This window comes from Pezoporus wallicus, unplaced genomic scaffold, assembly GCF_028554395.1.
Source record: "Pezoporus wallicus isolate ANWC-B61680 ecotype Strahan unplaced genomic scaffold, APGP_CSIRO_Pwel_v1 contig_6999, whole genome shotgun sequence".
NCBI classification, from domain to species: domain Eukaryota; kingdom Metazoa; phylum Chordata; class Aves; order Psittaciformes; family Psittacidae; genus Pezoporus; species Pezoporus wallicus.
Genome location: NW_026640180.1, coordinates 1,571,522 through 2,724,954, shown reverse-complemented (window position 1 = coordinate 2,724,954; position 1,153,433 = coordinate 1,571,522). Strand labels below are relative to the sequence as shown.

The 1,153,433-nt window shown below is 39.4% G+C and overlaps 6 protein-coding genes and 1 long non-coding RNA gene across 21 annotated transcripts; 2 read left to right on the top strand and 5 right to left on the bottom strand.

Moving 5' to 3' along the window:
• Positions 1–23,988: 23,988 nt before the first annotated feature.
• On the bottom strand, positions 23,989–151,312 carry PDLIM5 (PDZ and LIM domain 5). Of its 10 annotated transcripts, none has more exons than XM_057417985.1 (19): positions 151,215–151,312; positions 148,100–148,235; positions 110,870–111,021; positions 80,194–80,236; positions 78,410–78,816; positions 73,260–73,432; positions 72,106–72,142; positions 69,843–69,872; positions 66,382–66,498; positions 63,259–63,450; positions 62,433–62,519; positions 61,523–61,678; positions 60,539–60,670; positions 51,957–52,141; positions 38,652–38,826; positions 32,949–33,129; positions 31,832–31,952; positions 27,827–27,942; positions 23,989–27,217 (listed from the first exon to the last, which is right to left on the bottom strand). In XM_057417985.1, exons 2-19 carry the CDS (start codon positions 148,193–148,195, stop codon positions 27,128–27,130), a joined length of 2,490 nt encoding a protein of 829 aa, XP_057273968.1. In that variant the 5' UTR covers positions 148,196–148,235; positions 151,215–151,312; the 3' UTR covers positions 23,989–27,127. The 10 variants fall into 10 exon arrangements, with proteins under 10 accessions (XP_057273968.1, XP_057273967.1, XP_057273966.1 ...); XM_057417984.1 differs by lacking the exon at positions 151,215–151,312 and adding an exon at positions 150,208–150,317; XM_057417983.1 differs by lacking the exon at positions 151,215–151,312 and adding an exon at positions 148,934–149,094.
• LOC130603893 (uncharacterized) lies at positions 67,232–67,983 on the top strand. Its single transcript, XR_008973315.1, has 2 exons — positions 67,232–67,446; positions 67,939–67,983. It is a non-coding gene; the product is annotated as an uncharacterized LOC130603893 (long non-coding RNA).
• A 30,254-nt stretch (positions 151,313–181,566) lies between the features above and the next one.
• LOC130603889 (melanopsin-like) lies at positions 181,567–249,301 on the bottom strand. Of its 5 annotated transcripts, XM_057417994.1 has the most exons (14): positions 249,110–249,301; positions 237,087–237,242; positions 233,261–233,340; positions 219,387–219,503; positions 205,310–205,452; positions 203,106–203,239; positions 201,433–201,636; positions 200,839–201,010; positions 198,970–199,125; positions 197,728–197,835; positions 191,698–191,872; positions 189,401–189,487; positions 187,002–187,148; positions 181,567–182,880 (listed from the first exon to the last, which is right to left on the bottom strand). In XM_057417994.1, the coding sequence occupies exons 5-14, from the start codon at positions 205,441–205,443 to the stop codon at positions 182,491–182,493; spliced, it is 1,707 nt and encodes a 568-aa protein (XP_057273977.1). In that variant the 5' UTR covers positions 205,444–205,452; positions 219,387–219,503; positions 233,261–233,340; positions 237,087–237,242; positions 249,110–249,301; the 3' UTR covers positions 181,567–182,490. The 5 variants fall into 5 exon arrangements, with proteins under 5 accessions (XP_057273977.1, XP_057273981.1, XP_057273978.1 ...); XM_057417998.1 differs by lacking the exon at positions 189,401–189,487; XM_057417995.1 differs by lacking the exon at positions 233,261–233,340.
• On the bottom strand, positions 230,197–1,144,534 carry GRID2 (glutamate ionotropic receptor delta type subunit 2). Of its 2 annotated transcripts, none has more exons than XM_057417981.1 (17): positions 1,143,807–1,144,533; positions 994,999–995,154; positions 721,919–722,203; positions 706,002–706,207; positions 648,247–648,300; positions 641,394–641,567; positions 635,727–635,888; positions 625,794–625,913; positions 569,368–569,469; positions 552,992–553,189; positions 545,547–545,859; positions 523,599–523,737; positions 514,357–514,552; positions 487,334–487,500; positions 422,694–422,934; positions 418,074–418,612; positions 230,197–230,212 (listed from the first exon to the last, which is right to left on the bottom strand). In XM_057417981.1, exons 1-16 carry the CDS (start codon positions 1,143,892–1,143,894, stop codon positions 418,190–418,192), a joined length of 3,024 nt encoding a protein of 1,007 aa, XP_057273964.1. In that variant the 5' UTR covers positions 1,143,895–1,144,533; the 3' UTR covers positions 230,197–230,212; positions 418,074–418,189. The 2 variants fall into 2 exon arrangements, with proteins under 2 accessions (XP_057273964.1, XP_057273965.1); XM_057417982.1 differs by lacking the exon at positions 230,197–230,212 and adding an exon at positions 420,695–421,090 and having other exon boundaries at positions 418,487–418,612; positions 1,143,807–1,144,534.
• Positions 244,030–271,802, top strand: HPGDS (hematopoietic prostaglandin D synthase). Its single transcript, XM_057418000.1, has 6 exons — positions 244,030–244,183; positions 255,394–255,535; positions 264,741–264,833; positions 267,372–267,481; positions 270,594–270,692; positions 271,325–271,802. The coding sequence occupies exons 1-6, from the start codon at positions 244,106–244,108 to the stop codon at positions 271,487–271,489; spliced, it is 687 nt and encodes a 228-aa protein (XP_057273983.1). The 5' UTR covers positions 244,030–244,105; the 3' UTR covers positions 271,490–271,802.
• SMARCAD1 (SWI/SNF-related, matrix-associated actin-dependent regulator of chromatin, subfamily a, containing DEAD/H box 1) lies at positions 273,487–310,796 on the bottom strand. The gene is made up of 23 exons (XM_057418001.1): positions 310,490–310,796; positions 301,396–301,570; positions 299,082–299,241; positions 297,956–298,013; positions 294,469–294,557; positions 292,955–293,035; positions 292,265–292,346; positions 290,593–290,975; positions 286,710–286,912; positions 285,410–285,500; positions 284,081–284,180; positions 282,510–282,569; positions 282,223–282,298; positions 281,637–281,772; positions 280,445–280,582; positions 280,035–280,130; positions 279,056–279,173; positions 278,678–278,799; positions 277,333–277,521; positions 276,274–276,392; positions 275,137–275,319; positions 274,331–274,440; positions 273,487–274,019 (listed from the first exon to the last, which is right to left on the bottom strand). Exons 1-23 carry the CDS (start codon positions 310,680–310,682, stop codon positions 273,958–273,960), a joined length of 3,024 nt encoding a protein of 1,007 aa, XP_057273984.1. The 5' UTR covers positions 310,683–310,796; the 3' UTR covers positions 273,487–273,957.
• Positions 400,538–401,536, bottom strand: ATOH1 (atonal bHLH transcription factor 1). Its single transcript, XM_057417999.1, has one exon. The coding sequence runs from the start codon at positions 401,534–401,536 to the stop codon at positions 400,661–400,663; it is 876 nt and encodes a 291-aa protein (XP_057273982.1). The 3' UTR covers positions 400,538–400,660.
• Positions 1,144,535–1,153,433: the final 8,899 nt, after the last annotated feature.

Genomic DNA, 1,153,433 nt, shown 5'->3' with positions numbered 1-1,153,433 from the left:
AGAAAACTCTCCATTTGGTGCAGAATACTCATCTTTCTGCAGACTGGAATCTCATGGCTTTCAGACTTCAGAGCTTTGTCTGGTTGCTTGCAAAACTGAGGAAGAAATGACCTTCTGCACACATGCATAGATGCCCTGATATGCCTCAAAGCCTCACACCTCCCAGAGACATCAAACCTGTCACTACAAGTTGGACTAATGAAAAAGCCAAAAGCTGTTCCTATGTGGCCATCTGAGGAATCTTTTATGGCAGATTTTTTGACAGATTTGGGAGCAAAACCAGGGTGTGGATCAGAAAGGCTTTCTGATCCTATTCGACAGCCACATCACTGAACCTCCTGGCTATATAAAATAAAAATCTCCAGATAAGGAAATCAAGCTAAATAAATACTTTGCTTAAATTAAAGATGATGTCTCCAGGGAAGACCAGCAGCTTTGATTTTTCAGTCAGGCAAATTGGATGTTGTGGCAAGCTCCAGCAGTAGCTGCTGCATAGCTTGGCCCAAGCACTTTCATTAGTGTGTCTCTATTTCCCCTGCCACCCATCTTCTCTGTTCAGGGTATAAATTCGTTGAGTAAGGGACTCTCTGCATACATTAGCACAGGACCCTGAAAAGAAAAGCTCTGGTCTTTCACATAGAATCATGGAATCATAGAATGGTTTGGGTTGCAAAGGACCTTAAGATCATCGAGTTCCAACCCCCCCTGCCATGAGCAGGAACGCCTCACGTTATGCCATGTTGTCCAGTGCTCTATCCAGCCTGGCCTTGAATACTCCCAGGATGAAGCATTCTAACAAATAAGAAATATATGTCAGGAATCTTACTTTGAATTCATTGTGATCTGGAAGTTTGTCTTACTACGACTTCAGCATCAGATGCATTGCTCTTATTTTCCTTTTATCTGTTAAAAAATGAACATGAAACCACAAAAGGATAGGTTACTGTAATATATCAATGCATTACAAACACCCTCTCCCCAAAAATATTGCAACATTTTGGGTACAATAAACAATTTTTCATAAGATAAAAGTTGATTTTTCTTGGACTGTGAGACAGGACAATACCGGGATTGTCAGCGTCTGGCTCACAAGTGAGAAATGCACAGTGTCTGCATAGATTTTTTTATTTTTATTGAGGGGGGTGGGTAAATTAACATTCTGAATAAGATTTTTATGAACCATGAATATGAGCATTGACAAAAAATAACCTTCATAGCTCTGTGCTTTCCCTGACTTTGCTCTTTATTTCCAAAGCTGCTTGTGACAGATTATTCATTCCCCAAGATTGTTTTTTCCTGGTAAAAAGAGCACACCCAACCCAGTGCAGCAATACGTGCAGATATGTCATTTTCAACCCAGAAGGGTGGAGAATTACTTCTGGAGGACCACAAAGGGACAACACAAAAAGTAGTTTCACATGCACTGGTCTGAAACGTGCATACTTTTAGAATAGATCCTCACTTTGACCCAAAGACCGAGGGACTCAGCAATTTCAGAAATATTGAGGAATTCTGACATAGACCTAACAGTGGTTTTGATACATATGAAACAGATCTTTGATAAGAACATCATCTGTATCTGGTAAATGGAAAATCTGGGGCTACTAATAAGCTTAACAATATTTCTTCAAGCCAAAGCCTTCAGATGGGTATTATAAGAAAATCTGGCCACATGGTGACTTTAACTTAGCAGCTCCCTTTTGTACAGTAGTGTGTAGTTTACAAAGTCACTGGTGTCCTCACAGTTTGACAACTGCTGAGGCAAGGAGTTTAGCCCAACAAAATACAGAGTCATTGACCTCAGAAGAAAAGTCTTTTTGATTTCAAATCAGCAAGATGATGACATAAGACCAGAAACACCAAGTGAAGAATGTCAGTAGAGTATGCATGATCCACGAAGCTAGTATTCTCACCAAAAACCAAGAAATGCTATCGCTGAAGCTTCAGTTGCCAAATATACATCATTCTTCTCCTCCTCCTGTGCCAACAGCTGTCCATATTACATAAAGAAGCCTTGTTTCTTGGTTTGCTTATAGTCATTGTATAGGTGAGGAGTCCTGGAAGATCTCCTATCAAATCAGCAACTTGGCAGAAAGCAAACAGAGCAATTTGCTGGATTTAGAAACTCAGTGGGGATTGTGTCAGGAGACTTCAGTACATGCTGATGGGATCCTGTACTGCTATCTAGCCTTTAGTAGTTGAGCACCTATTCCACAGTGGAATAATACAGAGGAAACTCTCGAGCGAGAGAGAGGGAGAGACAGTGTTCATGCAGTCCCCTGTAGGTAACTACAATGCAGATCTGAATCAATTATACTTTGACTAAACCAAAACCCACTGAGAATGTTTGGGCAACAGCAACAAAAAGTCCTCACTCCTGAGCGTGCAGACGTACTCTATACCAAAAATTAGTCTCAGTGTATGCCAGAACTGGTGCACGTTGCACATGATGAACTGCTTGCTGTCTTTCACATATGGTAGAGAGCACAAGCTGGACTATGCAAGTGTTGTGGCATATTGCTTTTTCTGCTCCACTTTATGACTCAGCAACTGTTACCTGGGAAATAAAATTGAAAAAAAAATCAATTATTAATAAGTAATCTTAGCATACGGCCTTCAAAACAATTCAAAGCACCCTTTACACGTTCTCTGTCTCAAGGCAAGAAGTGACCCACACCTAGCACAGAATTCAAGATCCAAATATCTCCTTCTGCTTTTCAATTTGTGATGAATTAGCTGGCTGTGGTTTATAAAATTTATAATAGTCATTCCTAATATGTGTCCCTCCCTCATGCTGCCAACCCAGGTTTGTTCAACTTGCTTTTGACACTCTTGATAATTGCAGTTATTGGAAATGAAAATTCTTAAGCACCCCTAGTAACCAGAGTGATAATCACCAGCTGAGAACTATAAAACCCTCTGGTAGTTGCTATATGCATATCCAAACATCTAACACAATATGTACCAGTATCACGTTTAGATTTCCATGACTGATACGTTGGGATCTTCTATACAGCAACCACTATTACTAAATTTAACTACTTCATCTAATAGCCAAAGAAGCCTTATCTTCCAAGTGATTTTCTTGTGGTTGTCAGGTTATTAACCTCTTTAGCTTTGAAAGAAATTTAAAAGCACTATTCGCTTATGAAGGATCTCATTTCCCATCTGTGGAATTTGGAGAATTTCTGAAAGGCAGAAAAGTATTAGGCACAGATGTTCTTCCATTTATTATCCTCAAGATAGTGCATATAATGTATTAGTTAGGTTTGGAAAACTGCTTGCCAACTGACAATCAACAAGAGAAACCTGCAAATAATTTAGTGAGGATTGGTTATAGAACTGTCTGTAGTTTAAACTGTAACACACTGCTTGCAGAACTGTTGATAAACATTGGTATACAAAGCTTAGAGTTAATTTATGCCCACCTCTGCAAAATACAATGATGGACTAAGAAGAAAGACCCTTTCTTCTCACCATGGTTTCACCCAATAAGGCTTTAGGATATCTATCCCAAGACGCTAGTCAGGGACAGACCTTTACTAGCTGAGCTAGATAACTGGCAACACAGTGAAAGACAACAAGCCCTGTATTAAATGCAGTAGCACCAGTACCTCCCTGCATGAAGCAAGAGAGTTTGGGGTGTCAGAGCAGGAGTAAAGGCAGCTGGGACCCAACAGAGGGAAGAAGATCAGAGGATGGTGCTGTCTCATACCACTCATAATTCTTTACCTAAAAGGTAATAGTCTTAAGCAGGACTCCTCTCATTCAACAACTGAAGGTAGATTGGACAGGGAAGGAAGAAAATCTAGGCTTGCATTGAAGGACTCACCCATACAACTTGTCCAAGGACAGGTTGCTCTGAAATACACAAATGATCTGGGATAATGAGATGAGAACCCAAGACCCTTTACCTGTTGAAGCTCTGCTCTATGGACTATGAAGTCACACATCTCATCTGGGCCAGTGAATCTGGAATTAAACCAAACCAAAACATAAAGACCTATAGCAGGGGCTCTGGAACGCTTTTCAGAGATGGGACATCCTGACCTTGAATTCCCTTCAGTTTAGGAAAAACAAAAGCATCCTCTCACTTGATGAATAATCTGACTAGGATACTATTATGGAAATGAAGGCCTTTTCCTCTTCTTCCAGCTATGTTTTAAAAGGCACTGGCATCTGTGAGTTCATTTTTTGAGGAGCCTAATCCTTTCAGTACGTTATCAGGCATTTTCTGAGAATGCCTGCAACTGGGTAAATCCACTAGTGGGGCTTTTTATTGTTTGGTTGTTGTTTTGGTTTTTTTTTAGGGAGTCACCATTTATGGGACTAGGTACCACCACTGATGGCAAAATCCGCTAGCTCCATTCAGACTTATGTACCACCTTGGATTGGCTTGCGCAAAGATTACACTCCATTCTGGGGACTCCAGTGCCACAAGATCAACTGCTCCTGAGTACATCAGGGGGAAAACGCACTGTTTAAAGACCTTGATGGTTTTGACTTTCATGCTAGCAGCTAGGTTGCTCAGTCCTGTGAAGATTAGGGTGAAATGTTCAGAGGTACAACTCTAGGCACCTGGAGAGCTTAACACCAAGCAGGAAAGCTCCTGGAGGGGTCAGGTACCTCCAGAGTCTACTAGTAGCTTAGCCAGCTTTTTTGGAGCACTTTTGGGTGGAGATTCCTAAGCTGTTTAATAGCCTTTGCCACAGCATTGCTTGCTGGTAGCAGGAGCAGACAGCTGTCTTTTGTAGATTATTATTTAAAAAAAAGATGGAAAATACATCATGTCCATTTTCTCAGAAGTTCTTTCCAAGTTTCTGAAGTGTACAGCAGTTGGCACCTCCATGAGCATTGCCACCTGTAACTTCTTTTTCATTATGCCAACAGCAGGAATGAAAATGCAGACTGCAGTCTGAAAGCCCCACAAATGAAAGGGCCTCATCCATTAGCTTGGATCCATGGTCATCCTTGGTAGATTAGCCACAAGAGAGGTTGTTTAACATGCTTTAGCGGTACGTCAGCCTGACAGAGTCTGCTCACAGCACAGCAGCATGTAAATGGAGAAGCCAGACTAACACTGACAACAGCTATGGCTATCCTCAGGTAGGATAGTCCTGAGTTGTGCTTACGCAGGAAAGGATTACTAAAACCGTGGGGTTGTGCCAGGACAAATGCTTTCCCCATCATTCTTCAGGTGTGGGAGGCCAGTTCGCTATCACACTACTTCAGAGTCCTTTACATCCGGTTTTGGTTTTATCAAATTCATAATGCCTTTGTTGCCACCATTCCGGTCATATAGTGGTGGCTATCAAGTCACCAACGCATGGCTATAGCAAGGAAATCTGTATCTCAGGAGATGCATCTGCTGCTCACTCCTAGGCAGTCATCTGATGCCACTAGATTATATAATGAATTTGAATCTGCCAAGAATGAACGAGAATCATATAACAGTAGAAACCTGTTTCACATACTAGATCAAAACAGGCACGAATGATGGAAAGAAACTGTTTCTAAGCTGAACTTCACACATTCCAGTTGCAAGGCTTGGCAGACTATCAAGAGACTGAGTGGAGACTCTGGTCTGGGAAAAGGGAGTACCCTGTCACAGCAAACTCCACAGCATCACAGCTGGTAGCCAATGGCACAGCCCCCTAATTGAAATAAGGCTTTCAGTCATGCATTAAAAATGACAGTTTCTGAGATGGCAGATTCCAAATGTCAGCAGGAACCCGATGGCTTCTTTCACTTGCCCAAGCTCAGACTGGCTCTTCATCAGCAGCACATGACTTTTGGGACCTGCTGTTGAACAATCAGCAAGTTGATATGCTGTGATTTATGAACCATTATATTCCACACTGCAGATCCCAAACATGCAAGGGCAGACAAAGATTATAGCTGTTCCTGAGACAGGGAAACCAGTGACAAACAGGAGCTTCTGACCTGCTTCTTGGCTGTGCACTGCCTCATGGCTTTATGGGGAAGCTAATTCTCATGTGAAGCCAGGCTCCATGCCACTCCAGGGGGAGATGGTGTTTGATCGAAGATGGAAAGAGTAAATCCTTAATAGGGAAAAAAGTAGTTGGTGCTGTACTTACTCATCTCCCATCAGTTTAGTATATCATGTAGTATGAGTAAATGACTGCAATCTAGTTATTTTTCATCAGCTTCTCCTAGAACAGATGTGCAAGTGATGCTTCATTCTGCAAACTGGGAAAGATATAGCATCCTCCTACACATTTTACCTCCCAACTTCTTGGATAATCTATATATACGTATCTATCTGTATATATACAAGTTCATTAATTTTATATATGCTGTGTGTACATTAATGAAATGCACTGACAATTCTGGAATAATTTTAGAAGGCCTCTAAATTGTTATGGACATATATTGACTATTTTGTTCCAACAAAGCGGAGCCATTTTTCATAAGGTCAGAACATTAGTGAATATATCTTTGGTGATGGTCCCATTTCCAAGCACTGGACCTTTCTAATGCATTATTCTGTATTTGGGAATAGCACTGAACTTGAAATCACTGGTGGGCTTTGTCTGGAGAAACTGAAAAGAAAACTGGCTTTTGACTCTGCCTTGAAGTCTCGAGAACCTTTGGACTATTTGAACACCAGTACCCAGATATTGGCCCTGATTATTAATAATGCTCTGGGTTCTGTAATACAGCTGCTGTATTTATCAGTTTGGTGTAGCACTGGACTTAACCACTGATCTTACTAGCATCTGTTTGAACCTTTGTATTCTGCATATGATAATGGGAAAAGGTGGAAGAATCTAGGGTCAAACTTCAAATCTGTTGTTTTTCTCTATCTGCAGAACTCCAGCTTCTCAGCGCCATTTGGGAGGAGGAGTCATAGAGTACAGGATAACAGTGCTGCTGGCTTCTTGCTATGTCTTCTTTGCCAAAAACGAAAAAAATATCCTTGCAAAATACACACAGCGGTGAGAAAGAGATTCCAAATGCTGAGGAGTTTTTTGCTGTAGCTGTCCCTTTCCTACTGAAGAGTAAAGCTCAGCAGAGTCAGAAATGAAACCCGACTCTAAGTTGTTTTAACCATGAACTGTTTCTTTCTATGGAGCAACAGACTGGAACTCAGGCAGTAAAAAAGCTCCTGCATTGCCACCCACCAGATGCCTAGAAGGTGGTCTACTACGCTCACATTCACTGAATTAATAAGACCTCTATACTTACAAAATTCAGATAATGATGTCTGACTTCTGCATACAAGCAACCAGCACTTCAGTGCAGCTCCTTATCCTGGATTTTATAACCAAATCCTAATTACTGATTAATCCTCTTCAAAAATCTAGATTGAATCAAGTACAAATCAGAATATTCAAGTAGCAAAATACCCACATATAAAAACAAAGGAATAATCAAAGCTGTAAACAAAAACACATGCAATGCATATGCTTTTGAATAAAGCGTTGCTGTTATTTTAAACTCAAAAGACCAAGTATGTACTCTTTTCCCCATTTGTAGTAGATGAGAAAATCCAGATTCTATGCACTTCAGTTTTCATCTGTTTCATATGAAAAAACTATTCCTTTTTATTTAGTGCCCAGACCCCTTGCATTTCTTACATAATGGTAAAAGTAAGGCTAAGGTATTCAGGAACTGAATGTCTCTTTTGGAGCCTGAACCTTCATTATCATTTCAAACTATATCCTGTTACAACTAAGATAATGAAGTGTCTGAGAAGTGCTGGAGCAATCCCTTAACTCCTTAACTGTTAGAATAAAAACTGTATTTTTTTCTATTTCACGTCTGAAAAAATATCTCAAAACAGATTTTGTGCTATTTAAATTTGCCAAACCAATGTCTTTTAAGCTTAATTAAAAAAAATCATGATTCTCATCTTACTGGAGTATTTGTATCAGGACACCCACCGAGAACAAGTTCCATGCACAGCATATAAGCTCCTAAAATATGGGTACATAATGGAAGGATTGATACATCTTTAATGATGACAGGGCCAAGGTAATAAAACCTAACACCACAACGTTACCTCTTTATACCAAAATTATACAGAAATAAACAAATAGAACATGTTGAGAAATTATACAGAAACTCTATTAAACATTTTAAAGGGCAATAAAAATGCCTTTGGCCCATTAAATGTACTCTACTGACTACATGAACCAGTGCCAAAAAGTATCAAAGCTTTTACAAAGAAAAAGGTCCAAGAACTTGGTAGTGTGTGTCCTTACTGAATAATCAAGTGAATGTGCTGGGCATAACCCATGATAAAGTATACAGGACATTTCATGTGCACACATACATATATGCATGTATTACCCCCATACTGATATCCACAAGCACACTTGATGTGGAAGTTAGAACCCACGTGATAATTTGGCAGGGATATGACACAGTCAGTCCACATTCTGCCTGTATCTCTTCAAAAATGTAATTGTTTCAACTTTCTCTAAAATTTAAAACTTTGGAATACATTCTAATATTACTTTAAGAAACCTGATTCACCTATAAAAAGTCACTTTCCTTTTCTCCATTATTTTCACTTTGAGCACTAGAGCAAGTTTCTGTCCACAGGCAAATGCAAAGGAGCATCTCACAGTCCCAAAAGCAGTTTCATCTGAGGACTGAAGAGCTGTGGACAGAGATTTTTTTTTCCACTTCTGGAAAAGACAGAAATCAAACCTAGAAACAGGTGTTTTTTATTTTACCTCAGAACTGATTTATCATTAAAAAAACTAATAACGTATATTAATCTGTATTAATCTGTATTAACATGTATTTCTCCATCTCTTGTGCAGTTAATTTGTAAGGCAAAATTCTAATCCCAGTAATTAAATAGTAATAGCTGTAATTAAAATTACAACTATTGTAAATTCTTCCTCAAAAGTAAACATTCTATCTAGTGCTACCAGCAATTCCAGACACTGTTCTGTGACTAAACCTAGGTCTACCTCTTTCTAAATCATAACACTTTAGTACTATGCATAAGCCTAGTTGCACTAACACATGCTTCAAACTTTTGAGTGTATTTGCTCTACGATCTCTTAATGTGGCCAGAAGAGAGAGGAGACACCCTGAGCCTTAAATAATTATTGGAAAACAGTAAGAATCCAAATTATTCTTTCCTTTAAGCTTCCTAGTCCATCTTCTCTGCTTCACATCTTCCTTGTAAAGACTGTTAATCTTTTATCAAAATTTCACACGCTCTACTAAACGCCAACAGCCCACAATTCACTAATCTCACTGCCACATTTGAATTACAGTCCATTAGATTTAACCTCTCAGACAATGACAAGGGGCTCTTCTTTAATGTTATTCTCAAGTCATCTGGCTTTTTAAGGACCCCGCAGACAGAAAGCATCTCCGGAAGTCACTCTAACTTTACCTTAGTTTGGATCTTTTTAGTATCAGTATTATAAAAAAAAAATCAGGATCATGTATCAAGAGGATTTGGATAGCCCTGTGAAGGTGAAGAGGAAATTGATGACTTGCTTGGAAAAATCCAAAGGCAAAAGAAATGCAGATGAAGATTTTCACTTTGCTATTTGAAACAGCCACAAAAGGTTGGAAAGTCAGTAGACTGGGGCTACTCCAGTGACTGTGTACACTCCTGTCTTTGTACAGGAACGGTAATTCAATCTATTTACAGTGACTTCTACTGTGACCTCTGGAAGACGTCGCAATAAACTCAGGATGGATCTATGAAAAACATGTTTGAAAAATTCATAGCTAACCAGACGACAAAGAGTTTGGCTTCCCTTTTGAACCAGATGGAAGAGATTTTGCATAAAGCCCATGTAGGTTTATTTTCTTGTGTTCAAACCCAAAACAGCTGAGGTCTAAGTGACTTTGGATCACTAAATACATGTCTGATTTTTCCCTTTATCTAATTTCATTTTTCTCTTGCTGTTGAATTTACTCATCTTTCAGCTGCTAAGCTAATATGAGGCACATTAGCTTTGCGGAGTTTTCCGTGAACATTACTATATAGGGCTGCAGTCAGGTTAAAACAACATGTATGCACTCACGGAAGCAAGAATATAGAGCCTCTTCCCTATGCTTATTCTAACAGCTTTGGCCAATCAAAATACTATTTTACTAAAGAGTTTGAAATGTTAGAATAGCACAAGCATAAGATATTAGTCTCTTACACATCCGTTTTTCTTCAGATATATTATCAGAAACACGTCTAAGTATTAATAACACAAAGTAATTGACAGAAAAAAATCTTATAATAGGGAATAGCAGCACAGATATTGCCTTATCAGCCAAACCAAGAATAAGAATAAAGACATGAGAAGGAATTTCATAGGGAACATTTGGCAGCTGGCATAAATCATAGGTGGGATGAATGAGGTCCTCCCAGAGTTATTCTAGATCAGCTCTTCTGCTATAGCAATAAATGCAAGGCCCATTATGTTGATTGTGTATAGAGTATTATCAGTAATATGCATAGCTCAACCTACTAAGCTAATATAGTTCACATTATCCTGCCAAGCTACTCAGTCATTAACTGCTCTTGTGTTTCGTCATTTATTTAACTTCCACATTTTGTAATATTTTCATTCACACCTAAAATCATACAAGACTACTAATGAAATAGAAGGTGGTTTGATATGATATTTTCAGCAACATTTCATGGAAAGTGTGTAAAATTATATATGAATCCAGTTAAGTCCTTGGTTTCCATTAAGAAAAGCATTTCTCGCACACAAATGCAAAAAATTATGCCTAAAAGTGTGAAATAAAAATCATCCTCCTTTGTCTGCTTGAGAAGGTCACAGGATAGTTTAGTTTGGGAGGGACCTGGGAAGTTATCTAGCCCAAACTCCTGCTCCAAGTGGAGTCACACCAAGTTGCTCAGGTCTGTCTTCAGCTAGGTCTTAGAAAGTGCAGAGACTACACAACAGCTCTGGGTAACACAATGCCCCAGTAAGACAGAAATTTATTAAATGCAGTGCAATAAGTCTTGTGGACAAACCCACAAGCTAAGTCTTTTTAAGATGTACATCCTCTCACAAAGCTGGAGACCTAAAAAGAAGTGAAAAATGGTCTTCTATTCCCATTTTTCACCCACTTAATTTGTCATTACTTGAACTACTATCAGTGTGAGGCTTTTCTTATTTATGATTCCAAATATGAAAATGGCTTGAAAATGAGTAGTTTTGGGGTTGTTTTTTTTCAAATACAGCATTTTGCTCTCATCAGTTGGATGTGAGCTTACCTGAACCCCCCTGGGAGTGCATACACTTATTCAAGAGGTACCTCTGTCCACAGCATGTGCAGCAGCAACAGTAATAGCACCAGCTTGGTGTCTGTGCTGAGATTGCTGCCCTTCCTGTGGCCAACTGTAAATGAATACAAATGCTCAGCTGAAGTTTGCAGTATTTTTGCAAGCAAAACTCAGCAAAGCAATTTGGTCAACCATGATTGTTCTGATGTTATCAAAAACATCACAAATTCATTTCAGCTCTTCCTGTTGTAATAGACTTGGTCATCTGTTACAGTTTTATACAGCACTTCTATTTTTTCTGCCTGCCTGTGATAGGGCTTTATTTCTCAGTTTCTCCCCAGTGAGGATAGAAAAGGACTTGATTAGGGCCATGAAACTTCTGCTGGGTTGCAGAGCAGTTTGTAGGAAGGGTCCTGCTAGTTGGCTATTTTTATTTTCTGGCATCATTAGATGTCTGGAAAAATGCCCTGAAAAATTGAGTCCAGGCACATTGACTTCAGAAATTGTTATATATTAACCAGAAATTTCCTCTTTCCCCACCTACTTTTAAAAATTTTAACAGTGGAATATATTGAAACATGCAGAGAGCTATAAACCAGCCAAGTGGACTTACATAAAACTCACCAAAATGATCCACTTTGGCAGTGGAATAAATCAGAGGAAATATCAGCTAGGAAAGAGGATATCCAAAGAAAGCGACTGCAAACCGCTAGTTAAAATTGAAGTATGATATCCCTTTCGATTCACATTTCTTTATTCTCCAACAGCCAATGACATTTTCTAAATCATAGAATCATAGAATAGTTAGGGTTGGAAAGGAGCTTAAGATCATCAAGTTCCATCCCCCCTGCCATGGGCAGGGACACCTCACTCTAAACCATCTCACCCAAGGCTTCATCCAACCTGGCCTTGAACTTAAGAATTTTTTCTCTGTTAAGAGATTTGCTTTCAGGAAAAATTCCTGTCAAATCCATTTTATTTGTCATTCTCCATAGAAAAAATAAAAATAAAGATCATCCTTTCCTTTGGACCAGCATGGAATGTTTACAGGCTGATCACTTCAAGGGCACATTTGTCCCTTGGTGTTGGATGTAAACGCAGTTACTTCAAGCTGGCTAATGAGCATCTCCTGGGAGATCTGACAAGTGTTGAAACGCATATGACAAGCCTTATTCTTCTGCCAGATTGCTGTCCCCAGCATTTTATAGGCCAACATCTTTTGTCTGTGGGGAGGAAGGAAGCCGAGTGCCACAAAGATGAGGGCAAGGTTGGAAACTGCGATCAGAGCCTGAATGCCCTGGCATCTGTTACAAGCACACAGAGTTGAAATGATATTTCTGAGAACTCCCATTACTGTTTGTAACTATGTATTCCAGGAAAACTCCCAATATAGTAGCCATTGTGAACAAAGACTGCAGGCTAGAAGCAACAGATGAGCTAACCTTTCTGCTTTTTTGGAGCATATTTTCTTTGGCCCAGAGCTGCAGGCAGGAACAGCCGCCATGGTGCAAGGTGCAGGAGGCACTGCAGGTGCAGGGGAGGAAGGCTGGCTCCTGCCCTACCTCAGCAGACCAGGATGCAGCCAAGAGAACAGGACTGAAATGCTCATCGATGAAACGGCAATCATAACCAGGCTTCTCTCATCCACCCTGCTTTCTGTAGTTCAGAATGTTTTGTAAGGGTGGGAGCACGCTGGCAATACAACACATGAGGTTTTGGTTTCAGCTTCTGCGGCCCAGACAGGCTGTGGTGAGGAGTGCTCCTTTTTGTCTCTTTTTCTGCCAAAGATGGGCAGACACAGAGCCCCAGGAGCTGCTGTGCGCATCCCAACCACTTCTCTGGTTCCAGTTTCTCAATCTTAGTGTTTCAGAAAAAAAAACAAAACCCAAACAGACCACTCCTAACCCTGCAGGTAATCGCAGCACCCAGCAAGCAAGCAGTGCAGCCATCACTTTAATCGCTTCCCACAAAATACCCTCAGAGATTGAGTTTTGGCATTTGGCTAATACTGAACTCCTTACCTATGCTTTCGTCCCTATTTTTTTTCTCCCCGTGATATTAGCTTCAGATTTCAGTGGTTTGCTTACTTTTTAATTAAAGACTTTGACATTTTGAAGCCATGTTATATTTCCTATCTTGGCAATATTCGAAGAAGGACTACACAGATGGGCAAATAATCATATCAAGATCTGAGGTAACACTTCCCTTCATCTCGGTCCACTTGGGTAAACTCACACCACATGCCAGCATGAGCTATTCTTGTAACAAGGGCTGTAATCCCTGCTGAAACTTATTTAGGAAGGGTAATTTTAGCTACGCATAAGAGCCATACATTAATTATACTACAGGTGAAATCTGCTGGGAATGGCTCTGATGTTTATAAGTTACACAAACGGTATATATTACAGAGGCTTCAAATTCTGAGCAAATGTGACAAAATATATTTTTATGTAGTAACTTTACCTGCAGTCTCTTAAAGGAATCACCAAACCTGTTTGAATTCTATGGCTTTTGTTGCTGTCTTTTGGTCTGCTTGGGTTTTAGTTTTTTGTTTTTTCAAGTCTCCAGCCTTTACAGTTCAATCATTTCACTTCAGTTCTTGCTAGGTATTCCCTCTGTGCAAATGCACTGTAATGCTATCTTATTTCTGAAGAGGAGTTTGGGAGGCTTGGACAGCATCTGTAATGAGAGCTGTGTGATGGTGCAAACCTCTGCTGTCTCCTCTCCCTTTTACAGGGTGCTGCATGCATCCTTGCACTTTTTCCAGGGAGGAGAAGAACCAGGTGCCCTATGAAACAGCAAAGGCAGTCTGAAACATCTCTGAAATGCAAGCATGTGATAAACGTGATGGTGGCTGATCCTACCTCGGACATGAATAAGCTACCACAGCTACAAAACCTAGTTTCTTTGCAGATATCCATCTCTTTACACCAAAGTTGCCAAGTTACCCCAGCAAGCTCTTGGGTATCTGTTTCATTAGAGTTATTTGCCACTGAATTAAATTCTTCTGTAAACCATTTATTTCTTATTGTACTCTGGTGTATTGGGGGCACCTGGGGCTCACTTGTAAAGCTACAGGCAACATGTTTCTTGCACACAGTGTAATTCTCACGTGGAGTTTTAAAAGTTAAAGCCAACTCTCCCACATGAAGGTGGTCTATCAGCTGTAATCCCAACAGGTAAATGGCTGCTTGGCACAGTCTGAATACAGCTCATGTTGACATTTTGTTGGACTCATTTCCACAGCACTGCTTTTGGATCCTCCATGGCATTGCAGAAGGGTAACGTTCCTGCCACGGGCAGACTGATGCATAAAGGCAAGGATGTGAGGCATGGAAACCCTCTCCAACATGAGCAGGGAATCTCTGTCAAAACACAGGGTGCTTTAAGATATCCCCTAGGAAAACAGCAGCTGCTTTCTCATAAGAAGGTGCAGTGGTTACCAGTTGCAGCCATCTAGGCCAACCCCAGGGATGATTGTCACTGAGCCCTGCACTGCCAGGGCACGGTTCCCCTCTTGGCTGCTGTATCTGTACCAGACTCCAACCTGACCAACTTCAGATGACCTCTTTTGTCTTCACAGCATCTATAAATATCTATTTCCTTGTCTAGTTCTAGCACAAAACTTCCCTGTTAACTTGTTTCTGCCCAGCTCTGGAGCAGTGACATGCTTTAGGTTTGGCACCTTAGCCCTCTGCGCAATAAGAAGAGGTCAATGATGCTGACTTGAGGATAGTTTTGTTACACCATAGGGTGGACAGCATGTAGATACGGACCCGGGAAGCATCAGGACAGCACAGTCCCAAAGACTGCAGCTATGTTTAGCTATGCAAACATACAACATATCAAATACCAAATATGTCACAGGTCCAGAATTAAAGATTGCCACTGCTGGCTCTTAGGCTGCTGTAACTTTTAGAAGAAGATTCACATGGTAACTAGACTCGCATATGTAATTGCACTGATTCAAGTTCACTTTGACTTGTTACGTTCTACATGTGGAATAATAATGGTGTTGCGAATAATTTTGATAAAACTCACCCTCTATTCGAAGTGACGAATGTAAGGGGCTTAGAAAGTGCACATATTGCCTGGGTCTGCAAGGAAGAGAAGTAGCCTGCTCAATTTCACAACAATAATAATTTTGCTAAAAAACTCTAGGAATATAAACATTGATAAACTTGCCTTACAAATATTATTGTAAGGATGCCTGTGACAGACTGCTTGAAGTCAAAGCCTAATAAAGTAGTTCTCTTCAAGGGGACTTCTTACATGTTTAAGAGGAAGCACGTGCATCAGGGCTTTGCTGGGTTCCAGGCACTGAGTATTGTGTTTTCAGCAAGTGGTGTGCAACCTGCAGTCTCTGGCTTTTCCCTGGGTCAATTCCGTGGGTCCAGATCCCAGGTCAAAAGGTTGTACATAGAGTGTTGCAATGGAGCTGCTCTGTCCAGAGCCAGTGATCAAGAATGAGAGAATTGCTGCAGGCTGTGTTTTGTGTTCAACATCTTCCTGAGTCAGAGAATAAGTTTTTCTATTCTTTGCATATATATGCATATTATACTTATGACAACCATAACAAAAGAAAGATAATTAAAACCAGACTGATTGGAATTACCACAATAATAAACAGTTTGCTTAATATCTCTGACTAATTTACAAGAGAGGTGAAGCAAATGCTTCTGTCTAAGCTCTGTGTGTATGGGGGGAGGAATTTTTTTTTTAAAAGCAAAATATTTAGCTTACCTCACCTGAAAACAATCTCCTTTTTGATCCTGCTTGAGTGGCCAGCATCAGTTCTCCAGTATCATCAATTCTTTCTTTGTCTCCATTTGCTGTCTTCGATGCATCATCTCTGGCCAGCTGTTAGGAGTCTAAGTAGCGTACCAGGATGGTTTTTATTAAACTAACCCCAGAAGTATTTAGTTACTTTTACCTTACTTAGAATTTCCATTAGCAAGAAAAGCTGTATATTAGCCTTCACTTCAGCTATACAAGTTTTGCTTTAGCTTTTTCAGTCTACGCCTAGTGTATCAACATCAGTATTTGAATTGAGCTTGCCCGAAATCTCTGGTAGAAATTAAAGCAACTTCATTTCTGCTCATTAGAGGACCTTGATGTGCCCTTTTACTAATCTCTTTCTACCTATAGCAAAGTCCTTTTCCTCATATGCCATTTGTTGTGTAGTTTGATGCATTCCTAGAGGAGGAAAATTTAGAGGATGTTCAATGTTATCTTTCACTATAGAGCCTTTGTTTCTGCGTGCATGAACACATACAAGCCATATAGATATTGCACTAGTCAGGTTATATCATTGACTGCTGTGCCTGGTCTTCGCTTGCTAATAAATCTTCCCTGGGATTTATTATTACACTGCAAACCTCGGAATAATTTGAGCTTTGAACCGGACCAGAGCATTGATATAAACACCATACCAGCATGTGCCTTTGCTGTACAGGTTACACTCCATTTAAAGAACATCTGTAAGATTTAAAAGATGATGCCAATTGTGTCAGGGACAACAGATAATGGTCTGTGGTGAAACACACAAAGATAGAAAAGTACTGTTTGTCCGCTTTGGCTCCTTGCCAGAGAGTCCTGCTTTGGCTGCTCCCTTAAAAGTCCAGCTTTGGTTCCTACCTAGAAAGTTCCGCTTTAGAAATCCCTGGAAAAGTCTCAACCCTTGGAGACCTTTCTAGATATTGCTGGCCACTTCTTCCAACGTAGGCTGGCCCCCTGCATCAGAATGAGTGTGCATTCTTATCAGTATAAAAGCCCGAGCCTCATGCAGTGCAGGGGAGGCAGAACCCCATGCCACCCATGTCAACGTTGCCTCTACGGGGACGCTCGCTAAGATTGAGCCTGCCACCTCACACTGCTGGTTTCCTGATTATCTTCACAGGTTCCTTGGGGTTGGTAAGATAACCAAACATCAGAAGTATCCTTTACTGTATCCTTTACTATCTCTGTATTTTCCTATATTAACAAACCAGGTGTGAGTTCTCTATTTGTCTCTTGTTTTCTCTCATCTGGAATCCTTGAACTCTGGAACACCAATTCAGTCCTCTTCAGCTAAAACCTTCAGTTACCCCGCTGTATGCTCCGGTTTCCACAGGAATCCACTCTCATTCATTATGGTTCAACTCAATGAAATGAGAGCACCTCCTAAAGGTACCATCGCCACTGCTCTTGGCACATTTTGAATGAGATGCACATCCTAATTTTCAATTATACTGGGACTGAGATGAACAATGCCCTCAAAAGCTGATTAATCAAAAGAAAAATTTATTCTCCCCCCTCCCTTGTTTTAAAATTATTATTTGAAGCGTCAAACAACGTACAATAACAAAAAGAGTCTTCACCATAGGGTGTGTTGTGCTCATCTAAAACAATCATATTGCCAAGTTTATTGAGAGTAACAGAGAACCCACTGATGGCTGAACACTTGAGTCATTAAATACATTTCTCTGGGCTAAGCTGTCTTTTACCCCCAAACACTGAAAATGTTTTGTGCATTAAAACATGCTGCAGGTTCATGCCGTGTGCTCTTTGGGGTACCATTCCTACCCTGCTTCATGAGAGCCAGCTGGGGCTGGACAGGCACCAGGAGAAAGAATCCTGAATGAGAGAAAAGGAGCAGCTCCTGAAGGCTTCCTCCATCCATGGTCCAGAGCACCAGCCTGGCCAAACCAGGGGATGCCCAGGACTGTGAGAGAAAGGCGAGGCATTTCACTCCTCCAGCATCCTCATTGACCAGACATTGCTTGGTCAAATTGTAGCTGGTACCTAGTAGTATGTAAGTAGGGAGGTCCAGATGGACAGGAACTCCAAACAAGGTAGCACTGACAAAAATGACACAGCGGGGTATCAGACTGTGGATCCTCATGTAGTTATTCATCTCCGGCTGACATGGAGGAGGATATGAAGTCTGTGCACTGAGGTAGTGCTGGACAAGGTTCATAACCCACGGACCAGAAGGAGCGATGGATATGTTTAGCCAAGAGCCAAGCAAAGAGCTACCAGAAATTTGTCAGCTCCCAGAGCAGCTGGATGCCCCTTGCACTGGGGCATGGGTTAGCATAGACTCTCAGTGCTCCCTCATGCAGCATTTTAAACAGCATGTGGAAAACAGCAGCTCCAACTTTGCACACAGCAGCGGGTAAAAAGCTTACTTTTAATGATTAGATGAGATTTTCCAGTCCCTTTCTTCCCCCACAAATTCTGGTGGTACACAAGGGCTGCAGCAGCTCGAGGTGCATTTCCCACTCACAGTCCCGTGGAACTGCTCTGCAGAATCTCTACATGGACTTTAGCAGAGGTGGTTATGCCAGGAGCTGGAAGAAGTTCAGAGAAACAAAGTCCAGAGGGAATTTGAGATAGGGCTGCTGCCTCCAGACAGCACAGGATGGGACGGTGTAATTTGAAGCAGCAGCTGGCTCTGATAATGTTAAACAACACTTGCTTCAACCTCTGGGTAGCCCAGGATCATCTGATGAAAGAAAAGGATTTCTTTGTGCTCTCAAGTACACCATAAAGATGAAAAAGCTATTTGACCTCAAGGAAAAAAAAAAAAAAAAAAAGAAAAGGAGAAGAAAAATGTGTACAGTTTGATGATGAATATAAATGTAGAATAGGAAGGGAAGAAAATCCCCTCCCATGAAGCCACTAGGTCTGCATTCTGCTTCAAAGCATCCTTGTCTCCTGCTTGCTGTTTTACCTTGCCATCTCCAGATCTTCCCCTTATTTCAGACCATGCTTTCATGAATCTCTGGCTTGGCTGGCTGCTTCTGACAAGACCTCTGTAGCGCAGGACCTATCCAAGGAAAGGAGCTGGAGCCTGGATACAGATGTGGTGGTAATCCACAGCTCCCATGTATTGATTTTCGTTTAACTGTTTGCATCCATTGTGTCATTCCAAATTATGACTCGCAGTTTCACAGTGGCAGAACATTGTTTAGCTAGTGATCCAGTGCTCCCACAATGCACCACAATCCTTGACAGCTAATTGCCATTAAGCAGAAAAATACAGAATTCTCCTATTACAATGATGTTACTGCCTAGAAGATGTGGTATCAGGAAAACTGTACCAAAGCTATAAAAACTTGTAAAAGTCAAACTTTAAAAGCAAGAAAATAGGCTATTGCTGACTTTTTGGGGGGGATGTACCATAGGCTTGACCAGCACATCCCTAGAAACCAATCTCCACCGAGTCATGCATGGTACTTACCACCTGGGGTTAAACCATAACACCACAACAGACATCTACTTGGAATAAATAAAAAGGAAAGCACCAAAACCTAACATCTCTCCAGATTTTGCAGGAGCTTCTAGCCAACTATGACATGACTTCTGTTAAAACAGGGGGAAAAGCACTTGAACAGACACATACTCGGGAAAATATGTAAAGAAATGAGGAATATGCAAGATTCAAAGACAAATTTGAAGCCTTCTTGTAATATCATTTTATTTTCATTGATATACACTGAATTATTTCAGAGAAAGCCCAACCTATTTGCTTCTCCACATACCACTGGTCAGAATGTCCCAGCAGTCCTTTATTGCTTGTCAGTGGGTACCACATGGGGAAAAAAAAAGTCACACAGCAGATTAATTTCACTGGGGTTGATTAAAGCCAAGTGTAAGTCCAAGATTGGGCCCTAGGTGCTATAAATATGAAATTGCTTTATTTCATAATACTTACCTGCCTCCAACAAGCAGAGGCCAGGCACATACAAAGAAAAACATGCCCTATATTAATATATATATCTATAAAATCCTTCCCTATAAAATATAATTTCTTTGCATGCATCAGGAAAAGGTGATTGCTTTTATATGTCATGATCAACACTTTCAGTAATGGAAGTCAATTTGAAAAACCAAGCACTCCATTAATTTTTGAGAGATCTGAGTAATTCTCAATCCACCCCTAATGGGCACTTTGAAGGGTTTACAGAATTCTGATTCGGTCAAATCTAATTTTCACTCAGTGAAAATGCCAATAGCTCATCTTTCACGCAGAGCCAAGTTATTTATGAATTTACCATCTTTTTAATTCTTAGAGAATACTGATCCAAGCACAGGGTCAAAAATTTTATGTTACATTTGAGTAGAAATGCGTAAAAATTTAATTAAATTCAATCTAACCAGCAAGGTGCTTGAGTATGCAGATTAGTATCATGGAAAGATTTCCACTTTCATACCCAACCTGTTATTGTTCATGCAGAGAACTGAACATCTGAGATTTGAGAAACGAAGTAGTTAGGAAGGATTTTTACTTCTTGTAGTGATGCTCCTTCTCTGCGTAGACATGCTACTCGTGTGTTTTGTCATCTAACAAATGAGAGCATTCCTTCAAGTAGATTTGTGACACTCAGATCCTTAGTTTTATTCTGATCTCAGTCACTGGGTGAATGGCAGCAGAAGCTTTAATACAGCTTTGATACCAGTCATGTTTAATTTGGAGGGGAATAAGTTGAAATCAGTGAGGCTGTATCTGCTTAGGTTATCAATGATTTTGGCCCTACATTTTTTTTCATGTGTTTCCCTTCTACTTAATGGAGTTCAAGGGAAAGAAAGAGTTTATGTGGGATATAATTACCGCTTTGGTCTAGTATCTTGAGTTATTTTTCCAGTGGAAACTTCTGGGTGGGAAAACTTGACACTTTGTAAAACATGCCAAAACTCAGTGCAAGTTTATATTTACCAAAGGAACATTTGACATTTCATTGATGCATCACAAAGAGAAATAAGGGACACACCTGACAGGATTATCTCGTATTGACATGGTTTAAAACAAACAATGGCACTGCCCAGCAGTAAGAAAAAGCAAAGCAAAGGCATGCGTGCTGGAAAGGAAATAACTGTGATTCCATGGAAAGTGTGAATATTACTTAGAGCACAATGACACAATCCTTCATTTCAGTATAAGAAGAAAGCTTTCAAAACATACTCAAAACAACAGATATTTTTTAAAAGTTTAAGGTATTTCTAGTGCAAATACAAAAGTGTTTTATTACTAAATATTTGGGGAAAAAATAGATTTTATGGAAAATATTTTTTCCAAATCAGCCATATGTAAATTTTAGAATGGTTATTTTAAATTTCTTTAGTCACACTTTTGCTTGCACTCCATCTTATTACAGCATGCCATTCTGACCCAAGACAAACTTTCATGAGCCTGCTAGATTTGGGCTCATCAGAGATGTGAACACTTTGCCCTATTTTTTGGTCATTGATGCAAGTTTCCTATCTATGCCAACCTCAACTTTCATGGTAAACAATAATGAAAAAGACCTTCAGGCAAGCAATAAAGAGCAATATAAAAGCTCATTATAAGCCCAATTCATAAAGTTACAGGCTGTAGTGTGCAGTATGCACAAGTAAAACTGAAAACCAAGTTCAAGCACACCAAATGAGATTATAAACTAGCTGTTGTTTTTCTGTCTGGGAAAAGCAATTCTTTAATGAGCTTGGACACACAGCTAAATATTTTCTTTTGTAAATTCAAGAGAAAGCCACACCACTTTTGAGACTTCTGCTGGGCAGCTTTTCCTCCTCTCTCTTTTCCCCTTTTAAATTTTAAATACTGCATAGGAACCACTTTCTCTGTGAGGTTCCCATAGTTAGGACCAAACCCTTCTCAGAGGAATTTTGGCACCTTATTAATTAGTTGGTTATGAGAAGGAGCTGCACTCTTTCAGTGACTCCTATTTTGCCATCAGTAAAGTGTGATCCCATAATAAATTTCCATCAAGCAAACTATTTCTGGTAATTCCCCCTAATTAACACCAGCCTGCTAATAATAAATTAGGCCCTATGTGTTTCTGATATAACCAAGATCTTGTCTGAGCGCAAGATATTAACCAATGTCCCAAGAAAATAAAACTTGAACCTAAATTAAGCCTTTACTGGTAAAAGGATTTATATGCAATTTTGTGAGAAACCCTTTGAAGATCTCATACAGGGCATTCTGACCAGCAAACATTTTGAGTGACAGAGAGATTTGTTCTGTGCTGAGCAGTGAAAGTGGATTTATTGTGAAAACACACCGTTGAGCTTTAAGCCTATAAATCTTACACTGGATTACAGCATCTTAATGAATGAATGACAGAACTCTTTTTTTTTTTTTTTTTTAATGTTACATGACGTTGTGATTGATAGAAACCAAACCTTTGCCATTAAAATGTCAAATACAGACTTGATGCCTTTAAAAGTTTGGCTTCTGGAGCTTAATATACTGTTTGCAAATAGACGTGCATTTGTCTCGTTCATAGCCTAAACACTGAAGGGGAGGCAAGCTTTCTGTAAAGTTGCCTCTAAATTTTATAGAGCTGTGTGCAATGTTTTCCTTTACTTGTGTAAATAAAGGTAGAAAACAACGGTGCATTTGCATAGTTAAGAGATACTCAGCTAAGGAGAGCCTTACCAGGCTGGTATTATCATGAAGTAATTGGCCAAGTTATAGCAGACAGTTAAGTATCCCGTGGTGAAAGCAGAGACTGCTGTGTGCCAAGGCTAGCTACAGTATTGGATATTGCTTGCCAGAGTAGGCAGTATTTCCTTGAACAGTCTCAACTTAGGAAAATATTAACCATTTCCGAACAAGCACTGCAAAGTATTCCAAGCCAGTCAGTAGAATGAAGCAACAACAGTAAATAAATAGTAATTGGCTAATATTGAGTTCTACATTGTTCCATGTTCTACAGTGCTCACTATCATATTTCCATCTTCCACTCTATCTTAAGAATGGAAGACGGCATGGAAGAGAATTAGAGACTCACTGAGGTTGTATCAGGTGTTCGGAGACGAAGGGACCTTGGCTAGTCCAAAGGCCATGTCCACTGGGGTTCCAAGTATCTCCAGGGACAGAAACTGAGCAACCTGTGCCAATGTTTGACCATCCTCACAGTTGTCCTGTCACTAAGTACCACTTTGCCATGTCTGGCTCCATCTTCTTTACTCTCCCCTCCAAGTATTTGTGCACATGTATGAGAGGTCCCCTGAGCCTTCTCTTCTCCAGCCTGAACAGTACCAGCCCTCAGCTCCTCCATGTGTGACAAATGTTCCAAGCCCTCGTTCGTCACTCCCATATATCCACATCTCTCTTGTACCGGTGAGACCAGCACTGGACCCAGCATTTCAAATGTGTCTCATCAAGGATGAGCAAAGAAGGATGATCACCTCCCTCACACTGTTGATAACGCTCCACCTAATGGACGCCAGGAGGCTGGTGGTCTTTCTTGCCACAAAGAGGACATCACTGGCTCATGGTCAACTTGGTGTCCATCAGGACCTCCAGGTCCTTTACTGTAAAGTAAACTTCCATTACACCCCAAAAAATCTGAAGAACAAGCAACACAAATAATACCTATTCATGTGTACAATCATAACTTTCCTTTACTACCTATGATTCGGGAAAAGAAAACATCCAGTAACCACAAAACAACTGAGAACAGGGAGTTTGGAGGTTTGTGTTGGGTTTGTTTGGTTTTTAATTATAATTAAATTTGCAGATGTGAACAGCCAAAATTGATGCTCAAGGTTATTAAACACAAGAAAGGAAATCACCAGGACTTTACAACTGGTGGTTTAGCATAAAATAATGAGAATAAAACAAATTAAATTCAAACCAGTAATCTGTGAATTCACATAGCTCCCCTTCTTACTCTTGTTTGCGAAGCCACTTGTATGGCTAGATGATGCAAGTCACTCCATGAAGAAACAGGTATTCAATTGAAGAGATCAACACACATTGAAAAACATTTCGGCTCACTGTTGCTTTCAAGTTTATTGCATTGTTATATTAAGCATTTATATTTACATATAATTCTGAATTATTTAGCTACAATATACCAAAAATGTTGTGATGATTCAATTATTAATTTATACAGACTTTCTACCTTCAAATGGAGTTAAACCCAGTATTCTTACAGGCAGAAAAAAAATAATTTTTTGGAAGAAAAATAATTACTGACTGAAAATGCATGCAGAAAACTACAGCAGTTAGGTTATCTCTCCTGACTTTCCAACAGTCCCTCAAAACATGAATGCTATATATGTGTTGTATGAAAAGTAGTTGGGAATCTCACTAAATCCTCAAATGGTGATAGAAGGGTGCTGATTTTTTGCTATGTCAATTCTGCAGTTAAAGACATGTGTATGTGCATATATATGAATATCTCCCAATGTAGATGCATATGCGTGCATGTATAGAGAGGTATATATGAACACATACACACACACACACCCCAGCAAATTCTAGAGGTAAATATGCAGGCTTACAAATAAAACAAAACCCAAAGATGCTACTATGAAATAGTCCTAAACAAAAAACAGATAATAAATATTCAGTGAGATATATGGCATTATTATAAAGTGCTCTACTAAAATCTCACTTATTAAAATAACAATAAAAATTATGTCCCTTTTAGTTGATTTATATAATTTGGTAGAGCCATTAAATATTATTACGTATCAGCGACTCTATGCTTCCTTTTAGATTTTAAACGAATAGATAAAAGCAGAAATTAAAAGGCAAAGCAGCTAAATGAAGCAGTACTATTGGAGCCTTCCAGGCTTGTGTCCTCAAATTCATTCATGACTGCAAAATTTCAATCCCTAGAGTTTATAGATTAAGAAGTATAATTCCAATTAAAATTATGGAACTAAACAAAATTCAATTTGATCTTAAGGACAATGACAAAATGAGAAGTTTTTACCCTACTTTAAAATAGAAAGGTTTTTATTGCAGAAATAATTGAACGCCTTATCCTGTGCATTCTCATTCTCTTTCCTCATGCATGTGCAATATAGTTCCGCTGAAACCTACCCTCTAAGTCTCATTTCTCCCCATTTCACCTAATTTCAAAAGCAACCTGGCTCATATATTACTGTATCTTGTTCAGTCTGTTTCTACCCCTCTGATTTTCAGCCAAACTCACGAAAGAACACATCTGCAAGAGTGTAAACATTTTAAACAGCCGTATGCCATTTCTTCCGTACCACCAGAAGTTAAAGAGACACGTGGTAGTATTGAAGAAAAAACAACTTCAGAAAATAAACTGAAACAGCCCCACAATGTGAACCCGTCTCACTGAATTAATGAGAAAGCAAAATACCTTTTCATATTTTAGTACAGGAATTTTAGTGCCCCCCTCCCCCCCCCCCCCTTTGTTGATGTTCCTTGTTACAATTGCTTTACTCAACCATGGCAATTCCTTGTGATTTTCCGCATGGTTTTATGCATAAACCTGTTTTCTGTATTAGTAAAAAACAACAACAAAAAAAGCCAACCCCAAAACAACAAAATCTGCAAATGGTTACTTTTAATGTCTACTGGAAAGAACACTAAAGACTAATGATTCAGCTGTGATATCCCAGTTGAATTAAATAGCAAGTAAATTCAGTTTCCTTCAGGAATCAGATCTGGCCCCGAGAGGGCCCCCTTCCCTGTTGTGCAACTTTGCTGGTGTGACATTCACCCCACGCCAAGGGTCACCACCTCTTCCCTATCTATTCCCTACCAACACCATCCCTGTCCCTAAGAGGGACTTAGCTGGTGCACAGGTCTTGCACTGACTCTCTGTATGGAGGCAAAATCCGTACCAAGCCACAGAAACGGCTACATCTCCTGGCTTGCAGTAAATGCATGATGACAGCATTGTCTCTCTGCTCCCTTGCAAGAACTGAGAGATACTGAGCTGCCTAACTCAGTATTATATTAGTCAACAATATATTCCCTACACATGAAGGAAGAAAGACAAATAGAACCTAAACTAATAAAAAAAAATCATAACAGCTGAGCAAGAAAGCAAGTTTTCGGCATACTACCTGGCACACCACCAATACACATATTCATGAGCTACATGGTAAAGAATGTACTGAGAGAAAAACAATGTCCTCAGTTGCACTTCAGCAGTTTCCCTCATTCAACACCAGAGTCTCACATTCTGAATATAAACCTGTTGCCTGCAGATTCAGTGCAATTTCCCCTTTCCAAGGCACTTAAAACTATCTAAAATCTGAACTGCGAACATAAGAGTGTAACTCCCTGCTTCCTTATTTTTAAGATCTGCTCTGACATTTGAATCCTGTCAAACATACCTTCACTAGCAGGGTTTTTTTTTGGCTAGTATTCTGGTAGTACACCAGAATACCAGAATTTTGGCTAGCGTTCTGGTAGTTAAGGAAGATGCAAGAGTATCCCATTTATGATTTATTCTAAGTAGCATCTTCTAAACTATTCTTGTTCACCAGCATGGACACCACTCCATGTAACTGCTTTGTAAAAATCTCTGTCCTTTGCAGATTCATGAGAAATTTAACTGCAAAGGCACAGGTACATGTGCAGGAGACTTCATCATGTATATGAGTATCAGCTAAAAATATCAGTTGAACTACATAGTCTGTGTAATATTAACGTTGCCTTGAATTCCTTTTAATGGAGTTTAGCTGCAACACTTCTAGACACACTGCAAATAACATTGTAGTAAAGTGATCTGAACTGCTGAAGCCAATCTCCTTTTATCTGTTGAATAGCAGAAAACCCAAGACTTCTAATACCAGTATTTATTTTTACAGATGCTTCACTTCTTATACCGAAGCAGATACAAAATGTGGTCATAACATCATGAAACCAATACACTAATGTGCCAAATGTAGAGGTAAAGGCACTCCAATCGTTTGGCTTGGATGCAATTCCCTGATTCCTATCTTTTTATGAAGGAAACCCATATAATTGATAAACATTTTAAATTTGTGTACAACACCCTCCACAAGTTTTTACATTTTTTTTCCATTCTAGAAAATCATATATAAATAATTTTGACCCATTACTGAACATGGACATTTTAACCTTTCTTTCTGCTCAGTACATTTGTTACACAAGATGAGCTACATGCATCAGATGTTGATAGAGTGAGCGTGTTTCTTGCACAGTGGCTTGTCCTTCTTGGAGAAGAAAGTCTGACCCTCCAAACTGTCATTACATACCTGAAATGGGATAAAAAAAGAGAAAAGATCACCCAATTCAGAGGAAGGAATTACACCATACGTTTTTCAGAATGCTAAACCATGGCCTGTACACAAATACGTTCAAAGAATAAGAATTATTAACTTTTTCTTAGGGACACTCTTTTTGACGAAATGCTAATGGTCGATGTCAGCATAACCCTTCTTTCTTTAAGTCAGCAAGCTCTTAACTGGGAGCAGAGTTAGGTTCAGCATTTAAAAAGAAACCCAATCATTAGGTCTGGGGGTTTTAGGCGGTTTTTTTGGTCATACAATATTAGCAGGTGATACTTCGGCTATAGTGTCTTCATATCAAAACAGCCTGTTCCTGTATGGCCTTCAGAGCTTGCCATGAGGAAGGGTTAAATAAAGGGTTAAATGCCAGGACACATGGCTGCAACACAGGCCAAATCCTCTGGACTGGTGCCAGAGGCTCACAATAGCAACACACCTTCCAAATAACTGGGAAAGTGCTTTTTGTTTGGACTCAGAGGATTGAAAGAGCCTATAGCTGTTAACTCCCACATTGGTCAGGTTAGCACAAGCACTGCTGCCAGGGGTTTGTTTGAAATGTACATTAGTTTTACTTACTGAGCATACAAAGCAAGTGTCATGCCAAGTGTGGCCCAGAGCTTCGAGAAACCTGTCTCCAGCTTCAATGGGGAATTCACAGCCATGGCACATAGTACCGAAGAGGGCATAATAATCTGTGAACAAATACAATCACATTTTAAAGCTGAAGCATCTGCAGAAAAACAAGACTGACCCTCTGAAACCATTGTGCTTTTCTTTCAATGGCAGTGGGTTTACACTAGTTGAGTTTTGTAATTCTGGGTACCCTGAGTAAAGAGTTCCTAGATCGAGAGACCAGGATGCCCTCCTTTCCTTGCTAATTCAGTTCTCAGCTCCCTCCTTACCCTTTCAAGTGAGCAATGCTTCCATCTTCCTGGTGTTTCATTTCCTTGAGATCAATAGCATACTCAAGGTGGGAAATTTGTGTGCCACACAAATGCAAGCGCACTTGTGTGGGCTCTGTGTGCTCCTTACATTCTCTCCAGCTCTGTCTTGAAAGCATGCCCTGGCTGTTCACAGGACAGACCTCAGCAAGTAATGAGAGCCTGCCTACATTCTGGCACAATATTTGCCCCAGAATGCACCACACACAATCATGTAATCATTAGGCTTCTGTCCTAAACAGTCTAGTAATGCAGATCAAGTCAGAACAGTTTTCTAGTCGATGAAGTTTATTACGGCTTTGAAAAACCCCAACCAATCAACCAACCAAATACCCCCCAAAAAAAAAACCAAACCCAAACCAAACCAGAGGCCTCTAACAAAAAGTATCAGTAAAGGTGTTAGGGTGGTTCTTAGTGACTGCCATCACTGAAGTGTATTTGCACCACGCATTTTCAGTCACAAGATTGACTTGGTGGTGCTGGAGGCTGCCCTGGAGCCAGCAGAGAAAAAGTCCTCCAGCAGTCTCAGGGAACGGGGACCAAAACAAAGGGCATCGAATTGTTGATATTCCTCACTGATTGCAGAGCTTGAAAAAGAGAGAGCAGGGCAGACTAGCAAGATAAAATGCATGTATAAAGTTGGGTGGGAGGCACTGACATCCATACCCATCCCCATGACCTCAGTGTGTGGCACTCACTTTTCTGTGCATAGAGCCATCTCAGGGGCTCCAAGTCACCACAGCCCTTTGCTGTCTGCCAGTGCAGACCTAAAAAAAGACCAGGTTTTCTGGTCTTTTCTACTTATTTCAACTCTCAAACATCCCATTCTAAGAAGAAAATGCTATGCTCCTGCACAGAAGACAACAGCATGAGTGCTATAAAATGAAAGAATTTGGAACTGGCACGCTACCATGGCAAATACATAATGTCATGCAACATTACATCTTCGTAAGATGAACTTAAGAACAGAGTGGCAACCATAATGAAGCTTTGGACTCCATCCTTAATAGTAACAGTCTGCCTTTGACAGGGAAATTAGATACCAGGGATTGTTTTCAAGGAGACTTATTAGGAGCGGCACCCAGGGTACAAGGAGATTTTGTTTCTCTACCAGATTATACAGATGTGCTGAAGCTCTAGTGCCTACTTCAGCAGAGCCAACAGAGGCTTTATCATGTGTCAAGCCCAAGAAAAAAAGTCCTCTTTTTGTTCAGTAAGACAGTGTTTTGTATGATGATCTCAAAAAGCATAACCATAGGAGGCATCTCAGAAGAATGGGGAACACAAGTGTTCTGGAAAAGCAAAGCCCTCAATGGCAGCCAGTGGCAAGAAACAGCTTCCTTGATTACCTTCCTTAATTTGTGCTACTGGAATGAATTTTCAAGTGTTTAAGCAGGAGACAGACGACATAAATGTGAAATGGTAGGACACATCAGGGTGCAAACACCCTGAAGGACAGTCTCATGACCACACTGTTTCAGCTCTTTGCATCTGTGTTCATACAGAATCTTTCAGTGATATTTTCCTAGTGCCAGTAGTTAAAGCCCTTTGTAAGTTGGCTGTGGCTTGTGTTGATAAGGTTATTGGCTTTTCTTCTGAAGAAAGGGCAATAGATAAGGCAGACTGAAGGGCATCAGCTTTCCTTTGCATGCTTGAATTGTGATACCATAGAAGCCTTCCAAAGCAGACTTCTCATGCAGTCACATACCAATGCTTCCCGCACACAGCATTTTCAAAACTAGATTACTAACTCTGCACTTAAAGTTCAAAGTTGTAGATATCTGCACTTTAATTTAGCATTGACATCCAAACGCAGAACATTTTGCAGATTAACCCCCCCCTTAATACTAATAGCTAATGCTGTTATAATTTCAAACATAGATTTAAAATTAGAACATTCCTTTGACTAGGAAGGAAAGTTGGCAATGGCATTTACTCCTTATTCCTTTAAAATTAGTCATAGACTCTTAGCTCCAGCTAGACTGGAAGTCTTTGAAGAACAAATATCTCTCAAATTAACATCTAGTTAGAAAGCCATGGCCATTACAATGTGTCACTGCCAATAACACTTCACAGAATGTACCTACATTAAGTTGTGATAGAAACTTTCTATCTCAGAAATAAACTTTGTGAGAAGCATAGTATTCTTGATATTTTTATCCTGGTTTCCTCACAGTATAGAAAAGTGCTCACAGTATATAAAAGTGTGCATTTGAGCAAGGAAGTGGTAACAGTAGCACAAATCAATGCACCACACAACATACAGGTCATTTGGTGGCAGGAACAAGAATTCGGTATTAGCAGAACAAACTTGGTCACGAGCTTTCCACCCCAAGGGGAGTTATTGATTCCTTCAGTACTATTTTTGAATCATCAAATGGTTGTAAGATTAAGGGCTTCGGATTGCTCCAGGATGAAATTTCACCGTGCTGTCACACTGGAGGATGCTGCTCATGTATCTGTTTCCTCTGCTGCTCCATGAATTGAATAGGAGCAATACATTACCCTACTCATGTCACTGAATTGGCAATAACCCACTGCGTCCTTCTGTATCTGCCAACACCTTATTACAGCCACTCTGACAGATAAATTTTAGATGAATTTTGCCTGCTTTCCTTATCCTTTCTATACCTAGAACTCTCCATGGCACCCACTGTGAGCAACTGTGGGATCAATCCAGAAGGAAATCTTAGCTCTAAACCAGTTGCCAGGATGTTATGCTAAATCTTTTCCTGGTCAATCCACTTCCACCTCTAGTTAAAACTACAGGAAAAACAGAAAAGGTTTGACTGATGGTTCTAACACAGATGTAAATATCATGCAGTGTGAAAATAGACAATTTTGATACAATTTTCTTTCTTTTCAATTTTGTGGGAATTGTTTTACAAATACTATCTTTTTCCTTCCAACCCCAGAAGGATACATGGAAAGTTTTAAGCAAAGGAGGAAACCAACAAAAATAAAAAACTTCATACTAATAAAAAGATATGATTAGCTGGAAGTGCTAAAAACCAAACCAGAGTCCCTCTGAACTTCTAAGCCGCATCTTTCATGTAATATTGCTCATCAGGCTTTCAAGTGCTATAATCATATCACTGTATTTTTCCCTCAACAGCCTGTTTTTTTCGTGCCAAGTTTATGTTCAACAGATGTTATCCCTGATCCTGCAAAAAACTTCCTGGGCAGACTGCTTGCTCTTGGAAGTCCCTCCCAGCTGTGAATAAAGCTATTCAGAATAAAACACATTACTCCACTGGCATTTGCTGGTTTAGTAAATAAGGAGATTTACATAAATTCCATATTATTTTAAAGTCAACCAGAAAGTCACCCCAAAATTAACACTGCTGTATCACTGGTACTGACCGCTGAGGGCTTAACAGGAACAACCAGTAAAACCAGTGACAAGAAGTCTGTTCCTGCTGAAGCCAGTGAAAAAATTCTCACCAACTTCTCCTGCGATCTTGGAAGTGTCTACAGTGTTTGATGCTGCTTTGAATTGACATATGAGAGTTACACAAATTTTCTGGAGAGCTGCTTCTGAAGTGACGCTTAAGAAAAAGGAACTGTTATTCTTTTCCAACCTTATTGAGCTCTCCTTCCCCACACAGATGCAGTAAACCTGGGTTGTGCTGCTTCTTACCCGTCTCACAGTAGGGATCGCCATCTTCTAAGTGGAAGACATTATTGCGGATGGGGTTATGACAGGCCACACACACAAAGCAGGAAACGTGCCAAGTTTGTTTCAAAGCATTTATTACTTCCTGTGGGGATTAGAAAACGTGTTATTAACACATTATTTTGAAGTGATGACTAGACTGTGGTGACCATGCCTCCACACTTGATTCGTCTCAAGAATATTTTGTTTCCTACTGCTACTTTGAAAATGGGTTGTGCATGCAATTTCTGCTGATGTTAAACTTAACAAAGTGCTTTATTTACAGTACATCCCCTTGTTTGTCATAAGCAACCTTTCATTTTTTGGAAGATTCAATGTAGAGTTGGACAGATTTAACAGCTCATTTGTTCACCCTTTCCATTTTAGTTAGGATCTCACCCACAACAGTCCCCTGAAATAAGAAAAGCAGCGTCTCTGATGTCTCCTCAAGTCTGTGAATAGTTAACAGAAAACATCATGTAGAAAATTACGATCACTCTGTGTTGTACTGGAAGGTGCAATAGTGCCAAATATGACTTGAGAACTGTGCTGTCAGAGCCCTGGAGGGCCCTGGACAAGAGTCCAGAGACATTGCTGTCTGCAGTAGAGCAGTGAACAATCAGCTGGCGGGCTCAAATTAGCAATATTGGTGTTGATAACATGTCTTTCTATCTACATTACCCCTGGGAATAGTTCAGTACTTCACATCTAGCCAACCAGCAAGTTCTACAGTGTTCAGTTCAGCTAAAGAGCATTATTTATTACACACACACCCTGCCCCTCCCCAATTCTATAAAGAGCTGCCAATTAAATTTTTCTCAAGAAAATCCAGTAAATCACAACAGCTGCAGAACAGCTTCACGAAAACAGGAGCTGAACCTGAAGAGCCAAGAAGACTGCAGCTTCTCAAAGAGACCAAAAAGGCACAACACTGGAAGAGCCAAAAACATATTCTGTGTGTGATGGGAGCTGAAAAGGTATGTCAGAGTATGTCTGGAAAAATGCAGACTGTGTCAGATAAAGGGGAATTTCACTACAGAGAAGCAATGAACATTGTGGTTATTGTTCCCACTGAGAAGTGGGTCACTTGCTGGTCACTTACCCCAAGAATCTTCCTTTGGCACTTTGAACACTCAGGGGCGAAGAACTTCTCATAGCAGACCTCACAATAAAGCATCCCCTTCTCTTCCACAAAACCAATGTAAGCCATGGACGCTTTGCAATGAGCACAATTAAACTCCTCTGGATGCCATGACTTCCCCAAAGCCACCAAGAAGGGTCCTCTGATTAGAAAGAAGAGATTTTGTCAGCTAATGCCCCTGGGCTGGCTCCTGCAAAAGCTGTTAATAGGCTTAAGCTATGACACTTTTGTGCCATTACTACACAGTTTGCAAACATAAACCAGTTCATCCCGCTTTCCCTCTACAGGTTCCGAATAAGCATCAAGTGTTGGACTGTATTTATTCCCATTGAACCATCTCCCAGAAACACCTGACCACAATAAATATGAATTCTCTTCACTTCATTGCATTTCAGAAATCTTATTTTAAAACCACATTAAATACCATGCTGAAGTGGCTGTTAGGGAAAAGGAGAACAAGAAGGATGTTTCTTGTGCTCCCAATTATTTCCATCTATTGCAAAGAGATATATGACACAGTGCTATGATCCACTCTCTTTCAGCTTGCATTTGTATCAAGCACACAAATGTACGTAGACTTGCCTCCATTAAGAGCTGATAACATCAGTTTCTCATGAGGCAAAAATTCAATCACCGTCCTTATCCAACAAATTTGTTGCAGGATAACCTATCCCAGTTATTGGTGTTCATTTTTTTTCTTTTCTGTCAGAAGATAGTTAAAAAGGATCATATTTTCCAAATACAGAGTCTCCGCTATTATTTGCAAACACAAAATAATGATGCTTTTAATAGCGTTTGTGTGGCTAATGCAACAAGGTTAACAGACAAGATGAACTGTCTTTTTCTTAGTCAACAAAAAATTCTCAGTTTGTAACTCATAAACCCCAGGCATATATCACTCTGTGTTCATCTGAAAACATATTTTGCATGCTAATTTCTTTAATGAACATATTTAATGAGGTGCCTAAGGTCCCACCAATACTCAACCTTTCAAACTTTAGGTTTCAGGTGAACTTTGGGATTCAAGTTCATCTCACCCACCAGATTTCCCATTTTTGAAGACCAATAAAGATGATATCTTTTCAGTAACACATCTTTTTTTTTCTTTTTCAATCTAATACTTCACTGCAGGAAGTACTAATACGACCAAGCTGTTGCTAAGCATTTCTTTGGAAATTGAGTAAGCTACAAGAACATTTTTTGTGTAAGATAAGATTTTCATGTGAACAAAGCAATAATAATAGAGAAGAAAAAAAAACCCTCAAAATCTGCTTCCAGGGTTATATTGACTCTAGTGGGCAGAGGACAGAGGGCAACTCCATCAAGAGTACGGGGTAATTATTTTTGTTTCTCTTCCACATTTTCTCTGGAGCTGCTATGGATTTTCAACAGGATGAGAAGTCAAAGATAAGGGACTCAAACAGTTTTCGGACAACTCACACACCATCTGAGATGATGACCATATTTAATCTGAAATAGTTTCTTCTATTCACCTCTGATATGGGAGAGAAAGCAGTGAAAAAGTCTCCCAGAGAGCAGCTCATAGCCCTTTAAGGAGGGAGCTAGGGTCGAGTGCAGCTCTCTGGCCCCCACTCCCAGCGGATGCTTAAGCAGTGCAAACACTGACCTAACCCGATACCCTCTCACTGCTCTACAAGCACCTTTTTACATCAATGCCCTTTCAGTTATGTACTGATCAAACAATACAAGCCCTTATGTACAACAAAGTGCTCTCAGTGCGCCGTGTCAGCACAGGCTAATTTAACAGATTCATTAACACAGGGCTGACACCGAAGAGGCTCTCCCGGCTCCAGGTAGGATTGAGTTTCTGGCCATCTGCACTGAAACAATAGGCTCAGTTACCTCTGCAATGGAAAGAAAGCACACTAGCAACAGGAGAGGAAGGAATTTTTACAACATCTGCTGCATTTAGCCCTCCAGAGTTTACAGCTCTGACATGTTGAGGTTAGCCATTCAGGACAGCGCGCAGGAACGCAGACGGACGGGGAACAGCCTGAGAGTGCATCTACAGAGTTTCTTTCCCAAAGTCCCCAAACAGCTGTGGCCATGCCCTGCACAATGTCTCCAAGGTGTTCCATTAGTGCGCTGGCTCCCTACACACACGTCTAGAAGAAGGCTTTCTAAATACAATTTTGCTTTTAATCAGGCAGTATTTTAAATATGTCAAGCCATCGCTGCAGCTTAATGACACCAGTGACTTAAAAGCTGCCCCAAAGCACATGGAAGAAAGAAAAAAATAAACACCTGCCACATGAAATACACCAAAATGTGATATTCAGAACTTGGAGGTGTTCCTGGTCTTTGCATATTTTTGTGATCAAAACGATAGCTTTCAGTAATGAAAGGTATTAATTTGCTGTATTCATTTGAAAAGGTGTTTAAAGGTCTGATTTGAGTAAGAGGGATGCATGCCCACTCTTAGGCAACTAACAGCAAGTAGCTAGGCTTTGAAATGTTAGGAAGATGGCTGCATCCTTCCTTCCCCATTTAAAACAATAAAAACAATAAAAATTGCCCCATGCCTCTGTCAACTAGAACGTATTTTTTAAAGGTGGTGCTAAAAACCCATGTTGCTTCCATCCAAAGATATACAATGATCAAAGAGGCAAAAGTTGGCTATGAATGTGCTTCTATCCCAGGCTACTTTGACATGCTAAGCATTTCTGAACAAATTTCTGGCATTACCATCTAGACCACATGAACCAAACTCACAGAAGGAAGCAAACAGTAAGGTTTTTTTGTTTGTTGGGTTTGGGATTAGCCACCTAAAACATCTGGGTTCTGCATGGAGAAATGATATAGGGGCCAGCAGGAAGAAGTAACATACAGGGAATATAATCACAATTTCTCTATCTTTACACTTGTAGCTAAATACAACTTCATCAGTATGGTCATGATGTGTTAGTAGGTCAATAATCTAACTTCCCATGTGGCTTTTATTATGATAGCAAGCCAGAACTGAAATTTAGTGGTAGAGAGATCAAAAGGATCCTCACATCTGCTAAGTAGACCAATCGCTTGACAGTTAACCATACAGCAGTCTACATTCTGGGAAGTTTCTTTTTCTCCTCACTTGAAAATGCCAGAATAATAATTTTTGTATAGGAGATGCTGAAGTGAACCACCATTCGTACTTTTTCCCTTTTCCCTTTAAAAACAATTAAGCTGTATGAAAAGATGACATGGCCAACTCATCATTCACAAGCAGACATGCCAACAAGTACGTTCTCAGTGGAGATTCAGGGAAAACATATCTGGACTTCAAAGGAAGAGCCAGCTTTGCACTGCAGCACTTGGTAAGACTGCCCGGGAACCAGAAGTCTTCATCAGGAAATGTCAGAAGTTTATCAGACCATCACAGCAAGTAGATCATGGGAAATTTAGTTTGCTTCTAGCTTTGATTCATTTACACATGGAAAGAAAAGCTTACTTACAGAAGCTTTGGGAAAAAAATGGAATATTCAGACCATCACTGCATGAATAATTAAAGATATATTAAAAAGTTATAAGATGTCTCTAATAAATGGTTTTGGCTTGAGCAACCGTGGTTATTCTGTGCCTGAGTGTAAAGTAACCAACTCCACAATGCATTTTGGCTTCAAAACAGATGAACAATGCAATGTCGCTTGATCCTCCTCCTACCTTTTCATAGTGGTAGTATTACCTGAGGGCATGAACTGTAATTATGCTAAAACTTGAATTCAAAATGCCATTGCAATATTCCAAATCCACTGTATGCTGTGAATACAAGGCATGTTTAACATTAATGCACATCAACTCATCCTCAAATGCAATAATGCTTGCTTTTAATAATTGAAGTGGCATTTAACATATGAAAAAAATATAAGGATTTAAACATCACCAGCAGATTACAAAGAAGTTAGACATGAGTATCAGTTACTATTCATGAAGAGGTATCACTTACAATAGGTGACAGTGGCTTAAGTACTGTCAAGTACTTAATACTTTCAGTATTTAAAGGGTGGCTAAAAGAAGATGGAGAACCCATTTTTACAAAGAGTCACATGGAAACGATGAGGGGCAATGGGTACAAATTACTCCCAGGGAGATTTTTGTTGGACACCAGGGGAAAATTTTTCACAATAAGATCAGCCACTGGAATAATCTCCCCATGGAAGTGGTGGACTCCCTGACATTGGACAAGTTTAAGATTTGGCTGGACAGGTTGCTGGGACATCTAGTCTGGGCCAGGCTTTGTCAAGAAAGGTTGGACCAGATAATCCTTGACATCCCTTCCAGTCTGGTATTCTATGATTCTATGAAGTAGTTCTCCTCAAGCATACACAAAGGAGCAAAAGCTGCTCCCCGGACCAGTACACTACCCTACTGGCAGCTAATCCCACTTTTAATGGTGATCAAGGTGGAAAAGCAGAGAGTAGCAGCAAGTGATTTAAGGGCTGAGAGGAAATGCTGGCTGCTCAAGAACAATCTGCTGACTGTGCTCTGAGACCCTGCAGCACAGAGCTTCAGCAAACCTTGCTAAACCACAAAGGCACTACAAAAAGCAGTGAAGCTTCCTGCATAAAAGATTCAGCATGTAATGTATTTACTCTGTTCAGTCTGAATTTTAAACTGAAGTGATAGTAACAAAAAGGACAGTGCATGGTCGCTTGCTTATTATTTACTACACACAAATCCAAAGCCCAGGGAACAAAAAGGTCAGAATAGCAGACAGACAGAATGGTTATAGAGGACAAGCTGTTCAATGAAGCAGATCAATCTCATCCCCAAAGTGTGGACCTTTCTGATATTAATCTTCCATTTTGCAATGAAGTAAAAAATTTGTACCTATGTTAGGAATTTGAATAGTCTCTTCTGTTCCTTCAAGGGGATTCAGGTCATGTATTTTTATTTCCTTGACATATACAACAGAAGTAGGAAAAAATCCTCCAAAAGATCACAGATCGGTTAGTAAAGCATCCTCTAACATTAACCCAATTTTAGCTGAACTGGTAGTGACCTATCAGAACAGAAATCTAATGGAAATAAACAAGCTGGACTCAGCTGACCCCTAGAGATCAAGTAATTTGAGTTAGCTGCATCTTCTGATGCAGAATCCAGGCCAGAGCTCAAAAGGCTGCAAAAACCCGTGGTGGAAAGGCTTATTTTCTATAATACTGATGAAATTTATACAGCTACTCATTTTTTCAAACTCACGTTTTCTAATCAAACAAGTTTCTTTAACCATGGTGAAACACGGTGCAGGCTCTTCTGTTCTGTGCATTACAAATATGGGACATAGCCTGCAGCGTCACATGTGGTTGTTGTGACCCAGGCGCAGGACCCAGAACTGAGCGTTGTTGAGCCTCTTACAATTGGTTTTTGCTCATCAACCCAGCCTGTCCAGACCCCTTCTGCAGAGCCTTTCTAAGTTCAGGTAGATCAGCATTCCCACCCAATTTGGTGTAGTCTGCAAACTTGGTGACGGTGCCCTCAATCCCCTCATCCAGATCATTGATGAAGATATTGAACGGAGCTGGCCCCACTACTGAGCCCTAGGGAACACCACTTGTGACCAGCCATCAACAGGATTTAACTCCATTCACCACCAATTTTTGGGCCTGGCCACCCAGACAGCTTTTTTTACCCAGCAAAGAGTATACCCAGCACACAGATACAAACCTAATGACTTGATTACAGTGCGCACACATAGGAGTACGCTTTCCTGCTGGAATATGCTCTGCCCTCTGAACCAACGTGTCTTGCTCGTTTAGCGGAGGTGCCGGTGCAGGTTTTTCACTAGGGGCAGCCGTTCCAGGTGGTTTAACACTATTTGATGTCCATCCACTGGCAGAAGCTGGGGAAAGAAGACCATCTTTCAATACCAAGTAAACTATCTTGAAATACAAGCAACCATCAACATTTGTCTAACATCTTTGTCCACTGTATACCTGCCTACTTAAAGGAACAAAATAAAAAAGCACTTATTTCCCCCCCTCCCTCACCAAGTAAGTCCCAACCTACTTTATGAAATGTCTGTGAAATAACACAGCGTAATTTTGGCTAACTTGTAGAAGGAGTGGACAAATTTCAACATACTGAAGAAATTAGGCAAAAGAATATAGAACCCATGAAGGTATTATTTTGCTTCAGATACAAAAGCTGACGCCAAGAGTATCAGTGTTTGAACAGAGACAGGAGAACATGACATACCTACTCAAAACATTTTACAGTAAGTGCAATAGATCGTACGTCATTACTAACAGATTAAACAAAAGTACACATTCAATACAACATGTTCAGGAACTTAAAATGCAGTACTGTATAAGGAAAACATATTTCTAAGGTGAATCTAAACACCAGTCTAGGTCACTAGATATTGTGATTCTGAAGCACGCCAAAGGCCATGTTCACATCCTCTTATAAAAGTTATGACTCAAATAAAAACCTGACTTTTCAGAAATGTATACATCGACAGACTTCCATTTGTGCTCAGGTTTTCAGAGTCATAGAATAATCACAAGCTTTTATGGAGTACGAAAAATGCATTTACAAAAATGAAAGGCGCAGATGATACTGTTGCCATGGGTAATGAAGAAACATCCCTCTGCTTTTCTTTCTCCACTATTGATATATGCACCTTGGTAACAGAAAAGCTACAGCAACACGGTTTTATGGGAGCAGTTATTTCTGTGGAGTAGCTTTTTCTTTTTCAAGTATGCTAAAATCCCCTCACATTTCCATAACCTTTTGTTTGGAACCACAGGCAAGAGAAACCATGTTTACTCTGTGTCCTGACATTAGTGCAGTCATACTAAACCTTGTAAAGCAAAAAGCAAAATTAAGATCCGAGTGGAAATTCAGGCAATGACAGAGATATCGGATGATAACAGGATGATGCTTCTGTTGCAATGATACAGCTCTTCAAAACAAGAGCATTCAGGATGTATTCAGCATTCAGTAGCTTTGCAAAAAAAAAAACAAATAGTTTGTATGAGGCTGTTAACCTTTTTGGTAGTCTTCCTCTTTCACCTTTCATATCATGTTTCAGGGAAAACATGAAAAACTGTCATTATCTCCCTTAACGTAATGCTGACAAACCTCCACCCCACAGAAAAGTTGCAAATACCTTGGAGGTGAAACACTGCCTTCCCTGCTCAAACGGAAGTGGCACACTAATTCACAGAGAAGATAAATTTAAGTGACAGCAAATACACAGAAAATTCTATAGAAATGCCAATCCTTTGCTATTTACACAAGTAAGACAGCCGCAGACTACACAATTTAATCAAAACAATACAATGAACTTTAGTTAACAAAACACCCCTTTACTTATGCACATTTGTAGGCTAAGGCAACACAGCTGGAAGAGAAATCTTTTTTTAATACCAATGCTTTTGTTCTATAATTACGCTTGGTATTAATCCACTGATATGGGCTCAATATACTACTTTTGCTTACTCTTTCTCTGTATGAAGCAGCTATATAGTCAGATACCTTTTTTGTCTAACTGCTTGGTTCGTCAAATTTTCTCAAATCAGGTCATTTCAAGAGCGACATTTTTGGATCCTTTTCAGTATCTGAAGTAGCAAAAAGTATACCAGCTCATTGGGGGGGGTGGCTTTTGAGGTTTAGTGTTGTTTTGTTTTGGGTTTTTTGAGGGAGGGGAGGAGGTGTTTTGTTTGTGTTGTGTTTTTTTTTTTTTTGTTTTGGTTTTATTTTGTTTTATTGTGGGTGCTGTGTTTTTTTTTAATATAAGGTTATTTATTATATTTAAAATATAATTAATTAATATGCAATAACTTTAAAAAAATATCTTGGTTCTAGAAACATTCAGCATTCCTGAAGATAAAGTACTTAGGAATGTTTTAGCATTTGATCTTGAACAAGTCACTCTGCTACTGTAGGTCATTTTAGATTATAAATTCCTGCTAAACTGAAAACACAGGAACAGATAAAAATGGAAAAGGTGGCTGAAAGGCTTTGAAGATCTGAACAAAAGTGGTTTTGATTAATTGCACTTTCCTCCTCTGTGATCACATATGGCTTTCTAATTTTCAGGTCCCATTTCATGAGAAGACAAAAATACACACTAAAACCAAATCTGTTTGAAGACTGCTTTTGCCATAAATCAAACTGCAGTCCAGCTTCTAGTATATCGCTAATTTCTGTTTATCTGCTGAATCCCAAAGCCCATTCAGACACATCAGTAAGGTCGTTTGCACTGTGAAGTTAAAAAAAACCCAACCTTCTGCTTGCTCAAAGCACACACACACACACACACAAAGTACAAACACCACAACTGTTCCCTTTTCTTTGGTCTCATTACAGCTTTCAGTAAGGCTGTTTTTATGAATGATGCTTTTCTCAGCACTACCCAACTTTAAAGTTACAACTGTCCAGGAGCAGAATTTTCTACATAAACTTTCTCTACAGAGTTCTGAGATAAGTCATTTCTGACTTCAGTGCATATTCAAAGCACTAAAAAGGAGAGAAGGAGCTGGTCCATCTGTATGGGGAATAATTCTGGTCTACTAATGATCCTATGTTAAAACAAATATACTCTTTTAAGCGAACCATAATATAAACCACACAAATTAGTACTGTGTTAAGCAAGAGTTGTGGCCTAAGCAAGAACAAGCTGGGCTTTTAACACTGAGAAGCAGTGAAGGCAAAAAGACCCACTCTACTTCCACTGGAACTGGCGAACTTAAGTTCATCTGCTTCAGCAGATGCAGGACTCCCATGGGATCACAGGCACAATGCAAACAGAATAAGGAGAATAACAAATAAGCCCTAAGCTTTCAGATACTTCTATATTGGTCAGAATATTTCTGGATCCCAGACAAAGGCTACACTGTAAAGGGCTTTTTGACTGTCATTTGCAGATTTATGTCACCATTTGGTCTACTATCATACAGTAATAGAATCAGAGAATCAACTAGATTGGAAAAGAACTTTAAGATCATCAAATCCAAATGTTACACCAGGACTGCCAGGTCCACCACTAAATCATGTCACCAAGGGCATCTACATGGTTTTTGAACAATTCCAGATGCAGTGATTCCACCACTGCCCTGGGCAGCCTGTTCCAATGCCTGACCACCCTTTCAGTGAAGAAATTTTTCCTAATATCCAATCTAAACCTCCCCTGGTGCAGCTTGAGGCCATTACCTTTTGTCCTCTCACTTGTTATTTGGGAGAAGAAACCAGTCACAGATCATTAGAAGAGACCCTATCATTCTAGAATGGGAACAGTAGCTAATCCATCTGGGATCTGAGACAGAAAAGGTTGCTTTTGGCTCAAAAATCCTTGAAAAGTAAGATTTTAAAGAATTTTATTAAGCACTTTCTTCTTCCATCTCCTGAGGCAAGTGTCAAGCCAGGAAGCTCCCTGCCCACGCTCATAATTTGTCCCCACAGCAAAATATACCCCTTTTCTCTCAAGGGATATTTTTCTCTTTGTTAGTATTAACATGAAGACCTTACTGGTCTTGCGCAGTATTATTCCCCCCTCTTCTTGTTCTGAAGCGGACTCAAGTTTCTTTCAGTTCAGATTTTTTCATTTTAAAGAAGAGGAGTCAGTTTGGTTCCACTGCCTTTAGATCCATATTCTTATTGAAGAAAATACACCGGTGAAGTACGCTAACAACTATTTCACCACATTTATTACGTGCCTTTCTTTGTAAACCTTCAGCAGTAGTTCTGCTAGACTTCTTTTCACCATAGATCATTCTCCCTTTCTCCCCGGCTGACTTGCCTCAGTCTTTTATCTTCCTCATTCCCATATCAGTTGGAGGACAGCTTTTATTGCCCACTTATGTCTTTCCACAGACCACAAACGTGCCTTTAACACTCTAGTGATTCTACCAAAGTTTCATTACTTCCACTGCAACCCACGGAGAATTTTTTGTTTGTGATGGCATTTAGGGCTTTTGTTTTGTCAGCTTGTTTGTTGTTTTTCTTTTCTTTAACACACCCCCCCCCCCCCCCCCCCCCCCCAGTAGTTCCCTACTTAAAATCTGTATGAATCCTCAGATCCTCAGTATTCTTTTCCAACAATAATCCACCTCTTGTAGCTACAGAATTTCATATATTAGGTCTGTTTTCTTGTTTAGAATGAACAGTGATGGTTCCCAAATATCCCTGTGACTTAAACAGCAAGTTTAACACTCCTGTACTGGACAAGATACTTTTTCTGCCGGCAGAGAGGAAGGGGACATTCTCCTCCTCTCCTTTCTCCTCCCTATTCCCTTGGAAACCTTTCAGACTGAAACGCAACCACACGATTTAAAGAAAAATATGAGGCCTGGAAAAATTATGCAAGTGTTTTTTCTCACAATGAGAGGCTTTTACCAGGGCATACCAGTAATAACAAGGTAGGTACATGTTATTACACCCAATCTAAGCAAAGACTTCTCAACTCTTGGCAATCAGTCTGAGCTCTCCTGTGGTTTATGCTTTATACTTTGCTTTTTACATTTTACATATATGATTTTGGATCCCATCAGCAGCTCTGTTCTGCAAAGAGTGCTGGGGGGGGGGGAACAGGGTTGTGACTTGGTACCTACAGTCTGGGGGGGTGCACACACATTTTTAATTGAAAATGATGACTGCATGGGGATGGAAAAGGAAACCACTCCAGCTGCCTTATGACACAATCTCAGAACCACATATTTTCTGGGCACTACCTCTGTTGCTTGAAACAGGACAGAGCACAGCAACTTTTGTGAGTGCTCAGAAGAATTACAAATTATGATAATTAAATACAATAAATAATTTGTATGAATTATACACCCCATCAGGAGCTATTCTACCCCAAGTGCCAAAGACATTTGGGTTCTCCACAAGTCATGAGAAGAGCTTAGTGGACAAATTTCAGAGGTTTTCAGGCTTCACTTCACCTTCACACTCCTTAATTAAACCTTCAATTACTCAGTTGATTCGCTCTTGTGCATTGTCATAGCTGGCTTTTCTAAAACAGAAAACATTCTGTACCTGACTATTAACTTTCTACTTTATTAGGTTTAAGTTAAGCAAACCCTCAGTGTTTGCTTTCACTAAACTCCTTGGTATGGCTAGTTTAATATTTAACAAAGTTTTAGGCAAGGTAAAGAACTGCCTTTTTTTCTTTTTCAAAAATCCCAGTGTGACTTTGCCCTCGTGGAACTAACAATAGGCTGTTCCATCACTGAGCACATGGATAACTGCAAACACTGGCAAAAGGTTTGGAAGACAAAGGGAGAAAGGCAGATACGTGGTGGTGCCAAAGTCACTTTGACAGAGGTTCTCTGGTGCATAGCAACAATACAACAGCCTGAACTGTTTAATGCTCACTTAAACATAACATCAGACTTCATGTAATATCTATAAATAACAATGCTACTTTAAGCGGTGGGAGTGCCAGAACTTCATTTTAAAGTGTTCTAACTCAGTGATTTATACACTGCTATCAAACTACTGTATTATAAATGGAAAATATAAAGCTTCATACATCCAATTTTCTGACTTCTCTTAATATATCTGTAGAGTAAGAAATCTTCCTCTTCCTTCCCTCCAAACCAAACAGATGGCCGGATGAAGCAATGTGTCTGAAAAGCTCGGCTGTCAGCTTGTTACATTAGCTGTATGTAACACCCCATCCACTCCCAGGCCCATATGAAATCGCAGAAGTTCAATGGAGAAAGCTACAGGACAAGCAAGAGGGAAGTTAAAAAAAAAACAAAACCACAAAATCCACCCACCCACCCCAAAAACCTCTGTGTTCAGCGTTTTCCTTTTGTTTCTGACGGAGTTTTGGAAGTACCGTCAGAGCTAAACCCCTGCCACTGATTAAAAGCAGAACAGGAAGGATTAAACCATTATCATGTCTTTAAATGCTGACGAAGGCTGGTATGTGCCCCGTGGAAAATCACAACAGGTGCCACCCGGACCCAATTTCAACAACTCCTGCAACTGAAGGGACTAGTTCCTGTGGCAGCAATCAGCCTTTCAACTGGAAAGGCTCCGGCTGAATTAGCTGTAAAGCATCTTAATTAAAATGAGTATGGTGGGTTTGGCTCTCTTCAGCCTATGTCCATGTGATTTGTTACATCACATACCATCACAAATTTGCCACAACTGGAGTCGCTTTTACAGAAAACGTGCCTTGAAGAGGAAGAGAAAATGAAGATCTGTACAATAGTGTTTCATTTCTCTGGAGTGAGGATGTAGAAACCCATTTGGTGGCATTCTGCAGGTAACATTTTGCCTCCCTTGCTTTTAAGCTCCTCTTCTGACTGCGACAGCTTGACTATGCCTGCGGAGAGCAGGACTGCCCAGTCTCATTCATATACAGATTATCTGCCTGTTTCATGGAGCTGATGTTTAACATTGAATACTGATAAGAATGCATTTACCAGAGGAATATTGACTTTTCATTTGTTGAACAAATATTAGGCATAATTCTTGGATGTTTTACACCTGTACATCTGAACAGAACACATTACTGCTCTGAGTTGGCACTAGCGAATGGAGGTGAACTGAGCTGGCAAGTCAGCCCAGTGGGCTAGTAGCTTTGTAAGAAATCAAAGGTGATGAGCATCTAATTTTGAAAGTTAGTAAATGTTCCCACTCAATGGGTGTGAAATAATCACAGAGAGAAACAATCTCTTCACCTCTGTTCAAATAACTAGAGAAAGGAACATGCGTCGATCTGATTTATGTATGCAATTAGTTTAAGTACACAGCTTGGTGCAATAGCATATGAATTCAGCAACATCAAATCACATGGAAATTGTCAAAGGTCTTATTTGTAACACAAAGCCGAGTTTCTGTTCAGCAAATCCTGTAGTGAGGTACACCAGGTCATTCAGCCTTCAAGAAGTGGGTGGTCCATTTTTGCATCATCACTATTTACTTCTTGCATATAAACATTTAAGTTTCAGACACATAATCATTTTTTCACCATGTCTGCAGTAGTTACAGTTTCATACTACCATCAAATTAAGGCTGACATTTATAAATTACTCTGGTTTCACAATGGGTTTTGCTTGGCTAGGTGACTTAACATAACTCATAAGAATAAATTCTTGTGGTTCGCTGTCACATAATGATATAATCACTTAGATTAGATGAAAAATTAATAAGAATAACAGTTCATATACCAGGACCAGGAAGCTTGTTTGTTTTGACCTGTCAATCATACCACTTTTATGGACAAGGCTTTCTGCTTCTATGAATGGTAATTGCATCACGGAAGGAGCAATCTTTAACAATCTTTTTCGATGAAAAGTACTGGAACTATTCATATTTTGAGACTGTGTCTAGCAGTATAAGTATATATAAGTACTTGGCTTGACAACTTGCTACTCCAGTTTCTTCCCCAAGATCACACCATTGTCCTCAATGGGCACATAGTTCCTTAAACCCCTGTAATCATTAGCCCTGCCTTTAATTTCCTGTTCTACAAAGAAAAAAAATTGGGATGAGAGTATACTAGAAAACAAAATTGGAGGAGGTTATGAACAAGGTGATGCTGATACAATAATTCAGTTGCCTTTTCCCCACAAAAGACTGATGGGCCATCAACTTAACTTACCCAGTTAAGGTGGCCTGTAAGGTCAACAGAACTGAGATAGGGGCTGGGGTAATTAAAAATGAAACACAGAAAATCAAAGGTGACCAGGACAGAAAGTGCTGCAGTCCATCCTTTATGGACTTCCAGCAAAGGCTTACTGGCTACTTACAATAAATCTCAGTGCCTTCCTCCCTCTCCCCAGCTTCATACTGTTTGACCTGATGGCCAGCCTCCCCCACCTGATACATTCTGGATTTTTATCCCATTTTCCTTAACAAACCTTTACAGAATAAGTGGCAAGGAAGGAGACAAAGACACAAACTGTCAGTATATGTAGGAGAAGATGTCAAATCACACCTAGGAGAAGGCTTATATTTTCTTCTGCTTTATACTGCTAATATTATCAAGGAAATAGAATATATATAAAAAAAAATACAGCAAAGCAGCATGCAGAGATGGTAAACGCAAGTATATCAAACACAACTGCAAGGAAAGAGCAGAATTTTTCTATGCTTACAGTCAGCTTCCAAATGCGTTCCCTCTGCTGAAGGAAGCATGTGCTTAACACATGTGCTGGCTCGGGATTAGGCAACTGACAGTTGTGGGTATTACAGAATATGCTGACATTCCCAAGCAGCTCTACTGGAAGGGGATTATATATCCCAGTGGTATCAGGCTGAGAGAAACCCTGGGAATATGGAAACTGGCACAGGCAAGTAACTGGTCACTTAAAATTGCAAGCTTCAGACACTTCTAACACAACCCACCCCCATCCCATCTTTGTAACTCAGCTGTCTATGCCTAGGGGGAACAAAGGTCATCAATTACAATAAGCCCTCCTCTCCAAGAAGCAAACCAGCTTTTCTGGTCACCAGCTGTACCAGTTCACCATGAGATACCCACGATCCAAACAGACCCCCAAGAGTGAAGCAGGATGCTGCCTGCTGAGCTCTTGCATGGAGCACACTGCAGTGTCATGCCTGGTACCCAGCCTCTCTGGTCCCACTGCACCAGCAGCTCCCCTGCCAACAAAAGCCTTTTGAAGATGCCACAAAGTGGGGGCATTTTTGTGTGAGAAATGCAACACTGTAAGTCCTGGCCACTTCTGACCATCGCAGATCCTGCTGCTCTTTTTGCAAGAACAGTTCATCTCCTGGCCAAACTCCAGTTTGTGTCACTGCATTTACTGCATAATTATACTTTCTTCAATTATCCCAGCAGTTTCAATTTGCCACGGTGCTATTCACTTCCTTTCAAGATGCCATGGAGTATTACAGCGTGCTGACAAGCAGCTGTTACCTTTCACCCAAGAAGTGACTGCGTAGCAGTGGTGGGCAAACACCATTCCTGTGTGTGCATCATGTGCTTGCACATGGTACCAGGACTGGAAAATGCTTTGGGGTTCCTTGGGGTGAGCTATGCTACATAAGCAGAGGGTAATAGCTATCAAATAGTAGAATGACTCGCTGTGATGTAGCTAGGATGTTCTGAGTAGGTTTTTTTTAAATTGGATATAATCTGGTAAAAAGCTTTTCCCTTTGGTGGGTGAACAGAGCATCACAGCTCAACAGAAATGAAGTAAGAACTGTTATAAATTCTAGCCTGTACACTTAACACACAGTAACAGCCACAATGAGACTTTTTTTCAACAGCTGAAAAAATCAACAGCACAGACAAGAGAGGCTGGTAGCAAATGAGTTATCTGGAAACCACTCTCCTGGCTAATGGCACTGCTGCACCCCTCACATGCTCCCCATCTTCAACTCCTCATGCATCCTGTGTGCCAAAGGTGAGACTTTATTTGTTCATTTGTTGACAAGCCAGGCTTTTATCCTGCTTATCCACCTTCTTACCCATGCCTTAAAAGAAAACAAAAGGCAATCACCCCTCATTTTCTCTACCAAACCACTCAGGAATCCTGTAATACCAGGATTCTATTCCAGAGGAGAATAAAACCTGTTACCTTCACAGTGGGTGACTAGCGGAGTATATTTGTGGGTAACCCACGAGTGCAGCAGCAGATGAGGATACTTCAGCTCTAAGGGTTCTATCACTGCGAGATCTCTTGGATCACGACTGACTTCTCTACAGAGAAACCCAGTACTTGAAGCACCTCCAGGCTCACAATCTCAGCTATTTATTTCAGACCATCTTTTTCCCCTACACCATTTTCTTGCTAGGTCATGAAATAGAGGCGTTCAGTTCCAACAGAAACCCTCTGACACCTTTAAGCATCTCTGAACAATCTCGAAAACCCAACCAAAACCCACCAAAACCAAAACAAGAAACCATGCTACTTTTAATTAATTAATTAAATAAATAAATAAATCAACCATAAGGGTATTCTCTGGTGGCCTACACAAGAAAGGGAGATTCCAGCCAATAAACAAAAAGATGCTGTCTGACCAAATGACTTATCTGTGTAGTTAGATTTCTTAATAAATAAAATCACTGGTAATATCCATGCCACGCCATCAAACAGCCGATTACAGCTTCCCCAGACAAACAAAATCCTGCGACATGCCTGCTTTGCTATGGAAACAACTTGGTGTTACATACAATATTCATTAGAAGGGTGAGCGCTATTAGAGCTACAAAACTGCACTACAAATAAGCATGCTATTAATAGCATGCTGATATACACATTTACATGATATTATGTTTTCTTTCTAATTATTTCCTAAGCTGGACTGCAACTATGAAATCTTGGGGGGTTTGTTTAAAATTTTGTCAGGCATAAGACCTATGAAGCCAAATTTTGTTTGGCTTGTGAAGCACTGGCAATTTAAAGAAAACTTTATGCTCACAGACTGCAAACAAACAGCAGAAACAGTTCTAGTCTTTCTTTTTCTTCAACATCTGACTAATTTTATCAACACTCAACTATTGCAACAGTTTTACCTGTCGGACTGCTGGGTTCAGCCATTCTGAGCAAACTCACGTACACCAAATGCTTTTATTTTTGTAAAATATAGGCCTGAGAAATAGATGCTGAGTCCATCTCTGCTGTAACCATGCTCAAGTCTCTCCTATCTTCTAGTTTTGCGTTACCGACTTCTTGAATGACATGGGTAATGCATGGCATATTAAACCTGAGGTGAGCCTAGGGCAGGTTTACAGGGCAGACCTTCAGAGAAACCTGTCAGATAACCTCTGGACAAGCCTCCGGCACCTTGGCAACTGTTGGAATTTTAATCAAATCACAAAACATTTTCTTTCAAGTCAGAAATCAGGCTAGCAGGCACACTAGGTCTGTCATTTCTTTACTCATTTGCAAACTCCGCTGTAAGACGAAGCTGCCTTCAGACTGATAAAGTCACATAATTCAAAAGATGAACAAAACCCAAGATTATTTTGACATCTCCAAACAGCCTGCTCTTCCTCACTGTTGCAGCAAGCAGCTCCTCATCTGGGACCAGCTTCCTGGGGCAGTGCGTGACTCCTCACACTCCTGAGATGCAAATGCTAATAGAGCTCCTCTGGCATCCTTGACATCCTATCTTCTCCTGCCCCTGTTAACTCCTGGGCACTGCCATTCTCTCTGTTGTGTTTTGCTCCCCATACTTTACTATTTTAAGAAACGTAAGAGTTTTCAATGACTCTTTCTCCTACAGTTTTTACTTCTGGATCCCCGAATATTTTTGGAGGAGGTAATGACTTTGCTCCTTTGGAAGTTAAGCAGTGCATCTCAGGACCCTACAGCAAGGTAGTGTAGAGCTGACATCCTCACGACCATTGCCTTCCACTTGCTTTTGCACCAGTATAAATTTCCAAAGTTTTCTGGTAAGGTGTTCTGCAACATAAGCCTCAGAAACTCTCTGCCTGGCTTCCCCCCTCATCTACCGACTTAGTACCTCTTTGTGAAGAGATTTTTACCATTATCCAAGAGCATGGGCACAGATTTTTGGAGAAGTATGAAATCAACTGTAATTGGATGAATTAATCCTAAATTAAAAATCTAAAATCCTTCATGTGTCTGCCACTTAAAAAGTCTGTTTCAAACATTAGACTTGTATTAGTACTAAGGCATGCTAGTAGGTATTAACAATGACACACCTACAAACACACTGAAAATGGCTGTAGTACTACCAAAACCCCAAGCTGACAGGTGATTTCTGTGCAAGTGAAATAAAATTATCACTCAGAGAATTACATCAAAGATGAAGCACACTCAGTCACTTACAAAACTTCAAATTATCATATTTCCACAAGCATTTGCCTTAAGTACACCTACTATGAAAAATGTAACTTTCAAAAAGTTGAGGTTTTTTTCCTCTAATGATATCTAACTCACAGAAGTGAAACAATGCTAGACTTAAAACGATCTAAATTTAAATATATCTTTACTTTGACCTTAAGAATATACTCGGTATTTGACAGGGAAGTACAGAAACGACAGTGTATTGCCATCTTGAGGCTTGGTAGCAGAACTGCATATCCAAATAAAATACATATATTTGTTACCAAGCACAACAGTAATTGAGCCAGATGTGCCAAAGCCGTTACAAAACACACGGCGTTAACGCCATATGTTTTATATTTACTTTTAAGCTAGGGCCTCTGCAGTTCCCTTTCTGGACTGGATATACTTTTAAAATACACTTCTAAAGACAGAAAACCCTTAACAGTAGAACTAAAAAAAGTCAGAAAGAGTATCAAGGATATTAATCTCATTCTTACAAGAATGACAGTGAAAGCTTAATTAGCAGTACAGATTTCCCAGATCCTTTGAAATTCATGACGGAAACGGCATGCTTTCCAGGCATAAGACATTTTGGTGTGGGTTTAAAGGGGCAAGAATCACCAAGCTACATTCAAAGCCTGTAGGTAGCTATGTACATTGTACTTGCACGAAAACCTATTTAAACAAATCTCCTATCACAAACCTATGCAATACTCCGGCACTCTTCTCACATAAACCCTACAAATATCAGATACATGACCACTCTAATGTTTTAGTTTTGGTTTGGGTGGTTTTTTTTTTGTTTTGATTTGATTTTTTGCAATTAACTTCAGGAAAGATCACTTGGAAAACACTTGTCTGTTGATATTCCCACCCCTGAAACAGCATGAAATTTGAGGTCACATGGGAAGTGCCAAGTTGAAACTGAGGGGTCTGTGTACGTATATGTATATATACACACATATATGTTTGACTGACATATATGCTTTTGATAGAGGTCACGGACATCTGACTTTGCTTGTTTGTGAAACCAATTACATCTATGAGGTAACTTACAAAGGGCTAGTGGTTTACTAAAACTGCTAAATTTGGGTTTCTTCTCCTCTCTCCTAAACAAACTGGCTTGTACTCAAAACACACATGCAGCCATTTGAAGGCTGTTGCTTTTACACCCAAGGTGAAATATTTTTTCCTGAGCTATCCAAGCCTCTTTAAGTGAACAAGAAAAAGCCTCCCTGGAATTTACCTGCTTGGCTTGCAGGCTGCAAGCCCGAGTACTTGGCAGCACCTGGGGCTCCTGTTGGCTTGAGACCGGCAGCAGATGCAGTGCTGGCGGTAGCAGATCTCGTGTCCATGTTTTCTTGGTGGGCAAGCATGTTCGCTGACGAGGATGCCGTAAAAGCAGCAGGCTGGGCAGCCTCCACGGAATCACTGTTCAGAAATGAAGAGGAGAAAATAAAATGCATTTCCTGCTAGACCAAGAGAATCAATGAACTGGAGATGCGGAGCAACACCCTGGTGCAACAGAGCTGCACTCACTACTCTGCCACCACCAATGCTGGGGTGATCATCCCAGGACAATGCTGGGGAAGCTGCATTTTTAAGCTTTTTCTGACCCCCAAGAACTGCACATTTGAGTAATTCCTGCCAAAATTCAATATAGACAACTAAATCCCTTCACAATTTCCATATACAATAATTGTTGGCATGACACAAGTTAAAGCAGATCCCTTACTGTAAAGTTTGTACACTCCTAGACTTTTTCAATACTTCTTTTTTTCTTGGAGAGTAGACAAATACTCAGTCAGATTATACTTGTAGATCTTAATAAAATTATCTATCTAAAAGTGCTTTAATTAAATGCAATTTTCTTCTATGCGCCACTGTGCCTCCAAAAAATTAAGTATTTTAAAAGAGCTGCAAGTTTCTTCATTCATTAAACAATCTTTTATATTGCCTCTTTAGAGCAGCTTACAGTTGCTTTTACATTTTCAGGGTTAGCAGAACTCTTTCAGCTATTTATAAACCATGGATGATGAAAACTGTACTTAATCACAATTCATGTAGAATGTATATGGCCACTAATTACATTGCCTGCCAGAAAAATTTTCATTTCTCATTTCCAGAGGCTGTTCAAGAATGAGAAAGTTATCCATAACAATTTTTTATGCACTGTAATAGTATTGGTATAATGGATATTTGCCTTTCAGAAGCTGAAAACAAAAATTTTTATTGAAAACCTTAGAAGTAGAAGAGTAATTGCTAATGAAGGTCATTTGCAAACCAAGAAGATCACAAAAACAAGAAGTTAACTCAATAATGTTGTGCAATACAGCCAAAGCACAATTCTAAATACATATTTTGTGCAATCTGGAAACACATCAGCCAACACATTAGAAGCCTTGCATTCTTTCCTGTATTTAAGAAAAAACAATTTACGGCACATGTGCATCGTGCATATTTCACCAGGGTCATTCACAGAATTACAGACTGTGCCAAGTTCATAAAGTAAAAATCCTTGAGCTATTTTTGCTTTACAAGTATTACACCAGCACAATATTGCCCTGCCCATATGACATGCAAGAACTTGAACACACTGAGAGGTCAAAAAGCAAGTTCATAACCCTGATTTTTTGTGTCTAGATTTACAGGGTTAATAATTGATGCATTTAGAATTTTTTCTTGGTAATGGATGAAAAAACATATTCACAGTTTAGAGAATATATATGAATGTTCAGTTTAATGAGTAACAGCTATTGCATTTGTAGGCTTTTGGGAACAGTGGAAGCTTGCCTGACATTGATGGATTTGCTATATGCAGTGTGCACAAACCCAGTGAAGCACAAAGTGAGACTTTGCATTCTGTTACATTTTAAAAGATATTTAAAGACATTTGTGAAAACAGAGGCACTCAAGGTACACTTTAGGCTCCTTAAAAGCTTAGGATCCAGGTCTTTTAACAAAATTCTGAGGCAGCAGAGATACACTGCATAAAAGCACTGTTGCAGACTGACAGAAAAAGGATAGGAAGACATTCTCTGATGTGAGGAAGCAGCTCAGTGGGTGAAGATGACAAGGCAGTTTAGGACTGGCTTCCACTACGAAAAAAGTACAAGGCTGTAACTTCAGTGTCACAGAAGCGCCCTTCTGTACTGTTGAGTACATCTGACACATAACCTATGTTTGATGCTTCAGGTCCAAGCCCCATTACAACTTAGAGAATTCCTCAAAACACTGTTGATCCTAAAAAGTTTCCTCCTTCTCCATCCAAACGATGCATCCACTTATCAAACCACTTTTCAAACATAGCATCTCTTTAACTGCCTTTGTCTGGAACACGTAAATCATAAATAATCTGTCCTAAATAAGAAAACCCTGCTGCCAGGGCTTCTGCCTTTACACAGAAGAAGCTACTCAACAAGCAAAAATGGATGCAAGACAAGTAAAAAGAGTATCGTTTAGGCAGGAGAAGGATAGAAAAAATGTAGAAATGGCTGAGGTGCTCATGCACTGTTTTCCTGCATTACAGCCTCTAATCACACAATTGCCTGGGAGTGCACATGCAGTGTTCTCCATTGAGAGAGGGAAATGCATCTTCGTCTCGCTTTCAAACAAGCGGCTGCACCCTTGCTAATGCTAAGCTTCTTCAAATTCATGCTTCAAGATTAATTCCTCAACATTTTACTTTATGTTCTTCTACACTGAAAAACACTCAAACTCCAATTATTTTTACCCACTTTATAAATATAGCTGTCTTTTCAGAAGCACACTTACCTTACCCTCTACAAAGCGGCTGTAAAATACCCACAATTAGCCCAGCTAGTATTTTTGTAATTCACTAGGATATTGTACAAGATTCATTACCTAGAAAATACATAGTTTGAAGAGAAAAAAAAATATACAGAAATTTAAGAAAATGAATGGGTCATGGAAGAGAGCTCCCATCTGTTTTACAGTGTCATCACTAGAAAGCTGAAGGAGGAATGATAAACCTTATGTATTTACCAAGTTTCACACGAATAGCTTTCTCAGACTTCACAGATGACACTCATAGGCCAGGTTCAGGTCAAGCACATTTTGATGTCAAAACACGTCTACTATTATTAATGACAAGCCTACCTTCTAACTCTAGCTTTAACCTTTTACCTCTGTTTCATAACTGTTATTACTCTTCCACCTGATGAATACTTATAGCAAAAATGAAAGGTTTCCATGATGAAAACTAATGTAACCAAGAGCCACATTCCTTTTAAGAAAGACAAAGTCCAGCAAAGGAACAAGCCAAAGACTCCTCTCTGCCTTTGATACATGCTGGCTAGTACATGACACATCTCCTGAACTTCCATGAACAATTCCTACCGCAGAGTGCAGCCCCATTCTATCAGAGTAAGGACAGGTACAGAAAATAAAGAACTTCCTGGTATGCCGGTCTGAGACCTGGGGACACACACAGGGCTCCACTGCCAGTGCAAACTTTATCCAGAGCTCACAACAGGCTCCTCAGACTTGCCCCTCCTGATCAACAAAAGTACTGTGGAAAAAAAGACTACAAAGCAAGTAATAATTCCTCTGTTGTTTTACACTGTATATAAACCACTGTATTACACCCTGGCTTTTGGTAGGAGGACAGGGAGGAAAAGACATGCCAGATGACTGTCCCATTGCTGGACACGGCACCGAGAACTTCATGGATGCTATAGAGGCAAGAAACCTGCAGAGAAAGAAGCAGGTCCAGTTGACATGTGAAATGAGCACCAGTTTTTCAGAGACCACTCTGGGATATTTGCCTCCATACCACAGCTGCTTTCTTCTCAAAATCAGGTGCTTCAAGACAAGGATGAACACATTTCAAATGCATTTTAAGGAATTTGCACTGGAAAACCTTTCTGAACGTAGTCAGAGGTTTTGATGCCCTGCTTCCCCTACAATCCAGCAGAAGAAAATCACATGGTCTGGGGCTATAGATGCCTGAACTCCCTCCATCCTTCCATGGGAACTCCTGTATAAGGCTGCCTAGAATTTCTTTACACATGCTTTAGAGAAGGTGACTATGTATCATGTTGTTATTAGCCAAAGGAGAAGCTATGGTCCTATCTAAAAATGAATACAGTTTTTTGTAGTGTAACTTCTAACACCTCTAAAATGCTGACAAAGGCCAAGTCTCTCAGACTTTCCCAAGCAGATTCAAAAAGGTCTAGGTGGACCTTTTTTCTCATGGAAGCCCAAAATACCAGGTTATCCATCTGTAATCATCATCACTTGAGCCACAACCTCAGTCTAGTAGATCAGTATTTTCCTATTACATCTCTGGATTATAAATGATACTTTTAACTCCCACTTGTCCAGGATGACTGTGTGAGTCAGGAACTCTGTGATCTAAGGAAGCTTGCTGACAAAAGAGGTCACGGAGTATCTAAGAGAAAGTCTGTAAATGCTTTCTTCTGATAGCCAGGAATTCTGTGAGGTTATTTTCCCTTAAGAGTATTAAAAATTTCATGACAAAAAAAAGATGTGAGCAAATCACTCTTCTTGGTTTCTGGCACAACCAAGTGGAATGTGGTAGCCTTGATTCTGCTTTATGGCTTCTAAAACCAAAACAGTGTGACAAAAAATGTAAGACTTCCCTTGCCTTACACACAGCTGCCTGTTGTCTGTTAACTCCACGCAGGCATAGAGCACGCTGCTGAAACCTGAATAAACAGCTTCTAACATATTCATAGTACTTGGTACAGCACTGAAGGAGGGGAAGGGGGGGGAGAAAGAGAATTTTTTGAAACATTTGTATTAAAGAAACTGCAACTTCAAAGAATGATCTGTCTGCCCTAAGACCAAGTAAACTGTCAAGCAGATGATTCTGCAGAGCTTTACAGCAAGGTATTAGCACAGCTGAGATAAACTCGAATCTCAGATCAAAATTTCTTGGTTTAAGATGTGTTAAGTCATACACATCACACGATGTATTTTGTCCAGTATCAAAACACACATTAGCTGAAGACAGGTACAGGAGGCCAGAAAAAGGTATGAGAATGAGAACAAAACCCCACAAATAGGGCAAATACATATGCCTTTTATACAAGGGTGTTCTGATGTAATAACAGAGAAACAGAAGACAGAAAATACTGAGTGCTGAGCTTGTTCCCACCCCTAGTGCAAACCCACGGTCTCAGTCAGCTTTCTAAAATGGTGTTTACGTTTCATGTTAACCTAGCAGTGTTCCAACAACTTCCAAGAAAGACAAAAATGCAAAATAAAATAATAAAGGGGAGAGAAAGCCATCTGGGTGGAGGTATTTCCATATCGAGTTACAGTAATGGACTATGCAACCCTTCCACAAGCAGTGCTCTACATAGAAACAATTCAAAGCATCTTTCAGAACAAGAATTCTCCCAGAGTCAGCATCACTGTTTATCTCACAGGGCCAGACCATCCTCTTTTCAAGTAATTGTATATGGCACAGTGTCAAGAAGATAAAGCAAAAGCCACGTCAATGCCCATTCTCGCTAGCGTCTCCCAAAATTTTACATCATTTTTGCCATGTGATTTGATTTTATGGCAGACCCCAATTCTTGGATATTAAATACATCATTCTCTCTGCTGCATATATGTTGTTATAAAACATGGACCTCTATAAACTTAAGGCTTGACATCAGGATGAAAACTTAGTGAAAGACTGCATGGCTGTTATACGACAAAGCTACACATTTCCTTGAGTTGTGGAGAGAAGCAAGATATGCATCACTGCCCCTGGAAGTATTCAAAAGCCATGTAGGCGAGGCTCTTAATGACATGGTTTAGCAGTGGACTGGCAGTGCTGGAGTAACAGTTGGACTTGATGATCTTAAAGGTCTCTTCCAACCTAGTTGATTCTATACCAAGAAAAAAAGACCATTTCTGAGGAGTTTGGTAGGCAGTGAAAATGTGTGGATGTTCAGCACACTTCAGACTAGTTAATAACAGATATTAAGGCAGAAAAGAAGGTTAAGTTCTCTCACAGCTAACCAATGCAGAGCAGTTTAAGACAGCCAGCTTTCTGGAACAGAAACAGTGAAGAGACAAGAATAAAAGGGAAATATTTCTGGAGTAACAACCCTGTTGCAGAACAAAATCAAACCCCTGCTTTTACTATAGCTACAACCTTCTTGAGATATTCCCCAGAGATAATGCAAAGCTACCTTGGTAAAATAGACCCATTACCTTTTCATGAAAGTTATACAAGATAGATCCAGAACACAAACCCCAAAGTTGTTTTCAGCTAATTTACTTGCCTCACATTGTGGAGCCAATTGTTTTTTTAACAAGTGATTCTACTACACAATGTTGTATACTCATTTCTGTACTTACGGGACATAAGATTTCAGTTCTTTCTTATCAACTACTGTGTTGTGGGATGAAGTGAGCTGCCATGTAAAACTTTAGCATGACATTCATGTACATATTAGAATACGTCATGAGATGCACACTAGTGCAAAGACATTTTAATACCTAGTTTCACACACTCATTGGCTACATTTCTTTCAAATCTGTTATATTTGTCTTTTTTTTTCTAGCAGAATTGATTAATTTTGCTTGATCTTTGTTGAACTTACTGTACTTACGTGCTTACTGACAGTAAATTGTACGCATAAATTATCTTCTTTTGTCTCCTTTTCCTATATGTTTCTCAAGCCACACAATAAAGGTTGTGCTCCCTTATTCACTAGGCAGCACAAAGCTTCATTTCTACGGTTCCATCAACTGGCAACTGGCTCAGGATGATAATAAGGAAAACAGAAATCATTACCCTGGTATGCTGGATGATAACTTCAGACCAACAGCAGTTATTCAGGGAAAAATCCTGCAAAATACAGTTTATGCAAAGCATTCTCAGACTAATGGTACTGCTACATCACATTTCCCAAATTCCAGGCCTTATCCTATTTGGAAGTGCCTAACAGCCTGAAAATCGTATACTTCCTGTATTGCTTTATTCCACAGCCTGCACGCAGCAACCTGAACCAGAATAACCTGGCTATTGAAATGGTTTAAGAGAAAATTAGTATGTTTAGAAATAACATTTAACATTCCCCCTAATAATCTACAGATATTTATTTCAAGCCGTTCAACCTGGATCTTGATACATCCAATACTGATAAGGTCATCTGGGCAGGCTTACATGGCTTCTGTACTCCCTGTATACCCCCTGGCTCCCAGCACATTTCTATGCAGCTCTGCCAGTTGTAAGAGCAAAACAAAGAAAAACCTCCAAGGCTGCAATTTAATTATGGCAGGATGAAAGAAGTTCTCCATTGCTTGCTGCTTTTCCCAACAGACAGTCCCATGTACCAAGGAACAGCAACTGAATGCAGCTAGTTTGGGAATCTCAACTTTCTGGCAGAAATAAGTGCTTGCATCTCCAAAAAATAAAACTTCAAAACCAGGAGGGTTTCTCCTTGTATGAGGAGCAGACAATGGCAAACATAAAGTCAATTTCAGAGTAAAGAACGAAAAGATTCCCATTCTTGTACCAATCTACCTTCATTTATGCCAAAACCAATGCATATTAGTGAGTGAAGGAAAAAAAGAAAAGGGAAGTCAGGAAGTTCATTTTCACCACAATTATTTGGTCTACTAAAGTATCAGCAAACAAACACCAAAGCTAAATAGTAAAGTCTGGCAGCACATCCTGGACTTCATCCGTAGTGCGCAAGTATCAGAACTCCTGGAGAGGTTTTCCCTTTGGATACATACCTAAAAAGACTTCCTGGTAAGTATCATTTAGCAGCAAAAAGTAAACTAAGATTTAAGGTCGTGTTACAGTACTGTAATTCTGTTAATAGTTTTTTCTTTTAAAAGTGGATATGCCACAATGTTAGAAACTTTAATAAAATGTAAGATTGTGACTAATAAGTACCATTTTTTGCTCCCCGAGGCTAGGGGTACTTTAGCCTTTTCTAGTGACTGAGGTCACCTTAGAAGCCATGAAACAGGATGGAAATAATAAATACATCTTACTCAATACAAGTTCCTACATCAAGTGAATCTCAGCTCTACTTAGAACTGGGCCTTATGTCTAGAAGAGTTTTACTCTTGTTAAAATACAAATACGTACATGAAACCCCACAATTATTTCTTCCTTAGCACAATTTAATAGGTACTTTCCTGTAAAAAAAACAACTCAAGAAATACATTTCCAACTTCGAGGCTGAAGTCAGTTACATAAAAGCAGCTTTCCACAGAAGTGAGTGTTAACACAGCTGCGGTCAGGAAACAAGAACAGAAAGTCCTGTGCACTGGACAGAATCAGCACTAAAACAAAGGGCCTAGACAGCAAATATATTTTCAATAGTTATTTGCTGCACCACATGCCAGTTATTTTATACATTAAAAGTAAGCTTTGAAAAATAGCAGCCCTTTGTTCCTGCAGCACTGTTGCAGCCTACTGTGTCACTTACTGGCTCAAGGAACTGTTGCAAATAATTCACTTGGATAGAGGTTTCAAGCCAGAATATCTTGTTTCTTCTCTAGTCAGCTCTTCAGAGTGACAGTGCCTCCCTCAGAGGTTTGTGGTGCAACACGAACAGCACCATGCGTATCAGTGCATGCCCCCAGTACCAGGGAGGAAGTCTTTGCTTAGTACGGTGGACTTACACAAACTCCATCAGCAGGACCGGGGTGCAGATTAGTTCTGCAAAGTGGTGAAACGAGTAGGATTTGGGGTTGGTGACCTCATGCCAAATACCACAACAGGCAGACTGCTTCAAGTGTGCAGGCAACAGAAAAAGGCTTTGAAGTAGAAGCCAGTTTCCTGCGTGTCCTAAGTGCCAACCATGCACCGCACTCAGATAATACCTGTTGCTCTTTGGCAACTCCAGAGCACTCATGGACTTCCTGGAGGGCCTCATGGCCTGCAAAGGAGGCTTAGCGACAGGCGTGATGAGCAGGGCATCCAAGAGTGAGCGGTAGACACTAGGTTCGGAGAGTCTAGCAAGCATTTAGAAAGACCACGTAAACAAGCTAGGTGATCAAACAAGTTCAAATTGGCTGGGACCACTGAAAACCCCTAAACCCTCAGGAAAAGCCTGTAAATTATGTAGCAGTATGAAGACACTGAACCTAGGATAACTGGTATAGAAGTTATGTCTAAATAAACAATCCCCAAAGTGGAGGTTACATGCTACAGAGGATGCACAAGACAACCCACTGGTGTGTGAGGTTTTCTTATTTTATTTTTACCATTAATGAAGTAAAATAGAAAAGATTTTGAAAATAGCATTTACTTCATCTCTTTCTCATCCTATATTGATTTATGGGTTTGTGTATGTTTTATGATATCAGTATATGTATCAGAACATTAGGACATTTATATAATTTAGAAATACATAAATATACATATATTACAGGCTCAAAAATTTTTTACAGATATGAATGCATGAGAGAAGAACTTGAAACCACTGGTTTAAGTAAGCCTTCATAATCAGCAGTGCAGTAAAGACGTAGATGGAACTCAGAGAGCACCTAAAAGTTACTCAAAGATGTAATTATTCTCTGTCACTCATGTAACACAACTGTTATTTACAGTTAGTTTACTGACTGAACCGTGAAACAGAAATAATGAAGATCAGAAAGGTAGAATTACTCACCCAGGTTCAGAGCAACAGTGTGGAACTAAGCTAAGAAAATGGCATGGGAGCCTTGGACATACTCCAACAGCTTGCCCACCATGCTATTGAAAAAAGTTGATTTCGCAGCCCCGCGAGGGACCCATTATTCTTGTGTGATCTTGAACTTTCTTAAACCAAGCTATAAAATGTTCCTTTTAGAACTGATGTCTACCTGGCCCGGACAGCAATGGCAGCAGACACGGCAGCAGCAGCCATACTCTTAACTGTTGATCTCTGCTTGAAAGGAGAAAGAACGGGAAGAGTAGTAGGTCCCAACTCGGACAGACTTCCCAAAGGATTTTCCAGCAGTACTTTTTCAGCACAGAAGCTTTGAACCAACAGAGGAGAAAACAGAGAAAGCAGGAAAGATTGACAGAGGCACAATACCAGACCATATTAACAGTTGGAAAGTTATGCGAATGTAGGTTCCCAGCTCACAGACACGTCAGGCAATATATTAACTACTTGAATACTAATGTAGAAAAAGCAATTCTGATTTCACCCACAAACAAAACTTTCCCCTCACCAAGCCAGCATTCAGCATGTATCAGCATTCAAATTCCCCATTCCAGACTCTGCCTCACACCCCTAGGTCATTCCCACTGAACCAGGACCCAGGACACTCCATGTGGATCCATATGAGTCTCCATGGTGCTGACAGAAAGACCCCTGAAAATCATTTAAATTCTTTTTTTCATAATAAATAATAAACATTGAAGGCTTTGGAATATTTGCTAATACAATTTCATCAGGCCTGTTTTTAGCCACCTGTACAAATTCAGTGTACTCCTCACCCCCTTTTAATTTTCCCTGCTTATTATCTAAGTTGGAAGGAATACGAACAGGGGAAAAAGTACATGAAAAGGGAAAACCAGAGTGGACCCAAAGTAATTTCTACAGTGGTAAATTACTTTAAAATGTCAATATTATCCATAGAATTGGTGTGTATATTTTTTTAATCATTTCAGAAATCAACAAAACACACAACCATATACTACTTCTCAGATTTAAATGCAAAAATGCTGCCTGAAAACCTTGCCTACACCTAGTGGTCTGCTGTAGATATACCTTAAAATATTTACCTTGTATGATTTACAGACGATTTAGACTGGTAGCTTGAAATTTTACTGAAAGAATTTGTTTCACAAGTAAGCAGAGATGCTTCATGCCTGCCCAAAAGCAGCAAGAGAAGAAAAGTCATTAATCAAGCCCTCATTATACCTTTCGCACTGCTAACTAAAGCTCAGGAGGAGTTCATTTAAGGACTTTCAAAAGCCCTCTTTACCCACAAAAAAACAAACCAAAACAACAACAGAAAAAAACCAACCCAGGTGTGGTTTAACATCCCAAAGTGTTAAGTACTGAAAGAAGTGTTTTCTTTACCTATTGGTAAACACTATACTCTGGATGTCCCATCATTACACAAGTTAATGCTTGTATTCTCCTCCAAAAACTTCAGGCTAGTAGGCAATCCAAAAATACACTTTTTATGGCATGGGTGACTAACCTTTGAAAGCTGATAGAACAAAATGTGGAATACCAAAGCATCACACATTATGCACATTCTGATGTGCCTTCCCCCCTCAAACCTTCCTCCACACTTCGACACTATATTCAGCCCATGTCACCAACTTCTGACTACAATGTTACCTTTGAACCAAATCTACCCCTTACTGGTTTATCCACCTCTATCTAACAGCCATTTTATTTTTAAGTATTTTTTTTTACATTTTGTCTAAAACCTCCTTTAATTTCTAAATGCTGTTCAGGTTTCAAGAGCCACATGAGGGTCAGGAGACACCTGCAAGCTGCTCCATCTTGACAGCAGCAGCATGAAAAAAATCAAGTAAAACCATATGTAAAATTAGTTTCTCATCATGCCTTTTAACAGAGCAGGCTCAGATGTACCTGGCTATAGCAGAAGGCAGCTCAAGGGCTGTTTCCATAGTTGGGGCTGCAAGAGGCAGTCCCACAGCTACAGTGGTAGGTACTGGGAGCTCGGAGGTCTGCGTGGCCACGGTGCACTTTGCAGGGAGAGGTGCTTTGTCAGGCGTCAAAAAGCTTGCTGCCTCCAGAGCAGGAAACTCCACAGTTATTTCCCTAGTTGATGTTAATTTCACAGTAATTATAACAAGACGACACATGGAGAAGAAATCTCTCATTTGCTAAAGATACCTATCAGTAATGGACAATCCTTTGTAGTCAGTGTTCTTGCATCTTCTGTAAGAAGAGTGAGTAATCTATGAAGGCTGTTTTTTAATTCCCCAGGAAACAAATACTCATCCCCTAGGAATCAGACCATGCTGAAACTGGTTCTCTGGGGCATTTTTACAGCTGAAGCTTGAAAGCTTAGAAGCAGGCTTGTTTAACCACAAAACCAAACTATTTGGCTAGTTTAAAGTAGTTACTCAAAAAAACAGATAACAGAAACTCTCCCTAGTATAAGTAGATTACACTTTAGACACTGTGGCTACTTGGCTACTGGTATTTAGCCTGAACAATTGCAGGGGGGTTAAATGCTCATTTGGCCAAGGCTTCCAAAGTGTTCTCAAACAAAAGTTCAGTAAAGTAAAAGCAAGCGGAAGGAGAAACAGCATTCACCCCAGGAAAGCAGTACCCCCCCCCCCCCCCCTATTTTACTTCCTCCTGCTTATCACCAAACAAAGACAACCATAAAAGATCTGACAGTTTTAGTTCGGTCGGTCTGAGACCCAACCTGACGCTCACTGACCAATTAAATGAGCAGCTCCTGGTTTTGCAAATTCTCTTTTGCAGTCAAGGGAAGTTATTTAAAATCAATGTAGAAATGCCAAACCTGCCAAAAGGAAGATCTGGCTGAGCTGAGGAGAATACAGCAGCAGTTACAACAATTCATGACAAAACAGGGGTATGCACAGATTATATTTCCTGGAGTTGCCCTCAAGTTCTCCAAAACTTTACACAGCATCTTTGTGAAGCTTTGTTAAGTTACAAAAAAGGGCCCTGACAAAGGCAAGGAGAAGGGGAATAAATCATACTGGGTATATGCTCCAAAGTGAGAGGAAGCTGACTCCAAATCTTATTCATACATACATACTCCTTGTATTTTCATGTTAATCTTGCTTTGGCAGTAGTTAGGAGCAAGAAATCACTCTCGGAAGTTATTATTTCTGCAGAGAATATTCTTGGTTGTCCACTAATCAGAAAATACACAACCAAAATCAGGATTAATACCTACTACTTAATACTGTCTTTGTATTTATGACTATCATGAATAATTCCATTAAAAGAAAAAAGTAGTCTGTATGACTGTAAAAAGTGTGTATATAAAAGAGCAATGTAAAGACTAGCTGGCACTGGAGCTGCCTTATATTAGTTATGTATGTCTCAGGAAGTGCCAGATTCTGTGGTTTATATGATCTAAATTTGCCAGGATGACTTTTTAAGATGACTTTTTGCAACTTTGTGGAAAGGCTGCAATTGTTTTAAAATATTTTACTGTTAAACTAATAGGGGGACACTGCATATATGAAATTGAGTACTAATACACCATAAATTACGGTAGATGGCTATATTGCCTTATAACCAGTTTAGGCTTTCATTAAAGAACTAAAGCTACAATAAAAAAGCATTACACTTTATATTATGAAGTCTACCTTATAAGTAATGAACCTAACTTTAAACTAGTAATCAAATCCAGATCCTTCATACATTTCACAGCAAGTTCTTTTCTTTCTTGGTGGTTCAGTACTGGGTGGTACAAATCAGAGCTTCAGCCAAAATGAGATGGAGACCAGTAGGAAAATAAGACCCATGCCAGTCATTGATAACACGTGGGGCTTTAGCAGCAAAAGCCAGTCTACTGACCTTTGGATGGGTAACTGTGCTATACCAAAGGTCTAACATAGCACACACCAATTGCTCCATAGCTGCTATTTTATAAAAATAAAGCAAAACAAAAACAACAAAAAATGAAGGACTTTGGAGATCAGCTCTGGGTGCATTTCCCACATGAAAACATGTTGTAAATGCAGTGACATGGCCTCAGTAACAAAAAATAAACGTCAAATATGGTTGTTATGCTGATACCTCTAATTTCAGGAGATTAGCAAGACTACATAGCTTTGTTATATAATTTATGTTCTCCTTCCCACACTTAATGCTAATGCTTCCTTCTACAGCTTTGCATAAGCTGCTCTGATTTCTGCCATTCTTGAGTAGAAAATACCATTATCTACTTTTTTGACTATCTGTAAAAAATACTTCTGTCTAGGGGCCTGGCAGGACCAGGCATTGTTCATTCAATTCTCATTTTCAGAGCAGCAGCTTTGTTTTGTGCTTTAACTTTGTGCTTGTGTATGTGTAATGAACTCTAGCTACCTGGAATTCAAAAAACTCCCCTGCACTATGAAACACAAATCATCAGAAAATGTTACTGACCTTTAATAATGGCATCAAACCCTTCCAACTTACTGTTTCTGTCTAATATCAAAAATTGTCACTGTCTAGTACCCACAAATGACCTCCAAACCACCATCAATCTGCCAAGATAAGTGTTGGTGAAGCTAGGCCAATGACAGAGAATTTGCCAGATAATCATCCGATTTTTTTCTGATTGCATCACAGCACACAGCATAGTGTTATGAACAAAATTATCTACTTTAAAAAATATTTTTATAGTTTTAAAAGCATTTTTCTGTGTTTTGAAGAAAACTCAATTCACTTTTGAGTTGTTGAGATCATTGAAAAGTTACTCCATCCAGGTGACAGAGTGGACACCCACTGACAACACAGCAACACACACTACATACCGTGTTTTATTTATACTGGTACCCACACGACTGTTCATAAATCTGCTCAGTTTCATTTCATTTCTCTTCTCCTTCCCCCTCCTACCCTCCTTCCCCCCCTCCACTTCCAGGAAAATCCCTAATCACAGTAGATTAACAAAGTTTATTTTAAGTGAATGACAGACCCTCCCTGCCCTAAAACAGGCAAACCTAGGCTGAAGCAACACATAGGTAGATCGTTAACCGAATCTGAATGATTTACCTCCCAGGAGTTGCTGCAGCAATGTGTTCTGAAAGGCTGGAAGAGCAAACATTGCCAGAGAAGGACTCTGCTAGTGGCAAAAGAGTGGCTGCAGGTTCTGGTCTAGCACCATTTTCACTCCATTCACAACAATAAAACCAAAAGAGAGACACAGAGAAAAGAGATTTTTAATCCACATTGAAATACCGTGCTGAACAGGAGGGACTATGCATGTAAGTGTTAGTAATTTTTTTTTTTTTTTTTTTTTAAGAAAAAAGTGGATTTTGTAGCAATACACAAACAGGGGGTAAAATGATGCACAATACACTTAGGAAGTGTCACGGTTTTAATGAAGGTTAAGAAGTGTCCTGCTGCTTATAAACTCAGAAGGCCAAATAGTATTTGCCTTTAAAAATATGGAACATATATATATTTAGTATTGGGCTACATGATGGAAAAACTTCTAGGAAATAATGGAAAAGAAACAGACCAAAGTGCTAGTAGAATTCACTCCCCAAGTTATGCTTTTTGCTGCAACTTTTTTAGGGCGTTAGCTTTGTGGAGGTTAGACTATATATTTATTTTTTCATATCCTTCCTTTCAGTTGTGATAGAAAAATATATATATATAGAAAACATTGCCTTAAAGCCTTCTAATTGAAGAAAAGCACATCTCACTGTGATACACAAAAATAGAAGCAAACTACTAGATAGAGAGCAATCACAACCACAAGTTTTGAGCAGACTAGATTAGCCACAGGAGTAGGTGTTGCTGCCATGTATGTCCATGTATGTCCATGTATGTCCATGTATGTCCATGTATGTCCATGTATGTCCATGTATGTCCATGTATGTCCATGTATGTCCATGTATAAGAACGCAGAATTAAGTATCTTAATGACATATGGAATCTTAAGTGCTGAAAATCATTGAACAGACTTAGGAACGACCAGAGGACAGACCTCATAGGCGGTAAAGGTGTAGATGGAAACTCTGATACAGGTGGCCTCTCCAAAGGTAGCTATGGAGTTTTTATTCAGATTAATACAAGTATCCTGGACTCCTGCTCTATTAGGCAGATCTGCAGGTATGCTTTACAGTATCACAGTATGCTAGAGATTGGAAGGGACCTCGAAAGATCATCCAGTCCAATCCCCCTGCCGGAGCAGGAACACCTAGATAATGTTACACAGGAATGTGTCCAGGCGGGTTTTGAATGTCTCCAGGGAAGGAGACTCCACAACCTCCCTGGGCAGCCTGTTCCAGTGTTCCGTCACCCTCACTGAGAAGAAGTTTCTTCTCAAGTTTAAGTGGAACCTCTTGTGTTCCAGTTTGTACCCATTACCCCTTGTCCTATCATTGTTTGCCACTGAGTAGAGCCTGGCTCCACCCTCGTGACACTCCCCCTTTATATATTTATAGACACTAATAAGGTCACCCCTCAGTCTCCTCTTCTCCAAACTATAGAGACCCAGCTCCCTCAGTCTTTCCTCATAAGGGAGATGCTCCACTCCCCTAATCATCTTTGTTGCCCTTCGCTGGACTCTCTCCAGCAGCTCCCTGTCCTTCTTGAACTGAGGAATGCTTTAGAGATATTTATGTCATGGGGAGAAAAAAAGAAAAATACATCCTTTAAGACAGGTTGTTTCAGGACTGAACAAGAGTGGGACAAGTATTTTCCACTGGCTATGGATTAAATAAACTACAAATCTGGAAAATCCAGGCACATCTTCACCCAGGACAATGAACTGACTCAGCAGTTCAAGGCCAAATCCAAATCTGTACCTAGTTGCTCAAAAGGAAATGATTAGAAGTGAACATCTAATTCTGTGTCACCCTATTTCCAAGTATGTTTTAGAACTAATCAGTTATTTAAGCACATAGATAAACTTTACACAAAGGCTAGATTTTGCCTTTCTAAGCTTTAAGTAACTGGTTTAAAGAGTTGTAATTTACACATTTCAGTGAGGACTTTCTATTCCTATTTCCTGTCCTTCCAGCTCCTGTAAAGAAAAATCTGGTTTATCCACACAAAAAGTTGAAATATTATTAAATTGGGGTATTCGTCTCTAGATTACTGATGGAAGAGAAGTTTCTATGTCATTGCTTGTCATATTCATCCTTCTAGGTAATCCCTTAAATTTAAGCTTATTTATATTAAAACCTCTCAGAATGCTTTTTTTTTCAAAGATGAGATCTACGCTGGGAATTGGACATGAGCAAGGACATGTTAGCCACATGCAAATGGACACGCTTTCCATTGTTTTGGAAACAGTAATGAAGTCCAAAATTTAACATCAACAAGTGTTCTGCAATGGAGATATTAGGAGAAGAGATGATATCTTTAAAACCCTAAATTGAATTCTTCATTTCATATGTTCATAAAACATTTTTTGAACTAATGAGTTCTTGATATGAATTTATAGGCAACAAATAATTTTCCCACCTTTCTCACACTATTCATATCCTCAACAGCTAGGCTCTATGACTATCTATTTTTAAATCTGAACAGAACAGAGGCTTCTATACTTCAGATTCGTTCTATTTCTCACTAAAGCAATTCACCCTTCAAAGGGATAAGAGCTGGCGAGATAGACAGACATAATGGTAAGTTAAATAATAATGTGAAGATGTTTCTCATTACCTGGGGACATCTCCAAAATACAAAAACACTGGAAGGCCAAATCATTCTACCCTTATGAAGAAAACACTAGGGAGAGCCTAAGCAATAATCTCGCATAGTTTTCATTGTACTGATGTCCTCTAAAACGCCCATCTTCTGTTCCATTCATAAAAAAAAATTAAAACCAGCAAAACTATTTTAATACACTACTTCACCTTCCTACTTTAATAAGCAGTGTGCTATAAAATTATTATATTGTGAAGGGGGGCTATAAAGATGCTGGGGAGGGACTCTTCATTACGGACTGTAGTGATAGGACAAGGGGTAATGGGTTAAAACTTAGACAGGGGACACTTAGATTGGATATAAGGAGGAAATTCTTTCCTGTTAGGGTAGCGAGGCACTGGAATAGGTTGCCCAGGGAGGCTGTGAATGCTCCATCCCTGGTAGTGCTCAAGACCAGGTTGGACGGGGCCTTGGATGACATGGTTTAGTGTGAGGTGTCTCTGCCCATGGCAGGGGAGATGGAACTAGATAATCTTAAGGTCCTTTCCAACCCTAACTATTCTATGATTCTACATGTGCACTCAGAAATACACTTGCGTTTAGTAACAGTTCTCACTAACAAGCTGGGGGGGGGAGGGGAATAAATAATTGGCACTTCTCATTAAAACAGTCTTTAGTGAAATTATTGAAATTAATATTTTCCCCTACTGTCCCTAATTAGTTAACCCAAAAGGTGTGCAAAATGTGATACGCATTGGTCCATCATTACCAGTGCAAATCTAATTGTACTTTATGCTGTGCAGTGTTATGCATCCAGATCAGTGACTGTTAGTGTTAGATAACTTGGATATTACCTGAAGTCTCCATTTTCTGTTTGGCTTTTCCTAAGGATAAAATGACAAATATGATAACTACTACTGTACTGTATAGCAGTATAAACCATCTGAAAAGGAAACACAAGCTTTACATGCTTCCAAGGGTCTCCTATTTCACTGTTGTGCAATAAAAAAGTTTACCCCACCAGATCTGCAGAAGCATTTGCAATGGACATCAATTTGTTCACAGGACCAAGCGTGTAGGTCAGCTGCACATCAGAAAAGAGTGTAGGTCAGCTGCACAAACTACAAGCCATTGTAGTGGTTCTTATTAAGCAGTTAGGAAAGACTCAGCTTTTATATGTGCTTTACAATTGACTTCTGAGCTTTAAAACTTCTCTGATTCAATAAGCGCTGCAAAAGACTGAGTTTTACTAGGCAAATTTCTTGCTCCTGTAACCACCCAAAGGTCCTTCATTTGACTGACACCTACAAACGTGTCGATTTTGACAACACACAAACCCCATTCTACTACTGTGATATTTTTTTACAGTGCAGGTTGTTTCTACTACGCAGCAGGGATTTTAACTGTTTCTCTTAATAATATAATCTATGAAAGTGCAATGAAGTTACAGCTCCGTGCATGAGAGGAATATTCAAGGAGTCGGAGAGACTCAAAAGAAAAGCAGACAGATCTAAGATAAAAGCAACTTTTATTAAAATACTCTTCAAGCTTCAAAAAGCATAAATTAATGAATGTGTAGCTACTATAATACATTATTTTACAGGAGAACCATAGGGCCATGAAGCTTTTATAAACAAAAAAAAAGCCTATGAGCTTCACACTGTAATAAATAAATACTACCATCGTGTTCTGGTTAGAGGATGTTTTGAAGCTTTTACAGGTACACAGCAACATTCTGCTTAATTTTTTCTAAGTTTTCCACAATATGAACATATTACTAGTCTAAGCAGCAGAATCTTTATATTGAGCTCGCACTTGGATTTGCAACAGTGGATTTATTTATTTATTTGCTTAAAAGCAGCCCATCTTCTTGTTATACTTGGTAAAACATTTACAACCACTCTAAAATTGACCAGCTAAATGTCTAGTGAAATCCAAGATAATTATCCTGGTAGTCTGAAATAAGTGCATACAGTCTTTCTTCGTCTTCTTCCCCCAGACCCAAAATCAAAGTAATGCAATTTCTTATTCTTCTGTTCATAACTTTCTTCCTAACAACCTACAGTAACACAAACTCAGCAATGCAAATGACTCCTTCGAGGCAACAAAAGAACTGCAACAGCCACCTACCTAATCCCCTACGTTGGGAGATTGAGGCACCCAAGTTGTTCGGTTTTAAATGAGGTTTTTTTGTCAACTATTGATTATCACAAGAACATTTTAATCTCATTTCTTATACATCAGTAGGAAAGTGTTAGAAAAGTATAGAAAAGGACAGAATTTCTCTTGCAGTAAGGCTAATGAAATAAGATTTCTTTTTCTTTTTTTTTTCCTTTTTTGCAAAGCAGATGGAAAAAAAGGAAAGAAGGAAGTATTTGTGTTATGCTTTTGCAACTTGGGTAAAATCACTGGACATTAAGAACACGTGCTGAGACTTCATGGTGCCAGTCACGTAATTTTGTATATTTGGGACTAAAGACGTGGATGGGAACCTTTTCCCTGTGGAAAGAAGTGATAGAAGAAAAATAAGAAAGGAAGAAAGATTACCTTTAGCAGTTTCACAAGCGAGCATGCAATCTCCATGCACTAATCCTATCTGCACATTGCCTTCCTATCTGTCAAAAATCTGGATCCAGTGTTAAACAAAGTCAGCACAAAATCTCCCACTGACTAGATTTAGCCACTGGTTGGTCCTCATTTTGAACAACACATCCCAAAGCAAAGAGACAGCTGACCCTTATTTGCAGTCCAGAAGGATAATACTTTCCAGCTATGCGTTGCAATTTGATCCACACTGGCAAATCAAAAATGTCTGGTTAGATTTAGGAAAAAGAAAACACAATTGACAAGCTGACCTTGTACAGAAAACCAAATCAGTCCAAGCTTATGGAAAATCTCAAACTCCTGCACAAACACTACTACTGGACTGCAGCAACAGATTTTAAGAGATCTGTCTATGCAGAAAAAACTCTTGATTTTTACATGCTGAAGTAGAAGGCAAAAAAAGCAGCAATGCTTTAAAAACACCAGATGTCACACAAATGCACCAAACACTATCAGTTAAAAATCAAGACGTGCAAAGTATTAAAGTAATAAAAATGTAAAACATCAACTCACTTAGTCTTCTTCGAAGCTTCATGTTCTGGTTCCTTCACTGCAAGAAAACAGAAAGTTTTTACTTTCTAAAGCACTAATGGCACTGTACCACCATACACTGAGATCCTCCCCTGTGCCAATGTATTCACAACAGGAAATCACAAAAAGGCTTATTAGGACTCCTAGATTCTAACTACACCCCAATGGAAATGAGCTATGTGGGGGAAGCCCCTTTGCCAGCAGTATTGCTGAAAGGTGGCTCTGCTGGTCTCTGCCCTTTCTCTTGGCCCATTCTCCATGGTGGCATTGAGAAAGGCACGTTAAGAAGGGGAAGAGGAATGGAAGTTGGGAGGCACTTCTTTTGGACAAACAGCCAGTGCATTTATAACAGGTGATAATCCAAACGTCTGTTTGCAGCCAGGCTGTGACCCACCAAGGTAACTGTCCAAGTTCAGAATATTTATCACAGATGAATAATAATCTTTGCTTGGGAAGAGGTTATCATTGGCTTCTAGAGTAATTCTGCCAGGGAATCAGTAGTCGATTTAATCAAACCTGCCCCCAGGGAAGGGTTCCAATTTCCTCACTGCCTTCTTTATTGTAGCACTAGCTGTGAAAAGCAGAATGAAATAATCACCTCTACATGAACTGCTTCAATCTGAACATGACTGAGCTCAAGTCTCCTGATGGTACTCTTCTGATGGCTTTTACACAACATTACAGATCTTAGCCAATGAATTGTAACTGACAGCATAATATGAAATCGAAGTTTTATCATAAAATTATATGACTGGAAATGAATCACTTGTTCCAGTTGACAGTATATGTAATCAAACTATAGCATAAGCAGAGGATGAAAACATAACCTGGGAATAAACTGAGGAACTATGGATTTATGCTTCTGATTGACTAAAGCATTGCAGATCACACACCTTTGGTATGACTGTCAAATATTTTCTATGTGCCTGAAAATACCTTAACTTTTCTGGAGTATTAAATATGAACAGGACAGGCGGGAAAGAAACAACCAAAATTCTGCCTACTGAATGTATTATGAAAGAGGAAAAATGAAAGAAATGTGACTGAATCCTTTTACTAATTCCCACCCCCAGCTATTAAAAACATCTATCTGTCCAAAGCCATTAATTTTACTTGGCTTACACCAAACTACTCACTATGATCAGTGCCAGTGATTTGGGCAAGGATGCGGAAAGAGCGGGACTGGGTGGTGCCTGTCCGGGGATGCCAGTCTTCGGTGTCTTCAATCAGTCGCTTCTTGCTGGCATCGCTGTGGGTGGGTGTGTGGTAAAACTCTGTGTAGGTATCCACAATGTGCTTCCGCGGGGGACTGTGGCAAGGAGAGGAGAGAGCAATGAGTGAACAGCTTCAGAGACCACCTGAGTTGGTGCAGCTACGAAGACAGGCAGAACTGTGACTTCTCACAGCATTAAAAGGCAGCTTCTGTGTTTGGATGCAGATGTGCCGCAGTGAGCTTTACAGGCACACCTGAACATCAATTCAATTCTCTGAATCAAACACAGCTTTATAATTACTCTTACTGAACTGAAACATTTTCCCTTGTTTCACTGTCAGAACATCTGAAACAGTAAAAGAAGTTTTTATTATCAAGACATATACATGTTTAGATGTTTACCGTTTAGGTGGAGTTTTCCTTGGAGATGATAGAGTAAGACAGCAAGAAAAAGTTTTCCCAGCATAAACAGGAAAAGGAGAAAAAAAACAAAACACAAGAAATAATGTCAGAAACTTGAAACAGAAGTGCAGCTAATTATTCTATTGAATTAGTTTTGTGGGAAAGGGCACTGAAATTCAATAGAGATATTCTCATTCTACTACCAAAACTGCAGCACAGAATTCCCATACTTAAACTTGCATCAATTTCCTCACTGGTATGAGGGGAGAATCTCTTTTGGCAAAGCAGGGTAGTCTACTTATTTCAGATCAGGTGCCCTGTGACAAGTTCTCCCCTTGGCTCACAAAAGGCCAAGCACACACTGTGTGCAAGTTTTCTGCACTTGGCAAAGACTGGATGAGGCTCAGGCCATTTAGAAGAGTAGGAATGACATTTTGGAGCATAACGTGGAGATACTGATGTTCAATAACCTCTCTGGAAGTCAAAAAAGTGAGGGAATGCTTCATCTGGAAACTTCTCCCACAGCAACCTACATGCTAATATCAGTCCCTGCACCAGCAGACTTGCAAGAAGACAGGATTTGAATGCTTTGTTTTCAGTAACCAATGTAAAGAACATGTAATGGCACTGATCAATTTAGGAAAAGGGAACAGAAGATCCATACTATATGTATATTATTTCTAAATGCTACATTCGTTTATTCCAAAGCATTAATCTTTAAGACTCTCTAAATGCAGATCTACTATTGCATAATTTACAGGAGATCAATTGTGCAAAACTAGCTCCTTAGCCATAGTAATTTTAAATAACCCAACAAAACTTTAAAAGTTGCTTTCATTTTTGCCACTACTTCCCCACTTTACTCTTAATGTCCAAAGTATTTATGGTGAAGAAAGATGGAAAATATTAATGAGAATGATGTAAATTATTAATTGTCAAAAAGTAAGAATTAGGCCCACTCGATGAAATGCGTGAGTAAATGCTTAAGCTTAAAAGAATAATTAATACTGGAATTATTCTTTTGTATATAAAGAAAAGTATATTTCTTTATATTATGAAAGGTATCACACAAAATTATATTGAAAGATTTAATTTACTGACATATACTATCAGTGAAGTATGCATATATCAAAGTTACTAAAAGAGAGAGGTACAGAAAGAAGGACAGTGGTATTTCCAGGCTGGAGTACAAGAAGTACAGAGAAAACTGAAGAAAAGCATCAAACATTATTAAAAGCATTTAATAGCAAAAATAAAATGTGAACATTAAAGCAGTAATTAAAGGTGTGGAACTACATGGAAATGTAATTATTTACATGCAGTTGACTGCATTCTAGCAAATGCCACAGTGAAATAAGTAGTCTTTCACATTTTTTGAAAGTACTATTACAAACAAAATAGCCCGCTGACTCTCTGAGGATCCTACCGGTCCTTCTTTAAGACTCTACTAACAAGAGTGACTCGTTGAGGCCACAAGGTGGTGCCAAAGACAAAGGAAAAGTCAATGAGAAAAGGCTCTGCCTTAACTCGCCTTTCAGGCGAAGGGAGAAAAGACAAGCCAGTAAAACCTTCAATCATTTTTATCATCCCTAATACGTACAAATCACATACGGATGTATATGAATGTTACTTTTATTTTTGTTGTATAAATTCACTATCCCTTCATTCCATAGTCCTCACACCATAGTTGTTTTTATAGGTTACTTCACCATTAACTAGTTGTATTACCAACACCAATTAGCTGTAACTGCACCAAGAAATTATCAATACACACAAACACCACACAAAAATAATAAAAATGATAATAAGAATTTTTCAAAAGCTGCAAAATGTAACACACTGAGAAAAAAGCAAGATCACATCATGTCCAATGCAGACAAAATCATTTACTGCACTAAGAAGTTACAAAGAAGAGCTGAAGCTGTTGCGCAAAACTTAAATATGAAATTTAAGAGTTATAATTTTTCAAAACAACAATACATGCTGGTTATACCAACAGGAAAAATGACCATAATTCAACTTGAGTGCTGTCGATACTAACTTTATCATTGTTGTTATCTGCAAGGGAAAAAAAAAGTATTTGATGTGTTAACACATTCTTTGCTCCTTGAAATATTACAGGAGTTTCCAAATCCAAGATCTGGTAAGGCCATATACCAAGTAAGTCAAACTTAAAACCATCAAGAGAACCTACAAGGGAAAAAAAATCAGCCCAGCTGAGCTTAAACTGAGTGAAATCTGTCAACCTCTTACCTGTTCTAAGCAGCAGGCACTTTTTCATGCAAGAGTTGGCAAGAAGGTCTTGAATAAAGCATAATTGCATACAGCCTAATGAAGGCAAACTGCTTTCTTTCTAAGCCAGGACTAAACAAGGGAAACAAAACTTCCTTCCTCAGCCTGAAGTGAGGACAAATAGTTTATATCCTGAATACAGGTTGACGGAAGCCAGAAGGAAGAGGGGAAATTCTGAGTACAAGGTGCATGTCAGAAGAACTGTATTTGCTCAGCAGAGCTATGAACAAGATACAAACTTCCCCACACACGCACTTTTTCTCTTTTGAGAAAATTAATAATATAAAACACAGAAGCAAAATGGAATTTATTTCAGACTGCTCAATTATTCCAAACTTCAATGTTTCTGATATTTCATAAATGTCACTGATTCCATTTTAAACGGGGAGGGAGATAGACATCATTGTAGAAATGCGATTTTTTCCAAGTAAAATAAGTAGTGTAATGGCAGACCAATATAATCACTTTAGGGGTTATTGTTTTCTGCCTTAGTTTGACAAGCTCAAATACACTATCGCAAGAAAGATGGCAAAATAAAGTAGATTTTTACAGTTCTGAACGTTTTCAAACTTTCCCAAAGTAGATCTGGAAGGTTAGTGGCAAAATAGGGATTTCTTCACCTGTCAGCTGTGATACTCTTCAGCTGGTATTAGTCATCTCATAACCATAAGGTAGGGCACGAAACAGCTCTCATCCAGTCATTCTATCTTGACTGTCAAGTGCTTACTCCAGACTTCCAGCACTTCCCTCCAGGAGATTTAGTTTTACTGCTATTGTTCCTCTTTTTTCAGTGCTAATTACTGCTTTTAAATACTCATACAGTCATTTGATACAACAACATTCCTGGAAAGATAAAGAAATGGTTTGCCAAAGTGAATTCAACAAGTCGACCAGCATCAAGCAAGTCCTTGGGTTTTCCCAATTTCATCCCACTTCTATGCAGTGGTGTGGACTCCTGCCACCACCTGTTTAAGAAAGGGCTGGAAGTTACCATGGCAACAGCGCGATTATAAAATGCATATGGACTGCATTATACAAGTCCACATATGGAAAACATTCGTACCACAATATAAAGGGAATAGGTACCTAAAGAAGTTTCCCCTCCCATGAGACGCTCAACTGAAACTGCAATTTATGCTGTATTTCAGTTGATGTGGATGTTTACCTTTCTGTAGGGTTCTTTATATACTTCACCTACTGAGAGAATATCAGACAAGAGAAGCACTAAGCCTTTTCCTACAGCCACTTTCTTTTGAGGGATGGGAAACAGTAATGACAGCTTTTAGGTTTTATGCCCAGGTTTTACATTCTCAAGATTGAAGAGAAACCTATAGTTCCCCTCCAGCCCTTTTTATTACTTAATCTGCTTGACACTGCTGCTGGGCACAGAGGCCAACTGGCATGGGACCACTCCTGCCCAGCCTCCTCCTCTCCCCACAGCACAGCAGCCACTGGGAACCAGTCCCTAAGGCACTACAGTTCCCAAGCCCTGCCCAAGAATTTCTGGGAGAGCCCAAGGTGTCCCCTGCCAAAAGCATGATGCTGAAACAGGGTGGCACTGCATGTCTGAGTGCACAGGATTGCCACTGGGCTCAGTTTAATCTACTAATCTTTGTTTACTTGTCTAGATGCTACACACTATACTGTGTAAGCCTTTCATGCAGCCTTACAGTCCCTTAAATGTTAGGTCTCCACTATCGCTTTAACATAAACAATTATTTGAATATGAAAGTTACTAAAATTTTAAAACTATATTTCTTTTTTAGGATAAAGGCACTATTTAGAGTTGAAATATTACAATGCTACAAAAAATCTGCCTAAACCTGCTGGCTTCCTTGAATGCACCTTAAAAATTTCTCACGTTCTCGCATATTTGTGCGGAGAAGTGACGTGACATCTGTCCCTCTGCCTCCCTTCTGGGACCTCTCTCCACTGGTCCTGCTGGGTCCTTTCAGAGTATCTCATTCCTGGCCATCACAGCACCTACTGACAGACGACGACTCTTGCATTTTTGTGTGCCTGCTGCTTTTAGTCACTGTATCAAGAGTCAAAATGCACAGTGAGATACAGACATTGAAATTAACACTGGGCTTGTTGTAAGGTCCAGAACACACAGTGATACAACCCATTATATAAAGCATTTTGTGGTCCCGATTCAATTTAGCTGTGACACTCTGTAAACTGGTATGTCACTCCGGAGAAAAACCACCACTTTTACCCCTCAAAGCATCCCTTTTAAAACACAAGTCCTTCCCTCAGAGATTCGCGTCTGAGGACAAAGCGACTCCTCCTCCAAGCTGTGTTTGACTTAGCCCTTAAACAAGCCCAGCTTTTTTCCTGTGAGGAAAGACCCTCACAGCAAAAAGAAATCCCACCTACCCATTTTGCTGTTTACTCTCCCCCTGGTTTTCTCTGAATCCTCGTCGTTGCCCCTCGGCTACATCCTGGGTGCCGTCGCCAGCAGAGGCGCTCGGGCCGGCATTGTGCGTGGCAGGCTGCCGTGGGACATTAACTGCAGGTTTAGCAGCGCTCAGCACCGGTGAGCACTGCTCAGCATTAGGCTTGGAATTAACATGCAGTCCGGGCACAGCGAACGGGGCTGGGGCAGCAGCTGCCTGGGCCGGGGTGAAGGCGGAGGATGGTGATGGGATGGAGGTGATTTTGGAAGAGGTTACGGCTCCAAATGGCCTCGGTGTCTTATTGTAAGCCACACTTGCCGTGGGAGTGACTTTGGGTGCAACAGCAGAGGCAATGGGCACAGGCTTAACTACTTCTTTAGGTTCTCCCTATGCAAGATGAAAAACAAAAAAGAAACACACAAAACCACGCCAAACACATGCACATTCCTCAGCAGGCATATTGACTGCTCTCATGGGAGAAAACCCACCTAGCCTGAAACCAAGAAGCACAGAAGCAAGCTTTACTGAGACTGCAGCCATGAATTGTATGGAAGAAAACAAGCCATGCGTTTAGGAAAGGGAATGATCCAAGCATGCACAGTCAATATGCAGTCCCATGATGATAACTCTTCTCATCCAAAACAGACACCCCACAAATCAAATTCAAGAGGAACTGAAGAACCACTCCACTGTAAAAACCATCGGGTAAACTCATGCGGAAAAAATTAGCAGCTTTTTATAAAATCCACATTCTACTTCCCAAACCCAACCTGAGATATGTACGTTCCCCATAAACAAACATGGGTGTGTGTACACACACACTACGTATTTATCTGTTCATACGGCCCTTAAGAGTGGAACCAGAGCCCCAGAGCTCACTTATTAGTGGGCCAGTGCTTCAAGACTCAGCGAGCCTCTCCAGTTGCACTCCCTCAATGGACCTCAATGTCTTCATATACCCCTGTCAGATCAAAACATGCAAAAAAACGCACTTTTTTTTCTGGGAGCTATGGTTTACCATGGTGGTTCCCAAACTGGCCTTTCAAATCACAGTCAGCAATGCAAGAGTATACTATAAATTATTTATGTCCGCTGGACAAGATTTTCATGTACAGGCCATTTGTAAGCAATTTCAGGTTTGCAAACAGCCTTCTTATCCAAAAGGTGGATTTGCTTGAGAACAAAACATTAGAAGCACAAATAATTCCCCAGGGTTTTAAGCAAAGTGAGGGAAACTGTTCTTTCAAACCCTAATATTTAGATAAGCTTTCTCCAAACACAAAAGAAGATTTCAGTCCTCACTGAAAAATCCCCAGCCAAACAAAAAAAATCCCCTCCCCCCAAAAAAGCAAAAAAAAAAAAGCAAAAACACCCCCAAAAAAACTAACCAAAACCAAACCCAAACAAACAAACAAAAAAACCACAACACCAAAAAAAAACAAACAAACAAAAAAACAGCAAAACCCATCCCTAAAAAAACCTACTAACGTTTCTCCCTTAAGGATAAAGGAAGAACTTGAACAATATCTTTTTCTTTTCTTCTTTTTCAATAATCATCTGTCAGGTCTTTTAATTACGTCTTTCCTTTTTTGGGGGGTGGGCAGGGATCACTCAGATTCAAATGCTGCAATGCTTTTAATGGAAGACATGGAAATCAAGCATGTTATATTGAAAGGAAAGTTTGAATGACTGATTATCAAGAACAGGGCGTGACAGATGGGTAACAGTACCACATGCTGCATTTCTTGGTTGTGCTATACATACCTTTGGTACCTGAACAATGTCGGGTTTTTGCACAGAAGACACTCTGTAACAGAAAAAAACATACGTATAAGTGTAAAAACATACATATAAGTTCTTTAATGTTTAAGCATTTCTCTCTTCCAAATCATCCTGTCATCACAGATATATAAAACATCACATTTTGTTTCCTCTAAAGGAAACAGAAGTATTCAAGTAAAACCTACAACATTGTTGTTAATATGAGGAAAAGGCAAAACCAAACTGAATTAATTTATCCAGATACAGTGTTAGGAACACTAGCATCTATCGTCAAGTAATATTTTATTTATAAATTCATAATACCTCATCACCAGTTAGAAGACTAATTTGCTTATTGTTTTCCTTTTTTTTCGTAAGATGCTATGTCATGTAACTCAAAAGCTCTAGTCAAGTAAATTGCATTTTAAACAGTGCATAACCTTTATTCAGGCTTATATCAGATGGCTTCATTTTAGAACAACAACAAAAATCCTTCTGAAGGACTTAGGAAATTAAATAACACAGAAAGTTTTTGCACAGTCTTTGGCCTTCAAGGGTAAGGTTAATGTCACTTGAACTCCACAGTACACAACAAAAAAATTTCTTCCAAACAATAGGTGCATTGAAACTACTATGGGGTGGTGGGAAGGAAAGGAAGTATCACAATGGAAAGGATTAATATGATAAAGAATTGACAGATTCTGTTATACCTGAAGTGAACTGACAAAATGTTACTGATAAAGGCATCTCACTTGATAGTTGGGTTGGGTTTGGTTTTTTTTCAGATTTGCATACACTTATATGCAAAAATACATACATACACAAAATTAAACACAAAATAAATAAATCAACCAGCAAAAAACCTGACACACTGACATTTTCTGCAAATATTGCTGCTGATACACTTGAATCTTTTCATGCTCTTTTGGTAGAAAATCGCCTTCTTGCCACATTTCAAAACATTTCTGGCCATATTTGGTAACTGCTCATAAGAGCTGGCATCCTTAATGATCCAAGAACCAGAAATCATCCTGCATGAACAACTACAGCTTCCGACAAGTCTTCTAAAAAGGGTTCTGAAGAACTGAAGCTGGAATCCCAGTTCCAGAAGATAAACTGCCAGGGAAACAAACATGTTTGTTTAATTGGAGATCAGCTAACATGTTACAATTTAAAACACCTCTATTGTATAAACCTATCAGCTTTCCTATTTCCACCAGAAAAACACAGAGAGCTCAGATTCCAAAAACAGCAATCGTGTTGCAGGGTCAGTAGCTAATTTACAAAAAGGAAGATACATTAAAAACTACACGCTATATTTTGAGGAAAAGGAAAAAAAAAATCCACCATGAGAAGATCAGCTTCTTCACTTTGCCTTCACCAGTTTTGCATTGCTGCTGACACACATTATGTCCACATCAACAGTGAGGGGGTTTTGTCTGCACTGAGGAACAGGTCTGTTCTCCCCTTTCCCACAGGGTATGCAGCCTATATGAAGGCTGACCTCCAGCCCTCCAAAGCACGAGGGTGCATCATTAATCACTCCTAATTGCAGAGTTGTCAATTTGCAGCAACAAAAGCAAGCAAGAAGAAGAAAGTGCCAATACATACGGAAACTTTTCTTTCAAGTTAGAAGGAAACATGCATCTCGCTCCATATTTTAAGACATGTTTTTTAATACAATAACTTGGAACATTCTGTGTATTTATTAAGCTGATCTAAGAGTAAGAAGTAGAAAGGCATTCATTATTCAAGTCAATGACCATATTTCATGCTTGAGGAAAAAAAAAACCTCTTTGCTTAATGCTGGACCTTGAAGTTTTAGTTTCATAAAAGGAACATACTTAAATATTATTTTGTTTTTACAAAATCAAATTTGAGTTTGCAATGGATGAAATTGCTCTGCATGCATCAATACAGCACTGAGAAAAATATATTTCAAACCACTATGTCCAGATGATCTGGAGACATACTCTTCAAAATTCATCTTCAGAAGTATCACACAAAGAGAAGAGTGGGAAAAAAGAGGTTGAAATGCTCCCAATGTTCTTTTAACACTGGAGTCAGAGAACGTAACGTTACTTTATTTCCCCTAAATACTTGAAACAAGGACATTAATTTGTGTGTTCCAGACATACTTCAAACAGTTTAATTTGGCTTTCTTGACTTCAGATCATAATCAGACTGAAATCTGTGATTTATCCTGTATCATATAAAGAAAATGCTCACCCAGCAAACTGAGCCACCAAGTTCTGAATGTGAAAAGTGCATCGCTGTTAGACAAGACAGTACAAAAGGAAATGCTCACTTCAAGCTCCAGAGCAAAACACACCCAACAGTCATTAAAGAAAATACTTCCTTCAGGGCTATTTCCCTTAAGGTTTTGATAGATACTATCAAATTGCATAGGAAAAAAAAATAATTAAACTGCATAATCTTGCATATTTTCTTAGCTGTTAGCACATTGCTTGTCATCTAGCAATTAAACATATTAGGATTTCATGCTGGCTTGGTCACACTGAATGTATAATAACTGATGACAAAGGCATTCACAATGAGATGACACACTTGCTCCGTTACTACTTACTAAAAAAAAGCAGGATATTTTCTGAATGATTTAAAACTAACAGTTCAGTATATTAGTTTATGCACTATTTTCAACTGCATACAAACAAAGCAAAGACATAAATGCTCTGTGTAAATGCTTATTATAAACAACTTATACAAAAGACCTTGACAAATGGTTACAGTTTCAAGCTTCATATGAATTATTATAGACAAAAATAAAAGCAGCAGCCAACACTTACTGAAGGCCTAACACTGAAAATGAAAGTGCATGAAGTTTTTGCACAGGCTTCTACATCAAAGTCATTTATTCTTTTTTGAGGAAAAAAAGTGCTATATTTAGCCTGTGTAAACAGTTCATTTTGACCAAATGTGATCAAATTTGCTCTGTAAACATACCACAAGCCATTCCTCTCCAATGAATGCTTTTCATGACATTTAATGCAATTCAAAACATTCCAACATCCAGCACAGCCTTATTAGGAAAATGAATTGGTCTGCTCTTCACTGGAAGCAATATGCCCAGCAAAAACTATTCATTCTTTAAATTCCCCTTTTATTCATTCCAAGTATTTCACCCATATTAAAAAAATAAAAAAAGTACACAAGAAACTGAACAGAATTGCTCAGACTCTGGTGTAAGATACAACAAAAAGCTGCAAGACCTTCACAGAAACCTTCAGGTTGGAAAAGATCATCAAGTCCAACCCTAAACCTTTGGCTTTGGCAGCAGAATCTATGCCCTCAAAAACCATTGGTTAGATTTTCCTTCCCAAAACTTGATCTTTTAGTGATTTTGCCATTGTAGCCTACAGTTCTGTTTGTTTGCTTCATTTTTTTTCTAGAGAGCAGTGAGTTGTCAGGGGAGAAAGCTAAATGAAACTGCTTTTCATAAATTAGCCAACTCCTGGAAATAAGATGACAAGCAGAAAACGTTTAACATATATAACAAGCCATGACTTTCACCAGGGGTTATCTGAACAAAAACAAGTGCAGATGTAATTTAAAGCCCAGAAAAAAAACCCCAATCCAAATACTTCTTTTTTTTTCCTTAGACCCAAAGGCCCTTCTCTGTCACACATGTAATTCATTTCTTACCAACCTTGCTCTGGCTCAACAGAAAAGCAAAACAGAAAAGTGAAAACATTCTTCAGCTTGCTTCTTGTTGCAGCTTACACAGCATTAGAAATGACTGCTTTACATACGGTAATATAACATACAACTACATTTCCCACAGTTTTATAGAAACATACACATTGCCCCAGGCAACACCAGTCAGTAAATCAGCACTTCAGCAATCTTGCCAGGACAAGCACCTATGGCCTTGAGACTGCAAACTTCTGCCAATGCAAGGCAAAGCAGAGGCAGCAAAATTATCATTAAGTACTGCTCAGTAAGAGCTGGAATCTGTTGCAGTCACTGCAAAAATGAGATGACTTTTTCTTTTGCCTTAAGAAACACAGCAGTATTTTCAAATCAATACTCCAGTCATCATGCTTGCTAACATCCAAGCAAATGACTGTCAACATTTTATTTATTAAGTCATTCTCTTTCTTCTAGTTTACTATGGTAGTTTTCATTTAGCTGAACATACCAAATTATGACAAATATGGGAAAGTTAATTACAATCAAACAATGCAGACATCAGCACTGACTGCCGCCTGAAGGAACCAAATAGCAACTTCAAATCAGTGATACAGCAGAGAAGACGGGATGCATAATTGTATCTCAGATACCATACATCTCCAGGAGTCTTGGTACAAGCATCCTATGCTGCAAACTAATTCTTACATAAAAAAAAAAAAAACATTCTCTCTCTCTTACCCTACAAAACACATACCGTAAACTTGCGATAATTCAAACATTAAAATGCAAACAGTGCAAGGCACACTTGTCTCAGCATTAACCAAATATTGAAGAGAGTTTCTGTAGATGCTCTATTTCTATGTGACATTTCAGAAAAGGATCTCTTCAGTCAGATGAGCCACTTAAACCATTTTATAACTTTTGGGTTTGATGCTCTTTGATGAGGTATGTTTAATGAAGTATGCCCAGAACATCGGGATTTATTTCTGGACAGAATAATACCTCGAGATAATACTTCACACCTTCATTATATTTAGCCTGGGAGTATTAGCTCATGAATCACCTTCAACAAATTCTACATTCTCAATAATTTTCAAGAGGGAGAACCAACTTCATGTGCATGTCGGCATTTTACCATTGTTATATGTACTGTTGTTATACGCTATATAACACCTTTACATCCTCGTACTCCCCAGCACACCAGATTATGATAAAGCACTACATCAGGTAAAAGCAAGAAAAACTATGTTCTTGCTCACTGACTATTTGATATTTAGCCAAATCAAACTTATGCCCCCCTCTTAAATTTAAATAAGGCTCAGGATTTCACCATTATGTGTTAAAATAAACATTGCTGACATTTTAGGAGAGAAACAAGCTGCCCTCTGCTTTGGTATTTCTACCCACAAAGGATTAGTTGTTTTCAAGACCACCCAAAGGCCACTGCTCATAGTCTCATTCCTGTGGTCTGTGGCAACTTTACCAAATGCATTTGTAAAGAGAGTTTAAGTGCAGGCAGATAATATTTTATTCTATTAAAACAAAACCAAAAAACAAATAAAAAGCTAAGGAAAAAATAATGGGAGAATTCATCTCACCTTCTGATTGCCAGACTTTTTAAAACATGCTTCTTACTCCCATGAGGAAGAAGGCTTAGAAACCTGGAGAGCCCATGCATATGGCCAGCACTGGACATGGGGAGCAACTCAGTCTGTACTCTACCCATGACTCCCCTGATCAGAGCCTAAACAGGTGAAGCACTCCAAGTACGGCCAGTGCCTTGCAATGCTGTATGGCTGCCAGTTGTCCTAGAAAAGTTAAAAAGCAGCCTATATACAAATGGTAGCTCGGTATGTCTATATGATCAAGTTTGGCAAGCAGGAATCCCACCTCGCCAATCCTTGGTTACTCACAAGCCACAGGAAAAATAACGGCTTGTATGCAAGCGCTCCTTTACATTACTTTCAGTGATGGAGGTTGTTTTCATCAGTTATAACCTGAATGTTTTCATTGATAAAAGTTTTCCTAAAGCTGTCTTGCTACATAACAGTATCTGCTTAACTGTTATGTGCAAGAAACAAGACAAAACAGCTATACCCAGGCTTTTAATAAAGTGAAATTTATACATTTGGTATTCTTTAGAAGTGCTTACTAGATACTAATTCTAACACAGCAAGCTACCTTATAAAAATTGTCAGCTTAATAAAAAGCAGAAGCCTAAATGACTTTTGGACTTAGTCCTTCAAAGGCAACTTCATATTTTCAGTCTGTCATCAAATCTAGGCAATAATTTAGGAGATTGAAAACTGACCACTAATTTTCTTTTTTTCCAGTGCTTTCCACAATGTTTACATTAGAATCACAGAATGGTCTGGGTTGGAAGAGATCTTAAAGATCATCCAGTTCCAGCACTACTGCCATGGGCAGGAACACCTTCCACTAGACCAGGCTGCTCAAAGCCCCATCCAACCTGGCCTTAAGCACTTCCAGAGATTACCTCCTTTATTTAAAACACAGCACAAATAAGCTTAAAAGTGCAGTCATATCTATTTTAACTGGGATTGCATGACACAGTTCCCCAGTCCCAAACATATCCTTATTATGGATTTTTACCTCCTTCCCCCTTAAGCACGTGCTTATGAACAAGTGTTTGTACAACTCTTTTTCTCTCAAATAAAGAATCTGGCCATTTAGAGAGATGTTAGATTATTACATTTTATGTCTTACAGGAGCTAAGCATATCCCTCCTCCCTGAAGCAGCTCACCTATCCATGGCTACATGAAAAAATGGGAAATGTAGTTAACCAAATAAGACAAGAACTGTTTCTGAGGTGTCAGGCAACAATACCAAAGAAGACCCATGTCCCTCACTAGGTCACTAGGATGGGGGGAAGTGGTGTCACCCATACAGAGCCCAGAAGCACTACGTAGGCAGTTCTGGCCAAATCCCAGCTGCTTTCTCACACTTCCCACTTCTTCATGACTTAATGATGATATGGGAACAGTATGAGCAACCTAAGACTATAACTTCTGAATTTCCACCTGCGGCATTCAGAGCTGCACATCATCTCAACTATGTGGACTTGTAGAGAACCTGCTGCAACTGCATGACTGTCATGAAAATTGCTGAGCTCGGAGATGGTCCAGAAAAGCCAGAGGTCACCAATAAAGAAGCATGATGCTACCTGCATCTAAAAGGATGAATTCCATTGGTTTTCATAGGATATGCTGTGGTTTTAATTCTTCTTTTTAAGGTCAGGAACACTATTAAGCATTTGTCTAACTCCCAAGTATGACCCACCACCAAATGAGCAAGTTTTCTTTCCCATTTGGCTCCTCAGACACCGCTTTCCTCCCTCCCCACACCACCCCAGTAGTGAGGAATGAACATCTGCCCTCGAAGTGCATGAGCCCAGGGCCTGACTGGCAAACTACCACCAGGACAACCACAGGCATTTCCACTGCAGGGATACTGCAGCCAGCACATACCTGCACCAGTCTTCACTGCAGCAGAAATGTTTAGAGGGGTGGCCCCCAGGCTGTCCCCAAAGGGGACACTACCACAGGTGGTGGTGGCTGTGAACAGCAGAGCTGAAGCACTATAAACCATTTTACTAAATTATTACAGGATCCATTTAATGAACACGCACTTGCCAGAAGAAGTTAACTTTTCTACTACAGGTCCTCACTTTTGTTGACCTTTATCATTTCCCTGTATTGTTTATATGCTTGTGTATTTAAGTTCACTGTCTTAGCAGCACGTATAGCAGGTCTAATGTGCTGAGAAGAGTTAGAACTGTCTCGAAACCGCTGTCTACTATAGCTTTGGATATCTAACAACTTCAATTTGAAAAAAGTCTTAGAAGAAAACCTCCAACTATTGCATCTAGAAGACCTCAAGTTAGCCTGGCCAACAGGCCTCACCACACCTTTAAGGGGAAGCCATCAAAAGAGCAGCTGCCAGAGTACAAGCTCCAACTGGAAGTCATTTTGTTTCCTGCAAAAGCTAAGCATGAAAAACTCAAAAAGCAGCAGTGATCTCAAATAGTTAATTCCTGTAGTCAACAAATCAGACAAGGAACCAATTTACTGGAAATGCTAACACTGATTAAGTAAAGGTGCATAAAGCAGAGCACTGTAATTCTGTCCCTTGCAACAATGGTGAAAGAAGAGACACATTAATAAGCCCATCTGACTCAGCCTGATCCAGCTGATCCAGAGTTTCCCCTTCCCACAGTCTAGCTTTAGAAAAAGTAGCTTTTATCCTTCTGGGCTTAAATACTTAGGGAATAACATTCACAGCACGCTCACAGCATATGAAGCAATTAACTGCTTTTCTGGGCAACTAATCACTGATGCAAAACAGACGCAAAACATCTGATGGTCACAAAACCTGTTGAGATTTTTCACAATGCTGCAAACATGACTTCAGCTGTAATGCAAGACTCGAGTAAGTGAGCAATGTTTGACAGGCACAATGTGTGTTTTTATTACCTCATGGGGTTTTGTGGTTCTGTGCCACAGACATGACTTTCTACTGACAATACCCTGGAATTTCTCAAAAGCAGTATTTTTTTTGCAAAACTGGGTGGAAAAAAAAGAGCCCAGAAACAGTGCAGCTGTGCAATTCAGCTATTAATAGATGTCTAACTCTGCCACTACCATTTACCTTTCTATTAGGTGATGTAACAGATACCTATCTAGGTAAACTTGCTTAGTAATGGCTCTCAACTTGTATTTATCCTTGTTTCAGACCTGTATTCCTGAAAACCTGCGTGCTTTTCCCAGCATTACCAAACATCCCATTTTTCTCATGCTGTTACGCTTTCATGATAGTACCGCTATCTTTCAGTAAGACCTTTATTTTCCAAACAGCCAAACATTAATATAGTTTCATCCCACTCTTTACTAGAGGAAAAGGTAGCAAAAGCCTTATCGACGCATCAGGGACACTACAATTTTGATTCTCAACAGCTGAGAGATATCTTGCATGGCAGAGGACAGGTTTTATTTACAGCATGTCTCTTTTTTCTTGTGAGTTGATGCTTAGGAACAGTTTATCTAACACCACCAGTCAGTTCACCCATTTACCTTAGGTTTTTTTCTAGTCTTTACAACGCACATTCACAGAGGTGCAAAATTAACTATCTGAAATCAAGAAGACAGTTACCTGTATAAGTACTAAATATACTATTTAGCTAGTTTAAGCTATCTTGGAACTATTTTCAGCATATGAAGGGCAGAGTTCACATTTAAACTGTGTAAACTTCTTTTAATCCATTTAGAGATAACTGTCCCTTGACAGATCATCACATATCCTTTTATAACTGAGGAATGCCTGCAAGTTAGCATCATAAACCATGCACCTCGGAGAGACGTGTTTGTCAAAGGAAAGCAACAGGTGCAGGGCACATTGTGTATTTGAAAAACAAAAGTGTAAATAGAGAAAAGTAACATCACTTGCGGCACCCAAACAACCAGATGAGTGTTTACAAAGGGAAAAATGACACAGATTACACAGTGGACTGAAGTATGATGGGCTTGGGCATCACTAAGTCAGGTAAACTGCGTGTACATTACCAGATTTTGAGCCATAGGGAACCCATAGATGAGAGAACCCATTCTTAATACTGGGATAACAGAAGCAATATTAAGTCAACTTTCAAAAGATTTTAAATAAATGCCATTAGACATGTCACTCAATCCAGATTATGTATCAAATACACACCCCACACACCCCCCCCCCCCCATCTTCTGGGAAAGGGGACAAAAGTTTCACTCTCAAATATATTCACACACTACTCAAGTTCACAGGTAAGAACAGTCATAAACTAAGAAATGTTTCAACTTTCCTGAGTGCAAGCTTTTCCATTTATCTAGACTTGGCCGGCAGCGCAGAAAGCACCACCGCTCACGCATGACTACCGAGCGACTGCCAAATCCCAAGGCTACTTTCAGGTTCTGGGAAGTAAATCAACAGGGCTTTAGAAACTATTTGATCAGAAAACTTTTGGACCTGGGTCAAACTGCTATTCTTCAAGTTCGCTGTCCTTCTGGCAGTCTTAGGAAATTACTGAGTTCAATGGACACTTGACTTCACACTAGCATTGCAGACTCAAAAGCAGCAGCCAGAAAGTTTTGCTTAATATTTGCAAGGGGTTATAATTGTCTTGCTTTTCTGGTTATCTTCCTATTAACACTTACCTTCACGTAACTACGGGGGAGGGGGGGGGGGGGGGGGGGGGATAAATTTATCAGTGTTTCAAATCACTACAAACAGTACAGTCATGACTGCCTCAAGGAGATTTTAATCAGGCTGTTTGTAAATTAATAACACAGTCAAATCAGATCTGTGCTGCTGTATTCCTCTGGAAATTACGGCGCACATGAAGCACATGAGGCTTCCAAAGTGAAGCTTCTCACGCAGAGGCACAGGTTTCCCCTGTATTTTCTATCCTGAGACCTTGACAGCTTTACACTTGGTCTCCTCTGCATGACATAACTTTCTGCAGTTGAACTGGAGGCTGCTGGAGACATCTTGTAATAAAAACCCAAGGGGAACACATAACACAAACAACATGAGGACAACTATGATGACAAGACTGGTTTCCATCATGGTGAAAGAATTTCTACATCTTCACGTTCCAGTCCTCAAACACTCACTGGCACAAAACATGCCTCACCAACAGGTACAGAATAACATTAGCTGTTGCTAACAATTACTTTTATAGCTACACACCGGCATACTAGAGGAGGCTAAAGCACCTCCAAGACTTTCTCCATTTTGCCACTGGTTTGTTACACCATAACCATTAAGTCACCTTCAATTTTCTAACCTCTAAATCATCCTATGTTTAATGCTTTTAAATTAAAATAACAAGTACAAAACAAATACCTTGGGTTATACAAGGAAATGTAAAATAAAGGAATTTGTAGGAAAACAAACACACAAAGAAAGTGATCAAACTACCTCTATCATCTCAGCCATATGAGAAATTTGCCACACATTTTGCAGGCAGTAATGCTATGTATTTCTTAACAAAAAGATGCTACCCAAAACACTAAAAGATTTTTGCAATTAAAAGCTGACACCTCTCAATTTTGTGTTCAATCACTTGGACAGGAGAGCTTTGAGTGTTTCATGCCCTCATACCACATAAAATCCTGTCCAGTTACTGGATTAAGTTGCGGTACATACCACTTAATGGGTCTCACTTTCTCAGTGAATTGAATGTAACATTTTCAGGCTGCCCACACAGGGCCAGTCTTGCTCTAACACAACTAGTATAGGTGACATAAAATTAAAGTGAGCAAAACTTGAGAAGTAATTTAGTACCTGCTAAGAGAGGAGCAATCCTTCCAAGAAAAAAAAAAAGTGATTCTTCCATATCTAAACTTACCATTACCTCTTCTGATAAATGCCTCACAGAGCCTAGTTTCCATGGAAAAGAGTCAGAGTTGTTCTAACACACGGCAATGGACAGCTCATGCTGCCACATCCAGGTACCTTGCCCTTCAATACTCTTGCCTACTCCCTTGTAAAATAGCTAAAGATTTGGCTAAAGCATTTTTTCCCCTTCAGAATAATGAGCAGCCAAACACAGTATACAGTGAATAGCAATCAAGCTGAAAGAGAGGATTAGGTATTTCTATCTCAGCACTGCTTATTCTGCAGGTACACCTAAAGCCTGTGAGGAGGTAGCACTGCAAAGTACTAGACACCATACACACAAACACTATATAACTTTATTAAAGCAATGCTTGTTTTCAGACAACACAGCAAAGATCCTTGGAGCAGGATACTGTTCATTTGCTGTGTGAGACTGGAGCTGGATTACTTTTTTAAATGTCTGAGCCTGCTTATACTTTCTACTCTCTTGACAGGATACAATCAAGGACCAATCTCCTCAGATGAATGCATTCCAAATGATTATCTGTATTCTCAAAACAAACATACAGATATACCCATGAGTAATATCTGGACAAAATACATGCATTCTGGGGCATGGAGTAGTTTTAACAGCTGTTTAATGCAGCTGTTCACAATTACTGGCATGCGTTGTGAGGCACTTTGATTACTGCATGTTTAATCTATATATAAATGCATTATTTTGCTGCTCAAAAGTTTGGCATTTAGATGGTATCTGCAAGGCTTCAAAACTGAAGTCTGCCTATGATGCCCCAGCTGGCTATTTCAGAGTGTGCCAACAGAATTAAAATGTCACTAAAGATCATGCCACTCTCTGAGGTATCTGTGTTATTTTAAGAAGTGAAGATAAACTGGCCAGCTTCACATTGTTTCCATGAATCTTTCACTCAATAATTATGGATGCAGCTTAAAATAAATGGGCAGGTCAACAGCACCACAGCTAGTGGTGACTAGACAGTGAGCCCCCTAACTTCAAAGGGATACTGGATGAGTTGCACAGATCAAACCAGGAATAGGTAGAAAAGTTTCACCTGAGACTGTGAATGGTGAATCACCACCAGTCATACAGAAGATACCTACAAACTCTCTCACAGGTAATAGCAAGAAAATGGAGAGCAGCACTGGGGAGAACATTTAAATTAGTTACCTGAAATACAAGAACTCTGAAAGCATAGCTACTGACTGCAGAAAACACTCATTCCAAACAGTTATACACTAATTCGATCCTGAAAACTATTGTTATATGGATACTGTTTTACTAGAAGATGCTGTCCTGGTAGGCCATGACGAGGACTGCAACTCCATAGTCTACTGCTTGAAGACGTTTTTCAGAAGAGGGGAAAGTCATAGGACCCAGCTACTTTCTACCACGTCTTTTTGGCATCCATTTGTCTTGGAGCTAGGAAATACACAATGTGAAACACTGGTCTCCACACTGTAAATTGAACACTGGTCTCCACACTGTAAATTGTGCTTCTTGAGTGATCTCTTTGGACAAAGATGAAAAGCTCAACTGTCCAGACATCTTTTCTTAATAATGCATTTATGTTAAGCAGACCAGGGACCAGCATTATTTGTCCTGGGCCAACTCCTATCTCCAAGAGGAAACATCCACAAATGAGGGAAAAACGACATCAATGAGCTGTGGAACGGTTAAGATTTCTGCAGTCTCATGCAACAATGGAAAGCATTTCTTCACAGTCCTGAAAAACATTCTATGTAATCTCACAGAGCTTTGGTTGAGTACCATACTTTGGAAGCCAACAAAGTTTGGCCACCTTCAATCTCCATATGTGATAGTCCATGGTCATCTTGACTCCTGAAGGCTGCACAAAGCCTGATTATTGGAGAGCTCTCAACAGTGCTGGTCCTTGCCTATCCAAGCCTTTCCTATAGGCTTGACCAGCCCTAGAGGTGAAGAGAGTTAGAAATGATTGCAACTACAAGAGCTCCCTAATACCACACTGAAAGACTACCATATCTATCATGACCATCATCTTCCGGGTCCTGCCCACTTCTACCAGTTTGTTCCCCTTTCTACCAGTTTTTCCTTTTGCTTCCCCTGCCTGACCATTAGCAACCTACAGTGATATAAAGCAGGGAATAGTATTAGGCCACTAATTACATATACTGAGTCTTCAGTATCAACAGTTGGACTAGGTCTGAAAGGTCTTTTTCAACCTAAAAGGTTCTACAATTCATTCTCACATTTTTACCTAACTGGGTAATAGTAGCAAAGTCTGACAGATGGACTGTAGAAAGATCAATTTAAAAACAAAACAAAAACCAAACAAAAACCATAACCCTCCCCCACAAACAAAAGTACCCCACTCAGACTGCCAGACAGACAGAGAAAAAAGGAAGAATGCTGAAGATGTCAAGAGGTAATGCAATGATTTGGTGACTCATTGTGAGTCTTCTGTGGTGTTTAAAAAAAAGAAAACAGCAAGACCATGGTGCATCAGAAGAAGGAGCAGATGAATTCTTAGCATTTTTTAAGAATGAAATCATTTGGGCAAATTATACAATGAATAGGGATAATGAAGAGTCAATATCTAATGTTCACAATTACTCCAGCTCACCCACACTTCCTTTTGGCCCCACCCACAGTGTGCAGCTATTCATGATATCTTAATAAGGAGACATTCTCTAGTGCTCATGCACTGGGGAAAGAAAAAGGGGATAAAATCCACCTCATCCGAAAAAAAAATATCCATGATCAAAATTAAAGATGTATTTTTAAAACAAAAGTTTGTCATAAAATTATATCCACAAAGCCACAAAGCCACATAGCCTCCTTCATCTCTCTTTTGTAAAGAAAGAAAAGAAAAACAAAAGGCACAGTTTTAGCAGTGTCCTTTATTCAAATCTTGATCAAATATGTGCTGTGTTTGCTAATTACTGGCGTATGGCAGAAACAATTCAGGTCCAGCCCTGCAAGGTATTATGTTTCTCCAGGAAAGCTCTTAAATGCCTCAGGCTCCATTATCTTTACCAGCAGATTAAGGCTCTCATTAAACGAAGAACTGTTTTTTTCACCACATGAAAAGAAATTTAAAATTTAATAAGTATTTTATTCCAAAATGCATTTTTAATTTCTAATGTAAAAACAAACCAACATGTAAGTTAGGAATGCATTCTCCTAAATCTACCAGATTATACCACTTCACGATTCAAAAATACATAGTTCTGATTTCTCCAACTACTTCCCCCCCCACACTTTGAAATTATCACAGCAACATTGAATTAGTATATTATTAATTATTTTATCACTGGCATGCTACCTCCACTTACCTTTATGCATTCTGCATGATAGAATTAGTAAAGAACAAATTCTGCTTATAAATTGCAACAACTGCATTGTGTACCACTATAATACTTTTACAGCTAACGTAAGGAAGAACCATTTGGTGACCCATGGATTTCATTCATTAGGAAGTCCTGGAAACAATTTTCACTACATGACACACGTAGCTCTCCTCAGTCCCATTTCCTACCAAAATACCTGTGATGTGATAACTGAGATTTAATACTTTTTTTCCTGTTTGTTTTTTTAATGACAATGTTTGCCTGAGCTGTGCTGAAACTTGATTTTGTTAAAACTTCCACATGAGCCCAAGATATCCATTCACAGCACTGTGCCACCTTAGTCTAGCAGCCTGGCCACAAGGGGAAGAACTTAAGTCTGCCCTTGCTCCAACTTGCTCAAATTGCACTAAAAGCTTTCTGCTTCTTTAGGCAAGAGTTAGAGATACAAAAATCCCATACTCTCTTTGTAATTAAGCTATTCAATGTTGCTCCTGTGTAGGCATCTCCAAGAGATGTAACGCACAAATACTAGCCCCAGCATTCACTTAGCTGTCACGCTAACAGGGCGATCTCTTATGGGTTAACAAGACTTTGTGGAAAATTTCTGACTTGTCAACCCATCACCTTCCTTCCAAAACTTGGAAAGGAGATAACTGGCAACTCTTTTGGCAAGGGGACTCCAAGATGACTCGTAACAGCAGGCACACTTATAAACTGCAGTACTTGAAAGGCCTTGAATGGAAAATATTACACATTTTTGTGCTTGCAAAAACTATTATATATTATACTTAGCCCAGTGCGTGTATTTTAGTGACTCCATGTGTCACTAAAACTCATTCTGCTCATGGGGAGTGGCTTTGTATGTAAAGGAAGGAAAAATAATCTGTTAGTAATTGAGAAGCATTAGCTACCTCTGAAGTCACTGTGCTCATTAAAACTTTGGCTTCCTAAACTCTGTAATATATTTTAAGAATGTATTCCACATTCCATTTTTTGCATGGAAGCTTAGTAGTCAAAAAGGATACTACATGGTCAGTAGACTAACTACTCTGGGTTTGGTCATTTTTCCCCTCCAAAAGATATTGAGCATTAAAAGTTCCCTCTACTGATGCTCACATTATTTCCATAATTCATTCCCTTCTGCCAAGATGCTCTCTCTTGTATAGCAGCAATCAGTCACAGCTTAAACACAAACAACAGACTAGGCCAAAAAAGCAAGCTCCCCCACCCCCAAACAACTGCCACTCAGAAAACCGTTTAATTGCCTAGTGAAAACTGTTCCAAGCAATAAGCAACAAACAACAACTTCAACAGTCTCACCCGCAGACATTAACTTTCTATAGGGTTTGTGTATCAGGCAAAGGCTTGTAATCTCTCAAAACTTCTCTTTTTTTTTTATTTTGGAAGATTTTGTGCTCAGCTACATCCACATAAAAATAACTTAGCAAACCTTCTGAGGTTTTTTGTTTGTTGATTTGGTTCGGGTTTTTTAAAGTAGTATTTTAATTGTTTCTTGGTAAGAGTTAGGAATGTGAGGAAAACAAAGCTGTGCCATAATTCAGCAGACATTAGAACCTTGAAAGTTGTAAAGCATTACGAGGAATATCAAAGATCCCAAAATATGGAGGCATATAAATCTGTTGTGAATTTAAATGTAAGAGACTGAAATCATTTGCAAATTTCATTTTAACAGACTGTGCTCAGTTTACACAGTCTACAAGAATGCTGGAAAAAAGCTAAACCCTAATTTTGTGCCAACATTTTCTAAAGTATGCACCAAACACTTTGTTAGCATCAAGTGCAATTCAGCCTAAACTGAAAAAATAGGCAAGAATCAGAATAATTTGCACAGTTTATAAGAGAAGTAGTTATCATTAAGTAAAAAAATAAATAAATGAAACCAGGTTCAGCTCTGGTTCAGGCAGGCAAGACTCCCCCACACCTGCCTAAATTTTTAAGTGGGCAAATTACTAGCCAAAGTGTTCTTGATATGTTTGTAATAAACTTTTTTTCATCCCTATACATTTACTGCTTTTGGTTTTACACTTTCATGGATCAGAAGCAAAGGCAAGTCTTCATCATCTTGTATTTTTGCAGAAGAGATGGTCATTCAGTGATACGAGCCATCACTAACATCTCGGTGCTGAGGATGTGACACAACTTCTCCTGAAAGTTACCTTATCTTTCTGTAAAAGTTTCCTCATTTTTTGAAACTTATTATTCTTTCTCAGAATTGTTTCCCTCCTGCTCTGACATCTGTTTTCACCTTTATATCTAGATTCCCACTTCTTAGAGCTCTCTGAAATTGGCAGCATCAAACTCTTCCCTTATATTAATTAGCTTCCCCGCAGTTGGCGACAGCAAGGACCTGACCAGTAGCCACCAGTACCAGTGGTGTCAAGACAGTGGTGTCAAGTGGTAGCCAGTGGTATCAAGACAGAGGACTGTGGAGCAAACACCAAACAAATGCAGCAGGTTAAAATGCAATTAAAAACATTTACCAAGTCGAGGTACTGTCTTCCAAACCTCCCTACTTATTACAGGAAGGAAGGAAACTTTTTCTTTCCAAGTGCTTTTTGGGCAGAGGCTCAAACATAGGAAGTAAAGGAGGGAAGCATGTCCTCCAGGGCTCTACCCCAGCTGGGAACCAAAGTCCTTTCAAGACCAGAAATTGCTGCATCTCAGTGATGACACAATGGCTTTGCAGTTGATCATGTGCACAAAGTACCTTTTTTTTTTTCTGGTGGGAATAAGGATTCAGTTGTGACTAAACTGATTTGTCAGGTGAATCCTTCAGACTTTCAAGTCTTGAACCACAGAGTTGACAGAGGCTCAGATCTGGTACAGATCCCGCCAAAAGCGGGAATGGCATATAGAAGTGGGTAAAGAAAACTGAACTTTTTTTCTGAACAACTCACTGTGCATTAGGTGCAAGTGGGGATACACTGTGCACAAAGCTGGAGGGAAGGGCAATTAAAAAGCAAAGTATCAATGTGAGAAAATACTTTCCATCCGCACACAGCACATCTTCATCTTGTTAAGACTCTCTGGGATGAGAGTATTGTTGCTAGATATATGAAACAACGCCCATAAGATACCAATTTAATTATTAGTTACAAGTGTTTATGATAATCAAACCCACATCTCTTGTGTAAGCACCCAGGTTTTCACCATGAAGGGGTTACTAAGGTATAGTTTAGTTCTCACCCCCCTCCTCTGCTGAATCACCAGATACCAGCCACAACGGGTCTGGATACCAGACTAACAGGCTCACTGATCCAGTACACTCCTCTAAGACAAAGCAATCCCTACAGTTTTTCAATTCATTCTTTGTTGTTCAGGCTTACTGTTCTGACCAGAACATATCCACTGAAACACATCTTATTCATTGTCAGGCCAAAACACGTCCTATCAGAAAATGTGAGGCAGCTAGTAGGGATGTAAAAATCAGTATATAGACAGAGCTCTTTGCTATTCATATTGAAATATGAATAACTTCTAACACTGAAATAACAGCAGAATCACATGTTGAAACTCTTGGATCTACACTTACATAGTAGATAATATTATCAGGGAAGCAAAAAAATATAAATGATGCTGCAGTGCTTATGGAGTATCAGTGACTGTCACCTTGAATACCATGGAAGTCTATTAGAAAATAAGGAAATTATATCCAGAATGGCATCAAAGGCCTCCTGGGGAATAATACTCCATGAAAATCACTTCAAATGAAACAAAATACAACAAAATCCTAATAATATCACTTTTCTGGTGGCTTGCTATAACTCATTAAAGAAAACAAAACAAAACTACATTCCCCTTTGAGGATTATTTCTGAATGGGAGGAAGAAAGTTACCAAAAGAACTTCCTGAAACACAGCTATGATCCCTTTCCTCAGAATAACTAAAAAGCAAGACATAACCAGGAACTCACTCTAAGAGCAAACAATACTGCTTTCCTATCACCCATTTAAACCCATAAACTGACACCACACATGCACCCCACATTCCCTGAAGAACCCCAGCACGCCTTTCAGCATCATTTGTGTAAGCAAGAGAGATAAGGAAAAACAAAAAGCACATGGAACAAACTTCTATGGCTGCTACAGGTCTTCAGAACAGTGGTGTGGCCCAAAGCACGGGGATATGACTACAGAAAGACTGATTTGGTATTGCACTGTCAGCTGAAATCTTCCCCTCATGTAGGAAGTTGGCACTTCTTTCTGTTAAATAGTCTTATTGCACATCACATAGATACCAACAGTCAGCAAAATTAGCTTCTGTGGTTTTTAAGAGATTTTTTTAGGCTTCCATAATACCTACTGGCTTAGTTCTGTTCCCACATTCCTAAAATACATGTATATAATGATAAGTAGAATTAAAGATTGCTTAAGGAAGAATTACACCTCTTCAAAGTGGGTATGTTTGAGCATGCATTGCATGTTCTTCTTCCACTCTTCAACAGCAGTGAAAAAGCTTTTCAACACTGGGAATGTAAATCAACTTAAAAGATGAGCAAAACTAACTTGAAACATTTGCATCTTGCAGATTACTGTTAGGCAATAATCAAACCCCTAGGAACACTAGTTACCATCAGAGTTGTTTAATCCTTATAGCAGAACTATAGCAGAAAGCAATTATTTTCATGTCTTAAATGTGGGAATTAAAGAATACAATCCATGTAATAACAACAGATGATAAACATCTATTCTTTCGCTAGTCCCAACATATCAGAAAGATATGCATAGTTTTGGACCTTACAGCAAACATTTATAGGGTCAGCAAAACCCTTTTCATTATTTGAAAAAAAAATAATACTAAAAAAATCTTCACTTCTCTCTGAAAGCAAGCAATTTAAAAAGTAAAAATTAAGAGACAAAGCTCAGAATTAGATTCTGGTGTATTTGTCAGATGTCAGTGCTATGCAACAACTTGTACAAAGCAAAGGCACAGACATTTCTCACTGGTTAGGCCCTTTAGTTACCACTTGATCCACTGCAAACAGGTGGGGACTTATGGGATCCAACTCTTTCTCCCTGCATTTTCAGTGACGGACTCTCGGATTACACAAGACTTGCAAACCTCCTCCCGCAAGCACTCGCTACCCTTCAAATAATGACACCCCAACTCATTTCCCATCCAGCAGCTTATAAGGCTCTATATATCTATGACATCTGAGCTATCCTCCCAAGCAACCTCTCAACTGGCCAACCCTTGTTCCATTGAGGACCTGAACTATGAGGGCAGGAATCCTGAAAATTTATCCCAAATTGAACTTATAGGTACCCAGCTTCCAAGAGGAAATTACTTGATGCTGGCCTCCTTATTTTCATACAACATGGAGTTTTGAAATAATCTGAGTGCCCTCTGGTTCAGCCCACCAAAACACTACACTCAGACAAACCCTCAAAAGCATAATGGTAAATTTGCCACAAATGCTGTAACTCAGAGATTCTATTCTGCATTTCTCTGGGGGCAAACTGAACATAAAATAGAAAAACAAATAACAACAAAAAAAACCCTCACAAAACACACACACATTTCATGTTTCTTCTTCAAGCCTCACCAAATTAAATACTTAATTCCAGGGCTGCTCCTTTGTTTCATTTTATTTGCCTCCCTCCTCCCTTTTTTTCTTCTGTGGTGGTGTAAATCATGGGGTAGAGGGAAACTGAAGTAAAAAAAAGTCTTTAAAGTTGAATGAAATATTTTGACACGCAGTAAGTAACGATCCAAGATCAGCATCTGACATTGTCCACTATATATATTTGTATTCCTATGTTATATATTGTATCAACCTCAAGAAACTGAACCACCTTTACAAATCCTCATCTTTTGCAGCTCTTAGAATCCCCATGGAAGGCTCTAAAGAACACAATGTGAAGAAAGCTGCTATTACTTAACTATTGCTTACTCCCACCCATTTTCCTGGCAGATGGGGAGGTATGATCCTGCAAAGTCACTGAATTCCATTTTTAGGCTGCAAACTTCCATCTTCATCCTAGCAATTCTCCTTTGAACCTCCAGGCAAGTCTTCAGTTTGTCAGGTTCACTGAGCTGCAGCATGTTTTGTGGTTCACCTAATTGCTAGCTGTCGTGCAGCAAAGGGCTGTATGCAACAGAAGATTCTGTATTCCAGCTGGAAGCAAGAGCTTCCATTTATTCAGGTTGCGGGCAGGCTTTCCAAAGGCATGGCTTAGCTAGCAAAACCTGTTCAGCAGCTGAATTAGGAGCAAAAACTTTCTACCTTGCTTCCAATTAACAAAAAACCCGAACAACCCCGTATGCTTTTATACCAAGACACCTTTGTATGCAAAGAAGAAACCAGCATCATTCATTAGCTTTGAATTCTTTGGATGAAGTTTTACCCAATGCTGCTTAATTTCAAAGCCAGATAAAACAGGAGAACTGAAGATGACTCAGTTGCTTACACTGCAATGTACAGCATTAAAAGCCACAGGCAAAACCCTTTCACAGCTTTAGGAAAGCTCTTGTTAAGATGCAAGGGTATGAGCTTGGAAGGGTTTAGGTCAGCTGTCACCCTGCACCTGGGCACACAGCAGCAGTTGCAGCTTCAGATGTGGTCAGAGAAGGCACCAGCCCGCACTCTGATAAGAGAAGGAAGTCTTCTACACAGCACCAACACCAGCAGAGCCAAGAGAGGTGAAACAGCCAGACTCCAGACCAGCAATGCCTCACCTCCACATCCTGAAGCTGGCCTTCACAGAGCTCGCAGGAATTTGAAGAACCTGCACAGAGTTGACAGGATTCACCTCCAAAGGCTCAGACAGATTCTTCAAATTTGCATACAAGAAGTGGCTTTCTCAGCAGCATCCACTTACTGTAAATCAGACAGGAGCACTGGTCCTGAAGTGAGGTTCCTTACAGGCCTAAAGGTCAGGCTGGCAAAAGCACCTGGGAATTCTCATGCTGCAAGGCACACAACATTGGATCACCTCCTCCTCAATGAGCTACATACCGAGCATTTCCATCAGCTGCCATTGAGTGCAGCAGGCTGGGCAAGCAACAGGTCTGTGTGGATTGTCTCCTCATCCCCATGCCACAGAGCGAACCCCAAAGTAGCAGGATAAGGGTCTGACAGGGCAAGCAGCCCCACACCACATGCACACATTCCATTACACTTTCGTACTGAAAACTGCTTCCAGTGCCAAACCCCAGTACAAATATACACATCTCTACAGCCCCACTGACAAGTCTCTCCTGCCCTTCCACACCCTCAGGAAAACCTTCTGAACACATGTGAGTTAAGTGCTGCTGAAATGGAGATTTTAGAGATCATGAGGGGGACTGCAGAACAAGTGATCATATATTTCAATCAATAATACACTCTGAGAGCCACATTACTTACTTCACCTTACTACTTTCCTTGCCTAGTCATGAAAGCCCTCGTCTGCAGCCTTAAGTGATATTGTTTTGGTTTTAATGGAGACTTCCCCATTACCACATTTTCCTATTTCTTCATGCCTGGTTTTGTAACCTGAATGCTTCTTTGGGAACACAGAGTTCCAAAAAATCCTCAGGACAGTGAGAAGAGCATGCAGCAAGCTCACTGCCCTGGAATTCAAAAAAGCAGACTTTGGCCTCTTCAGGAACCTGCTTAGTAAGGTTCTATGGGATACAGCCCTAGAGAGCAGGGGGGCCCAAGACTCTTGGGTGATATTCAAGGATCACCTGCAACAAGCTGAGGAGTGTTGCATCCCAACCAGAAGGAAGTGAAGCAGGAGGGCCAGGAGACCTCCTTGGATGGATAAGGAGCTACCGAGGAAAATTCAAATGAAAAAAACAGGCTTATAAAAAGTGGAAGCAAGGACAGGTGGCATGGGAAGAGTACAGGGATGTTGTCTGGGAAGCTAGGGACCAGGTTAGGAAAAACCCAGTTAGAATTAAACTTAGCTAGAGGCATTAAAGATAACAGGAAGGGATTCTACAAGTACATAGCAAATAAAAAACAGACTAGGGAGAATGTAGGCCCCTCAGGAAGCTCTCAGGAGAACTGGCTACACAGGATTTGGAGAAGGCTGAGGTTCTGAATGACTTCTTTGCCTCGGTCTTCACTGGCAAAGGCTCTGACCAAACCACCCAAGTCTTGGAAGGCAGATGCAGGGACTGTGAGAATGAAAACCTTGGGCCCACTGCAGGAGAGGATATGGTTCGAGACCATCTTAAAAATCTGAACGTGCACAAGTCCATGGGTCCTGATGAGATCCATCTGCGGGTCCTGAAGGAGCTGGCGAATGAAGTTGCAAAGCCATTGGCCATCATATTTGAGAAATCATGGCAGTCAGGTGAAGTTCCTGATGACTGGAAAAAGGGAAATATAACCCCCATTGTCAAGAAGGGGAAAATGGATGACCCGGGGAATTACAGACCAGTCAGTCTCACCTCTGTGCCTGGCAAAATCTTGGAGCAGATTCTCCTGGAAGGCATGCTAAGGCACATGAAAATCAACAAGGTGCTTGGTGACAGCCAGCAGGGTTTCACTAAGGCCAAATCCTGCCTGACCAATTTGGTGGCCTTCTATGATGGGGCTACAGAACTGATGGACAGGGGTAGAGCAGTTGATGTCATCTACCTGGACTTGTGTAAAGCGTTCGACACTGTCCCACACAGCATCCTTGTCTCTAAATTGGAGAGACATCAATTTGATGGATGGACCACTCGGTGGATAAAGAACTGGCTGGATGGCTGCACACAAACAGTTGGGGTCAATGGCTCAATGTCCAGCTGGAGACCAGTAACGAGTGGTGTCCTCAGGGATCGGTGTTGGGACCAGTCTTGTTCAACATCTTTGTCGCTGACATGGACAGTGGGATTGAGTGCGCCCTCAGCAAGTTTGCCGATGACACCAAGCTGTGTGGTTCGGTTGATACCCTGGAGGGAAGGAATGCCATCCAGAGGGACCTCGACACGCTTGTGAGGTGGGCTGATGCCAGCCACATGAAGTTTAACCATGGCAAGTGCAAGGTCCTACACCTGGGTCGGAGCAATCCCAGGCACAGGTACAGGTTGGGCAGGGAAGAGACTCAGAGCTGCCCTGCGGAGAAGGACTTGGGGGTGTTGGTCGATGAGAAAATGAACATGAACCAGCTGCAGTGTGTGCTGGCAGCCCAGAAAGCCAACCGTATCCTGGGCTGCATCAAAAGAAACATGACCAGCAGGTCAAAGGAGGTGAGATCCTGCCCCTCTACTCTGCTCTCATGAGATCTCACCTGGAGTATTGTGTGCAGTTCTGGTGTCCTCAGCATAAAAACGACATGGAACTGTTGGAACAAGTCCAGAGAAGGGCCACGAGGATGATCAGGGGACTGGAGCACCTCCCGTATGAAGACAGGCTGAGGAATTTGGGTCTGTTCAGCCTGGAGAAGAGAAGGCTGCGTGGAGACCTCATAGCAGCCTTCCAATATCTGAAGGGGGCCTATAGGGATGCTGGGGAGGGACTCTTCATTAGAGACTGTAGTGACAGGACAAGGGGTATAAACAGGGGAAGTTTAGATTGTATACAAGGAGGAAATTCTTCCCTGTTAGGGTGGTGAGGCACTGGAATAGATTGCCCAGAGAGGTTGTGAATGCTCCATCCCTGGAGGTGTTCAAGACCAGGTTGGACGAGGCCTTGGGTGATATGATTTAGCATAAGGTGCCCTTGCCCATGGCAGGGAGGTTGGAACTAGATGATCTTAAGGTCCTTTCCAACCCTAACTATTCTATGATTCTATGAAAATATAATAAAACAAGAATTGTAATATACAGAGCAAAACAGATCCATACCTGCATCAATCATTAAGCTGGTCAGATTCATTGCCCAAACCTCTACTTCTTTGAGCTTCCAGGCTACCTAAGACTTTGAAAACTGATTCTTTTTTTCCCCTAAAATTTCACCTGGGAGTTTTAAGTCTTCAAGTCACTGAGATGCTGGCATTTGGCAGGGAGGAGGCCATGACCATTTAGATCAGCAACAGATCAGAAGTGGGTTAAGTGTTTTCTACTGCAACTTTCAGAAGAGTGTGTGGTTAATACAGAAAGTTCAACAGGAATGTTTAAAGTCTCACAGGGCTATATGGGGCTCCACTGAGCGAGCTACCCGGAACAGCCACCACCTCAAAGTTTAGAGACATTGACAAAGGAGAGAAGTGACACTCTGTTTGGGAGGCATTATTTTTCAGCCAGTTTCTTTTCAGGCATTATTACTGAAAGCTAGTATTAATGACTGAGAGTAAAACTCTAGCATTGAGGAGTAAGTTGCCTAAAGTTTTGACTAGCAGCTAAACTGTCAGTATATAGTTTGTTTATATACTCCTAGCCATATGACTTCTATTGAGTTTTGCAATCTTTGTGTCTCAACTCTGTTAAAAAGGGATAATGGTGCTTATTTCCTTAATCATCCAACACTCAGTTTTGATGTCCCTGTTAAAATTATGTAAGAATTAATATTATAGGGGAAAAAAAAAAAGAATTCCAGCAAAAAATAAAATTACTTCCAGATTTAGAAAAAAAAAAACTCTGAAGCTGTGATGCTTTCAACCCATTTATTGCCTCTGTTCAACTGGCACAGGACAATCAACCTTCTTCTATGTGCTAGAAAAAGCAAATCACTAAAGAACAAAACTGAAGTCAAAATGCCTATGTAAGGGAAATGATGATGACTCGTAAACCAAAGTTGGAGAAAAATCAGACTTCCAAATGCATTCTTATCATAGCTTTCTTAAAGCTCATCCTTATATGGTTTATGGAAACAAGATATCTGCCCCAAGAAACCCATGACTCAAACCTGAAAGCATGAGTTTTAACCATCATGAAGCCTGTATTGTTAATAGTTTATATATATTTATATATACATATTTATATAGAAATCCTTTCTATACTTGTATTCTGCTTGCTCCTCTTCTTTTATTTTTATTACGGACTCACCTGCCATTTAATTTAGCAGTTATGCTCTTTTCTACAGAGGCAATGAACTTCAGGTCTTCATATTTCCCTGTAACAGTGACCAAGGCTGGCTCTTGGGTTCCATGGTGCCATTTCCTGCACTGCTGGTTTTTATTTTTGAGAAACTAAATAGATTACAGGTAACCTACACTACAGAAATGCATCAACACCTGAGGAACAAAGGACTTGAGTCTCTTAAAACCTAGTCTATAAAGTGCCTCACTTCCCCATCTTCAAAAAGGGAACAAAAGCATCCATTTTGTCAGAACACACATTCCTCGCACACCAAATGCTCTTCCTCCTTTGCAATTCCAAAGCAGAGCAGGACTCTAAATACAATAAATGGTAATATCATTATATTGTTTTCTAATAAAAGCAAGACTGGGAACAATAAAAATAGTAAAAAGCATATGAGCTAGTCTTGCTGCAGAAAGCCCTTTCTGAGTTGGATAACTTTAAAAATGACCTTGGAAAATAGAAATCAAATGATCCGTAACATTTTTTCCCTATTACCCCACCTCAAATCATGAGAATTTCAGCTGCTCTTCAGCTAGAAGTCTAGACTTTGTTTCCTGAAAGAAAAACCAAAAAACATGAGAGAGAATGATATGATAAAGATTCACATTGAGGGAAGAAGATAAAATAAGTGTCGTGGTTTTTAACATTTAGGTTTACCAACTGCAGAACCCAGCCTTAAGGCTCTTAAGAATTTTGGCTCCGAGTCTTCTCAACGTGGACATCAAAAATACCCAGCAGGCCCTGGTCTCACCTGTGACACTTGGGCAACCCTGTGCTTTTAAGCCATTAAAACATCCACTGAAGAGCTGGATGCAGAATTGTGGCAACAGCTCACTGCCTACCAACTGTACCAAGAAAGATTTCTGAAGCACCATAACATATCAAGAGGTAAACACCCTTCAGAATCCTCCTTTCACTTCCCAAGCCAAATGATCCCAATGCCTTTTACCCCTAAATGGCTAAATTCATAGGGATAGATGAAAGAAATTTCCTTAAAAAACACACCATAGTTGTGCAGATCTATTTTAAGAAAGAGGTAAGCTGTATATTACAAAACCAAATCAACTTTTTAGGCTTTTCTGTATTATTTTTATCCCTGGTTGCTCACTGACACTTTTCCCAGAAGTTTCATGGGTATCATGATCTAATGCACCAGTAGAAACAATTCTGCATCTTTATCACTTCCGAAGAATCATTAAGTCAGAAGTCTGGAGAAACAGTCCCCAAAGATAATATTTAAAAAATAGGTGGTGGCTCTTAGCTGTTCAGCAACTTACAGATTTATTTATGGAAGCCCATACTGAGTTACTGAAGTTGAAAATACATCCAAAAAGCAAGCATCTGGTTTCCATCTGACCTCCTGGGAACCAGGAAATGGCTTTAACTGAAAATAAAATATTGGGGTGCAAAAGAGCAAGATCTCAGGGCAGAAGGGATGCATGCAAAAAGAATTTCCCAAGGGAGGGGAAACAACAACATAAAGCCCTAAACTAAAACAACAACAAAAAAAAACCCCTCAGCCCACTATCAAGAGGCTAAAATCACAGGTTACAAAAAACAAACCCCATATTTTTGGGCCATATCTAATATAAAAAAATGCCAAAACATGCCAAAATTAGAATATTATTTCATAATTTAAGAAAATAGAACCTTCATACTAAACAGTGAGACTTGTTTACAGGAGTAATTTTAAAGACATATACCTGGAAATGCTTCCCAACACATGTGAGTTATTAGGCACCTACTACACCTATTTTATCTATTTGTATTTAAGCAATATCCAAGCAAGGTGGACTTGCAATTGTGACAGCTGCAGGTCTTTAAGGAGCAGAGAACAATTCAGTATTTAAAAAACCAAGCTGTAACATTGCCTTACATGGGAAAAAAAAGGGAGATTTTATTCTCCCTTCAAATATTTTGCAAACCTTCTTTAAAAGTTACAAAACATCTAAACTGGTTTTCCACAAAAGGTACATACACATCTGCCTCCATAAATATTCTGCTTACAACCTGTAAGTACAGTTTTTAAAGACATTGCTTTCAATATCCCTTCCAAACTCCCAGTAAAGCAGTTACTTGCCCCTTATTTTGTGTCTCTTATTTTTTCCAGTTTGTACGTAAAGAATAGAGGAAGTCAAGTGAAAGCCTGACCAGAGCTACAAAAGCTTATCAAGTTAAAATATTTATAATAAGGAAGCTGATCATGAAGAATTGCCTCTTTTTGTTTTGCCATGTAGACATATGAAGTTTCTTTCATATCTTTTAAAAGCTGTTGCCATGCGCTGGCCACTGTGCCAACTGGGATGCTGGAGCCTATCAACCTCAAATGGGACCCACTCAGGTTCAACAGCTTACTAATCCCTAGGATGCACCACTGCTTTCCTACCAACTACCAACTCTTATCCTCACAACACACACACAAAATCCTAAAAAGCCACAGCAAGACCGTTTCTTTTTCAAATAACTACTGATTGTTTTGGTTAATCCGTCCCCAGCAAACAGCAAAGCCAGCCACTTCTCTTGACATGCCGTGAGGTTGATGGCATACCCAGTATTTTTAACCCATATTATCTTCACATTATACTTGTCTATATTAATTTTCTACATATTCCACATGAGTATGTGGCAAATTATAACTGATAAAGATTAAAACAGGCATCCGCAGATGGCTGCACAGTACTTCTACAATTTGTCATGAATAAAGGTTACCCTGTGCTACCACTAAACATGTACCAGATTGAACTTACAAACTACATTCTGGTTCCCCTGACTGATTAAACTGAGTTCTTTTACATCTTTCATAAAAAGCCACATGGACATGCTCACAGTGCAAAAGCCATTAGCTCAAGCCATAAGGCCCTTCCAATATTCTTGGACCTCTAGGTAACACCACTAACCAACTGATCATTGTATTCCCTTAAAGCAGCATCAAATTGGGCAGTGTCTAAGAATATATGTATTCTTTCAAGACTAACTTCAACATTCTTACATTGTAGCTCAAACTATCAGTAGTCCATGAGGAAATAGATAAAAGCTCAGAAAAGTGTAAAAATCCCTAAAGATCATTAAAAGCAGTGAAACCCATATAAGATATGCCTTAGATTTTCATACCTATGGCATCAACTCATAATTTGAAGGCCAACACTGTTTCACATTGACAGCATCTCTCATCTTGCATGTGAACAATAACAGCCAAATATTTTAGCTTGGATTTGTTTTGGGAGAAGAGGCAGGAACAGAAGAACATAATTAAGGAGGTCCCTCAATATTAAAATGGCTTATCTTGCCACCCTGTTTATACTCTCAAGTCATCCTTCCCATGGGCAGCCAGCCTCTGCAATTGGCATGAGCCAGTCTGACTCCAAGAAGCACTTTCTTCCAGGCTATAAAGAACAAATAAACAATCAAAGCAAACCTCCTGCTCAAGAGCAATCTGCACAAGGAAGTTTTCACAGGCAGAGGAGCCAGGAGAGCACTGTCCACAGCTTTGGTTTCATGGGATCCAGACAGAATTCGAAACAGCTGAGACAATGGGACTGCAGACTGGCAGAGCTGCAAGAGAGGACATCTGTCCCACCCCCAGATGCTATTTCTTTGATCTCTGCTAGTCTGATCCTGACTTAGCCCTCAGCTGTCAGGTAGCAGACGCTGGTGAGTCAGATGCTGCACTGGGCAGGAAGGGTGAGAACAGGAAGGGACCAGGCTAACTCATGATTAATTCTATTTTCAAGCCATTCATCCCTGCACTCAACCAGAAGCAGTCTCAGACAAGTTATTGCCTGACTGAGACACACCTGCTATTCCTTTCCTGTATCTGATATTAACCCTGCCCATCAATCTGTGGTGACAGGAGAAAGTGGGCCAAATCCCCACACTCCCAGCTGCCTGCTGGAGTGATTCAGTGGGCTCCTGGAAAGTGCATTTCTAAACGACCTGCTTGCCTCGTCAGGAGACAGAAGAGCAAATGACACACTAGATACTATGCATATATGATCTGGTATAATACCTTTTTCATCAAGAAACTTTTAATGCCACCTTTCAAGTTTCACTCAAGAAGATGCCCTAGGCATGAACCGCACCACAAGATGATCCTTTCCTCACAGACTAAACAAAGGGAATCCCTTATTAAGGCTAGCTAAGTATCAAAGGACAGAAGGACAACAGGAAAAACAAGAATCAACAAGTAGGGCTGAACTGTAGCCTCTTACAGAAAACAGCACTCACATAACTGTTCAACTACACATCACTTAGGACTGGGAACAAGCACCACCACCCTGGAGAGCTGGGTGTTTGTCAGACCTACAACCATGTTACCTCTTTAACTCTTGTACCAATGAAGTCTCAGAAAGAGGCAGCCCTTTCGTTAAAGGCACAATTATTTACCAGGAAATACAGTAACTGGTGAAGAAACACTGTTATAGTCAACCAATACTCATTGAGGAACTTTGCACTGCTGAAGGCAGGCACAAACAGCAATCACAGGGTGCAAGTGCTGTTGTTTCCTTTGATAACAAGAAAAGATGGTTCTCATTATGTGATGGCTTCAGAGGCCATTCCTCCTCCAGGATGCTCACTCACTTCATTAAGTAAAAATAGCAGTCTTCGAATAAAAGCCAATAGTTAGCTCTGAGAGACTCTTGAGAGCTTGAAGGAATTTCTTGCTTGCACTGCTGCTCTTCCTGCTTCAGTTCCAGTAACCCACACATGAGCATCCTGCCCTTCTTCCAACCCCTCCCAAAACATAATCCTGGGCTAACAGAAGTATGCTGATATTCAATAAACTGTAAGTTTCAGGAATGAGGCTGGACCAGGCTGTAACTGCTATAGTAGACACCGTAATTAGCAAAGGAAGGCTGTTACTTTGTGAAACAGTAGTATTGCTTTGGAAAACATCTCTTTATGACTCTTAAACAGCAGTGTTCTAATCCATGTAACTCAGGGGTTAACTGTCCAAATCCATCATTCTGTTTGCCAGTAAAAGAGACTATGAACCACTTGACCAAAAAAAGAAGTACCCCCAGTCAGTCAGGGGAAGGGGAGGGCAAAAGATAAGATCTGTTTTTAATTAAATAAGTGTTAACAAAACTGAAGCTCAAAAGGAAGAGGAACTAGACTGCATTGACAGAAGGTTGGAAAAGAGATTTTGACTCACATGTTTTCTAAAATGAAATAAATCAAGACACATTTCAAGCTACAGAAGCATATCCTTCAATTGTGAGCATTTAACTCCATGCACTTCGCCAAATCACTTACATAGTTTTATCCTCCAAACAACTGTTAAAAAGACTATTAATTCCCTTTCTTTTTTTTTTTAAACAGGTATCTTACCTTTGCAGAGTCATGTTCAAATTGCCTGTACATGCCTTGATCTTGTTTTGTGCTTCTAGATGAGTCATCCCGTCTGTGCTTATCCCATCAATGGTGAGAACTACATCACCTATCCCCACGTGCGCTCGGGCTGCCTTGCCACCATCATTAAGCTGAAATATCACAAGAACAGTAAATGAGAACGTAGGATAGTTTATGTCTGTGTCCTCTGAACACAGGACCACAGTATCTTATTCACAGTACTGTTTCATGGGGGGGGGGGGGGGAGTTCTCTTTTCTCCTTTGTGAGTATGTCCCTGTGACAGTTGCTGCACTATCTGTCTTTCCAGTGACACAACAGACATTGGCACTTGAATGACAGGAAAAGTACTGCACAGTATTGCCTGTTTTTCAAAATCAGCCACTACTTCTACTGGAAGATGTGTACAGTCACCAAAAGACGCAAGCAGAAATAGGAACACACAGTTTCCTGGATGCCAAGTTCCAGCCTCTGATCTCTTCATATATGAAACTTTGATCACAAGAGGAGAGATGAAGACTTTCCCCATTCTATATTTTCCGTATAAACAACTCCTTGAAATTTCATCTGTCAATGACTGGTTATGTGCACAGATGACTTTACTAATAGTGAAGCTGACTTTTCCCCAGCAGCAACTATATAGGAAGTCAGAAGTTCAACATCACACAGACCTGTTACTTAGTTTTGCCTTTCTCTCAGTAGGTTTATTGCCCCAGTGACCCTTAGTATATTCACACCAGAATAAGAAAGGCTTGTGGAGCAATCTACCTCTTTGATTAAAGTCACTGCCAAACTTCAGTTTAACTGCCTATGGACATGAACAAAATGATCTTGCAACAAAAACCTTTGTAAAAGTTCACATTATTGACCCAAATTGAACAAAAAAAAGTAATCTTTTAATTTTATGCCACTGAACTTCAACTAGCTTCATCCCAAAGAACTGAAATAGAGCAGAAATAAAGCAACATATGGTAAGATCTATGAACTGATTTATATCCTTGGTCCTCAATCTGCATTTTATAGGTGGCTGCTAAGAGCAGTCCTGAATGGTGCAAATTCCCTCTTTGTTTCCAGATGTATTTCCTGTGTTACAGCAGAAAAGCCATAGCTGCCTGTGCTGTGCATGCAAAACTTCACAACTCTTTCCTTTGCCTGCAAACATGAGTGTGTTCCTTGAAGAAATTGCTATGGTTTTAGGGAGGTGTAGCAAACAGCAGAATTACTTCATCTTTATTTCCAAAAGTGGAGCTCTCCTTGGGCCACAATTGCACTCTAGCAAGTGACTTCTCAAAGGGAGGCAGAAGGAAGACTTTTATCTCTTTGTCTTGCTAAATTCGTAAGAATTACAACTTGTATAGTGCACCCTTTTATAACAGGCTGCAACAACAAAACCAAAATTCCTCCAAAATTTGGTGTTCATACCCAAATTCCGAGCAAAGAGACCCAGCTGCTATAAAACACAGATCAGGAAACCCACAGGCATATAGAAAGCTATGACCAACATAGCTATTTATAGGGAAGCTCCTCAAACCTTTGCATGGGGGGGAAACCTGCCATAAACAGATCCCTAAACCGACACATTACAGCATGCTGACATTTGTCAGCAAGGTCTGGAAAAGGAAAAGGAACGTAAGGGTGCTAAAAGCCAAAGGTCAAATGGATCACTGTGCTTTGTGACTGGACTCCCCAAGTGAATAAATTTCACCTTTCTCTGAATGTATGTAAATATGCATGATGCTCACATGCAATCTACACATTCAGCAGTAAGACTTTAAAACCAGCCTTCAGGGTAACTATTTTCATGGAGGGATGGGTTTACCATCCACAGAAGTGTAAAATAAAACAAACTGATAAATTAAAAATGAACAAACAACCCATCCACAATTGTCATTTGTTTTTTTTCCTCAATTCTGGTGGCCAACACACAACTTACAACTAACTGCCTGACTTTCAAGAGGTCAGCCTTAAACTGTTGCCTACTGGGAATGAAGGTTTTTGCAAGCACACATGGCAGGCAGCTATAAGATCATTTTAGCAAAACCCCAGGCTGAAAATCCCATAGAACTATGTCCAGAAAGCGCACCCTAGAGATGAGGGAAAGAGCAGACAGGTCCTGAGAAGCATGACAAGGCCCTGGCTGCATCCATGAGACCTGCTGTGTAGGCAGGGGATTGAATCTGCCTGGTAGGCGAGGCTGTCACAGACCCATCTGAATAAATTACTGGACAAGGGTGTGAAGAGGGATGCCATAGCAGTAATCTACTTTTCTAGATACAGTGGATAAGACTTCTAAGTAACACCTACTGATTTTGAACAAGAGGTCTGACTAACCAAGAGAGGTGAACTTGATAGTTCTAGGAAATCTCAGCCAAAGCACAAGTCTTCCCTGAGAGTACCAGTCATCATCCTTAGCTTGTGAAGCACCTATAATGAAGTGGACTGAAGGTACAAGGGCAGAGTTTCACCAGATGCAAGAGGAAAATAATCACAAGAACAGGTATATAAAAATAAGCAAGTATCTACAATTCATAAAGCAGGAAGAATTAGAACATTTGAAATTATTAAGGATCTTTTCCAGACTGCAGATATATGTAGTCTGGAAGTCTCAGTTTTGACACTTTCTAGATTCTGCAAATGTGCATTACCATTACAATAAATAGGTTCATATATGTACCAGGAATTACATAAGCAAAACTGCATACATATTTCAAATTGATTCAACCAAAGCTAAAAGAAAGCTTCCCCATATTCCTTGTCACAATGGAATCTCCATTTATCTTTCTTTTCCCCTTCTAGATTTTGAAAAATTCCATAGATGCAGGAGATACAAAAATACATATGTGCTAAGCTATACAAGAAATTTTTAAATGGCATTTATAAATCCTTACTATTTTGTACTGATTCCCCCTCCCCTCCCCCAGCCCCCTATGAGCAATTTTGTTCTTAAACTGCAAATTTAACCTTAGCTTAATGAAATTATCTGGCATCAGTCACCACTGAACTACAGTATTTCCTATGCTTAAATACCAAAAAACTAGTAAACCAATTAGGCAAAAGAAACAACCTTTAACACTTAATTAATTACAAATAGGAAAAAAGCATAGCCTTAAAAATACACCTTTATTGAATGCATACGTGCAAATAAATGTATTCAATGCAACAAGTCATATGCACAGAAGAATACAGCATTAAAATTACACAACTGGCTACCTACGAATCAAACTAACTTCTCAGCACCACAAAGATTCTTCAGATCTTTGATGGATCTATCTTAATTCTGTATTTACAGCATGAGGCAAGTTTTAAAAATCAAGCATGAATTACAGCTGCTAAAGAAGGGGACTTTGTTTTGATGTTACACAGCAGACTTCAAAGCTACAAAATTGCCAAACCAGAGACATTTCCTCCTACTCAATTCCATGTCTCTGTAACTCTGGGAAGCTCATTTGGAGGCAGAGGGGTAGTCAAGCAAGACAGATTTCACTATCAAGCACCTGCTGAGGCCAATCACTCCCACAGCCTCCAGAAGCAAACCTCATTTCAGCCCCATCAGCTTCATGGCTGAAAGCCAAAAGCCAGCCTATGCCATCCAGAGATGCGCAGGACACTTCCTAATGAACATAAGTAAAATCACCCATCTAATCTCACTTTTCAGTTTTGACACCCACCCCCCCCAAAAAATTACTTTTTTGTTGGTCTTGTTTTAAACATCAGAATTCCAAACCTGCAAATATTGCCCTAAAGAACATTTTTAATGAAGACAATCAAAAATAAAGCAGCTCTTGATCCAGGATGAACTTTAAAAGCAATGGTATAAAAAGTAATCTCAGCATAGATTACTATAAGCAATCTATGCCTCAGGTTTTTAAAAGCAAACAACCCAAGGCATACTGGTATACAACTGTTTTCTTGAGATAAGTTTTAGACTGCTTTAATTTTGGAAGATCCTTTCCAGGAAAATCGCATGTGTGCACATACATGTGCATCTATCTCTAAATCAATGTAATTCGCAGCTTAATTAATTTCTAATTAACACATAACAGTCTATTTCTACTCTCATTACAAGCAAAGAAAACTTGACAAGCATCTCTTCTTTGAACTGTCATTATTTAGCTTTTATGCAGTAATAAATGAAATACTTAAATTGCAGTTACTCATAGAACAAAGGCCTATTTGGCAAGAGATGGAAGCTGTCTTTTATCTTTTCCACAATGCCTGCCTTGAATCAATCCTAGCTGCAAACAGGTCATGCGACAGTGCATCACAATTACTTTCCCAAAGAAAGTATTTCATAGCCTCACAGTAAATAATGTTCTCCGCATCACACAAACATCCTTCAATGTCATCTACAACTTTCTCTGGGAACATAATTCATTGCTCCCAATTTAAAACTCCCTGGGCTACCTGACATCCCTCCAGCTTGAATTTTATCCCTTGAGCACTTACAATACTGGGCTGGGTATAGCAATTCAGTTTAAAAACATGCATAATCGAAGCAGAAGTCAACCAGACAATGATCTTTGTATCATTACCACTATTGCTCCTCTTTCAGCACTATCCTCCCCTATAACAAAGTGTTTTAAATAAGTACACAACATATCCATGTACAGAAAGACCATTACAAGAGAACTTTGCAGAATCACAAAATAAGCAATCAGACAACCTGTTTTATCAAATAACCCTCTGCTCTTTCACACAGACTTTCAAACCACAAGAGCTTTATCTCCCTGCTATAATGCACTTTATGCTAATATTGACACTCATTAACTGTTACTACCTTGTTTGTATCCCTAGCCTCATTTCACCTGACCAAAGTACCACCTTGCACAATAGCCAGTATTTTAATGGCATGCTCTCAAATGTACTTAGAGCTCAAATTACACTAAAAAGTACCTCTTTGGGGAAACACTGCAAGAGAAGAGAGCAAGATCTTAATGCCCTTTCCAACCCTAACCGTTCTATGATTCTATAGGAAGTCCTTACTGTATTTCTGGAGAACAGACGCTTACTCCAAAATGGTATGGGGAGGGCATGCTTATATTCTGTAGCTGCACCAGCTCCCTCACATGAATTGTGCACATCTGACCCGACTCCTTCTGGATAGGTGGCCCCAGCACCATGCAACTCACAGGAGCAGCAGCACTGGGTACTGGGATCTGACACCTGAACACCATGAGCACAAATACGGTACTGTTGTGCCCCAGCACACTTTAATGGGGTGGCTAGACAAAACCCTTCCTCACCACCTTCCCTGCTGGGAAAGAAGCAAAAGCCCAGCTTATGCTCCAGACTCCTAACAGGTTTGAGACACTTAGGGTCCAGTTTACTGCTTCTGCACCGGGGGGCAGAAGCCATGGGAGCACCTGCTCTTTGTAGCAAATAAGCTTCCTCTGCACTCAATGGAAACTAAGAGCTGTATCATATTCCTCACAGCCTTTACTACAGCAATATTGTTCACATAGCCAACAGATTAGACCACCAGCCTCGATACTTGCTTCCAAATCAAGAATGTACATACCAATTTTAAAGTCCAGATCAAATTTATACAGCTGAGCTATAAGAATGTTAATGCAGGGTTTGCAGTGGAAACCACTGACACAACCAGCTATAAAAGGGGTTATGAGGCAGTCCTACAAATAAGCTAAAGATTTTCCCCAAATCAAGCAGGGATCAAAATTAGATTAAGTTTCATTTCCCTCCTTTTACTCTCCATAACTTTGAAGGTGCTTCCTGACTGATTTATACAGCTGTAACCTAAAGTGTGCACAGCATGCCAATAACCATTAAAGACAATGTGTAAGGGAAAAAAAAAACAAGGCAAAGTACCAACCCTACTTCTTGGTCTGGCTGTGGTCCCAAGAGCAGATACAACTCCAGTCCTGGCAAGAGGGCTCCTCAGCAAGAGGGCTACCCATGCCTCCTGGCCTTTCCTCCCAGGTTCTCCCACTTTGCGTCATCTCTTCCCTCCATGCACAGCAGCTCGCTTGCTGCTGTGCGGTAGTGGGTTGGCTGATGAAGACCTAAACCAATGCTTTGACTAATCATAGCCCACGGATAAGCATGAGAAAAATCCCACAAGCATTTAGCAAAGAACCCACAAAACCATCTCTCACATTTCATTCTCAGGTCTGCTACTCATCCTCAGCAGTAACCCTGACAACAACATAGATTTTAACATGGTTGAGCTGCATATGCCTGTAGCCCCACCTTCAGAAATTACGTCAAAACAAAAACAACACGAAGTTTGAAGTCTTAGATGAGCACGGCTGTGGGTTCACATTTTAGGGAAAAGACAATTAGTTTCAACCCCCTTTTTTCTTCTTAAAAGTTTCTCTTACTGTATTTCAACCTTTAATATTTAGCTAATGCCCTCCACATAAAACATACAACTTAAATTTCTTTCACACTTCAAACTGTGACACACACATCACTCACTTCATCCTTTCGTGTACCAAACATGGAGCTTTGGCTGCTAAAACCAGGAAAGGCACCACATAGCATAAATCACTCTGACACACAATTGGCTTGATGAAGAAAAAGATTCAAAAATACAAATTAAGCTTACACAATAGGGTAACTGCACAATGTCCAGCCCTTTTGGAAATGTGCTCCTTTATTTTTCAATCAACTAGCAGTAAACAAATCACTTTGAATGGCAGCGGAGTAAAGCCGAAGCAGCAGCCCTCAGCTTCCCTCACTTGGCCCAGAACAGGCTGTTAGTAAGTAAAAACAGTTTCCACATGCTGATGCCAAAAGGCTTATTAACTTGTGCCATCTCTCACTTGTCATGGCTTGACTGATCATGGTTGCCTTGCAGCTCTGCTCTTCTATGAGCAGGTTTTGTCTTTGCTACCTCTCCCCATTCCCTTACAACTGCTGCAGGATGTAAGGAAGCAGAAACAACTTCACAGAAGATGCCATCAGCTTTTATTTTTCACAGAACACCACCACCTCATCATTACTGCAAGTTCAGTAACAGTTCCTAGAAAGGATGACCCCAGCTTTTGAACTTGGCAGTGTGAAAGGGAAACAGTTAACTATACATATAGCAATAAATTCTGATACAATTAATGCATTTTACATATCTTAAACATTTTATTCAGGTGCTGACAGACAAGTTTAAATGTCAAAATACCCACTGGGTTTACAGGATTATTAAAATGAGTCAAAATTCATTCTCACCTCGCACAAGGCATAAAGAAACTACTCTTTGCAAGTGTAGCTCTATTGGCATCTAACAAGACTAAGCATCTCGTCTTGTTTTTCCAAGCCACTTGAAGCATTGAAAAGAAAAAAAAGAGGTGAAAATATTGCCACTGTGATGGAATGGGCAATACTTCCTGAATAACAGAAGACAACTAACATTCTGTTTTGGAGAAGAAATAATGTCACAATGTCAAAAAGGAAGTTGACAAAAGGACTAAGGCAAAATAATTTTGACATTGTGGCTATAACTGGATCTGCAAGAAGAACATGGGCAATTCCAAAAAATACATGCTTTCCAAACACTGAAGGGATGGAAAATGATTTACAGCCAAGTGCCAGAATGTCTGCAGATATTTAAGACCCTAAATTAGTAGCTTTTACTAAGCCTTCCCTGAAGGCGCTCAGTTGTGTTCTCATGCTGCCAGCCTGCCTTAGAACCCTATTTATTTTAACTGTCCTCTCTCTGAAGATTATTCTTCTGTTCAGAGTGTTTACACAATTAATCCAGGTTTCTCCCTAGGAAACTATATGCCAGTGGGTAAAAATTACTGCCTACTTAATTTCTCAGAGAGACAGAAAGAGGAAATTGAAAATGTAGCTAGAAACACAACACAGACTTTGTGTGACTGCTTAAAGCTTTTGGGAGCTGCAAGTCTCTCCTCCAGTCCTAGGGTTGGGTTTTTCTGGATGGCCAACACAAATTAACTGCACAACCAAAGCACAAAATTACTTGGGACTGCTGACTTGGCATTGCCTTAGGAGCAGAGTGATTTGCGTCAGAACAGAAGTTTCAAGTGCCTGCCTCATTTGGAATAAACAGTTTGGAAAAAGTTAGTTGGTTAAGTTTTATTGCTGAAGCCTCCTGAACAAACCTAAACCAAAGCAGAGTTAGTTTCCTTTAATGGAGCTTAAGTGTGAATGGGCACAAAAGAGGCTCAGCTTCTTCCAAATCGGAAATTAATTTCCATACTGAAAGGCCATAAAGATGAAGAATTCCGCAGAGTATATAATGGTGTACTTCCTCCCTTCCCATGAAGGGTTATTTTTTATTCATTTACAGATGATAAAATTAGTTCAACTAACTGAACATCCATCTCCTTAATAACCTTAGTAGCCCAACATATGTAATTTTGTTTTCATGGTCTATGATTTAGTCCCTCTTAATGGGATATACCTTTCCCACATCAAACATGATGAAATCACTCTGTTTCCCAGAGCATTCAATTTAGGAATACAAACAGAGTGCTATTCTATACTGTGTAATTTAAAGGTATTCCACTTGGGGGGGGGGGGGGGGGGGGGGGGGGGGGGGGGGGGGGGGGGGGGGGGGGGGGGGGATTGGAGTCCCTCTCACAGGAAAAGAGTCTCATATATGACAGCACTGAGAAGGAAATTCAACTAATGAAGCAATCCCACATATGAAAGCAAAGCCAAAAGAGAGTTATGTGGGGAACTGTGAACCAGAAACTCACCTAACAGAAACTAACAGCCAGTGGCAAGAAAACGCTACTACGAATTGAATCCCCAAAGGTACACCAGCTGCTCTTTCACTTTCTCCTATCCAGAAACAAGCCAGGCATGTATAAACATGTAGGAAACAACATGCTTGTTTCAAAGAATTGAGATAATGATAAGCTGCAACACGTAAGAGGAAAATGGAGACAAGTTCAGGCACCGCAGGTATTGCTTATTGGCACAAGTCATCTGCCCAGGGAGCACAGCTCACCTGAATGCCATCCCAAACTGGTAATCTGCAAGAACTGCAGAAGTCCATTTTCAAGATGAAACCCAAGTGCAGCCAGGAGAGCCACCACAGACACAAAGGCTGGAGACTCAGAGCTGCACTTCTGCCAGCTCTCCTTTGAGCATTCAGTTCAACACCCAAGAAGAAAGTGAAGAAGAAAAGCATCAAGATACAGAAGCTTCTCCCACTCAACCATGCTACACCAATAGAGGGTTCACATTTTAAGTATAAAGGCACTAGTGCTTATGGCACTTTGTTGATATGGAAGAAAAAGGCAACCTTAAACATGTGAAAGACAACCCATTTCAGGAAAATAAGCATGCTCTGAAGTGCATGGAAAGTAACAATTAAACTAATTAGTATATATAATAATACACTGGTAGTGCTGAGACCTACTCTAGCTCAATGAAGCATAGTCCTCTATGTATGTACCTTTATTTAGCAACACAAACTTCTGGCACAAAGAAATAAAACAAATAGAAGATTTTAGTAAATCCAAGTGGATATATTGCCTTTTATGTGTCAAGGGAACATTACAGCAGACATTTATTTTAAGCTAGACATTTACTGGCTAAAACCCCAAAGTATGAAACACTGCAGGAAAAAATGTACAATAAAAAACACCTTCAGAAAACAAGAAACAAGTTTTAAAGGAGCTGCACATTGTTTAATAAATTCATATAGCTGTTTATAGCTAAGACAAAAATATTTATTGCAAACTAATAAACATTTAAAAAAATCAAATTTAATTTTCCATTTTTAATTTATACACACAGTTTCAGTTTATTTGACTTTAAGCATCACTTTTATATCACTTGTTTATACAGTCCCAGGTGTGGGGTTTTATATATACATTTATTTATACATGTATGTAAAACGCTAGATCTATTACTACAGATGGTGTTATACACATGCATTCTTTAAGTATTTATGTATAAATATTTATTTTACACACACACCCCCCTATATAAATTAAAAGGCATTTCTCCTCTCTCCTGGGGATCTGTGCCTTTAAGACCATATGAAGATTATCAGCTTTGTTTGAAGCTGTCCTGAGAAAATAGGAAACTATTGAGGACAAATACTCAGGCTGCAAAATGAAGACCCTCAATTTAAGTAAATTCACTTTACCATATGATTCCTAAATGCACTGCAGGCATTTAGGATTGAATATAAACCCACACAAAATTTCCTTACTAAAGCTCCAGAAAGGAAAATGATACTGTGCTTGTTTCCACTATAAATTCTGTCTAAATTTCTTACTCCTCTATTTTAACAGTCTTCTGAGTTTTGCTAGAAACCTGCAATTGCTAATCATAACTTAAAGTCTGAGTTATACTGCAGCATGTTTTTTCTTACTTGGACATACTGAGATCCGAAAGTTGTAACACAACTGAACAATGTATAAGGCTGGTTATCAACTACCTCTGAAAAAACGATGAAGAAAACTCAACCCTTCAAATTTACACCTTGCAACAGCCTATCATTGGCTCTCAGCCTACCACTACACAGTGGAAAGAGTCCAGCCATTCAAAGCCTGGACTTGCAGAAGAGTCTTGTAAAATGGAGCCTAGTAGTCATCTTAGGTCTCTGGTATCTTTTTATTTATTGTCTCTTTTTTCTCCTTCACCACCACCCCCCCCCCCCACTTTGTATGTCAAGATCTCTGAACTCTATACTACCAAAACTAAAATCAGGACATTGCAAAATTAAGACACATATACACACAAAATCCACCCTAAATATTCATTGTAAACTCTGCTTCATTTTCACATCTAAGGAAATAAAAATAATTTACAGTCTGAAAATTTAGGACTAATACCAACACTGCTCTAAAACTGTGAAGTAAAATCTAATACGCACTGCTGGTTACAGACAAAGCTATTCCAGGTTAAACAACACAACACCACAACCCAATATCCAATCATTTCTCCAACTCAATCCAAGGCAGGTGGTATGGAAAGCCTACAGATTAGGTTTGGTTTTATTAATCCTGATAACAATACAAAATATTGATCACTTGCACAGATGTCACTGGCCTCCATGTGATTTACACTCTTCTAACCTCTAAAACCTACATACAGTCTCCTGAATGCTCCAAAGCTATTTAAGAATAAAAGCCTGACCATCACTCAAGCAGAAGGCTTTTGATAAACATGATGACAGAGCCTACCTTTATGCCTGTTAAATCTGTGCAGTTTTTTTTTTTTTAAACATGTCACTTAACACTTGTTTGTTGTTTTCTTTTTCATTGGGTACCCAACAAGAAAAAAAATTACTGTAGGAAGACTAGATTTTGCTAGATTTCAAATAATTTCTAGAAGTAAACATATTACTTCTAGAACTGCTGGAAATACTGATTTATAAAACTCTTCCAAAGTGTTAAACACATAAAAATCTGTATTTAATTGGGTTTTTTTCAGCTTGCTTTCGCTTGAATTCTGCATCAACTGTACCAGATGAAGAGCAAAGTTTTCAAACTGAAAAGGTACCAGAATAAACCATCAGGGACATTCACTGCTGATAGCTTATCCTCAAAAGAGATTCTCCACATCAGTTGGAACTCAACAACTAACACAGCCTCTTGAAAGCAATGAAAAACTCTTTATCTGCCCAAAATAAGGAAGTGAGAATATCCAAGAAATATCTTGGAAAGCAAGACAGCATAACTGTCCTGGCAGGGTTACTACACCTTCATGCTTCTTTCCGCTTGGAGGCTTACTACAGCTGGGATTGCTGGCAAGGTCAGTACCATGCAGGAGATGCCAGGGCCTATTGCCCAAGGTAGGGAAGACGACAGAGCAGGACATCACTATAAGACCCCGCAGCACCTGCTCCTTCCCCCTCAGCTAACAGCAAGATACATCCATCAGCTGTCACTAATGGTCTAAGCCAGAATTTGACCAGACACATGAGTATACAACTCACTTCACAGGGCATAAAACTTCCTTGAGCAGTGATGCACTGGATGTTTGTGAAGCAGAACTCTTCAAGACAAAATCGAGCATCTTTTAGTCAGCTCCCTCCCTCCCCAAACATCAGCAGGCAGGATAAGACGCATTATTCAAAGGCCATCACAGGATCAGGCTGGCCACCAGAGCAAGAAGGGTCCAATGACTTCCCACCCAAGACCACCATTCAAGACATACTTCATCAATCATCAAACAGCAATGCCATCCCCAGTCCTGTCTCTGCAGGGGGAGGCAGGAATAACCACACATGTGAGGCTTAAACAGGCAGCCAGTGACCTTTGGCAAGCAATGTCCTTAAGTCATATGAGCTGGTGAGATCAAGGGTTCACCTCATTCCAGTCCTAAAAGGCATTGTTTGCACATTTACTGCCTGTTTAACAAACCTATTTTAGGGGAAAGGTTTTTCCTCATAAATACATCATTTTTATTCAACCAGCTTCCAAAAGAAAAACGGGCTCAGTGGGACAACAGAAAAGGTACAGAAGGATCTGAGCTCTTCACACAGCTATCCATCATGCCTTTCTTTACAGTTTCACCCATACATACCTCACCAGCCACCTATTAGAAGGCATCAGGTATCTTATAATTACGCAGCTTACCAGAGAAGCCCTAGATTTACACGTACATCCCTGACAGGGTCTTACAGTGACTGAAGAGTCTGGAAGCGTTTTACACCTCTCGCTACTTGGTGTTCAGTTACAGCCCATATCTCTAATCCACTAAAAGGTTCGCTTTTCAAGGGAGCACAGGTATGTGTTCTCTGTTAGATTTAAACAGGAACTTAGCACAATTATAGCATCCAAAGTATATTTAGGTATGCTGAGAATATAGTGGTTTCATGCATTAATAAAAACAAGAGCACACTGCATTAAGGATTTTTAAGAAAGGCATTAGCGCTGACATGGGTACAAAAAAACAGTAAGGTCTATTGTTACTTGAATTCGATAATAGAATTTATGCATATTAAAATAATTTTGACTTCGAAGTTTTATTGCACTTACATAAAAATAATTCAAGTTGACCCAGATCATACGCAAGTTAAACTATTATTAATATCAGTAGGAGTCTTGCAATTGGTTATAGTGAGAAACAAGTACTGAACAAGAGAGGCCTGCAGTGTAGTTGGAGATGCTTTTCCTTTTCCCTCCAGCTTTCCAATAAGATTGTCCTTAAACCTCTTCAGGCACTTACTGGAGAAGGATTCGATACCTTTTTGTACACCATAGTATTCCGATCTCTGTGAACTATGCTACAAGTCACCAACTCAAACAACAGCCACATGGGCAGGAGAACTCGGCTTCCACAAGGTCTTCATGACCAGAAAATGAAGAATGCACTAACAAAGTTAGGATTTGGTAGTTCAACACGGCAAATATTCCACCTTAGATAAAATACAGCCTCTCACAGAAAAGAACTGTTATCCAAATGCTCATGCAGATTACAGGAGTACCTTTTGCACTGCTTTTTAAGTACAGTGACAAAGAATGAAAGCAAACCATACAAGCGAGAAGGAAAAAAAAAAAAAAAAAACAATAATCAGCATGACCAGAGCAGGAAAATTAATGAAGCTGGAAACCCTGGAACTAAAACATCTTCCCAGAAGCAAACCTTCAGTCTCATTTACAAATGAGGGGAGGGGAGTACTAGTTTAGCATTGCTTTATGTTTTTTTCTCTTTTCCCATTCACAAAAGGACACCTGTGACCTGGAAAGGTGATCAGGTTAAACGAAGACACTGAAGATCCTCATTACAATACATATATTACTTGAAGCATTTGTGGTTTTAACCTGGAGTTCAGTTCCTTACCACAAGAAAACTCATGCAACTGGCAGTCTGTTCTGAGGGAAGGATGTGAGAAAAGTCATTACCAAAATACAGAGTGCACAGGTCTGAGCACCCTCCATGAGACAGTGATGCCAAACTGAAGATTTCTGCAGAGTTTATATTAGCAAGACACTTTGGTGACAACACACCCTTACTGATCTAGTATCAACCATTTAATTTCACACTTAACCATCCTTCCCCCCAATATGAGGACCACCTCAAAAGCCTTCTACCCCACTCCATAATCTGGAGACAGGAACTGCATTAATGACAGCACTTCTGAAGAGCTTGATACAAAAAGGCTCGGTGTTCACACCAGTAAAATGGTGTGAACGGCAGTTTCCTCCAGCACCACACAGCAAGTGCAGCATGTCGCTGCACGTATTCCTGAAGACTGTGAAATAGCAGCATCCAAACCAGGACTGGTGGGAAGGGAAAGGGAGAAATCAGTCTTGCAAACGTTTCTAAATAAAGGTATGAACACAGTAAACAGATGTACAGGATAACGGTACTTCAGCACTCTCACTGGGATGCTCATTGGCTGGAGCCATAGCAATAGGGTCAGTCCCACACTCCCTTGTCTATATGCGCACATGTGTGAGCTTCCACTATCACTGCTAGTGTAAGAAGTCACTTATGCAGCAATGAACAGATATTTGTTAGCCTGATGAAGAGTCATGGGCCTAATGCAACCCTGTGTCAGAGTCACAAAAATAATTCCCATCCCACATTAGGACCAGTCACCTGGTGACTTCAAAGGGTCTATCCCAGGTGTTTGCTCCACTAGTTCCCAGATGTGGATGTTGTCTCCAGAACAAAAGCCTTCACAAGGGGACAGGCCCTGTTCAGAAGCCAACAGCCCAGCCACTCTCGGTGCCTCTGGGTATTCTGCCACCACAGAGCATCTGGAGGACATCAGCCTCCTATTTATAGGAGCTTCTTAACATGAACTTCAGAAAGTGTTTAATTACCTCTGAAGTGTTCCTCTCATTAACTAAACAAACTAAATGTGCCAAGGGAAAGACCAGCACTGGTAGAGCTGTATTTTCTAGTAATGACTCATATTGAAGAGCATGAAACCACTAAGTCAACTGCTGAAGAAGTTACATTTCAAGCTCTTCAGATGCACAAGCAAGCAGTTCACTTCTTCAACCCACATTGCTTAACTAGAATGAGGAAGCTCAAACCTTTGAGAACTGAAAGTATGTAAAATTAAAATGACAGCAGCACAAGACACGTACCAGGGGAGAAAGAGTTCTTCCACATTCCTATTAAATTGAGGGGGGGGGGGTTGGAATCTGTTCTGAATAAACAAAGCTTAAAACAGAACACAATCTTTCTTTCTTCTTCCAGACTACACCAAGATATTAATGAAAAAAAAAAAACAAAAGAAATACTAAGCAGACATATGAAAATACTGGTGCTGCTGAAAGTTTGCATTCAAATGTCAATATGTATAGTGATTAACCTGCCTAAGGTTACACCAGACCTCCCTGCTTCTCTATTACTGTCACATGCACTTCCTAAACACTAACCACAGTGCTCACTGAACATAAAAGAGCTGTCATTCCTCTCCCTGTTACAGAGGAGACACAGGCAGGCTGGTTTTCATCATCTTGAGGAGTACAAGACTGGTGTAGCAACACAACAGCATAAGGAGCAGAGTGGAACAACAGCAGCCATCAAGTGCAATCTGCTGGAAAACAAAGTAACTTGTCACATTCATCAGAGTCTGCTAATTACAGCTCAGAGAAAAGAGGGTGACCCAGATCACTGCATATAAAGGTGCACAAGAAAGTAAAGAAAAGGAAGGTACCAGAGGAGGCTAGTATTTGTAAATCAAATGTTAATAGTCAGATATGCTACGTAGCATCTCCCTTTATATCACTGAATCCAGCACAGGTCAAAAGTGAAAGTTAATTTCCCAGCACAGGTGGGAAAAATCCTATGTCCCTAGAGGGAGATTAAGAAAACCTCACCAAAACACAGTCTGCTCTAGCTTTCAGTTCATATAATTAAACTTGACACTTCAGTAACACAGTGTCTGCAGTTACAGGTAGCTCTCATGGAAGCCAAATTTTTAGGATACACACAGCATGCGAATGGATGAGCAGCGGTGATAGCACAGGGGCTGAGGGTGGTACATGAGGTCAGGGGAATGGCAGGGTTGAAGCAATACTGGCTTAAGTCCATGCTTAAGACTGTGCCTTCCTACTCCAGGTTACTGGAGATGGGGCTGAGGAGCTCACTGAACCATAAAAGCAGAACTTGCAACGCTGGAGGGAACACCCAAGATTAGAAAAGAATTTTGAGTAACACTGTGAACCACATAAATACACATCATTACAAAGGCAATCCCAGGCAAGCTCCCCTTAGTTTCAGGGACATATCACATGACAAAATTAGTACTAGTCACACAGCTCAATGACACTGTCCTCCAATGAAGAAGTTCTTTTATTTCTCCAACTCACCTGATCTTTTTTGGTTGATGCAACAATAACTTCATTAGCATAAGAGTCTTCTGGTTTAATTCTGCATAACTAAATACTTCTAAATACTGTTTTCTAATTTTAAATATCACCCAGTTATGACATTTTAGTATGGTTGCCCAAAAATCTAATTTTGGTCGAATGCTGCTTCACCTACATGAAACATTTGCAAGGAAAAATAAAATCACTCTAGCCGAATTTAGTGGTACCAAAGACAGTAGGGTTGTAAGGAGCTAGAATGTAAGGCTCACAGTCATTCACCTGCAGACAAATATGGCATAGGAAATGACATGAAAGCTTTGCTTCCAGAGTTGTCACTTTAATTTGGTTTAAAAAAAAAAAAAAAAAATCCCACAAACTACAATAGAAGTCTGACTAAAAAAGAAATGGAAGAGCAAGTAGTAGGGGAAAGCCTCCAAAATGGACACAGCCACCCCAGAGTGTACGTGTTGAACAGCAAGCTTCAACCGTGGTGTGGGCTGCTCAGCAAGGGTCTAAACTTTCATCTAGTACTTGGGGGGGGGGGAATGAATGCAAGTTATTTAAAACCATGGCACAACAAGCTGGCACGTCACTTCAATATGCTGCCTATAGATTATATTACAGGCTTTGCTCTCTGGTAAAACAGAGCAGACAGAGGGCCACAGCTCCAGAGTTTTAAGAATTACAGGATTTAGCCAATGCTTCTGCCAAATCCAGATGTGCAGAAGTATCCCATGGCAGTGAAAAATGCCATATGCACTTGGCAAAGGGTCTCAGATTGAAAAATAATCAAATTTACAGCGAATAAGTGAAACGAACTCAGCTTGCAGCTGAATTTAACTAGGATTTACAGACTCCACATTCAATTTACAGCCTCTGTCTTTACTGCTTCCAAGTGTGAACAAAAGCCTCGTTTTAACATAGAAATATAAAAAGCATCCCGGTATCTGCTTGAAGTATACTTAGCAAAAACCAAAGGTCTCGGGTGCATTCCTAGGCCAGCCTCAGCCGGAGATACATGAAAATGCAAGAGGGCAGGGACAGGACTAGCACTGTGCCTGGAGGTCTGGGGACATCCATACCAGCAGCATGTACGTGGCATGCTGCACAGAAAACCGGGCCAGGAAGGGCAAGGGACAGGCTGTCCCATAGCAATGGCATTACCCACACGCAAACTTCACATTGAAGGGCAACGTGAAAACAGAACAAAGCACTGAAGCATTGCTGACTACTGCTGCTTCATGTGCTAGATATCAAGTGATGTATCTAGACTATAACAACCACAATGAGAAAACAAAAAGGAGACCTTTGCCAACTCATTTGTAAGTGATATTTAGTTTGACAATATAACATATCACTCGTTGTTTGAGGCCTCAGCAACGGAAGGGGATTTAAAATACAAACCAAGTTGGTTTTCCTAGTAAATTCAAGCACAGCTTAACTATCACCATTTTTTTGTGATGCTGCCAGGTAGGACAAGGGTCAGGCCACAGTGAACCACTGCATGAATGAAGCTGCCCTACAGGACATGGCCTGAGCCACACCTTCCCCGGGAAGGTGTCAGTTCAGAGATTGCTTTTCTTGGGAGCAAGCTTTTGATCCAGGAGTAAGTTTTTTATCCTGGACCAAGGGTTGCAGTGGGTGCTTGCAGAGACCCAAATCTGCTCCCAGCTGAACAGCAATGCTCAGTTATATATATATAACTATATATATAGTTATATATATCCTGGAGATTTTGGCAATAGTGCTGTGCTAGTTCTTAAAGGCCTGATCCCTGCAGAAGTGTTACCACCCCTGTTTCAGGGCTGGTATGCATCAATAAAAAGCTGTACTAAGGAAACCACTTCTGATTTCTCCTTCAGCAAGGCTTTGCATGACAACTTTCCAGTGCCTGCTGGCAACAGGTCAGCTTGTACTTTTAACAAAACTTAGTGTTGCAACATCTCTTTCCTCGGCGTTCTGTAGCACTAAAATAAAACATGCAGAGAGACCTGCACATACGTGTTTTTTATGTCTACATTAAAACCTAATAAACATAAAAGCTTACTTATGTCAACATGAGTCTGTTTAATCCTTGCAATAACTTACAAATTGGCTTTTGAAGAACTTCAAGACACTCTTGACAAAAGAAAATACTGTCCTAAAGAAAGCTTCAAAGTCCATTAATAACTCAAAACACTTTCTAAGGAGAGCCAAAGTAATTTTTCCAGTGAATTGCTGATGAGGAAGAGCTTGTTCAAAGACAACATCACATCCTCCCTTCAAGGGTGTGACTGTGCTTTGGTTCTTCCATATTTGTATTATTTTCTTGTAGCCTGGCTCAAATAACCTAAGACTTTCTTTTTTTCCAATGTGAAAATATTTGAGGCCTGAGGATTGCTCCAAGTCTTAGAACTGGAGGAGAGGAGACAAGAGGGCCAAATTACAGTTTTGGTAGTATTCAAAACCAGCAGTGAAATGGAAGGATAAAATTGAAGAACTAGGCATATTCACAGGGACAAAAACCACCTTCTTGTTTCAGCTTTGCTATAAAGCAAAAAAAAAAAAAAAAAAAGAAAATAGTAGCTTTTCAAGCAAGAAGGGGGAATTAGGATAAAGAAGCTCCAGTAAAGAAATATTTATCAAGTGAAAACCAGCAAAACATTGATGTTCTGGCCTCAACACTGCATTTTTAACAGCTACACTGTTAAAGCGAGTTAGTCAAGTAAAACGTTTAGACAAGACTATCTGCTGTCAGAAAAAGAGGCTTGCATTCTTTTTCCTCCAGGCATTGTCATCACTATAGCATCCACCCATGCACTGAAGGTAGGGCCTCCAAGGAGCATTTCAGTGCTTCTCACAGCTCCGTCTCCAGAAAATCTCTTTGTATTGCTGGAAGTCTGTATATTGGCATGATCAGAAAGCTGTAACTGTAAACTGTTAAGGTGAACTATTTATGCTTGCAGAACTACTATTAAGTGCCCAAGTAGAGCAGAAAGGGAGTAGAAAGTAAAATCATTATGGTGATTGCTTACAGTAGGCAACCTATTCCACAGTGCGGTGTATGGATCACAATACCTGCATGTCCAAGAGGTCAAAATTCCGCACCTGCTTAAATACTAAAGCACTCTGGGCAGAGTTGACTAGAAACAGTTATTTGCCCACAAACAACACAAAATTCCTCAGGCAGCCTGAATAAACACAAAATATTCAGTTAACAGACAAATCTGCTCTATGCCATATTCTTCATTTGTACATTTCTGAAGCCAAAACACACTAACAAAACCAAGGAAAAATCCCTTGAAAACAAAGGTTCTATTCATCACTTCTGAAAATATTCATTTACTAGCATCAAAATACATTTTAGCATACGGAAAAGTCAGGATTGTCTAAGCTTTTCTTTTCTAAGCAGTAACTCTTTGTAGGCAGACTTCTGCTTGACCAGGAAACTTATGAAATTCTGTTAAGACATGCAGGAAACATCAACAGCATGGCAACAAATACACAAAGTGAAGTATTTCTCCAAGGTTCACTTCAGATACTGTTTCAGACTGAGGATAAATTCGCTTCCATAAGTTTGCACCATCCCAATTGACTGCAGCATGCGAGTCCAGGGTGTCCTCAGAAATGCTCCAAGAAACCTGGGGACAAGGCAGCATCCTGATGTAGCTCTGCAACTCAGCAGAGATAGAAAGCACGAGCTCCATACCCAAAGACAACATACAGGAAATGCTCAAGTAAATTGCTGTCCGTGTGAGCCAAAGGAGGAAAGTTCAGGGGGTATTAACATTTTTCCATCTGATGAAAACCAGACTACAAAAGGTATGAGAAACCGATTTGTCACTATACAGCTTTCCACACATATCCAGCTGCCAGAAATGCTAAACAGCACAATTCAAAAAGGAGGCATCATGCCAGCTGTCATATTCATGTATATAGAGAGTGAAGTAAATCAAGAAAGGAAAAGAAATTAAGGTTAGTTTCACTTAAGGGGATTGTATTCATTCCCCTTTATTGTTTTCCTCCACAACGTGTTAGTTGAAAATCCAAAAGCTAGTTTAACTTACAATATAAAGCCCATTCTTACACTGAAATTCAGTTTTCAAATTAAATGTGCTGGACACACAGATGGCCAATCAAAATTATGTCCCAATGATAACTGTGGAGTACTGCGCTTACACATTGTTACATTCTGCTCTGTTACCTCATTTTAATCAATAGCATATGGAGACACATCATAAGACACATAAGGTACACACTGTAAACATCATTCTTCCTCCTCTGCAGAAAAAGAAATCATGAGTTTACCTATATTACAGTCCCATACAGTTTACAACGGCTGTTTACAAGGACCCAGTCTAGCTATTTATGCAACATGACACAGATCTTTCCTATACCTTCTTTGAGCATCGTTATGTTTCAGTGACTTTTAGAAGCATAACAAATTTATAAATCAAGCAATAAATTTCCTAAACTTCTTCAAGAGAGGTTAAGTTACTATTATCTGCATATCTACTTATTCCAACATTTCCTCAGGATCTTGCCTGCCACACTCCATCTTCTACTTCCAACAATCTCCCTCACGACACACACTTGTTAAAGCAGCACCAAACACAACAAGCAAAACGTCTTTCCATAGTAATACACATTTTTCACTGGCTAAAGGATTGTCTCCCTTTAGCAGAGACAGGTTAGAATCTTCAGATTAAAAGAAACCTAGAATTCTTGAAGCACAAAGAGAGCCCAAAGCTTCATCTGGTAAAGGGCTTATTCCACATAGCACAGAAGTCTGGATTGAGCATACTCGTATCAGACAAATAAACATATGTATTTATCCTCCATCTTTTCTCATCTGTATATAACGCAGGCAGAAAAGACCCATCCCTTTCCATCCACAGTGCTCAACCTCATTATTTCACCGCTGCACAGAACAGCACACTGGGCAGCCTGTTCACACCCACACGTCTGGTAATCAGAGAAAGCAAATTATCAGTTCAGTTGTTATGCTAAAGCACGAAGGGACCTTGTCAGCATTTCTGGGGAGAAATTCATGAAGCCAACAACTCCCAGCCACCTGCTCCTCCCCACGCCACTCGGCGGTGACCCCACGGCACAGCGGGTGACGTGCCAACTCCTTGCATGCAGCACACCGCATCCCAGTGTCTGCTGAAGTCCCGAGCAAGACATTCCCACACACCTCCGCTGAAAGCCCCCTCCACCCTTTAATGCTCTGGACTCGTGGCAGCTTGTAATGCTTCATGAAAACTAATGGAAAAATACTTCCCCCAGAGAGCAATCTGTCAGAGGAGAATTCATTTATGACCTGGCTAAATGAGCTTCACGGCATCTAGGGCTTCCTGGCAGGCAGGAAGAATTATTCAAATCCCACTTGATTTCCCCCCCTGCCATTCTTTTGCCTTGCCTGTGTTGCCACCAGAAGCTGGAGCCACCATTAATAACCAGCCATTCTGCCCTACTTATTTTCCTAACAGGGTCAAATTCTACTACACATGCCATGTGCTGTTTATTTCTGAAGGTCTCTAGCCAGCCAGCTGCTTTGCAATTCACTTTCCCCACCACATATACTTGAAAACGCATACACTGTGTCTCAATAAAACAGCTTTTAGACAGTCAGCAACACTTCTGTCACTATGTAATCAATTTAAATACTTGGATTTGACGCACCGTTGTCAGAAACATGGGAGATTTAACATGTTGTCCATTTAATTACACACACAAACCGGGTTATACGAGATCTGCAACAATTTGGTTTGGGAATCAGGAAAAAACCCAAACATGAGAAAAATATTTGGCACAGCTCTGTGCCCTACAGTCCTGAAATATTTATAATGCTACTTGACCATAGGAGCTAGCACTGCCACCCTCACACATTCAAAAAATGTGAGTCAGGCCCTAGAAATAAGGAGCGCTTTTTAATCTCACAATTTTAATGCCAAGATACACTCTGAGGTTTCGCTGGGTCATTCAGCTTACTTTCCTTGACCCTTCAATGCAACACTGAAGAATTATTTTGGCGATTTAAATCAAAACCAAATTTTGATAAAAGCACACCAATGCAAAGAACTGGGGACTTAACAGCACCCCTGCAACACTGCCCTCCCAAAAGCTCACGGTGACACTCAAGTATGGCACCAGCAGGAGTAACTTGAATTTCCTCTATAATCTCAACCGTAGCAATCTTCCCACAGACCTTCCCTTCAAAGGGCTGCTTTGGGAATATCACTCCAGCATGCAGGAAAACAGCAAAAGAGGTCAAAGATAGCGATGGGTGGTCCCAAGTAATGTCCAGCTAGGGTTACTGGTGAGGTAGCAGACTCTGAGCACTTCTTCCCCTTTACAGGAGAATTGGCAAAACAAACCCGGCTCTGCTGTAACTGCAGTGTGGCCCCTCTGATTACTTAGATTTTGAGTCCATTTTAGTTCAAGCCTTTCAATAACTTTACTCCTCCTCCCAGCATGAATGAAAGGGATGGGTAATAGTTGAAACAGTATCTTTCAGGTGAATTTTAACCAACACTTTGCTTTTAGACTCCATTTACTGCTGAACAGAGATCAACCCAAGGAAGCTACTGCTTTCTTTACAAAGCCATTTAGCTCTATCACATTTTTACAACCTCGGGCAAATGAAATCTAAACCCTCTGTGCTCTCCTGAACCAGAATGGCCTGAAGTGGCTGAAGGAATACAGCTGCTACTCTTGCCATGAACCTGGGAGACCAATAGGATTGTTGTGGCAGGCTCCAAAAGACAGCCCCATGCGTAGGACTTCATGAAACTGAAATATATAGTTAAGTCTACACAACCAGGGTGGTCACATGCCTGTCAGAAAAGTCAGAAGACACTTCTAGACCCACCTGATCACCTCTCATGTAACCCTAGCTACAGTATTTTCCCTGAAGAAGTCAGTAGTGCTTTTTGGACTGGCAACCCAAAGGGTGCACACGCTGCTGACAACATCTATGCTTGTCTAAGAATCCAGTGGCATCCAAGGTGCTCTCTGCTGCATAAAAGAGCAGCTTGTTTCTTGATGCTAAAGTATTTCCTGCAACTGAATCAATAATGCAAAAGAGATGCCATACAGCCTCATTTTTCTGATTAACAGAAGCCCATTGCTAGGCACAGCAAAACCAGGAGTGCTACAGTCTGGCAAGGACTGGCACAATAAGAGAAAATTAGAAGGCAAAGGATGGTTACAGACTTTTATGCAGTACTTAGTTCAAAACAAAAGCAAAATATCCCTATAAACTTACACCATGCAGTATAGAGAGTCCAAACCTTTCATCATTTGTCATTTAGAGATTTCTGACAAGTATCGTATATACTTGATTTTAATAGTTTTGTGGGTTTTGTAGTTTGGGGGCTGGTGTTTTTTCTCCACCTAGCTCTTATGATTCCCTTCATTCTTATCCCATCATACACTTCTTTGAACCCTAAGCTCTGTTAATGCCACAAATAATAATGGTTTCTGAACAGCAGTCCTCTTAAATCATAACTAACAGCAAAAAACACCTGGTAGACTTATTTCAGCAGTAAGAAAGACTTCCTCGGGCTAAGGAAAGCAAGGGGAGGGAAACTGATGCCAGTACAAATTATGTTCTTGCAAAACTACCCACCTCTTTATGTTAAAAGAGGTGACAAATTGAAAGACTCAAATCTATTTGGCATAAACTCAAAAAAACGGCACTAGAAAACCAACTCTTGATTCAACTTGAGTAGTTAGCAATCTTAGGTATTTCCTAACTCTTAATGCCTATTGTTATGTATTACATTTCCCAGAATTGATACTAATATTACATAAAAGTCATTGCATCCAAGTCTAAAATACTTGCATGGCACCCCTCTGAAGCACAGCAGTTACACATTCCACAAAGCTTATCTTTACCCCCTCATTCTGAACAATATTTTTTTTCCATGAGGGATTCCCCCTTGTGAGTTCTCACCTCTCCCCCATATTCCTACAGAAGTAAAAAGTCCATGCTGTAGGACAAAGGGTGACTTATACAAGGCAATCATCAGCAGAGCAAAGCAGAACAGGAGAATCTCTACAAATCCTCATTTGGTACCCTGGGGATACATTCTTTGCTAAAGAGAGCAACAGAAGTCAGAGAGCAGGAATGGGAATCACTGAGCTAACTGAACAGGCGTGGATTGGGATATGCAATAAAACCAAGTACAGAGTTGCGCACATGGCAAGTGAGTGACAAGGGGAGGCATTCAGAGTTACTAAAAGCACTCGAGGCACTCTGTCCTGCTGATGAGGTCAGGAGCCAGTTGACGTCAATGGCTTAAAGCATCCAGAACCATGTACTTACACTGCCTCCATCACCATGCCAAAATTGTGCTTACACTTGCAAGGAGGAAGCAGGGGGAAAGAAACCCAGTAGTTTAGCCTTCTCCAACAGCACAAGTTTACAAAGTAAAGCATCAACACTGACTGGTTTGCTCTAAATCCTTACTTCAACTGCTGTAATCAGAGTTTCCTGTGAGCTATTTCTAGTTATTTAATTCCACAGCACCCATCACAGAGCTATAAGCTGATCTGGGCTGTCAACTGCAACAACAGCAGTTTTCATCATGTCAGGTATCAAAACAAATTAACATTATTTGAAGTTTTAATAATCAGCAGTTTCTACATTTTAAAGTCCAAGTGTAGATGTGTCAACGGAAGAAAACGCTCTCGCGGAGGAGATACTCAACCAGCCTGAGAGTATCACGTTCTCTCTGGAACAGACAGACACTGGGCAAGTCTCCAAGATCTAAGTGCGCACCTCAAGGTGTTTTGGCTAACAGTCACCGGCTAATGAATCTTTGAGAGAAAGCAGAAAGTCGTCTGGAAAGGTCTCCTCCAAGCAAGTCAGTATTTCTTTCCTTCTGGTAACAACAGTCTGAAGACCCCGCACTGCAGGATGCTGAACAGCAATGTACATCTCCATAGGCTGAGCCTTAAGCAAGAGTCATCTCATGGATGCAACTTGTATGCCTAAAATTATACTTCTGCAAGTGTTTTTGCAGTGCCAAGGCTTGGGTTCTTTGCATTTACAGAATTATGCTCACACAATAGCAAGATAATTTAATTTACAAACTTGAGTATGCTCTCAAAGGAAATTCATGTCAGCCCCTGCTACAATGACTTTTGCTTGTAGCCAGTTGCCAAAATACGACAGCTGGAAAGTGGAGAGAATAGACTGCATCCATAGCTGACAAAAGCTGTAATTTAATAAGCATTCAGTGGCAGTTTTCACAGCTTAGTACACTGACAGACATGTCCTAGCAAGTCTGGCTTTGGTACTTCAAATTGTACTGTCCCCAGGTATGTGCCCCTACCATTGTGACAGCAGCCCCAGCTCTTGTTGAGCTAAGTGAGCTGCACCAGCTGCACCTACTATCCCTGCTTAGGGCACTGAGAGAAAGAGTTTCATCCATAGAGTTACTTTGAGCTCTGACATGCAGATACAAGCACACATTTTCTTCTGCCAGCCTTCTTCAGCCAATGACTACCACTGACAGAAGGGTGGTTGCTAATTCGTGTACAAGAAAAGCATTAGCTTTTCTTATGGAGCTTATTCCCATTTTAGTAAACTACCAGTGTTCTGGGTTACCCCCACCACCATCACAAACACTCCCCTCTGCGCATTAGGAAAAAATTTAAAAAGAACAAGAACTCAGGCTGCCAGATAGGATGCAATGATGCCTACTCTCCAACCACTACTGCTTCCTTTGCAAGGTTGATTGCATCCCCTGATCACTATCTACATTGCACTTGATCAAGCCATAGAAAGTACAAGGTACTAGTTAACTGTCCTCTGAGGTTGCATTATATTCTGTTTATCAGAGTACATATTTGTGGGGATGCCTTTTCATTCCTGAATAATTGCTAGCAAACCACCTTAGACACTAAGCAGAGAACACTCTTACTCAGTCTGGACTCAAAACACTGTGACCTGACCAGATGCTGCAGAAAGCCAGAAGGAAACAAGAGTTTATCAAAATGTCTTAAAGCTTTACAAGCCTTCCATTTCCCTACTGATCTAATAAAAGTAAGCCCAACCTAACTTCCACAAGTTCTCTGGCTTGTAGATCTCCATTGTTTGGGGTTTTTTTTGTTGGCTTTTCCTTTTAAAGGCATATGGTGAAGAAAACCAGAACAGCATAGAAGGAATTGCTGAGACACATGAGCAAGTTGGAAGCAAGCAATCCCATTAGTCTACCTTTCCGTGTCTTCCACAACACCAGGCTAAGTCTAGAACCAAAAAGAGAAGAGGCAGAAATCACTGGCAGAAAGTCCTCACTCTCCCTCCCAAAAAAAAACAACAATTTTGACCTCTTACTTGATAAGAAAAGTTTCACTTACTAGCAGCATCAGACTAGAAACTATGCCTGGCTAGTCATGTAACATATGTACATTAGAAAGAAAAAGCTTTAATAACACGTAATAGGAAAAACCTTGAGAATAGGCTGCTCTGTTTGGCAGAGGGAGTATTTGCAGAGCAAAGCTGCCTTTCTTTTAAGGGCTCTAAACAAAAAAATGTTCTATAGCTAGAATTCCCACCAGGGTGATAGTCTTCTTAATTAAAAAAATACATCTTTATGTATAACTTCATTTTTCGTATTTACAGTATTCTGCCTTCACTCTACAGAACTCCTTGTTAAAAATCTCAAATGTTATTATAACCAATACAACACCACACTTAAGAGACACACTTCAGCCAATTACATTCATAAACACAAAAGCTTAAAAGCCAGGGAGTTTTACCTTTCTGAAATTTATGGACTCTACATTAATCCAGATCTAGCATATGTAAATAACTATTCAAACCTCCCAGAGGTATGAAATAATCAACACAAAATAAATGTTTCTGGTACCTTCCTGTGCTCAGCACTTCAGATTGTTCAATCACTTGTTAGGGAAAGAACTAGATACCGCATTAGGTCATCCCTTAATATAGGCCAGGGTAAGTCAAACTTCTTTCATATCCAGTTAACATGCAAACCATTTGACCTTTCCAACAGGACTACTAAAGATCTGGCAAGATCCACTTCTTATCCTATGGGACTTTGCACAAGGCATTACACTTCAGGGCTTTGTTACAAGCACAGCTGACAGCAATTGCAAGAGTTCATACGTTCAACTACATACATGCTATTTTCTCTTGCTTCTACTAAGCTTAACTGTTTAAGCTGAGGTTTCTAATGCAAGACTAACTCAGAATGAGAAAGCTATAATAATAATCCACAATAAAAAAAATATTATGAACTATTCCATTCAAAATTTTCTGGTCTACACTAAAAGAAGAAACACCAATCTCGAGTGATGTATAGCATCTTCCCATTTTAAGTGGGGACTCAACACTTGGTATATCTTGAAGCTCAATAGTACATAGGCAGAAGCCACCAAGCTGCACAGAATTATTAATTTCACTCCAAGTTTTCGGTATCATAAAACACTGAAGACTACTATTTTCCTTGTTAAATAAAAATAAAGCAACTGACAGCAGAAGTCTCTTTGTCCTCTGTGGCTGCTTACTCAGTAGTTTTGGTATATAGTTTATTCCATTGGTGTAGCACCTATTCATGTGCTTTGAGGGTGTGCATCATGATACAGTCTTCAATTTCTAACATGTTAGTTTGTCCCCCTACTACCTCTCTACTTGGGCCAGCATACACAAAGGACTGTGTGGTGGGAACTGCACTGGTGTCACAAAGTGACAAAAGATAAAATGCTACTGTATGTGGAACACCATCTCATTAACTGACAGCGTTGAAAGGCAAGTGATGAATGAAGCTGAGAAATGGAAAAAAGAGGATGGGAATACCCCCATGCAGTGTTATGTGAGTCACTAAAATCAGGCTTTTACAGCCTGTCCGTTAAGGGTGGCTTGCATTCCCATACTTGAAACCTTAGGTCTGTTCTGCAGAAGTGTTTAGTGGCCACGGCCATTTGCAGCTGGCCTGTGCTTGAGTAGCAGTCAGTCACAGATAGCACCTGCCCCTACTCACAGCTGTACCGAACCAAACAGCATCCACATTTTGTTTCCTTCTTCCTCTGTTGCCCATTCCTACTCTTCCCTGAACTCCATTTCAGTGTTTATCTAGTTTTAAGCGAGTAATTAGAGAGGCTGCTCTTGCAGCACAATCACAGCACAAGCTCCTAATGCCTTCTGGGGTTTTTTTACTCCTTTTCAGAAGATGGGACTGAATTGCGACAGCACAGCATTACGAGCGTGATCACGCTCCTGAAGAAAACTCGAAATCAAGATCAGTTCATAGAAGCAAATGAAATTACAAACCTGATCTACCAGCAAACTTGTCTGCTAAAACCATCATAGCCCTAATCTAGACACATAGAGCTCACAATCACCTGCTATCACATCTACAGCAATAGCTTGTCTGCATTTAAACCAGACTAGCAAAGTTAGTGACACTCAGCCTCCTACCTATCAGCTCTGCCTTCAGCAGCACACATCAGAGCAGCAGGACACCATAAACTTCTAAACACAAGAAAGGCAAAGCACACCAATTCCCAAATGCAACACACATCAATTTGCTAACTGAAGCCCTCAAAGGACTCTGTGCCTGAAGATCATAGACCTTTTCTTCCACCCATGTCAACTCTTCCAAGAGACAGCACAGCTCTCCACAAATTTACCTTGAGGACCTCTTATTGTTAAAGAACCTAAACAGATACTTCTGTCACATTTTCCCTACTTTTACTTCCCTGAAGACTTGAGTCATTCGAAGCCTCGTGTAACACTGGCCTTCTGCATGGCATCTTTTTCTTTGATTCTATTCTTGCAAGAGCCAGCTATGAAAGTAAATGTACTTCTGCTTCTCGTATCTGTTCAAACAGGCCTCAGCCTCCATTTTTCTTCTTTTTGACCACTGGCAGGAGGAATATCACCTCTTCCATATTTCCACTGCTTTAGGCACACAAGAGAGTTTTCTCTCACACTTATATTGATAACATACGAAATCTATTCTTAAAAGTCAAAACAAATGGAGGGAAAAAAAAAAAAAAGCCAACAATGTTATCTCCTGGCTCCATACCAAAGCTAAAGAATCAAACCTTTCAACACCATGTCTCTTCTCACAATGCCTTTTGATAGCCATCAGCCAATGATTAATGAGAAAAACAGTTACACTAAAAATAGCATCTCCAAACGGTGAGGAAGTCGACAGAAGTTGTCAGGCCTCCAGGGCCAGATACTTGCAAAGAAAACATGCCTAATTTCTTTGCAGTTACTATTCAATAAATGGTCCTGCTTTTTGGCCTCTGGAAGAACTGCCAATTTTGCATCTGCTCTGAACATCTAATCAGAGTTTATTTTTTCCACTACATCTGTCTTTGAGAAGCAGACACTGCAAACAAATAGTTTAGTTTTTCCATCACGAAGTATTTAGCTTGTACTTCTCATACTGTAACTAAACAGTCACTTCCAAGGGGAAAAAAAGAGTTACAAGCATTTTTTAATGTAAAAAGAACATGTTCACACATACAATCAAATATCCTTCAGCTACAAGCTCTTTGGTTCCTTTTCACCCCTCAATACAGCCAGATTCACTTTTGGGGCAAGGACATCAGTAGAGGAACTATTTTAAAATAAGTTAGCTTCCTCCATGGTCTGAGGAGGTTCTCTGACAAATAAAGTCATGAACAGATGAAATGCAGACACTTTTCTTCAGCCTCTTCTCCCCCATACCTCCCTCTTTTTCCCACCCTCACTCCAGTGATGATCTGCCTTGCTTTAAACTGCACAGCAGAATAGACAAGCGAAGAGAAACAAATGGTCTGGGGAAACAACAGCCCTTCCCCCAGTTTTTCAGCACAAGAGGTTAAACGGTGGGAAAAGAGGCAGTCAGGAAACAATGTGCCAACTGATCTCTCTTTCCATCTTCAAGTTAAACTGAGGAGCCCTAAAGAAGGATGTTGCTTGCAGGCAACTACACAAGCTCTGAAGCACTAACTAGCACTCTTAGGACTTTTAGAAAACACTCACATTAAACCACTTGTGCATCTGGGAGCTTTACAATTGTTCATATTTCACTTAAAGGAAAAACTGCTCCTTCAGGACTCTGTGCAGAGAGGATGCAGACTTTGGCACTGGTAGCTCACCCGTCATTCTCAATATTTTTGCAGTAAACCTCATCTTGTAAACAGAATTAAACAAAACAGAATAACGCTTCTTCATGTACGCCTTGGCTAATCCCATTTATTTCATAAGTACAGACAGGTCCCGTAAAACACAGCATTTATTGACCTAGGTGCAGGATCAGCAGGTAAGTGCCGTGACCTCTGCCTGTACCTTTGACCCTGTGCCAGGCAGTTGCAGTAGTGGAATACATCTTCAGCTGTATTTTGTGCAAACCATCACAACTCGGTAGCAGATCAAACCCACACAGCAATGGCAGCAGCTGCCAGTAAGAGCTTAGTCAGTAACTTCCAGGATGGAGCATAAAGTTACTGACACAATCATCACTGGCCAGGCCATCAGTTGTTCCAGTTCTTCTCTCCTATTTCACATGCCTGCTTGAAAGACCATTTCCGAAATCCATCCCCACCCTCCCCTTCCCCCCTTCAATAACTTATTTCATACTTACCAAAAAAAAAAAAAAAAAACCCAAGATTTTACTTGAAATTACACACTTGGCTTAATAATTCCTGCAAACACAAGGGCAACAGTCTCAGCCAGAGTCCAGTCAATCAAAGCTGACATGCTCTAGGCGCATTAAATGCACCATTTTCCTTTATTATCTTCTCATTGACATTATTTTCACACATGTTAATACCTTTAAAACAGCTTGCTTCCAAATATTAAGGTGGCCAAGGCCAAGCCCCTGAATAAGCAAACACTGTGCAAAAACAATCATACATGCTCCACCCATGGGCACAGCTTGCTGGGTAACCGTGTATGTACCTGAGCAGGAAGGAAGGAAAGCAGGAGAGAAAAGGAGACAACTTCTCTGACAGTGACCTCCTAATATCAGCATGAAGATACTTCAGTATGTTCACATGGGATGAATACCAAGCAGTTGATGCATTGATGCATAGCTGAATGCACATGTACTCCCTACTTCATCCCAAGGTGGGCTGCTCATCCACCTACTCCATGGTGGTACTGCTTGCTGACAGTCATTATTGTGAGTCTCCCATCAACTATGAGCTTGCAACACCTATACCACAGAAAAACACACTTGAAAAAGATGAAATACTGAAAACTTCAAAATTGCAAAAAGAAAGGGTTATTCCTAAGGTTTGGGATTTCTGTTTGTTTTGCTGGGGTGGGTTGTCTTGTGGTTTGTTTTTTGTTGTTTGGGTTTTCTTTGTTTCTTTGGGTTCTGGTTGGTTGGTTGGGTTGGGTTTTTTTGTTGTTGCTCTAAGAGGCAAAGTGACCAGTAAAGCAGTAAGAAGCTGGGGGGAAAACGCACTTAAAGAAGTTGCAGTATTAAAAACAGAGCTGTCAGTCAGGTCAAGCATTTCAAGAAGACATATTCCATTTCATTTTTGCATGAAGAGAAAGACATACAGCAAAACATTTTCTGAAGGAAGTTGACTTGAGTTGCCATGAGGATTAAACAAAAAAATAACTTTTCAATAAAAGAAAACATCCTATGTGCTTGCATTAGGTGGAAAGATACATAATGTACACAGGCTATATTACCGCTCAAAGGTTTCACTTCAGTATTTCCTTGTTTCTAGCGGTAAATACTGCCATCAACCAGAGACAAGTACTGTTTTGAGACTGCACTATCTCCTGTTCTACAAGTACCAGACAGGTCATTTGCTGAGGTGAGTAGCTCAAGAAAGGCCAGGAGACCTCCTTGGATGGATAAAGAGCTACTGAGGAAAATTCAAATGAAAAAACAGGCTTATAAAAAGTGGAAGCAAGGACAGGCAGCCTGGGAAGAGTACAGGGATGTTGTCTGGGAAGCTAGGGACCAGGTTAGGAAAGCCAAAGCCCAGTTGAATTAAACTTGGCTAGGGATGTTAAGGATAATAGGAAGGGATTCTACAAGTACATAGCAAATAAAAAACAGACTAGGCAGAATGAAGGCCCCTCAGGAAGCTCTCAGGAGAACTGGCTACACAGGATTTGGAGAAGGCTGAGGTTCTGAATGACTTCTTTGCCTTGGTCTTCACTGGCAAAGGCTCTGACCAAACCACCCAAGTCTTGGAAGGCAGATGCAGGGACTGTGAGAATGAAAACCTTGCGCCCACTGCAGGAGAGGATCTGGTTCGAGACCATCTTAAAAATCTGAATGTGCACAAGTCCATGGGTCCTGATAAGATCCATCCGCGGGTCCTGAAGGAGCTGGCAAATGAAGTTGCAAAGCCATTGGCCATCATATTTGAGAAATCATGGCAGTCAGGTGAAGTTCCTGATGACTGGAAAAAGGGAAATATAACCCCCATTTTCAAGAAGGGGAAAATGGATGACCCGGGGAATTACAGAGCAGTCAGTCTCACCTCTTTGCCTGGCAAAATCTTGAAGCAGATTCTCCTGGAAGGCATGCTAAGGCACATGAAAATCAACAAGGTGCTTGGTGACAGCCAGCAGGGCTTCACTATGGGGAAATCCTGCCTGACCAATTTGGTGGCCTTCTATGATGGGGCTACAGAACTGATGGACAGGGGTAGAGCAGTTGATGTCATCTACCTGGACTTGTGTAAAGCGTTCGACACTGTCCCACACGACATCCTTGTCTCTAAATTGGAGAGACATCAATTTGATGGATGGACCACTCGGTGGATAAAGAACTGGCTGGATGGCCGCACACAAACAGTTGTGGTCAACGGCTCAGTGTCCAGCTGGAGACCAGTAACGAGTGGCGTCCGTCAGGGATCGGTGTTGGGACTGGTCTTGTTTAACATCTTCATCACTGACATGGACAGTGGGATTGAGTGCGCCCTCAGCAAGTTTGCCGATGACACCAAGCTGTGTGGTTCGGTTGATACCCTGGAGGGAAGGAATGCCATCCAGAGGGACCTCGACACACTTGTGAGGTCCCTGATGCCAACCTCATGAAGTTTAACCATGGCAAGTGCAAGGTCCTACACCTGGGTCGGAGCAATCCCAGACACAGCTACAGGCTGAGCAGAGAAGAGATTCAGAGCAGCCCTGCGGAGAAGGACTTGGGGGTGTTGGCTGATGAGAAAATGAACATGAGCCGGCTTCAGTGTGAGCTTGCAGCCCAGAAAGCCAACCGTATTCTGGGCTGCATCAAAAGGAGCGTGACCAGCAGGTCAAAGGAGGTGAACCTGCCCCTCTACTCTGCTCTCATGAGACCTCACTTGGAGTACTGGGTGCAGTTCTGGTGTCCTCAACATAAAAAGGACATGGAACTGTTGGAACAAGTCCAGAGAAGGGCCACAAGGATGATCAGGGGACTGGAGCACCTCCCGTATGAAGACGGGCTGAGGAATTTGGGGCTGTTCAGCCTGGAGAAGAGAAGGCTGCGTGGAGACCTCATAGCAGCCTTCCAGTATCTGAAGGGGGCCTATAGGGATGCTGGGGAGGGACTCTTCATTAGAGACTGTAGTGACAGGACAAGGGGTATAAACAGGGGAAGTTTAGATTGGAGGATAAGGAAGTTTAGATAAGGAGGAAATTCTTCCCTGTTAGGGTGGTGAGGCACTGGAATAGGTTGCCCAGGGAGGTTGTGAATGCTCCATCCCTGGCAGGGTTCAAGGCCAGGTTGGACAAAGCCTTGGGTGAGATGGTTTAGTGTGAGGTGTCCCTGCCCATGGCAGGGGGGTTGGAACTAGATGATCTAAAGGTCCTTTCCAACCCTAACCATTCTATGATTCTATGATTCTACCACCACAGAATAAACCACCTGGAAGCCCTACAGTACAGTTACATGTGGTGGCCTGCGGTACTTTTAACACTTACCCATTAATAAAAGATATAGATCTACTACCTCAGCCCACCCTTTATTCCTGGTTGAAGAGTAAATATATAATCGTTTTACATTCACAGCAGCTTCCTTCCCACTGAGCCCTCTTCAGTCAGATCCATACCCACCATCACACTACAACCACCACTTCCGCCCCACATCAGCTTCCCAGTGTTGAATTCCTGACCTGCATAATGGCTCTGCAGGGCTCAGACAGGTGCCTTCGCAAGGTAAGGAGAAGGACTGTGAAAAGCCACCCTGCTGACGTCCAACCAGATTCAAGTATATATAAAAGGCACTGCAGCATTTTTGTTGTGGAGATTTATGCCACTAACTATAAGGCTATATACCCAACATCACATATATTACTTACCATGAAATGTGTACAGCTGTATAAGTATACACAGCAACTACAAAGCACTAAGAGAGCTATATAAAGTGACTGATGTAACCTTGCAATAACTGTTGCTATTGGTTATGCTGCAACCAGTCTACAACATACTAGCTCATGAAAAATCAAATGCTACTGCTACCCCTGCATTAATGTTAACCTGCTACACCTTGGCTGACATTAAGAATTTCAACTGAAGAACCCAAACCAGGCTTGGTTTACCTTACAGAAGCAACAAGGAATACACTCATTAAAACTGCATTCTGCACAAAGCTACCTAACTTACTAAAAAACTTTCTCCAAAGAACCACATGAGATCTTAAATTGCTCAAATCATTAGTAAAAAGTGATTAGCTTTTCAGATACACTGGTTTCTAAAGCTGTTTATTTTCTGTGTTTTGTACATTGTACTTCAGTTGAACTTAATTTCAAGGAGTTTAAACTAAAGCAGGAAATTGGTCCTCAGCAGCGCAGCCAGATTCATCCTCAGCATCTAGAGGACAAACTAACAACAAAACAAAACTGAAGAAGTCCTCCTTGCCAAAGAACATAATTCTGGTTTCTCATTACTGTTTTGCTAAAATAATTTAATTAGCAGCCCTCGGACACAGGAAGTCATTTATGCTTCATCAGGAAAAGAAGGGCTGGAGGGGTGTGAATGGTACGCACTGTTCTAGCGTACCAGGAACACAGCATTGAATTCTTCCAGCTATCAGGCCAAAGCTGGATTGGCATACCAGAACTAAGCACTTTTTTAATCCAAAGGACAGAAAACAAAACACACACCATTTTTTTTGGCAGTCTAATATTTGCATACTCTTACACACATAACTGCAAGTAAGAAACAATTCAGCTGTGGAGCAGGGCTAAGGTACAATAGCTGAACTGGATATTGTGCTTTCCCATCCCATGCACAAATTAAAGTCCTAAAACCACCCAGTCCACATCTTTCATTACATTCTGCTTTTGCGGGCGCTGACATTTGTCATTAGGGAGTCCCATAACTGAGGCTTTTATATGTAGCTATTTACGCCAATTCCCCTAGGTTACTCCATGCGACAGCATATTTGATTCCTGCAATAAAGTAGTAGTCTAGACTAATTTCAACATACGTTTCCTCTTTAGAGGAAGGCTGCTTAACAGCGAGACTGTATAGTAGATCTCCAGGACTGCAAAGGCTCCTACAAAAAATAAGTATTCCCCTTCCCTAAAACTAGCTGTTTACTACGGTTTACTGCCTCCAAGCACTTAACTGCTAATCAGTACCATGTACAAATACCCTATGTAGGCACGAGCCTATGCGTTTTCAAATCCTTGTTATGACAGCACTTCTACCATCGAATCAGAAGAGCATTATCCACAACCCTAGCTCAAATTTCTCATTACTGTAGGAGCAACCAGCTACTGAACACGAAACTGAAGTACAGTTTAGCTTGAAAATCCATGGAATTTGGGAATAAACTGCTTCTCAACCCCTTTCTGGCACTGATATCATCTGTATTCATCTGTACACAGATATTTCTACAGCTCTCCAGTCCATTTTAGCCATATATAAGTAATTCAGTAGAGCCAAACCGTATTTTAACTTCATCAGCATAATCCACCAGTGGATAAAATAAGCCAAGTTTAAATGAACTGGCAGGGTTTGAATTGCTAGTTGAGATTAGCTAAAAATATTCCCATGATGCCTAAACCCAAATAGAAACCTGCTCCATCTTCCAGGGCAGTATCAGTTCTGCAGTCCCAACAGGTGTAAAAATAATTCATCTTTGTCACTAAACTATATGAATATGCAGGAGGCAGAGGAGAGCTGTCAACAGACAAGAGGCCATTGTACATAAATGCTTCCACACTGCAAACCAAATTTAAAGGTGCCAGAGTACCGAGCCATCAGGAGCCAGTTTCTTTACCCAGAGATTTCCAATGATCCTATAAATTCAATACTGTTCATCCCTGTATTTCATACGTGAAGTGCTTCAGCTGTATAAGGAAGACTTTGAAACTCAGCCTGTACTGAAAGACCAGCCTTCCTTGAAAAAGTGGCTTTAAAGTAGGAAACTAGTCAGATAGTGCCTGGGTACAAAAATCACATTTGTTTTGATTTAGTTCCTCAAATCCTTTGAATACCAGTTCAGTACACATACACTATAAAACACTCATGAGAAACTGTCACTTTCACTCAGGCACATACTGATGAACTGCTATTTACAGCTACTGCCATTTAAGTGCCTTTTTATTGTAAATAGTGGGATTTGCAAGCACAGACACCAGGAGATCCTCAAGCTGCTAAAAGCTGCTGAATAAACAAGGGTAACCTGAGTGATTTTCCCCCACTGCTTCCTATCTGAACTGCACAGACTCAGCCCAGCACAGAAAGTTTCTTGTTTCTTGCCAGCCTCCAGCCTCTGCATTGGTGTTTTCTGGGTGGGAATTAAAAGGTGGCTTCTTTTCTTGTTGCATAAATAAATGCAGATAAAATGACCATTCCAAGCAAACACATCCTTCCTAAAGTAATTTTGCTGGAGCCTTTGGACAACACTGATTTATTTTCCCAGCATCTTCCCCTCCACCCCCCCAAAAACAGCCCTCCATGCCACAGGGCAAGCTGAACCCTAGCAACTCTAATGGCTTTGCATACTTATGCCTGAAGGCTGCAGGCTGGCCACAGCATAACAGATACCCACATGCAGGCAAAGAGACACATGCACTTACCCGAGAGATAGATAGAGGCACATTGAAATCCTTGCCCCCTTGAAGCCTGAAACCCCAGGGAGCCGGGCCGACCAAAGACACGCTGTAGTTGCTCATGTTGTTTAGTTTTCAAGAATCAAATCCAAAGAATTGATGCCTGTGGAAGAGTATTAGAGTTCTAATTTAAAGACTAAAAAACCAAAAGGCACTGTCTACCATTTTGAAAGCCTTCTTTATCTTTTCCCCCTCGTAGTATAAAAACAGCCAATAAATACACATCAGTTAGTCATTACTTGTGCTTTTATTCCTCATATGTTGTTTTCCTCCATAGCTTAGGAAGCAATGTAACTAGGGAACGTAACATAGACTTGGGACTTTGAGAACTTCCCAGCATCAGACATCTTGACAACTACTTCTCCCTAACGCTAACATGGGGGGGAAAGTGGGGGGACCCCCAGCACTGAAGTTCATATTAAAAAAGTTCAATGAAACAAGCATGAATTGATAGTATCCCTTAAATCCAAGTACGGAAGAAATTTGCACTACTGGCACATTCATTTCTAACAAAATGAATATCATATGCTTTTATGTCATCAGCTCGAAGCTTGTTTCTAAACATATTATGTCCTGACAGTTTCAAAACATCGCAGTTTTGAAGTTAATCAGAAGAAAATAAAAACCCTGTGACTTCTTTATTTTTATAGTATTAGCTTCATATTGGTAGAACAATGTAACAGACAAAATGGATCTTAAAACCAACCCTCAAATGAAAGCCATGAACTAAAGTGAAATACCCACAGCCACAACTTGGTACTGAGGAAGCAAAACCCAGGCATTTCCCTCCTTTTAAACTACCTTTAAAAGGCAGCTGAGGCACTTAATTGCTGTTCAGCATCAAAGATAAGGGCTTCAGTTTCGCCTCGGATAAGTAATGTTACAATGACATCTTAGGTAGTGGATGTCATCTATTTTTGTGTGGTTGAAGCCAGGCAGGAGCACACCAGGGTGAGCTGTTGTAAGACTACACCGGGGTACAGCCTGATTCCATACTCATATAGGGACATTTAAGGTGGACCTTTGGTCAAGCAGAAGCAAGCGGGCTGCAAACCCCATTGGGCTCCACCAGCCCACCCTCACAGACCATCAGAGCAGGTCTGTCATGCAGCCTCTGTCAGTGCACGAACAGACATTTAACGTCGCCCCCTTAGAAACCCAGCAGTAACAGAGATTCATTGCTCAGATAAGTTTCCAAATCAAACGGTAAACTTCCTTCCCACCAATGGCCACTCAGGTAACCAGAACATGGCTGTTGACATTAGGCAGAGCAATATATATATTAGGAAACTGAATTCAGAGTGGGTATTCAGCCAATTCCTGATGTGCCTGTTGGCATCCAGCAAAAGGACAGCTCTGACCCTAGGTGCCCAATAAACCCACCTCTTAAAAGTCTAAACAAGCACCAATGTACAGAGGGGAAACACACAGCTGCTGAGCTTTTATGTGGCTGAAGAGGAAGAAAAGAAACAAAAAGCCTCCACCAAGTTTCAGCTAGGATTCCTAGGGGGCTCGCTCAACACTAAAGCTAGGCTACAAGTCATTTAATAGCTGTGCGCACCAAATCCCTTATAAAAAGAGGACTTTAATTAATCACAGATTTCTTTCCATGTAAAAACACAAATTCTTTTCATTCCCTCTAAATGAAATCCATGGCAGTGACAGGTCACTATAAATTAGAGACTAGAGAAAAGCAAACCCCAGCTCGTGACCAGCACACAAGCAGTTCACTGGCACAGGCAGCACTTGTGCAGCTTTTCACTCTTTTTTTAATTAACAGCTAATTACAATAACAGACCTAGGAAAAGATTAAACTCCATTAGAAAATACTACTGTTCTTTTCCACTTGTAGCAACTACAAACAGGGGGGAAGAGACTGCAGGCTGAAATACCGCGCATCACACTCAGCATCACTCATGTTTCCTTTCTAACCCCTCTATTCTGCCATGTCTGCATCTCCAGGCTTACACACACACCAGGGAAGGCATGGCAAACAAAAGAGACCCACTCAAAGTTTAACAGATTTCTTAAAACATGCTAAAGCAACACGTCAAAAGAAAGCATTGCAAACCCACCAACCCCACTTGCATTGCGCAAACCAACCAGCCAAGGGGTGAAGTTGTGCAACTTTCATTTAGATGATCAAACGCTTGGGGGTTCTACTTCTGGAAGGGGGAATTTCAAAACGCAGGCAGAAACGCTCTCCCGTCAGGGCACTGAGCCGCAGGGGCCCAGGAGTGGCCAGCAGATCGCAGTAGTGGCCAGCGGGGCCCCTCTACCCGCCTGACGGAGGGGCGCCAGCACAAAAGCGCGTACCCCCCGGCACCCCCTTTGCACAGCTTCTCCACCGAAGCCTCTAAGCGGTCCGGGACGAGAAGCCTCACGGCCACCGCAGGCTGGAGACCAGAACGCCCCACACAGGTCCAAAGTGCCCCACAGCCCCGATCTCGGTCCAGAGCGCCCCACAGCCCCGTTGGCTCCCCATCGGGTCGCAAAGCCTGTGGAGCAGGCACCCCAAAGCCCCAGCCTACTCGGCCCAGAGCAAGGAACCACACAGGTACCCCACGGCCGCAGGGCAGGGCTCCCCGCGGGATCCCGAGCCGCTGTCCTCGGGATCGGGCGCTGCCCGCGGCACTCCACCGACAGCTACAGCCCGCGACAAACCCGCTTTGAAAAGAAACTGCATTAAAAAGAAAGTAAATTGAGATAAGCACCGTGGGGCTGCAGAAACCCCGTCCAACCTGCCGACTCCTTATTCCACACTCACCCCGTCGGTGCGATGCAGGGCGCGAAGAACCGAGGACACCCGCTGCGCGTCTGGCAGGCGGTGGCTCCGTCCCCCCGGTCTTGTTTTCACTTCCGTCTCCAGCCGCTCCTCCCCCAGCCCTGCCCAGCCCAGCCCGGCCCGGCCCGGCCCGGCCCCGCAGCGACGGGACAGGACAGGAGAGCAGGGCAGAGCGGGGAAGGCCCTGAAGTGGCGCTCCCGGGCGGCCCTGGTCAGGTTATTGATTCAGTTTTAACAGGGAAATAAATGTACGTTTTTCTCCGGCTGCGCGCTACACACAAGTAACTCAAGGCGCACCTGTGAACGCGAGGGCGAGCAGGAAAGGGGTGGTGCTCACCGGGTGCCGCTCCGGTCCCAGGTCCGAGTAAAGAGGCTGCTGTGCTGGGCGAAGGAGGGAGGGAAGGAGCTCAACCCACAGAGTGCCCCCCTAGACACCCCCCCGCTGCGTCAGATGCACGATCTTTTCAGTAATCGGCGGCTACAGCTGCAAGGGCAGCCCGCAGCAGAGCAGACCTTAGAAAAAGAGAGTTCGGTTTAATGTGGGGGGTAACATGAGGACTGACAGTGATAAACTCACCTCCTGAAGCACATCAAGGTGGGGAACTGCAGCGAGGAGGAAGAGCTAGCTGTTCAACCTAAAAGTGCTGGCACAAGAACAGATGCGTATAAAGTGGCCATGAATAAATTCAGCTAGGAAATTAGAAGAGGTCCACGAGCAGGGAGGAAAAGGAGCTTTCTGGCACAGCCTCTTCCTAGGAGCAGGTGCAGGAAGTCAAACTGTTTCTAAGGTGATGCTCGATCAGATTATGTTATATGACATGCTTGCATGAGAGCAGGAGAATTATTGAACACAGACCATCGATTTGACAATCCAGAAGCTTGCTGAGCAGGACAGAGGACAGACTCACTGTGAGAGCAGCTGCTGCCTCGCAGAACAGAGGAATTGGGTGAAGATGAAGCAATAGCACTTCAGTTTAGCGTAGCTGTATCTCACAGCTAGGTGAGGTTTGTGTCATACTTCATGTGTACTAAAAGTTACTACAAGTAGAAATGTTCTGAAAGAAACATGCATCTAGTTAACAGTGCCATCAGCACTACAATTCAAAGGATTTCAATCCCCTATTTAAGCATGGATTTACTGTGGAGAAACAGTGCAGAAGAAAGCTTTATATTCGTGTTTATCACCAGCCAACACAGCATGCAGTCCTTATCATAGATGGCCCTGCCTCAGACCTCTGTCCCCATCTAGGTGAGAGGCACTGTCCCTTGCTTTTGCTGCCACCTGCGCAGCCCAGAGGCCACGTTTGACAGCGTTTTGCCCATGCTACACAGGGTACCGATGCTATGCTGGGGCTTGAGACTGAAGCCCCAGGTGCCTGGGTGTGCGTGAAACCAGGGCCTGTCCAGTCCTCCGAGCCCCGTTTAGGTGAACCTTAACCAGGGGTGTTTTAACATTGTCCCTCTGAGCTGTGTGTCTTCTCAGTTGCCATGACCAGGACAAACACATCTCAAAGCACATCACAAAAATAAAAGCATCTAAATCCCACACTAGTGAAGCCAAACCACTCTTTCAGAAATCTTTCTTCTTTACTCTGCTTTTTTCCTATTAAGTATCTCTAATCAGGCAAAACTGAAAATCCCCATTACACACACAGACTCTCTCACATGATTCTAATTCATGGAGGTAAAAATTCCCCAACCTAGGGATTTCTCATTGTGTCACAGGGCCCTTAGGTCACTCCCATGCTGTTTTATTTATTAGAGTAGAAAAAGCTCCAGGACCCCACTCTCCAACATGACTCACGTGACATCTCCACGGTCAGCGTGTCTCTATGCTGATTGCCTGGGTAGCAATCTGCTCTCAGCTCACCAGAGTGCACAGCCCATGGTTTGCTTCATTTTGCATTTAGCCACGCTAGAGAAAAACATCCTTTTCCACTTCAGTTCTCCAAAAGCCTTCAGCTTTTCTTGAAGTAGCAGCTTGCCCAAGGTATCTGTACATGCAGCATCTCAAGACCACGTTACATTAACTCATCAGGATTGACGTAGAACTTGCAGAGAGACTTTTGCTGCTTTGCGCTGAAGCAAGTTTCACCCTTGGCAAGCCCGCGTGCACTCTGCACCATACGCACCCATTGCACCCAGGCCAGCACCACTCCCAGCTCAAAGCTGCCAGTCTCAGCCTTAAGTCCGTCACCACTTTACTGCGGCGTGATCAGTTCGTAACAAATGAATCTGCCTCCATAGACAGGGCACAGAATTAGGGCACAGAATTAGAGGCAACTCATTAGTTTGAGATCCCTCAATTCTTGGTCACTTTTCAAATATGCTCCTCTTTGAGAAGAAGCTTTTCATTAGAGTTGAATAGTGAAACAAGAGATAGCAAGCTGAGCAAGAATCCTCAGGAGCAGCCAGAACTGTGGCCTGCCTGTTCTTCTTACCAGCACAGGATTTTAGACAGAGCTTGCATTTTTCCCTCTGAACAAGGAAACAAGTCTGGAAATTAATTAAATGCAGTAGTCAGTTAGCCATGCAGATACAGCCGATCTCAAAATTACTCAGGCACTTAAGTCTTGTTTAAATGCTAATGAAATGCCTTAGGTACCAGATAATGGGCACTGCAGAACTCTGACAAAGATTATCACCTGCGGTCCTGAAGTACAAAAAGGCACTCGTAAACGGAAAAAGCAGCCCATAAATTATGAACATATTAACAATGCACAGTGAAATTATTCTCAATTAAGCAGCAGTTAATCTAACATTAGCTGCGTGCTTACAGCACTGAACTAGGAGCTGTGCTTTTACGACACTGCTACTTTCACTTTTGCTTTTTTTCCAGAGGTAAAGCTAACGCAAATATTTACAGTCAGCATATAGCTGGAGTTCAGTGCAAAGTAACCCTCTCTCTAAAGAGGGTAATGGGAATATCTTCTATAGCCTAACAGCTTTTTTCCCATGCTGAAAGAGCTTTCTGGCCAAACAATGAAATAAATTAGATAGTTCTAAGTGTTTCTGAGAAGCAGGAGCTGCAGTCAGCTTTTGACAGAGCAAGCTGTTACGCTTCTGTCATGGTGAAGCCCAAACTGCCCCAAACTGGTATCACAGAGAAGCACTTTCTTTTTTCTATTTGCTGGTGTTTTGTGGTTTGGTTGGTTGTGTTTTGGGGGGGGGTTGTTTGAGGTTTTTTTGTGGCTTGTTTGTTTGCTGGGGTTTTGCGTTGTTTTTGTTGTGTTTTTTCTTTCTTTTTCCTGTCCTGGTTTGGAAAGATACCCACTGCTGAATTACATCCTCTCTCATACATCCTGTCCACCACAATAACTCGGGTTAGATGAAAAACTTCCTTGTGCAGGAGGAGCCAGCGCTAGGACACAGAGCAGCCAGCCAAGGGGTCAGCATCCAGCTAGCTGGGCAGCTACACTCACACAATTCATTTTGGGGCAGATGTATCAGCTAAAAAAACCCCACAGTCGAGTTTGCTCTTACTTGTCACCTCTTTTTTTCCTCCTTTTAGAGCTCTGTTCTTCCTGTGGCTATGCTGACCATCTTCACTTTTCATCAGTCTGTTTGCCACAGGCATGTTTTCTTGCATTAGTGCTTCTGCACCTGCTGTCCTCTCTGCCTGCAGTTCACTCACTGTGTCAGTGGTCAGGCCAGGTTTTAAGCCTGTAGCTTTCATCAGATTGAAACATTACCAGCATTGGTCTTCCCACTTTAGACTGTTATCCATTAAAGCTTTTACTGCTATAAATTAATTTATGGCCTTTTTATGATCCTGATTTCTTCCTTTTAAGCTTATCAATTTATTTGAGCTTTATTGGTGCTTTTTCTTTTTTAAAGAAAAAATAATATTTACTAATAAAATACTCTTTATTTATAATGTCCCCCAGAATCTTGGTAAATTGTGTAAACAAAGGAAATAAGTGTATGTTATTACTGGACTCCTTTGTAGTGACTGAGTGGAAGCATCTGGAGCCTGCTTATTCATTGAGAAGCTGTAAACTAGGCAAATCTGGTTTATTCCCTCCTTCTCAGGTAAAACAAGGACCACCAATGTGGAAGCCACAGCCCATGGTACAAGTTAAACATTTCCTCCTGGCAAAGTCCAAATCAGTGAAGCAGCAACTAAATCTTTCAATTCTGGACAACACAAGAGCCTTTTGAGACACTCCAGGTTACATACTTAAGTGTTAAACATGGCCTGTTTTCAGGAGTGAAACCAATGTGAAGCTTCTCAGTATGTCACAGCCTGGAAAGCTTCATCCTCAGCCCCGCTGTGAAGCATTAGCTTCATTTTACAGATGGTAACCAGAGGCAATAAACATTTATACATGTGAGGAATCAACTGTCAAAGAATTGAAACCAGTTCTTCCAAACTCCTATGCAGCTCCTAACTACTGAATTACCCTACTCCAGGCTGACAAAGCCCTTTCGGCTTCTTCAACTACAACGATGCATGGGAAGGAAAAAGTGAAAACACCCCCAGACTTCATATTTACCATTCTTGACAGAGCCAAGCACATTACAGGAGTAATGCCTTCAGCCATCCACTCGTGCCTCTTGAAGTGAGCTGTCTGCTTAAATTTCCTTTTCCTTTATGGCAGGGAACAGTTAATGCAGAAATCCGTGGCTTGGTGTGGTTTAATTACAGTCCATCAGCTGTGTAGGAATGTCTTGCTGAGTGAGTTCTTTGAGCTACATTTGACATATGCCGCAAACACCAATTAAGTAGTGTTTGGCAAGTAAACAGCCAAACTTTCAGAGTGATCCTTGCAGTTATTTATATTAATGCCATGGGAGAAGAGGTGCAGCTTCACCTATAATCTTTTATGTAATATATTGCCTTAGCGAGGGAGGGAGTGGGTGCAAGCTGTGGCATGAAGAGAGCTTTGCCTGACAGGTTGGGAGCAGCCTGGCACAGGGGTTTGGACAGGAGTCGCAGGAGGGAAGTTTCCCTGTGTGATTCCTGCTGTCGCCAGTAATTCACACAGCCTTTTCAGAAGACGGGTCTGTTCAGCGGTTCAAACATTGGCATACAGAAGATGCCTTTTGGGGCTCAGCCACTACAGCCCTGTGTCATCTTCACCAAACCAAATCACTTCAGCCAGTTCACATAATTGAACTGGCACAAGACTGAACATTGCCCAAACCAGTGAAATCTCACAGCATCAACAGATCTAACAATACATTTATAAGCATATGGAAAAAAACTAAGGAAAAAAAAAGAAAAATCAACATAGCTTTCCTGTTATCTTGACTTAACTGACCTGGATTTTATAACTAATTAGGTAAAACCATACAAAAACCTCTGCATGCAGAGAAACCTCTCTAGCCCTTTTTAACCACCTCTAGAGTTACATTTCTCTGGTAAAAAAAATACAGAAACCAACCATAATATCTGAGAACACGTCAGGGAAATCTTATTTTAGCTGCTGCCTGCAGGAAAAAAAAAATATATATATATATATATTTTAAAGCAGCTAATAGCTATTCCCACAGTAAATAAAACACATTTAATCCTTACTGACAGAAGGGAATGAGGAGAAAAAAAAACAAATAAAACAAAACACCAGGGAAGCTTATATTTATACATTTTAAGATTTTGAACCAAATTTGCACACACCAGTGGCATATTTCTGTGTGAATTACATTACAATGATTTATTTGAGAAAAAGCCAGTTCCTTGTTGGCTTTGCCAGGCTGACTGCTACATAGTATCTGGGTATTATTGTCAGAAGAATAAAACCTGCATTGTGCTAGTATTTTTGGCTAACATGCCACACATAAATTAAAATGAGCAGGAGGGACGGAAGGGACGATAGGCACCTAAGAGCATCCTGCATCCGTAACTGGCCTAAGAGTGACCTCCCTGTGTACCCCCTGGGTAGACGCAGGAGCCACACAAACATGAAGTGTCACCAGCCCGAACCTGAGCCTTTCCCTCCTGAGGTGCTACAGTGTTTTTTTCCCAATTAAATTTGCATCTTCCCAACTGAATTTACATTTCTGGCCCCAGCTGTTCCCGTAAGAAGGCTGCCCTTGCCTCTGTTTGTTTTAATGGCCAGCAACTTGCATCTTATTTCCAGACTAAGTTTAGTCACAGACAAGTTTAAATAGTTTTTCCCCCTCACCACTGTTTCACTCCTGGGTATTTTTAGATGGAAACCATATCCCCTGTCAACCTTCATTTTCTTGGACTGGACAAGTTGAGCTTGCCTTGCTTCCATTTGTAAGGAAAGATCACAGAAGTCCTGGCAATCTCAGAAGCCTTTCTTTAACACCTGTTCAGATTTGTATTTTCCTTGGACATGACACATCAAAATCATATCTAGCGTCCTGAGGACACCTTACCGATGTCATCTTCTGTAATGGATTTAGTGTTTCCACTGGAAACATCGTTGTTTGACATGTCCTAGAATGACACTTTGTTCTTCTCTGAAGAAAATTGTATCAGTGCTCCAGAAGTAGCAGAGAGTTGCCAAGTTGATTCATTTCTTAATACTTTCATTTTCAACTTACTGATGAGTAATCTCCATAAGTGTGCCTATGTCATATATACTTTCGAATTTAACTTCATTGAGTTTTTATTCTTGCCATAACATTTTTTTAGATCTTCCTCCCTCTTGATAGTGCCTCCCAACTTTTTATCATCCACAAGTGTCATGAGCAAATTTGTAGTCTTTGTGCCTAGTTTACTGATGAAAATAATAAGAAGGAATGAATCCAAGACCTTTTAATTTTATAACCATATCTTTTTTATATATATATATACACATATATAAAATCCATTAACTACCTTTCTGCCTGGTACTTTCTTTGCAGTGTTACCTGCTCACCTTGTGTAAAAATGATGGCCTTCAGCAGCAGATCCTTCATAAGGATTGGATCAGGACACCAGATGCTGTCCTAAAGCCCAGACAAATGGGATCTAACACATTCCTTTTGTTTATAATTGCTGCAATGAAGAAAGCTATGAGGTTAGTCTGACACGAGCTGTATTGGCAAGCCCAAGAAGGCTTGCTGAGAGGAAACCACAAATGTACTGCAAGTAACTGTAGAGATGTTCAGACCAGAGCCAGGATCCAGCAGGAGTCACAGGCCACTCAGAGGTCTGAAGAAGGAAAATGGAAAGGAGGAAACAGAGAGCACCAGTATTAAAATATAGAGGAGTTTCACAATGTCTTAGACACAAAACATTATCATGCCAATATTGGCAAGACAGCAGAAGCAGGAAACTTAGCAGCTGTTTCGTAGAATCATAGAATAGTTTGGGTTGGAAGGGACCTTCAAAGGTCATCTAGTCCATCCAGGGACATCTTCAACTAGATCCATCCAGGGACATCTTCAACTAGATCAGGCTGCTCAGAGACCCATTTGTTTCAAAACTGGACAAGGAACAAAAGAAAGATAGTGAAAACAGTATTTTAAAGTAGGTTTTAGGCTGTTAAAGCAAGAGCAAAAAACTCTTTTACACAGATTAAGGAAAGAGGAAAAGAAAGAAAAATCTGCTGTTGGGAGGCAAGTATCAATGTTTTTGTCAGCAAGGTGGTGGTCTAACATGGATAAATCAAAACTGTGGGTATCTGGGTTATTCTCTAAGAGTTAATTTATTGTATCCACCTATGGGAAAACATACCAGCCAGCTCCTGTAGAGGATAGACAGTATATGAACAACTGCAAGTGAAGCAGGACTTAATGCAGTTGTCTTTACGTGCTGCCTTGTGCAGTCCAAAGCATCTGTGCAGCTACAGGTGGGACATGTAGTCAGGTTAATCAATCTAGGGATAAGCAGGAGCTGACAGTACTTTGGAGGAGTGTGAAGTGCCTGCAATGTATTAGCTGGGCACAGGCCTGCACTTTTCTTCTCTTTGTATGAAGACAATTCTCCAAAGCACAGTGATACAATCCCCTCATTTCTAAGCTTCCATTTTAAAGAAAATGTGACGGTGACAAGAGGGTGGTACCAATTACCGTTCACACAGTGTACATGTCAAATGCCTAACTCAGGCTGCAGAGCAGTAGCTGTGGTGTCTGTGCTACATAATAAAAACATACTGGAGACTAATTAAAACAACAGTTAGAAAGCTGGTGGAAGGGGAAAATAAGTGAAAATGTGAGGGGGAAGAGTTAAAAGTTTTAGCCACAACCCATCACCTCTAAACTCATATTATTTCTGAAAATATAGAAGCAGAAAGCTGGTAGGAAATGCTGATACCAATAGAAAACTTTCAGCAAATAAAGGGCCAGTGCCCAGTGTAAAACTGAGCTTCTTGAGCATGAGGAACGTGCTCATACAGCCGTGTCCTAATGCTACTGCTCTGCTTTATCATCAGTTTGACTGAAACTTCAAAGCCTATTAAAATCAAGTAGAAACTTTCTGTGGCTCCAGCTCCTAAGTTTAAAATTGGCACTGGGCTTTGTCTCGCATTTCACCTCTTCCCAGCCCTTGTAGCTCAATACCCCTTGTTAGCCCGCCTGGGATGGTTTCTGTCCGTCTCTCTGGAGAACACTTGTCACCCAGGACTGCTCCAGCCCCTGCTGATTTTGTGGGGAAGGAATTTTGGCAGCAATTAGCTGAAGTGAGTCTCTGGACCTTCAGCCTGTTTGTTTGACCTCTGGAAGTAGGTGGCTAATTCAAGGACAATGGAAGCTGTCCGGTTACCTGTTTCCAACACGACATCAATCAGGGGAGAGCAGGAGTGAAGTCAGCCTTTCTGTTTTGATAAGAGGGTGGCCAAAGATCTCTGGAATGAGAGGCACTTCAGCAGCCACCCGGGCACAGGGACGCCTGCTATTTATACACCCCGGGGGCAGGGCTGGGGAACAAAGTTGTTTTTCTGCTCCCATTTTATTTGCCTGAAACTGAAGGGGAAGGGCACAGCTTTTATCACCCAGAAGCATGCACGAGCAATGCTCCTTTGTTAACCTTTTTGGTTAAAAGAAGAGTTGTCAGTACAGTATTGTGTTATGTACATGTTATTATGTATAAATATCATTTCAACTTTCAAAACCGAAAGTGCTCTAAAGGTAATCCATGTGTAATGATGATGTACCTGATCTGTGCTCCGCACATCAGTGAACAGAAGACTGCTTCACTTGGGAACTGGTTGCGTGAATGACATAGATGGACACAGACACCAAAGCAAAACAGCTGAGAGAGACGGGGGCATGCACCAGTTCAGATTTTATATGGCAAAAGTACAATTATCAGTGTTCCACAGAGTTTAATTTGTTTGCAGAATTATGTTTGAAGCTCAGTTATACACATTTATGCTCAGCCTCATTGGAACCAGATCCAGGTCATCCCAAAGGCTAGGATTTTTCAAACTGACCTGAGACATAACTTACACTCATTGCAGTATTTTGCCTTTGAGGAAGAGAGCAGTAGCACTTACTGTCATTCAAAAGCGCCCTTTTCCTGTTGACAGAGATAAGCCCCTAGAGAGTTGCATCCAGTGCTCGTGCTAAATATGACAGAAAAGAGTCTTTGGGAAAAGAAGCCCAGCACAAAACCCTAGGGAACACTAACTGTAAGCTTATTTTTAAGTATCTTGCATGGTCTGAATAGTTTACAAGGCTGTTCCAGTTGCTGAGAAGTCAGAAGTCTTGGTAATAAAGACCCTTGGGAAACTGATCCATCAGTTTTACAAGTTTACAGTGCTGCTGGAAAAGGGCCAGCGAGCTGGCCTCTGGAAATGAATGAAATATTTCTGTATTACCTCATATAGCTTGCAACACCGTAGTAGCTGAGTAACTCGCAAGCGTTACTGCATTCATCATTGGAGTATCTGAATAATCCAGGGAAGTACAAGCACAAGCGGCTATAAAAATATTTTCACCTTACTTTTGTGGGCAGGGTTTCCACCCCTCCTAGCCTGGCAGGGAAAAACCTCATTGAGAAGCTTCCCTCTGTGAGGCACAATTCAGACACTAAGCGTGGAGCCTGGCCCTCCCCAGGGCAGGTTGCTCTCCCATTCCCACCCCACCAGGCCAGCTCTAGCAGGACAATGCTCACCTATCTTCAATTTCTGTTTCCCAGGGGACTAATGACAATTTCCTGGGAAGGCAGGGGCACATAAAAATGAGCCTCTGTGAGCTTGTTTCCCTCATCCCACAAACTGTGGACTGAGACAGCATGAACCAAACATGTTGCAAAAGAGCACTTAGGAGCCATAGGAGCTTTTCATTAATAGTTACCTGACCTATAACTTAGGCCTTCTCATAGGTTATTACCATCACGTTATTTTTACCACTAGCAGTCACTGGGCATATATCTATGTTTTCAAACAAAAGCATGGCTCTGGCCCAGAGGCTTTTTGCAAAATAATTTGCTGCTCCTTCCCCCTCCACCTCCTCTTTTCCTTCCCTCTCCACCCATAAAATTCACATCCAGATTCAGTTGTCTCTGTTTAGCTGACAGGAAGAGCAGAAGAATGAAAAAAAATGATATAAGAAAATAACACACTGTGTATACAGTACATACATACCATAAACCACTTTAAAATGCCATAAGCCAAAATATGTGCTAGGAGCAGACTAGGCAGACTTATTTCAAAATAGCTGCTGTAGAAGAGATAAAGAGATGTACAAAATGAAGAGATGAGAGGAGCTGATTGCAAACAGAGAGCACAGAACACATTTTCTGTGTCTCACCAAAACTTCTGCAAAATAAAAAGGCTTCTAACCAGCTCTATTTATGAGAGGGAAAAGAGCATGAGAAATTACTTTTTTCCTTCTTGCACAAATCAGAACTTGACTGCTGAAAACAATACACCCTGTCCCACGACAAGCAGTAACCTTACAGCCTCGGGCATTCTGCTTGAAATACCTTATAAAGCAAACAAACCCTTCTGGGCTGAACCACCTCCTTATCTATTCAGCAAGAAAGGAAGAGGTAAAGGATGAGCAATGGCAGGAAACTGGCTTTCATTCCAGTGACGAATTTCGACCAGCCTTTCACTCCTGTCACTGCAGATGCAGCCCTTCAGGGGGACCACAAAGAGAGGAATGAATGTACGCAGCTCCTTTTAAGGAGGAGAGAAGCTCTCTTTTTGGCAAATAAACATGTTTCCACTGTTGTTCAGTCATCAGGATCACCAGACAGAGGGTGTGGGCTTATGTTTTTTCTTTTTTTTTTTGGGTCTGTCTAGCCAGATTTTTGCATCACTTCCCTCACCCTGCCTCACTGATCCCTGCAATGATTTGGGCAGTCCATCTGCACAACTTGCATGTTCTGGCTAACCTGATGAGTGATTTCCTAGGAAATCAATAAGCTGTGTCAGAAATGCCTTAATCCCTGCATAGCTGCACCACTGATCCAGGGGCTGGGCAGGTCTCTGCATCACTGGGGTCAGCCACCTACTGGGGCTCAAGAAGCCTTGGGCAAGGTGGGCATGCCAAACTGTAACTACCAAACTTGGGAGCATCTCTAGCAGGAGACTGTCATCAGTTGCTTGAGATGGCATTAGTAAGGTCTGACTTAAGAGCAAATGCCTGGGGAAAAAGGTGAGTATAACAGCCATACATAGCTGTTGCAAGCTCAGAAATATACAGGACTGTAAAGAACGTTTTCATGTGATGAAGGTAGATAGAAAAGTGAATGAAAGGCAGGCCAAAACGAAGCATATTGGCTAAAAACAGGTGCTGTAGGACTCACTCCATAGCTCTCCTGGATAGAGCAATCCCTTTTCTAGACTACGGAAATGAAGTAGATTTTATCGCACTGCGCTTCAGGAAGGCATCAGATCTAGGACCGCTTGGGAAGCTATTAAACAAACTGCAGGAAATGGGGATGCCTACAAAAAAATGGAAAGTTGGTAAGCAACTCCCAAATGGGAAATTTCAAAGAAACCCATGAGTCTTTGTAACAAAGGGATGTACGGGGACGTAGGAGGGCTTCATGCAGTTACTCTGGGTAAGTCTTGAAACGGAAAGTATTACATATCTCATTGGCTGTACTAATGCAAAAAATCTGGTTTCTTCTTTTTGATGATAAATAACTAGGGGGCATTCTTAACAAAGAGAGAGCATGGAATAAATTAAGGCTGGACGTTGGCAGCCTTGCAGGACTAAAACCCTGGACTAAACTTCAGAGCAGCTGGGACAAGGAAACCTCACTGTTTTTTCAGTTTGGTATTTGGTCTTGTTTGCAAAGACAGTGTGGTATGAGCAGAATAGGAAAGATGTGAACAAGGCTTTGTAACTCAAGTTAGCCTGCTGTAGGAAAAATCAAATTTAAAGAAAATTAATTGCCAATGAATTTTCCACCTGCTTGAATACAGGTAGATCTTCATCTTACCCTCAGACAAAGTTCTTAAGCGTCGTTTCTGAAACATGTTCAGTTTTCTCCAAAGAAGAACAGCCTGGCACATCAAACTTACTGCTGCCTCCTCATGCTTAATCAGAAAGAAAAAGTTCTGAACCTGGAAAACAGTTTTGGATGTTCATTTTGTCCTGTGCCCTTGATGACTGCTGGCCAACATCTTCACAGCTGGATATAGCTTGTGAACTGTGACTATGTCCCTTCAACCACAGGAAGAGTTTTGCTCTCTTAAAAATCTGCCTTTATGTGTTGAGACAGACAAAGGGTGGGTGTCTACTGCAAGCTGTGATGTGGGTTTGCTCTTTAGGAGCAAAACCAGGAGCGCCTCTTCACGGAGCCTTGCAACTTCCCAGTGGAAAGATGTAATTACTCATCGCTGAACTGGGATTGTTAAGATGAAGACAAGAAGTCTGACTAATAGCTTTGTGAGGTGCTTTGATATCATTCAGACTGCAGGCATAGATAAACCTAGAATCTATCGCATCCATTATCAGGAATAATAATACACACTTGCCCTTTATATTCATTAATTAGGTTTGGAAGAAGAACTATTTTAAGAGTGGAATGGCTTTAACTAATCTTATGTTTTCACTGTGTCTAAAAGATTAGTAATACAGAACATAATCTTTAATCCTTGAAACATTTAAAATATCAGGACTTTATTAGTTTATCGCTTTTTCCTCTTCACATATCTTTGGGAAGTATTGATTTCTCTAGGTAAGGACAAGGTACAGGATGTTATTCCAGTAGTGGTCTTTCTTCACATTCAACTTTATTCCAATGGCTAGAAACCTGACTTGACCCTAGCTAAATTTAAAGGAGGAACTATAACAAGCAGGAGTTTTAATAAAAGTAACATTGCATTGGGTACACAAAGTTTCTGGAACAGCTAAACTTTGCAAACAGAGTCATGGATTTTGGCAAAGCACTGGCATGCTTTGATGAGGTCATCAAAGGTGTAAAGTGTCTGCTAGACATTGTATTTGATTATCTCTGAGATTTATGGAGGATTTGCTTGCTTGGAAAGAATTTTTAGAATGATTGGCATACACAATTTGTGCAAGGTAATGGTGTTGGGATTTTATAAGCAATTCTATTTATATACAAACTGGGAGTACTTTTGCTTCTTGATCTAAGCATATGCGTATGCAGTGGTTGTGAGTCTCTATTTGCTGCCTGCGTGTTCATTTGGACACATCCCCACAGTGAATGCCAAATGATTCCACAGCAGAAGGGCAGCATTTTGCTCCCACTTTAGACTGCCATAGGCATGGTCAGCAACCACCAGGGCATTAATGAAATTGCTCTACTGAGAAATGGCATTGACCAGCAAGGAACCAAATAAGATTTATTAGCAGCCTTTACATAATGGACTCAGAAGACTTTGTGTACCTTTATTCTTATTCAGAATCACTTACCTTGTCCCAAAATTTGTTTGGTGTTTAGTTGCATTCATCTTGGGAACCACACTGCCCACATTTCCTCTGGCTTGGTGAAGCACAGCCATCACTTGGCAGCACACATGGCTGAGAATTATCACCTAGGGTCATTCAGGCTGGGGAAGTGAAGCAGACTGTGGGGGAAAATCTTTTGCTCCATCAGATGGGAAAGAAAAACTGCTGTTTAAAAAAACATTTTATTTGGGAAGGAGCTACAGAAACAATGCTAACTGCAGAGCATGACACACGATCACATCAGCTAGAACTGTTCTATGTGATGGTCCCTCTCCTAACAGGTTCTGCTCAAAACCTGTTTCTCTGCTTAACCATGATAGAAAGTTTTGTTGTCATTTGTAATTCCCCAAGATTTATTTTGGCAATTTCTATTTATGGCAGCATTTTCTCCCACAGATGTTGCCATCTCCTCTACTTACAGCTAATTCCTCATGTGCTGCAATTTCCTGACTGGCTTCTTGTTTTTTCTTCAGGAGTTAAGTGTATTTTTACTGCGTAATCCAGGATTTGCGCCAGTCAGATAAGAGGGGCTAGGCCATACATTTATTTCTCAGACTGGAAAGAGAGTCTGCTTTAGTTTAATAGATGCTAGATTAGAATTTAGTTTAAATGTAGGTCTTAGTTTTATAGATGTAACATTTGAGGCACTCTAATAGTGGGAGTCTGAAATATTGCTGAAGCTGGTAGAGGTGGCAAAAGGGTTTTTTTCCTCTAGCCCAGAGTGCACACTGTCTTGTCAAATGTGTTGTTATGGAGGTTTTTGAGCCTAAATGATGGCTAGACTCTGTGGGTGCCAGGATTTGGAAGTCTCTAGTGCCACTACAGCTGACACCTGCAAGAACGTAATTGAGCATTTGGAGCATCTGTGGTGAGTTTAATCCCTAAACACAAACAGATGAAACTTCCTCATTCCCAGCAGCTCAGAGAGTGGGTCTCCAAAATAAATAAATAAAAATCCTAGCTACCTAAGACCATCCTGAAAAATCTCTGCTATTTAGTATTAATGATACACATACAGGACTAGGAAAAGAAGAGGCGAAGAGGTAAAAGGACTTTTTCTGTCGTTTGTCTCTTTCTGGCTGCTACTTCCCTCCTTGTAATCTTAGCACCAGAGATGACCAGGAGGGAGAGAAGAAGCAAAAGGATCATTATCTATAATGAAAAAAAGTGTCTGTCAGCTTGTGGTCAAAAAAAGTCCCTTTTCTTCTCTGGAGTTTGGAGGACTCGGCAGGGGACAGTGAAGAGAGTGAAGAGACAAAAGGAGATTTTTCCAGCCTGAAGGGTTTTGACTTCTTTGAAAATTGCTGGGGCAGCTTCAGCTCCTTGTGTTTGTCTCTGTTCTCCCTGTAATTTTTATGTTTGTTTGAGGGTTTCTTTAAATCAGTTTTTTAGTATGTTTCCTGCCCTCTTTAGGGACAGAAAGTTCCTCTTGAATCAGGAGGCTGAGCTGTGCAGGTACACTGCTATTCACATCTCAATGACAGAAAATAGCCTCTCTGAACAAGAAGGTAATTCTCATTTCATTTTAGGAACACAGTACTGCAAAAGAATCATGCAGAGAGAAATCCTCAATAAGATCTAACTGATAACTAGAAAACAAATAAATGAAAAAATCTGTTTCACTTGGTATTTTAATAATGTTTTTATCTTCATAAAAGTAGGCTTTACAAAATAGCCTTTTATGCGCTTGAAAATCAAACCTAATCCTGACATGGTTATTACTGGACAACCTGAACTCTTGGCTAGACTTGTCTGGGACAGGGATTTCAGAAACTCTTCCTGGCTTTCCTATAAGAATGCGTCAAGATCCTGGGCAGCTACTTTATCAACAGCATTGCTGTGGGTTCTCAAATGCAGATGTTACTGCTGGGAAATGAAACCTCACTGATGACACCTAGTGTTTTCCCAAATCACAGTTGAGAAGACGTTAAAGGGTACCCAAGAGGCCTCTCCACCCACGGGTGGCCCTGGGAGGAGAGGGCCAGTGGCAAAGCTGCAGTTTATGCCCAAGGGCTTGCTTTTCCACAACTACATCAGTGAGGAATAGCTACTGAAACCACTTTGCTGCCATCACGTCGGTGGGGAAGGAGACTGAACCTCAGGGAATTCACATCTGCTGACAAAGCACAAACCCCCACCAATTTGTCACTTTCCCAGCAACCTGGTAACCAATTCCTGTAAAGGATATTTGTGCAAGGAAGTTTACTTGCATAGAAAGCAAATCACAGCCTTAGACACAGTAACACACAACCTACAAGTTGACTACATTTGCTGTGAACTCCTAACAGCATCTGGTAATAAAAAAACGCTGGAGGTGGAAGAAGTAATTTCTACTGATCTTCAGTAGAAGAAATGGACTTCTGACTGTGGATGCATAATGAGCCCAAGAATAGAAACTTCTCTTTTAACTAGTTTGAAGAAGAAGCCATCATGAATTTAACAGTGACCACTTTCAGCAACAGGTATACAATTGTGTTTATTGACAGGGCCTATTTAGCAGCTGTACAATAGCACAGTAGAAAAAAGTTTGGAGTCAGGCTTTTCAGATGATATGAAGCACTCAACATCAGTATTATGGTATGAAACAAAAAAAACCCCAACAGATTGGGTGCAAGCTCATTGTATAGGAGTCCTGCTGGTTCCTGTCAAGTGACAAATTTAGATGTTTGTGAGGAGCATGGCGTAGAGTCATAAATCTTTGATTCCATCTCACCACTTTGGGCAGACAGAAAACCAGCCAAAGCAACTGAGAGGATCACAAAAGAATGAAAGAGTGAATGAGTTTTCCCAAATCTCTTAATCCTCAGACACCAGTCCAAACAAAGAGGACCAGTCACACAGTCACATGCATCACAAATGGCCAGTACCCAGGCTAATTCCCGAAGAGTTAGAAACAGTGGATAAAGCCTTAGAAATCTTTTCTTTTTAACCAACAAAAACAGTAAAAAAAAAGAAAAATAAATAACCCAACATGTTTTTTAAAGCGTAAGAGAAGAGCTCTGAGACTAGCTGGAAAGGAAAGAGAGCAAATTTGTCTTTGCCTTGTACTGTTGCACACAGCATCCCGTAAACTTTATCCTAGGACTATAGATCTTGACGGCAAAGAAAGAAAGATACAGAATTCATATGTCAGAATGCAGATTCTGAGAATAAAGCAGTGGAGACATTTCAATGAAGGTACATGGCTGGCAGAGCCATGCATTGGCACAGCTCTAACAAATGAATCCTCAATGTAGTGTATTTCTGGGAAAGCTTCCGGTCATTCCTTTCTCAGCACATCACTGAACGCTGAGTGAAGCGATAACTGAGTATTTACAGCCTAGCCGTGTCAGGGAGTTGACAGTCCTGCTGATTTAAAGAATGGTTCTACTAGGAAAAGCTACTCTGTGAATGATAAACTCATGGCTTCTATTTATTGCATCTCACTCATTTCCAGATCAAGTGAACTGGAAAAAAATATTACAAATGATTCAGCCAGGCTGGGATCATTCTTATTTACCCATCAATGGCAATTGAAAACCCATGAGTCAAGCTCTGTCTTTGCTGAGCAAACCAAAACTGAAACATACAGTGTAGGTTTTCTATTTTGCTGTTTAGATGAAAGAAATGCCTCCATCCAGAGCTCCCTTCCCTGTAATGTACAGCTTCTCCTTAGCAGCCAGGTGCCCTGGAACACTTCTCCAGAGAGGCTCCAGGGTCTCCCCTGCCAAATAGCAGAAAAGGGTGCTCATTTCTAGCTTATGGTAGGAAAAAGCAGGCACAATTTCAGTGAATGCATTTCCACCTACTATTGTTTTTAAGCTCTTCTCCCTGTCCTGTGCCCTTGAAATGCCTGCTGTTCTTTTACCTTAGTCCTCCTAGCTATATATGTTGCATGGCAGCAGAAATCATTAATAACTCCATCAAAGTAAGTGGAAGCAAGCCAGTAGAAGAAAAAGACAAAACAGTTCAATTTTTCCCCTATTAATCTGGCCCATGTGTTCTCCATTTTCTTTTCCATTAGGCAAGTAGCGACTGAGTATTCAGTGCTGCATATAATATACTGCAAAAATGAAACCAGGCAGCTTAGTTCAGCTGCTTGAATCATGTGAGGCCATCAGCATTTTAAGACTGCCTTTCAATTTGCTCTCGATCAAACTTTGATTTCCACCAAAGCAGAAAAGGCTGGATTTTCTGTTGCATTCCTGCTCACATTCTTTGCCCTGCTACATGGCCCAGAGATCCATTTCCATCAGTTTGCTTTGTTATGCTGCAGCTTTTCAAAATTTGGCTACGTACAGGGAAGCATTGGAAAACAGCAAAAGGGAAAATGAAAAAAAGGGAGAACTGCCAAGCCATAGATGCACAGTTGACTCTGTTACCTTCAGTGAGGAAGCATGGAAACCAAGGAAGAATGCTTTCAAGATGTAAATGCTTCTTTTAGAAGTATTTCATGAGAACTGAGAGACAAAAAATCCATATAAAGCAAAGGTTTAACATGTTTAAGGAATCTTAGCTCTGCTTTCTCACAGGAAGCTGAATTCAAACTTTGGCCTCCAGTTCCTCCATCTCTCAGCTTTAGGTAACAGATGGGACCCTAAGGCATTCTTGGAGCAATGTTTCCATTTTTACCAGGTAAAAATGGAAAAGAAGGGGGCTCTGCTAATCCCCAAGGAAACAGGGCTTCTCTTTGGGCACAATGCTTAAATATTAGCTTATATATATATATATATATATATATAAAAGAAAAGAAAATCCCAACAAGCAAACAACAAAACCTCCTGAAAGAGTTTAGCACAAACCCAGCAATTTGATTTCAACCTTTTCTTGTGTTCACTTTGCATTTTGGTGCATGGCCACTATTGGTTCTCCTGCAGGTCAGAGCACATGAAATTAGGAATAAAGTGACAAAGCATCACTTCAAAAATATCTGGGTTTAGAAGACTGGTTGTTCTTCAATTAGCACATAGTTCTTCTCTTGATAAGCTCCTTTGTATCTCTACACACAACTAATGGTGAGCTGCAGTCTGTCCAAGGAAAGGTCCTGAAAGCAATTAGTGGAAAAATGAGTAACCGTTATTAATGGTTACATGTTCTACACCTACAGCTTTAATGGCAACTCCTGCTGCTATCTCATCCATTATCTTGTAGCCATGGGTGGCCATGAATACTGATCAGACAGAGATTTTCTTTTTACTGCTCTGAAGAATAGGCTCTTGATAGCAGACAAATAGAACATCAGAGTAACTTTTCTGTCTTTTTATAGATTTTGTCTATCTATCTCCTTCATCTGCCCTCCTCATCATTGCCAGCATGCTTCCCATTGGTATGGTTGCAACTACGTATTAATGCCAGCAAAAGTATAGTAACGGCATCGTAAGTGGCAAGGCAGCCTTGGGAAAGCACATCGATTACTGGGTTGCAGAGCATGAGAACCAAGGAGCATCATGATTAAAAGCTTAATTCAACTGTACAACTCACAGTTACTGTTATTGGCTTCCTCTATTACTATTAGTATTTCAAAGGCAAGCTTTCAAAGCCACAGCAGGAAAAAAGAAAAAAAAAAAAAAAAGAAAAAGGTATTTTTCCTTTTTTAAAGCATTTAATAGTTTTTTTGTGATGATTTTCTCCCAAGCTGCTTTGTAGCAAGTGTGGTTAGAAGCCAGCTCTGCACTTCTTGCTGACTGCAGCAAATGTTAGCAGCAGCAGTGATTTTGCAGAAGAAATTCAACTGACCTGTCACCTGCAGCTCCAGTATCTTAATTTCACATGGTAGCCAACACCAAGCATTTTTGAATGCGGATGTAAATAAATAATGTCCAAGTGTAACAAAGCACCAAGAGCTACAGAACAGCCTGGAATACAGTGCTACAGATTTTTTTCCAGACCTCACAGTTATGGCTTACCTGAGGTTTAGAAAACCACTACAACTCTTCAGTATCTCCTGTGCTAATAAAAGTAGCTGAGGAACCCCGTAGATGTCTCTTGTACAGAGAGAACCTCAACTAGAGATGTGCACTGAAGATTTTCTCCTGGGAAAATAGCCCTGCAACCTATTTGCATTGTTTTTGCTGGGCCTCAGGGAGGAAAATCTATGCCAGGAGGAGGAAGGCACAAAACACAGCATGGATCAGAGCCTGTGTAAATGCGGGAAGAGCAGAGGCTCCTGCTCCTTCAAGCTCCCCTTGCTGCCTGCATTGGGCCATTGAGGACGGGATGCCAGGGCAGTGGGGCTGTGACAACCAGCAGGCCACAATAAAACAACCTACAGCATGCTGCTCAGCTGAACAGAGCTCCAGGGAAAAATCAGTCCCTCCAAAAATTGTACCAGTTGAGCATGTACATATATACATGTGTGTGTGTGTATATAAATATAAATATATATATATATAAAATGTGCACGGCATTTAACAGCCACAGTGTCAGGCATGTCTTCAGACTGCTGAAGGGATGGTGTCTGCAATAACATTATCTGCCCCCCTCAAATTTGCCTGTTCTTTTGAATCTTTCTTTGCAGCACATCTGAAGGATTTCTCTCTCACTCCTCACATCTTATTTCATTCACACTGAATATTTCATTATTTATTTGCTGTAGGAACTCAGGGAAACAAAAAAGAAGCATTACCTGACTCAGAGCTGCTTCTTAAAACCCTTTCTTTGCAGAAGTGCCCCTCCCTGCCCCATTTTGTAAGGAGGAGCAAAATCAGTGGTGTTGCCTTATGTTAACTTGAGGCACCTGCCACAGTGGCGGACTTGTAGCAGAAAAGTGTCTCAAAGAAAGGCTCAAGAGCTGGAATTATGACTGAATGTTGACTGAATTATGTTTCAGGTTACCTTGCTGTGCCAGCTTTAGGCAGTTTTCATTCTGTCTGCCTTTATTCTGCGCTCGCTTCTTCCCCACTGTATTGCTGCTCGTTGCTGTACTCCCTGCAACTCTTCCAAGTTTCCACTAAAATTTTCTCTTACTTCTTGCCCCATACATTTCATGCTTTAAAATGCCAACACCTCTGTCTCTCCCCCCACAATGTGCCTCCACTATAGAATGGCTTTTAGCTATACCATAGCTTTCAGCTCTGTTGCATATTCATATTAAAAATGACATTTTAGAAGGCAGTGATCCCTGCTGCTTTTCTTTTGGAACGGGCTTTGCCAGGTGCTCTCTCATTATGTCACTCAGATTCAATTTCACTTTCCTTCGGACTAAATATTGCCACAGATACCCAACACTTTCACTCTGCTGTATAAAAATAGACAGACCTTGAGTCCACTTTTTTTTCAGATCTATCGCAGTTCATGGGTAGCACAACAGAAACCTTTGCAGCGAGCAGTTTTGGTTTCTCCCCAGACTACCAACTAATTGCTTGTGTTTAGAGGGCTGGAGTCTATCCCTTCCTTATTGATGTGATGAGAAGTGTTTCCATTCACCCCGGTGGCCTGGAGCTTGATATAGCCCCTGCATCACCTGAAATCTAGAAGGACCCCTGTGGCATGTGGCACAGGACATTCCCAGGAGCTGCAGGCCTCCGCCTTGGTTTTAATGGGCTTGTTTCCTCTGAGTGTGTTACAGCAGCATGGAGATGAAAGGTTATATTTTTTAAAGATATTGCTGCTTCAAATTGCAGTAACATGGCTTTTCCTGGGACAATGCCACTAAAGGGCCTTACCGCTTCCCTTGTCCTTTACCTACAAACTAGCCTCCTTGCTTTCACTGCTCCCCTCTTTTGCTGCTGGTGGAACTGGGAAAACATGTTTTTACTGGCAAAAAACCCAATGAAGTAGGTGTGGAGACACCCATGGCAAACTTTGCGTAGAGAGTGGCTTAATGGGGCATAGCCAGGAGGTCAGACACAATACAAGATCCCTAAATCAGTCATAAGGAATTTTAAATACACCCGAAATACCCTTGTTGTGAAAGAGACTACGCCCAAAATCCTGCCTGCCTGCCTTGGTCTGCCTTTGTGAACAGCTGGGTGATGCATAGGTGGGTGCATTTTTGGGTTATAACAGCATGAAAGCATCTAGGACATACTGGCTACAGGAGACTTTTTTAGGTTCATTTTCTGTGCAAACTCCTTTCCCTCGAGAGGGGTTGCAGCAGCAGGGTGGAGGTAGTAACCACAGTATTTGACAGCCTGCTCAAAAGCAAGCCCCTCTTCCTTGGGGGTTAATGACCCTCTTAAGCTCACCCCATAGTTTTGCTTGTGGGGCCACAACCGAGCCGGGCATGCCAATATAGCTACCGCAGCAGCACCTAGCTGTAAGCATTAGCCAGGAGGAACAGCATACAGAGAAAAGCTGCTCGTTAAATTGATGTAATGAATTCCAGGAAGAAGTGTTCTATTTTGATTACGGGCATTCAGAGCGGGAACTGCTAGTACAGCACTTGAGATAAGGAAGAGGCCAGATGGACTTAAATAGCAAGTCTTAGTTTGACTTCTTATGTAATAATCTACCCCCATCACCATGAGGTCTGTGTGTCTCAGGCAGCTAAAAATAGAGCAGCCTCCCCCTGCCTTTCTCTCTGTCCAGCCTGTGGGAGGAAAGACTTGACTCACTCGCTTGTGTTTGGGTGAGCCCTGCAAACTGCATTGGCAAAGGGAAACAAGGGTCATGCATGCTGAAGCAATACTGGTCTCTCCCTAAGCCGCAGCAGACAGACAGAGGAAATATATTCACCCAAGTTATTAGCTGACCTGAATGGACCAGAAGATGTCACTTTCTCCCTGACCCAGCTCCAGGGAGACAAGAGCAGGGAGCTGGACTCAGTGATCCTAATGGGTCCCTTCCAACTTGAGATACTCTATAATTCTATGACTCTATAATACCTCCTGCTGAGGCACTCCATGCTCCCACCTACTCTGCACTGCAGAAATCCAGCCAGGGCTTATAGCCACTTACCCTCTGGCATTCAGGGGTTTGGGGCACCAAAACTAGACCAAAGCTTTTCCTTGTCCCCCTGTTTGTGAGCCTACGGGAGGCGATGACTGCCTGCAGTGGTGGCTATGACAGGTCATGCTGTGCTGGCAGAGGCAGGATGGGTGCTGGGGATGACAGTGTTCCTCGTGCTTTGCCATGCCCGTATGAGGACATTAGTCAGATGTGCTGTGCATCCTCAACCTTATGCCACCCTCAGGTGTTTCCCTTCAAAGACAATATAAGCATAATACTGACTTTCTAACAGGATGTCCCATGCAGCACACTCACTACGCTTGGACTTTCACTGTCATTTGCCAATGTTTTGTAACATTGAGACTAGAAAGTTCAGTTACTGTGCCAAAAAGAAAGCATCCTACAGGCTGGGATAGAAGTGTGGGCAATGCTTGTTCTAAATCGGTTATTAAAAACTGTTATATCCTCTGGCAGAGAAGGCTGGGAAACCCTGCCTTTAAATATACCTTTTTAATATTGATTTCTGCTTACTGCCATGAGGCATGCCAGCTTAATGAATGAGGATAATATTATTCTAGTGCCTGCTATTTAGTAATGTGTCCCAGAATGGGTCCCAGGTGTACATTTTGGTAACTATTCCAGCTGTGCATTTGAATCCATCATTGAAATTCACCATGTTATAGGGGTAGAAATATTAAATGGCAAAATTTGGATCCCAGTTGAGATCCAACATCACGGTTATTGCATTGTTTAGATCTAGGGGTTTGGTTTGTTCTTTGATGTAATACCCACAGCTGAAACCCAAGTATTTCAGTGATTTTGACCACATACTGCAGTCAGGGAGGGTGAAGGGTCTGATGTGTGGGCTTGGGCTGGGGCGAGGAGGAGACTGCCACAATGCTGGGCACACTGTCCTGCTTCGTCCCAGTCTCTGCTAATGTTAAATGAGGATAATTAAGTTTTCCTTCCTCCCAGAAGAGCTGGAAGACAGCCTCTTGATAAGTTATTCCTGAAAGTGCTTGCCAACTGCTTCGATAGTCTGTAAATATTTTGCAGACACTCTTTAACTGCAAGCACATTACATTCCTGCTCCAAGTTTTTCAGGCTTTTTCCCAGCTTCCCAGCAATGCTGCTGCTGGAAGAGAAGAGGGAGGGCAGGGGCACACGGGGGTGGGAGAGAAGGGAGCAAGGCTCCAGATCAGGGCATCTAGGTGCAAGAACAAACAACCCAGGACCTCCTCCCAGGATGAGCAACTAAAGCAGCTTTGCAGTCTTCCCATGGTACCCAGTGGCTTCCCTGCACTGCTGTGCCAATGGGATGGACTTCCTGGGTTCAGATCAACAGGGCAGGACCCCTCAGCTGAGAGAGGAGACCACCGGTGGAGACTGTGCAGCCTCAGGGGGGCTGCAGCGAAGGTGCCCACCAGGCAGTGATCATCTGTTCTCTCACACCCTATGAAAACTGGAGGGCACCAAATGCAATTACCAGATGTTGCCTCAAAACAAGCAAAGGGAGGCTCTTTTTCATGTACATTTCAATTGTACATGAATTTCAATAAACCACAGAGCCTGCAGGATGCTTTGGTAGTTAAGCTTGCACATGAGTCCCAGAAGCGATTCCATAAATCCGTGAAAGAAAAAGAGGTCTGTGAAAGCTTATTACATATCATTTCTGGCACAGAACTGCTAAAGGGTGGGAGAGCACAACAGGGAAGTATTTGTACCTGTTTTGCTTCTCTTCCTAGGCACTTGTTGCTGGTCACGGTAAGAGTCAGGATATTAAGTCAGCCAGATCCTCGGTCTGTATGATTTTTATTGTTAATTTTTCTGTGAACAAAAAAGAGTTTCTGTCTGTTCAGGCTGGAGGGCAAAGCTTGAAAACAAGCACAAGACTCATGAAAATTCACTGTGGTAGTCCTCTGCTTTTTACACGGTCTATTATTTTAGAGTCTGGCTTGTTGGAGTGTTTGAAATTACCCATCCTGAGCTCCTCTGTGTCCGCTGGAGTCCAGGTCTGGACTTTAGGACCACAGTGGAGGAGAATTCTTTTTTACCTGCCTTTTACCTAGACAGTGCATTGATTCCCATCTACAGGTTGATTTTATCCCTTTTTTTCCCTTGGGTTTTTGAGACCACTGACTTCTCTGCAGAGCTGTGGTAGCAGAGTTTCAGTATTCTAACACGAGTGAAAGTTCCATTGCACAACAGCCCTTACTGAAACAGAAGCATGTGAAGAAGACAGATTCAAACCAGCAGACTTTATGGAATGGTTAAACCATCCTCCAAATTTTCCATTTTCAGCCCTTCTCTTACACATGTTTGGAAACAGCACCTCGGTCAAAATGGAAACATGCCATGGGAGTTTCTCCTCTGGAAGTCTTAGTTGCTAAGTCTTGCTGGACAGGAACCTTCATCCAATAGCAAATGTCTAGATGCATCAGCAGCACCAGAGTGTGGCAGGACAATCCAACTGTGAAGGCCCATCAGCCAGGCACTTCCAGCAGTTCTCAGAAGCTGTTCCAGGAAAAGTCATCATGCAGGAAAAGTAAATCCAGACCAGCACAAAACTAAAGGCTTTCTGAGTAAGCACCCTATGCCAGCAGGGACGCATGCAAGGCATCCATGAGAAAATAAGAAAGAAAGAAAGAAAAAGCAGTCACTCCAAAATAGGCAAGATAGTGAAACCATGGAAAAAACACAGAAGACTTCTTCTCACTTGCCTCCTTCTCTTGGCCTCACAGACCAGCACATCTGGTAGACTAAAGGCTGGAAAGAAAAGGCATGTAGCGGAGAGCCCCAGGGGCCTATCAGGGGCGTCGGCACTTGCCCCTGGGTTCTCTGATGCTGAAAAATAAGGTCTTACGCTATACTGCAATTGTAAACACAACCTGGGGCCAGGAGAGAAGGCCAAGTAAGCTCAACTCCCAGCCCCAGAAAAGAGTGTGGCTTTTAGGCAGTGTGACAGCGAGGACCAAAATATAACAAAATGCAGGCTCAGCCCTTCCAGGCAGCTGGAGCTCAAGTTATGTCCACGTTGCAAAATACCAGGCAATTTTTCCACTAAATTTGCAAAAAGAATGACAGAGATTCTATGGGTCACTTGCAAACTTCCCCTCATCAAATCAAAAGCAGTTATTTGCCTGATGATTGTACATTGTCAGGAAATTTGCTGCATTCTCCAGCAAGACTCCTGCCTCGTGCACTCTCCTGACAGTCACTCATGTTTGAGTCACTGAGACTCAAACAACCTCAGTCTATTTAAAATTGTCTAGCAAATTATTAATCACAGTTTTAATACCAGGATTCGTTTCTGTGTGAATTTGCACTTTAAAAGAAGTACTTGTAAATCTATTGAAGCAATCAGTGTCTGAGACTGGATGATGATTGCTGTCACTGCGGCTATAGCTGGCCAGATGGCGCTGCTCATATGAGGCTTGAATCTGGTACAAAATGCAATTGTTTCCTTTGTGTTCACAATGCACATGCCCCAGGCTCAAAAAAAAACCCAGCACTTAAAACCCCACATAATTTTCAGAATACATTAATTCACAAAGTTTACGGTAACTTATTCCTGTGCCAAAAATAGACACTTTGCTTGTACAGCCGGTTTTCCTCCCCAGACACATGTGAAGATAGTAGTCATATCCCCCTCTGTCTTTTTCTGCTGGGTTTAACAAGGCAAATAAAGTTTGCTCTTGTAAGAGAACCTTTTCATTCACTTTTCCTTCACAGGCTGGTCCCCAGACAGCTGAGTCTGATGAGGGTGACCCAAACGTGACAAAGCTGCTGGTAGCTCTGAGTTAAGTTTCCCGTAGATAGGGTTAGACGAAAAGGCCTGGGTGTATTAATCGTCTGGATAGAGCTTTTAACATTTTTTATGAAGATGGAGTTGGCCATTTCTCTGCACTCCTGGTGGCTCAACAATTTCCACTATAAGCTTCTGTTTTCATTTGGTTTACATTTACCAAACTCGAATGTGTTCAGCCTCACATTTTCCACACTTGTAGTCTGCTCTGGGCTGGAATTTCTTTTCTCCATCTCAGGAAATAGGGATCATTTGTTTCCAAGAGCATGCCTGTGGAAAATTAGTTGTGAACATTAAACACATCCATCTGTTCCTTTGTGGGGCTTTACCACCTGCTTATAATGGAAAGGGACCTGAAATTTGGAAGGAGAAACTCTAGGGAGGCATCCTCTGTTGTCCCCATGAAAATCTACTCACAGTTAGTTACCTATGAATTTACGGAAAACCATCAACATCATTTTCACGTGCATCCACTAGAACATGATCCTGACCGTTATATGGGAAGGAGACCTGCTCCTCTTCACGGAGGAAAAGGGCTGTGGTACATCACACTGAGGACCATGCATGGCAAGCACCCCATCTCCTCACATGTTTCTGCCCATATCTTTGGCTCATTCCATCCAGCACAAGGTCCTGAAGATGACAAGGGTCTTCTGAAGCTTTGCTTTCAGGTAAGAACACAACTGACTTTTTAAATAAAAATGCCTACATGATGTATAGCCACAAATAAAGAGTAAAATTTTCAGGATAAAAATGTCAATATATTGTATAAGATTCCATCCCCTACAGAAATTTTCTCTCAGGAAATTCTACCATGAAGTATTGGCACCAGGATTGCTGGCATGCAGATCCCATACTGGCACAGGGGAGAATTAGTAATGGTGGATTTACACCTGACATTTGACATTTCACAGTTAAACTTTTCATGTTGTGCTACTAACCTGCAGCTCTGACAAGTGCAACCAGAGTGCAGGCATGAGTGCTACCCATGCACATCATAAAGCAAGTAAAATATATGGACAGACATCCAAGTTCTTAGAAGGTATGGTGTTCATACGCACGTAAAAGTGACAGGTGCAACAAAAGTATCCCAGCACCAAAATCTCCACTTATATACCTATCCATTCAAGGTGTGCAGACAGAACATTGATGTATAGTCTGAGGCTACGGACGAGGTGCAAAGCAAGAAATGATCATCAGCTGGTGCTGATATGACTCAGCTGCATTCATCTTGTCTGACTTCATCTTGCAGTTATCCAGTACATGCACTTTTGAACCAAATTATTATGGTCAGTTTTGATATACTATGCAAGAGGAGTCGACACTTAAAACACTGCACAATACAAACCTAAGTTTCTAGCTTCCTTACTAGCCTACATGGCTTTCATGTATTTGTGAAAGACCCAGACAAAAAATATCAAGAATATGCAAGAAATCAGTAAAGAGCAGCTGTAAAAAAAGAGGGGGGGGAAAAATAAAAGTGAGGAAATTACAAAAGAGGGTATTGGCCTCCCAGTATTTTCCTGTTTTGTACATCACAGCATAAATCTTTTTGAGACAGCAAAGTGGAAGGGTTTTCTTATTCAGGGGTATCTCCTGAAAGGAGAGAAATGGATGGATGTCTGGCAACTGAATGAGCTTTCGGGAAGAAAGTGCTATCAAGTCATGCTTCATACCAACCCAAGGCAGCAAAATTCATTAAGATTCAAGTGAGTTTGTTTTTTTTTTTTAATTCTTGTTTGAAACCTTTATGTAACCATTGAGTTAGCTATAAAAAAATAAATAAATTCATTGTCCAGGGAAAAAGAAAATGCTTACACTTGTGGTCTGAATCTTCTGCTACGCATGAAAACTGGAAATATCCCATAACTGTGCTGTTATACAAAGATTTAGCATAAACAAACAACTGTTGGTTAACTGTCATTCAGATATAGGACAAAGATCAAAGACTGCTGTCACAGTTCTACTGTATTGACTTTGGTTAGTTTTTTTCAGTTTTGTTCACCCGATTCCTGACATCCCAGTTGAAGTCATCGTATTTCAAAAGCTGCTGATCAACTTCAGATTTTTACCAAATCAGTAAACTCTCATTTTAGATGCTCTGCACTCAAGGAGGAGAGTGCCTGGTTGTGTATGAGAACATCTCAATGACTTGAAAATAAGGTTACATATGTAACTCACTATCCACTGGATCACGACACAGTTTTCAACAGCTTTGATTCATCTTTGCCTTTTCTCCTCCTGCCTCCCGAAATTAATGATTAAACAAGAAAAACAAGCAATGAATACTTTAGTTTAATGCCTAAGACTTTTTATTCCATTTGAGTGAATCAATACATTCCTTTATGAAATGGGAAGCAACAGTTAACATTGTACAATTTTATGTGCCATCTATTCTATTGTGGCAACAGAGAAGTTTGCAAATTTTTCCTGCATTGTGGTAGTCAATTTAAGACTCATTTACTCTGTGACTGGTGTTTCTGCAGAAGTCTCACAGTGAATGTAGTAAGTCTATCTGATATTCCATACAACATTATGTTTTATCTCTCTACTGCTATCTCATTTGTCATTCTAGCCTATATCACTTGATGTAAACAGTAATCTTGACATTAGCTTTAGAAGCAATGGTACTAATAGTACATGACATTAACAGTGTAAAACACTTCTTTGCACGTATCTCAAGCCCCCTAGTTTTCTGATACCCTTTATTAGTACCAGCACATACCAAGAGATCACTGGAAAGTCATCTTTCAGCCTAACAAGTAGAATGCAATGTTTTGTCTGGATACAGAGGAATTTGTTGACTGTTACTTTAGGCCTTACTTTCTTCATCCTGTCTGAAACTATAGCAATATCCTGCTACAGTCATACCAGTACAAATCTATCAACATCTGAGTGCAAAATCTGCTCCAGGGCATGTTTTTATATCTTGGAACACCAAATACATTTTCTTATTGTTATTTAGAGTAATTGCAACAGTAAAAGTCAGGTTTAAGACTTGGAAGCCTTATAAGAACACTTGCTTCCCAACATCTGGCTCGAGAAGAAAGGAGGTACAGCAGCAGAGGATATTAAATGCAAGAAGTGGCAAGGTCACTGACTGCACAGTTGACATAAGGAATGACCTTGTCATTCCTGGCCCCAGTAGAAAACCCAGCACTGGGTGGGCATAGCCTTTGGCAGCCCTGCTGCAGGTACCACAACGTGGTGCTGCTCCGGCTGAGCCCTGGCTCCCAGCACCAAGCCAGCACAGAGGCAAACATATATGTGATGTGGCTCCACCACCACTTTCACCCCTCCTCTACAAGGTAAGGAGGAACATTGGCCTTGTTTCTGGTGAGGGTCTCTAGACAGGAAGGTACCTCAAATAATAGCAGCATAGAGTGTTAGCATTGCAATAGGCAGCCAAACTCAGCTATCAGCTTTGTAACCTACCAGTGGGGTTTTTTTAGCCCTAAAGAAAAAAGTACAGCCTGTACCAAAAGCAAGTGTCTCAAAGGTCTGCTGTGCTCACACCCCCCAAAACCTCAGATCCGCAAGTGAGGTATTCCTCTCTCTCTTGTACTGCTTTGGGTTTTAGCTTGTTCTTCAGTAGTGTTCCTGTCTAGCTAGTTGCAAACAGGATTTGTGTTAACTTTTGTAATAAAAAAATAATTTAAAGAATATACTTCTATGCTTTCTATTTTCCATCTGTTTTTTGCATCAGTAGAACAGGAAGAGAGAAATTACTTCTCAAGACCAGCCAGTGCATACACAAGAATTGGAAATGCTCTCAGTGGTCTCTGCACAATCTAGGATACAGTCAAGGGAATAAATCAGGACTACAAACATAAACTCTCACTGTCTTGTGAGATATCTGAATGTGACTGGACTCACCAGAGACCAAATATTTGCACTATTATACCCAGATAAATGCCTGCTTTCTACTAAGTTATACTAATACAATGTGGAGAAAAATATAGTTCAAGTTGTCTACATTTTAAAGTCAGAGACTGAAAGGAAGTGGAGAAATGGGAAAATGAATAATGAAATCAAGAATACAGTTAGGAATAAAATGCTAGGAGGCTCTTATGAGCCTAAGCCATAAAGTGAAGCACAGATGAAATAACACAGTCAGTAACCACAGATAACGGTGCAAGTATAAATCCTGTAGCAAACACCACAGTACTATGTTTTCTCCCCGGGACGATGTTTTACCTGCTCTGAAATCCTCTGGTAAGTGACCAGTAGGAGAAGACATCCACTGTGTCATTTTAGAGGAGAGGAGAAGAATCTCCTCTGAAGAAAGAAGTTATACATAGCAGCCAAGGCTTTATTTTTATCAATGACTTCTCAAGCCAGCTGTGAACATTCACCCTTTTAATCACAGACTAATTAGGATCTACATATATCTAATCAAGACTGTAACTCTGAAGGTGCTCTAAATGCTTCTATAGGTAGTAGCGTATGTTTTAGCATACAGCACCTGGTGTTTCAACATTCAGGTAATCACACTGATGCTGAGGTAAAATCCAGACTTCTAGCACTAAACTTCAGAGGCAAGCAGTCACTTCCCGGTTACCCCATCCATTTGTTTATTTTTTAGCAAGCTGCCTATTTAAAAAACAAAACACAACAGAAGTCACACTGAAAATAATTTGATTAAAATTTAGTTCAGATCATTGAGCCACCTGCGTTACTGCTGCGGCTGGTGGAAACTGTGGTCCTGTGGCTCTTCCCATCACCATCCAAAAGACAACGGCCAAAACAGTAATGCCACTTCATGTGCAGGTAGCAGAAACATTCAGCAGCTGCCCCTGCTGTTGCTCAGTCAGTTTTCCTTCTGCTGGCACCTTCATCTGTGGTTACAAGTCAGGGCCCTATGAAGCAGGCAGACAGCAAGACCAGTGTCAATCGATCATGTTGCCAGATCTTCCGCTGCTCATTTCCTGCAGCATAATCTGAAAGAAAGCCTGTTTCCATGCCTGAGCTGGTCTGGACAAAGATAAATCTGAAGGCTGCCTAGTGACTACTGTATAAACATACAGCAAGTCTGATGATCTAACCTACAAGGCTTTGGTTATTTGGTATAATTAAGTGGAGAAGATGCCAAGAAAATAATTACTGGAAAGTTTTCTTTTGAGAAACTTATGATAGAAATTTCTCAACAGCTTCAAGGAACTCCATGGATGAGCTAAGCCCTTCCAAGTCCAGCAGATTGCCCTTTTTGTCATGAAAGTGGAATAATTCAGTCTCTTCCTCTTCCAGTTCCTCTCGAAATAGGTTTGTCTCTGAGGTAGGAATGATGATGATGCGAGGGACTGCATTGCTAATGATGGAGCCCAGGACTCCGTTCACTTGACTTTCTTGAGCTGCTGTCTGTGGAGTACCTGAGCCCTCTCCTCCACTCACACTGCTGCTATTCAGACCAACAGGCAGAGAGGCTGCTTTTAGGGAGCTGCTCACAAGTGTTGCAGGGAGACCCTGTAGGACTGGCTGCCTAAGCACCTTCTCCAAACAGCTGGAGGAGAGTGAAACCTGGAATTGAGACATAAGTTTTAGTGTTGTCATACAGCATATGACTACAGAAACCAGTAGCAGAAATGTTCATTACCACTAGCCATTTTTTGAGTCACCAGTCATATTTTCTAAACACTTGAATCACTTACTAGAAAGAGAGAAAATCAGGTGTGTTAACATCTACAGCTTGGAAAGCAGAATGTTAAATGAGGCAAAAGAAAACATGCCTAAATATCATCAGAGACCGAAAAGAGAAGAAGGAAAAGAAAAGCCCATTCCTATATCTGACTTATTTTATGTTTCAAAAAAGCACTTCTCCCTTTTAACACATCTCAAGGTACCAGATAATTGCACTTCTCTCTGTGTCTCATTGGAGGGATCTCAGGTAAGACTCAAGCACACTGTATTCTTCATTTGCCTACACTTTCATCATCCTTGTGACAACCTCTGTCATGGTATCCCCAAACGGCTCCTGTTATTGTCTCAGGGCAGTCAGTGGCTTTGCATGTACTGGATAGTACTTCCACCAGCAAAGAAGAGAAAACCAGCAACTGCTATTTTGCTTTGCTAAACACTTCCCATCTGCCTTCTTTGAGAAAACTTAATTTCCTACTTCGCCCTGATGGCAACTCCCCCGTGACCTTTCCATAACTCTTTGTGCACAGTACGCAAATCCAGAGTAAACTAAATAAGCTTTTAAAGTATTGGTTAGTATTTAAATACATTGGCAATGGAAGGCATGAGTGATCAATTTTGGCTTGCTATAGAAAATGACAGTTCAGGTTATAAAATGCTACATACAGAGAAAAGCTAGAGGTCCCTCCTTCCTGGAGAAAATCAACATTTAACATAAAATGCAGTTTTTACCTCATTACTATGTGAATTCTCATGAAGACTAATGGAATTCAGCATACAACAAAGTTTTACCCAGATTGCTATGAAGCTTCTATCAGAGTAACAGTTCTATTCATTTCTCTTCATATACTTGTAAGGCGTATTAACTAGCTACACTGAGTCTCTCCATAGGTTGAGCTTCCCATAATAGTTTTGTAAATATTTTTCCTCTATTGCAGATATTTCTGTTCTAGTCATAAACCTCATTAATTCCACTTTAGTCTTCTTGAAGCATTCAGGCATGTAATTCCCATGGATTTATAGAGATTTGGTGCTAAAACATCTTTTTAAAATGTTAGATTGGTCTCTGGCATGATTACAGCCAGCAGGAGCTATAATTTGGCTCCTCTGTCTCCACGTAGTCCATGGCCTGTGATACTGCCTTTATACTGGGAAATCCTTAAATCAAAAAGGGAAAGGGGGGGAGGGAGAGGGAGTATAGTGGCTGGTTTTGGTTTTTAAGATTTAGGGGTCATTATCTCAGTAAGTAGTTTAGCAGAATATCTTATTGCATAGCACAAGTCAGTCTGATTTTACAGACAGAGAACAAAACATATTTGTTTTTCATACAAATTATGTTGTTAAAAAAAAACAACAAACCACAAGAGATTTTTTTAGTCTCTCTCTCTTCCCCTCTGTTTCTCTGTCAGTCTGGGTATAGAATAAGACACTAGTATATTCTGAAGGATTATGTAAATTTACTCCACAAGCAGCAATCATTCACTGATTCCTATTGATGAAGATTTCTCCAGCCACTCTACTTATCCAAGTGGAGGGAAGAACAATGTGCTAAAACCAGCAGTTTAAATCAACCTGAAAGACAAGAACAGTCCATTCTTCCAAATCAAAGTTAATTATAGAATGAAAAACCTAAAACCAGTCCTCCCTGCTTCAAGTGCGGTCTTCACCACAGCAGAAGGAAGAGTTTCTTTTGAATATGGACACCACTTCCAAGTTTTTTTAGTTTTCATGCCAGGTAATTCCTTTGGCAGGAATCCTGGATGCAGAGAGCACACTTGGCAACTCTCTTTTGAAATCAAGTATTCAAACCTATCTTCCACTCATAATACATGCCTGCATTTTAATGCTTCCAAAAAGGCCTCTTCACTGCCACACCAGGTTTCCAGATGTCAGTCTACATCAGGTCTGCTACCATCCTAACTAACTTCAGTAAGTCATGGGGTTAGAGCATATCTCTGTGGCAGCACAGAAAACAGTCCCATGTGTTTTGTGCTATGCAAAGCACCAAGCCAGGGACACTGATTGGCTTTTTAACTTTCACTTGAGGGATGCCTTTTCTTTTTTGACAACCCATCTGCAGCTGTGCATTAAGGAGTTTTGATCTCAGTCAGTGAAAAGAATTCAGACGTACATAATTTATCTATTTTGTTAAATCAGAAAGTTAGGTGACCCTGCACCAAATTCACACTTGTATTTCCATAACTGAGCATTTTTGAAAGTGCTATAATTGGAATCCAATCATAGACAATTCAGTAATGCTATTAAAACCTTAAATATCTAAAACCACAGTGGGGTTGGGTTTTTTTTGAGGATAAATGGGTGGCCACATAATGAAACACTCTAACTGATCTTGACAAATAAAAATTTATTCTGATAGAATTAATGTTGATGCATTGCATTTAGCTAACACACAAAGGACCTTCACGCCACGCAGGAATCTTTGCTAAGAAAAGCAAATGATGCTTTGAATATTCAATGTAAATGAATTCTACACATCTTGGTGAACAACACTGAAAGCCTCAACCTGAAAGTATTTTTGTTTAAAATACTTTTGTATTTATCAAAATAATTCAACAGATGTCTTTCAAGGACAAATTATAGCATCTGAGCCTTCTTGTGGGCTATGCAGCTGACAAATTCCAGAATCCAGGGTCATTTTCTTAATTGCTGAATACCTTTATGCAGACCACCTCAGATTTATTTTCCTTCTCCTTCCTTATGAGACTGAAAGCTGGTGGTTCTTCAGAACCTGGAGACAACCTCTTGTCTTTGATACTTAGCTACCACCTTGGACACGCTGGGCTAGTGATGGAGGACAGCAGAAGTGGGCAGAAGATTTGATTCCATGTTGCCTGCCACTACATTTGAATTCCTTGGTTTTCCATCAGTACTATTCACAACAGTTGCAGGGAAAGACCAAGGTTTCTCAGGACTTGATCTTAAGGAGACACATGAAAGAAGACAGGAAAGATGCATGCAGGAACCAGTTCATCGGCTGGCTGTAAATTTCCAGAACAGTTCCTGCTTTAAACTATGCTATCTCCAGACAATTAGCATCAGAGCTAGAAGGGAGCAGAAGGGACAGAAGCAGATGCTGTAGCTGACCAAGGTATGGATGTTTGGATACACACAACAGAGTAGCCCCATGAAAAGGTGCCTTCACCAAAAAGTGGGTGCTACTCAGTCCAGCCACACACAGAGGATTGTAAGCCTGCTTGGAAAAACAGCACTGATATATGCTTGACATTGTGCCACCCATACAAATAATCATTTTGAAACTGGGGTTACGGTTCTGGCAGATGCTGACTCATGGGTGACCTATTGCTTCCATCCTCAGAGGTTCCTTATGCAACAAAGTTTTCTTTGTCCAAAACTTCAACAGTTTGGGCAACGAGCATGATGCATCCACAGAAGATGCACTGAGTATTCACCATCTCCTCTTTCAGTGAGGGAAGGGTGGCAGCTGCCAGACTCTCCCACCCTTAGGGAGAAATGGGAGTTTCTTTCGAGACTTCCCCTTCAACAGAAATAAAACATTTTAATGTTTTTTTTTTCTGAAGGAAGGAAAAAAGTGGCCTCTATCATGTCAAACTCTTTTGCAGCCCTGGCTTTGTAGTAAAAGGAGGTTACCACAATGTGGACACAAGGGTCAGGATGTGAGGAAGCAGAACTGGGTTAGATAAACAGGAAAAGAGGCATTCAACTTCCTGCATTTGATGCCACTGACTGTGCTTCAACGCAGCTTTAGAGCTATGAGTCAATGCTGGCTTTCCAAAAACAGGCAACATATTAGTGAAAAAAAATGAATAAGGCATTATTGGCATTCTCTTTAGGTACAAAAAAAGAAATAAAGGCAATGACGAAGAGGACATCAGAATCAGGATAAATAAAGCCTTCAGAAGAAACAGGTGGTTATAAAGATTGAATTATTATTTCAGAGATTATGTGCTGTAGCAAGATTAACACTAAAATGGAGAGTCCCCAGCAGAGACTTTTTTCCTTACCTTTTCTGCAGTTGCTGCATTGTAGCTGCAGGTCTTTGGGAGCAGATCTCTCTTCTCCTGTCTTGGACTTGAGAAAGAGTGACTTCGGCATGGCTGCAGCTTCTTACGAGCTTGCTCTACAGGGTCAAGTTCTACATCACTCCAGGTCTAATAATAAATGATGAAGAATTTCAGACAGGTACATCCTTTCTCAAATTCTAAAAGTTCTCCAACTCTATCAGAAACCATGCACACCTATAGGAAACTAAAGCTGTTCTAACACAGGTCTCACCCTCAAAACTGCCCTGGGGAGAGGCTTGATTTTTAATCTTGCCACTTACCCTGGACTATTTTTCTGAACCAAAACAAAACTTTGAAATAACGAAAAATTAGTTATTCTCTTTTCACCAATATGTTTTACACCCTTTTTTATCTCATTGTTTGTGCTACGCTTATAGCTGCATAGTGCCTTAAGTCTAAAGATGAGAGCAAGTACAACCAATCTGTTTGGCTTATGGCAGTCTGCATGACCATCAGCTGGTACAAAACCATGGACATGGACAGGACCAAATCCACATTTGTATATATCCTAACTGGATACCCAGAACACCCAGGGCTTCTTAAGCCCCATGACCTCGCTTCTTCTTTGTACCATCATTAGCGGATGGGTCACAATGAGTGGGTTCTGTGCTGATTTTCTGATAGCATGCCAGTAAATGTAGCACTATCATGACATTGCAACCATGCCATTCTATTTACAGGCTTGGGAAGAGGCCATCTATCATCCTTAACTTTGTGGTGACTTTTTTAATTGAATATCAGTGATGAAACCGTTCCACTACTTTCCACACCAGCTTTTAGATATGGATGGATGGACAGAGGGACAGACAGGCTTCCACACAAGTGGGAAGCTAGTGCATAATTCCACTGCATCACCTTGCTCATGCATCTATGTATTGCCACCTTTTTATTTCTTCTCCCTTGTAGAATTAAACTGTAAATACAACTTTATATGACTTGTAAAAGCATTGTCTCCCTACACTAAGGACATAACATACAGAGGGAAGTGTTGGTGGCAACGGGTGCATCTTTTACAGTGTTGCTGGTGCCATTCCTGCTCATCAATACTTTAGGGGAGCTTTCCAAACTTTCACTCAGTCCTGTTGCCATGCGAGAGTTGTTGAGCTTAGCTTTTATTTCAGCAGCTGCTGTTTCAGCTAAAATCTGTATAACTGCACTGAGCTGTTGGTTACCCCAAGAACAACTACCTTTGGCTGCATCCACTCACAACACAGTGCCGTACTTTACTAACAGCATTATTTGAGAATCCTAAGCCAAAGCTGTGCCAAAGACTGAAGCCTCTTATCCACATTATACCATGTCTTTAAACAGCACCCCCAATTAAACACACACAATAATCTGCTAACCCAAATGAACCAAAACCAAGTAGTGACCAACAGTGAAGAACAGAAAGCTTCTTGGATCAAGGTAGGTGATACAACTGAAATTACCTCATTTGACATCAAACAGTGGATTAATGGGGAGAAAGTGAAGGAATAAATTTAAGTCAAGGCAATTTAAAAGATGAAAGGGGCAAAAAAGAAGTTGGAAATAAGTAGACAAGGAGCCATCCCTGTCTTAAACTATGCCAACACATTTCCATGTCACTAGACCTGCTCTCTACAACCAGTGGATGAATCATAGAATTATAGAATAGAATCAGCTAGATTGGAAAATACCTTTAAGATCATCAAGTCCAGCTGTTACCCAGGACTGCCAAGTCCACCATTAGACCGTGTCACTGAGGGTCTCATCTACATGGATTTTGAACACTTCCAGGAACAGTGATTCCACCACTTCCCTGGGCAGCCTGGTCCAATGCCTGAGCACCCTTCTGGTGAAGAAATTTTTCCTAATATCCAGCTTAAACCTCCCCTGGAGCAGCTTGAGGCCATTTCCTCTTGTCCTATCGCTTGTTACTTGGGAGAAGAGACCAGCCATCTCCTCGTTCCATCCTCCTTTCAGGTAGTTGTAGACAGAGATAAGGTCCCCCTGAGCTTTCTTTTTCTCCTGACTAAACATCCCCAGTTCCTACAGCCATTCCTCATCAGGCTTGTGTTCCAGACCTTTCACCAGCTTTGTTGCCCTTCTCTGGACCCCCTCCAGCATCTCCATGTCTCTCTTGTAGTGAGAGGCTCAGAACTGAAAAGAGTGTTCTAGGTGAGGCCTCACAAGTGCCGAGTAGAGGGGGGCTGAAGCACAAGTGTAAACAGACAAGTAGTACCCATGATCTTAAGGGGAATCAGATACGTTTGTGTGCTGTGTTTGCTCAAGCAAAATACATATATATAATACATATATGTATATGCACACACACTCTTTTTCTAAAAGTAGGATATTGGCATGTTGCATATACTAACCTCATATTTCAAGGATGATCTGGGTATTTTACAGTTTACTGAATCATCACAGTTGATACTGTCATGCATCATTGTGTAATCAGTGGTCTGTGAATGGAATTAAGTCAGCAGGATAGATTATCTAACTTTAATTTACATTGCAAGAGAAATATTCATTTATTTCGTTAGAGCACTTAATCTATTTAAATATATATATGATAAATTTATTATTATTTAGAGCCAAGACAAATGCTAAATTTCATAGCCCATACAAAGTGAGTCACTCTTTTTTTTCTATGTTATTAAGGTTTTTGCCGTAATACAGAGATAAATATGAAAGCGCTTCCTGTGCCCTGAAGACTATGAGAGCCTAGGCAAGCAAATTAAAGCCAGGCTGGACGTGGTTCTGGGAAACCTGATTTAATTGAAGATGTACATGCTCATTGCAGGGGGTTTGGGCTAGATGACCTTTGAAGGTCCTTCCAACCCAAACTATTATATGACTTGGGATCCTCATGCTGTGCAGTACAGTAGTGTCACACTCCACAGGAGTCCTATCACACACTTCAAGCACACTTTGGCTCAAAGATGAACAACAGTACTCCAAAAAAGGCTTTGCTTGGGCTAAGAAAGGCCTTTCACACTTCCTTTTATTGTTTTATTTAAAAGAAATTTTATGATAGATGCATTTTATGAAACACCATAGAAAAAGACAAGGTCTCTCCTGAGAACTAGCTTATCCACTGCATGGTATTTAAACACCTTTTAATTTTGAGTGACAAAACACACCCCACTTAAGTAATTTCATGATGTTTAATCATCATTATACCTGTCTGTAAGGCAGTAATCCATAGGCTGTTTAGTGATAGCTAGGAACGTTGCTGTGATATGTGACATACAGCCACAAAGTGGAGGAGGATCCTTGCCCGCAAACGGTTCACAACTTCACAAGCTGTATGGCTGAGGCTACTCAGTAAAGCACAGCTAGTCACTTTAACTGGAAGTCTGCCTGATACGGCTGCATGGTTAATGTGCAAGAGCGGAAGCAGCAGCAGGGACTGCGAAGTAACCTGTCTTTCATAATGGGACAGACTTTGATTCATTAGGGCTCAGGCAGTGAGCCTTCCCTTCAGGCACTTAAAGTGTTTTTTTCATTTGTTGTTGGGTTTGAGGGTGTTTTTCATTCTGTTTTTGGATTTCTCAGCTAGGAGGCCTGAATTTCACGTCAGCACCCTGCGCATAGTGCTCGCATTGGCTGGGACTGCTTGGTTTCCCAGTGAACACTGCATTTTTTGCTCAGGTGCATTTGCTTTACAGTCTGTCTGCCATGAACAAGTTCAGAAATCTCCCTGGTGCTGCTACCTGAACAAAACTTCCATTCTCCAGCAGAAAATTCAATGCTAAATTATCTTATCTGAGGCTGGTGCACTTTCCTGGTGGTCCATTTCTACATTAAGGACCTCAGTCTAGCTGAAAATACTCACTGTCATTACAGTCTTACTGAAATGCAGCTCCATGGCTTGACTTTCAGCAGCAGCACCCTGAAAGCATGCAAATAACAGAGCCCCATCCTCACTTAGACAGCTGCCACCTGGCTCAAGGGGGGAGCCAAGAGTTTGACACTCAGTCTGTCACAGTGATTTATACCTTTGTGAAAGGTTACGGACTGCAGCCATTGCTCTGAAAGGTTTCTTACACCCAAGCTGAGTGTGGAGCAGTGCTGATCCCCAGCCCCAGCAATGGCAGACATCTCTCCCCAGAGCCAGCTTCCCAGCACCTCTGAGGGCAAGGCTGGCTTCTTGTGGCTTATAAGGACAGAGGGAGTCATACCAAGAGGGGCTATGAAAACACTCCTTTTATTTCTAACTACTTGAATCACCAGCCTTACAAAACACCCCACCTTGCACTGGGTGCAGGAGTCTTCCACTCCTCATGGTTAAAATCCAGGGAAACAAATCAAAAGATTTTCTGTCCTGCAGGAAATGGACTTCCTTTAAACTAGTAAGACAGCTTTTCTATAGGTTTAAAAACTTTGGAAGGGAGACTGTTTTCCCCTCCTTCAGCTTCCTCAGATACTGAATTATAGGAAGTGGCTGGTGACATGGGGCGTGCCTGATAACGGCTCTTTTAAATTCACATTAAAGGCTTAACTGGGACATCCATGCTCCCAGTGAGCATCTGAACCATGCAGATGTGCTGCCTCTCCCTCCCCCCTTTTCCATTCTCTAATTTTGAATATGTATTTGTAGACTCACTTATTTTGGGAGTCGGAGAAACATTATACTCACTTTCCTTTATGGAAACAAGAAAAGACTTACAGTTTCTCCAGTGGAAACTGATGAAACACAAGTGCTCTTGGTCCTGCCAGCAAGAGACTGATGGCTGGAGAGAGAGGTCCTGAAAGATGACTCATTTATGGAGCCTCTCAGGAGGTCATTCTTCGATATTCGTATTAGGAACCTCAAGCAGGGAACAGCGTTGTGGATGGTTTTTCTGAAGGAATATGGGACAAGAAACAAAACAGATGGCACACTGATGAGACGGCTTTGAAAAAATCACACGGTGAAAGTACCATCTCTTTCCATAACCTCAGCACCTCTTCTGTTTTAATTGAGGAGGTCCTAAAGACTACATGGAAAAAGTGTGGTATATCTAGTGGAAACTACTTAATAGGCTGAAAGAAAAATAGCAGGTGCCTTCTGGGCCTCAGGTCAAAACACGTATGGAAGAGCTGCATGGATAAGTAATAAGAATTGAAAATATATTAAAGAATATGATTGCTTCTGATTTAATTACAAGGTTAGCCCAGAAAACTTTCCGGTTAGCTGGTATGAAGTTCTTCACTGTGCAAAGGCACAGGACAAGGGAAAAAAACAAAGGGAGAAAGGGGCAGAAGAACCAGATATTGCTATTTATTTTTATCATGGCAGGTCCTATTAGGAATTAACACTCCTTACAAGCACAAGGGAGAAGGATGATCTAGGCCCCAAAGAATTTTAAACCTTCCTTATTCATTAAATAATAATCTCAGTTATGATATTAAAGGTGTATTTCTCCTGACCCCACCCCTGGCCCCATATGGCACAGAAGAGCCCAAGAGCCTCCCCGTGCAATGCCAGCTGGACTTGCTCCTTGCTGCCACCAAGGACTGTGATGCAGGGTGATGCTAGCCACAGTGCTGGTTTGGTATGACACCTCCCCAGTGCCTCCCAGTCCATTATTTCAGCCCAACAGATGAAGTTAATACTGGCACAAAGCTAAATGAACGAGCCAAGAAGCAAGTCAGCAACAAGGTGTATGGAAAACAACTGATGCACAGGACTTAAGGATCAGTGGAATATGTTTGAATACTGACTTCACACTGAGATGCAAGTCAAGCGGATATATATTGCAGAATCTTTGCTTCTATAGTTACTGGGTTTGTTGAATAATTAGTATATTTTAAGTCATCATTTCTGTTCTCAGAAAAGATCCTACACATTCAAGTCTCAGGGACCTGATTATGGGGTCACTAGTTTGTCAGTCAAAAACAAACCCACCACCACCACCAAACCCCACAAACCCCAATACTTGCCATCATCATGATTCTCAGTATACCAGACTCTTGTGTGTCCTTACTTATAACTTCAAAGGCAACTGAACTGCAATTCTGTGCCTACAGTGGAGACGAGGACTGAAGAAAGCTTCCTGTCACACCATTGTTCCTGATTCTGCTGAGATGCCTGCCAGCTGCTTGGAGGTGTAGAAGGCTGCCCACATGGTGCTGGATAAAAAAGGGAGCTAGTCTTGTGCAGAAAATAAGAAGTTTTGAGAATCAGCAGGGGTTTGCAGGACATGAGAAAATGCCAAGCCCCAGTAAGCTCATTTTCATATTGAAGACCTCAGGCTGGTGCTGAAAAAGCAGCTGACAGCTTTTATCCCCAGCTGAGAAGCTCAACCACTTCCCTAAGACATAGCTGTAACTTTTGATGTCAGCCACAGCCTACCTAGGGCTGTAAAGTATTCAAGAACTTCAGGTTTGTGTAAAACATACCATCCTGTTTATTAAGAAGGATTTCATGCAGAGACCTCTGCACGCTGAAGGTTCAGGAAATTTATATCTAATGATGAATTTTCAAAGACAATATAAGAACATTATTGATGCCTTGAGGGACCAGAGTTTCAGTTTTACTAATATTTGGGAGGACTGTTGAGGGACATTTTGTGGGCTAGAATGAAATAACAGGTTTTGAAATGTGTTTTAATACTGTATGTGTGAAGTATAAAGTAGGTATAAACTGAGGTGCTTATTTAATGGTATCTTTATAATCCTTTGAAATAAAAGTAAGCAAAACTGAAATATGCAGTAATTTCAAACACATTTTTGATAAAATAATACAAATAAAAAATATTTATGATTATTCAGCTGTTTATGATGGAGCACTTTAGAACAAGTAATTTTTGTATAATTGTGTTTCCCTTGGGAGCAAATTGGAAACACAAAGGTGCAGAATTTCCCTGCTTGCTATGAACAAATGACTACAAAACCTAAAACTTCCAAAATCTAAGAAAGTTTCTGCAATGACTAACACAGCCAAGTGACAGTCTCTCTCATAGAGATTGTTTAAGGAGTAAAAACTTTATTCCCACCCAAAACAGCATTTCCTGAATTAAAAATCTGTGCACATTTCCTTACTTATTCATATTTATTATTTCTAGTGGCAGTTATCAGGAAGAGAAGTATTTTTCTTCTTTATCCTGGTGGCGAAGGGGGTTGGCAGGGGTATACAACAATTAACCTCTAGACCAGTTCTTAAAAGCCAAGTGCTAGCACAAAGGTCATTGTTACATTTTCTGTTACACCTTTGTAATTTACTTTTATTTTTCATTGCTTAGGGTAAGGAAACCCCACAAAAAGACTTCTCTGATTTGTTGGGGTGTTAAGATGCAGTGACAGCAATTCTCTGTGCAAAAAAGCCCCTTGCTGTTGTAGCTGTACATTTTTTGGTTTGGGCCATATCTGAATTCTTTAGGTCCTGATTTCTAGATGCCTCCTTCTAGAAAGATCTGGAAAATAACATAGATTTAATTTGTTTTGGTAGTACCAATGCAAAATGGTAATTCATCCCCTGCATGAACCCTTAAGTCTTGGGCCTGATTTATCCATCATTAAATAAATTACTTTCAACTCATAACATGAATTATTAGAAAATTTGGAAAATACCCAAAAACACTGATCTCTACATACATATTCATTATTTACTGTTCAAGCAAAATTGGTCCTGCCAACATATTGTCACCAGCTCAGTTTCTGGTGTACTGTAGCTGCTTTTTCAGTTTTAAAACTGCATGTTTAATTGATCACAAGGGACCCAACAATACTGCTTTTCCTGACGTGAATACTCTCAGGTCTATGAAAAGCCTTCACAAGAACTCCGTAAACACTTCTCTTGTTGATATATTTAGAAATACAAATTAGGAAGCAGGGAAAAAGTAAAACAAAACACTTTTCAAGAGTGTCTGAAATCTTGTGGACTCCAGCCTTTTTCAGCTTTACTTGGAAAAGCCAATGCTGGTGATAGGAAAAAGACTAATTGAAGTAGTTTGCTCTATGGTATCTGCTTTGAAAACACTCACTTGACCTTGCAGAAATAATATAAGGAATCACTCAACATAATAGCTTTGGATCAGAAAAAATAATACCAGGTTCAAAATGGGTCAGCCAGCAATGCAAAACTTCTCATCAACTTCTGCAAGCCATAAGAGACTCGTCCTTCTCCTGTTCTAAATTAAAATTCCCTGGATCCTTCAGAAACTAAGATAAGCTCAGGTTCTTGGAGGATGTAAAATGATGTTAGTTATGATAACAGGCATTTTCAAGCATTATATATGTTTTCATTATTTCTGGGTGTATTTCCACCAGCTTTCTGAGAACCTTTAACTGTTCTTACAACCTCACTGTCATTTATTAGACATTCAAAACACTAAACTCAGTTTCCAGCTGCCAAATCCTAGTTCTCGGGCTATGTAACTCAACAGCTTTTCCACTTCCTGGGTGAAACAAACCTCATACCGACGACTAACCCTGCCATCTAGTGGCATTCGTACATTTATCACATTTACCGCGGTGGCATAGCCATATTTCATCCATACTCAATGTAGCATCCTTTTGTGGAAGATACACTTTGAAAGACTTGCAGAAAAATCTAGAGATATGCTGAATAGCAGTTCATTATTATATAAAAAGCAAGATGCTTATATAGTATGTTTCACTGTGTACACGTTATGTACAGCTCTGGAAGGTCCAAGCTCTGAGCTATATACATGAGGTATAGCTTCTTTGGAGTGCCCTGCTGTGGGTTGCGAAGGTGGGAAAGAAAAAAACATTTAGCAGCCCACCTAATGCTGGAGATAGGGCTGAGAACACAATGGAGTCATCTCTCTTTCCTTACACTAACCAAACAAAAAAAATCCCTCAGAAACAACCCTCTAAAACCCCCAAATTTCACCAGATTTTTGGAAACCAAGTGTTTTAGAAGTTTTAACAGAAGTGACTCACTTTGCCAGGACCTGAACATGTTTCTCAGCTGAAGCTGGCAGGACATGTCTAAATAAAACATCGACTACAAAAAAGAAGTTTTAGCTTGCATAGTGTCTGGGAAGTGCAAGGTAAGTTTGTCCTTGTTTGAAATCATTCAGAAGAACACCACACCAGATTATTCCCTTGCAAAAATACTTTGTTAAGTCCTTTGTAACCCCTTCTAGGACCACATGACTGAGAACATAATCATTTTAGATGTGTCCATGCTCTGTATGCCTGCAGGTCCTAACTTGCACAAAGAGCAGGTGACCTTTCTAAAATGCAAGGTGGCTCCTTCTCATGCTTTCCTCAAATGTCAGGGAAGGCTGATCTGGTCTCTGGAGACCAATTGGGGTGCTCTAGAGAAGTTATTAAAGGAGATTATAATAGACTTTCTTCTGCAAAGGGAAAGGTTTCTGATTCTTTAGAGAAGTGTCTGTTATGGTATATTAAATTATCATTCTATTCACCTATTTCTGTAGATTTCCCATCAGAGAGACAGTATGGAAATCTTTTTACAATGCATCATTACCTTTCTAATCATCTACTCTGTGGGAACAAGTTATCTTCATACTCTGTTCCTTACGTTGCTGCAGTCAGAAAGGGCCTGGATAAAAATGCAGAATTCATAGCTTTCAGCTCAGAAACTCATTCACTGGCTGTCAGTGGCTTGAGAAGGAACTAAAAAGGCAAGAAAAGTTGGCTACCCATGCAGCTTATTGAGTCTGAATAGTGCTTGAGTATTTGTTAGTGAAACTGTGCTGGGTTGGCAGTGTTCTGTTTTAAAATACACAGTAATTGATATCTGTAATAATAAGTAGAATTATACTATAATTTGTTTATGTAGGCATAGGGTCAGAAATATTTTATGTCTGCAAAATCCATTCAGGTGTTTCAGAGAAGTGATCAACATTTTGCCCATTGAACCCCTTTAGTGTAGTGCAGAACTTTTTTAAGTCAAAGCTAATTTTTGAAAAAGCCAAGAATTGAGATTCTTTTCCCTGAACCAACTAAATTAAACAAATATGAAGCCAGCCTTCAGAAAATGCTTCTTTCCACAGAGTATTTCAGAAATGTTTGCTTTGTTTTTCAAAGGCAAATACTTGACCAAAGTTAGCAAGCCTGATAATGAAAAGGCAGTATTTTCAGTATATTTGGAAAACTTGCTCATTTGCATGGAGCTCTACCTGGATTACCAGCTTCCTACAGCTCTCAACTTTGCACAGAACTGCTATGAAAATGCTGTTTGCTTCTTACAGAGCTTCTCCCAAAGACCAACAACTTATTCACATTTGTACTGAAGCTGGTGTAAAGAGAACAACTGAAGTGCTTCAGAAAACCAAACCTTGAACATATACAGTTGCTTAAATTGGTGATGACAGGATTTTGAACCCTGCTGGTTGGGACCTATTATCTGGAGAAACCTTTTGCGGCTGTCCTTGATATGGCAAAAGATGTCCCTGAGTATCAGCTCCTTCTTATGTCAGTCACAGTGTTGTGCAGCCCCACAGGACAAAGCAGGGTTGTGAGGGGGAAGAAAGGTGAAGACAGGGACTGCTCTCCCCTGTTGGCCACCTCCGAGGCCACATCTGGAGCTCCATATGCTGTGCAGCTTGCCCTGTACCAGATGGATGCAGTGAAGGCTCTAATTATCTGGATCCCATCATGGGGTGATCAGGGCAGGAGCACACACTGCATGGGATAAGGGTGCAGGAATGAGTGTAGTTCATTTATTGTAAAAACCACAACTGTAAGTACAGTTACAGACATAATTATATGTTTACTGTACCTGTATCTTGGGTGAATTATTGCATATATGATGGGGTTGTAGATTGCAGAAGCTTTGGCAATAACTGCTGGCACAGATTTGGAATACGGTGTTAGGGTGTTGGCTCGACTAAAACAAAGCAAAAACATTACACACAGCTATGCCATGGATTGATATCAAATTATTAAAACATATTTATTACTCTTTTTGATGATTTTTGTGCTGCGTACTAAATGTTAATTCATTCACATGCATTCCTTGCTCAGAAGAAAGGCTTGCATTTGACAGCACATACTATGATTTCATTTATCTGGGGAAAATGGAACATTTGCAAATAATTAGTTATCTATTTGAGGGTAACCAGGAACATGTAGAATCACCTTCCCTGTTTCTACACCAGAGGAAAAAAAAAGTAAAATAAAATTAAAAAAAAGAAACAACACCACCCTAAATTAAGCCTACTGTGGCCATCTGGAAAAAGTGAATGGCAATAAAAAAAGGAAACAAGATCAAACCTAAAAGTCTTTCAGCAATAACATCTGTGCTGCACAGCAAAGGTTGTCAATGATTTAGTTGCAAACACTGCAGAAGGAAGAGAGGACTAGAAATTATTTGGAACCAATATTTTCTTCTTAACCCACAGCCAATCATGTCTGATCAGTGTCAGCAGTGGATAATTACAACTAATACAGAATCACAAAATAGTTTGGGTTAGAAGGGACCTTTAAAGATAATTCAGTTCCAACCTCCGCCATGGGCAGGGACATCTTTCACTAGACAAGGTTGCTCCAAGCCCTGTCCGATCTGACCTTGAAATCAAGAATGTGCACTGGCAAGAAAACATGTCCCTTTGGAGCAGAGAGCAGCAAGCAGCTGGAGGAAGATGGGAGCTCAGGGGTGAATATGAGGGAATATAACTTATCTTCTGACCTTTGTCAGAGCCAGCAGTGTATGGAGGAAGCTTCTTGAGAGAACAGGTATTAGAAGAGATAAGTCCTCCAATTCATACAAAGAAAGTATCTTGGGGGAGAGGAAACAACGTATGCCAAAATGCAGATAGAAAGTCATAATAGTTTTAAAATACAAAGAAAAATAACCCCTTTTCTATCTTTATGGACAAGAATATAGTGAAGAATGCAATATCACCTGTAATATAATAACTATTTAAAAGCCTTTCAAAGGGAGATCTGCTTCTTGTGGGTACAGTAGTAATTATATTCATGTTTCAGCATAACCCATGCATCTTTGGATGTTTCCACTTACCCTGCCCAGGCAATCAAGGTGACACAAGCATATGGAGACCAGGACAAGACAAACACAATGATGACCACAAAAGCAATTTTTGCCAGTTTCCATTCATTCTTCATGGATTGAGAGAGGTAGGATTTCCTGCTGCAGGACCCTAGCTTTTGAACATCTCTGTGAGGGAAAAAGAATACAAACACATCAGCAGGAGAGTAAAAAAGTGAGGTGCAACATCTCTAATATGTTCTCAGCAATATGCAAAGTGAAGCAGATTTCATCTTTCCCTCCTCTACCTCTTCTTTTGTCCTCTGATATTTAAAAACTCTGGTAGTTCATGTAGTGAAATGGTCCCAGGCATTTTGTCTGAGCTTTGTTTGTGTGTGTAACTGTGGAATTGTGCCAGAAGAACCCCTGGGACTACAGCACAGAACTGCCGTGTCCTTATCCTATCACAAGGAGGGTTTCAGTTTGGGAGGGTAAAGAAATTGGCACCCCTTTCCCTACATTGCTCTCAATGGAGCAAGCAAAGGCACAGCTGGATGCAAAAATCAAATCTTATGGCTTTTGCTTTTCAAAGGAGTAACAGCTTGCAGAAATTCAGCTCGTGAAGTAATATGTGCTGGAACAGCCTGACTAATCTGAGGAACCTGGCCCCAAACGCTTACAGAGACATTCCCTGCAGATTCATTCACTGAAGAAGAGTCTTTTCAGAGCAGAGTACAATAGGTTGTCCTAATGTTTTTGCTAAAAAAAGGCCCAATCAAATTATCTTCTCATATCTGACGAACACCCTCCCAATTTATTAGAAAGATTGTTTCATATGGTTTAGCATAGAAATAACAATTTTTATATATCAATGTTTTTAAATGAAGATATATATGTCAGGGATTATTAGCCAGCAGGGTAACAAACTGTTTCCTGGTGCAGTATGAACATACTCATAAAGTGAGTGTACTGTATTAGTGAGCAAAAGGCACAGAAAAATCCTGTGGCCATTGGTGCTTCATCAGTGTACAAGACACCATTGTTTTTAAGATTCATTCTTAAAAGCCAAGACTAAGGACAAAATATAAAGTTCAGTAAGAAGTTCAATTTAGGCATATAGCTAAACATGTTTGTTTAAATGGAATTTAGCCTGGTGAAGCCAAACAACTTCAATAAGTGCCTAGGCACAGAGGAAAGCCATCAGTGCTGGTGACACTGAAAGCAGTGGGAAGGATTCGCAATCCCATCCGGTATTGGATCAGACTAGAGATAAGTCATGTGCTTATTACAAGGGAAATAACTAACCAAAATGAAGTTATTTTACAGATCTAAAACTGATGATTTTTTTTTTATTTCAAATCTAGACCAAGAATCTGGGAAAGAAAAAAGAAAGTGTACTAGCAAGCACAGCCAGATATTGTGTGTACAGTTGTAATGCTTGAGTGAATCACAAGGTTTTCTGGGATGCCTGCCTTAAATAAAACTGACAAAAAGTATGAGGAAATGTTATGTTTACAAGGCAGCTCAAAGGCAGATGATGCCCCCATTGCTACATGCTGAAAACTGTGCTGGAATGCACAAGGACCATGTTCCTTGTATCGCAAATCTGAGATACAAATAATCCAAACTATCAAAATATCTGATGTATTATTAACTACTGCACATTGTGATAAGATTAGAAACACCAGAGACTTCTTCCCCTACGCCAAAATACACACACCCATTCCAGCTTTTATATTGAGGAAAATATTTGTCTAGTCACAGTTGTTAATGATCTGCCACTTAATTTCCAGTTTCATTTAGGATTAATTTTTAATTCAGATTTTTCTGCAGCTGAAGAAATCGAGAAAGTGTTCTAATACAAGAAAAGGGAAATTTAGTTATTTCAGCTACATTGCTTACCTGCCAGTACGTCTTATGGCCAGGAACATAGATAAATAACAATGGAATATTATTATCAGGGGAATAAAAAACACGCAGCAACATAAAATCATGGTGTAACTTCGGTTTGCAGGGGAGTAGGTTACATAGTCCCATGTACAGGATATCATCAACCCCTCAGGCACATAGGAACCTATGAAATATATGGAATACATTATTCACACATACACCCAAAGCTTGCGCAGTTGCTGATCCAACAACTGAGCGCTTAAAATAAACCCTGTACTATATACATAGTCTGCAAGAGCTGGGTTGGCCATATTATATGTGTGATCTCGGAATGTGAGTGCATGTGTGGAGAGGAGCTCCTGACTGCCAGACTCTCATATACACCTAATACTCCATCTGCAGTTTGTTCTGCTTGAATGCAACCTGGTGTAAGGGGAGGAGGCTATCTGCTCTGCAACATATACAAATATTTGGTATGACAACAAACCATGAGGCAGTGGCTAGGCATCCTCCCAAGAATTTATTAAAGATCTCATTTGTACCCCAAGCAAGGCTAAAAGAGGCCACACAGGGAATACTAGAAGAGAGAGAGAGCGGACAACATACTCCACCCGAGGAGCGGAGCCACACTCCATGCCAGTGAGTACAGCCACACAACAGCGATGATCTGCATGGTGCGTTTCTTTGAGCTCCACTGTATGGATTGCAGGGGCTTAGTGATCACAAGGTAGCGGTCAACAGAAATAGCTAATAAAGTCATCATTGAAGTTATTCCGAAGAGTGCCCCACAGAAAGCGTACAAGTCACAGCCTGAAGCAGAAAACGGCAATGTCAGTGATTTTCGTAAAACAGATGCATGTTTTCTCTCAGAGTCTGACATGAAAAACCTCCCAAGTTTTTTCCTGGCTCAGTACTTCTCTCCCATTAGTAGGTTTTTCTTAGTCTCACAATTTCATGGTTATTAAAAGCTCATTAGAAAACCCACAAATACTAATAAAATACAAATATATGTATTTAACAAGTCCTACTCTCCCCTGTGGGCTGCAACTGGGAATCTTTTGTTAATGGAAAACTGCCTCAAATAAAATCCAATCTAATTAAAGTTACATTTTCCTGGATTATTGCCCAGTATATTGATCTTACCAGGCTGCAGCAGACATCTGTCTGCTAATGACAGATGAGTGTTTAAAACAATGGCTTTGGTTTATATGGCTTAAAAATGTAGAAGTGGTTTAAATCTGATGGTTAAAAGACCAGCTGGAGCACTTTTAAAAAAACTGTCAGTTTTTAAATGAAGCAGGGTTTTTTCTCCTTTTTTGCATTCACGCGTTGCACTAGCAGATGAAATATTGTAGAGTTAGACTGCGCCTAATTTGATTCAGAAGCCTGTGTCAAATGATCATTCATTTTTTGAGATCTTGTGTCAACCCATGTGGATATAGACAACAGCCCACTGGTAATAGGAGGCAGTCAAAACACTAGATTCAACCTTAAAGCAGACTTCTTCTAAAGTTTTTATAAATAACCTGCAATAAAGGACCGAATGCCACTCAACCCAAATCAATTGCTTCACTTTGTAGCAGCATGATTTTACAGTGATCTTATCTAAGGGCACGAACAGAACTAAAAACATCCTCAAATTGCAGAAGAGTCCCTTCTGCGCCACTAAATAATACATGGTCTCTGGGCTTGCTCCACCAATACACAACCACTATTTGGTGCAAATTTTCACCCAATGATGTGATCAGCAGCACTAAGCAGAGCATTGAGACTTCTGAAGAACTTGCTATACTCACATTTCAACTATAATTTGAGCATGCATCACTTTTGTTTTTTTACAGTTGGAAAGAAAGGAGCTTAAATTTGCAGAGTCCTCAACTGACTCTTGTTAGTTAATTCTCTTAATTAAATGTGAGATTCCTAGAAGCATGCTAGTGGATATCGGCATATATTTCTAAATAAAAATAACTCCCTCTTAAACTAATACAGCAAAAAATAATTACAACTTAATAAAACTTTTCTACCCATCTACAGTCATTGCATTTGCCCATACGAGCTAAAGGGTAAGATGATTACATGTTGATCTTGATTCCTTTCTTTCCAAAATAAGTAAGAGCAAAGAATGACATATGTAACGCAAAACATGCGCTATCATGCTGACTGATGTCACTCAAGAGCCTTGTGCTACTGTCTCCACAGCACAAGTCAAGGTTGTAATAGCTAAAATGGGCTGCAGGCAGTATAGAGCTGGTGAGAAACAAATTAATGTTGAAAAGTACCTATATCTCCAAGTATCCACTCTCTATGCAAGCTGTTGACAAAGCACATGGGTGCCTGAGAAGCTGACATCAGGAAGTCACTCACAGCCAAATTCATTATAAAGTAGTTTTGGGGTGTCCTCAGCTTCTTGTTGCTTAAAAACATGAGAAATAACATGATTTTAAATAGACAAAGTGAACAGTTAACTTTATAACTTGGCTTACTAGCATGAACAAATACTATCCAGTGGTTACTTACAGTCAGCCAATTGTTAATCGTCAAGCAATTACTGCAGCCACAGATGTAGTTATTTCAAAATGACAACTGACAAAAGCAGGTGGGATAAAATAGGTTGTTTCTACTTGAAAATGAGGAGAATTCTAGCTATCTTGAAAAATATTAATTTGTTCAGGACAAGAGCACTTCCCTATAAGTGCAGTAATACTGCAAGTGTCTGGCACTACACAAGACCAGGATCTGAAGCAGTTACAGAGCCAAAGAACCTCCTTTAGGTGAATTTTTAAAAGCTGCTGACCTCAGGAATCACCACATTACCACTGATTAAATGACCCTTTGCAAAGTGATGCAACACAAGCAAAGCATGCACAGAGATTTGAAATAAATACTTCTCATATACATCTTGTAAGGGAGAACAAAAGCTCTCAGCTGCAGATCGCAGGCAGCATTGAATTCCAGAACAGAGTGTGAAAGCAGCAGCCAGTCTGCAAGCAAAATTTATCCAAAGAAAATAAACATCACTTCCAGGGTTTTTTTCCCCACATCTCACCACTTCATGTAGCCTCACTTCATACAGATATCTGGAGTCACAACCACCTTGGAAACTTTCTGCTGGTATTCAAGGTTACCCTTGGCTCTGGCCAAGAGGAATACGGATACTGGTAGCATAATAAAGAACCTCTCACTTTTACTTAGGGTTATTTGGTTGAATATGCCCTTGTTGCTCTGATTGAATATTATGTCCCACTAGGAAAGTTAAGTTAATCTGTGAGTCTGTGAGTTCATGTCACCCAAATCTACCTTAAGACTGTCACTTTTGAAGGATATACTGAGAAGGCGTAACAGTGAACTAGTAGTCCTTCAATGTCAACCTCTGTATTAGTTGCATGGTGAAGTAAAGTGCTCTGATATCTAGCCTATGAATTCAGGGCTTTTCACAGAGTTGGTACATATAATGCAAAAAGAGGCAATTTGGCATACTCTTTGAGATATAGGGAAGAAGCAGGATTTATAAATAATTCTATTCTTACAAACTGCATGCAGTAATCTTAAAGACTTGTTTCTTCTCCCTCAAACACCTCCTTTAGTGTAGAAAGTTTAACAACTGAGGACTTTCTGATGTGCTTTAAAATACCACTATTTGCAGATAACATTAATTTCTTTCCTCATGCAGATAAAGTAATACTGAAAAAGAAATTGAAAAAGCCATCTCAGTGCTGCTGCAATTCTAACAAAACCTTGGGTCTACTGCATCAACTAGGTGAGAGAGTTCACACCTTTGCCTATGGAGATTTTCCTTCTTTGACAATTTAATGCTTTGATTGCAGCAGCTAAACAAAGAAATTTCAAGAAAAACAGAGCTTGCACTGCATTTCAAAAATCATGACGTTATCTACAGTTGCAGGGGATCCCATTTCTTCTCTACCTCATATTAAAAGCCAGTTATTCAAAATAACTAAACTATTTGTCATAAACATTTAAGAATAAAAAAAAACAATGCTTGGTTCATAACACCACCAGTGTTTCTAGCACTGTGAGCCCCCTCTGCATAAAACATGTATGATGACAGTAAGCAGTGAGCGAGGAGGATTTTGAAAGCCAGCATCACAGTGTAAGACAGAAGGTGCCTATTTTTTTTTCATTAGATTTTTGCATACTCCAGCTGCAGTAGCTTTGGCTGTCTATTACACTGGCACAAGCCAAGTGAGCAAACAAACTGACAGAAATCCTATGATCAGCCTGAAGCAGGAAATACACTGATGGCATGAGTTCATCTCATGTAGCACACTGTTTTCTTGGTCCTTCCAGGACATCTGGTCCTTCCAGGAGTATCAGTTTTTGTCAAGTATTTCCACACATTCTAAAGGGTGAGTGAGGAAGCCTGTAACTAAGAAACTGTGGTTTCTATCATTAAAAGTATTTAACTCTTCTTGCAAGATGTGAACCTTAAAACCAGTCATATGAACTGTAAAAGGAATTTTTGTACCTGTAAAACGCATAGAGGACTAGAAGGTTTCCAATGATGCCAATGGAGCCAATAATGAGCACGCATGTTCCTACAGTGTAAAGAACATAGTCAGGGATCTCTGCCTTGGTCACAGTGTGTGGCTGGGTGCCCATGTTGAAACCCTGAATGGAAAACAGAGGAAAAGGAAAGCTTAGCCCATTCAGGACACTTATTCCAGGAGACACTTGCTCAGCCTGTTGAAGTAAGGCAGAGCATTCACTTCCCCAGTTCATGCAAATCAAATATACACCTCTGAGTTCTTTTTACAGCCCCTAGCATCAAGTTTCCTCGAATAACTTTCATTACTTTAACAATACATATATTAAAAAGCACAACAGGGGAAACAGACTGGGGAAGAACACTAAGGAAGTTACAATGATGATGTGGAAAGGGCACAGACATACTAGCATAAAACTCACTCATGGTAACTGCTGCACTTTGAGGGCTCAGAGCTACCTGACAACACAAACTTCAGTTCAAAAAGGAATTGCCCGTCAGAGTTTGGTATTATTAGGAGCACTAATACCAAATCCCACTCTTAACAAACATTAAGTCCTCTGGGTCTCCCCAAGCTCCCTATCCACTAATTTACAGTGCTTCAAAACCTGGGAATTCCCCATGGGAAAGGTAGGAGACCAGAGGTCAAACAGCAGTGTAGCATTGCCTGTGTAAGCACAAATACATTAAATAGTCTTAACACCTCTTTCACTGCCCTTTATCTCCAGCACATGAATAAACCCCCACTAACTCTCTTCTTTTTAAACAAATTCAGATTTATCACTGGCTAAACTCAGCAGAAGGGCAGCCTACAGCTAATCCACACAGCTCTCATTAGCATTATCAACAAGAAGAGTTTGAATTGCCTGATGGAGATGCTTATTGATCAAGGCAAAAGCAGCTAAGCCATGCAGAGTGCTCACGCAGGCAACTTGTCACAGCTAAGACCTGCTTCTCATTACTGCAGTTTTCTGGTGCACGGCTCAGTAATGTTCCAAGTGTCAGACAAAGCTGATTTTGGTCTGTGAGAGAGGAGCTGGGTGACAGAACAGGTTCAAGATACTAATTATCACCCCATTGGTAGAATTCAAGCAGTCATTTGAAAATGGTGAGAATAGCCTTTCTTTTTCCCTGCTGCTAGCTCCTTACCTCCCATACTGCTGCTTCTCCTTTCTGCCTTTTATTATTCCTCATTCATTTATGAAGTGCATACACTACAGCTCCCTCCTTGTACAACAGTTCTATCTTTGGACATTATCCCCTCAGCTGTACAACCCCGCTGGGGGTGCTCCCCAGGGTGGGTTGTGTTCAGAGATGGGGAGCACTGGGTGAGATGCATAACACAGCCCGAGCATCCACAGAACAGTGGGTCTGGAGCAGAAACACTGACAGAAAAGCTCCTGGGGCTGAAAAGATGTAGGAAATGGTACAAAAGCTATGTCTTCAAAGCAGAAAGCTGCCTTCAAGCCTTCTCGTCAGTCTGACGGGCTCTACCCATCATAGGGTGGCTACCACCAACATGACACCTCAACAAAGTTAACATCACTTTAGAAGTAGAAAGAAAGAAAGGGGAGCGTCTGCTGATGCTGGCTGCACCAGGAGGCTGCCACTGCTGTTCCCAGCAATTAGGCAGAAAGAAAAAATGTCACCCTGTGTAGCATTTACCCTTGAAGAAGGTGCAAGAGGTAGTGTCAGAGCAGGCAGTGCACAGGGAGGTCCTGCAAGGAAATGCAGCTGTGGCCATTCAGTGGCACCAAGCACAGGCTGCACCATGCTTTCAGAGCAGGACTGCCTGGGCACAGAAATTAACAACATTAAACTCCTTTCCTTATCCCTCAAACGTAATCTTAGCAGTGTGCGTGCACTGAATCAGAACCCTGCCTCATTTCTGGCAATGCATACCAAGGTGCCTAAACTGGGGAGAAATGGAAAGGATCCTTTTTCTTTTCTTCCTTTCCAGCTTATCTGTTGGGTATGCTCAGGATTTACACCTAAATACCTCTATATTCTTCTGTATAGAGGGTTATTATATAGGAATATTACACAGATCTAATTCAGGGCAAGTAGGACTTCCCTGTTTTATGTATTATGGTTTACTTCACCATATGGGTACTCACTGTTGCAGAAACTCATTTCAGAAATGCACTATGAATTTCACACCCAAAGGTGTCTCGCCTTATCTCTCTGCGGAAGAGATGCTGACTTGGATGTTTTGGCTTTGTTAATTCAGTTAAGGGTGATGAACTATGTCAAAAGCTGAAAATGCCTCATGTGACACATTTGTAAACTTAGATTACAGTTTGCTGGTGATATTGGATGAAATATAAACTACTAATGCTTACAGAGTGGAATTTGGAAGGCAGTAAGTACTCGGTGCTACACAGAGCCTTCAATCTCAGTGAGAAGCTAAAGTGAGGAATGCTTGGATTACAGAGGCTTTGAAGAAGGGATCTTGCCTTCAGAAGAGTCCATAAAATACTATTCCCTTTTGTGGCAATATTAATAGTAGTAAGAACAACTTTAAGATCCGAATGAAAAGACAGCTCCTTATTCACTCTGTTGGTGTTAGCCTGAGACAGTAGGATGTGTCAAGCACCCAGCTACATGAAATGTGGCAATCTGATAAAGACAGAAAACCATTTATAACACTAATATGGATCTAAGATGATAAATGTGCACACCTATGCGCATACATATATATATTCCAACAGAAAACCTCAACTTTGATTACTTTGAAGCTATTTGTACCTGTTTAGCCTGTTTTATTTAGAAAATTTCCACTAGTTTAATTAAATTATTTCTTTTATCAAAGAGAATTTATACTGTTTCACTCAAAAACCACAAATGTAAACAAGCAGCCCATGAAGATGTCAGTAATTGCAGCAGGGCCAGCTTCTGGCATCCTTGCCTATTCTGTACTCACTTTGTTTGGCTCCTTTTAAATTAATGCTACAGTCACTTGAGTTTTGGCTCTATAAGATGTTGGACTTGACAACTCTCATAAATCATGATGTGGCTTTACCCTTATATGTGATGTGACTACAACATCAAAATGCTGTCACCTACATGGCAGCTTGGAGGACTTTCCTGTCAGGGAAACCAAGAGATCTGCAGGCAAATAGAGAATAAACAATTAACAGCTGTCCCTCAACTAGCTGGCAACGGATGCAGGCACCAGATATAAAAATAAACTTGGTCTATTTCTCCCAAAATAAAGACGGAAAACTTAACAGATGAGGAAAGTTACTCTGTGAAAGCTTTTGTAATTTGATTTTTACTGACAAAATGATGTCCAAGTAATTAGAGCCATCTGTTTCTGTTTTCCAGCTAGTAAGCTTAATAAAGATTGCAATGCAGAAGACAAAAAAAAGTGGTTAAAAAAGGAGGGCAAGTGCAGGCTCCCTTCAGTGTTCAGGGGTAGAAAATACTGGATCGAATTCAGAAAGGGTTGTATGACTGGTATTAGGTGGATATAAGAGTATCTAAAGCTTTACTTACACTCTGATTTTGGTCATGGATGCAAGCTCATCTTATGGAAATGACACTGAAATGAGCTTAAGTAAGGGCTTGCTTACATGCGGGATTAATGCACACTAACAAGGGAGTGAATTAACAGCATAGCAGCCCCCCTTGGGCTGACCTGCTACATTGATTTACAACGTAGAAGTTTGATTTTACTGTATAAAACATTTAAGTCTGAAATTTCCAAGTGTAACTGTATAAAGAATAATAGTAAATAATACTTAGGTATGATGAGGTAGGAACAACCTGCATGTGCCAGATAGTTGGTAGTACTTGCCAAGTTCCTTGTAATTTCTGTGATGGTCAGTGTAAGAGGTAATTCAGTATGAAGCACCATCTGGTTTGAAATGACATTATTTGGGGCTTAGTGATTATATTGTACATAGGAACTCTTGAATCAGCAAATAGAAGACTATTGCTATGTGGTGACTACTGATGGTCAGACTTTTTTAAAATATATTTAAAATGAAAATTTGTGGAAAATATCAGTATCTTTGGGTATTAAAATAAACAAACAAACCCCAGCTAAAAACAAACCAACATCTGTGCTTGTTCTGGTTAAAAGTACTGCATTACAACATGGCACTGTAAGTACATATGAATTTGGTCCTCAGAAAGTCAAGTCAAAATGGTGATCATCCACACGTGGAAAAGCCACTTTTCTTACCAGTCTCTGGATGACACTCTCCTTTCACAGCTCATTCCAATCAGTTCACATGCCAAAACCAGGGGCACTCAAACACATATGCATTTAATTAAGAAAACAGTTGGTTAAGCAAATGGAACTGTAAATTTGATGCGGTTTATCCAAAAGTGACAAACAAGTACAGGAACTGCCAGTGCTGTGTACAACAGGACAAACAGCAAAGGCAGCCGGGTACCAAAGTCAGGCGTCTGCTCCAGATTTAGGCGGGTGTTTATCCAGTCAGAGGTCATAAGTTTCTGGAAAAAAGAATATTTTTCTATAATAAGATATGTATCTAGTTAATTCCATTCCAGCAAGTGCTTCTGGACTGTTACTGAAATGAACAGCCAGTTGAAAAAAGCTTTCAATACTTGCCTTCAAGACTCACTTGGGGTATGTATGCTTCACTTCACATGTTTAGCACAGCCCCTGCTTTGTTGACAGGATGCTTTCTTTCAGGTCCTCAGTATCTGTGCTTAAACTTCTCATAGTTGCAAGCAATCTAATGGTACATAGCTAATTGGTAGAAAAATCTCTTAAAAAATCCAAAAGAAAACCATCAAAACCTGATAAAGTTTTCAGTATCAGGAGAATATTCATATATATGAACTCATTATATTGGTTACTCAACAAGGTACTCAACAAGATGTCTGCATATCCAGCCTTATAAGTCAATGAAAGTAAGGGTTATCAATCACTAATATGTTTTATGATTAATAAGACATTAAAATAAAAATTATTCACATGAGAATAATACAATAAAAAGTAAACAATAAACATGAAAATAAGCGCAGCTGTAAAACAATCTGGCTTGTGTTCCACCTCAAGCACTAGTTACACCACTTGGGCAGGAATTAATAAATGCAAGGGTTTACTGCAAGGGTTTACTACAATTTTTTCAAGTTACTCTAGTGACTGTGTCTGCACAACCCGACCTTGGGAGGAACACTGTGTTACTCTCTTGTTTTTTGTGGGAAAGCACTGGCAAGTAGCTAGCACATATTTTTCCCTGCCAGATTAATCTGAGTTAATAAAACTTTGAGGCAACAGATTTTTATTATAAGACCTGAGAGTTTTAAAGCAAAATACCAAAGGTATGCTTCCTGAAGGCATTTCTGTTGCAATACTGGTATACTTTTATAATCAAGGCAAATAGCACTCACCAAGTCTTCACAACATCTTCCTCTACAGAAACTTTATGTTCATTTAAACACATCCAAATCTAACCTGAGAGTGCAAAACTTAAAAAAAAAAAACAAATTCAACCATGACTTAAGCATTTTTGAAAAGACAGTCAAACAAAAGCCCACTATCAGAAGGTATAGTGGGCCATAAATGCCTTCAGAAATATCTGATGCTATGTCCAAATGCACCTCAAATTACAACACAAGCTATGCATGCTTAGGCAGGCAGCACACTCAACAGATCAAATCAATACTAACACTACATCAATGCATATCCATTCGGCCATGAGAGAACGGATGACTGCTAACGCAATGCAACAACAAAGTAGGCAGAAATCTCATATTTTTAAAGGATTAAAGAATATTAAATAAAATCATGTGTAGTCAAAACATGGCATCAGAGTTACTTCCTTCAACATAAGATATTCTGCAGTCTTCAGGGAGAAATCATTTATAAACTACAGTAAATACTTACATTTTCATCTTCTAACACATCACATTTTCCTAGGTAATTTTTCTCCCTCAGAGCATCTTAGTGCTAACTGCAGTTCCTTAATAATCACACAAAGTTCACCCCAAACAAATAAATCCCTTTATTCTACGCTTACCACTCAGTAGTGAGAGTGCTCTGAACTCACTGGCACTGTAGCACTTTGGCATAACCTGGACTCTTCTCCTGAGCTGCCTTCTCCTCTCCACCTCCTTTCAGCTTCTATAGCTCGTCCTGGTCTATCTCATCCCAGGCTGCCAGGTGACTACTGCTCCCATTTCACCAGTCATGGATGCCTCCAGCCAGGATGCTACCAGTCTAGCCTGCCCACTGTGCCATGCATCAGGAACAATTTCACGAGCTGCCACTGTTTGCTGATGGCAACAGTGCTGCAGCACCCATTACCTGCTCAGATCAAGCCCTCTCCCACTCCTGCAGTCCCAGGCTTCAGGCACAGCAAGCACAACTTCTAGGTGGTGCTCACTTTGCTGTTTTTAACAGGAGCACGCTAGCCTATCCACAGATGTTGGCACCATGTTACCACACTTTGGAATTCCAGTCTCTGGCAGCAGATAGAACATCCCACCCTAAGGTTTCAAAGAGCTTGAACATATATCTGGCTTCTGGGCATCTAAACTTTATATATATATAAATATATATATATAAAGGATATTTTCTTCCTTACTGTTGATAACTGAGAGCAATTCCGTGGGCTGTGGCTAATGGGATGAGGTTCAACAAGGCTAAGGGCCTGCACTTGGGCCACAACAACCTCCTGCAACACCTCAGGCTGGGGAAGGGCGCCTGGAAACTGCTCATGGGGAAGGAGCTGGGGGTGCTGTTTGATGGAGCTGAACATGAGCAGCTTGTTCCCAGGCAGCCAGGAAGCCGCCAGCGTCCTGGCCTGAGCCAGTACCAGTGTGGCAGCAGGGCCAGGGCAGGGATTGTCCCCCTGCAATGGGCAGTGGTGAGGCCACACCTCTAATCCTGTGTTCAGCTCTAGGCCCCTCACTAAGGGAGAGACATTGAGGTGCTGCAGCAGGCCAGAGAAGGGCAATGCAGCTGGTGTAGGGCCTGGAGCACAAGTGTGATGGAGAATGGCTGAGGGACCTGGGGGGGGTTATTCTGGAGAAGGGAAGGCTCAGGGGGGACCTTATCGCACCCTACAACTTCCTGACAGGAGGATGGAGCCAGGAAGGGGCTGGTCTCTGCTCCCAAGGAACAAGGGATGGGACAAGATGAAATGGGCTCAAGCTGCACCGGGGAGGTTTAGATGGAGATGAGGAACAATTCCTTCCCCAGAGGGTGCTCAGGCATTGGAACAGGCTGCCCAGGACAGTGCTGGAGTCACCGTCCCTGGAAGTGTTCACACGCTGTGTAGATGAGGCCTTCAGTGCCATGGGTTAGTGGTGGGCCTTGGCAGTGCTGGGGTAAGGGTTGGATTTAATGATCTTAAAGGTCTTCTCCAACCTGGTTGATTCTATGATTCTATAATTCCTTCACTGGCCACCTCTGGCTTTATGGATTTAGTCAAAATGTGAATAGTCTTTTCATTGCTGTCTGTTCTGCTTCCTGGGGAGACCCTCTCAGCTGCTGCCAGAAGACCCCTGTGTGGAAACTGTTCTGAGAGGTGGGCCTGCATTTTAAATAGATCCCATGAAAACATACGCTTATTTTTAAGGATTGTGGAAAAAGAAAAAATCAGCAGCCGACATCGGCTTTTCAAAGGGTGATTACAAAATGAAAACATCCATCCTAATAAACTAGTTAAGGCAAGATGTTAATAACTTATAGTAATCCTATGTAGTCTTGCTAATGCTACTTTTAACAATACACATAGCTGATATTTTTCATCAATATGGCAATTTGGTTTCTGCTGGTTTCTCTGCTTTATATTTTCTTCTATTGTCATCTCTGAAGAAGTGTGGTGAGTGATGAGCTGCAGTGGTAATAGTGGAAATACATTTGCTCTATTAACTACATTTCGGTAAATTTTATTTACAATTTTTACTCTCTGACCTTAAAGACCTGCAGTTCTAGCAGAGAACCCATCTCACTCCCTACATTTCCCTATTTATAAGCAAGCTGATTTTTCTTCTGCAGTATATATCTTTAATTGAAGGCCTGAAACAAGAGATATTCTTCACCAACTAGGATTTTTTCCCTATTTCAACAAGAGATTTTGGCCATGGGTAGTAGGATGAGGGTGGAGAGCAATTTAAAGCAACTCCCCAGCTTCTTGATGCCATTTGCATCATTCTATCATGTACATTTAGGAACATGAAAACTGCTAAAAGTAGTCAGATCAGAAGCCCACCAATTCCTGTATCTTACACCTGACAGTGTCTGGCAACAGATGCTTTTAGGGGAAGAACATGGGGAATACAGGAAGAGTACATCCTCAATCTGTTAAGTTCAAGCATGTTTGCGATATTAGTATGAGCACTGTAGCATTCAGGTTCTGTTTAGATCAAAGAAATATCTAATCACACTAAGCTGAGGATTATTTCCATGTAATATCTGCTTGCTTTTATTTAATATTCCTCTGTGCATGGAAGGGCGATGCGCAGAAGGCAGGGCCAGACTCTTCCCAGGGGTGCACAGTGAACAAACAAGAGGCAACAGACACAGTCGCATCAGGCAGAGTTTTCAATGAGATTAGTGAAGCACAGAAACAGGAGCCCAGAGAGGCTGCATAGTCTTCATCCATAGAGAATTACAAAACATTGAAGTTAGCACTGTTTGGAGCAGGAGGTGAGACTTGACAACCACCCTTTCAACCTAAAATATTCCATGATGCCAGCAATAAAACCCTCCTAAACATACAGTTAAAAAACCAAAGGGGTTTAGGCCATAAGTAAAATGAAATCTTATTTCAGTGATTTGAGGACAGGTATGCTGTCTTAGTATATTGAAAATCTTCCTACTTACTTTCTTTTATCTTCACAAGGAACTGGGGACAGACAACAAAAGTCAAATGAATCTATAAGCATGTTTTGCACGCAGACAGCATAGACTAATTTCAATTAGGGACCATATTGAATAGGAAGGCTGTGGCAAGTGCTCCACTTCACTTGTAACAGTTTTCCTACCGTGGCTTCGAGTCCCACATGAAAACACAGATTTCCAGAGGTTTTTAGGCACTTCACACCTATTGATTGTAGCTGTAGCAATACAGCTACCCTTCTCCTGTGTTGCTGAAAGTAATCCTTGGTGTTTATTGCACTGTAGGTGCTTAAGTGTCATGAAAACCTGGCTTTGAAATATTTTATGATTTATTTTAAAGAATTTAACTGGATCACTGAAACACTGTTTAGTCTAATAGCCTACGTATTTCAGTCTGACAGATTCCCATTACGTACTCTAAATACTCTGTTTAGAAAAAAGCACCTAGCCACTACAGGTAATGAAGATGATGGAGATAACTGGGAAGAGAAGGAAACAGAGGTATTCAAGATCCCATCTCTGCATTGAAAGGCAGCTCTTTATTGCCAAGTGAAAGCATTTGGCGGTAAAGTAACCGCCCTTAACTCTCCAAAACAAGAATAAAACAAGCTCTCACCCAGGAAGGATATCATTGCCATTCTAGTCACCTGGAGGGTGAAGTGCTTGTGGATTTAGCATTACTAAAGGAACAAACAGACCAACGTGCAACGAACAAGTGAAACTGGCAGCTCAATTTACAATTACCAAGCTACTGCAGTACTGAAGACTTATTTCAGAGGAAGGTTGAAGCAGCACTGGCAAACTAATAAGGAGCTGTAATACGGGCATAATTGGAAAGAAATTTCAGCAACCAAAAGACTCAGATTCATAAAAGGCTAAAATAAAAGAGCATGCCTTGGTACATTTGGTGGGAATAGGTGTGTATATTAAAAGTAATTTCAGTATCAGAAAACTTAATTATCTTATGGCAGTGCTCATCTTGGAGAAAGAAGCAATATCTCACACAAAAGCAAGTGCCTTTACTTTGATCTGGGGAAGCATCAAGGCAACTATGATATAGCAGTGAAGAAGCTTCATCCTTTCCCTCTCCACTGCCATGTGTAGCACACTGAAAATAGGACTGACGTAGCTGTTTTTATGTGGTGTCTTGTTTTAATTCTGTGGACTATTTTTCAAGACTATGAAAAGTAACAGAATTTTCAGCACCTCTGCATTAGGAAACATTATCTTCCTCTCATCCTCACAATAATCTCCAGATATGGGATGCATTTGAAGCAACTCCTATGTTGCTTCTGTATCATCAGCTTCGAACCATGATGAACTACCAGAAGAGAAAATCTCAGCACAAGGCAGCTTACTTTTCTGAGTTAAGAAGAAAGTGCCATTTCACAAAAAGAAAAGCCCACAACCCAGTTAGGTTCAAACCTGTTTTTACTGTGCCAAGTCAGAAAGCCTCAGCAATCCACACAAGTATTTTTTCCTGCAGAGCCCTAGCTCTCATCTCAGACAAGAACTAGCTCCTTCTGAACCTTTATTTTTAAATAGCATATAAGCAAGCCAGTAAAGTAATGTGCACTGGAGAATCTCAGAAAACAAACAAAAGTCTAACAAAGCACTGTGTGTGTTTCAAGTCATGTTCATACTAGATTTAAGCCCACATGGGGCCTTTTGTAGTCCACACAACTCACATTAAAGAGCATTTCTCCATGGAAAAATGAAGAGAAAATCTGCTTACAACAGCTTAGGGGGTAAGAGAGATACTCATTTAAGATTTCTCCATAACTAAAGAGTGCATTGAAAACAAATGGTTTCTGTTAATTGCAAACTTGCATTGAATTTTAACAGCAGTTTGTCACTGTTAGTTTTGTTGTTATAATTTAAAAAATAAAATAAAATTTTCTTCTCACTTGAGATTAAGTCCTTTTGCAGGCAGTACTAGCTTAACAGGGCACAAATAAAGCATGCTTCTTCCTGTTGTTCTATTAGCACTGGACTATCTGTAGGTGTTCAAATGTTTACTATCCAGTCAGTGTGGACTTGGTTTCATTTAGCCAGTCATTTCATTGGTAGCACAGCTATCCTGATGGCAGTTTGTAAATTTCCAGAGGCATCAGGCACATATCCCACCTGGCATTCAAGTCTGGTCTGCATCCTCTGCTGCCGGTTAAATATGCCAACCCCTCACACTGCTCTTGTGCATTTGCATGGCAAACATCAGAGAAGTCCATCGGCTTATTTCTTCAGCTTTTTTTGACAGCAGAGACTATATGAAGAAGCTACATATGGCATTTGAAGATCTTTTTAGTTGTGTTTCCCAGGGTGACATCTGTCCTCATCACAGAATTCTTACAGTGTCTAGTGGCCATACTTCTAAGTGCTCTAGTAGAGTGCAATCTGTTTGTGCAAGTCAGCCTGATGGTTGCCTCTCAGCTGCATTATGAATAACTCCTTCAATTCAATTGCACCAGTATACTAAGATTTCCCACTTTTGAGGACTTGGAGAGTTTGCTTGTATTGAGCTGCAGTGTCTTACAATTCTGTGTTTCTTGTTATGCTTACATTACTGAGAAACTCTTGGGTACATTGATACCAAAAGCTGATTCATCTCAGTAACATTGCTTTGTCATGCTGTGGTGGTTCAGGAATCTTATCAGCCTCATTTAATCACCTGCAACGATATGGAGAGACACGCTTCTATTCTGGGCCCAGTCTAGCATGTGCAATGAATTCTGCTTCAAACTGTGCTTGGCTAAGGACTGCTGGATTAAGCAGGGCATCTTCAGCAGTCACACTCTCTCTGCAGGCTGGCACCCCAGCACACTGGAAGTACAGGACATCCTGGGGGGCATAATTTGCAACCTCTGAAAGCAGTCAGACAATGTCAGAAAGATTTCAACTTTAAACCTATTGATAGCTTACTGAGGTATATTTAGACATATGCATGTTTTTTAAAGCTAAGTTTATGGCAAGAGAAAGCAACAGAGAATGTGAACTAGTTCAAAATTTGGGAAGTAAATAATGATATAGAATACAATTTGGGCTTCCTAGGAAAGTTTAGAGAATGTTTAACAGCAAAAATATAACCCTCAGAGCCACCCTGGGAAAGATGTAAAAGTAGAAAAAAAATTAATTAAAAGTGAAGATCTTTAGCACTTCCAGAACACACTCAGTACATTTAAGTAATTTGGAGTTGTGGGATATGTGCTTAAAGTCCTGTTCACTTGCCACTTAAGCCATCTCTACAAAAAGCTTGCCTGACTCTTTTTCATTTTGATTTATTCCAGGACAATGACCTGTTGCAATGAGATGATATCCACAGCTTCCCTCCCAACCTTAAGTTTCTCCCATACCATTCCCATAATCCTTTCTCCCCCACTCTTAAGATTAAAAAAAGAAACAAGTACTCTTGGTAGACTTCTTTGAATGCCAGGCTTTGGCTGGCTAAAAAAATTAATTCCAGGCAAGTTATCAGAGATTTAGGAGGAAATCTTCTATCCTAAAATCTATACAAAGTATTGCAGTGCTATAAGGTCAGAGCATACATGGTGGAGAGGGGGGTAAGGACAGGGGTACACAAATTCTTCATATTTAGCTTGCTGATCTATCTCAGTCTTCTACCCCAAATCATCTTAACTAATTTGTAATGCACAAGAAAATCCTCTTTTCTTTATGAATGCTTTCAAACAATCCTAGGTAAATATATAAACAACTGTCAAACCTTACAATTGCACTTTATTTAGGTCTCTTTCTATTACATTAATAAGCTCCACAAAAGGATAACAATTCTGAAATCTGCTTTAGGATTTCATTTGTATTTACTTTCCATTTAAATTTTTCTGCTGTTAATGACCATGTCACACTAAGGTTTAATCAGCTAGATCTTGATGATACAACAAGTACCACCATAAGCAATTACCTGCTACACCCTCCCCTGCATAGCCAGTTTTTCCCATCAGCTAAAAACTCCAAATCTATCCTGAAAATCAAAAAAACCAGCACAAATAAAACATTTTCCTTTGGGGAGAGCTGGGTCAGCTACAGAAATAAATAAATCAAAATTCATTACATCAAAACAGCTCCAATAAGATTTTTTTTTCCTTTTAAAGGAGAAGAAATTAATTTAAACCACTCTTTAGAAAACAAAGCAGAAGAGAAATGTACCCTTCCCTTCTCCCTGCCCAGCTCCCACTCTCTGAATCCTTCCTCCTGGCACGTACTTTTTGGGTTCAGCCGTAAGCATCTCCCTTCCCTCCGTACATCTGCTCTGTGCAGGACTGCCGAGCTGCAACTCATGACGAGGAGCATCTGAAATCCCAGGGTTTAAAAAGCCACTCGCAAGCAAGCCCTCCTCTGCTCCCAGCCTGACAGCTCTGGGAGCATATTGAACCGCAGCACTAACCAACAGCAAATCACTGATCCCGTTATTCAGCCTGACTGGTCCCACCACAAATGTTTCAAGTGCAAAAAGATTACTTAAAAAAAAAAAAATCCCACAACACCCTTTTTGTTTTGTTATTATTGCATATATTTTATATTTTTTTAAGGAGGAATACCCAGAGGAGTTTGTTTCCAGGGCATCCCAGCTGGCTACTTCTGCCCAGCACAACCCAGCAGCACCTCAAGCCCCCAAGGGTACCACCACCGAGGCTGGGCATCCTCAGGCAGTCAGTGCCCTGGCACTCTGTCTGCTCCGTACCTGCTCCCTGCAGTCTTGGGTGGGCAGCCAGGGAGGGAGGGTGAATCTTGCATGTCCCTCACAGCGAGTCACACCACTGTCCTCTTATGCTTTTGCTGCCAGGAGCCTGGCTCTGCCTTCCCCATAACCCCCCTCTAGGTGGCTGAAAACAACAGCCAAGCCCCCCGCCCCCCCCCCCCCCCGCCACCCCGTTCACCCCCCCGCCTCTCCTGGCTGGTCAAACCCAGCTCTGGCTTTCACTTTGCATGCCCTGTGCTCCATCCCTAAGGCCCACGAACCCCCAAGGCTAGGTTAGGGTGGCTCTGCCCTGCTGCCAATGGGAGCAGCCACACGTCTGAGCCCTCAGCTGAGTTTCTTGCGGGACTGTCAAGGAGCAGGGACTGGGTATAAAAACAGAAACTCACCCTGGAGTTATCAAAATTTCATCTGCAGCATGTGCCTCAACATTCAAGCATCTGCTGTCCTGGAGACACTTGAATAACCACAAAAAGTAAAGTGAAGGGCACCAATTGGGGCACAGGAAATTTCTTACTTACAGCATCTTGTTGGTGTCATGTTTGTAAAGCTGAGCTCTCCAGAGGCACTGAAACGTGATGAAAAGAGCAGGGATCTGATGGCAGGCATGCTCTCCAACAGCCTCTTTCTCTTGCAGTCTGGCCAGAAAGACATCACAAAAACAGATACATTTTTATCCCTATTTTTTCTTTCCAATGCATTGACAATATTTTCAACATGACTGATTTCAGCGCTCCTCTTTTAAAAGACATGAATGGAGAGGATTTGTGAGACTGAGCTTTGTCTGGAGAAAAAGGGCTCAAAGTAGTAGAGTGTGGAGTAGAAATAGCAAATTAAACATGGTACTCCTCCTGTATCTGGGACATGACAGTGGTCACAGCTTAACAATATTTCTGCCCCCAGATTAGCTCTTTTAACTGATGTTTTTAAAGATGATAGGAAAGAAACTACAGACATAAAACTTACAAATATGGCAAACATATACCCCACAGATAATCTGCAAAATGCTGAAGAATACAGCAGAACATCCTAAACTGCAGGCCTAGATCTCAAAAAAGAGCTTGCTTTGGCATTTAATATACTAAAGACGCGATGGACATGTTATCATAAAATGAATAATCTGCCAGAACAGGAAAAATAAAAGTGCTTCAGTGAAAATACAATATGCTGTTATGCATTGTACTATAAAAGCCAAAATTATTATATCATCGTCAAACAAATGTTCAGACATTGGTACTGTCTGTTGATCATTATTACTTCATCCTTGGCTTTCATTCCTTATTGAACCACCTTATTTCCTTTCAGTTATCTGACTTCACAAATCAAGTCAACTTCCCTCCTGTGAAGATGATAAGTAAAACACAGTATCGGTATTAGCTGCTGTCTCTCACAGTCAATTGTACCTTGGTTTATCATGCTTTATTTTTCAGGTCAGCCTTTTGACTTGATCTCTGTGATCTGGGAGTTGCAGATACGTTTGGAAGCAAGCTGCATTTTTCTTTCCTTTGCTTTATATGCTCCAAGCTCTAACCCACCAAATGATACATATTTCAGACATCATAACAGTTACATAGCTTTTTCCTTCTTCGTTCATTGCATCTATTACCTAAATGATATGATGCATTAGATTACCTTTATCGCCCTTAAAAATATGATTGATGTCCTATATGTATCACAAGACATCAAGTATTTGCTAACCTTGCAACTTTTTCCATAAAAACTGGATTTCAGAGGACAATTTATACGCAGTTTCAGAAGTATTATACACTGTCTTTGCAGTCTCAGAACCTGTAGATTCATAATTTCTTGGCTGATAACGTATTTTATCACTAATACATTTTAAATTTTTGTTAAGGCAACAGAGGTCACATGAGTAATGATCAGCCCTCTAATATCCACAGATGGGTTCCCTTTTTTCCTCTAATTACAGAAATGTGAAATGCTGCTCTCTGAAACGAGAGACCTGATGAACTCTTCAGATGTACTTTCTGAGGAACTGCTTGCTTTGCTCGTGTTGTTGTTCACTCCTACATCTGCAAGCTGGAGCTGAAACTTCTCTGAGGTCAGGCCACCACACACAATACCTTGCAGAGCTGGACTCAAAATGAACCCCATTTTGTGTGAGGTATTCGAATTAAAGCTAAGAATCGAATATGAAGGGAAAGTTAAATGCCAACTAAAGCAAACTTCTGCAAGTTTCAGATGTGTTTAGACTGACAGGGTTTTGGTTGATGATTTGAGTTGGCTTCATGAATGACAGAGTTTAGGTGCAATTAAGCCTCCAGCTAGCAGCTTATTGGGCTCCTGTTTCACACATCTCTCTTCCCTGCGCTTACACCAGGATTAGTTCTTCATCAGGCCTTTCTATTTCAGCTGTTTGTAATTAATCCTGGGACATAGGAAAATACAGTTAATCATTCAAGTGAATAAAACCAGACAAAGTATTTGGACTCACTGAGCATTATGAACTGCATTTGCATGCTTAAACTCATTATGTGTTTGAATAAAAAGCACTGAAAATCAGTACTTTAGTCACTGGAAACGGATCACTCAAGTAACTAAAGAAGTAGGTAAGGTCAAGATCCTAGGCTGAGGAACTAATGGCAGTAGCTCCATGTGAAGAATTAAAGAAAACAACAGATCACTGAACAAAATGGAGGAGAAAGTATACTTTAAAAAAGAAGAAAAAGAAAAAAAAAAGAAAATGGAGCAGAGCAGTTTAGGATGAATAATAGCACTTTACATGTCTATGACACCTTCCATCCCACAGGCTCCCAAAGCAGTTGGGAAATTTAACAAATTGAAGGACATTATCTACTGTACACTGAAATCCTTTTATCTGCCACTGAAGGTATCCCCGCTGGGTCAAAAAGCAGTGTCTGTTTAACAGGTTAGATTTGTTGTGACAAACACCACATCTAAGTGAAGCTACAAGGAGAGTATAATTGTCAACAGCTGGAACTGGTGCTGAATCCTGGATTCAGCACTGGTTGGGAAAGGTCTGCTAGTATTTGTCCAGTTACCACTGGTGATGAAGACTTTATCACAGATCTTGCAGACCTGCCATGCCCAGGGCAGGCATTTTCATGAGCCAGCTCCTTGGGACACCAGCCTCAACATGAGGTGCCTTCACAACCCATAGCCCCACTCCTGGCAATGCTTGAGTGCTATATCCATCAGACAGGGAGAGAGGAGAGATTGACTGTAAACATCCAGGCACAAAGACAGAAGCTCCTTGAAAATCTGCCAACATTAGCAATACAGGGTAACAAAGCAGGCTAAATTCACTGTGCCTTAAGGATTATTATCTAGAACAGCAACAAAAGCAGAGTCACACCAAAAATCTCCTCCAGGCTACGCATTCAGTGATGTGGGAGCAAGTTTCACACTGCCCTTCTCTCACAGTCATGTCAGGGATCTCAGCCCCTTTAAGGGATTATGGCCATACTTTCGGCCACTGATACTACAATCACTAAAGAGTGCAAACCAAGGCAAATACAGCATGATTATTAGAAAACCCCGTTACAACAAAAAAACTGGCAGAAAGAAGAGAATTTAATGAAAGAGAAGTACATGGCCACTGAACTGGCATGTTCTAGCTTTAAAAGGAAAAGAAATAGCATCCAAAGCCCCTTCCAGATTTGCTGTTGGACCAAAAGAAAGGTTAGGTTTTCAAAGATAGATGGATAATCTACAGTCACATGTGCATTTTGGGATGGCACAGAAGCATATTTGTAAATGTGCTTTGAGCTGTAGAACAAGGAAGAGTAAAATAAAGGGTGAGAACAGAATCATATGCCAATGAGCAAAATGGATTTATTCAGCAGCCCATATGGTCTGATGGTTTAAAGTAGCTACAAGGTTGATTCAGGAATTAATCTTGGGATTGTTATAAACTGCAATGCAACACTCAACATCGTCCTACTGAGCTTCTGAGAACTCTGAAAAGTCTCACGTAATTCACATGGCAGCTGAAATATTTTAATTGCATTAAATGGTGCTCCTCTGACATCCGTCCTGTCTCCTTACTCCACTAGCAAGAATGAGTTACCAGGACTCAGCCTTGACTTTTCATCCCAGGTTCACCCTTTCCTAGGGTCCTTTCTGTGGAAAGAACAACCCAGCCAAGATCCACTCTCAGTCTTGTTCCTCAGGTGAGGGCATTCACTGTCTTGGGTACAGGAATTTTTAGCCACAACTTTTCTGGTCTTTGTGGCCTTTGGAACTCTTGCCTCCCAGGAGACGGACTTCAGCACCAAGCCACATCCAAGGAATGTTATGTCTGTTGGAGACTGACAATGGCAGAGGAAAAAATGCAAATGTCAAAGGGCCACCGGGCAAAAGAAGAGGAATTCAACTCCACAGTCCACTGGGGAGACATTCACCTGGGAGACAGGAATCCTGGCTCTTAGATGGTGCTTCTGGCACTGCTATGTACCCTCTAGATAGACTGTTTGAACTGAAACAGAAATGGACCTGTCCTGGAACAGAGTCCTCAGATCAACATCTCTGCTGTGCCACCAATCCTGTAAACCAACTCCAAATTATGGTTGTTTGACAAAATTTCAGCAGACAAAATTCAATATTTTTACTTTTAACTCTCTTTTTGGTTGAGAAACACACTTGTGATACAAGAATTTTCCATGGAAAAGACACTGATTTTTTAGTAACTCAGAAGTTTTCCTCTGGCTTCATTCAATCACAAAGTTTTCTCAAGAACTGATGGAAAAATGCTGAAAGTCACAACTTCTGCTGCAAAAGTCATTGCAGTGACAGCTACACAGATATTTCATGTTGTACTATTATCTTCCATACTGAAATTTTCCATTTCTGGTCAAAGGTGACTTATTTCTATAAACAGAAACATTTTCACACTTTAAATGCTTAAAATAAAATCCTTTTGCCTAAAAAGCCAGCCTGGAGAATTTAATCGTGAAAGCTGAATTCATCAGGGTCTTATCAATGCTTAAAAGGACTCTTTGTAATGAGGTTAAAAAACAGAAACCCAAACTTGTTACTGGCTCCCTAATTACAACACTGTTTTGAAAAGAGACATGCTAAAACAGGGAAGACCTCATAGGTCTTCAGTTTCTATATGCTAAAGGAGGGAAGAATATTGTTGGATATAAAGTAACTGTGAGCAGCATGACCTTGAAGAGCCAAAGAAACAATCCTTAAAGTCCAGAAGGGATACATGTTAGGCAACATCCATGCTACTGCCCAGATGTCCCAGCCCCAAACACTTAGCAGAAAATGCTCTACCCTGTTAAGTGCTGGCTCCAGGGGATCCAGCACAGCACCTAACAGAGCTCTGACAATCCCTGGTGATAAGGTGACATCAGTTTTTCATGTACCAGGCAAAATGCTTGCAGGGAATGGCCTACCATGTCCTAACTATGGCACTTTGCAGAGTGTGGCGATGGAAGCACGTGTGATGTGACCTTGAGCTTTGCCCTGACAGACAGCACCTCAGTGAGCAGAGGCCAGTTCCAGCTCTGCAGGTATCTTCATTGCAATGCATTCCCATCCATTTAGGGTAACTAAAATCCAGTTTCCATTAAAATTAAGGGTATAAAATAGTAATGAATTTCAGAAGCTCTCAAGATGTACTGTGATGCAAAGACCAATACATAACAATTTCTGCAGCCATTTTAGGTCCAATAACCCTGTATTTTGAATTGTCCTTCACATAATATTGTCCTAAAACAAAAGCTGACCCAAGATAAAATGGAATATAAACTACAAATTACTTTAAAATGTTTTTTTTTTTTCTTAAGTATCTTCTTCTTATCTTAAATATCTTCAGTGGCAAATACAAAACCCATTGTTTTCCTACCTTGGAAAACAGAAGCAATAGTGTGGATAATTGAAGTAGGTGCATAATAATACACTTATACTGAGAAGGAACTTGAATTCTGTCTCAGCTCTGAAAATAAGCCATCAGTAATACCTTCTGGGTGACAATCTGACATGAGAGTCTGAGACTAGTTTTCAGATGTTCTTCCATTCACCATACAATCCCTGGCCTGTAAATCTCTTGTCATGGACTGAGCTCATATCTGGGCTTTTCTCTGCCTAATGCCACGAGTTCCTGTAATCCCTATCCCATCTGGTACAGAAGTCACCAGGGTGCACTTACCTTCTTCAGCAAAATAGGTATTACGGAAAATCCAGTACTTCACTGAAATCCAGTATTTAAAATGAAGGCCCTTTCCTAAGAGCAGGGCATACAAATTAAGAGACTTGATGAATACCAGAAAGGAAGTTGGTATGGAACTCCAGTGTCCGGGCTCCTGCGACCAGCAGGTGTCCTCCTTCCCTCTGCAACAGGGATAAGTAAGCACAGGTACTGCCAAAGCTGCTGTCGTGTATTTCTCACAGAAACCAAAACACAAGGAGAAACAAATTCTCTGAGGAGACAAAGCTTTGCTTCCTCTATAATCATGAAGAAAGCTTTGTAATGAGTTAAACTTTTTTCCCCAAAACACACAGTGAATAAGGGATAGCCAGAATGTAAAAACAGCTATCGGCCCTCAGTGGTTTCCCACAGTGGGATAGATGCTCGGATTCCCCAAAGCTCAAAACTGCAGGGCAGAGAGAGAGAAGCAGATAGTATATGGTATTAAAACAGGCTAAAAGGAGATTTTTGTCAGGAGATGTGGTGAATTACACAGGGCTCCTTTGAGGACCATTTCAGGTTTATCTGAAAGGGGGTTCATATTCTTCTAAACATTTAAAATAGAGTGGGATTTTTAAAACACAATTTTATGCATAGGTATTACAGCAAATTTTGGATTAGAGCTATAACCAAGTCAATACAAGAAGAACTTACTGAATTTGCTTCAGAAGAACCAAAGCAACCTAATGCAGATTCTGTCAGGCAGACAGCATAGATTTGTGAGCTCTCAGGTATGTTTAATGTTGTCATATCTGTCCAGCTACACTATTTAGTTCAGTGTTGCAGCTCTGTCAGAACTCAATAGCTAATGCCAAGAAAGCAGACTATGACATCTCATGCAACATCACAGCAATGGTATAGCTTCGTAAGTCAAGGAGGGGAAAAAGTCCTGTGCTCAACTGGCAAGATTTTTCATGGTTTTTTTGCTGTTAATAAAATAAAATTAAATTAAAATGTCACTCCATCCACCTCAATCTGGTAAAGTCACATGATGGCAAATTTGGACTTGGTATGATACGACGGGGGAATATAAATTGCTTCTCAGCAGAACCTGTTCATGCAGTCATTCAGTATTTTTATTCCTCCTATTGGTTTCTCCCTTAGCCATTGGGACCTCAGTAACAAATCACTTCCCTTGAATCATGGAATTAAATTCTGCTGTTAAATCACAAGCTTCATTTGGGCTTACATATTCATGTTAGGGTAGCAGGAACAGAAATTGGTTTATAGCATTGATCTTCACTTGCATTAAAACCACAGCCTTATCCTGTTTTCACATTGCCAATGAGAGCTATTTCTGGGAAGAAATCATTAATTTATATCACTGAACTACCAACTTCAAACTTCCCCATTGCCTTCTTCAGTTTTATACCTCTTCACATCACTGTGGGGTTTATTTCCTTGACCCTCTGAGCTGCTAATCTTACCCCTGCCTGCAGTTACCTTTCTTATCTTGCATGGCTCTAGTCTTTGTACTTTCTCACTTCTAAGCAACTTTCTCAGAAGTCCAAGCCAAGGTTTTGCAGCTGTGTTAAATCACAGCAATGTCTTGGACCACAAACAGCTGAGTTCTTCAGAAGAGGGTCATGGCTCCAGGATCAGGAATAGAAAAAATAACTAGAAGGAACTGAAGTACCAGACAAAAAGACCAGCAGATTAAGCCTTTGAAAAGCTAGCCAGAAAAAGGCTACTAGGTAGGCAAAGAGGGAGGAAGAAGTGAAAAGAGGAGATAAATCACCAGTTGGCTGGGCTGGTAGGCTGGAGATAGAAGTAAGTCATTACACAAAGGAATTGTAAAAATAAAAAAGCCAAGCAGAAGGCAATCTCTCTCTGCCTATGAAATAGAAATGTAGAATTGTGAATAACTATATAGAGACTGAAAATATTCTCACATATATTTGTAAGATCCAGTTTTTCACTTGGCCAAATACCACATAATGATCACATAGATGATAGCTGAGGATGTATGTTTATGTGACCAAACTGCTTGCATCCAAAATGATTTGAGAGTTTAAACAGCAGCAAGGGCTGATAAATGGAGATTTGACCAAAATATTCTAGGCTGTCGAGATATCTGCAACATTGGGTGGTGAAGAAATGTATTCTTGGGCAGGCAGCTGGATGTCTGTGACCTACTCATCTGGCCATGGAAATGCCTCTCAGAATGCATTAGCAATAGCACCTGATAGCATTACCACAGCCTTGTCAGTTCCTCACTCCACTCAGCAACAGGAGTTGCTCTTGCCTTTGCTCCTGGGCTATCACATATGTAGATCTTCTTAATGCATATTCACACATGGTAATTTGTAGCCAAAGTAGGCTAGAAGATGCAGCTCCTCTGTTAATTATAACACAGTAGATTGCAATAACCAGGTCTGCTGCAGTAGTCCCAGTTTGGGCAGGGATCTGATCCAGGCCTTTGAGAATCTGTTTCCATTGTCTGCTGCTGGGTGCAGCTTATGGTTCCTTCCTCTGCTTGGGAGAGACTAGCTAACTTGCTTCATACTAGCTAAGAAACATACTAACCAGAAAAGGGCTGCTCAAGTGGCTCATGTTGGAGCTTCCAGCAATTTTTGCCCATGTGGGCTTCAGCTTCCCAACAACCAGAAAACTTCTTTCAGCGGCTGACTGCCTTGACTCCTGTTGGGAGTTGTTTCACACTGTGTAACTAATACCAGTAAACCCCAAAGCAGCTTTCATACCAGCGAGTGGTGTGGGAAACACATGCCCTGGGGATTGAGAAAGCCTAACCCATGAGTCAGCTGACCTGACTTTAAATGCTGGGGAAAAAAAAAGGAAAAACATCAAATTTACTCAATAGGGTCAAGGTTTAAATTTTGGATTATGAGTATGAAACAAAGTTAGAAAAGAAAAATACAGACGTGACAAGACTGAGAACAAACCTAACCTCCGTCTGTCCTTCTTGCTTGACCAGAGATTTCTTTGAGATATATATCTTGGCCTGGAAAACCAGCATGCCATTCTCCACCATCTTGCCTTGCCTGCCAAAGCCAATCCCTGGCTTTGTTCAACCACAGAGCCAAGACAACAGCACACAGACTCATCCTTCTCAAGGGTGCCATCTTTCAGAGCCGACCTTTCAGTGGAACAGGTACCTCCAGCCCAGCTGTTTCTGGGCATCACTGCCCAAGATGCAACTGAGGGTGTACTATCTCCCTGCTTCTCGTTTCTTTCAGTGCCTCCCACTTCAGACCTCCCTGATACTGTTTTGTTCTAACAGGAATGTAACACGGTGCATAGTGTGTCACTGTGCAAAATTGTACAGCCTCAATTTTACCCATGCACCAACTTTTTTGTATTTCATTTGAGTCTCCTCATTGAAGGCATGACATTTTCCTTACCATTGTAGCACTTTATAAACCATCCGTCAACTGAAGGATTAACTACATAAACATCTCGTTAAATTTGCTGTCACTATTTCACTGTGATCTGATGATAACAGCATAACTTACTGCTAATACTAATTATTAGTCTTGACAGTTTTGGCATGTATAACAATTTCTACATTCCCTTCCCAGCAGAAGCATTTCCCCACATCTAGATCACCACTGCCTCTGTGCCACCTGGAGAGCCTCCTGCTTTCTCCAAAGGATTCAAAACTCTTTCATCTGTTCCCACAGCTGCTCCACATCCACCTAATTGAAGTGGTCACATCTGGAAAGGAAATGTAAGCATAAGTCGATATCATATGATTGCTTCTGGACGTGGTATTTCCTCATGATGTCATACATCTCATGAAAAGCCTGTAGGCAAAATGCATCTCAGGCAGAACTGAGAAGAAGAATAAAGTAAATAAAGTCAAATTGCCTTGATGAAGGCACATTTGTTTGCTTTTTTCCTTTGTGGCATAAAAATTACAGCCACTGACCAGGTTTAATAGTTGGCTCGTTAAAAGATGCACTAGAGCCAAAACTTTGAAAACTTAGAAATTATTTTTTTTATAAAATTTTCTTTAATGGCTATAAAGTATTTTTGTTTTAAAGTGGTAACTCAGCACACTTAACAACCAGGTTGCCTGAGAGCAGATAATTTTAGGTTTACCAATGCTGCTACAAAAATATCTTCCAAAAAACTTTGGCTTTAAGATATGAGAAGTAGGTACCTGGCAAGGTTAGCCTGGGGTATAGATTTAGTTTCCAAAAATCTGTTTTTCACAGGTCCTTATACTGACAAATAAATTTTGTGGTTAATGGAAGTTAAAAAAGGCACTGCTAAACCCTATCACTATTCTGGGGGAAAGGATATTTTGGTAGATTTTGGTGAGAAGTATAAAAGCAGAATTTATGAACATGAAGGAACATCTTACAGAAAAGAAAGGATGCTAGAAATTATTTAAAATTGATTAATTTTTGCAACCATATTTGATTCTATAAGTACTTTTTCCCTTTTGACTCACCTGCTTAAGGACTCTCTTAAGCTATCTTCCCAGATGTATTCACAAATATTTTCTATACCTAACATGCTGCTGATTTTTCCCTTTCCTACTGTGGCTAAAAATTTAAAACATTTACTACTGCATCTTAGTTATAACATAGAAAGTCAGTAATACAATGAAAAAGAATCAGTGTGATATTGCAGATGGGTGTTAACTTTACTCAACAAAGTTTTGCTAAAAACAAGAACTCAGTAAAGGACTAAATACATCTTCAATGCTGTGCAATCACAGAACTAATGAGGTTATTTCAAACAGTAATGCATTTTCAATAAATTTTCCAGGGAAGCACAGATTTTATGGGAATTTTTCTGGTTTAATTTAGAATAAGAAAAATAAATAAATAACACCAAACAAAACAAAAAAAATAACAGACAAGAAAAGTTAAAAAACACAACCACAATTTCACTTCAGGTTGGCTTCTCCAGAAGTAAGTGTATTTAATTTTGCTGAGCTAGCTGGCATGATTTACTTTCTGGCAGTTAACAAAACAAACTACCTCTCCCTTTACTCCAGAGGAAATATATTGACTTATATTCTCATTCAGAGATGACATTGCAAGTTTCTCTCTATCTGAACTGATTGATACATGGAAGTCACACAAAAGTGGGTTATAAAGAGAAAAATTATTTTAGTAAGGTAAGCTTATCTATAAAGGCCTTTTTATTTTTTTTTAAGGACACTTTTCCCCTCCAGGCCACTCAAAATAGGAAAATCTGGGTAAGTACTGAAATTAAAGTGCCTTAGGAGATTTCACTAACTCAAGTCATGTGCTATTTATGAACTCTGAAGTATTAAAATATTTTGTTGACACTGAAAGCATTTCTACATTTGTAAATCCCTGATTTTTAAGGACTTTGATTCACTGGGAAAAAGTCTTGAAACATGAGCATTTCATATCAGCAAAGCTCTGTGTGTAAATACCAGACTTTCTTGTGCAGGGCAATTCCAAATTCTGCTTAGCTTTCATAATAGTCTCCTTCAGTCAGAGATTTTTGTAACATGCATCATGTGAGTGTAATTATTACTCTCCTAGAAATTCTTCTATTAACACTTTTAACACTTGTACTCCAAGGTAAAGAACATTTCCTCATCCAGGCTGTTACCCAGTGATACAATTGCAACTTCCATAAGATGACATTTCTCTGTATCACTCTATAAATCCAACAAATCTTTTAAACACATGACTCAACTTCATCGTGATTGTGCAAACTCAACTCCGTGGGGCAACATCTAGATGCAAAACACCTGCCAGGTAGAGAAGCCTCACAAACTCATCTTTCTGAGGTCACTATTCACATGGAAAGCACCATAGAGAAAACAAAACAAACAAAACAAACACATGCCAGAGCAAAAGCAGTTGGGCATCTTGAATTTTTGTGGACCCGCTGTGCATTGAAATGATTTAAAACCAAAGAAATTTGGAGTCTACTGATGTCTACCATTTCAACAATGTACTCTCATATGTCTACCCATAAGGACACAATGGATTCCCCATTCCAGCTCAGCAAAGAACTTATTCTGTGATCGAAACATAAAGCATCCACTTTTTTGCAGTCTCATTTTTCTCCCCATGATATAAGTCATGCCACATCAAAACAATTGCATTGATGATCCCTAAGACTGTGCTGTCATTCAAGTATCACTAAGCAAAATCTTTCGAACTGTTCCGTGCCCACTAAACTAAGACTAATTACTTCTTCACCAGCAGCCCATGGGCTCCGACAAGCAGAAAATAACATTGATCTTAATCAGATCAGACACCAGCTTCTCTCAAATCTATCTCAAAGTCTACTAGATTTTCATGCTTCATTATAAAATCAATTAATTGTTTGATTGCCTAGTCATTTTATATGTTACTTATAAAATGTATCATGTTGAGATTCAAGAGATTGCAGGCAGTCAGGGTATTTTGCACTAACCCCACACAGTATGTATATTGAACAGTTTCATTTTTTAAAAAACAATATATTGGACATAAACTAATGCCATGAATGCATTTCACCTGATCATCCAAAGTGGTATGATCAATTGTACCAGCCAGAGGGCATTTCCTGCCTGCCTAAAAGCCCTGCTTCCACAGCCTTTGACAAGGAGAGAAGTGCCATACATAAATCCATCCTCAGCATCACCAGTACGCTCATACTTCCCTGCAGAAGATGCCAGTACGCTCATACTTCCCTGCAGAAGAGCACAGCCTCCTTAGAACTGAAAGCTGAAACACCTTTAGTGTAGTGAAATATTTTAGAAACTGAAACTAAGCATGGAACACAATTATAACATGCTGGACTTGTGAAAAATTTAAGCCACAATGAGGCTTTTTGTTGCTTTGCAATAATTACTTCATTTTCCAAGCAACTTGAAAATTTGAGTGGATGTTTACAGAAAACTGGATCATTCACCAAAGCACAAGTTTCCAAATTATATATAGTTTATTTATAGTTTACTCTGTCAAGTTTTATAGTTTAACAGGGTTTTCATAAGTTGAGGTCACATGACAGGGAACATGACTTGTGGCAGATATGCCCCTGTGAATGCAACAAGCACACTGCAATGCTTGACTGCTGCTAGGGAACCTGCCTTCAAAGGACATGTTCCAGCAGCTCACATACAGCCTCTGATCCAATTCTCCAATGGGCTGACATGTTGGGCACATTGAGTAGATCCCTACTTACCACATGGGCTCCCAGAGTGGGAGGGCAGCAAAATTTCCATGATAAAAGTGTACTAAAAGCTGGAAAGCATTGGAAAATAGGATCCAAAGGAACACGTCTCACTCTGAAAACCAAGATTAGATATGCCAATTTGATAAGTCGTAATCTTCTGGAGGATGTAATCTATGACTCTTCTGGAATGAGGATCTACATAGTACAAATAAACACATGGCCTCACAAAATTATTGATAGTTTCTATTGACTTTATGACTTTAACTATGTGGTACTAGGAGATATTTTTATTGAAATATCAATTTCCAGTAATTTTCTGAGGCACAGAGGTCAAATACAGCTGGATTACTTATTCAGCAGTCTGCTCTCTTTGCCTGAAGGATACCCGTCTCTAAGAATTAGGTAAAATATTTCTTCTGGCAAATCTACTTACAACAGCACTTTCATAAACTTCTATAAGTCACGGTGATTGTAAGCAGTACTCATAAACTGAGAATTAAATTCTGTGTTTATGTCATCCATAAGAACATGGAACTTTGCTTCCAGGCTTCTGCCTTCACTATTTCAGAAACAAAGAGTGATTCAGGACTTGCTAAATAACCCTCCCATCCTGCGACCGCAAGGATAGTCACTGATTTCAAATTCAGAAAAGAGACCACTTTCATGACTGTTTCCCAGTGCGGAAGAGGAGAACAATAGCGAGAGATCATAACATCAGTGGCTTTCACATCTGTGACCAGACTTCTTTACTTAGTTTGTTAAAAATTAACATTACCATTTGGCCACTGCAAGGATGCTGCTAAGGAATAAGTGGTTTTAAGACTAAATCATGAAGAGGCTAGGTTGTTTTCAAGTTTCTGCTGTGTACAATTTGAAAGTCTTTTGCTTAGTGATAAGAGTTCACATCAAGTGCTACAGATACTGAGATTGTGCAACACCTTCCTGGAATAAGTACTGAATTTTCATAATTTGGTAGCAAAATTTTTCCCAGAGGATAGCACAAATCCACAGTTTTATGTTCTCACTGCTTGTGAGTGTACCTTCACCAGCTCCAGACACATTTCCAAGCACCCCAGCAGAAAAAAGATTTGGACTTACTGAAGTGAGGCCAGTCACTTACTTAGGAACTAGAGCATCTTCTGTGCATGGAGAGGTAGAGAGAGCTGGGGAAATTCAGCCTGGAGAAGGGAAGGTTCCAGGGATCTTGTCATGAAATCATAGAATCAAGTAGGTTGGAAAAGACCTTTAAGATCCTCAAGTCCAACTGTTACCCCAGGACTGCCAAGTCTAAATGTACAAGTTCTTTGCTGTATAGAAATATTCTTATTCTTTCCAGAATAAAGTTCTTTGCTGTATATAAATGTATCAATGTATATAAACACCCAAGGGCAGGGGGGTAAAGATAAGGGAGCCAGACTCTGCTGAGTAGTGCCCACGGACAGGACAAAAGGCAATGGATATATTATTAAAGCACATGAAATTCCATCTGAGCACAAGAATACACTTTTTGTTTTACTGCAAAGGGAGTAAAAAACAAGAACAGGCTGCTCAGAGAGGTTGTGGAGATAGTAAAAGCCAACTGGTCCTGAGCAACTGGCTCTAGCTACCCTGCTTGAGCAGGGGGGCTGGACTTGGACTTCTCAAGAGGTCCCTTCCAACTCAAACTCTAACATTAACACCATAATCTGCAGCAACAATACACACACAGAAAAAAAATCATTACTATGTTCTTGTACATATAACATCAATTTTTGCATTATCTGTGTTTTTTATTGGGCTACAAGTAACTGCAAATAGTTCCTATTGATTTGCCTCTAGTTGGTGGGTAACATGAGGAAATGAGGTCAAAGACAGCTTCAGCAATGGAACAAACTCATCATCTGCAGCATTAGTGGTCCCCTAAAGTGTTTGCAACCAAAGTCATACAAAGGGCAAATCCTCTTTCCAGCAACTCATTGTGCTAAAAGAGATAAATAATCCTTGCATTGCCTATGATTGCTTTTGGTTCAGTTCTTTGCTTAGGAGTACAAGGACCTACATAAAATAAACCTGTGAGAAAGTGTAAACTATGATAAACTGAAGGATGCATGACAGCAATTTTTACACACACACACCCCCCACCCCCCCGAAGAATGCAAATACATTCCTGCACCACTGAGTAACTAAATCAACAATTGTGCTTCTACAGGTGACAAAATTCTCTTTTTTCAAACACTAACATGCACATATAGCTACTCCTTGAGAAACTTACTGTACTTTCATTCCAGAGCACTGTTCTGTGTCTCATGCAGTGTCCTGAATTCCCTGATCCATCTCAGGTTGGAAAGACAAATGTCACCCTTCCTTCAGCTTCCACTAGGGAGAGAAATCTCCACAGACAACTCAGAAAACAGATCCTTACCTCCCTACTTGGATTTTATCATCTATGGACTCTTCTCACCTTTCTGGCCAGAATTACTCTTACAATGGTAAGAAATCAGCACTGCAAAGGGTTAGCAGGTAACACTCTTTGTCTTTTATATATAGCCTTCCTTAAATGTACAACTTTAATTTCAGTTACTTGAACTCAACAGCTTTCAAAAGTTCGCAAATTATTTTATTAGCTATGAAGAATACAGAGCTACTTCCATTTCTTTCAATACTGTGGTAAAAAAAAAAGATTTTGCTGATTCTTTAGAGGAAAACAGACATGTACTACTGAAAAACTGTATAGTAGCAGAATCTGGCTCCAATTAAAAGGAACTTAGTGAGTTTACCAGCTTAACAAAAGTGGAAATTTCAAAGCAGAAAGTACTCAGTAGGGTCCTGAGTATGGAAGAAGAGTTGTGTGCAGCATGGTGAACTTATTCTTCAATGTTTTTCTATTGCCTGAAGACAGGAAATCCATTTGTCAGGATTGTGTGTTCTTCAGTGAGAAGCAGATAATGTTCACCACTTAAAGGAGACTCTGCTTTTCACACTCAGCACCAAAGGAAATGATACAGTATCATCTCATATCTGGGAATGCTGCAATCGGTAAAAGAGAGGGAGAAAATTATATCTGAGAAGAGATAGCAGTACCCAACTAAGTGCTGTGTCTTTCTCTCACTTTCAGGCATGCACCAAGGCCGCAAGCTTTCTTGCAAGGATCTGTGCAGGACACGACACTCAGCCTGTGAGCTCTCAAATATCTCCCACTTGGCTGTTAGTGTAGACAGTTTCTCCAGCTCCAACTGCCACCCCAAGAAGGGATCTCATGCCATGTCTGAGCAACTGGTATTTGATGCCTGAGGAGAAAGAAGAATCTCGACAGGGAGACTGAAATCAAAATGAGACAAGGATGACTTGCATGACTTCTAACGAACTCAGGACACCACCTGCATAAGCAAAAGCTCCCTAATTGCTCATTGAAACAGGTCAAGAGATTGATAAAGAGGTGAGAAAGCTGTTTGCAGGCAAACTGCCTGACAAACAGTCTAACAGGGCTGGACAAATACCCCTGCTTTACCTTTGGGACTGCATCCAGTCTGGTGTACATCTGATATTCAACCCCACCCTAACAACACAGTCAGCTCCTCTAAGCCCATGTTGCAACCTGCTTTCCTTCCCTTCTTCCTGCCACTGTCTGAATCAGTGGGAACAAAAGGGCACATTGTCTGAACGGGTGAGTGGTTTCACCACAGACTTCCAGAAAAGCTAAACACTAAAAGAGGAAACAGACAGATACATTATCCTGTCTCAATTTCAGTCCTCTGCAGAAGTGCCCTGATTATTTAACACATATAGGGCTTGGAGGAGCCTCTGTCACTAACGGGTAGCAGTATATCCATGATTTTAATGCTTATAATAAAATACCATAATATGTCAATCCATGTGCCATGCAGTAAGACACTTCTAAATAGGTTAGAATTCCACAAGAATTTGTAGGTTAGAGATTATCTTAGTTATCAAAACAGTAAAAAACAAAACTAAGCAAAAAATAACTACCATGGAGAAAAGAACCACTTAGGTACTTAATGCTCTTGGAAAAATCTGTTTTTGCTAAGAAACATACACAGATAAAGATGATGTTGCAAAAGCCTCAGGATTACAGCAAATATTTTGGATAAGAGATCAAAATAGCTGTAGTTCAAGAAATTTATGTTTTCCTATTATTTTATGAGAATAGATGGAATGGTCCAAACTATGTAGGAGTAAATCAGATGTTTTACATCGATGTCCCAGTATTTTTCCTTCCCACAGTAGACAATGACAAAACCACCAATGTCTACAACATTGCAGAACTCGTTCTTTTCACATGGTGCACTTTTAACTTTCATTTTTCCTGTTACCAAAGGATTTTCAAACACAACTTGCACCCAAGCCCAGACAGTTTTCTGGTGAAGTGCCAATTGTACTTGTCTAACCCTGTAAGTAGTGCAATAGTAACACTCCATTACATGCACCGGAACACAAAGATCAAGCTGCTGTGTGAATACCACTGCAGTTTTTCACTAACACTTTCTGTGCTAAAAATTTAAGAGCAAAGTATATGCATCCGCTTTACAGTCCTCACAGTATTTGCTGGATGTGTGAAGTCAGTTATACGGCAGCATCTGTCAGAAACAGGAGGCTCGCTTCTGATTTTCACTCCTTAAAAGCACACAGTTTATGCAAAAAAGGAGAGGAACAAATAACTAAAGGACATTGGCCATTTGAAAGTCTTACTGTTTTTCAGAGTCTGCTATGCTATCTGCATCTCCTGAAAAGAAAACTGGGAGGAGGAGGGTGGGCAGAAATAAACATTTTCACAGTATCATGATTGATGGAGGACCAAGCATTCAAAACCAGAAACCTCTTGGTAACAACTCACCAGACAGGAATCTTGATAATTTCAGACTTATGCAAAGGAAACAGGTGGAACATATTCTGACTTTGGTGAGGCAATAAAAGTACTGATACTGACCTGGCAAAGATCATCTGTGGAGAGCTGGAGGCATTTCACATCACTTTCAGTTATGCTGAGGAGAAAGCATGACAAATCCAGGAATCCCAACAAGGCAAGCTCTGGTCTTCATAGGAATTGAAGCTCAAATCACTGAAGTTGATGAATACTTTTGCACTGACAGAAAACAGCTATTGAATTGGTTTCATGTAAGATCATTTTACCCAAAAGTTACTTCCTCCAGAAAAGTCACTTTGATCCGTGTCATCTCCGTCACTTTGGGAACGGTACCATTATGAGCAAATATCTCTGGCTGTTTGCTGGTGATGGACTCATGTTTTCTACCCAAATGTATCCAAGGCATTTAATAACAGCACCCAATATCTCCCCAAAGCTAAAATGAGCATGTTACCAGAAAATATAGTGTTTCTTCCATTTTGCCTCTACAGAAGAAGTGTAAAGAGAGTGTTTCAATCTGCGCTTTCATAATTGTATTTTTCATGATTACCTCTACATCTGGTTATCAGAGTAGGAACATAGAGGACAGCTTCTGGTGGAAATGGCATTTTTACCAAGCATCTTCCCATGCACCATGCTGACAAGGCTATTTTAGTCTCTCTGGCACCTAAGAAAAAGGGAAAGGGCAGACATCCCTCTATTCTCTGGAGCTGAGAGAGGAGTGTCTGAAGCTAAAGGCAACCCCTGTTGCTCTCCCTGCAGAGCTTTCCCCATTCTAGACTGATACTTATTCTAATCACGCCTGGTATTTGTTAATTTTTGTTTAGCTTTGGAGTTTACACCTGTCTAACGTCAAACGAATGCTAGCTCCCTTTCCATTCTGCTTTAAGTCACTAAACAAAAGACATGGCCTTAATACATCTAAAACCTCTGGGCCTCAACAACTGCAGACAAGCAGAAGACAGAGATAAAGCACTATAATATTTATGGCTAGATTTAGAAATGGCATCCAAGTCCATGCACTTAGCTTTGTGTTTCTTCCCCTTCTATGGGCAAATCAGGAACACAGCTGCCTACCACGCAGGGTTACCTGTAGTTTTGCACCCAGAGCTTCAAGCAACTGGAAGAAAGTACCCTGAAAGATATACCCACGGGTCTGAACACCGTATTGACCCAAAAGACAATGCAAAGAAAGAGGTCTTCTACAGTAATAACCTGGAAAATTTAGAAAACAACCAATAAACCAACCAAAAAAAAACCCAACCCAAAACCAAAAAATCCCACACATTTTTCAAACCCTATTCCTAATCCATGTTAGTTTCCTTGAAATTGATTGTGATACAGAAAGATTCATTTTGTTGAATCACAGAGGATGGCATTGGAGATGATTTTTTTGGGGAAACTCACATAGCAAAAGGTTGAAGTGAAGGATTTCTCCCCTTTCAGCCTTTCAGTGCATATGTATTAACGGGGAGTGTGCCCTCCTTGCCCAGGTGCTTCGCCTGCTCAGGACTCCTGGGGGCTTCCTAGCAAGACAATCTGATACTCATTCATGAGATGAAGCAGCCTAATGTTTTTAAGAAGGCTTCTCTTTGAAAGCTTTTGATATTTGCTTTTTAAGTAACATATTTGTGAAATGTTATCCAGGCTGAAACTGATGCAGATGGAATCAGGCAGACAAGCACATGTTACATTCCATTACAAGGCTTAACATTTCACTAATTGCATTGGCCTACTTCTGTGAATCACAGATTATTCTCAGACTCATAAAGCACATCTGATTGCTTTACGTAGTTGCTCCTGCAATGTGATACAATTGCAAGGGCCCACAAGGGGACAAACCTTGTGATTTAACTATTCAAACATGAACAGGCAACACTTCGATCACATGCATGAAATGAGGAACAAATCTCACTTGTACACAGATTATTAACTCTTACTTCACTTTGGTAGACCGATAACAAAACATTAATTGAAATAAGAAAAGCAGCTGACTGGCCTTGACTTGGCTATGTGGTTTTTAATGTTTCATGAAGGAATTTCTGCAAGATGTAAGGGAAAACAAAGACCACAAAAGAGCATGGGTTAGCTGTCAGCTGACACACCAAGGACCTCTACTCTGTGTCTACGGTGAACTGCATCTTCTGAATAGATGGATTCTCTGGCAATTCATCAAGAATTTGTGCTTAAATATCCTGTATGCATGTAACTCCTTATGTCATTGCTCCTCTGCAAAGGCAGAGAAGCTTTAGGATAATACATTTTATAGGGTAACAAAGTTTTCATTACCTTGGCCAGTTTCTCGTAAGTAAGAGGGCTAAGATAAAGAAAGTAAACAGTCTGCTAGCTAACTCAGGACCAAGCATTACTTGCATGAAATGCTGAAGCAATGGCACTGGAAAAAGTAATTCCAAGTGCTTCATCTAAGTGAGCCATTATGGCCTTGTCCAGATTCTCAAATGCAAAACCAGCAGCTAAGACAAGAGCCTGCTGAAGTTAGCACAAGTCCTTAGCGAGCTTCAACAAGTTTTGCATCAGGGTCTTTCATACACAACCACTAGCACCCATGAACTTCCCTACTTCTTATGAATAAAGCCAAGAGACCACTTCTGAACATGAAGAACTGTGTCTAACAGTCTGCTTTTCACTGCTTATGCTCCCCAAGTAGCAAATTGAAGATGAATCTTTCAACTGATGCTTTCCACTCTTCTATGCACAAAAGCTCCCTGCTGCCAGGAGCAGAAGCAAAAGAAGTTATTATCTAAATTCAAAACCCCAAAACTGCAGGCTTCTCTGTAGTTGATTACTTCTCTAAGCTTCTCTGCTTCAAAATCAAATCTCATTATTGCTTATTTAATAATCTCATTGGTCATTAAACGTTGCCTTTTACTAGAGCTATAGTAACACTGGAAGGACCTGTGACTAAGAATGGATAATTTCTTTCAAATGTATTTGTGACCCTTCTGAATACAGAATATAGTAAACAAAGCAAACTGCAAATGTTAGAACACGGTTATATTCCCACAGATGGTGTTATTAAAGCACACTCACTTTTTTATGGTTAGATTTCAAATTCGAGAAAAGCACCAAGAGCACTGACTCACAATAAAAATTTTTAACATGTCAACTTAAAAAAAAAAAAAAAAAAGCCTTTCAATACCTCCCAGCATTTCTTTGAGCAAAACTGTTTGTAAACTTAAGTTGCAATTGCCAAACATTAGGGCTGTCTGAAGCTGGTTTCTTTGTCTGAATTTACTGCTTTCCAAAAGAGAAGGCAAACTGCTGAGATTTATTACATAGAATCATAGAATGGTTTGGGTTGGAAAGTACCTTAGGATCTTCTAATTCCAACCCCTCTGCCATGTGCAGAGATGCTTCACCTCAGACCATGTCACCCAAGGCTCTGTCCAACCTGGCCTTGAACACTGCCAGGGATGGAGCATTCACCACCTCTTTTATAAACGTAAAAGATCAAGCACCTTTGCTGCATTTGCAGGTTTCTAAATACAGGCCTAATATCCCTCATTTTAAGGGGCTTAAAAATTATGACAGCTGTTATTCACTTCCTATATCTTATACTAAATATTTATTTTGTCAAATCTGTAATAGCACTGTAATATTGTAATAAAAATAAAAAATAAAAAAACAGAAGTCAGGGATAGGGTGAGAAAATTACTAAGGAAGTGAACATGACAGCTGTACCTAAATTTATGTGAAACTTTCGGCTTGAGTAGGTTTATTCTCCAGGACACACAAGTAGAAGCACTAATGACAGGTTACCAGCCTCGATAAGATGGTGATGTGCAGTGCGGAAGTTGGTTCACTGTAAAAGCCTGGTTGGGATTTCCCTCCCAGTAGGGGAAAGCCTGCAGGACAGTCATGTACTTACTCCCATTTCAGCTCAGGTGGAGCTGGACCCCAGTCTTCCCAAAGCAAGCCATCAGGAAACACTTCCGCTACAGATGTTTCTACTGGCACACACAGTAAGCAAGCTCGCTCACCTAAGGGGCTTATAACAAAGCAAGTTCAAAAGCATGAGATGCTGTGTCTCATTTCAAAACTTCTGCTTAACTATTAACTGGAGTGCAGGGTTAGTGCAGGAGCTGGGAAAGAAGAGGCGGGGAAGGGCTGGCTGTGAGTCAACAGCCAGAATGATCCCACAATGCTTAGGGAATCACAGGGCAAGAGATCTGCCCTGTACCGTACTGATCCCGTAATAGCCTGTGAACGCTCTGAAAGGGACATCTGCTGAACTAAATCTTGGATTTAATTTTAATCCATGCGACTTCCTCTGCATTTATCCAGGGCTTTCAAACTAAGAGAGCCTCCATTCTGACCAAGATAGAAAACGTGCCATTTAGTTAATGTCTTTGTGTCCCTGTATACAATGCACAGAAAACATCCTTTCACTGACCTGGTGAGTCCACGCAACCTCTAGACACACCATGCAACAGAGCTGTCCATGGGCTTGGGCAGCTGCAAGAAAAGTAGATGTTGATCCATGACCAAGAGGCAAACTGTCAAAATGCAAACTGAGTTGCGGGTGTTTAACCGAAGATCCTCCCATGAAGATGACTCTGCTGCCGTCCAAGGGGAAGACCTGTGACCTGAATGGATTTCTCCCCACCCAGGTTTCATAGAAGCTTTATTTAATGCATTATGATGTTGACTGGTTTGTTCTCACAGCCCTAAAGCTTCCAGAAGTTTTACTAAGGTGTCTTCTGCTTCTCTCCAAGAGCTTCATACAACAAACATACACAGCCCCAGCTTGTCTGCAGTTCAGCCAATTTTTCATGCCATCAACAGCTGTTGCAGGCTGAAAGGGCAACAGAAATTGAGAGATTAACCATCAACGAGTGAGCTAAGGTTAAATCAGTTCAGCGCATTACTAACTTCATTATTTTAAACTTGCAGGCATGAATCACTCCCCATTTTGGGAAGTGCAGGATTTTATTGTGTACGTGCGCATTGAGCGGAAACGGGCAGAAAGGAAGAATTACTTTTTCTTTAGGAGAAGAAACCTACCTCCTGATCTTGTAAAGAGCTATGCTCTTGGGTAATAGGTGCTATGAGCACAGCCTCCCTAAATCCCACTGTTTGTATGACTATACTCGCTGCCAGACCCTCAGGTGCTCAGAGCAGTGGCAAGGGGAGGGAATAGCACCTGCCCACAATACATGGCCTGAGCATGGCTTCCACTGGGCAGGGACTAACACATTCAAAATAGGAAGTTAAAAATTTATTCCCAAGGCAGTCCTGCCATAGGTTGAAATGCCCTTTTGCTCTTTTGCCTGATTCACATTAAAGGTTTCCTACAGGCAAAGGGAAAAGGGGCTTTTTGCTGCCTTGCCAGACATTTGAGGTGTAATTGTAGCACAAAGAAATGCTTGTGCTTCATACGTGCTTCATACTAGAAAGGGAGCTCTTGGAGTGAAGGTACAAGTTTCAATTCATTAGCCACCTCACATCAAAAGTAAAAGCTAGATTACCAATGTTCTTACTGATGCTTTACTGTGCATGGTGACCTTGCCAAGGTAGGAGTAAACTGCTGTCTGTTCTAGAAGCTTGAGAACCGGATCCCACAGTATATTCCACATTCTACTCCAACTTAAAATAAATTAAACTTCTTAGTGGCTCAAAATCTTGGTATTTGTAAAATAAGTTTGTTTCATATTCCATTTACTTGTCTCCAAGAGCAAAGTTTTTGAGAATCATAAATATTGCTTCAGTTTTCTGCTAATGAAATCAGAAAAAATTCTCAAGTTTGTATGCACCTGAAGGAACTGTCATACCCCATAGAGGATGCTTTCTGTACAGTCAACAATTAAAAACTGGTGAAATATAATTTTAGTTAAACACTTGAAACTTCCCTTTTTGGATATACTCAAAAACTGCCACTGCAATGACATACTGAAGAAAAGGAATGTTAAAGCATAATTCTGCAGCCAAGGCAAGTCCAAATGCAAGGAAGTGCCACTGTTAAGGTAAACCCCAGTAATCTGGCTCACAACTCAGATTACACCAGTCCCAATTAGAAGACGCTTCAGAGATTTTTGTAAACTTTATCTTAGCTGTAGAGGTTGCTGGTTGAAAACTCAGCTATTGACATCAGGGTAAAACATGAACTGCATGGAAATGAGTTGACCTGCAGCAAGTGATTAATGGTGTGAGCTACAGGGATCTGGCACCTCCTCATTCCAGGGAAGACTCCTTTGGGTAAAGCTGCTCTCTGCACTCCCAAAGAATGCCTGCAACTGTTTATTTATACAAAGTGAATGAGGCCACAAAGCACATTTTTGGGGTACACATCTGACCTATCTCACCAGAAAGCTTTGCTCCAATACTGCCGTGTTCTGGTTGCGCATAGAGGAGGAAGCAAATCACAGCAACATTGAATGGACTTTCTTAAAGTCGAAGTACAAACGAATTTTAAAAAGAAAAAGCACAACGTCTATGATAGATAGGAATCGCTAACATCACAGAGTTCTAACTAATAATGTGCATTACTCATGGACAGAGTTTGCTTAAATCCTCTTTCCTTTCCTTTACTGATAACAGAAAAAAAAAAAAAAACACCGTAAATCATTTTGTTCTGTATGACAAAGACTTGGAAGTGATATTTTCTTTTTTTGGTTGTTTTCATTTCTGATTCCTCTGTTTTAATGAGGTTGCAGTTATTTAAGGCATTGCTCTATAATTAAATCAGATACTGTAAGGTTTCACATTAGTTAGAAATAGTCTCACACTACAGACATTTCTTGGCTTGCTCCACCCTTTTTACATTTGAAAACATCCCCAAAACACCCATCATCTGAATCAGCTCCTCAGTATCTCTTTTTTTATTATTATTATCTTCTTTTTAAAACATTTTTTTAAAAAGTATTTCTTTCCCTTAAACAGAAGCTGAAAAACACTAGTACCGAATTTGCCGTACTTAGTCCAAAAAGTCACAAAGCTTGCTGTTATCTGAGGGAATGATGCATTTGCTTTGTGTGTGTGTGTCTGTGCATGTGAGAGGGGGGAGAGAGGGAGTCATGATAGCATGTCACGGGGAGTGGTTTGCATATTAATAAACAGCATATATGAGCCTTTTCCACCAGGGCCAGCGCTCAGAAGGACTCCTGTGCACTGAGGAAGGAACCACGTATCACTGCACCAGAGTGAGTTCTGTTTCAGCTTTTCTTACTGCTGCAGCCTGGCTCCTCTGTTTCTCTTTTCTTCTAATCCTACTCTGCCCTCCCTAGGGCTGCTGTTATACCAGCTGCGTGGGGGTTAGTCTCATCCAATTGTGCTACATGTAGAACAAGTACTCAGAGTATTTCATTTTTAGAGTTTTGCTTGGTTTATCCAACACACTAGTGCTACTGACATAAAGAGGGATAACCATGAGCTCTACACAATGGCTGTAAATGTAACTCAAGTACCCCATCTGTGTACATTCTTTGCTACTTACAAGCATCTTTAAAGTGCCTGCTGTACTTGAGACATCTGTACAATCGCATGCACTGTTAAGATCAGACTTCATAAATTATGAACTGTTTTTCTAGAGGCAAAAAGGTAGATCACTTGCTGATTGTTACAGCAAGACCTGTTTCTCACCAGCGCCTGATGCTATCAGTACTGAGCTGCTTTGATAATCAGCGTATATGTCAGAGAGACACTTTCCAAAAAGACAACCTCATCAACATAGCAGTTGGTGTGGGGAAGCTCCTGGCATTCTGCAGGGAGTTTTCAGTGAAAAACCATTTCAAAGCAATATTCTATTAGATGTAAAGGCTGAGTTACATACATTCACTTACATAAGCAAGCTGAATCTAGGGTAATGTCAGAGGAATTAGATTTATATTAAGCAGCACCAAACAATTCCTCCAGGTCATTTTTATGTGCTCTTCTGTTCATTTTCTAAATTCCTGTCATTTGGTTCACCAATGGATTAACATATTCTTGTCCTAATTCCCACCATTATCCTACAGAGGGAAACCTCTGGAGTCTGCTTCCGCTTGGTCCATTTTTTGCCTTACCAAAACTCACAGGGGTTTTTTGCTGTTGATTTTAGCCTTTTACATGAAAATGGTATGCTGAGTAACTGTTCATGATTTTTTTTACCTCTAAATTCTAACTGCCACCATTTGCTTGTGTGCATAATCCTCCTGCACACATATCTGTTAAAAGCCATCTTTTATTCATTGCCCATTTCAAACTATCCAAGCAAACAAGCCACAGCTATAAAGTATTTTCCCTGGACTTCTATGCTTCTTAGAGCTGTCCATAAATGCCAGTTCTTTCATACTCAAAAGCTGCAATAGATGCAGAGGTCTTTTGTAAGTTTACTTTTGTTTATTCCTTTGTTTTTTTTAATCCAAAACAGAACCCACCTCTCCCTAAAGATGCATACATAGTGTGAATAAGTCCGTGCTGCAGATGCACACACACCCAGACACAATCAAATCTATTTGGATAGAAATAAGACTGAAGCTCTCCAAATTTTAAACCAAAAATATACACAAAGCAATTCTTAGACTTCTGGGTTTGTGCACACGCAAGCATGTCAACCAGTCACCTTCAACGCAGCACGTTTCTGTGTTACTGAAAAACATACTCTGCTGCTCTAGGGGTTTTAAGGTTTCTAGTTGCTGTCTGCCGTACATCACCTTCTTTTAAGCAGTTAGAAAGCAGAAGTAATTGAAGACAGTGCTCACTTTCAAAATACCTTTGATCAAAATCTCACTAACAAGTAATTACACCGCCTAGGAGCCACTGACGTATTGCTGGTGTTGGCTTAGCAAGTGGCATCCCATGCCACTAAAAGCTTTGCTTATTCACATCAGCATATATGCTGCGAATCTCAGGTGATTTTTTTTACCCTTTTGTCAGGTAGTCCAAGGAGGGGCAGGGAGAGAAGAAAAACCAAAAAAGGATCTGCCAAATCTCACATACATATTTTAAAGTGCCATCATCTTGGGAAACCTCGCTTATCTAGAGCCAATCTGTTAAAACTCCAATAAAATAAGCTAGAACAATGAACAAGGGGGGGGGGGGGGAGGGGTGGAAGCCAAAACCAAACAACCTCCATTTTGCACTTCTTCAAAAGTAACTAAAAACTTTGCTGGAATGACTCAGTAAAGCATGAGCATGAAGCGGGATAGGAGACAAAACAGGGACGTTCAGTGATACCAGACAGATACATCTACACTTTGGATTTGGGTAACAGGTGGCAAAGAGAGAAGGAGAACAAAGAAAGGTATTCAGAAAGGATGGTTTGATGTTTGACAACAGGAAAGAACAAATATGGGACACCGGAGACTGGCCTCTGTAACCATATACCTCAGGTAAACAAGCATTTTTTGTGTGTGTGCCAGGGTACTCTGGGGCAGGGTGGGGAACCCACAGCAATGGGCACTGCCCTGGAGCCAGAGTCTGCCCAGTGTTTCCATGAGCAAAGGCAAAATGCGCTGTAAACCGGTGCTCAAAAAGTACTTTCTTCTTAAGTATGGATACATAGGTTATGGCTCTACATACCAAGCAGTCTGTACCCATAGCTCATGGGATCTTGGACGTTTACTACTTATGGCCAAATCTAGGCACTCCCTAGGCTTCTAGCCAGGTTGTGCTCAGGGCTGTAGGTCCACACTTACCAGTGCTAGTACCCTCAAGGCAACTGGCTATGTCTGAAGTGCACTTTAGAGAGGTCCTGGGTCTCCTCAGGCTCATTTTGGCTGTGAAAACAACTTCAAAATACCTGAAAACATATGAGGTCTGTGCCACACCCCACTGTGCTGTTGCCTCCTGGGCAGAGCAGAGCAGGGGGACATCAGGAATGTGTGACCAGGAGAGCTGGTGAGGGATGCTGGAGAACTCTGCAAAGTAAACACCATCTTGCCTTGTTCTGGCTACAGGGAACACATGTTGTGCTGAAAAACCTACCTAATTCTTTTTCTTTCATGTCTGTAATTTTGCATATTTGTGACAAGTTGTATAGCAGACTCACAACCTGCAACAGTTCATAGCAAAGTAGTTTAGACTAACAGGAGGAAGGATTTAGTGTTGGTATTCCCCTTGTGCATACACACATGCACATAGCTGAGATGAGATAGGAAAAGAGCTAATTTTTTTCGCATCCAAGGAAAGGTGCAAGTTGGCAAAACCAGCAGCCACTTAACACACAGCAACATCACTCGCAGCTGCATTCTTTGCTTTGGAGGAACGTTGTGAGGCGGTGCCAGTTTATCTGAAGACTACAGAGGGAGATGCAAGACATGAGTTTTATGGGAATGACTGGTGTCATCAAGAGTTAAGATTATTTAGGCTTTTGGTCTACCACAAAAGACTTCAGGGAGTTATTAAAACACCTGATGAGAAAATAAAAGACTTAAATAGTCTCTCCTGAAATATTATCCTAACTGCTCCTTAGTCTGCATCTTTGAGTTCTCTCCTCTTGCAATTTTATTTACCAGTGTTTCACAGACTGAGGTGTGCAATTTATTCATTTGAAGTTCACTGCAGCTTTTGAGGCTGCACAGAACAACTGTAAAACTTATTTACACAAAACTGAGGCCAAGTAGCTGCAAATCAAAAGACTGAGGATCAGACAGAAAGTAAAGTCATCAAAGATGCTCAGGCCCTAAACGGAAGAGCCTGGCATGCGAGGCAGCCCAACAAAGCCCTGCCTGTCACAGCCTCTCTGCCTCCATGTCCCTGCTGACGTGAAAGCTCTCCCTCACTTATTTCAGTTCAAATGGCTGGGGTAAACTTCAAATGTCTGAATCCTTGTCGTTTTGACTGCAGCTGCCTGATGGGCACTCACATGAAGAGCAGCAGCTATGAAGTCAGCTTGAAGAAACCCAAATGACCCTGGTGGTCTCCTTCCTGCAGCAGTCTTGACAGCAACCACCCATTCACTGTCCAGCCACAAGGGACTCTCACCTTCAAAAACATCTCTCAGAATAAGTCTATTTCTAATCCTCCTCTTTAACCCAAATGTGGTTTTTTCCCCCTGTCTTCTCTGAGGATTTTTCTATAGCTCTGAGATAATTGCTCTAAGGTCGTCACACCCTCTTTTTTAAACCCACACATTCACAGATCGGGATTTCAAAAGGCCCTGCTCATTCAGTAGAGCTTACTCATCAGGTCACTTGTCATACTCATATCATTAATGCTTCTCAGTAATCCACAGCAATTCCTTGAAAACCTCTTCTCATGGTAGGAGGCTGATTTGCACCACAAGTTGCAAGTAACTGGGTAAAGACATGCAAAATCCCACTAAAACCCCCCATACACATGCTTTAAGCCGTGCACATATCTAATCTTGAAAGTCATGCTTAGAAGTATCAGGCCACAACCATTACATCTGAGATCTGTTATTTCAAAACTCAACCTTACAGCAAATTGCATAAGCATTTACTTCAGATTATTTGTGTATTAAACAGAAAAGAGAATACAGACTTTTTTTCCTTTTCTCTCCAAGGTCCAGACTGTTATCTGGCATAGAAAAAGAAGGGATCAAATTAAAAAGATGTTGTTCTATAACTGGGGCAGAGCAGGAAAAAGAGAACATTACTTTTCATAAAAAGTTTATCTCAGACTGAGAGCCGACCAGAATTAGATAGAATTACTAAAGCTTTTCAATTTATTCACTGTCAAAACACAAACTGCTTTGGAAATCTTCTGTTGGAAGATTTGAAGTCTTAAATTAATACAATCCATCTCCCCTCAAAAGGGGGGCAGAACATTTCTTATTTTCTTCAATAAAAACAGAATTAATATAAACTCTTTTTTGCAAGAAAAGAAACAGAAACAAAAAAAAAAGATCATTTTTTGTTTTCAAAGGCTGAAAATATCTCTTAAGCCTCTGATATTTTTGACTCCATGTTAAAAGAAGAAGGTTATGCTTGAGAAAGGGAAAATAAGCCTTTCTACTTTCTGCTGTGCAAAAGAGAGCACCATCCTGATTCTTCAATTCTGTTTCTTAATGAGAATCCCAAAGTCACTAGCTACCCTATTCAGAGACTATACCACATAAGATACCTACTGTATCCCTTATTTTTTACCAGGGAAAGGCAAAAGTTATTTGTCTTAGTGTTACTTACATCCAGATAAACTGCTTGGACTAAGCCAGTGACATCACCTGACAGTCACCAACCTTCCTAACAAGCGAGGAATCAGAAGGGTGCAACAGCAAGCCCATGGCTAGTTCTTGCTGACATGGATGGATTTCTTAACATCAAACTCTTTTCTCTCCAAAAAGGGCCAATATGAGGTTATTTCTGTGTTGAATTTCAGCCCTGGGGTTAGGTCTAAAATATAAACCCAGAGAGTCTTTAGAGAGAATAACTTTTCACCCCAGAGAAAAAATCTAAGGTATTCCTGCAGTAACCGATTTGATCAGCAGCCACGAGAGCTGAACCATGCCCTGCAAACAGGGCAAGGCTGCTTTCCCAGCAGCACTTTTTGGCATTGCTCAAGCAGGAAAAGATGACTAAGCATGCCTTTCCCCAAACCTTTCTGACCGTTATGTTAGGTTAAATAGAAAGGAAGAAGTATTGGACATTGACGTTTTCTCTCTTTGCTAGCTTGCTAAAATGGCAAGTTTCACAAAGTTATGGCTGTGGAAGCTTTCCTTCACTTGTCTCCTACTATTTTAACTTTTAAATCTTATCTTTCTGCTTCCTTCCTCTGAAAACTGAAAATTAAAAAAAATGAAGTCAGGAAGACTCACTTGGACAGGGAAACATCTTTGTTGTTTTTTTTTTAACTGAGGAAGGAGAAATCTGCTTTAATACTTGGCTTTTCAATTACAGGGATGAGGAATTCACATATCCGAGAAAAACAATAAACAAGACAGGCAAAACAGACCTTTATATTCCTAATGTTTCTCAGGTTAAATAAGACAAAATAAGTCTCTCTCCTGGTTAAAATTTTCTCTTTGGTACTGTGTAAAGTAACACAACTCTCCCCAATCCCTAAGGATCAGAATCAAAAATCCTGAGCTAATAGCCTAAGGAAAAACTCTCCCATAATGTGTAAAGACTCTTTTGTCTGTATATACAAAGAAAAAAACCAAACCCTACAGCATCCACCTTTTCTTCTTTCCCTTTCTAAAATGAGCTTCCTAATGGACTGTAACACTCCCAGGCCCTGTCACAGAAATAGACGAGTAAATACATGAATTGCCTGAGCTTGCAGCTCCCTCTCCACCCAAGCAGGATACCCAACTCAGGCTGTTGGGTATGCATCTATTTGCAGAAACACCTTGTATAGAAACAGTAACTGCTTTAAAAGCAGCACTTAGAACAAAAAGAAATGTTCACTAAGCTTTTCAGCTTTGGCTAGATTATTGCTTAGAGAGGGCATGAACTCTGTTTCACACTTCATAAAGCAGGATGCTTCTTGGCAGTAAGAGACCTTTAGGCTTATGTGAGTGGAAGATGATCTGTTATTATACATTCCATTTTCATGATTTTATAAAACAATAGTATAACATCAGCTCCAGCAGCCCAAACACTCCAAACTGGCATGACAGCTGAATCTTGTAATAAAATCCACAGAGGTATCTATTGACCAGATCATCGCTCATTAGTCCTTGGAGGGACTTCTTCACCTTTCTCATCAGAAAAGGCCCTACAGCAAGCACTGGATTTCCACCGGTAGATCCAAGGTCCAGCACATTCTCCTGGTTGCCGACCACAGGCCCCAAGTTCACGAATGCAGCCCAAAGTTGTATTAGCACACAGAAAGAAAATGGAGCTCCCTCGAGGTCCACATTTTGGTCTGGTTGCAATTCAAGTCAGGATTATGACACTAGGCAGCTGAGACATCCAGCTCCCCTTTTTTGGCAGGCTCATGGCCAGGGCAACGCTGTTTCAGGTGCTAGCTGCAGTGCTTTCCATAAGTGACTCCTAAACTAATGAAGAACCCTCACATTCTATATTAAAAAAGTACACACACAGTGCTATGCATCATCTCTTCCAGGCAGACGGCTTGAGTTCCAGGTTTTTAGAGACACACAGGTGAACCCTAACCCAACCCTACTGGCCTTGCTTGCTAGAGAAAACAGCTGGGCTTTTTCAAATCTTCTATCAATGATGAAACCTTAAGGCAAGGAAACCCTTAATTTCTCACAGCGCAAAGTACTATTAAAGGGGACTTTGAATCACAGGGTCCTTTGTCAGACTTTGGGTGGATATGAACAAATAGCTCAAATTAGCTGGTTTCTCCTCCTCTGCTCCCAGCTCAAGGAAAAGCTCTCTGCTGCCTGTCCCCTCAAGTATTAATAACCTTATCCAAGAAAATTAAAGAAAGTCCTGCCTTTTGCTTTCTTCTTCTTTTGTTTTCTGAATTCACGTACTGAATATCTGCATCCAGGTTTCAGTGTCTGTTAATAGCCTGAGTAATATTTCCATGTATTACTTTGAGGGCTGAATTTTCCAAAACAGAAATAAACCCTGTTCTTCTACAAAGTCCAGCTTTCATGGGGCAAAGACTTGGGATGGGAATGCAGAATTGCACGCTGTCTGGCAGAAGCAGTGTGCTCCAGTTGCACTGGGCACACACCATAAACTCCCCTTGAAGAAGCAAAATGCAGGCAGCGCACTTGTGATTTACCCTTTAAAACAGAGCAGGGACACATAGGCTGTCATCCAGTGAAAGCTAAAGTATTGCACAGCTTGCAGGCACCAGGACTGCTTGCTTTTATATTGCCCTGGTACATTCATAGTTTCCAGTCTGCCAATGCTTTTTCTCTTCTGCATTAGTGCTATCTGAAGTTCAGCATTTTAGTTCTCAGAGAATGATGCTGGTTCCTTCCTGGGCTCCGTTTTTTCACCCTAATCTTGCTTAAAGTTTTCAAATTGATTTGAAATTGATGAAAGTATCCCAAATGCAGCAGGTTATATAGTATCTCCATAAAGACATGAACAGAAATTATTTGAAATCTGTTCTAAGAGGTCTGAGACACTTGTAACTTCAACCTGAATTTTGACTCATGAGTAACACAGAGGGTGCCACCTTTTACACATATTTGACCTTCTCTTTTCCTGTTTCATTTTGTCACGGAGTGGCTCCAAAAGTTGAATGAAATCACAAGCTACAATAATCTTCTGTTTAAAGGTATGTTAAAGCCAGTTAAGCTGGCTTTAAGAAAGCTGCAGAGGAAAGCTAGAAAATCAGCTAAGCAGGTCAACAACTTTAAAGTATTAAATCTAATTTAATAGCAAATTTAGATTAGTTGAGTACACTGCTTTGAAAGTAGTCATTAAAGTATGTCATAAAATTGGGGCTGAGGTTTCCACAGGTCTCCCCCCCCCCCAAAAAAAGAAATCTCTAAAGCACAAACTGAAAGTCTCAGAACAGATTTATTTTTTTTCCCCTAGAAGTGACATTTTTCAATTATTGAATGATTTTGGATGTTTTTTTTAAATGGGTTTAATTTGTTCCTTATGATCCATTCATTTACAAAACACACTGGGAAACAAAGTAAAGGGGCATAAGGAGAAAAAAACACCAACTGGATTTGTATGTTTGGCCAAAAGCTATTCCCAACACAACCATTTCTTTCATTTAGAAAAGTATCTCTAATTGTTTAGGAAGCGCTACTCCTGACATTTCACAATAAATACAAATAAAAAATAAAACCTACAAACATTTACAAAAACATGCTTACAATAAAGCTATAGAGACCTTTCAAATGTCAAGTATTTTTGGTAAACTCCTTGTAGGACTTTTTGTTCACAGACAGAAAAAAATCCATAAGCTTAAATGTGCATCAGCACTGCAAATATTTGATTACTCTTTATGGCGTATTCATTAGAAATTTGTTTAGCTTTGCTTTAAAAGTTTCAAACAATAGTTCCCGCTGCTTCCTTGACAGACCAAAATATTCCACCGTCTACTACAACAGCCAGAAAGACCGCCTGATCTTCAGCCAAAATTCCCTTTTCTTTACATCATCTCACTACTCCTGATTATACATGTCTTCATATACAAAGTTCTCCCACAGTAAGAACTAGAGTCTTTCAAAATACTCATTACCAGAAATGTTACGCTTCAGTCACCTCCAGCTCCCTGTGTATGTAGCTGTCCACTGCCTTCCTTATGCCTCTACCTTGAGACCTTTTATTTTTGTGCTTCTAAATGCCTTTCAGGTGTCAACAACTTTCTGCTAATGAACTTCCATGGCTGTTTGTCAAAGAAGGAAAGCACACGCTGTGGGTTCTGCATGTTAAAGGTCACGTCCTCTCCAAATGCAAATTGAATCAGTAGTATTTGCTTGCCTCTAAAAACAAAAGTAAGAACCAAGTGGTTTTTTTTTCTCCCCTTTGACTCCCAAACATTAAGTCATGCCTAACTTGAACCTCAGATAAAACATGCTCTTTTAAAAATGCCATTCCTTGCTCTCAAATGACCACACAGTCAGAACTAGGGATGAATGGTGGGAGAAAAAAATCTACAAACTCATCCTCTCTTCTAACATTAACTTTGTAGGCATATAATTCAAACTCATCCTGCATAAATAAATGATAAAGTATAATAATACATAGTTTTATCATGCAAGTACAATAAAGCATAAGTAGTAATAAATCTGGGCACCGAATTTGAAAATAGAATAACAAAGTTTTGCCACTTAGCTAAAACTTGCTTCAAAAATTTGGAATTGCAAAATTTCTCTCTTTAGAGACAGGAAGATTACACTTGTAATCTGCAAACTATGTTTACCAAACAACACACAAACTGGTGGCTAATATATCTAGAAAACAAATCACATCCTAATGTAACTAATTTTGCCTGTGGCTTCCCTTTTTTATACAGTGCAAAGGAATGCACTTGCTTGACTTTAAAGAAAAGAAAAAGGAAAAATAATAATTGTAGTGATGTCCTTGTTTTGAAGCATTTGTAGATATCTCCATCGATTATTCTGCTTCTTTGCTGGGCCATCAGCTGTGAAAAATCTCCATTTACTAATCTCCTCTGACCCTGCCGTGTGTGGTAGGGGAACAGGTAACTTTCATTCTGAATTAAGCAGTCTCCAGTGTGTTCATTTGCTGTAGATACTTCTTTTTTGCCTTTGCTACTCCGAGGATGGAAAATAGATGTTTTTGACTTTTGGGGAGAAAGTGGCAAAGGCAGTTTGCTCTCCTCAGCAAGAGTTAAGTGCAAACTTTTTCAGTTTCTGAACAAAAAGCCTCTAAAGTGAAAGCTGATGATACATCTGCCCTCAAGCATATGTTTTCAAACGCAAGATGACTAAATAGGGGGTTGTTTCTATTGCAAGGTTACATAGTAGCACTTACTCATTGAAAAAGTTTCCTTTCTTTCCTGGAGCTGATGATCCGTGTTGCGTGCTTTATTACTAACGCTCTGAATCTGATGGATATAAAACGATGGTAAACGACATGCAAGGTCTACTTTAAGGCCAAAATGAGACAGGGTTTTGCTTTCAGTGAGGAGGTGGATGGTTGTTTTAGTTTCCTTTAGACAGTACATTTACATCTCATCTGAGCTCATAGATCTCTCTAGTTAAGGTGCTGTGTGTGCAGAGTTTAAAAGTCTACTTTGGTTTAAAGAAGACATAGCTGTTTATCTTTCCTGCATCATTGTTGTTGTACAGTCAAACTCATGAACATTTTCTTTTGTTGCCTGTTACACCAAGAGCCAAATAGTGCTTTCCTGTTAAATGATTCCTAAGTAGAACTATAGGGGAAAAAAAATCATATGAAAACCCAGCAAAGTCATTTCAGGTTTTCTTTTGGCTTCTATACAAGAAACTGAGAATTTGATGACCATTTCTCCAAAGCAACCATGTTGACTGGTTTTCACATCAATTTTTTCTTCTAAAATAACTTGGTTTGATTGCCTATCCAACTAGGGTAATAGTTAATGAGAAAAATCACAGCAGTATGGCAATTCCTATGATCTGGTCTTGGATGAAGGTCTCTATAGCCTCAACAGAGGCTGAGCAAGGCAGGTTTGAGCAAAATTAATACTCAAGACAACAGCTATTTTCTGTTACAATATGTGATTTTAGATTTGCACTCTACAACTTTATAAAAATGGCCCAAATTTGGAGTCACAAGAAAAATAAAAGAAAGCTGAAAGTTCTTAATTATGTCCAAAAGCTTCAAACCATCTTTGGAGATACCCAAGGAGGAACTGCAGGTTTAACTGCCACTGTTCACGTCCGAATATTGTGGTTGACAAATGCAGAACAAAAAGGCGTGACTAATGCAACGATTGCAAAGTACAACACATGATGTCTTACTGTAATATGTCCTTTGCATTGTACAAGCATGTGTCTCAAAAACAAGCATACGGTGCCGTTTTGCAAATAGGAGTTGAGTTACTCATTTCTAAAACAACACGGTGCCTTCCCTTTCAGGGATCCAGCATGCCTCAGTACAAGCTGACATACTTCAATCTGCGAGGACGAGCAGAAATCAGCCGCTACCTGTTTGCTTATTCAGGCAAGAAGTATGAAGACCACAGGATAGAAGCAGCAGACTGGCCCAAAATCAAACCAAGTAAGTAGCATGACATCTTATGCCCAAAGCACAAATGCTGTCAAAAAGCATAGCAAATGAAGAGGTATTTGTATGTTTCACAAGCAGAAATACATGTAATTCCTTTCTTTAATTAATTATATGGGCATTTTATTGTCTACACAGCCAAATGTCATTTCTGATGTTGTCACACAAGTCCAAATCCAAATCTTTAGACAATCTAAAGTGACTTACCTGCTGTCAACCAGCTGGGCTTTTACTGCTTATCAATTCAGTTCAACTTTTGTCTGTCTAAAGCTAACCAGATGCATGCTAATCTTCTCAGCTACTTAGGAGGATTTGGTCTGAAATATCACACTGCAGCCTGCACCTTGGTTTTAGAAAACCACACTGGAAATAAGTGTCAAGAAGGACACCTCTTTGCAACCAGAAAAGTCTTCAGAGAGAGAAAGTGATGATAGAAAACAAAGAAAGAAATCAATACAGCAAAGAGAAAACAAAAGGGTCAAAAGAGGTGCTAGAAAACAATCGTTCCTAAGAACAAGCCCTACCAGACCTTCTGAGAGTACTTTTGCATGCTGCTATACCCCATCCATCTCATGGTTTTTAGTCAAAGTAACCTCTCTTCAGCTATTAAAGCTGTTTGTTATTTCTGTTCATTAAATGAGCCTCAGTTCAAATGAAGCAGATCGAGTTTGGAGACTGAGAATATGAAATCAGAGCTATCTGTGTCTTCATTTCATGGATTTGACCTGTATTTTACTAGCAGGCTATGACTTTTCACATCCAGAATGAAGAACCTTTAGTTTGAAGAAAAGACACAACTAATGCACGAGGTGATTCCTGTTAATCAAGCATTGTGTCTTGATAGGTTTTCACTTTGTTTAATAAGCCCAGCCAGTGGGCTACCAAATTCTTGTAGGGTACAGTTAAATTTGATCTTTTCCCATAATGTTCACACTGACCTGAATGACAAATACTCAAGCACCACTGCTCTCCAGGTGGCAGCTGAAGCCACCCATGGTGTCAAATCTGGAAAACACTGACTAACAATCCACAGAGAGGAGTGTAAATGAAGCAGTGGAAACAGTATTATTTTTCAGTTAGGGATGACTGACTTCAGAAAACTCTTTTCTGTAAGAGCTTAAGCCTGTTGACCATGTGGTATAGCTTATTTCTCTCCCTACAATTCTCAGGGAAGCAGGGTAGAACCTAAAAGTGAGATCAAGAATTCACTTGTGAAAGTGAGCTGACAGCTCTACATAGACCTTATTCATACTTGACTACACACGTATTCACACATATACATACACCCATTTATGTTCTGAACCAAGGTTCAGATAATATTAGCAAAATATAATTCTATGTAGAGTTTTGCATACTGATTTTGAAGTAAGACAAATTAAAAAGGCAAAGCATACATAGTCACTTAAAGGCTACAGAGGCATTAATATCCTAGGACAAGATGTTCTAACAGCAGATCTGTCAGAAAAGGAGAAGGTATTGCATCTCTCTTTGAATAATGATGATGTCCTTAACATCTGAGCCAGTGCAAAAATCCTTCCTATGTGCTCACATCATAAACCTCCAAGTGAAGCATTATATGTACAGCACTTTTCACTACAGTGTATGGCTATGAAAACACTGGGATCAGAGGCACCCTAGAAATACTGAGACACAGAGTTTGTAGCTGTATCTGCTGCACTAATGAGTGTTGGATAAGTCATTTAACCCTTGGGTGTCTTTGTTTCTTTTTCTGTGAACAGTTTGTCAGCAGGTTTACCAAGGGTTAAGTGAGATTTTTCATTTTCTCTGCATAATGGCCTTTCGCAAGAGCTTCTACTATGACTGATCCCTAGATGAAATGCCAAAGCAGATAAGGAGTTTAGTAAAATGTGGGAGCTGCTGCCCTCAGGTTTGTGAAATCATCTGTGCAAAATTTATGTTGGCCTAGGAGTTGTTTGAATTTCAGGCTTCTGTAGACACCCAGGCAGTCAGTGGATGGGAACTGAAATGTATCCTAATAACTGACTGGGAAAACATACACCTACAAAGAAATGGTTGAATGCATGCCTGAAAGTGCTATCACATCTCATACCAGGATGCTAAACTTCTGCTTCTGGAAGGCTCCCTGAATCCTAGCTCAAGCACCAATGTAATGGTAGCATTTGCCACCAGTGGCATCCGCACTGTAGACAGTATGCAAGTTAAGAGGTTCCTCAACTAAAACAAGAGTAAAGATATCTTGTTTGCATGATTAACAATGTAATGCTGCTAAGGAAATCGCCTGGAGATCAACTAACTGACGACTGTCTCCTCCTTTGTGAAGCAATCATTAGTCATGGTACCTCCAGACAAAGTAATCTCCCACAGGAAAATCATTCAGCAAAACTCTGAATAAAAGGCAGCAATAGGGCTTCGCAGTAAACAGCCTTACAGCGTACAAGACAACCAATAGACACTGCCCTAGTCTGCCATAAGCTACCTAAACACTGACTTGGCAGGCTATGACTAGACACAAGAAATGGTTACCTCCTAGCTAGGGACTAGGCTGTATAGGGTTTGTGTCTTAATACCACAACAATATTGCATGCAGCAGAGATGAACCATGCCCTGTAAAGGAAACAAACCATTTGCATTCCCTACTATCCTGAATTGTCAAAATGTGCTTCAGGGGCTGAAAAGGAAAAAAAAAAACAGTCCTCAGGAAAGCAGATAGCAGGATCCTTGCCAAACAAAAACCTCAATTACTGTTGTGTTCAACAGTAAATATGAAATGAGGCGATCCATCCAAGCCATTGCATATACCAGAAGCATAGTTCACTCTGCTGAGAGATCTTCTATACTACTATCATTCATATTATGCATTCAGATCTTTCTTACGAAGCTCAAGCTTTTTTTCCCCATTTTTGCCTGGACTGGGTTTACTTCAAAAGGAAAAGGAGTAGCAGATTCCAGCCAGTGTTACTTTGGTGGGAGCAAAAGGGTGTATAGCAATGATAACGGGAATTACAGCTGTATTTGATGTAATGGCAGCTAATGTAGTAACAGTTTGGTACGCCACTTATTTTGCAACCCTCAAAAAGAATTAAAAATCGGTCCAATTAATTAAACTAATTACATAATTATATAGTGAAGTGAGAGTAAGAAATATCTGACAAATTGCTATGCACACGTGCATACACCATGTTTGCATTTACCTACTTGCCTGTGAAAGATCTAAACCCAGTTCTGACTTTAGAGCCTGCAAGTACAATGTCCCTCTTTTTAATAACTTCAAGTATGATGAAGTAAGATAAAATAAAAATTACTTAAGGCAGAAGTCTGGATAAGGAGAGCATTTCATGTTTTTTGAGATATTAAGGGAACAAACCAGAGAATTCAAATTTGCCTAAGTATACAAGGTCTCTGCACAGAGGGTAAGTTTGCTTCATCAATTTTCACAAAACTAAAGTAAGGCTTTGCAACAAGTATCACCTCCCAGCCAAATCATCATACCATATAAACCAGAAAATAAATGTATAACATAACATCAATAAATGAAGCAGAAATCAGACTTGCAGCTGCTGGAAGTTTAATTTTGACCTAGACAGAAGAGTGCAATGTGTTTTGTTGTTTGTTTTGGCTTTTTTCTTGTATTTGTTTCTCACGATCCAATTAAATACAAACGAAAAGGAAAAGCAGTTGCTGTTAATTTTCAAGGCAAAGGAGAACTTGTTTAGGCAGAGATATCATAGTAAGAAAAGCATGGCTGTGACATTTCTTTTCCCTCATCTTTGACCAAACCTGCTGCCTTACTATTGCACCCATCTAAGCTTCCTGACAGCAAAGCCATTAATTATTCAGGTTTCGAGGAGCAATTAAATGCTTAAACATAGACTGTTTAGCATAAAGGTTGTGGATGGTTTCAGTAGAGGCAGGAGGAAGCATGGGGAAGAATGGGACAGCTTGAGGGAAACAGGGGAACCTAAACTCACTTCTGGAAGCAAAGCTGAGTCAGAATAAGCGTGGAGAAGAAAGAACAGAGATGGGAAGAAGAATAATAATGCAGTTGAATGGAAAAGGAAGAAAGAGCTAAAGGAAGGAGAAAACTAAAATTGTATCTGCATAGGGGCTCCTCACTGGCTAGGGGAGGACAGCAGTGAAAAACATAGTACAGCACCAAGTGCTAATTTCTCCAAACCAACAGCCCACCAACCTAGCTGCCAGGCTAGGACAAAACTGTGCACAGCTATGTTGTGTTTCCCCTCCATGTCCTTGACGGATAAACTGGCCCACATGAGCACCATCCACTAAGTCATGCCCAGGAGGATGAGCAAAGAGCTCATGGCCAAAGGGAAGGCCTGAACAACACGAGTGAGAACCTATAGGCATGCCAGGATGGGAACAGTTATCACAGCCCTTAGGGACTTAATGGGATGGAGACAATTTACACAGGTGTCCTTGCATTTAACACACATTGGGCCTCATCTCCCCTGTTCAGCAGACTATATAAAATCACAGTTTTATTCACAAAAGCCAACCAAAACTAAAGTAGCATAAAAAGGAATTCATCCAAATCCTGAACACCTCACAGGTCCTTCAGTGGGTCCTTCCTAAAATGAGAAGAGAAACTGCATATTGGTCTGATGACTTACGCTCACCCTCTGCATCAATGTTTTCTTCATGGACAGTGTAAAGCCTGTGCAGATTTCATGCCAGCATTCAACGTTAAAACCGTTGGATAACCAAGACAACAGGAAAAGTAAGAGTTTGCTCATGAAGTTCAACTTGAAGTTGCTAACTAGCTTTTTTTGGATAACTAACATTAGTTATCCAAACCTCATTCTTGTTAAAAACCCTGTTCCTCTTTTCAGTGAGTTTTCAATTTAAATCTGGAAATCAACACAAGCCTTCATAGCACCTTCTACTTCAGAGGAGCAGCAAAGCAAGCAGAAACTGAAAGGGAAAGGTCATATATTTCATGCATGCCTGAGAAATGACGCTGTTTGTACGATGACAGCAACAGATTTTTTCTAGTTTTCCTTCTCAAAATATATTTGCTCACATGGGAGTCAGAAACTCTGCAAGACAACACTGTTTTGAAAACCATGGAAATGACATCCATATGGATACACAAGGGTATAAACTGACGTAAGCATGAAGCAGCCCTCTAACCGACCAAGATTAAAGAAACACTAGCCAAGTGACATGCATGTCCTTCCAGTCTGCACTACTCTGGCTTAACTGTTCATTCATGACTGCTTTCTGATACATGTTGTTTCATGACTTGCCCCCAGAACCTCATTCTCCCCAGTTGAGATCCCTCTCACACTCCAGTTTCGTGCAGCACCTCTTTCACTTGCTTGCCTAAAGCAGGAGCCTGGCAGGAAAGAACCTATATGCTTTGCTCATCTGGAGTCACACAAACCGTCTCTTTCATCAAAACCATGTAAAAATTAGCAGTTTTGGTACAATGCTTATACACACAGCACATTTGGCCATGCCCAGAGGGTTTTTGAACATATGCTGTCAGTGAGCAGAGCTGGGGTGAAAAGCACCACAGGAGACTCAAAGCAAGCCACAGAAGCCTATATCAATGAGTTTAAGGGTAACACGGCTCAAATTTATGTACAGAGATATGGCTTTCTGTTGTGCACAAGGAGGCCTTGTGTAGATGGCCGTGGCTTCAAGAAATGGGCTACAGGCAAGATGTTTACAGGTCACATCGAGGGCATTTGTTAAACCCTGACCTTGCCTCCAGCAGTCAAACTGCACCCATCCATCCTGAAGGCTCTTCGCATCCTGCCTTAGGATGAACTGTGTGATATAAATCCACCCCCCTCTTCTCCACTTGGCAAAGGAAGTATCAAGTTTTCACAGGGAATCAATTAATCTTCTGGTTTTGCTATGAATTTATCAATATAGGAAGTTGTTCTTCTGAGTTACAAGAGCAAAGAGATACTTCACTGCAGGTTACTAAAAACTTCGGTCTTGATACATGAAGGTTGGGTAATAAAGCTTCAAAGGCAAAGAGATTCCTTCCCTTCCCTAACTTTTCCAGACTGAAAATGCAACTTTATAAGTCATTATACCTTTTTGCCTAAGAGAGAAGAGATGTACTATAAATATTTTCTGCTCCTTGACTGTTCTTTGCTATTTTCTTCAGCTATAAAGCAGCCTGGGTATCTGCTGTGCTTTCTGGTGTGCAAGAACAGTGCACCCTGAACCCAAGAAAAAACAATGTTTTTTACAATGATCTGCGCAGCACAAGCGCGCATAAGCACTGGCTTATGTTGAAATCACAATTTTTTCCCCCTTTTCTTTATAAGAAAAAAATCAAATGGCATTCTGAACACACAAGAAAAGAAGAAACATCTCCCATTTACCTCTCTTATGCTTAAGATAATCCATTGTTTAGTAATGATGGTGATAGGTATGTTGCCTCTTAGCAAAAAAAAACCCAAGCTTCATTATAAATCAAAGCATAACGCCTTTTGGAAATTTAAGTCGCATGGGACAATGTGCAATAAAGTACACTCTCATTTATTAATTTTAGACTTCCATTATGAATCATGCAAGTGTATGAGTATTTGTAATGCACACAAAACAAAGCTGTATTTGTATTTTTAACTGTAAACTCAGTTTGTTTTACAGGAAAGAGTAACAAGATCTTAACGAAAATAGCTCAGCACTGAGGAAGAAGCATTTTGTAGGCACTACTCAAGTTTTCAAGGAATGAATAGCAATTCTCTTTAATTCGGTTGACTACTAGGAAAAAAAAAAAGTGAATCCAGAAATGGTCAGATTCCTGAGAAACAGAATATGAGAGATTACAACCACCCTGCAACCCAGCTGCCTTTCACACCTTAATCCATATTCTTCAACTGTCAAAAAGATGCCTCCCTCCTTTTGCTCTAAAGATTTCTTAAGCAGTAATGTATCTACACAAACAAACCATCTTTCATTTTTCTTGTTGCAACTGATAAAGTGAAACATCAGACAGAGTTGTGGCTTTTAGACTTTCCCCTATATATAAACACAGCAGAAATGTTCTATTCAGTTTCTAGATGAAGCAACCATAGTTTCCCAACCTGAGCATCAATCGTCATTTAGACAGTTATTGCCACAGAGGATGGCTTAGTCACTGGCTTAGTTGACCTAGCCAAAGCTACATCGGCCTGTGGCACTCCTACGGAGGCCTCTGAAAAGGCTGGTTAACTCTGTCAGGGGTGGCTGCTATTGCTCCTGAGCTGGATGCGCTTTTGCTGTTACCTCCTGCCAGACATTGGTGTACAGCCCTATGTAGTCCGGGGATCTGAAGGTGGCTGTAGGCTGCCATGCTGGCACCTCCAGCAGTCACACACGCTCTCATCCCCTCTACTCACACTTGCTTGAAAGATGTGGTGGTATCCTGCATAAGCAAATGTTCCATCACAGCTTTGCGGCTTTGGGGGCAGTGATGCTTAGGGCATTCTGCACCATTAATCCACAGGACAGAACCAAGGCTCATCTCATTTTCACAACCAGAAAGCTTTTCAGTTTAGCCTTCAGCAATGCATCATTTTCTCTCTGGATTCTCAGTGAAGCAATACATGGACTTGCCAGGGCCTTGCTGCTCGCTAGATAATAAACATATGAAGTCTTCTGTGCAATATGTCTATTATTGTTTCAATAACAAGTAGCAGTACACATCTTCTCCCTGGGGTACAGCAGCTAATGCTCTTCGAGCTCTCTTGCTTCTTCTAGTCATCAGTATCAAAATTTAATCTTCACAGTGTGCTGAACTGAAGAGGGATAAAAGGCATCACGAGTAGTGTGTTCAGATGCAAGGGGAAAAAAATTGCACAAAAGAGTCCTGGATTTCTTATGCAGCTGCCAAATTCATTTTGCAGATACAGATTTGGCATCTAAGATCTTGTAACTGATGTGATTCACACACTGCATGCTAAACGACAGAGCCGCGTGGCAGTGTTCATCATTGATGAAGTCAGCTTGCTAGACACAATACAGATACATGAGGCTTCATTATTTATTACTTTTCATTAAGAACTAAAAACCACTCGGGGAATAGAAGTGTCATTCCATCTGTCCCGTAAAGACAGTTTTCCTGGAAAGTTCTTTGCACATTTCCAATGGTCAACATGCTCATTTCTCTGCTACTGTCCTTTTACAGTCTTAGGATGAACATACATAAAGTGTAATCCAGATGAAAATCAGGTACAAAGCATTAGGCTGTGACCAGCACTCGCAGTCACGTACTTGGAATGTATGAAGTAACTTTCCTTGAAATGCAGAGATTTAAAGTTCCTCTGGTGAACAGCACCAGGTTCCCATGAGCAGATTTCACTGCCTTAAACACTACAGTTTTTCCCAGTTTAAGCTTTGCTCAGATGTTCCATCCCCATTTGATACCACACCAGCAGCTTCTCCAAAGCGCAGCAAAAACAGCAGTCCAAGTTTTCATGTACATTATGTTACTAAATTAATAACTGAAATGTATGACTGATTTCTTATCTCAAACTCTATCCATGATCTTACATATATCCATGACAGCTGCTTAGTTTGTCTTCCCCTAATCTTGAAGTCTGGAGGCTTCTTCTCTGTGAGGCTTCTCCCCCGTGACTTCTCCATTCAAGCCAAGTCAATTAAATTTGAGTATCTTAACATTTGTGGTTCAATATGAAGGATATATTTGTCTCTTGGTGATGACTGTCAAGTGAAATATCTTGTCACAATGTAAGTTCTGAAGTACAGATACTTCTCTGAATCACTGCTGCTGAATTTAAAACAAGTGTAAATGAAAAAGCACCTCCATAGTCTTTACCCAGTCTTTTACTTCATACCCCATCTGGACCATGCAAATCTTCAGTAGTACTTTGCTTAACCTTAGCAGTCACTCTCCTGGGGAGGAAAAAGCAGGGAAGTGAAGGAAAAACCAAGATTCTACTGAAAAGTTTCCCTGCATAAAGAATTTAGGATATGTAGGAGCACATTCAGCCTTTACAGCACAAGCCTAGGAAATAGGAAATGCAGTACTTGGTTTTTACTCTATAGTTGCCTTCTCGCAGTGTGAACTGGTTATATGCTCAACCTTGGTTCTTTTCATTTTAGTGCATGCATTTCCATACAGAAATACTGTTAAGTGCTGTAACAGTGCTTAAGTGGTAGAAGTGCAGCTATTACAGATTCCCACCATTAAAGGCTGTGATTTAACTTTTGGTTGTTTTTTGCTTTCTCTTCAAAGGTATTCCATTCGGCAAAATCCCTATTCTGGAAGTAGACGGAGTTACCATTCACCAGAGCCTGGCAATAGCAAGATACCTTGCCAGAGAATCAGGTAACACATTTGACTATTTTCTTGCTCTGTTTTGCACTCACCTTTAAAGCTCAGGGAAAATACACTCACAGCAAAAATAGAAACAAACCAACAGCTTGGCAAGCCCAATGAAGTAGAAGTCAACACCAACGTGGCAATAATGGTACTAGGGCTTTTCCCAGGCACGAACAGCTAATAGTTATCAGATTCTTGTTGCATCTTTAGTTTGTCAGCACCAAATGCTGACCACAGAAAAGCAACATATCATATAAGATGCTTTCAGAGGTGCCACACAAAGAGTGATGGTTTTAAAAAGCATTGTGTGGTGTCATGTCCATGTTCAACAGCCTTCCTTACCATAAGTTGGTGCTAATTTTGTTCACTGGGTTGGGGCTGCTGTTGCAATCCTGATGAGATCTCGGGCTACATCCCCTTGCAGTTCCAAGGTCAGAAAGAAAAAGTAGAGCAAGGCGCCTTGCTAGACAGGGTTTGGAGTCACCCAAAGGTCATGCAGAAAGTAAAAAAACAGACAAAACCAGGTTCAAAGTAACAACCCATATTGTGAAATGCTATGCTGTTCAGAGCCAAACTCAGGTGGCTCAGCTCCGTATCTGCACTGTGTGTAAAGTGTCTACAGAAGAACTCAGAAATTCCCCTTTAGGCCTGATTGAGTTTCCTCTCTGCATATAATACCTGGGGTGTGGGCTTACTTCTCCAGACAATGAGCTTTATTCATGTGTCATGAACAATACAAACTGTGGCTTCCCTGAGGCTCTTGGGGCAGTTTCCCCTGGAGTTAAACTTTGAGCTGCCAGGCTATACCAGAGAGAGCAGGAGAAGGAGATTTTGGAAGCATTAGAGATGATCACAGTCAGCGGACAGAGCAGTCTGAAGCAGATTTAGGCAGCAATTCTGAGCTGGCAGAGAGATTAGATCAGATGGTGACATCATTTGTATCTTTAAATACTTACATGTTAGGGAAGTACTCGACTGGGTAGATAAAGTGATATAAGACTTAATAATGCAAGTAATCAAAGAGAGTAGTCAGGGCTTGCTTTAGGTCAACAAGCTGTCATTCAAAACCATCTGCAAAACTGGTCTGGCTGAAGGCAGATGTGTTCATGGTGTGCTGAATGTCAGCAAACTGCTGACTGGGGCTGGGAAATGAGTACTCTCCTGCTTTTTCATACTCTGAGCAAAGAGACATAACCCACCTCTCAAAATATCCCACATTTTGCAACTAAGGAAACAAGCAGAAGTGCACAGGGTTATTCTTCAGTGCACAACATGTCCTGCTGGTTTCCTCCAACCCTGATACAATCTACTACTTGCAAGAGAAGAGAATGATGAGCATCCACATGGTAATGGAAACAGATGAGAAAGCCTGCCTTCCACTCACACTGCCTCCCTCCCCACCTCCTGACGGGATGCTGATCTGGACCTGTGCTCTTTTTACAGTCTGGATTTCTGACTTGGGCATTACTATTACCTTGCAACAGCCACAAAAGCCAGGGTTCTGGAGCACATTCAGACCACTGTAGTCTCCTGACAGTGTTGGTCACACTGTCAGCTACGGCAAGACAAAGAGCATGCATGGAAAGGGAAAGAAGTCTATTCAGCTTCATAGTCAGACTTGCTAGTCCTGCCATTAAGTCTGCATATATGTCACCAATCCTTTAAAATTAAGAAATAGCATTTTTCAGTGCTCATCACCAACAACTTTTTACTGAAGGCTCATGGAATTTGATGCCCAAAAGGGGAAGCACACCTCTCACCTTCAAGAGCATATTGTTTCAATATGGGAGATGACTTGGAAGAGGACGGGTACATGGTTTATGGGAAACACAGAGCTTCCAAGTGAGTCTAAAAGAAGAGAATGGAAAGATGACTTGAACATGCACAGAGGTGAAAGCATGAACACAGGTCTGTGAAATGATAGTGAGGGAAAAAAGTAGCATCATTAAGAGGATTGCAGGCAAGCCACAGGACAACAGGGGAGGAAACCAGATTTGTAAACAAGACAAAGTTAGGCTAAGGTGTCTGATTACAATGAAGTGATCAAAAGCAAGCAGGGTGCAGCAAGAAGATTCTAAATGGGGCTGAATGAGCAGGAGAGAGGGAAAGAGAAGCAGACTTTCACAGAAGCAGGAGATTGTATTGACTAAGAGGGAAAGACCATGAGATGGAGAAGGACATTGAAAGCTGGGATAGGGAAAGGTTAACAGAAAGGAGTTAGTGCTGAGCCGCACTGAATGTGCTGGGATAGTGGAAGGCAGAGAGAAGGATGAAGAAGCAGAAGTCAGGCTGGAGGTTCAAGTGATGAAAAGAACAACCCACTACCTTGGATGGCTGTGTGAAGTTGGAGGGGGGAAAAAGGCAAGGGTAGATGAGATTGAACCTGGAAGCAAGGAGTCAAATGCATGTTGTTAGCATCAAATGCCCCCTAGAGAGCATGTATGTATATGGAAATGTTCACAAAAAACAGAGTTTACCTTTGAGGTATCAGAAATTCCTGTTGAGGCTACCTCTAAGGTCCCTTCATATGCTTGCTTCCCACAGGTCTGGCAGGTCAGACACCTGTGGAACAGGCGCTTGCTGATGCCATTGTGGACACCATTGATGATTTCATGACACTGTTCCCTTGGGCAGAGAAAAACCAAGACGTGAGAGTAAGACAATCACTAGTTTAAATAAAAATACCACATAGGGCACGACTCCACACCTGAGAATCTCCTCCGGAGACACTGTGTGTCAGCCCCTGGGTCCATCACCTCATCTCAGCAAAGCTGAGCTGGAGGAGCTCTGTATTTCTTCCTTAAGGATAATCCAGCCAAGGCCTTCTGCTCCCTCCCACCTTCTCCTTCAGATTTTTTTCCACCTTTGGTGGAAATAAGGCCATCAAGGGCACCATATGTGCATACATTAAACTGCACTTCAAAGGGGAAAGACCAGACACCACCCCAGCCAACACCATGCAATACCTGTATCATGTTGCAAGCAGACTAAGATTGAATATTTCTCTTTCTGCTAACTCAACAAGATTAACAGCTCCAGCCCATCTTCTTTCTGTGCTTCTGCACCTTGATTTCTTATGGAATTTAATAATCATCAGTCTTCAATAACATCAGCTGCCAGGGACAAATGCTTTTCAATTACTAGTAATGGGTGCTGCTAAAGAGGGGAGGTACCACATCCCTCACTGTCACTGCAGCCTTGCTCTTCAGACCCTCGTGGCCCCTCACTGGTCCTTATGCAGTGCTTCTGCATATACTGAAACCAGGCTAACACGCTGCTACAGCTGCTTCAACACACAGTTATGGGCAAGTCCTACAGCATTTGGGATTGTTTTTTGACATCAGTCCAGTTTCTCTCACCACAGCCCCAAGTGCAAGCATGCAGATCAGCTGCTGGGGGAAGAGGGTGATGGGTGAGTTAACTCCTGTCTTACAATGGCTCTGACCTGAGCAGAGGACTTGACGCTTTTAGGAAAGCGTAACAACAGGTCCCACCATTTACTATGGGTGCAGCCACCTTCTATTTGTTCGAAGTTAAGGGTAGATTTAGGTTAGATATTAGGGAAAAATTCTTCGCTATGAGGGTGGGTGAGGCCCTGGCACAGGTTGCCCAAAGAAGCTGTGGATACCCCATCCCTGGCAGTGTTCAAGGCCAGGTTGGACAGGGCTTTGAGCAACCTGGTCCAGTGGAAGGTGTCCCTGCCCGTGGCAGGGGGTTGGAACTGGATGAGGTTTAAGGTCTCTTCCAAACCAAACCATTCTGTGATTTCAGAAACCACAAAATGTTGCCCCAAACCAATAATAAATAGTGAAACAATATGAAGCGCTCTGAAATCTTGCAGGTGAAAATCTGAGAGTATTTTGAGGGTTTAGTGTTCAAAAATATGAATTGCTTAATTTCCTAGTGATTTCCTGAAGTTTCCTAATATGGGGAGGGGAGGCTGACTCATGATTTTTGATGATTTAGGAACAACCACACTATTGCTAACATGCTAGTGTAGAAGCAGCACTACTGCTACTCCTTTACAGGGAAACTCCCATCGTAAGCTTGCGTGCGTCCCAGCTCATGGTGAAGCACTTCCCCTAAATAATGACCCAGATCGTGTCACCATTGGCTAATTTAGAAGAGGAGGGAGTTCTCAGGAAGCCCTTATATACCTGTACGCACGTATGCATGCAAGTGTTTCGGGGCCGAGGAAGACCAAGAAGCTTACTTGCTGGGAATCGATTTGGCTGTTAGCTGTTCTCCCTCTCTCCTCCCGGATCCACTGCTACCACCTTGTGGTAGAAGTCCCGTCTCATGGCCTCATAAAGGCAGATAGAAGTAATTTACACACACGAGTCAGAAAATTTGTCCAGGACAAGTGTTTACAGGAACACACATCCCTCAGAGAAAGATGAAAGGATGCGTTATGCTACCTGGCCAGCAGAAAAAACTAAGCAAGGTAAAGGGAGCAGAGGTGGATGCTGCCTGTGAAAGCTCCCTTTGTGCCAGGAACAGTTTCCCTTCACCTACACCCCTCATTAAAAAGTATAGCTGGCACTGCAGTAGCTTTGTCTTGCCTTACTGGAGAGCTCCAGGGTTGAGACAAGAGGTCCTGCCACTCTAGAAGGTGGATCCTGGTCCTGTCCCCACCAGTGTCACTGGTTGACTGCATACTTCTGTAGTTGGGAGAGGTCATTATTGTCATGATCACACCTGCGGTGACACTTCACACTAGACCATGTCACCCAAGGCTTTGCCCAACCTGACCTTGAACACCACCAGGGATGGAGCATTTACTAGAAGTACTAGCATTAAAATTACTAGTAGAATTTACTAGAATTAACCAGTTTCCCTCTCTAAAAGAAACAGCTAACCCTTTAAAAGCAGCCTTAAAATTCCTGCTGTGGGGAACAGGTAGCAGAGAAACACCACTATACACAACCTCATCCTTCATCCATTAACACAGAAGTAATAAGGCCCATACGCTTCGGTGGAGACTTCAGCCTTTAAAAACATATTTTAACCACCTCAAATCTCATTGCTCTGAAGACAAAAAAAAAGCAGAATAACCTGCTAACAGCAAAGTCCAGAGATAAACCCAGCAAAAGCTCAAAACCCATGTTATACATCTCCCATGAGAATGGCTGATAACTGACCAGCATCTGACAGCACACAAGGACTGAGCTTAAGGGATTCTGGAAATCTGAGACCCTGTGCACTAGAAAGCATAGCATCCAAGAGTCCCCAAAAAGACCATGAGACATTGAGAGTCTGTTTTATAGATGGATTCTTCCCAAATATATGGCAGGGCTCCCATCCTAGTGCAACTGGATGCCTGTTAGCACAGGTAAATGAGCAGCATCATCCCACACCTTGTGTCTTAGCATCCAGGAGCTCTCAGCTGTGCAATAACGAAGCAACTGGGGCTTAAGTCATGGCTCACTGTGTTTTGGGCGTCTAAACCACTTCATGGGCAATTTATTAGCTTTCCTAAATTCTACAGTGCCCCATTGCATGTATCCCAGTGTAGCCTCTGTATTTCTTTACTTACCTTAAATAATTGCAGTTTGCTGTATTAATCCTGACTTGGATGTTAACACATTCCTTCTTCCAAAGAGAACTGGCCATCTTCTGAAGTTTGGGTCAGACCAAACGATTTCATTGTTCCCTTTTTCAGATGTTGGCTTCCTTTTTCACAAGTAAGAAACCCCCAAAATTCACTTTTGTGAACTGCTGTCCTTCTGCATTGTTGTGCATCTTTGTGTTTTGTTTATCCCCCAGAAACAAGCATTTGACGATATCCTCACAAACAAAGCACCCGAGTTACTGAAAGACTTGGATACTTTCTTAGGGGATAACACTTGGCTGGTAGGGAAGTCTGTAAGTACAGTTTTCATTTCTCTATTCCAATCAGGTTGCCAGAAAAATAAATGCATTGACTATTGCTGAATCTCTGGGTTTCATTCCAGCCAATGAAACAATTCCCCTCACTCTTGTAACTCTTTGTTATTACCAGTACACCATTGGTCACTGAATTGCAAAGTGAAAACTGTTTTCTGTACTATTAGAGAAGTGAGGCAAACCAGGACTAGGTTCTGCATTTTCTAAAGCAGTTTAGAAGTATGTTGACAAAAAACATTATAAATGCCTTTGTACTAGTCAATACAGATGGGAGTTTAGAAATGTGAAAATGTAATCTGCTTTTTTACCCAAAACTGCTCAAACTGGAAACTAATCAAAACACTTCTCTGCAGCACAGTTTCAGCAGGGAAGATTAATATTATAATGCAAGTAATATTCATAACAAGGGCTTTATTTAACCAATTTTTATTTAAATCAAGCCTTGCACTGCAACCTAATTACACATTCTATAATTATAGGCTTAAAAAAACCCTTAAACAAATCAGATCAATCCACGTTTCATTTCTGCAATTTGCTGACACTACCAGCAGCAGTTACATCTTTTGAGATTAGCAACTAAAATTTACTGCTTTCTCTCCCATTTCCACCAGGTAACATGGGCAGATTTCTACTGGGATGTGTGCAGTACGACACTTCTGTCCTGCAAACCTGACCTGGCAGACAACTACCCCAGGCTGCTGGCTCTCAGGGACAGAGTGCAAGCACTTCCAGCCATTGCAGCCTGGATCCAGAAAAGACCCAAGACCATAATGTAGATCAGCTTTTTAGACTGGAAAATACAAATGCATGTTTAGTTTTCAACATGACAAACATCCTAAGTTATTGATTTGAGAATCATTTAAATTAATTTCAGATGGGTAGGCTACGCCAAATCAAAATCTACTACTTGTATCCATTTATAAGAGACTAAAAAGCTGATTTAGTAGAGTAAAGCCTGAGGAAGAGGTATGGTTTCAACCACATTCCCCCCACAAATAAAGTATTTCATCAACCAGATTTATGTCCTGTGGGATCTCAAAAGAAGACAAGATGAATAAGCCTTCCTGAAGAGATGCAATCTCAACAATACTCAGTTTGTTGCAGACTCCTGCTCTGGAGGAAAGCAGGGTAATTAACAGAGAGGATAAAAAACCCCAAGACCTCCTTAGCCAACAAACTTCAAGCTTCTTAAAGCACTTTCTTTAGCCTCTCTGAAACACGTGCTGTGCCACTGAAAAAAACAACCAACCACCAAAAGCCCCAATCAAACAAAAAGCAGTGGCACAGCTGAGCTGGTACTCACACCAGTGCCGGTTCTCCATAAGCACACCAGCTGCAAAACGTTCAGCAGCTATCTCTTCCACTAAGAAGACAAATTGGTGGGGGGCAGTGGTGGAAACCAGGTTTAGAATGAATGAATGGTTTGTTGTTCTGGCACTGGGGTAAACGGGTAGGTGGAAACCCTGGGAAGGAGGAGGGTTGTAGATGCAAGTGGTTTATACAAACTCAAGGGGAGACAAGTGCTTGCAAGAGGACCCCACTGTGTGGTGTAAGCAGATAAGCCACAACAAAACTTGGGCAATCTTCTTGGCTGAAAATGGCCACTGTTGGGAAAGTATTTCCCTTCACACTTGCTTTTCCCTCTCACCATATTATTTCATTGAATCATATAAGTAACACCAACCAACCACTAACAGTTCAGAGACAAACAGGTAATAGCACAACTGAAAGCAAGGTCCAGTCTTCTGCTCATTCCAATGTGGCATCTTCACCTCCTTTCCAATTCCTTGCATGCTTTGTTCTGCCTCTCTCGAGGTTTCTCCTTCTTCAGCTCCCACTCTCTTCTTCAACAGACTTCAGACAGCTGCATTATTTCTTTTTTCTCCTATACATCTTTCCATGCGGACAAAGAACCACAGAACAGTTGAGGCTGAAGGGACCTCTCAATGGCATCTGATCTGAACTCCCTACTAAAGCAGGGCCACCTACAGCCAGCTGTGCAAGACTGTGTCCAGGCAGCTTTTGAGTATCTCCAAGTATGGTGACTCTACAATCTCTTAAGACCCCTTAAGAGATTGTTTAAGGAGTAACCACTGCTCAGCCGGACTACATTAACCGATTATATGCACGTATCACATCGCAACACCACACAAACTACTGAGCTCTGCGCAGAGCACACAGCAGCTGAGGCTTTAACAGAGAGCCGTGACAATAAGAACTTCCCCACACTTTGCCTTCCCCAGCTTCTAAAAAAAAGCAGCAGTCTTAAATACTCCTGGGTTCAAAAGACTGAATTTCAGTCTCTTCCACTGTCCAAGGAAATGGACATCCTTCTCTCCTACCTCCTCAAATCGCATCCTTGCCAGGAGATTATAAACTTTGGCTGAAGGCACACCTCACCACTGATAGCACTGAAGCTCTTCATTTCACTGAGATGAATTAAAAATTCATTGAAATTTCCAGAGAAGAGCAAGAAATACGCTTTGTGTTTAAGGCACTTCGCTGTCAGAACACAGATCTGGTATCTACACCAAGGACTTACAAAAAACCCTGCAACCTGGATGGAAAGTCCATTCGGCAGGAATTCTGCTTTTATCATCAGTATCATTAAAACAACTGTGATTGGAGAATGATGAAACATTAGTAATTAATTACTGATGGATAAAGCCAAATCAGTTCAAATGGAACATTTCAGCTAGTTTGAAAGCTATTTGCTTTATAAATACAAATTATTCTCCCTCTCCCCTTCCCCCAGTAACCACAAAATGAAACATTTGGTTAACCTGTGTAATTTTATTTGAGCTAGCTGATACAAAGACAGAATGGTACATCAAACGACTCGTGTCTAGCTGGAACAGACTCGAGCATTGTCAAATAAGGCACATAAAAAAATCTATACGTGTAATCCAGTGCAACTGACAGTTTAAATATATGTATTTGGAGGTAGAAATAATTATAAAAATACTGACAGATTTTAAACAGTAGCAGATTTATTGAAATGATGACTACACAGGTCCCATTCTGAAAATCTGTAAAAGATGTTTTTTCAGCATCCAATGTTGGCACATTTGGCACAATGTTCTTAAGCATTAAAAAAATGCTACTGGGGTTAAAAATTTTCATCAACATGAAATAATTATAATAAGCTACCAAAAGTTATAAAAGTAAGTAAGATTCAAGTTATTCAGAAATGTAGAGTCCATGGAGTAAAATATTGCCTTCTTCCTCAAATTTCACAGCATATTTAGAAACCTAATGAAGCTTTCAATAGCGTGGCTATATCTGCTGGAATGGCTCCTTCTTCTCCTAGGAAACAGGAACAAGGGTTAGCAGAGCTCAAAATGATTCACACACACAAAAGTCTAGATCCCCAAGCCTGTATGAAATCCTCTACTTATAAGAGTCTGTCATTGATTTGTGGGTCAAACTCAGAGGGATTGCCTGTCAAACTGCACAATCATCAGCACAAATGCATCTTTCTAGTTTATTTGACTTGGGGCAAAAAAAAAAGGCTTGTCAGCATCAAAAACTTTTTCTTCCCCTCTCCTTCTCAGAATAATAACATTGCAACAACCTTAATTCACTTAAGCGGGCATCACTACGTGCAATAGACTTACCTGAATCTGCTGCAGTCATATCTTGTTGTAACTTCAGTTTTTCCTCACTGATTTTGAGCATGTATTCTTCAACAGTCCCCCTACTGATTAGCTTTATGACTTTCACTTCCCTGAAAACCACAAAATAGGATGAATCAATTTTTACAGTTTCTTTGGATTAGTGTAAGAGGAAGGGGTGCTATGCCTTTGCTCAGCTCAGTTTAAAACAAGGAGGAAATGAACAAAAGGGCAATAGAAAAAGCTCCTGTTTTTTCTGTCTGGACCAACTGTGCTCTGCACTGCCAGAAAACTTGTTTTCTCCTGGACTCCAGCCACCATAAGTCTGGGCTGTCACCAAAATTTCTATTAACAGAAACAACTTCCCTCTCATGCTATACTACACAAATACTAGTTATTAAATGTGTTTTATTTCTCACATCAGCTTATTCTGACAGAGGACTCTAAAATAGTCCATGGTTTCACTCTTCAGAGCTTAGAAGTCTCCCAAAGAGAACAACGAGCAGTGCCAAACAGTTTCAAAGACCTCAGATCTGCCTTGAAATAGTTCTTACCACCACAAATTTGAGGATTATAGAGAATTTGTGAGTCAGGAGAACTGGAGAAAAAATAAGGAGAGAATGTAAATAAAGTTTATTCTGGCCACAACACATGCTGAGACACAATTACCTAGCTCCCACACAATCCAGAGCCGTTTTACATAAATCTCTGCTTAAAAATGCCTTTTTAATCATTAAATATTGTTCTCTTAGCTTCCTTTGAGAACTTGCCTCCAAGAAAAGTCAAGCATTACAATTAAAAAGTCTTACCTTGTCTGTCCTACTCTATGGCATCGGTCCTCTGCTTGTTTGTCATTGTATGGGTTGCAGTCAATGTCATGAAGAATAACAACATTTGCCGAGGTCAGATTAATTCCCAATCCACCAGCTTTGGTTGACAGGAGGAATACAAATATGTCGTTATTGTTATTGAACTCATCTATTAGACGTATCCTGCAGAACACAAGAAAACATATATGAGGCCAGAGAAACCACTACACTGGCTCCAGAGTCGAGTAGTTAGGATGATGATCTTCTGAAAGGGAGGAGAGTAGCATTGCAAAGCAGCCCAAAAGTACAGATGTTATGCAGAAGGAAAAAGGGTACCAATAGTCCTCAGCAGTGACCAGAGAAACATACTCAGAATAACAGATCAATAGCAGAGAATGAAAAGAGGGTTGGAAAAATGACCACAGAACACAAAGAGCAAGCTGGAGGACAAGGGAAGGTTGAAATACATGAAGCAAATGGTGAGAGGGGAGGAATTCAGCTTCATGACTGTCTTCTGTACTAATTGCATATACAAGGGAAGTAACAGACATCAGATGTAAGTAGGAAGCAATACCACAGCAGTAACAAGGAGTAACAAGGGTTTTATGAAATGAAGAAAAGAGCATCTAAGAAACATTTAAAAAAAAAAAAAAATCAGGAAGCAGCAGAAAAACAGCACACCTCAAAGAAAAGCACTGCACTACTTTTAGCTGCAAAGGACAGAGTAAATGGTTTGTCCTAGAGAAACAAACGGGTTTGTATGCCTATTGTAACAGGTATACACTATACTTCCAAGGGATATCTACAAGTGAGCTTTTGTTATGGCATGCTGTACAGAAGCAAATCATACATGCCATGAACTGCTGAAGACTAAAGTTCTGAATTTTGGTGGCCGAGACTGTAACCCAACCATTTAAAACTCACCTTTCTGCCTCATCCTTACTAAGGTGATCTGAAATCAAGCACAATCCCTTGTTATATATAACCCCTTCTATAGTTAATGGCCAGTGACCACAAAATTTTACACATTGCAAAACCAAAGCAAAGGTTTTAAGTCACACACCCTTCTCTTCCCTCCCCTCCCCATTCACACATCTATTTTTTTCCCTTTCATCTTCAGCAAAAAAAGTCACATACCGGTCAGAAATCTGTGTTTTTCCATCCAATCTTAGGTATCTATGTTCCTTTTGCTTGAGGAAAACTTCTAAGATATCCAGTATCATAGTAAATTGGCTAAACAATACAACTCTGTCTCCCTGGAAATGACAAAGTGAAACAGAAGTTTTAAAACACATCAATTACAGATAACAAACTACACAAATACCTTATTAGTGCAAATATGTATGCATAGTTGATTTTGGCTTGAATCCCTATTTTCTGAACTAAAAGGCTATGCTGAAATGCAACAAGTCAGGACTAACTTTCAGTGAAGGTATCATATCCAGTACTGCTGCTGCATTAACCCACCTTTTATCAGGGCAATTTGTTTTCCAGATACTTTGCACTTAGGTGACTCAAGCAATCTAGAAATCACATGTCACATGCATAAATGACAGATCTACTCACTCTATAAACATCAAGAAAATATTTTCACTAAAAACTTAAATTTAAGCTATATTCCATACAGTATTGACTAGCAGCACCCTTTTGCATAAATTTTGAAATAATCATAATTATTTTGAAATAATCAAACAGATGCACAGCAAACCCTTGTGCAAATTCAGGATACTCTGAAGTACTATGGTACATGCTTATTTGTAACATAAGCCAGCCTGAATCTGTGAGTCAAAGCAGTGACCTCATCTTATCTTTACACTTGCTTAACACATGTATGATTATTTTAATGTAATACAGACTTACTCGAATGACAAAAGGTCAAAGTTAATGAGCTGTGAAAATAATGCTCTACCTATGTAGATTGAGAAGTAGTGTTAACTTGGGATGACTATTCTGAAACTTGGGAAAATGGGAAAGCTTATTTCAGCTGTCTCTAAAGGGATATGCATAGGCAGGACTGCACATTAAAAGCTGTAAGCATTGCTTTGCAATGCTGCATATGCACTAAAAGACATTGTAATACACCACGGAAAAGCAACTGGGTTGCATATACAGCTAGCAGATGTTAATTTGACCAGTTATTTACAGCCACCCTTCAGATGGACATGAAAAGATGTTTCAGACATCTTCAGCACCAACCTTCTCTTTAAGGTCAGAGAGAATGTGGTCCAGCGCATTAAACTTTCCAGAATCCAAGATCAGGTCCATGTCTAACTTGAAGTTATTGACGTGAGAGTATTGCTCACAAAGCAAATGCAGCTCGAAATCCGTCATTACCGTCATATCTTCAAAGATAAGGTCAGGGTTAGCATCGTGATGTGTGGGTTCCTGTTAGTAGAAATGAAACGAAATAATGTAACACACAATCGTGCAAACAGACGAGAAATATCAAGACCACCACACAACAACATCCAGAATCTCTGAGAAAAAACCCAAAACCAAACCAAAAACCAAAGTAGCACACCTAGACATGGACAACGGCCAAGGCATGGCTCATGCAAGCAACAGAAGATGAACTCTGAAACCCCAGGTTTATAGTAGAGGACCATTATTTTGCAATTCAGCGTTTATAAGAACTTGCACTACCAAAAACTAAGATGTATGTATAACCTCCATAGCAATTACCTAGTTCCCATCAAGCCCTACGACCTTTCACCCCCGTATCAGAGCTCTTCCCCTGATGACATATTCCCTAAAAGGAAGGTCCAATCCTTGGATAGATGGCAGAAGACATGGGAAGCCCAGCCCAAGATGTAGGGTGGGTAGAGGTATGTCATGCCTGGAAGAAAGAGGAGAAGAAAAGCCGTATCTGGAGGGTACAATGGTATGAGCAGGAGTAAAAAGGGACAAAAGTCTTTCACAACCCAATGCGTCACTTCTTCCTTTCCCCCCAGCCTTGGCTGGCTTTATCTTAAAACAAAGCCGAAGACATTCAAAGCTAGCTGCAACTTTCTTAAAGCCCTTGTTGCACATTCTGATTTCATTCTTTTTTTATACTTTAGAAAGAAGAAACATTTTTCCCTAAACTCCCCAGGAATTAACTCGAGCCAAATTAAAAACAAAACAAAGTCCTCAACCATTCAATAGTCATGCCTTCCCTATTTCAGTTCTGTACAGCTTGGATTTCTTGCTAATCAGAAAATACTAGTAAAGTCAAATGCCCACCCAAGATAACTACTTTGATTTTAAATTTTGGGATGGAAGGAAGAGGTGTTACGGGGGAACTAATGAAAAGGAGAGGACTGCAGTCCCATAGCTGTTCTCTCCATTCTAATATCTGATGCAAAAATCAGTGTTAAACACATACAGAGCTTTATTAGAATATTGGATAGATGCAGAGAAAAAAAAAAAACAGCAATAATGAATTAAGTTTTGCAAAGACACATCTTTGACCAGAGGACTGACCAAAAAAAAAAAAAATCTATTTAAGTTGCATTAAAAATTGTGAGAAATAAAAGACAGCTTTGGAATGTCATCATCTTACCTTGAGCATAAGCTTGGACATTTTCCTGAGCTTGTCATTTGTGTAATACTGGCGATGTAAGAGAGGGTGATTAGCCATTTTTCTAAGTTGCATCATCACATTTCCCATATCAGACTTTTTCTCTGTTACCAAAGAAATAAGGAATATTCAGAGAGGTACACAGATTCCTATCTGACACATCTCTAGCTCTCAGAACTTTACTTGTAATAGCTGAATTTGACATTTCATCTATAACCTGAACTTAAGAAAAATCCACAGGACGGATACAATCAGTTTATGAGTATCAAGACATTTCTACAAAGCAAGGGCTTTGTAGTCACATTTGACATTCCAGACATGGAAAAAAATCCAGTAAAAGGAAATGAGACTGTCACATACCATCCTTCTTAATATTTTTCTTCAACTTTTTTAGGAGATCACAGTATAGTTGTTCCTGTTTCTCAGACATGGCACAAAATTCAGTGAATTCTTTTTTGGGAGGTAGTTGTTTAAGGACCTGACAAAATAAAAGCATACCAGGTAAAAAACAGTACTGTAGAGAACAGTCAGTAACTCTGTACTACCTTACAAGCCTGCTTTTAGCTACTCTGTTCATTCTCCCCGTCCCAACTCCTTTAATTGGCTGCAACTTCACTGAGTCAGCAGTTTGACTTATCCAGAACTTGATGTGGATTATACATCACACCCACCAGCCCCCAACAAGTAACATGACCAGCACATTCTAAAACTTCATGAAATAATAATACATGCAATACCTGGAACCTACTCCTCTGCTAATCAGAGATATTCTCTTCAAACTACCGACTACTGAAGCATGCATATACACAGAAACACTTTTCAGGTCACTATTCAGTTTTCCCTTGCTTTTATATATGCAATTCTAAACAGAAGAATCCAAAAAGGTTTTGGATTTTAGAATGAAAAAAAGAAAAAATTTGATGACAGCGAAGTAACTTGTACCACACATTTCTAGTCATACATACATACAAATACGTATAGGCATATTCACTACCTTAATCCTTTCAGTTAAAATAAAATGACATTACTATGAAGTCACAAATATTTTTGTGGTTAATGTGGAGGATTTCTCACTTCTCAGTGTGCCAAATCATCTTTCAGAGATCTTTCCCAACTAGAATTCTTAACTGTAGACAGCAAGTAAGTATCAAAACTCAAAGCTGCAGCAGGTCACATTTTTTCCTGCAAACTCATGAAAGATGTAAGACAGCTCAAGTTTCTTACTCTCTCTAGATAAAAAGCTAAAACTAGCATCGACAAAATTTGACCCTAAATTTTATCGTTAGTCTCAAAAGATTTTTGATAACATGAAACCATTATTTTAAAGATAAAACATTACCTCATCCTTTACTCTTCGCAAGATGAATGGTTTTATTATCTGCTTTGCATGTGCAATCCTCTCTTTTTCATATGTGTTTTGTTCTTCAACATTCTTCTAAGGAAAACATTGCAAGGATTTAATTAGAGTGTGAAGTTTTCAGCTGTAACAACACTACCTTAACTATTCTAACTCATTGAAAAAACCCAGCCGGAACAGACAGATCTAACAGGACCATTAGCATTTTGAGATGCCCTGTTATATAACACATTATTTCTTTATATAGTTCATTTCATTGCTTCATGTTCTAGACTTTTACCATCACATTACCCATTTCCTAAGATACCAGTATGAGTTATGCAGCAAGAGCAGTGCTCTAGCAAAAAAAAAAAGAAAAAGTTATTTTCAAGGGAAGCATATGTACTACTTACTGTTTTTGAAGAGAACATCCTTCGGATTTCAGCTGTGCTACTGCTGAACATATGTGGCATGACAAAATTCAAGAGGGACATCAATTCCAGTAGATTATTTTGAACCGGAGTCCCAGTCAGAAGTAAGCGATGCTGTGCCTGTTTGTTCGAAGTGGAAAACAGCAGTGAGAAACATCAGTTGAACAGCTTAAATGTTAATATTGGCAGAAACAACACAGCTATGGAGAAGTGATAAAAAGAGCTTGGTTTAAATTATAGCTATATAAACTCAATAAATATTTAAGTCTCATGCAATAATTTCTTGGTTAAAACAAAAAAAGCTATTTACAGATCTGTGGGGAATTGAGCACACATCAGTTTCAGACTACTCAAGAGCCTAATCCAGATTTAAGAAAAGCCTTCCTGGGTTTATTAGGATTTTTCTTGTTTGGCTTGTTTATTCACAGTTTGTTTTATTTTAAGTAACTGGCTAATTATTGCTCGTACATCATATTTCTATGTCATACATTACTTATGCACTAGTTTTGAATTGCAAGTATGAGCGATAGTTTAATTGCTTAAGGATCAGCTTCTTAAAAAGGCTTTTGATGAAAATACGATCTTGAAAAGCAAGTCATAAGTAGGTGATCATATGTATGTTATTATTGTACAGATACTAACAGTGCTAAATCACAGTAATTGGAGAAAGAGCTATACTCAAGTTTGCTCTTTTTCAAAATGCTGACTCAGGCCACAAGCTACAAGAAAAAATTATTTTAAAGCTAGCTTTTCCTGCACAGTCCAACCAGAGCAGGTCCTTAAATACTACAGTGTTTCAGCACAACTCACCAGAATAGCATTTTTACCATCTTTAGTTTACTTTTACAGTGAGATAAAACTGGGAAATCACTCAATATTGAAACTGAACTGTCACTGTGATGACGCTATAGGGAATTTAGTACATTTCTTTGGGAGCTTATCTCCCTGAAAGAGTTCACAGCTGTCTCGGGTTCAGCTATGGGAACCCAGAACAACACCACAGAATCCACTCTTGAGACCACACCAACACTTATATCCACTTGCATACTGCAGTTTCTGGAACATTATGTGTATATGAACTTTACAGTTAATACTCATTTTGCCCCAGCCTGTAAACACAAAACAGAAAAAATAGCAGATGTTCCCTCTAACCCAATATAACTAAACCTCTTACATTAATTGTCATAAGGTGCTGGTAGCGCGCAGAGTTCATGTTCTTGAGCATATGACCTTCATCAAAAATTGCATAGTTAAGTTTCAGTCTGCGAAATAGTCCTCTATCATCTGAGCTGCTAATGGCAGAGTTGTATCTGTCAGAGAAAGACATCATAAAAGATACATTAAATGTAAATTTAACATGGACATACTCTTATGATAATCAAATCAGAAACTCTAAAACTGTGGAGAGTTATGGAGAGAATACAAGAAGGGCAGTAAGTAAAACTGCCTAGAAGTAACCAACCATAACAGTTTACTACTGACAAATTTAGTGTATGAGCCAGTACTCTCAGTAACACTTTCCCTCAAACTGTGCAAATCTATTACACAGTAATATGTTATCTATCAGTATGTCTTGAGAGATAGTATCTAAAGCCTCTACTACATAGTATCTTTCACACATTAATAAAATCCTAGTTATCTCTGAAAACAAAAATAAGTTCTTTCCCACACCTAACTCCTAACATTGCTTGTTGTGCTGTACCACTAGAGGTCAGTAGGAGCTAACTAAATCTCATTTGCTATTTAATTGCTGTACTTACGTAGTTACAATCACATTAAAATCAACCATTTTATGACTTATTTCCCCTCTGAGACGTTTCCTGTCTTCTTGGCATCCTATAAAAGAACAAAGTATAAAATGGGTACAATTACATATATTAATTTACATAAAAAATGTACAACAGTATGCAGAAACACATTCAGCAATAAATACGTGTATTTAAAAGAACTGTCTTAAAACAATGCTTCCATGAGCAATTCCCCTTTTCTTAGGGTGACCATGAAAGCAACTGTATTTTTGGATTCATTTCTAAACTGGATTCCTCACCATAGTAAACAAGGACTTTCAGATCAGGACACCACAGATGAATTTCTCTTATCCAGTTATCTGTAAAACATCATTAAAATAATCAGAAAACAAATAATTTATACTTTATTATGACTTACATAACTTCAGACCCACCTCAGCATTAAACCAAATATCTGATTTTAAAGCAGATCCCTTTAAATTCTATTGAATGTCAAGAAACTTTCCGTCCCAATGCTGGAAAATCTAGTAATACTTAGGAGAATTAAACAACCCACAACAGTGCTTTAAGTAACTTTTGCTTAACCAGCTTGCACTTTAAAGTCCTACAGAAACAGACTCTGCATGGTCTGTAACCACCATGTAAAAATAACACAACACTTAACTTTTCAGCCCCATTTCTTCCCTAGACAGTTAATTGCTCAGAGGGCAAATCAATTCATTTGTTGGTACTCGCACCCAGAAGCGTTTCATCAGGAGAATCAGTGCCTCTGGGAACAGGCAAGGAAGCTTGACAGCCCAACCCAGCTCTAGGTGTGCCGCCAGCAGAGCGGCTACCCGTGATGTTACCATGCTCAAGGGGAAGCTGCTTGACAGCCAACACGAGGGCTGACCCAAAAACACACCAGGAGGGAGTCTCTGTTAAATGCCACTTGGCCCAGACTGGGGCTGAGGAGACACCTCCAGGGAACTGTCAGGAAAGCTCAGGCAGATGGCACTTCCCAGGCACCCCCAAAATGGATGGCTTAAGCCAATCTGCCACTACAATTCACGAGCCTCTGCAATTCACTTCAGAAAAGCACCTTCATTTACACATTTATGTACACCTCAGGATTTAAGTAACGTGCATTTTTAAGAGTTATTTTAAAAAATGGGTTTTAGTGCATTTTAAAAGCATCCTGAAAATGGCAATTTTAAACTGATGCTGAAACAACAACGTTTTTCTATGTGTTAAGAGGAATTTTTGAAGTCCAAATATGCATTTTCTATGAAAAGCAGCATTTTCTGTCTAAATTAAACTTGCTACTTTCTCCTTTCTATAATCATTCAACAAAACCAGGTTAAATTCCATACAGAACTAGTTTCTCCAAACTCACCAGCTTTTCTGACATATTTTATTCTACCATATTCTGTCTGCTTTTGACTGAGGCCACTGAACAATTAAAATACATACCTAAAAGACAGCCTCATCAGTTTAGGATATTGATCTGCTTTGACACATTCTGAAGAAAAAAGATACTGAATGTCTCAAATGCCATGAAACCTAATTGTAAGCACAGCGTGAAGACTAGGAATTTCAGCCAACGTTTAGTAAGTAAAAAGACTACTTTGCTAAAAGAGACAAATTTCAACAAGCAGGTTGACTTTTTTTGTGAAGCATACATGCCATATTGAAAAAATTCCATGTTAGGCCTAATTAATTCAGAACAAGCATGCCTTCAGTATGGTTTGCATTCCAGTTCAAGTTACTTAAGGAGCTGAGTAACATCATAAGAAAATCAAGTTTTCCTTTACAAAATTAGCTTTGTTTCAGTCTGTCCATGATTTTTTATTTTTCAAACAAACAAGTAATTTTGAAGCTTGTAACTTACCTAAAGTTGAAGCCGGCACAACAATCAAATGCGGACCCTTACTGCCCTTTTGGTAAAGATAAGCTAGAAATGCAATAGCTTGAATTGTCTTTCCTAAGCCCTAAGAGGAAACAAATCCATGTAAACAAAATTTACAATCTGTAGAACATAACAGTGTTTTGTTCTCAGAAGACAATTACAGTGTAGTTGATGTTAACTAGAGATTACAGATATACACAGAAAAATTCTTCTGTTTAGCCACATTGTGTTGCAAAAGACAATTCCTTCTTAAGTAAAATTGCAGTCAAACTCACTTATCTTTTCAGCTCAGCATTTGAGCATCAGAGATTCATTTTTTCCATTTATGAAGTTTTTTATTTTATTCAAGTTCATACCTCAAATCTTCTTAAAAAAATTACTTTCCTGAAACAGTGCTGCAAACAAATGATTACTTGGAAACTAACTGCTTTTTTCTATTTGAGCCAGTTGTACAAAGGCTATTCCAGCTATTTCTGAAGTGGAATCTAACACGGAAATCGAATTCAAGATAAGCTTATGTTTCTGCCAGTACCCACTTTCCTGTCTTCCATATCATGGATTTAAAAATTTTCCTTATCTACCACAAAATATATACATAAGGTAGTTCTTACAAATATGAAACATATAGAAGTTGAGAAATAACGCTTACATCTTAGTGAAGCAAACCCGTCCATTCACTTGTGGCTCTTCACAAGATGAACAGAAGCCAGGATTAAAAGCAACTGCCAACACAACCAGCAGCTGCCTTACCAGGTTTGTTCTGCTATACAATTACTAGTGGCATCAGCACCAGACAAAACCTCAAACCAGTAATTTTTTCTCTTTTATTTCAAAACTTCTAGGGAGTATAATGACAAGAGATTGCTGAAATGCTGAAGAAGCAGAAAACATTTCTATCCACTTTTTTTTTTCCTATATTGTTAACTACCTGTTTTGAAACTGATGGAGAAGTGTAGAAGTTAGGGGCTCACTACAACTAAATGCTGGACAAACAGAGTGAATTGTATTTATGGGCAAGGAGCTATTAAAATCGGTGGATTTGAGGATAACCTACTGTGGTAGAAACTACTTCCACTGCATCAGAAGACACTGTGCATCTCGTACTTACTAGTGCCCAGGCTACCTTTGGCTTTCAAATTGAAAGTAAGAGCTCAGCAGCTTCTAAACATTTGGAGAAACTGTTTGCAATTTAAGTTATATTAGCTAAAACAAGTTACTTAGAATCTGTTTGTGGTTTCCAGGAAATTAAAGAATTCAACAAACTCATTTTTGCAAAGTTTTCAATGATTCTTAAATAGGGTGTAGACTTACCATTTCATCAGCCAATATGCCATTCAATCTGTGTTTATGCAGTAGTGCTAGCCAGTTCAAACCAATCTTCTGATATGGCTTGAGAACAAAACTGTTAAAAGATGGTGACATATTAAGCATGATTTCTCATTTGTTTCTCCATAAAACACAGCTTTACAATTCTGTTAATCACAGAATACTGCCTATATTTTAAGTCACTCTAGATCTCCTCATGTAGTGAAAACCACAAACTTTAATCAGTCACCTGAATACCAAAGAGTATCTCTGATCCTTGTAAGCAGTTTATCTGAATTTTCAACATCTTAAATTATCAAAATTAATGTTACAATACTACGTTTCTTCAAAAATCAGTGATCCATGACCAGTTAAAATCAGTTACAAAACTGGTAATTTTTAAAATACACAAAAAGATTAAGCAGCATTTAGCAGTTGCATCACTAAATTTGCTCTGTTGTACAATTACTAGTGGTGCTGGAACCAAACACAACCTACAAAACACACTCAACAGCAAGTCACCTAGTTCACCATTTTTTGCCAAAGATCACTAATAAGCTCCCACCAAACAGTTCCGTCTTCCTCTCAGTTTCATTTTGACCCAGCTGAAAATCCTTTTGCTATTTACCACTAACAGCCTCCAAGCCTAATCCAGGTTGCTACTCCAGCCATTCGCACTTCAAACCTATGCTTTCCAGCCCTTAGGTTAATGTTCCCCCACCATATCCACCTCCGTTCCTCCTAAGCACTCTCTTTATTCCCAATATTCATTTGGAAAACCTTACAAATTTACCTCTCTAAAATAAATCCTTCCCTCTATTACATCCCTGGTGCCTGTCCCACTGGATACAGGGTTCCAGGTAATTTTGTATATCTGAACTTCCTGACCGAGGTCTTAAGCCCAGCTGATAAACTTTACAAGTTAGCTCAGATAAATTTTGATTTAGCATCTTTGAAACATAATTTCCCCCATTATAAAAGCAATTTTTTTTGGTCTTTGGTTTGGAGTAAGTTGACAACTCATGATCCCATCACTCAAAGTTGACTTCTACATTCACAAAAAAACTGGAGCAAGTAAAACAAGGCATTGAGCATTGTTCTAAAACCTCACCAGCTTTCCCGATACACTTAAAAACAGCTGTTGGATTCCCTCAAGTCTTGCACATCACTGTCTAGCTCACTGAGGGCTGCTAAGTGTCAAACATTTGCAAATCTACTTTCAGAGACCGCAGTTTTGAAAGTCCCAGTCTTCAAAAGTTTATCTTATTACCTGACACCCTTGCAAGAATAAAAAAGGGAAAGATACCTCTTATTCAGAATGGAAGGTTGAGCAATGTTCCATCCTCTTGCTCTATCTACAGGAAGCCTGGTCACTTGTTCTGTCAGTTTCTTTGAAATGTCTTCACATTTATTCATGAGCTTTAGAACCACGTCCCTCTCCTTCAGCAGTGTTTTGCAGTTCCACACTATGTCTTCAGTCAAACCAGCAGTCTTATTCATTTTTGCAAGCTGCAAAATAATAATAATAAAAAAATAGACACTATGAACTCTGATAATAGCAACAAAGCTGCTACGGTGAAAATCCACAGCTATTGCAGCAGCAGGCAATTCAGGACAGCGATGGCACCCTGACCTCCTCTCAAAACTTCAAATATTCCTTACACACATGTTCCCACCTTGACCAAGGCTAACTTCCTCTGTTGCTCCATACTTTCAGTCTACCAAGACCAGAGGCTTTTTAGAGTATGTATATAATCTATCATCAACTTTTATTTTCTTTTAAATAATATCTCCATGTCACAATCTTTCCTACATTAATCATGAACACAAGCTCTCCAAGAGCTCCCAGCTTCTTAGTTGTTATGAGAATTGCTACTTACAAGTCTCATTCTCACAACCTGGTGCCAAATACAAGCCTATCATGTGACACTGCATCTTTAATTAATACTTAAATGTACCTTTTTTTCCCCTTTTCAACTATAAAGCCTTATTAATTTTGACAGAGAAGCCTTACTTCTACCACTTGTTTCCTCAAGGCCACACTACTTTGTATTTTCCTCCCCTAAGCTTCATTATCTTCACTACAATATGGATATTCTCTGTTTTTAGAGCCAGGCACCCTGAAGTTGTGTCAAAACACACCCTTCAGGCCCATCAGCTTCTCCTTGATTCCATGTAAGGCTGTCTGCAGAAAGTGCAAAACCTTCTAATAAATTTAGTCCTGCAGTAACTGTGGTCATATTGGTAATTATAGTATTTTCATGCATATTTCTGCATAAAGTTATTTCACTGTAAAGAACAGATATCTTTCTTATTAATGGTTTTAAAGAATTGAAGAACAGCAGGTCCTTTGGATTTGCCATTCTTTCCTTAAAACATAAGTAACTTCCACACATATTTTTCTTAAATTTAAATTAGGGATGTGTTTAATTTTAGCATTAACATCACAGGTGCATATCTCCCTAGAATCCTTTCCCTTAAAAACCTAGACGTGTTAAGTAACTGATCAATTTTGCCACATTGCAGAGTAAAAGCAGAGGAACAGAAAAAAATAACGAAATGGTGCCCTCTACTGAAAGCCTCCTGTTATAGTTTGGGGGTTTTCTTTTATTTGTGGTTTTGTTCCATTTTAAAGAAAACCCAGTTTACCAACACTCATAGATTACACCAGGCCAAGGTACATGTCAACACTCGCAATGAAGCCTTCTAAATAAACACCTCTATTTAGATATAACAGAGACATAAGGAATGTGATTTTTAATAGGTTATTAAAAAATTTCAACATTTGTTTTGATGCCTAAAGCTTTGGTTGGCATGAATATAAATCCTGTAATCTATAACTGAAGGTGTGGAGAATGAAGCCATCTGTTATGAACAGAAATTGTATTGTTTCATGTCATCACAGTAACACTAGTCTCAAAGTTAAAGCAAGAAAAATTTCAGCAAATGGTTTAGATGTCAAACACACGATGTTGCCCTGTCATGCAGGACACAGCAATGAGACCATCACAGACAATGGACTTTCACAGCATGTGTTATGGAAGGTCCAGTGGAGCTCAGGGCTGCAGCAGCGCTCCTCAGTGCATAACCACCATGCCAGCACACCCTGCTCAGGCTTACTTTACATCACTTTAAGGCAATTTTTTTGATTCCACTTTACTCCCTAAGGGTGAAAGTCAGCCTCAACCAACAAACTCCACCTCCGCTTTAAGCAGCCTCCATTTCTAACCTGCTGCATGGGCTGCTTCCCTTAGGTTTGCTTTGGTGAGAAGTGCTTTTGGATTTCCTGCTAGTTCAGTTTTCAAAGCAGTTTGCACATTTGCAGCCAAACAAAATGAGATGATAAAAATGCCAAAACTACTTTTCCTTGAGTTTCTATCTCCTCACTCATATACTATTGCAGTATACAGAATATGATGAACAAGTCTAACTTAAAAAGGTTGTCTACAATAAAAAAGCCATTTTAATTTATGTATTCCTGGAATAAGACATCCAATTTCCATATCTGCTGAGAGCCTTACAATCTTTCTCAATTTTAATAATGCATAAGTGGTAACAACTTCTAGTGCTTTACATTGTATTCTAAAATACACCATTACAGTAAAAAGAAACCTTAAAAACAAGCCAATTTCTTTAATGCTGAAACTGAATCAACTCCCTCCATTATTCTACCACTCCTTTTAATTAGTAGGAAAAACACTAGGTCACTGAGCTACTAAATCTTTACAAACAATTAAATCCACACTGATACAAAATGTCTGCTAAAATCTGCTGCAAACTGCTTCTACTCTGGGCAAGTATTCACAATACTATATAAATATGTGGTTGCTGACAGCAGGAATCTTTATGAAAGGCAAATTTTGAACAGAAACAGGCCCATGCAGCTTTTTTTCCATTAAATATTTAAACAGAAAAGGAGAACAGCCCTGTAGCAAATATTTCTGCAAAGACTTAAGCTCAGGCAAAATCCAACAAGTTTAGAAAGTAATAGCCACATGACAGATGTTCTGTGAGAAGCCAAAGGCTTGGGGCAAAACGGATTTCTTTTGCAGCATACCTGCACCTTGTTATTTTTTTCCATCTATCCTCCTCTTGTCTCCCCCCCTTGCCACACAACATACAAAGATCATTTTGTTTTCCTTAAAAATCTGTCCAGTATAATTAACTATTTTGTGGTAAAACATTTCACACACAGAATAATAAATGTTATTGTTTTACACATACTGAAGAAGTTCTGTTCCGCTCTGGAAAAAATACAAGCAAATCTTGCATACATCAGTATGAGAGGTTTCGGAACACAAACTGATAACAAAACGTATCAATTACTCTGTAAAATGGCCTATGCACAGTTACTGCTTTAAAATCCAAAGCACTAATAAATTAAACCAAGAAAATCTGCTGTAATGCATGTCAAAAGTTCTTACCAACGCTGCTCTTACCGGGGTCTGATGGCTGGCACTTAACTGAAGTTTCACGAAATGTAAAGGCAACAAACAAACCATGGGAAACATGTGAAAGTAACATCCCTATGACAGCAGATAATCTACTTACCAAGAGATACCGTTTTTCCCTCTGTTGTGGATTAGCCTTCTGATGCTTTACCTTGTATTAATAAAATCACAGCAGCTTGCTCCACTAAAAATGGCTGCATTGCTCAGCTAGCAAAACCATGCTAGAGACTAAGCTGCAGTAGATTAAAGAAAAATGACCAAACACCCTCTGCCCCCCAAAACGACTTTTTCTTGTATGCAACTGAAAATATCCATGCTGGCACCTTCAATCATGGAGCTACTCTGGAAGCTGTTGCTGTTCAAGTGTCTGCAGTAAAGGTCCTGCCACGTTCTTGCCTCCTGCATAGGTTTTCAGCTCTAAGAGCTCAGTAGAAACTAGCAAACACCTCCTTTCCAAGTGAAAGCTCTAATTTCTTCTTCTGCAGTGAAATCAACCAACTTTCTATGCAACAGAGTGAGTGGCAGTAAAGTCAGCCAATCAGCTTGAGTTTTCCAGAAAAATCACCCCTTAATTCATTCAAAATCAGGTCATATGACACTATTTGAAACGCTATTGGCTTAGGAGGAACATAGCATTTTAGCCTAATCAGGATAAGGCCACCCATCTAAGCCTCCCTAGGCTGAAGCCACCTTGACTCTAGGCAAGCTGGGGATAGAAAAAGAAGAATGCAGACCTACCAGAGCCTCCCAGCTGTTAAAGGGCCGGAGCATTATTATCTTCTGAGCTGTTTTCTGAGAACACTGGGGAATCAAAATCAGTTCACTCATGGAAGCATCCTGCAGGAAGCTGAGGATTTTCTCTCTGTAGCAATCCTCCACCACTTCGTTGCTGCTGTGGTAGTCCTCGTCAAAGACGCTATCACCATCTTCAGAAGCTGATGTGTCCTCTGAGTCTGTTTCAGTACTCCAAAAGTTCATTTGGCCTTTGGCCTTTTCCTGAAAGCTGCTCTCCATTTCTCTGGGAGATTTATTCTTCAGCTTCTCTTTACACTTACCACTTCTGCTCTTGTCGGAGGTTTTGGTCCAGTAAGAATTGTCATGGTGGAGAGAAAATTCTACGTCTGTGAATGCAATATAGAAAGCAACAAGTCAATGCATACTGTTTAAGAGCAAATTAAAACATACTGTTCTTCCAAAATAAACCTCTACAGATATAACACACAGTTCGAGGATTGAATACACAGCATGTCAACAGCAGGTGTTACTAAGAGAAACGAGTAGCTAACACCATGGAAGTCTGTCTAAAACATGTAAATAGAACCAACTGTGAGTGTAAGATGAGCCATCCTAACTTGTACACTACTCAAACAGAAGAAGGTTTTAAGCAGCTATCTTAAAATACAGGTGATCAACACAACATAGTATGTGTGAGCTGCAGAAGCTCTGAGGTAATAGCAGATAGTTAAGAACTCTGATGTATCACTGGGATGAGATACTGGTCCCACTCCACCCAACTGCAGAGAGATTAATTATGTTGATTTCATAAAATAAACCTACTTTCAACACTAAAATTGGGTATTTTTCCCAGTTTAATACATCTCAGTACAGCATTCTTCTTTAGAAGAAAGCATTTGCAACATTTTTCTTCTGCCCAATCCCAGCTCGCTGGTGACTGACTCCAACCCTGATGTGTACCTTCTTAGAAGCAGCAGCAAGGAGCCAGCCTCATGCAAACTGATAACTCTCTCCACTTGTAAAGAATCCAATCCTATCCCAAGAATACTTAAGTAGCTGATACAGCAAAACATACACATTTCTGACAGCCATTTAACACTGAAAAGTAATCAACTCATTAAATATTACTTAAGTTGTAATTCACAGATTTACCTGGAATCACAGTTCTTGCTCCCTACTACATTTAATGCACTGGTATTTGTAAATTGGTTGCATAATTTAAGGCCTATTTCTAGTATTTTCCTCTCCTATAATGTATTTTAAAAGGATAAAATGGCATATGTCACTTGTCACCTATGCAGTTATTGACAATCACCGATTTACAAATTACTCCAGTTAAAAAACAGTGCTTAATTTTCAACAAGCAGGAGGGGAGCAGATGTCAGCTTTGAGACATTTCAAAACATATTTTATGATATACCCATAGGTAATTACAACTTCTTATGCAAATCTGTATTAGCGAGGCAAAGATATTTATCTCTACTTACAGAACAAAAGATATAATAATCATGACATTTAAAACTCTTATCCTCCTCGTAATACTAATTTCAAGTATCAGTGCAAGTTTCTAGGCATACTGATGTCAGGGCTGTCACTGATGGACATTAGAAATTATTTGTATTACAAGTCTTTTTCTTTTATCCTGACATAAAATGGATTATCAATCTGTCCTTACGCTCATCTTCTGCAAATGCTCTCAGGGTCTCCAGTGCATCATGAAACAGCCAGTCATGTTCCTGCAGTACCTCTCTCAGTTCCTAGTAAGAGAAATTTTGTATTGTGACAAGCAAAAACTGGTTTTCTGTGCATGACATTAAGGCACTACCAATTTTAACTGCATAAGGCAAAGACAACCCCTATAAATCAGATGATTCAAAATAAAAGGAAATCAAAAGGAGAAAACAGTTTATCCTTACACACTCAGTTTAGGCAGAGCTGCACTCCACTTTTCAAAAGGGTAAGAACACATATAAACGAGTTTTGCTTCCAAAAAAACCCTAGAACTAAAATGACCTGACCAGTTGCTGAGTATTATCAGGTACTAAACTAGTACAAAGCACACAGTATATTTAGTCATCCAAGGGAGAATGCGAGAGAGAGGGATTATTTCCTCATGCATTTTTGCACTATGCCAGGCCTGTCACAGGACCAAAAGTAGGATGAGAAGTTCCATATTCTGATTACATCCAACTGCTCTCAGTTCAGGGCAAATTACATTCCAGAAGCAGCAGCAGTGAACACCTTCCTACCGTTAGCTCTTTTCAAGAGTGCTGCTGGTGTTAGCCCTGTTTAGTTTCGATTATAAACAGCTGCAATTTTCTCAAGAAGTCAAAACCTGATGTGCCATCATGAGAGATGAGCTCACCTCTTCATCCAATATAGGGAATATATCTTGCAGCTTCTTCAACATCACCTCTTGCCCCTCCCATGGATCTGCCTTATCCGGCTACATTAAAAAATAAATCTATTAGATTTAATGTAAATTATAAGCCTAGAAACAAGCAAAACAAAAAACCAAACAAAACCTCCACAGTTAAAACCAATCAAACATAATCAACGTTGCTTATCCTTAAAAAGCCATTCTGAATTACAAAAGCACTTAAGACAAATCTGATTTGTGGAAGTGATTCCTTGTCCGTAGCTGATAGAAGACCAAAACTTTCATAAGCATGGAAAATGTCTTCAGTCTTGAAAGGCTGTCATTCTTTACTCGATAAACATACACAGTGCAAAGTTACATGCCAAAATATAAATAATTTGGAACTATCTAGTCTGCATTTATTTCAAGTAAAAAGTTAACAGTGATTCTGGATGATATTTAAGGCAGAAGATGGCAGGGTTAACAATCCCTTTAGGTTAGATTACTAAGCATGCAGTATTTAACCCACCAGAGTCTATAAATGTGTCAAATGGTGTGTTTATATGAACGTGTACAAGTAAAAAAATCCACAAATTCTATGCCACAGCACCATGGAGTCACATCAAAAACTGGCAAAAGTTTTCATCAACAACAGCTTCACTAACAGCTACTATCAGCCTGCAAATAGGGAGTTCTTTCATGAACCAGTGCCAAAGTGCTACATGCCACAAGACGCTCTGTTATGTATTCGCCACAAAGAATTACACAAGTTTCTTCACAGAGCTTTGAATGCAAACTGGTTACAGATCTACTTATCTACAGCAGAGATGCCAACAGGCTTGATCAATATTTACTTCGCTGAATGATGCTATTTGCTGAAAGAGCACAAACCAGATCACCCAGAAGCACTCCTAGTAACAGAGGACAATGCTCCTTTCCTCAGTGAGAGTATGGTATCATTAACAGTACAGCTGCAGTACGGTAAAGTAGCTGGCAAGGTATGCTCTAGCCTGAGGAACAACCTTAGGAACCAGAGAAAAAGCAAAAGCAAGGGGGAAAAAAAACCAACCTAACAACCAACTCTGCGTGTTTGCTCACTACAATTCACAAACTCTAAAACCCCATGTTTCAGCTTCACTTTTTCCCAATCCTTACCCTTTTAACTGTAACAGAACTGTTAAAGCACAGAAATCAAACCACTGCATAAACCCAGGTCCATTGAAGCACTGTTTGCTAGGGTGACTGGGTAATAACTCAGTAAAGCTTCCTTTGTAACCACTTCCACAAAAGCAGCAAACAGGATACTGGGATACAAATCCACAAACACTAGAGAACAAAACAGATCATTCCATTCCGAATTCCCAAGGAGAATAACACAGGAAAACTTCATTCAGATGGCAAAATTTGAATTTGATTAGACTTTCTGATGAAACACACCAAGTTCATGTTACCACCGTCACTGACCAAGTCAGGTAATTTCATTTATTTTACAATGCACAGAGTGAAAAAACAGTACTTACGTAATCTGTCTTTATCTTTTTTGTGACTTGTTCAGTCGTCTTTCTAGAAGTTGGGGGACTATCATTATGTTTCCTTTTGTGAGAAGCAGCTTTAAAAAGAGTTGAGGCAGAAAGGAAGAATTAATTACTTTCATTAAGTTTACCCCAAAACAGCAGGATCATTCAAACCAACACTATAGCGGCTACTTATTGACTGCACAAGACATTTACCAGTCTCCATAATAGTTTCCTATTACAGTCCACACATACATTGAAACTTCAAGCAAAGCAGCTGCTTGAAAATACATGTTTATTTACCTCCTAAGTTTTCTTTAGTAGCTTGGCAATTAATCAAGCAATTACTTCTCATACATTACAACTGAAATAGCTTTGCTTATTTTGTTTTTTTTAATAGTTGCCAAGTGTTTTACACATAAGTTGCATAAAGGTCTGTTTTTTTTGAAGCTGACTGCTTTTGGAAAGTTGGTATTTAATGAAGGTTGAACCCCAATCACAAGTTGGAATATATACATTACTGCCAATCTGGAAGTGCTGATGACTGATTTCTGGCTCAGCTGCATATCAGAGAGGTTATCACCAAACAGTTTTCAACACTATACCAAATGTCTGAAAGAAAACTATGCATATTAAGTCAGTGATAAGCAAGTATCAATGATAACTATGATACTTATGAATAGTTCATATGAGCCAGAACCTTCTGAATATCTTTGGTCCCTGCTGATTATCAAGAGATTATCATCTCAGCATTAAGACCTGCCCAGTCAGGTGTGTTTTCTGACTCTGCTGTGCGCAGTTCATGAACACATTACCATTATCTCTGCACATTAGCTTTGCTACCAAACCAAGTTACTGTAAATTATTATACTGCAAATTAAGTCTTTTTTAGAAGAATAACTGCCTGCAGAGCTGCCTGCACCAGCATGCCACCCTTCCCTCCCAGACTGCCAAAGGTGACCAGTGAACAAGCACATGCACACAGAGCATGCTCCCAATCCTGAAGATCGCCTGGACAATCAATACAGAATTCATTAGAAATCAACCTGTGGTCTTCTGAAACCCCCACATTTGTAAATGATGAAAAATCCCAACTTTCTGAAAACATTCACTTCTGCAAGGTACACTCAATTACTCCTTCATGTGTTAAGAGAGCATACAGCTGAGGAGATGAAGAAGCTCTGTCACTGCTAGATGGGAACAATCCCTGGCATGGAGGCAGAGCACATCAGGCCTTCCAGAGGAATTCTTGTTCTCTCCAGAAATTTTATGATTAATGAGCAACAAGAAAAGCAGCTCCAGGGTTTCAAAATTTAGAGAAACATTTGCAAGTACTTCCACTGGTATTTGTTGCTACCACTGCAAAAAAAGCCTTATTACTATGACATTCTTATATTACAAAACAGTCATTTCTACCTGTTTAAAAAGCAGTGAATATCAGACAGGTTTACCCGAGGCTTCAGCTCAGAAGCACCCTCAGTGATTTCATGGTTTTCAAGATGTACAGAAAACACCACCAGAAACAAATCACAAGCGGCAAGCATCAATATAACTTCACATCTCTCATTCACATACCTATTTTCAGTGTCACATACCTATCAGTCGTATATCTAAGTCATCTGCAATGTGTCGTTTTAGCTACATACAACTACTGAATTCATGCTATAAATACAGATTTTTGTTATTTTGAAAGGACAGAAAAATTTGAGGATGACTCAGCCATGCTTTTTTAGCAAAGCCATGCTTCACGAAACAGTGTCTTGTCCCTGACCTCTCTGAGTCCATGCTTCACAACAAGTTAAGCATATCACAAACTGACACAGATAAGCAGATGTTCAGTAGTGTCTTGATTTTTAAAAATGTGTCCAAAACAATGTGATTTATACCATCCCTTTCAGGCATGCTTACTCCTAACCATTTTATACAACAGCTGTGATTAGTGAGAATTTTGCTGCCAAGATTCTTCTGTGGGCTCATATTGAAAGTATGTGAAATAGCATTCTTAGATCAACACAAAAATGGCCAAAAGGCAAGGCCTATATAACACAAATTAAAGTGTTTTGGTTCAAACACTGTGGACTTCAACAAAGTTTAAGTGTATATACTTGCTTAAATTGGGTTAATATTAATCAAAACCCTTGAAAAGTACTCATAGTTTTCCAGGAAGGGATTCCAGGAGCAGCAACACTCAAAACTAGTGTGTCCCTCAAAAATATGCTAGCTTTTGTTTTCTATTGCCAGCATCCAAGAAGTCCCATTTATAGAATCTGATCATCTGAAAATCTCAAAATGTTGGTCTGGCTGCGTAAAAAAAAGCTTTCTGATAATTGTTTTAAAAAAAATCCTTGAAGTTGTATATAAATATCAGAAGATGAAAATATGGCAAGTACAATGGGGAACTGATTAGCAATAGATCTTCTAATTTAGAGAGGGATTAAAATTGTTCTCCCTGAGCACATGAGCATCCTAGACATGTTGCTTCAAAATCCACAGGATACTGCATGAAAAGCCATATTAACCACTTTAGAAGAACTAAAGTAATCAAGAGTGATCATAATTAGCTTTTCAATCATCTCCAAACCATGAAGATATCTCAGGAAAACTGTGCAACAACTGAACTGCATTTGGAATCTTCAGCTTTTTATAATGATGTTAATATTCATACCAACCTTCCGTTTTTCCCCCACCTACCCCAGGACATCAGTCAGAAAGATTAATATAAAGGCAAGAGATTTAACCCTGGATTTAGGCGATGTCAAGAAGCAAAACCAAAGCTCAAGAATTACGACCCTTTTACATGCTTACCATTTCCTACAAACTCACACATCAAGTGTTGGGTTTTTTTGTCTTTTTTTGTTGTTTTGTGGGCTTTTTTGATAACAGCATGAGACTGCATAAATTCAGATGCAGAATAAAAAATCCTAAATAAGCTCTGAGGGCTCAAAGGCATGGTTTGGGACATGTTTTGCTAGAGAACCATGGGGATTTGTCTAATGTTTAAGACTAATGGCTCTTACTGAGAATTACAAGCAAGTGCTGAAGTCAACATGAAGAGAAAATTGTGATGGGCCTTGACAGAAACAGTTATGAGTGGCTACATACTTGGTATATTTTTTCCATATCAAAACATTTCTTACCTACAACATTCAGAATTACTATTGCTAGCCCATTACCATTTGCCTCAACTTCTGGGCAAGGAAGGAACCAGCAGGAACAGAATTTACTTCATGACACACATGTAAAGCAATCCTGGGCTTCACGGAACAAACTCCCCTTTTTTTGTTCTATTTTTTGGATTTTGGTCCACATCTTTTCATCTTTCAGTTTGCAAAGCCTGTCATTTCAGTTTTGTGATTGCAATAAAAAAAAAAATTTGCATAACTTTTAGCATATGCTTTACCACTTTTTAAATACCTACCAGCAAAGTTTACTTTATTGAATTAGCTACAGCTCCTAAAATTTGGTTTTGGTTTTTTGTTGTTGTTAAACATACCTTCATAACTGAATTGCAAACCAGCAGCTTCATTCACTGTGTGTGCTGATTCTAACAACTGAAAAAAAAAAAAAGACAACTGCTAAGTGATGAGCTTTAATCCAGTTGAACACAGGAGGACAATGATAAATCAGTGTGTATTAAAGTGTATTGAAATACACTTTAAGAAAAACACCTCAAAAATACATGCATCATAAAATTCAAGCACAAAATTTACATTACCAAGTTAGCTAGACTGATCACATAAGCTGTATTTGGAAATACTTTTGAAAAAACCTACTGGAAAACATTTTAAACACAATCCCATTTTATTACCACTTTTTTCCCTACTTCAAACACACCATGCAGGTTTACTTAAAAGCTCTTTGTCAAAAGCCAATCTATGTTACTATTGCAAAACCAGACAACCCAAAAAACTAATTTCTTAACTCATGTCTGTGTACCTATGTCTGTGACTTACGTCACATCGGACAATTTCCTGACAGTACACGCACAAAACTTAAAACATGCTTCAAAGTTTATCTCTGCTTCCTTGCAGTCTTAGATTCTCTCTCTCTCCAAGTGTAAACTGAAAATAGGTAACTTCTACAAATTGTTTGGATGTTGAGACTTTCAGAATGCTTTTTGCAAGCAAGAAAACCGCAACAGAAGCAAATGGCCTAAAAGTTACAAATACGAAGAAAACACAAAAAATGAAGTTATGATGAATCCTGACTCACAATTATCTGTCCACATTTGTAAATGGCATCTCACTATTCTGCTATAATAAAAAAATTTCCTTTTCAAAAGGCTCATGATTTTTCCTTAATCACCTTCACCAGTTGTATAGGGTTTGTCAGGACAGACTGTTCCAGATCCTTCATGAAGGAACAAGAGACTTGCCTAATAGTTCTCTGTCTTCTTTCAAAAATGTTGTGGATATGTAACTGCGGACCAAAATTTGCACAGCCTCTATGTACTACAAAGTTCTGCTGATACAGGAGCTATCTTACACTCTCCTGAGAATAAATGCCATCAGCACTACATACGACTATCAAGCACAAGGCTGTTCCCTACAGTAAAACCAGATGCTTAAGAAACCTGCCTACAGAATAGTCATGAAAATAAAGCAAAATAACATTATTACATCTTGTAATCCTTGGTCATTTTTTCCAGGAAAAAAGTCCTCCAGTGTTTGCAGCTTTGCAGCTCTGATGTTCTCCTCCACACCCTTCTTCACAGCTGACAGCGGATCCCCAGCGCAAGCCAACTGCAACAGTTCAGATTCTTCATCAGACTGTTCAGAGCTATCATCAGAGCTATGATGTACAGGGAAAGAGAAAGAATTAAAATTTATTTTTGGTTACGGATGTTTTACCCTACCAGAACATTACCATAAACCAGAACCAATGGGATCTCTCAAAATGTGTTTAGATGCATTCAGTAACACTGAATCAACTTGTACTCAAAGTAGTATCTCCAATTCAGGACAAAATAAATCATATATGATAATGTACAGTCCTTTGTTCGCAGTAAACACATTTCAACATTGCAACTGCCCTATCATTTCCTATGGGGGATCGATATCTAGATACTTGTCAACAAAGCCAGAGTTGTGCACATCAGAAGTCTTGCTCTCTCTGTATAATCATAATCACATTCTTACTAAGCAAGAAGGAACACTCATTTAACTGTTAAATGAGTATAACCCCAATCCACAAAAACTTGTGTGAGAGTTCTGCTTTTTTCCAACAGCCCAGACAGTGACTCTGGTAGTAAAGCTTGCAGCACATTTCCTTTAGGAAAGTTGTGCTTTTTGCTCTAAACGTTCTGCTTTCTGAAGAAATAAGTGTCCCTGATTCAGGATAAGTAGGGGCTGGAATACCCTGCAAAAAGATAAAAATTCACAAAACTCCCAAATATTAGGTAACACATGCACCAAAATGCCCAGTTCAAGGACACGCCATTGACCAATTCCGTGCAAAGCCAGGCTAAGTTCAGCTCAAGCCAGAGCTCATAAGCCTGGCCAGATCCAACCTAACTCCTGCCACGCTCTCAAATTATTAGCTTTATTAGCTCAACTGAATATCACTTGTGAGACAGCTTAGTGGGTTCAGCACACATTGATTAGCACCCAAGCCAACACACCATGCCAAAGTGTCAGGCACTAGGCTGCGTGGGGCATGAGACCAGTGGCTACATAGGAATAAAGATAAGTACAAAAGGATGTAACTTACGCTCATCTCTTCCACTAGGAGCCACTTTACTCTCCATCTCTCACCCTTGGTAATCAAAATACAGTTTAGAAATAGCAAGCTGTGGCTCTGCAAGTTGGATCCTGCACAGATTATTAGTGTCACTACCATATGGTAAAAAACACTTGTGCTTCCAACTCAGGGTGATCCCAGAAGCAGTGTAACTATGTTCACACAGCACTGCACACAAGCCAATTCGGTGCATGCAACCATCTTTCCATCTCTGTATCCTTGCAGAACCAATAACTTAAGCCATATACAGAAAAAGGAGTTCACTCTGCTAACTATTTTTGCTTTTTCTTACAAAGTATCTCACATAGGTTGAAACTCTGGGGAAGGTGCATATAAAAAAATACAAGAATTTCTGCTCCAGCAACTCCATGCTCTGAGGGCTGAAAATCTCACAAGAGACTATGCCTGTTTAGGCTACTATTTCCCTAAAAGCTTTCCACAGGTGAGTTCAGCTAGGCTATCAAAATGCAGATTAAGCCATCTTGTTTTGCATAGCACAAGAACATTTAAGGGGCACAGGCAATTAGCACGAATCAGTCACACAGACGTATAACTAGCGAGCAATGAAGCAGGCATTTCTTCAAACTGTTCCAGCTGGTTGCAGAAAATGTCTACATCTTGTCTCTCCTGCACTCTCAATGCTGCCTTTTTAGCATCCACAAAAGTGACTCTAGCACTATTCTCTGCTCTTCTAGATAATTCAACCATATAAATTTCCAAATCATAAAAAAAAACAGTTTTCACTAAGCGTAGCAAATACATCAAGCAATCAACACTTAACTTTACCTCTTATACTTCACACTGAAGCTTTACTTACTTTCCTGTTCATTATGGTTTCATAAAAAAATGAAACAAGCTAAAAGCAACTCCAGTATGGTTTAAAACTAATAAAGCAAGTATTTTATGCTTAAGCTTTCTAGTACCATTAAGAGGATTTCAGAGGGTCAAATGCACAGGCATACAATGAACATCACACATATTCAGTATTAGAGAACTCCTCCTTTTCAAGTGTCTTTGAGAAAATGGCTTAAGAGCTGGATTCTTCTTCTCTGGGATTCCAGTTAAGTTTAGTTAGGGCAGGTGAATCACCGACCAGTAAACTAGAACCTAGCCTCTGATTTTCAATTTAGTATTTCAATTTAGAGCATTGTATCAGGTTGCACAAACATTACAGAAAACTGAATTAATGCATACATTACAGCTGCATCTCTCCTTGGAGCTCCATCTTCTTTTGCAGTGCTGAAGCTTCTTGGTAGTTCACCTTCGCTGTCTGGAAATACCTCTATAATCTGTACCCCTCTTTGGTGCTTGAAATAGGGCTCGCTCTTTGGCCTCTTGTCTTCAGGAGTTTCAGGGATGGCCAAGTGTCCTGTGGAAGCCATTTCAAAAGGAGAAAAGATTGGAGACAATGACATATAACTCACGACTTCAAATATTTATCTGTATTTACAGCATTAGACAGCTATGATTTCTTCCTTATACACAGCAACCATTTAAGCAGAACTCGCACCCTCATGCTTGGAAAATTCCTGTAAGCTGTATTCCTTTAAGTATTAACTTACCTGGCAAAAGATCCTCAGCCCTCTTACATCAAACAAATAATTTTTATACTGCAAAGTTTACTAGATCATGAATTTTATGTTAACAACTACTCATAAATACATTTTTACTTTTGGAAAAATTAATAATCAACAAAATCCTCTGAAATGCTTCCAGGCTGATCAGGGCACAGATAGAAACATACTGGTGATCTGATGGCTGATTCATGGTCTCCTTGTTCCCTTTCAAAAAACTATCAAGACATCAGCATTATACTGCAGAAAACTAGGAAGCTACGCTGAGGCACCTGACAGGTAAGTTGCAGCTCCTATAGCGATATAATCTATTTAGCCAGTCTTTTTCACATTATGCTCTAGATGATTCTTAACAAGGAAACTTGGCATATGGAAGGATGCTTTGTGTTACACACGAAGCATCAGCATATACAGAATCTGCATGTAATCAAACTATGTCCCTCTGAAGACACCTCATGAATCATATACTACTTTCAATGACACTAGCAAAATTGACCTATTATGTGTGCCTTAGCATGTATTAACTTTTCCATTTCGAACATGCTTGTAAGACAAACAAAAGCATAAGCAGTCTATTCATATAATCCCTGAATTAGTTATGAATAACAAATGGTTAAGTCCCCTAACATCAGCTACACCTGCACCAACTCCATGCACGTATCTAGATGAAGAAAACATGACCACACAGGTCTTGAACCTGAAGCACAGAGAGAACTGGAATACAGTAAACAAAATCAAAAAAACTACGCTTTATTAGACTTTGGCCTCTTTCAGTAGAGTACCAAATGCAGCTAAGGCACAGTATGCTCTAACCATGTGCATGGTGTATTTCAAGGTGTATTCAACTAAAACTCTTGATGCTCCCATATAAGCCTGGGCAAGCCTATGGAGGCTAGAACTGTCCTGATACAATCTTCACAAAACTGTAAGGAAAAAATACAATTTAGTTGATAAACGTGGACTTGAACACACAGCTTCTAGCTCTTCTGTCTCTAAACCTGCATTAAAGAGAACTAAACACTGTGACACTACTATCACCTCTTAAGTGACACTCTCATGTCAGTAATTGAAGAAAAGCATTCAAGGTGTTTTGTAAAAGGCATGAGCCAAGAACTGTACTTAGCCTGACCCAGTGCAGCAGCCCCATACAGTCAAGACTTCATTCCTTTCTACCACTTTACCATTTTTACAGCCAGTGCTGGAAAGAAAGAACAGTTGGCAAGCTGAGTAATTCTGTTTAAGACCAGACAAATTACGGACCCCAGAGGCATATGACTGAAGAGAGGAAGAACACATGGAGCAGAGAATGTGACAGCTGCAGAAAGCACTTTCCACATGAAAGTAATCTTGCAGAAAATAAATTTAAAATAACCCACTGTGACAGCATTTGATGGAAGCAAAGATAACTCCTAAAAGTACAAGCAATCTGCTGACATGGGAAACTACCAGTAACACTGGCTTTGAAAGAGAAAGGTACCCAACAAACTAAAAAACATGGCGCACTAGTGAAATGGAAGAACCCAAAAATGGAGCTTAACACTTGTTACAGGGATGGGAGTGAGCGTAACTCAAGCTTCTTTAACACCCATGCAGAAAAGTAACCAGGCATTAGTCCATTAATGTCTCCATTCCAGTTTGGAAACGGCAAAATCAAGAAGAGTACATCATTATTGTCATCTCAGCTTTTAATTCATGAAAGACCATCACAGTCTGTCAGAGTTATTTACAACAAGAATTGTCTTGTTTCAGCATCCTATTTCACCAGAGAAGCCCATGTTTTAATTTCTATCTAAAAAACTCTATTATCTGGCAATTCCATATTTCTTACTGACCAGGTTTAATAAGGGGTTTGCCTTTCTTTAGTGCCAAAGAAGAATCTGCTTCCCTGGGGACCACCAAGTTGTATCTCCTATCTGCTGCTGCTGCCACCCTGCCTGAAGTCACTTGACTGCTCCAGAACCAGGGCACACAAATGACGGCCGCCTCCTGCTCCCCTTCTGGCTGCAAGCACACACGAAGAACCTTCCGATCGCTGGCTTTAGATACCCAGTCCCCCCAGGATGGAGCCTCAGTCTCCTCATCAGCTGTCAGCCCACAGGGCCTGCACCACACTCCGGTTGTCAGCCTAGCCCCCCTTGCATCAGGCTCACAGACACATGCCATGGATCTCTCCACCCTCTACCTTGTGGCTGGCACTGGGCTCCTCATTTTGGGCTGACCCATGCATAAATTAGCAACTGAGACCCTCTGGTCCCTCCCCGGCTTCCCAGGCTGCTGCACCCGCTAGCTGTTATACCCCTGGTATCCCCACTGCCTTCACAGGGGACATACAGCAGGGTGGTACCATAGATAACACAGGCCTCCATGTCCCATGCTGGCTGTCACATGACTTTCCACTCACTGTGGTGCTCCAGCTGCTGGCACTCCAGGCATATGGGCCCAGGTGACCCTTGGTCCTTATCCAGAGGTCCCCTTATCCTAGTCCTTATCCACAGAAAAGATTCCCCTTACCCAGGAAAGCAGACAGAATATGATTTTAATAAGGATGAACATGAACAGCGCATGGCCGGGTGAGTACACCGACTTATTTACATGCAGCTAACCCCCATTATCCTTCTATTTTCCCCACTTGCTCTTCAAAATACTCTGATCCTTCCACTTTCCCACCTTCAGCTCCTTCCATTAAGCATCCCATAGTAAGCTTTGTACAAACCCACGCAGCTCCTACTATGCATCTTGCATACCCCTAAGGCAGCAACCCCCCCTCAGTCTCAACAGTGCTCCCAAAAGCCTTACTGTTACTGCGCAACAGTGGGAAGCATCCTTATCCAAATCATAAGGCTGTGGGCTCTCCTATGACAGGCTTGGAAGAAGCCAGGGAAGGGGCCATTACCCCACCTGGGCTATTCAGGCTTCCCCCACCCACCACCATGCCCCTGTGCAAAGACTGATCCCACCTCTGTGGCTGGTATTGAATAAACAGGAGCTCTCCATTGTTGATAGTGTCTAATTTGCACTGCAAGAAGATGGGTATTAACACAGAACAAGAGGGAAAAGAATTAGAGAAAGAATAGCTATGGTTATTAAAAGCCTCAGCGAAGAATGACAGCAATATACTCCGATTTTGATGCATAAAAATAGACTCCACTCACTTCCCACATCAAAGAGATTTGCATCATGAATAAGAAGAGACCAAACCAGCTACACACGGAAGGTTTAGGAAAGTCAGCTACAAAACTCCCAGGAGAGTTTTAATGATGTATCTGTCAGCGTTAAGTCTTCATGTAAAAGGACTTCTCATACCCATAATGCAAATATAGCATCATGGGCATCTGCTCTGTTCTAGCGCATCAATCCTTTCTTAAAGCCTATGTGCCTATAATCCAAGTACCAGTGGTACTTTCTCAGCTGCCAACTCTGGAACCGTAATTTCAGCTGGAAATAAAGATAATTTCTTTTGCCTTTGTCCACTAAGGCAGAAACTTGTTGAGACAGGCTACTATAAAGCATAACGCCAGTTTTCAAAGATGATTTGCCAGCAGAGACCAGACACAGAAGAGGCTAGAATAAATTAATCTAATAAACAAATGCAGAAATGAGCTACATGGTGTCCAATTCCTTCATCTGGGATGGAAGGCCTCAATTTTAATTGTTAAAATTTTCTAATGTTTGAAAACATGACAGAGGATTATTGTAATGATTTTTAACACATAGTCTCACTTTGCGAAGTAATCTTGTCATCTTGAAAAGCCCATACACATGTAAACTTCAGAAGGCCTAAAAATTTCTGCTTACAAAGCAGTAACACATTGTCCCAAGCCAGGCCTCCCTGTAACCAAGACCAACGTGTTCATTAGGAAGTTCCTCAGCAGTACCTTATTCTATGCATGTCTGGAAGAAGAGGTGTTGTCCTTGATAGAGTTGCTTTGCTTTATCTGAAAACTGTTTAATACAGGAGAAGAGCAAGAGAAACCTTGGGAAATATAGCAAATGTTTTTATTACATTTAAACATACAGATGAATGGAAATTTATTTCAGTAATTCCTGTCTAGCAAAGACAAATAAAGCAGAAAAATTCTGAAGATTATGAAGTTCAGCTAGCCAAGAAAGGGTTATCACAATAGGACAAAAATGCAAGATGCATAAAAAGCTGTAAATGGAAATATCAAAACACGCCTATAAGAAACATGAGATGTTCAAATCTCAGCTGAATTAACAAAATTGATCAATCCGGTTTTCACGATCTTTGCTTTCTAGGCTAAATTATATTTCAAATATATTCCTTCTGCAAGCAGCACAAGGTGGAAATGACATGTACTTACGACAGCTTTGCTAAGAAGATTGTTGGATTTGTTGGGGTTTTTTATTTGGCTGGTTGGTTTTAGTTGTTTGAGGATTTTTTTTAAGGCAATAAAACCACCAAACACAAACAAGGAAAGTTTACAGAAACAACATAGTCCTTAAAATAATTTTATTCTTTACTATCTAATCCTTAGGAGAGATTTAGATAAGAGTATTTAAGTGTTTCACTTGCCAACTCCTTGTTTTATTTTTACATAATTACCCAGTCTTCATGACAACTCCTAATTCCTACACCTATGAAATGCTGAGTTGCCTGGAAAAAGCATTCACCCTCTTTCCACTTATTCCACTGAACAGAACCCCTTATTAATGGGGAAGGAAGGGGAGAAGAACAGAAATCCCATATGTAATATGGAGTCCTCGTATTCAGAGCAAATTATACCCTTGTACAGTAGTAGCAGACTAAACAGTTATTTCCACAGCATGCAATTATTGAAGGCACAATTTCTTGATTATAGGCAATTACAAAGGACTATTAAGGAATGCCCACAGTCATAAAACTAGTGTTTGGCTCTACTAAGGAAACACAAAAGTACCCCTAAACTGGAGCTGTAAACAACAGCAAAAGTAAGTTGGTTTTGGTTTTCTCACACAAAAAGATTCCATGAGAATAACTAGAGCACACTGCCTTTGATTATATGGAGTGTTAAATTATGGATAAAGGTGCTCAAATGCAACCAGTTTTATAATGTTAGAGCAAATAATTTGTTTTGTTTAGTCATTAAATGCAGAGCTTCAACTACTCTTGAAAAACCTTCACCTTGAATTTTATTGTTTATTCCCTTTTTAAAATCAGGCTCACTACAGTCTTTTGGGAAGCATATACCTAGAGCAGAGCCACAATACACTGACCCATATGCTCTATAATTCTAAATATAGCCTCCTACACAAACCATACCTCATAGTCTGAGAAAGCCAGCCTCTTCTCTCCCAAGTAAAAACAAAACTTGGATAATACTTAGAGGCTTACCACATTTACTAACATTGCACAACAAACACTGTCAAATGGAAAGTAATTTCCCCCAAGTTTTAGAAAACACTATCAAATGCATGCTGTTCAAGTCTACAAGAAAATTAATATTCCATTTTCAAAGGGAATTCTTTTTCAATTGCCAAAATAATTCTAAATATAGTGTTACCCTAAGGTGCTTCTTAAAGACACCATTTTAAAGTGATGATTACTTTCAACATACCCTCCCATGAACCCTCGGAAGAGTTCACTAGGTAATGCAGCCATTGCTTTTTTCCAAATATGCTTTAAGTAGAATAATACTGTACAAACTGTTACATAAGCAAAAGACAGGACTTCCTCAATTCATTAAGAAAATTACACCAGGCAATAATAAAAGCAGCAGTCCCAGTGCAAGTGAATGATGCGACACCCTCAACATCTTAACCTGGAAATCCAGTCATTCGGGTTATATATTTGAATAGTACAGAGAAGGTAACAACACGATCAAACATGAGTAACGGGATTATATACACTCATTTCATTTCAATTACAATTTCAATTACAACTGTCAAAGCTTTGTAAAGCATGTTTTTTGAATACAAATCTCATTTTGAAATTCATGATCAAAGTTATTCTAATTTGTATAGTTCTAATACAGTTCTGCTCCATTTCTACAATTGGAATAGTCTCAGTACACCAAGCTATTTACATAATTATAAGCATCTAATTGCAAATTAAGAAGATAACCTGTTTTCTAACAGACTAATACAAGCCAAATGTATGTATTATTTAGTAAAAAATACTATTTTTTAATTTATTTTTAAAGAAAATTACAGCACAACACTTCAACACACTTCCCAACTGTTTACAGAGGTATCTTTCAGATACAACTTTGTAATTGCCCCCATAGTTGGTTTCTACCCCTCAGAGTTAACTGTTCAGAATCACCACCTACAACTTGGCTGCAAGGTCACTGCAAGCCTGTGCAGTTTTGAATATGCAAGTGTATAAAGACAATCAATTCTTACTCATCATACAACAAATTGCTTATTAAAGTATAAGGTAAACATGTTCAATACAAAACAACAAGAAGCATTACATACATTTACACCCAGGGTGCAGAACAATTTACCAGTATTGTTTGTTCTGGGAAAACAAAACAAATTTATCTGAAAAGATAATGGTGTTTCATGACACAGAACAGACATCACCTGGCTGTTTTTTCCAAGATGACTGAAAATAACAGTATCTTTTTGTTGACATGTATTTCAGGATACTTGACAAAACAGACACCTAAAAAAATCCCTAGGAAATTACACTGAACCGTTTGCACTCCTGAAGGAAAAAGATCTGATTTTGAAATTCTTTTTACGCATACAATATGATTACATGATAACAAATGAAACAGGACAAAAAAAAAAAAATCAGCTATTTTATGCTATTTTTTGTTTCTATGAGTATAAAAAGCATTATAAGTATTTCTACAGTAAATAAAGAACTATGAGTTATGTATTTAGCAGCAAACCAGAGAGTGCCATAAACTGGAGATCTCTGTACATCTTCCACTATAATTCAAGCAGAAAAAAACCCAGTCTGTTTTGTTTGAACCAAAGCAAGAAAACTTGTCTTCCTGTTGCTAATTTGGAAACGAGGACAAGCATCTCTTAATCAAACCTAGTCTCCTCTTTTACATCTAAATGCCTCATATCCTGCAGACGAAATCTGAATGGTTTAATTTCGCTTAACTTGTAGAAAGTGTTATCTGGCTTTTTAAACAGTTAATTCCTTCCAATGGGTTACATAATGACATATAAGTAAGTGGAAAAAGACATCACCAAACCACTCCATCTTCTTTAAACATTCAGTATCTGTGAACGACAAAACATTATGCAAAGTACTAGTGACTACATCTCAATTTAAAATGTTAATTAGCACCCCAGTCCAACATCAGGATCTGTGTCCATGGATTCCTATTTAAGTCAGCTACTTGCTGTAATTTTGCCTGCACATCTACTGTACTCTGCTTAACTGGTAGCTAACTTGATCTTCCACTAGTTTTCCCTCACAATTAGACTTCCACAGCAGTTCCTCTTTTAGACTGCCCTTTATCTTTGCTTTTATTGACTACCTATACTCATACTCATGCCTCCAAATTGCATATGTCTTCCCTTCTCTTCCTCAGTCCTACCCACACGCTTCCCCGGACAAAGACAAGTTCACAAGCATATTAGAGGAAAAGATGCAATATTAAAAAAATAAATCACAAGAATAAATAAGCCATAAAACCAACAGCACCATCCACTACTTCACATCTATGTTCACAGTTCAAGAAGGGTATCCACATCTGGTGGCTTCTACACCACACAAGATGGGTGACTTACCACAAACAGGGAGATGACACCTGTTCCGAAGTGTACTTCCTCAGAGTACCAGTTTTTCATGCAGTCTATCACAAAGCACACACATGCAGAAGCCACAACTCATGCTCATGTTAATACCAACTGATACTGTTGCTCCATTACTAAACAGATAGTCAAAGCATGTCTGATCTCTCCAATAACACTGGTATGTTGACATCTACATCAGAAGCTACATGGAACATCCAAAATGTATAAAATAATCAGCAGCAAACAATTTTTGTTCTTCTATTCTTACTCCTTCAGTAACAGGAAAACTACTGGTGAATGTGATTACACAGTTGACAGCCATTATAGTTTATTAGTAATAACTGACAGTTCCAAACAGAAACAGCACATCTCTAGTGTATCAGCCAAGCAAACCAATAAATTACTACAGAAGCAAGTTTTTCAGTTCTCATTGTTCCATGAAAACGACAAGCTACTTCCAGAAAAAAACACAGCTACAAAACTATTAATGCAGTCAGCTTGTGAGAATCAGCAGTAGCTTGCTCAGCTCCTTACAAAACCAGGCCCAACCAAAAATAAACTGTTTTCTTTCCAGTTTTATCTGTGATATTCCACACTGCATTAACCTAGAACTCTAGTGAAAAAGGTATGCCTATGTAGTGTTAGGTTTATCAGACAACTAAAAGGGTTTTTTTTTATACTTTGAAAACCCTGAGTTAGTGTAAAATAAGTATCAATAAAGATAATTAATAAAAAGGAAAGTATTATGCAGTTGAAACATTTAAATTGTTGGTTTGTTCAACTGAAAAAAAAAAATCACTTCAGCTTTAGTTATCGGAGTGTTTCTGACTTGACTGTAAATGCACAGGTTCAATTACAGCAAGCACTGTTACAAATAAGGATGTTTTTGTGAAAACTGCTGTGACATACATATGCATAGAAAAGAACATACTATTTACAAAATAAATTACATTTATTTCTAGTAATGATGTACTTACACTGCTCTTACACAACATGCAAAACACCCGACTCACCAGATTTCCCTGTCACATCCAGAGCTGGAGGATTCCACTCGCTGCTGTCATCTGTAACTTCAGTCTCATCACCTCCAGCAGCACTGCTCGCTGCAGCAGAGTCACCTGCTGACACCTTGGCTGCCGAAGGACACTGATCGGTGGCTTTTCTCTTCCGCTCAAAGCGAAAGCGGTCCAAATTGTATAAACTCATTTTCACCTCTCAGGCCCGTTTGCAGAAGGCCATACGGGCTGGGCAGTTTCTGTAGGAAAAGCCAGGAAGAAGCGGCCAGGCTCATCAGGTGCAGCTCGAGAAGCAGCCGGCGAGGTGTCGGGCAGCCGCGAGAGCACCTGGCGGCCCCTCCGGCCAGGCGTTCTCGAACGTGTGCCCGCATCCCCATGGAAACGGCACCCACCCATGCTACCAGGCACCTGGAACGCGCCCGGCAACCGCTGCTCGCGCCTGCCAACCGCTGCTCACCCCTGCCCGCGATGCCTATCAGTGCCCGCCGATCTCTATTCCCTACCTGCTGCCGTTTACGCCTTCTCGAAAGTGTTCACCCTTGCCCGCCACACTCCTCCTGCCCGCTGATGCTCACCCTTGCCCGCCACTGCCCACCGCTGCTCACCCCTGCCCGCTGATGCTCACCCTTGACCACCATCCTCCTCCTGCTCGCTGATGCTCACCCCTGCCTGCCACTCACCCCTGCCCGCTGATGCTCACCCTTGACCACGATCCTCCTCCTGCCCGCTGATACTCACCCCTGCCCGTCACTGCCCGCTGATGCTCACCCCTGCCCGCCATCCTCCTCCTGCCCGCTGATGCTCACCCTTGACCACCATCCTCCTCCTGCCCGCTGATGCTCACCCCTGCCCGCTGATGCTCACCCTTGCCCACCATCCTCCTCCTGCCTGCTGCTGCCCACCGCCGCTCACCCCTGCCCGCTGATGCCCACCCTTGCCCACCACCCTCCTCCTGCCTGCTGCTGCCCACCGCCGCTCACCCCTGCCCGCTGATGCTCACCCTTGCCCATCACCCTCCTCCTGCCTGCTGCTGCCCACCGCCGCTCACCCCTGCCCGCTGATGCTCACCCTTGCCCACCACCCTCCTCCTGCCTGCTGCTGCCCACCGCCGCTCACCCCTGCCCGCTGATGCTCACCCTTGCCCACCACCCTCCTCCTGCCTGCTGCTGCCCACCGCCGCTCACCCCTGCCCGCTGATGCTCACCCTTGCCCACCACCCTCCTCCTGCCTGCTGCTGCCCACCGCCGCTCACCCCTGCCCGCTGATGCTCACCCTTGCCCGCCACACTCCTCCTGGCCCCTACTGCCCACCGCTGCTTTCCCCCCCTCCCCCGGCAGCCTGAACCCTCTGGACCCTAACGAGAGGCCCCGCACGCACCTGCCGCGCACCGGAGCCGACACCGTGAGGCTGCGGGCGGGCAGAGAAAGGCGCGCCGGCCCCCGAGGCACCAGGTTGCCGGTAAAGAGGCTACATGGGCGCCCCGGAGCACTGCACCGGCAGCGTCTGATGCCAGTAGCAACAGCCGGTTCCTTTTCACGCGCCCCGCAACGGCGCTCAGCTATAGCGTCACCGCCTGGCAGCCAATCAGCTCGCCTGGACTGAGCGCGCGAGCCTCTGCGCTTTCGCGCTTTTTCGTTCGAGAAGGGCATGAGTTGCCGGCCGGCGGCTGGAGCCTCACCGGAGGCCCGGAAGGTGCCGCCTCACGGGGGCCTGACTTCCGTGGGTGGGTGCTCTCGCCCCGTGGGGGTTGGCTTCCACCGGCGGCTCGCCAGAAAGGCAGGTGTACAGCTTCTGGCCTCTTGGGGGGCGTGAATGCCAGCTTGGTACATAGTAGTGTTGCTCTAGCACCCCCAACCACCCAGGGTGAAAGGTGTGGGGCGGGGCTGCGGAGAGATCACTTCTGGAAAGTTCTGGAGCCATAAAACACAGGATTTGCCGCAGTTTTCAGGCTCAGTGCCTCAGCGTGTGCCCATGATTGTGTCCCTTTGGCAGGGTAGATGGAAGTACACGACCACCTGCTGATGCCTTGGGTCAATACACTGTGCCTGACTGGCTTTTAGCTGATGCTGCATGGTGTCTGTGCAAAGACAGGATGGGCTGAGCAGGCAAAGGCCTATGGGGTGAGCTGGCATTGTGCTGAGAACACTGCCAGGGCTGAATCTGGCAGTGTTCAAGGCCAGGCTAGACAGGTCTTAAAGCAACCTGGTCTAGTGTAAGGTGGCCTGCCCATAGTGAGGGGCTGGAACTGGGTGATCTTAAGGTCCCTTCCAACCCAAACCATTCTGTGAAATGGTGTCCTTAGGTATTGAAGATGGCAGAGAGGAGACATGCTGAAACTACCTTTACATGGCTGTCCTTCAGATATCAGCCACCTGTGAAATAAAGTGTTTCAAGGCCTGGCTGAAATGAAGAAATATTCTACTGGGGAGCCAGGTGCGACAGCTATTAAAAGCATCTTGAAGAGGTGGTGCTAGCTAACCGGAAAAAGCTACTTCCTCATCTGTCACACCAGCACTGTAGCATGAGGCATATGGGGTGCTCCCTCACCATTGAGAGTATTTGCCATTTAAATTTAAGTAGCCCAAACGTAGCACACCCATTGTGTGTTGCTGTCAGCGTTACTACCAGGCTGCATGGAGGGAGGGCTGACTGTTGTCTGGCAAACCTGCTACAGCCTGAAAGCTGGAGGTGATCCAGGTATTTCCAGAAATGCCACCTACATGTTACTTCTACCTGGAAATTTCTATCAAAATCAATTTCTATCAGCAGTAGTCAGAAAATCTAAGTCTTGGCTACCTCATACTGAATCATCAATCATCATCATCATCATCATTATAATAAAGTTTGGTGTTCTTGAGGTGACTCTCATGGATGTTGTTTGGTGCTCCCTTTGCTGCTGTGCCTTTTACAGTACATTGTGGTGCTTGACAGTTGCCTTTACCCAGAACTAGCAGCTGGTTCAACTCATTTGTGCCTGACTCCAACCTTCTTGACCTTTCTGTTAGGCAAATGGCAAGGAGAAGTGGTATAGGCTTCAAAAAGCTAATCTGCCTCCCATACCTAAGCAACAAACTCATCTCTCATGTTTATCAATGGTGTCTCCTCTTACTCCAGCCTCAGTGCTGTGTCAGAACAGTTTGTCATTTTGGTCTGTGCGAGAGCAAGAAAATAAACTCCTTAAAGATAAGCTTTAAAGAGCAAAAGGATTTGGAGGAACCCCTTTCCAAATCAAGCTTCGGTGAAGATGTCTTGCGTCCATATCGGATACTAATCTAACATTTGGATAGCAGATGAGTTGAAATTGGTTGAAAGCTTCATTGGTGTTAATCCCAAACTCATATAATAAATTGCAGCTGAACATGTAAATTGAAGGGAAGACGGATCATCTCCCAGCAGAGATGGATGTCAAGGTACAGGTGGATTTACAAATGTGGCTGATGGTCTAACAGTAGATGGTGCAGAGAGCCTGAGGAGAGCTGAATTGTGCTGGAGAAGGATGAGCGCCTCAGCTTTGGACATAAAAAGGCAACTGTTCTAGGGCTCACATAGGAGAATTCTGCTATGCAGCTCATATCTAAGATAAATAATGGAAGCGGCAGGTCAGTCAGAAAAGGGAAGAGGGATCTGCCTGTCAGCAGGGGCTGGGTTACTACAAGCTTGAAATTCCACCCACTTGAAAGGCAAGTTATCCCCCAAAATGGGATAAAGCAGTTTGTAGGTGCCTCAGAAGCTACGGGTTATAGGAGGAACAAGGGTGGACCATGAACTAGGAACTAGGTGATCTTTAGTGTCCCTTCCAACCCAAACCTTTCTATAACTCTCCAATAAAATACATGTGTGATAAATTGTAAGCCACGTTGCTTGACTGATTTAGAAGACATGGTCAAACAACAATGGTAAATGTGCAGAGACAGACTGTGAAGCTGAAAAAGTTAAGGAGTAATAGAAGAGCTGAGAAAAGAAAGATTAAATCAAAGAAAGCAGGTGTAAAGGAGAGCATAGAGTCAGGTAAGTCTGTATTCGTGACTCAACAAGGCAGTCAGGACCACCAGTCTTGAGGAGGTGGAGGGGTGTCGTGGTTTAAGCCCAGGCCATAAGTCAGCCGTGCAGCCCTCTTGGTCACTCCCCCTCTTTCTTCCCCACCCCACCCCAGCTCCCAGGGGGACAGGGAGGAGAATCGAAAGGATGTATCTCCCACGGGTTGAGGTAAGAGCAGCCCAGTACTTAAGGTACAACCCAAACCACTGCCGCTACCACCAATAATAATAATGATAAGGGAAATAACAAGGGAAGAGAATACAATACTACCTGTCAATACCCAGCCTGACCGAGCAGTGAACCAGCCCTTCCATGTAACTCCCAGTTACATCCTGGGTATGACGTGCTGTGGTATGGAATACCTCTTTGGTCAGTTTGGGTCAGGTGTCATGTCCCTGCTTCCTCCCGGCTTCCCCTCCTCCCTGACAGAGCATGAAACTCACAGAGTCCTTGGTCAGAGTAAACATTTGAACAGTAACTAAAAACATCGGTGTTATCAGTGCTGTTCCCAGGGCCAAAAGTCAAAAACACAGCACTGCACCAGCTACTAAGAAGGAGAAAAATGACTGCTACTGCTGAACTCAGGACAAGGGGGAAGGACATGAATTCCAGAACCTGGGACAGAAAGCAAGTACAAGCTAAGAAACAGTGAAAATGGAAAGGCTTAAATTCAGCACTCCAGAACATGTTAGATTTTAAAAGCATTGTGTTAACAGGAATTAGCATGAACCTAGAAAATGCTGCAGCAGATTATTTCAGGTTTTTTACAGTGCTTTGAACTTGAAAAGTCTAGGTAATTGGGTAGGTATTAGTACTATAAACAAGCTATCCTGAATTCCTGGCAAGCAAGGCAAGCAAAATGTCTTTTCTGAGGTGCTAATGACACCAGTTAGCTCATGCTTTCTTGGAGAACTGACAGATTGCTGTCTGCTATTGTTTTGAAGGCAGATTTGTGAGATTTTTTTGGAAGAATGATAGCAGAAATTTGAAAAGAATCTATTTATGTACAGAATTGCTTTACATGCAACATTAGAGCTGTTAAATTCGACTTGTTTTTACTTAAGCTACAGTTTTGTTGCTATGCCAGTGATAAAGAGAAGCGTACCAGGTGGTGTGTAGGCCTTCAGAGATAATTAGGAAGGTTTATAGAACAGTGATACATAATAATGGCCCAAACACGAGAGGAGCAAAGGAAAACAAAAATATTAGATTAAAATTACTTTTTCTGGAATTGATGCAAATTGAATTTGTGTTATCTGCAGTAAAAGTAAATTCAATATTGAGAGTTTGATAATAGGAGTTAAAATCTGTCCAGATACTAAGAGTCACATTTTATGTTGGATTTTACAAACTGACAAGGCATTAGTAAAATTGATGTTCATTAGTAAACAATAAGCCTAAACAAAATATGTCTATAGCTGTTCCTAACAAGTCTCTTTTGTTTCAACTGTTGTTCTTTCATCTTTGATTCATGCCTTTTCTGTGCCCTGTCACTTCAAGAGGTATTGGTAAGGGTGCTATTTTGTATTAAATAAAATAAAAAAGTGACAGAGGGAAAGTCTGCATTAACTACAGTGTGAGAACGCACCAAAGTCATACTGTGGTATAAAATCAACAGAGTCTGTAAAATACACAGATTCTCATAGCACATCTGTTGGGGCTTGCCCCCAAATACCGTATAGGATTGGTGGGAAGGTTTTCTGCTTTGTTATAAATTGTAAGCAACAAGACGAGCTGTCAAATGCAGATGGGTTTCTACTTGATCATAAATTAAAAAAAAAAAATGAAATAAAAAATCTAATAAAATGTTGAAACTAGTTCAGCTGCAGCTGGAGGAGTGCTGGGAGGTGTGCGTAGTACCTGACGTTGCTGTAGCAACCTCACCATACCTAAATATATGAATATCCAAACTATTTTGATGTGTGAGCTGCACAGTGATTACAGAGCAAGGCCTCAGGTCAGAACTGTCCCAGAGCTGTCTCTTTTCTCTTATCCAAGAGGGTGTTACTTTTTATTGTCCATTGAATAGACAGCTTATTCTGTTCAGCAGACAATAAAAAATAACACCCTTTGGGGAAGAATAAGAGGATAAGACTGGTTTTGTATTGGTATTTCTTTATATGAGTCTCATTTTTTTGTGTGTCTGAAGATAACTGTAGAAGTGGTTCATTTTTACTAGGAAAGTGTTATTCCAGTATCTTTTCTTTTTCTCACCTGCGGCCATTTGATATAGTTTATTTCAAGCACTATTATTTCAAGACTAATCTTACAGAAAAAAAAAATAATTGTTTTACTTGTAAAAAAAATAAACATGTTTTAGTTATTCTAATTTCCTACACTTCTCTGAAGTAGTCAGTCACTCTTCTTGGTTTTACATGTATTTGATCAAGAAACAAGACGGAAAAAAAACTGACCAGAATTTAGGGCATTGTACTTGTTACCCATTTCATTTACTTGGGCAAAAGCTATCTCAAAAATCAAGCTAAACATGTCTTAGAAACTGGCTAGCTGTCAGGTAGCTGTGTCTTGTCAGAAACTGCATGTATATATATATAATGCGTCACTGATTAAAAAAGTTTATTTTGTGTTTTCCAACATGATGCTCCAGAAACAATATGCATATGCAATATGATTCAGTACTTAATCATAGAATAAATGGATTCTGCATGAGTAAAGATGGTGGTTATTTCTCTAGAGATGGAAATGACAGCATACTGAAGCCTAATAAGCACAACTTTCCACAGTTTCATCCTGCAGTGCCCTCCTTCCACAGACTTACATGCATTTTAAGTAGTCCTGCTCCTTTGGACACCATTGATTTACCTTGCAATGGCTCCGTGAGAAGGTAAACAGGTTTATTGGCAACAGTTAATGAAGCTTGCTTGAGTTAATGAAGCTTGGTTTCATATTAGTTTGGGTCTGTGTCCTTCAGATCCTCCTCTCTTGCTGTTTGTAGTGTCCCAGCTCCCCATTTAAGTGCCGCGCAATACCCTCACCTAACAGAGAGCTGCCTCACCATAGCACATGCTATATATGCTGAGCAGCTGACTGTGGAACAAAAATGTTTTGCCTTACCCTCTACACATTTCAAGGAAACTATTCCTTCCAAGGAACTATTTCTTATTATGAGGACTTCTGCTTCTCTTTCAGATTTGGTTGAAATTTGGATGTCCATTGCAAAAGTTTTTGTGTGGAGAAGGAAGAGTTTGCCTGATCGGAAGCTTGTCCTCCTTAGGAAACTGGGCTACATGTTACAGCAGCCAAACGGTCTCCTGCAGTAGATTACAGTAATTTGAAGATGCCGTTTTGACATTTGTGAAATTATTTATTATAATAATTACAGAAGGCAGGTGCTAAATTTTCACTAAGCTCTTAGGAGACTTTAATTCTTAGGCATTCCCACTCAAACTGATTTTTTTTGCTTCTTTGTTTTTCTGTCCAAACTGACCATTTTGATGAGAGAATGGGTTGGGTATGTATTTGGAAGCAACCAGGGGCTAGTCTCAGAAAGCAGTCTCAGAGAAGAGCCCAAAGGACATGTCTATATTGTTCAGGTGCTGAGAAGTTGTATCAACACTTGATAGCTTACCACGGTTAGGAATGTGAACTAGGGTATTTGCACTATCAAGCTGTCCTGCAGGCATAACCTCTGGCGTTTATGTGCACGGCCCTGGGAGGGACACAAGACCTTGCTTGTATCAGGGGAATTCTTTGGCCAGGTATCACCTATTAATGTTCCTGCATTGCAGGAGCCTTTGCTTATTGCTTTCTGTATCTTGTTCCTCGTATGTAATATGCTTTTTATAAACTCATTGTTTCTGTATGATGCTCTTCATACATAATATGATTCTTATAAACTTTCCTGCAAAAAGCAGGAACTTCTCCTGAAGATGCTAGATAGTACTGATGCAAAGGAGTAATGTGCAATCTATTGCTGATTGTACAAGGAGTGGATTTCTACTAGTCACTTCCCAGAAATACTTTCCACTTATGAAATAAGTAAATACGGACATTTATAAATTGTTTGCTTACAAAAAAAATGTGAATATTAAAGTGGTGTATATTTTCTCAAAGTCTTTTCGTGATCCTAAAGTAATTAAACCATGTGCAATACCAGCACTGGAATAATTGCTTAAGTAGGGGATTCCGTTGGGGGGTGAGGAACAACAAACCAAACCAACACAGAGCTTTACTGCTTCCCATATCTGCTGGAGTAGCAGTTGTATTGAGTGGCAGCTACAAAGATTGGTACCACTTCCATTTTATGTACCTCTTAAAGGTGTGGACCTTGTTATATTGCAGTTAACATTTCCTCCTGTTATTATAAGAAATGCAAGCAGATTAGTCTGAGCTGGCTTGATTAAAAGCTCCATTTCATGAAATACTTTTTAAAACTATGGTTTATACCAGAGAACTTCCTTCTGTCCAGGTCTGCTCCTTACAAGGACCTACTGAGTTGTAGATAAATCCGTCGGAGGCTGGAATATCAGTTTCATTGGAACAATCAGGGAGTTTCACATTTCATTCTGCTTCTGCTGTACTTGCATTTGGGCACAGCAGATCACCTGTGCAGAGTTCACCTCAGGACTGCAGACTATATAATTTAAAACATCCTTGATAGGGCATAGTCAAGGATAATCATCTGTTGCACAATTTGTACTTCCTTCAACACCCCTGACTTAGTGGCATCCTGTGTATCCTAAGGACTAAGGACTTAGAATCAATATTGGCTCAGAAAATTCTGCTAGAAAGGAAAGCTGCAGTTGCTGTTTATTTAATAATTAAGGAGTTAAATACATTTGAAGAAAATGCAGCTTCATTCAAATTAGTTTTGCCTGAACTGTTGAACGTATGACCTTTGGAACAGTAGAAGGGGCATACAGGTCTTATATTGGTAGTTGCTGGTGTTATTAACTAGTGAAATACACAGTATAATAGTAAGCCTTACAGTTATTTTTAGAACAGCACTGGTGCCGAAGCACACTGGATTATATATGGGAGATTATTCTAAGGTTAAGATGTTGTTTAAAAACTGGAGACATTTCTGACTTTATAAATCCTTGTATGACAGAACCTGCTTTAATAACTGGGGGAGTTTCTTGTAATACAGATCTGTAGATGACTGAACCTGCTAGAACAGTTCCTAAATTGTTAGGTTGCTAGAACATGACATACCTAAAAAATCCCAGGGATGTGCTTAGGGTTTGAGTCCACCAGATGACCACAGGATGCCATAGCAATGAGCTTAAGCTCTCTGTAAAGCTGAGAATGGACCCAGAACGAGAGCTGTAGAAACCTTTTGAAGGACCTTAGAACCTTTTTGAAGACACTTTTTTTACACAGCACCTTCTTCATTTGCTAAGTTACGTTGCAAAAAAATGCCCAGTTTATAAGTTAGATACAGTTCTTCAGCAAGACAGTTCCCATTGTTTATAAACACATTTTTTATTTCTCTTTACACTATATCTAAGAGTTTGTATGTTACCAGGGAAACTACTAGTATGTTAAGGCTATCAATAACAGCCCAAAGTCAGTAGCTGACAACTGAAGAAATAATCCTAACAAGGCTTTAGAAGCAAATTCTTCAGTATGAGAAACTGTGTTTTAAAGGTGATAGCAATCCTGTGGACATCGTTTTGCCAGTCCTTAGGACTTTAAAGGGAACTTAGGTTCAGAGGTGTATGAACATGCATCATTCTCAAGGATCTTGGGCTGATCACCCACAGCTGAGACCTCCCATATTGCTTGCAAATCACAGACTAACCACTTTTTTGTTTCAAGAAACAATTTGGTGAGGAGCATAAGTTTGAAAGTGCATGCCAACAAATATTTTAGTCCTTCTGACTCAAGGGAAACGAGTAAGTTTTCAGTGTATGCTCCCATGCTTACTTTTTGGCTTCCTGCTATCAGGCTACACTGATGTAACATCCTGTACTGCTGAGATTTTGACATTGTGTAGGACATAAACTGAGAGAGTAAAATTTAACAGCGAATGAAAGTTCTTTGGCCCAGCATTCATGTAACTGTACCTGTAGTTCACCAAAGCAATGTCACAGGGGCTTGCATAAATAAATACACACATAAATAAACACACATTTGCATAAACAACCTTCTTTCTTTACAAATTGTATTCGTAAAACATGATCCAGCTTTTTTTTTCCCAGCTGCTTTTGAGAGAGAGGAGGACTGAACTGTACTTCAGAAAGAGTATCTTTCAAGACAGAATTTGGCCTTAAGCAAATTTATTCACTGGCAGATTATTAGTGCATAAGCAGTAACAGAGTTTTGTCATGTACTGTTAATATCTCAAAGAAACTGAAGCAAGGCATATACTGTCTTCTATTAGAAACATTTATCTGTTATTTTATACTCCTTCCTTCAGTTTATGCTTTTTAAATTCTAAGGGTGCTAGAAGAAGCTTCCCTGCACTGGATAAAAAAAAAAAACAGCTAACTCTAAATAGAATCATAGAATGGTAAAGGTTGAAAAGGACCTTAAGATCATCCAGTTCCAACTCCCCTGCCGTGAGCAAGGACACTTCACACCAGACCATGTTGCCCAAGGCTCCATCCAACCTGGCCTTGAACACTGACAGGGATGGAGCATTTAACACTTCTTTGGGCAACCCGTTCCAGTGCCTCACCACCCTCACAGTGAAGAACTTCTTCCTTATATGTAACCTGAACTTCCTCTGTTTAAGTTTAAACCCACTGTCCTTTGTCCTGTTGCTATAGTCCCTGATGAAGAGTCCCTCTCCAGCATAAATACATTTAGATCAGTTCTTTTTCTAGCAGAAAAATAGTTATTTGGATTATTTTTTATACTTTCTTCAAGTTTCTTTATAACTTACTACAATCTGTTATAACAATTTTTGGTATTTAAAATCTTGAGTAAAGGTTTGAATAAATACCTTACTTTGCATACAGGAAAAGATTAAATACAGGTGCGCTTCCACTCCTAGGATCAGTGTTTCTTCCTTCATTTCTGTTTTTGTAATGGGATAAATATACTGTGTTGCATTTTATTTTGCTTTCCAGGAAAAGAAACCTTATTTCTAAAAACAAATCTCAACAAAAATATTTTTATGTCTTGTTGCCACACTTGATAGTCTTATTAAGAAGATGCGTTTAAAACTTTGGGATTTAGAAAAGCTCACATACTTACACTGGGATTTACATAACATTTGTTAAATAGTAACTGCTTTTCAATTGAAATTGTTCATATACTAAACTTTGCAAGTAACGATTACTGTTATTAGACTGTCTTTTAACTAGTTACACACAGTAAAAGCTTCACGCATTTGGGGAAAGGATGATGGTTTCCTGTTGATATCTGCATAGCAAGATTTTCTATTTACTCTAAAGTGAAAGGGCTACAACGTGACCAGCTGAAGCTTGAAAAACTTTATGAGAGGGAATGATTATGCTAACAAAATGCCAAGAAGTTACAAGCACTTAATGCACACCCACACCCCCTGCTAAGGAGTGACAGCCAGCATGGATTTGAGAAAAAGCAATGTCAAACCAATTTAACTTCTTTTGAATCAGAGCAGGAAGACTTATGAATACAGGGAAAACAGCAAGTGTTATATATGCTGACTTCAGTAAAGCTTTTCACAGTGTGTCTTTATGACTTACCCATAATTTGGGGTATCATGTAGCATACTAGATGATCTTTAAGGGCCCTTGCAACCCAAACCATTCTATGAGTCTGTGATACTCATTAGCCATAGAAACATGATCCAGATTAAACTCTAGCATTGGTTAATGGCATAATAGTGAATGGTCAGCACAGAAAAATGTATCAATCACATGGCTTCTGTCCAGTCCTTGTATTTACAACCCAGGTCAAGGGATATACACTGTACATAGCAAATTTGAAGTGACACCAAACTGAGATGGGACTGTAAGCATGCTGGAGGTCAAGATTAAGATTCAAAGTGATCTTGCAAATTAAAGAAATTGTTTGAAAATAATCACGTTACGCAACAGCAAGAAGCACAGAACAATAAAAAAAGCTGCACAAATACAACTGAGGGGAAAAAAGAATGCCTGTGTGACCATTCTGGAGAAGAAGACCTAGAAGTGATGACAGGTCGTACAACTATGAAAAATGGAAGCACCATTTTTGCCTGTATGAAAACAAGGACATTCCAAAACCATTCTTCTTTTGAGTAGAACTGTCATACCTAATGCCTGGTAAGGCAAGTGCACTGTGTCCAGTCTGGGACATAGTTTGGGACATACAACTATTTTTGTTGTGGTCAAATTGGGTATAGTTCAGAAAAGACTTCTGTTTATTCTCATTTCTCTACATCATCTAATCAAGAAAGATCGAATAAACGGGACATGCTGAATTTAAAGCAGGGAATGCTGAGGAGAACATGCCTGCAAGTACATGGAAAGGAACTGCAAGAGGCAGAGAAACATCTGTCCCCTATTTTCGTGAAAAACAGAACAAGTAGTGATTGCATTAGGCTTAAGAAATTCTTTCAAACCCAAGAGATAATTAAACACTGGAGTATAACATCTGGTGAGGTTGTGAATTCATCATCAGTAGAAACTCTTAAGAAACAAGTAGGCAAACATCTGTCAAAGCTAACATAGTTGATCCTGCCTTCAGGCAAAGAAAGGACGGGATGATCTGCAGCCCCTTCCAGCTGCATTTAACACATTACAGTTTTCTTTGTATATACTTCAAATGACAAAACCCAATGTTTGAGTCTGTTTACAATATGGGTTGCAATTAGATTTTTAGGGAAGTAAGAAACTGCGCAAATTCCCAGCTCCTGCTTCTGAGGTGAGAACAAAAAGAAGAGACAAATGCTGAATAAGGACTCTGGTTCTCAAGCTACGATGAACTGAACTACAGCTCTTAGACATAGATACCAATGCTTTTAGCGGCCTGCCTCTTCTTCCCTCCATGCTATCAGCCTCTCTATAGCATAGGGACAAAAGGAAAGACAGCCATGGCTTTGCAGGAAGACTTCACAGCCCCTTAGAGTAACTGCAGCCGTTGCTGAGGTCAGATATTTGCTGGTTTGCTAAGGGCTGGGGCTAACAAGACTTCTCTTTTCCCTGCTGCCGACCCCACTTTCTGATGAACATCAAAAAGACAGACAACTATAGCCAGCACAGACACAGGGTAGTCTTCTGTCCTTCTCCTGTGATCCCAGCAAAGCCAAGAGCTGGAGCACAGAGGTCATGGAGCTAATGCGTCTCCTGCCCCAGAGATGGCGAAACCAAGATGATACAGCAATCCATAAAGCACCTATTGGCTAATGGACATGACCCCATATAAATGCAATGTTCGCCATGGTTTGTTCCTGTACCACATGTTTATAAAAGGTCCCTTTTTCATAGTGAGAACTAGCACAAAAGGAGCTCAGTACCACAAAGAATTAATCTCCAGAGTTTTTTTCAGTTTCTGACTTTATATTCACTTCTTTTTGGAGGGCAGGACAAGTGCTTCTGAAGACATGCTTCGCATTTAAGCCTTTGTTGAGATTTTCAATTAAAACAGAATAAACCTTTTGGGATGAAATCAAATGTGCCTATTAATTGGCACAGAACATTAAACACAAATAAACACATTGTATTGCTTGCATAGCAAAAGCCAAGAGGATATTTTCTAAGTATTCCCTAGCAAGTACCGTGGTGCCTTATTTTCTAACTCACTGCTATGCTGACAGCTCATCTTTCAAACAAAGTCATTAACATTTCTGTCATTTCTGTCTTAGTTTTCTAAACAATTTGATTTCAAGCACATTTCTCATTTATAATAAAAATAATAAAATGCATATTCTTAGGCCTTTGTCTTCCCTATGGCTGTTTCGTGAAACAATCTAGTCATGGCTGAATTTTCTACCAGAGCAAGGCTCTGTCATCTGCATGTCAAGAATTCCATTACTGCTCAATTAATAATGCCTTGAGCGTCAGTAAGGAGAAATCTCTCTCCACTGCTGTCTGTAGCAAAAGATGACTTCTGTGCTATCTATTGGTCCACTAGCAACTTTCATTTTCGAGAGAAATCTGGTCGCCAAGAGCCAAAGCAGGGAGAGAGGGATGAGGGATGCTGCCGATGTGGAACCTGAAGCAAGGCCGTTCTGATGGCCACCAGGGGGCCACTGGGATCAGGAATACTCTCAAGGTCAGTTAAAGACGTACCTTTTATTCTTGCTAAGACTTTCCAGAGACTTACGTCCATCAGTTGTAGTAGCAGTCTTACTGAATTAGTTAGGAGTAATAATGCATTTTAGTTTTCCCCTGAAGTACTTTTAAACCCCATATAATACAATTTTACTTAATAAATATAAACCTATTTAATTATTACATGGATCAGAGAATCAGAGTAATTTGGGTTGGAAGGAACCTGTTAATGTTGCATATTACTGTCTTTCAAAATTAATAATGTCATTTTTAATAGGTCCAAGTGCATGGTAAGATATAACTTAGCATGAGTTAGTACCAAAAAATATTGCTGTACATGAAAGGAACAAATCTAGTTAAAGCAACTGTACAGCATAACGCATACTTACACCTTTGCCTCTTAGAAACTCTGTATAAGAATATTAAAGAAAATAAAAAGAAATACACCTCACTTAAATGTCGGCTCGATACTCAAAGAGAGTAATATGTGCTCACACTGAATTCAGAATGTAAGGGAAGAAAAAATTTAGGAGGGTTCGCATCTTGTTGGAACAAATAATAAAAGAGAATCTTAGATTAAATGCTGTAATGTGGGCTCTTCCCATAGTATTTTATGGATATTATACCTTTCATCTCTCATTCTGAGCATGTATTCAGAATGACTTCCTCACATATCTTCTGATATTGTTTTTTCTATGTTTACATTCATTGCAGAGAAAAAACACAGAAAATATGATGCATGGCACAAAAGCAAGTTTAAAGAAGAGCTATTTAGAATACAGTTGACTGCGCCTTTTTAAGAGGCAGGAGTCAAATTTAAAAGTTGGCATGAATTTTTAACCACGATTAGGACTAAAGCTCACTACAACTTGCAGTCAAGGACACGAACTTAGGGTCAGGACCAGTTTTGGGGGGGGGGATAGGTAGCCTTTCGCTCTACTAACCAAAAAGCTGGAAGTGATGTAACAGCTAAATGTCCACTAGATGCCAGGCTTCCTTTGCGGAGCAGAGCAGCCCTCCCTTCTTTCCACCTGCTTTATACGGCTGGCCTCTGAGTCAGTTCTCGCTTGTGTAGTGGACACAAGCTTCAGTGTTTAGCACCAAATCCTGATACCATTCAGGTTCTATGGCAAACCTTCCGGATTTCTCTCTTGTATCTCCCAGAAATTTCTGAGAGGCAAAACCCTTTTCAGAAGGATTAAAAATAGGAGTTATCAGTAAGAAGAATTGGGGGATTTCTGTGTCCCTCTTTTCTGTACCAGCAAAAAGCTCACAGTGAAGAGAACAGGATGAGTTTTGTGACTGACATACTCAATCAGCAAACAAACCTAGCTGAACAGTGGCAAGGAAGATTGTTGACTCTGCCTCCTGTTCTCCTGGTGCCATCGTCGACAGGTAGGTGACCTCCAGCTCTGGCTGTCATCAAATAGGCTAGGCAGCAGCTCAAAATATTGACTTAAAACTACATTGGGGCAATATTTACTTTCTGGTTATCTCGCTTCTGTTGTTGAGAGTGGCTTCCAGAGTGCAAGCATCCCCCTGCAAGGAGGGAAGCAGGGGATGATGGGCCAGTAGCAATCCCACCACCACCAGTGCCTGGGGCAGGGCACACTATCTCACGTGAAGGACCAAGACAGAGCACTGGCGCTGGGCACACCATGCTCCAGCAGTACTGCACACCTCTCTAGGAGGTCACAGTTGTTCATGGCGCTACTCCCTCGTGCTGGCACAAATTCAGGCTTTAATGGTGGGATTTGGGTTACCTCTAGGAAAATGGCATGGCAACCAGAAGCCACACTGGCTACAGCTTCTAAAGAGACTAGAGCTGTGTGGTGCTTGTTGTCTTATTAAATGGAGGGTCTGGTGATCTGACTTACTGATCATTAGAATCATAGAATTGTTGAGGTTGGAAAAGACTGTTAAAATGATTGAGTCCAACAGTTAACCTGGCACTGCCAAGTCCACCACTAAACCATGCTGCTGTGTGCCACATCTCCGTGTCTTTTAAATACCTCCAGGGATGGTGACTCAACCACTTCCCTGGGCAGCCTGATTCAATGCTTGACAACCCTTTTGGTGAAGAAATTTTTCCTAATATCCCATCTAAATCTCCCCTGGCACAGCTTGAGACCATTTCCTCTTGTCCTAGTGCTTGTTCTTGGGAGAAAATACCGACACCCTCTCACTACAATCTCCTTCTTTGTAGTTATAGGAAGAGAGGAGGACTCCCCTGACCCTCCTTTTCTCCAGCCTAAACAACCCCAGTTCCCTCAGTTTCTCCTCATCAGACTTGTGCTCCAGGTCCTTCACCAGCTTTGTTGCCCGTCTTTGGTAATGTTCCAGCACCTCAATATCTTTCTTGTAGTGACGGGCCCAAAACTGAAAGCAGTATTCAAGGTGCAGTGTCACCAAGTGCTGAGTGCAGAGGATCAATCACTTCCTTAGTCCTGCTGGCCACTCTGTTTCTGACACATCAGTTCTGCTGTGAGTAGGTACCTTAATTTCAAAGAACTGCTCACAGGACAAGAAGATGCCCAATTTGAGCAAGGGCCTTTGCCAAGTTATAAGCTACAATAGTTAGATTACCTTTTGCTAACTTAGAACATTAACTACTCAAAAATGCCTGCCTGTATTATTCAGAAAGCCCTTTCTTGAATTCAAATTAGGATAATGAAGTATTTCTGGACAACAAAACAGTATGATTGATTTGAAAAAAACACTTCTGAAAATAATAATAAATGCTTACTTCTGTCTAGGATAACATAATTGCCACTCTGTGACTAGCACATTTTCTTCATTTTCATTTAACTTCTTTCATTCATTGAAGGGAATTTTGGTGAGTGGACCAGTTTACAATTATTCTGTAATTGCATCTGTATTTCTCCTCTTGGCTCTCAGATTTTGCCTCTGGCTCTATGGGACTTGTGTAGCTTCATGCCTTTATTTTCAGTGAGCATCCTGTGCAGCTTCCACAGATTCTAAGCAGAGATCCAGGTGCTTGAAGGATTTGAGAAAATCACTCAGAGCCAGGGCAGTTAGTTCTCTACTCACCTACTGGCTCTTCCCAGTAATCCTGCCATACACTACACACTGGAAACAATCAGGGGGATAGAATAGAGCTTTCTGCCACTTTGCCTGTCATCAGCTTCCCAGTTGAGATCAAGTTGCATTAATGTTAATGGTCCGGCCCGTCTCATGCTCAGCATTGTTGCATCCCTAAACTCAGCAAAACTGTGGTATTGAGTCAGAGTAATCGACATGTGTGAAAGGATTGCGGCGGTATTAAACTTTGTCAACCCTGTGAGCTGGAGATTTATTTTAGAACTCAATTTTCCCTGTGAGTAAAAAGAAAAATGATAAAAGCAGTTACTGGTATCATATACAGGAAAAAATGTTGTTCTCTAAACATGTATATGAGGAACCAGCCGGTTTACACTGAGCAGATCCTCGTAGATAGAGACATTTCTTTATTCATGTATCTCAGTGAGTGGTAAATGAGGCATGCTCACAGAAGTTATTTGGGATGGAAATGAGTCTAATTAGTCTATCCAACTTAGGAATAACACTGTGAGGTAAGTCTGGGGAAGATGGGAGTTAGCAACAAAACAGCAGTGAAGAAAGAGAGTTACGCGCTTTCCACAGTTAAGCAGAATATTTATTTGAGGCTTCATTTGACAGAATAAACAATAGATAAGGGGACAGTTCAAGTAGGCAAACATTTCTAAGAAACTAGTTTTAAAACATTCTTATTTTAATTGCAGGGTATCTAAGTAGCCTTTTACATATTCCTGCCTTAGTTTTCAACTTCAGAATTTCTTGTACAGTAACCAGTAAAAAGCTGCTCAGTTACTTCAGGGCTTTCTGAATGGGGCAGGGGCAGATATGCTCGAAACTTAAACTGTACTAATAAAAATTGGTGTCTTTTAAGGTTAGTGAGGGCATACCACTGATTTTTAAAATAAGATGCTAGAATATGTACATGTATTTTATATACTGACAAATCTTTTAATCTGCAAGAATCACATCTAGTAATGAATCACATTCTTGAAGTGAATAATTCAGCCCTTGACGCCAACCTCTGAGGGAGAATATTGTGGTCATGGTGTCTGAACAGTGTGGTAGCTATGGCTACCTATATAATTCTTAGCAATGGAAAAAAAAGTGACAATGACATTAAATTTAATCAGGTTCCCCTTTTCTGTGGTTCCCACTGGGATGAGCCACTAGTGTCTTGCCTTAAATATTCAAAGCCTTCAAAGTTTGCATGTGTTCATATACTGGGACAATATCCTGCTAATACAGAACAATGGATCTGTCATGTATTTCTCCTGTGGGTAGCCGTAAGTCTGAATTTAGTTAGTATAGGGTATTATGATTGCTGCTTCTTTAGCGATTGTCTTTACATTAGTCTGCACTTAGAAGGAAGAAGAGCAGTAATGAAATGTAGGGAAAAATACAATGAACATGGCTATTTTGGTTTGGAAATATGGAGCCAAGGACTGTGTCTTCTTAAAAAGATCCAGCTTTATTTCCAGTCACACTTCATCTGATATGAATGAGCTGGTACTACATATCACATGGCTGAATACATTTGAGAAACGCGACCTAACATGTATTTAGAAAAGAGAGCTTAGAATCAACCTAGTCTGATGCACAAATTCTTTGAATTTACATTTGTTAAAATTCATAAATACTTTGTGGTTTTTTTCACACAAAAGAGCTGTGAAAATGTGACTTTTATGAATAGCTACTAGTGCAGGAACTTTCGATTTCCTTAACTTGCAGTGAAAATCAGTAGTGAAGAAGCTGAGACTGACTATAAATACTTGTGAGTGTTGATTTGAAGTAGGTATTTCAAAACATAGTCCTTAAAAATCATACATTTTGTTTATTTTTAAGTGGGAAAGGAAAAGAAGAAGGGTATTTTTGCTATTAATTTGGAGGTAAGTTTTACAGCAGGTAAATGTACCACAGTGAAACACTGGTGCCTATCACTCCTGCAGTTAAAGACATTTGACAAAAAAATTTCCCTTGCTTTTCAGTTCTTTGGAGAGTCCCTGTGATTAGAAAATTATAAAGTCTATCATGATTTTATATTCTTTCTGTAACTTTTTGGTACCTTCATGGTGCTTATCTCTGTTTGTTTGGCATGGTAAACCCAAGCCTGTTCTTAATACTTTCTCAGAGAATCACAGCCATAATTTTGTAAGCATCCCTAGTAAGGTGTACCATCTCTCACACACATACTCACAAATGAATGCTAGTAAGCAAACACACAAGCACTTTCTGCTATTTCCACATGGAAACCAAAGCACTTGAGAAGAGGTGACTACCTCCGCACACCACATTCTTACAATCTGTATCTCATTAAATGAAGTGCAAATAGGATACTTAATTTGCCCTGTTGGAACTCAAACTAAAGAAAGCGCCACTCTTCTACAGTACAGTACATCATAAATGAAACAGGATGTTATCCACCTTTATTTATTTTACCAGGCTATTATACGGTCATACATGCTACTCATGATCCTGCTGGTTGAATGCTTCTCATATCTATGATGTGTCCACATTAAAAAAAAAAAAAAGTTTATTCTCTTGCCCTTTCTTTGTTCCATTCAGAACAGATCAAGGACCCAGCTTTATTTTATTTAGGTCGTTTAACATTGAACTATTGTATATATCTAGATCATCTAGCAAAGACTACATGGTCTTTTTTTATTTTTACATCGTAAAATATATTCCCTAGGGATAGCAGTTTCTAAAAAGCTTGGGTTTGAGGCAGTGCTGTTTGCAACTTAGGTTTAAACCAAGCTCCATGGTATGATCAGGGACATCAGTCTCATCAGCTTCAGTCCCTGAGGCTGCAGCACTCTAGGAATAATCTAATAGTGGAAGCATAGGTTTAAGTTTCATTAAAGATAACAGCATCTTCTTAGGCACAGTTTATCCCTAAAAGGTCACAGAAATGCTTGCCCAAACAGTGGCAAGAGCAGGACCGTCCATATTTCCCAGACACGCTTGCTTTCTCCACATGGAGATTTTCTCCAGGTGGGATACAAAGACTCTGGCCTTTTGTCTAGGTTTTTACAGGCTGCCCCACTTAGTGTGAGCCTCTTGTTCTGAATGCAAATTTCACACCAGTGGCTTTTACACATGCACAGACTGATGACAAAGCATGCATGCACTAGTTACAGTTCTTCCTCAATTTAGCACACACATGAAGGTCGGATGTCTCAGGCTCCCCTTGGATGTGTGTTGCATAGCACATGCTTCTGTCCAGGAGATGCCAGATAAAAATGGCAAATCTGCTCAAGACTTCTGGTTACCTTTAAGGATGAAGAGAGGAATTAATTCAGCCTGCCCCTCTGTTCCTCCTTGCTCATTACCCAGATGTTCTTGATGATGATTGCCCGGTGCTGTTGCATGTCATATGGATTTTGGTTTGAGATTTATTTACATGTTAATTCTGTGTTTGGTCCTGTTGTATGGACACTAATTCAGATTTTGAACAGGACTAGATAAATTTATGTTTTTGAACATCTGTAGGACTAGTATTCCAGTTTTATTTTAACATACATTTTACTTACGATTTTCCTTCATACACACACCCCTTTCAAACCAACCTACTCCCCCTATTGCCACTTCAAAAACTTTGCTGGTACGATAATGCCAAAAAAAGGCTTAAGGGTATAATCATCCCCCAGTCTGTTGACACCACAGAGTGGTCATAGAATCATAGAATAGTTTGGGTTGGAAGGGACTTTCAAAGGTCATCTTGTCCAATCCCCCTGCAATGAGTAGTCAATGTCTGGTCTAATTAAGACCTAATAATGAGCTATATGATAAGATACAAACAACATGAAGCAAGTCAGGAAAACTGAAAAAAAGAGTTTTACCTCTTGCAAGTCAAATTTCTTAACTGGCCAGTCAAGTGCAAGAGACAAGATATGCTTTGACAAAACAACTTTTGCATCTCCAAAAAAATGACACCCAAATTTAAACTGTTTAAAGGAGTGTCAGATCTTTCTCTTAAACAGAGCAGTAACAAACATCTGACTAGCAGCAGCAAGTTGAATAGATCAGAAGCAAATAAAAGGCTGGACCAGTTAGCCAAATATTACTGTGTCCCCAAAACTGGCCGCATGTTTCCTCCCTCTGGCACCAAGGTTTTCCTAGGAGCTCAGAGGTGTAAGGTGAGCCAGTTCAGTTCACTGATCTGACTGAGACCTAAATGGATGGCAGGGTGGGGAAAAAAAAATCCTGTTTCACATTTAATCTTCATGCAAGTAGATGATGTGCTTTTCTTCATCTGTGTCTGTTATTAATACCTGGAAGTGAGTCAGCTAGTCATGGTGCTTGAAACAGATATTTTTACTACCATTTCCCCTTGGAATAAGTAAAGGGTGAGTTCAAAGTAAATGACTATTAATGAGGCATTTCTTACCCAGCCATGTAACAAATCTATAAATTGGGACACCTAGATATAATAACTCCTGCTAACCAGTATGTTCTTTGATGAACCCAAACAACAGAAAACTGCTTCCCCACAGAAAGAGCATAAGCTGGTTCAGGAGCAGATATCACAGAGGTTGGGAGGAGCAACAGCCTTCCAAGGAAGTAGTGACAGCAAGAGGGTTTGCTAACAGCCAGCAAGGTGTGGGCACCACATCTGAACCACAGAGATGCTAAGCAGAATTAGCATAATCATAGAAATACTTCATTAGAAAAACACTGTTCTCTCTTCCCTGGATAGTTCACATCACTGACAGCCAAACCACCACTCCTAGTTGCCTGATGTCAGTAATTGCTACCTAGTGGACACAACTATACATGTTACAATGAATTTTCCATCAAGACTTTTTTAGCTGTGTTTTCTTCCAGCAGTAAGGTATACCGATGATATAACACGTGCTGCTAGGCTTAGTTCTCATTTGAAATTGAAGGATATACCACCGAAACCCAAGAAAACAGCAAACTAAAAGAACAGGTTTTCTGTAAGAAAGAATAGAAAAGCAGGTTGTGACAAAATGTTGTGCTTGATACAGAGAGGCAAATTCAAATATTGGGATATCAGTTTGAATTTTATCAGATTCCTATAGCAATGGCTACAACAAAGCATAAGTTACCAAATCTTACAAGTCAAATCAGGATCTTAGTGTTAACAAAAGAAATTATTTCAGAGTTAAACTTCCCTTGAACATTTAGGGAAATAAAGATGTTGCTGTTATTTATTTTCATTCTGGTTGCACAGTCAGATCTTAGTGCAGGGCTGTTTAAAAAATATATTAATTTTTCCAAGTAACTGCATTCTTTAAGCCATGGTTAAATGAAACTTTTACAAGAATATAGCTGTGAAAATGTTTAAATCATCATTTAAAAAGTACGGATACTGTGATTCATTCTGCTATAGCATGATACCTAAACTTACGTTTGATGTGTGTTCTGTTTCCAGTGACTAAAAAAAAATCTGTACATAGTTCACTTATCCTCATTTGACACTTAAAATTACTTCACCAACTGTTTCATTATCATTGTATTTAAATTCAAATCCTAATATGGGCTCAAGACTGAAACAAACATCAGTGTACATACATTTACACTCCAGAATCTGTACATGTCTATGTAACTTTTCAGTCCCAGTATGTCAATTTTATTCCTTGCATTTTCATAGGAGAGCACAAAATGTCTTAGGTAAAATACCCAAAGTGGTAAACCTGGCAAATCTGGTCCCCAAAGAGATAAAGCTAATTGAGGTGTACCCACAGTGACCAGTTCCAAAGCACAGTAACAGTCTATAAAATAGCCACATCATCAATTAAGTCATTTAAACCAGAGGGAAGTCCGATTGTCTCAAGATATGGTAAAACTGTGTTACTAAAATAGCATTACCGGTAGATAAAAAGCCCAAACCAACCAAATAAACAGGAAGAGCCTTTCAAATCAAGGCAAGGGATTTCACCTTGACCAAATGGCCAGTGAAGATGTAGTGTCAGGCAGGAATGAAGGGCTGGATCCCCACCATCCCACAGTAGGTGGGGCAAAGGATAGTCTCACATGTAATACAGGTTTCATATGGGCCACAAAATTACACTTTTGCCTTCAACTGCTACCTCCACCAGCCCTGTTGTAAAAAGCAGACATACCCCAGCTATGTTTTTGTGGTTTAGATGTATTCCCTTTTTTCATGCAAACTCAATCACACAATCTGATTTCAGTATAACTAAAACAGTGGTTGGCCAAAATTAAAAACTCTTCCTTTGACTTTCTATGTTAACCATGGGGAAACCACGTGACTTGCTTTCTGAGGTATAAAAACACTAGCCAAAAATAAGGCTGCTACAAACTGAGGCTATGCAGGCTTAATGAAGGTGTGGCTTTTTATTGCTTGATTCCCTGGACCCCTGTGATAGCTTTCCAGGGGAGAGCAATATAATAAAAAGGGTAAGCTGATATGGCCCTTTAGAATAACAATCTTCTTAATTGCTTTATGCATCTCTTCTGTGGACTCGCCTCAGGGGAGCACACCCTGTTGGCAAACAGCAGGTTCTGTAATACAGGTACTGAACGGCGATTCCAAAGTGCACCAACTTGCGTGTGCCTGGCAGAGCCCGGCTGATCCCTTATCAGCTCAGCACAGGGGTGATAAGGTTATTTATTGTCATCATCCTGTGGCACAGCAAGGTTAGTTGTAGCTAATTCCAAAGCATATTCCTGCAAATCAGATGGAGTGTTGAGACCATGTTAAGTGTGGGGCATGAGCAGCTCTGAACATCCTTCTGAGCTAACAAAACTTCTGACCTGGTGCCAGGTGCATCCGTGTTTAGAATCTTGAATCCCTTCAAGATGGGGAATATCTTTCCTGGGATGCTGGGGACCACAGGGACACTATTGTTGTCACAAACTGAAAGGTACAGCATGACATCTTTGGTGCTCTCTTTTTGGGAAGGATTTGGTGACAAGCAAAAATTATACCTTTGTCATTATGACAAAGACTCGCTGTTCTTCCCATTGCGCTAAAATAAACCAGCTAAATCAGCACAGTTGGGTTTCAGATTCCAGGGGACAGTGAGTCTCACTTGGTAGAAACCGCTTTTTATCTCACAGGCTGGCTGACATGGACAGTATCAGTTTGTGACACAATTACTCTGTTTTGGTTGTCTGGTGTTTGTGAACTGGCCTGTAAAGTCTGTTTGCTTCAGAAAGCAGTCACTCCAGAGCTTGTGGGATGCATAGCTTCCTCAGTCTCATAAAGTACAAAGCTAGAAGCTCGCCATTGTGATATGAGGTGTTTTTAGCTTCAGTGTTTAAAATAATCTGTGAGAAATCCAGGAACACCTGAGTTTATAAACGATTAACACCATCAGATTAATGAAGGGTCAAAGGAGAGAGGTAACTACACTAGAAAGTGATTAGAAGAGGTATTGCAGGCTAAAGATAATCTAATATAGTTGAAATGCTAGTTTATACAGTTTGCACAGATGCCACAAACACAACAAATAATTTACAAAAACCAGCCTGTCAAACACAGTCACCACTGTCCTTCAGAAGAGTAGCCACAAGGGTAAGGTCCTTTTGAAAAAGGACATTGGCAAATAGACTCTCACACATACTTTTTCCCAGTGTGGTTCTACTGCTAAAAGCCAGGAAGTAAAACTCAAAACTTCTCTTCTGGGCTTAGGATAATAACTGACTAGATGACTAATGGCTGGAATACATTTGCACTGCTCACTCCTCCTGATGACCCTGCAGGGCTACAGCAGCTCTGATGAGAGGAGTGGATTCTGCACCGGGGTGGTAGGCAGCTGGCTGTTCTCTCTAACTTGCTCAGCCTTGATGCACTAAACGTATTTTAAAGGGAAGAAGACAAAAGGTCTTCTCTTTTCATGATGGGTCCTTATGAGACTGAAGACAGCATTTCTTTTGTTCACTTTTGAGACTGAGAAACTATTTCATTGGTGCTTCTCCCTGGCTCTGAGAGAAAGTCTACTCAGAATTGCAATTAAGATGACTTAGTCAGGATCTGTGTCTGCATAGGTGGCAGAAAAAGTTATGCCTACTGTTCTGAGAGCCAGAAATAACACAATAAACATTTTAATTTTCCAATAAAGTAAGACCTGTAACTGAGTAGTGAAAGAACCCTTAATTCTTGCAAGCAGGCATTTTATGCCCTAGTGTGTACATTAGTTGAATTCTGAAATATTTTTGCATCTTTGTACCATAGTTCAGTATCAAATGTTATGTACACTCTTTGCTCCTAAAATATTTTCCTCAATTTTTCTTTTTCTTTCAGACCCAAAGTACTTAGAAGAGCAAATTTGGTTGAGGAACAGGGAAAAATTCTCTCAGTAAGGATAAACAGAGAAAAATAGCTTGCTAAGAAAAGTAGGCTGCTAAACTCACCAAGAGCTCACAAAAGAACATAAGGATTATTTTTCTTATCTTGAAATAGCCTGCTGGTTTGCAAGTCCATTCATCTTTGTTCTTTTATGTCACTACACATTCCCAAAGATATAGGTATATGTATATATTTCTTATGTTCAGAGTTAATATGAGCTAATCAAAATCTTTCCCATTAGGAATCTTTGATCTAGTCCTTTATTGTGTTGATACTGTGATAGAGCAGACACCCATAGACAAACCTGTGCCATTTCTCATTTGTGCCTATTACACAGCCTTTGAACCTCCAACTTTGGAAAAAAGTCACATGTGGTGATGTGGGAGTACAGTGAATCTGTATCAGTCAGGCAGAATTTCTAGTCCAAGGGGTTTTGTTGTTTGTTAAAATGCATGAACTCTTTCCCACCCAGCTTAGTGCTGTTTGGTATTATGTGATGTCAGGGACAGTCTTTCCAGTAAATAATAAATATTTAGTGAGCTCCTACAGATTAGATGTGTCAGCTTCAAGATGCTTGAACATTTTGAAGTAGAATAGGAAGAATCAAACTGTGTGTCTCAGAAGACAGCTTGGATCACCAAAAGTGGCAACACAGAGCCTGTAACTTTTGACAATTTCTCTGCTGGCTTTCAACCTTTTTACCTTTGAAGGAGTCTCCCAAATTGCACAGATTAATGTGAGAAATCCTGCAGCTGAGTTGCTGTGTTTGTGCAAACCCCGGAGAAGCAGAGGCACCTGACTCCTGCCTGCTGCAGACAGTGATGGATGTCCCCAAGCAGCGCCGGGTTCAAGTGCTGGGATTCCTGGCGCACAGACTGTGCACTGCTCTTCTCTCAGATGCCGTATCAAGACCTAATGTGGCGACAAGGCGCGCCAATCCCTAAGGTTCAGTGTCTGGTAGTTAGACTCATTACAATTAGTCAACTTGATATATTGTTTACAATTTACACCAAACAAGCTTGGGGCTAATTATGACTTAGCTAGTTTGTCTCTGATGTCAAGATACTCTGCAGGAGGCCCAGCTACTGAACAGCAACTACGTTTAGTCTCAAGCTCAGGTACACAGAATCAACATGGCCTTCAAATTCAACTGTAGCTTAATGTCCTCAGACGTTAAGAATTATATTAGCATAGCTGGTAAGCCATAGATTTATTTCTATATCCTCTGCAAATAGATTTATTTCTATAGCCTCTTAAAACACCTGCTATCCAGGAAAGCAGTGATTAAGAAAAAAGCCCCACAGCTGTGAATTTCAGACATTGCTTATGTACATTCAGACACAGCAAGACTTCATCCACACAAAATGCAATGAAAATGTGCCAAATATTGTGTCTTTGCACTGAAATTTATGGATTGCATTTCTGGTTGAAACTGCGTTATTCTGAAAGCTAAACCATAAAATATAGATGGTTTGACCCTTTCAAATAGAATTCTAGGTTTACTTTACAGTTGTGCTGCTAAGAAAAACGATGTGATCAGACATGCTGACGTATTTGTTCTACAATTCCAAATCACAGAAATTAATTAATAAAGTTTTTAAGGCAGAAACTAGATCTAGTCAGAAGTCAAATTAGAAAGTAAGGGATTTTCAGTGGAACATAGTGCTCCTTTCCTCACTGAGAATACTGAGCCACAAAAATTCCCTTTGCTGTGGGCACCACTGTCAGATCATTGACCTTGACTCTCACCCTCACCTTTAGCACTGGGTGCATAATTCACATTAGAACCGATTATCCCATCGACATGCCCACAGTGGCAAGAAGAGCTGTCGTAAGAAAGTCAAGCATCATATAAGCTCTCTTAAGAACTCCTAGATCAAATTTGTACATTTTGTTGCTACAAGGTTGGTTTTATTCACTTAATTTTTACAGCTCAGCGTAGGAAAAAGCTTCATACTTCTTTGGATTTGGTAGCAGTAATAAAAAAGCTGCAGCTAGGTTTTAGCTGACAACTGTGGTGGTGAGCCACAAGACAAAATAGCATTCCTTTTGTTCTTGCATACTTGGATGGAGTCTGCCGTGCCTCTCACAGAAGTCAGAATGTATGTCTATTCCCACAGTAAGGCAATATGCTGGAGTTTGGGTTTATTCACTGATTTGTGGTTTACAGTTCTAACCACTGAGATTAGAGACAACATTTAAAACCTATAATCAGAATATTTATTTTCACAACACCTAACCTTACAGAATCAGTTTTGAATGAAACCAGAAAAGCTCCCAGCCTTGGCCTAAAAGACTGCCACATTTGGGTGACAACCATCACCAGTTGGGAAGGGTCAAGGGAATGAAATCAGTGGAAAAAATGTCATATCTCTGCCTAACTAAAACCCAACAATAATAACTTAGGATTTCCCAGTAAAATACCTTGTTCCTGAACAGTAATTTTATTAATCAGTACGTATTTTAAGAAAGATGGGTGAAAATAGGTGTTAGAAACAAACTCTGAATAGTTGGAATTTTACAGCCACTCTGTATCCTTTTACCTCTCTTTGGTTTTTTTTCTGTAATTACAGCAAAATCTGTTTTAACTACTAAGACAAAATGACATTAATAGCTGGGATAAAAAATGTGGTCATGAAAAACTTTAAAATAAGAGTGGGTAGTCAGACAAAGTGATGCCTGTAAATGTTACCTTTTCTTGTCTGCCTCTAAAAAATCCACTTGTGAGTTACACTGATGAGGGAGAATCCCAGGTAAAATCCCTGGAAAAAAAAAAATTCCATGCCTAAAGTGAAATCAGCCCAATTTTGCAGACCTTATTTTCAAAAGATATTTCAGTTTATCCTTTCAAGTGTTAAAAGATGAGGTATGCCCCAAACTCGCACTCTGAATTGATGCGAACTTTTACCACCAGCTTAGGTATCCAGTCCGCTTATCTACAGAGATGGGCATTAGCCATAACTTTCAGACCCACAGTTTGCATTAATCCATTTCTGCTACACAGAGAAACCTGCAAACTTAGACCCATACCCGAGAAAGTCACAACTAGCTTCCTTATGAGACTTTAGAATACAAAAAAAGGAGTTTTCTACTGGATCCCTTTGGAGAACAGCACACTGGGTCGAATTCTTCACAGGGACAAAACTGAAATCGTCCTGAAACCTCACGTGCATATCTAAGAATATAACTGCTGACACAGCAATTATTTGCAATATTGAAAGACATTTAATGGAAAGTTTACTAGTTACAGATGGGATTTTGTGTTTCTTTTGAAGCTGAGGGACCATTGTTTTGCAGCTATGGCTACTGTTATCTGCTATGTTTATTCCACTTGAAAATCTCTGACCTCTGCATTCCCTGTGTCATAAAAAGAACAAAGCAGTGAAAATTGATTACTAAAAGTCTTCGACTCTACTAGCAAAGCGGCGATGAGCATCACGAAACTTGAGTTGAAGAGTATGTCCTCCGAGACTAAACACCTCTTCTTTCTAGTCTTTTGACACACACAAACCTGTTCCTCTCTCCCTCCTCTGAGTAAATTCACCTGGCCAGCTAGTAGCAAAATCGTATTTCTATCCCTCCTGCGATAGAAGGATAAGGTTAAGGGAATGTTATAATGCCTTTATAACATAAAAAACAGTGGTAAATCTGAACCACCTGAGTTCTGTCTTTGCAAGACAATGATAAATGTCCACATGAAGTGCAAAGATCAAGTGCTAGGAGAGCAAGGTCAGATGCTTTACATGACATCTAATGTGACTGTCATTTCTCAGGCTCAGTAGCTGATGGAAATGTGGCGACAGGATGAACCAATCACTAAGGTACCATGTCTGGCATTTAAATAGAGTGCAGTAATTCCAGCAGTGCCAAATGATTGGAGATCTAATTGCCATTGTCTAATGAATTCCTCTGTGGTGTGGCATGTGTGTTCAAAAAAGTGTTAGGCTGGCAAGGTACTCTCACTAAAAATGCGTGTTTGAAAGATTAAATTCTTCTTTTCTATTCCTAAATAGTCTCATGAATTAATGAAAGGTTCCATACAGGCATAGGTATAAATAATGGAAGACTATTTTGCTGTTTTATTGGGAATTACCTTTCTATATGTTCCATTTGGCTCTAGGGAAATACTGTTGTCTGTGTTAAATGCCCCTCCAAGATGATGAGAATTACACAATTCAATTTTTTGTTTTAAAAATCATTATCAACTACCTTTCTTTGAAGAGTATACCAACTTATGGTTGTTTTAATATACTAGTGACAGATTCAAGACACAAAGCATCGATTAAAGGAGTAGAAAATGTCATTTGTTGGGAGACTGGAGACCTCTGTGTATTCCAGTTAAGAGGACTTGATCACTCCCTGTGAGCACCTCTTGGGGAACCAGAATTTGGTGACAGATTGCTTTTCAGTTGATTTAATACAAGCCATTACACCATCCACTAGTGTCATATAACATACGTAATATGGACAAACTCACCCACAAAGTTAGATGTCCCTATTTCAAATGCAATAGTAGTAACCAGTCACAGAGTTCCCGAAGACTCTCATGACCTTCCTGTTCCTGGTAATGTCTAAATAGAGAGGGAGTTTTATTTTTTTTCTATATAAAGCTATGCTCTGTTTCAAAGAAATGCAGACTCAGGCAGTCCAATGATCTACCTAACACCAAGGAATCCCAGAGGCTGTAGAAACATGATTCTCATCTGCTCATGTAACCTAAACATTTCCCACTTGGATTCAGATTTTGACACTTGTCTGGACCACAGCCCCTTAACCAAAAAATGCTTTTTTGTAGAATCCTGATTTTGTTTAGGTCCTATTCCTGAAAACTTTAAAAATCATGCAAATAACTAAGAGTCTCCTCAGCTCAACATTCATGGTGCGGGTTTTTATCTGCCACCAAAGTCCACCTTCTTCATAAATGGGGAGGTCTTCTAAATGCCTCTTCATGTTGCTTTCTGGTCTCCTCCTAAAGGTCAGATCAAAGTGAACAAATGTAGGCACATAAAGTTGAATGCAAAGGGGTCTAACCATTTTTTCAGGCCCTGTGATTGACAGCTAAGGCCTTGCACAGTGACAGTGTCACTTGAGAGACCCTACACTTTTTTTCCCAGGTTTTCTGCAGTCTCTGGTGTCACGGGGGGACAGCCCCCTGTGGTAATGCCAGGCTCCTCACTGTCAGGGGGCTAAGACCTGGACTAATTCATTGCAGTGCAGTTTAATTAAACTGCACTGGAGTTGTTTCCCGGGTAAAATAAGTGTGGGAAGAGAATGTGTGTCAAAAGAGACATGCCTCTTACTGTGTGTGCTTTATTGTTACACCACAGCTAATATATTGTGGGAATTCCCATGGAGTCAATGATAAACTATATTATCAAGCTCCATAAAATAGGCATTCTACTAGTGAGGGTTACTGTAGCCCACAATTCCATTAATCCTCCTAATTTATTATATTATAGCTGTATGTGAGGTCTCATAAATTTATTATAACCCTTTCATCTTGATAAAAATGCTTGTTTCTCGTCTCAAATAAAAACCCTTATTATTTGTTGTGTCTGTCTCTAAAAAATAAATATATCAGCCACTTGCAAGAAAATATGATTATTGGCTGAGAAATGTAAACTGCACTTGACATGTCTTCTGCCATAAAATTAAAGAATTTTATTAAACCTTGCTTTCTGAGTACAAAAACCAGTATATGAAGGCCAATTGAATTTTTATTTGCTTTTGTTTTAGAGCATTGTGTTCTCTTTTATTTATATATATATATATATATATCTTTACAAGGTTTTTTAATTTAAAGCCACAAAACCTGCATCTGTCAGCTTTGCCTTTTATGAAGAAGGCAATTTTTGAGACTCCACATTACGCATCTCTTGGAAATTGATCTGGGTGGTAAATAAAATCATTCCATCTTTTGGGGCATTTCACACGAGTAAAATATTTGACAATACATTGCACTAATCTATACTGAAACATTTCATGTATGCTAATATATGTGCTCTGTTAGGTAAGTCTATATGATGAAAATAGCAAACTTTTCCCCTAGAGCTTCCATCCTGGTGGGGATGCAAAGTGGGCTCCATCTTTCACTGGGACTTAACGGGTGGGATAGAAAACTTGCTTCATCCATGGTCTAAAGAGAGGGAGTCCTCTGCCATGGTCCAGAGCAAAATATGAAGGTGATCTTGATATATCAGAGTTTTAACATGACTGATGTCAGGTTTGGTTGGAGAATGCAGGAAATGCAATGCTGACTCAGCCCAAGGGCCCTTCTAGGCCAGTGTCTCTGATAGTGGCCAGATTCAGGTGCCTAAGAAAGGGGCAAAGTATATGACACTTTCCTTAGCTGCTATTTCAGACTCCTTTCAGCTCAGAAAATGTCTTGACAGTGATGTGGTTTGCCTTATTTACTAATCCTTCATGGATATTTCTTTCAAATATTTCTCTGTTTTCCTCTTGAACCCATGTAAACTTTTTTAAATCCACAACATCCTTTGGGAAGGAATTTCATGCAGCTACTTCATGTTGGGGTGAAGAAACAACATCCTTGCGTGCATTTTGACCCTGGTTCTTCCTCACGTCATCTGAGCGCCCCGTATTTTATATTAGATGAAACAAAGAATAGCACATCCCTGTCCATTCTCTCCATACTGATCCTTATTTTGTTGATCTCTGCTATCCTTCCACTAAGTCCCCTCTGTCTCATGCTGAAGAGTCCAATCCTCCTCAGTCATTCCTCATGCAGAAGCCGCTCTGACACCTACATTATAACAATAGGATTTCCTCACCCTCCTGTATCTTTCTTCCTTTTTGGCTTTTACTCCCAATTATCTAGGTATATTATAAACTTTGTTAAGTGATGACCACCTGGCTACCAGGTTGTTCAATATTTGTGCACTTATTACTGAAGTGGTGTTTTTAGTGGAGCGTATACTCAATGTTTTGCACTGCTTTGTTCCAAGATGTGTGCTGCTGCTGTTGGAGACTTTTGTCAATAACTTACTGAAAGAAGCCCTCAATTTGTCATCAATTAGAACTTAGATCTACACTAAAATACAAAGGAGGAACAATTAATAAGCCCACTTGGTGCCTGCTAGAAGCTAAGAAACTGGAGAAATAGGGGCACCTGTATCACATAAGCAGTACTGAAAACTGGAAGATGTGAGGAGCTTGCAGGATCAGGGCATTACCCAGACTGCTCCAACAGGTCCTAGCCTTTCTGCCATAGCAGTTAGGACTGAGCTTAAGCTCATGCCACTTGAAACACAGGGAGCTAGTGCTTTTAATAGTTCCTAACACTGGAAATACCTACCACCCACCAGCCCATGGCATTAACGAACAGTAATCACAGTACCAAAATCTGGTTCCAAATTCCAAAGGAAAGCATTGAGAAGCATAACAAAATGATGCTGAAATCCTACTGACTGGGAGACTTCCAGTTGTCAAGACAGAATAATCTAAATGAATCAACCAAACATAAGTCTCCCCCAGGCCACATTACAACAAATGTCAAAACTAGCCTGTTTTACATGGATCTATAAATTGTATGAAGTTGCTAGTTTTAAAGATTACTTTTAAACATAAACAAAAAGGTTGAGGGGAAAAGTATGAGATGTTATTATATAGTTTTAAAAGAGAAATAGGGAGGAAGAGTAAGAAGGCTAAGAAACACTTTAGGCAGAAACTCTAATGTGAAAGAGAAGTCAGTGTTGTCTCAAAAACCACCCCATTTTTTGTTTCAACAGTTTCCCGTTCCAGGCTATAAAAAGTTACTTTTCAGAAGACTATTATTCCAAGAAAAGTAAAGCTGTTAAGATGTGTCTGATTGGTGTAATTATCTGCAATTCAAGAAATGAATAGACCTCATAGCAGCCTTCCAGTATCTGTAGGGGAGCTATAGGGATGCTGGGGATGGACTATTCATTAGGGACTGTAGTGACAGGACAAGGGGTAAAGGGTTAAAACTTAAACAGGGGAAGTTTAGATTGGATATAAGGAAGAAGTTCTTTCCTGTAAGGGTGGTGAGGCACTGGAATGGGTTGCCCAGGGAGGTTGTGAATGCTCCATCCCTGGTGGTGTTCAAGGCCAGGTTGGACAGAGCCTTGGGTGACATGGTTTAGTGTGAGGTGTGTCTGCCCATGGCAGGGGGGTTGGAATTTGATGATCTTAAGGTCCTTTCCAACCCTAACTGTTCTATGGAGCGAATATTTCATTGGGAACCTGGGAGGAAAAAATAGTATTGTTTTCCTAACAGCCTGAAAAGTAACAGCTGACAGGTATTTCCTAACAGAACAACAGAGTTTTCTTGGAAGTGGCAGATAAGAAACTGCCTCTCTCCAGAGCAGCCTCTTAGGTGGACCAGGGTGGGATACTGGACTCAGCCTTAAAATAACATTGTATTTGGTAGGGGATAAGCTCCCACTCATGTCACCTTCTGGTGTGGCCACTTTTAGACTGTTTTGTGTCTAAAACCTTTTGATTTCACAACACAAGGAAGAACTTTTGAATCTTAAACCAAGTACATACCTTGAAAACCAAGAGCATGTTATTAGCTCAACATTTAAACTTTCTGGCCATGTTTCTGTTAATTTCAACAGGGATTGTAAGGCTAAATAACCACAGAGCTTTGTTTTTTCAAGAAGAAAATTCAGTAGGATTTACTGTGCACAGCTACAAAAGCACAGTTAGTGATTTTCACGTAAGTCAGCAAGAGAAGGTAAACACAATATTTTTCACCAGTATTTAACTCAAGTCACTGAAACTCAAATTCTTTTGCCTATTACAACAGATGCTATATTAATTAATTTGTGAAAGTACGTGCTTAGGAAAAACACTGCCATTTCTGTAAGGACCTCTCCCACTGTAGGCTCATAGGATCCAAACTGAAACTGGTAAAAGAGATGAAAAAGATTTTCATAGAAATAATCCATTTTTATCTGTAGGGTGATTTGATGTATTAAAATTGGAACTAACATGTCATACAAGACAATTTTCTTTAAACTGAAGTGGACAAGTATGAATCCATCTGATGTGCTATACATCCTGTGTTATTTACACATTGAGAAACTACAACAGCTGCACACCTTGTTCAAGAATAGAAATGCACCAACATACCAATGAAGTTACCTCCAGTCCAGACAGCAATCCAAATCTCAAAGCTCACCTCAAACACAGATGTTTGGAAGAACTGATTTGAATCACACCCAGAAGATTGGCACTGGAAAGCAGTGCAAGAAAAGTGAATGCTATCAAAGGGGATGCTTTAGGTAGACAAACTTACCACTAGGTTCCCTGCTCCTCAAATCAAGAGGCTTCTGCTTTGAGTCTAAAACTTGGCTAAATCCAGTCATGACATGAAGGGATAAGAGGGGTAATGCAGGCTAACAGTACAATCTTTATATTGTTTTCTATTTGGAGGCTGGAAATTTAGTTGAGAAAAAAGATCAGAGGCTTACATGTCTTGGCAAGGAAATACAGATTCAGGGCACAGAGGTGTGTGGGCAGGGAAAGGGTCCAAATGTGAATTACTCTAATCAAGTTGAGAAACATTCAGTTCATACAAGGTTCTTCCATGTTTATTGGCAGCAGTCCTGAACTGACAGCATATGGTGAGGCTGGAATTTAAATATCCTCCAATGACAGCCATTTGAAAAGGTTGTTCAATCTTAAACCAAAAATAAAGCCATTACACTTTGTCTGGAGGAAAGTTTGGGGAAAGAAAAGGGATGAGAAAGCTGTGCATTTGGTCAAGGTTAGGATGAAATATGACACAGTTTCTTAACCTGGGGATTTTTTTCACAGTACTTTTTTGGGGACTGTTGCACTTTGCTTTTTTTTTCAGTACTGCTGTAACTTGTATGTGCTTTTGTCGTGACTAATACCTTGTGAACAGCTGACATGAATAGTTTCACCCCTGCCTTCCAAATCTGTATATTGTGTGATGGGTTGGCTGACAGACACCCACCCAGCCCACAGACACCCCCAAGAGGACAGGGGTTGACAATAAGACAGAAAAGGCCATGGGCTGAGATAAAGACAGGGAGATCACCTAACAGCTGCCAACAGAGTTGACTTGGGGTAAGTTAATTTACTACCACTTAAAATAGACTTGGATGGTGAGAAACAAAGATGAAATTAAAACAATACCTTCTCTCCTCCCCATTCTCTCTGCATCAGCTTCACTTCTTCATGACTTCCTGACTCCTCTACCTCCCCAGCCCTCTCCCCTGAGCAGAGAGGGGGATGGATCTGGGGACTGTAGTCAGTGGTAACAGCCCCTCTCTGAGCTCCTTCCTCCTCCCACTTATCGCCTTCTCCAGGGTGGGTTCTCCACAGGCTGCAGCCCTGCAGGACAAACCTGCTCTGCCCTGGGCCCTCCGTGGCCTGCAGGAGAGGGGTCTTTGCCCCAGTGTTTGCAGCACCTCCTCCCCCTCCTTCTTTTACCTTCAGGGCTGTTTGTCATGTTTTTTTCTTACTCCTGAGCAGCATTTTGCCCTTTCTAAATACATTTTCCCTTCAGCAGTGGTCTGTTGAAGCTGGCTGGCACCAGCTGTGTCCAGCATAGGTCAGGCCCTGGCCTCTCCCCATAGAGGCCACCCCTGCAGCCTCCACTGCCAGCACCCACTACTACTACCCAGGAAATGTTAAGTGCTAAGGCCATAATTTGGCCTTTTTAAAAAGCAGAACAGAAACAGTTAAAGAAAGCAAAGGTAAGCATATGCCAAAGGACAGAAACCCAGATATACATGTGATCTCCCTCCAGCACTTACTGCTTTTCCCATTCTTGGCTGCTTACACTTCAAATTCCTCTTAATAGATTAAGAGGGATATGTTAACAGAATTGCCATTGATAACTGAGGCAAAGCAATTCAAAATTACCCTGCAGGTGACAGTCCTGCCTATTGGCATTCGAGGGAACTTCTCCCAAAGACTTTTCAAACATATCCCAGTGAACTGCAGTCTCAATGAGAGAGGGAAGGACGTGCTGCTAGCAGCTTCTGCACTCACTCTCAGGCAGGCTCAATTCCCATACGCAGCGCAAGGACAGCATGTCTTGCAGTAATCCGCAATTCGAACGTGCCCGATGCAACCCAAGTCCTACCAGACATAAATTTTTCTTTCACATCTCCAGCCTGCCGCCAGGGCTGGTAGGAGCCTTGTGTCTACACTGAAGATGTGCTTCCAGGGGGTGGTGACAGCTCTCAGAAGAAAGCAGCGAGTGAAAGGGGAACATGACAGGGGGCTCTGTCTGACATGGACCTTAGCAGCATGGGAGAGGTTGCAGGGACGGCAGAGGGAGTCAGCGCAGCCTGGCAGGGGACAGGGCGGTCGGCATTAATTCTCACCCTCACAGAGCCTGCTACCAGCAGCTCGAATCAGAAAGAAAAGTTTGCTTTTAAGTCATAAGGAAAGTTTCAGGGTGTGTAAATAAAAAAGCCCACCATGGATAATGTAGGTTACAATAAAGCAAAGTTTAAAAATGGACTAAGAGTAATGTACATTTCTGATCAAAACAAACAAGATTTACCTCACGCTGCTTGCACACAAACCTGTATCTTTTGATAATGAGATCACCTTCTGCCTTGACTGTTTATGTGTCTTATTGATTTGTCTGAAACTCTTGCTGGGGACTGTTTAGAATTCAGTGTAAAGCAGTGTGTTGTGAAGTGTATGTGTAGGAAACAGTGTATGCGAAATAACCAAGATCACCTTTTAAAACCTCGGGAATGGCCTAAGCAGTAATGTGAAGATTTTCATATATGAGTTTTCTATTTCTAGAACTAAGAAATGAAAATTAAAATCAGAGATCATAGCCAGTGCATCGTTAAAAGCTGAAGCTCAGCTTTTATGCATGGATTAATTTCAGCAGCTGTGATTGATTATCGGAGTCAGCAGTTTTGCTTCCATGATAAGCTGGCTTTATCAATGGCAGAATTCATCACTGCTTAAGTGAGAAAAATGCCTGTTCACAGGTAACAGTTTAACCAAAACCCCATACATACTCTGGCAAGAAAACAGTGAATGTAAAAGCAATGGCAGCTTTCAGACAGAAGGGCTTGGATTCCCAGGATTTCTCATTGCTCTGCTTGCCCTCGCAGATGGAGTAGGCTGGTGGAGCAGAGGCTACAGAAGATACGTGCTCCTGTGTTTGTACCACAGATACACTTGCTGACCAAAGAGCACTCAGTTTCACAAATACAGTCTCAAAGCAAGAAGTCTGAGTGCTGTTCCTTTGTTCTTATTTTGCTGGTTTGGTTTTTGGGGAGGAAAGTACCATTGCATATCTAGCATTTCTAGATAAAAACTGCAGCAGAAAACAGTAAGTAAGGGCTGGTGGTTTTCTCTGCTTTAGTCTGAGAATAAGGGGAGCTGGCAGTCATTTAATAGTATCTTTCAGAGATGCCCTTGAAGATTACCATTATGAATTGGACTCAGACAACTAGAGAAATGTGTTAAACATTTTTAAAGAGTTCTTAAATGTAATAGCATAAATTTCAGTAAGTTTTAAGGTGAGGGTAAATTAGAAATATGCACTTATTCTATTACAAAGTGCAGTCAGAATAAAGCAACAATTTAACATGGAGCAAAACCACCACTATCTTTAACAGAAATTCTTGGAAAATTAATTGAATAATAACTTCCAAAAGACTTATCTCACTTTCCTCATAAATGTAAGCAGGCAGTGAATATCTTTACTAAGTGCAGAACACAGTTTTAACAGGGAGACAACCTTAGCGCCAGTGAATAAACTCCATATTAAAACATATTCCAGAGACATACTGGAAGTGTAGTGCAGCAGTAGGTCACATTGCCAAATTCAGTCCCAGAATTACAAGACTAGTAAGATCCATGAACACTGCCACAATATCATCTTGAGATCGTTAGGGAAAAAAGCACATCACCTATCAGCTATCATCTTTGGCCAGCACCTGCCAGCTATCATCTTTGGCCAGCACCTGCAATAAAACAAAATAGCTCTGCAAGGAGGCTTCATGCAAGTCTCCTCTGTCACAATAGTGTAAACACAGGAGGAGAGGTGGCAGGAGAGGTTGTGCAATAGTGTGGAAACCTGTCCGGAAAATAAGCAATTAAGAGTAAGAAGCAGCTGTCAGTCACTGATCATGCCACCAAGCCCTTTCTGAGCACACTATTAGGTCTGTACACACCATGTCTAGTATACCCAAGTATTTTCTTGGCTAGGGTCTTTTAGGGACAGAAATTCAGTTAGGACTCCCCCCAGAAAATCACAGTCCATCCTGAATGAACAGAAATAGAAATAGTGTCTTACAACAGCCATGCTCAGAGGTTATAACACGTGAATTCACATAAACATGATGCTTCACTGAAGAGGAACTAAGACACTTGCTAGCATACACCATCTTAAGAAGGGAAGGGCTAAAAGGAAACAGTTCTTCCAAAAGAGGCTTACTCAGTAAGATAAAACGTCATCCATATTCACCAAGCTGGCCACTTTCCTAAAATCAACCTGGCATTTCCGAACACAAGCCAAAACAAAAGTAAATTTTAAAAAATGTTAGCAGAAGGAATTAGAATGGTAATTCATAGAATCATAGAATGGTTGGCGTTGGAAAAGTTCTGAGAGCTTGTGCTCCACATACCCTCTTTTAGAGGAGTAGAGAAAGGGCCAACTCAGTGCTCTAGCGAAACTCAGCACAGGTAACTCCTTGCTGACTACTGAATTTCTCCATGCACTGTCAGTCAGACTGCGGTGACAAGAGACCACAGTCCCTCGCACAGGGATCTCTGGGAAAGATCTGCCTGAATTAGTCTTCCAGGCACAGATTGTGAAGTTCTATGAGTTCTTCCAGGTTCCCTAAATTATAATGTAACTGCAGAGTAGTTATTGTTATAGGACAAATGATAATTCAGCAATGAGATGAAGACAAAAGAATGAGTAATCACTTGTTTTCATTATAGATTACTGAGACTATAAGACAGAACCTAAGCAAAAAGTGTCATTTGCCATTAGTTTCTAGTTTAATAGATGTAAAATATTTGCAATACAAAATGAATGTGGACCCTGGTTAAAGTGCAATATTTTTTCCTGTCTGTTTAGATATCAGAGAGGAAAGTGTAAAGGCCCCTAAGGAAAACCAGCTGAACTCTGCCTATGATGAAAAGAGCCTTTAATATAACTGGTACCAGCTCTCCAAACCAATCTTTGTGCAAGGAAGTAACTGTTAAGACTTGAAATGGGAAACTGAAAGAGGTCATTCTCCTTTTATTGAGCTTTGCCTTCTTGTCAAACCAGCAGGTTGTGTGTTATACTCCTTATGGGTCACTGATAGCCTATCACAAAGCCCCTCTGTTTGGATACTGTCCCCAAAACCCCACCAGCCAGCAGAACAGAAACACTAAGGTAGAGCTACCATCCAAAAAGCTTCCCAGCACAATAGCTGCTGCTGTCATGACAGGACAATAAAGTGGATTTTATGCTGGTATATTTTTCTCATCATATGCATGACAGAAAGTCTAATGGGCCTTGCTAGTTTCTTAGTGGCTTTTAAGACCCTATAAAATAGCCCACTATCAGTTTGATCTGTGTTCTCAAGATGTCTGTCTGAACATCAGAGAGCTCCAGCAGGAGCTGTTTTCATTCCCCCAACCTGCATGGAAGAGATAAGCTAATTAGCTGAGAAATTAGAGAGGGGAAACTATTTGCATCACAGAAGTGAAAACAAAAGCACCATGAGAATTTATAGATGGGAAGACCTACCCACCTACTGCTTTCTAAGGTCTGGAGGGGTTCTGTTAACATACCTTTTATTTGCCGGGGAAAGCAGTTCCTGCCAACAGTCCCAATCAGCAGGGACTTCTTTAATGTTGGTAGAGAAACACTTTATCTTCAATAATCTACTTGAGGTTGAATCTCCAACTTTATGGGGCTCCTAAAGGAACCTGTTTCTAGTGGACAAAAGGATTAAGCTTCAAAATTACTGATGACAGGAGCAACAGACAAGAGATTTGGGTAAACAAACAGAATGGAGATATTTCTCTTTTGAGCAATACTTAATGTCTGGCTACTGAAGTAATACCCCTCTCCTTTCTCTCTTAGCAGCTTAGGACTGACCTAGACCGATTCACTTGGTGCCAGCTCCTTTTGTGCATCCTCATCATTGCCCTGTATCCTCAATTCAGGACAAAGTACAAAACTTTTTCCTTTCTCTCGGTCTTGGTTATACTGGGCTGACCTATTTCAACCGAGTCCACAGAGACAGTACTGCAAGAAGAGAAGACAGATGTGTTGCCTAGATTTTGCAGCATAACTTACAAACTTAATTCTTAGGGGAAAAAAAAAAAAAAGGAAAAAAGAAAAAAAATATTGATTTATTTTATTTTCAGGTTTGGATGGATCCAGATTTGCCTTCTTGCTCCTACAATCATACCTGATAACTTATTCATGAAAACATGTTAAGTCTGAATACATCTACTGCACAAATACATGCTACTATGGACCCACACTCTGCCAGACTCACTCTCAGTTAGGAATACCTTCCTTTGCAACGATTTCCCATGGATTTAGTAATGTTTTCTGTGAACTAAGCCTCATATAATTTGAACATCATTAGCAGAGTTGGAATAATGGTCCTGACAATGCTGAAATTTCACAGAAAACATTTAAAACTTGTCTCTGAAATAGCTCACACACAACTTCAGACTTGGAAGACTCTCAGGTTCGAGTCAGTTTCCAGAGATTATTCCTATAACTGACATCCACCCTATCTGAAGTGAAGGCTGCAGGGGTGACATCCATCTTGCAACATCTTACATTTGGTACCTTACAGATTGATTGCAAAATATGTCTCCTATAAGCAGGTGCATCTAGATGTTGAAGTTCTGCAGAGTGAATATAGTCACATGGGGTTTGATGACAGCAAGCAGAGAAAAATAGGAAAAATGAAATTCATCTTCTTTTAAAGAAATGCAAAATGTATTTAAAGTTATGTAGCCATCACATGAAAAAAATAGGCAAAACAAAAGCATACAATCAGGGAAAGTCCAACAGGTATTTCACACATACTAATCATACATATAGAAAGTCAGCTGCAGAACATTTTATAGAATCACTGAGTAGTCTGGGTTGAAAAAGACCTTACAAATCATCTGGTCCCAACCTCCCTGCGATGGGCAGAGACACTTCTTATTTTTAACTCCTGCCCTGGGAGATATGAAGATGTCCTTGTCTCTGCTAAACACTGCAGAAATAAAGGTTGCTGCTAAAAAGGAACAAAGAGAGAGAGAGCAGACCTCACTCACTTAAGTAATTTTTCTGAGAAGTTTAACTTTTCTTTCTTAATGATGAGGAAATCCCCTTTCCTGTCACACCTCCTGCCACATCTCTTTCCTGAGTTACTTTCCAGGAGGCTCCAGACCCCTAATGGGAAGTGCTACCAGAGCTGCTCCAGACTGCCCTAACAGCACTAACTTCATGCCTATTCCCGTGTTCCCTTCTTGCTGCTGGAGTGGTACTTTTTTGTTCCTCTTCCTTGTCTCACTGCAGACACATTCCTATAAATAGATGATGAGGGCAAAACTCATTTTCTTAAAGGAATTTAAGGGAACTATGCTTCTGAACTCCTCCTCCCCCAAGCTCCTTCTTAGAAAACTCCTGTGCATAGCAGTGAAATTAATTGTGTCCCTTTCCACTTAATGTTCTTTTAATACTTAAAATGCTTTCCTTTAGATATGCCAAGCTTTTTCGGTACCAGTTCCTGGAATTCCTCTTACATTCATGTGATTCCACAAATGGAAATGACCGTCTAGGGAGAAATATGCTCAGAAGCCAGCTTACAGAGGGAAAGATACTGCTTCACTGCAATGATAAATTTGACTGCAGGGGTACCCAGAGGAGTTCTACTTCAGGCTGAACGGGTGTACAACTGCACTGTCATTGTGCATGGGACTGCTCAGCTCAGAGAGGTAATTACAAGTTAATTTTGCAGCAACATGACCAGTGCTTCCTATGTTATACAGAAACCCCATGCAGCAGCTACCAGGGCTCTAATACCGATGTCATGAAACAGGGCACAGGCACAGATACCCCCACCCATGGAAGTGGAGAGATGTCTCAGTTTTCCTAGAGTACCTAGGTCAGAAGGCATGAATATGCACCACAGAATGTTTTTCCTGGCATGCCGAGGCCATTTTTCAGGACAGAAAACACTTGTTGTATTACCTAAACATATGTATTACAGTGGTACCTAGCTCTTTCACAGACATCTGGGAACAACCTGCCTTCTTGCACTCCCCACCCCTCTCCTATGCATTGCAGTGTAAAAACATGGGATTATGTGGCCCACTGTCCTACAATAGGCCCTTTGAAGAACATGGAAAAAAATAGAAGTTATTAACTCTCTCTCAATACCCTTTTGAAAAGGCAGAACATTTTTCATCAACTATTCATGTTTCTTCTGTTGACCAGTACTTGCACTAAACATATATGTATTTACATAAACATTTTGTATATTTACTGTTGGTTTTGAGAGACACGAGACACATGTCACTGAGGTCAACAACATTTTAATTGCTAAAGAATTTTTTTTCCCAAAGCCACCTGGGAATAGTTAAAACAGGATATCGGCTTTTATTCCTGCTGGCCTTCATGAAGCAAGCCCTATTCTCTGCTGTACACATGATAGTTGCTATGCATACAGATAGAGCCTTAACAATACTATTCTGACATTTAAGCATTTCACGTTCTGTCCAGGACAGCCTGGTTGTATTTTTAAGCCTGGTTCTTTGGCCAAATGCAAAGAGACCACTGTGTGACTCTGAGCTTATCTTCTGTACTCCCATCTAAAAAGTTAATGCTTGGGTGTGTCAGGTATCACCTGGGGATTTAAGCAAGAGGCTTTTTGCAGTTAACCCAATCCCGTGACCTGCTCTGAATTACCTTTGATTTGAAGGCAGTTTCGTTAACTACCAAACTGCCCCTTCCATTAATTGGAATTGAATTCTCCTGAAATGTTGGTGCACAATAATTCCTATTTTGCTTCCTTAATGGCTCTGTACATACTCTGTTACATTTTACAGCAAAGGTACCAGTGGGACATAGGTGGAGAATGTTGTTTTGTTGTGCTCACCTTCTTGAATCTGATTTTCTTTGCTGAATGTTTTCGAAATATCAGCAACTAGTTATCCTGGCAGTTGGCTATGTAGAGCTTAGTGCCTCCTTCGTAAAAGTGCTTTCTCTTAATTCGTAGAATCATAGAGTAGTTTGGTTTGGAAGGGACCTTGTAGCTCATCCAGTTCCAACGCCCCTACCATGGGCAGGGACACCTTCCACTAGGCCAGGTTGCTCCAAGCCCTGTCCAGCCTGGCCTTGAACACTGCCAGGAATGGGGCAGCCACAGCTTTTCTGGGCAACCTGTTAGCCCACAGACAGCACAGGCAACTGCAGCTGTACTGGCATGACTCCTGCAGTGCCCTGCAGTGCCCATGGGATTGGCACAGCTGCTACAGCCAGGATCAGCTTCTCTTGCAAGTCAGGTTAACTCCATCACTCTGCAGCAACATGTCCTTAGTTCTAGCCACAAAGTATTGCACTGTGCAGAATAGGTAGCAAGGAGATACTTTTAGAAGTTACGTGTTAGAAAATAGGGGTATTTGATGCAACATCAGTGTTGGCTATTTTCAACAGTTTACCAAGTTATAACTGTTTATGAATCTTTACTTATGGCAAGAATGAATAGCAGCTGAAGAAGGACTATCAACCAGAATTGTACCTGTAGAGTTATGTTGCTAAAGTCTCCATCCTTCACTATATCTGCTGGTTTTATCACTTCTATCTTTAGACTATCAGAGAAACATGGCACATATCCCATCTCCTTCTTCTGCAGGCTGATTTGCTCACTTAGGGGATGGTGTATATGATAGATATTCTGTGTCTTGCTTCCACAGCTGATACAGAGGCAGAAGCTTTACAACAGAATCACTTACGTTGACCTAGGTGACACACGGACGTGCTTGTACTCAACAGTTGCTGTTATTTTGCCACCCTAATTATTCCCTGGGGACTGCTGCCTTTTGCTTACTGCCCTCTAGGGTTTTAGAAGAAGCCAGGTTACTGGTTATGTTTGAGATATACATTAAATATAACTTTTGGTAAATGAACAACACCTCTTGAAAATCCTGCAAGGAATTGTCCCCAGGGTATTTCCTTCGGGAGACCCTAACTCAATTTTGGTGATTTAAAGGTTCTGTCTCGTTCTTTTAAATATTCCTTTGACGTTGTATTGCTCTGCTTGTAATAGATTGTTATTGCCCTATATTGAGTTTGCAGAGTGAAGGTAAATCTTTTGTGATGTGATTGTGCTACCCCAAACCCAATATTGTTCAGAGGTCCTTTATAACTCTCTGGTTTCACTGCAACAAGCGGGACAAATTTTCATTTTTACTCTTTTAGATTTTTATTCTCTGTTCTGAAACTCTAAGGGACTGTATTTACAGGCAATGTCTAGTGCACTTTTCATGAACTGAGAACTCATATGCCATGGTGGGACCACTATTATTCCCTTCCTCCCCCACCACTGATTTACAATATATGTACAGGGATAGGGAAGGAAAGAGAGAATGCATGCATGTCCTGGCATCCTATAGTAGAATTCCAAATACTATAAAAAATAAGAAGCTTCCAGTGATACCAAGTGTATAAATGCAATTCTGGCTTTAGAAATATACAGCATATACATTTGCATACAATATCACCAGCCTAATTGTTTATATTGGTACTTTAAGTATGGTAAGTAGCTACATACTAAGGAAGACTTGTTCACGATAGGTAATGAGCAAATGGCAATAAATATACAATATATAGCTATGCTTTTTCTATACTGTGTCTACACATGTAAATGTATACATACACGCACACACAGTGGAAAGTTTGCCTATTTTTACATCTACCTAAATGGCTTTTTTGAGGACTCTTCCTAGATGGAAGAGTTGAATTTCGCAAGTATGGTGTCAGGTGCAAGTACACAACACTGACATCTACAGGTCAAGAAACCTTTCCTTTTTGATGTTACGGGCCCAAAATGTCCTTGAAAGCATTCACAACCCAGGACTCTGGCACAGGTCTTGAGTTTCTTCCTAGGTTGCATGCACAGAGCCAGCACAAGCACCCGCCTTGGTCCCCAGCTCCTCTCTCAAATTGCCAAGAGCTCTCTGGGTCAGGGAGGGTAGCCCTAAGACCATTTTTGAAGGAGGCTTTGCAATTGCATTTAAACAAGTATGTGTGACAATCCCACTTCAAGGACAGCATCTCTCTGCTTGCTGTTGCTCATCACACTCGTTGTGTCTGAAAGGCTCCCCTGCTGCCTGCTTTCCTAATAGAGGCTTAAATAAAAACAATCAAAACTTTGGAGAGAGATGATTTCTTAAATGAAGCAATCCACATATTAAATTTCCTCTCCCCTCTTTTTAGAATATTTTGTTAATGACAGCAGATACAGGAGGGGGGATTAAAATCTTGTCAGGGAATTAGTGTATTTTTGTATGAGGATATTTTCATTTTGCATTCTGCCGGCTAGCTTACTTGATAGAAAAATAAACTAAATGCTTCTTGGACTGATGGAAGGGTCTCTTTAAACACCAACTGTCCCCAAAGTCTTTATGTTTCCATAAATGCTTTGACCCCTTTTAATATTCTCTTTTAAGGTTTAATTTGGAAAGCCACACACACTGCAGAGGCAGTGTTTCTTCTGAGGAAAAAAGGAGCATTCTTTTTTTCTCATCTTTGTATTAGCAAAAAATATCTGTACTGCCCAAGGCTATTTAGGAGAGGCTTGACATTTATGCAGGTTAATAAAGCAAAGAAAGAAAATAGTTTGTCACTATTGTATAGCTCTTCTTGTTTCATTTTGGTTTTCATTTGGGGTCTCTTTTTTGTGTGCGCACATACTTCTGGGGAGGTAGGATTTCATTAGAAATGCTAAAGAAAACCAACCTTAATTAGTCTGAAACACATCAGTAAACTCAAGCTCGCTGGCGCAGAGTCATGTAGTGTGAAAGGCCGATACACTGGGGTCAGTCATGGTGAGTTAGTGCTTTAGTTAGACTCCCATGAGTCTACCTCTCAAAACTGTAAGTGGTCAGCAGACAAAATAGCCTTGATCAGCGTTCAAAATCATGCCTCTCTGGGCAGGATGGTTAGCTAGAGTTTTCTGTCTACTAATGTTGCAATTATTTGTGGTGGCCTTTGTATCCTGGGTCTCTTATTCTAAAATGTTTGGTTCAAACCCTTTTCCCAGGTGAGTGTAGTTTGACTTCTGTAAGTTAGAGGTAATTTGTGAGATGTGGCTTTGACTCAGAGAACATGATCTGCCAACATTTTGAGCTAAAACCCACTGTGACATTCAGGCAGACACCCCATGCAGTACAAGCAGTGCTGGTTGGATCAACAGACATACCTCCAGTGTACCAAAGACCTTGGGGTCAATTAATCTGAATTTTATGAAGACCCTCAAAACATTTGGAATGTACCAAAAAGCTGTTGGCGTTTTGGTGGTTGCTGGTTGGTTGGTTGGGTTTTAGTTTTTAAAAATGTTGAGCTGAAAACCTGAGATTTTGGAATTGTTGGGAATACTTACAGGAGAGTGGAGATCGACACTCATCAGGAAATGAAGCAGCTAGTGGGCAGAGAAGTCCTAGCTTGCATGCGGTGAGGATGTCTGTGTTTGGCACTGAGCCACAAATGTTACAGAAGGGGATAATGTCCTCACCCTGACCAGTAATTTGGCTAGATTCAGCCCATCTCAAATACTGGGACTCCATTCCAACAAAAACAAGGGACTTGAAAGCAAAAGTCTCTTCAGTGTATAATTTTTTACTTAGTGAGTTTCCTCTGGTGACAAAGCTGAAGCTGCCTTGGGAGGGAGGATGGGAGGGTCTAGAGCAGAGATTGTTGGGCATTCACATGAATTTTGGAGCAGAGGCTTGGAAAACAAATGGGAAAAAACCCACAGCTTTTTAATGCTACACAACATTCTGAGTTCTGCAGTAATGTGAATTGACAAAAATGCCTGGTGTCAAAAAAAATACCAACAGTATGAGACACAATGCAGCACTGCAAAGCAGTGGCAGCTACAACATAAACCGACTCAGGCTAAGCATCCTCAAAACCCAAAATGGGTGCCAATCCTACCTAGTTTCTGAACATAAAGCAATAGACTTTCCAAAAAAGAAAACACCCCAAAACATCCTCTCACCCTCAAGAGCTTCTACTTCCCCTAAGAAAGCAAACCACAGAAACAACCCTGGAGAGACTTCAGACTTAGGTTTATTGGATTATAAGAAGCTGCCCAGATTGCTGCAAGGAACGTGGTAAAAGTGCAAGGTGCTATTGGAGACAACCCCTAGCACAGCCCAGTGGAGTCAGGGTCCTGGGGAAGCACAGATAAAAAGGGGCCCCAGGGCCAGTTTTGCCTATTTCACTGGTTTTTTACTTTCGTATCTACGTGGAGATCTCTCTGGTTGATGTTTAGCTTTCTTTGTAGTGATTTTATCACTGCTACATAACACATCCCAAGGCATTAACAAAAGAATAAAGCTGCTGGGACAACCCAGCTGATCACTAGGCTCCGATATGCCGAGCTGCCATCATCTGTCTTTTCACAGAGTGCCTTGACTGAAAGGAAGCTGGAAATAAGAGGCGAGGAGACAGTGCCCAGTGACACTGCAGGGACCACGGGAGGAAGATCACCTAACGCATTTTGCTTTCTTACTGGTAGCTTTGTCTGATCCTGAAATACAGGTGCTGGTAGGTGAGTTTTCCTAGGGTCACTCCCCCTCTTCACACTCTGCATTAACTCCTTCACTGCCCCATGGTGACAACTGTCACATAGCCCATGTACAGCATTTTGAGAGGTTATTGACAAACGATTTACAAAAGTCTTCCACAAAAAATGCGAAGGATTTGTGATGGCAGAAGTACACTGAAAACAAGACATTATATTTTCAGTCTTCCAGTATCCTGCCTGTGCTGGGTGCGATAAAGCTTAGTGATTTTGTTTCTTAAGGAAGATTATAGCTTAATTTACACAAACTGGAATTTCTGAGTAGTGAAATGATTCTTTCTGAAAAAAAAAAAAGAAAAAAGCAGAGAAATAAAATCAAGCATCACCTTTCCCTCCGTCACAGGTCCTTTCCCACCCCTCTTCCGCAGCCTTTGTGGGATTTGTTTTTCCAAAGAGTTAAACAGGGTGGTTCTCAGGGGTTTACAACACACATAACTATTCCTGAAAAACAATCTGATACATTCAACTTAGCAAGGCCCTGCTCTTTCCCTCTAATCTTTCAGCAGGACCCAAGGGAGGCTAAAGCTGAGATCAGCCTATTCTCCCGTTGAACTTTGATTCACTATTAAATTCCGCCTAATGACGATGACTTTGCCATCTCACGTTCATCAACAGGCTATGTGCAGAACAATGCAGGCCCGACGGCGTATAGAGGGACATTGTTCCTGCCTCTTGGTTGCTCTGTTTAAGCAGCATCACGTGAAAATCCTCATACATGGGAGACACGTAAAACCAGAAAGCAGTATTACTCTCCAGGGTGAGATGGTAACTCAAGTCCTACCTTGTGCATGGGCGTTTGTATTTTTGTGATCTCCTGTTGAGTTTAGAAAAACAACAACAAAACCTACAAAAGAATAATGTATAAGGAAATACCAGAGAATTCAGTGGTAAGGGAAATGCAACATTGTGGTGGAGGAGCCTCGTGCAGGTCCGCTGCCCAAGTGACTTAGTGATCTGTGCTAAAATCTTGTACCTCCATCTATGCAAGGCAGAAAACAATTTATATAGCCTTTTAAATCCCTGATTCCATGCCTATTTATAAACAGCACAGCCTCTAGCAAGTCAGCATGTTCCCCATCACTACTAAAACCACTACAAAACTTGCAGATTTCTATGTCATTTTACAGAAGTGCCCTAGCCAGGAACAACACACATTAGTTCAAAGAATTACTCAGTGTTCTTTACTGTCCTGACAGTTTATCAATTTCTGTGTCAGATTCTCCAAGCAGGCACATGTGCATGTATATCTTATGCAATATCTGCAGGGATATCTGCACACTCAAGCCATACAAGTTGCACTATGGGATGCTGTACACTTGAGATCAGCACACACAGCAGCGCTGTATCTGGAACTGTGAGCAGTTAGGTCAGGCAGATGGCCAAAATCTTCTTCCCCAGACGTATTATTCCACCAGGTACCAGCCCTACTGTACTGTAATAAGGACTGCAGTTCTCAATGTTCGCCCATCTGTTTTCTACATCCCTATTCGGCACTGCCAAAATTACAGGTAGGCCATTAAGGGTGCACGCTGTAAGCAGCAAGAGCTGAATCTTCCATGTTACTTTAGTAGACACAAGGCAAGAAAACAACAAAAGCCTTACCTTTACTGGACTCACTTCCCTCTTCACACGCTATATAACTCTTTCACTGCCCTGCTCCAAGAAAAAACATGCTCAGTACACGAGCATCGTAAGCTCTTTGGAGAAAAAACTCACAGGGACTGGAAAGCAATAGTCCAGGAATGAAGCATTTTGATGTTAGCAATTGCTTGGCAACTACAAGTATTTTGTGTCTTTACATCATTCCCTCAGCTCTGCCTCTAGAAATACCCCATACCTGTAACAACAAATTAAATTTCATTTCAAATAATTTTTTAAATTACTTTTGCTACTAAACTACCTAATTTAGTTTTCTATTCACTGGTGTGCAATACAGCTACCCAAACTAGGTGGGCTTCTTTTGAGCTGATGCCTGAATGTATTTGTTCAACTTTTAACAATCCAGCTCAAAGAGTATCCACTGCAAACACAAGCTGTATGCCCTTTAGTTCTCTTTCTGCCTTTTTCACAGTCACAAAGACATTTTTAAACATTTTATATAAGATATTCAACCCAAAGGAATAGCTCATGACCCAGAGGCAGCAGCAAAACAAAGCAGAAGTAAAAGATATACCCTAATGCCACATACGGAAAAGTATTAGACATTTTTAGGTTGCTGTGCATGCTCACACATCAGCATGGTTTGGGAACATAATGTCTAAAATCATGCTAACATTAACATTGTTTAGGTACAAAGAGATCCATTCCCTCAAGCGCAAAGCTTAATCTGATTTTTCTCACAAAGGCTATTATGAGGTTTTCACTTGAGTCACTAGAACAAACTGATATGGATATCAAATCAGGTACTAGACCCAAATTTACTGAAAAAAAAACACCCAAATTTTAACAGGTTTGGGCAAGTTTAATACACTGTAATTAATATCCAGAATAACTGCTCAGAAATAACTGGTAAAAAATAGAACTTGATCCACAGAACATCAACATCTCTAAAACAACCAAGGTTGAAGCTACCTGTTCATTTATGAAAGGACTTAACATACACTCACATTTTGTGAGGGCACTGAAATCTGTGTGCATTAGAACACAAAATACTGTAACAATATTATCCTCACAAGGGAAGAAAAACTGAACTTCAGAAGCTGGTGGATTTCTTTATTATTGGCTAAAAGGTATTTTAGTCCTCTTTCTGATTATACCAACAAAAGAACAAAGAAAGATCTAAGTACTGGCAAAGAATGTTTTAACCCATGTTCCCATCAAAGGGAAACAAATTACTCTGCTCTTATCTCTGAAAGGAGATCCAGTCTCAGAGTAACTTGGCCTCATACAAGGATGTGCCCAGTCCCAAAAAGGAGAGCTCCAGTGTGAAAAGGAAACCATTTGACTTTGTGATTATTTTTATTACCTGCAACACCCTTTTCCATATCAGACACTCACATGTTAGTTCATTTACCTAACTGGTCACAATTTCAGAAGCCTTTACTTCTGTGCTTGCCAAGTCATTCTCCTGTTCGGCTTATTTTGTCGTTTCTCAGCTGCTTGCTCCACAAGCCTGTTTTCTACTTTGGAAGCTGACTGCAGTACTCTGAGCAACCTATCAGACCTGCAATTAAGTTGGATACCAGGCAGCTCTGTTAAAGCAATGGACCTGCAAACCTCACATAGGTGAGTCCCTGAGTGTGATATGGCAAGATTCCCCCACCTTCCCTGGGACAAGAGAGTCTCACTCTTGTTCCCAAAACACCCCAGGTTCAACGCCACACACATTAGTCCCAATAACTTTAATGTTAATGGTGGCCTGTGATGGATTTCACATCAAAAATTAAATTCCAGTTTATCTTGTATCAAAGCAGCATCCCTGTCTTAACTTCTGCTCAGGCACGTTGCCAAACTTTAGGAAACAACATACCTTTTAAGCATAGGCCACTTTTAAAAACTGTCTTTGAACAAAATATAACTGCTTTGGTCAAGAATAGTCCAACCATTTGTTTTATTTTTATTTTTCATTTTCATTTTCCTTTTCTCTTTTATTTTGCAGAAATGTTTGTAATCAATTATTTCATAAAGCAAATGTTATTTCAAATAGGAGGCAAATTTCACATCTCCAGCTGGCCTATGAAAAATAAATGTCTCAAAATCCTAAACTTAGGGTCAATTGTTCGCTATGCAGGAGAAGCAGAGAGATTGCTGTAATATCATGTTTTCTTCCATCTTTCACTCATCTTTCAAAACTCGGATGTGAATGGATTTTTCTCCTCTCAAAGCCTCTCCCCTTTAAACACTTGTTGTCTCTACCACTGATCAAGTTTCTGAGAAATGACTTTATGTAAGAGATTGAGCAAGATAAAGTTGCCACATCTCGTTTTATCTTTTTGCTTGAATTATTAGGACTTAAAGTTGTGGTGACAAGACTGCTACCTTCTAATAGGCCTTGTTGCCATGGGAGTGGGCTTTTTGAAAAGAACAAGGCCCACGGCCACCACGACCTTTTTTGCTATTATTTCCATCCTCAGCCAGCACAGAAATCCTTAGTCACAGACAGGAAAATGCAGTGTAGTATACACAGTAACACTTGCTGACAGTGAAAAACAAAAAGAGCGGAAACTAATACTGCAGAAAGCTGAATTGCATCACAGCCTACAAGCAAAAGCATTTCTGTCCTGTAAAAGAAATGCTTTGTGCATCCAAACAATTCCCTTGCTCTGGGGCTCTTCAGAGATAAAAAGGAAAGAGGGCTGTCCTCATACAAAGTAGGCATTTTGGAACCAACAGGAGTTTGTTTTCCTCTGGAAAAAGAAAACACCATGTGGCAAAAACAGGCAAATGAGCAAAAAGCATCTGCCAGTGGTCCGCCAGCTCCAGTGCCCAGCCATCACACATGGATTGGGATTAGCCACACAAAGAGGATTAAAAGGGAAACACTGCTGTTTGTGTGGACAGAGAGATGTGCTTCTGCCCCCCCCCCCCCCCCCCATTTTAAAAATGCCTTCAGTCACATAGTGTTTGAAGCCCAGCTAGTGAACTCCATCCAAAATCACCTACAGGAATACAAATATCAGGGGACAGGTTGGGAAAATCTCATGCTTTTCCATAAGTAAATATTTCACATTCAGTTAAACCTTTTGATTTATAGAGGTCTATCAGGTAAAATTCTGACCACAAAACATTTTTTTTTGAGATTTAGCACATTCTGCATAGCTGAAGACTCCAAGATTTGTCTGTAATTCAGCAAAGCACATTGCAGATGTCTGGCAAGAGAGAGATGTAACTATAGTGTGGTGGCTAATGAAAACTGTAAAACAGTTTACCTGTGTAAAAGATGTTCACTAATTTTCTACACACAGCAATTAAAAAATATAATCAGCTTTATTAATATATAAATATTTCTCTTTTTGAGGAAGATACTAATTTAGCTGCAGTCTAAGAGGAAAAAGAATCAGAAAGCTAGAAAGAGAGATCTCCATAGATCATGCCAAAAGACAGTCATCCATGTATTTTATCCAGGTTTTAAACACAACAAATAAAGTAAGCGTGGTGCTCCTTGGCAATTTCCAAGGAGGCTATTTTCAAAAAGTGGGCTTATAAAAGCACAAAAATACTTTTGAAAGAAGTCATCAGTAGCAAATTTCAATAGCCACACTGACATAAACACGCACACACTTTCCTCAGAAGCTATCTTTCCAGACAAAGAGTGAGAACAGAAAACCACAAAGAGATCAGCAGGAAAAAAGTACCTTAAACTGCAAAATGCATCTTATTTAGTAATGCCAGATTGCTTTCAAAAACCATTCTATTTGGTTTATTGAATCAAGTTTTAAATGGTGTTGAAGTTATTCTTCCTGTGCATTCTCAGCAGAGCTCTGAGGATGTCATGTTTATCTCAAACCAACTATCATAGCAAGAAAAGACCTAATTTTTATTCCCCAGGACTACAAGTTAAAATCAAGATGTTTCCCAAGAAACCATCATATTGAAGACCTTTTGCAATTTTCAGATTCTATTCAGAGAATTCCCAGGTCAAGGGATTGGACGCTACCTCCCCACTGGTGCTCTCTTGAGCATAGTTTTCCTGTACTGGGGCCAGTTAAAGCCCAGTGTTGAAGCAAAGGCTAACAAATCACCTCTGCCTCCCACATCTTCAAGGATGGTTGCCCTGTTTGAAATTCAAGCACCACAACTGTCACAAACCCTGATCTGATTCTGCAGTGCATCCCCTGTGAGTACCCTGGAGGAAAAAAGACTCCACAGAGCAGTAACCTGCACACTTTAGCTGAGCCTTGTGGCTGGAAGACCGGGAAGCTGCCGACAACAACTGACTGGTCTTAAAAAAAAAACAAAACAATGAAAACTAACAATAAGAAGAAAAACTGAACCTGAAACATCGAACCCAGCATTGCATTGCATGCCAAGACACAAGAAGAACAAAAAAGGAACCAACACTATTGCTTTCTCTTCCTGCTTGTGTTACCATCTAACAGACCAATACGTAAGTAAGGTTACTGGGTAGAAAATGCTCAGTTAGTGTCGTTCCCTTGGGAAACAATATTCAAAACTGACCAAATTATAAAGAAAATACTTTTTTCCCCAGTTCTGGTCTTTAGTTCCCACCTTTAAAACAACAGCACCAATAAGAAAATTTAAATTAATACCTTTACTTTACTGTTGCTTTTTGGAAGATGAAAATTGTTTCACCTGCCTGGGATAATCTACCTGAAATTTGAAAACATCTTAACAAATTAGATCAGTAAAAAAACAGGTTTATCAAAAAAGGAAAGCTTGATTAATATAGAAGAAGCAATATACTCAGTGTATGCCACCTGTTTATTGCAGCGTGGCTCCTTAATGCTTAGCTCTTCCCATTTTTGCTGCTTATCAACAGAATGGGATTTTTTTTTCTTCCCATGCCAAAAAAAATTTACTACCAAGCCCTCTGAAATTAAATCATATACAATGGTATCACCACGGTTTGTACTAGGAGAAATTGTTTAGGATATAAAAGAGCATTGTCTTGGAAAAGAGATTAATGAGACAAAATTACTGCTTACTGGTAGCTTGTTATAAGTGCAAGATGTGTAAATCTGTAGGTAAATGAAGCTGTTCCCTTGATACGTCTGTGGATCTGTACTAGTTTAGTTGTTCTGTCTAGAGCACTGTTTAGTTTAATACTCTGTCTTGAACAGTTGACCTTGAGCAGCTTTTATTTCCTATGAGCAAACAAACAGTTGCATTGAAATAAGAGACAGGTTTTTAATTGGAGAAGAGAGCAGCTGACACTACAGGTCAAGCTGGATGGATCAAGGCATCTCAGCAGCTCTGGAGAATGGGCCAGAGCAAGTGTCTTGGAGCAGAGCCAGGAGGTGGATATGGGTGCTCCAGGGAAAGGCTCCAGGGACGACAGGGGTCTTGCAGACAAGGTGGTTTCTTTTCTTTTCTCTCCCCATCTCTCACTACTAATCTGCACTGCTTCTGCAACACCCCCCTCCTCTTACATATGGGACACCCATCTTCAGTTGGTGCTTCTTGCTGAAAGAGTTGCCTGTATTTGCATTTACACCCCTACAAAATGCCCTCTCAATTCTCTGCCTCCAGTGCCTCCCCCAGTCACCTTCAGGCATCTGCCAAGTTTTCAGGAAAAGGGTTATAAAAGGGATTTGGGCTAAGAGGAAAGGACTAGCTACACCGGAAAGAGAAACGTAATGACCACAGGACTTCCTACTCCTGCGTCCATGGGAAAGAGCACAAGATAGCTGTTGCTGCTTGGGATAAGATGTGAAGTACTGGTATTACTGTCAGCTATTATTTACGTGACTAATTCATGCTTTGAGTATAAGTAGGTAATTTATAATGAAACAATAAGCTGTCTCTGAACCCTGCTTAATGAGTTTACAGTTGTCCTCAATGGGGTCAAGGGTATTTCCTGCCTAAATGATTCTGTAATTCTATTCTATGAATGCAGTGTTTAGGCAAAAAGTGTGAATATAAAGAATAGGTGTTACAATGTGAAATAATTCTGATGGCTGTCAATGTATTTTCAGAATACATTAAAAAAATCAAGCAAAATAAAGTCTCTAAATAATTACAAAGTGACTCAAATGAGGCTTATGAAATATTAAATAAGTCAGTCAAAACATATTGAAGAAGAATGCCTGTATTAAGGATTAAAATATTGTATAGCAAACTGAGGACTGGAAAGTACTAGTAAGACACTCACTAGCTAAGGAACATAACTGTTCTCTACTTACTTCTCTTCTAACTACAAAGAAAAACATTAATTCATTTCCAGGAACATCTGTGCATCCAGTGTTATTCTTCATATACACAATAATGTTATTCCCACTAAAGGGCATGTTTCATATTAGAAATACTTACTAGTATCAACAAAATGCCAGCAGTTTTCTTGAGAGGCACTGGGAGGTGCCTCTAATTCTGTAATCCTAAATTACATAGACATCACTTCAATTTAATTTATGTAGGAGAAATGTCAAGTGTTCCTGAGAGTGGACCTCCTGGGAAGCATTCAGAAATGTAGATGTTACATCTACAAGCCTGTTCCTATTTAATCACATACATCCTTAGAAGCAGAGACATGAAGCTGAGCAGGGGTATTCTCTTGATCCTCATCTTTTGCCAGGCGTTTATTTCAGAACTGCCTTCATTTTTAGTGCTCATCCTACACTTAGCATCTGTCTTCTAAGATAGTGTCACAAGGATCTGTACACAGCATTTGGTAAGAAAACTGGCAAACACACATCTCTGTAAATGTCACTGTAATAAGTTCCACCGTTATTTCCAACTATGCTCAGGTGGCTGAACATTTATACCAGACTGTTTCTTGTGGACCCTGAGCACCTCCCATACAAGTAAACAGCTAAACAGATACACATTTCCATCTTACCTCCTGCCTCCACACCCCTACAAGCACGTGTTTTTACACTGACTTTCTTCTTTTCTCTGAGGGGACGGTGTACTGGGGGGAAGCACAAATAAAAAGCCATGGTCTTTAAATTTGATTTGAAGGTGGCAAGTTTTGTGGTGGTTTTGATCTCCTCCAGGCATTCCATAATCGTGGGCCAAGTTGCCTAGAGATCTTTGTCTCCCACACTTCCAAGTGTCTCTGTTGTGGCTGACAGATCCATTGTTTTGGAAGCATGTAGCTGTCATGGGAGGTCATGATCTCCCAGGCGTGAGGCAGTCCCTTCCCTACTCTGGTTTGGGCTTTGAAGATAAAAATAGTAAATTTGAACTTGGGCATAAGTGTGTTTGTCAGAAAGCCCTCCCTTTCACTCCTTGAAAGCTTGTGCCAGTGGACAAGCAGGCATCGCAACAGCAAACCACAGATTGCAATGACTGTTACTAACATTATGGTTTAATAGCTGAAGTCAGCTGGGTCAGGGTCCATAGTGCCTGGGATAGTGCAATCATACAGAAAGTGGCAATCGTTTACCCAAAGCACATTTGACCTTTATGTTTCTTCTGTTGCATCCCCTCACTTGCCACCAAAAAATGACATCAATGTAACTTCAACGTGTTACTGCCTTATAAATTGAATCTGAGGGTGAAAACTGGAAGTTCCTGAAAGTAAATCTTTTGCAAACCATTTAGGAATATAAACACATGGGAGGCTCATGCCTGCCCCTATATGATAAAATCAAAGAAAACCCACGACAAACATGTCTATGTTACACCCCTGGTGTAGACTCTGTGTCCTCCTGTATTGTATCTGTAACATATATCATTTCAGGGCATATTATCTCCCTCTGCAGAGAGAAGGTGACATAAATATAAATATGGGCAAAATCTGCTAACACTAAGCTAAGAGGCACACACATGGTCCTAATGGAGCCCTTCCTTATGGTTCCTCAGGAACCAACCCTGCTGCTTGTGGTGTAACTTCAATTATTAGGGTTTTTTTTCCTTCCTTTGCTGACGCTCTGTCATTTACGGGTACCAGCAGAGTGGATTAGAGCTGCCTGTCAGCTTTCTCTGCCTGTGTGAGCTCACAGAATAGCGTGGGCTCATGGCGCGCTGGCCCTGTTCCTGCTCCTCTTGGCAGAGAAATAAGCTCCAGTTTCTGGCAGTGCATCCCCCTGGCACACGACAGATGTGGGGCTGCCCTTGCCCTGGTGCAGCTGGGTAGCCTAACAACGGGACCAGCCGGGTGCTTGCCCAGCTTTTTCTGCTGTTACACTGGAAGAGGAATAAAGCGTGTTTATAGCAGTGTTTCAGTGTGCACATGGAGGACTGAACCAGTGCAATCACACTGGAGTAAAACAAAGTAAAAAACAAACAAAAAAAAAAAACAAAAAAAAACCAAAACTCTACAAGGTTTAAGAAAAACACATTTAAGAGCAACAAAGTTATGTTGGCTCAAAAGCTGGTTAATGTTGCCCGCACCCGGCATCGTGCACACGCCTGCTCCCCAGTCTGCATCAGTGGCTCAGGCTTCATTGAATGCTGAACCTTGGTAATATAACCAGAGAGCCAGGACTGGGAAAAACGCAAGCTGCAGAGGGAAGCATTTGTGCTCCAGCCTGCTCTGAGCCACCTGAAGGAAGCTGCAAGGCAATCCCTCTGCTAACCACTGCTATACTGAAAGCTGCTGGATCCCTGCTTTCAATATACACTCATCCAATATGCACCTTCTTGTATCAAGGGCCACAGCTATGCACATTAATCAACCAATGCTGCCCAACACATAGACCACTGCTGGAAAGGCAGCCTGTTGCTGGCCTGTTATCCTAATGGGCAAACCCCATCCTTCAGGGAGAGCAGGCATGCCATGCTCAGGGATGTACAGAGAGACAGCAGCCTCTCAGTACACAGCATTTCTGCCTGTTACTGCTACAGACACACAGATCACCTGCAACAGCCCTGCACTGGAGGGGGATCTGAGAAGGAACTGGTTGCTAAAAAACCTCTATGCCTTCAATTGAGCCCTGAAATGCAGCATACAAAGGTGAAATGCTCCCTTGGCCAGGTAGTGCTGCTGCATTACAAAGCCAGGCAGATTAGACCATTAAATTGTAGTAGGCAGAGTCTTCTCAGGGGCCAGTTTGGGTGAATCAGGAGGAAGAGAATCTTACTGACATCGTTCATCCCTTGTTCACCCATGAAAGGTTTTATGGGTACACCCATAAAAAGTTAGCTAAATTGCCAGACATCACTTATTCACATGGTTTACAAACTCCATAGATAAGTTGTCCTTTAGAGATGGAAGTGTTAAATCATTAAAACCAGAACAAACAAGGCACTGTATTATTTGTCCCCACCAAGAAGATGTACTTGGCAGATACTTCACGTATAGGAAGTTCAAAGTGATGAAGGAAGTCTTACTGAGTCAACTAAAGCCTCCCAGGAAGTACACTTCCTTTGTGCTGTTTCTCTTTCCTCAAATGCATTTCTGCATAGACACAGTTACTCTCACCATAGTCACTTCTGCCCTCACTGGGCAGTGTTTGCAGGCCAGCATGCTCTGGATGAGGCAGCTGCACCGTGAGTGAAGTTTGAAACAGGAATCCAAACTGAAATACCCCAGCCAGAATGGCAGAGCAGAATATCCTGTCTTGGGGACAAACACTATGGGTTTACATATTTAATTTGCCAAAATGACAAAAAAATACTATGGGAAATATTAATAAAAACAAGAAACCTTTAAAAAGGTGGGTCATTGGCTTTTCTTATCAAGAGGAGAGGAATAACATAGCTTCTGCCTAGTTTGCTTGCATCAGTATCCATCAGGCATGAATGGCACAACTTTTCTGCTTATACAGAACAGGAGCAGTAGTACTTGCGAGTCCAGTAAGAAATAAAGAAATGTTAGCAAAAAATGAATAGCTTACAAAGCTATGTGCAAAAATTACCATTCCTGCTAGCAATGTTAGAAATTTTTATTTCAACTAGATAAGGTGATGGTTATTTTTAGGTTAAAAAAAAAAAAGTTGAAGTTTAGGTTTAAAAAAATTGAAATTCATAGAACCATAGAATAGTTAGGGTTGGAAAGGACCTTAAGATCATCAAGTTCCAACCCCCCTGCCATGGGCAGGGACACCTCACACTAAACCATGTCACCCAAGGCTCTGTCCAACCTGGCCTTGAACATTGCCAGGGATGGAGCATTCACAGCTTCCCTGGGCAACCCATTCCAGGGCCTCACCACCCTTACAGTAAAGAACTTCTTCCTTATATCCAATCTAAACTTCCCCTGTTTAAGTTTTAACCCTTTACCCCTTGTCCTGTCACTACAGTCCCTAATGAAAAGTCCATCCCCACCATAAATCATTTATCCATTATTAAAGTAATGAAGTACTTGATGAGTAACACTTCTTGGAAGCTACTTCACTGCATTATCATTGTTTCTATTTTTTAATCGTGCCTCCTCCTACTATTTTATGGAATGAGATACTCTGAAAATGAAGCTGCTTCGGGTAGCCCAGGGTCCAGAGTTTTGCAGATATGGGAGAAGACAGGAATTATCGCCCAGCATGGAAAAGTACCCTGAATACTGGAGAAGCAGTCCACATATTAGGGATTAAAGGGCATGGGTAACTGGTGAAGTGTGGCAAAGAAACCTGATGCAGAGGAGATGATGCCTTTTGTGATATCCTCGTGTGAACAAAGGGACTGGGGCAGCAGTGAGAGCTCACAGCTACACTTCCAGTGACTCACTTGCTCTGGCAGGGCCTGGATTTGTTGACCTTCAGCATCTAATTCAAATGTTAACTAAACACTTCGGCTGCATGCAAGGAGGATGCTTGAAGAACTTTGTCCTTTGAATTTCTGTTTTGCCAGTTTTCAGTCTCTTTGGGTTTATAGCACAGGTAAGTGTGAAGATGAAAACTGATGGGCTGCAGTGAAAAAGAACATCAAAAATAGCTGCATCAGAGCAGAGACTGGAAAAAGGGAATCTTGAGAGCTACTGGACAGGAAAAAGCAAATATGGTAGCTCAACTCACAACTGTGGTAGCTCAATTTTGTTAAAGCAATAAATAACAGTCTATTTTTTAGTTTAATGTACTTTAAATGAAAAAAAATCTGCATAGGTAAAATAACAAAACGCCAGTTCTTTGACTGTCTGGGACAAGAGAAAATGAACTCACCTGACAAAGTACAGCAGAGAGATTCAAAGAAGAAATGAAAGAGGCACTTCTCCCACCCAAGCAAGAGAGGGACTGGGAGAGGTCTACCACAAGGACCAATATTCTGAACATCTGGTTTTTCAGTTACTGGTATCTTTTATGCATCTTCCAGAGGGGTCTTTTTCAACTAATTCTTTTGTAGCTGAAACTACTTCGGGACTTTCTAATCCCTAAAACTCAAGGCAGACAAAATGCTTTCTCCCTTTTAAATGGAGGGGAAACTGATGCACAGGTGCAGTCATTTGTTCAAGGTCCCCCAAGGAAGTCACTGACAAAATCAATTAACATCTTGTCCACTCAGCCACAGTGCCCTGCAGAGAAGGCACTTCTACATGAGGTGGTCACAAGCCATACCCACAGATGTTTTAAGTCTATTGCTTAAAAAGATGGATAAAGCACAGCTAACTCTTTGTTTCCAAGTATTCCATAACTTCACCCCAGCTCAGAGCTTCATCTTGTGCCAGTGTTTCACCATCATATGTTACATTTATATAGATGTATGTATCTCTCCATAAAATACACTGATGATGCAATATTTCCATTGTCAAGCTGTCAGCAAAACGTTGACCTTTGCTCCCTCTGAAACAAACTTTCCTGTCAATCAAAATCTTGTTATACATAGATATGACATTAGATCTACGAATAACAATCTTGTTGATGGACAGCTCATCTGCAATGACTCTCTTTAAATTGCCCAGAGTTTAAAGCCTTGAATAGCCAACTAACAACACTCTCCTCTAATCTGAGAGCTATACTGGGCAAAATACAATAGTCATGCAGACTGTAATTTTCCCAAAGCAAATAAGCAAGCTAGAGGCTTGTAAGCATCTGGGGCTACACCTGAAAAGGGAAATGAAGAAAAAGTGCAAGAGAACAACTGAAAGTTTGTGAAAGCTTACCCCCACACACACCAAGGGGGCTGATATTTAAAGTGGGAGTTTTCCAGCACATTACTTTTAACAACTATCAGCCTGGATAAGGGAAAAAAAGGGGAAAAAAAAAAGAGTGAAATTTAGATTCAAATAAAATAACTTTATTTGTAAACCAAGAGAGTCAGTGACAAAAATTAGAGTCATCTTGGGAGTACTACAGCTTCCACCATTTGGGATGCTGTCACTCTCTAGGAAACCTCACACCTTCTTTATCACAAATGCAGTAGTAAGGAAGTACTACCATTGGTTAACATCGGTTAACATTGGTTAAGCATTTATTAAGATGCGTTTACCACTCAACTTAAGAGTGTAGTTACAGACAAACTCCCTGACTTCAAATCACAGTGTAATTTGGGTGGAAGGGACAGCAAAAGCTGTATAGTCCAACCTCAGATGAGGGTCAGTTAGGAGATCAGACCAGGTTACTTGGGCCTTTACCCAGTCAGGTCTTGAAAACCTGTTCATTGCAGTTAAAGATTATCTCATTACCAGAATACTTCCATAGAGCATGACTCCCAAAGAACTTCACCTCTTCTACTTTTTAATCAAAGAAGGCTACCAAAAAATTACTGTGATGGAGTGGTAAAATTACTGTGAGGGGTGGTAAAAGCATTCATTCATCAGGATAAACTAGAAAGGATACACCTGTTTGAGATGATCATTATAGCGTCCAAACAGGTACCTGACTTCATTTCGTGCCATTTTGCTCATCTGCTGCCAGAAGGGTACCAAAAAGGCTTATCTGTTTCCTGCTACACCATTCATATGCTCTTACCCTCTAGAAAGGCTTCTGTTAACTTGCCAGCAGTCATTCAAGCTTAGCATCTTACTTTAAAAGCTCCAGTGAAGCAAAGCCATGCAAGAGTGCAGAATCACAGGGGTCCATGCAGCAGACCCTATTCACGCCACAGTTCCCCAGCATCCAAAACTCACTAACCTCCTGGCAGCTCCTGTCCAGCCAAAAGATCGTGCCCTCCCTCATGCACCAGACTCAAAGACAACTTACAGCAGAAGAGAATGGTATTACTGCCAGCTTGGTACACTGAGATGTACCCAATTGGGAGAAGAGCTCTAAGCATCAGAGGTGAGTGAAACACCGTGGTGCTGGTACGTACAGGAGCTTTTCAGCATCAGTCAGTTTTAGTCATGCCCTGGCCAACAGGACTCTGCCAAAGAGAATAATCCTTAAAAGATGTGACATGGTGGAAAAGACCCAACTCCTACACGTGTTGGATGCTAAATGGTGCAGAAGCACCACATTTATTAAGCACCCTATCAGACACTCGCACCAGTATCATTTACATGTGCCAAGACCATTTAACCTCACAGCTTTCTTTGGAGCACTTAGGATTTCCTTAGAGTCTAATGCAATTAGAAAGTGGATTATTTCCCAAGAGTCCAGAGTATAGATTTCCTTCTCATTTTGCTTTGGCTATTTCACATATACTCTCTTAGCTTTAACTGTAGTCCACACTTCAAAGCTATGGGAAGGGAAAACTGTAGGAGACAGGACATGCCATGCAGATCTGCTTTGCTTTTCTTCCACTTCTACCAGCTTTGCAAAGGTAACTATTTCTTTCTCTGTGTTAGTGAGACTTCTCTAGGTGTCATTGGCACAGAAGTAGGGGAAAGACAGCATTCCTCAGCTTTACTTGAGAAAAATTAATGTTATTGGGATATAAAAGGATTGGGAATAAAGGATTTAGGGGAAGACTGTGAAGCTAAACCATCTCCTTGCACTGCAGGAACTTAGTCGTTGCTGAGTACCAGGATGTCACCACCCTTGGTCTTTGATTAAGATCTAGATTAGAATAACTGGGGATTCTCTCAGGTTGCTCAAGTTTTAACACAAGACTCACTTTGTGAATGACTTTGTGGAACTGCTAAGAAATTGGATTTGAGGACAGTCATTTTATATTAGTGCAGTTCCATCACCTTCAACAGGAGCAGTCAGGGTACAGCCAGGTGGTTTGCAGGACAGATTTCCACAAACCTACCCCAAATACTTATCAATGGGCTCCTCCATTCACACCTCTTTCCTTTCTGCAAACTTCTCAAAAGTAAAAAACAGAAAGGGAATAGAGAAAATCAGTCTCATCTCAGAGAAAATAGTCTCCATTATTCATAAGGGCCACACCACAGGTCCATGTGATTTACAGATCCTGTAATTTAGAAGGCAAGAGAGGGGAGATTGAAAATGGAATCTAGGAAGGAGGCATTATGCTATTCTATGTTAGCAACCATAATGCTATAGAAACACTACCATAAGCAGTAGTTCTTTGTTTTGGTGTAACATCAGAGAAGATTCACTTTTACTAAACAAAAAGTTTTGCATTAATGGGAGTTTCTGATGAGAATTAACTATACCCCACAAGGGATCCAAAACAAAACAAAAGTGGAGCCCACAGAATTTCATACCTGAAATATTAGAGTCAGTGTTGTTGTTTTTATGGGTGTCACTTTCAGATTTGGGAAATTACAGGCACCGTGATAAATATTTCAGGCAGTTGATTACAATGAAAGGTAATTAACCCAGCTACAACAACAGGTGTTGTATGGGGAAATGCTGGCTTTTATCATGAAGTTGTGGGCACATGTGCTAAGTGCATTCGTCATTTTCTCCTTTCTTTTATTCAGAGAATGCCCTGGGGAAAGTATTCCAGTGCCAGCATTTATAGGATATAATGAAACCCCATTAAATATGTATCTGACTGCTAACAACTGTGTAAAGAAAGAATAACCTAACTATGGTTATGTAAAGCTGTCCATTCAGCCAGTGGTAGTAGTAGTCCTGTCTGATCTCATTTACCCTGTAGTTAACTGCTGGCTTTGAGTTGAGGGGGAGAACTGTTATTTGTTTTGTGTCACTTTATTTCCTTTTATAATTAGCAAAATGCATGCAACAGGATTCTTTGCTTGCTTTAACAGAAATATTCCAAAATACCTGTAAGTATGAACATGGTTGGCCCTAAATAATGAGAAGAAAATGTAAGAAATGCAAAATAACAGGTGTTCAGAAAGCATGGCACACACATGGGCTGAATGTTGTTGTGCTTGCTCACTCTTGAGCCTGCTCCTGACAGCCAGGCTCAGGCACAGGCTCAAGCACTTTGTGAGGGGAGGATGCTAGAGTCATTTTCAATTCTCTTTTCCTGCAGAAGTCACCCTTACATAGAAAATGCCAATGGACATACAGCAACCTTTTGTTCCGCCCGCCCCAAATAATGCAAAACACATGCAGAAGCTTCACTCTTCCCCGATCTATCGGCATTTGGAAGGAGGCAGAAGAGCTGCATGGCTGCTTTTCCTGGCTTCCTCTAGCCTGACATAACCTTCCCTGGGCTCTGAGGGTGTTGAACTGAAGGTAAAATACAGGTAAAAACCAGCAGACAAGCCCACTGAGCTGCTCCTACTGGGTGGTGGGGGAAAACAACACTGGTTTCAGACACCTCACACTGTCTTCTCTTCCAGGCAAGACCCCCATTCTTTGCTTTTTTTGCAAGAGATATCTTGGGTTGTCTGGGTCATTGTGTAATTAGAAATGGGTTCAGAGAAGTGGTCTAGCACAGGGCATCCTCTGTGCATACAGACTCCTCACAGCCCATGGGGAGAGGCAAGCTTCTGACTCTTACAGGGCAGGAGAAACACACATAACCATCACCGGTGAGCTGCAAAGCCTCTGAAATCATTGCATTTTCTTTCCCCTTCCTGGGTTATTTCTCATTAGGACTATGCAGCAACATGGAAAAGAAAAGCATTGGTATAGATTGCTGTGGCTTCCCTCTCCAATAATAACCCCCCACAGAAAAGGGCAAAGAAAATAACATTTATGGTAGCACTTGTTATTTTTCTCCAGTAGGACTGTATGTAGGGGATGTGTTTGTAAGGCGGGTTTGTTTGCCTAAAGATGAACAGAGCTGTCTCTTTTAAGCCAGTTACGTGATTTATGAGGGAAGACTTTTCAGCCTCTGAACAGCCTTAACAGACTCTGAACATGCTCATAAAGTGTAATGTTCCTCCTGTCTGAGGCTGCGTGAGTTCAAAAGTCATCTCCCACTTGTGCAGAGATCACCACTGCCTCATAAACTGTGAATTTACGGGGAACAGGTTACATCCACTGACCTTCAGAGACAAAAGCTGAACCTGGCATTGATTATTTAATATCTCGCTGACAAATGCAGCTCAGAACAACAAAATATTTCACTCCAGGCATCTTAAATGTGGGATTTTGGGGTTTGGGTCCAGCTTTAAAATCACAGGGTTCATTTTTTGTGGTGCCTGCCATGTTACTTCTCATGATCAAATATAGATAGGAGGATGTTACCAAAAGGCATTTTCCTTATCGTAAATGTAAAGTGTTTCATAAAAAGCATCCACTCACATGAAACTGATGTGACTGCTTATGGGAGCTTCAAGAGTACACTTTGGCTGGTTGAGAAAGATAGAGCAAAGTGAGGCAGGTAGGAAAGATATTTGGTGGTAAAAGCCCCATTGCCACTCGCAGATGTGGGTTTCAACGTTAAGCGCCTATCTTAAACCTGCTACCTGAACAGCGACAAACAGCTTGCAATCCAAGTACACACACATTTATCTGTCAGAAGAGGCTCCTTGGGAAGACCGTGCCTTGGCATCTCGAGATTGACTGATAACTTTGATAAGGTCTGTTATCTGGCAGGGGGTTGTTTACCGCTGACACTCAGTAACACCGCGCCGCTGCCTACGTGCGCACGCACACCACACGTGTGCCGAAAACGTGGTTGTTTCCTGGCACCGGGAGCTTTTCCCGTGTAGAAACCCTGCTGCGCTGACAGCGGCAGGGCAGCTTTGCCTGAATGGCTCTGCCCTCCTGCGTCCCGGCAGCGCAGGTCTCGGCAGCCCCGTGCGCCGCGCATACCACCGTGTCATCGGCTCCCCGGCGTGCCTGCGGCTGCCTCTGCCTGCCCGGCTCCGCCAGGCTCCCCGGGAAGCTCCTCACAGGGAGGAGCGAGAAACCAAACCACAGGGAAGCAGCTCCCTTTGTTTAACTAAATCCAAACAGTCCCACCGAGAGGGAAGGATGGATGCTTCCTAGGAAGGGCCCACGACTGGTGCTGTTTCATGCCACGCTTAATAGGTCTTATGCACAGTTCTGCCCAGAGGCTTCTGCACATCACTGCATGACCCTCACAGCCAGAAGGGCTGGTGAATGTGCTTGCTATTTATTCCCCTCTCAAAAATACATACATAGAAAAGAAAACCCAGTATCAAGAAATCCAATTTCACTAAAAAAGCAAAGCGGCTGTAACGACAGGCAAGTGCCAGGTAGCTGTTGAATAAATTCCATGGTCTGAAGCTAGCAAAAACCAAGCAATTTAACATATTTAGGGAGACTTCCCATTTTTTAGAAGAAAAAGTTAAAGACTTTAGCTAGGCTCTGTTTTAGTGTTATGCATCACAATTTTGTTCACTAGCTTTGGAAAAGCCACAATCCCAAGTGGGATATCTGGCAACAGCTGGAAAAATAGCAAGGCAATTCAGCCTTGCTATTCAACAAGCGTCTTCAGTTGTAGTATTTCTTGCCATACATACAAAAGCCCACCTGACTTGTCCAAATTATAAACTACTGAAAAACTCTGCTTGCAAAAATTCAAGTTGTTGACAGAGGCACTCTCTGAGCTACTGAAAGGATGCTGCATCCCACAGCTATAGGGACCAAATATTCCTGAAGAAGTTCCCCTGCAGCTGCAGCCCTGAACAGAGGAGCTCAGGGCAAGGAGACCACACTTGCTCACACTCATGCCTCTCAAAAAAACAGGCAGGACAGCAATAAGGACATCTGGGACAGCAGTGAAACGGGAAAAGGGAAGCAGGTAAAGCATGGGAGAGGCTGCGCCACTGCAAGGCACTTGAAGACCTGGAAAAGAGCTTTGGGCTCACGAGCCTCAACAGTTCCCTGGGGGAGGTAATGACCTGTGAACCTTGAGAGAAGAATGGACTTTTAACCATCAGTAACAACAGCTTGAAACCTAACTACTGTTACCTGTAACCCCTTAGCTCAAGTCACAAAAGGATCTAGTCGTGTTGATGACCAGCATAGATGTCAATACGAAGACACAACAGAAATTCTAATTACTAACAACTTCAAAAAATTAAACATAGGAATCACAATAAAGGCATTTGAGGGTGCAATATCACAGCCCAAAAATTCAGGAAATACTAGAGCTGAAGTTGCTGTTACAAACATAATGCGAATCTCTCTAGTTATGTTAGCATGGACCATTTTCTTTTGGGGAGCAAAAGAGGATTGTGTAGCAAGAAGGGCTGCTGCCTGTCTCAAGGGTTGCAGAAATCACAAGTGGTCTAGCGAGCAGTCAAGGGGTGGCAGAGTGGCCTTGCACTTTAGAGCAAGCACTACAGAGAGCCCTCCCTAGACTGTAGATGTGTCCTTTGCTATAGACATGCTTAACACTGGTGGGCAAGGAACATGGCCAAGTTCTTCACAGGTGGGATGTGATTCCCATCCCTCTTGGAAAACCTGACTTCTGAAAAGCTGGAGCTGAAGCAGCAATAACGGTGATGCCTGCCACAGGATCTTGGTTGGTCCAGACTTTAGGCAGAGCCTCAATATTTCTCTTCCTGAGTGCATCCCCCCCAGAAACCCCAAACACTCCATCCTACTGCCTTATCCCAAAGAGTAGTCTTAGAGCTAAACTTGTATGTGTGAAGCACTCAAGACTGAAAAAAATCCCTGCAAAAGAAATAAAAATAGCTGCTTTATGTACAGAGTAGGAGAGAAACTGCATACAGTAAGGTAAGGGGCCAACTGAGCCATGTATTCAGTAGGTCAGTATATACGCTCACAACAGCAGTTACCCAGCAAATTAACTAATTAACCAATACTGACATTTTGTGCAAAAGAATACCCCGTGGTCACGTAAATAAGACTAAAAAGATCTCACAAGCATTTAGAGACACTAAAACAAGCCTTAGGAAGTCAGTTTTCATGACAAAAATTACCCTGGCATCCCATAACTATTGAAATAGTTGTCTTCCTAACTTTAACATTGTCTATAAAATACATCATAGATGGTTACTTTTTTGTACATGAGTGTGCAGAGGGATGCTCCACTCCCTTACACAGGGGTTACATGGCTTTTGGGAATCAACTGCTGGGAGCCTGCAGAACACACAGCTTTGTTTTCAGAGTGGTTTTAGACATGAATTTAACTCTAGAGAGACCCCTTTTGGGTTGCTTTTGGCTAAATGGATGTAAAAGAAAAATCAGATCACTTCCTCTGGCTTAGGCTTTATTTTTTATTATTTAGAAAAAAAGAACAAACAAAAATCAATAAACTGACAAGCAATTCTTTTGTGATACAGACTCTAATTAAAGCCGCACTTTAGCTAGGCAGCAGGCACAGAATTTGTGGTACAAGCTGTCAAGAGATGCTGAAAGTGCGGGCAAAATAAAGGTTTGAGGGAGTCTATCTGCAGTATTATTTACAGACAGGACAGCTGTGCCGGTGACTAAAGTGAAACACCCTGGCTAAATATAATCTGAAGCCAGAGATAAGTAAGTGTTTCAAAGCTGCGTCCATACAAGAGGCACATGTTTAGCTTTTCATGCATCACAATGGATGTCCCACATGAACTTTTTTCTTCTTCAGGTTTCCTTCAGCCCCCGACTGTCCCTGTCACCCTGTGCCAGATGGGAAGTGAGAGCTAAGCCGATCCACCTCTTTGTGGTAGAAACCCCCCGAGCTTCGGCTACAGGTTACTGAAGCCTTCATGAAAAATTCAGAGCTGGTATAACAAGCTTGCTGAAAGTAAAATGCGTGTCACATTATCCACCCTCCCTTTTTGCTAGCGCTGAACTATCACCACGAAGAGGTAGAAAACATGCCTGTAACAAACTTGCACAGGAATATAGATGCAAAAACAAGCATTAAACATTCTTGTTGTCACGTTTTTATTTTGGTGTTAAAGTTAATATAGTGTATGAACTAAGGAGGAATAAAAGAGCACAGAAAATTGATTTATAGAGACACATGGGGAAACGGACACTGAAAACTGCTGAACTGCCAAAAAGATTGGGATGTGAAAGTATTTTGATCAGCTTTCTCAGTAGCTAAGCCCTTGTTGTCATGCATTAGACATCATTTATGAGTGGTATACATATACCAAGCAGTTTTGGAACTATTTCAGATGCTAAATACAGTGCTTTTTAAAGGTAAGAGACTGTAAGAGATCAAGCAAAACAGTGGAAGGCAGAATGGCCCGAGTAGAAACCAGCTTTGTCATTTGGCCCAACTTTCCTATTTGTGCTTTCACCTTGCAAGTGCGAAGGGACAGAAGCTCCCAGTGCTTACTGTGGCAACTGTGAGAGCTCATCCCCGCTGTCCAACACAAGGAATACTTGAGATGGGCTATGGAAGCAATATAAATGCAGAATGTGGCTCTGTTAATCACCCCCCAGGGAGCTGGCTTATTGTCTAGATAAAAATCATTAAACAAAACCAAAAGTGGTGGATAAACTGGGGGGGGGGGGGGGGGGTGTGGTATATAGGGACAGATCCTGATTCAGATGAACAAGGACTGTGTAGGACATTGCTTCTTTCTTAAACAAGGCTCCAACTTCCAAGATTTTGTTCCATATCCATTGGTCACTCAATGATATTTTTTACCAATTTAAAGTGCAAGCATGGTTTTAGGTGTTCCTTCGTGGGGAAGAAAGCCAAATGCAACGTATGCCCCACATGCCAGCTCTGACTCTGCCTGCCAGAAGAGACCCACAAGTACACACCCAGCTCTCAATGGAGCAGAGTCCCAACTCTGGTCTTCTGATGAAAACACAACTCCTCAAAGATGCAGTTTGTCCTTTATGCCTGAAAATCCCATATGGGTGAAGTGTGGGCAGAGAAATCTCCACAGTCTTGACACCCGACTGAAGTCAGTGCTTCTTTCAGCCCTGGTGCCAACACACACAGTTCATTTCAGGTCACAAACACTTATTCTTGGGGCTCATGCACACTTCAGAGCTCTTGCAGTGATCACAGGCTCTGTTCAGCTGTTTCAGAAGCATTATCAAGCTACCGTGATTACAGGCAAAACAAAAACCTTGCAGCCACTACATAACTTGATTCACAGTTCTCAGAATGTAGCATTAGTAACAACTGATTGTTTAAACAGAAATCACCTTATTGCAGCAGAGGGAGTAATCTCCATGCAGCTTTAACATCAGGCAGGGCTTGACCCAAGTACGATGGAGATACAGGGAAAAATCAGCATCACACACAAACTCTGCCACTTCCTACAGCACCAGTACTCTCTTTACAAGTAAAGCTTGGGTCATGACTTCCTGATGTCCTATTGATCTGAAGTGGCATGGGTAATCAAATAGGTTAAAAAGAGAAGGAAACATGGTTGCAATATGGCAAGACCTTCTTGTTGTTGAAAATACTACAAAACCACTGAATGTTTGATATCACCTGAACTCAGGGTCTATATGTCACCTTATGAAACAGCTTCCACAACATGGTCCTCTGGGGCCAGGAGTTGTATGGAGTAGTGCAGGAGCATGCTCCAACTCTTCAAGCCCTCTTCTCTGTGAAGCATTATGGAAATGATCTTCACTTCTCCCATCACCCTCTACTATATGTTGGTTTATGCTTTGCTGGCCATCAGATGAAAAAAGAAAACCACCACCAGGGAGAAAAAAAGCAAGTCTTCAAGACATTTTATGTGTTGTCCCCTGCTGTGCCTGCGGTCCCCCTGCCAGGGGTGTACGGATGTCAAGCAGAGCCTTCTCTTGGGCATGTGGGATGGTAGGAGCCAGGGTGGAGGGGACATTTCTTCCATTCCATCCCAATTAATTCCTTGCAGGATCCATCACAGCAGAGGGGAGGGACCTGAGAAGAAGCTGTTGCAGCTACATGATGCCCCCAGCTTTTGTGGCCTGGGGAAGCAGAGCTCAATGGGAAGGAGTCACAGGGGAGGCTGGGCATCAGCAGGCAGTGGATTTCAGTAGCTCCATGTACAACATGGGACCTGAACATGCAAAGTACAGCATACCCCAGCTTCACAGCAGCATCTACCTCTCTTGTCCCAACCTCTTTTCCCTGGCGAAAACAAAATGTGGGTGCACAGGTCAGAATGCATGGGCAGGGAGCATGGTGCTCCCCAACCGTCTGGGCAGAGGGTCATTCTACAGAGCTCCCTTACCTCCTGAGCAGGAAACAGCACTCCTCTGACCTGACAGCTTGCCTCAGCCAAGCCAGGACCCAATGTACAGCAGCAGCCCTAGGAGGCAGTCCAAATATAATCTCCCTAGGAGTTAAATCGTGCATGAGAAAACAGATTCCTGGAAGGCATCTCACTTCTCATACAGGCAGCAAGTGTCACTCCATGCCATTTATAGCAATTACTTTTCCCTGGAAAAACAGGCCTTTGCCTTTCTTAAGTAGTATTTGGATTAAGGTATAATTACATGCTTGCTTGGAGAATTTCTGTAAGAGGTTTCAGGATAAAGAGTAGCTTGTGCAGATACAATGTGATGTCTACACACGTTTCTTGCTTTTCCAATTCCTTCTTGCTGAGAAAACTTCAACACAATCATTTCTGCATGAATACTCACTGATAGGATGCCACATAAGACTGATATGTGTACAAGCTACTGGGAGCACGCAAGTAGTCTCAGGCACACTGGAAAGAAAACCACAGACTAGAAACTCACACGACCACACTGGTTTTTCTATTCGCTACTTCCTCCTCCTGCCAAACTCAGACTTTAAAAAAAGGGAAATAATAGTAACAATAAAAAGTAAATAAAATCCTAAGTATTTTTTGCTCTAACCAGCTGAGATTTGTGACATGGTTTTACTCAAACTTGAGGTAAAAAAAATGTTTGCAATTGTTTCCCTAAGTAATGTCTTTTCTCTTGAGTTTTTGATAAAACTCTGACGTTTGAAGTCATATTCATCATATCCAACTCCGTCATCAAATACTGGCACAAGTACTTTAATGAAAATGATTAATAATTCACTGGTGTTTTCTTTTGTGGTATAGGAAGGCTTGTGACAGTTACTCATAACATTCAGGTTTGTTTGCTAAGGATTTTTTCCTTATTTTCCTCTATCTCTATTATCTTACAACCTAATCCTCTACCTACCTGTCCCGGCTGCTTTTACACTCCCTCATTGTTTACAAAATGAATAATTAATGGCTGATAACCTGCAGCCAAATCCCTCCCACCCTATTTCTCCTGCCTAGTCTATGCCATTTTCTAGTTTATTCCAGCAGCTTGGTTTACAGGACTTGATATCAATTACATGTTTGAAATAAAGAAATGGGAGGAAATAAAAGTGTAGCAAGGTGAAAGTTCAAGCTATCATGAGGTATATTACTTATTTGCAGGTCATTTTTGTAGCATTTGTTATATAGAAAAATTCATTATGCCTAGCCTTATCAACCGAAAAAATGCACAGACCATCTGGAGCAGCATAAAAATCACTGCAAATGCCTTGACCAGTTTCTGAAACACTTCTCCCATTTTCAAGTACCAGCCTATGTCATCCCTGTCTCTGAGGGTGTCTTCCAAGCATCCACAAATGCCACTTGAATTCCCTGCCTCTCGTGGCTCAGCAAAACACTCTCACCCACTTATCACTCATATTATCATATTTTGACAGCCAATGCACAAGTGTCAAAAAGTGATCTTTGCCCCAACCAGCAAGTGACAACTTACAAAAGTCTATGAAGCAGAGCCATCTCACGGGCACTCACAGCCCTCCATGCAGGGACAAGCTTCCGCTTCCCTGCACAGCAACAAAAGCTGGGTCAGGGGATGCTCATTTTGACTTCCCTGTGATGGCCCCGACTTCTAAAGACTCATTTTTAATTTAATTTTCCAGCTCAGCATCTAAACCAAGACCTGGCCTCCTCCTTGCTTCCATTGCTTTGCACTAGCAGCCATTTTGTTCAGGCATTTTGGGACATTGGAGTCCACGTTCTGGCTCTCGGCTTGCCCTAAGTGTGTTCCTCATTACCTGCACAAGGAAGCTGAAGCTGCCCAAACTGCAGGTGAACATTAAAAGCAAACAACAAAAGAAAAGTATACATGGTCCAGACTAAGCATACCATGAAATTCAAACATTGGGCATCCATTTTGCTTTTTCAAGCTGAAGTTGCACACATTTCTTATGGCTTCAAAGAGGTACCAAAACTTTGGCTACAGCTGTAACCAAGAGCATTCAGGCACTGTACGAGCAATGAATGCACATCGGCCTCATTTAAACCGACTGAAGTGGGCTTTTGCCTATAGAGTTGTGCTGATGAACTCCATATTGTTCACACAATACCCATCCAGTTAGGATTTTATGAGCCAAAACAGCAAAGCATGTGTTGTTGGTTTTGTTGATGGTTAAAAAAGTTAAGATGGCACGTTTCTACAGTTCACCCGCTGACATATATCATGCAAATAACTACAAAGCCCATTCAAATTGCTTATATGTATATAAACACATCACATACTGTAATCTTGCTGACAAAAAGAACGTGATTACAAACCTAACAAGTGAAAAGCAAAACATGACGCTAATAATTATTAAAATGCATGCAAAATGTAAGAACTGTCAATTTTGAGCATACACTCTCCAAGGGAAAGCCAAATTCATGCCCACTGACAAGTAATAGAAGACTCTTGCTTACAGTTAATTTGGGACCTGATTGTCTGCGATGCCCTTAGCAGAGGGCAGAATCAGACTTTGAGTATTAGCAGTGTTTTCACTAACACAGTCAGCTGGTGGCAAGTCCTCTGCCTTTCAAGAGAAGGGAATTAGTCAAGCTGCCTGGAAGATCAATGCTTTGAGACTTGATTTTGTTCCAGTGCCCATTCACTGGAAATTCAGAGACATGGTTTGCAACGTGCCACCTCAGAGCTTCAGAAATGAAATCTGTTTTGTGTGATGCCTGTGCAAGGAGAGAAATTGCAGCTTCTGACAGTAGCTGCCCTGCAGAGTCCCAGGCTCTAGGCAAATCATGCTACATCCAGACACTGCCACTACTTCAAATCACTGTTCTTTCAGGCTCCCTCAAGATAATCCAAGACCCCCAAATCATCCCTTGTGCTATTTCTGACACTTTTGCTGTCCTGGGTCAATGATGGTCCTGACGCTGGGGGCTTCCTCTGCAGCCATACCCAGTGGAAGGTCTAAGTCGTTCTTTATCACGGCTGACTTCTGAGGGCAGAGGACCTTCAAGCCTCAGTACCTGTGACAGAGCTACAGGTTCCTGGAAGCCTGCAAAATCTATCTACACCTCAAGAAAAGTTACTTGAGCGCAGGAGGTTTTCTGCAAACAGTTTGCAAAACACATCACAAAGCAACATTTTTTCCCCACAAAGTGATCTAATTTTTAAAAACGGTTTAATTGTTTAAAGTTAGAAATTGAACAAAGGGGCACTTGAGAAGGTTACCAGGACAAGAGAGTCAAAGAGATGGAGAGTGGCCAGCGGAACCCAAGCATCTGACACTGTGTTCTGGATACCACCAGCCAAAATAGTATTACTGGGGTCTCACTAAGAGGCAACACCTAACTTCTGACCTTTTCTGCTTCCAGAGACTAGCATGCAGTGGTAGGATGTTTAACTGTGAGTAGTCAGGAGGCACTGGTTTATTCCTGGCTATATCACAGAGCTTAGACAAGCATCTCTGAATTGGGTCCCCCATATCCAAAATGAAGATGTTCATTCCAAACACAACTCAGCAGGATACTTAGGCTTGCTTCATCCAAGTACATAATAGGAGTTGTAATTTTTGGATGACAAATGCTATGAAATACAAGAAAAGTAAAGAAAATGGGGTTGATCCCTGTTGAGATGAAAAGAACAGGAAGAAGGTAGAAAGCTTCCTGCAGCAACAGGTGAAGTAAACAGGCCAATGAAAGATGGCAGACGTATATGGCAGATAAAGAGAGCCTGAACATTTTTTAAAGGAAGATATTGGGAAGCACATGAAAATTTAAGATGAGGCATGAGGACATAAACAGAGTCCAAACATTTCAGAGTTACCCCATTCCAACTACATAACTACCAACTAACTATCAGACTACTGCATGAAATGAAAGAGCAAGAAAGTAAGCTTTTAGAAGGATTTCAGGATAAGCAACTTTATGTCAGTCCAAATCCCACATTCTGAGTTAAAAATAAGGAAGAGAGACACTGGGGAAAGAGAAAGGGGTAATACCATCATAATGGCAATATATTAAACCAAAAAGTCATATCTATCTTAAGCTAGCAAACAATCAAAGTGTTTTTGTAGGAAAATCTTGCACCCAAGAAAGTGCATAGTTGTTTCATTTTGAGTTAAATCCAACAGTGAAACCTTTATCTTCTTTGCATCAAAACACTAAATACTGACAAAACAACTGAGAAATTTAATGCTCTAATCCTCTCAGGAGGCTTTTATAAAATGGTTTTTAGACTCGGCATTTAAACAATTCCCACTCATAAGACCAAAAGACGTTTTGAAAAGTTGTATTCACCTTTGTGGTTTATGCAAGGTTCATGGCTTTTATATATTCACACTATTGACAAATTATCTGAAAACCAAAAGTAACCTATTAAGAAACTCAATTTTTATCCTGTTCCGTGGCACAAGTTCTACACAAAGCTTCAAAAGGAAGTCCTTTCTGTGTGTTTTATTTCAGCCATAAAATACGGGTTATGGTGCCACTGAAATGCTACAAGACATTTATGCTGCACTCATATGGCTTCATGCCACCTGGCCAAGAGACGTTAATAAGGCAGTCAGGCACACACCCTGTCGTGTGCACTCCGGTTTTATTGCCCCTTCAGAAAACATCATTTCCATTTTGAAATGAAACAGAACTAACTATCCCAACCTGGATAAAAATTAGGTGGCTAAACTCACAGCCAAAGAAACCTGAACACCAGCTCCCTGTGCAGGAAAAATATTTAGCCAACTCATTGACTTCTATTGTCACAGTGCACCTCCAGGTTATAAGCAGGACTAAACCTTTCAGTGCTATCAATATCAAATAAAACTGCTCTTCGGTTACCAAATTTATCACCTTTTCTTAGAAACCAACTACCACCTCTTTTCAGGCTGAAAAACAGCACGCACACACACATGCAGCTACCTGGGTCTTCAGAACAGGCCCAGAAGCACGCTGAGCTCACTACTGCATACCAGACTCTGCCTACCCTCCCAGTCCCCATCCGCTGACTGAACAGGTATTTATTTTTGCAGAGGGCTTTTGAAACACTCCTTATGGCTGCACAGCAAAGGGCAAACACCCACTATAAACACCATCATTTTGAATCCCTCTAGTAGAAGATTCACACAGAGCTGTAGCAGCAGTTCTTGCCCTTTTGATGGGCATTTCCCATGCCAGAAGAAACTGCTATACTGGCAAATTACCAGTTGTGTCTGCTACAGAAACCAGAGGGACATATATTTCTAAGTAAAGGAGATGAACTTTCCTATTTTACTTTCTTCTTCTTCTAAGCAGAGATCTGTCCCACATGACCCAAACAACAGAAATGCCCCTGGAAATAAGTACTTTGATCCTGAAATGAAAGTATGAATGTAGCAAGGGATCTATTTCTGTTATAAGGGGAGAGATGTGTTTTATGACCCAGAAGATCATCAAGTTTTCAGAAACCTAAATGGCAAAGATTAACTTTTACAAGGTTCTCTCAAAACACACCACAATTTTGCATTTGTGGAGTGTGACAGAGACCTTCAAGGTGCTGAGCCCATCACTTCACCTGCTCTAATTTCTTTCAGATACATTCATACATGAAGTGCATAAATGATTACAAGACATTCAAAGTCAGAACTTACGACCCCTATTCAACTGATCACATTAGAGTCCTAAATGAGAGACCTGTACGACACCAGCTAAAACACACACACCTTTGTGTGAGCAGGACTTTGCTGCCCCTAAAGTTGCCCACGTAAAATCACCAAAGCTAGAAATACATACAGAATCTTCAAGCACCAACATGAAACATGCTGTTTTAACAGTGTTAACTGTTTTAACAGTGCTCTGTAACATCAACAACAAGGGCTTTTCCTCTGTGCATGGGATCCTCATTTTAATTATGTTGGATTGCTTGTTTTAGTTCAGTTTATGGGCACATCCTGTGCACTCCTGCACAATTGAGTAATCCCATTCAATTCCAAAGGCTTATTTATGAGCATAAAGATGACTTACAGTAATAAAGAGCTACACCCTTATCGTTCCAGCGCTCACCTGCTTACAAGAGCATGTGGTCACAATACAAACAACAAAAATAAAATAGATTGCATTTTCAGCCATGCCTGAGCAAAGCAAAACTACACAGAGAAGGATAAACAAGGATCCTCCCTCAGCTTCCAATTCCTGCACTGGTGCAAGGCGAGAGAAGGAAATTGGAACTACAGTTCCTGGAAGGATGAAAAGTTCTTGTTTCACTGTAGATCCAAGACACACGTTTCTGCTACTGTTTATTTCATAGGAAAGAAACGCCTACCTTCCAATACCATATCTGTGGGGTTTGGGATGTGTTTTTTAATGCTCTGAGTATTTCAGATTCAAACTGATTACAGTTCTGGAGGAACGAGGTTTTTCTAATCTTTGCTTTTACTATATTTTGGGTTTATTTCAACCAGCAGTAAGTATCCACATCTCCATCTTACTTCTTTTCCCCACACAATTTAACAATCTCCTACACAGTTTTACATCCTGTTTGCTTCTCGGAGAGAGACCCTGCCACAGCAGAGGACAGGTTAGCATCCTGGAGGCAAAGCCAGCTCAGAAGGAAACAGATCTTCTCCTGCCAGCCACAAACTGATTCTCCCTACACAGAGGCAATTCAGGGAGAGGCACCTGCCAGTATAAATCTACTTGGGCTGTGTAAACAGAGAGAAGGACAAGAGACTATGAGCTCTGGAGAGAGATTGCTTCCTTGTGTTAAACTAAGCTAATAAGTAAGTTTTTAAAAGACCAAGACCTCAAATGTTGAGAACTTTAAAGAAGGGTCAAGTTATGCAAAAATTGTGGGTGATATTTGGGGCAAATACTTTGCATTGGCCAGTTGCATCCTTCACTGAGGCTTCAGAGACTGATGAGAAAAGGAGGAAGGGTGCAAAGGCCATGAGTGTAGTTCCATAGCTTACCCCTGCCAGGGCAGTGTGGCATGCCAGAGCTAGACATGGAGATACTGAAACAGTCTGTCCCTTGATTTGTGCCACCTGCTCATGTCTCCTAACTGAACTTAGGGGAGCTGCTGTGTTATATCAGCTAGCAGACTGAGGCAAAGAAGAGCAAAGAGAGACTTGCAGTGATTTCAAATACATGCTCTTCTTTTTAGTCTGGGGTGTGTGCACTGAATTTTATCTTGACACATTGGGTCTGTCAGCTCTGTACTCTGAAAATATGGTTCATGCCACCACAAATAATTACTTACTGCAGTCACCTGTCTTGTCCACTCCTTGTATCTCTCATGTATATGCCAAAGATCATCCACTCAGCAACCCAAAGGATTTACTCTGATATGGTACTTTTCTCTGGATTAACAGTACTGTTAAATTAAATCACCAAACCACAGATCTCTCAATGGACAGCATTCCTGAAGACTCAACAGTTTTAAGATTGATTCTTAGAACAGTATGGTAAGATTTTTTTTCTCTGTACATTTCATTCTGAGCATTTTTCTTCAATATTTTGTTTCCATTGAAGCTCATAAATTGAGATTGGATCAATATTGTCTGTTTTCAGTTATATCATTATCATCTTGCACAGTTTATACAAAAGAGAATCTGTAGACCCCAGAAGAAATCACTACTGTAGCACCTGTGTAATGAACCAAGCTTCACATTTCACATATTACTCTGGTCTTATGGCTATGGATGCTGTATAGATTAAAATATACACACTGAATTGAGCAGGGCAGGGTGAAAAGCTTTTGGCTGGGGTGTTTCGGTGGAGATTTTTTTGTGGGGGTTGGTATTAGCAGGAAGGGACTAAACTGAGGGAACAAAACTGGAGTCAGTCAAGGATAAATGGAGGAAAGGAGGGGGGAAAGGGAAGGAAAGGAAAGGAGGGAAGAAAGGAAAGGCACCACAACCCCCCAAAGGGTCTCTGAACCGCAGCACGGGAGCACAGTAGCAGGAGCGCTACCATGGACAGAGCCCGCCGCACGGCCCGGCCGCGGGGAGGTGGCGACGGCGGGGGGAACGGAGACCGGGACGGGGACCGGATGGAGCCACCCCAGTGGTGCTTAGGTGGCGGCCCGGGCAGAGCAACCGCTGCAGGAAGCATCCCTTCGGGCAAAGGCTCCAGCGGCGCTGCCACCGGCGTCCGCACCAGGAAGCTGAGAGCCAGCCCCGGGCGGCAGCGGGGGCCCGGCGGGCGCTGCTCCTACCGGTCCTAAGCCCCCAGCCAAGCTTCCCGCTGGCGCTGCTTCTGGTCCGGGGCATCCTTCGGAACACCTGCCTTGGAGCGGTTATCGCGGCAGTTATTATTAGGCGGGCTCAAGAGCCGTGAAGTTCAGTTGCCATAAAACGTTAATGATAAAAAAGAAGTTTATTGCAGGGTGTGTAAACCTAAAATTTTAAGTTAATCTAAAGAGCAGTTTATAGGCAACTTCAAAGGTTATTTTGTTAAACATCACTGCGTCCTACTATTTACAATACAAAAGCTTAGTTAAATAGTTTTGTTTGGGCAAACTATTCTTCCTTCAGATTGACTCTGTGAAAACGGAAACGGTGACTCCTCACAAGTTTACATTTTGGGCACACTGTCCCCTTCAGAGATAGCAATTTCCTAGCACCGATTTTGTAACCTAGTATTCCTGAAGGATGGTCGCCACCGATACCTATTTTTCCCAGATAATGCGATCCTGAAGGGAAATCTCAAACAGCAAAAGAAAAGCTGAAACGGATCTGCTGACACTGCACTTCTTCCAATAACTTTTCAAAAAGCCACTGAAGTAGAGCTGGTGTCCTTAAACCGCTTAGTAGGGGCCAGATGCTGACACGTCATAGAAATCAGTTAAGTATCATCAAAAATTGAAACTGAAGTCAGAGGAAGAAATGAAAATATTTAAAGCTGGTGAAGGTATCTGATGCTGCCCATTAGTAAAATAAAACGATTCTTGCTCCAACTGAAGATTTTTCTGAGAGAATACATTTTCTGTCCAAAAAGGTGAACACTCAAGTAGTTTCACCAAAAAGCCAGTCTCTTCAAAACAAATTAAACAAAACGCAAAAATGCATTTAATTATCAGAACCACATGGCTTCATCTTACCATTTGAGGAATCTTAAGATTTGCAGGAAATGCAGACTGAGGCACAGCATCGCTCAGAATTGCCCCAGTAATTTTTCCTGTCAGAGACACCTTGACTTGATGGTTTGCATTTACATTTCTCAAATTTTAGGCTTTGAAAACTGAAAGGATCCACAAAAAAAAAAAAAATAATCAACTCTGATAATGTAATGGGTGTTTTTTATTTGAATAAACAAATTTAAGAGCTGCCAAGGAAGACAACCAGCTATTTGTTCCCAGTATTTCCTGCAAACTCTGAAGGTCTCACCTGCCAGCCCTCTGCACAGACCCTGATGCTGCCCCATCATCTATTTCAGGAATCTCCAGGTCAAGTCTCTACATCAACTCCCCCAATGTTGTTAAGGTGTGTAGGTATTATAAATACAACTGCAAAACGCACCCAGAGGTATCACTTCAGTATTCATGCGAGTAAGAGCTAAACCCCTCTGAACATTCAGCCACTTTTGAAAACGAAAAGCCTGGCTTTAGATACTTTAATGTTTCCTATTTCTGGGAATAACTTTTCTTGCTCCTTGTTTTAAGGACACTTACAATTATGACCACAGATTCTCTATGGTAATTTTTGACCCACTGTTTTCAGTAGGGCCAGAATGATGCTCTTCTATTTACTCTTCTGGATTACTCAGAAAACAAAAGGAAACCAAAGATAGAAGTATTCTCCAGGGATACATAGGGGTTAATACCCCCCTACACACAGCCCTGTAGCTGCATAGCCACACACAGGTACAGCCAGGGACCCTCCAGCACTGCGGAGGTTGTTCTTGGTGGCTGCCACCGAAAGCTCCAACTGCAGAGGTGTCACAGATGCAGCCCTAGGGATAGCTGTGGCTACACCCTGGGGTATCACCCAAGCCTCACAGCCGCACAGTGCAGTCTGTGGCAGCACTAGAGCTCCCTAGCATGCTGCCAGCTCCTCATAACAGCTTAAGGCACACCAAATCATGACCTGGCCCCTGGAGCAGCCCAGACCTGCAGGCCAAGGTTGTGAAAGTGCCATTAAAACCACAGCACAGTCTTCACAGCCCTAAAGGAGACCAGCTGAGAAATGAGCTCATTGCAATGATACCTACCAGCCTTTGTAGGAGCAGCTAACGAAACCAATTAAAACTGCCTTTCCTTAAAATATGCATCACTCCTGCAGCTTCAGCTTTGAATGCTGGTTACGCCAGTTCCCTATGGGTGTCAGGGATAGAGTCAACAGTCACAGGCAGCAGCAGCGAAATGAAGCAATCCCATTACTTTCTAGCCCCGAAGTTACAGCCAGCAACACTTTTGAGCTTTCACTACCCTTCTTAACAGGAAATGGTAATTCAGAGCCCACGGGTCCCAGTTTCCACCCTTATAGCACCTTCAGTTATTCAGGCCTTTTTAAACAAAAAGCTTTCAGGATATGTTGCAATGCAGAGAGAAAATCACCTGACTGCAAGGTAGAGAAGAGGGTTATTTGGATGCTTCACTAGCCAAGTAACAGAGGTATAAGTGACTTCATCCAGAAGTCTTCATGACCAGAGAAAATTCATATGTAAGTCTCCTGTGAGAGTATTTTTGCAAGACATTGTGATAAGTACTGTAAGGTGACAATGCAAGTCTGACTGGACTGATCACAGCTTCACTACAAATATCACAACACTGGTAATTTCAGAATAACAACAGATATTCTTCCTACCTGAGAGGCAACCAACGCTGGTGGGTATTGCATGAGCTGCACATCAGACTGTACCTTACCTTCTCACATAGACAGTAAAGCAAACTACCTCAGGCCCATACTCTCACCCACATCAGACAGGAAGCTTGAACAGGAGCAATTTGCACAGCCCAGTTTCAGCTGGTTCACCTCCAGGTACTCTTCATCAAACTTCATGAGGGAACAACCTATGGGTCCGGAGAATGATTATGTTGGCAGAAATCTGCACCCAGTTGCCATCCCTCCAAGGTGTTGCTCAGCTTTACCCTGCAACAGAAAACTCCACCTCTCCTACCTTCCAACCTACCTTAAATAACAGGCTACACCTGGGACAAGGCAGCTGCTCTGGATCTTGCTTCCCTGGATGATGGGAGAGGATGACCCTGTCAAGGGGTACCGTGACCCATCTTTCCACTGGTGAAAAGCCAGCCCCAAACTGAGTATCTTTTGCTTTGAACAAAGTCTTGCAAGTGGAAATGGTTTTGAAGCTACTGGAAGAAAGCATATGGTACTAGAAGGCAGCAGTGGTACAAAGTCTGCACTTGTGCTTTGTCTTGGCCCTGGGCGCCTGTTGTCTTCAGCAAGTCGATTAATATTGCTTGGCCTCAGATTCTTCTCCACAGGCAAGCTAATACCTCCTCAGGACACTGAAGAGCAGCTTAGGTACTGAGTACTATAGAAGCAGCACCTTCATCAGATTTAGTCAAGCTCTCAACTCTACTATTTCTGTAGGGTTGAGTACATAGTACAGTCATCCTACACATCATCACAGCTTGCTAAGAGTCAGCATTTTAGGGGACCTTCATATAACACTGGCCCTTAGTTCAGTTCATTAGTACTTGCATGAGAAAAATAATAACAAAAGAATATGTGACGCATTAAAATGATACTTTTGCCCACAGCAACGGAAACCCAAAGAAATCCCGTTGTACGGAAGTACTTATCCTGCTTTCCACTGCTTTTTTTAAGAAGGAGTGCAGAAGGGCCCTGCTCCCACTGACAGGGATCCATCCTGTTCCCCCGGCTCCCAGCTCTTGCTCTGGGGCACCCGCATCACACTTCAGTGCAAACCAGCAGTTCGCCAGCTGAATGCGTCCCTGCAAAAAACTCTGGCATAAGGACTGACCTTTCTACGGTGAAAAACAGGGAATGCACGACCACACAGACCCGTTTTAAAAAGGGGGCCTTAGATAAAAGGTGTTGCAGGACACGTTACCGCTCACGGCTCTTTCAGAAGCTGGGCTGGAGGATTTAATAAAGAACTAATTAAATAGAAAAGTCGGCCTCCTCACACTGCGCGCAAGGGGAAGCGGTGGCTGCCGCTGCCCCGGGAGCCGCGGGATGCCGCCGCGGAGCCGGGAGGAGCAGAATCCCTCCTCGGGCAGGATGAAAATATTGACAGTAGATAAGGATGTGCACGTGGGGAACTGAGGACACGGCGATGGCTCCCGCACAGGTCCCTGAGCATTGCTGTGGGGTTTTATAGCAAGCAGGTGATGTTGCTAAACGCCCTCAGGCTTGTTTCAAAAAGAAGACTTTACACCTGGGAGGGGGACGTGCGGTAGTGAAGTGCTTCGTCAGTGTGTCTGTCTCCCGGCTTGGCGGTGCCAGTTCAGACACTCGCACAGTGAAACGCTTTGCCCGGAGTTCCGGGAGCTCCGATGGGTCGGTTTCGTGATGCGTCCTCGAGAGTTCCCGGAGACTGGGAGCAGGCTGCGCTCACACGAATCAGCCCCTGGTGGGGTAGAGGGACCGGGCACCCCCCGGGCGGGGTAGAGCCAGCACAGTTGTCATCAGTGATGGCGGGGTCCCGCAGCTCCGGGGAGCTCGCGAAGAGGAATTCCTCCCGCACCTCCGCGCAAGGGCATGCGTGATGCGCTGCTCGCTTGCCACCCTATACACCTCTTGCTTCTGCCTCTGGATAAAAGAGTGCGGTGCTGAGCATTGGTTGGGAACGAAAATAACCCACCCAAAACCAAAGAACTTGAAACATAAAAATATTAGCGGGTAGATGGAGGTGACATGATACGTGCGGGGCCGGTGGGATCGAGGGCTTTTGCTTGCCGCAAACTGATCTTTCGAACACCGCGCCGGTGGGCTGGGTGTCGTGTTTCAGCGCGTCACGTACCGTTTAAGAAGCACTTTCACAAGTTCGCGGTGAGGCGACGAGGCATTAAAAGCTGATCGCTCGGGAGGAAAACGCGCAGCGGCAGCGCTTGGGGAAAAGGTTAACCCGCTGGCTGCCCTGCCTGTGAAACGATGGTAAATTACCCGGCGCGTTCTCCCGGGGAAGAAATTAGACTTCAAAAGGGCTGGAGCCCTCCTGAATATATATTAAGCAGATGGGCTGATGCGCTGTCTCGCTGATGTGCAGCTGATTAACCGCCCCATAAAAGTGCAGCGGTCCCGCTCGCCCGCCGCTCTCCCGGGCACCCCGGCGGCGGCAGCAGCATGCCTCTGCGGGGCTGCTGCCCCGGTACAGAGCGAGGGAGCGGAGGAAGGGGGCGGGTGTCTCCCAAAAAGGGACCGGGAAAGAAAGAGAAGATTGGAGCAGAGGGGAGATAACGAGAGGGCAGAATAGGGCGAAGGAGGGAGGGAGGGTGGGGGAGAACAGGGAAACAAGTTTGGGAGAAATACGAAAGCCCTTCGTAAACGGAGCGGATTTGCTCTCCCTCTCCCAAATCTCGCTTTCCCTGGCAGCGCTACAGAGCCCATCCCCATCTCGGCACAAGGTCCCATGGCCAGCCCCGGTACCCGCCGTGCTGAAGAAGGTGCGGCGGGTCGACACCCCTCACACACACCTCGAACATCCTCGGTTAAACCGAGCTGGGGTTCGGAGGGCAGCGGGAACCGGCAGGGGAGCCTGGCGCCCACATGGAAGCTCCCAGCTGCGGCAGCGGGCTGCGGCGCCGGGGGGGGATCCTACCCATCCCTGCAGTAGCTCGCTAAAATCGCCTTCTTCCTCCTCCCGGTCCGAAGCGGGGAGGGAGAGGAGCACACGCCAGAAAGCCACCCATTGTAGCTTTTAAATGCCTTGCCGCTCAAACCGTCTTTGACACGCCTTGGCCGGGCTCCCAAAGGCATCCTGTGCCATTCGATAGCACTTCAGAAGGGGCCTCTGCGTCCTCCCGCGCCGGGCAGCCTGGACGTGGCCAACGACGGCAGAAGGGGGGGCATCCACCATCCAGCTCCCCGGGCTGGGCACTAGCTCGGGAAAAAGGGCTTCTGGAGAGTCAGCCTCAAGTCAAACGGGGGGGTGACAAAAAGGCAGCGTATGTGTTTCCGGGGCCAGACCTCCGCTCTCGGAGCGCTGTCAGATGCACACCGCCGTTCAGGCCCCGGTTTCGGTGTACACCCAGCTCCGGGTAAAGGCTCTTGTACTTGGCCAGTGCCAGGGCCGCACGACTTGCCCCTGGGGTGCGCCGGCCGCTCTGCGCCCCAGGCTGAGCGGCGCGGGGCTGATCTGCTCGCGAGGGGATGCTCCCCACGTCGGGATGCGGGATCCCCTCCTCACCCACAAGCGAGGCGCCCCCCATCCCTTTCCAGCATTTTTCTCTGCCGGGGCCAGGCACGTCCCGGGCACATGCGACGGGGGTGAGAGACACAAGGAGGGCTCCTCACGGACACAGAGGTGCCCACGGGTGGGAGTGTCAGAAGTGGGGTCACCTGTGTCGGGGGGACCACAGCCGGGAGGTGCCCGGGTCTGTGGGGAGGATAGGGGCCGGGACGCTGCCGGCGTCCTAACTCTTGCGCGATAGGAAGCGGGGGGGGGGGGGGGTGTGTGTGACTGCATGTCTCCATCCCTGCTGCAGCGGCTCGGACCCCCGTGAGCGTGTGCACGCGTTTGCGAGCCCGTGCGTGCGGGGCTCCGCGTGGGCTGGCCCGTCCTCGGTGGGCGCCTGCCTCTCTCCGCGCTGTAGGAGCAGACACGCTGGGCCGTTCCTGCGTATCCCTTTCTCCTCCTTTGTCTTCCCTTTCTTTGGCTTTGACTCTTTCAGGTGCCCCGGCGGTGCCCTCGCGTGCTGCCGGTTGCTGGGAGGTGGCGTGGCTGCCACTGCGCTGCTGTTGTGCGAGAGGAGGGAGGAAAGAGGGCTTGAATGCTGGCTGTTGTGCTCGGCTGGGGTGGGGGGCCGCGGCGGAGGAGGAGGAGGCCGATGATGATGATGATGGAGGGGAGGGGTGACGATGGAGCTCACCGCGGGCGCGCAGTTCCCTGGGGAGCCGCCTGAAAGGCCGCTGCGCTCACCAGCTGACAACGCGTGCTCCACTCCAGACACGGCGCACCGCGGCCGGGAGCGAGGCCAGACCCCCCTCCCTCCCGTCCCCCAGCGCCCCCCCCCCCCCCATTGTCCGCCCCATCGCATTGTCCGCCCCGCTCTAATTAAGAAACACTGGCCCCACGACCAGCTCCCCCCTACCCCCTCCTCCGTGGTCCTTGCGCTTTTCTGGTCTCCCCTCTTCGGGTTTAACCCTTTCTCCCCTTCCCTCCCTCCTCCCTCCCCGAGGCCAGAGGTTGAGCAAACAGCAGCCAGGGAACTGCAAGGCAGCGATGCGCCCTGGCAAACCTGGCACCACCACGCCTCGACCCCTGAAACCCCCGCGCGAACGCCGCCGCCGAACCGGGCGGGTAGAGCCCCGCACCAGACCCCGCGGATGCGGCTCGGAAGGCAGCAGAGCTGCCGTGCGCCTCTCACAAAGGCGGACCCCCACTCCCCAAAAGACCTCCCCCTCTGCGATAGTTTCGCACACTCCGGAGGATATTTAGCGTTCAGCCAAAATTTAACGCTCGGATAGTGCGCATCTGACTCGCCCTTTCAAATAAAAGCCCGTTTAAAACGATAAAACCCCACGAAGCAAAGGGGGCGAAACCGCTTCCAGGAGCTGGAGCGCGTCCCCGCTCTTGTTAAAAAACTTTGCGCTGGTCTGTACAAAACAAACACTGTCGTGGGCTCAATAAAGCGATTTATCCATCTTCATTACTTAAAGAAATGTTGTCTCTTTGTTTGTTTGGGAGATATTAAGCATGCTTAGCTTGCAACACATAGTTGATTCCTTCGCTAGTATCTTGGATACTTGGATCTGACTTTGGAAGGTAGGAGCTAATTGCTAATAATGGAGAGAAAGGAACCAGCCAGCATAGCGGGAGTGGCCCGGCATATGGGGAATGAGCAGTCTGAAATACTCAATATTCAAGTTTCCAAAATATTAATGAGATTATAGCAACCTGCAGCTATACATTACAGCTTGTTAACGGAGTGGAAGAGAGGGGGGCTGCCAGGCGGTTGTTATGCAAACGCTATAGCTGAACCTTAACATGGAAATGCGGCGGGGTATCTCTTTCAAAGAAGTGTTAAAAAGAAAAAGAAGAAGATAAAGACCTTCGGTCAGGGAGTGCTGCGCTGTGGCTGGAGCACAGCACCCCAAACCAGTGATACTGTGCTCCGCCGCATCACTCCAGTGCTAGGAGCCCACACGTGCTCCCTATGTAAAGTGAGACCGGCTCCCAGAGCCCATAAATAAATACTGTAAGCCAAAGGTGACCCACCTGGGGAAAGCTGGTGGGGTTTAGGAGGGAAACTGACCCTACCCATCAGTAGGGTGACCTTTTCACCCTACGGGGCCGTACGCCGTCTCAGTTTCGGCAGGTACGGGGCGGCGGCGGCGGCAGGGCCGGGCGGCCGCCGGGTTACTGGGGGCAGGTGCCCTGTCTCTGCTGGAGAAAGCGACGCTCTCGAGGGCTCCGCTCCCTGGACAATCCCCACCTCCCCGGTGTCACCTGCTGAACCCAGCGGGACCTCGCCACGGCTCCGTTTAGCCCCTGGTCCGGTGCCACGGGCAGGCTGGGCAAAGAATCACCACCACCACCTCCACCCCCCCCGGGGTTTAACCCCAGCCCAGGGGCCACATCCTGCTCCCCCCGGGACCCACCGCGCTGCTCGCGTGTCCCCCAAATCATGCCGGCTTTCCTAACCCTTTTCCAAGGGCTTACGCTGACCCCCGCGGGACAGACGAGACTCAGTGGGGCGACCGGCTCATGTCCCGACCGAGGAAGGGCGGGGAGAAGGGAACGATAGGACTCGAGCGGCGACGGTGCGGAGACAGCCCAGAGCCCCGAGCCCCGCACTTGTTGCGGGACACAGACCCCACGGCCCCTTTGCCCGGAGACGGAGCGGCAAGTCTGCCCCGGGGCATATCCGCCCGGTTCTGACACCGGCCCAGCTTCGGGCGTGCGAGGAGAAAAGCTGAACCCGACCGCGCTTGCAGGCTGGTTTTGTGTTTTTAAATTTATTTCCAGGTTTATTTGATCTCAAAAAAAAAAAAAAATTAAAATACATAAAACAATGGCAGCTGGCTTTGCTAAAATGAAAATAAACGATTCTTGTCGTAGAAAAGGTGGGGATTTTTTTTTTTTTTTTAAGGGGAAGCAGAAATAGTAGCGAACACTCCATAATAAATACGTTTCCTATTTATCACAAAAGCAAAGTAAAAGGGACATAAAAGTTTGACACGACAAAACTGTTTTCGTTTTTAAGAGAGGGTTGGGATTAAGTGGCTTAATTAAATATCGGTCTCGGATTGGCATTCAGTCATTCAGTCCTCTTGAAACCGCATCTCCAGCCGCTGATAAAGTGCTTGCGCGGAGTTTCCCCCCAAAAGACCCCGACGTGGTGCGCTAAGGAATTTCCATCTTTTCTCCGCTATTTTCAGGACACGACGGTGCGTTATTTGTGTGTGTGTGTGCATATGCTTCCACAGCGATACGACTCAGGGCAGGACCGCTGTCCTGAAGGGAGGGGGACGGCGACATCGCCGTCCGCCGGGCAGCGGCAGAGGGGCCAGATTAAATTCTCCTTGAGCATCACCTGCTCGCCGGCGGTGCAAGCCAAGCTCCGCGCTGCAAGGTGGCGTGTTGGCAGGAGGGAACGGCAACGACTTCTAGGCAAAAGAAACTTTAAAAGCGGTAACTAAAACTTGAAACGAGAAAGGAAAACAAAACGAGAAAATCAACCAACCCTGACAGACAGGGCGGGCACAGTCACTCGCTAACAGCCACTTCCCTGGACGGACAAGCCGGGAGCATCTCACAGTGCCCGAAGGCAGCCGATGCCTCCTGGATGGCCGCTCCACCGCGCGGCGGAGTCCGTGCCCAGAGGGGCGCCCGGGAGGTGCTGGGGTCGGCGCCCCTGCCCTAGCTGGCCTCGTCCGAGTCGCTGTAGTGGGAGCGGGGGGAGAACTCCCCGTCGCTCCTGTGGGACCGGGGCGACGTTTTGCTCCTCTCCTGCGGCGGCTGCCCGGGTTGAGGCATGAGGAGGGCGGGGGAAGGGGCTCTCTGTCCCAGCAGGGCGCCCTCGCTAAAGGAGGGAAAGTGCAGCGGGTCGAGCTGCACCGAGTACCCACCCGCTGACGGCGGAGGGGGAAAGCGAGTCCTGCCGTGACCGGGAGGCGAGGCTCTGGGGGGCCCCGGCGGCTGTGCCGGCGGCGGCCCGGCCCCGGCAGCGCAGGGCGGCTCGAAGGGAGCCCCGCGGTGCTCGGGTTTGCCGGGGGTGTCAGGGGTGCCTGCGGGGCTGTGCAGCAGCTCGGCTAGGGCGCTGATGTAGATCTGCGCCATCTGCAGCGTCTCGTACTTGGAGAGCTTCTTGTCGTTGTTGAAGGAGGGGATGACATTGCGCAGCTGGTCGAAGGCGTGGTTCAGCCCGTGCATCCGCCGCCGCTCCCGCGCGTTGGCCGCCAGCCGCCGCTGCTTCTGCACGCCGCTCACCTGCGCCCGCAGACCGGGTCCGCCGCCGCCCCGCGGCCGCCCGCCACCCACTGCCGCCGCTGCCCCGCGCGCCACGCCGGGGCTGCTCCCGCCGCTCCGCGCCGCGCCGCCCACCAGCTCGGCCGCGTCCTCCTCCTCCTCCTCGGCGGAGGGCATCAGGTAGCGCGGCGAGGCGGCGGGCAGGCGCGCGGCGCAGCACACGCCCAGCCAGCCCGCGCCGAACCCGCACCCGCCGGGCTCCGACGCCGGCTCTGGCGCCCCGCGCTCCCGCGCGTCCTCGGCCCACGCGCCCCGCGGCAGGCTCATGGCTCTCAGCGCGGGCGCCGCGCGCACATGCGGGGCGGGAAGGGGGGGGGTGGGGTGTAGCGGGGGCGGCTCGCGGCGTGGCAGGCCGCCTCGCGCGTGGCGCCCCGACGTCTCCGGTGTCGGCCGGGCGCCGCGCCCCCCTTTAAGGAGCGGCACGCGCCGGGGTCCCCCCCCCGCTTTCCCCCCTCACCCCCCTCTTTCTCCTCCCTCGCGCCCCACCCCTCCCGCAGCCCGCCCTCCACTCGCGCCGGTCGCGTGTCGGCGCGGCCAATGGCGCGCGCGCGGGGGCCGGCGCGTGCGGTGAGCCAATGGCGCGCGGGGCGGGAGAGCGGAGGTTGGGGACGGAGGGGGGGTGTGGGCATGGCGACGGGGGTGAGCCTCGGCCGGCGGCACGCGCGGTCTCGCCCCGCCCGGGCAGGCGCGAGCCTGGCGGACGCCCCGCACGCAACAGCGCTCGGGGAAGGGGGTGTGTGTGCGCGCGTGCGTGCGTGCATGTGTGTGCGTGTATGTGTGTGTGTGTATGTGTGTGTGTGTATGTGTGTGCGTGTGTGTGTGTGTGTGTGTGCGTGTGTGCGTGTGTGCGTGTCCCGAAGCGCACTGGCAGCGATGCGTCCCGCACCGGGCACCGGGAACCGGTGCTGGTGGCAGCGCGTCCTCCCCGCACTGCCACCGCCGAGGACGCTCCGTCGCGCCGGGCAAGATGGGCACCAGCGTCCCTCCCCGCCCGAGGGCTCCGGTGAATGCCCTCCCTCCGGGCGCGTCCGGGTGTCCCGACTCGCCCCGGCAGCCGCGGCTTTTCCCGAGTTGGTGGAGCGCAGCGCTGTCCGGGCCGCTGCCGCGGGGTGCCCAGGCAGCCCGTCCCCCGGGCGGCACGCTGCGCCGCTTCGCGGGGGGTTATGTACGGCGCGATCACGTGTGCACCCTCGGTCAGAGTAAGCGGTTCACCGGGGACAGACGAGCAGCCGGGATCCGCAGCCGGGACAACACATTTGCACCGCACCGGGAGCTGCCCCGGTTTCGGGGGGTCCCGGTCTCCCCGCAAGCAAGTCCTTTTGTTCGGCCGACAATGGCTCCCCAAAGGTGGCGGAGAGGGAAGCAACTCCGTGTACGCATCTTAACTCCTCTTCCGCGCAGCCTCCCCGCCGCCGCCCGCTCTCGGGGAAGAGCGGAGATTTACCGTGTGAATAGGCATATTGAGAACAAAGTGATGGGCACAGTATGAGGTAGATACGTTTTTTCAAACGTGAGTAACTGGCAAGCCGAGGAGGGAGCGCAGCAGCTCAGAGCCGTGCGGCCGTGACATAAAATGAGCAACCTCGTGAGTGTGCGGAGCTGGCTGAGCCGCTCTGAGCGCCTCCGAGGCTGGGACCCACCTTCCACCAACAGCTGGATGTGTTCGACCGGGTGCTCGGGGTCCGCTTTCTATGAAGGGAAACCGAAGCTAGCCTTCGCTGTTCTTTTCTGCTTGCAATTATGCTGCTGGACCCCCCCACCGCAAAAAAAAAGTTGTCAAATTCTGATCAAAATGAAAACGTTTACTTAGCAAGAAAGATAAGCAGCAGCAGGAGTTTATGCCTTGTTTCCGTATATTATCTGTGACATTGGCAGGCCGTCTGTTCATATCCAGCAGCAGCTTTTATAAGCTCCTATTACTGCACACACAGAGATGCTTTGATAATTTAAATAAAATAAGAAATCCTCTTTCCACCGTGCTGAACGGTTCTGTTTGCTAGCTAAATACCTAACCCTTCGACTTGTCTTTCTGTCCCCAGGCACTGCACATTCCCTGACTGGGTCCTGGTGATCCAGGCTTGCTTTGTGAGGAGTCTGCTGTACTTGCCTCATCCCTCTTCCCAGTGCTGGGCACTGCAGCTTTGACCCACTCGATGCAAGGACCACGGGACAATGCTTGGAGCTGAGTGGGAGCTTTGCCAAGTAGCAGCTGCTGCCACGCACTCTCAGAAGCTTAGTGAGCTTGAGGCATAGGGACAGCGGTGCTGAAGCCTCGAATGCCTTGCTCCTGATTATGAGGCTGACACAGACCCAGTCCTCCAGCCTACAAGCCACCTGCTTTTCAGGGCTACCTGGCCAAAACCCCGGGCAGGGAGGAGGAGAGCGGCATCCCATTAGCATCCCCTGTGGATGTGGGGCAACTGGTGCCCAGGAGGCGCCCTGATCTCTGGGTAGATCCACTCACAGCAGGTGCTGGAGGCTTCCCTTAACAGGAACGTAGTGATTTTATGGAGCACAGGGGAAGCTCAGCCTATACCCTGGCATGCTCCTCAGCCCAGTTGAGAAACACTACTGGCTGCTTATTTTCCAAGTGTGTGTTCTGTGAGCACATGCTTTGAAACTGGAGGCATCCAAGACTCGCTTGATAGTTTGCCTTTGAAAAGGCATGCACAGAAAAACATTTTCCCCACCAACATCACTACTCAGAGGGGGAAAAATGTATTTCATTGACCCCCCTTGCCCTGTGTACACCCATATGTGCACACGAACTCTGAGTCAAAGGCAAGGGGTAGTTTTATGTTAGTGCTGGGTTTAGCTCTGCTCTCCCAGAATAAGATAAATGTAAGTGATGAAGAACTCCTGGGGCTGGCTGAACTCATTTTGTATTCAGCACTGCCCGGCCCTTTTCTCTTCCCTTTCTCCCTCTCTTTGTATGTTCAAGCCTACTTGAGTTTCTTTTTTTCTTTTGTAGAAGTTGGTTCTTTTGAAGCGGTTCGAGGCACGCCCTGCCGCAAAGGGAACTTCACGGGAGTCGGAAACACAAGCACACCGGTCTGAAACACTTACTGTACAATAGCAGGAATGTAGAAAGCCTTGAAAATGAATCTGCTTTCTCTAAGAAAGTGTCAAAGCTTTCAGAGGAAAACAAACTGAACTTATCCCCGTATCTTTATGCAGATTTTCCCCTGCTCCCCCCTTAGTCTGGTTAAGGGCTGAGGCAACAGCTCGGGGTCAGGCACATATTAGTGTTACAGAAAGATGGGTTACAAAAGGTGTGGGGGGAGAATAGACCTGCAAAAAGCCTCCTCTATCATTATGGCCAGAGACATTTGCAAAGCACACAAAGCACACGGGTCAGCCCTCAGCTTAATTGTGCTCAACAATCTAATTGCTCATTCAATCCCATTTAGAGATCAGCAGGCTGCTCTGCCGGCACCATTACCCCTTAGGAAGTGTTTTATTCTCCCTCTTCCCTTGCTCCACTTTCTCCACTTGTTCTCTCATTTCCTCCCTTCATTTTGAAAAGCAGGGGGAACCCGCTCCTTGCCTCCCCTGGCCTTTGATCTGGTCTTCAGGCAGTTAAATGCACAAGTAGAGACAAACTTGTGTCACTCACCGAGGTCAGGTAATCCTCACTGAATCTCAACTGCCACCTGCCCAGGCCTCCAGCAAGAGGAGGGGAGGTCCATTCCTGCCTACCTCATAACTGACCTGCACCCTGGATGACAAACCCCATCACCCCATCTAAAAGCTACAACAGTGAGCTATCAGAGGCACATACAGACCCATGCACAGCCTAATAGTTTTCAGTGTCATCAACCGCACCATCAGAATATTCACCCAAATAAAGTATTCATATTTACATTATTTAGAGCAGGTGAGGTTAAAGCAGAGGAGGGTCCAGCAGCAAGTCTTTCTTAAGACTCCTTCTGTGCTCAGTGCCTGATGCTTTACTGTCAAGTATGTTCTAAATACACGTGAGAAGTGCCAACCACAAGGAATGCAAAAGCCCAGGTACTTGGAACATCACAATGGACTCGAGCATTAGTGAAACCTGCCCCCTTTCCACCCATGAATAACTAGGACCACCATGCTGCTGAAGCAGATGTGCCCCCATTTCTGCAGAGCAATGTTCCTCGCACATCATTCCAACTACTCAACGTCACTCACTTCAACTTTTTGAGGGTCTATACAACCAACTCCCATTTCCTGGTGATGGTTAGCCGCATGAAGACCCAACACAGACCTGCACACTGAGGCTAACCAGCAGACACTTTCTGCTCTGTACAGTTAATTCTAGCACAAGTACTCCCACTGCCTCCAAGAGAAAGGCAAAGCACTGCTGTAACAATACTTGCCCACCTCCTGGGGTCATTGTAAGGCATAATTAATTCAGCTTTGTAATATATTTGGAAATCTTATCTATGGAATTTATACCTACATACACTTTGTCCTTTTATTTAAATGGCTGAAACTGTTTCTGAGAATTGAATTTATGCTCATAATGGAAAAATAAGACCCTTCATATTCAAGGAAGCATCACTAATAACAATATCATTTAGTCACTTTATTTTAAGCACTTTCTTGTTTTTCCACTCAGCTTGGAAAGGAGTTTCTACTAAAATTGCCAAATACCTCAGTCCCACAGAGCTCTGGCAAGCTGAGACACTACTCAGCTGCAGGACACTTGCAACAACAGGCCTCCAGAAAACCAAATGCAAACCACCAAAACCACCACGCAGGGGTTTGCTGGGCTGTCACCATGGTCTGGTAAGCACTGCCCTGGTCCCAGGCAATCACAGAGCATGCTTTGGCAGGCAGCAAACAGTTTTGTCCTGTACTGAACTTGGGAGCTCTGATCGCAGGGGCACAGAGGTTTGCATTTGCTTGGCTACTGCTTCTGACAGAAACTGTAACCACAAGAGCTGGAAACAGCTTAGGCAGGCAGCTTTTAGGATCTGCATTACCAAGTATACCCCAGAACAAAGCTCTTGGAAAAAGAAGAACTAGTTAATGACTTAAAAATAATTATACCCTGCACAGAATTGGAAGCTTTTGCTTGCAGTTCAGAACTACTTTAATGCAATGGAAACACTGGTATCAGACCCAAGGGACCTGTGTCAGAGGCTTTATACCTTCTGTATCCACCAGCCACTATTGTCTCCTAATAGCGATGTTAAATGAGCAACTCTTTAAATGAGCAACAACAGAACACTACTAACTGTCCCTCCTTAAAAGGTGCTTTAAAACCAAGAGTTGACCAGCATGCTTTCATTAGGCTGTTGCTTAATACATTTTACTGATACAAATCACTTAACCAAGAAAATGACCAGTGCCATCAACAGTTTTACAGCACAAGAACAACACTTCATCTGGTTTAACATCGGAGAATTGATCATCCATCCATCCATCCATCCATCCATCCATCCATCCACTAAGACAATACATTCCCTTCAAATCATATATGGTCACCTCCACTTGTTCCCAATGTCTCTTGCTCAAGATCTCAGGGGGTGTAAGTACTCCAGATTTCTAAGCATGTAGAATAGCTGGTACTAGATTTTGTCTTTTCTAGTCAAAAAGTATAAACTAAAAGATTAGGTTGCAAACTCTTTGTGGCACAGTAGTAACATATTTCAGTGGACAAGTGGGAAAAAAAACAACAGCTGACAAGTAAGCAAGAGGAAAACAGGAAAAAATCTGACATTTTAAACTGTCTGCATTGACTCTCAACAACAGCACTACTAGAGCAGTAACCTGGGAGTATGGGGGGTGCTTCAATTGTACTGGGCGTTTAACATTGTGTTCTTACATCCATAACCTACGAATCTCTTGGCAATCAGGCAGCCCTGAAGGTTTCTTAGTAGTGGAAATGCCAGCCTGGAATTTGAACCTTTGCTGGTCTCCTGAGGAGGGGTGGCCTCTACAGTGCAAAGAGTAAATATTTACAGTTGCAGAAGCCAAAACAATGCAGAGAGCAGTGGTCCTAAGGGGAGAAACACAAGTGAATGGACCCAGCCTGGTGCTGATCTGCACCTGCCATCCAATCCCCAGAGCGGACAGTACTTCCCCACGAAAGAAACGCTTGTCAGCCAAGAAAAAATATACTACCTTGCCATGCACAGGAAATCCTTCTATTTAATCCCTGACGGTAAAGAGCACAAGGACTTCTAGGAACACTCAATTTCCAGCACAACACAGAACCAATTGAACTTTCAGGAACTGTGCCTGTGAAAGGCTGTGAAAAGCAAACCCCTCTGAGGACATCTTCATCTGGCCTGCTACCTTGTAAATTAGGATGTTTTAAGAAATTTTGAAAACTTGTTAAGAAAGTAGAACCAGAGTAATTCCTTTTCTCCTTTGTTTTCTTTGTAGTGCCTGCTACAGGTGTCCTCTTTGGCTGTGTTCAGAGGCAACGGGTGCTCAGTTGCAGTGCTGTAACTCTTTGGAAGCAGTCCTCTGCAGCAGCAGACTTGCTAAACCCTGCCTGTGGCACGATCTGTACCTCTGGCATACCCCCAAGCTGCAGGATGTGATTGCTCCGGATCTGGAGAGAGACTTGCTATAGACTAAGCATTTCTATTTACTGTGCAAGCAGATTGTCTTGAGCTCCATGAAAGTTTTAGGAATTTCCACAGGGTGAAGCCTAATGTTCTCCTTCAGTGTGCAAGAGATACGCTAAGGCAGGAAGCGAGATTAGAGACAGCTGAGGGCCTGCGGAGGCCAGGAACCCCCGTTTTCACTAACCTGACTGTACAGCTCTCACAGTGCATGTGACATCCCTTGTGTGGGTTGCACAAGTGTTCCGTTTCAGCACCCAAGCACTCGGCTTTGGCAGGAGGAATGGCAGAAGCAGTCACCATCCCACCTCCCTCATTTACGAGCACAAAACCCCACCTCTTGCTTCAGCACAGCTGCTGCATCCATGCCACTACACATTAGTTTTGAGGCAGACCTGTGTGCATTTGCATCCCAGTGAGAGCATGAGGAGACCACGTCTTGCCTCGAAGGCAGCATGCAAGCAACATCCAGCAAGAGCTGCTTTGCTAAACAAGATCCTGGTGTCTCCGGTGGTTCCTCCATGCCTGCTGCAGGCTGCGGCATGGACAAACATGAATCTCTTTCACAGCAAGACAGGTCTGCCTTGGTCAGGGCACCCGCTTCAATGGGCCTGGAGGTTTGCAGTGCCCAGGCCGTGCACCATCAGATGCCCCCCCCAGCCCCCTGCCCTGGTGAGACAGTGGTGAAGCCCACCGGCCCGTCCCCGTTCTCCCCCTTTCCCCGAGCCCCTCGGGTGGGGTGTGCGCCCCGGGGCTGCCCCTCTGCCGGCAACAGGTTGAATATTGTAGGTGTGGGCGATTAAAGTGTCGCCGGCACAATGGCGGTCTGTGTCCCATTCGCCACGCCCGGGCTCCTCTTTGGAAAGTGCACACAAGAGGTGACACGGCGCTGGCCCCCGCCATTATCCCGGCGGCATAGCGGCGCGGCCCGACCCGTCTCCCGGGAAATGGGGCTCCCCCGGCCGCCACGGGACCACCGTGGCCGCGCACGGCTCCACGCGAACCGCCTGAATGCATCGACCCCGCAACAACGGCTGCACCCTCAATGCCTCTCCCCTTCAGCGGCTCCCCTCGACGGCCGCACCCTGAGGGCAGATGGGGAGTTCCTGGCGGGGGACAGCCGAGAAGCCGACGGGACAAGGAGCCCCAGTCCCCCTGAGCTGGACTCGAGCGCCGGAGCGACCGCGCGGGAGCCTGAGGCGGTGCCGCAGCGCCACCATCCGGGCGGCAGCGGGCAGAGCAGGCCCGCCGCTCCCCCCGCCAAAATCAACCTCTCTGCTGCCCCCGCGCAGCTGAGGGTTAACGATGGCTGCCGGGCCCCGCCGGCTGACCCCCGGCTTCCTCCCTCCGTTTCCCTTCCCTCCCTACGGCGAGTGCAGCTCACCTGTGCGAGGCCGTCAGCACCGGTCAGGAGCCAGGTGAAGCTACCAGCGAGTAAGAGCGGTGGTCAGCCGAGACAGCAGATGTGTGAGGCACAGAGCAAGCGGTAAATTCAAGCCAGGCTAAGAGACAAGGGCAAATTTGGTTCTTCCATGTCTGTTTGACATTAAAAAAAGCACTGAACCAAACACCACTGAATTAACCAGAATAAAGCCGAAACTCTCCATCAGGGGAAAACCCAGCTAGGTGTAGACAGAAGTTTGCTGTACTGGGGGATTCTGACTACAGCAGCTGAGTCACCAGGGCCACCAGCAGGGGTTTTCCCAGCTTTTCCCCTTTTTTTGGCCACCATTCACTCAGGAAGAAGGACTGTGGGGCACTGAATGGAGACCTGTGCAAAACCACTGCACCTGCTGGTTCATTATATGGCCAGGTTAATTTTATTATTACGCCAGCAGATCACTATATGTCATGGGAACAGCCCACTGGCTGTAAGTTTGAGAAGGAGAGCTTTTTGCATGTGTCAATATTTATGGAAGAAATATTTATGGGAATAAGTTTTCTCTTTCAAAGAACTCATATAATATATAACAGGCCTAATATGCACATGAATAGGCCTACATTTGCCAGATGATACAACAAGCCTTTAAAACTGAAGATAACAGTGGTATTTATTGGAGACAGTAAATATGTCTTTCAAACATCAGATTTCCAGGTATATCAGCTCTACATCTACCTATCTTCCATCTTGATGCAGGAAAAACAAACCTCCCTGTGCCCCACATCAGCTACCCCTTCTGTACTGTGTAGAGAGTCTAATAGGATTATTTTCTATCATATAAAGTGTTTCAGGAGATTCTGTTTTGTCAGAGCAGGGGAAGAGAACAAAACTTCACCTGTGATCTCCGACACCTGCAGAGATGTAAAACCGGTTCAAGCAACAGCAGAGATTACTCAGAAAGGCCTGTAAAAGTTAGAGCAAGACAAACCATTCCAGTGTTGCCTGAGCAGTATTTCATAAAGAAACATGCTTTTCTGTTACACTACATCAATTTCTCCCTGTGTTCACTGTCATTCCGCAGAGACTGTGCCTTAAAAACGTGTCAGATAGCAGGAGTAGCAAGTAACCGCATTATTAGCTTTGTTCACAGTATTTGCTTTCTTCCTCCTGTTCCCCTGTGTGTAAGCAAAAGAATTAATTAGTAACAACATGGGTCAGCTGTGATTACTCTTGCTGTGGTCCACAGTGAATATTCATACGCAGGCAATATTCAAAACCAAACAAGACCTCCCCATTGTGTGTGTGAAGAGGCATGTCCCTGGCCAGTGGGGGAGAGGGGCGAGCTTACCAGCGGTGGCAGGCCTACAATGCACTCACAGAGCTGCCCACCTCCCACCCTGCTCTTTATTTCTTTCCTGGCACTTGGCAGGGACACAATCTGGACTGGCAGAGCAAGTCAAATGTAACACAAACAGCCCACGAAAAGGGTTGGTTTGTTTTTCCCAGCTGTGCTTTGTAATGTCTAGCAGTCATATAACACCACCTTCATACCAGGCTCCCTTGCCACAGCATCTTCTGGGTGCCGAAAGGAGGGTCCCTCTGTATTTGAGTAAGGGGAATAAAAGACACCTCTGAGCCTTTCTTTCAGTGCCAACCAAGGTTAAGATTCAAGGTGGGGCAATTTTCTATGCAGAGAATTTGTGGCTACTCCATCCCTGGCAGTGTTCAAGGCCAGGGTTTTGAGCAACCTGGTCTAGTGGAAGGTGTCCCTGCCCATGGCAGGGGGGTGTCGGAACTAGATGGTCATTAAGGTCCCTTCCAACCCAAACCATTCTATGATATGGTAAGAGGCTGGTTCACATGGATGTTTGCAGAGAGGGCTTTGATACACCTGATGATGTGCCCCACACACAGTCAAGAGAGCTAGCAAGAAAGCCTGAGTAATTAGAAGGGACTGCTGAGAAGGAAGGGTCTGCTTTCAACCTCCCTGGCTTGGTACATTTCCCAGTGATGTCCCATTGACGGTCATGTACCAGTGTGTGAGACTGGGACACTGCACCCCCCTATAGCAGTGGTACTGCCACACCCCTGCAGGGAGGGGAAAGGCAGGCAAAGCTCTGCTGTCCTGGTGGGCAACCAGATGTGAACCCCAAATCAGTGTGGGAGCATCTTTGCCCTGAAAATAAGCACCCCTTCCCTCTCTTTTCCTGCTCTCCATGACCTCCACTGACTCCGGGGCTGAGGGTCAAATGGAGGTGGAAGTGGAAGGAGCTGAAACAGAACTGGGGGAGCCCAGCTACAGAGCACTCACCTGGTGGGCTGTAATATACAGCCCACATACAGGAATGTGAAAAGAAATCTGTGTGGTACTCCTGGGCAGCAGCTGTACCTGAGCAGCCAGTTTGCACACCCTGTGAGGCTGGACTGGCTGTGGCATGGAGCAGGAGGGCAATGCTCGGAAGCACCTGTAGCTCTGTGGTTACTAGAGGAGCTAAATTACTGTCTCCTACAGACATGCAAGTGCACCGCCCCCCTCCAAGTCAATTAATGGGTTTGCCTTCAGCTCTTTATTTTGATTTGGGAAGGGGAAGTCTTTTAATGGCTGATAGCTGGATTTGAAAATAAAGCTGTTTGTTGTTAATGTTTGCTTTAGTGCTCTGCAGCAGTCCTGTATACCATGTAGTGTTGGTGCATCACCCACTTGCAACATCAAAACAAATGGCCTTACTAGTGCTGGTAGAATTATCTCCAGGACCACTGAGCTGTCATGTTGTGGGGAGGGGGTGTCATGTGCTTGCTCGGTTGCAGGTAGCTTTCATTTCCTACTGGTATGGTAGTTATGGATCCCTGGAATTTGTACTGGGGCTCATATGGCCACTGTGCCTGTTCACATGTGCCCTGCTTTGGGCAGCACTGCCAGCACCTCTGGGAAAAGCTCACTGTTGTGGGAGGCTAACCAGGCATGCAAAGGCCTCCTGCCCTGATACATGGCACTCTCCAACTGCTGCTGGGCTCACACACCACTTCTGGAGGGGCTAGGGAGAAATGTGTCATCTACATTCCCATCTCTGTAGACCTGCTTATGAGCCTCAGGTAGGTATGTAACAGCCCCTGCTGCAGTTTTTAAGGGGCCAAGGCTGATCTGAAATGACTGCTGGGGCAGATGGAGCAGTGTTGAAAGTGTATCTCTGGCCTGTGAACAGGACAACCCTTGCCTCTTCCCACTGCCAACCCATTGGGCAGTGCAACCCTCTCTTGGCTCTCTGCTTGCCTCTCTTGCCCCACTATCTTCAAAGTCTTTGTCTTGAGCATTCAGGGCAGAAAGATTTATTCTTCTCCACAGAGCAGCGAACTGGTTCTGTTATGCTGAATTCTTGTTTCTGTTTCAAATTTCCTGCGTGACCTGGAGCACAGTAGTTAATGACTTGACCGTTCAGTTTTCCAGCTGTAATACTTTCCTACTTTCTGACGAATTTTACAGAAATAAATACTGTAGTACACACAAAGTGTCATGCCACTGTGAGGAACGGAATGGGGGGGGGGGCAGATTTTGTAAGTCTTGAAAGATAGAAAATTTATAATTATACCTCTTGAAAGGTAATTTTTTTTTTTAAATGAAACTCATGGCTCCTGTAATATGGGGTATTGGTACAGTTTTTTGGTTAGGAATTCATTAGCCTGTGAATCACTTTGCCTGCGCTGACCATCCTTTGGTGGATTCTATTTCTGACCTCATGCCTGCAGTGAGACATGACAAGCTGATATGTTGTGATGGTGCATTTGCAGTTGCCCACTGGTCTTGACGTGACACACGAGTGTGTGTTCATGTCCTAGTGTTTATCAAAAACTTTGTCTGTGACCCATACTGAGGAGCAGATAGTTGATTTATTCCAAAACAGCTGTGCAGTGAAGAGGAAACATGGGTATTGGGACTGAGATTTAAATTGGTAAAGCAGGGCTGTGTAGGCTATTGATGCCTTTGTTGTTTCAGAGACTCTATTTTGTTTATTTTTTTTATTACCTACACCCAGCAAGCTGGTTTACTTTTCATGTCATCACATTTGTGCAGATTTGAGAAATTAAACTTAAAAGGGGTATTAACCTTGAGTATGCCCTATTGACCCTACTACAATGAGTGTTCACAGAAAGGCCAGCTTCACGTTCTCATCACTTCATAGCATCCTACATGAGGGATAAAAATAGATCCCTAAAAATGTGATCTATTTAGGGGAACAATACTAGCGTGTAGTTTTGGGAGGACAGGAGGGAAACCCAAGAGACTGGCTCTGGCTATGCTGCAACTGATGAGTCAGTGACAGCTACAATCACAGCTACAGTAATTCACTTGATTGGGGCAGCAGGACTATTTATTGTCTCCAGGTATTTCACTGTTGGTCAACAGAAACAGCTTAATAAGTGATTCTTTGGAATGGGATAAGTAAGTTTTCTTCCACTGCTTGCTTTCTGTTTGTAGCTGGTGCATCAAAATGTATGACTGGAACTGCCAGGCAAATAACTCATGTTTACATACAGCTGGCTTGTATTTCCAGTGGAGCTACAGCAGTAGACATACTTGACGGTCTTTAACACCATTACTTCACTGGATTTTTATTTAAAGAAAGGGAAGCACCACATAGGTTTCACCTTTATGTACTCTGTTATAGAGAGAAAATACATAGTACATGTAAAACCTTGTAGGTTTAGAGAGGTGTGTCTGTGAGTAAGTGACAGGGACAATGCCAGACATCTGATGAATGACATCTGATGCTAGCAAGACAGCTCTTCCCAAGAGGTCATGACTACTTTACAGATCAGGGGTAGCCTAAAACTAGGACCCTGATTATGCAAACATCTCTGTGACGAAGGGAACCCCTACTAGATCCCCTGTAATGTGCATAAGGGCTTGTAGGGTCAGTGCCTCAGTTTGCCACAGCTCTGCCTCAGAAAATAAGCAGAGCTTGTCTCTTGGCTGAAATGTTATGAAATAATAAAAGTAGCCTGATTATAAAAGCTTCTAGCACCCTGTTGCTAGGCACTTAGTACCCACTGACATACAAGCCTACTGGCATTACTGCACTAGGAAACTTTAAAGTTTAACCTCAAGTCACTTTCAATAATCTAACTTCCTTTAAGATTTTTAAGTTATCTGGATTCAGATATAATTTTTTTTTAACATAGCAATGAGCTGAGGACTCCTTCCAATGTATTTCTGAAACTATAAAATGAAATCCCCTGAATGCCTGCTAAGCTTGACAGAAAACTGTAAGATGTCATTGTGAATGAAATATACCAAAGGTAAAGAGCCAAAACGAAAGATAAACTATTTGTCTTTAAGTTTGTCTGTTAAAGACAAACTCTGGATGCTGCAAGTTAAATCATCATGGCTGATGATACTGGAGGCTTACTAATGACTAGGCCATTAAGTTTAACACGGGTCGGAGCAATCCCAGGCACAGCTACAGGTTGGGCAGAGGAGAGATTCAGAGCAGTCCTGTAGAGAAGGACTTGGGGGTGTTGGTTGATGAGAAAATGAACATGAGCCGGCTTCAGTGTGCTCTCACAGCCCAGAAAGCCAACCATATCCTGGGCTGCATCAAAAGGAGTGTGACCAGCAGGTCAAAGGAGGTGATCCTGCCCCTCTACTCTGTTCTTGTGAGACCTCACTTGGAGTATTGTGTGCAGTTCTGGTGTCCTCAACATAAAAAGGACATGGAACTGTTGGAACAAGTCCAGAGAAGGGCCACGAGGATGATCAGGGGACTGGAGCACCTCCTGTATGAAGATAGGCTGAGGAAGTTGGGGCTGTTCAGCCTGGAGAAGAGAAGCTGCGTGGAGACCACATGGCAGCTTTCCAGTATTTGAAGGGAGCCTGTAAGGATGCTGGAGAGGGACTCTTCATTAGGGGCTGTAGTGATAAGAAAAGGGGTAGCGGGTTAAAACTTAAACAGGGGAAGTTTAGATTTGGTATAAGGAAGAAGTTCTTTACTGTAAGGGTGGTGAGGCACTGGAATGGGTTGCCCAGGGACGTTGTGAATGCTCCATCCCTGGTGGTGTTCAAGGCCAGGTTGGACAGAGCCTTGGGTGACATGGTTTAGTGTGAGGTGTCTCTGCCCATGGCAGGGGGGTTGGAACTAGATGATCTTAAGGTCCTTTCCAACCCTAACTATTCTATGATTCTATGTTAATGAAATGTAAGGATTGAGAAGGCCGTAATGAAATACGGGCTAAATTCTCTCACACTAAAACTTTTGTCAAATTTAAAGACAGCATAGGTCCAGTATCAGAGCAAACTAGCTTCTGTGCAAATACAGATGGCAGAATGTGATTCTATGAAAATAATAACCATGTTCCAACAAAATTTGCAGATAACACTAAAAAAATTGGAGGTGGGATGCAGTATTTCTACAGATCATGTTGTGTACATGTCAGTGCCAATGAACTCTAAAATCATTCTCCCAAATGCTGTCCATATACATTTTCTGAACTCTAAGCCTGATGCTGATAAACATGGCAAAGCTTGGTGAGTTACATGGATGCTGTACACTGAGCTGACAGTGACATGGCAGCCTGGCAAGCTCATCCCATCTCCCTGGGCTAAATCCCTTTCAGTAATGGTGTGGCAAAAACATCCACAAGTGGACACCTTGCTGTGCACTGAAAATCCCAGAGCACTCAGGATTAAACAGGAGGAAACACAAGTTTATAAAACAATTTTATTAGACAAATTATTTAGACAAATTATACACAGAAAGCTCTGCCACTTGTAACTGAGGCCTCCAAAAAGTGTTTTGTGTATCTGTATAATAGGCAACACATCAAAATAGGCCTATTTTAAATATAGTACATGGTTAACAGTTTGTTTTTTTAATAGCTAAAATCACTGCAACATCTGGTATGTCCCTACGTAGCTTCTTGGAAAGAAATTATCTTTTTTTTTTTTTTACTTTTTTATTATTATTATTTTACTCAGAAATGTGGATGAGTTCATGAATGTTACAAGGGGGAAGCAAGTTGTGCATGCTTTTAGACACTTGCTACCCTGGAAACAAAATGGCCTTTTGCATGATAAGAATTTGTTCTGCCTTACACAGTAGACAATATTTGAAGATTTAGTACAAAAAACAGTGACAGTACAAGATGCTCCCCCAGAACAGAATTAGCATCAAAATAGAATAGATCTGAAGAATATACCTTTTAATTTATCCTAAAGCAAATCACATAGGCTGATTCCTATTAATTCTAGCCAAAGAATGAGTTAGGTTAAAATAAGTGCATGGTTGCATTAAAAACCAAACCAAACAAAAAAAAAAAGCTCACAGGATAAACTGCTTGCTTTCTATTTAACTGCATTTTTAGTTTTAAGGATTACAAATTGAAAGCTCTTCCTACGTTTCTAACAGGTAACAGTGTTACTTTAAAAAGCTGGTGCCAAAGTGGGCACTGGTTTTGCTCTCACTGCTGTTCTTTCTCTTGTTCTATACAGTTGGCACTAATGTAAAAAATACGTAGCTCCTCTACATCTAACTTAACATACAAAGGGTTAAAATGAGCGCCTGTTCATATGTTTTTTTTTTTCCTTAGAACAATATGTGATTATAATTAAGGCCACATCCGTACTTCTTGAGGGCTTTTTTTCTCTCCACTAACATCATTATTGTATTGATCAACTGTACTGATCTGGAAAATAATTTATTAACCTTTGATCTATGTTTAAACTTCTCTAGAGCTATATTAGTTGTTCATGAACATGGTATACCTAAGAGAGAGTTCCACTTGTCTAATTAATTAAAAGTAAAAGTATCAAGGTTAGCCTTATAGAATGCTCAATAGCTAATGCAAAACCTAACCGAAGGAGTTACATCTAGGTACAAATGTTAAATTGCCCCAGATGTTCTAATAAAAAAGTATAAAATATGCTTTGTTGGCAAATGATGCAAGTCAGAATAACGTTAAAGCAACCTGTCTTTTCTAAATGAAAAGACCCCCTGCACTGTACATCTTTCTTGTATACAACACATTTTTACTAAAGCTTTATTAAATGAATCGCAATAGCAACGGCTGCCATTTTTTAGCTATATATACATGTATATATATATACATACCTGTGTGTATATATGTATATATATATGTATGAGATACTAATTTATTTAACATAAGAGAGGCTTCTGCCATATGATACAGTTTACTGTACATAAGAAAAACTTTTAACACTGTACAATCACATAAAGGTCATATGCACTGTTGCAGTGCAAAAGTAGATTTAACTGTAGTCTTTACTGGCATAGTAATGGCTTTTTGTAATCCTACAAAATTGCATTCTGGTATTATGGGGTCTGAATGGTCTTTTAACTTGTTTTGTTTTATTTTTTTTTCTTTTTTTTTTTCCTTTTTTTAAAATTTTTTGATTTTTTTAAACTGCAGGGTTTGCCTTTGGTCCACAGTTAAAAGGACACACAGCAGTGGAGCTCTGACTGGATGCAGCAGAATACATGGAAAGGACTTCAGTTATTGCAATTATAGTAAGAAAAGGCGGTGGGGGAGGAGGAGCGAATGCCCTTCTGTAAAGTAATCCTCAGGGTTTTTCTATGCACAAATTGCTCCATGTTTCCTATATTTAAAGTATATGAAAAGCGTGAAGTAACCAAAACCTAATGCGGCGATAAACCACAGAATAAGTGGTTCAAGTAGTAAAGAGAATAAGGGGAGATAGAGGAGACCAGACTGAGAAAGCAGAGAAGAGGAGGAGGAAGAGTTGTTACTAATAATCCTCATTCTCAAACAAAATTAAAAAAATTCCCAAAACAAAACCCCAAACAGAAAACAACTCCCAAACAAATTAAAGAAAAAAAACCTCAAAACAAACAAAAAAAAAAAAAGGAAAAGAAAAAAGGTTACATCCATGTTAGTCCCATGATATTACAGCTGCTCCTTGCAAAGGGAGTCCTAAAAAAGAAACGGTGAAGAAACTTGGTCTGATGCTCAGATGGAGGTGCCTCGGTCTGGGTCACTACCGATATTCAGCCCCAGAGTAGGAGTTGGTTGGTAAGGGATAGATGACATTGTTTTGATGGGGCTTCTGAAAAAGCCACCGTTGGGTGCTCTGTGCCTGAAAGGGCCAGTTCGGTGCTCGGGCACGCTGCCGAAGGAGAAACCCGAAGCGGCTTTAGCAGACAGCGTGCGGCTCAGAGTCTGGATCTGTTCTGGTATGAAGGTGGTTGTGGTGATGTGAGTGTTTCTGAAGTCACTGATTTGCTCCAGTGCCTGACGTGTGGGTAAAGTGTCAATGTCCAGCGGGGTCAAGTCAATCGACGAGGTGGAGAACTGTTTATGGGGACTGTCGTCGTCTGTGCAGAGGCTGTTCACTCGCCTGTGGAGGTGCTCCAGGTCGATCTCCTTGTCATCCTGGGGAATAAGAAAAACAAGAGGCACCACTCACCATTGCCATTTGTGCTGGGCTGAAGCTTCACAGTGCAATCAGAAATGCTCAGGAAGCACAACACACAATTAACTACAACTGGCTCTTGGCTGATGGCATCTCTGAGTGTCACCAGCAAACACCCCCACTGCCTGAAGCTGTGTGGGCTAAGCCAAACTTATACCACAGCTGCCTTCAAACTCTGAATCCCAACAACAAGACTCCATGTGCTACTGCTGGGTTTCTGTCAGGAAAAGCCAGGCTTGGAGCTAGAGCTTGGACTGGACTAGCAACAGCTGAGTAACAGTAAACTTTCTGCCATGAAAGCAAAGCATGATCTCGAATGTCAGGGATGATGCCAGTTCTTCAACTTGGCAATGAGGACTAAATTTGGATGTCAACATGGGAGGCTCCGAGGGATGAGGTTGCTGTCTTTACCATCCTCTCAGGGCTTATGGAAAGGCTAAAGACATCTCATGTTGCTTTTTGCCTTTATAATATAAATTGTGGTGTAGAAAAGCTGAACTTACAGACAAAAAAACAAGCACTATATTGACTCATTGACATCACACAGAAAGAAGTACACCAGGCAATTTTTAACTAAGGTGCCAACAGAGAGATTAATTCTCCCCTTACCTATAAAGAAGCAATTCCATTGATTCTAATGGAATTACGCTCTTGGGGGTGAGAAGGCAACCTGGGGTATTTATTTTATCACCCCTCCTCTTACCTCTGTCCCCTTTCCTTCTTAAATCTCTCCTCCCAGAGAACTCAATTAAACAGGTTTGGTTGTTATAATTGAGAATTTAAAAGCGTGGAAGTTAAGAAAGAGGAGAAAGTCCTGGGTGACATAGTAAATCACCTGCACTGCACATACATATTTCCACTGAACTGCAAAGCTTAATTCAAAGTGGCATTAAGTGTACACAAGCAGGGGTATTCCCTCAGTCTAGTCAGTGCAGCTAATTCAGAACAAAAATCAATTTCAACTAACCTTAAAATTTACCTTAATCTCTGTGAAATCTACTGGCTCTTCCAGGCCACTAGAAATATCTCACACTCTAGGACCTCACAGAGGATAATTAGGCAGCCGATAGATGTGCACTGATGACTTCCAGCCTTGATTACTGCAATTCACTGACTGGCTTGATCCAGAGCTCCCTGAATCAATGGCAGAACTCCTAGAATAATGTAAGGGCTTGAGATCCCTCCTTTGTTTAGGAATGAAGACAAGTACTCTGAAAGAGTCCACACCTAGAACAAACTGCAGGAGTTCATCTACTTAGCAATATGGATCACTGAATATTTGCACTGGTACCACACCAAACACAGAGTCTGACTGGAAGGAGACTGACAGGCCAGCTCTGCTCTGGGATTTTATCTTCTGAGAGTAGGGCAGGCTGACAAACTAAGGGAAGAGGGGCAGGGAATGGGGCATCAGGGATCTTCCAGGGACTGGATGATCACTGACCATGGAGGCTTTGGTTTGAGCTCCTCATGGGAAGGAAAAAATGCAGTGCTCATTTCTTGGACTTAGCTTTCTGTCTATAGTTTATTCATATGTGGACATAGACATGGATGCACATAACAACTACACAGGTGACATCAAAACCAAACGCATTCACCAAACGCTCTCTCTTAAAAACTTTGGAGCTGCATACAAATGCAGGAGAACTGAGGCCACATCAGAAGATAAAGAAATATACAGAGGCTCTCTCCAACACGTGGAAGTCATGACTATGTCTTTGAGGTACAGTCCTAAATATTTTTCCTTTTTAAAAAATTTCATAAATATCTTTGTGGTTTCTTGTTGTTGTTTTATTTGGTTTTAATTTTGGAAGAGAAAAATAAAGAAACAGTTTCTAATTTAAAATGCCAATCATGAAAAGATTGGATTTTCATCACTTCTGAGCCTCTATAAGTTACTCAAAATATTCATCTTTCTTTTACAGACATGCATTTGGGGCTAGGGTCAGACCAGTGAAAATATATAAGCGGTGATATTCTCCCATGCTTAGCCCACAACCCGATCTCCACCCAACTGATACACCAAAATGAGACCCACTCACAGTAAGATTGTGCATATCTCCATAATATGATCTTTCCTCTTCTCTCTCGTCTGATCAGTAGTGAAATATTCAGCAGTTTTCACATTTAAATTATCATCAGGCTTCAGAGTCAACATCCCATTGAGATTACTGGGGCGGTTGATACTTCTCTCAGAGCTACTGTTTAAGGCTGTCTGCAGACTCAGGCAGACATCACTGAATGGGTTACTTCTGGTACGCGACCGAAATGTTATCTTCGCAACCATAAGACAATTTGTTTCAGTATAAATGCTTGCATTCTGGAGCACAAGTTGGCAGCCACCAGGAAAAAGGGTTGGCTTGCGGACCACAAACTGGCCCAATCTGACCCCCGATTCTGGACTAGTGGCCTGGAAGAGCCAATGGATTTCATGGAAGCTAAAATGAATTTTAAGAAAGTTAGTTAAGATGTATTTCTTTGCTGAATGACCCCCACATCTTAGATAGTGGGGACATTCAGCACACACATCCACGTTAAACTCAGTTTTGAGCCAAGCTTTTCAATTTAGTGTTGAGATGCAATTTTAAATGCTAAGCTAATGACCATTTAACAAAGATCAAGGAGGCCAAATTATACCATTTGTGGAAAGTATACACCTGAATTTCTCTGCATTTGAAAATCAAACCAGGAAATTTTACGTACAATATCCATGTTGTTTTTTTTCTTTTCCTTTGTTACTCATTTTTGTTTTGCACCAGATAAATATGAAGAAGTTCTGAAAGTTTGGGTACAGAGCAATCAAGTATATTTTAGTTTTTAAAATAATTAACCAGTTGAAACTTTATGACTTTCATTCCTGAGAAACCAAATTTAAACACTAGAAATTTTCTTTTCTTTCTGTTTTTTAATTTTTCTTTTAATAATAGTCTGGTCCAGATCTTGAATAAAAAAAAAAAAAGCTTGGGAATTAAGACAGGCAAGAAAAGTTTAAACATTCTAACATCTAACATCAGCAGTGCCAATGCTGTCTAATAAGGTAGTGTAATTAATCCTGCCTGATTACACAGCATTAGGTTAAGCAGGAATAAACACAATGGAGAAACTGCAGAGAAGGTGAGACCACTGCACACAAATTAACAGCAATACCCCACAAGCTATATGGATAGAAAAGATGTAATTGCTAGTGCTATATTAAAGCTCAGTTTTAGGTTCAGCTTTGGGCATGGCTGCCAAGTACTTTTTCGTAACTTTTTTCCAACATCTTCCTAGTATTTTGTAGAACTAAAGACTTAATTGTGAAGCTAAAACTTTGTTGTAAGACTTCAGTAAGGCTCAGATGGCTGGTAAAGGGACAAGTAGATTGCCACGGGAAGGAAAGCATTACACGTGCAGGTGTAGAAGCAAACTCATCTCTGGTGTAAAATAACATATCTCCCCGTGGCCTTTGTCCAAGGTTTCCTGAAACAAGTCTGTAGTAGATTTCAGAGATAAGTTTGGCCTGAATGTGGAAAATCTAATGTGCTCTTGCTTCCCTGGACTTCAGATGAAATAACAAGAGCTGAAGTTCACGGAAGCCTCAAGAGGTTAACATTTCTGAAATGGGGACAAGCTTATTTAAGAAGCTGATTAAAGGGCTAAACTTTGCAAGTCTATTTTGAAAGACTCAGCCACTGAGCTTAGGGGATATATTTTTCAAGGAGAAGCTAAGAAACCTTTGAACTTTCTGGTGAGAGTTAGCTTTCACCAGTGGGAATAATGAATGAAACAATGATGTATTAATAATGTGCTATTCTGCAAGTAACAGTTGCGTTTTACTCAGAATAGTTGCATATTTATACATCATCAACATACAGTTTTTTTTTCATTCAAGTTTTTCTTAGAATAGGTAGAGATTTTGAGGAACAACATTTACCTTAAAAAATCAGGAAGCTAAGGAAATATCTCTGAATTTGATTCCCCACCCTCTCTAATACTATAATGTCAAGGCAGCAATCTTTAGGGTGCATGAAAACTCCCCAGGAGAAATGGAGGGTCTAATACCTCTTTTGATGGAACCCGGGAGCCTTTCCTTTTATTCCACCATGTTTCCAACATTGCAATGAAACAGGATAGGACAATCCCAGCAGCGAGGATGCAGAAAACACCTGCAAAACTTTTTATGTCCAGGGCACCTCCTTTCTGTTTGGTATCCACAGATGAGTAAAGATCACATTGACTATTCTTCGGCCACCATTTATGCTTCAGTATGTCCATGTCGCCATTCTGCTGCAGCTCCAAAATCCTTGAGGAGAAAGCACAGAGTCAGGGGTTACAGTGGGGCAGCGGAGGTAGCACTTGAGAGTGCAAAGATGTAATCCAGCGGCTCATAACCTTTCCTTATGTCTTGGAAATCCAAGCAGCTGATGAATCCAGACAGACTGATTTAGCTGGAAAAGAAAGCTTGAATATTGGGCGGCCTGTAAAATGGAGCAAATGGGCATCTATGCTCCACTCAAGATACAGGAAAGCACAAATAAGTTTCTCTTTCCTTCTTTTAGGACCTTTGATAAAAATGCTTTACTTACTTAATATACCATATTTTCTTTACTGGTTTTCACTACAGACTATGCCAATTGATTTTTGACTGCATTAGATATTTAACAATATGCTTTTTGGATTTTAATCACTGCATAAGAGATATTTTAATTAAAAAAAAAAAGGAAAATACAGTTCAGATGTATGACAGGACAATGAGGGTGGAGTGGTCGTACAACACTGGCACAGGCTACCCAGAGAGGTGGTGGACCTCCATGGGAGCTCAGAACCAAGGTATATTTACATCTGTATTTGATGTTGCTAAATGCTGCGCCTTGTGACACTATATTCTGTATTGTCTCTTGTTTATATATGGATCCTGTAATTATAACATCTTTGTCTAGCATTGAAAAACTTCCTGATGATTTCTTTCCTGAAATATCAAAACTCATCGAACATGCTGAAATTGTATTAATGCTTTAACAATGATTGACAAAATATTCATGTTCTTAAGTGTGATCATTATCTGGATTTAATAAAAGGATTCTTGGGTCCAACCATTGCCATAAGTCAGCTTTCTATTGCTGCTAGACAACTGGATGGTTCTCAAGCAACTCCTCATGCCAACCTTAGTGACTGTTACGATCCTCAGGAAGATTGGAAATCCTTATTTTCAAAGATTCAAGAGTCTGTTTCCACTGTTGATGCAAATTTTCCCATATCCGGTAGAGCAGCTATTCTTTCTGCTGAATTATTTAAGATTCAAAAAGACAATACACAAACTGCAAAACAATTGCTACGGTGGCATGTTAATGCATTAACTTGGGTCAAATCAGTAGTGGCAGAATATATTGCAAAACTACAAATGTGGCTGTTAGCTCCGGCAGCCTATAGAGGAAAAGGTGCCCCAACCATTGAAGGATCACTAGAAGCATTAGGGTGGCACCTGCAAGTGGAACAGGTCCTTCTAGACCTAGAAGAGAGGCTCACTTTTCAAAAGAGATTTCCAAAAATCTCTTTGCAAAATTTCTCTTTCCAAAAGAGATTTTGGAAAGGACATGGCATTCTTTCCACAGGAAAACTGGGAGAAGTCCACCACGAGTCTAGCTTCCTCAGTATTTTGAGGGCTGTCTCCATCCCTGGAGACATTCAAGGCCAGGCTGGGTGTAGTTCTGAGCAACCTGATCTAGTTCAAGAGGTCCCAGCATATTGCAAGGGGGTTGGGCTAGAAGGTCCCTTCCAACCCAAAGTATTCTATGATTCTACCTTCTCTACTGATCTTTCTCAGATTGCCTACTTGCTGCTTTGGAGAGAGAGCAGAACCGTGACAACTTAAAATAATTTTGCTCAATAGGAGTATGTGACCTGCTGGTAAGTAATTTTCATAGGAAGGTTCTTTGCTGCAGAACTCACTCATTGCACCTACATACCCAGTGACTGCCAAAGATTTACTGGGAAGCTTGCAAGGTTTGTGTACTTAGCTAGACTTCCTGTGGGATGAACAGCTTGAGAAATGAGAATTTTGTTTGGAGGAAGATCTTCGTATTTAGTTTGTTTATCCCCAAACATCCAGCAATGACTAGAGCAGCAGCTGGGTGCCTCTGGTTAACCAAATAAAAATTTCAGTGATTGCACTTAAAAACATTAAAACAAAGGGAGTGTTTTCCTTCATGTAATAAATTTGTTTTTCATTTCAGTGTTGGAAGACAAACAATTACTTGTGCAATTGTTTGACACAGCATGCAAAAAATCAAGTGCACACAAAGCAGCAGAGATCAGGGATGTTGCTACCACAGACTTTACTGCATTGAAGGGGGAAGAAAAGCTGTTCCATTGACTCAGGGCTACCATAAGAGCTCAGTGCAGTGGTCTACCTCAACCGCAGAAAAATACTGTAGCAAGAAAGGGACTTTGAATGCACCTGGGAAGCACAGGGCAACTGCTCTATACAGAGGTCATTCAATGTCTAATAGGACTTGACCAGGTAGCGTCAATGAAGCCACTAAATTTTCTATGGCACATCCTGTGCTGGTTTTGGCTGGGGAAAGGTTAATTTTCTTCATAGTAGCTGGTATGAGGCCATCTTTTGGATTTGTGCCAGCAACTGTTGATAACACAGAGATAGTTTAGTTATTGCTGAGCAGTGCTGTGTAATACCTTATGTTAGTAAGCATGTCACTGAAGGTCCAGCTCTGAAGAATGGCAAACAAGGTCAGAGTTGCCTGGGCTATATTTCAAATTATTCCAAACCCAATGCCAACTTAGGGAAGCCCCATTCCAAAGCTTCCTGAGGAGGCAAGGATAAGTCAAGGACAGGGGGACTCTATTCTGTTGCAAGAAACAGAATAGCTAGACTTCCATGTTCAGAGGAGCTTTGGAGGCACAGGGACCATCCACAGGATTCTTGTCATTGCTGCCTACTGGGAGTGTGTGGAGAAGCCAGAGTCAGACCCAGTGATAAGAAGAGATGTAACTGGGATAAACTGGAACATGAGCAAGTCTAGATATGAAAGGAAAATGAAAGAGGTCAAACACTGGAACAGAGAATTTGTAGCATCTCTATCTTGGCAGTATTCAAAAGCCCACTGTGTAAGGCCCAGAACAAACTGATGTAACTAGACCTGGTTTGAGCAAAGGGCTGGGCTGGAGACCTCCAGAGGCCCTTTTCTATCATAACTACTCCTCTGCAGCTGCAAACACAGTCCATATGCTTCTCTCTGTGATGGCATACAGTGCTTACAGACATAACCCACCATAATTCTGGTTCTTGCTGCCCTAGCATCCTGCAGTAGGACTTATGTAAGTATTTTGGCTCAAACATTATAGCCTGTCAGGTTAGCAGGTGCGGCAGATAGCCAGCATAAACAGAATTCTCTTGTATAAATTCTTGTGGAATAATAGAAGATGAATTTTAGATGCCCAATCCAAACATTTGGCATATGTGTTTTTATATTTAGGAATTACTGTACTATCTAACCAAGTCAGTAACAGAACAACATTGCTGGGTTTATTTCTTCCAGCAGCAGATCTAATCCCTGAGCAGGGCTATTTTCTCTCTTTTATTCAGGCAGTAGTAGAATGAGCCATCCAAATGATTGCTCCATTCTCATTAATTAAATGATTCTTCACTTGTCAGTATAATTCCTGATTACACAAGACATCTTTTTAACAATTGGCATTTACATAAAGACACTGAACTTTGGCTTGTTCCTTAGCAGAGATTTATTCCTAATTGTACTCCTGCTAATTATCGGCAATCTTCTTTACGGATGTGACATATAAGTTCAATTATTTAAAGGAAAACATAAAAAAGAAGCAGAAACCAGAGACAGTAATTGTATAAACTCATGGAAAAGCTTGAGGAATGGAAAGCTCAGAATGAAGCCTCGTAAAACTGAAAACAGATGTTGAGAGATAAAATACATATCAAAAGAAATTATAAGAGCATGAATATATAACTATATTAACTTCAGAGAGCAGAAAGGAGATCCTCCTTCTGTTAGACTTTTAGTACTAACACTTTGTTTCTAAATTTACCTGTTCATGGAACCAAAAGAATAGTTAACATATTAAGAAGATCTAACACTATCAACATGTTTCTAGTTATAAAACTTCCTATTTTTTTAGCACACTTTCACAAATTAAAATCGTACTTTTATTGAAATTCCATGAAAAACAACATGATGAAGGGAGGCTTCTCGCAAGCACACAGGCACTGCTATACTCGGGTGCTGCAGGAGCTTCCCACACGATGGCACTCTTTCCATAAGAATGCGTGTTTTTGCTGCAGTTCCCGGTGGGTGCCCTCACGCACTCTAATCAGATACCTGTTGGGCGGCAGACACTACAATCAGTTCGGTATTTGATTTTCAAATTTAATAAATGACTAAAATAATAATGCATTAACTAACTGCTCTGAATGATAATGATGTGATAAATGCTATACTTCCAGCAAGTGCCTCTTCTCACAGGTCCCTGATTTTTACAACTGAACTTTTTCTAGACAACCTTAGCTGGTTTGAGCCTGCTGTATTGGCTGTATTGCAACACATAAGCCAGTAGTAAGAGTGGTGGAAAGTAGTAAGTAGGGTGCTTGAGTTCCTGTTGTTCTGAAATACCAGTCTTGAAAAAGCATACAAAAGAAGCCTATATATTGAAATGATCTGATTTGTGTGAAAAAAACATGACCTTTAAAACTTGCTTATGGATAGAGTGCAGGTCTTAATATATTTTTCTCTGGCAGGAAAACAGAGAAAAATGTTACAATAACATTTTTCAAGGCAATGATGTGAAGTTACTGAGCTGCACAAAAGAAAACGTCTGCATGCACTTTAACTAATTTGGCCCTTAATTCACAGTGCCAAGTGATGTCTAGTGGATCTAAGCATAGAAAACTAAACCGCCTGTGGTTTCCAAATCTGCCAGTCACGTGAACAAATCCTACTGAATCGATGTGAAAAGGGCTGGATTTGGTTACTATGTACTTTGCTGCTGGCAGTGAACTGCAATTACTCCTGCAAAACACCCATAGATAAAAAAAAACAACAACTTACTATGATGTTCGAGGCCAGGCTGCATGCGGCCTTGAGCAAACTGGTCTAGTGGGAAGTGTCCCTGCCCATGGCAGGGGGGTTGGAACTAGATTATTTTAAGGTCTCTTCCAACCCAAACCAGTCTGTGTTTCTATGATACCAAGCTGTCACAAATGCTACAAACCTGAGACATCTCTGACAACACTGTATTTTGATCTTGTTTTAGTTTTTCTGAGTAGCGAGCCAGAGACATGACAGGCCATTTAGAATGAGATCAAAAATGCTAATACATGGTCTCTGAAATGCCAACAGTTGCTCAATATTGGTTTCCTGCACCAGGAACACGTTATGCAGAGGGTTAGCTTCACCATCGGCACTGACGAAGGAAGAGGAGATGATAAAATGCTACTCTGTTTCTAGTCTCCAGGATCAGGTTGCTGCAGAGAGGACATGTGTAGAGCCATGCAATGAATGCCCTGTTGAAAGGGGAAGAAAAAGTAAGCAAGGAAGTAAATAAAAAGCCATTTGTGTACCTCAGTGTGCTGTGCATTGGGGGCTAGAGCCAAGGCCCTGGTTTGGTTGCTGGCTTCTGGGTAGCTTGCACAGGTCACATTTGAGAGTGCTCAGTGCCTGCGGGTAGGGTCAGCCACTTGAAAGAGCTCAGGTAACTTCTCCAGTAGCTAGCCATGAGTCAAATTCCTTGGGCAAAACCTGCACACTGGAGCCTTTCTAACAAAAATCTGATATGAAGTCTTCAGAGAATTTGTTTTGCCTCTCATAAACCAAGATGAAACTAAGCTGATTTATGACCATCCTTCAGTTATCAAAGCAGACAGGTAGGAACCCACAAGGAAGAGTTGTTTGGTTTCTTTTGTTTCAGTGAAGTGACTGCCCAAATCTTTCTTTTTTCGAGGAGTGGAATAGGAGTGATGCCAACTCCTATTTCATCTCCCTGAGCAGTCTTTAGCTTTTGGAAAGCAGGCCTACTTCCTATGCTGCAGAGCAGCTTTTGCAGGTGCCACCAGATTTAGTGGTGGAGAGGGATGGCCACTGCCCAGCCCAGCTTGGTGCCTCCTGCTTGGGGAAGAGGAAAACACGAAATAAGGATGGAGGCAAACAGGAGGCTCTTGGTGATCCCTGTCACCTCCTTCCCCATCTGCAGCACTTCATTGTCTGATGAGTTTTCATTATTTTGATCTTATCCTTGGGGACTTGTGGGAGACACATGTTGATGCTAACCCCAGTGCCAACAAATACTGTCATTCTCCAGCTGCCCAACAAATCACATTTGCGTCATATTGCAGCCATGGACTGTTATGAAGCTGCTGAGCAGAGTGAAGGATATATCTGTGTTCACCAACAGGAGGCAAATATTCCTGTGCGATTTTGTCTTGCTCAAACAGACATAATAAAGAGATAGGGAATGGTTGGAAATAAAACTCAGAAGTGTTGAAAGAGCTGGTGGGAAGGTGGTCATTCAGAATGAGCTGCTTGCCCAGCACCAGCTGCACTACCCAGTTAGCTATCCCTAAACCTAAGCCTAAAATTAAAAGGGACACCAGATCATTGAAAAGTAGAGCCCAGAGGTGAAGGAGGCATGAAGAGGTTTAGGACAGAAGTAGCTGTCCCAAGATGAAAGAAAGAGGGAAGCAGTGCCTACTCCTGAGCAGACTGAGGCAATGCTTGCAAGTGAGCAAAGCACCCGGGGTTAGATCATTGCTATTCCAGTTCTTCCTTCGACTACCAGTCTTGGTATCTGTAAACAGAATTGCTGGTTTTGAAGAGACTGTTTTCTGTGTGATTTTCTTTTCTTTCTTTTTTTTTTTAAGCCAGTGTTTTAATGAGCTGCCAATCATGGGCTCCATGAGAGGAAATTTTTCATGCCAGCCAAACACAGCTTGGGCTGCCAGATTAGACAAAGTTGTGCTCCCTCTCCACCCATTCCCACCACTTAACCCAGCAAAAGAGTGCCCTTGGGTCCAGCTGTGAAGCCTGTTTTCTGGCAGGGACTCCAAGCAGATTTAAATCCAACTAACTTGTGCCCCATGAGGGTAGGCAGGTGGTCACCTTCTGATCTGCCCTTCAGGAGTGCTCGGCATCACACTGCTGTTGCCAGGAAGTCAGTGCACAGAAACAAGGATAAGCATCTCACCTTCTAGATATGAGAGAAGAAGCAGTAGTAAACCAGACCTGCTGTTCAGCATTATGGATTTGCATATGAAACAATATGAAAAGAGAGAAAGTAGCAGACCACCTGTTTTGCTCAGCAAAGAACCATCAGCTTCAGAAGTTGCAGCACTCGTCACTTGGATCCCACAAATCAGTACCACTTTGTTCAAATTAGTGAACTACTTAGATCTGTTAAACTTACATGGACACTCTCAAATACAGAAGGCCAAATTTAAATGAAATAGCATCTGCAGTAACAAAAAATGAGATAGTAACTATATTTATCATACAACTGTGGTGGAACTTTATAAGGACAGCTCTGCAATAGCTCTATTCAAGCAAGCCGCATAGTTTTGCTGAATACTAACAATTCAGAAACCTAGATGAAAGCAGAAATCAAATTATTCAAGATTTTCAGTTGAATTTTAATTTTAATATAGAAAAAGTTGAGGTGAGCTTAACTGGCATTTCACTACGCAGATCTTCCCTGCACAGGAGAAAGCGGCGATAAGAGTAGTAGTACACATTTATAAATCCTGAGTGACAAGAGAACATCTACAGACAGTTACATAAATATCACGAGTTCATTAGGCTCAGTGCTGTTATGGTAAACACCAAATTAATTCATTATGGTGACTCATGGTACACTGCCAGCCTTATTAAAATGAATAAATGTACTTTCAAGGTGTATTGGTTCCTGTGCACTACCCATATTCTAGTCCTCTTTTAGAAAATTACTTGAAAAATGACAGTTACTAAGCTTTATAAAAAAATCAGTACTTCATGGCCATGTGAATGTCTGGGTCCTGATTTTCCTCTTGCTTTATTACCATATACCAAAAGCACATAAAGGCAGGGAAAGCTCTTGGAGTCTGTAGAAGAACAAAGCAACTGGGGCAGCTCTTTACCTCTACTCCTTGGTTTGCACCCCAAAAGGCTGTCTGGCTAACTGCCATACTTCCATTGGATCCACGCTGACATTGGATCTGAGATCCAAAGATCAACTGTGGTGTTGCACGTGATAATGGAGACAGTGCTTCTTCCTAAAACCACACTTTCTTCAAACACCCCCCTACATTAATTCTTGTGCAACACCAGAGGCAGTCCTAAATGACATTTTGACCATATGAGGGGACAGTATGATTACATACATACAACTTCAGGTCCCAAGTTGCACATAAGCAAATCAATATTTCTTTTCAGAGCTGAAATAATTGTCAATTTCACACAGAATTGGGAAACGTCAGTGTGAGTTTCATTAACTTACAGACAGTAGAGACTAACACAGGGCACACTTGGGAACCCAGCCTTTCTGGTGAGGCTGTGACAGAAGTGACATTTTCCTGCATCGGGACAGAATACCCGGATTAGGCAAAAATAGAAAGCTTGGAAAGTGCCTTTTCAGTCAGCACTTCTTACACATCTCCTCCCCAAAACCTCACCCGACCAAACATGTGCTCCAGTGTCACTTGCAGCTGCCCCCTGCCTGAGAAGCCCTGTGGTAACAAGCCACAGAAAGAACTGCTGTCCTGCTTAGTGGGGGAAAGCAAACAATTGAAAAAAGTACTTTAGTTTGATTTTGTGATTGTTTTTTTCAAAAGCGAAATGCAAACAGGTAAGTTCTTTGGGTCAATTACTATTTAACCTAGTTGAGTCGCAGATTTTTCTGAGCATAAAGTGCTAAGTTAAACAATGAAGTTTCCATTAAGAAAACACCAAAATGAAATATTAAAGTGTTTGTCTTTTCAGGAAAAAGATATTTTTAAGAAAAAGTTATATCATAAGGGATAACTTTCATCTGTTTAGACAGTCTTCTGATGTCCTATTAGGAGGATAAATAAATGAGTTCACTGAACTTGACCTAGCGCTGAATGAATATGCAAGCCTCATCTTCAGCTAAGAAGCAATTACATGAGAAATCAAATTACTAACATGATTAATCTTGACAGTTGTGGTAACTAGTGAAATTTAGTTTTTTAAATATTGTATATGTTTATGTTACCTTTAAAAGTCAAGCACTCATTACAGCTATGATAATATAGTGTTTGCTAATATTGAAGCTGGACTCCAACAAATTGGTAACAGGCAGAATGAAAGCAAGCCAAAAAGACACAAGAAAGCAGAAAAGACAGTAAATCCCACGGAGACCCAGAGCATATCTGCAGTCAGGAAGGGAACACCTTGGGTGGTCTTTGAAAATGTCAGCATCGTCCTTAAGCATACTGTGATATTTGGGTTATTAAATACAAGAAAAGATGTTTCATTTTAGGGTAAGCATCTGGAAATGATCATCTTTGCTTGGAGTCATGCTTCAGGCAGTGCAAAGCCTCATTCTTATACAAACTACCTACATCCTTATTTTGAGAAACAGAAGACACATCAGTCGCATTAAGTCCCATTATTTGACAGTCTAGAATAGCTCTTTTTAGAGAAAGAGATCTAGGTGATGCTTGCATATTTGACATTTATTTGCTATTTACATAAGTAAAAATGACAATACACAGCTGATGATTCTCTTGGGTTTTTAAACTGTTTGTCCAGTGTTTGTTTTTCTTTAAGCCCTTGGAAATGAAAACCAAAACCTTCAAAATTTTCTTTTAGATAGTGCTTAAATGAATGATTTATACAGCTTAATTTAAATATCATCAGTTGGATCATAAAGAACTCAAATCAATAGTTTAAAGTTATCTCCAAGGTAAACAGAGCTGTTCATAGAAGCAGGTAAACACAAAGTCTGAAGATCAAATCACAGTAATATGCTTTGCGCCTGAAATCTGACATTTAAAAATATCTCAAAGGTTTTTATCTCCTAGGTACTTGGTTACAGCAATGAAAACTTCTCAGATCCATTCCCATCCAGGGTTTTATACGTATTGGGGTTTGAACACAGCACTTCTGAACATGAACACTACACTAACCAACCTTAGAGATTAATGTTATCCCGAGAGCCATCTCCAAACAATCCTTTGGACACTGAAAGTGAAAATGCTTAAGGTATCCCATATGATATATTAGTCCTTCAGAATTTAATTCATTACTTTAATTTGTTCTCCCAACTAAAAGCATTTCAAGAAGAATCATCTCTAGAGACACCTTCAAAATACGTTCTTTCTTTAAAGCCTTTTTCAGATCACACTAATGAATACTCTTCAAATACATACAGCCGGATAGTGGCTATCTAGGGAAGCCTAAGGAATTGCCACAGTTCTGCCTAGGAAATTATGAAAGCCCCTGTCAAATATACAGGAGGCACCTAAGAGTGAATTTGACCATACTTATAAAAAAAAGAGATCTCTTACACTAAATCTTGCGATTTGAGAAATGCTCCCCTTGCTCTTCAGGCTAAATGTGTGTCAAACCACACTCTTGACACAAGGCTGGCCCAAGTTACAAGTATTTCTGCCAGAGGTGGGTGCCTGTGGAAATACTGCCTAGGGCACCTGGTCTGGCCTGGAGCTAGTTCTGCCTGCTCTCTCTTCCAAGCTGCATCAGGTAAGCCTTCCTCCAAGGCACACGAGATCATAAATTTCTCTACCGTGATGAGCATTCAGATCTTCCAACCTCCTCAGGTTGGAAATGACAAAAGATGAAGTAGTACAACTCTGCAAGCAAAGAAGCTGCCCGAGTCCTGTGCTACACTTTGTGCGCAGCCCTAATCGATGCCATGTGTTGCTACTGCCTTTCGCAACGGTGTTGCTCCTGTGTGTGGGGAGATAAGCTAGGGGTTGGCCTAGCCACTTGTTTTCACCAGACTTAGTGATTACCTTTAATAACACATCAGTGTGCCAGACTGCCAACCCTGCGCACATAGGTTTTCTGCCGACACTAGAGCTTACTGATAGATTTTGAAGACAGAGCATCTTTCAGTGCCCTTGAAGGCACTACCAGCAATACAGAGAGGTGAAGAAGCCTGGCACAGACACCCTGCTAGCTACTGGGGTTACAAAACTTAATAATTCCTAGTTTATTGCCCTCCTTCCACTGCAGTGTATGTCCTGAGGTGCTGAAGTCGACTTTGCATGATAGGAATCAGCACAGTGTTTACTCACAGGATCATGCTACGTGACACTTCTGTACTATAGAAAAGTGCCCAGTGCCATTCAATCAAGGTAACAATCTGCAGGAGGACCCAGTGTTTGTTCTGTTAATAAAGTCATCTCCCTGGTAATGCTGCAGTTTTGCAAGAGCCACAGCCAGCTAAGCCTGTATCCCAGACTTAGCCTAAACGGGTCCTCTGGTCCTTCTTGCATTACAATAAGCAAAGGCTGATCCTGTTAACATCTGTAACAGCATTTCTTTCAGCCTCTGGGGTTTTTAGTGCTTTGGAACAAGACACTGCAACCAGACCTACCATTACTTTTCCTGCTGCTGGAGGAAGCAGAGCAGAAGGAATTGGCAGGAAGATCTGAAGCTTTGCATTTCACCTGATACTTTTCCCCCCCCTCAAATCTAGGCCCATGCTATTCATGTTCTGTGCAAACCAAATTTCTTAGGTAAAATATACACAAAGCAATGCCACTGGTGTACCTAGTGTACCTAAGCCTTCTGTCTGAAATTTCAGCCCAGGCAGAAGAAGGAGAAAATAACTGCTTTTCTTTCCAACTAATCAATCCAAGTCAGAACTGAGACTTTTCCATAGAGTAAGAAGGGTAAATAAGACAGTAAGCAGCATAAGATTAAGTTCTTGCCACCCACAAGAATATATCCCTCTTGTGCCCTATATTTCTAATATTTCATATTGGAGTGTCCAATGATTACATTCAACAGCAAACATACAGAAGCGTAAGTTAGAAACAATCTAAACAGGGAAGGTTTAAAGGAGAAATCTCAAGCTTAATTTCTTAACTAACATTAAAAAATAAAAACATATTCTCATCAGCTTCCTGACTGAGCACTAGTACAATCTGGCGGGCTTTTTTTAACTCCAGAAAGATTTTAAGGCATTTGACATTGTGGCAAAGTTTAGTGATTTTCATGATTTTCTGCCTTCTTTCACTGCATGTCTTCATTATCAAAGTCCACATGGGTAAACCAAGTAATTTTCTTACATTCTATTTTTAAAAGTAATCAACATGATTTAAGTGACATGGTTTAGTGTGAGGTGTCCCTGCCCATGGCAGGGGGGTTGGAACTAGATGATCTTAAGGTCCTTTCCAACCCTAACTATTCTGTGATCTATGATTCTGTAAATATTTAGTTTTTCAGTCTTAGAGATCCTAATTATTTCTAAATGTTTGGGGGTTTTCCATGTTTTCAGAGGTATGGTTCCCCCCCACCCCCCTTTCTCACCAATCTATTGACAACTGACCTGAAGATTGTAGTCCATTCAGCTCAGGGGAATAGGAGACATACAAAACATATGTGTGTTGTCACTGCTATGCAAGCTTCACTTGTACCCTTAAAGTGTTTTACAGCTTAACCAATGAAATCTGCAATTACAGGAGATGCCTTAAAGCAAGAATCTTTCATAGCCATCCAGACTGAATAACAGGCACACTTACCCTCTGTTATTGTACCTACTGTCACTTCTTTTATGAAATTATCAATCCTACTTGTAGTTATGCAATTTCTACCATCCAAAACTCAGAGGAGGAGCCTTGGGAGCAAATAAGTGAACCTTTCTCTCCTTCTGCCTTTCCTCCTTCTTTGATAGGTAGGTACAGCCCATGGAGCAGCTTCCCACAGGGGTTGCTGGGCTTGCTCATACTCTCATGACACCATGCCACAGCAGACTGGCATGGCTCACTAGTACTGACAGAAAGCAATGCCAGGGTTAGTAATGTAACATCACAAAACATACTCAATTTTCCTGTGGTTTGTGCCAGATAAACTGTGACCAAAATAAAGAACCCCAGGGATAAAACACAAGGTGTTCCCAAGCACTCCTATCAACTCCCCTCTGCAAAACTCCAATGGCTTTGTAGGAGATTCAACACTTATATAGCATAGGTCAAAACCAAGTGACTTGACACCAAGATTCAATTTGGATAAGTGGGAGCCTGCTCAGACGATCTGTACATATCTTTTTCAAGACCAAGGGCACAAGGTCAAATTCTGCAGCTCCTTTTTGATAGCACAGAAAAGCAAGCTCCTTCTTTTCTGCTGGCAGGGGCAGATCCGAGAGCTGGATAAGATTTCCTGCTGCTGCCCCACTCATGTTGCTCAGCTTAGAGCATAGGGCAGGTTTGGTGACAACCAGGTCCCTCCAGAGATTCTCCCTAGCAAGGTCTGCTGCAGTCACAAGTGGAGTTTGGAGGAGAGACATAAGAGAATGGGAGACATACAAACAAATTAAAGCCTCCCAAGTTTAAAGGAAGAATTGAGACTATCTCAGCTTCTCTTGAAAAGCCTTCTGGTGGGAGAAAAGGGAGCATGAATGCTGGGATATTCCCAATTCCAATTTCCAATTCCAGAAAGTAAAAGTTCATTTGTGGGAGGGCAAAGGAGGATATTAAAAGGTTTTTATTTTCACCCAGCCAGTTTACCTTTCCTTACCTCTGTGTCAGAATGAAAATTAGGATGCCACTAAACGGCCCTGCTGCCACGCTGCAGATTCACAGCTGCAGAAGATGATGTACAGTAAATCACTGTCCTTTCACTGAGAGCTGCCATAAATAATGCCACAGGAGTCCTCCCCCTGCAACCAGCAGCTGCCTGCAACTGCTAGGAGCAGAGATGTAACACAGCCCCCAGACAGGGAATGGAGAGAAGGTAAAACAGAGCAGCCTGAAAATAAGATCCTGGCATCACATTAATCACATTAACTTCTACACTTTTCAAAATATTTGTCTCTCCTCTCCCACAGGAGAATTTCAATAAGCAAGATGTCATAACTTCAGACAAATTTCAGAAACGTGCTACATTAATTTTCTAGAAGTACCTAATCTTAGCAGTATTTTCATTAACAGCAAATATTACGACTTTGCTTTTACAGAGGAGAAAGCTGAGGCAGAAGCGGTGAAGCAGTCACAGCAAGATCAAGCATCAGATGAGAGGTGGAAGCAGTGGCTGAACCCAGTCTCTGCTCTTTCTGTTCCATTTGCAGTGGGTATATTTATTTGTTTTCCTAAGAGAAGGAGGAGGGAAAGAGGAGGGAAGGAAAAAGAACAGTTTGGCAGGCTACATGACAGGTGGAAAAGGCCAAAGACATGCGAGTGTATTAGCCATGACTTCCTGAGCAAGCAGTCGGCTGACTTTATTGCTCAGCCTCTACACCAATGACAGCTTCTGAAGGCTTGTGCTGCCGCGCAGCCTCTCCCTGGCTGGTTGTAGGCATTTCCCGAGCACGGGCACAGCCTCAGGGTTACCAGCAGGGCTGAGCTCTGGGCAGGCTTAGCCCAGAGGGGAACCCCGAGGTGACGGGAGCTGGAAAGGACGTGGCCGTCACAGAAGCGGGGCAGTACCTCAGACGCTCCCCAGCTCTGGAGGGGTTAGAGCAGCACCAGTGCACATAAAGGAGTGATAGAAAGGGACTGTGAACCTTCCTTACATTCCCAAGCAGAGCTGTAACATTTCCCAGTCCTTTACGGCACCATTCACACCTTGCCGAAGGTGCTGTCCTCAGCTACAATTTCTTCACCTGATTTGGGTCAGACCTCACAAAGATGCATCCAAGCTCTAAGAACTGGTTAACTGGTTAAGCCTACAACTCCAGGAACATTCAGATATGGCTGTTATTGACTGTGGAGATAGTGATGATAAAGGGAGATTTCCATGGAGATTTTCATATGGATAGTTAGGGCTGAGAAAATTCCAATGAGGTTTGCCTTTTTTTTGTTTAGACTAGTTTGTAATTCTCATTTCAATTATAAAACATGAAGATTTTTGAGTTTGTTGTTTTTTTTTTTTTTTTCCCCCAACCCTCCCTTTTTGGTTGGGCTTCAGGTCAAATTAGGTATTCTGGCCAAATTTCTCAGAGCAAAAGACACACATGCAGGACGTAGGCAAACTGGCTTCCTACCCTGTTTGCGCAATTCAAAGCAAGGACTGGAAGCCGGATCTCCTTTCTAACGGGGATTATCAGGTAGAGAAGTCATGCCAGAGACACTGATAAAAGACTCTTGTCCCTGCAAGTAAATCTGTAGTTTAGGAAGCTACTGCAGGGTGCAAGAAGATAGATACAGGAACCTGTCTGCATTAAGGAGAGCTGTAAGCCTCTGGAAAAAGCAGATACCAAAGCTTAGGTTTCTTCTTCCTTCCCCCTCCTTCTGAAATGTCATTTTTGCTTTCCAGCAAGCCCTTCAAAAAACAAGAATTAAACATCAGCACAGCATTTCTCTGCTGGAGAGGGCCACCTTCAGCTGTATTGCTGTTGGACCAGAGCCACTCATCACCCTCTCTGGCACAGGGAGGACACAGATGCAGAAAGGCAAAGCTCACCCACACTGCCTGCTCAAGAAAAGCATTTTGAACTCATTAGAAAGATTACAGAGGGCTGGCAGCAGCACTGACTGCTTTTCAGAAGTCAGACCAAACCCTCTACCTCCTAGCACCTATCTTCTCTCAATTCCCACCTCTTAGGATGAGCAGAGTATTGCTGCCAGAAATTCCAACCAGCAACACATTGAGCATGAAGCCATACCCCAGCTGTGGAAATAAACACACCCCCGTTACTCTGGGAGCCTCCAGTCATGGCCTGTGTCTTTTGATTGTAAAATTCCGACTACAGGTGAATGGGACAAAATTAAACGGAACCAGTTGCAGAATAGGACAGCAGAGATTGTTCCCCTTGCTGGAAACAGAAGCCAGCACAGTGAGGCAGCAATACTAATGTAACAGGAGAGGAAGATATATTTTGTTTTAATGCTCTCTGCTGTTAGAGGGGAAAGCCAGGCCAGGCAGCCCAGCACAGAAAGCTTTTGCAGGTAAATAAATACTTATACTGGCTAATTTTGTTACATTCATTTTACTGTAGAGCAGTAATAGTAGCAAAACAGTCAGTTCTTGTTCACATCTACAAGAGAAGTCAGGTTTTACTTCTTTTCCTGATAGATGAGCTCCCAAAGACTGTGCACATATTTGCAAACTGAATTAATATTTAACATGATACACTACGGATTTTTTAAACTTATTTTTAGTGCAAGCTTTGAGTTTAATCAGGTTCCAGGTGAAATCCCTTAGAGTTAAGAATGAAGTTCAGAGTTACTGCTTGTTCTTTGTTTCTTTTTCTTAAATAAATCAAGCAAAGAATAAATTCCATGGGAGGATGGGAGGGTTCAGTAGAAAAAGAGATTCACATTTAATTTTAAATAATTTTTGGGACATATTACATTTTCAGGTTTCTCTTTTGTAATTTGTTTTATTTTCAGAGGACATGAGCCTGTTTTGCATTTGGCAGTATTACCTGTCTTCCCAGTCCTGCCCATGGCCCTGGGACTAGGAAGAGACTTTACTGGATAAGTGGCCGTATTACAGTGGCTTCTTGGATGCGTCAGCCTCATTTACCTGCTTAGATTTTGCAGTCTGGGGAAAGAGGGCTCTGCTTGCAAGGGAGATATTTAAGATCACAGGGTTGCTTGAAATCTTATGTCTAGAAAACATATGGAGAAACTTCCACGCTCCTCGCATATGCTGATCCTCTGCATAGGCAGTGTTTCCAGCTCTTGTGATAGAGACTTGTCCCTAAAGTACACACTGAGAAAGGTCAGTGAAAATTTCAGGTTTGCATTTCGTTACCTGTTCACTACTTGCAGTCTGCTTTGCTATGGGGTAGCACCGCCCCAGCGTCACTCAAAGATGTGAAAGATGCACTTCCTTTTCTTTAAATGCATCCCTTTTGAAAAGCTAATATCTGTTCTTTTGGGGTCCGGTTCATAACTTTGGGGCATGCAGTCCTTTCCACCTTCACTATTTCTTTTCAGCCTGAAAATGAGGGGATTTAATACACTTCTGTTTACCTTTTAATATTACTTGACCTCTGTTTTACATATAGTATCACAGATTAAAAAGGAGGCAGAATAGGTCATATGCAAAGCCAGAGCATAAAGGGTTATGATCTGAGACTAAACAAGCAATCATACCTTTAGGAAAGAGAGGTAGAGATGGGACAATGAGCAGAGACCGTAAATACCTGACAAGTAGCAGTGCAGCCAACAGGAAGCAATTAGGCTGATAGAGATAACTGGGTGGCTGAAGCTGAGACAAAACAGTTAACAGGCCATCTGCAGCAGAGGAAGGAAGTCCTGGTGGGGGACTGGGATCTGCAGCACTAACTGTGGTGAAGTCTCCATCAGCTACAGGGAGATGTCCCCATGCTGGTATGATTGGTGCACTAAGGAGGAATGGTGCTGGCAGAGTCAATGGCAAATCTCTCCCTAACCAGGGTCTATGGGTATTTAGCATCTGTCAAGGAGATTGTGACCTTCTGTGCCTTGTGGGAGGCTGCTCTCTACAACTAAATTTTTAGCAGAGAGGCAACATGGGTAAGTAGCCAAGGAAAGTCAACAAGCTAATTTTATGGTCTCCCTGCCTTCTATCTCAATAAATCATGTATGAGAGCTTTTATGACAGTCTGATTGAAAAACAGAGTTACCTGATAAGTGGCACTGCAGACAGTGCTCATTTGTGTGCTCCATAAAGACATGGAAAATTAGCCCAAATCTTGTTAGTCATGGGGCCTTAAAATGTAATGAATTTAATTTCTTTTCATACCAACACACAGTTTATAACATCAGTACATTACCTCCCAAGCTGACTGTTTCAGACATTTTCCAAAGCAGCTAAATAACTTCAGCATCTCAGGATTTTGCAAGAATAGACAATAGGTTTGAGCAATTTTACCTTTCTTGCCACATTACTAGCAGTGGCTGGTAAAGGTCCACCCAGTCCATCTCTAACCACCAGGACAAGCCCTGCCCATCACTGAATGCCTCCTGAATTTCATCTTAGACATCACTATATTAATATCTGACTCTATCTGGTATGTCACTATATTGCAGCAATATTCTGGTGGACTGCCAGCAGGCTTGGGGAACACCGGCACCTCAAAAGCATGTGCACAAGGAGCACATGTTGCAACATTTTCTCATGTGCGGATGCTGTTCAAAGAGAGATGAATGTTTCTTACACTAGCATTTTTTGCTCTGGGACAATGCGAGATCTCAGCGTGGGCACTGAGCTCACCAGGCGTACACACACAGCTGTGTTAGAGCAGGGTAGCAAGCAAATTCCATCATCTTTATGGAGCATGTAATACCATACATGGCAGTCAAGCAGCAAAGCTATTTTCCCTCTTGTAATTACTTACAACAGCACTTCTTAACCTGTACAGCACTGCATCCCACCCTGCTGAAATGCTATGACCAGCAAATGGGGTATGAAGCCCCCACCTCACCTCAGGAGCCATCAAGTATGATAAGGTACAGAAAGCTCTTAATTAGGTTACCATGGTTTAGAGGAGAGATTTATATGGAGCACGCATGAAGCTTTTGAGGGGCGCAGAGAGATTTCCCAGCCTCATAGTGCTTGTACAACATGAGCTCCAGGTCATGACAGACCTTGATAGAAAATAGAAGATGACTCCGCAGCTCCCTCTTGGTTACAAGGTGGGAAGAGCAGCCATATGAGCTGTACTCGGTGTCAGATTTCCCCCCAGCATTCAGTACCCACTGTGCAATGATAAGAGTGATGCAGCCACAGATACGACGCTTAGCTTGATGCCTTTATGGTTTGCATCTGATAAAATGCTGTTCAGAAAAGGTCTCCAGCACAGCCACTTTGTTAAGGAGGGAGACGATAGCCTTTCAAAGATAGAGTCTTTCTTGTTCACTAGATTATTATCTGTTCCCACTGGGCTAAATTGAGCAAAAACACCCCTCAGCTGACTCATTTCAGCAGCCTGCAGCTGCTCAGATTTTCTTATTAGCACCTTGTAAAAGATTTCCTAACATGTTTAATTTCAAAAACATAATAGTTGAAAAGAAAAAAACTAGCTTGAAATGTAAGATAAAAGACAACTATAGAAAAAATAATTATCTTAATTACAGAGAGGTTTGTCCTCTAATGGGAAGGTATTTTTTCTCAAGACATCCTCTAATGGAGGATGTACTTAAAATAGGACTGCAGTTCTCACGCTGCACTGAACATCTAACCCCTCACAAGTTGTATTTACTCTATTTCAGAATTTTACTAGTGGATAAAAAACATCCTTTTCCCCTCCCAGGATTGCAGATTCATTTTGCAGAGCTCCTACGCTGTGGCATGAAATATCCCATGATATTCAACAAGGTAAATCAATAGCAATGGATATTTTGCTCAGTCTTTTTTGGGTGGGTGGTTGGTTGGGTTTTTGCTATGGCAGGCATCGCTCTGTCTTCTCTGTATATACAACAGACAAATTTGCAGAGGTGGAAGACATGATCCTCTGCCTTCTGCTCCCCATGCATCCAGGTGATTCCAGGAAACTGTATCTGAGCCAAAAAGGGGTTATTCATCCCCAAGGAAGCCTTACTGCACCCACTCACCCTTGTGAGATTTGGTGCCTCAGCTGAAGCCCAAAGCAACCTCTTTGCACTCAAAAATCACGCTGCCCTGAAGCAGCATGCAGTGCATTACTGGCTGCTTCTGTCCCTGCTCCCATCCCCTGTGGTTCTATTATTCTGTCTGTTTCCAAGGTAAAGCCAAATGTGGTGGAATACTGTGGATGTCTGCTCCATAGAGACTGCTGAAAAGGAGCTACTGGTAAATAATCTTTTTGTTCTGCAATCATTTTTCTGTCTTCAGCAAAACAGAAAAAAAAACCAAACCAAACCCAAAGGACAGTAAAACTCCACAACCCTCCTTGATGTAGGTAGGTATCACTTAGCTAATACGGGATATTGCACTGCACTGTCCAGTGGGGAAACCACTCTTGATGTTAATTCTGAAAAATCACATCAGCTGAAATCACATAACTTAGAACAAAGTTGTTGCTTCACATGTTTGGAAATTCATCAAGGATGCTGGATGCTTGAGTGGCTCTGGCCACGGAGAACTGTAACAGATTCTGAAGATATATCAGTATTTTACACAGGTTGTGTCCTAACAGAAATATCATTAAAAGCACTTCTTGCTACATTTTTTCATGCAGTGCTGTAAATAATCAATTAAATTCTCTAATAGCATTACCCTTTTAGATGGGAATATAAAATCTGTCCTTTTCGGATCTTGCACAAAAGTATTTTTCTCTTACTTAGGAGAAGCGACTTGGAGAGCATCAGGTTAACTTTGAGACTTAAGGCCATCTTATAAGACTACCAAAGACATACAGGATGAAAGATGCATGTGAGCCTTAAGTTGAACTCTTTATGTGGGAGGTCTTTCTGATCCACAGTTACTCCTGAAAGGTTCAAGGGCAGTGTATGAAAGAGGCATACTCTTCTATAAAGACCAAAATCTCACCACTGAACACTGAAGTGACTTAAAAATAGGAAGCTACTTGAAGATTCATAGCACTCCATAGGTTTGAAAGATGTTATGTTGCCACTAGCTCACCTTATAACTAGCGTCACCACAAAGTTGTCTGTTTCCAGCAGACTCAGATGTCCTTTAGCTGGCAGACAACACATCCTGTGTGCTTGCTTGCATGTAAGTGCGCAGAAAAGAACACCACTGCTAAGGGGCAGAGCCACAACTTTCTGTATTATCTGTAATATCCCAAACATGAAGTTGGAGGTGTTCTATGACATTACTTCTCCTTGCAGCTGGAAAGTATTTTTTGTTTCCCCCAATAGCCCCTGAAAACTATCTGTCAAAGTGGAGAGGGTCTGAAGCACAGATCTAATCTTTTAGGGGTATGCCAGTCAGAAGATGCTGGATAGATGGTCCCAGCACTGGTGATGCCAGATGTGCTCTTGAAGCCCTCAAAGTGTCACTGTAGAGTGCCACAGGAGTAACTGAAGTCTGAAAGAGGCCAAAAGTATATTTTTCAGGAGGCCTCTAGTCAGGCTTAGTAATCCACACTGATACACTTTTCTTAAATACGCAAGGAGCTAGACTGAAGTATACTCCCTGGTGTGCCACTAGAAGAAGAAAGGATCATTGAATTTGGACACCAAGGTGACTGTCAGAAAGGCTGCCCAAAGACCAGTGAGACTCATGGAAACTTGCTGGTGGATTTCAGATTTGTGGAAGATCTGAAGTAGGGTTGCCTAGCTCACAAAAGCATTTCCCACCCGGCATGCGGTGCTGTGTAGCGGAAGAGCACCTCTTGAACCTAACAAGAAGAGTTAGGACCAAAGGTCTTCTTCCACTCAATTTTCATTAATTAGGTTTTCCTCTCAGTGGTCCACATCAAGTTCACAAGATGAGTTATGACAAGAACACTTCCTTTTCTGTCAAGAATGCATCACCCACTATGGACCCATTCTTGATATGGACAAGCTATAATAAGATTTTTCATCCTAAGCACTGCTCGGGAAAGTAGTTGTAATTCTCTTACCTGTGACGCAAACAAACAAAGAGGAAAAAGGTATTAATTTACCTGCCTAACATCTGTTCACAATTCTTTTTGGTAAAAGCTACATATAGTGCAGCATAAATAGGAAATCTAAATATTCCATGCAAATGTCCAGATGCACTCTAAATATTATGATCCTACACAATGCACAGTGTCAAATGTGACAATGAAGGCAGGATTTATTGCTCATGGTACAAATATATAGGCCACAATTAATTCAAGTGCTGCCAGTAGCTGATCTACTTTGTGCAGAAAAACTACACACATATGTGAATAACAATTCGAGCTATGAAAGCTGAGAAAGAAAATCCTTGAAAATATAGTGCTGCAATGGTAAAACAAAACCTACAAATTGTATTTTCAGCGCCTAGCCTGGCATACATAATTACTCATATCCAAAAAGGTCATTTGGCTCAATTTGTGATAATTTTAACTCAATATTTTATTTATCATGATGGCTTGTGGAACGTCGGTTAAAATGGGAATGCTCACACTTGCAATTCCTCTTTCTGTTCAAACAGAACTGCTCATACTTGCAGTTCCTGTTTTTCTTCATGCTCTTGCAGTCAGGGCTTTCTCACAGCATTTTTTTTCCTAGGGATAGGTGTAATATTTCTGAACATTATCACCTGTAGGAGAGCTGGCTCTGGGTTAAAGATTCAGAAGTAATAGCCAAGCAATACAGATTCTTTGCCAGGGAACAGCTGCACTGTTGTCTCCTACAGGAGACCCTGATTTGCAACTTAGTTGAAGAGGAGGCAAAATAATGCAAAGTACAAATAGGTCTTTTATTCTGAGCTGCCAGGGAAAAATACATTTTCCTCTACAAAAGTGTAATTCTTCTCAGAGTTTCTATGTCCTCATTTATATGCAATGAATAACCAATAGGCTATATCTACTCTTCTGTCTTGATCCATAAATATCATTATGGAAAGTGTTTCTGCAGAAGAACTTTGCCTAAGGGATACATCAAAGCTTGACTCTCAATTCTAGAAATCTGGGTTCAAACCTTGGAAATTAAAATTAGGTCTGTATAATGTTGATGTAAATTACTTCCTTTCTTTCTGTCCTAGAATAACTTAAAAACACATATCTCCAAAATTGAGAAGACAGACTCTTACGTCACGCATCAAGTCCGGACATTCTTTCTTTAGGCAAAAATGTAAGTTTTGACAATAATCAATGCTGATTTTAGAAAATAGAATATGCTAACAAACTTTGAGGCTATGGAGGCCAGAAAGGATCATCATGACAGTATGGTCTCCTGCTGAAGGGAGGGAGAGAGAGACAATTCCACCTACAGCTCCCACCACAAGCCCAGCTGGTGCTAGAGCAAAGGCACATCTTTCTTCAAGATAAGATTTAAAATCTCTAATAGAAAATCTTTCATGCCTTCCTTCCCTGCCAATGGAATTGTTCCAAAACTTAATTACTAGTGTTTAAAAGAAAAATATAAACACAAAAATAAAACCCAAATCTCAGCTTTAACTCATGACTGAGTTCACATGGCTTCAAACTCCAACCTTTAGACTTTGCAATGCTTTTTTTCTTCTCGCTTAAGAGTACTCTGTTATCAAAATTTCCTTCCAATGTACTCACACTATAATCACACCACAATTGATCACCTTTTCTCTCTGATTTTGATAAGCTGAACAGCTTGAGCTTCTAGCATCTTTCATAATAAGCCATTTTTCTCAGATTCCAGCCTGCATTTATAGCTCTGAATTTTTATGACGTATTTATACCAGAAATGAACTTAGTATTAATGACCAATAAAAACCTCACCAGTGTTGCATACAGAAACAAGTCCTTTTTTGCCTGCTCAGTAGCATCCAACTTGCATATTCAATTCCCATTTGTTTCTCCTTAGGACTCTCCAAATAATTAATTTTTGGGGCAGTTTGTAATAGAAAAAGATTATTTCCTTTCTAACAAAGTATTTCATCTGGCCGAGAGTAAAATGTTTTGTTTCAGACTTATGCACCTAAGAGAACTTCCATTTTTTTTTAAAGTGAAATGAAAGACAGCTAGATATAAAATTACTTTTGAGTAGAAAAACTATTATTAACATTTTGATGTCAGTATTTGTCATTCATTTTGGGGTCCTATTTCTGAAAGAGAATGAAATTTATGTCATTGTTCCAGCATATTTTGCCTCTTCTTGCCTTGTTTCCCCTCCTGAAATCGTCTCAAAAATGTCACAGTTTCTATGAGGGTTAATTTGGGTTAAGGCAAACTGCAAAACCAAGACACAGTGACTACAAAGGTCTCGTTTCCATGAAGTTCATTCCAATGCAGAGTGAACCATGTTAAGTAGGAACATGGAATTCATCTTGCTCAGAAATAATCTTTACATGCACAGTTGTTTAGGTGAAGGTGGATTGTAAAAACCTGAATGTGGGGCCCCAGTACATGCCAAAAGAAAAGGAGAGTGCACCGAGTCATTCAAAGCAAACTGCAGCTTGGGGGAACTCTTATTACCTGTAATGCCAAGTTAGAACTGAGCTGGCGGAGCTGGTGGCTAGGGTAGCAAAGAAATATTCCTGTTTGAAACGTGAATACTTCTGATTTGAAAATTTTTGAAACAATAAACACTGGACCCAGCAATATCATTTTAAAGTTAATTTTCAGAGAGCTAATACAAGAGCAGTCAATGCTTAAATAAACCAACACACCTCACCAAACTATTTATTGTCACAACAATAGCGATGATACACATCGCCACTGTTCTGGTAAACAGCCTTAAGCATCACTTTTTAAAAGGGAAACAAATGCAATAAAGGGTTCTTAGCCACTGCAAGAGCAATAACAATATTAATGTCATTTGAAAAGACAGTCAAAGCACTTTGCTAATGCACATAAATTATCAGCTTCTTTTGCAATGTAACTGCTGTGTTTGGAAATTGCGTTTCCCCACTCATTTATATTATTCTAACCACTCTTCCAGTCTGTCTGATTTTTAGAGTCACCGCATTTCTAAGACAAAGTAAAGTTGAACCTTGGATGTGCTTTTCTCCTGCTTTCATTACAGAAAGGGTAAATGCAGTTGCAGGTGCTCCCTTTGAGCAAGGAAAGCTGTTGTTCCCTACAAGCAGCTCTGCAATGTGACCATGAGCTGCTGATGGAGTTGCTATGGTTATAAAGAGATCCTCTGTGGGAGACATCTCCACTTGTGATTAGGTTTTGACAGAGGCAGAGGGATGCTTGATATGGGAAGGAAAGAAGGACGGAAAGAACTTAGTCCATTTTATCCATGTGAAAGTGAAATTATTCTCTATCTGAAGTGTTTTGGAGAAAGTCCTGTTTCTCCAGGAGCAGTGCACCAGGACAAGCCTTGCTTCTGACGTACAGGACATTTCCATACAGGCCAGAAGTGACAACCATACACAAAAATAAAATAACCAGAAGTGGGGCTGGTCTTGATCTGCAGATCTTCCTGCAATCTTATGCAGGAGGACATTACACTTTCCAAAGGGCCATGAGACAAGAAAAACATTAATAAATGAGCAAACATCTGTATGTGGCAGGTCCTAAGTGAGGTTTTCTGCAGCTGCCCCAGAAATACTGAAGGAAAACAGCATTTCATCCTAGGTGCTTCTACTTCTGTTCCTGCAGCCACACCTCTGCACTAACAGAGGCTGCTAACAAAGGGAAAGGCAGAAGAGGAGCTGGGGAAGATGGATATGGCTTGCCTTGACTGGGGCAGAATTTAAAGGAATAAAATATTGAGCATGGCACTGCAGCACTTAGAGACTGCAGAGGAGACTGGTTAAATCACCAAACAATAAAAGAGCCCTCTTCCTTTATCTCCCTCTGCCACTTCTCTGTCCTTCATCACCTAGTCCTTTGCACAATAGTCCTACTCTCCTTCTGCACACTTCTTTCCATCCATCCTGCTAGTCCTGGCTGAGAGAGATGAGCATCTGAGATAGTGCCAGAGGGGAAGTTATGCTCCATTCTGCTGTTTGTTTATTAAACTTTTCGCCTTGTCATGTAAAATGTGTGAGTTCTGCTCCTTCTTCCTACATCCTCATCTTAGAAATTCAGATTAGCCTTCTCCATGGGAGGATGGGGTGGGAGAGCTACACCTGCTCTAAGAGAGATCCATCCTTGTAAAAGGGAAAATTGAACTGAACTATTTATTTCAAAATAACAGGAAAGCTCAAATACTGAAAAGCAAGAATCCTTCCAAATGGAGTTTTAATGAAATAAAGAAGGCTGACCAGAATGTTTCAGAGCGTGCAGAATTGTGAATAATAAACAGTATGTGTTCTGTTTTACTAGGAAATCTCATCACATAAAAATATCAGTTCAGTGAATCATCCTTGATGCTGGCTAGTAGACTCTATGTTTACAGCACGTCTGCACTGTCTATAAATATTACTACGGCCAGTAAACTCAAGGCAATGGCAAGGGGGCTGTAAAACTGTTGAAGGTACCACACACTGCAGTGGTTGTAAAAAGTGCCGTAAAAGAAAAACGATCTTTTATGAAATCTTTTGTTTGGGACGAACTTTGCATTTTAAGAGGGCATTTAACAATCAAGACAGCTTTCCAAAAGCAGCAGTCTCTCTGCCCACAGGTTGTATTTGGAGCTCTGTGAAGTCCTAAAATGACTTCATTCAGAAGGTGAGGGCCCATCCCCATCTGAAGAAGTAGGATGTTCAGTGCTAACACAAAGAACAGCTTGCCATTTCCTCTTCCCTGGTCTTTTACAGCTTTTATCACAGTTGATGTAAGGGGGAAGGCAAGATGCAGAGCCTAAAGAAGCCTTTTCTCTTACAGTTTTGTTTTCAGCAAATGGGCACCCCAGTTTGCAAACTCACTCTCTTCCCAGATGATGCCCAGAGCCAGCATGAAGCTTCACTGCTGGCGCAGAGGCAGGAGCTGACCCCAGGGCACAGTGTGAAGGGGCCTCTGTTGTTTATGAAGGAACTACTGCTTGCTCTCAGGACACACTTGACAGCTCAGGGTCTGCGAATGGCTGATGGGTCACATCTATCCACTAGTACCAATCCATCCGCAGTTAGTATGGCAAGGCAGTGTGCACCTTTCACTTGCAATGAATTCAAGTGAGAGTGCAGACTGCTAAGTCTGCCTGTAGTTTTATATGTTCTCAGCTGAGATGAAACCTGTAGTACCTCACATAAATATTGCGAATTAAAATATAAAAAGGTCTCATTTCCGTGCAGTTTATTTCACTTTAGAGTGACCTTTAAGTTAAGTAAGAACATGGTACTCATCTTTCTGAGTAAGATGAGTATATTTCCTGTATATTCAGGGATAAAAATATTATTTCTTCTAAAAGCTCAATACACAACCACAAAAGCTCAGTCTGGAATGCAAACTGACATCTGAAAAGCTACACACAAGCCAGCTAGAACTAAACCCCATCTATTTTATTTATCCCATGTAGCTAAATACAGAGGCAGCATAAGAAAACTGTGTGGGGCCTGATGGGCCAACTGTGCTGCTGTGGCTTAGTACCACAGCTGATACAGGGCTTTTATTATTCTTTTCCTGCAGTGGGATACATCTGAAAGCTCTGTGGGGTATCCATAAAAATCAGAATGATGGGGGGTTCTGAAGTGCATCTCTCTGACGAGAAAAGGGAAAAATCTGGCCTTGACCTCTCGACTGTTTCCTGGTCTTAAGGCAAATACTAAAGGACCTTAAATGCCCTGGCTGGGGTGGAGACAGCTCACATGAAGACACAGATATTATAAGCTCAGTCTCACTGCCTTTCACTCAGGTGCCAGTACTGACAGGATGCTGGGGAGGGACTCTTCATTAGGGACTGTAGTGACAGGAGAAGGGGTAAAGGGTTAAAACTTGAACAGGGGAAGTTTAGATTGGACATAAGGAAGAAGTTGTTTACTGTAAGGGTGGTGAGGCACTGGAATGGGTTGCCCAGGGAAGCTGTGAAGAAAAATCCTTCAGATTGAGATAAATCCAATCTGTATAATCTTTTCTATTTCAATAAAGTCTCTCTATAGTAGGATAAGTAAAGCCTAATCAAACACAAATGTTTACTTAGACTAGTGAAGCTCTAGTATTTTGTACCAAAGCCAGCATACTGTTATCTGACCTCTCCTGCTTTTGTGGCCGTGTTGCTTGGATTACAGCTAACTGAGTACTAAACCTGTTACCATGGAACTGAAATAAAGAGCTCATGAAGAAACAAACTGCACTCCATTCACCTTAGCTTTTTGTGGCATCAGTGAGTTATATTTTTAATACTTTATGTACTCCACCAAAATTCATCCCACAAATACTTCTGCATCTGCGTTGAGTAGGAAGAGGGCAGCACTGCTTCCATCCAAACAAGATTTGCAGAATCACACTATAGGGTATAAAAGCAGTATTTACTCCTGCAGGCACAGTAACTGAATTTCCGGGCTATAATTGGATGATGTGGTTTGCACTGTCTCCAGAACCCCTTGATGGAATTACATCTGCCTGATAAATTATATAGTTTTCAGAACTTTATTTTACACAATGTGTGGATCCCTGAGTCCTGAAGTCTCAATGGGTGTCATCTACCTTCTGTTCCTGATATCCCAAGAAAGGCTTAAAATATAATGAACTGCCCATTGTTCAGACTTGAGGCAGAAAGAGAATGCCCACAAGCTAAAGGGAGCCTGCTCACTGCCTAAAGGACCCTTCCTTTCAGAGGGTGCCATTCATTGTCCCACCCCGGGCTAATGTGAGGTGGCAGGGAAATGCGATGTCTGCTGCTGCCTACAATTTCTTTTCTTCACAGAGCATCAGACACCAGGTTTTCATATGCTTGGTAAACTGCAAGCATGACCAGCATCAGGGACAGGCTGCTGAGTTTGGTTTGACACAATATGTCTTTATTAAAGAATCCCAGAGTTCTTTTACAGCTGAAATTTCAATATGCTGAAACAAAGTGGGAATGAAGGAGGATTAAAGTTTGGGTTCCTCTGATGCCTTTAAGTAGAGGACAGTATATGCCGAGGGAATAGATTTCAATCTGAGAACATAGATGGAACTGAAAAATAACCTATATATAACTGCAGTAGTCCTAATGGCAGCCTAAGCCCCTGAGAACCCATGAAAGAACAGGGTTTGCCTTCCTCTAGCTATCCCCTGCCTAAAAGAGAATATGCAGTGAAATTGGACAGAGAATAAATGAATGAGACAACAGTAATTTAGTATACTTATTTAATTAGTTCGTTCTGCTTCCAATGGTAATGTGGCAGAATACAAGACTGAACAGAACAAGGTAGCTGCCTGCGACATAATTAGGTATTTTAAGAAGGTGGAGAAAGGCATCAGTCTGCACAGGCTGGCAGAGAAGTGAGCACCCAATTCCCGTAGCTGGAAACATGCAGCTTCTTTAAATAATGCATCTGATAAAGCATTTAGGATTTTTTTGGTTTGGTTTGGTTTAATACTTTAGAATAAACCACAACTGTTATCTGTTGAAACGTACTTGTTGAATATTCTTTGCATTAGGTAATAACAGAGTCCCCAGACAAAAAGACGGATGCTCCCTGGACCCGCATATGGAAAAAATTACCTTTGCTTGTTAAACAAGAGACTGAATAGGAATGGGGAATGAAGAATGGAGGTCACCAGAAAGGAAGACTGTCCCAAAACTTTCCTCCTCCCTTTTAGCGCCTAAACTAATCACTCGGAATTCTGAGTGCCCTAGAGCTGGGTGCTCACCCTTTTCTAACATAGAAAAGGGACATCTCAACACACAGCCACACACACTGCAGCATTAAAATCCAGAGACTCACATAAATTTTTTTAATGATGTTTGATCTCTTAAAAGAATCCTGCTTCAAATCTCTCTCTTTGCTGAGACTTCTCCTAATGCGTCCAGCCTCATAACAGCTTCAGTATTCTTCTGCACAATGCATCACATTTTGGCAGAACTCTTCCCCTTAAACAGATCAAAGTTTTGCTCTAACCCACTCCTGTGAGACGTAGGACAAGCATCTTAAGTGCATCTCTGTTCAGTGAACCGCATAACTTAGGGTACAATAAATACACACAAGTGCAGATCTGGATCCTGTCTAGTAAGTCATGTCTGACTGAAGTTGATAAAAACCTAGCAACTGATTTTAGTTGGAACTGAGCTACCCAACAGGCCAGTAAAATCAGTATCTACCTGAACATTACTGTAACTACTCCAAATTGTCTCACAGAATTGCATAAAAATAGCACACAGGGTGAAATGAGGAATTCATGCCAGGACACCACTAACAGCCTAGAAAGTAGCATTAAAAAATGTGGTCTCATATTGATGACAATTCTCTATTTATTCCTAATTCAGTGACATTAATGTTTATGTCTTTCTTGGTATTAATAAACCTGCATTTCCCTGCAACACAGAGAGGCACTTTATGGATCATTCAGTCTTATTTATCAGGTAGATAAGCATTTAATCAATTTTTTTTTTTTTGCTCAGCCATGCTTTGCACAGTGTTGCCCTTTCATCTCTTACAACAGTTTAATTATGCAATTAGGAGTTTTCCCTTTTTCAAAATTCAACTCAGCTGTGTGTTTCAGTGCCTTATCTTTGTCTGGGGGATGCGTAACACCCCTACTTAACTTTTATGGTTAAATTTTCAAGGTCTGGTGCTGTTGAGGCCATCCCTGGCAGACGTTGGGCATCTGCTTGCTCCTATAGAGCAGGTACATGGGTTTATCAGCCTGCAGGATTGCAGCTAGCCTCCCCAGCTGCTCATTGAGCACTCTATCAGATACCACCACGCTACTCTGCCCTCTTACCCCGCTACCCAGGACTTGGACCATTTCAGTCCAGTCTGTATGGAGATGCAAACTGCTGCGACCACTGGCAATATTACTTGCACCTTTGCGTAAACACAGTAGGTATTGATTAGACACCTGGGGCTCAAGCTGCCCCCAAAATCAGTCTGTGTGGGTGTCATGATGATGTGCACTGTGCCTGCAGAGGAGCAAAGACTCAGAATTGTATGGGTGGTAGTTTCAGTTTGTAAACCAGAGCTGGAATGGGGTTCAGCCCCCAGCAGGCATATATCAGGCATGCTGCCCTCATGTGTGCACAGCTGCACTTTCTGCTTCATTTTCAGGAACTCATCTTCTCTCCTAAAGGGAAAAGAAATCAGCGAACAATCTGATAGGTGATGGGGAACTAAGCCAATGTCTATTACATTCCTGGAAGGGAATCATAGAATCATAGAATAGTTAGCATTGGAAAGGACCTTAAGAACATCAAGTTCCAACCCCCTGCCATGGGCAGGGACACTTCACACTAAACTATGTCACCCAAGGCTCTGTCCAACCTGGCCTTGAACACTGCCAGGGATGGAGCATTCACAGCTTCCCTGGGCAACCTATTCCAGTGCCTCACCACCCTTACAGTAAAGAACTTCCTCCTTATATCCAGTCTAAACTTCCCCTGTTTAAGTTTTAACCCGTTACCCCTTGTCCTGTCACTACAGCCCCTAATGAAGAGTCCCTCCCCAGCATCCCTATAGGCCCCCTTCAGATACTGGAAGGCTGCTATGAGGTCTTCACGCAGCCTTCTCTTCTCCAGGCTGAACAGCCCCAACTTTCTCAGCCTGTCTTCATACGGGAGGTGCTCCAGCCCCCCAGTCATCCTCGTGGCCCTTCTCTGGACTTGTTCCAACAGTTCCATGTCCTTTTTATGTTGAGGACACCAGAACTGCACACAATACTACAAGTGAGGTCTCAAGAGAATAGAGGGGCAGGATCACCTCCTTTGACCTGCTCGTCACGCTCCTTTTGATGCAGCCCAGGATACAGTTGGCTTTCTGGGCTGCAAGCACACACTGAAGCCGGCTCATGTTCATTTTCTCATTGACCAACACCCCCAAGTCCTTCTCCACAGGGCTGCTCTGAATCTCTTCCCTGCCCAGCCTGTAGCTGTGCCTGGGATTGCTCCGATGCAGGTGTAGGACCTTGCACTTGCCATGGTTAAACTTCATGAGGTTGGCATCAGCCAACCTCACAAGCGTGTCAAGGTCCCTCTGGATGGCATTCCTTCCCTCCAGCGTATCAACCGAACCACACAGCTTGGTGTCATCGGCAAACTTGCTGAGGGCGCACTCAATCCCACTGTCCATGTCACCCACAAAGATGTTGAACAAGACCGGTCCCAGCACTGATCCCTGAGGACACCACTCGTTACTGGTCTCCAGCCGGACATTGAGCCGCTGACCACAACTCTTTGCGTGCAGCCATCCAGCCAGTTCTTTATCCACCGAGTGGTCCATCCATCAAATTGATGTCTCTCCAATTTAGAGACAAGGATGTCATGTGGGACAGTGTCGAACGCTTTACAGAAGTCCAGGTAGATGACATCAACTGCTCTACCCCTGTCCATCAGTTCTGTAGCCCCATCATAGAAGGCCACCAAATTGGTCAGGCAGGATTTCCCCTTAGTGAAGCCCTGCTGGCTGTCACCAAGCACCTTGTTGATTTTCATGTGCCTTAGCATGCCTTCCAGGAGAATCTGCTCCAAGATTTTGCCAGGCACAGAGGTGAGACTGACTGGTCTGTAATTCCCCGGGTCATCCATTTTCCCCTTCTTGAAATTGGGGGTTATATTTCCCTTTTTCCAGTCGTCAGGAACTTCACCTGACTGCCATGATTTTTCAAATATGATGGACAGTGGCTTAGCAACTTCATTCACCAGCTCCTTCAGGACCCGCAGGTGAATTTCATCAGGTCCCATGGACTTGTGCACGTTCAGGTTAAGATGGTCTCAAACCATATCCTCTCCTGCAGTGGGCCTAGGGTCTTCATTCTCACAGTCCCTGTGTGTCTGCCTTCCAAGACTTGGGTGGTTTGGTCAGAGCCTTTGCCAGTGAAGACTGAGGCAAAGAAGTCATTCAGAACCTCAGCCTTCTCCAAATCCTGTGTAGCCAGTTCTCCTAATAGCTTCTAGAGAGTGCCCACGTTGTCTCTAGTCTGTCTTTTATTCGCAATGTACCTACAGAATCCCTTCCTGTTATCCTTAACATCCCTACCCAAGTTTAATTCAAACTGGTCCTTAGCTTTCTTAACCTCATCCCTAGCTTCCTGGACAACATCACTGTATTCTTCCCAGGCCACCTGTCCTTGCTTCTACGCTTTATAAGCCTTTTTTTTTCCTTCAAAGTTTCCTCAGCAGCTCCTTATCCATCCATGGAGTTCTCCTGTCCCTCCTGCTGCACTTCCTTCTAGTTGGGATGCAACGCTCCTGAGCTTGTAGCAGGTGACCCTTGAATATCAACCAAGAGTCTTGGGCACCCCTGCCCTCTAGGGCTATATCCCACGGAACCTTCCTAAGCAGGTTCCTGAAGAGGCCAGAGTCTGCTCTCTTGAAGTCCAGGGCAGTGAGCTTGCTGCACGCTCTTTTCACTGTCCTGAGGATCTCAAACTCAACCATCTCATGATCGCTGCATCCAAGGCTGCCCTGGAGCATCACATTTCCAACGAGCCCTTTTTGGTTGGTGAGCACGAGGTCAAGCATGGCACTTCTCCCGTCGGCTCCTCTATTACTTGCAGAATAATTGAGTTTGGTGTGTTTTGGATCTCTCCTTCATTTTGCAGGATTACTATTTTATCTCACATAAGCTTCTGTGCCACTTCTGCAAATACCCTGCTACACCTGATTATGAAAATCCAGAACAAAGTAAAATGTCTTTGGAGAAGAGAGAGAGAGTTGATAACAACACTAAAAACCAGCCTGTGTATCTTGCAAAAAAACACTACTGTCTGAAGTCACTGCCATTCCTCTAATACTAGTTAAGCTGGAGCAGAGATTTTGCAATTTTTTAAGATTTGCTCACTGCTAGGAACAAAAAGTGAGCACAGTTAACATTACACTGGGCAGTGAACCTTCTGAATATGTTTGTAAGCTTCTTACTGGAAGAAAATAGTCATGCTTTTCCAATCATACTCTTCAGATAAAGAGCAGCTCTTTCCCCTTTCAGATGGGTTTTAGTTACTCCGACATACTTACTGCTGCATGTACAAAAGCGAACAAAATAGTAAGCAGGTTTTGTTTTTTTTATCAGGTCCAAAACATTAATTTAAAATTGATGTACCTAGTATCACTTAAAAAACCAGCACAGGTGAATGTAACATTGTTGTTTCCAGACCCGTATGCATTTATCTCAGAAACTGGAATATTGGGGATTTTTTAAAAAGCAGAAATTTAGCACCTCACCATTCTATTAAAAGTGAGATTTGCTAGGTGAGTTAATGCATTTTGTTTATAGGTTATATTCAGTTTGGTTATTCTAAATAAACAGGTGAGAATAACACAATATCAGCAAATTGAAGTGCTAAATTTCATAGGGGTCATTATGTTACTTCTTTTTTACCATTAATTTATTAAAATGATAACATACACTATAAAACTCCAATTAATTTAATATATAACATTTAAATTTACATAAAAATTATTATTTATTACCATCAGAAATAGCTGCTTTTAGGGTTGGGTGCATAGAAACCAGTGTAGAGCCCTAACCAAACCTGGGTCAATAAGCCTGTGTAACTGTCAGCAGCTTTCCGAGTATGAAGCATTGATACCAACTCCATACAATGGTACAGGAACCCTAAAACTATTTGAAAGGAGTTTGGTTCACAGGTCTCACAGTGTCTCCATTTCTTCTGCCCTTCCTTCCATTTCCCATTCTTGCTGCCTGCTAGAGACTGGCAGTGTATGTGATGTGGCTGTTCAATAGACCAAAGTATGAAAAATACTTAGTAATGACTTTTTCTCACCATGGTTAGCATGCATGAAATGAATGAGGCTTCCTGCACAAGGGATAAATCTATAACTAAATGTCAAAAACTATAACTCTCTCTGAAGGTAGCTTATTAAGAATTTGCTATGGTTCATTTTACAGTGACACTTCCATATTCAGAAGTGTCAGAGTACAGAGGAGCAGCCTGGGATCAATTCATTCTGACATTAAAAAAAAAAGGAGATTGAAAAAAAAGGAGAAGGAGGGAGAACAGAACTGGTATCTAACAAAGCATCTGGACTCATTCAAAGATAAAACAGATTCAAGATTCATTACTGAGCACCCCAGTCCCAATGAGACAGGCTCTGTTACCCGGTCAGGGTGATTATAGCTCACTGGAGGAATAAATGGCAGTCCTAAAGCCCCATTTACTTAAATAATATGGTACAGTTCTTCCTCCTAAATCACTTTTTAAAGCTTTATAGAAAAAAATAGCATAACAGCAAAATACACAGTACATATCTACCAGAAAGACCAAGGTTGTTGGGAGGAAAGTAAATTAATGACTATAGTAAACTCAAGTTTCTGATGCTATTAGCTTTTAAAAGCAATACCAGAAGCAATGCAAGGTTTTGCTTAAAGACAATAGTAAAACACAGCTCTAATTCCGCAGACTGAAAGACAGCAAGAACATAGGTTTGATGTTAACAGTAAAAATAAATAAAATCAGTTCTAGGTGCTAGCTAAAAAATTGCAAGTGAGAAGCTCCCCTCTGGAAAATGACATCTCTGTAGCAGTAAGCCAACCTCACCAGATCACTGGTGGGAAAAGCTTCAACACCAGAAAGTGAAATCTCTCGCTAGACTGCCCTCCCCAGCACACACCGTTTGTCACCTTCTGCTGGTTGGAAAATGAGGAATGAGTGTTTTCCATTTTTACGGAAGCTTTTAGACCTCTTTCAAACAGAAAAATTGCAATGCAGATCAGACACAGCTGAAGGGAGCACTGCTCAGCCCGTTTGCTGCCTCCAAATTGCTGCAGAGGAACCAAGGAAAACCAAGGAACCAAGGACACACACAGTGTGTCCCTGCTGCCCCAGCGGGACCACCCAGCAATGTGTGTCAACAAATGCATGTTCCTGAAGGTGTTTGTTTATGAATTTGCTTTTGCAATAGCTGTCTGATAGCTGAGATGGGACAGTTACCAAACTGGGTGGTTATTGGCTAAGCACCCAATAAAAGGGATTAAGACATGTTCCAGCAGCTCTGGGATATACAGCAGTATTCCTGGGAACTCCCATCTCTTACTGCCAAAAGTTTGATGCCACCTTGTTTGCATTTAAGTGTAAGCTCCTGGAGCAAGCGTGAATCAGAGATGTTTGCAACATATCTTGGCTTTGTTTAGCTCTCAGACCCCTCCATTTCTGGGACAAACAGTTTCCCCACTTACGTGTCTTATTTAATTTTGATATACTAGCATTTTAAAAGAATAATAAAATAAATAAACAGCCATCTCTTAATCCCTTTTATCTTTCGGGGTGATTTGTAATGCCACATCAGAAATGAAACCCATCTTCTAATGAACTGAAAGCACCAGCACTGCCAGACCTGTGCATCTTTCATGGAGGCTGGTCTGTAAAAGAGCCTGTTTATGAGAAAGAAAATTACTGCCTGCCCCAGAGCTTAGACTTTTAGGTGCTGCCTGCCTATAAATTTGCAGACTATCTGTAAGAAAAAAAAGGAGAAAAAACCGGGATGCTCTTAAGAGTTCATAAAAGCAATGGTAATTGCAACATACCTTTATGTTCTTGTGTGGGGATATTATCAGTTAAAATGCACAGGCATCCCTAACAAGCTACCAATTTTCTCTTGGGGTCTCCCACCTCACATTGGCAGTGTCCTACCACCACAGCTCTGGCTTTGGGTGCCAGCGAGGCTGGATGTAACCTGGAAAGGAGAGGTGGTGCAGGGCTCTGGGGAGGCCCTAAAGAAACATGTCTGGGGAGAATGTTGACACTGAAGGTCTCTTGTCTCCTTTCAAGAAACTATAAACAAATGCAAACACAAAGGAAGGCCTCTGACCTTCCAGAATATGCAGTCTGATCAAGGCTACGAGAGATTACCTGTGATTATCTAACATTCTCTCTATAGGTGAAGATGCTTCAAACTTATCCCAGTGGCATTATCCAGGCAAGAATAGCTCAAATGACTCCCAATGATTTTTCCTCCTTACGAAAATGTGCAAAACCTGATTTTAAAGAATCACCTGAAATTGCTGAGGTACTGCTGCTGCACCCAGTGCCAGTTTCTCTGATGCTTTATAACACTGTTTATTAATGAAGAGAAATAATTAAGCAAGTTTAAATGTTTTAAACAGTGAACAAGCCAACAACTCTCCACCACCACCAGATACATACAGATCAAGTCAAAACAGATAAAAAAGAAAAATTAAAAGGATGTTTAAACATGTTGTTAAGGAATCTCCAGATTCTTGGGGCGACTCTGCGTGCTCTAATGGAGTATGCTGGCAGCTCTAGTGCCTTTGTAACTTGCTGTCTAGAGACTGATGCTACATGGACCATACTTAAATGCTCCCCATGTTTATTCTCATGTGAGTAAGTACATTAACCCTGGCTTCCCTTTTGGCAGCATTCTGCCCCGCTTATGTGCTCTGAGCTCCCTGGTTGCTGGAGCTGACTGATGGGCCATCAAAAGCAACATGAAGGGCAGTGCTGGTTAGGGGATTCTCTGAAGCCCTAAACCTGCCGCAGAACTCTTCCCAACTGCATCCTGGCACGGCAGGAGCTATACCCATTCTTGGGACTTAGGCCTGATGTAAATAAAGTGCTTGGAGGGGGACCACTGTGGATTAAACTCCTGGGAGTGTGAGCACTGCTAATGCCCTAATGCAGGGTAAGAGGCTTCTTTAGTAACTCTGTTGAAGTTAAAGAATGATTCACCTCAGCAAAGTTAACTGCATGAGGACATGTTTCAGGACAAAGCTGAAAAAGATTAGATAAATACTTTTTCAAAACCCATTCCACTTGTGTTTTTTAAGTGGCTGTTTTCTATTCTAGCATTTTTGTGCATTTTTAATCACACAATTTTTAAGTAAACAGGATATATAAGTAATATCTATTACATTTTCTATTAAAACAATTAAAAGACATCTCTATAATGCAATAGAGGGTCTGTGCTCTCTCCAAGAGGCAAGGCAGGATATTCCTTCTGGAAACTTCTGGATGAGAGATAAGTCACATTTGCAAAGGAACAAACTGAGAAGCTCTCTTCCCCCCTCAGCTAACATTATTTTCTGCCTGTTTTCTTCTGTCTGTTTTAGAAGAGTTACTTTCTCACTCCCATAGAGAACAGATAATACTTCTTATCCAAAAAAAGCTCCTATTTTAATCACATTAGCATTAATTAGAAGAAAAAAAAAAATATATTCTAATGATGATACTAATTACTTGCAGAAATTTCAGTACCTTCAAAGCATTGCATGAGAATGAGTAGAATAATGCATAACTGCATTCCTTTTATCAACTCCAGCATTATTTGATATTCATTAAATATTTTGTGTAATTAAAATGCACGGTCCTTTATAACTGAAAACCTAATTGTTTCAAAGAATAGAAGCCACAGAAACAGCCTTCTATGACAGAAGAAAGTTTAATTTTCTCATCAGAAGAACAAAACATGTTTAGCTTAGCACGTTTACTGTTTATCTTATTATTCCAGGAGCACTGTACATTGCAGTTGTGTGTCTGTTTTTCAGAGGGACTGTGGATAAGTACAGTTTATTAAACCCTGCTGAGACAATCTGTTGTGTCTGTCTGTTTTAATGTTGTTATAAGTCAGTTAAGCATGTACCATACTTGTTAGCTGCATATATACTAATTTAATGTATTGATGGGCTTGTCAGTACAAATACCTAATGAATATTAAAATACAAACTCAGATACAGAAATGCAAAGCAGAGCCAGCATGTGGTCAACGTTTTGAAGGACAGGCAGAGAAAGGAAAAGACCAGAGTTCAGAGTAAATGACAGTAAGCACTCGTGAAATGAACCTGAAAACAAATCACTAGAGGCTTCCTGGGAAAGATGGAGGAAAACAATAATTACTGGTCTCAAAAACACTGGCTCTAAATATATGCTGTGAACTTCGTCTTCTGCCAGCTGATTTCAATATAAATGAAACAAAGGATGGTTGGAAGACCAGTATGCCAGTAAGACAAAGAGAACTACAGAAAACAGAATAAAGACACTGTACCAGGGGAGGGAGAGGAGGGGAGAATGAGAAATCTCCCACTGTCTCTTCCACGATGCTAATTTTCTGTTTAACAATGGCTCTAAAAATGGATAGCAGTTGATATTTTGCATGCTCTGCATAATACAGTCTTTCAGCGAAAGCATGTACATACAAATCTTTCCTGCTTCAAGTGAATGTGGCAGGAGTTTGTTGGGCATGTTTCTCCCTATCAGATCATATTCAGAGCTGCAGCCAGCTGCTTGTTAGAGATTCAAAGCCTTGTGCACCATTCAGTCCGAGCTCAGAGGCATGCTGTCTCTCCTTCACGAGGTTTGAAGTGAAAAGTGAATTACAAAGAGAAAAACCCTTTGGGCCAGAGGAGAAAATATCAAACCACTGTGAGGAGGGAGGCAGCAGGGCAGAGACACGTGAGCAGCTGCAGGGCTGACGAAACCAGGAGAAATAGCCCAAGACATGCAGGATCTGCCTGGAGTTTCATCGGTGCTTCCTTTTCCCTGTCCCACCTCTCCGAAATCATAATAGCATCTTGAGGCAGATGGGGAACTGGTACATCTACCAGTTGCAGGGAAGGGAAGGAGAAAAGAGCAGTTAAATAGCAGGAGAACAGGGAACTATAGGAACACTGGGAACACCATGCCAGTGTAGAAGGGATACCGAAAAGGGTCCAGTCCAAAAAGTTACCCCTGGAGCTAGTGGCTCATTCACAGATGGAAAGCCTGTGTGGACCTCTTGCTTCCACCCTGTGGGGTGGGCACCCACCACCACCCTTCCATCAAGAACTGCAGGGATTTGCAGCGTCCCAGGGATGAAGAAACTGCAATGCAGATGCTCTGTGCTCATCAGTGTGCAGGGACATGTGGAGGTGTCAATAAAATCTCTGCCTCCGCAGGCAACAAGGGAGATGCAAAGCTGAAGCGGGCTCTATCTGCAGTTGTTAGGGAGAGTGGTCAGTTTTGATTTAGAGGTGAGTGATGTTTCTCATTGGAGACCTTCGTGCAGCAGACAATGGGGAGAAAACCTGCAGATTTATCTATGGCAGAACCTGCCTAGTTTGCAGCCAACAGCTGTGTTTGCTGATGGGGAAGAGAATACATCTTCATGGATCAAATGTGCAAGGGCTTGTCAAAATTTCAAGCATTACATAAACACCCAGTAGAAAGACAGAGAGCAAACCCTGGGAAAGAAAGGGAAAATCAGTGAAATTGTAAAATTATGTTAAGAATCAGAATCCCACATTACATTAAATATACGCTCTCCTGGTGGCATCAGTCACAAAAAGATTTGACAATAACCTTGTGATTTAAATACAACCTAATATGATCAAATACCTCCCCTTATGGTTTGAGCTAGAAAAGAAGGCTAAACATAGAATCATAGAATAGTTAGGGTTGGAAAGAACCTTAGGATACAGGTTTCTATAAAATTTTTCTGCCCCTTTGCTGCTTCTCCTCCCTGATTCCTCTTCAAATGACTTAAAATGTCCCCCTATAAAGCTACAAGCTGTGAAATGCTCTCTGCTTCCCTGATCATCTGTGCTCCAGCTGCTCCTTCTCCAGCCCAGGACAGCAGTCATTGTGGTGGCCATCAGTAATCTGCTTGAGGAACTGCAGCTGGGTGGCAGGCTGAGGTAGTAAAGCAGAGGAGGAAAGACTAATCACAGCTTGGGAAGAGGTACTTCGTCACCTTGACTTTACAGGTAAGCAACCTCCCCAGGTGAAGCAGTATGGGCAGGGGCACACTCTCTGGTAGAAGAGAATAACCTGCTGGGAAACTTCAGGAAGAAACAACTTTTCGGTCCACTGGCAGACTGGTAGATGATGGAAAACCCAGCTACAGAGACTGGGAGGAAAGAAAGAACACACATTTTGCATCCAAAGGGACCTATAGTTTTGTAGGTGAAGAACGGAAGTCTGCACTCATTAGAGCTTTCTTACTCAAACCAAAATGTGTGTTGTGGAGAGCTCAGTGGAAAGCCACCACCAGACTTTTAGCAAAGATAAGTACAATCCGGACAAGCACTGCTGCCTAGGTCCAACCAATTTCTGAATCCCTGTTATTCTCCTAATTTCCAGTTCTTTCTGTGTTTTTTTTTTTGTTGTTTTTTTTTTTTTGTTGTTGCTGTTTTTTTTGTTTTTTCATTTGCTTTCTGCCATCAGAATAAGGCCTGGTACACAAAGGTAGATGTCAAGCAAATATTCAGTTCAGTTTAATATGATAAAGTGTAAATAACACAGACTCTACGTTTGCTGCTCACTAAATAAGACTGCATTATTTCTGTCTCTTGTGGCTTTTTTCATTGTTTCTGGTAGGAAAACATAGAAAGGCAGGAAATGGCTTACTGTGAGGTAGAGGCTTTGCTTCTGTAATAACTCACTAAAGGCCTAATCCTGTTGGGTTTGAAAAACTTTGGTGGGACAAAGGATGTGTAATTTAATCAATTATTAAGGCCATGTGCAAGACAAACAATAAGGAAAATAAAGACAAAATAAAATGGAAGCCTTCTACCAAGAGGCTGAAGGAAAGAAAAAGAAGTAATAGAGCAACTGATGGCTTTCTGGATGAATAGCTAGAAATATTTGCCATGCCCAGGAAAATAACTGAAACTTCTGAAATCACCCTTTGAAACAGAAAACAGCTCCTGTTGCTGAAAATGAACCAGCCCATAAAATGCTTCTCTGTGCAACAGCAGCGCAAAGCTGAGCAATGGTGCAACTGTGAAGACAAGGCTCCATGCACTGATTTACCGGAAACAAGGGAGGCAAGGAGGGACCCAGGCTCAGCTCCCTGTTCCTCCACTTGGGGAAGGATGGTGGCTGCAGCCCAGAGAGCAGGGCTGGAGGGAGACAAGGCCAGGACACTGTGGGGATGTGCTGAATGAGGCAGAATAAATCCCTGCTCAGATGAAGCTGACCTGGTGAGCACAGGGAGGTGTAAGTGTGCCCAATGGGGCGAAACATTTCTGAATTCAGGCAGCTACTTGCGCATCAATCATCTGGCACCGGGGCAAGGAAAGCGACCTCATTTCCCTTGCTCAGTCATCTTAACAGCAACAACAACAGAAGTCACCACCTTGAAAACTTGGCTTAGCTAATATATGCAGCCTCAGGTTCCCATCAGTGTCACTCCTGACTGCTGCTTTCTTCAGTACCGCCACGTGTCAAACCCACTTGTCTCGCCCTGCTATTAGTTACCTGGATGCCAGGCATGCAGGTTAGCTGCTTCAGCTGAAGACTTGAGCATCATCTGCTGAGAGTTTTCAAAATACCTCTTTTTACATTGCTCTGGTCTTGCAATTTCCTTGTTGTTAAAGGTCCAGAAATTAAACTGGTCTCTGGCACTGCCTTTGGAGGAATTGATGAAATGGAAATGTATCACAACTAAATTTCTCATTTGAAGCTATATAAGGTTAGTTCCAATCAAGCCATCACTTGTCAAAAATTAAGAGAAGGCAATCATTAGGTCTCATTTCAGTTGGTTTGAAAACAGTAATTAACTTCTCAGAGAAAACAGATATTTTGCAGAAAATCAGAGATGTTTTTATGTGTGATGAGCCAAAGGAGGCTGCACATTGACGGTAAACATTACATCAACAAATCTCAGTAGGTTGGAAAAATCTTCCTCTGCCCTAATTGGGGATGGTTTTCAACAGTGGGAAGATTAGAGCTGAAGCAAGGCAGCACATTTAAACTGTTAGCAGTGTGAGGTGTTCTTATTAACCACTAGCAGAAACGACAGAGGAATAAACACAGCAGCCATCAGCTCCGTCCCGCATTGCTGCTGGCTGAGGAGCCTTGATCCGGGAAGAAGAAAGCTGGGAGGGACTCAAAGCAACATCAGCTCATCACAAACCTTAAATTATAGGGCTTCCAGGGTAGGAATGCCCTGGCTCATGGGTGCTTTGCTTTTGCTGGGATCTCACACAGACCAGACCAAGAAGCAGGGTACAAAATTGCTGGCAGATGGTGGTGGGCAAATTGCATCAGTCACAGGCATGGAAAGGCTGGATTTGTCTGTAACCGCAGTGCCCAGTCGCTCTTGCGGTGGCTGCTTAGTTGCTCGTATTTCTCTTTTTTAAAAAGATGAGAATTTGGGAAATGATAGAAAGGCCTGTCTTATCTCGCACTGGAAAATGCTGATATAGGCTAAAATCAGCAAGCTTTGTAAAATGCTGTAACTTATTTAAACAAACACATCTGCACACACAAGCGTAAGTATTAAGGATACAGCTGACAATCATAAATCATGCCAACCCACTGTGCACACAGGAAGGGAAAAGAAAGCTGTCACTCCGGTGCTAAGACACCACAGTGATGGGCACCATACAAATGGATAGTGCTCATCTAATATAAATTAGATAGGCTTTGCCTAAAAAAACTACCATTAAGGAGTACAAAGCACTGAAATGTGGATAAACCAATAATATAATATTTCCTGCAACAAGAAAGACAGGAATGCCACAGGAGAATTAAGTTTTCCTTGTTAATGACTAGATAAAATACTTGCTTCATTCTACTTCGAAAATACGCAAGACAGCAGATGCACAGGGAAATGCAGAGGACAGACGGAGCACTGGGAAAGGCAGAGGACAGATCTGCTTTGTCAGGGAAATGAACTGAGTGACCTAACGAGCCTTTTCCATCTCCATCTCCTGTTCCTGTGTTAAGGGCAGGGTCTTCTTCAATTGCAGAGCTGCCTCTGCCCCAGTCAGAGAAAGCATGCAAGGGGAAATTTCCTGCCCTCTTTCTTGCAGGGATAAAGCACGCAAACCTGCTAACCTGCACCCTTCATCTCCAAGGGTCTCAGCTGCCACAGCTCTAACCAAGTACTGGTGCAGCCTTTGCCACTCCAGCTAAGAATCAGACTGGTAGCTTTCATCTTGTAAAACAAATTTAATACAACCAGGAAAATCAATTTTACTTTGTTTTGTTCTAAACTGGGATCTACTTGCTGACATGGTTCATTAAGTAAAGTAGAACGAAAGGGACTGGGAATGAATGAAAACCTATTTAACAGCGCAGTAGCATTACCTGTAAGGAATAACAACAAAAAGGAAAAGTGGAGTATTCAAGGTGGTGGGTGATATTTCATGTTCATCTCATCATGCCAGAGTAGTCCAGCTACTCTGAAATTTGTTTATGTAAATCAAAAAGACAGACACAACATACTGCAGCAATATGCAATTTGATGAGGGAAAATTAAATTCTGTACAATAGCGACACCCAGCACTGTTATGGATGTAGACCCTTGGAACATTTTTTATCATAATCTCCGTTACGCAAGGCTTTGAAATGTGGCCATAAAAAAATTGCTCCATAATAAGACTTGGCACAAGCACAAGAAGATCTTAGCCCAGAACAGAGTTGTTGATTTCCTTTCTTCTCCCTGCACAGACCAAATCCTAAATTCACTCACAAAATGAAAACATGTAAATATATTTCTATTAAAGATGAATTATGCGTGACAGTTTGGCCTGTCTTACACATAAAAAAGAGAAAGGAAGATTGTTCCTCATTTAGAAATATTCTGGCTTCATGAGCCATAATGGCAGCTGGGACCTAAGCAATGAAATCTGTCTACTCTGCATAATTATTTAATTACTTAGGATATTTTAACAAATTCTATAGTTTATAGGCCAGCTATCATTACAAACAGAGCTTCCTGTCTTAAAGCTCCCTGTTATGCTTCATATAAATATGTAATCATAACTGGCCTAAAGCTGTTGAAGCCTGTAAAGATATGAGTTTTGTGTTTCCACTGGATCATATGGGTAATTCAGCCCAATCAGACCTTGCAAAACTGGGGCAAGAGAAGGAATATGCGAGGTGTTGCTGAGACAGAAGAGGAGCTCCACAGATACCTCATGGCAGTACAGCCCTTATTTGGTCTACTTTCCAACAGGGACTTTTTGCAGAATCTGACTCTTTTTTTTCCCCACAGAAAGGATGCTCAGCATGCTGGGCCAGTTCTGTACCGAATGGCAAGAAATCTTGAAGGAATAAAGAAACAGGAACAATTTTTTTTACAAACATCCTCTGTGCAGGCTGACATACAAAAGTTTTAACTGCAAGATGACCAGAGCCTGCAGACCACTACCTAAAAGTGAAATTTGAGCATATTTACAGTGAATAAAGAAGTGGCTGTCAAAGGCAAATATCAACTTCAGCAAATACTTAGTTGTTTCAGTAACAAATTGCACAAACAAAAATATCCCAAAGTTTGCTGCAATGAGCCAATCCTCAGGGATCTAGTCAATGACTGAAAACAGGTGTGAAAGGACTTGCAAAATTCCTTAATATCCCTGCCTGTTATCCAGTCAATATGGAAGGTGATGCATTAATGCATTCTAAAAAGGGACAGAAATTAAAGCTGATTTTGCAGGACATATGGAAAAATGTGAATTCTGAAAAAGTAAAATATGTCTCTCCTTTTTACAAATGTGACAGTGCACAAACTTAAATGCTTTCCATAGTTACTCATGCACAATTATGAAAGATTTAAATAGCAGCTTTAGGAGTTTTAATGAAGGTAGGAGGCGTCCAACCTAAGTGACTGCCATGTTAACAATACTGGCAAGGGCAATACAAAAGCATGCATTTTCTGGTACGACTGAGATACTCAGTATATGTAGCTCAGACTTTTGAGAAACAAAAGAGAAAAACCTCTCCATTCGGTGAATTTGGATCCTGGCTACTGGCTCTCAACTTTGCCAATGGCTATTATATACAGGTATCCTTTATGTAATAGATCCCTCTATTGCATTTTATTTTCTTGGCTCCCACCAACAGTTTCTAGAAAAAATGTGCTGTTATTCACTTAAATTGGACAATTCGACAATAGTGGAGGGCATAATAGAGAGGAACCACAATCCCTCAAAGTGATAATAACCTGCAGAGATATTTCACTGCTCATTTTTTAACCAAAACCTGACATTTCTCATTATTTCACAGTGCAGACTGCCTAATCCAAAAGTATATTTATCACAAGTAATTCAGGAACAGAACTGACACTGCAATTATTTTACTAGTACTAGCCAAAAATGAACTATTTCTTAGTGACCACAGATCAAATTTCTCCTACAGGTATAGCAGTATACCTGCATTGAAAACTTCCCATTATTGGAATGAAAACATGCAGTTGTTGTTCCAAAGGAAGTGGTTAAGGAAGAAAGTGTCTCTTTTTTGATTGCATTTATTACTTTCCAATAGCCTGTGCCTGTCAAATAACAACACTATTTTATATGTTAACATGTAAAAATCCATCAGAAAGCATAATGAATTTATCTATCAAGCAGAGATAACTGTAGCTGTAGTTCAAAATGCTCACAATAAATTTCAATCAATGGGAAACGCACTGGAGCCTGGCTTTTGCTGGAGACTCAAAAGCAAGCCCAGTTTTGCTAAGAGGTAAAGGACCCAGGTGAAGAGCACTAAGGCAATTTATTTTTCTCGTCTCACAGCTCTTATATGAAACCAGGCTCCTTGCAATCACAAATATCACCTCTGACTATACGAAAAAGAAAAAAAAAACTCTGTCCTATACTATTTTTTTACAACAAAGTGTAGTAAATCTCAGTGGCGCAATAGAAAAATTCAAGATTCCTGTAATTGTTCTACTACAATGAATAATCAGAGACCATGCATTATGCTATTATCATCAGCTACATCTCTGATGCAATCTGCATTTATTATTCTCTAAGTTTGCAAAGAACAGAGACTTGCTTGGAAGAACTCTGAGCTTTAGTTTACAACAATAGCATTTTCTCCTGTGCTACCATTCACTTCATGCTGAAGAAGTGTAGGTGTGAGAAAAGTGAACAGAACTGAGCTCTCTCCTAAAAAAAAAAAAGAATAACTAAATAAAGCTTTTTTTTTTCCTGAACTACAGTAATACATTTGCTTCAGGCCTATTCCTACACGAATGAGCAAGCTGGTATTACTACACTGCTACTTACCTACATGACTGGGATTTTCCTACCAAAGGCCATCTTCAGTTCAAGAACAACAGCAACAAAAAAATCACCACCCCCAAATCTATGCCTCCTAAATTTAACATTTTTTACTGAGGTTTCAGTAAAAGTTATTTACCATCCTGAAGGTTGAAGGGCACAGCTGATAAGGAATGCTAGCACCATACCAGCTAATAATTCATCGCTTGGATATGAATGAGGACAACAAAGGTTGGGGTGTAACAGTGACTAGTGACCTTCAGCACCATGAAGTTGCACAATGGAGAAATGCTTTGCTAGAATACACCAAGAAAGGTATTTCTGATTCAAATGGTGGAAGGTACACGTGCGACCTTATCTGACACACTGCACAGCTGCCCTTAGCCACCTCCAAGCAACCAGAACCAGTGCAGATAGATACACGGATGAACAGGGGAACAGATACCTTATCTCAAGAGAATAAAAGCCTCTTTGACATGCATGGAAAATAGGAGAACTGAGAGTGAATGAAGGCAGAAACAGTGACAGAGAAAAGCAATGTGAGGGAAAAGACAATGTTAACAAAAGCAAACAGTTACACACCGGCTATGAAGAACTCTGGACTGTAAAGAATGCACACGAAGGAGGAAAGGCTTCCCAGCAGGAAGAGTACCATAAAAACAACAGATCTTCCAGGAGAAAACACTAGAGTGAACAGAAATCCCCAGGACTAGTATTGAGATGGCACTTGATGAAGTTACGAAAGGACCCATATGGTATGCTTGCCTATGAATAACAAGATAATGGATTTAGTGACCCAGCAGATCCCTTTGATTCTTATGGTCATATAAAAACAATAAAAGCAAATTGCCTGTAGCTTTGTCACTTGGGTCTTCTATCACACAAATGAAGATCTTGCACTGCGGATCTAAAACAAGCATCCCAGTGCAAGAGTAATGGGTTTTGGCATGCCTTGTTGGTATTCCCCCAGTGATAAGGAAGACACATGGTAGATGAAAGACATCAGACTTTTCATCCCACCACTCATCCCCCTCTCCGCTCTGCCTTCCTCCTTGCCAGTGCCCCTTGGTGCTCCACCTCTGTGGGCCTGCCAGTGAAACCTGGCATGGGGCACCCGGCTTGTCCAGCTCTAAGTCCCAAACCTAGTTCCTTCTATAGCCAAAATGTGAGAGAGATCTCTGCCCAAAGATGACGTCAGAGGCATTTCAGAGCACCTAAGGTAAAGTAACCCCAGGAGACCCTTGTGCAGTGCAAGCTGCCAACAGCCTGCTTTGGAAGCAGTGTAGCTTTCAATGGCCTACAGTAAGTGGCCTTTCTAAATAAAAATGTCTATATAATAGCAATGAACCAATAATTTTATTAATACTAACCAAGCTTACTTACAATGTTATTGTAAGGGAGCATATAAATAGTTAAGTAAATGCAAAGTTATTTCAGAACTCCACAGGGAGTATTAATAATGATAACTTCACTCTGGTGAGAGCCTGAAGACTACTCAAAAGTTAAGGTTTTCTTATTAAAAATACGCTTAAGGCTTCCTGGTGCAGCAGAGATTTATTTACAGTAACCAACTTTTAGTACTGAGGGCTTGTAACTCTATTACTCTGGTTTTATTATTAGTGGGTAAAACATATATACTAGTGAGCTGAAGGTTAAATCCAAGGGTTGGATGGATGGATGGTTCAGGGACCACTCTTCCTTTCTGTGAGGATTTTACACTCTTTACTCTGTGCTAACATGTGATACTAGGAAACATTTTCTTTCCTCTCATTCATTATGTGTCCACAAAGAAATAAAAGATTAACTCTCACTTCACCAGCTCTCTAAATATCTGTAATCTCAAACCGCTATTTTTAGTGCCTTCTCCTGATGATAATTCTCAATATGCAACTATGGTATTAAAGCATGTTAGGGCAAAATGCCTTCCAACACTGTTAAGAGTCTTGGCCTTCCATACAAAATGTACCATTACAGTATTAAGTTTCCTTTTAGTTTTGCTGTCAAGTTTTATAACGGCTCCTGTCAGCTTCTGTCTGACCACCTCAGAAACATGTGCAGCTGACTTCAGCCCTCATTTTATCCATAATTTCATCTCAAACAATCCCAAACCTAAAAAAAAAAAAAAAAAACCAGAAGAAAATCCCCACTTTATTATCATATCGAACATGTCATGTTCTTGAAATAAACCAGCATCATGAAGCTTTAATCCTATTTCAAATCCTCCTAAATGCCATCAATCAGAAAACTGTCAAGTGTGACAAGAAACCTGCTTCCATTCCCTTGAAACCCTGGTGGAATGAGTATTATTATCCCATTTTTTCCTTTAGAGGTGTTCATTACAAAAGAGTGAAGCATCAAGAAATGCAGTCTCCAGCACAAGATCAATATTGATACATCCCCTGTTGAGATGTTTTTAAATGCTACCCAACATAAGGCAAAAGCCCTCACTGTTTTCCAAAACTTGTGGTTAAGAAAGGCAATGGAAAAGTGGCTGTGTGAACTCAGCAAGCACGTGACAGAGCCTCCCTGCAGCAAAGCTGAAACACATATGTGACGACTTGTGTGCGAAGACTCCTCATTTCCCTCCATTATGAAAGCCAGACTCAATAGAGAAGTAGGCAATGCTGGCCTAAGCATTGTGGGGAGGCTAAAAGATATTAAAGATAGTCCATGCTTTTTCAAACATGGGGAGCTCTTTTGTAAACTATTTCTTAGCATAAAATGGCTAAATCACATGCAAGATGGGCAGACATACGACTACTATAACTATTTGAAGAATGACTTCATAGAGAATGACCTATTTCCTTCATGAGTTGTTTCAAATGTCGTCATCATTATTAAAAACCAAACCAATGATATTCACCTAGGAGTTAATATGAAAGACACATAGGATATTGACTGAAGTCAAACTACCAACCATTACAGCCCCAAACATTTTGGTCACCAAGCAGTATTAGTAACTGCTATTTTATGCTTCTTTGAACTGCTACTTGTTCTGGTCATCATCTTTCCTACGCTCTTCCTTCAAGCATACAAGTTGCAACCATCTGACAGTAATTGCCATGACAACTGATGCTGGTCCCAAGAGTATGAAAGACAATACTGCCAGCAAAATTCAGTAAGCAGTGTAATGAAGTAGAATAGATCATGGGAAGTTAGTTGTGGTCTCATGATATGGACAAGCGAGCTACCTGGAGGATCCCCCGTATGTCCTGGAGCTATCCACGTCCCAGGCTGGAGCATTCACATATGTTGCTGAGGGTGACCTAAGTGCCCTGAACATGAAGGAGAGATGCTGCAAAGTAGCAAACTATAAGCTTGAAGGAGAAAGCCAGCAGGCTGATAGCAGGGGAAGAGCTGTTTACAATGAAGTAAACAGATTTGCAAACAATAGGGATGGAAAAGCCATTACAACACCTAGTCCAGAATCCTGGTCCACACAGGATCGCACACTGATGTAGGAAAAGCCAGAGGAAGATTTACAGAGCATGAATCAGGATTAGGCACCCTCCTTCCACACATTTTCAACTTCCTAAGCTTTCAGTTTACTGCCCTTCACATCCCTGCCAAAAAGTAATCACCTGAAGACAAAAATCTAACATGTTCTTACAAAACTGAAAACAAAAGAAATGAGCACACTTGTTTTTGTTTTTATCTACTGAGGTAGTAATAATTAAGAAAATGCCTTAATTATAAGCATAGGTTAACTACATGGCATCATTACAGGGCTGATATGGAGTTGGCTGTCTGAATTAATTGTATCCTTTACCTTCAGGTTTCTTTGATGTGAAACCTTAATCCAGGCTTTCCTCATTTTATGATGACTGATTCTGGAGTTATAATAAGCAATTTTTTCTATTTCTATCAAATAATGAGTTTCTTTCAACTTTAACAAAGATTTCAGTTTAAGAGTGTCTAATGACATCTGAGTATCTAGCTAATAGTTAGCTAATTTAGCTAACTATAGTGTTATTGTGGAGCAGTGTAACACAGGAGAAATGGTGTGCTAAAAACAGCAGTTCTGATTGAAAAGGCCTTGAGCAAATGCCTCATGATTTCATAATTTGTTCCCTATTTTGAGTTAAAAAATAATCCTTGAGTATTTCCTCATTCAACCACAAATTCATTCAACTCAATTTCATTCAAACCAAGCCCAAAAACTTAGCTGAAATTTCTCTGAAAGAAAGCCCAAGTTCAGAGGGGGTAATAAGCCTCCAGCCAGGAAACAATTCTCTAGAAAAGCAAATGTTGCCAAGAAATCTTCCTGCAACCCTGCTGTCAAAGCACTATGACTCAAGGCAAGCATTACTAACACCCCAAATGAAAGCAAAGTAGACTGCCAGAAAGAACAGCAAACAGAAATGAGGGACTTTCTTGCCCAGATGCAATGTTCGCAATGGTATTTGCAGTACAGCAGGAGGCTCATGAAGTCAGAATCAGGCCTACAGAGAAAAAGACTTTGGTTTGTAGGGAGCACATTATGTATGTTGCCATATCCACAACAGTAAATCATCAGGTTTACCTGCAAGCATCACAAACTGAGAAGGTGCCTCCAGTTAGGAATAAACTATCCTGTTTATCCAGATCAATATATCAGTGCAGACCTGCAGTATTTCTCCTGCTGAATAAAGATACTGTGCTATTTACACAGAGATAACCCACACCATTGCTATTAAGATTCATCCCTGTGATTCCAGCTGTAAAGGATCAGTTGGATGTATATTAGTGATCTAAAGGGCTGAAACATTTAAACATTTTAGCAAGCAGCTTATTGTTGCCTAGACAAGATGAAGGGCTGGCAGCTCTACTTTTTCCTCAATTCTGGAAAAAGATACAAGCGTGTATGCAAGTGCCTGTGGGGGATGAGAAAGCTTCTCTGGGAGCAAGCAGATCTTCAGAATTGAACCTGAAATACAGCACTGTGGGAATCATCTTGAATTGCAACAGGCTGAAAGGAGCACAGCATGGTCTGCTCCCAGTCCTGCCAGCCTGGGACAGAAGTCTCCTGGTGACAGTTGCTTACCCAGGCTTTATTTCAAACACAAGCAAAAAGACGACAGTATTGGTCAATGAACAAACAAACCACTCACACTTACTAAAACCTGGAGAAAAAAGGAAATACAGATGAACAAAAATGAACAACAGTTCTGATCCCAGACAATAGCTGTGTTATTGAGGTGGTTTTGAGACCATCACCCCAAAGGGGCAGCCCTCTCTATGCTGTCTCAACCCTGACTTTGCCCAGCCACAATGGGAAATGCTCCCCTGCACCCCACGGGCCCTGCTGCAGACCACATTCCCTGTCTGGCAGTGCAAGGGACAACAGGTTTCTATACAACACTGGAGCAGCTAAAAGGGTTGGTGTTAATTGAAGCAGCAGTAGGAAAGCGCTTTGGGCAGAAAAACGGACGCAGCTGGTGGTGCCAAGGCATCAGGTAATTTGAAATAAAGCTGGCAGGAGGGAGAGGAAGGATGCTGTGGCTGCGCTGGCTCTGCAGCCTGCAGTCTCCCTTAATCTCAGCTATTGCCGCTCTCGGTGGAAGCAGTGAGGCTGTTTCTCCTAACCTCAGGCCTTACCACCACCCCCCACCTCCCCACCGAAACCACCCTGGATTTCTTCTACAATAAAGGCCTCAGAGCAAGTAAGCATTTTATCTGTGTGGCCTGTGCTAGGAATAAAGAAGGAAAAGCTGGGAAATGGGGAGAAAAGGTGTGCTAGCTGGCCAAGTGATTTGTGGAGTTACCTTAGATGCGTTACTTATCTCCCCAAGCTCAGTTTCCCACTGCAAGTTGGAGCGACAGCCCCTTCACTTGTAAGCAGAAGGAGAGGGTATTGTTATGCATTATTTGTCTGCTGTCTGCTACTGGCCCAGCCACACACACACACATTTCTTTTTAGGGGTGAGAATAAAATATAAATGCTGCTGCAAGCACAGTGACTTACTTATATATATATAACCATGGACGTATTTCTTCTTGTTTTAAAAACCAGTCAGAGGCTCTTTCTAAGACCCGTTATTTTCAAGAGGCCTTATATGTTTAACTTGGAGCAAGACTGCTACTCAAGAATCATAGAATCATAGAATATTTTGGGTTGGAAAGGACCTTAAGATCATCTAGTTCCAGCCCCTCTGCCATGGGCAGGGACACCTCACACTAAACCATGTCGCCTAAGAAAAATGAAAAATGAGCATTTTAGGTGTTTCTAATTTAGGAAGGACATAAAGATGATCAGCAAACCTTCACTTCTTCTGAGTATTAAACATGCTTCATTTTCAATTGCTTTTTTTTTCCTACGGAATTTACAGTTTTCTCCAGATTTATATAAAATGGTGGAAGAATGCAGATGAATTTGATGCTGCAGGTGAACCCTGACGGCTTTTTGAAAGCCCTGACTGCTGCACAAGTGTGACTGTCAGAGTTGACACACTTCTGTAGCTTCGCATAGTACTTTGCAGGCAAAAAAAGAAACGAACATCCCCATGAAACAGGGAATTTATGTTAATCTTGAGTCTTACATCTAAATTATGCCAAAGACATATTTATAGGATTAAATTCTCCCATCAGCTAAACCAGCATAAATCTGGCATAATTCCACGATCTGAAGATCCACTACTAATTAATTAAAGTCCCTCCAAACCCAAGGAAATTAATACAACAAGGCAACATTAAAAATAGAGTGCCTACTTTTCAATTAACTCAAGGCTCAGTTCTGCACATGGAATACTCTAACCGAAGCCAAAAAAATCAGTCCTGGGACAGGAACTTCTAGTCCCTTCTCTCAAAGCTGCAAATCCATGCTTACTACTCTGCTACTTTTCTCTCCCAATATTACTGTAAATTACTGGAAATTGTTTTTTAAATTTAAAAAATTCAAATTTTTAATTAAAAAAGCTAAACAAACCTAAAACAACAGCGTATCTGTCATATGGGCTTTCTATAGAAATCTGATGTCTTTGGAATTATTGATGATCTCTTTGGTCATGTTTAGGCATCGCACCGGTAAACCGCAGCCAGTACAGTTATTTTGCCCTTTTGTGCTTGTTACTAGTTAAAACCCTTCTACACTGGTGGGAGCAGCTGTAGTATGTAGTTATCTACAAAGCCAGGTAGTTAAAGTGGCAGATTTTGTTCAGTGCTTTGGAAATTCGCCTATTGTTATACTCTTCTTTCAGCTGAAGACAACAGTAGCAAACATAAGTAAAAGGATTTTTAAGTTAAAGTAAGCATAAAAGGACCATTACATTTCCAAACAAGTGTGTTTCCCCCCGGTTCAGTCCTAAACTGTAAGGGCTTTTAGAGTGAACTAGCAAGGTCCCTGCATGCTATTAAGCACATGCGAGAGAGAGATGTGCTTATGTGCCATGACAAATTACTACCACCAGGACTTAAATCAGGAGTGTAAGCACCCTCTCGAGCTAGGCCAAAGCCCCTTGTCATATTGTGCTGTGACTATAATGGACTGATTATTAAAATCTTTCTATTCAGAGGGATCATTAGAGGAATATGATAAAGTATTTGATTAACAGAAGTCCAAGTATGACATACTTTACTGACTTACTACTAGCAGCAGAAAAGAGCCATTTTTAACACCTTGCACATGAACTTAATTTTTTTTTTTTATTTACTTGGCTGGTCATTTAAAGCATCTATTTCTGTTCATCTGCTCTAATTTTATTCTGCATTATCTATTGTTTTATTCAGCAGTTTAAATATTCTGGTTCTATGTAAGTCTCTTCCCTTAGTCAGGAACTGCCGTCTATAATAATAGCAATCAAGGCAGTTCATTCTGACAAATCTATGTCAGAAAAAAAACTGCTGTGACTTTGAAATATTGAAAGTGACTGATAACATAATGTGTGAAGCAGAATAAATGCATACAAATGGAAGTTTTAGCTGAGCAGTCAAAGTATGAACTAAATACAGTGTCAGAGCTCTGCACTGAAAGCTCTACGTGCAGGTGGTTACAATGGCAAATTACCAAATGCACTTTGCAAAAATGTGTTATGAATAAAGTGGCAAGCAGTTTTTCCTTGGCCATGTCCTTTCTTTCTGCCTGCACTTAGTCGTAAAGCAGAATGAAGTCATGTTTAAATAAAAACCCTGGCTCTGGAAAGACCCTTGGTGTTCAGAAAAGCCATTGAAGCTATGACAGCTGGGATCAGGGCCCTGCTTTGTTTTGGGCTAACCTAACCTAATTGGCACTAAACCACATTGTGCAAACAGGAGCCCCCAACATATCCAGCTGGTTCATGTTAGCAAATGTTTCTATCTGTTTTGACCCTGCAAAAATACAGAGCCAAGCTGAGCTTGTCTGGGAGCCTGTTCTGAACCAGGACAAGGCTAAAGACTAAGTCTGTGAGCTATTTCTCTGCCTGGATTGGGCAGAGGCACTGTAATGCCTGCAGCATCTGGATGTGTGCTCCAGTTGCCTACATGCTCGCTTCCCACCACTCGGACCTTTGCAGGCTCTGGTGGAGCCCACTCAGGCCGCATGGTAACTGAAGCACATAGCACAGAAGTTTTCCAAAGCCACTTACGGTTTACACCATGCCAGATAAAAAGTCTTGAGCCTCTCTGCAGCTTACTGCCTTGGTTGCCTTGTCACCACCAAGTCTTCTTGGGGATTTGTGCAGAGGTCCTTAAGACCTCGTGATATCTCCAGAGCATTTTTATCCCAAGGATACTGAGGTCCCATACATCAGAGAGTAAAGGCTTCCCCACACCATCTTCACCTTCCATCTTCACTAATCCAGTCTGTGTTTAGACATACTGGTGATCCTGCTGCAGACACTGTCTGACTTCTCCTCCCGATCTCCACCAGATTGCTCTGGGATGCAGCCTACCCCAAGGGTTTGCTCTGAGACACCGCAGAGAGCTTCTCTGAGTAGTTTCCTTCGACTTCTCACTTTGCTAATCTCCTCCCTGCATGAATCGAGCTGAGCAATAAGGAAGGCTCCACTTATTCACCCCCCCCCCAATCATTCCCAAGCACCCAGATCCTCCCTGTCCTCAGTGCCTCTCATCTCATTCCCTCTGTCCATGCAACTAGCTTTTCCTCTTGTTTGCATCCAATTTCAGCAGGACACCTCTGCTAGAAACCCTGCTACCAGTATTCCTTGGCTCTATGTCCTAGGGACTTTCCACACACTCTTTTTTCCCCTTCCCTATCTCTGATCTTTACTGAAGTCATAAAGTAAAGGCTAGCACCTTTCTTCACCTACTGATGATTCAAGGATGAGTGATAAATAACATACAGGTGTTTTATGGTAGGCTGAGGTAACCACTGTTGCGCAGTTCCATGGATGGAAGCAAAATTCTTATCTCAGGAATGGATAAATCCCTCCAGTTGTCACATCATCAAGTTCACTATTCAACAGAGCATATTTCAACTTTGAAAACAAACTTTATTTTTAGACAAAAGTCTTTCATTTTTATCTGAAAAATAGGACCAGCTGAAGACTATCTTTATGGTACAGCTAAAGGTTAATTACCTTTTAACCCAACAAAATGGGTTAGAAAAGATCTATTACTCTCCCCTGTTTTGCTGCTTTTGCTCATTTTAACTGAAGTAGGTTGATCAGTGTTTTGAACAACTTAGGTCAAGAGTCGAGAATCTCTGGCAGGTAGTGCTGGTATGAGGTAGGCAAGCTTAACCTTTATTTGTGGTTATTATGTTCAGTTATCAAGACAGCTGCATGCCCAGCTCTTTCCTATGTCCAGGGAAAGCTTTGCACTCATTTTCCACCCCACTTAAAAGGCAATGCTACTGCCCAACTGAGTCAGAGTGAGAAGTTAAACCTGTTCCTCTCAAGACTAATGCATACAAATGTAAGATAAGGTAGCCAGAAAGCAAAGAATGTACTACGGGAACATATATGCTAACTGTAAACCTAATCTCTTCTTTAGGAATTCATAAAAAGGCAAGTGCTTGGAGGGAAGCCACTCACTGAGACTTCCAGCTTTACTGTCACTAGATTTATAACCAAGCAGTTTCAAATTCTGCAGCCATGCACTTACTCACTCTATAAAACTTTAAAGCAGACGAACAACAAAGCTTAAAATAAATGCTGCTTCCACATAGTTGGATGAGCAACACTGCACACATGTACTGCACGCATGTTGTGGTATAATATGGTCATTTTACATACCAAGTCTGAGGTGCCTAAAGCTGTAAAGTGGATAGAAAGCAGTAAGAAATAGCTTTCAAAGTGATATCTACTGGCAATTTTCACATTACAGTCAGTTAAGACTGCTTTCATTGGGGTGGTTCATGGGCAATGATGGGTAATTAACATGCATAAACAGCTCACCTGGCTTGCCTTTCTGAAACATTGAATGCAGTACCCTTTCTGAAAGTGATTTTATTCCTAATCATTCCATTGTTTAGGAAAAAGAGAAGACATGAAGCTGTCTTTTTCATGGCACCTCTTCCATTGTGCAACAACTCCATCACCACAGTATCATTTGGACGCAGAGATGCCGTCCCATCGTGAAGCCAGCAGGCAACCCTCTGATTCTCATAGCTCTATGCTATATAAATGCAAGAAGATCAAACGCCTTTCCCTTATGATTTTCTGTCTCATGTTTCATCCCAGTGCTGCTACTTCAGGATCATTCAACTTACCCCATCAATTAATATATTATGGTATATTTAAAAAGTCCACTAATCTGCCTGCTGCCTTTATATGTTTTCATGAATTAATTCTCCATTATGTGCATGTTACAAACTTTGGACCTGCTGTGGAAACTTTTAACCCACCTCATCAGTTAATATTACAACAGATTAAAAAGTTGCTGAAGTCTGTGTTTCTGTAGCATCTCCATCTCTCTCAACTTCTAACCATGAATTTACTGTGAGACCTGCAAGCACCAGATGCACACCACTGGCAGTCAATAAACCCATTTGTCCTGCCCTTGTAACACAACGTGTGGAAGCCACAGCTTCTCTGTCGTCCTACAGCCAGCGGCCCCTGCTAGCCAGTGAGATGTGAATGGATAGTAAAGTGAGAAACAATTCTGATGTCAGTGCAGGAATCTTCAAAACCTCCAGCTCTGCATTAGGCCATTAGTGGGAACTGGATGCAAAAGGACATCCTTAGGGAAAACTATTGGCAATGTGCTCATACAGGATTACAGGACACTGTAAGCTTAGATCAGACAGTTGTGGGCTTAGTGGAAAGAAGAAGAGAGAATAGTGGTGGGACAAAACGTTCTGCTAGGGCTTTATGTGAAGTAATGGATACCACTATTAAAAATCAGAATGAAGCTACGTGTTTTCTCATAATCCATTGGAGGTTACAGGACTTCAGCCTGGATTTGGCATCCTGGGAATGAACTCTGCAGAATGCAGAAGCAGGCAGCTGTCTGTCTGAGAAGCACTTCCACAAGGTGAGTTTCCTGGCATGAAGGCCAGTTACAGATCATATTTGAGGTCTTCAGTCAGGAAAAGGGAAGGTGGATGTGCTTTGAGGCCTATGGCCTGTGCAGTTCCCAGTTGCACCCCTTTGAATGTAAAGTAGACAGAAAAAAAAAAAGGATAAACTGTGTTATTTTAGATAGCCAAGAAATATTACATTGGTATGTTACTACAGGGTATTTATTTAGGATCCTGGTTATCTAAGAAACTGTCTTTTTATTATGTGCTACTCTGAAGTTAAGGCTTTTATTAACAGTGCCTATATCTGAATCAGTTAGGACTGGATACTCATGACAGATTGCTCAGAAATCTGGAATTAATTTTGATTATTTTTTTCCTCTCACTAATGTAATTTGAGTTACATGAACTTGTGACATGATCTAAAGGCAGCTTCTAAGAATTAAAGTTTTTTACTTAAATTCAGGAGTTTGCTTCAAGTTCAATAATTCTCCCAACCTGCAGTTTTCTTATTTTCTGGAATAATAAGAAAAAGATTCATTGGGTGGGGATTTTACTGGCTTCTCTCCTGTGTTTTTCAGAATGTTATATATACAGCTCAGAACAGTATTTAAATTCTAAGCAAATAACCAAAGCAAAGTGAAGTTGAGCTCTTAATAATGCATCCACCATTCTGCAGATGATCACTGTATTTAATAATGAAAAATCCAACTAGACCATTATTGTCAGTCCTCTGCAGGGTTAGGATGTTACCCAAAACACTGATTTTCCCCATAGCTGGTAAAAGATAAATCAGTGAGTAAGGAACACTCCCTCTTGGGTTTTCATTGAGAAAAAAAAAACACCAAAATCCCTAAAACCCAGGCTGGGGGCGAATCCCCTCAAAGAAAGGAGTACACAGTCCCAAGGACTCAGAAAAAGAAATCAAAGTAGTTAGGAAGGAAGTAATTTTCTTTGCACGGGAGTCTTTGGATGTCATTGACCTCCAAGACACTGAAAGAAAATCTCAGGAGAGAGAATTAATAGCAAGGAGACAGGAAGAACATATATTTATGACTGAGGGCAGGAACTTTCTAAAACTCAGGGTTTTGCTGATGAGATAAAAAAAGGACAAGAGAAAATCCATACCATTTATTTAAAGCATATAGCTTCTGATTCGCAAGGGAAAGTCTGAAATGCTACACGACGGCTCTCTTCTTTGCCTCCAAAGCTTTGGACATCTGAAAGGGCAACACTTGATGCTAGTGAGGTGTCTTCGGGGTTGCCATATGGAAATAACTATAAGTATCTATTTCTTCCCTCCAACCTCCAGGACAGAAAGACGTGACTGGCTTCTCTAGCAGTAACACAAATTCTTTGCTACCTTTTGTGATTTATACCAAATTCAATAGCTTCTGCTGAAGCCATATGGTAGTTGTACCTTCCATACATTATTCCATCACATGCCCCACCTCTCACAGATGAGGTATGCAACTGCTGCTGCTTCTTTTGGCACACAGACAACTTTAAGTGTCCGTAAGCTCGTACTTGGGCAGGGTGAATGCCATTTGGGGCAACTCAACTGATGGACAACAAGCAAGAGTCCCATTCTGTGAGCTCTGAGGGCTATCTTGCCCTTTTTTTTTTTTTAATATTGTCACTGTTTCCTTTTATTTCAAAGTGAAGTCTTAGGGGCAGAATGCACATGAATTACATTCTCACTGGGAGATGAGGAAGGCAAAACAACTACAGCTTGCTTTTTCAATAGTACTGGGTGTTGACAGCTTCTAGTTAGTTAACTGGAGATTTGGCTGCTGGCCTCTGATAAGTGTGAACTTAGTGTTTCCTCTCCCTCTGCCTCTAACGCACTGCGTGGCCAGGACTGTAGTGCAGAAGAAGAGAGAACCAGCAGAAGCAGCAGGGACATAAGCAGGATCCAAGCGCTTTGCTGCTGCCTCCTCCTTGACCCCCACCAAAGCCAGCCACCAGTGCAGTGCCCAAGCCATTGCTCCTGCACTGTAGGAAGCACAGACATCCTATGAAACACTCTGAAAGAAGGCTGCAATTAAATTTATACCTCCCAGGGGTGCAATGGAAGTTTCAGAGTTTAGGGCTGAAAAGACTTCCTAACAGGTGTCAAATTTAGTGTCAGTATGCAGTTCCTCATGAACTAAGTGACACATCCTCTTCGAACTCTCCTAGTAAATTTGGCAGTTCCATTATTACAGCCCCTGTCATTACCTGGAAAGAAAAATACATACTGAGAGAAAACTTACACTCTGCCTGGATGCTGCTGGTGCTCAGAAGGTTAAGTCTTAGTGGCAAAGAAAAGGGGACAGCAATCTACCTGGGCATATCAGCTGGCTGCGTAATGGCATAGCCAGACATGTTCCTTAAGATCTGCAACGTGAATAAAATCATCAGGATGTTGTGACAGGTCCATCATTCAGATGTTACCCACATTATTTTCTATATTGCTGTGCTACAGTCACACGTCTATTTTCAGGATGGACTTGAAGTGTCTGTTTTCAGAGAGAGCACTAGTCAGTGGTCACAGGCTGGACAGTGGGATCCCAGCTGGCCACTTTGCCATGCCAATACAGCAAGAAGCCAGTCTCATTCTGCATTCAGACCACTCACTGCTGCTTATGTCTTCGTTGTGGCCTAGAGGAGATTTTCTGCATGTGAAGAAGAAAGGGCGCAAAGACCGGATTCTTTACAGTGCTTTCAGTTTGTTACCCTTCTTCACTAAACTGTACCTGCACAAAATGCTTTTCTGAAGGCATACTGATATTGCACTTTGAAAGGTATAACTTTTCTCATCAAAAACATCTTGTTCATCCCCAAAATGATAGATTTGCTTGAGTCTAATTTTCTTGATTTTCCTTGGGAAGAATAATCATGAACAGGGTTTCATCTTCTGTGATATGGCTAGAATTAATTTCTTTAAAGCCCAGCAAATGTATGCGGAGTTTCTAAGTGATGTGCATTTTGCCGCACACTCCACTAATATTTCACTATACCAAAACTTGTAAGAATAATTCTGATTTTAAATTGAATCACTTCAAATATGTGGGAGCACTCACTCTTCTCTCTAAAGGGTACAGACATCACCTTACACTTGTAAAATTATAAACAGAATATGAACCAATACAAGCAAATGTACCTCAATGGCAGTATATTCTTTTACCATACTTGCTTAATTGTATCAATTTAAAATCACGTATATATTGAACCTTTGGTGTTAATTTAGCTGTAGCCTTATGAGCATTTTCACTTTCTGGTTCCTTGGTAACTGGAGGCTCATTCTGTACTGGTAGGACACGCAAATACATGAGTTCTAGCCAGCAGCAACACTTTGAGGCTGGGAGCAGGGTGGCTGTCAGCACTGGCTCCACAGCATGCTCAGGGTACCGCATCTTGTGTTCTTCTTCAGTGTGGTGGGTACCAGACAACCAGGAGGTCATCAGCTGCAGTCCCACATCCCTAACACAGGTACTACACAGGTAGATGGCCACTGGGACCATCACCACAGCTTTGGTTCTCCCCATGTTCTCAGTTGTTTCAGGCTTCTTTTTTCGCACCACTTAAACTGCCTGTGGTATAAAGGGGCACGCCATCACCATGAGTTATGGGAGGAAATACCATGAGGGAACTTAATTTTTGCAAGGCAATGGAAGTGTTTTGATGGCATCCCTGAATCTCAAACTGATTGCAGGTTTAATACCTTTCTTAAGTAGCCTAACTGACGGGTAAACTCCCATAGAGACTTGAATACTTAACAGAGGTGAATACTATTGCAGTCCCCAAAGGCAACAGCATTTTGTATGTATTAATCCCCTGGAGAACAACATAGCAGACATCCCAAACATAAAACTGTTTTTGGAAATCCTGAATGCTTAAGCAACTTCACTACAGTGTTATCCCGACTACAGCTCACACCCCATAGCACTGTAGATACACGGTGGGTGCTTATACCTCTCTATCGCTTTTCCTGCTTCTCTGGGAGTTGCCTGAATGTTTGGAAAAGGTAATGAAAAGCCTTAAGCTCATGCCCATGCTTCCTGCGCTGAGACCAAAATCTTCAGTAAGCTTGCCAGACCTTTTACAGCGGCACCCTAGGGATTTAATACTGTACAGCTTACGGGTTTATACGAAATTTCATAAAAGAGAAGCCCTGTATTTTCACATGAATATATTTATTTTGGGAAAGATCAGGAAATGCCAATATATTTCAAACCAGTTCCCTACTGCATTAAAGAATGTGAAATATTCATGTGAACATTTGCGAGTCCTATATAGTGAAATCTGTTTCCCCCTTTATTTAGCATGCAGGCTGCAGCAGCTGAAGGTTGTTCATATTTTTCATTAGGAAGAAAAGTTAAGGATGATTTGTGAAAACCACATGGAAGTAATCATAGGGAACAGTACTGAAGGGTTTTTGGAACAAAACCTTGTAAGCTACCTTGTAAGAATGCTCTTTCATGTGTTTCTTATATGGTGTTTCACAGCTTCAGACCGTAAATCTCTATGGACATAATTAGAAGTGCAATATAATATGCTTTTATAATACGGAAATAAAGATTTAAGTGGTAGCGCACACATTTTCAGAATATATATCTTGGGCTCTCTAAATTCTCCAGTAAGTAGCAAATTCCAGTTTCTCTGTTCAACCATTACTCTTGATAATGTTATGAGTTACTTTCTCATCAGCGCTAAGTTTTGTGTATCCATCCAGACCCTGCTGTGGCCCAATATCTCACAAATAATCTCTTTCTTTATCCACCTGAATTCTGATAACTATAGCAGGAAATGGAAAATGAGGAACTCTAAATGCCTATGATCCCCAATTCCACCAGGGAAAGCATCTGGCCTTGGGAATTCATTTAAGTCTCCTTATGCTATGGCCTCCCTAAGCATTAAATGGAAATGACATTTACTTTCCACTGAGAGATGCTAATATTTAAATATTCCTTGAAGATCTTCAGATAAAGAGAGCTATATATGTGCAATTTTTTATGCTTCTTTCTGCTTTCCTACAGCTTCAAGATACAATAATGCACTGACATGCTGAAATTTTGTTACAAACCAAAATTGTACTTGGAAATGTCAGGCCTGCACAGACCAATGATCAAGTAGTTCCCCAAAACAGTGCATCAACAGCCTCTCCAGGTACCGAATTCTATGACAAAGAAGGTAACTGCTTACCAGAACCAGCCATAACCATTTCCCCCATGTACAATAACAATAACAAGTATATAAATGATGCCAGAAGCAGTCCCTAAGGGGTGGTTTGGATGCATTCACCTTCACTTGGAGAGCAGTGGTGGCAGGGATGAAGAATGCTTATCTGCGTGGACATGAGCCATGCTCTGCCACTTGGCAGGCTTGCTGTATTTAGTAATAAAGTCACAGCCTATGAAACTCCCCTGTGTGTTCAGATTTTTGTACTCAGGCTTACACAGGTCACACTCTGAAGGGTCTGACTTAACACCTTCACCAGCACCGGAGATCTCTGAAAGCACTTTTTAGAATGATTATGGGAAGAAATTTTACTCCTTTGTTTTGCATGGAGACCCTGAACATTACAGAGACAGAGATTTTTAGCAGAGCCAGCCTGATCATAGCTGGCATATAAAAGTATTAAAGTATTCAGTAAATAATTGCCTATAAAGCTAATTGTAACATATATATTATATATGTTTCATAAAAATTATTTTTTTCATTGATCCTATGAGAGTTTGTATTATGTTACTACATCACCACAAAATTCAACCAAACCACTCCCAACATAGAACAAAGAATTCGAGCCTTCTCTCTTCATGCAGTATGTGTGAGCAGTGGATCCTTTGAGTCTGCATACTGTTACTTATTGACTGCTTTCCCTCTACTTCATCTTGTGTACTGAAGGCAAATGCAATAGCCTGAATGAAGCATATTCTTAAGATGGTTCATGTTTATTATAGCAACCACACAAAAAAGAAATTGCATCACAGCAACTGTCAAATTTTGTTACATGCCTCTAACACAAACCATTAGAAACTGGGTTGAGAGAACAGGTGCAGAATGGAAAATGATCATGAGATTAGCCCACATTTTGTAAAAAACAGACTGGAGATATGACACTTTTTAAATGTTTGTTTTTCACATTTCACAGACATCCTGATTTAGGAATCAATACCGGAGTGATACACAAATATTGCAAAGGCACAATAAATAACCTCGTAGAAACACAATACCAGAAACATCTTGAGATCTCACTGTGGTAGCCCAAGAGACAGATTAGGAGTGGGATAAGCATCTAAGCTTTTGGGTACTAGTAGGGGTCTTTTCACTGAAACATCAGATTTTTCTTGTACATCCCCTTCAGGTTTCCTATCAGAGTCCCAATTTACTTTTTTCTTTAAGAAACAGCTTCTGTTGAATTATGCTGTCCCTCTATAACAAATGATTCAACTCTTTCCTCATTTTCCTGCTAATGAAGTTTAGCCTAGCTCATTAATGTTTTCCAAATGAAACAAGAACAATTCAAATTAGAGCAGTACAAAGTATTTTTAATGCAGTTTCTAGAAAAGTGACTAATCCTATGTCTCTGAGGAAATGAATGCCTATGTAAGAAATGAAATGGATTGCAAGCACAAGATGTTTCCCTTTGTGGAAAATTAAATTAAAAGAAGCTTCCAGAGCTAAGAAAGACCATCCCTTAGGACCTGCTCCTCCTTCTCCAAGCCCCTTACCTTTGTGAGAAGACATCTCGGTAGGGGCTGCCGTGCTGCAGTGCGATCCCGTATCCTCTGTCTGCCACAGTGTTCCCGACCGTGTAAAAAGAGCAGTCTGCGTCATTGATGGCCACATACTCCAGTACCGCTGCATCCCATACAAAGGCATAGTTCCCATGTTTCACCTGTAGTAAACAGAAGAAGAGCTCAGACTATGGACTGTCCAGTCTAAAAGGAGGTTGGTGTATCTAAGAACACGGCAGTTTCTGCACAGTCTCTTCTTTAAAAGAAGTGAAGTTTGGGTGCCCAACAGCTGTCAGCACAAAAAGTGCTGCAGAGCTGCTTTGGCCAAGCACTTCTGCAGAATGTGATCTGAAAACAACAAGGCGTCAGTGAAATAGCGCCATGCAGATCTGTGCTATCATTCTTCAAGAAACAAAGGAAACATCAGGCTCCTTCTATCAATGCTAAATTCCACCCAAATCTCCCTTAAAGCTTTTTTCTTTCAGCTGTAAACCTAACCATATAGAGGAAGGTAGATATTCACATTGGGGAGAACAGTGGGACGGTAGGCATGGCTATCCAGATGGAAGACCACCATTCAAAATGACCCACGTTTCAGTCATGCTTCAGGTTGCCAGAAGTGTCATGAATTTCTCTCTTGGGCTCTATGAATGATTGTGGGCAAGATCAGGACAACTGTATTTTCTGGAATTATTTTTCTCAGCATGAAGGATTTTCACATGTCTTTTTGTACATGGACTTTCTGTACAGCAAGTTCATGGAAGCAATTTTAAATGTTTTACTGAGATATATACACAGAACAACTTCTTGTATTGAAAAGCTTTTAAAGGAACATTTTGCTACCTGTTCACATTTGAAACAAATCCAGATTTTTCTTTTCATTTAAACAGGATGTATTTCAGCATAGTGTAATTGCAGCATTTATTCATAAGCAAGCTTTTAAAACAGAAATTCAGTCTAAACAAATCCTTCCCTATTTCAGTGGATTTCTACTTTCCAGTCAAATCACGCTTTTTTCCGAAAGAAATAATAAATTCTAGTTGCTCTACCAGATCTTTTACAGTTTTCTGTTCTGCTGGTCTCTATGTCAGACCTGCAGAACCACATTGTTTCTTTCTTGACCCTCTGCTTGGCTTCACTCAGTGCTTTCCTGATGCCATATTAGCCAGCTAAGCTGTAAAACTAGACTGAACCCATTGACTTTGTACATCTAAAGGGAATAAATATGTGACAGCTAAGTGAAAAGTAAACAAAATGCAAAAAGGACATCTGGGGCCAGGCAATCCAGAGAGAATTTAAAACCAACTCAGCATATCAAAATAAGCAATGTCAGTACATCATTTAGATTAGTCTTTGACAATGTAGATTATGTTTTTAAAGACTGTTTACATATAAAAGTTACTGAAGCAAGGCACACCGGCTGCTTGCTCACAAGATGTAGTGCACAACGAACAAATTGCATTTGGGACACTTTCCTTTTCACTGCAGGCCTGGGAAAGGAGTATTTTTGTTTTCCATTCATAGGCATGATACAGGGAGGATTTGTACAGATTTTGGAGCAGAAAGGGAGCACTATTATCTGCGGACTCCACAGGAATGGCAAGATAAAGAAAATTCTTTTCAAAATACACACACACCAATGCAGGATTGGGTCAGTTTAATCTTCTGGGTCTGAAAGTGGTCAATAGTTGGGGTTTTTTTTTGGCCTCTCAGAGGCGGTTTAGGTCTATCTAAAAGGCCAGCAAATAAGGGATAGAAGTAAACTTGCTGTTAACAAACAATCCGACTTGTATGCTTGTCTAACAGGCACTGCAATTCACAGAGCTCTTCCTAGCTTAGGTTATTCTGATCTTCCTACAGGCACCACTTGGCTGAGAAATTGGTAACACAACTAAGAAGAAAAGCCCTTCCTAGGAGCATTGAAAAGGATAGTGACTCAGCCTGAAAAAGAATCATGATGTGCAGACAGCAAGGGAGGGAAATAGGAAAAAAAAGCTCAGAAGAGGGGAAATGAATCCTGAGGAGGATCAGATGGACCTTTCAAACAAAGGCATTAAGGAAAATTGGGGTTCAAAAAGACAAGTAATTTTACATGCAGGGAGATAACCTTTGAGGTGACGGCAAGAGCGGAGGGTTATGTTTTGAAACCTGCTTTTGTCCTAACCCACCCTTTTAGCATCCTAGGGCACTGAATTTACCTAAATACGTGTAAAGAGACTTATCAGCTGCTCAACTGGTCAGGAAAAATTCTCTTGATTTGTCTGCTTGGCTGTAAAACAACTCACAGTGAGAATATATAAAAGTGGTAAAGGCATTTACTGACAATAATATCTGTGATGAAGTGGTGTATAAAAGATCCTTAGAGCAGACCCGGTAACATCACAGTTCAGGTTCCCACAAAGATATTGTGTTTCATAGATAAAATCACAGTGAGCTTCTGTTAAAGCACATGGGGCAGGAAAGGGATTGAAGAGCCAGAAAGGATAATTCCAGCCATTTACATTCGTTACGTGATTGTTCCATGCCATAAAATATATCATTTTTAGTATTTTGCCCTATCTATTTACAAATCTAGGGAATTCAAATCCATGGAGCAAACCTAAGATGCAACTGTTGTGCTTGCAGTCACTTTCTTTATGGAACTGCTCCTCAGTCTGACAGTTTTAGTTGCTATTCAGTGTATTTATTTGTACTACATCTTATAAAAAATAACTTTCATGATATTTTTCCTTTTTCAGTTCTAAATACTCTCACTTTCGGGCTGACACTTTACAATTCCTGATGAAACTTTCTGTTACTTAGCTGAGCTTTCTTTAATCTTTTCTTCCAAATCTCTCATTTCAGTCCTCCCATTAGCAGTGACACTACTTTTGAACTACCTCCAATTCTTAATTTTTATGCACGAGAAAAACACCTGTCTCACTAAGAGAGAATTAGTTATCTGGCAGCTCAGGGGGCACATGATTCCCTTTCTAGCATACCCTTCTGCTGAGATTCACAGTCTAAACTGTCTGCCCATCGATCTTTCACGCAGCTTAAGGTGGGGTTTTGCCTAAAGATTTAAGAATATAATTTTGCTAGAGTATAGCATGTCTGGAGCCCTGATGACATTTCACACATTTGTACCTACAAATATGGGGTAACTATACTATGAAAAGGGGGGATGATGCTCCTTGTGAAAGGAGAAGGGAATTTCAGAACAAAATGTCAAGCCCCCACATCCTTCCTTCTCTCCCTTTTACTATGAGAAGCACGTATTTTGTAGCATTGCAATAGCTGTGGTGAAGACTTCCACTTCAGCCCTCAAAACGAATAGCAAAAAGTCTAGCTCTGCATTATAAGAAAAAGTTAAGGAGCTTACAGGCAGTCCATTATGGGGAATAAATGAAAGCAAAAGCTCCTTGGGAAAAGAAATGGTTCTTTGTAATACGCATCTTACTACTTGCCAAAGATCTGCATCCCTGATTCTACATTTCCACATAGCAGATTTAAATTTTGTGTTGAGATAATAACATTTCCGGATGGTGACAAATCTGCATGCTGTTCACATACCACCGTGCAGCCCAGGATCACCAGGGAAGCATTTGTAGGAGGGCAGCGTATTATCATTTAGCAGCAACCCCAGCTTTCCAGTCCACCAGGGCACGGAGAGCTGACACTTCAGTCTCCTTCCATGTGGCATCCTGCCTATCAGTATGACAGAGGCTAAAAAGGTTTTTGGAGTATCTGATTACTATAACCATAGAAAAAATGAAAAAAAAACCCTATATAACAATAAAAATTACAGACAAAATCGAACCTCTTGGTTGTTCACCATGGTATTTTGAACTCATGTGCCACACCGGTCATTAAGTGAAACTGGGAGGTACGGTACCAGACAGAAATGCTTGACTTTGGTTTTGTGAGCAATTCCAATGGAGTTACTGTAAAAAGAGTTGTTACATAGAATAGGGGCCACCAGCAATTTTTTCTATCACTGCACATTTATGAGATTTTTATTTACTGAAGCCCTGCCTGTATATATTAGTCAAAATTCACCTTTGATGATTCCACCAAAACCCAGTTAAGTTATACCAGGAAATCATTTAAAGCCATTACACTGTTGCATATGCACATATTTTATGCCAACAAGGATGTGGATAATATTTCTTCTTACAGTTAATCCATTCATGCAGAGTACACTGAATAATGTACTTATGTACAATTCCAGCATTCCAAACCCACATTTCTAGGTCTAGAAAATTATAAAGTTCAGAAAAAAATAACTGTAAGTGAACATCAACTACTGCAACATTTCATACTTGAATTTTTTGACAATATCTTTTCTGTATTTTAAATTCGTCTTTAAATGAAATACAAAGAATCCTCATGAAAGAAAAAATATACACAATAGGCTGTAGGTTAAACAAAGCTGGCTCCTTTTTTTTTCCTTGAGACCTCTCAAATATTTAATCATACCTGTTATAAAAACAGTGCAACTTTTAAGACCAGGGAAATCTTAAGTTTCAACTGGTTAAAATGATATTAATTTCCTAGGAGAAAATTATTAATCATGCTAATGAAGCAAATGAAGCACATTTTCTGAATACCCCGTGCCTACACTCAGGTGGCAGAGTGCTGATGCTTTTTTCTATTCATTTCCACTAGAATCAGGTGCCATCCTTTCCCTCTGTCTGCTGTATACCTTTCCCTGCTCACAAAGCTGTCAGTTGTATTTTAGCCAAGAACACATGAACAGCATAGCAGCAGCAACCCCAGCTCTGACCTAAAACTTGTCAAGGACACTGATTAATCACCTACTCCAGACAGCACTTACGTTCTCCAGTACGGACCATTCCACTGCACTGACTACACAGGGGAAAAATACCATTCAATGCTGCTAGCCCTATGACTATCAGTGTGGACCTGAGGCTTTAGCATATATAAATACAGAAACTATATTTCTGACATAATCTTTGAATATTCAACAAGCATGGAGTAGCTGCAGCCTGCAGAGGGCTGTACTCCGTTCTGCAAACCAGCCTGGCTAAGACTGCTATTACATGTGGAATGAAGCAGAGGGAACAAGATTGAATGAACATTTACAAATATTCAAGTGAGAGCTAATATACATAATGTGGATATTGTACTTCAAAATAGGAAAAGGCAAAGATAAAACTTGTGGTGGAAGCTTTAATCTTGATTTCTGTGTTGTCAGATGTTGCCAAACAACTTGACAGCATTCACAACAGAGGTATTTTTTTTTCAGCAGAAGGGAATAGAAACACATGTATCTCAATAATCCTCTTACAAGAGGCCAGTGAAGTTGCTGTTTATCAGAATGAAGCAGAATTCAGATCTTCTGCCTTTTGAGAAATTCCCATTTGCTGATTCGTTTTCCTCCAGGGACAAAGATTTCAAGCCGTGGTTTTGTTCACAAAAGGCACAATTCTGGCTAACTCCTATTTGGATCCCAATGAAACAAAATCTCACATTTCAGCTTTGTTGCATAAACCCCCCTAATTTACAGTTCTCTCAAACCTAAACTTTCTGTAGTTTTGAAGTACCATTTTGGAGCTTCTTGCCCCACACACCTTTGCAGGCCAGCACTTGTGGCTGACCTGTGTAACTTCAGAGTGAAATGCAGTCACGCGATCACGGAGACAGAATACAAATCTGACCGACAGCTCTCTGCGGTGCATGACAGGAGCTGAATTCCCATGGTGGTATTAAAGCACAGAATGAATATACCTATACACATAAACTTCTATTCAGTCATCAAGGCAAACATCTAATTAAATAATAATAACCCCTTAGGATGTCATTTTGCAGGGTGTATAGAAAGCTTTTTAAATTCAAGGGGCACTATCTGACAAACATCGAAACTTATTCTTTGTACTTATTAAAATAGAATAGTGCAAAGTAATTTCTAAAAGCATTATTAAGCTGGTGCCCAGGAGTGCACGGCAGCAGGAAATGAAACACGAGAAAGCTTAGGGGAAGAAAGAAGAGGTTAGAAATCCCAGCCTCATCTCTTCTTCAGTATGAAGTTTATCTTTCATTACATTGTCATATCAGCTTCAGTTCCATGCCTATTTGCTCAGACAAAGCTTCACCAGGAAAAGCATTAATTCCTCATATGTACCCTGCCACCAGCTTCTTGAGAAAAGCCTCATGATCACGTGTTTGCCTGACACACTCAGCAGACTTTGAATAATTCATCTGGAATTAGAAGAATTACAAAGGTATGACAGCTCTGTAATGAGAGGGTGCCTTTGTTTTAGAATTTTCCTAGTGTTCAGTGCAATCACATCTTGCACTGTAATTAAATGCATCTTGTAAGCTACAAGAAAGAAAAGATGCAGAGCAAGACAGAGAGGAGGCCAATCAAAGGCACAATTTCTGAGGGAGGTGGGAGAACAGAGCCAGCTGTTTCTCCAGGTAATCACAGAAAAGCATGAAAAAGGCAGCAGATCACGCTGATCACTGACATGCAGCTGAACCACAGGTTCATTACAGCTAACACTGATTGCAGATGGAATAAGAAGCAGGAGAAAAAAAAAATCATTAAAAAAAACATCTCAGCAAAGCAGACCTTTGAAAGGCAAGATTTCTTTTTTTTTTTTAATGCCAGTTTCTCTTTTTTTAATGACAACTAAGTGCTGCAAACAGTAATAGAGACTATTGTACAGGTACCCCAGTGAAGGTCATATACAGGAATCATATGGAAGCACTTCAGGTTCCTCAAGAACTTAGATCTGTGGTGGCCAAGTGGCAATCTCAATAGTGAGGCAAATTTAAACCAAAAGTCTGACCCCCATCTTCTGATATATTTGTATCCTTGTGGCAGCTAATCTCAGTAAAAGTATTTACATAAGGAAATATGCACAGATCAATCTTCTTCATTTGGGTGGCAAAGCAAAATTGAAGTCTCACGAAGAAGATAAACCCAGGTGAATTTAGAGAAGCAGCATCCTTCTTTAAGTTAAATCTATCCAACAGGACACTAACTGAAGGGTTCTTGTCCTGTTCCTTAGAAGAGAAGCAGAGTCAATCTAATTGCAATTCTTGGGTAGCATTCCTTATTCAAAGAAATACCTATTGCATACCAACTGCAAGGATAGAAAAATGATAAAAAGTCAAAAAACTACTCATCAAAAGCATTCATCATCTGAAAAAGAAGTTTAACCACAGAAAATTCTTTGTAAAACTACCAACATTACTGAAAAATCCTCCAGTAAAAGCTCATTTCAAACAATACATTTCATTTTAGAAATTAAAGACATTGACTTCCCGTGTTTCATATTCCTTGTACAAAAGCTCTGACCACTTTCATAGTAGTAATAGGATTCAGAATGTCCCACTACTTATGTAAAAGAATTTAACTATCTTCTCTTGAACCATTTTATACTTCTCTCTGATAAGCATTTCCTGCCCGGGTTTGCATGGAGCCAGCTTGACACTGCAAACCTAGACAATGGTACTTCAACGCTTCAGAAGAAATGCTTCTCAGTCCCTCTTATTTCCTCACTCTGAAATTGTACTGCACAATTTAGCAAGTTTCCCCTTATTTTGGTACAATGCAGAAGGCAAAAAGCACTAACTCCTGGCAACCTCCACTGTATCTCACAAACTTGGGCTGGGGCATGAAGGAACAGGTTTAGATCACAAGGCTAAGTGCTTCCACATCATTTTGCTTTCATATAGAATTTGGTGATCTTGAAAGCTGCTTCATCTGGAAAACCTGCACAAAGCTATCAATCTTCTTCTCTAGCAGTCAATCTTCCAGTTAAGTACAGCGGTTCATGTAACTGTGGAAAGAAACTGAGATTTGTCCTAGCCTATTAAGATTTTTACCTATCAGTGATACCTGGCATCCCCTTTCTCTGAGAATTCGTAAGAGCCAGGACAGGGTGTCTCTAAGTATTTCTTTCAGGCTGTTAGTTCAGGTTGTTGCACAGACTGGCACCTCAAACGGTTTCCAGCAAAGTACTCCAGATAAGCTTCACAGAGAAATTTCTGCCCTATGGTATTTCCACCTAAGCAACCATTTTAAGCTCCACCAAGTCTTTTGCAGGTGGATCGGTCCCTTTTGAGCACGCAGCACAGATTTTGGATGCTGCACAAATATATATGTTCCTGTATCCCCAGGTCAGCGCATTATTAAGAACACTCAGAGTTTTGTGGCCACTACCTAGGAAGTCAAATCCCTCATACAAAACAATTCATACCAAGAATACTGTTACGGTCATTTAAAACACTCAACTAATCCTCTGCGAAGCAGAGCACATGCAGGTAAAGGTGCAGGCACCTGAGTTCTTTACGCATCAAAGTAAATGGAGATGTAAATGGTGTCCAGGAGTTTCAAGGTCAGACAGCACCCAAACCAGTGAAGCTAATGCATCTGAGCACTTTTTACTTTTGTATGTTTATCACAACCTAGTTCCAGGTGATAGGTTTGGCTTTTGCATCCTTACAGAGTGAAGTACTTACAGACTTTGCCTTAAAGTGTACACAATTTAGTTAACCTCTGGCTACAACCTGTGCAGGTATTTGCACTTATCTAAGGTTATAACATTCATTTTGCACATCTTTGTAGATAACAAATAAAATATAAGTCACAGACTCTTATTATATTTGTTTCTGATTCATCCTGCCCTGCCCGCACAACAGCTCAGATGCCAGAAAATAATGTACAAGAACTAAGAAAAAGTAGCCAAAAATCAATTAAAAAATAAAAATTGTTGAAAAACAACTCTATTCCTTATAGTGTCTCTCAGTTTGGAGAAAATATGTTGCAAAAGCTTTTATCAGAAACAAGAAGAATAGGTGCTTTGTTAACATACAGTGCAATTAATCAGCCAGTCTTATTCATTTTCTTAATTTGAGTTTGATGTGCATGCCCTGTGTCACTGGTGTTCTTTTGAAAAATATAATACAATTGGGTTAAAGTCAAGTACTTTTTCTAGCCCTACCACATTAATAAAAATGCCAAGGCATCTTTGAGACAAATAATGAGAAAAGTAGGGTTAAAACATATATGGAATAGAAAAAACTGATGGTACAGTGTTTTTCAACAATGCAATCTGCTGATTTGCCATCTTAAAATGAAGTAGCATTTCACCTAGAATTGGGAACAACAGGTGAGATTTTCTTAGTTACAAAATGCACTTGCAAATCAGGTATTTGAGCATTCAGCACGGACAACTAAGTGCCCAGCTAACCACATACACCAGTAAACATCTTACTTGAGTGAATGTAATAATTTCATTAGTTAGCATCAAACAAGGGGAAAGTAAATTAAAACCACAAGCAACAGCATCATAAAATTATCAACTTGATATTCTAGCAATGTGTGGTAGGTATCACCCAGCATCTGTGTGGGGATGGCTTGAAAAATGCCACTACCTTGTTTGGAAATGTAATCTCATTCAGTGTTGTCCTTTTATGTTACTGAAAAACAAAACAACCTTGACTAGAAGAAGAATTAATATCTAAACTGATGGTTACTTGTTAGTTACATTTATATAATAACCTAACTTAAAAATAGCTTCTCTTTTACAGAACTATGCCATGAGAGGATAGTACATTGGACACACATATATTAAATGCAGGGAAGAACTGCAGTTTTTATCTGGCTTTGGAAGACGTAGAGAGAAGCCACAGTACTTCACTGTACCTGGGAACATGTGAGCTGCCAGCACAGTGAGAAAGGGTCTTAAGTGTGTGCCAAGGCAAAAAACCACATTTGGTTGCCCAGGCCTATTCTATTGGCCCTATTCTATTGGCATACTCCTCATTCCTTCAATCCTTATGGATTTTAAAATGGAAAAAAATGAACAGGATTTTATTCTTCATTTGTCTGGGGAGATATTATAGGATGCTACACAGCTTCTCACAAATTGGTGATATATGCCTGACCAAGTTTTCAGGAAAAGCAGCTGTGTGTCTGCATCTGCAACAGAGCCCACGCAAGAGCTATGCAGCTGTGCAGTGCTCTGTGTATAGATACATATCCCTTCTGTGCTCTGTTAAATTAAAAAATTGTATGCAATAGAAGTGCACACATATGGGTTCTTCTTCTGAAAATATGATCCCTTCAGACACAAATGGAGAGCATAATTCCAACTGATGGACATCTACATCAAGTCCAACGTAGTATCTTTGTTGCTGTATGATTCATGTTCAATTTTAGATGGTGTTTAATTTATAAGATGTATATGAGAGTTGAGTAAATACAATGCCAAGAAAATATATTCTCCTTTATCTTAGGTATGACATATCTATGAAGAGTGTATTTTATTGTAGCTGAAGAAGATAAAACCAAAATAATATTTTATCCTGTCTCTTTTAAATGCTGTTTAGCTGTGTTTATTCTTTTTGTTGTATTTCAAGTTATTTAGAGCCCAATAATGCAAGTTCAGTGGGAATCTGAGACCCAGTACAGGCATCTACTTTTGGCAGCTAATAGTTCAGCAGACTTTACCTACACAGGGCACATGCTCATAGCAGAACCTAGGTCTAGCAATGGACGAGCTGAATAAACTGAGAGCTAAAATGCCTGTATGAGCATAAAATATGGCAGGAGCATAATAAAAAATAAATAAATCTACAAATTGAGTATAATATGACAAAGATTAAATCAAAACCACAGTCACATAATGTACATAAAACCTGTCACGGGGTTTTGGAAACATGTCACAGCTTACAGATTTTATAGAGTAGTAATAACTAAAACATACTGAAACACATACAGAATGTGTGCAGTGTAAATCATGAAAGGATACAATAGAATTTGACACAGTAGCTGTCAAAAGGCGTACCATGTAAAACTCTATGGGGACTGAAGAAACTCCACCAGGCCTAGGACCACTGGTAGAAAGAAATTCAAACAAACCTTCTGCAAGTTTCTCTGTTATGTGGGTACAATTTGTTGTTGTTCAGCTAGGAATGGATCTGGATGTTACATAGGGATACGTAAAATAATTCTTGCTCTTATGAGATTTCCCCTCCATGTTATTTGGTTCATGAGATCTGGAACACTCAAGTCAGCTTCCAAATTGGTGGATGCAAATACAGAGCCAAAGTCTACCACTGACTGTTTCCAAAGGATGGCAAATTTGAGCTAATGATTTCTCATGTTGAATGTAGGGGGCAACTAACTCTGAAGATATGAGAAAGGGTGTTGTAGAAAGACAGGGCAAACCATTGCTGGAATGTTCTAGGAAGGTGGAGAAATGGGTGGAAACTCCAGTTGATGAGAGGCTGAATTGGGCGATGCAAGATTTTGATAAGTGGGATGTTAGTTCAGGGGTAGAGGGGCATGGCAAGAAGGGTAGTAAGATCCATCATATACCAAGAATTTACATGATACCGAGTTACATGCTTGGTTGACGTTTTCACTCCAGTAAACTTCACTTTAATTTTGCAAAGCTGCTATTATGTCTCCTAATGTGGAGAGACTTTCAACACCACGGTGCTAAAGGATATATTCAGAAGCACAGTTGTCTAAATCAAGGTCTAAATTATTGGCAGATATGGGAAGAAAAAACAATACCCTGAGTATTTTCCACAACTGTAATTCCAAAATGTATTTTGTATGTCATTATTTTAGACAGAATTTTGATATGAGCTCTTATGATTTACTTTGAGGTTTGTGTACTTTGATTCTCTTCCATGATCTCATACCATGTTTTATTTTTTGTTGTTCTGCTCCCTTTGTTGTGTTCCATCTGCTGCTCACTTTGTTGAATCCAAAGTGATTTCATGATCAAGCTAACCAAGAACACTTTACCATTTAAAGAAAACCATCTCCCTCACTTAGCTTTCAGCACAACTATAGCATGAGCAAAGATGTTCAATTTATTAACAGCATCATCTGGAGGACTGAAAGCATCTTGTAAACATTCATTAACCAATGCTCACATTTTCCTTTTGTGATAGATTATTCCTACCTTTGCTGTTTACACCTGCCTGATCTGCACCTAAATTATTGAGTGTAGTCTCCACACTATGCTGTGAACTGCAACTTTTGGGACTTCAGGAGTGATTCATATAGCAACTTGTGTTTAAAGGCAAGCCTTGAGGAAAATTTTAGCACTTGAGGCCAAAATTTGATTCTGAAGATCCTGATTTTTTCTATGCCAAATTCTGCTTTTGATCAAGCAGTAGCTGTGTGCCGTTCCTCTATAAAGGATGTAAAAGCAGGTGTACTCTCTCACACCAACACTCAATGAAGACCCATGAATGAGGTGACAGGGAACCACTGCCTGTTGAGAGGCCCAGTCCAGTAGATTCCCCATTGCATATCTGTGTCACAGTACAACACAGCCATGCTCAAAACTCCTGCCACACATGAAACAAAGGGCAGATGCTTTCAAATTTGGCTGCGTCATCTTCTGACCACCTGCAACGTAAGAAGGTAGCTGGTGCCATTTCTCCATGCTGCAGGACACACATTATTTTTTAGTGTCTCCCAGAGGTCACAAATTCAAACTGTTTCAGTACCTTGGATCAATCACAAGAAGGTGTCCTGGACATCCATCTCTTATTCAAAAGAATATTCAGGAACTGCAGCCACTGCTTTGTGGAAGATTGATGAGAAATTCTGAGGTTTCATGGGAATTTTTATCCCAGTTAGGGACAAGACTTTCTAATAGGCAGGTGCCATGTCGTGTTTACTCACAGGTTGAGAGCTCTTTCTAGAAAGGTATTTACGTTGGGTTTGGTTGGGGTAGAGTTAATTTTCTTCACAGTACTTGGTATGGGGCCACGTTTTGGGTTTTTGCTGGGAACAGTGTTGATAACACAGGGATGTTGCTGAGCAGTGCTTACACAGAGTCAAGGCACTTTCCGCTTCTCACCACACCCCACCAGTGAGTAGGCTGGGGGTGTGTAAGGAGTTGGGAGGGGACACAACTGGGACAGTTGACACCAACTGACCGTATAATGGCATGCTCAGCATATAAAGGTGGGGGGGAAAGGAGAAAGTGAGGGGACATTTGGAGGGATGGCGTTTGTCTTCCCAAGTAACAATTATGCACAGTGGATCCCTGCTTTCCTGGAGATGGCTGAACACCTGCCAAGTGGTGAACAAATCCCTTGCTCTGCTTTGCTTGTGTGCAAGGTTTTTGTTTTACCTACTGAACTCTCTTTTTCTCACTTTTACCCTTCTGATTCTTTCCCCCATCATACCAGGGTGAAATGAGTGAGGGGCTGCGTGGGGCTTAGTTGCCAGCTGGGGTTACACCACGACAGAATTACAACGAAATCCCATCCTGAGGTCAGAGTGATAAAACAACCAAAGCTTCCACTCTTTGAATGATGTTGTGACCAAAACCCCTTTGTACTTACAGACTTGTATAATACAGCTGTTTATCTACTGTTTTTTTCATTACAGACGCATTGTCTTTTCCACCCATCTTGACACAGTCTCTGGTATTTATATCCCTCCCTCTGTTATATTCAGCAGGGAATAGGGTCTGGTTCATCTGATTAACTAGCCATTCTGCAAACAGCCATAAACACCAATCAACCCCCGTGCAGTGGGAAAGCTTTAGGGCCAGGAATGGTAAATAACCCTCTCCTGCCATTGCAATCTCAGTGAGGGAGTTATGCATTCTATCTAGATTGGCTATTTTATGCAAACTGATAGAAGAATGAAATGTGATTACAGCCTGGTTAAAATGTTTCTTAAAATACTCCACATGGCACTCTAATCCTCGCCTCCTGGGCTATTGAAAAGAAACTGATTTATTGTAGTCACATTTTCAAACTGGACAACTCTGCCACCTAAATCAAATACAGAGACAAAAGCTAGTTGCTGGCAATTTAACTAAAGAGAAGAAAATGGTGGAAAAACCACAATTATCATTACTCTTCAGCCTAAGGAAAGAGTCTGCTTATTTAACACAAGAATTTTTGCTTTATTTTCAGTTGACACTCTTTAAGAAAGCCAGCTTACCTACCTGGCATACCTCCTTCATTGTCCTCCTCTTTCTTCTAAATTTTTAAGCTGATGACTGGAAAGTTCACTCCATCTATATTTCTTTCCAATAACATCACTCAGAAAACATCTCAGTTGCTTGAATCAGGTCAGAAAAGGACAATAGCATGAGGCACCATAATATACTGTTTAGAAAACACATGTTACTTTATTTGGCTTTCAAAGAATTTTGTTGCTTATGAAAGGTGCCATGCTAATGCCAGAAAATGAAAAGTTTTCTTATCATTTTCACTTGTCACTGCCTATGCAAGTACACCACTGACACATCCCAGTCTTGCAGGTCTGAGGAACAGGAGAGAGAAAACTATTTTTCTACATCCATCTGACCCTCTACTCAGCTGGGGCTGCCACGTTGCTGAGTATAACCATGCAAAACCTGAAGGAGCCGAACAAACTGTGCAGGTAATGTTTAGAAAAGCTCTTTGGAACTCCCACAGAAGAGGTCAGAGAGACAATGTCAGGAGGCAGAGCCCAAATAATGTCTTCCCAGGCTACTCTCTGGTCCACCCCAGGAGCCATCCACAGCCTGTATTCACAGCCATGACTCGCATGCAGAGTCCCATTTTAGTTCAAAGCACTCCTCTCCTAGATTTCAGAGCCCTGCACAGATATTGGGAAGAAAGCTGTGGGAAACTGCTGAATGGGATTTGAACCCTCCCTGAAATATTCAGTGGGAGTTAAAGCCGCACATTTTCATTTCACACTGCTCTGGAGGAGGCAAGTGGATAAGGCTAGAGAGCAAAGCATCCGCAAGAGGTAAAGATCATGTCCTGACACCAGACCTTAGTGCAGCCTGGCAGCATCCATCTGGAGACTTTCTGCTTCTGATAATTGTCCTTTGAAGAAATAATCCCTTACATCCCAACCTCAGGACTTTGTTGGCATGAGCCTGGTTTAAGCTCACAAAAGTTAAATCATATGTTCTGGCACTCTGCTGAGTAGGACACCAGTTATTTTTGTGTAAGAATTATCCAGTTTGAACCACCAAATCTGGTGCTTCAAACTAGTTCTCTTCCTCCTTTCTCCCTCCCTAAACGCAACATAAACATCTTTTTTTCCTCAAAACACTTGGGGTTCAAGAAATTAGTATATTCCAATAAAAAGCAGTTTTACTAGAATATTTCTGACTATGTATAATCAGATGACTGAGGACAATGTCAAAAAGCAGCCAGGATGCATAGGTAAAATTTTGGGTTCCTCTTTTGTATTTGAAAATTAGTCTTTTCCATGCTTTATATCTCTAGATGATATCTTGGACCACACTGGATTTTCTCCTCCTTGTTTTGAGTCTAGGATGACCATAAGGGCGATCATTTGTTTTAGTTAGAGCTTCTGATACTTAGATACTTGATACTTCTAAATGTTAGAGACGTAGGTTGATTCTCCTAAGTATTCTGCCAGTGCTTTTTAGTTTACAACTTAATTTTCCTACAGCATCCTTATTTCTTCACTAGCATTTCATTGTCTACCAATATGCTTGTTAATGCACTGATTACTTAAGGACGATAGTCTAAAAATTTGCTATCAGAGCAGCTGCAGGTTCCCCTTGAGCTATCCTCTTTTTCTCTCCTATTATCTGCATCTATATGAGTATTAGAATTTAAAAATTCTTAATGATTTAATGACGGACTATCAAATGTCTGACAGTGCTACAGATCTACTCACTGCCTTTGCTTGTCTCTAGAATAGACTTTTTTCTTGTTTAGTAACAAGTTATTTACCAGAAATTATATACATCTGTCAAACTTTTAGGAATGATTGGCATAGCAGCTTAAAAAAAAATATGAGATCTCTGTTACTTCTTATACCTCTCTACCATTTTAGACTTGCAGCCTCATAGTCCAGTACGTCTATTCATATCTCTTTTCTGTTGCATATATCCTTTAAACAACCTTACAGTTAATCCCGTAATTTGCATTTCTTAATGCATCTCAATGTATTTGGGTATTATTAAAATATGTTAATACACAAAAATACTAGCTGGAAACATTAAAGCAAGAAAGTGAATACATTACCAAGTTCTGTGCCTAAAGCAAGAGTATGCTCTCCTGTTTCCATCTATCTATCATTAGAGTCTGCATTTCCCCTGATCTGTGATATGTCCCCAGTGCAGCCCACCACACTGTAAGTCTGCAACTGGGCTTCAAAGAGACAGATAGAGTTTTGGAAAGCTTCATCTGATTGCAAATTGAAATTCACAGAATTCATTGCACAGAGAAACAATGTAAGCGGATGGAGATAGCAAAGGGGATGTGTGACTGCACAGAGAGGCAAAGGCTGGAAAGAAGAAATGCTCAGATTGCTGGGGAACAGTTGGAGTAGCTGGTATCCAAACAGAAGGGACAGAGTGTCAAAAGCAGAAAAATGAAAAAGTAAGGGTGAGGGAACAAAGTGAAGAGAGAATTCAGAAGGAAAAGAATGTGCCAAGGTTGCTGTATCTGGGTAGGAGTCTGTGCAGTCCCCAGCATCTTCATGAATCTGGAAATGTTACAGAACCTCTGTAGGACAAACAGTAAGTTAATGGAGATAAAATGGAGAAATAAGAACTCACAGGACCAGAATAACAGCTGCCTAATACCTTTTGTGTCCCCTGTAGCCAAACCAGAATGGTCTAAATGCCAAACAACTCTTCTCTGTCAGGCACTCTACAGAGTTTTTCTTTCTTAGGATAATGAGAAACTAAAATGAGGAATCAAAGCATGGACATATGTCTCTGTTGTGGAAAGCGACATGAGCCACAGAGGGTGTTTGGTGAGGGAGCTGTGGGTTTACTACTGCCTTTGCATGAGTGAGTGAAAAAACCAAGGAGGACAGAAGGAATCGACAAAGGAGGGGATATAATCCGAATTCCTATTTCTCCCTGAGGCAGCAATTTTTGACAGACGTTTTCCACTGATAGTCTTGAAAACAGATATGGAACTAGATTTGGGCACAAAAGAAATTGTGTGGTTGTTAAACTAGTTCAAAACTCTCCTTCGCCCTCCATAGGAAATTTGCTGGAAGAAGTCACCCAAAGAAGTAACAAAAAATAATTCCAGAAGGATGTTTTACTCATCGCGACCTTCTTCCTCATAGGTTGCACAGAAATGGCCCACAATCTCAGATGCCAAAAACGTAACAGGACTTGTTATATCATATTCATTCCAATTCCTGCTAAATCAAAATAAATGACCACTTGCCAAAACGGAATGACATGCAAGCAGCACACCTCCTTTCTGAAGACACCAGGCTTTAACAGAGCAAAGCAGTGAGTGCTGAGCTCAAAGTCACCCTGCAGTGACAAAACCTGAAGTAAAGTACCTGCTACTCAAAAATCCAAACAAGGGTGTACCCCTCCACAAGCTGCCGACATACAAGGTGAGGCTCACTACTCTAGCGTCACAGCACAGCTTGCTCATTCCTCTCCATGTTTTAGTCTTTTAAAGCTGCTGGTCAGACTCTTTTGTCTGAGGTAATGCCACAGACGGAAGAGCCTATGGAGGCAGTACATACAATTTTAGCAATTGCATTAGAAGTAGATTTATGGGTTGAAAGAAGTTTATTATCTAGCAGAGATTTCCCCTATTTCTTTTTCACTATATAATCCAACATGCTTTCACTGTAAGATGCCGCATCAGAACCACTGTCACTCTAGCAGTAGTGCCCATATGACAACTGACATGCAACAAAACTGCCTCCTCAGTACCTCTCTGCCTCAAAGAATCTTCCTGTCCCAAACCCTTCCTGTCCTCTGCAGCTGGTAATCAGAATGGAGAACATAATCTCATTCCAGTTTTGAGAGAGTAATATGCAGCAGAACTTTAATTTTGCTGTGAGTGCATCCATAAGGACATCTCCTGTTTTGCACTCTTTACTAAAGTCTGTATTTGACTCATGAGATGGTTAGTAACAGCACCCATGAGAGCTGTTTCTCTTTCAGACCTCTCCTGAGCTAATGCATAATAAATGCACTTGTCAAATACTAAACACGCAGGAGCCTTTTTTTTTTTTTTAAATGGAATATGACAACAGCATTGCTCTGTTAGATCCAAATATGCAAAAATTAAGCTACTTGTTTGTAGGGGCGAGTTCAGCATCCTTTCCTGTTTATGCTACTCTTTCTAACAAGTGCCTCCCAAATATTGAGTGTGGCCAGCTGAGAAAACTTCAGCAACAAATAATACCAGCAAAAAAATTTCCTTTGAGGATTACTCTGACATACTCATGCTCAGCTTTTACAATCACAGACTGAAAATGCACTCTTTTTCTTAAATTATCACATAACTGTCAGTTTTCTTACTGCCTGCCCTCTTCCAAAATTTCTCATCCCCTAAAATACCAGCTTTAGGAGGGAGCTTGGAATTTCTACAATTCATCACTTGCCAGTGCAAATGAAAGCAACACTCATGCTGCTTAGTATTCAGAAATTTAAAGTCGCTCATATATAAAGCTCGGGATTATGGTATTCAGATGTGATATGGGCACAGAAACAAGCGGGGATACATACTACTCTGGCAGCAATTCCCAAAGCTGCACACTACTATAAAAAAGCACAAGGAGATATAAGGGGGATAAACTAAGCATCGCCAGATACACACTCCTCATATATGTAGCCATAAGCAGTCATTCTGCATTCTGTTGTTCAGCTACACTTGCTATCAGAGCATGGTGTTGTGGTCCTGCCTTCCCCACTTATCAGAACTATCCAAAATTCTCCAGAAAAAAAGAAAGAAAAATAAAAGAAAAAGGGAAACTCCTATTTGCTATTTCTGCAGCTAGAGACAGAGGGATAATGAACACAAAATTAATACTACTTTTTGCATGTGCATGAGGGTTGTTTTAGACTACATGTTTGGTAATACACCACATGCCTTACAGTGGCAGCTAGCCTCACACTTCTACAGATCTGGTTTCCTACCATGAGGCCAGAAATACGTGTGAGGTTTTTCTCGCATGACACCACTCTAAGTAGTCCACTTCTACACAACAGAAACCTCAAGTGAAATCTCCACCAACAAAGGAATCAGTTTTCCTCTGTGGACTGTTTTGCCTTGTTAAAACAACAGGCATGAAGTACTTCGCTTTGCATTTGGACATCAGGATGAAGGGTGGGGACCCCTGTGGGGACTACTCCATCCCATGCTTACTCCTCAAAGGGCTGTTAGCTGTCCTTTTGCAAGCTGAAAAGTATGGATTCAGCTCTCTGCAGAATGCAATTCTACAGGATTCAAGCAAAATTAGTATATTTTGCTATTTCTTTTTACTTATTGCCATTTCTAGTCATGCAATATGATCTTATTTTGGTAGGTACTGTACAAAATAAGCTGCCAAAAAAAACAAATTCCCAGCTTAGGCACTCCCAATCATGCTCTAGAGAAGAAAACTGGCTGTCTAAAATAGGTAGGAAAGAAACGTGAGCACCTAAATTAGGCATCTAAAGCTGCACATGATGGGAGTATAGTTGTAGCCATGACAGTTTAAGGATCTAAGTGAACCAAGGTTTTAAGAAAGAATTACCTTTGAAAGAAAGGATGTATCTGTGGGGGAACCCCTAAATAACCAAGCTTTCAGGCAAACAAACTTCTGAAAAGAAGCAGAAAACTTCAAGATTAGAAAACTGTCTCTGAAATTAATGCAATTACATTAATCAAAGAGGCAATTCAAGAGAAATATGTAGTTGGCACCACTGAAGCTGGAGAAAATGAGAGACAATAAGGACTGACTGCTCAATAAAATCTCTTTTTTTCCTCCCTACTTTTTTATACGGTATCAGACTTTTAAGAACTTTAACTCCCATGCTCATCTTTTGAAGTTAGGCTGTAGCTCTCCTTTGAGGATGAAGGCTGAAAGGTCAGACACAGAGAGGTTGTTTTCTGAGAAAGACTCCTCATCTGATAATGGCTGTGTCAATTAGTTCATTCTTGGATATAGTAGTTCTTTAGTTTTTACTCATGTCACATCTATGATGATATTTAGATGACTACAGCATGAGTTCCTGTCTCCCCTCTTATTTGCTAGCTATAAAGTAAGCCAAATGAAGAGGAAGAAAACATAAAGAAACAACAAGACAGTGCTGCTCAGTTGATGGGTAGTGCTCGTAACACCCCAGAGACCTAGTTGTCAAGGTTTTCGTTAGTGTAATAACAAAGGAGAGTGTTAAGGAGTTTGAAGAAAAGACAAGACTACTGTATTGACAGAAAACTTCATACTTTACAGAAAAATCCTTGGAGAAAGCATTAAGATGCTTGCTTCAAAAAGGAGTTGTACTGGAAGCTCATACAAATGATTTCTAATTCAGAAATGAGAAAGCTACAGGGGGAGTCAGAATCGACCATGAAGGGCCTTAAAACTAAAGGAAACTATTTTTTCTTTTTTTTTTTTTTTTTTTTTCTCCCCAGGAGCGTTTCCAAGAGCACTAAGTGTAAAAAGAGTGCTTTATAATGTCCTGGAAAATAACACAGCAAACTACTGAAGCGATGGACTGGAGGTTGTATGGGTAAATAATAGACATGTTATGGAAGGTAAATATGCAAACCTTAAATCATAGAATCATAGAATGGTTTGGGTTGGAAGGGACCTTCCAGTCCAGCTCATCCAGTTCCAACCCCCTGCCATGGACAGGGACACCTTCCACTAGACCAGGTTGCTCAAAGCCCCATCCACTCTGGCCTTGAATGTTGCCAGGGATGGGGCAGCCACAGTGTTTCTGGGCAACCTGTGCCAGTGTCTCACCACTCTTACAATGAAGAATAGAAATAGACACGCAAGCTTAAGCAATAGAAAGCTACAGGAAAGAAAAAGATGATGAAGTCAGCTACTGCAGGTTGTATGTTGAACTAAGTTCGTGGTCAGACATGGAAAGACAGTAAAGGAAAGCATATAAATTTAATTTCAGATAAAAGGAGCTCACTTTAGCGGAAGAGAAGCAGAACTGTAAGTTGGCTCCCTGGAGCCATTAGTTGGATTTGTTTGGACTTGACAATATTCAGAGATGAGATACAGATAAAAAGGGCTATGGTCTTGGATGTAGCCCACAAAAATTGGAAAACAGTTCTGGAAAATTCTCCAAAATAATACAGAGATAAGAGAGCAAGCAAGCAAAGACAGTCGTGGAAAGCAGAATGGCATGGCACCGCAGCAGGACATCAGTCAGTGACATCTGAGGCTGTTGAAGTGACTGGCAGGCATATGCAGACTGACGTTTGAACAGAAGTCATGAGCAACTTGGACAGCATTTCAATGAGAGCAAAAGGGGGAAGGTGCATTTGGGAGCATGTAAGATGAAACAGGAGAAGATGAACTCAGATAAAATTTTCAGGAAACTTTGGAGACAAAAGGAATATAGCAGTAGTTGGCTTGCTTAGTAGTTGGGTGAACACATGTCTGTGCAGATCCAATACTCGATATATAGGCTGACTCAAATTTTGACTTACATTTTCATTTGAGTAAAGCCAAACTGCAGAAAATAACTTTTACAGGTGCTCTACTCGAGATAAAACCTGTAAAAACTCTAGAAAGTTAAAGCTGGATCAAACTTTAGCATATGCTTAGGAGTGTTCATGAGGGAGAGCAAGCCTTTTGTTGAGCCTACCTTGAATTCCGAGAAAATGAGGCAGCGGGAAAACAGTTTTACATCTCATTTTTAAAGCTACGCACAGAATCTTCCTCATGCTCTGTAAAATGTCATGTATCAGTTATTATACATCCACACACAGGCCCCCTAACCTAAACAGGCAACTATTAAGCTTTTGATAATGCCTGAAAGTAGCCTCATAGCGCACTTGCAGGGCTTTCTGGTCAGGACTCTATAAAGTTTTGCACTGCTGCAAGCCCTAGATTTGGAAGCAAAGATAAACGGGATTATAGGAAAAAATAAAAATAAATAGCCAGACCATCCATGATAATACAAAGTGAGGACAGTAGGTGCATTTTGTACCCTCAGGCACCTGTCAGCTCCAAGTCATGGACTGTAGAGGAGACAGTAATTGCAAAATAGATAAATTGCACTTTCAGCTGTGGGGCTGAACATGTCAAGGTCTTAAGAATACTGCTGAACCTTATTACTTGTAAAGCAGCAGCAGAACATCTCATCTGCCCAGGAAGCATTACCTCCAGAGGCATAGGGGAACCAGGGAACCAGTGTCTGGGTTGATAATTAGTTTGCTAACCAACAGCTGCAAAGCATAGCTGACCCCCTTGTAGTGAGTTAAAATATAAGGGGAATGGAGTATAACCACAGAATTTTTATGTGCTCTTGTCTTTTTTTTTTGCTTCCTACGCCTTTCTTAGCCACTGTCAAACTGCTATTGGTACAGGTCCAATACGCAAGAAGTCTGTTTCAGTTAGCTCTTGGTTTCAGTGTCGTTTTATTGGCCAACTCCATAGGCAGAAATGTCCACAATGAAGATGTATGGACTTGCACATATTAACGAGGTATTTTTGTGGTGTGATCAGCATATCCGCCACTAAAACATGATTCTAATGGCAAATCTGTGAGTAAATAATTAGTTAATTTTTTGGCACATCTTTTGGCCAACCTTCATGCTGTTGCTGTTGCTGAAAACAAATTAAGAATAACCATGTCCAGTTATTAACAACTTGTTCTAGCACAGAATTGTAAATCATTATTACCCCCTTCTTCCTCAGACAAATCAGCTTAGCAAAGCTTTGTTATGGTCTTTTCATAGGTAGATTAAACAGTCTTATTACTATTACAATATTCTCAGGAAGATAAAAGTGCCATCCCCAGTGTCATAGAATCATATGATTTGGGCTAAGATCATCTGGTTCCAGCCCTCCTGCCATGGGTAGGGACACCTCATGCTAGACCATGTCGCCCAAGTCTCTGTCCAACCTGGCCTTGAACACTGCCAGAGATGGAGCATTTACTACTTCTTCAGGCAATCCATTCCAGTGCCTCATCACCCTCACAGTAAAGAACTTCTATATATCTATCCTGAGCTTCCCCTGTTTAAATTTGAACCTGTTACCCCCTGTCCTACTGCTACAGTCCCTGATAAAGAAATAATGAGACCCTCTCAAGCACCCTTGTGGGCCACCTTCAGATATCAGGAGGCTGCTATGAGGTCTCTTCTCCAGGCTGAACAGCCCCAACTTTCTCAGTCTGTCATCATATGGGAGGTGCCCCAGCCCCCTGATCATCCCCTGATCATGGCCCTCCTCATGTCCAGGGAAAATAAACAGGCGTGGCAGTTGCTAGAATGTTTCCACTGGCAATGAAAGTAGGATCATAACAAAAACAAAATCTCAAGACCAAATTCCTTTTGATATCATGTGCAAGCTGAAGAGGAAATATGAGAGCCTAAGAGGAGTTTCTTTTAATGCACCATCCAGAAGCATTATTTCACCTGACAGCCACTTGCAAGTTTCCTACCGGCTAAATGTTTTGCAGTTAAACAGACAGAGGTTTCAAATGCATTCAGATTCTGACGATGCAGCCTGGGAAAAGAATTTTCCACTTTGTACTGCTAAGAAAAATGCAGACGCTGTAGGCTATGGTATCACGTTCAGAGGAACAAGGTGGGTAGGATAGGGCATTAGGCAATATTATATTCTAGGGAATAAAGAGCAGACAGGGGCACAATGGAAGTGCTTCATTATACTTTAAATGGGAATAGTTCCAAGGATAGGAAAGCCTGTAGTGCTTGTAAAGGATTAAGCAGGGTAATGTGCTTTTCAAGAAGACATAAAGAGGTATGTAATGTGATATGTTTAAGCCTAAATGATTTTTCTTGGAGTCCTCAATGAATGTTTAAGCAGGCATGACTTAGGCCTCTGTAAATCCTCTCTGAATAAATAACTTCCATGAAAATAGAGATTCCTTTGACAGAATGAGATGCATACTTCATAACCTATGCAAAAAAGGAAAATCAATTCGAAAACCACGAAACACTTAGGAATACTAAGGAAAAAAGATAAAAGTGACTATTCTTCATAGTAATCCAAGCATATATAGAAATACATCTACCCTCCCCATCCGGTTTGATTTGGCTGAGGAGGAAAACAACTAAATGCCTCTCTACCTTCAATTCAGATCTTCAGCTGCTTTTTGTTGCCTTTTGAGAAATTTAAGAGACAATAAGTGGCAGAAAATATCTAAAGTGCCTGCACTTTTCAGGCTATCTCCTGTTTAATGTATCTCTGTTCTCTCTTCAGGGTAAATCTACCCAGCTGCTCTCTAACCAGACCTGATGGTGTATACAGCTGTTCACTATGGATGGAATAGGAGCACAGATATGTATGTATGCAGCTGATTTATGAGAAGAACAGAACCAATAAATATCAAAACTTGAAAACTTACAATGAAACGATCTTCCCATCTTATTTCTCTTGCCTGCCCTGCCCTCCTGCCAGGAAAAGCAGGTCAAAGCAGTAGATTGCCTGATGCAAAATGGGACTACAGAATCACTGTCATTTGGCTGTATTGTATTTTCACTCACAGAGGTGCTATTCCCCATGCAGTCACTGGTACAGAGAGCACACAGTCCTGCTGAGCAAGTGGGATGATGCAGTGAGTAAATCAGCAGCTGATCCCACTCCCCTTCCTCCTGTTTATATATACATCACTATTAAACTGCTACATTCCTTAAAATAAAAGCAGTACCACTGTAATTTGTGGAATAAAATCAAGACAACACTGAAGAACTTTTAAGACATTTGGCAAAGCCTCTTCCGTGATGTTTACTTGAAAACCTCATTTAACATTGGAGAGGGTGCAGCAGGGACTATTGTTAAAGAAAACCATGGCTACTGCATCCATAACATCCTTTCTGCACATCTCTCTTCCATGGCGGTCTCTCCTATCACAGTCCCTTCATGGTTATTAGACAGCCTAGTGGAAATCCCTTTCTACAGACTCATTTGGAAGCACTTAAGTCTCAGCCCTCACTTGGCACTCTAGGAACTCCAAGGTAATGGCCTCAGAGAACTTGAATAAACTGCTGTTCAGTCATGCTTTAGTGCTGATTAATGGTAGAAACAAAACAAAGCACAGAGGGAGACCTGTTGGCTCAGCTTGTCCGGTGTTATAATCTGGATAATAGCTCTGATGTGGCCACTTAAATTCATTCAAGACCCTGAAGAACATTACGAAGTAGATAAATAAGCTAAAGGGATTCTTTCCTCTGAAATGTGTTTATTTTTCTGAAGCACGTCACAGAGATTATAACCTCTGCCTTTTATCAGATACCTTTTTTAAATATTTTTTCTTGTCTAATAATAGCTTTTAATATCACATTCTTCATCCAGCTTTCTTCCCTATCAGCTCAAATGTGATCTCCCAAAAGCTTCTGTTTGAACAGCAAGTGACAAATAATCCTTTTCTGTTGTTTCTTCCTTTAAGGTGAAAGAACGAGAGGAAACTGCACACATAGGTAGAAGTATATGTTCATTAGAATCAGGCCTGAGCTCTCTGGTATTTTAAAATTGAAGGGTGGGTGGTTTGCTCACAGGCTGCAGCTTGGCTTTTCAACACCATCATTTCCACTGCTTATTCTTGGGAAGCAGAGGCATGGGAAATTAAATAACTCAGATATTTCTGGTACTGTAGGCTTTAGGACAGCAACTGCCATGTTTCTAGGAGTGAGACATCAAAGACTGTAATCTGAAATTATCTGCCACCATGTTACACTGGTTGAATTTTCAGCTGAAAGCCATTAGTCAGCATAGGTGTGCTTGACATGCTCTGTTTTTTTATTTTTCTGAAATCCTGAGTATAATTTGGGAAGGCAAACCAGAAAGAGGCCAGTTTTTTTTTAATATATATATACAAAAGGCAAACCTCAGCTTTATCAGCCTCTTCCAAACTGAGCTAAAATATATTTTCTCAAAAAAAGCAATTTCCTCTAGCCAATAAATCTTCAAACTGTCTTTTCTTTTCCTTGCTTTTTCAGCTTATGACTTTATCTAAAGGGGTTTCAAAAGTACGGTTCCCCAAGGCCTCTCTTGCATCTTCTTTCATGCTGTTTAGTCCTTCAGAGGATAAATATGATCTCAGTTATACAGAGGGTGGGTTAGTGATTTTTAAGACTCAAAAAGATCTCTGTTATTTTGTAGTTCTTTTATTATCAAGAGACTATCAATGATTTCATCATTCTTTTTAAGATACTCTTTTCTCTCATATGTTTGCGTCCAGTGTGAAAACACCAGAAATTATAGGTTTTCCTGGCAAATGGATATTGGTGGAGACAAAAGGCAGTGTTTGGATTTTCAGAAGTTGCTAAGCCAAGCTTAGAACAAGTGAACACATGCTTCATGGATATTTGCTCTAATCAACCTTCAAAGTTTGAAGTTTAAGGTCTAGAAAATATGATATCACTCAGATTTTATTTAAAACTGTCTCTGCAAAAATACAACAGTAGAGAAAAAGTTTGTATACAGTCACTCATAAACCCATATTCACTTTCATACCACACCCTTTCATGGACTAGTGTTCTTATAAAAGCTGTAGATGTCAACCAAAACACTGGGAGGGAACTATTGCATTCACAAATGTGCCTATACAAATTGTCTCTGGCTCTCAATGAGGGTAACTACAGAGGATAGCTGGGAGTCTCTTCTTTAAAGCCAGATCATCTTTTTTTGCCTGACTCTCTCAAAACATACAGGACACAGCGCTCCAACTGAAAGCCAAGATTTTCAGTGCCAGGTGTCTACAAAAGAAAGTTAATCAATGTCTTGTATTAAAAGTGCTTTAAGCTTTGTACAGTACATTGCCACATAACTTCTGGGGTTATAGTCCAGTGATCCTATTCCCATTCTGCATTCTGACAAATGCATTCATCTCTTATACCTATAAATCCTTTTCAGAGCAAACAGTCTAGGTGCTTATATTTTAAAATCTTGTTGAAAGCAACTACATACTGAGAAGTCACAATCCTCTGTGCTGATGCAATCGGCTTGCAGAAATTGGTACCAGGCATGATCACTATCTGGGTGCAAATGCATCCCTTATAGTTAAAAGCAACAACTAAGCAAATGTGGTGTTAAAGCAGATCATCTCCAATGGGAAGACAAAAATAAATCATACCAGTACCTTTTGGATACCTGCAGTTGACTCCAAGACATTGTTCTCTGAACCGTTACTTCTGTTAATCATCCGCCACATTTGGGAATACATGCTGTCCCTCTCAAAAGGATTCATCCCTTTCACTCGGACATGCTCATAGACTGCAGAGTCCAACACAGTGCCGTAAGGAATATCCGTCTGCCTTGAGAGATCCTGGAGAGACCTTAATTGTGGGTGAAGAAAAGAGACACAGGGGACTTGAAGCCACATTTTCAAGAGGCAGGAGCTGCAGGCAAGCAAAGGGCAATACATTGGAAGACAGATGTCAAGCCAGTTTCTAGTTTCTTTTGTTTGATGGTTTGGAATGTTTTTTTTTTCTTTTTTCTTAAAAGACAAAGTGAGGCTTAAAAATTGTATGGTTTAAGACACAAGGAGAAATATGAGGTGAAAGAAAGGGGTGGAAAAAGTGAAAATGGATGGAGAGAGAAAAACAGGAATAAGAGGATCTTGTCAAATGCCAAACTCCTTTGAGCAGGGGCGAAGGAGAGGAGGGAGCATTGCAGTCCCTCCAGCCATACACAGCAAGTTCAGCAGGAATTGAATAATCCCTTATGAGCCTGCAGTACCACCACACACCTGGCTGCTGGGGAGCAGGAGTATTAGCACCAGAACTCCCCAAATCTAGCACAAAGCACCTGGCTCTGAGTACTTCTAAGTGCTACTGGGTTACACAATGAAGAGCAGCTTTTTTGTGGTATTCCTGCACTGAACTGTGCACCCACAACACAGGTCACATCCTACACTATTTTCAGCAGCAAGAAGATTTATGTTGTGGTTTTGTGAACTGCCTTTTCATCACAGTACATGTTATTTAGACCAGTAAATTTGTTCTACTTTACATATTATCTGGTCTTACGCATTGCCTATAAGTAAGAATATTTAATTGGTTTAGAAGTTACTACAGCACCCCAAATATGGTTTTGTCAATCCTACTTTGGACTTAAAAATGCATTTTTAGAACCCTTTGAAGTGTTTTTACCTCTTGGCCTTTATTTTCCTGTCCTATAGAATTGCTCTCAAGTACCTTTGGTTCTTTAATTACATTCATTAAGGTTTCAAAATAACTACTTGAAAACATCTATGCCTAAAATCCATTACAGTTTTCCTGGCTCAAATTAACTTTGTATAAACTGTTTAAATGTAGTGGATGACACCAAAGGACAAATCAAGGGGCTGAATGCTGTGTTGAAGTAAGAAATAGCAAATTGTAAAAGCTCACTGCAGCCACAGAAAGTGCAAGCACAAATGCAGAAAACTCATCCAATTCCAAGTTGTGTTTCTAAAACGTGTAAATAAAGAGGCTAGTGAAAATGGCCCTATGGGGGTGGGGTGGGGGAGGAATTCTTAGATGTTCCAGGGATGGCACTAAAGAAAACAGTAATCAAATCTCAAAGGATATGTATGCCTCTGAACACAACAGAAAACAGGAACAGAAGAAATCAATAGAGCTCAATGGCAAGGGTTTAGAGGTTAGTTGAGTCAAAAAGAAATCCTTTAAAATTCAGATATGTGGGCTTAGAAGAACATTGAACAAGAGCTAAATTCTAAGCAGATAACATATAGCAAATATAAGGAAGGGATAAATTAAATTTTGAAGAGTAAACAGCTAATGGTATTAAACTCCCCACAGTCCTCTCCTCTTTCTCCAACAATACGGCATTCCTCTTCAAGAACATAAGCAGCAGAGAACCTTCAAAGAATCTACACATATGGGATCATCAAAGGTAAGCGGCTAGATGAAACTTTTCCTGAAACCAAGTATACTGGTATTCTACCAGAGGACTGAGACATGCCCTTTTTTTAGGAAGAAAAATGTGAGACTTTAATGGACTAAGGTATGAGGAGAGTAAGTATTATCGCTAATTTTTAACTGAAAAGTAAAAAAATAAAATTATCAAGCCCAGATAAACACCTATGAGTTCTGAAAGATCAAATATGAAATGACTGAGTTGTTAGCAAAACTCTGAAACCTCATTACAGCTAGTGTATGAAAAGGAAGCAGTAAATATTTTTAAAAGGATGTAGTTGTAATCAGAGGAATTACTGAAAGTAAACTACTAAGAAGTTATACTTAGATTTAGTAAATAAACTGAAATAAGTATTGATACCATTTTAAAGATCAGTCGTGAAAATTAGATATGACTATCAGGTAGGTTTCTCGAGGGAAAGCAAGTCAATCATCTACTAGACTTTGAAATTAGTGAAAACCCTAAGAATTTAAAAAAGGCTTTCATCTTACCAAACAATGTATGGAAAGTAGAAGTATGGACTGGCTATAATGGTAGAATTTAGAAATGCTTCCTGGTAAGATATTGATAATATTAGGAAAGCAGATACTCAGAGTGGATGCTCTTGAGGGACTTCACGGGTAACAAGACCAGCTTTCACAGAACTAAAAGCCTGGGTAAGGGAAGTGTGGACCTGTTGAGGGGTACAGCAGACACAGCTATGGTTGAGATGCTCATTGCCTTCTTTGCCTTGCTCTTCCCCAACAAGGTCTCCCAGGTCCCTGTGACTAGAGGCAGCGTTCAAGGAGGCAATGAAGAAACAGCAGTAGGTGGTCAAGTAAATGCCAACCAGAAAAGACAGGGATTGGTTGAGAGCACTAGACCCATAGAAGTCCATGGACCTGGCAGGCTGCATCAAAGTGTGCTGAGAGAGCTGGCCAATGTCCTTACAAGACTTCTTGCTTTAATTTTTGAAAGGTGGAGGAGATCAGGGGAGATCCCTGACCACTGGAGAAAAGAAATGTCCAGACTATATTAAAAAAAAGATAAAAAAGATGATTCACGGAATTCAGGTGGGCTATCCAACAGTACTGGGTGAGTCCTTTCAAGAGTGTCAGCATTGGTTGAGTCCTCTCAAGTCCTCTCTCTGAAGGAGAAGCAGCTGACTGGGAGTAGTCAGCATTGATTTACCAAAGGTAAGTCGTGCCTGACCAATCTGATTGCTTTCAATAATAAAATGACTTAGTTTGTGGACAAGACCAGAGGAATGGCTGCAGTTTACCTTGACTTCAGCAAGGCTTTCAATACTGTCTCCCATAATATTCAGGCATCCAAATTAAGTGATTAGGTCTGGCTGGGTAGGAAACAAGATGAATAAATTCCTGGTTGGATAATCAGGCTCACAGGGTAGTTCACCTGGAAGCTGGTAACAAGTACCACAGAAATCTAACTTGAGACCTGACCTTACCCTGTTGTCAAGTTCGCAGATGACATGAGCTGGGAGACCAGCTGATTGCTCCAGGACAAGCTATCATCCAGATGGACCTAGAAAGGCTGGAGGGATGGGCTGACAGGAGTAGTGTAAAATTCAGCAATGACAAAATACAAAGCCATGTACTCCTGTGGAGAAATAACCTCCTGCAACAGTCCAGGCTGGGGTGCAGCTCTATAGAAAGGCACCCTGGTTGACAGTGATGGGCATTGTGAGGATTTCTCTCTGTTTCACCATTAGGCAAAGTGTTGTGTAGAAGCAAGTGTATTACTGTTGCATTGACAGTAAATCATCTATCAAAAGCATCATTCATGAAATCCACTAGCTAAATACAACATTCTATATTCATCAATTCTGTGCTGCTGCTGCCAATTCACTTCTGTATGTCCTGGCGGTGCTTAGAAGTGCAATGAAGGTGCATGTCACAAGGTGCATACTGTCATGCCCTGTAATTGCTGTGTTGTCATACAAACTGTTACAAAAGTCTACAAAAAGTATTTACTGAGTCCCCAATTTCTAGTGAAAACACCTAGTGAAATTGCAGTCATTACTTTACAAGCCATATCATTTCTAATATAACAAGCAACACTGCATTTTTTGTGAAATATTGTTTCTAACTGGTATATAAATGACATGTATCTGCTGCCACAAAACAGTACAGTTAGAAAGAACACAAAACAAAAACAGTTCCTCTGTATATCTTGTGGCTATAAAACCAATCTTGCTATTTTTAGAAAGGCAAACCAACACAAGACGAGCTGTTAGTCCAAAAGTGTGCTACAATCAGGTATGGGAAGCATATTATAAGCAGTGTGAGAAGCAAGCAAGACACAAAGGCATCACCAGCCAGGAAATAACAAGGAGAAGAATTATGTCAATGCCTTCAGGAAGGCATGTTGTAGCTGCCAAGTCTGGCATTAACTAGCCTGCGTTTCTTTGCTGTTTGGTGTGCTGTCCTAAAACATAGGTTTTATCTCAGTTGCCCTGCTCTGCATCTTTTCACAATTGCAGGTGCTGCTCTATGCTGAGAACATGATGTAAAGAGGACAAGAGCAAGCCAAGTATGAGTATAAACTCTACAGATGTGCCAAACACTGTCAGCAGTAAACTCAAGTTTTGGTTTGCCTGACCCTATGCTGAGGAGCAACAAAGAAGTTTTGGAGCCTTCGAGGTGTACGTGTATGCATGCTGCTCAGTAGGCAAACTGCAAAAATGGGAACAACCTATCACATTAGTGACTTATCTCCTCACACAAACACGTCGAATGGGATCATAATATATATGACCTCTTTCAGAAACTGTTTTTTATAACCTGCAACTCTGCAGACTACTGGTATGACATTCACAACCCTGCAGCCAAGGTACAGCAAAACAAAGAGACATTACAAACCTTGACAGAACTAATAAAATTATTAAACCATTGAGGTTCCTTTCCAGCAGAAAGAATTTTTATAACTGCTTTGCCTCCAGCCTGGTTTGTAGGTTACACATTGTTCGATGTACCTTTATTCCTGGATTAAACAACTCATTCTCTGTTCAGACAAATACATTTAGTGGAGACATAAACCCACAGCCTCACTAGATCACCCAGTCTCACTACACAGCTGCCACACAAGATCTCAAAATAAGGATAAAGTATTTGTCAGGCTGGATAATTCCTATGGGGTATCTGTTGATGCCCAATTTCTGACACTGTTATCCATACTGGATGGGAATTTAATTTTGTGATAGTTTTACTGATCTCAGTGTAACCACCTGCAAAGCAAAGCACACATCTAACGTGAGTTAGAGAGTTATAATCCCACATTTTAAAACATTTACCTCTTTGAATTTCTAATTTTGAAGCAATAAGGTAATGAATGACAAAAGTTGTTTAAAAATAAAAAAAGAAGATAGAGTTGAAAAAAATTGTTATAGAATAAAATACCTGTAAATGAGTTTGCCTATAGACAAATCCTACTTCTAAGGAAGCGACCATGCAGTCAAGTAGCAGTTCACCTTATTTTTGGTTATCAGTCATGAAGCACTGTGGGCAAAAATGTTGTCTGGTCTTTAAGTTTTTTTCTCATTGCAGTTACTGAGATGATACTAATACTATCCTGTACAGACTAACTGCAATAAAGGGCTATTCTGAAGATGAACTAAGTCAATTGAGAATGAATTATTAACAGATACATGTATTTTTCAGCCTTTGTTGATTTTGTTTAGTATTCTACACCTTATTCAGGCAGCAGTTGTCAGGTCACTTTCATTTTCTGGCTTAGCACAAATGAATGACTTTATAATTTAAAAAATTATCTCTGCTTTCAACTCAAATGAAAAAAAAACATATGTTGCATGTGTTTCTTTCCCCAAAGCATACCCTCTTCTGTAATTCAAATCCTAGGCTTAGAATTGGTAACATGTTTTTCTTATATGTCAGCCAAAAGCATTTAAAAAGTACACAAAAAATGTAGAAAAGCAGAAGGTCAGCTCCATAAAGGAATAACCAAATTACTTTTTAGGTGGTTAAATACCACAGAGGTCAGAGGCTTGGGCATCAAAGTATCTCTGTAGATCTGGATTACAGAATGATTTAGGCTAGCTGTGTTGTTAGTCTTGGCTGTTGCACAAAACTGTCTGCATGAAGTAGTCACTAAATTTTAGGAGAAAATAACTGATGTCATGGCTTACATTCAAGTCTTTATTTATGACTAATTCAGATAGAGCTTTCCAATGCTTCCTGACACACCCCCCCCCCCCCCCCCATTTTTTTCTAGGACATGAAGGATTAATTCACAGCCAGGTTTAGGGAACAGGGCACACTAAGTGAGATTTGACTGTTGGCAGTGACAGCTGTGTCAAAATCTAGTAATACTGCTTGCTAGCCAGTTTGAAGATCTGGTTTAATCAGATTAAAGGAAAGGTTTAAGAACATTCTGATTTTCTGTGTAAGGAAATATCTACTGCAATTACTGCATTCTTGTGTAACCATCCTTGCAGAAAACTCGTCAGTTTTATTGAGCATTTTAGAGCCCTGGGGTCATGATAACTTCAAGTGAATCATGGTGTCCTGGTTTCAGCTGGGATGGCATTAATTTGCTTCCCAGTAGCTGGTATACGGTGCTGTGTTTTGGCTTTAGTCTGAGAACAATGCTGGTAACATGTTGATGTTTTAGTTGTTGCTTACCCTGATCAAGGACTTTTCAGTCTCATGCTCTGCCAGTGAGGAGGTGTACAGGAAGCTGGGAGGAAGAATAGACAGGACACCTGAAAACTAACCAAAGGGGTATTCCATACCACAGCACGTCATGCCCAGTATACAAAGTTGAGGGAGTTACCTGGAAGGGCAGATTGCTGCTGAGGTCGTGCTGGAGCTAGCTCAAGACCTCCAAATTTATCTGCATTTACTGAGAAAAGCCACTCTTAATTACTATTCATTCATGTTGCATTTGAGACAGTGATCTAAAGATCTAAGGATCATAGAAGTTATGCTTTCTTTGCTGCCACAATGTTTTGTCATTTGAAATGCTGACTGTCTTGATTTAAATGTCATCTGCAATGTGGGGCAAGTGTGAACAAAAGATGCATCTAGGAACTACTCCATGACTTCAGTGCCTCCACTCCTGACACTGCCTGAAGATGAGAAGCTGAGCTCCCAAAGCTATGAATAGTAGCAATTTGTCTGCAAAAGGAGACTAATAGTCTTCTAAGTTCATTAGAAATTGTAGAAATTTGATCCAAATTAATCAGTAAAGCAGAGAACAAATGCCATCAACTTCAAGAGAGGTTATACATCAAAGATCTACTAGGAGACACTAATAGGGAAAGGAAGCATTTCACTAGTCCTCTCTAGCACACTAACAAAACCTTATTATGCTTTTCTTCTCAAAACAGGCTTCTAGATACCTTGAGACACTGACTAGGATGAATGGCCCAACATTCATACCAGTCAAGAAAAGCAAGCTGCAAGAGCTCTGGCTACACATCCAAAAACCGAAATGCAGTAACTACCAAAATGTTTCATGGAAATGAAATGTGCTGTGGGCTACTTGAATCCTCCTATCTTCTGTAAAAGATATCACAAGGACCATGCCTTCAGCAACACACTGTAATATCTGATGCTAGCTAGAAATTGGAAATGAAAACCAATTAACTACTTGTTACACGTGTGCAAACCCACTGACTTAAATTTCTTTCATTTTTCTGACTTCTCTGAACCTGTCTGGATAGCACTATAAGCAGAATCTGCTAGTAAAGCAGTAAAGCTGTAACTACATAAACTCATTTCCATTCTGGCCTTCAAAACTCCCCAAGGTACAATCTGATCTGTTAAAAAAAGAGGAAAAAAAAGGCATCAGCTTTTTTCTTTATTGCTTATTCATGTTTCCCAGTTTGCAGTAATTCAGCATGGTAAACAAACAGCCTCCCTCTTATGTGCTGGTTTGAGGTCCAATTTTGGCAGTTTTGTAAACTAAAGTTTTACACTCCCACTGTAGTTAGGGTAACTTCATTCCCTAATGGATACTTAACACATCTAATTACTCTATTTTTGAGCTGAAAGTGTTGCTGAAAAATGTCTTTGTTCTTTCATTCCAGGAGCTTTCCAGCTGCAACATTTTCTACTGAATAAAACATTTCCAGTGACTTTGCCATAAATAATACAGCACAAAGACCAATGTAGTCCCAACTATACATAATAACATCAGAATTCCACTGAGGGTTTTCTGGTGACATCATAATAAACTTCAAGAAAAAGCTGAGATGTATTAAATTATAGTTTGGGTATATTTTATTCTTTTGTACACATGATAATACAACTCAGACATTTGTCACAGTATTTTGAGCATTTTCCTGGACTACTTCAAAACTAGAAGGGACATAATTTCAAAGCAGGATGCAGAGGCATAGCTCATATTTGTAAGGACAAACTGAATGACTGAATATATCATAATTATTTATTTTGCATGTACAAAATCTCATACTTCTCTTCTTTAAAGTCATGCTACCATTTTTGCAAAGAAGGATTTATGGGAAAGGCTAACCTTGTCACTTGCATGCACTTTCATGGATATGTAGCCTCAAGATTAAAAACCTTCTATGAACTAGAGAGCCCAGCCCTTGAAGTACTTGATTAGCTAATGTTTCACTGTATTTTATAATCTCTGCTTTTACCCAGGAGAAAGGATTTAGGGGTGGGGGAGGTCACTGGAGCAGTAGGAATGAGGATGTCAGCACGCAGCTTGCTGAGAGGAGACTGGAGAAAAAGGGGTAGAGAGAGAAAGAGTAGGAGACCTAGAAAGGTTCCTGTGGTACAGAAAGATGAGATGATGTGGAAAAAGGGCTAGAAGGAGTGACAGGAAAACAGTTCTCCAGACAAGGACATTCATGTTAGGCAGGCATGAAGCAAAAGAACCAATAGATGGAAAAAGAGAACAATATGATCCATTAGTGTAGTAAGAAAGCACTTGGGAACAGAAGGAGCAAAGTGACCAGAAGTTATTTTTCATTGTGTGTTGCTATTAACACATCTTTGCCTTGGCAAGAAAAGGAAAATTCAGCTTTGACTGACTATTCCCCATATCTTGAAGAAGCATTGAGCTCCTCCTCATTAAAGTGTCAGTGTGCAAGTATTATGGTTTGGGTATATTTTCAAAGCATTTCAAAGGAAAGCATAACCTGAAAACACACAGCACGCAACTTTCCCATTTCAAGTACTGATACACCCCTTATCCCAAACCCAATTGCTTCTTTCAAAATATGCATGCATATGAATGTACAAGTGCCGCAGAAGAGTATCTGCCAGAGGCCAACAATTCTGATCCTATAGACAAAGTGTCTCCAGGGAGACTGGCAGTCTATGGCATATTGTTATCTTTTTTTAGCTTCCAAACTACCTGTCAGGATGATAAAAATTTCTTCCTTTTCTCACACTTAAGTAGAACATATATACCCCTCTATAAGCATACATATGTTCACCCTCCTTTCCTTCAGCTCATTTATCAACTTACTGGATGGAGTTCTCAATGCGTGTGATGGTGAGGAAAGCTGCTAGGTTTGCTGTGTAAGAGGAGATGACAATCAATGCAAAAAGCCACCAAGCTCCCATCATCAGTCGGGTTGCTAGGGTTGTGTATGGAACCTCTCCTCCTGTGGGGAAGAAGGAAAAGCAAGAGTTTTCATTTGGCAGTAGGAAACCCAGATCCTTATTGCTCATGCCTTGCTCTGGAGAACTAGGCCTCAAGGTCAACAGGGAGCTACACTTTCTATGCAATGAAAAGTACTGAAGTCCACAGTGTCAGCTGTATTTAACTTCTTTTGCTATTGTGCTGTTAATCACAATTCATCTGCCAGTTCTGTCCAGTAACGGAAATAGACTTCAAGATATAAGAACAAAACCAGCAAAAGTAAATTCTTACAACATTCTTTCCTCAGAGATTTTATCTACAAACATTAATTAAGAATTTTTGTGAACTAAGGAACATAAAGTTAGAAAAACCCCATTGAAATATAATTACTTTTCACAGTTCTGTAGGCAGGCATATGCTCATGAGAAGTGTATGTGTATGTGTACAACTTACTGTAAGTGAACTTGGACATGCAAAAAACTAATCACATGTATTGAGGAATGCAAAATTGTTTTGTATTCCCATAGTTGCTTTCCTTTAAAAATCCAACTGCCATTTAAACAAAACATTAGCAGTAATTAAACCTACGAGGAGCTGCACATCACCACTTACGTGACCAGAGCCAAGTTTAGCAAGCCATGAAAAGCATTATTTTTTGTTCAAACTGCTGCTCCCAAAACACACTAGTTCAGAGTTTTGAAACAACTCTTTCAGTTGAAAACATACAAATAACAGATTTTTAGATGAAGGAAAATTCATTGTTCTAAAACCACCCATTTTGTCTGCAGTGTAAGCTTTGTCACAGCTACAAGTAACTAGGTGGGGGACAGGTGAATGCAGCAAACACCCCCAGTCAACTGCTTAAAACTTCACCCCTTTTCCTCTCACCCTGTACTCAGCAATTTGAAAAGATGTCATTATTGTTGAGGTAGCTTTCTTAGATGCAAAATCTTACAATGGTACAATATCTGGGATTCGAGCAAAAGCAGTTTGTTATGGATTCAATCATCTGAGTATTCTGTGCTGAATTTCACTTATGCAAATACTCCTCCACGTTTCCCCAGCAAGTTGGTGTAAATTACAATTATTCTTATTCCAAGTACAAGTAAATTTCAATCATATACACAAACTAGATATTTAATCAATGCTTGAATATGAAGGATCACCTTATTGTTTGGTTCAAAGTTTGTCTTACTTATAACAAAGCACTGGGAACTCTGCATCACCATACAGTAAACAAATTTGAAGCTTTCTTCCTACTTCAGTGATGTGGAGTTGTATTGTATGTGAAATAATAATTGACTCCATTTTTTTTGTATATAAGTATTGAAACCCTTTCCCTTTTAAGAACTGCAAAGACAGAATCTATTTTAGACCTGTTCAGTCAGAAATAAATTTAAGTCCTAAGATGCCATGTATTTTTTTGAAATAATCTATTGGTCAGATCAGGAGATATTATTCCAATATAAAGACTTTCAAAGATGAATATTAGTGTCAACATCTGAAGATGTGGTTTTCACTCCTACATAAATCTTAAATTATTTTTAAAAGAATATTTCTACTTTATAAGAGTTTTTGCAATATCTTTGGAATACTTAATTTAAAAATGAATTTTAATAAAATTAAAAGTGAAGACAGCTATATCAATTTATCTGAAAAGTCTGTTGGTCCTTTTAACTTCCAGGTGCCAATCCCTACATATAATCTTCATATTGAACTGAGATGGGTAGAGTGATAGAGAAGAAGTCAACAATCTCCCGGACATCCTTGCATTTGCATGTTTCAGCTTAATGTGTAAAATTTAATTCTCCCATTTTCTTATTTAAATGAAATGTCAGAAAAGAGAGGACAGCTGAAAGTCACACACCTGCTTTCTGTTTTTCAAGTTAGGATGATCTGCAACAAGTGACCATGAAAGCCATCACAGACCCCCCAGTCACAGCATCCCCCTACGGTTCATACAGCGTAGTTTTCCCACACTGGTAAGGTTATCCCCAGTATTTACTGCTACCTTTTCTTTTTTAATGCATATATTAACAATAGACTTTAAAAAACGTAAATGTTTGTCATCCCAAGGGCTTTTACTTCATCCAGGTGTCTCTGAAGTCTTGTTCCTAATTCACAGTTGTGCCTTGCATATCAACAGTCAATAAATGAAGCTTAAGTACAATGCTTGCATTCAAGTACATGAAAAATGCGTATCAAAATAATTAATCACTCCTGCCTGTACTCCATAATGTTTGCACTGACACTTTTTAAACCACCATTTCTAAAGCAGAACTGACACTGCAACTGCATAGAATCATGATTTTTAAGCAGTACAGGCAGTGTACTCCACCTCTCCTGTGAAAGAATCAAAGAAAGAAAGAAAGAAAGAAAAATCAAAGGAGACCTCTTAGTGCCATGGCATTATTTCTTTGGCATCTATTAGGAGACTTAATGTGATATAGTCTTGTTCTATTGTACTGTTTGCTAAAACACTCACTGCACCCTGACAGCTCACCTTAAGAAACCTCTTCACTCCCCCCAATTTTGTTTCAATGGATAAAACTTTCCAGAGTTTTCTCTCAGTCCAATTTTACATGTTTTCTCAGTGCCAAAGAGTACCAAGTTATTCAGGAGAGCAACGTTCAATGGTTTTTCATTAACATTACCATGAAAAAGAGCTACAGACTTAACAGACTTAACAGTCGCTACCGTTGACCGTAAATTAGTATGCAGAAGGGACATGCATGGAAAACTGCCTGAGCTTTCCTTGCCAATATCTGGTATAAGTTTCAGGTGCACAGACGTCTTTTTGGATGACAGAATATTCTAGTTATGGGGGACTATGCATAGGACACACAATGCAAGGACGGAGGAAGCCAAGAAGATGAAACAAGCCTTTCCTGGCTACTGTCTTTCATATCATAGCTGCAGTTTAATAACCCCTAACAGCAAAGGGAGGCACCGGATGCCACGTAAACACACGTTGGTGGCCAGAGTAGTCTGTTCTTTGACACCTTATTCCAATAGTAAAATTTGTCAATGGAATTTAACATGCTGGTTGTGGTTACACTAAAACCACTATTGTTGTAGCATGCTGAGCAACACATTAAAAGTACTCAGCTTTACTCATGAAACTAATGGAAATCAGAGAAGACACTCATCAGTCCTGGAGTTGCTTTGTCCTCTTGAGAGACAGACCTCAAATGAATACAGAGGCTGTATTATTCTTTAGACTTGACCTTCCAACACACTGGCAGAAGGGTATAATGTGGCACAAAATGCCACTACCTGTCGATCACCTATGTTGTGGGTACAGCTCCTAGTAAAATTCAGCTGGCACTTTTGATGTGTACTACCACTAATTTAAAAACCTAATCTGCCTTTCAAATTTTCTGATTGGAAGGAAAAGATATTTTCCAGAGTAAACCGAACCAGCAAAAATCAATCTTATTGGGAGTTTTCTGAAAGACTTGAATTACAGTAGAAGTGACAGTGAAAGAAATTACTTTCAGTACTCCCACTCTCATCTAGTGCAGCTCTCCTTCATGAATCCTAGACCCATTTAAGCTGGCCTACATCAGATGACAGGCTTAGACTGCAACTTACCTTATGAATTTTTGTTTATTCTTATTTCTTTCCAAGTGCTTCAAGCTAAATATTAGAAGGTAAGAAAAATAAGGCATTGTCTTGAAAATGCAAACAATATAACATGTAATTACGACAGACCTAAATATCAGGAAAAACCCACCTTAGGAGATAAAACGTTAACCTATACGATTCCCATGCAGATTTGTAATACCTTGTTAGTAGTAAATTTGAAGGTTTCTTCAAGTTAAAAATCACAAGAGAGGATTACAGGTAAGAAGGAGGAATGAAATAACAGGAAAAGGAGCAAAACATGCAAACTGAGGACCACAGCCTGGTGAAACCTTCGTAAAATATAATTCTGGACTAATTATGGACATATAGTCCATAATTCTGGACTAAATTAAAGTTAATTCCATCTGTGTAGTCCAGACCTATAACAGTGTTTCAGATAGAAATGGAAAAAAACTTTTTAATGGACAAAAAGAAATGGTGAAATGTTTCTTGGAGAAGTTTTAACTACAGTTGTCGTTTCTGAGATCAAGCCTGGTGACAGCCATCTTGCTGAAAACTAATGCAATTTTTGTTACTAGTCATCTAGGCAGTAAATGGGTAAGATTAGGTCTTGCTCTGATTTAATATAAATTTAAAAACTTCACTGGGAATGCACAATATTTATAAATAAAATTAATTTCTTAACAGCTCAAGAATAATTTTCTTACTATTGCTAAAGCAAATAGCTCAGCAGCATAGAGCCTACAATGCTGAGAAAACTTGGAATTGATTACTGAGAAAAAAAATGGCTCCTGAGGATTAATTATTGAAATACACTTTCAAAACAACTGAACACAGAGAGAAAAGCCATAAACTATTATTCTATGTCCTGAATTTGAAAACCGTACTAAATGAGGTTTCTGGGCAGATTTGAGAGCTGAACTGGGAGTCTGCTGCAACTATTCCATCTGCGAAAGACAGGCTTGGATGAGAAGGCTCTGCCCTTTTCCTACAGGAAGGAAACTACAAGAATCATGGCTTGCAATTTCTATTTGTGATAACCACAGCTGCCCTGGAAATACCGAAGACTAAGTTTTCATTACTGACAAAACTTTATTCGTCACCAATGCTTACCATCAATGTATCTCAGTTGTGAATAACTTTGTCAAATTTCAATCATTCAATCTGCATTAGTTTCTGCTAGAGGTCTGCAGTGAGCTGAATTTCTGCAGAAGGAATTTTAGCTAGATTTTTTTCTCATATGATTTTGAGAATTGTGAAAAACATATTAATTGTGATGGTCTTGTTGAGGAACTCTAAGACTGTCAAACTTAAAAGAAAAGATCTTAATTGTGTCTCGAAAAGGAAGGTGAAGAAATAATAGGGTGGGTTATTTGGGGACAGACTTTGTTTTTGTTTTCTCTTGCAAAAATTCTGTCCACGGTCAGTGAATTATTGGCCTTTGGAAAAAAACACAAAGGACCGAGAGTTGGCTGCTGTTTAGCCTTTAGCTTGTTAGAACAGTCACATCAATTATGCTGTGCATCTGCAATTTCCATTTGCACAAATACAAAGTGTAGAACTCTGTTGCAAACAGTTTAGATCAATGTACGTCTTATGTTTTCTTTGTTAAAAGGACATTAATAGAGAGTTGGTGTGAGGGGAGCAGCTTATATCAACAAAGAGGCAAAGGCGTTTTATATTTCAGCTATTTCTGCCACAAGAAACAAAACCTAAAGTTTGACTGAGCTCTGTTATCTTTACAAAACTCTGCAAAGCAGAGCTCTTGAAAGGCAGAATCTTTCAGGGCATTAGCTATTGCTACTATTCTGTTAACACCTTTCTTGATAATATAACATTTTTCCTGTTTTCAATTGGAAATGTTCAAGTCAGTATAGGACAAGAAAAAGTACTTCGCAGTCAATGAAGCCTGTACCTATTTCTACCTGCTGTGAAACAAATACAGTTTGCAAGTTCTCAGAAAATCTCTTACCATGAATTTATATTCTTTTCTTTTTTTTCACCCATACTTTTCCATTCTTAAACATTGCAAAGTACATTAATTTCCATAACATACAAGCCGGCATGTCATAACCTGAGTTTGTAAGGTTACATTGTGTGCTGAAGTGACCACAGCAAGCATGACATGTATCCTTCAACAGGAAAACACAATCCCTTGAATTGGTAATGCCTTTCAAATAAGCCTGTAAATCAGAGGTTGAATTCCCTAGCCTTGCAAATATTGGCAGATTGCAGTGGTTTGAGAATAGAGAAGGAACTGAGCATGAGGCAGGGCTGGCAGCCCTGGACAAGGTCTGTACAAGCTCAAAAGCCAGCTATTGCTTTTATTCTCCACGCCACCTGTTTCTCCCTACCATTTTGTCTTTATTAAAGCATAGGTGTTTTGTTGTTGTTGTTATTTTCTTTAATGTTTTGTTTGTTTGTTTTTAATTATTTTTAACTTACATATGAAGAGAGATTTTCAGGTATTTTGTATCACACATGAAACATTTCTTCAGGTCTTAACTTCCTAAAGAGAGAAAAATGTATCTAGGTATTATTATTACCATTACTATTAGTACTGTGAGAATACTACAAATACATTAGGTAATAAGTTATAGGAATTGCTTTTTTCATTCACTAGAAGTAATAGGATTGGAGTGGAACCATTTTTTTTCTCTGAAGTAATTACAAAAGGTTCCATAAAAGCCAAAAAATCAAGCAACTATTTATTTATTTATTTTATAAATAGTAGAAGACTTGTGTAGTGTGGGGTTTCATTGTAAAGATATTTTCACATTAGTTTTCTAAAAATAAACATGAAGTAAATTAGAAAGAAAAAACACCTCAAAAGATATTTGAAACATTTAAGAATGTTTAAATGCTTAGAAATGTTTATATTCTCTTCTGTTTACCATAAAAATATTTTAATGGACCCATTGTAAATTCATGGAAATGTTGGTATTCATTAATCTTAAAATCTGAAATACTAGATAATTTTTTGATGTCTATCTTCCTAGAATATAATTGATAGAGGAGATACTTTCATATGCCTACTCCAACAGTATTAGAGCTCTTCTGTGTTTATAGCTGGCCTATTCTTTCTTCTGAAAGCAAGTCCTTTATCTTTCAAACACTGTGCTTAAGGGACAAACCAGACTTACCCTGTCTTTGTCTATACTGAAAATCTCCTTGTACATCCTCTGTCATCAGCTTCTAGCAGTATTACCTGTCTTTAGGTACTGTTCAATCCCTGACTTGGGTGTGGCTCTTAGCAATACATCATAAAACATTTTTCTGTATGCCACTGCTGCACTTACCAGGGACACGCTTTGGCTTCCTTTTTCCCGTTATTTCTACAGCCTTCCTCCTCCTCATCTGGATGATTTTGACAAGAAGGACTGTTATTGTTCATTTTAAGAAATACTAATAGTTTGTATAAATACGTATCTTCAATATCAAACTTTTTAATGGTGATATCATTTGGAACTGTTAAGTCTATGCTTGTGAAGTCTTTCAATTTGTTGCATCCATATATTAAGATGGAAGAAACACTTGAATTGAAGGTTTAGTTTGGTCTTTAGGTTTTACATAATATATTTTGGTCAGCTTTCTAAAATCTGCACAAGACTCCAGGAGTCAGATTTAGAAATAGAGGTCCTGGAAGCTCCTTAACAAGCTCTTTAAAAATGCTTGGGCGAAATTTGTTTGGATTTGCTGCCTTGAAAATGTCTGATGTTAGAAACTGTCATTTAACATTCTCTTGGGTTGCTATTGACATGAAAAGTATTTAACTTGCTTTTAACAAACACAGAAGAGAAATATTAATTGCCTTACTGGAACAACTATTTTGAATGGTATCACCTTCACCTAATGAATCATTATCATTAAGGTTTCTTTAGCTCCTAATAACATTTTCAAAACCGTCCTCCCTGTTGTCCTCAATTCTGACTTGCCTCTGTGTACACTTGCTCCCCATGGCATTCTTCTTGAAGTTTGTAGCTTCTAACTCTTTGGTGCCATTAATGTTCCTTTCTCTTTCCTCCTGCTCTATATGTGCATTCAAAATGCTTCAACTTGGGCAGCCTGAGACATGAAACATACATAATTCAGACTAAATGCTCCTATTATATCTAACATCTTCCCTTACACATTACAGATATGCACTACAGAAGCCAATCATCTGCTACTCCAGTGTGATTTGGTGGTCTGCAGCAGACATTGACTTCCATCTCATTTTGTGCTCCAGCCATTAGCACACAGTTCCACAAGAAATCAAGATCTAATCTTTCTCAATACCTCTTAAAACCTAATGCCGTTTTGACATAGTGACACTCTTCCCCTTTTGCCCACCTTGACCATCTGTCTTTCAGTACTTCATAGTGTCATATGTTCCTATAAGATTTCAGTAACACCATAAAGACCAAATCTATATTTGTGAGCAATTCCAGCTATTCTTGTTTATTACTCAGATTCCTTGTACTGGTCTATAGGCGATCAAAGAATGTGTTCACTTTGTCATTTGGTGCCCTAATTAATTTTTTTTTCCCCTTTGATGTCTTCTGAACTAAACAATCACTTCTCTCTCATTTGTTGTTGTTATTGTAATGATCCCCTGACTAATCTCATTACGCTTGCTCTCTGGAAGATTGTTTCCTTTCAGCTGGGTGGGAAGAACTGCCCTCATTGCCCTCCCAGAAGGGAAGCAATGATTCACAAAAGAAAGCTCTCCTCATTTATTTCTCCCCTTTATGTGACAGGGAGAATATCTGAGATGATCTTTCTTCACCTTCAGGCTTATTTCAAATCACTCACAGTCATCTGAAATCTGTAAAGTACTTTGAATGCATCTTATACATTCTTATAGATTCTTATAGATCCTTATCAACAACTGTGAAAGGCAGCTAACCTGATGGTATATGCACAACCTTGTACAGGTAGATTTAGGCTCCCTCCAACCTCCTCCCAAGGAGGGCAGACATGAGCTAGCTCCAACCTGAGACTGCCATGCTACTTTGTTACTCTTGGTTACTGCTGGCCAGTAATCACCTCAAAGTTGTATTTCATATCTTGCAGACTCCCTCTGAAAATCCTCCATTTGCTACTGCTGTGCATCTGTTTGGATGTGCCTTTGGCATTTGGCTTTCATACTAAGGCTCATTGCTCAGCTGTTTCCTCATTAATAGGAAGAGATTACCCATGCTGAGATTTCAAATGCTGGGTCTAATCAAGGACCAGGGGCACTGCCACTAAGCCCTCATCAAATTGCAGCCCAGTGTACGCATCTGATAAATCTGGACACATAACCTGATGGACAAACAGATATATCCAAAAGATGGCCTAAATGACTACTCACAAATTATTTTGCTTGAAACGTCAGATCCTGTTCTTTGAAAGTCTCCTTTCTCGAGCTAGAAAATGCTCTAGCACCAAGGGAAAGGGTAGTGCTACCCGGTGAAAAGCATTTCAGCCTACTACTGTGCTGGCTCACCGTTGGGTTAGCAACCTACAGACTGTTTGTAAGTCTGAGTTTCTGCTACTTCTATTGTCAAATTATTTCTCTATCTGTCTTTAAACACCAAGCCTTCTCACCTTGCTGTTTGTACTGTAACCACTTCAATCTAGTGACAGAGAGCTAATCATCTGGCCACCAGATTCCCTTGTAAAACTCTGCCAAGATACAGCAGGAACTGTCATAGACATCCTTGATTAAAATTTTGTTTCAAAATTAAACTATCTGCAGAAGTCTGTCAGACACAGCTACTCACTACATGCTTCCAATCACTTGTTTATGCAGAGCCCTCCTTTTCTCCCTGGATCTAATTTGCACACAACAGTAGTTAGAGGCTCTATAAAGTTGAAAAATAATTTGTGACAATAGCACTACTAAGGGCAAATCAAGGAGGGCAGCCAGATACAACATCCGTTTAGATAAATGGGAGTTGTATCTATAAAGGTCAGCTTTAACTCTGTCTTAACCCTCAGGTACTGAATACAGGCTTTCTATAATGTTCACTATTTCCATTTTGAAAACAAATGGGTCAAAGCCTCTTTTAAATCACTCCTAAATTATGTCTAGACAATGCAGGATTCAGCCTCAGAATAATCTAGATAACACTGTGCTCTGCCACTGCTTCTAAAAGCTGCCTTTTTATAGCTGTAAAACCATTCCATAAACCAAACCCCTATTCATCCTAAACCTAATGATCAGGTTTGCAGAGAGAAGAAAGCAGAAAATGAAAACAGAGAAAAATTGCTTCATGGGAGAAGCAATAGCATGTCAAACCCCAAATTTAATGGACTTTGTTTAAGGTTATATTAAACAGAAATGCAAGCCTCTGATTAAAAATGAGAACAGTACAATGATGAACATTTTTACTTATTTTTTCTACTCAGGAAATTTTAGATAAAACACAAACATTTAAATATATACTGAAAGTATAAAAAAAGTATAATAAATGCATTCCAGAAGAAAGGGGATCTAATGTGATAATGGAAAGTCTAACCTCTTTTCAGCTGAGCTGAGATTCCAATTTTCTGCATCACTAGCAATGATAATGTTACACAAACAGTGTTCAATCATTAAATTAATTCCCATTAAATCAATGTCCTTAAAGGCCAAACAGTCCTTTAATAATTACCTGATTAAAATGATGTTAGCATAACATATTAGTTATAGTATATTTATAATTCCCTTCTCAACAATAAGTTGTTTCTTTCCACCCATCTTGCTGAAACAGTGACAATGAGGGTAAAAGATGGGAAGGGAAGCATGTCATACCACCAAATAGCAAATGGCAGTGGTCTAGCTTCTTCTGGTATCGGTGGTACTTCAACAACATACTTTAATCAGATTTGCATTTCTGTCATATAGTATTTACAGTATAAATCTTTAAGAGCTATAGGAATTAATTTCTAGCTTTTAAGCCTAGACCCACAAAAGAAATTACTTATTTTAGATATCAGCAACTTTGCTGTGGTCAAATTCCATCTTTCTGTGGAATTAGCAAAAGAAGAGGTTTTCAGTTGAAAATCAAATCAAAGTACATCACGGATAAAATGTTACAAATGATAGTGTGCAGTAATTTAATGCCAATACACTGTAGTGACTTGTGCAACCCAGTTATGCGAGACAGTGTTTCCAGAAGTTCTGGAAAATGTATCATAAAAGTATATTTTATTTTTCTCTTCTGCTGTCATTACAAAAGAATGACTGCAGCTGAAGTTTGAAAATGGAGGTGTCTACCGAGAGTTCTTAGATTAAACATTACTATACCTATACTACACATTTCCAGACGCTGAAATATCATGCAAGTCTTGATATTTGAAAGTAAACCTTTTGATTGCTCTAAGTATGACCAGATTGGAACTGTGAGGCTTGCTGCGCACCTCTAATGAATAAATTGGCCAAAATCTGTCATGCTAATGCTGCTGAAATGCACTGTTTTATCAGAAGACTCAGCAGGGTTTCAAATTTAATTTTGGGGTTACCAAATACAGTACCATTCAATTACATAATGATAAATAATTGTGCAATAAGCCTAGCAATTTTACCAACAGCTGTTTGCTCAAAAGCAGCTCTGACCAGATAATGTTTTATTGCCACTTTTACAACATAGGACAATAATTTCACATGATATAATTACAAACACACACACAGGCAGAGGCAAACACAGACTAGAGCTCAAAGTGCGCGGGTAGCAAACACAAGAAGCTGCCAGGGATGCTCTTCTACAGCACTGTGATATAAGATTTAAGACTGCACCTGATTGCATGCCCATAGAAAGGCACTATTTGCAGCCACTGTGAATACATCAAAATGATATACGCTTACTATTATTTTAGAGAATATTGGCACCCAATCTGAATAACTAACCTTGAACACTGGCAACCTTCCGATTAGATTTCCAGAGGTGCTGAGACCCAATCTCCCTTTTACAAATGTCTGGATATGAATGCTCTAATGCCTGAAATGATCAACCACAATTATCATCTGTGGTGCATACTCATAAGTAGCTAGGAAGCTAACTGTAACATAGTGGTGGCCTTTCCATAGACTACTGACAGCATAATATGTAGTACCTTCTGGGATGTCAAAAAGAACTGTGCACAATGGACTGAAAACAGGCCATCTGTACAAACAATTAACAATAAACTCAACAATGTCATTAATGAGGTATTAGAATGCTGCTTTAGCTAAGCGCCTGTCAGGGAGGACATTATGAACAAGAGGGAGAAAGAGTCCCCTTTGGCTGAAACTGAGCAACTATGAACCAAGCAAAACAAAAGACAATTCTGTGAGACCATAAGGACAAACAATAATTTCAGTAAAGCCTCCGCGTCTTTTGGCAGGAGCTTCCCCCATCATCTCCCATCATTTATTAATTTTTTTTTCACATCTATGTAACTCTGTGATGCCAGATTTTGGAAATGAAGGGAATTTTTAAAAACAGACCACATACTGAAAGACAGGTTTTTTGCTTTCAAAGTATTTTGAAAGTATTTTGAAAGTATTATGAAATGCTTTAAAAATCTGTTCTTGCAAGATCTCCAAGCATACATCATCACAGAGTGGTACCTGACTACTTTAGAGGCAAGTGAATCACAGACATCTCAGATACATTAGCTCAGTTTTCATGTCACTAATTCCTGTTATCCTTTAATTTTCAGAGTGCTCCTCTGCAATGAACTCCTAACCTCGCATAATTCAATCATCACTAATGCAAGAGTTCTCATTACGTTCCTAAATAACACATTTTAGGATTTAGACTAAAATTCCACTTCAGGTACATCCTGTGATGTTGTTATCAAAGTGATCTCTAAAACTCAGATGACCTAAAGTAGTACTGTGACAGTTCATAGAGAACAGAGGAAAGAAAAATCCCCTCATCCTTTTAAGTTCCACTGAGAATAATGCTATAATGTCATTTATTGATGAAAATCACTAATACAAATGCTTACATCTGGAAGTTGAATAACCTGTTTTTTACTGCAAATCAGCTATCACCCAGCTTAAGATCTTGACTCAGATTTGTTAGAAGTGAAAAGCAACTTAAAAGATGACTTTATTGGATAGTGAGGATTTTCCTCCTGGGGGATAGATGTAGAAATGAAAGAGGGTATTGTAAGAACAGAATACATGCTTGTACCTAAAAATGTTCTATTAGCAAGTATATTTGAGCATGAACAATGAACACTCCCACTCAACAGATTTATTATCACCATTCCTTAGCAGCCTGTTTGCAGAAGACTTTCTCTTTCCCCTTCATTGTTATCTTTACTCTATCCTAGTGTGAGGGAAGCAGTCTTCAGTTAAAACTACACATGTTCCTTCACATCAGTTTTTGTCTGGTAGACGAAGTATCACAGATTTTTAACCAAATAACATCTCAGTAACTTCAAAAGCACTGAAAAGGTAAAGTCCTACTTTATGATCTCTCCTCCCTCTGTTGACAGTGGGAAAGTAATTAAGCAACAGAAGGTTCCTACCGCACGATGCTGCTGTGATGAAGGCAGTCCCCATAATTTGTATGCTGGGAAGCTGACTAAAAGAAAAAAGAAATACCCCCCACCCCAGCCTCTCATATTTGCTGAGAATGGACATTCATTGCAGCAATGGGGGAAATCAACAGGATGGTAAACTTAAACTATTATTTGGTATCATTATTTGCTTCCTTTCAGTATTAAATTTGGCCTACTTCTTTTATACACATTTTAATCTTACAAGAGGTCTGAGATAAAAAACAGCTGGAGAAGGGAGACTTGAGCAGCTTCAAACCCTCTTTGCTACTCATGCCTTTACAGTTTGCAGGCAATTTTCCTGACACCTACCCACCAGTTGGTGTTATAAAGAGCAGCCCTCATGGGTGGATACAGCCATGGCACAGCTGTTGCAGAGGAGGGGCTCCCCACAGACCAAAAGAGCAATGGAAACTACCATGGGTTCCCCTCTAAACCCATGTTCATCTGGTGCCTTGGATATCCTCTGCTGAAAAAGGCTGATCTTTTTGCAGGTGAAATTGCTGTCATCCAAACAGAGGGGGAGTATTTTTAATAAAGCTAAAACTCGTTTCTCACTTCCTCCCTATCCTAAACAGCCAAAATTGCCAATTTAAGTATAAGCTTCTCTGCAGAAAAATCAAATAGCAGGACAAGCAAAGCTTGCTTCTTAACATCTTTGCAGATTAAAATGTGGGTTACAGTCCTTTTTCATGCAAGAAACATTCAGTTCCTGGCTAAATTGTTCTTCCTCATTTCCTCAATTAAATCTACATTATACACAGGGGAATCCTACAACCAAAACTGATTAATCTAATTTATTCATTCTTTACCCAAATGTAGTATAAAGTCTTATTAAAAATCATAACAATTAAAGAAACTGTTCCAAGTAAAATATTCACCTTAGGATGCTTTTGAAAGAACACAGAAGGATGGACAGATGCTATACACATCCAATTCTACTTTCCCTTTTGTCTCATTTGGTCTTGATCAGCATTTATACTATAGCCAGACAGACATTACCTTCTTGTAGTCAATTAATCAGTCTTGGAGCTAGTCCAAGGGGAATGAAGATGTTTTTTGAGCTTTCACACCACCATCCATTTTCCTCCTCCTCACAGAAGGTGTGTCAGACAGAACATCTCTAAATATACTGCCTCATGTACCCAGTGCTATTACTCAAGCAAGCAGGTGCACACAGGATACTGAAATCATTATTTTAGATGCCTCTGAGAACTGCCTGATTCTTAACTTCAATTTAGGGGAAAATCCAAGCATATCCCCTGGCAGTTTAATGCTAGTGATATCACATTGTTGCAAACAAATGCCCACACTACTGAACATTTTACTCGGAGCATGCTTATTTCTTGGAATTATATGTTCAAAAAGAGACAATCAAATAAACCTCCAGAAGTGGTATGCGCATAAAGCTGCATCCAATGTTTGCAAATGTGTACTATATTCATGACAATAATTCTCAGTATACGTTGTCAGCAATCACTTGTTACCAAACACATCTGAGACATAGTACACAACTGTCAAAATTTAGTTATTTTTTATGCTGGCCAAACCATTGAGACATGAGGTAAAGGAGCATGGGTACCCCCAGGGCTGCAGTAACTTTTTCAGGGAGATGACTTTATGAAGGTACGTGTACAGACTAATACATAAGCCTAGATTTAATATAATAAAATGTGAATTTCATAGCAACATAGAATCATAGAATGGTTACGGTTGGAAAGGACCTTAAGAGCATCTAGTTCCAAGCCCCCATGCCATGGCCAGGGATGCCTGTTGCCCAAGGCTCTATGAAACCTGGCCTTGAACACTGCCAGGGATGGGGCATTTATCACGTCTTTGGGCAACTGTTCCAGTGCCTCACCACCCTTACAGTAAAGAGCTTCTTCCTTATATCTAGCCTGAACGTCCGCTGCTCAAGTTAAAACCCATTCCCCCTTGTCCTATTGCTACAGTCCCTGATGAAGAGTCCCTCTCTGGCATCCTTGTAGGCCCGCTTCAGACACTGGAAGGCTGCTATGAGGTCTCCACGCAGCCTTCTCTTCTCCAGGCTGAACAACTCAACTTTCTCAACCTGTCTTCATACAGGAGTTGCTCCAGCCCCCTTTTCATCCTCATGGCCCTCCTCTGGACTTGTTTCAACAGCTCCATTTCCTTCTTATGTTGAGGACACCAGAACTGCACACAGTAGTCCAAGTAGGGTCTCATGGGAGCAGAGTAGAGGGGCGGGATCACCTCCTTCGACCTGAGTTTGGGGGTTTCATGTTTAAAGGTGGAACTTGAATGTCACAAATACTTCTGGTGATTATATGCTAGAAAAAACATGGAGAATGGTTTGTTTCCTAACTTGTGTGGTATTTGACTTTTCATTTTCCCAGTATAATGTTGTGCATTTTAGGCTCAGCAATTCTGTTCACCTTGTTACAGGAATATGTGAAGACATGGCATTAGCTTGAAGAGCAATTAAAATTGTTAATTAATGAGAATGGCATTTAAGTTTTGCTTTGCATCAGAAGATATGAAACATGTTTTTATGAAGGAAGATAGGCAATATCTCCATTTTACCACTGAGAACTTTCATACAAGATATTTAATGCATTTTCTATGACCAGCCAGAAGATCAGGGGCAGAATCCAAATTAGGAACTAGGTCTTAGTCCTAAAGCCTTTATACTTGATCTTTTCTGATTTTCTAAAATTAAAAAAAAAAATTAATTAGGTTTCACCATGTGAAGATATAATTGATTTCTAATACTTCTTTTTTTTTTAAATGCTTTTAAATTTTTCCTCTCAGTATTAAATACATAGAGATTGGTGTAAAGTTAATTAAGAGAAAATGTCACTAAGAAAACATGTTGCTACAGCATAATGGTTTCCTGCTGATAGGGATATGCCGAGAGCGAGATAAGCAAGATAGAGTAATTTATGAAGCAACAGTACACTTCAAGCAGAGGATTTCAGGAGGATTATATCACACCTTGGGTGGCAATACAAAGAACAGACTGAGAATTCTGAGCGGCTTTAACCATCTGAGAAGTATTATAATAATTTGGAAGCACCAAGGCTTGGAGCCTATTTTATTGCTCTTATGAAATGTAATTTAAACAAGGCAAACAGTAAGATTTGCTCATTTACTGGGCATTATGAACATAATGGCCGTTACAGACACCACTGAAGACTAACCAAAACCTCCAGTTGTGACCAGCATTTTAAACTAACCAAAATGTAGGGGGATATAAAAAAGGCCCACCAGTGATGCTTTCACATCATTCATTTCATAACTCTGCTAGATTAAGCAAGAGTATTAAGATCTCTGAAGAAGAAAATACTTTTGCAGGTAATACTTCAAAAACCTATTATCCTATGGTCAAATCCTATTTATAAAACTTTAATGAATGTCTGTTTTGTTGCAGTCACTGAGAAGTGATTAAATTTTGAATGATTCAGTCATTTTAAAAATACTTCCTGTTATAGCAAAGAAACCAAAAAATATCATCTGCTTGGTGTACCCTTTCTTATGGACATTTCTAAGTTAAACACAGCCTTGCATCTTTACCTGCCTAATCCTACCAGACCAGTGAGAAATACCTTCTCTTACATCAAAATACAAAGCAAAATGCACAGAGTGGGATAATAGACAGTCTTTCTATTGTCTTTCATATGAAATAGAAAACATTGTAATTTTCTACATAACTATTTTGTCTATGTTCAGTTGAATCCTATTAAACTAAGTAAGCTTATCACTACATTCTGAAGCAAAATTTGAGAGGCTGCTCTCAAAATAAAATGCTCCAGAACATGCCTCTGCAAGTTCTTGATAAAAAGTATGCAGCATTTCACCTGTCTCCATAAACGATCTATTATACCAAAAGGGTTTGGACTAACTCTAAATCCTGATCTTATGTTTCTTAAATCATTAGTTTTCTTCAGTAGTGGTGAGAGCAGAGTGCTCTGTAGAGTATTTCATAACAAGAGCCCATAAAGTAGTAGGAAGCTAATAGAAAACCTTCAGGAGATTAAACTAGGTTCTCAGCAAGTATAAATAGACATTGTGCCATTGCAGTGTGTTGATTCAGTTAATCTTGATGAAGTTTTTAGTAAACCAAATTTTCCCTCTGAGACAGTTCTTTGGTCCCTGTTCATACGGCAGATTTCCAACACTGGCATGTTCTAATGAGGGCAAAATTTGGGGGAATCGCAACAGTACCAGGGCTGAAGAGAAATAAAATCACAACTGAATAGAATAGCACAAAAGTTGACCAAAGACTATATAATACAACACTGAGACAACCGGTTGAGGTAGACGACCTCTGAAAGTCATCTTGTCCCCCAGCCCAAGCATGGCCTCTTAGAGCCAGTTGCCCAGGACCATGACCAGACGGCTTTTGAATATCGCCAAGGATACAAATATATGATAGGGATATACTGCCCCATTGAACGCCAGCGCTCAGTCAGCCGGGTGGGCCCCAGCATGCAGTGGTGCATGGGATTGTTACTCCTCAGGGGTAGGACTTTGCACTTGGCTGAGCTTTGTTGTATATATAATAATAGAGGCCTGAGGAAGAGCCAAGTCAACAGTGAAGAACAGAAGCAATAGAACCAGTAGGGTCCCAAGAAGAATGTTACAGCAATGGTGACCATCAGCTGCAGTGTGAGCAGGCAGAGAGCAAAACCTGTGAGGAGTAGACTGAGAAGCCAAGGGGAAATACGGAGAGGGAGAGAAAGGAAACCCACTGAAAAGGAAGCCTTAAAATTTCCTGTCCAACTGGCAAAAGATAATTTTGAAAAGAGGCAAAATACAGAGCTTTTGACACTTAGTTTTCTAAGATGAGCAAGTGGAAAAGAACAAATTCAGAAGCCATGACACTAAATTTCAACATAACTGAAATCCTACAGTCTAAGTCTACGAATTTGCTTCATCTTTAGACATAACCAACTAATTCATAGGTAACAGAGGATATCTAAACTACTCATGTCTAAATGAATAGTTCCAAGTCAGAAACATTTATTTTCAAGATAATCCCCAGTGCTGCATGGCCAAGATCACCAAAAAGTCCTTCCCTTCTTAGTGGTCACACTATATTGCAAATTAAACAGGTGTATTGGGTAGTAAGACGAAGCATTTCAATGCACTAATTATTATATTTTATTTAAATGAAGTGCTTGAGCAAAAGAACCCCCCCACCACTTATCAGTTTATATACTTTATATAAACTGAGCCTCTCCAGTTATATTGTACCTCTATCTTCAGAATTGTCTCTTCTAATAAAAAATAACACGTATCTTACAAATACAAAAATAATGTATATAAATACACACTCATCTCTGTAATGAATGAACATAAAATTAAAAGGGCAATTGAGAGAAAATACACCTTAGTGTTATGAGAGTCTCAAAATGGTACCTAGACTGGTCACTCCAACATGGGAAAAAAATTTGAAGGCCAAGTTCAAGACCTAAGTTTAAATGATATAAGCAGCAGTGAAATTAAGCTTCAGTCTACCTTCAAGGAAACCATTAAAAATACTTCAATTTTACAACTGAGTATGACAGTAATTGTAGATCTGCCTGAAAAAAACTATTGGACTAGTTTGTGCTGACTCCAGTCTACAGCCAATGACACAGTATTTTTCTCTGGTTTCAAAAATCACAAAGGTTAAAACTTGTTAATAGAATTTGATCAGAACATCAGAGTCAAGGCTGAAAGAAAATATGAAGTGACATAGTGGACTGGAGCTACCTGCTAAAATCTGCAGAATTTTTAACTCTTTCAGAAGAAACAAGCAAAAGGAGTCCTTTCCATTTTAATCAAAAGAGGTTGTGAGTTTTCTTATAGATCTACATTTTTGCACCAAAAGCATCTTTTGTCTTCAGAGCCATGGTAGGCCTGGAGCCAGCTTCTGTGCTTGCAAATCTTTCCTCTAGCTAGGGAACAGAAAGAGAAGACAACGCCCAAATGTGCTTGCCAGTCCCAAACAAAGAATCCAGTGATATCGAAGCACTAGCAATCCTTGGTTCATGCTGCTTTGTTTCTGTCAGCACAGGACACAAAAGCATCACTGGTTGCATATTTTGATCACAGAAATGAGTACCTTGTCATGTTTTAAATCAGAAGCTAAAAGACTTAAATGAACATGACAGTATATGAAATGTCCCATGCTGCCACACTTAAGATATGCCAATCATAATTAACAGCAACAGATTTGCTATTCCAAAACAAATAAAACCTGCAGTTTTTCTGCTGAATGAAGAGATGATGAGTGAAAGCAGAAGCAAAATTACCACAATAGCCAGTTAGCCTGTCAATGGAAATTACTTTCATTTGTCTGTCTTCACAAGGGTTAGTAAACAATAATGCTTCAGCTAATAACATTTTTGTCATATTCAAATCGAATGTGAAATACAGGCTGACATTACAAATGGATCTCTCTTTTTGCACTGGATTTCTGAGGTCTTCTGAGTCTTTATGTTTAAATTCGTCTGTGACTTTCATGTATTTTGGTACCAACCCTATTTAATTTGAGTAATTTTTCCTTCTAGTAAATTAAAGGCTGTCCTGCTTGTTGTTTGAAGGAGAGATATATCTACAGCTTCCCCTCTCTCAGTAGGAACCAAGAAAATATATTATTCTAGTGGATTCTAAACAGTTGTGCTGAAAACCCACTTGCTAGGGTGATAAGATCTCTCTTGTGAATAAATGCCTCTCACTTTCCAGGTTCCCTGAATGTCTGAAGTCCCACAACAGTTTTGGTGCTCCCAGCTTCCAGGTCCTGCCATCAGGTTTTACCAATAATGAGTTGCACCTCCTGACCCACTTACCATGGGGAGTGGATACAGATCTCCTTGAACAAATTACTATTCTTTTTTTCCAGTAAATTCTGCCTTTTTCTTGTTATCTGGTCCCACTTCCTTTAATCTGTTTTCTCCCTTATCTTCATGCTTAATTCAAGGCTTCTCTCTAAGCCCCCCTCAAGCATTCATTTTTACTTACTGGTCAAAGAAATCTTCTTTGTAGCAAATTGAGAACTATTGAAGGGCTCCCTTGACAGCTACTACTCTGGACCTATGACTTAGGAAACTTTGGGACACCAGGCAACGCAGGTTTACTTGGATAGATACAAGCCAAACAATACAGATAGTAACTCACGGGAGTGAAGTGTGTGATTAAACTAGCTTTGCCTCCTTTAAACCTTCGCTGGGCAGTCTCCTATGAGGCTTCTGGGGACTAATGATGTTGGGAGTACAGCAGCGAGGCTATGGCTAATGCCAAGAAATAAACCTATGTAAAATTAGTTGCAATCATGCAGTAAAGAAACTAATTCACAAGTTTTAACCTAACAGGCAGACAGATGTAATGAGTCTAGTTCTGTAACAGGCCAACTGCAATTTCACAGTTGGATTCTGTAAACAATTACACTGGGGATATTTTGGACAGAAAGAAAACTTTATAAATCCACCCACATACATTCAAAAAGCTTGTGTGGCTCTCAGCTGGCTCTGAAGTATTTGGTTTTCTTATAAAAAAATAATTCCACAACAAACATGAAACAATCTCTTCAGCTTTCCTCAGATCACCATCATTGCTAAAAGCAAATGATATTTTTAAAAGTAAGGTCTCTAGATCAATGTGTTTAAAATCATATCTCTTGTGGAAATTCTAAACTTCAGGTTTTCTTCTTTTTTTTTGGATGGTGGTGTTAATTTAGCTTTTTTTTCTGTTCTATGAGTTTCATACTTGATTTTCACGCATACCTTTAGCTTTTACGGATGTCATCTGATTCTTTCTAACAAGGCATAATGTAATTTCTGCATTATATGTTGCCAGTGCTATCTAAAATGGTGCTTTTACTTACAGCATTCCATCCAAATTCATGTTAAAATCCAAAAAACTAAGTGGGAGTGTTGAGGCTGCAGCAGCCATGGCTCTTTGCAGAGCAGATGTTCCATGCAATTACAAATAGGTGTACCTGCAGTGCCAGTAGTGACTGATGAACAACTTCAAGAGGATACGCCAGAAGGTATTAATTCTGTTTTGTTGTCCAGTGTTATTACCTAAATCTTCTTTGTTCTCATATGAACCTGTGTTTTTGTATTCCACTTTGCATTACAACTCTGATTTGTAGAGCAGAATTCTAAGTAGTATGTACCACACCAAGATCTGTAGTCCCTGATGTCTTTAGGATTCATGGTTATAGCTCTGCCAGAACAGGTAGATTGTGAAGAATTTGGGAATATAAGCAGAATTGGAGAATAGCCTGGGCTACACCAGCTGCTAGAGGGTATTGAGAAAGCATCCAGGAAGGCCAGAGAAGATTAAGTCTGAACATTATATGGGAAAACTGAGATATAGCAGAAGAAAGAGGAAAGATTATCAGCTACAATAAGACCATTTTGCACTGGTGACTAGTCTAAACTTAGTTCAAAAGCTAAATACCCATTTTCTGTCTGACTGTACAAGAACACAGCACTCACAATAATTCTTCAGTATATGCAAAATGCTTTTTTTTTTTTTTCCAGAGGAAAATCATCTTTTTCCTAATTGTAGTAATAGACAACTACAAATCAAAATAAGCTAGCATGTAATGACGTCTCACAGTTCCCACACTGGGGAGACAAATGTCTTAGAAGCCTTATAGCAGAAGGCTTTCCAGTGCTTCCAGCCTCTCTGGGCTGTGAGAGGGAGTCAGGAAGAGGAATGTCTCTACTGCAATATTTTCTCTCAGAGGCGGAATCTCCCTCTGTCTCTTACCTTGTTGCACAAAGGATCCGTAGACAAACCACATGGAGTTATAGAGGGTTGTGGAGGTCATGGATCCCATCTGAAGGCGTGGGGGGTTGAGCCAGTTCAAGAGGTAGACCAGTAGCCCTACTAAGAGCACAGTGCCAGCTATGCATGCCCACAGGGAGAGGTCAAATGGTGCCAAGCAGGCAAACATGTCCACTGTCTTCTCTGCCTTTCGAAGCAGCACACCAACCGAGTAGTCCATGTAACGTGTTGTGAAGTCCACTACATTTTCCCTGTCAGGAGTGATGGTTAGAGCAGAGATCCCTATGTCAGCTCTCTGAGAAAAGAAGGAGAGAGAACAACATGCATAAGTAGAAGCTATAGAAAGGATCTGCATTCCTCTGTGATTTAAGCAAGTTATACAGAAGCAAATGCCAAGGCCAGTGTCTTAAATATAGTATATATGAAAACAGAAATGTGACTGAGGCTTGAACAGAATAGCTGTACCACGTCTGTTTGTAAGCAAACCTCACTTAGTGGACTTGGACACATTAGCTTTCCATGTTGTTATTTTCCAAGGAATCAGAACAGTTCAAATACAGATAATAGCTGGAGGAAATCTGTTTCTGGTCATTCTTCTCAGCTGGGCTTACTGAAGCCATCACTGTCATTGTGGCAAAAGGCAGACCTTGTGTATAGTATTTCCAATCACAGGAAATGAGTTGCCTGACAGAACCACATGACATACAACATTTTGGTGCCATGATGATTATGACAAAGGGCCACTGCACTGGGGGAATTTGAAATTCTGAAAAACATCAATTTTGGCTGCAGCCTGAAGTGCAGAAAAGCAGATGTTCTAACAGTTCCTTTGCTATTAATTCCTTTATATCCTCCTGCTAAGCAATTCCTTTGCCAATGTGCTCTGCAGCTACCTTGAACTCCCTTTGTGCCATTTAGGGCTTTTTTTTTTGTAATTTAAAGAACCCATTTCAGATGAGAAGAGGATGAATAAAATTCCTTGATCTAATCATTGTATTTCACAGCCTGCCTGGGTATTAGGTCTCCAAAGACATCAGGCACAACCACAGCAGGTGCTATTTTACTTTCCACAGGTACAATGATAAATGCAGTGAAAACAAGAAAGAATATTTAAGACAGACACATTAACATAATTTTTAAAAGCCCAAATACTAAACAAAGACTGTAAATTCTATACATTTTAATATGAAAAAGAGTACTTAAAATGCTTTAAGATGCTAGTAGTTTGATTTAATCCATTTCTACTCTGCCTAAAGCAGTGTGTGGTCCTTCAGAAGGGGGTGAGAAGAGCACTAAGGCTTGAAAGTACTGTGTCAAATTTTATTAACCCTCTTGAACTTCTTTCTTCTTGCCCAAAGAATGCAGAGATTACTAGCTCCTTAGAAATGTGATGTGAAATATTAAGTGGTAAGGTATGGCAGCTGAAACTGATTAGAACTAAATTTGCAAATCATCTGGGCTCTTTTATTGCCATCTGCAAAACACTTTGCTGCCTATGGTACAAACACACTTTTAATCACAGCGCACTTAAGACTTCCGTTTCAATGACATTAACTTTATATTAATTGTCCACTTGCTTCAGAAAGTGGCAGAAGATAGCTGGAGGCCCGATGATTTGGACAAAAAAGTGTTTGAAAATACTGATTTGCTTGAAAGCCATAAATTAGAGCTTCAGCTTTAATTTGTGGGCTAGATTCTCTGGAGTCTTAAGTGAACCTGTGTTGATGTGCACAGCTGAAAGCATGGCTTCATGAATTCACTTCATGTCCCTTCCTAGCAATTTTTTTGTGAGTGATGATTTAACTGCCCTTTGCCTATGGGCAGCAGCAAACTCAGTCAGTAATCCAAGTAAAAAAATCATCAGAATTATCCATGGAAAAAAATGTGAATATAAATTTATTTTAAAGATAATTTACAAATGTAGAAGTCCAATGCTCCACACCAAAAGCTGTCAAACAGGAAAATACGGTTGTATTTACTGAATAGGGTTGATTTGTTTTTGTTTTTTTCCTGAATATATATCAAAAAGTGAAACAGGAATTCAGGGTTAAAGGAAGACATACCTAGACTTTTCCCATGCAGTTTAACTTCAGCTATGTTGTTAATTACCAGCATGTTACCAAAATACTTCCCTACCACACTAGATTATTGTGAAGTGCAAGTTGTATTTGTAAGATGTTTAAAGATTTTCCACTGAAAAACAATATAAAATAAGTAAAGATACTTTTACCAAATAATGGATTACTATAGGATTGAATCATATAATCAGAGAATCATAGAATAGTTAAGGTTGGAAAGGACCATCTAGTTCTCACCTTCCTAAGGGATGCCTCATACTAGACCATGTCATGATTAATAGAATTTTCTTTTGCCTTTTTTTTCCTTTTTTAAAAAAAAGGACAAATATATTTATCCATGAAATACACTGAAGTACATTGCATGAAAAAGCACAGTGTGTGGCATTTGTGGAAATACTGCTTCTATTTTACTCTGGGCAACAGTCTCTCCAAATTCCTCAGCATTATGGTTCTACTCTGGTTATCAGCCAGCTATGACAGAGGATCAACGTTGTCCTAATGGAAATGTTGCATTTCCTTTGTCATACTGCAGCAGCAATCATGATATAATTATATCTTTCAATTAAAGAGGGGAAGTATAGTACAAAATTAAAAGGAAAGAGTAAAGTCCTGACTTCTCACTCCTCCTGGGTTTAACTGTTGAAAACAGAAAAAAATTTACACTGAAATATGACAACTCATAATCTTAAATTACTAAATGGAATCAAACACCAGTATACCAGAAAACTATGCTTAGCACAAAACCAAGGTTAAGCCTAACTTAACAGTTGATCTACTGATGGTGAGCATTCTTCGTCATATATAGATTCTGTCAACTTGTATTAAAATTGTAAGATGAAAAAATTAAACGCTTGTCATTAACATGTCAAATTGGATCAGAGAAGACATCCATTTCAAGTAGTCAAGGTTCACTTAGTGCTTCTAAGATAGAAAGGCAAACACATGCAATTATGTCAATATTTAGATTTAAAGCTGCCAATCTGAATGATAAACATGTAAAACTCTTCACTCGCTAGGTTTTTGCAGTACCAAAACCAACTATCATCATCTTAGATGTCTGTTTAACACATTCCTGATGAATGAAATTGTGACTTCTGAAAATGACTGACTGAATAAAAACAGCAGAGGGCATTATTTTTCTTTATGTGACTGACTTAAGAATTTATGTTCCTTAACAGCAGTTCTCTTGAGGTCATTGTAGAGCAACATTACCAGAACTGGAAAATCTAAAATAAATGTCTGACAAATGGGTCTGATAGTATTGTTACTGGTGTCATAGAACCAGCTGATTAGCAATGCCTGAAATCCCTGAAATGACCCTATGCTATTGCTTAGCAAGCACATCTCATACACATACAAAGCAATCCTATGATGATTCTTGTGGTTTGTGATCAAGAACAGGAAAAATAAATGAATCTACTTTAAACTTCTCCTACGAGCCTATCATTTTATCCATTTTAAATATTAAATCAAGTTTCAAAGAATGACAGAAGCAATAAACCCACGTTACTCAGTTATTAATATGAACGCGCAAAAATTAATCAGAGAAAAATGTTTGCTCAAGTTGACAAACAGACATACAAATAGCTGCCCTTTTACACAGATATTATTTATAACTCTCACTTTTTCCTCCCTATTTGCTTTTTCCCTTCCTATGACACTCCCCTTAGGAATATGTGTTAAAAGCGTCTCAAAAGAGGTTTCTAGTTGACTTGCAGTTTCTCTTAAAAGTATTTAGGTATGTATTTAGTTTTCCTTTTCTGATGGGCCGAAGTGGAATCAGGCATTTTTCCCTATGCTAGTTGCTTCCTGATGGCTCTTCGATGGAAAAAAACATAAAATCCTAGCAATCAAGGTAGCATGGTGAAATGTGGGAAATAATGGTTGATGGATGTGAAAATCCCCAGGAAGTTCAGAGCCGTGCTGGAAAGAAAACCTACTGTCCTCTCCCAGAAGTGACATTAGCCACTTCTCTTGCCTTTCACACAGGCTCATCCCTCTGCTGATGTGCACTTGAGGGCAACTAAGGGAAGCACTGTGAAAAGACACAGATAATTAACAGCAAGAGAAAGATTTGCAATAGGGTGTTGCTCCCCTGAGATGGTTTTAGCATGTCCACAGAAAGCTGCTGCTCTCTGAACTGATCCTGCTTGTGAGCCGAAGCTCTGTGGGATTCATTGAAAGGCCTGGTCATTTGACAGTAGAAGGGCAAAAGCACCATGTTCTTCACACAAAGAGAATTTATCCTCTATAGACGTCCTGGCTCAGGCACTCAGCAGAGATTTCCATAGCATGGCTACATTCAGTTTATTTTGACAGCAGAAGGTGTCAAGCTATGGAGCAAGGGTGTACCTAATACAGATCTTGACAATCAAAGGAGAGGAGACCTGAATCTGTTTCCAAATTCAAAGACTAGTTGCTTTGATCTGCTGATTCCAGCTCCTATTTTAGCAGCCAACAGAGACCTTGTCTTCAAATCTGGAACAGAGTGAACTTGAAACGTCATGTTCACGAGGCCAGCTGTGGACCTAGGGCATGTCCTTGGCACCACAGGGTTTCTGCTCTGCACTGCAGCTCAAGCAGGGCTGCTGCAGATAAGAGCCGCCTGAGACTGCTCTCACTGATACCAGGACCTGCACTGGAGCCTGCTGAATGCTGAATCAGGTTAATGCAATCAGCATGTATTGATCTTGAACACAGAAATTATGTGCTTGTTACAGCAACTTCCATTTCGTATGGCACACTGTCTGTAGTGGCCACAGACATCTCAGTGAGATGCTCTCTACAACTACCTGAAAGAAGGTCGTAGTGAAGGGGGTGCCAGTCTCTTCTGCCAAGTAACAAGTGATAGGACAAAAGGAAATGGCCTCAAGCTGTGCCAGAGAAGGTTTAGATTGGATATTCAAAAAAATTTCTTCACTGATAGGGCTGTCAAGCATTGGAACAGGCTGCCCAAGGAAGTGGTTTACTCACCATCCCTGGAGGTATTTAAAACGTATACACGTGGCACTTAGGGACATGGTTTAGTGTTGGACTTGGCAGTGCTGGTTTAAAGGTTGGACTTGATGATCTTAATGGTTTTTTCCAATCTAAGCAATTCTACGTTTCTATGCACTTAGAAATAAAAGGTGGCCAGTTTCCATTACCCTTAAGTGGGTCTTGTCTTTTGCAGAAATACATAGCTTCTGGCTCACACATTAACACACAAAGAGCACTCCCTCTGGTTCTGGACTTCCTCCATGTGTTGGACAGATTATAATGCAATACTTGGTCGGGAAAACAATGAAACCTTCTGTTTTAAACAGGTTATACTGCTATTTTAAAACTATTCTCCATTCTTTTGCTCCCCCTTGCAAAGTAGCCAAGCAGATTTGAGTTCCGGGAGCAGAACGCAGTTTAGAGGAAATCAGAAGGCAGCCTTTCAACAACAGCTTGCACTTGGTAAGGGGTAGATATACACTGGCTGCTCGCCCAGAGGTTCCCTCTTGCCTTAGGACACACAGAGAACAGGAGAGAAGGTCACAGTGAATCTTTACTGCTAATTATATAGGGGATAAGGAAGATAAAAAATTGTACACTGACACAGATTGGGAAAACGCATTTTCTGAATTCCAAAAGCAATTCCATTAACTCTTCGTACTATCTAATTGTACAGAAAGATTCCATATAAATTAAGACTCATTTACAGCAATACTTTAGCAGACTGGCAAATCTGTTCCCCTTATGACATCTACTTACAGTTCTAAGTGGCTACCACCTTAAGTGTGTTATTAGAGTTATTTGAGTCCATGTCTACTAAGTGGACAAGAATGCCATATATACTTTTCAGTGAACCATTTGATTTCAGTTGTTACAAGTTCTGTCTTATGAATCATGGATATCAAATAAATAAAAAATGTTCCAGGCCCACTTTCATCTCTAGAGCCATCTAGTACTAAGACCCCTCCAGCCTGTGTAATGCAGTGGCCTGCTGAGTCCTTTGCTGAGTACTATAGTACTGAGAGTAGGGTATAGTATAACATCAGATAAAAGGAGCAGAAAAAATGGTAAAAATAAATCAACAGGTAATTGTTGTGTTATGCCTCACGATTAGATGAAGGATTTTCTGCTGGTAAAGTTTAGAAGAGGAAGGAAAATACAGTTTTCTAAGTGGCTCCAGCTTATCAGCTATAATCACAGCTTTGTAAGGCCATAGGGAGATGGCAAATTAAGTTTATTGTTACAGTAACAGTGTAGATTATGAATTGTGCTACAGATATGGCATGTGTGGTTCTTTTCCATTTCAACAGGCTTCCTACTGCTCAGGAAGGCAAAACAGGTTAAAGCTATTGCTATTTATTTTTTTCCCACAGGGATTTTTTTTTTTCCCTTTTTTGATTTTTTTTCCTTCCCCCCCCCTTTACCACAAGACTTATTTTCCAGCATTTTGCTTTTATCTGAAGCATTGAACAATTAGGTCCTGTATCTGACCACACTGTTCTTAAATTCCACCTGCAGATTTGGAAAAGCACTTCCATAAACAGCCAGTAAGTTATTTTAGTTAATATCTCCTGCAGGTATTTAAGGAACACCAAGAAATGTAGGTCTCTATAGCTGTAAAAGCTGCCTCTACAGGTTAACTAAGAGCACAGAAAATATGTATGTTCATGGCACAAATAAGACATCAGCAGAATAAAGTCTACATAGCTTTTTTCCTCCCAGTGTGAGAAACTGCAAGCAGGTAAGATGTGAAGAGTGGGAAAAAAATTGGCACGTTTACTTGGTTTAATTTATTTATGATACAATATTGAACATTTAATGTAAAATTAAGTAGACTAAATGGTTTATTAATTACAGAATAGAGAATATACTACTCTTGATTCATACATCTACATAATGTAAGTGTTATTATATATCAATAAAACATTTACTGTTGATTACATACTTCATCTATTCATCACACCATTTTTCTAAGTGCTATACATTATTTATGTAATGTATCACTAATTACTGCAACACCAATATTTCCTCTTTCAAACAGACTCTTCAACTCATTTGTGTCAGGTCTTGCCAAATTAATTAGGATGCTCTGCATCCCATTATTTGACTATATTCAAATTTCACACTGCTGTACTTCGGTTGGAAAAAAAGAGATTGCCCTGCTTCTTAAATAGTTACCAGCAAGCACTATTTCTAGCTTTTTCTTTACCGCTCAATGCACCGGGGCACATTATCAGATGCTGGCAACACACAGCGAACAAAGTGTTATCAATGACTCACTAAAAAATGTTACTGACTGGTGCAAAAATACAGCATGTATTATTTAGCTTTATCACATGACTGTATTTAGTAAGTTATTAATAACCTTACCTTAAATACAAGTTCTCCTATCAGTCCATTCCATGACCCATCATCCTGAGGACTCCCATACTTGTGATCCGGTGCAACGTAAATTTCGTATTTAAAGCCAAGGTAAGTAGCCAAGGCTTCCAACACATCTATTGAGAAGCCTTGATACTTCTTCGGTTTTCCCAGAACATTTTCAGACACCATGACAAAGGGCTCTTCCTAAATGGAAAACAAAGGAGCTAACTGTTAGTAAAGAAATTACATCCCATATGTGGGTGCCTCTGGCTGGACAAACACTGTATCCGGCAAACACAACTAGTAAGTAATTCATGCTCTCAGGAATGAAAAACATGAAAAAATAGTCCATACCAGAGAAACATGCATTTCTCTTGTCCTTACTCTGTAATGTGAATATAGAATGGTTGATTTTAAACAGTTCTATCCAAACAGCATCCATTTGATTAGTTTAGGGAGAATCAATTCTGGGACTTAAGTTTGTATATGAGAACAACTGGTGAATATTCATCAAAAGATCATAGAATCATGGAATAGTTAGGGTTGGAAAGGATCTTAAGATCGTCTAATTCCAACCCCCCTGCCATGGGGAGGGACACCAGGAGAGTCCATGTCCCCTGTGGGGGATGATCATCATAAAGGATACAAATAGATACTGAAAGTTGGAATTGGCTGGTAAGACTTCCTAACAATATGCTTTTCTTTTCCTTTCCCCCAACATCTTATTTTCTCTTTTTTTTTTTAATTAGTATTTCAATTAAAATTTTCAGAAATAAATTATTTTTGGCTAATTTTTATTAATATTTATTTTTAATTAATATTTCTAATAAAATTTTCAGAAAGAATTTACTTCTTGGCTAATTTTATCTTCCCTCCTCCACTATTACACTTTCTATATTGAGTATTTAATTAGCAGATATTCTCCTTTGCTTTTTAATGAAACACAAAAAGACATCATGCTTCTGAAGACAAAAAAAAATATTTGCCATAGATGCATCTGACTTATTTCTGTTCTTCATTTTCTCTGAGAACACCTGTGATCTACCCAAGTAAGAGCAAAATCATCAAATCCCTCCAAAAACGATGATGGAACTGTAACACCAATTTTTTTTAACTACGCTACATTTTTGCCTTTTAATTCCTTAAATGGTGCTGTAATTTAGTATGAGTTTATCAGAAACATCTATTGTGTAGTGCAAAAAGTTAGTTCTAACTCATTGTGGCTTGGCCATGACAAGCACATTAAATCACTTCCTGACCAATTTCTCCCAGTCTGCATAATCCACAAGCATACAGAAAACAGATTTGTTTTCCTGTAGTATTTGTGGCCCAAACTTTAATTGTATCTCCTGAAGCATTGTACCTAAATATTTTTAGTTTGGTAGGATGTCAGTCTGTGTGAACAAATACTGAAATGCAGGCAGGATGTTCTTGGAATAAGAAAGCACCATTTCTAAATGCTTAAGTTCATGAAGACAGCCACATGCTGAGGATGCTGCCAAAGAAGCAAGCATGCGACCAGACTGCACTGGCAGGAGGCTCTTATCTGTCTGCAGAAAAAACAGAAAAAATCCCTCAAACCACCCCCAAACCACCCCCCCCCCCCCCCAAAATAAAACAAAACCCAAATAAACAAATTAAAAAAACAATAAACAAAAAAGCAGGAAGGGGTTGACTGTCTCAAGCTATTATTTCCCAGTTCTCAGAATTTCTTTCTTATAAATTATCCAAAATCAGCCAAATGGAATAAAAACGAAGGACAGCAAGTGCATGTGATTTTTTTTTTTAAGTAGCTTTCCAGTGCCTGGGTTTCAACTATATTGATGAAATTAAGACTAAATTGATGAAAGCCTCTCCTAAATGAAAACACAGAACGAATTGAGCTTTGCTGCTCACTTTGATGAGAGATTCCCTTCATACAGACTCAAAACTACTGAAAAAAAGTTTCCACAAAAAAATAAGAAAATTGTAATTTATCAATCTAAGCACACTATGCACAGAAGTCTCAAGATTTGTGTGTACAAAGGGTATTTTGGGAGTTGATAATTTTCATATTAGAAAGGATTTATTCCTATCACTTCTAAGTTATTAGAAAATAATTGCTCATAAACTGAATTTTTATTCAGTTAGTTACAAAGCAATTTCTAATTGTACTGATTTAAAGCACTCTTTAAAATGCAGCTTGTCATGACTAATTTCAGTCTTTTATTAAACTATGTAATACTGTTTACTGATAAGAGATTTGCCAAAAAAGCCCCAATGTCCAGTGTGCTATAGATTTAATGAAATATAAATAGTCAAATGGCTTTACGCAAACCAACTAATACTTCTCAATTTCTGTTGAAGCCTGGAGCAGCAAAATATTTAATCATATTCCAACCCAAACAAAACAGATCTATTGCTATGCATTTGTGTTTTTTTTTTTTTTTGTAACTGTTTACATTTCTCAAAAGGCACTGAAAGAGGACAAAAATATTTATTTTTATTTTTTCCCCCTTTAAATGCTGCAGGCTAAAGCTATGTCTGTTGTCCTTTTGTACACTAAGAGGGTGCTAAGGGAGCTCCTATGGAAAGCCATATACGTGCCCTCAATATTGGTGTTAAAATGATTGTCTCCATCCTTAAGAAGGCAGATCTTGTCGAAAGAAAATGTGCAAAACAAACCCAGCCTATACATTTCTCACATACTGAACAGAAAAATAATAAGAACAAAACATAAGCTTATAGAAAATAGGTGTCAAAAAATGCCAAGCTAACTGATGAATTTGGAGGTGGCAAAATTCACCTGGATGATGAAGCTTCCATTCTATCCCAACAAATTCAAGAAAATCCAGATACATTCTCTCTCCAAGGCAAGTGGTAATTAAGACTATATAAGCAGGTCTAGCTCAGAGAAGCCATACAATCACGATCCTTGCAGGTACTCAAAACTCAGCTGGACAGTCCTGAATAACCTGCTCTAACACTAACCCTGCTTCACACAGATGCCACCCAAGGGTCCCTTCAAACCTAAGTTATTCCTGGATGCAGTGAAGTCACCTAAGGAAGTCCACTGTTCCTGCTTCTCCTTTTCTTCCACTTTTGGAGCACTTCTATAGGGGACTGATGAGCCTCTGTGAGGCAAGAGCAGACTTTACAGCCTGTAAAGTCCAGGAAGTCTGGAAAAGCAAAGATGTCACAATCTGCATGACTGAAGAAAGGAAGGAATTAAAAAAAGGAAATGAATGGATTGCTCTCCCTTAACTTCTTGATTTTGCTAGATGGATGATCTGCCTCACTGGGCTCCACAGCTGTCAGATGTATTTAGGGGATGGCTTTGCATCCAACCTCAGTGGAGATCCTTCTAATAGAGAAGCTACTTTCCTTCTACTTTACCCTCAGTGTGCTTCCTTGTCAACTGAATGTAGCATTACTAAGCCCATGATAAGGGTTCCTTCTCAGAACAGCTGCACAGTTCTCACTGGCTGCTTTCTTTTCAGGATTGAAGATGTGCTGCCCTGATAAGAGAGGATAGATTTAAGACTTGATGTGGATCAAAAGGATTTCACACAGTATTGTGGGTTAACCCTGGTAGACAGATAAGCACCACACAGCCTGCAACAAAATGAAAATCAGTAGCAAGGAGGTAAAGTTTATATTAGAATCATAGAATCAACTAGGTTGGAAAAGACCTTTAAGATCAAGTCCAACCTTTATCCCAGGACTGCCAAGACACTACTAAACAATGCCACTGAGAGCCTCATCTACACTGTTTTTGAACACTTTCAGGGTCAGTGATTCCGCTGCTTCCCTGGGCATCCTGTTCTGATTACCTATTACTCTTTCAGTGAAGAAATTTTTCCTAACATCCAGTCTAAATCTTCTCTGGCGCACGCAGCTTGAGGCCATTACCTCTTGTCCTGTCACTTGTTACCTGGGAGAAGAAACCAACCCCACTTCACTACAACCTCCTTTCAGGTAGCTGTAGAGAATAAGGTTCCCCCTGATACTGGGTGAAGCTGTGAATATTGCTTTTTAAAACTGTAAGAATGCAAAATCTGGTTCAAGAGATGACTACCCCCTGAGCAAGAGAAGCTGCAAAATACTAGCTGACTCCCACTATATTAAGAAGCCTAAAGGCAGACCCAAGTTAAAGCAACATGGCATAAAAACCTGAAAGTGTTGGGAAAAAAATGACGTGATAGTACAAGTACATTGGAGAAGCAACTCACAAAAACACTCATCTCCATTCATGTACTCATTATCACTAGGTGTATAAAACCTTTCAAGGAAGAAGTTACACACTGAAAAGCCACACATCATCTTTCCACCAGATCTCCTAGCTACCTTCTCATGCAATTTAGGACTTAGGTTCTGGTGCACATGAAGTAACAGCAGGTTTTGTAAGCACTTCAAGAGTCTAAGATTGTAAGAAGAAAATAGAGTTTTTATTTACTCTGATGAAATTTGCAGACATGACTCAATAATTTGAATTCAGTAGCTGATCTCAAGTAATCTTTTAATACCCTTTACTAAACCACCTAATAAAGTTAAAAATAAGGAAGAAGAGAAAAGCTTTTGGGCTGAGAGGACCTTCACCTTTGGAAATAGAAGGAGCAATACTTCAGCTAAATAGCAGAAAAGAACAATTACTCTGAGTTTAACTTATGCTAATTAATTAGACAATCAAAGAGAATCATTGATTTGTAAGTGTGCTACAGAGGTGGGTGATAAAGTCAAGCAATAAATTCTGGCCTTAGAGGAGGCAAGGAGGGAAAGCAAGAGGGAAAGCAAGAATGTGTAAGCATTCAGGGACAACTTACACATAGGGAAAAAACATATCCCTAAACCCAGAGTCTCTATTCAGGATGATTTGTGGAAGCTATTGGAATAGTAGCTTTAAATTTCAAGCTTTGAGAGTCATCTTTTATTTCTTCAATGAAAATCAGGTTTTGGAGGTTCTGGTATTTTTTTTTCGTAGATTCTCTCTTTTTGGACAAATGACAGAAAACTCTCTTGAAAGAAGAGAAAAAGCATCATTTAAATCTTCAACAAAGCACTAACTAAATATGTGAGAGAAGAAAATGTTGCATTCAGTGGCCTGTGGTGGTCTCAATGCAGCTGTTAATGATTTTATGAGCACACCATAACGTCAGGAGATCCCTGAATGGGCAACAGGGCAGATTTTCTCTGTAATTACAAGGGTGGATGCTGTGGCTTTAAGCTGAGACTTATTTCAGGTTAGAAACTATACAAAACCATGGCACACTGCTCTGCTGCACTCATTTATGAGTTTGATGCTTGCTTTAATGATAAAAATGCTAAAAAAAAAATATTCTGGCACATACTTTATAAACGGGAAAGCAAAACAGAACATTTAGGATTATTCTCTGGCACATCTGAATCCTCTTTTCTCCTTAGCACAGGCAGAAAAAACTTCCTAGCCAAGAGGCTATACAGAAATTATTAAGCGAACAAAAAGTTACTGGCATTTCAGATCAGAGAAATTGATCACTGCTGGGATTTACAACACATGTTGGGCCTTGACTCTAAAACTGCAGACGGGTGGCCGTATGTGCTTCAACTATGTTTGGAAGAGAGTTTTGAAATTAGGTAATTATATGGGTCATTAGAATTCACAAAACATATGAAAATGACCTCTGTGTCCACTCATCAGAAATTTCTGAACACAATGGAATATAATACTTTAATATTGACATTCTGCATTCATTAAAGGGACCCTGTATTCATTAAATCCTCCCTTCTCCACTGAAAGTAGAAAGAAAGTGTTAAAATACAGAAGCAAGAAATGAAGCTCAGTTGTGGGCAAGACTGTCAATCTGTGCTCAGCACTGACTAGGAACAGTGGACAGACACATTAAGTGATTCACATAGCCCAGTTGCCAAGAGACTTGGCAATTGCATGATATAAACATTCACTGTGACTCTTTAAAACTCCTATCACCTGCAAATATTAAGAAACTGCTCCCAAAACTGAAATTGACTCTCATTAGTGGTTCTCTCAATTCCCTTCCAATGGCTGCTGGATAACCAAGCAGAGCCATTATAACCAACAAGAAGCAATGTCTCATAAACCATAACCAAAACATTTTCAAGCACAGGATGCTACTGTCTTGTTGCTAGGCATAATTACATTTTCCTTGACTCATAAAATAATTAAACCCTTGCTTTTAATTGTTAGCTACTTTGCATTTCTTTCCCCAAAAGATTTTAGTGAAATATGTAGCCCCCAACACTTATTTTCCTCAAGTGCTTTATTGACCACTGTTTTGCGGATTTTATTTGGCTGGAAACAGAACAACAGCTTGTTATTTTTAATTGAACAGCAATGTACATTACTTCATGTTAGAATCAATGACCAAATTTTAATTGAAACATTTCATTCTCTCATTACAGAAATTCTCCCATTAGCAACGGTTATAAAAGTTGCTGCAAAACATAACACAATCCCCACCCCAAACAGCACTAAAACAAAGATGAAGGTTTCAAACCTACAAAATCTTGGATAATTAAGGTATGCTTCTCATTCAATATCCTATTGTGTCAACGGGCTGTGTAACGATATTGAAAAACACTGTTCTCAGATCCTGTGCTTCTCAAATATAATGATTAGAAAGTCAGTTGTACTAACAGAAAAGTCTCCTTGTCTGCAGCAAGAAGCTAGCTCATGTCCCAGAAGCTGAATACAATATTAAAGGAAAGATATTTTACATTTGGCCTTTGTTTACCACTATCCTTATGCATGTGCTTAGTCTTTCATTTTTTTAAATGACACCTTTACTGTCATCTTCAACAAGACGTGAGTTTGTGCTTTTAGTTACAGTACTTTAAACAATATTTTTTCTCCTGAATGGAATGGTGGCTTATGAATTTATTATGCTATTTAGTTTAGTACTATTTAGAAGAAACAACCAAAACAAAATGTTAGCTCACCTCCCCAAGGCTTCCAATTGCTCTGCAATAGGGCTAAGGCTTCTTTCAAAGAAATCTATGGCAATGGTCAATTAAGATGTGGCCAAGCTTTGTGTACTGATTTTAATTCACAATAACTTCATGCACCTAATAGCTCTTTCTGAACCACTATAGTTATAGGATAGGAATATGGATTGAGACTGGAAACGGAGTGTTTCAGGGTATGTCTAAACAGCACAACACTAGCTATAACATAGCTAGCTCAGATCCTGGAATTAGCAAAAATGTAGTATGGGTATATAAACCTGCTGGGAGCTGCATTATACTTCTTCCAGCCGCCATACAAGAGCTCCTATTCATAACGAATTCACATAGTACTTCATGACATTGCACTGTCAGGCAGTTCACCTCCTTTTCTGTCTTGCATAGTATGGATAATTACAATCAGAGTAAGAAACACTTTCTGGCTAAAAGTCAATTTTCCATTGTGCTCTGTGAACTATATGATCATTCTGGAACACAAACACGCCCACAGAGCAGATGTGTAAGGGTCAGTGAGAGGAGAAGAGCTAAGGAGCCTTGAGAGGTAGCCTTTGACATACAGGTGAGTTAGGCTGGTCCTACCAGATTTTGTGTTTGACCTACCTTGCTGTCAGACTGTGGCCCCTGCCAGGTTCCAAAACATTTGAATTCCTCGACATTCACCTCATCTAGTATATAGCACCTGCTACTTTAGAAAAATGGATTGGAAGTATTAATTGAAAGCAAAAGGGGCTGGGTTTCCCAGCAGATTCTGAAATTAAAGCATGTAAAACTAACAATCAAAGTAGGCATGTCCAGTATGAATAGCTATAAGGATTATGACCTATCTGTTCTAATACAAGCTAGGTAGCTCAAAGGGACATAAACCAGCTATTAAAAGTAACCTGTGCCCAGTCAGTAGCAATTTCAGTTTGGCCTGTGTACAGGTATGATACGGGGAAAGTGATGGAAAGATAGGCTCTGCCTCTATCAAGGGATATCAGATTCTGTTATAATAGTTATTTTAATTATTCATATTTTGAGGAAATCTTACCATGGTACAGTAGCACCTGAGAAAAAAAATCAGTGTTTTCCAAAAGAAACCCAAATATAAATGCAAATGCTTGCAGATAGAGGAAAACAGAATGGGAAAATTAAAGGGAGGAGGCTATATCAAAACTAAATCTCTGGCAAAGCAAGGAATACTTAATCAAGGCACACTCTGCCCTGATGGGTGCAGTTGTGCCAATTATGGTGCTCAGTTATCAACATTGATTAGCTGCAAGGGAGCTGAAATGGCTCCTGCCCCCATTTTCTGCCTAGTAGAGTAAATCTAAATGGGGCTGACAACCCTCAGAAGAGAAGCAGGGCAGATGGCTGAGGGCAGGAGGCACTTTAGGAACCTTACTTTCTTCCACTTCTGTTTATGGGTCATTGTTCTTAGTCACCAAGAAAGAAATGCGCAAATTCCACTCCCATCTGCTTTGTTGCTTTAATACTGCCACTTTCTCTGACATGATAGAACAAACTTTTTAGTAGGGCCTGTTGTGATAGGTCAAGGGATAGTGGTTTTAAACTAAAAGAGGGTAGATTCAGACTAGGTATAAGGAAGAAATTTTTTACAATGAGGGTGGTGAAAAAGTTGGCTCACCATAGAGCTAGTATATCCTTGCTTTCTAACAATAGCTAGCTCAACTGAAGTCTAGTTGCCTTTCCTTAATTTCAGAAATGAAAGTCTTTATGTGAAGAGCATGAGATAATAATCAGCCTTAGAAATGCAAGAAAAGTGCCTTTTTTCTTTTAACAATTAAATTGTTTCTAACCATTGTGTTCGTCAGATGAAATCTTTACTTAAGAAGCGGTATAAAACACATTATATAGAGTCGGGGGATAAGAGGACTAGTGCATTTTCTGCAAGCTCTGTAATTAAAAAAAACAACCCTTAATTACAAATAATTCTGACTAAAGTTTCCAAGGAGAGTTAGGTCAATGCAAACTGCTCCTGCAAACCCCTCTCCTTAGATTGTAATTCTCTATACATACTACTATGTTCCTTTACTCCAGTAACATTTTATTTGCCTAGAAATAGATACGGTATTATGGAAATGCAAGCTAGAAAGAATCTCTAAAACCCTGTTCCCTTTCTCTGACTCAGGATGAAAGTACCTAGACTAAGCAAGACAAACATGAATCTACTCTTTCTGGACTGACCTCTGACAAAGCAGACTCCACAGCCTTCTTACAACTGATCGCCTAAGTATTCCTATCACTAGAAAGAGTAATAGGAGCTCTGAGAGCTACATGTACCTTGTGATGGGAAAAAAATTGCTGTTACTATTAAGTTTGCTTATCCTTAAAATCATTGAGAAAACTTTTGACCAAACAAAGAGCAATTAAGTTTGATTTTTTAAGTTTTAAAGATATGACAATAACTTTTAAGGAGACTAAAACTGATTCATATTGTCAGTATACATCCCAGGCCATTAAAAAAGTCCTCCTTACATTAGGAATAAGCAAACTATTGAATCCTGCAAAAATGAATAATTTTTTTAATGTCAGAATTTCAGTCTCAATAAATGCTTGCCCAGAATCATGCCCTGAAATATGAATTCAGGTTTCCAAATTGGAAAATCTGCCCCATGAAAAGATATTCCAATACCAAAGATGTTCCAATACTCTTCTGTGAGTGAAAGCTAGTCTCCTCATACATCTCTCATACTGAATGACAGCTTTCATGTCAACAGCCAGGGTATGTATGAAGAATAGTAAATAGTGAGCCTAATCCTGTCATGCATCATTACTCCTGATGATTTTGTTCATTTACCAATGAAATTAACTCCTCTACCACTGTTGCTATCATTTCCCACCACTTCACTGAGCATTTTTCTCGACATGTTTACCTATAAAAGTTCCATTCTTTCCAACATTCTTTCAAAGACGGATAATAGCAGCAATAAGGAAGAGGAATTAAGACACAGGGATTTGTTGCTGCCTAGGAAATTTTGCATTCTTTACAACTAGAAATAGAATGTTCTAAAACTTGAAGTATTTGTGAAATATTTTAACTACAGCACATGGTGTACATTAAAAACATTACTGATTTAGTGTATATAGAGATTTTATGACAGAATCCAGATAGAATAAACTGCATCAGCCACAGCCTTGCCATTCCAGCTCTGTTGTGTTAACAGCCATCTGGTGTGTGAATAGCCAAAGATGAATTCATCCCTTACAGGTAAAAAAGTGAAATATGTTTGCTCAAACCACAAATACTGCAGCTACTGAAGATAATCATGTAATGTCTCTTAACCTTACCACCTCCTAAGGAACTTCTGCTGCTGCAGAAAATGTACGATGGTGCACTATAGTCCAATAAGGCAATAATGTTGAAACACAGAACAACATATAATTTAACATAATGCATACCTTAACAAGAATTATTCTTTAGAAGACTGCAGGCACAGGTGCATAGAAAGTGAAGCATTACAGAATGAAGAATTATTCACAGAAGTACACACCATTCAATTGTGAAAGTGGGGAAAGTGATCAGGACCACATGAGAAAAGTGAGCACCAAAAACTGGGAGAAAATGGAAGAGGCATTATGTATCAGACTATTCTGATTGTGCACTATTACAGAATACTACCTCAGTATTTTCTGAGGTATCCAACACATAATCTTTGCTTCAGTTGATCTTTATTTTACAATCATTCACCAATAGTTTTGTCCTGCCATTTATTTTTACCCTGTTTGTTCCTCTCTATATGTTTAAACACTGGGATTTTTAGATCTTTCTTATATGTCTCCTTTTCCTATCACTCTGAAAGCTACTTCAGCTTTTTGGAAACGACATTTAAAATTTTGTTTAAACCCGTGTTGGAAGTCAAATCCCAAAGACAGCTTTCAAAGCCAAGACTCAGCTTCATATCTTACTTTTCATCTTCTCCAAGTGGTAAGTTCAATAGAAAAAGGGCCGGGAGATGCAGACCTCTGGCCAGCTCATGTCCCTAAAGATACTGTCTGCTTTCAGGTTTGTTTCTTTCCTAATCTGGGCAACAAATGCTCATGCATTTAATGCCAACCATTGAGAATTAAACTAGCCCATATATGGTAACATTTTCCCTAGTGTAAATAACACTTTATTTTATTCTTTTGCTATGCTTGGCTGCCCTTCTGCCAGCCCTCTCCATGTCCCACAGTGAAAGGGGACTGTACCATGTCCCACAGTGTGCACGCAGAGGCAAGGGTGACCAAACTGTCTCTGGTCCACCTAGCTCTGTACAAGTAACCCAGGCAATAACTCTCAAGAAATGGCACATAGGGATGTATGGCAAAGCATAATTCAGTATTGCTACTATTTTTCTTCCCTTCATCCTGCCTCCATTTGCAGAACCGTCCAGATATGAAAATAAATGACTCCTGTTTGGGAACTGTATTGAATTTTCATGTAAAGTCACAAATATATTTTGCACTATTAGCAAGTTCTACCTTATGTGCTTTCAGGAAAGGATCTGTACTTTTCAATCAAGGTGTTAATTCCTTAAAACATGGAATTTCAAGCTTTTTCCTTTTTCACACAACAGGGGCTTTTTTAGAAACATGATTTTGTGAATACCTGCTGGCCTTTTCATTGTCAAACAGGCCAAATCTCATCCCATTTCTGATGGCTTAACATTCATATGAATAATTCATTAATTGCCACTGTTACTAAAATGATATAATATGTGCTGTATTCTAGCTCCCTTTCAATAAAAAAGAGCAGCTGAAAAAGAAGATAAGCTGAAATAGACAAAATGGATATTTAGCTAAATTTGTTCTTGGACCATTGTTCAGTCAAGATACTGAATTCATTTGGGGTTATTATGCTGACCTTTGATCGAGCTGTGTTTCAGAAACTCACAATATATTTCAGAAATTCACCAGCAGGTCACTTGAACTTAAAAGTAACTTGTCAAACATGAATTTTAAACTTCAACTACATCTGGGGAAGAGCCCGAGACAGACATTTGATATTTAAGAATGACAAGACAAAACTTTTCTAGAAGTGTAGAAAGTGTGGTACTAATCCAAGTCAAGTTAAAATGCTGAATCACATGTACACAAGCATGACTATAGCTCCCCTTAGAATAAAACTCAAAGAACTATTTCTTATTCCTATTTGTGCAAAGGAGAGTATTCCAATTAATTTCAGAGGAGCCAGGATTCACTGTCAAAAGCAACCAGAGATTTCCAATCTGGGGACATACAATATTCTGTCATATTCACAAAGAGATTTTGTTTTAAATCTGCAGATATGTAGCCCATAATTATTAAATTTATCTAGGACAAGGATTAGTAGATGGATGCAGATGATGGGAATTCTTCGGCACTTGTTTTCTGAAGGACTGCTTTAGGGAAATTAATCACAATAATTTATCATTTTTGGACTGCAGAATGTTTCATTTCATAGTAAGTATAATACAGTATAACTCAGGTGCTATCCTCTCAAATTCTACTGCAATTTTTAGAATGTGTCCTTTTCAACCTGAAGGCATAACAAAATGAAATTGGAAGAGAAGGGTTCGTATCTAGAAAGACACAAGAGGTTTGAAATGTTAACAGAAAAAAAATAACAAATTAATGTTAACTTCTGAAATCTCAATGAAAAGGAAAACCTATTCATATTCAAAGGTATCATTATTTAATTTTAACACAAGCTGCCTTCTTTTCCCAGATCAAGACCTGTCCTGGGTTCAGCAGTAGCAGTCATTTTTCTCCTTCTTGGTAGCTGGTGCAGTGCACTGTTTTGACTTTCGGCTCGGGAACAGAGCTGATAACAAGGATGTTTTGGTTTGTCCAAGGACTTTGTGAGCCTCATGCTCTGCCAGGGAGGAGGGGAAGCCGGGAGGAAGCAGAGACAGGACACCTGACCCAAACTGACCAAGGAGCTATTCCATACCACAGCACGTCATGCCCAGGATGTAACTGGGAGTTAGCCGGAAGGGCTGAGAGACTGCAGGGTTGGAGGAGGTATCGGTTGGTGCTTGGTCGGGCTGGGGGGGGGGGCGCGTTATCGGTCGGCTGGTGCTGAGGTGATGTATTCTCTTCCCTTGTTATTTCCTTTATCATTATTATCATTGGTGGTAGCAGTAGTGATTTATGTTATACCTTAGTTACTAAACTGTTCTTATCTCAACCCGTGGGAGTTGCATCCTTTTCGATTCTCCTCTCCGTCCCTCCGGGAGTAGGGGGAGGGAAAGAAGGGGGGGGAGTGAGTGAACGAGTTACCTGACTGGGTTTAAACCATGACAAGACCATACTGTTAGAAACTGGCAGAATTAGTAACAACTACTAACATAGTCAAGAATATTCTTCAGTTTTAACAGAGATGTACTGACTTAATTGAAGAACTTGGAAAATGATGGAAAAGGAAGTCTGATAAAGATCATTGGTAGAGCAAAGATGATGGGTGAAATCCCTCCTGCAAGAATTGCACATTTTCAGTGAAGAGGTTAAATATAAATCTTCAGTTTTGCCCTATCCAGAAGATACGAAATCAGATGAACACTTCCACCTATTAGTACGGTCTTGATTTACATGAAAGAGTTCTGTTGATCTGTCCAAAGTAAAACTTGCAAGTTTAATTTTGCAAAATTAATGGCATTAAAAGGAGATGTCCTTTGATAATAGCTGTAAAATGAATAGGGCTTAATGAAATTCTAGTCAGTGTCTTTACTGCCCAAGTATTTCTAGGAACCAAGTTTTTATAAATTGAGTAACAACAAATAGGGAGATTAAAAATCTAATTTTATAAAGAGATAAAACAAGTATTAGTACTTTTTTTTTATAGCTTTGCTTCATTTCAGGTGTTACAGCATCCCAGCCAAGACTCTACTCAAATTCAAATATCGTACCTATTTATTCATTCTATTCCAGGAAAAATAACATAATTGCACCATTGTAATAAGCTATGTGAATAAAGATGGGAACCAATCTATAATTAGTAACAAGCAAATGCTTTCTAAATTTATCCTATAGCAACATATAAGTTTGAAGTAATGATATGCTAATGAAACCTATTTAGAAGCCACCATATCCTCATGAATAACCCTTACTTATGCATATTAAGAGCAGTAAGAGAAACTGCTAGAGGGTAAGCACCCTAAATCTCTGTCACCCACAGGAGTGGCAGCAACATCTGTGGATATCCAAAGATTAGAAGAGGTTAGAAATAATTAGCACTTTGCAATCCTGGCACCTGCACTGTTCAACTTCTCAGGCTTTTGGTTAGTACCTTGATTTTATGTCAGTGTCTGTCTGCATGCCTGCCTGCCTTCCTCTCAGCCATTACAGTTTGTGGATGAGGTAGAAATGATATTTTATCTTCCTGATTTCTGGCATTCGAGGGAAAGTATCATCAGTCAAAGGAACCGCTTGTGAAAAATACTGTTATTAGCTCATAAGTTTAAATAACCATCTGCTTCCTCCCTTTTTTATCCAGTTTACAAAATCCTTGCCTCTCATCTTTGCTGAGCAAAATCAAATGAACCTTGATTTGTAGTGTAGTTCACAGGTGGTTTTGCCTAGATAGCACTGACCAGCCTTGCAAAACTCTACAATTTTAAATGAATAAAGGAAGTTTTATGTTATGAAGCCAATGTGAATAATTTGCATCTTTCTCATACATCGCCTTCCGTGCACATCCAACATATAACTAGAGCCAGGTAGCAAAATAAGTTAGCAGATTTTAACAAATATTTTAACAAAATTCAGACTAATTGTGTTTTTCACTAGTTGTGCATGGAAATTATCACCAGCTGTGTTTTAAAACTGTTAATAAAACTAAACAGTTTTTGCGTGCTCACATGAGACAACAGGAGGCCTGCAATGAGAAGACTGAACGGCCATGTGCTGTGTGCTGAACTTTAAATGTCCACCTTCTATTTTTATTATTAATATAGAATTCTACCAGCATGATTAATGACATTTTTGTATTTTTGCAAGTTGCTAAATATTCATGCTATAATGACTTGAAAGAAGAATGCTTTCTGGCAACCCAAGATAACTGAGGATGAAGTCAGAGGAATAGAGTGGGGAGAGATAGAATAAGAGATAATAAAAAACCAACCAAGCAAACAAACAAAACCACAAAAAAAACAAACCCCAAGGCTCTAATTTGAAATTATTTTGCTAGACAAAATCCTCTGATCATTTTTGTCAACATAAAATTATACTGATTCAATGAACATCAGGCAGAACACAAAGACCAGCCATAGCCACCATAATGCTATTTTGATGAACATGCAATTAAATTAGAAACCCCTCACTGTACTGCTTTGCCTTTTTCTATGCATTCATACATCTTACTTGGTGATTGTTGTTTGATTTGCTTTGTTTTGTTGCTTTTTTTTTTTTTTGTTCTTTAGATGTTATCACAGGAATTTCTCTAGTGTACTAAGAGCCAGAACAGACTGGACACCCTGACAGGTAATAGGTTTTAAAGACCCACAAAATAATTGGAAGAGTAAAGAACTGCTCTGTCACTGACACGTTCTGGTGATTTCACTTTCTACCCCTCTCTGAGACTTTTCTTTCATCAGGCAATGTCAGCAATACAAACTGTGCCTTGTTTTTGATAAGCAAGCTGGCTGTCAGGCCCTCAAACACTAAATTGGTAATTAAAAAAATGAGTAGATAGTAGGAAGATGGAAATAGTTCAATATAACCTTTACAGTTCTGCAACCCTGGGTCAACTTTGTGTTTGGGCATTGGCTCAAAAAGATCTATACATCTTCTACTCATCTCTCTATCCCTTTCCTGCCCCCCCCCCCCACTTCTCTCCCCCTTCTTTTTCCACTCCTTCTGCTCAAGCAGCCAAAATTTATGACAGGAAATACACTGGCCTCCTAACACAAAATACCTTCCCGTTCTGGTAGATGTTGTTCTGCTTTAAACCTAAAACTTCACTGCAGCTGCTTAATGCAAGGTGTTTGCACAGGGGAAGAGCCTGGCTGAAGAAGAGCTAGGATGGAACAGGAGAAGTTTTATCGTACAATGCTACTCACCCTAAGCTGACCTTGAATATTTCCAAGTCTGGCAATTTGTGTCAGACTGCACTCACTTTGGGAAGGTAATTGGAAGGCAGCTATATCTTATGAATCATTTAGAGCTTCAGCTAGGTAACTTTAGCGAAAAGGGCACTTGAAGTTGCCCTTTATCAGTTGATACTATTGTGTTATCTAATTTAGCATGTGTTTGTGGAAGAAATGGGTTTTAACGTGTTTGATTCACTTTAAATGAACTTTACTGACAGATAACTTTATTTTGCAGAAATTTCTCCATTGCTTTGGTGTTAACAAGGTAAAATCAGACACTAGAGAACTAAGTTCCTGGTAAAATGGTGCACTTAATAAAAAGGTAAGAGGAAGAAAATACATTCCTGCTAGTGCAAAGTATGAGGACCTGCTTACCAGCACAGTCACCACACGCAGAACCACTCCTCGCATGTTATTCTCCAACTTTCTGTCTGTTAGTGACCCATTCAGACCAGTGATGGGATTCCAGCAGCCAAGCTGAAAGAAAGCAGAAATCATTCTGTCATTGCCCATAAAAGTTTGCCAGTCATTCCTTTTATGTGGCTTTAAACAGGAATGCATGAAATAAACAGAACACCTTCTGGAATCAAGGGGAGGGAAAGTCAGGCTTGTGCAGGTTCATATTTAAATTGCAAATTAAGCAATTAAGGATATCAGTTTGTGCTTTTTTAAATACCAATGTGCAGCGGATGACAGCATCCAGGGTTTTGGGGTATATGTATTGCATTAGAAAAGCTTAGGGAGGACTTCTATATTAACGAAAAACATTTAAAAAGTAGTATGGCTGTAACAATACTTCCACCTTTCACTACTACACTAATTGGAGAAATAATAGCTACCATAATTTTAGCACACTGTCTCCTTAGTCCATGTTTCCTAGCAGAACTCTGTTGAAAGGAATTACGCTAGTTTTAATTAAATCTGATACTACTCATTGATAATGAAACAGCAGTGATTTCTAGACAGGTTAAAAATCACATTTTAAGTTGATTGAGGAAAAGACCATTGGAAAGGCACATAGCAGTATTGAGAAAGGACTGCAACAGATAATGCAAAAGAAGTTCAGCTATGGGATGCTTTGCACTGGTGCTATTGTATTTCTTGGACTTCTGTGGACAGAAGCTTTTTCTCAGGGATCTGTCTAGGACTAACTGCCTTTCAATATGAATTTACTTGACACTGACCTGTAATTTAGCTTGTCTGAAAATATAACTTGCCTACATTTTTACATGATGGTAGACGGTTATCTTGGAGAAACAAACAAACCAACCACTCATCCTTTAGCACCATATATGAACACTACTGATTTCATTTTTGTAATTCATTAGCACATTCATCTGGCCTGTACAACTACCAGTATTAAAACCAAAACTCAACAGAAGGACAATGAATGGACTTTGGAGCAAGGTCTCAACAATGTCATGTAAACTGATTACCCATGTAAACCTGCTATAGTCAGAGGTAGGCACCTGGAGGTTCCAGTGCTTGCTCTGAATTACCTCGTGTTGTTTGTGCATGAAATCTATGAAGGGATGCTCATCTTTTGACTTGGGCAGCTGACTTAAGCCTTTAAACCCATGCAGTTTTCATGTCCATATTTAAAGGCATAAAAGATTTACGAAGATTAATACCAAGATTAACATGAGCAGGTTACTGCTTTGCCCAGTGGCCTTTAGTAAGACTCGTCTTTCAGATAATTCAACCCTATAACCTGCAAGAAATATGAACTGTAAAACATCTAAAACATTACTGTACTTTAATGCACAATCACTGAAATGGCAGGGTGCCTTAATCAGCTGAAGGGGCCTGTGAAAGAACAGCAGTACCTTTCCTGACCATGACCAAACAAAAATTTACAGAAAGCATTATTGTTCCTTCATGGGAAAGGCATTTGTATACGTGTTTCATAGATCTTTTGAAGTGAGCAAAAACCAAGGAACAAACTCCAGGTGCACACATATAACAATTTAAGGAATGGACCATTTGAAATACTTGTTTTCTTCATTACACCCACCAGGCTATCTTAGAGTAACTTCTAAACTATTTCATTTCAATATATTAATATCAATTATTTGAAGAGTCCTCCTTAAGAAATGGGTGCCTCAAAAAGGAAAAAATCCAAACCTTTCTGTGATGATAAAGGTTAAGTTTGATGATCTTAAAGTTTTTTTTCCAACCTAAATGATTCTATGTTTCCCAATAGAAGATGACCTTAAACCCATATTATAATTTCTCTCTGACATTTTCAGAAGTGCTCAGAGCTGTCCTAATTCTTGCCACCCTGAAGGTAAGGTTATACTATTTTTCAGGAATGAGCAAGGGTAATGCTGAGCTTAGTTTTAATCTCAAGTAATAAGGATGTACTGGATTCAGAACTGCAGCAGAAATCACTGGAAGTAGCAATAGGATACAAGGAGGAGCTAAAGTATAAGGCATCATATTCATCTCTTGCGATTACTCATCTTTCCAATAGCTATTTCTAAATAAAACATAAACATTCACTGCTTGGTTTCCTCATTTCATGTCCCCATCTGATCACAAAGACCCACATCAATTTACAGTAGCCCTAACTGCTTCTTCTATACCTCCATAGTATGTCTAGATGTTCACAGAAGTATGGATAGACTGCTGACATATTCCACGTCCTCATCACTCCTGTGAGCAAAGTCCTCCACACTCGGAGTTGAACAACAAAATTGCTGAAGCTTGTTACCTGTAATAATGCAGTGAAATATAGTGCATGTATTTGAAGTGTGTGCACTGGATGCTGATTGTGATAAACCATTACCATCCAATAAAGGAAATCACCTGATAGTCTACATTTTCTGTACTGAAAAGTATTGAAAACAGCACCAAGTTCAGAACAAAGTGCATTAAATTTACTCAGTGGCATTCTTAGCCACAGAAAGAAACTAATTAGAACTTAGATCCAATTAGCATATCCAAATGCGTTGGAAGTATGATTACCACAGAAACTGTACAGCTTGTGCCAAATTGAAAACCCTAGAAAGTTACTGAAAAGCCTTTGTATCCTTTGGAGGTTAAAGTCCATTTCTAATTATGTACATTAATGTGCACGTATTTGTATAACTAACTTTTTAGCCCAACACATTCTATCTTTTTAAAGAAAAAAGAAACAAACCCAACATAACTGATTCCTGGAAATTTAGCATAGCACCAATTTTCCTTTAAAAAGGCACATTTTATTTTCAATTATTGTTCATTTAATTTTCAATTCAGTTGTTCCTTTATACAGCACAGCCATGGCAAAGACAAATGTGCAGTGCCTTGCCAATAAAGTTGACATTGATTTTGAGTGGAGCTGCTTACTATTATGAGGTGAAAACAAATCAACATTTATTGATGACAATTTAAGCTTGTCATTGCAGCAAGAAGCAAATGTAACTATTGCTGAAACAGCAAGATGGGGGTGATATGAAGCTACCTGGAGCTCTACCTCTCATTTAAACCACTTCTACAAAACACTGGCTACTTCTGCATTTACTTCCTTTTTCTTTTCTTCCCTCTCTGATACTTGAAATGAAAGAATAGATCAGGCAATGACAGAATCTCATATTAATTCTGCTAGATTTGTGTAGAACAATATGGGTGAAGGGAACTCTCTACTGAGCACAGTACTTGCCATCTTCATACCACATGAATTTTGTTAGCGATAGTGCTTTTTCCTTCCATTGCAACTTCTTTTATTTATTCTGACGACAGCATTCACTCTGCTACATTCAGGTAAAAAACTATGAAGGTGGAAAAGTCGTCAATGTTCTGCTTCCTTGGATACCGCATTTACAATCTTTTTCTGATCATCTCACCTCCCAGCTTGTTATCCTTTCCACCATCATTATTAGAATGGGGTTTGCTTGTTTTGCTGGCAGATCCAAAAACTGGCCTCCTGACTTCATTAGAAATTTTTGCCTATATGAACTATGCATTATGGAAGGTCTGCAATTTGTATACCAATATTAAAATGGGCAAAATCTGGTTTATGTATATCTGCAATTTCCAGACATTGATTTATAAGGAATTTAGAACAGCAAAATCTATAATGCCTGTACAACAGAGCTTACAGTCAGATTTTCTCCCCTACCATGAAATCAGTGAATTCTGCTGAGTACGTGACAGCTTTCGCTTCTTTTCTAGCAGAATGTAATGCAGATTAAAACTGACAATTGATCAGGAAAAAATACATTGGCTTGGTGTGATCACAGTTGAGAACAATCACAGTAAATAAGTAAAATCAGAATACTGATAATGAATGCATTACTTAAGTGCTTCTCACTAGAGAATGTTACTTCTATTAATATATAAAAGGTACAGGAAGCAGTTCATCCAGCACTGCAACACAACCACCTCTGAACTCAGACTGCGTCACAGCAACACTACAAAACAATCAAGAGACATTTTAGGAAGTTGCAAAGGAAATCTGAAAGATAAAACACCATTATATCTGCAACTGGAATTGATCAGGACACCAGGATCACTATCACTCATCTTTCTTGGTTTTATTGCACAAAGCCTGACCAAACATTTTGAGTGGAAATGCCCACCAAAGAGCGCTGTTGAGGAGCTGCTCCATGAGCAGTTCATAAGAGTCACAGAAATACCAGCCTCCTCCCCTGTAGTACCCATATGTTCTTCAGAAACTCCCTTCTCAATTTTCACCCAGGTCCAACCAGCTTTAGGAACTGACTTTTTCCAAGATACGTCTTCACTGAAGAAACGCATTAATAATGTCCTTTTCCATTCCAAAGCATAATAAATTCACACAACTGGAAAAGACACCATGAAGCTGTCATGAAGCATCACTCAGATAGGACATTCTAACTTCCAGGGGTGCTGCGAAGACTCAAAATGGGATAAACAACAAAAAATAATGAAGAAAAAGGCTTTGTTTTTTTGTTTATGTGTCTATTAAGCACTTACAAAATTTGCTAGGACAACAGTCTAGGCAAAATTCAAGCAGGACATCACAGAAATAGCTTTGCACAGAGTTTTCCTGGTGCCTCTTGTCAGTTACTGTCCAACAATATGCCCAACAATGACTGGGAAATCAAGAGACTAATTCTACAGATTAATCTCACAGAAGGAACGCCAGAAAAGGTATGTTTTGGTTCTCATTCTGATGCTGTCAGTTACATAAAATTTAGTCAATCACTCTGTAACCTGGTTAGAGTCCTTTCAGTTTAGCTCCTGAACCATCACTCAATAGTTGGTCAAACAACCCTGCAAAAATACTGACAGGGGTTAATTGAGGGCCTTTGTACTCCTGGGCTTGGTTAAAGAAACAAGGATCAGTTATGCTCTTCACAGCAGCTTCCTAAGACGACTGATTATCAGGAAAGCCTTCTGTGCTTAACTTCTCCCTTCACGGAAGCCTAGGTAATAGTCAGAAAGTAATAAGTTATTAAAATCAATAGAAAATACTGTGTTCAACAAATTGGATAATGTATAGCAACACTTGTTTCTCCTACATTCTGTGTTGAAACCTATAGAGTTCTGTGCATTCAGTTAATTATTTTGTACAGTATGTTTTATTGCTTTAATTTGTCTCTGGACTAGAACAATGACCTGTTCCTAGACTCAATCTGTTGTTTTCAAGTTATGTTACGAGAATGTGAATACCAAAGTGTAGGTTTATATCCTGTGAATTAAGGATTATAATTGCAGCAGTCAAGGTAGTCTGTTTGTTTTAGTAAATGATCGTAGTCACAAGTGCAAGTGACCTAAGTGAGAATTTCTTTCCTAAAAGCCAAAGCACACGGCAGAATAATGCTGCACACAGTTAATAAAGTGTTTTGCTTTGGGGACTGCCCAAATTTCTTTTTCTTACTGAATTGAAATACAGAAGCGAATGGAAAGTTACCTGCTGGTAACCTGCTGTTTGTTTGCCAGCCAGCTTTTGACTCAACATTTTCTCAAGGACTCATGCACCCAGATTGGTGCCAGAAGCTATAATTGGATGTTTAGGCCACTGACGAATGTTAAATGTACGGGGAAAAAAGTGTAGACTGCATAGCTGTTCTCACACTGTGTGCTCTGCTCATGAAGCTCATGCTTAGAAGCTTCCAGACAAACTCTAATGGTATGATTTCTGGAAAATATAGTAAATCATCACATCTCAAATATAATGAGCCATCTACCCAAGCCAGCGGTGTCATTCTAATGGTCCCTCACTTTTTTCCCTCTTCATCTCTAACTTACTTTCTGTATTACTACTTTCCCTTTCATTTGAAATTTGGTGGCTTTAATCTATTATTTCCCACTCTTAAGTGTCTTCTCTTTTATCATTAGAAAACACCCTTTTTTCCTTCTTTAGTCCTCTCTGTGAACTCAATACTCCCTGCAGTTCCCTAACCTGTAGTTATCCTGCTCTTTCCTATATTGCCATGCCTTTTGCCATTTCTCTGTGTAATTTCAGCATACTTTCTTTCCTTTTTGCTTTTCTGTCCCTTGATCTTCCCCCTGTTGTTTCCTGTTCCTTTTTCCTGTCTTACCTTTTTTTTGTTTTGTTTAGTTTGTGTTGGTAAAGGGACCTCACTTTTCACTTCATCCAGCTTTGGCTCATCTTTCAAATCACTTTGGGTCCTTTCTCTTTAGCCCGTGGATCTTCTTTTCTCCCAGGTAGTCCTCTCAGGAAACTTCCCCTCAACTCCTCTCTCTCTTGTTTTGAGAGAGATGGGACATAACAAAATGCATTACTATATATCCCTGCTTCTCTTGCTTTCACCTTCCATAATTCTTTTTCACTCCCATCCCCTGAAATCCTTATAAAACTCCAAGGAACCAGACAAGGATAATAATGAGCCAGATAATGATCTCTTTCCCACTGACTCCGTATTTCAATTAATGTCAAATACTCTGAAAATCCTGTTCTTTGACCCAATGCAGACATCACACCTTTGTCATTCAGTCACTTCAGTGTGGATTGATGTGCAGGAAAAGCTCCACTGGAAATCCCAGTGGTTCTTCGGATTGCGCAGCAGCAAACATTCACAGGGAAAGTATTCATCCTTCTTCATTTGTGTTGTACCAGAACCACAGAGCACAGAGAAAACACATGCATGCAGACTACTGGCACCTGCTGGCATTGCTGGAATGCCAAAATGACCTTTGTGAGAAGGTGGCTTTTGTTCTTTTGCTGATATTTGAGGCAAAAGTGCAACAGCTGACAACAGCATCTTATTAGTGGCTGGGGATTCTGGTCAACATCTACAGAGATGCCAGTAACCACTTGAGATGAGAAACACATTTGCTTTTCAGAATTAATTAACTGATTAAACTTGTCTATATCTTACCCAGAATACACTGTGAATGACAGGAAGTTGGGAAGGGAAAGAAAAGCTTCACTGAAGACAGGTATTAGTCATTAAGTCTAACATCTAGGTTTCTATGATTTTTTTTTAACAGAGTATTTTACTTTCTAGAGTCTACATCATCACCTTGTTATAGTTAATAAGGTGACATAACTAATTTAACTTAAAATGACATAAATAGACTCTTCTTCCTCCAAAAAAAAAAAGAGAGAGAAAGCAATAATCTTTTCCCAAAGCATATGTTCACCCTCTTTCTTTTCTCTTTAGGAGGCAAACCCTCCTTTAGACTATCAGGGTTCTTCATACTACCAGGGTAAAACTCACGAATATCACTTTCATTTTACACTGAAAGTGTGCTCACTGATGTCTGAATTATTTCATGGAAATTAAAAATACGAAGTTCAGGTTTGTGTGCAGTTTAAATGCAGTCCCTTTGATTTTTAATTGCTAATTTGCCTCCTTTCTCATTAAGCATATTAAATGTCTAAAAGGATGTCTTTTATCTCAATTATGTAAGGTCTAAAAAAAGAATTTAAAGATCAGGATTTATAACTGAACTTGGCCCTTTTCATGCTGGGACACTACTGCATATTTATGAAATCAAAGAGAAAAAATATTCAAAGTTTACTTTGAATACTCCAGTTCCTATTAGATCACAACATGCAAGATTTTTGTATCATAGTAAAACCTTCAATTGATTCTGATCAGAGACAAACAATGAAAAATGTTGTTTTCCATTGGGTTGAGTGAAGTTTCCTCTCTACAGGTAGCAACAAAACATGCATCGCATGTTTCAGCTTTTCATCAGTTCCCTGGGAGTATACAAACATCCTTCAACAGACTTCCAGCTTTTGCTTCAGCTTAGTAAGGTGCTTTTGGGGGATTTGATTTTCCAGAAAGGTTTTGACAAAGTGGAATATCCACCAAAACCGTTTGTGCTGCTGTAGGGCTCAAAAATTCTGGGGGCAGCATTGTAGAAATAAATCAAAATTGTCATAGTATAGAACAAACCCAGTACCATTTCACTTGGAGAGAAGTGGGTTTATGAAGCAGGATTCTGAACAAACCTAGTCCAGTAAACCACATAAGTGAATCCTTCAGAGTAAATTGTCTTATGCTGAACACCCTGCTTCTGCAGCTGACCACTGCCAGTGCTGAGCTACTTGGGTACCTCCACGCTGCATTGCAGTCAGCTCTGTGAGCAGGCACGATTAAGAAGCATCTTGGCTTTTTTTCTGCAATGAAAACCTCCCCTTGAATATAACCACAGAATTAGCAGTCCAGGAGTCAGTTCTGGAAGCACAATGTTATGAAGTATATTTTTTGAGATACAACATATGGGAATCTCCTTTTTTTTTGGCAGGCAAAAGGATTTTAAATGAAGCAATACTCCACCACTACTTAACTCAAAAGCATATGTATTTATTTATTTAACTACTTAATGTTCTTTGAGCAGTGCTGTTGCTGTAGTTTTTCTTATGCATGAAAAACAAGAGTTGCATTCACAGCACCTGGGTAAAGGTTGTGAAAAGTTCCCAGGATCTACATACCATCGAAATACATGTTCTGAAAGCCTTTTGAAAGAGGACACCCTCATTTTTAAATATATACTTACACTTAGCATATTTGGCATCGCTACATAATCTTAACTTCAGCGTGAAACACAGAAGAAGAAACAGACAGAAAAACACATCCCTGCCTTACTCAAGGCACTGATGTACTGGCATGAAAACACTCCTTCCAAATCCTAGACACAAAGTCAAAGGGAGGCATGAGTGATAAGATACTATTTTTATCTCAAAGAATGTGGGTGCCTGTCTTCTCAGATATATTCACCCTCTCATCACCAACATGAGAAGCAAAGGAATTAGTATGCAGGTAGTGCGAGAACATGCACCACTGCTCAGTACAGATGATATACCTGTCTTGAAGCGTATTTGTACCTGTCTAGAAGCTACACAACATCAAAGTAGCTTACGCTCTCTGTTGTTCAGCACAGGCAAATTTGCCAGCTCCTTCTTAAATATGTTACAAAGGAAGAAGGATCTGATGAGAGCATCTTCTACTCATACATGCTAGTGCAACATAGTTCCCAGCACAGGGGCTATAAAACACCTGCTCACAAAGCATCATCACGGCCACCAAAATCTTAACCCCCACCCCAAAATAATGCTGATGGAGCATGAGGAATTCACATGAAAGGTCAATTTAACTAATTTCCTTTTTATATATGTATATGTGAAGAGACTCCTTCTAGTGCCTAAAGAATGGGGACCTTTGGCAAATGGAATATATTATTACTCGAATATTGCTTTCAGGTTTCTCACTACAAAAAAGCTAACATGACAACACAGCGAGTGTAGCGTCAGATAATAAACTGCTTTCTGTTGATTCCCCAGGTTCCCTAAATGGGAAATACAGAGGTTGAAACAATCTTTGCTTACACATGGATCTATACTCCATTCCTAAAATCCAGGATTTATTGTCAGTGTTGGCAGAAAATAAAAGAGGCTTGCTAAACTTGATATGTCACAGGCTTACTATCTTGATACTGCCTAGTAAACCAAAGCAGCATTTTGTCACTGATAAGTTAGAAAATATTATTTCAGTAGAACCCATACAGTGTACATACATGGCTAGAGTGTCACCAGTTTTCAGTGTATTATGGACCAGATACTGCAAGTGATTTACTGGATCACATATTTTTGAGTTTGATAAAGGAAATAAGGTTGTGGGGTGTTTTTACCACTTCCTCAGCATAGAGCAGCTTTCTTAGGCATAAGAACTGACAGTGAAGAAATAAAATATTTTAGAACAGCAGTGACCAAGCAGAGTGTCAGTACGAAGCAATAGCTGAGAAGAAGCAATAACTTCTTCTGAAGTCTGTTTTTGGACCATGAAGCTTGCGGCAACAGAGAACAGAAAGGTCAAGAGTGGATCTGAAGAGATGATTGTGACTGATAACATGGATTAAAAAAAGGGAACTTCTTCCGTCTAAATGCAACTGTATGATAACAAATGTATTCACCTAGAGTCCTAAAGGTCAGCACAGGGGCCAGGAGCACCAAGCACTGGGAAATCTCTGAAGAACTAGATCATGATCTGTTTCATGCCAGAGGTCCCTCCCTCCACAGGGTCCAGGTCCTTCCTTCCATAGGATCCAGATAATCCTTTCAAAGATTTTTGCTTCCAGATGATCTAGCCTTAGGTCCAAAGCACAGGCTTTTTTAGCATCAATAAACTGTTACTGAAATTATTTCTGTGCTAGAGGCCCTGACAGAACTACTATGTTGATAACCAAATGTTATACTGATAATGATCAAAAGCAATTTCTTCTCTACTTACTAGCACTATAAACTCACCTTCAGTACAGACAACACATACATTCAGCTTCTTTTTTTCTATATAGCGCAGGACATCTGCTACATCAGACCTGTGCTTCTATGGCCTTCTGATGATGCCCCCACTGACACTTTAGAGGCGTCATCATCTGGTTACCAGGAAAAGTGTAATTCTGATTGCAGTGTCTTTTGCTGGGGGTGATGCTGTATAGTAATCACAGCTGAGAACCAGACTGTACAAAACCTGTTTAAAATGTTTATGTTACACTTGTGTGCGTTACACAACATACATGGTTTAAGGCAAGTTTGAAATCCACTGTATTTACTACTCATCAGTGCTCAACAGAAGAGTATCTAAACCCCAGCAGGATCTATTAGTAGCTAGTTCAATGGGGCCACAGACAGAAGTGGGTGATTTTGTATTAGAGAAACAGAGGCACGAGTGAGCATATATTTCATATGCTGAAATAAGGGTGGGGAAAAAGGTTGCTTATTAAAGACTGGCTCAGCTAAGTAGTTTAAGATTTTGTAAAGAAGTGGAACATTTCTATATGCCTATTATTTAAGAATGAAAATTTTAAAAGCACCACAATAAAATAACATTACAGAGGCAAGCTATGACTCTTTGTGATGCATAACCTACCAGTATCTCCAGATCTGCAATAAGCAAACCCTGAGGTGCTTGCAACAAAAGCAACTTTAATATGGTGAGTATATAAAATCCAACAGCCAGGAAAAAAAGTTACCACAGGATCCTTTTTTGCGCTTTAAATATGATCCACAAACACTGAAACATTATTTTTCTTACTTTTCCATCTTTGGGAGGACATAGTCATTGCTATTTAGTATTTAAGCACATGAATGTTCCTGGTTTCTCTGGGAATTAGCTGTCCATGACAATTTATGGTTGGACTGGATGTTCATAAAGTTCTTTTCCTACATAAACGATTCTATGATTCTAAAAAGACTACTCTGACAATTAGACAAAAAGTTTCTGAGGAAAAGTGCTACTAAAACCCCCCATATCTCTCCTGCTTTACCATCAACTGGACAAAACTGGAGGCTAAAGAATTTTTGGAATGAAAAAGCTGAGTTTTGCCTACCAAGACAAAACATTTTTAGTAGATTGCTTTGGAGAGCAGAATGGCTGACAGTGGGAGTTGTTTTACAAACTCATTGCTCCATACAGTGCATCTATTTCCTCTTATTATGGTAAATAAGCTTGTGAGAACATCATAAACATTTAAATGGCAAATGATATGTAGTAGAATACCTGAAGGCTTAAATAAAGAATCCTTGTGGAAAATAGTAAACCATTAGTTTAAAAGATGAATTGACAATTCTAATAAGCCCTTTCTAGAACAGCTGAATCAGTAAAGCACATTTTTATTAGAAATGAAAATCACTGTTTTAATAACACTGGAATTTGCCACAAAAGTCAATTAGCAATATATCTCAGTAACTAAAACTACAGAAACACATTATAAACCTATCTTGCAAATGATGGGAATTATATTTGTTAGTGTGCTACATTCCCACAATAGATCCTGTTTAGCATACACAATGCTGAGATTGTGTAAAGAAACAAAGAACCTTAAACCATTGAGATTTTTCTTAGTTTAATATTGCAAAAATCCTTCTAAGAACTTATTGGAGCATATATGGCTATAATTATTTAACGGGGTAAGAAGTTATACTGTGCTCATCACTACAGTGTTTATAGGATTTAATTTTAAGGAATAAGATGAGTTTTAAAATCATCTTTGCGTCTGAAAAGGTTTACTACTTTTAAGAAGGGAAAAATATGTAAGGATTATAGTAACGAATCAGTTATATTAAAGATTATATTAACAAATCGAATTGAGCTCAAATTACCTTCTTGAGCACATTACAGCTATTGTGCTTGCCCTGATTGCTTGCACTGCTTCCCATTTTCAACAGCATCAACTTGGTATGACTGTAAACAATCTGAGGTAGGAACTACATTACTGTACACATTAGTAACTTATGTCATGGAGCTTTTTACTGTAATCATAATTATCATTAAAGCTACAGCCAAAATCAAGTATTTTGTCCCCATTTCCCCCCAAGGGTCAGCTATACCTTGTTTATGGTGCCTGCCTTATAGTGCCTTATATGTATAACCAATTACAGAGGGGTTGGAAATGTCTGTGAAATATCTTTCTGTATGACGTATCCATGAATATGCCAGAATGCCAGCCTTTATGTTATGCTGATGAAAGTAAGCATGTTAATCTCCTTCCCAAGAGAAAAGAGAAATTTCTTCAGTTGGAAAGGTGACTTAAAAATAGTAATATCCCTCCAGTTGTTAGACAGAGCCCAGGAACAGAATCCTGGACTCCTGTTTCTCAAAAGCTTGTGGGTATCACTGCATTCATTATCTTCCATTGCACACTTGAAGCTTTTCAATGGGGACACTAATTACCTTCCAATCAGTAGGACCTAAGGTTAACAGCCACACTAGAGAAGGTATAAATATCTCCAGGGCTAAGAGTGGTTGCTTGAAAGAGCACTCTTTCAAGTGTCTAGTGCCTGCACTACGCTCATCTGTGTTCATCTCCATTACAGTCATGACAGAGAAGTTTATCGGTTTACACAAACTTAGAAGAAATTATTACTATGATTTCAGACTTTAACACGAACTTTCTCTATTTATTATAGTTTTGGGGTATTTTTCATTTCATAGAATCATATAATCATATCATGGTCTTTTAAAATTTTGCTGTCAGACTAACCTCCATCTGTGCAATCCCTTTAAATCCACTACATCAGGCTGACTGAAAAAAAAAATTAAAGGAGCCTATTACCTGATGTGGCATCTATCCATTGTTTAAAGCAGAGATGAAGCTATAAGTCTGTCAGCATTAGTTCTGATTTAAACACTTCACTCTAGACACTTTTCATTAACTGTCTTGACATAGCTATTTATTATTCATTTAACCTGCACTTCATTGCACTCCTAATATGCAATCATGTTTTGCAAATGTGAACCTGAATATAAGGCATACTCCTGGTTGGTGTAAGTCAGAGTATTTTAGTAAAAATAAGCCTCATTAGTCTTGCTGTGGATCCAACCCTAGCTCTACATCTGTAAGTGCAACTATATTTCTTCCTAGAATCCGTCCTGAATACGTCTCCATTTTTAGTACAACACCTGGGATTTATGCTCAGCTCACTTTTCATTGCATTAAAACCCTCATTAAAGTGAGAATTTGTACTGTTATAGGAAAGGTAAAATGCCTCTCTGCAAGATGCACTAAAACTAAGTAAATACTTCATCTATTTTTCATACACAAATTTATTCATGGAATAATATCCTGTAATAGCTCCTGTTATGGAGATTACAGGCAGTTTCTCCAGAGCATCCAGAAAGCTATGCTTGTTTATTTGGCTGGACAAATTACACTTACAGAACATCTCTGTCTTGTGACTGGACTATCAGGTTTCTTGAACGAACCTCTGCATTTATCAATTTAATTCTTACCACCTTTAGAACCCATGAAAATACAGACCACAGACTTTCTAAAGTAAGCATTAACAGTAATTCAGTTAAACATTACCCAGCACGTGATAGTCCTACTCTCAGAAACTCTTATTCTGAGTTTTTAGCGAATTTTAAATCCTTGAACAATCAAAACTAAGTCCTTAGGCAAACAAGCAGGGGTAAGTCCAAACCCATGGCACCCAAACCAGTCTGTCTAGTTGTTTTGCCTTTTTTTTTTTAAGACAGATTTGAGAACTCAGAGTACTATTAACAATATATTAAACTGCAGTATATTCACCAATGTCCTTCTCCCCACCTAACAGAATTCAGAATTATTTCATTTCAGTAGCTAAGAGAATTTCCTTAGTATTTCTTTGCAGTTACTTCCTATTTGCTATTTTCCTGGTGAAAACAAGGTATAAGCCACTCCACCAAGTCTATTACTACATTTAATGCACTGACATCATCCAGATAGCTATCAGGGTCATCTCTCTTTTGGAAAAAAAAATCTCTAATCAGCCCAGTCTATATCTGTGGTAATTATCACTATGCTCAGAATAATGATATTGAACAGATAACCTTAACATATACACATTATTTTGAATTATGTAGGCTTCTGTCTCCCTGCTTATATAGAAGTGTCATTGTAGCTGTGCTGGTGTAATTCTGTGAACAAGCTAGGCTTGTAGAGAGAAATAATATCTTTTATTAGACCAAGAGATATAGTCAGAGGAGAGAACAAGCTTTGGGCTTAGAAAACTAATGAAAGTCCTCTGAGACAAAAAAGCTTTCTTGTTTTCTCTCCAACTGTATTATTTGGCCTTATAAAAGATATAACCTTTTCCAACTGTCCCTACAGACAGCTCCCTATAACCTGACTGTCCTTGGTTATAATAGATTACTTATGATGGAGATAGGTCAAAAAGGAGTTGTAGGACAAAATAAAGTAAACCAAAAGGCCAAAAGCACAGTTAGGGAAGGTAAAATCATGGCCTAGATAAATAGAAACTCCTTACACAATATAGCCTGCCTGACAATCCTGAAGATGACCTCTTCAACCTCAACACCAAGATAGGATTACTTGCCAAGATTACTAAACTCTAGACCAAAACGCAATGACCAGTTTTTTTGGAGGGAGTGCACAACTTAGTTGCTTATTAGCCCACTGTCATCTGTCTGCAGGTGAAGTGATGTGCATCTAGGAGTCTTAAGGATATGTAGTCACTGAAAGAAGGCCTCCCCATGATCATTCATTGTTTATAACTGATGGCAGAGCGGGTTACAGAGAAGATGGAGCCAAACTGTTTGGTGGTGGTACACAATGGAAGAATGAAAACAACAGTCACAGGTTGCAGCAAAAGCAATTCTTTGCTGTTAGAGTGACCAAACACTGGGAACAAAGGGCCAAAGGGGTTTTGTTAAAAGAAACAGCTTTTGTGTCTCTGAAAAGTATGATTTTCCCAAGAAAGGAAAATCATTGTAGATGTCATTACTCAAAGGCCATATAGTCACCACGGTTAACAAACCTAAAAATCAGAGGAAGAATGGAAGGACATGATTCAGGTTTCCAGTCAGACAGCAGTGAGATGCCAGGCATAATTTAGCAGAGAAGTGAAAGACAACCCTTTCCATTTCTGGGGACCAAGGCAGGACATCATGTCCACATGCTTCACAGGCAGTTGACGTGAAGGGAAGAAAACTTCTGTAAGTAGAGCGAATTAAAATGGTGTACTTTTTAAAGCCCGTCCTTCATCCAAGCAATTTCTGTCTGCATTTTCCATCCAAAAAGTCCTCTTTCCTTATATGACTGATTTTTCAAATTCCATTTTATCCATCAATCAAGTCTGCTTTTTACAGTAGACAACTGCTCCTTTAGTTATCTGCAAATTTTAACAATGGTGGTTGTGTAGTTTCTTGAAGAAGATTCATAAAAATATTTAAAAGGAAAATAAGCCATTGTTCATGCATATAAATAGACCTCAGAACTAACAGCAGCTGTAATACAGAATCACAGCAAAAACTGATGTATTACGTGATAGGTATAATAGATGGAAGCTTAAGCAGTAATTATTAAGGTCACCCTATGATTTCAGCTATGAAGCATCCTTTCATCATTTGTTTAATACTGGCAATTTGAACTACATAGGATGATTTTTTATAACAGATGTCAGTTATGGGTAAAATAAACTCTGTCATAACTCTTACACACATATAATTTGAAATACAAGAGCTTGTGGTAAAATAAATTGATCATTTTCTAATTTCTGAGTAGTATTCAACATTGGAAATGCTTTAAATATTTTTCTTTAAGTGATAAAACAGTAGGTAGTGTTTCACCATAACTTCTACCAAATTCCTCTCCCACTATTTTTCTATTTGTTCTACTTGTTTCACACTTTCTAGATGGAAAAGTTCCAGGTTTTGTCTTTGGTTGACCTTTTTTTCTGTTTCTTTTTAAACTAGGACAAAATTTTTCCAACTCTGCAAAAGGAAGGTTGCAGGAAAAAAAGTATTCTCAAAATTAAAAAAAAACCCAACAACTGAAGGTGCCATAACCTACTTTTAATGCTGTTTGTGACAGAAAGTTCAGTTCAGCAAGGAAACAGTCTGTGAAAAGTTTGCTTATGCTAGCTAAAGCATTTTAGAGCTAGGCAAATATGTTCACTTTCAAACTGTCCTACAAAGATCATCTTGGAAAATTCTACTTTGGACAAATTTTAAAATCCTGATGATATGACTTTCTTGACAGAATGGGATAGAAGTCTTAATTTGTAGCTCAGAACACTAGGATTAGGACTTTAAAATTTAGCAGGCTTTTTAGAGATTGTTTTCAATTACACCAGAAAAGGCACTTTTTAAGGTATTAGCACTAGCACTGAAAACCTGAAATTTCTGTGGATTTCATGAAGCTGCTTCTGACAGATTAGATAATGGCTTCTTACAATCAGTCATTAAAAAACAAAACAACCAAAACCTACAGCACCCATATAAAATATATGGGTTTGGTTTCTTCTGTTTCTTCTTTGATGAAACAATTCTTTGAGCATCAGGAATGGCTGTTTGCTCTTTAAAGCAAAAAGCTCTTTTTTTCTTTTTGTTTAGTATAGCACAGGGTTCACAAGTAAAATACCTAAGGAAGAATAACTCTCTGAACAGAATAAACCTGACTTTTCAAAGGTAGGCTTGATCTCAGTGATTTGTAATTTTTCGAGGCATCAGGCTGTTTTATTTCAGTTCAAACTCTCCCATTTTGAAATCAATCATAGGTACATATCATAATTTGAACTAGCACCTTAAAAAACACCACCACACTCTTCTTTAAATGTAGCAGAACAAAAGAAAAAGTTCAAGAAATGGTACCTTTTCTATCCTTTAGCTAGTACAGAAATCATATTAAAGAACAATTTTGCGAACAACTAAATCTTTCACTCAAGTCCTAAATCAAAGACCCACAAAACTGATGAAAATCTACTGACTTCAGGCGTCTCCAGATAACAGTGCTCCATCTTAGATGCTCAGACCCATTTTTATTTTGCTATTCTTATGGAATGTGTCTGAAAAAGTCACTGTGAGTAACCTGTCCCATGGAATGAACTGCCCCAGCTCTTGGTGATTGGTTCATAACTTTAGGTACTTGACAGTTAATTAAAAAAAAAAATAAATGGTAAAGCCTTAGACAATCACTCAGCATTAAGCTTTTTGACTGAATGTCCGAAACTCTTTACTGGATCATTTATTAGGAAAGGACTCTGCGGTGCAACTACTTAGCAGAGAATTCTTAGCTAAAGAGGGAAGACGAGCTATGATAGATGACTTCAAAACATCCCCACACATCCCCACTTCTGGGCTCTGCCATGGACATGGCAACAGCACCAGCATTTCTAGCAGCTCACGTAGGCTACAAAACTGCATGAAATCAAAATAATATCTTCAAATATTAATTTTGGAGTCATATATTGTTTTTAATCCCTGCATCTCTTAGTCCTAGCATTCTGGGACAAAACAGGAAAACCTTTCAGAATAATGTTAGAATTTAGGAAATAAGTTAACAAGCAAAGAGTGAAATTCTGTAGGAAGTGACGGGTGTGCAGTGGGACCACAAAGGGTGGGATTAGCTGGAGTACAGAAAAGCTCGCTCCTGAATATTTCTGTTAACAATTTTGTAAACCCTCTCATTATTACAGCACAAGACCTGCAGTTCTAAAATCTAGATTTCAATACCAGGCTTCTGGGATTTGCTTTTGTTCTTATGCCAAGCAAATGCATTTGCTATTCACTTTCTCTGCAACACTGAAGCAGCGCAACGACAGAAAACTACAGAAAGCCACAAGATGACAGAAAAGATTTTGTTGCAGCTGCCAAAATATGTATAATCCAAGTTCATCTGCAAGGGTAAAGAATGCACAGAGGAAAATAAACCCCAAAACCAACTCTTCTGACTCAAAGCCAGGTTGCATGACATGTAAATTAGCTAGTTCTCAGAGAACTCTTAAAACTTATTGCTGCCATATCAGGTATCTCCTTAAGGTTTATGGATAACGCAATTTACTTTTTTTTCTTTGCCTCATTCCAATGACATAAACCCAGCAAAGCTCATAAGCACAAGGAAACTGCAAATACAAAGCATAAATTGAAAGAGGAGTTAGGATTTTCCCTGTAGTGAAGCTACTGTTACCTTCCTCCAAAATACAGACAAGATGAACATGAAGTCTCTTTTGCAGCACAGAAGATTCTGCACGTGCTATGCCTATAGTCCCAAATGGGATATGTGAGAGAAACTTAAGGTAATGCAGAGCTTCCCATTGCCCCATATCCAATATCATGTCCAAATGAGTAGAATCAGACATAAAGATGTATCACTGCAAAAGAGGAAAATGCAAAAAAAAAAACCAAAAACAAAACCCTCAAGGAAAGACACAAAAATAGACAAGGGCCCTGGCCAATCAGTTCTGGATCCAATAAATTCAATAAAAATTCAATAAAAATTATCTTTTCATAAATCTTCATTACCTCCTTTGATCACAATCTGCCTTTTTATGACCCATTCAAAATCTTAAGGGGTAGGTTATCATTAACGCCATATTAAAGAATCACTGCTCCCTTTCCACCTCACACTCCTACTTTTCCAATCGTAGGAATATAGTAAACCTCCAAAAATGTATACTGTCAAAGGTAAAATGTTGACAGCTGTAATGAGAATAAATTTCCCTTCATCTGGAATATGCCTTTAAAACCATATATTTCATAATATAGGAATTATATTTCATAAGAGGAATATAAGTGCTGAATTTCTTCCTTGATGCAGTGTTCATATAAAACAGCAGCAATTCAAATAGCCACGGTCAATGCTGGTGAGAACTGTAGTACAATGTAGACAAAGTTCTAACAATTCTTCCATATGGCTTTTATCATTCCAAGTGATAAAACACCATTCAGTAAGAACATATTGGCAGTGCTAAGATTCAAAAGAAAAGAAAAAAGAGGAAAAAAAAATCAGTACTTTTGAAAAATTCTTCTCTTAATGCTTTCCAACATACAAGGATCTCATTGCCAAATATAAACTGAGTGATCCCTACTGACTGCAGCCATTACCAACTATTACATCATCTTGGTCTGCATTCAAGTCATATCTAGGGTTTCCAATAATTTGAGTGGGCACTGAATTTAGTCCCTGAGTTCTTATTCTCCAGGTCAGGATAGATTAGCTACCTTACCTTGCTAAGGAGTATAGTTTCATAAATGCCTACCATAATTTAGAAGAAATAAACTTTAATGAATACCAAAGTGATACAAGTACTTGGTTAGATAATTGAAGGCCTAAGATTAAACTGGGACAGTTCAGAATGAGACCCCAGAACCCATTTTTGAACCAAAATTTTAATTTTCCTTCTTTTTTGAAATTTGTGACACTCCAGCACTCCCTCTGGCACAAAATCAGCCCTGAGCTGATTGCCCAGAGTCTTGAGCACTTCTTTGCTTTGCATATACATTAACAAATGTTATATTGAACTCACTACCTTCCAGTACAAACTGTCTCCTATCAAGCTGACTCAAGCAAATATTCAAACAGATTCTATTCACATTTACTGCATATAGCACTCGTGACAACACCAAACACACTATTTCATGATATTTTTGTTTCAACCCTGTGGCTCTCAAAACTGCATGTATTATCATGTGCTGACAGGCAGCTGATGCTATGGAAAACACAAGTCAAATGCCAGATTACTTTCAAGAGAGGCTGAAAACTAGTAGATAACACAGATAGAATTCCATTAACACAGTATGTGAGCTGGCCTGCAGAATTAATGCAAGAATAGACTTCTCCACTTTGTAAATTCAGTTCCCACTGCTATAAATGAGAACAGTGCATTTAATTTTCTTTGCACTATGTCAATATCTGATATCACAAACATGACTAAGTTAAATGCTTGCTACCGTCAATGCTGATTTACTAAATACACAAAAACATATCTGTAATATGAGACTAGCTTAAGTGCTATGTTAAATAATGCAATGATATTTTAAAAGGGTAAATCAAAGAGGACTTGTGAGAGGAATTTCAGTTCAGTGACACAAACTGAAATAGGATGTAAATGTGCTTAACTTACGAATTCCTGAGCTATACAAACTGATGCCTGTTATATCTGTACTTTAAAATAAATGTCATAAATTGCTGTGGAGACCAAGGAGATCTGTGAAAGTTTTCAGAGACCATTCTAATTTTGGCAAGAAATCAGATACCTCACTTTGCATGATTATGGTCTATCATCATAAATGAAATCTCAAGTGGTAAGCATTCTCAGTAATAATGATACAATATGAACTATTTCATTTATATACTGAATTACCTGGGATACTTCTATGTGATCATCAAAGATTATTAATCATATCAAGGTGATTAATTTTAATGTGAAACCCAATAAATCATCAGAATTTTAGATAGTGCTTCTACTTTAACACAGTGATATTGACTAAACTCTGTCCTACACACCCTAAAAATAATAATATTGATGAAGAAAAATTCAGTGATCAGTATACGTAAGACTGAAGAAATTCATAACCCAGCACCAAGTGAGCAGTCATGCAAGAAATTTGATACCACAAATACCAAGAAAGTGTAGAATCAAAGAACTGAAACCTAAGTAAAACCGAAGGTGGCTTTACTTCCCCAAAAGAAAAATGTTTCTGTTTTCTTGATATGGACACACTAAATCATTCAAGCCAGACCTCATACTCTATCCTGACTGTATTTTTGAGACACAACTGATTTGTGTGATTAGACTCAACAGTCTTACTTCAAAGCCTGATGTAAAAAGCAACGAGGATCCACTGGGTTTATTTCTCCCTTTTTGGAGCTTCTTAAAGTGGGTGGAGAAAAGTATTATTGGCATGAAACATTTCTCTATTTCTCATTATTAGAAGTAATTAATAATAGGCTTTTTTATTTAAATTACTACCTTTCATTATGTGGTGGCATTATGATTATTGCTGTTGTCTTTAGATACCTAATGAGTACTAATAGTATTATTATAATGATGACTGGGAGAAGAACTAAAGCTCCCATCTGCTGAATTAAAATACAAGGAGGAGCAGCCTCAATAGTTTTGAGATGTCACTGTCAATCCATTGGTGGCTTACAGTTCAGCATCTGCTGGAAATATTTTCCTTTTCCTTTTCCACTCCAGCTCAGCTGCAGCTCAGTTACACCATATGTGAATTCGTAGATTTTTCTCATTCACATTCAAAAAGTACTTTATTTATAAAATTAAAATGAATAAGACTCTCCAATTTCACAAGGGTTATTTAGGGATGACAGTCAGTCACTAGTTGCTTGGACCAGATTAGAATCAGTGACGTAAATAAGGGACATTCTGTAATTTGTTATCATTTCCTGAGCCAAGCACCATGATGTTTTACATGTTTATATCAAGGAAAAGCATGTAATTTGATCAAGCTGCAAGCGCAAACTTCTTGGCCTGAGGGAAAGCAATGACAATAACAAAATGGATAGGCAGCTCGTCAAGAGAACTGAAAGTTTTTCTGACTGCACACTTTTAAAGAAAATCCTGTAGTGGAGGGGCTAAAATGTTGTTTATAACAGTGCCCACAGCTATCCTGGAGGTGAAGGATTAGTTTATGAACTGTGGACATGCTATTATTAAATGAATTCAGATAAGAATTAAATTCATTAATTTACTTAACTCTATTGTTGGCAGTGGAGCAAATCCTCAGTGATGTAAATTGGAATTGGGACAATGACAATTTCTATCATGAGAGTGTCTGACCCTAGAAGTATTTATTTTGCTTGGAAAAGTAAACACAGTTTATATGTAAATGAGATGCAGCTTTTCCAGCTCTGTATAATTTGCTGATACGGATGTTAATTTCACAACAACTGAGCAATCTCTATTCTAGAATAATAATAGAACTTGATCTTGCCAACCCTTACTTGCACCGGTAATCTTATTATGGTGCTGGGACTAGAGGAACAAAATAAAGGCTACTGTCACGAACATTTTCAGGTGAATGCATATCATATGATACATTCGTTTATATAATTTCTTTGATGTGCTTTCTGGTCTCTTTCAACATAACAAGTGATGCTACGAGATAAAATGAAATGCTAGGGCATCTATTAAAAGTCAGCTTTTTAGTGGATTTTCAGGCAGTAGTATCTTTTGCAATTGGATCTGGATGTAGGTAAAAATATGATTTTATAGGGGAAATCTGATATCAAAACTACTGCTATCCTTTCTCCTCTTCATTATAAAAGGATTTATACCTGAATGTAAAAAACATTATGGAGCTTAAACCTGTCACATGTAGTGTTTCTTGGGAGAATTTCCCATCCTGGGAGTTTCTCTGATTTACTCCCACTCTTGATAGCACTGTCCTCAATCTGCAGACTCCGCTTTTAAGGATTTGAAAAGAGCCTTAAAGCATCTTTAAAAGTGAGAGTGCTAAATCCATTTCAAAGTGTGTCATAAGATCATAATAGAGGCTATAGACATATTTTTCAAAAAGGACACATTTAAAGTGTTTTCTCAACAGGCACAACACTGAATTAAATTACTTCACCTGAGAACTATCAAGAGAAAATGACAGGCGCAGAAAAGGAACAGCAGCATATTTCATGTCCATTTTCATTTCACCTTCTCCTTAAAACACTAAAATTTACTATGTTTTTATTTTTTTCTGACCTAATTATCATTGACTTCAGGATTTTCAGTTGACTAATACACAGATCTGCCATGATTGTAACATACATGTTGTTACAATATGTTTCAATAACATTTTCTAATAATCTTTCTCCAAATTATTCTGCTGTAATAAAGTTGCTAACAAAATCAATGCATACTTTTGTGTGTTACATGCATGCTGTGATAGAAGTTTAAATTACCTAGAGCTCATCTCAAAATGAAGTTTAGAAGTATCTGTTCTATAAATTATTCTAAGCCACTCTGTTTGGGGCACTAAGTTAATTAGTGAATTTTTTAACTTAGTCTTGTTTGATTCTGCTCTGTTTTGTTTATTCTAAGTTCTTTTCTAATATGCCAATATTATTTCTACCTTCTTTGTGACTATAACCCTAGCTTTCATTAATTCTTTTTATCACTTCCTCTTTCTTATTTCCTGCTGTCTGATAGACACAATCTCTCCATCCCTACAGAAAGCAGTGGATATTATTTAGGAACATATTAAAAGCATATGGTTAGGCTTGGCTTCTATATACCAAAATGTTATGGATGTCACAGGAATTTTAGCCTGTACTTATAAATAAAGTGCCAAAAGACTCAAGCACTTTTCAGATCGAGATGATTAGAAAACGGTAACCTAGGAATCATACCAGTGATAATATTTATTTGGACTCAGAAGTCAATTACCCTAACTAAAACCACAGGAGTTCATTAGTTGGCACTGGATGGAGAATGGTTAACTTGTTTCATACTGACAATATCAAAAACAGACAATCAGCATCTTCCAGAAGAAATTCGTTTTCATGCTCTTAATGACACTTAAGTACGTGTAAGGTCATTTACCAACACTAAGACAGCTAGAGTAAATAAGTATTTGCCAGCCCTGTGTGATTGCCTGAAATATCTACAGAGCACAAAGCCAGAATGCAGGAATGCACAGCAACTTTTTCTAATACTTTTCCCTTGGTAGTGACTACTGCCATTGTCAAAAACAGGTTATAGGGCTAAGCTGATTTTTAGTCTGACTTTGTACAGCAGTTCTTGTCCTACAAAACCAAAAGACCTACATGCTGTATCACACAGGATTGTTAAATGAACATCATTGATGTTCAAACCTCGTCCACCAACTTTATTTAGGAAACTAGCTTTATGCCGGACAGCAAATACCACATAAGCCTGCTTAATCCTTTTGGAACCTGGACACATTTCAAACAACTAAATACATGCTCCATTGCTCTACTGTCTTTAGAAGAGATGAATTTAAGCATGGCATTAACTGTTTGCCTTGGATCTGCCCCTGTACATATTTACTTCCAACATCCATATTTGCAACTTAAATCCCCCATGAACAGCCTTCTGCCTTCAAAAATTGTAAAACATGAAGCATCTGATAAATAAATAAATAAGCTTTGTTTCTTTTCACTGAAAAAGGTGAACTGCCCAGGGAAAAATCTCCTTCCCTTTTCAACCCCCCTTCCTCTTGCCTTCTCTACACTCCACAAATAAATAAGTAACACTTATTCTCTCCAGTGTGCTGTACACCTCTCCAGAAGTCCCCTTTTACATATGGAGCCATGGGTTACAGATCTTGGAATGGGGATTTATGAGCCAATGGGAAAATGTTCTCCTCAAATGGGAAAATGTTAATAATTTTGTTTTTTTTTAAATAAGGGAATGAATTTCAAAGAGGATGCAGGTAGAACCTTCAGGAGCCATACCTGTGCAAAAGTATTATAAGACTATAAAACCAGCATTAAGCAGATCATTAAATAAGGCTATTATTTGCTTCTTATTTTATTGTTCATTAAGTGCATTTTTATTTCTGTAAGGATGTGCTGTAATGATCTGTAAGGATGCTGTCTTAGCTGGCAGCACATATGAAATTTGTGACCTTCTCTTACGTATACATAGGACATGGGCCCAAATATTTTGCAGTCATGCTTATAATTTGCAAATTGTCAGATCCCTGTAACATTTATTATTCCTGCTATCGTCTGAAAATATTTTTATAAGCCAAGACACTTTTTTTCATCACCAAGAAAAAGAGCCAGAAATTATACCAAAAGCAACAGCCACATTTTCCAAGACCAAAGTTTGACAGAATGCAGATAAAGGTGCCTTTGAAGCTTCCAAAATGTATATGTTCCCTTAATACTCAAGTTTCAGTATCAACTGACTGTGAATTAAATATGAGAAACCCAATGCTTCTAAAAGACTTTTAAAAAAATTACTTGTTGGCCAAAGATATACTTCAGAAAAACTCTACCTTACTAAATTTTCCAGTGAATGAAAAAAATTATATACCTTGCCTGCCCTGCCAGTTATTCCATTCTCTGAAAACTGTAAATTACTCAGAAAGAAAAACAATGAAGGAAAAAATTCCTTAGCTTATATCACACATTTCACTAACATAAAGCTATTTGATCACCATATAAGGAAGTGGAGCGCAATACCATGACACACACAAACAGATGAAAATAAAAGAAATACAGACACAATTAAATGACTGCGCTGAAGTTTATACTTTTGTTAGATAGCTTTACAAGAAAGTAACTAATATGTATTTTTGGTAGATGGGTACGGAAGTGGCTAAGCACGTCTAAGCACTATTACCTTTAAATAGCTGTTTCTCTCTTTTTCCAAAAAATAACATCAAGTCAAATGTTGCCCACTTTGATTGCAGATAGTGAAAGGTAGTTATTTCCATCTTTTATTTGATTTCTGAGAAAAAGCCTGAAGTAGATATATACCATATATATATATATATATATATATATACGCAAAAGACTGGATGTCAGCACTGCAATCCCCTTTTCTCCCTCCTCTCAAAGTCTGTTTGACTAAATTTAAAGTGCAAGACTTTTCAGTTCACTATGCTGATTTATCTTTTTTCTTAAGTAAACACTGACCTTTCCTTCTATTTCCAACTTTGCTCTTGAGGTCTTTTAACACAGCTCTGCCCTTGGAAAAGTAAGCCTGTTAATTTTAGCCAGAACCTGACATTTTCAAATTAATGATCTAATCAAACAGGCTTATAATGCTAAAACCGTGATGACAGGTAACTTGGTCATTAGTCTAGCTGTTTGCATTTTGCTTGCATTTCTTCTGGCAGGCATTGCAGATCAAGTTTGGAGGCATGAAGCTCTCCCATTCTGAATAATACCAGTCAGTTCTGTGCTTGGGTGGGGGATACATGAAGAAAACCCAACCGTATCAGGAAACAAAAGGTTGGTCTTCAAATGATGCTGTTTGGAGAAATTTCAAGTATAATTTCCAGCACTAAATTTGCAAGGACACACTTTGAACAGTGCACTTCACTTTGAACTGTGCACTTACACTTTTTGGCTTTTATCGTGTTGAATTACTTTTCTACAGAAGTTTGCATCTTATTTTTGAACATAAGATTTCTTCAGTGTATCAACAACATATTTTTCTCTTTTGCAAGTGGGAGGAGGCTATGTTCTAACAAGATTTAGAACGAATGACCTAAGCACAGCAAGGGGTTTACATCTTCAGAATTTCAACAGAGCTGGGCACAAGCTTGTCTCACAGTAAGTGCATCAGGCTTACTGGAATGAAGAGACAGCTTCTGTGTCTTACACCTTCCCTAGAACTTACTGTCCATGAAAAGATAAGGTAGTAGTTTCTGATGAAAAAAAAGTTTGCTTTTCTCTTTTCACGTAGGTGGAGAACACCAACCTCTCTTTCACAGGCTGCTAGAAACCCATCAAATGGTTGTAATTTCTGTAAGCTGAAAGAAAAGCTGACACTGACATTCTGTCTCTTCCCCATGCACAAGGAAAACATTTACATTATATGTATTTCATGGATTCAGGCTGCCTCTTACTTAATAAGTGTAAAACTTCATGGAGTCTGTGGTAGAAAAAGCACTGTAAAAGGACAGATTTTAGATTTATAGAACCAATAACTGTAAGCCAAGTTATGCAATTGCAGTTCTGTCTCACAATGAAGTGTTTTCATCCCAAACCATTTAAAGAAAATATATACAATTATTCATCTACGCTCAGACAAATAAAAGGGTTTTTACAGTAAACAGGCAACATAAGATATTTAACAGCAATCCAAAACGAGGCTATAAAACCCATCTTTTCAACTCTAATGGAGAAAGAAACACTGTGATTTCATGATTAGCCATAAATGCCATGCAGTGAGGAGAGTTTCCTGTACAAAAAAGATGACTCAAAATGAAACACAAAGTAATTCAGACCACAGCTAAGGGAAAGATAGCGTAAGAGGAAAATGACAGAAGAATCACATATACAGTAAAAACATAGCAATGAATTTGCCTGTGCAACATCAGAATGCCTTGGAACAAAGAAGAAATCACAGCACGGCAGGCTGCTCCACTCCACCATACCAGAAGCTGACAGGAACCACCAAAAATGCTGCAAAAAGACAGGGCTATCCCATTGCTTTGCACTCCACAATAACCTGAAGAGCTAGCAGGCAACCTTGGATGCAGCATTAGAAAGCTAGGATTGCAGCATTTCTCACATGCTGAAACGTAACATCCCTGTCTTGTCTAGGAGAATCTTGCCTAATCCTATTGTAAAGTATCTTCCAGGAACCTGTTAGGTTTTTGGGGGGGGGGGTGGTGGTGTTGATGTTTTGGGCTTTCTTTTTCAACTTGTAGATTATGTATTTTTGGGTATCATTTCAAGGCTTCTGGACAGAGCTATGGCTGCACCTATTATGTTCCTGCCCCTCTTCTTCAGTCTCTTAACTAGTCACTACTACCCTGCTGCCAGCAATCCTTCTTTTTGGCAGTAGTACCAGCAAAGCGTGCATCTGGTGGAGCTCAAGAATATCTGCTGTTTAGCTGGTGTCCTCTCTCACCTTGCCCTTACTCCAGCTTTGTGTACAGCAAATCAGCACAGTACATGGATTACCTTCTGAATATTTTACTAGTAAAACAATTATTGCACAGTAATTATTCTTTACACAGTTCACAAGTGATTTTCAGTGCTCAGAATTAAATCCTGCTATTTTTACCAGTAGGACAATAACTGCTAACCACAAACGTGCGCTTGTTCACACAGATGAATGCATTGGTGTAGAGCAACAAGAAAGAATAAGTGAAGATAAAACCACATAGTAAGAAATTAGGTGCTGTGGAACATCAAATTTTGCAATCTATCAGATACACTTACAGAGGGATGAAGATCTTTGATACAGTAAAGCAAATACAGTTAATAACTATATTCCATCATAAAGCAGTATCAAGTGCTTAAGGTTTTGGTTTAAAGCATTTGACTTTAGACAGTCATAAATATAGTGCTAAAAGCCTGAAGCCGAATCTTACACTTATGTAAGTAGTTTCACTGATTTCAACCACTAGCATAAATGAAGATAAATGAATGAACATACATAAAAGGAATTACACTGTTACACACCTACTTCCCACCATGCCTTCGTGTTTCTTGACATGCTACAACTGAGCCTTAAAATTAAGAATTAGAGGCAAAAATCAATCTTTAAAAAACATTTTAACAGAAGTTTACATGAATGCACATGTCCATGCACATACACATACAGATATATTAATACACATTTCATGAACATGAGAAAGTCAAAGACCTGTGCTTACAAACACGGCCACAGATTTAGAGTATGCACATTTCCAGACAGATACTCAAATTTCCACAGTCTAGGTCTGATTTTAATGGAAGCTCCACAAAGAGAGAGTATTAGCTGAAATCAGTGTCCCATTAGATCAATGCTTACTGGGTAAAACATTTCACTTTATATCCAGAGAACAAAACATACAGCTTTTTGACCTGTAAAATACCCCTGAATATCTCTAGCAGTGTCCACAGATTTGTAGTTTCAATTTAATCTGGAATAAGCACGGAACAAGCAAGACACAGTGCATAGGTCAAGTGGACTCGGGAATATGGTATCCACAGAGACAAATTTATCCTACCTTTCTTCTACCCATGTCAAATAGGCGGAACTCAAAGTCCAGGAAGTAGGTAAAAGGAAGAGGCCAGGTTGTCAGTAACCAGAAGAAAAAGAAAGAGATAGAAAGATTATTCCCTGGCTAGACATTGAGGGAGGTAAAGAAGAAATAATTGAAGAAGGAAGTGGAAGAGACTTTGCAAGGCCACCTAACTTCACCAGTTTTTATAAGGCAAAGGTAATTGTAATGATACAAACTTTAAAGACAGACCTTTGGCTCATATCGATGTATCAAGCCATCATATTCCCATGCAATGTTTGCTAAGCAAACTGCAGTTGACCATCAGAGTACAACATGATGCACTTTATACCTCACTTTATGACCTTACAGTACAAAAGGGTTGGCTTCTGGCTGTTAAAAAGTGAGAAATCTACTTCAAATACAAGACAAAGGAGTTTAAGGCATTCTGTGACTGGATGCACTCATCAGTTAGAAAATAGGTTTTGTTTCTCTACCTGAGATTTTTTTTTCCATGAACTTTTCACACTAAGCATCAAATGTGAAATGACTGTATTCTTTTCCTCCTATGAAGTAATATGTTAGAAAAAATTATGACTGAAACCATATTAAGCATAGTTCCTTCTTATACAACACAAAATTCAAGTCAGCTGAACGGAAGGTGTCTACATGAATCAGGCTTGCTTATTAAAATACTTCATTCAGTTAACAGGAACACATTACTTGATTTATTTTAGTCCCACGGCCCACCAGTAGCCCACAAGTGCCATGTTTCAATATTTAACAAAAGATATACTTTTAAATAAAGTATCTGTGAATAAATCAGCAGCGAATTGTCTGCAGCGTCTAAGTAATAGCAAAGTATTTGGCTGATGACATTTTTCCTTTTGGTACACAATGAAAATGAAAAATACATTTTAAAATCTTCAATTATGTTACAAGCTCAGAGTTTGTCATCGGCATTATTAGTCTGAGATTTATCCTTTTGTTCAAATAGCTCTGCCTAATAAAATGTCCCTTTTTTTTAACTACATAGCTTTCCTATGCACTTGAGGCTTTAAATGCATTTTAAATATTAACAAATCTTTCATTAAAATGCAGAAACAGGGGTAGGGGAGCTACTAGAAAAGTCTTTACTCCATCTCCTTTAGTTTATGTGGAAGTATTAATCAAAACCTTCATTAATATTGTATGGATTCAGAGCCATCGCACAACTGGAATGCACATTACTTCTTATTTACATTACTTTTACTTTAGGGTATTCCATTTAACAAAAAAAATTCAGGACTGTGAGTATACTTATGCAGGTATAGAATGTGCTATATTGCAGAACTCATGTTCCAAGTAAGCTTCTGGATTCACAAGAGAGAAAACTGAAATTCAGTAGTGATTTCAAACAACATTTCCAAAAATATGCGTTTGGTATGACAGCTCCAGCTGTGGGAGAGGCTGATTACTGAATGCCCAAGATTTATGGCTAAAGTTTTCTTCTTTCATTCCAAGACTTGGAGTGAAAAAAACATGCACTGTTCACAGGTACAAGCATTACCCGGCCTCCGGGAAACCAGGAGAGGTTGAATAAAATTATCAACTGTGTTGCTAAATACAGAATTATGGTGGAAAACAACATGCCTGTTATAAATTAAAGTCGCAAATAGCAGAAGCTGTCATGGCATGTAAGGGAAAGTCTTTTCTTAGATACAGTGTTAAAGGACAAAACCCTTAAGCAAATAGGAACAATTTCATATTAGCATGATATTACTAATATCCTGGCATCTGTACTAATCTCCTGGGATCTGTGCTGTTTGACATATTCATACATGATCTAAGAAAATTGATGAACAGCAAAATGCACCTTCTGCTAAATAATTCAAAGGAGTAAATATGAAAATGGATGACAAAGAATTCAGATAGCTATCTAAGGAATTTCCAAGTTCCCATTTTTTTAGAATCAAAGTAGAAATAGGAAATGTCTCCATTCCAGACTGGAGTATTATCTCAACCTGATGATGAGGAAGTTTCTTACACCATTTGATACCTCCTTGCCTTGAGACTGCTGTGTAGATACTAACACCACACTGTAGACTTACAAATTTTCCAGTTTTCCTTCCGTATATAGAGCAGATGTCTTGCCCTGTTCTTTACGTCCCATGAATGGTGTAGTTGTATAGCTGGCCACCTCTGCCAGTTACCAAAGGTTTTACAAACCTAACAGGTAACAACTAATTAACAGGCAAGATAGGTTAGGCAATCAGCTCAGTTCCTTCAGAAGAATAACAATAAGAAAAAAGATTTCTATAGAAGTGTTCAGCTGCATAAAAATTGTAGCACAATAGAAGGACAAGAATAGGACTGATTAGAAGCTATGATATGCTCACAGATCATGCTGGGAATCTCTGGTAAGCAAAATGCATCTTTAATGCAAATCAATACAGACAGTCTGACGATGGCCCTTGAGAAGGAAAGCGCAATCAAGCTGCCGCTCCGAAAGACAGAGCCAGTCCAGCAGTGAGCACACAGATACTCTCTTCCCAGCATCAACAGGAATGAAGAATTTGTCTGATAATTATGACCGTTTAAATGATTTTTGCTGTTAAGTAGGCTGCAAAATTCAGGAAGATATCCTGGGTTTTGCCTTATAATGGCACAATTACTCATTGACTGAGCACAGTAGCACCATTGTGGTGAGCCACTAGCAAACATCAGCCTCACAAGCTGCAGATGACGTCTAATTTGAACAGAAGTTGTAAAGTTTTAACCATATTGTCTTGGGAGCTTCCAAAACCCACTCTCAAAACCTCTGAAGTTTTGTGATAGCTTTTCTGAAAGAGGGAAGTTGCAAAATGAAGGCAGATATATACCTCCAAACTGCACAATCTTATTTTCAGTTGCTCAGCTGTAATTGTGTAGGCCCTGCTCGCCAAAGAACAGTACGTGGGTAGTAATTTCTACATTTACTCACTCCAACACGGTATCTAGAATTATACTTCTTTCTAGGAAAAATCTTCAACAGTCCTACTAAGTCTCTTCAAAACATATGGTCCTAACCCGACTGGTTTTAGTAACAAAATGAAGCGGGGGGAAGCAGTAATATTCAGCAAAGAAAAAAATGCTTGTGTTGAAAAGTCAGTAAGCTCCTAAAATGTAGTTTATACTGCGCATTAATTTAGGACTTTGAATTAAATGTAGAATTTAAAATAGGTTGAACTAATTTCTCTTATCCCCTGTTCTAACAGTGTGTGTGACTGAACTTAAAGGATTTTGAAATTAAAATTGGAAGAAAAAAAGCACACTGCTCCCCTAACAACCACATTTCTGTCTGAAAACATTGACCTCTTAAAGGTGTTTCACTGACGTTTTAAATGCCACATACTAGGCACACTGTTGGCAGCAAGTCCTGCTTGGGTAGACCAAATGCAGGAGAAGATGAGAGGACTTGCAGCAGTGAGAGATGGTCATGGTGATTAACTGACCCTATCCTTCTGTTTCCCTGCTTAAGTTTTGTGGGGGACAGGAGTCAGCCAGTTCAGACAGGTCCGATATGAACGGTTCAAGTTAATTGTTTGTGCCCAGGCCCTTCAATCACAAAGAGCTGTGTGAAGAGTGGCACAAGTCCCAGGACCCAAAGCAGTCAAAATGAGCAGAAAACTTTACAGGACTGAATTGCTCATGCTCTCTGCACACCATGTATCTTTACTGGAGAAAACATGCAGGGGGAGAGCAAATTGCTACCTCAAGGAGTAAAACTCTATATGATCTTTGAGACTAGGGGCTACAGTTTTGCTCTGGTTTTTCTGACATACTACACCAGCTTTCATCTAGTGAGGCAACTGAAGATGGTGGTAAGTTAGGCACTCAAATTCACAGGAAATAGCTTTGCTACCAGAAAGTACATTTGTTTTTAAGCGGACATTTTTTCATGGTTAGAAAAACACCCCAGACAAGTAACCAAGAAATCACAAATTAATGCATAATGCTTGAAATTCACATGGGTAAATCATCCTTGGAGCTTAATTCTGAACAACTTGTTAAATGGATTAAATACCTGCAAAGTTGTATAAATTCCTTAAATGTTATTACTTCTGCACCTAAACTTAGGAACTTAAATCTTTAATTGGCCATATAAATCTAAGTGCTTTCATCTTCTGTGATGCTTAAGACTCTTAGCTTCCATTAACATTGTAAATTTAGATGTCTAACCCCAACAAAGCAAAAAACAACTCTCCATGCTTCTAGCGTTTTCATCAAGTGTGCTTTTAGTGTGAGATGGTATTTTCCCCTCTGAGGAACAATTATGTAAATAAAATTAACATATATGTATTTACATTACACGCACACTTAAAAATGCAGCTAAAATTGCTTTTACAGTGTACTGTTCCATCTCACAATCTCATAGTTTTATGATTACCATATGCAGCTTTTTCTTTTTGTTTTTTTTAGTTACTGATGTGTTAATTATGTAAAGATCCTACCACCAGAAAGAATGGGAACTTTGGCTACGTGGGCTTTTTTATTTCGTGCACATTCCACCACACCATTTTTTAAGTATCCTAAAAGTTCATAAATGTAAATTTACATCCAAAAGGAGTCTAACATATCTGAGGGTTTTCAATCAGTTTTTCTGAAGTTTCTGAATATAATTTAGTCTCATTTGAATAAAAAAAATTAAGCATTCCAGCAAAAAGCACACATATATATGTATTTGTATGTGAAGAATTTTATCTAGCTACAGGAAAATACAAACAGCTTACCACGAAGATGATCTATCACAAAGAAAAACTGAAGTCAATAGAAAAATCAATCCAACATGCCTCAGACAGTGCATGCAGTCTAACAAATCCACTAATGATCAAACATCAGGAACAAAATTTGAACACTAAACATTCTGCTGCATGGCAGAAAAAGCAAATCTGAAACAAGATAGAAAGGACCATAGTAAGTGATATCCAATCATGACCAGAGACCAGAGCCTGACATAAGATCATAAAATAAAATCATCTCCTCCTCATAAATCTGTTGTCAGGACTCATGGTAGCTCTAATGAACTGCTCCATCAAAGCCTAAAACCAAAAATAAATGGCAAGTGACCCTCTTCTAATTCCCCATCCAAGTCGCTTGGCTCATTACACACTTACATTCGAGTGATAAAAGTCTGGTGAGTGAGTCATTTGGCAGAACAAGAAGAAAATGTAATTGATAGCTTCCCTGAGTCTCTCTATCTATCATCATGTTAGGGAGGGGCAAAAAGAAGGAAAAAAACTGATGACAAAAATACCAAGAGTAAAGAAGGTAAAGACAAAAGTGCTGGAGGTTAAGAAGAAAAGAGAAACCAAGAAGTAAAATGGCTCCCTGTAAAGCTATCAACCTCTGAAGTTAAACCCCAGGCACAATTTCCTAAGATGGTCTCTGGCATAATGTATTCATTATTGCTATAAAGAAAACTGTCATAGCAAAGCTCTGCATTTCCTATCAGCACTTGGGATAAGAGCAGGTAGGGCAACACTCTGTTCAAAGAGGACTCAACAGAAACAATAGGAATGAAACCAGAGAAAACCCAATAAAATGTGCTATTGTCTGCAAGCAACCTTGAGTCTTTTGCAGCAAGCAATCCGTCCCAGGAACTTAAGTGCCCTCTGAAATAGAGATTTCCAAAAGATGTATGATCACCAGGAGGTAAAAGCCTCAGGGCTTTATAAATAGAAAGACTTGGAGTCAGAAGTCCATCTCACCTTTGGGGCATTCAGGATTTCTGAACATCCTGATCCTATTTTGGGGCATTCAGGATTTCTGAACATCCTGAAATCTATTTTCACACAGAGAGCTCTATGGCCTAGGGCTTTATAGGAAAACTGCAGGCCACTAGCTTTGTGTGCATCCACCTATATGTACATGTGTAGATGCACATACACGTTAATGAGCTTCTCTGTCAACTTAAAATGAAGCTGAACTCAGCCAAAATAATTTCTCAGCTATTTCAGGTCTCCCTAGTGCTCTGTGCTTGAGAGGTGCAATTTAAAGGCATGATCACTATTTCTAGATAAATAAGATATACAAATAATAAATTACTTAAGTCAAAATTACAAGCAGGCACTGCATTGAAGATTCTTTTCATTAGTTGAATTATGGGGAAAAGTCTGAGGACAGTGGTAAAAAGCAAAAACGAAATGTTTCTTCCTGATTAGTTTTTCAACTTATTAGGAAGTCATTAGTAAAAGCTGGACAGTGATTTTCTAACTGTAAAGGGGAGCAGAGGAGATATCTGTAAGCAGCTTTTGGCATTTCACACTGAACATATGCACTTGGAAACTTTAGACAGCAAAAACAAGTCAAAAGAAGTAACATGGAAAGTCAGCATTGAAAGCAGACATATTCATTCCCACACTTCATCCCTTCCCACACTTCTCCCAAAACAGTGTTTCTTCCTCAAAACTCTTTGTTCCCACATTGACAGGGGCACAGGAAAATGAACATCCTTGCTGTTATATCACCCATCCCCCTAGGGCGTTGAAGGTGAATGGGTGAGGAGAGATTGAGGAAGAGACTGTGGTACTTAACTGCTGGCTGGGGTTAAACCAGGACAAATAAGAAAAGAGATGCCTTGCCGTTCCACATAATTGAAGGGCTTCTCCCTAGCACCCACCTCAATCTCCTACTTGCTTGTCCTACACTTATGTCTCTAATTTGCACCAATTCTCAGCCTAAAACTCAACTTCAAGTAATGACTGTCCAAATCTACTCAAATCCTGTACACAGGCTACGTGGAGAAATGCAGCAGCCAGCCAGGTTTGTATTTCCAAGTTAAAATGTCGGTCTTTTTACTAATGCAGAAATAGTCATTAGAGAATACCAGCTAATTGTGAACCTGCCTTCTAGGATTGGACATATCCCACAAGACTGACTTGAAATAACAGCTACACAATAAAGAAGGCAGGGAACTGTGTGGCAGACCTGAGGCACTTCTCAACACTGTGTACTGAGCCTGTTGCATCAAAATATATTGCATTTTTAAAACATGCTATGATTCCTCCTTTTCTGCTGTGCTGAAAGAGATATGATTGTTTCCCCTTTCAGTAAAGACACAGGCAAAAAATTAATAACCAGCTCTCAACCTGGTTCTTGAATTGTTTTTGCTCCTTCTAATTTCCTGCCAAAACATGTAGTCGGTTTGCAAGGTGACATTTGCAGAAGCTCCTTATAGATTGATTGGCTAAATTGCTGGGGAGTCAAGAGAATTCGTATAAAGAATGCGTACAAAGAATGACCTTCATCATTATAAAGTCAGACCTGCTGATACCGCCACATCCCAGAAAAGCCCACCCGCTTCCCACTCGGTGCTCAGAAAGGGACACTGCTGGATGTGGATCACAAGCAGGACAGCAAACAATAGGCTGGATGATCTGCAGAGTTCCTGGCAACCCTCTGGTGAAAAGTCAGGTCATGATGCTGCCTAAGTGCTAGACAGGAAAGGAAAAAAGGAAACTTTTGTTGGGAGACGTCCTGCATGGTAACTTGGAGGGTAATAGCAACTTCAGGCAGTAAACATGCAAATCCCTTCTCTTTGTAAGCATCTTCAGGCTCTCCCTGTCTTTCCGTCACCATTTGCCTCCCTTTAAGCCTTTTATTTGGAAGTTGCTGCACTCTTGGTTTAGCTAAAACTTTCTATTACTGACATGTCTACGCCTTTCAAACCATGCAGATCAGTACAAGGCACTTGCCAAATTTACATTTGGTACAGGACAAGTCATTGCTCTGTATAAAACCATCTAACAGAGATTAATAACTTTGCTACACTGCCAATGACAACAAATTGTGTTTTAAATGTTTCTCAGTGCAAAGCAGCATGTCTGTGCTTTGGCAACAGAACAGACCCTGAACTACTTACATGGCTCTGGACATGTACCAGATTTCTGTTTTCTTTTACTTTGGCTTGAAAAAAACACATGGGCAAAAGACAAGACATGTTAGTTTATTTTTGCCCATTCACTCCTTCATAAATACTGCCATAACATAGACCTTCTGAAATATACGGCAAACCGTAACTTTAATCAAAAATGATCCCTTTGGGAGTTGGAAGCTATATATACGAAATCTGTGGCATTTTGAAATTATAGTTCCTCCTGCAGTATAAGTTCACAGTCTTTCTGAACCAATAATGCCATCATTGAAGAACTTGCCTTACTACTTTTAAGTTAAACTAAACTGAAGTTTAACTACAGTCCTTGATTTAATTTAATCAGATTTAATCATGGCACAGAAATCAAAGCTCATATTTTTGTGATGTGTTTCATGAAACCTTTCATAATAGCATGCAGTTAGGAAATTGGTTGTGGTTTAAGGCTTTATGTATAACTTCTGAGTTCCCCAAAACACCAGGCAAGAAGTGTTGGTTCAGGGGTAAATTAGGGAGCATGCAAACGGAATCTTCTTTTCACTGATATCTGAGGAGGAAAGATATTTATAGGCTTTAAAGCTGAACTGTGAAATCAGCTAGCTAATATCTTCAGATACCTTTTGCAGTTTTGAACTGCCTTCTAGAGAAGCACCACCCTCTCTACATGTTTTAGAGGGAGATTACTAAACATATGCACCTGAGTTAGCTGTCTAAACCAGATAAGTTCTAATAAAGTAGTGACAAGCTCATTATTCCAGCAAGCAATTAGAATATCATTAGCTTTTTCACTGCTCACAATACACAGACTTTTTAAAAAGTGTTTTAAAAATATTTCTATACAGTTATGGAAAAGGATATATTGCCATGATGTCTGAACAAGGTCGACATATGCTATATGCATATGTCCACTTCATAGATCAAACCAGTGAGTTCAATTACAAACTTCAAACTGAGATAAACTGTACAACCATCACAATCACAATGTCCGACTTGCTAGTATTTCCTAGCAAATGACACTTGCACCAAAGGAAAAATCCTTTTTGCTCTTGGGTTGAGGTTTGTGAGAAAGAGACCAGTTTTAACTCTCACCGAGAGAGGGCAGTGAAATATCTGAAATTATCAGAAGTTCCCACAAAAGAGCCATATATCTTTATAGCAAGCATGATAGCAAATAATCTCTGCAGACATTTAATTTTAAATTCTGTGGAGCATTCAGCTGATGCTGTATTATTTTTAACAAACATCCTCCCACCCTTCAGTAAGTGTACTGTTGTGTTTAGAACTGAAAAAAAAGTAGAAAACAAGGCTATGGGTAAAACCATGAGTACTTCTGAAATAAAATTTTACTGTTTTCTTTATTTCAATTTTCAAAGCAGAATATTAAGAAACACCTGTGCTCTCTGGTGAGGTTCCTTGCAGTGTGTAAGTTTTATTTACAGTTTTAGCTGATTTCTCCAGAACGTGTGGACTTAACTGCCTAGCTCCATCCCACACATCCCACACTTTCTTTTTGTTCAAAATTCAGAATGACAAGTTAGAGGGCTGCTTTTGTTCCTAGCTTTTAATGACCTTGTTACAGGCAAGCAGCTGTGCTATACAGTTCAGGGTGACTGATTTGTTTTTAAGAAGTCAGAATATCCTTTTTTTTTTTTTTTTTCCAAATTTATCTCAAGACTTTCAGGTTGAGAAGTTTAAATTGTCCTAATCCAAAATCTTTTGTTAAAATAGCTGCCATAAGATGCTATTTGTGGTCTCCAAAGGACTGCAACAGTCAACAGCCTCCTGCAATTCTGAGTCCACAGCTACCCCACAGCTCTTAAAATACAGCTGGCAAAAAGCCAGGACCTTTCTCTTTTTCACACCTGGGTGAAGATTACTTTTTTGCCGAGCTAAGACAATAATCAGCACCTGAACATGTAACCTTTCAGTGGATAGATGTAATCCACAAGAAAATATTCTGTCTTCTACAGAAAGATTTTGGGGTTTATGTTCAACAGGATTTAAGAGAGATCACACTGATCATAGAACCTGGCCAATCTGGCACATAATTATGTATCATTAACATTGCACTTGGCAAGACACCTTTCAAAAGACATGGGAAAAGGAAAGCAAAGGGAAATGGGAAAGGGGCAGGGAAACACATTTTTACTTCATTTTATCACTGGTCTTTGAAGGTTTAGAATAGTTTTAAGTCCTTTTTTAAAAATGGTTTTAAACAGACCAGACACTTATATATGTTTTTTTTCCTCTCTTTCTAAGACAAATGGAATGAATAAGAAAGTAAAAAATAATAATGAGGACAAACATTTATTTAACAAAGTATCATAACATTATGTATTTTCTTTATAGATGTTTTATTTTTTTCCTGCAGAAATGATTTGCTTATGCAATATGCTAAAGTGGCACAACAAACTGGAAAGCAGCTTCTAATGACTAATGGACTGACTGACTATTTAAATGTTACAAATCTGTTAGAAAAAGAGCCTGATAAAACTTAGAAGGAATATACAACTGGAACCAAAAAGATTTTGGAGGAATTGATCTGTAATAAATATGGAGTATGATGTTACATACTGAACACATTAAACAAAAGGGGATGCAATACACTATGAGAAATAGATCAGAATTACTCATTAAAATTTTTTATCATGTTTGTCTTCACACACCCCCTCCTAAATTTTAAAAGCAGCATGAAAATCTCTGCCATGAAATCAGTTTGATGTGAAATTCATTCCCCTTTGGACTGAACAGAAATGCTTCAGTACATAAAGATGCTAAAAACATTTGTATTCAGTGCATCAATCCCTGCTTAATGCAATCTGTTGGTAGCCTACAGTCACAAAGCGACATAAAGATTGTATTCTCATGTGGGAAGATATCCATCACTTAGCTGGTCTTGTCATATTTGCTTTCCTGCAGACACAATAAGTGGCAAAGCTAAAAGCAAGCAGGGTGCAAGGTCTTCAGCAGTAAAGTTAGTAGCATGAGAGGACAATAGCTTTCCACACGCTGTTCAGTGTACAACAAGCCCCAAGGCCAAACAGAGAAATCAATTTAACTATCCAGAATCAAGCGTATCAAGAGACTCATTATAACTTTACTGTAGAAACTAGCTGTGAATTATTCCAGTCTTTCAAACATATTTGAAAAGGTAATTTGTGAACAGATAGGTCACAAAATATTGGGGAAATATAATTCACCTTAGTATACACTGACCAAAAGGCTGTACTTTACAACTTTTTTGCTTCCAGACATACTGAATATTGAGGTACCATAGATTAGAGTTTGTGTAAAGTATTTCCATGTATAATTACCACTGTAGAATAGAAAATCCACAATACCTGTTACTCCCTCTGCAACAGACTGTTACAGGGATAACAATAAAATCCATCCATGTGGCACTTCATTTTCTAGGCTGGAGCCTCATTCTGGAATTAATTTTGTAGAATTACAGCCACAGACCTCCATCATTAGCTAAAAACCACTGTGTGAACAAAACTGCCCTCAACTCCCTCTCTAATTTTCTAATGCCTCCTCTTGGACTACCCCTCCTGTAATCTTTTCTGAGCAGGTTCTTCCAGTGTGCAGATGAACCTCCCATGCACTTTATGCCATTGCCTACGTCCCTGCAGCAAAGCGCGGAAATTCTCTGACATTATTCTTTGCTAATGCAACGTTACTTGTGACACACTTTGCAAGAAAAAGCAGGCTCATGCAGTCTCCAACATCAGAAGCAGAACTTGGAATCTCAGGAAAAAAACAGAATGCAGCAGCCAGAAATATACACCTAGCAGTAGGTCTGGATGGTTGGTCCAGCAGTTGCGGGGCAAGGCAGCTGCTACAGAACAAAGATGAACAGGAAGATGAAGACAACTCTTAAAGCATACGGGAATGGATACAAAGAAAAAGAGTTTATAAAACTGTTTAACCTCTGTGGCATGAGTGGGACTGATATTCCCTTCAAGAACTTAATAAATATATTTTTTAAATTGCATTAATTGACACTGTTCCAGTGTGTGGTAAGTGTCGTTTAATCATGGATATATGATATTTAACTAGATCCTAACTAAAATATTTATTTTCATACTTCTTATGTTTATGCCAAATATTTGACTCAAGGGATATAATACACAGCTTAAAATAAACTGACTAATGAGATCACAGACATGCACATTCAATGGGGAAATCACACATTTTCTCAGTAGTTAATAAATTTAGAGAGCTAAAAGTACCTGAGTAATAATGCAGAATACTAATAAGTTTAGAGTCCTGTAACATCCTAGAGCCAAACTGATTCAAAACAGCAGTGTTAAGAATTTAAAATATAATCTATTATTTTAAAAAGCAATCAAGTTATAAGGCAAAATCTGTAAAGGCATATACAAACAGCATACTGCATAAAAATATTCATATAAACCACTTAAAGTTCATTATAAAGGCACTCCACCAGAATGCATACTTTAAATCAGATTTTTATGAGCCATAAGCACGTTAGTTATTATAAAAGTGTATTTAAAAAAAAAAACCAACAAGCAAATCCAGCATTTCAGACTAGTAGATTTATGACTAGATAAGGTGTTGAAGCAGCCTGGTTCAACATAGATCAGGAAAACTCAGCAAAGTGAGATTAGATCTGAGCTTAACAAACACCATGAAGAAACAGAGATGGAAGAAATACAATGAGTAAAAAAAAAAAAAAAGCCGCAGGTAAATGCAACTGGAAGCAGAGAAAGCTGCCGAAGATAATACACAAAAAGGGTAGCACAGTTAGCACAGGAGAACAGTGTGGCAGTAACAGAAGAGAGAACTCTGGCAACACAAGCATTAACATAGGGATACTCCTGAAATGGTCAATGGCCCAGCCATACCAAAACCACCCTTATTTCTTGTTCTTGTCATGGCTTGGCTCCTAATCTCTTGTTTTGCTTTGACTTCTTTATGCATCTCTCCTAAATAGAAATGTTGTATAAGTCCACAGAAAAAACACAGGGCTTAATTTCCATGCACTGTACTCTGTATTTCTGCTGTCTGCAAATATTAGTTACAGCTACTAAGTTCTTAGTTTAAATCCAAACATTATCAACTTCAATTTATATTTGTTTCAAATCAAGCATAAAAATTTTGATACATTACACTATACTTTACTTTCTCAAGTCATAATATGCTTTACATACATGACCAAAATTAAAGTTAATTTGAGCTGAAATTTCAGCAGAACTTCTGCAATTTATCCCATCCTATCCTTTTCTTCACACCTGAAAAATATCCTCTCCACAACTATACTAGAGGAAAAAACTGCCATAATAATTTTCACAGGTTTTTGAGGAATGGAGATTAGTAGTACTGAAAGTAACAGTGAGATTATTTTCTACCAGACATCTCCCACAGGTGCCAGACACACCTTACCAAATTCCTAAAACAGTATTTCCCCCATTTATTTCTAGCTTAGAGAGTTTCAAAGCCTTGTTAGTGCTTACAATTTCCTGAAAAGCTTTATTTTTCAGAAGAAGACGTTCTGTGAAATGGAATTGTTTACCGAGATAAAAAATGTAAAGTATTTGAGACTTAATAAATATCACTTTTTTTATTACTTCTGCTGTGCATTTTAAAGCAGGAATTCACCAGGACAAGAGCACTTCTTATTAATTTTTATTGTAACTTACCCTTTGATTAAGGCATTATATCATAGCTTTAGATCTGGCAAAAATCTGAGCACTGTAGTTTTAAGGCTGAATCATAAAAATATTTCAACACTATGAAAGAACTATAAATATTATGAAGTCATCAAAAGCTTCATCATCCTCATCTTTACTATTTGTAAAGAACTCAAGAGGTGCAAGGAGGTGGCCCTTACCAGTCACACAGCAGTAACTTTTTGTCTCTGGGAATCACTTTTAAGATTCTTTTAATTGCAGGATACAGCTATAACCACTTTATGGGAAACATATCTCAGCATTGCCATAAATGCAATATTGAGATAGAATTACATATCACTTCTACTTCTGAAGGTCTTTTGGCAGATAAGAAAACATAATTCAAAACTTTTACTTTACAAATGACAATTTATGCATCGTAAACTCTACCATATTTTGAAATAGATGAGCTGAATAATTTAGCTGGAAACTACAGTATGTTATAAACAAAGATACAGAATCCAAGTTGAAATCACTGGGATGTTTCCCTTTGTCTTCTCAAATATCATGATTAGTTTCTTATCTGTCTTAAAAACACCACAACAAACAAAGATTTACTGTAGATTAAGCCGTGTTGTGCTAACAACAGTGGAAAGCAGTGATTTTTTCCACCCTCAGCGGAGGTACATAGTACACATATATATGTACAGAGAGATACGCAGACATATAGAGGGTATTCTCAGTGGAGCTCCACAGGCCCTGCATTTTCATTGAGTTGATATTACACATATATATGTATAGAGAGATATGCAGACATATAGAGGGTATTCTCAATGGAGCTCCACATGCCCTGCATTTTCATTGAGTTCAATTACCAGTTTCCCATTCAGCTTATGACTTGGCTGGCTCCTCTAGGTCCCACAGAGCGTGGAGGGAGGACTAAAGGTACTGAATCTTTGTTTTGGAGTTCTCCCTGCTTTGGTAGAAAGTGACAGTGAATAGCCTATGGCCACAGAGGCAGAGGACATTGAGCTTATCAGTGCCACTTACCCACTGCAGGAAAATACTGACTACTACTGTCAACAAAATCCCATTCGGCATCTGCTTAATGAAATACAGTCTTTCCACAAACAAAACCTAATAAAACTAAACAAACACAACATCAAAACAACAACAACAACAAAACACAAAAATCCCCAAACCAAAAAACCCCCACAAATCATCAAGCTCTCCCCTGCCTCCCACAATCAAACAAAACTTAAACCAACTTGCTTTCAATTCTGCTATATATGAATATTCAGTGTCTAATATGACACATTTTCTTATTTTCCTGATAAAAGGCTAGCTTGGAACAAAGAGATCTTACTGTGAAAGCCAGTTCTCCCTACTTCAAAAGTGGTACCAGCAAGTTTTGTTCATAATCAGTCTTCCAGACCTTTCAGATGTACCATAGGGGCTAATCTGATAATCATCAGCCTTCAAGGAGAAGTCCCCTACAATATATGCAAATTAGAAGCAATTAATTGAAAGGTTGGATGAAATTATCTTTGCATTCCAAACTGGGCTGTCCTACAATTCCACGATTCATTATCGTGGAGAGACATGTTTGGGAGGGCACAGAAGGCCATCTAATTGTGTCAGTCTTGGCTTGTGGTTCTTGTAGAAAACAGCAATTTATCAAATCTTGTGAAATCTGTATAGATCTACTTCCACTTACTATGGACTAAGATCTGTGTTATAACACTGAGATGTATCACACTTCTCAAGCCTGTGCATATGAGTTCTTAAATCTGATGACTGAACAATTCCCTTCGCCACCCTCAAAAGCTAGAGCTAAATGACTCATTTCCTACTACCAACTCTTCATGCCTCCTGTTAAAAGAAACACTCTCCTGTCTACATGGTTTTCTAATTACTATTTATTTTTTTGACTAGGATATCCAATTTCCGTCCAAACATAGAATACCTCCCTCTTTTGGATTAATTGAGGGTTAAAGGCACTTACTAATTCTTCCTAATCATGGAAAAGACATGTTTTTTCCAGTTACAAGTATTTGTGAATTGAAGCAATTTTCATCAGATGATAGCTTTGATCAAAACCAAATCAACTCTAAAGAGCAAAAGACAAGATTAGGAAACTTTTGAAAACTAATTCTGAGAGTTATCTGTAATTCATTAAGAATTCCCACCTTAAAACAAGTAATGCCAAGTTGAGCTAAGGGTTTTATCTTATTAATTTCAAGGATGATGAACCACAGTCTTGAAAGAGCACCCACTGAGCGTTCCCTTAAAGGTGAAGGGAAGTCCCTAATGGGATTTCCAAAATCGCATAGAAGCATTACTGCCCAAGAGATCAATGAAGCATTAAGTCCATTATTAAATCATATACAGTTCCTGCTGACATTATTCCAAATGCCAGTTTTGAGGCTCTTCAAAGATCCCAAGCATTTCAGATGTATGAAGTGAATTACAAAGCTAATTTTCTCAGCTGAAGTATCTGAGGATAAAAATTCACCACAACTTTCCAGCCAGTTCTGCAGATCCGTGCTCACCGTGAGGCTTTCACAGCTACTCAAGCAGAAGAAAAAGCAATATAACCATAGCAAAGGTGTTTAATAAATGGCTCAATCAATTACATTGAAAACTGTAAAGGGTTACTCTTTGCAAATACCAATTTGGAAAAACAGGCAGTTCAAGAGGAAGACAGAAACCCCAAAATGAAGGAAAAATGTCTAACAGATCAAGTTTTCACGTGCTACATTAACCTGACAAACTTTCAAATCCAAATTCTTTTTCCCACTGTAGTTATTAAAAACCCAACATGCTATTTCTGCTATTCAATTTTTTTTTCAGGACAAAAACATCTCTGCTGTGAAAAAGAAATGAATGAAGCTCTGTATCATTCTTTGCTCTTATGCCCATTTTGAAGTCTAGATTAATGACAGAGGAGCCTCTGTGGTTAAGCACTTGCCTAGCAGCATCAACAGAAAACAGGAGTTACTGATACAGTTCCTAGCTTTTATTTTTTATTATTCTTTTTACTGATCTTTCTTAAGTTTCCATTGTAATAGCAAGATATGAAAGGAAATTAAAAACACAAGTTTGAGAGTGGAAAATATTTCTCTTGTTCTTTGCTGTCAAGACGACTGCATTTTCAACAGGAGATAGGTAAAATGTAACCTCTTTCCCAATGAACGAAAATGAATAAAATACATGAAACTATATAATTTAAAGCACATAAAAAGATTTGTCTCTTTCTAATGAAAGCAATCAGTCAAAACAGGCAGTTCCCAACTCCACTGAATGCAGTTTTCAGTAAGAACATTCATATCAGTTTTGACAAGAATGGAAATTCTGAGCAGATTTCTGACAGAGATGGACTCATCCCTGCCAAAATTGCCAAGAGAAATACTATAGAGCACCAAGGTCCCACGGGGAATTTTTGTTTGACATCCTCGGGGTCCCATTGCACTCTCCCCTCCTGTCCCACATTTTCCCTTCCCCCACACTGTTCCCAACGCAGGAGCAAACACCACTTTACTCCAGAGTGCTGCAGTTACTCAGAGGCTTTAAAGATGTTTTGGGGATTCAAATCCCACTCCTTTATCCCTATAAATGTCACTGCTAAAAGCCATCCAATCTGCATGCTGAAAACTGGACAAAACTGTATCTTAGTTATTTGAGCTGAATTTTAACCCAAGCACTTTACCTTATTATTTTAGACCAGGAAATCTAGACACCCACTTGTCTTAAAGCCTGAAATCCCCTTTCTGTTTTACAACAGGTCCTGCTATGTTCAAATGCCTGAGTACACCAGAGTTCAGCAGACATGGAGAAAGACAAGACAATACAAGAAATACGAGACAAGGAGAAATAGGTCTCAATTGCACTGTTTCAACAGAAACAGCCTGGGGTCAGGGCAGGCATTTGGACAGTCCAGCAAAATGATTTAGACTCCTCCCCTGCCCTCACCTGATTCAGATAGTCCAAATTTCTCCAGATAGTACACCACTGATTACTTTGAGTCAGTCTGTCTCTCTTTCTGCAGCCTCAGGTTTTAAAAGAAAATGCTTTATTCAAAAGCACAGAGAGGGAAACTTTTTAAACTTCAGAAATATGTTAGTTACGGATAGAAGCATTTTTTCCATTTTCCATTAGACTCAAATATACATTTAGTTTGACTTTTATGCTAAACAGAAGTGCAGTTTCAAGTAAATCACAGTTCTCTACTAACACTAGTTTCATTGTGATAACATGCAAACTCCCACCACTTTCCAGACAAATTAAATTTCATTGAAATTTCACAAAAGGTTTGCAGAAGCTGACAGAAAAGCAAAGAATCTGTCACTGCATCTTTATCTATTGCATAGATAAATAAAGGAAATGGTAATCTTCAGCAGGTTAAAGCAGATTTAAGTACTGTCCTGAACTGGAACAAAAGGTCCCAGCTCACCAAGGTATTTAATTACCTTTTTACCTTTAGCACTAAGTAGTTAGTCTAATTTCTAGCAGACTGCTCATGTATTTAAAGTTGCTTCTGAGAGAGTATTATGATAGCACTGTGCCAGGCCCACCTTTTCTATCAACACTAGAGGCAAAGCAGTCAGACAAAGCAACATCTATTTTCAACTCACTAGAAAATACACCATCAATAATGTCTCTGTAAATTGCAAGTATATCTTTCAGACACATCATATATTGCATGTCAGCCTTTAGAAACAGCTGAAATGGATCACAGCTTAAAGTACGTGGTGCTGATATATACACATTTTTAAAATCACATTACAGAGCTCTCTCATAATCATGAGCACAAAAAGAACAGGTGAACCTATCATTTACCTCAAGTACCTAACCAAGAAGCTAACCAAGAAGAAACCCACTTTGGGTTACTATACAGCATTAGTTAATAAACGTCAGCAGAACTGTATAACTTCTCTTTTTACCCAATGAGGCAAAAGGGAATAAAAGACAGAAGATGCAAAAAAAAGTTCTAACTTTGTAAGAGACAGAAACTTCCCCAAGATCAAAATATACACATGGAATATATGTTGCTTCCTGATGCAAATGTAAGGAAAAAATATATACTGGATAACAAAGCAATGCCAGTATTAATGTAATCAACGCTGCTCTCAGGTGGAGTGGAAGTAGAGATTATTTTACTAGAATGAAAACAAAAAATGCAGTACAGTTTCCCTATATCTGAACAAATAACACAATTAGAGAATATTCCACGTAACCTTTAACAACCTGTGAAATAAAAATCTGCATGCATTGACTCCACACGGAAGGCCCTGCCATTCACACCGGTAGAAGGAGGCAGGCTTTAGCCAAAACTTTCAGTCACATTTCATATGAAATGCTTTGCGCTACAGATATCCCTCAGATTAAAGTAGATACAATTTCCTCTTTAGGTCATCAAATTAAAATACTTTAGGACAGAGCCCTACAACCTTACTGGACAAATGTAGAGGGGTTGAAGCATCCTGAGTTACTTGGGTCCTCCATCCAGAGTATCTGTTTCCCTGCATGCCCACAGCTCTATCCTTGCTCCAAGTCATTAATAGATGTCCTGAATGCAAAGAAAGCTTTGACATGGATATCCTGGTGCAGAGAGGAAGAGATGTGAGAGGCTGGCATGTCATCTCATTCCCCCACTGGGAGGAAATGACAGAAACCATCTTCAGAAGAGAAGAGAAGAGAAATGCACGGGAGGTGGGTGTATGCTAACAGGGTTGTAGAGGCAGAGCAAAATGCACCACAAACTCCAAATGTCCACACGCGGCAGAAAAAAACAGTGCGGGAACAGGAAGAAAGTCCCCTAAACTTCAAAAGGTGTAGCACAGAGCCTTTGAGGATGAGCCCATTCTGAATTACAAGGAGCACTGCAAGAAACATGAAAACCACTTTATTTCCACAGTGCTGTTTTCTACACCACGAAGATATAAAACAGTACTCCTCTGAGCTATCAGCTCCCTTTGTTCATTTGTTTGTTGGATGGTTATTCACAGGAATGGCAGCTTTTATTTCAACAATATAGATAAAAGTATCACACTGAAATTTAAATGTCAAAGAATACATACTCAAATGTCAAATACCAATAGACAAATGCCAACAGAGAAATGTCAGAAATACACCCATGTCTCCCACTGAATATAACTGTATCTGCACAAAAGCAAACCACAGCATGATGTGTAAAAGCAAGAGTTTTTCTGCAGTTCCTTTGGGATGGTAACACCACTCGTGTCAATAACATCAGGATCTGGCAACCATTTGACTGGATTATTCCAGGTACCCGGTTCATTTGCAGACGTAACAGTACAAAACTTGCATCATCGGCACTCCTGAATTTGCTCACTCGTCACTAAATGAAGGACCCAACTCAATGAACTTCTGAATGAATGCTCCCCTGCTTTCCAGGAGCCCATGAAAGATAAAGGAGAGGACTTGAGACAGTTTCTGCTAGACTCATTGGCTTAATTTGGCCAGTAAAAACAAACATGAACATGAATTCATGGTGTTTCTTAAAAGGTTTGGTTTTTTGAGTCCCAGCAATATTAACGTTTGAATGTAAGTAAACTTTTTAAAAGTGAGCAAATGACTCCAAAACCCAAATAGAACTGACTTCCGGTAGAATTTGGACTCTTGAGAAATTCGAGTGCATTTAAATATTTGACTTGCATTAACTAAAATCAGTTGATTGTTCCTCAGGGGAATAAAATAAATAAAATTCTTTACACACTTTGTGTGAACATCCGGTCCCAGTGACTTCAATAGACCTTTTGTCAGGATTTCACCCTTCATTACCTCATATAAAAGTACTCAGAAACATGTTCATTAGGGAAGATGCATTTGTTTAGAAACTTCAGTCAGTCTGCTAATTGCAGCTACTTCCACTAGAGCTGAGAAATAAAAATGGTTAGGCAGTTCTTTAGTCAGACCACTAACTACATGAAAACCTGAAATGCACTTTAATTGGTGTAGCTAACAAAAATATATCTGACTCCTGTAATTATTATGATTTGCTTTCAACACTAGTGGCTCATACTCTGGGAAGTAAAACCTAATCAAAGATAGAATGTGTGACATTTTGTCAAAAGAGTAAAACCAACATATGGCATTTTAACCTTACAAATTTTCTTCTCTGTATCTAAGGTTAATGTTTTAGGAACCCCAGCCTTTTGGTTTGTTGTTTTGGGTTTTTTTTGTGTGTGTGTGTGGGTTTTGGTTTTTTTTTTTTGTTTGCTTTGGTGGTGGTGGTGTTTTGTTTTTTTTTTTTCTTTGTGACATTGATTGGAAATATATTTATTTTAAATCCTTCTACTATTCAATTTAGTGTAAAAAATACAATATTTAATTGGAACTATTTTTAATTTTCTTTGAAAGGTGCTTCTGAGAACAATTACCACATTCTCACAATATATACAGAAGTATCTTCAATTGGCCAATTCTTGGTCAATTGCTGAGGTGAGTAGCTCGAGAGAGGACGCCTTCAACACCGGAACGGGCGGGGGACATCAGCGTCCAGGAGCCTCAGCTCAGAGCGGCAAGAGCCGCCGAGGGAGCCTCAAGTCCTCCACAGGACCTGCCCGGGAGCCGGCAGCTCAGCTGACCCACAGGGGGCGGAGCCAGGAGGGGCGGCACCTGCCCTGACTGGGTAAAAACCTGCCCCAGGGAGCGCGGCGAACAGAGCGGGTGGAGGCGGTTTGCACGGGCAGGGGAGCGCTCGGCGTGTGAGCAGGGCCCGGTCCGGGAGCTCTGCTCTGGCTGCCCCGGCGGTGGCAGCGGAGGCACCCAGACAGAGCCGGTGAGAGGGGAGGCTGCAGTGCAGAGCTCGGGGTGTAGAGAGTGCCTGCACTGGGCTTGTGAGGGGAGGGCGCGCAATGGGCAGGGCTGCGCTCGGTGCTCCCTGGTGGAGGTCCTCCTGCAGCAGGGGCTGAGCTGCGGGATGCTGTTAATAGGCTGCGAGATGTCAGGGAAGCTGAGAGGAAGCAGGAATGCTTGCTCCCGGCCCAAACTGTGCAGGGGCCTCGAGCTTCACCTCTGCCTCATGAAGGAAAGAAGGAGGCCCTTAACCTGGGAAGCGGGGAATTAGTGACAAAAAAAAACAAACAAAACAAAACAAAAAAAAAAAACACCAAAAAAAAAAGGAGGAAAAGGACAACCAAAAGCAAGGGGCTTCCCCCTAAATCCCCTGTCCCCACGCAGAACCACTTTGCTGTCCTGCAGGGGGCTAATGAGGAAGCGCACTCGAGGCAGAAACAGCCGGCTGATGCACTGCTAAAGAAGATCTCTACTGGTGCCGCTAGGAAAAAGCGGCAGGTCGTAGTAGTAGGGGACTCTACACTGAAAGGGACAGAAGCACTTGTCTGCCATCCAGACCCCTTCTCAAGGGAGGTGTGTTGCCTACCGGGGGCACGGATCAGGGATGTGGCAGAGAGGCTGCCTGCTCTAGTAAGTCCCACGGACTATTACCCACTCCTGGTGATACATGTGGGTGCTAGGGATATAGATAGTAGTAGCCTGGGGAGCATAAAGAGGGACTACAGAGCCCTGGGGGAGGTGGTTAGGGGCTCTGGAGCTCAGGTGGTCTTTTCATCAATTCTCAAGGGTACAGGGGAGGACCTAAAAAAAGCTAGGAGGATTAGCCAGGTTAATAACTGGTTAAAAGGGTGGTGTCATAGTCACGGGTTTGGGTGTCTTGAACACGGGACCCAAGCTTGTAGGCCAGCTCTAGTGGGGGCTGGTGGAGCTGGTCTGATAAAGAAGGGAAAGAGCAGTTTTGGTAGGAGGCTTGCCAGACTGGTCAAGGAGGCTTTAAACTAGATGTGTTGGGGGAGGGGGGCATCATTCCATCCCAACACACCCAGTCAGTTGCCAGAACCTATAATAAAAGCTCGGAGCAATGCAGAGATATCCCAGTCACTCCAGCCAATGAGCCGGCTTCAGTTGGAGCTCGGCTCAGATGCCTCAATACAAATCCAAGTAGCATGGGGAACAAACAAGAGGAATTAGAGATGTGTGCACGTCTACAGGGGTATGATATAATAGGCATCACAGAAACATGGTGGGATGGCTCCTATGACTGGAGTGTTGGAAAGGAAGGTTACAGGCTCTTTAGAAAAGACAGGCCTGGCAGGCGGGGAGGGGGACTTGCCCTTTATGTTAGGGATAGGCTGGAGAGTATGGAACTCTGTCTGGGGACAGGTAAGCAGTCAACAGAGAGTTTGTGGGTCAGGGTTAAAGGGAAAACCGCTATGGGAGACATTATGTGGGGATCTGTTACAGACCGCCTGATCAAGGAGAACCTGCGGATGAAGCACTCCATAGACAGATAGGAAAAGCCTCACGCTCGCAGGCCCTTGTTCTCATGGGTGACTTCAACCACCCTGACATCTGTGGGAAGGACGGTACGGCCCAGCACAAGTAATCCAGGAGGTTCCTCGATTGTGTAAAAGACAACTTCCTTCTGCAAGTAATAGCGGAGCCGATAAGGAGAGGTGCCATGCTTGACCTCGTGCTCACCAACAGGGAACGGCTCATTGGAAATGTGACTCCCCAAGGCAGCCTTGGATGCAGCGATCACGAGATGCTCGAATTTGAGATCCTCAGGACAGTGAGAAGAGTGTGCAGCAAGCTCACTGCCCTGGACTTCAAAAGAGCAGACTTTGGCTTCTTCAGGAATCTGCTTAGGAAGGTTCCATGGGATACAGCCCTAGAGGGCAGGGGTGCCCAAGACTATTGGTTGATATTCAAGGATCACCTGCGACAAGCTCAGGAGTGCTGCATCCCAACCAGAAGGAAGTGCAGCAGGAGGGCCAGGAGACCTCCTTGGATGGATAAGGAGCTCCTGAGGAAAATTCAAATAAAAAAAGAGGCTTATAATAAGTGGAAGCTAGGACAGGCAGCCTGGGAAGAGTACAGGGATGTTGTCCGGGAAGCTAGGGACCAGGTTAGGAAAGCTAAGGCCCAGTTAGAATTAAACTTAGCTAGAGCTATTAAAGATAACAGAAAGGGATTCTTCAGGTACACAGCAAATAAAAAACAGACTAGGGAGAATGTAGGCCCCCTCCGGAAGCTCTCAGGAGAACTGGCTACACAGGATTTGGAGAAGGCTGAGGTTCTGAATGACTTCTTTGCCTTGGTCTTCACTGGCAAAGGCTCTGACCGCACCACCCAAGTCTTGGAAGGCAGATGCAGGGACTGTGAGAATGAAGACCTTGCGCCCACTGTAGGAGAGCAACTGGTTTGAGAACATCTTAAAAATCTGAATGTGCACAAGTCCATGGGTCCTGATGAAATCCATCTGTGGGTCCTGAAGGAGCTGGCAAATGAAGTTGCGAAGCCACTGGTCATCATATTTGAAAAATCATGGCAGTCAGGTGAAGTTCCCAATGACTGGAAAAAGGGAAATATAACCCCCATTGTCAAGAAGGGGAAAATGGATGACCTGGGGAATTACAGACCAGTCAGTCTCACCTCTGTGCCTGGCAAAATCCTGGAGCAGATTCTCCTGGAAGGAAGGCTAAGGCACATGAAAATCAACAAGGTGCTTGGTGACAGCCTGCATGGCTTCACTAAGGGGAAATCCTGCCTGACCAATTTGGTGGCCTTCTATGATGGGGCTACAGAACTGATGGACAGGGGTAGAGCAGTTGATGTCATCTACCTGGACTTGTGCAAAGTTTTTGACACTGTCCCACACAACATCCTTGTCTCTAAATTGGAGAGACATCAATTTGATGGATGGACCACTTGGTGGATAAAGAACTGGCTAGACGGCCGCACACAAAGAGTTGTGGTCAATGGCTCAATGTCCGGCTGGAGAACAGTAATGAGTGGTGTCCCTCAGGGATCGGTGTTGGGACCGGTCTTGTTCAACATCTTCGTTGCTGACATGGACAGTGGGATTGAGTGTGCCCTCAGCAAGTTTGCTGATGACGCCAAGCTGTGTGGTTCGGTTGATATGCTGGAGGGAAGGAATGCCATCCAGAGGGACCTTGACACGCTTGTGAGGTGGGCTGATGCCAACCTCATGAAGTTTAACCATGGCAAGTTCAAGGTCCTACACCTGGGTCAGAGCAATCCCAGGCACAGCTACAGGTTGGGCAGAGAAGAACTTGGGTATATTGGTTGATGAGAAAATGAACATGAGCCGGCTTCAGTGTGTGCTTGCAGCCCAGAAAGCCAACTGTATCCTGGGCTGCATCAAAAGGAGCGTGACCAGCAGGTCGAAGGAGGTGATCCTGCCCCTCTACTCTGCTCTTGTGAGACCTCACCTGGAGTATTGTGTGCAGTTCCAGTATCCTCAACATAAAAAGGACATGGAACTGTTGGAACAAGTCCAGAGAAGGGCCACAAGGATGATCAGGGGACTGGAGCACCTCCCGTATGAAGACAGGCTGAGGAAGTTGAGGCTGTTCAGCCTGGAGAAGAGAAGGCTGCGTGGAGACCTCATAGCAGCCTTCCAGTGTCTGAAGAAGGCCTATAGGGATGCTGGAGAGGTACTCTTCATTAAAGACTGTAGTGATACGACAAGGGTAACGGGTGAAAACTTAAACAGGGGAAGTTTAGGTTGGATATAAGAAGGAAATTCTTTCCTGTTAGGGTGGTGGGGCACTGGAATAGGTTGCCCAGGGAGGTTGTGAATGCTCCATCCCTTGCAGTGTTCAAGACCAGGTTGGATGAGGCCTTGGGTGATATGGTTTAGCATAAGGTGTCCCTTCCCACGGCAGGGGGGTCGGAACTAGATGATCTTAAGGTCCTTTCCAACCCTAATTATTCTATGATTCTATGATTCTATCTTTCTGAAGAACATTCCTTTCTCTACAGCAGAACTCACTGTAAAGCTTCCTGTGGATCACTGAATGCTGTTTACAAAATAAATCAGAACAGATTAGATCTGTTCTGCTCTGGACACTTTCTTCTTTTTAACCAGCCACAGCACATCACAAAACTCTATGGATAGTATTTATAATGCTACCTTCAACAGAGAAGTTTCCTTATAATCTCTATATTTAATTTTAAACAATTATCTTGGTAAACACAAAAACAATTGCATACTTTCAGCATCTTTCCAGGTTTGCTTTTCTCCTGAAGTGTGTCTTGCAACACTGAGTTTCATGGTCTAACTACATTCCATGTGAAACTCTGTTCTCCTTTACCAACTAAAATTCTATTTCTTTTCAAAGGCAGTGAATGTCTGCTTGTCCTTGAACTAAGATAAAGGGTAAACAAGGAAGGTTCAAAAAGCCTGTTTGCACTATCTCATTGTTTCACACAATTTATGTGTGCCCATGGTCCTTAACCTCTTCTTTAAAAGCAAACTGTACCATAGTTTAAATCTGCATTATAAATGTAAATTATACCATCAGAAAAGAGTCAGAAAGGATCAGAAGTCTTTTTGCACATTTATATTTCTAAGACCTTTATGTGGGTATCTATTTCTCTTCTACCTTTTTGTGAAATGAAAGAACACAACTTTATGCTTCAGTCAGGCATTCACCCAGACAGGCATAACGTCAAAAACCAGCCAAAGTCAACCAATTAAATTAAATGAAGGGATACAGATTTGTCTTAAGAAGGACTACTTTGTTGATCTTAAGAACAAATAGCTCCTTGACACATAGCACGGAAAATAAAAAGTCAAAATATGTTGAAAAAGGCTGAATTTACAGGTGAAGGAATAAGGACTCATCCAACATTCTGGTCGCCTAAAGACTTTGTGAAGCGCACCTCCAAATATCAACAAGATCCAGTTCTGTTTAGTTTCTAAAGCATCTCTCACAATCTCTGCTCAAGGTGACATAACTATAGGCATGTGCGTACATCAAGGTATTAACAACAGTCGAAAGAGCAGGAACGGAATAACAATTACAGTAAATAGAGGAGGAGACATTTCAGAAGTTTAGAGACACTTTTAAACTTCCTCTTTATCTCTTCCTTCTTCCAGAGCATTATCTGTTGCTGCAGAAAAATTTATCTGTTGTATGCAGATAAATGATGTCCTTCATTACATGGCAATGCTGACACATGGAAACAGCTTACACATCTTAAAATAACTTTCTCTGTCATTTGCTTTTAGACAATCACTTCAGCTTCCTCACATATAAAAACCAGTGTGATTTGATACACTAAATGAAGAGATCCTTATATTATCTTTCAGGAGATCTGTGTTTGAAGAAGAGTTGCTCCTGGAAAAGCCTATTAGTCTTTTATTTTCCTAAGAGGTACCATATGATTTTTGCTACTTTTGCCATCCCAGATGGGCAGTTATCCAAAGTTAAGCATATGAATTGCAAATAGAAACTTGCTTCCACCATTCCTTGCACAGGACTTTATTTTTATAGACTATCAAAACTGAAAAAGGTAATTTTGCTGGAGAAGTTTGACATTTCCTCAAACAAGCTCAGTCCAAGTATTTGGACTGTGTCTGGCAGCTGAATACATAACATTGCACTTATTCCATAAAAGTTAATTTTTACTAAAACACTGAGTATTTATTTCATGAAGACAAGAGGGTACAGAAATTTTATCTATGTTATGATAGATTTTCTGACCTATGAATTTTAATCATCTAATGGCTACATAGCCCACTTTGACCATAGAGCCAATGTGGGCACCCTAAACATAATTTAATGTAAAATTTGCTATTTTGGAAATGGGTGGCAAGGGTTACAAACCAACAGCTTTCACTGCTCTTTTGGGACAGTCAACCAACAGCTGAACACATTCAGTCTTACAATGAATACCTTGATCAACACAACCTACCGCAAGGCCTCTTTGCAATAATAAAATCGCTGTATATCTAGAAATTCAAGACTTTTCTCCAATTTCTTACTCCTCTTAATGACACACAGTATATTATCTGCTGTCAAACAGTTTTCTGTTTGCTCTGTGATGGAACACAAGAAAGCTTTTTAAAAGATCAGTAAAAACAGTCTCTTGTTTGAACATATGTATCCTCACCTTGCGGATGCCTCTGCCAAGATCTTCCCCATAATTTGTCCCCAGAATTTCAAAATGCACATTGGGATTCCCCCCATTTTCTGCAAATTCCAGTTCTCCAGTCAAGCCATTCACTCCACCCTATTGGAAAAAAAAAAAAAAAAGAATGGATTGAAAACTCAGAAGTAAACAATTATAATAACCTTTTGTTATTTTGTTATCCAAGGCATTTGTGCACTGAGTATGAAGTATACATTCACAACTACTAGAATCAGTACAGTGTTCTCAAGAACACATTTCCTGAAAAAATTTTGAAGTCTGAATTGTTTCTGTATCATTTAAGTTCTTCACAGAAGACTCAAACTCAGCAGTGGTAAGCAGATGCAATGCAAGCAACAGTCTTCGTGTGCACTCCCAGTTTTTGTCCTTTAACCTGTCAGTGTGTAAGTACAGACATTCTAGCCCCATTAAAAAAAAAGTTTTGTGACTAATTTGAGTGGATGTGAATGTAAAACTAATGACAAACAAAAGAAATTGCACAAAAAATACTTTTGTTTATTTTTGCATCCCTCCCTTCCCCCCCTCAAAATGTTTCTCATACAAGAGATTTCCACATAAGATCAGGTTGAGTTCTGCATGAAGTTAGGCATTTTGCGAGCCCAACATAAGTGATCTGAATAAATGAGGCGCCTGCCTAGCTGAAAATAGTGATTTTTCTGTTTTCCTCCAAACCTCTACTGCTAAGAATGGATGAGATAAGCAACACAATGGAGCAAATTTTCAAGCTTGCTTTTACTTTTTACATTTTTGTCAGAAGGGGTTAAAATACTGAAGAAAAAAACCAGTGAATATTTACTGTAAAGAATCATGAGTTGAAAAGACTATAAATGCTACAGCAATACTCAAAACATATTCCAGGGTTGATTCAACACGACACTCATTTCATCTTTGTATAAGAACTGTGATGACCTAAACTTTAAATTGAACAGAGACGCAGTGAAAACCCTTAGCCTTAAAAAAAATTATTCAGATTCAGGGAAAATTAGATGTTTAACCCACTCCCTCAAAATAACTTGAACAATATTTTAAGTATGTACAAGAAAAAATATCTGCCCCTGGTGTAAATCCATATGAAATGGACAGCTTTTCTTTAAAACATGAGGCAAGAGTTTTGTAGCTATGATTTATTCTTCAGTTAAGAGCTTTATTATTTGAACTGAAAAAAAAAAAAAGGAAAAGGAATGCTTTATGTACAAGCTACCTAGCACATGAGCCTTGCTGAATCATGATTTTAAAAGCTCTATTCTCACATCTTTATTTTGGAAAAAATCCAGGAAGGAGTACCAAATTTGCATCTTCTTTGCTGATTATTACGAACAAAAAAAATGTTGTCATCCTTTTATAAAGCATCCTATAATAAATATAAGGAAGTTGATCACTGAGATAATACCTTTAAAATTTACTAGCAACTACTAGAGAGTACTGTTATCAGGGAATAATACAGAAATATTTCATGAAGTGCCATTTTCAGTTAAAAATAAGATAATACTTTGTGCATATATATATTTAATCTTTTTTAACCTTTTCAATAATCTTTGCTTTTTGAATGCAGTAGAAGAATTTTTTTATTTTTATTTTTTATTAAAGAAAAACAGCACCTTGATTAAGGGTGCACTTGCACAGTCTTTTGTAGACTTTGGGTCATTTTGCCCTCAGTGAGAGCCAGCCAGACAATTTTGACACGCATCCTTATTGTTATTATGACACTGAGGTTACTTATTATGCTTGAGCAGAATCCTGTAATAATCACACCTTCATGGCTTTTAGATTGCGGTTATCACACCTCTAGCAGGTTCAGCGTAAAGACAGAGTGAGCTTGTGTTTACCTGCAAAATCATTTCAACGTATCCTTAGGCAAATAACGAAGTTTCACAAATATAAACCTTTTCTGTTAACTTAAATATGACTACATCCTATTCGTGAACCAGAAATAAAAACCTGTTCCGCATATCTTTTTTTCTCATGCGGTCTCATCTGGCTTTTTGATTAACAAAGCCAGAATTTCATGGTACATATGATGTAGAAATGCCTGCAAAGCAGCACACATCTGCAAAGCTTGGGATCCCCATCTGACCTCTGAAAGCCTCCATCTGGCTGACTTGATCTCCCTGATAGCATACACCTATTCCTAGTCCTGCACCACCCTGACCCCTTACCATATACTGCTTTTATATATTATAATTCATATTTCCTGCGTTACTTTTTTCCCCATAATGTGAATTAAACTCTTGGTTCTCACGTAGGTAAAGTATGAATATTAAGCTACTATAGACCACCTAAACTGCACAATAATTTCTAGAATAATTTCAGAGCCCTGGGGAAGGTGGTTAGGGGCTCTGGAGCTCAGGTGGTCTTTTCATCAATTCTCCAGGGTACAGGGGAAGACCTAAAAAAAGCTAGGAGGATTAGCCAGGTTAATAACTGGTTAAAAGGGTGGTGTCATAGTCAGGGGTTTGGGTGTCTTGAACACGGGACCCAAGCTTGTAGGCCAGGTCTAGTGGGGGCAGGTGGAGCTGGTCTGATGATAAGGAAGGGAAAGAGCTGTTTTGGTAGGAGGCTTGCCAGACTGGTCAAGAAGGAAGTGCAGCAGGAGCGCCAGGAGACCTCCTTGGATAGATAAGGAGCTCCTGAGGAAAATTCAAATGAAAAAAGAGGCTTATAATAAGTGGAAGCAAGGACAGGCAGCCTGGGAAGAGTACAGGGATGTTGTCCGGGAAGCTAGGGACCAGGTTAGGAAAGCTAAGGCCCAGTTAGAATTAAAATTAGCTAGAGGTATTAAAGATAACAGGAAGGGATTCTACAGGCACATAGCAAATAAAAAACAGACTAGGGAGAATGTAGGCCCCCTCCGGAAGCTCTCAGGAGAACTGGCTACACAGGATTTGGAGAAGGCTGAGGTTCTGAATGACTTCTTTGCCTCGGTCTTTACTGGCAAAGGCTCTGACAGCACCACCCAAGTCTTGGAAGGCAGATGCAGGGACTGTGAGAATGAAGACCTTGCGCCCACTGCAGGAGAGGAAATGGTTCAAGACCATCTTAAAAATCTGAATGTGCACAAGTCCATGGGTCCTGATGAGATCCATCCGTGGGTCCTGAAGGAGCTGGTGAATGAAGTTGCGAAGCCATTGGCCATCATATTTGAAAAATCATGGCAGTCAGGTGAAGTTCCCGATGACTGGAAAAAGGGAAATATAACCCCCATTGTCAAGAAGGGGAAAATGGATGACCTGGGGAATTACAGACCAGTCAGTCTCACCTCTGTGCCTGGCAAAATCTTGGAGCAGATTCTCCTGGATGGCATGCTAAGGCACATGAAAATCAACAAGGTGCTTGGTGACAGCCAGCAGGGCTTCACTAAGGGGAAATCCTGCCTGACCAATTTGGTGGCCTTCTATGATGGGGCTACAGAACTGATGGACAGGGGTAGAGCAGTTGATGTCATCTACCTGGACTTGTGTAAAGCGTTTTGACACTGTCCCACACAACATCCTTGTCTCTAAATTGGAGAGACATCAATTTGATGGATGGACCACTCGGTGGATATAGAACTGGCTGGACAGCCGCACACAGAGTTGTGTTCAATGGCTCAGTGTCCAGCTGGAGACCAGTAACGAGTGGTGTCCCTCAGGGATTGGTGTTGGGACCGGTCTTGTTCAACATCTTCATCGCTGACATGGACATTGGGATTGAGTGCGCCCTCAGCAAGTTTGCCAATGACACCAAGCTATGTGGTTCAGTTGATACCCTGGAGGGAAGGAATGCCATCCAGAGGGACCTTGACACGCTTGTGAGGTGGGCTGATGCCAACCTCATGAAGTTTAACCATGGCAAGTTCAAGGTCCTACACCTGGGTCAGAGCAATCCCAGGCACAGCTACAGGTTGGGCAGAGAAGAGATTCAGAGCAGCCCTGCAGAGAAGGACTTGGGTATATTGGTTGATGAGAAAATGAACATGAGCCGGCTTCAGTGTGTGCTTGCAGCCCAGAAAGCCAACCGTATCCTGGGCTGCATCAAAAGGAGCGTGACCAGCAGGTCGAAGGAGGTGATCCTGCCCCTCTACTCTGCTCTTGTGCGACCTCACCTGGAGTACTGTGTGCAGTTCTGGTGTCCTCAACATAAAAAGGACATGGAACTGTTGGAACAAGTCCAGAGAAGGGCCACAAGGATGATCAGGGGACTGGAGCTCCTCCCATATGAAGACAGGCTGAGGAAGTTGGGGCTGTTCAGCCTGGAGAAGAGAAGGCTGTGTGGAGACCTCATAGCAGCCTTCCAGTATCTGAAGGAGGCCTATAGGGATGCTGGAGAGGTACTCTTCATTACTGTAGTGATAGGACAAGGGGTAACGGGTTAAAACTTAAACAGGGGAAGTTTAGGTTGGATATAAGAAGGAAATTCTTTCCTGTTAGGGTGGTGGGGCACTGGAATAGGTTGCCCAGGGAGGTTGTGAATGCTCCATCCCTTGCAGTGTTCAAGATCAGGTTGCACGAGGCCTTGGGTGATATGATTTAGCGTAAGGTGTCCCTGCCCACGGCAGGGGGGCTGGAACTTGATGATCTTAAGGTCCTTTCCAACCCTAACTCTTCTATGATTCTATGATTCTAGTGAGCCACAAGCAATGTCTGGAAAAAGGAAAGCAAAACTCTGGAACCAAATGATAAAAGAAAGGAAACACTGAACATCAGCAAAAAAAAAAAAAATTCTAAGGTAGATGCTTTGTAAAACAGAAAGTGCAGAAAGCATTTTTCTTTCTTATTTTGTGAGAAAGTAGTTTTAAATTGGGAACTTTCAATATAAAGTGACTTCTGAGAATGCTCCCAATAATTTATGGGACATGAAAATAGAATCATGTCTAAAATATAAGTGATTTTTTGAGACCTAAGCAATTTAAAATTTTAGTCAACTTCTAATTTCATTTTTATAACCTTTGTCCTTGCTTGAACAGATAAGATAAAAATAATGAAGACGCATTTACCTCAGTTACATTTGAACAAATGCAATCCACTCCTAATGAAAACACTTTTGTCTCTGTTAATACATAGCCCTTAACAGATAGAACAGGTAAACTGACTTGCCTACCATATTTTGAAACTGAATCTCTACCCAAAACCATTGTGTGTAAGTTTATTTACCTTGATTTTTTAAATGGCTGCAAATATCGGGGCAAGATAGAAGCTCTGTTAGTTAATTTTATTTGTCTGAAATCCAGTATTATCCATAATAACAATTTTTCTCATTCCCCTATGTTGCAATTTTATCATGCTTTGAAAACTTCTCATGTAAGAATGTCTTTAAACAGAACTTACTTTCCTAGAGTGTGTACATTTGCAAATAGTGTAATAAGAGCTCAGATTAGATGGGAATACTCTTTGTTTGGAAAGGGAAGAGACAGAAAGACAGAACAGTAAAGAACCACTCATATAATACCAACAACAAAACTAAATCGGATAGGAAACTTCTTGGAGTTCCTGATGCCTCCTCCCTACCTGGGAACATATTTTGCTGCTCCTGTAAGCCAGGCAATCTTGCTATTGCTCTCTAATAGCCCTAATTGTCCCACACTGCCTTTTCACAAGGCTTACATGAGCCTGTTCTATTGTTTAGGACTGATGGACTGCCTAGGAAGAGTTTCAGGACACTGCTCCAACTTTTTTGCATAGTCTTTCACATCATGGATCCCTCTAAAACACATACTGCATTTATGGCATGTATTTTATCCCTCTGCTAATGCACAGTGAAGGAGATCACAAAGGAAATGGACATCTGTATGACAGCTACTAATCCAGTAACTTCCTGATGAGATTTGTCCAAGTATTTTTTGTGTTAATTATGATAATGGGCAAGGGTCAAATAAATGTTGAATTCCATATAACTTACAGAAACAATGCAATCGGGGCAAAAGGAAGGCATGTTTATTATCTCCTCTCAGATTCCTCTAAGACTGAGCTGCAACCATGTGATTTCCTGACACATTTAAAACTGAAGAGTGAAATGCCAGTTGTTAGGACAAAAATGTTTTACTTACATTTCTGATCAGTGCTTTGGGCTTTGAAGAGCTGCTATAAAGCTTGGCAATATAGTTAAAGCCTACTTGAGTCCCATCTAGACTGGCAAGATAAACTACAGTTTATATACGCTTAGGCACCACTATATTGCAAGTCTGTGAAGAAAACACTATTTACCCAGCAGTCAGAACCTCACTTGGGAATGTCAGCTTCTCAGTCATCAGTCACAAAATACTGTATTTGCTCTGACAGTTCCTGGCTTGTTTTGTTTTGCTTTGTTTTGGGTTTGTTGGTTTGGTTTTTTTTTGTGTTTTTTTTTTTAATTAAAATAGATTAGCTATTTTGCAATTACAGAAAAAAAGGTGATTGCAGGCAGACAAAAATGCTACAGTCATTAAATATGAGCTTCACATTTTATTCCTGAAAAAAAACTGACATCAAAAACATTGTTGAGTTTTAAACTCAACACACCATTTTTAGCTGCTAGGGAGGAAAGTCTAATCTACCACCTGAAAAACAATTCAGCATCTTTTTGATGTGTCACCACTGAACATCACTGACATTTCTGAGACCAGAACTATTTGACAATTCCACCTACGATTCATGAAACAGCATGAGGTACAGCTCATTTTGCACAAAGGAATAAGCTCTATGTTGCTGCTAGCAGTAAAAATTTGTTGCTTGTCAGTGAGCTAAACAAATATGACTGGGAAGAGATCAGGTAAGCGTGAGAGAAGATATATGCAGTAACTTGTTGTCATTCTTCTGAGTTGATCCTCCATATAATACTACTTACATTTATTCTCCAGCTATTTGGGAAGATTAATTTTTCCAACAGTAGAAGTTTTTTCTAGTAATACTTATTTATCTCACTGTGAAATAGCTTTACTTAGAAATAAACAAGTGAGCATGTGTTTGGGGATAGTTCCTATTACAAAAGTGAATTTAGAACTAATGGCTAAAGCTGGCCAAATTCATTAGAAGGATTGTATTTCCTTATGAATTTAACTATTTATCCAGTTCCAAAATGGGTAGAAACAGATATTGATTTTAACAATTGTAGTGGGTTGAATTCACACAGACAGAACAGCTTTTGGAGTTGTTTGTAGAAATAGTAATGCAGGAATCAAATGTTCAAGAGTGAAAAGTAACAAAAGACAATAGGAAATGATTCAGACAGCTATTTTGCCATTTCAAGAAATAGTTGAAAATCTAATTTCCCCTCATTCCCTACTCTTGCCTATTGGTTTATTAATCATAAAGAAATTAGTTTATTTACCACCAGAGTTCTCCTATTTTTAACAAGTGCTGCCACTGGTAGAACACCAGCATCCCTTTCTGTTACCTTCACGTCTTCAGTGTGTAGCTTTATAGAGATTTCCCATCTCTTCGCTTATTTTCCCTTCCAGAAATCAGAGAGAGATTCCCTCTGCAGCTAAAACACAGCCAAATATTCCCGTTTCTGTATCTCTGATTCCAGGGGATAGGTGGTTTTTTTTTGTGGGGTTTGTTTTTTTTTTTTTTGGGGGGGGGGGTGTCCTAGAAAACCTTCTTCCAGAACTAGTTTTTCCTGCTTCCTTTTTTTTTTTTTTTTTTTTATTAGCAGCAAGACAGTAAGAGCTCAGTTGTGTGAAGCAGTAGATGGCAACATCACTTCCACTGCTGCCAGGAGAGCAGCTAGTCCCTTTCTAAGGCTGGCAGGCTGGAATTAGGCATCTCTTCCTTAACTCTTTCCTTACGAACACCATACTTGGCTACAATACAACACCTACTGAAACTACATTGAGGAGAGATATAATATGGGACAAGACAGTGATTCCAGCTCTGTGATAGGGTTAAAGTTTTGCAGAGGATAGAAATCCTTTTTCCAGGAGCATTTAATAAATCTCAGGTTGTATCTTCACCCTGAACTAACAGTATATTTTTACACTACATTCTTGAAAGAGTGATCTAAAAATGAAAACACAGAACCTTTTATTCATAAACTATTTAATTTAACTATTTAAATGGTAACTTTTTCATATTTTCTTTCAAAGTGAAGAAAAACTGTCATGTTTTCAAGAAAAACTTTTTAATTCCCTTAGTTTTTATTTTTCCTTTTGTACCTCGTCAGACATTCATGAATGTCAGCTTTTTAAGTTCAAAATAGGCAGCTGTGATACTGAAGTTCTTCTACAGAAGCTTCTTATTAAAGCCATCTCATTCAAATAGAGGGGAAACTCAAAAGCAACAGGATACGAGCCTGGTTAGCTACTTCTGTCAGGGATTTTATCGGCATTTGACTGATGAATTTTTTTTAGCAAGCTAACCACAACCCTAGCATTTACACTTGTTCCTGCTTTCTTGAATGCTTTCATATTCCTTTTGGCCATATCTCTTTATGTTTCAGGGTTAAGAGCTACTACATAAATTGATCTTTAACATAGTGCAGCTCTTCTGTGAAAGGTCATGGAAGGAGTTTGTTTTATTAATCACATCATTTTAGGAGGAAGACGATAAACTGGATAGATAGAATGATATGACAATGAAAGGAATAAACTCTGACATGCAAAGAGATGAGATAGTAGTAAGAAAGAGCATAAATGATGTTTATGCAGGAGATTATGGTCAGTCTCACATCCAAAATCAACAGAAACAAGCAAATAATCATAATGTAAAACAGTCAGCAGCTCTTTCAATGGTGGAGCACTTCTAATTTTAGAGATGCTAGTATGGCTACTAGACTTTGCCCGGAACTCCAGCTCAGATACTAAATTCTAATTCTAAAGGGGAAGTGGGTATCTTTACTTATATGGCTCGAGCGTCCTATTTGGAATTCAGTAAGTAGAAGTAGCTTTTAGTTTATTAATGAAAAAGTTTGCAATAGTATTTACAAAATGTAATTTGAGAAGAAAAGTTCCAAAACCAGCCTTGCCTGAAACATAGCTTAAAATACAGGGAAATGTCAAATGTGAATTTGAAATTGTGCTGATAGGTTAAAAGCAATACAGTTTAGAGTCCCTGAAAGCTGTATCTTGCCCCTGAAATGTGTGCTGGATTATCCTTGCAGTCTCATGACTTCAAATTGTTAGAATGGAAACCAGAGACAGCCATCAAAGAAAGCCTTGAACTGTTATTTTGGACCTAGCGCAGATTGACTCAGGACTGGGGAAAAAATAAGCAGGGTTTAACGGAGCCTTCCATTTTGCCTGCATAATCATAACTTCTGGGATGGTTAAAGACCTAATACAGAATGGCAATTTCTTGAAATAACATTATATTTTAAATACTTTTCTATTTCTTTTTAATGAAAGCCATAGATAAAGCACCGTTATACACACACACATATATATGTGTGTATATATATATATATACTACTCTGGGTTTTTTTTTTTGATTTACAATGTAAATGATAAGTCTCTCCAACAAGATCTTATAACAGTCTTCCAGTACCTAAAGAAAGCCTATATGAAAGATGGAAAGGCCATGTAGTGACAGCACAAGGGAACTGCTTTAAACTGAAAGAGGGTAGATTTAGATTAGGTATTAGAAAGAAAATTCTTTATTATGAGGGTGGTGAGGAACTTGGAACAAGTTGCCCAGAGAAGCTGAGGTTGCCGCATCCCCAGCAGTGTTAAAGGCTAGGCTGGACAGGGCTTTGAGCAACCTGGTCTAGTGGAAGATGTCCCTTTCCATGGCAGTAGGGCTGGAACTAAATGAGCTTTAAGGTCCCTTCCAACCCAAACCATTCTATGATTCTATGATTTTAATTCAGAAACTGTACATATATCAAAACTATTGCTTTGAAAAGACACTGCTAGTACTGGCAAGAACAGTACGCACTTCAGAAGGGAGTACTGCCTAATACAACTATTTTAGAAATCAAAGACGAGGAAATACAAAGAAGACGTACCTTCTTGATGGTTTCCAACATTGATCGTCCTCCTTGCCAGGGTTTAGAATTCTTCCTGATGCAGGTGAGGCTGGCCATGCTGTGCCACTTCCTGTCTTCCAGCTTCTTATGAAAAGCATTCGCCAGCAGGAGGACGGTGTCATATATATACAGGTTTGAAATCTGCAAAGATATTAGAATGGGAGAATTAGCATTATTATTTTTGGTCTCCTGTCAGCAGCCAGAATTTGTCATTTATTTTGCTTTGCCCATAACATCCTGGTAATTAAATGACTTATTTGATATTAAGAAGAAATTATAAGAGTCAATAAGCCATATCTTCAGCTCCTTTAGGAACTGCAGCTAAAGGCTGTCACACTACAAGTGATCTGAAGGAACAACTACATACATATGAAATACAGGCAGCCCAATCACTGGCACAGCTCCATTTGCAGGATTTAAAGCCCTACTCATGAAAGTAAACAGACTTTCTTTTATTTTTAATCAGTTACCTGCAACTTTCAATTTTCAGCCACTAGATATTTGGACAGCATCAAATTTTCTTCAAGATTGTTTTATTCATTTGAAAAACAGAAACTAAAAATTTAAAATAAATCATTTCATCATGCTTTTTTTTTCCCCCGGTTTTTAAAATCAGTTCTGATTGAGACAATTTCTGAAATGAAATATGACCCGATGAAATCTTTCTCAGTGTGCAGTTGCATGTTGATTCTGCAATTTATAGTGATTCCTGTCAGAGTATTTGGCAATGGCTGTTGATTCCTTGCAGGACAAAACTCTTACTGAGTAAACGTGTACACGTTTCACAGTGAGCATAGTTAAACACATACTGTGCGAGGAAGTTCCAGTTTGGCATTAAAGAGATAACAGTTGAACTCAAGAAAAGAAACTATTTGTGTACCCACTTACCCATGTATGATTTCTATACATGTGCTTTTAAAAACACATAGTACAAAGTCAGATGTGAAAGATACATTTTAATGTAAAAGAACAGAAGCTTAGAATTCATGAACACTTCTGAAACAAGTAGTTTACAGTACAGCTGTATTTCAGACATTTCTGTCGTCAAATGGCAGGAACATTTCAGTCACTATCATAAGGAGAAACCTCAGCTCTCCTGAACAGAGAGGTTCTTGGGAAGAGAAATGATACTCGGAAATGCAAGGACCTTTGGGAATATTATTTTTAGATAACCTATTGGTCATTTGAAGCCATGGAGCCTGAAGTTATTGAGGGAAACTCAGATTACTCAGCTTCACTATGAAAGAGACTGTAGAATATTCCTAGTGCCTGAAAATCAATTAGCCAGCAGCAATTTGCAGACTGAGGCAAGGTTGCTGGGTTTTTGACTCCATCAGTCACAGACAAGACAACAGACATTTCCAAGATTGTGGAATATGCTGACTGCTCCATGTAAAGGTTTCTCCATACAGATGGTCTGCTCAAAACCTTAAAAGAAGGAAGCTGTCAAAAGGAAAGTACACCAGCATTGTGGAAAATACCCCTATTCTGCCTCTCAAAAATATCCAAAGACTGGGGAAGTCCTGCAGCTACTGGGAGGGGAAGGAAGCACAATAATGCAGAAGATCTGAGACACTGATTTGCGAATCCACCCATCACCTTAAAATAAAGGAGGAGAAAAGAAAAAAAGGGAAAAAAAAAAGAAAAAAAAGAAGCCTTTCTTTCTGCCTAATTTCTTGTTTCCATATATTTTGTATGTTTTTATTTTCTTATGTAAATTCCATCTTTATACTGTCTTTGCCTGTGTCATCCTCAATCTGATCTGTACAGTTCTTAGGAAGGTTTTGTGACAGACTCCTTCCCTGCCTTGCATTCAGGAAAGATGTTGTCTTGCTCCTTACCTTGCTAGAATTTCCTGGGACATTTTTAATTCCACACTTTATTGAAGAAGATCTAATAGTCTGCTGATATCCCTCCTGGTAAAATCCCTGGATCATCCATTGCCTTTACAACTTCATTGGCAGTACCATAAATGCACAGAAATTTTGATTTCTACTTCCCTTTTCCTTTAAAAGGCAATGATCCTTTATCCCCTCTTTCTCAAACATGCTTCTTTATTCTTACTCAAGGCTCTCCCATGACTCCAATGGCTGTGAATATTTCCATTTCAGTATTCACTGAGGAACTAATTTACATTCTGCAGATGCACAGGCTAGGCACCTCTGTGCATGACAGGATTAAAAGCATGCATTGAGGATCAGGGTTCAGATTAATCAAGCATTTTGAAAATAACTTGGATTATTTTTCTGTGTATTGCAAACCTACCAAGAACTCAAAGCGTTTCAGCTAAAACTGTATATCCCCAAAGAAGTCAGCAGCACAGGGACATTCAGAGGAGACTGAAAAAATTATTACTATGCTGTGAGCCAAGTTTATTTTACATAAGCCTTTGCCAAAGGAAAAAAATGAAACCAAAACAAGATTAAAAAAAAAAAACAACCACAAAACAAACAACAACAACAAAAAAATCCCAAACAAAATAACCCAAACAAACCACCTCTAGAGAGCAGAGACAATAAGGTCACTAATGAGACTAAATTGGTAGATGATGGGCTACAGATGCCAAGTCATCATTTCTCAACAAAATGACAGTTCTTTCAAGGTAGCTTCCATAACCTGATATCATGGGAATAGAAGATTATTGTCACAGTTCATGAGGAAGGATGCATTCACTAGTCTTAGAGTAATATAGCTGGGTCTTCATTAAGTATTAACAGGGCTCAGGAGTACAGAGTTCAGCAATTATTAAGCATCGTTATTCCTTCACTAACAGTTCATCTTAACATTTACAGCAATCAGTCACTGATAATGCAATGATAAAAACATTAAAATTAATTTCTACTACTCAAAATCACCCTTCCCTATCACTACCAGAAGTACGCTTCATTAGTAGCTGTCCTGATGCACAGAGTGGAGCTGTAATTTCAAATCATTTTACACTTTTATTCATGTTCCAAGTAAATTTACTGGGACGTTTAATACATTGCCTGGTATTGATTACTGGTCCTTTATTTGATCTTAAACTAATGGCTGGACACTTCCATTAGCAAGCAGTATATAACTGCATAACCTCCTGTGGGTGTAATTAAACATTCGGATGTGATTTTTTTTTTTTTCCAAAGTGTAGAAGAAAGGTATTTAGCAATCAGAGTAAGTATGAGTCATTAATCTGGACTAATGGCATTTACTTTATGTATGCCTAGACCATTGCACTGAGTTTTTAAACAAAAGAGTTATGGTACTAAATACTTACGTGAATCCAGGTTTTAACTTTCTGCCTCCAAAATGATACAAATTTATAGAAATTGTTGTTTCAACTAGGACAGTTGACACAAGGAGAGTTCTTCACCAAAATGTTTTTCAGTGTTTTAATAAAGATGCTGAAAATATTAATTATTCACATGGACTTCGGGGGCAGTAAGAATAAAAATCAAGAAATTCACCCTCAGAATTTCCAGAGAATATATCTGATTAGTTACACTTCGATGGCACAAAAAAAAAGCATTGGAAATTTCAATTTATAAACTGTTTCAAATCCCCACTGGAATGGAAGTTAATTTATAATATTGTTGGGGAGAACAAAGAAGCAGCAAACAAACCCCACAGCTACTCAATGGTCTGTGCATCACATGAACACACAAGGGAAACTGTGTCAGAGTTTTTCTTCCTTTCGTTTCTTAGTGTTGTGTCCCTCAGCCACTAATGAAGTGCAGCCATCTCAGGGAAAATATGAAAAAAGCAACTCAGCTGTGTAGAACACTTAAACCAGTCAAGCTTCCATCATTCCTTTGAACCAGAATGTTGTGAAAGCTTTCAACAGAATTATTATAGCTCTCCAAGCTATAGGTTGATAAAGAGGCATAGGTTAAGGTATAAGGTCCAAGCTAACATATTAAATGGATTTTGCCAATTTGTAGAGAATAAACTTTGGTTTCTAGAACCTTTTTTTCCCTAGAGTCAGTTCACTACTGAACTGAAAATGAAAGTGAAGTTGAAGAGAAAAATACATTGAATATGAAGCCTCCTATTGATACATGATTCTTATTTTCTGCCTTGCTGTAGTTAGTAGGACCACGCACCGTAACAGAATGGTAGAACCTAAAGAATTTCACATTTCTTAAATAACCTCTAGAAATATCCTGTGCATCTATTGACCTTACATAGAATCACAGAATCATAGAATCGTTAGGGTTGGAAAGGACCTTAAGATCATCTAGTTCCAAACCCCTGCCGTGGGCAGGGACACCCTACACTAAATCATATCACCCAAGGCCTCGTCCAACCTGGCCTTGAACACTGCAAGGGATGGAGCATTCACAACCTCCCTGGGCAACCCATTCCAGTGCCTCACCACCCTAACAGGAAAGAATTTCCTTCTTATATCCAACCTAAACTTCCCCTGTTTAAGTTTTAACCTGTTACCCCTTGTCCTGTCACTACAGTCTCTAATGAAGAGTCCCTCTCCAGCATCCCTATAGGCCCCCTTCAGATACTGGAAGGCTGCTATGAGGTCTCCACACAGCCTTCTCTTCTCCAGGCTGAACAGCCCCAACTTCCTCAGCCTGTCTTCATACGGGAGGTGCTCCAGTCCCCTGATCATCCTCGTGGCCCTTTATTTTAAGAACTCTAATGGGAACACCATGCAGTATGCTACGGCCAGCTATTCATGTCATCAATAGCTGTTTATTGGATGCTTTGTGAAAAATTATGAGACAAAAGCTCTTACAGCTAACCTAAAACAGAGCAAGACCAGTCACACTTCTCTTTTTCCTCTCGCGTGTATTTATTTTAAGCAAAGACAATCTTTAATACCTCCCTATTTTTCTCCCAGTGTTTTCCTTCACTCATTAATTTTAGCATCACAAGATGACTGCTCTTTTGCTGCTAAGTCAGATACGCTCCTCCTGCACAGCTGCCAATGCAGCCATCTTTTCACAACTTCATAAATGACTATGCAAAAAAAACCCAAAAGTAGAATCAGTATTTTAAGCCAATTTCAGATTCCTGATTTGCCATAGCTTTGTCATGACGAAGACTAACCAGATACATGAGAGAGAGAGAGGAGCTGCTCCTGGAAAACTGTGTGAAGCCAGGAGGACAGTGACCATGATCTTGTTGCTAATTTCATGTGGTAGGAAGGCCGTTAGAGTTTAATTGTGATTTGTAACTAACAAATAAAAAAACTGAAAAGAAGGCCTCTTTTGGAACATAGGCATAGATCTAAGCGCATAAACCAAGACACTTGCAAGAGATGATGTAGGTGCTCCCGGGAAGGGTCTCCTATTCACAACACTTTTGAGGTTTGGAGAAGACACGAGACATTGGCCATGGAAATGAAATTCTCCTCAGAGAGATGGCAAAAAAGTAAAATTTAACAGGACAACAAAACAACTATCCTACTGCCTGGAGATTAGGTGGCTTTTGGGAACTTTTTTCTCAATTGTTGTGGAGTAGGGGACTTGTTATAGGCAATCAGTCTCACTCACCCACTGCCCAAGTATTTTCTTGCCATGCCGTGAGCCATTAAACTATATGTCAGAAAGACCATAAAAATAAACATTGAATTACACTAAGCCCCTGAGGGAAAACCTTGATCTGATCTAGAAAGACAGTTCCTGGGTGGGAATAGACAGGTACATGAACTACCTCCATGCTTTGGGAGAAAGGGTCCTTCGGATCACACAGTGATGAAGATATTCTGTGGTTCCCACGGAAACAGCGCTGACTTATGTTTTGGGGGACTGGAAATGTTTGTCGAATAATTGTTAACCTTCCAATTGACCTTCTCACAAGCTCCTGCACATCTACGTCATTTATTTCCTGGAAGATAAGGCAAGAGAGAGAATATACATAAAAGTTAAAATCAGAAATATTACCAACAGAGTATAAACAAAAAAAATAACTGATAGGACTAAGAGGCATGTGATTGCTACGCAGATATTGTCCAGCTTTGCCATAACCTCAAAAAGAACATATGCATGCTCATTAAAACAACTGACTTAACACCCTTACAACAGTTGCCAAGTTTAAAATGTACTGTGCCCAAACTTTACCAAATCTCTGTAGACGTAACTGGGCTTAGTTGTTTCATTTTGGGTTTTCTCTCCCTCTCCTTTTACCTTTGATCTTTTAAGTAAAAGTGTTTCACAGCACCCTTGGCAGTGTAAATCAGTAGGAAGTCATGATGTATTTCTAAGTGTAGCATTACTTAGGACCTGTGAAGGTACAGACAATTATTCAGGCCTTAATTGTTCATTTCCTGGAAAACAAGTATCAACAATCTATGAACAATGTGCAAGTTAGCAAACATGATTTACCAAAAGGGTAAAGAAAATGCATCAGATAATTCTCTGTGTGTACATGCTTGTTTATAGCATGACTTAATTTAAACCCAACTTTTTACTCCATGGAGCACCTATGAAGGCTTACAGCTGAACACTCATCTCTATGGACATATCTTAAAGAAAAAACAAAACCCTAATTAAATACACCAATATGTGAAATATTAACCTTAAAATATTAACTTTAAGGCAGGTTAGGGAAAGCAAAAAAAACCAGTTTTAACACAGTATAAATTCTTGTAGTTTGGGAACATGGTCCTTTACACCATTGAATGATGAGGCCCTCGGGGAACACAGAGTGAGAAGAGTGTGGTGTCACAAGCTACAGCAACTGACTCTAATCTTCACATAAGAACTTGAACTTTAGTTAAACAGCATTTTTCTGGTGACTCAAATAGGGTCAACTAGTAGCTTTCAAGGCAATTATGTGTATTTTTCTGTAAAGCAAGAGAAATAATCTACAAAATTGCTCAATCTTTTTAACTAGAATTTTTCATCATGCTGAACTGCTTGCCCATAATCTGTCTTAACTACAGAGGCTGATGCCCTGAACTTTTTAGATGCTTAAATTTCTGGATACCCTCCGCCCCCTTGTCTCTCCAAGTAAGGGAGGTGCTCAAGCAGCCTTGCGTTTAACATACCCTTGTTTACAGCCACAGTTTATTGAGCATTTCTGATTCTCATTTGTGTATTTATAGCTTTTCATTTTTTAAAGGATACATCAAGTTTGCACTGTTATACCTGTAACTAAATGCCATTAGCTGTTATGACTGTATCTTAATGCCTCTAGCCTCCTGATCTATGCCCATAATCAAGTCCTTAGGAGATACCAGGAGATAGACTTGAACTCAAATTATGGAATTTTTCTTGTGAAAAGGAAGCTAAGCTTTTCAAAAAAGCAGTTCCTGAAATGTTAAGGCAACTATCTTGGTAATTTTGGCTTCAGTTAACATTCTTTAAATTAATTATTTTGAAGCAACTTCTTTGGACATAATGGTATTGAAATTAAATCTCGGTGATCCCATTAAAGTTTGGAAGAAAAATGCATGAGATGAAAATTTTAACTTCTCCTCTCCTGACTACAAGTATTTTATTCTTCTTCACAGATTGTCATAGTTTCTGAATTAATCTGTTGTTAATGTCATTTATGAAATACAGATTTTTCTACAAACAAAAAAACCACATGGCAACAGCTGTGTCCAGTGTAATATCTTGCATTTCTGGTCAATTAATTCTTAATGTACCACAGATAATGGTTTACTCTCAGCTTAAAAAGCCGTCTTTTCATTTAGTCTGTATCATTTCACTAACTGCAAGGTAAAAAAAACAAACCAAACAAAAAAAAAATGCTGTTTTAGCAAAATGCATGTAATTTTCAATATAATCCGAGAGGAGAGCTCAAGAAACTTCTTGTCCTGATTTTAAATGATATCCTTTCTCAGAGGATTTAAAAAAAGTTTGGTTTCATTATACACCATTCCCAAACTGTAACAGCAAGACTATTAGACTTGTTCTAGTAATGTAAAGCCTGATACTTGCATGGCCATGTTATATTGCTAAGTAATACTTTAAAAGGGATTTTGACTTTCAGCTGCTCAAACATTTATCTTTTCTGCCTCAAAAGTGTATTTTTTTTTTTCTATACTCAGCATTTTTGGTACATTTTAATTAGAGTGTTCTCATTTTAACCTTTAGGTTGCTACCTCATAGTTTTACACATCACTTGGGAGCTAATAACAGAATCAAAACACCAAAGAGATTTTTGTCTGGTTGCCAAGGAGGTATATACATCAATAGATTAATGACAGCTATTATTTTAAAATGCTGTGAATGCCACTGATCATATCATATATTCAGATTTTAGGTTAACAACAAAGCAATGCCATGCAAAGAAAAATTCAACATGAGTAATTTGCTATATCTTTCTTTGTCATTTTTTTAATACTTGGCATTGACTGAGTGACAAGCTTTTTATATAATGACTCTCCAACATCATCTCTCATTCTTGAATTTTGGATCTGACTTAAGAAAACTATATAAAGCAACCATTGTATGAGAGGAAACAATTTTCATTTTCATTTCAAAGGAGGATACAGTATAATGATATAATAATGGCAGATGATCTGTTACACAAGAACCAAATGTAAAAATATATTACAGAGTTGGCCAAGCTGAACTGAATTGTCACCTGTATAAATTTTAGGTTAGGTTATGTGGTTTTGTTTTTTTTTTTTTTTTTTTATCAGAAGTTCAATATATAGTTTCAAAGCTTTCTTTTGCTGGTCTGAACTTGGACTAAAGGGGAGGTTGTTCTATTTCAAATGGAACAAAGATGAAATTAGATGTACATTTCATCTGAGTAGGAAAATAAATAAGGAAAGAAGTGCTATTTTAAATTAATAGGTCTTTACAGATGAATTAGGAAAAGCAACTGAAGAGGATCACACCAAATATCAGGCAGAGACTCCAATTGTAAGCAAGACCTAATATACACTGCTGTTCAGTTTTCATTCTCATTATTTTAAGATAAGCAGCATAGGCAGAGACCATTCACCACAGAGCAACTGCACAAGTAGACAGAGACATGCAGGGAAAGAATGTATTAAGTCTTGTAATAAGCACCAGACAAAGGCAGCAGTTGCTTATGGAGACATCTTAACTTGGGTCCAAGTATTTTTATCATATACTGGACGTGTCCTATTTTTCAGTACATGCCATGTCTTCATCACATTCTTCAAGACACTCAAGAGAGGAGAGTGTTTCTTCCTCCAAAAGCCAGCAGCAGAGAGCAAGAGGCACAGCAGGAAAGGGTGGGCACTGTACACCCTTTTGAGGATGGCTCATGGGCTGCCACTGCCCATGCTAAAGCACACTTGTGTTATGCCCTTCCTGAATTTCTCATCACTTTCCAAAGAGAAGTAGCCATGGGAAAGGCATAACTAGATGAAGTTCCAAGACAAGTAAAGGGAGATCTTGAACTTCATAATAATTTGCTCTCTACATCTCCTTTATTTTCCTTAGGTTCTGGAGAGTATGATGCAAAAAAAAAAGAAGAAGAATTGATAGGACAAGGAGAAATCAGTTTTTAGCTTTCACAGAGGAAAAAAATCCAGGAGTTTGGAGATAATAGGACTAAGCCAGTCTGTCCATTGGCTCTCACCTTTGAAAAAGAAAGAGCTGGCAGCTTGATTATCGATCTGCACCAGAGAGAGTGGCATTTCACACCTGACCTGCCATCACCACTGGAAAATGTAAGGGTTCAAATGAACCTATAATGCTATTATTATTCTATTATCCATATTAAAATGTAGAATTATGTGAGCTCCTAGAACCGAGTTGTGATTTTAGGACCTGATCTAGCTTCTTGGGCTTAAAAGATAATTAAGCTTTATGCTCTTCTTCATGGTGGAGCGCATTGGGCTGAAACATGGTGGAACTAGATGAATTCATCAGCCAAGGACCAGCCCTCCCCTAGAAAAAACGTGTTCATCTGAAAGCAGCCTTTGAATACAACCCTGTGTGTCTCCCAGTCATCTCTTTGCTATGATGGGCAAACTTGTTGGATCTTTTTCCATAAACTTTTCTTTAAAAAAGTTTGTTGGTTTTTTTTTTTTGTTTGCTTGGTTTGGTTTTTTTTTGTTTTGTTTTTGGTTTTTGTTTTGTTTTTTCCCTCAAAGAATGAGTTTTTCGAGACTGATATCTCTGGTAATTAGAAACCTTTTACTAACTTTTGATCTGAATTTATTCGTGGTCAAGTTGAACTCATTTGTTTTTGTGCCAACCTTGTCCTCTGGACCTTGACAATGATGCATTTATTCACTCTCTCTCTGTGTTTATAAACAGAGAGCGTACCCTCTTTCAGTCTTTGTTTTCATAGGCTAATCAAGCCAACCTTTTCAGTCTTTTCTCACACAAATCAGCTTTTTTGTGCACCAGTTCCATTGTAATTTTAATACAGCTGGTCATAATTGTGCACATTATTGCAGATGAAATCCAACCAATCCTTTGTAGAGTAGCATTAATATTTTCACTTCCTGTATGGTAGCTGTAGGCAGTGCAATGTATTTTGGGCTGTCCTTGAGTAAACAATAGTAATAGAGAACTGGCGGCAGCAATGGGCATAGGAAGATGACCCTGACTGTTTAATGAAGGAAAACACTCGAGACACATGAATTTAAAATAAAAAGGACATTCATTTCATTTAAAAAGAGCAAAAGAAAGTGCTGAAAATCATACAAATGCGCCTTTTTTTAGTTCTATTAAATAAAATCTAAGCTTACTGTACACTTGTGATTTAAGAGTCATAGTACATATATAATTTTACTATCCTGGTATTTTGAGGTTATATTTACTATTGTGAAGAGAAAAAGAAACAAGCAGAAACAGACAGAGTGTTAGAAATCCATTGTAATATTTCTTAAGGCATATTTGATCATGACTACATTCAAATCTATGATTCCTGCAAATTTTAAATAAAGAATTGCACCATCTGCTTTAAGGTCCTGAAGAAACAGGAATAATTATCTTCCTCAGCTGACTGCACTGATCAGAGGAGATTTGTGTTATTTGCAAAGGTCTAATACAATGTATTCTGCTTTAGAAAATTATGAATCCTTTCATTTTATAGGAACAACTCCCCTCCCCCTACACACACATTGCTATTATGATACACAGTCTTCAAGCAAATCTACTGTGTTACATTAAATAGCAACTAATGGGACTGTAAAAATTAAGGAACTCTTTCCAGGCATTATAGCATTTAGAGTGAGCAATTAAAATAACAGATGTTACCTCGAAAAGCCTAAGCAGATTCCTGATCACAAAACTGAAGGTGGTATTTCCTTCTTTATCACTATACTCTGTAAGTGTGTTGTATCCCCTTAGCACAGTGATGGAAAAGGAAATCAATTCAATCCTATTTTGGTATATAAATTATTTGAACCATATGTGGATTTTGCCAAACAATGCATTTTGACTGTAATAAATCATCTAAAATTTTCAAATTAGGAGGCCAGAGAAGCAGTGTTACAATTACTTAGTCACGAGTCTAATTTAGCCAAAACAGGCACACACACAGAGATAGCTAAATTGTCAAAGATTCATGTAAGCAGCAAAATGGACATAGCTCTGAGGTCATCAACAGCAAATGGACAACCATATCAAATGGACTTGAATATAAAGATAGCTGTGTTACGCACCACACAGTAAGGGGCCCCTAAATAACTGCATTTCCAAATCTTGCACTGATTTCGTGGGGGCGCTGTAACCTCATTACTGAACTGGTAAAATGTTGCCATAAGCAAGCAATGTTATGCAACTTTCACCATTCAGGAAATATTCAAGCTTCTGTTGTAATTTGAACATAATGATAAGGAAAAACAGGACAAAGCATGATACTTTCCATAACCTTACCTACAAATCTTATTTATTGCTAATCTCATTTCTGTGTTTGCAAAATATTGAGATTATTAACATTTTGAAACACGTGTTAAAAGTAAGTTACTTAAGTGGGAATATGGATTTACGTCCAGAAGCAGATTAAGCGGAGATGGCATTAAACATGTTCACATTCTTTAAAACAGATAGCAGGAATGACTAAACGAAATAAAGAGATTTTAATGACTAGAGTTTACAGCAGTTTGTCAGAATGAAGTTAATTGTGGCTTTCACCCATTTCACATATAAGACTATAAAACTAATAAGGGACAATGTATGGTTCTCTGCATACATCATTCAGCTCTCCTAAATGATGGGACCACAGCCCAGAGGAAGAGTTTTGGAATGAAGAAGGCAATTAAGTGGTAACCACTTTGATTGTGCTGCCATTTAATCTGCTGCAATGTGCAAATAACAATGCTTAGAAAGCAGTTTCATTTTTTATTTTCTCCAACAGAGATTCCCCAGGGAATTCAAGGGTTCTGCTTTTCATAAAACAAATGGAAAACGTGAATGTCCTCAAATATATGAACTGTGTTGTTCAATGTCTTATATAGAAAGTTACTTCATATACTGACTTGCCATATTTTAGCTGACAAGCATTCATGGAAGAACCTATTTCAGTTTAAAAAATAGAATTTCCATTTAATTTTCTTTTTTTTTTTCTTCAGAAACATTTGTACAGGATTAATGGTGCACAACAATGTTCACTTGACAGTTACCTCATTTATAATGATCCAGTGACAGTCGAAAGCAACCAAATTAGTCTCCACGACCTGAAACAGAGAACAAACCAGCTATCAGTCAGCTTGCTTGTGAAAGCCAGGAAAAAAATTAAGTTGATGCTCTCTGCAAATGACAAAACATGAAGCACATGCTCTCTAAGACCTGTTACTCAACTGAGGCTGAAGAACCTTTAAGAAATTCTGCAGAAGCATGTGTGTTATTGTTTGACTTGCTAATTAAACTTGGAAAATACATTTCCTTGCTGGCATCAAAGAAAAGAATGTGTTTCAGTTGAATGAGGAGAAAATGAAATTGTTGTTGCCTTAGCATTATGTGTTGAGAGGGAGCAACAGAGAGGAAGGCAGAAAATTAATATCAAGCAACTCTTGTTAGATTTCTGTAGTTCATGCCCCTAAGGTGTTTTCAGTGTATTGCTGCCCTCAAAGCCTGAGAATTAAAAAACCCAACCCAAATAAACCCACGCCATAAATGGTAGGGTTCACAGAAATGCAAAACTGCTGGGAGGAAAGGGTTCTCTTGAAAAAGAGGGCTTTCACAGGAATGATGAATGACCACCTTCCACAGGATCCATGCACAGAGGGCCTCTAATCCTCCTCCCACACATGATCTTTCCTTTGCTGAAAATTATTTCCAGGGGTTGTCTCCATGCTGGACTTAAAATGTACTTCCTAACTGATCTTTCACTCAGCCCTATTCTTTCCCTCCTTGAATCCACTACGGTTTTGTGGCGAGTCATGTTTGATTCACCTTCACCGTGGAAACAGTAAGCAGGGAAAAATACATTTGGTCTGCTTTCATTAGCTAGGAAAGAAATCATCGACAGGAAGGAGGCCAGAGAAAGACTGCAGGGAAAGCTGGACACCTTTACTTTTTTTTTCTTTTTTTTAAATTAAATTAAATTATCATTGACCTTGAAATAGTTTTAAACCCAAATTAATCCTGTTTTATTTGTATAATCACCATGTTCACCTTGAGTCACAATTCAAAAGTACTGGACTCTTAAAAGTGCATTGAATCCCACACATAAAAAAATGAAAAATTGAAAAAAGGTTTGGGACTTACAATGTTTTAAAGTAAAATAGAGGACTAGGGCTGAGTGTTATTACTTGGACCATTGCACAGCAGTCATATTTGGCTTCTAATGTTGACCAACACGAACAGCAGTTTCCAAGGGTGATTGCAATTTATATTGTGCCATGTTGTCGTGGTTTAAGCCCAGACAGTAATTCAGAACCACGCAGCCACTCGCTTACTCCCCCACCTGCATCCCAGAGGGATGGGGAGGAGAATTGAAAGAATGTAACTCCCACGGGCTGAGGTAAGAACAGTCCAGTAACTAAGGTATAACACAAACCACTACTGCTACCACCAGTAATAATAATGATAAGCGAAATAACAAGGGGAGAGAATACAACCGCTCACCACCTGCTGATCGATACCCAGCCCTACTAGAGCAGTGATCTACCCCTTGTGGGTAACTGCCCCCAGTTTATATACTGGGCATGACGTGCTGCAATATGGAATACCCCTTTGGCTAGTCTGGGTCAGGTGTCCTGTCTCTGCTTCCTCCTGGCTTTGCCTCCTCCCTGTCAGAGCATAAGACTCAGAAAGTCCTTGATTGGAGTAAACATTACTTAGCAACAGCTAAAAACCATTGGTGTTATCAGCACTGTTCCCAGGCTGAAAGTCAAAACCACAGCACTGCACCAGCTACTAAGAAGGATAAAAATGTCTGCTACTGCTGAACCCAGGACACATGTCCAAAGGAAAACAATTTATCTGACCACAAATCTTAAGAGCAGCAAAAGATCCCGTACTGATAACCTTCTTTATTAATTGAGAGGCAATTAAAATTGGGGGTCACTGCTTATTCAGTAGAATGATAGGCAAGATTGGAAACTCTGATCTGGAGAAACTGGTGTCCATACTGTACATATAGAAAAGGACAGAAACTGAGTAAGTTTCTGAGTAAGATCACTGAGTAAGTAATGAGAGGCATTACAAAAGGCTCAGCCAGGATGGTTAAACTGGAGCATGGCTCTTCTAATCAGATGTCTCATATCAAGCCAGTTGGAAGACAAACACATTCAGGAACCCAGAAAGTTTAAAAATGGACTGGATAGTAACAAAGTTCTCAGGGAAGCATTTGCTGCTTATATAAAGTTCCCAAGCAAAGGAAGTTTATCCCATCTACAACACAAGGGAAGCCATTTAAATTTTCCATATGATAATGAAGCAGACAATTCTGCCAGTCAATCTACATACATTTCTGCTGAAAGCAATCAGAATTAAAACACAATAAAACAAAAGCAAACTTCAAAAACCCTCCCAAAACAGAACATCTGACATATTTTCTGGCTTCTTGTCAGGTTCCTAGCAGCCTAGTCCCTCCTAACTTCTGGCTCCAAGATGTCCCACTAGCAATACTTGCCCTGCCTTAACTACTTTTGCTCAAGATGAGGTCTCCTAAGATTCCTGTGGCTCCAAGGCAGCCTGCCAGAGGGATGCCCTCAGAGTCAAGGCTTCTAGTGGTGTTAGGGGAATGACAAAGATAATTATTTTCCACAAAGCGTTCCTAAGCTCTTTCCTTGTTTCAGAATGGCAGTCAACATAAACTTCAGAATGAAGGAATCGACAAAATGAAAATTCACATTTTCTGTTTTGTTTTTTTTTTAAATAACAGAGTAAAAGACTTCTTCTTTGTGTCTGAAGTTTCAGCTGATCACATTTAATGCACTTTATCTTCCATTAAAACTTTGGTTTCAGTTAATTTAGCTTCTTTAGAAATACTTGGTTCTGTGTATCTTCCTTGTTCAGGCTCTCAAATTTCAATCAAACAAGGCTTTTTTTAAAGGAGCAGGGTTCTAAGTGTCAAACTCATACACTGCTTCAGCCAGACTCTGAAAAGAGCTTACTGGTCTCACAAGTCACTCTTGATTTCAAACATGTCAGGCTACCTGTGACGGATTTATTCACAACTTGCAAACAATAAAACAAAATGCATTCATTTTTTAGCTTCACTTGAAACTCCTCAGCAGAAAGATCATGTTTTATACATTAAAGTTTATGCATTCATGAATCTAGTTGATACTAAAGCCATTTTCAAAAAGCTTATATCTAATTGAGATGAACTTGTAATGCACTCAGAGACATTCAAATTAAGATATTCTAAGTTTAGGTGGGCCAGGAATAGCCCCTGGTTTAAGAATTCACTTTCTCTTTCAGTCTGCCTGAAAAAAGCTGCTTTCTGGCATTTTCCTTAGTCTGTCCATCCAAAGCTTGTGTTACTATTGACAGTGGTTGCTTAAAAAGATGACAAATGATGCCCTGAGAAAGTTGCTAGGGGTTTTGCAAATTTTCACATTTTATTTTATTTGATGAAATATAGATCTATATCTAAAGCGGGACTCATCATTAGATTTAGATTTCAAGGCCATCTTTTCACCCTTAGGTAGTTTGGTCTTACTTGATGAAATCCTAGCCCCACTGATAGCACTCTTAAAAAAGCTGTCCATTTCAACAGGATCATGGTGCTCCATCTCAGTTCCCTCACTTCTGAGCATCTCTTCTCCCTGTATGGCCTACATTGTCCATTGTAAGTGACACTGAAGTTAGGCAGTGCACACTCTATGTCTGCATTAATTGCTTATACTATTATTATCATCATTAATAGGCTCATGATGTTTTCCAATTGTACTTTCTATGATTTTCAGGGCAAAAGAATGCACAGACACCTACACTGTTTTACAGGAAATAATTACAATGCTATGTAAACCTTCGCTTTTGATGCTTGCAAAGGAAAAGGTCATTCAATCCTAAAGTTTTCTTCAAACACTAACAGTAATCATATGCATAATCTTACAGTCAGAAGATACTCTTGATCAGCAGTTATTAAGCATGAGTTTACAGGTTTGAGAATATCAGTCCAAATACATAAACATATAAAAATACCTAAAGCCAGCAGCGACACAGCCTAGATCCAATTATTCGTCAGTAAAGCAGTCATTACTTAGACATAGTAAGCCTTTACATGACACAATACTCCCCAATGCCCTTGTCTGCCTACTGAATCTGCTGTTTTGTTTACTTAAAAAAGCCACTGCATATTCACTTGGAAGGGATGACAGCAAACAAGATGATTAAAGTAAAGAAAAAAAAACCAAAACCAACCACAAAAGAACACTGCTGGTTCTGCCTAAAATGGATCATAACCTAAAAATGAATGTAACACAGCTTCAATAAAAATATATAATACAGTTGTGTAGAAAGTTTCTATGACTAATATGATCAGAAAGTTAAAACACGTATTAGTTATGTGAGTGACAATCTTTTTCTAGTTGAAATTCACATTTACAGGCATATCAAGTGAGCTGGCATGAACTTCTGATCTGTGCCAGGGAATAATGAATGTACAAAATAATGCTTGCAAAGGCATAAGGGTAGTAATGAAAAGAATCTGATAGCCTGTACATTAGAAGCAGTAAAGCAATTTGATGGGGGTGTGTAGGAAGTAGGGGCTTCAAGACCCAAAGCACGTGAATACAAAGCAAGTTTCAGATTCATCTACTGGTTCTGCTGGCCCTGCAACAGGAAGCAGCTCTGTGTGCTCCTGAAAGGCAAGGGACAGATTGGAAATTTTCATATAAGATAGAAGGCAGGTAAACGTATTGCTCAGACAGCTCATCTCTTAAGCTAAAACTGAGAAAAATGAGCGTGCATTCAAACACCAAAATCCTTGAGATATTAAATTGAGGGTAGTTGACCCTTCCCAAAACAAAGAAAACCATTCACATACTTGACAAATCCTCTTCACACTTCCTCTAGGGGAAATCGTACAAGAATTCAGCTGTGGGTTACTAAACACACAAAGCTATATTCAATGCAGAAAGCTCTCTCAAGCTAAACGTATCTGCTCTCCCTCAGGTATTCTCTTACAGCCATCTTTGGAAATAAGACACTGAAACATTTTTTGAGCAAGCCAAAATGTCTGTTTTTGTGCTTCCAAATATATTTTGCTTTCTTAATTGTGATGAATCACGCTAGAACTACTTAAAAGAAGCAAAAACTTATGAATCCCGTATCAACTGTTGTGCAGTTCAGGCTGTTTTTTTTTTTTCTGAAACAGTAAATATTTGAAACAATACTAAAAATATACATTTATGCTCTTGAGATGGCATTTCTGTTGTGCCATTGATTACCTTCACTGTGCAGGAATATACGTAACCAGATGAATGCGATTGTGAACGGGGGAGCTTGCATCTTGCAGTTTAATGCCCATAGCAACGCAAACATTCCTGTCTTACACAACTAAATTGGTGTCAAAGAATAAGCAGAGGACAGCCAATATAGCTAACAACTTCAGAGAACAACTTTTTTTCTGAATTCAGCATTTTCTCATCTCTAGGCTGTTAGCATTTAGCTGTTTTTAATGTGATATCATGTAATTCTCCAGTACTAAGAATCAAAGCAGCAAGTTAGCAGGCCAGTTCTCAAATAGACTTCATAAAACTGCAGAAAGACTGAAAAAGAAATTCACTCTCTATCCACTCAACCACTGCTCAGAGTTCACATCGGAGTATTTGAAAACATTGTGTCATTGGTTGCATAAGTCTTGCAGCAAATGATTCAGCCCGTTGAGTACGCAGTGCCATTCATACGCCATCATAGAAATCCACAGCAACAGATATAAAAGACCATTCTTAACATCTTTGTAACTTCAGAAATGTGTTCATGTCAAACTCCAGCAGTTCTCCTAACACCCTAAAAGTAAATGAAACTTCTGCTTCATGAGGAAGGTGTTCCGCTTAGTCAAACACAGATGCTATTGAACTGATGAGCAAGAACATGGATGAAGCAGAAAATAATTCTCTTTTTTTAAAGAATTCAACTACACACCAAAGGAGATTTTGCAGAGAGAAAAAAAAAATGCTGTCAAGGAGACAAGTGATGAGCAAGGACAAACCATCTGTCACTGGCAGTAACTCCAGAACTTCTGAATCTTTGGAAGAGCCTGGCAATTTATCACAACTATTTCAACATTCTACATTTTAACCTTTGAATGGGATAAATGCAAGACAAACAAATAAACCAACAGTAGTGCCAGAATGCAAGCTTTTCATCTGTGCAATAATAAGCAGGCAAGAAAAACAGTTTCCCAACCAAAAGGGCATATAAATTAATGGAAAATGATATAAAAGGTTCTCTACATGCCTTCTTTCTCATACATATGGACCCACAGGTGTGGGCCAACCTACAAGACAGAGATCAGAACCCTTACAAAGGAAACTTCTGCATTTGCAAAATTAATCTCCACACACGTGCAACAAGTCAGACAAGTCTTGCAAACATCTAATGAGCAGTAACGTGGCATGCATAAAAAGATCCACACAAAATCTGGCCATCTCAAGTATCTGCTACATAGGGGAGAGCTCCTGGGTTCCAGTTTTATGTTTGCTACAGCTGGGACTGCTTTACAACAAGCCACCCAGCTGCCTTGGCTGGCCTTCCTGTGGTAGTGACTATGAACCTCTTTCTGCTGGACCATCACCATTTGATGAGGTCTTCTTCCCACAAAAGCCAACAGATGGCATTGTATAATCCTTTGCTTTGGAAATGGCTAGTATTGACATAATTTAGAAAGTGATTCAGAAAGTTAGCTTTACCCAGAGTTCAGCTGGGACACAAACTCCATGCTAACCTCTTTTAAACATCCTCTGTCTACAATATGCCCCATTTATGTGGTCTTCTAATCTGAACTCCACTCTTCCAGCTGGAAGACTGGTAAATTACTTTGTTCCAATAGCACTAGATTTGTTGATGATGTCTTTTCCCAGACCAACCTCTTGGAGTCACCACTGCTGTTTTATAGCTGAATATATAACTCAACCTAACTTTCTCTTCCAGGGACAAAGAAATTTGCTGATCACTAAGATATGATAAAAACCAGGCTTCCTGTACATATATGTGAGACAGAACCCCTTCCCCTCGCAAACAAAACAAAACAAATGCCAACCATCAAACTATAAAACAAATAGAAGTCAGATGCCATTTCTTAACATTTTCTTTAACTGAAGAGATGCGATTTGACTAGTTTGGGTACCTAGAGCAGTCTTGTGTAGTACTGACAGCTTCTCAAGCAAAGCAAAATATGAAAAGTTAGACTATTAAATAGCTATTGTATGGGTAGTAGTAAGAATGTTAGGGGATAAACTGAAGGCTACCTTAACTAACTTTAAGTTTGGAAAGGTAAATTCTTGAGTATGTTGCGCTGGGCTAAATGCTATTTAGTATGTCATACTGAGCTAAACAAGCACTGCAGGACCCGTGCATGGAAATCCTGAGCTTGTCTCCAAGTTTTTAATTGTGTGTGTCTACTTCTGCCCATGCCCGCCTCTCTTTCTTCCTCCCCTTCCCCCTTGTTTTTTATTTCTAGCTGCTAGTTCACTAAATCATCACCATTTTGTCAGGGTATCTACACCATTTCTTCCTGCTGGTGCCACAGCAAGACCTCTTCTGTGTCTCTGCTCTTAGCCTTTGAGCTTCTCAGTAGGGAAATCAGTTGCTGATTTATAAAGCTCATTCTTGCACACCAGAAACTAAAGCTCATAAAAATCTCTCTTCACTGAAGGCAATATTTTTGGAATCTAATTTTAATCTCTATCCATTTTGACTCTTGAGAGGGAAAAAGACCACGCATGGCAGTACCTATTTTTATTCTTATGGAGAATTGTCTCTTTCTGTCATTCCTTTCCCTCAAGTTCCTTCTAAACAAAAAGCTGAATACATTGGGTGAAACCTGACAGAAAAATCCCTAGGCCACTAGTCATCTAGTTACCAACAATAAAAGCATGCTTCTATAGCACTTGGGGGGAAAGATGTTTTCTAGGTTCCTCCTAAGGACAGATGAAATGACTGACATGGCTTCATTTGCTTGTCTCATAGAGAGCATTTCTTGAAAAAGAAATAGTTGAAGTACTGATCAGTTTTCCCTTTTTTCAGATTTATTTCAAAAGGTGATACTTTTAAACAAAAGAATTCTGTTATTCCCCTAAATAATTAGTTTTATATTGAGTTGGCTTGCCATTCTAATTATATCTGAAACAAGTAAAGCTCCAGGGAAGACTTCATCTCCCTTGCCCTAAGACTGTAAGAGATTGAGGCAGTTCAAGTAAAGAAATCAGCCCCATGCTAAAGAAAACAAGTAAACGGTTAAATGTTAAATAAAAGTGAATAAACACAGCATTAATACTTCAGTGAGTATGACCATAGGCTTGTACTGAGGATAAAACACCCAAAAAATGTTCTGTCTGGTAGAAATGTCCCTTTTGAATTTTTCATTTCCTTCATTATTGAGAAAAGCTAATGTATTTATTTTATAGGACCCTGAAGCCATACATCTTCCTCTGAGGTCAGCCAGTAGACTATAGGTTTAAAACAATAATAATAATGTTAAAACAATACCAATAAATAATTTAAGCATCTTTCATTTTAAGGATTATTCTGTTCTTAGAGTCACTTTTCTGCTATTTTCAAATTTATTTTTTGATTTATAATCCAATTATCTTTTAGAAAGTATTTCTAATATCCATTCTGAAAAAATAAAAAGACCCAAACCAAAACCAAAACCCCACCACAGATCTGCTCTGAAACTACTTGGCTTCACCTCAGGACCATGAGCATATTACACTGCTGCACTGGAAGAGAGTTGCTAGGAAACAAAAGAATACTATTCTCAATGAAAATAATGTGCTATAACATGATGTACCATAACATATAATGTAACTATAACATATATATATATATATATATATATGTCCTCATGGGGGACTTCAACCACCTTGATAGCTATTGGAGGGACAGTACGGCCCGGCACAAGCAATCCAGGAGGTTCCTCAATTGTGTGGAAGATAATTTCCCTCTGCAAGTAATAGAGAAGCCAACAAGGAGAGGTGCCGTGCTTGACCAACAGGGAAGGGCTGGCTGGATATGTGATGCTCCAGGGCAGCCTTGGTTGTAGCAATCATGAGATGGTTGAGTTTGAGATCCTCAGGACAGTGAGAAGAGCGTGCAGCAAGCTCACTGCCCTGGACTTCAAGAGAGCAGACTCTGGCCTCTTCAGGAACCTGCTTAGGAAGGTTCCATGGGATACAGCCCTAGAGGGCAGGGGTGCCCAAAACTGTTGGTTGATATTCAAGGATCACCTGCTACAGGCTCAGGAGTGTTGCATCCCAACTAGAAGGAAGTGCAGCAGGAGGGCCAGGAGACCTCCTTGGATGGATAACAAGCTCCTGAGGAAACTTTGAGGGAAAAAAAGAGGCTTATAAAGCGTAGAAGCAAGGACAGGCGGCCTGGGAAGAAATCAGGGATATTGTCCAGGAAGGTAGGGACCAGGTTAGGAAAGCTAAGGCCCAGTTAGAATTAAACTTGGCTAGGGATGTTAAGGATAACAGGAAGGGATTCTATACGTACATTGCAAATAAAAGACAGACTAGAGGTAACGTGGGCCCCCTCAGGAAGCTCTCAGGAGAACTGGCTACACAGGATTTGGAGAAGGCTGAGGTTCTGAATGACTTCTTTGCCTCAGTCTTCACTGGCAAAGGCTCTGACCAAACCACCCAAGACTTGGAAGGCAGATGTGGGGACTGTGAGAATGAAGACCCTAGGCCCACTGCAGGAGAGGATCTGGTTTGAGACCATCTTAAGAACCTGAACGTGCAAAAGTCTATGGGACGTGATGAACTCCATCTGCGGGTCCTAAAGGAGCTGGCAAATGAAGTTGCTAAGCCGCTAGCCATCATATTTGAAAAATCATGGCAGTCAGGTGAAGTTCCCAATGACTGGAAAAAGGGAAATATAACCCCCATTGTCAAGAAGGGGAAAATGGATGACCCGGGGAATTACAGACCAGTCAGTCTCATCTCTGTGCCTGGCAAAATCTTGGAGCAGATTCTCCTGGATGGCATGCTAAGGCACATGAAAATCAACAAGGTGCTTGGTGACAGCCAGCAGGGCTTCACTAAGGGGAAATCCTGCCTGACCAATTTGGTGGCCTTCTATGATGGGGCTACAGAACTGATGGACAGGGGTAGAGCAGTTGATGTCATCTACCTGGACTTGTGTAAAGCGTTCAACACTGTCCCACATGACATCCTTGTCTCTGAATTGGAGAGACATCAATTTGATGGATGGACCACTCGGTGGATAAAGAACTGGCTGGATGGCCACACACAAAGAGTTGTGGTCAATGGCTCAATGTCCGGCTGGAGAACAGTAATGAGTGGTGTTCCTCAGGGATTGGTGTTGGGACCGGTCTTGTTTAACATCTTCATAGCTGACATGGACAGTGGGATTGAATGCGCAAGTTTGCTGCTGACACCAAGCTGTGTGGTTCGGTTGATACGCTGGAGGGAAGGAATGTTCAAATTTAAACAGGGAAAGTTTAGATTGGATATAAGGAAGAAGTTCTTTACTGTTAGGGTGGTGAGGCACTGGAATGGGTTGCCCAGGGAAGCTGTGAATGCTCCATCCCTGGCGGTGTTCAAGTCCAGACTGGACAGAGCCTTGGGTGACATGGTTTAGTGGAAGGTGTCCCTGCCCATGGCAGGGAGGTTGGAACTAGATGATCCTAAGGTCCTTTCCTACCCTAACTATTCTAAGATTCTATGAAAACATATATAACACATAATGTAACTATAATGTAGTATAAGTATGAACAATAACGTATGCACTTAGAAACTGCTTATTTCAAAGTACAAAGTCATTCAAACCCCTCAAGTAAACTCAGAAATTCAGATTCATTACTGTTGTACAATTACCTGTACATTGCTTTCTTAAGTAGATTTTATTCATAGCGATAGTACTAAATTGATACCTGATGATCTCCTGATCTTTATCTGTTTTTTGTTTTGTTTTGGTGGTTGGTTTTTTGTTGACAATTTGTTTTTCTGTTGTTGTGGTGGTAGTGGTGGTTGTTTTCCTTTGCTGACATTTTGCTGGTTTTTTTTTTTGTTTGCTTGGGTTTCTTTTTTTTAAAGCTGAATTCCGTTTGGAAGTTTGAAATCCAAGCAGAAAACTTTGAGTATTTGGGTTGTACATAGGCTTTCAATCAAACTTGTTGTCATCATCACTGATTGTGAAGAATCAAACCAAAGAAGCCTAAATCTATGCTGAAGTCTCAAAATTTCCTCCTCTGTATGAATTAAGAGCTGGAGTCAGAGATTTTTCCCAGCCGTGCTATTTTTTTAAACACTTTGCTATCTCCCACACTTGAACACGTTCAGGAGTTAACCTTTCAGAGAACCCACTGTAGAGTGAAGGCTGTTGACAAGACCTGCAACAGAGGAAAAATAATTGCCTTGCTGATTTTGACTTTTCTGTAAGCAGCTCCACCAAGAAGAGAATTTTTCAACAGGGAAAGATGAGGTTTAATGAAGGTTTTCCATAGATTTATATTTATTCTGCTCTTATTCATAAGTTATTTTTCTAAGCAGAATTAGAAGTTCAATTCCTACATTTAACCCTTTGCATACTTGATGGGCAGCAACAGGTTTCTGCCAAGCCTTACTAATAGGAAGAAATCTTTCAACCTGTTAACATGACATGAGACACTCAAACAGCCATTAACTTTAGGCTTTAAATTGTAAAGAAAAAAGGAATGTCAGTTTGACAATGGATCATTCTTAATGTATGTTTTAGGTAATTAGGCTTCAACTGAAGAGAGCTTTGGAGGCTGCAGGAAAAAAAATACAGATGATAAAATGGTATCTGTCGTATTTTCAACATTTGCTCTTTCTGTATCTCATATAAAATATGCAAATTCAGATTTACTATTTCTTTAAACCCGTTGCCAATTTGGAAATATATATATAATGTTTCTAATTGGGAAGCATGATTAACCAGATAAAATTATCTCTTTAGTAAGCAGTGAACGGTTAAGAGTAAAGAAAAATACACTTGTGAGGAACAAGATTCCTTCCCAGTATGCATTAGTATGGGTTGACAGCTCAGCAAAAGGACATTGATCCAAATGAAACATGTAAAGGAATCATGTAAGGGTAGTATTTTAAATAACCTTGCCCTTCTCATCCATAACTGATTTTACACCTGAGTAATTCTACAGATTGTAGTGCAGTTACTCTTGCTTTCCAATAGTTTAAATGAGAAGAAGAATAGTTAATTAGGATGGAAACCACTGTCAGGAAAAGGGTGAAAAATATGGGGTTTAAGGAAGAACTTGAAGGAAAGAGGTGGAGAATAGCAATACAAGCAATACAAGAACAGGGTAACTGTGTCAGAAAGCGATTTGATAGTGTGAAAAAATACACTGTTTAAAAGTAAGCAAACAAAAAAACCTAAGACAAAACAGCAGTTTTCTTAAGAGCAGCCAATTTCCATTAAAAATTCCTTTAACCTGAGTTTTGTGGATGCTTTCTGTTACTTGGTATGGGTGCTACTGTTTTTAAAGTTCTGAAAAATTCTAAGAACTACTAAACATGTAGGATGGTTTTATATCTTCAAATTGAAAATGCAAAGCTTAGTTCACTTTCTTTTTCCAAGAGTATAAAGGGAATATTTTAGGGCCAGACCCTCTGAATAGCTCTGCATCCGTAAATTGGCCAGATTTTCCTCAAATGTAGCCCCCCCTGTAGGGGCTACAGGATGCTGAGTGCTTTTGAAAACTTGCCCATTCCATTCAGGTTTTTAAATGTGAGTGCCTTGAAAATCCATCCCTGATTATATTGGCAGAATGTTGTTTATTTTATTAGTGATAGGGAAATAAGGTTTCAAATCCTTCTGCATGTGTTAGAAAACCTAACACATCTAGTCTGAATGTGTAGCATGGAAAATGTTAAATATCATACAGAACAGAAGATAACTGTGCTGCTCTTTCTTTTTCTTCCCTCCCCACCTTAAAAACATTTTTTTTGCCAAGCATCAAACTGACGTAATTGAAATAAAGGATTTAATTTTCCTATCACAGGTGTTATTAACAAAAGTAATCATTCAAGTGACAAAATATCACTAAAGCCATCAGCTCTTTTTTTTGCTCTTCGCCTTTATGCTGGTGCCTCTCCTGTCACTTCACGTATCTGTAGAGAACAACAGTGGCAGCGGTTCAAGCAAAATAGCCTGTATTTCTGACTTGCACATAAACTTAGCATTCAGTTTCTCTCCAAGTATGCAGGCTGAAAGCATTATTTCTGGTAATAGGAGTTCAAGAATCAAGAGCAGTTTAATAGAGTTCTAGTTGGTTGCAGCCTTGAAGCTCCCTATGAAAAAAAATCCTTTCAAAAGCAAGTGTAGCAAGACAAAAATCTATTCTATACATATTGAAAATATTCTGACCACCAAATTGCAATATCAAATGTGAAGCCCATCAGCCATTTTGGTTTTTGTGCTTCACAACAGATGAATAAAATGGATCACTTTTACTAAAGGTCTAAATGCATCACAAGCCCAGATCTGCATCAGGACTCACTGAGTCTTAGAGAGGACATGGATAGAAACAGCAGCTTTTTCCATAATGGTTCTAAATTCTCCTAATAAAGTACCACTATATTTTGGGAAATTCTGGTATTACCCTACTTTCAACCAGTCAACTGCATGAGCCTAAGTCAGAATTTAAATATTTCTAATATTACCGTAACATATTTATGAGAAGCAATGTCTGTCCTACCATGTTGAGTGTCCGAACATGCAACACAGTTCAGCTTCAGCTTATTTCCAAGAAACTGCTGGCCAGAAATCTTTTTGTATACCTTAGATCTGAAATCTTTCATATATAACATTAGAAGTTATTAGGAAAATAAGGTTCAAGGTGAATACAAAGTACTCTGTGTATTACCATGTTCCTATAGCTGCTAATGGTTAAGCTAACATAAGTACAACAACTCAGTGAAACTGATACCGGTTAAATTCTATTCCAGCCCCTAAAAGAAAAGATGTGCTTTTTTTTTTCATTGTTGTTTGATACTGGTTTGAAAGTAATTGCATCTTGATCCAAAGCATTCAAGAAGCATCTGTTTTTCTGAGGGACAGATACTGGGGATACAAACATGCCAGAACTGCAGACTCAGGCACACCTGAAAGACAGCTGTGGCTGGGGCAGTAGCTCAGCTCTAATATGGGTCAGATCCTAAAAGAACAGAAAGAACTTTTATCAGTGAAAGAATAGCACAACTGGCACTTATTCCTTTACAGAAGATGAAACTTTCTAGCCATCAAGTATGGGTAGATATTCGAAACCACTTCTGCTCTAAGGTACTGAAAAGGAAACGCAAAAGTATTCTAGAAGAGGCAAAGACTGCAATCATAAGAAAACCAGAAAAGTATCAGCATTTAGCATATATAGTGTAATTTGAGCCATTCCATACAGTTCTTTAATAATTTATAGAGATTAACTTGCTAAGAACTGTATCTCAAATTTTCATTGTGGAACAGCTACCCATTTCTTTTTGCTCACTGAACAAAGAGGCTTAAATTAGATCCTTGCTACCATCTCTTAAAAATAAATTGGAAAGATGTGATGGAGAAAAGTGAAAAGGGTGGGAGAACTTTAACAGGATTTGTGCATTCCAGAAAAGGAAAAGCAGCATGCACTTTGTTAAAAATACAATTAGTTCTGCATTTTAAGTTTGTGAAAGTGATGATAGCCTTAGCCAAATGAGCTATAAAAAAAAAATGAAGACCTTTCTAACTTTTGCAAAAACAAATACTGAAGACCATCCAAGTCTAAGCCCAGATTCCAACTGTATGTTTTTCTTGAAAAGGAGGCTAAACACATTTTTTTGTTTGTTTGTTTATTTGCTTAGTTTAGTTGGATAAACATCAGTAACTTGGCTCATTCTTATGGTAACAGTCTCTCTAAAGTCAGTGTAATTAGTTGAAATTATTCATATGAGGAAAATAATTCATATGTATAAGAGATTACAGGCACAGGTACCTTGATGTAAATTATGAAAGGCACATTACAGAATGTCATAATTTTTCTAGAATCACATTTCTTTTTCCCACTAGTACTGTCAAACATCTTTTTACCTTTAAGCACTGCATTTTTGTAGCGTTCTTTCAATCATCCTTTTTGACTAACCTGAACCAGAGCAGCGATATATCTCTCCTATTTCGACTATTAATATTATGGCCACATGGTCTTTGCTTTTGGACAGTGATAGAAGCAAACTGACAGAACCAATAGCCAGACAATCCTTGAAGTGATAGCCGAGCTTTACACAAGAATGATGAACAAGATAGAACATTATTCTCTCCAAACTGATTGATAGGAAAACCAAGTTGGCTATAAGACTTACTTTCAGCTGGGAGCAAGTACATCAGAAGTAGGCCCGCATGTATATAGAGTGCAAAGCTGAGCCACTTAGAAGAATAAAAAGCAAGAAAAAGAAGAAAAAGGAAGAAAGGGAGAAAGTAAAGGAAAAAATAGATAAAATCACAACATTTTAGGAAGGTCATTATTTGGCGTGATGCAGGAAGTAGGAGAAATACACATCTGTCATGAAGAAATAAATTACAGTGAAGTTTGCTGCTCACATAAGAAAATTCTGAATGTGTGAGTGTAATTATGACCCCTCTCAAGTGCAATCAAATCCCAACTTACTTACAGGCTGCCACTGCCAGGTAGAGCTGTGTCAAATTTCACACAACTTCCTGAGCCATTTCTCGAAGCTGAGTCAGGAACAGGATGTCCCCCATTCTTTCCCCATACAGGAACCTCAAATGCACGCAAGAAGCAAACATGACCACTGAACACTGCAGTGCAATTAAACATAACTGCTCAGACACTGCTAACTAACTGCATCTGAATGCATTTCTACAGCTGCTTTCAGAGATGTCATATTCCCTCTATGTGATGAATGGCACTGCCTACTCTAAGGATGGAACTTATGTCCTTGTCAGCCCCAGATCTCTGCCTTGAGTCACCATGCTTTCTCATCTGCCAATGCCACGTTTGATCTCCATCACTGAAGCACTATCAGGATGAGAACAAAGATTTCAGAGGCAGAGGAAAACTACACTAGCAGAGCCTTTGCTGGGTATTTTATTGCTTTATTCTGGGTATTCCTCACCTCTTTTTTCAGCATTTTTGGCTGCTGCTCCCCTACTGAGCCTTCTCCCTGGCTGTTAGAGCAAGAGCAGCAAGGGATGCTGTGACACACTTGCTCCCACTTCTTGCCACTTGCATAGGTGGTGCCTTTCTGCATGACTTTTTATGAAATTTTTCTTATGTGCACACTAAGAATAATATCTAGAGGAATCAAGATGATTATTTAAAAAAAAAGAGAAAGAAAAGTAATATAGCTGCAATCAAACAAATTTGGAGAAGGGATGGACTTTTTATAGGTATGCATGTTCATGAGTGACAGATATGGATTAAAGCTCAGTGAGAGACAAAAGCTCTAAGGAACCATGAGAAATTCAAGTTCAGATCATTTTCTGCACTGGTGTTCTGGTAGCATGTTACAAAACTTCATTACTGTTATGTTTGATGCTTGCAACATAGGCTACAAACTACAGCTATCTGAAAACCTAACATTGTGCCAACTGAACAAAACAAGCTTATTTTCCTCTTGTCCTACCACACACAATTCATATATACATATATGCATGCACCACATCTTGTCTCATCCTAGATGTTGTCAGCTTTTTCTGAGGGATCAGAAATGTATCTTTGTACATGTGAAAATGTCCTTGACATGAATTACAATCCAGTCCCTAAATTTCTTTCCCAAACCAACCCTTTCCTGGAACACAGAAAGTTTTCCTCATAAACATCACAGAAAATTTCTTCCACAGAAGAAGATTCAGACTTTGATCCCTGACCCTCTGCACATGATAACGTCTCCAAAATGGAAGAGAGGCTATCACAATTGCTTGCTATGTATCTATTTCACTCTCCCTTGAGCAAAAGAAGATAAAAGCAGAGCAGCATCATATTTCTGTCAAAATATGAATCTTCCTGAGTGTACATTACAATAGCAATAGATGACTTTTTGTTTCTTTGTTTGTTTTTTGTTTTACATTTATGGCAATAAAAGACATTTTTATCACTACCGTTTTGCACTTGTATGATATCTAACAATAGCATTCTGGCACATGACAGAGCAATAACTGAAACAAATGAGATACTCCTCCTAGCAAGAAGTTATCACTGTTCTTATGATTATACATTGACATTTTGAAGCAAGGATTATAATATTTGCCTTTACTTTACAAATGCAACAGAAAACTTGGAAGATACAGTTCTGCATATTTCATTCCAACCCCAAAATCAAATTTGATCTGAGAGTAGCCAGGATTAGAAGTAGCATGACAAGAACTCCTGCTTTGGTTCAGTGTAAGGAGGGATATGGGGAAAGGAATGAAGAGTCATACTTCTTCACCTAATTCAACTAAAATAGGGTTGTCGTCTTGGAGTATTTCTTGTTATAAGCACAAAGCCTTTTTTTGGAGGCACCAGGCTTTTCATTACGTTCCAGCACCCACTCCATTTGTAGCATACCCTTATACACGCACCAAGACTCCCCACAGCCACCCACAGCTGTTTCAGTTGTTTAAAAGGCTTTTAAAATACAAATGTATTTGTCATCTCCTAGTGGGAAAAAAATGCAGAGACTACCTCTTTCGGTGGTCTCTGACGCTTTGTTCAGTTTATGGATGTGTGCTCCTTGAAACCTGATGATGATTTTTTTGCAAGTGCATACTTATTCGGGGACATGGAGGCACTGAAAACATAATGCTATGTTAATCAGACCTGTAAGTCTAAGTACTACAAGTAAAAATATCATGGTAACTTTTTTTTTTCTTTTTTTTTTTTCCCCTGCTCTTTCTCTGGTCCTAGGGGCAAATTAAAATCACAGTAAGGTGTCACTCCATGATCTTATAAACAAGCCCATATTTCATATGCAACAAGTTCCCATCTGTTGCGCTTGAGACAGAGACGGGGCAGTGCTTTGCAGATATGTTTTGGTGCATGCATGCAGGCATGGAGAACGTGCACCAGTTCTGCTGCATATTAGCTATGGGTGCTCTTTCACACTGAGGCATGGAGCCTGGGCTTTACACCACTTGCAACTGCCACTCAAAAAGGGTCTACATAGGGGTGCTAGGTCCACTGCACTCACTTCAGATGTTGTCGCAATCACTCCCTTCCTGATCAGGGCACATATAAACGGCAAAGAAGAGGGAAAACGTACAGCTGCACCCTCCTTTCCAGGGGTAGAACATATTGAAGAATTGTGAAATGTGCTACAACAGGTTCATGGAACATAGCATAAGAGGGAATAGTTTTTATTAATTTTTAATACATTTTTGTCCTCAATGGGATTCTGGTCCTAGACTCAGCTAGAAAACACATTACTACAAACAAATTATAATAATGGTGAGGTGGAAAAAAATTTTTTAAAAAAAGGACTAAATTTTCTGAAAGCAGTTTCCTGCATGAAAAGTAACACAGAATGTACTGCCTACCAGTTATATGAGCCAAGCAGCAGCATTATCTAGCTACATTCACACTAGCAAAAATAATATCCAGTTTCCCAGCACTGTTGCATCTGAGCTGGTGGGTGCAAGTGAGCACATAAGCAGCATTCAGACCTTATCAATGCTGTATGAACACTGCCTGAGGCCTGTCTATATTAGAGCATGTGGCGGTGCTAGTATGAATGCACCTACAGAAGTACTCAATCAGGTAACACAGTGACCAACATTGATACAATTGTAACACATTTTTTACATTTTACTCTGGAAAGCTTTGTAAACTTAAGCGCTTTAACTGGATTTTTACCACCTCTGATGTGTAAGCATGGAGGAAACATGAAGGAAGCCATAAGAAAAAGGAAGAGGATGAAAATGAACACACAGTCATCACACTACCTCTGCATTAAATATGCACACCAACAAACCCTGGATACCTGTTCTGGAAAGGCACTACTGAAATACTATTACTCAGTGTGTATAGTAAATGCCACTACAGATATGAAAGAATACATCCAAAAAAATATATCTGATTTTTAAAATGTGGCCTATAAAATAAAGCAAAAATGACACCCTCCTAAAGAAAAGGAAATGTCAGGAAAATTCCATGGATATTGAATCGTAGAGCACGGAACGTCAGACAACAAAAAGCCTCAGAGAAAGAAGAATCATTTGCAGTTTACACCTACTTGGATTATTTTGAATTGTATTTCAATCTCAGGAAGGGAACACAAATCTTTCAGTCTGTATCCTTTTTTTTTCCAGCCCTCTACCTTCCTCTTCTCTCAAAGACAATATAAAAACAGCAGAAAAGGATAGATGGCCACATTAAATTTAATCCCAAATTATAACCCTGACAAAGATAATTCTAAGAAGCTTTTATTCATTCTAAAACAAATGGTGCTGTTTCTATGACAGCACAGAAAATCATAGTAAAAGAGCTTAGATTATTTTTGTGCATTATTTATGTTGGTGTCCAAAACTCAGCAGCGAATGATTTGTGTCACCTAGTGAGATAATGAAGCCAATATAAACTGATTCAGCCTTCATCCTTACATAACCCGGAAAACTGTTGCATGATGTTCATTTAAACAATTGACTCCTATTTTCCACAGTACTGTGCTGTAAAACAGGTCCGATAAGATACTGCTTTGCCATCTGAGCTTCTGATCTCCCTAAAAAGAGCTAAGTCAGCAGAAGTCAGCCAATCTATACTTGCTGAGCTTAGATACCTAAACTTTATTATGAAGAGCTAAATGAGATAAGATTTTGTATTTTTTTGATATATATACATACTATATTGTGGAAAGTAGGTGCAAGGAAATGCTTCCCCCAAAGGTCTGTTTGCTCCCTAAATCTTAAAGGTAGGAACAAATCCTCATCTTCAGCCTCAGGACCTTTGACCTTGCTTCATACACTGGAAGCTGACTTTTCAGCCAATTGCTGTTATTTGCCAGTGCTGCCTAATACTGAACTGGCTGAAGGAGAGAAGCCAGAGAGTTGTAGTCTATGGGGCGGAGTCTAGTTGGAGACCTGTAACTAGTGGAGTGCCTCAAGGGTCAGTACTGGGACCAGTATTATTTAATATATTCATCAACGATTTAGATGAGGGAATTGAGTGTACTATCAGCAAGTTTGCTGATGACACTAAGCTGGGAGGAGTGGCTGACACGCCAGAAGGCTGTGCTGCCATCCAGCGAGACCTGGACAGGCTGGAGAGTTGGGCAGGGAATAACTTGATGAAATATAACAAGGGAAAGTGTAGAGTCCTGCATCTGGGCAGGAACAACCCCAGGTTCCAGTATAGGTTGGGGAACGACCTGTTAGAGAGCAGTGTAGGGGAGAGGGACCTGGGGGTCCTAGTGGACGACAGGATGACCATGAGCCAACATTGTGCCCTTGTGGCCAAGAAGGCCAATGGCATCCTGGGGTGTATTAGAAGGGTGGTGGTTAGTAGATCGAGAGAGGTCCTCCTTCCCCTCTACTCTGCCCTGGTGAGACCGCATCTGGAATATTGTGTCCAGTTCTGGGCCCCTCAGTTCAAGAAGGACAGGGACCTGCTGGAGAGAGTCCAGCACAGGGCAACGAAGATGATTAAGCATCTCCCTTATGAGGAAAGACTGAGGGAGCTGGGTCTCTATAGTTTAGAGAAGAGGAGACTGAGGGGTGACCTTATTAGTGTCTATAAATATATAAAGGGGGAGTGTCACGAGGATGGAGCCAGGCTCTACTCAGTGGCAAACAATGATAGGACAAGGGGTAATGGGTACAAACTGGAACACAAGAGGTTCCACTTAAACTTGAGAAGAAACTTCTCAGTGAGGATGACAGAGCACTGGAACAGGCTGCCCAGAGAGGTTGTGGTCTCCTTCCCTGGAGACATTCAAAACCCGCCTGGACACATTCCTGTGTAACCTTATCTAGGTGTTCCTGCTCCGGCAGGGGGATTGGACTACATGATCTATTGAGGTCCCTTCCAATCTCTAGCATACTGTGATACTGTGATACCACTTCATTCCCAGAATAATAGGATGATATTAGGGATTTACTGGGGCAGAAGCAACTTGCTTATGGGAATGGAGAGAAAGCATCTCTGAAAAATAATCATACAGAGATACTTAAAAAAAAAACCCAACCCTATTTTTGCAAATAATTAAAAAAATCCATCAAAACACCAACCAAAACCAACAGAGTTTCAGTGTGAAGGGCTCTTATATGCCCTGGCTTTTGTGACAGTGAATATCTTCCCACACTAAGATAGAGGGAAACTCACCTTTCTTGTGTTAACATGTCTTTTCTTAGATGTCATTCATAGATGAATACCAATGCAATGACCAATGAAAGAGGGGACTACAACAAATGAGTTTCTTAAAGCGTCTCAGGCTCTGTAATTAAGGTAGGTAAAGCATGCACCAAATACTGACAAAAAAAAAAGTGAACCTCTACCAAGCTTATTTTAAATAAATAAAGGTATAGAAATCAGTCCGAGGCATACACATCCCTATGTGCCCATGTCTCATTTTATTAGGTTTGTGGTTTTTCTTGATTTATCCAATTTCCTACTGAAGCACCAAATTTTTGCAGTGCAGTGCATTGATACAATATGCCACCTCACCCTCTTCCAACTCATAAATCATAGAAACTTGCTGTATTTAAACCAGATCACCTATAAGTGCTACAGTGAAAAAGGCAGCATTCTTACAGTGACCACAAATAGCTTGAAATTAAGCCCCCAGATAGACTAGCATATTCCCTGTGAACCATTTCTCAATGAGATACGAAGCTCTGTGTGAATTTTGATTTAAACAAGCAAAGTCCTTAGCCCATGGGTTGCAGAAAGTTGCGCATCAGAGCCCTTAACGGTATCAATATACCAGTTTAGATCTTACAAAATAAATCAAGAGTACACCTTCTCCTTCAGAGAAGATTAATTAGTGATGTACCATGGCAATGCTTGGGAAAACAGAAGTTTGGGCACAAGCAATTTAAGACCTGTTGATTTACTTGCAGTTATTCAATCCTTTCTATTAAATCAGTTACTGTACTAAAAGTCCTTGGGGTGAAGCATTTACAGTTAATTATGGAACTGGTATAATCTGTCTTGCTTTCAAATTAACAATTTATCATAACAAGAAATTAATTCTCTCTTGCTCTTTTTTCCTTTTCTTTTTTTTAACAGCATATTAGCACATCAACCAGAACAGCCAGCCTCATTTCACTCCCATTAATAAGACAGTTTTCCTTTTAATTTAGAGAAAGCATGAAATTTTACCAACGAATCTACAACTCAACTATAAATAACTTTATGAGAAAACTTTCATTTCAAATACGAATGAGTTACAGATGCAAGTTTAACCAAGACTAAGCCACTGCACATAGTATTTGTGATGAAACCATTAACTTTTTGGACAATAGAGAGGGTTTTTATTTATTTCTTGTTTAGTTACCACTTTCACATAACACTAGTGATTCCAATGAACATACAATTAACTGTTCTTCTACTAAAATGCTTCATTATGGTTCTTTTCACAAATCCACTGCCTTTAAAATCTGTATTCATTAAAAAACATGTATAAAGTAATTACAGCAACGAAGATGCTTTCATGTAACAAACTGGCAGTCTGACTGAACCAAACAGTAAATGGAACTAAATTCAAATTATTCCACAGAGTTTTGAAAAAGAGTTTTCTTCAACAGTAGTTGATTTTCAGTTTCCAGGATTTGACTGAATTAGGGTTTTAAAGCACACCCTGAGAAGACACAACTATTCTTGTAGCATTTGTGATTTTGCACGAACCTAGGAATATTACAACAGTTATTGAAAACTGATTCTTAGGTGTTTTTGAGATTAAAGACTGTTCAACTAGCTGGTCATGCCCCCAGAACTTATTTTCATCAAACTTAGGACTGTTTGTGGTTTACCTCCTCATATTTCCACCTACTGAAAAGCACTCTGAAAAATAAGAAAAAAACAGAGCTTTATTTCTAGGTTTTCTTTCACCATGAAAATTGCTTCTCAGACTAGCCCTGCAGGAGAATCCACAGGGGCATACTGCTGAACACACAGCAACGGCTTCAATGTTAGAAGCCCTGAGCACTTACGAGGACCAGTAGTTAACCAGCACTGAAAAAAAAAGAAAAGGCTGCAGAGAGATACCTAAGTTATACCAACTAAACACAAACATATTAAAGCTAACTATGTTCATTAAAAAAGCATATGAATATGTTGCCAGAAACTGATTCCTTCTTACAGGCAATACGCACACACATCCTGCAAAACTATGTCTGAAGAAGTGTCTTGATATACAGACTGAAGTTGTTATGCTTTTAGGTAATGTTGAGAAACTGAGCTTTTCCCAGGAAAAATTGTAACTATGCTATCTTAATTTTGCAGCTTTTGGAGAAAACTTTTGAGCTACAGGGGAAGAAGTAGCTCTGCAGATATGTATATAAAGGCGCATTTTATGCTAACCAATCTAATTTCTATGACATACTTGCAGCTGAAATGGAGAAAAGTCAGAATAATTCTAAAAAAAAAGTAATTGAATGAAGAACTATTTGAATGAAGCACAAAAAAGCAAAAATCTTACATGCATCCATATATCCTATTCAAAAGTGTCTCTGGGGCTCTGAGCCAAAATGAGTTATACATAGGGTCCCATATATACTCTATAGCCCCACTGAATTGTTGTGGCAGTTGGTTAATCCAAATATAAGAATAAATTATCTTGGGAGTTTTATTTTAACTGTTCTGACAGTTTAAAACAAGAAGAGAAAACAAGAAAGACGGACACCCCTCTTGGCCCAAAATAAACCTCTTGGCTAAAATAAACCCCCGTTAAGTATGTAAAATGACTTTTGCCTTGGCCCAGTTGCTCTTTTATAATCACAAGGCTACCTGTTGCTAAACACTTCTCTTCTTTGCTAGAACCAGCATGCTGCACTTTCACAACAAATTTTATATATCCAAAGTGAAAGTTTCATAACACCAAAATGTATGATTTCCCACAACTTGAATCAAGGATGGCCATGCCGAGATCTTCGCATGTATGCTTTCAAAGGGCATCTTAGAAAAAACTACCTTCAAAACAAGAAATTAATTAGTATGAAATGCATACTTAGTTCCATAACTACATGCAAGAACATGTGCACTTGCCTTCATGTGCATACTAAACATCTAAACTTATAATAAGGAAACTGGAAAACATTGGATGTGTAGCCAGTACACCCACAAAATGACCAAGTCCCCCCCCCCCCACTCCTCAGCTAGCCTAAAATCAAATACGAGCAAAGGAAGCAAAGACTCATAAGAAAGCAAGATAGGTGGCATCTGTGACACTGACCAAGTAAGAGGGAGTAGGACCGGCCTCCCCTTACATGATCTACTCACATGTAATAATTCCCACAGGTTTGTTATTCGAAACAATGCCATTAGACAATCCACAGTGACACGCACAAAAATGTAGATGTCTGTGCTTATGGTGATGTTTATTAAGTGGATGCCTTTAGCCACTTGCAGCGATGCTCTCCCCCCACCTCAGAGCTGATGCTGTCAGAAACAGGCAGGCAAGCAGGGGAAGCTCAATGCAGGAGATGAGCATAATTGTGTGGCTCATCAAAGCTCCCCCTTGCACCTTCCAACCTTTGCTCTTTTCTTTCCCATTTTCTATTAGTTTCCCTTGCTGTGCTCTTCCTGAACTCCAGCTCAGAATAAAATTGCATTAACAAAATGTCAAGGCAATAACCACATTTTTATTTCTCTCCTTCATTTTTGTCTCCTGCAAAATATATACACACTGAACGTGTTACTATGACATTATTATTTTACGTAATGAATAGTTCCAGTTCAGGATAGGAATAGATTATGCTCCATATTCTGTAGAGCTTGCTGTCCATATTAATTTACAATGTACGCTACCCATTATATGTAAAACACATAGTTGGTATTCAGTGCAGAAATACAGAAATAATCGTATGGCAACTATGAGGTTATTTAAGAATCCTAAATCTTATATAAATAATACCAGGTACAACTCAAATGCTTAAGGATCTGTAAGTTTACTTGCTATAGTAGTTATGAAAACATTTGTTGTGCTTTGGCTCCAGCGTTCACGACAACTTGATAAAAGCCTGTAACAAGCCCTTTTTCTGTGGCAAAAAGGACACTTCTGGCAGCCAGCGGAAAGTTCCTATTCACTCCTTACATACACACATCCTGTTGACTGCAGTTCATTAAACCTCCAAATACAGACCCAGTCTTTCTATGAAACTACTAACTGACAACTATGAAATAGGGAAGATGCTATCTGGCTGCTCTGCCACAGTAATGACACTTGCCCATGAACCCAGTCTGTTCACCTGTCAGAAAGCCCCCTCCTAAAGTGTCTCCTTTCTTGTCCTACTTTGGTGAACAGTCAGAAGAACTGAGTCAGGTTTAAAAGATTACAGAACTCTTTATGTGGAATTTCTAAGCAATCATTCTTTGTTGTTGTGGTTAAATTTTTACTTCTTTTCCCTGCACAAGAGGTGCTTGCAGGTCAGTAGACAAAGACTGCATTGGTCAAGAGTAAATGAAAGAGCTGACAAGGCCAGTTCAGTATATATATATGTTATAGACATATATACATAAAATCCCACACATTTCTATTGTATCTTAAAGACATTGTGCCATTTAAAAGTGGCATCTATCAAAAGCAGGAACCCAGTAATAGATAAGTATGTCCATCTGGAATAAACGAGAGCTTTTTCAAGTATATCCCTATACCTCAGCTTTCACAGCTGAAACAAGAGATGGAATACATCCAATTTTCTTGATCATTAGTCTGCTGTGCAGACACTGGTAATGAAGATATTTCAGGTATAGTTTTTCCCCCCCCTCTTTCTTTATAGAAATGGATATGTTCCCAAATCCCCATCACCACAACAGGCTGCCTCACTCACTGTGAAGAACCTGTATAAAATCCTACTTGAAATGGGACACACCATTGCCAGGGAAACATCTCTGATGCCTCAGGTTTACAAAAAGAAAACACCCACAAGGACAAAATGAGGAGCAGAGATATTATTTTTCTGGCTTGTTTTACAAAGTATATACAGAGGGCAAGTCTCTTCACCCTGTGAAAATTACAGCATAAGCGCTACCTGGCAGACTGTGTGAAGAGCCAGAGTATAAGATCTGTCACCCCTCATTAAAATAGATAAATCAGCATTAAACTCATACCTGAAGAATGTTTTTCTTTTTTTATTTATTTATTTTAAGACAGTCTTGCAGTGTTGCAATTGGAACACTGTTCTGTGCCAGGGTACCTACTTGCAATTCCTGTAAACAGCATTGAATTGACACCACCCCCTCCACCCCACCCTCAAACATCAGCGCCGAGAAATGCTGCTCTTGAAGCTCTAGCCAGCAGCACTGTAATGTGGAAAAAGAACAAAATGTACCAGTGATCCACCTCTCCTCTCAAATCCATGGTTTCTTTTACTTTGTCTGTGAAAACAGAACCACTGCTGGTCCTACAGTGCAAAACCCCCAGAGCGTGGCTTTGTCCGTCTGTGGGCTACAGGGTCTCTGTGGAAACACGGTCCTCCCTTGGGAGGGCGAAGGAGAGGGAGGGTGCTAGGGCAGCGAGAACCTGCAGACTCAACTGCCTTCCCTCGGCACTGTTTGTATTTTCCAAGAACCAGATGATGTGTCAAATTTGTTGCACAAAATGACAGCTGAGGAGCTCCTTTCTCTTTGGTCAGTTAATAGCATCAGACACGTGTCACTGCAGAGTGCAGCCTGCTTGGTGACTGATTTAAATCTCCTGCATTACATATTACCTGGATTTTTAAGGTTAAAAGGCTGTCACAGTGCAGGGACTATGTCATTTTTGCATCTTGTATAGAAGTTAAAGCTGGCAGTAAATTAAGCAGAAGAGAAGGACAAGGACAGGATGTTGATAACTACCTGTTGTCAAAAATCTCAGCATAACTATAACCTTTTCTGCAAAAAAAAAAAAACCCACAACAAAACAAACCAAAACCATTCCCTAAACAACGCTGCATATTTGCTTTAAAACATTTACTTATAATTTTTATTACGGTCTCTAAGAGAGCAACCTGGTCTAGTGGAAGGTGTCTCTGCCCATGGCAAGAGGGCTGAAACTAGATTATCTTTAAAAATTCCTTCCAACCTAAACCGATCTAGGATTACGTTCTATGATTCTATGACCTTGGAGCCTCATTTGCCCATCTGGTGCATTCCTAATAAGGCTGCTGATGCAATCCATATTGAAACTAAACTGGTTTAAGACACCAGGAAAACAAACAGAACTGCAAGATGGGGATAATAATAGGTCATGCAACTTCCAGAGACCAGCAAAATTTCTGCTTCTAATGTATGCTTATGAAAATTCACCTCAATTCCCATTCTTTCCCACCTCTTTCTTAGTACACTGTTTGAATCATAAATGCCAGCAAGCTATAAAATTACTATCCTGAGAAATAAGGAGGAACCCTCTGTAGCAGCAGTGATTTCTTTCACTTCCCTGGCTCATTAATTAGCAAATATTTTCTTCTGAATGCCCACATACTATGTCCAGGAGAGTGTCTAAGAGGAGACAGTTTAAATAAGCAATAGCAGAGCTGCTGTAACACCAGCTAATGAGGTGCTGTGAAGCGTATATGCGAACAATTCCCACTGTCTGCAGTTTGAATTTACAGCGATTTGTAGGATCAGACCTTCTATTATTAGAAGCTATAAGCTATTAGCATTTTGAAGAAAGGGCTAGCAAACAAAAACTTTCAAAGGGTTTATTCTCCCATTTCCTCATGTGCTGGTTGTTTATACTTTAAGGACAGGGGATCTCAGAAGCTCTGTTGCCTTGCCATTTTAAAGCAATTGTGAAAGTCTGTTCCCATATTCCCAAGAACTTAAATTCAGCAATTCCTAGGAGTTGCAGTAAAAGCAAGCTGGGAAGCACTTTTCTAAAAGGCTTAGAAAGCTGAGTGGAAAGAGTTACTTGATTTCACGAGACCAGTATCAGCTTCTGTAATGCTCCACATGAGTATGAGAATGGGAAGGAGCAGTTTAACAGCACAAGTACTTACTATTAAAGCTATAAATGACAAAAAGAGGAAGACAGTTTAGAAAAGCAGTATTACGGAAATCATAGGAAAAGTTTGGAACTGACATCATACAGGAAGGGATAGCTTCATGTGCACTTCCACTGATTAAGTTGCATTATGTACAGGCATTAGTCTCTCATAAGCTCTAAGACTCAAATTTTGTTTCCATAACCAAAGTCCTAAACTGACCCAAAATTAAAGTTCCTCTCCTTTTAAGATGCCATGACCCAGCTCAGTGGAATGAAACAACCATCAAAGAACAAAAGTGATGTCCAGGAAAATAAGACTCAGTGTATTTATGCCTGAAATTCAACTAGCATTGGGTCCAATGTTTATAAAATGCACAATAGACAGTATACCTCAGCATGGCTCTGAGAGGTAAGCCCAAGATCTATGTGTTATCATCTCTGGTTTCATCAGAAACCTTTGCTTTCAGAGATAATTAATTGTAATAGAATAAAAGATTCTATTCCAAGTGGAAAAGTGGATTGTAGAGAAATAATTCTGGAACAGCTTTCCTGGAGCAACTGTACAGATAGAAAAAAAACTTAAAAAAATCTCATACAGATTACTCTGTCCCCTTCCCCTCTTAGATATTCAGTCACCACTGAATAAAAGAAATTTAATATAAAAGTAAAACTAAGCAGAGTGGCCTCAGATATAAATGAGAAGAGGAAAAAACACAGAACTTGTCTCCTAAAAGTATTTCTCAGCTTTAACTGTAGCTGTAAAATTAAATAAGAAAGTATGGGGAAAAAGAAGACAAGACAATGGTGTCATTTCTGTAGGCTCCTGACAAATCCTGGCAAATTCCTTGGTTAATCAGACAGAAACTCAGAATAGTGAAAAGGGCACTTCAGTTAACAAGCGAAGGTTCTTGCATTCACTTTACTAAACTGATGTCCAAGTAGAGGGAGATAAGGGCAGATGAATGGGGGGGGGGGGGGGGGGGGGGGGGTGGCATGCTATGCACAGTATCCCAGGACAGTATCATAGTTATGTCATGCACATCATATTGTACTGTGTAGACACTTGACTGCCTCTGGGGTAGATCTCTTGCTTGTGTACTTTTTCATGCTGTATCCTAGATTTTTCTAAATCAACAATGACAACAAAAAAACCCACAACAAAACCACCCAAATCAAACACAAGCAAACAAACAAGCAAACAAAAAAGGGCACAAAACCAAGCAACCAAAAAAACCCAACATCAAAGCCAACAAAAAAAACTAAATAGAAATTCCCAAACCCTGCTCCTGTTCTCTCCATCATGATCGTAATATAGAATTTACAAAGGGACAGTAAGAAATAAACCATGTAGGACTAGAATGGTAGCCTGAGGATGGTGATAGTCATAATGCTCATTTTCTAAAAGTAATAATTATTTGTATCAATGTTTAAGGGGTTACACATTGTCAAATTAGGTTGCAATTTTTTGCATACAACTATTTCAGATGGTTTAATGCAACAATTCATTCTGTAGTCTACGTACTTTTCATTACTCTGATTCCACTGGTGTAATATTTCAAAGAGATTTGATCCTATTCTCTCATCAGGTGTTTACTAGATATATTTTGATTTCTGCTAATATTTTCTTGTAAGGTATTGCCAATTTCTGGATAATAATTTTAGTCATTGCTTAGGTGGGATGCTGCAAGTGAAGCCAGGAGATCTCAGAGGAAGATGTATTCATTTTGGCATTTCTTTCCTGAGAATCTGACAACCAACTATTTTTCAAAATATGTTCAAAAATATTTAGTTTACCAGATTATGGTTTTTTTTTTTTTTGTTTGGCAAATACATTTAGCTGTTTGCATTACCTGAATTGCCTCTTCCTGAAATAAGGAAACCTCATGAAAACCCATTACCTAATTCCTCAGGCCCTTGGATTTATATCGTAACAATATAATTGTTCCCAGCTTACTGACTATTGAAAAAGACAATTATATGAACCTGATGTTCTGATCTTAGTAAAAATCCATTATATTCAAATCTATGCAAAAGATGATTTTTTTCCCCTTGTGGAATGTGGAACAATTCTGTAGATAAAATCTTTCTTAAAATGCCTAAGGACAGGATTAATTCAAAGAGCAACGTAAATCTCAACTTTCTGAATGGTCATTTGCATCTACATTGTTATCTTTATATCTTAGTCTCTAAAATTATTTGAGTGGAATATGAAAAAATAAGAGGTAGTTTTGGTCTCCTCAGGGCACCTGATTGCTCGTTCAGTTCTTTCCCCCTCCACTGTCCAGCTCTGCCAATAAAACACCAGGCTTAAATTGTAAATCATAATAAAGCCAAGCTGAAAACCTTCCCCAGGGGCAGAACATGTTGCTTCTGCATTTTTTTTTTTTTTCCAGATTTCACTATAAATCAAGTGTTATCTGTGATTGCAATATATGGTTCAGCAGTATTCTTCAGGGTGCAAATCAGTTACATATCTGACTTCTCCTAAATTCATCTGCTGTGTTTATGAGGAAAAATAGCTATATATACACCCATAGTCCATGCAAAGCTATTGCTTTGGTTGGCAATTTTTGACATTTTAATAGTGAAGATTCTATATAGTATAGCATCTTTTTTTTTCGAATACTTACTATGGAATTTTTTCTGAGGTAAGATACAATCTATACGATAAAAATACAGGAGTGTTGCTTTTAAAAAAAATGTGTTAATAAAAATATCTCTCTAGCTTTCAGCTTCAAAAAACTTCCTATGTGATTACTGGTAAAGAATTAATTTCTTGCTCTGGGTTTGCATGTTTCTTTTTTTCTGTTTTCTCTGAGCTACCATTAATGAAAGCTTCTTTACATGACACTCATTGCTAATTTACAGGATCTTTTCAGGGTATTCAACATGCATACAATATCAATATTGGTCAAAATTTACATCACATGCAGAAATAAACAGCATAACTACACAGCGTTTTACTTTTGTATAACTACACTTGCCAGAAGGAACCAAAAAAACAACAGTTAACAACTGATCCAATTACTAAGAAAAATATTTTTTATTACCTAGCACGAAAGGTCAGATTAGACAATCCGCTGATGCAGGGGATGGAAAATGGAAGACACAGAGAAGAAAGGAGAAGAGCAAAGGACTCATTCTGAAGGGACTGTTTCAGTTCATAGCCCTCTGTTCCTTGAACACAGACAAGATAAGATAAAAGAAGAAAGGAGGACCTCTGCACTGCTTCGTTCTTCTCTACCTTTAGTGGGCACAGATGCAATAGAATGACCTTTCCTTTGACAGCATAAAAGACAGGAGGAAATTCTAATAGCCTATACACAGTACTTTATATCTGTAAGAAACAAATGCTGATTTAGTTTGTAGTCCAACTCCCCCACACCCTTCCCCAAATGACCCCCACCACAACAAACAACAAACAAAAGCCTTTGAGAGTGATTATAACTTGCTAGGAGCATCTTAGCATGTCCTTTAGGCAAGTACAGCAGACTCCTGTACCATCACAGCATCATGCCCATGTCTCTTCTCCCACAGTGTCTGAGCATGTCATGACCATTTCTTGTAGCTCACTGTGCTAGCTACATTCAGGTTAAAAGAGAGGGAAGACCCAGAAGACCTTGCTTAGCTCTTCTCTCTGCTGTTAGCAGCCATCTTTCAGATAAAGGCACAGCAGGGCTTTTCTTTAGCTGGACCTTCCAGTACTGCAGCTCAGTATTTTCTTAAGATGGAAAGAGCATTATATAGAAAAACACATAAGCTGCTGAGACTGTCTCTACCAGTTACTCAGGTTTGAACTCCAAATACACATTTCCTCTAAAATCCTAAGATTGTCTATTTGTGTTCTTCTTATTACTATTTCTGAGAGGACCTTTCAGTTGCTTATACGAGCATGAGCCCTGTGTTCTTGATGTACAAAATAGAAACACAACAGGAATACCAGAACAGGGCCTAAGAATCCCTTCTTTTTTCCACTTTCTTTTTTTGCTTGCACTTTAACGTAGAAGCCATGCTACTCAAAAAGAAATGAAGAGAAAAAAAATGGAAAGGACTTCCCTCACTGCAGCATTTTAGCCTGAATCACCAAGTAAATATTTCAAATGCTTTTTACACTTTAGAAAATAACATTTTTCAGACACTAGGCTAATGAGACATTCCTCTAGGAGTTTGTGAAGATGATGGAAAAGTTCCTGAATTACAGTGTTGACTTAAGCTTTGTTAAGGCAGCTATTCAGTAGTATTTACTGGTGCATCTTGACTACACACACAGTTCTGACTATAAAGTTTAAATAGTTTTTTTTTTCCGTGACTGTTCCAAATGCTGTTTAGGAATCTGAAGATACAAAGATGATATATCCCCTGAATTGCCTCATTTGGAGCACAGATCTTTGGAACTGCGTGAGAAAAAGGTGTCAGGTAAGCTATTACAAGACAAATTATATTTCACATTTGTATCTTTCAAACACCCAAAAGTAGAATGTAAGACAAGGACACTTTGCTAGAATGCAAAACAGGTTTTTGCATTAATCTTGATCTAGTTTATCCCGCATGATAAAAATTTGGGACTGAGATCCCTAAGTCACCTACACCAACATAGCTTATTTAGTAGCAGATACAGCTGAGGGTCCAGCCTTTGTTGGCGTTGGAATCAGTCCAACTTGAAATTACTCAAGCAAATGTCATTTAAGATGAATCTACCTTCCAGACCTTCAATTACCCTTGAAAACATAAACATGCTGCTGCATTTCTCAGCACTGAACAGCTTTGTTATTAGGTCATCTTACCTGGGCTAAACTAAACCAAGTGACTAAAATCCATAGCATAAGGATCCTTTCTCAAGTACCTGAACTTCAAAAAGAAGGTGTGGCAGTCACCAAGAAGTGAACGGACTTGATCACCTTTATAGAGCCAGTCATTATCAGGCTTAGGAATTTAGATTACTGACTCCTACAATTAATACAACAGGTCATCATGTATCTTCAAGGTTTCTTTTCTCTATTTTATTTTAAAACCTCTTGCTTCCATGATAACAGAAGTTTCCAATTTTCCTTGAAAATAAATTTTAACTTCTGGTTTTACATAACCCTGAGAGCCAGGGCTTGTAAATGAAAACATCAGCAGACCCTGAAATACAGCAAAACTGTAATGCTTCTCCAATGACTTCACCCCCGCTAATGCAAAGTATTGCCAGTCAGCAGAGGGTAAAATTTCATTTTGTTATTTATGCAATGTGAATAAAAAAAATAGGTTTTTTGCTCAATGGCATAAAATGAAAGTGCTGAATTTTAAAGTCTGCAAATCTCAGGCGGATTTCACCTCAGTTCAGGTATTATACTGGTGTTTGGGAATGTGAGCCTTTCTGTGAAATTTCCGTAAAAATCCAATTTATCTACTTTATAATTTTAAAGGCTTTAACTATAGCACATGGTTTGTGTTCTCTGTAGCCTTGAAACTGATTTGTTTTCCTAAGCTTTATTGAATAGTTTGTGACCTTCCTTCTCTCCTCCAAATGTCTCTCTTTAAAATATTAATACTGAAAAGTCAAGAAAAAACCCCCACAAACATGTAATTTTGACAAAGAGATGAGAAGACAGTAGACCATGGCTCCTAAGATGAGAAAAAAAAAAGATTCCTGAGAACAGCTTGAAAACATATTTAAACATTTTAAAAGGGTGCCTAGTAGAGCAAATGTACTCTAAAAGAGTCTTCTACTTCTTTCTGTATTATCTAATTTCCCAGACTGGATTTACAGCATTGTTTCAAGATAGTGAAGTGATCTGGGGAGTGAGGGTGAATAACGGTACTTATTAGGCAATAGAAATAAATACATTAAATGAAATTGTGGTACAGTCCATTAAGTATAAAACCTTCTAATTATGCAATTAGATTTCCATGCTCTCCTTTCTATTATAACACATTACCTCCCAAGACTATATTCCTTTCTGTAAATATGGATGAATATTCATTATGAAAATCAAGACTTGTGAAGTGTTCTATTCCTGAAAAACACCACTGAAATTTCCATTATAAATACACTGGTTGTAAGCAGAAGAGAGATTTAAAAACCTGGAGGAATTTGTTCAAGTTTTATCTCTCTAAGGTAAGAAAACTACCCAAAGATCCACTTAATCTGATCATAACCTCAGTGACCCAAAGCCACGTGCCCTCTAAAAGTATTTCCAAATGGTATTTTGATTAATTTCAGGTTTTGCATTTGCACAACATATTTTGAACAAACATGAGCTTGCCCCACCCACACTCTGACCTGAATGAAAGTCAGAAGCAGTACACACTCCATATTCATATAACCTTCCTGTCAGCAAAGATAATTAAGTGATATTCAACATTATACCATCTGAACTCAGTTAGTGTCCTACCCACTCTAAATGCAAACAAAGAAAGCTCATGTCTGCCTCAAATGTATTCCATAGGCACAACCCATCGAAAATTCATCTGTTACCAGCCTCCTGCCCCAAACACTAAAGCAATTACCTACATTACAAATACTCCTCTGAGTGTGAACAATTTATAACAGTGTGCTAGTTGTAATACGCTTTCTCTTCAGAAATATCAGAAAAAATTTACTTTCTCATTTCATCCACATTCAAACCTCTAGATACTGCTATTGCTATGAATTCATACTTTTATGCCTGTAAATGTATTATTACTAGTATGGTGTTGTATTTATACTTTTAGTTGTATTTTAGCATCATGAAAAGAAAATGTTCAAGAAAGGTTTCTTTTCCTAACTTTACATTCCAAAAGAAACTTTCAAATACTAGCTTTTAATTGAAGCTCATTAAAGTTTAGAGGTCTCAAAAATTATCTCTTCTGATCAAGTCCCTTTACAGCTAAAGTTGAAAATATTCCCTTCTTTATAAATGCTTAAAGTTGCAACTGAATTATCTTTCAGATATTCTGAATGAGCAATTTGCCTATTGAACTTGCCTATTATTACTTGAGGAGCATGTTTTCTCTTTCCAGTCTCTGCTATTTCCATACATATTGTACTGTTATTTCATCAGTATGCCAATATAATATAGTAGCAGTTTGACCATACATCCTTATGACTTGATACTTCTGACCACATGGATTTCATGCCTACATTACATGAGTTGTCAATAATGATTTTGTTATAAATATACGTATTACATAAAAAAGAAATACACCAAATAAAACACAGGAATATCTTTAAGTCTAAGAGAAACCTATGGGATTGTGTGATACTTTATGGACACCAAAATATAATACCATAAAGCTAACCTTTTTAAAAGAGTGCAGGCAAAGCAATACACAAGTGCACACTTGAACGCTACCTCACCTGCTGGGATTCAAAAAGGTCTACATATAAATTTCTTCTGAGGAAAACTGTGGGTAAAAAAATCAAAGAGAATTATAAATGTTTAACCTCCCTGTATGTCAGCAATTGATTTTCAGATATCAATATAGATTTAATGGTAACATTTAAAATGCTTAATATATTTAAGAATTTAAACTGAATGTTGGCATGCATCTCAAGTCATTTTGCCTACAGATTCTGAAACTAGATGATTTAACTCAGTCTATATGAATAGCTTGATGGAGCATTGCCATTTCATAACATCAGTAGCCTACCATGACTATCTAAATTTAGATTGAAAGCTTACTTCCTTGTCTGTCTTGCAGAGTAGCAGTTCCCTTAACACTGATATTGGAAACCTCATTGCTCTCTGAGCCAAATGCAGGAATATATCTTGTCCTTTTCTGCTTCTGAAATTAAAAGCATGACCTATCTTGATCTTCCTGTTGCAATGTGAAAGCTTGTTGAATTGTGTCTGGTGTTTTTAAATGAGTCTGCTCATAGCCCTAAATCTTTTCTAAACTGATTTCAAATAATGTACATAAAATCATACAAATATGACGTGTGACTGAAGTCCTGGCCATTTCTGACTGTGAAAAACAGTTTCTTCTGGGAACTCCAAGTGCTGACTGGTAAACTCCCAATTTTAAAGGCAATTTGATGTCTAATTCTCTTAGGTTCTCAGAATTTGATGTCAAATATCAGTTTGAATCAACATATTTTTCTTCCACAGCTTGAACCAATCAGAATATTTCTGATTTCTGCTACATAATACTACTCAAAACAGTAGACCTCATCTCAGGGATGTACATTTTAGTACTTCTTTAAGTGTCACCTTCGACATTTAATAAGGTTTAATTATTGTTGCTGTTCTATTATATGAAGGAAAAAGGACAATTATTAGAATTACAGTAGAGAAAGTTAGGCACAAAGCCAAGTGCAAAGTTCTGCACCTGGGTAGGGGCAATTCCAAGCACAGCTACAGGCTGGGCAGAGACTGGATTGAGAGCAGCCCTGAGGAGAAAGACTTGGGAGTGTGGGTTGACAAGAAGCTCAACTTGCAAGCATACACTGCTTCTCAGCCCAGAAAGCCAACCATATGCTGGGCTGCATCAAAAGGAGTATTTCCAGAAGATTGAGGTAGGTGATTCTCTCCCTCTATTTCACTCTTGCAAGACTCCACCTGCATCCAGCTCTGGGGCTCCAAACACATGAGCAATGTGGGCTTGCTTGATTGAGTCCAGAGGAGGGCCATGAAGATGATCAGAGGGCTGAAGCACATCTACGAAGATAGGCTTGTTCAACCTGGAGAAGAGAAGGCTCCAGGGAGACCTTAGATCAGCCTTCCAGTGCCTAAATGGGACCTGTAAGAAATCTGGAGAGGAACTTTTTACAAGGGCATGTAGTGGTAGAACAAGGAAGAATGGTTTTAAACTGAAAAAGGGTAAATTTAGATTAGATGTTAGGAATAAATTCTTTACTATGAGGCTGGTGAGACACTGAACAGGTTTGCCCATTGAATCTGTGGCTGTCCAATTCCCTGGCAGTGTTCAAAGCCAGGCTGGACGGGGCTTTGAGCAACCTGGTCTAGTGGAAGGTGTCTCTGAGCATGGCAGAGGGGTTGGAAATACATGATCTTTAAGGTCCCTTCCAACTCTAACCATTCTAGGATTCTAGGACATTACGAATTCATATTAAAAAAGGACCATTTTACATTTGCTCACTATTTAGATTGTGCATGTTTTTATTTCATGTCTAAGCATAAAAAAAAAAGAAACAAAAGCTCCAGCAACTTAGTGACAAGGAACGAGCTTCAGCAAAGAAAACTGCAGGAAAGCATGCATGAGGTATCAAACACAGCCTGAGAGCTGTCATCAGAGTAATCATCTCCACAACTATTTCTTACTTATGAACAAATCTCTCTTTGATATTATTCCTTACTCATAAAAAAAATGAAAAATTGAAATGATTTTTTCATTTAATAGTTTTCCACATCCACTCTGCAGTCTCCAAACAAAAATTTGGAAGTCTCAGCTCCAGTGAAGAGATTATTTTCATCTAATACAGGATGATGGACACAATTTACTGTTGTAATCGTGAGGTCTTTTACCGGTTCAAGGACTGAGACAAGGTAATTTGATACAATTCTGAGCTACCATAGTTAAAACAGTGGGAATCTCATGTTTGCTGCTTTTATAATGAACTTTGCATATTCTAAGCTGCATCATTTCTTCTTGCACTTTTTTTTACCGTCTTTTTCCTAATGCCTCCAAAATCAGTCCCTATTACACAGCGAGAAAGCTGCTACAACAGCAATGCAAAACACTGGATTTCTTAATTAAACTATTAAAAAATGTGAATTATTCTGAAAATGTAAAGAGACATGGGTATGGAAGGTAATTTTACTAAAAATACAGTCTTTAAATCAATCTATTTTGAGGCATACATTTATTTATAATTACAGGGCAATGGATATCAGCACTCATTAATATAGAATATTTTCTTATTTTACATCTAATTGCTTCAAAAAAGAAAGATAGACATTGTGAAATCACTATGTAAAATGAAAAACTTTATCAGGCATGTGCTTAGCGCTACACAGACAAGAAACCAAGTTCCAGTGTCACAGGACACAATGAATCAAACTCTCCAAGAGATGGACACTGTCTGAATAACCTCCCCAGCACAAGGGTTCCCTGTGTCACATACTAAATGGCACAACTGGTTCCAGAAATAGCAGTTGCTTCTTCAGGGTGAGTGGGCACAGGTTAACACAGCTTCCAGTTTGCAACAGCAAAAGCAGCACATGCTCTCTTGTCATTGAAGATCATGGCAAGCATCTTTAGGAAAGCCAGTTCAACACCATGTCCTTGAAATAATTGTTTTTCTGGTAAGGAGACAGCCTATTTTGAGACCACACATGCTACCTGAATGAACTCTGCTTGATGTTTTTTCTAAGTTATGCATGACTTGACGTCACTAAGGCCATATAAACAAAAAAGCAAATGACCTCTTATTTATTAACTGTGAATTTTCTGTTATTTTTAATTTAGGCAATAAAGATTTACGTTTTAGGCCACTTTCCAGTCTCTTTCTCATACTGGTAAGTAGTTCTTAGTTGATATGTTAACCTCACTATGTACTGTCCTACAGAAATAAACTACTTTAACATAATCAAAACTGATATAACTTGAAAACACTAAATTGTTAATAAAAAAAGGTACGTTATGTAAAAATAATTTCAAAAACTATTTGGGGATTATATATACATATAGGCAAATAATATATTCAGACAAATGAAAGATTCTCCACTGCACCAGTGGAAACAGGAATATGGTCCCGTGCTTTGGCATGTATACTCAGGCATTCTGTGATACCGACTTTCACCTCTGATTAACTTGTCCCTTAGAGTGACTTCGGTATTTGAGATGGTAAGTCAACATCAGCATTGCTGAAGTTTACAAGCATAAATGCCTGTCACACCTGGAGTGAGACTTAACGTCATTTAACATCTCACCACTTCTGAAAATTTTCTGTACAGTCTTATTATGCCAGTTTCACCTTGTTTGTGAGACGGAAACAATACAGAAAGTTTAACAAAGATCAAATAAATGTATGCCTCAAAACAGATTTGAAGACTGTAATTAAATGATGCCCCTGCATTCTACATTACCAGCAACATTTGTTGCTCGTTAACCAAGGAAAAATGTTTTCCACTTATCATACAAAACAGTGTTCCTGACATTCTATGAGGAATTAATTGCTGTGGATAATGTGATCTTTAAATAAATGAAAGATCCGTGGTTCCATCATCACCAAAACTAGAAATGTCAAATACAATTCATCTGGGATGCAAAAGGGAAAGAAACACAACCTTAGAGTCAGAGATGCATTGTTGTCTCTTTATAGGAATATAAAGGTATTGAAGAACACACTAATTCCTAGAAAATGTTAAAAGTGAGATCACAAAAGGCTAATTTCTCTTTCCAAAAATGTGTGTCTGCAGAAGGCCAAATGTGGAGGTAATGTTGCACTAGATACATCAAAATGTATGCAACTATCCTTGGGAGACTAACAATAGAGAGAAACTCACATGTAACCAATGTGTTCAAACTGAAGAAAATTAAATGTTGTTACTTTACCAATAACTTAAGAAATTCTCTATGATAGCTTGGTTTATGAAAAACACCTAGGATTTAATCTGAACAAATATTTGTGGCGGGCTTTTTTCCTTTCAGTAATCACAATGGATAGAGGGAAGATTTAGACAATAATTTTGCACCTCAGTGGCTATGGCTGTAAAACAGCTGAAGAAATTAAATTAGAATATGAACACTGAATAGCAGTTCATATATATATATATATAAAATAATCTGATGTGTACAAATAAAGTAAACTATGATTTAGATTGAAGTATTGAACTAAGTCTTAAAGCAGAAGAATTTTATCCCTCCTATGCTTTTATAGTCACTAATACAAGTAGGCACTCAGCAGGACTAGTCTACAAATATTGGTTATAAAATTATAACATACAGCATCTTCTGTAGCTAAAATCCCACCCCAGAGGTATCAGAGTGTCAGAGTATGCTACTGGAAGACGAGTAATTATGAACCAGTCAGGTACCAGGTAAGTGTCAATGACCAAAACCTTAGTAAATCAGAAAAGATGCAAATTGCATGGTGCAGTCACTACAACTGCATGTTCTTCTGCATTCAGTATTACTCAGCTCTTTCAAGTAGTAGTCTTCATGTTACAAAATATCTGAATGCATTAAATATGGGAAATGAAATCTAATTCTTCACAATAGTATAAGAATTTAATCTGCTAGTTTTATTGACATTTCCTTTCACTTCTAAATATAAGGGCGTTTGTCATATTTTGTGTACCTGAGATGGTTTTTCACCATCTATTTTATTTCCAGGGTTTTCAGAACAATTTAGTTTGTGAATTCTACATACACGTTAATAATTTTTTGTACCAAGCAATTCAGACTAGAGCTACATTAAATATTCTTATTATTTCATGGCTTTATGACAGCAGTAGGAAACACCCTTCACATTTCAAGCTTTAATTGGTGGAACAGAAGCAGTAAAAAAAGAGAGGCTTTTCATCTATTTGAAGACTGTTAATAGAAAGTAACATTGTAGCCACCTTACCAAAAAAAGTGGATAATTATCTGCTGAGTTAGAATCACAGAATCATAGCACTTTGGAACAACTATGCAAAAAATCTAACTAGTGAGAGTTGGCACAAAGGAGCTGCAATATGCAATTAGGGACAGAGAAGAGGTAGGACCACAGCAGTCGGGAAATTAGGTTAGTATGGGCCCTCAGCACAAGTACATTCTTAACAGCACTGCACATTGCACAAGGAAGTCCCACAGGTCAAAGCCCATCTGGGTATATGCAGAAAGACAAGAGAGAGAACCTGCCTTCTGAAAGTTAGCATCTGAAGTGTAAAAAGAAGCTAGGTAGGTTATGTAGTAGACAGGCAGATAAGTAGACAGGTGGATGAGGAGTTCAAAGAAGCAAGGGAATATTAGTCACTACAGTACTCAGCTGTCTCAACATAACAGCTGCCTTTATATTGTCAAGTTAATCATAGGCAAGGTGACAGAAAGTACGTAGGAAAGATTTGAAGCAGGATAGTGAATTGGTTTAATATGCATTAGTAGTGTGCTCTTTCCATGTGCAAGGGAAAGTCACTGCAGAAGCAAGATCACTGAGAAAGAAAGCAATGAACAATAGATGGGCAAAGCAAACAAGAGCTGACACCTGAACACCATCTAAAATACAAAAGGCAACATTCAATACTTCAAAAAAAGCTCTGAGAAAAAGTAAAAGCTTTGTGTTCTACACCACTAAGAAGGCAGGCCCAAGAACAGGTGGATGATTAGAGCAACAAGCTGGAAAAATAACCTTTCATCAGTACTTTGAATAGCTTCAAGCTGGGTTTGATTGTATTTATCAAAAGAAAGAGCAATTGCAAGGTACATGCCGTACCTGTGCACCTTCTACTGAGAAAGTCTGCATTCAAAGTTACTTTCTAGACAGAAGCAGCTATGGTTAAACACGAGACAGATGTGAAGATCCTGAGAAAGGGCAAAATCGAGCCATAACGGACAGATGAGAAGGTAACAGCTTGCCCAGAATGATTAAACAAATAAACATTAAAACTTGCTCAAGTTTGGGTGATTAGACATTGAACAGATGTCTGAAAGACAGCGGATGTATTTAAGTTGGACAAAGATCCAGGGAGAGCGTAAAACTGTGAGTCACCAATACAGACCACATCCTAAATTTTCCGGACATTACATACATAGAGAAAATGGCAGGAAATAATTATGTCCAATAGCAAATCACCAGCATCCATACTGTTGGAGTCATCCATAGGATGAAATTTTGGGTTACTAAAAACTATTTGATAAAACTCACCACAATAATTACATTTGAGAGACAAGGACTTACTGATTTTGATAAATTCTGTCAATTAATAACTATTACCATTAAATTCTTAGTAAGGTTTTTCATATTTTAAAATTACCATGTGCTGAAAGGATGATGTGAATACATATTTATACCTTTATTACCATTAATAAATTGAGAACTTTATAGGAAATTAAGAGTATGGAAAAAAATAATACCTATCACTAATGTAGAAAAAAATTAAACATCCATGTGCAGAATGCACAGAAATGTGATGGAAGGATCAATCTGTACATTTTGAACAAAATACAGTAACAGCAGTGACTTGTACCAAACAAATCCACCCTACAGTTATCATGTGAGATATGAGCTCCTTGAACAAATAAACACCATCAGGAAATTCAGTTAAAAGTCATACAAAAGGAATCAGTGACACATTTTGTGAGAAACACATTATTTGCGGAAAAGTAGAAAAATTATATTTATTTGTACAGGTATGCTTTAGTGAGAAATATGCTCTTGTGAAAAACATCTTCTAATACTCCCTACGTCTTAAGTTCGTGAACTGTCTTCTGCCTCAGAATAAACTTTCACCAAGCGCTGCATTTTCTAGCAAAAGTGATGAATTCTCCTTGCTGAAAATCCGGTATGTTAGCATATCATAGAAAATGAAATCAAAACAGCAAAACCCACCAGGACAAGAAGGGAAAACCTTAGCAAGTAGAGGTGCAGGACTAAGCAAACAGCAGAATGAATTCAAGTCAACATAGTAAAGGAGAAGTAGGCTGCACTGGAAGTAGAACTATGAGCTGTGCAGAGGTTACACAGTTCTCTACCATGACTCTTGAGGAATATGAAAACAAATTTGATAGGTTGATAAAACAAAGAAAACCAAAAATCTTCAAGCAACTAGAAGCTAAAAGTCCCAGTTTAGTCTTACTGAGTGCAGCAGATATGATTGCCTCGGGCAAGCAAGAAATGTGTGCAGAAGGCAGACAGCTCATCATCTTCAAATCCCAAACACTCTGTCTTGAGGTCAGATTGACTGAACTGGATAAATTCAAAAAGACAAAGCAGAATATTGATAAAGTTTGCAGGGACATCATAAAACAGTTATGTTTTCACCCTACCAGGCTGTGTGCTCCTAAGGAAGAAGGGCATCCGAAGTCATCAGTACATTAAATCCTGGCAAGGTAAAAATACCAGCAAACACTACAAATGAGACTACGAACACCACCAGATCATCGCACAAAGGAGGATCTGACTCAGTAACCCCATGAAAAGCAGGATGTCGTGTAATCACAAGGGGCAAGATATGGAAAATTTTATTGTCAAAATAAATGGAAGTTGTATGTTGACTTTCCCTCTGACAGTATGCAGTGGACACCACAAAGCGAGCAAGCTGTTGGCTGTGGTCCATATGGGCACTAGTGACAATGGGAGAGAAGGCAGCCATGTGCAGAAGGATCTATCTGTCCAAAGCAATGTGAAATCAAACAGTAATCACTTAAGACTAAGAGTTAAAGACAGACAAACTGTATTCCTAAGAATAGGAGGTGGCAAAAGTCTTCCCTAAATTTGATATACAAAAGGAGTCCGATACGGCCATGTTATATGTACATTTCCATGCAAATCTTGGAAAGTCAACAAGGCAAGAAGGATGAAGCAATACATCTAATTTTAAGTCACAATTGATGTATGGGGCATCTTGAATATCTTGCTCAGTGGAAGATTTATCAGGTTAAACATTAAAAGAATTTCATAATATATTGTGGTAAAGGGAAAATTCACTATAGTGAGACTTACCTTAAAAAGAAGCAAATATATACAAAAGAGTAGCTGAAAGAATAAAATGCTTCCAAGTGAAAACTATATTAATTGTATTAAAGTATAAACTATATCAAGTGTTCAGAATGAAAGCAAACTATGGAAATATGTTTATTTTGAATCTATTCACTTTTACTGATCCTCAACAACCATTAGTTTTCTTTACCCTTCATAAACTCTTCACTTTCTCAAATCTTTCTGCAACAGAGTGCCTCAATCAGAAAAGTAGCTTTTCGTATCAAGCAATATTACCTCCCAGTCCTGTGACAGGATGCACATTTGTACCAGGCTTAAAATTGTATTTCTCACTCTTACTATGTACATGTATATTTGAACTCAACAAATTTAATGCTGTGAAATTTATTTTAAAATCCAGTCAAAGCATTTGCCAAAACTGAAAGCAGCTTCAACAATTTCTCCCAGGGTAATTCTATGCCTCTGTTCTTCTCCCAAAGGCAAGCCTTATGCAATTGAGACACACCTTTTTTCCTTATTTTTTTGTAACATACATTAGAAGTATCAAAAAACTTTGAATATACACGTCTTTTTAGCATTGATACCTCAGGGAACAACACTGCACTGACAGAGACAGACAATATATTTGTAAGCCTCTGATTTGGCTGCTTTATATAATGAGGATAGTGAACAGAAACAACTATTTGAGATTAAGATTAAATTTGGATTCCAATAAAAATTCAGTTAATTTAATATGTTAATACTGTTTTCTGAAAATAAATCTCATGTCTCTCTGACATGAGATTTAAAAAAAAAAAAAAGCACAAATAAAAGCATCTGTAAGTTATCAGAACTGACCCTGTATTTCATTAATAGTTCTTTCACTTAGCTTCTCTACTATTAGCATATATACCTATGTATATTATAAATAATGTTGCTTGTGGCAGCATAGCTGTAAGAAATCAGATATTAATATCATTTTCCTCTGATAATGGACAGAAGTCAGATGAAAATACTGATTTTTGGATCTGTCAGCAGTACTTGATGTGGTCCACCAAGTTTCATGCGGTGGTTCAGGCACATAGGCAACAGCAAAGGTAGGGGTTTTGTCCTTTTAGTCTGAGCGGTTTGTCTTTTTCTGCACTTGAGGTGTGACCAGACAGCTGGAATGGGAAAGTGAAAGTACATTATGGGATCTCTCACCCTGTTCTGTCTTTTCCCTCATTCAATTCGTGTGTGGTAGCTGCACACTCCAGCTGCACACTTTAGCATGCATAAGTCCATCAGCTAGCTTTAAGACAGTGCTTGGTTTTCTGCGTCCTCTTTGAACACTGGCTTGACAGTCTGCTTGGATTCACTCTTGCAATACTAATTAGCATCCTTAGTAATGGCAGGCTGGAAGCCACTACCTAAACAAGATCAAAATAGAGACTGATGAACTAGACAACGAAAAAGTACTTTCAGCCAACATTAGCAGTTGGCAATATGGATGCCCTAACACGGATGTTTTAACAGCAAAGACAGTAATGCTCTCCTTATAATGAAAGACCCATGAGCATAATATGCCAGGCTGAAATGTAAAGCACTCGGCTTGGAAGTAAATTTAAAAGCTAGTCAGGAGAAGAGCAGCACAAAAAAAGGTCACATAACTCTGCAGAGGATACAGATATTTGAAAATCTGGGTTTATTCCAGCTTGGAATGAAACCCCAGTTTTGAAATTCTATGAAAGAGATTTCAGAGCCTAGGCTCTCAAGTAGTATGTCTATCTTGGAACAACAGACCACAGGAAACTTGAAATTTTTTGGTGGAAAAAACCTTGTAGCTGGCCTCAGTCAGGATCTGAACTCTTGAAGTCATTGAAGTTTTTCCAACATTTAACTTATTTACTGAACAGAAACTGCAAGCTTTATTCCTTAAATATTGATTCCAACAGCAGTATACTGCTGGCATGATTTGTGCAATATGAGCATACTTTTTGGCTGTGTATGTGTTAGACAAATATCTGTGAAATAGAATATAAACAAAACAGTCTTATTTCATAATTATTAATTTAAAATAAATAAAAAATAACAGCACAAATCAGATTCACATTTACAGTGCTATCATGAGGATGTGCCAAATATTTAACAGAGGGTATGAAGTGTGGTGTAATTTACACATTTTAGGCATACATTTTAACCACCTATACTTTGCAGGTACATTTCTGTGCTGATCTGCAGAATATGCACAGACCTGTGACTTGGCTTTTCCAATACTAGCTCATGCTCTTACCTCTAAGGTGCACAGTTCAAACCTGGCTGATGGTTATCATACACTGGTTCTTCAAAGCTGCCCAATTTAGAATCTGAGAGATAATCACACTGATGAAGTGCTGAGCATATACCACCTACCCTCCAAACTACCTGTCTGAGACCAAACCAGCAGAGCATTCATAGAAACAGACCTTCATTGAGAAGGCAAAAATTACTCAAATATTTTATAAACCACAGAATGCTTTATGGTCACTGACTGACAAATTGAATCACACTCTGAAGGGGACTAGGAGCTACTGTACAGCTCAGGTGTGAAGAGCTCACACAAATTTCAACAGCTAGAGAGACAAAGTTATATTTTGCTTTTGACAGAACATCAAAGCACCTGGAAGAGTTCTGACACAAAATACCCTGGGGCTTTCATGAAGAATGTCTCTACCATGATATCACCTGGGGATGCTGGAGATGCCATAGGCCCCAGCTGCAGGGTTCTCATTGAAGCAGGAATTCTGCAGACCCAACAGCTCCTCTCTCCCGAGAATGGAAAATTTCAGTATCCAGTATTTATTTATGAAAAACATACCTACCTCTGAACTGCAAGGACGCATTATCTCTCTTTGTTAGTACACATCCAGGCAATTCAAACATGAGCTGTGAGATCACACATGAAAAGCTTTCATTCCTCAGAGCATCTCAAAGTGCCAAGTATGTTACTTTTGAAACTCTCTGTTTAAATTAAAGCTTGTAAGAAGCTGCTTTCACCATTGGTTGACTGAAACTGGAGAAAGCTTGAATCATCCACTTCCCTTTCCCTTCACCTACTTCCTTTCAGCATATCTCATTTCTTCTCAATGCAAAATGGTGAACAAGAGATGCAATAACTTACGAGACTTTTTTCCATTATAATCCCACAGAGAAATGTCCAGCCACATAATGAGAGTCAATTTACTTCCCTAAGCTAAAGCAAGCTGGCACTGCCTGAAGGCCCTTCTTGTGGCCTGTCTCCAAATACCTCAGAAGGAGTCAAAAGGTGCCCCTGGTGTCTTTATAACTAAATGAATGTCTCATGCAAAGCACTCTTTAAGGATGTTTTATTTACTGATTTCCTGAAGAAAGCTTGCAAAAATGTATTTCTTCATTTAATCTATTCTGAATTTGTGTCCATCTAACTGAACAGGAATGCTGGCTCATAAGACAGATAAAACACAAAAGACCAAACAAAACAGCCTTTGTTCCCCTTTTAAACAAAGTAGGCCACTAGCATCATCAAATTTCCCTTTCCTTTTTTTCTTTCTCCTTGTGTTTTCATGTCCAGCCACTGCTTCTTAAATTGTGCTGACAGCATAAACTTCTATTGCTTCTCATTCTTTATTTCTTCTGAAATACAGGAAATTCTGTAAGATAAAAATTTTATCTACCTTAAGATAAATGTTGACTCCCTTCCCAAGCAAATCTCATGTGATTCTCAAGATTACATTTCAAGAAACCCTAACACTATGGAGTATGGTATCAATTTTCAGTTTTTGTTTCAGAAAATTGTAGAATCACAGAATGGTTTGGGTTAGAAGGGACCTTTAACGATCATCTAGCCCAACCCTTCAGCAACCAGCTTTAGCAGCACAGACTGCCTTGTCACTTGTAAGTAGAGATAAAATGAGTGAACCCTACCAAGATAGCTTAGGACTCTTATTAAAAGATGAGGTTTTAGAATGGATGACATAGGCAACCAGTAGATAACATGTCTTTTCAAAATCAAAGCAAGACTTTTTACATCCATTCTCAAAATCAGCAGAAGCAGCTGTTATTTTCATTTATGGAAATTTTGAGATTAGTCATAGCCATTAATTAATTTTCCATTTGAAATCAGAGCATCCAGGACAATAAAAAAAAAAAAATATCTTTTGAAACCATTTATAAATAAGGTAAGTACTAAAAGTCCTAACTAGGGAAAAATTATGTAGGGAGGTAAGAAACAAATAATGCCTAAAGCTAAAATCAGCCCCTGATATCATAGAATCACTGAATCATAGAATAGTTACAGCTGGAAAGGACCTTAAGATCATCTAGTTCCAACCCCCCTGCCATGGAAGGGACACCTCACCCTAGACCACATCACCCAACTTGCTGCAGTCTGCAACTCCTTAAGCTCTGTGGAGACTACAAAGTCAGCTTCTGTCTGCTAAGTACTTCTAAAATAGAATAAATTGTCTTACAAGAGTGTTCAAAAATCTGACTGCTGATTATGAAGTGTCCACAAAAGCAAGGTGAATCTTGAGGTACCCAGCGTTACAGCAATTTTCTCTAATGGTATACTAAGCATTTTTATTGAAGTGTTAATATTTTTGCAGATAATTGTCCAATTTTGTTGACCAAATTTTTAAAGAAGAATTTAAGTTGACATGAAGATTACTGAAGCATGCATGGCAACAAACATTACAGCCAGAATAAAATTACAACACACATACTGAAACAAGAAGAAAAGCAGAGACTGCTCAGCTAAATTTCATAAGCAAACTCCCAACAAACATTATGGAAGGGGTGATAGGGTATAAAGTTCTATTTTACTTTTGAGCAAACTAATAAGGGAGATTCATCAGTGCCACAGGGAATGTTTTTAAAATAGAAGAAACAACTATTAGTTCTCCTCATTTCATTCTAACAGATGGGCAAAACAATTCATATATTGATTAGGATTCAGTTAATTGTGCTTCACGATTAGAAACATTCAACACTGGATTTTCATGTTAGCTAGGAAATCGGTTCTATTTTAGGGAAACGTAGGTAAGCTAATGCACTGGCTATATGTCTATTTATTTACTGGTGTGAAGGAAGGAGGCAGAACAGTTCTGCCAGTTAGGCAACATGACTTTGGAGGAAGAATTGGATTAGAAACAGTTTTGTCAGATCTTATCTCCCCTTTAAGTTAATCCTCTCTAGCTGTCATTTTACTTCAAGAAGACACTTACTCTGTGGCAGTCAATTGCATATTAGTTTTGCAGATATTCGGAGTGGACTTTTTGTAACAACTATATGAATCAGCCACCCTGAGTCCAGTAGAAAATATGCACTTTAATACAGTACTGTCTCTACTAATGTGTATATGATAGCTTTGTTTCATTAATGTGTTTTATTTTCTTTTTAATTCTGTTTGGCTGGTTGAAGCAATTTGCTCTGTATGGGAAGACATTTGTCTCTCAAGAGGAACACAACAGAGGTGTTTATAGTGAAGCTATAAATGCAGGGAGGAAGAACAAACAATAACCAAGAGTATCAGATCCAATTCAAATAGCTGGTATAACAGGGGAATATAATTAACTTTGATAGCAATTTAAGCAACCAGGACTAAGAATAACCAACACAAATAGAAGAAGAAAAGAATTATTACATCTCTAAAGATCATGGGAGGCCAGCCCCTCAGTTATTTGTTTTAGTCCAGAAAAGAGCATACCCAGCAAGATCCCAAAGAAAAGAATGCCAATGACTGTGCTGTTAAAAGCCATGAGCAGCAGAAAGAAATTTATAGGAAAGCATAATCCAACAACTGTCTGCACAACAGCAAATATTATGACATTCTCATAAAGCACATAATATATCTACTCGGTACTTAATCACTAAAGCTCCTCTTGTCTCAGATAAACACACTAAGAACTTAACTATAATTTTCATAAATATTTGTAATAAATTTTGTATAAAAATGTAGTGAAACTAAAGAGTTGCACTTAGACCCCTTAATCTGCTGCATTCCAAGTTACAGATTGTGATAGAAAGAGAATTAAGGATAGAAGAGGATACTTAAAAGCTCACTAGATAGCTCCAAAATTTGAAGAAGAGAAGAAATCTAGAATACTGGTCAAAACAAAATAACACACTACAGCTTTTGCTGTTGACAACAGAGGTAGAACTGATTCACATCTCACAACTGTGCTACCCTCCGGCATAGGCTAGAAACCAGCATAATGTGAATATCCATTTATAGTAAATGCCTAGACACCATGAAGCCAAAATGAAGAAAATCCAGAAAGAAGAAAAATGCAGAGATATGCTGTGACTTTCTTATGTTGTAGACCACACAAATGCTCCAGTTCATATTGGCTTTGGACTCAAAGTTCAATAAGGGTCTCAGACTATCAGCACCATAGTAAAGGATGTAAAATCACAGACAGTCATGGTAAGAGCCGCAGGGTATATTGCTACCACCAGGCTTGTAACATCATACAGGCATTTGTCTCACTTTTCACACTGCAAGCGTATTGCAAGATGAGCATGCCCATATCCTGCTTCTCCTCAGCTGCTGATATTGTAAAACCTTAATTAAAAGACAAAACCAATATGCAGCCAACACAAATGTCCCACCTGAGCTCCTGACTACTAATACACAACCTTGCTTTTCAGGAACAGCAAGGTACAACCCTAGTTCCAAAATTCATAACAGTGCATAGGACATGCAGATGGCCACCAGTCCCTGTTCTTTTAGTTCTCGACCCTCTGTGTTGGGACAGATTTCCCATTATGTTTCCTCTTAATTTTAGATACTAAAATAAACTACCCTAGCAACAGCAAGCACAGTATTTTGCCCCAAGAACCCAAACACTACATTGTGAACCTGGATTTCACTCTCCTACTGATACTTCCCTGAAAATACAGGAACCAAAAGGATTGCTTTAGGCTACAGACACAGTAATGACACATTTGATACAAATCCCTTTGAAGCTGATTTATTTCACCAGTGAGACTTACTTTCCACTTTCATTTTTTCTGTAACTAAAATGCTTTATCTTCACACTTGTACCCTATGGTAAGTGAGTGCATATAGAATTGATACCATCACACCATTCATCAAGCATAGGAAAACTGCATGAATTTTCATTTCATCGTTCAGCCATCAGCTGGATGGCCTACACTCATGGCTGCAAGAGCATAAAAAGTCAGGGAATTTGACTAACTGGTAAATTCAAGAACTTTCTCAGACTTTTTTCTGAAAGGTAGAATCTAGAGTCCTCCAAGACCCCGCTTCAATTCTTGCAGTTTGAAAGAACTCAAAAAGACTCTTTTGCTACATTTAAAGCTCAAAGTTTCAACTTGTTCAGCATTCTGAACAAGTTTTCTAAGCATCCCTTTACTAGAGATTTGGAAGATCCTATGAAGTAAAAAGCCTTTTAAGCCTCTAGCTCAGTTTGCAGCTATAAATTCTGTTTTTAAGGCTGGAGAAAGACAAAAAAAAAGAAAATATATTTCATTATATATATTATCATTAACAACAACAAATAACAGTGGAGTATGCCAAATGGGATTTATTCCAGCTATGGAAAAAGCAAGTATGGTCTACAGGAGTGTGCAGGTCTACAAAGCTCAGATGCTTTTCAAAAAAACAACTGGTGAGAAAGACAACCTTAAAGATCAGAGCATTCAGCTTACTTATAAGAAAGACAAAGAAGCAAACAGTCATAAACAGTGCAAGATTTGTTTTTAGCCTCTGAAGACCAGCTCTCCTACGTAAATCCCAATATAACCAATATATATAGGTATGATAAGATGACAGGCAAAGGAGGTAAAAATAGCATTAAGCAAGTTCATATGGCTGTTGCTGATCCTTCACCTTCCTCACTTCTATCAAAGAAAACTGCTTGAACAACTCTCGCCTTTAGAGACTTCAGACTTGCATTTTATGTAAATAGGATTGTTTAGAAATTCCCAGAGATCACAAATAAATTTTTACAAAGAAAATGCTGAAAATCTCTGAGGGAAATAATAATTAATATCTGCATCATGGAAAAATTACCTTTTCCATTACTATTAGCATCAGCTAACTACCAGCCACTGCCATATTCAGCAGTGCCCAGAAAATTATGATGTACATACAAATGTGCTAAGTCATCAAGTCATCTAATGGGATATACAGCATGCTTACTATGAGACCTGTGGTAGCTTTTCCAGTCTATCACTGGATCAGTTCATCACTGCTGAATTCAATTGACAAATTCTTTCTTGCTCTATCTCCAAGCTGCTTGAGAAGAAGAAATCCTTCAGGCAGTACAGCTCATTAAAAAAAACCATAAAAACCAGGGTGGGTTTTAGATGGTAGATGAATATGCTTTTACTTTTGCAGGAAACATATGGATGTACACAAAATAATGTTACTATTTATCTCATATGCACTATACAAAGGCTCTACCTTTTATCTAGGGATGGTTATATGGACTTGGTATCTATCTGGAGTCTTCCACCTCTCTATGTATGTTATCTGTTCACATCTGAACAAAAACCACTAAACAAAAACCATCTAGTTCTAGTGGAAACTACAGAATTTTTGCTATAGGTTTCAGTGGAAGTAGCACCCAGGTGCATTGGATTCCTAACTCCTACTCTCAGCTGCATTCACCTGTGTACACACGTTTATATATACATGGCTATAGATCATGCTTTTAACTAAAACTAAATTTTCTTTATTAATAAAAAGAGAAGAAAAAAACAGTTAAATGTCAGCGTAACATTCCTTAGGATACATTTAAAACCCAATGAGCACAGTGTCATAGAATAAGGTATAACAAAACAAACAACGAGTAAAAAAGACTGAGCTTCCATGAACTCTGGACACACAAAGGCTGAATAAACCTTGTGGAGAAGAAGTTGAGTAAACTTTCCTAATTCACAGCAAATAAGTTGTTTAACAAAATAAGCCTATGTGAAGTGCTATGTAACACTAAAGCAAATCCCTGTCACAATCTGTGATTTGCTGCATGATCACATCTAAAGCTAAAATCTGGTAAAATAATAACCATGTCACTTTATGAAAAAGAAAAAAAATATATACTTTTTCAAATACTTAGGTTTAAAATGACCTGTTATTTTCAATAGAGAAATAGTGATAAAATATAATAAATACCAGGACATGTGCCACCACGAATAATCTTATAGCACAGAATAAGTCTTACTCCACATTCTATTCATGGTAACCATTAGAAAAAACATGGTGAAGGTTCAATAACATAAGGCATTTTTAAATTACATTTGCTCCTAAAACATTCACCTTCTCTTTTTCACTTGCCCACTACATTGCAAGAACTCCTCAGTACTTCATTTACATTCTTCATTCTATTTTCCCTGTACATTTTAATATTTAATTTATAAAGAGTTCTTTTATTCATGAAGCAGTAGTGTAGCTTCTCTTCATTCAAGATAACCTATTTTAGTACGGTCCCACATCAGCCTGGGTTAGAAAAAAACCCAAACATTTCAATTCACCAGAATCATGTGCAGCAGTTCTTACTAATACCTAAAAGCTACATGATTTTAATTTTCTTTGAAAATTAATATAGACAAATAAAATGGCACCTACATAGGTTGGTACAATAAGCATGTCTGCATACTCACAGATCAACACGCCGGACTTATTGCTAAAACTCTCAGATTTGGCAGCTGCTAGTTTTGTTGAATTTTAATACATTTTAAATAATTATAACCTAGCTCTGTGATGCATGGTAGCTTAATTTTAAGTACCTGTTTAACAGTAAACATTGCCAATATCTCTAGCATAATCACTTGCACGCATGAAGTCCTGACATTATGGGGCTCAGCAGTTTCAAGCTGATTGCAGAATGAAGCCTTTGGAATAATTAAAAACTAATATTTTTTAATTACACAAACATATAGTGTGCAGCACTCTCTCCAGTCTGGGAACTGACAATGCCCACTGCATTGATGGCTTGAAATTTTCAAGTCCTCACAACACCTTTGATGGTTATATACATTGCCAATGCTCTGAAATTTCTGCCTGACAAGCTGCTGAATCTTGGTGCTGCAGTTAAAAAGTGTTCTCACCCCTTTCTTTAAGAGGTCACTGCCCAACAGAACCAAGGACTTTAGCAAGGGGCATCAAGGTGTACAGTCACATCTGCCAAGCTTGCTGCTGGCGTGGGAATCCCTCTGTTAAGGGGAAGAACTGACAGGGGCAGGTGGCACTGTCTCCAGCACCTAGACCAAGGCCTTACAGAGCTTGCCTGTCAAAACTCCAGCAAAACCCCTGGCTGATGCTAAAGCTCTTCTGCCCACAGCTTACTGGATTTTCAATGTGTACAGTGTTCTGCTAATCAACATTATTTTCCTCTGTATCTAAGAAACTGAATCAGCTTCAGCATCCCTTGTCGTCTTGTTATCTGCTCCTGCAGTCTTTGCACAAAACATCACATTCATATTTCTGCACATAGCTCATAAGGTAGTTTCCTTAGCTAAACAGAAATAAAGTTGTAAACAGAGATGTCCTGACAGCATACTGACCCAAGTGAGAATACCTGTCTTGCTTCCTAAAGTCTTGCTTCTCTAAGTCATTTTGCTGTCCCCAGAATCTCTGCTGCAACCTGAGTTTCCTGGCCTGTTCCTCTTACTACCCAGCCTTCTCATCCTTAGCTTTAGAAATCCTTGCTTTGCAAGGCAGTCTGAGCACAGAGGTGGTTTCTCTCTGCCCTTTCCTAAACCTTTTCTAGTGTTTTGAGATGCCTTTCTGACAAGACTAACAAGGTGATAGAGACTTTCTTGGACAAAAGGGTCCCTGCTCTTTTGCTAAAGCACCAGGTGAATTTTAATACTTTTGTATTCTGTCACTTGACCCTGGATTTTTGCTCCAGTGCTGAGCTGGCAAGGACATCCTATTCCTTTTTCTCTATTTGTCTTCATATCCTGCAAGCTCATCAGAGATCAGAAGAACATGTGCAAAAAAAAAAAAAAACCACCCCAAACCAAAAAAACAAGAGGCATACTGTTCACACCAGTCACCAGTGCTGTCAGACAGCATAGCAATTTTTGTGCAAGATGGTTGACTCCAAAGTGCTTTTCAGTAATCACAAAAGTTTCAGTGGGAATATTTTGCTTCATCTGTGGGACCTGGGTGATTATTTGAGGGTACAGAAAGATCTCAACCTACTGAAAAAAAAATAAAATAAAATAAAAAAATAAAAAAAAATCACAAGCCACCAATATATTCCTGGCAAAGCATTTTCCCAGATGCTGCCACAAACTGATCTGGGAAGAGGTCCCAATCTCCTCCATCTCCATACATCCACACTCCTTACTCCCACTAAATGTCACTATTTCAGCAGAGCTTTCCCCTTTTGCCCCTTCATCCCCAGCTCAAAGCAATGAAGGACATCAGGGAATTTGGCTGGATCCTGTCTCTCACTTTACATTAATCCTATAGTCAGTGAGGAGAAATGCTGTGATACCTGCTCTCAATTCTTCCTGCCTTTCAACACTCTACAGAGGGTAAATTAATACATAATGGTTAAAGAGAAGGTGGGTTTTATCTCTACAGCCAGAACAGCGTATTTACATCTTAATCCCCATTTTCTTGAGTATATAAGTATAGATCTCATCTCTGCGAGCTCTAGAGATGCAAAAGCTGGAAAGAAAGAAGTGATCTAACATAAAAAAAAAATGCTACTTAAAAAACACTATTAAATTAAACCCAGTATTCTTACTTAAAAATAAGAATTTCAGAGTCAGAGCAGAGATAAATTCTACTGCAAGGAATCTCAAATTTACAGACTGCCTATTTACACAGGCCAGTATCTGACTATTTACTCTGGAAAAGTTGTTACTTGCATAGTAATCAAGCCTATGCTTACTACAGCTGTTGCAGAGTGAATAAACCCTCTTCTCAGCTAAACAATGAGGGGGTTCAGCCAAATCAGCCATCTAAGAGCGACCAAAGCAGCAAAGACCATGTGAGGTCTGGGGAAAGACACCGACAGCTGAATCCAACTAGACAGCCAAAAGCATCTCCTGGGCAGAAAGGCCACAAAAAACCCAAGAGCTTGTCTACGTAAGCAGTTGCTTCTTATAAACTTCTTCTAAATCTATCATCTAAATCTATCTAAACTGAATTTCCAAGTTAAACTAACAATGCACAAGGCACAGTCTTTGGAATAAGCATGTCTACACTTGAGCTGTTTTGGAATATCTTAACCCATTGTCAGTCCATAGGCTTTATAACTTGTTTGTCTATAAAGTACAGCGGCTGGTTCAACTGCAAAACAACAATTTTTAATATCCCGTGGCAAAACTATCCCAGCAAGTTTCTCCTTGCACAGACACTGACTGAGTGCAGTTGAGTAGTTCATTCCACACCACCAACAGAAATATAGTAAGGCAGTAATCATATACCTATTTGAGTAGCTCTTTCTATTGAGAGGTTCCTGCTGTCAGCTTTACTAGTCACACATCTTGCTTCAAATAAATGCTGGCAAAAACTGTAACTGATGTTAGACACTCTCTTTGAGCCTCACTCACAAAAGAAGATAATGACCTTTCCTGGAGTCTTACAGTCTTACAGACTCCAGGAAAGGAGAAACATTGAGAGTGTTTTGTTTGTTTTGTTTTTGGGGGGGGGGGTGGGGGGGTGGTTTTGGATATTTAGCTGGGGAGAGGGATTGTGGGTTTGGATTAACTGGAGGGTTTGTTGGTGTTTTTTGGGGGGGAGAGAGGATTTGAGTGGCTAATGCCAAAGTGACAGTTCTGAAAGAAACTATTTACTTTCTTGACAACATACTTCAAAAGATGACAATGACTTTGTTACTATGCTTGAATGTGTAAAAATAAACGATAAAGTGTTGTGTTTTTTTTTAAAGAGCATTTTTCTTGAGGAACAACAGGAGTTGGTGCTTTAAGTTATTGTAGTTAGAGCCCTGAACCCTGCTGCTCTGAGGTTGTAATGTGAAGTATCTTATGGTAAAATAAACCACTTGTGACTTGGGTGATGAAAACAGTGCAGAATAATCTAAAACATGCCCACAAACTGTTTGTATCTTAGAATGCACTGCAGACATTTGGCTAGAGCTGCAACCCCTCATTTCTCAGAATTAGCAAGCTACAGTGTGTAATAAGGACAGCAGACTCCCTTGCCAAATAAATAATAGGAAAAAAAAAAATCAAAAAGAAACAAAAAAAGCCCTCTATTAACTAATGTTCCTAAAAGACATTCACTTGAGGCAACATAGTTTTTAAGCCTCAATTTCTGAAGACCTTGGCAATAGGAAAGCATAAAAGAAAAGTAATGCAAGTTACAAATAAATCCAAAGAAAAATTATTGCAGAGATGAAGTGTATTTCTATGGAACAGAAAACAAATACATTTTTAACCAGTGTTTGATGATGAAGTGTATACACACATGTTGAAAACCATAACAGAAACAGCACAGTGCTGTGTAAAAAGAACTATGCCACTAATAAAAAAATGACATGTTGCAATCAAATGTGATATGAAAGTTTTCTGTCACTAAATCCTGAAGAGGATTTAAAAATTCTGTCCATATTGTTTGCAGTTTTTGTTTAAATACATAAGCACAACTGTAAGCCTATCGTCTTAAGTTCTTCATTCAGATCCAGCTCTTCATAAATTCCACTACTCAGTGGTACATAATAGATCATTATCAAATATTATCTAAGTAAAAATTGGAATGCCAATTGGGTAGACACATTTTATCTACAAAGACATATGACATATATTCATATAAATAATAATAAAATTGTCATTTTTAAAGGTTTTGTAGTGAGAGACACAATGAGCAAAGAAATAGCAATATAATATCAATAAGGTTCAGCAGAAGTTGGACTGCAGATTCTGCTTCATGTTTCCTAGATGCTTTTGCTCATGCAGAATGCAGCTATACTATTCAGTGTGCACACTGTTGAGCATGAAAACACACCCTTGCATGATGGTCTTTGAAATGAAAATATTTACATTCTTAGTTGGAGTTTTTGTTTGTTTGTTTGGGGTTGTTTTGATTGTTTTTATGAAGCCAAATAAACTGAATCTTTTGACAAACAGCTGGAATCTTGGTCATCAAAACAAGAAGTTACCAGTGATAAACACATACCTCTGTTATGAATGATTTGGCTGTCGAGGGGTTCATTATAAGAATAGCCCGTCTCAGAGTGTCTCGGTAGCGGTTCAGTTCTTCTATTCGCATAGTGGCAAAGAGCCCCGTGATCATTTTATTGATGTTGTTTTCTACTTTCTGCAATGCTACATCCATTCCCTGTTGAGATACTTTGTCCAAAAACTCTTGTATTCCACGGATATCTAGGCAAATCAAAAGCCAAACAAGATGCTAATTAGTATGTGGAAAAAAGACAGAAACAATTGTTCGATTCATCTCATGTAAGTGTTTTGTTCAGTGTCAGGTAGACAGACCCCTTTATGCTTTAACTTAATATTCACTGGAGCTCCTCCTGTGCTATGTTCACAGCATTTTTTAAAGCACCAAAAGAGGAGAAATAATGGGCACACATCAGCTATTGTGCAAAGGAACCACGAGAAAACAAGCCTACAAATGTTTCTAGCATGTTTCTTAATTCGTTCTTTCAATCACCACGCTTGTTCTTTATTTTTCTTAAAGGACTGACTTCCATGTTAAAATCCATAATGAGCAGTGAAGTTATGGTGACTGTATGATGACAGTGCTTCCTTCTAGTGAGGGTTGTTGGGGGGGGAGAAAGGTAGAAAGCAGATTATTTTATGCAACATTATGTAGTTTAATGTATCTGAGTGAAGCTTGGGGCTGTCCACTTACCCAAAAGTCTTAATGTTGTTCTAAATTGCACAGCTATTTATTTCCTTCAAAACCTTCCATATCAAACTGCCCTAATAGAGCTTTCTGGCTAATTCTGAATAAATCCTTCTTTAAAAATAACTTGGAAGAATTGATCAGCAAAATACTGTATTCACCACGCAGCTTGTAATATCTTTGATGTCCCCCAAACTGAAATGGCTAGGTATCCTTACACTGTGATGCTGGCCCTTTGAAAGGCCTTTTCCAGTAGTGAATTCCACAAGAGCAAAGAAAAAGCTCTTTTTTTTTTTTTTTTTTTTACACTGCTCTTTTGAATGGCTTTATCTAAAACCCCAAACTGGAAGCTTAGATTTAAAATCATTCAATGACTTTGTAAGGCAGAGCAGGGTCTCCTTGACCTCAGGAAAATCCCTCCAACCTCAGGAAGTCCTCACTGTCTGACCCCTACACACCACTGCAGCTTCTCAATGTTTTCTCTGAAGCTAAGTCACCAGTTCCCTGATACGACTCCTCTCCCCAGCACTTGCTCAGACCTGCTCTCCCAGGAGACATTCAGCAGGACATCCTTCTTTCTCTGCTGGCATGCCAGCCTCCCACACACCCATCCAATCTCATTTACAGGAGCAAGATACAGCCTTAGAGCCAACAAAACAGACACTCTCTGATACAGGCACTAGTTATGGGGGGGGGGGTGGGGGGGGGGGGTGGAGAAGGGAGTGAGAAGAAGGAAACCAGTAACCCACTACAGAAAGAAATTCCTCAAGAAACATTTCTTTGGCAAGAAAGGTTTCTCAGGGTTTAGGGGCATTTGTGGTTAAAACTCCCCCAAAAAGTATTTTTCACATTAGAATACTAAATCTTGTCTCTCCTAGGTGTGTGGTGGTCAATCCCATCCCTGGGGGGTTGCAGTTCCTGCTCTGCTTCCTTCCTACATCCTTGGTGCCCTGCCAGTCCCTTGCCTTCCAGGGGAATGGTCAGATCTGAGGCCACAAGCTGATTATGCATCTTTCTTCATGAAACATCTTATATCTGAGAAAGCTTCCAACTAGATATTCATAATGGCTTGGCTACTCTGAGATCTTTTATTCTCACCTATCATCTTTCCTACTCCCTGCCCTTATACTTGGGGAGGGAGGCTCTATTTAATCCTAATATAGAATGAATAAACATGGAATGAAGAACCTCAAAAGGGTTCATACTACTGAAAACACCTTAGATGCAGTTGGTATATGATGTGAGAGGACAGCAAAATCTGGAAAATCAGACTGAAAGTAGACTGGAGGAATGCTTAAGCACAATAGACTGTAAGCCCTAGAAGAGCTATTACATGAACAGCCATAAACTCTATCAGGAAAGAGCTTCTGGCTAGCCCTTAGGGTGGTCTATTTTGCAGGTGATACAAGAGACACAGCACTGGTACATTGTGATAACAGCTCAGGGTAACCCCAAGACAAGCCACAGAGAACAGGGGAGCATGTAGCTATTGTTTACTTTATCAGGATTGCAGTATCTACCTTCTCGAGGGTACACTGACAGGTAACAGCTTTTAGGAGAGCTAAAGATCATTTTAAGACCAGAGGAAATAATTAAAATACCCAAGTTATATCTTTCTGCCACCTTTGCTGGAAAAACTGCACCAGAACTAAATTTAAGCTTTCCACTTTTCCAAGCCCAATGAATACTCTTTTTATGAAGTTACACATTTGAAGATTTGGGGGGGCCCAACATACTCTGAAAGTTTAAAGGTTCTGACAAACACCAGTGATCTTAGCATTTGACATCAGGTTAAGGCAAAATAAGATATCTGGGTAGTTCTGTGTTTCACAGAAGTCCAACCAGTCCTATCAAAAAGATCTGAGGCTTAGACATTCACACTCTGATTAGCTGATTTCCAGGCACAAACAGTTCCATAAGGAAAACTAAGTTCAGTCTCCACAGAAGACACTCTTCCTGTCTCCCCAGGAGAGATGTACTTACTAGAGAGTGTTAGACAGCCATCCTCCTCCAACACCAGATTACTGAGATACTTCAAATTACAGAGAAATAACCATGTAAGACCTTATAATCAAGCAGTTAACAAAAACTAACAACAGGGTTAGCCTTGGAAGTTGGACTGCGACAATCAGAAAGTTGGGTCTCTGATCTAAGTGCTCTAAAATGCCATGAACTGGAAAGAAATGGTATTTTAGGTATTTAAGATATTTTAGGCACTCAGCACTGCAACCCCATTCTTCAGACACTGCTGAAATACCAGTATTACTGAACACTTGAAGAATAGTTTAAACATGAATAAAATACATGCTAACCCTAAAAATAAAGTTCCATAAGAGAATCACATACTAATTACAGCTTCTATTTAATATCTAAATCAGGAAAATTAAATTCAGTCTAATCAGAGATGTTAGATTTTTTTGGCACTTTAAATACCAACAAGATTATTTGAACTGCTACAAATACGCCTAGATTTATGCAAATGACAAAATAACTTCTTTCCACTTTAACCCCTTCATTCTAATGTTCCTGAGGCTCACTACTCAGTCACTCAACATCTAGACAAATAGAAAAAAAAACCTGGGTCAAACTGTTCAACTGGAGTCAAAATCCCAAGTTTTATGTGTCCTTTCAAAACAGGATCATTTGACCTTAATTTATAAGCAGACTGGCGTTATTGTTTGATATTCTGCATAATCTCTGTTGTCCTAGAAGACAGATTATGGGATCAAATGGCTTTGTTTTCCACAAATATCTGCAAATATAAACAATGCAACAATGATACTGAATCTTCACCAAATGAAGGGGCAAAAGGGACAGAGGTCTGATACTATTATATAGTTCTGCATTTATTATCACTGATACCAACAGTATGGTATCAGTATAATACAATTTTAGGAAATGGACACAATTCTAATGGAAAAGGTATCAGACCATTCATAAAACTTTTTTACTACTTCTGTCTTTGGCACTGATACAACACAAAGCTGTGGGCAGGAATAAATGCACATTTCATGTCTACCCCATCTTATCCAGTAGAAGAATGGAGGTATTGGAATGCTCACCTGCTGCTATGAACCAGCAGAGAGCACATATAAAACATTCTGCTATTTAAATGCTATTTAAATCATGATAGTGCTTCCAATATTTCAGCAGCAAGTCACTAGCAATGATCATATTCAAAGTGTATGCCAAAGAACAGATGCTGCCACTGAATGGGCAGCATTATCTTTCCTGTGTGGATTGTCTGAAAGTGGCACATATCCACAGTGCACTGTGGAATCATCTTTCTAATAGATAAACTCCTTCTGCAGAAAAATCTGGCAAGCAACCTGTGTCACAGATGGCTCTGCTGTGGAGACACAGGACTGTTCATGTCTGGAACACAGGTGTTTCTCGCCCTGAATTTGCTCGCCAACCTGCTGCCCAGCCAGAAGACGCATTTCTATTTTCTATTTAAATCAGATGAGTCACAGTCATTTCCAGAAACACAGAAGAGCTGCCCATTATCACCAGTATTAATTATACTCCTTGCTGATGAAAGCCAAAGTTACCATACAGAACAGACGAATGCGAGAGCCAAAGTTGCTAAAGTCCCCTCCCAACTCACTGTTGCTACTGATTAGTATTATGTTTTCTTTTTTTTTTCTCACTGTAAAGCCATCACTTTCACTCTACACGTGTGTGCACAAGAACATAATACCATTCTGCAGTCAGGTACTCAGCATCAGCTACAGGGCTAAAACAGACTGAAAATTTAAAAGAAACATTACAAACATTCTCTTCTGAACCAAAATTGTGGCTGATTTAAGTGACTGTGAAGTTGGCTTGGAAAGTGTAAGAAACAAAGGGCAAGGCAAGCAAATCAAAGATCTTGTTGGAAATTACCTTCCCTGACTACCCATACATAACTATGCCACAACAAGGCAGAGGTCTGTATGAAGGCTTTATGGTCTAGACTGCTGGTGCACAAAAGGTTCAACACTGGATGCATCAGACTGGCTGCAGCCACAGCTAAGGTGCGTGAAAAGAGCATCCTGCATGGGTGAGCACAAGGCCTCCTAAGGTCTCAAGACCCGACTGATACATTCAAATGCAGGTACTCAGCATAATACTAGGCAAACTGAGATCTGAGTCAGGTGCCAGCTTTACTACAAATTTACCATTCCTGTGTTAGTTATTATGGAACTAACCTAAGAAAGAACTTAGGAAATAAAGTATAAGTCAAATCAAACGCAAGCATCTAAAGTCACACTGCCTTTTCATCAAGCAACTTTTCAATATTGGAGAAACCACAAGAAACAAGTATCTTAAATGCTGCTGCCGAGCATACTCAGGGCAGACCCAAGCATCCTTCACAGGCTGCAGGACCTATACCTAAATCTCCTTAAATGACCAACCCAGCAGCAACACTCAAACCTCACCTAAGACAAACATTTGCACCATTTACTGGAAAGCTCAGCAGCTGTGCGGCAGAAAATATGCAGAGTCAGGTGGCAGGGAAAAGAAGCCAGTATTTTCAGATTGGGAGGATTTAAAATCTGCAGCTTTCCTCAATACTGGATTACAGGCGAAATTATGTCTTTGCTCTCTTTTCATCGAAGTCTTTAACTGGCATATATGACTTCCATGGCCTCATCTTAGCATAAAAAACCCCTAAAAGTAGTTCTTCCACAAGGGTTTCTTTTTGATCACTGGATCAGATTTTCCTCGCATTTCTTCTCTCTGGTCCAACCTAACTTTCCTTTGCCATCTCTGTTTCTATGCAGAGGAATATAAAAATTCAGAGGGAGCAAGTCCCCTAAATCCATCTTGGGGAAAGCCTAATGATCAGGATAGCCTAGAACAAAATATGCTGGGGTTCAGACATGTCATATAGAAAAAACAGTATATATATATATATATATATATATATACACATACAGATTTTATAACCTGTACAAAAAGAGCAGCAAATCTTAAATAAACTCACATGCTGGGTACCTCTTATACTCTGATTAAAAATGAGAAATCTAAAAGTTAGAAGTAGATGCAAAGTTTGTAAAAAATTTTCAAATCACATTATGGCCAGAAGAAGAAAAAGAGGGCACTCTTCACCAGCAGTAACGAATTAATCCATCCACCTCTATCACTGTATTTCATCTAAATTACAAGGCACTCTACTCAGCACTTTGATTATCTCAAACCTGGTTTACAGTCATTAGCTCATCCTCCATCTGATACCATTTCAGATCCGTGAACATTTTCCTCACAGTATCCAGATGATTCAGCTGCGGCAGTAAAGGTGAATGCACCTGTCATAAATATTCACTGGCTGATTTATACAAAAGAACACTTTATTTGCACAGTCGATGAGAAAAGGCATTGTATAACAAATGACACTGTTCAAATTCTTATCAAGGAAGCTTTGTAAGTCTAGCACAGTGATTCTTCCTTACACAATGATGGTTAACATGACAGCAATTGTTAATTATGAAAATGCACTGTACGCAAGGGAGATGCTCAGCTCCAGCCAGATTCTGACAGTGCCAGTGCTCTGTTTAAAGCCTTGAGCAAAGTGTTTGCATTCCTGCGCACATGTTGATATTTATTAACACTGTTAAGATTGACACTCAGAAAAACAACAATTTAGCACGATGACTCAATAACAGTCCATACTGCTTTCACAGCAGTGGGATTCCTTCTCATTAGTCAGCTTATATGTAATTCAGTGATTCTCCAAAGCAAAACAAAAACATTAAAAAAAATCCCAAATCTACATAGCTTTCATATTAACATGTGGGAATTGAGAGGGAGCAGTTACCTGAACTGTTTCAGCTGGAAAATCTAGGTTCAGAGAGTATAGCAGGAGTTCAAACTTACATGTAAATTCAAGCTCAAATGTTTAATTATGTATGAAATCTTCATATAATTAAAATTTCTGGAACCTAACGAGTGGGGATGACATTTCCTGGGGGAAACTGAGTTTGTAGATGGTAAGAATGATGGGTTTTCACATCCCTTGCTTGCAATTTTCTGAAATTTCACACATAAAAAAAAAGAGAGAGAGAGAAAACAAATTTTCTCAAATTTCTTAACATCATCCGACTGAGAAAAAGGAAGAAAAATATATTTTACATTGTTCTATTCCAAACCATAATAAATCCAAGTAACTTTAATTTTGTTTGCTATGAACTATGGTGGCACTACTGAAATATCTATTTAATCCTTATTTTAATGGATCATCCAACTGTCATTTACATTAGCTTTTTGTTTCATGCCATATGTCAGTTATTAGAGATTACCCTTTAAATATGAAAAATCAATACAGATTGTCTCAAGTAGCTGAATCAATGTTTGGGGGAGACAGTTTTCAAATCATGCAGGACTAAGTTTCCAACCTTACTGGTGATTGACACACGACTGTTCCTTTGACTTCCTTGTTTTTAACTGGAAAGAAGGAAAAAAAAACAAACCCCAAAGGATGAAAATGATAAATCAAATTGAAGCTAGAACTAACCCTTAAGAGTATCAGCTGCTACCTTAGCTTCTTGGAAATAGGGAGTCAGACTGTGATTACCCCTCACTCGTGAAGGTTGACAAGGCAATATGTTCTATAATCACACAATTTTGACTGTGTAACCTGCTTTCCATGTCTTCATTCAATTTCTTCTTTACTATAGTTTGCAACAGGGATTTCCAAAAGGTTTCTAGGAGTTGTCTTTGAGCAAAACAACCTCTTGCAGAGAGATAAATTTTCCCTGCCAAGTGCCTCCAATGATAATGATTTAGAATGCTGTGCCGTTTACCTTCAGCATTTACTCTCTTTAAAATCACACCAAACTTGAAAAATTGTACTTAAATCCTATACGACTGTACAACAGAGCTCTATACTTCTGCCTAGATATATACCTTTATTTAATAACAAGTAATCTATACTTCTGTCTGCATGATACATCAACTCTCCCTGCAATCACCACTGCTCCCTGTTGGTTTTCATAAGCATGAGGAGCTATATACCCCCTTCCAAGGAGGTGGCAAGGAACAGTGAAGTAAGTGTTGTTCCAATTTAGTATATGTGCTGCCAAACTGAGCACTCGCGGACCTACTGTTCTTGCAGACATTCTGGTAATAAACCCAGTGTTACTATGAGTGTTATAATCTTACTTCAGACAAATTGGTCTCTGTGTGTCCTTTTGCTCCACAATGTTTTCAGCTGATTAAAAGTTTATACTAAAGAAACAGGAATATGAGTGGACTGATGCTGTGAAGAACATAAGCTACAAAAGCTGCGTTGAAACTAAGATTGAGAAATACTGTAATAAATATTTTCTAGTTTTTTCCTGTCTGTGCTTCCTCTTTTTCTTGACCTGTTAGAACTCTCAGAGAGAAATTTTCTTTTTCAATTTATGATACTACCTGGTATTTATGATGCTATTATGCCTAACTCATGCCTTTTTGCCAATGGAGGTATAATTTCTTCCATTAAACATGCAAAGTACTTTGTTCAATAGTTTCTTCATTTGATAACTGTTAATTTATTTAGCTGCCAAAATATCACTTACAAAATCCATTTTAATACTTCTAAGAAGATTTTAAAACAATGCCTTGAGAGTTGAAAACTAATTAGCAATCTCTAGTGGAGCTCAGTACAAGGTGTTCAAAAATCTTCAAATAAGTCACTTTTCATCTGACATTTGCAGACTGTGCATATATGAAAGAAATCTCATCTCTCTGCAAAACCTTGAGACAGCACCTCCTTTATAGCAATTACCCATTACACAGGTATTAGAACATCTACAGTTTTATTTTGACCTCAGGACTGTAATTCTAGATATAATAAAAAATTTGGTCTACCTCCTTACTAACACAACACAGAGAGCTGTCAGGCTAAGCCTTTGAATACTTTATCCATTCCATCCTTAAAGACAGCAGTATGAACAAATGACAAACACTCTTACCTTTCTATATATTCACTTGTATTCTGGAATGCATTTCCCCAACTATTATGTGGTTAAAAAGCAGAAACATGGCCATGGTTCCATTAGAGATATTTATAGAACAGTTCAGTTATCTCAGAAGTTGGATAATTCTAGGGTCAACCAAAACATGTATTCAATTTCCAGTGGTAATGTCAGCCAGCAAAAGCAAGTTGCTATAAAGGTTTCACAAACAATTACATCACAAGTTAGCAGCTAAGAGACACATTGAAGTTACAAAAACAAAAAATACATATTCCTTTCCCTATATGGATGACATAATAAATACTAATAAAAAAAAAAGTTTGATAATAAGCTTCAATTAATTATATGTTTACTGAGGCACAGTGAAGTAAATGAGTATGGGAAGTTGGCAAAGAGCCAGATGAGTAATAAACAGTTTTAAGACTGTCTGGAGACAGACTTGAGAATATTACAGTCATTAGGCAGCTGAAAACAGCCCCAGGGTAATTATAAGCATTTGCAATCGATTAAAGAGATCATGATTCTTTTATAAATTTTTATTAAATTTGCATTAAGACTTTAAATTATTTGAAAATTTTATGGTTTCAAACACATCTTTGTCAGTGGTCAATCATATATATGGAAAATGTGTGTGCAGGAAAGTGTCAGTGGAAGTACTTAGTATCATAGAATGGTTTGGGTTGAAAGGGACCTTAAAGATCATCTAGTTCTAACCCCACTGCCATGGACAGGGACACCTTCCACTAGACCAGGCTGCTTAAAGCCCTGTCCAGCCTGGACTTAAACACTGCCAGGGATGGAACATTCACAACTTCTCTGGGCACCCTCCACAGTAAAGAACTTCTTCCTAATATCTAATCTAAACCTACCCTCTGTCAGATTAAAACCATTCCTCTGTGTCTTATCACTACTTGCTCCTATAAAAAGCCCCTCTCCAGCTTCCTTGTAGGCCTCCTTTATGTACTGGAATGCTGCTCTAAAGGTCTCCCTGAAGCCTTGTTGTTGACTGTAACTCTCTAAGTGCAGCCATCCAGCCAATACCTTATCCACCAAGTGGTCCATCCATCACATCCATGCCTCTCCAATTAAGAGACAAGGATGTCGTGCAGCACAGTGTCAAATGCACAAGACCAGGTAGGTAACATCAGCTGCTCTTCCCTTATCCACCAATTACTTATTCTACGTATTTTTTAAAGGAGATACTAGGAGTTTAGAGCCCATAAGTACAGATGGGCACCATCTTAGAACATCAGCCCTCTTACTAAACAGGAGGCAGCCTCTCTGCAAGCAGCTCAGCCTTTTGAGTTTCAGGTAAAATCTCTTTTCCAGGATTACTAAAGAACAATACTCTTAATCCTATAGCACTATATGTAATCCATTTGAAAACCACCACCTTCCTGGGGCAGGGATGGGGAAAATGGTCTCTTCTATCTTCTTAGTTTCACAGACACCTTTACTCAGGCTGGAATCCTCAGAAATACAGATCTCACTGCCCTCGTCCTTCAGATTGTATTTTGTGCTTTTCTCCAAAATACTCCCTCAGGTTGAGCTTGAGACATTTTTTTAGTGATGTGACCAGGTACCTTACACCACTGCCCTCATCCTTTACTGGTGCATGAATAATCTGAAACCACTGTGTATGCTGAGGGGCAGAAGGCGAGTTCCATGAGCAAGTTTTGAGAGACACATGCATTCTAAACCCCTTCCTAGTGCTAACCTCCTCCCTTTCCTTTCAGTGAATTCTTCAATCACTACTTCAACCTCCATTTGCTATCGGAATGCCTCACAAAGCAAATTCCCTTCATAGCCTTAATGCTGGTTATGTTTCTTTTCTTTATAAAAGTTAAATTTCCACTTAAGAGAATGGCAAATATCCATTGCCAAATATGCATAGTATTAGCAAGAAGGTCAAAAAATTGTAAGCAAAGATAGCTTAGTCCCAGAATAAGTAAATAGCACATAAATTAACTGATGGTTGCATATCAAAGGCACACTAGGCCGAAAAACATGAGGTTAGGCCAGAAATTGGACAGAGAAGTGGGGTTTCATAACTTTTTTTTTCATATATATAAAATACAGAGGGGTTTTAAGGTATTACTGCCATTACTACAAAAGAGAATAGGAAATAAGACAAAAATCATTCACCAGAAACAGTCTAATTCCCCCAGCCTTTCTAGAGAAAGTGCAGCATTTTTCTATCTCCTCTGCAACCAACAAAAGATTAAAAATTCATGTTTTCAAACAGCTAGAGTTTCTCCCTTTCATCTTAGAGATGCAGAGATACCAACACTGTAAATTGCACTAAATTCACAATTATGTTCTTGCAATGATTGACTGGTTTCTTCATAACAAATTTACCACTACAGAAAAGTACCTACGCATTCCTGGAAAATGCAGTGAACTGAAAACTGCCTGAAGACTAAGACAGAAATTGCAAAAGCTTGCCCCTTGTTGATACACCACAGAGATAAAAACCAACAGTATGCTGGGATTCTAGGTCAATTACACTGCTTATATAGCCCTGGCTCACACATCCACATCTCAAATAACTTTCGTTTTCCTCTGCAATTGAATGTCTAAAGGTATTTTTTCACATTACTGTTCGGGGACTGACCCTTGACAAATGCCAGCCCACGGATGAGGCTTTTTCAAACTGTGCTTTAATTTCTTTGAACTTGAAATCATAAAGTAAAAATGTAATATAGACTGGTAAAGCTCGCTCAAAATGTTTACAGATGTCATTGGCTCTTTTTACAAACCTAAACTCTGCAATTTCCAGTGGTATAAGTTAAATACTTAAGCTGTCCAATCTGAAAATGCCTTCACTGAAGAGAGTGCTGATGGTCCTAAGGAAGAGTTCGGAGACTGAGTGGAAGGACTCCCCAGTCTCCACACTGGCTTTTAAGCAGGAGATGCACAGCTACCTCTGCATCACATGATTGTACGGTTTGAGCTGAGCAGTCAAGAATGAAGAGAGTAAGAGCCAATTTGGCCGCTGAAATGAACTAAATGTGGCTTGTAGATATTGCGTGGATTGTAATTTTAATAGCAGGTTGAGAACGGCATCAATCTACTGCATAATTTTGCTGCATTTCATGCCACATACTTTTTAACTCTGTGAGAAGGCTTAATGGAATTTGAAGAAGCACAGAATTGTCCTTGAACACTTTTAATATTCTCATATGAAATTTTCTTAAACAAAATCAGATTTCATGTCCTAGGCAGGCCTTTAATTTGTTTTACCTCAAGGAACAAAACACACTGAATACAAGAAAACTGACTGCAATATTTTCACTGGGAGTTTGATCTACATCACCACAGGAGAGAACAAGAAAGGGGGGAAAAGACAATACACCTCATTCTGATTTTCACAAGTTCATTTGTGTTTATACGCTAAAGATGCAATCGTAGTAAATAAAATAAACAAGTTAGTGTTCTCTTTCTCACCTTTTCACTCATTAAATGTTATTAGTTTTTAGCCTCACATTTGTTACTGGCCATGCTCTACCACTGACATAAGACTATGGTTTTACTAAAATATTTCACTAGTTACTCAGCCTAATTAAGTAACAGCAACGAAATGTTTTTATTATTATTATCAAGGTTCCTTTTGTTTTGTGTTAGAATAGTCAGCTTACCTACAATTTTACTTGGAAAAAACCCATCAATTGACTACAGATGTCAATTATTTCTACATCACTTCTTCAGTGCCCAACTGGTTATGACTTAATGAAAGAATTACTTCCTTCAAAGACTTTAACTTTCTTTGTTGGTAAAGAACCTATAAGTAGACTTGAATCTTCTAGCATTTAGTTGGAAGTATTAAAATGTTAAAACTGAATATACTTGTCTATTTATAGCCAAGAAAGAATTTGAGAGTTTTAAAAAGGATAGCATTAAAGAAATATCTCTCAGCCATGCAGAAAGACACACTTCCAATTATAAACAATTCTCCAACTCTCTGATAATGACAAGGAATCTATGATAGACTGCAAGATAAAATCAAAATTAATTCCACTAATAAAACTATGATATTGATAAATTGACACATAAATGGTTGCAGCCTCTTTTAAATGATCAAGGAATCTGGTTTAGCATAGTATTTACTTTGGATATAAGCCAAATTTTACTGTAGGATTCATTTTTCTTAATATGAAAGGCATTTTTATTTCACAGAATGAAATTATTACTGGAAATAATTTCAGTAATACAACTGAGGAATTTTGTTATAAATTGTTACATTAAATCGTTATACAACATAATTTCTCAGAAAGGAGTATTAGAATTCTGCTGGTTGTTGGAACCAGTCTAATAGCATTTTCATGTTTTTAGCTTACAAAATAAAAAAAAAAATTACAAGAGGAAAAAATATGGATTAACACATATCAGAATCTACATTCCCATTACTTCTCAAGTGTCATTTACTGCTATGGAGACACCACTTAATATTATAATACACACCTTAGGAAGGAAAGCACACATACAAATAAAAAGACCAGCAGGGCAAGAAATAGCTCTGTTTGCACAAGCATCAGGTCTGCAGAGGACTGTGAAGAACATACTAATAATCCCTCCCTAATATGAATTTAATTCTAATGCAAGTGTTGGTCTCCCACCTAACTTTAATGTTTAATACTAAATGTTACATTAAAGTGTCTAATACTAACTGCTGCGAGCAGTTAAACTGAGCAAAGCTTCCAACTATATTTTGATTTCAGGTCTGTGTGAGCTGAGAAAATAAATAAATCTCTCCCTGCAGCAGATCCTCTTAAGAAAGCTGACAAATGAAGCTAGGATCTTCCAGAGGAAATTAACAACCACCCTTACCTGCACTGACAGTGACAGACAGGATGGCTTGCCCCTGGACTTCCATCCCATGTCTGCATGTCCAGTCTTGGTTTCTAGAACAGGCACAGAAGCTGATAGTAATGCCCCCAAACATTACAGAATCATAGACTAATTAGAGCTGGATGGAAATTCAGGAGGTTGCCTAGTCCAAACTCTTGGACAAAGCAGGGTGAATACTGAATTCAGACTTCTCCACTCTATAATCCACTAACAAGTGATTCCAGCTTCTATTTTCATGCCCCAAAATTTTTCCACCCCTCCCTCTGTGCAAGACCCTCTTCAGTCAATACAGAACCTGGAAAAATGTGCACTGCTACCAGACTGGAAATGCTTTGAGTATATTAATGAAATAGGGGGAAAAAGGGAGAAAGTGACGTAATTTTTTAAGATTTACAACAAACTGATGGCAAGATTGATCTCTAGGCACTGCTAAGAAAATAATGCCATCATGGGTATGAGGAAAACTACTCCCATAGATCAAAAACTGGCTAAGAGAATTAAGAACAGGCAAAATACTGTGTCAAACCTAATGATTTCACCTGAAACAGGGTAGTAAGGAATTAAAGAGGCATTTCACTGTGAGCAAGGAGAGGAATTGGAGAGACAGAGAACAATTCTCAGGGTAATGGAAAGAACAAGAGAGGCCTTGGGTTAGAGATGGTGCTCTGAAACTTCTGCTCTCTTGTTCCTTATTACAAGTGGAGGAGGAGACAGTCAGTGAAATCAGCAACAAAATTTTATAAAAAACCCTGCAGGAATCAAAAAGAAAATATAGAAACTTCTTGCTGCCCTCAGATGGCTGATGAAGTCAAGGATTTATCACAATTTAAAGAAATATAATAGCCCTATTCAAAGTTGTTAGCTTAACTTGAAACTCAGGTTGTATGTCAATGCTATTTTGTGGTATTAGCCCCAAACTATGCACACACACAAACAAAACAAAACAGACAACAGAAAACCCCCAAATAAATACAAAAACCCCACCCAAAATACCCAAACCACACAAATGGTTAGAAAGGGGATAGACTGATCAACATCTACTAAATGCAGATATTTTTTTTTACACCCTTTCCTGATGTACATGATGATGTCCACTGATTCGATTCAGATTACCTATATATTTTGACTAGTATGGCATTACTTGTAGACTGCTGAAGTCAGAACACCATAAGGGCTGGTAGAAAGTATCTGCTACATGTCATGTCTGAAGGTGATATGTCACTGAATGAGCTACTGGTCTGAAACTTACCCTTTGCAGGCAGGCATCCGTTTTACGTAAGTCACATGCTAGTGAGATTCTTATCCAGAAATCAAGGACAAAATGACATGATGTCTGAACTTCATTCTCAAATTAAATAATGAAATTTAGATAACTTAAAACTAATGTTTGCAGATATAATTATTCAAAACCAGAATCATACTGGGGAGGTTCAAACTCAAAAATATATGCAAAAAGATATCTTTTAGCTGGCAAGATTATGGTCTTCATAAGTACACTAGTACTTAAACACAGGAACTCATAAAACAGGAACAAAAATAATCTGCTGCAAGCTTTTTGGATGGGTTTTTTGGTGTGTGTTCTTTATCCTATAGCTGGTGCTTTTAGGTGCTGCTTAGTTATAAATAGGAGTTCTCCTATTCATCATTTTCTATCTTTCTAATTTAAGAATTTATTATGTAGCCAGGGAACAGAAAAATCAATAACATCTGACCTGAATGAACCAGATATTATGCACAGCAAGTTGCTGAAGTGAGCATTTTTCCATAACTTAAATATTTAACTTTGAAAATAAGTTATAAAGTGTTCATCCAAACCAGTCATGGTTACTCATGAATTATGGATGCATCTGAAGAAAACAGGTTTGGTTTCAAAGCAATTTTCCATAGAAAACAAGACCATTTGTTAGATAATGCACCTACACTAGAGAAATCCGTTAAGCTCTCCTCTCAGCCTTAGAAAATACCTGTACCGAACTTGGCTGAGTTACCAGGCTGGACAGCACAGCCTTGTGATGCCACCATGTGTGTCACACTTACCCTATCACACAACCATCAGCTCAGCACTTTTAGGAGCACTGAATGAACTCAAAATAGAAGGAACGTTGTCTTGTCTTCTCCAGTCCCTCCTCTTCAGGTTCTTTGTCCTACAGAACTAAGCACTCTCTACCTGTACTTCTATGCTTCATAAACACTGGCAGAATAGAAAGCCAGATAAGTTCTCCATATATCAGCTAACTCTAACAAAGAAATTATCAAGTAAACCCTTAAATGTTGATGGATTTTAGAAATAGATTTCTCTGAGGTGTTATGAAATGCTGAGAGAACCGTAAATGTTCACAAGCAAAACATAATTTATTGGAAGACTATAAAAATGTAATGTGACTGCTTTCAACAGAATTATGGATTTAATAAAAGTCACCCTGCTAAATAAATACTTACCATAGTCACTATCATAAAAAACAATGAATTTCTGCCAGGCATATTCTGTGACCACTCTGAAGATGACATCATTTAGGTAGACAGGGGGGCGGACGGAGAGCGTGTAGTCATCATTGCGGTTGCTTCTAATGAGCCCGCAACCACTCCTTGGCGTTCCTGCTGTTGAGCGCTGGATGAAGAGGTGAGGGATGTGCATGGCATCTGCCAGAGACTGCAGGGATCCTGCTGACGTACAGCCAATGGAGCTAACAAGAGCCAGGATGCCTTGGTTCATCAGGTCGCAGGCTGTAAGAAAACACAGCAATATTTGAGGTGAGAGAGGTTCAGTGCATAGGGCCTATTTTGCTGCTGAAACACAGACACTGGGAACTGAAACACAACAGGTTCAATCAAGTGAAATATGGATCAAATTTTACACAGTGAGTAAATCAGACCTGAAATTCATTAAAATTATGAAGCTTCTTGATTCAATTTCAGCTGTCTTGTGGCGAAAGCTGGAAGACTGCCATGTCCATCTTGCCTAGAAACCAATTACCACTTGAAAACAAGACCCACCTTTGGGCCTTGTGAGGAACATTAAGAACTGATTCCAGCTGCTGAATTAGCATGACCACCCAAGGAGATAAACACTCTTCAAAGTCTAGCACAACAACTCCATGAATAGGATCTTTTCATTATACAGAGAAAAATTGACGAAAGAACAGCTCAGGCTTGCTGTCAACTTTTGAAGACAACTGAATAAGATTACAGACATTAACTTGTCCAAGAAAAACTGAGTTGCTTCTGGGTTTTAGGGGATCTATTTGATAATCTTTTCTAACTTATTCTTTTTCTTAAAATAAACAAATGAAAAAATCCCCAAATCTAGTCTTATATATAGCTGTTTTCAAAATTCAGTAAACAATTTCTATACATTTACTCTCCTCACTTCTGTAAGAAAAGCATGGAATTGTTTACGCAAAAATAACACACAAATAACAGCAGTCTGAAGTACAATACTAATGATATCCACATTAATACCAAAGGTGTTTATAATTGTTAAAGTTAATGCAATTACTAATTATCAACTTAATTAATAATGATTAGGTCTGCAATTTTGAAGGATTGCCCTGTGAAATAAAGCACAGTCGAGTGTTCATATTGTGTTTCTAACAGACTTGAGAACTCAAATGAAGAAACAGCACAGGCTTGTACCATAATTCCCCAGAACACACCTAAGACTAAATTTTGAAATACTCAATTTGCCACTGGCAAAGCTACACCTGCAGTTAACTTGCATTTCTACATGTAAATTAGGTAATGGGACAGTAAAGAGTAATATGTATTTACATATTAATATCTAATACTAAAATGTGCAATTACTTATTTTGCAGGAATATTCTGAGCACACAACAGGTGCAGGCAAAACCAAGAAACCCACATGTGAGAATATATTCCCCTAAAAATATGAAAACATATTTTAGTGCCAGACCTGTTGCTTCATATCATATGGCTCTTACTGTGACTAATGTTTTACTTCACAAACACTTATTGATTTCAATGGGAATATTTACAGTGTGAGGAATTCAGGCATATGTGGAGAATGACTTTATAGCCAAAGAAAAGCACAGGAGTTCATGAATGCAGAGAACTACGTTCTAATGCCAGTGCATTATTCTTTCTGAGATACAGGGATTTGGAACATGCCGCGGTGGACCCCCATAGCATGCAGATGCTGTTGAGGCTCTGTCTGATGGAAACACTTCTGAATTCCTTCATGCAGATAAATATGGAGGGCAAGTGTTTCCACAGAGAGGTTTCAAAGTGTTATGGCTTAGGATAAAGTGTTCCCTCTTGAATATAGCTCAGCTTCTGGGCCAGCTTCTCAGCTTCAGGTTGAAAGGAATATATTTTCGACAAACACAAGTGTCTTTTTTCAGAGAAGTACCAAGATTGCTGGTAATTGGTCAAAAAAATTACCAGTATCTCACAAGTTACTAAAATTCAGAACATTTCAAAACAATCTTATTAAGTATTCATCTTTTATGCTGCTTGGTACATTCTTCATCATCACTTTCAACAAAGATAAAAGGCTTGTCAAGTTATCTTTGTAGGGAGATGCTGAATCTTTTTCTTTATGTGGTTCTCCTGCACCAAGCCCTGCAATATCTAGGTTGCACATCCCAGTGAGTATGCTACTGCTTGCGAAGCAAATTATTTTTAGTGATATATCAACATATCCACCAATAAATACCTGTAGCTATATGTCAATAGATTATAACTATGCAGCAATAGACAAATAAAATCAATGTTAGGTTTTGCAAAAGTCTGCTTTTAAATCAATGCAAATTTAAGTCTACAAGCCCTGATACCACCTGTTAAAAACAAATATGCAGTGTAACCTTAGTGTGTCAAACACGACCTTTAAAAATATAGCAGAGTCAAACTTTGTTACAAAAATTGCTTGAAAATGCCTAAATTTCCAGGCATGCTTTCAGACTAAGCATAACCAGTACGTTCCCCATAATGTTTTGACGTGGGAAAAATGTGTTTTGTGAAAATTGTTATTGAAATATGAAGGGGAAGAAAGCAGCATGGAACATATACCTCCACAGGGCCAAATGCTAATACTGGCAAACAAACTGAATAAAGGATTAAAATCTTTTCTCTTGACACTGCACCACATTTGTTACAATAGCCTCAGGATTGAAGTTGCCCGTGTGGTTCTTTCTTCCATGTTATGCTTATGAGAATCGTGTGTGCTGGCCTGGGACAATATGCACTTCATTACGCTCACAAATAGACCTTATTCCTGCACATTTAGCGGCTATTTAACACACAGAGTTAGCTCCTGGAAAAAGGACTGTTATCCCAGAGGCAGGCCTTTCTAGAAAATGAGTGCATGAGCTGCAGAGTTTGCCTCTGACTCAGTATGACTGGATTATTCTTTGAACAGAAATATAATTTCTACAATATAAACACATACAAAGTAAAGCCTGTACAACATGTCAAACTATCATGTATAATATTTATAGATTCCTTAGCCAAGCAGAACTTCCATTGGCTTAAGCAGAAGAGCTGATTGCTAAAAAGCATAAGACTAAGGTTTAGATGTTTTCTTAACCCTTTTTTTCCACCCTTACAAATTAAAGCTCTATTAAATCCTTTTCCAAGTGATCCAAAATTTTTGACTGTATCTTATCAATTGGCTAAAAGCTCTAGTTCAAACATATTTGAAATCCTGTTTGCATTCTCTTCTTGAGCCTGAGATATCCAAGTTTATTTTGTCCCATCTACATTAAAAAAATCCACACACAGGCATATATATGTAAAAGTACTTAAATGCTATCTTGCATTCAAAACTCTACTGGAATTTCATTTACTATGACCTCCTTAGAGACTGTATTTCCAAGCAGGTATGCAGTCAACTGCCAATACAATCAAGGAATATTAGTTTGCCATCAACTACAATAAGGAAAATATTACTGTGTCTATTCAGTCAGGACAGTAGAAATGTCAAATTCAAACGGACTTGTACACAGCTTTGCAAGTTCAACAAAACATTGCAAGTTTAAAAAAGAAGGAACAGAATATTAGTGACAGTGCTTATAAAACACTACTGTTCCACACTACAAGCTATGTTTATACATAAGTTGTCCAGATATTCAGTCATTCTCATAACCAAAAGATAGAAGCTGCTGTTAAAAACTGGATCTCACTGGCTAAAGGAATAAAACTGATCACAGAATTTTACACATTGCACGGACAGATTATCTAGAATGTCTATAAAATAGGATAGAATCATAGAATGGTCTGGGTTGGAAACAACCTTAAGAGAATCTACTTCCAACCACACTGCCATGGGCAGGGACACCTTATGCTAAACCTTGTCACCCAAGACTTCATCCAACCTGGTCTTGAACACTGCCAGGGATGGAGCATTCACAACCTCCCTGGGCAACCCATTCCAGTGCTTCACCACCCTAACAGGAAAGAATTTCCTTCTTATATCCAATCTAAACTTCCCCTCTTTAAGTTTGAACCTGTTACCCCTTGTCCTACCACTACAGTCCCTAATGAGGAGTCCCTCCCCAGCATCCTTAGAGGCCCCCTTCAGATACTGGAAGGCTGCTATGAGGTCCCCACGTAGCCTTCTCTTCTCCAGGCTGAACAGCCCCAACTTCCTCAGCCTGTCTTCATACAGGAGGTGCTCCAGTCCCCTGATCATCCTCGTGGCCCTTCTCTGGACTTGTTCCAGCAGTTCCATGTCCTTCTTATGTTGAGGACACTAAAACTGCACACAATACTCCAAGTGAGATCTCACAAGAGCGGAGTAGAGGGGCAGGATCACCTCCTTCAACCTGCTGGTCATGCTCCTTTTGATAATTTAAAATGTTTCTCCACTGTAGATATACACAGCACATGTAGCACATAGCACGTATAGCACACACTGGTGTGCACCCTACACTACATTTAACCCTTCAGCTTATCATGCCTTTCTCCAAATGCAAAGTTACTGAATTTCCAGCACTGATGGGCTGATCACAGTAGCACAAAGAGCCATGTTTTAGAGTACAGTCTCACAGGTTACTTTGGCACAGCATCTGAAGAAAATAAACTCCTTATTTCTGTGCTCAGTATGGTAAAATAAGAGCATAGACAATTCAACTTGAAATAAATAATTTACTTCTAGGCTATCAGCCTGTATAAGCACTTTTAGGAAAGCAGATTTTAAATGGCTATGGTTACAAATGTGTCTTTAAAACTTGTTCTCTGTAAAATGGAAACAAAGGTATGTTCTTAAATAACTACTTGCTGTAATTTAGAAAAAAAAATTATATATAAAAGAGCAAATTTAAAAACAGATGCAGGAATAAATAAGAGGCACCAAAAAGAACTACTGAGATTTATTTCTACAAATGTGAACATTTTTTTTACTGATTTTTCCCTTTTTCTTCCTGATAATAAATCATTACAAACCACCCTCATACACCACAAATTGAAAATAAGGCAACAAAAAAATTTAGCATAAGATCTCAGGAGACTTCAGTAACAGCCCTAATTTCCTCCCATTTAATTCCAGGGTAAACACAGTCAGACCAAATCTTAATATTATTTATTTGAAAATGCTAAATACTGTACATAAAGAGTGGCTAGTATCAGAGAATCATAGAATAGTTAGGGTTGGAAAGGACCTTAAGATCACCAAGTTCCAACCCCTCTGCATGGGCAGGGACACCTCACACTAAACCATATCACCCAAGGCTTCGTCCAACCTGGTCTTGAACACTGCCAGGAATGGAGCATTCACAACCTCCCTGGGCAACCCATTCCAGTGCCTCACCACCCTAACAGGAAAGAATTTCCTCCTTATATCCAATCTAAACTTCCCCTGTTTAAGTTTTAACCCGTTACCCCTTGTCCTGTCACTACAGTCACTAATGAAAAGCCCATCCCCAGCATCCCTATAGGCCCCCTTCAGATACTGGAAGGCTGCTATGAGGTCTCCACGCAGCCTTCTCTTCTCCAGGCTGAACAGCCCCAACTTCCTCAGCCTGTCTTCATACAGGAGATGCTCCAGTCCCCTGATCATCCTCGTGGCCCTTCTCTGGACTTGTTCCAGCAGTTCCATGTCCTTTTTATGTTGAGGACACCAGAACTGCACACAGTACTCCAAGTGAGGTCTCACAAGAGCGGAGTAGAGGGGCAGGATCACCTCCCTCGACCTGCTGGTCACGCTCCTTTTGATGCAGCGCAGGATACGGTTGGCTTTTTGGGCTGCAAGCGCATGCTGCCAGCTCATGTTCATTTTCTCATTGACCAGCAACCCCAAGTCCTTCTCTGCAGGGCTGCTCTGAATATCTTCCCTGCCCAACCTGTAGCTGTTCCGGGGATTGCTCCAACCCAGGTGTAGGACCTTGCACTTAGCGTGGTTAAACTTCATGAGGTTGGCATCAGCCCACCTCACAAGCGTGTCAAGGTCCCTCTGGATGGCATTCCTTCCCTCCAGGGTATCAACTGAACCACACAGCTTGGTGTCATCGGCAAACTTGCTGAGGGCGCACTCAATCCCAATGTCCATGTCAGCGATGAAGATGTTGAACAAGACCGGTCCCAACACCGATCCCTGAGGGACACCACTCATTACTCGTCTCCAGCCGGACATTGAGCCATTGACCACAACTCTTTGTGTGTGGCCATCCAGCCAGTTCTTTATCCACCGAGTGGTCCATCCATCAAATTGATGTCTCTCCAATTTAGAGACAAGGATGTCGTGTGGGACAGTGTCGAACGCTTTGCACAAGTCCAGGTAGATGACCAGTTAACTGCTCTACCCCTGTCCATCAGTTCTGTAGCCCCATCATAGAAGGCCACCAAATTGGTCAGGCAGGATTTCCCCTTAGTGAAGCCCTGCTGGCTGTCACCAAGCACCTTGTTGATTTTCATGTGCCTTAGCATGCCTTCCAGGAGAATCTGCTCCAAGATTTTGCCAGGCATAGAGGTGAGACTGACTGGTCTGTAATTCCCTGGGTCATCCATTTTCCCCTTCTTGAAAATGGGGGTTATATTTCCCTTTTTCCAGTTATTGGGAACTTCACCTGACTGCCATGATTTCTCAAATATGATGGCCAGTGGCTTCGCAACTGCATTCGCCAGCTCCTTCAGGACCCACGGATGGATCTCATCAGGACCCATGGACTTGTGCACGTTCAGATTTTTAAGTTGGTCTCGAACCAGTTCCTCTTCTGCAGTGGGCGCAAGGTCTTCATTCTCACAGTCCCTGCATCTGCCTTCCAAGACTTGGGTGGTGCTGTCAGAGCCTTTGCCAGTGAAGACCAAGGCAAAGAAGTCATTCAGAACCTCAGCCTTCTCCAAATCCTGTGTAGCCAGTTCTCCTGAGAGCTTCCTGAGGGGCCCTATGTTGTCCCTAGTCTGTTTTTTATTTTCTATGTACTTGTAGAATCCCTTCCTGTTATCTTTAATATCCCTAGCCAAGTTTAATTCTAACTGGGCCTTAGCTTTCCAAACCTGGTCCCTAGCTTCCCGGACAACATCCCTGTACTCTTCCCATGCCACCTGTCCTTGCTTCCACTTACTATAAGCCTCTTTTTTCATTTGAATTTTCCTCAGGAGCTCCTTATCCATCCAAGGAGGTCTCCTGGCCCTCCTGCTGGACTTCCTTCTGGTTGGGATGCAACACTCCTGAGCTTGTACCAGGTGATCCTTGAATATCAGCGAACAGTCTTGGGCCCCCCTGCCCTCTAGGGCTCTATCCCATGGAACTTTCCTAAGCAGGTTCCTGAAGAGGCCAAAGTCTGCTCTCTTGAAGTCCAGGGCAGTGAGCTTGCTGCACGCTCTTCTCACTGTCCTGAGGATCTCAAATTCGACCATTTCATGATCGCTGCATCCAAGGCTGCCCTGGAGCGTCACATTTCCAACGAGCCCTTCCCTGTTGGTGAGCACGAGGTCAAGCACGGCACCTCTCCTTGTCGGCTCCTCTGTTACTTGCAGAAGGAAGTTGTCTTCTACACAATCGAGGAACCTCCTGGTTGCTTGTGCCGGGCCGTACCGTCCTTCCAGCAGATGTGAGGGGTGTTGAAGTCACCCATGAGAACAAATGCCTGTGAGTGTGAGGCTTTTCCTCTGTCTATGGAGTGCTTCATCCGCAGGTTCTCCTTGATCAAGCGGTCTGTAACAGATCCCCACAGTAATGTCTCCCATAGCTGTTTTCCCTTTAACCATGACCCACAAACTCTCTGTTAACTGCTTACCTGTCCCCAGACAGAGTTCCATACTCTATCCCTTTGAATAATCAGGGATGTATTTTAGGGTCCTTTTCATCTTCTACAATTTAAAAACTACCAGGCTCCTTCCAGAACTGTACTGTTGTTTGAGTATATGTTGAATGAACAGAAACTAGATCTAAACCATCTTCCCAGAGTCCTGGTCCCATGGGCCTGACTTAGACACCCCAAGGACATCCCCTGGATGTCCTTTCCAAAGCTGGCATCATTTCAACCTCACTACTCCTGGATTTTTTCCGCATATTACCCCATAGAGAATTGCCTCAGAAATACTTAGCTGAATGTGAAGAAAAAAAACAAACAAACAAAACCAACCCTCTCTTCACTGATATTTCTGTTTCAGATGGAGAGTGAGAATTTATAAACAGTTTTTTCCCGGTACCTGTGCTCTGTCTTTTGGAAGTGCTCCAAGGACTCTGAAACCAGGAGGGTTCCATATGATTGGGGCAAATTAGTTTTCCCTCGATTTCTGTAGAAGGTGAGTCACCCCATTTGGACTAATCCACATCCAAATCAGGATAAACAGGTAATTCAAGGGGAAAAAAAACAATAGCAGGTGACTTCAGCATCTTTAAATGGACATTAGGCAATCAGAACTTCTATGCAGCTTTGAAAATACAAGCTATTAGTTCTTGTTTACTTTCAGAATAATATGCTGCTGGCTGCTCCTCAAATCCTTTCTTAGTTTCGGGATGCTAGTGAAGACTGAGGGACTCTAGCATTCAAATTACCTGTTGCAAAAGGTAAGGAATAAGGTTAAAGTCTGGATTTCTTTCAAGCTCCCTCTTTATGAAGTGGCCATGCTAATCAGAATGAAATTTTCTGGTCTTTGCCACCTTAAAACAACAGTCCCAAAACTTTCATGAATTTACTGTAGAAAGAGAATGTATTCACATGAAAAAAAAGACATGAAAAGACTGGCAGTGCTCAAGGCCAGTTTGGACAGAGCCTTGGGTGACATGTTTTAGTGTGAGGTGTCCCTGCCCATGACAGGGGGCTTGGAACTAGATGATGTTAAGGTCCTTACCAACCCTAACTATTCTATGATTCCATAAAATTTACAAGAAGTTTAAACAAATAAACTACAGGTCCTTTTGTTTGGTGTTCATAATCTCAGATGCAAGAAGTAAGGATAAAGTGTGATTATGAGATCCATGATTAAGTGAGCTTAGCCTCCAATTTTCAATAAATCTTTTTAGTCACTTCTGGATTGCGATTCCATTCTTGCAAATTATTTTTCCTTTATAACACAATGGTTTATCCCAGTCTTAGAACTGAATTATTTTGAGATGAGTGGCAGCACATTTTTAATATATCCTGAAAATTATTCAGAAGGAAATAAGGGGAAGATGGGGGGTGGGGAGCATTATTGATTGGATTTAAAGAATATTCTCCTCTGCAGTGAAGATAATAGAGTCTATCTTGTTCCTTTTCTTGATAAGGTTATAGAAAACCACTTCATTTACATCTTCTCTGTAAACATTAGCCAATCTCCCCTTCCCCTCCACTACATTTCCGCAACTCAGACTATTAACAGTATTTTAAATTCACTTGCAATTAACCTTTAAAGGATTTTAGTTTGTCCTGACTGTAAAACAAACTTGTGTTTGAGTCTTAACAGCTGTGCTTCCTAAGCCTTGTGACTTCTTTGTTTGGGAAAAATAATCCAAACTTCTGATATCTAAGAGTAACAAATATTGCCAGAGAGCACATTTGCATCACTGTTGCACCACAACAACCTTTGGATGTTTTTACTGGAAATCATTTTGTGAGAGTCTTTTCTGGGTCAGATTTCTTTCTGTATGCAGGCTTTGTCAATTATGGTAATGTTAAATCCATCACATTAAAATTTAATAATTCATCTGAGCATTGAAAACATAAACTAGAAGTTTGAAGGGAGGCATGATTTATACACAAAAGGTATTTTGACACCTTCTTTTGCAGGATGCAGTGAGAGAGCTTGAAAGAAACACAGCTTGCAAAGGCCACCAAATTGAAGGCTTTGAAAGTTTTCTTTTTGGACAAAAGTCCAGATGTATTTTTTTTTTAGCTCCATGCAAGCCAACCTTCAGCTCTTCTGTTCAATACTACAGAGGCGCACAGAGGGCACGTATCTTGGCAGATTACCACAGCAGGCAAAGAAACAGCAGTAAAATGTCTTATATTTTTCAAATCTTGTTTCACTCAATATTCAACAAAAGCAGCCACGTTTTGTCTCAGAGGAGGGATGGCTCCTAGCCTTTCAAGAAGCCTGAACTGCTTTGGAAAACATTACAAAACTTCCAGCATTTTAAAGAAGTTACACAGACACAAATCTGCATCTAAAGAATGGCTTTAGCTGCCATCTCCTCTAGCATGTGAATATTAATATGCTCCCCCCCCCCCCAAATGCTACAGCTTTTCAGGTTGTCTGTGGTTGAAAAGTAAAAAGAGGATGGAGTGTTGATAGATCTGGCCAGAGGACACTGTGCCTTGCTAGCACTGTTGTAGAAGACTCTGATATGAGTGCTAATGGGTGAAGAGGTGCAGGGAAAGAATGAGATTAAATCAATTAAAGCCAGGCCGTGACAGTCACTGGACGAAGGGCTAGAGGCGCATCACAAAACTGACCTCTAGGATCCTGGCATCCCAACAAGGATGTCTATCTGTGAAATTAATGTAGCCCATTGAAAAATAAGGAATGCAAAGAAATAAGCGCCTAGATTCCAAGAATTACTCTAAAATCCTCCCTTTTCTTGTGCTGACCCCTCACTGACTCAAACCAAACCACACCTGCCAGAATCCTTGCTCAAAGTATTGCATGAGCAATTTCCATTCACCCATTCAGCAAAATGAAGACTTTTAATTTCATTTGTAACCACAGGTAGATTACACTTGATTACCTATTTAATGATGAAGCAGATACTACTTTAGTACTGTGCAACTTCCTCCATCCCTTACTTTGCTCATCCTTGCCCTTGCACTGTTGCTGAGTATTTTCGCATCCCTACCCAGCACCATTCAAGAAGTTATTAAGCTGCACATAGTGTCTGATACCCTTTTTAATAGCTAGCTTGCTTGCTGCAGAGCAGACAATTGCTGCATAGCAACAATTATATGGAAACAAAAAGGCTGCGTCTTAAAGCAGCTTAATATAAAATTAGAGACAATTTTAGCAAAAGATAACATCCTGATAAAATCATAGGGATTTACTCTAGTTCAGTGTTCTCTGAAAGTCTGTGTATAAGTGTTGGGGAAAAAATACCAACAACAAAACCTGTTTAAACCTTGAGCTTCAATAATTCTTATTTTATGGACTTGCTGAAAACAAGTTAGGGCAACAGTCTTGTTAAGAGAATAAAGCAATGAACTTTATGCCATTTGACAAAAATTACACTTTCCTTGCCACCTATCAGTCAGATTGTCAGGCAGTTTTCCCTTCCAGCCTTTCTATCTTGGATCTAACTTTAACTTCCTATCTGCTTTTTCTTCCCCTGAGCATTGCAGAACACTGTCTTTCATCCTCCCATTGCCTATTCTCACTCTGCCCTTACTGCTTGCTCCAACCAAGCAAAGCATCTTGCGCTCCCTCTTCATGTTTCCTCCTCCATCTCTTAAAAAAAAAACAAAACAAAACCCCAAATATTTGCTTCACCCTATCTCCTCCAGTATCAAGAAACAACAAGGTGCAGATGATTTGGCACTAGACTGAGAATCTGAAGGCTCATATCCTGGTCCCACCTCTGCCATTACTTTATCGTGTGACTAATTCTGGATGAATAATCTGATTTCTCTTATACTTTGGTGATTATGAATCTTTGACACCTTTGTGAAACACTTTTGCATGATGTAAATAGAAAGGATTACATCTCTGTTTTCTCCTTAAACATTTTTCCCAAGGTTAGAAGGCCCATTTCTCAGCTTAACTCATATTGCCTGAAAGTTCCTTTACAACCCCTCTTTTCTGAGTGTTCATGTTTCATAGCCCCCCCTTTCTTGCCCAAACAATTAATACGGAGACAACAGGCTCTGCTGGAGAGATGCAGTGCAAAGCACAATACCACAACCTAGTCCAGAGCAGACAAAAGAACACACAGCTGGTAGCATTAGTTTAATTGGAAGCCCTACAATGGAAAGAGCTGCCTGCGCTGCCCTGGATGAGCTTGGCATTTTCCCAAGCATAGATATTACAGAAGAAATACACTCAAAATAAGACCATCCCCCAAAGGAAAAGAAATCTGTGAGCAGCAACCTGAGAGTGCTTTCTTTCCTACAGTGCAAATGGCAAAATTTCAGGGAATGTTCTGCTAAGGGGACAGTGGAATATTTTTTTAATTTTTTTTTTTAATGTGGCATTGTAGAGAGAAAAGTGTTTCCATAAACCAAAAAAGGCACACATTTAATTCTTCCCCCCCCCCCCCTTATTTTTCTTTCCTTCTTTTTCTTTAAGAAAAAAGAGACAATTCTACTAGACAAGTGGTTCAGAGCAATTTGAAGAGCAAACAATACTAAGGCCAGACCTTGCATTTGCCAAGAAAGAAGGAAACAAGACTCCACATCAAGATAAGAAAAGCTTTGTAAGAGAATAAAAAAGGCAAGAAAGACAGTACATCAGCTGCAAAAAATACATGCTTGTGAAAAAACTGAGAAGTCTGTAGGAGTATAGAACATCAGTTCCATTAGCAACTTAGCCACTCAAGAAAGCCTTAGACGAGTCAAAACAACTATCACCATCACTATTTGCTAAGAATAGACATTGTGCTTATTTCACTGACACACAGAATAACAATCATGATAAGAATAATAATAACAACTACTTTTTATAGAATGTTTTTTTTTATTTGTAGCTCTGAAAATGCTTTCCAAAGAAGCTCAGCATCTTCATCTCTATTTCACAGAAGAAAAAACCCAGATGCCCAAGGGGAATTACTTGCCCAAGGTCAGAAAGCAAAGCAAGGAAATTGTTTTCTATGCCAAGCTAAAACATGCATAAAGACTGAAAACAAAGTCTTTTGTTGCAGCTTTTCATTGTTTGTTTTGAGCATTAGCTTGCCATTGAAAGTGTTTTATGTTCTGAGCTCAATATAACTAAGCTTCATGAAAAGTAAAGATTTGAAAGGCTAGGCAACGTGACCTACAACAATGGAACTAAGTGACAAAGAGCTCCAGATGCATAGGGACCCCAGAGCAAGAGCACTATTGATTACGGGGGATGGTGGGCAAGTGCCACAATATTGAGACACCAGCAGGTACCTAATGGAGGGGGGGTGAATGAGGTAAATAAAAGCAGAGCTGTAGGTGGGAGACAAAGTCTTTCTGGAGAACACGAAATGCCAGAAGACATGGTGAATGTATTACAAATAGAAGTATTCAATAAAAGAGTAATAATTTCACAGGGAAAATGACAGTCTTCAACTGAAGGAAAATCATGAAGTATTGAGGTAAGATGGTGAAACCCAGAGAAACACATTTAAAAAGGGTTGAGGGCACAATTCTCATATAGTGAATATATGCATTGAGACACGCTAAAGCATTACTAGTGGAAATCATGGGGACAGCAAAAAAGAGAAGCCATGGGCTTTTGCAAGGAACAATAAAGGAATATGAGTAAAAGCGATGTAATCAGGGCTTTCAAATCATGGAAAAGGATGTTAAATGTCAGATGGCAAGTGATGAGGCAGTGAGATTTGCAGCTGAAAAGTAATAAATCAGTTTAGACATCAAGGAGGAGAATGCAGTTGCTGTAATATGGGATTAATGGAAGAGAGCAAAAGATACAGCAAGGAGGCCAGTGACTCTGATACTGTAACAGCTGATGTGGTAGATAGCCAATGCATTGACAGTAAATGTGTCAGTTAAAAGGACACTGAAGAAAATTCAAATTGGTGCACGTTATAGGCAAAGCAGCAGCAGGGCTTGACAGCAGCATCAGTGAGTGAAGCAGGGAGTGAAGAGGAGAGAGAAGGCAAAATGTGCCTAAGTCTGAGAGTCTGATTTTGCTCTCTTTCTCCAGGAATAATAATGGTGCAGTGTTCCTTTGGTGCCAGTTGTAACCTTTTACTGAGATTACTTGGACTGGTTGCGAGAGATGCCAGGAAAAGAATGCAATGCAGCTTTGATTTTCTTTTGCCTTTTTCCAATGTCATAGGAAAAGAAATTTGCATAAATCAAAAATGGAAAATATATGTTTTGAATAAGTAGTATTTGAGTAGCAATAAACACTTAACCTTAACTGGAAGCAGCAGTTGTTCTAAACCATGTACACCATGGTAAAACAGAATTGCCAGATTGAAAACCCACCTCTGACAATGAAGAGACATGTTCCAACAAAAGGCATACCCAATCAACTACCAGAAATCAGCTGACTCAAATCCTACTTGGAATCAGAGGAAAAGCTTCCCTTTGCCTATAAATAGCATTTCAGAACTGCATCTCTCCATAACAAGCACAAAACCATGTGGGAAGAAAAAAACAATGATCTCAGCTCCAAAACTGAAGCAGATACAGTTTTCCACAGCCTATATAGTGCAAGGAAGCAGCACTATGTGCAGGAACACCATGTGGAGTGAAGCAGTTGAACTGCTGAGTCTACTTGCTTGCTTTTCCCTCAAATGAAGTTACAATTTTTTTCCTATCTCTGTTAAATCTTTTAACTGTTTTTGGATCTAAGCACCAGTGCTCACCGAGTTACTCCAGATACCAGGAACTTCATCCCTTTATTGCAGTGTTAATCCTGCGGACGAAGCATTTCATAGAGTGACTGAAGTGATTTTCTCCCCTTTCTCCAACTTTTTCATAAAAGGCACTGCCACAATAACTCCATACAACTCCATACAACAAGAGTACTGACTTCACTACAGAATTCTGCCTTCTTGGTGCATTTATTCATTTTGCACTGGTATCATGGTTCACAAGTTTCAAGTGAGTTGGTCTGTCACTACTGGATGTGAATGAGGGAAGAATCAGGCTTATAGTGTATACAGAGAGCTCGTGGCTGTGCATTGCAAATAGCATAATTTTTTCTATGCAACATCACAGGAGAAGCATAAAACTCGGGGTTGTTTGCTTCAGATGTCAGACTCCTCTGAGGCATCACACCTATGTGTTTAGCTCCAGTACTGAGTCCTGCGCCCATTTGGAAAAACGACCCACCATCATTTAGCTTACATAGCTTGCAATGATGCCCTGAAACTGACATTAAACCAGAGCGCTAGCTACCCCCAGCTGATCTTCAGTACTACAGCTATCATGCTGTAGGAGAGCAAAGAGGCAAAAATAGAGAAAAGAACTGACATAAATAGTATTCTTTTCATACAGGCATGTCTAATCCTTTATGAAAGCAAGGAAGAATAGTTATTCCCATTTTACCAAAATATCTGAAGTACATAACAGATAAAGCAGCACATCTGAAAAGCTGGGGTTACAAAACACAAGTGTCTTTTTCTGCCCAGCACTTAGGTAAGCAGTAAAAGGCTGGTCCATATATATATGTAAGTGGCACTCAAAATGCCTAAGTCTGCTGTTTGAATCCTGTGTGCACAATAGAAAAATGCTGAAATTTCCAAATTGTTTCTTTGGGACTGTGTAAAGTATGACTTCCTTCATAACGTGAGCACTGCCAAGGGCACTGCAGTAATGCCTACATGTTCTTTCTGCCACTGGGTAGGTCTGATCAAAGAAAAGACAATGCCTTCCTTTCCCACTGCATCTCATTAGTGTGCTGCAAGAGGTGTTCCATGGAAAGAAGGAAGAAGGTCAGCTTTCAGAAATTTAATTACAGCTGACTAGCTGCCAAGAGTAAATAATTTCAAAATGCACTGTAACGCATGAGTTTGCATAATTATAGTACGTTATTCCATTGTGTGTAACTTCTCTTCTGCAGAACTTGTATAAAACAGGAGGCTTAAGCTTAGCAAATAGCCCTGATCTCATTTCACCAGTTTTGAAAGGTGTGAAGTTTTCTGACTTTTCCAAGAGCCTGGTTTTCGCTAATGCATTAGTGAGGAGAGAGCCAAGTAAACTTTGCCATTTCTCACATTTCATACAATCAATTATTTCCTTTTGTTAGCAGGGGAATTTCAGGCTTCTATATACCAAGGCACTGTTAGTTAGCCTGTATTTTTCTCTCATTCTCTCCTCCTTGCTGCTTTTGATTCTGATAATCTTTAAGAGGAATGTAGTCAATACATCAGAAATTTTATTTTGGGTGGTTTTTTTTGCTTTTGTTTTTTTTCTTAGGAATTGGATTCATGCATTTTCTTCTTTGGTATGTCTGCAGCACCCATACACACAAACGCATATGTATACACAGACGATATTACAAGGCTCACCAACTTCTCCTTGTGCACAGCAATATTCCAGGACAAGCTGCATGGGCCAGATGCAAAAGACAGCTTTCATCATTAAGAACCTAGTCTCCATAATTTATGGAAGCTCCCTGCATTTCTAAGCCTTTAAGTCATCCAACCACAGAAAAAGTCTAAGGTCAGTGCTTCATAAAGCTTCAATTAACACAGATGCATATTTAGTATTAGTACAAAAGATGACCAAAAATGCAGTGATTTTGTCCCCACAATAGAAAATGAAAGCCTTTTCTAGACTGAAATTGATATTTGAACTAATGCAGCTTTCATTCCTCGTTATTTTCTATGAAGGCAGATGAGCAATGTCAAATACCCCAGAATAAGATGATATGCACAGAAGTCTGAAACACATATAAGGACTGTCAAATTACACTTTGCAAAGTAAGAAAAAAAGGGGGATGCAGAAAAGGGAGAGGAAAAAAAAACAAACCAACCCTGAATCGTCTTACTATCAGTATGAGTGCCATTTCTAGAGCCAAAACCAAAGTGTTAAAATAATGACCAAGAGTAATCCCAGTATCTTCATTCCTCTCTAAGATTTGCAAACAATGGGACCTGGTGGAATATTTAAAACAAAACAAAACCAAACCAAAAAAAAACCAACAAAACCCCAACAACAGCAACATCAAATTAACACCAAAATGCACCAAGGCCTCAAGTCTCTGTATGAAAAATAAGAACATGGTTCTCGAAATGCAGTAAAACCCCTGCTTAAAGCAATTTTTCTACTAATTTAACAGCCTCAACAGCTTCTTCCAGTGGGAAACACTTTTTTTCCTTATAACCTCATGTTTTTTGGACTGGTTGGTGCCAGTCAGCACTTAAGGCATCCTAAGATTCTGAGGTTTTGGTGGCAATCTAAAATTGTGATTATAACTCCATTAAATGCCTGGGGAATGCCCCCCAGGTCTCGCATCATCAACATGCCTTATCCCAGCTCCATTGTGAGAGGCCTTGTTTTCCCAAGACTTTCTTTCACTTCAAAGGAGATACAGGTATATGGCCTTGAACAGATGTATATGAAGCTCTTCCATCCTAGTATCCATTTTTGACAAAATGGGTTCCTACCCTCTCCAATGGAACAAACTTCAGCCACAGTTTCACCATGGAACTTGTGTGTTAACTTTGTTTTTGATGTTTGCTATAATTAACTATATAGATATTCCTCTGTCTATATTGTGATTTGCAGTAAAGTCCTCTATTGGAAGTCCTCCTTCCACAGAGGAGCCTGGGAGATCAGTTCCCTTGTATTTCCATGTATAGATTCTCAGGAAGGTGTTCAAATCTATCACCAAAAGCCAGATCTGCATATTTCACTGGAGAACAACAATGAAATATATCATAAGAGCTCCTATGAGGTGGGTGGATGTTCCAAAGGGCTGCAGATCTCAAACCATCCTCATACATCACCTTTTCTAGGATCTGATTCAGCTGTTTCTCCAAGACAACATGTGCTGTTCAGGCCATGGTTATTTCTGCAACACAGTCTCCAACTGAATATATCCTACTGCCTCGCAATCACATATGTACTGAGATGTCACTGTATCTCCTGTTTCTATAAGCTAAAGGACAGCTTTCTTCACATGCAGATTTCTTATACCTGGGAATATATATATAACAGAAATAGCAACCCCTCTGGCTGCAGAATATGTAAACTTGCCCACTGCCTTCGGTTATTGCCTTTTTGCTGTTAATAGGATGCTGTCACAGGCTCAGGGATACATACTAGCACACCCTGCTGCAGAGCTAGGGACTACTGATACTTGTAAAGTTTTTCCTCCTTTCATGAAGGATGACCGTAGCACATAATACTGTTCCAGCAGCCCAATACCATTGTTCTATTTTTAATAGGTACAACTGCAAAGGGAATTGTTAACAGTACTGTTGTTACAAAAAACAGATTAGACAAAGCAATACACTTTATAGAGGACGCTTCCTATGTGAAGAATGGTAAAATTAGCAGGGCAACTGTTTTAAAGTACAGGCTATGACCACTTTCCCGTAGCTGAAATAAAGAGGATTAGCAATTCTACGAGTCGGAAGCCTGACTACTTCAAGTGAAGGGATTTTTAAATAGCACAGCCTTATGGTGTTAAGTAAGTCTGGACAAACTAAACCACAGAAACCTTTACACACAGACAGCCTGGCAGTGCGAAGGCAGACATCTGTGAGTGAGGAGGAACTGCCTGCCCAGCAAAGTTTGCATTTTGACCGACTTTGCCTCTAGTTACAGATGGCCACACTTCCTTCCACGTTTACTTAAAGCACCAGACAAGGGGCACTCTACCTTTCTAGATTTTCACCCTGTAATTTCCATCTACAATACCACTTAGCTTTCCAAGATGATATGAACAGGAAGGAGTCACTGTCAGATACACCATAAATTGCTGCAATTTAAACAAACTAAAGACCAAGTCTTACAAACTAAACTGAACTAACACACACCAAAGCAATCTAAATTACAGGGAAAAAAATTCCAAACAGTCCAATGCAGACTGTAGTATTGTGTTTACATTGTATGCCATGCATCTACCCTGTAAAAGAATATTAAAAGGAGAAATATTACAGTTCATAACAGTTGCATTATGAATTTTATCAACTCAGGTCAATCAGTACAGATCCATTTAAGGCTTTATGACAGAAGGTGGAATTGAATACAAAGCCTTGACTTAAACTTTTCAGAAAATCTATTACTACCACTAGAGTTGTGGTAGTGATGTACCCAGCAGGATGGGTAACACACCAGCATAGACAGGCTGCAGTAGGTTTTTAACTATCATGTAACAGGCACAGTGTTTTAGAAGACCTAAGACAGTACCTCTGCATAACTCTTACCAACAGTTGTCTCTGCAAGCAAAGGTCACCAGTTTTTTATCCAGAAGGCTGCTGATGTCTTCAAATTCCAGAATTAAATTGATTCATGTGAATCTGGGCTCTTTACCCACTTGCTCAGCCACACTGCTAAATTACTTTTCCTTTATGGGATATAGCCCTTGCAGCCCAACTGCAGGTATTCCTTGAGGGCCTGCAGTACTAGGAAATTATTTCTTTTCTCATTAATATTAAGCCCCTCTTACTTGGAAAGACCTACCACTTGTGAGCAATGCCTACACACATAATCAACACAAAGTGATTAAGGCAATCATTCAGGATGTGCAGGATTTAGACCCAGTTTTCTTCTTTACATAACACCACCACTGCATATGCCCCAGACCAAGGGAGTCAGTTGCTACTTGAACAGGAATATGCTGGGTGGCGAAGCTCCAGACTGCCTCTCAGACCATTTCACTTTGCGTAGGCTGTCAAACATGTAATTGAACAAGGACTGTAACCCAGGGGTCCAGCAGCTTACTACTCTCACATCAAACACTCTGTCCTTATAGAAAAGTGATTATCAAGAGATACAAGTTCAGTTCTTTTGTGGCAGAAAAAAAAACCTGTGCTCCTATATCCCGACTGCTTGCATGAATCCCTCAGCTATCATGTAAAAGAAGAAGATCTCCTGCCTTAGGAATTCTGTGACTCTAGACTCTCACCTCCCTTCCTGCTTCTTACAAAAACGTCACAAAAACCACTTTGCTTCAGGTAGAACAGATATTTCTCGTCTACTGGAATAAAGCTTTTTTCTTGTTTTATTCTTTTAATCTATTTTCAGCAGCCAAACCAAGAAGTCTCATTGCACACAGGCATGAAATCCCACATCATCCAAGCTGTCTTTAGTACACTGCTGAGAAGATATATCGAATACATATCCAGGAAGCATTTTAAAGGAAAGGAATTTACAATTGCCTTGCTCCACTTAATGACAAATGCTATGGCACTCAGGTAAGATAGGGTAAATGCACATTGCTACCATTGCAATTCATGTATTTAATCTTATCCTGGGATGACCTGTGAGAACAGTAAGGTAACATGTCCCCTGTACTGCAGATGATCACAGAGCATTTGACAGATCAAAAACTTACACTCTATCCTAGTACCCAGTAACAAACTCTCTGTGCCACAGTCTCATAATCTTCTTTTCAAATGTAAAGGAGATGTCCCCCTGAAATCAATGCACAAAAATCCCTGATACAGAATCTTCAGATCCAGCAAAATAAAGAATCATGTGGTGATACTTTATATAGATTTGAAAGACAAATGTGCAATATTTAATTTACAGTAAAAAGCAATATAAAATCAAAATAAGTACATGGCAAGATTTGATGTTTAAGCAATATTTTGCCATTTTTTAGATTGCCAGAGAGAGTAGTACTTATGAGGAATTTCCTAAAGACCTCACTTCTTCATCTTATTCAAATTAAAAAAAAAAACAATCAAATAAACCAAGCCAACCAACACAAAACAAAAAACCAAAACCCAACCCAAGTGAAAACCTGCCAGGCAAAGAGGAAATGCAAACAAGTCAGTAAAATTATAGAATCATAGAATCACAGAATGGTTAGGGTCGGAAAGGACCTTAGGATCATCTAGTTCCAGACCCCCCTGCTATGGGTAGAGACACCGGACACTAGACGAGGCTGCCCAAGGCTCTGTCCAGCCTGGTCTTGAACACTGCCAGAAATGGAGTATTCACAACTTCCTTGGGCAGCCTGTTCCAGTGCTTTACCACTCTCACAGTCAAAAAAGAAACTAAATACATAAAACGTTTCAAAGTATTATGCGTTAGCTTCAAACCCCTCAAACCTTTTGCTCCCATCCCAAAAACTATCTTATAGAAAAACTTCTCACCATGCTAAAAAAAAAACAAAAAAAACAAAGATGAAAAGCCTTATTTTTAGACAGAGGAGTCTACCCTGTACTTCCTTTAACTCTGCTTTGCTTTTATTCTTTCCGAAATTGAAATTTGTGGGCTTTATGAGATAGATGAAGTTTATGAGGAAGATGAACTTTTAAAAGCAGGGAACACAAATGAGCACACATGGCTTTATTCATGAGACGGTGGTAACAAATATTGAACTTAAGAGTTACATGGGAAACAATTTACCTCATCCACGTATTTTGATATTTCTGTAATCTCTACTGCTTTGCATCTGAACAAATCCAATACATATAAAAGCTTTGCTGTCAAAAACAATAAAACCACAAAAATCACAGTGACCAGCCTTGAAAACCTGTCTATATCTACTAAAAGAGTGCAAGTGAAAAAGAACAAAGTTCGAAGGACTGATAAGTATTTATCTTTATGAACTAAAAATGCTGCAACAGTAAAGACTGAAACAAGGTTGTCCCACAATAAGCTAGAAATAATGTTCATGGCATTCATGTGGCACAAGGGGAAACCAAAAGTTACAGATGCTGATCTAAAAATAACTGAAAACAGAAATAAGAAGGCAAATATTCTACACTCTGTCTACACGTTAATCTCTCTGGTTACTCTGGGGCAAAAAAAAATTATCCATTGTGCACCTACATAAATATTTCCAAAGAAGTTCTGCTGCAGCACGCACAATAGCTCAATTTTTACATATAATGGAAAAAATGTGTCAGCGTAATTCCCATTAGCAATAATGAATTGGTTCTGATTAGAAAAACTCGGTCAAATTCAAAGCTAGTATAAGCAAATGGCAACCTATGCTGCTATGGAATTGTTTTTAAAATAATCAACTATGCTTTTATTTGCCCTCTATTTCTTTTCCTAGGGGAAAGTTGCCTTATCCCATAACACTTCCTAGAAAGATAAGAGAACTACTAAACCCACCTGATAGCACTGCTCTGTATCGAGATGTACTGTTCAGCACTCTGAGGTTAAGAAAAGCACTATGTAACATCAGAAGAATGATATTAGATTGCCGGGGGCAACATCACTTCTAATCCTAACAAAGAGGTTGCACAACTCCTGGCTATCCCTCAGGAAGCAGGGGATATCATCAGGGATGCTTTCCTCTTTACCTACCACACACAGGCCATTTCAGGTTGCTGAGACACTTCTAGGATCTAAGCCATCTGACCATCCTTAAAACATCACATTTAATTACAATTTTCTTTTCCCCTTACTTTATTTGTCATCCTTCTTTCATCAAATGAAAGCCTGGATATCAAACCTCAGAATGGCATCTTTCTTCACGTCTGCCAAAATTAACCCTACCACAAGGGATATTTATGTTCCTAAGTGGCTTGGGAATGTCCCTAGCCTGAAAACAGTTATATTTTACATAAATATATACGTATAAACAAACAAAAAAACAAAAAACAAACAAAACCCCACCTTACAAGAAGAAGAGTTTTGTGGTTTTTTTTTTCCATAGTTTCTTATGATTGCAAGGTACTGCCACGCTTTTTGCTTCATATTGTTTCTCTCGAAGACTTAAATAAATTGTAGAGATCCATTCATCTAAACAACTTCAGCAGGTTAAGAGAAACACAGATGAGAAAAAAAGTGGAGTGGGGAAGAAAATGTTTATTTTGTTCCACCCCCTTCAGCATTTGTAGATAGGTTTTTGAGGAATCAATATTCTCAGATTTGTAAGAAAAGCAAGCAGCGGGTCCAGATTTCATCACCTTTACAGAAGCAGACTTCCTTTTAGCTCCACCAAAGAAATGTCAGATCACAATGACAGCCCATATCAGCAGCTACCCGAGAGCCATCACATTGACTAAATAGCCTGGAAATAGGGAAGTGCATGAGTCATCAGCTGGAAAGTGTTAAGAAGCTGTCAAAAAAAACCCCACAAAAACCAAACACTAAACACATTCACAAGATACTATGTTGTTTTTAGCCAGAAGTGAACATAGAAATAGGTCTTCTAGTTATAAATTATTTTTGGTGCTACAGAGCAGTGATGTGCAAAGGTGATCTCACTAGATAACAGCCCCCTGCAGAGCAAACACAGACAGTAACTACTCTTGCAAGCTCACTGGCTGTGGGGTGATTGGCTGTGTTGTGCCAAGTTCAGCTTCAAGAGCAAAATCTTCCCTGTGGGAAACTGACTGATGTTTGACCACAAGTACTACAGTGGCAACATCAGACAGAAAGCAAAAGTGGAGATACTGCATCCCTTCAAAAATAACAGAAAACTGCACTGATTTTTAGCTTATTTTGAAAGAGGAGGGGGGGGGAAAGAGTAACAACAAAAAAAATCATGTATTAGTTATGAATGCCGTCCCAACTTATCTGGGCAAAACCCACAAAAAATAGGAACTTGTAAGAATGGCTGTTGGCCTGAGCATAGGCCAATCAATCCATTATAATTTAAGTGCAAGCTGCTGTGTTAGAGGCATTAGTTTCCCATTACATCACATTTGTCAATTTAATGGGAGAAGAGAAACAAGGCGGGGGGGGGGGGGGAGCATTGAACCAGAGACCTCAAGACTGGGGCTTGCTAATGACTCGCAGATGTCAGAGACAACCTTGTTCATCAGATGCAATGATTTGTCAACACACCTTATATTTACAGCACAGGAGAAATGTTAACTTTTCAGAATAAGTGATTTCCTAGGAGAAGGGGCATCTAGATTATACACTCTCATAGCATCTAGCATGGAAGAAATTAAATTAAAAACCTGTTGCCAAGCCAACGTGTGCTGTCATCAGAACGCAATTTTCAAACAGCACACCACACCCACCATGATGTGAAATATGTAATGGGCTCCTTGACAGAATGACAAATATTTTTCCCTTATATAGAGAATTTGGGAACAGGGGAGGGGAACTGACAGGAATATAACCGAGTAAACACATATATTATCCCGAAAGTTCACTAAAATCAATGTACGGAAAGAAACATCCACATGCCCAAAAGAAGATGGCAGTGTATCTGCATTCATTACCAGCCAGCTCATGGCTTGCCAACTACCTGAACTTTTTCCAAACGCTTTAGAGCTAGCTCAAATTTGACTGTGGTCCATTTTGGCCACAAATTTTAAAATATGTCCTTCCGTTGTTCATGTATATTGCAATCATTTTGTGAGTGCTAAAGCTAGGCATTACAATTACAACATGCATTACTCAAGCATTTATGTGCTCTATTTGGTTATTTTTATCACATTCATGCATGCAAACGTACATCGCAAATCATTCAGACCACATCAATTTAAATTCATTTAAAGCCTAGAAAACATCTATGCTCACTTCAGAAACTAATACATCTACAAGATTCCTTATTCAGGAATGGGAAACATTTCCTTAAATGCCTTATTTGTAAGGTAGTCTGTGCTTATTCTTCAGCTTACCTGGCAGTCACATTAGTTTAGTATTTTCCCATACAACTTTGATTTAGGTGGAAAATACAGGGAAAAAAAATCAGATTATCTTCATGAGACTATGTGGTACTCCATGGAAACTTGCACAGCTGAGCTCATTTCCTGACACAGCAGCTTCCCATTATACTTCCAATACCTAAAGGGGACCTACAAGAAATCTGGAGGGACTTTTTACAAGGACATGTAGTGACAGGACAAGGGGGAATGGCTTCAAACTGAAAGAAGGTAATTTAAACTAGATATTAGGAAGAAATTCTTCACTGTGAGGGCGGTGAGGCCATGCCACAGGTTGCCCAGAGAATATATGTCTGCTTTCCCCCTGGCAGTGTTCAAGGCCAGGCTGGACGAGGCTTGGGGCAACCTGGTCTAGTGGAAGGTGTCCCTGCTCATGGCAGTGGGGTTGGAACTGGATGAGCTTCAAGGTCCCTTCCAACCCAAACCATTCTGTGATTCCTTGATTCCTAGAATGAAAAATGACAGTAAACTAAAAAGACAGATCCAGAAAGATATCTGTTGTCTTTTTAACATGGACAACTTCTCATTACTAATATTCTCCTTGGACTGATGAAAGCTGTATTGCCAGGATCTACCACTCTGCATGCTTTGTGCGGTGCAGGTGAGAGCAACTGTATCTAAAAATACATACCTAAAAATACAATGAGTGCATGTCACAAGGCACTAGCAGCAGGGGCTGCAGGGTGGCCCCTATGAGGAACTGCCAGACATAGCCAGTTCCAACCACCCACCACAGGGCACGGCTGGGACCCGCAGCTGAGGTGGCAGTGCCTCAGGGAAAGTGTGTTTAGAAATGGGCAGAAAACATGGGAGAGAGGAGGGAGCATGGGGAGGAGGAAGGGGTGAGGAAATCAGCAGAGAAGGTGAAGGTTGGAGCAGGAGGGTTAGAAGTTGCTCCATGGTGGAGCAGGCATTCCTGAGGGACTGTGGCTCATGCATCCACACAAGATGAATGCCCGATACCTGAAGGGATCAGACTGGGGACACAGGGGTCACTGCTATGGGCATATTTGTAGCCTGGTTCCTTGTAGCATCAGTTTTACACAGCACAGTAGTGGTAAACATTTGTTTTCATCAAGTGTATTATTACAAATCTCACTTAAACATGATGCTGACATTTCCTAGTAGAAATGCTCAGCTCTTCACAGATCTCTTCCACATCAGTAATGAGTTTCAGCAGTGATAAATGATACCCTCTGCAGTGTTTTCTCACTCATCTTCTCAATACCCATTTTCCTCAGTATTCCCTGCTGAGTACCCTTTAAAAGCCTGAGTCATCTTTAGACATAATAGACAAGCTAGTGGTTCAACAACAAAATATTAAAACTTGCAGGATCAAAACTTGAAATACTAGTGGAGGAGGGCAAGAGGCATTCAATAGGTGGGATGACTACACCAAATTCAGTTATTTTAAAAGCTCAGATTGTTTAGTGTTGAAAAGAGAGGCTGATTCAAACCCCAACCCATTTTTGAAAGAATTTCTAGAGGTGAACCATTTTACTTTATAACTGCCTGTTAAAAGACAAGTATCTCCCAATAGAAAGCTATATATTTTGTTTTGTTTTGTTCAGTCCTTACACGTACCTCTTTTCAAGTATGAGGATTTAATATTAGCAACCAGTTTTTCATACTTATACACTCCTCGTTCTGACAGCTAATATCAAAATGCATCACTTTTAATTTTGAAACACGATAGTAACTTCAAAGCTTTCAAAAACTCTAAGAAACTGTATTTGTGTATTTTTACCTAGAGGTTAGATGCGTATGTTTATTTCTGTTACCCTAAGTCTCCTTTGCCATACATAATTCCAAAGAATATTTCCACCAGCTGGCAAATAAGCTTAAAAACACGCTGCAGTGTATCAGACATGATGATTACCTGTTAACCATGATCACTTAACCAAACAGCCACAACTGCTACAGGCACAGCTTGCTATCTAAAACCAGCTCCTTCTAACGGATAGTGCTTACCATACAGAGCAGGCTAGAAATACAGACAAGACCATAAACAGTATCCATGGACACAGTCATCTCAACTTGGTGCAAAATACGGGCACAAAAGCCCAAATTTCCCTGCCTTTGTGTATGAATACTCGCAGGCTCCCTCACTGCTTGACTATCTGATTCTTCACATGTATTTGGTTCAGAATGAGAAATGTCTTACTTCCCTGGCGTCACATTGGTTTAGTCCATGGCACACAAAGCCACAACAATAACTGCAATCTGGAAAGTATTTGGCTAGAGAGAGATTTATAGACAAAGGCAAAAATTGGACAACAAAACTGTTTAGAGTCAGATTTCTGTATCTGGACATGATAAATCCTATAGCAGTTCAGTAATAATCAGTGTATTAACTAGCTGTATTATTATATACTATTGCAGTGTTTTACCATTGTTTAACTTGGTGGTCTTGGTGATTTCATACAAACATATCCATTGTCATGAAAAATGCAATTTTTCATGACTGGGTTGCAGCACTTGCAAGATAATAAAGATTCATAGAGAAAACTTCTCCTGAAGGCAATGGCTAAACCCAGCTTCACCGTAAATCCTATTCTTATCAACAGCCTCCCTTTTCTTGGAAAGCAAGGGGCTGTTTGCTTACTGTCAGACTCTTATAAGGTTTTATTTTATTAGAAGGAATGCAAAAACGTTCACAATCACCTACTCCAAACTATGCCTGAAAGACCAAATCCTGAATTTTGTTTCAGTAACATCAAAAATTTGACCAAGTTGTACATAAATTATTAAGGGTGGAAGACTTACGTAAACTGCCATTCATTCTGAATTTCAGTGGCATCCTCATCCTCTTTACCTTGGTGTAATAAATGCATACGTATTATACACATACAAACACGTTGTACATACTTGGCATGTATTTATCATATAGAAGTCTCCAACAACTGATAAAAGTAATGCAAGACACAATAAAACAAACTAAAAAGCCAGGGTGACATGCGTTATCAGAGCAGACTTATGAAAAGTAGGGTCAGGTTTAAAAAAACCAAGATGTTTTAATGTAACGTAAATCCTTGACTTAAGTACAGTTTCAGAATTTTTTTAATACTGTAGCACAGTAGCACTCCCTATAATGAAGAAATCTTCCACTTTTTACATGGTATAAAACTACAAAATGTAAGTTGTTCAGCGGCCATGCTAGCAATCCTTCCAATACCTCTGGAAACAGTAAATCACCCATTAAATTTTTTTTAATTTTACCATCATTTTTCATCTGTTTCTTCCCCTCCCCCCCTTACACTTTTTTAATTAAAGTTTCTGAAGAGTACTGATTGAGAAGTCTTTTATCCTTTTATTGCTTTTTTAATTCTTTACCTCAGTCCTTTCATGCTCCTCCTTAATCATGAATGCAAATAAAATTCACAGTGCAATCAGCAGCTGCCTAAGGAGTGCACCTAGCTCTGTTGCCATAGGAACAGTCAAGTCAGCCCTTGACCAGAGGAGAACTCATACATACCTTTTTGCCTTATTCCCTCCATCGCCCCTCATTCCCTTCAGTTTCAAACTGTGTATGTTTCCCTGGAACATGCAACATCTCACAACAAATATTTGCCACTGATCTAACAACAAATGGTCACCAACATGAAGGTCTTTTACACACAAAATCAACCACCAGCGGCAGTGGCTTAGGTGCTCGTCCTCCATGCTGAGCATCATCCCGTAGCTCATAGGTACCAAGCAAGGGTCCTGATTGCCAGAGGCAACCACTCACCCATACTCTGTATCTCTGCAATGGCACTTCCTCAATCAGACGTGCTACAATTTTTTCACTTCAGCATCTAGAGAAATTACATTATTGCCGTCCTACTAAATTTCTCTAGAAAGGTCTGAATGACTTAAACTTGAAGGTCCAAAGACAGAGGAATTTTCTGATACAAACAGAAAAATACACATGAAGTCATGAATCCTTTCTATTCTATGAGTTTGTCTGTAAAAGTATATCATCAACTACATCAACAGTGCCCATCACATTTTAGAAGAAACTAGCAACTAATGATGCTGCCAAAGTTAAAAAGAGCTAGAGTTTAGTCCAGTTATTAACAAGAGATGAAACCAGACAGCTGTTCCTGCAACATTATAACACAAACATTTTTAATTTGAGAGAGAGGCTTTCAACTACCTTTATCTTGGTGTTACTCTATGGAAAAAGAGGTGCAAAGTATAGCAAAACTGCACAGATATGTCCATAGCACTGTTCCCATAGGTCTTATGGTGCCCTTAGGAAGGGGGGGCTGATCCTGGCTGGATACCAGGTGTGCATCAAAGCCGCTCTATCACTCTCTTCCTGAGCTGGACAGGAGAGAGAAAATATAATGAAAGGCTCATGGGCTGCATAAGGACAGGAAGCGATCATTCACCAATTACCCTCATGGGCGAAACAGACTCAGTGAAATGGATTTTATTTATTACCAGTCAAATCAGAGCAGAATAATGAGAAATAAAACCAAATAGTAAAAAACACCTTCTCCCCACCTCTCCATTCCTCCCAGGCTTATCTTCATTCCTGAATGCTTTACCTCCTCTCTCTCAGCAACACAAGAGAATGGGAAATGGAGGCTGTGGTCAGCTCATCACACGTTGTCTCTGCTGCCCCTTCCTCCTCAGGAGGAGACTCCTCACACTCTTCCCCTGCTCCAGTCTGGGGTCCCTCCCACAGGAGTCAGTCCTCCATGAGCTTCTCCAATGTGAGTCCTTCCCATGGGATCATGAACTGCTCCAGTGTGTACCCCTTCCATGGGGTGCAGCCCTTCAGGAACAGATAGCTCCAGCACGTAGAGTCACAAGTCCTGCCAGCAAACCAGCATGGGCTACTGTCTCCACGGGGACACAGATCATGCCAGAAGCCTGCTCCAGCACAGGCTTCCCACGGGGTCATAACGTCCTTTGGGTATCTTCAGCTCCAGTCTGGGGTCCTCCATAGGCTGCAGAGGGACAGCCTGCCTCACCAGTCTGCACCGTGGGCTGCAGGGGAATCAGCCTCAGCACCTGGAGCACCTCCTCTCTTCCTTCTGCAGTGACCTTGGTGCCCTGCAGGGCTGTTCTTGCACTCCTCTCTCTGTCAGCAGTTTTTTCTTTGCAGTGATCTTTTTTTCCCCTTCTGAATATGTTATCCCAGAGGCTCTACCACTGTTGCTGATGGGCTCAGCCTTGGCCCGTGGCAGGTGCATCTTGGATCCGGCTGGCACCGGCTCTATTGAACATCAGGAAGCTTCTAGCAGCTTCTCATAGAAGCCAACCTTATAGCTCTCCCCATTACCAAAACCTTGCCATGTAACCTTAATACACCTCAATACTCAGATCAAAGCTTAGTAGCTTTTTCTTAATAGAGAGCCAAAGCTTTCAGTGGTGCTGCCAAACTATTAATATATTCAAATAAACATACACCATATTAACTATTTATATGATTTTCAGGACAACTCTCTTAACATCCTGCACTTCCACCTACTCACTGCTTTGCTGAGGTTCTTGCCATTCTTCTATTTAGGGCATGAACAGATTATGCCCACTGCTTCCATTGAGGGGGGGGATGACGTTGGATTGTTCTGAAAATACCCAAAGAAGCCTGGTTAAACTACAGATCTACACTGCAGTTTAGATAAACTACACAAGGTCTAAAGAAGTGGAAGTATCTCATAATTATGACCAGTTTTGTCTTATTCCTATGTGCTTTATGACAGCTGGAGCTTCTGGCCAGCATTTGATAAATGATGGACTCTTTTGTGTTTTTTGGTAAGTGCACTTGAACTCAACAAACTATAAATATGCCTCAGTCATTCAGCACTAATTACATTTTTCAATAAATATATAAGAAACCCTATAATCTTACAAACTCAGAGTCTTCAGGGGACAGCTATTTTCCTGAGTGAGGCAACTGGATATTTAAAAAACTTACAAACGGATATATATACACACACACACACATGCATATATACATATACACACATTCAAGAAAGTAAATGAAACCAAAATAATAAATACAAAAATCACCCATTATTTCCTTTAAGCTTTATCTGGAAACGAGATTAAATAGCCAAAGTCTAAAATTTCATGCTTATTTAAGACTTGGTTAACAGCGCTTTTACTCTTTGGCACTTGTTGAATTCATCTTCATTAAGTGGAATTCCTTGTAAAAATGTCCCAATTAGGCCACAGTCATCTCCAGTCACTCTCATTATGCAATCAGTCTCATCAGAGATGTCTCACTGATACCACAACCACACAATAAGTCTGGTTCTAATGAAACAAAAGTAAATCACACAGGATGCCACTGCACAATTTTGGGAGAAGGCAAAAGTGAAGTACACGACATTGCCCTGCTGAGTGAATTGCATTCTAAGATATTCCCAATTATATTTTTGGGATACAGAGAGAACCAGCTTGCTCCTTCTTTTGAAATTTGATCAGACAATTAACCATATATGGCTACTTTCTTATAATATCATTATTCCTCTTTCAATCATATGAGAGCTGAGTACAGCATACAGCATACTTGCAAAGAAGACAAAAAAGGCAAGTCCTTGAACAGAACACTGTGCTTTCTAACAGTTCATATAATAAAATGTGTCACAGGAAGAAACTAGGAGGCCCTAAGGATATAAGGAATGCTTGATATTCAAAGTGCTTGTTAAACATTGGCTACATAAAGCCTATGAAGCATAGTATGAGGTCTTTGTTGTCATTATACAGTATTTTTTTGATGGCAACTGTAAATTCAGATTGCTTTTTGAACATCCACAGCAGCAAGAAGTCTTTAAGAGTTTATCTTGAATGTTTACCTTATTTTCAGCACTGAAGACAACAAAGAAATAGGCACTAAAAGAATGGAATCAAAATAAGAGATGATAGAAAATAAGAAAAGCAATCTTAGAAGAAACTGCTTTGATACCCTATTAAAATGACACTTGTTTTGGCTGTCTTCCTGGCTTTATACCAGATGCTTACTCCAAATAAAAATATTATGCATTGGTATAAAACTTGATGTGAGCAAAAAAACATAATATAATCTAGCAGATTCATCTAACACTGCAATCTTTTGTGGACAGCCATTGTCTTAAGACAGACAGATACTAAAAAATAAAGAAAATTAATTAAAGGGAATGACTATAATGGGTAATGAGAGGGAAAAAAGAATAAGAGGGAATTATAAAGTGTCTATCTTCCTTCTGAATTTCTTTGACTAGGTATGATTCTCCAATGAAGGAAGCACAGAATATCATTAGTATAAGGACCTCCTTGAGGTGGTCGGGTTTCCTGTTTTCTGGCAGAGTTGGGGAAGATGGGGAAGAAGGTGAAACAGGTTGAAAATGCATTTTACTTTCCAGTTTTTACTAAAAACAAAGCAAACCAGCAATGCACCAACCTCTACACATATTTGGTTTGTTGAGGAAGGTCTAAACTGGGAAGTCCAAACTCTTAATAATAATACTCCATCTGTCTGAAAACAAATAGTAATCACAAAACTAATGGAGGCACTCTGTCGTTGTCTTTACAGCTTACAATTTGTTTCTATCTATCTAGAACATTAACCATGATAAAACATGATGTCTGTACCTACCATTATGCCAACACTGCCTCTGCAGGGCTTATGAGCTCTTTTTCTCTCTTACTTTTTAGTGTTGTATGTTTGTAATCCATGTCCTCTAATTACACTACTATATTTTATCCAAAGGTTGCTATTATTGCTCTTGGTTTTTTACTCTCACTCTGGCTTAATACATTCTTTCAAAACCAAACCCAGATGCTCGTGTCTCCTTCCTAGGTATGAAATTTTAAATCAGGTTTGCCTGCAGTTACTTGCAAGACTCTGTTAGCACCGTACATTTTATGCTCTTGTAAGCAAGACATGTAGTGCACACCCAGCTCTTACAATGTCTTTTACCATTCTGTTGCTGTGTATTCTCTAAAACTAGCCTTGTGGGACCACAAAGAATTCACCCCCACTAAAAGAAAGCTGTAGAGAATCACATCACACACTGCCTTCTGAAAATCACCTGAAGCTTCAACTGGATAACAATGACTAGCGATTCACTCATTCCCTTTGTACACAATACCTAGAAACTGAACCCCTTATAGTGTTTTGCATTCTGATCCTATCGGTTTGAGACACAGACAAGTTCCTGAGTCATTTCATGATCTGTTAAAAAGAGGTAAAACCACTACTGTTTTCATTTGAAGCAATGAAGTCTTAAGACTTCACTCAGTCTTCTTCTTCAAGAAGACTCACTGATGTAGAGCTAAACTTTTAAAAACTTAATTCTATGTGTAGAATAATTTCTCTTTTGTTTTTTACTTGCACAAACCAGATGTAAAAGATGCATCATGTACTTCTATTGAGTATTTTCTCGCATTCTGAAAACTTCAAATCAATACGTGGCTCTGCTTTTAGAACAAATTCATGTTTTTAGTTTGTACTAGTGCTGTGTTATGGCATGTTTCCCCTAGAAATGTCTCAAAACTATTTAATTTTACAGAATCACAGAATTGTTAAGAGTTGGAATTAACTTCCAGAAATCATCTAGTCCAGCCCCCAACAGACATATACAAAATGTATATCCGTGATTTTCTTTCTGTGCATTGGGATAGTAAATAGAGAAAAATCGTTCTGAACTTTTTTAAAAAAATATTTTTAGGCTTAACTACATTGTGCCCTTTTCAGGTAGCTTCAGCTCATTTAAATCTCACAAGATTATTTATTCCAGTTCAGTTTTTTTAAAAGAACCCTTCGTTTTCCCCTGTAAAATTTGATTGGAAAAATTATCCGTCTTGCATCAGAACATGAAGCAGGCTGTGAAGAAAATACACCCTTCAAAATGAAGTCAGAATGTAATAATAATTACTATAAATGCTTTTTAGTACACATGTGCCTGAGCAAGATGTCAAAAGTCATCTCACCGTTAATTGTTATATATCTTCAATTTTAACTTCTGAAATGGCTTTGCTTTCCCTGTCAGTAACAAAATAAGCCAGTTACTCTTTTAATCTAATAGTCTTCAATTTTTGTCTTGAAATAAAATGTCACCTTAAAAGCAAAGGCCAGTGTAATGAAAAATTATTTTGTTCTATTTTCCCTTTCTGATCAAGCATGTCTCTGCAATTTCAACAGGATTACTTTCATCCTCCAGGAATAATCTGCATTAAATGGGTTGTTTTAAAAATAATGTATCTATTGTTCTTATTCTGAAATGTAAAGGAGGATGGTACAGCTGTCAATTTTCCAGTGCAGGAGAATAGTGTGTAAGGTACTGAAATGCTTGAGTTAAATAACTGGAATGTTATTTCAAGCAGCATAAACCCAATTGCAAGGTCAAATTAAAAAAACCCTCAACCAACACAAAAACCACCAACAAAACAACCCACACTCTAAACGCTCAACTTGAAATCTGCATTTGCCAACTACTTATCTGACTGATTCACAAAAAATTGCACCTTTCACTTCTCTCTTATGGCAGAAAGCCGCTTCTCTATCAGACATCCTTGCCCCTTTCTCCTTCCCTAGAATTAATGGGATGAATATATATTGCACTCTCAGTAACTAAGACAGCTGATAAGCAACACAAGCTATAACAATGTCAGAATTCCTAGTAAAAGCAGTGTGGGGCTTCATTACCATTTCTGGGAGTTCAGAGCTACAATTAGTACAGCCAATGCAATGTAAATAGTTTAAATAATTTTAGTTTAACAAGTCTAGTTCATTAAATCAAGTTTTTCTAGCCACTTTTGTAAGTCAGAGTTGGGTGGAATTATCTGACATAAAAGTAGAGTTTAGGGACACATCGGTATCATAAGACAAGTTTAGGACACTTAAATGGCTTTTATATACTCCACAATTATTGCTTGTTTGTTTCATCTTGTATTTGCATACTCTTAGAAGTGAAAGCTCTAATCTATGTGAGGAGAAAACAAAGCAATTTATTTGCATCTTGTTTAATGTGCCTACAGAAACTGCTAATATTTTTCCTTTTTGGTTGCCTTTCTAGGTTTCTTATTTATGTGCTTCAGCTGTCCTCTTTAATAACAAAGTTAGCCTCTTATTCAGGAATTCAGCAATGCTTGAATACAAAATAAGTTCAGATAGTTTTTTATGTAGATAAAAGCATGGCACGGTAAAATAAACAATAAATTCTAGTGCCTCCAAAAAAAGGAATTTAAAACTCAAAATCAGTCTTTGCAGATAATGCTTCATTACAGCTATACTCATTTTGTTTTAACAGGAAATTAAAGCAGTATTTAAGCAATAAAAGTAAAACTTTCATTGCAAGCTACAGAAGTTCAAAAAGAACAAAGACCCTAATGACACATCAAAGACATCCAGAAAAAAAAAACCACACTCTTCACCACAGAAGGAGACACTTTAACTTTCATCCCATTAGTAAGTTTTCCTTCACTTGCAAAATTTCTTGACGTACCTCTGTTACCTAAAAGCTACATTCCAGTATACATATGCAATCAGGAGACTCACATTAATGGACACATGCTCTTCCACAGAAGAGCAGAATTTTGCCTTTCTCCACTTAGCCTGGAGGAAGTTACCATAAGCATAAATAAATGCTATTTATAACTAATCAAACACATCAAAACAATCAAAGGACACAGAAGTGAATGAAATGCCACAGTACCATGGCTACTTATCAAACCGCTAAGAGCAAATGCAACTTTTTCACACCGTAATGTGAAAAGAAATAATTTCTGGTTCAAGGGATAGAACTGGCCCTGAGCATCAGGCACTGACTTTAGATAATCATTTCTGAACTATTTGAACTAAATAGAATTGTAGTTCTCTATGCAATATTCCTGATGCAGCAAAGCTTACATGTTCCTGTTAGGATGCTGTGCTGAATCAGGCCCTTTCAGCACTTACAGGCACTTAGAGCACTGATCTATGAAAGGAAAACAAGCATTTGAAGTTAAAGAGAGGGAAAGTTACCTGGTATATTAAGGAAAAAAATAAATAGATATATATATAACCAAAGGTAAATCTTTAAAAGTGCTTGAAAGATAATTTTTTTCCAGTCAAAACTCTTAACTGCTGCTAGAAGTTATGTAAATATTTAAGCATAACCAATTACCTGCCACAAGTTCTTAGCTGTAAACAATGCAATGTTTTACAGCATTTCAAATATACCACTTTACATTTCTTCTATAGCTTTCTTTTCTATCTTTCACTATACATTTCTTATATACAAATGTGGCTGTGCTCTTCTGCTATGGCATAACATGATGAAGATTCCAGCTCAGATAAGAAGCTAAGTGTTTTGGATTTTTTTCAGGACTGATATGTCTGTATTCTTTAGTCTATTCAGTCTTCAGCAATTCCACAAACATTTATACCTTAAATCCCCAGTGCGCAAAGGCTTAATACACTGATGTCACTTTCAACCAGTAGCCTAACAGCCTCTGAAGTTTATACATTTAACTAACCATGTCAGACGGCTCCCTTTTCATCATTTCCCATGCTGATTCTTGGCTCAGCTTACCAGCTAGCACCTGACAGTCAAAATGGTCATGCTCATATACTGCCATGGTCAAGGCCAATGAGCAACAGTTTTACCTTTTTCTGTTGGTAAATTATTTTTTTGGGGAGGAGGCCAAGAAAATACTCAGATAGGCACTATAGGCTTGTATTTCCCAATTTATAACTGAGTAATTTGCAGGTTTTATTTATTTATTTATTATTTGATTATTAAGGCAGAAGATGTCACTTCTAACATTAAGAATGCTTGAGGTGTAACTCTTTCTCATCCCTTTAGAAACAGATCCAACCTCCATGGCTTTCCTTAAAGGTCTGAACTATGCACAAGAAGAAAGAAAAAAGTTTGCCTTCTCAAACCACAAAACAAGCACCAAATCTGTTTGACAGATCTGACTCCTTCCCTGAGTCAAAAGTAACTTCTCTTTGTGTTGACATGAGGATTTCTCTGAGTGCCTGTTGCCCATCTGTGGATCTACATCTTACTCAAAGGGAGGACACAAAACAATTTCAGTCAAAATTATATTCACATTCATATTCTGTCAGACAAAATATAAGCCTGTACAAGCCCTGTAAAACACCTGTAAGGTAGCAACAGACAGGAAAGTGCTTGAGGTATGAATGAGTACCTTGAAAATTATGAGTTGGCCGAATGTTTTTTTAGAGGACAGTCTAAAACCAGACGTAACTTCCCCTATGTACAGCATGAGAAAACCCTTTGTAAACATTGACGTTATTACATTTACAGTACTTAATGTTTTCCTAGTTTATGTTTGATTTACAGATAAAAACGTTCTGCAGATTTCTCCAGCTGTGCTGCCTTAGCAGATTGTGAGATGCAACAATCTGTCTGAGAGCAGCTGTTAGTTCACATGTAGTTTTACTTTCATCAGTGTAAAATAATAGCAGCTTGCTACATGAATAAACCGTGGTTTTTCTTTGCCCTATTCTGGTAGAAAGGTTTATCTATTTAATTTAGTTTTACATGGAAGAGAGTTTTATTTTTACATAAGATTTTATTTTCTAAAAATTATAAATAATTTCCGTGCAATTTAAAAATCTGAAAAGTCCATGTAGTCTTCCTGGAATGTGCGGGATTTCATTTTGGTCTGAACAGAGATACATTTGAAATAGATTTAAAAACCTGTTCAGCCTATACATTGTTTGAAAAGCCCATCTCCATGCTAATCTTCAAAACGATCAAATGCACAGCACACAGTCAGAGTTATATACAGGAATGTGCCATCTTCAAAGCAATGGTAACTACATAATACTTTGGAAATTTTCAAACAGTGCCTAATTCTAAATACCTAGAAAGATATCAATGATGATCCCTTATCCCAGTGCCACAGAGGAAAATCAGCATGTAATATTGGTTTAAATGAGTAAACCACAGGAGACCTCTGTGAGAGTTTTTAAAGTGCTTAAAGCCCACTTAAATTGGTTTTAGGGCTATCACTTCCCAGTGGGACTGACCTTGACCTTCCACACTCAGTGATGACTGTTAACACACAGAGGCTGTCACAGTACAAGGCCACTAACCTCTCCTGCAGCTTCTCTAGGGAGAAGGGAGAAACTCATCTGGGAACTAGGCTTCAGACAGGAGCCTTAGAGAAACACTCCAAACAGCACCTCTTGATAGCTTTGGAACATCTTCTGTGTTCTCCTTGAATGCTTTCAAAACAGCTCTGTTTTGTAAAGATCACTCATCCTACTGGGGACTTAACTTCAGTCTTCTTTCTGTCTTAGGCTTCTTTCTTAACCCTGCCTTTATACTATTTAGGTAGAATCATTTAAATACACTGCTCCATAATTCCCTCCTCAGTTAAGGATCAACAACATACAGCTTTTTTGAGTGGAAGTGGGGGAGGCGAGGCGGCGGTGTAACTTTTTTTTTGCTTTGTTTGGGGCTTTTTAACATCCTCTTAGCACTTAGAGCCGCTGAACTCAGGCCATCTCCTTTGTTTTTAAAAGTTAAGGACAATTTTTTCATGCAACTTTTCTAAACACATAGAACACTATCTATTTATATAAAAGCTATTTCTTAAAAGAACTGGAGAACCGAGGGTGAAATTAAAACGCAATCGTGACTACACCCACGGTTACCTTTCCTCTAAATGTTGTAAGAGGGCAGTAAGGAAGAACTATCCAGTATGTTTCAGACACACCTCAAGAAACACCAGGCTCCAGAGGAAAAAAATCCATTGGTGTTTGTTTGAAAATGCTTCAGCAAACCTGCAGCCAAACACTAAGGTCAGCATCTTTTCCATTTGAAATAAATCACAGCTTTATCTGACTTCATCAAGCACTCTCCAATCTTTCTTTTATTTTCTTAAAGATCTCCATTCTACCTCTCAGATTGCAATTGCTCTGCCATTCATGAGATTACATCTTTACCAGCTATAGCCTCACCAACCTTTACAAAGCCTCCCAGATAGTTTCTACAGATACAGGCCACCAACCATTTGTCACTTTGCTGCAGCAGCTGAACTTTCAGATCGATTACAAAAGGAAGCAGTGATAAAGTAAACAAGATATGTCACCAGTTTGGATTCAAGGAACTAGATTTTGCCACACTGACAAACAGCATTACTTTTCCCTTGGGGTGATAACCAGGCTATTCATAAGGCAAGGCACCATCTACGCTGAACAAGGCTTAAGGACCAGACTCAATATAGAACAGAATCATAAAATCGTGTAGGTTGGAAAAGACTTTTAAGTCTAACTGTAAACCTAACACTGCTATGCATACATCATCCTATATAATACATATTATGACACAACACACACACATACCTTCCAATTAACAAATTCTTGTTCTTACTGTTCTGATAAATTCACACAAACGTGCAATATCTGTTCAGCACACTAGCTGGTTGCAGAGCCTGCCATTTTACCTTGTGTCTCATTTGTCTCCAGCTAGATTTTTGAAAGGATTTTAAAGAGGCATTAGCACACTACTCTGAAAAGTATGCTACACAGTTTGGATCTGGTTATGGCATATAAATTGGATAAAAGCATTAACTTACCCACCATTTCACTACCTAATGGGCAGATTTATCTGCTTTTTCTTTGTGCTTCTTCCCTCACAGACAGCAGGGAGTATACCAAGGTAAGAGTGAAAAAATCCAGATTTTGAACTCACTTTAACTTGTTGCCAACAAAAGATTCCTGGAGCAATGAGTCCCATTGCCTATAGACTTCTTTTGTTTCTTTAGACACTCTCTGAAGTGATTTTATGGACTTTTCCCCAAACAACCCCCACTGAAGTGAGAAACAGTGCGTGAATAAATGTATAATCCTTCATCTTGTTTACAGCTCTCACATTTTTTGACAACATGATTGTATTGTCCTCAATAATCCTGTTCTATTTAAACTCTGTGCCTAAAAATTGCAGAGCTCAGGTAATCTGTTTTTTAAGTGACCATCTTTTTAATAGTGCTGTGATTGAAAAGTAAGTCACAAAGCCTCAACTGAACCCGACTGCATTTGTATACTGCCACTATGGATTTTTATATTCAATTGAAATGTCTATAAAAAGGCTTCTTTCATTTAACTGCAGCAAACCTTAGGCTAGCAACAAGAACTTGGTATGTTTAGTCCCCTGTCCCTTTGCTGTTTCACAAAAGAAATATACTCCAAAAGAAACATATACATGATACATATACATGACAAAAAGGAATGTGAACATGATAATAACATCCTATTAACATCACTAAAAGTGATGGGAACAAAACATATTTGTTCAATACACTTTATTCAAACAGTGAAGGACAAGCATGAGTTAAGCTAATTGGAAGTGGTCAATAAATCAAATATTGTGTTCAATATGAATATACATGCTAAGTAAAATACAGAACAACTAATACAGTTGAGCTAAGGTTTATGTTACTGAGGACAACAAGTCAAATCTTTTTACCAAACCCCTCTCTCATACTCACTGCTGATTCTTTTTTGCCATATTTTACTACCTGCAGCATTCAGCTGGTATTGAGCTGCTGAAAGAGATCTATAGCTCACTGATGCAAACTAAATGCCCAAACCCTGTTTTCAGTTTTCGCTGCAGTTTTTCAAGTAATTTATTTTTGGTATTAAAGATACAGCTGCTAAAAGTGAGCGAAAATTAGTTAAAAAAAAATAAAATGCCCTTCATTCAAAATATTCACGAAACACAACATCCTTGAGAGCCAGAGTAAAGGAAAAGTTATCACGCCCAGTCTTTCTCCATTTTTTAAAAGAAAAGGCATTACATTTTAATTCCTGGCTCTAAATGCATCTTCTGATTTGGATCTTATGAAGCCTTATGAGACATGAATAACAGGGTTTGAAATCAGACAGAATTCAAATTAACAAGAATCTTGTGGAACCAGTTCACTGCATAGATGTCCTGGGTTCAGCAGTAGCAGTCATTTTTCTCCTTCAGTAGCTGGTGCAGTGCTGTGTTTTTGACTTTCAGCCTGGAAACATAGCTGATAACACCGATGGTTTTAGTTGCTGCTCAGTAATGTTTAGTCTGAGCAAGGACTTTGTGAATCTCATGCTCTGTCAAGAGGAGGGGAAGTTGAGAGGAAGCAGAGACAGGAAACCTGACCCAAATTTACCAAAGAGGTATTCCATACCACGGCACATCATGCCCAGTATATAAACGGGGCGGTTACCCAGAAGGGCTAGATCACTGCTCGGGTCAGGCTGGGTATCAGTTGGCGGGTGGTGAGCAGTTGTATTCTCTCCCCTTGTTATTTCCCTTTTTGACATTTGACATTTGAGCTGAAAGCCACCAAAATGGCTCAAGAGACTTTTTGTGCCCTCCAGTTCAGATTAGACCACCGACGCTGACTTTCAAACAAATTTAGATACAGCTACTCATTTCTCATCTGCTCTTACTTTTTTCCTATCTTCTACTATTTGTTAGCAGCCAGCCCTGTTCTGAAGACAGATTCTTGCTAAAAAGCAGTGCGACTTCCTGAACTTTGAAGGACAAGCTTGCCCATTTAATAAGACAATGCATGAAAAGCCATTCAGATTATTTTAGGGGAAAAAAAATAAAAAATCAAACAACTAAAACCCAACCATCATCACATGCCAAAGTGTCCTCAAACCACCTTGCTTGCTGGACCTTTACTACAGCATTGGAGTTATAACATTTTTGCCTAGCCTTGTTAGATCTCAGTACGGGTCCCCTTCAAATCTCCACCTCCTTTATACCTATGCCACTGACATCCCATCCATCAAATTCCCCAGAACTTGCATGTGACCAAGTGCATGATGCATGGTTTGGAAAGGATGATGCAAAGGTAAGATAAGGACCAGAAAAATATGGTTCTAAAGCAAATCTTTGCATCATCCTGCCTTCATAAATGATCTACAGCTGTTCCACCTTATGCAACCAACTGAAATTCAAAACAAGCTATTCTGACAGCTTGGTTTGGCAAGACATCTGGTTATTGTGGCTGTGAGACTGGAAGTGGGATGGTCGGTGTTGACAGAAGCAAAGTAAAAGCCCTAGAGAATTAATTATTTTCAGCCTTCCTGCAGTTACCAGGCAATCTGAAATACATCAATGGATTCCCACAAACAATTTTAACCACAGAGAGAACTGGTCTTGTGTTCTATACGATACTGAGCCCAGAAAACCAGATCACTTAAGCTGACTTACCACTGACAGAGATGCTGCTGCTATCCCTTCCCTACAGATTTTAGAATAACATTCACAGTTCAACAAAGCACCCAGTCACCACATCTGGGGAGGGGGGTGGGGGTGGTGTTGAAATAGAGCACCTCAGTTCTGAACTCAGCTCTTAAATGCACATCACAGGTCCAGGTTTGCCCCACAGCTGCCGAGGGACATTCCCTCCTGCCGTACACTTTGCCATTTTTTTTGCTACAGCTAAAGTGTAAAGATCAATGTCAAAGGGAATATCTTAGCAAGCAAAGAGGAGATGATACTAGTTTAATTTCTAGTGGCGAGATTCTGCCATTCTGCATCAGAAATAATTGTGCTTTTTTACTGTAGAAATCCATGAGGCCATAACACAAGCTCAGGCACAGCTTGCAGCAGAACTCCAATTTTTTGGGAAGGTCAGAGAGAGATGTGTTACTGCAGGCTCACACAGACAAAAGGCTCACAAAATCCCCATTTACATTTTTTTAAAAAGGATTTCTTACTACTATACTCACAAATAGGGAAATATAGTGATTTGATTTTATTTAGAAACACTACACAGTAGTGATGCTGCAAAATTGTACACACTGCAGAGTAAAAAAATGGTTGGAACCTGCAAACTATCCTAAAAATCCATGTTCACCCAAAAGTTAATATAGTAAAGTTCTCACAAATGTTCCCGTTTGGTAATTAAATAGAGTATGAAAAAATAATACGACTTGGCATAACTGCAGAGCTAAAATAATCCCACATCTGCCCAATGAACTGCTTGGCAATGAGCCAGATGTTACATTTTATTTAAATGCCTGTATTATAACAATGACAATATCCCCGTGTACCTTCCCCTTTCTTTTCTTTCTCCAACAGCACCAAAACTCTCTGAATACCTCCTGTGGTGTATCCCAATAGTTCAACATCAGTTTCTCAGTTGTGACTGACTATACATTAAGCTTTGATCTCAGCCAACTTGAAATTATGTAGAAAAAATGCAACAGGAAAATGAGACAAGCACATGCTTTTCACCTTAGGATATAAGGTTACATATGCACCACTACATTTTATTACAATGTGAATGACTCTCTCAGCAATAAGTAGCCTCGTTCCCCTCAAAGGATGTAAAGACATAAGCAGAAGGTATAAACCAATGGGCCTTGATATGGCAATTAATGTTTTAACTGCATAATTTAACAAAGCAGGGGGAAGGAGGGAGGGTGTAGGGGAGGGAGCAGTAGTATTTGGAACTGACTGGTTTCCATACATTCCTCAGTTAGCAAATATGTGCTATATGAGGTCTTACTACACATTATTCCATAAAACACACTTTTCTCTTTTTCTCATTACCACAATGTCATTGTTCCTTTGTCTCAATATTTGTTTGAATAAAAGTTACTTTTATGGTTCACAAATATAAACAAAATCAAGCCTGAAAGGAGGCATCTATCTTCTGAAATGCCATTTTCTCTTTCATGCGCAATACAATAATTTTCTCTCAGAATTTTCTTACAAATAAAAACAGTTGTAAGACACTTATCTGTGATTCAGAAAGCTACCTGTAATGAAATTATTACAGATGGCCACAATGATGTGTTCATACCACAGTGAAAACTTCAAAATGTGAGTTATTACAAAGCTTAAATAACCCCCTTTGGCTAAGATCAAGTTGAAGAGCAGTTTAATATCAGACATATCCTCTGCCTGAGAGACAGCAGAAAACCAGATTTTATGATCTAAAGGTTTTTCCCTCCTTCTGCAAATATTTTATAATTCTAAAGATTCTGGTGCAATGAAGCCTTCACCAGGGTCAAGTGTCTAAACTGAACTATTATGAAGCATTTCAAAAGAGTCACTCTCCCTTATCATGCCAATATATTGTCTATTAAAAAGGATTTATATAAGACAACACTTGCAGACTAAAGAGTCAAATCCTCACTTTGTAATGGGGGAAAAAAGTCTCAAAATACTGTCAGACTACAACTCTGGATTTTCCTGGTCCTCAACCTATTGGAAAAATTATATATACACTCAAAGTTTTATTTGTGCTTGAAAACAAACCAAAATAGCTTTTTTTTTAGCCAAGTGAAGTATTACACACTTGTATTTCTCAAAAATCAACTGAAGCTGCTCTTTGCTTTCTGCTGACTTCAGACATTTTTATCAAACGTATTTTTGTTATTTGCCCAACATGAGACTTCATAAGGAAGCTTTGCCTTCAGAAAGCACAAAATACTCCACTTCTGAAAAAGTAGCTCTCCAGAGTTCCCTGTGCTCTTTACTCTGAGTGAAGCAATGAAAAACACTAATTAACTTTTACCTCTATATCAATCAATGAGGCTCACACCTGTGAGATGGGCTCACACTAAAGCACTGGCTTTTACAGGTCTCAGTATTACCTGGGAATGCCACAGGTATTTCATTACAAAGCCAATATAAATGAAAACAGTATTCTTTTTCCCTTCAAACTAGGATCCCAACTTCAGAAAACACTGAGCACTGCAAAACTTTATCAGCGAAAGCAAGTAAAAGATTTTCCCATTCCCCTCTGAGGTATTCTTCTAATTACACTGTTTTAAACTTGGAAAAGGTACCAGTAAACAGTGTAGTTTTATACTGTTATCCACTTCTGATCTCCCCCCATCTTACAATAACGGTAATTAATGTCCAGCCACCCACCAGCTGATTAAATAGCACATGAAGGAATCATACCTTCACTAGACTCTGCAACAGTTTAACAGTTGTGAGATAGATGTCCAGCTTAGGTATTACAGCTTCACACAGTACTTTCAAAAACCAAAACAAAATAATAAAAAAATAAAAGGGGACTTTCTTCTTTAAGTTCCTCACACTGCAGAAACAGGTGCTGCAGCTGCACACATACTGCCATCATCACAATACAAATCTAGCAAAACAATGTGCCTTTGCACCTTAAACAATCACATTTAGGTATATCAATTAAAACATTCGAATATACAGTGACCGCTACTTAGGTACTCTTGCTGCCAACCTACAGCAGCATTCTCCTCCAACATTTCTGCCCTGCTCTTACCCAGGTCTATGTGCCTGTTGCTGTCACACATTAAGAAGAGATTCCAGAAAACACAGGAAATACTAAATGGCCAACTCTAGACATTACAAAATTGGTAACTGCCTACACTGTCACCTCATTTGCTACTCCAAAACTATATACTGCACACCAAGACAGTACTTTTCTTCTTTCCAGAACACATAATGGCTTTTTGCAGGCCAAATAAATTGGTCTATTCTGGTCATGGTGAGACATAAAAGACCATAGTTTGTTTATTTTTCAACAATTCTTTAAAACCATTTTCTCATATAGATAGAATCATAAACAGTTAGGGTTACCCTAACCCTAACTCTAACCCTTAAGTTTCCTAAAGTTAAATAAAACAAATTCTTTCACCTTGCCAAATATATTCATATTTTTCATATGGACAGTCCTTTTAGTTCCTCTCTTCTATATCCTTTGTATAGAAGATTAGTTGATGGAAGTATACAACAAAGGAATCTTCAAACTTACACTAAACTGATTAAATCAACCATACAATTTACTAGACCACTAACTGAGCTGTTTTTCTGGAATAAATCCAGCAAACTAGGGACAATGTACTTAAGCAAGTCTTGTTGCTAGTACATACCTTCTTTTCTCCTACTAAAAACTTATGAAGAGGTTGCACTAGTCAGAGAAGGAAAGAAGGAAAAATTCTGCAAAGGTACACCCACGTGCTTCACTGAATGTGGCACCCTTGCTATAAAATGCAGCTCTTGAGGCTTCTGTGAAATACAGGCTCTACTCCCCTCATACAGGGAATTACAGAAGTTCATTCTGGAGCAGTCTTACAGCTTCTGTGCAAACGAGATCAATGGTGGCAACAGGGTGCCTCATCTGGATGACTAGCTTTATGTTTTAAAACCTGGAGATGTAACTCTAACTTAGAGCTGTGAATACCACAGACTAATAAAATCAGGGATCTTCTTAACTGCTCTGAAATACTATCTTAAAAAAAATGCTCTAACATACCTTCCCCACTTATTAATTGGTAACAAGCCAGACAGCATTTCTAGGCTGATAAAACAAGGGGAACTGTGAATGGTGTTTACATTCTTCTTTGCAACAGTAGATAAATATTTTTAAGGTTAACCAAAAGTTCATTTCCTCCAACCTCTTTTGTTAGGCAACAAAAGTAGCAAGTCACATTCTTGAGATCGCTCTATAAAGGCGCAATACAATCCTTGACCTCCTTGTAAACCACCTGTTAAAGACATTATGAAAGCTTAGATAGGGTCATTCATTAACTATTCTGTAAGCAGTTTGATGAACAGTTACCTGAAAGATATTAATTTTAGGAATACTGTATAGTTGCACATTAGATGCAACCAGAAAATATATTAACATGTCAGAGTTGTAAACAAAAGAAAATAAACAGTTGTCATCATTCCAAATTCCACTGGGTTGGCAAAAAGGAAACAAATGACAGGAGGCAAAGAATCCAGTCACTAGAGACAGCTATTTCATCATATCCTAGAGTCCTGCTGTTTTAGCCTTAAACCATCCCACCCCCCTAATTGTCCCTAAGTATAATTCCCTGATTATGAATTTAAGAATGGTAATAAAAACTTGCTCTAGAAATTAATTATATACTCTCACCACTCACTCCTGTGCCAAAACAGATCAGTCTCAGGGCTATATAACAGATCTTTATATTATCCTGAAAGAAACTTCACTCAGTTCTAACAACCACAGAAAAGCAGAAAAATATATGTTGGAAGAGACTTTTTAAGTTAACTTACTCCAACCCCCTGCTGAAGCAGGTTAAATTCAAAATTAGATCAGGTTGCTCAGGGCATTTTCCTGATAGGTGTGGAAAACCTCCAGGTTTATATCCTCCTCCTAAGGAGGATATAAAGAAAGATCATAGAATCATAAAATTGTTTGAGTTAGCAAAGACCTTTAAGGTCATCCTGTCCAACCATAACCATTAACCTAACACTGCAAAGTCCACCACTAAACCATGTTCCTAAGTGCCACATCTACACATCTTTTAAATGCCCCCGGGGATGGTGACTCAACCACTTCCCTGGGCAGCCTGTTCCAATATTTGACAACCCTTTCAGTGAAGAAATCTTTCTTAGTATCAAATCTAAACCTCCCCTGGTGCAACTTGAGGCTGTTTCCTCTCATCCTATCACTTGCTACTTGGGAGAAGAAACTGACTCCACTATGCTGCAAAACCTACCATGCAACAACCTCATTTCAGACAGCTGTAGAGAGAGATAAGGTCTCCCCTGAACCTCCTCTTCTCCAGACTAAACAACCCCAGTACTCTCAGCCACTCCCCATGAGACTTATTCTCTAGACCCTTCACCAGCTTTGTTGCCCTTCTCTGGACACACTCCAGCACTTCAATGTCTTTCTTGTAGTGAAGGGCCCAGAACTGAACACAGTATTCGAGGTGCAGCCTCAGCAGTGCCGCGTACAGGGGGGCAAGCACTTCCCTAGGCTCATCCTAGGATGCATCCATTTTTTCAGAGAACTTATGAAAATAAAAATCCCTCTCAGACTACTGATGTTCTCAGTAGTCAGTGAAAAATGTCAAAGCATTCCTACAGTTTATTTCCCAGTTTTTAGTAATCTATAGGAGGACTTTTCCTCTAATACCTTTATCTTTAAATATCATTGAAGAAAGTTCATGCCAAAGCTTTCACTTTTTTATTTGTTATGTATTATCTGAACCTTCAGCACAAATTTGAACCAAATAATTTCCGTCTACATGCTTAATAATATCTTCAAAGTATTGAGTAATATTAGTGACATACCTTTTTTTTCAGTAAGCATATGGCAGCTAAACAGAGTTAGCAGTGTTCATGTGCAATACACCTCCCTCCTATAACATACTGAAAAAAGTATTATCACCTGAAGCAATAATTTAGGGAATGCATAGTGGTAAATCAATGGGAATGAAACCATGCTTAGGTCTTCCCTTTGCTGAATGAAGTGAAAATGTAACTTAACATACATTCATAAAACATGGGAAAAAAATAGTTTGCTACAGTCTAGTTGAAAGTTAGTTCCCAGGATGTATTTCACTATGCATAGCATGAAGAAGTAATTTTTGGACAAAGCTACCTCTTCAATGTGCTTGACTTACCAATGACCGCTAGGACAATAAAGCATCTACGACGCATTACTCATGATGAGAAGTACACTCCTTGAATCCTCTGCACTTAATCTGATAGACAAGCACAGGACAACTAGTCCAAAACTATATCTAATCATAGGTATTTTGAGGGATAAACTGAATTGCCATCATAAACTGTGTTTTACTTATCTGTGTTTTACATATGTCTGTGCTTTACTTATCTGTCTTTACATTCTGAATTCAAAGTCTTATGACAAGAGAGCAGTTTCAAGTAAATTTTTTGCTGAAAATCCTTACTCATAGCCAATGTGAGGTTAAGACAAATACCATTATTCACTTCCACCCCCAGAAACATCCATTTACAGAGTATAGCATTATCATTTAGATCCAGCTAGCCATCTGCAAAGTAAAAGATTAATTTTAACTCATCCTCAGGGCTTCCTATACTTTCTGGGAGATAAAAGAGATGGCAAAATTTTTACAGATATATTATATATGGACAAGGTATCCAGAACTTTGCTGAATGGATTTTTCACTACTTGCCTACAGAACGTCCATGAATAGATATGCTACTCATCCCTTCTTTCTGCACATGTAGTGTAACAGGCTCTTAAACTGCCTGACCACATGCTGGCTTTTTACCAAAGATGCAATTCTCATTTAATGCACAGGACAAATAATGATAATATATATATAAATATAAATAAAAAAATATATAAAAATATAAATAATAATATATATATTTATTTACGTTTTCTTTTTGTCCTTATTGGTCAGTGTTTGATTACAAGCATTGTCTAGCCAACATTTCCCAATACTTTTATACTTGGATTAAAATGTAACTGTCCCATAAAAGGTATGACTATTTCCTTGTTCTTACTGCTTTCTCAGCTTACAAAACCACGGGAATGTTCCTACTCCATTTTAATGTAGCTAAAACAGGTTAGCTTAAATCACCATAAATAATCACCATTTAAAAGCGTTGGCTACGTGGGTATACAGTCTCCACACATGATCAGAAAAGAGTTTCTCCATTATTTGGAGGGTGGGATTTTGGTTGGGTTTTTTAAAATATTTTTACTCTAAAACTAAAAATTCTGTGTACGGGAGGAAAACAATCTCAAAACAAAGAGCAGAAAGACCAGAGAACATCAAGGAGTACTGTCTTGTATAGGAGGGAAATGGCTTTGTATTGCATACAACACTAATGAACTTTTACTGCAATACTCTCTTTTATACTGTCCACAATTTATGTAGAAGACACTGATAATCTGGAAAGCTCAAAATGTAAACTGATGAGAAACAAAAAGAAAACTGTTTGTCAGTAGATACTAAAAAAATCTCCATGCTGTAATTTACTTGAAAGATTGAGAAATGACAAAAATCACAGCCTGTTTACTTTTTAATAGAGCTACCAAATACAAGCAGAAAATGTTTTAGTGAAGCAAGGCTTATAAATAAGGAGAAGCAGCATTTCTGAATAGACAAAATAAAACATAAAAACTCTTAATAAACCCTAACAATGACAACAACAAATGACAGTTTAAATATTAATGAGAATAATTAGTCTAGATATTATGCGATTAACATAATTAGTTCAAGAGGGAAGCAGTGATGTCTCCTTCCTAACGACAAATATCTCATCATTAAAAGATTACCCTTTGCAAATCTCTGACCATCTAAACAATTCTAAATATGCAGCAGAGCTCCAGAAAAACAGAAAAATACTTTCTTCACCTGACCCACTCAAAAAAGAAATAAAATCAGACAATAAACCCTCACATACTTCAGCATATTAGAAGAAAACAATATGTCAAAAAATGGCTAATATGCCAGGCTTATTTTGCTGCTGATTGGATTTTACTAGTGAAAGCCATTCACATTACAAAGAACAAAATTATTAACTGCTTCGAAATCAAGATACATGCTGAAGAAAAAGCACCATTACCACGCAAGACTTCAGTATTACCTACCAAGAGGCCACTGCTCAATATTTCTGTCCTATCAGTACATAAACCAATTCATGATCTATCTGACTTATATATCCTTTCCACTAACCCTTTTTTCTACCCAAAGGAACAGCCTGACAACACTACAGGTAGAAACTTTCTCACTAAGTCCTCCTCAGTATCTTTACAGGCAAAATGAATTCACTTCTAAGCTGGTTCTCTTCTAACTATCTCAGGGAAAACAATAAAAAACCCCATTGAACAAGACACACAGGAAAGAAGCAATTTCACCTTGGACAATTACACTGACTGTTTCAGGAAATGACATGGCGATAAAATACACTACATTCTCCCCAGAAGTCAGTCCCAAAATTATTCTGTACCTATGACAGATGTATGCCATTTTCATCACCTGGACTAAAAACGGCATTCCCATGAGAAGGCCTACCACAGCTCTGGGAAATGCCATCACTTCATCTGTCTGCCTCTGAAATACTGATAAGCTAACACAAACTTTCTTGGACACAAGAGAAATGCCAACCTGTGAACTACTCGGTACAAAAGTCTACTGATCAGTTTTACCTCTGTGGAAGTGAGGACTATACCGGAACACAGAGGAACAGGGTCTATGCAGTTAAGCCCACAGACATTATTGACAGACATTGAGAAAAACATTCACAATAAAGACAACTGTTATCAGTCTGGACATTACCCCAGAAAAGCAGCCCCTGTGAGTATCGTAACAGTTACATTGGTTCAGACCAACAAGACCACCTAGCACAACATCTTGTCTCCAACTGGCCATTAGCAAATGCTGAGGGAAGAGTGAGAACAGGGCAAGCAGTTATGCCACTTATACCGGGGGGAATGGGACTGGAGGATTCATCCTTTCTGTTGTGCTTAGAGAAAAAAAAAACACCAAACTTCCAAGAAAGAGATTAAAACATGTAACTAGTGTGGTTTGGTAATAAGAAGCATTAAAAGCTATCACTACGGTGTTAGTGGTGCAAGTCATGCATTACTCAAGTAATTTCTACATGCACTTTTGTTCTTTGGTAAATATTTGTTGCCTATTTGGGTATCACATAAGCACAGCAGGGCTGCATTGGAATGAAACAGCATCATGAAATACTGAGACAGCCTAACCATAAATCAAAGACATCATTAACATGCTACCATATCAGTTCGTCTTGCCTAGATCAGGGAGATGTCAGAATTACAGCAAGATGTGGAGTATCGCAACAGTGATAGTCTCCATCTTCTGAGTATCCTTCATCTACAGTGCTACAACTACTACCCTATACTACAGAACAAGCATTTCTGATGAGTTAGTGTGGAAATGCTGATTTCCACAAAATTAGTTCTCAAAAGCTAATAAATCAAGCATAGGTTCCGTTTTTTTTTTTAAGTTTTAATTCTGGCAGTAAACTGACATATTTAGCATGTGTATACACTTCCTGCTTATATTTATCTTTTCATATATTCTATCCCTACTTATGGAAATGCATATTAGCCACCCCTTCAGATATTTAACCACCTTAGCCAAATACGGCACCATTTAAAACCACCAATGAATGAACTCTTTAAAGAAGTAAATAAAGGAATAACTATGATTTACTGTAGAAATGTGTACTTCAGTATTGCTTAACAATAAATACCAAAGTGCAGACTTGCTCGCTAAACAGAGCCACACACCAACATCTCTCCAAAACTCACTTCTCTCTCTCTCACAGGACTGTAGCAAACTTTAAAGCACATGATGCTGGTATCTTAATATCTGAAACTGCAGCACCAGAAAAGAAACAATTTTTACTCTTCTATTTTGGATCACTTTTTTTCTTCTTTTTTTTTTTTTTTACAGTTTAATGTGATGCAGCTTAGCACATTTCTTTCTTTTAGTATTAGCCTTAAAGGACTAGTAAACAAATTTTGTCTGCATATACATTCTCAAAGTCTGTGTATGACAAAGTCTTTTGTTATAATCCCTTCTCTAGAACAGCAAAACCCCCCAAACAACAAATGTCTTTGTCTCAAGACTACAGAAGGCATCAGGCTTAAGCTAGGTCAGGCAACAGAACCATTTCAACCATTGAACCCTTCAGCATAGACTATAAGGTAAGAAATAGAAATGTGTTTAACTAACCTGCACAGAGCTATATCCTTTCTATGCTCAATTAGCTCACTGAAAGCTATCACAGGTATTGGTAAAGCATACATATATATTTAAGATTATATTGGGAAGACCTAAAGGAAATTTCAGGCGAGGGAATCTACACAGATGCCTCTCCTTGTGAAGCCTGCTCAATTTTCTACCAAAGGGATGTTACAGTGAGTTTCCAAATGATTAGAAAGAGCGTTTTCAGAGATGACTGCTTCCAGTCCTCAGCCAAACATAAAGCCATCCAGGGCACCAAATCTGACCACATCTTTGCCCCCTTCTAGGGCACATAGTAGAAAGGAAGGGGAAAAGAATGAAAAGCAAAATAGTTGAGCTAAAAAAGGGACAGAATTAGGGCTTAATTTGAATTCTGAACCCACATGCAGTTGTCATTTGCTTCACAAGAAATTGATGGATACTGGAGAGCACAACAGGAAAAATCAACAGTCCATAAAAAAAATCCATGTAAAATTACTTAAAACTATTTCAGTCACATTACATGATACATTCTCTTCTTGCTTGAATGCACAGCAGGTTATACAACAGTATTCTATTATGAAGTCTGTAAATGGAAATATTAATATTAGGATGGCAATACCATGGGCTTACCTTAGGGCAATCAATTCTTTTGCTTTTCAAAGACCAGGGAAAAACAATGTGATAGCTTCTTCAGAACTATACATCCTGAATAGACATTACAGCAACATCACAGTAATATATTATGCAATTAATTTTCTAATTTCTTCACTTTCTTTTTTTTTTATTTAAATGGGCCATTTAAGAGATTTTGAGTTCCTGTAAATGAAGTAAACCCACCGCATTTAATATACAGAAACTTCTGACTCTGTATAGTCAGTCATATCGTGTACTGAATGTACTATTGCATACACATTTTTCCCTTAAAAAAAAAAATATAGAAATTGTATTTAAGAATTACTTAACGACAGCATTTGTATGGTAGCAAAGCACCTTAAGTTCCCACTATAAATAGCTTTACATGGTTTTGTCAAATATTGCTGGAATAAAATAATATATAAAGCTATTGTTGAGGTGTCCAGATTCAGCAGTAATTAAGCACATGATCATGTTCTCAAGAGCCATCCCCTCAGGGAAGTGATAACTTTGCTCCCACAGAACAAAAGGTGATATAGGCAGTTTTTTATATTAAAATTCTGTGTCAGTACAGTTTGTCCTTTCTTCCTATGCGAAAAAAAAAACCCACAACATAAAAAATTAGGAGAGGCATCTCTGAAATTCAGTATCGGCAGCTTAAGAGATACACATCTGGTTTATAATCAATGTGTTTAGGAAGCTCTTATTGTTATGGTGTTGAAGGCTCAAAAATATCATTAAGGTTGGAGTTGCAAATATTTTTCTGAGAAATTTGGTGGGAGATGAGGATCTATCCACCAGAGGCTAAAAATTCCATGATCTTATGGCTCTTATTACAATCATATGTCACTTTTCCCTGAACAATATGGAAGAGGACAAATGGAAGATGTCTTGTGAGTCTTGTATCATATCTAGGCATCTGGAAAAGACCTCCTTCTCACAGATTAATTCTTAAATTCCATTCATAAAATCTCATTATATCATTATGTACCTTTAATGAATCTTTAAAGCAAGATCATGTATCTTACTGGTATAACTTACACCAGCACCTCAAGATTAAATATACAAGCAAAGGCACTTTTTGTTGTGTCTATATGAAGATATTTTTCTCATCTATAAACTCCATAACATATCCCATGAGGACATAATGCATGAAGTACAGACCAGACCTCAGACTACAAGTAGTAGTCTTAATCTGTAAACAATTTTTTTCCATAGCTAATATGTAAATACAGCTAATGTGTAAATTACTTTGAAGAAGAGTTAAAATGAACCCAGAAATATCTAATCAGTTTCTTTAATCAAGACAACCTCTTATGTGGTTAAATTTTGCTTGCAAAAGTCAGTGAAAAGCACTTTGCATGAGAAGCAATCCAGTTTGTGCTCCAGTTTCAGTTTGAGTCCTGCCTAGCATATCCACGATCTGGATATGAAAGTAAAACTCAAGTGTTAGTTTAGTTTATTACAAATAGAGGTTGGAAATGCTGCGTGAAACAGTACAAGACCTGGGTGTGTTTGAACATGTATTTCATTGGTAGATAATAGTCAGGATCCAAAACGTTACAGCAAATACCCAAATATCAGTATGAGCAGCATTCCTTCCCAGTGTTACCTTCGTAGGTTTTCTCCAATATACTGAAAAAAAAATAAAATCTTATTACCCCAGACTGATCACCATCAATCTGCCATGAGGGACTTGCAATTTTACATCTATTGTGACAGATACAAGATCTATCTAGTGTACACTGATGACATCACTCATGATATTTTTAGATGTAGTAATACCCTACACACCACAGTATTTACTAATTGCCTCTTTTTTTAATACTTTGAGCTGCTAAAAGAACCCAAATCTGTCTAAAGTAACTAATTCGGTGAATTTCAGTCATAGACAAATTTTGGTTCATCCAAGTCCAAATCAAAAAATTCAGTTTATGTTCGTGCTAATGAAATCCATTTAAACTACCCTGGCTATTCCTCAATATAAACCAGGACAAAATGCATGTGGGAAAACTGAACTTCATCTCTTAGAACCATCCGAGTTATATAATGGCAAAAGGAGAAAGAGAAAAATGTTCTTCTCAGAAAATGTTACCGGCAGCAAAAGAAAACGCAATACGTAAATATTCCTGTGTAAACAGCATCTTTGCCTGTGGTCAGCCTGCAGAGGACGGCAATGCCATTCATTTTATAGTGCCCTAACATCATGTTTGAATTGCTTCTTTTCTACAGATACGGCAAATGAATCTTAGAGACATTCATCATATTCTCAAACAAGATCTTCTTCCCTGTTAGACATGCACTCCAGCTTACACTAAATGTGATTTGGACAAGCCTGAGATGCCGGGTGAAAGGGCTGCCCTTGCTGCTACATTGAAGAAATACCCAAGAAGCTTCCCCAACCTTTGGCAGTTGCATCACAGCATTACTCAATAAAGTGCTGACTCCACAAGAAGCACGACCCCACAAGTTGAGTGGTGTTTTTTTTTTTTTTGTTAAAATAGCTTCCTTACTGATTAAAGACAAAAGCAAAATCTGCCTGCTTTTATTTCTCTTTTTCCAGCCTCATTTTATGTAGCACAAAACAAGACAAACAAATAAAGAAAAAAAAAGCAGCATCTTCTTTGCTTTCTTCTGTAGAATATAAAAAGCTCCAACTATGACAGTTAGCACTGTCATGATGCAGACTAGTTAAAATGTACACACATCAAAACAGGAAGATAGTTTCCTGAATTGAGACACCAACTATGCTATCTTTAGCTATGGAAAATATAATACGCATAATCCAATTCCTTTTATATTTTAGAGGAATTCAAGCTCCTGGAATTTGTGTAATTCATTCAACTACCTTATTGAACAAGATCCTATATTCATCTGTCTTGCACATAACAAAGAGACAACCATACTTGCCATTTCCACTTTCAAAATTAAAGCTACTGCAGGAATGAGCTGCAGTATTCGCAGCTATTATTGCCTCTCCAGCCCTCGCTGTGGAGGAATTAAAAGCAAAAACCTGCTCACACTCAGAGTCAGCTTTATGCTTAGATACAACTTTTTGAAGCAAGTACAGGCAGTGGCAGTACACAGAGGCAAAGAGGGCAATGCATATATTCAAAAGATGTGCTATGTTTTCACTGAGAGAACTCAAAGTATTTAATTTAAACAGAATATGAAATCATTCCAAATATTGTGTGGAAAATTAATACTGACAGGATAAAAGTGACTGCATTTACTTAGCTCCATTTGCTGATTTTTTTTTCTAAACTGCAGACTAAAATGCAATTTAAAAATAAACTCTCTTTGAAATATGATCCTTGAAAAGTTGAACATGACAAAGGCACATTAACCAGCTGCCTCAGTAGACTAGTCTGCATTTAAAGCTATTCAGTTCTATTAGAAAAGATAACACAGCTCAGGATGTATCTAAATACATCTCTAAACTGTTTGGACAATTCAACAGATATGTGGGTGTTCTAAGTATGCCCTTAGTTAGGCTCCATAATTATACTTAAATTTCAACTTTGTTATTGATACAGAATCAAACTTGTGAGGAAATTTACAACCAGGTAATTTTACCACAAGCTTTTCAACACTGTGTAGTTCTTTAAGGCTGGATCACATGCAGATCTAAGCAAAACTTTTTTTAAAGTGAAAGAAAGCATTCAAAATAATAACTGCAGACAGGATCTTGAAAATAGACTACATGTCAGTGGAGAGGGAGAAAATGCCCTCATTGTGCCCACGTTAGAACTATGCTTGAATATGCAGGACTGATAATACTGAGACCATCTCTCTGATGCTTCTTCCTGGAAGAATTGCTATCAAGTTTGAGCTTAAGATAGCAAAAGATTTCATGTCTTTTCGGCAAAAAGAAACTTTTTTTTTTTTTTTTTATATTTTCCAAAGCCCCTTCTCAGTTTAGCTGTCTTTTCACTGAGGATTGGTTGGACTGGTATTTTCTGATAAAGCAAGCAGGAAAAAAGGTAGTTTCAAGGAAGGTACTTTGTAGAAGAGATAGCCAGTACTGCATGTTTCTACTAAGAATCATCCATGAACTTCCCTTTTCTCCTGCTTTCCGTATAGCTAAAATTCCTATTTATACCTTCATCAGTATAAATTGAGGTTATTATAGCTCCTCCCACCATGGCCTTCTCTATCATCTGTGTTGCTCTGCCTGTTCAAATTAAACTTAACTGTGAACTTCAGCTTCGTGGAGCATAAACTTCAAACTTCAGCTTCAAACTTCAGCAGCTATCTTTGGCTACTTAACTTTAATCCATCTGGCCATCACTAATAACAGGAATTACCTAATCTTGCTTTATAATGCTGCCTCATTTCCTGGTCCCCAGCTCATTACCATTTGAGCTACTTCTCCCACCACTTCAGCCAAGCCAACGTCTTCTAGTCTTGGCCATCTGCTTACACAATTATTTGGCTGGATTACGATAGCCGGAGAAGGGAAATTAAACTTTCTGTTCTCTTCAAACAATCCAAGGGAAAACTGAAATACTCAGAACAACAGTATACACCATTTGACTATGTATTTCTGTCCTTAGACTGAAAGGCATTTTACAGCCCTGTAAAGAAAAGCCCGTAACTCTTTGGGGGATGCTGCTGAAAAATCCTTGGCTTTCCACATACAGCCCTACAAAGAATCGTAACACCAGATGAAATTCAGCCACTATGGAAGGTACTTGTTGGATGTAATAAAGATTTTTGTGCAATTAATCAGAGTCACAAATTCGTTATGCTTGTGTGTTTTTTCATGCAGGCAGACTTTTGCCCACGTAGAAATGTCACAGGCTATGGTTAGAATTCCAGTGCCATTTTTAGGAAGAATTTCAGAGCATGAGAGCTGTCTATCATCACATCTTCTATCAGGTCTTCAGAACAAATACTGTAATACCACTTCCCACTACACACATGGGGCCTGTGACCACAAATTAAAATCAGAGTAACAGGTAAATATTTTATGTTTTCTGAGCAGCTCATGCAACCTAAATCTATATTTAATGAGTGCACTAAATAGAAACAAAAGCAAATGTTGGCCTGGTGGCCTCCATTTGCCCAAAATATCTGTTATTGATGTAATTTATTTTTTCTTGAGGAAAATTCCTTGCTTACTGTAATCAGATTCTAAAAAGTTCTTATTTGATGTTTTCCTGTTTTTTTTCTAAGTAATAGTTCACACACACACAAAAAAGGACATGCTTCTTAGCCGCTGAAAACTGAGAAATGTAAAAATCTTTGGTTGATGCCCAGACCTCTACTATGGAGCAAGCACTCTTTTACTTAGAAGAAGAAAAAGAAATTAAAAAATCAAACTTTCATTTTGCACACAGAGGTTGGAAGCTGGCGTAGCAAACCTTCCTCTTGGCCAGCATCCTCTTTTAGGTCCAGCCAAAGTGTTCTGAAGTCACAAGGGAGGAAGAGATATGGGTGAGAAGAAAACATGGCATAGAGGATGAACAGTGGGAAAATGAGGAAAAGTTATCAATGAAGCGGGCTTGAAACACATATGAAAGTGAATTTAGGAAAGAAATAGGACTAAGAAAGATACACATATTGGAAGAGCAAGTAAGAGGAGACAGTACTGGAAAATAATGAAGAAAAAGATAAATGGTGCACAGAAGAAGACTAGATCATGTGAAATCACAGCAACTGAAAACCTAGCAGGCAAAGCAACATCAGGAAGAAAGAATAAGAGCTGGCATTCAGACAAGCTAAAATTAAGATGAAACAGAGGGTGTTAGACTGAAAACAAAAGGCAATGAAGCTATTGGAAAGTGCTAGGAAAGGGGAAGAAGTAGCGTGGGAGAATTGAAGAGGCAGTGTAGAGATAATCTAGACTTTCACATTAAAAGTGCTTCAATTACTTTGAAAAGGAAAGACATGGGTTGATTACTTTCAGCAAATGGAGGAGGAGTGGGGGGGAAGTTCTTCAGAGTGGGATTGGTTTTTAATCTGAAGAACATATTAATCATTTAGTGCATCACACAAAATGTAGAACCAGACAATCCTGCAAACTGAAGAATCCTATTTGAGCAACTAGGGAATCTAAGAATTGAATGCAACATATTCAAAATTATTTCATCATGGCACAACGGCTGTTTGTTTATGTAAAATAATGTATCAAAGGCTCAGGGACTCGGAATGTTTAATACTTGAAATTTTAATAGGTTCAAGAGAAGAAAACTCTTCAGTGATTAAAGCTGTTTTATCTTGCAGGCATATCATAAATTGTTTAAATAGAATTTAAAATATACTATCAGAAACAAAACTGTTTAAAAACGGACTACAGTTTAGGGGCTAATTTTCCCACAAGAATTTCAAATACATCACAAAAACGTTGCATAATGTATATAATATGTCAGCTGCTTTTATAGCTTTTACTAATCTATTTCTTAGCCTTTAGGACCTTTGTTCCTGAAGCACACACTCCACCTTTACCATAATCCCATCCCTGAATGTGAAGCATTTTTGGTATGAGAGGAGTGGTGATGCATGCAGAATTACTTTGTGGCTCAATAAGCTGTGACACAAGGTACAACAGTAATACACTCAGGGTCGAGTGGTGAGTTTTAAGGCAATGCTCGAATTTGAGGGCAGCTAAAAGCCTTGCCATTACATCAAGGAGCCCTCTGATTAGACATGGGTTGAAAGGAAGGTGGGGACTGTTTGGAAGTCAAGCACTGCCCACTAGCAGTGGCTGACCTAAAGCGATCCTCACCAATTTTGACCTTTTGCTGCCAGGATGATGCATGCTTTTGAGATGGGTTAAATGAAGAGAAAAACTGCCTACTGCTGCTGGTCTCCCAAAAGAAAGGCACAACAGCTCCTCATCAGGAGATTACAAAGTGGGCTGGAACTGGCTGGAATGGAATTAACATTCTTTGTAGCAGTCTGAATGGTGTGGTGCTGTGTTCTGCATTTGTGGCTAAAACAGCACTGGTAACACGCCAGTGGTTTAGTCATTGCTGAGCAGTGCTTGAGCAGGTTCAAGGCTTCCTGTTTTTCCCACTCTGACACCCTGGTTAGTAGACTTGGGATGGACAAGAAGCTGGGAGGGAATTCAGTTCACCACAACTGACCAAAGGGCTATTCCATACTGTATGATGTAGTCAGCCATAAAAGCTCAAGGAAGGGTTGGGGCTGTTCAGCCTGGAGGAAACTCCAGTGAGACCTTATTGCGGCCTTTCGGTTCTTGGGGGGGGGGGGGGGCTATAAGAAAGATGGGGAGAGACGTTTTAGAGGGGCCTGCTGTGATAGGACAAGAAGTGATGGTTTTCAACTGGAAGAGGGGAGATTCAGGTCAGATGTGAGGAAGAAGTTCTTTGCAGTGAGGGTGGTGGAACACTGGCACGGGTTGACCAGAGATGTGTCATCCCTTGTGACATTCAAGGGCAGGCTGGATGTGGTTCTGGGCAAAGTGATCTGGACGAAGATGTCCCTGCTTGTTGCAGGGGGGGAGGTGGACTAGATGACCTTTGAAGGTCCCTTCGAACCCAAACTATTCTATAAGTCTATGAAGGTAGAAGAATTCAGGATGTTTGTGGTACAGCATGCTTTTCCACTAGCAACTCTTGCTTAGGTCCTGCTTTCCAGGAAGTGGCTAGACAGCTGCCTGCCAATGGGAAGAGACAACAAATTCCTCATTTTCTTTCCCTTATTTTTCACTCATAGCTTTTATTTTTCACTTAATAAACCAACTTTATCTCAGTCCCTCAGTCTTCTCACCTTTCTATTTTCCCCCTAGCCTGTGGGAGAGGGAAATAAATGAGCAGGGGGGAGGGTGCTTGGCTGCTGGCTGGGGCCAAACCACCTGAGGAACAATTTTTTATTTCTCACAAGATAGCCTGAAATTACAATCAAGAACAAGTTTTTCCCCCATAGTCACAATGAGGAATGCAGGAGCCTCTTTTCAACCTAGATGCTGCAGCACAAATACTGCAACAGGTAGGTAATAATAATATAAAATCTCTCCCTGATCTGAAATTCTACACCATAAGATTCATGGTCTCACTTGGGAAAATAGCTTTAAGCCTTTACAAATATGTTTAACTTTTTTGACTGACTTGTTTGACAGATATTTGACTACAAGAGCCAGAGGTAGAGGCACAAAACACATGATTAGAAATTTTACTGTGCTTACACAGCTCTGAAATACGATGCTGTGTTGGTGCAACCTAAGGGCTCAAACACCTAGTTATCTATCCAGAATGCTAATTAATGCTGAAAACATATGAAGCCAGTTTAACATTTCTCCTGGGTGGACTTCTTCAGAGATAAGGATTACTACACCATCAGTCAGATATATTTGTATTGTATTTCTTGAAAATATGGCATCTTCTCAAAAATAAATATCAGCTTGCTGAGCTTCTGTGAACCAACGCAATTTTGCCTGCTGCTATTTTCCTAGGAAAGGAACATGATGAAACACTGACTGGAATGATAAATCAATGTAGTACTGAGATGAAACCCAGTTGAATACAACAGTTTTCACCTCCACAGTATCTGTGCATTGATCTTAAAATTCTAGATCCTGGATTCAAATCTGGAAAGCATTTTAATTTCTAAATACAGCTGTCAGCAGACATCTGCCTGCCTTTGTATTGAAGAAAGATGGCGAGGGAGAGTTAATAATAAGCAAAAAATATAAAAGGAACAGAGTCCTCCATCATGATTGAGAGTCAAATATTTTCAAATAAAGATAGTAATATTTTCAAATCTAAGAAGGTATATATTTTATCTGTTATTGAATCATACAGTCTTAATAAATACAAGGTATGAAACAGTGGGTAGAAGAGACAAGGAAGGCCATAACACTATTCATTTAGCATTAGTCTAAAAAAAAGAGCTGAAATATGTAAGTTACACTGCTATTTTCACTACATCTTTTGTTATTGCTCCTTCAGTGAACATGATGGACACCAGTGAGAAACTTCAGAAGAACAGATAACACCCGAAGAATGGACAAGATGACAAAAGAAATTAATAAGGAGAGAACAGCCCAGCCAGATAATCCTCAACATCTATGTAGGAAATAAAGAAGAACATGAAGGTCATGTACAGGATTACTTTTCCTATAGCAAGAAGTGTCTGAAAGACAACTGCGGAGGGGGGGAGGTTAGAAAGGGAATTTTCCATTAAAAAGATAAGTTTAGAAGTTAAACAGAAGTCACTGCAGTCACTGTTTTTTTTATAAAGTGGGAGCCACAGGCCACTTGAACAGGACTTAATACATGTGAGGCAAGAGGTTTGTCCAAATATGGAAAAATGCCAGTAGAAAGAGGAGGAAAATAAAATAGAAATGTATATGTCAGAAGGTTGCTAGTCTTCATTGTCCCTTAGCAATAGGCATCTCTCTCATGCACTTGGCTGTATTTCAAAGACTTTTCCTGGTTTCTTTCTTGCATGATTTTCTCAGTATGCTCTGGGGCTGACACTGATTTCTGGAATCAGCATCTTACTACTATGCATAGGAGAATTTTATACTTCTTGGGAATAGTATTTTGGGTTGTTCGCAGGCTTGCCCAAACACCCTCAGTTAGGGCTTGTGCTTTTTGGTTTATACTAAAATGGGTATTGTGTGGTTGTGTGAGATGCAGGCCCATTAGAAATACATAGTTTCTGCTGTGCATTGCAGCAGCTGCACAAAATGGGATTGCTATTTTCCTAGCCTGCATTGACACACAAGGGAAGTAACAGAACTTGTCCATTTTGCCACTCCCAAGTATCACAGTCTGACATGCAGTACATATTAACTCGGGAGAAAGATGCACAATAAGTCAGCAAGACACTGGGAAAACAAAATCTCGTGATTCTGCACAAGCTTAGCACTTTGATGTGCATTTGAGGCAAATATGCATACAAATATGTGAGTCAGCTCAGGAGTTACCTTAACAATGATGTGGGACTGTGTCTTTCATACTTTACCAAGACTAGCAAAACTTGGATCTTAATGATTTTGCACAGGAACCAGTTGCATCTGGGAGCAGAGATTCTCATCAATCCCAATACAAGTTGCACATGCCTTGCTGAGAAACCTGGGTTATGCCATGTCACTAATCCATAAACAGTAACACCTACCTGCTTAACAGGATTTTCTACGACTTAATGCATTAGTTTTTTCAGCATCTGTGAAAGGTACTCGGGCAACTTGGTGAATGCTACATTTCAAAAAGCTGAATAGGCAAGCAGTTCAACTATTTAGTATTACGTCTTAATAATATCCAAGTGTTTTGGAATTTAAGGGAAAGTTTGCATGTGAGGAAACTTGTATGTGTATTAGATGCAATGCATTAACTTGAAAAATTACTTCTGGAAGAGTCTGTTCTGCAGCAGCAATCAAATGCTTCTATATCAGCTTGTAGCTATCATCCTTCACTTAATTATCGTAGGAACAAGTTCATCAGACCATCAAAAAAACCCCGCTGAGAAACAAAACTGATATCAATCACTGTAGCTTTACTGATTTTAATAGAACTATACCAATTTATCCTAGTTCAAAACAATAATTTAAGCCTGTTGTTGAAACTCATACTTGAAAATCAAACAAAAAAAAAATTACATGCATGCTGTAACCAGCGAGGATGAGAATAATAACACATACGGCACAGAAAACCAATCTATAGTCAGGGCCCCAAAAAACTCTAGTAAATCCTACAATGCTACAAAACATCTTGGAGTATGACCCATTACTAGCAATACTAGCAATTTTGTTGTTTGGTTGCTTTGTTTTCAATTCTATTTGAAATATGTTTGAGTTTACCACTGGTGTTGTTCAGGTGGCAGGCTATATGGAATGCTATTCGTGCTGTTGTTTTTTTTTTTCTAAACGTCTGCAGAATTTCCCTTGGGGTACGTAATTAGTGCTACAGCAACCTCTTTTTGGTGAGGTGCCTTCCATTCACACATCAGGTCAGTTACAGATAACTTCCACTATTGATCATTTTTCCTGTGTCTGTGCCAAAACCTGAGGCACAACAACAGATGCTTACTTTATGGAAATAACATTTGAAACCATTTCCCTGTTAGTTGATGCTACCTTGATTGTATTAGCCTTGACTGGGAACACTTTCAAGCTGTTCCAATGTCTGACTACTGCTTTACAAAGGGAAAGAGGAGGAGGGAAATGTAGGATTTAGAAACAGTTGTGAACCGTCTTTTGCTTCCACTCCAAAAGACTATAAAAATATTTTTAAAAGAAATGTCATTGATGAGCATTATGATACAAGCATTACAATAAAATACAGTGGCATCTAGAGTGTCCATTGACCATATTTTCAAGCAGTTACAAAGATTTATGTTTAAGGATGTCCAATCCCTGGCAGAAGAATTCTTCTGCACAGCAAGATTACAGAATAATAGAGATGATCTGCCTTTTTTTAGAACTAAAACTTGTGTCTTGCCACTCTGTGACCCCAGACCATGCTGCATAAACTATGTTACTGTTTCCTTAAAAGATCATGTGCCACAACAGGTAGGTATGTGCATAACTTGGGGTCAAGACACTCCTACTGGTGTATCCCTTTTTCTTAGATATCTCAAAATGTAAAGACTGACTACTACCCAGTAACACAGTACCAATTTGTTGGAGGAGTTATATGTGTCTGGAACAGTTTGAAAATTTCTTAATAATGGCTTCCAAGCACATAAGTAAGGCAACATCAAAGGCCAGAAGTTTTTAGGCAATGATGAGTAAAAAGGGCTCCTGTAGTCCAGTATACTGATACCGCCTCATACCGGTTTGCTATGGAACTGCCTTCACTATAAGCTTTAGCTGATAAATCAAAGCCTCCATGTTTTCTATATCCTAATCATGAATCTTTTTATAAGATGATCACAGTATAGAAAAAGGTCTGTGCATAAGAAAATTGAATGGGAAAAAGGAACTTAAGTTTGAAATAACAGATTTACCTGAATCTGTAGACAAATTATTTCTGTGCTTTTCAATTCTTTCCAACTCTACTTTTTATTTAGATTGGTTTCTTTAGAGAAGTGGAATATTAACTCACAAGGGTTTTTCACAATCCCAGTGATCTTCATTGCTACTCCTTCATAAATTGTATTTTCAAAGATATTATTATCCTTACCTTTTTAAAAATTATTTTTCCCCAAAAATTTCCTCAAACCCTTACATATTCTTTTAATGAACATTATGGTAACATGGTAAATGTTTTATGATCAAAAAAGATTAAAAAGAAAATAATTTGAAATTTATTCTAGATACTAATTTTAGAAAGGGAAATTTCATAGTATTATACATAGTATTTGAGAGACCATAAGGATATTGCAGAAAGAATAAGAAAGTCTTCAGACCTGTCTGTTTTGCTATATGTGTGAAGCTCTAGCAGTGTCGTGACCTCAATTCCCCCATCCAGAACACTAAGGATGTGGGTACAGTTTTCAACCTCTTCAGCTCTAAATTTGTCACTTATTTCTGAAAATGGTCATCTGATGCAAATTAATTACCCAGCCTATACACTTTCGGCATTTGGATTTCTGTTATCTCCTATATTAAAGTACCACAGAGCCCTACATTTTCAAAAATCTTTCTAGATTTAACTTCAAATCTTCAAACGTGCTTAGATATCTAATTCCCTTTGATTTAAATGAGAACTAGACAGTTAAACAATATAATGTGCTTGAATACTAAAAAAGAAATCATCTGTTTCAGGAAAATATTATTTAAATGCTTAAAATATACCTTACATAACTACAATCAAGCAAACAAAATGTTATTACAACTATACAGGAGTAAATATTGAGCTGGTCAGGATGCTTTCTGAATTCAGATGCTCTGCTCAGGATGCTCTGAATTCAGAGGATTACTCAAATGGTCATTGAGATCAGGGAGGCAATGTTGGGGGTGTAAAATATTTTACAGACTGGTTTGGGGAAGGTCTGGATAATGAAAAATGGTACTACCCCACTACTGCAAAAGTCATCTTCCCTTCTAACTTGAGATGTCTTCCTCTTTCTCTCTTTCCCCAGCCACTTTTGTGTAATTTTTCCTCTCCTAGGTTATGCCCACAGTAGGATATGAAACAGTCACCACACCAGCTAGCAGTGATACCCGGTCATTGTGCAGAGGTTAAGAAGTTCCAGGGGCCATTCCCAAAGTTTGCTTTTATTCAGTGGCCCTGATTTTTGGAGACTCACTGGAGTACACAATGGCTGACATGTCAGTTGACCTGTGCCTGGAGACAAGTCAGTATCCTCTACACCTTTGTCTACATTGACACTATTTCTGCCTGCCCTGCTTCTTATTTTTCCCATTAAGTCAGCTTTAGCACATCCATAGCTTTCTAGCATGGGAAGGGAAATGGTGAGAGTCTGCTGCTAGGCTACAATAGGACAGGCAGGACAAGCCAATTGAAAAAGAGTGGAAAGTGGAAGACTGCTCTCTGTTGCTGCACAGGACATTGGCGGGTGCAAAGGGCTAGCCAAAGGCAACATTCAGGTTGGTTGCCTGCTTGAAACATCCAAAACTTGTCTCCTTTGGCTTCAGCAGCCTAGTCAATCTGCTGCTGTCTTTAATGCTACTGCCTGCTTTGTCTGTTGTTTGGAACCAGCACTTCATAATTAAGGACAACAATGACAACAAAGATCTGAGAACTGCACTAAGGCTCAAATGTCAACTTAAGGTAAATTCATTCTTTTTTCCCCCTCTTCCACAAATGAGTACTGCTAATGAAATCACCTTGATTAGTCTCAGAAAGAGTCAACATCTGAATGATACCATGAATGGATGTTACACAAGAAAATTCAAAATGTACATTTGCCATATTATCTTTTAGTTACGCAAAAATGATGTCAGATGAATGTGAACTTTAAATGCATGATGAATAGGGGAAAACCCACCATTTCAAAAGTTCCAAAATATGCATTAGCACTAATTAGTCTTTCATAATACGATTAAAGAGGCACAGATAAGGACAAATTAAGCTTATTTCGTAATGATTTATTTTTATATGGCATTTCTCCAAAGTGCCATTTCACCATCAAACTCTCAAGCTCAGTCAAACCAATCCAAAGTAAGTCTTTACTAAAAGACAAAAAGTTCAGTCTCTTTCTTCCTGCCACACTAATTATATGCCTGAAAACATGCAAAATAACTGAAGCTGCACTACTGGAATCTGTGTAGGTTCAGAATCATGATGGTAGGAATGCACTTATGTAAGGCAACAATGTATAGGTCCCACTTGTTTCAATTAAACTTCAAAGCAAGCCTAAGACTACAGAAGATTTTTTAATTTTATAAACCAGAACACTTGTTCATGAAGCAATATTCAGAAGTGGATCTAAGCAAGCCCAAATAAGCCCACATAAAGAATATGAAAATATACGATTTGTATGTTTTTTTCCAGCCCTCAGTCATATGTGAAATCGACTTGGGCTTCAGCTTCACATTCATTTAATGTGGGCATTAATGTTAATGATGCAGACTGGGATACACTGTGAAAAGTAGCACAAAGTGAACCAGAGAAGAAACTCATGGAAAGTATGCAGCTAACAGAAATCACTAAAGCACATAGATGTAGTAAATCTATGGATTTACTAAAGCACATGGAAAGTATGCAGCTATCAGAAATCACTAAAGCACATAGATTTAGTAAACATAACAAAAGTGGAAAACTTCCTTCTCACACTGAATCATAGAATACTTAGGGTTGGAAAGGACCTTAAGATCATCTAGTTTCAACCCCCCTGCCACGGGCAGGGACACCTAACACTAAACCATATCACCCAAGACTCTGTCCAACCTGGCCTTGAACACCACCAGGGATGGAGCATAAACAGCTTCCCTGGGCAACCCACTCCAGTGCCCCAACACCCTAACAGGAAAGAATTTCCTCCTTATATCCAATCTAAACTTCCCCTGTTTCAGTTTTAACCCGTTACCCCTTGTCCTATCACTGCAGTCCCTAATGAAGAGTCCATCCCCAGCATCCCTATAGGCCCCCTTCAGATACTGGAAGGCTGCTATGAGGTCTCCACGCAGCCTTCTCTTCTCCAGGCTGAACAGCCCCAACTTCCTCAGCCTGTCTTCATACAGGAGGTGCTCCAGTCCCCTGATCATCCTCGTGGCCCTTCTCTGGACTTGTTCCTACAGTTCCATGTCCTTTTTATGTTGAGGACACCAGAAGTGCACACAATACTCCAGGTGAGGTCTCACAAGAGCAGAGTAAAGGGGCAGGATCACCTCCTTTGACCTGCTGGTCACACTCCTTCTGATGCAGCCCAGGATACGGTTGGCTTTCTGGGCTGCAAGCGCACACTGAAGCCAGCTCATGTTCATTTTCTCATTGACCAGCAACCCCAAGTCCTTCTCTGCAGGGCTGCTCTGAATCTCTTCTCTGCCCAACCTGTAGCTGTGCCTGGGATTGCTACAACTCAGGTGTAGGACCTTGCACTCAGCATGGTTAAACTTCACGTGGTTGGCATCAGCCAACCTCACAAGCGTGTCGAGGTCCCTCTGGATGGCATTCCTTCCCTCCAGGGTATCAACTGAACCACACAGCTTGGTGTCATCGGCAAACTTGCTGAGGGCGCACTCAATCCCACTGTCCATGTCAGCGACAAAGATGTTAAACAAAATGGTCCCAACACCCACCCCTGAGGGACACCACTCGTTACTGGTCTCCAGCCGGACACTGAGCCATTGACCACAACTCTGTGTGCGGCCATCCAGCCAGTTCTTTATCCACCGAGTGGTCCATCCATCAAATTGATGTCTCTCCAATTTAGAGACAAGGATGTCGTGTGGGACAGTGTTGAACGCTTTGCACAAGTCCAGGTAGATGACATCAACTGCTCTACCCCTGTCCATCAGTTCTGTAGCCCCATCATAGAAGGCCACCAAATTGGTCAGGCAGGATTTCCCCTTAGTGAAGCCCTGCTGGCTGTCACCAAGCACCTTGTTGATTTTCATGTGCCTTAGCATGCCTTCCAGGAGAATCTGCTCCAGGATTTTGCCAGGCACAGAGGTGAGACTGACTGGTCTGTAATTCCCCAGGTCATCCATTTTTCCCCTTCTTGACAATGGGGGTTATATTTCCCTTTTTCCAGTCATCGGGAACTTCACCTGACTGCCATGATTTTTCAAATATGATGGACAGTGGGTTAGCAACTTCATTCACCAGCTCCTTCAGGATCCGTGGATGGATTTCATCAGGTCCCACGGACTTGTGCACATTCAGGTTTTTAAGATGATCTTGAACCAGATCCTCTCCTACAGTGGGCGCAAGGTCTTCATTCTCACAGTCCCTGTATCTGCCTTCCAAGTCTTGGGTGGTTTGGTCAGAGCCTTTGCCAGTGAAGACCGAAGCAAAGAAGTCATTCAGAACCTCAGCCTTCCCCAAACCCTGTGTAGCCAGTTCACATGAGAGCTTCCTGAGGGGACCTACATTGTCCCTAGTCTGTTTTTTATTTTCTATGTACCTGTAGAATCCCTTTCTGTTATCCTTAACATCCCTAGCCAAGTTTAATTCTAACTGGCCCTTGGCTTTCCTAACCTGGTCTAACATAACTTCAGTGTTTCTTTTTTTATGGCTCAAGAGCATACGGATTTTGGTAAGTGTAACTCGCTGTAATACTGGAGGTGAAGTCTTCAACCACATCACTTCCCATATCAATTCCAAACTCGACCTCAAATGACTACTGCATTATTATCATCTGCGACAGTAACCTTCAGAAAAATACTGACTAGAATAATTTGCTCAGTATTTATATACTGTTTGGGCTCTTCAGAAAAGAACTGCAACAAGACTGAGGTATAAAGAAACATTCTGGTTTTGATCTGAACATACTTTTACAGCAATGCCTTTTTTAAAAGCAAATCTGGTGGTCATGTATTTAAATGTGCCTGAGCTATATAAATCCTTCTAAGACTTTGAGCAACAAAACATCTAGAATAACATATCACAGAAGTGGATTTTTTTGTTTGCTTGCTTGTTTGTTTTAAGATTCAGGGGAATAACTGCCTAGCTCTTCTGCTTAAGTGTGTTAAAATCACAAAAATACATCAGCAGTTGAGGCAGCAATACAGAAATCCCTTACATTTGCATGTAATATACTAGGGTTTAGATGTGCGAATGTCTTGAAAGAATTCCTGCTTGTTATATCATAAGTAGTCACTACATTTGCTGAAACAGAAAGTATGATGCTTTCATGTCTGGCTGTATTCCAATTTGGGTAATTGCATCCTACCTGCACAAATTGCCTTGGCCGTTTTCATTAGGCATGATATTATTCTTTATTTCCAACCTTACACTGTTGCTATATGCTATTAACACACAGCTTTTTGTGCTTCAGCCAAGAAGCAGCTGCATGCCTATGAGGGAAAGCCCATACATTTGTTGTTTCTTTTTTATTCCTTCATTCTCCATTGCTCCCCCAAAACAGTATTCTGAATAAAGTCAAGAAGCAACTGCGAAATCAATAATACATTGCAGTAAATCTCTAATTTTACTCACATACCCTGCCTTTTTAAAGATAAGAAAACCTTAAAAAAAGAAATAATTTTGTTCTTGTTTTTCCAGACAATTGTGGAGGTAGTTATAAGATTTGTGTGTTTGGTTTTATTCTGTTTTGAATTTTGTTCTGGGTTAGGTATTGGATTAGCTTATGGCAAAAGAAATGAAGAGTCAATATGACATTCTATCAGAATTTCATCCAAAACAAAATATTAAGAAAGTTTGGAAAAAACTGAAAGAAACTGCTCCCCCTCCCCTATAACATGCAACATGCAGACCAAGTCCTGAGCAGAACCTGAAAAAATAATCACTTGTATTGGTGGTCTGAAAACAGTGGCAGTGAGGCTTTGTCTCCAGCGCAGAATCTGTCCCAAGAGAGATCCTTCTGTTTATCTTGATATGCCTTTGCAGATTTACGTTCATTTGTAAAAATTCTGCAGCAAGCTAAACTATTTCTTCACAGTTATAGGACAGTTGCTTTTGCCTGTAGTTTCAAGTGCTTCTGAAATAATTATTTTCAACTTTTCAAAGTCAGTTAATTAAAAGAGTAATTAATTAGATATGTATTAGCATCTCTTCCAAGATATTTGTTGAGAATAAAAGTCTGAGCGGATTTGGTTCAGAAAAACTGTCATTATGTAGGAAAATTCTGATTCTGTTAACAGAGTCAGGAAGGCAGTTTACACTAAATTGTCACAAAGAAAAATCTCACTAGCTTGTTTTGTTTTTGCTTTAACTCTATGCCCCCTGCAATGGAAGATAAAGTATCAAGACAGCACATTCGCCTCATTTTGCAGCATAAGCAGCATAAATAAAAAGATAATTTAAGAATGGTGCAGTTGTACATTCTTCACTGCCTTTGTTCTGCCTGAAGTAGAAGCCAGATAAGGCAAGGTAGTTTCATCTTCATTTATCCAAAGATCTTGTTGACATTCCATAAGCTAGGCTATTGGAAGACATTTTTTATAACATCAGCTTTGATGAGCTGAAGACAAGAATGAATATGTTCTCCTGTGGCTGCAGAGTTTTTCAGACCATCTCCCGCAATTCCATCATAAATGATAACCAGAAGGAGGTTATCGTTTTCTCTCTCTTCAAAAGTATGATGAGACTAGAAGCTATACTCACAGTTAGCGGTCCTAAAAAAATATTTCTAATATGTTAATGTATGAAACCAGTAATGGATCAGGGGGAGGAGGAGAGGAAGAAGGCTGCAAAGTACAGATTATCTAACACAGTCAATAATCAAGTCTTTAGGCAATTGTACTGAAAACCAAAATAAAATAAAAAGCACTCTAAATGCACTTTCATCAGGCCCTGAATTATTTTTTTTAAGCAACTTATTTGATCTAACATAACGACTTCATATCTCTTGGAAGATGCATTATCGATAAAAAAGCTCCATAATGATGTAACATCAATAAGGTAATTCCTACGGTTGAAACTAACAGCTAGTACACAACATGGATCCACACTGGCAAGACTGTGGCTCTCCATTGATTTCTTGATGGATAACTGAAGAGATATCTTTTCTTTTAGTGGCACGAGATTGCCAACACCACAAGAATGCCGAAGGCATTCTCTCATAGGTGTACTTTACCAATTCACTATATCTAACAGCTACGGCAGATAAAGAAGCTGAAATCCTTCTAGATAAATTTTTATCTTTGCAATAACTCCTGAAGATTTCTATGAAATGGAGATGCAAGTGAAGAACGGCCATCAAGATACTTAACAACTGCAACTGGCCTTTCTGGAGACACAAAGAATATTCCTTGACGCGATGAACTTGGAGAACTTAATTGTATGGCCTTACAAAGACTAGTGAAAATGTTTACAAATTAGCAGAGAGAGTATTGAGTATTACTGTGAAGGTTCTGTCCTCTGTTGTAAAACAAGATCAACAGTGATACTCATAGTCAAAACCAGAAATCATTTCCACTGGTACTTGAATTGGCTTAGTACACACATATGATTAAAACTCAAGTGAAAAAAAAGGGGGGGGGGACGGGACAGAAAACGTGCTTGCTCAGGAATACTGTTTTGTAGCTAGCAAGTCAGATGAGCACTAAAAGTTGTGGTAGTATGAAAAGAAAGACGACCTGGTTAGCAACCAGCTGCATTGCCATTTGATCTGCAAATCATTAAACTCCCAGGCCCACAGAAGTGACCTTTCTTTTGGGGTTTGACTCAAATGTCATAATGAAAGAGGACAGCTCTCATATTCCAAAGGTTGGAAAACACTTTAAAGGTACTCAGCATCTGACGTTTTAGCTCTTTTAAATTAAGAAAATTTTTATCAACAGAGATCTTGCATTCATAATTGCAGAGTTTCACAAAGTAATCAGAGCTGCTTTTTTAGCAATGGAAATAAATCCTCTGCTTTTCTAAATGTTAAAACCAAACTTAATGAACCTATTCTACATTTAGGGCTATGCTCTCCTGAATTTTCACTGGAAAAAATACAAGGCTTTATATCTTGTGTTTGTATAGCAAGTCTACACAGCCTCTGCTGGACAGAGAAATGAATATGGCCAAGATAACACAGAGTACTGCTTAAATCTCTGTTGCTTGCAAATTTTAGTGGTTTTTTTTTTTTTTGGTTGGTTTGGTTTGTTGGTTTGGTTGGTTTTTTTTTGTTGTTTGTTTGAGGGTTTTTTTTTTTTTTTTTCCTGACAAAGCCGTTAAAGTGAGCAGAACTATGAATATTTCTCATAATCTTTCACAGGTGAATCCCTAAGGCTCAACTGCCTCCACTGCATCCAGAAAAGATGTGCATTTCCAGTACTGTTCCAGTGGATGTCAGTGGAACCTACAATTTGTTTTATTGTGTTTATTCAATTAAATAGTCTAACTCCCAGTTTTTCTGTGATTTACAAGACATGATCTTGTGAGGTTATAGTAAATGGCAGAACCATTACAATATGTTCAAATGCAACTCTGTTAATGGTTTATGGTGGTTTGAGTATTAGGTTTGAGAACATATCTAGAGCTATCATAGTCCATTGATTCACAAAGTCAGAAGTCAAGAGTTCTGAATAGAAAATGCTTTTACCGTAGTTACACATACTACTTCTAGGACTACATGCATTATTTTCTGGTAACAAAAATGAATGCTAGTGACCTGTGGAGCGCATATAAGATGAATGACTATCAGCAGACAACATCTCCACATCAGTGAGATGAAGCAGCAACATTACAGAAAATAATATTTGGGAAATGGTTCAGCTGTAAAATTTGAAACAAAATCCCTCCTACCAAAGAAATTCTAGTTCATTGAGCATGCAAAATAAATTTCATGATGCAACAGTTATGATAAAAACCTCTTAGGAACGCTTACAGCAAACATAAAATGTTTCAAGGAGATGCCTTTGTTTTGTTGGTGTTTACTTCACACCCCTGCAATAAATTAATCAATTTCACTGTAATTCCAGGAAATTGCTCAATTTAGTGGCACAGAAGGCAACATTAAAAACTGCTTTGTACTTCAGGACACAAAAAAGGTGGCCAGTTTTACAAACTGGGAGTAACACACTTGTACCTCTCCCTGCAAATTCTCACTGTCCCATTTGTGTTTTATCTCCATTCAAACTCTAAGGCATACTGTCTGTATTGCCAGCCTACACTCTAGATTTGATGTTTAGGTTGAGGTGAAGTTGAAAAAAAAATAAATCAAAAAGATATCCCTAAATACTGAAATGTGATTAGCCTGATGCAAATCCCCCCTCTTCCTCCTCCAAGTCCTGACATGATCTGACTGACTGCTGTTGAGGATACTGTGTTTTTAAAAAGTGGGTATTCAACCACTTTAGAGTGCTCTTTGGGTGCCTCTAGAAGGAATATCCATTCCAAATCAATAGCACTTTTGGTTTCTGGCCAAATGCTAGCACACTCATTACCTCCCACATATTGCAATTAGAGCATCTCTTTCCTCTCGGGGAAATTAAACCCTTGGCGATGGATGGAACCAGAGCACTTCCATGGCTTCCTGAAGGTAACTGACTGATCAGTTGACCGATGGCTTTCTGAAAGATCTTTCGTCTTCAGAAGATCAAGATTGTAAGTTTTAGAAAGGTTTCTTCACCAATTGTTTCATTTAGATTCAACAAAAGTGAAGTTACACTGATCCTAAGAAGCTGGCAAACAAAGTTTCTCTGACTCTGCCAAAGTTTACAAAAAACTTGAACAGTTTTGTTTAGAACCCTTTACATTTGTTAATGCAGTAAGTTTTCACTAGCTGACTGATCAAAACGCATTCTATCCTATGTACAGTAATTATAGATTGCTGATACTAATTTTTTATTTGACCATAATAACTCTATATGATGATTTCAGAGAAGAATGAATTCTGCACATGCATTTAAGCTTCCTACACTGTACTGTGGATATTGCAAATTTTTTTGAGACATATCTCAGGCTATAGAAGAGGTTCAAATCTCTTTGGACTGTTTAAGCCCATGTGCGTTGGCTACCACATTTCTGCCGGCTGCCTCTGTCAGTGTCCTAATAAAAGGACAATGGCCATCTGCCTGAGCTAGGAGCATTGCAGCTAAGTGCTGCCCTACAACTGAGTAAGAGACATCAGGACTTACTTGACTGCAGATATACATGGATGTATGAGGGGATGCTCTTTGTGGATACAGTTTCTTACCAATTGAGAATATCAAATAGCACTCACTCACTAATGTGTTCTGCTATTCCTTTTATCCACCTTAAAAATGACATTACCTAGAAGACTGCTGTAACAACATTACTGTTCCTGAATGCCAGGAATAATGGAGTAAATCTCAACCCAGATAAGAGATACCTCTTACGTAGTCGAACACTACCTCTTTGGTTATGCAGCAGTACAAAGATGCTCTTTCTTCTTTTTAAACTATCACACTATATCTGACAGAAACTGAATTCTAATATACTCTGGCAAGAAAAATTAATCAGAAGAATATAGAAAGGATAAATCCACACAAATCCCACATTTTGTCTTGCACCTGCCACTATCAGATAAATAATGTTTACTAACCATATTGATACGCATACACTTACTATCTGCCACTGTATAAGCTGAGAAGCACAAGCTAACATATGGAAGCAGCCATACAAGCAATGACAAAGACCAAAATATTTTTCAATGTAAAATAGTGAGAGCTTTGTGCACTCAATATACTACAGTTTTGTTTAATTTCAAGAGTTCTATTAAGCATTGCTCTAATTGTACATCACTTACAGCTCTTGATCTGTGAAGGAGGATAATAGATGTCAAGTCATTGTTCTAGTAACCATGCATTCAATTTGTATTTTCAAAATAAAAATCATACATGACTCAAAAAATCCTTATGAGCACACTAAAAGCATCATCACAAAGCCATCTGTTTTAGGCCATGCAGAGCTCAGTAACAAAACAAATGTTGCATTTCATTTTCAGATCCGGGCTTATTGATTATTTTATCTCCTGTGCTGCAGAGTATGCCAGAAGGCCCTGCTCTGGAGACAAGCTGCAATGAAAAGAGACAAGAATTTTATTACTGCTGGAAGACGCATAGCTCTGCTTTGGGAAAAATTACACAGCTCTCCAATGAGAAAAAATAATACAAATGAATGAAGCCTGACAAAAAGCAAGAGAAAAAAAAAAAAAAAAGCCTGCAATTGCCATAAAATTGATAAATGCTGAAAGGGATCTCAAAGATAAGTGTAATGACACCTAAGCCAATGATATTTCATTATTATCTCTCTGTAGTTGCCTAGAAGAGCAGGTGAGCCCTTGATGATTTCACTACCATACCCATAACTATTTTGCCAACTGAATTAGAGATGAATCACCCACAAGATCTGCAGAACAGTCTAGTGCAGCTTCCTTTGAGAGAACAGCTCTTTCTGACAAAGCAACATTGCCAGTAATGGCATTACTGCCAGTTTTATTACCCAACAGCACCTGGAGAATTCCTTGCCTTTATACATCTACATTTTTTAACAGCTGGAAATGTTGAATAGCCTGTGAGTAGGTGCTGTTTATGGCACTGTGATCTTTAAGAAGACATTACAGTCTCTCTACCTTATATATTATCCAATAGGAGAAAATAATGTCTGGGAATGTTTTAGCAACTGTTTTCCACTGACAGACATCTTCAACAGACAGAGCTGGAAACAGCAAATGGACTAATGACCACTGCAACCCATTCACACATGTAGGCACTCCTTCACCATCATCATTCATGGAAGGGCAAAAATCAGTGTTGTCTTACCTGGGAAAGAAAAGGTGTTTAGGTAAGTGGGTATACGCCCCTCATCCCCAAGTACAAGAGCTATTTCCATCAATTGGGCAACGGTGATGGCTAGGTATCAGCTCTAGCTTTAACCTTGGTAAGTAGAAAACAAGGCTGTACAAACCCAACTTTGTCCATAAGCTAACTTTTTCAGAATCTTGCTCGGCTCCTTTCTGGACCAATTTACTGAACTCAGAACACTGGGTCTGTTTTTCACTTGCTCTCTTCATAGAGAAAGTGATTCAATTTCTTACTAATTAATCTCTTCTCACTTTACAAAATCTTAGACATCTTGATGGTTTAAATTACTTATCTCTAATAACAGCATATTAGCATCAATCCTGTTCCCGCTCTCACCGGGTTTTATACACCTTGATAACCCCCTTATTCTAGCTGCCCTAGAGCTTCACAGATCAAATTTGACTAATCTTTCACATCTTGCAGACAGTAAATTAGAGGTCTCTGCTGCAACCTAATCTCAGCAATGTCTTCTTATTATAAGGTCACTGGAAGTGCACAAATTACTCCAACTGCAATTTTATTATTTCTTCAATTTGTGCCAAAAAAATTTAAAATGGATTATAAGCATAATTGTCTATTTAGAACACCATATCAAGACGTGCTTCCTCTGCTGCTATGTAGTATTCTATGCAGACTGTATTACCTACAAATAATTTTCTTAAATCTGTATTTTTCCCCCTTTCCCTGTGATAATACAGTAGGCTGTATTATTACTTTCGGGTCTCAGCTTTATCTTCCTTTAAACTTTTTTATCTCTTATCCATTAAAATAATCCAGTATTGCTTCTACTGGCATAGAAAGCAGTACTGGATTATTTTAATGGATTAGAGACATACTGTATTTAAGGACACAGCACAAAGAATCTCTTTGTATTATGAACTTCTCCAACATCATTTACCTGTGAAGTAAACATAATGATTTCTACAATGATTGGTGCAGGGGCACGTTCCACTAGACCAGATTGCTCAAAGCCCCATCCAACCTGGCCTTAAACACTTCCAGGGATGCGGCATCCACTTCTCTGGGCAACTTGTTCCAGTGTCTCACCACCCCCACAGTAAAGAACTTCTTCCTAATATCTAATCTGGATCTATCCTCTTTCAGTTTAAAGCCATTCCTCCTTGTCTTGACGCTATTTGCTCTTATAAAAAGCTCTCTCCAGCTTTCTTGTAGGCTCCCTTCAGGTACTGGAAGGCTACTATAAGGACTCCATAGAGCCTTCTCTTCTCCAGGCTGAACAACCCCAACTGTCTCAGCCTGTCTTCATAGGAGAGGTGCTCCAGCCCTCTAATCATCTTTGTGGCCTTCCTCTGGACTCCACATCCCTCTTGTGTTAGATCCCCAGAGCTGAATGCAGTACTGCAAGTGGAGTCTCATGAGAGCAGAATAGAGGGGGAAGATCACCTCCCTCAACCTGCTGGCAATGTTCCGTTTGATGCAGCCCTGCATACAGCTGGCTTTTTGAACTGTAAGCACACACTGCGAGGTCACGTTGAGCTTCGTCCCAAACAACACCCCCAAATTCTTCTCCTCAGGTCCTTCTCCTACAAATATTCCTATTTGTATAGCTTCTTTCACTTTTTTATAGTAGTCCACTTGATATTATACTTTAACATTTACTTTAAATTTAGCTGATGAATGCCATATGAAATAGTCCTATAATAAAACAGCAGGGTTCTGTGGAGAGGCAAAAAAGCTTTTACAGACACCAGAACTGAATTATTAAATTGAGATAAACTTTCTACAGATTCTTTTTATGATTCTCTAGAATCTGTCAGGAGGGATTTAATTCTTTATTAAATTATACACAACAGTTAAAATATTCAGGCTGATGTAGGAAACATACTTTAAATTGTAAGTGAAATGTCTTGCCATTCATCAGTAATTATGCCCTTAATTAGTTCTGACTATTGTCAAAGCTTTCTAGCTTGTCAGTGAAGGTATGCAAGAGCTGATCTCTACGGGACTATTTATGATTTCAAAACCTCTTCAGAAATCTCTCGGTAAAATCTGCCTTCAGGATCTACCAATAATTGTTGTGCACAGTTTCATGAGAATCACCCAACCTTGGGTCAGAGTGAATAATTCAAAGCAAATGCATATTATTCATCTCTTTAGGAAAATATTTGTGAGCAGATCACAGTTTCTCTGAATGTATCCATTACCACACAGAACTGCAACAGGCACAAACTCTTCTGTTAATTTTAGCGGGCTCCAGATTAGATTCTATTTTAATTTCCTCTAAATTCATTTTAAGTAGGATTTTAGTTGCTCTGAAATAAACTTCTATACAGAGGTCTTTTATAGAACACTGAGTATTTGCTGCTTGCTTTGTTTGGTTATCATGTTTGTTGCTCATGTCAACATGAATGACATGACACCATTCTTTTTCATTGGAGGAACGTGACTCTAATCCTAATGAAAGGGAGTATGTAAAGGTAATGGGATATTTTAATCTCTCTAGAGAGGCTCAGGGATGAACTGGATTAGGATGTTTCACAAAATTCCTACACCACGTCAACACTGCTTATCCCCAGAAAAACTATGCAAGCTGTATTTACATCACTATGTTATATTGACAGTGTGCAGTCTTTATATTCAATTTATTCTATCCTTGATGGAGATTTGAGGACAAAGAGACAAAAATATAGAAGCAATCGTGAGATGCAAATGTCACTTACAGTGTTACAGCATTAGAGGTCACAGACAGAAATTTGGGGTCATGCCCCTTAAGCAAGATTCTGCATGGAAAAAAATATTCATTTACTGATTTTTGTCCTTCTCTGTACTACAAGCCTAACTCTTTCTTACACAGATAAACACTATGCATGAAGTATCCTGGTTAGACTGGATAGAGGAATAGTAATACCATGCTCATTTATGAACTTGGTAACATTTTCAGGTTGCTGGAAAAATCTTTGGGTGTGCCTGCAGTACGTAAAACACACCTCTATCCCTGTATTTGAAGGAAAAAGTTTAGCATTCTAGTCTACAAGAACATTCTGGGAACACATACGCAGTATTCATCCAATGCTACAAAAGACATACTACAAAACTTGCTTCTCACTTATATTAGTACTGAATGGAATAACTTCAGTGAGCAAGGGCTTCACTCAACAACTCAATAAAACAATTCTCTCTATGCCCTCCTGACAAATGTACAGAGACGGAAGTAAGGGCAGCACCGAGTTATATAAATGAATGCGGTCTTGCCTATCCAATGCAAAGCTGTAAACTTGTCATTTATCCACTATACGGTTTGATCTTTGATAAGATCATGTCTTTTACTAACTACACTATTCTTCTTAAAGATTCATTAAACTTCATTTAATTTAGCTTTTAAGCTATTTGTTTATTTCTTGTTATTCTCCTATCCATGGAATTCCTCTCTAGATCTTAGAATTAGATTTTATTAGATTTTATACCCCTTGTGAGTGTGTCGTATTTCATTTTGTAGCAAGGTATTTTTTAATCATGTCATCCTGAAGTTGGATAATCAATATTCTGCAAGCACTGGTCAATGCAAACTAAACTGCATAATGCTTCTTGAATTACCACTTACATAGAATCCAAATCCTTTATCTTATTGTCTACCAGAGCTGTGCATTTGGTTCATTTGAACTTTCCTGCAGACTTGAAGGAAAACTATACAGAGACTTTTAGTCAACTGAAGCCCACTATTTGCACTGTGTTACCAAAACAGGACGACCACAGTGGAGTGTAGGTGTAGACTAGCTTTTGTTAGTTTTATTTCCATAATCACACCACCAGAGAACCATAACTAACATCCACTTGCATTTCTAACTGAAGAATACATTTCATATTGGAAGTCAGTAGCAGCAAGAACAGGGGAAAACATAATGAAATGGATGTGGTTTGGGTTTCCTCCAAAGCTACTGTCCAGCCGTGTTAAACAGCTAGATGGACAGCATACAACCTGGTAGTGTTCAGTGTTGGGTTGGCAGCAGGCAGGACTTCTGGAGTTTATGATTTGTCTGGAATAATGCTTCACAGATTTTACCACAAAATTATGAAATGATTCAGAACTGTGCAAGATTCAAATACATGTATATGCAATACACATTCCCTTCTGTTACAGAACTATAACTGGGTAAACATACACAAGGGAAAAGTTGGGGGGGAAGCGAGGGAGTGAATGAAGTCTGCTGGAGATTTTCTTTTGGTGTATGTATGAGAAGAGAGCACATGTTAAAAGTGATAAAGGCAAAAGAAAACCATGAGACAGGCAAATAGCTCAAAGAAATTATCTTTCAAATTCAGCAACTCCTACAACACGTTGTGGGTATTTTGCAGATTTATTCAAGAGGGTAAGAAATATCCTTTGGGCCTTCTCTTTTGACCAGTGATAGCCCTACCACAAATTAAACTGAGTACACTGATCTACCCTGTCTCTCTAACCCAGGCAGTAGTAAAAAGCTATTTGGGAGCAGATTATCTGCAGTTTGCCCTTTCCCAGGCAACTCCTGTCACTCACCCAGGAATGTTGGATGGAAAAGTCTTCCCTACCCAATTCTCCATGATGTCTGCTATGAACCTTCTGCCCACAGGTTTGACTAATCCTCTGTGAACCTCCCACTCTTGTCCATCTGCATTTTCTGCTCTGGCAACAAATTCCAGAAGTGTAATACCATTATTAAAGAAAACAAACAAAACAAGTACTTTATCTTCTACATTGTAAATGGTTTTCTCATAGTTTTGGCACATGCAGTCCTGTTCTACTTTATGATTTTGTTCATCTCAGTCATATCCTCAGCACAGCATTTTCTTCTCCAAAAAGCCCCAGCTTTTTTATTCTCCCTATGATAGCTTATTTCTTATGCCAAGACGACTGTTACTTGGCTCTTCTAGAGCTGCTAACAGCCTTGCCACATTCTGCCTCCCTTGGTCCTAGCCCCAGTAAGTGTTTTTATCAGCATAATAGAAAACAGTATTATCTGAGAATTCTATGGAAAGATGGTTGGTTTTGCAAAGCTTAACATTATTTAAGAGAACAGAACACCTCTGAAATACCAGATCTTTTTCTGATACCTTGGAAGACAGGACACACAACTTCATGGAGCAAATTAGAGTAATACTTTCTGTAGTCATGAAGTGAAGCTTTTTAAAGTTAAATAAGCAGAATCACGTTTTCAACAAATAACTGTGTCGTGGTTTGCTGAACCCAGGACAAACTGTTATCCCTGGAGTAACTCAAGATCCTCAAGAGCTCTGTGCGTTTCTCAGTGTTTCCATGAGCTTCCTGGTGAAGCTCAGGGCTACAGAAAATAGCTTGCTGAATTGCATTATTAGGGTTAATGTTGATAAAGGCATTCAAATATTTTCATTTTTTGCCATCTCTGTAGGTTTCGCATTGCTACAGTAGAAGGCTAAGCCAACATTGTATCTGTAGAAAACAAAGATTACGATGGATACCTAAAGTGGATCATTATAACATACCAACTGTGGGTCCTCTGGGACAAGGATGCGTTACTGTGATAATACCTGAAACCCTAACACTTCAAGAATAATTTAGTACTTACGAATTAAAACAGATCTCAACAGACCTTTTCAAGACCTCAGCACTTTAACACAAGCTTTTTAGTAAGTAAGAAATAAAAGTAAATGCTAATTCTATGCAATTTTCAAATAAAAGAACTATGGGGTAGATAAAAAAAGAATAATTTAGATGCTTGCTCAGTCAAAATCAATGTAGCCATGTAAATCTTGGCCTTAGAGTTATAATTTGTCAGTTTGTCAAATATGGTTTGTTTAATGTGAAATTACTGGTAATGCTTAATTGGTTTCTAATGTCAATGCAAATTATTTCTCTAGTCAATTTGCCAGTTTGTGAACTGAAATAAAGAAACACAAAAATGATAATTTGCGAGAACTTGGTTTTGCAGGTTGTCAAAACTGGATGCAGTTTTGCTTAATTAAATCTAATCATTAAATTCTCAGTTTTAATTAGTTATATATTTCAGATAATCCTTCTCACCAACATTGAAAGTACCCAAATCATGCCACTCATATTTGTGTTCCTTAGTACAAAATTTATCTTTAATGACAGCTCATGATAACATGAAAGGTTTTCTTTCCTCCGTCTTTTCATCTCCAAAAAAGAATGGAAATTCATTGCTCTTTCCAGTTCAATATGGTGACTTCTGAAAGTAACTACTCGACTGGCAAAATATAGTACAAAGGAGCTCATGCTTTTGTTTTTTTTTTTCATTCTCATCCTCCACATAGACTCTTGGGCTTTACTTGATGAAACATCCACTGTCCCTGTTAGACAAGGGTAAATTAATGACAGACACTTTCCATAAGTAAATAAATGAAACTCCTGAATGCCTCAGTACAAGATACAATTATATACTTACCCCAGAAGAAATGGTTTGTTTCTTGCCAAGATTAAAATCAAGGAATCCAGAAAGAGAACAACTTTAAACTAGAGACAAAACCCCTCAAAATTACAAACTTCACAAAGAACTCTTCAGCTCAGATTTTCCTCATAAGCACAGAAGGTCTTTTTACTTGTGTATTTTACCATCAATAAAAAGTCACTGGTTCTAAATACATACTGTTATTATTATTATAGACTTAATTACCTTCATCATGCCCACAAAGTAGGCAAAGTGACACAGCAGATCTGAAACACCAATCCCTACACTCACGTGAGTATTTAGAAAGAGACACAAAGGAATACAAATAGGACTAAGATGAATTTACAGAAATGTGACCTATTTACTACACTGGAGCATCACATAAGAATGAAAGGTAGGACTGTAAAATCAACATCTGGCCCATATCTGAAATAAAGACCGTGAAGTTGCTGTATTTTTATATAATTTTTAACAAAAGAATACTGTTTTCTGCCCCCATTCCACCCCCAACCCCCCCCTGCCCCCCCCCCCCCCCCAGGCTCAGCTGGGATGCAAGTAAAGCTAATATATGCTTTTTCAGTAGTCACAAGTTTGACCCCAGGCACACATTTCAAAAGACTAATTTTCATGGTTTATGTATTTCTAATCCAGTTTCAAAGTTTCAAAATAACCCAAGAAATACACCCTTTTTTAAAGCTGTTCTTCTTTCATTTTTTTTTCTTTTAGCAAAACAGGTAATCCAGAAAAGAAAGAAAAAAAAAAAAGGAAAGGAAAAGGGACACTCTGGCCTTGATGATGTATGTTTAGAAGAGAAATGGCTGTGAGCAACAATTGTGCCACTGTAGTCTGCTTTCGTGAATGATCACTTCTCACCAATTGCATTTGTATGGGAACATGTATCTGTTGTACAAATGCTTTTTTTAATACCTTTCAGCGCATAACAATCTTAGTTGATCAGTGTACATGACAGCAGGATTTTACCCAGGAAGACAGCCCCATATTAGCTTTCATTTAACTATCACAAGGAAAATAGAAAAGCCAGAGGTGTGGCCTTCATCCGTCAACATGCCAGCTACTTCAGGCTAAAGACTATGGAAAACTGTGCTCTTTCAGTAGTCCTGCTTCCTTGGCAGGCGAAAATAATGACCTAGTAGTCCCGTAAGAGGTGATCATATATTCATTTACTAGAAAGATACATCCTCAAAACCGAAAAAATCTTTGCCTCAGATATACACTGTCTTTCCAAGTGTGGTAATACGTGCTAAATATGCTAAGAACTAGTGACAAATGGATAATCCTTTACATAAATAAACCCTGTAGAGTCTGAAATTGTAAGATTGTGTATTGTAAAAAAGGGAAACAGCTTTCAAATGTCATGTATGTGATGTACACCCTTTCTTCTTGAGGAATTAAAATCTGTGTTTTTATAATTCAAGCTAGTCACCAGTTCTGGGTAACCTACCTTTCAGATCTCTGCATCCAAATTTAAGTAAAGACTCAAGACAATCTGCAGATTAGGTAATCTAAAAGTCATGGTAACGAAATAATAGCAAGTGCCTTTCTTCATATAAAGCTTTGTTTTTGAAATGAAATAACTAAGTTTGGGGTTAGTAATCCAACTGCAGCACTACACTACTGTGGCAGTACTGTCTCTCCAGTCATCATTAAAATTGCTGCTGAAGTTTTGTTCAAGATGCATGCCACTCTGATGCCATTTTTATACAATCTCTTCTAGACCACAGTGTTTTTTGACAGGTCCTTTCTGTGATGAACAGAAGGTTAGCAGGTCATTTACCAACAATTAAAGTGTTTTCATAGAACAAAAGCTTATTTACCAAACCAGTCCTCTAAGTAATGGGAAACAGTACACTACTGTATGTAAACAAGATATTTGACATAGAAAACATCCGGAAAGTAGGGGGGAATGGAAATAAACCAAGTATCTTATCAAACCTCTCATTTTTTATGCCTGTTTTTGTAGTCTCAATGTAGGAATTGAAAGTAAACTTTTATGAAAAGTATGTTTCTGTCAGCACCTAGTTTAAATTTATTATTTAGACACAGAGCAAGATGCAGCTATAGCTTAGAAGTTCACATGCATGCTAACAGGTAAATAAAGCCTGAGTAATCTCCCACAGACTAGACAACTAATAAAATCAAATCAAAGAAGTAGCAGCTCTAATATAAACAAATTTAGCCGAGGGTACACATTAAAATGTTTCATATGTGGTATCACCTCTTCACACACAAATTGAGATCAGTTTGCTATTGTCTCATAATAAATAGAAAGGAGGGCAGGAGGTGGAATTGCAAAGACATAAAGACATTTAGCACTGAACTATTTCATACAAAGCAGGAAACAGTTTCTTGCTGGAAGAAATACTTTTGTGAAACACAGATACCATGCTGTTTATCTAATGACAAAGCAGTTGAACCAGAAAGATGGATGGATTCTCACAGGCACTTCCTGCTGACCACATTAAGTACCATAGCCGAATGATTTTTAGACTTTCCTGGAATTACTTTCCATAGACTTGATAGAACCAAATGCGTTCTATGCAAATCTCTGACTATAAAGAAAACTGGAATCGGCAAAAAGGGTTTTCCTTTTCTCAAACCACAGAAAACATAGCTATGCAGTGTAAAATGCAGAAATATTGCCTGCACAAAACCTTCATGGTGGACAGTAACCTTTCTGTGCATCATCAGAAGATTCAGGCGTTTTTAGATTTGACTCTGAATTACAGAGGAAATGAGGTTGTCTCCACATTACTCAGAGTGCAATCAATTATAATGCTTTGAATTAAAGCATCTATCTCTACAAACACTCATCATTACCCTATAGTATGATGTAGACATGCTAATTTCATTAAGACATTTTGAAGCATCAGTTATATATCTCATATTGCATTCCTCCAAATGAGCTATTCTCAGATTTGCCTAAAATTGTCGAGAGAACAGTCAAAGGCAACTTTGCTATTATATAGCTTAAACAAGATTGAAAAATAAATTGGGTCTACCAGATGGCTAAGGTCTTCTGCCAGCCAGCAATCCCTCCTCCCCACCAAACAATGCAAACACCCAATACAGTTTAAATTGACAAAAGCATCACTCACCACTTCATGGTTAACTCAGTGGCTAAAGTAACAATGCAGAAAATTATCTCAACAGGCTTTCAGAGAAGCAAGAATACAATTGTTATGGAGACTATTGTTCTCGAGATACTTTAGCCTCACTCAGACCTACCTTTCTGTGTTAGTTTTTAGGTTCAATTTCTTTTCTTTTATAGCTGTAAATCAGTTTTCACTAGCCTATGCAGCCCTTCTCAAAGCACTGGAGCTGCGTAGATCAGCTGCACTGATTTACATCATCTCAGAATTGGACTCAGAAGACTTTAAGTAGCATGCTGAGATCGGATATGTAACATCTATACCAGAGCATCTAGGATTTGATTGCGATATAATGAAGAGTCATTTAAGTAATTACTTGTGCATAAATTACACTATGCTCATACATTCCAATATATAATTGCTGCACATTACAAGCACCATGGTTACTAATCAAGGGGAGAGAGGAGTTTGAGACCTGGAAAGAGCAAGAAAAATTAGGTAGAGCAAATATACGGTTAGACTAAAGAACATGTTATTCATCTGCTGTCTTCACATGTAGTATGTGTATAAACCGGTGGGTAAGAAAAAGGACCCCAGAGTGACATACCAATCTACCCCAGCCCAGATAACATGTAATTCCATGTGTCACAGAATATATAAGCAAGCTGATTACACTCAATCAGTATAATTCCCTCATCATAGTTTAAATTAAAATGTGACTCAAGATGCCAACCTTGCTATGCTCCTTAATTCCATAAACTCCAGTAATCTTAAAAAGCAAGTGTTCCATTCATTAGAGAAAACCCTGTGTCCTTGATGTAGCAGTCTCCCAGCCTTCCCCTGTGTTTGGAAAGGAGACTAGGTTATGGCCATGGCAGAAGCCCATATGCTGACTTCCAATAGCAGAGGACCCCTGGCAAATGCAAGGAGAGTAATGTAAATAGAGCACTGGTAACCTGAGGGAAAGCCCACCCATTCCACAGACAGCATGGGAGCAATACTGGCTGCTGACTTCTGATGCATATTTGGATGTTTTTTATGACCCCATCCCAAACTGCAGGTTTTGCAGTCAAAGCCAAAGCAGTTTTGACTGGTACTCATTTTCTATTAGGAATACTTGGCACAGCTTCTCTCTTATGAAACCAAACGTCTTATGACAGTAAGCGTAGCATGATGGAGGGGGTCTGGCAGAGATGCCAAATGATCTTTGGCCTTTATTTATATGTGACATTTCCAGAAAAAAAAACATTTTATTAGATTAGCCACTAGGGAACAATCCTTCAATAGATGGCTACAGCCCCATTCTTCTGAAAAAAATAAGGTTCTGAGAATGTTAGGAGGATATCTTCTGTAAAGCAAAATAGAAATGGAATAGGAAGGGAGAACTTTTAAAGGGGAGTCATATTTGGACTGAAGGATTTCTGAGGCATCACCACAGTAAGAGCTGTCCTGGTAAAGCACTGGCACTACCCACCAATCTCAGCTGTCCATTTCAATCTCAGCAGTTCATTGATTGATGTTAAATAAACTATCCCTGTGTCACCATTAACACAATACATATCCTCAGACTGTATTGAAAGCAGAGTGGAAAAATTTGATGTAAATACAAGCAAATTGAGAACAAAGGATCACTCACATGATACACTGACATTTTTAGAACACTGCAGCTAAAGACAGTTTTCTTTTGCAAATTCCATCTGTGGTCCTGTCTCAAAAAACAAGTCTGGAAGTTACAAAGTCTGTAAGTTTACAAACTCTGAAAAATAACATGCTGGAGAAGACATCATGTCATTGATAACAGCTTCAGCTATCATCAGAAAAAATCATTCAGAAAACTGGCAAAGTCTGAACTCCTTCCCTATCATAAGGAATAAAAGGAGATTCAAAGTTTCTGTACAACACATGGAGAGAGTAATTATTAATTAAAAGACATAATTAATGAATACAACATAGACTGAGGAATACAGGAAAGAACAGCTTTTCTTTTTTACCCTCTCCTTACAGGTTGCGTTGGTGGGCTATGTTGCCTATCAATCTGAAGTTAAAGCTATCAAAGGCTTCTGTGTGGGAATAGATCTATATACACGTATCACCCATATAGCTACATAAATACATATGCCAGAGCACAAGCTAATCCCTTTAATGAATCTAGCCCACAGCAGTCTAATCATTACACATTTTCTTTGCAGCAGAAGCTATATTCAGATGCACAAACACAATGCAGTCTTGCTTATAAAGTACTATAAGCTTTATCCTTTAAGAACCTGCAAATAAGACCTGGTTATTTCTTTCTCCCCAACTTTCAGTTCTCATTGGGCCCAGATTTTAAATCTTCCTGATGTTAATTTCTGTATCTTAATTATACTACTTCCCCACTAGATACATAGGGTACAAATCTACAGAGAAAACATTAGCTCCTGGCAAGAGCTCTTGGCAAAGTAGTGATTCTTCCACCTTCTCAGAGCCATTTTGAATATTAAGACTGTGCACAGAAATACAAAAATTTGTCATGAGTTGGTTAGGATTTGTTAAAGCCCCTCTGAAACCCAGTATAAACATTTGAGTCAGGTTTTAAACTTGGCCTTCTCCTTAAGATGAAGGGAAGTGCAACAGAGCAACAAAGAAGAAACAAAAGTACAGGAATGGAAAAATATCTCTGCAGACTAATCATTCCAAACCTCTACCCTTCTAAAACTATTCTGAACAAATAAGGTTTATCAAGGGAAAGATGTTACTTTAGTTGAAACCTGACTTAGATTTAGAAGTTTGTGCAACTTGTAATACTACTGAGCAGCAGAAAGTTGGGATTAGACTAAATATTTGACTTACATATCCCGGCTGATATTATAACCTGTATGATATGAAGGAATTTTCTGCAGAAGGTAAATAAGTAAATTGAGCAAATGAGATAGTGACAAAAGCAAAACTTCATTGAGTTATGGCTATCAAGTTATTACATAAAATTATTTTTCAATAAATGGACTTTTGAAAATGAAGAAATTAATTAGTATCTACAGTCATACAGCCTTAGCTCTTTCCTCTATTGTCCAAAATCAGTGATAGCCAGTGTGTTTGTTTTTATTTTTGCAGATTTCCCAGCTGCGTACATTGTTACACATATTTGTATATGCATTGAGTTATGAGTAATTAGTTGCAACCAGCTTAAAAAAACCCAGACATACATATGAGGCTATCAGGCCAGTTATGATCATTGAAAAACATCCCTGAGATAAGTATTTATCTCCCAAACACCTCTGCCTATGATATGGAAAATTCCTGAGAAATGAAGCATTGCATGCGTACATTCAGCCAGTTGTCAGGAGCTGAAAGCAGAAAAAAACCAAGAATCTCAGCTTTTAGCAACAGAAAAATCCTTGCTTTCGTTCCTCTTCCAATGAAAAATACAAACCAGCATTAAAAAACTGTTTTCAAAAATTCTCACTTGCTAGAATAGAGGGCATTTAGATAGTCAAGTCAGGGTATGACAAGTCATGAAAACTATTAATTGTCTAAAAGGACACAGCCCTTGTAAATTCTTTTTCATTCTGAAATATGGTATCTTCCATAGACAAATAAATCAGACATTATGGGACTAGATTTACTGCAGTTACAGGAAAATCACTATTTGCCTTATAAATTCTTGTGGTGCTCTTTTCTTCATACCCACTAGCTAAGCAGTGGCCAAACAATATGAAATACCAATGTAGTATGGCTACATTTGTATTATTAAGGCATTAAAAACCTTGTTATTACTAAGACATCAAAAGCAAGGCAAAATTATTTTCAGGTGCCATTTATCTTTCAGTGGTGGCAGTAAAAGCTGCAGAATTTTTTCTCAAAAACAATTTCAACTTTCAGATTATGCCACTACATGCCGTTGCCTATTCAGCATTTATTGTTTTCAATACCCACAAGGAGCCACAAAATGCCTTTTTAGCCATAGATGTCAAGGGTTCCTAAGATTTCATTTAGAAAAGCACAAAAAATAAGTGAAGGTTTTTCACCTCTGTCTCCCTAGAGAACAACCACGCTGCATGTCATCTCATCTCAGTTGTGAGCAGACTTTAATACACTGTTATGTTACACCTGGGACAAAGCTTCAGTGGTCATACGAAATAAACTTCCAGGCTTTTCTTGTTTATATTACGTTTTTACATTACATTTATATGCTCTATTACTAACGTAATAGTTTGATCTGACCTACTCAAGGATATATAGACTGTCCATGTCAGGTGAGCAGAACAGATCAGGGACCACAGCCATGCCCGCATCTTGTCTGCATTACTCACTTGAATTCAGCACATAACTGCCAGAACAAATCACTATTTCCAGCTTATGCAAGATACTCTTTTTTCCCAGCTCTTTTTATTAACAATTATGGATGTTTTATTTAAAATAAGCTCGTGGAGTACTCGTAGAAAGTGCTTGGTTTCTCACTAACACAGAGATTTGAATTTTTATAAGCAAACAGAAAGATTTATCATCTAACTCTAAGAAGGAGGATTGAAGTTTTACTTACACATCGAGACACATGACCAGACCCCAGAGCCATCATATGGGTATTTTAAAATGTACCACTGCTAGAAACTGCATTGTAATAAGTCAATATAAAACATATTTTTTAGAAATATCATCCTGGGAATAACTCAATTCCTCAGGCTCTCTAGCCAAAGCTGGCTGACAATTACCACAGAGTGGAAAGGCGGAAAGGCTTGCTGGAGATTTTGTTGGGGTGCTGCCAGTTTTAAGTACTGGTGCAACAAAAGGCATTCATTGCTACAAGGGAGACAAGATGCAGCATCTGATCTGATCATTAGCTGCCTACCTGTTTGCTTGCATTCCCCAACAGCACACAAGGCTTGGGCACAGAGGAGAGTTTGATAGAAAATTCAAGCTCCAGTCACTGTGTAAGTGATGGACTTGTCAAGAGACGAAATACAGCTGCAAAATTCTGCCTTGTCTGTACAACTCCACTCCAGCTAGAAAAAGCAGCTATATAAAAATGACATGGAAGTAAGGAAGGAAAGAGAAGGAAGGAAAAAAGGAAGAAAAGAAGTGCAAAAATGCAAAGAGTGTGACAAAGATCACCACAAAGGATAACTTTCAAGCAATGAAGTGAGCTGGATGTCAAGAATTGACCAGCTAGGACTCTAGTATGACCTGTATGTTAAAAATCTGTCTAAAATTGCTCGTGGTTTTAGATCTTTCTAGAGCACTATCATGTTGAAAACATGTAGTTCTTGCCACTTCTTTCCCCTTTGCGCATGGCAACATGCAGCAGATGAGTGCAAGCATCTGGGTGACTGGGTTTTGCATAGATAAACAACTGCCAAATATGCAAGGAAACAGAGAGGTGAGGATTTAAACAACCACGGGGAAAAAAAAAACAAACCAAAAAACCAACAAAACCAAACCAACCAGGTCAGAATCAAAAAAGTATAGTCCAAATACCTATCATGAGGTAATGTGTCAAAATAATATCTCTATTAACCAGTCTATTCAGCTTCCAAACTAGAAAATATTTATCAGTGCTGAAGGCAAGTTTCTTATTCAACATTGGAAGGACTTAACACCAAGCAGAGAGTGTTTACGTTGCAGAGAGTAGAACTATCAATCTGGAAAATATTTATGATTCCCAGTTGAAGATGATGTTTAATGAAGCCAGTAAAAATGCAAAATTATCTTCTGACTGCAAACTCTCCAGAACATTTAAAGGAATTTATATTCATACAACAGAACAGTCTGCTTTCATCAGTTACTAACAAAACCCATTTCACTGCAATCTTGGAAACAGGCATTTTAGACATTTATGGCCATATTTTCCAAGTCATGTACATTTTATGCTACAAACTCATCTGTTTAAAATTAACTCATGAACATGCTTATTTAATGTGCACAATAAAGTCAAAGGGTCCAGCTGGCCATATGCTAACAACTGAACTGTACACCTGCCCTCAACTTCACTGTAGTCCAATTCATGCATCATACTAGAAAAGCCTGGGGAATTTTGGATGGGGGGGGGGGTATTTTTCCTTCTGTATTTGTACTCCACTGACTTATAAAATATAACAAACCTTGGGTCCAAGATAAATGTTTTCTTACATGATCTTTAGTACTTGGAGAATACTATCAGGCAGGGCTTACTTTTCAAATTTTACATTAAATTTATCAACTGAATCGGAAATATTTCTTCCTTCAAAGTACAAATGGAATCTTATAATTTCATGAGCATACAAGATAATCAGGAATCATCCAAGTGTCAGATATTTTAGATAATGCATGATAGCATACTGGTTTCAGTAGATTTTCTAAATGGATTTTTTTGATATAAACTGGGGCTGCCCTTGCTTGACTTAAAATGTACTCTTCCAGCAACAAGATCCAGAGAAAGCCCAGGACACAGGGTAATGAGAAAGTAAACACCCCAACAGTATATTTGCCCAGCCTTCAGCTACTGTTGGCTAAAACTGGAGCTCATCATCCTACTTAATGGTTTTCCAGGGATTGTCTCTTCCCTGAATTTGTCCAATTGCTTTGGAATTTTGTTTAAAACTTACACAGACTTTAAGTATCTAGATCATTTGGCAAGAAGATGGACAACATAAGTATATGTGTACAAAGAAGTAACCATCTTTTGTGTACAAAATGTATGTGCTCAAGTTGTATAAGTTATCAGCAATTATTTAAAGGATTCTAAATATGCAACTGGGCCAAATAACAGATAGTTGAGATAATTTGGGTTCATTCTATTCTGGAGAATATCTTGCTATAAAGTATTACCACTGGGAGCCTATAGTTAATACCTGGACCTGAATTTACTGTGATAACAGTAAATATTCTTTTCAAAACTAAGACTGAGGAGGACTTTTTGTTTGAAATTATGGTTATTATATGTGAATGAAAAATCATAATGTTTAGCTTACATGAAAATAAGAAGAGTGACTATAGCAACGATGATTCACATGTGCTGGAGGACCTGACCCTTTCGTATTAGAAAAAGACACAGATCTACAATGCCAATGTCCTGTGGACTATAGCTACACACTCTCAGGTGTCATACTGTAATGAGGACATACTTGTTTAATATTCATTATTCCTCTTCTTGTTTGCTCAGTAGAGAGGGTATTTGAACTCTACAGTGTTCAAATGGACTTCACAGACTAATTTCCCTTGGGTAGTCTTTTTGTTGAAACTCCTATAAATTGATATCTAATCAAGGGAATAAAAGGGGATGGGGAGAAGTAAACAGTTGCATAGCTTGCTGGGGTTCATGAACTGAAAAGTATTTTCTCTTCTGAGAGCAATGAAATTTCAGATATCAGAGGATTATTTGTATTTTAACCCTAAATTAATTTTAGCAGATGATGCTTTCTTCTTACATTTGCACAGGTGAGGAAAAGGCCAATTTTTAAATTATCAGTTTCCTTAACATGAAAAAAATGCATATTTATAAATGAGTCATTCTGTTACAGAACATGACAAAACTCAGAAGCAGAAGGCAGTCCTGCCATCCTATTGATCTCAAAGAAACAGAGGATTTGTGACAAAAGATCATCTATTGAATGAACTAATGCAACAAATTGTCTCTGGCAGTGACCAAGCTGATGCTTTATAACACAGTAAATAAAACTGCAATACATTTAGCAACCCATGCAGTGTTGCACATAGGGGAGGGTTGGTTTTTTGTTGGTTTGTTTGTTTGATGGTAGGTTGGTTTGGTTGGTTGTTTTTTCAAACTGATTCTTACATCAACTGGCTTATATTTTCTGAAGTTTGATCTGTTTATTTTTACTATCACACAAGCAACAACGTGCACATCTTCAAGGTGCAAGATTCATTGTTCTATAGAACAAGAACAACCCAACACAGAAAATTTAAAATCATGATCCACATGATCTTTAACAAAAATACTGCAAAATGGATTTTACAGCTGTGTTGGAAATTACATGAAGGTTAACAGAGTTTAATAATTTTAAGCATTCACCTACATGATATTACACGTACTTTTGCACTGCCTCAAGAGTCTTACATAAAAATGCATCAGTAGCTCTCTTTTTACTTATCAATATCTCTATTGCTCATACCACTTTCATGCAAGGGTTTCTCAAAACTGTGTCAAGGACTGAGCCATTGAGGCCTCATTTCTAAAGGTGACTCCAAGAGAAGTTCTCAAAATGTCACAGAAGAATCTTGTCCTAAGCCACTACTAAACTTACTTCTGAGCTGGCTATTGACTGTCTTTCAGGCTGGTGAGAAATCTTCTGCCTTAGACATTAAGGAATTTATACGCTCACCTGCCATACATGCTTAGTCATGATCTAGAAAGCCACAATCTGACATGCTCACAGCGTCGCCAGTATTACAGCTGACTGACCCTGGAAAGCCTTATAGATGACCAATGCAGTAACACTAATAAGTCCATGTTAAGAAAAGCAGTTACGCAAATGGGCACCGCTTCCAGAGCACAGTTTCCAGCTCCCAGTGTATCTCAGAGAATAGCCCCCACTAGCTATAAGCAAGGCGCAGCAAGCGCCAACTTGGAGAGCAGAGACACATTTGACAGTGTCCGCACTTCCCATGTTTTGGGTGGTGATTAACTTGGAACTGTGTTGGGCTTGTGGACTGCATGTCCTGCAGTGAAGGTGCTAGATCTGCATTGGAAACTCGCTTGAAAGAAATCTAGTCAGGGTGCTCCAAGTGTACTCTAGGAGGTGGATGAGGATGATTAGAAGGTATTTGACAGCAAAATCCACACCCAAATTAAAAACTCAACAGCACCCAGCTCCCCACTCCTTCCTCTGCAGCAGAATGCAACCATGCCTGTGTCCTTCTTAAAAGACCCCAACTTTCAGTATTCCATATTCTGCAGTGGATTTACAATTCACACTGATCTCGTGAAGTATAACCAATTACCCCACAAGCTCAAGTCCACCTTACACAAGCTGTACTTGCTCTAGTATGGATCCTCTTAAGATGTTGAAACTTGCATATAATTAATTACTTGAAGCTGGCAGGACTAATAAGTTAATCACTTTGTTGCCTGTAGGCTTAAGGAAAGGGATTAGATTTTTCAGTAAAGTTTTAATGTTTGATCCAAGTTCAACCCAATAGGCACAATTCTGCAAACACCTCAGTAGGATGAAGTACTCTGATGAGAACAGTTGTGCTGCCAGAAAGCATTTGTGAGACAAGTCTACAGGAACTACGACCCATAAATTAGATGTCACTGACTATATGCAGAAGAAATCCTTCAGTGTAGGACTGTATCATTGCTAGAGCAATTACTTTTCAGTGGTTTGTTGGGCATTTTTTGGTCCTTTTAAATAATTTTCTAACCCAGCAGGGTCATATTAACTCTCAGTGCTGGTTCTGTTGGAGCTTGGCCAAATGCAAGCTGAAATTCCCTGACCTTTGAGGCTCAGAGAAGACCTGTTAACATGATCTGCACTGATCACTTTTCCTAATTTAAACCGCTTGGGTTTTTTCCTTCATTTTCTGAAAAACAACTATAGTGTGTGTAACAGACACTTTTGGACTCTATAAATTAACCTGGCTTGGCCTCTGAAAGAGAAAAATGTTTTAAAAGGAGAAGGAGTAATTATTAAGCTTTTTGTCTGTGCTGCTTGTCAATTTGCATAGTATTATCTGTAGTGCTTTGCAAAGCTTTTTCTGGAGGTCATCTAATCTTGTTAAAACTGTCACAGGGCTGCCACTGTATCTGACTTAGACAAGGCATTTGCATGACACAAGTCCCAGCAATGGTGATAAATGTGTTTGTTTCTGGCAGTCCAACCACGCAGATGCTTATTATGTATGTACGCATGCAGTCACATTATTTAATCAGCTTCAGAAAGAAGAAAAAGGTCTCAGACACCCAAGATATAGTTTGTTTTCCTATGCACTTACAGCCTGCTTGTGACAGTTGTAAGCAAGCATTATTTGCTAGCTGATCCAGAAAGATCATGAACTTCTTAGGGATTCCACACTGTTAGCATTGTCACTGTTTATTTACATAGACCTAACCATGCAGATGGAATAATAAGCAACAGTATCTTTACCCTGTCTAAAACACACCAACTGGAAACTAGAACATAATAAGCAACATCAAGTTCAAGGGAAGACAAATGCTTCTGGTTAGACTATTTGTACCAGAAATTTCCTGTGGCTAACAAAATAGATGAAACTAGTAAGTGGACTGTACACAACTCAGCTGTTTTTATAAAGCCCGAAGGATTGAATTCATTTTCACTTTAGGAGTCCAGTCTGTAAGCAAGCTTCTAAAAACTCAATAATATTCCTTTAAGAAACAAAAACTAAAAGAGCTGGGGGAAAAGAAATTCCCTAAATCTTCCATTTGTCAGACTGATTCCTAGAGTAGGCTTATGAGCCACCAGCTGTAGGGACAAATTTTTTTTTAAAGTTTCTGTGTTACAGAAACTTTATAAATATATGTCATATCAATTTCAAAGTCTTCGAGGAGACAGAAAAAAACACGTTCCACTTTCAATCACCCAGATAAAAAAATGTAAAATCTACGAAAACTTTAGGAAGGTAATCTTTAGGAGATGATCTGAAGAACATTTTGAGAGAGATCTCAATTTTCCAATCTGTTACACCAGGGTGATGTAAGTTGAAGTATGTTCTTTTGTGATTTTGACAACATTGTCTCTTCCTAAAGACGTCAGGAAGCATGAGAGAAATGAGAGACTGTTATTGATCAGCTCAGTGAAAATGAAATAGAAACTATGCAAGATTTATGAACAAATTCCAGTAACCATTTCTCTACTACAGAGATGCTCCATGGGCTGCACCCTACATGGGCTCAGGTAGACAAAGCTACTTTGTCATTCCAGAAATATAGCACAGCCCATACATAAATCTATAAGAGTATCATAAAAAATATATGAATAATTGACTGAAAAGTCATTTTTTTACCAGACAGCTTCACTATGACAAAACTAGAAACTGTAAGAAAAAAGCAGGAGCTGGTCCATCCACTTAAATATTACAAGAATCAACCCAAACCTAACTTGATATTACTCTGAGATTAAAAAAGTCATTTAATTAACTTAGCAAATATTTGTGCTGAATCAGGTTAGCTTTGATCCTCCAGGGGAAGACAGGCTGATACATCCATTACTATCCCCTGGCCTCATGCATGCTCAGTGAAGAGCAAAAGGTAGTGTCTTCAGAAGGGCGTAGCTCTGGCAGTGAGAAGGGGGAATCTTAGCAAAGACAACTGCTGATAGGTGGTTAAGTGTGACAGAGCAAGGGTTTCAGAGCTGGGAAATGGCCAAACTGGATTCCATACTGCTGGACAGTCTTTACTTATGTACTGCATTTATTCAATATACCAACAGTTGGACTCAATTATCTTAAAGGTCTTTTCCAACCTAAATGACTCTATGTTTCTATACATACAGTGCAGTATAAAGTACATATATCTCACTGTACACAGTTATCTTTGAACATAAGCCACTTTTGAGTGCTTGTGACAATTCATTTTCAGGTGCTAGCAAACAGGCCTGAGGCTGTAGGCTCGCATATTACCAGCATTTGTTTACACATACCATGTGCACATCCTTTCTTACTACGCGTGTAAGCCTTATTACCTTAAGAGAATACATAATTCTGTACTCCTTCGCATTTTCTGTTTCTATCTGAAGCTCAAAAATATGGGAGTAGGGTTGGAAATCTAGTCTTGGTTATTTCCATCCCAGAAAAGAAAGCAACAGCAGGATACTTTGCAAAACAAGCTGTCCCTGTGAAATTCCTGCCTACTGCAGATTCAGTTGGCAGCCCAAGCTCTGAATAAGCTTCTCAATTTCTAACATGCTTCTTTGGAAGGCTGCTGCACGTTCGAGTTTCAAACTTGTGTGAGACAGACAAACTCTGTTTTTATTTTTCATGTCAAGATTATTGAATTATTCAAATCTGGAAATACATACCAGCAAAATACACTTGCCTCTATGCTTTGCTGTTTAATCATTTACCAAAGACATTTGATGTTGGAAGTTAATGATGCCACCAACTAGATTGTCACACAATTTGTGCTTCTATATATTAAATTATTTACCCCTAACCCATTGTCTGAATTTGACCTTTTCAGAAAACTCCCTCTGAAAGCCTGTCTGCTTACATCTGCTCCAGACTTTTGGAACCCTATCCCAGTGCTAAACCACTTTGAGATGCCCAATACATGATAAGAGGTCTATTATCAACATTTTTGCGCACCATATGCCAGGAAAAAAGAGTCTCAAAGCACTGTGTGGGTTTCTCCTCTTGCTTCTCCCATATTCTCAAGTTTCCAGAATTAACATGATCCCTTGTTTACTCTGGTTACACAGTGCTCTGGGACACTCAACATTGCTCTTTTACCATAGCATTCTTAACTCTTTCTTTCTATATGAGAAGATACCATTTAAATTTATATTTAAATGTGCAAAGTTGAAACCTAGTAATGATAACCTGGAAGCATCATTGGTTTCGACTAGTTATTCTGTAGCTAAAGTCAATTATACAGGTGGTGAAACCTGCCATTTCCCCGAGTGAATGTCAGATCTCAAGGATGACCATGTTCATTTTAGCCTAAATGAATATTTACATACCTTTGCATGTAAAGATAACTACGATTCACCAAAGATGACTTCCAATTCATGAAAACACAGTTTTCTGCCTTTAGGTAAGACAGGGCTGAAATCAACACCAAGGGGAAAAGTGTATTTCCATAACATAACACAGTGCTGCAGAATCAGGAGAGTGTGTGTCTTCCACTGTCCCCCAAGACAAAACACAGGGCTGACACTTTGAGGTTACTGGTGTGTAAGAGCACCCACTGGACAACTCTTGTGAAGACTTTTTGTCTTGTGAAGTCTACTGTCTATCAGTAGCTGTTATAAGACATCTTTCGCAGTCCAGAAAGCCAACCATATCCTGGGCTGCATTAAAAGGAGCATGACCAGCAGGTCGAAGGAGGTGATCCTGCCCCTCTATTCTGCTCTCGTGAGACCTCCCCTGGAGTACTGTGTGCAGTTCTGGTGTCCTCAACATAAAAAGGACATGGAGCTGTTGAAACAAGTCCAGAGAAGGGCCATGAGGATGATCAGGGGACTGGAGCACCTCCTGTATGAAGTTAAGCTGAGGAAGTTGGGGCTGTTCAGCCTGGAGAAGAGAAGGCTGCGTGGAGACCTCATAGCAGCCTTCCAGCATCTGAAGGGGGCTATAGGGATGCTGGGGAGGGACTCTTCATTAGAGACTGCAGTGACAGGACAAGGGGTAATGGGTTCAAATTTAAACAGGGGAAGTTTAGACTGGATATAAGGAAGAAGTTCTTTACTGTGAGGGGGGTGAAGCACTGGAATGGGTTGCCCAGGGAAGCTGTTAGTGCTCCATCCCTGGCAGTGTTCAAGGCCAGGTTGGACAGAGCCTTGGGTGATATGGTTTAGTGTGAGGTGTCCCTGCCCATGGCAGGGGGTTGGGGCTAGATGATCTTAAGGTCCTTTCCAACCCTAACGATTCTATGATTCTATCTTCTGTTGCATATGTGCAACATATGTTGCAGCTTGTTGAACATTTGGAGATGTTTGACTGTTAGCATGTAGCAAGTGCTGCCATGGTTTAGCATGTCAATAAGCCATGTTACCACAGTATGGCTCTACTCCACAGAGTAGACCATCAACGGGTTAACACATTCCCCAATTATGCCATACAGCACAATAGACTGTAACAGCTGTGAATGAGCCATTGTGTCACCATTAAGTGTTTTGTCATGCTCTGTCATTAGAGAATACTAATAAAAACTTAAGCCTGTAGATTGTTGGTAAGATACAATGCAATGTCTCAATCAAGTACATATGAAATCTTGCGGAAGATTTACATGCAAAATTCCTCCTAGTGTTATGGGAATTAGCTCTATGAATTCCCCACACACTTATGGCAGCAGGATAGACCCTTGTGACAGCCTGGCAACAAAGGATTTGGAAATTTGTAACTGAAAAAGCATTTAGAGTTTACTGGTAGGTAGGATTGTTGCCTTTCATTGGCTGTTTAATGGAAACAGCGAGTTGGTTTTAATTCTTTTGTACTCAAACACCCAAAAGGCAACAGTATTTGTTTTGCAAAACTTCAACTAAATCATTTTTTACTCCCTCAAGACCTCCTTTGAAAAGTATTGAAAATGCTCCTAAATCTCTCTTGCTCCCTCCTTCTGAGTATAAAAGGAAACATTTGTAAATGGGTATATATAAATTTCTTTGTAGCATGTTAATTCTCAGGGCTTCCATCAGTGACAGAGAGAGGATTTCCTGACAACGGGGCTGATGGAGTCACCCTACATGGGGACAGAATACCTGTGATACCAGCACAAACAACTCTGCCACCATCAGGTTTATGGAAAGTCACAGTTGACTGTGCTCATGGCAGGTTGTTAGGAGATTTTAGCCTGTCCCACTTAAAGAAAGACACTAAAAGCAAGTGTGTATGAAACAGACCAAAGCAGAACCCAAAGTAATTCCTACAAGGTCTGCGTATTCTCCAAAATTACCACTGCAACACGGTATGACAACCCCTATTGTCAGAGGCTAACACCATTCCAGGGAAGAATTCATCAATATTCAGAGATTTACCTTTTTGTCTTATCTTTGCTGTTTTCAGATACAACAAAACCAGCGACGTAAACAAGTCTTTTATATGAGAAATACTGGGTTAGTCCTTGAGGACCTTGCTCACACTCTCCCTTTCAATTTATTCCTTTATATACTAATCTCATATGTCATTTCATACCACCAGAAGCCTTCAATAAGACTTAAAAATACATATGACACCTCTAATGTAATTTTTTCTTCCTTTAGACAGATGGTCACACATTGAGCCCACTCTGTTTAGATTCACACAAAAACTAAATAAATCTTGAGCATCGTACTCACTTTAAATAGCAACCAATCTTAAGACTGAGCTAAAGTAAGATGTATGATGTTGTATACCAGATACAGCATGGCAGGGCACAGGCAACATTTTTACTAAGTCTATAACTTGCATCGTGTTAGAAGTAACACTGGGTGGCTTGCTTTGGGCACCCATTATTATAGTCTTGCATTTCATTGTAACAAAGTTTATCTAAGTCTTTTGGTTCAATTTTATGCAAACCAAACCCAAATATGTCACCTCATTTTAACTTGCAGATTTTTGATTCACAAGAACAATGGAAAAAAGAAAGTTAGTTGCCAAAAGCAGTCTGACAATATCAGACTGTCAGAAAGCACATTAAATTAGAAGTTTGCACAGTTTCTGGCCTCACACAGCAAAGCAGAGAACAACTTTGGCTGCAGGGCCATTCTAATACAGAAAGATGTGTTTTAATAATGGATGCAAAGTATTTTATCAGCACAGCAAGGAGGGATAAGGGCGGGAAAATGACGAATGACTTAAAATTCTGCAGGGGGTTTCTACTGATGCAGTTGTTTAGGAAGATGCCATGTTCTGTCACACTGCTTTCCCTTTCTCCAGGCTATAAGAAATGAGTACAGCTAGGGAATCAACCCTCATGCAAGAGCACTGCATGGTCGTATCTGTCTTTAAGATCTAGTGCTTTACTATCTGCAGTCGTGCGGCATCAGCTCAGAAGATGAATTTCTTCAAAAGAACCAAGTCAGTTTAGTCCCTTTGCCTGCAAGAAATGCGGTTTGGATTAGCAATCACAACACAACCTTTTCACCACACTCAGAGACAGAATCTATTAGGATACACCAGATTTGTTTCAGACTCTTTAGCTGCATTGCAAAACACTAAGACCTTTTCGTTAACTACCTTGATGCTAAATATTCAAGGGACTAATTACCTATAATTATCATTCATGAGCTATATCAACTACACCAACCTTACATGCTTTCATCCAAAGACATTTTTCTTTTGACAACACAGCTACGGTGTACTTGTTACTTTCACAATTTATTTCACGGTAGTGGTCTGCCTAGTGCCAAAAATAGATATTGACTCTTAATATCAGTATTAAAAGCAGCTGAACTTCTATGTATGTACATATTCTGTTTAAGATTAAATCACATCGCTGCCAGTGATCCCAGAAGTGCACATTTACATTTTACTTTCTCTAGTACCAAGCTAAAATGAACAAAAATGAAAGGTAAAACTTCAAAAAGAAATACTACAACTTGGATGTGGAAATTTGAACCTCACTATTCTTTTAAATGTAGCCTGCTTCTAGAGAGAAACATGCGCTTACAGAATATGGGGGTGCTTACAGCATTTTAGAATCAATGAGTTTGTATTTACTGTACAACAACAGAAGTCATAAGGACCCAATTCCCTCACTCTCCTCCCCCTCCTTTCTTTTTCCCTCTGCTGGGAGCTAAGGAAGGACACAAACCAGAATATTGTGTTTCAGCAATACATACTTCTGTTTTAAATCACAGGCAGCAAGAGGGTGGACATTCCCACTGATTTCAAAAGGATTATTTATTTATTTATTTTCAGCTTATTTTGCTCATCATTTCTTAAGAAAAGAGCATTTTGGTAACTTTTAGTTAGACTATTCCCAGGTGTTCCAAGGAAACAACTGAAAAGATCCAAGACTAACTTTGGAATGTGTAACCAAATGGACAGTTTCACATACAGTACCTTGGAGCATGTCACTGCTCCAAATGACACATGCAACACTCCTAATAAAAACAAGCTGCAAATGCTGTGGCTAAAGCATGCAAGTTTTAGACAAGAAGTTAAATCAGAGGGGATAAAAAAAAGCGATACTTAGTCTTCAGTGGAGAGTTGCATACAATTTATATCAGGTGTCAGGGATTTCACATCTCACATACTGAATGGAAATACTGGTGTCATTATATGGTGTCCTGTTCAACTGCAAATCAGAGCAAACAAGCAGTTCCTGAGTCACAAACCACGCTCCCGTCAGCAAATTACACATAAATATCTAGGAGAACACGGTCACAAAAGACTGGAAAATTGGAAATGCAAAGATTTAAAATTAAGCTGTATTTCGAGTGTGAGACCTGGAAACTACAGTAAAAGCCACATTATGAACAGGTTAGAGAAAAACTGTAACGCTAGGAGCTGAAGCCAGCTCCATGGCTCGTGCAGGTGAGTGTGGTTTCCAGTATTTCACTGCAGCTTGAAATCTGATTCCTGGCCCTCCTGAAGGCAGAGAATCCAGCCCATCATCTCCTTTGTATATTTACCTTGAAGAAAGATCATGAACAAAAGAACCTCTAGTAACTGGTTATGCTTTTGAGGCTCTACATGGCTACACAGCCCACCATTTGCTGACTGAATACATTGTGTTTAACTTGCTTTGAACACAGTGGAGGAGGCAGCATCATTTGATCTATTGAACTGTTAAAGGTCGTTTATTGCAAATTTTAGGAAAATACATGCTTTTATTAGATTCCAGAGAGTAAAAGGATGCATTGACAAAGGGCACATTTATTAGAGAAGATCTAATTGCATACTTAACCTTAGGTACATGCTGCCTTATTGGCAAATGAAAATATGCTAAGCATTTTATATTTTTCAGAACAAGGGCCAAAGGCAATGGAAGGATCAAACTCTCAGCATGGAGAAACCTTTCCTTTTTCACCATTCATCATGGGTAAAGGAACCTCTGGATGCCCTCAGATTAAAATATCTGCATACTAATAAATAAGATGCTTCACAGAAGAGGATCTCTGTTCTTTGCAGCCACGGTTGTTCCACCCACCATTCTGCATATTTACTTCATTCTGATGCATCTCAATGGCAAAACAATTGTCCTTAGAACTAGTGGACAACATTTGGTAAAAACTGTTTGCACCTTCCCATCTCCATTTTGCTGAAATTCCCATCAAACCTTGCCTTTCATACCAGCGCACAGCAAAGCAACATGCCACACTGAGGGAAATTTTCTTCAATCATCTGAAACTAACCAATGTGCCTCTCAGTAGCTGATAGGGGCTACAGGGACCTAAACTGTCCTCCAAGGCTTTGGAGGGAGATCACGCATGATTATGTATTGAAAAATATTTCTTGAGGGTAAAAAGAAACAAAACAACATCCATACTCATTCAAGAACAGAAAACTAAAATCACAACACTGATCTCTCCTCTACTGGAAGCTGATCACCATGATCATATACCAGGGAAACAATTCCTTGGTCCCAGAGTCACTCTGTCAATTTCAGAAGTCTTTTACGAGCTAGACCCTGGGAAAAGAAAAGGAACAAAAACTCGGCCCATAGTGATGTCCACCTCTGCCCAACAACAAGAGCAGGTATTTAAGATGAATCCTCCCTGGAAAGTGCATGGAGAGCCAGAATTTTCCTTCCAGGGTGAAACGGGATGGTCCAAACTGCTTATTTAAAGAAAAGAATCTGTGTTCCTTGTTCTGTGAGCAAGGATCATTCCAGTGAACAAACGGAAGCAAAACCAAAAATTCTGTGGAAAAAACAACCTGTGAGGCATCAGCAGATGCAATGCAAGACAAAACAATGTGTCTCCCTGGTTTCATAAACCAATGATTCCCTGGGGAGAAGAAACCCCACAGCAGGGGCAGTATACGATAGGTGCACAGTACAACCTGGGTGAAAGAAGCCTGAGTATAATTCAAAGCAGACCGGCGCAGAGGATGGGTAACTAACAGACAGAGATCTGGATATTCACCCCAGCAAATCACTCTTTAGGATTATTCTCATCTTCTTACCACATACTAAAGATTTATACCAAACCTGGGGCATAGTCCTAGAAGATGTTCAACTTGCTGAAGAATTCAGAAAGAAGAAAAACTAACAAAGCAATAAACATTTTTAACTGCATGCCCTCTATCTTCACTTCCTACTTGTGCATGGGTCGCAGGGGCTCAACAGTAAGAGCACTGTATGAATATGTGCTCATAAACCCTCTTAAGACTGCCAGCCACTGAGCAGCTGTGTGCTCAGTGTGCTCAAACTCCTCTGTTAACACAAGAAACCTGACAGCACAGCAACATATTTATCACAGTCAAGTATTAGAATATAAAATAATCAGGCATTTGAATACTAACAAAATAACTTATGATCTTGATAATTTATTCAAGTGAATGTAAACTAAGCTTCTTCCTGTGACAACAGCAACCTGTAGTAAAAAAATGCTTTTGTCTCCTCTTGCAATGCTGTCAACAGATACCAAAATTTTAGCACATGACAGAAGTTGTATTTTTCTATTCTTGGAGGTGTGAAAATATGGAAAACAGTGAGAATCACAAAATAATTAGAAATACAAATAGTATTCGAGCCTCAAATAGTGGTTTATGTTGTGAAAATAATGCACAAATATTACTTAATTCTAGGAGTATTTTAGTAGCAAGAACATATTTTCTTTCACAATTTCAGATGAGAAACAAGTGAAGAGAATTTTGCTTTTGAAGTTGGACAGAGACACCCAGGACCCCGACTCACATCTTTTTAAAACTTCCAATCAGGTGTGTATTAGCCAATACTATGCATTTATTCTGTTATCCTGTATTTTGAGACTTCATGGGGAAGGAAAAGTTTGCTTGCTTTTAACAACCTTCTGATATAGTTGATTTGGCCAGGTTTTTTAAAAAAACTTTTTAAAAAAGGACTGCCATTTGCATTTATTTTTTCAGATTTTTATCAGCAGTGTTAGTCACCTCTTTCATTCTGTCCATATATTCTTCTAAGTTTACCATGAAATAGGCAGACCATTTAATTTACCAAAAGAAAGCACGGACTATTCCCAAGATGGGGAGGGAGGGAAACACTGAAATGGCTTTTATTACTGATCCATATCTTATTTATTGATTTTATGAAACAAGTCCAACACGTTCATTATAATCCAAAGAAATCTTAAGGTTAAAAGACATGCAGATGCGGCATTTAAGGGATGCGGTTTAGTGGTGGACTTGGCAGTGCTGGGTTAAGGGTTGGACTTGATGATCTTAAAGGTCTTTTCCAGCCTAAATGATTCCATGATTCTATTCCGAATAAGGTGAAAAACAGACTATGCAGAGCTAAAAATTGTAAGGTTTCTATGACCAAGAAAGAATACATGAAGAATACAGAACAGCAAAAGGGGATTAAGAAAGAATTTACTTAACAGAAGAATAATCAAAAAGTTGACATGTGCCAAGGCTGAAGCTTCAGCTTATCTGAACAGTTTTAGGCTCCTATAAATAAACAACCAGGCAAACAAACAAAATCTACTTCTGGTGAGTTCTTAATCCCCTAATTACCTGAGACAAATCTGTACACTCCCTGGAAGCCTGCTTAATAGCAGACTGTGCACTTTGTGGCATAAAAATCACCTCCTTCAAGCCTAGGAGCGAGGCATCCCAACAAACAGGAAGTCAGGCAAGAATGCCAGGAAGTCTGAATGGATGAACAAGGAGCTCCTGGACAAGCTCAGACACAAAAAGGAAGCCTACGGTTGGTGGAAACAAGGACAGGTAGCCTAGGAGCAATACAGAGAAATTGTACAAGCAGCCAGGTCTCAGATTAGAAAACCTAAAGGCCTAACAAAATTAAACCTGGCCAGGGATGTCAAGGGCAACAAGAAAACAAAGACTCCAGGCCCACTGTAGGAGAGGATCTGCTTCGAGACCATCTTAAGAACCTGAACATACGCAAGACCATGGGACCTGATGAAATCCATCTGCGGGTCCTGAAGGAGCTGGCAAATGAAGTTGCTAAGCCACTGGCCATCATATTTGAGAAATCATGGCAGTCAGGTGAAGTTCCCGATGACTGGAAAAAGGGAAATATAACCCCCATTGTCAAGAAGGGGAAAATGGATGACCCAGGGAATTACAGACCAGTCAGTCTCACCTCTGTGCCTGGCAAAATCTTGGAGCAGATTCTCCTGGATGGCATGCTAAGGCACATGAAAACCAACAAGGTGCTTGGTGACAGCCAGCAGGGCTTCACTAAGGGGAAATCTTGCCTGACCAATTTGGTGGCCTTCTATGATGGGGCTACAGAACTGATGGACAGGGATAGAGCAGTTGATGTCATCTGCCTGGACTTGTGCAGAGCGTTCGACACTGTCCCACACGACATCCTTGTCTCTAAATTGGAGAGACATCAATTTGATGGATGGACCACTCGGTGGATAAAGAACTGGCTGGATGGTCGCACGAAAAGAATTGTGGCCAATGGCTCAATGTCCGGCTGGAGACCAGTAACGAGGGGTGTTCCTCAGGTATCAGTGTTGGGACCGGTCTTGTTTAACATCTTTGTCGCTGACATGGACAGTGGGATTGAGTGTGCCCTCAGCAAGTTTGCCGATGACACCAAGCTGTGTGGTTCGGTTGATACCCTGGAGGGAAGGAATGCCATCCAGAGGGACCTCGACACACTTGTGAGGTTGGCTGATGCCAACCTCATGAAGTTTAACCATGCCGAGTGCAAGGTCCTACACCTGGGTTGGAGCAATCCCAGGCACAGCTACAGGCTGGGCAAAGAGATTCAGAGCAGCCCTGCGGAGAAGGACTTGGGGGTGTTGGTCGATGAGAAAATGAACATGAGCTGGCAGCGGGCGCTTGCAGCCCAGAAAGCCAGCTATATCCTGGGCTGCATCAGAAGGAGCGTGACCAGCAGGTCAAAGGAGGTGATCCTGACCCTTTACTCTGCTCTTGTGAGACCTCACCTGGAGTGTTGTGTGCAGTTCTGGTGTCCTCAACATAAAAAGGACATGGAGCTGTTGAAACAAGTCCAGAGAAGGGCCACGAGGATGATCAGGGGACTGGAGCACCTCCCGTATGAAGACAGGCTGAGAAAGTTGGGGCTGTTCAGCCTGGAAAAGAGAAGGCTGCATGGAGATCCCATAGCAGCCTTCCAGTATCTGAAGGGGGCCTATAGGGATGCTGGAGAGGGGCTCTTCATTAGGGACTGTAGTGATAGGACAAGGGGTAACGGGTTAAAATATAAACGGGGGAAGTTTAGATTGGATATGAGGAGGAAGTTCTTTACTGTAAGGGTGGAGAGGCACTGGAATGGGCTGCCCAGGGAAGCTGTTAATGCTCCATCCCTGGTGGTGTTCAAGGCCAGGTTGGACAGAGTCTTGGGTGACATGGTTTAGTGTGAGGTGTCCCTGCCCATGGCAGGGGGGTCGGAACTAGATGATCTTAAGGTCCTTTCCAACCCTAACAATTTTATGATTCTATGATTTAAAAACTTCTATAGGTACATCAGTGAAGATAAGGGATACAAAGGAAGATAAGGGATAATCTGGGCACTCTCCAGAAGGAAACAGAAGACCTCTTTACCTTGGATATGGAAAAGGCCAACGTACTCAATGACTCTTTTGCTTCAGTTTTCACTGGCAAAAGCTCCAGCCATACTGTCCAAGTCACAGAAGGCAAAGGCAAGGACTGGGAGAATGAAGAAACACCTGCTGTAGGAGACGATCAAGTTCAAGAACATCTAAGGAGGCTGAATGTGCAAAAGTCCTTGGAACCTGATGAGATGCATCCATGGGTGCTAAGGTAACTGGTGGATGAAGTTGCCAAGCCATTATCCAGCATATTTGAGAAGGTGTGGCAGTCTGGTGAAGTTCCTGCTGACTGGAAAAGGGAAAATATAACCCCCATTTTTAAAATGGAAAAAAAGTAAGGAACTATTGGCCAGTCATTCTCACCTCTGTGCCAGGCAAGATGACCGAGTAGATTCTCCTGCAAACTATGCTAAGGCACATGGACAACAAGGAGGTGTCTGGTGAAAGCCAACATGACTTCACTTAAAGGCAAATCATGCCTAACAAATTCGGTGGCCTTCTATGATGTCGTTACAGCATTGGTGGGTAAGGGAAGAACAGTGCCTGGACTTGTGCACAGCATTTGACATTGTTCCTCACAACATCCTTGTCTCTAAACTGGAGACGGACACATGCAGTACTGCATCCAGCCACCAACATAAGTAGCACATGGACCTGACTTGTTGGAGCAAGTCCAGAGGAGGGCCACGAAGATGATGAGAGAGCTGGAGCACCTCTCCTATGAAGACAGGCTGAGACAGTTGGGGTTGTTCAGCCTGGAGAAGAGAAGGCTCCTGGGAGACACTGAAGCAGCCTTCCAGTACCTAAAGGGAGCCTACAAGAAAGCTGGACAGGGGCTTTTTATAAGAGCAAGAAGTGATAGGACTGGGGCAAGGGTTTTGAACTGAAAGAGGGTAGATTTAGATCAGCTATCAGAAGTTGCCCAGAGAAGCTGTGGATGCCCCATCCCAGGAAGTGTTCCAGGGCAGGTTGGATGGGGCTTTGAGCATCATGGTCTAGCGCAAGGTGTCCCTGCCCATGGCAGGGGGTGGACCTAGATGACCTTTAAGGTCTCTTCCAACCCAAACCATTCTATGATAAAAGCATATTTAAAAAAAATCCTCAGAGTTATGAGAGTAATTCTGAACATTTTTGATGGAACACATCGTATGTGCATAATATATTGTCTGAATGGAAGATGACTGCATGCAACTCCTTTCAGATACTGATGGGATGACTGAAGAAAAGGAAGTCTGACATTTCTAAGAACCTCAGAAGTCCCCAGTAAGATGGTCTGTAGCATTTCTCTAGTAATTTCTCCCACTTTCATCCTTTTTAAAGTTTCAGTCAAAATGAAACACAAAGCTAAAACAGCTCCTCAGTGGGTTAAAAAAATGCTACGATTTTAACAGTCAAAATGGCTGAACTCTGTTATCCCAATCTAGCAGACAGCTCATGATCTGAATCTTCTAAGGGCAACTAAACAGAACCTGTAACTACATGGATAACCCGAGTTGAAGCCTGATTTAATAGCCATTTAGTCTTCTTTCCAGGCATAAGTCTGAACCGTGGATCAGATTTTGAGGAGCTGCAGTATTTAATAGCCAATCAAGTGGAAACAATATTGTGAAAATAAAAATCACCACTCCAGGAGAAAGAAGGAAAAAAAAAAAGTGGGGAAAAAAAAAAAAGGAAAAAGCTTTCAGGTTGACATGTTACCATTTGTGAAAAACTCACCTACAATATATCCACACTTCTCTTCCTAATAAAATTCAAGTACTAAAAATTCTACTAAAATTCAAGTTTGCAGCAAAATACGCTTTAACAGCCTTCTACTTTTACTACAGTTTTCTTTCATGAAATATGTGTTCAGGCTAATTAAAAAGGTTCCTAAAAAAAAAAAAATCCCTCTGTAAAACAGTAGGTACAGAAAGCTTCCAGAAGAAACTTGTTTCTCAGTGATGATTACAGAAATCAATATATCACACAGGATTTTTCAAAACCACAAAAACAAACCAGGAAACTGTTTTGGGCTTTTTATTGGTTTTGTTTTCCCCGTTATGGAAACTTGCCTTTAAGTCTAACTCAGAGAATTCTAGGAATACCTTAATTAAAGCCTACTCTGTGTTACAAGCAGTCTGAACATGTAAATTCAAGGATAACTGCTGAAAGTATGAAAACATGCTGTAGAATATCTTTGATGCTTAAACAGTCAATAAGGGTACAAAAGCCTCCTTAAGCTATTTAATTTCAAATTGCAAAAACTCCTTAATATCATTGCTATATATAGTAAGCTGTTTTATGCATAAATGTGCCAAGGTCATTTGGTGCCATTACTGATATAAGAAGCCATTTCAGTATAAATGTTATTAATTGGGGGATTAATCAGTCATACAGCAATACTTAAGCAACTTCTTCACAAACCTTGCAAATTCAAGGGTCACCTCTCCAAATATCTAAAAAGGACAATTGCTTCTTTCCCCAGTTTATAAATCTTTCAAGCACACAAAGCTGGGTGCTAGCTATCAACTTTTGATGAATTTCTGCCATCACAGAGGTAATCGTTTCATACCTTTCAAGGGACAAATAAAATAGTGGCTGTTACTACCACTCTCTTTCCTCAGTAGGTTATTTCTTGTACGTTACTAATTTGAAGCCTTTACTATGGTTTCATAAAATTAAGTACATTTACCCACTATATCTTATCCATGACAAACTAAAAAGGATCAAGTGTGGCAAAGCACCTTTAAACAGTTTACCATTTTCAGGTGAACAATCATTATAAATTTTCAAAATAAATAAAATCGTAACTAATTATAGAAAAGGTTTATCTTAGTTTCACTACCCTAGAAGAGTGTCATATGTGAGACAGTTCTGTTTAATGGTGCAACCATGACAACAAAGACCCCACTGTCACTAAAATAATGAAAGATGCATTACTGAGAGATTTAAGAAAAGACTCAATCTTGACCTAGCCTTTATGTTTTGCTGGCATTTAACAGTTTGCAGCAAAAAAAGTAATCAAACCCCCAAAGACCATGATGTAAACAGAAATCTCTAGAAATGAATGAGAACTTTAGGACTTCAAAAGTATTTTATTCCTATTTCTACCAGAAATAATTCAACCTCTTGTTTCTTTACAAAGGCTATTAAAATTGGAACAATGAAACGATCACAGATGTTAATAGCCAGTGTCAACTTCAAAACCCTTATGTACTGAGCTAACACACTCCAAAAGATACTGGTTTAACATGTAATCCAAAAGAAATTACTGTTCTGATTATGGGGGTTTGTGTGCATCTTTAAAGCTTGATAAATTTTTCAGTTTTTGCTGTACATTGGGATACCTTATACTGCTGTGGGAAGGGAAAAGAAGGTACAAAAAATTGAAGAACTTTTTAAGCTGCTCATACTGCATTTTATTTTTTTTTTTTACAGAGATAAGAAAATTTTTAAGCTATTTTTTCATAGCCACAGTCACTAAAGAATTATCTGCAACTAATCAGAATAAAATAAATAGGCTTTGAATTAACACCTAAAATGAGTGATTAGGATGTAATTAAGGTAAAATCTGAAAAGATGTGTATTAAATTTGGTAAATTGCTCAGAAGCCTATTGTCCTTCCAGATTCCTACCATATTTGCTGCTAATGGAAAATGAAGAAAATAATATTAGGTCAAATAACAAAAAACTGTAATAACAAAAACTCTAGTGCTTAAAGCATAAAAACAAGGCAGATATTAGAAATGAGTTATTTAAGGTTATCCATTCTATTGCAAGAAGTTTCCATTGAAACAGCATTCATCTGCTTTTTCTCCTTCATTAGAGCAACCTTCTCCCATTAGAAACTCCAGACTTGAACTAATTGTTTAGAGACTGAGATGGAGCCCATAGAAATCCATGTTTTCTCATTATACCAATAGGCTTTGAGTTGTTTCCTTTGGAAATATTAAATCACAGGTTTTCACCACACTGAAAAATGAGTTATTAGGTATCAGACACAGTTATAAGCATTGGCCACATCCACTTATAAGGAATATAATTCATAATCTTATGAAATTAAATAGGCTTAACAGTAATATTCTATATAGAAGTTATATAACATTTAAAATATGCACCTGTATGTATATATAAAAAATTACAAACACACACACTGTATGTACTATTATCTACTTACTGTTTCTCAAGAAGACTGTACAGCTGAAATGAGTTAATTTTAACTCAGCTAGCAAAATAAACTGTCAAACTGTTACTCCCTGACCATTTTTCTGCTACTGTTTACTGTTGCCTGTAGCACCACAACAGCTTCAAGAAACACATATTTACAAAGGCTGTACTTTCCAAAATGGCCTATTTCTGTTCCTCTCCCATTCTGCACCTACTGCAAATGCATAACTCTTCAATGGGTTGCTTTAAATAACCTCCTCCTTTCCCTTCATGCAGCTGAGGAGATGGCAAAGGGCAGGAAAGCAAAGCAAATCATTAACTCTTATCATCAGATACAGCTGGTGAGTCAGTCTTTTAATCTTAAGGCTCTGTGTATAATGGGACAACTAGCTCAAACTTGTGCTGTGACATTTTCTAGGCAGGAAGATATAGTACACGTGTAAACTAACTATTACCTAGAAAGGACAAGTGTTCCAAATGCTGGCTGTCTTTGGTGTTATGACTGCAATCCTTTTTCAAGATCCACACCTGAACTCAATGTAGTAATTCATCTGCGATTTTAGACAGGACCTTCACTGCACACAGCTTTACCTAAAAGAGAAGTGATTCTGGCACCATGAGTCTGCTCTTCTTGCCCTGCTTTAATACACAACACCATGACATAAAGTGCCTTTTTACTCTGAGGTGGGTTTGTTTTTTTATTCCCCTTCCCATTTCGCATCTACTTTTTCTAGTACTTGATGAGTCACAGCAAAGGAGACAACTTAGATAAATTGGATCATAGCCAGTAAAACCCATCTCACAGCTGCTCTCTACTTCTGCAACAGAAACATCCTTCATCATAAGATCTGTTAAAATAAGCTGTCAATAAAAATTCCCCACATTTATCTGGAAAAGAGTTGCTGGCAGAAAAGGCTAGTAGCTATAAAATCAGAGATAAGGCACTGCAGCATCAGTCAACATTCAGTAAGGAAACAGAATCAAACCACTGTTTCACATTTAATTAGGATTAGGCAGAAAAAAATATGGGACCAAATTGTTTAGCCTTTGTAAATCACCAGATCTCCACTGAGCTTTACCTCTTGACATCCACTAAAAATACAAGTATTTTTCTCTGGAAATGAAATGCCATATACAATGATCTGGAAGAGAGAGGAAAGTGTTTATACTCTTACTAATATCCCTTACATCCTGTCCAATGTTTTTCTACCAATGTAGTGCCACATGGACATATGACAGCCTACTCTGAGCAGGTCAGCAATTTCTACACAGAAAATGGCAGCCCCTTGTCTTGGATATAGTATCTAGCTTAATTGCAGGCAAGAAGCCGTACTGTCTGGGTTCCTATAATGCTGGGCGTGAAATAACGCACTATTCCCTTAGCACTGCACAGTCATAGGAATAAGCTTAATAGTCGTTGTTGCAAAAGCACCAATATAATCATTTTATATGTGATGGAAGTAAGGGAAAGAGACAATAAGTAAATCATCCAGCCACTGGCAGCACCAGGATTAGAAAAGAGATTTTCAAGTCCCAGTCCATTGCTGCCCCTTCCACATTTTCATCTTCTTAATGGTCCACTATTGATCTCTGTATACAGCTCCTTTCAGACTCCATATGTCTTAGGCAGAAAAGACAAAACCAGCTGATCTTTATTGGCACAAAGGCACTCCATCGTCTCAGACTGATCTACTAAGAAAAAAAACAATGTTCAAAACAATACAGCACAAGGCAATACAGGAAAAAGGAGGAAAAACAATTAATCTTCTATTCTTCCAAGGTTTCACAATACTATTTTTGCTTATAGAAAAATACTTACACAGCATGTCTAGAATTGCATCACTATTGTTTAGCTGACAGCTAGAAAGAGGCAAAAAAATGCTAGTTTCAAAACCAGACTGTTTCAGACCTTTGAAGTATCTTGTTGCCCTACATAAGCTTTTGAGATCTCAGCATTCAAATATCTTATTCACTCAACACAAGTCCTGTCAAGGCTGTTCAAACTGGGTGGACAGAAGAGGTCTGGCTCTTTAAAAGGAGCAGGCAGAGCTGCAACTCTCTGTGTATAATGTAAGCCCCAGTGAAATCCTCAAAATTAAAGAATACTGAAGTGCACAAATCTCTTGCAGGCTCCTTATCAAAGGATGCCTATCAATCAGACACCATGGAGGATTAGTTCAATTAGCTCCCAGCTTCATACCCAGCTTAAGAGCTGGATAAAAGGTGGCATGGCATAAGCTGGGAACCTCTGTCTACTCTCCTTCACTGAGGACTGTGGAACCAAGAAAACATGAATGCTTTTCATCAACTAGGTTGTTTGAGGAAATTTTTTTTCACTTCTGAAATTAGATGCTACCTGAATGATAGTTGGACACCAGATTTTAATATTAGAGGTTTGATTGCAAACTGTCACAGATGATGCTGGTCAGTGCTGTTCTCACTGCCAATAGTTAGGGTGCTTTCACAGGACAGGAAACTCAGGTTCCTCCCTTTTGACTGAAGCTGTATCTGCCACTGTAACCGCCACTGTAACCGCCCAGATAGCTCATAGGCTTGAATAAGATGTTCCCAGTTTTTCCCACTGACACTGTTCTTTTAAAAAGTGGGCTTGAATATTTTAAAGGAAAAAGACTGCCATTCATCTTCCATTCCTCTTCAAGTGGCTATGGATTTGGCTTCTGCATTTGTCTTGTTTTTGTTTACCATGAATTCCATTTTTCTAATTACTGATCTGAATACTTCCCTCTGTGTCTAATCCTCACTCAAAGAGGAAAAAAAAATTCAGTGCTTTCTTATAATGAATTTTATTCTTGTACTGTGAATCAATGTGTTTTGCTTTAAGGCATTTTTCTTTACATACTTTTAACCAGCGATGAGCTGAATGTTCATCAGCAGCTGTGGGACACAGCAGAGAGGAACAAAACGAACTGCACTGCTTCCTTTGGGAATGAGAGATCAAACCCAATGAAGGACTTGTGCATCTTTAACTTCCCAATGACTGTGTCACAGAGCACAGACAACATTCAGGGTACCCTTCCCCAAAAATCAGCAGATTCCATTATTCCACTGACACTACAATCTCAGCAAGAAACAGTCTAAAGTCTGCAGATTGATCATACAACTGCCAAAAGCTCACCAGCAGAAGGAAGCTGAAATGGTGTCAATCCTTGTCACAGTGCATCTTCCATAATGTGAGGCACCTTGAAATGACACAGTCTATCAGTCAAAGCTGTCTCCTTGTAAGGTACCTACCTATTGCCCAAGTCTATATAATGTCCATTTTTACAGTTTCATAGCAAAACACAGCAAAGAGTGGAAGAGCCTATAGTGATGCTGTTCTTACTCCCTCTTGCATAAACAATAGCCTAATGCTGGGAATTCGCAGTGAGGAAAGGACAGCTCTTGGTTTATTCTTGCTCGTCTGCTAGATGGGGACTTAACTGTAGACCTACCAAGAGAAAAATGCCCCACGCAGCATGCTGATTAAGGAGCTAGGAGGCACAGCACAGTGAAAATAATCCAAGGTTTACAAAACAGGAAGGAATGCAACTTCATACTTGAGAACTCACATGAAAGAAGTCATCTAATCCCTTTTCCTTAGGCTGCTCACATGCATCATGCAACAACTGATTACCTGGGAAGTCTAAAGCAAAGCCAGGATAGCAGTCAGACCTCCTAGGTACTAAAAATCAAGCACCAATCAGTGTGTCAGCACTCCTTTTCCTGAAGTACCCTTCCAGCCCACAGTCTCACTAAAGCTCTTCAAGCCTCCTTCTCCAGTGGTGTGAGTGAGGTCAGTTCTATGTTTACCTTCCAGAAGCCTCTTAATTATGACGTTACTCAACATGCATTTTTCCCAGTAGAAGTTGATGGGCTTATTAAGCACCTTTTACAAAACAGCTTTCTGTAAGAAAATGTTAGGCCTTTGAAGTCTATAACAATTTCAGCAAATTCCTTTCATTATGCAGTATGCTTTCTATTCTGTAATTAAAATAACTTTTAAAATAATCTGCTGGTTCTTATACTCAAGCCTTCTTAACTCTTATCTTTCTTTATAAGAGCCTTCCATTTTTACAGCATTATCATATGAGAATTTTCATGTCAAAAGACATGAACTTTCCACAAATGCACAGGCATTTTTTGTCCATGTAACTCATACAGGAAATTATTAAATTTTCATACAGAAATATGGTATGTACCAATAATGCTTCTGATGATAGTTCTCATACTGGTAAGAGCAGATTAGGAAGCTTTACTTCAGACAGAGAGAACACTCACTAGTCTCTTGGACCACTAAGCTTCAGAAGGCTTCTAGTCTGTTGGACCCCTGTGAATAAAGTTTCTAGCATTACATTTCCTATAGCCATTATGGGCAAATTTCACTGACGTTATGATTACATACAAATATTTTTGTGTGTCTGTGTGTATTACCAGCAATGGTAATATGGGCTATCTTCTGTACTAGCTGTAGAAAAATAAACTTTGATCCTCATGCTGACACATTCAGGGACAATAACAAAAACAGCACCTCTTGCTGATGGAGGCCAACAGTCATAGCACATGACAGGAAGGGAGAAGAATAAAACGGCTAGAGGAAAACTTTAGGGAACTTTGACTTCTTTAGATTGGCTTGTTAGATGACATCCTAAAATTTATGATGGCTTTCAAACAGCCCCTTAATACCATACTGATAGGAAATTTCACAGAGAGGTAGATGGACAGAAAGATGGCCCTGTATTTCAAAGAGCGATTTATTCAGACTACTTAAGAATGCTTGAATCTTTTCTATTACTGTCTCCATCTTTTTACTGGAAAGACCTAATTTTCCCTTTGTCCAGTTTCCCTGGGAAGTCCATGCCAGTGACAGAACAAAATACCCAGTAGAGATTTTTGATGCTTTCCAGAACAGGTGGAGCATACCACAAGTCTGTGTTGCAGAGGACACCATCTTCAGCATGGACACTCATCCCTTCAGCACTGTGCTCATTAATTATTTAAGAAGGGGACGCAAGAAATGTCTTTGTGTCAGAGGGTTGGAAGAAGTCCTTTGAGACTTCCCCAACAGGTTAAAAAACTGTTAATCATGTTTGGACCACAAAGTAGGAAAGGAAGATGTGAAGAAAAGCATTTGAATCTCTGGGCATGCATCCACATCCAGTGGGCAGGACATTTGCCAAGCCTTTAAGAAAGAGTAATGATACAATGAAGTGGGTGAGCAAGATCAATAAATTTGAGATTCCACCAGTAGCTTCTGACTGAAACAGTGTCTTATGACCATCCTGTGCCATATTCTTCACACATATTGGAAAATTATGTATATAGGAAGTGAGGCACTACACATCTGTGAAAGTTCAGCATGAAAATACTCTATCATTTTTCAGTACTAAGAGAAGTATTTTTTATCTCCTAAACTTAAAGCTGAAGTCGGCGTGAACTGCCTGGTGTACTTCAGAGACCTTTTTAACTTGAAGGCTTAAAGCAAAGTATTTGAGCATGCTCAAATTTCAGAGCTACTCTACATCTTCACAGGAAGCAACACTAGCCCATCCAACTGCACTTCCCCCAGTGCCGAAACAGCCTTGAAAAGCAACCCAGTTTTTTGGGCAAGAATTCTCAGGGACTACCCTTTGATTTCTCTTAAAAATAGATGAGATATATCAATAGTTTATATCTTAACCTCTTCAAACCATCTTATGGTATGCAACTTGGATAGCAATTTTTTTCTTGCACACTGTGAATACAAACACTGTAAGTACATAAATGTGACTTTCCATATATTGTGCAATACTTACAGATTTTTCAAAACTAGTAAACTCTAAAAAGCTAGTAAAAATGAAAAGCTAGCACTCAAATTACAAGTAGTAGAACTTACTAGGAATAAACTTATTAAATATCTTCTAATTAGGCATAGTGAATTATATTTTCAGAATCAGACTATTCAAAGGGCTTTCAGTAATTGTTTCACTGATAAAAAAGGCTCCACTCATATAATGGATAAGTCTAAACTGAGAACAAAGCAGCTTAAGATTCAGATAAAGAATTCCTTCCAAGAGAGATTTACTACCAACAAGCCATTATTATAATCTGTTGTGATTTGCAAAATTGTGATTTTACCAATAGATCAATTTACTGATTTGAAACAAAAACTTCTACATTCTTGAAGTCAGAAATTCATTTTTAGATGAACTAAACCTTTTGCATATTTTTCTAAAAAGCCTCTTTCAAAACAAAGGAGGGGAAGATTTGACTGTATAAATTATTTCATTACCCAAACCTAACCACAATACAAAGCTGTTTATATTATCTCGCTTACAAAGCACATTATAACAGTTTCCTTCTGTATAATAGCATATTCTGCATTTATAGAACAGAGATATTATATGTTCTGACAGAGCTGTTTTATCCTGTTCAAGAAATGACATGCATCAATGGGAAAATATCAAAAGAGAACAAGGAAGAGATTTTTTATTATTACAGACATGGTACTCTGTCATAAATTAGCAAGGCTATTATCAGCCAGAGCATCGATATATGCTCCCTGACATGAGCTCATTTCAGAAGCTGGGACATCTTGATTAATGCTATATACTAGCACTGCATTTTACATGCTATATATCTTTAGAAAAATATATCGCCTTGGACAGGATTTTATCCTGGTTCTTGATAGCCAATATTAGGGTCTGGGTACATGCCTTAGTTAAACATTTGATTATGGCTACTAATTATCGCTCAAATTAAGACAAGGTGCAAAAATTCTAATAACTGCTTTTTGGAGGAAAGGGCTTCTTATTTTCATAGTATGGAAATAAATGCACAGACAACATCCAGTGAGCTTAAAGCACTAATAAGAGATAACATGTTTACAGAAGTTAAAACAATTCAGCTGATTGCATTAAGTACTGCTTGTGCTTGCAAATTTTCTTAGATGCTGCCTGCTGGAAACTGTTTCATAGGTGATCTGCTTCTGTAACAGCTGCATTATTTCATCTTTCATACAAAAAACAAGTCAGGGCCTTATAAGAAAAGAGAGAGATTGGAGATCTGAGATGTAACACCACAGAGTCACAAACACACCATGTGTTTGTAATGCCTGTATTAAATTTGGGATTACTATTCTGCTTTACAAATGTGACTGAGCTTGAGCTGCCAAGATATTAATCAAAACCAGGTAGAAAACAAGAGAGAGCTGTCATTTTTTACAGAATACATAATGAGATGTTTAAAAAGAGATTCCCCATTTACCAGGAATCTCCCAGGAAGGGGTTCCTGCTACATCCATTCCCACATTAGGAATAATCGACAAGTAATGAGAAACAGTCTGCTCAATGCCACATAAAAATTGCAGCTTAACAAACCAAGTCAGAAGTAGAATTCCATAATTTATCTGCCTCCGACTTCCTAAACCATACCCCTGATTCTCCCTTCTTCACTTTTAAGCCAATTGGGTCGATGAGTTCTGAGAGACAAATTGCCTTTAAGTAGTGTAATTTATTCAACTGGCAAGTACAGAGCTCCGGTTATATCTGAGACATGCACAGTACAGGTTATGTGCAGAAATGCCAAGCAGGGTATGTTGTGGTCTTTAAACTTTGCAAATCTATGTTTCAGTAAGAACCACCTGAAAAGAGAGAAAAAAATCACCAACTCACCTCCAAGAGTGATTCCCAACCATAAAATGTGGATGGATGTAAACTTCTCACACAGCATACGCCACTTCCCTTACTGAGGACCAGAGGAAAGAAAGTAGACATGAAGAAATTAATTTCACTCAGTAAGGAAAGCACTGTCTGGGGAAAGCTGATTTTAGAAATATACACCCTCATGGTGCTTCTTTTAACTGAAGCTGTTTTAAGTGCATTTGTTACTGCTTTGTGGGACTTCACAAAGTCGAGTGGCTCAAGACTTGGGCTTCTTCTCAGCTGTCCCTGATGATCTTGCCCTCAGGCATGTACTGTCTTTCTCTCTCCTTGAAGCTTGTGTAGGTGGTTCAAATTCTTTTTCCTAGGTGGACAGTGTCAGACAAGGGGAGATTAATGTACTATCACACAGCTTTTGATTTAAGATTAGTTTATCTATTGAATCCCTTTCAACCGGTCTTTTGAAAAGGATAATATATTCCAGCCACTGAGCAAAGATGTCTCTTCTGGCATTGACTGAAATCAAAGAGCAGTTTTGCTTGAAGAAGATTCCCTTTCTGACCCTTCTTGCACTTGAGACTTTTGCCTGTAATTTCAGTAACCCAGAGCAAATCTCTAGCATATAGTCATTAACCTCATGAACCAAAGAAGAGTGAAACTTGGCAAGAGACATACCTATTTTCACACTTTCCCTCCAGGGGCAAATTCCCTATTTTGCTCATCTTTCTTATCACTGTTCACTTATGCATTACCAATTAATCTCTCCAGTCACCAAAAAAAAAAAAAAAAAAAAAAAAATATGATTGCATTCATGTACAATTAATGTTCAAATTGATTGTGAGTGAAAGTCAGGTTTTCCTTTGACATAATTACGTAAATGAACACTGGAAAGAGTTAGACAGGTGAAGATCACCGGGTTTGATATGCAAGCTGATGCTGGTTTAATCCAGCTGTTTTTTTTAATACTTTGAGTCACCTATAAAGAGAACTGGCAACTATTTTACAGTGAAAAGTCATTATTAATCCCATTAAAACCTACAGTGCCTGCCCATGTAGACAAGAATGCTGTGTCCTGGGAACAAAGGCTATACAAACAACTCAAGCTCTACCAAAATTAATCTATCACACCAGAAAGGGTCAGTAATGAAATCTGCATAGAATCAAGTCAAAACTCCCGCTGATCACATATGCGCACAACTGCATACATGCTTTTAGAAAATAAAAGGGAAAGCTCTGTGTTGCACACTCTACTCTCACTCTACAGCATTTGTCGATAGTTTTAGAGATGAAGGTTTTTTACTAGCAAGTGTTTTAAGGCCAGAAGTAACACTAGGTATGCTAAAGACACTTAATGAAAAAAGGATTTTTTTGAATGCCTTTAAAAATAAATAAAGGGCAAACAGTGGAGAAGTGCTACGTACAGCATTCTAAGATCTTACTGAAACTTTCCTCAAACTCCAGCTGATGTTCAAGAACAAGTACATTTACCACTCCCTCACTTGCCAGCATTATTGTAACTGTTTCGCATTGAAGCTACAGAAATCAGGAAGTGCATTGTTCGGTAGCATTAGAAGGAAATCTCCTGCCCATAGTGAAACTCTTCTGTTTCCTTTGATGGACTGAAATTCAGAAGAAAGCAAGCTTTCAATCTCTGACTCCTCAAATAAGAGAAGGTGTGCTGCTCAAAAAAGCCATGCTCTGCAACATTTTTTCCCAAGTAGATTGACAATGCACTGAATGCTTGCATACACTGTGAAACATTCATGCTTGCTGCAGTCATAGTGAGCTAGCAAGATCCAAAGGCCCTGAGATCTTAAAAGACCATCAAAAGTACTGGCTAGGAAAGGAGTTTACTACTTGGAAAACAGACCTCCCAGATTCGCAAGTTGCCCAATGTAAGATATAATAAAAATCTATCCCACTCCACAGTATCTGCTATGTTTATTCAGTAGATAAAACTGGTTTTGCTCCAAGCAAACATGCGGCTAATGAGTTTGAAGCTTAAGATGTTTTATCATACAGTATAAAGTAGGCTTTAGCATTTTTAATGGACCAGTTGATTTCAGATGGCACTGTATTTCCACTTTATCATAGCCTGTAAGTTATAGGAAGCTCACCTTTAGTTTTAATACCTGTTTTGCTGTGATATTTTCCAATTATGGTTTCTTTTTAAATCTTTCACTTCCAGCATTTTTACAATTATGTGTTTTAAGATTAATGTGAATGACCATATGGTTTAAAATGCAGTAGACTTCAGAGAAAATGTGCATGAAGCACACCTGGCTAAGTTTAGATAATAGCATTTTTGTCTGTATCACATTCAGCACTTAGCTCATAATCAAAGCCTAGTACAGATCAAGATCTCTTGATGAGCTGTAAATGAACCTCCATCATTAAGCCACAATCCTAAAGAAAAACCCACCCTGCTGCTTCAACATTTTTACATCTGGCACCCTATGTGTGGGTAATACATTGGTGATAGACCCCTATGACAGTCAAGTTCTTCATGCAAACTACCTCTGAGACTCAAAAGCTAGCTAAAAAGACCAGAAGCCTAGTGGTTACGTGCACAAGTTTGTGTGATACCACTTTCTCAGTTTGCACCCACAATTTGTGCGAACGTGCACACATACTGTTTCCTCATGCAGAATAACTGAAGATCTATACACAGAAGATCCACTCATATTTTAGCTATCATCTTGATAAGCTTTAAACACCAGGTTAAAAAAAACTCCTGCCCAGATGCTTATATGCCAAAGTGTCTGCAAGTGCCTAGAAATATTATGAAAATCATACTGTGTTACATTTTTTCATTGCACACAACTACAGGCACTGCAATATTGGCCAACCTGAACACCACGGCACTCCTACAGAATAAGGCCAGTTAGTCTTTGTAAGCTAGATGCCACTGCACTTATATATTGTAAGTAGCTCAGCACACACCTGACATAAGCTCACAACACCCAATTAAGTGCAAAGTAGAGCAGAAGAAACACAGTAGGAGAAAAAAGAAATATGCAGCTTTGCGCTATTGCTAGCAGCTAAAGAACTGTCGGCTGAACTCTTCCCTACCAGAAGCAATTCAAACCTCCTGTTTTTTTTTCACTTTTGGTCAATACAAAAATCTAAACTGGGTCCCTCAGTGCATTTTCTCTTAAAATGGAACAAATGCCTGAGAAATACTGCAAAATTCAAAGGGACAGAAAGAAAGAGGTAACTTGGTACATAAAGAAAAGGAAGAATCCAAGGTACACATCATTCATCCCATCTCTGTGAACAGCAGAAGCAACAAGAGAACTGCTGGCCTCTTTCTGGGAACAGAGCTTTATGTATTGGGCTACATCTTCACAGCTATTTCTGTCTTTTCTGGAAGGCACGCTAGTCATACCTCTGAAAACAATGATGAAATGAAGTAAACACACCACTGCAGCAGGACTCTATTGCTGCTAAGGACTTGACCTCAAATGATAGAGTAAAGCTTGATTTTAAATTCTACATTATGCCAGAATAACCTCTGCATGTCTCAAGATTGCTTTATAAGTGAATACAAAAATATAAGCAAAATCATCAACAAAATTTTATCAGGTCATCTATTTGCTTACCATTTCTTTAAGCTGGAACAATAAAAGTAAAAATAAACATCAGAGGCCTAAACCTGTTTGCACAACAGTTTGGAGAATTTCTGTCAAATTGATGTGCTGAAATTTGAAATGCAAATAGAAAGGGGGAAACACATGAAAAATTATAGGAAGTTGCAATGCATTTAGGCTGCCTACTTCAAGTGAAGCAGAACCCAAGTTCCTGGCCATACACCAATGCACCCAAGTCAGGTAACTGGTTAGCCAGTATCAATCTCATGCAAAAATGTTTTGCAGGACTTAAGGTACTTGAGTACAAACACCTCAGTAAGAATGAGTTAAGATCCCTGCAGAGAAGGCTCCTCTTTTTAAAGGAAAATGTTAAGCTAAATTTTAATGCTGCACTCATATTTAAATTGCTAGCAAGAAAAAATACTTTGCATTTTTATAATGCCTAATTTATAGGAATCTCAATACATTCTGCAGATATGAATAAATTCTGTTTCTTAGTTTCCATGAAGTGTGAGGATGTTATCCCCATTTTAAGAAACAGAAACTCCAGCTTCTTGGGATTAAGCAATTTACCACAGGTAACAAAGGAAGCCTAAGGAGGAGAAAGAACAAATTAATGCTACAGCTCTCTCAGCTTCTCTTCCCCCCTGCTCTAGACAACTGAAGCTTTGCAAAGTGATTTTAAAATGCATCTCTATTTTTTTTTTAATTAATTTGAACTTTGTTTTCAACATTAAAAGAAATATCCCTTTGACATAAAAGGGAATGTGCAGCTTTAGCAAAGGGGAGGGGATACTTCAGCATGCTCTCAAGGGCTTCCTTTCAATAGTCTACTCCTAGCTGCACAGTTTGTCTTCAAAACATTCTTCTAGCATAACTGACTCCAAACCACTTCATCTGCTAAACAACAAACTGTTCTGTTTCTTCTCAGTGAGAACACAGAAGCATAAAAGTCAAAGGTTATGTATAGGTTTACAAGGACATTGGATTAGCTAGGGATGAACAAATACATTTATTTGCTTTACTGATATAAGCCAAAAATACTTAACAATTTGTGTGTATGATTTTAGGTCAGTCTGTGGTTCTTTTCCCATTTATTGTAGTGGGGGAAAAAAAGTAAAGAAAAAGGGAGAAAATAAATAGCCCTCCTAATCTTTGGATGGAATGGAATTAAATGATATTATGTTTCAGTTATTAAAACTGCTATTAATTTGACTTTTTCCAAATTAAAAATATATAAAGATTGGATGGTTGTTTTGTTGTTTGGTTTTTTTTAATAAATTAAAAAACTATTTTGTAAACAAACAAATATTTCTACTGCCTTCACTTTAATTTGCCATTTCTCTGAACTAAAACTAAACGTCCAACTTTCAGACACCACTTTCAGAAGCATGCTGACCAAGGAGGCAAGAGAGTCTCATCACAGCTCAAAAGCCACCTGTGCTTATCCCGCCATTTCCTTCTTAGGGCCAGCCACTGGTGTCCACATAAAGTGGCCCTGTCGTGTGCTTTGATAACCTTTTAATATGTTTTTCTGACATGCTTTCTCCATCAGGAAACCAAGTCAGCTATGATAAAAGCCTACTTAGAAACCTTCCTGTTGCATATGGCCAGCTGTGAAAAAAGGAGAATTGGTGACATATGGGCCTTCAGCTCCAGGGTTGTAGATGTTACCGTGTGGGCTAAAATTAATTTGGAAATTGACCCCACTCCCACCTTCTTTCTGGTTGGATACTTTAAATTCCTTCTGAAAATAGCAAATACATGGCCAAGGAAAAGGATCTAAAGATAAGCCAAAGGGGTCACCTCCTTATCAGAACTTTCTCTTAGAAGAAATTGCAGCAAGTATAGCTTTTAAAGAGTGGATTCAAAAAGGCAGAAATTTGGCTGAAATATGCAACAGCCATATAAGCCAGAGAAGCCAATCTGCTTAGTTATAAAACTCATAAAACCAAATAGAAGAATTTTATAGCTGTGGAAGTCAGCCTAATCACAGAATTGCAGGGACGCTCCCCAAAATATTTGTATTTTATTGATCATTTCCTAGAAGCTAGGGCATGTAGTCTGCGTGGCTCTTAACAACTTTGGTTAATACGCTTCAAAAATTTTCAGCTGGATTCCACCACAAGTTTATGTGCAATAACAATAATATAAAAGCCCTCTTCTGAAACAGCACATTAATTGTGACCCTTTTTAAGAAGGCAATACCAGGGCCAAAAAATCAGGCTTAAACTGCATTAATCAAATGCCATGATGAAAGGTAGAACAATTTCCCCATGAATTCTTCTGAAAGGAGAATGCATAAGACCTTAAATTCTAGACTGATGATCACCAGTTAGCTGCTGGTCATAACACTTCAAGCAGTAGTGACAGTAACTGAAATAACAGCACATGGCAACTAGACAGTGTACTTTTCAGAAACTGCTTTCTCCACAGAGGCAGATACATTAGTTTAGGCCTGAAAGCCATTTATCTTTAAGCTAACAAAAACCAACCCAAAGAGCAAAGAAAATTTAACAAGTGGAAAGGAAGTAGCATGGGTTTACAAAGATCTCAGCCCTGCGGAATCTACCTGTTTCACAAGACTTGAAGGAAGATTTCTTATTTCTGCTACTGATTTCAGCTATCGCCCATCTAATGTGTCTCCCTCTTATTTACCGCTTGTAAATCAGACTGTCTTTTAGGTCAGAACCAGTTGAAAAAGCATTTATTTATTTATTTTTAATAGCAATACTGAAGTTTAAAGAATAATTTTTAAAATTTCAGTGAATTTTTTGTCAGTTTTGCTCTCGATCCACTTGACCCTAAGCCTGCTTAACTCACTGTTGTTTCGAGATACAGATATATTCAATATGCACGAATAACCCACTGTTGCTTACTCTAGAGATCATACTAATAAATGTCTATATTTAATGTATTCATATTTTTAAGATCTCTTCCTTAAAACCCAAATCCTAGCATTTTTATACTCTTTCACAAAACTATTTAAAAAATCTTTGCTATATTGTTAATTTAAAGAAACATTGTCATATTAGGCTTCATGTTTCGATGCAACTTATATCCAAAGACATTAATAATAGAGGAAGAATTGACTGAAACATCTTAGCTCTAGAAAACATAGGTATGTTTTCTAGGAAGCACCTTCTATAATTATAGTGGTAACCATGTAATAATATCCATAACTCCAGAGGTGAGAGATTTCTGCTTTTCTTTAACCTTGGATGAGAAGCTATGTTTTTGCAAACTTAAGTTGCTTCACTTCATACAGGAATAATTCTGGGAAGTTTTATAGCCAGTATTGTACAACATTAATCTTTTTCTCTTCCTTTTTTTTTCTTTTTTTTTTTTTTTCCCTAACTTAATGGAAAGGAAAACCATGAATTTATCATTTCCTGATTCAGGACCAATTTTACTAATGCAAACCAAAGTGTAACTCAGAAAAAAACAAAGCATGATATATGCAGGTATGCAGGTTTAAAATGATCTTTACTTCAAGACACATAGTGTCTATATACTTCCTGCGTACCAAATTACGGTACCTGAATTTCTCAAAAAATGGCAGGGATTGTTGTTTCTTATCTGCTTAAATACATTTCAGGTCATTCTAAGTATTTAATGACAAGACATTGTGGGCAAAAGAAGGAAATGCTGCATACATATTTTAATAGAGTACCATTTTTATCCACTCACAGTTTTGAAACTGCTCTTTTTAGAAGGTGGGAGGTCCTACTTTTTTTTTTTTTTTTTTTTCTTTTTCCCCCCTTTCTTATTTTAAGGGTAAGTTATAATTAAATCAAACATTTACATATGAGAGTAAACCAAGCATATTTTGGTAGCGAAGATACTGTTCTGATAGCTAGGTGCTCCTTTAAACAATTCACTCTCATAACCTACAGCCTACAAAACAGAAAAACACGAGGAAAAAAAATGTTATTGCTATAATTAGTAAGAAAGGATTTCATCCCTCATGCATTTTAGAGCTATCCTGCAGGAGATGACATCAAGTACCTCTCAAGAACTGTCTCATGTCAGCAGTCCTCTCTGATGTCACATGGACATTGCTACCACTGAGTAACATTCAGGAGAGCATCAGCACCTTTAAGGAGTGGGATCTTCATGCAAATGGGAAGACAATGATTTTCTGTATAGCACCCACTTTCCAGGGGCAGTGGGAAGGGTGGAGAGTGAAAACAACATTACTCCTGCAATCTGCTCTCTTGATGGTTTATGCAAAGAAGAATGACATTTTCTTTGCAAAATGGAAACGGCCAGTCAATTGCAGAAAGAGCAATTAAGCCTCAGGCAGCTGCCAGCTATGTTGTCTCTGGACAAACATTTCAATTCAGCCATGTTTTGTAAATGGCCAATGATGGTTTGGGGAGATTATTTTTTCTTCTAAAAACCCCAAAATTTCTATAGAAAGTCAGCTACAGAACTCCACAACAGTCTTCCTAATAAATGCTACCAATATCCCAAATGCAGTTAAGGAAAAAAAGACAAAACTCATGCTATATTTCATGAATTCAGATATGAACGCTTACTAGAAAAGGCTTTCATTTTATATTCACAAAATGGTTCATGAAATAAAGGCTTCCCAAATTTCTTTTGTTTGATGCCAGTTTGCAAGGTGAAGCTATATGGATGAGCAAAAGGGATGCTGAATGGGTTAAGAGAGTGACTAAGAAAATCCTTTGCTCACCATTCTGACTTGTCAAAATATATGTTATTGCTTTAGGAGGAAGAAGACAAAGCAAATCATGTCCGGTTGCGTTGCTGATATGATTTTTAACCTCAGGATAAACATCTGGACCAACTCTCAGCATCATTATTATTGGTTCATGCTATTGTCCCAGAATCCACAGTTCTGGAGCAAGACCACAGCAATGTTAAATTAGTATGTTTTGGCAAAATAAAAAGGCTCCCTCTATCAAAAAAAGACACAGATATCTGAACAAGAAGACAGAAATTATTAAAAATAAAAAACAAAAAACACAACCCCCCCCTACACACCACTCCCCCAAACAATGGCATAATACAGATGAGAATGGTATATCTGCTCCCTTTTTATTGCCTCCTTTTAAATAACAATTTTCATCTTTTCATAATCTCTTCCTAGTACACAGAAAGTCATTTGTACTCCTAGTATACAGAAAGACATTTGTAGCTGAGGAGGGTCATTAGGAAGTCTTCTGAAATACCACAAATTTTACTGTAACTTCCACCAATTAAGAGAGTAATATGGCTAATAGAGAGAGCCTATTAACCATATCTGTAGGCAAAAACTGTTGAGGAGCACCTGATTCCTAAAGGGTGAAAGTGATTTTACGCAAACACCAAGAAGGGAATGTGCCCATTCCCTCTCCCACGAACTGAAACCAAGATATATACACGAATTAGACACTCCAATACCAGATACTTTCCTCAGTCTCTCTCAATGTTCATAAGACAAACCTTCGCTAAATTTTTGTATAGAAAGCCAAACAACCCTTCTGCAGAATTGCTTCTGTAGACCATAATTACTGAACTCATTTACAATGTGTTGTAACTGTGACTTTAGCACATTATCTGCATTAGGTTTAAAATGTAATTTAACATAATAGTAAAATTTGCTCTTATATTTTATCATAGAATAGAATCATAGAATTGTTAGGGTTGGAAAGGACCTTAAGATCATCTAATTCCAACCCCTCTGCTGTGGGCAGGGACACCTTACGCTAAATCATATCACCCAAGGCCTCGTCCAACCTGGCCTTGAACACTGCCAGGGATGGAGCATTCGCAACCTCCCTGGGCAGCCCATTCCAGTGCCTCACCACCCTAACAGGAAAGAATTTCCTTCTTATATCCAACCTAAACTTCCCCTGTTTAAGTTTTAACCCATTACCCCTTGTCCTGTCACTACAGTCTCTAGTGAAGAGTCCCTCTCCAGCATCCCTACAGGCCCCCCATGTAGCTATCACCAAAACTAAAGAGAACCTGCAGCCAAAGTCCACACAACTGCTTAAACAGAACTTGAGACAGACCCCTAATGTAGTGAGGCCCATTGGCATTACAGACTCCATAATTATAACTAGACTGAAGGGAAGGGCAGTGAGTTTGTGCCAGCACGCAGTGATACACTTCCAAGTGGATTCATGGCAAATGACCTATTATACTCCCTCTTACCTAAGTAGTACATCCCAAGCTCAAGAAAGGTCTAGCAGGCTTTATTTTTTATATAGCAAAGCTAAGATTATGTTCTGGAAATTCACTTTTATCTCTTTAAAAAGTTTTCTAGTTTTTTCTTTTTTTAAGGCTCCTGTGGCACTGTATGTGTGCTGACTCCATTCATTTTGAGGACCACCACCTGTATGGCACAGATCACATGTATCTACTTCAAGCAATATGTCTTCAAGCAAGATGGGTTTCCCCTATTCATTGTACCTCTGAAGTGGTCATCCCCCATATATTCTATGCATACCATCTGCATTACAAAGACTGCTTGCCAAGGTGGCTGACAGCCAATGTACGACAGTCCCATACAGTTGCGTTACATATATAAATCTGCAATAGCAAACAAAAAGGCCAGGATGAAGCTCCTTTGATGCCTAATCTTGTTGACATTTGAGTCATTGCTGCTGTGTAGGTCACCGTGACAGCTCATGAGAAGTCCTATCACATAACTCACAGAAACAGATCTCACATGCTTAGCTCCTGCCTGAGCAGGACATTATCATGAAAGGATATTCTCTCTGAGTTGTGGTTAGCACTTCACAGAAAACCTGGCATCAAACAGGCTTCTCTAGCTGCCCAAGAGGGAGCTTGCAGGGAAATACAGTTATTTGCTGCCTCCATCCTGGATAGAAATGAGCTTGTCTGTACTGCTGAAATGAGCTATTACCACTACATTATACATCGCAATCTCATTTCAAATCACATTATTTCTCCTGTTCAACAACAAAGTCTAAAAGGGAAAAGAGGAAAGCATGATCTAAGTAGTAGTGACAAGTTCAATTTAATAAACAAAAGTTCTTTGAGTATTGTAAATCAGAGTTATTCAGACTTTGAAGATTTCTGACAAACATTTCATCCCTCCAAAAAGAACACTTTAAGAGATCAATCAGATGAAACATGTCTGTGAGTCCTGAATACAAACTGATCATTATAGACATTGGCAGAGGGGTGTCTTTCTAAGTCCATAAACACACACTTCCACTGATATTAATGGGGAGAAGAACAGTCTCATTAGCGTTGTATATTTATCTATTTATTTTTTTTAGCCAGGGGATTTCTTGGATAAATTTAATTAAACTGTACCTGTGCTTTCATGCTTTGAGAGCTTGGCATGGATAGTTGAAATACGTATGTTTACTTGGTAGTCTGCTCCATGTGCATAACAGTTTTGGACAGAGGAGGAAAAAAAAAGGGAAAAAGAAAGCATGTCCTCCAAGTCACTTTGACTAAACCCTGCATTTCTGCTTCACTCAACATTGACATAAAATCATTAAACTTGCTTGTCTGATTATAAAAGGACAGAAACAGATTTTAATTCCAATAACCTGGTCACTCCACATTAGCACTAGATAGACAGAACATGATGACACCATTTTTGCATTTGTGTTTTGCAATGTAAAGTGGGTTACATGCCATTGCATGGACCTATCATATATCAGTACCAGCCTGGAAGCTGAAAACATAGTATGACTTTGGCAAGCAGGTAAGAATACACAACACAGTTTTTAATTCATCGTTATCTAATTGCTAACTCTTTTTCTGGAACAGCCATTATTTCTGCTTGTCATTTTTTTACTGCTAACTCCAAAGCAGGTAATTTCATATCTGAAATGCTTATTTGGGCCTAGAAATTGAGGATAAAATCTAGGTCCTGCTGTAGTTGAAGGGAGTTTTGTCACTGACTTCAAAAGTGCTATAATTTCACCTTGTGAAATTTAAAATCCTTGCCTGGTGAATCTTGCATATGTTTTCCATGAATACCCAATTCTGTCAGCTCTGAAATACTAAGTATAAGGAGATGCTGTAGGAAAAGTACTGGAGAAAAATGGAACACTTGGTTTAGACGGAAACAACTCTCTGTGGAGGACTTGAGTGAGAGGCCATGTTTAGGGGCAAAAAGAAATAAGGGAGAAACCAGAAAGGCTGTAACCTTAGCAATTTACTTGACTATCAACTTCATGTATGCATTGTAAGCACACTGCATGTGAAAATCAGTACTATTTTACGAGCTAGTAAATTCTTCTATAAAAATCTTTACATATGGATTTTGGTTAAGATCCTTTTCATCACTAGATGCCACACAGAAAATAGAAATGCAATTTTAATTATGGCCACCTTTCTGTTCATCCTGTAATTTTCAGGGAAAACATTTTACCTCACTTAATACGATGAGCAAATCTTTCCAATGAATAATCAGTCTGCTGTAAGCTTTCACCTAGAAAGAGGCTCTGTAAAAAACAAACCACCTGAGCAAAATTCACTCAAGCAAGAAACACAACCATACTTGCATAAAAAAAAGCAAAACCAAAACCCAACCAACAATAAAACAACCCACATGGGCAACACTACATTTTAAACCACACTTTATAGTATTTGAACTTTCTATTTTGGTTTGACTGTGGTACAATCAGAATAACAGTTTTATAGCCATATTCACTAACATGTAGGCTACAGATTCATGTAGAAGAGAGGATACAAGAGTGGAAAGTAAGCTAATCCCACAGTCATCAACACAGTTCATTTACATTCAGGTGGACTGCAAAGGAAGTTACCCAGTTTTGCCCTGGTTTTACTTGTGTCAACCAGTTCAGCAACTTTAGTAGAAGGTCAACCAAATTTTGTATGTACATATCATGCATGACAGGCTAAGGGGCTCTTTTCCTTCCTTCTGCTCTCAAATTCAGCCAAACTATTATAGTCACACGTCCCAATGGCAAGACCTTTTGTGAGGCTGTACGTTTCTGCCCATACAGATAAGTAAACACCTAGAGCACACTGTATGCAAACACAGAATAAAAGCGTGCAAACAAACCTTTGCATTGCATTCCCACAGATGCAAATCATAATCACCTCCTCTTTCACCTTGTGGCAAGGAACAAGGACATTCCTTTGGAGCCTGCTCCTTTCCAGACATATTGGCAAACCTGATCTCCAGGCACAATGATTGCACAAATTAGCTTTCTCTAAGTATGCTCTTATCAAACTCAGACATTTCTTGGTGATCCATGCAACTTAACTAGCACTATCTCACCAGAACTATCTTCCCTGCAGAAAGGTGCTGCACCCAATATCCATTCATCTCCACATTGCTATAATTAATGCTAAGCTCCAAATTGGATTAGCTGTGTAAGGCAGCTCCATAAACAAGTTAATAGGATCTCTCTGCTAACAACACTGTTACCAATATCCAATTACTGTAACCAGGTATTAATCTAATGCTGTTAATCTGTCAGACTCTAAAACTTAAAGCACACTGCTGTAACATTTTAATGCAATTAAAAAGTCATTTTTTTTTTCCCCTTGACTAAAATATGTGTACTAATTAACATTTTATTTTGGTATCACAGCAATGGATATGTAGGAAACAAAACCCCAAATCAGCTCAGAGCCAGGGACTTCCATTTCTGCATTAGTCAGTGATGTTGACATGGGGTTTTTGTCTGTTAGGTAGAATAAGACCAATCTGTTCAACCCACTTCTTTGAATAAATGTCAAGAAGTCTCTAATAATATTTCTAAATTCCTTTAAAAAACAATTAATAGAAACAATAATAATTACTACCTGAATCCACTGTGGAATAATGAGAAAACCTGCTCATTATTTAAAACTTTTCTCTCCTAGCTTCTTTTAGCTAAGTTTAATTTATCAAAGAAACAGCAAATTACTAAAAAGAGAGCCAACAGCTTGTTTAAAATAAACCAAATTGTTTCAGCCAACTGATTGTTTTTGATGTTTTGTATAAGAAAGGGACTAACCCAATAATCACAATTTCTGTTTGTTCATTCACTTTTAGCATAGCAAGTCATGAGCTTGTTAAGCGCTTACAACATCTTGGGTACTGGAAGCTGTTGTAGTACATCAAAATACAGCAAGATGAGTACGAAAGAAAAAAAAAACAAATACCCACTAGCATTTGCATTCTGGACAGCACAGTTATCTCTCAAAAAAACATTATTATCTGCATATCCTCTTATCCTTCCCACCATAAAAAAAGAAGGGAAAGAAAAAAAAAGGAAAAAGGGAACAATACCTAAATTATCACGGATTTCACATTTCTGAGTTATTCCTGTTCCTAGTTGAAAGTGCTCAGCTCAGCTATGGAAGGAGATGCACTCTGTCAGGGGCAGTAGCTGTGAGCTCATCTCACACCTCCTTTGGGCTCCATTCTTAGGACCTCCCATGGAGATCCATCCCTCCCCACTGCAGCAGGGAGCTACCTGTGTGTGCTCACTAGGCTGGTGGGGATGGCCAAAGCCCCAGTGCCACACCTCTGCACCCGAGGCAGTGGTGCTGCTGCTGGGGATGCTGCAGAGGGAGATGCAGAGAAAGAGGTCACAGCTGTATGCATGCCAGATCACAGTGCAATCACACCCCTCAGTATAGGTAACAGTTTCAGCTTGCCCTGAAGCAGGAAGAGCTTTTAGCTTAGCATAGGATCAAAAGACTGATCTTCTCAAGAGACTGAGGGATATAACAGACATTAATTAGGAGTACAGCATCAGATGCCACCTAGGCTACGTTGTGAGTTCTCTGTTAACTTTAAGCATGTGAAAGAAGCACATCAGAAAACAGAAACTAGACTGCAATAACTAAAGCATAAAACAATAGCTTGAGGCTGGTGTACAAGCCAGAAATCCAAGTCACAAAATCAAATGCAAATAGGAAAAAGATAGAGTAAAAAGAAATCACAAGCAGTAGAAGGAATTAATGTAAGCAACATCAATTTCAAGTGTGTAAGACACAGAATGAAAAGAATATGTTAGAGGATATGTAGAGAATTTTCTAGTCCATCTGATCCAGCTAATGTTAAGACACCTTTAACAGACACTTAAAGAACTGCCAGAAACATTCTCATGGAGAAATGGAGAAACACTGAAGAACAAAAAATGAATTTAAAGCCAGGGATTTACAGCCCAGCAGCATAAAGGAGGGAAGAGGACTGCTTGTACCCTTCCCCCTTAAATCCTTACAAACACACAGACAAAAGTAATTTCTCCTAAAATCATAGGACAGCTTCAGCCCATGTAAGCCTGTGTCAGGGTGAATACTTCATTCTAACACAAGACTGCCCTGCTGGACTTCCTAGGAAGTCACACAGTATCACAGTATGTTAGAGATTGGAAGGGACCTCGAAAGATCATCTAGTCCAATCCCCCTGCTGGAGCAGGAACACCTAGATAATGTTACACAGGAATGCGTCCAGGCGGGTTTTGAATGTCTCCAGGGAAGGACACTCCACAACCTCCCTGGGCAGCCTGTTCCAGTGTTCCGTCACCCTCACTGAGAAGAAGTTTCTTCTCAAGTTTAAGTGGAACCTCTTGTGTTCCAGTTTGTACCCATTACCCCTTGTCCTATCATTGTTTGCCACTGAGTAGAGCCTGGCTCCATCCTCGTGACACTCCCCCTTTATATATTTATAGACACTGATAAGGTCACCCCTCAGTCTCCTCTTCTCCAAACTATAGAGACCCAGCTCCTTCAGTCTTTCCTCATAAGGGAGATGCTCCACTCCCTTAATCATCTTAGTTGCCCTGCGCTGGACTCTCTCCAGCAGCTCCCTGTCCTTCTTGAACTGAGGGGCCCAGAACTGAAGTCCCTGCCTCTTTCACACACCTTCCCCAGCCTCTCCCACTCAAGTTGGCAGCCCAGGGCCACAATGAAGGTGCTGAAGGAGGAATGGCGGAGTAGGGGCGCAATAAGCAGGCTGCCCACATACTCATTCACCACAGGGCATGTGTACAGTGGTATCCATATGCTATCTAAATATTTCCCTACCCATGGTGCCACCACATAGTCTGGACCCAGAATTCATTCTTCATTTTCTCTCCTGAATGTTTGTAGTCCCCTGTCTGCCAGGCCAAGTCCCTACTGGAAACTCCTGCAGTTGTGAAGTCCCATTGTGGTGCCACCACACTTGAATACAGGGCAATAAATCCAGAAACACCTCTTTATCAAGTATTAAAAAATATCTCGCTAGCTGCAAGCAAACTGTACTGGCCTTGCAAAGGGACTACTTCACCTTGAAAGAGATTCTACATTCAGCAGCACTGCATGGATTAACCCTTCTACTGAGAGAACAAACAAACAGATACAAAAGAGAACATTTAAAGAAAGGTAAGTCCCTATGCAGAGACACTGGGTTATTTTACTCAGGGCACAGCCAGATTACGTAGATAAAATTATTTTTTATTCTTCTTACTGGACTAGTACACAATATTCAAAAGACTGCTAAGAAATATTTTTATGCAGGCCACCTTTATTTACTATGGCCAATACAAACTGATATTATTCCAAAAGAGAGCACTTAGCCAGAGAAAAAGATCCCTCAAGATTTTTTTCAGATTTACTTCTATACTAGAGGCTAAGTCCATGGATGGGCAAATAACTCACAAAAAGGAAGATAACAAAATATGAGCCATGCACTCAGAACATGTTTGCTATCGCACAACTCATCCCTGCTCACCTGTGTGTGGCATCATGACAAGCCATGATCACGCAGCTAAACTCAGATTCAGAGAGTTCAGGACGTATTCTGGGAGCAAGTACAGTTGTAGTGGAAGAGGAGATAATGGCTGATTTTCCAGTCCTGACCTTTAGTAGCCAGAGAGCCACAGTGTTATGTCCCAGTGGCAGTTCAGATGCTGAGGGCTCTCAGCCTGCAGCTACCACTCTAGAAGGGCATGACAATCTTGATGTTCCTGTTATTGACACCCTTTGTATCCTATGCAGTCTGAAACATCCTCTGAAGCATTTGTTGCCTAGGATGTAGCTCTCCATATTTTATTTCCAGATTAAAGTCCACCCTGAGTCACAGCAAGCCAGGACTGCACAATAAGGAAACATTACATTTTCTTTAGTCTCCTGCACTAGAGTGAAAAGAGATGATGTCAGGATAAACCCTTGCTCTCAATATGCAACATTTTGGAAACAAAAGATGAAAAAGGCTGTCACTCACCAGTATTCCTCAGCTTTTTCATTTTTATTTTTTTTTTAAACCATATGCCAGTCTGGAAGACAAAGCACTTACGTGAGGTTTGGCTCAGGGAACAGCCCTTGCATAGTCACTGCCTCTTAACTTTATCCTGCAGTCCTCTTTCAGGATCCCTTACCTAGAGTCAACTTATTCATAATATAAAGCAATCCAGAAACTTATTCAGTGACATTGTGATCCTACTCCTTAAAGGGCTGGTGTAGGTTCCCTAACGGAGACTATTGACACAGGCCTTCCCCCTTCATTCACGGTGAGCAAAAAAGGTATGATCCTGGTAAACCCTTGTAGCTCACTGTGGATTCCTTCTGGCTACCTCACAGCTCTAGAGAAGACCAGGTGAACATATTTTGGCAGCTGCTGGTCCACAGATGGAATGAAACACATTCTCTTCAGAAAGAGGCTTTCCACCAGCTGTATGACATTTCTAAGGTTGTTTAAAGACCTGGTTTAGGGAAGCTTGCAATTTGTACAGATATGCATGAAGTTTGATGACTTTTCTTAAGCTTTGGACAGAGCAGCTCTCCAAAGAAGCACACCATACATGGAAGCATCCCAGCAGCAGTGGGAGATGGATGGTATGGATGTCATGGTTTAAGCACAGCCAGTAACTTAGAACCACACAGCCGCTCACTCACTCCCCACTTTCTTCTCTTCCCACTCCTGGAGGGATGGGGAAGAGAATCGAAAGAATATAACTTCTATAGGCTGAGATAAGAACAGTCCAGTAACTAAGGCATAACACAAAACTACTTCTGCTACCACCAATAATAGTAATGATGAGGGAAATAAGAGGAGAGAATATAAAACTAAAAGGGGAAAAGGAGAGGAAAACAATCAACACAAGTGATGCACAATACAATTGCTCACCACCTGCTGACTGATACCCAGCCCAACCCAAGCATCTATCTGGGCCTTCCAGGTAACTCCACCCAGTTCATATACTAGCGTGACGTACTGTGGTATGGAATACCCTTTTGGCTAGTTTGGGTCAGGTGTCCTGTCTCTGCTTCATTCCAGCTTCCCGTGCCTTTCCTCACTGGCAGAGCATGAGACTGAAAAATCCTTGATCGGAATAAGCATTACTTAGCAACAAAACATCAGTGTTATCAGCATTGTTCTCAGACTAAAGTCAAAAACACAGCGCTGCACCAATTACCAAGAAGGGGAAGAACAATTTTTACAGCCAAACCCGGAACAATGGGTCACGCCGTATGTCCCTTAGAGAGATGTGTTGGCAGAACCAGGTCATTCCAAGTAGGTCCCTGTGAGGTGCAAGTCATCCAGACTGTCTGCACACACTTTGGAGGGGGGGTGCTCCTGAGGTTCCACCCACATGCACGAGATAGGACACCCTATGGTCACCACTAGGCACCAGCCAGGGAAAATGAATCCCTAAGAAAACCTATCAGTGCAGTACAGATGTGCCCACGGACCCTGAAGTCATAATAGATGCATTTTCAAAATTGGTGGATGGTGATGACTGGTAAAAATCCTTAGCAGCTTTTATAGCATTTCATAAAATAACTGCACAGCAGAAACAGCCAAAGTGCTTTTTCTTGGGCATTTTCCCAAGGTGGTGATTATGAGCATGGGATAGACTCTAATATCCAGTAGTGACAGAGGTTCCCCAGCTATACATTTTTAAACGATTGTCCTGTGCTGTTGAACCCAGGACAGTGATTCTTCAGTATCCGAAGGCATTAGTCAATAAGTGTTCTAAGCTAACAAGTTAGGAGTTAGGATTGCAAAGGGGCATTTTTCATGCTCCTATGTGAACTTAAAAGTTTCGGTTAGCCTGTATACCTTTAATAGAACATACAGCAAAAATCACGGTACACTATGCAGCTACATATGGCAAGTGTGTAACTCTAATGTCCAACGCTTGCAGTACAGAAAAAACCTAAGTCTTCTAGTGGCTTGCTGCCTAACACGATGAATTAATCACTTCTGGGATAAATTATGGACTCCTGTAACAAAATAGTAGTGTTCATACAGTGCCTTGCATAATGGAAACTATAGAAGAAACTGATCTATCCAAGCACTGCATGCATTTAATAAGACTGATTTATCAGTTTTAATTCATCTAAGTTCAAAAACATCCTGAGCTCCCACAACATACGAGAAATTACTTTTATTTGTCTCCAGAATAAAACATTAATTCAGGTCAGGTTTTCTTGAGATTTGTCAAAATAGTCTTATTACTTCATCAAGACTCTTAGATTCATTCCAAATTAAATTAAAAAGAAATCCCTAAACAAAGGTGCATTGTACAGGTCATACCAGAATTCCAGGAAAATGGTTTAAATTACTCATACTGGAATTTGTTGAAGATGTTTAATTTAAAAACAGATTTTAAAATGGTTTGCTCATTTCTTTAGCTTCACCTCTCACTGTAAGTACAAGAGTGCAAATAGCATAGTACTTTTAAGCCCCATTACACTATAAAATGAAAAGGAATAGGACATCTCGCATTATTTATAGCAGTGCCCATGATGATACCAGAAGTCGTGGCTAAACCTTGCTAAACTTACGAAATCCCATAGAAGCACTACACAGACTACTAGTAGTAAATAGAGTTATTCTGTAGCCAAACTACCCAGAAGTATTCTGATTTAGTTAGATTAATTCATGTTTGATAATGTCAAAACTTCAGGTCATTTTGCTGATTATATGTGGTTTCTGCCTAAGGTTTAAAGTGTTATTAAAGATTTAACATATAAGCTCCAGTTCTGCTGTTTTTACTCTCTGGTACCAGCTCCCAGGTATTCTGTAGGTCACCAACAAATGCATGTGCAGATATGGAAAAAAACCCATTATATTAATTCCAAACAAGAGTGAATCAATACTATTTTTTTTCCCCAGAGAGCTTTATACTATTACTTTACTTGTCTACCACTTGAAATGGCAATTACCCTCAGGAATCATGAGACAAAAATGTAAGTCACTTCAGTTCAACAGACAATTCACGTTACATGAACAGTAATTCATACTTCAGCACATATGAATCTCTTACCTCTAGGGTTTTCCTCCCCCATTTTTTCCAGCCAAACAGAGGATACAGACAATGAAAAATGTAAGTCAAAACTGTTCTTTGAAACTCAAATATTCAGAATCCAACTATAAAATTTACAGTACGGAGAACTTTCCTGTAAAGCATTTAATCTTACTGATCCCAAGATGTGCCAACTAAATATAACAATGCTGTGTTCATCCTACTTACTCACAGATACTCCTAATGGTGCTTTCTGTCACTATTACATTGTCTTTATAGATATATCTGTAGAAATGACCAAGTTGCTCCAGGAAGAAATTTACTACAGGAAGTCTTAAGTGATAGCCAGTGTAATAGTTCCAAACATCCTACTGACTAGAAAATCTATGGGGTTGTTTTCAAGTTCTAAATCTTGATGAAAATGTATTTGGCAAACTGATTTAGATTAAGCAGCAATCTGAGTGTCTGAGATTAAAGCTGTTTTCCTGACACTTTCTTGACATAGAACCTATTATTATCAGGTCCTCGGCAAACTTGAAGGATACCAAATCCCCACATCTTTGTCTCTTACATCCAGACCTTAATGCTCCCTGATGGGCACTGCAACAGAGCAAATTGTCTCATGTAGAAGAGTAAATCTGTGAAACTAAGGCATGCTTCATACAGTAAACAATATGAAACTACTGACTTTCTATATTCAAATTACCTTCCAGGTATTTAGCAGAAGAATTCACTCTTCAGCTCTGTTTTTGAAACATTTTTCCTTGGTACTATCATTTTGACATTCTGTTTTGAATTAACTCCCAAGGTGCATCGATTCCTTTTCTCTTTCTGGTCTGCATTTTCCAGATTAGGAACTGTTAATTTCTACTCTTAAATCAAAGCTTAAAATACAACTGCTAACTAATAATCTCAACTTCTTCCCAAACTCACATATAAGCCTAATATTTCAAACGTGTATCTAAGTTGCAGATGATTTTAGAAATAGTTGGCATTACTACAGAGATTATTTAAATACACAAGCGCACAAATGCACAAACACATATGTATAAAGTATTTCACACTCAAAAGACCTGAAGTAGAAGAATATTAAGGATGTAATGTTAGGTACTCAAAACCCAGGCAAAATGTCTGTATTCAGTTCTCTCTACACTATCAGTTTTTAATTTCACAAAGATACTTTTTATTCCTCTCGTGGAATCACAGGCTTCATCCAGTGTGTAGTATGGGACCATTTCACATGGACGAATCAGGACCCAGTAGTGAAGGTTGCTGTCCATGCCTCATTTGCTGCCAGTGCTGCAAGGAGTTAATAAATGGAGTTGGAGACAGACGGAAGAGAAATGAGGGTTTGATGGTGAAGACAACTGAATGCTACTCTAGAGAACTGGATTCCATCCCTATCTCTGCCATCGAGATCCACTCTGATGCTGGGCAAACATTTCACAGATGGCTACTAATTGTGTCTTTCATTTCCTGCATTCACAGTGGGCGACACCTGAGGCCAGATTTGCAAAAGTGTTAAGCATTCAAACTGCAACTATACTTGACTGAAGTGGGGTTCTGAATGGAAGCAGTGACATAAAAACTTGATACTTCTGAATCATGCCTCTTGAAATAAATATTTGCTTGACAATTTTGGTCATAATCTGAAGAGTCAATTGTGTATCTTTAAAATGGAGATAAAGCAATAACTTCCTTTTGGGTATGGTTAGGATAAATTCATTAAAGTTTATGCAGCACTTCACAACCATGGCCCTCTAATATAAAACTCCCAATATGACACTGATTCTGTTGATGCAGAGTATTTAGTGAGAAACTGCAAAGAAGTGCACTAAATACAACATTTAGATACACAATGGGGAGGATTAAAAGTACAAGTACAATGCACCAACAACTGACAATTTCCTCACAATGTAAGACTTCTGAAAAAATAATGTGTGAGCCCAGAGGAAAAACTGTTTTACAATATAACTATATACAAAAAGGTAATGGATTACCAATAGAAGCAGCTTAATTCTGTTATCTCTTATCTTCCAAATATTTGATTTTTACCATTTTACATTCATATTCTCTGACACAATTTGTACTTACATGAATGCATATACATTGCAGAAAGATTTCTGTCAAATTTCATATCAGTTTGTAACTGTTGCCTTGGCAACTAAATTTAACCAGATCAGCTGGCTGCAAGCTTGACCTTCTCTTTCTGAAGTTGTGTTGAAATTTAACTTTTCAATACCGCTCAATATCCTTTTACTCTAAAAATGGAAATATACCACAAGGTGCAGCAATAGGGCTCCTATGAGATTATGAGCAATTTCTGTCAATTTTTGTTGTATCCTTCACACATCAGGCTGGCTGACAGTAGAAGGCACACAGTTTTCCGGTTCTCATCTAGTCCACTTGAATTATTTCTGAAATTAGCCATAACCCTAATTCACACTGAGAAACAGGAATGGAACTTTTATCCCTATTTTTCAAACTTTGTAGACATACTCTATCAATTTTGTCTTTACAGTTTATGCATGCTGTCTTTCTACACCAACGTTTAGTAAATTCAAGATGAATGTTTCACAGTAGCACTTATCCTGATCCTGTTGACATGCTGGGGGCAATACCTTGGCCTTCCCCTTGTCCTTTTATCGTCAAATCACTGGGGCCACCACAAAGCTGCTTTAAATTGTGCTCAACTGTGATAGAGCCCTTCCAGACTCTCGGATTTACTCTAGGTTTGTTTTATTTTTCCCTTTCCCTGCTCCCTAAGGTGCCCTCTGACACATATTTCATATTGCAGGCTGCAAAGAGGAGTGAAATAAAATAGTTCTCCTGGCACAATGCCACCAAGGGATTTTCTTCCCTCCAGCACAGTTTCTGGGCAATAAGCTGTGCCAGCTGCCCTGCTGCTTCTATCTGCTGGAACAGCGCAAAGCAGCATGAAAGACGACGGAAGATCTAGGCCATGATATCTTTTTAAAGAAAGCTGTAATTCCCATTCTGCATTTCATATTCAGGATGTTTCAGATTAATGCTTTTAAAACTATAGCTCTTAGTTTGCAGAAAAGAGTTTTGTGTTCTCCTCCCTTTGCCTGCAATAGGCTAAAGTTTAGTGACGTAGACCACACAGGTTAATACGTAATTATTAGCAGATAATGAACAGATTGCACAGATTTGCAAGAGTTGGTTGAGCAGTTGTCAGTCTGTCAGAAGCAAGAAATACCATTAGCAACTTCTACATCTAAGGTATTTTTTTTAATGTTTCTGTAAAAAGCCTTCTTCCTTTACAAAGAGAACCATGGTTATTTATTTACATACTGTTTAAGCCAACGTAATTACATCTGCAGGCTATTTTAAATAATATTAGGAAACTTCTATTAATAACTCAACAACCTAAATTTCTGCTGATAATGGTATTCACCAAGTGATAGTTTCTGAAGAAGCACTGTGTGAAGAACTGTCAGTTTTCATTTGAGTTTTACATTAGAAGGATGAATTTGGAATGATAAACTGTAAATTACAGCAAACTGGAATGAAATTTCGTATCAGTAATATTAACCAAAGCATGATTCCTACACACTTAATACAAGACAATCAATCAAGCTCAGCTCCAATTATACACAACTACTAACCAAATAGCTGCCATTGTCAGAAATGATGAATGCTTTTGAAATCCTGAGTTAGAAGTGGAAAAAAGGTTTTACCATGTGATACGTCATGTGGACAGAGAAATCCTTGTGGCTTGGATACAGTGCGAAAGAGAAGCCCATGTAGCTAAGAAACACTGAGCAATGCTATTAAGATAGAGTTTACGTATATTGAAACTCCAACCCAAATCACTTCCATGTGATTTCTTTTCCATGGCTTGATGTACTTCTCATTACACCCTTCTACCTTTTGACCAAGCTGTGCTCAGCTGAAGTCATGCACTAAGCAAGACTTTGATATATTCATTCGGGTCATGGAGGTCCACATTTGCCAGTGGCAATTCTGAAAAAAAAACATCAGGCAGATAGATATATTACATTCTGAAAGGAAAACTTCAGTAATAGGCAAACCAGACATGTTTCATGCTATTCTGAGTTTGCATTTGATATCTGTGTAACTCTTTACAAACCCAGAGACCAAAAGCCATGTAGCAGAAGAAAGCTGGCATTAGAGACAGCCTTTTTTATTAAAGTGCAAGACCTGCATGCTTTGATTGATTTCCCAATCAAAGTGAATAATAATAATTTTAAAAAATAAAAGTCAAGGACTGCACTGTAATATCATCTATTTTAAGACAATTATCTCTGGAAGAAAATGGAATGATGGATGTATTGGCAACAAGTCCTCTTCGTATTTACACACACTTAACAGTGAAAATGGTAACAGATCCCCAGCTTCAGAATTCCATCTGCAGCATTTCAAATTCTTGTTTATGCTCCTTACAGAGACAAACATGGAAGTACTGTGCTCATCTATCAACCCTGTTAGCCAGTACTGTAAGCTTTCATAATACAGTGCCTGATCACCTTTATTTACCACAGTTCAGTCCTGGAGTAGTGTTTTTTGGTTTGCTGTTTTTTTTTGGTTTTGTTTTTTTTTTTAATGTTACATAGATTTAGTTTAATATTCACATTTGTGACAGCAGACTTTGATCCACTTCATGCATGTCTACGTTTCATCAATGAGAACAGGGCAAAACTACCTGAGTCAGTACATTCACATCCACTAGCTTTAGTGTAGTAGAATCTCGCTAGTGCTAGCTTGTCTTAATTTACTTAGAATTTCAATTTTTATTCCAATCCTAGATTTTAAAATAAGAGTCTGAACTTTCCTTATAGCTCTCCCCATTTAGAAATGTAGTTCTGCATCACCTTTATTTCTGCCTGGTTACAAGAAGGATTTATCTAAATTCTTCTGGCTGTCAAAGTCTTGCAGCAGCAACTTCCCATTACATTATTTCCTTTCATGCTGAGCTTCCATCATATGAAGATAAAAGGGGCATAGAAGAAATTGAGGCCAGACAATCATACAATCAAATGATAATTGTTGTCACATGTACTATAGCCCTTATTTAAGTCAGGGCTCTTTCCCAGATGAAAACTGCCCTTCTTGGGGCAGGGGTTATTTGCTAAGGCTTCACATTCACACCATGCTAGCACACTCCTACCACTTTTTTCCTCTTGCTTCAGTCACTGGAAAAGGGAGCTGCTAGGAAAAACAAGCTCAAACAAGCAGAGAATACAGTCTATGAGCAGAGTTTGCATCCACCTATGTCCACCAAATTTTGCAGCACTTTATATTATTTCCCCCCAACATGTTTTGCTTTCTGACCAGAAGTCTGCAGATCAACCCTGACATTTTTTGTTAAAGCAAAACAGAACCCCAGGCTTAAAGAAAAAAAAAAAAGGTCACACACAAGGATGCAACAATGTTGTATACTTTAAATAAGGTATAACACTGAACCAGCACACCTCCATACTGATAGATACTACTTCAACAGATTTAACGTAACCTTTCTGGATCAACTTTCATACTTCCATTGTCACGTTTATTCACCAAAATATTATTACTAGCTGGTGAATTTTGACTACAAAATATCACTTTCCAATATGTTTCCCCGCCCATAAATCAATAATTCATCACTTACCAGCACAAGCTAAAGTAACAAAAAATGTGCTGTATGTGGAGTCTTAACCTAGCCATTTTGGAGGCCTCACACATTTTTGGCTGGAAGGTTAATCTGCTTGAGGGTAGGAAGGCTTTACAGAGGATCTGGAAAGGCTGGATAGATAGGCCAAGGTCAATTGCATGAGTGAGGTTCAATAAGGTAAAGTGCCAGGTCCTGCACTTGGGCCACAAGAACCTCACACAATGATTCAGGTCTTGGAGAAGAGTGTCTGGAAAGCTGCCTGGTGGAAAAGGACCTGGGGGTGGGTGGTCAACAGCCAGCTAAATATGAGCCAGCAGTGTGCCCAGGTGGCCAAGGCCAATGGTATTCTGGCTTGTATCAGGAATAGCGTGGCCGGCAGAACTGGAGAAGTGATCAGCCCCCTGTACTTGGCACTGGTGAGGCCGCACCTTGAATACTGTGCTCAGTTTTAGGTTTCTCACTACAAGAGAGGTAGTGAGATGCTGGAGTGGGTCCAGAAAAGGGCAATGAAGCTGGTGAAGGGCCTGGAGAATAAGTCTTATGAGGAAATGCCGAGGGAGATGGGGTTGTTAGTCTGGAAAAAAGGAAGCCCAGGGGATACCTAATGGCTCTCTACAACTACCTGAAAGGAGGTTGTAGCATGGTTGCTGTCAGTCTCCCAAGGAACAGGTGACTGAATGAGAGGAAACGGCCTCAAGTTGCACTATGGGGAGTTTAGATTAGATATTAGGAAAAATCTCTTCACCAAAGGGGTTGTGAAGCATTGAATCAGGCTGCCGAGGGAAGTGGTTGAGTCACCATCCTTGGAGGTATTTAAACAACCTGTAGATGTGGTACTTAGGGACATGGTTTAGTGGTGGACTTGGCAGTGCTAGGCTAACAGTTGGACTCAATGGTCTTAAAGGTCTTCTCCAATCTAAATGATTCTATGATTTTAACCATAAACCAGTGTGCTCTGTTCTCTAGGTTTCCATGTTTGTACACAGGAGCTACACAACATCTGAATATAAGCTCTGTCAACAAGATCTCATCATACTAAAATTAACAGAATTTCCAGAGTAGACAGAAACAATAATGTTTGCCAACTTTTTTTTTTCATCCTCAAAAAATGAAGCATAACCGTATTTATGTTGGTATTTCATACTCTATGTTCATTCTGATTCAAGAAATCAGGTTTCCCTAGCAACCTCCACTGCTTTGCCTCCACAGGTTGCTTTAGTGTACCATCACCTTGGCACCTGCAACACAGTGCGACCAACACAGCCTGGACAGAGCTACGCTCACTTTTGCCACTACTCACAACAGCTGCTGACCTTCAGCTGGCTGTAGAGCCCATTACCAAAGCATTAGGGCTCTGAAGCTTGACCTTGCCTTCTTGGTGGAAACCGAATTAATTTTCCACAGATCTTTCTCATAGCTTCAGGTTGTCAAACCACACAGCAGCAGACTAGGTTGAACTGCCTCCAAAGAGATACGAGCTGCAGCTACAGGCCAGCTCCCTTGTGCAGCTGGCAGTCTATTTAAATGAACTGGTATTCAAGAGTTGAAGGGAGGGAATTAGAGAGAGTGACAGACAGACACAGGGTGAAGTCCTTGCTTCCAGAGGAATTGCCATAATGTGTCTGAGCAGGTGGTAGCAATGAGAAGGAAAACCTACAAGAATATTAACAATTTCTATCACAAGTCATTAATAGTAGCTGAGGCATAAACCCTTTCACAGCTGAACTGGCATTTGGATTGATCAGTATTGACAGCTTGTTTACTAGGAACATCTCAAGAACTAGAAGTGCTCACAAAGTAGCTTAAGCTTCTTTCTTTCAAAACAAGGCAAATACAGGGAGGGGGAGGCTAGCTCCTCACCCTCTGCTGCTGCAAGAGGAAAACCTTTTACTTTCTGGTTTTGCATAGACTTCAGAAAATTTGACTTGCTAATCTTTTATACGTTGGCATTCTTTCATCTTCTCAAGAGATAAATATTTTTAATCAGGCAATTCCCTTCAGGATAACAATGATTCAAATTATACAGATGAATGATATCAATCAGTTATTAGGCATGAAAAATGTGTGTATCAAAGCCTAATAATGTTTATACTAACAAAAGTGCAAACCTCTTTTCCCCTTCTTGAAAAGAAACCGCTCTAATATTTTTCTTATACACTCAAGAGGGCTTTTTTTTTTCTTCAAGTGTTAGAATAAATCCAGCAGTTAACTGGTGAGTTCTGTTTGCAGTAGAACGTTATTAAATGTGGAATTAATCAAATTAATGGGAGATATCATGCCATATCCCTGTAGATATATAGAAGATGATGTTTTCAAAGGCTGTTTTTTAAAATGAAAAATTAACATTAAAATGGCACAGTTGAATTTAAAGCCCTAGATAGGGTTGCCTTTACTTCCACATTATTTTGCCAGACATCTATCTTGACTCAGACAGCATCTGACTTTTAAGGATTCTGAATGATCAGCATTTCAGGCACAGGGCTCTTCCTCGCTCTGTCCCTCATCTCAGGAGTCACACTGTGACCCTTGCTGCAGAGGTGGTTTCAGTAAAACCGGACATCTATCAAAGCTGCTCATCATTCAGTTATTTCATGCATCAGGGAAAATGCCTGGACCACACTATGAGGTTTTCATTGGCAAACACCATGGCACACAAATGGCTGCTCCAGGGTACCTTAGCTAAATCTGTCCATTTCGCAAACCAGCTAGGAATTTGTAGCGTGCTGCTGCAGAAGATATTATAATGAGGAGTCAGTGATTTCAGAGAGAACCTAGGGAGAGTACAACCACAGGACTTGCTTATGGAGACCCATATGTTAGCGTGAGTAACCACTGTATAACCTGAGAATATACTATGATTGTCTTTAACTGGTTCCTGTGGAGACACATAAGAACATGCTACTTTCAGCAGATCTCAGTGGCTGCTACATGAACTTAGCTGATGAATTTGCAATGGAGAAGCCTGTATGTGGTTCCCACATAGTCCATATGCATGACATAATCTATATATACTATGTCTTACCTTTAGATTAAGCAGCATACCTACACATAACATTCCTTTACCCTACAGCAGAACTATGAATAAGTTTCTTTACTTTTAAGAAAATCCTATGAAACCTCAAAATATCACAAAGCCAAAAAACCTCATCATGGACAGGATCTGCGTAGTGGGATCAACTTGATAGCGTTCATCTGATGTTTTAATAGGCAAGGTTCCCAGCATCAAAAGGGACTTTAGCTTAATATCACTTTTTCTGCTACTTCTTTTAACATCAGAAAGTATGTAATATTGCTGTCACCTTTTCTATTATTGCTTTCACCTTTTCTACTTCCATTCTTCATGTAATAAACACAAGAGTCTTCCTTATTGAAGAATCTCCTCACCCTGCATGATAAAAAGAATTCATGATGTGTATCAAGCTATTCATGTGCTCCTGACAGCTACCATACTTCCTTAAAGTATGAGACAAAAATAAAATGAACAAACAAAACAAAACTCAACTCTGATTAGCCAAACAATTTTTTTTGAGGATAACACAAGGCCTAAGATCTGTAACACAAGGCTGGAAAAAATACACTGCAAAATCGAGTACCAGACCTGTTCTTTCCAGCTGACAACATGGTCTGCTTTCTGCATGGGACCAACAATAACAGTCTTATCTAAGAGACCACTTGTGCTTCACCTGCTGTTCACAGAAAACTTGTCTATACCTATGTCCACAGTCACCAGTAAGAGTAAAGTGCTCCATAAAAACCAGATTGACCACTGTCATCATTTTATACTCCCCCTCAAGAGAAAACTGAATGATTGCCAGCATTCAGAGAAAGGAAGACATCTTAACTGGTGTTCACAAAAGGATCTCAGTACAAGATGAAAACAGCAAGAATCTACAAAAAAACCAAACCACAAGACATTCTGAAATTAAGTCAGGAAGCACATCCAATATCCAAACAGCTCCCTACAGAAGGGTGATAGAGGACAAACATTGTTCATCTAGATTAAGTTATAGTAAAATTCATTTGTTTTATAAACAGTAAATTCATATCAGTAATGAGCAGTATAAACACCTAAAGCAAAACAAGATGCAGCTGCAAATTATGGCATAACATCTTTATAGCTACTTTCTTTGTCATTATAGAACTAAACATATTGCTTAGCTGCTGGTTGTAGGAGTCATTTTTACAAAATAATATTTGTTTTATGCACAATATGTCTGGTGCTGAAGATAAAATTCAATATACAAAACATACATGAAGATATTTTGCTTAAGTTAACACAGACTTGTGAAACATCCCACCTTCATAAAGAAAACCAGAGCTTCCAAGTTTAATGTCTATGAAGAAGATATGTACTTTCACAGGGATTTCTCACAAACCATAAATCAGAAGGTGTTCAAAGGAAGGTATTTGGCATGGAGAAGTAGTAAAGACAACTACCAAACAATCTTGCTCAGAAACATTTTAACCTAGAAGGAGTTCAGAAATACAGAAAATACAATCCTGTGCACAAGGTTCATTTCCCAGCAGTAGGCAAATGCCTACTCCAAATTGATTCTGGCCAATATTTCATGCTTTAATCAACAAATATATGTTTCAGAATGCTATCTGGGGAAATCAGAAAAAAAACCAACCCAAAACAAAACATGGGTCCTGATCTGATGCCATGAAGGCTATTCATTAATGCAGCAACAGATGGTTAATCTGCAGACTTAAAATATGTCAACTTCATTTAATTAAAAGTCAACATCATTATAATATTGCCATCATAAGATCAAGTTCTGACAGCATGCCAAATTTTATTGTTGTTTGACTTTTAAACAGAAACTTTTTGATGAGGAGCAACACACTCACCACTTCTCCTGTGAATATTTATGTGTCTCAACAAACACAGGGCAACTCCTCCTGTGGGCTCCCTCCTACAGTTGCTCTCCTGTGCAGAGCAGGATTTTGACACCTCTACTCCTAACCTCACTAGCATTTTGGGCTGCAGCGGGCTCTGTAGCTGACACAGCTACATCACTACTGGTACTCAAGCTAACTGGTTTTGTGTTATTGACTATTGACAGTTACAGCTCTGTCTGTAACTGGCAAATTATTCTGAATTATTTGTCACCTTGTAATTTGCCATGTAAATACACAGCGGTGGATCTAATTGTAAGTGAGGTGTAACTCATTGGAGGGGTACCGAAGAGCTGGCTTAAGTTATTTGTAAGAGACTCCACACAAGGATACATCTGACATAAGTAATACTTATTCTTTAACACCACATGGCGCCAAAGTAAACCGGCACTGAGGCACGAGGGGTAACTACTAGAGCTGTCTGTTAGCACCGGATAGAGCAGTCGTCACAAAACACCACACCATTATCTTGATCTCAAGTTTACTACCTGGCCCAGGCTTCTCAAATATTTCATGAAGGATCACCTCAATTAATCCCCTAACATTTCTAGACTTAAAATCCCAGACAGCTGGGACTGTACAACAGAGGGACTTCAGCCTGTGCTGGATCTGTAAGCTCTGCAAGACTTCTATCTTAAAACCCTCTTTTCCTTGTGCAGCACACTCCAGATCTCAGTAGGAGAAAAGCATGAGCTGCAGGGCCCGGCAGAGAGCAAGCCCTCGGCACCCACTGATACCAGGGCAGAAAGGAATCAGATATTGACGTGTGGGCCCTGCTGACAGCTGGTTAGGGGTTGCAAATCCTGCTATAAAAATGACAGAGTCAGGCAAAGTCCCATCTGGTTATGGACTACTTCTCTGTTCTGAGGTTTGGTGCAGACCCCTATTCTGTTAATAGTATAAAATACCATCTTACTGGCCTTGATTAATTTTTCACTGTCCCAATAATATAATATAATGCTTTTATTTGGGGGAAAAAACAAAGCTTGTTTTCTTTTTTTTTTTTTTTTAATAAAACAAAAAAGCACTCTGCAGTAGTAGTAGAAGAGGATATACTGGCTTAGGGGCCAGAGTATGAAAGCTTATTTCTATGTTCTGAGAAAACACACATAGGCTGTCTTTTAAAACTGTTACAAATGCATGGTCTACAGAGAGACTGTGAAAAAAAATCAGAATGCTGTTTTGCTGCATGTTCCCAGACACCAAACAGGGAGCTAGATTCCCGAAAGTCACATCTGCATAATTACCCAGCAGCCATCTAACCCTTTCCTCAGCCCCTATGGATAATTTCACAGCTGCTACAGTTCTGAGCAGCAGAGCTGGACTAGAGGTCGGAGAGGAGGACAGAGCCAATCACCCAGATGCCACAGCTGGAAACAAGCAGCCAAAGCCTATGTTTTGCAGCTCCTAAGCACACCTCTTATCTGAATGAGTATCTGAATTCAATCAACACAGCAGGCAAATGCATGGGGACAAATCCTTCTTCTCCAGTAGGAAGGTGTACAGTGACAGTGAATAATACAGTATTTATATGTGCCTCGAAGTATTAAAGGATGCTAAGCAGAACTTGGTAGATGCTACCAAAACTTGGTAGACACTAACTACTTATTTACTACTTATTTTAATAACTGTGCCTTTTCCTTCGGAGTTTTTGAAGCTTACTCCTTGGATGCAGAGAAGAACAGTGACAGACACACTCCTCTTAAAAATATTAAAACAAAAAACCATACTAAATTCGTCAAAACTGAAGTGAGAAATGTGCTGCAGGGTTGTCTTAGCAGTTTGCATCGGTTTTTATTTTAATTAGAGATTAGATCAGCCACTCCAGATGCCGATTCCATATCTGGACGCCACAAGAAGAAAGCATGAGACCTACATACACTCACAGATGGTAAGAAAGAAGCCACCAGCAAATGCTGACATTGCAAACCAAGTGGGAAGGCAAAAGCTGATACATTCTTGACTTCTATTTCCCATTCACAATCTCTGCTAAGTGCTGTTAACAGCTGTAGAAACATGGCTGTGCAAAAGAAGCAGTCTCTTAGGTAACCATATCCTAATCCACCTGAAGCTATAGTATCATGTAGAGATTTTCTATTATTACCAGTGGACACATAAAAGTTTCTGTGGAAACCCAATGTACAGATCTAAAGACAAAATATAGGTCTAAACCAAACATGATTCTAACATCCCCCATCCAGCGTTCCCTGTAGTCCTATAAAAGGAATTCAATCAGGTCCAACTGTGAGAGAAACATACTTTCTGGTAGAAAAATACGCAGTGAACCCACAAGCTCTTTACTGTAATTTGTGTGCTAAATAGCACAGAATTTCAGCAAACATGATGCCTTGCTGGGTACAGAGATATAATTAACTTTTCCTGATATTCAAAATAGTAAACCTGGAGTGAACACTAATTGTGAGCAATACTGCTGTTTGCACAAAGAAAGCATTTGGTGAATAGGACTTTTTCCTTTTTTGTAATTGAATTTTGATCACTGTGATTTACTTCAGTGTAAGAAAACATCAGCCAGTTTTAACAGCTTAAAATACTGTTTATTTATTTTTTTTGGTCATGATAACGATGATATTTTTTAAATAGATAGCAAATGTTTACAGCAAAAACCTGACTGAGACAAGCTACCTTAGTTACTCATGTCTGTTGGAGCTAGGTAATGTCCTGATGCTTAAATACTTCTTCAGAGCAATGAATGAGCATCCAAACACATATCCAGTAAAGATAAATTTTTCAGAAGTAAAACAATTCAGTTCCCAGAGCACTTCAGGATATGTCCCAAGTATGTCACTATGTCAAAAAAAAACCAAGAGAGAAATTAGAGGAAAACATGAAATGCTTACAAGCCAATCCAAAGGTCACAGGGATCAAAGGAGACACTCATAATGACTTTGGCAAACTTTGGGACTTGACTATAGTCACTCAGGAAAGGTCATTTCAGAAATTTTACTTTTTTTTTTATATTATTGCCAATCTAAACTCAAGCTAGTTTCAAAAAACTAACAATAAATACATAAAAATAGCTGTACTACTCAGTACTGCTCAGTGGTAATACACTATGATTCCCACAGCATCTTTGATTAAAGTTAACCTCACAGAACTCATACATTGTACGTATGACAAAAAGAGGTCATATTCACAGATAAAACATATGCTGATTACCTGCTATTTTTGGATATTACAAACTTCACTTTCTAGTTCAAGTAATTTCTTTTAATCCTAACCAAAAATAACAGACTTGACAATTCCTCTGCTAGTCTGACAAGTAGTCTAGACATGGTTAGATAATAGCACCCCTCTGACAGTCCCCTTTGAGGTATTAAGCGTTTGTTAGTAGTTTAATAAATTCCTGCTTAATAGTGCTTTATGACAGTCACATCAGTTAATAAATTCCAAGATGTTTAGAACTACAAAGATCAGCTTTGTCCTGAGACACCTGAATTAGCATTAATTATCAACATACAGATGCTATTGACATACGGAACAGAAACATATTTGATTAAAAACACATTCTAAAATTCTCTTCATGCTCCCACAAATACAGGCAAGTAACAGTTGCATTTGTTATGACAGATACTTTGATGAGCAAGTAAATACCAAGATATTTTGTGCTATTCCAGAAATCTAAAGTTTAGTGAAAAACTGATTGAAAATTTCCCTAATATTATTCAGCATTCTGTAACCCTCACATCTAAAAAGCTTTAAGAGGCAAGCCTCAGTAGCACTTAAAGCCACAAGTCCAACACACATTCCTCTACATGTCGAAGCACTTCTCGAAACAGTTGATTTTCCTCAAAATCCATATATCTTTGCTTTTCTAGAACTACTTAATTTCTCAAACACCCAGTATCTCTGAATAACATGCAGCATTTTACAAAGTGAAGATACAATGTATTTTCTTACAAGTACCAAACCACATAGCAAAGAAAGTTTTCACATTACTGAAAAACATTTGGAGCATGCTTGCTATTTCCAGGATATGTATTTATCTAAGCCTTGTCCTTCAGCTTTCACATGTAATTTCAAGCCATCACTGCTCAGCAGAAAGTTTAACAATAAGAAAGGAAATAATGTCTCTATGTGACTCAGCAGCATCTAATACAGCAATATCTAAACCTGCAAAGCATCTGTATTGGTTGATAAGACATTTATACAATCATTAGGTCACAGATCATTCTGGGTGAATGTTTCAGTTTGTTGCAGTAAATCCTGACAGCTTCAGTGATCACAAATGCCTTCTGCTAATACAATAGAAGGTTTAATATTGCCAACACATTTATTCCTTCCAGCCTTCTTTAGCCCCTAGTACAGTGCATGAAAACCAGCAGCCTGTACAGTATGTCTACAGTCAGTGAGCATATGGGTCTCCGTTTAAGAAGGATAAATTTGTTCTCTGCTGATTACTTAGACAAATATAATTGGTGTCCAGCTTCTGCAGAACACTTGGGTTTCCCCTACCTCTCTTTCTCATAGACAAGAGAAGGAAGAAAATTCCCTTTCTGTCTAATGACTTTGCAGAAAGGAGAGCACTGCTGCTGTTCTTGGTGGGGAAGGAGGAAATGCTATTTGTTGATGTTAACCTGACAAGAGTTTTGATTGGGATTGTTCCCATCTATTCCAGAAAGGCAAGGTAGGAAAATTAATCTGTCACTTAAACAAAACAAAAAAAAAAAAAAAAAAAGAAGAGTTATAAGTGATTTCCTATACAACCTTTTTTTTTAAATTTCTAAACCTGGCTATAAATCAAGAGATCTGATCACAGAAATTTCTGTTTAGAGAGTCATGGTTAACTGAACTTGTACAGCACCTCTGGTGGCCAGGGATGTTGTTCAATGTGATAAAAGTTCACTTGTCTAAGGGCAGAAATGTTTCATCCTTTTCAGAAAAGCTCTTTTGAAGTGCTTCAGGATCTAAAATGCCAACTTTAGAAATGAAGAGGCTCATGGTTGAAAAGATCTAGGGATAGCCAGTCCCACACATGTTAATGTTTCTCAAAAGTATCACTGCATGCTTGAAGACCTTTACTTTCCCTTTTCTACTTCTCATTAATTCTTTTTTCAAGAGTACCAGTATCAGTCAAAGCATCTGAGGAATCACATCACCTTGCAGGAATTCTGTAACATGGTAATCCAATATGAACAGGAGTAATACGCAGTTTCACAGAGCCTGACCCATGCGACCGTGCTCAGGTCCTACAGAACTTCATTAGCATCAATGCCATGAGAAAAGGCTAGCCTATGGTTTTGTGTCAAGCTGGCCACAGCTTCCATGAATGGCCAGGCAGAACCCCATCAACCAAGAAAGAAGCCAACAATTGTATCCAAAATACTGTAATGCTTTTCATTGCAAGCATTAAGGAAAGCGGCTCCATACACCTGAAATAATGATGAGCCTATTACCCTGGGAGCCCCCCAAGACAGTACCATACATCTGAATTTTTTCAAGCAGACCATCAGACACCAAAAGCAGAGAATTCCTACCCTTTGGATGCTAGCATGCAGCAGAAAAAATGAGCCTCTGGGTCATGACCACAGATAAAGACTATCTGCATTGGAGAGCTGCTAGCCTAGATTTATAAGTTAAGGGGGTGGGGGCAAGGGATGGTGTGAGGAAGGAGTGCTGCAAGCTTGAAGGTGTATCTGAACATGAGAGATGCACATCCTCAGTGTGGAATAATACAGGGCAATCTGCTCCAGCTGCAATATGAAGAAAGCAATATGAAGACTGACATGTCTCTCCCTCTGCTGTGATGAAGCCTGAGCCCTACCATACCGTACCAACAGAGCAGGTTTTCCTCTTTCTGTGAAGAAGTGATGCTGTGTAGATAACACTCCCCCTGGCACATCCTCTTTGTGGAAGTGAAAAAACAACTTGCCCCTTTACTAAGTGCCTGCTGGGTCCTGCTCTGTGGTACCCTGAGGTCAGCATGCCAGCCACACTCTGGATCTGAATGGCCTGTTTTTTCCTGCCGCCTCTCCCCTCCCTAGATGCTTCAGAAGTTTTAATAATAAAAATAATGCTAAAATAGAAAGCAAAATATCCTCCCAAAGATGGCTTAGATGCGTTTAGATACAAATGCCTAGGGAGGCTGAGGGGAAACCTTATCGCTCTATACAACTACCTGAAAGGAGGTTGTAGCAAGGTGGGTGTTGGTCTCTTTTCCCAAACAGTGAGCTATACAAGAGGAGACAGCCTCAAGCTGCACCAGGGGAGGTTTATATTGGATATTAGGAAAACCTTCTTCACTTGAAAATGTTATCAAGCACTGGAACAGGCTGCCCATGGAAGCAGTTGAGTCACCATCACTGGAGGTATTTAAAAGAAGTGGAACATGGCTTGGTGTTGGACTTGGCAGTGCTAAGTTAACAGTTGTACTCAATGATCATAAGGATCTTTTCCAGCCTAAATGATTCTAAGATTAACATCCTAAATTCAACTCTCTGGCTTCCAGTTTCCATCCTCCCCATCAGTGTCATCCACTGTTTCTCCCAGCCACCACCACTTCTCCATAACAAACCCTATAGGGCCTGTTTTTTCCTTTCCTTCATGGCCCTATCCTTTTGTTTCCACCTTGTCTGGATGTTCCTTTCCTCTCCAACATCCACCTCTCCTGTCCTTCATCTCCTCCACCCTCCCTTGATCTTGCTTTCTTCTTACTCTTCCTTCAGTACTGCCTCAACACCATCCCTCTCAGAGCAGTTAGTAGCAACAGCACTAATAAAATGCAGGCAAATTGTTAATATTTTTTAATCTGTGATGTAGCTAGGTTTGCCACATCTCTCATATATTAGCTAATGCCTAATCGTTCAGACCATTTTCCTCACTGACTCCTGAACTATAAAACGCACAATTTATTTGCATGTATCTTTGTTCTTGCTCACAAGTTATATATGCAAACATGAACTCACAGATGCTGGTGCAGTTTTCTGAATTTTAGGATTCTTTTTTCCTGGGACATATTTCTCCAGATAAGCAAAACACTCAACAGAAACCCCTTCAGAGTATTTATAGTTGAATAAGTTGTACAGTTCATTCGCAGCTGCTCCCTATGGTATTTGGTTAATATAAGCTAAGCAGCTTTATTTGCTTTATTGCAACCCTGTCTTGTTTGGCCTTTAATGGTTCTTTTGTGTGTGGCTTTTTTTCCTCCACCATCACTCAACAAAGAATTTTAAGTCAGAAAACAAAATCGACAATTCCTAAATACCCTTGTTCCCAAATGGGAGCTTCTCTTACTGCCACAAACACTTAACTAGCTCAAAAGCACACAGCAATTTTTGCTTTTGCTTACTAGAAAAACATATTAAATAATAAATATTATTTAATAATATTTAAACTAATAAAGTTAAAAAAGTAATACTAAAGAAAAAATCAATAAAAACTACAGAGACCCTATCCTCAAGAAAAGTAGCAATTCCACTTTTTCACATGTTTTGGGAATAATCAGGGACATTTACTCAACAAAACTAGAGTGAGACATTTTTTGCAGGTGTATAGCTGATGATTTGACACTGAATGAACAGCATTTTTTCAGATATTATATACCCACGTTCCCAGCTAGAACTGGCAATTGCATGGGAAAAACACTGTCTTCCCCACACATAGCACAAAACACTTTCTTTGCCTGTAAGCAGTCACTGTGGCTCACCAATAGGTCTGAGAATGCACACAAGCATAGAGGTAACTATGCAGATTTACATACATTACTTAGGCACTATGACACTGGTCTCAAATTCTTGGTGAATGCCTTTTCAGTGGAAAAAACTCACAGGAGTTGAACACTAACATTATTAGATAACTCCCCTGGCTTCAATGTGTAAGCGTACTCGTTACCCATCACCTCTGAACTGCAGATGCTGAGCACTTCCGGGACATCTCCTCTAAAAGAAAGTCTCCTCTAAGCTTAGTAACGAAGGCAAATGCCTGCAAATCCACCTAGAGGAAGTGATATTTATAATTATGTATTTTCTTACATTCTGAAATGTTTTTTGGTTCTCCCTGTCTATTACTTCTGTTCTTCCAATCTATTACCTCTGAAGACAAAAATTCAACACTAAACAAATGGCATCAACATGTCTTATATTCTCCCTGAACAATTTCGCCAGAATAGCAAAACAAGTTTAACAATCAAGCAAAGAAACAAAATTAATGCAGAAAACACTAAAACAGAAGTGGACAAATCACTCATAACATAAATTGCAAATTATTTGATTTTCATCTATTATTCCTCAAGTAAAAAGAATAAAGTGAATATATATTGTTGGTAATACTTTTGGGACTTCTCTAGATAGGATAAGTTTGCATATAAATAGGCAAGGAACTATTGCATATCACATTACTTCCTCTCTTCTAAGGATTCTTACCATAATTAGAAAGTATCTCTCTGCAATGGAGTAAAGAACTGAGAGTATCTGCACTGAGTACAACCACAGACTAACTAGTGAATTACAAATTTACCCCTACTTCACCTGGCTGTGACTATTCTTCCTAGCTAGAGAGAAGAGAAAAAAAGAACCAAAACTTACCTAAACCCCATCATCCCACAAAACCTGAAAAAGCCACTACACGTCCTTTTCCAAAAGGAAAAATGTCACAGGGCAGAATATAAGGAAAATGATTTATTTTTTATCAAGTTCTCAGACTATGAAGAGTTTCAGGGATGGTACTTCTAAAAACCACAGCTGATATTTATCAGACATTCCATGCAATTTTGAAGAAAACTGACTAATTTTTTTTTTGTTCACTGTCAGTCAGAAGTATTTCTGTAACTAGAGTCAGTATTTTCTACTAATACAGTATTCAGATGAAGACTGAAGAGAGGTCAAATCCAGGAGAAGAACCGATGTACTCAATTCTGACATGTAGCCCTTTTGTTGCCACTAGCATGTTTTAAGGACTTCCATTCTACCTGGTGATCCAATGCACAGTGAAATGAGAAAATAAGGACAACACACACCAAAGATTTCCTAACACATTTACCTAAGAACTATAGATGAAAGATAGTTAGGTTTTCTTGTGTCGATGCCTTTGTGCTCAATTCCAAGCCCTTCACTTGAATGAAGGCTTAAGAAGAAAAAGAAAAAAGGACCAGGGACATTCCCCCCCCCCCCCCCTCCCCGAGGCAGTATCTGAAAGTGATTTTCTTAATTAATTGCATTAACTGAGTGATAGGTCCCAGATTTTAATAAAGTGCTGAGTCAGCCTCATGTAAAATAAAGAATTATTTCCTATACTAAGCCTATTATCTGCAGTGCATCTGGTTGGTGTCACACTTCTTTAAACAATATTTGTCACACCAAATAGTAGGGTATAGCTTGGTTTTGTTCTCAGTTTGTTTTTTGTCTGCCAGCTCACTCACAAAATAAATCCCCCAGATCCAGACTTTCTCTTATTTCTTTTGCAGCATCAAATATTTATATGAGATGTATTATGAAACACACCTGAAGTTTTTACAATAGCATTGCGCTGTGTTATGTTTCTAAATCAAACTAAGGAAACTCATTAGAACTATTCAAAGAGTGCAAGGACAGTTCTTCAAAGAAGTATCAGTAAATTCTAAATATACATATGCTTACTTCAAACACTCTCAGTTGAACAGGAATTAGATCTTCACAAATACTTCAGGATCTAAGCAATGTCAAGGAATGAAGAGAAAGACAAGAAAAAGCAGAGCGAAGCTTTTTCTAAGAAGTGACAGGGAATCAGACTTGGCAATGCAAAATTTTCAGAAGGCATCCAAACACCCAGAGAGGAGAGAAATGCTCTCCCAGTGGTAAGAAAAAGGCTAAGATTGCCTCCTAGGACTTGGGCACCCTAAGCCCAGATGTTTAGTTTTCATTATGCTGTACTAACGTAAAGATAGAGACCTCCCATGACAGATCTTCTACTCTCCTACCAAGTTCAGTAGTACTTATCCATACAGTCCTAATGTGAAATCAGATCACATCGTCAGTACATCAGTTTTTGTTGTTTTCTTTTGTAAGTTTTTTTTGTACACTGATTTAATTTAATCATACTCAGTATTAAGATTCCTTCTCAGCCCATTTACAAATTAAACTAACATTGCCTTTGTGACACCCCCTTTGCAGCAGCTTCTGTACCTCAACAGGAGACATTCAAGGCCTCCAGCTCCTTCCAGGCTTAGACTTCCAAACCATTATGCATCTTACTGTTCCTCACAAAGCAAATCCTGAAGAGAAACTGTTTCCTAACAAAGGCTGCAAGCCATGTCAGAACATCCTAATAGCAACCCACTTGAAAAGAAAAGGATGGGGGGTGAGGGGAGTGTGGGGGTGGGATGTGTGCAAAACTTCTGTAAATACAGATGTTTCAGAGCTTCACAGAATACCAGGCTGGAAGGAACCTAAAGGATCATCTGGTCCAACATTTCCTGGCAAAAAGAACATTCAAATCAAAATGTCCCAGCATCCTGTCCACCAGAATCTTGAAAGTATTCAACACTGGGGAATCTACCACTTCCCTAGGGAAATTATTCCAATGGCTCATTGCAACGAATTTTGCCCTAGTGTCCAACCTGTATCTCATCATAAGTAACTTGTACCTATTACCCCTTGTCTTTTCCATGTGATTCCTTGTAAAAAGGAAGTCTCCATCTTCTTCCCTTTAAGAACTGGGACATGGTGATAAGGTCTTCCCTGAACTTCATTTTCTCTTCACTGAACAAACACAGTTCTCTCAGCTTTTTCTCGCACAGCAGGCTTCCCATTCCTTGGATCATCTTTGGGGCCCTTCTCTGGACCCTCTCCAGCCTGTCTATATATGGTTTGCATAGTGGGGACCAAAACTGCACACAAGGGTCAGGCAGGTGTGGCCTGACAAAAGCTGAGTAGAGCAGGATAATGACTTGCCCCTTATAGAAAGGTAGATCCCATCCCATCCCCCCCCCCCCCCGTAAGAGGCTATAGTCATTGAAGAATGTCCCATTGTCATAAAAGCCAAAACCCTCATGACAGCAGCAGCCACGAACCAGAAGTTGGTCTTTATTTTATGTCTATTTCTGGCTGCACCCTTTCTTCTAACTGATAAAATGGAAGAAAAGATAACTTGGGCACTGATATTTATCTTTTGCACCCCCGGGGCTTTGCAGTTTTCCTTGATTCTGCCCAGGCTCTGGCTTATGCTGTAATTCATGCCCACATGAAAGAGACGCAATGGATAGTAGTCTGTGCTCCTGACAAGTTGTGGCACCCTCTTAGACCTTAGCTCCCAGAAGACAGTGTACCTCTTGTGACTCTGTCAGGCCAGTGGATGAGTGCAGGTGTTCCATACAGTTGTTCAATTTCATTTCCAGATGTGAAATCCTGCCCTCTCCCCACTTGCCATAGATTACCTGTAAACTGAGATGGTTACTGGGGGAAGGAGCCTGTATTACATGTCCACATCATAAGCAGCTCTGTGCTACTGACCAGGTAATTTAGCTGATACTTCACTGAGGGGATCAGTTTCCAGGACTTCGGCTACATGCTGATGGGAAGGAAGATACGTGTACAACAAAATGTTCTGACTTAGAAATAAGAAAGTAGTGAAAGTAGTCAAATTTCATCTTACAGGAAAGTATGAGAAAAAGGCCCAATTGCAATGCTGCTTTTATCACCCTAGGAAAGTGGGCAAGTTTCAAAATTTCCATGTATCCAGATGAGAAAATTACATCAAGATCTAAGGCTGAATTTGAGCTGACAATTAATCACCCATTATTTCCTATTATTATTTCATCCCATCCTTTGCAAATAGCTCAGTGAATCATATTATCCTGCTGTACAAAATAACACACCTGCCATAAATTGTCACATGCAATACATTGAAAATTGAATGTCTTTTCATACAACAAAGAAAGAGCATGCATAAATACCACTGCAAGTCCTTAATTCTCAATTAACTTTATACAATTTATAGTTTATATAATTTTCTTCCTCCTGTATTCATTAGCACCAATTCATTTTCCTTCAACTTTATTTTGACTGATTTTTCACTTAATATTTCTAAAAATCTGTAGGGATTATAGCATACATTGAAATATAGCCTGGGCTCTGCAGCACTGTATTCTTAGTCACATAAAGCCTTCAAATATTTAAAACACTGGGGATGGAGAAGAATTATCAGAGAAACTCAAAGCTCAGTAATGTCTAAAAACAAGTGCAGATATGTCTGCCAAAGATTTGTTGGCCTACTAGAAGGCACTCCAAATAAGCTATAATAATAGAGAACTGGTGGTCATTCACATCCACATCTAGCCCAGCTTTCAAGATCACCATATACGCACACAGATTCTGCTATAGGAAGCAATTTCAGGGGCATGACCCTAGAGTTCAAATCCATCTTGTATTAACACTGTATAAACCTTTTCCCCTCTTGTGACCTCCAGCCACTGGGATTAACCAACAGTTTTGAAGGTGGGACATTGTCCAAACCCAAATGAAGTCAAAGAGGATCTTTCCAGGCTCAATGTGGGTATACTATCTGTGATGCCCAGAAGCAGCAGGCATGCTGTAAATACTAACAGGGTCACCTCCAAAGTCAACAGCAGTTTTGCTACTCATTTCAGAGGTACATGGTAAAATCCCACAGGTGCCATTGCAATCCCTGAAAACTGAAGAAGGGCATAAACTATTGGGTTGTTATTATTATTATTAATGATTGATCATCCAAAGCATATTGCAGTGAATAGAAAATCACTTGAGCAGATTTTCATGCATATGCATTTACATAGTTAAAATTTCCACAGAGTTACCAATGTCAAGTTATATCATGCTATAATCTAAACTCAAACAATTTCAAATACTGGCACAGAGAATGCAATTAAGCATTCCAGTAAAAAATCTATTGTTGATCATGAGTATAGGCTTTCTACTGAAGTTTATTTTTTTTACCTTTTAATATGAAATACAGGCTCAGCTACTATGTAGTTAAGAATAAAGCTCACAGTTTTAGTGACAACCAATACATTCATGCAACACTTTTATATATAAGCAAAATGCAAAGACATAAACCCTGATATTTTTGCGTAAGATAGTTACTCTAGCAATTCCATTTCTTGACTATGACCAGCTGGAAAGTGCTAAATTCAGTCCGGACTCTGCTGTTATTGATCACTCAATGGCAGTGGTACTTTCTGTGATGCTCTCAGCAATTATGTGCCTGGTCTCAAAGAGCTGCATGCAACAATAACAGTTTCTGGGCCCTGCCCAGATTCTTCCCAGAAACTTTTAAAAGAAGATTTCCCGCTAGTGAAAGATTTGGCCAGGCAGGAAGATGACTCACTAATGGCCACCCTCATCAGAGCCCCCCTAAGAAAGATGATTGCATGCTAGGTGCACAAGAATACATAGGTCTGAACTCACTCAAGCTAGCAAATTACAAAAAAATAAATAGCAGCTCCTTTGTCCGCTTTAGCAGGCCATAACAGAAGCAGAGACATCTGTGCTGCAAGCATGTCCTGCAATACAGCAGACCAGCAGACCAGCAATACTGCTCTTTCCTGATGGACAAGGACTAACCACATACTCTTCCACAGCATCAGGGAAAAAAGAAAGTAAGCTGCCCAGAGCAGGTGTTCCTCTGCTATATCATAAATAGATCATAAATAAATTAGCAAACTATCAAAAGACATTTCAGGTGAGCTTTAGTTATTAGCCCCTGCAATTAGCAGATATAGAAGCAACCTGATGGCCCTTGAGCCATGACTTAGAAAACCCATTATAGAACCCAAGCTGGCAGACCATGATCTAGGACAGGAGGAGAATAGCATTTCAAATTCAACTGAATGCATCTCCTTGGAGGGCTTTTGTCCCGAGGACTTTTTTTTAATATCCTCACCATCTTGAGTGCTCACCTTATATCCATGTACTAAATAGACTAATTATACTTATGACAGTAACATTGCAAAAGTGAAGATACAACCTTAACACCTATGTCTGTGCTGTCCTATTCTGTCTGTCTAAACCTACGGCTGAGATCACGAAGTCTCAATTTTACTTCTTCCCTAAATTGGCATTGGGAATCTCAGTCTTGTACACACACACACACACACACACACACACATGCTTAACTTCACCTTGTAAAACCCTCTGAGAAATGTTTGAGGGAATCTCTCATCACCTGCTTTTACTTGGAGGAAATCTGCAAGTTAATTACTTAGGAGACCCTCTGTCACACTACCAAGTCTGGCTGTGACCAGCCACATATACACATAAAAACACGCTTATCAACTACTGTGCTATGGAAAAATCACTTTAACAGCTTCATCTTTTAAAATCACTTGATTTCTTCTTGTGAAGGAGACTGTATGAATCACCATTGTAAGCCATTGATAGAACATTTAGCTGACACTTGCTCAATTGAATAAAAATGTAGATACCAATAGAAGTTGAAAGCAGAACAATTCAGAACATAATTGTCTATGGTCCTTTTTTCTTAGTCCCCCTAAATCATAGCAGCACAGTTTTATGTTGTTTCAATTTGTCTATGAAACTATCACATTTGTCTGAGACCATTTTAAGCTGTGCATTGTTGTAGTTACTAATATTTCATAGACGAAGAGTTGCTTGTAAGCTGCAGTCAGTCATAAACCTTTATATTAACTTCTTGTAGTCACTTTATTTCAAGTTGCCTATCAGTTCTAGCATGAGGACTCAATTATCTACTAAGCATTTTCCTATTCCTATAAGCACACTATGCTGAGAATGCTCTCTGAAGCTTCCCAGATGGATGGTATGTGACAGAAGCAAGCAAGCAGGAAGCAAATATATGGACCAGAGTCTGCTCAACCACTTCCAATTTATCGTGTTCTGAAAAGAGAAGCAGAAAGCTTATATGTATACATTGCTTCTAGCAGCAGTGCTTCATTAAAAATAGCCCACAAAATTGAAACAGGATCGATAATTTCTTGCTGAAAAAGTAGGTCTTAAACATTAACTCTTCAGGTCCCTTACTGAAAAACCCAGGTTTAAAACTTCAACACTGGACATAAATGAAGCTTAGCTTCTGATAGGAATGTAAACCAATGTAGGGCTACTTGAAAATCTAACCCTCCCAGTAGGGTTTGTTTGGTTTTTGTGGTGTTGCGTATCCTTAGATTTAAAAGGTTGCTTATTTCTTGTCTTCACTCTGAATATGCTTCCTCTTCATCAGATTCACACACACAGAGACCTTTAGCTCAACTCCAGGAAAAGCCCTTCATCTTTGCATTTGACATTTTTCTTTCTTCATTATTCTGTCTAGTTCTATGTATTCAACAAGCTGCATTTTTTAAAGTCCAGAGTAGAACAGATTTGCATCTAGCCACTGAGTTAATTCTGCTAACACAGGCATAAATCCTGCTTTAAAGATGTTCTACACTTGCAATGAACACAGCACTAGCTTAAAATTACAGAAGTCCAAGAAGCTTTCATATAGGACTTAAGAGTACCACTGCCCCACAGCATTTACTACATTTCTTGACTACCCTTCTCTCCATCCGCGGCTCTGCCACAATCACTTGCCAGTAGCTTTACAACTACATCGGTTTGAAATCTTTATCCTATGCTTTTGCTTCTTTACTTTCCTCCCTTAACCCTGCCTTGCCCCCTTTCTTGGCTCCAGCCTTCTCAATGCCACTATAGTAAGGCTTTACAACTACATTGGTTTGAAATCTTTATCCTATAGTTTCTTTACTTTCTCCCTTAACCCTGTCTTGCCCCCTTTCTTGGCTCCAGCCTTCTCAACGCCACTATAGTAAGGCTTTAGCATTCTTTAATGGCCAAAAGTGCTACTGTTTCATCATGATTCTGTCCCAAAACATGGCTGTTAACTTGAAAATTCATCTTCTCTTTTTTAAAAAAAAACAAACCAAAACACAAACATTTCTGCTCTTGGAACTGGTGTATTTTCCATGCCCAATGATACGTCTCTATTTATTTCTGTCTTTTATGGTTTTGTGTCGGTGTCTACAAAGATACCATGTGGAGTTGTCTTGCTTCTACCTGGCTCTTTGTTTTTCAGGGATGCACCAAGTAGCAGTACTTTTAAGAAAACTTTGAATTTACAGACCAAACAAAATATTTTTCTGTTCGTGTCTTAGAAGTCCAACCAGCTGCCTGCATCCAATAATATCGTTTTTATTAGTTAAATTGATGGTGTACACTAATTTCAGCTTTTACAATGACAATCAGGCCCAAACCATTCACCTTGTGTTGCTCACAAAGTATTTTAACATACCATGAGGTAAATAAAATACTGGTTTCCATATACATTAACTGTGGTCTTCAAAAAGATATCATTATCACCCTTTTTTGACTGGATTAATTCTTGTCAATAAATCTAATATCTTAATATCATGTACATTTTAGCAATTATGTCTTGAAAAGGTTTATTACTGCATAAGGTTTAATTTCAATGAGAACATTACATTAGAGAGAGAGGAAGAAAGGAGAAGGGGCTGGGTGAAGAAGGACATGAAAGAATCTATTATCCAAAAGATATAATGAGGGTGGATTTAACTAACATAGGAAGTACACAGATTTCAAAGCAGAAAATATGATCTCCAGTGATACATATTTTATCATCTAAGACTTTTATAAGTCTCTTCATAACTAAGTTGCATTTTCAGAAAAAAAAAAAGAGAAATCAAAATGCAAAACCAAATTAAATGAGAGATAAGAAAATAAACCAAACAGAATGTTAACTCTTGTCCTAAGCAGCTATCAAAACTGTGATTTAAGCTTTTCATATTGAAAGTCAGGATACAAATTAAGTTGGATTAACAGATATTAAGACTTGAAATAATTATAAACCAAGAAATTATGCAAAACACATATAATCTGAAATATCAAAATGCATCTCCTCCCATACACCTTATGCAACCCTGAATTGCTGGGGAAATATTGATTAACTGTACTCCATCTACAATTGTTATTGAAACAATAGCAAGATAAATTGTAGCTAATACAAAATACTTTGAGAGTCATCAGCAATGGTACGGTTTGTCTTTGGAACCACATCTTTAACGTCAAGTAAGAATGCAACTGCATTTCAAGAGCCCTGAAATACTTTTTTCCCTCTTCAGATGAACTATCTGTGTATCACTGAGGAAGGAAAGAAAAAGAATCATGGGAAATACTGAGCTGAAAAAGTGCATTAGATTTTTCATTTTGTTTTGGTTTTGTTTTTCTTTATATACCTAGACCCCTTGTTGGAATTGCCTTGTCGGTTGGTTGGGTGAGAGTGTTGACAGCCTTCTTTTGTGTCAGTTTATTTGGACATGTGCAAAGAGATTGCACCAACAGTATACACACAGCTTACAAATATAAAGCAATTATTTATTGATGAGCACACACACAAACCAGCAAGTTTAAGAGTTAGTAGTGACTAAAGTCACTACCTTGATAAAAGACGCAAAGGACTTCTGATGGCCAGGGAGATCCAAACCCAAAGGAAATGAGTTGGCCTTTGAAGCTTCCTGGAACAGATTCCCCATGCAGCCAAGCTGCCATCATCCACCACCTCTGCTATCTCCAAGGTCCTGCCTGGTTCACAGCTACATCTGCTGACCTCCAGCCAGCCTCTCCATTTTCTTTAGTTTTAGTTTTTTATACTTTTCCACATTGGCTCTTTTCCTCTCGATTCTTTGAGGTACCAACAATCCTTGTCTCTACAATTCTAACTCTAACTGTAATTTTAACTTTTATTATTACTATTTTTCTGACAGGATTTCTCACAGTTCTGTCTCATAACTTTACAATTTTCTCAGACATCTGAGCCCAGGTCATGTAGCTGGGCTGTACTGGAGCAAGACCCTGGATCCCTGGATGAGACACAGTTGAAATAGTAGTTCTTGAAGAAGTTACAGGAAAGATGCATGCAGAATTGGTTACAGTGTACAGATAAATCAATACTATAGCGGTAAAATTCTCATTTTGACAAAAGTGTCTAGATCCAGCCTAAGCCAGGAAAAAAAATATCTTGACTGCTGCACTGGGAAAAAAGAAAAAAACCCAAACCAACAAACCCAAACAAACAGCAAAACCACTTAAATATCTAAACATGGCTTAGGCTCATGTATATTGCAATACTGATCCTCAAACTTCAGCATTTATTAAGATATGGAACTTTCTTTCTAAAATGATTTGCCACAAAGGACTGATACTCCTCACCAGCACTGGAAGACTGCTGCCTTTCAGCAATTTAAGTAAAATATCAGAGCTTATAATGTTGTTTGTCACCTTGCCCTGATTGCTATTTGCTGAAAAAGTAATCTCAGAAGCATTTTTAACAGTTAACTAACTAAACCCAGATGTTAGTGAAACATTTAAATATAAGCACTTTAGAAGAGCTTTTTTTCCGCTTCCTTATGATCCACATCCTCTGTTGAAAACTGGTTAGATCTTTAGAGCATCTGGTTGGATTTGTTTGAAATCGTCTGTCTCTTCTTTGTGTTTTTTTCTTTATTTTAGTCTTCAGTATTCCATTGCCCTTCTGCCCCATAAACCTATCTACCATTGCACACCAAAACTCTTGGGGTACTCGCAGGCTGTAATATAAATCTCATTTCTTGGCACATTCACAGGATACTTAAGTTCCTCTTACTGAGAAAGAGCAAGTCTAATTCTGTGCATTAATATATCCTTGTATTTGGGAAGTTACTGCTTTAAATATTTCATGCAGAAGTATCTTATTTCATTATGTCCTGAAATGAAAGTCTGAATGATCTGAAGACTGAAATGCAGAAAACAAGTTCAAAGCTAGAAAATAAATATAATACCATCTGAATAAATATAAAACTACACTTTCAGCTTGAACTAGCTCTTCATCAGCTTCTTGGATTTTTTTCAGAAAGCAGAAGTAACTTTTTGCATCATGAGAACTTCTATGTTTCTTTACTGCACATACAGATACCCTTATGCAAAGTCAAACCAGTTTATGCACTTAAAAAATATACAATTTGAGATGTGTAATCTCTTCAAAGGCAGCTGAACTGAGATCCAAGTACAGATGTACTTCTAGCAGCTTTAAGAAACTACAAAGACTATAACTGAGATCTCAAATCGCCACGTTTCCTCAATATCCAGATGGATACTGAAATGTGCCTTTTCCTCTGAAAAGCCATTCCTTTAAATGCTGTAGACAGGTAACAGATTTGCCTACAAGGCTCTTTTTTTCCCATTATGTGTCTGCCTTTCAAAAAAAGAATATTCAGATGAAATAAATTTTATAATAAATGATGCTTTCTTCAGCACAGCCCCAGGCATTTATGCAGTCTAAAATATAAAGAAATATCTCGGGATTCTTCCAGAATCAATAATCAGTTAAGAAAGGATGTAAATACAACAAGAGTAAAAAAAGTCCTGCTTTCCAGCCAGAAATTAATACCCTTCCTTTATTTTCAACTTGAACTTCAGATCTTCAAAGCCTTTAGGCAAGCAGAATATTTTTTTCTATGAGATTGACAGATACACAAGTTGCGCTGCTGAAAGTGGCAGAAACACTTCAGAGATTCAGAATAGCAACATACCTTTTTGAAAGTAAGACCCTGTCTAAGTACTTTAATACATAACCGATGAGAATGCTGCTTCTATGTTCAACATGTGCTCATGAGTTTTACTAAATCTCAGGAGCAATTTATTTATTTCAACATCTGTCATATTACTTGTTCAACACCAACAGGGATTTAACTTCTTATCATATCAGCAGCTCTTTCAAAATAAACATTTTAAAAATATATGTAATTAGTACCCAAAATGCCTGTGATTCTTTTCTGAGTCTATTCTTATCACTGCATGAACAAATTAAATTCATATATCACAGCTATACTTGAAAACTTACAATTAGTATTTCATTTTTTAAGACAGTCTAAAGAGGTTTTTCAGAGCTCAGATTTCTTATTAATGTTACAGACTGATGGCTATTTCCAGCTCCCCAGCCATTACTCTGTAACAGAGATCCCCAAATGACATGTTGAAGTAAACTTCCAATTCATTTTGGGTTGTAGTTTCTCAGATAGTGGGTGGTATCTGCATCTTACTTCAGTATGGTTTATGAACACAAAGGAGGAGAGAATATATAGTCTCATTTGAAGTTGCCCTTAAAACTCAGAAACACTAAAGTCTAACTTAACACTTTGTAAGTTATCATCTAAAACCTCCCAAGCAGCAAAATCTACCAGTTAACCACACCATCAACACTTAACAGTGTTCCCCTTGCTATTGATATTATCCCACACATTTGTGAAAGAAGTCTTACTGTAAGACAGAAAAGCCAATAAAACAGGCTTTCTGTCTTATAGTAAGGCAAAATATAAAGTATTTTCAAACTGGGTTTATTAGCTCATTTGTTTTCTAAGAGGGTCAGCAGCACTAAAGCACTACTGGCAAGTAATAATTGTTCAGCTGTTCCTTCATCAAAAAAAAAGCTCTTTGATAGCTAGACTTCAGTTGCTGAAATGGATAACAATGATTTCTAAATTACAAGAATATGAAAACAACTGCAAGACAAGTTTTCCACATTAAGCATTTTACAGATGCAGCTGATGGCTTTCAAGTTTGAGACCATAATACCATGAAAAGGCTTGGGTTAAGATGTCTCAGTTATAGCACAAAGGAGTTGAAATTTCCTGAAGAAAGAAGTGATGACTACCAGCAATGTTACTTTTTTTACAAACCTTTACAGTTCTTAACCCAACATTGTCACTAGCAGATGATTGAATCGAACAGAAACTAATTTACCTCTGTGTCGTGGTTTAAACCCAGTCAGGTAACTCGTTCACTCACTCCCCTCCTTCTTTCCCTCCCCTTACTCCCAGAGGGACGGAGAGGAGAATCGAAAAGAATGCAACTCCCATGGGTTAAGATAAGAACAGTTTAGTAACTAAGGTATAACACAAATCACTGCTGCTACCACCAATGATAATAATGATAAAGGAAATAACAAGGGATGAGAATACAACACCTCAGCACCAGCCGACCGATAACTCGCCCCCCCCAGCCCGACCAAGCTCTGACCGATACCTCCTCCAACCCTGCAGTCTCCCAGCCCTTCCGGCTAAATCCCAGTTACCTCCTGGGCATGACGTGCTGTGGTATGGAATACCTCTTTGGTCAGTTTGGGTCAGGTGTCCTGTCTCTGCTTCCTCCCGGCTTCCCCTCCTCCCTGGCAGAGCATGAGGCTCACAAAGTCCTTGGCCAAACCAAAACATCTCTATCAGCTCTGTTCCCAGGCCGAAAGTCAAAACACTGCACTGCACCAGCTACTAAGAAGGAGAAAAATGACTGCTACTGCTGAACCCAGGACACTCTGTTACTGCAAGCAGACTGTTTACACATTTAACCCCACGCTAGGTTAAAACAAAAAGTGTGCATGTTGTACCTCAGTCACTTTTACAGGAGAAAACCAGGTAGATTTGTGGAAAAAAAAATTGTTCCTGTCTTTTAGCCTAGTGCAGTAATTCACAAGCATTGGCTAAGACAGGAAAAGCTACTGTCAGACAGCTTTGGGGTGGTTGTTTTTTAAAAACGCTTAACTTTTTCAAAGCTCTATTGTTTTGTTGTGGGGTTTTTTTTTTCCTTATTAATCTCTAACTTTTCCTAAAGTCACCCTTTCCTTTCTGAAGGAAGTAGCAGAAGACAGGAAACAAGCCCATTAACAAGCCTATCTTGATAAACACTAGTTACTCCACTTCCATAGGTTCCCGAGGCTTACACAGCTGGCAATGTCAGTAAGCTTTGAGAACACAGAGCTAGACCAACCAAGGAAATTTGAATTTGTGGAGGTGAGTGCCACCCATACTAATCTCCTGCCTAGACTCTGGTGAAAATTTAGGTGACTCCAAAACAGGATCAGAAACAGCCAACATGTAGTTAGGACACTGGCTATGGCAGCCAAAAAAAAACCTAAGGAAAATAAAATCTAATTCCATCAAAGTCGGGTTTAGAAACAAAAGTAGTGATTTGAACATGATTTCAATATACTTAATCTCAAGACAAGTTAAATAATCAGTAGAATCTGAGCTTCACTCCCAGGATTATGAGAGATGCAAAGAATTTTAGGTTCCGAAAGACTAACTTTCTACCAGTCAGGTGTTTAAACTACTTTCTACCTAAAAAAAGGAAAGAATGTCACTATTCCTCTAAATTACCTAATAACTCAGCAGAAAAAGGAGTCATACAAGACAAACCAAGGTTCAGTTTCCTCCTCAAACTATCAGTTTTCTCCCACTGAGTCTCAGTAATACATTACTATAGACTTAAACTTTTAAAATTACTCTTTTCATGGTAAGAACTGCAGAGTTCATGGGCTATTTAAGGTGGCCACGGTCATCTAGCCTTTGTCATTTTCTTCACCTTATCTGTACGTGTGCAGGGGTACGCATCTGAATTGCTTTTGTGTGTTAAATTGAAGAGGTAATGGCCAACATACAGGCAGAGAACAAAACAGATTCACAGAAAATGGCTCGATGTCTGCTGATAAAAACTAATGTGTGATGATTGTGCCTGTTGTAACTTATCTGAAGAGACTACTTCCTGACCAAAGACATTTTTCTACTGATACTAAATTTTTGATATACCAGACTTTTTAGAATCATAAAATGGTTAGGGCTGGAAAAGTCATTAAGATCATCTAGTTCCAATCTGCTGTGCCATGCGCAGGGACACTTCACACTAGACCATGTCGCCCAAGACCTTGAACACTGCCAGGGATGGAGAATTTACCACTTCTTTGGGCAACCTCTGCCAGTGCGTCACCACCCTCACAGTAAAGAATGTCTTCCTTATACCTAACATGAACTTCTCCTGTTGAAGTATGAACCCGTTACCTCTTGTCCTATCACTACAGTCCCTGATGAAGGGTATCTCCCCAGCATTCTTGTAGGCCCCCTTCAGATACTGGAAGGCTGCTATGAGGTCTCTATGCAGCCTTCTCTCTACAGGCTGAACAGTCACAATGTTCTCAGCCTGTCTTCATACAGAAGGTGCTTCAATCCCCTGATCATCCTCTTGGCCTTCCTCTGGACTTGTTCCAACAGTTCCATGTCCTTTTTATGTTGAGGACACCAGAACTGTACACAATACTCCAAGCGGGGTCTTGTGAGATCAGAGTAGAAGGACAAACTTCTGGTCAAAGGCTGCATCTTTTTGATGCAGCCCAGGATACGGTTGGCTTTCTGGAGGACCTGGGTAACTATAGACCAGTCAGCCTCACCTCCATCCCTGGGAAAGTGATGGAACACCTTATCCTTGGTGCCATCTTAAGGCATATCAAGGATAAGAGGGTTATGAGGGGCAGCCAACATGGCTTCACCAAGGGGAAGCCATGCTTGACCAATCTCTTAGCCTTTTATGAGGAAATAACACAGTGGATGGATGATGGCAGAGCGGTGGATGTGGTCTACCTTGACTTCAGCAAAGCATTTGACACAGTCTCCCACAGCATCCTCACAGCTAAATTGAGGAAGTGTGGTCTGGATGATCAGGTAGTGAGGTGGACTGTGAACTGGCTGAAGGAGAGAAGCCAGAGAGTTGTAATCTATGGGGCGGAGTCTAGTTGGAGGCCTGTAACTAGTGGAGTGCCTCAAGGGTCAGTACTGGTACCAGTATTATTTAATATATTCATCAACGATTTAGATGAGGGAATTGAGTGTACTATCAGCAAGTTTGCTGATGACACTAAGCTGGGAGGAGTGGCTGATACGCCAGAAGGCTGTGCTGCCATCCAGCGAGACCTGGACAGGCTGGAGAGTTGGGCAGGGAATAACTTGATGAAATATAACAAGGGAAAGTATAGAGTCCTGCATCTGGGCAGGAACAACCCCAGGTTCCAGGATAGGTTGGGGAACGACCTGTTAGAGAGCAGTGTAGGGGAGAGGGACCTGGGGGTCCTAGTGGACGACAGGATGACCATGAGCCAACACTGTGCCCTTGTGGCCAAGAAGCCCAATGGCATCCTGGGGTGTATTAGAAGGGGGTGGTTAGTAGGTCGAGAGAGGTCCTCCTTCCCCTCTACTCTGCCCTGGTGAGACTGCATCTGGAATATTGTGTCCAGTTCTGGGCCCCTCAGTTCAAGAAGGACAGGGACCTGCTGGAGAGAGTCCAGCGCAGGGCAACGAAGATGATTAAGGGAGTGGAGCATCTCCCTTATGAGGAAAGACTGAGGGAGCTGGGTCTCTGTAGTTTGGAGAAGAGGAGACTGAGGGGTGACCTTATTAGTGTCTATAAATATATAAAGGGGGAGTGTCACGAGGATGGAGCCAGGCTCTACTCAGTGGCAAACAATGATAGGACAAGGGGTAATGGGTACAAACTGGAACACAAGAGGTTCCACTTAAACTTGAGAAGAAACTTCTTCTCAGTGAGGGTGACAGAGCACTGGAACAGGCTGCCCAGGGAGGTTGTGGAGTCTCCCTCCCTGGAGACATTCAAAACCCGCCTGGACACATTCCTGTGTAACCTTATCTAGGTGTTCCTGCTCTGGCAGGGGGATTGGACTAGATGATCTTTCGAGGTCCCTTCCAATCTCTAGCATACTGTGATACTGTGGGCTGTGAGTGCACACTGCCAGCTCATGTTCAGCTTCTCATTGATCAGCACCCCAAAATCCTTCTTCACAGGGCTGCTCTGAATCACTTCTTTTCAACACTTATTGGAGAGCAGGATTTTAAAGATTTTTCTCTCTTTCTACTGATAAAATAACTGAAAACAAAATAACTTTTTTTTTTTTTTTAATTTGACAGTCAGACTTCAACAGTTTCTCCTTTGTTTCCAGGATAACATCAACATGCTTCATTTTTACATTACTTCCCATTAATTTTTATGACAAAGCCTTTAATACTCTCACTTTTGAGAGAAAGCCAATGATACTCAGATTGTTCTGAAACTTTCAGTACAGCATTTTAATGATATTTTCGTAATTTTCTAAGTGTCATAACTGACAGCAAATCACACAAATGACATGGAAAACTGAGGAATTCCTGTCTACCTTATGCTCAGTTTTATCCATCTTACCAGAAGATACAGGAAATAATTCTTCCACTGCAAACAGACCTACTTCTTATTCACCTCTTAAACCTGAATCTAGCACTTTATCTTCCTGAAACAAAATACCAATAAATCAGAGGGAAGCTCTCTTAATAGTGAACACATTCCAAATCTATTGTTCATTAGAAAAAACCCAAACAACACAGCCAAGCAAACAACTTTAAGTGCACCCTGTAAATGCAGAATCTCAACACAAGAATAAGTTCAGCTGCACCACTGCAGTAAATAGGCTTTGGAATTTAATCAATAATGTCTTCCATGAGTGGGGAAGTGAATAATTGCAGGTACCCTACTGTAGTCGAAAACATCGCTTGCAGATTCATTTTAGCCTTCTCTGGAATAACACAGCAAGTAAATCTCCATCAAGTCACTCATCAACATTTTCCAACTTTTTTAGTCCTTGCAGCCCCAAGTGAAAGGATTAATTTAACAACAAAGCACTCCATCTGACTGGGAAATCATTGCCTCATTGATTTTTTATCACTTCATAATATCACACCAATATTTCCTAAAGGAAATTCACTAAGCCTTGGAATGGCAAAGTGCACAGGGCTCAGCCAGGTGTATGACTCTACTGACATCCTTGTGTGTTTAAGATTCAGATTAGAGAGACTTATTTTTCTTAATAAGATAACCTCTCACAGAAAATAATTATGATCTCATTTTGCTAGAGTCATATCTTATATGTGTAATTTTAGTCTGTGATCCCTATATCCTTAATATTTTAATAACTGCCCAGCAAAACTTCCAAGACAAATGTCAACTTTGCTTTGAAAAGTGAACCACCACATTCTCTTACACCTTTACCTTTCCCCTCTTCAGGCTGCCCAGCTCAGGACTCATTCATCAGTATCCTGCCTCTATGAGACTCTGTTTTAAAAAGGCACAAAATATTTCTTGTAGTCATGCCTACCAGATCTCCTAATGGAAATCTTGACTAGGAAGCCACTGAGCAACCAACACAGAGCAGAGGAGGAAGACAAAATGTTGAAATCTATCATAATCAGCTTCAAGATGCTCTGTTTTTAACAGAAAGGAAATTACATCTTGTCTCCCATTGGCTGAATTATTTGAAGGCATTCACAAGTGCCTAACAGACTACTTCCGAGCATATTTGTAACCTGTAACTGCCTTATGCTGTCAAAAAAAAAAAATACCCAAAGTCTGCTTTCCAAGAAGCCCAATTGATTCTCATTCATCTCAGCTCCTTTAACAGGTTCCTTAAAACCTCATTGTTTTTACTACTTCATTCTTAGTTAAGAGGGTCTGTGCTATTGAAACAAGTTACTGCAAGAAGACTGAAACTACAGCCCAACCATCTTCACTGCTGGAAAACGTTACAACTACAGAGTAATTAATTGCCTCCAGTTCTGTTACTAGGATTTAATTTCTTAGAGTGTAAACCTCTGATAAAGAAAAGAATCCAAAAGAAAGTACCACATGAATGAAGTATTACAAAAATTTACTACAGAAAGTCCCCAAAATGTCCTTACTTAGCCATGCAGAACTATTAAAAAAATCCACAATGAATTTCAAAATTGTTTTATTTACTTTCAAATATACGCACACATATCTATTATGTTGTCTCTCTATTTACAGTCCCAGTCTAGAACCTGCATGTCAACTAAGGTTGAAACATTTGTACACAACTAAATTTAAAATACACAAACACATAAAATAGTTAGGAAGACACACCTTTGAGAAAGCAGAAAGAAGATTTTACTTATTTATAAACAATAAAAGTTTTATTAAAAACTTCACTGTATCAATTTAAGGAATGCATTCTGATAGCAACAATTAGTTTTTAGAGAGCTCCCAGTAAGCCAAACAAATTACATTCTGGACACTTACCAGAAGAGAGTTTCAACAAAAGATTACTGTCCCTTTAGAATAACGCATTCATAATTGTCATAATCATCCCACTAATACAAAATCGCAAGTCTCTTGATCATTCTCCTCTAAAGCTTCCAAGGTTTTCCTGAAAATTCAGCATAATAATTCATTTATTTGAAACAGATTTTTCTGTTTAAGGTCTGTCCAAAAGCTTGTGAAAATAAGATCAGAAAAATCTCTCTAATAAAACCATACTCAATTTTTTTCTCATGACAGCCTACAGAAGCATTGTATTAAAATTTAACCTATCAAGTTTCCAGTAAGGTTTACCAAAGCAAACAGACAATATCTTCACGTGCTAAGTGCAATCTACTCTTCTTTTCCTGCAAATTAATGAGACAAAGGCTCAGTGGCTCTCCTCTCTCCCCTTGCCCTGACAGAAAGCAGTTTTCTTCTTGTTTCTGGATCCGATAATCATCTAATAATAAAAACACTTACTTGTTCTGAGTTGATTTTTAGCTGGGCAGTACATACAACCAGCCCAATTAGAATAAAAAAGCCTGTTTTAAAATCTCAATATGAGTGCAACTTTAATAATAAGCACATTCTCACAACACGTAGAGTAGCAGTTCCCATGGCAACCATGTCTCACTGCACATCTATTAAAGTAGGGCCTTTCTTCACATAAGTGACGAAAGCTCAGATAACTTGCCAACAATTTGTATGGTATGTATTTATATGGGTGTATATGCATGCTCTATCGCATTAGCATGAATCTTACTAACTACAATTAATGCCACAGTTGTTCTCTCCCCCACGATCATTGAAAAAAGCCACTGTGGAAAATTTGTTTCTCATATTATACACCATTTAACAAATATTATGAAACGCTTGTCATGACTGGGTGACCTTCAAACCACACTCTTCAGATGTCCCCTGATGCCAGTTAAAAGGGTCAGTGTCAAGATTCTATAATAGCTGCTAATACATGCCCTGTCTTCTTTTGCAAATACAACTTCATGGTTCCTACTGGACTAATACTGTTTCTGGTTCCTAAAAACCTTCCTGCTTTCTCCTGTCAACTTATTTTCCCTTTGACAAACCAGAACTTCAATTAGCATTTAACTAAAGTCTCTCAAGTCTCTCTTACAGCACGACCTCACTCCTGGAGCAAGAAGGCTTCTGTTTGCTACTGTACCCTCATTTTACTGATAAATGTTTGCCTTCTCTATAGCTGTTGACCCCTTAGTACCCTTTCCAGTCTGCTGCAGAAAGCACAAATTTTCATGCTACTATCTGAAACATACTTTGTGATCTCCATCTTGCAACAAACAATACTGGAAAAAGCTTCAAGAGCTAATGACACACATCGGGGTCAGGTTCAAAACCCAAAGTGAAGGCCTGGACCAAATGTCTCGAATGCTTTCCCATTTCTGACTATCTTCTTTGGGGCCTCTTAATTCATCCAAGACAGAATTCTGTTTATGAGATTATGTAGATTAGGTATACAATACATTATTATTTTCTCACCACCAGACCTTTTACATGTAATATTTCTGAACTCACCTTCATAGCTATTTTTCCGTCTGCTGTCCTATAGACTTCTTCAGACCTACACAGATCATCTTGTCACCTTATGGAGAAATATCAACAGAGCTAGCATGTTCCTGGTTTATCCCAGGAAGCTCTGCTCTCCATTTTCAGTTTCCATCCATCTCTCGGTTCTTTTTTTAAAAAAGGAAATAATGTCCACATGTTCTCTTGAGCAACATGTAAGATATTTTGATGACTAGAAAGAACTCTTTGTACATTCTTTAAAGCCTGAGGAGCCCTTACTGATCCCTTACTCATGGCCACACAAGGACCTGGGTAGCGCATTCTGGATGAAAAGCAAATCTCGAGCATTGCAGAACTTCAGTCTAGATATTTACTCAGAAACACATGCTTTCATCACATTTAGTATAACCTCTCCTGTGTACAAGACCAGCCTAGAACTGTCAAGAATATAAAGTGTGAGATCATCAGAAAATAAACAGCTGCAAAAACAGTACAGCATTTCCCTCCATAAGTATGAAGTCAAACAAGTTGGTTCCCATGGGCAAAACTTCAAAACGTATTCCATCCAGTGGCCTGAAAACAAGCAGAAATAACACTAGCAGTTTAGATAACCACACGCTGTGGATCTTCACACCTCTGCACACTCATTAATGCATTCCCAAAAAGCATTCAGATGCAGGAAGTATGACTAACCTTCCTACCGGATTAGGAAACAAGTATGTGGTGAATTTCTGACTTTCCAAAATGTTTATTGTTAGAATCATAGCTTTAGTTAAGAGACAGAAATCTTTCAGGAGACATTATAAGACAGATTTATATAAAAACACTGCAAGTCATGACTTCTAACATCTGTGTTCTTAGGAAGTTGATAAACCGTAACACATCATCACATCATACAAAGCTTATAAAAAAAAAAGAAAAACTGTCAGGGAGTGAACTGCACTCAAAGAATTCCAAATACTAATTTTGCAAGTTATCCACAAAAAATACAAAGAATGACAAAAATGTTAACTGGGTTTCTGAAATAAATAACAAAGAAAGTCATTCCAAACAAGGAAGAGTAACAGAAATAGGAAAATAAACCTTGAGGGAAAGACAAACAAAACCAACCAACCAAATAAACAAAAACAAACAAACAAACAAACAAAAAAAAACAAAACCAAAAAAACCCACCCAAAACCCCCAACCTAAATAACAAAACAAAACCCCCCAAAACAAAAAACAAACAGACACACACACAGAAAAAAAAACAAACCATTTTTCATTTACTATTAAATTGCTTCAGATATGGCAGATAAAAGATAACATACATATAATGCAGTTATAATTAATCTATATTTCTAATATGGAAGATATGCATACTAGGCATATATTAAGATATATTACCAAACAAAATGCATATGCTGCATAAAAGAACACTTGGATACAGTTTTCTCTTCATTATCTTATGTTTTGTAAGCTATTCTCACAATTTCTATTTAAAAATCTCATTTACTTCTTACCATTTTTCTTTGTATAATTTCACCCTTCTACTGACCATCTTTTTTTTTTCCTTCTGTACATGCTATTTGTTTACTTTCCCTCCCTTTAACCAGGTAAAAACATTCAGAAAATAAATAATGATACAAGATGTTCCTGTAGTGAATGTCACAGGAGGATTACAGAGCTGTTCATTAAATTTAATTAAACTTAACACTGTTCCTCTGCAAGCTGAAAAGCGTTACAATGACAAGTTTAAAGATGGGAAAAATGAAACCCAGAGAAGGTAGAGTCTGTCCTGAAAAAGAAAAAAATAAACCCCAATCACATTTAATGTGTTGATTTTGGCTGCTGATGCCTCAGACTTACCATTTCTTTTGCAAATTCGTTGCTTGCTTCCTTCTTATACACTCTGATGAGCAGCAGTATTCTTGTAATAGGCATACATAAGGAGGCTGTGAGAGACTAGACTACAAACCAAAGGACATATTGCCAGAACTAATTCTGAATTAGAGGATCCCAATTCACTAGAAGAACTGACAAAGGTATAGGATACATCACAGATTAAAGGTAATGGTATCTGATTAGGAGAGTTGTAAGAGCACCATACCCTGAGGGCTGCTAGTCAGGCTTTGTAGGGGTGGAGTACATGAAGCCAGAAACACAGAAACTTCTTCTGCCTAACTCACACAATGACCTGAACAGCAGCTTTCATTGCATGTAACATTCTAGAAAGCTGAGAACCTATCATTACAGATAAAATCAGAAGCAGTAATAAGATGCTTCTAAAGGTTCAAATATGTTTGATCCAAGTACTTGATCTGGGAATTTCTCCATGTTCTATTTTAGTTTGTTTCATATCAATTCAGCTAAAAAAAACTCCCTAAAAACCTCAGCTGCAGCAACTTAACACACTTTTCTGATTAACTGAGTGGTAAGTCTTCAAACAGGAAAACTGAAGAGCTATTGAAGCTATGCAAGATGGTGAAGAGTTAGAGAAATCATTATGAGCTGTACCATGAAACTTCAAATCGTAATACATTTAATAGCGACACTACCCTCAGAAATCACATCAACTAGATCTTACTAGAAGGGGGATGATCTTCACTTTATACATAATCAATATTGACACTTAGCCAGAAGAAACTCACAGCAATAGGAGATTTTATTCAGAGGAAGGCTACAATCAAACATTTCTAAAATCTGATGAAGGAGTTCATGTTGGGTTTGTTTTTTTGGTTGGTTGGGGCTTTTTGTTTGGGGTTTGTTCTTTTTTTAGTGGGATTTTTTTGTTTGTTTTGTGGTTTGATTTTATTTTTATTTTAAATCCATAAAAGTAAAGCATTCTACAATATGGCACAAAACTTTATTTGTCTTTCTGAATATTCTAATATTCTTCTATAAAATTAGGAATTAATTTTGCCCCATCCGGAAAATACAAAGGTTTCACATATGAACCCTGACTGAGCCCATGGCTGATTTCAAAATTAAAACCGGGACGTCTTCTTTCCCTGACCTTTGTATTCTGTTGCCATGTCTTACAGCATCTTGATTAATGTCACTCATAAATGAAGGAAGGAACCTTATCTATAAGCAAGAGTCGTATCTTGTAAGGGCAGTATATTTGACTTTCAAGCAGAAATGAAAGGGAGCTTTGCTTTTTCTCTAAAATTAGCCCATTGATTTTCCAGGAAATATCGTTTATCTAGTTCCATTCTGTTCGTGTCCTCTTAGCCAGAAGTGTAATTAAAAAGCCAGCTCCCTCAGGTAGTGGTAAAATTAAATGGAATGTGGGATCTTACAACACAGGACATTTCCCAAAACTAGTAGATAGTGAAGAAGAGGTTAAATATTTTTAATGCTCTGAATATTACAGGTCAAATTAATTCCTAAGGTGGCTGTGTGGAAGTCACGGTAATCTGTCCCAAGGGCAGATTTACAGAAGATATAGGATTGTCTTAGTGTTTATGATTTCCTGAATTACAAACCAATGGCTGATGTTCTGCAGTTTTACAATTCTAAAACTTTTGAAATGGGTATTTGTTGCTCTGGGAGAAGAGAAGAGCATTTGTAACTTCAATAAATATGTCACTGCTACGTCCTCTAACAAGTCTCTGATTAATATATTTAACTATAACAATACACAAGCTGAAATATAACTAGTCTTTATTGTGATGCTTCAAATTTCTTAACAGAAGTGAGGATAAATAGGAGCACAAATGAAAAGTAGCATTAATACTATTAAAATTAAGGGAGACTACATGACGCCTACAGGGAAAAAAAAAAGCTGCCTAAATTCACATCTTGCGTTCAGCCAACTTGAAAGTGATAAGGCACCTGAAGTGAGTGACACCAAATTATAATGAGAGCTTATGTAGCTCATGCTCAGCACTGACTGTCAATTTTTTAAGGTCCAGGTTTTCTGGAATCCAAATGATATTTCATTGCAAGGCTTTCTCCTTGGAAATCATGATTTTGATACTAAACACTAATTCATTCAGTCCCTCTCAAAGCTTAAAGGGCAGAAAGCCTTAACAATCTCTTTTAATAAGCCATGATGTTTGCTAAGATAAAAATAAGAGCATTTAGTAGATTTCCACCACCTATAATCCACATCTCCTACATGCTTACCCTAGTAGATACAGGTTTGTCTGAAATGGGGCACAGTGAACATCATGTTCCACAAAATACTACACCGGTGATACATGCAATAGCTTTATAATGTTTTCAGCACTTGTCTCTCTTCCTTTATTAATGCATCTTAAGGTTCTTATAGTTCCTAAAAACTACGCAGATGTTTCTGCTGGAGTAGTGACAATGAAGTCTAACTTCTGGGGAATGCAGGAGGTCCCTGACTAGTTACCTCTGATTAGAGCTTCTTAATGCATCAGAGTTTTTGTATCATTATTGTGCAGCTATTTAAAGCAAGTCAATAAACCAAGTTTACTGATATTATAGCTCTTTCCACAAATTTGTCCGTTTACCAGTATTCAAGATACAGCCTGAATGAAAAAAAACCCAAACTTTTCAAGAAGTTTTTCCAGACTTATAGCTACCACCATATTTTTAAGAGCTGCTAAAAATCTTTTTGAGTTCTCAGAAGATAGGTACACAGCCATCCAGTTATAAAGAGATAAAAATGTTCCAATTAAATATCATTCCAATAGTTTTCCATGCAGATTCGGTGTAGTGTCTAACATGTCTCACCTTGACCACACGTATTACAGCTCACTGATTCCTCTCCCTACAGCTCATTTTTAGTTATATGGCATGTACAGCAATGAGCTTCTGAATTCATGTGTCCATTTGTTTTCTGGTACTTTGCCTTCCATTTCATGTGATTCCTTCCCTCCATTAATACAAGTTGCTTGCTCATCTAGAGACCAGAATTATTTAATGCCACATCCTTTCCAGTTTGCACCAAGATTTCCAAGAGCATTTTGTTACCTTGTCATCAGAGGATATGTTACATTTCTACCAAATATGTACTATGTGCACATTACACAGCATTATACAATAATTTCACCATCAAAATTTCTATCAGTGTAACCAAGATTAGGCACAGAGAAATATGGCTCTATTCAACATTCAGTCTGCTTAGAGTAAGAATGTACATTGGTTGACTGATCTGTAACAATTACAATGAATTCTGTCAAACTGGCATTGACAGTCTAAGACAATCACACGTAGGTTTCAGACGTACAGTGTTACTAGAAAGGACTAATAATATGAAATAGCAGACAAGGTGAGTATTCTGTTAGCTGCAAGATATTTGTGCAGAATTTGTAGTATTTTATATGGTACTTTAATACTTTGTATATAGGGTGCATACAAAATTTGGTATAGATGCTTATAAAGGCTTTTACAAGTCTGAAACAAAAAATTTGTAAAATATGTCACTCTTAAAATGAGTTAAAAGTATAGGTTTAGTTGCTGCATCTGCTCTAAACCCCTTCTGCCAAACGAGAAAAACAGCAGAGTAAACACTACAGGCACAGGCTACCTGTTTTTTTTTTTTTTTTTATGGTAGTCATTGAACTATGAAATCCAAAAAATACCTGTACGGAATCTGTCTCTCTGTATTTACACTGGTTTTACTAAAATGAGGATCGTAGTTACCTAATTTCGGAGAAGTCTGTGCATTTAAAAGAAAGGGTTTAAATGTGCTACAAACTGCCTGAATAAGTGACAAGCAGCCTTGGACTGCATCCAGGGGCAGGAGGCACATCTGGGATAGCGGAAGTCAGAGAGTATTAGTTATATTAGAGGATTTTTTAAAATAAACCGACTTACAAATCTAAGTGGATTTTTATTTTAGACTGCTATAAGGAAAAGCAGCAAAGTCACAACTGTGCAATTTATGTCGAATTCTATCTGGCAGAGATATATTAATCTGGTATTAGTCAATTGAAGAATACACAACAGTTAAACCTAATGTCACTAATAGCCAAAGCAGGCTTCCTATGTGAAAAGTGAAAGTGCCTGCTAAGAAATAATTGCAGAGCACAAATAATCTATGAACATAATCATTTTCTCCTATGTAAACCTGCATCACATCCCTTAATGTAGCTATCGTGGAACAGAGTGAAACCCTGACAGAAAGAGAGGGCAGGGAGGAGTGCAGATACAGGGGAACTACAAACAAGTAAAATTCTGATCTCAGTGATGTTTATTTAAATGCTTTTCTCCCTCTAATGGGATCAATTAATTTCACCCTAGTAAGTTTGCAAGAGTGAACGAGCTACTAATTTCTCCCTTCCTGGCTGCTCAGTGTGTTATATACACGTGTATTTTTCATTTCAGTGATTTTCAATTACAACACTTTGTTTTCTGAAACACTTCTTTTTCTAAAATCTGATCTATAATACATAGCTTGCAGCTAAATATTTTTCTATAGTATTATTTGTTAACACAGCCTTTTCAATGGGTATTTTTCACTGCTGTTGCTGAATGAAGAACGTTTGTCTCAAATGTGCTTCTGTTTTTCAGTTTTCTGTTGGACTGACCACTATATAAAGAAATCTGAAATTGAAAGAACTAGGAAGCTCCCAACACAAAGAATATTAAGAAATTTGGCTGAATATTTGGATATTCTATCGGAAAGCTATCTTAATGTCAGATTTACATAATCTGTCTGGAGATAAAGGTAAGTAAAAGTCATCTTTTATCTGATCTTTTTATTGACCTTCAAGCAGTGATGTAGAAACAGTAAAAAACTTCATGGCACTATGTAAATGAAGGTGAGCTGAATGCATAAAAACTTATGTAATCAGTTACTACAAAACCCCCCGAACTTTCAGTCTCAGGCTTCCTGGTAACGTTTACCTAAACTTTTTCCTGATTTTGGCATATTTTGATTGAGTTTGCTGAATGCTGAATGCCCTTCTGAATATCCTGCTTGGACTTTAAGCTCTTTAGGAATTGATGTAAATAATTTTTCTTGAAGAAACTCAGTGAGTAAGTCTGATGTGAACTATTTAGTAGTGGCAACAGTGAGTTTCACTGTCAGAGGATCACAGACCACTGCAGCCTAGGAATAGAGTATGCTGTCACTGCACATGCATACAAAAAGCTTGAACCTGGGAAAAGAGAGATATTCTGGTAGCAAAACTTCTCTGATTAGCAGCATTCTGCATTACTCTTAAAGGTACATGTCTGCAGGATGTATGGCCATACATTTGTGTACATAAATCTTATGTGCTCCAAGAGAAAAGTAAATCTCCCTAACGAATTCCTCAGCAAGGACAAACTGAAGCTATGGGAAAGACAAATCTGTCTGCTGGATGCAACAGAGTTTTTCCAGTGCAAACTTCATTTTATTTATATGTCTCTAAAACCTGTCCTACAGGGAAATCCACCCAGGATTAGACTATTATTCTCTTGAAAAAAAAACAGTCATAAACATACAAGAGTCTAAGCATCAGCTCTGAGATACTATCAGCATTAGTCTCAGAGCCAGGGGTTATTTTATATTGATCAAATAATACTAAATAAATGAGATCATCAGTAGGGTATTATCTTGGCTGGGCAGAAAAGTGAGAAACTAAGGCTTAATTAATTTGAGCTAAATTAGTGCACCAAATACATATTTTTGTAAAACATTTTTTGTTTCATTAAATCTTTTGTCTTACAAAGAATAAACCCCACAAAAATCATATTCTTTCTGTGCTTATAGCAGTACAAATAGCAGAGCAGGAATGGCAATCTTATCCTTCTTAGCCTTATCACACTCTTGCTAGTAAAACATCTGCTAAACCTGCAGCACAAAATATATCCATTGATAATGCTTTATTCAGCTCCTTAAGTTCATAATCTCATTGTTTATAAATTGTCTAAAGCACCAGAAGCTGTTAACTGATGATCACCATTGAGCACTTGGCAGTACTACAGTTCTTCCTTATCATATATACAGTCACAGTGAAATTACTTGGACTAGTCAATATTTAAAGGATATTCTAATATCACCAATGTCACCTAATTTAGAAACCACAAGAGGATGTTTTCCATTCATGATGGTGATAATACCTGTACAGTCTCTTGAGCTGCTTTTCCATTCTTGTATGATGTATGACATGGATCCCTGATCACCTGGGATGGCATCCATGCAAACTGGATCTGGGCCATACCCTTAGGAATTCTGTGAAAAGCAACTAGTGTGTAATAGCAACACAGGCAGGAAGGGAAGGCTTATGCACACTGTGGAATCAGGACACTGCTGGATGCTTATCTGGACTCCCATCAGTATGAAATAACTTGTGAAATGCTCCAAAATATATATTATGAAGATTGGCCAACTTCTTTTTCTTTCAAGCAAGCGTCCCAGAAACATATACTTGCCTAACAACAAAAAGCATCTGACAAGTAGGTTACACCATATTACATACCAACCCACCTTATAAGTACTTGTGAAAACAGTACAGATAAGTGAGATTGACTGGGAAGATCAGGAAAAAAACATAAAAATAAGTGAAGTAACTTATACCTGATTATTGCTAAATTTTACAGATAGTACAGATATACACATCAATAGAACTGTGTTGTTTAACTAAACGGTAACCTCACTCTTACCTAAATTGTCAGGCACTGGACCATTACTGTACAGTAATACAGTCCAAATTTAAATACAGTATCCTTGTTTACTTTCTGATACCTATGGGGTTAAAATAAACAACCAGATGAGAACAACCACAGTAACTCATTTGATCAAAGTCACAGACTGCTAGGAATTTAAATATAAACCTATAAACCTACTTTGAAGACTAAGTACAGGCTAAGTGAAGTCTGTATACTAAGTGCAACAGTTACCTTGCCTTGAATTAAACAGTATATACCAGCACGAGCTGGTAAACTAGACATAACTACTTTTAAAAAGAGAGCTAGCTATCTTCTAGCTCTAAAATAATACACATAGAATGAGAGAGGAAAATGCATTCCTTCTGTTGTTTTTAATGGACCTGCAGCAAAAGTTGAAAATGCAAAACTTGAGGTGTGATTACATACAAGAGATGAAGAGACTGGTTCAACTAAAATGAGGAACATCACAGACCACAAATTACCCATTTTTGAAATTTTAAAAGTTTTGCTTTAGAGGTTGTTGTTTTTTTTTCTCCTCTGCCTGATTTTCCCAAGTGAATTAAGATTTGAAGCAACAAGATTATAAACGCAATTGAAAACTCAAGTTTTCTGCTTCACTTATGATTTTAAGGAGCTATCAGAAAACTTTTTCCCAGTAGATTTCTGATCATATTCCCATGAATTAAAAGTCTCAGAAGGATAAAATTTAAGATTAAAAAAATCCCTTAGTATGTTATCAAGTGCCAAAAGCATTGTTGATAAACAAAAAAGTTGTCTACTTTTCAGAGGAGATGATTGAAGAATCATACTTAATGCTATACAGTCCAAAGTCAATTAATAACCCCCCATAAAAATTGAACTGTATACTATTTGTCTCCTCGAAAGGGCTGAGGTGGCAAGTATGACACAAATGCTATTTGTGCTAGTTGGACTCTGGCATTCCGGACAGGAGCATCATGTCAAAGGAAGCCTCTAAAAAAGAGGATGGGGGACCAAAGCCATACTTTGTTGTACTCATTTTAGCCAGATTTAAACAGTTTAGTTACATGCTTAAGTGTTAGTTGTTTAAATCTAAGTTCACTCACAAATACTCTTTTTTAGTCAATGGAAGGAAAGAGGTAGCTCCAAAAGGCTGTTGAGTTCATCTGTGTTAAAATAAGATGAACTACCCTTGGAAAGTATCAGCCTTTGAATTTATTTTGGAAGGGCTTAGACAACTACCTTGCACACTGAATTTAAAATAAAACCCTTTGTATCAACTGGTGAATGTACACAGTCTCCCCCATATGCTGTTACACATTTCAGGCATAGGTGAAGTCTACAAAAATTATCAACGTGTTTTGTAGCACATATGCTTCAACTCTGCAAAGCACCACAGCTATACCTGTGGGCCACTGAAGCACCCCTTACACTGTTTAACGTTTTGTTTTTTTTTTTTCTGGTCCTCTTTATGAAGAAGAATTTCGCAGAAAAAGAGTAGGAAAAAAAAACTATCAAGAAGTGCAGGAATTTGGAATTGCAGATCTGTTGGCCTGTAGCCATGATCCTACAATGAGAGGCTGGGCAGATCAAAAATAGAAACTGAAAGCATACAAACTGTGTTGACACTTTAAATTTGATCTGGTGCTGAGAATAGGCTGCTTTTGAACAGGCTGTGTAATTTCCCATATAAAAGGATAAAGAATGAGCAAAATTAGAAGTGTGCAGTCTTTAATATGTTTTTCTTCCCCAGCCTTTAAGATGTTGCAGCCCTTCCAGACATTTGGAAATACCCAGCTTAAAATGAAAGTAGTAAACAACACTGATCTCTACCAACTTAGCAGTACCAATAAAGAAATGAAAAAACAGCTCAAAATGCTGAGAGACAAAAATAAGGCTGAAAGGTCATTGAAGACCAGACTACAGGTTATAAACCAATCTTCGAAGATTAAAATGCATCATAAAGAATGCAAATAGATTATCATTATCTACTCTAGACATTTGCTTCTTATTCAGAAGCTCCATTCCTTGCAGCATATTACTTAATCTTTTCTAGCAGTGTCTCTTCATGCTTTCATTGGCTTTAGTAAGAGCTACTGTACGTTATGCATGACTTATATGAGAAAAACCCGTAACTAAATGCTCATGGCTACCACTTTTATGGGATGCTGCCAGCAATACAGACATTTTCTTTCGCTTGTTTGTCTTAGGTCTCAGATTAACTTGCCACATTCTATTCAAATAACCACATGTGACCCTCCAGCTACCAAAAAGGGGGAAAAAAGATCAAATTTCATTGATTATATTATGAACTGTTAAGGACATTAAAGTGCCTAGGATTCCTAGGGTGAACTTTTGATAAAAGGTGACAGAGGGCACTTTCTGTTTAGACTGTGAAGTGATGCTACTTTAGCAGTGACCTTGCAAACCCACTTTACTAAGAGCATATGCTGAGAAAGAGAATACGCTTGACTAGTTTTTCTTATTTGATTTCTATCATGTTTCTTTTAAACTTGAGTAAGCCACGTACTGCAGCATACATTATTGCCACTTTCCCACTCGCATCTTCCACAAGATCGTATTTTTTGGCAATATCAGGCTCCTCCCATTTGATTCAAAATCAGAGTTGCTGTTTACTGTGTGGGAAAGGACTCCTCAGCATGTCTGCAGCTGAAGTGCTGGCTGCTGTGAGATGCCAGGTAAATCACATGCCCTCCCCCATGCTTCACACTCCACCTACACAACAGCAATAACTCTGCACCTGCTTCAAATGCTGCAGAGATTAAGTAGGTTTTATTGGGGGATGGCCTTTTGGTTCTCAGGACGAAATTAGTTCTGCATCTTCCACTGACATTTTGGTTGATTAGGGGGCTTTGTTGTAACTACTGTGAGCTGCTATTAAGTATATGCTTTAATATGATTCTAATGTGAGGTGTGCCAAATTTGCTGTTATTTCATCAGAAAGAAGCAAGCTACAGCTTCAGCTATTGCCATCCTCCACCTTCAAAGAACAAATTGGCTAGCAGTAGTCCATGGGAAGGAAGGGACAATATTCTCAAGGATGTTTAAAACAGCTGTCTTTCCAATGCTTCCCTAAGGGGATGGAGCATATGATTTTGTGACATACACATGCTCCACTGGCCCAACCAACAGCAAAGTTATTTCTAAATTTAACTTTCATTTAAAATACTAATTCTATGTTTTTATATTACATGTAAGAATAATAACATTTTTTACAGAACCTTAAGTCTGGTTTCATTTTTCATGAGCATAAAAATATTAAAAAATGGCTCCACCAAAGAACAGTGGTGACACAAAAAAGTATAAAATCAGTAGATATAGGGTGAAAAAAAAGACAGAAGGAGAAAACCCAAGCAATAAACAATAGATAAACAGCACCACAAGAAGTGTATGATAAAGGCTTTGTTTCCTAAACAAGGGGAGACAAAGATAGGCCAAAATGAGAAAAAATTTGCAGGCTTCTCTTAAAACAAATGTATGCTGTCTGGGATTTTTAACTGTGCAAGTAAAATTCAGGTGGACTTTGCTGATTTGTAACATTAACACAGAAGACAAATAGCTTGCAACCAAACTAAATCAAAATGTTTTTTTTTTGGCAAAACAGTCACTATGCAGTCTAAAAGATATCCTGCTAATTCATTCTCAGAATGGTATGTCAGACTAGAATAGTTACTTTCTGGTATCATTATGATGAGACAGGAATCTAATGTCTCTCTCCATCATACTATAGAACAGTGATAAGCTTTAATGACAAAGCTTTCACTGTATTTACTGTAAAATTGTCAGTTTGATCTTTTCTGGAGATAGCAAGAGAGTTTATGTATGATTCAAAGACAGACAACCTTTGCCCAATAATTTATTGTCTTTGGTTTTGGTGAGTTTTTCTCTAAGGAACACAAACTGTTGTACACTATCAAGGTTTTTTCTCTTCCCTGCAAACCAATCAAAACAATTTTCAATGTGGAAATAAAACTGATAAAGTCAAAACATCCTTTTGAATTGCATTATCCAGTTCCAGATACAATACAGATGGAGAAAGGTGATAAATGCCCCATAATTCACAACTGCATTATCAAATTTAAATTGCTTAAATTATGCCTCAGAAAGCTATACTAGCTTACATCATGATCCTTCAAACCACAGTATGACTTAAAAAAAAAAAAAGAGCTTCAAGGTAAGTACTGTGTGGAGTAGTTAATTACATTATATACAATTTCCCTTTCTTTGAATGGCTGGCTCTATAAGGTTTGGCTAACACAGTTATTGCTATATTTCTTGAGTTAGTTCTTCATTGCCAAATGGACCTCCTACCACCCTGTTACTAAGATTTAGTGTAGTTAATAAGATCACAAGCTCCTTAGGGCAGGACTCGCCTTATTATTTGTGTAAAACCTAAGCGCAGCGATAACACTACAGTAAGAAAACAATATTATCTACATATCGTGGTCTGTTCCAATGAGCTAGTCAGAACTGCGGTCTCGTGCAGAGCGGTTCAATATGCATTAAAAAAAATGAAATCAGGTTCAGTTATTCATCATGCTAGAAAAACAGGACGGTGTTCAAATTTCTGGTCACAGAACTGGCCTGAGGCTTGTGCGTGGAACAGAACAATGATGAAGAGCGTGCAGAATTGCAAACTAATTGCAAGTGACTTGCAAGTTTACTGATAACCAGGATCACCACCAAAATTACACATTACCACTGAGCAGTTTAATCTGCATAGATTCTGTCTGACAGTTATTTCAACACATCTACAAAATGTTATGTGGCTTTAAATAGTTTCAATTCTAAACAGTGAGATGATTTTTATGATATAAAAAATTTACACACAGCCATAGCAGTATTAGGTGTTCTCAAGCACCTTTTCTTTTTCAGTCTCAAAATGTTTTAAAAATAATGGCAAGTTTTGAAATGTGATCATTACGCATTTTAGCAGCTTTTAGCAGAAGAGTGTGGAATATGACTGAAAAGAGCCCATCACTGTAACAGAGAGGCACACACACATATATATACAGGATTGAGATCCAAGGAAATCCTGGCATTCCTCTCTTCATCTTTCATTAATTTACGAGAATCCACAGTATCACAAGGACAGTATCAACACATCAACAGTCAATATGAATGTTGGATTATGACTTATCCATTGAGAAGCTATGCAGATGATGTGTACCAAGTGCAGCAATACTCTTCCCTGCCTCTCCTCTATAGGAGGAAAGCTCTTCCTGTGCTCAAACTGTGCCAGACTTTGCATAAAAGGACAGCAGTGGGGGGAAAAAAAAAAAATCAAAAAGAAATGGGCAAAACTAAGGCAAATTGGGATTCCGTGTCTGCATCACCCCATACAAAAGGTAATGGGGAGAAGTGGCCACACTGCATTTAACATGCAAAGGGCAGCTCCCTCCCTGCAGATATTTCTTAAAGAGTTTAGCAGTAAGCTCAAACTATTTTTAAGTTGGAAGCATTAAAAAGTACCTGTACAGCCAGACTTACAGATTTGTTTACTTCAAGCTTCTGAAGCTGAGGGCTCCAAAACCACGTCATGAAACTGAGCTAGCCTCACCCTCACCACCATACCAACACAACCTCTGATATAAACACTAGAAGTCAACGGAGAGCCCTTGGCCTCCCCAGCAGGAGTTTTGCCAAGGCCCACCACTTATATTCAACACAGTTCTCCCCCAGCAAAATGGAATTAGAGTCTTGCCCTCCTCTAAACACATACTTGATTATTATTAGCGGTTCTGTGGACTGCAAACAGCTTTTCCAAATATTTGCAATGACCAATAGCTAAAGGGACATAATGAGCATCCCTATAGGCTAGCCATTTGATCTTTAAGTTGTCAGGTACAATGTTACCCTGAAGTGAGGTAAAACAGCTCAGGTATTTAGGTGACAGCTGAACAAACATGAGATTAACATGATGTGCCAGTGATTAAAGCAACAAGAAAAATTGGACACAGTTTTTCCTTTCAAAAATAAAAACATTAAAAGGCCTTGTGTTAATATCTGTATGTACAATTTATAAGAGCAGTTAATGATTTGACTATAGGCTTCTTTTCAATAGGGTGAGAAGAGATGCAAACGTCAATGGGAGCTGGAGTTTCTCTGCAACTGGAGGTCAAGCCTTTAATTTTCAGATTATTGGCATTTGTTTTTCAAAGATCAAAACATGTTTTAAAATCTAGAAGGTATTTTTCCAAGCAGAGTCATCATGTTTAATTTTTTAACTCCCTTTACCAGTTCTTGCCTATTATCAATTCTATTTTCCTGCTTCACAGAGGAGGCAACTTATGCACCTGGACTGCACGGAGTTGCTCAAGCTCCTGCTGTGTGGGGATTCGAAGAAAGAGTCAGTTTAAACTGTGCATGTAAAACAGGCCAGTGCTATTTAAAGTAACAAATTTAGGCCTTGAGTCTGCAAAAAGAATTATGCATATGCCCAGCTTGACATACATGAATAGTCCCTTTGCTTGAGTTTATCGTAAGGCTAAGAAGAGTTTTCAATGGCTTAGGGGTTTGGATTTCACTTTCAATTTGTCTTACACACCTATAAGACCTCCTGGTTTTGAAAACAGAACTTAGCCTTGGTTGTCATTTCAGTGCTGATTTTTTATACTACCTGAATATATATTGTACAGTACCTTCTCTTAATTTTTCTGATCTACCAATATAAAGGAATGAATTCTTAATACAGCACCTCTTCAGAAAGGGACTGCCTGCTGTCATAAATAATGCCTAAAATCAATGACACTTGTATGTTGCTTACAAGTGAGTTCTGCTTTTTTGTCAATTCTTTTCATCATTTTCAGGGTTTTGACGTTAGGTTGGAAAAAAACTGAGGCTTGTCTGAAAGGCTGTATACTCAACTTCATGATTAATATAATGATTAAACCAAACACACTGCGCAACTCCCAAAAATTTAATATTCAAGAAGTAGGTGACTTAAATTAGGCAGTGGAGAAAGGAAAGGGAACAGAAAGGCACATATATAAATACACACACATATATATGAAAAATCTTAAGCTGCTGGAAACATCATATTAGCTAAGATATAGGATGTCTCAGGCACTTCTGTGCCCAGTAAAGAAAAGATGCTTAACAATTATATGTACTTGAATTCAATTTCAGTTCCCTAAGGCACTTTTACTGTGGATTATATGTTTACACATGAAATAATTAAGACAATGCAAAAATTTAGGACTACTTGTAATAGCTTCTGCCATTTATTCTGCATGTTGGCTGGCATGCGAAAAGGTGCAAGATACCTGAAATACCATGACATGCCTGTGTAGGGCCAAGAGAGAGGCCTACACTACCCAACCTCTCACTGCCAAAAGCAACAGGCTGGTGAACCCCCAAACACAAGGTATAAAACTCTTCTTTTTCCATTTTTGGTCATTATTTCAGTGCTTTCTTACCCTGATGTCCATTCCCTTCAGGGCCCACAGCATATCACTTCTCCCACCCTTGCCTGTGAGTAGCAAGGAACAGGAGTAACCAAGCTGGCCTTCGAGACAATCCTAAACAGCTGGGTAATCAATTGCAGCTTTTTCTCTTTCAGACATGTTCCATGTGCTTGAGCATTCACAGTGAAATCTGTATGAATTCTGGAATTCTAGAAATTCTGGAAATTGAACTTCCTGAATTCAATGACATTAAATTATTCAAAAACTTGATAAACCTAAATACCAACTTCCAGATTCCACATGCATTTTGGCACCCATCATTCTAGAAGAAATTATTTTAAAAAAGCATATAGCATGAAGAGATTATACCATTATGTTACACACAAGATTAGCAATTATACCTCATTCTCACACAACAAGACTTAAATTCAGTTTAAAATGAATTATCAAACAGGCAATGCAGCCACAGTGAGTCAATTCTTCCTTTCACTGGAAATTCTTTTCAACTTCCAGTTGTCATTTTGCTGCATTATAAAGGTCGAAGCATCTTCAGTGATGCAGGAAACCATACTGTAAAAATGACAATGAGAAGGCTAAAACATACCAAGCATTTGCCATGTCAACATGTCCCGAATGAAAATCCCTTCCACTTCATGAGCTGGACAACCTGTATGCTTCATTAAGTCACAGACAGCATGCTCATTAAAGATCAATGGCATCTTCCAAATGCATTTTGTTTTTCTTTAGTCCTAACATATGGTCATAATAATGCATCTAACAGTAAGCTTGGGCACTGATTTTTAATGAAAAATAATGTTCAGACTAGCCCATGTAATTTGCTTTTATGTCTCTGACCTTGTTCTGAAATGAATTCCCATAGTTCGAAAACATTCTCATTCCAGGTTCTCAGTTCTCTTGCCAAGAAAGACAGATGTCATGTTTGTAACTTACAATGTCTCTATTTAAATCATACCCCTTCAGACAATGCTGGTGTATATTTTCCCTTCCTATGTGTACACCAATTCCCAAAGAAGTAAAAAAAAAGAGGTCCAAAGCATTACCTGTAAACTAACGCTTCGCAAGAGCAATGCAGATATCCCTCACAGAGGCACATCGTGCTTCTTTCTACCATGAGAAATGTTGTCATTTCAGAGACATACAACATCACCCTATTTTACCATCTGTGTAGGAGCTCTGTGAGCCCAGAAATGATCACAGTGAAGAGTGATCAAAGGTCTGGCAACTATAGCAACATATTTCATTTTTGAATTGAAAAAAAAGAAGTCCCACCGCATTTGCTACCAAGGCACTGTGCAAAGAACAATTGTCTTCATACACTGGGGTCTTCTTCCAAGTATAATGGCTTAAAGCACAAACTCTCAGCTTCACCTACACTTCTGTTTCTGTCGCCTTTGCTACTTACATATACATGCAGCATCAATCCTTTCTCCACTCCTTTTCTGGCATCCACCTGATGATGAATGCTAACATGTACAGTTAAAAAGTGATACAGTTGCAAGACATGAAGTATGTTATGTTAAGGTGTACCTTAACAGTATGTGCATAATATTGTTTTTCATGGGGGAGTCGAAACAGTCACTTGTCTCTACATTTTTTCAGGTCTATATCCAAGTTCTAGGCTTATAATCATACTTTTTTTTTAAGGTAGAATTAATACATTTTTAGTTCGACCACTGTACTGAACTACTTAGTTATCTAGCTTTTAATCAGTCTTTAGGTACTATTTAATCTTTGACCGAGTCATTGTTAGAATTTAAATGCTTACCTCTGCTTGGGGAGATGCTGGCTTCTAGAAGAAAAAATTAATGAGGACATGTTTTTTATTCCACATTTGCTTAGTGGAACATTACTCTTTCCTGAAATACTCACTGAGTCCATAAACATTTGCTCTTCTGAGTTTTAACTATAACTTTGGCTTTAACTGAAGTTCTCCAGACCACACTTTCACCACACCATGCTTACATTGCTCCAGGATTGCTCAATAAACTGGCCTACTAGTTTTTTTAATATCCCAATCTCCAACCCTGATTTAGAAATATAAGATACTTGTTCCTCCAATACAAGGACTGGGACCCAATGCTTTGGATAGTCTTGCAGTAAAGAGAGCACTTCATTCACTGATTTCCTGTGTTCTGACACTAACCATAATTCTGTATTTAATCATAGTCCACTGTCCACACTTGTGCACCAAAATAAAGTTATGTAATCTGCTTTTATATCCATCTTCATCCTACATGACTACTACATGACTGTTTTAAGCCTTTTCTTCCTGTAACTCTAATGCAAGCTTAACAAAATGGCAATGAACCAAAATGACAACAAAATTAAAATTCTGTCATTTGTGTTATTCTCCAAGACCCTGCAAAAAACCTGCAATAAACTGAGTTTTTCAATTCTTTCTTCCTAAAACCTAACCTGACCTCTAGTTTTATCATCAAACAGAACCAGCAGCAGGTAGTCCTGTAGGTATTCCTTTATTTCATAGTTGTCAATACCTTTAAGTTCTTACTTTCCAAATCCCTTACTTTTACTGGAAATTTGAGCCAGAACAATGCATCATACTTTTCTTACATAGTGAGAGCAGAAGTCAGCTATTGCTCCTCCTCATACCAGCTGTCATCCAAAATCTGGGGCACTGGCACAGCACAAAAAGAAATACAGTGCTTCTACCGGGAATTGCTGGAATCCTGCTCCTAACTGCAGCCCCAACCATAAGGTGAAGAGGTCTTAACTTTACAAAAGCAGAGACTTTAGTTCTGAAAGCCTGAAGAAAATCAACAATCAAAGGTCTTCAGTAGCTGTTTTCTCAAACCACCCCTAACCTTTGTTTTAATTATAGTCTAAATCATTAGACTATAATTATTAGGCATGTGAAGTAAAGCATGGTTCAGATGCTAACCACCACCTTAATTCTAGCAGGTTTCCCAGACTCTTCAATAGACCTGTTCAGTAGCTGAATTCCCAAATTCAGATTCTAATCCAAGATTTAAGCATACTTTAATGACCCATAACTTCACCAATACAAGCATTAAGACCAGCAGTCCTTTGCAGAAGGGTATAACTCTGACCAGTTGATTTAAATTTATAAATGATAAGTGCAATGTGCAAAAAGCTGAGAGAGGTCACTCCATCATTCTTCCAAAGAAATTTCTAAGAGCACTTTCATAACAAGATGTCACAAGGAAAGCATTCAAAGTGTAAAACCAGAATTAAACATGCTCCAAATTTCTACATAATTTTGATTAGTTAAATGACTTTTCTTTTGCTCTTGATTTTTTTTCCCCCACAAGGTACATGCCTGTATTTAAATTTATTACATTATTAATATTCAAAACTGGAAATAAAGTTTGTATCAAAGTCAAATTAATTAGCTTTAATTCAAGGAAGAAAAATATTAAATTACATTCCAATACTTCACTTTTACATTTTGATTTCAAGCTTCTATGTCACAATAGTACAAACCAGAAAGCACATACTTAGTCACTTCATGCTTTTATGATGCAATATTTGAGTAGCAAAATCCTTCAGCAATATTTTTAACTCCAAACTCAGACTGTTTGGACTGTCTGGAGTTCATATGCAGGAAATGGTTTAGCGACTTTACTCAATTTTCTGTTTTGTTCAAAAACTACTTGTTTCTTCTATCAGTGTCTTAGAAAGCTGCCACTTTCCATGTATGGATGTCTTTTTGGCAGTGTCATCACTAGTCTGCAAAGCAATTTAGAACTGGGGGGCTGGAAGGAATTATGCATGTTTAAGTTGGTTTTACCATATTCTGTAAAATTTCTTCTTGACAAGACTTCTTTTGTGGTTGTAGTATCTTATTCTTATTTTCCCCAATTTGTATTCGCTTCCCCAATTCTTTAGCTGTCTAGAGGGTTCTCTAAGTGGCTACAGCAACTGGGCATTTTGACATTCCTCTCCGTTTTCCTACAGTTAATGCTTAGCTTCACTCATTTTGTTGCTCTTAGAATTTTGTTATCCTTATTTAAAGATGCACTTGTTTTAGACCTCAGAGCGATCTACCTGCTGAGTTATTATCTGTAAGAGGAAAATGTTTTTTGAAAGAAATGAAAAACATACATAAGCAGAGAAGCTTTTATATCAGCAATTAAATAACTTACTAGAGTTACAGTGACAGATTTGCAACTAAACTAAAACGTCACTTTAAAATGACAAGAGAACATCAATGTGGCACAATTACTTAACTTGCTGTAAAGGAATGCTATTCCTCCAGGAATGAGCAATATTGTCACAACCTAAAGTCCACATACTTCATTAGTTTAGTAGAGTGGAAAAGACACATTTTCCCCTCACTTTTTCATATTCATTTAACAAAACACATACTTTGAAAAACGTACATGTGTTTATTAACAGCTGGGTAAGATCTTGGTGAAGCCAGCCACGAAGCCAATTCTTCAGTTTAACAAGAGGAAGCAAAACTGATGAAAAAGCCAAGATGACTACTACTGAAACATCTTCATTCTCAGAGACAGAAGTTTTTAAGAAGTGTGTTCAATTAGTTTGCAAAGAACCAGAAGTACTAGCACATACAACTCGACTCCCCCCGATGGCAGCTGGGTGTCAACAAGATTACCAGTACATGCAAGATAGATAGCACTGGCTGTATACTGTGGGTACTGACATACTCAAATCCCATGCAATTTTTCAGTTGTAATTACACTGATTTCACAGAAACTGTTTAAGTGCTTCAAGTTAAGTATGCATTTAATCGCTGTTGCTGTACAAGAGTCATAATTTGTGAACTGCTCTGTACCCTCCTAGGACTAAAGATACAGCCTAATTGCAAAATATACTAATGCCAGTGGTAAAAAGTATTTTTGCATTATTCGCATATTGCATAAATAGCATACGTATAATTTCACCGCAATCAATGGAAATCACAGATTTCCATATCGCATGCTAAACGCTGAGGTTGATTACCTTTATATTTAATTTATCGTAATCAGTGTGAGCCAAGTGGTGCTTTAATACCACATGGAGATTTACAGCAATTTTCTTTTTCACTTTTTTTTTTTTCTTTAAGGGAAAAGAAGCAAATGTACATAGGACCAGAAACGGGTGTTCACACACAACACACACAACAGGCACTTGGAGAAAGATAGTCAGTTTTTAAAATATTTTAATAGAAAATTGTGTCATTCCTCTTGGAGAACAATGACAAAAGAATTTAGTAACCCCTTCAACCCATTTCTAAAGGTCTTCTTTAGAAATAGTTTCTTATCTATCAGAACTCAACAAAAATTTTGGAGAAAATGACAGATTAGAAGAAAATCAGTACAAGTTTGCATACAGTAAGCATGTATGTTACCTCAATACAGATTGATCTAATTTATATAGACAGTCCGAAGGCTGCATTTGTTTTGCATTGCATGGGCACAGGAGAAAAAAGAAAATAGAATGAAGTAAAAGTCACTTTCTACCATACCAGCACAAGACTTCTGATCTTCCAAGTCATGCAGCTGAAAGAAAGGAAATTTCATTTCGCGTACGAATGCTAAATCTCGGAGTCTCAAAACTCTGTCAGACAGACAACTCTGACACAACTGAGGTGACCCCGGGAAGCCCAGAATACAGAGTAAATCAACACTGGAGTTTCATATTTTATAATCGTTTGGAAGACTTTTTTTTTTTGTTTTCTTGTTTGGAGGGGAGGGTTTGAGGGTTTTTTTTGGGTTTCTTTTCTTTTTTCTTTCTTTAGGGAGGGTGGGAGGTTACACTAACTGTATAGAAAAAACAGTGAAACAATTGGTCTATACAGCCTTCCATGCTATCTGCGTCTACAGGAAAATAAAAAGGCTTTTTTTCCCCTTTGTGCTTAGTTTCAAAGTGAAGCATTAGTCATAACATCATACTAAATAAAAAAAAAAAAAGCAGTATGTGCCACTTAATACACCTAGATTTCCCTTTTTGTTGAAAATATTTCTATTTATGACAACGTTTTCGGAAAGAAAAATCAAGTCCTGGATTTTTAACACAAGCTTAAAATATGCTCCCATAAAAAATAAGGTAATGACAACTGAATTTAATTAATTCTGAGGTCATAGCTATTAAACATTAATGCTTATTAAACATTAAATTTCAACAGTTCAAGAAGCTAGAGGGTACTAGTGGGATGGATTTCAAGGCAAGCAAGCTTACGTGGCACGTAAGCCAGTTCATTTCAGACCTATGAGTCAATGTGAAAAAAAATCAATGGGTAACTTTCTGTGGGGAAAGCAAATCAAGGCTGTTGACATAGTCTCTACAGCTGACACTATAAAATGTCTTTGATGCACGGGAAATATAAAAGCTTGCTCGCTTGAGACAGAGAGGGTAAAGATGACAGTTCTGAACTGAAGCCTTTGGAAGGATCTCAAAGAAAAAAATGTGGTGTCTTCTCACCACGAGAACCTGACAACCTATACTGAGATCATAAAAAATTGTATATAGTTATATTTTTCTAATGAAGCCGAAATGACCATTTACTTTCTTCATGAACTGACTTGCAGAAAATATGTCAGACTAAGACATATGAGATAAGGATTGCCTAATTATCTCTTCGAAATTGAAGTAGCATGAAATTCTGAATTTAGATCCAGAGCTCTGGATTAATTCTAACTTTCAAATTATTACTTCTTGAAATACTCATCTAATTTCATACTAGAAATAGATGACTTAAGAAAAATAAAAAAAGAATAGAGAATGTCAGTAGAAAATACTACTACATCAGAAATTGTTTTACTTGGACAAATGTAAGAAAAAATCCTATAAATAGGCAACCTGAACATTTCCACTATTTGAACTGCAATAGCAAAATTTAACAAAACCAACCAAACAAACAAACAAAAAAAAACCCAAAAAACAAACAAAAACAAACAAACAAACAAACAAAAAAAAAACAGGCAGCCTTTCTTTGGGATTTTTTTTTTTAAATCAGGACTCCAAAGCTATATCCTTATATGAACTTATATTCTTATATAAACTAGTTCATGCCATGCTGACTTAGAGATAAAAGTCAGTGTCAAAGAAAATGACAGCTTGTAGGGAAAGAAGGGAAAGAAGGGAACTGATCAATCCACAAACATTCCCTTCTAGAGGGAACTCGGAAGGCAAAAGCAGAAATAGCAGGTAAGATATGATGAAAATCTGAAACACCTATTGGAAAAAGATTTGCTTCATTAAACAACATGATGCTCAAATTCATCCTTTTCAAGTTCAAATGCAAAACCATGACAGTTCATCACAGCTTCTGTCATGTCAGATTCTGAAGGGGATTTCCAGGAGCTAATAGGCTGTGGAAGACATTTAGGAAGCAAAATGTTTTCCATAAGGAAAAACCTTTTCATAGTTACTAAAGAGCAAGGTACTGCAAGATACCCCGCTAACCCGCATCCCCCTGCATGACTCAGGGTGGCGAAGAGAGTAGGGGAATCTGATATGAAGGACTGAATTTGAATCTGAGAAAGAGTGGGAGGCAGTTTTTTAATTTGTGTTTTTATCACTGAACATCTATTTTAATTGGCAATAAATGAGATCAATTTTCTTGAGTCTTTTTTTCCCCTGACAGTAATTAAGTAAGCAGTCTCCTTGTCTGAATCTTAACACACATTTTTTTAAGGGCAATACACCAATACACCTATATCTTACTACAAAGTAATAATATCAAAACAGATTTATGAACCTGTAAAATAATTCATAAGGAAGGGTAGATTTTGTGTAGTCCTTTTTACATTTATCAACATTAAAATGAATGTGTAACATTCACTGGACTCTGCAATAGCAAGCACAAATGCAGATCAGCTCTTTCATCAGAGTGTTGTTACATTGTATTGCCATAAAAACTGTTTTCTTATGCCTCTTGCTCTTTTTGTTACTGCTAGAAATTAAAGACAAAATTACCTTCCTCAAACCCCTTACAAGAGACTGAATCTAATTATCACTCAGCCAGTGAAACTTACACTCATGCAGAGAGAACGGCATTTTAGACTTCAGGTGCACTGAATATGCCTGAAATCAGAATGCCCTCTTTGTTTTCTGCTCCTTACTGCACTGTAGATAAGACTCTAACCAAATATTCATAGACATCTCTTTCAAAGATTAAGAAGAAAAAGGACAGGGAAGGAAACTGGTTTTGCCTAAGCAGTCTATATAAAAGAACTCCAGGCACTCTTGCTTTTAGGATGGGTATCATATTCATCACCTCAGAAGTTAAGCATCCAATTCTCACTCTCCCTGGAACATGACAGAGAAATTGAGGATCTTGGCTCAGATTCTTGTCCAATGGAAATGATGCATAATGAGAAGAAACACAAGGCTGTCTTCTCAAGGATTGAAAAAGAGTAGTTTTACTGCCAAAATTAACTCAGTCTCAGCAGAAACCACTGTCAATACTGCCTGGTCCTATTTTTGTCTGTTTTAATGGTTTGTTGATTTTGAAGAAAAAAGTAAAAGAAAAGCAGTAATTAAGATTCATAACAGTGTTTTTGTTGCTGTATTCGGTTGGATATTTGTCTTTCAGTTTACTTATCTTGATTTTATTTCTATCTCTAAGAATATTAACAAAGGAAACAACTCATGCACAAGCAATGAAGAGCTACAAGTAAGATCTAGAAGTGTGTACACAAAATCCTATACTCACAATTATTACCTCTGATGCCAATCTCAGAAATTAGTGTCTGGAATAAGTAAAGCTGAAGTGAGACCAGAATTTATCCATTTGCTTTGGAAATAAATTCACAGATATAAATTGTACTAGCAGTCCAACACAACACTAAATTTCTGTTCAACCCACTGTTTATTCCCACAGTTTCTTTTTCTTAAAAATGTGTTTCTCAATTGTGTTTAACCAACAGAAAATTCAATTTGTAGTACCAATACTGAATACTGACACTGAATTTTCATTATTGCACTACTCAGTTGGATAATCACAGCACTTTCCATGGTAAGCTACAAGTTCTAAATATAAAACTCAATTTTTGTTCTGAAATTTATCGTAAAAATTCCAGAAAGAATATGAATCACAAACAGAAGAAGCAGCTAGAATAAAGTAGATTATAATGGATATTAATACACAAATGTAGCAGAGGTTGGACAAAAGTTGTCCAAAGCCTTCACGTGATTCTGAGATGTGGAAACTTTCATAGAAAGAAGAGATGTAGGAAGGGTGGTAGTGAAGCTCTTCAGTGCTATCAGGCAATCAGAGGGAATATAATTCTTTCACGTTGCATGGGGAATGTGATATCTTGAGCAGAAATGCTTCACGGTTATTCAGATATGTGATTTGAGATAACTGGGCTTGTTATCAAAAGCTTTTTGAGTCAACAACCAAACCGTGGACTCAGTAGGAAACCAGAGATAGGAAGGTCACACATGCCTCAAACAGATCTACATAGGATAAACAGGCCAAAATTCCCACTGAATTCCTCCATGCATATAACTGGAAGACAGTAATGAGACTGCAGCAGATACCATCTGTTCCAAACAAATGACAAAAGCAGTTTGTTAGCCACGCAATTCCCATTCAAGAAATGTCCAGAAACCTTGCACACAATACTCAAAGCTATCCTGCTGAGTTAGTTTCCTGTTTCCAGTGGTATAGCACTGCTATAAAAACCTAATACTCCTTGGCACATTCTTACTGCTTTAAACACTACAGGCGAGGAGAGAAAAAAAAAAAAAGGGAAAAAGAAAAAATTACAACAAACTGGTTCCCAGCCAAATCCTATTACTTGGAAACCTAAATTTACATGCTGAGCATGTTGTTTCCTTCTTATCTCCATTTTCTCATTTTGCAGCACTAAAAGTTAGCTTCAGGGTGCTTCAATATTTAATTCCATTGAGAACCTTCAATGCTTACATCCAGCTTTGTAAACTTAATAAAAAAAAATTAAACAGAAATATTGCAAACACCATGGCTAGTGCTACAACATCTAGAAAGATCAAAAGAGAGAACACATGCATTAATACCTCATCCAATATAGTTTTTGATGCTAATAGTTCCCCCCCCAAAATGATTGCCACTCACAGTATTTTAGTAATTTACCTTACATTTAACTTTGACACAAGGCAACACACCTTAGTGGATGAGAATCACATCACACAACAGATCAATTGGGGTGAAATTAATACATTATATCACCTCTTTCTTTTTTTTTTCATAAAAGATTTTGAAGAACCCAAGAACATTCTCCCATCTAACAGAATTCCACAGAATACTCTTCCAGATTTCAAATGACAGTTTACCCTTCAAAGATTTATCAGTGCTCCGATCCAGGTGACACCAAGGACTCATTCCAACAAATGTAAATTTCTTAGGGTGAGAATCACGCATAGTTGAGAGAGCTGGGGACCATTTAACTGGGAAAGTTGCTGGAAATAACTTTGCTTTAAATAAGGAACCTTTTGCCTAATTATTGATGTCAGCTAAGAAAAAAATGGACTTGTTCTGTAGTTATGCCAAAATAACAGAAATAAAAAATGACTCAAATGCACATTTTTAAAGGAAAGTGTTGCATAAATTAGATGCACTGATTATGTCAGCAGTTCCCAAAATATTTAACTGTAGAACTATTTTACATTTACGTTCCTCAAAACAAATCTAGACTATGCATTAGCTTCTCTTCCAGTCTATATATAGTCTATATTTTTTCTTAAGTGTATCAGACCTTTGTGATAAAATGAAAATTTAGTTCTAAAACAGCAATACTATAAAGTACTCCTTTTCCACCAAGTTTTATGGGGTTGACCTCCTTTCAGTTCATCACCCTTTTCTTTTTTCCTTTGCCTTCCAGATTTAACAAAAGCATTCACATTTTCATTTAGACAAGCAGGTAGAAACTACTTGTTTTGAAAAAAAAACAAACCCTTGTTTTGAAAGGTATCAGTCAGGAAAAATACCTGATCCATTCATTAAAGAAAAAAAAAAAGCATCATGCAACACCCTCCTGCTTTGCTGTGCAAAAGAACTGTACTACTATTCACAGAATCATAGAATGGTTAGGGTTGAAAGATCATCTGTCTCCAACCCCCCTGCCATAGGCAGGGACACCTCACACTACACCATGTCAGCCAAGACTCCATCCAACCTGGCCTTGAACACTGACAGAGATGGACCATTTACCACTTCTTTGGGCAATCTGTAATCATTCATCATTCAACACCTCTTTAAGTTTTACTCAGCTCCTGAATAACAAATTTCCAGTAAGTCAGAGACTTCAAATATACGAGATCTGAAGCTGTAAAGTCAGCAAATATCACACACAATGCATTTGTCTCTGAAGTCAAGAGAAAGGCTAGTGTTTTGTATATTTTTTTTTGCCTTAAAGGAAACATTTAATTTCCCTCCCCTTTAATCTGAGTAAAGAGAAAAAAATTGTAATCATATTCCAAGAATTAAATCAGTAACTGATTTTAATACTGCCAGCATTAAAAGGCTATTCAAGCCTTTTTCAAAGAAGCTATAATCCAAATAAGTTTCTTTTCCTCAAGCTGAGGGAGGAAGGTTTCATTTTCTCAAACATATTTATGGCAATAGGACATATTTCTGTATAGAAAAAAGACCAATATTTTTCAAGACTTGATTATAGTTAAAAGTACTTATTGATTTTGTAGACATCAGTTCCGTCTGAAGATCTTGCTAGAAAAATGCTTCCACAGCAGATAAGTAACCTTTATTTGGTGCATAGATTTAATATATGTATTTTTAAAATATTTAACTGTGGGGTTTTTCTTCTCAGTTTTGAGAACATATTTAATCAATTTTCCTATGATTGAAGGTGCAACCATCAGCTGAGAAAACAGGTCAAAAAACATATTGAGCAGCCTGCAGGCAAAACATTTTGAATTAAACAAAAATAAAGTTTGATAATACACAGACAAGCACTATACATGCCCCCCTATAAGCCTTCTCCAGCATTTTTCACAGAAACGGATGGGTGAAAGGATATTAGAAATGCTAAGGAAAATTTATGCTCAAACAATTTCACTGACTTCTAATTAATTTGAATTTACTGTAACAGATTGTTGTCTTGCAATGTAAGACAACCTCACCGAGGACAATGCTAATGTGCATCAGAAAAAACACTTTCTCTTTAAATCAGAGCAAAGACACAGAAAGCTTACACATGGTATAGAAAAAGCTTGTAAACTTCAGACGTCTAGAAAGGTGCACCTAAGAAAGAGCTAACAATTTAAATGTCATCAATTTCATGTTTTCAACACAGACCTCGAGCTCCTCCCTAATTTAGCAATCTAAAGGCTGTACACAATGTAACTGATATGAAATAACATTTGCTGTTAATGCCAAATCATGTAAGATTTTGTAGTATTAAATGGGGTTCATTTTTCAAATGTGAATGTCAAAGCAAAGCTGAGTTGGTTTGAAAGAATCAATTCAATAAATGAATACAACTTAAACAGTAACCTTAAGTATGAATTTTGAGCAACGTTTGTAAGACCATATACACTGTTATTAACTTTTATAATTTATATTTTCATTCTTTTACCCACTCCATAGCAAAGCAATGGTAAGGTTAGAGCAGTATGTTCATACAAGTATTTGGAAGTATAAAAATTATCTTGCAATTGAGTTTATGTATCTCATAAGTGGCTTCTTTCAAGTCACAGCTGTAATTTCTCTCATTAAGTATGACAGAACACAACATAGAAATTGTTTATATTTAGAACTGAAATGCCCCCGCTATAGATGACTTCAGGCATGGGAATATGTTTGGAGGTATGGCTATGAGCTATTTCCACTTCTGTCTCTCTAATATATTTAAGCCTACTTTAAAAATCTTACCCATGATTATTAAGGAGATAATCAGCTTTTTGACTCCAAAGTATTTTACAGACAGGAAAAAAAAAGAAAAGTATTAATGAAAATGGAGTCATTTATCCTATCAAGCACATGATTTTTCTTTACCAGGAAGAAAATAACAATAATAATAATAATTAAAATAAGAATAAAAAGAAAAGAAAAAAAAAAAGAAGAAAGAAAAAGAAAAGGAAAAAGAGAAAAAGAAAAAAAAGAGAAAAAGAAAAAGGAAAAAGAAAAAGAAAAAAGAAAAAGAAAAAAGAGAAAAAGAAAAAGAAAAAAGAGAAAAAGAGCGCAGACAATACGAAATGCTGAGGATGCCAGTTTTACAAGAAACCCTTCACCTCTTCACATGACATCACTGGGAACATTCACAAACATCAGTTCCAAGAGGAGAGTTCTGAGCTCTAACTTTGCAAGGTCTAACTCTGAAGGTCTAACTTTGCAAGCCACAGGAATATGAAAGCTATGGAAAACAAATGATCAGTTAGCCATGAGTCCATGTACAGAATCTCCTGACACTTTAATGCTGGAAAAAAGAAAAACAGAGTAGCAAGACACTGTTTCTGCAGCTGAGCTTTCTGTCTGTGCTATTCCATAGCACTAAGCTGCACTAAGCACAGGCCAAAGTGCATTTAAATGCCAAATTCTGTTGAGCTTTCAGTACTATTTGCAGGGCCACAGGGGACCAGGGCTCTTAAGCTATCTGAAGCTGGGGAAAACTCTCTCTTGCGTAAGCATTCCCTAACTAATAAGGAAATGGATGTGTCTACTTTGAGCATGCTCAGAATGAGGTAACTAAGCCTCTGAAATGAACTTTAACAGTGTCTTGAATGGTCTTGCTACTTCATATTCCTACAGCACCCTCGTTGTCTGGAAACATCCTGCTCCCATAAATGGACAAGAAGGAATGAGAAGAAAGATATATAGTAAAGCATGAGCACAAATAATGAGTGTGAAGTATTTCCTCCTTTCACTACATCTCTAAGTGTGACTTTTCCTCTTATCCCCTTTTCCCCTGCCTTGAATTTTCTTAGATGACATTCCTATTCCAAGACTTGAAGATGATAATAGATTAAGAACAGTTACTGGAATGAGGATCGGTATTTCATATTCCTTGAGAATCTCATTCTGGTTTCCAGAAAATTATACCCTGTAGATGAGTGCCTAAATACATACATAGCTGCCAAAAGAATAGGCCTGACTTTCAAGTATAGAGTAACAACCCATGAGCTGTTGAATGCTCAACATTTTTCAGTGTCAGTCTATTTACTCAAATATTTTTCTTTAAAAATCTCAGTCTAACTGTGAGCTCACCATCATTCCTCACAAAGACCCACAAGACAGAGACCACAACCATACTTTTTTTTGACCAAACACCAACAGGTCCACCAGTTTTACAGATTCCCATTAACCCAAGGGGTCCACGTGGGAGGAGAAAGAAAAGTGGTGACCATGTTCCAGATTTCTTTCATGGATACAGGCAGTTAGAGAAGGCCTGGGGCTAGATTTTAGTTTGAAATGGTGAACAAACACAACTGAAGACTAGAAAACCCTCTCGGGCTCAAAATTACAGGCATAGTCAGAGAGAAAAAAGATACACTTCAAAGCTAATTGAGGTTATTAAGGGTATTTTAAGACAATAAACTATTTAGCAAGACTTAAAAAATTATTAATGAATTGGTCAACACACAACACAATGACTTCCCTGGTTGTTTAATGTTTGTTTATTAAACAGGAAGTGTTCATTTGCAGTGGAAAATGAACTCTTCGAGGGTAGCACACTTTAACCGAAAATTTATTTTTTCGATTAACATCATATACTGCAGCTACTGTTTATTGCATGCTTTTCGTAGTAAATTCCTAATTGTAGCAATTCTATTACGCATTATAGAGATTTTTAGATAGAATTAGATAAATGAATATAGCTTCTCTGCTGAGGGCACCTGTGTTAAGTATCATTCCTAGTATCTATTTCTGTGAGCTAAAAGTATGCATCACTGAAGCATATGCTGTCTTTATTTCTTTTTTCTTTCTTCTTTTTTTTTTAATAGCATAAGAAACCACTGTCCCAAAAACTGTATTGAGTATCTAGCCAGTCCGTGAATCTTCTGTGAATCTTTCATAAATATTCTCACACAGACAGAATTTCAACTGGCTGATGTAATGGATTAATTTGCTTCAGCAACCACGTGGTTCCAGACACAATCCATCTAGAACATAATTAAAATACATTCGGTAGATTTGAGGCTAAGCTTTTTGAGAACAACAGATTACATTAGAAAGATTTTAATGAGGACAGGGCTGATTAAATCCTTGCTTCCTCTTTTGGATAGGAACTGGGGAATCCTCTGAATGAGGTTAACATACCACTTACCAACCAGAAGTATGTGGAAAATAAGAAGGAAAGACTAAAACAATCATGGTGTCGTTTGAGTTTTTAGTAGCATAAAATGAACATGTTTAGCTTGTATTCACTTCACTAGAAGAAAAACAAGTGGCTGTTATGTATCACTATCACCAGAGCACTATTACTTACATATTATTCCTGTATCACTTCCATAAAATACTGCTGTTTTCATATTATCTCAGGTATGTTTCAGCATGCATCATCCTTCAGAGCTGAACTAAATGCTAAGTACTCAGTGAAATAAAAACTGTTTGGGTAGAAATGTGCCACACTTGTGAAGTAATTTACATGAATTAGAATTCACATTAGCAATGTTAAATACCCTCTGATACCTCTAGATGAAAAGTGTGGGATGACAGAATGCTTTTATAGTTCTCAAAACTTCTTGAGGAAGACAGAGGTAAGGTCCTCCCCAGAACCCAAATGTTGTGGGTTTAATTCCCAGCCTTGTCACATATTTCCTATTTTTTTCACTTTAGGCAAATCACAGATAATTTCTCTACTGTCTTTGGCAAATTTGGGAATGCAGCAATACTCAAAATTTATTCTCTGCCTGAAAACTGGAGATAATTTCTTTTTTTTTCTTTAACTACCATGCTGCATGGATGCATTCATTAGCATTTGGGAGACATCCAGATGGTAGGGTGGCAGAGATCATATTAATAATCTGAGTGTTAATTATCTAACACTTATACATTTCAAAACAATCACCTGCATAAATGTCCAGACGTCCAAAATTAATTCACTTCCTCAGGGCTCCTGTTCCAGACATCTTGCTGGCCCCTCCATCCCTCCCATACAGAAAAACAGGCCATTGATTTTGGCCTCTATGAATTCAGAATTGTTTGTTTGTTTTTAAGATCCTATCCTAAGCCACTTATATTTCCCAGAAAGAATAGGCAAAATAAAATGCCTGGAATAGAAGACTGCTGTCTGTCATCTTCTTTTTATCCACAGGAAAAGAAGTCTCAAACAGTGGGCAGTTTCACACAGTGAGTCAGGACTTCACAGATTCAGAGATGCTTTAACAATGTCATCATGTTATCAAGTAGTAAATCTTCATCGGGTCATTGTAATAGTTTGTTTCCCCATTAGGATACTTACCTAGCAAGATGAATATTGCCCAATGTTCACCTGACCATTTAAACCTCCACTGTCACCACACAATTCCTAGAAACCTGCAGCTGCTACAGCCTCTTCAATGTATGATCACAGCTTTTAAGATATTACAGAATTACTACTTAGCACTGAATGTTGCATCTAGTTACTATTTTATTTCAAAGTTTTACTGCAAAAATACCTTTTGCAGATCACTTAGGTAAATTGTCTAATGCTGTGTACCAAAAGCCTAATGCTGTGTTCCATCTTAAACATTTACCCCATGACTTTGTTGTAAATCACCGCAATGATATGCTCACTTTGCATTTTGAAATTGAAGCAATCTTTCCAATAGTAAGATTCAGATGAACATCCACACAATAGGTCTTATGGCTGACTGAAAGCTGAAATGTTCATTATGGTGATCATAGAATCACAGAATAGTTAGGGTTGGAAAGGACCTTAAGATCATCTAGTTCCAATGCTAAAAAAGACTACTGAGCTTACCTGCAGACAGATCTTAACCAAGGGAATGTATTTCTCCATATTAGATCACCGAAATTAGGCACAACTGAAATATCACACACACATACTGCAGAAGAAGAAATAAGTTTATACACAGAGCCCAGCTAGAACTGGGATGTTTTAACAGTATTTTTCAGAGTGGAGCTAATTCACTATACTGTGAATGTATTCTGCTAGTATGAAAATCTTAACTTCTAGCAACTAGATATGCATTTCAAGAAATAAGATGATTTTTCAATGATACAGTTGAGAAAATTAAAAAAACCCACAACAGATTACAACAGCTAGAAATAGCAAAGGTCTTCAAACACAAAGATGTATTCCACCAACCATATACACATACTTAATGCTAGGAAGAAACAATCCAAGAAAGAGTTTATAATGTGTGCAAACTCAGTGTCAGCGAACCCAGCATCACTCAGTATAAAACTAAAGACAAGGGAGCAAATTCAGAGTGACTCAGCTTGTAGCACAGACACATAAAAGAGTAGACTGTATTTTTTTAGACAGGCATTTGTTTGCCCCGTGTTGACCAAAAGAGTGAGAGGCTGCCTTTAGCAAAGCCTGAGATCGAGGAAACAATCTGTTCAAAGAGACGGGCTATCTAGCTCAGGTTCAGGACCGAGCTTACCACATTCATACAGCCTGGGGGCAGCTCGGAGCACAGGCTGGGGGAACCTGTGTTCCCCCAGCACACAAAGCTGTGCTAGCAGAGACACAGATAAAGAGGTGCCACAGAAAGAGCTGAGCAAAACAGGAGAGCAATGCATAGGTCAGAGTGTGAAGGGAAGAAGGGACAGAGACAAGTTACTGATTACTTCAGTCTCCATCAGCAAACCATCACACACATCCTTTGTTTTTCTACCATTAGCATCTAAATTTCTTGATTCAACAGACTACAGCTTTAAAATATGCCTTATTTTTAGCTATGCCATGTTATACAGAATTATCTCCACTTTAAAAAATTGCAAGAACAACTACTACGAGAACTTTCCTATTAAATATTGAAGTTTTTCTTTACTATAAATATTTTATATTTTAAAAAGTTGCATAATACTTTTAGTACTGAAATTCCACAGCCATGAAGACTTAAAAGTTATATTGTAAACCTAGAGAATTTTTCAATCTAAGTTGCTCAGAGAAATTCCACTTATCCTCTTTCATTTAATTAGTAATTCAAATACTAAACTCGTTTATTTTACTTCTGGGAAATCTCACGTGCAAAGGGTTTCTAACGATATAGAAGTGTATAAAAATACAGTAATAACAGGCAGGTTATTTTTTACTGAGACTAGTACATCTTTGAGCAAAGCTAAGCCAGTCAAATGCATATGATTTAAAGGCTTAATGTAGTACAAAAAAAATAATGTTCAAAATTTCCAGTTTTATTAACTCAAAAGCCATGCATCCTCCAATTTTCACTTCATTAGGCTATTTACATTTCATAATTACTTTCCTTTTTATATTTTAATTAACTGGCATCCAAACTTGCCTTGATTTCTCATAGCTCTTTATGAATGGCGGGATTCAGGCTGTGACATATTTACTCTCTCCTGTGAAAGCAAAACTTGAAAGACTTGTCCTTTGATTCCACTGATCCAGTGTGTCCTTGTGCAAACCAATTCAAACCACACTGACCCTTAATTTCAGTCTTTCGGAGCAACGTGACCATTTTATACCGGGTCACTTTTGAGTGTTCTTCATTCTCAATATGGCGAGTATGACATCTTCTTGGATGTGCAGGGTTTTTAATGTGGAACATTAAAATAACATTAAAAGAAGCAATATGTAGAAACATGAGTTATGAAAAATGAAATGTCTGAGAAAAACTGGTGTGCATGCATAGTCCATTACATTACATTACAAAAACGGCACTCACTTCTACTTCATTTTCATTACCTATTTTCCCCTTTGTTTTGCTTGTTTTCTCTGCAAATGTATGCTGTGACATATAGTCACTTCATTTCTGAGCTCTCTAATCAGTTTGAACTACATCCTTCAGTGTGGCACTGGAGAAGGAGTGAACATTTTTCACTTCAGAAATTTCCAAAGATATTTTGTTTCAGTACGCAAAAGTCAAAATAAAAAACTGCTTAATAAGATGGGCCATTTCTGACATCCCAGAGAATACAAACTAGCAGTTGGTCTTCATGTTCACCTCAGGGACACCGTTACATGCGACACGTTCCCCTGTACAATTCGTGCAAGGTGGAAAGAACAACACAAAGAAAAACAACAAAACAAATGTTGCTGAGAGTGTTTCAGTGACTCCCAAGTACTATTAGCAGTATTTCTAGTAGCATCCTGCTCAAGGTAAGTGATGTGCCATTTGAGATACCTCTGACTATGGCCCCCAAGACTAGCACTCCCAGAATCCTTAGCAGTATTTAGCTAGATCCAAGTGATGGCTGTTGGTTATTTTAAATGACATTGCTAGCAAGGCATCTACACAGTGTAAGTGAAAAAAGCGGTTAAACCAGAGCGCACATCCTTAAGTAAATCCGAACTGAAGGAAGGGTTCCAAGCACTGTCTTTCCAGAAATTGTATATAATGTTTCAAATCTATTTCCTTTGAAGGTAGAGAATTGCATTTTGTAAATTTCTGCTAAGAATAGAACTAGAGAGATAAAGGAGAGCTATAAGGAACTGTTCACGTAATTAGAAATTTTCATAAATAATCCCTCAGCTTGCTATGCAGCAGAATTTCCTGCAGTCTAAAAGGGAATTATATGCCTCCCACTGAGCACTGTGGGAAGGTTCAAGAAAGCAACAAAGGGTGTTATTCTCTATTCAACTTCAGAGGTGCTCTGAATTGTTTCTTTAGACCTCTGTTATATATACCTATAAATCAAATTATGTATCTAATATATCCCATAGGCTTTTTTTTCATTGCAATTTCAATGATGATTTGAGGGGAAAAGTTTTAGTCTTTGAGACTATTACTGTTTGTATGGAATTATTTTGACAATAGCAGTTTTCAGTGTAAAGCCTCCTTGCTGATAAATGAGGTTTAGCAGTTTGGGATGATGAGCTGTGCCACTCTACTTCTGTGCTGTGAGAGTCTCCACTGCTCAGCACAAAAGCTAAAAGGCTATCGAAGTTCCTATGTGTGCATGAAGGTTTTTTTTCTTGCTTGAATAAAGCAAAAAAGAGCAAAGCCATACTGCTAAGCAGACCTGCCAATCATCCCATGCTCTCCTGGGAGATCCCAAGACAAGGCCCTGAATAGACCAATTTTGGCTTCACTTGAACCTACATCTCCTTCAACAGAGGACAGTGTCTGAGCTGCTGCCTTGTTGTAGAGATGGACTTTTTCCTCTGCCTGGCACTATTACAAATAAGTAAACATTATTTAATGTCAGTCACCTACAGCACAGGACAGCAAGGCTCAAAATCCAGATCTAATGAGTACTGAATTTCCAATGCAATGTGGCACACTTATAAATTAGAGGATTTCGAAGAACACAAAGCAGTAATATGGCATATTTGAGATCAGGGTTTGAATCAGGTAGGGCGGGAATTTGCATCCTGGCTTTCTATATCTGTACTTTTGGGCCTTTACTTTTGATGGGAAGACTTAACACACCCAAAACTGGCAGGAGTATTCCTGCAAGAAGTTCTGGTTTGAACTTAAAAGCAGAAGCAACAATTTTTCTTTTCCCAAACTTATTCCAAATGATATTGGGAATTTGAACTGCAAGAATTAGAAACTTTCTGGGATGACTGTCTGACAAAAAGGTGATACACACTTCAGATCAACACAGACAACTACCAGCACTTCTAAATAATTTAAACAGAAAACAAATTGAACTGGGAAGGATCTCTAACCTCAGATGAATACAAACCAAGTCCCATGCCCAGATCACACAAGCAATAAAGCAGGTTTAGCCTGGAGACCAGAGAAATGGCATCCTTCTGGAGAATGGCAAAAGATTTGAGAAGTATATAAGCAAGCAGAGGGGGTGCTCTTGACTGGTTGTTATGGCTCTTGTGTTCACAGCACATTTCTGTGATTTCTTTAATGCAAGCTTTTCACATTTTTTTGAAAGACCAGATTGAAATTGCACATTCCCACAGAATAAATACAGTCTGGTTCATTTCCTCCCCTCTTTGCTACTAGTCCTCATTGAAATTGATAAAATAGAAACTCTCAATAATAACTGAGAAGGAAAATAATTCATAATCATTGCTTTTGCTGATAAATATTGATCTTAAGAAACACTACTTGACTTGTCCCCTGTCTGATATATGTCAGCCTTCTTGAGCAGAGAGAATCTTTGAATTGTACAGTGTGTATAAACAATTACTTCAGTAAGTGATTCTTAATCAAAGAAAAAAAAAACAACCCCAAAACCCCAAAACTATTTACATCATTCAGCTGTTTTTTGTAGAAAAGTCTGCTGCTTTTTGTTGTATAATATCCATGCACATATTTAAGCTCTTTACGATATGAAAGGAATATACTCTGTTACTCTAAAAATCAATCACTGGGAAATGGGTAATATAAAAACACAATAGACAAGCACTTTGGTATCATGGAATAAGCAATACCTGGAGAATGTGCTACTCTGAATTCCCCAGTACTTTGCTAGCATCAATTCAAAAGAGCTTATCTCTCACCCTGTGTTAATCTAGGCCACTGATACTGACTGTGGAATGTACTGGTAATAACAATTATAATATAAAAGGTTTGGTGCTTGGTCTTGTCTTTGCTGTTGTACTTTTGTGACAGGTATGACACACTCTACTTTCCATAATGTCTGGGGTTAAATAGCCAGCAACAGATGTAACTTCCAACACACTGCTACAACTGTTCAACCATAAAATAAGCACTGCTTAGCGCATTTTAAATAAATACTGAAGAATTAGAGAGCACATGGTAGAAACATTAATCTCATAATCCTCCTAGCATGTCTATTGTTTATGTGAACACAGACAGGTGGTTCAGCTAGGGCTGATGTCTGTCATCAGCTCCAGCCTTCATATACACACAGGTCCTAAATTTAAGAAACAATGAACAATCACATTCTGTCTGAAGCTGTTGGCTCTGGCCTCATTGTTAAGGATAGCCTGCTAACGGAGGAGGATATGCAACGAACAGAAGATGCAGTTCTTGTGCCCAGAACCTTTCAGAAAGAGAATAAGCATCCTCCTGCTTTCTGTTTGGAAAAGGTGCAAAATACACAACTGACATCTATACCCAGCTTTCAGCCTCTGAGACCTATCACACAGTAGGACTTCATTAATCATTTTTCACAATCCACCAACGCTGCTTTTTTGCACCTCTGTTCTAGAAAACAACTACTTGGTGCAACATACCAAACCCACATACATGTCCCTAAAACTTGATATGCAGTAGCTAAAGAAAACTGTTTTTTCCCAGATCAAAATCAGCAGGTCACAAAATAAATGTATGTAATGTTTTTGAAAATTATGTTCACGGCACAGCCTAATTTTATTTCGTTCAAAATGACGGCAAACAATGAATGCGACAGAGGTCAGATTTCTGTTGGGATTTAGAAGTCTTATTAGATCTTTTCTGATCAATTAGCTACTGTTTATCAAAATACTGGATGTGCTGTGCACAAATCTATGCAGGATGAAAAACTGCAGTTGATTTATCTTTTTACTACTTGGCACTACCATAGTGTACCACAGCTTAGAAAATGGAGTCTCTAAAGTGCTTTAGTCTGGATGGTTTTATATCATTAACATATTATAACCAGAGCTCAGACGTGATCTTTGCACTGGAAGTATTATTTTCAATTAAATGGAAACCGACATGCATTAGTCTTGAAAATAAATTAATTCATTCCTTCCATAAGGGATCTAATTCCACTTTTACCTGTAAACTACACGATATTTGTTTTCTCACAATTGCCAGCAAAATTTCTATTCTTTTTTAATTCATCTAAGAAATCCCCAAATTAGGTGCTAGGGCACTGCAGAAAGATTGTTATATGTGCTAGCCCATTTTGATAGCTAGTTCTGCTACCAACAGCAAATACTGATGGTAGGAGCCTCTCAGAAGCAGAGTAGCTAGTGAGAACGGAAGCAGAACTGGTACTACAAGAAAACTCTTGGTCACTGTCAAATCCAGGAGGAAATTTAAAATTAAATCCTTTGAATTTCTTATTATTTAAAAGGAAAATAATTTCCTTGCTTTTATACAACTCCACTTACACTATTCATTACCAGGGCTTCACTTCATAAGTTTCTGACTTCATGACTCATCCCTCTAACCCTGCAAAATGACTGCTTTGTTTGGTTTCCTTTTAGTTTGGTTGGTCAGTTGTTGCTCTAATCTAATGGCACAGGAAGAAAATAGGAGTGGGAAGAAGGAAAAGAATCAGAAGACAGCTTGTACAGGATTCTCTTTCAAACTGAGCTTTAGGATGTACATGGATGGGGAGAGAGCTGAGAGAGCGTTTGTTGGGGAAGTGGCTGGAATCAAGGAGTTGTCAGTGAATAGTTCTTCTTTAAGCAATAAATGCACAATCCTTTCTCTACTGAACCTAGCAATGCTTGCACTTTCTATCAATATTGTTGATTCAAATCCACACTATCTTTCCTTCAAGATGATTTTGCTCAAACCTTCCACTGTCTGGAAAATTAGGGTCAAGCTCTCAATTGCACTGCAATTTTTAAAAATCATGCAGCTTTTTCCATCCATTTCCATCCATCCATCCACTCTCCAAAAGCACAAGAAAAACAATAATCCCCAAACCCAGTATGTTATTTTGTAGAGCCAATAATCCCCTATCCTGGGTTTCAAATACAAAGAAAGTAAGTACGAAGACATTAACAGCAACACTATAAAGCAGTTTTAAAATATTTTTTTTTCCTCCTTACTGTTATTTCATCCCCAGAAAGTTCTATATAGGAAAGAATTATGATCTTTCCAATGAACTTTCCAGCATGAGTAGGGTAAGGTTTGAATGTGGTTCTCATAAGAAAAGATTGCTTTCTAGCTAACAACATAGCAAGAAGACCAAAACATAAACCAAGCCTTGAGGACTCAAGAATAGCCTATGTTTATCATTCCTTCATTTGGATAAAACTAACTACTGCAGCATGCACCACAGAATCAAATAATGCATGAGCTAAACAATGGGTGAATTTGGTCACATGAGTATACTGAAGTTAATTGATTGCATGCAGGAAAATGCAAAATACAGATGCCAAGAGAGTCTCTCTTTCTACACCTTCATTAAGATTCATTAAGTGACTCTGAGAATGTTTACTTTTTACAAAGCCTTCAATGTTTTACTGGGATTTTCAAAAATACCAATATGACACGGGAGCACAACTCCCATTGATTTTTCCAAGAAACTGCTTCTAGATTACTTGTACGCTTCTGAAAATTCAATCTCCCATGCTTAACCCTCCATTTTGTTCCAGTCAAATATGGACAAAAGCTTTTGTTCTGCAAATACAGCATGTGCAGCCTAGGATAAGCAGTGATTAAAGAGAATGGAAGGGATGACCCACACTAGCACTCCCAGAACCGAGAATCTGAAAAGTGCATCTCACAGGGGAAGGCTGTTCGTGACTAAATATTTAACTGCAGACCAACACTACAGTCCCTGCACACTTTTCTGAAAGGACGTGTTGTGACAGGAGATGCCCAAGAAATTCAAATGAGCTTTCTGAAACCTCACAGAATCATAGAATGGTTTGGGTTGGAAGAGACCGTAAAGATCACACACCTAAATGAATCATGTCCTAGTTCTCCCCACCCCCTTTGGCCAGAGTGACTGACTTTTCCAGAAATACTCAGAAGAGTATTTTGGCTGGCAAAAAGGGCTGAAATTTTATTGATGTAACAAGTCAGTAAATACGTACAGGAGTGCATCTTTGCTTCTAGTCCAGTACCGCTTTATACCAAATCTTCATTTCTTCAGCCTAAATATGTCTAGAAAGCCCGGGTATTACTTATCTGCTATTTCTTAAGTGCATCCCGAGGGACTCTGAAATAGTCTGAACCAAATTCACTGCTTCAAATTTAGCTACTAAACACTGTAATATATAGAAGGGTAAATTTCAAAGAAAGTGAGCTTCATGCACATATACATGTGAGCCCTCACTGACTAATGCAGAGCTCAGAATATTTCAGAAATGATGAGCTATATCTTTTGCCCCATTTAAGATTCAGCTTTACCATTCCAATACCAAAATGTGGACTTAAAGAAGTATTTCAGGAAGATGGAAGGAAGACAGTGAAAGGAGATCTAGGTGATGTCACAGCACTAGGTCCCACCAACAGAGCTGATCTAGTGAAGTTCATACTGCTGCTCAGCCTGAAATTACAGGTCATTTCAGCCTTAGTATTAGGGGGAAAAAAGGAAGCAACTGCAGGCCACCTGTCTCTACATTGCATTAAGTGAGCACACCTTTGCTCTCAATGTATACCAGTCCTTCACCCTTCAGCTGAAGCATGGCTATGGAGATGCTGCATTAAAGAGCAGGTGCCAGCAATCAGCACAAACAAGTCCTATTAATTTAAGTAATTTTTAAACTATTATAATTATCACTATAATGGAATGAATGAACGGGGATGAAAATGCTTAGTAATTTATATACATTGGGATAAATAATTTTCCCATGTTTTTGCCAGCCATATTTCAAATGGAAATATTACAGATTGCAATGCTGTATGTGTGGCAGGGAAACAGAAGTACTGGACATGGGTATAATTACAAATCCATACCTGTTTACTAACATGATGACAAATATAACAGCCAGATTTTCATATGATCTACTGCTAAAACTAGGCCTCAAGTAGAAATGCAATTTCATACTACCAAAAATATAACTGCAAGCACAGTAGCACAGTCATTTTAATAACTTCAAGCTACTTCACTGGTATAGGAAATGTAAGGAGAAATTACTAAGATAAAATACAATAGTTTGTTTTACAAGTACACTGAGATAAGATTTACTTCACTTTCAATTTGTTTTCTGCAGAAGATATTTATATTGTGAGTCTTTAATTGGTAACATGTATAAAAGTTGAAAACAGTTTTTCTCATTTATAGCAAGAAAGCTGGAGTGAAGAGGCAATGTCACACTCTTGGGTGTTAGGACTTCACCACAGAGATCACAAAAGAATACTTCTAGAAATAGCTTCAGACCTTCAGCAAGATATGATGTATGTTTTCCTGCCCTGTTTACCTGTAACTCATCAAATGTTAGTCACTGGTTCAAGCAGGATCTTTGCCTCAACAGGCCAGTTGCTTTACCTTGTAGAGCAAGTTGCGTAACTACTCAGTGGTGGTGAAGAGCAAAAAGAGCATTAAAAAGAACCCAAGACAAACCAGGAACCAAAAACCAGCTGGAGAACACTGGAAAATGACATTACACTTGATAGATTAGAAATATCGCTGTAGTTCTGTTTCCAAAAAGTAATGAAAGCAGCAATGCTGCCGCAAATTATTGAAACTTGAAAAAGTGGAAGAAGAAGATGGCACTGCAAAAGAGGAATGCTCAAGGAGGATTCAGATCACAGATGATGCTCATCAATAAATCCCCGCAGGGTGGAGAACTGTATCATCAGTGCTTGGCTCCTAAGGCTCCAGGATGCCTGGAGAGGTCTCACTTAGAAAGGCCAGAAAGTAAAAAACTGAAAAAGTTCAGCTGCATTGATATTTACATTTGGAAGACAAATTTAATTTGCCTGAATTATACCCTGTTTTCTTCTATCCTAAGTGGATATTATTACAAGTAAAACATTTTATCAGATTAGCCAGAACAGTGAGTTTTACTCAAGTATTTCCCAAGTGTGTAAGCAAACAAATTTTCAACAGATGCCTGGTTCTGTTAAGTTATATTGACTACAAAGCTGTAAATTTTATACAGATTTTCATAGTTCAAGGCAAAATTATGTGGAACTTCCTTTATAGCAATTTCTAAACTTTGTAAGCTTTTTTTCTTCAGTTTCAGAATTCACTTCATAGGGTTCATCTCAAATTTTAGAAATCTATCCAACATTTTAGGTTTTTTCGTAATTCTTCCTTTTCCCGTAGAAGTTCAGCATGTAGATAAATAAGGCAAATAAACAATCCTCTTAGTAGATACAGATAAGAACATTTTAAAGCAATGGTGGTGTGTGAAAAGGAGAAAAGACAAAGAGAAAAATTACTAATTCCTCAGAAATAACAGACTTTAGAGGCATGGTTCTTCTATTAAAAGTAGCCATTCTATAACTACCAACTTGGACATTAGTCCTTCTCAATATACATAATTCCTGTAATTGTAGCATTTTTTTTTTTCTTATCCTCTCATACTAACTGGAGAGTTTCCTGAGTCCCTGTCAGACTGCAAACACAGAATGAAAAGGGCAGTCTCTGTCCTAAAGACCTGCTGGTCCAAGTACAAGGCACAAGACAACTGATGGAGAGAAGAAGGTACAACCTGAAAACAGCAAGTTATTGGTAGTCAGCATGACAAGCTCACCAGTCACCTGACTGTTGTGAAACTTCTTCTAGAGACAAAGGGTGTATTAAAATAAGATATAATGGAGAAACAAGTTGGTGGCTGTTTTACTGTGTCGATGCAAGTAGTTCCTAAGCAGGGAAGGAGGAAGCATACCAGCATACTAACATAGGTGAAAAAATTCTGGTCTGTCTGAAATGGCGTGATATCACACAAAAAAAACATAGGCTGGGAAAGGCCTTCAGCATCATTAACTGACAAAAATAAGCATCTTATTCTGCATGATAGAGAAAGGGAGGGCCATGAGACATGTTAGCTAAGAGCATGCAAAATGCTCTAAGTCACAGGTTAAGAAAAATATTTTGACAGCAGCTCTGAATAGATATGGATCAAAAAAATATGGCATCTGCCAAGACCAGAAAACAGAATATTGCATTACTGGGATATGAAATGTTACGACTTTTAAGATTTGCACATGGCTAACAAAAGCTGTATGGTAGAGCTGTCACATAAAACCAACATCATGTAAGAAGAAAGCAGATGCCAGGATACAAAAGGTAATCAAAACTGAGAATGAGATCAAGGTTATAGGCCAAATAGAAAAGACATGATACTGCCCAAGGGACTAGGAAGGCTGTACCCTGTGCTAATGGAGAGAGCTCTGTTTTAGCAACTTTGAAATGACAACCAATGCCAGGTGAAAATTAAACAGTTTAAAAGGACATGAAGAAACAAACAACACTGCTATCAATGTGTTAATTGTTTCTCACAAAACTATCTTTCAAAGAAAGAGGCTGTTATAGATCCTACCAATACCTCAACCACTACTTGGACTGTTATTGATAAAGGAAGGCAAGCCTCCTCTTGCAATACTTCTTATGGGGACCAGGGGCGTGCAAAGTAATTTCCTACCCACCTCTACTTTAACTCAGATACACTGTCTTCATGTTTTTCAAAACACCAGAATATCTCCAAGATAACTCTTTCTCAAGCTGAAGAGGGCAGGGTGCAGCATCCTTATCATCCTTTCAAAAGACTCAAGAGCACTAACTACTACTGTGCAATATGAAATTATCCCCAGGGACTGTGATTGCAATCTCCAGAAGTGCTGGCCCACTCCAATCCTCAAGAAAAGACAGCATTAATTCCAGGAATCCAAGTAAACTTGAAAACACCATAAATGTAATTTGTCAAACAAACAATCGTAAATACCTCATAAAAGCCAGGAGACCTGAGGCAGCTAGATAACAGATTTTAAGAGCTGAATAAATTAAACAAGTGGCATCTCCCACAAACTGTTTTTCTTACATTTTGTAAGTACTTAGGCTTCAAGAAAAAAAAAAAAAAAAGGAGAAAATTCCCATGATGCCTTTTGGTTCAGTAAAGCAAAGGTTAGCTTAACCAAAATCCCCTTCTGGGAAATACATGGAGATTTCACTGTGTGTAAGAATGGACTGCAAAGGCAGGGCAGGGAGAGAGGGGGTAAGATGGGCAAATGGACATGTGGGATTAATAGGTTGACAAGAGGAAGTGAGCAAGTGCCAATCTAGTCTATCTACAGTTCTGACTCCAGCTAATGCCTAATTCCCCTTCAAGACAGTTTAGAAGAAACTTCTGTTCACAAGCCATATGAAATCAAGTGTTCATGCAGACCCTACCAAAGTGCTCAGACTTGCCTAGTAAAACCCATTAAGAGCCTGGGAATTAAACATTAATTTTCAAATGCCAAAAGAACAAATCATCATGCTTTTAAACCCACACAATTCTGTGCATCTCTAAACAGACACCCACACTGCTCTGTACATGCAGGAAATTCTCATTAAATTAAATCTGAGCCCATCTGTGGAGCTTGCAATGGCACCACAAACAAAGTGAAAGGTATTACAGCAAGTTCATGAATACTTTAGGAACAACAGAACAAGCTGTCTTAAGTGTTGCCAAAATGCAATAATGTTAATTTTAAAACTGGAAGAAATATTTAAAACAATATGTTCTTACCTACCCTACAGCACAAGCCACACTGTCATCCTGAAAGTAGATTTGTAGGTGTTTCTGACTGTATGTAAGTTCAGTAAGGTATTCTAAAGACTTAAATCTAGGCATTTGTCTTACCATCACGAGTAATTATAGATACACTTGCTACAACACTTCTGCATTATATTCCCACACAAAGATAAAGGATCCTCCTCTTTTTCATCATCATTCTAAGACATTTTCAAAGGCGCCTTTTCACACTGTGGGGCTAAAGCAGTGGCTTTCACAATGTGCTCAGTCCTTTGGAAACAATTTGAAAATCACAGGTGGGTTTTTAAAAAAAAAATATCTCTTTAATAAAATATTTCATCAGAATATGAAGAAAGGCTCTGCATTTCAAATATTCATTACCCAGGTAGAGATTTAAGGTCAACCATACACACCACATGAGAGCCAAACAGTGGCTCCTTCATATGTATGTTTTTGCTACTAGTTACTATTTTCTCATTTTCACTTCATGCATAACCCAGTACTTTTCTGCTTCTTAGATCACATTTGCTCCATCTTAACACAAACTTCCATAACAAAGTAATCCAATATATTTGTTTAGCCAGATTGACCAAAACCTCTCTGTGGTTACATTTGACTACTATGTGACTTCCCACCCTCTTTCACATACTTGCTAAGCACATGACCTCCACCAACATACATGGCCATGTACAGGAAAAAAAAATAAAATCACATTATCTTTATTCTAGGCAGCATGTGTGGTTACTTTCTGCTATTGCAGCAGAATTACTTTGTTAAGGCACTATTAAGCCAGTTATCTACATCTTACAAGTTTTACTTGCTCTAATGCCTGGCAGGATATTATATTGAGAAAAAATATTTAGGAGCCATTCTATGAATGACAAAACATTTAGATGCAAGATAAACAAATAATAGGACAACTGTAAGGACGACTGATAACTTTCCTAAGTGAAACCCACATAGTACCATCAATTCTTGTAACTAAATAAGTAGAAATTATTAGAATCATTACTAGTATTTAATACCTGTGAAAGAATAATCATGTTTCAGATTGGAAAAAGTGTGACAAATTGATTAATTTGCTCTTTTGGAAATTAAGACAGACAGTTCTTAGTTGCAATAAAAGTTGTAAGAATCCCAAGTTACCTAAGAGCGAAGCAGCCAATCAAGCTCCATACTCCTGAACTCTCTTGGACCAACATGTACATCTTTGGGACTAAACAGATATATGTGAAGGTATTAAGAGCCTCAGACATAAATCTCAGAGATTCAAGAAAAGAACTGATCAAAGACAATAGCAAGTAGCCTGAGACTAACATCTTAAATCCAAGCTGAAAGCCCTAAAGGAGTAATTTCTGTTTCCTCACATCCCTGAACTGAACTGATCTAGCAAGTATCTTTCTCCAGGATGTGTGGGGGAAGAACTGTTTTTTTTTTTTTTCATCCATAAAATACTGTGGCAAGTGTAGTGCTCACCTAGACAGCAGTAAAACTGTTCCACAAGGATGCATAAACCAAGGCCATAGTTTGCAGGACAACAAAGGCAAACTAGTGATTTTAGCTGTGCTTTTATGTAACAAATCAGCAGCTCCAAACAGCTACAACTACTCATTGACTGAAAATAACGTGACTGCACAGGTGTAAGTGGGGGGCAATTATACAATGAAAAATAACTTTTAAGCACAGCAACATCATTAAAGTTGCAGCATAGCCTGATTTACCGCTCCCAGAGGTACTCTCTAGGGCTGGCAGTTTAGAAAACACATATTGTTTCTTGTAAATTGTGAATACTTTATAAGAAATATTAAAGAAATAAATTAAATTCTCAAATGTCATGGTTACAGATCCACTTCTCAGTCTTGCACCTTCACCCTCTGAATGCAATATTGACTTGAAGGAAAGGCTGGCACAGAGAGATGCAAGAAGAGAAAAAAACAGAAGGTTCCTGACACAGAAATGGTGCTTGGACTCAAGAGGCTTAGAGCTAATATCACCTTTCTTCCTAGATGCCTTCCAAGCATACGGGAACATCAGAAACGCATGACCTCCCAGCAGCACTGGTGAACCAAGTGTGCCTCCCCCATACATCTTCAAAGCCAATATAGGCTATATTAAAACTGGCTTCTGTAACAAGAAGAAACCTGAGAGCAACAGCAGTGGATGATGAAACACTTTAAGATAACTTAAGCATCACCACTGTAACAGTTTTTGTCATTCTTTAATACCTCTCCAAAGACTGCAGAAGATGACAAAGCTTCCAGAAAGCAACATCAAAAACAATACCAAGGATAAATTAAATTTCACATTTATTGCTAGGCATAACTGTGAAGCATTAACAATGTACAAAATTTCATTTAAAGTTACGAAGAACATGACCAATCTCCCATGTTTTCTTTTTTTTTTTAAATTAAGCAATAATTTTATTCTAAGTGAATGTTCCAGAGGGTAAATGACTTCTGCAGTGCAATAAATGGTACAGCAAATTGAGGAGTATATTTTAAAAGTAGAAGCAATTTTCCTTCCATAACCTTCACTTGAAAGAACATTATTGCTATTTTATTAAATGGACTAAATGAAAAATAAATTAGAAAGCATTTTATGGGGTTTAAATACACTTAATATCACAGTAAGATATGTGGATTTAAATGGCAGCTCTCTAAATTATACTGCATTGGCAGCACAGAATATACAGAACATTTCAAAGAAATAATCAATCAACATGACGGGACATTCACTATTGTTTCCTAGAGGACCCATGAAAAGTATCAAAGATCTATTCCACCTCTGCTTATACAACTTATTATTCAAAATTTTACTTTATACAAATCCAAGATCATGGCAGGTTATTACTCCCCCGCTAAATAAAAATTGAGGCAAAATCTAATATCTTCAGGACGTAACAGTCTGTACAACATACGTATGGGGGAAACTGTTGGGTAAATTGTGCATGGCAATCTGATGTATTTCGCAACTAAGAGAAAGAACACACCACCAATGTGCCAAAAAAAGTTGCTGAGAAAGGTTATTTTCTTAATAATAGGAGATAGATTGAGTTCTCAGGAAATACAGAAGCTGCTTTTGATCTTACAAGATGTTCTACAGCATAGCACAAAATCATTAGGAAAACAGGTCTTAAGCTGAAGCTGCACAACAACAGTAACTTGTGATTTTCTTTGCTAAGTTGCTTAGTGGGTATGACAAAACTGAAGGCTTCCTGTTTCATTACAAGAATAGAGTCTGTCTGTAGGTAACTATTCAGGTTTCAATTGATTTAGTTTATTGTCACATTGTAGTTAATAAACTTTCAAAAAATGGCAAAAAATTATGGGACTCTCCACTAAACCTAACCCTAAAAGTTAGGTTTAGCTGTTGCTTTATGCAGAAAGTGAAAAGCCACTGAAAAAAGGAAAGATACGCACTGCCACTGTACAGTAGTATTTTTCATCGCCCTTTACTTGAATCTCTGAAGATTTTCCAAGCTGTTACGTGACTGTAAAGTTGACTCTGGAACTGTTGCAAAAAACTGATCACAAAGGTAGGAGTCCTCGAGTGAAGAACTCCATGGCCAGGCATGGTTTGCCTTTAGCATGTGTGAATACAAGGTGCAGTGTCATGGCATTTTACTTTCTCACATTAACATTTTATTTCTTTAAAAACCTACGCTAAAATGTATTCAGCTCCTTTTTATATCCTGGCAGTTTGAGACTGCCTCTTTGCTTCTGTTTTGTGCGTTTTCTCAGCTGAAAGTTGTATGATGCTTCATGAAGTTGCATAAATATGAACAACTATTACTTGAGCTGCACAGAGTGAAAAGGCATATGCAGAAGAACCATGTGCAGAAATACTAGTTGCTGATTAAAAGTCTGTAACTCTGACTAGTTCTAGCATTTTTCTGTGATGGTGCTACCAGTTTCTTCTTAGCTCCAATCAGGATATTGGGCATACTTTTGGCACAATCCCAATTTTGCAACAGGGTGCAGGTCTTAACCCTTTTGTGCAGACTAAAGGCCACCTTTTTTCACATACAGAACGTTTTCTCAGTATCTAAGTAACAAAGAAAAATGTGCACAGCTATTAAAACAAATATAAAAAAAAAAACAGTGCAACATGCATCGCCTAATTTTAAGGACAAAGCCAGGCTCCACTATTGCTCTGCTTTTCCCCCTAATTTTGAGTTCACTGACCAATGCATTTGCAAAACCAATATGCATTGCCTGCTGTGGAGTAGAGGAGGACCACCAGAGAAGCCAGTCTGGGAAGATTTCTCTAGCCCTTCACCACCTGGGTATCACTCTTCATCACCAATAACAAGAAGTTATCACCCATGGACTAGCTCCACAACCTGAACTAGGGCCCTTTGCTGCAAAGTTAAATAGTACCTTTGAAGAGAAGGATGAGAGGAGAAAGGGAGACAAACTTTATTAATACTTCTTTCAACCTAAAATCTGAGACTTCCTCAGACTCCCAGTTCAGAAAAGTGAATCGCCACTAATAGTTTCCTTGCTCCCTGAAATCTACACTGGGCTACTTGAACCCAGTTTCTAAGATAGAGCCTTCTTATAACTATTCCTTGCAAACCGAAAATTGCTCCAAATATCTCAGAGTTCAGAGACGACCTGTGCTCCACAAAAGTATCTTAAACATGCTTTCAAGTCTGTCACAATACTTCCTAAGCTAAAGATAAAAATCATACATATGTCAGGAAGAAGCTTAATTCTGTGGAACAGCTATATTTGTAGAGGAAAAGCAGAAAGCTTTTTAAAGATATGTGCATTTTAAAAAAATTATATTTTAAGCAAATATTTGCTTTTTAAAATTGCAAGAGAGAAGTTTGGGAGTAAAACAAGAAGCTTTGAATATAGGAAATTCTGTGCACACGAATGCAACAAGCTGTCCCCTGTCCTACAGAATCCCCCTAGTCTGCTGTGCCAAGGGCAGCTTTCCCTATGCTGAGATAGAGTTTACAGTGGCAGCTGTCTCATCCTTGCAGGCCAAATTAATCTGGCATAGTGAGTAAAGTATGTAGTGGGGGGGGGGGGAAGCAAGCTGTTTCTAAGGCAGTTGTGTACTGCACAAGTTGGTGTTTGGTGTTTTTTTTTGTTTGGTTTTGACTTTGTTTATTTATTTCAATTGGGTACCTTGCTCTTCTATGCAATTTGCCCTTTTCTCCAATAAATCTCTCTTCAGGATTAATTCTTGACTATGATTCATAAGAGCTATTACTGAATAAATTATGGCCAAGCTGAGTGCCACTTGTGGAAAACTGGTATAATTTTTTTATTGACACATGTAAAGCAATACTTTGAAACTATAAAGCTATCTTAAATCATGGTCATATTTTGTTATGCTCAACTTTGTCATTTGTCCCTTCTTTTTTTTTCAGTCCTAATTACTGTGTTTTCCTTTTAATGGGAGTACAAGATGAGATGGCCTATTCATAGGCAAAGGCAGATAAGCACAGAACAGATAATGACAGCTCATTTTGACTGGGGACCTTTGGTGCTATTGCAAACAAACCCATAAAACCAATATCAGCATAAAAGAGGAAAGAAGTAAAAAACCCTGGCTCCATCCAGATCAAAATGGCTACAGGAAACATATAAACTGTTGGGAGTTATGTGAATAACACAACTGGTATATTTCTTTAAACACAGATAAAAGTAGGTAAACAATTGTAATAATTTTTAACCTCTTTATTTCATCTTCTTGAAGCCAAAAAATGAATGTGCATTCCCATTCTAAGTGGCAATGATTAAATAACACACCATAAAGGTACTTGTCCATTTGCTCTCTGAATAGAACTGAAGAAATGAGTACAAAACACCTTCTTGAAAAAATTTCCACCTGAAATGTATATTCATGAAAATGGTGAAATTAAACTTTAAGAGGTCCTTCAGAAACTGTAACATGATCTATCAGGTATTTATTAAAGTGAGTAATTTAGAGGCATGAATGCAGTAACAAATACAGCTTTGTGCTACAACAGTAGCAAGTGGGCTGCGTTGCATCAGAAAGATGGGAAGTTTGAATTTCCAGCAGAAAGGAAATTGCTAGAAACAGACAATAACCAAGATGTTACATAGACAAGTCCTTTGCTTTGTCATTCAACACTTATCTATTTTGAAAACAAAACTGTATTAAAAGATCACTTATACTCCAGATTGATTGATGATGTGTCACTTTTACTACCCTTTTACTAAGCAGCAGACCAACAGATAGATAGTGACTTTGAGTGACAGTAAACCCAGAATTTCAAGTAAATTAGAGGAAAACATTCTGTACAGATAGGAGTCAAAACAAATACCAAAGTCTGATTTTTCTTCTCTTCTCATACAAAGTTGAGATGTAATTTAATTTTGTAATGACAGCTTTGAACTAAACCATCTGTTGTTTTTTTTTTTTGTTTGGTTGGTTTTCATGTAGACTATTATACTCTCATGTTCCCAGGAGTCAAGAGCAAAGAGTAGATTTACTGAATGCTGACACTCTCCTAGGGAACAGTGTCTGAAGATGAAGATTTACAAGTTACAGCACCTAGTCAGGATGAACCTGAGCAAGTCTCTACTATGGTGTAGATCAAAAAATGACCTTGGATGTGTACAGGTAAGTAAATACTGCGTAGGCTCAGGAGGGCCCTGGTACCGCTGAATCCATCGCTGAATCAAAGTGCTACTGGACTGCTGGGTCCTGCCTGGCTGTTCATACTTCAGAAAAATTCTTGAAGACTGAAGATTCAAACAGCAATGTCAAACCCTGAGCCTAAAGAACCAGGAAAGTATGCCGTAAAAAATGAGCAGTAATGTGTTTCACTGATCTAGAGGAACATGAAGAAGTGACTTGATTACAGTCCTTAAGAACTACATGAAGCAGAAAAATTTGATAATGGAAGAATCACAAATGAATGGCCAAAACCTGAAGTAAGATTAATACAGTCTAAAAATAAGGAGGGTATTTTTAACACTGGAGGCAATGAACCACTGAAGCACCTTATCATGGGTTGACATCAGCTCTGCAGCATTAGAAACATTAAGCTCAGTGCTTTCCAAAAAGCACAGTTCTATAGTTCAGTGAGAGCTCCTCAAAGAAAGGTGTCTGGTTAAACTGCAGTAACAACCTCTCACAACCTCCAGCACTGACTCTAGAGAAATGACTGTGGGACAGGGGGAGAAACAACCGCAGTGAATGGGCCAGTGGGTCTCAATTAGGCGATAGCCCTGCACACTGGAACTTCATAGCAAAGCAGATGATAAGGTAAAATACATACAGATTCTAGCGTATAATGTAAAAAATTGTTATAGCATCCACTTCTTAATTGTTTTCTTTGAATGTGTTTCAAATTCGGTGACATCCCTGAATGATTCCTATTCAGGCAAAAAAGAAAAAAAAAAAAAAAAAAGGCAGCTTAATTAAATTCTATGAACTCAAGAATTTGGATTGACAAAGAAGACCAAAACTAAGATGTGTTGTCAAGGCAACATGGGCCAAGAATTGCCTTTGATATCTGCTAGACCTGACAGTTGATAATATTAGGCATCATTTGTATGGAATACTGATGCATCTAGTTATAATTTTAATTTATAATGAGGCAAAAGCAATGCCTATAAGCAAAGATAAAATCTCGTGTTTTAGAAATGTGATGCAATTTTTAGTTTGATTTTTACTTATGCCAATCAAGCAATACTGAATATAACCCCTGGATGTTGGTGTCAGATTCAACACAACACTGGTAAGGAAGTGTTATCTCTAAGGGCCCAGTTTAATTTTTAGCAGTTTAGGGTTTGATAAATGTTAGAAGTTAAGCAAAAATGGAATTCCCTCCAGCCAACTCAGTCAGATAGTTTATTACAGCATCAATAACTCCACCTTTGTCATGTAATTAGAAAGTAAAATGCGGAAAGGTATTTGAAAAACATGCCTTCATGAGCAGTTGCTATAAAGTGCAGAAAAAAAGAGAATACAATAAAGAAAAAGGAGTAAGGATATTATTCTAATTTGTAACAAGCACTTGAGAAAGCCAGAGATAAAGAAAGAAAATTAAAGACACTTAACATACAGAACTACGGCCATTTCAAGTGGCACATTTCACTTCTATAGGCTGGAATAACAAGTTTTTAACACACACCATTACAGTCGGGGCAGGGGGAATATGAAAAAGAGGAAAAATTAGTGCAATTCTTCAGCATTCACAAATTCTGTTTTTCTTGCTCTGTGAGGCACATCAGTAGTGCTTGATAGCAAATATTTCTGCTTTTACTAATTATTTATTGCCAAAAGATCTAACTGGAGAAAGCACAAACCTGGAAGTCAGAAAACTGTCCCATCTCCCCCTTCCCTCCTTACTTCATACTTTGCATGACTGGGCAAAGCAACCGATATTAATATCTCTCTAGGTATCTATCTACTCTGTTCCAGTTTGTTTGGAAAATAAGAAAAAACTTGTAGGAGTTCAGGAACAGGTGAATAGAATAATTCCCAATGGTACTATACAGATTCATCTGTATCCAGATGTTCCTGAACCCCCCCCAAACTACAGTTGCCTCTTGACTACAGATTAAAAATAGTTCCCAGAAGCTTTTCTACTGAAGTTTTTGTTATTCTATCTTCAGACAAGCAGAGACATTATAAGTTCATTATAGCTGCAATTACAGTTTCCGTAGCTAATATTCAAAGAAACAGTCTGGAGTTTCCACATTGCTTCATTAGAAAATAATGTTTAACGAATCCTTTTCTATCATAAAACAAATTCAGACCCTACCATATTAGTCATGCAGCTCTGCAACACACCTGCTGCAGTTCCCAGTGATCAGGCCCCCAGGCTGGATAGGGAAGGTGCATTCCTCCATGATCCCTGCATATTTTCCCAGTACCCTGTACTTCTTTACTCCCTCAAAGAGAAAACTGTGCCATTCTAAAAATAACTAACTTTACAACCTGTGGTGGATTTTACCTTGGCTGGCTGCCACATGCAAACCCAGCTGCTCACTCACTCTCCTTCCTCAATAGAACAGGGGGAGAAAATGAGACTAAAAAGCTCATGGGTTGAGATAAAGACAGGGAGATAGCTTACCAGTTAGCATCGTAAGTAAAAAAGACTTGACTGGGGGAAGAGTCATTTAATTTACTACCAATCAAAAATAGACTAGGATGGTGAGAAGCAAAGACAAAACAAATGTACAAGACACCTACACCCAATACACAATTTGAAGGCCAAGCACCAAAGAAAGCACAGTCTTTGCGTGTCAGACACAGTCATAGGTCCATGATTGTTAGTAGCTGTCCAAATGTGACATACATAGCATCCCATTTCAAAATAACAAAATCAAAAACTATTTGCCATAATTGCAGTGGACTAGATGTTCAGCTTTTGTAAAATAGTTGGATATACCTGCACTGAAAAGAATAAACAGCAAAACATAATTTATCTCTTGAGCAAACTAGCGAGGAGACAAAGCCCTGGAAATCAGAGTCTCCTGAACTGGCAAAAAGGGAAATGTTCCACCCTGTTTGTTGAGCTTTGGGTACAGTGGTGACCAGCACCAAAGTAGTGAGTGGAAAGTTATGTCCATACAGCCCAAGGCTTGATGTTTAAGTATTTCTACTTTTAAAAGTTCCATATAGGGTTTTGTGTACAAAAAACCTAACCAAACAAAAATACATAAAATGTGAAAAACAGCCTTGGATCTACAGGAGTGTGTGAAAAAATGCATGGAAAACTAGACTGCATTGAGAAAAAAAAAACACAACTATGAAAGTGAACTTGAGAGAGATGATTCATTTTATGAAGTAAACTGAACCTGTGGAAATGTATACATTTCTAATTAAAAGTGCAGAGGAAAGAATCAACTATGTTTTCAGCCTGGCCATTAGTTCTTCTTTGTGCTTTTCTTACTGGATCTGATTGTCAGTGCTATTCATGTAAGAAGCTTCATTATTTTATTGTTTAAATAAAGTAGTATGAAGATGAATGGCCCTTCCCATGCTACTGAAAGATTAAATGATCAAAATAATCTTGCAGTTGAAAATTAAATGCATGTAAACATATACCAGACTAATATCACGATACATGAAAGAAAATAACTTTCATGAACTATGCTTTCCTTAAAGCCAGGCAGCATCCTAGAATTTCATTTAATTAACTAAAAATGAGCACAGCTACTTACAGTATCACTAAACCTCCATTTTCAGAATTGTGTTTTGTGAAAGAGCAAATAAGGAAAAATTAAACCAGAATTGTCTATCCAAGGTGAAAGATAAATAGATACATACTTGGTAGATTCATGTCTCTGGAACATCAGTCTGCTTAGCCCATAATGAGTACACCTGTGTGTCTGTAAGACCTCAATTTCATCTGCAAAATACATGCATGTAGATTTTAAAGTTGACCCTGAACAATTTACAGCTGAATTTCTGATCCATCTTGCTTCATGTAACTATGAAGTACACTCACATATTTTTTTTCTGATGGTATTTTAGGTAGAGAGAGGTTGTTTGGCACCTCCACTTAAAATGACTAAGTTTTGCTGTCTTGGAAATTCATGCCACAGAAACTGAGGTGAGAAAGGAATTCTTGGAAATTATGTGTGCAATAAAAATGTCGGGTTTTTTGGTTTTAGTTTGAGGTGGGGGTCTTTTTACAGGCTACTTATGCAAGCATATGTGCATTTAAAAACAGATTAGCCAACTTCATGGAAGCCCACCCTGCCAAACACAAAGAAGCAGCTGTAGCAGGAAGGTGGCAGGACAACCCAAAATACGTGTTGATTCTTTTCCTAAAGACTTGCCATTACCAATGCCATCAAATGACCCCATGGGAGAGTCCTGTTGTTGTAATTAATGAATTGTCTAAATTCTTTTGGTTCCGTTTAGCATTGCTAAATTGCATTTGAACACATTTGAACCCTCAAATGTCAGCTCTGAAACCTCTGAATACACTTAAGACTTCCAAAAAAACTACAGTCACACAAAAGAACAGCTCTGATATAAAGATGAAGGTAGGCAAAATATAGCAGAAGGAAGAGAGAGTACTTTTATTTGTATCTTTTACCAGGAATATAGAGAGAAGACATCTTCCTTTAAAAGTCATTCTTTGCTAGTCACATGTGAATGCCTGAGCACTGTATGACAAACTGTTCTGATGTTTAAGAACTAAGAAAAATAAAGCCCATCATATACCTAGCCCAAACTTCTACTGCCTCCAGCTGTGACTGTGAATTACAATTACAGGTCTTTCCTGTAAGTAGGAAAGAACAAGTGGTATTTCATATTATTTTGCAGTATATAATACTTAATGTGTGTAGAGAGAAAAAAAAAAAAAAGAGAGGTCATCTTTCAGTCTCTTAGCCCTCATCCTAAGTTTTATCTTTGCACTGATTTTTATAAAACAAATCTTTGTTATCTGCATTGATCCAATCACCACCCATGTATGGTCCTGCTTTTCTACTTGCTGATATTAGCCAAAATAACGCATAGTATTTCAGGTCTGATGTTAACAAGACCATATATCATAATGCTAAATACATTTCCACTTTATTGATATTTTCTCTTTTGAATCCACTGCAATATCCTTTTCACTGCAATTCTAATTATTCTTTTTATTCCTAAGGGTGTTTTAAGCAAAAGTAACTAGAGCCAAATCCAGTTCTAATGAAATAAAAGGAAGCTTTGCCATTGACTTTAGTATTTCCATAAATTGGCTGTTAGTGAATAAAAGCTGTGTACTTTATCATCTGCATTTTATTCAGTCTTCACAGCACATCCAGCACTTTCAAACTTCTGCTGATTTTCTAATGTATTTGCATTCTCCTACAAATGTGCAATGTCTTGCTGTGATAACCATCTGTTTTATTTTAGCCATATACTATATAATGTATATTATATAAAGTATGTTATAACATACATTGGGGGTGCACACTGGGGAGAAAGCTGTTATTTGCTTTGTCCTGCTGTTGCAAATTGGGTCATGGTGAAGATTCTTGGAACAGGAAGTATTTCCTTGTGGCCAAGATGCAAGGAGAGTGAAAAGAAGGGAGGAAGAAGGAAAACTGGGAATGGAAGCTTACCAAAGGGACATGAGCCTAGACAGCAGAAATGACTGAGAAGTGAGAAGCTGACACACAGTCAGGCCTCAGAGGTAACGGATAAAAGCCATTATCTGGAGACCCCAAAGAGATGGCATAAGCATTGCTCATCAGCCACAGAATTGATGGGGTGCAACAAAGTCTGGAATAAATGCTGTGGTGGCAGCAGGGAACAAATGTGAAGACTGCAAGTGGAGGAAAGTTGGGCAGAATAAAATTTTTAACTTTTTAACATCAGTTTCAGTTTACGTAGCTATTTTGAGTGTTTGATTTTTTTTCTGCCTCAAAGTAGTAATAGCTATAATTTATACTCAAGGTGAGTCTGGCTTTTGGATTTAAAGCTATTTTTGTCTTTCAGGACACTTGCTACAGAGAAGAGTAGGCAAACCCACCTAGAAGATGCAGCTCACTCAGTCTTATCACATCTACAGAATGCCAAATATTTGTGAGACTTTTCTACCACACAAAGTATGAACTCATGAGCTCTCATCTGAAGACTGAGAGCTTTATTACCCACACACAAACTTAAACTTGCATTTCTGCTTGCACCCTCTCTCCCATAGATACCACAACTCTGCCAGGAAGCCTCCTAAATTTATGACTCTTGCATGTAGGAACTGCAGTCATCTATTTAATATTTATTATGTATGCTCACTGGAGAGCTAGCTTTCTAAATATGGGCCTGTGTACAGTAAGTTCTAATTTCTGAGACACTCTCCCTGTTCTGCTCAGCGCCGGTCTCCTTAATGACTTATTGTTATTAAGTAGAACCCACTGGACCTTTCGTGTCAGTAATGCTTGTTCCCTCTCGTAATTTCAGCAGTAGTAACATCTTACTTTGCATAATTAAAAACTGCTCTAGTTTATCAAGCAGTTTGATGAAATTTCCTTTTGTGTGCCTTTATAGCAAGGTGTTCTCTAGAACTTTATTTGCGCTTCAAGAAATACAGTATGAAACATCATCCCTTTTATATTTGGTAAATATACCAATACACAAAATACATCAAAAAGCTGTTTGGTAAGTACAATTGAGTTTTCTCTGTTAAATAACCAAAGTGTTTGTTAAATAAAGGAGAGGTATATACAAACATGGAACTACCTTATATATGATCTATTTTATAATCTCTCAAAATAATTTTATTAGTGTATTATGTAAATGCTGCCCAAATCCATAAATTTTCCAGACAGATCCATAGCAGTTTTTGAGGAATCTTTGGGCTTTTACCTTCTGCTGTCTTACGGGAGGCTTGGTGTTATGCTTACAGAGTTCTTGCAGTATGAATACTTTCAAAAATTAAGGCTATTTACCATCACCTGAAAGCTTTTACTGAAGCTCTCCGTTTCCTGCAGAACTAGAAGAACTTTTATTTTTCCAGGTTTCATAAAAATAACCCAAGGATTTAGAGCACAGGCTTTTTTTAAATGTTTAGAGATATGGGAATTACTATTTTGAGGTTCTGTCTCATTGAAGACACTGAAAATTCGGACGAAACATGCATCAGATACAAAATTTTAAACAAAACCTGTTCAGGACAGCAAATCCTACAAGGGAACTGTTGGAGTACATCAGAGATACTCCCTTACTTTCAGATTCAGCCTCTGGCACAGTAGGTTATACACTACAACACCAAAACGCGGTCCAGATCCACACTTCCCACTTGACCCTCTTTCAATCAGTCTGCTAAGGAGCTGAAAGTATCTGCCTAGAAAGGAATAAAATGCAAGCATCAGTCTGTGAAAAGAGTAGGTAGGGAAAACATCTTGGCAGTAGTGACTGGTCACTATATTTAGTTTGTAAGAGAAGCTGAGTAAAACCATTACAGGAACAAACAGATTCCTGCAGACTCCGGACAGAGATGTCAAGATGGGACTGCTCCCCTATAGTTTCTGCCAACTAAATACTCCCAAATGGCAATGCCACCTGCATGTACATCTTTTACAGATGGAATTGATCAAAATCCTTGTAATTCAAATATTAATCTTATTGAAAATTCTATTAACAAAGAATGTTAGAGTGGTGGTGTGTTACAGATTAATCAGAATTTATTACAGATCTCTTCTGTGGTGTTAATGATTCATTGGTTTTCAGTAGAAAACTGAGAGGTATCTCCAGCAGCTTACAGGTGTCCAAGAAAAAAACGTACTAGTGCTAGCTCATACTAGCAAAATCCTAGCAAACTATTACACCTTGTGAGGAAAATACCATATTGAAGAATGAACACGTTCATAGCGCGTACCCCTGGGGCCACAAACACACACGAAGAAAAGCAGGTGCTTTAATCACCAGACTTTCTCAAAAGTAAGAACTTATTCACTTCCCTGGGGTAGTCTCAAAATAGCAACAAAATATCATAATTATATTAGAAATCAGCTAAAAGAAGGGGGGCAGCAGGAAAGTAGATATGTGCAAATTCAGTTTTTGAGTCACAATGTTTGCTTAAATTCTGGAGGGAAGCAACATTTGAGCATGTGTTTTACATCTGAGGGTTTTAAAATTTTTTAGCTCTTTTTCTCTGAGGCAATGCACACTTGATTGTAGTGGCATGTCTTTTAATAATTGAAGGCATTTAACTTGAGTTGCAACCCAAAAAATTCTCTGCAATCTAATTTACAGCTCTTTAAGGTGCAAGTGCTTTGTACAAGAATAAGCAAGAGATGCACTGGGGGCTGCCATGATTTTGCCATTTGTTTTTTTATTTTTCTACTTCTGAAAGTGTCAACTATGCAGTAAAACTAGCTAATGTTTTGTGGCAAATTATACAGTCCATGGTACAAACAGGTACTGCTCCAGAGTTGTGGTGACAGTGACATGAATAGAGGCAATTTGATCTTCCCTGGAATGCATTACAGTAAAAATGGAATGATAACATGAATCAGTGCTATACCATTTTCAACAAGAATACAGACAACTATATTTGTTACCTTTCCTTTTTCTTTCTCTATCCACAAATAAATAGCACATTCTGTAGGCTTTACCCAAAGACAACACAAAACCCAGGTAAGCAGCTAAATTACTGTTCCACAAAAGACATAGCAGAATACCCATTTTTCATCTCTCATTGGCATACATTTGCCAGTTGCATGGAATGATATGGAAAATACGCTTTCATAGAATCATAGAATAGTTAGGGTTGGAGAAGACCTTAAAATCATTTAGTTCTAATACCCCTGCCATGGGCAGGAAAGCCTCACCCTTACACCATGTAAATTCCATGTCCCCCTTCTGGCGTCCTGTGTTGAGGACACCAGAACTGCCATAATCTGCAGCTACCATATCAAGGTTGAGGCAGTGCTGAAAATGTCACTGGATGAGAAAAGCCCAGATTTTATGTTCAGGTAATACATAACATGCAGCATGTCCTGCCACATGTAATCTTTTTTTTTTTTTTTTTTTGTCTCATAAGCACAATCCTTATTGTGACATCAATTAACATACATGCTGAGGAATGAGGGAGTGAATAGATGGTAATGAGATCTAGAAGAAGAACAGACTTAGGTGGACTGGTACGTCTTTCCCAACTCCAAGTTCTCCAAATATTTGAAACATTTCACCATACTTCAACAAGTATATCAATAAGACAAGTAAAGAAAGAACATAGAGTATCTTGAGCAAACTGAGTTTAACCTTAAGCAAAACACCAGCTGAAAATAACCTACATCAATCTTACATTTAAGAGACAGATTCATACCCAATTAATTTTAATTACGTTACTCTATTAGCACTGATTTTTCTTTGACACTGCAGTGCATAACCTCCTCTACGCTATGGGTTAGCACCAAGGCAGAGCTTCCATCTTAACAAACTACCTCACTTAAACTTCATTACACTGGTGCACTAATGGACTGGAAAAGGATAAAGAGAGCAATGTACACTTCTTTTGCCAATACCTCTGCCCTCGGAGAGATGTTCTAGTAGTTCACAAGCTCATACATACACTCGAAAGATGCTGCCGTCTGCTACAATAACTTCAGCACAAACTTCTATCTTCTGTATAACTTATTTTGATCATAATGTGACAACAGGAGGCATAAGTTAGCATACTTTTTTTTCTTTCATTTCAGCAGCTTTATTCTAATCCACTCATAGCAATTCTGATTCCCCTGCCATCCTGCCCTAAACTTCTTCCCACCCTTGTCTGGAGTGAAAATTCAAAAGCATTTTGAAGTTAGAATTTAAAAGAATATAAATATACCCCGCTTTGGCTGTCATCAAGCGACATGTCCCCTGAGCAAGACAGTAGGCTTCACATTGTGCCCTACAGGCAAAAGAAACATTCACTTGCAGAAGGAATAGTGCATATCTACCACAAATTTCTATATTCAATTTACTGACACCTGAGATGATGGCCAAGAGGAATTCAGAGAAAAGACACTAGCCTCCTTGTTCTTTCAAATATATTTACTCAGAGCACTGGCAGCTAATCCAGGTGCTAATATGGTCCATACATTTTAATAAGATCTCTTGGATGGAGACAGTGCTTCCTGAAACCTAGTAACTAATGTAACATTTTATAGCTCAATCTAAAGGTAGCTGAAGTCTATCACGAGAAACTGCTTTACATCACTGTGGACCTCCAAAAATAATTTCATTAGATCATTTGAAAAGTAGGCTTTAAATAGTAATGAACACAATTTTGAAGGGACTGCATTTCTAAAAACAGTATCCAAAAGTTAGATTACAAGAGGAACTTGATAATAAAGCCCTGGATGGCTCTAAAGCCATTTGTCCTAAGAAATGAGCCAAAACCCCTTGAACTATCAGAGGTGTCAAATCTGCTTTCAGTAGAAACTCTCCACAGAACATTTCATTAAATCATTTGATCGCTGGCTATTAAATAAAAAAGGAAACAATTTTGCAGGAGAGCAGAGAGGGGGAAAATAGCTATAATTAAGTATAGCAATTTAAAGTCGCATTCTTCACAGATCATTACTGTCATTAGAAACATACTAATACACTAGCAAAGTTGAGTGCTAGAACTAGTGTATAAGGAAAAGAGGATAGAGTTTGTTTGAAGAAGTTCAGCAAAGTTCGTTTATCCCCACAAATATCTGAACTGCTTGCTCAGCTTTGTATGTGAAAATATTGAAAAAAAAATGCTAATCAAGTGGCATTTCTGGCCAACTTTCTGTACTTCCCCAAAATTATTATTTAATTATAATTAAAAAAAGAAAAAAATAAATAGGATTTTGATTCATATTCTCCTTGGTACAAATTGTGTTCTACTCGCCTCTTTAAGAGCTTGATCTAATTTCAAATAATTCATAGTATTCATATGTATATTAATAAATTGAAATTAAATTCATCCATGGCATTACCTTGTTTTCCATTATACAATTCTGGGTCTCAGAGGGCAGTGACAAAGCACTGATATGCCTGCTACATTTTCAGCAATAAAAACCGGACAGAGATGAGGGCAAAGAAAAGAAGAATTCAGCTGTGTGTATGAAGGGAATAGAGAGGTCACTGTCATGAAGAGAAGGAGATTACAAATTTGCTAAAATGAATAATTTACAATTACATAAAAATGCATTCAAGTACATTTTTCCCTAAGTGAATCTTAAAACCCATATGGAAACTGCATTGTTGAAGTCTTTAATAACACAGTCCACCAGTCTGCATCAGCCTATTGGTCTATCAAACCAGTTAGCCAGTGACAGAAGCTTCAGGGATCTTGACCATGCAGTATCTACCCAATTGCTTTGGACAACTGTTGTTTTCTTCTAGTATTTATTATGTATCCTGAAAGATAGGTCTTGCTTATTTTTTGTTAGTAAGCAGACATTATTGAACACAAAAACAGGTCCTCGTATTACAGGTTGATTTTGTTTTGCCCATCTTCATTGCTGCGAAGTGCAAAAGAACAAAGGAGACTATACTAAATGGATGATGATAGCTTGTCTTCACCACACCTTTAACAGATCAGAAGAGAGCAAAAACTCAGCAGCACGTCCTGTTATAGAAAATTGTACATTTATTGTACACCATTAACCTGTTAAAGAAAATTTCTTTGCACGTGTTGATGCTATTGATTTTCTCAAGTATGAAGACCAAAGCAGATTTAAGAATCAACAGTGCTGTTGGTCTTCCCCATAAACATGTAAATAAAACCTCCTATCCCAAGAAGTATGACCCCATACCAACTGAATTAATGTACATGATTCCCTATGTCCAAAATATTTCATGGGATTACAGTCACATCCAGAGTTTAGTAAATCTCATCATCATGTAGAGATTTTCTTAAATTATTTTTTAAAAGGTAAGCAAGAGCTAATAAAAATTATTTTTATAGAAGCCTGGGCAGCACTTCACTTCCAGGAGGAAGACCTCTGCTGAGCACCCAGGGTGTGATGAAGCTGTGACTCCTGAATCTGGTCTGAGCATGAAGTTTCACATGAAAGCTGATCCAACAAGCTGCTGCTTATGAAAACAGGCACTTACCAAATCCCAGTCTCCTGGACTCCTACTCATGGTTGTATTTCCACTGAACAGGACACTTGCTTCTTTTTGGCCGTTTGCTTTCTCCTAGATCAGTAAACTGAATTGCCTTGCCAAGGGAGTAAGTGACCAATTGAAATCATTCAGAGAGGAGAATAAGCATGTGGCCAGGAGTGGAGAGAGGGGGGAAGCTGTTAAAACAAACAACCTCATTTATCCCAGCACTCCCAGGCCAGATTGAGATAACACAGAACCACCTTCTCAGGTAATAACCAACTCCTCAAATAGATCTGAGAAATGACTGCAAGACCTTCTTATTTATTACCTGGCAGTTTTTGCATTCATTTACACTTGCACAAAGGGACTGCCATCAAATTTAGGGGGATTTCCTATCCCTTCTTCACAATTTTAATGATGATATGAGCATGTAATGCACTGGTCTGGGCCATACTGGTAGGAAATATTAAATATGTATTTTTAACAAGTCAGCTGATATACTGCTGGACAAAACTGCAAATCTTGGCTACTAGAAGCATGAAACTCAAAGATCCTGACCTAGGTGACTTGGCTGATAATCCAACCATGACTGATCCCTTCTTAGGCACTGGACAAGGACAAAAAAACCCAACAGTAATTAATCAATGCAAGCATTCTTCTCAGTTTGAGATATAATTCTTACCTACAAGTCAATAAGCGATCACCATGATTAAAGAATTTATATTGAGTCTTGGCAAAACTTTTTCTGTGGGGAGTTTACTCACCTGCTTACCACCCAGTGATGCAACTTACCATGATCAAAATGTTTGAGAGGATGCCATTAGGGCATGGATTCAGTATTACAGCCACTGGCCTAAGGCATGGCGCTGCAATCTCATCTTTGCAGTTGTTTATGCTTCAGACTTCCTGATCTGTGCCACCACCACACCTATGCAAGATAATCCAAACACCTGGATAGTCTACTGAGTCACTCCCCTTAGTTCTAGTCTGCTTTACATCCAACAGAGAAAAAGGAGACATAGTTGTAATGACTTGTTCTTATTTAGGCCTTTCTCACATTTAGTTTGTATTTTGTATTTAGTTAGTTGAGATAGATGGCAAACAAAAGAAACAGGTATTTTAGTGCTTTTCACCACAGCATCTAATCATGGATCTAACTAGTGTTTTGGGCAGAAAAATGAAATTAAGGTTGTGATGTGAGAAGGATGAGATTGAAACTTCTTGACCTCTGATCTTTTAAGCTGAAGAGTGATGTGTCCTCTAAATTTCAAGCCAAGGAACATAAAAGGAAAAAATGTGTGCTGCCACTGTGGTCTAATCATGCATAGTTAGGTGTTCCTAGCTATCAGCACTTTAGCATACTTGACTAGTGATGTATGAAGTAGGCCACCCCTGGAAATTGGTTTTCTTGCACTGTGTCCGGCACCAGTGTAACCACAGGTCATAAATACTTAGGATGTTCAATATCCTCTTACTTTTATTTTTTTAGAATGATTTATTCACGTAACCAGGTTAAAATTGCAGCAGTAATTCAGATTGGGGATTGAAAAGCTGTCTGGCTTCAAGGCACTTGGGAGTTATTACCCATTTAGACTACAGGCAGAACAAGCCCTGTATCCTGATTTGTTGACATTTGTCCAAAAAGGTTTCAGCACTGCTGTGTTAATCAACTGGCCTTGATTTGGGAAGGGGACAGAGCACAGACTTACTCCCCTCTTTCAACATAATCTCAATTCCTACTTCCATCTTCTTTTGGTCTGCTTAAAACCTGTCACCAGAAATAATCAGTGACACTGAAATGAAACACTCCTTTTGATTCTGTTACTCAAATTGTTTTAAGGATTGTGGTTCACTGAACTTGGCCATTAGCAACAAGGTACAGTAAAATAAAGTTTCTAAGATAATAATCCTGTTTACAGAGTGTTAGCTATTGACCTTAAGTGCACTCTAGAAGAAGCAAGACATTGCAATAGAAAGTAAATGTCTTCTTCAAGCTTTCATAAAAACATCTTAATTTTCTGGCACATGATATCTAGAACACAATTGGCTCTGAAATTTTCATTTTTTCAGACTATATTACAAAAAGTGACATGCTTATTTCCCTGACACAATCTTGTTACGATAGAGCTAATTTTGAAAGCAATTCATGGCAACATAATGGTATATCATCTGTATTATACCCCCCCCCCCCCCCCACCTACCCCATTTCACCCACTGGATTTAGTGAGCTTCCCATGAGGCCACCTAGAAAGTCAATAAAACTGTATCTCCTTTTCTAAACAGTAAGACAATTTTGATTCTTCACATATACAAAATAATATTATTAGCTGAGTTGGGACCACAGTCCTAGGAACAGGGAGCTGGAAAATCAAAAGACATTCAAGTTGATCATCTACCACTAGTCCCTTTCACTCCTGCATTAAAACTGGATGAACAATGGCCCCAGCAGCCTATCCCTTTTCTGCCAGTGATAACACAGTAGCAACCCAGATGTAGAGAAATTATTCTATAATTATGGGCCCATCAATTTTGTTTGTGGTTCTTGTTCTCATCTCAACATGAGTCCCATATGTGAGTAAACACTTTCCTAAGCAACACGCTAATGCAAGTGTGAAAAAAATGCAAAAAGCAGGGGAGGAGGTTAACTCATCTATGAGCTGACATGCTTTGCACCTGCTTGCCTGGATGCCGGGATAACCATCCTGTCAAGCACTTAAAATCTGTATCATTTCTCCTGCTGTCACCACATCTGTATTGTTGACAGACGCAATCAGTACTTGCCGAAAGAACAAATAATTTTTCAACTGGACACCACAGAATGCACACAAATTGTGCAACACTGGAAAGAATGGGGGTGTAATCCCTTTTATTCTGTAGAAATACTACTTTCACCTCAGTTTACCTCCTTGATGCTGAGCTGGCTAACTGCACAACAAAGTGCAACACAGAAGGGGAAAGATTATTCTTTCCTAAAATAATTTCTGAAGTATCCTGTTGACCTGACCTGAGAGAGAAAATTCCTGCCAACCTCTAAATCTGGTGAGTGGTATCTCCTTTATGTTAGCACAATTTACAAAAAGACACCTGGGAGAATTTTTCTGCCTCCTCCTAGCTTACTTAACTTGATTAGTATCATATCTTAAAGCCACATTTGCAGAGCTTATGTACAGATATCCCAATGCTGCACTCTGACTGAAGTGGAGGTCTTTAGGCCTTTCCAAAGGTTACATTTTTCTCCCTTCATTCTGAATGTGTCTGATCAAATAACCTATTTTAAGTCTTTTTAATCAGATACTGGTCAAAGGCCTTTATGCTGGCATGCAGCAGTTAGGAAGCTGGACTTCTGAGATCCTCCTACAATGGAACATTTAGCTTTAAAACAGCAAATTCAAACAGCTATGATGGCACAGAGCTCAGTGAGTGATATTAATTCAGTATGAGGAGCTCTCATAGCCTCTGCTGAGCTTCATCCTCATGCAATCTTTGAGTAGCGGGGTAACAGACTTTGACTTGAGGAAACAAGGGAAAGAAATGCAACCCCTCCCCCGACTTGAAGGGTGCAATGGATATGGAATGACAGGACATAAAGCAGCTTGCTGTGCCAGGGCAGAGGAAAAAAAACTACAATCTGGAAAGGACGTGTGTTAGTGCACAAAACTGCAACCTGTGCAAAGCACTAAGAAACACTCGGTTCACCAACGAGTGATCCTCGTGAGTGATCCTTCGCATCCTACCTTGTATGAAAGCTTGAACGAACTTTGTAATACCAACATATGCAAAAATATTAGCTTGCACTTGACCGCTTGCCCCTCATGTCAGAGGCAGCAAATAATAACATTATTTACAAACCTCCTGCAAGCATATAGGTATTTGTGCTAGAACTAATGGGGCTTCAATTCATGTTGAGAGGACCAGTTGGCTAGGCAGTGTGAGAGAAGCTAGAAAGTTTGTGCATGTGGAGATAAACAGAATATTAAACGCTGCAGTAAAACACAGATATTTCCAATTATTCGGAAAGAGTTTTCAATCACTGGAATATAGAATCAATTTAAAAAAAAAATCAACGCACCCCACCTCCAATCTCACCAACTGGAAGAAATGCTTTAAAGTGCTTTCCCTACAGATAACTGTGATTGCCAAGCTTGCTTTTGTAAGAAAATAAAGGTACTGTGAGATTTTCAAGTGTTCAGCACAAGGATTCTTATGGAGCCCTGAACTAATGTTGATTATTTCTGTCAGCAGTCAAATTCAAAACTTCTTAGCTCCTCTCTAGCTTTTAATTTGTATCTTTTTTGTCCTTTACAGTTTTAGTCCTGGACCAGCATGGTCACTATACTATACAAAAACATATCCATGAAAAGTGCAGATTTATAAGGTGTGTGAATATTGATATATATATATAAAATTCTTTATAATTCACTTAAAAAAAAAAAAAAGGTATTTTGCTGTACAGTGCTGGGAGGAAAAGCTGGCTAGAAATTTACTCCTCAGTACTGGATTCACTACATGTATGGTTGTAGGAGCTGGAAACTAAAAAAAAGAAAGAAACAGAGCCAGTTATGCTCTGATTTGAAAATCTCGAACTGAGTTTTTCACCCATCCTACACTTGATGTAGGATTCAACTCTGGATAGCTGAAATGCTCAGCTGCTTATGACAGCCCACATCAGAAAACTTCTTCAGGTAGAGAAAATATAAAATCTAAAATAAATATGGCTTATTTACATATATATATGTAAATTATTACAGCAGCCTCTAATAATAGAAAAATATTCAGATTCCTACTTAACAGACAAACTAGACAAGTAAGTCACTTTACTAATTTATTTGATAGCAAACAGCTCCTAACTAATGTTTCAATGACTGCAAAGCAAACTAATCTGAAGTCTACGTGCAGACTGCCAAATGGGATGGCTAATGAGAACCTATTAGACACAGAGTAGAGAAAGCGCATTACCTTACTGGCTCTCATACCAGATTGCTTTTTTTCCTTTTGAAGAAAATGTGATTTTTCTGAGTGAGAAGGAAGGAGGAGGCAAAATCATCACCTAACTATATTTAATGAGCCTTTGCTTTTCTCTTTCAGTAATTTCTTGTTGAGCAATATATCCTACAGTCTATACAGTATTCCTGATGTTCTAAATTAAACTTCTCTGGATTCAACACCTTTCTTATTTTCCTAGCCTAAGCAACTTAATCAGTAAGAGAATTAACAAAAATATTGTTAAATTCTCCACTTTTTTTATACTGTACATGAACTGCATCTCCTTGATCTGTCTGTATATCACGTTAAAAAGATGCCACTCAACAGAAGTAAATGTAATTTATGCATAACTACCTCAGAAGAAGTTATGGCACTGATTTTCAAAGGCCTAGCTCTCATTCCAATATCCTCAAAGAATATTAGCAGAAATTAGGAAGCTAAATACCTTAGTGGATCTGAGCCTTTATCACTATCCTTAACAAATATCTAACAGTAATTTGTGATGGTACAATAGATATATTCTACAGTACACCTAAGTTATATGAATCATGATACAGATTTTACACATTTTACTTTTCATATTGCACCTGAGATCTGTTAATGCTTCTGAATATTGAGGAATATTTTTCCTTTATAATTTGTATTTCTTAATGAATAATGGGCAAGAAACAAACGATAATAATAAACAGCGAAGACTATGTAAAAATAACTAACACTTAAAAGTACCCTCTTGAAAAATTCACTTTTTGCATTATATCCCAAAGGAGAGGGATTAGTACTAATTGAGACTAGTACTACTGCAATAATTCCAGGAATAAATTACATGGCCCTGGTTCAAAGTGAAGAGAAATTCACTGACTAATATTCACCACACTGATTAGATATGCTCTCAAAAAAGAATCCTTTAATCTCAGGCCTCTCATATCTATGGTACCAGGTCATGACTAAACTCTATTCATTCCTGTTATTTTTATATATAATTCCTGTTTTTCCTTTGCTCTAACTGCACTTAATAAGTTTATTGAATGTATTACCAAAGGGAAACTAAATTTACTGAGTTATTTTGACCTAGTCATACAGCTCAGCAGTGCTTATCCCATCTTCCTTATGCCCCATCAGTGTTCGTAACAACATCATTGCTCTCCTTTTGGAAGTCACAGACAAATATGACATCAGATAAAAATTAAATCCTACTTGGCAGAAATACCAGACATTTTTTCACTGGATCTGCTGCTCAACTTTGATATTTCCACCCTGGCTGACAGGGGCTGATTTTCTCCTAATTACCACCTGTGTATGGTCCTTCATAAATTATGCCAAGTGGATCAGAAAATACTGTCATTTTAATCTGGTACTGTTTTCCATCCAGATTTTGCAAATAATTAATTCTGAAAGATTTCAGAGAAGCACTGCCTTCTTTTCTGCTTCTGCTATCTCACATAAATAATCCTAACATTCCGTTGTTTATTATGTGGAGATGCATATAGGTACTGTAAATCACTGGACAATCACAGCCATACATATAGTAAACTTAAAGATATAAATGGTTAAATAAGCCACAGATAACATTTTGCAACACTGAGTACATTGAATGGCATCTATAAGATTTTTGGTCAGGTTATATAGCTCAGCTGTACAAATATGAACTTCCAAAATTCTACACTGCTCAAATGAACAAAATCTCTTATCTTGGATGAGGGCCATCTTTAGCTGGGATGCTGGCAATGCTGCTATTTACCATATATTTGGTTAGAATTTGTATTATGAAAAAAAAATGCCATATTGCTATGAAAGGTCCATATGGAATGATTTTAAACTATGGTTTGTAAATTGAAAAAAAAAAAAGGGAAAAAAAACAAACAAAATCCACGCTGATTAGAAGGACATGGAGAAATAGCAACTACTGCTCTGGTTTGTGGGAAAAGAGGAAAACAAAAATAAAAATAAAAATCTTACACCCTATTGCAAGTATGTAATCAAATGAGAAGCCAACATTTGGAAATAATACTGAATTTTCTCATGAGTTTAATTTATAGTAAGTCCAGATTAACACACACATATATTAAAAAAAAAAGAAAGGGCAATTTAGTTGAGGTCCATTGCTAGATTAGGTCACTATATAATAAAAGGAAAAGTAGCTTCGGATCAACATCACCATATTCAGCAGTTACCAACATTTTGTAAAACCTAAGGAACTATTTCTACTGTCGCTATTTAACTTTCTCCATCTCAAGGAAGTTGTGTTTAAGTGATTTAACAAGGGTCACACAAGAAACATAGGTGGACTATCTAAAGTTAAATGGGCAAGATAAACCAGCAAGTAGCCTATAACAAATACTGACTTTGTGAGTGTAACTTGCACTTGCAAAACATTAAACTGAAATACTGCTACAGTACTTTATAACTGAATTTTACAATGGACTGCATTCCACTCTGTACTTTCTTGAATCCGATGGAAATCTACTTGTAAATAAGGATGCTTTTCCTAGCAGTGAGGCTGGATATGCAACCAAACAAGGGAAAAAACAAACATTGTTTCTTCTTAGCATCTTTTCAGGTAGGTAAAGAAATTATAACAAAAATTTACATCTGTCTCCTTTTTCTCTCTGGACAAAAATAAATAAATAAATAAATGAATAAATAAAAAAATGCAAGAAACCCTAAGCCTACTCAGAACAAAAGCACAGTGTCTAGGTTTTTGGTACCAGAAGAACAGTGGAAGAAACAAAGCTGCTAAGTGAGGAAACGGTACAGGTCAGTGGAAGAAACTTCTGCCAAAGGTAGCCACACAGAAAAGGACAAAAGACTTACAAAAGCCTCCTTCTGCTGGTGTGCTTTCCTTTGTGCAAGGAGCTTCCCCAGCAGAACAGAGGTGGACTCATTTTTCTTTCTCTGCACGGTTCACTGGCTACCTCATTTTTTGGGAAGATTTCTAATACAGATTGGCTGTCAATTATTTCTGGGCTACATCAGCCTACAGTACAAATGATGTTTTCCTTCCACAAATCACACAAGATTTTGTATGAAATCAGAAACTTACCTCTAGCTGTAGTGAAGAAAAGAAAACAAGGCTTTATACTCTTTGGGTGTGGGACTTTACACACAACTGCTAGAATACTCATTATACAGTGATGAAAGTAAGCTCCACAGAAACACAGGTGCTTTTCAACTACCTTACTGTGAAACCTGGCACAAGCCTCAGCGAAATTGAAATTGCTAGTGCTGACACCTACTAAAAATAAAATTAAGCATAAATCCTTCTACTAAACAGGTGCAAAGTTCTGCAAGTCCTGAGACACTAAAAAAAAAAAAAAATAAATAATCCATTCTTACCTTAAAAACACGCAATAGATTGACAATAAATAATAAAATCAGCTTTTTAACAGTTCTGAAGAGTCATAATTTTGCTTGTACACTAGTCTGATGAACAGAAGTTGAGCTTCTCACTATACTCAAAGCTGCACCATTAACATAAAAATGTATGACATCCATAAAAGTTAATAGGCATAACGCTAAAAGCTGCCAAGTATAAGAGCAGAACAGAAATGAAAGCTCTTCCCTTCAGAACCTCCGCAACTGTGAAATCCATACCCATCACAGCACTGTGCCCTAGGTTTTTCTGCTCCAAATATAACACTGCCACAATCTTATTTAAGCAGTGCTGTGAGCGCTTATCACATTTTAGAAACACAGCCACTCTTCAATAGACTAACTAACAAAAAAAACCTGCATATACAAAATAGATGTATTTCAGAAAGGGATTTCAAGTCACACACCAAACTGGGACTGAATAAGTCTTCCTGCTCTATTTTAAGTATTACTGTTAGCTTGCTTAAATGAAGTCTGGCATCATGCAACTATCTCTATTCGTGCTTCCAGACTGATGGCAATAGCCAATAAAGAATAAATCCAGCAAGTCCATTAACGAAGATTTTCTTATTACCATGCTAAAGGGAGGAATAGTTGATATCTGCAGTCTGTTGGCTCCTCTGGCAAGATCTGATACCTCAGAAAAAAGTGTAAATTGCTCTCCAATTGACCTACTCATCTATATGTAGGCATAAATTATCCCATTGAAGTATATGGGAGATCAATAACAATAGAAATGGGATTTTATGCGTGTTTATCTCATTCCACAATTAAGCATCAATTGTTCTACATGCCTGTAACAGTGCTTGATGCTGTCTCTGACAAGGAATATAAAACATATGCTGAAGCCTAGCTGTGTTTAATTAAGAAATCCCTACACTCCAAAATAGACGGTCAAATTAGACTTATAAAATCACCGTGAAAACTTATCAGTGCAGATGCAAAGACTCATTGTTTCCACTTACAGTAATTATGAGAGGAGAGGATGATCATCTTAACAACAAACCAGACAATGAGAACAAGCACATGCACATTAACATCTCATCAAACAAGTTTGATGGGGTAGGCTGGGTAGGCTGAGTACAATTTTATGATTCTCCTAATAAAGTAGTTGTTGAATTCCCCAATAGGTATTAGTGGAACAGAACATTAGTGGACCAAGCATGAAAGCTGGCCATTTAGCCAGGCAAAAAAATGTTTTCTACTTCACGCCCCTGTTACTAACCCAGCAATATCATTCTTCTGAAACCATTAACAAATTCCCCTTTGACCATTATACCACAAGCAGAAAAGGAAGAAACCAGTTTTTACACATCAATAAAGCCCACATGATGTGCTTCTCTCTGCATAGCTTGTCTTATCAAATAGGAGCTCAAATACAACCTAAACCTCATAGAGTGAAAAAAAAGAACCCAACCAAACCGGTTCAGGGATCAGTTTTCAAAGTAAATATCCATCCACTTGTGGATGAAAACAAAGACACTATTTGATAATATATAGTAATGCTTTACAGACTTCAGGAAGCATAATTCTTATCCTATCTAATCACATATGGAGTTAGATAAGATGAGCTCAATTTACCCCTTCAAACATTTTTTTTTTTTTTTTTGCTCTTTAATTCCAGAGACAGTATGACAGGTAGAGAGAAAGTGAGAAACAGCGATAGGTAGAGAGAAAGAAAGAAACAGAGCTAACTGAATCAACAAGTATGGAAAGTCCGGAGCAGGCAAGAACAACCAGTCTGGAGGAAAAAGAACAAGACAGCAGCTTGTGGAGACTTGTCACTGAATGCTTTGCTCAACAACCACAAAGAGGAGCTTGGGAAGCAAGATCAGGGAGCTATGTGCAGCAAATACAGGTATTGCCAAGCACTGCTCCTGTGTGCACATCTGCTACTGATACGGTGTAGAGCTGAGGCATCTATCCCTACAATACTTTGGAAGGAAATCTAGATTCGCATTGGTTTGAAGGCATAAAAAATTACCTCCTTCCCAGGAATGCTAATCTCAGCAGCATGGTGTACCTACATCAGGACACTGGACATTTTACCTTAGTGGAGGGAAGAAAAACATTACTTGTTTTTAAAAGTGGAAATATGTTAAGTATTCTTAACAGTTTCTCATCAGTCACCATTTTATACCTCCTCTTCCTTCTATTGCTGGAATCAAGACATTTGATTGTGAGTACCTCTTCCCTGTCCCTTCCACTTTTTTGTAAATAGTACGTCACAGCTTTTTTTTTCCCTTCTCTCTCCCCGCAGGGAGAATACTACGGACCTCTTCAGTTTCCAGCAGCTCTTTGTATCCTCAGATGCTTGCCCTTTGCTGCCAGGTACATGTGTACCAAGCTGAATGTAGTCTTCCTACAACCACATAAAGCAATGAATGAAGTGATGAGATGAAAGGAAACAGCAGCTCCTTCAGTGTAGGAGTATCATGAGGTGAGAAGATGTCATAAAATACGTTCCTCTAGCCTAAAACTGTTGCACTGGAAGAGTGAGATAACAGAAAGTTGCCTGCAGTTACATTTAATGATATCCTGAATGTCAGTCATTCACAGAAAGTTGTTATATATCTCAAGCTTTGGGTTCAGTTCTTTCCCAGGGGCATGGGGCTTATTCAGTATGTGGACCTACAGTGAAAGTACATATAGAACTATCCCTCAGATGAGTTCCCATCTCTTGCCCTACAATTTCTTATGGAAATAAATAAATTCCTGTTATTCTCTGTTGAACACACTCAAACTAGTTTCAAAGATTCCTAAGTGAATAACAGTGTTGGGGACTTCTATAACTTTCCAGGTATGACACCCCAGTTTTCTGAATCACACTGTTATGATCTGCAAGCATCAGTTGAGCAAAACATACCACCATGGGCAGAAAAGACTATCAACAGTTGGTCTCCCTCCTGTTGGAGCTAACCTGTTGTCACATGCTCTGCATCAAGGCCAACAAGCCACATGCCAGTTACTCTCCTCTTTATCCCAACGTGCTTTCTCATTTGCTGATTTGGCCTATTAACATAGTGAAAGTAAACACCTAAGTTGGAAAAATGGCTTAATGCACTACTGATCTATGACAGATTGGTAATTAATGTCTTAATACACATAACACATGTATGAAACATTACAAAAGGTTGCTAAGCCTCCTGTTTGCTCCAATCTCATGTTTTATCTATATGCATTTTGGTGTATAAATACTTGCTTATATCTTAAACAAAAACACAGAAATAAAATACGCACAAAAAGGCAAGAAATTATTTGGTGCCAAGATTATCTGGACAGCTTCAAAGACAATTCTCAGTAACCACTCTTTAGATGTTTCTCTCTACAGGTTATAGTTTTTTTTAATAACACATAATGTTAAAGCTTCTTGCTTTAAGAGCTTCTGCTGGAGGCCTTACAACATTTTCTTGTAAAAATGTTTCTAAATAATAAAATCTCCTGTAAAACTGTATTTGTACCTAGACAATTTATCAGAGAGCTCTTTGGTTATAACTGTGCAGGGTAATCTCAGGGGTAAAAAAAACTATCCCATGAATGAATGAGCCTAACACCATCTGCCTTTTACCAAAATATTATGCAGGACTCTGCTACTTGTTTCAAATATGACCATGACATTCACTAATGCAATTTTTAAACCAAATGCCTTAGACTGGAATTATTCTTTAATTACAAATAAACTCCTTTGCTCAAGTATTTAACCATTTCTGCATGGCCCTTCAGGCCTCTTGTTGTTCAGTAAAATTAAAAATAAAAGAATTGCACATTTAAAGCAGCTCTGTGTATTTCGACCCTGGACTCAAGTTCCCATTCTTTGGGGATTATGTGCTTATTTAGCCAGTGGATGCTCTTCCCAGGGCTTCTGGTGCTATGCAGGAGATGGGAAGAGGAAGTTACCACTTCTGCTGTGGAGTCATTTGATGAAGCGGCCTGCTTTTCCTTCACAACCCTGCACTGCAGTATACACAAACAAATTACACGGTCTCTGACAGATCTCCATCTGGAAGCCTATCACATGAAAAAATTAAAAGTGCCAAACAGCATTAAGTGTAATAAACGTAAATTTGTTCTCCCTTGATTTTCTCTTATCTGTGAATAGGTTATTGCATTGTATATGCTGTTACAATTTCCAATGGGCTTGGTAACTAATTAGTAGAGAAAAATACATTACACTCTGGTAATGTCTTGCAATGACAAATATTCTTGCGGGAAACAAAAGGAAAGAGTGATGGGTAGAAGAAATTATAACTGAATAGGCAATAAAAATTAAGCAACATTCCAAAGAGACCAGTGACTTAATAAAGCAGCCACAACTGGAGACAGTTCTGACTGGACTTTATTAACGAATGTACCTGTAATAATAATTTTATCATTGCTAGTAGGTGAGATGATACAATACTACTAATACAATTCCCAATCAATTTTCTCTGCTCCCTCTCTACCTAAACTGGACATTAAAAATTATGCTGCAGATCTGCATTTTATTAACAGAAAGAATAACTGATAGAATTTAAAAGCCTGGCAGACAATTTTTTTTTTGACGTTTTCTACTCTAAAACGAAATACTTGAGTTGACTCCAACTCACTACAACGGATAGATGGGAGAACAGGGAAGCCTCTGAGTGCTTTCTTGGAATGTTGCCATTAACAGAATGGAAGTTGGTAATTAATAACCTTTATCTAAACAATAATTCATACAGGATTAAACTGTCTTACAAATGCTATGTCTTGATGCTGCTGAAATTATCGTGACCTAATTTTAAATCAGTATTTTTAATGAAATCACCCCCTGACCAATGTTATGTGTATATTTTGGGTGGTAGGAGGTGCCAAGGACGTTTGATCTGGTGAGTCACAACACACCCACCATTTCTTTTTGGCAATTCTTATGTCAAATGCATTACAGAGTTAAGCACCCTAAATACCTGCCTAATGAAGAGAAAGTTAATGAACAAAATGCCATCCTCCTTCACATTGTACAGAATATCTTTGTCAACTTCAGATAACAGTGTAGTCATAATCCTGGCTTCCAAATGGTAAACAATACACCAGAAGGACAAAAATAATAAAGAAGTTATATCATCATAGGAACAGGCAGGAGAGGAATCTTGGGAATATTAGCCCACCACAGGTCAAAAATTTTGTCTTAGACACTCGGGCTATTTTCATATCCATGTTGCAACTATCAACTTCACACTAAAATCTTGTATTTTGGGAACCCTTCAAAATAATTTAATCTTTACAGAAAAGAAAAAAAAAGTAAAATATATGTATTATGTGATAGCATAGAACTATAAAATGGATCAAAAACGAGCTTGGAAGAGGAAGGCATATAAAGTGCTTCTGTATGTATGTACAAGGACACCAGCTTTGTTGACATATAGCTTTTTAAGCAAACAGAGGCTCTGTTTGCTTAAACTTATAACAAACTTTAATACAAAAAAGCATGAGCTTACCCATAGTGAAGTAACATTGTCAAAACAGTACCTAATTTATTTTTTTAAGTGATGTCTGGCAATCACTGCTTTATAAAAGATGAGCGGTACAATTACACAGTATAGCTAAATAGCCTCTTTGGACCAATCTTAATTACTTTAACTTGATTAAAGAGATTTTTCTATCTGCGTTTGCACTTCAGAACATTATTAGGTGGTTGAAAATATTATCATCTCAGCATCTAATTTGCAGAATGCAGATCCTTTTGCATGATATAATTCCACCTCTAAGTCAGGGACAACAATGCAAAAGGCATACACTAGCCATCAGAAGTCCAGAAGTCTAATTTATTTCTGGTATCTTTCATAACATGTAATCCATCGGGTGAAAAATGCTGTTTTAGAAGCCCAGAACCTGCAGTCAAACACTGGATTAAGAGACATAAATTTCACTATCACAAGCTTTATATACTCCCTTTAATAAAAGCCTTTTTTTGTTTGTTTGTTTCTCTATTTCTCAGGTACACAAGTAATAACTTCAAAATTATAGCCTCACTCATTTCCAGTAATGGAGAAATTAAAGTAAGCATTCATTAGTGTTTAGCATACCTTGGTAGCCTCTATTTATCCCTGAAGATTTTCTTTGTCCACCTGCAAACATCTGAAGTGAAATGAACAGGCAACACCAAGATAGCTGCACAGCTGTAACTTTCTACTATTTCATGGAGTATGCGTGACAGTTTTAATACAGGTGAGCTTTTGATTGGTATGCTTGTTTGAGGTTCTGAAAGATTTCCCAACAAAGCCATTTCTGAAAATCTTAGGACTGCCCTACAAGCAATTACATCACCATGTTCAGCGCTGCTGAAGTTGATATCCTTCACCTTCAAAAACATTAAAAATGCAAATTGAATATACATTATATTAACCAAATAAAACATGAAGCACTCTTGCCATCTTACAATAACGCAGAGCAAGGAGCAAAAAGTGAATCAGGCAATAAATGTGGGTTTGTCTATTCCTGAATACCCTGTATTCAGACTTTTAGTTGGAATAAACAGATTTAATTTGTTTGAACAGCTATTGAAAACAAGCAGAAGGTGATGCCACAGGAAGTGGTTGAAAGGAATGGAACAGATTCATGATGCTAAGGGATGGTGCCTTTCAAGTGATAGCAATTATCGTCCTCTGAAACACCTCCTCTACCCCGTCCCAGGATTTCTCAGCCTCCAACATCACACATTATGCTAAATGGCAATCTGAGAAGCCTCCAAAACTTGTGAATGGCAAGTGGTATCAGCTCAGTCTGGGAAGCACATCTCTCTTCTATTTGGACATCTGCATTGCATTATTGCAGCCTTGTTTTTTTCTGACGGATCATCGTTACACAATATGGACAGCCCTTCAGAATAACCCAAATGCTGATGCTGTAATCACACAGGAAGGCTGGGCTGCTGCCTGCTGCAAAGAGAGATAGTGAGGAAAAACAGCTCTACCAGTCATAAAAGGATGCATTTTCAGTTATCTGTTTACATCACTTTCTGGAAGTAATCTCATTCATCAAGAAAAAATGTTTTCAAATAAGTAAAGCTAAATGTCTATAATCCAAGAATCCTAAAAACTGAAGAAATTATTTCTAATATGCTGGTACTAAATTTTAAAATAAAACTTGAGACAGTGGAGATTTTCTGTAACACTAAAAATGTTATTATTTCAATACTGAAGGAGGGTAACGTGGTAAGTGTAGGTCTCTCACTATGGTATCAACCACCAAAAACCAGAATAATGAAAAATTATAGAGGTGATAAAGAATTAGAAGACAGGGTATAACTGGTACCAATCATTCTGATAACTGTCTAAGACTGAGATACAGCGCAGGTACACTCATTGGAAAATACATATTTTATAATTATTTTAGAAAATTGCAAAATTAGGCTTTATATAAATTACTATTTTACCTGCAGAGGCAAACTGCATGAAATGACAATTGTTTCTAGAGCAGCTCCTAGTAAGATCACAAGACAGTCTGCCTTTAATGAAATCTTATATAAGTTACATATTTTGCAGAAAACTAAATACTATCCAAAACCTCATGTTGCATAGGTAGAGAGCTAAATAAAACACTAAAACAAAATTCTGGAAAATTCTACCTCCAGGAGCACTAATAAGTTCTTTTCTTCTCCCTCCTGACCCTCTTCCTCCATGTTCTGCAAACCAAGTAAGTTGTTTACGCACAGAAGAATATTAAGCAACAAACAAACCAAAGCAAAGCGTACTAAACAGTAAAGGATTTTTTGCTTGGTTGTTTTCCCCCCCTGCACATTATGGTGAATTCTTTGTATCAGGTAGTCTGAAATTTGAGTTCCTCAGGTTCTACCTGCATAGAAATTTGTTGAAAAATAGCTATTATTAAGTAAGTACTTTGTGGAAATTCACAGTCAATAGCTTCTGCAGACTGGAAGAGAGCACAAAAACATTTGATCAGAAATAGTTATTCCCCTTTTAATTCATATCCTAACTTAACACAGATAAATTTCTCTGGGTACAATGTAACCTTCGTCCCTCTTTGGCCCACTGCAGATTTCTTGTTTCCAGTCCATATGACCACAGCCATACAGATCTGTAAGGAGGACGTCTGCCATAAGGAACCCAGCCAAGGAACATGTGCACCTTCCAAATATAGTGAATTCTAGAGCACACTATACAGAAAGACAAAACTTGTTTCAATTGTTTCAAGTGGCAGCCCGGAAACAGCAAAGGTAAACCTCATAGAATAGGCCATTTACATTTACACTTACATACTTCTGCTTTATATAACTCTATAGCAACAGTCAAGATATGAAATCTTATTATTAAATTTAACTTAATCTGGAGATAAAATAACTATTTGAGAAATAATCAGACTGAGCAAGCTCTAGGAGAACTAACAGACAAGTTACTAAAAGCAAGTAAACATTTCAAAGTTCCATTTCATCCAAGTATAATAGACAACCTGGGAATCATTTTACTTTCCCAAAGCTCTGGTACTTCTAAAATGGCAATCTAGTCTATGTAGATGCATATTCCAGCTGCCAGATGCAATGGCTCTGCATGACAGATAACTTCTGCCAAGTAATTTTTATGCCAGGTAAAGCTTTAGGAAATGTCCATTTCAAATGCTCCTACAATGATAGCTTTAATGGAAAAGATTATTGATGCATTTTAAGATGACATCATGTATGTTCTTGTAGCCTTGGTAACCGTAAGAATTTTATTACAAGTTAATATCTTGTACATATCCACACATGTTTCTACCCAAAATTGTTCACTTGTTCGGTGGTTTTTTGTTTTGTTTTGGGTTGATTTTTTTTCCTAATTGCAGTACTTTCTTTTCTAATAATGCATTCCTAGGCATAAATACCAATACAGATGACTGATTTGAAGAAATATCCTCAGATTACTTATATTAACCAAAAACTGCAAACCCGTTCCTTCTTGCAATGTCACTTTTCAGGCCTTCTGCAGAGTTCAACAGAGGTTACAGGTGAAAGTTTCTACTCAATTCCTATTTTGAAAGTGAGAGCTAGAGAATTAGGCTTAAACCCTTCATTCCCATTTCTGTCATCAATACACCAATTAAAAAGGTATAACACGGCCCCTTGGGAGACAGCTTTTCAACTCTTATTAACAGAATTTCAGAATCCTCAGTAGAAATTGCGAGGCAAAAAAAAAAAAAAAAGAGATCTGGGTCAGTCAGCCACATTAGACTTAAATTATTCAATTCATGACAAGTAAGTGCATTTCACATCTTTCTAAATGCTTGTTTCATTTCTCATTACAAAAGAACCAGATACACAAATGCATTTTAGACTTTGAATGATACAATTTACTCTTGCTTGCAATATTTACAGTTAAAATAAATTTGGTTAATTTTGTGTGCTCTTCTGTGCACCACAACTGAGACCCTCAGAGGCTGCAATCCTTTCTTCTTCAGGTTTTACAAAGAAACAGAAAGAGATAGCATGGATATTTTTTTGTATGTACAAATGTTTCTCCATCTTTTCTGTTGTCCTTATAGAATACAGGACTCTACAGAGGAGAGAGAACTATTTAGTACTAACTCTTCTAACTTAATTGAAAAGTCTGTTAACCTCTTCAGTAGCCACACATAGACACCCCAGTACTTCTAAAGCTCTCCAACTCTGCAAAGTCTGAAAGAGTAGTGTGTGTGTGTAAAGAATTCCACTTGTCTTTTGAAATCAAAATGGCCAGCCTAATTCACCTCAAGAAACAAAACAATTTGAAAAGCTGGAGAAAGTGACAACTTTCTAGATAAGAGAACCTTCATTCACTCTGTAGTCCTGCAAATGGGTAGCAAGTAGAGATCTCCTGTAATGCAGAGATGCCACCACCAAAGCCTGCATTCAAAACTCTTGCTGGAATGTTTCTTTCCCAAAAACGTACAGGCTCTGTTTATAAAAGTATATAATACATATACGCGTCTTACTATGAATCCTGCACTGCTTCACAAGTGGCCCTGTATTACCAGTAATGTTCACAACCTGAGGAGGTTACAGGAAAGGAACAGTTCAAGCCATTTTTATTGCGCTACACTACATGACCACCTACCTTTTTTTGTTTATTTCACTTCTGAATCTTTTAAAAAGCATTTAAAAGCCACCATGAACTTTTTGCATTTGACTTTTGGATAGTTTTTCAAAATCTCTGGAATTAACATCACTGCATTCACATGCATGATATTAGGCACGTTTGGAAAGGCACTAATAAATCTTTAAATGTTACTTGCACATTTTTTACTTTGTACCATCCCTCATTATTTTCCTACACATCAGTGGCACAGCGCAATTTGTCAATTTGTGACAGGGAAATCTTCTCTGAAAAAATATGATGGCAGTATATCTCATTTGCTTCTTTGCTTCTGTTGCTTTTTGACAGACCTTATAGGAAATTTAAGAATTTCAGCTACTTTTATTAAGATTGAACGTCCCTTTGCATTGTGAAGAACCTGAGCTGAAATCTGAAATAAATGCTTCTGAGGAGTGGCAGCAACCGAGATCATATGCAGCGAGAAATACTACAGTGTGCTAATAAGTTACAATGATTCCATTTTGTTTCTGTTATTTTCAGCCTTAATTTAGAATAAAATCACTATAACATGCACCTTGTTGAGTTCAGGGATTTTTTTACATGTAATGTTTTCCAACTTGCCATTGTACAACTGATCTCACTGAAGCTGAGAAATCTGAACCGAATTAGAGAGATTTGCTGAGCCTGACGCATCCAAGAATGAGCAACCATATTGATTTTCAGAGGTAGTTTAGAGTCTGGAAGTTTTGTTCTTTCATAATGTGAGCTAAAGCCGAGTTTCTTGTACATTAATGTCATCAGAATTGGCCAGATAAAAACAAGCACTGTCAGAAATAACCAATAATCAGCCAGAAATAGCCAATAGGAACAAACTGGGCAAGGAAAAAGGAGTTATAATCTACATCACAGTCTATCCCTTAAAGGAAAGCTCAAACAGTTCTCTAGAATTTGTTTGTGAAAAATGATACTATAGTTTAGCAATACAAAAAGCATTCACATCTAGAAAAACTACTAAAAATTCTGCTTTTCATTATTACATCAAATGTAAAATCACTTATCCAGTTTTGAACTTTTTTTTTAATTTTGTAACATAAATTACATCTTCAGTTTCAGATAAGAAAACAACATCTGCTGATTCATAGCAGCATCTAACTTCCTCATAAAGTTAGATTACACATGAAATGAGTATCTGAAGAGCAGAAAATCACCCAAAGAGAGAGGTGAAATGTATGTGAACTGGCACATCTATTTCATCTATCAACCTAGACTAGGGACTTGACACAGAAGTCAGGGTTAAAAATTCAAAGGCATGATCAAATGGTTAAATACATTTAGCAGCTACATTTCATTTAAAAAAGTGATCTGAGCTTTGGAACCAGTTGTGCTCAAATTCTAGTTTTAGGAGTTTTAGGATTACAGTGCTACCTAAATTTATTGAAAGAAGGAGGAATGGAGACTAGCCATACCCAACCCCACTTGTTACATCCATAAGTGGATACCCAACCCCACTTGTTACATCTGCTTTTTATATGAATAAACCAATTCTTAAAATTTTGATGCTACATAACATCACAACCTGCCAATTTATTTTTCATGGCATTTTGTCTGCGAAGAATCAGAACCAACTCCAAGCAAGCCTTATTGACCTTAAGGCTCAGCTGACAGAAGGTTTAAATAACACCTTACATGCATTATGATTGCTTATCCGCTCTTCTGACATAAGAAAACCCTTCACAATATATCTTAATAATGTATTTTCAGGCACAAATTGATGGGGGTTAAGAGATCCTATGCAAAGAGAAAGAAATAAAACAGCATTGCATAAATTCTTAAGGTTGTACTGCAATATAAATAACAAAATGTTGATTTCTTCCAAGGCTCTTGGAAGTATAAAACATAAAAAGTATGTTTTATGCTTAAAAAATTGTGAATCGAATGTAACTTATGCGGCCAAGCAATACCTGTGCATGGGGCTTCACTGGATGCTGGCCTACTTTTAAAAGGTTACTCCTCCAAATATTTTGTCAATGAAATAAATGTTCCAACTACAGGATTTCAGTGAACTATCAATATAATACTGTTATCTGTTTTTTTAAAGATATAATTTGCCTCTAAGGAAGTAGTTGTTACTAGCAAAAACTACAAAGCAAAGTTTTGCTTTGAATAGTTATATATTTTTTCAAGATAAAGATAAGGCAGAACAGTACATTTTTTAATGCCATTAAGTGAACTACCACAAAGAAAATTACTTTAAAACGTTTTAAGTTACTGTTTTCAGAGGTTTGTCTTACTCAGTTACTGCTATTCTAAATCAATGTCACTGTGTCTTTCTAACAACTAAGACAGGCAAGGTAGTACTTGCTCCCGTGCTGCACAGGCATCTAAACTGTCTCCTCCTCTCATCAGAAGAAGTAATTTGCATTCCATGATGTGTGGAACTCAACGAGCCAAGCATACAGAAGAGAATTATTCTGGATCAATATTTGATCCATCAGTGGCAAATTAAGACGAAAAATCTATTAAAAACAGAGAAAATACTGGAAAGGCAAGAAAAACAAGTGGAAGTTGTGTTCATCTTTCATGTGTGCACATTTACTCTCTTTTCCTTGCTTCGATCAGATAATTAGAATTAGGAAAGACCTTGGGAATAAACTCAAATTTCATATGTTTCAATTAGAACTACCAAGCCTTTTTACCAGTGTCTTGACAAGACCACATTTCAAACTGAACCCATTAGAGAGCATGCTAGCTGTTACAAACTACAAAACTTGCTTTCTAAACTCCTTCCAGTAGTCTGAGTGGATCTCATCCGAACATTCCTCTTCTCTGTTTCAGGAAACAAAGTTTTGGCACCCCTTTTCACTGAAACAGCTTCTCAGAAATGCAAGTGTCTCTTCTCTTAGGGCAGCTGGCTGCTCCTGTATTTGACCAATTAACAACTGTTTGCATTCAGCTTCTGGCACCCAACATTACAGCAAAGCTGGCCCAACATCTGGCTGCACCTGGAAGGGGGGATTATGCTCACTCACTCCCTTGCTCTGCCCTTTGCAAGGGCTGGCTCTCATAAGGCTTGCTGCTGAGCCACAGCTTGGTACTAAAGAGATGTAACTTTTTTGAAAAAGAAAGTAGCTTCTTGCTGGCTCCTTTCCTGCACCAGGTCACAGAGGGATGGGGTGAACATAAATTGGTTACCTGCAACAGGAAACTGCAATTTCTGAGCACATCTCTCCAGTATTTTGTGATGACTGAGCCCAGTACATCATAACCCTCTTGTCATAAAACATAACGTCAGAAGCAAAACCTCTGTGGGCTTTTACTTACTCAACTGTTTGTGGCCTGGCACCCTGGAAGATTTGTTGTGACGTCAGACTTTTTTTCCAGATATCACCAGGCATAGCCATGACCTGCAGACACATTTTCTGCTTCCAGCAATAGCAGAGGACCTACAGCCACCTGGCACAGTCATTTGGGCAGAGGTGTAGGATGCAAAAATGCTGTTATGATCTGTAAGTTTCTGGAGAAAATATGCCCTTAAAGTAAACAAAATAAAGAATATCAGCTGCCAAATAAAATTAAGTCACTGATTTGGGATTGCTTAAGTATATCCTGGCTCAGGAAAGCTTTTAGGCAGGTGCTTTAATTACACATGAAGCTAAGTCCCAGTTGTTAGTTCTCCCAAAGCCAAACTTTCTCTTGTGTGTCAACAGCACATGAGAGGCTCTGCAAGGCTCCTATGTCTATTTCAGGCTTAGAGTAAATGTTTTCTGATTATCATTAGAACTTCCAGTTGCATCTCCCTCCGTGAGTGCTCTGCTTAACAACTGCATCCTTCAAAGTGGCTTGGCTCACCTCAGTACTCTCAGACTACACAATGAAGAATTGCAAAAGAATGGATTTTAAGGAAAAAAAAAAAAAGTTTTAAAAGGGCCAGTAATCACAGAAGCCAAAGGCACACCGACAGTCAAATAGAATAAGTATTAAAATCCCACAGCAGACATCCTTTCAAAAAGAGAACATGAAAGGTTATGGTATTCTGATATGATTAGTGTTTTAATAAAACTCTGCCTAGTTTCAAAATCTGTCCTTGTAACTGCTCTCTTTTGCTCAGATAATTTTTCACAAATTGATATTTAGTCAAAATTACTTGGTAGTGTACAATATAAAGGGTCTAAGTAACAGGGAACCAGGCTAAAATATAATTAATTTCCCCATCTAAGAGAATGACCTTCATAATTCACTTCAGGCTTCACCTCCAGAGTGTCATGGCTCATTTCCTCATTATCAGAATTAGATTTTAAAACACTACTGTCCTCCATAAAGTACACTTCGTGTCTGATTATATACATAGAGAGAGGAGTATGTTAAAAATTATTTGCATCACATAAATACCCGATTGCCTCAAATACACATCAGTGTACTTACTAAGAACACAGCCTGTGCCCAGAGAGCTAACACATTACAGCAGCAAAAAAATCTTGTAAATGAAACAAAAAGTATTTGAGAAGGGAAGGAAGAAGAGCAAGGAAGTCTTAAAGGAAATAATTAATTACTTATGCAATTAATTAATTAAAATAATAACATTTAATTAATTGCATCGACTTTTAGACAAACACCGATACAGATGCATGGAGCAAATATAGATTTGTACACAGCTGGATACATATTTCTACCTAAACTGTTAAGTGAAACAAAGACTTGGTGACTTACACTTAATTCAGAGAATTTAGTGAGAAAAAGCAAAACCCCAGATTAACGCAGTTTAATGAGATAGCACAGGAGGACTACACCAAACAGAAAACAATTGAATGCAGCAGTTTATTGCTTGGTAGTTACCACAACCTGCTGCAAGGTTGCGGGCTGAAATATGTATCCTCATGTCTAGGAATATACATTTCTGGTTGGATAGTGATGATTGACTGCTGCAGTGATTTTAGTGGACACTGCTTCACAAAAAGATGAGGCAGAAATCCAGATAGGGTGTCCATTATTTATTTAAGGAGATTACTTTGGGGGACTTACAGCCTAGGGTGCTAGCTAAATAATTGGCATCTAGGAAGATGAAGCTTCTCTCATTTATTTTGCCTTTATACTTCTGTTTGTTAAAATACCCCAAAAGCCTTCTGGCACAGCGGCTTTAAACATTTAAATGCACTACTGATACTATTTAATCACATCATAATTTGCGTAGCTCCCTTAAAAGTAAGCCACTAGCAGTGTGTCAGAGTACATTAACACAACAGACTGAAGCACTGTGTTTAACGTATGAAAATGTATATTGGGTACTTGTGAACTGCAAGTGGAAATGTGCATATTGCAAAATCAGAAATGACCCAATCTGGATTTAAAGCGCAAGTACTGCACAATATCAGCCTATGTAGCTACCCTTATATTAACGTGATAAAATGCACTCTACACCCCATCATCAAAGGGCATCCCACTTGTCCATTTATTTATTTGATTCACCTTTTAAAAGAGCTAAAGAGCTTAACAGCCTGCCTCACAGTCACATGCTTTTTAAGCAAAAGCCTGAGAAAAAAATGGTTTCAAGCCTTTTAAAAGTCATGTCTGTCACCTGAAAGTGGAAGCTCTGATACAAATGTCAAAATCTGCCATAACTTGGCAATGCTGAGCCAAACTTTGGCAATGGCAAATGGCATCCAGTGTTAGGAAAATCACTCTTGCTGTTTTAAAGTCATGAGGAAGCAGAAGGAAAAAAAAGGCTGCAGAAAGGTAGTGGTGGGGTAGGTAACCCAAACTCTGAAACACTATTCCTTGGTTTCATGTGTGGTGCCCACATAAGTACCTTCAGCCGTATCACTGCACCTGAAAGCTGTGATGCAGCCAAGTAGAACACTGGGATGCTCCTGGGTTTCCTGGTCACCTGAAGAAAAGTGGTTTCCATAGAAACACTAATATTCTTTCCTTAAACCACAACAAAGACATGAAGCAGGCATAAAGCGTATGTTCGGTGGGTTTTAGGTACTCTGTGAGGTGACGTGGATAACAGTAACTAAAAGATGGCAGGTTCTTGCTCTAGCCTGCACTGTAGAAAGCCTCTTTTCCCCCGCTTTAGCTCAGTAATTTGGAAAGCATATTTCAGAAAAGGCTCTTCAATTGCACTAATATCAGTAGTTTAAATATTTTAGATTTGCCTTTTGAGAATAAGGACTGCTGAGGTTTACACCTTTTTTCCTCAAACCATCTATTTCACATTGCTTAAACTACCCTAGAGAAATCCATTCTTGATGGACTGATTTTTATTTATTTATATAGATTTAGGAGAATCTTTCGGAGATGAAAATAAAAGTTTTTTTGTTTTTTTGTTTTTTTTGTCCTCAAGCACCTGGAAGTCTAGTGCAGCTTAGAGCTGCCAGATTTTGCTTTCAAACTGGAAATAAAGGTAATGTAAGTTGTCTTGCACTTGGAGAAAGCATTACTATAGAAAAAATTAGGAAGCAGAAAACATTAGAACCCAAAATTCAAAGACTGGAGAGTGGTAGAAGCCTTGCAATTACTGTAACTGCTGCAACAGTATGAGGCCTTTCTCAAAATGAAACTGATCCCCTTTTATAGTTCACAGTATGTTCTGGGTATATGGCATCCAGGCAAAGGAAGGTCACAATAGCTTTGAAATTCTTGCTAAAAATGTGTTATATACGCGTCCTGCTTCTCTTAAACTAAGCCTCTATTACACAGCCCTCTTCTAGTTCAATGTTCAATCTTTCCCTCTCCCTGATCTTCTTCCATGCAACCACTGTCTTCCCAACTGTCATGATGCTATCACCAGTGTTGTAAAACGTTTTTTCTTAAGCCGCCAACACTTGGACTCCCATGGTGCATTTATGCAAATTGGAGATCTGATTGATTTTGTGGGGTTAGCAGGACTAAAATGAGAACAAAGCCTGTGTGAGTACAGGCTTCTCACCCAGTATTTAAGAACAAGGCACAGCACCACTAATGGTGGTACGTTATGTGGATACACAGAGGATAGGTAATTCAAAAGAGGTATCTTGCCATATTTTCTGAAGTACTAATGATACAATCAATTTGCAATTGCAAACATTTCCAGCAGTTTCTGATCTTACAATGGAATGCTGTATTACTTTTTGAATGCTTCTCCTCCTTTTCTCCCTTAACTTTTTATAGTTCAAATCCTGGTTGAAAATGATTTTTTCCTCCTCAGTATTAGCAATATCATTTCACATCAAAATCCATTTTATTGGGAAATAAGAAAGCAAACCTGAAATGAAACAGAAGGGCAGTGAAGAAGTGCAAGCCTGTAAAGGTTTCATCTCAAACCTAACATGTACTGGTTAATAAACAGCACAAGAAAGGCTGAGAAATATGAAGAAATAACTGACACAAAGTGAAAGAAAGTTTAGTAGTCCATGAAATCTGTGGATTTAAACAGGTCTCTACAGCAATCAGAGAAACTGGAAAAGACAATCTTATTACATTCATCTAGTCCCAAAGACCAAAGCAGATGTACCCATCAGGCCATAATTCCCGACCATAAACCTTTGCTTGAATAAAATCCTGCATGTGACCTTCATACTTATTGCTGCCCTACAAACCTCTGCTGCTCTACAGCTGAATCCCATTTAGTTATGACTCACTGCCTTATTTACTTCACTGATCACAATAAGCTTTCAAAAGCCATTACGAAGGCTTGAGTTGGTGTCTGTAAGCATACTCTGGTGACTAACATGAATGACAAAAAGGTTGGTTTAAAAAAAATAGAAATACTCCCCCATATATGTATGATTACAATAGGAAAACCTGTCAAACAAAGTGGACTTCAAACAGCATCAGTCAAATCTACCTGTCATGCGCTATAGGTTGCCTATAGTAGGAAAACACTGGGTTACTAAAAATATTATTTAAGATAGGCAAAATATGACATTAAAAAAAAAGGAGATAGGAGAAAGAAGCAAGATAAAAAGATATGAGCATCAGGTAAAGTGTTTGTTATAAGGCTTAAAACATTGGCAATGAATCTCCAAAGACCCTGCACATCCCTGCACATCTTTGGAAATGGGTCTTGCTGAGCTCCAGCAACCCTCCAGATGCTGCAGATGCCTCAAGCACTGCAGAGTTTGCTCTGTAACTCTTGGTGTGCAAGTGGAAATGGCAGCATGAGAGCTGTAGAAACTGTGCTGCCTGAGGAGGCGTATCAGCATGAGCAAAAGTATTACCTCTGGTTCCAGTTAACAAAGCTCCCCCTCAGTCTATTTGCCTTAGGATAGGAATTACAGCAGACAATAAAACCAGCAGACAATGGAAAACACCTTTCCCCGAATATAAGTAAATCAGTATTACAAGTATATGCAAGACTTCGTGGAAAATGTTTAGATGACAAGAAAGGTTTAGGGAATCATTAGCAGTTGTTTGAAACAGATACTTAGTGGTCTGTCTACCAAGATAACTCAGCAGAGAATACCACAAAAATGCACAAGCTATTGCATATTTCACATTAGCCATCCATCCATCGTATGATCATATTACTAATAAATTAAGGCTTGGAGGAAATAGCAGGATTTCAAACACAAAATTTAGGCTTTAATTATTAGTGTATTGAGGTAAGCACAAGAATAATGAAAATGAGAGATAAAAGAGCACAATGACATTCTGACACACAAAAAAGAAGTGATGTAACAATTTTGACCAAATTTTCCAGTGAACCAAAAAAAACCCAAACTGTCCATTAAAAAGAAATACAGAAACATGACTTTTCAAAAATAATTACACTTTAAGTATATTGTCAAACTCTAACCTGTTTGAAAGCATGTCCCACCCTATTTGAAGTCTCACAAGAAAGGAAGTAGTTTACACTAATGTATATTATTGCCACCAGTATGGTTCTGGCATCAAAATTCATTGTTTCTTAGGGCTAAAATACTGACTTGCTACCATGCGAAACCTGACTATCCCTACCTCCATCACTCTCTATACAAAGAAAACTTCCAATTCCTGCTTTCCCTTTGTAGCATCTTATGGGGCCACAGCAAAAAAAGCCAGCTACAATATTCTTCCTCTCACAGTAACACAGGCCCACAAATATTTTGAGACATCACATACAAGAGTATTGCAATTATTGTGAAGTATTTTGTACTGAGAAAAGAGGAAGAGACAAAGGAACATGCTCTGTTGGAAATCTCCACAGATGCATGCCACTGTGACACATCCCAGCAACTGGGCTGCACCTCACTGGTCCTTATGCTGACCTACCAGCCAGGCTTGCCCTGGACATGCCTCCCACCTCATGGGGCAACCTCAAACTTATCACATCCTGATGGGTGCCTGTAACACCCCACGAAGTTGACATTCAAGCATGAGCTGCACAGTAAAGCACCAGGCTCACTGTTGGCCCTTTCTGACAGAACATACAGTGAAGGGGAGAAAAGTCTCCCTAACTTAAGGAAACTAAATTTCACCTCCTATTTCCATGCACCAGAACATTCCTATAAATCGTCCCTCAGGGCACTTCCAATGATATTATGGCGCAAGTCATTCACAGCTCTTCTAGGATAAAACCACTCAGCTTTGCAATACTGCCTTAGTGCGCCAATCAGAACTGTTAATGAGATGCCCTCAGATACAAATGGAAGACATTTCAGGGCACAGTAATAATTTATAAAAACAGATTTAGAGGGAAGAACAGCAAGTACCACAAGGCAGTCAATCCTTTCAAATTAATTATCTTTAAATTCCAAAATCAATATTAAGTATCTGAGTGTTCCTGTTTACACTGTTTGGGAGTTACTTCCTAATTTTGCTAATAAAATGAAACAAAAGGTAGCAATGATACATGAGGTCCATTAGTGGATTATTATGAAAAATAAATTTGTAAATACATCTCCTGTACCTAATGTCTTGTTCTTTCAGATCTTTGCTTATGACTGCTTGTTTTTTTAAAAATTTAAAATCCTAGGCAAGTTTTTTAAGAACCTATTCACTAAAAGGGACATATTTCAGACAAATTTGGACTGATTCTAAGTTGTTATTATGGATTTAATACTTCAAATTAACATTTTACCAAATATTGAAAGCTCTTTTTTTAAAGGCTGTTCTGCAATTTAGACAAGATGAAAAGTGCCATAACCACACACACACAAAAAAATAAATAAATTGTGAACTAAACCAAAATAAACTCCAAGCAGTTTACAGTTTACATTAAAAACAATCTAAATAAATAAAGAGTAGAATATAATAAATAAATAATATGGGTTTTACACATTAGGCACTACTTTGATAGAAGAGACAAAGGTACCTCAGACTCATATTAATGTTATGCTCTCAATAAAAGGATCATGCTGGCGTGGAAATGGTAAGTTTTGGCATTCTGAAAACCACACACTCAAGAACATGAGATTTAGCCTCATTCTAGTACTTGTTCTAGAAATAGAATACAGAAATGGTTTGAGTCTTTAAATGATCTTTTTTTCTGGTGTTTAGTGTAGTGCATTTTAGCAAAGTGTTTTCCCAAGGGATAAACCATGAAATATGTGGCAACAGTTATAGAGGTCCCCTTCTCTGCTATTAACACTTGTAAGAAACACAGTTAAAAACCAGGGGCAAGGGACATGAAGATGTGGAAGAAAGAAGAAACGGAGAAAACTGTAATTGAAACATTATATATAGCGCAGCTTATGCCTATATTCATTTAAAACAAATTAAAAGAAACATTAACCGTGGTAAAACACTTTAACAAGCAAAAATTCACAGATACATGCATGCAAAAGATGCAGCCTTTGTTCTTCACTCAAATTATGCTGAACAAAACACAGGGCACTTAAACAATAGCAATTATGAGGCTTTGCTAGCCATGACATGCATTTACAAGAAACAGGTTTTACTGGCAAATATTTTCTTGAGCTCATCAATATCACAAAAAATCTTTTTTTTTTCCAACACATGGTAATAAAATTTCTATCAAAGCTACTTGATTCACATTTCAAATATTGACTATACCAAGATATTTGCCAAGAAATTACATACACAAATTTTGCAAAAAATAAGTAATTAGCTATTGAAATATTGGGTCATTAACTCATTTGGAATGTTCTACTTCACTAGATGCTCCTGTTTTCTTTAAGTTAGAAATAAGTAAGCTGCTTAAAATGTCATTCTGTGAAGAATTTTGCAACTGCTCTACCACAGTGATAAAGGAAATAAATTTATAAATTTCAGTGTTAATCACTGTTAATCACAGGGCATCAGCTAACATTATCCATCCTGGATGAACTGGAAAAAAGCTTAAATACTAACAGTTCAGAAATCATCTAAAAAAGACTGACCTCACCCATTTTCTACCTCTGGATTCTAGAAGTATCGAATAGCTTCAGTTTTTATGTTGGCCTTTTAAGATTAAAATAGATTTGATTCTGACTGGAATATTTTCAAAATTCCAACTTTTTCTGCCTCACCCTTATGTCAAGCCCAGACTGCAATCTTCTCATCATATAGGTCTATCCACTTGTAAAATTTAACAAACCAAAAAAATCTTAAATTCGCAAAAATTAAGACTGTCACTATAAAAAGTAGTCATCAAGTATTAAAGTCTTTGTCATTAACATTGCCTTGTAAACAGTCCACTGAAGCCAAGTAGGTACTAACCTTTGATTTCACAAGTATCAGAGCAACTGTGCGTGTTTGCTGCCTCAATCTCAAGATCCACATCAAGTGTCAATACAGAGCCAACAAGGATATAAAAAGGCATCAAAATTTTGTTTTCTCATTAAGAAAAGTTTAATAATATGCCTACAATAAGCATCAACCATCTCAGACAGAAATTAGTGTGCCAGAACAATAAAGAAATAATGAATGTTTAGAAAATAAATTTGAATCCATATTTCTAAAGACTTCATACAGCTGTCTTAGTTGTATGAAAACTGCTCAGTCACACCAGTGATTTACTAATCCAGCTCAGAGGGATTTCAAATATTGAGTCCCGTTATCATCCTACTGCTATCACAGGAGCCCAGAGCAACATCCTCATCTCTTGACCAATAATTGGAGAATGACAAAGGATGGACTGAGTACGAAATCATATTGGACACAGGTCGCTTTTTGAGTCTCTAATCCATCTTACAAAACAGCTATCTTTTTCAGGTGCATGTGCTGAAAAGGTTATCCACACAACAACCTATGTTTTCCAACTAGGTGCTGCTAGATATATGAAATTAAACTGAAAGCTAGCATAAGACATCATAAATTAAAGACTATTGGTTTAACAGTAACTTCAAAGCAGCCTGCAAAAGAAGGAAGGAGTAGGCAAATTGTCTGAGTTCTCTACCACTTTATCAAGAACTTTTGCTTACAAAATGGATAAAATCCAAGTTTATAGCTTGAACTCACTATAGCAACACAAACCACAATGGCTAAATCATATTATATGCAATATTTTATCTCCTATATATAAAGAAGCCAGCAAAACTTACAAATTCCTTATAAAGCTAGGTAGCATTTTGCATGTCTCTGCAGAAACAACAGCAGAAAAATCTGTTTAGATGTCCTACCTTCTTGAACCGCCTGAAATGGATTGTTGCCATCCACAAATGTCACTGAACACGTGATTTTCTCCGTTTGTAAGATTTCATCATTTTGGTTGAGATCAGCAACTGCCATTCGAAAAACTTCCTCATCTTTTTTGGCAGATTCATCAAAAATTGCCCCTGGGGAAATTAAAAAAACAAAACAAAACAAAACAAAAAAAACAAAACACAAAAAAAATCACATTGCACCTTTCACCTGCAGTGTCCCATGCGTTCATCATAAGCATTTAAGACATTTTACACTATAACATCATCCTTTCACTCACTCGTGAAAAGCAGTTGTCTCAACACAGAGCTTCACAATATACAGAATTTCTACATTTTTATGTAAATTAAGATATAAGTTGAAGAGATGCATAGACTCCAGCTAGAAATATTGGGTAAATCTAATTAAACACAAAACAAGTTATCTGTGTAGGAACATGGCTAAGAAATGAGAACTAATTACCATTCCAACAGTGCCATTTAGTATACTGAATGACTGCTACTAGGGATATATATTCGATATAAATATTATTTATAGGTGATATGTATGTATCTTATATAGGATATATATTTAATATCATGCCAAGTGACAATTAAAAAATATAAAGTTTAAATGAGTTGAGAATAAGCCTAAAATGATAGCAACACTCAGGAAATGAGTTACAACTGACAATCATGATCATAGCAGCCTTCCAATATCTGAAGGGGCCTACAGGGATGCCAGAAAGGGACTCTTCATCATGGACTGTAGCAATAGGACAAGAGGCAATGGGTTCAAACTTAAATAGGGAAAGTTCAGGTTAGATATAAGAAAAAAGTTCTTTACTGTGAGGGTGGTGAGGCACTGGAACAGGGTGCCTAAAGAAGTGGTAAATTCTCCATCTCTGGCAGTGTTCAAGGCCAGGTTGGACAGAGCCTTGGGTGACATGGTCTAGTGTGAGGCCTCCCTGCCCATGGCAGGGGTGCTGAAACTAGATGATCTTGTGGTCCTTTCCAACCCATTCTATGATTCATCAGAAACTGGAAACTTTTAAACTTAGGAGGAGTTGGCAGAGTGAGGGTGTCCATACACAGACAGGTGTGCTGAGAAAGAACTCCAAGGCTAATCCAGAAATTCTAGTTTTTTTTTCTCTCTTGAAACTATAGTGCTCTTTCAGCATCACTAATTTCATATTTTTTTACATTTGCTTCTTCTATGAACTATTTACGCAGAAACGGCTCGTATTACACTGTTATAATCTTATGAAGAATGTTAATTGTTTCAAACCCACAAATCAGGGCTATTAGATTTTCAAGCACCTTTAAAGCTTTCATTTCCAGACAGAAAAGACAGAAGGGATGCTTCAAAAACAGACTTCTGAAAACTGTATTTAATCATTATGAAATTTCTCCAGTTTTCAGGTTTATTTATACTTGAGTGTCTGCTGTCAACACAAAACTCAACTAAGGCAGCGTAAGGGGTGAGGCAGCCAAAGATAATAGAAAATGCTGATCACTGATGATTTCAAGAAAATACCTGCAATCAGTGCTGAAAAGAACTGAAAAAAAGATACTTTAAAGTCTACTTTAAAAGAAATAAACTTCATGCACAGTATTTACTGTGTTTTTCCCACTGACCTCTAACACTCATCTCCCTGCCAGCACCACTCATCCTACATGAGCATCATCTCTTCCTACAATCTGACCGCTCTGACTCTAGCATTTTCCCTCCTGAAGCTGCTGCCATCTGGAACAGCTGTTCTTTACCTCTCCACCTCATTCACCTGTCATCTCTGTGCAAATCTCAGCTGAACATATTCATTCTCTCTCTCGCCCACCTTTCTATTTTCCTTGTTTTATTTCACTCCATAATGCAGAGCTGCAAATGTCTGAGAATACTTCTGGTATGCAAAGACACAAGGTACTGCAAACCATGTCTTATCCACAAAGATGACTATTTGTGTATCCATGTAGCACTTAATGGTACAAAAGACTTTGTCCAATTATATTCCTTAAAATGTTTCTTTCTAATCACATGGAACTGTTCAAACCAAAACCACACATGCTGATGACAACATAGCCCAGCAAACACTGTAAATAAACATCTGAAGCAACAATTTTACAGGCTGCTAAAATGAAAGGCTGTTAAAACTAAGAAGAAAAAAAATAAAAGTGGATAATAATGATAGTAATTAGTCAAATTCTATCCCTGTGGAGCAATTCTGTAACAAATGCCGCACTGGAAGGAAGTGAACATGCACAGGTTTCATGCACATGCACAGGGCAGATGCTGTCTGTGTTGCAGGACAGCATGGCAAAACAAAGACATTCCAGCCAATACCGCGGAGTACAGCTTCTTATTCTACAGCTCGGAAATGCCATCTTCAGTCTGGCTTTGTCCCCAAAATAATCAAGGACATTTACTGAGTAGAGGATACAGAAAAGTACAAGGTATGTACTGTTCCTTTTGCATGTTCTATCACAAAAAATCCTATTCGGCCACGTAGCCCTTCCACCAGGCAGCAGAGAACTGCTCCCAAGACAGCACACTTGCCAGTCCAGCACCTAGTTTCTTAACAGAGGAATCTCCTGAGAAACTTTGTTTCACACATAGATATCCCTAATAAACTCCTATGCTTTTGCTCCCCTTTCTCAGCCTTGCACAGCTGAACAAATAAAGGTATCACACTTTACAATTATTCCCATAGTGAGAGCTCTTACTCTCTCTTTTCCTCATGTACAGCTGCAAAATGAGAGAAATGGAATGACTGCAAATTTATTTGGAGCATGTGTCCAAAATGAAAACTTTTGTCTCTAAGAGATCAGAATGTAATGAACAGTTGAGTAGAAGAAGCAAATTATTCCTACAGATATTGTAAGACACTCACTCTCTAGAAAATGATGCGACAAAACTATTTACAGTGGGAGCCTTCAAAATCATACAAAATAGATACTGTTCATTTCTACCCCCACTGCTCACCTCAGCTGAAACAGGCCTCGCACTAAACATGTCATTTCTAACTATACTCAACGAGTATTCACATGATTGTGTCAGGAGTTGACATGCTGACACAGCAAATACTTTGAGCTAGCTTCCCCCTCCTGTTTTATTAGCATGTCGTTACTTTCAGCTTTATTTCAGAATCTGGATGAGGACAGCACAAATGTAATTCTCTACTGGCTTTTTAAAAACCCTCAGCACATCAATAATGTCCTCTAGCTCAGAAGAGAATTCTTTGTGCTTAATTAACTATCTCATCTGCATTTGACCATGTCAACCAGAAATCTGTCAATTTAAATGGATACAGACCAAATCATACAAACGCTCAATATGTCCACCAAGTACCAGTGACCTCATCAGAAAGGCTTTTCACAAAGATCACTTGTCCTGCTGACCCATGCATACAAAAATATAACCCAAATTAAATATTTTCAGCTACGCCTAGAGTAATTTGCAGTCTAGTGAAACTGTCCCACAAAACGTGAAAATGGGAAATGTGTTGTCACTGGAAGGATGAAGTGTGAAGAGATTTAAACCAATGTTCATCTTTCTACTGAGTGAGAAAGGACAAAGTCCACAACTTGCAGTGTTTTCAAGTATTGTAATTTGATTATCGATGAAAGTGCGATGTTTCTGGACCTCAGTGCCCCATATTAGTCTCAGGAAATTAAGCACCTTGTTTCAAAGAGGAGACAGAGTACGTGGACCAAATGCTATTGCGAACTGAGGTCACAGTTCAATTTAAGTAAGTTTGCGTTTCACGTTAGAACATTACACACACATCTCACCAACAAAAATAAGATACACTTTGCCTAGTAATTTACTAGTTCACAATTCCATGTATGTTTGGAGAGAAAAGGAAGTAAATGAGGAAGTGTAAAACACAGTAACTTTTTGAGCAACTATCTGATGTTCTTGGCAGCTGATAATTCTATGAAAATTCTTTGTTCTACTGATACTGCCAGCCTGTTCTAGTGTCTGAATCCAATTCCACCGTATTTTCACAACTGCTGTTATTGCATTATTGTTCTGAATGATAAACTTAATGCACCTGCTGGGAGAAGGATAGCCACACTGTTAACACTCAGAACTGGAAGCTGGGGGGTTTGAGTCCTCAGGGCAAATCTGATCTGAGACGTCCTTCAAGGCTACGAGCACACCATCACAGGTCTAGCTACCCAGTATGAAGTAAGGTTAGGAGACATTAATTTCTGGGGCTTAAATCAATGCGACTGATATTTTAGATACACTGTAGAATAAAATGCCATGTTATTTCTAGGTCATATGAGTGTCTAGTTGGGAAAATTTTTATAGAATACATTAATTATTAACTAATGGGAAATGCCTGGCTATACCACATACTATCGGGTCTGAATGAATGAATATGCACATACAGCTTTAGAAGGCAAATTATATTATAACAGAATTATTGTCAACGAGAACAAGAGAGAGTTGACACATTTGAGAGTCTGGCTCATGCAGGAATTTAGAAGGTCATATACAGAGACCTTTCCTTGCGCAAGCAACTCCCATTATCATGGCATTCAGCATGCATTAGTAGAGCTAGACCCTAAATTTCTCTTGTGACACATTTAGAGCTGCTGTTAAGTTTCTCTATCGACAATTGAGTATATGCGATCGTATCCTGATTTTTTCAATGAAGGGAAAACATCAGCATGCTTATCCTTTCTCTTGTAAGTTGTGTAAGTTTTAGAAACCCTACAGGGCACAGTAAGCTTGATTTTGTCACTGCAGCACAAAGAGAGTGGAAATCCTTTGTATTAGGAGGGAGTTTCCACTAGATGAGTCCTCAGCTATGTCACATATCACACTGAGAGCCAGGCATGGCACAGGGCTTGGGAGTTGAACCCCACCAGCCTTTGCAGACCATGGCCAGCTCACACAGGGCCAATGTGGTGTAGCTCAGGGCAAAGCCAGTCCCTTGCATCTAAAGTCATCAGACTTATGTTTTTGCTCCCTAGAGACTCCCTATTCTGCAGCACAAAATTCTTAGCACCAGTGTGGATCTAGGCCAAGCTGAAATTTTTGAAAACACTCTTTGTTTGTTCATTTTAATTTTTCAAGACTTTCACAGCTCCCATGATAACAAGGAAAGAGACAGCAGGATAGGCTGAGGAGCATCTGTGCTAGCTCCTTCTGCAGAGAAAGTCATGTTCCTCTGCCCACCAAATGGTAAAGGCAAGATTTCCAGCCCCCTTATCATTCTCATGGCCCTTCTCTGGAGTTGCTCCAACAGCTCCATGTCCTTCTTATGTTGGGGACATCAGAACTTCACACAGCAGTTAAAGTGGGGTCTCACAAGAGCAGAGGGGCAGGATCAACTCTACTACTACAGGCTTACTGTACTTTTTTTTTTTTTCAGTAGTCTTTTGTAAAGGTCTGCTTCTGTTAGATAAGAATTGATGTTTTTCCCAGCCATACAATGAGCAATGACAGTTTCCCCAAGATCACTGACAGTGGTTGACCACACATTACATATGTTTGCATACTAGTTGCTATCTCTAAAACACATTCTTTAATCAACCATAACTACATCCATTTTAAATCTAAACAAAAACTTAGCAAAATTAATAAATACATAGTCCACACTTAATCAGTGTGACTGTAATCAGAACACACGAAAAAGAAAACCCCACCCCAAAATATAAATAAATTAAAAAAAAAATCTACATTATTTTCCAGGGAAGCCATCCTCCCTGCAAATCTTGCCATCATGTTCTGCACTCTGGGGGGCATATACAAACAAGTAGTACATTACTGGTATTTAAGGAATAGGAGTAGCTACCTTTTTAGTTGGACACAACAATTTAATCAAAGGTTAAAAGGCTGGACTGGAGAATGAAGGAGTCTTCCATCATGTTTTCCCATTCACACCTCAGTTCAGCAAATGCATTGCATGCATTTGTAGGAATATGAATATACCTCTCTCAAGTCACACCTTAAAGTGATACTCTTTGCTGAACTTAATATAGTGCTGCCACCTTTCTATGGCACCACTTACTTTAGCCAATTCAGAAGGTATCTCTGCTCACTCTGGGAGCTACACCATAAAAATATACAATTTCTGTTCCCTTTTTAAACTATTAACCCCCTGTTCTCAGTGGAGTTATATGTCTGGAACATCATGTAAATGATACAGCAATTCCTTCCCTTTGTTGTTTTTTGTTTTCTAACTTAAAATATTTGAAACAAAGAGGTGAATGAGAAATTTCAGAGCTTTTTTAATCTGGCAAACTGCTAGAGGCAAAGTCTGTTTCAAATAAAATGGAAGTAAGAAAAGTGCTGTTATCACCTAAACACAGAAAAGTCTCTCCATTCTTCTGCTGAAGCATGGTGTTTTTTTTAATGTCCCAGTCTCACAGTAATGCAACCAATAAAAGTCAATTATAGAAAAAAACTCCTGGTAAATAATAAAATCCCTTCTCAATTGTTCTACAGTATCATTAACTTAAGCGATCCTTCAGCAGAAAAGGAGTGTAAAAACTATTATATCAAAGGAATAACAATCAACATACATCTTGCATTTTTATAGACAACTGATTGCACAAATTGCAGAGCCACAAAGAATTTGTTTCTGAAAATTGAAAAGTACTGCACAGACACCTGTTGTGGCACTGGAGACTGCTATTTTCTTCTGCAGATGCAGCAGAGCACAATATTATCATCATATAAACAGTACATTTTATACACAATGTACCTTTCACAGGATAAGAATTAAGACATCTTCTGCACACTGTTCCACTATAAACTTGATGTGGTGATTAACTACAGTGATAATAACTTCACATTCATTATGCAACAAATGAGCTGACAATAATGAGAAGTTTTCATGTTTTCTGTCATATCCATAACTATCAAGTTGGGGTCTAGCTGTGAAAAGCATCTGGTTTGGTAGATATTATTGCCACATTAATATCACATAGAGAAAGTTAGTGTGATTATCATAAATTTGCAGAATAGTATCTGCATTCTTTAAAAAAAGATTTAAAATAAACCTTATGATGTACATTCAGAGCTGTTTTAGAACCAAAGCAAACACTCCATATACCATTTCATGACTTTTATTAGCCCCTGCCTATGAATTCAAGAATACCTCTCACAGCAATGTCAGCAAGGATGACTGCATCCTAAAAGCTCCCTAAATTGTTGTTAAGCATTTGTCATTGCTTATTGCCTCTGATCTCACACTCGCTGCTCTGCATCTACATGCAAGTTTGCATTGTAGCTTTTGAAAGACAAACTAATGCTTTAATTAATCAAATGATGTAGACTGCTAGGTAGAGACAGTGGAAGACTGCTGCCAGACCATTTCTTTATGACAAAGAGCTGCTGTGGCACCTTGCTCCATTAGCAGTTGAACTTTGAAGAACAAGATTACCAATATGCGAGAGATGTTAACACACAAACGTATGCCTACATACACACACAGATGTAAAAGTGCAAAGATTACAGTGTGAGATTTTTCTGGAGGGCATTTTTTGTTTTGTTTTTACAGGTTTTTTGTTGTTTTTTTTCCTTTTCTATTTCACTTCGAAATTTACGCGAGCCTTTTGCTTCAATTAGTTGAACCTTTTCATGCAGTAGAAGCAGCCTGGTTTACAACACTGAAATACAGGTGTTGACACTAAAGATTGCCATCAGGAGGGTATCACTGGAATAAGAGGTTATTTCTTGAGTACCACACAGTATATAAATCCAGCCTCCTATCCAATATAAAAAAATAAGATTAAGAGGTGCTGAGTAAGCATATCATAGACTCATAGAATTATGGGTTGGAAGGGACCTTTAAAGATCATCTATTTCCAAACCCCTGGCCATTGGCAGGGACACCTTCCACTAGACCACGTTGCTCAAAGCTCCGTCCAGCTTTATCTACGCCCCAGGTATCACAGACAGATCCCTGTTAAATATATTGCTTTTAAAAATCTGATACCATGTGCAGTGTTATGAATGCCACAGTCAGGAATTAAATAACAGGGAGGAAAGCAGCAGCAAAAAAAATGGTTTATGTGTCTACCTAAAAATGCAAAGGCTGACTTTGAAATTAATCCTTTTCTTAAACAGCTTTTCTATTCTTTACAGCAGGTCTTTATTCTGATGGAGGATAGGCATTCAGCAAGTCTACACACAAACATGCTTTTAGAGTGTCTGAGCTGGAAGAAACCAAACAAATCAGTCTCATAGTCATCTAGCCCATTTTCTTGCCAAGGCAGGACTGTCCTGTAGAGTGCAATTTAGATTTCAGTTGAAAATTAACATATGTAGTCTCTTTCATTCTTATGTTACACAGAGGGTAACAAATCTGGAAGCCATTGGTGTCCAATTTCAACACAAACATGCATACAAAAATGCCTTCAGAAACAGCCACTTTCTCAAAAGCATATAAATGACCCCATTTCTATTAGCATGTTTATTATTTACTTCTCAGTACAGGTTTTGTTAAACTGGTGCCACTCCCCTCAATTGTTAAATCTGTATTACACCATTTTGGTAAAAGAACAACCCATGTTGCTCCAAAATTTGGTCTCCAAATATTCAGGACTACGGGCTCCAAGTGACTTCATGATCATAGATGCTGAATACCTTAATTCCTTGCTATTCTTTATAGAGGATAGTGCAATATCATCTTCGTAGTTCTTACTCATGGTTAGAGAGAATAACTTCTACATTCACAACTTGGCATTAACAAGTGTGTATAAAAAAACCCAGACTCTCAGAATATAACTCACAGATAAGCTGAATTAAACCTTATTTTTTTCAAAAAATTCACCCAATAAATTCTGGTAATGATGCTTCTATTTCAGAAAGGGTAAAAGAAGTGGAGAATAAGGAAAGCTTAATGTCATTCTACATGAGATACAAGAAATAAAACCAAAAATGCCTAACTTAAATTCCTAGCATTCTCTGCTGCAATTTGATTTCACACTTTGTTTTTAATAGCTACAGTTCTTCAGCAATATAAAGCTCTTTGAAAATCATAACGTTGTAATATGAAATGCCTGTGAATTTACATTTCCCAAAGCCTCACTGCAAGTCAATTAAATGTAGTCAAGTTCTGCTAAAGAGTAGTTTCTAGGGTGCAATATATGTCTGTAATTTTTTTTTTTAATCAAGTCATAATTTCTGATTCTAAGACAGAAACTGCATGAGGAATGAAGAACAGCTGTTTCTTCCATCAGCTTCTATAATTTTTGGGCTCTAAGAAGGCAAAGTAAAAAGGTAAGATTAAGGCAGCAGCTGAGCTATTTCCATAAACTGTGGATGTGTCAGACACCTCTTTCAACTCAAAATTCCCTTCCTCTTTCCCACATTTTTAGAGGACTCCTAAGATAGTGCCATGCAATAGGTTATTTACAAACCTCAGGCTGCAAACCTACCCGTTTACAATTTAAAGAAATAACCATAGAAGAAATAAATGAAGCCTAATGTCAACCTCCAGCTCCAGATTTGTTATAAATTCAAGTAACTCAAATAACCCCAAATACACAAATATTTTTGAGAAACTAGCCTTTTCTTTTTTAAATGAAATCTAGAAGCATGCATTTGGTTTAAGTTATTCCCTGTCAAGAACAACTTATAAAAAGCCATACGCAAGCGAGTAATTATATTCCCATTTTTTAGAATAAGGAATATTAAGCATTTGTGCGGGGACTTGCTCAGATATTCAGTAATTAGTCACCTGTCAAAATTAGAAGAATCTAATAAAAAATTACAATTCAAAGTACCTGTCTCTATTCCCATCACTTAACACATACCATAATCTTAGAACACTGATATTATAATAACAGAAAGTATGCTGTTATTGTAGATCCTGCTTTACCTGAAAATTTCAGATGAAAAGAGAGGTGGCAGGTTTTTTGTTTGGAGGAGTAGTTGTAGATTTTGGTTTGTTTTCTTTTTTTTTTTTTTGTTTGGTTGGTTGGTTGGTTTTTGTTTGGTTTTTTTTTTAAGTGAAGTGATTGTAAGCTAAAGGTGACAAAAATGTTGCGTGTAATGTCTTGAAAATCATTCTAACTTGAATGGACTCGATATCCAGTAGTTTAGGCAAAGGCTTTAAGTTTTAAGATCTGATCTAAATTAGAATTAAATTAAATTAGAAAGAAAACAAATGCAATCTGGAAAGTAGCTAAAGAAAATAAAAGTTAAAATTGCACACAGAAAACAAGAAAAAAATTCTGTCATTAACCACATTCAAATGTAACATGTAGAGACTGGAAAATTAATCAAAAAAATATCCAGAAGTGATACTTGTGGAAGGATAAAACCTGTTATTACTGCATGATCTCTATGGATCAATTCCAGTTTGTGAGGAGTCAACCAATGTGAGAAAGAAGTACTCTGACAGCAGCTAGTTGCAGCCAGCCATTTTGAGAAAATTTTCTTATTAATTTACAAAAGCAATGAAAAAGAACAAGCAAACACACCACTATCATAAAAAAATATAATCACTTTTTTGGCAAAGCACTAGTATAACTTAAACCAGTTCCTGCTGCCAACATCCTGGGAACAGATCAAGAGGTTTTTTTCTCTGAGTCAGCAGAACTGTACCTGTAAAGAATGTGCATTTTATTTTCTGTCACATTTGATAAATACTTAAGTGACGAATGCACAGGAAGATCCATGTGAGAAGCATAACATTCATACTTTTTGTATTAGCAACTCTCCCTGGTCACTGGTTTAAAAGACATTTCATATAAACTACTTCTGCAACTTTGAGAAAACAACCCCAGTAATCACTGTATGCAGGAAATATGAAGTTCATTACATGAGATTAGGAAATTATTTTACAAAGCAGGACACGTTACATTCAACCCTAGAATCCAGATTCTGCCCTTTGCACTTTAATACTTCAGTGGATATATTTAGCTCCATTTTCCAGTTACTTCTGCCTTAATCAAGTCCTTCTGTGATTTGGGAAAAGATGAGTAAACTATTCTTACACTGACTTTGCCTGAAGGCTTATCACATGATTAGACAATAAAACTTTAAAATTTGTCTATAGGTTTTGAATCTCATTATTACTGTATCACTTAATTATTACTGCATCATTTTAATTAACTAGTACTGTAGTATTAGCAATTTATACAGAATACCTTGAGTATATTTTGACCCATTTTATCTGGCAGAATGTTGAATTTATTTTCCAAATTTCTCCACAAGACTTACACTAGAATTCTACATAATATACATGCTTCTTCCACCAATTAACTCCTGGTACTTGATTTCCTTACTAGTGGTCAGTTAAAACCCTGCAAAATTAATCATTCCTACAGGAATTCCCCAGCAGACTGTTTCAAACACAGCTGGTTTCTCAGAAGATATTTTTTTTTTATATTTAAACTGTTGGCCTGTTTCCAAGCAAAAAGAGGATATCTAAATATCCTATATTTGATAGCAACAGAAAAAGCAGTTCTAGGATGTAAATCACAGCTGTAGGCATGACTCCAAATCCCTCATTTTTAAAAGTAGGTATTTCTTTATTGAACTAATTATTTCCCATGCTACATCTCTTCCAATCCCTTCTTCACTTTCCTGGGGTTTGAATCATTAGGCTTTCAACAATTTTCTGGACTACAGAACATCTTCACCAGTGCTGTAAATATGTTCTGCTACAGGGACACTGTGATGGTGGTCAGGACATTTTCATGGGACATCATAGTTTAAACTCCTGAGACAGAATAAAACTGATTAAGAGATCTGGAGGCACTTTTTACAATTTCTTTGATAATGTCCCAGCACACAAAAGGAAATTGCAGGGCACAACCCCCCCCCCCCCATTCCACTGTATTTCACAGGTAAGAGAATTCATGCATCTCAGTCCTGTAGAAGATTCAAGGCTGTAAATCCCAAAAGACCTTTGTACTATCCTTCTCTGCTTCTCACAACTCAGGAAAGAGCCAGACTGAAAGCACACCTTTGTCATCAGTTATGTTTATAGAAACCAAGATGCATTGTGGCTGAAGTTTCAGTTTTCATCTCAGAACAAATAAACATAAACACAATAAACACCTGCAGACCATGTATGTTTCTGATCTAAGCCCCAGGATTTTACCCTGAAGTTCCATACCTGGGTAACCTGGCTATTCCACCTCACATAAGCTGGCTTTGGAATAGTTAACCTATTCTCAGAAGCTTTTTGTATCTATTTCTGCTTTTAGTATCTTCTTTCTCTGTGTCTGAATACATATGTATAGACAATTGGAAAGGAACTATTAATCGGGTTCAAAGATAAATGACTTACCATATTTTGCTTTTCTAATAACTTTAAAAAAAATCTCTCAATCTCTCATTGACTCTTCTAATGACTTAAAAAAAAATCTCTCAATCGATCATCCTTACATAAAGTGGCAGGGAATATCTCTATATAAATGAAAACATCACTCTAAAAGGTAACACTACTATATCTGCATCTCCAATAAGCCACCCTGCAATATGAAACTCATGGAAACTTAGATTAGAAAATTAAAACACATATACAAGCTCACAGAAGGGGAACACTGTATAGAATTATCCTCTGTGAATACTCACACATGCATACTCTCAAAGTGAAGAAGCAAAAGAGTGTTTCCCCCAAGAGAAAATGGCACATTGCATTTTCAAAGTGAAGGCAGATCCTTCAAAAATGAAATACAAACTGGCCAAGTAGGTCTTTTGAGGTTTATAGGCTTTATACTGGAATATTTAAAAATGACAACGCTAACAAAGACTAACTATTCCTTTACCATTCCTCAGTGTATATAGTACATGATATATGAGTCCATGTCTCAAGCTTCATTTTTTTCAGAGATGGTTGCACCATCAAAGAGTAAGGACCCAAAAGTAAAAAAGTAGCAAATCTGACAAAAAGCTTTTGGGTCAGTTCTTATGCCACTAAGTCATTATAAAACCTTAAAATTTTCACCTACATTTCCACACATAAATTCTTCCAACTTCCTGTTCCATATGACTGTTGAAGAGTCCATTTACCATATTACAAATATAAATTTGCATATTACCTGAAGTTTTTGTACTTGTTTTATTAGGTTACTTTATTCTCAGAATTGTGCAGAAGAGTTAGAGAGAATTACAGGAACAAAACAAATACCTGAATTCACAGTAAGAGATTTATGTAAAATAAGATCATCAAATAATAATTAAGAGTGAATAAGGAGCCATAATCACTGCTTAAATGCAAAAGGGGCAATATTTTCTAATAAATTCCCATAATAAGATTATTTTTTCTAAGTATCCAGCAGTAAACAGCTATCCATGCACCTTTCATTGACAGTATATTTCACAGCCTATGTTACCAAAAACACTTGAAGAATCAATTACAATCTGCAACTCCACTCCCATTTAAACGGTAAATGAAAATATCTTGGGCTACTTTTTACTGACTTTTCACTATCAAACACCATACTCAGTTTTTAGTAATCATATCAAAATCTTGATCATCTTCTTAAAGTAAAAGGGAGTAGAACCGAATTTCAACAACTGCATGATGGTTCTACTGCAAACAGAAGTACCAGGTTACCCTCAGATACTGGAAATAGTGTCTGTGTTTTTCAAGAAAATATTTATTACCATTTCAATAAAAAGGAAGCCTGTAAAAGGTTTTTTTCAGCAGCAAGCAGGAGAGCAATCATGATAATCACTGCAGAGAAGCTAACTTGCCTTTCACCTACTTACGCTCTTCATGTACTGAAACAGTCCTGGTAGGGATATAATCAAGTTCTTCTTTCAGAAACTAGAACTAATTTTCAGAAAGATTATTTGTGAAACATTTCCTGAGAAGCCTCAAAAACCTCTGTGGATTTCAGGAAGACCTTGACATTTGACCCACATTCCTGAACAGATTATCAATGCATGCAGGTCTGCTCGATATCTCTGCACAACTTGAGCACATAGCATGATCTTTAAAAAAAACCCAATATTCAAAACCAGATTCTCATCAAGTATGGGAGACTCAATGCTTGTAGGGTATGGATAATAAACAGACAGAAAGGTTTTTATCAAGCATGGGAAACCAACGCTAAGAGCTTGCTCTTACTGTAGGAAGCAACAAATCACCAGAAGATATAGACTGAAACCCTCCATCGGGAATCTTCATATGTTCATTAGTTTAAGTTGCACTATAAATGAATTGAAGATACTTTAATATATATTTGGTTTATATATATATATATATATATGAATATATATCAAATATATTTTCCTTTTTAATTGCAAATCATACAAACAGGAGTCCATGTGAAAAGAGCAGCTCTGGAAGCTGTCGATGATACTAATAAAAAAAAGGCAGAAATGGCAAGCAAATTACTGAAAAAGAGTTTCTGTCTTTGCATTACTTCCCATGGATTTGCAGTGGGGTTGGAGGAATTATCCAGGCAGCCTGAAGTGGCTGCGGTTGCTCTACAACAGAGTACTATTGCGCAAGTGAAATACTGTGCTGAAGTACTGCAAATATAGAGTAACTGGAGGTTCACTTTTTACATGTTGTTTTCAAGCATCTCCCTTGCCAACTTAAAGGGCTTGGCAGGTGATTAAATAGTGGCCTGAGGTTGTACTTGAAGGAAAATGTGGCACAAGCTGCAAGTCAGCTGCAAGGTACACACATTACTGAAGAGCAGCTGATCACGCGCCACCCTAGGTAATCTAAACCAGAAAAATGGCATTTATAGGTTACGAAGACTCATTTTCCTACATATTTCAGCAGGCTCAAATCCTGTGCTGTATAACATGAGCGAAAAGCTCACCCAGTCAACATTCACTAGGCTGATTTATATTATAAACTTTTCTCATCCATGCATACTATTATTTAGCATCATAACTATTGTTACCAAACCTGTTAAAGCTGCATGCTTATCAAAAACCCACTAGGACCACCCATTTGCAGCTGAGGAATACAGTGTCAAGAAAATTTCTCTATATATTGTGTGAGGAAGAGACACTTCCTGTAGCTTTGCTACCTTTGAGAGGCAGGCATGCCAAGTACTGACAGGAGAATGAATAGAGCCAGTCATGCTAAACATGCCTCCTATTGTTTTGGACTGTGTCGGTCAGATCCACTGTCAACACATTTTCTGTTTCTCCCTCTGCCTCCCCCCACCACAATCTTTTGTTGCTGTTGTTGGCAATTTACACTCATCCCATTGGATTCAAGAAGAATATGCTGCAAAACATGCTGCATCTGCCGGAGTTACTTTTTAAAAGAAACACATGCATGTTTAATTTTTTTTTTTTTTTTTTTTTTCCATGAAAGGACTCCAAAAATCACCCCTTGGGAAGCAGGAAGTGTTTTTCTCCTTTTGAAACTAAACCAATCTGTTAGGAAAATTCACTGCATTCCTTCTCACTACAAGGATCAGAGAGTTTCAAAGAAGGCCTCTGCTGGGAGAACACACCTCTCCAATGCATGCATCTGTGCTGCCGTACACACACATATACATGTATTAATGAAGCGCACATATCTCATTATTGCTTTACAACGATCAGGTACTGAAGGGAGAAGCCTCCCAAAATTTAATCATGTTCTTTTTGAAGACAGGCAGCCTAACCAGCCATTTGACCAATAACTCAGCCTAAGCCAGCTCTGTGTTTGCAGGCAGGCAGAGTTTGTGTTGAGTTAGACAACTTTACACGAGACGTGCAAGCTGGGATCCAGATATGGGTAAAGTCTGAATGCACTGCAGGTATTTGAGACAATTTCTGTTCTACCACTTTCAATGAAAAATTCTATCTTTTCTGCATTTTTTTTTTCATATCCAGGTAAAGAAATAATTCTTTAAGTCACAATAAAATGTTAGAAAAATTAAATCAATCTTAGTAAATGCTAATAAAAATTGGTTTATTTTGTAAAAAGATTTAGAAATGATGAAGTGAAAGAAAGGAAAAAGGTGTTACCTTCTAGGAAAGTATTTTAGCTGCAATGTCACAAATGGACACATTTCCTGAGAAAAAAAAAACACTGTCTAGGACTTCAGTAAGGTCTGGATCTTATTCAGATGGTTTTTTTTTTCCTACTGGTAAATGAACATGTGGGTGAACTGTCCCCCCAGAAAAGCTTGAGACCTGACATAGACTCAAGCTCAGAACTTTTGGAGCAAGGACCTTAAAAGTCAATGAAAATCCAGAAGGCAGCTCCAGTTTTATTTAATTTTCAAAACAGATTAAACTGGCAACTATCCTTGAGCTTAAACAACAACAATAAAATGTATGCACACTGCAAACTCGTTCCCTTCAGGCTTCCCCTTAGGGAAAATGTAGGGAATTCCATCTCTTGCCTTTCCTACGGTCAAGTGAAGGAACTTCCTCAAGAGATGCTGCAGCCACTATGAATAAAATCAAAACATAAGTTGCTAGGGCTCTGGCCTACACACATTTGAAAGAAGACTGAAACTACTACCTACAGGGAGAGGCTGTCAAGTGACAGAAAGTAACCCTGCTAGACAAAATAGGAAAGACTGTGATATCTATTCTTTATCAATCAAATAGACTGCATTGCATTACTCTTTTTAACCCTCAAGCTTTAGGAAGAAGAGAGGTATCTAAAGAGATAGCTTACTGCAATGACAGGGAATCAAACAAGAAATAAATGACGTTAGGCAGAGTGGGATAAAAAAAAACCAACCCAGAGGCCTATCAATCAATCAGTTTCAGGAAAGCTTAGACACCTGCAAACAACAGAGTATTATTTTCTAAACGGCAAGATATCCTAAAAGTGACATCCAGAAATTGAATAAACAGCATAAACCCTTAGGAGGAGGGAAAGAAGGAGATGTGCACTTAAGATTACAGTACTTAAGTACTTAAGGTTACAGGCTACCCCTGATCCGCAGGTTACACACTGAATCATTTTTAAACTTTGCCACTGCTTCCCAGCCTAATGCTGCTTCTGATAACAACACTTAAGTATGAAAGATTTGCTTGATTACTGAGTAGTACCATTTAACTTCAAACTCTACAAATACATGAAGAAATAAGGTAAAATGAAATGGCTTGCCAAGGTTGAGTTCTTTGACAAAAGTTTCAAGTGGTATTAAAAGACTGGACAGTGCATTCTGCCCTGATCATGCCCCACTGTGAATGATTAAAAACCAACCAAACAAACTAACAAACTCCCCCAGCAAAGAAACAACAAAAACTCCATGTATTTTTAAAGGATCATTGAGCAAAATATACCGAAATTTCTTGGATGCTCCATCTGCAGAGTTTGGAAATAACACATCTCCCTTGGTAATTTTTCACCACCCACATTCTTCACCTTTAACTTGCCAACTGGGTAATAGGGTTGATTACCAAATAATACCCGTGGGAAATGTTTCTGAAAGAAACTTGTTATGTGACCTCAGCCTAGGACACAATCAAGTGTGGGTCCTCTTCAAAAATCTCATTAATTCCTTCTTAATCTTGGTTTTCTGTAGCGTGTTTACTAATGCCTGGGTCTTTTTTTGCACTCTCTTCTCACCTGCTCTCTTTCCCTTTCAGTCTTAGCTCCAATTATTTTTTTTTTTCTCTGCTCCATTTACCACACTATCTCCCATCTATTCTTGACTTCATCCGCTAAGCTTTTGCATTCCCTTGCAGTCGCTCTCAGGAATATGTTTTTCAATCATACCTATAAATCCTAGTCTGCCTTTAGAATATAAACACAATGCTTGAAAATGAAATAGGAAAAGGAGACAAGTCTAATCACTTTTGTACGTTTTCTATTTTTCATCCCAAACTTTTACTCTCAGTTACACATTTAGAGTGACTTCTTCAAAACAAAAGCTATTTAAAAAAAAAATCTGTGATTTCAGTTTCCTTGGTTTCTAGTTGTAGTATTACCTTAGAGTTCCATATCTATCCATTTTCCATGACATGCCCTAGTTGCTGCACTCCTACATCCACTTTCTCGCACCCTAAACACAAACAAGTAGGTGAAGTAAATGGAGATTACAGGAAAGGAGTGCAAGCTTAAGGAGAAAGCTCTGTTTTTATAAATTAACTCAATTCAGAAGCTTATATCAGATTTAAATCAACATGACTGAATTATCACTGGCTGCTTGCAAAAGGAAATAAGAGCAGAATAGGTCATAATTTATATTTTGGCCCTATTTTTTGAAAGGAAAAAACATTTTTTCCAAATGCTTCTGATAATAGTCACTTCCCAATTTCATAGGGTTTGTAGGAAGATAAGTACATGAAGAACTGTGCAATCTTTTGACAGTACTGTGGTTTGGGCTAAGTACTACCCATCACCATTAGAGCGCTAAGGTAGAATTTGCCTTGACCTCAGATTTGACTAACAAAAATCAGTAAATGTCCATATTCTAAGGGAATGCAAATGAATCTATACAACTGAAAATTCAGAACATCAGGAAACCTTAGCCTGGATCCTTCTCTGGAACATTTGCTTGCTCTTATGATCCAATAGCTAAAACAGAAAAGCTTTAGCATAATTATCAGTATTCTCTTTTAGAGGTGCACTAGACCAGACTTGCCCCATACATGAACTTCTAGAGATTGCATTCTTGCCGTTTTATCAGAAGATGTTTTTTACCTGTAAAAGTTGTTATGACATCCTGCAGCATTGCTAACCTAATGCTACAGGTTATTTCAATGATTCCAGTATTAGGTATTAATAATGAAACACATTATATATAAATACTTAGGAATATGCAGTATACATTTTTACTTAGAATCATAGAATAGTTAGGACTGGAAAGGACCTTAAGATCATCTAGTTCCAACCCCCCTGCAATGGGCAGGGACACCTACTAAACTAGTCACCCAAGGCTCTGTCCAACCTGGCCTTGAACAGTGCCAGGGATGAAGCATTCATAACTTCTTGGGCAACACATTACAGTGCCTCACCACACTCACAGTAAAGAATTTCCTCCTTATATCCAACCTAAACTTCCCCTGTTTAAGTTTTAACTTGTTACCCCTTGTCCTATCACTACAGTCCCTAATGAAGAGACCCTCCTCAGCATCCTTACAGGCCCCCTTCAGATACTGGAAGGCTGCAATGAGGTCTCCACGCAGCTTCTCTTCTCCAGGCTGAACAGCCCCAACTTTCTCAGCCTGTCTTCATACAGGAGGTGCTCCAGTCCTCTGATCATCCGCATGGCCCTTCTCTGGACTTGTCCCAACAGTTCCATGTCCTTTTTATGTTGAGGACACCAGAACTGCACACAATACTCCAAGTGAGGTCTCAACGACAGCAGAGTAGAGGGGCAGGATCTCCTCCTTCAACCTGCTGGTCACGCTCCTTTTGATGCTGCCCAGGATACAGTTGGCTTTCTGGGCTGTGAGCGCACACTGAAGCCGGCTCATGTTCATTTTCTCATCAACCAAAACCCCCAAATCCTTCTCTGCAGGGCAGCTCTGAATCTCTTCCCTGCCCCACCTGTAGCTGTGCCTGGGATTGCTCCAACCCAAGTGTAGGACCTTGCACTTGTCATGGTTAAACTTCATGAGGTTGGCATCAGCCCACCTCACAAGCGTGTCGAGGTCCCTCTGGATGGCATTCCTTCCCTCCAGCGTATCAACCAAACCACACAGCTTGGTGTCATCGGCAAACTTGCTGAGGGCGCACTCAATCCCACTGTCCATGTCACCCACAAAGATGTTGAACAAGACCGGTCCCAACACCGATCCCTGAGGGACACCACTCGTTACTGGTCTCCAGCTGGACATTGAGCCATTGACCACAACTCTTTTCATGTAGCCATCCAGCCAGTTCTTTATCCACCGAGTGGTCCATCCATCAAATTGATGTCTCTCCAATTTAGAGACAAGGATGTCATGAGGGACAGCATCAAACACTTTGCACAAGTCCAGGTAGATGACATCAGCTGCTCTACCCCTGTCCATCAGTTCTGTAGCCCCATCACAGAAGGCCACCAAATTGGTCAGGCAGGATTTCCCCTTCGTGAAGCCATGCTGGCTGCCACCAAGCACCTTGTTGATTTTCATGTGCCTTAGCGTGCCTTCCAGGAGAATCTGCTCCAAGATTTTGCCAGGCACAGAGGTGAGACTGACTGGTCTGTAGTTCCCTGGGTCATCCATTTTCCCCTTCTTGACAATGGGGGTTATATTTCCCTTTTTCCAGTCATTCGGAACTTCACCTGACTGCCATGATTGATTCTAGACATTGTCATGACTTATTCTAAAAGGATTTCAAAATAATATTTTACATCATTTGACTTAGTCTGGCTTTATTAAATTGAATACTAATACAACATCAGGACTGAAATGTAACAGTTTCAGTGCAAAGGAAAATTTTCTATCTGTTTGCAGATAGGCCATTATTTCAGAGATGTCATCTCTCTTTTCTGAGAACAATGGTGTTAATTAAAATAGGCAATGAAGAGCATCTGGAATCTAAAAATTAACTTATGCCTCTTTAAAGACATCCATTAGCTTCACTGGGCATTGAATCAGGCTGTTACTGCATATCAGTCAATGCAATTCTCCTCAATGTGTCAGACATTAATGAAGTTAACATGGGAAAGAACAGCACACAGCAAACAGCTGATGACAAAATTGCTCAAAGCACTCATCTAACACTGAAGCCTGCCCATCAGGCACAATTTCATGTAATCCTGAAAATAGACAGTATTCTGTTGCTGTCATTAGAAATGTACTCAGTGACTTTTCTTAATCCATTGTAGGTTAGTACTCACTGTTATTTCTGGTTACCAAGAGGCAGCATTCTGGCACTGCTTTAGAAACATTGATTCCAAGCAGGAATTTTTCACCCCAAGTTTATGAAAAGTTTCATTCTCTACTGTCTACAAAATCAAAGTATCAACAAGATAGATCTTTACCACCTCCCAACTCACCTCTCCAGCAGACAGAAAAGCTTAAAAAATTCAGGTTTTCCTTCCTGGGGGCATACTGCTATAATAGAATTTATTTTATTTCATCAGCTTGGACACCCTGCATTACATGAAAATTTGCCTCCACGCACTCAGGAACAAATGATTTTGTTGAAAATGTCACACACACACACATATATATGTATATACACACAAAACCAGGTACCATTAATGTTACAAAATGAACTTGCCTTTGATGACAAGCTTTTAGATTCCCCTCTAACTTAACAGCTACTAACTTCATTGAAAGCCTATTAATACTAATCTTTGCAACCAAGGACCTACAGCCTTCTGGTCTACTTCTAAGATACTAACAAATGGAAATTAGCAGCAAGTCAGTCAGTGTATAGCCTCTGCACAAGGTAGTAACTCAGAGCATATACTTCCCAAGGTAGATTAACCCAAAGAAATATTGAATCATGTGTAAGGCTTCTAGTACTCGAATTACCTCATTTACCAAATAATTTCTGGAGCATTGCATCATGCTGTATGGACACTGTCTGCATTTTTCCTTATAAAATACCTTTATCTGCAAATATTTTTGTTGCTATTCTCCAAAATCCCTCATACTTGAAACCTGAAACACTTCCCTTGCTCTGCCCTATGTCTCACAAGCATGAACCCAAACTCACCATTTTATTTCCTGATAAGAAAGAATAACATGTACTTTACTTCATGTAGCAGTCTCAGTAAAACCAGTATTGCTCTGATCAGTACTGCATGCGAATGTTTGTTTATTTTTCTTTTTGTCAAAGGCCTCTCTGTGCTGGCACAGTCAAAGTTATGAACATAAGTAATTCTTGTGTGAAAGAATTCTTGTGTGTAAGCTCTGCAGAGCCTACTTTTTAGAAACTTTCTTTTCCTACACAGCTGTCTTCCAGTAAGGACTGAATTACAAAATTTAGTCTCTTTCATTTGATTTAGGCTCATTTTTCACCCTCCATTTGCTTTGATTTGCCTTAACACTGTTCCAGCCAAGCCTGAGTAGCTACAAGAGATGTATTTCTGTTTCATGGCAGAGCTTGCTCACTGCTGCTTTGATTCCTCCATGTCAAGACAGATTCTGGGGTATATCTACACAGTGCTAGACTCCTTTGGGTTTTTATCTTTATCCTTTTTGCATCACTGGCCAAAGTAGGTGTGGCAGTACTAAGACCATCTCATGCACCTCTTACTTAAAAACTTACTTTGTCTTACAAAGGAAATGCAGAACATCTGAAACAAACTGACAGGTATCAAGATGGGAAGATCTTGTGTAAAAATGTTACTGAACAAAGCCTAGAGAACTCTGGCACCTTTGGGGGATTTTTTTCTTGCCTGACTAACACTAAGCCTAACAACTGCAAGATCTGTGCTCTACAACAGCAGGGCATGGAGGGGTTTCAAGGAACTGAAGCAAGGTTTCTCCACTCAGAAGAATGAAAGGTCAAGGCTATGAAAAGTAGACACACGTCAGTCCCAGAAAAGGGCTCACAGATCAGAGGAATGTACAGGTGAAGGAGACTGGCCAAGAGTAGATTTGGATTATGTCAAAGAATAAACTTTGCAATCATTCAGGCCAGTTGCTAAGCATGAAGAAAAAGTGTTAGCAAGAAACTAAGCCAGTTTCTGATGCTAGCTCCTCTCCAATTGGGACATTTCTGTTGCAATGCCACCTGGCTTCTATGTGGTTTTCATCACTACCAGTTTCTTATAAAAAATGATACATCTTGCAATTGACTGGTTTCTGTAGAAACTATTAACTCTGATTTCTTTCTTTATTTATTTTTTAAATTCTTTACTCTAAATGAAAGCCATCCTGATGCTGACTGCAATTTACCAAGCCTCAAATGACTGTGAACTGCTCTGGGTTAGGAATATCTTTCAACCCTTACAAAACTACTCTCTTTCTACAGAACAGGATCAGACTGAGACTTGCAAGGCTTCTGCATTAAGGTGAACAAATACAAGTTCAACTGACATGGCACATGTTTCTCTATCCAGTAAATCTCAAAGTCATTTTATGATTCTGAAACTGCAGTCTAAATTACCAGGCTTGCCTTCTAGCTCAAGAAATAAAGGTTCATGTTTCCAGACAAAGGGGCCAACAGTTCTCTCTTTTCAGATGACCAGTTCAAAGAACGTTATTACAATTTGAAGATCTTTACTCATAATTACTCATTTATGAACACACTGTATTGAATAGGTTTTCTTTAGTCAAAAAGGACAATGTTCATTTGAAGAGGTGAGTGCCACTTTATCAGTGTTACAAACACAATACATTAGCTCTATCTAAAAGTACTGATGGGAAACAAAGAAATCAGATATTCTTTTATTCCTTACATTAACTTTATGAACTACACATATGCTTCATTATACAGTAATTGTTACACTTCTTTTTATAGTCAGGAAGTCAGCTTTCATTTTCATTGGTATATTACTATTTGAAACAACACAGCAAGGGAGAGAAACCAGATGAAATTGCATTTATAAGAACACAACAAAATTGGCAGGGTGACCCAGAATCAGATGCAGTTTCTGAAACCATGGAAAATGACAAGATTTTGAATTATCAACATCCCTTTAGGTTACTACTTTCCACCAAAGCTTATAAACACCTGTTATAAAGGCACAAAGAATTGCACTGTAAATGTCACAGTAAGGTTAAAGGGGAATCAAAGTTAAAAGAAAAGAAAAAACAGCAAGGCACAAGCAATCAGACATTCAATGTTACCCAGCTTCAGTAAAGAAAAATGGTGAATACTTCCATGTTGTTACTTTCATTAGACCAGCACACTTAGATATGACAAGTTTTGCTACATAGTGTAATGTGGCCAGACATAATTAGTCTACCATTGAGCTACCTAAAAACTCAAGGATCTTGAATTACAACTTGTGTGATCACCTGGGGTATATTGTTCACAGTTTGTTTAAATCCAAATACAAATGAAACACAGATTAGCCAACATCAGTTATTCAGATCTGATTGTGGTCAAATTTTGGGGGACTTAATATGATCTATGAAGCCCTGATGGCATTTTTTTTTAATTATCAAAAAGAGGGAAGAGTAGCTAAAGATCTGTCCTTTGAATTTAGTTGTTCATATTGGTTCTCTATAACAATGGGAAATAATGCACAGCGTGTTTTCACTGTTCTTTAACTACACAAAATTTATGACTACCTTCTCCTGCAAAATGTTTCAATAACATCAAGTTATCTTCACTCACCTACAATAAACTGAGCACCAAATTTGCAATATCTAACTATACAGAATTCCAGCTTCTATTTGGAAAAATAAAATAACCCTAAAAAATACCCAGAAAAGTAAAGCCAGAAGACCTGCCCTACTCATGTGGGTATTAACCAATCCACAGAATTTCAGGGCAGCTCACCCACTGCCAGTTACAGCATGAAAAAAAATCACAGCACTTCAGATTTCCCTCATACACTTTATTAAGGCAATACAAAGCCCTTTATTTTCCAGTTAACTGTACTGTTGTGGCATGTGTCTTTCCCATTAACACATAATTCAGACAAGAGTAAAGCAAACACCTGCTACCTACCAAACACAAAATAACTAGCATAAAACACAACTAATGTCCCTTTCTGCATCGCAGAATATGTGCAGTCCCAAGGAGAGGAAAACTGTAGGATTTGCTCACATTTCATTAGCTCTTTAAAGGGTGTATATTAAAAAAAAGGTTTTATAGAAAAACTTTATAGTAAAATATTTATAGACTTCAGTTCAGAATGTCATGAGGATATCTATTTCTCTCACCTTATAGCCTAGATTAATGTGTAAATCCTCACCATAACACATAAAAACAATTTAAGAATGGCTATGGTTGGATAATCCAGCTCATGAATAGCCTTCTCCCTAGAAACACTCCTACATTGACTTCACTAGCAAGCTAATGTCATAATTTTGGTCTCTTATCTTATTAAGAAATAAACAAACAAACAAATTAATAAAAGCTCTCAATCATAAACCAGAAAGAACTTGGGTACTCGTCTTCCCTGAGCACTGCCACAACTACTAATGCTTTGAGAATGTTTCTTTCTTCTCTTGAACGCTTTTGTTGCTCAGTTGGTCCAAGAATAGATCAAGAATGTAACCCTGCACTGGTACCATAACATTTAATGTTATGGCTGATAGACAACACACGAACCTCTAGAGATGGGCCTGGTGGGCAGACAAGCTTTTTTGAGAATTAAAAGAGCTATTTCACTGCATGCTCAATCAATCCTGCTGTCAGCTCTCTCTTCTAATTGCCTGCCACTGGGTGTTAGAACCAGCAGCCCTTACAACTGCATTTAATAAAAAAGTACTTATGTCAGGGGCACGTACAGCTTCAGGTGACGTACAACCACGGTCAGCTTGACCTTAAGCCACCCATCTCTCTGTCCAATTCTTTTTCTCAACATTTTTACCAACTAAAAAAATAGACCACTGTATTACAATTATATATTAGCACACACCTTCTTAAAGTTAAGAATGCTTGCCTCTCAAAACTGTCTTCAGGTGGGAACAGAAATCCCATTTTAGGGAAGCCAAATATTCAACTGGCTTTACCAGCTTGTTAACTGCTCTGTCACTGGTAACAGATATTATGCTCTGAACCAACAAATCAAGAGGTGGAAAATTCCAGTAATAAAGATCATCTTAAAGTCAGCCTAACAAACAGCAGACAAATCTCTTCTTCCCTTTTTTCTCTTTCCAAACAAAAATGGCTTATCATCAACACCAGTAAGTGATTAAGGATGATCGCTGTCTGCTATTATAGGTAAAATTTTGGACATCTGTTCACGTTAGCTGTCAGGTGGGTTGTATCGGTCACAAAGAAATTTGCTTAAAGGGTGGTCGGCAATTAGAGAAGGAAATTGAAGCAACTCACTTTGAGAATTAGCTAATGATTTTTGTCTGAGAAGCCTGAAATACAGATGAACAGGAAAAGCAAAAAAGAAAGAGCAATACAGAATTTCTGTAACACCAAACAATCACACAGAAACAATAGTCTGCATGTATTTAATTCCTATCTTATTAACTGTATTAACACAAATCTAAGAAAATTCATTCGGTGTGAAGATATGCATCATAAAGCAAAAATGCCTGTATCCTACCAAACTTATGTGGTTTTGTAATTAACATGTCTAATTGGTAGTAAATATTACTGTGATGAATTCTCAGCTCCAAAGCTCAAAACTACAGCTTACAGTCTCAGGCAGCAAGACAAACAACTGGCACCTGAACAGTAAGTAAAATTTGATCTTGACACCTGAACATTTCCTTCTAATGAGAAATAAATTACCCAAAATAAAAAAAAAAAAAAAAAAGGAAGTCAGCTTTTCTTTCTATATAAATTCTTCTATGGATCTGCAATAATTATACATGAATATTGTAAAACATTTCCCTGTGGCTGTTTTTTGTTGGATTGTGTGAAAAACAAGAGGGTAAAAAAAAAAAATAGCTGGAACTCTGTGTAGCATGGGAGCACTGAAAGAGCAAAGCTGCCCATGGGGATTAGGAAGAGAAAAATGTTTTTCTCTACTGTTCAGTGGTACGCTGTGGCCCTTGCACTTGCTCCCTGATCCAAACAAGATGGTGCTTTTCCCTGTCATAACTGGAACTGTAAAACCAAAAGTACATATTCTATTTAGCTGGCTTACTGATGTCAACAGTGTTTCATGGGAATAAGGAAGAGTGCTGGGGAAAAAGAATTAAAATCTTATGAAATACTGCACTAGACTTTGCAGGTGAGGAGACCTACTTATTCCTGAAGAAGCATTAGCATTGTTGGATGTCTGTAAATTTTAACAACAAATAAAAAATTCACGTCCAAACTTTACAGTAGGAAAAAAGGTGGTGTTGGGTGCAGGCCAGAGACCTTGATGATACTGCTTCTACTACCCCAGAACAAAATAAAAGCTAGAGAGTTATAACTGAGATCTATTTTCTTAGCTCCTCCAGCAAAATGTCAGGAAACTGACTCAAATGATAGTGACAGTTGCTAAACCTTTCTTCAAGGAATAGTTCAGAGTGTCAGTGTGAAACAAACAGGACTCTCATGTTTTCTATACACATACTCATTGCCTTTCTGCTGTACAGGTTTCCTGATCTCTTATGTTTTGGCTTGGTTCTTTATTTATTTTTTTCTTTTTTTTCCCATTCATTTTCAGTACAGCTACACTGACAAACTAAATTTGGAGTTGAGAAAAACCATGAGAATGTTTTTGAGAGCTTTCAAAAAATACCAACAGAATAAATAAGATAGCGACTTTGTAGAGCTGTGTCTTGAAGCTCATTTCTTCCCAGTCCCAGCAGAGCTGGGAGATGATCTGCTATTCCATTATAAGAATGGACATGGAAACACACAATTTTCTGGAAGACCACAAAAAATATCTGAAAGCTTCACAGACCTGGTATGCAGATAACTTTTGAGCATCATACTAGAAATCCCGTAACTATCCCAGGGCTGACATGAAGCTCTGGCAGAGCACCACAGAAGGTGGGCATACAGAGCAAAGAGCACCTGCAACTTCTCCACCCGGAAGGTAAACTTGAACAGCATTAACACCTCCTCTACCAGTCCCACTAAGACTAATGAGGGGAACCTGGCTTCTGCCACGATTTTATGCCAGCAGTACGCCCACTTCAATGTCCCAGATGCTCTCCTCCATGACAAGAGGACAGGAGGAAGCTGGCATCCAGAGTCTTACAGCAAAGCACCTTGCTTTCCTGCAAGCCAAGATATAAGTGTTCAATTCTTTTTAATGCCTCATGCTGCACTCTAACCTGGAAATCCAACAAATACTTTGAAATACCAACCAGATTTAATCTGCTAAGTGGATCTGAAAGCAACAGTTCCCTGGATTTAATACTTCACATGAGAAACAATGACATTCAAATGCTATCAGCCGCTATGATTAACATAGTTGTGTCTACAGTATTCTCCTGCTGTATTTCAAAGTTTTTCAAGAACATGTTTTTCCCAAATAGGGCCAGTCCTTCAGATTCAATGTCTTTGCTTGGACAATGATCACTTACGAAAGCTTCTGAAGCCCCGGATGAAAATTCTGCTTGAGACAGATCTAAAGACTCAGTCCTGATTTGGAGCTGGATCCTTCACATCACAAGTGAACGTGATATTCCCTACTGGTTACCTCAAAATGCTTTTCCCTTTCATTTATTATTTTCTTCAATTGCAGACTAAAAACAAACAAAAAAACCAACTCTAAAATAAAGGAGTTTTTTAATGTATTAAAATGCCTGATTCTTGTCTACCCAATCTTTGAGAACTCCAGGGGCCAAGTCTGCTTATTTCAGATGTGACCTTAATGGTACTTGCAAGGTGAGAAAATCCCTCGGCAAAGATCTTCTTGGTTTTTTTTTTACACAGATACCTGAGTGATATACAGAAATGGGAAGTATCTTTTCATATTTTAAAGTAAATCAGTAATAAGTGTCTCTGGAAAGATGCTCAAAAGGCCTGCAAGATTTTTTTTTTTCTTAGATGAATATACATTGGAAATCTGATAAGAAATGTATCTTTAAAACCATGAAGAAATGATATTTGACTTAACAGCAAGAAAGTGACTTTTGCTCAAGTTTCTTAGATATTCTGTTTTGGTGAACATGTATTTAACGGACATCTGGCAAAGCAGTTGGAAGGAAATCCTTGTGATTAAGTGCCAAAGAAGCTATGAGCACTGGGAAGATCTCCTGCAAAAGAACTAATAAAACTAGTAGAAGAAAAAAAAAAACAAAAAACAAAACAAAAAAAACACCTAAACCTTCTGGGCTACACAATAAAGAAGAAGAAATATAAAAAATAATAAACAAACCCAAGAAAAACAGCATAGAAACTCTACATTCCCCTCCTTTGGTTTAAAGTTATTTTCAGCTCTTTCTCTCAGTCTGACCACCTAATATTTTGTTTTGGGTTTTTGGGGGGTCATTTGGGGCTTTTTAGGGGTTGGTTTTAGGTTTGGATTTTTTTAACCGCTTTTATCACCAGTCTTTGGATTCAGATCAGGCTTAATGTCATCACAGAATGATGCAGCCCTAAGGACACAGTACTACATAGTAACACACTTTTCCTTTCCCTTCAAAAGAATGGCAGGAAACAAAACTGGCTCATCCTTTTGAGTATTTTTCTACACGCATCACTCAAGGCTTTTGTGCCTCCTAGGATGAGCTGTTAAAAGCAAGTAGTCTCGGCTCTTATGTCTGTATTCCATTAAGGCATTTAAGGCTGTCAGAAATTAAATTCAGGGTTAACAGTCAAAAATACTATATGCAAGTGTGAACCTGAACTCTTCAACCCATCAGTATTTCAGACATTGAAGAGGATGCTGCAGCATTTGAGTTGCACTTAGCAAAACTTCATGAGTACCTCTTGTTCAGGTTTAATTCTTACTTATTTAATAAATAAATAAATAAATAATGAAACCCAAACCAAACAGGTGTAAGAAAGCATCAGGGAACTGTTTTTAACTGCTCACTCCCCCACCTGTATTTCACTTTCTAGATCTGTCTTGGACACAATAGAAACAGCTCTTCGACAGCTGAGTTCTAGACTCGATAGGCTTCAAAGACCTAACTGTTCAACTCATGCCCAAGATTTTAAACTGTTCATTAAAAGAGGATGGCTATAGGCAACAATAAAGCTAAAAGAGAGTGCTACAATCTGGCTGCTCGAGGGAAACCAAGGTACCTCTGAGAAACTCAAATCTACTGATTCAAGAGAAAGAAAACTTAATTTCTGGAAGAAAATTCTTTTGGAAAAAGCTTTGGCAATTATAGATCAACCTTATCATGTTCTTTCTCAACTTTTTTTTCTCCCATCGCATGCTTCTCACTGTATTTGCTTACCATAATTTCTTCTTTCTTAAACTAGAGGAAAAAATCTCAGAGCAGTAATTACTTGCAGCTAGAAGGAACTGTGGCCACTGCATATTTCATAAGGGGACTTTGGAAATGTTGCCTATATTACCATATTGAGAAGCTCATATTTGACTTGGTCTATTTTTCTTTTCTGAAAGGATAATGGCAGGCAGAAAATATTTTACTCATTTGTCTAAATTACTTTTTTTTTCTTTTATTTCTGGATTAATGCCCCATGTTCTAGATGAGCTCTCAAGTTACTCCTGAAATTTCAAGAACTTCTTCCATAAACAGTAGTTACCACCATATATATATATATGTTGATATAATTATAATTAAAATCTGTATCTGAGTGTAGAAATGGAGGCTTGTTATGTGAGAAGGAAAAGAGAACCAAAAACATATCTGTCCAGTATTCCAACAGATTTTAACCAATGGAGTGGTCTTGACTGAGAGATTTTGTCCACCATGCAATATACATAATCACAGGACCAAAAAGACACTGCACTTGCTTTGGGGTTTCAGGCCTGGATATGCTTGAAGGCCCTAAAGCACAAAGACCTTTCTCCGCACTTTTAGCTCAGACATCTCTCAATACTCAGACCAAAGTAACTATGAATGAAAATGACATTAAACTGGCTAGTTATCAGCTGATTTTCACCAAATTAAGTAATGACATATAATCTCAGATGCCTGAGCTCCTGGTAAATCACGTTATGAAAAAATTGGAGGAGCTGGAGGCAGAAAAACAAACTTTTCAAGCACTAACATACTAAAGGTAAAAACCTATCCACCCCTAATGCCTGGTCAACAAGGAGTGAAATGAGATGACATGATTTTGATAGGTAGAAGATAAAAAGTTCTGAGGGAAGAAATGGATGCAACTGGGAAACAAAAGAAGGTCTGTGACCCAACATTTCACTCCTTTAGACAGCAGTTTCTCAACAGTTTCTCAAATGTACACTGATATTTATATGCATTTCTTCCCTTAAAAGTGTATTAAAATGTTATAGATACTTTAATATGAAACTTTAAGGAAATCGCTTGAGAAGACTGTTGGCAAAATTTAATACAAACAAATTCAACATTAATAAACAATATAGAAATAAACATTGATCATTAATTTAGCTACATTTCCTCTGTAGATTTTTAAATAGTTACATTTTATTATGTATTTTAAAAGCAAAATAAAACATTTACTGTGTACTAAACTAGACAGGAATCATACAAATACTGAGCTTTTTCTTCAGTGTGGTTTGGCCAAATGGAACTAGCTCCTTATTCACAGCTCCTCAAATTTAGTACATTAACTGCATGAATGGGCCTTTTCTATTTTCTCTCTCAAGATAATCTTATAAAATATGTATTTGCTGCTTTATTTAACTTTTATACTTTTAACTGTAATTTTCAATGTTAGGAAATCAGCACATAATTTTACAACAATTAGGACCATTTTTAAACTTTTTGTCCAAAACCTAGTGTTTCTCAGGCCTCTGGGCTCTTCATGACACCTCAAGAGCAATCAGAAAAAATATCTAAAGAAAACTTATATAGAGAATGAAAAAAGAGAGTCAGATTACCTAATGCATTTTATATGGTATTGCTTCTTTGAAGAACGACATCCCATTTTTTTATCATTGCATTTGCATTGGCATTAAAAAGCAACTTCTGCAGAGAATGTGCTATTAAGAAATGCAACCTAAGGGGTACCATTAAAATATAAAATAAAAGAGAAACTGATTTGCCTGGGGACCGAAAATAGCTCTTAAGTTTAAGCCAACATTCTTCTCCTATAAAGCTGCATCTTAATTCTGACAGACATTGAATAATGCCTCTCCTAACAGTTTTATAACGCTTGTTCAAAGAACAGTCTGCAAAGAGTTTATGTTTCCTTTCTCTATGCAAGGCTTCCTTCCCTAAGCAACTGGTTGATGCCTGGGCCAGAATATAACATACCAGAAAATCTTAACTGAAACCTATAATCTATGTAAACCAGCTATTTTACTAGCAGAAAAACACCCTCAAAAATGCCAACAAACCACCAGAAAACCCCAACATTATTTAACATGTAAGGGATTTTTGGCAAATATCTAGTAACCTGGTCTGTGCTAGAAAAGGAGTATTATTCTGTGCAGAAAGCCATGAAGATATTTACACCTGTACATCATTTTAATAAAATGCAGCTTTAAATTCCCCAAAACTTCCTTTGTTGAAAAACTGACACTGAAAAAGCCAGATATACAAAAACAGCTGTGTGTACAGTATCTAAGCAGCAAGAGATGTTATATAGCCTTCTTAGAGTCCTCTCTAGAAAACATCACTCAGAATGGCAAATATTAGGCTACCCTAATGCCTCAAAACACACTGCACTTTTCATCAAAACGGAAGTCTTGGCAATTAGGGATAGTTAAGTGGCACTTTACTCTCTCAAGAGTTCAATAATACCACAAAAAAGACCACACTGATCATCAACAGATTTTAACTTTCTAAAATGCTCTGATGTTTGTGCTGATCCATATCTGAATTTGTAACTTTGGGTGCTAGAAAACAAAGATATGGAAGGTGTCCCTGCCCATGGAACTGTATGATCTTTAAGGTCCCTTCCAACACAAACCATTCTATCATTCTATGATTTACACCATTTTTTTTTTTGTTACAACACTAATTAGGTCCACTGTTGTTTGGATTTTTAATCACATACATATTCTAACACATAAATGGATGTAAAATATGAAAAGAATACAAACTAACAATCGTATAAATGCATGCATATATGTATAAATTGAGATGCTCATGGCTATTGCCTCTGTGTACACAGCTAGAAAAGCTGAACATGATCACTTTATGTATATACTCTTTAGTTGTGATCTTAACTAAGAAACAATTACTGAACTGCATGTGTGACAGTTCATAAGAAAATCCATCACAAAATTCTTGGCAGACTTTTAATTATCAGGAGGCTTAATGCTATGCAAAAAAAAAAAAAGATAGTGAATGTCATGAAAACAAGTAAAATTGAGAATATGTAAAGACCTCGTGAAATACAGTAACATCCCACAATATGTAAGGGTAAGTACTGTGACTGATTCTGCAGGCACTCTCCTATTAGATTCACAAGAGAAACTGTTCTGAAGTTACACTCTGCTGTTTCTAGAAGCTTCCACAGTCCCAGCTTAGAGTTTAACAATAGATATTAAGTACTTGCATGAGTCACTGATAGTGGTTTGTTACCTAGACTGCTTGGTTCATGCTAAAACTGAATCCCTTTTTCCATCAGTAGAACTTCATTAAGTGAATTATAGGTCAGTTCCCTTGATTTAAAAACACAGCTCTTTTTCTATCATACTGAGTTCAGGGCAGTATCAAAATAGCCTCCACCTAATACAGGTTCCTCAGCCACAAGCATTTTATCTGCAGAAAAAAACCCAAGGTGCATTGCTAGAAACTCAGTAGTAGACATGACTATGCATCTACAGAGCTCACCTATCAACATCTGAATGCATAAGGTGGCCCACAAATGCCAAGTTACCTGTTAGCTGCACCCAGCAGATTGATAGATTTCTCTTTCTCCTAGAAAGCTTATTTTATCTTAGAAAGGTCATGCAAGTACTCAAACTCCTATGAAAATTTAAACCACTACATTAGTGCATTTCATTTTCACAATTTATAATCTTCATGACTGATTTAGTACTATTTAAGAATTACAAAGAATATATTAATGAGACCGAATATAATATAATGTATCCATTAGATTTGGATGACAGACTATGGATCAGCAGTCATTATTTGAAACACCACCACCACTTCTTTATCTTGGTCTTGTCTCAGACTTTTTAGTTTGTATCTTGAAAATGCAGACTTAGCCTTAGGTGTGACAGCACAGAGATGAGCACAATGTCCGTGATGCATTAAAATTACAAACCAGTTAATTTTATGTGCATGCTACATAGTTGTGACTTTAAAGAATCACCAGAAAACAAAAAGGAATTGATTAATTGCAATACTGACTTGAGAAATATTAGATGGCACAATCCTGGGGTTGAAATACATTACACTTGCCTGGACATCCCTGCTAAACCTCTCTTTCCATCACAGGAGATAAATTTTAAAAAGAAGAAAGAGAGAAAAATTATATGATTTGCCAAAGGTCATAAAACACGTAAGTGGCCCAGTGGGAAACAGATTTAAGGAGCTCCAGTGTAATTCTAAAACCATGAGTCAACAGTACCTTCTGGGTACATGTTCACACGGGAGAGTGTGGTGCACAAAAAAAGAAACACATAATTTGAGTACCTGATTACTTGTTTCCTTCAAGGGCCAGTACAGTTTGTTCCTAAGAGTATGTTACATGTGCATACATAGCTCACTTTGTCAACTAAAAATACATAAATATCCTGCAATCTGATGCCGATTAAAATTCAAATTGTCTGCAATGGCAGATGATCATTAGCTGTAGGTAAGATCTATTCCTTAAAGCACTGGCATTATATAAAACAAAGTTTTCTGGTCCAGGTTTTTTGTGACAGAAATGTTAGGGTGTTTCAACCTTGACTGAGCAGGTAGGAATACAGAAATGTGCTGGCACAAATGATATGGAAAGGTGCCATGCAACTTCAAGTCAGAAGCATCCTATTATCAAGGAAACTTAAAATGCAAAGAATATGAACCCTCTGAAGGAGAACCAAAGTAAATTAACTAAAGCCTGGCAGCTTGTATCTTAGTGAAGCATGCTAAATTTATATGGTAGGTGGAGACACCTCTTCCATAGAGCAAAGCAGAACTCAAGCAGCATAGAGCTGGCATCATCAGTGTCACTTTGAATTCAAGGGCCAAGATAACCAAAGACTATGAAGAAGGAAGCAATAGTTCTAATTCAGGCTGTGAATTACTTTACTTCAGTGATAATTCTTTTAATATTTTATTGCTTTTGATACCTTCTTGGTTTTTCAGGTTATGAGTTTCTATTTTTGAATACTTTAAGGTAGCTCAGTTAGAGAGTGTCAGGCTCTGTAAACAAGTGATGCACCCCTGTACGTATTGCTCTCCTTTCTGGAGAATCCCTTTGTTTAACAAAGTTTAGTGATATAAACCAAGAGATAACAGTGTAATTAATTTCAAGGACGAGAACAATAAAAGTTCTTCAGAGGGGTAATCAGGTATTGGAAGTATTACAGAGAGGGTAATCATATATTGGAACAGGCTTCCAAGGAAAGTGGTGTAATCACCATCCCTGTAAGTGTTCAGAAACCATGCAGATGAGGCCCTCAGTGACACAGTTTAGTGGTGGTCTTGGCAGTCCTGGTTTAATGGCTGGACTTGATGATCTTAGAGGTCTTTTTCATCTTAGTTGATTCTATGATTCTATGATGCAGTTGTGGAAGACAAGCGAAAAAAAAAATGCAGGGCAAAGTATACTTGCCACATATGTGTCAATAATATAAGACTGGGTTATCCAGAAGCATGGCTTTTTAGCCATTCAGAAGTCTGTGAATCTTCTTTAAGTAATAAATATACAAAGAGTATAACAAAACTGAATATCTTGGCTGTACAAGATGCATGTGCAAGCAACTAAGGCCTCAGGTGCTCATTGGAATAAATGCAGACCTCATGCAACACCTACATTCTTAACTTTCCATGAACCAAAGAGATAAACTTTTACATATAAATAACAGAACCAAGAGAAATCAAGTATGACCAGCTCAAAACAATTGTCCAACACTTCCAACATCTAAAAGAGTAATTCAGAGCCTGGACAAGATTCTACTCTGCTTTTTATTTGCCCTGCTCTCATTCACACAAAGCTATCATCATTACTTTCAGAAGACCAGCGTTATTATATTTTAGGAGGCAAACAATGATTTCACAAATGGAATTTTGTCTCACCCTAATTCACGGTAAGACTCCCACCACGTCAGTGGAATGAGGATCAGAAATCACACCTTTCCTACTCATCTTCTAGGAACTGGTTATTGAGAGGAGCAGGAAGACAGTTGATTCTTTATTTTTTTAACCATGTTGGTTGAGTGGAGTTACCTAGCAATAGGTCTTAAAGTAAAAAACAAAATAAAATTAAAAAGAAAAACAACAAGTCACACGTATGAAATACTGACTAATAATCCAGATCCCCTACTGATTTCTGCAATAGCTCTTCTGTGTGCTATCTTGCCTGAGAGCAAAAGCACAGGAAGAGGAAACTCCCTATGGTCCTTTGAATTGCAAGCCTTAATTTGACTTTTCAAATGAAAAATCATAGAATCATAGAATAGTTAGGGTTGGAAAGGACCTTAAGATCATCTAGTTCCAGCCCCCCTGCAATGGGCAGGGACACCTACTAAACTAGTCACCCAAGGCTCTGTCCAACCTGGCCTTGAACACTGTCAGGGATGAAGCATTCATAACTTCTTGGGCAACACATTCCAGTGCCTCACCACACTCATAGTAAAGCACTTCCTCCTTATATCCAATCTAAACTTCCCCTGTTTAAGTTTTAACCCGCTATCCCTTGTCCTACCAATACAGTCCCTAATGAAGAGCCCCTCCTCAGCATCCTTACAGGCCCCCTTCAGATACTGGAAGGCTGCAATGAGGTCTCCACGCAGCCTTCTCTTCTCCAGGCTGAACAGCCCCAACTTTCTCAGCCTATCTTCATATGGGAGGTGCTCCAGTCCCCTGATCATCCTCGTGGCCCTCCTCTGGACTTGTTCCAACAGTTCCATGTCCTTTTTATTTTGAGCACACCAGAACTGCACACAGTACTCCAGGTGAGGTCTCACAAGAGCAGAGTAGAGGGGCAGGATCACCTCCTTCGACCTGCTGGTCACGCTCCTTTGGATGCAGCCCAGGATACGGTTGGCTTTCTGGGCTGCGAGTGCACACTGAAGCCAGCTCTTTTCATTTTCTCATCAACCACCACCCCCAAGTCTTTCTCAGCAGGGCTGCTTTGAATCTCTTCTCCGCCCAACCTGTAGCTGTGCCTGGTATTGCTCTGACCCAGATGTAGGACCTTGCACTTGGCATGGTTAAACTTCATGAGGTTGGCATCAGCCCACCTCACAAGCGTGTCAAGGTCCCTCTGGGTGTCATTCCTTCCCTCCAGCTGAGGGCGCACTCAATCCCACTGTCCATGTCAGCGACAAAGATGTTGAACAAGACCAGCCCCAACACCAATCCCTGAGGGACGCCACTTGTTACTGGAAAAAATCCTAATCTTCAAAATGGTTTTGCCAGCAAAAGCTATCTTGAATTCTGTCTTCCAAAGGAGAAAGCCCTCACAGTCATTTGAAAACTTTAAAGGTTTATTCCTACTGGAAAATCCATTTAAACAAACATTCAGGCAGAGTTTCCTTAATGCAAAAGATGCTTCTGAAAACTTTTTAAAAAGCTATAGAGTTTTCAGTCTCCTGAGGTCAGTCTTCCTTGCACAGTGACTGCCAATCTCAGGGCCAATAGTCTTGGGAACTGTCAAACCTATAGTACTGCTTGAGAAATGCCCTGCCAAGTGGAAAATACTTCTCTTGCAACACTGATAAACATAAGAACAAAATAAAAACAGTTACCTTTACTGCAACAATGGAAATATATACAACTTACCAGAGAAAGACAGTCATCTACTATATGAACAATATGTCAACTATCTGGCTAACTACAGCAAAAGGTTACCAGAGCCTTGAACACAGCCAAAAATGACTGAGGGAACTGAAGTATCCAAAGGGTGAGGTATTTAATTGCAGGACAAAACGTAAGTCCTTGAGAAAGGACAGGAGATAAAGGGTGCCTGAATGACCATGTGAATGAAGGTTATTGTTAAAATAAAGTAAACAACTTTTGCCGTGTTTCAGGTAGCTATTTCAGAAACGAATTACTGGGGTGGGTGCCAAACTAAAACAAATTCATTTACCAAAGGATATGTTATTTCTGTAGTGTAAATGTGTATCAAATGTTACCAGAAGGGAACACAACTTCCATGCTCTTCATAACTTTTCCAAAAAGCTTAACTTAAAGTCAGAGCCTCACAGGCCACTGAATTGACATTAAAACAAAACAATGTCAAAACAAAAAACAAACAAAACCCAAAACAAACAGAAAAACCTTATAAGGATTTTTCATTTTGTTTTCTCTAAAGGTTCACATAAAGCTATCCAAATGACTTACAGCAGTTTATCTTCTGCTACTAGGACGTTTGCCTCAACTCTGAAAAAGGCAAAAGTAGAAAGCACTTTCTTCCTGCTTTTCTGCATTTATAATGTTTTGGGTTAGACTCAGTGCTTTTTCAGCAGTGTCAAAGTATGCATATTTCTTCTGGGCATTTACATAGATCAGTTATTTGTTGTTTTTGTTTGCCTGCTGTGCCAATCATGTAGATGAGCATAATCATAAAGGATTATTCTAACTTCTTCATTGCTTCTGCCTTAATGATCCTTAGGGAGCATAGTCATTAATACATGTCTTTCAAATTTCATTCAAAATAAACTAGTAATTCTGCTGTCTGGGTATATTGCGCTGCAATTTGTAGCATTCTAACCTGGTTTCTTCACCACCTCTTATTTTCCAGCACTGAGTGGAGAGTTCAGGAAACTACTATATGCTACCTGTCTGTTCCACAACAACTTCTATCACTCTTTGCCCATTAAAATTAACATTTCTGAAATTTCTTTGCAATTATTATATCATTTCTTGAATTTACTTTAATTTCATGTAACATTTTTTACTTTTTCAATCTAGGCCTTTACTGAAGCTTTAAGCCCTTTCTGGATGCTTTATTTTTAAGTGCAGGAAACTGATGCTGAAGCACCATTAATATGTATTTTCTGGTTTTCTTTCTTTTTATCTCACACCCTCTATGCGTGTGCAGCTATAGATATATATACACACAAAAAATGTATGTATGTACACACATGTATGTATACATACACCTCTGAATGTATTTGCACATGTATACACATACCTATTTGATTGTAGTAAACAAACTTCTGAAGGAGTGTGAAAAAACGCCTACATAATTTCTATGTTTTGTGTTCTCTAATTCTACTCTTTAGACCAGATATACTCGACAGTTCATGAAGATGTGCTGGCAGGTTTCTTTTTTCTAGCAAAGACTCCTTTTACTGAAGCTTCTTAGTCACAATGCCCTTTTTAGCATAATAATCTTTACACTTCCCCCAAGAGGTAAGATAAATACCATTATGCACTTTCATAAAACCCAACCAGAGAGGTTGCATCTAAACTGGACTGTGAGTAGCAGTGGTAATGAACTATTTGCCTGGCTGCCTTGATCTCATTCAAGATAAGCCCGCTCACTGCTGGGGTGTCAGACTATATGACCTCTGAAGGTCCCTTCTAACCCAAACTATTTGATGATTCTACGATTCAGGTCTTGGTCAGATTTTGGCTTCCTTATTTGGCGAATTGCAGTAAACTATTTCCACCTCCAGAAGAGATCTCTACTTTTTCATTTTCACCATATCCAATAAATATTCAGCATGTCTAGCTCCCTCCCTGCTCTTTCTCACAGATCCAGAACCCTGTCTGCTGGGGTGAGAGGTAAGCTATGCAGGTCCTCAAAAATCACCAGCAAAATGTTGCATTCTAATTTTACATACAATGATCCTTGCTACTTCTCATTATCACTCTATGAAGAGAAAGAAATTGAAGCATAATGTCAAAGCAAAAATGCAGAGAAAATTAAAATATAAGTTGCAGTTAGAAAAATGTGCTCTTCTGTGAATTACAGGAAAAAAAAATCAGGTTTCTCTTCCTTGGGAATACAATTAGATTCCAACTGCTGCAGGGCCAAACAGAATTGTCATTACAACAGGAAGTTAACTGAACAGAAAAAGCCATGCTTTAACTGAACTTGAAGCAGATTGCGTATGTTTTTCTTCTGCTACACCTTCATAGTGATCCTTCTGAGGTACTCAGCAACAGTATGCTCCTGCCCCCATGCCAATTCCAGCTACAATGATCTGTACACAAGGATTAACTCACATCATCAAGGAGTAGGAATAAAAATTCAGGACAATGCATTACCCTTAGAATGAGACACTACTATCTTCTGCTTTGTTTTTACAAGTTAGAAACAAGAAACAAAGAAACATACTGCTAGAAAGTACCTCCAATAACTCATCTCACCATTCTCCCTCACCAAAAATGTCAAGAGGACTACTGTAAACAGGGTTACCAATAAGACATAATTATCTTAGAATCCTCTAGCATTTGCGTTATTTACAATTTTTTTTTAAAGTCATGTGCTAGGCTACCAAGGAACTTGTCATATTGCATGTGCTAGGCAAGCTTTCCTACATGGAAGAAACACACATTGTTTTGATGTTATTTTTTCTTTGTAAAACCATATTGGCTTATTGTTGTACTCTAAGTTCTTAGAACCAGTTGTTTGTTAATTTGCTCTAGCCTCTTTTCAACTTTTGAAGTCAGGAAAGAAAGACTGTTAGATCAGTCACGCTTGCTTTTCCTCTTTTGAAATATTAATTACTATGTTTGCCCTTCTTCAGCCCTCTGGGGCCAACCTATCCTCTGTGAGCTCTCAAAGACAAACACCACTGGTTTCTGAGCCATTGATTTGGTTAGTTCCTGAGGGATTGTAGGTAAACCTCATCAGACCTAGCTGACTTAAATACACCAAGCTGGGATAAATATTCTTCGACTCATGCTTTTCCTATTATGGCCTGTATTCCCATCCTACTGATGCTTTTTAATTATGTTAAACTGTTATAAGTAAGTTTCCTTACACAAAAGAAAAAGGAGCATTTTAGCTTCATTTCAGCAATCCATTATTTTTTTTCAAATTAAACAATGGATTGTTTTCTTTTGTTTTATTTTAACACCTAATATGGCAAACAGAAAACTTTTATGGCCTTTTAGTGTCCTTTAGTCACTGAAAATTTCTATTTCTTTTTTAATTTGTCCCTATGTGTTTGTGTCACCCTTTTGTATGTGCCACTAGCAAGACGGTGCTATTTTACCACTTACACTATAGTTCTCCCTGATTTTAGAAAGGTCTCATTAAAATATATTTTTCTCTTAATATACTTCCTATCTGTGTTTTACATCAAAATAATTTTGTGTTGTGCTTTTGATATTGCCTCTTTAAGGAACCTTTCCCAAGACCTTTACCCCTTAAATGACAACTTCTATCTAATTATAAGTTGGCTGAAGTCTACCTTTTAATGCTCATTGCCGCTGATTTTCTCCTATCATTCCTTCTTTTTCTTATAGTCAGAAAGATGGTACTCAGTGGTTCAAGTGGTACTTTGAAGTATGCTTTCAGAACAGTTTCATCCTAATGGCCTTCTGCTTTCAGACTCTGAGCTCTAGCCTCACTATCTGTTAAAATCAAATCTGAAATAGTTGCTCCCTTGGTTATTTTCTCCACCTTGGCAGGTCACCTTTCTTTGCTGTAAACACACAGAAAAAATTATTTCAAGCTGTTTTAGAAAACACTGAGTCTTTTAGCAAATCAAATACTTTGATCTCAACTGTACACATCAACAACTCTCCCATGTACTAATCTATCATGGTAAGTTTCCACTTATTATTTCAATATACCTTCATTTTTTAATCAATCCCTAAAACTGTTTGATGTGGAGCCAGCTTTAGAGTGAAACTCTGCCATCACAATATTTAGTACACTTCTGCAAATACATTTAGACAGTGAATGCATATTGTCTGCTCCTGTGTTTCAGGCAGGAATTGATACAGTAAATCGCACATACTTAAGGAAATCATAGGAAAACGTCTGGGGGAAAGTTACATAACTTCTTCCTAAAGGCTCTGTGGAACCTCCCAATACACAATATTGTGGCAAGCTCTGTGAATAGAGCAGCTCACTAAATTTTTCAGGCAAGAGGAGGGAATAAAATATGTTTCAGCTAAAAAAGATTGTTTTCTATGACTAATCTCGTTAGCTTCACTGGGAGTAAAAACTATGTTAAACTTCATAGATCACTGACTAAGGCTAGACAACACAACGGGAAACTGTTTGACCTGTTTGCACTCATAACAGAGAAACCATTGCCCCTAAGGAGACCTAGAATCTCTATGAAAAAAGTCCAGTGGATATTTTCATATTCAAATCCTTGGTATAGCTACTTACTGAATACTGCATGCAGCTGTGATCACAGTATCTCAAAAAGCCTATCCTAAAACTGAAAAAACAAAGATTTCTATATCATGAAAGTTAACTGGGGGAGAGAAGGTAAAGTGCATGTAGCACATTAGGTGACATGTTCACTGGAAGAACAAGCAAAAATCAACCATTTTATAACTACTACATACAACTACATGAAATCTCTCACCTTTTTTTTTTCAGTTCTCTTTTTTTTCTGTTTGGGGTTTTTTTGGGGTTTTTTTTTTGGTGTTTGTGGTTTGGTTCTTTTTTTTGGTTGGTTGGTTGTTTTTTGTTGGTTTTGTTGTGTTTTTTTTAAGCTGGAATGATGCATATGTGCATAACACTTAAAGACAACCATAGAATCTGTAATGAAGCCTCTGATCTAATGTGCCCCCTAATGTGATTTTTTTTCAATCACAGATTTCTGTATATATTAGAGAAAAACATCCTATTTTTAAGTAGTAGAGCATTAAAGACGTACTTCAGAATACTGGAAAATAAACTGCTCATCCAGCATGTGTATCTTCATAAATAAAATTTGCATCATCTCTAAAGAGGAAATCGGAACTCTTCTGCTAACATACAAAATAAGTAGTACTTTCCTTGTATTTTCTTTTTTTTTTAGCTGAAATTAGCCCCTGTTAGTCCCCTATTGTAAGTTCAGAGGTAACCCACCTTGCCATACCTTGCTTCAATACTTCCTTACATTGAAGGCCAATAAAATGAAGTGCCTCCTGAAATTTGGAAGCTTTTGTGGAATTCCCAAGGAAAGAAAATTTCTGATACTTGGTATTTGGGATTTAACAATACACTGGTGGTAACAATAACTCCTTGTTTCACTGATTTTGTCACAGCATGCAGTATATGAAAAAGGCAATTACCAAGAAACATTTTTTTTCCTATTACACTGTAGATAGCTTCTTTCAGAAGTAATCTGTGCATTATCAGCTGCATTGTCAAACTTCAACTGTATAATATTTACTTTTTCAAAGCATTTCACTGCTCAACTGATAATATTTGAGCAAACAACAAATTAGTCCCCTTGCAATTGATAATAATGAGCAACTACAAGAAATACTTTGCTGTACTCATGGACTGAGGCACCAGCAAACAACATATTCTTTCCAGCCGATTCTTGAATGTCTTTCTAAATTTACCTAGACTGTGAATAGCATAGGGCAGCACCCTACCTAGCTACATGAACAGGGTCTAATGCAATGTTATGCGCAGGATTTTGCAATAAAATAGCAACAGTAAAAAAAAAAAGTCCAACATTAACAAAGATTAAGGCCTGAATTAAACATTACATAAAGAAACTAAGAAGGTTAAAATACACCTCATGGCAGAACTTGATTAGAAGAAAGTAGATGCAGTCTGAACCGGCATGCTTTCGGTATCACTTATATTTTGCTGGATTTATATCATCAGATCTTGGTATTCTAAGTGTTTAAATTACAGTCCTGCTACGTCAGTGCCACTGCTTTCTAAATTAGAAAAAAGACTGGGATCAGAGTGCCACGCTTCACTGAGCAAGAAACATCTCTCTGGTGCATTCTGGGTCAAGTATTATTAAAATACAATCTATTGTTTCAATTCATTATCCTGTCATTGCATGAATCCCTGCTACGTTGAAAAGAAAATGCATTTGAAGAAATGCAGTGATGACTCCCAAGATGACATCTAGAAGATTTCAATCTTAGTATCAAACAGACTGCTCTCAACTGACTTCAGGAGAACCCACAGCTAGACCTCTGCAACACTTGGACTCTTTTGCATCTTTTTTGGAGAGAAGCTGCATAGTGGCAACAAAAAAGTAAAACTTAATGCAGGTTCAATATTTATTGCCTTTTGCACTACTCAAGCAGTTGAAATTTCCATCACTGGTGAAAAAAGTCTGATGACACAAATGCCAGCTGAAGATACAACAGACCTACTATAAATTCCACAACATTTTTGGGGTAGAGGAACAGTTTATAATAAAATAGGATGAAAAAATTTTACAAGAAATTTTATATCTCTGACAGAATAACAACATTTTAGTTTTCCTAGATGAAGCCCATCCCATGTAAGTCACTTGGCACATTAATTATGCCATTATGGTGGCCTTTCATGCTTTGACATTAGAAGAACCTTTAGGAAAAAGAAAAGAAAACAAACGGAAAAACCCAAACAAAAGACAACAACCAACAGCAACAAAACCCACAAAATTCCCTCCACAGTTCTTAAAAAAAAAATAAAGTGATAATAAAAAAAAAAAAATCAGGATCAACCCACCCCTTATTCCCTCCCTCCCTCCCTGCCCTCCCCTCTTCCCCCCCACCCCCCGGAGACATTTTTTGAGAGGGTTGGGGTTTTCATTTGTTAATCCCATATCTTCTTTGCTAATCCAAGATGTTCAGAAGGTAGATTCTGAGAAACCAGACATTAGTAATTATGTGATTAACAGTACCAAGATAACGATCACACAATCCTCTGTATTTGGATTTCAACTGTTCCACAAGCCCTTACAGAGGTATGATCTTTTCAACTAAGAAAGATTGTTTCCTACAACTAATCTCATTAGCTTCACTGCGGGTAAAAATGGTGTTCAACTTTACAGATCACTGACTAATGCTAGACAACATATGGGAAATGGTTTGACCTGCCTGCACTCATAATAAAGAAACCATTTCCCCATAGGACCTAGAATCTCTATGAAAAATAATCAGTGCTGAGGTTTGCTAGTTAATGCTTGTAAAATGTGTTAAGGTCTGTGATGGGAGCCACTACAGAAACACAACATCATTTCCTATGTTAAAAGAGGGTAACACATAGAAAGCAAGGCTCTAATCTTGAAAGCAGAAGAGTCATATGAGCTCTTAATTGTTTAGCATAATTATAAACATATGAACTCTTAAAAGACTACTGCTCCATTGGGTGCAGGATATTTTCTATAATAGAAGATGAAAAATGAAAAGTGAGGTAATGTTTTTGCAGAACACAATTTACGTATCATAATGGATTGCAAACTCAACGTAAGTAAATACTTATGTTTTTACTGGGAAAGATAAACATCACAGTGTTTGTACAAAGTGGTGTTTAGCCCATACACGACATCAGTTAATTATTTCACTCTCTGCAGCACTTCCAAGGAAGCTGCAGAAGTGTGTTCCAATTTGCACACATCACTTAAAGAAAAATTTAAGTTCAGTGATGAACAATAAGTTGGTCTTCTGTAAAAAGAAAAAAAAAAACCTAACAAAAAACCTAACAAAACTAGGACATAGTGAGGACAGTAAGACCTAGAAAGCCTGATCTGTGAGTTTAGGCTGAAGGAAAGACAGTGCGGTGGTAAAATTATTGATATTTAATATTTGGGATGTCTTGCTAAGATATTATCTTTACTGAAGTACCATTCCTTTTGACTAAAAGCAAACAGCCCGTGAGGGTTTCCAGCTCCCCACCACTGAGCTAATGTAATCCTGGGTGTGCCGCTACTGTAGGTTCCAGCAAGAGCCATGTCCCCACTTTGTAACATTATGTACTGTTTGATTCCTTCTTTGAACTGTGGCAGTTCACAAGCTACTCGAGTCCATCCTTCCCAGGGAGGGGTACTTGGCTTTGTTCACACCAATACGACTCTTTTTCTCACCTCTTTCTTTTTTTTTTTTTTCTGAAACCATCTATAGGTTGAGTCTGTGCAGACCAATCCCCCCTGGCAGAGGACAGGGTGGCGTACAGGGAGACACTGTCTCAGCGTTCTCACACTGCAAGTGACCACAGTAAATAAAGTTTCTGCCTGACAGGTTCCAATTTGTATTTGTGTGGTTACACACTTGGAGTGTCCATATTCTCTGACAACAGAATTAATTCAGGAAATGGTAAAAATAGCCATTATGCATGAAAGAAAACAATTCTGGCTTTCCTGACTTCTGAGGACAGAACTGTGAAGGGTTTTCACTGGGTTTAAGAAAATCCATAAGGAATTCCCCTCAGTTTTCTATTTGTATTTATTTCCAACTCACCCTATCTAACTAACATAAAAATGCAACAACTTTTGTGTTAAGATTCAGGAGGGATGAGTGCCTGACCTCTTCATGTAATTTCCAATCCTATTTATTATGATTTTACAAAATAAAACCTCCTTTGGGGTGAGGATACAGTGATCATGAAACATTTATTTCCTGGGCATTGACACAATGGCTCAGGACCCTAAGACTGACAATAACCACATTGTACGCCAGAAGCAGAATGACTTAATAAACTTCCTCCCTTACCCTGAAATCACCCCCAGGGAAAAAACATCAGAAATTCACTTATTTACACAATCCAAATACCGTCAACATACTTACAAATGCTTTAGAGATCTCTTAAAACATCTAAGACCAACATTTGATCTGATTAAAGACGAAAAAGCTTCCACAAAAGTCATATGATAATTGTCTCAATAACATTGAAAGATTTCAAAGCAAGAAAAGAACTAATCTTAATCTTCATACAACCACTCAAGGCTTGTAATTGCCACATCTAGGATTTATATTGGAAAAATAAAATACCTTCAATTTGAAATACATCTTGTTCAAATGAGAAATAATTTTCTCTATAAAAAATGTAGAAAAATAATATAGATAAGATTTTTCACATTTTCTTTTGTTTGGGTGAAGAGTGAAAGGAAAATCCTCAGAAAATTATTTTAGAAAGGGAATGTTAAGAAAAACTATAAATGTGGGAGTTACAACTGAAAGTATTTTACAGCAGTTGCTACTAGCAACTGATGTATTGCTTCACACGCTGTATGAAATTACTCTCTAAGCTTTAGATATCTTTCCATGGATATTAACTTTTGTTTTATAAGCTTTACTACCCTTTCTACCTTCAAGAGGAAAATTAAGAAAGCAAAGAAACACCTCAGGAGCTTATATTTTTAAATATTCAATTTTCTACTCCATCCTTGGAATATATTTCTTCTTGTTCAAGGAAAATACTCCTTCTTGCCCCAAACGCCACACTACCTCTTCTATTTGCTTGCAAAAATTCTTCCCCTCTGGCTTTAATTGGAAGAACACAAACAAGGGTTAGGGATTTCTTCAGGGTAAGTGAAATTCATAATTCTTGCTATGTTCAAAATTACATCCATTAGACCTATTTTTTTCAGAGTCCTCCTTAACACCACAGATAAACATCAATTGCTCATTTCCTTTCTGGTCAGCAGCCTTCTGGTCAAACATCCAGCACAGAATTTTCATAATTGTTCAGAACTTGAGATTTCAATTATTTCATTTAGAGATTTTATTTAATTTTTTTTTAAAGAAAGAAGAAGAAAGAAGAAGAAGAAAGAAGAAAAAAGAAGAAAAAAGAAAAAAAAAAAGAAAAAAGAAGAAAAGGAAGAAGAAAAAAGAAGAAAAAAGAAGAAGAAAAAAGTAAAAGAAAAAAGAAGAAGAAAAAAGAAGAAGAAAAAAGGTTGGGATAGAAACTGAAGTGACCACATCCACTAAATGGGTACAGGCACACAGGCATTGCTGGTTCCTCTTGCCTTCTTTTCCTCCCTTCCCTCAGATTCTTCACAAAAAAAAAAGGCTAGTTGTTGCTAAGAAGGCTTTTTACTTTTGAAATATGCATTCCTTCCAGATTTTTAAGTCACATTTGTCTACTGGGGAAGAAGGAATGTAGTATCAAGGGCACAGATCATGGTGTGAGATACAAAAACAAGACCTCGACAGCCAGACAATCAAAAAGACTTGGCTCCCTCTTTTGCTTTTTCTCTTAGTCTGGCATCCGGGTCTCACAGGCTCTGCTGCACTCTCAGACACAACATATCAGTAGCCATAAGATTTTGTGACAACTGAGTAACAAGTGAAAGCACTTGCTCCCAAAGGGTAAAAGACTAAGATCTCAACAATTAAGAAGCTGAAAAAATTATAGTTTAAGTACAATTTTTGGCATTTGTTTATCTCCACTGTCATTCCCCCTGCCACCTTGAAGATTTCATTACAAAGTCTGTGCTCCCAGCCCTTTCACCAAAAAACACAGCAACAGATAATGTAGCAGCATTACAAATAATGTGCATCTCAACTCTCAGAGGAGCAACCTTCCAAGGAGAAAGAAAGTTGAAATATGAAGAAAAAGCAGTAAGGATAGAACAAAACCCCTTTTCTTAAAAGCAGTTCACACCACTCTGACGAAGATGGTTTCTGCTGAAGGAAAATCAAAGTATGGAAAGAACTGGGATACAAACGGGTTTTGTTAGAAGAAGCAGTATATTGAAAATATACAACAATGAGATTTCCAGATCTCACAGAAGTTTCAAACCACAACAGCAAACAGACCAGTCCTCTTTCTACTGCCTATGACATTCCATGAATATGAATACATATCACCATAACGCCCAATCAAAATACATACTCCTACTGGAAGGTCATTACTATAGTCAGTTATTTGTAATAACGAAGGAAAAATATCCTAATGCCTGAAGTTAAGATTTCTAACATCACAACTGATTTTCAAAGGCTAGCCAATGACTCTGAAATCAGTACAGCCTTGCCTGTGATTTCCATTAGACTAAATTATTGGGGTCTTAGTCACTTAAACCTTTTCCTTTATGAACTAACCTGTTTCTTCTAAAGATTAAATCTTGGTACAGACCTCCTATTTTCTCAGCCATGTTGCATTTTTGGATGAGTCATGGATGCAGTTCTACTTCTTTAGCTTCTGTGAACAAATTGCACCAGAGTAGTGTGCTAATTAGTGAGAAGATGACTTACATTGACAAGCAAACATCATTCTAATTACTAATGATGAGAGAAGAACTACAGAAAATACCTTTGCGGTTTAACTGTAACACCATCATTGATGAATAATATAAATCCTATTTAACTATATAAAAGTTGTGCACAGAGTATTCTCCAGCTCCTCTTTTAATCAAAGCTCTAAAATCTCTTTTACAGACTAGGCTCTTCTGCAATTTCCTCTCATGCCTTCAACACTACAGAAAAGCCAGAGTCACCCTGCTGCCCCTTTCAGCAAATGGGTGCCTTAATCTCTCCTCTGATGTTTCAGTGATACCTACGCATCACATTTTACCCACACTTCGAGCTTTCTCTGAATGGCTTGGAGCCCCAACTTTACCCATTCCTGAATCCCAGATTAGCTTTCCCTATATATGAGGCTGGTTGTATCCAGAAGTGAGGAAGTGAGAACTCTATTTTTTTTAAATATGTGCTGCAATTGAAGAAATCTGTAGGGAGGAGGTAGAGAGAGTGACTAATGCAAGCATAAAATATCGCAGCAAGTTACAAACTTGTATTTGACCCCAGTCTAAAGCCTATTTTCAGACGAATCTACAAAACTGCCTCTCAGCAGCCTACCATTTGGCTAGAAATTATTAAATAACTAGATTAATAAGAATTTATAAAATGCTCAGAAAACAGAAAATGAGATCAATCAGATTTTCTGTCTTCTACTTCGCTTTTTTAAAGTTCATGAATAATAAAAATAGATTGATCAGTTTATCCATTGATTTTATTTTCAGGTTTTCAAGCAGCTGGACACTCCTGTATCACCTGGATCTCAAAAACTCCAAGCAAGTATTTTAAAAAGCTGAACAGTGATTCTGCATAGGAGTCTGTAGTAGAGGTTGTTTGCCTCTTTAAGAAGGAATTACAGTACTTGGCTTAATATCATGTTATTTCCATTCTATGTAACATACATTTCATGAAAAATCTGACCATAGCAGCCCCTCTACAAGAAATACTAAGACATAGTCACACAGTTTCCTTGGCTGTTCTGCAGTCGTACCTGTTGGATTAGCAACTCAGAATCATAATGCCTCTCATTACCAATCTACAACAAACAGGACATCCATCCAAGCATCACTGAACACCTAAGAACCAACACCGCATCAGTGACCTTCTGTTGTCAGTGTAGCAATAATTCTCCCCTGCTGCTGTGCTCCCCTGCTGCTGTGCTCCCTTGTTTTTATTGCGTACCTCGAGACTTGCTCATTTGAGGGTGCTCAGCTTGTACCTAAATAAAAATTATCTTGTAAGCAATTCAATATCATGTCAAGGATACAGATCCGGGAATGGTCATGACACTAATGCAACTAGTTAAAACTCCAAGGATCCCCAAAATAAGGATACATGGTGATACAGCATTCTCAAGATAAGCAGTTACTCTTAATGACTACTTGTAGCATTAAGGAAATAAAACCCTGTTAAAGTGCAAGAGTTAGAATTAAAAAGCCAGGTACGACTTTTGGTGTAAAGTAGTATCCTTGAGAGAATAAAAAGAATATGCTTTGAACAAATCAAAAAAAGGACAGGCATTTGTGTGAGACACTTGCTCCAGTGATAATTTTCAGTAATCCAGTAAATGTAAGTCAAAAATGACCTCTGCAATAAGCAGACTGCTGCTGGAAGTGTGTCCAGAGTTACAAGAAACTACTGAGAAGCTGCTAAAACTGTCTGGCATGTGTCTCACCTCTGACAACCTTAAACTCCTCTGCTAAACTAAGTATATGCTGAGGTCATCATCTGTTTCGTAACTTTCTAACTCTTTCATTTAACCTGGTGGAGTTTAGTGACTAAAGTTGTAGGGAGCTCGGAAAATCAGTTGTTAATGTGCCACGGACTCCTTTTTAATCCTTTAGAGAGAAATACAAAATTCAATGCAATCAAAGAAAATAAACTGATAACTGTCACTGTTAGTCTCTTCCTTGGAATTAAAAATTAAATGATTGCAAAGAATTGTTGGGAATTTAATCATGTCAGAAGAGCTGTTCTGGAGAAATTTATTTCCAAAGATCATCTATTTCATTCTAACTCTTCCATGGTGAGTTGAGCGTGAATAAGATACTAAAATTCTCACCTTCTCTTGGACAAAACGCCTAACCTCTAGAATTCACATTTTTAGTCAAGTCTTTGAGGTGGCTATATAATTTTCAGCTCTGCTGTCACATTTTCACCTACATAGACATCAGGAAGATATATTTCTTTCTCTCATGCTTAAATTAATTCTTAGGCTTAGGAACCCTAACTGCACAAGATGTCTGCTTCCCTAAACTAAAGCAATCCATCTCCACCATAATACTGTCATTCTCGGAAACATTGTTTCCTATTCACATCACAAAAATGACTCTTAGCACCTGAAGACCTGAGTTAGTATCACTTCTTTCAGCATCCCTTTCTCCTTTCTAGCATGGAACACAGCATTCTTAATGTGCGCAGATTAATTCTGAATTAAATATTCAGGTGCAGACTGGAAAGTCTACAATGCAGAGGAGGAAAAACAGGCACAGCTCTAATAAAAAAGGCAGAAGGCAGGGGGCAGCCTTATTTACTATGGATTACTATATTTCTAAATTTCTTTGCTCTTTTGGGTTCTTCTCACACAGTGACATCTTGTCCTAAAGCTACAGACTGCTTTGTGATTACATTTGAATGAAAAAATGCAAAGCTAAATGAGGGTGCACATGCTTTTCCATGCTCAGCTGACACATACCTAGTTTTCAGAACCCCGTAGTCTTCACAGGAAGACTACTCACCATGCACTGCAGGCTCTACTTAGCCACCAGACTTTCACACATCCACTATCCACTACAAGCACAGAAACTGAATGAGTCATTTACTGAGCTTATATTACTTGATTGCTTCATAGTTTCCTAATGATCCTGACACTGAAAGGAGAATCCAAATACTGTATGAGGAATAGCAATGACATTGTGTTTTATGAGATTGTTCAGAACTGCCTCTGATGTTTATAGCTCGAAAGCCCCTAAATTGTTGACATTAGCTATGCTACCTGCTGTTTTCTTAAGAATACTAATATAATGGGGGAATAATACCTTTTAACTCTTTTTACACTAAATTCAATAAACCTCTAGCTATATATGAGATAGATACTACTAGCCTCACTGTTTTTCTGTGCAATTTGGGGCCTTGGTGCCCGACTGCATTAAGAAATATAAAGTGCAATTTTATCCCGCTTTACTAAAGTGAAAGACAAGAATCTAATTTATTATCTGATAAAGAGACTAATTATTTCCTAAACAGGTGTCCAAACAGCACATATAATCAGCTTTTCTGAGCTCTTGTGAGTAGCACATGTCAACTGTTCAGATTACATTTTTATCTGACCCTTAGCCAGCAAGACTTGGCTCAAGACAAATTACAATCAGTAAAAATGTATTTGATTTATATACATATAAACAGAGGTGCACACACATATTCCTTTTGGCATGAGTAGAAAATAAGCTTACAAAACAAAGCAAATGCTACAATATTTATGCAACTGTATTAAGTCCTCTCTTTGTTTTGTCCTCAGGATTTTAATTCTTAAGAAAAAAAAGTCACACCATTTACATTTCCACTGAAATACACACCTAATCATAGAATATAGAAGGTTTGTCTTCACATTAAACAAAATCACCCTAAGAGCAGACACACTGGGGGGATGGAGGGGAGGGAGGAACCAATAAACAAAACTAAAACCAAACCACCCACCAACAGAATTAGATTCAGGAAGATGTCTAGAATCAACTCTGAGATCACTGAAATTAGGAGGCTGCAGCACACATTAATGAACTGCAGATCTACACTGCAACAAGTGCAATATATGTATTCCAGGATATTGTGTCAGTGTTTTAGTTCTCACTATGCTACTACAAACAGGCTGTGAAGTGTACCTATGTTGTATCTGCATTTGCAGGCTTAATTATATTTGGTATATTGACAGGTCTTCAGCGCTCATTCAGGGAACTAGTTGCCATCAATTTGTCATCTAAGTTCCCTTTTTTTTTTCTTTTTTTTTTTTTTTAAATAAGAAGGAAATAGAAGTTTGAGTAAATAAACTGCTCTTGGCAATATTCTTGAACATTGCCACTGCAAACTAATGAGATCTAAGCAAGGTGTAACACTTTTGTTTCATCTAATGGGAAAAGAAAAACCCAGAGCAATACTTAAAACCAAATGGATGTAGCTGTGTAAAGGCTTTGGTGACAGGTGCAAGCACTGCAGCAAAATATCTACTTCAATATGTCTGAGGGTTTTTTTCTTCTTTTTTTTTTTTTTTTAGAACTAGAGAATTAGGTTAACAAGCAAACGAAAAGCCAGCCACTAAAGAAAAGCTAGGCATGTGCAATGAAGCAGAGCCATCTCTACATCCCCTGTGTAGAATTAGCATATATTCATTTAATGCACATCAACTACTTGGTCACTTCTTTCCAATTTCTGTTGGCAAGCAAGTGCCTTTAACTCATCTACTTAGGATTGTCTAAAACTGGCAGGAGCTCCATTCCTGAAAATAAACTGTCAAGTTTGACATGGCTTACTGTTGTGTTTGGTTTTTTTTCTGTGCTGAGAGTACGGTAAGGAGAAACTTTATGGATTCATTACTATACTGGATACTTAAACTTAATCTTGACTATAGTCCAAATCTAGTTCTATAGTCAAAATAGGTTAATAAAAATATTGATCATCCTCATTTTTACAGTTTTGCGACTGTTCTCAACAAGGCTAACTGCAACACTCAGAAAGACTGACACTTCCCACGAGGGAAGCCTGATATTAAGAAAATTGTGCTAAATATCTAGTAATCTTCCCAGATTGCTTTCACAGCTTTGGAAGGTCTGGTGACCATTAAAATGTTTGATAAGATTTAGCAGTTCTCCAGTATTGCTGCTTGTCCAACTGCAGCACAAAGCTTCAATTTCTTCTTATGAAAACTCGCCTGGGCAGCCAACCCTCAAATCACTTTGGTTTACTTCCCTTTTTGCCTCTTTGACATCAGAGAAACAACTCTGTTCAAACACATGCCAGGTTCAGAAGACAACTGTTAGAAATACGGATTTCAATTGTACTTCCACCTCAGAAACGTGAATGGACAAACCAAGGCACGAGACCAGTGGCAGCAAATCTGCACACTTACACAGACAACTTCCATTTGAGATCCCACATGACTGTAGAGACCCGCACCCAGGGACTGAAAGAAGTTATTAGACATTCATTCACTTCCAGTAAGTAGCCTGGGACACAATAGGCTATTTACAGCTAGCTTAAAAGAATCTTCTATGTAATAGCTTCAATAAATGTGACTAAAACCATACATTGGATAAACTCATGGTAAATAGTCTAAGATTTGAGGAAAACCAGCTTTCTCTCTCCTTCCTCTGGTTCTAAGCACTGAGAGAACAGTGACTCCCACACTAGGAATCTTTTATGTGCAAATGACACAACCAATTCCTGCTAACAATCTCCAAAAGCATTGAGTTAAATACAGGATTGATGAGTGAGGACATTTAAACTGTTCTTCCTACAGCAGGAGCTTTTCAAGTCATGTGTCAAGTTCTCTCTCATTGCCAAGATGGCAAGCTGTTTTGCTGCTGTTGCTCTTCTAGATCATCAACAGAAAGACTGAGATTTAAGTTCCCTTGGGCTTAAACACAGAAGTTGCCCTTTCAGCTGGCTGCAAAAAGTCTTTTACTAAACCGTATTTATGATGAATGATCCTCTCCCAGGTAGGTGATATGCAAAGGAAATCCAATCAGAGCTTCCTACTTGGGGGTAGAAGGGTGAGAAGGGGAATAATCAGAATTCTGGCTTTACTTTAATTTTTAGTTCATTTAGACCACTTTAATATCAAGGGTGAGCTGCAGTAACATAAGCAGTAACAGTTCCTGCCACAAACAAGGTCAAATACCAGGATAACCAAAATGAGTATCAAAGAGAAAGCAGAGAAGTTTAAAATCCCAATCCATCTCAGTCTCAGCTAGGCTTTTCTGAGAAATAAAAAAATTAAAGTCGTAGGCAATCACAGTTCCTGCAGCAAAACCAACACATGGAATAACCAGGTGGGGAAGAAGAAGACAAAATTATTCACATGCTGCTTTTATTTATTCCTCAGAGAGCACTGCAGCTGCAGGGAATCCTGAGTAGATGTTCACTTACAGAATTAATGTTATGTAGAAAGAACAAACATGAAATTTTTCACACTCTGTTTTGCTGATTTTGCTGCTAACATGCATCCTTTACTTACCTCACTGCATGCAGCCATCATTCTTTTAAGTACTTGACAAATCACTAAGCACAATACCCTATCCTTCACTGAAAACAGCTCAATAAAAAACTGACAACAGTTGGTTTGTAAGTATAGTCATCAAATTAACAAAATGCCTCTTTGTTCAGGAAATCCATCATTTGAGGGGAGGCAAGCAGGCAAGCATAGCCATGCACAGCCACCTAATTGGGACAATTATGTATTTGTATTAGTGACTCATTTCTATTCATGTTTAAGTGCACATCGTACAGATGGAGTAATCCAGTGATATTCAAGCTTTCTTTTTCAAAAGGATTATGAATCCTTTTCAGATAGATCGGAATTGAAGTTAGTGAATCATACACAATTCAGGTAACTGATAAAGGAGGAAGACTATTCACATGGCTACTTATAATGACTCCCTGTCCTTCACCGGAACAATTCATTCACATCAATAACAGCTAACTTTGTCACAATAACTAGTCTAACTCCAAAAAACCCTAACCCAACCACAAGCCCCACGTAAACTAATAATGCTAGGGGTAGCTGGTGGATTATGAGAGTGAAACCTTTATATTCTTACCAGGCCTCACTATTAGCATGTCATCTCTCTTTACAGCACAAGCGCTCCCCACCTTTTTTGGGGGGGAGGGGGATCCCCTCCTTTAAGACTTAAATTCTTCCTGCTAGATTTGAATCTAGCACATTCTAGGCACTACTAGAAACTACAAATTAACGGTGATGTCTCGTAAAACTCAAAATTACTCTCGTTTAAAGAGTGTATTTCTATAAAACACTATGTTTGTCACATTTTACTTCTGAGCAGTGTTATTATATTAGTAGTTCAATAAACTGCTGCAAGATCATTACATAGGTGTCAGACACTGGCAAGAATCAAAGCCCTATATTTCCATTCTGAGGTTTGTTTATGTCCAACATAGACATCTTGTATAAGATGATGAGTTCTGATCCTGTTTATACGAGGGGACCAAGACAGATTATACGCATATTCTTTATGGTCAAGCACAGAGCCCATAGCAGAACTGTAGACAGAATAAATTGTATGACACTGAATCCATGGGATAAACAGGATAAAACCTGCATGACTAAAAGGAATTTAAAAAGGAGAGGTAAAAAAGGGGGGTCATACAGGGGAGATACCATTCCTAATACCTTAACTATTTTGAATTTCTTACCTAAAGTTACTAAGCTGTGCTTGCACTGTAGCATAACCTAAACAGTGTACAAGGAAGGCTGTTCAGCCTAAAGAAAGGAATGAAAAATACTCAAACCAAAAGCCTAATATTGTGTACCATAACAGAAGAGTAATTTTCAACCTAATTTAATATACCAGTAAGACCCACTGTGGAAGGAGATGCCTGAGACTATGTAGAGCTCTAACAACTATTAGGACTCTATCAACTCTAAAGACGATGTAGAACTAGACAACTATTAGTATCACAAACTAAGGGAAAGGTGAAACTGCCCAGAGACCTAAAGCATGATGTATATGTGAAAGGAAACTTAGAAGGAAAACAAAATGAAAAAACAACAGAAAAAAAAACCGAAAACCTACCAAAAAGTATAGGAAGAGAATGTTTGCAAATTTTAAGACAAATGCTTCCTGAAAAATGTTGACTGATGTCAACAAAGAAGCTCCCTCTTACCTGATTTCACTAATACATGGAGAGATTGGACTTAATACATCCTTTGTACTTAACCGCGATTGCAGCAGCAATATCATCTTTCATCAACAATTTCTCCTCACTGAAACAATCCAAAGATAATGTGACCAGGCTTTCTTTTTTTTTTTTAAGGTACACAGAAAACAATCATGAGGTGATAGAGTCTCCCCTTGTTAGGCTGCACTGATGGCAAAGCCCTTCATTCTTCCTTTGGTACTAGAAATAAGTAATCACAGGAGATGGGAAAAGTCTTACGTTGTGGGATGGCACATATTATCCCTCTAAAAAATAGCATCTTAAACTTGTCCTTTGTAATAAAAGGACATTCTTATACTCTAATAAAAGTGTTTCAGACATCCCAGAAGTTCAGTTACTTTCTCTCAGAACTCTAACACAGTGAAATAATGAAAGCTTGAATTTGTATAGTCAGAATGTCAGGTACTGGAATCAATTTTCCAGTTACTTGCCAAGTTATGTTTGGTTTTATTTCTAGTTCTAGAACTTCTGAATTTCAGTAATCTACCAAACTCTTAATCTTCAAAGCCCAATATCATGAAGAGCTTCTGACAGATAGCATGACAATGCATTTTAGGATTTACTGTGTCATATACCAGATACATGAAATTATTTTTGCTGGATAGCATTTAGCCAAAAAAACAGCTTAATGTCACCTCAGGAAACTAGGCTGGTAGGAACTACCCCATCAGCTTTGTCAGCTAAGCCCATTTTTATAATTGCAGTCTGAGGACTGATAATCAAGACTGATGCAAATCTAAGACACTAAGACCCTTTACCCATGCATGATCAAGCATCCCTTCCCCATACACACACACCTACAGCAGGATATAGTTTTAGTGAAAAAAGCAATGACATCATAAGCAGCATTGTCAAAAGCAAGTATAAAGAAACTGACCCTGAAATGGAAAGAGGAGATTTGGGTAGAGGTGAACAGTTACAGTCTGGTGGTGTAGTGTGCAGCAGTGCACGAACTTGGAAGTCCATTTGACCCACCACTTTCTCTGGTCCCACAGAGATATAAAGGGGTGGTGGGTGTGGGGATGCTTAAGAGTGGCTGCAGTTTCCACCAAAGTTTGCAAATGTCAAATTTTATTTTGCCATGGTGTTACAACTTCCCCAACTAAACTGTGCTTCAGAAAAAAAAAAAGAAAAAAAAAGAGAGGAAAAAAAAAAGGGGGGGGGGGGGGGGGGAAGGGGGGAGAAAAAGAAAAAGAAGGAAAAAAATCCACACCCCCATGTCTTTACAATCCATGTCTCACCAGGCAGAGACTACACGAGTACATACAGGCAGACACAGCCCACCTAGTATTTCCCTGAGGAAAAAGAAGAAATTGTGATTGACCAAGGCCTTGTCAATTTGGGAAGGAAAAAAATGTCTCTATTCGCTTGCTTTTCCCTTAACATAGTAAAGCCATGACTTCCAAAATAAATCTTTAATCTAATACATATAGAAGTTTGTTACTGAAATTACACTTGGTATTGGGCTGAATTTTTTCATTTACAAAGACAATGATGGTAATTTCATAATCCTTAGAACATAGTAGTAGTTCACTTAGTATTCTGCAAAGATTTTTCTTTTATTCTAGCTCATCATGCTTTTTAAATGCCCATAATCTCCTCAAAACTGAAAACTATTAGCATGTTTTCCAAATCTCAAGTTCCATCCAAACTCCATTATTATCACCTTTTAATTTCAGACCTTGGTGTGTTATCCTTTTATCCTTTACCTAGAACTTTGTCTTTTCAGCATGAAAAGATCCTTTGCCATAGCACTTTCTCACAGAACCCTACATATTTTGCTGAGCAGCTGAGTTAATTTAACAGAATTAATGCATTTTAATTTCACATGGATTATAATCCATTATTTCACTGGTTACATTTATAATTTGAGTTATTTATAAAATAACATAAATAACAGAATCTGAAGAAATAACAGAGTAAGAAGCCTAGGAGTCTTTAAAAGTGTGTATTTAGATTCCTATTTGAAAGCAAAAAGCTACTGCATCCTCCATTGAGAAACTGTTGTCAGTCACCCCAGTTTCATTGGTATTCATTTTGGGTCATGAAAGAGGCAAGAACTGTCGACAGGAGAAGAGGAATACGGTTTGCATGCAAAGACAAACTGCTCTCCTACAAGGTTAAACAAAGATAATTTTATAAGTCATTTCCAGTCATGTATTAATGCAGGTTTTACTGACCTAAGTGAAAACTTAAGAAGAAAAAAAAAACCTCTTTGAAAGAAGGAGGAGGGAGGGCCTTGGGCATCATTACTTTCAGCTAAAGAAAAAAGAATCCTCTTTTTCCACATATAAATGAAGTAGCCAACAGCTTAAACATGCAATATGGAGTTTTTATACGTCCCACTTATTAATACAGTCAGGATCATAAATACCTGTTCTTTCATAAATACCTGTTCTTTTATACATTCTAAAAATTCATCACACAAAAACCAGGCTCTTTCTTCTTCTCCTGCTCCCCCCTCCCCACTTTCTTTTAATTCTATTGACATCTTACAAACCCCAAAAGACTGCAAACCTGACAATTATTAGATAATATAAGAGCCAACCTGTTGCAAGTCAATCTTCCCTATTCTTACTCAATACTGCCAAATTCTGATTCCAAATCACCCATAATCAATTTACATCCCTATATATGTATGTCACAGATACCTCCATGGAAGTATCCAAACCACTTTTTCCATCCTGGACTTGCATTTGGACAAACCACTAGATTTCCGTTACACTGCTGCTGTTGTTTTCTGAACTGTTATTTCTCCTGAGAAAAAGGACTAGCACTTGTCAATGAACTTTACTATATATATTTCCTGGAATGTATGTTAACCAGTGATAATGAGAATCATATCACTTCAAGGTAGTTCAGCCATTTTTAAAATGTAGATAATATACAGCACTTAAATGGATTTTTACTGATGCTGCAAGTATAATGATAAACGACACTGATATCCTAAAATGAAAGGTCATACACACACACACATGTACAAGCCAGTACCTCTGGAATCACACCTGGAAAAATGCATTTACAAAATTGTTAAAATAGTTTAATAATGTGTATACTATCACATGCATTCCTACTTACCTCAGGTACCAGAAACCTATAATTGGAAAAGCCTGTTCTGCAGCTTTCACTGACTACATTAGTAGTGAAGCAGAGTTAGAAGCTCCATTCCAGCGCAGGAGAATGTGACATTGCATTTTTTCTGGCAAAAACAATGGGGATATCAGGAGGCAGTCCACAAGGATCTGCAAGGCACTTTATGTTGCCCTCTTGTTCATGGAAACCATGCTTAAGTTTACCTTATTCTGTGACTAAGCAAGTATCGGCTTTGCTTTGTTCAAAGCCAAGACTAGCACTCTAAATTTTCATGCAGTATTGTACTCGCTGCTTTATCCATTGCTTCTTTTTTTAGCAGTACCTTTAAAAGTGGTTGGACAGACCACAGTTTGAGGTCATCAGCTTTCTCCACATTCCCATAACATTAGTTTTCAATAACTCAAATTTTCACAAAAAAAAAACCAACTTGTTTAACTAGTTATAAACTTGTGATGTGAAAAGTACAAATAAAATATTTTTGTAAAAGCTAAATAAAGGATTTTATTATCAACAAGGTAGAAGCAGAGATCTACATCTCAGTATTCTCACATTCAGCACTTTATTTCAAAAACAACCAAGTAATTCATTAGCAAGTACCTGCAACATTCAAATAATTTTTATAAGAAACAAAATGAGCCTACACTTCCCCCAGTGAAACTGAGAAGTCCATCCTTAAAAGAAGAGGTCCTCTCTTACAATTCTGCAAACACTGTAGTAATGCACCAGCTTTATACACCACATAGTTTAACGATATTTTACAATAAATTCATCACATCAGAATGCTTGATGTCTCAATGTAGCCACAAAATACTGAGCAATAAGTAAGTAACAAAATTCCTAGTTTCCTTCTTCTTTGCGTTGTTGTTCCGGGCTTTTTAACAAAAAACAACAAAAACACCCCACACAGAAACAAAACTTGAAGCCCTGGATTTTTCTTTTTAAAACTACATTCAAAATAATCCTGATTCTCTTCTGCTACCCTGCTCCAATCTGCAGTCCAAACATAACTTCAAAGCCTTGAATAAATGAAGGCTATAGTCAAGAAAAATAATTTTCTATTGCATTCATCCGTTCTGTTATTTAAGACTGATGCATGCATCCAAAAAAAATCCCAGGTATTAGCATAAAATCATTTGCAAAACCTTTAAAATTTGGATAGGCCAATCATCACAGCAGCAGACTGGTCCCTTCTACTCATGTTAGAGTGAACTCCTATTCCTACCTATGAGTGGAAAGACTAAAGCAAGAATCCAACAGCAGCTTTGTTAGAAAGCTGCCTTTAGAAGAATGTCCCAACATTTCAGTTTTGCTGTTTTGACTCCAACAAAACTACTGCCCCTTCTGTGTATTTACAGTTCATTTCATTCCAACATTTTTAATAGAACATTTTTATTTCATTTTAGGCTGGATATGCTACAGTTTCTGGCATTATAATATGAAATGTTTTATCAAAGGAAATTATCCTTTCTCTCTTAATAGACATTCTTAACTCATTTGAAATTTTTTGCTATTGAAAATTGTCAAAATTGCATTCACACAAATCATGTAATTTTTTAAATGAAGTGTCTCTGAAAAGAAAACATTCTTTTTGAATGTCTGAATCAGTTCAAGGTGTCAGGTACCTGCTATAAAAACACCATGGAAACTTTTACCCTGACATTACTACACCCACCCAGTGTCAAAGATCAGAACAGTGGCATCACCGCGCAGACTTTCAACCATAACAATGGCCTTCACTGGAGAGCAAAAGCAACCTAATAGATGAAGAGTGCACAAGTTGAGATCAAAAGTAACTAGAGTGGAAAAAACATATAAAGAAAAAGGGCAATAAACACATGCCTAAACCTACACTGTTAGGTACCTCAAACTTCCCTAAATTACTTTGAAAATTTATTGAATGCTGATTCTTCAGATAGGAACCACAGAAGCTTAAGGCCTTTCTTTGAAGTATTTAAGCTCTTCAAGTAAGATTGATAGCATTTTATTAAAAAGTCTACCCATGTCCAAGCAACATTTTATTTTCTGACAGAAGGAAGCAAATATCACTCTCATGGCCTTGTAAGCTGAATTTCTGAAGTTAGAGAAGGACATGTATTTAAGCTGTGATCACAAATATGTGCCTCAACAATATAACAGCTTTTCGTGATACTGCAGAAAAGATCTTTACCTCCATACAGGATGTACTTATTCGTAACTCCCAAACAAAAAATAATGAGGTGGCAGAATAGAAGTAGCACAAAAGAACTGTATGTTTAAGTCCAGTCTCAGCCTACACAGAATAGCTGGAAAGAGACCTGTGCTGTTCCCTTCTGGTTCATTCAATCAGCTTAATTTTTATATTGGTTCTATTACTCTTCACAGCTGCAAAAGTTCAAATATCCCAGTGTCGTGGTTTAAACCCAGTCAGGTAATTCGTTCGCTCACTTCCCCCCCTTTCTTGCCCTCCCCCTGCTCTCGGAGGGACGGAGAGGAGAATCAAAAGAATGCAACTCCCACGGGTTGAGATAAGAACAGTTTAGTAACCAAGGTATAACACAAATCACTACTGCTACTACCAATAATAACAATGATAATAGAAATAACAAGGGAAGAGAATACAACACCTCACCACCAACCAACTGATAACTCGGCCCCCCAGTCCCCGACCAAGCACCGACCCATACCTCCTCCAACCCTGCCGTCTCCCAGCCCTTCCGGCTAACTCCCAGTAACATCCTGGGCATGACGTGCTGTGGTATGGAATAGCTCTTTGGTCAGTTTGGGTCAGGTGTCCTGTCTCTGCTTCCTCCCAGCTTCCCCTCCTCCCTGGCAGAGCATGAGGCTCACAAAGTCCTTGGCCAAACCAAAACATCTCTATCAGCTCTGTTCCCGAGCCGAAAGTCAAAACACTGCACTGCACCAGCTACCAAGGAGGAGAAACATGACTGCTACTGCTGAACCCAGGACATTATCCACCCCTTATTCCATACCATTCACGTCATGCTCAGATCCCATATTTTCAATATACCATCACTCTTATCTCGGTGCACTCTTATCTTAGTGCATGGACCAGTCCCTATAAAGCTGCTGCGTCCATCTGGTCCATGATGTCAGGCTCCATCTCTTGTAACAGTCTTCCAGAGCAGGAGAGACTGTGTGCAGTGTTCACACTCATGAATAACTAGGGCAATAGTGTCCATTGCTAAGTCCACCCCTCGATCTTGAGTCCATGTCTATGTTGCATCTCTGCCCTGATGGCTTGAAGTCCCATGGGCCCACCCGGCTCAAAATAATTCACTGTCCCCTTCAGCAGTTTCTGCAGCTTGTTGCTGGGGACTCCATACAGCTGCCTTCCATCTCCGATGCTTCCAAAGCACTGGAGGGGCCCAGTGGACTAGATACTTGCCCATACTGTCCCACACACCCTGCCACTCATGACTCTCCAGCCTTGGGGAAAATCTCTTGGTCCCCCTATATTGTTGTCTAACCCCAGACAAGACCCAAACCTGACTCTGCTTAACTTTTGAGATCAGACAAAATGGTTGTGGGTAGAACACAGTCTGTGTGTGTGCCAACATGCTGATCCCCATCACGATCAGCAGGCAGGTCCCAAGGGTACCCAAAGGCCATTCAGAGCCTTCAGAACTCTCAAACGATGCTGCTGTACTTGTCACTGGGGCTGGTGTAGCTGCTGTACTTGTCGCTGGGGCTGGTGTAGCCGCTGTGCTTGCCGGCTCTCCCACCGCCAGCTTCTCTTTTCCTGAGCCCAGCTCTTCCTCCTCTGCCTTGCTGGGAAATGCTGCGTGGTCTCCTGCATCCTCCTGGGGCTCGGCAGGCGGCTTCCGGGGGATGCTCTCGGCCGTCGCGGAGCTGGGCTCCTCCGCGGGGCTCGGCTCGGCCGCGGGGCTCGGCTCCTCCTCGGGGCTCGGCTCTTCCGCGGGGCTCGGCTCCTCCGCCGCCTTATCCCGCTGCTCGGCAGCCGCTTCCTTCTGCTCCTCGACCGCCCCGACCTCCTCCACCGGCAGCCGTCCCCTCTCGGCCTCCGGCCCCGCTCCCGCCGCCGCTTGGTCCCCGGGGCCGCTCTCCCGGGCCGCTTCAGCAGGCGCCGGCTCCCGGGGCCGCTCACCCTCGGCTCCCCGCAGCCTCACGAAGATGGAGAGTAGGGTGAGGGCCAGGGCGGTGAAGAGCAGCCGGACGGCCAGGTACAAGTCCACGGCCACGTCCGTCCCGCCCTGCTGCTGGAGCCCACCCGTATTACAAGCCATTGCCATAAAGCACAGTGAGACAAGAACCTTAGCCCAGGCCCCACACTTGATAAACACTATCACAGCAAATACAGGCTCTACGTAAGTTACAACATTCTGAAGCTGTGAGATCAAGTGAAACAACTCTGAGAGCCAATAAATCGTCATTGTGATGAGTGACTATTAATCCAGTCAAATCTGTAGTTATCTCAACCCTTCGAGCCCCACGTTGGGCGCCAAAAGAACTGTCGTGGTTTAAACCCAGTCAGGTAATTCGTTCGCTCACTTCCCCCCCTTTCTTGCCCTCCCCCTGCTCTCGGAGGGACGGAGAGGAGAATCAAAAGAATGCAACTCCCACGGGTTGAGATAAGAACAGTTTAGTAACCAAGGTATAACACAAATCACTACTGCTACTACCAATAATAACAATGATAATAGAAATAACAAGGGAAGAGAATACAACACCTCACCACCAACCAACTGATAACTCGGCCCCCCAGTCCCCGACCAAGCACCGACCCATACCTCCTCCAACCCTGCCGTCTCCCAGCCCTTCCGGCTAACTCCCAGTAACATCCTGGGCATGACGTGCTGTGGTATGGAATAGCTCTTTGGTCAGTTTGGGTCAGGTGTCCTGTCTCTGCTTCCTCCCAGCTTCCCCTCCTCCCTGGCAGAGCATGAGGCTCACAAAGTCCTTGGCCAAACCAAAACATCTCTATCAGCTCTGTTCCCGAGCCGAAAGTCAAAACACTGCACTGCACCAGCTACCAAGGAGGAGAAACATGACTGCTACTGCTGAACCCAGGACACCCAGGCAAAAAAGAATGTGAGATTCCTCAGAGATTTTTAAACGGAATTTTGGGATGAGTCATCCCCAGAAAATATCCACCAAAGCAAAAAGATGGTTTAGAGCTGTTGGCTAAAAGGGAAGCAAAATTTTATGATATACTCAAAACACTCACAAGTGGTCAGGTCTCTATTCAGTGCCGTTTAGCTTGAAGGGAAGAAAAAATATTTGGACTAAGATAGCTAGATATAACCAAAAAGATATTTTAAATTCACTTATTTATTATTAAAAATAGTCATAATGTGAAAAAGGGAAATACTGAGATTCTCATTCTGTTGCAAATATGAAAGTTAGTCCACCTTTATGAAATTGCCTATGAAATATTTGGAATAATTTTCATTTGCTCTATTCCAACCCCACTTTTTGAGGAATAAGCTGAAATCTATTACAACCTACTGTTTCTAGACACCTTCAATATATTAATAAAATTCTAGTTTTATATAAGTATCATTAATACTGAGGTCTGCTCTGTGAAGTAACTATTCTGGCTAACCTAGGCTAAGCAATGAATACCGTAACTTTCTTTTTCTTCCGCCAGAATGGGAAAAGCAGTTATGCAACAATAACCATATCACAGGATATTCATAGAATACCAGGTTGGAAGAGACCTCAGGATCAGCTGGTCCAACCTTTCTTGGCAGTCTAGACAAGATGTATAGAAAAGATGTCCCTGCATCCTGTCCAGCTGAACCCAATGCTGGGGAACCCACCACTTCCCTAGGGAGAATATTCCAATGGCTGATTGTTCGCATTGTGAAAAGTCTTCCTCTAGTGTCCAAACATAATCCCCCTGGGAGTAACTTGTACTCATTACCTCGCATCTTTTCCATATGACTCCTTGTAAAAAGGAAGTCTCCACCTTCTTTGTAGCTACCCTTTAAATACTGGGACATGCTGATAGAGTCTCCCCTGAGCCTGCTTTTCTCTAGGCTAGACAAACTCAGTTCTCTCAGCCTTTCCTCACATGCCATGCTTCCCATCCTTTTGTCATCTCTGGGGCCCTTCTCTGAACCCTCTCCAGCTTGTTCAAACCTCTTTTGTATAGTGGGGTCCAAAACTAAACACAATATTCCAGGCATGGCCTGACAAAAGCCAAGGGACGATGACTTCTTCATCTCAGACAGTGATGACCTTGCTCATGCAACCCAGCATCCTGTTGGCTTTTTTTTTGACACAGCAATGTCAGAACACTGTTCCCAATCAGAGTGCTTTTTTTTGAAAAATAATTATGGAAAAAAAACCAACCCAAACCTAAACACAACAATGGAAAGAAGCAAGGTCACCCCTCTGAGTCACTAAACTCCCAAATGACTCCTATTTAATTTTGAACTACTATGACTGCTTACTTACTGTTAAATAGAAATCTGCAAAATGACAATAAGAATGTACAGATATGAGTTTTGTCAATGAAACTCAGTACGATGCACCACTGTCATGCACTCCCTTGTACAGTATTTTCTTTTAACACACACGCACGTACTGCATGCACTTGCAAATTTTTCACACATCAATAGAGTCACTTGTTTCTAAATACGACTTCACTTTTATACATAAACAAAGTATGGAAAGCTTTCTGTATGAACAAGCAGCGTTAACATGCCTTGTCTGAAAAGAGGTTAGAAAATACCAAAACCAGTTATAAATTTAATAATGATGTATGCAATAAAAATAATTTTCACTCTGGGCAATACTCACAGCGCTTTTCTGTGAAATGCTGAAATGTACCAGACACGTCAATCTAGAGCAACTCCTAGTCAGGGAAGCATTGCCTTAACTCAAGCTTCAGTTTCATTCAGATTGGAGACTCTCTCTAAGTTTATACTACAATACTAAATGCATAAATATTAACTAGTATTAGGGAACTAAACTGAAACCTTAAACCTAATTTCAGCTATGGAAAATGCCTCAGAGAACTGAGGTACATGGCTGTCAGATTTTCAGTTTAGACACCATGGCTGCTCTGGGAATTGCATGAGGAACCACTGCCATATAATGTTTTGCCCTTTCTTCTGACAGCCCATTTAGAAAAACTACAAGAACCCATCAGTAATCAGTAATTTGCCAGTTGACTTCAAATTTCTCACTGCCTGAAAACTTTGGGGCATTTTAAAGTGATGCCATGGGCCACACAGTGATTTAAGAAAAAGCTATAGATGGCTAATCTATTCCCAGGGAAAAACTGAAATAAGATGGCTACTAATGAATTAATTATAACTGCATTTTATAGATAATTCCACAATTTAAAATCCAAATTAAATCCAAACAACCTATAACAATCTCTCAGTTATCATTTCCATTATAACTAGTATTACAGCATTAACAAAAGATTTTAAAGTAACAGCTTCTAGTTTCTCTTCAGAATTTTGCTTGGTTTCAGCTGTAAGCTGTAATAAAAATACCACAGCAAAATACTTGCAAATATGTATTAAATTAAGTACAGATGTGTACTGCAGACAATTTTATAATTTGACAGTTTCACTTAACTGGACTTGTACTATTTCATCTCAGTCCCAGTTGTTTCATTTCTTCTCCACTACAAAGCTGACTACACGAGTATAATCGGAACGTAATTTTTCTCTTTTTTTAAAGCTGTTATAATTATTCTCCACATACTTACAAGTTGCCTGTCTGCATTCATAACAGGGTAAGTGCATCTTTAATGTACGAGATAGAGAGATCTAAAGCATCTCTTCATTGCTGAGACAACACTGAGTTCAGCCTATTTGTGAGTTAAAGACTTCATTAAGCGTGGTTCCTCTAACAAAGCCCAGCTGACTATAAGCTATGTTAGGCACTACACATCACATCAGCCCCCAAGATACAAGAGTTGTTCTCTATGCACTGGTGTTCTCAACCTTTGCTTTCCTACTTCTGCACTGCCTCCTGCTACATCTAAGTTTCCAATACAATCTGCAAGTTTTCTTTTTTTTTAATCTGCATTAGGAAATACTTCAGCAGCAAATGACAATTGAAGAGAAAAACTCAGCCTTAATTAAAACCTTAAAATATTATTTAATTTCAAAATTGTTTTGTCTCCCAAGAGAAATATGTTGCATGACCACTACAAGACTGTCCTGTCACCTTCAGGCCCTGCAACATAAAAAGTACCATCCTTTGTCAAGCACAGAAGGATCAGTCAGATCTCTTTTCCTCCATTCTCAAATCATACTTTCAGTATGTAGCATAATACCCTCAGAAGGGCTTAGAGTGAAGAGAACTGGGTAAATCAGAGAAGCAGTAGGAATAAAAAAACCAGTCAAATATTCTAAACTATGAATATGGAGGGCTGCACCTAAGAACCACTGGCATCTCAAACCAGAAGCCCTACACAAATCCCATGAGTTTCTACAACTGCCTGTGCACACCCAGATGGTCACTCCACAGAAGCAGAAAAACCTGTTCCAAAGCAGCAAGTCTGCAAGCCAGCACCCCCTTTCATGTTAAACTGGCAGTAATAGACCTTAAAAGCATTGTGGCGTCATAGACAGAGACCATGTGACTCATATATGAAGGTCTCAGTAAAGTCCTTAGAGCTCAAAATAAACAACCTACTCCTATACACAATCCTTTTGACAAGCCCCTACACTTCTAATTTGGCATACCACAATTTCTGTACAGGTAAAATTCTTATAAAATTCCTTCTATTATAAGGAATTACTAGTCAATTTCAGAAAGCATAAATGACAAAACTCTGACTTTTCATCTAATAAAAATACTGTGATTTGGTGCATGATTTTTTTTTTTTCTCTTCTTTCACTCTAGACATCGTTTTTTTTAATCTCCTAATGAGCTTCAGTAAACTATTTGGAAACTTATTTTCCTTTGAAATATCAATAGCTGTATAATGATAGTAATTTTATTGGGGAAGGGATTCAATTTTATAGGACCTACCAGTTAAGAAACAAAATCAAACAAACAAAAACCAAACATAAAACAACCCACCCCACCCCTCAAAAAAATCCTACAACCAAGCATAGAAATTGTAAAGAAAGGCAAAAAATACCAAAATGAATTTTGGTGACACTGACCATCACTTTCCCTGATAAAAAAATGAAAACGACAAAGTTTTCAAGTGCCCCTGAGGAAACCTGTTTCACAGTTATCATTATCTGCCATCTGTAGTTTCCTTCTTTAATGAGGTCTTTAGAATAGACTTCATCACAGATGAGTAGGAGCTGTTAACCCTTCATTGTAGGGGTTTTGACAACTTGTGTAAGCTTTTCTAAATTAATTTTTTCTGCATAATAAAATGTAGCTTTATCCTTGCCTATATGAATCATTACACACTCTGTTTGCTAGCCTGTTAGTCATGAAAAATATATCACTTGCACTTCAGAAGCTCCAGATTTTATTACTGTCTAATGATACACTGAAACGATCTGCTACAACCGAGTACCCAGACCTCCACATTCAGGTATGTTATAATAATACAGGCATGAATGATGCTTCATATATTCTATTGTTCACATTATTAGATAAGACAAATATAAACAAATATGGAAAGTATTCTCTGAAGTTAAAATTATAGTTTGCTTTTGTATTTTGGCAGTCAGGATTAAAATCATCACCTAATGCTTTTACTGAACTATGAAAAAAAACAAGCATTGGATCACTCAAAGACCATTTGACAAGTATCATATATTACAAAAAATAATCATCTGCAATTACTTTAAAGACTTATTTGCTTTCTAAATAAGTGTCTGCCTCAACATGATGCTGAGCTGAGATCTACGATCAGTGCTTTATTGTCATCACAACCTTTCATTCTCAATCTGTCCCATTCATCTGCTTCAGTCTGTCATGACCTATACAAGATGTTGAGGATATCCTGTAGCTAATACATCAAACTAAAACACATAATAATGTACGCAAGCAAAACATGAACAGGCAATACTGAAAATAATGCAATTTAATGTTTGTCATTTAATGTTTGAGTTATGGTTATTTCCTTTTATTTTCATAATTATGATCATCAGCACATTTGTGACAAGCCTCATTCTGTACCTATCTCATTTACCTACCATGTCTTCCTTATCTGCAGATCTAACAGTCTGTAAGTTCATTACATGTAAGTAGAAACCCTGCTTCTTATAGAAGAATATCAATTTACTATATAGTCAGAATACCTCCAAGATGTCAATTAAAGGAAGAGATAAGCAGCTAAGTCATTCAATACTCCACTTCCCACCCATCAATTCCTCTTTTCACTCTCACCTACATCTTTTTCACTTCTCTACTCCCATATATGTATTACAACTCTTGCCTCCTTCTGCAGTGGTGATCATGCTTTATGAAGGCTTAGTCTAAGATCTGTATGGCTGTGTATATATTCCTGGCCTAATTTAAAGCCATATATTGGCTGTTCAGGAGGAAGAGCAGCTTGTCAGACTATCATTATGGTGGGTTGAGAATATGAACAAACATGGAGTAAGATGGGAAATGGAAAAAATCATCAAGTTGCACAATCTCAATACATAAAATATCCAATTATAGCCTCACAGCTAATAAAACTTAAGTGGAAATGCAAGAAGAACCACAGATATTAGAAAAAAAATTAATATGGCTAACCCTAGAAAGCAGTAGCCCTGTATTAAAAAAAAACAATCTTTAATGAAAATGCTTCCTTTAATGAAAGCTGCACATTTATGTAAACAGAAGATATCCTCCAACTGCTTTATATGTACAATTGCTGTAATGTAATCTAATAGCCAGTCAAATATGAACCATAAAACATTCAATAAGCAAATAGTTCCACTGCAATATTTAAGCACCTGCATTTAGTAATACTGCTTTCTTGATTTATGATCACAATAGTGAGATATATTTTCAATGTTACCAGTACTATACTAATGGAAATGTAATTTACCAAGACAACTTAAATACGCCATTGAGGTTCAGAATACAGTCTCATAAAATATGTCAGAAGCAACCTTTTATCTGTGTCATTTCTTTGGATACACTAGTGTCCTGGGTTCAGCAGTAGCAGTCATGTTTTTTCCTTTGTGTTAGCTGGTGCAGTGCTGTGTTTTGACTTCTAGTTTTGAGAACAGCATTGGTGAAGCCGATGTTGTCGGTTGTTGCTAAGTGATGTTTACCCTGACCAAGGACTCTGTGAGGCTCATGCTCTGCCAGGGAGGAGGGGAAGCTGTGAGGAAGCAGAGGCGGGGCGCCTGACCCGGGCTAGCCGGGGAGGTATTCCATACCACAGCACGTCATGCCCGGGGTGGGGGGTAACTGGGAGTTACCCGGAAGGACAGGAGCTTCCGGGTGGAACTCGTTTTCTTGGCCGGTGGTATCGTATTCTCTTCCCTTGTTATTTTCCCTTATCATTGTTTTAGCTGATAGTAGCGGTGGTGATTTGTTGCTGGACTGTTCTTGTCTCAACCCGTAGGAGTTGCACTCTCTCGATCCTCCTCCCCGTTCCTCCGGGAGCGGGGAAGGGGAGAGCCCCGGTGCAGGGAGGGGGGAGACGAACACGGACCTTGATTGTTGTCAGCTTGGCACCACTCACTGGGAGTGAGTGAACAAGTTACCTGACTGGGTTTAAACCACGACAACTAGGTATAATAAGATCATTTATAAAACTCTAGTTTTACAGCCACTTTTCATACCAGTATTTTCATTTACATTAGTAAGTAAACCTGAACTTTAAGCAAGATGTTACCTTTTTGGCACCATATGCTTGAATTTAAATTAATGCCATATGAATGAGCACATATTTATAAATTTCCTTTCTTCTCACCAATTACAAGGACAGAACACTAAAGAATGTAAGGCAGCATAGTGTGAGAAGCTTTATCCAAATTTGTTTCAGAATATTCAATTTGATTGCCCAATTTATCCAGAAGTTACAATCACTGTGTTTCAATACACATACTCTGTCCTAAAAGTGTAGAGGTCGGAAGACTGAACTCCACAGAAAATGCTGGTTAAAAGCTAAAGTTTTTCTCTTGCACAGAAATAACACTAACCCAGTAAAGGTGAAGGAAGGATTATTTACAATAAGGCACAAAAGGAGACTTCTTTCCTTTTTTTTTTTTTTTTCAGTTTGGTTGTTTTTTTGGGTTTGTTTTTTTTTTTTGCAGGACTCAAACACTGAACATGCTATCCCCAGGATTCCAAAACTAAAACAGAAGCAAACTTCTAAACAAAATATAGTTTGAATACAGAAAGTGTTAAGACTTCACAAAAATAGCATCATCTTAGTGGGTCTTCCTCACAGAACCTAACCCAGTCCAACAATCACCCATTCCACAACAATCATGTCATGACACACACTCTGATAACTTCTGACATGAAGCCTTAGTATAACCCAGGGCAAAATCTGACAGTAATTCACAGTACGTTAAGTATATCTAAGTCTCAGTGTTAACTTGACCAGTACCTCCATAAAAATAGTTTGAGAAAGGGAGAAAAGTGCAGAAGAAATCAGTTAGGTTAATTACTCTTTCAAAGATCTAACAATGAGAAAAACTATGTTCTGAAAAATAACTGCCCGAAACTCTTACTGGTGCTTGAAAGATTTACCACCCTATTGCACTTCCTGTAGAATTTACAGGTTAATATACATAGGGACTAAATATAATGTTGTCGTGGTTTAAGCCCAGTCAGTAACTCAGAACCACACAGCTGCTCCCTAACCTCTCTTTCCCCCCCGATTCCAAGTAGGGTGAGGAGGAGAATCAAAAGAATATAAACCCCAAGGGTTGAGATAAAAACAGTCCAATAACTAAGATACCATACAAAACTACTACTGTTACCACCAATAATAAGGGAAATATCAAGGGGAGAGAATATAAAACTAAAAAGGAGAAGGAAAAAAAACAATAAACAGAACTGATGCACAATACAATTGCTCACCACCAACCAATTGGTACCCAGCCTGACCTGAGCAGCGATCTGGGCCTTCTGGGTGACTCCCCCTAGTTTATATACTAGGCATGATGTGCCATGGTATGGACTACCCCTTTGGCTAGTCTGTCCTTTGGCTAGGTGTCCTGTCTCTCCTTCCTCCAAGCTTCTTGTGCCCCTACTCACTGGCAGAGCATGAGAGACTGAAAAGCTCTTAACTAGAGTAAGCAACAACTGAAACATCAGTGTGTTATCAGCATTGCTCTCAGACTAAAGCCAAAACACAGCACTGCACCAGCTACTAGGAAGGAATAAAATAGTAATTGCTACAGCTGAAACCAGGACAAGTGTACACACATTGTGCATATATATATAGTATGAAATTTATAGATGTTCTGTAGATAGAATTTAGAAATTTATGGAAGTTACATATAGTGGTGAAACAAGGATTATGTAATTAAATACTAAAATAGTTTTAAAAGTCAAATATTAAAATACTGTTTTATAAAAATTAAATTAATTAAATAAAATCAGAGGAAAATAGAAGACAATTTTCTCCAGTGTTGTAACCACGTTGCAACAGCAAACCAAGACAAACAAACTTCACATCACATTTTTCTTTTAATATTTTCCTTCCAAGTGAACAAACAACAAATTTTTTTTAGGGGAAAGAGTAGACATTATATTTACTCAAGCACAAATAGATACTTCTATGGTAAAGAGCAATGAAAATTATTGTGTATTTATGATAGGAAGTTCTGTAATTATTTCTTCATTTCAATGTTAATTGATTTTCTTGTTCTAGAGTATTTTGGATTCCCACAGAGACATCCTTCACAAGCCTTCTCAATTCACAATTCATGTCAAACAACAAAATTTCCCGTTTTGTGTAGCAAACTGTAAGTAGATCTATAAATCAAGATCTATGTAAATAAAATTAGAGCTTCTCACATTAGCATACAACAGTAAATTGGGCAAACCTCTACATTAGCTTTTCCCAAACTCATTATTTGTAATGACAACAGCCAATTTAGAACTATGACAAAGTGGAAGTACATGTCAAATACAAGTACAATGCTCTGTGAACTGCATCGACTTATTTGACAGGAATATCTTTTGAAGATTTTTTAAAGATTTAATTAACCTAAAGCTGATCATCTTTCAGTTCAAAGAGAATCACTTTCACACAAAAAGGTACTTTCACACTCTGGCAGAATTAAGTAAAAAGGACACCTTGAACAGCTAGATGGTTCCTGAAACAACCCAAGCTTTTATTAAGCCATCACTGTTAAAAAAAATTGAAGCTTCTTTTCTATTACCACTACTCTGTTAAAGTCTGCTTGAAGAAGGGAAATCACCAGTCTGCCCTTAACCTTGCAAGTGCCATAAGGAGAACCCCTAGCATGACATTTTCTCAACAGAGAACTCAAAGCAGAGTGCAAAAAGAAAATCAGGCAATAAGTGCTAGCAGTAGTGTATTGAGGCATTTTTGTTTGTTATATCAGTTCTTTTCTAAGGACCCAGTCATGACAAGAATCTTGGGCTACATGAGGTAGGTTTACTGACAGCCTGTCAAGGGAGGTAAAAGCCTTGCTGTCTCTGCTGAACACTGGTGAAACCACACCTGGAATGCTTGGTGCACTTCTGCACTTCCCAGTGCAAGAAACACAGGCATACTGGAGAGAGTCCAGCAACGGACCTCAAGAGAAAGCTCAGGGGGATCACATGGATGTTGAGTGGTGAAAGGATTGAGCCAGACTCTTCGCAGTAGTATCCAGAGAAAGGTCCAAAGGCAATGTGCACAAAATGAAATACAGGAAACCTTATTTAAACATAAAAAAAACTCGCCCACTGCTGGGTCGTTGAAACCTCTGTGCATAGGTTGCCTAGGGAGGTAGTGGAGTCTCCATCCTTGCTGATATTCAAAACCCAACTGGATACAGTCAAAGCCTACAGGTTTAACAAGCTACAAATCTTGCTTGCAGATTTTTTGCATGCTCTTTATTTTCTTGGGATAACTTGTAAAATTCCCCTCTACTTTCACATACATCAAAAGTACTAAACATCATCATTTTAAGGTCTTCAAGACGCCAACCCTTACTCACCTCTGTAGGGAAATACATTATGTTAATCAATCACTCCCATTTCCATCTAGAGAGAATCAGTAAGTGCTAATAGAAGAGAGTGCATCTGCTGGTTTTACCTTTGACACAAAGTATTTGTTTTTGGAAAAGACAAGTCTGGCTCTGAGTCATTTGGCTGCTCTGGGCCTTTTTTACTATCAACAGTGACACTGTTTGACCATTTTGTCTCAGAAAGCAGCTGATTCTTCTACAAGCCAGAAACTGGTTCAACGCACAAGGTTAATTAAGTACAACATGTATATAGGGATATAAACAGTCATTTAAATGTCCTATAACCTGGACAATCCCTGGAAATTTGGAGCAGGTCAGAAGGGGGAAGGAATTACGGAGTGTGGAAAAAGTGTACCCAGCATTGGTATTTCTAGCTTTTGCACTCCCAGAAAGGGAATTCCCACCTGCTGGAATGAAATACAGACACAGGATTTCTCCCTTCCTGAGTTCCCGCATACTGAAATTACGTTTTGTTTTGGTGATCAACTGCTGTAATGCATATTGCTATTTGTTTCCCTTTTCAACACAAGAAAGATGACTACTTGCTTAAAAAGAAAATAAGTAAAAAATTACACAGTCAGAAGAGGAAGAGTGGGGAACAAAACTGCTAAGAAATTACACACATTTTCCAATCTGTCAAAAATAGACCTTTTAATTTGAAAATGCCAATATGTACCAAAAATATCTAATGTAGAAAAATATCTAACTAGGAAGAAGAGCGTAAACACAAGCTTGTTATGGATAATGAACTGAAATTGCCCACTGTGTAAATAAGGCAATACTGCTGAGTCAATACAGCACTGTAGAGTGAATAACACATCCCCCTCACTTACTCAACATTTCAAAGCTCTCAGAAAAAGACTGCCTTGTAAACCAAAGAAAGTCAATTTAGACATACTGGCTTACAGGTGATAGCTATTGTGAGCTCTGTCTAAGGCTTCTGAATTAACTCCTGACCTGAAAATTGATTCAAACCATAATCCTTTATGAGCACCTCCCCTCCTCCTGAGTGGGTTTAAAAGTGTCCTATAAAATGATAACAAAACCCACCACTTTAGATAAAGTAGGAACAAATAATAAGAAACCAGGTTACAGTAAGAAAACCAAGCGCTACAGCCATTACAGGTAAGATTTTCTCCTTCAGAAAGAGTAACACTCATTTTCTGAGTGACTGTTCCATCTTCAGAGAGTCTTATATGTTAGCAGTGAGCAGTTCCGTGAATATCAGAATATCAGCATTTCTAGGATGATATAGCCACTTACATGGAAGACTCAGATCCTTAGATATTCTGCAAGGCAGATCGGTTCCTCTAAGTCTTACAACATGATGGAATCTGTCACAAGTACATTGTACCATGTTTGCACAATCTCCAACAACGACAGAAAAGACAGAAGGCAAACAAGAGTAGTTACACACAGTAGTACAAGGATTTCCAAGTGTGCAAAGATATCTGGTCACTTATTTCTGTAAAAAAACTAGTACTTCAAAGGATATTAATCACTATAAGAATGATTTAGCACCTTCGATATTCTTTGAAATGGAAAGAAAAGCCAAAGAAAAACAAAAAAATGGTTATGCCAATGATTGCTGAAGCCAAGCAGAAACTTGAGAAAAACTGTTATTTGTAGAACCTGCTTTAAAATGGTACTCAGTATGAATGACCTAAAAGCACAGGCTCTACAGCAAATAAAGATTTTATTCACAGTGGCAACCACCTTTTGCAAATGTTGCCTAAAACAGTGTCCCACAGTGTCAATTAAAAGAAGAAATTTCTGATTTTTCTGTTGTTTTTCTAAATGTCAATATAACCATGACCTGCATAAGGGTGTGTTCTTTCATGCAAGTTAGAGCCATTATTTATTTTTCTGTGTTACCCTGTATCCCAACATGTAAGTCACGAGTACATAAATATTACATTCAAATCAAGGTTCAATACTCTACTAAGTTTTAAAGCAAGAAGATGCTACTATGCGTTCAGTAGAAATGTCATGAGAAATGTCATGCCCCGACAACTTTATTGGCAGGGGGTAAAAAAAAACAGGAAAGAAATATCTACCTGTTCAAAGTAGATAATAGACCCAGGAAAGGTGTAATTTGCAAGTGAATGTCTTATCAACTAAGACATTGTTTCTCTTTCCTCATAGCGATAATACTTAATATGCAGGACTGTAAATGCTTTTTACAGTTAATGCATGAAATTTAAAAAAAAAAGATGTGTGGTATGTCTCAGCATCAGCGTACAATAGCATCATAATCCTGCACCAAGCAGATAGAAAGAATTTAATAACTTCCTGAGCTTTTTCGTGATCTACCTTTCTATGGTTTGTTTTTTTTTTTTTGAAAACAGATTGTAAGACACTGTACAACAAAGTACAAATTAACTAAACAATTCACTATTGTTATATAAATACATATTGCATGAGAAACCTTATGAAATTCAACAAAGACAAATTCCTGCACCTGGCATGAACTAACCCTTTCCATTAGTACTGCTGGGGCCCTGGTTGGGAGCTTTGTGGATAAGGATCTAGGGGGCCTCGTGGATGTTTGGCTGAGTCAGCATCAGACTCTGGAATAAATAAAGGCTGACAGCCTACTGGGCTATAACAAGAAAGATTATGGTAAACTCCAATGAATCCACTGGAGATCCACCAAGATGGTCCAGGGCTAGAGAAAACAGGATTTGTTCAACCTTGGATTTGTCAGGCTCTCTGGAGACTTACTGTCAGACCCCCACTACCTACAAGGAGGATACTGAGTCACATTATTCATCGTGGTGCAGAGTGGAAACTTGAGGGACAACAGCCATAAACGAGTGTCTCCAACTGGATAAAGGGGGGGGGGGAATAAAATAAAAATTAAAAAAAAAAAAAAAAAGAGTTTCACCATGAGTATAATAAAATATCAGAATCCAGAGAGGTTGTGGAAGGTATGTCCTCAGACACTTGAGAGCCCTGAACAACACGGTTTGAATTTAATGCTGACTCTGATTTGAGCAGAGACTTGAACTAGGGACTTCCTGAGATCTCTTATGAACTGAGTGATTTTGTAATTCTACATCATGAAACCAAAGAGATACACAGAAACTTCTTAGGAAGCACAGCGACAAAATCCTTTCTGCATGATTGTTTATAACTCTTGTACTGCTAATGAAGCAGTCTTTTCAGATGTCTGAACAATTGATTCAGGGACTAATGTATTTGATTATACTACCATCAAAATAGGAGAAGAAAGCTGATCATTTCTTTAGCATTATTTAGTTTGGAAAGACAATTTACAAAAAGCATCCTTAATGTTATATGTAGAAAACACCTGAATCACCAGCAAATACAAGCAGCAGGTTGTTTCCTACTAACTCTCACACGCAAGGTACCCTGCCCACTCTTGGGAAATAAACAGTCTAACTCACACACACGAATACATCTACTTACTTGAAAGGTCCGTAAAACAAGTAAACTGAAGAAGAAGGAGGAAAAAAGAAAAAAAAGAGCACTTGTATTTCACCCCAAAATACAACTTTTTTTTTCTTGTGGGATACAGGAAGAACCTACAGGAATAAAAAGACAGGAAGTAAATTTTTAAATCTTCATTTTAACTAAAACTGGCTTTTGCCTCTTTCTAATATTTAGATCCACCTACTACAATAGTGAGTTTTTTCAGAGCTGCTTCCAATAATGCACAAGTGAACACTATATCCACAGAATTCCCCAGAGTGCATATGTGGATATTCTGCAGGAAGACAGTACACCCCCCGTTATTCAAATGCAAAAATACTAAGATTGTTCTCAAACTTTAATTAGTGTTGACATGAGTTATTCCTGAAATACACCAAATCACTTGGGTTTTTTTCAGTGCTTTAAGGTTAGTTATATATGATATACATTATTTCATACTATGACAAAAAAAGAAAAAGGCTATTCTATATTAAACCAGTATTCAGTGATTCAATATATTACAGAAAACAAACCAATAATGTTTACAGAAGTATGAATGAATGTCTTGTCTTAACATTGGCTTCTTTGCAGCAACACACAGAACATGCCCCTCCACAAACACAGAAGTGTACTGATTTTACATCCTGTGATATTCCTATTGACTTCAAATCCTCCTTATTCCCACTTGCTTGAAAGTCTCACATTTTTCAAGGAATCACGCAAGAAGTCTTCTCTTCCTCCACCCCCCCAAAAAAAAAACAAACTCCAAAGAAACCTAAAACCCAGAACCATCTTCTCTGACACTTGACGAACACTATTCCCACTAGAAATCACTAGACAGCATTGACCTTGCAGAATCCTTGCTTTATAAGGCAACTGAAGTGCAGTAGCTAAAACATGTCACAATATCATCATGCTTGCTTGGTAAAAAGGAAAATTAAAAAGTAAGAAAAATATGTAAACAAATATTCCTTAATTACTTCTATAAAATATAATCATTTCTAACATCAAACACTACTTGCCAATAACAACTCTCACTTCAAGGCAAGAAATGTAATTCTTATGAATATTCTCCTGGAAGGAATGCCTGCAATTCCTTAGAAGACAATTATAATTATTTTGCTGCCCCAAACACCCTTTTCTCAAAAGGAATAAAAGCACAAGCATGTTACTCAAGAGTTTAAGGTACTTCAGCCTGTAAAATCAATTTGACTGTTCATGTACTTAAAATTGGACAGTTGCTTAAACACTGCTGAATTAGACACATAAAAAAGAGGTAGAAGTGAGAATAAGTCTTACTTTCACTCTAGGGCAATATGCTTGGTTGCATATTACTTAGGCCCACTTACTTTCCAGACTGGGATTCTACTCAGAGAAAAGTATCCCCAGAGGGATCCCTTGCAGCAACTACTAGGGCCATCTTTTTCTACACAGTATTTATTTTCCACACTTCTACAAGGCAAGTAATGCAAAAAACTGATTTCCAGCAAAAATTTTCTGTTTATCAGAAAACAATCTAAATCCCAGCTCTGTTACCAAGGACAAAATTGTATCGATTAAACAGAAAAATCATTCTAATAATAACCTGATACACATGTAAGTGTGATTTGTTTCTTCTGTACAAAGCAGTGGGAGAAAAAAAAAATGATAAAGAATATCCGGTTCTGGTAACAAGAGAAAAACAAGAGATTGGAGCAAATATAGGCAAAACTATAATTTCGTTCTGAAAGAAACTTTTGAAAGCCCCAGTCAGATCAATACACGTTTTTCATTCTCAGAAGATGACATATGTTACTTTCACCGTACCACTAAGTAAAATTAACCTCACTGTATTATGATCAACAATGGCAGTATACAAAAATCTCATTTAATTTCACTTAAGTCTGTTCTTAATCCAACTGGAGTCCTGCTGGGAAATTTCTTTGGTTTTTTCAAATTTCATGTATAAAACTGAAGACAGAAGAGGTTTTAGCAAACTTGTCTGAGGACAGGTTGGAGCAGATCAGAATTGAATTTGTAGTCAATAGTTCTCCTAACCAAAAATGTTTCATGAGGTAGTATACTAACTATATATATATATAACTATATATCAAATAGCTCTAGGAAAAGGTATTTGATAGCAAATACTGTCTACATGGTTTTTTTTAGTGCCCCTTTAGAAGAAAGGAAGCATTATGTCACACTGTTTAAAAATACTACTGGAAGGGAACTAGGTTTTCTTCTCCATGTCTTTAGGGAACTGTAATCACTATGTGATGAATCAGAAGAGCAAGGCAAAAAAGATGTTGGTTTGGACTCCAACCCATGTTCCTAGCATTGCACTACCTGCCCTTGCAAGATATAAGACAAGGTCCAGATAGAACAACTAACTTGGAAACTTAAACCACTGGCCTAGGGTTTGAAAGAAGTAACAAACTGACTCATTTGGGTGACTGTGGCTTATTTAAAGAGGAATAAATTAGACACAATTCTTGCCATACGGAAAAAAAAATAAAAGAAAAAAAAATAAAAAGAATTAAAAAAAAGGGCACTTAAAGTGTGTAGACTTAATTTGAATGCCTGGACCAAAATGGGAGAGGTCCTTTTTCAGGTCACTTAAAAAAGGCAAAAAAACAAACTGAGCCAAAATAGCTTTGTGTAAGTGATTAAACTCCTGTAAGAATTTAAACTTAATTCAGCTGTAATCTAGGTATCGATGTTAATTATACAGCTGAGGTAAATTTTACAGTTAATGGATGGGCACAAATGGCAAATTTGGCACCTGAATGTTTCTGGCACAGGCAGGGAAGACAGGGGAAACAGCAAGAAAAAGCAAATAAGCTTGGCTTATCTACGATTCCAATGTGGCAAGGCCAAATGCATCTTCTGTGAAAGTGCCTCCCTACTCCTCTCAATTTAAGGACCAGTTGTGCCATTTACCAAAGTGCTTCAAGTCAATCAGTACAGCCTTTTGGTCATACGGATTACAGAGTGACAGCTGGAGTGATTTACATGACCTTGGCGTAAAGTCAAAAAGCCATTGTCCCACCAAGTCTTATTTTGCCTCACAAATAACAATACAACTAGAGAATAAATTATATAATAACTAAGCTCACATTTTGTAGCAAAGAGGTCAGTAAGCAAGATTTCAATAGACTGATTTCAAGAAACAGTTTGGACTCAGACCAGAATACCACTAAATACGTACAACAGAGTTAAGCATCTGCTTGATACATGCTAACACAGTAGTTAGGACTTCTGGTAATATTCATATATATACAACATAGGCAGTATAAGGTCTTTTATTAGAAAAAGAGGGGGTTTCACATACTCAACTGAGGCTCAGAGACAGCTGATTTTTTTCCCCAAAACTTGCCTTCCTCTGGAGCCTTCACCAAAGGATTTATCTCTCAGACAGTGAAATAAATAGCATAATAAAACTCACCATAAATAAGCTGTGACAATGCTCATATAAATGAGCTGACTCAGAGGTGTATTCACATTATACCTTCAACCCTTCTACACCAGCAGAAACTATGTCCTCACAGAGAAGTCACCATAAAAAAAAAACACAAAACCAACCCTAAGCCTTATCTCAAAGGATCCTCCTCCATTTCTACAAAGCAGAAATTGCTTTACAGGTACTTAACAAGAAATGGTGTGTACCATTTGACCAGCATGTTTCCATCACTTTCCCCCTTCATGCAGCAACACCCACTTTTCAGATGGTCTCTTACTTTCTGAATAGGAGTTGGAAGTAAGTTATAGCAGGGAGGTACCTTCAGCAAGGCCTTTCTACCACATCACATCCAACAGGTAGATGAAGACCAGCTGCTGCAATTTTAACAGTTATGAAAAATTTCCAAGTTATTATAAAAACTGTTCTGTTCTACTAGGAGCAAGCCACGCTTACTTTTTCTGATTGTAAAGTGGATAAATTCCTGCAGCAGCGATGCGGCTAGGAATGGTGCAAGGTAATTTTATACTAAGTAAGATTCATCATAAAACTGGTAACATAGCTGACAGTATCCAAGCCTCTTGTTAATTACTTGACTGTAAAACTTTAAGAGCCTTAAGTTGACAAGTGTTCTCAATGGAACAGACATAATTAATTCCCTAGGAAGCAAAAAATAAAATTTAAAAAATGCACACTTCTATGTATGAATGTAAATGATATTTTTCAGATTTCTAATTCTTCCCACTCCCTCACAGAAGAGAAAAAATCTGCAAGAATTCTGCTATCTTAACAGCAGAAAGAAATGTAGAAGTCAACTTTCCAGGACTTCAACAACAGCAAATATAACATACGAAACAATATTTAGAACTAAGGAAAATTATGCTAAAGGGAAAGGTCTGTAACTGTTATTGAAATGAAGAGTTTATTTCATAAAAGTGAGACCAATTTCTGTTGCTACTAACTAGTTTGACTTCACTAACTACTAAAACCCAGAACAAAACTGAAAAGGAAAATAAACAAACATGATCTTCCAGGTACAAAACACATATTCTCACATGGCTTTTAGCTTTAGTAAGCAAGAAGTGAGGAAAACATTAAAATACATTATTTTTACTATTTTTTTTTTCTCCACCAAGATTTCAAAGCTACAAAACCCAACAACACACTATAAAGAAGTTCGTGGAAATGGAATTAATTAAAGCACTGGTATTTTTAGAGATGCTGTGAGAAAATCTAGTGACACAGGGCTTTCTTTTAAACAGCAAATGGATATTTAAAGAACAGTAAAATGTTTAAAGTAAGCTATTAAGCGCTAAGCTTCCCCTAATAGAAGCAAATCTCATTGCTTGCAGTGTAAACTTCAGAATAAATCAGCAAAAAGGGTCCGTTTTAACTTTTTATATAATAAGGTGTAGCAGAAGAATATTCTTTACACTTTCTATAGAAAGAAAAAAGTACTGTCATTTTTTTTTCCTCTTCTGTAATTTTTTTTCTCGTACTCTGTGATATACCATATTGGCAACTGGAGTTAATAAAAGCTCCTATTCCTTTCTCTTCTCCAATGTCTTCAGAAAAAAAGGCTGACTTCTTAGGAGCACCATTATGTTAGGTGGAAGATGCCACCTATTTCCATCCTACACATTTACCCCATTTAAATTTTTGAGATGCATTCAACTGAGCTTGGAAAACTCATTAGGTTTTCTGCCTATTATCAAGCTTACATTATCAATTGTGACTGTGTTGTTATGAAATTCAGCTCCTGAGTCCTGGTCCTTTAATTTTCCACAGTTAAAAATGGTCTTTACAGGCAAGTGAACCAGCTCGTTCTGAGGCAATTTTGCTCCAGATACAATAGTATCTTGTATGCTGTTATGGACAAGATTTCACCTCATTTGATCCCCCCCCCATACACCTGGAATATTTTTTCCATCAGTTTCCCAGAAAACTCTGTAACTCCAAACACCCTAATGCATCTTTATACCAAATCCCATATCATGTAACACCTGCCCTTGTTCTCTTGTTTCAAAAATACAACTTGAGAAGACTGCAACACAGGCTTCACATTATTTCAGTTAATCTGCACCAAAAACAAGGAAAAAAAACCCTTCAAACCCAAACAAACAAAAAAATTAAAAAATGACCAGAAATAAACATTACTATTAACGGATGCAGAGATTACCAAGGATAAACACTACATGCTGTAGGATGAATGAGGACAACAGAAACTTTGTATCTCATTGGAGTTAGCCATAGTGTAGACTTAGGCAAAGATGACAGTAACATATCAAAGTGCATTTCATTAAGAACCAAGGTAACAAACTGCCTGCAGACTAGAAAATCCCTACTCCATATGCCACAGTTAGTAAACTTTTAATTTTTTCAGATGCAAAGGGGCAAAACTTAAGGCTGAGCTGTGAGTAGTTATAAGGTGACATAAAAGCCATCTGGCTCATTCAGCTCCTCCTAACAAGGTATTCAAACAGATTGGTTATCTAAAACTCATAGTAATTTGCAGGAGGTGATACTGGTTATGGATGACAGCTAGACTCATAAAAGCTTTGTTTCATCTTGATGCTATTTTATCCATAACTTTTGCTGGCAGTCAGAACAAGACAAAGATGTTGATGAATGCAAAGGGCAAACAGAGAATGATCCTTCTTTTGCTTTTGCATTTCTGTCTTAAGGCTGTTCTTCTGACACACTGTGTGTTTTAAACATCAAACGTTCTTTCTAGGTCTGCAAAGTCAATTTTGACACAGAAAATACAAAACTAGCACAAGCAGAATGTAAGGAGTATGTCTTTGCCCTTCTCCTGAATATTTTTTTCCAGAGCTTTCACATATGCCAATGTCGTGTATCATGAATTACTATATTGAATATCATAGTGTATGACAGAGTTACACAATTTTCACATTTGGAAAAGCTGCTGTGCCTGTGGCATGAAGTTTTTTGGGTTGTGTTTTTTTTTATATCATTATACATCTAATGCAAATTTTGAATAAAGATGGTTGTGAACATATCCTGATGCACAGCACATCAGTACACCAGTATGAGGGCTGGTGTTGCAAAATTGTAGTTAACTCATAAGAGGTACTAGAGATGGAAATTAAGGTTTAGGAATCCTGTATTCTTTCCCCAGCTGATTATCTTACAACTGGAGTCTACAGTACTTTATAATACTGCAAAGAATCCTGAGGCATAACTAATATTTACAGCATAATTTAAGGGCCCAGGTGAAAGGTGTATTCATCAGGACATAGTTTAACAATTAAAATTTGCTAGCTAAAATTAAAAGAAAAAAAAAAAATCCTTAGTGACATAAAAATTCAGGGTAAGTGTGAGGTGACCTGGGTTTATTTTTTCTGAAGGAAGTCTTCTGAATCATGCCAGCTGAAGATCTGCCCATGACATTTGGAAATGTATGCTAATAGCTTTTCATAGAATCATAGAGCAATTCGGGTTCAAAGGGACCTCAGCAGGTCATCGGGTCCAACCTCCTGCCCAAAGCAGGGTCAGCTACTCTTTAATACTTCATAAAAAGCTATTTATCATTCCCTCAGAGTTAGGAGCATCATAAATTGTTTAGTAACCTGATTACGATGATGAATTAATCAAGCATGAATTTTGCTAATCCAATTACAGTACCCTCAAAGAACTCAACACATGCTTGGATGCAGTTACCTGTGATACAGGGCAATTCATAATACTTTGAAGATAAAGACAGCATGGTTAATTTGGCACTGACTCTGCTAAGAGAGTGTAGACATAGGCATTCTCTGTTAAAGAGCCAAAGGGTTTAACTGCATGTTGAGTAGATACAACAGGAAAGAATGTTTACGACGGGTCTTCTATGGATGGGGAGCCATTGCGCAAGTGGCCGTCAGGAAGGGGGAACATTACTACAGATCTCAGAGTGAGGGTGCACTTTACTAGCAGTAGCTCATGATTTATACACTGGGGCACATGAGTCACAAACAGAACAACTGCCACAACTACCTTTCAATACAGTGCTGGTAGACAGCAGCCTTGCCCTGAAAATATGGAGAATCGCTTAGAATATATTCTTTCCATGCACTTTAGCAATGGCTGTGAATGACAATCTCATTCAAGCTAATGTGTATATTTATTTTGGGGAGAACAGCAACAGGAAGAAAACTGAAACTGTCATCTTGCCTGATTAATCACAAAATTCAATCCATGCAAACCTTCTTCACCTCAATATGTCATATATTCCGTAAGATCTGTAGTATGGTGGTGTTTCAGGAAGACAAATAATATTATTAGCAGAGATAAGTTATGAAGACACAGCTTCTGTAAAGATTTTTGCATCTACTTGCAAGTTAACATACACTAAGTCTTTGCCTAGTCAGATTTCCTCTGACAAGACTTTGCCACTGGCATAAATCACCACTGCCCTATTGCCAATTTCTACATTTTAAGTTATTCATTCCACCAGAAAGTAAGTAATATTTTCAATGATATTTTAATGTGCTGTTTCCATAAACTTTCTGAAGAAATAAAAAGACAAGAGCACACACAACCTAACAGATGCTGAAAAAATGCTTATTTGAGTTGGCATTTAAATTTAGTCTCTAATCCTGCCATGACTGTGGATCTTAACAATTGTGACCTGATCATGACAAGCAATCATGAATATATGGATCTCAGTCTAACAGGAATACACCTAGCAGAAGTAAGCTTATTTACCATGCATGTTTCATAACAACTGGGGGCTTCTGTACAGATAGGAACTGAGACATTGGTTAAATCTTATTTACCAAAACAGGAGTAAAAAACCCCAAACTATGAAACAAGATACAGAGTTGCAAGGTTTGATTTAATCTACAGTTACATGTAAGTGGGATGCTTAATGCATACCAGGCAAGATACAGAGCTGGTGACAGAGAAGCAAGCTAAAAATGAACCTGGTGCATGTGGATATGTGTGTGTCAGCAGAAAAGAAACCACATGACCTGGCTTGAGGTACAAACAGAAAGGCAGAAAAGAAGGACTAGCAGAGGATAGCATACCCTTCAGCTGGCTGAGCCTGAGAATTCGTTCCAAAACCATACAGATGGTGTCCAGCACATCCAGATAAAGGCTACTTTTAAAACTGTTACCATAGATATCTCTGGAGATTTCTTTTTTTCCATTGTTACATCTACTGAATTTTCTCTCCCTTCCTTTCTCCCCTCCCCTAGCACCGCCCCTGCCTCCTGCATTTAACTCTCCTCCACTGCCTAGTCTGTGCTTGCACTGAAGGTAGCCTTATTGGATACCTGGACTTCAATGACACACTAAAACTGAAGTATCTTCATTTACATAATATTTTAAATTATACTGTACTTCATAATAAAGCCACAGTAACCTTCAGTTTTGCTTCTGCTCCTGGGATGTTTACAATTAAGCAGAACATAAGGCTATAATGTCATCCCACTCCTAAATTCAAGGGTGTGTGAAAAGAACAGACAAGAATACCCACTGCATTCGTACACGTGTATTATGTGATCCCCAGCCCCCAAGTTTAAGAAGGCCACATTCAAAATCCTCAATAGTACTAACATGATTGAATGACTATGTTTAAAGGCTTTAAGTTCATAAGCTGTACTGAAATAATTTGTGTACAAATGATATCGTTTCTCTTCCCAAGCACAAAACTTACCGTACTCTGTAAAGAAAAAGGAATTATTTTCATTCTTTATGTGAAGGAAGTAATCTTCTTAACACTCTAAACAGGTAAATTATATATATATATATATTTCATGCACATCTAATACAGCTGAAGAGTGGACATGGCAAAAATACCACTTTCTGGGTCAGTAGAATTCCACCAAGCAAACAATTGAGCAGTGATTTGACGGATTGGGGCGCTTTGACCAAAATTTGCTCTTTCCCATCTAACATAATAAATCAAAGTATATTTTAGTTCATACACAGCTCCATTAATGTACGTATACTTGCAGCTTTACACACCACACATAAAATACCCCCATAAAGCCAGCCACAGCAGTGGTGGCACCTTGCTTCTTTGCTTAGTCATTCTGCCCTTGCAGATTAGGTCTTGTACAGTCATAATTAAATTCAATCAGCATTAATTCATCTTGTATTTTAGCCAAAATTATTATGCTGAGATGGCCTGAAAGTAGCTGTAGGGCTTTATTTATTCGGTTATTACAGGAATTGCATTTGTTTCCAACAACTAATAAATGGTAGCTGATACAGCTAGAGGACAATATATCAGCAATGATGCCAAGCTATGTAGGTTAAAAAACATTTCCAGATACAAGTAAGAACAGCCCTTGAGAAGCAGAAATACAAACCTTCAGTCGAAATATACCATTAACAAATACAGTCTTTCACTAATTAGGGCCAAACCGAAGACTTCCAAGCTGTCTCTTACTACCAAAAAGGAAAGGAGGGCTCAGCACAATACATAAGGGTCACACTGTGTGAGCTTTAGATGTACCAGTCAAGCAAATATCTAAAATGGAGTAAGTACATTAAAACAAGCCACTACCAACTGCTGAACAAGTACTCTGAAGTAACAAATAGCCTTGACTTCAGACTTAACTTCCCTGGCTCTTCTGCCCACCCATGTCAAAAGAAATTAATTAAGAAGTAAGGACAACTGCACATCAAGCAGTAAGACGACACATAATTAAATACTTTACAATTTCATATATAAAAATAAGTCTGGTTGTGTTATATAATATTATATTTTGACCATTTAATGCTACTGCTATTCTGCAATATGCTAAAAAGACCTCCACAGATACAGAATTATTTTTCTCAGCATATACATTACTGCTTTTTATGGAGCTATAATGATTTATTAGATGAGGATCTAACCCTCTTTTCTTTCCTTAAACAAATCCAACATTTCACATGAAGTCCATTTTGCATAACAGCTGTTTACTCTTCATTATTAATACATGATCATCACAGATCTCATACTGTTATCTTCTATATAAAACTATCATCAGGAAAGAAACAGCTTTTTTATGAGGATTTTAACATCTTAAGCACATTCTGTCCTTCCTAAGATACAATATTTTTTTCTAAGCAGATGACCAGTTTCCTGAATCAAATTATTCTGTAATAATATCTGAGCTAATTTTGCCTCTGAAATTGGTATTTAGGCATTTTAAGGTATGATTAAATTCATAGCGAGACACTGTCTTGGTCCAGGTGAAAAAAAACAAAAATTAAAAAACCACCTTTTCCTAAAACTACTATTGGGGGAAGGGAATTTTCGAAGAATGCTAAGGGCAAGAAGCTACAGAGAAGCATTTTCTATTCTCTATTAAAACCACACAAAAACCCATTAAAATAAGTTGTGCAAGCCTACATAGCATCATGGATATTACACAGATACAGTGACTGTATTTAAGTGATACAAATTATAAGCTATAGCTGAATGCAGGTGAAGAAATACTGTCTTTGGGAAATGTTCCCTTTTTTTGCTGACACAGAAGATCCCGTTGCCAAAGACATCCCACAGCCTGAACTGTTTAAGTAGATCCTGTACTTATCAGTCAACCCTACTTGGCAGTAGTGTCACAAGTACTAGGAATTCTGGCTGAATGCTTGACTCAACAGATGAAAAACCTGTCAAAAACTGATCTGTTAAATTTAACCTATTTTTTCCATCCAGATCGTGGGGAAGGGCTTCCAGTTCAAAAAATAAAGAGTAGGAAGCCATAACTAGAAAGCCATAATTAATGGAAAGAATTCAAAGTTACAGTCACAAATTTTACATCTTCATTACAATAAGAAAAAAAAATAAAAAACTAACACAGCCTCAAACATGTTGGACACAGTCTGAGCTATGAAAGCAGTCCCATATCATAGACATATAACAAAGTGCTTTTAGTGATTTATCCATAACCGTACTTCTCCAGTATCTCTCTTCTCCCTATACTGACACCTCCCCTCCTATGTTAGAACTTATATGCAGACACATTTAAAAATTCATGACTAAAGAGCATTTAATATATATATATTAGAAATGCATAACAGATGAATTCTGATGAGCATAAAGATTAATACAGAATCTGTCCATAAAATATCCATTAAAAAATTATGTTGTTTATACTCTGCTTTACATCAGAGAGAATAACGATACTGATATAATTAGTTTGTTATATAGGATTACTTTTCTTTAGTAAAATTGATTTTTTTAAATATCCCAGTATAAGAAACAAAGATATTAATCTACTGCACAATTTCACAAATAAATTAATAAGGTTGGCACTCAGTTCTCATTTTTTTGCCTTCAGACACAAAATGGAAGAATCATGAATTTCAGGATTAAAACAGAAGCATTTTGTCTTCTGTCTAGAAATAAACATGCTAGAGCTCTCTGATGGTGATGGGAGAATGTTAAAAAACCTAAACACATTTTGGAATGCCAGCACATTTTTGCACATTATTTTCCACTGCACCCTGTGCATCTAGCCAAAAGCATTGTCAGCCCTTCCCACCTAAGACTAGAATACCAAGCAGTACTCTGACCTATGCTTTGCTGTACTCTGTGTACAGAAACTGCTGTCCATTCTATGTCCAGCTGTCCAATGGTGGGGAGAGAAATCTCATTACTTACCATAATAAATCCATATTAATGACTTCTCAAAGAAGAAATGACAGGCTATGATTCTTAATTTTGTATGGCATTTGATTTACTGGAAATAATGTTATTATTTCAATAACAGCTTATTTTAAGGTAAAAGTTCTTCAATCTTAACTGTGTTTTAGTCAGTGCTATAAGTGCTTACAGTGGAGGGAAAAAGTTCATTTCTAGAGCTAACGATTAATAATTCACTTATTGCCAATTACTTAAAAAAAACAGTTTAGCTCAGGAAATAACAATCTTGGTACATTCATAACTCTAGGTAGTTAATGTTTGCAAAATATAAAGGTTTTTTTTCACATAAACCCCTCAACATCCTTTTGTCCTCAAGAAACAGCCAGTATTGCTATAGCCCTGCTGAGGCCCAGAAGCAGCACCATCTCTGGCATTCAGACATTCAGCTTCAAAATCAGATTGTGTCCTATTAACCATATCTATCTACAGCTATTAATATGCTAATCATAAAGCATCTGTTGTATTGATGGTCCTGATCTTTTCTGTAAATAAATACCTACATAATATCTCACCTCAGCCTTTCCTGGGCAAAGCACTGAATAGGCAAGAAGACCTGGAGGAAAATTTCACAAGTATTAACATCACCTTAAGATAAAAGTAGAGCTTTACAAAGTATTCAATTTGTTGAATATGGAAATATTAACAGTTACCTCAAATATATATGTGTGATAATTACTGCTTTGGTCAATTCACTGGTGATGCTTTCTTCCATACTCTGAGGAGCCAGTGACACCCAAATGACACAATACTGTTCTTTCCTTTCCAAAAACACAGGAAAATCTTTTTACCTTCTCTCAAAAATACTCACTGGTTTCCTTCCTGATGTCCAAAACACCTAAGAAAAAAAGGTTTTTTTCCCCACTTCTGTCAATATGTGATTATGCAAAAGAATCAAAGAAATAAAGAGGTTTGGGGTTTTTTAACACACTATCAACTTGCTTTCGCTGTTGTCAAATCATGCTCTGAAAGACTGAGTTTGCTCCCCACTGTATACGAACGCTTAGGATGAGGATCATCTTAATGAAGAACTCTGTAACAAAACTAATGAAAGTCAAACTACTAGCAGATGACAGAAGGGGTTGGATGCAGCATCTGCAGGGTGGCCCCTGTTAGGAGCAGCCGGAAACAGTTCCAGACAGTTCTAACTGACCCACCACAGGGCACGACTGGGACCCAGAACCAAGGTGGTGGTGCCTCAGAAAAAGTGTGTTTGAGAAAGGGTAAAAACCCTGTGTAACAGTTGGTCGAGAAAGGTTAGGGAAGAAAAAATGTGTGAGAAACAGCCATGCAAACACCAGGGACAGTGAAGAAAGAGGAGGAGGAGGTGCTGCAGGCAGCTGAGCAGATATCCATGCTGAGGCCCATGGAAAGCCCGCACTGGAGCAGGTTTATCCTGAAGAACTGCAGCCTCTAGAGAATCCATACTGAAGTACGGGAAAAGTGTGAGGAGGAAGAAGCAGAAGAGAGGAGCTGTTATACACTGACTGCAACCCCCATTCCCCATCTCCTGGCACCAGTCAAGGGGAAGCAGATAGAGGAGCTGGGAATGACGGAGTGAAGTTGAGCCGAAAAAGACGGGAGGGTGGGAGAGAAGGTGTTTCAGTTTGTGTTTCACACAATCCTACTCTAATTTTAAATGGTAAAACATTAAACTGTTTTCCCCCAAGTCATGTCTGTTTTGCCCATGACACAACAGGTAAGCGATCTCCCTGTTTTTATCTTGACCCATGTTTTCTTGTTTTCTCTCCCTGTTCTATCCCACTAGGGGCAGCCATCCAATCCACCACAGACAGAACAGTAACATGAAAGCTGTACACTGCAGATACAGAAAGACAAATTCTCATTGACTGCAATACTTTGAATTGAGAACATTACTCCTCACACAACTACTGATACCTTTTTCTCCTCATATGATGCCCAGTCTGAGCATACAAACTGAATATTACATTAGAAATTTCTCATGTAAATTTGAAAATGTTACCCAACGTTGCAGCTATGGTAATTTTTTTTCATACTTGTGTAGCAGACGTACATAATGGATATGAACTTTTGTCTTTAAAAGTTGGAAGCCTTCAATGTTCTTGCAAATGAAAATGATTCCACTACAAAGAATGTAAACACATTTTTAATTTTAAGCACATAATCCCACTTACTTCAAAACAACAACTCAATGATTCAGATCAGCTGCTTAAAATTTAAAGTAAGCCAGGTGATTATGATCTGATCCTTTATTTCTTAAGGATACCTGGGGAATGTTTGGGTAGTGGTTTACCTAAAGGTAAAAATAAGATACAGAACTGTTTTAACCAGATATTTAAAAGCACATATTTAATTCCAGTTTTATGTCTATTTTTTTTGCTGACTATGGAAAGTAGATTTCTTCCACCACAACAGAACGATTCTACATGTGTCACTGGAGTTTATTTTTCCTACAGGCTGTACTAACCTGCCCATTATGTAGAAAAATAGGTACAAAACTGTTAAATATGACTTGAAATTGGATTTTACCAACTCTCCAAAAGTGTAATGCAAAATGTAAATTCCCATCTGCAAGAGAAACTAAGTGTCCTTATTCCAGTAAATGCAGTTTGGTCATAACTTTTATGCCCTCAGAAATGTGTAATTTACATTCTTTCAATTTACAAAGGCCACTATAAAAGGTGTCAACTTCATAAAAGTTGCTTCAGTAAAAATTTACTTCCATACTGTGTTTTAAAATTAACTTGACCTTGAATTCTAAATTTCTTAAAGGTGAGCATAGAACACTTCATTCTGGATGACCATTAAAAACATATATATAGATATTTGACAGTATATCTGCTGCATTTTAGACCACAAATTAGAACACTTGGCAAAGAAAGATGTGTTCCACCCTCGCTTTTAGGAAAGTATATGCTATAGTTTGGAGTACACTGCATTGATTCACTTAAAATACTACATTTTTTTTTTAGCAGTTAATTAAAAAGCTTAATAGGCTTGCAATTCTGGCTCCTCAAGATGGCAGAAGACCATATTTAATATAATTATGCCATTAATTGGAAGAATCTACACCACTGCATCAGGAGGAGATTAACCCCAACCTTGCAAGGACATATATAAGGTACACATCAACACAGAGCACCGAAACTAAGATCATCAAATACTAGCTTTATTAAAGATAAACAAAATCACCCCACATGCACATGCACAAACCCTAAACAAAACAAAAACCAAAACTAGAAAACCTAAATCAGCTTCTTCTATTTCTTGATAGCACGTATCTCGAGACAAGAGATCAACTGGCAACTTTAACATCTTCAAAATACCATATTCCTTATTACCCCATTACATCCAATATAAGTACAGTGACACGATACATCTTGCTAAGGTGTAACTCACCACCACAAGACAGACAAGCTGGTTTTATGTATAGCCTCCCTCCTGCAGTGGTGTAATATTGTTCATTTCTGAATGGCACTGGGATTAGAGGACAACGTATTTTCTTCAAGCACCACCAGATCTGCACTCTGAATTGTTTTTTCCTACTCATTTAGCCTTACCTGTGTTATTTCACAGTTAGTAGCTATCAGCTGCATTCACATAATTTCTTCTTGTTCATTTCAGTACAGAAATCATATATAATGTACCGCAAGTCCTTTCATGCCCTTTTCTCCTTGGTACAGTCTTAAAAATCACTAAGTCATTCTTCATAGTTCATCTGTTATCTCCCTGCCCACTAAATGTGACACCATAGTTTAATAATTGCTCTTATGGATTTGTCCTCAGCCAAAAGACATCTTCTCAGTGAGTTTTTCACATTTCAGTTCTCTCAAACTTTCAGTAGCATGTGACATTATTTGTGAGAACCAGAGCCTGAGAAATGACTGAAGTGCTTTTAGACTTCAATTTCATTGGCTCACTTCTAGGATGTATTTGACAATGTATCTCTCTTAGGAAGGGGAAGAGAAGCACTCATAGGATTTTTCTCTGCTTTCTTATATACAGGCTGACAAAGCAACAGCATTTTGTCCTATGGTCACAAGTGAAGCACTAATTGGAAAAGTGGTCAATACCAACAGAGAACTGGTGAAAAATACCTACCAGTTGAACTTGTATTGAACTGGTTTTTAATTCCTATTAGAAAGAGCAGGGTGTCTCTGAAGTCAGGAAAATTCTTTTAGTTGAGTGCTTGTTTGCAAATATACTGCCCTTATTATTAGCAGCTGGGTTTGCAGTCTGAATGTATGCTATATTTGATGTTTTCATAAATTACTGATCTAAATTGTGCATGTAAAAAGCATAGGAAAATATTCCTGAGGCTTAGAAAAGCATATAAATAAATGTACCCCTATATATATGTTATTTTTCTGTACTTCGTTCATAGTGCTCTCAGGGTTATCTGTTTACACTTTATGAACAGAAGTGCATTAGTCCACTATAAACATCTAAAATAAATATTGTATAAGGGTACTTTTAAATATAGGGCAGATTCTAGAATGGTTAAAGAGCTTTACATTGCTGGCATCAATTCAGGAAATACTTGATGGAGTATTTTTTTTTTTTACCTTCTTTATGTAATTATGCATTTACTAATATCTGTTGTAAATTCTATTCAAATGGGGTGAAAAACTTTCAGAGCAGCACTAGCATACTTTCTCCAATGTACAGAAAGGAAAGAAAGGTTGGGATCAGCACACCGACTCTGTCATGAATTTCCAAGTGTCCTAATTTCCATTCTGCAAAGACTTTTGTATGTGTATCATTTTCTACATGTGTAGATGCCTGAGTTTCCAATGTACTTGAACATAAGCATGATATATGAGTCTTTGCAGGACTGGGATCTTTTCCAGCTCCTACTGACTTCAATGGAAATTAGTTTACCCTTCAGCATACACTGTCTAACAAAAAGTATGTTAACATAATTAGACTAAAGATAAGAATAGTTCAGCTAGAATTATCAATAATAATTGCAGCTGTTTAAAATGCCACAACATCTAATTTTTCCTACAGATAACTAAAATGAGAATTCCCTAGCTTTCCATGCTACCTTTTTTCCCGTTTTACGTGCTTGCAAATGTAGGAAAATTTAACTTTTCCATTCTCCAAGTAATGCATTTTACACATCAATACAAATGCAATACCAAGTGGTAAAGAAAAGAAATATCACCACTTATAAAAAAAGGACACGCCAGCAGATCATTTTCCTCTGCTCATCAAATTACAAAAATACATTTCTCTTCTTTTGCTGGAAAATAAGATTATGATACAAATTTGGACTGTGAAGTCAGTTGTCAAATTGAGAGTCAATCATCTTTAAGATTTTTGCTATTGAATCACAAAGAGAGGTCAGTATTTTAATTGTTTTTTGCTTGTTTGTTTTGTTTGTTGTTTTGTTTTTTGGGGGGGGGCGGGAGGGTGGAGCCAAAGAATGAGTTCAATACTGGTTTTATGTTAGAAACAAGACAACTTTATTAATGGGGTAAAATTAGGCATACTTCTTCAACACCATGCTCAAAGGCAATGGCTGAGACTGTCAGCCATTTCTTCGTATCAGCATAGAATCCCACTGTTGTCATTAAGACCATGTAGAAACAAAGAAGCCCACAGTTTGGACGAGGGATGATGCAATTTCTTGCTGAATAAGCAAGGCTCTTAACAGAGATGGCACTTAGATTTACCATCTAGGTTTCTAGAAAAATTGAGGGGGAAATTGAGGTTAGGAGATTAAGAATTTTCAAAAACTTATTTAAAATGATGGGATAGTCCTAATATTTATACAACAAGCTAAAGTAATAATCTTAAATTACTCCTAAACAAACCAAAAGACTTTTTGAGGGGGCTTAGTATGCAAGTTTGATTTTATTATATTACTACAAACTGCTCATGACTCAGTCCTAGCTGAGAAGTGGGAAGTAAGATCAATTGCAAGGTGATATTCAAAGCATTTGAGACTAGAAATTTCCTATAAACAGCAGTCATTATTACCCCCTCCTCTGTAATAAACCCACAGACTTGCCCTTCAGTGAGATCCCATCTGGCCAAACACCTTTTCTCACGCAGAGTAACAGTCCAAAATTTCTGAACCACATTGTTTCACTGCTGCAGTCCTTGAAACATGGCCAGAGTTTGATCCAGTGCACTATGAAGCAAACAAGCAGGCCTTCACAGCCAGTACAGAACCATGACCAATAAAGTGTCCACCCCTGTACAGAAGTCATTGTAGCAGGTTACTCTAATTAGTTATCTGCATGAAAATGTCCAACTATCCTGTTAGATCTCTGATTTCAAGCCAGGGCTTTGTCTGTATTGCCAAGTGCCACCCCTTTCCCACAGATTGTTTTGTGCGTGTATGCCATGTATACAGACACATTTTAAAATGCTCTATTCACAGGTGTGGGAAGAAATAATTGGCTTTCTGTCAATGATTTCTGAAGCAAAATTAGTTAAGCAGATCTAAAAAGTAAGTAGAACAGTTCTGCTGTTGTGGCACAGAGAATTCCTCTTCTGAAAGGGAAGGAATTCTGAATTCTGAAAAGCTGCTGATTTTAGCACTACTAGTTTCTTCCAGTTAAGAAGTTTAAAATCAGAATAACAAATAAAGATGATTTATTCAGAAATATTAATATAAGATTTTGGTTCATTATATTCAGCCTTTTCTCTAGCACAAATTGGACATTACCAACTTAAAAAAAAAGAAAAAAAACACATCACATTTCTGTCTACATATTTTGTGCCTTACTTGCAAGAAAGAACAGGAAAAGCACAGTTGTTTTGCTAACTGAGATTAAAATATTTTCCTTATCCTCCAAGGAGTGTATTTTATTTGTGCATGGTTAGTAAACTTTATTATAAGAGCTGAACAAAGTTGAAAATTCCAGAGCTTGGTCATTTTATGTTATTCTCTTTCAATTGCAGTATATGGTCTCACAGAGAACCCACGGGAAGTAAAACATCTGTATGTTCAAAATGGCTTCTTTATACTGATTGTCCTAATGATCAAAAGGCATAAATTATTTGGAACAAAACAGGAAAACTAAGTGATAAGTTTTTCTGCAATCAGTGTCTCAAATATGCATGAGAATAGGACACCATTTCACCAAAATAATCCATCTGCAAAGTATGCTAAGGGATGACTGTATTTGGATACAGCAATTAATCACCACATTATTTACAGCACTTCACAAGCAGCTTAGAGTACATTAATCAGGGATAACTTCTGCTTAATTAACAGAGCTGCCAAAAATGTCAAACAAGACCATAAAACTTAGAATTGAGTAAGAAAGAATTAGCAAGGGAATGGTAATGACGAAATATTCAAAGTTCCTTTTCAGCAAAGGTCTCCTCCCAGTTTCTTTCCTACAGCACCAGTAAGCAACAAATTCCATCTACAAACAACTATACTGGCAGACTGTATTAGCAGCACTAGAGATTCATGAATAAAAAGAAAACAAAGCAATAAGAAGTTGACCCCATTGGTTTTAGTGCACTGCTGTGCACACAGAGCTACATGGTTGGGGGAGAATTTGGAAAAGAAGCAGCTTTTGTTTTTTTTCTTTAATCTTCATTTGTGTAATTAGAAGGACTACTGGAAGGTGTGTGAATTATGCCTAAAGCCATTGCCTCTGCTACTGGAAGGACACTGTCAGAAGGAAAGAGGAGAAGTGCAAGGTTTGCCATTTAATCTGCTTTTCAAATCATGATTCAGTGGAAGTCTCCTTATTATGCAGAGGCTCATAAAATAAAATGCTATATGCCAGAAGTGTGAAAGACAGTATAACTCTCCCATTCAAAGAATCTGCAAAGAAGTTGAGCAATTAAAACTAAGTAAAACATTAGTGAGATATGGGAAACACAAGTAATTTCCATGTTAGGCATATGCAAATTAGGAAACAAGATCTGGTTTAAAGGAATAAAGAACTTTATAAAATTACATGGCTATTAAAAGTAGCTTATATGCTAAGAAGTATTCTGATTTACATAAGCAAATTTATTTCAATTACTACATGCAAATGGTAATTATATCAAGTAAAACCAAATTTTTATTGAAAGCACATATAATTATAGAAAACATTAATGAATCTTTCAAGTTTAGGTCTTCAGTAAGAAGGAATGCTGAATAACATTTTATTATTCAGTGCACAGCTGAAAGTTTTAACTATGAAAGAACTGTAATTAGGATTCGTCAGTCTTTTTTAGCATTGTGTCTATCGATCTCCAAAGGAATTAAGATTTCCACTGGAAATATCAGAGAAGTTTATTGTTACTTGCCATAAGATCACATAATGAAAATAATTTTTTTCTGTTGCAAATGTGTCTCTGTTTACATAAATGAAGACACTGAAATCTATGACTGGTCTAACATTTCACGTGTATAAAGATAGGTACATTTAGAATCTTATCTTTATTCTAATAGCATTCACAGAAGTCTTCATGTAACTGTCACTTGACACCAGAACATGCACACAAAAAATGCTCTTTACTGTGCATGCTTGTATATATATCGTCCTTATGAAATGGATAAAAACAAAATGAACTGAAATAAAGTGGAACCCTCTACATTTCAGAAGTGGTTGAAGAAACATCCATTTATGTGAAAAAAAAAAAAATTCTGTATCACAGCTGAAGGTAAAAGAATCACAGGAATCATAAGGAAAGAAAAAACCACCAAATTCATTTGCAAAACACACATCTGCATAAATACCACACTTAAAGGGTTCAAATTAAATATTCAAGTTACCTGGTAACAGTAACATCTCCAGACACATCATTTCAAATTATTTGGAAAATAATATTCCCCTCCCAATAGTTGTATTTTGATGACCTCACTGAGCATTCTCCTGATGACTCAAGTGCATTTGAGATCAGCAGGGCCCAGGGCAGGGGGAGGAACCCTGCAGAGTTACCAACTGAAAGCATTAAGAAATACAATATTTTGTCACAACCTTGTTTAAGTGAAACTATCAATCAAGAGACCTATACATTACTCTATTTGATTATATTAGCACTTTGTTGTTTTGTTAGTATTCACCAAATGAAGGATGGCAGCATGTGAGCACGCATAGTAGCATTCCCTGTCAGCAATTCAGGGCAATAAAAGACTAGATTAGTCAATTCTCAGCAATACCGCACAGAGGATATAAATTCTTCAAACAGGTGTGGGGACCTAAAATGTGCCTCTGCCTTTACCCAGTTCATTACAACAAATTGCTTAAAATAAAGGAAAAAACCCTAATCTAAATTGGATGAAACAACTTGATTATTCTTCAGGCATCCGACACGCGAAGTTACTTAAACGGCCCAGCGTATACTAGAAATGGTAGCTCAGTCTCTAAGGAAGCTTACAGTTCTTACCTAAAATGCAGCTCAAACTCAGTTCGCTATTTTCTGACAAACCTTTTATAGCTGACACCAAACACTACCCATCTGAAGTCACTATTTCAATAAAAATTGCATCAGGCCCCCAGAGTAACAAATATAAAACATACTCCTGAATATCTCTCCAACTCATTGCAAAATATCCCTTTCTTTTCTGCAGAAGTCCTTTTATCACTGATAACTGCTCTTAGGCAATGTTCTTTCTACCACTGATAAGTGCTCCTAGACGAACAGACCATGCCAGACAGATAAAACTGCTGCAGATAAGCAGTTTGAGCATTTCATAGAACAACAAATAAAAAAAGATTTCTAGAAATGATTGATAACAGAAGTAACACCACAAGCCCAATGTAAAATGCCTAAACACATTGAAAGGCCTTAGCTTCACACAGAAAATATAAAAAATACAAATATGACAGACAGAAAAGGCTCCATCTGCAGAAAACCAGCATTCTGCTTTGATTCAGAATGCATTTAAAAATGAAATGTAAGAAAACCCAGTCAGGCAAGACCTAAGTTCTCTGTACATTTACCAGCGTCAAATCAAATAACTCACCACATTTGGCCACAAAATCAGACCTTAAAAATTGGACTATTATTAAGGTGTATCTGAGGAAGTAACAGTCACCAAATGGTCTTCTGAAAGGTTCTGTATGACACAGAAATTAGTTACCTGCAAACTACATGACATGGCATCAGCTTTCATTGACAGCCTCAAGGACGCCTTAAAGTCAACAAGAGGATTCTCCTAATCTTAGCCCTAAAAAGGGGAACAGATTACCTCCATATCACATGCCAGCTCTGAAGCAAGAAACAATCTTCATACAGCCAGTGAAAGAAGAAAAAGATGTTTTTGCATGCCTCAAGGAAACCTCAAACTCCCTGAACCTCCCAAGGTTCTAGAGTAGCTGCAAGCATTTAGAGAGGCAGGTAACTACCAGCTACCAGACAACTTTGTTAGGCTGATCCAAAATCCCAATCAAAGTCCATTTGAATGACAGCCTAAGCCTCTCCTAACCCTCAGCGAGAACTCTCTCTAGTTTGGAAAAAATAATGCAAAATGGTCACGCTTCATGCAAACCTTGAAACCCCACGGTTACTTGCATTTTCACATGTAATCCAATTAGTAACACTGAGACTGAGCTAACTGGAGAAAAAAAAAAAGCAGTCATCAGGTAAACATTCTGGTTTTCTGTGTTTTCACACTTTAATACCTGTCCAACACATAACAGAGGATTTTCATTCTGAACCAGGTCCCACTGCAGTGGGACAAATAAATAACAGAACTACTTAGGAGTCATGTGCAATGCATTCTGCATGGAATATTAGGTTGGAAATGAAATCATGCATGCTAGTAATCAAAGGAATCAGCTTTCAAAGGGAAGCTAATCCTCTTTTACATCTGAAAGAGACAAATAAATCTAGCAAAACTGTACCCCACAAAATCCTTGTCTTTCAGTAGCAGATGTTATAGAGCAATGAACATGATTTAGCAGCACTCCTGGAACTGACATTTTACTGGATAATTTCTGATTTGTATGAAATATGTAATTGGGAAGTATTTTGCATGTCTGAATTAACTAGGTATTAGAAATAACTATATTAAGAATTAACCAGTGATTTGGGTAAAAAAGAAGTTACTCAGTAAGCAAAATGTCCTCTTCCCTGCCTCTTTTATTAGCTATGACTTTGAGCTTAACTTTAACATGCCTTTGAAAGCGCTGTGTTTATCAGCCCTAATTTTATGTCTCAGCCTAATGCAAAACATCACCGCTTACCTCATACTCAGCGGCCTTTCCTGAGCCTCTCTGTCATCAACTCTTTGAAAAGCTTATAGTATCACTGCATTCACTAGAGAGTTGGTTTTTGGTTTGTTGGGGCTTTTTTGTTTGTTTGTTTATTTGGAGGTTTTTTGTTGGTTTGTTTGTTTGTGGGGTTTGGGGGGGTGTTGTTTGTTTTGTTTTGTTTGGTTTTGGGGTTTGTTTTTTTTTTTTAAAGACAATTAAATGGTGCAGTTCACAGAAATTAATTTCTATTTTCTTTTGCTTGGATACCTGGAAGATTTTGATGTTTCTATTGATCCTGCCAAGCTAAACTTCACTCTGACAAAAGAAAGAACTAATGAATTACAGAACGAACAAACATAAAACCAAACTAATATATATACTACTTATTTAAGAGACATCTGTAACAAGACCAGGAATTAAATTACAGTATAGGTTCCATGAGTTTAAGCTAGCTGATGATCCCAATTTCATTATCATACATGAAAGAACATTTATGTACTAAAGAACTTTTAGTGTACTGGAGTTTATATCTCAACAGAGTTCTGATTTTCAAACTTTCATATGTTACTTTCTTTAAACACAATGGCCTACAGACATATCTTATATATAATTATTGTTTAAAAAAAAAAAAAAAATCAAGCATTTTAAATCAACTAACATACACTCTAAGATTAGGATCAATAGGCTTTCTAACACTCAATCCAAGAAATATTGCTATACACACAAAATATATGCATTATCAGCTCTTCCTCTCTGCCATTCTCTTCCGGTTTTCATGACGCTCCTTTTCTAAATGAGATCAGTGCTATGCAGCATGGGCTTCAAATTCCCATTCTTGCTCTTTCAGCCACCTGCAGCTTCCTTCCTCTCTGCATCCACCCTTTCTCATAAACCATATTCACACCTTCCCATCCTTCCCCACTGTTATTACTTGAGTCCTTTCATCAGAAATCCACACTTTGTATCCCCCCTTTTCCATAGTTGCGTGACCATTCTGAAGCTCCTTACCATCAGCAATCTACTGCTTAGGAGCTTTCTCCATCTAACAGCCCTCTGAAATATCTTTCCCTGATTTTGTGCATTTGCATTTTCAGAAAACCACTCAGCATTCCTAAGACCCAACAGTAGAGTTTTGCACAGCTTAATTATGTCTTCTGAGGAGCACCTTCTCTTGCTTGTTTTGAGATTGCCTTCGGCTAGCTTCATTTGATGCCCTATTGTTCTTGTGGAGAAAGAAACTGTAAATAATAATTCTCCATTCGTCTTCCCTCAGACTGACAATAATTTCTGGATTCCTGTCATATATCCTTTAGTCATCTTTTTCTAGTCTCAAGAGTCCTTGATTATTCAATTGCCACTTCAGAGAAAGCAATTCTTTAATAAACTTTGTCATTCTTCTTCTCACCTTTACAAGTTCTAATATATAAGACAGACTTCAAGACATGAGCATACAGTGAATGGATACAAAGCTACATAAATTATTTAGTGGGGGGAAAGATGTTCTCTCTTTTCCCCAAAATTTCTAATGACCTAGAATTATTCATTGCAACACCTATATCTCATTCTTAAAAAGCAGTAGTTAATTAGTTCCCATCACTGTGTACAATTGCAACTGCGATTTTTTTACTTACATTTACTTAGACTGAAATTCATCTTTTTTGCCACTCTTACAAGTTGCTTTTTCTCATCCTGACTAGCTCAGCAATCTCATGAGGACTTCATTATTAGTCAATATAAACCAAATCATCCGGAATATTCAGACCCCCAGTGCAAAATCCTGACATCCTCTCCATTAAGAAAACTGAATGCTAATTCTCACACTGTTGGTTTGAGTGTTTGGGGTTTTCTTTAGATATTTCTCCAGGATGAGTACCTCTCATTTTCTTTCATAGCTGATTATTTTAAACAGCATTTTTGCTGAGAAACCTTTTCAAATACTCCCTGGAAACTTCAGCAGATTGTATCAACAGGGCTGCTGTAGCCTCCAAAGTGAACTCTAGCAGTGAGGAATGACTAAATAAGCCATGTTGTCTCTTCCCCAACATATATTTATTTATATGCCCAGTAACTATGCCTTGTTATAGTTTCTGTCAATTTACTGAATGTGGGTTTACTGGTCAGTAGTTCCCAGGATACTCTCAAGACACTGTTTTATACCTTGACATCACATGAATCTTATTCCAACTCTTTGGTATCAAGGAGTGTTAGGCAAGAGGCAACACAGTAAATACAGTTCAATTTAACTACTTCATCCTTAAAGGCTCTCTAGAACTCTTGGGCAAATGCCATCAGGTTCAGGTATCTTTAACCAATATTTAGTCCTTCTTCTGTCAGTTTGCTCTGCTGACTCTTCTACTGAATTACAATCTCCATGCGTGAATCTGCATTCACTGTTACTGCAACAAATCCTTTTTGTGTGTGCGCGTTGTGCTGCAGCTTCTTACACTCTGATCAGCCTTACAAACTGCCTGACAGACCCACCCTTCCTGATGAGCTAGAGAAAAGGCTTTGGAAGTTCCTCCTCAATCAGGTTTGTTCTGCCTTGCTGTATTTTTTTACATTTAACCTAACAGATTTTATATTCTTTTTTTTTTTACATTTGAAGGGGGATTCAATTTTGCGAAGAACATATCTTTATTTAGTAATCTCTCTAATCTCAATGTTTCACAATGACACTTTTTTAATTTGATCTTTCTAAAATGCTTCAATGCATTTCACATTTTTTTTTAGCTTCAGATAAAGTGGTTTGAAACAATACCTATGCCATCTGTAAAGACGATTTTTTAGCTGCCTCTCAATTTCTTTTTAACAAACATCCTTATTTTTCTAAAATTCCCATTTGCGGAATTAAGTACTGCTGTATTTGTTCTTCTGACTTAATGCTGTTTCTAAAAGGATGTTGAAATTAAGCATGTTGTTACAGAATGGGTACTTTGGTAATAACACTATGTCAATAAACCACCCCTCTATTGATTCTCTGATTAGCTTCCACAATGAAAAGTCATTTATAGTCTTTAAAAAGTTTAGTCTGAAATTACTTGACAACTACTACCCAAATGACATCGGGAGATAGCAATCATAGGTAGCTGAAATAACACATTTCTTTTGTGTTTCTGATCTCCCCTGGAGTATGCCACATTCGTTGTCTTAACTGGTCAAGCACTTACCAAAATCGCCTTATTACTTTTACTAAAATTAGGCCTAGAAATTCAATAACGATTCCTAATTACTCTCTGACATAATTAATTTCATATGTTTGCATTTCATTTACTACGTAACACTATTTCTTCACATGCATGACCTACTCTTTTATATATTATCTCATTATTATCCCAGTATTTGCTTTCCTTCCAGAAAATTCCCAGTATGCTTTTTACAGCAATAGGCTAAAGCTAGGCATCCTATAAAATGCAGGTATCACGAATTTTACAACCCTGCACAGAATACAGCAGTGACAAATTCAGTACCTCAGACAGTGGAAGATTCCAGAAATAAGCCTGTCCAAACAAAATCTCCCTGACATCCTTGTATGCATATGGCGTGTCCCCTATTTACATTCAAATACTATATTTCTACAGGACACCTCTTTTGTTCAAAGCAGGGTATGGATAGTACTCTATAGTTACTCATCTTTTCTTTCCACATTCACTACCCAGAGTGTAATCCCACAGTGTATTTACTGGACGTGATCCAAACCCTGCACTGAATACAGAATTATTACATTCCCCATGGGCTTTCTATGGTTCTCTTATTGTATTATCTTAGTGTGCTCCTCTTTTAAACAAACATAATTAATCGAACTTCATAACTCTTCTGTAAAACAAGGTGGTCCGTATTATACATAAGGAACAGAGGGGCAGCAATTAAAGGTAAAACTGCCCATGAGTCAACTAATTGTAGCCAGCTAGTTAGAAAACAGTATCTTAGAACCCACTATATATCTCTATGAAACACATTTTCAGTGATACAATTAATTCAGTGACCACCCAGAACTTCCTCAAGTGAAATACCATGTACATCAACTGAGGGAGCCAGAAAAGAACAAGCATGAAAGTTTAAGATTTCATGACTACCTGCATATTCAGCAAATGCTGGGTTTCTACAGTGAGGTTTTCTAGACCATTTTGCTTTCAGTTCCACTGCCTTTTTTATCATGTGCCTTGCATCAAATAAAGAAATCAAATGACAATCTATGCAACTTTGCTGCATTCCCAGAGCATAGGTTGCCATGTATCTAAAAAAAAACACAACAAATCAAACCAAACCTGATTGTATAATTAGATTAATATAATAAGCTTATTAAGTATCTGCTAACAAGCACACTGAGACCTTCTCTCTGGACAGTCTCTAGAAGTACATGAGATGTCTATGCTAGAGGAGGTTCCACCAATCCTCACTGTCATCTGTGAACAAGTTCAAGCCCAGGCTCTGACAAATAATACGCACAAGTTCAACTGCTCTCTCATTGCACCCCAAGCTTATTCCTGTCCTCCTCTCCTGCATATATCTGCTTATACTCAAGCGCATGCTTCTTTACTGTGCTTCAGTGGCGGGGGGGTAGCAGGGGGGGGGGTGAACCCCAAGGCTACCAAGACAGGGAACCTAATTAAAATATAGATAAGGAAGAAATAAAACAATTTAAATATGCCTCTTGCCATGCAAACAGGGCAACAAGCTCAGCTCACAGGATGGGCAGCACTGAAAGTAAGTGCAGCAGGTTCATACTACTGGGCAAAGCAACTGAGAAGACAGTTGCGCTTAGACACCAAAGCCACATGTTAAAATTTAACTGTGTTCTTACTGGTTCCTCACATTGGTCAAAAAATTTAAAGGGGCTAAACAGGTTATATCCTCTGTGGTTTGATTGCCAAACCATAACCAATTTGTCTAAATCTCACACATATAAATAGATACTTTCTTAACAACTGTTTGTTTTTTTTTTAAGATGTAGAAGTGTTTTGTCTAAACAAGAACTTAGTTCCCACTTATTTCTAAAATGGATTGAATTCACTATGCAGTTACGTAAGTAGCATCACCTTGACAGTCTCAATTTAAGGCAGACAAAATGTCACTGAAAAATCTACAATACACAATGGAAAAAAAGTGTGTTAGGGACAAGCTGGGTATGAAAATAGTCCATAGAGATCTGACAGAAATGTAGTAGAGAAATTTTCTTCCAGGTAAACAAGGGGGGCTATTTTCAGCCCTTCAAATCTATGCATCTGACTGCCTGTGTTTAGTATGTGCCTTTTCAGAATTTTAGATAAGCTTCAACAAATAGCACTTAGGAAGCCAGGATAAAATTCCTTCATCTGAGATCTCAGCGATTAACAAAATAATGTGTAGCAGCATTGAGGACAGGCTATAGATAAGCTAGAGGAGATGCAAGATGATAATCCACGGGTACATAAAAAGCTGCTAACAAAGAGGATGGGAATAGCCTATTTTCCATGTTTGTTAATGGATTCAACTTGCAGCAAGAACAATGCATATTAAACATAATGGAAACTTTCAAACAGTGAAAAGAATAACAGACTGTGATAAATTGCCTGGTAAGATGTGGAAAGTCTGTAATTAGAACAGGCAAGATAGATATATGCTTGGAACAATACACATAAAATGACTTAGGGCACTAGTATTACCTCTTGAAACCCATTCCAGTCCTAGTTTTCCACTTTTCTTTATACCCTGCAACAGCGTATCAAAATTAAAACTATTTCCCTAAAATTCTCTCTGTAAAGAATTTATATTTAAAAGAATTCACCTCTCAATAAGTAGTATAAAATTGTTGTGGCTATGCAATAGAAAAGGAAAAAAACAAGTGTTTCGCATTCCCTTATACTGGTCTGTATTAACTAAAATACTGAGAACCTAGGAAATGTGTGCCACAGATGGAGTAGCTCTCTGTGTACACAGAAGTCACCCGAGCACTTTTTTTTCCCCTCTAGTGAGTATCTGTCTAATTTATCTTTTTCAAACAAAGGCAACTGAACCAGTGTTGTAGAAGAGATAGTATTCCTCATGTTGCCATTTCAGCATCCTTTCCCAGTCCCCCCACATTTCATTTCCAAGGTATGCCACAGCCACCCTTATGGGCTTCTGATAACAGCATGTAAACAGACATCTGATCCACAAGATCTCTTCTGATCTGAATTCACTACCTAGTCCACACCGGTGAGCTCCAGCCCTAGACTGACCGAGACTGTCCCTCAAGCTGCAGCTTTGGTAGACTGCAGGCAAATCAAGCCCATGAATTGGAGCAGAGAACATGCAGCTCAGTTCTCTAGTACTTTTCCCGAATTTCTTGGAAAAGGGGGACAGAGCATAGCAAAGGAACGTTCATGACAAGAATACAAAAGGGGGACAAAACAGACTTCAAGGAGGGGCATGGGAGAATAAGGAGAAAATATGAGGGAGGAGAAAAGGGACTGATAGTCATAGGCAGGTAAGAAAAGTGAATAAAAGGAGGAAACTGGCATTGGGAGGTTGAAGGGAGAAAGGTGGGGTGTATAATGTTTAAAATTCAAGGAAAAGTTGGTTGGGAAAGTCCCAGAAGAGAAACTGGGAGAAGCAGAGAAAGCAGGAATGAAATAACACTTTGGATGAGGACTGCAATGAACAAGAATATGAACGGTAGGATGTAAGAAAATGTAGAAAATTGGTAGAGCTGGAATCTGGATTTGCTTTGCAAAAAAAAAAAGGAGAAACTAAGGGGAAGAAATTGAATTGATACAAAGGAAAACAACAAATATCTGAACTAAACCTAGCACCACTGGGGAGGTGGGGTGATGGTGGAATGAGACAATGGAACAGGAAGGAGACTAAGTCTAGATCTGGATCCACAAGACAGTGAGAATGGTACAGGAATCTCGATGAGAATCAGGGCTTGGGTGGGGAGGGAGGTGCGGAGAGACTGACTCATACAACAGCAGGAGGGAGAGAGGGACTTGCTGGCAAGAAGTCTGAGTAATGAAAATAAGGTCTCAGTAAGTAAAGAGAAAGAGCCTAGAACATGGAAGGAGAAAAGTGGAATCACAGACATGGCATAATTTGGAGTAAATGGAGTATATTCCATAGCAGAGCCTGGAATGCAACCAAACAATCCCCAGTCTCACTAACAGTGCTTTCAGCAAATACCTAAGAATCCCATCTGAGGAAAACCCAGATATAGTGGGCTTTCACAGACAGTCAGCAATTGCATGCTCTCATTTTCTGGTTGCCTGCCTGGAGACCCTAGGGTCTGATTTGCAGAAATGCTGAGCACTTGCAACAAGGACTGAAGTCAAGGGAAGTCACTGTTGTGAAAATAAATTCATTAATGTTTGTGATGCACTCAGATACTATGGCAATGAGTGCCATGGAAAAGCTCATGAGAAAATGAGTAATTCTGACTTCAGAAAGAATTAAAATGGAATACAGCAAATAAGATATAGGAATACACACTGAATCTCAAGGTAAAAGCAAAGTATCAAAGTTGCTCACAGAGGGAATCCATTCAGTCTATCCAAAGCACTGTGAGTTAGAAGCTGTAAAGAGAAAAAAAAAACAAAAAAAAATGTAAATAAGGACTATTAATGTAGGTACACAAGGAGAGTATTTGTCTAGCGTCATGAATGCTTGACTTTTGAAACTATATTAGCTGATGGGTGTTATTTGTGTGAACTTTATCTACATATTCCACTCACATAGACAAGTAACTTGTATGACCTCAACATAAAAGCTATATCTAAAATGCAGATCCTGTCTTGCAGACTTATTAGGTATGGATCATACACACTAAAGTCAACGGGCACTTTGGTGATGACTTCCATGAACATTATTAGTTTCAATTCCATTATTAGTTCCACTTAAAGTAGTAATACAAAATGCTTTTCTAAACTTTGTAAATACCCTGGAAAAGGATAGCTTTTATTGGCCCGTTACAACCTAAAACACATTAAAAGAAATCAAGTAAACAATTGTTACAGCACCCTAAAATAATGAAGTAATAGTTTTAAGTATTGGAGAGGGGTTAGTCTGCTTACTACTACCCAATTCCTCTTTCAACTGTTCTCAGTTTGGCTTACTAACAAGGCCAGGATCATACTTACACTTCTTGAGGCTACTCAATTTGTACAGTTTCTCCCATATTGGCTTGCAGCCTACTGGGGTCAGGTCAGCTTACATTTCTGCCTTCTTCACTGCTATATTTGTTTTCTTTTTGTATTACAATCAGTTTACCATTCTGGTTTTCTGGTATAAGTACTGTTACATTACAGTTTCCCACTAAATAATTAGCTGGCTTAAGAACTAAGTAAAAGATTAAAGTCAGTACTTCTGGAAGGGACTAATGATTCTGCCCAAACCCAGAAGGCAGATGGTTAGCACTCCTGAAAAGCAGGATGCATTGAGTTGGGCAACCCAAACATTTACCACCTTAGGAAAAATACAAAACAAACTGGAATGTAAGTCACGTGTAAAACCAATTCCTTCACTTTCAAAAATCCAACCCTTTGATTTGGAATGGAGCCAAAGACACACAAAATCCTTCACTGCTGATCCAACTGAATCACGAACGATTTAGATCCTTACTAGGATCAGCACTTTTTCAAGCTACAGTCAAGGCCTATTAGTTTTTCATATTATTGGATAATTTTTTATCTGTTTGACAAGATTGCTTACAACAAATATGTCTGTAAAACCAGTAAGCCCCATGCTATTTGTACAGCATTGGAATTTTGTGCTTACATACTGGGGACACCTTGGAAAACAATCTGAACTCCTGTGATTACCAATGACACTACACAAATGTAATTTTCATAAAAGCTTATGGAACATCTGCATATGGACAAACAGACCTACAAGCGAAGTGTCTTCCTGATACCTATAAGAAGCAAAATTCTGCTACCAGATAAAAGCTTTTGTTCAGAACTTTAAAGGACATTGTTCCCTAACAAAGCAGTCGTTATATCCATACTTAATAGTTTGGGATTTTTCTTTAAGTATGATGAAGATGAAGGCTCTCAGAGAAATGTTCTACACAGTAATTCCCACTCTTGATTTGTTAGAAAGTTCAAGATATGAAAGAAACTATCTGAAAGTTTTTTGAAATTCCATTTTTCAGTACTTCCTGGTTCTCTCCTCCTGATGTGGAGCAGGACCCAAATTAACATCAATGTATTTCAGAACTTTTAAATTTCATTTAATGAAATATATATTAATCTTGGTGTCTATTACAAGTGTCAACTAACAATCCATGTCTTAAACCTACACACAGCTAAACAGAGAGATCAGTAGCCTTGGCAGCCATAAGCAATATCCTTGCCCATCAGTTCCTCGTCAGCTGCAACAAACATCAAATGTTTCTATTTTTGAGACTTTAGTCCAACTCTATAAACTGTTTGGGTTGTTCTCCTTATTTAGATCAGAGATAAGAATGGACAACATGAAGTTAAGGGTAAGTGGGCCACTGTTCTGAAGGTTGCTGACAGATTTAAACAGCAATATCATGTTGTTTGCATTGACCTGCACCAGGTGTCAAGAGCTGGAAAAAACAGCTCAAACACAAAATATGTTCTCTCGTGTTATGGCTAAGCCTGTCCCCAAATTTCCACAGGAAAGATGGAAGCAAACGGTGAAGAAATTCTTGAAAAGTCTACAGTCACTCTCAAATCAGAAAAGAAGTATGGCAGAATAGAAAACATTTGTAAAATTATAAATAAATAAATATATTTTTGCTCATGTCGGGAGAAGGGAGGCCCTGACTGAAAAGCAAGATAAAACTTTAAACAAATTAAAATTTAAAAATGAAATTTATTAGAATTTGTTTCCCATTTTAATCTGCTGCATTAAAAGGGATCAGAATTCAGAATTTCACATTTATTTATCACCTGGTTAAACAGCATTTAATCGCACAGCACCAGGGATCTGCTGTGCCACTGAGCAGAACATAGACTAATTCTACTCCGATCAAGCAGCAGTTGCTGCATGTTTATATCATTAGGTTACCCTTAGAGAGAGATCTCAGTACTGTGGCTATTCTAATGAAGTTTGTTATGAGTAAGTGAAGTGTAGTGCATGGCAATTCAAACATTTCTATAGCAGAACTATAAAGCATTTCAACAGGTATGCAAGCTCACTATAGCTCTGATTTACACCTAATGGACGGAGAAACATTCCAGATTTACATCTTAAAATCTGCCTTCAGAAAGCCAGGCCTGAAGAAAGCTGATAAACTTTAAGGCTTAATTGAAAGGAAAGCCTGTCAGTAGCTTTCAGTCGCATTTTGCTTCTGGGTAATGGATTCAGTTTTAATTTGTTGTGTAAGATGAGCATGAAAAGGTAAGACTGGGTCACCTAATGAGTCAGCACAGAAAATAAATGACTAATAGGTCTATCGGCATTTGACAAACTGAGGTTCAAATCTTGCTCTTTCTCCAGGAAAGTCACATCTACAGCTAGAAGGAAAAGGGGTTCATGGCTTCATGGCACAGGTTATGCAGAGAAGTTTAAAAAAAAAAACAACCCAAAAAACCACAAACAAAAAAAAACAACCCAAAACCAAAAAACAAACAAAAAAAAACACACAAAAAAATCCCCAAAACCACAAAAAAACAGCCACTTTCTCCACACCTTTAGAAAGTTCCTGTTAACTTTATTAAGAAAACAAACACGATTATTGTATGTGTAATCATCCGCCTCTACACAAACTCTTAATTCTGCTGATGTGACCATGGGTCTTATCTGCCCCCTCCACTGACTGTCCTTTGCTGTCTTCCTATTTGTTTTTCCCCCATGCTTAAGCCTAAAAGTCTGTTCAGTCACTGTATCTTCCTCTCACTTTTGCGCTTCTCTCAAATTTTGAATTTATAAGGACACAAAGGTTTACCATACCTTCTTTAAATCCCCTCTCAGAAAAATTTATTTATCATATACAAAGACAGCTACTTGCTAAAATCAAAGTGGTTTTCTAAGGTTATCTACTTAACCTCCTTGCAGCCAAACAACACCCCCAAAAAACCAAAGTCCCAAAGAAAATGGCTTAGAAGGCCTGCAACAGTCCAGAGAACCAGCAGTTACAGATTAAAGCCAGTTTCCAACCATGGTGTGAAGACCATTTTAAATATTTGGTGGAACAGAAATATTCTGTCTGTGGTCACCAGTCACCCTTAAAATGCCACACAGTTACAACAGTTAATTCCTGTTGATCTACAGGAAATAATCATCTCAGGCACAACTGTTTAACAAAGTTGCTCATTTTTAATCGAAGGAACTTGAATATAAAGGTTAAAGAAGATCACAGAATGGCTGAGGCTGGGAGATACCTATGGAGACTATTTGGCCCAACTGCCCTGCTCAAACATGGCCACCTAGCGCTGGCTGCCCAAGATCATGCTTCTAGTTGAAGGTGCTCCTTATCAAGCTGGTCAGCCTTATGGCAGAGGTGCTTTTTCCCAGTTTAGTAAGGTTGGTCCTGTCTCTTCCAAGCAACCCTCCAAAAGAGTCCCATGGTCATAAAACCCAAAACCTATTCATTTGTATTTTCCTTTAGTGTGAATGAGAGGACACAGGCAGGAAAAATATCCCAGGCATAAGTCTAGCCACCTAGTGTTCAGATGGCTAGCCCACTCAGACTTGTAGTAGAAAGTTTAAACTTGTAAAATAAATCAGCACCGAGCCTAGAAAACTAGCAGAATAGTAAGTCCTCTCTTCTTTGTACAATTCTTTCAATTAGGGAGCTACATATAATTCTTGTTGCTTCTCTGTTCAAGCCAGAACCCTCTAGTGCCAGTGTCTACCTCTTACATCAATCTGACTGAAAGCACTTTGGTATCTTTTGCTTTGAAGATGGTAATATTTTCTGTTAGACACCAAAATTGCTGCAGCAGTTGAGGACACTGCTATGACAGGATCAGAGAATGAAAGGCTCCACTTAGTCTCAAATCAGAGAATTAAACATTTGAGACCAAGTGGAGCCTTTCATTCGTCCCAAAAAGAAGCAGAGTAGTGCTGAATAACATTTCTAATAGAAATCATCACCCAACTGCACCTGTATTAACAGCTTATGGGAAAGAAGACAACCAGAATGGAGGGAAGAAAATTATAGCTAATAGCAAAGAGGAAGAGAGATTGATGACTTACAGTTTTGTTTCATTGCCCACAAAGTTGGCCTGAGACAATGATTTTTATTAAAACAGCAAGTCTTTTTGTTTAATTAGAGACTTATATTTTCCCAATTGCAAACAAATCTTTAGGACTTGCTTCTATTTAATTTGCTGGATTTTTCAAAGATGTGACCAAAATGCTGTTTCATTCCTCCCATTGAAGATGAAGTAGTGAATTCATAATAGAGACAGCTTTTTTCTTTTTTCCAACCCTATCTCTTTAATTAAACAATAGGACAAATTTCTAAAGATTGGAATTTGATTCCTTTCACACTTATTCAAGTGTTACTTGAATAACATCTTTATGTCGGTGCTTTGTTAGTCAGTTGTACTACTTACAGTGCAAACATGTAACAAGGACCTTTACTCCAAGAAGCTTATGAAGGATAAAACCATAGATAACAGCTGGGTATAATTAAAGTACAAAACCAAAACTGGTATATCAGGGTTCCACGGTCAATCAGTTCCATAGTACATCAAGGTCTGAATTTTTAATTTAAAAGAGAGTTAAAAAAAAAGGAACTTCAGTCTTTCTTGCATATCACAGATCCAAACAGTGCAGAAATTCACTGTTGGAAAGAAAGAATTCATTCTGCAGCACCAGAACATTCATAATATCCATCAGCAGGAATATGCCTAAACTAAGAATGTCAATTCCCACCTGCCAAGTCCACTGAGCTGAGTAGGCACTGTAGTCCAGACCATTAAGACATGTGTGAGTCCAGCTTTGCTCATCTTTAGATTTCTGAACTTTTTCAAGGCCAGCCTTTTTCATCCTACCTTCTACAGTGGAGTTAGGTTACTAGTTGATAATAAAAAACAATTATGATGCCAAATGGCAATGGAAAAGAGAACTCTGAGGACTCAGCTTTATAGACAAGAGGGTCTCCATCTGAAAGACTCAGCAGCCTTGGGAGACTCTGCAAGCCAAAGCAGATTTGCCTGCGACAAGTAGTAGAAATTGCGGCACCACAGAGGACTTGGTGCCTGTGGAAATGTCATCAGCATCAAATTATGAAAAGGTTTTTAAGCTTACTGGTCATAAGCAATTGTGCTCCAACATTCTGCCATAATGTTTTTCTGTTTTGCTTAGGACTTGTAGCCAAAACTTTGGTGAAGGAAAGAAGGACAAAATATCCAAATGAATGCTTCAGTACTTTTGGTAGATGTGCTACAGAGGTCAGAAAGTTGGTACCGGGAGTTCCTGAACCTGATCAACATGTTAGTATCTCAAAAGATGAAGCAGAGAAAATTGGCATTGATTAGCTATTGACAGAGTCCACAAGGACTGTTGAACTAATGAACAATGAAGAAAATACGCTATAGCACCATGCAAAGTTCCCATGCTTGTCCCTTCTTTCTACATGAGAAAATCACCTTGCAGTATTAAAGTCCATCCTCCATTCTCCACACTGGTGTTTCACTTGAACTCAGCAGCTGTATTGAAAGGAAGGTTAATGACAGACTGCAATATTAGCATTTTTCATTTTTTTATTTTTTTAGAAAGTAACGCAGTAAGCTAACAGACTCACTGAAACTTACAGAATTGGTAAAAATCAGTCACTGCAGCCAACCCAGTTTTATCATAACAAAAGAACAACAAAACAACAGCAAAAAACCCCTACACACTGTTAATTGTAATTACTTACCAGGTTTTGACATAGCACAGTTTAGAAACTAAAATAGCAAAATCAGATTTAAAAAAAAAAAAAAACCAACACAGCTAGATAGTCATACAACTTGTATGTCCTAAATCCCTTCTTCCTCACTACTATATTCCTTTTTCATACTGGCTTGTAAAGCACTGCACTCTTCTTGGCCTGCCTCCAGAAGAACATCAGTTTGAAGGTAAAGTTTCCATGATTTGACTGTGAAGGACATACCCCTTCCAGTCACAGCATTCCTGAGCTTCTGTCAAAATAATATCTCTATTATTTGATGCTGACATTCTGGAAGACATTACTTGAGTTAAAAAAAGGCACACACACACACGTACACATGCTTGGGAGGCTGACTTGGGTGGGCGGGCATAGCAGACGAAACCAAAAGAGCACAACAACCTTCCACTAAAGTGAATCCGAGATGAGTTGGAGGCTTGGCACCATTATAAAACTACTTCAGTTACATTTGGGGAGCACTGATATAGGGTTTAAAATTACTTTAGAGACTTTTAATGGGTAAAATAAGTTGCTGGGAGAAGAACATCTCTCACAGATAATGTGTTCAGTCCTTCATGCGTGAACATCTCTGTTCACATCAATGTCAGCTCAGGATACACTACACTAGCACTGCCTTTCTTTCACTGCCTACATCCAGCTGTTGTCTCATCTTGTATTCACACTGTAGGCACTTTAGAATTTCTAGCTATCTTTTTCCTTTACCAGTTTAGTAGTAACACAGTAGAAGGTAAAGAAGGTAAAGACCAGAGTCTCAAAGTGCTACAGTACTACTACTAATTCCAGTAGCTGCAACTGTTCATTGATTTAACAGCATTCTAGAGTTAGTCTAGATTTCTAACACTGCAAGAGTAAATAATCAGGTATACTCTATATAAATAGTTAAATCCTATTGATTTGGCTACTCTGAATGTACAATAAAATGGCTCTGTGATTCAGAAAAATGTGTCATTTGTAGATGAACGTCTAGCCAAATCTTTTAAGAAAGCAAAAATGAACTTTTCAAATTCAGATTTAAAAATTCTTTTTTTACTAAGTAATATAATCACCTCACAGAGACTTTGACAAAGACAACTGGTGACCAGAAAGAAAATATTTTTGAGTTCTATTCTACAGAATGTGAATATGTTATTCTTATTGGTAATATGAAACTAAGCATGGCAAAGCTACTGGTAACAGAAATATCCAAGCAGCATTTAGAATCAAATATGAAAATATATTTCACTCCAGTTCTCTTCCCACTCTACTTTATAATTGAAGAGAAAGTTTAATTACTGACTTCAGCCAGAGAGAAATTAAACCCTTGTGGACTCCTGAGAGTACATTAGACACTGTTAGTGCTAGGAATGTGTCTGTCTGCGTTACAAATCCGAACAAGCCCAACTTCATCTTTGCCAGCACCATAAATGCTGCTGTAAATCCATGGCTTACGCTAAGTCCAAGGCATGGGTGAGCCTTCTCATTTCCTTGAGTACTTCCTCATTACGTGGGTCAGAAAAAGAGAGGAGAGGAGAGCTCTGAATGCCTAAGAACAGATCTGAACATCTGGTCCATGCATAAGCAGATTTTGGCTGTTGAAAGCCTGCCATACCTTGTTCCTCCCCTTACAAGCCTGGCTGCAAAGTGATTTGACACCTAACAAGCCCAATATCCATACTGTCAGACCAAGTCTGGGTTCCATGCTATGGCTATTCAGCTATGGGCTAGGCTCCACTGACTGCATGCGAGTATCCTGATTTAAGAATAAATGAACACAGCAACAGCATAAGCTATTGAAAGCAGTTTTAAGCTCAGTCCACATCTGTCAAAAGCTGTACAAAACGTGAGGAGATACTTTCAACTGTCCTAAGTTTCACTGACTTACAGCTTGTACAAAAAAAGCTCAAACTACATTCTTGAATATGCTGCAGGAGAAGGTTACACGTACTGGACAAATGGAAGACCTAACTAGGATAGGCTTAAGGCACTATGATTATGCTCTCTGAATGTGGAAGCCTAAGAGCATTCTGGAGATGATGTCATGAAGTGTGAACATACAGAAATGTTACTTTTGTCTCTCAGTAACTTTTGCTGGAGTATTTCATAAGGCATACACCCACTCATAAGCACAATACTTCAAATATTTAGGAATACTAAAAAGAAAAATATAGCTTCTACGTCCAGATTTTTATTAGAGGAAAAATAGTAACACCACTTAAGATCACACTAGCATACTAAAGGCAGACGTACTTTCAGAAGTCCCTGGAAATGTCAATACTCATTACTTCAGTTTTCAGTAAAGAGGTAAGATATTATAAGACAAATAATGTCTATTGATTACGATTATTACTGAAGAAGGGCTTTGTAATTTATGAACACAGTGCACTTACTTTTTCCTCAAATCTCTAAAATGCTATCAATTTACAGGATTATTTTTTTTTATGCTAGACCCCAATTATTTCTTATTACAGAGTCCATAATTTTAATCTTTTAAATCTATGCTTTATATTCTCAGTTCCTTTTAACTTCTTTTTCATGCATGGTTTATATTCCTTGGTTTTCCTTTTAACTGGCAGATGCCTTCTTATAATACTATCTTCCTTTTCTGTCCAAAAATCAAGACAGTGAAGAACTTTTGCTGTATGGGTGATAAGCTCAAAGACTTTTTCCAAAGACTGACTTTGACTATTGATAAAATTATTTCAACATAAACCCAAAATCCGTCTGTCAAGATAACAAGTGGTCTGAGATTTCACACAAACATGTACATTAATACTAAAAAAAAAAACCCACACTAAATCTGTTTCTTTGAAAGAGCCATCTTTGGAGTATTCCTCCTCTGTAGAGCTCTCTGAAAGCTTTTATCATTCCTACAGTCATTTTAGGTTTCTTCCTTGTAATTAAGTTTTCTGAAAGCTAAATTTTTGCCTAATTTAAAATAAAAATATGAAAGAATGACAGCAAGTACATTACACGCTTTCCTAAATTGTTTAGTTTTGTGTTGCAAATATAAACTTCTGTAAATATAGTTTATCAGTAGCGAACTGTAATGATGTAATAAATATCAGTAATGATCTAATAAATATCTAAATATCAGCAATGATCTAATAAATAAATAAATAAATCTATTCCATTCAACTTCATCATGAAAAAGAGAGCTGAAACACACACTTGGATTATATGTCACCACCACTCGCCCCAGAAATTAAACCACAAGGCAGCCAGGCTGCTGAGGCATTGTAATGTACATCACGTTTTCTGCTCAGGTTGAGTTGCAGCATGCCAGTTTCTGAGACTGTGGGAATAGCCAGAGAAAGCCTCACTGATGGCTGCCGATAGACTAAGGTGCCATGTTTAGTGCTAGCATGCACGCCATCCACAGTTAATTAAGAAAGAAAATAAGGCACAGAAAAATCATAAAGGGTTAGGAAGCTCTGGTAGCAATAGACAGCACCATTCTCTAGGTTTCAGCCTCCCTGATTTCAATTCACACATAAAATCTCATCTTCGTCTACTCTTTTGAGCTCAGAATAGATGTTTGGATTCCATCCTATCCCTAGGTTGCTGCCCACGATCACTATTTTCAACATATTCTTCTAAATGGCTGGAAAAATTTCTTCCCTCATGAGATCATCTATTTTATTAAGCAGATCTCAGTGGTTTAGCAGCAAACACTTATTCTATTAATGTAATAAACTGTAACCTCCTCAGCAGTAGGATTATAAATTAACCAGTCCCTGATCTCATTATGAAATTACTTTGTAGAAGTATTAATGAAACAAAGGAGATACCAGTCATGTGTTACAAAAGCCAGGCAGTTAATGTCTGTAGAGAAGGGGGTCAAAAAATTCAACAACAGCAAACTAATTTCTCCTGGGCAGCATCCACTTAATGACTGTAGAAGAGGAAGTAAAAATCTTCATTTTCGTTATAATATGAATCAGTAAGCAAGAAACAAAAGGTGAACAGAAATTAAGATTTCTGTTAAGTTGTGCATGTATCTTTGAAACTCCAGTATAAAAGTCAAAGGCGTGGCATTCAAAAAGAGGCAATTTTGGTATAGGGAAGGTAGGCATATAAACAAATTAAATTAAAAGAACAGAATCGAGTGCATATAAGGTTTCTAAGTGAAAAGGATGAAGATGAAACTAGAAAACTTATCTTTAGTAAAACAACTTTATTAATTTTACTGTCCACTGACATGCAAGTCACTTCTAATTAAAGCAAAATTTAGAGCTCTAAAATAAAGCTGGATTATACATTTTTAAGCAGATACCACGAGTACCCACCAGAAAGCAGAATATTCTGACTCTCATAATGTGTAACTGATATAATTTCTGCACAAGCCCATATGGTTCCCAGTTCTGAAGTTCAAATATAGACTGTTTCATTCCTATCCATCAGAAACAATAAAACTGCACATTTACATGACTAGCTCTCAATGTTCCTAATACTAATGGTCCTAATACTAGCAATATCTGCAACTGCGTGCTTAACCTGAGAGTCCCTTGCCAACTCAGAGAGCAAAACAATATAGTAAAGCATCATTACCCATGTTGCTGTTGCTTGCCCTATAGCCAAGCCCTGGGGCAATGCTGCTAGGCTTTGGAGACCTGTTAAAGTGGATTTATAGTGGCCTGTTTAATATTGTTATAAGAAAATCCAACCAAACCAGGACATGCTATTGGAGGGACACACCAACAGAATTGCATATATATGAATCAAAACACATTACTGTTTTGATACAAGAAAGTTATATACTTTATACTTACTAATCTATTAAAAGTCTTGTTTTAAGCAGCATTAAATAATTATAATAGCATTTGATTTCCTTAGTTATCAATTGCTTACATGTAACTAGCCCTCCACCAGCTGTTGGCTCACAGAGAGAATCCTAAGTAGTGAATTACTGTGGTGTTCCACTGGGGACAGCAATCCCGTGTAAAAAGAGTAAGGATGCTTAGTAAAATATTTAAGCTCTAATCACGCTTGCTTCAAGCTGTCAAACACAGAAGTACATGCACTATAATAAGGTAACAAGGCAAAGTTGTACAAGTGTGACCATGCATTCATCCCTGGCCTTGAATCTTGACAGAGCTCAAGCGTGCGCCCCTGGCTTTGAATGCCGCCCAAACTCAGGAACCTTGAAAGCTCCCCTCATTGAACAGGCCAGGGTGAAACACTGAATCCTGTAAGAAATTGCCAGTCACTAGACAAAGAACACCAGCTCATCACATGACCCGCGCTCCCTGCTGAGAATCCAGATATAAATACAAGATTGCTTTTGCTAACCCTTCAGGCTGGGAAAAGGTTGCTGACGGCTGTGCTGAAAGGGCTCTCATTTTCGCCAGAGGCAGGGTCACCTCCTGTTGCTGGAAACACCTATTTCTTTCTGCAGCACTGAGAGGACAGTGATCAAGACCAGAAGCTCAGGAATTTGATATCAGTTCTTGCTGATTACATGTTATTGTTAATCACAAATGAGCATGTGTGTGTTCAATCTGGTCCTTTCACCAGGGAACCTATGAACCCAAGTCACAAATCATTACAGGTGGTGTGACAAGTCCTTCAGAGCCTTGTCATCCTTACAACCAAGCAGCACTGGTGAGATTTGGCATACTTTAAGTGAGTTTGCTGAGACAGTTCAGATGGTTCACACAGTTTCAAGTCTCTGGAGAGCTACTTTCACCCACAGCATGGAACTGTCCTCTGAAAAAAAGTCATGTTTGTGGGATAAGCTACTGGTGTGACAATTGCAAGCTTTGTTTACACCAACTGCTCACTGAAATTCATAGACCATGGTTTATTCACTTCAGATACACAAGAACTTCTTAAGCAATTCTTGACTAGCAAGATTCTCAAAAAGCAATTTAAAGCTGTCTTCTCCCATGCCGTTTCTCCACACCTAACGCTTTCCTCCGCCAGGAATTTTAGCTTGCTGTAATTGTTTTGCTTTTACTCTGCATCAGCAAATGTGGCACAGTAAGGTAAAAATGCTACTTTTCCTCTTCTCAGATAGGGTGCATTTCCCACCTGGAAACAAACAGTACTGTACAGAAACAAAGCAAAACACAGCCTTGCTGACTGAAAATCAATTGTCTTCATATAATTTATGCTTCTTATACACAGTACATTTAATTTCCTGTTTAATTCAGCAGAATCTGTTTGCCTTCTTCTCAACCATTTTGTCAATTCATGACGCATCAAAAACTAGAGTCTGCAGTTTAAAGACAAAAGTAACATGATGCATATAAAGCTTTTCATTATTTTTTTATATATACATTATTACGGAAAATGTATTTGTTTTGTATTTAAATTTATAATCATATTAAATTCAATTTGCATGTCAGTAAATTAAAACCTGCTGAAGTTATCTGAAAAGTATTCTGCATATGCATACATGGCTCAGTCTGTTCCAAAATTAATACTGCTGAACATTAAGTTGAGAGACAAAAGGGATCATATTTCTTAAACTGATGAAAATTACACAGAAAGGGACTGTTCAAGATGAGACAATCCATGCCCTTTTTGACATCCTCTGATAAAAATTAGTTTCTAAAGCCAAATACAGGATGATGCGCATGTTTCCTATACTGTAGGCACTTCTGTCTAAGTCAGCTGCACTAGTAGTAGAAGACCTTTCTAAGCAACACCAGTAATGATGAGAGAGGGGTTTGAGGAACTGGAATGAAATTTGTTGGGTTTTTTTGTTTCCCCCAGGAGAGAGGTATATTACTTTTTATCCAGACTAGTGCAAGTAAAATACATGCTTGCAATTAAAGTTAAAACACAACAGAAACAAACCCCTACACTTCTGGTAACTCAAAGTGTATGATAATTCTCTTTTAATTAACCCAAGTTACTTTTATGCGAATAATGAAAGTTTCTTACAGTTTTATATTATTGGAATCATGGGAAACATTCTCATATAGAGATTCTTTTCCATCAGTATTGTGAAAGATCCAGCCTGAATACTCTTTTCCAAGGCCAGAAAGGATCACAAAGAATCGGCCCCAGCCTCCTCATTACAAACTAAACTTAGTTCCCAGGCCATTAGATCAACACCAGCTCAGTCAACAAAACAGTGGAAAAGGACCAACCTGAGCAAGAAAGTTCATCACCACCAGGAAATTTAAGTGAAGTCCTTTTCTGTGAGGTTCCCCTGTATTACTTGGGTTAGCAAATACATTAGATTACTATTGTTAATATTATATATTAATACATATAATATTAATATATAATATATTATATAATTATATTATTATATATAATATAATAATATATTATATATTATAGATAATATGTATAATATTAATATATTAATAATAATATATAAAGTTAATATTATTTATATTTCAACTGACTTCTTATCACTTAATTATAGGGGAGCCGTATTTGCTTCTGTCTCTGCTAAACTGAGGGACTGGACTAGCTGGTCACACAAACTGAAGTAACACATACTCCTTCCCTACATGCCACCAGTTCTTGTATAAAGGTCATCAGTTAACAGTAGGAACTGGAAATAAGATGACGGAACCTAGATTTACCTCAGGTGTGACTTGGAGGCTAATGGGATACCAAACTCTGCTGAGTAGCTGAGCCAGGTGTCTTCATCCTAAACCACTGCATCTGTTCAGTGACTGATCAGGGAATTATTAAGTGACTTTGTACATATATGTAGAAAAGAAAGAGCCTGTAGTTTGGCATATGCTGTGGACACTGAAGCAGTTTCTTCACAGAAGCATTCATGAAATATGCATGAAGAGTTTAATTTGGTTTTCAAGAAGTCCAAAAATCCACTGACTCTAGAAGGCTACCTCATAGCTGTTGCCTCCTGAGGAACTGAGCAAAGAAATTATTCTGAAGAAACCACAGACTTTCTTGAGTCCAAGAACACATTCTGATAACCTGATCCCTCTCTCAGTCCTCAGCTACCATTTACTTGAAGACCAGCAATTCTCCTTGGAAAACATCACAACAGAGTGAAAAGGCAGCAGTGGCCTGTCAGCTGTGATTAAGAGTGTGCTATCTTCCAAAAGGCTGTACAGAGGAGGGAGAGAACAACTAGAGCCCTTATGGCTTTTCTTTATTTCTGCTGCAGAGAAATCTTTTGAAGGCCATTACCTGCCAGACAGAAGGTGTTCACACCAGCAGCTGGAAGTCAAGGGGCCATGGAGTCAGATTTTGCTCATATTTGACTGCAAGTAGCCCAGAAGCTATCACAGGCAGCAAATACTGTGGCAAACAGGTACTAAAATGCAATTATATTCATATTTTAGAAGTACATATCAAACAAATGTATTCTTGTCATGTATTTATCGTTTTCCACAACAATCTCATGTTTGGTAAAACACACAAATCAAGCAAACAATTCTGCAAATTGTATTTGTCTTTTCACTCTTCATAACCTTAAATTCTTTTGCCTTTTGCAGATGTCAAATAGCTGCACAACGACATGGGAATTAGGTAAACTGCAGAGTAGGTCTCTGTAGCATTTGAAGAAGTGTTTCTAAGCACAACAGCTACCACAAAAATAAATGTCTTACTGAAGGCAAGTGTCTGAATCATAATCTGAAGTCTCTAACTCCTTAAGTGTTTTTCAATTGCTGCAATTGCTGTTGATGGAAATACATCACCTAATGAGTTTCCAGCTACTTTGAGTGGTCCATCAGCCCTGTTAATGGAAGTGTGTTTCTTTTTTTTTTTTCACATTTCTAATGTGCTAATGACTAAAATTTATCATCCTCCAGCACAATTCCAACCAGCTAATCTAACAACTCACAGTAGAATTCCAGAATGGCTTAAAATGTTAAAACATAGGCTAATCTCATCTAGGACACCCATTTACTTCCTCTTCAGAGTCCAGGGAATGTATTTCTCCTACATTTTTATGTAACAAAACATACATCTTTTTTCCATTCAGAGCAAAGTGGATTGGTAAAGTTGACAGAGAGTCTTGTAGGAAGTTTTAAGAACTGCTGTGGTCCAGAAACCAAATTACTTGCTTCCTACAGAACTGGATATTGCCTTAAGTTTAGTTAAAGAGTATCAGCAAAACACTACTAAAGCCAGTGGGTTACACACAGAAGGCCAAGTTACCCACTAATGCTACCACCTATCTGCTTTTACACATACAACCCCCTTCAAAAATAAACACTGTTGATCTGATAAAGAGTTTATAGCTGACTGTCCCTTTTAATAGGCAGCTATGGGTTTAAAGAACAATCAACACACTACACTTCTTCCCTCTTGTCTTAGTTATTGTTCTACATAGTTACAATATGACTAAGGAAGAGGAAAATTAGAAGAAATACAAACTCCTTAATCTATCACAAAACACTAAGATTATACAAATGAATGCAGAATTATCCATAGAAGAAGAGCTACATACGCATATTGGAACAGAAGGAAAAATACCTGGTATGCAGGAAAAATACACAGCTGTAGCCAGAAAGAATTGTTTACCCTCTGCAATAACAACAGTCTTAACATTATTAATTTGTATAACAGATACCCATATAGCCAAAGTCTGGGTTGAGGTATCATTTTTAAACAACACAGTATTAAAAATAAATAAATCTTACAAGGAAGTTTTCATTAAACTATAAAAGTAACCGATGCCCACCAAAGCAATTTGTCTTTAATAAACAGAAAAGATTAAGGTATGGGATTTTTTTTCTTCACATATAACTCCTCTCACTTTTAATATTAGTAAGTAGGTCAGCCATGGTTCTGTAACAAAACTTTAATCAGAAATGGGGAAATTCTTCAAATTACTATTGTGAATCAGTTGTTGAAATAGAAGCAATATTCCATTTCCAGTAATGATGCGAGTAAATTTTCCCTCTGAATATTGTTGGGGGAACAAAATAGTAAAGCATGCAGTCGCATGTGACTATGTAAGTAAATATGTGTATAAATAGTCTAGGAAGTATTCCCACTGCCACACTGAAACATTTTATATAGATGCTGTCATCACCTTGTCAAGATCTGGCAATACCACATTAGTTACATATTACAGATCATATCATTCACAGGGAACAGAACATCCTGAGTGTGTCTCAAAGTGACACAGAAAAGCTCAAGGCATAGGCTTTTGTTTGTTTTGAAGCTCCAGATAACATTTATCTGTTCAGGATGCCCCAACTTTTCCATGTTCTCTTATAAACCCTAATTATTGCAAATAATAATTGAAGATAGGGACAGTGCCAGCACTACTGACTGTTATTCATACAATAAAACAAGACAGATGACTTGCCCAATGACGCCCAAGAATTTGTGGAAATGTCAAAAAAAACACGTGAATCTCCCCAGTGAAAGTACTTTAACCACAGCATTATTCTTGCTTCTCAAGTGTTCTAGTCATTGACCTTGTTTGCTCAGAAGATACACCTAAAGCTAAAGTTCTACAGTGAGTGCTAACATTTCTTGCTATGAGTATCTGAAATAGGATTTGACTAATCCAGCCATCATAATAAACAATCTGAATATTCCTAAAATGTCAAATCATGCGTAACATTTAAGACTTACAATTGTTGGGTAACCTCAAAAAATCCTAGTTTTACACTGCTTGGCCTGACATGAAATACCATAAAATATTCATTATTTTAACATGCCTTCCAAAGGAAGACTCTGAACTACTTTAAAATACGCTGTCAGGTACATGAACTTTTGAAAGCATATTCAAGATTAATCCCTTCAAATATTTTAAGTATACGACACTGCAAACCCATGGACTTCAGTGTACAAATAAAGGGATTAATATATGATACTCTCTATACTTCTACCCCTCAGTCACTGGTTCCATCTGTACAAGGTAACCACAGATGGAAGAGGGAAAGAATGTTAAGGGGAGCTTGCTGTCCGTAAGAGATACAACTGGAGATCCTGACACACACACTAGGACAACTAGATGACAAAGGTGAACCCCAAATTATAGAAACTCCAAGCAAAAACCAGGACAGTAGGACATCCTTCAGAATGTAATAGTGGAGATTATCTGAATCACAGAGATGGTGAAGCTGATCAACTGACAGCACACAAGTAACTATATGCAGAGAAAACACCCTCCTTGGATGCGTCTTGTTGACTGGAAGAATACATGTTTTCTTCTCTGCTCAGGCTACATGGCTCACCTCTTTTGTTTGTTAATTATGCCAACTTTGAACTGATTTCCCCCATAGAAAAAAAAAAAGAAAAAATCTGGAAAATGAGCATAAGCAATAACCCCACAGATTACTTACATCAGTTGATGAAAGTCAGCTAGTCTATTATCTATGATTATCTATTTAGTGGTGCCCTGCCTTCAAAAAACACATAATGTTTGTAGTAAGCTATTTGTGCTGACTATTACAGCATCTTCTCTTAATATTTCCAAAGGGAATATAGTTCCCAAAAATACTTCTGCTTTTAAAGACAGCATCTTTGAGAAACACCAGTCTGATAGATGGACCACTGGCCGAATGGCTGCATGCAAAGAGCTGTGGTCAATGGCTCAATGTTCAGCTGGAGACCAGTAACGAGTCGTGTCCCTCAGGGATCAGTGTTGGGACCGGTCTTGTTCAACATTTTCTCAGTGACATGGACAGTGGGATTGAGTGTGCCCTCAGGAAGTTTGCTGATGACACCAAGCTGTGTGGTTCAGTTGATACCCTGGAGGGAAGGAATGCCATCCAGAGGGACCCTGACACACTTGTGAGGTGGGCTGATGCCAACCTCATGAAGTTTAACCATGCCAAGTGCAAGGTCCTACACCTGGGTCAGAGCAATCCCAGGCACAACTACAAGCTGGGCAGAGAAGAGATTCAGAGCAGCCCTGTGCAGAAGGACTTGGGGATGTTGGTCGATGAGAAAATGAACATGAGCCGGCTTCAGTGTGCGCTTGCAGCCCAGAAAGCCAACTGTATCCTGGGCTGCATCAAAAGGAGTGTGACCAGCAGGTCAAAGGAGGTGATCCTGCCCCTCTACTCTGCTCTTGTGAGACCTCACCTGGAGTGTTGTGTGCAGTTCTGGTGTCCTCAACATAAAAAGGACATGGAACTGTTGGAACAAGTCCAGAGAAGGGCCACGAGGATGATCAGGGAACTGGAGCACCTCCTGTATGAAGACAGGCTGAGGAAGTTGGGGCTGTTCAGCTTGGAGAAGAGAAGGCTGCGTGGAGACCTCATAGCAGCCTTCCAGTATCTGAAGGGGGCTTATAAGGATGCTGGGGATGTACTCTTCATTAGGGACTGTAGTGACAGGACAAGGGGGTAACGGGTTAAAACTTATACAGGGGAAGTTTAGATTGGATATAAGGAAGAAGTTCTTTCCTGTAAGGGTGGTGAGGCACTGGAATGGGTTGCCCCGGGAAGTTGTGAATGCTCTATCCCTGGCAGTGTTCAAGGCCAGGCTGGACTGAGCCTTGGGTGACATGGCTTAGTATGAGGTCTCCCTGCCCATGGCAGGGGGGTTGGAACTAGATGATCTTAAGGTCCTTTCCTACCCTAACAATTCTATGATCCATTGATTCTATGATCTTACTAAGAAGAAAGGTGTGAAACAAAAGAAGCTTGTAAAGCTCACCTGGAATATAACCAGAAGTTCAAGAACAGATGTGCACTTCTGCCCACTAATGCTTACTTTGCATTGGAGAATATATGACAGGGTTTTAATTAGCCGGCTATTTGGTGCATTTACAATGCTGGAGTACTGTATCCCCAGTGGGGTGAACAGGTAGGGGAACCAAACCCAAGCAAAGCCACAAATAACCCCCTGGTAATTCAGAAAATAATTTACAATTTTCAGCTTTAGGTTTTCAAACTGGATATTCCAGATTGTAATTGAAAATACTGCAGCAAATGCAAAACAGAGCAATTCCTTCAGAATAACATTTGTCTGCAACTATGGATATGAATATGTAAAAGAGAAACGGGTACTTTCCTACACCTGGCAATGTATTTACAGTGCCATCTGAAACACTGTCACAACTACTTTTACACAAGCTAGAGTTTGACTGATTTCAACATACAAATATGTATTTGAAACTTGCACCCTAACCCCCCATTTCTTCCCATAACAGTAGCAATTCACATCAGTACTTTCCACCCTCCAGTATACCTGAGCTAACAGACCAGCTCCATCACTCACAATCATCTTGGAAGCATAACATCATAGAACAAGCTCATTGCCTGCATCCAAATTTTGCATTCTTGAAACAACATAGCTTTTCCAGTCACTGATGCAAAAAATACATTTTTAGAACTAAAGTTGTACAGTAAATTTTAAAGCTTTCAGCTGAAATGGTATCGCTGTGATTGGCCATGCAGATACAACACAGCATGATACAGAGCTCTACCTGAAGACTGCAAACACACCAGACAAGACAAAACTTGTTCAATAAGGGGGTATAACTATCCACATGGAAAACAGGTTCAACAAGTCAACAGCTGAACAGGGTACAACACTAGCTCATAAGGAGCTCTGATGGTTTCATTCTGACAGCTTAGATGCTTCAAGCATTGTATGCCTTCTTCAAGGTCAGAAAAGAGTCCAAAACTGAATCCACCTTTCACAAATTCTAACCTTATACATTAATTATAAAAGTGGGTTTTGTCTCCTTTCCTACTAGTGGCAATAAGAACAAAACATGGAGTAGCAGATGTACAGCGGTTGTCCTGGATAGACATGAGTGTAGACCAATGGTCCATCTTGTCCTGTCTTTAGTACTTGACAGCAATCGATGCTTGTCCTGGGTTCAGCAGTAGAAGTCATTTTTCTCCCTCTTAGTAGCAGTGCAGTGCTGTGTTTTTGACTTTCAGCTTGGGAACAGAGCTGATAACACCAATGTTTTTAGTTGTTGCTCAGTAATGTTTACTCTGACCAAGGACTTTCTGAGTCTCATGCTCTGCCAGGGCAAAGGGGAAGCCAGAAGAAAGCAGACAGGACACCTGACCCAAACTAGCGAAAGAGGTATTCCATACCACAGCATGTCATGCCTAGTATATAAACTGGGGGCAGTTACCCAGAAGGGCTAGATCACTGCTCAGGTCGGGCTGGGTATCGGTCGGTGGGTGCTGAGCGGCTGTATCCTCTTGCCTTGTTATTTCCCTTATCATTATTATTATTGGTGGTAGCAGTAGTAGTTTTGTTTTATGCCTTAGTTACTGGACTGCTCTTATCTCAACCCATGGGAATTACATTCTTTCGATTCTCCTCCCCATCCCTCCAGGAGCAGGGGGAGGAAGGGGGGGAGTGAGTGAGCGGCTGCGTGGTTCTGGGTTGCCAGCTGGGCTTAAACCATGACAATGCTTCAGAAAACTATTAAGCCCACTGAAAACTAACTAGCTTCTGCATAAGGTTTTTGCCTCAAGACAAAAATACCTTAAAACAATACAAAAGATTATGACAGTAACAGAAATGTGTCATTGGGATTTCCTTTCTATGTTTAAATCTGGTAATGTGAAGATTTTCCTAATCAGTCTCCCTCAATTCACACAAGTGTAAATACTCCACATGCATTAGTGAAAGGCTGCTTATAAGTATTGGCAGCTACTAATGACTTTGAAATAAAAAAAGGCAAGGAAGTAGTTGATGGAAGGGAGAAAGGAAGGATAAAAGGACAAGAAGGAATCACATAAACACTGAAGATGTGATTCAAAGTCCAATAAAGCCAATGGAATGATTCATATTGACTTCAGAAGTCAAGCAAGACAGAGTCTGAAAACACAGCGAACAGATTTCAGGCCTAATGGTAGACATGTTATTTCTCCAAATGTTCTACAACAGAGAACATTATGTTTTACTCTAAAATAATCATCTGTAAGAAGAGAGTTATAGCCCATTTTTTTTTCTTTTAAATGGCTCTGGCAGCTTTTTCTAACATCTGATATTGGAAATCTTTCCTTCCCCCCCATCTCCTAAAAAACGTTCTATCCACACATACCGATGTCTGTCAGACTGTTAGTGGCCACACAGTCACAGCCCTCAGGGGCTGTGAAAATAATGTCAGCTACGAATTATATGCCCTGCTTGAAAAAGTGTCAGTCAACTTTGGAAACCCTTTTGTCATATTCCAGTTAGAAATGAGAAAAAGCAGCATGGCCAGCAGTCTTTATCCTGATGACCATTCCAGTAGGAGCTATTACCTTGAAAAGAAATAATACAGGAATATAGTTCCATCCAAATCCAGCAACATGTTCAAATGCACACTATGGTCTGGGTTGCTCAGAAGGCGAGTTGAGACTATGGCAATTTTTTTTTACTCTTTATAGAGTCTTAAAAATTTAAAGTCTGAGAAAATTTAAAGGCTGCATTGAGTCAGCAGCCTCGGTGGTCAGCAGGTGAAGGCAGAAATATTGTTTTGCATAACAAAAAACAAATGCATGCAAAAGCATTTGTTGTGCCACTGCATAAACTTCTTGGCTGTACTATTTCTAATCATCAGTTAGGAAAAAAACAGAACTTCCCTATCTGCTCTTCACTTCTGATGGTGTATAAAAGCAGTTTAATACAGACTGCACAGTGAACAGAAGGCCAAGGAAAAGTGATCTTGGTACTGTGCTAAGGCAAGTTAGGCCTAGGAACTAAACCAGTACCATTTAAAGGCATTGTAATATACTATCGAAATGATGACAACAAGAACCTGAAAACCCTCTTTTTACAAGGAGCAGACCAATAAATATGCAATTTAAATAGGATCTTATTTTTTGAAGCCAAAATACTTACCATGTTGTGCTAATAAATGTAATCTGTTGGCACAGATGGGTAAAAGTAAGAGGTAACAGAAGCAAAAACACTGCCCAAATATTTTCAGGCTAAAAGTATTATTGAAGCTTTCCTTTGCCTTTCCGGAAACATGAATACAATAGCTTTGTCCTGGGGCATGCGAGGAAGTAAATGAAGCTGACAAGAAACAACAAGAAAAGATTACAGAAACTTCACCACAGACTGCTTGTTACTATGTACACAGACAGCACATAAAACAGGTCCATGATCGCAGGCACTATTACCACAACATGGATACTAGGCAATACTATTGGATGAATAGCACCAGGGAACACAAGGTACACTTCTCTTGCCTATCTGCTACAAATTTCAGTGACAGCTCTTGCCTCAAAAGCTCATGTCCCAGAAACTTCTCCGTTTCCCACCTTCCAGATCCCAACATAAATATATTTACATGCCAATCCACAAACACATAGTCACATTACCTTAAAGATCCAAAGGTACTGTCTGCAACTTAGATAATCATAGAATCATAGAATTGTTAGGGTAGGAAAGGACTTTAAGATCATCTAGTTCCAACCCCCATGCCGTGGGCAGGGACACCTAACACTAAACCATATCACCCAAGGCCTCATCCAACCTGGTCTTGAACACTGCCAGGGATGGAGCATTCACAACCTCCCTGAGCAACCCATTCCAGTGCCTCACCACCCTAACAGGAAAGAATTTCCTTCTTATATCCAACCTAAACTTCCCCTGTTTAAGTTTTAACCTGTTACCCCTTGTCCTGTCACTGCAGTCTCTAATGAAGAGCCCCTCTCCAGCATCCCTATAGGCCCCCTTCAGATACTGGAAGGCTGCTATGAGGTCTCCACACAGCCTTCTCTTCTCCAGGCTGAACAGCCCCAACTTCCTCAGCCTGTCTTCATACAGGAGGTGCTCCAGTCCCCTGATCATCCTCGTGGCCCTCCTCTGGACTTGTTCCAACAGTTCCATGTCCTTTTTATGTTGAGGACACCAGAACTGCACACAATACTCCAAGTGAGGTCTCACAAGAGCAGAGTAGAGGGGCAGGATCACCTCCTTTGACCTGCTGGTCACGCTCCTTTTGATGCAGCCCAGGATACGGTTGGCTTTCTGGGCTGCCAGCGCACACTGAAGCCAGCTCATGTTCGTTTTCTCATCAGCCAACACCCCCAAGTCCTTCTCCGCAGGGCTGCTCTGAATCTCTTCTCTGCCCAACCTGTAGCTGTGCCTGGGATTGCTCTGACCCAGGTGTAGGACCTTGCACTTGGCATGGTTAAACTTCATGAGGTTGGCATCAGCCCACCTCACAAGCATGTCAAGGTCCCTCTGGATGGCACTCCTTCCCTCCAGGGTATCAACCGATAATGTGATGATAAATGTCACTGCAGGTATCAAATTCAGTCTGGAGGGACTGGCCCAAGACACAGTGAGAGAGATTAACAACTGCTTGTGATAGCTACCTGCCAAGAGCCAGAAAAACTCTCCAGTTGTTTGGCTTCACTCCTTAGCATTTTATAAGCATAAGAAACTGCTGGCATGCAAGTAAAGCTGTAACTGTCCACTCAAAGTGACTTCTCTGATAGAAGTATAAGGGCAAACCTGGGATGCGACGAGATAAAAGAAGCTTGCTGTGAATGAGAAAGGTAGGCAGTAGCATACACAAAGCAGGATGGGCAGAGGTGGCCAGAAGCATGTCCTAACTTATTTAATTAAGAGGGTAATGAAAGGTGGGCAACATTACACCTACCCTGTATAACATGCAGCTTGACACAAAGCTACGAGCTGGCTTAGCTACCATGAGTGTCTCCTCAGCAAACTGCATGAGAATATTCTTGGGCTAACTCACACTCAGTTTTGTCTCATTTAGGCCCCCGGCAGTTTTAGAAAAAGTGTTTAGACACAAAGATTCTAAGGGAAGAAGCAGATAATTGACACATGCCCTGTATAGCATATCACCGTTTTTATACTCATCATGGAGCCACAACCAAACCACTCTCTCCCTTCCCTTTCCCCTTACTCTCTGGTGTTAGTAGGCCAAGAGTTTCCTTCCCTTGCTCCTGGTGAAACCCATCCCATTTTTCATCAAAGTGCTGAGAATGAGAAAAATCAGTAAAGAAATAGCTGCTGGAAACAGCTCTGAGTCCTTACAGAAAATAAGGGATTCATGAGATGGAAATTGCCCACCCTAGCCCTATGACAAGTTGCCTCTTTATGAGGCACATATTCATGTATGCTTTGAATCCATCAGTACACTAAAGCAGTTTTTATGAGGGAAGATAAACAACTAAGTATGAGGAGACAAGCAAGGAAATTTATGTGGGAATACATCTGACTTTGTTCTTATGCAGGGTCACCATGCTATAGTCATGGCAGAGATTACCCAGTACCCAGTCATGATAAATGGAGATCCCTCAAAGGGGTAGGTTTACTGACTGACGACTGTGGACTGGCCAATTCTATTTCATCAGCCTACTATTCACTGTAAATGTGTGGAAAAATCCATCTGTTCTTACTTCTCTGTACGCACCAGATATAAAAGGAAACAAAAACCTGTCTAAGCAAAAAGCAAGAGTAAGACAAGAATACCCTTAAAATAAGGCCTTATTCTCAGAGTACAAACAGTCGCTGCTCCCCATACCTCAGACAGATGCTTGCTAACACAACAGAAGGTGGCTCTCTGTGTGCCCTCTCTTACATCAGATAAACCAAAATACCTCTCAGTGATAGCAGAAGAAAACATAGTTGCTTGTATTGAGCAACAGGCAGCCAAGAAATCTTTAATTCACCCTGGCTTTAGAGTGACTAGTTTCAAGCAAGTAACTTTCTGAATAATCAGCCTATGTGAAAAACAAGGAAAACAGCATGGGGTCCTGAGGGGCAGTCTGGAAGAGGTGAAGATCTTTACTCTTAAAAGTAGCAAGTAAAAGAGACCTGACTCTTCAAATAGGCTATCAGTTCCCCTTGTACTTCCAGAATGGAAAAATAATAAAAAAGAATAATAAAAGATAGAACTGGCATATCATCCAGGAGAGTTGGTCTTAGTGTATCTTAGCTACATGGACCACTAGCCATTGTATCAATAAGCAAACGTACACACACACAACCTGTATACCACCAAGAAATACTGATGAAAATTATATGCTAAAGGCATATGAGAGACATGATTGATTTCTCTGCAGAGATAGTTAAGAATATTAGCTATAGACCACAAAAGACTGTGAATAAATAACTCAGTGAATCCTTTTTAGGAAAGAAAAGAGAAATACACCAAATGGTTCTGGTTGGCCTTTTTTCCTCAAGTGGAATTTTTATAAAATACATCGTCTAATATGGATCTCAAAAAATCCTTCCTAAACTAGGCAATCAACAGCTACATGTAGTCTGGCATGACTAGATTTCACCTCTTGCTCTTTCCTTTAAATATTGTGCAAGATAGAATCACTGAAGAGTTAGGGTTGGAAAGGACCTTAAGATCATCTAGTTTCACAGGCAGGGACGCCTCACACTAGACCATGTTGCACAAGGCTCTGTCCAACCTGGCCTTGAACACTGCCAGGGATGGGGCATTTACCACTTCCTCGACCAACCTGTTCCAGTGCCACACTACCCTCACAGTAAAGAGTTTCTTTTTTATATTTAACCTGAACTTCCCCTGTTTAAGTCTGAACCCATTACCCATTGCCCTACCGCTCAGTCCCTGATGAATAGTCCCTCTCCAGCATCCAAGTGCCATGGCACTTGCAGCCCAGAAAGCCAACCGTATGCTGGGCTGCATCAAAAGGAGCGTGACCAGCAGGTTGAAGGAGGTGACCCAGCCCTTCTGCTCTGCTCTTGTGGAATCCCACCTGGAGCACTCTGTACAGCTCTGGTGTCCTCAACATAAAAGGGACATGGAACTGTTGGAACAAGTCCAGAGGAGGGCCACAAGGATGATCAGGGGACTGGAGCACCTCCCGTATGAAGACAGGCTGAGGAAGTTGGGGCTGTTCAGCCTGGAGATGAGAATCTTAACAGTGACCTCATAGCAGCCTTCCAATATATGAAGGGGGCCTGCAAAGATGCTGGAGAGGGACTTCCTTAGAGTTAGACTTTCCTCCACACCATGATTCCTTCACTTGTTCTGGGAATTATGGTGATATTTAAATAGTACTAATCCTCACTAGCAGATGGTAGTAGCACTTTGTCAGAGCATTATTACATTTAAGTTAACACTTTGGAATTTTAATGAAACTGCTCTAACACATACTTCTCAAACCCTTTCATAAAAAAAGCCATTTCAAAGCTTACGTCTACATCTGCTGCTGGTCACTGACTTCAAACCATAATGAAAAGTGGCCATTTTTATTAAAAATTACAAAATACCTTCAAACCCAGAATAGTCAGGGGGAGTCTGTGAAATGAACTGCAACCCATAACCTCTGTTGCATTGCTAACACAATGCTAAAAACAAAATACCTCTCTATGGCACTTGGTCCTCAAGCTGCCTCAAGAAATCTGGATGCTGGTTATTCCTAAGTAGCAAATATTTAATTATTCATTACAAATGCCTGGAGGTGAGAGGGAAAGAAACAGCACACTCTTGTTCTAAAGAGGGGACTAGGCAGAATGAAGGGATAGGGGTTACAGGGAGAACTTTAACAGCTTCCAAAGCACCAACACCAATAATTTCAATACTTTGTTACCTCCAGTTAGTAGCACAAAATGATACAAGGACCTTGTTTATAAAAAGTTAGCCTCTCTCTCCCTTTCATGTTCTGCATGGGAGACTATAAACCTAGAATTTTCTGAAAATAGTTGTAATGCTTAGTTGACACAACACAAAAAGCCAATTAATTCTAGCCCAGGACATTTGGCAGTCTTATAAAAAAATGGGGGGTGAACATATGTAAAAAAAAAAGAAAAAATAAGCTAACCCCCCTGTGCCCCAGTACTTTACTGAACAACTTTTTGTTTGTTGTGTTTTCTTGGGGTTTTTTATTGGGTTTGTTTTATGGTGGGTTTTTTTTTGTTTGTTTTCTTGTTTTTAATTTCTAAATCCTGCAGAAGACGATTTTCAGCAGTTTCCAAATGCATTGTCACAGATTCACAAAATGGTTCAGGTTGGAAGGGACCTTAAAGCTCAGCTAGTTCCAACTCCCCTGCCATGGGCAGGGACACCTTGCACTAGACCAGGTTGCTCAAAGCTCATCCAACCTGGCCTTGAACACTGCCAGGGATGGGGCAGCCACAACTTCTCTGGGTGACCTGTGCCAGTGCCTCACCACCCTTACAGTAAAGAACTGTTTCCTAATATCTAAACTACATCTGTCCTCTGCCAGTTTAAATCCATTCCCCCAGTCCCTGTCACTCTATGCCCTTCTAGTATCTTCCCTCTCCAGATCTCTTGTAGGGCCCCTTTAGTTACCATTATAAGGTCTCCCTGGAGCATTCTATTCTCCGTGCTGAACAAGCCCAACTCTCTCAGCCAGTCTTCATAGGAAAGGTGTTCCAGCCCTCAGATCATCTTCATGGCCCTCTGGACTTGCTCTAACAGGTCCACATCCCTCTTGTGTTGGTGGCCTGAGCTGAATGCAGTACCCCAGGTGGGGTCTCACAACAGCAGAGTAGAGGGGGAGAAGCTCCTTTCTGGTCATGCTCCTTTTGATGCACTCCAGCATACGGTTGGCTTTCCAGGCTGTGAGTGCACACTGCCAGATCATGTTGAGCTTCTCAAACAAACAATACCCCCAAGCCCTTCTCACAGCTGTTCTCAATTCATTTGCCACCCAGCTTGTATTTGTGCTGGGGATTGCCCCAACCCAGGTATACCTTGCACTGGGCCTTGTTGAATTTCATGAGGTTGGCACAGGCTCACCTCTCTTGCCAGTCAAGGTCTCTCTGGATGACATCCCGTCCCTCCAGTGTGTCAGCCGCACCATGCAGCTTGGTGTCACTGGCAAACTTGCTGAGGGCATGAGGACACACTCAATCCCACTGTCCATGTTGCCAACAAAGATGTTGAACAGTGACAGTCCCAACACCGACCCTTGAAGAACAACACTCATCACTGGTCTCCACACGGAGTCATTGACTGCAACTCTTTGGGTGCAACCACCCAGCGAATTCCTTATCCAAAGAGTTGTCCATCCATCAGATCCATGCCTCTCCAATTTAGAGACAAGGATGTTGTGCAGGACAGTGTCAAAAGCCTTCCACAGGTACTGGTAGATGACATCAGTTACTCTTACCTTATCCACCAATGCTGTCACCCTGTTATTAGAAGGCTGCCAACTTAGTCAGCCATGATTTACCCTTAGTGAAACCATGCTGGCTGTCACCAATCACCTCCTTATTTTCCATGGGCCTTAGCACAGTTTGCAGGATTTATTCCATGATCTTGCTGTGCACTGAGGTGAGACTTTTTTTTCATCTTTATCTGCCTTCCCCTGAGGAACATTTACCTCCTCCTCCCATACACGATTCAGCCCTGTTACTAAAGATCACCAAGATTTCAAAAGATCTCAAAAAAAATTCTAAAATGTATTATCCCCACTCTTAGTGTGTCTCAGTTAGTGGAAATACAAATCAGTGGCTGCCCCTTTACTGCACTAACTGAGGGTTGGACAGGACCAATGTTGACAGAAAACCAGACTTCAGCCTCAACAGCTCAAATGAGAACATGGGTTAAGATAAGCACAAGATAAGACCACTCTAGAGCTTCACTGAAGAGAGATCTAACTTTCAGTGCAAGCTATGCAGCTATTTCAAATGATCAGATGAGGGAAAGCTAGAGCTCTCCCTCAATCCACAAAAGGACACAGCAGGCTTTGAATCCAAACGCACACTGCATTATTTTCCCTCTCTTTCCTTCCTAAATTAGGTCAAAAGTCAATGGAGCAGAAGCTGTGGCTGTGTGCGTCCCTTCCTCCCACTCTCCAGCCACAGAAGCTGAGTTTACACAGAGGCACAGTACAAACCAGCAATAAACTGCTGCACAGAGGAAGCAAAGGAAGATTATTTAACTGGAGGGAAAATGCTAAGGCACAGGAAAGTACAGTATGCTCGGAGCTATCCTGGGAGGAGAGGGGTGGAAGATAATAATTCAGTACTCATTGTTTGTGTACAACAGCACTACGCAATACAAAAATAAAATGGATCTTTATTTCTGCAAAGTAACCAGGCACAATTATCAGCTAAAGAGAAAAAAGTCTGCCACAGAAATTGAATGCTTTACAGTAAAACTATAGAGGCTGGGTGGGAAGAAACAATCCAATTTTCTAATCTATAATATTTTTGGACATTCCAGTGCCTCGCATCTTTGGATTTCCCAACTTCCCTCATATGCATACATATATAACTGTTCTTCACGGCCTGTCCCAAGTGTTGAAAGCCCAGCCTCCAGCCCACATAAATGTAAAACTGCATGCTATTCCCTAGAATTATCCTGTATTTTTACAAAGTTAGCTTGGCCCACCTCTTGGGCTAGCCCCCTCCAAAAGTTTCCTGCACCCCTTCACCACTCAACCAACTCCCACCACTGCTAACCACAACCACCCATCCCCTTCCAAACCTCCCATGTAGAAGGCACCAACAGAACCTTCCCCACAGTACTCCTGCTCCCAGAGCCTCTATGCTGCAAAGAAACCACCAACAATGCTTTAATGCCTGCCAACTCATGCTATCCTTTACCTGCAAACTTTTCCCCTTCAGCTAGACACAGCATCAACGATATTCCTAAGACACCACCCTATGTGATGGCGACACCAAGCACAGCTGATCATTTCCCTGTCTAAAAAAGACATTGTACACAGTATGTGCTTTTGTCCTGCCCACTCCCCTCAGCCATTTCATTTGACATAATCCCTATATCGTTTGCAGCACGGCAAAATGAGAGAAATTTTTCCAAACAGATGGGTGACCCTCATGTATCTCCCAGATGCAATCTTATTATGTAACAGGAGACCTACTCCAAGGACTTAGAAAATAGTTTCTCTATATTGTCTCAATAACATTTCAGTAGCTCCATGAGGCTAGCTAACAAGGCTGTAGATGCTTTCAGAATCACTGATTATATTTAAAGATCTCTTTTAAATAAAGTAAGACATTTTGCAACATACATTGTTCCACTTTCCCACAAAGGGTTCTTTTCTTTCTACCTAGATGTCATGTCTTGCAAAACTGTACTATGAAATGTATGTCCAAACAAAAGAAACAGAAAGTAAACATGCACGTGCATACCTATGCATTAGTTTCTGTACTAAGTAAAATCAGAGACTAATATGTCAGCAGCTAATGAGATAATGACTGTTTTTATTTTGCCAATTTAACCAATGTTATTGGCAATAAAGCATTAAAGGTAATGATTATACACATATTGCTGGCCTTTATTTCCCATCAACTCTCTCACCTCACAGCACTGTAACTTCTATTATCACATGACCCAAATCAGGAAGTATGGCACCTGCCCTCTCAGGACATCCCTGCAGACATACCTGCATGCTTTCAGGCCTTCATAGCCAGAGAGATCATTCAAGAATGTGAATGAATGACTCCATCTGCCAGAAGACACAAAAAGATTTGCAACTTTGTCTCCTCGTGTACAAACTGAGTCAGAGAGATCCAAGCCCTCTCTTACTTCATCATCAAATCTTCTGACAGCCAGCTTCTTGTTCCACATTTGTGCAGCTTCTAGCACAGTGGGGAGCCACTTCATTATTTGTATTCATGCTATAACTTCCTGCCTGTAAGTAAAAAGCCTCCCAAATCTCTGTGTTGTTACTTAAGGCACAAACCAATGTCATCCCAAATCAAAGAAAATTCAGTGAAGTATTTTCAAAAAGAATAAACCCTCTGATTTCTAAAAAAGTGTGTGTTTATACATTGTGTATGCATATGTTAATACACACCCCACTGCTTGTATTAACCTGTAGCATGGACCTGGAAATTTAGGTAGTACCTGAGCAGTAAATTTAAAAAATCATTATGGCAAATACATTAGTGGATATACTGCAATACTGCTTGGGTCTATATGCTCACAAAAGGGAGAAGTGAAGAAAGACTAGCCTTAAGCATGATAACCAACTTTTGGAGGTACATTTGTCTCAAAAGAGGTCAAATAAGTGGAATTCCAGAGAAATAAAAGCAGCCTTTTCTGTCCAAATAACAGATATTTGTGTTATAGTATGTTTAACTTTATTCTCTCTGACTGGGGAAAAAAAAAAAAAAAAACAAACAAAACCAAAAAGAAAACCAGGTATTTAACAGTATAGAACACAGCAACCATCACAACTTCTTGTCATGAACTTGGAATGTAAGAGAGGAAGAAATGGATAAAAATAATGAAAGAGGGGAGTATGTGTATTTTAATATGACCAATTAGAGCTGTTGCCTTCCACCTGCCACTTAACACACAGTCTGTACCATATACTGGCTGTACAGTGCCAGTACACTATAGTGGCTTCTCTGAGTGAGAACCAGATCTTTTCCACTTGCTTTTTCCCTTTAACAACTCTCCAGTACATGAAATGGTTTAAAAACATTCTGAAACATTTAAGCTGGACATTAGAAAGACTGAAAAAATGCAAAGTCTACACATCAACAAATATCCTTGCTTAATAGTGTTTGGTCTGCAGATGTCCCCATGGCATGCTTTCAACCGATGGTATCCTACCAGACCACTTTTAGTACTCATTGCTGTCAGTGAGGTAACTCTGCAATAGTCTTGTCACCTCAGAAAGACAACTGCCATCCTCAAAACATATCAATAGCTCAGACGCCTAAGCTCAACTGGCAGTCAGTCAGACTTGTGCTCCTGCATGCTTTAAAACCAAATTAAGTTACTGTCTGTCATCAGGTCCAGGTCCTGAACGCAGGCTTTCAGGCAGAGTCCCATGGCAGGGAAGGCTGTCCTGTGCACATTTTCATTTCTCTATTTAAAGCAGATTTCTGAGAGTGCTCATTTGTGAATGACATATATGTTAAAAGAAAGCATAGCAAATTCAGGCCTGGCATTCAGGTCTGCTGCTATGTCATCCTCTGCTCTCTCTGAGGTTCTCATCCAGAGCTACCTTCCACAGCACCGGAGTGGTGCTATTTGATTTTGATTTATCACAAGTGAATTATTATAATGAAATCACCAACTCAATTTAAGCCTCTGAGAAAGATATGGTTGGTCTAACAAAAAATCATGCTGCAAAACAAGCAATTATCGTTAGGTTCACTGGATATTGGCCTTAGCAATCCAACTGATTATAGAAAGTTAATGATTTAAAAAGCAATGAAGAAATAAAGAGATTAAATCCTTTAAATCTGCATGAAAGACTCCAAGAGGGATTTTACAGTGATTTTCACTGCATATTTTATTAGATATGTGATATTTTATTCATGAGTAAAGTAAATATAACAATTAGGAATAATTAGCATTTCAGCACAGAGTGTTATCTAATAGGTTAAAATACATATATAATTCTTCATTTAAATTCTGTATCGTCACATTTTCCCCTTCCTGGGTCAGAATTTTTCCATCTAGCATAGCACTTACAGGAACATTACACAGCTCCTAGAGAAACAGAAACAAAGAACTACTGGCTCTTTCCTTTGATATCTTATTTTCCTCCCCTCCTTGCATTTTTACTAATTTTCTCTTTCAATTTCCTCTTGAGCATAGCTGGTCAGATAAACCCAGCAAAACTTTCAGAGAACTTTTTTTCCTTTTATCTCTTTTTCTACCCTCATCCCCCACCATTCCAGACCTAAAGTGTGCAATAGAAATCTACTTTAAATCTAACCCTGTACTTACAAATCCTTCCGTTTACAGTTGACTAAAACTACAATGTATGTTCCTGTACCGCCTCTTCCACTGTAATGCTACAGAGAAATGCTGTAGTTAATGTATTATCCTTTCTCATTAAGTGTCACTTTTTATGTGTTGCGTTTGTTTTGTTCTTTTAGTGCAACACTTGGAGCTCACAGCATAGCCCTTCCTTAAGCTGATGTGGTTACCCCAGACCAAAGCAGGAACAAGACTTCAGCTGAAGTGCACTCTGTGGTACAATACAATTCGAAATAGCTCCTCCTCTGAATTAAGTATATTATCACTGAAACTAGGGTATAAATTCCAAACCTTACAAAATTACAGCACTGCACAATTTCAAGCCTGTTCCCTTGCCAAGTTTCATAACTGTCATCCAAACACCAGTACATTTTATCTACTAACCTCCAATTTCAGCCTGTGTCCTTCCTGTTATACAGATCAGTTATAACTCTCTAAGTCACATAAACCATTATTAATTATAGTGGCTGCAGATACAAGAGATTCTTTCCCTTACTCCACCATCTTTCACAACTGCTCAGCCAACAATACCTAGAAACCAAAGCCTCACTCCTGTAATGAAGAACAGCAGAGGAAATTGCTGTACTGGTGCTCATGGGAAGAGACCAAAGTACAGAAAGATATGGCAGAAAAGATACCTTTTCCTCATCCACTCTTCCTCTAAACACTTTCACGTTAGTCTCTATGTTTAAATTATTACATCAAGAATACACAATTAAATTCTACTTTGTAACATCAGACAACAGCACTTCCTCTTCTCTGCATGCTGCTTCAAATGCACAAGCCACCTAAGAACCACACCCAGATGATTTTGCCCAGGTCCTCCTTACCTGGTGTCAAGGATGGTTTAACTAGAACAGCACCACACTTACTGGATATTCATTTAGCACATATTATGTGCCAAGTATCACATTGCATCATCTTAGTATTGCACCATCTCCAATTGTCTGCTAGCCTGGATCAGCAAAGAAACCATGGTCAACAGTACTCTGAGAAAGGCCAATATAGCTCATTTTGGTAACTACTAGCAACAGGTCAACTCCTTCTTACTAATGGACATAACAGATTGTGGAGGAAGATAAAGTAACATCACAGCAGCAGAGGAATTGCATCTCTATCCAAGAAGCCCAGTAAGAAGCCCATTGCCAGTCAGTTTAGGACACAAAATGCCCCAGAGAAGCATGAGCTTTCATGCCCAATTCCTACCCACTATGACAGTTTGCTGGCAAACTGCACATTATGCTTTACTGTGATTGTCATGCTTGCCTCTTGGCACTTCTAGATAACACAAACAAATGAGTGTATCTGGGACTCTCAGAGATGAGTGTCAGCATCACCAGAGCCATGAACTGAACTGTAAGGCCATTCAGGTATGAAGCCATTCAGGTTTCCACAGACATGCCAAGCCTGCCACTGAAATCAAAGTTTTCTTCCAATGTCACCAACACAGATAATAAATTACTCCTTCTGGAGTAATTCAAATCTTATTAAAAAAAAAAGTTACATCTGAGTTTATAGATGCAGAAAGGTACACTAATTTGCTTCATTACCAGTGTACCACCTGAAATCAAGATTTTCCACACACTAAGCTATCATGTATTGTAATTTAGTTTCTGAATTTGATTATTTTCTCTTATTTCCTCAAATTACAGATCATTTTATAAACATTGTTTCCTTTTCCCAATGATTGTTCTTAAGTCCAAACAGTAATTGTTTGTGTGTAATAAATGTTTTAAACACTGATGATGTAAACCACAAACTGGAGAGTGTGGAGACAGTGTATGCTATCATATAGAATTCAGGTAATTAGAAAAAATAGCTAGAAACACATAGCCAAATAGAACTACTCTTTCACATAAACTATGTTTAAAACCATTGTTAGCATACTGACAAAAGAACAGGCAATGGAGTGGCAGCAACAAAGAGCAAAAATACAAACCTCAAAAGGCAAAAGCCCCCAGTAAATTTCAGCAAAAAACAGACTGTCATGGCAGATTATAGATACCTATATATCACATGAAAGAAAAGTAAATGCAAGACTATATCTAGGGAGTAACCTAATGGCTTACAAAAGTCATCTCCTGCCAATACCACTTGCTTTACAAGGCCAGGGAGTGGAAGAGAACCATACTTAATGCCTTTGTTCATTAAGTTAAATGAACCTTAGTTGGTAGGTTTATGTAGTCACAGTCTTAAAAAGATTTTTCTCCAGTGTGTTTTTTCAAAGATGGCATTGTGAGAATAAAGACTCTGTGCATCCATAAGTACTCATCTGAAAGCACACAGCAGCAGCAGTTACTGCCATGGCGGGCATTTGTTAGGACACCACCTGAAAATGGATCGTTGCCTTCCCTTCCCCCACCCCCCCCTTTATTAAGGACAAAGAACTTGAAATAACACTAAGAATTATTTAAGAACATGAAAAGGAGCTGCCTGCTGTAGTCAGCAATCCACAGGCTCAGTTTAAAATCTTCTGAAGTCAACTAAGCGACTCACCTGGATTATGACAGGCTCTGGATCAGGCCCTGGAGATCACTAAGAAACACTCCAGAAAGCAGTGACATCTAATGGCAAATATGCCTTTGGAGGATAGCAAGCCGTAATCTATGGCAGGCAAAATTATCCCTCTCTAGCTGCAGAGTAACTAGCACTAAAACATGTTACAGGGCCTGAAATACTATCACAAATTTAAGCACCTGGGAGAGTCTGAGAAATAGTGCACATAGAAACACCAAGTACTTCATGCATGCCAAGCATTTAGGTAGAACATAGCTATTAACAAAACCCACTGGCTGCTAAGCCACAGCATGCTGTACTCCAGGTCTTCATTGTATGTTTAAAATAAGCAAGTAACCTTGGCAGGTTCTACAGCAGGGAAGACAGAGCCCTGAACCCTCATCTGTAGACACTATAGATACATGGCTAGTTATTTGGGTTTTTTTAATAAGTTTTGCTCGCTTGTCCTGCACTTTACAAACTGCATATAAGAATACTGTAATGCACAGTGCCATACACTACAACATCTTCCAATGAGGCTTTACCAATAACACGGCAAATTAAACTCCTATTACCAATGCACAATACAAGCCGAACCGCACTGTAGTACACCAGCTTACAAGGAGAAATGTGGATGTTCATACCACCAAGCTAGAAGAATCCCTTTCCCCTACCAAAAAAAAAAAAAGACATTTTAAATACACTACCAATATCAACAGGAGTAAGACCTCATGGTGGAACTGCCCTGATATTATTATTATGGTATAGAACAGCTTTGAAATATAAGCCAAAACTCAGGACACAGCAATGCTGGGAACTTTTCTAACACAGGCAATGCAGCAGTCCAGGCCTCCAAAGTCTAAAAGCTGAGATGTGCAAGTGAAGAGCAGATCTAGCCTTCTCTCTCAGAAAAAAAAATAAAAACATAGTGTATATATAAAAATATATATCAAAAGAATATGTATAAATATATGTAAAAGCACACATAGTATATATAGCTATATAATATATGTCTGAGCTTACCATTGAAAATAAAAAAGCTAGGAGCAGTATGCAACTGCACAGGACTGAATTAGCCTTTAAAAATACTTTAGTGTATTTTTTTCAGCAAAACCTCTTGTACCTGTTCTGTGTGACTGCTATCCTAGGTGATTTTCCTGCACCTAATGCACACGTATTTGCATATATGTTTCTATAGGCAAAATAGGAAATCCATATGCACATACAGATGTATTACTATGTACATGTCAAGAGGAAAAAAATGAGAACAAAGTAAGAAACATAAAAGCATGAGACCATCAGCTGCAGAGGATAAAAAGTGTGTACAAATTGTGCAGTTGACAAGGAATGTCACCCAATCCCTGCTTAATTAAAGCACTGTTCTAAACCCCTGTTTAGGGAGTGAGGAGTGTGGGACGACTGATGTATGAAGAAAATATCAGGCAGCGTGGCTAATCTCAGAGACTTTGGAGCTTTCGAGCTACATAAATCAGAGCGACTTTTTGAATAGCCTCATAAAACACAAAATCATTGCCATTCCACTCACGACTTTCAGATTCTTCCTACAGCATACAGATCATTAGGAAACTTCTAAGCAATCAAGTAATGTGGAGCTGATGAAATTACTCAATCAATGCATGGGCTGAGAGAAAGCAGTATAATACAGAATTGCACAGTTCTGACATGATAACCCTGCCCCTTTTTTGTATAGGAGTAAGGAAAATTACGGTGGAGTCGATTCATTTTAACATTTTCACGAGAGTGCTTAATGTAGTCTTTCTGAACTGCCAGCTCCTATTTATAATAGCAGGGCAGCAGAAACATACATACTATATAAGCAGCCATACCAATGTTCAAAATATGCTATAGGAAAATGTTTATTTTCAAATGTGCACATTTCCATACACACAGACCTGCTCTAATGATCAAAAGCAGCAGCTGTAACCATTCACAAGACAGGAATATGAACAAGCATATCATAGATAAATACCAGTCACCACCATACCCCTCCCACTGCCATCAACACATTGCTAATCTCTACTCACTGAATAGTAACATTTTCTGTCATTGTCTAAGAGATGGTTGATAGCATACTTTGATACAAGAAACACACCAACCACTACATAGGCAAGACAGATAGAGTATTATACTGGAAAAGTACATGCTATCAAAAAAAGGGTTCACACAGGTAACACAGGGTTTTCTTTACAATCATCTGCCCCTCCCAAACATGGGAAAATATTTTCCACTTGAATAACTTAGCACTGTATGAGAAAAAGAGAATGCATTTATTCCGTTTGTTGTCTAAGGCATCAGTACTACCTCTCATAGTATTTCTTTTCCCCTGAACCGAGCATTTTAGTTTTTTATGTGGCTTTATGAATTCTCCTGTAGTTGATGTGTTCACAGAGTACCCTGTTACTGCTTTTGCTAACTCATATAAATAAATACAGTTTATTATTTATATCTAAATATTTTACACATAAGTTTACTCTGCACAACTGAAAGAAAACAAAAAGGGGTCAGAACAGCCAGGTCACAAAATACAGTGGTGTTACTAGGGGCCACATTCTCATCTGACAGCTGTACATGTTGGAATGCTTAGCTGACTAACCATTTAGTGTTAAAATACTTCTAATTTCAGGTCATTTATTCTCAGTTATTCATTTTAGTAGCTTTGAAGTTCCATGTAACAATTAACAGTTTGCCATTTTCATGGCGACATAAACCAGTCTATAAAAAGAGGTAATCCCGTTGTCAACTGTACTAATTGTCTCTCAAGACAAATTAATCGTGGGTGAAGCAACTACTTTGGTATTTTATTTTGCTTTCAGTAAGGATTTACTGTGTTGAAGAATCTAATCACTGACAGCGTTATATAAAAAAAAAAAACATTAGTGATGTTTCCGTACGACGGGTGCACCACAAGTGAAATAAACGAAATTGTCATTAAGAGGAAAACAGAAAAGCCATCGCCTCCCCCGATGCCGGTGCAGAGGCATAGAGCCTGCCCAGCACCACTCCCGGTGCCAGGGACTGGGAGACAGGGGATTTGCAAAGAAATTCCTTATCTGCTACAGTCTAAATTTCCCCCAAAACCCTAATACCTGAGCAGTGTGTTACAAGCTCTTAAGAAAGAAATCCTAAGACGTAACCTAGTGCCGCTTGAACAGTCTACAACTGGGAAGAATTTTTTAAAACAAGTCATTCTCCCTTTAAAAGGAGGGCGTAAGGCACTGCCTCCCCTAAGCAGCAGCTGATGCTTCAGTCGCACACAAGCCCTAAGGACTGACCCCTATAAAGTTGCAGTACCTAAACGGAGCGGTAGCCCATGGACTACACGAAGGGGGGTGGGGGAAGCTACACGAGGGGCTGGCACATCGCTGCCCAAATATCGGTGTCCTGCAGGAAAGCTCTTGGCAGCCGGGCTTTACAAACGTTCTTCCCGCGTTCCCTTCCACAGAAAGTCGCTACCCATCCCCAAGGCAGGCACTGGCAGACATATTTATAAAGCCAACCTCGGGGGGAGCGGCAGCTGCCCCATAGTGGGGCTGGCACCTCCCCGGGGACCTCCCCAAAACGCTGACGGGACCCTGCCCCCAAATGCACCTTCCCCGGGGCAGCCCCCCCCAACCTCCCGGCGATTCCAAGCTCCCGCTCCGCCTGCGTGCGGTGCCTGCAGATAGGCAAGCGGCCGAGGGGGAAGCGCTCTCCCCTCCTCTGCCTCCCCTCCCCGCGCATCCCCGGCCGGCGCAGGGGGGCGACCGGCTCTCGCCAGTCTTGGGAACAAACCGCCACTCGGTGGCGGGGCCCGGCGCTTACCAGGGATACGCTCGCCGGGGAGGAGGGCTGCCGGGCCAGAGGTGACTCCGGATCATGGCGAGAGAAAACAGAGACGGGCGGCGGGAAGAAACCGGGCTGGGGGCGCGGGCAGCGCTGTGCACAGCATTACTCCAGCTGCCCCCCTGCACCCGCCGGCGCCAGGGTAGACCGCTACCCTTCCCCGGCGCCGCGGCCCCGGGAGGCAGCCACCTGGCCGGCGGGGTAGCGGCTCGGGAGGGAGGTGTGCGGTGGCCGAAGCCCCACGCCCCTGTCCGCCTGCGGGAGGGGAAGCGCTCACACTGCCAAACCACCTGTTCCGCCGCGACAGAGGAAGGCGGGATGGGGGATTAAGAAAGGCAAGGGGGAGGCTTTTCAATACGGGAAGGCTTGGGGTCTCCCCTGCTTCAGGGCGAGCCGGAGGAGGAGGAAGACAAGCTGGAGCTGAGGGGCTGCAGGAGGGACCGGGGAAGTGCCTGAGCTCTGTCCCCCTCCCCCCCAGACCAACAGCTGCGCAAAACCTCAAGGTCTAAAGCACGCACATACCCCGCCGACAAGAAACCTTTACACAGAGCGGTAGGGGAAAAGAGGACGGCCAAGATCCTGGTGGAAAGCAATTAGAAGAACAAACAGAAAAAAAAGCAAGGGATAAAAGAGAGCGGGGGCTGCGGGGGAGGGAAGGGGAAGCCTGCCAAGAGAGGGAAGGTTGCAAAGGAAAGCTGGAAAAGTGTCCAGCAGCGCTAGCAGTCACAGCACCCCCTTACCGATATGAATGATTGAATCTGCAATCGCCGCTTTCCAGGTTCGAGTCCAACAGACGGACACGACCAGGATGAGGGAGAAAACTTCCATCTCCTCTGGAGGTCCAGGCTTTGTAACAACAGATCTCTTCACCAAGCGGTGCCACCGCGGAAGATAGCGCGGCGCAGGAAACCCAAGAGTTTGAGGTGCCGCCGGAGAAGCGTGTAAATCCCGGTGGCCGGCGCAGAGCAGCGGCTGGGCAGGGAGCGAGGTCGGGGCTGGGAGCGCCTCGCTCTTCGGCGAACCCCTGCCTCACTTGGAGGGGCTCCTGGGCAGCACCGGAGTTGCTGGGAGCGCCGGCAGCAAATCCATCCAGCCCGGGCGCCGCCGCGGGCAGCAGCCGCTGCTGCTGGTCAGACAATCCCCATCCTTCCGCCGGGTCCAGGGATCCGCTCGGTCCCGGCTGCTGCACAGCAACTTCCAACCCACGCCACGCACACGCTCACACACACACACACGCGCGCAGACACGCACACAGAAGCACACACACAAATCCCGGAGAAGCCCCGGGAGCCCGCAGCAAAGAGCTCGCCCTCAGCGAGGGGGGAGGAGCGGGCAACCGGGAGAGCAGCCGATCCCGCTTCCAGCAACCAGATTCCTGCAGGAAAAGCCCCCCCGGAGGCCAAAAAACAAACTGAACTTCAAGGTAATGCAGATAGTAATGCAGAGGTTTCCCCCCCACACCCTTCTCTTAGAAAAATTGCTTCCCACAACTGGAGGGGAAGAAAAAAAAAAAAAGGCAATCTGCAAAGGAAGCCCAGCGTGCTGTCTCTGTCGCGGGAGGTAGTGGCTGGACAGGGCAGGAGCGAAAGGAGGAGTGACCGGAGCGAGGAGAGGAAAGGAGCAGATGATGGTCTGCTGGTTGCTTTTGGAGCTTGCTTTGCTGGTGGGATGCGGAGAGAGCTGGCAGCTCCGACAGCAGCCAGCACGTTGCCTAGAAATGGATCACCTAGGAGAAGGAGAGAGCGCGAGAGATAAGTGCTATCAGCCAGAGAGGGAGAGACGGAGAGAACGAGCGAGAGAGAGCGCTTCTCTCTAATAACCACCTCCTCCCCCTATCTGCAATACAAGGGAGAAACAAAATAGAGCTCTCATTTCCCTTGAAATCTTCAACTGGGACTAAGGAAGAGACATAGGCAGGAGTGCATACAGCCTAAAAATACATTAGGGGAGGAAAGGGCGGGGGGAAGATGATCTTTTTGAACTGTTATGCTCAGCTTAAAAAAAAAAAAAAAAAAAAGGAAGAAAGACCAACACGACAACCACCCCATTTATTTAACCTTGTAACTCCACTGCAGGTATCAAGTTCAAAGCTAGGTGGGCACTTCTGCTTCTCGGTCTTTGACAACTGAGTCAGGGACATTGCTTGAAGGGGAAAAGAAAAAAAAAAGATAAAAAACAGGGACACCTGGCCTCAAGGGGAATATGAAGACCTAAAAATCTATTAATATTATTTTAATTATCTGTGTTCTTGATAGAATTCTCACAATTCTTTAAAGCAGTGAACTGGCTTTTTTCTTCCTCTCTTTTCAGGTAGTGGAGAAATTTCTATGGGAAAACATTTAGAGCACACTTTTTAAGCTCAGGGTACAAGGAATTCATTAACCGATTAATCCTCAGACTTCTTGTGCTGTAGTTAAATACATTATCCCCATTGCACAGGCAGAGAATTGCCCAGAAACGTTAAGTATGTTCCTATAGACTAGTCTAAATCCCCACTTTATGTCTTAATACACTTTCTTCTTTGTTTTTTTCTAGTCACACTAGAGACATAATGCAGAAATCAGAGTTGCTCCAACATAGCGGTTATATCCTAAATTCACAAAAGTCATTGATAAGACCTAGGAGTCCTTTTAGAAGCTTAAATGGATGTTGAGCAACCCTTTTTCTTCAGAAAGAATCCTTTCTTAAGGCATCTCCTTAGTTACTGTAGTTAGATTAAGTTCACCACATCTGCCTTGCATAATTCTCCTGATCGCATGTCTTCTTTGAGCCAAGAGTCTAGTTAGCAGGCACACCTGTATACCTAGAAAATTTAAGTATTTCGTTCACGAGGAAGAAACAAGATTTTTCAGAAAAGACAAACTAAGTCAGCCTTAAGGAGGAAGAAAACTGAATCGGTAAAACAAACAGAAAAACCCAAAGCAAACAAAAAAAACCAAAACAAACCGAACAAAACCCCAACACCATTCCCTCCTCCAAAGAAAACCAAACCAAAGCAAACAAACAAAAAACCCAAACAAAAAAAACACAACAACCAAACCTACAAAACAACAACACACCAGCAGCAATTTCAACTTTGATTAGGTCGGACGTTGGCACATGAGTACTTCCCTAAAAGTGGTAACTCAAAAAGCTTTGAACCAGATCCAAAGCACAAGGCAGGGCTCATCTTTTCACTGACTAGAATGGGCTTTCTCTCTTCTGAGAGAAACAAATCACAACTAAACTTTACTAAGTTTACTACAAATCACAACTAAAGTAAAATTTACTTTAAGAGTCAAAAGTAAAGGTCCATAAAGAGAACAATAGCTGATGAGCAAAGTGAAGCAAAAGTCTCACAAATTATGTCACTCATATGTTGCATGTGTTCATATTCTCCACGCAAGTCACAGATTTGTTACCCATAACACTAAAAAAGGCCCTTCTTTTTTCTCTAAATGACAATTTATGCACAGTATCAGAAAGTGTAATGGGCATTCATTTTACGAGTAATAAATTCTGATTCATCTGAGAAACTTTTGGAGCTGCTTGAGTCATTATTACTTTTCCACAAAAGAACAGAGTTCACAAGAAATGTTAATTTGCTGCTTTGGGGGGCATGTCAGAGCAGTACTGTTTAATAATGTACAATGCACAGTAGGCTGAATAGGAAATGTAATGGAAACCTGTGGAAAACTATAACTTTTTAATCCTCAGTTTAGATAATGCTAAGAATTTGAGCTCCTATTTAGAAACCAGCTATTCTTACTAACTCTTTACAGCATCCAGTACCTTACACTGGCCACACTGGAATGTGACAAATGGAAATCTTTGCTTAAGCCTGTAGATATATTTAAAGGCCAGGAGGAGGCACAGTGAAGAGTTTGTACCTCACAAATACCCTCTAATAAAAAATGCTTTCCGAGTGTAACTCTGAATAAGGATTCCAGTGGTGAAAAACACTACGTGAAAATTTGAGAGGAAGACAACTGAAACAAATTTAAAAAGTAAATTCAAATAAACTTACTTTAAATAATGAACACATTATTGACTTAATATACATCTGCCATGGAGATAAAATCATTTGCACTTCCTCACTTTCATTCTCCTCAATTCAAATAAAAACAAAACCTGATGTCATTTATTTAAATACTGAAAAAAATTCCTATGCTATGTGGTTTGTTCATGGTATCAGAGAAAAATGTTGAAAAGGGATAATGGTCTTTTTCTATTCAACATATGCTAAGCATTTGCAGAAAGTTAGGGGGAAGGATGGAGAAGGAAGAATTCCAGAACAGGAGTTACAGGTACCGTGGAAACTGGGGGAATGCAGGGCTCTCTAGTAAGCCTTGAGCACCATTCTCGGAACTTCAGTGATTGCTGCCTCAGGCACTTTGGAAACTTAGTCTCACAGATTTCCACCATCCCTCCCAAGATGTCCTCAGTTACCTCAACACTTCAGCTCCACCATGAGTATCTATGGAAGAAACCCCACCATTGACCAAACAATGTTTCTAATAACAGGGAGTAGTTGTCTTTTTTCTAGCAGTCTAACTAAAATGCAGTTAATGGTTGATGTACCTTATGTTTCCACTGATCAGCTATCCAGCAGGAGACCAGTAACGAGTGGTGTCCCTCAGGGATTGGTGTTGGGACCGGTCTTGTTTAACATCTTTGTCACTGACACGGACAGTGGGATCGAGTGCACTCTCAGCAAGTTTGCCGATGACACCAAGCTGTGTGGTTCAGTTGATACCCTGGAGGGAAGGAATGCCGTCCAGAGGTACCTTGACACACTTGTGAGGTGGGCCGATGCCAACCTCATGAAGTTTGACCATAACAAGTGCAAGGTCCTGCACCTGGGTCGGAGCAATCCCAGGCACAGCTACAGGTTGGGCAGAGAAGAGATTCAGAGCAGCCCTGCAGAGAAGGACTTGGGGGTGTTGGTTGATGAGAAAATGAACATGAGAGGGCTTCAGTGTGCGCTTGCAACCCAGAAAGCCAAGCGCATCCTGGGCAGCATCAAAAGGAGCGTGACCAGCAGGTCAAAGGAGGTGATCCTGCCCCTCTACTCTGCTCTTGTGAGACCTCACTTGGAGTATTGTGTGCAGTTCTGGTGTCCTCGACATAAAAAGGACATGGAACTGTTGGAACAAGTCCAAGGGAGGGCCACGAAGATGATCAGGGCACTGGAGCACCTCCCGTATGAAGACAGGCTGAGAAAGTTGGGGCTGTTCAGCCTGGAGAAGAGAAGGCTGCATGGAGACCTCATAGCAGCCTTCCAGTATCTGAAGGGGGCCTATAGGGATGCTGGAGAGGGACTCTTCATTAGAGACTGTAGTGATAGGACAAGGGATAACGGGTTAAAACTTAAACAGGGGAAGTTTAGGTTGGATATAAGAAGGAAATTCTTTCCTGTTAGGGTGGTGAGGCACTGGAATAGGTTGCCCAGGGAGGTTGTGAATGCTCCATCCCTGGCAGTGTTCAAGACCAGGTTGGACGAGGCCTTGGGTGATGTGATTTAGCATAAGTTGTCCCTGTCCACGGCAGGGGGGTTGGAACTAGATGATCTTAAGGTCCTTTCCAACCCTAATTATTCTATGATTCTATTACAGTGTTGCATATTAATGCAATCCCTAGAGGAGCGGCCAAGATGTTCTTGCAAAACAGATGCAGCAGGGGGGTGGAGGAGGAAGTGTCCATCTAATGTTTATATCCTCACACCCACGCAGAGCACTCTGCTAGCTAAAGCAAGTCAGCTTGGGACCTGAGATTGTATCTATAGAAGTAAGATAGCTAAATATCAAAGTCCCACATGCCTTTCATTTATCTAAAGCCTGAACTTCAACAATGCTATGCCTCCTTTTCCATCTGGTTGGCCATACAAAGATATGTGACTGTGCAGAAGTCAACTTTTGATTTGGTCAGTTTGAAGTCCCAGGAGATCACTCAGGTATTTAAAGAAATTAATATAGTGTTAATACAGTCTCGCTTACAACCTTCTGTGTTGGGAGATAAACAGAACAGCTGAGCCTTACAACACCAGTCCTAAACTACATAGCAGGTATTTACTGTTCCCACACATGAGCATTAAACATGCCTTTTGCACATCAGAATTTGATACTTTATATTCATAGAATCAACTAGGTTGGAAAAGATCTTTAAGGTTATCAGGTCCAACCATTGCCCTGAGACTGCCAAGACCACTATTAAACCATAGCACTGAGGGCCTCATCTGCATGGTTTTTGAACACTTCCAGGGACGGTGATTCATGTATATTGCTTAAACTGAAAAAAAGTTTAGATGAGATGAAATGAGGTTACACCCTAGGCTAGTCCACTGGTCCATTTGTTCCAACACATTTTTTGTGAAGGCCCATAAGTTATTACTTCAGGAGAAAAAAAAAACAAACAATAAACCAGTATGCACCCATCCCATTGGTCTGTGCTGTGCACAGCGGGAAAGGGAGATAGGGGAAATTCCTTCCTGACTGGAGTAAGCCATCACCTCTTATCTTGAAGTTCAATATTCAATTAACCTTTTCATCATAACTTGCATAGTTATAAATCTCATTAACAGCCATAGAGTTACCCTAAAATTAAAATAAATAGAAAAGAGAAGAGAAGAAAGGAAAGGAAAGGAAAAAGGAAAGGAAAAGAAAATAAAAAAAAAGGAAAGGAAAGGAAAAAAGAAAAAAAAAAGGAAAGGAAAAGAAAAGAAAAGGAAAAGAGAAAAGAAGATAAAGAAAAGAGAAGAGAAGGAAAAAAAAAAGAAAAGAAACGAAAAGAGAAAAGGGAAAAAAAGAAAAGAATAATTAAAAAAAAAGCAACATTAAGTTCGGTGACCTTCTGTATCAGCGAATTCCAGCAGTGCCAACTGGCCATGAAAAATAACATTTCTTTTACTTGCTTCTAATTTACTCCCCTCTCTTCCATAAGACAGTTTAATATTATTGCTTGAAGAAGTGGGATTAAAAAGAACTGATCATCTGTTACAGGAGAGAACCATTAATCATAAATATGTAACAGTCACCCCCAAATTGTTATTGATACCATCTGAACATGGGAGAAAGGCCAAGAAGACCCACCTACTATTGCTAAGATTGGTTTCTATTTCTGGAATTTTAATGCCATTTGTTTTCATTTTCATTGCAGCATTGTCATCTTCTTCAAGTCTTTGTGGTCATTTTTTTAAGTGAGTGCTTGTGACAGGAAAATTAACAGTAATTCTGTGAATCTCCATATTTCTTTGATGGCTGTATGGAAGCACACTCTTTTTTCTCTCTTCAAACAATATTTGCAAGTTCTGACTTGTCACCAAACAGTAACATTATGGATGAAATGCAGGACCCCGTAACACCCTCAGTACTAGAACGCTAAAAGAAAAAAAAACACATACGGCAACTGGATCAGTATAGGCAGCTCCCTGCAGAGAGACACTTCAGAGGAAACAGGATCTCCCTGTAAGGATGCCATTCCCAGATCATATCCTAATTTACGTGTGATGATGAAAAAAACATTATCATTTAGAATAGTTTAATTCTTGTTACTTATGATTATTATGATGTAGGTTGTGAGAAGATCTGCCTAACTTTATAACTTGGCTGGCCTTGCTTTCTTGCTTTCATGGTAGTAAGACTATCAACCTCCTAATTTATGAAGCCTCCACCCCCTAACTTATAGAGCAATGCGATTTCAATCTAAATAACACTGAGTTTCCCCAATTTTAAAAACACAAACTGACAAATAACCCTCAGTTTGAATTGCTTTCCCTCCCCCATCCCCAGACAATGCATTCTTAAAGTGCTGATATATAACAATTGACTGACAGACCTACCAAGAGATCCTGTGCAACAAGCAAACGTTCCTCTGCTACTGAGTTGGTGCCCAGGCTCTCAGCAAAAGCTACTAGCTCTGAGAAGTTGCTTCAGTTTACATGTCTACTCAGTCTTTGCCTTACCTGGCATAGCTTCAAACAAGAAGTCATCTGGGAGGGCTTTAGTTAAGAGGACATCTGTCCATTAGGAAATGACTTGCTTCAGTGACCACCAAATAACCTTTAAATGACAGCTTTAGCCTACTGCCAGCTTTAAGGTTGTTCTCTGTATTATGAAAGAGGACCAAGTTAACAGGACCATTTGAATTCCAAGTGGTGGCCCAGACATTGATTCCATCTGTCCTGTCACACCTTTAGTGACACGTACACTCTGTCAGCACTTCTGAATAATGGGGATAATCTTGTTTCTACTTGATGGACTAGTTTGAGGACCAAACCAATGAACTAATTGTTCATTTCTTTAAATGCAAAGTATTACATGTTTTTTCCCCAGTTTCCTTCATTCTGCATTTCCAGCTTAAACATGTGAATGTGTGAATATCTTCAAGAGTGTGTGTGTGTACATGCAGATAAATAGGTAAAAAGTGATTTCATTTGGCCATTATACAGATAAGGAGAACATTAAATGCTTACTGATTTGCAACAGACAGTACATGTTTTAGTCTTAAATGTCTTATCACAAAAGGAACAAAAAACAGACCAGAATCAAGAGTTATTCTGTTGGGCAGAAGAAATCAGAAATATTTTGTGTAGTACATAGCAAGAATTTCAAAGCTTTTTGCTCTTTTAAAATTACATTATTATTGAGTATACTTGCATGCTTATGTATTATCTTTTAGCCCCACTACACAAAACTCAGAAAGTGGTTATGAGGTCAAGTCAACCCTTAAAGAAACCAATGTTATCTGAGTGAATTAGCAGGGACTGCTGTTAATGTACATTTATTTTGCTCCTATTTAAACTCCTGTTTATACATCTCCTGTGTTGCCTGAACCAGCCTGTTATGTACCTTGCTTAGAAGCTGTTATGCTACTGGAGGGAGGACAAGTACCTTAATAGCAGTAAGACTTCTTGGGCATAATCTGAACAGGGATAAAAGAAACAAAACCCAAAACAGCAAAACTTTAAGAAAACGAAATCAGAAAGAGGAATGGTGTCAAGTCATTCATGTATTTGTCGCAGGAGAGAATTCCATGCTTTGAGCTATATATGTAAACACCTTTTCAATTTTATCTAGGTAAAAAGGAAACCAGGGAATAAACTCTCCCTTCTCTTGCTAAATCAGCCCAGTGAGTATTAAGTATCAAGCCAAATTCTTTTAATGACAAATCCTTCCCTGCCTCTGTAAGCACCCAGCTCCCTGTCTTTATTATACTACTTCTTTTATTCACCACATTTCACAATCATGGCTCTTGCTGCTGTCTTCCCTTTACCCCTTCTTTCCTTTCCTTTCAAGTGCTCTAAGAGGCTAAAAGAGACGCAAGGCACTGTCTGCCAAAGCAACCTCACAATTACGCCAAGTAAAAAGCAAGTCACAAAACTGTGGAGAAAGCCAGTAGGTGAACCAGGACAAAAAGGAAATACATTGTCACCTGCAGCCACAGCTACACTTTCTGCCTGTGGACCTTTGAGTGGCAGCAGGATAGGAGTCGCTTCAGCATGGGAAGTGTTTAGTCAGATGAAAGAGCTTGGGTAGGGTATGAACAGCAAACACAGAGACAGCACTCCTCACAATTGATGAAGGACAGTGTGTGTGTTTTCTGTCTGATGTCTGTCCATCATATCCTAGCTCCTTTGCCAATAACCATTAATGACTTTTGGCTCATTCTAGCCACAGGTTCAGGCCAAAACCAGAACAAGGGCGTGTTATATTCTGTGAAGAAGCCACCATCCCAAATACACCAGTCACTGGGGAAGGTGTGCACAGAGGAGAAGTCATGAAGGCTGGAAAACTAGCTCTGAGAACATGATGAGCTATAGTGGAGAGGAATCTGTTGAAAAGCTTTGATGAAAGTAAGGCAGCAGGGCAGTGGCAGAGCATGGTGAAGTCACAGTTTGAATACGAGTAGCTCTTCATGTAGCCTTTTACTGTCATGCAGCTGAAGGACAGGCTGTTCTGGATGCTATATGGAGTGAAAAACCCAACCAAGAGCAAACCATTTTAATTGATCTCATTCTACATCTTCACTGCTGCTGAGAAGAGGGAGTTTCAACTGTGACACTGAAATAAAGGCCAGTCAGAAGTCGTCACTGAACCAGAAATACCACATGCTGTCTATTTGCTTTGTATCACGCAAGACCAGAATCAGCTCAATCTTTACTACTGCAGGCAGTGGAAGGGATAGTTTGAAAAGCTTAGTGTTGGAAAATAGAATTATTGTTGCTCTGTGAGCCCATGGCTCAAGCAGGGGAAAACTTGACACATTAGATCCTTCTACTTATATGAAAAAGTTAGCAGAAAGACTGTTAAATTTAGTGGTTTAACAGAAACATGACTTAATTCTTTGTGAAAGAGAATTTGTGCAGGGATTGCTAGTTATTTAACACTGTG

Excerpts from the sequence above, each read along its gene's own strand:
- ATOH1 (XM_057417999.1), bottom strand. The coding sequence starts at position 401,536 with ATGAGCCTGCCGCGGGGCGCGTGGGCCGAGGACGCGCGGGAGCGCGGG.
- SMARCAD1 (XM_057418001.1), bottom strand. The coding sequence starts at position 310,682 with ATGAGTTTATACAATTTGGACCGCTTTCGCTTTGAGCGGAAGAGAAAA. Across the intron at positions 282,299-282,509 it reads GAAAGTCCTTGTTTACTATG|GATGCCAAGAAGACAGGAAA; the intron begins GTGAGGAATCCA and ends GTTCTTTTATAG. Across the intron at positions 274,441-275,136 it reads CATAGAGTAGGACAGACAAG|GGAAGTGAAAGTCATAAAGC; the intron begins GTAAGACTTTTT and ends TGTGGTTTTCAG.
- GRID2 (XM_057417981.1), bottom strand. The coding sequence starts at position 1,143,894 with ATGGAAGTTTTCTCCCTCATCCTGGTCGTGTCCGTCTGTTGGACTCGA. Across the intron at positions 722,204-994,998 it reads ATTTCAGGCGGTTCAAGAAG|CCTGCGACCTGATGAACCAA; the intron begins GTAGGACATCTA and ends GTTTTCTTACAG. Across the intron at positions 569,470-625,793 it reads TTGGCAGAGGCATCCGCAAG|CTTGGCTGCTGGAATCCCAT; the intron begins GTGAGGATACAT and ends GCTTTCTTTCAG.
- HPGDS (XM_057418000.1), top strand. The coding sequence starts at position 244,106 with ATGAGCCTTTTCCACCAGGGCCAGCGCTCAGAAGGACTCCTGTGCACT. Across the intron at positions 267,482-270,593 it reads AGAAAAACCAAGACGTGAGA|AAACAAGCATTTGACGATAT; the intron begins GTAAGACAATCA and ends TTTATCCCCCAG. Across the intron at positions 270,693-271,324 it reads CTTGGCTGGTAGGGAAGTCT|GTAACATGGGCAGATTTCTA; the intron begins GTAAGTACAGTT and ends CATTTCCACCAG.
- PDLIM5 (XM_057417985.1), bottom strand. The coding sequence starts at position 148,195 with ATGAGCAACTACAGCGTGTCTTTGGTCGGCCCGGCTCCCTGGGGTTTC. Across the intron at positions 78,817-80,193 it reads ACATTGTTCAGGTACCAAAG|GGAGAACCTAAAGAAGTAGT; the intron begins GTATGTATAGCA and ends CATCTTGCATAG. Across the intron at positions 60,671-61,522 it reads GCCATTGCTGTCCGGGCCAG|ACTCTCCGAACCTAGTGTCT; the intron begins GTAGACATCAGT and ends AATGCTTGCTAG.
- LOC130603889 (XM_057417994.1), bottom strand. The coding sequence starts at position 205,443 with ATGGGCACCCAGCCACACACTGTGACCAAGGCAGAGATCCCTGACTAT. Across the intron at positions 203,240-205,309 it reads GTCCTCTATGCGTTTTACAG|CAACAAGAAGCTGAGGACAC; the intron begins GTACAAAAATTC and ends CATGTTTTTAAG. Across the intron at positions 201,011-201,432 it reads GGCTCCGCTCCTCGGGTGGA|GTTCCTATGTGCCTGAGGGG; the intron begins GTATGTTGTCCG and ends TATATTTCATAG.